The sequence below is a fragment of the Eurosta solidaginis genome, chromosome 3, assembly GCF_040869045.1.
Source record: "Eurosta solidaginis isolate ZX-2024a chromosome 3, ASM4086904v1, whole genome shotgun sequence".
NCBI classification, from domain to species: domain Eukaryota; kingdom Metazoa; phylum Arthropoda; class Insecta; order Diptera; family Tephritidae; genus Eurosta; species Eurosta solidaginis.
Genome location: NC_090321.1, coordinates 147,948,309 through 148,959,446, shown reverse-complemented (window position 1 = coordinate 148,959,446; position 1,011,138 = coordinate 147,948,309). Strand labels below are relative to the sequence as shown.

General features: G+C 36.9%; 5 protein-coding genes, 1 long non-coding RNA gene and 2 pseudogenes across 21 annotated transcripts; 5 read left to right on the top strand and 3 right to left on the bottom strand.

The window, feature by feature from the left end:
* The first annotated feature begins 36,493 nt into the window (after positions 1 to 36,493).
* Mid1 lies at positions 36,494 to 533,537 on the top strand. Of its 6 annotated transcripts, none has more exons than XM_067773244.1 (7): positions 36,494 to 36,909; positions 37,110 to 38,984; positions 144,678 to 146,200; positions 459,328 to 460,278; positions 519,016 to 519,500; positions 526,599 to 526,756; positions 531,820 to 533,537. In XM_067773244.1, the coding sequence occupies exons 3-7, from the start codon at positions 144,926 to 144,928 to the stop codon at positions 533,403 to 533,405; spliced, it is 4,455 nt and encodes a 1,484-aa protein (XP_067629345.1). In that variant the 5' UTR covers positions 36,494 to 36,909; positions 37,110 to 38,984; positions 144,678 to 144,925; the 3' UTR covers positions 533,406 to 533,537. The 6 variants fall into 6 exon arrangements, with proteins under 6 accessions (XP_067629345.1, XP_067629349.1, XP_067629346.1 ...); XM_067773248.1 differs by having other exon boundaries at positions 36,494 to 37,073; positions 38,835 to 38,984; XM_067773245.1 differs by having other exon boundaries at positions 36,494 to 38,540; positions 38,835 to 38,984.
* LOC137243283 (tRNA-dihydrouridine(20a/20b) synthase [NAD(P)+]-like) lies at positions 225,409 to 226,908 on the top strand (annotated as a pseudogene).
* On the top strand, positions 450,705 to 455,228 carry LOC137244357 (uncharacterized). Its single transcript, XR_010950924.1, has 3 exons — positions 450,705 to 451,679; positions 451,755 to 454,469; positions 454,602 to 455,228. It is a non-coding gene; the product is annotated as an uncharacterized lncRNA (long non-coding RNA).
* Positions 533,538 to 695,070: 161,533 nt separating the features above from the next.
* LOC137244356 (T-complex protein 1 subunit eta-like) lies at positions 695,071 to 702,110 on the bottom strand. Of its 5 annotated transcripts, XR_010950921.1 has the most exons (10): positions 701,047 to 702,110; positions 700,536 to 700,985; positions 700,246 to 700,471; positions 699,956 to 700,185; positions 699,561 to 699,899; positions 699,217 to 699,507; positions 699,011 to 699,163; positions 698,803 to 698,953; positions 695,792 to 696,176; positions 695,071 to 695,732 (listed from the first exon to the last, which is right to left on the bottom strand). XR_010950921.1 is itself a non-coding variant. In XM_067773260.1 (9 exons), exons 6-7 carry the CDS (start codon positions 699,143 to 699,145, stop codon positions 698,845 to 698,847), a joined length of 258 nt encoding a protein of 85 aa, XP_067629361.1. In that variant the 5' UTR covers positions 699,146 to 699,163; positions 699,217 to 699,507; positions 699,561 to 699,899; positions 699,956 to 700,185; positions 700,246 to 700,471; positions 700,536 to 702,110; the 3' UTR covers positions 695,071 to 695,732; positions 695,792 to 696,176; positions 698,803 to 698,844. The 5 variants fall into 5 exon arrangements, 2 of the variants coding, with proteins under 2 accessions (XP_067629361.1, XP_067629362.1); XR_010950923.1 differs by having other exon boundaries at positions 698,803 to 698,920; positions 698,980 to 699,163; positions 700,536 to 702,110; XR_010950922.1 differs by having other exon boundaries at positions 698,803 to 698,936; positions 700,536 to 702,110.
* A 3,554-nt stretch (positions 702,111 to 705,664) lies between these two features.
* Positions 705,665 to 797,943, top strand: SiaT (Sialyltransferase). Of its 5 annotated transcripts, XM_067773254.1 has the most exons (8): positions 705,665 to 705,903; positions 741,392 to 741,768; positions 754,481 to 754,719; positions 754,792 to 755,014; positions 765,376 to 765,473; positions 765,563 to 765,842; positions 765,926 to 766,023; positions 796,615 to 797,943. In XM_067773254.1, the coding sequence occupies exons 2-8, from the start codon at positions 741,459 to 741,461 to the stop codon at positions 796,777 to 796,779; spliced, it is 1,413 nt and encodes a 470-aa protein (XP_067629355.1). In that variant the 5' UTR covers positions 705,665 to 705,903; positions 741,392 to 741,458; the 3' UTR covers positions 796,780 to 797,943. The 5 variants fall into 5 exon arrangements, with proteins under 5 accessions (XP_067629355.1, XP_067629354.1, XP_067629352.1 ...); XM_067773253.1 differs by having other exon boundaries at positions 705,665 to 705,834; positions 754,481 to 755,014; positions 796,615 to 797,942; XM_067773251.1 differs by having other exon boundaries at positions 741,397 to 741,768; positions 754,481 to 755,014; positions 796,615 to 797,942.
* LOC137244355 (uncharacterized) lies at positions 715,819 to 718,066 on the bottom strand. The gene is made up of 2 exons (XM_067773259.1): positions 717,786 to 718,066; positions 715,819 to 716,856 (listed from the first exon to the last, which is right to left on the bottom strand). The coding sequence occupies exons 1-2, from the start codon at positions 717,813 to 717,815 to the stop codon at positions 716,386 to 716,388; spliced, it is 501 nt and encodes a 166-aa protein (XP_067629360.1). The 5' UTR covers positions 717,816 to 718,066; the 3' UTR covers positions 715,819 to 716,385.
* Positions 797,631 to 819,052, bottom strand: LOC137244354 (uncharacterized). 3 transcript variants are annotated; one of them, XM_067773256.1, is made up of 7 exons: positions 819,025 to 819,052; positions 818,754 to 818,958; positions 800,513 to 800,622; positions 800,304 to 800,417; positions 799,847 to 800,028; positions 799,236 to 799,386; positions 797,631 to 799,175 (listed from the first exon to the last, which is right to left on the bottom strand). In XM_067773256.1, exons 3-7 carry the CDS (start codon positions 800,610 to 800,612, stop codon positions 799,051 to 799,053), a joined length of 672 nt encoding a protein of 223 aa, XP_067629357.1. In that variant the 5' UTR covers positions 800,613 to 800,622; positions 818,754 to 818,958; positions 819,025 to 819,052; the 3' UTR covers positions 797,631 to 799,050. The 3 variants fall into 3 exon arrangements, with proteins under 3 accessions (XP_067629357.1, XP_067629358.1, XP_067629359.1); XM_067773257.1 differs by lacking the exon at positions 818,754 to 818,958 and having other exon boundaries at positions 819,025 to 819,048; XM_067773258.1 differs by lacking the exons at positions 818,754 to 818,958; positions 819,025 to 819,052 and adding an exon at positions 813,574 to 813,923.
* Positions 819,053 to 919,321: 100,269 nt separating this feature from the next.
* LOC137246026 (probable serine hydrolase) lies at positions 919,322 to 919,929 on the top strand (annotated as a pseudogene).
* Positions 919,930 to 1,011,138: the final 91,209 nt, after the last annotated feature.

Here is a 1,011,138-nt window from a genome sequence, read left to right as displayed (position 1 = left end):
TATACTATACACGTAAGCATTTGGTGAAATATGAAGCTCCTAGCTGTTAAAATGGGGAAGAAATTGCGCAAAGTTTCTTATCTGAACAATCGGTTGTATGAGATTATATATACCACCGGTCTCTATAATTTTTTCAGAGAACAATATATGCTATACACGTAAACATTTGGTGAAATTTGAACATATCTAAACGATTTTTAAGATAAATATAAAATAAAAAATTGGTAGGTACTTTGTGTGAGGATGCAAAGCTTCACGTTTTTTGTGGTCTGAATGTAAAAACTATGACTACGAATCACGTATTTCAAAAATATATGACGTAAACGTAACTATTTGATGAATTTTGAGGCTTCTATCCGTAAAAAAGGGGCAAAAATGACAGTTTATATGAAGTATATAATATATATACCACCGATCTCTATGATTTTTTCAGACAAAAATATATGCTATATATGTAAGTAAGCATTTGGTGAAATTTGAAGCTTCTAGCTGTTAAAATGGGGCAGAAATTGCGCAAAGTTTCTTATCTGAACAATCGGTTGTATGAGATATATACTATATATACCACCGATCTCAATGATTTTTTCAGACAACAATATATACTATACACGTAAGCATTTGGTGAAATTTGAAGCTTCTAGCTGTTAAAATGGGTAAGAAATTGCGCAAAGTTTCTTATCTGAACAATCGGTTGTATGAGATATATACTATGTATACCACCGATCTCAATGATTTTTTCAGACATCGATATATGCTATACACGTAAGCATTTGGTGAAATTTAATGCTTCTAGCTGTTATAATGGGACCGAAATCGCAAAAAACAATATATATATACTATATATATATACTATATATACCATTATATATATATTATATATATCACCGATCTCTATTATTTTTTGACGCAACAATATATACTATATACGTAAGCAATCGGTGAAATTTGAAGCTTATAGCTGCTAAAATGGGGTAGAAATTGCGAAAATCTATCTATCTATCTAAATTGAGGGACTAGTTTGCATACAAACAGACAGACGGACAGACGGACATGGCTAAATCAACTCAGCTCTTCAACATGATTATTTCGGTATACTTAATGGTGGGTCTATCTATTTTCCTTTAAGGACTTTCAATTTTGGGTTTCGTGACGAAATTAATATACCATTGCATTTTCATGAAAGGTATAAAAATAGGTAGGTACTTTGTGTGAGGATGCAAAGTTTCAGGTGGTCTGCGTGTAAAAACTATGACTACGAATCACGTATTTCGACAATATATGACGTAAACGTAACTATTTGATGATATTTTATGAATTTTGAAGCTTCTAGCCGTAAAAAAGGGGCAAAAAAATACAGTTTATATGGGGTATATAATATATGTACCACCGATCTCTATGATTTTTTTAGACAACAATATATGCTATATACGTAAGCATTTGGTGAAATTTGAAGCTTCTAGCTGTTAAAATGGGCCAGAAATTTCGCAAAGTTTCTTATCTGAACAATCGGTTGTATGAGATATATACTATATATACCACCGATCTTAATGATTTTTTCAGACAACAATATATACTATACACGTAAGCATTTGGTGAAATATGAAGCTCCTAGCTGTTAAAATGGGGAAGAAATTGCGCAAAGTTTCTTATCTGAACAATCGGTTGTATGAGATTATATATACCACCGGTCTCTATAATTTTTTCAGACAACAATATATGCTATACACGTAAACATTTGGTGAAATTTGAACATATCTAAACGATTTTTAAGATAAATATAAAATAAAAAATTGGTAGGTACTTTGTGTGAGGATGCAAAGCTTCACGTTTTTTGTGGTCTGAATGTAAAAACTATGACTACGAATCACGTGTTTCAAAAATATATGACGTTAACGTAACTATTTGATGAAATTTGATGAATTTTGAAGCTTCTATCCGTAAAAAAGGGGCAAAAATGACAGTTTATATGAAGTATATAATATATATGCCACCGATCTCTATGATTTTTTCAGACAAAAATATATGCTAAATACGTAAGCATTTGGTGAAATTTGAAGCTTCTAGCTTTTAAAATGGGGCAGAAATTGCGCAAAGTTTCTTATCTGAACAATCGGTTGTATGAGATATATACTATATATACCACCGATCTCAATGATTTTTTCAGACAACAATATATACTCTAAACGTAAGCATTTGGTGAAATTTGAAGCTTTTAGCTGTTAAAATGGGGAAGAAATTGCGCAAAGTTTCTTATCTGAACAATCGGTTGTATGAGATATATACTATGTATACCACCGACCTCAATGATTTTTTCAGACATCAATATATGCTATACTCGTAAGCATTTGGTGAAATTTGAAGCTTTTAGCTTTTAAAATGGGACAGAAATTGCGCAAAGTTTCTTATCTGAACAATCGGTTGTATGAGATATATACTATATATACCACCGATCTCTATGATTTTTTCACACAACAATATATACTATATATTTTGAAGCTTCTATCCGTAAAAAAGGGGCAAAAATGACAGTTTATATGAAGTATATAATATATATGCCACCGATCTCTATGATTTTTTCAGACAAAAATATATGCTATATACGTACGCAATCGGTGAAATTTGAAGCTTATAGCTGTTAAAATGGGGTAGAAATTACAAAAAGTTTCTTATATGAACAATCGGTTGTATGAGATATATACTATATATACGATCGATCTCATCAATTTTTTCAGACAACAATATACGCCATATACGTAAGCATTCGGTGAAATTTGAAGCTTCTAGCTGTTAAAATGGGGCTGCGAAAATATATATATATACTATATATACGACCGATCTCATCAATTTTTTCAGGCAACAATATGTGCAATGTACGAAATTATATGGTGAAGTTTGAAGCTTCAATCTGTTAAATTGAGTAAGATATTACAAAAATCCTCTTTTTCTGAAAAATCGATTGTATGGACGATATATGTTATAGTGGTCCGATCCGGCCGGTTCCGACAAAGGTCTAATCGGACACCCAAATACACCCACTCACCAAATTTTATCAAGATATCTCAAAAATTGAGGGACTAATTTGCATACAAACAGACAGACGGACATGGCTAAATCAACTCAGATCTTCAACCTGATTATTTCGGTATACTTAATGGTGGGTCTATCTATTTTCCTTTAAGGACTTACAATTTTGGGTTTCGTGACGAAATTAATATACCATTTCATTTTCATGAAAGTTATAAAAATAGGTAGGTACTTTGTGTGAGGATGCAAAGCTTCACGTTTTTTGTGGTCTGAATCTAAAAACTATGTCTAGGAATCACGTATTTCAAAAATATATGACGTAAACGTAACTATTTGATGAAATCTGATAAATTTTGAAGCTTCTATCCGTAAAAAAGGGGCAAAAATGACAGTTTATATGAAGTATATAATATATATACCACCGATCTCTATGATTTTTTCAGACAAAAATATATGCTATATACGTAAGCATTTGGTGAAATTTGAAGCTTCTAGCCGTTAAAATGGGGCAGAAATTGCGCAAAGTTTCTTATCTGAACAATCGGTTGTATGAGATATATACTATATATACCACCGATCTCAATGATTTTTTCAGGCAACAATATATACTGTAACGTAGCGGTACAATAGTATGACCCCCACTGTAAACCTTTTTCTCCTACGCCTGCGACCCCCACTCTAACCCTTTTTCACCTACGCCTGAGAGTATACATACATAGTACATTAACAGGTAGCCAACATCAGCAGCTACATACCAATGCATGCGAATAGCATTTGGCGATAACAATAATATACACACGGTACGCCAACTCACAGTAAATGGCAAACTGAAGTACCCAATTAGCGGTTCATTTCTCACTCGCATCAAAGCAGAAGCAGTATAAAATAGAATGAATTGGCTGTTGTCACTTCATTCCTCGCAGGTTAGTCAGAGGAAGTGGTTGCTTTATTAAGCAACCCAGTCACTCCTCCTGACTAGCTGAGTTGAAGGGGTGCTGCCTTGGCACTGGTCACCCCTTGCTTGCGGGGACAACAGGTCGTCGCTTTTATGGTTTTCTCACCCGTGTCCCAGCTAAGTAAGGGGGGCCCGCCGCCTTAGGGCTACCACGCCCTTCCTCTCAGCTAAGGCTCCAGCAGACTCGGTTCGGCAGCTGCGTAGCGTGGTGCCTTCGGGCCCCAGTTTCTCCTCGCAGCCTACGAACCGGCAAGGACAGAGCTGGTGCACCGCCCCCGGCACCTTACCTTAGTGTGCAACCACGGGGTGAGCGATGTCCAGCGAACGATCCAATCCCACCTCCAGAGGGAAAGGGGGTGCCGCCACGGCACTGGTCACCCCTTGCGTGCGGGCCATATGACCATCCGGCCCTTTTCCCCTCCGCCCCGGCCCGGCCGTCGACCGGTCCAGCAGCTAAAGGGGCTACCGCTGTGCCGTAAGGTGCACTTCCCCTCAGCCCATGGCTCGGCCTTCGGAATTCCTGCTGGTACAACTCCGCGTCCAGCCCTGCATTCGTGCGGGCATGGAGGCGGTGGTGTACAGCTGGCGGACCGGCATTAACCAGAACTCTTATTCATTCTTCGCAGGTCCCCCCGTCGCCGCCACTGGGACAGCGTCATCAAAGGAAGCCGCCACCCGCAACCGCCGCTACTGGTAACCCCCCCGAAAAGGTAACCAAGTAGAACGTTTGTACCGCCACCTCGCTTTGGCCACGCCACTGGTACGCGCTTCGTCACACTGTTGTTGCCGTCGCTATCCTACCGCCGTTGCGCCGCTGCTCCGACGACCGTTGGCCGCCTGCTATCCTACCGCCGTTGCGCCGCTGCTATGACGACCGTTAGCCGCTGCTACCTCACCACCGTCCAACCAGCTCGCTGGTACCGTCACTGCGTCCATACCACTAAATCCATCCGTCCGCTAATACTGTCCGCCGTCCAGCCGCCGTGCTAATCCCGCCACTGCATACCGCTGTACCAATTTGTCCGCTAATACTGTCCGCCGTCCAGCCGCCGTGCTAATCCCGCCACTGCATACCGCTGTACCAATCTGTCCGCTAATACTGTCCGCCGCCCGGCCTCTGTGCTGATCCCGCCGTTCGACCGCCCTGCTATTACAACGACCGTTAGCCGCCGCTCGCCTCCCTCCCCCGCCATCTTTGCACGGAAAGCTGCTGCCTTCACTATCCGTCAAGCCTCTATCTGTTAAATTGATTAAGATATTACAAAAATCCTCTTTTTCTGAAAAATCGGTTATATGGAGGATATATGCTATAGTGGTCCGATTCGGCCGGTTCCGACAAATGTCTAATCGGACACCCAAATACACCCGCTCACCAAATTTTATCAAGATATCTCAAAAATTGAGGGACTAGTTTGCATACAAACAGACAGACGGACAGACGGACATGGCTAAATCAACTCAGCTCTTCAACCTGATTATTTCGGTATACTTAATCGTGGGTCTATCTATTTTCCTTTAAGGACCTACAATTTTGGGTTTCGTGACGAAATTAATATACCATTTCATTTTCATGAAAGGTATAAAAATAGGTAGGTACTTTGTGTCAGGATGCAAAGCTTTACGTTTTTTGTGGTCTGAATGCAAAAACTATGACTACGAATCACGTATTTCAAAAATATATGACGTAAACGTAACTATTTGATGAAATTTGATGAATTTTGAAGCTTCTATCCGTAAAAAAGGGGCAAAAATGACAGTTTATATGAAGTATATAATATATATACCACCGACCTCTATGATTTTTTCAGACAAAAATATATGCTATATACGTAAGCATTTGGTGAAATTTGAAGCTTCTAGCTGTTAAAATGGGGCAGAAATTGCGCAAAGTTTCTTATCCGAACAATCGGTTGTATGAGATATATACTATATATACCACCGATCTCAATGATTTTTTCAGACAAAATTATATGCTATATACGTAAGCATTTGGTGAAATTTGAAGCTTCTATCTGTTAAAATGAGGCAGAAATTGCGCAAAGTTTCTTATCTGAACAATCGGTTGTATCAGATATATACTATATATACCAACGATCTCAATGATTTTTTCAGACAACAATATATACTATACACGTAAGCATTTGGTGAAATTTGAAGCTTCTAGCTGATAAAATGGGGAAGAGATTGCGCAAAGTTTCTTATCTGAACAATCGGTTTTATGAGATATATAGATACTATGTATACCACCGATCTCAATGATTTATATGCTATACACGTAAGCATTTGGTGAAATTTGAAGCTTCTAGCTGTTAAAATGGGGCCGAAATCGCAAAAAAAATATATATATATTGTAACGAATTTACTTGCAATCCTTTTATTTGCAACCCTCTGCTAAGTTCGAATCTCTAAACTGTTGAATAAATAACTCCAATATGTAATAATGCAAAATGGCCTTTATTAAAGTACTTCACAATGACACTCAAACTGTGCAACGAAGAGCTTGCTTAGTAACGAAACTGATTGATAGTTCAAATGAAACTCTACATTCAAAATAATACTGCTCTTGCTCGCTAGATAGCGTCTTAGTCGAAACTGCTTGACAACTCAAATCAAACTGAATTCCAGCGCCTCTGCAATTGACGCCTTTTATACTCTTTGATTTCAACCTTCGCATCTTCTAGGTGGTTCCAGAATCTACTAGTCCAGCAGCTCTCAAACTTCTCAGCTGTAACTACAATTGCACAATTTTATAGTTTTTCTCATTGCACACTTATAGGAGTATCTCAGATATATGCATGTGTTTGTGCATTGACTCTCCGCTGCTCGTATACGTACATGGTACATATGTGTAGACGCAATTATTGTTTCGTTTATGTAGATACATAATGATTGATCTATGGATGTGAATTCACGTCACTGCTTAGCATCGGCTTAGAGATGGCAGCACTCCTTAGTTTTGCTAATATTGGTAACACTGCCCTCCACCTAAGTCTGATCGTCCCGATTAGACAAATCTCCCGATCTAAACGTTGCCAGCCTTTCCAAATGTACCACTCTTCTACTCCGTAGTTCCTCAATGCTTTGTATGCGGTAGATGGTATCACTGATCTTCTTCACAACCTTGTACGCGCCTTCCCAACTGCACCGAAATTTGGCTGGAACACCTTTCCGCCGGTGAAGGTTGTTTAACAGTACCAAATATCCCGCCAAGAAACCTTCCGAATTAAAGTTCTTGTCATGCCAGCGTTTCATCTTACTACTCATTACCCTGGGCCGTTCCTTCACACTCTGTTGTTTGGCCAATGAACTACTTCGTAGAGCTTGCGCTGGACGGATTTGCTTTGCATAATCAGTATCGTTCCGACGCTTCACAACAGTAGTGTGCCTTGGCTTGAAACCACCCTTGCATTATTTCTGCGAAATCCTTTCCTTCGTTTTAGTACGTCCGTTAGGGCTTTTCAATGCCAGGCTTTCTCTCATAGGTACCTTCGGTTTTGATTTGTTTGGCCCATTTGTTCCATCAACCTTTGCTCGATCTACTTTCCTTGACTTTCGTGGTCTCTGTCGAATCTCCTCCACCAGCACTCGCTTACTGCTGAACCCTTTCCCCAACTTGAAGTTAAGTGGTATGTCCTGGTTCTTATAGCGCATAATTTTTCTCCGCATATCGATCCTGATGTCATGGTCAACCAAGAAGTCCACTCCCAATATGACTTCATCAACGATCTCCGCCACAACGAATTTGTGTAAAACCATGACCTTCCCAATTAGGACTTCACATATCACTTCTCCCTGGACTTGGTTATAGTCGCCTGTGACCATACGCAACCTTGCTCCAGGTAATGACTATACTCTCCTGTAGACCAAATCAGATCGAATCACGGAATGAGATGCGCCCGTATCTACAGTCAGTACATGTTCTTTGCCATCCACATTGGCTCTGACGGTAAGACTGCTTGATTTCCTTCCAATTTGCGACACAGATATCACAGGACATTCAATAGCCGGGGCAAGTTTTCGTTCTTTACATTCGACACGCTCTTGCTCATTTCCGCCAGCTTTGCGTTTACGGCCACCCACATTGTTGGAACTATTAGGACCAAGATCGCAATGACGTGCAATGTGACCTGGGTTGCCGCCCTTGAAACCTTTAATAACTCCGGCATTCTTCTGCTGAGATCCCTTCAGTGCTTCCAAAATTGTGTCTACATACTCTGGCCTTTCTACTTCCACACGGCGTGCTTTGAAAACTGGCTTACACAGAAGCGACGCTGTTTCCTGAATCAGAGCACGTGATACCGTTTCTGCGAATTTTGGCTTTGGGTTTGCGTATGTAGCTCGCTTTGTTTCGACGTCCCGTATGCCATTTATAAAGCTCTGAATCTTTACCTTTTCAGTGTATTCCATGGGTGCGTCCGCATTCGCTAAGTGTGCCAGCCTTTCAGCATCCGAGGCAAACTCCTGCAAAGTCTCATTCGCTCTTTGGTGACGGTTTTGCAACTCAATTTGGAATATCTGTTTCCTATGCTCGCTCCCATAACGTCGTTCTACAGCAGCCATCAATTCTTCATAACTGTTCCGTTAGTACTGTGGAATCGTCTGTAAGATTTCCGCTGCAGGCTCTTTCAATGCCACGAACAGTGCAGCAACTTTATCTTCCGCATTTCAGTTGTTCACTGCTGCGGTCTTCTCAAACTGTAGCTTGAAGACCTGGAAAGGAATATAACCGTCAAATGATGGTGTTTTTAGGTTTGGATTGCTTGCTGAAACAGCTGGGCGGTTTAGTTATAACTGCTTCATACGACTTTTTAACGCTTCTATTTCGGCATCAATTTTGTCCTCGAGTTGCAAAATTTTTGCATCCTGCACTTCCAGTTTCACAAAGAGCTGCGATGATACCTGTTCCGAAACTTTTGCCGACATTTAAAATATACGTGCCTCTTGCGCTTCCAGTTGAGATGCCAAATATGTGTTCTGTTCTTCCAATTGTGATGTTATACGGGTTTCCTGCGATTCCAGTTGGGATACCATATACGTCTTCTGTTCTTCCAGTTGTAAAGAAATTTGTGTTTCCTGTGCTTCAGTCTTCGATGTTATTCGTGTCTCTTGGGATTCCATCTGTGATGACATTGTCGATGTTTGAGCAGATATTGCAGGCAAAATCATGTTCAAGCCTGTGCTCGTAACTATCTGCGAAGTTTCGTTTTTCTCTTAAATTTTTGTTGTTGTCTCGTCCCCATCAGGATAAAAGACATACTCGTCCACATCAATTCCTTCTGCTTCCATTGCCTCTCGTAGTCGTGCTTGGAGTTCAAGTTTAACGCCGCTTGTATTCAATCCACGGCTCTCCAACTCCTTCTTTAATTGCTGGATCTTCAATTCACTGAACTTTGCCATGTCCTTGTTGTCCTCTGGAATTTATTCAACAATTCCTCTTCTGCCACCATTTGTAACGAATTTACTTGCAACACTTTTATTTGCAACCCTCTGCTAAGTTCGAATCACTAAACTGTTGAATAAATAACTCCAATATATAATAATGCAAAATGGCCTTTATTAAAGTACTTCACAATGACATTCAAACTGTGCAACGAATAGCTTGCTTAATAACCGAACTGATTGGTAGCTCAAATGAAACTCTACTATTCAAAATAATACTACTCTTGCTCGCTAGATAGCGTCTTAGTGGAAACTGCTTGACAACTCATATCAAACTGAATTCCAGCGCCTCTACAATTGCCGCCTTTTATACTCTTTGATTTCAACCTTCTCATGTTCTAGGTGCTTCCAGAATCTACTAGTCCAGCAGCTCTCAAACTTCTCAGCTGTAACTACAATTGCACAGTTTTATAGTTTTTCTCATTGCACACTTATAGGAGTATCTCAGATATATGCATGTGTTTGTGCATTGACTCTCCGCTGCTCGTATACGTACATGGTACATATGTGTAGACGCAATTATTGCTTCGTTTATGTAGATACATAATGATTGATCTATGGATGTGAACTCACGTCACTGCTTAGCATCGGCTTAGAGATGGCAGCACTCCTTAGTTTCGCTAATATTCGTAACAATATATATACTATATATATATACTATATATACCATTATATATATTATATATATCACCGATCTCTATGATTTTTTGACACAACAATATATACTATATACGTAAGCAGTCGGCGAAATTTGAAGCTTATAGCTGTTAAAATGGGGTAGAAATTGCGAACGGTTTCTTATCTTAACAATCGGTATGAGATATATACTAAATATTGAACCGATCTCTATGACTTGTTCAGACAACAATATATGCCATATAGTTAAGCATTCGGTGAAATTTGAAGCTTCTAGCTGTTAAAATGGGGCTAAAATTGCGAAAAAAAATATATATATACTATATATATATACTATATATACCACCATATATATACTATATATACCACCGATCTGTATGATTTTTTCAGACAACAATATATGCTATATACGTAAGCATTCGTTGAAACTGGAAGCCTCTAGCTCTTAAAATAGGGCAGAAATTACGAAAAGTTTCTTATCTAAACAATCGGTTGTGGGGGATTTATACTATATATACGACCGATCTCATCAATTTTTTCAGGCAACAATACGTGCAATATACGAAATTATATGGTGAAGTTTGAAGCTTTAATCTGTTAAATTGAGTAAGACATTACAAAAATCCTCTTTTTCTGAAAAATTGGTTGTATGGAGGATATATGCTATAGTGGTCCGATCCGGCCGGTTCCGACAAATGTCTGATCGGACACCTAAATACACCCGCTCACCAAATTTTATCAAGATATCTCAAAAATTGAGGGACTAGTTTGCATACAAACAGACAGACGGACAGACGGACATGGCTAAATCAACACAGCTCTTCAACCTGATTATTTCGGTATATTTAATGGTGGGTCTATCTATTTTCCTCTAAGGACTTACAATTTTGGGTTTCGTGACGAAATTAATATACCATTTCATTTTCATGAAAAGTATAAAAATAGGTAGGTACTTTGTGTGAGGATGCAAGGTTTCAGGTTTTTTGTGGTCTGCGTGTAAAAGCTATGACTACGAATCACGTATTTCAACAATATATGACGTAAACGTAACTATTTGATGAAATTTTATGAATTTTGAAGCTTCTAGCCGTAAAAAAGGGGCAAAAAAATACAGTTTATATGGGGTATATAATATATGTACCACCGATCTCTATGATTTTTTCAGACAACAATATATGCTAAATACGTAAGCATATGGTGAAATTTGAAGCTTCTAGCTGTTAAAATGGTGCAAAAATTTCGCAACGTTTCTTATCTGAACAATCGGTTGTATGAGATATATACTATATATACCACCGATCTCAATGATTTTTTCAGACAACAATATATACTACACACGTAAGCATTTGGTGAAATTTGAAGCTTTAGCTGTTAAAATGGGGAAGAAATTGCGCAAAGTTTCTTATCTGAACTATCGGTTGTATGAGATATATACTATATATACAACCGATCTCAATGATTTTTTCAGACATCAACATATGCTATACACGTAAGCATTTGGTGAAATTTGAAGCTTCTAGCTGTTAAAATGGGGCCGAAATCGCAAAAAAAAACAAAATATATATATACTATATATACTATTATATATATATTATATATATCACCGATATCTATGATTTTTTGGCACAACAATGTATACTATATACGTAAGCAATCGGTGAAATATGTTGCTTATAGCTGTTAAAATGGGGTAGAAGTTGCGAAAAGTTTCTTATCTGTACAATCGATTGTATGAGATATTTACTATATATACAATCGATCTCTATGATTTTTTCAGACGACAATATATGCCATATACGTAAACATTTGGTGAAATGTGAAGTTCTAGCTGTTAAAATGTGGCTTAAATTGCGAAAATATATATATATACTATATATATATACTATATATACCACCATATATATACTGTATATACCACCGATCTGTATGATTTTCTCAGAGAACAATATATGCTATATACGTAAGCATTCGTTGAAATTTGAAGCCTCTAGCTCTTAAAATAGGGCAGCAATTACGAAAAGTTTGTTATCTGAACAATCGGTTGTGGGGGATATTGTAGCATTAAGCGTCTATGCCCACCTATGCAATACGTTTTGCGGCATTACGCATCATGAACTCCTATGCAATACATTTTTGACAGCTCAATCATATTACAATATTATACAAATTATTGACCTAACACAGCGGTTACCTAACGTCAATGGAATGCCGAATATGAAACTCTTGTCTGTTCACAAATAATAAATTCTGCTTATTATCAATTTTAGTTTCTCACCAAAATATTTACATACAACCAATCATGAGAATTAACCAGACAGAATATCGATTTGCTGACGAATGCATACATATTTACATATCTGCATAGCATGCATACAAATCTACATGCATGCAGACTATGCATACAAATCTACATATATGCATAGCGTTCATACAAATCTACATGCATGCAGACTATGCATACAAATCTACAGGTAAGCATACCATGCTTACAAATCTACATGTATGCATACCGTGTATACAAATTTACATGTATGATTAGTGTTAATACAAATGTACATATTTTTAGTATTAAGGTAATTATGAATGTGTAGGTTAAGAATGTATCTATAAAAGAGAAAGAATTTGTTTAGTAAATAAGATTGATGTTCAGACATTCAAACCACAAACATTTCGTTTTATAAATTTAAATATTTCATGGCGATCCTGCCAGCCTGATCTTCAATTAGCTGAAAATTTGCTCATTAAGCAAAATTCGCTAGATCTTGCTGAACAGATATCCTGCCAAGTTTTTAGTCAACTATTAAAATATTAAATATATTAGTCAAAATTTAATGGGCACACATTAGTGCCAAAGAGGACTAACAAAAAGTCCTAGCAATATAATTTTTACACTAATCAAGAGCACTGGCGAATACTAGATGAAGAACACTGGCGAATATTTTACTTGGATAAGGAGCATGAACGGATATTACGTTTTTTTAAAAAACATTTCAATCAAACTGGCGACACACAAATTTGGACGCAGCTGATTGCGCACAGAAGAAGTGGAATAACATTTCAACCAAACTGGCGACACACAAATTTGGATACAATTGGATGCGCATAGAAGAAGTGGAATAACATTTCAACTCGACTGACGGTATACAACTTTGCACTACGATTTAAACTGGCATCATGATTGGCGAAAAGCGGCATATCATAAGTATATTTAGAAACAAATTGGGCGCCCTTTATGGACACTAAACTATGAGCAAAAACGAAAGTTTTTGCTTAGGAATTTTTTTTTAAAAATAGGACTTATAATTAATCAAAAAAATAGGAAGAATATATATGTAGAATTTTGAACAATTTTTTTTTAATTCAAAAAAAAAAAAAAAAAGCTCAGCTATCTCCTTTAGTATGCAAGAAATAAAAACTGAGGAAGATTTTCATAAAATCTTTAAAAAGTGCGAAGACACCATTAAGGAATTTATAAAAATCGCAGAAGAAGTTAAAAAAAAATAAAACAGCTAAGCAAGGTCCAACACCGATTACAATAGATGAGTATCGGCGAAAAAACAAACTTTACAAGAAGGAAGAAATTCCTATAATACCTTCCCCGACAATAAAAAGACGAAGAAAACGGGGAGGTAAACAATTTAAAAAAAGAAGGAAATAGCTGAAACTTTTAAATTATTAAATATTACAACCAATAAGGAAGATAGAATAAAATTAAAAGAAAAAATTAGAGAATTAAGAAATAAAATATAAATAAAAATATTCTCAGTACAAATGAACGTAAACATTTTCTCAGTAAGATTTTAATAATCGGGGATTGCCCATATTGCTTTTTTAAATGTATGAAAACATTTATTTGAAGCAATTTTTTAATTTTATAATTTATTTAATAATAAATTAAATAAATTTTCTCAGTAAATTGGAATGATTAGCTCGTCCTCATAAAAACCCTTCAAATTTAGAATTTTTTTTTCTCACTCATGCTTCCCCAAGATAGAAATGAACAAATGGGAACAAATCTTTGAAGCATTATCCGAGGAGAAAATTAAGGCAGAAAAAGCATACAAGTGCATAAATAAAAACATCACGATAGAGCCAGAAACTATGGTGAAACACTTAAACACGATCGTAGAAGCCCTAAATAATATAGGACAGGTAATCAATAGGGTAAATAATATACTCACTAAAGAACACCAATCAGAATCATACCAATTTTTTCCCACGTACGATACAAATTGGTATCCTCTTTAGCTAGATACAACATAGAAATAACTATACCCACTACAGTAGAAGAAAAACTCCAAATGGACTTTAACTCAATTCTAATTGAATTGTCCCAAATTCGCACCCCATCACCAGCATTGAGTCACACTTCGTCAATAGAAGAAAATAAACCACTAGAAATCCCACTCATAAATATCACAATGCCACAAACCGTAGTAGAGTTCATCAAAACCGCCTCATCAGTGTTGCCAGAGTTTGACGGCAAGCCTGAAAATTTGCATAGTTTCTTAGATGCCCTCGATATCCTCGACCAAATCAAGGATAAGCATGAAGCCATAGCTATAACCATGATAAAGACTAAGCTAAAAGGCACGGCAAGAAATTTCATAAGTAATAAGAATACAATCGCACAAATAAAACTAAAATTAAAAACTGGAATCAAAGGCGATCAGTAGAAGTTTTGGCAGCAAAACTTCTGAATATCCAACAGAGTAGCAAAACTGCAAAGCAATACACTAAAGAGATAAAAAAGATAACTAGATCATTGGAGGGAGCCTATATCTCGGACGGATTAAACCCAGAGTTGGCAACTAGATATGCTACCCAAGCAGCAGACAAAGCTATGTGCAAGAACTGCTCCAATGATAAAGAGAAAATGATTATGCAAGCGGGAACGTTCACAACAATGAACGACGTAATTTCAAAATTCACAAACAGCTGCACGAAAATCACAGGCAGCTCGAACACAATTTTAAATATCCGGCAACAAAATCAATATCGAAGTAATTTCCGTGGAGGTTACCGAAGTAACAACTATGGGAATTACCGAGGCAGAAGATTTAGACCACAGCCGAGATACAATAATAATTCGAGAACAAATAATAATACCCAAAGAGGAGCACAAACCCAAAATGACAACAGACAGTGCAATCAGACGCGTAACGTGCGAAATTGTACCCAGCAGGAAAACCAAGAAACTCCATTTCAAAATCAGTAGATAGGAAAATATGTGTACTAAATTTACACTTAAATAGTTATATATCTACAAAAACATCATTAAATAACTCAATTTCAAATTTTTAAGTAGACACAGGAGCATATATCTCCATAATTAAAAAGAATCAAGTACTTAATCATACAAAAATAAATACAGAACAAATAACAGACCTAAAGGGCATTGGTCAGGGTATAACCAGTACATAAGGCACAATTAAAGCTGATTTAAAAGGCGATGACCTTCTAATTTATCATAAATTTCACGTCGTAGAAGACGACTTTCCAATACAGTGCGATGGAATAATAGGTTTGGACTTTATAAAGAAATATAATTGTATTCTAGATTATGGCAAAACAGAGGATAAACTAATCCTAAGACAATATGATTTTCCCCAAACCATCACAATGCTAGATCTGAAGTCATTAGACAGGTAACAGTAAACTCTGATAATAAATCCATATTCATACCCCATCAACAACTGGCTGAAGGCATTTTTGTAGCAAACACAATCACAAATAAAGAACAAACTTTTGTCAGAATTATAAACACCACATATAAAAACACAACTATTCAAAATTACAAAATACATACTGTAAATTTAGATGACTACAATTTAATTAAAACAAACACACACACTAAACAGAGTAATAACACAGAAAAATTAAAAAGATTAACTAAAAATTTCCCGAAATTTGTCAATTCGCAACTAACCTCATTATGCACAGAATTCATAAACATATTTGCACTGGAAACTGAACCAATTTCCTCTAATAATTTTTATAAGCAAAAATTACACATGAAAGATGACACACCAGTATACATAAAAAACTGTAGATTGCCCGAGACACAAAAAGGGAAATAAGCAGACAGGTTAATAAATTGATCGAAGATGACATTATAGAACCCTCAATATCAGAGTATAACAGCCCAATTTTACTGGTACCTAAAAAATCACTACCAGGTAATACTGAAAAAAGATGGAGACTGGTAGTTGACTACAGACAAGTAAACAAAAAACTAGCAGCGGATAAATTCCCACTTCCAAGAATTAACGATATTTTAGACCAACTTGGAAGAGCAAAATATTTTTCATGCCTTGACCTTATGTCACGTTTCCACCAAATATAATTACACCAAGATTCTAGAGATATAACCTCGTTCACAGCAGAAAATGGTACATATAGATTTAAAAGACTACCCTATGGATTAAAAGTAGCACCAAAATCATTCCAAAGAATGATGACACTGGCATTTGCAGGCCTCAAACCATCACAAGCACTTCTATATATGGATGATTTAGTTATACTAGGGTGTTCAGAAAAACACATGCTGAAAAACTTTAGAGATGTTTTCTCTACTTGTAGGAAGTACAACTTAAAATTGCATCCAGATAAATGCATATTCTTCAGCGAAGAAGTAACTTATTTAGGACATAAATGCACAAGCGAGGGAATACTACCCGACCCAAGCAAATTTGAAACAGTTCAAAATTACCCAACACCAAAAACAGCAGATGAAGTTAAAAGATTCGTAGCGTTCTGCAATTATTACAGAATATTTGTACCGAATTTCGCAGAATACTCAAGAAAATTAACTAGGCTTTGCAAAAAGAACATTTCCTTCGACTGGACAGAAGAAGGTCAAAAAGCGTTTGTCTATTTAAAGGAAGCATTAATCAGCCCAAAACTTTTGCAATACCCCGACTTCAATAAAGAATTCTGCATAACAACAGACGCCAGTGGGTATGCTTGCGGAGCAGTCCTTAGCCAAGAACATGACGGCAAACAGTTACCAATTGCTTACGCTTCTAGATCCTTCACAAAAGGCGAAACAAATAAAGCTACAATAGAAAAAGAACTAGCAGCAATCCATTGGGCCATAGCCCTCTTCAGACCATACGTTTATGGCAGAAAATTCAAAATTAAAACCGACCATCCCCCCTTAACATACCTTTACTCGATTAAAAGCCCTTCATCTAAGTTAATACGAATAAGACTTGATTTAGAGGAGTATGATTTCGAAGTGGAGTACATTGCTGGAAAAGAAAATCACATCGCCGACGCATTGTCTCGCATTAACATAACAAATTTAAAAGAAATGTCAGTGGAAGCATGCAAAATAATGAAAGTCACAACTAGATCAACAGCCAAAAATATAAAAAATAATGCTAAAATTCAAGAAAGTCACACTGAGAACCCCAAAATATATGAAGCGCTAAATAAATTTGAAGTAAAAAGACATGTCATGCTCGTTTTCAATCCCCCGAAATTATATTTCAAAAAGGGAAAGAAAATTTGTAGCACTATAAATACAAGCAACCTAATTGTAGATGATAAAATTGACTTAGGACAATTCTTTATCAGGCTCGAAAAAGAAGCCGCCAATTTGGGACTTGAAAAGATACAGTTGTCTTTAGGGGACAAATTGTTTAAAAGTAATTATACTTGAGTAGGCAAATTTATTGAATTAGGAAATAGGGTTCTCAAAAAATTAACAATTGCACTAACCCCAGAGGTTGTGTACGTGACTAGTCCCGGGAAAATTAGAGAAATTCTGCAGAAATATCATGACGATCCTATTAGTGGTGGTCACCCAGGAATAAATCGCATGATAAAGAAAATCAAGCAAAGCTATTCCTGAAAAAATATGCGAGGTGACATAAAGAAATACGTAAATAACTGCATCCACTGTAAGAAGAATAAAACAAATAAGCATACAAACGAGCCAATGACAATAACGGAGACACCTCCTAGGGCTTTCGATATAGTACAGATCGATACGGTCGGACCATTGCCAAGGTCAATAAATGGAAACGAATACGCAGTTACCATTATATGCGATCTCACAAAATACTTGGTAACAATCCCAGTCCCTGCAAACATGCGATAACAGTTGCTAAAGCTATATCCGAGCATTTTATTTTGATTTATGGTCCCATGAAAACAATCCTAACAGATATGGGAACCGAATACAAAAAAAAATTATTCGAAGAACTGTGCAAATTGCTAAAAGTTGAGCACAAAAGCTCAACACCATACCGTCATCAAACTTTGGGCACTGTAGAGCGTAGTCATAGAACTTTTAGTGAATATGTACGTTCATACATATCCAGTGACAAATATGATTGGGATGAATACCTAAAATATTTCGCGTACTGCTACAACACGACCCCATCGACCGTACACGGATATTGCCCTTACGAGCTTATATTTGCGAAAAATCACCCGATATACGAATTCTTAAACGAGAATAAAATAAGTCCAGTATATAATCACGAGGCATATGATAAGGAAATTAAATATAGACTTCAAATAGCACAAAAAAGAGCTAGAAAATTAGTGAAATAAGCTAAAGAAAAACAAAAAGTCACTTACGACAAAAGTAGAACCAGTAAGGAAATAAAATTAGGAGATTTAGTGTTAGTAAGAGAAGAAGCTAGCCATAATCTAGATAATATATACAAAGGAAGTTATAAAGTAAAAAGTATAGACAAAAATAATAATTATACGTTAATACCTAATAGTATAGGAAATAGAGATAGTACAAACAAAACAAAAGAAATAGTAGTCCATAAGAATAGACTTAAACCCATTTAAACCATCTTTTGTTAATTTAAAACAAATAATCATTCCAATTTACCCGATTAATTAATAAAAGCTTCTAAAAACAAGCGGATTTTAGATGGGTCGACACATTTAGAATCCGGCAATAAAACAAATAAAATAAATAAAATAAGTAAAATTTAAAAATTTCTATATCTAAAAATTTTAAATTTTGAAAAAAATGACTTGTTCAAAAACAACAAAAAATATATGTAAGATGCAAATAATAAAAGTATGAAGGTCAGCAAATCAGAAATTAAATCCAAAAACTCTTTCAACACAATATTAAGTTACAGTAAAGTATAAAAATCATCTAAATGCAAACAAGGAGTCTTATACAATTGTTCACAAAACAATTATATAATCCTCTTTTTCTAAGGCGGATGGTGTAGCATTAAGCGTCTATGCCCACCTATGCAATACATTTTGCGGCATTACGCATCATGAACTCCTAGCAATACATTTTTAACAGCTCAATCATATTACAATATTATACAAATTATTGACCTAACACAGCGGTTACCTAACATCAATGGAATGCCGAATATGAAACTCTTGTCTGTTCACAAATAATAAATTCTGCTTATTATCAATTTTAGTTTCTCACCAAAATATTTACATAAAACCAATCATGAGAATAAACCAGACAGAATATCGATTTGCTGACGAATGCATACATATTTACATATCTGCATAGCATGCATACAGACTATGCATACAAATCTACAGGTAAGCATACCATGCTTACAAATCTACATGTATGCATACCGTGTATACAAATTTACATGTATGATTAGTGTTAATACAAATGTACATATTTTTAGTATTAAGGTAATTATGAATGTGTAGGTTAAGAATGTATATATAAAAGATAAAGAATTTGTTTAATAAATAAGATTGATATTCAGACATTCAAACCACAAACATTTCGTTTTGTAAATTTAAATATTTCAATATATACTATATATACGACCGATCTCATCAATTTTCAGGCAACAATATGTGCAAGATACGAAATTATATGGTGAAGTTTGAAGCTTCAATCTGTTAAATTGAGTAAGATATTACAAAAATCCCCTTTTTCTGAAAAATCGGTTGTATGGAGGATATATGCTATAGTGGTCCGATCCGGCCGGTTCCGACAAATGTCTAATCGGACACCCAAATACACCCGCTCACCAAATTTTATCAAGATATCTCAAAAATTGAGGGACTAGTTTGCATACAAACAGACAGACGGACAGACGGACATGGCTAAATCAACTCAGCTCTTCAACCTGATTATTTCGGTATACTTAATAGTGGGTCTATCTATTTTCCTTTTAGGACTTACAATTTTGGGTTTCGTGGCGAAATTAATATACCATTTCATTTTCATGAAAGGTAAAAAAAATGGCAAAAAACCCCCTTATCTGTACGATCGTTTGTAAGGGATATATTTTATATATAGCTCCGATCGAAATTATTTTTACAGGAAATCGTCTATGATATATTAGAATAAATATCACCATGTTTCATTTTTTTATATTGGAAACTAGGGGAGAAATGGCCAAAAATCTTTCTATCTGAACGATCGATTGTATGGGATAGGTATATAAATCTTATAAAATAAAGTCACTAAATGCCATGTATGCACATAACTTCACACAGAATGCTCCGATTTTAAAACGGTTTTTTTGCATTTGAAAGCTTAGCTACGTGAGATGGTGCAGTTAATATAATTTGAAAGTATATATTATAGGGCAAATTGCCAAAATGTAGTAAAAAATCATAAAATTTTTGTTTATACAGCTATAACTCATAAACGGAAGGATGGATTTGGAAAATTCTACCTTTCAGTAAAACTTTAAAATATTTACCTTCGTTCTGCATCAAAAAAAATACTTGATTCCTTTCTTATATCAGCCAAATTGTTTAAACAAAAGTAACATTTTTACCAAAAAATTCGTGTGTGTATTGTTCGGTGTCAACTGTGCGCGCTAATTGCTTTTGAGTGAGGCATGATGCGACACATACATACATATGTACATAGCATTCTCTGCGTTAAGCTTGAAACACAATGCTGAGCGACGACGATATACGCCACGTCGGGCGAAGACATTTTTCAAATTACGCCCAGACATTTCGTCTACTTAAAACACAATGCCGAGTGAATTGACGCTGTTTATTCAGAATGGCCATTATTTAGAAATAAAGATGAAAAAAATTAAAACTTTTTAATTCTCTGCTTTAGCACTTGACTGCTAAAACACGCCCAAAATGTTAAAAAATTAACAAAAAAAAAACAAAAGTGTATAAAATATGGATATTATGTTTTCTTTTTTGATACTTAAAAAAGTGAACAGCAGCAACCCTTGGGATGTTTGTCGTCATCGCCCGGCGGCGACAGTAGAAATAAATCTATCGTCGCAAAATGACGTCGCGTAAATTTCGCTCTTGGCGTTCAGTTTATTCACCAGGCATGCTTAACCAACGAACCGATATCATTTCGTTACGATAATTAACGTTAATAAACGAAACAAAGTCATTTCGTTTCTTTTATTAACGTTAAGAACGTCAAATTAACGAAATGATTTTGTTTCGTTTTCTGCCATATCAAAACGAAATCAAATCGTTTATGTTGATTATTAATTTCAAACTATGCTGGCAAAGCTGGTTGATGGCGGAGTCATTAAAGGTGAAAGCATTAGCCAAGCTGATTGCAACTTTTCTCATGAATTTTGACAGTACGAACATTTCTCAGAGTATTTTTGACATTACCACCAACGAATTACACACACAAATTACATGGAGTTTGTGTGTATGTCCGCTCGCTGTTACCACCTTACGCTTCACCATGGCTATAGCATTGCCAGCACAATTCAAACATAAAGTATCACGTTTTTGTTAACGTTTTCAACGTTGACGAAATCTTTTCGTTTCGGTTAAAAACGAAATACAATTTATCTTGATAATTTCTTTGATAATATTTCGAAGTGTTTCAACGGAAACGGTGGAAAATTTTTTGATAAACGATTAGCTTAACGTTAAGGTGCATCCCTGGTATTCACCTTCATGTAATTATGGGGATTCTATTTTTGACAAGCCGATGTTCGTCGCGTTTTTTCGCGGCGTCAGGGCATTGTGTTTCAAGCCAAAGATGACTTGATACGAAACTCTCTCATTTTTTGCGCTCTCACGAGTGATTTATCTCAAATTTGTGCTGGCAACAATCACAGATAAATCCCTCGCGCCAGCTGAAACGGGTGCCGGAACAAAAAATGTGCCAGCTAAAACGAAAAATGGGCCAAAAATTTCGGTAAACTTTAGTTTGACCTACAACTGTAGAATAGCGTTCAAAAATTATGGGAAAAAGGATAAAAATACTTGTTTTCGTGGAAATATTATTAGTTCGAAGGCGGAGGGTAGGTAAATATTACTTCCCATTCAAAAGTTATCACTAAAAACAGGTTTTGTAAATATGAAGTACAGATGCAACCATTCCATTTTTATCGCAGAACCTGGAACGTCAGACATGTAGGATAAGCCCTATCCATTAAATTATGTTAACTATTATATCATGGTCGATTTACTGAAATTTCAAAAGAATATATTGTTTTCTCTGCGAGTTAAATGCGTTACAATATTTGATTAATTAATTTAATCAAAATGTAAATTTTACTTAGATTTGTTGACATGTAACTCTAACTAGGCGTATTACTGTAAAATAAGTTTAATACTATGTTCAAACAGAAAAATAAATTGAGGAAATTTCGATTTGAATTGAGTGCCGTTCATACAACTCGATTTAGCTTACACAATAGTAATTTGATAGCTGGTTGGCTCATCTATACAGCAAGAACATACATTTTGTTCAGACTGTAAAAATGTGGGTGTTGGTATTAGGCGAATGAAATGGAATGAAAACATTAAACTTTGAAATTTTTGTGTGTTGTAAGAAAATGTGTTCAAGGTTTTGGTTTCATTTTGAGTTTGCCATCTTCTTTTGACAATCCCTACTCCAGTGAAATGAAAGACATAAAATCAGCTGATGAGATGAGCCAACCATATAGTTCAGCCGTGCTTAGCTGACGTTTAAATATACTCAATAAACACACTTTACAATGTTGCATTTGCAGTTTGAAACAATTTATTACGCAATTTTTTTTAAATTGGCAATTTATTATTACAATTTATTATATGACAAATTGCGTAATAAATTGCCCAAGTAGTATAAATTGGCAATTTGGTGTGTGTTTGAACCTAGTATAAAGAAATAAATATTTTGCGACTATCATTTTATTAAATGATTGAAGCTATAATCTCCGAAATGTATGTCAAAAATCCCCATATTCAGATCTATTCATTTTTGTTTGGAGTGGCATCATTGATAAATGTTATAAAAAATGTGCATTTTGACAGCGCTCTCTCGAAACAAAGAGTTGCAAATCCATTCATCTATGTTTCTAGCTTTATTTAACTTCGGTCGTAGGTTTATAGGCATGTATGGATGTACACTTGTATGTATTTTCATATCATATCAGCTTGACATAGGTATGCAAATACATATTTATGCAACATAAATGGTTAATTGTTAATGCAACATAAATAGTTAAGAATGCATACATCTATTGAAAAATAATCTTTCGTTAAAAATATTAAACATTTCCTTAAAATTCTTCAAAAAAGTTTTATTTTTTGGTATTTTTTGGTATATGTCCCTTTGAATGCTTAAACCTTTAAAACTACGCAACGGATTTTCATGCGCTTTTTTTTAATAGATAGAGTGAATTAAGTTTGTAGATTGTATAATAACATCCATTAAATAGTGGAGAAATACTGTTATTTTTGAAGTTTCTAATGTGATGTATATATGTACATATGTATATGTCGGTACATTCAACTACTGTGTTATAATCTACTTTACATATTTGGTATTGCGTCATTGAATTAAATTTGCAACATAGTATGCGGTGAAAGGCGCATGTGATCTTTCCTTTTTACTGAGATATTATTTTGCTAGAAGCAAGGTAGAGTAATATTGCTCTATCGAATGTGGCCCTGAGTAATATGTAAAAGAGAGTTTTATGATGAAAAGTATTTGTTGAAATTGCAAAGAGTATATGATGAAAATAGATGATTCAGATATGTGGAGTTAGGTGAAATACGTGAACGATATTTTTGAAGAGTTAGTTTTTATATTGGCAGCAATATCGACACATCGTTCGGGGACTCATTACGCTTCATAAAACAAATATTAATCGTCACGCCTTCATAACATAATCGTGTCAGCGAAACGGAATCAAATGAAAACGTCGAGGTAACTCCGACATCAGAAGTAGGATGGACTTCGCCTCAAGAAAATTAAAGCGACCATTGGCGTGCACTATTGGAGACCCAAAACCGTAACTTCCTTGAGCTGGTTAAGGTCTTGCAAATGCAGAAATCATCAAATCAAAAGGGCAAAATAATTGCACTACCGAAATTCAATCCTGAATGTCCTGGCGCTGATGCAATGTCCTGGTTTTCAACAGTGGACATGATTATGGAAGTGCATCGCAATGGTTATCGTTCACCGGCATATCGTGGGATCAATTCAAAGAACATTTTTTACAACGTTTTGTGGGTGTTGAAACACCAGCTGCTAGTTTGATTAATATTATCATCCAAGAGATGGGGAATGTCTTTTTCAGTGTATGGGAGTCGTTTGGTTATATCTTTGCTATTACGGTGGAAGTCAATTAGCACTGAAGAAATTGCGATATCTGTGGTTTTTGCACACACTGCAAATTTAGACCAGCGTTTACATCGTCTAATATTTACAACGAACATCAAAAGCATAAATGAGCTACAGCTGGAATTGAAAGCCTTTTCATTCGGTAAGCGTAAGGTCCAGGAAGACAAGTTTATTGTGGTACTGAGAACAAAAAACCAAAGCTGCCTGCCTACGTCAAGTGCCATTTTTGTGGGAAAATAGGCCATTAAATCGCTGACTGTCGTCTTAAAAACACCAAAGCGAAATCAATCAACAATCAGGTACAGCGCGGGACGTTTACAGGCAGGGATCTGAAATCATTAACTTGTTTTAAATGTGGTGAAGTTGGACACATTGCAACAACATGCCTCAAGAGGAGCAGTTCGTCTTTAGCTGAAAAAAAAAGAAAATATGTCAGAAAAACGGGTGTGTTCAGTGGTTGAACCAAATGGAGATCTTGTTCAGTATGGTGAGTCATATAAGTTTTGTTTTGATTCTGAAGCTGAATGTTCTCTTTTAAAGAAACCCATTTCGGCTATATTTAATGGAAAGCGAATTAACAATGTTGTAGTATTAAAAGGTATCGGTAATAGTGCAGTATGTGGTACGTTACAAGTTTTATCTAAAGTTGTAATAGGTGGCCAAGTTTTACGAATTTTGTTTCATGCTATTTCGGATTGTTATTTAAAGTTTGATATAGTGCTTGGCCGTAAAGTTTTAAGTCAGGGTTTCGGTGTTATAATGACGTTTGACAAATTTGATATTTTTATCAAGAAATCAAAATTTAAATGCGTGCTCAGTTACAGTTAGTATTGAGGATTTTGTTAGTAATGATAAAGAATTAGATATGTGTGATGAAAAACGGTTACTACAGTTGTTAAAAGAATATTCTAATTGGTTCATTGATGGTATTCCACAAACGCGTGTCAACGCTGGTCGGATAGATATACGTTTCATTGACCCAAATAAAACGGTACAGAGGCGACCTTACAGAGTTAGTTCAGAGGAAAAAGAAGAGTTAGAGTTAAATATCATTCGTCCAAGCTGTTCCCCTTTTGCCAGCCTAATTCTTTTAGTCAAAAAGAAAAATGGCTCTGACCGTCTTTGTGTTGACTACATATTCCAACACTATCTCTGACAAATACCCACTTCCTATCATGTCTGACCAGATATCTAGACTGCGTGGAGCAAAATACTTTTATAGTCTTAATATGGCAAGTGGATTTTATCAAATCCCCTTACATCCCGATTCTGTAGAACGTACAGCTTTCGTTACACCAGAGGGACAGTATGAATCCATGCCTCTCGGTCTCAAAAAGGCTCCTTCAGTTTTTCAGCGGTCTGTTATGTCAGCTTTGGGTGATATTGCTCATGGATGATATTATGGTAATTGCGACCACTAAGGAGAAAGCGTTTGAATGGCTAAAAACCGTTATAGACATTCTTACTAAAACAGGGCAGATGTTTCGCTAGTAAAGATTTTCGTGATTTTTTTACCTCGCAAAAATGGTTTTACATTTAATAGCTACCGTATGGTGTGAAAGAAATATTGAGCAACTTGTGGGAGCTGTTGTCCTAAGCAATTATTTTGTAATTTTAATCAATGATTTCGCCTATCAACATGTTACTAGAAATGGATCCCTGAACATAAAAAACCCTGAACATAAAAAAAAAAAACAAAAAATAATAAGTAATCTTGTTTTTCACTACAGACTCATTTAGTCTATGTGAGATCCTCATGGACCGGCTAGTTCAACATAATCTTTTTTTGTTTATGTTAAATACACCCGAGGGCGTGTGATAGTCAGGAAGGCCGTGTCGGTACATTCAACTACTGTGTTAAAATCTACTTTGCATATTTGGTATTGCGTCATTGAATTAAATTTGCAACATAGTATGCGGTGAAAGGTACATGTGATCTTTCCTTTTTACTGAGATATTATTTTGCTAGAAGCAAAGTAGAGTAATATTGCTCTATCGAATATGGCCCTGAGTGATGTGTAAAAGAGAGTTTTATGATGAAAAGTACTTGTTGAAATTGCTCTTTGCATATGATGAAAATATATGATTCAGATATGTGGAGTTATGTAGGTGAAATACGTGAACGAGATTTTTGAAGAGTTAGTTTTTATATTGGCAGCAATATCGACACATCGTTCGGGGACTCATTACGCTTCATAAAACAAATATTAATCGTCACGCCTTCATAACATAATCGTGTCAGCGAAACGGAATCAAATGAAAACGTCGAGGTAACTCCGACATATATAAGAGAAAGTGGTGTTAGTTACACTATTTATAACTCAAGAACGGATGAAGAGATTTGACTGAAAATTGGTGGAGGGGTAGCTTAGTAGACAGACATAGGATACTTTTCATCCCGTTCTCGATAGGCTCTTGAGATCAAAACGTGGACCTGGGTAATCTTGGAATATGTTTGTACAATGTGGGCATCAAATGGAAGCTGTTTATGAGTACTTTGATACGGGGTAGTTTTCGTACCAGTGGGTGACTAGGGTCTCGAGGTATAGGCCAAAATGTGGACCCGGGTACCCCTAGAATGTGTTTATAGAATATGGATAACAAACGAAAGCTGTTGATGAGTGCTTTAGTACAGGGTAGTATTCATACCTATTGGTGACTAGGGTCTCGAGATTGAGGCCAAAACGTGGACCCGGATACCCCTAGAAAGTGCTTATACAATAAGGATAACAAATGAAAGCTGTTGATGAGTGCTTTAGTACAGGGTAATTTTCATATCTATTTGTGACTAGGGTCTTGAGATATAGGCCAAGACGTGGATCAGGGTAACACTAGGATGTGTGTTTACATTATGGGTATCAAATTGAAGCTGTTGGTGAGTGCTTTAGTGCAGGGTAGTTTTCGTACCCATAGGTGGCTAGGGTCTCGAGATATAAGCCAAAACGTGCCCCAGGGTAACACTAGGATGTGTTTTTACATTATGGGTATCAAATTGAAGCTGTTGATGTGTGCTTTAGTACAAAGTAATTTATACCGCTGGGTGACTAGGGTCTCGAGATATAGGCCAAAACGTGGACCCGGATACCTTTAGAATGTGTGTGTAATATGGATATTAAATGAAAGCTGTTCCTGAGCTTTAAAGTAATTTTCATTGTGATATTATATTTAGTCGCATCAACCTGGCAAAACTGACAAATATGCATGCGAAGCCGAAAAAAGCATGAATTGATAATACCCACATACCTATTTACATACGTCCTATTCGTTTTGCCTGAAGTTTGGTATATAAATTTGCCTATATTAGTATTTACGATCCTTTTTTCGGGGAAGTAGACCAGAGACGGGCTGGGAATGAGATTAGGACTAGGATAAGGACTGAGACTCGGAATGGGACTGGACAAAAATACATACCACCCTCTGGGACTGGAAATAATGTATGAAGAAGAATGGGAAAAGTTGAGAGAAGAGAAAAGAGGGAAGGATAAGGAGACTGAGAAAGAGATATAGTAAGACGAAAATAGAGATACATGAAGCGAAAAAGACGGAGGGAGGAGTGAATAAAATGATTAAGAAGAAGTGAAGAGAAGAGGGCAGAGTTAGAGAGAAAAAGCTTATTAAAATGTATGCAGATAGACCAAATTTAGGGCAGAACAACGTCTGACGGGTCCGCTAGTATACTATATACATATAACTCCGATCAAAGTGATTTTTTCAGGAAATCTTCTATGGTATATTAGAATATATCTCACCGAGTTTCACATTTATACTTTCTAAATTGCGGCAGGAATGACCAAAATCGTCTTATCTGAACGATCGGTTGCATGGGAGATATATGTTACAGTCCTCCGATCCTACCGGATCCGACAAATGTCTAATATAATACATTGAGATATCTCAAAATTTGAGGGTCTACGGTATATTAGAATATATGTATATTACCGAGTTTCACGTTTTTACTTTCTAAATTGCGGCAGGAATGACCAAAATCGTCTTATCTGTTGTATGGGTTATATATTATATATAATTCCGATCGAAATGATTTTTTTACGAAATCTTCTATAATATATTCGAATAAATATCACCAAGTTTCACGTTTTTATATTGGAAACTTAGGGAGAAATGGCCAAAATATCTTTCTTTACTATATACATATAGCTCCGATCAAACTGATTTTTTCAGGAAATCTTCTATGATATTGTCACGGATATTAGCATCACTAAGCTATACCATCACTAAGGCGATGCTAAGGCATGCTAAGCGATATTTACGTCAATAATCAAATCATGTATACACATATATAAGGCTGCCGAGAGATGTCACACACAGATGCATTTACTTATACGCCTATGTGTGTGCGAGAGACTGTAAACTACAAACTCACATACATCTGAGAGACGCTGAAAAGTAGAAAATTGTAAACAAGTAGAAACTATATGAGAACTATAAACACTCGAAATAGTTGGTAAGTTCTGGAAATAGAAGAGCCTATATGTATGCAGCGTAAACTATAATAGCGGGACAAGCGAGTAAAAAGTAATTCAGTTTAATTTGAGTTGTCAAGCAGTTTCGACTAAGACGCTATCTAGTGAGCAAGAGCAGTATTATTTTGAATAGTAGAGTTTCATTTTAGCTATCAATCAGTTTGGTTATTAAGCAAGATATTCGATGCACAGTTTGAGTGTTATTGTGAAGTACTTTAATAAAGGCCATTTTACATTATTACAAATTGGAGTTATTTATTCAACAGTTTAGTGATTCGAACTTAGCAGAGGATTGTAAATAAGAGGATTTGCAGCAAATTCGTTACAATATATTAGAATATATATCACCGAGTTTCACGTTTATACTTTCTAAATTACGGCAGGAATGACCAAAATCGTCTTATCTGACCGATCGGTTGTATGGCAGATATATGTTTTAGTGGTTCGATCCTACCGGATCCGACAAATGTCTAATATAATACAAAAATACATCCTTGTGCCAAATTTCATTGAGATATCAACTTAGTTCGTCGCCCTGATCAATTCGATATACTTAATGGTGAGTCTTTCTTCTATATTTCTCAACGTTACAAGCATTGGACCAAAGTTAATATACCATTTCATGTTCATGGAAGGTATAAAAATGGCAAAAACCCCGTTATCTCTACGATCGGTTGTATGGGATATATTTTATATATAGCTCCAATCGAAATGATTTTTACAGGAAATCTTCTATGATATATTAGAATATATATCAACAAGTTTCACGTTTTTATATTGGAAACTAGGGGAGAAATGGTCAAAAATCTTTCTATCTGAAACATCGGTTGTATGGGATAGGTATATACTATATACATACATATAGCTCCGATCAAACTGATTTTTTCAGGAAATCTCCTATGATATATTAGAATATATATCACCTAGTTTCACGTTTAAACTTTCTAAATTGCGGCAGGAATGACCAAAATCGTCTTATCTGAAGGATCGGTAGTATGGGATATATATTATATATGAAATCTTATATGATATATTAGAATAAATATCACTAAGTTTTACGATTCTATATTGGGAAACTAAGGGAGAAATGTCCAAAAAGGGAGAAATGGCAACAAAAAGCAACTCTTAGAGACCAAATGCAAAGCGAGCAGCGGGGCATTCATATGGAAAGAAACATATCCTAGTAACCATCGCCGTTTGTAAATTTTGTAATTTTTCTCTAATATCGCAAAATCTTAAAAGTGATGGGAGAAAACCTAAGGGCAGCGGGGGTTAAGATACTTGGCTTGGATATCATACGTGGTTCCAGGCTCTGGATCAGGGACTGGTATCAGTCTTAGACCGGCCATAGTGACGAATTGTCCCACGTGATTAGTTATCACGTCCTGCACGAGGTGCCCCTGCTTCTACTGATAATGGCGGATCTAGAGAGGACAACTCGATAAAACCCGCACCCTGAGTCATTGTGCCGAGCTCAGGGGAGGGAGGGCCCTGTTAAAGGTCAAGATCGGTACACAACGGTGACGAACTGGATTCATAGGGATTTTGATTTTGACTCTGTTTTGGACTTGATGACTTTGGGCTGGTAGGTGCGGTATTCTGCCCCCTTAGTAGGTCGGGGTGAAACCTTATCGAAATGGCTGGTAGGCTAATGCTGCACCTGCCCACATCCCTTATGTCCCATAAGGTAATGCGTCAACCCTCGCGTGGCCTTCCTGCGTAGCATAGATAACCACGAGACCATTGAAGGACGACTACACAATTGACTCCGGATAGCGCCCTGAGGGAGGACTTTTTAGAATGGACAAGACTAACACGAATCTGCCAAACGTGGGGTGCGTAAGAAGAGCGGTTTTGATGGAAATCCCTCAAATCAATGTTCAGCACTCCAAGGCGGCTTCCGCAAATTTGTCCTTGTCCAGGAGCCGTGGCTGAGTAGTAACAGCAGAAAGATTTCTGGATTAAGGACTGGAAAATTCAACACCTTGGTGAATGGGGAGGCAAGTAGGCCTAGTCCTGTGTGCTTGTTAAAAAAGAGATTAAAGCTTTCTGGTGGAAAACTTCACCTCGGCAAGCAATAGCACCTTTCAACTGTCTTGTCCATTAAAAATTTACAGGGGGAAGGGCAAGCCGCACTGGTGGTCGGATTCTTTTGACGACCTAAGAGCGTCCATTCGGCGGTTCTTCGACAGAGCCAGTAGGAGTAAATTACCCTCGGACTGGGAGCTCTATAAGGTCAGTCTGGGGATTTGTAAATATGAAATAAGGATAGCCAAGCGAGATTCATGGCGAAGCTTCTGCGAAAACATAGAAGGATGCAACGAATCCGCGAGGCTTAGAAAAATACTCTCTAGGAATCCCGCCCCTCTGCGGTATCTGAGAGATGATGTTGGGGACTGGTACGCAACTTCAAAAGTCTTTGGGGATTTCGTGCCGCTGATTGGCCATCATCTACACTAACTGCCTCAGGCTTATTTATATCCCGAAGTCTTGGCACACGGTTAGGGTTATCTTCATTCGGAAGTCCGGCAGAAGCTCTGATGTATCACCTTAGGATTTCAGGCCAATCAATCTCTCGTCGTTTGTTCTTAAGACGTTTGAGCGGTTGCTTGACCTGTACCTACGGGAAAGGATACCTCAGGGGTTACTGCCGGCTTCACAGCATACGTACTGCAAGGACAGATCGACGGAAACGGCTCTCTATTCGATTGTAAAGCAAATAGAGGGGTCCCTAGAACACAAAGAGTATGCTCTGGATGCCTTTCTAGACATCGAGGGGGCTTTTAGCAAGGTCTTACCGGGGGCAATCGAAAGAGCTCTGGTGGGTTTAAGAGTCGAGGCGGCTCTGGTTGAATTTATTAGCAAATTTCTATGCGGCAGTCGCAGCAGAATTTTCGCATCGGAGTGGGCTGGGGCCATGATTAAGAGGAAGGTGTGCAGGGGCATGCCACAGGGGAGTGTGCTATCTCCTCTGCTCTGGGTTGTGGTAGTCAACGAGCTTCTTGTGGAGCTGGAAGCCAATGTTAGTCGGTTGTTGCCTATGCAGATGACCTCGCTATCCTAGTCAGAGCCAATTTCTGGGCACCCTGCGCGATGTTCTGCAGGGCTACCTGGATACTGTGGCTAGGTTGGCTGAATCATGTGGATCGGCGGTCAACCCGGGAAAACGGAATTGGTTATTTTTACAAGGAGATATAAGATGTCCGATTTCAGAACTACCTCGATTGGAGGGGTACCGTTGGTTTTTTTTAATAGGGTTAAATATTTGGGGATTGTTTTGGACAAGAAACTGTCCTGGAGACCCAATGTAGAAGATAGGCCCAGAAAGTCCGTCGTTTCCTTGTACTTCTGCAGAGGGGCTATTGGAAAGAGATGGGGACTCTCGCTAGGAGTAGTACACTGGCTTTATGAGATGGTGGTCAAACCGATTCTGCTATATGCGGTGCTGGTCTGGTGGAAAGCACTGGAAACAACGAGCACCTCCAAAATGTTAATGTCCGTGCAACGGACGGCGCTGATTGGTATCAGTGGCGCTCTCAGAACAACACCTACCTTGGCACTGAACGTCATGCTGAACATATACCCAGTAGATATTGCGGGAAAGGCGGCCGTGGCAAGGTCGTTATCAGTTTCGACTTTATCCCGGACAGAAAGGACTATTGTATGCCGATAACTGCTCCCTATACAGCCTTCACCCCAGTCATTCCACGGAGGGAGGAGTGGGGAAGAGGAATTATCTGGGGCATGGGACCGGTTAACTTGTTCACGGATGGGTCGAAGCTGGACGGAAAGGTTGGTGGAGGGGGGTCTTTTGTCAAGAGCCAAATGTAAGCCGCAAGTTTAACTTGGCTGATCACTGCAGTGTATTCCAAGCGGAAGTTGCTGCGATTAAGGATGCGGTGGGTGGAAAGCTATCCAGTGCTAATACGGTTAGGAAATTTAACAGCTACTCTGATAGACAAGCGGCCATCAAGGCCTTGAGCTCAACTACAGTGTGATAGAGGGTGGTCTGGGAGTGCCTGACCTCGCTTGCAATTGCATCGAATTGTTTTACAATTAAGATTATCTGGGTCCCGGGCCATAGTGATATCCCGGGTAACTGTCAAGCGGATCTCTTAGGTCCAACTGAACCGGATGAAGATGGCTGTAGGGATTTCGGGATTGCGCTGGCCAACTGTGGATTGCTCCTCCATAGCTGGGCCTCGAGTCAGCTCAGCAAACGTTGGGCGGACACCACGTCTTGCAGGGTAGCAAGATATTTCTGGCCGAAAGTGGATGGCAGGAGGTCTGCTGAAATAATTGGGTTCACTAAGGCTCACCTATCGATGGTCATTGGGGTTCTGATAGGGCACTGTCCCATGGGTATCTATGCGGTACGTCTCAATATACTGGAAACTCCATCCTGCTGCAGCTGTATGGAGGTTGATGAGGTGGAATCACCAAATCGCTTTATGCTTGATTTCCCAGCTTTTGCTAGAACTAGGCGAAAGTACTTCGGTAACGACACACTTGGATCTCCCGAGGATTTATCCAAAGTTGAGATCGGTATCATTCGGAGCTTTATCGTTGCTACCCAACGGTTCTCTAACAGCCTGATTCTAATGTGGTAACAACTTTCTTCACACGGAAACTTTCTCCATGTGGTAGCTTTTGTACCCTTTTGGTATTCTGCCCGCGAAAGTAGCCGGATAATTGTTTACTGACTAAAATAGGTGGTAACATCGATGTAACTACACAAAAGCTGTTGTTTAGAAAAAGGCAATACTGAAAAATAAAGATTTGTGAGCGCAAGTAAGTAAACATAATAGTAAAAAAGTGTTGCCTCTTGCTATACATATTTGTTTCCATGTACTTTCACAGTATATATTACAATATAGCTATGTGAAAACGTATGCATGTATGTGCATATGTATATACACATCACCCGTTTATTCGTTAAAATCGTATCTACGAGTGACACATTTTCGGTAAAGCCATGGCGGAACCATGCACGGTGGCAGCATGGTGACATACCTACAAACATAAATAAAAATTCCATGTACTTCGTTTTTGTAAATTCGATGGACAAATGTCAAAATCGTACTGCGCCGGAAGTTGATGTATCAAATTAAATAAAAAAAGTTTATATTCAGCTGTCCCATGCTACCACCTTATATCGTACAAACACACGCCATATTGGCAATTTATACCATTTGGGCAATTTATTACGCAATTTATCATATAATAAATTGTAATAACAAATTGCCAATTTAAAAAAAATTGCGTAATAAATTGTTTCAAACTGTAAATACAACCTTGTAAAGTGTGTTTATTGAGTAGATTTAAACGTCAGCTGCGCATGGCTCAACTATATGGTTGCCTCATCTCATCAGCTGATATTATTTTTTTCATTTCACTGGTGTAGGAATTGTCAAAAGAGGATGGCAAACTCAAAATTAAAGCAAAACATTGAACACATTATCTTACAACACAGAAAAATTTTAAAGTTTTATGTTTTCGTTCCATTCCATTCACCTAATTCCAACACGCACATTTTGACATTCTGAACACAGGTATGTTGTTGCTGTAGAGATGAGCCAACCGGCCATCAAATTACTATTGTGTAAGCTAAATTGAGTTGTATGAACACCACTCAATTTGAATTGATATTGCCTCAATTTATTTTTCTGTTTGAACATAGCATAAAGCGAAGAAAACCAACTTTTAAATGTCACCACAGACACTGGTGAGTTTTTCGGTGATGACAGCGTTACCACTTTGGCCAGAATCGCGAATAAAACAACTGTTAACGATTTTCGGTTACATAATGTTCTGGGTACTATTTTACCGGTAACGCTAAGAATCGGGCCGTAAGTAGCTAGATCTAAGTCACCGTTATTTTGGGTGTATGTGGTATCACAACGGACCTTCGTGTTGTCCAAGTGAGCTATCCACCTAACCTAGCCTAACCTTTTTCTCTTAATTTTGTGATTTGGTATGTAGGTTGACTAAATGAAAAAAAACAAGAATTCTTGAAATTGATATATAGTTTTATTTGTATGACATAATCTGAATAAAAAAATTATTTCATTATGATTTCGATTCAAATTTTTTTTGATTTAATATTTAGAGTTTGAATTTTAAAAAAATTTAGTTTTGAATGCAAACTAAATTTGTTTCAGCATGTGAAACCATGAAGATTTAAATCCAAAAAAAATACGCGCTGTTTAATTTCTATATCGAATTTGGTTTGGTTATACCAGGGATGCACCTTAACGTTAAGCTAATCGTTTATCAAAAAATTTCCACCGTTTCCGTTGAAACACTTCGAAATATTATCGATAAAGAAATTATCAAGATAAATTGTATCTCGTTTTTAACCGAAACGAAAAGCTTTCGTTAACGTTAAAAACGTTAATGAAAACGTGATACTTTATGTTTGAATTGTGCTGGCAATGCTATAGCCATGGTGAAGCCGTAAGGTGGCAACAACGAGCGCACATACACACACAAACTCTATGTAATTTGTTTGTGTAATTCGTTGGTGGTAATGTCAAAAATACTCTGAGAAATGTTCGTACTGTCAAAATTCATGAGACAAGTTGCAATCAGCTTGGATAATGCTTTCACCTTTAATGACTCCGCCATCAATCAGCTTTGCCAGCATAGTTTGAAATTAATAATCAACATAAACGATTTGATTTCGTTTTGATATGGCAGAAAACGAAACGAAATCATTTCGTTAATTTGACGATCTTAACGTTAATAAACGAAACGAAATGACTTCGTTTCGTTTATTAACGTTGATTATCGTAACGAAATGATATCGTTTCGTTGGTTAAGCATGCCTGGGTTATACAGTAGTACAAAAAAGTTTTGAGCTTGGGTTTTTTAGAAAATATTTTTTTTGGAATTTTTCATTTCTATTCTTTCCATGGGTTTTTTTTATTATTTTCACAAAATGGAGTTCTTTCTAGCTCCTTTTTCCTGATTGAGTTCTAAATGAAATTTTTTTATAGGAAGGTGCACTGGGAAAAGTTTTATCGACATATCGGTATCTCGTTACACTTCGATTATTTACTTGGACAGAATTGGAAAGCTTTACTGGAATACGAATGAGTATCCAATCTCTTGTTTACAAAAGAGCGAAAGATGTTTGCTTAATATATGTAAATACATACATACATACATAAATACGTATGTCGATAAATGGGCGGTCAATTAACAATCAGCAGTACCAACTCTATACATTTCGTGCTCATCTGTTTCGAAACTGGCAACTCCTTCGTCAGCTGCGTACTACGTACGAGAGAGAAATTAACACATACTAGCATGAATTCGAGCAGCTGCGTTTACTTCCCATTGGTATCCATGTTTTCTTTCCAGTTTAGCGCCATCTGCAATTGTGGCGCAGTCAGTGCCATTTGGGGCCATCAGCTAAGAAGCAGGTTCGGTATATCCTGCGACGCGTAGTCGTTAAACAAAACCAAATAAATTTTAAAAATATACATATACATATACAAATATGTATAATTGCAATAAATATGCTACATATAAGTAGAAAATTACAAGAACAATTATAATCGTGATCTACATACGATTTGGACTTTTCTTTTCTTCCTCGTTGTCTATGAAATTCAATATTATATTAACTATGCTCACTAATCAATCGTACAATTGCTATTGAATTAAATCGAATAGAAAACGACAAATTGGAAACGAAGAAAATTCTAATGCGAAACAATGTCTATACACTCAGTAGTGTAAATTAACTGGACGAATATCTCATTGCGGAGTCATGCTTAAAGATATTGAATTATGTGTGATGGTTATATTCCTCATATTGAATGTCTCGATGTGTAAATCGGTTTTATAAAGATTAAATAAATAAAATCAATCCGACAACCGTTACTTCTTTATTTTTGATCCATTTTTCCATATTAAGAGTTATATTTACTCATAAAGTGCATATTTCACATAACAATAAATTATATAATTTTGGAGCATATGAAAAAGTATAGACGTGAGCGGCTTCAAACCTCGTATTCGCTTTTTTTAGTTTTACTCGGAGTCATATTTCCGTCCTGGACTTATGTAAAACGTTCGCAAACAGTATGATTATTTGGCAAGTGAAAAGTATAAAGTGTTAAATCATTAATTACCAAATTCAAACAAAACAAAAACCACAAAAAACGAAATTGCAAATGTCCTTCTTGTTTAATATACATACATATCTGTGTTTGTATGTGCGAAGATATGTGTACACATACTTATGAATGGAAATAATTACGAGTGCCTATCAAAATGAAAAATTCCAATAATGAAAAATTGTGACAAAAGTTGTATGAAAATATTGATTTCTAAAACAAAGTAAAACTGCGAAAAGCAAAATTTGGAAGAAATCCTAAGCTCAGAAAGAGAATAAAATAAAGTTTATATCAATATACTCCATACGTACACATATGTATGTAAGAAAGTATGTATATATGCATACATATGTATGTACAGTGCATTAAACGACGGAAATTTGCAAATGAAAAAACTAATTAAATATTGAAAAATCTACATTTTCTTCATACAACCTAACTATATTAACCCATTCTACATAATACAACATAACAAGGCGACGGTTGACTTCAATTATATAAAAATTTTGTAGATATACGGATTTTCATATTTAGGCGTTCGTTGTGTTCGTACGCGGTTCGTCCCGTTTTCGATTCGCTTCGTGCTTCGATTTCGTCCTTTATTGTAGTATATGTTGTTTTATAGTTGATTTTGTTACGCGCTCGTAAGTACTTTGGTATTTCATCTTGTCTCTACCGTTAACGTATCTCCCACTTTTATTGAATTCCTTTCAAAATGAGCTAAACAGTTCGGTATTGAATCACAGGAATGCCGAACGGAAGGGTGAGTTATTGTGCGGTGCAATGCAATGGAATGAACTGAAGTGGGGTAAATTTATTTGAATACATGGCGAGTATGGAAAGTAATTTCGACTAGAAACATGTATCGGTGAGAAAAGCTCTTGTGTATGTGTGTTCCCTAAACAAGTAGTATAAAGCCTCGGTAACTATAAATTATTGTGAAAAATTTAAGAGAAAATCATGTAAGCTCTCACGGAATACACGATTAAAAATTACAAAAGTGTATCCAAACTATTGGAAGTGAAAAAGCGCGTCGTATTTAGAGAGAATGAATGTACATGAGCGCAATAGCTACTATATAGCTATAAAAAAAAATGTTTTATTAAATCCCCGTCAGTATTGAAATTGTTTAATACTTTGTGGACCTCTATATGTGAATCTAATTTTCTATACGTCCATGCTAAGCTGATTTAAGCAGAGATGTACGAGAGTAGCAAAATATCGAACAAGTTAAAAATAAAAGAATAAAGATAGGAAAAATGGATATTTAGTTTGAATTAAGCACTACCCAAAATGTTATAACAAACAGAGTGTGAGCATTTAATAAGCTATGCAATTTCAAGGTTAGTTTCGTTTAAAAGAGAAATCAATATGAGCACTGTGAGTCTAATTGAAGTGTTTCTGAGGATATACTGACATAAATTTACCTCTCTTCAAAAAAACAAAAAAAGAAAAAAAAACTCGTTTCCTAATTGCCTGTAGTTACTAGTTTTGGGTACTTATCATCGATCGAATAGTTACATTCGTTTTGCTCGCATTACCGTTGTATATTTTGTTGTTATTGTGCAACATATCATCGCAAGTGTATTATATTTAGCAACGATAACTTTGTAATTTCGCTCTCACATAAATTTTAGCGCATTTAAAATTAGAAAATGTTCATTGTTACTATGTACACAAATTATTCAACTCACCATGAATTGCGAGGGAAAGGCAAATAGAACTACATAGAGCTTGCGGCGCTTTGAATGGCAGCTGTTATGGTTACAATTCTGCTCATGAAAAAGGTATAACAAAGACATTTATTCATATTTTCATAAAACAAATAGATGTTGTTGTTGTTGTAACAGTGCTATAAAAATAGATAAACTGTATTTCTGCTTCTTTTTTCGATTATGGAAGGATACAAAATTATGTATATTATTAGCTTGTGGGCTTGAAGAGATATTCTCCTGGAAGTTGGAACTATTACTAATGCAAGCTGGAAAACAATGATATATTTATTTTATTGCATTAACTATTAACTTATTTCAGTTTATTTGACTTTGGTATTGTTTCCACTTTCGGTCCACACTCGAGGAATTTTGTCTATAGCCTCATTGGCATTTATGGCCCAGGACTCCGATTTCCTACACCTAAATTCAGCGATATGCAACCGGTCCAATGTATTTATTTCTTACTTATCATGTAAACGGGCCTAATATCACTGGCCTAACTGTGCCCTCGGCCAGCCACCTCAACCTATCATGCCAAGTCATATTAATAAGGTCAGGTGACGTAGAGTTGGAGGTTAATAACATGAGAAATATACACTGTAGAGAGCTCCTATCCTGGGGGTATCTAATTTTTTTTCGGTAATTAGTTATTTACAAACGTCTTGAAAATGCGAATTTATTGCCTTAAAATTAAATTCAAACTATTGCTGCATTTATACATATTTTTCACAAATCCTAATGAAACATTTTGGTATCTACAAAGTGACAGCAGTATCTTCAGTTTTGTAGGAAATCAAGTGAAACAACAACTTGTGTCGTCATCATACCTATGCAGGTACGGCTTTTTTTTAAGTATTCTACATACAATATTGTAGATATTTCTCCTGAATAAGTTTTGTAACAAATTTTGCATTAAGCGAAGAAGAAATTAACATTTTAACTTTTTGCATAAATAGAAAGCTCATATCAAAATTATTCTATGGGCCGATTTCACCAACTCGACTTAGGCTAAAACTTAGTTGCAACTTAAGTTAGCCCAGATTTGAGGCAAAGTTTTATTTCGGTTTCACCAACTTAGCTACTAAGCCCATTTGACATACAAAAACCCTATCAGCTGTTTTATATATAGTAGTATTATTGGCTACGTTTTAATTACACGCCACCCTGTTAATTCATAAAATAGCGGGGTTGCTATATTTGCATAATGAAATAAGTATCAATACTGCAATTTAATTCGACTCCAAATTTGTACTACAGCAACACTGTTGAGAGTCGCGAATAAGCCAGCTGACAGGTAGGCTAATTTGTGACTCAGCTAAGCATTGGTAGTGATACAGAAAAATAACAAAATTTTACTTAACTAAGTTAAGCCGAGTTGGTGAAATCGGCCCTATGTCTTTAACTTTTAGTTGAAAAAAAAAGATATGAGGAAAAAGACAGATGCAAACACATTGTGTTCAATATCTCACTTTCAGTTGAAATATTGATACCCAAATCGTTTATTAGAACGGCAGACCTGTTGCTTAGCAGGATATCACGTTCAATACAACATATACAATTGCATGGCCGTAAGGAACGTGAGCTGGCTGAGAAGCTTCAGAAGTAAGACCAGTGCCGGATCCAGAGAGACATTTTTGGAGTGGCGGAACTAAAAATAAATAAATGTAAGGCGCGATAACCTCCGAAGAGATCTAAGGCCGAGCTTCTCTTCCAATTTGCGCCGTGCTCCTCTTGATTTTCCCTACAAATTGGCCGGACGGGACCTACATGTTTTATGCCGACTCCGAACGGCATCTGCAAGGCAGAGGAGTTTTCACTGAGAGCTTTTCATGGCAGAAATACACCCGGAGCGCTTGCCAAACACTCCCGAGGGGCGACCCCGCTTAGAAAAAATTTCTTCTAATTGAAAAACCTTATTTATAAAATTTTGATGTTGCTTTGTCCGGGGTGTGAACCCAGGGCATACGGTGTGGTATGCGGACCAGTGGCGGAACTACACAAAATAAAATTCGATTTTTTCGGTAACCTATTCCTATTTCCACCGTGGTGTGATGGTAGCGTGCTCCGCCTATCACACCGTATGCCCTGGGTTCAACTCCCGGGCAAAGCAACATCAAAATTTTAGAAATAAGATTTTTCAATTAGAAGAAAATTTTTCTAAGCGGGTTCGCCCCTCGGCAGTGTCTGGCAAGCGCTCCGATTGTATTTCTGCCATGAAAAGCTCTCAGTGAAAACTCATCTGCCTTGCAGATGCCGTTCGGAGTCGACATAAAACATGTAGGTCCCGTCCGGCCAATTTGTAGGGAAAAATCAAGAGGAGCACGACGCAAATTGGAAGAGAAGCTCGGCCTTAGATCTCTTCGGAGGTTATCGCGCCTTACATTTATTATTTTTTTATTCCTATTTCAGTCAACAGAAAAAGACAGAAAAAAGATTAAATTAGCATTGTTCATCCATTCTTTGGTCTATCCGTCCATGGAAAGTACATACATATGAGAGAAAAGGTTAAAGGCTCAGTCGACTTTTCGAAAAATATTAATAATAATATTAGTAATAGTAATATTTGAAATAGAAATCAATCAGTTTACAAATACCCGATAAGAAGTGAACTGCTTAATTCGTTAGAAAAAATTTTTTTAATTTTATGATGAATTTGGTAACTATGCCATGATCTATTAGTGTGGCTGAACATATATATTTTTATAAAAAGTACGGACACCAAAGAATCGTGCTCTTTTGTAAACCTATGAACATACGGAACCAAAACCAATTCAAAATTCATCGCTAAACATCAAAAACTTGACTAGTAAATCGATTCACGTAAAAATTCCATTAGTAAATAATGGAGATGACATAACTAAATGTACTCAAGCATGTTAACTTATTCATTCCGTATGTTCGGAACATTCATCTCGATTTAAGAATTTGTGGAAACGTTTTATTTTTCTAATATTATGTATATTAGGGTGGGTCGGTTTGTATGGACGAAAGTTAACCGATATTGCGCCATCGATTTTTCGATAGGATTTGGGCTCTGGAAAAAAAGTTCCACTACACATACCCAAAAAAAATTATTTTCGAGCCTGCGATTTAATTTTTTTGACTTTTTTCGACCTTGATTTTTAAGGTTTTTTTCATGACCTACTAAAAACAATTTTCATATGTATACCTTGTCCGACCCAAAAATGTCCGCTAAAAATGTTGGCGATAACAATTTTTTTTTCAAAAAAATTTTTCAATCAAATGAAAATTTTTTTAGTAGGTCATGAAAAAAACCTTAAAAATCAAAGTCGAAAAAAGGTCAAAAACTTTAATTTCGCAGGCTCGAAAATTATTTTTTTGGGTATACATAGTGGAACTTTTTTTCCTGAGCCCAAATCCTATCGAAAAATCGATGGCGCTATCGTTTAATAAATCGACCCAATCTAATGCATATACTTATTTAATATATATTCGGACCTCGTGAGGTAGTATCAAACGAAATTGTTCCGAATATTTAAATTAAGAGTTTATCCGGAACACTTCCATGAATACTCAACGGAAAAAAGCTTTCCGAATTTCAGAATAAAAAGATAAATACTCCCTGGATAGCAGCACCGAAAAAAAGCTGAACTCTTAATAACAATAAGCCATTTTCTTTTATTTGTATACCTTTCATGAACATGAAATGGTGTATTAACTTTGGTCCGATGTTTGTAACGTTGAGAAATATAGAAGATAGACTCACCATTAAGTATACCGAATTGGTCAGGGCGACGAACTGAGTTGATATAGCCATGTGCGTCTGTCCGTCCGTCTGTCTCTTTGAACGCAAACTGGTCCCTCAAATTATGAGATATCTCAACGAATTTTGGCACAAGGATGTATTTTTGTATTATATTAAACATTTGTCGGATCCAGTAGAATCGGACCACTATAACATATATCTCCCATACAACCGATCGTTCAGATAAGACGATTTTGGTCATTCCTGCCGCAATTTAGAAAGTATAAACACGAAACTCGGTGATATATATTATAATAAATCATAGAAGATTTCCTGTAAAAATCATTTCGATCGGAGCTATATATAATATATATCCCATACAACCGATCGTTCAGATAAGGGGGTTTTTGCCATTTTTTTATATTTATTTTAAAATCGTTTAGGTATGTACATCTGTTCACTATATATTTCTTATCTTATACAGCGCATTATTTGGAGATTACGAATAAGACTATTGTTCAGCCCCATTCATGAAAGGTATGAGTCCCGTCCTTACTTGTTTTTTGTCAGTTCATTGCGGCTGCTGAGTAGAGCATCACCCCATGTCGGCTGCCTGTTCAAAATCTTCCTATCTCAAAATATTTTTCAAATATTTTCCATTTCAGGATTTTTAACAAAAACGCCCTATATTAGAATTAGATTGAATAACCCTTATCTCTGAATGCTTTTCATTAACTCCCTCTTATGTCAAAATGCATTGAACTTATGCTCAGATAGGGAGTTTTTGAAACAAATTTTGAGATAGTGTATTTTTGAATAAATTTGTAACATACGGCATTCTTCAAGCAAATTGTGAAAGAATGACCAAACCAACATGACACTTTATCAATTCACGAAATATTTAGTAGAAAATGTAAATATTTCCCCCAAAACATGTTGGCATTTACAAATTTATTATCACTACTGACATACTACTAAATGTAATTTTCTACTACAATTTTCGCTGAAGGGAATTGAATTATTCCCCGTTTTCCTTATTCATAAAATCTCTGTCATCATTGGAGAGCAAAGGTCTAGTAATTAAATCATGAGCCTTTAAGTTTTATCTTGTTTTATTGATTTTTCGACAGGGTGGATAAATGATGTATATTGGAACGATTTTCCGTCATCCCTTGTCAAATTTGGTTTTGAGACAAACCGGTTTAGAAAATCGACACTGATTATGGCACAACGCCGAAACCGGTTTGTCTCAAAACCAAATTTGACAAGGGATGACGGATAATCGTTCCAATACACAGCCTTTAAGTTTCTTACGTTATGTCAAAGAGAAAGCTCAAACAACTGTCAAACCATGTGTTACGATATCTAATTTACTTAAAAACTTATAAACAACAGTTAAGTTTTTCAAAATTACTGATGCTGTTTTGCCAAATTTTATCAAGCTGAGAACGCTTGACATACATTTGAACATTTGAATAAATGTCAAAATAAAATAAAATAAATAAGTACGAAAGGCCAAATTCTTTGTAATTGTTTAAAATAAAATCTTTTTACATTTAAATAAATTTGATGGTCTTTGGAAGATTATACTATTTCCAAGGAAGCTTCTTTATCTGCCTTATTAGGGAGAAAACAGTGCCACAACTCGGATATGGAAGTCGGAGCAGATATTCTCAATCAATGTCCTCCATTGGCAAGGCCCGCGCGACATAGGAAATGTATTATAATTATTATGTATTTAGGCTTAAAATAAATTTTAAGACTAACAAAAGAGAGCACTAGCTCCTGTGTCTATCAGCTCTACTTAAAATTAAAGACTATTATTAAGACACTTAATGTTATGTCTCACTTTAATTATTATTCAAACAGTCTGGCAACAACACCAGAGTACTAGCGAGTTTTGCATATTGCTTCACATCCGGTACTTTACCTTCCTTAGAGTTAAATAAGTAGTATAATAAAGAAGATTGAAGAATAGCGCGTGCATATTTATTTCAAGTGAAATTACATCACAACAAGTGGCGACGAGTGAAAATAAGTAATACAGCAAATAAAATTCGAAAATAAAAATTGCAATACAATCCTTAATCATGGACAAGGACCAATTTGAGCAATTATTACAAGTATTTACCAAAACTCAGCGTGAGTTACTTCAACAAGTAAAGGCAAATTCTAACCTTCAACAGCAACAAACGTCACCGCAGCCGACGTCGCACACTATGCTGCCGCCATTCGAAACTTTCGATGAAAAGAAAGAAAACTTCAAACTTTATTTACAAAGATTCGAAAATTACCTCCAAATGAAAGGAGTACTTACAAATAAAACCTTATTTCATCAAATGCTGGTCAATTCCATTGGCTCTACACACTTTAGATTATTAGTATCGTTGATCGCGCCTAAAAGCATAACAGATCTAAAGTATGAGGAGGTGGTGGCGCAGCTAGAAACACATTTGTGTCCCAAGAAAAACATATTCGTAATACAGCACCGTTTCCTTTCAACATATCAAAACGAAGAACAATCCGTGGCAGATTACTCCGGCGGGACATAAATGATTGTGCGTTTATATCGGCATGTAAATGCCATGCTAACATTTCTAACATTTTTCTTCGTGCGCAGTTCATTAGAGGAATAAAAGATAACACAATTCGTGAGCAGCTTTTTCAATCAGAAGAGTCAGATTTCGAGAAACTTGTACAAAGAGCACTTGCTTTAGAAGCGTCCAAAATAGATAGCCGCGAGCTAAATTCAAAACCACAAACTGTCGTGAAGGATGTAAACAAGGTGCACGGTAGGCTCGCAGGTGCAAGTCGCAGTAGGCAGACGTCAAGAAATCGTTCATCATCAAGACAGTCGAAGTGCGCAAATTCAAAATTAAATTACAAGCAATTAGGCATCGACAACTTGTGTATTCGCTACGATAAGAACAATCACAAAACGAAAGAGTGTCGAACAAATCGACATAACCTCAAATGCAACTCATGTGGCAAAAGAGGCCACGTTCAACAAGTATGTATAAAAACGTTAATGAGTAATTCAAGCAACAAGTCGAGTCACAAAGCAGTTGATAGCGATGAGGCAATTCACCAGGTATACGGAATAAATCAAATAGTTGATCTTTACAAAAGTCATCATGGCGAATTAAAGGAAGACGTGGGTAAATATTACATTACTGTTAAAATTAATAGTCAAACACAAAAATTTGAAGTAGATTCGGGGGTAGGCTATACATTAATTCCTCGAAATGAATTCGAACAGCTCAATATCAAAACAAAACTTCAACCATCCTCAATAGCATTTCGTTCATACACAAAGAACGTAGTAGTCCCATATGGCAAAGTAAATATAGAGGTAGAAGAAACGTACGTAGTACTAAATGGGTATGATGCTCTTTTGGGTCGAATTTGGATTAGACATCTAAAAATCAACTTACAGCAAGTAGGCAATCAATGTACAAATAAGTTATCCAACTACCAAATCCGTAATATTTGTTCAATAGAAGACATCATTCACAAATTTCAACAAGTTTTTATACAAAAAGTAGGGTGTGTGCCAAACCTTGAAGTCACACTTCAACTTCGAAAAGACGCTAAACCGAGTTTTATCAAGGAGCGAGAAGTTCCATATGCACTACGCGACCGTATTTATACGGAGCTAAATGATTTAGAAAGATCGGGGATCATATCAAAAGTTGAAAGAAGTGACTGGGGGTCACCCTTGGTAATTATCCCTAAAGCAGACGGCGGAGTGCGACTCTTCGTCGACTACAAAGTCGGAGTTAATACACAGCTCGTGTCTGCAAACTACCCCATACGTCGCATTGACGAAATTTTGAACAATCTCAAAAGTTCCAACTATTTTTGTAGGCTTGATTTATACAAAGCGTATTTACATCTTCAAGTAAGTGAAGAATCTAGCATTATCCAAACAATATCTACGCATAGAGGCACGTATAAGGTAAATAGGCTTTCATTTGGTATCAAAACGACACCAGCTGAATTTAATCGCATTTTTGAGCAAATATTATCTGGATTAAAAAACACATGTCGTATTTCGACGATATCATCGTACATGGAGCTACAAAAGAAGAGTGCGCAACTAATCTAATCGAATGCCTTCAACGCTTTAAGGAACATGATTTACTTTTAAATAAAAATAAATGCTCATTTTTTCAAACTAAGATCGAATATTTGGGTCATGTTGTTCAATATAATAGAATTTCAAAATCACCATCAAAAATTCAAGCGATAATAAATATGCCACGACCCGATAAGCAAGACGATGTTAGACGATTTTTAGGAATGGTTACGTACCACTCCAAATTTATTCGAAACTTATCTACAATCACGTTTCCACTACGACAACTACTACAAACCCACACAAAGTTTTTTGGTCTTCCGGTTGCGAGGCAGCATTTTTAAAACTTAAAGAAATTATCGACAGTGATACCGTGCTAATGCCTTTCAATCCCGAACTGCCAGTAATAGTAGCATGCGACGCAAGTCCTACGGGAATCGCAGGTGTGCTTTCGCACATGAAGGATGGCCTAGGGCATCCCGTCGCTTTTGCATCCAGATCATTGACTGCCGCTGAAAGGAATTACAGCCAGTTAGATCGAGAAGCTTTAGCCATTGTATTTAACATCAATCACCATTTTATGTATCTATACGGAAGGAAGTTTAAACTCATTACCGATAATCGACCACTTACGCGAATTTTTCATCAGCACAGTAAAATGCCCGCAATAACAGCATCACGGTTACTACGTTATGCTGAATTTCTATCAAGTTTCAACTATGAAATAATCTACTAAAAGGGTTCAGAACACACTAATGTCGATTGTTTATCCCGCGCAGCGCCAACTCTAACAAAACCATCTACAGACAAAATTATCAATGAAGAAGTAAATGAATTATGTTCAGTATCAATTTTTGAAATTTCAAGTGAGTTCATAAATGCGGAAATTCTAGCGTCAGAAACTGATAGAGATCCAGACCTATCTAAACTTAAGTCAAGTTTACTTAACAATTATGAAAATGAAGATGTATACACACTTAATAATGGAATTAACTTTAAAGGTCAAAGAGTGTTGATTCCGAAAAAGCTACAACCGAAAATACTACAAGAACTTCACCATACCCATCCGGGAATAACTAAGATGAAACAGCTTGCTAGAAGATATTGCTTTTGGAAAGGCATCGATCGTGACATTGAAACAACAGTCAAGTCTTGCGAAGCTTGCATGAAAGTCCAGTCTAAACCCGCAAAGGTACCACTCCATCCTTGGGAGGAGCCAGATGCAAATTGGGACCGAATACACATAGACTATGCATGCCCATTTCAAGATAATTTTTTCCTAATCATCATGGATGCGAAATCCAGATGGGCAGAAGTGCGAGTGTTACGCGATGCTCCTACGATCACAACAACAACAAATCTACTTTCAAATATATTTGCGTCTCACGGCTTTCCTTCGATAATGGTATCCGACAATGCAACCATCTTCACAAGCGATCAATTCAAAACATATTGCAGTACCAACGGAATTTTTCAAAAACTTATAGCACCAGGGTATCCTAGCACAAATGGATTAGCGGAACACAATATCCAAACTCTCAAACCAAAATTGAAGGCGATGTCAGCAGAGAATTTCAAAATTATTGTTCAAAAAAGGATTTGAAAATAATTTTGTTATTTTAAGAACAATTTTTTTATTCTATATTTTTTCAGTTTGAAATTTGAAATGAACAAATTTTTCTTGGCGTTGCGCATATTTATAACATTTGTAATACTTCAATATTTTTCTTCAAAATACATTCTCAGATAACATAACATTTTTATCAAGTAACAAATATTAAAGTATGTTAGATATCCAATAGTATTTTAATAATGTGTACAAAAGATGGGACTTATACCATAGTGAATGATTAACTAAGTGATAAACAAAAAGAATCTATAATCTTTTCTGATTCATATATAACACCTCCCTCCGAAGATGCGTTCCAACTATGGAAATATTTATAAGTCACAACTTTTTCACACGATCTTTACAATAAAAATAATTATATTTAAAACTGAAATTGAAATTAATGAATTCTATTAAATTATATAGTTTCTTAAATAATTAGTGTCAGTAGTTTTTGTAATATTATCAACATATAATATAATAGTTCAATTCATTTATATACATGTTTGCATATTTATATGTAGATTAACTTCATATTAAAATCTTATTTATTTTATAAAGCTAAATATTTGTACGTATAAAGGAATTAAAATTTGATTCTGCATAGTATTTATATGTTTATGTTGATTTGTTGTTAGGTAAAATCTTTTGTTTCAATTTCATTAGTATTATTTTTTAGTTTTACACTCCCCTTGCACTAGTTCTTTGTCGAAATAGTTTGTCCAATATTTTTCCTAAAAATATTTTAACCTCACTTATAATTTATTAATTGTGTTTAAATTGTTAAAAATTTTGTTATGCTATCGAGCCTCGATTTACAATATTAGATTCATTGTCATCATTATTTCCAACATCACCTATAGATTTTGTAGAAGTATTTTGATACCTCTTCAGTTTTCTGAACTGATCTTTGTAAAATTTAGTAGGTTTAGCATGCCTAGAAGTTTTAACTTTATATTCTCTATCCTGTTTTTCTATTACCTTTGCTTCCAAATATCTAGGTGCAGTTTTATTTGCAGTGCGCGCTTTATAATCGATTACTATTGTTTCATCAATAGGTTTGTCTATCCTATTTTGCTTCTCATTAATTTTGTTAATTACTTGATCCTTTTTATTTTCTAATCTTTGATAAATAACTTCATTATTCACAAGTCCGTGATGAATATTAATTGGTTTTTCTTTGGTAGATAAATGGATTAAGTTATTATAATCTGCTAGTGCTTTGTAAACATTGTTTGTTTTTAAAATGATGTCATTGATTGATTCTCTATGTTTCAAAATTCGAATATTTTCATTTAAGGTACTATGAAATCGCTCTATGTCGGAATTACCGGTATGTCGATTAGGAGTTGTAAAGTGATATTGAATATTAAGATTCTCAAGAAATTCTAAAAATGGTAGTGTTTTAAATGTTGTTTCATTATCGAGAGTAATCAAGTTGGGTTTATTCATATAAGAAAAAATTTTAGTCATGACATTGATTAAATTTATGAAACTGTTTTCATCGTAAGGTTCTATAGCCGCAATTTTAGAAAATTTATCTATTATAGTAATATATTTTTCGTTATTATTAAGGTACCAAATGTCCATGTGATAGTGTTGAAATGGTTGTGTAGGAGTGGGTGTTTTCTCATATGGTAACTTAATTGGATTTCTTTCAATTTTCTTTGAACATATTTTGCAATTGTTAACAATTTTAGTGATTTTTTCTTTTAGATTTGGAAAATAAATTTCCCTTCTTAATTCTTCATATGTTTTATCTATGCCTGGATGATTATATGTTTCCCTGTGTTTTTGAAGAATTATTTCAAATGTTTTTTCTTCTGAATATTGTGGTAATACCTTTGAACACCTATATATTTTATTTGGGCAGGATTTTAGATCATTATATAAATTTTGAAAATCTCTGAATACATCATCGTTATCAAAGTATATGCCTGTGTTGTTTGTTCCACAATTTTTCAATATTTCCTTCAACTGGTTTCTAGAGTATGTAGGTTGTTTAAATATAACTGTATCGCAGAGCGATAAATCTTCTGTGGTTAATACTAAAATTCGTTTTTTAAACATATTGAGCGACTTTTCACTTATTCTAATCCCTTTTATAGAATCATCCTGTGCGCTATGAACAGTTTCTAATTCTTTGGTTTCTTGTCTATTGCTCTGATAATGTACTCGTATCATATGTTGCCTAAGTGTATCTATGCGCTTATAACGTTTATTACATAAAGAGCATATATTGTTACGATTTTCACATTCTTCTTCATGTCGCACTTTACTTTCATCATTTTTAAGCTTGGCTCTGCAATACTGGCATTGGTATACTTTTTTTTTGTGCAAGATTATGTGGTTATTTAAACTATGCCTATCTATAAAAGATTTACTACATTGTTCACATTCGAATACATTTACTTCATTTAAACTAATTTTTACTCTAGACAATGCATCTGCTACCTTATTCTCTTTACCTTCTAAGTATGTAATATCAAAATCATATTCACTAAGTAAGATTTTCCATCTCTGAATTTTAGAATTTGGCTCTTTCAAATTAGTTAACCAAATCAATGGCCTATGATCAGTTTTTAACTGAAACTTTCTTCCCCAAGCGTTGCGCATATTTATAACATTTGTAATACTTCAATATTTTTCTTCAAAATACATTCTCAGATAACATAACATTTTTATCAAGTAACAAATATTAAAGTATGTTAGATATTCAATAGTATTTTAATAATGTGTACAAAAGATGGGACTTATACCATAGTGAATGATTAACTAAGTGATAAACAAAAAGAATCTATAATCTTTTCTGATTCATATATAACAAGAGCCAGGCTCTATACACCACAAAATTAACGAAATTATGCAAAGATACCGCACAACACGACTTAATTTCGGAAAAAGTCCAGCAGGATTATATCTGAATCGACGAATTCGAATCCGGTTGGATGCGTTAAAACCAAACACGGAAAACAAATCAACTAACCATATTCCAGGCGTGCGTCAACTAAGCGTGGGAGAAAGAGTTCAGGCATTATTCACAAGAACTAACAAAACGACATGGAAAACAAGTACCGTTCTCAAAAGGCTTGGTAATCTCCATTACTTAGTTAAACTAGATGACGGCTACGAAATAAAACGACACATTGATCAATTGAAATCCACCAAGGTTCAACAACGAAGAGTTCATTTTTCTCCAGATATTGAAGAAGGCACTTCAACACAACCGTCCAACGATTATAGTCAATACAATTTTGAGCCAATTATTCCACAAGTTCAACTCGAGTCAAACAACCAACCAACTGAACTGTCAAACAATCAAGGGACGCCTGATGAAGCGCAAAGAGGTCAAGAACCAGTCGTCCGTAGATCTGCACGTTCGAAGAAGAAACCTCGACACTTAATAGACTACGTATAGAAAAAAAATTTCAATGTTTACTCGAATTCATGTACATATATATTTAATATTCAGATATGTAAATCAATCATATATTAATTAATTTATCGCATAATGAGTCCAATTAAGCGTGGGAGATTGTTATGTCTCATTTTAATTATTATTCAAACAGTCTGGCAACAACACCAGAGTACTAGCGAGTTTTGCATATTGCTTCACATCCGGTACTTTACCTTCCTTAGAGTTAAATAAGTAGTATAATAAAGAAGATTGAAGAATAACGCGTGCATATTTATTTCAAGTGAAATTACATCACAACACTTAATATTTACAACTTGGAGCTTAAAAAAATATATTAATACTACTACTACTATTACTACTACTATTTACAACTTAAAGCTAAATAATTTCTATTTTTTTACTAATTATGTATTCTTATAATGAGAGTTAAAATATGTATTCATATGTTGTGTTTACAATTTTAGCCTGATTTTCTTTACATATTGATACATGTCGTTGATGTTTTTATATGATGGATTTTTTAATATTTCCATTGCGCTGTTGTTACCAAAACCCTCATTTCTGATATCAGCCAAGTGCGAGCAGTCATACAAAATATGAGAAATAGTTAAACGCGCTCCACAAGAAACACAATTCAATTTTACTGCTGTCAAAAATATTTTGATGTGTTGCGTTTGTGTGTCCCAGACAGACGCAGTCCTGAAAATGTTCGTATTTTATATTTACTTGCATCAGTTGGGTATATATGGATATAGATGGAGAAATCGCTTTTATTTTTTTCTTTGAAAAATACTTTCACACATCTTTTAATGTCTATTTTTTCAATAACTGGATCAGTTGTGATTGGTGCAGAGCATGCGTATTTCGCTGCAATGTCTGCTTGTTCATTGCCTTTTATTCCAACGTGACTTGGTACCCAGAACAACAAAAGCTCTATTGTGTTATTTTTAAGAATATTTCTTATTATTTTTTGTATGATGTTCCAGTTTACACAATTCAACAGATTGCCCGAGATTACCGTGATGAAAATGAACATCGCGCTAGTATACGTTTTAATGCCTTGCCATTCAACACCGTATTACAGCCACATTCATGAAAATGTGACAATGCGCTTCCTCACATGCGAGCCTAATTTACAAAACGTACCCGATTATGTTGATGAGGCCGATCAGTTTTATAAGTCGCCAGTACATTGGTTGCGCTCACATATTCCTTCACATCCACGCTCTGCAATGCCCCCGCATATTGTACTGTTTGAACCTTTGGTTCCAGTAATAAATGAATTTTTTAATTAATTATAAAGTTATACAAAAAAAAAAAAGGCTTTTCTAACCATTTATATATTTTTTTTGAACATGGGGTTGGGTTTTAATTCAAAAATTATGAATGACTTCTGCATTTGTATGATGTCATTCCTACTGCCCCTTCCGGAAATAATTTCAAATGAAAATAATCTGTAGATAGAAGACAGTGACCACCCGGCTAACGCCGGTTCGATGGATACTTTGAGTTCAATTTCTCCTCTTCGTATTTCAAGCACCAAATAGGTGTGCAAAGGAGTTTACGTTACTTCCTTTATGATGCGTTTTAGGGAAAAAAATATTGTCTCTATTCGTAACATTACCAACATGCTTTTCTGTGAATGTTTTTGACTAATTTAAAATAAACTTGCTGTGCTAAAACGTAAGCTTTGAAGGCAAGTGTTACTAAATAATTTAGTTGTGCAGATAATTTGTAAATATTTACAATCGGGACGAGAAAACTATTGCTCAATATTTTCTCGACTAGGCAAATTTCGAACTATTTCCCTAAACGTTTGTTCATAAGAGAGAATTACTCGTTGATTTAGTTCGTTTGTAACAATCTGCTTCTGCTACTTTGTGAGGCTTATTAGAGCATTATTTACCATAAGGAGTACCATGAATTAATTACTTTTGCAATGATGGAACGGCGAATTCATTTGACACTAAGAAGCCCTTGTAGTGTTTATACCTCTTATACCGCTGCTGTCTTAATTATGTATTCTACATTGATGATAAGCTAAAGAGAGTTTCCATTCCTCTTAAAAGGTTTTTTTTGTTTTTAAAGAATTTTTTTTTTCTGATTATTTTGACAAATTCGTGTTGGCCTCGTGCCTTTGGCCGGGTGCATATGTTCTGTGGCAGATGGAAGATCTGCGTTAGGGTTCGGGTGTCCTCGCTCGGGGTGAGCGAGTGAATTTTGGGTTGATTTTTTTTTTTTTGAAATTTGTTTAAAATTTTAATGGGCCGAATGCCTTTAGGTTCTGTGGCCTCGTTTCGGTGAACGAGCGCTGGGGTTTTGGACATCTCTTTTTCTCGACGGAACTCTTCCATCTTTCTGCTAGGGCTTCCCCCGTCTCCGTCACCGCGATAGCGTAAGTGTCGGGTATTGTGTTTACTCACGTGGCGAGCCCGGGGATTCCGTTGTGGCACATTGTGAATTTTAAAGTTAAAAGTAGAAAGTGTCGAGTGCCTTAGGGGGATTGGAATCTCCAGGGGGAGCCTCACACGGTGAGCCCATATGTAGGAGTATAGATTGTTAGGTGTCCGTTCACGTGATGAGCTCGAGGATTCCGGGGTTGGCACTGAGTGCCCAGGGTGGTTGGGATCCCCGGGAGCCTCACACGTGGAGGCTGGATTACATAGGTTGATTTGGAAATTGCCCGCTCACGTGGCGAGCCCGCGGATTCTGCTGATTAATACTAAGTGAATAGGGTGGTTTGGAATCCGTAGTGGGAGCCTCCCACGGTGAGTCCCGGCGTAGGAGTAGCGGAGTGGATAGATTATGCTCTTACGGTGACGAGATGAGTTCAGTGGGAATACCCAACCGAAAGTCTGTGAAGAAGGGGAGGGGAGGTGGATTCGCGATAGGAAGGCGGAATTCGGAAGGAAGGGCGAGGAACGGAGGGATGGTTATGAGGAGCTCTTGGTCTTCTCGCAATCCATCTCCTCCGTTGGAAGAAGGATCAGCTTGACCGAAGGTCGTATGACTTGACCCTTCTCGGTTATGAGGTCGACTACACGAACTCGGTTGTCTTCGCCGGGGTGTACGTTGACGATTCGGCCTAACCTCCATTCGTTGGGAGATAAGTTGTCCTCTTTGAGGACAGCGAGGTCTCCCACTTTTATATTCTCTTTGGGATGCTTCCACTTCACTCGTTTTTGAAGTTCGGATAGATATTCCACCTTCCATCGTTTGCAGAAAGTGTGGTGGAGGGCTTTGAGTTTTTGACATCGATTGATCATTGAGGTAGAGCTCTCACTGGCATCTGGTTCTGGCGGAGCCAGTAGGTGGCTGCCCGTTAGGAAATGTCCGGAGGTTAGTGGTTCCAGATCCGTTGGGTCATTCGACCCTGGACTGAGTGGGCGCGAGTTGAGGCACGCCTCAATCCTGCACAAAAGTATTTGGAACTCCTCCATAGTATATTTGTGGGGAGAAGCGATCTTTTTGAAGTGGCTTTTGAAGCTCTTTACTCCCGCTTCCAACAGGCCGCCCATATGTGGAGCGGCGGCGGGGATAAAATGCCAGTTCAATGCTTGATGGCTATACTTTGAGACTGTTTTGTGTCGGTTTCGGCCAGAAAGGCTTTAAATTCGGATCGTAAAGATCTTGATGCTCCGACAAAGTTTGTACCATTGTCGGAGTAGATGTTTTTCGGACATCCTCTTCTCGCGATAAAACGCTATAAGGCTGCGAGAAAGCATGGGGTGCTGAGGTCACTAGTAGCCTCTAAGTGAATGGCCTTAGTGGAGAAACATACAAAAAGGCATACGTAGCATTTTGACAGTCGACATCCCCTACCGCGGTAGCTTTTGATGTCGAAAGGCCCCGTTCGCAGGGAATGGTACCCATAAGTTGGGACTGTGCCTGCTTTAGATGAATAATGCAGGTTTTGTAATTGTGGATGATGGCTCTGATCATGGTCTTGACATTCGGTATCCAGTATTGGGTTCGAATAAGACGGAGCATGAGCTGGTTCTCGCCATGAAGGGAGTCATGATGAGCCATCATGACTGTAAGGCGAGACAGCCTACAGTAAGGCAAGATGATCGGATGCCGCTCGTTATATGACATGTCTTTTGAAGCCCCTAGACGTCCCCCTGTTCTAATAATATCATCTTTGTCGATGTATGGGTTGAGTGACAGTATTTCACTCTTTCGATCGATAGGTTCCCTATTTTTCAATTTTAAATATTCTCTCCCGTAAAATTGTTTCTGGCAGACTCGTATTAATGCTTGAGTCGTTGCCTTAATCTCATCGGCTGAGATTATGCACAACTTTTCTTTGAACACGGCTTTAGTTTTAGGATGCGTTCTTTTATAGAATCTCCTAACATAAGACAGGACTTTCAAAGCTCGTGGTAAATCTGAAAATCGGCCAAGAATATCTATCTGGTCTACCCTTGTCATGGCATATGATTGTGCCCTCTTCTCCTCAACGGACGTTTTGTATTCGGTCTCTTGTGCTGGCCAGTGGGAATTGTCTTCTTGCAGCCAAGAAGGTCCCCGCCACCGCAACGAACTGTTGACCAAATCTGATGCACGTAGTCCTCTGTTTCCTAGATCCGCTGGGTTAGATTCCGAGTCCACGTGAAGCCAGTCTTTGCTACCGACCATATCGATGATCTTAGTGATTCGGTGTGCGACGAAGGTTGACCAGGAACAGGGCGGCTTTCTTATCCATGCGAGTACGATGGTTGAATCCGTCCAGAGGTGAACTTTTGCTGGCCCCAAATGAATGTTTCGGAATATTGATTCCATGATTTCTGCGAGCAGCACGGCGCCGCAAAGTTCTAAACGTGGTAGTGAGATGGTTTTCACTGGCGCTACTCTGGTTTTCGCCAAAAGTAAGTGTATGAAAACCTGATCGTCTCTTTTCACGCGCATGTATATCGCTGCCGCATATGATTTCTCGGAAGCGTCACAGAAGCCGTGGATTTCTATGTCGTCTTCCGGTGAAAAATTTACCCACCGCGGTATCCTAATGTTATCTATTTCGCTATAGTGTTGGGTGAAATTTTCCCACCGTTCGAAGGTAGTTGGGGAGACAGGCTCGTCCCACCCGGTGCCCTCTAACCAGATATTCTGCATTAGTATTTTTGCCACAATGACCATTGGTGCAAGCCAGCCTAAAGGGTCGAAAAGTTTGGCTATAGCGGATAGGATTGCGCGTTTGGTGATGTTCTCGCCATTCTCTAAAGCTCCTGCGGTGAAGTAAAACATGTCTGAATGCGCGTTCCATCGTATTCCGAGTGCCTTCACCGAGCCAGCCTCTTCAAACGCTAGAAAGTCCTCGCTGAGCAGATCCGTTTTGGGGATGTCCTGAAGCATTTCCTCACAATTTGATGTGTGGAAAGCCAGCTGAGTGTAATGCTTCGCGAATCTCGTTTCTTTCTCTGATGGTTGACGCTATTGTATGTCCTCCAGATAAAACGTCGTCGACATACATACTTTCTCGTAATATACCCGATGCTATTGGGTGCGTATTTGCTACATCATCAGCCAATTGTAGGAGTGACCGTATCGCGAGGTAGGGGGCGCAGTTTACACCAAATGTGACAGTCTCTAGTTCGTAAAGACTGATGGATTCGTAGAATTAAAATGGGCAAGTCTGCTTGGAGTACTAGACCTGGGTGGAGTATGTCGTTTAGACTAGTGCCATTTGCTGTCGGACTTGACGCGTTGGAGACGACGCGCACCTTGGTAGTAGTACTTTCCGCCTTTACAACGGCGTGGTGGTGCAGGAAATAAATATCTGAATCGTCGGATGAAATATTGTTTTTGATTTTTCTCATATGTCCAAGCGTTTCGTATTCGGATAACACTCGAACATACTCTTTCCCTAACTCTTGGTTTTTCAGTAATCGCCCCTCATTTCTGAAGAATTGTGAACATGCGCGCTTTAGGGACGGTCCTAATGCAATCTTCTCATGGTAATCCTGCCTGAATGGTAGCGAAACTGTATATCTTCCACTTTCATCACGTTTTGTTGTGTTCTTAAATAATTGTTCACAATACCTTTCTTCTTCATTAAGCATTTTATTTTTGGGCACATTTTCTACCTCCCAGAAAGCTTTTAATTGGTTGTCCAACGCAACCTCGTTGTAGAATGACACGATGCTCTTCGTTGGACTCGGTGCTTCAACTCGACCGGTTAGTATCCAACCGAACACTGTCTCTAGGGCCAGAAGTGTATTAAGTACATTCTTTTTCAGACCGCTCATTATAATTTGGGGATATATGTCTCCACCAAGTAGGAGGTCTACATCTTCGTTGACGTAGAACCTCTTGTCTGCCAGAACCAAGTCTGGGAATGCCTGCATAGCCATTGTGTTGATATGGCAGGATGGCAGATTCCCAGTAAGTTTGGCTAGAATCAGAACTGGAGTAGTCAAGCTGAAGCATGAATCCACTGGTGAACGTAATTCGATGGTGGATGCCACTCTAACTTGAGCAGATACTGCATTGGTGATGCCCGACACTTGGGCATGCATTTTCCTCGCCGGCAAATTGATTCTGCGTTTCAGTCTTTCTGTCATGAAAGAACATTCAGACCCTGAATCAATTAATGCCCGCGCGGAGAAGTCGGTACCATTATGGTGAATGAGTACGCGAGCAGTTCCTAATAGCACGCCTGTGCTGGAATTGGCATGACAGGATTTTACATTCTGGTTTGCAGATTGTCGCGCCTGTGCTGATGTGGTTGAGATATTATCCGCATCTTTGAAAGGATTGCGTACAGCCGTGTGCTGAGATGTATCTGCATGCAGGAGCGTGTGGTGACGAGAGTGGCATTTGGAACAGTTGTAGGAACTGGTGCACTTTGTCATGGTGTGTCCTGGGGATAAGCAATTCAGGCAGCCACTTGTGGATTTTACAAATTTAATCCTTTCTACTGGGGTTAACTCGCAGAAAATTGAACAGTTGCGTAATCTGTGTTCAGGGGATTTACACATTTTACAAATTGATTTTATTGTTTGCTTGGATACTTTTGTTTGAAAAGCACCAAGTCTTTTCGTAGGGGTTTCTGACGATTGTCGCGACGCGTTTGGTTTTTGCACTTTCGAAATGGCATGCCCTGTAAAACCAAACACTGTTTCAAGTGTCTGAAACCGATTAGACAGGAATATATCCATATCCTCCTACTTGGATATGTCCATTTTATGGTCTATACTTTGCTCCCAAAGAGCCAGCGTGCTCTCTGGTAACTTGGTTGAGCATAGATAGGTCAGGATTGCATCCCAATTGGAAGTGTCAATTTTGTGGCATTTGAGAGACGAAATACAATTATTTATATCATTTTGTAGCTTTTTTATTGAACTACCACACTCACTTTCTACCTTTTTTAAGTTAAATAGAATTTGTAGTTGTGTGTTAGCTAAGATACGTTTGTTCTCGTATCTTTCACACAAGTTTTTCCAGGCCATCTCGAAACCTTCATTTGTGAGAGGGCATTTTTTAACGATATCTTTTGCTTCGCCCTGCGTTTTGTTGTTGAGATGGAATAAATTTTCCACCCCTTTCAAGCTGGAATTGTTTATATAAATTGCCGTGAAAAGGTCGCGAAAAGTTGGCCAAGACAGATAATCCCCTTTAAAAACTTCCGTGTCTCAAGCAGGGAGGCGAATTTTATGCCCATGAGGTTCTTGCTCAGGGTTGACGTTCTTTTCATCCTTCTTGTATTTTTCTGCCTCAGCAGATATAGACGCTGAACATCGCACGTAGATTGCGTATGCTGCCTTTTGCTTCTTTCTGATCGCCATAACGTCATCCGATGACACCTCATCAGATCCCAATAGCGAATCAAACGCAGACTTTACCTTCTTCCACGAGAGCCGCAACTCTTCCTGCTGTATCGCAAGGGTGTGTTTGCTATGGTCGCTCTCCGGAATAAGGCTATAATCTTTATCAAACTCAGCGATTGATTCTGCTAAACGGATGTAGGTTTCCATTGTTTTATTTACGTTTATTAACGAGAAAATTTCCGATTAGAAAAATAGAACTGTTCAGAGTTAAAATGCCTCCCCAGCCCTAAATTAAAACTATTGAACTTCGAAGTTTATTATTTATTTTGTTTATTGCAGACTTTTTGTCTTGGTAGCGACAACAACAGAGGTTTATTTTTCAACTTTTTGTCACAACAGCGACAACAAAAAGGGTTTAATTTTGGACTTTTCTGTCTCAGTAGCAACAACAAAAGGGGGGAGATAATCACAAGGATCGAAATAAAATTAATAAACCAAGTGATTTAATTTTTGAAATTGGAAAGAAAAAAATGGTGCTCACTAAATAACTTCACTTTTTCACTTCTTTTTTGATTTTAATTTTTTCGCGCACTACACGGGTTTTTTTTTATTTATTTGCAAAAAAAAACAACACTCAAAAAGAAGTGGCAAGAAATATAACACTTACTTCTTATTACTTGTTTTGCTGTGGATCTGGTGGTTCTGCTCAGATGTGCTGTAGCAATCCTTTGACAAAAAATTTGTAGGCAGATGTGCTGTGGCTCTTGTCACTTGTATATAACATTGTAACGAATGTTAGCAGAGGATTGCAAATAATAGGATTTGCAGCAAATTCGTTACAATTGGTGTCAGGAGAGGAATTGTTGAATAAATTCCAGAGGACAACAAGGACATGGCAAAGTTCAGTGAATTGAAGATCCAGCAACTAAAGAAGGAGTTGGAGAGCCGTGGATTGAATACAAGCGGCGTTAAACTCGAACTTCAGGCACGGCTATGAGAGGCAATGGAAGCAGAAGGAATTGATGTGGACGAGTATGTCTTTTATCCTGATGAGGACGAGACAACAGCAAAAATTTAAGAGAAAAATGAAACACCGCAGACAATGGCGAACACAGACCTGAACATGATGTTGGCTGCAATATCGGCACAAATGTCCGAAATTTCATCACAAATTTCTACACAGCTCGACGAACAGAAGACATATATGGCATCCCAACTGGAGTCGCAGGAGACACGTATAACATCCAAGATGGAAGAACAAGAGGAGCGCTTATCATTGCAGGTGGCGCAAATGTCTTCGCAGTTGGAAGCACAGGAAGCAAGGGTAACATCAAAGCTGTAAGCACAGGATACAAAAATTGTGCAGCTCGAGGACAAAGTTGATGCTGAGATAGAAGCTTTGAGAAGTCGTATACAGGAGTTGCAATTAAATCGCCCAACAGTCTCAGCGAGTAATCCAAAGGTAAAGACTCCATCTTTTGACGGCTCTGTTCCTTTCCAGGTCTTTTAGCTACAGTTTGAGAAGACCGAAGCAGTGAACAACTGGAATGTGGAAGATAAAGTTGCCGCACTCTTCGTAGCATTGAAAGGACCAGCTGCCGAAATCTTACAGACTATTCCAGAGTACGAACGGGACAGTTATGACGCATTGATGGCTGCTGTAGAACGGCGATACGGAAGCGAACACAGGAAACAGATATTTCAAATAGAATTGCAAAACCGCTACCAAAAAGCTAACGAGACTTTGCAGGAGTTTGCTTCGGACATTGAAAGATTGGCTCATCTTGCAAATGCGGATGCACCCGTGGAATACACGGAAAGAGTGAAGATTCAGAGCTTTATAAATGGCATACGGGACGTCGAAACGAAGCGAGCCACATACGCGAACACAAAGCAAACATTTTCTGAAACGGTATCCCATGCATTGACTCAGGAAACGGCGTCATTATTGAGTAAACCAGCATACAAAGCTCATCGTGTGGAAATAGAAAGGCCAGAGTGGGTAGATACAATTTTCGAAGCTCTGAAGGGATCACAACAGAAAAATGCCGGAGTTATGAAATGTTTCAAGTGCGGTAACCCAGGTCACATTGCACGTCATTGCAGTAGCAATTCCAATAGTTCCAACAATGTGGGTGACCGTAAACGCAGAGCTGAAGGAGACGAGCAAATCTCCAAATCCACTCAATCGTTAAACTAAAGCGAGTCAGCCGCAAGGGGCGACAGCTGGCTCCCTGAATTGAATGCCCCATAATCTCTATCTCGCAAATTGGAAGAAGGTCAAGCAATCTTACTGTCGGAGGACATGTGGATGGAAAGGAACGTTTACTGACTGTAGATACGGGTGCATCCCATTCCATCATTCGATCAGATTTAGTCAACAAGAAGATAAGACCATTGCTTGGAGCAAGATTACGTACAGCCACGGGAGAGGACACCCAGGTAACTGGAGAAGTAGAATGTGAAGTAGCAATTGGGAACGTCACGGTACTTCACAATTTTATAGTGGCAGGTATTGTTGATGAAATCATAATTGGAGTGGACTTCTTAATCAACCAAGGCATCAAGATCGATATTCAAAGCAAGACGATGCGATATAAGAACATGGATGTGCCACTTAATTTCGGCTACGAGAGAGGCTACACCAGTAAACGAGTGCTGGTGGAAGAGAGTCAGCAAATACCACCAAAATCAGAAGCAGTCATCTGGGCAAAGGTTGATGGAGATTGTGGGACAAACAAATTGTGGGTTGTCGAAGTAGCAAATAAATCAGCACTGAACATACTTGTAGGAAAAGCCCTGGCTATGACAAAACAAGATGAACGTATTCCGGTAAGAGTACTCAATGAGTTAAAGTCACCATTCAATTTGACCAAAGGAGCTATTTTGGGAAGATGCCAAGAGGCCGAAGTAGTTATTAACTGTGAACAGCTCCAGGAACACGTTTCATCTAGTAAAACTGATCTTTCAAATGATATCACGGCATGGACGCATGGACTAGAGGAAGCCTATCAGAGTAAGGCAAAACAATTGCTCATAAAATACGCGAACATATTTGACCAGGATGGTTCCAAACCAGGCCACACCAAGGTTGTGAAACATCAAATTGACACTGGAGATGTGAGGCCTATCCGTCAAGCTCCACGTAGTGTTCCACTGGCGAAGCGGGAAGTTGTGAGTCAAATCATACAAGAAATGAGTGACAGCGGCGTCATCGAACCATCAGCTAGTCCATGGAGCTCACCGGTAGTACTTGTAAAGAAGAAGGATGGAAAAATGAGGTTTTGCGTGGACTACCGAAAATTGAATGACGTTACGAAAAAGGATAGCTACCCGTTGCCAAGAATTGACGACACTCTGGACTCGCTATCTGGTACGAAATGGTTTTCCACACTGGACTTGAAAAGCGGCTACTGGCAAGTTGAGGTGAAGGAGGAAGATAAAGAGAAAACAGCCTTCAGTGTCGGTGATGGTCTTTGGCAATTTACAGTGATGCCTTTTGGGCTTTGTAATGCACCAGCTACTTTTGAGATACTCATGGACCAGGTACTGAAAGGACTACATTGGAAAATTTGCTTGGTGTACCTGGACGACATCATCGTATTGGGCAAGAGTTTTGATGAACATCTTAAAAACTTGGAGGAAGTTTTCCAAAGAATAGCTGGCGTTGGTCTGAAGTTAAGTCCCAAAAAGTGTACGCTGTTTAAAAAGGAAGTAAATTATTTGGGCCACAAGGTAACGACAGAAGGTGTCTGTACAGCGAATGAAAAGATAGAGGCAGTAAAGGATTGGCCAAGACCAAAGAATCTGCATGAATTGAGAAGTTTCCTTGGGCTGTGCACATATTACCGCCGATTTGTACCAAATTTTGCCAGCGTAGCCCATAGTCTCCACGAGCTAACAAGGAAAAATAAAGCTTTTGAATGGAAGAAGGAGCAAGAAGTAGCTTTCCAAACATTGAAAGAGCGGTTGTGCATAGCCCCAATGTTGGCATACCCGATTCCAGGAGCAACATTTATTCTAGATACAGATGCGAGCGGATATGCTATAGGAGGCGTTTTATCACAACTGGTCGATGGACAAGAGAAGGTAGTTGCATATTACAGCCGTTCAATTGGAAAACCAGAGAGGAACTATTGCGTTACACGGAGAGAGCTGTTGGCATTGGTAGAGTGCATTAAACATTTTCACAAATACCTCTACGGCCAGCGATTCCGTGCCAGGACAGATCACGCAGCGTTGAAATGGCTTCTGCAGTTCCGTAATCCAGAAGGACAATTGGCACGGTGGATCGAGCGACTACAAAGCTATGACTTTTCCATTGAGCATCGAAAAGGTAGTACCCATGGAAATGCTGATGCAATGTCACGAAGACCATGTAGTCTGGAATGCAAGCACTGCTCAAAGGCCGAGGCTAAAGAAGACATTATAGATGTCCGGCTAATGACTATAACGTGTACGGATGAATGGGACAAGGAACAACTAAGAAAGTGTCAGCTAGAAGATACAGATCTGTCACATGTTATGCAAGGGCTCGAACGAAACGAAAGACCAAGCAGAGAGGAGATGTCAGCAGAGAGTCCCATTGCGAAGTCATATTGGGCACAGTGGAACAGTTTAGAATTGATATCCGGTTGCTTGCATCGAGTATGGGAGAGTGAGGATGGTCAATGCAAGAAGAAACTGATAGTTGTTCCCAGGAAGAGGATTCCTGACGTGCTCAGCGAGCTGCACAATGGTTCAAGTGGAGGTCATCTTGGAATCACGAAGACACTCGAGAAAATTAAGCAGAGATTCTATTGGGTTGGTTGCCGTCAGTCGGTCACCGAGTGGATTGCCAACTGTGAGGTATGCAACAGAGCGAAAGGGCCCAAAACCCGAAATGAAGCAGTATATTTCAGGTGCACCATTTGAAAGGATCGCCATAGATGTCGCAGGTCCATTTCCTACTAGCAACCGCGGAAACAAATACGTACTGGTGGTTATGGATTATTTCAGTAAATGGCCAGAGGTATACCCAATCGCAAACCAAGAAGCAGAAACAGTAGCAGAAGTGGTTAAAAACGAATGGGTTGCAAGGTATGGTGTACCAATGGAGTTACATTCTGACCAAAGCAGGAATTTCGAATCAGCTGTGTTCCAAGAAATGTGCAAGAAGTTGGGCATTCGAAAAACACGGACAACTGCATTGCATCCTCAGTCGGATGGTATGGTGGAACGCTTCACTAGAACATTGGAGGATCATTTAAGGAAAGTAGTAGACAAGTACCATAAGGACTGGGATACACACATATCATTATTCTTGATGGCCTAGCGATCGGCAGTACATCACACAACGGGCCAAACTCCCGCAAAGTTAATTTTTGGCAATGACCTTCGACTGCCAGCTGATTTGAAGTATGGGATAGATGCCGATGCGGAGAGGAATGTTAAGAAATCCACTGGTGTCTTGGAAGAAGAGCTGAGAGAGATACACGATCTGGTAAGGCAACGGGCAAAGATTATGAGTGACAAGATGAAAGCGAGGTACGATAAAGCAATTAATTCGGAAGGGTTTCAGGAAGGAGATTTGGTGCTGCTATACAACCCACAACGAAAAAAAGGTTTGTCCCCGAAATTGCAGTGTAACTGGGAAGGCCCATACCAAGTTGTAAAGCGGATGAACGATGTAGTGTACCGCATACAAACCATTGGAAAACCACGAACCAAAATGAAAGTGGTTCATTTAGAGAGGCTAGCAGCGTTTAGATCGAGAGATTTGTCTGATCGGGACGATCAGACTTAGGTGGAGGGCAGTGTAACGAATGTTAGCAGCACTGAGCGATGCTATCGTCTCTAAGCCGATGCTAAGCAGTGACGTGAATGCACATCAATAATTCAATCATTATGTATCTACATAAACGAAACAATAACTGCGTCAACATATATGTACCATGTACGTATACGAGCATCGGAGAGTCAAGGCACTAACACATGCATATATCTGAGAAGTTTGAGGGCTCAAGTGAAAGGAAAATCTACAGTGGTTATAAGGTTACCTTTATGTTGAAAAAGTGATGACGGTGATCCTCGGCGATGTGTGCTGGTTGGCGGTCAATCGAGAAAGAGGCCGGTTATCCCATTGAGGACAACCGCTAAGCCGCGAAAAGGTCCTCTGGTGTTAAGGAGGGGAAAGGCCGCACATACAACCACCCCCACATATACGTGCATGGGTGCATGCACACAAATGCGGCGTGAGTGTGGGTGGCTGGAAATATTATTAAAACGTTAGGGAGGGGTGCGGTCAATCAGGTAAAAGTTAGGCATTAGGCCTAAACAATTACCGAAAGACTGTCTGTGAAAATTACAGTTTTTTGGCAATTGTTTATTACTATTTTTAGCGCTGTGTACATTGCACTTGCTTCTGGAGTGAATATGGATGCAGAGTCGTGGAGACGACTTAACGCTACCACTTCCTCCTTATCGTTTACGATGACATAGCCTGTAGACCCAGGAAATGTATTATGTTTCCTGTCCGTACAAAAGGACCAAAGAAAAGTGCACAAAGCGCTTTGTATTTTTTTTATATTCAACGGCAACTTCCAGCTACCTATGTATTTTAGGCAGAGTGCGAGTTCATCTAAATGTTAGGTACGCAAACTAATATTCCACTGGAACTTTCCAGCACTGCAATAATGTAGGAAACGCTGTCAAAACTGTGCGAGCTCATTTGACGACGTAAATGGTTTATTTATGCTTAGAAAATATTAATAAAGTTGCACATTTGATAATTTTGGCGCTTTTGGAATATCTATGTATGCTTCAACAGGACAGGAGGGTCTGTTGTAAGTACCTATCCCAAGATAGCAGCACAAAAAGTGCAGCGGCTCCGTATTATATAAAAGGTCATATGTACGGGGACGTTTACACTAACTTGAATTGAATATTGCGATGTTGGCGTGCCTCTAATAACTTATTACGGGCAATATGCCAGTTAACCCCACCCACATTCAAACTTCACAAATATTCACATAGTAGGTTGCCTGCATTCTCTAGTCACATCGCAGCACACGTGTATGCGATAAACGCGACTAGCATATTCACATCATGGGAACATTACTGGTGATACGATATCAACAACATAAGCTACCTGCATTCTTCACTCCAGTTACAAAATGCGCATCCGGAATAAATGCTGATGCCTCACTACCGCTCCGTGGGAACATAGTTCGCACTGCCAGTATCGCGCATACCTTACTTTCATATTTCTACACGCGCATCCAACAAACGCCAACCGCGCATCACAGCGAATGAGAACATTGGCAGCGATACGATACCACTGCAACATATGAAAATACAAAGATGCGACGCCACTGCAATTGGGCCGTCGCTAAGAATTAATAAAAGGCCCTACTAAAATAGTTTAAGTTCAGTTGTATTTTGCTCGTGTAAAACCAATAAAGTGCAAAAACCGTTATAAGCCTGCAAAAAATATTTTTTTTTAAGTTTTAAACCCACAACGGGTTAACTGGCGCCCAACGGCCCAGTCGCGAGTTAAAAGGCCCTAAAGTAGTGCCCCGCGAATTTAACGCACCAAAAGGTCCTAAAGCAGTGCCTCGCAAACAGATTCGCGGAAAACTCATCACGACAACGGGAATCCAGAAGAGAATAGCTTTGGTAGAAGAAAGCCACGCACCCACGCAGAGTGCGCATCGAAGGAACCAGAGTAGCAGAGAATTTTTATAACTATCAATAAAAGATGCAAAAACGACCAAAAACCCTCTACGCCGTGGGACTAATGTAAGAAATAATTAAATTATAGTAATATATAAGTGAATCAATAAAGATAGAACTAAGTTAAGTGAAGTGAAAGTGAAAGTGAACTGCTATTGTTAAACAATTTTTGTTTTTACTAACTTGTGAGGTCAGTAAGCGAATGAGAAAAATGGCTCAGAATAATATACTTAGGCCTCCACCCCTAAATACAGGAGCAACAGCTGCCTCAACAGCACCTGCAAACCTTTTTCCTCCCCAAGTCGTAACAACGACTAAGGAATTTAGGGAAGTTGTAAGAAGCACCCTAGCCGGAATCCTTCAGACCGACTAGAGTCAGTGCCAACCCCCTTTGCTAACTGATCAGACAATTGAGGAGAGGTTCAGAAATAGTATTTCCGACATGGACAAGATCCCCGACGTCGTCCGTTCCCTAAGAGAGTTCAGTGGAAACCGTACTGAGTTCAGTAGTTGGAAGAAGAGCGTGGAAAGGGTACTAAAAATTTACGAACCCAGTGTAGGTACTCCAAAGTATTTCGGTATCCTGAACATTATCAGGAACAAAATTGTCTGTGGTGCAGATGCCGCGCTCGAAGCATACAACACCCCGCTCAATTGGAAGGCAATTTCGCGTTGTCTTACAACGCACTACGCCGACAAGAAGGATCTCAGCACCCTCGAGTACCAAATGACCTGCCTCATCCAAGGGCGGAAGTCGGTACAGGAGTTCTAAGCAGAAGTGTACAGGCACCTATCTCTCATCCTCAATAAAATTTCCTGTATGGAAATTACCGACGAAGCCATGCGCGTACTCACCAACACATATCGCGATAAAGCACTAGATACCTTCGTAAGAGGATTATCAGGCGACCTCTCCAGGCTCCTCGGCATGAAAGAACCTGCCGACTTACCTGAAGCATTACATTTGTGCACCAAATTAGAAAACCAAAACTTTAGGTCCATACATGCTAATAACCAATATAGCTTTCCGAAAATATTGAGTTCACCTTCAACCCCATTCAACACCCACCAAAAACCTACTATTCCCGCAAGGAAGTTCCACCACGGAAATCATCCCTTCTACCCACAGCTCGCCCACATACCTCAACCAACCCCTCCCTTCATACAGTCCCCCCACAATTCCAGCATACCTCATATCAACAATCCATATACCAACAACACATATACCGACAGCCCAGTACTACTATGGGCAAGGTGTACCTCTTGGTAGACCTCTTAACAATAACCCACCTCCAAGGCCAACTCAACCAAAGCTGCCGGTACCAATGGAAGTAGACCAGTCGCTGAAAACAAGGAATGTTAACTACGTCAACAGAACTAACGACAACAATGCTACGTCGAAGCGACCACCGCCCACGCAATCCCATCAACATATTAGGAATTTCCCGAACAAAGTTCAACGTGTAAACCATATTTCCCCAACCCTCGATTCCACCACAACTGACTCTGGGCAATACGACGGCAACATCAACACATACGATCAGAAGAGTGGGGAGCAATCACGGCAGGCGTCGCAAACGAATATGTGGACGTTCATTTTTTAGATTAACTTCCTCATCGCCTCCTTACTTCGAATGTAAAACAAGCGATGGCAGAATACTTAAATTTCTTATCGACACTGGTTCGAACAAAAATTACATTCAGCCTGCGTTAGTTACAAACCCTAAACCAAATGACAGCGTGTTCTTTGCAAACTCCGTAGGCGGAAAAATAAGTTGTGATACATACCGAACTTAACCTTTTTGGCCTCAGAGATAAAAAGCTAAAGTTTTTTATCCTACCAACCCTGAAATCCTTTCACGCCATAATTGGCAACGACAGTTTAAAACAACTTAAAGCTGTTATTTACACCTCGTAACAAGTACTCATAGAAAACAAAATAAAAGTCCCCATTAAACAAATTTCTAAATCAGTGAACAACATAGAAATAAAAACTGAACATATGAATCCAGAAAAAAAAGTAATTATCGGAAATTTAGTGCAACAGTTCCCCACATTATTCGCCGAACCCGATAAAAAACTAACGTACACTACTAGAATCGTCGGTGAAATCCGTACAACAAAAGGCCCCCCAATTTACACCAAATATTATCCTTATCCAATGTCCCTAAAAAATGAGGTTGAAAAACAATTCAATAAACTTGTTGAAGATGGGATTATACGACAATCTCACTCCCCCTATAATTCCCCCGTTTGGATCGTTAACAAGAAACCAGACTCTGCAGGAAATAAACAGTACAGACTAGTAATTGACTACAGGAAGCTTAACTCGGATACTATTGCAGACCGGTACCCCATTCCCAAAAATAAACGAGGTCGAGCGCAACTAGGACGTAATAGGTTCTTTTCCGTCATCGATCTGAAAAGCGGATTCCACCAAATACCCCTGAAAGATTCAGATATCGAAAAAACCGCATTTTCCATAAACAACGAAAATATGAATTCACTAGACTCCCTTTGGGATTGAAAAACGCACCATCAATTTTCCAATCCACCCTCGACGATATACAACGGCAACATATAGGGAAGTTGTGTTACATCTACATAGGCGATATCATAATTTTCAGCAAGGCAGAACAAGACCATGCTAAATCCTTACAAATAATTTTCGATACACTAGAGCAAGCCAATATGAAAATTCAGCTAGACAAATGCAAATTCTTCGCGCAGAAAGTAGAATTTTTAGGATTCATAGTCACTTCAGACGGCATTAGAGCAAATCCATTAAAGATTGAAGCAATAGAAAAGGTACCTATACCAAAAACACTAAAGGACCTCAGATCCTTCCTGGGAATGTCTGGGTTTTACAGACGTTTCATTAAGGACTACGCCAAAATAGCAAAACCCTTACTCTCATCTTAAGAGGGGAGGAAGGACGAATGAGTAAACATTTGTCTGCAAAAACAGCAATAACCATGAACAACGAAGCAATAGACGCCTTCAATTCCAGCGACGTGATGTTACAATACCCCAATTTCGGTAAAGAATTCCATCTGACTACCGACGCCTCCAGTTATGCAATAGGAGCAGTGTTTGAACAAGATAATAAACCCATTCTATTCATATCTAGAACCCTATCAAAGCCCGAGGAAAACTACGCAACAAACGAAAAGGAAATGTTATCGATCATTTGGGCCCTCAAATCTTTGAGAAGCTATCTTTACGGCCCTGCTGTAGTCAAAATTTTCACAGACCACCAACCTCTTATATATGCCCTCAGCAACAAGAACAACAATAGCAAACTCAAGAGATGGAAAGCCATCTTGAAGGAGTACAACTATGAGATCAAATACAAGCCCGACCACACAAACGTCGTAGCGGACGCACTTTATAGACCACCACAGGAAATAAATTCAATGAAACCCACCCAACACAGCGCCGAAAGTTCAGGTCAAACCCTAATTGCCTACACGGATGCACTCATCAATGCATTCAAGAACCAAATTTTTATTTCAGTAGGAGAAACTCCTTCATACCAATTTAAGATAATTTTCCGCACCTACCACCGTCATATCATAATCGAAAGAGATTTTACGGAGGAAACTCTCACCACCCTACTAAAACGATACTTAAATCCTTCAGCAACAAACTGCCCAAAAACTGAAGATAGCATTTTGGGCAATATCCAAACAATTTATCAAACTCATTTTAACAGATACAGGGTAGTCTATACCAGCAAATTCATAAAGGATATCTTGAACGAAGCGGAACAAGAAACAGAAAACATAAACGAGCATAATAGGGCTCATCCAAATGCAATAGAAAATAAAAACAGGTTTTAGATAGATGCTATTTCCCGCAAATGTCTGCCAAAATAAAAAGAATCACAAAACAGTGCAAAATATGCAATGAAAATAAGTATGAAAGACATCCGACTGCCCAAATCATACAAGTAACCCCAATTCCCATTTACCCACATTGTCCATATCGATATCTATCACACAAACAACAAGGTTATCCTCACAGCCATCGACAAATTCTCTAAATACACCCAAGCGAAAGTACTTAGATCAAGGGCGACGGAGGATATAAGACAACCCCTTCAAGAATTGCTAACCTCTTTTGGTATTCCAGAAAAAATCGTTATTGATAACGAAAAATCCTTAAACTCTGTAACCATACCCTTTATGCTCGAAAATCAATACGGAATAGAGGTTTACAATACAGCCCCCTACACCAGTACTGTCAACGGCCAAGTTGAACGCTCCCATTCCACCCTTTCAGAAATAATGCGATGCGTGAAAAGTGAAAGGACGCACGATAGCTTCCAAGATCTACTTAACAGATCACTCTGCAAGTACAGTTATTCCATCCATTCGACAATTAAGAGAAAACCAATAGAAGTATTTTTCGGAAGGACTGTAAGTACCGACCCCGAACAATTGGAAAGCCACAGGCAAGAAAACATAAACAATTCAGCTGAAAAACAAATAAAAGATTTAGAATTCCACAATAAAAAAAGATCCATCTTCAAAATGTACAGTCCCAATGACATCATCTATGTCAGAATAAGCAAAAGAGTGGGCAATAAGCTTACACCCAGGTACAGAAGGGAGGTCGTCAGAGAAGACAGGAACTTCACAGTCATAACCCAATCAGGGAAGACGGTGCACAAAGGGCTGATAAGGAGCTGATAAAAATATAGCAAGAAAAAAAATTAAGAAAAAAATTGTTTTCTCTCAAATTTTTTTCTTCTCAAAATTTTTTTTTACTAAAAAAATCATTTTTTTCTCATTTCCTATCTTACCTTCACGTAACAAATTTTCCATCCATTAATACGCCATAGGCGAACGAACTTCGAATAAATACAGTAAGGAAATTTCATAAAATGGTCGTATCCCCAAAATTTTTATTTTTTTTTTCTCTCCAGCCTACTGGCCTGCACTACCCAGGGAGAAGTCCAAATTCACGACTATTCCTCATCCCACCTAATAACCATCGATAATGGTTTCTCCAAAATCAAGGATGGCACCCTTAACTTTATCCACATCATTGACACCGCAGTCTACCGTCAAGTTCTGCAAAACATTACTGAGACAAAGTTTTAACCACCGAAAATCCTATTTATCCCACCTTGCAACACGAGGCCCAACAAGCTATTGAAATGTTGGAAAACGTAGAGCCTCCTCATAGTCCCAGACAAAGAAGATCCCTAGATATCCTTGGCACTCCCTGGAAATACCTGGCAGGAAGCCCCGATCATGACGACCTAATTATGATAAATGGTAATTTCGAAAAACTAATCAACAATAATAATAAGCAATATTATACAAACAATGCTTTTAAGCAGCAGATAAATAATTTAACGAAAATCACTAATGATATATTAAGTACCTTTCAGAACGAAGAGGTAATTGTAATCGAAATCGCTTTAAATCAGGGTTTGAATTGCTTACTGAAAAATAGTAAAATTTACAAATTTTTGGCTTTACGAGCAATGAGTTTTTCGTCGGTTTTGAATTTTTGTATACAGCTTACATTTGTATTTGAAAAATATTTCAGCAACAGAAAAAAGCAAAGCAAACAAATTTATTTTTTTTCATTTTACTTCTATATTACTTGAATCGATGCGAGCTGTCGTAGTCAGCAGAAAAAAACTTGAATATTTTACTGTGCTTTGAAGCTATAAGTATTTCATGATCAATTATTTTTAAGTAAACATTTTTCAGTTTTTTAACAGCCGAAATTCTGGTTTCGAATTACTTGCTGAAAATAAGTAAAAGTAAATTTTTTTTTTACTATTTCAGCAGAAATATTTGATTTTCAAAGGGGCATACAAATTTACACGCAAATTGTACGATGTATTGATCGTAATAGCCTTCATCTACGAGTAGGTATTTCTGGTTTTTATGTTGTTTTAACCCTCGACACATATGTATATATACGCATGCTTCTACTGAAAAAAAAGACAACTACGTACGTACCAAATCTGCACCTCCACCGGTAGCTTGGTATATGTTCTGGAGTCATTCGGGGCTTTTTCCGGGACCAAAGCATGGCATTTCAATGTACATGGCTCAATTTCTCGCGGATCGTTCAAAATTTGTCATACAATGAGTAACTCCTTGTGGAGCGACTGTCCTTCATTCAGTCTTAGAGCCTAGCACTGCCGCGTCTACCGAAGAAATACATATTTATAAAACGGGCACATATATGTCACATGCAAAACGCGCTAACCCCTAATACTTGTTGTCGACGCGATTTCTTTAAAACATGTATGGCTCCTTTCTGTTCACAACCAAGGGCGATTCACGCCGCGTTTAAGCGCACCTCCGTTCCTTCAGCATCTATTAGCACCAAAGCTGGTCTGATAGCCAGACAAAATTCTCGTTTGCTGTTTTCTAAATTTAAATTCAAGCAATTTTGTAATACTGAAAATTAGTTCAGCATTTTCAAACCGTGCTTTAAATTTACCGAATAAAATTAGGCTTATAAAAGAAGAACATAACATAAAATATGCCATACAATGGGCTATATTAGGTATCATAAATTCTATGATTTTGAATAAGAAAAAAATTTAAATATCCATGAGTTTAACTACATTAATAATTATTAACTACAAAAGTAATTTATAACAATTTTATTATAAAATCAGTAATAAAAAAAATGTAATGATTAATTTAAAATTTAATAATATTATTCAAAATAAAGAAGAAATATTCGGAATAAAAATTAATTGTAAAAAATATAACTCAATTGGCATTTGTAAGCAAGATGAATTGTTAGATTTAAAAAATGACTTTTGTATAACTAACCTAATTAAAAGCCTTAATTCTTCGTGCCCAATGATAAATTGCCACCATATACCAAGAGACGAGCTAATTGCCCCAGGAATTCTATTCCTTAATAACTACCATGGCAATATAAGTATCAGCGGCGATATGCACAAAATAAATGGCACCTATATATTGAACTTCAAAAACGAGACGGTAATAGCTAACGGCAGAACTTATAGGAATTTCGAAATACCTCCTTTAAGGGTGATGCCAGCAATAGCACAGCCAAATCCAAGGAAGGAAAGCTTTACCAAACTTTTGTCACTCGAAGCCCTTAGCGAGATACATTTGAACAACACTATAAAAATCCAGTCCCTCCAAACGGAAAACACGGCCAACCGAATATTCTCAGGGATTACAATAATCCTAGTTATCCTTGTCATTGCCAGCTTCAGGAAGCACTGCAGGAAGAAAACAAATAAACTTACAGAGCAACCATTACAATCAATCACTCAAGGCAGCCAGAGACAAGAAGCAACCAGGCAAGTTCAAGTCCCAGTGCCCGAAGTAAGGACTTTTCAAATTTTTCAGACGATCGAGGACAACCGTCTTTAAGAGGGGAGGAGTTAACACCATCCACATTCAAACTTCACAAATATTCACATAGTAGGTTGCCTGCATTTTCTAGTCACATCGCAGCACACGTGTATGCGATAAACGCGACATCATGGGAACATTACTGGTGATACGATAGCAACAACATAAGCTACCTGCATTCTTCACTCCAGTTACAAAACGCGCATCCGGAATAAATGCTGATGCCTCACTACCGCTCCGTGGGAACATAGTTCGCACTGCCAGTACACTCAGAGAAAAACGCCGTTCTAAAATCCAGCACCACCGGACTCAATTCAAGATTTTCATGTTCTTGAAACACGACCGACCTGTTCTCAAAACAACAACCTTGTTCTTGAACTGACAACCATTTTCTTGAAAAGAGAACGGCTGGTCTTAAAATATGAACAAATGTTCTATTAATGAGAACAATGCTCTTAAATTAAGAACAATGTTCTTAAATTAAGTTCAAGTAAAAAGAAACGGTAAAATTCGTGTTACTACAATGTTAAATACAACATTTGGCGCAAGCTATTAAGCAGTCGTGGTGGCCCAGCGGTTATGATGTTGTGGTTGCGATCGCGTGGCGCGAGTTCGATCACCGTCAAACTATAAACATTTTTAAAGCAATTTTTTAACTTTTATTTTTCGTTCAATTATTTTCCATTCACTTATGCACAGATAATTCTCAAACTTGTTATGAAATGTTTTAAGTATATATGCAGATTACATCTTCAAATAAGAATAATTTTTCAATAAGAGAAACATAAGAAAAAATGCATATTACGCATTTTTTTCTTAAATTTTTGGACTATAATAACAATTTTTTTGTTATAAATATTTTTTATTTATAACAAAAAAATTATTATTAATAAAAAATAAATGAGTACAATTGAAAAAAATACTTTCCCCTCCCATCAATGTTCAAGCCCAAACCGTTCTTGAATTGAGAACAAAAAATGTTAAATCGACCACAAATTGTTCTCAAAGCGTGAGAACGAAAAATCTTATTTTAAGCACAAATAGTGCTTGAAATGAGCACAGAAGTTTCACACATCAATACCAAACTGGTCATAAAATACGAACGGTGTGCTTGGAAAAACTGTTCTTAAAACAAGCCAATCGGTCACGAGTTAAGAAAAAACGTACTTAACAGACTTTTGTCAACGAATGTTCTTAATTTTGAACTTGTTTCGTTCGTTTTAGAACGATTTTTTTCTCTGAGTGTACCGCGCATCCAACAAACGCCAACCGCGCGTCACCAACGGATGGGAACATTGGCAGCGATACCCCTGCAAAAATCGCGAGTACTCCATGCATGCATGTATGGAGTACTCGCTATGGACCAACCGAGTACTCCAAAATTAACCAAAATTCATACAAAAAATATGGTCCAATTAACATTGCGATGTCCTAGGACGGGACCATATAATCCAGCTCCGCATTACATCAGAGTAATCTATGGAGTACCCACAGTCCAATAAACATCGTGTAGTGATTACAATCGTTAAAAACGAGCAATGATCGGCTTACAATATGTTCGTGTAGAAATTTGAGTTGGTCCATTGCTGCATTACAGTGGAGTACAATGGTAAGTACTCCAGTGGACCACATGATCCAACGATTCTTGCAGGGTACGATACCACTGCAACATATGAAAATACCAACAACGATGCGACGCGGCTGCAATTGGGCCGTCGCTAAGAATTAATAAAAGGCCGTACTAACATAGTTTAAGTTCAGTTGTATTTTGCTCGTGTAAAACCAATAAAGTGCAAAAAACCGGCATAAGCCGGCAAAAACATATTTTTTTTTTAAGTTTTAAACCCACAACGGGTTAACTGGCCCACTTGGCCATGGTATAAATATTACAACCGGTGAGAGCCGAAATGACGTTTAAAAAAATTTTAAATTCTCACTGCTCTCACATTTTTATTTTTTTATTTTGGTGTTGTTTTCAAAACAAACTGTAATATATTTGGTAATTCTATACGACAGCATGACACTCTTAATACACGTCCAACAATATCAAGAGGGGTATCAAAAGACGCGTTTTAGATCCAGGACCGCGAATCCGAAAGCGGAAGTTAAAAATTTTGGTATGTCAAGAGATATTTGCAAAAGAAATTTTGAAAATTTTCATGTAGTTGTTGTAATTTTGATGATTTTGTGGTGCCTACAAAAAAAAATTGTGAACATAAGTGTTTTCCGCGGATATAGTTTTAATCTCCAAACCGGTGTTGAACACACCCAATGTAATTTTTATAAGCGCGGCCAAAGGCCGCCAATGCAGAAAGGCGGACGCGCAAAAATACTATGGATCCCACCCTCGGTTTCGGAGCACTCCGGGGTCATTTTTCGGCTTTTCGTTAATATCTTTTGAACTATCTACAGTTTTTATTTTCCGCCTTCGGATTATTGTTGTCGAGGTCAATACGAGTCTTTTGACACCTCTCTCGGTATTTTTGGACGCGTATTACCGGTGTCACGCTGTCGTATAGAATTACCATATATTTTTGTCTTGTAACAATTATATTATGATATTTTATCCAAAACCGAATTTTTATTGGTGGAAATAACCAGAAAATAAGAAATCTCAACGGTCAACCGCATTCCAGAATTTTCAATTATAGAATTGTATTGTGGTTTACCGCAAAAGGAAGAATCATGCCACGATCTTCTTCTGAGGAATTTTCTTCAACAAATTGTTTATAAATGTATCAGCGTCTGCGCGACGAGAAGAATAACCCGAATTACCGCCAAGGTGTACGGAAGAGATACATATCTACTAATAATAACAATTTGGTGAATATATCTGAGAAGATTAAGGTCTAGCTTTCCGTTCAATTCGAAGGCTACTTATCGTGTATTCATTTTTCTACAAACTGTGCACCTAAATACATATTTTGTGCCGACCCAAAAATTTATCTGCTAATTCGGACAAACTTTTGGTGTCAAGGTAATGCCGAGGGACAATCGTTACCATTTATACCAATTTTCTTAAATATTTTTGATGGATAGGCCAACACACTAGCTCTACACCACGGCGGCAAACATTGGCCGTTCAGCCGTTAAATTCGGCCTCCACAAACTATCATACTCCAACTGGATGATGATGTTTAGCTAAGATGCGAGGAGCTACAGCGTTTTTGCTGACGCAAAGTTATAGGAAGATCTCCACTGGGTTCGGAGAAGCAGGTGGGGGAAGACTTTGATCTCTCTTGGTGCCCCCATTGGCGTCAGTTATCGCGAAACAGGGTTAGCTGGAGTGATCTGTTACGCAACGACCAGCATCTCCTAAACGGTTAAGCGCCAATTAAAAAATGTATCTTCCAACCGGGAGGAAAAGGACCAAAACAAACCAAAGAATATCTCCAAGATAATTTTTTTCCGTAGGAGCGAGGTCACTTGAGACTGGCGATCTCTTATATAGTGAAGTTTCAGCATATTTAAGAGTTAAAGACGTATCAAGCAAGTGAAGAAGGATGAATGAAAAATCAATAGGGGTGGTCTCCAACATTCGTTCTTCTTTCCCTTTGCAATAATAGCATGTGTTGAGGCATCCATTATATTGGTAACTCATTTTTTTTTGCCATATACATAAAAACTGATTTCAAAACTTTTCGAAGTATTTTTTCACTTATTTCATAAGCATTTAATTTTTTTGGTATAAAAAAAATGAAAATGTCAAACCAACATTTTTTTTGGGCTTACTTTGGTTTGGCATTTCCACAAAGTTTAAGAGAGTGATTTAAAATTTTTTTAAAAATCAAATAACCGTTATGGCCGCCAAGAAGAGTAAATGGTTTTACGTGGTAATATTTATACCATGCACTTGGCTGCCGAATATGTGCAAATTCCGGTAAAAGTCTAGTTGAGGGGTCGACTGCTAATACGCGTGAAAATATATCGAGAGAGGTATCAAGGGCGCGTATTAATCTCGAGAACAATAATCCGAAGGCGGAAAAGGAAAATTTTATCTCTGTCCGAAGATATTTGCAGTTGAAATTGGCGATTTTCATGTGGTTGTTGTTGTTGTTGTGTTGTGTACAAAAAAAATTGTGAACATAAGTGTTTTGTGCGGATATAGTTTTGGTCTCCAAACCGGTTTTGGACCCACCCAGGGTCCTGTTCTGCGCAAAAATACTATGGATCCCACCCCCGGTTTCGGAGGTACCCGCGGGTCTTTTTTCGGTTTTTCGTTAATATCTTTTATATGTTTTTTGCTGGCTCAAGGTCCAAATTAACACAAACGTTTCGTCTTTTTGTCAATATATTTCGGTTACATTTCGGTAACCATCCTCAGGACACTATTAACAATATAAAAACATCTTAATAAAAAACAATGTACAATATAAAAAATTTTTTGTAAACAAAAAATTACATACATGATAAATATCCGATCCGCCTAATGTGTCTACTGTTGTCGCTTGCTCTCTAACAAATGCCTGTACAAATGTGCGCTGTGGTCTATGTCCGTTTTATAATTCATTCGTATGTTTGTAGGTACGTTGATTATGTGAAGCATTTCCAATGTAAAACGTTTCCCGTAGTGTTGTTCTTGTTCAAGTATAGTTGCTCTGTCAAAGTTAGGAGAATGCCCGGTACTTTTACAGTGGGACATAAGGGCTGTTTTATGAAAGTTTGTGTTGTGGGACTGTTTGTAGTCAGACTTATGTTGTGACAGTCTGGTTTTTAACTTTCCTTTTGTTGTACCCACATATATGCTATTACATGGCTCATCCGTTTTACCGTTACATGGAATTTTGTAAACAACGTTACTTTTTTCGGGTGTTGGAATTCTCTGTTTAGTTCTATTAAATATATTCTTTAAAGTATTAATTGGTTTATGAGCTATTCTCACTTTTTCTTTATTATAACAATCAGATCTCGCTACACGTTCTGACAATTCAGGTACATATATTAATGATTTGAATATTTTCACTCTGTCTGAGTTATTTTGATGGGTTTTTGTTGAAGATCGCCTTAATAGAGAATTTATAACCGATTTCGGAAAATCATTGTCTTTTAGTAATGATCTTATTTCTGTTTTTATCTCTTTGTGGTATATTTCGTCAGATGTTTGTAGCATTCGATGTATACAGACCCTTGCTGTATTCATTACCATCGTTTTGGGGTGCTTTGAATTGAAGCTGATGATTCGTCCAGATGCGGTTGGCTTTTGATACCACTTTAATTTTAATTGATTTTGTCTTCTAATGATTATTGAATCCAGATAAGCTAATTTTCCGTTTACTTCGAGCTCTATCGTGAACTTTATATGCTTGTCAAACGAATTTAGTGCGCTCAGTGTGTCTTGTACTTCATTTTCGTTAACTATGGCAAATAAGTCGTCAACATATTTTGTCAGTAGTCTTGGGGGACGTCGTAATCCTGTTATCGTTTTTTCTAAGAGTTCCTCCATTATGATATCCGCAATCACTGGGGATGTTGGTGATCCCATTGGTAGTCCTTTTAGCTGCGTGTATACCACATCGTTAAATTTAAAATACTTATTTTCCTGAATACAAAATGTTACAATTTCCATGAATATTTGTTTTGGTATTTTGGTGTGTTCCTTTATCGTTGACCATTTATTTCGAATTACATCTAATGCCAGCTGTATTGGTATGCTGGGAAAAAGTGAAACCACATCAAAGGAGACAAGTTTTTCGTCGTCACAAATTAGCGTGTTATTAATCCGTTCTTTAAATTCCATTGTATTTTTAACACTATAGACTGACTTTGAAGTTACATTTCTCAATATGTCGACGATGTATTTGCATAAGCTGTAAGATGGCGATCCGACGGCTGAGCAAATTGGTCTGAGTGGTGTTCCTGTTTTGTGTATTTTTGGCAGACCGTAAATTCTCGGAGCAAGAGCCGTGGTTGTCGTGAGTCTACTTCTTTCTGTTTTTGTGATTAGTTCTAATTTAAAAAGTTTGTATACTAAGCAATTGTTTCTGTTCTGTAATCTGGATGTCGGGTCCTGTCTTTGAATTCTGTACGTAGTAAGGTCATCTAGTATATCTCCCATTTTTTGGTTATATTCATCTAATTCCATCGCTACAGTTTTGATGCCTTTGTCCGATGTAAGTATTCGTATGTTCGGATTTTCCTTCAGAAATTTTCGTGTTTGCTTCACTGTATCTATTATTGCACAGTCTAATGCGCTTTTCTTTCTTGTTGTTGTGTGGTTCTTTATTAACAACGAAAATTTGGTACGTGATTCCTCTTGCTCTTCTTTGTTCTCAAGCGTCTGTATTAAATCTTCTCCATCCGCGATGTATTGGAAGAGGGGGAATTTGTTGTTTTCTACTGGTAAAGCGAACTTTGGACCCTTAGTCATCAGAGCTTTTATGTCTGGTGGGAACTCGACTTTGGTTTTGTTTACAAACCACTCTTCATTTTTGTTGTTCGTTTCTCAATTTTTTGTATTTTTCTTCCTGCCGCTTCTTAAGTGTTGTTGTTAAGCTGTTTGCTAAATTTTCTTCGTTTTTCAAAAAATCTGTAAAGTCTTCGCTGCTGAGTTGTTCTTTCAGGTGTTTTTTTGTTTCTTCTTTATGTTGTTGTTGTCTTTTTAATATGTTGTGTTTATGTTTAATAATTATGCTAAGTATTTTAGTGTGGTAGTAATGTGTGTATCTGTCTAAGGTTTTGTATATATCTGAATGTATGTCAGAGTCAAATACAAATAATTGCTTACATCTGGTGGATTTTTTTATAAAGTTGGGGATTAATTTTGATTTCCTACACTTTAACAGATATTTTATACTGGACTTTAATTTTACCAACTTCTTTGAAACTCTTTGAAATTTATTGATTGATGTCTTGTTGTTATAGTTGTTCTTGATTGTTGCATACTCCATCTTTTGCTGTTATATGCTATCCGGCGTGGCTTCCGTCTTTGTATAATTGATGATTTAGCGACCTTTATATTCTAATATATGTTTTTTGCTGGCTCAAGGTCCAAATTAATATCTTTTGCACGAGTTAAAATTTTTATTTTACGCTGATGTACATGGCCCTTTTGTAATGAATGCATATGCTGATTTTATTTCCATTTTAAAAACAAAACGATATAAAATCAAGAATTTTTTTGTTTTCGAAATTTGGCATTGGAATTTAGGTTGAAAAATATGCTGAAAAAATCTAAATTTTTTATTTTCACCTGCTTCTAAGGGCGCTGGCGCACTTTGCAAATGAAATTATTTTTCCAATTCGTTAGTAACTTTTCTAACAATTTTCACAGTTAAAAACTGCAATATAACAGATGAATAGGACACAAAATATATTAGGAAGTATATTTCTTATATAGTGAGAATGTTTATAACAGTTATTCGCAAAATTTTGTATGCGACTGGCCAAGGCGAAATAAACTTCAATTGCCAAGTCTGAAGTTCCTTCATAATTATAAACGCAACATCTTGCGCGATAGTAGCGATGTTACTGGAATGCATAGGATTGCGTTGAACGCATATATATGGAAAAGTTTATTGTGTGTCGGCTATAACGTTACTTTTTATTCCCAAAAAGAATATAGAAAAATTTTGCAGACATTTTATTTTTTTGAGGAAATTTGTACGCAATAAGACGCAATAAAAATTCATTACTTTTGTAATAAAAGTAAATACTGGCAAATAGAGCTGCCGAAAAAGTAAAGTTATGTTGTTGATATCACCTGTATTTTTGCATTATTGTTTTGCCTATTTTCGCTATACAGAAAGTAACTTTTTTTTTAATTTTCGTCACGCAGAATCAGAATCAGATGTTTGGTTTTGTTTGGTGACGTGATTGTTTCAGAATCGAAACGAACTTTCCTTTTGTAATAAAAAACAAGTAAGAATAGGACTGTATTCGGCACATACCTTTCATGAATGGGGCTGAACAAAAATCTTATCCCATTCGTAATATCCAAATAAATGGCTATATAAGATAAGAAATATATAGTGAACAGATGTAAATAATCGACTGTATAAGATAAGAAATATAGAGTGATCAGTCAGCGATTTTTAAGATAAATAAAAAATAAAAAAGTAAGGAAGGCTAAGTTCGGGTGTAACCGAACATTACATACTCAGTTGAGAGCTATGGAGACAAAATAAGGGAAACTCACCATGTAGGAAAATGAACCGAGGAAACCCTGGAATGTGTTTGTATGACATGTGTATCAAATGAAAGGCATTAAAGAGTATTTTATGAGGGACTGGGCCATAGTTCTATAGGTGGAAGCCATTTAGGTGGATCAGGGTTGACTCCAGAATTTGTTTGTACGATATGGGTATCAAATGAAAGATTTTAATGAGTATTTTAAAAGGGAGTAATCCTTAGTTCCATAGGTGGACACCGTTTCGAGATATCTCCATAAAGGTGGACCAGGGGTGACCCTAGAATTTGTTTGTACAATATGGGTATCAGAAGAAAGGTGTTAATGAGTATTTTAAAAGGGAGTGATCCTTAGTTCCATAGGTGGACGCCGTTTCTAGATATCGCCATAAAGGGGGACCAGGGGTGACTTAGAATACGTTTGTACAATATGGGTATCAAACGAAAGGTGTTAATGAGTATTTTAAAATGGAGTGGGCCTTAGTTCTATAGGTGGACGCCTTTTCGAGGTATCGCAATAAAGGTGGACCAGGGGTGACTCTAGAATGTGTTTGTACGATATTGGTATCAAATTAAAGGTATAAATGAGAGTTTTAAAAGGGAGTGGTGGTAGTTGTATATGTGAAGGCGTTTTCCAGATATCGACCAAAATGTGTACCAGGGTGACCCAGAACATCATCTGTTGGATACCGCTAATTTATTTATATATGTAGTACCTGCCAAGATTTCAAGAGTTTTTTATTTCGCCCTGCAGAACTTTTTCATTTTCTTCTACTTAATAATGGTAGGTGTTACAACCATTTTACAAAGTTTTTTCTAAAGTTATATTACGCGTCAATAAACCAATCCAATTACCATGTTTCATCCCTTTTTTCGTATTTGGTATAGAATTATGGCATTTTTTTTCATTTTCGTAATTTTCGATATCTAAAAAGTCGGCGTGGTCATTGTCGGATTTCGTTCATTTTTTATACCAAGATAAAGTGGGTTCAGGTAAGTACGTGAACTAAGTTCAGTAAATATATATCTATTTTTGCTCAAGTTATCGTGTTAACGGCCATGCGGAAGGACAGACCGACGACTGTGTATAAAAACTGGGCGTGGCTTCAACAGATTTCGCACATTTTCACGGAAAACAGTTATCGTCATAAAATCTATGCCTCTACCAAATTTCAAAAGGATTGGTAAATTTTTGTTCGACTTATGGCATTAAAACTACCCTAGACAAATTAAATGCAAAAGGGCGGAGCCACGCCCATTTTGAAATTTTCTTTTATCTTTGTATTTTGTTGCACCATATCATTACTGGAGTTGAATGTTGACATAATTTACTTATATACTGTAAAGATATTAAATTTTTTGTTAAAATTTTACTTTAAAAAAAAAGGACGTGTGGCACTCGGGGACTGCCGCGGTAAAGCTATTGCATATTATCAACTTATGCAATTATAATATTTATGCAACATTTTGTTTTCTTTGATATTAATTCAATTTTTGTCTTTGATATTAATTCAAGTTAACCTTTTTAAGCGTGGTGACCGATAAGAAAACAATTTTTTTACTTTTATTGAATAAATGAGAAGTTAATATTTAACGTTCACTTTAATTTTAACTTTATTTTTAACTTTAACTTTAACTTTCACTTTAACTTTAACATTCACTTTAACTTTAACTTTAATTTATCTTTATTTTTAGCTTTAACTTTAATATTCACTTTAACTTTAACTTTAACTTTATGATCCAAGGTGGGCGTGAGCTTAACACCTGCTAACAAGCCAACCTAATATAAACGCTCGCAAGTCATTTTCTGTCAAAAATGTCTCATGCACATACAACTTGTATGAGAGCAACTCAAATTGAATTTGCTGCGTGAGAAAACCTAACTCGATTTCCAATTTTTGTTCTGCGTGACATTTAGATTTGACGTTTGCACACATGCTTTACATTGTCGCAACGCATGCTTATTTGGGTTAGGGCAAAAAACGCCGATTGTTTGCGTGCGCTAAAAAAACGCAGTGCGGTTTTATTAGGTTGGCTTGTAAGCGACCATATATGTATACGATAGGCGATAGCACAATGGCTACTTCGTGAAAATCAACGACAGCTCTTTTAGTTTGATTTCGATGGTCTTACGGTGACGAAGTGTCGCACGCGCGCTTAAAACGGTGTACCAAAGAGTGCGTGTGACACGTGTTCACCGTTCAAGCATTGAAATCAAACTAAATAAATAATTGATTTTGCTTTCGTGCTCGCTACGCGTTCGTGTTTACTAACACATTCTCAATTTGGTAACCGTGTAAATGTAGTGGTGCCCACCGCTGTTTATGATAGAGATCAAATTTTATGTTTTGTTAACTTTGATTGGATAACGGTTGTTTGTACAGGTATTAGAGGTTTACGCCGATCACTATATCGGCGGCGGCGGCGTAGGCGGCGCGCCGGCGTACGCCGGTGTTCTTACTTTAAAGGCTTGATTTTTCTATATAAAATAATATTTCGGAAAGTTTTTGTTGATATGTATTTAAGGAAATCAACGTGTTGGCCATTTCGGAAAGATCCGGGGTTTTTGCATCAAAATCTCGCAGACCGTTCAAAAAATGTCAGGAGTAGCTCCTTGCGAAGGGATTGTCCCTCGTTCGCATGCTCCAGAGAGGCTTCGAACCTAACCCCGGTCTTTGGAATTGGTACTGCTGCGTCTGCTGAAAAGAAATAGAGATACATAAAATAGTCACACTTTTGCCTGTATATCTCGTGAAAAGCGTAGTTTCACCTAGGGTTAACTCCTAATAATCTTCGCGAACACAATTTCTTTAAATCATTTGTCGCTCCTTGGCGGTCACGCATAAAGGCGACTTAGGGTTGCTATGAAAGGTCTATTAATACTCATGACTATCGTGGCACAGGACGCCTCCAGTTTTTCGGCTGTTTTTAAGAGCTAAAATTTCCGATGTGTGAACAGTAGGAATCCCTGCCATCAGTACCTACCACGCCTCCTGAGCCTCACACCATATGCCAGTACAGAAGCTATACGACTGCGACTTCGAACTCATACCTTCGTCGACGTCACTTTCCTAGAAGCTCCAGGTGTAGCTCCGAAGACTTTCCAACGGATGATTTTGTTGCGCTATGCTGCCGAGCTACACTTTGAAACGTTAGTGAGTGACTATTCGGCCAAAGATGCCGCCCTCGAAATCATAAGCAGTCTAAGTCGATGTCATTGCGTCATGGGTGAAAATCCGTATAATCCTCGGCGCATCTACATAATTAAAATTTTACAAGGACCCTGAATAAAATTTTTAAAATGTAGACCAAATATTGCAGACGTTTGTGTTCACAACATTGATCGACGGGTTTTAAGTTGAGAGTTGTTAACTACTGTTTTCCGGCCTTATGATATAGGAGCTCGTTATGGATGACCGCGTAGCTTCCGTTTTCAGACAAGTTCGACTGTCCACTACGTTAGGGTAGTATCACACACGGTCATTAGTTCCACTGTCTTGGGAAAGCTTTTGCTTCACCACTTTGAGTGTTCTTGCGAAGGACAAAGCCTAAACTGGTAGATATATGTGTCTACGTATTCACAATTTTAAAAGGAGCCGTAACGTATAGGTGATATTTAAACTTGGTTGATAAGCTATAATTAATGTGATTCACTCCAAGGGACTAGTTTTGGATAGGGCCGCCAACTTTAGGAAATGTCAAGCCGGGAGACTTGTGTGTTGAAGGATGAAGTGTGAAAATGACGCTATTGTATAGTTTCGCAAATAAACAACAGATGTTTGAATGTAAGCTCACGCGATTTGTCAAACCCTTCTCATATGTACATATATCCTCAACTTAAGTATGAGGTAAGAATAATTTCAAAGGAGTGTTTATGCCCCTAGAACCTACTAAAGGATTTTGCATCACTGATTTCGCTTATTCTTGAGGACAGTTTAAAATCATGTTCGCCTTGGGTCATTTTATTTGAATTAATTGTTCATTATTAATTTTTTCAAAAATGCAAAGTGAGCATATAAATTTATTATATAACTTTTCTTTTAGTATTTTGTTTTAATAACTTGCTTAATTGGGTGATGGAAAGTCCGAGTTAAGCTGACATCGAAAGCGCCTGTTATTTTAAATAATTTTTGAAAAGTTATAAAGAGTTAAATTTCGCAATTAGTTTCTTATAACTGGCAGTGATGCGCATCCGTTGATACCACTTTCGGCCATATCCGACCAATTTTAGACATGAACAATAAATGGCCTAAACAGTCTTAAACGAGTAGAAAATATAGTAACGCGCCGGACGCCGCGCCGCCACGCCGATATTTTTGACATTCGGCGGCGGCGTGCGAAAAACGACCAAAATTGGCGGCGGCGGCGGCGTTTATCGGCGGCGTATATCTCTAACAAGTATAAAGGAATAGAGATAGATATAGACTTCCATATATCAAAATCATGAATATCGAAGAAAAATTTGATTGAGCCATGGCCGTCCGTCCGTCTGTCTGCCCGTTAACACGATAACTTGGGTAAATATTGAGATATCTTCACCAAACTTACCACACGAGCTTATCTGGACCCAGAATAGATTGGTATTGATAATGGGCGAAATCGGGCGATAACCGCGCCCACTTTTTATATATACAACATTTTGGAAAACACAAAAAAACCTGATTATTTAGTAAATAATACACCTAGAATGTTGAAATTCTACGCGTGGACTGATATTGAAACTCTTGATAGAAATTTGAAAAAATTTTTTAAAACGGGCGTGACACCGCCCACTTGTGATAAAATCAATTTTACCAATATTATTAATCATAAATCAAAACTCGTCAAACCTATCGTAACAAAATTCGGCAGAGGGGTTGCCTCTACAATAAGGAATGCTTTGAAGAAAAATTTACGAAATCGGTTAAGGATTTTTAAAAGGGTCGTGGACGAATAGAATAAGCTATATCTTTGCAAAAAAGAGCTTTATATCAATGGTATTTTATTTCCCAAGTGCATTTATAACAATAAATAGGAAAAACTTCAAATTTAAAAAAATGGGCGCGGCACCGCCCCTTTTATGACTAAGCAAATTTCTATGTTTCGGGAGCCATAACTCGAAGAAAAATTAACGGATCGTAATAAAAGAAATTACAAAAAGTGTCCCTATAGCAGGAAATATTTCTAGAAAAATGGACGAAATCGGTTAAAGACCACGCCCACTTTTATATAAAATATTTTTAAAAGGGTCGTAGACGAAAATTATAAGCTATATCTTGGCGAAAAAGAGCTTTGTATCAATAGAATTTTACTTTCTAAATTGAATTATAACACTAAATTGGAAAACACTAACATTTTTGAAAATGGGTGTGGCACCGCCCCTTTTATGACTAAGCAATTTTCTATGTTTCGGGAGCCATAACTAGAAGAAAAATTAACATATCGTAATGAAATTGTGTACACATATTTTCTTTACATTTGACGTACTTTTTATGCATGAACCTCGTGATGGATCAGCCTTAAGCCATTACGAAAAGTTTCATTGTGTAGGCTGAATTTTCCGACTGTGGGGTAAAATCACCTTCTTTGCCCACCCTGGCGTTAAATTCGCAAAGCACAACTTTTATATCATGGCGAGGGCAGCGCTCGTACGTGCGTTCTAAGCCTTAATAGTAGAAAGCGTCTTCACCTCATCGTCTTTCTCCTCTTTCGCTGCATGGGCGCAGATGAATGATATCTTAAAAAATTTTGCTTTTATTCGGATAGCGGCGAGACGTTCGTCCACGGGCGTGAACGCCAATACTTTGCGAAAAAGGTATTTCTCCCATCACGAATCCGACGCTGGAACTGCCCTTATTTATATGGCAACTACAATAGATGTCACAATGTTTACAAATAGATGTAGTTTTCTTCCAAATTTTATTGCTCAAATTGGCGACACTGAAAGGTATACAGTAACATCCGTCAGATTAATTAAATACTGAGAGTAGATAAAATGTTTTCATCCGTTTCTATGTATTCGCTCTAAATCAGTAAAAAAAATTATAATCTAACGTTCGCAGATTTTCGGAGCTTCCTGTTTTCCTAATAACAAAACTTTTCCACCTGGTTCGATAAATCTGCTTTTTAAAGGATTTCAAATGATGTATTGATTAGCTAATTGGTCTCGACTTTTTCTCTGATTTTCGTAAGGAAAATTAGTCACTTCTTTGCACTTAGGTTTTTACCTTCCTTCACGTTATTTAACCTAGAAACATATGTTTTCTTTTCTTTACGCCTACAATTGTTCTTCAATATACATTAATATTTACCGTTTCTATAATCATCTTGTGCAATTTTAGCGGCCTTGAAATAAAATTTTTTATATGCACTAATGTAACTGTACACTTTTTTTCACTTTTTATTCAAAAGCTATGAAAACAAGTAAGGAAGGCTAAGTTCGGGTGTAACCGAACATTACATACTCAGTTGAGAGCTATGGAGACTGTAATGTGTTTGTATGACATGCGTATCAAATGGAAGGTATTAAAGAGTATTTTAAGAGGGAGTGGGCCATAGTTCTATAGGTGGACACCTTTTCGAGATATCGCCATAAAGGTGGACCAGCGCTGACTCTAGAATTTGTTTGTACTATACGGGTATCAAATGAAAGGTGGTAATGAGTATTTTAAAACGGAGTCGGGCTTAGTTCTATAGGTGGACGCCTTTTTGAGGTATCGCCATAAAGGTGGGCCAGGGGTGACTCTGGAATTTATTTGTACGATATGGGTATCAAATGAAAGGTGTTAATGAGTATTTTAAAAGGAAGTGGGCCTTATTTCTATAGGTGGACGCCTTTTCGGGATATCGTTATAAAGGTGTACCAGGGGTGACTCTAGAATTTGTTTGTACGATATGGGTATCAAATGAAAGGTGCTAATGAGTATTTTAAAAGGGAGTGATCCTTAGTTCCATAGGTGGTCGCCTTTTCAAGATATCGGCAAAAAGGTGGACCAGGGGTGACTCTAGAATGCGTTTGTTCAATATGGGTATCAAACGAAAGGTGTTAATGAGTATTTTAAAATGGAGTGGGCCTTAGTTCTATAGGTGGACGCCTTTTCGAGATATCGCTATAAAGGTGGACCAGGGGTGACTCTAGAATGTGTTTGTACGATATGGGTATACAATTAAAGGTATTAATGAGGGTTTAAAAGGGGGGGGGGGGGGGGGGGGGGTAGTTGTATAGGTGGCCGCCTTTTCGAGATATCGGCATAAAGGTGGACCAGGGGTGACTCTAGAACGTGTTTGTACGATATGGGTATCAAATTGAAGGTATTAATGAGGCTTTTAAAAGGGAGTGGTGGTAGTTGTATATGTGAAGGCGTTTTCCAGATATCGACCAAAATGTGGACCGGGGTGACCCAGAACATCATCTGTTGGATACCGCTAATTTTTTTATATATATAATACCAAGAACAGTATTCCTGCCAAGATTTCAAGGGTTTTTTATTTCAGCCTGCAAATCTTTTTCATTTTATTCTACTTAATATGGTAGATGTCACAACCATTTTACAAAGTTTTTTTCTAAAGTTATATTTTGCGTCAATAAACCAATCCAATTACCATGTTTCATCCCTTTTTTCGTATTTGGTATAGAATTATTGCATTTTTTTTCATTTTTCGTATTTTTCGATATCGAAAAAGTGGGCGTGGTCATGAACTCAGTTTAGTAAAGATATATAGATTTTTGCTCAAGTTATCGTGTTAACGGCCGAGCGGAAGGACAGACGGTCGACTGTGTATAAAAAATGGGCGTGGCTTCAACCGATTTCGCCCTTTTTCACAGAAATAAGTTATCGTCCCAGAATCTAAGCCCCTACCAAATTTCACAAGGATTGGTAATTGTTTGTTCGACTTATGGCATTAAAAGTATCCTATACAAATTAAATGAAAAAGGGCGGAGCCACGCCCATTTTGAAAATTTATTTTATTTTGTATTTTGTTGTACCATATCATTACAGGAGTTGAATGTTGACATAATTTACTTATATACCGTACAGATATTAAATTTTTCGTTAAAATTTGACTTTAAAAAAAAAATTTTTTTAGAAGTGGGCGTGGTCTTTCTCCGATTTTGCAAATTTTTATTAAGCATACATATAGTAATAGGAGTAATGTTCCTGCCAAATTCCATAATGATATCTTCAACGACTGCCAAATTACAGCATGCAAAACTTTTAAATTACCTTCTTTTAAAAGTGGGCGGTGCCACGCCCATTGTCCAAAATTTTACTAAATTTCTATTCTGCGTCATAAGTTCAACTCAACTACCAAGTTTTATCGCTTTATCCGTCTTTGGTAATGAATTATCGCACTTTTTCGGTTTTTCGAAATTTTCCATATCGAAAAAGTGGGCGTGGTTATAATCCGATATCGTTCGTTTTAAATAGCGATCTGAGATGAGTGCTCAGGATCCTACATACCAAATTTCATCAAGATATCTCAAAATTTACTCAAGTTATCGTGTTAACGGACGGACGGACGGACGGGCGGACATGGCTCAATCAAATTTTTTTTCGATCCTGATGATTTTGATATATGGAAGTCTATATCTATCTCGAATCCTTTATACCTGTACAACCAACCGTTATCCAATCAAAGTTAATATACTCTGTGAGCTCTGCTCAGCTGAGTATAAAATTACACGAAAATAAGCAAGTAGCGTATAGCACACCTGGATCAACAGGGAGCTAGAATATAGTTGGGGGTAGTGCATTAATGTACCAAGGTGAGTTAACAAATTTTTCTATAATATATAAAAGCTGGGCCCGTATCGTATTTTACGATCTGTGAGCGAAAGCAATTTTTCAAATCCAAATAGCTCTAAAATGGCGAATTTGTGGCATTTTTTCGCTTTGGCGGATAACCCGACTCCAGATGCCCAGATATGTACATTCCGAATTGCCTGATTCAGCAGAGAGCTGATTTTTGATAGATATCTTCCAAACGTCAAGTGCACTCATTTTCTTTTAGAAATCTTGGATGTACAGATACGATTTTCTAGAGATTTATTATAGTAAGATAGATGGATAGATAGAAGATAGATAGATTGTAGGTAAATTTATAGATTTTGGAGCAAATACATTTTGACCGATAACTCAGTTATCGATTAATTTATTTAAATATGACAAAATTCAAATGAAACCTGTGATCTTCCTCTATTGTTTGATGCCCATATTGTACGCATATTTAGAGGTTTTAGGTAACCTCATTTTAACCGATTATCGTAATATGGCAGCGTGAAATAATTTTTTTTTTTGGTACGCCACTGTATCTATTCATGAATTTCATTTTTAATTTATATGAAATTGAAAAAAAACTTTGCAAAGGCATTCTTTGATATTTGTTTGGAAACTAAGTGCATTTTCCTTCGTTTTTCAAAAAAAAAATCCTTAAAAGTAGCTGTAGAGTTTAAGTTGAATAATTTCTACTCTCATTGAAATGAAGAAAATCGAAAACTGGTTTGTTTCATTATAATTATTTATTATTGTTCAGAAAAAATGTCTATAGGTTCACAAAATGTGTATTTTCACAGCTAAAGTAAAACTATTCGTACAAAATCGTTTAGCGAACTTCGGAAAACGTCTTCTGCTTTGCAGCGGCCAACCATCGCTGTCCACACTACAACGCAGTCAACATTGTCTTTAATTCCAATTCTTGGAATTGGTACTTTGTACGGCGAGCTTAGCGCTTACCACGTACTCCGTACTTCATCCAGAATATAAAATTCCACTTATCAGAATTTGCACTTTGTACGGCGAGCTTAGCGCTTACCACGTACTCCGCACTTCTACTGATAAGTGTTCTTACCGCCGATCGCAAAACGAAATGATTGAAAAATAAGAGTGCGCAGCCTTTTTATAGTCTGCGCCAGAGCAAAATTATTTTAAGGCAATCCTGTTAAGAAAATTGTTATACAATGCAAATGCAAAAGAAAGAAAGAGACAAACATAGTTCTTCAGTTATACTACTACTACCATGGTAACGAAAGTTTTAAAGTGAAAGGAGTTGCTATACAGTTGTATTATAAAATACTTCAAATATGTTATGCTACGTTATCTTGCTACGTTACAGTCTCCCCCTTTGGCGTGACTAACTCGTCTCGAGGGCACGACAACACTTGTTTAATTCTTCTTGGGTCGTCCTCGTCTTTTCAAAGGCCGTACAGGTGTTGGAAACTCATCTTGATTGCCTTGATTGAATTTTGTAAGTGAGGAAGCATGGTAAGTTCCCAGCGATAAATTTGGGTTTTGTTTAGAAGCGATTTCATACGACGTTGAGCCAACTTTTCGGATGATAATATATGGTCCGTCCCTTTTCGGGACAAATTTTGATGTAAGGTTTTTCGATGATTGACTAAGAGTATGTGTAGTGACTAGTACTTCTGTACCAAGTTCAAAGTCGTCTTTAGGGCGTCTCCGCTGATCAAAGTAGTCTTTGTTTTTGTCTTGCATGTGATGTTGTGTTTCTTTTGCACGTTTCAATTCAGTGCTGATTCTATTGAGATATGGCGTAATTTGTGGAATAAAATGTTCGGACTCCACAATAGCTTTGACGTCATGTTGTACGTCATCGAGAGTGCGTAGCTCTCTTCCGAAAGTTAAGTATGCTGAAGTAAAGCCAGTACTTTGGCATCTGACAGTATTTAGTGCGAATCTGATTGATGGTAGATTTAGATTCCACGTATTATGTTCATTGCCAACAAGTATTGCTAATTGTGTTTTGATGTCCCTATTCTTACGCTCGACGGGATTAGCTTTCGGGTGATAGACGGGTGTGAACTGTTGCTCAATTCCCATGCAATATGAAACTTTTTGCATTATGGCTGATATAAACTGGACACCATTATCAGATTTTAGTCGACGGGGAATCCCATAACGGAGAAATATTTCGTCAATCAACGTTTTTGCACAACATTCCGCGGTTGCTTCTTTTAGAGGAAAAAGTTCTGTCCATCGTGATGCTACGTCTTCGGCTACCAGTATCCACTGGAAGCCATCATGGGTTTTTGGTAGAGGACCAAACAGGTCAACCGCGACAACTTCAAATCGTTGATTGCTGCTGGTAGTTTGAAAAAGACCCATAGGTTTTAGATTAGTTGCCTTATACCTCTGACACTCTGTGCAAGCTTTGACATGCTTTGAAATATCAGTTCGCATACCTGGCCAAAAATATCGGTTAGCAATACGATGAATGCTTCTCTCTATCCCATAGTGGCCGGCAGTACACTCATTATGGTATTTCTTTAAAAGTTCCTCACGTTCTTGCTGTGGTATTACCAGTTGAGCGTCTTCTCTATCGTCGTTAGAATAGCAGAACAATACCCCATCAAACAGCAAATAACCTCTGCTTGACGAAAATGTTAAATTATCGTCTTCAGATTCAATTGACGATATAATCTTTTTTAAGTACTCGTCTTTCAATTGATCATCCCGTATTTCTTTGGAACTCTTACGGGGAAAGTCTATTTGAAAAGCACATAAATCATTTTGTTCAATTTGGATTTGATTCTCATCACTTGTCGGACGGGATAGCATATCAGCGAGGGAGTTGGTTTTCCCAGGGGTGTATTTCACTTTGAAGTCATACTGTTGAATTTGCAATGCCCAACGTGCTAGCCGACCAGAAGGTGACTGATTTGTTACCAAAATAATCTCAGAGCCTTCGATGTAGCCGCGAAACTTTGCACATGCCCACACTATCGCTAGTGCTTCCCGTTCTGTAGTAGAATAATTTCTCTCAGCTGATGATAATAATCGGCTCGCATATTCAATCGGATGTTCATTATCCTCCTCCCCCTGGAGTAAAGCAGCTCCTAACGCATACGCGCTAGCATCGGCTTTGACATAAAACGGCATATTGTCTTGAGCTTGTTTCAATATTGGTGCTGATGTTAAGGCTTGCTTAAGTGCTTCGAATGCTTCTTTTTGCCTTGCGGACCAAGACCATTTTGCATTCTTTTTCGTAAGCTCAGTTAATGGTTTCGAGATTTCGGCATATTTACTTATGAATCTCCTGTACCATGAGCACGTCTGAATAAATGAAATTAATTCTTTAACATTTCTCGGTTCTTTTCTTTGGCTAATGGCGGCTGTCTTCTCCACATCAACGCATATGCCATCAGCTGTAATAACATGACCTAAATACTTTACCTCGTCGCAACAAAGTTTACTTTTAGCATTATTTACCCGTAGGCTAAATTCGTTTAATTTAGAGAGGACAATGTTAAGATCCTTGAGGTGCTCTTGAAAAGAAGACGAGCACACGATCAAATCGTCTAGATAAACTAATAGTTGAACCTTGGGAATAGAAGCCTTAAAACGGTCCATGAGACGCTGGAAAGTTGACGGTGCATTACGCAAACCGAATGGCATTCTTTTAAATAAAAATGTTCCAAAAGGGGTAATAAAAGAGGTTTTGTAAGAGTCTTTATCATTTAGTTTTATTTGATAATAACCACTTTGCAAATCTAAAGTTGACATATGTTTAGTACTTTTTGCTGCATGTAATATGTCATCCATACGTGGTAACGGATACCTGTCAGGTACGGTTACTGCATTTAGCTTCCTGTAGTCAATACATACTCGGACTCCGCCGGTTTTCTTTGGTACCATTACAACGGGGGATGCCCATGGTGATTCACCTTCCATGATAATATCAGCATCTATCATTTTTTCAACTTCTGTTTTTAGCTCACGTGTTTTCGCAAAAGAAAGACGATAAGGTGGACTAAAAATTGGTACATGATCGCCTGTGTCAATTTTGTGATCTGCGTACGGCGTTGGTTCAGAAATGTTGCCAAATGCTTCTGCATTGGCGTGAAGAACTGCATCGAGCTCCTGCTTCTGTTCACTTTTGAGACTAATCCCATCTGTGGATTTCAACAATTTAAAATCGAATGAACCCAGTCTTACGAAGTCATCGTCGCCATCTCTTTTATTATATATCATACTTGGAAATAGAGATGGTCCTTTCTGCCTCTGTGGGGTTAGCGCATCGGCTGGCAGTGAACCTTTGAATATGGCTTGGATTGGACCTGGCGAATAGTCATTTCCTGGTATGTCTGGACCATAATACTCAGGATCTGAAGCATGTGACTTTGGAGGAGGGGTGATAACTGGAATATTGCGTTTAGGGGTAATAATACGCGCTACTTTAATGGTTTCGATCAGGTTTACTGGTACGTTTTCACCAAAATCGAATTATTGCGTAGAGTTGTCTTCGAAATACCAATATTTCTGCCCCATATTTATTACGAAATTTTGTTTTTCGAGAAAGTCGGCTCCAATCAACGTGCGATTACAGTCTGCCTCTGGCAGTATTATGAATTGGATGTCTAAACACCGACCGCCAATTACGATTTTGCATATAGTCGCCAAACATTCTTTCTTTGACACGATTCCATCCGCTAAAGCGATGTCGCAAGTAACTTTTTCATACTTACACCCCATTGAAATCCATGACGCGTTTGAGGTTAGCGCTTGCCACACTTGTACGAGCTCCAGTATCGAAATACGCTTGTCCCGGTACACCGAACAGCTCCACATTTACCACTGGTATGTTTCTACCAACATTTACGGGGGATATTGCGTTAAAATTCACCACCTTATCAGATGACGATTTAATTTTACTGCACACGGTACAGTTTGCGCGTGTTACGCCAGGTGCATTGCATCCATAGCATGCAAACTTCGGTTTAACAGCTATTGCAGCGGCAATTGCGTCAGACGTGTCCGATTTATGCTTTTTAAAACAAGTTTCACGCGTATGTCCCTTTTTATGGCAAAAAGTGCATCGGGAAACTTGATCCTGTACTTTTCTCGAGCTTTCACGTTCGCTCAAAAACAATTCTGTTTCTCGCGCTTCTTTGAGAAGTTGCTCATATGTATTTACCTTATGACGGCTTACTCTCTCCCGGATAAAAGCACTAAGCATGCCAAAAACCATATCGATTTGATCAGCTTCTACTGGAGCGTTAGGTAATTGAGCGAATAATGCTCGCTTTTTCCGGATAAAGGTGTCCGTCGGCTCGCTCTTCTGCTGCTTACATTCGAATATGTCACAATATATTCTCCATGCCGGTTTTGCGGGACAGAAACTTTCGCGTAGCATGCGAACTACATCCGTGAATGTGGATACTTGATCCTTCACACCGCGCCACCATTCCGCAGCATCACCCTCGAGCAACATAGGCATTCCTGTTATTGCCTCGGCGTCGTTAATTTTTTCTACCATTTTAAAAGTAGAAATCGCTGTGATGAACTCTTCGACATTGATAGGGCTCCTCTCGCCATTGTATCGAGCTTTGCAGGTGCTAAATGTACCCACACGTGTATTAGGGTTGTTCATTGACATCAGTAGCTCCTTAAATTATTCATTAGAGAGAGTCGCCATTTTGTTAAAACGTGGACTTCTTCGTGGTAAAATTTTGAAGAAAAAATTCAGCCAGTTGGGCGCCAATTGTAGAGCTTAAATTGAATAATTTCTACTCTCGTTGAAATGAAGAGAATCGAAAACTGGTTTGTTTCGTTATAATTATTTATTATTGTTCAGAAAAAATGTCTATAGGTTCACAAAATGTATATTTTCACAGCTAAAGTAAAACTATTCGTACAAAATCGTTTAGCGAACTTCGGAAAATGTCTTCTGCTTTGCAGCGGCCAACCATCGCTGTCCACACTACAACGCAGTCAACATTGTCTTTAAATCCAATTCTTGGAATTGGTACTTTGAACGGCGAGCTTAGCTCTTACCACGTACTCCGTACTTCATCCAGAATATAAAATTCCACTTATCAGAATTTGCACTTTGTACGGCGAGCTTAGCGCTTACCACGTACTCCGCACTTCTACTGATAAGTGTTCTTACCGCCGATCGCAAAACAAAATGATTGAAAATTAAGAGTGCGCAGCCTTTTTATAGTCTGCGCCAGAGCAAAATTATTTTAAGGCAATCCTGTTAAGAAAAATGTTATACAATGCAAATGCAAAAGAAAGAAAGAGACAAACATAGTTCTTCATTTATACTACTACTACCATGGTAACGAAAGTTTTAAAGTGAAAGGAGTTGCCATACAGTTGTCTTATAAAATACTTCAAATATGTTATGCTACGTTATCTTGCTACGTTACATAGCTTAATTATAGCTTAAACAACTATTTTTTTTTTTGCTTCTCATGCGATTTTAATGAAATAAGTTCTAGATTTCCTTCTGGATTACAGGCTATCCATCTGTGAAAGTCTCATAAAAATCCATTCGTTAGTTTCCGAGATTATCGATATCACACAGACAAACAGACAAACAGAAAAAAGGGGTGCCGATGGATTCTACGACATTCCAAACGTCGAGTACACTCATTTTTTTTTTTAGAAATCTTGGATGTACAGACACGATTTTCTAGAGATTTATTATAGTATAGATTATAAATTTTTTTGCCATTTCATGTGTTTTTTTGCATAGTTTTCGGCATTATAGAGTGGGTCAATTTTTTCCTTTCGCAATTCATGAGGCAAAGTTACCTTTTTACCAAACACTAGCTCGAAGAGAGAAAATTTATTGTCAAAAACTGTGCTAATTGTTGTATTGTGTAGGAAAGTAAAATATTTTAAGTCAATATCCCAATCATAAAAAGTATTGTTTAAATATGCACGTAAGTATTCATTAAAGACTATGATTACATTAAATTGTACCAACAGTTTCGTTATGGTATGCAGTTGAAATATTATGTTTAATATTTAAAAGTTTAGTTAATTCTTCAAATAATTCATTTTTAAATTCTGTACCTATATCTGATTTTATGGCGTTCATTACGCCGTATGTTAAAATAAGTGTTTCGAAAATGGCTGAAGCAAATGATTTTGCTGATTTTTCTGGTATAGCAACTGTTACCAGATATTTGGTCATGTCGCAAATTATGGTTACTGCGAACTTGTTACCGTGTTTGAACTTAGGAAGAGGTCCTATTGTATCTATAATTAGTAGATCAAATGGTTTACAAGGAGTTGGTGTTAAAACGAGTTTTTCTTTCGTTTTAGGTTTAACTTTGTTTAAAAGACAATCATTACAACTTTTGATATATTTAGATATATCAAGAGTCGTGTTCTTCCAATAGAATTTTGTTGGTAGTTTTGCGTAAAGTCCACCTGAAAATCCATCGTTATGGTAAATTTTCATTAGTTTCAGTTTTGTGTCTTCATCTGTTACTGTCTCCACTGGATCTTTTAGAATAATTTCTAATGATTTTAAAATTTTATTTCCAATATCTTTGAAATTTGTAATCGTATAATTAATGTTTGAATAAAGTATCGTTTTTGGGCCATTCAATTTGTTTAATTTTGCGTTTGCTGGTTTCTAATTCTAGCCTCGAAATTAATTTCTCTAAAGATATTACTTCGTTAACAAACTCAAAACTAAGTAACTCAAGCTTTTTATGTTTTATATGCGTAATAATTCTCAATTTGGTTGATTTATTATTTTTATCGTACGTAATTTCAGATCTTATTCGTGGTATTTTTTTTTTTTTTTTTTAAAATTAAATGAAAATTTGTCGTAAACACGTAACGTAAGTTGTTTTTCGTCGTTTTTTTCAGTTTTCTTAGGAAGGTTTTTATCGTTTTGCCGTTTTTTCATTGATCTTGTCTGTACTGCTAAAATTTGTTTGTTCGATTCCTTAATCTCATCGATTGTAATGCGCGATAGTGCATCAGCACCAACGTTTGATTTACCTTAATATGTATATACAATAGTGAAATTATATTCAGCTAGTTCTAGCCTTATTCTTGAAAGTTTTGAAGATGGGTCTTTCATATTGAAAAGGTACTAGATGTCTGTGATCTGACTTTACAATAAAATGGTTGCCATAAACATATGGTCGAAATTGCGAAGTAAATAGCTAAGAGTTCTAATTCTATAATTGGTTTTTTATGCTCTGCTTTATTAAATGATTTAGAAGTGAAACAAATTGGTAAATCACTGCCTTGCTTTTCTTGACTCAAAATAGCGCCACATCCAGTTGTTGACGCATCAACGGTAATCAGGGGCGAATCCAAGATTTTTTTTGGGAGGAGGAACACAGAACGAACCCGCAAAAAGTTAACAAGAACTTATATAAATATTTAGAAGTAGCATACCTACTTCAAATTTATTTATAGCCGTTCAAGGCTTATAAAAGTGTCAAAATAATAAAAAATTATGTGTACAGTAAAGACATTTTTCTTTTATATTTCCTGGTGAATTTCCAGCACTTCATTAGGGTTCATTTTTCCCGCAATATCTTTATTGATATGGCGGCTACCGTGGTGTGATGGTAGCGTGCTCCGCCTATCACACCGTATGCCCTGGGTTCAACTCCCGGGCAGAGCAACATCAAAATTTTAGAAATAAGATTTTTCAATTAGAAGAAAATTTTTCTAAGCGGGGTCGCCCCTCGGCAGTGTTTGGCAAGCACTCCGGGTGTATTTCTGCCATGAAAAGCTCTCAGTGAAAGCTCATCTGCTTTGCAGATGCCGTTCGGAGTCGGCATAAAACATATAGGTCCCGTCCGGCCAATTTGTAGGGAAAATCAAGAGGAGCACGACGCAAATTGGAAGAGAAGCTCGGCCTTAGATCTCTTCGGAGGTTATCGCGCCTTACATTTATTTTTTTTTTTATCTTTATTGATATGTATTAAAGCAAATCCATTCAAACGCTCTCCTTTCATCCTGTTGCGAAGATACGACTTTAATCGGCGTAAGGTGGAGAAAGATCGCTCGACAGTGCTGGTAGTCACTGGAAACGTATACAGCAATTGACAAAGAGTTCTAATATTTGGCAACGCTGTTGCTCGTTTGTAGGCATCTGCTGCAGAATCTGGGATATTTTCTGTCATTTCATTCCAAATTTTTAATTCACCCTTCAAAGCTTGAAAACAAGGAAGGTCTTCTTTATATACTTCTGCGCCTTGTAAAACATTCTCCAAATCTTCATCGCTGAAGTTTTGGGACAGCAACTTTTGCAATTGCCCAATTCTTTGCATGGAGGCGTTAGGAAATCTGGATGACATTTCGTTTATAATATAGTCTAGAAAAGGAATATATACTGCAACTCGGTAACAATCCTCAACTGACAGAGTCTAAATGTTTGGTAGATTATTTTGACGCCCGGTGATTATGCGGACCGTGATTTCTGCACCAATCTCATTCGCGATGGCCTTAGCCTGGTTGAAAAGTTTTTTAAAAGAGTCAGCGCTAGTTTCACGTTGTCTCTGTAAACTTGATGTGGTCATATCAATAAGCTTAACTGGAGAAACTATATAAATATCTTTGGTTTGTAATTTTCGAAGTGTTGTTTATAACTCAAATTTTCTGTTTTAAAATTATTTAGAAGTGTAAAAATAAATTTAAAAAGTACATTTCCTTAAAATTAAATTCGAATATTATGTACATATGTATATATGCATATATGAACACTCCTATATTGCTGCAAAAGGCTAGGTACATGCCCAAACATCAGAGTGCCGATATATTGCTGTTTAAACGTTTTTGTTTTTGTATTCAATAATCGAATGTACCTAAATTTAAATTTTTTCTTGTCACACTTATGCGGCAATTACCCACCGACGTGTGCCGTACGTACGGCCGTTTGTCGTACGAAGCACGTTTGACCGAACTCTCAAGCCCGTAGGAATCATTGTGTGCGTCTGTGTACATGTACATAACATATTTGTGTGTATTGTTTACAGATAAGCACTGTTGCCATTGACCATTTTGCATGCATGATTATGGAAACATCAACTTTTTCCAATTTAATTTTTGATGTTGTAAAAGGCTGGAATTAATATTAATTAAATATAAATAGATTACATATTTGTAATCTGCACTTTTACATAATTATTTCGAAATATTTTCACAATTTTTCAAACTTTAATTAGGTGTTTTTGTATAAGACTGCAAACGGTCAAAAATTAGCGCACAAAAGTTTACTGGGCAACTCTGTCTAGTGAGAGAGCGATCAGCTGACACGTTCTTACGGAAAAAATCAAAATTGTTTTGATTTCTACGTTCCGGGCTACGTACGTACGGGCGTTGCACGTCGGTGAGTTTTCGTTTACATTGCACACTCATAAGATAGGTCGTGTCAGCTGACACGTTTTTTCTACGTACGTTCGTGAGTAACCACGGCTTTATGCTACTACAATGACAAAAATTTTGTAGGCTGTCTTGTTTTGATTTCGAATTCAAAACACATTGCGAGCATTTTCTATTAGCAATATAGGAGTAATACATATATGCACATATGTATGTATACAGTTCACAAGAGAAATTTTCATTAAACATAGATATTTCTGTAGAATTTCAAAATCTATTAGAATTATGATTTTGATTTATTTGAGTTATTGTTTACAATTAAAAAAACGGGTAAAAACCGCAAAATTAGGCGACTCAAAACGTTATTTCCTACTTAGTTTTAAAACTTTTAATTAACTAGATTTTTTTGTTACTGGAAAATATGTGAATTTTAAATCACTTTGCAAAAATTCCTTGAAACCAATAAACAATTTGTAAAGAAATATAAATTAGGTCATATTGCCCCAAATACCACTTAAGCTGCTTTTTTAACACTTTAAAATTCAAGATCTCAACGCCTTGAACTGGTAAAAGCTTTAAGTTTTTTAAGCTAAGCTTTGAAAAATTATAGTCTTCGGAACCGTTTTTTTAACATTTACTATTTATTGATAATTTTACAGCTCTAGCTATTACCGTTGCTGAGGAAGTTGATTTAGATAAGTGCCCCATGCCCCTCACCCCCCTGGATCCGCCAATGAGGGTAATTTGTAAAATCTGGATATTGAAGTAATTTTGGTGAAAGTAATGCTGCTTTCAAAGATAAAAATGCCCTTTCGCACTCAACATCCCAAACGAATTCAACTCTCTTTCTGCTTAATCGCTGCCAGAGATGCAAAATTTGGTATAAACCTTCTGTAACAGTTTGCAAACGCGACGAATCGTCGTACCGCTCTTTATCAGTTGGTTTTGTATACTTTTTAATTGCGTTTATTTTGGAGTCGTTTGGCAATAAACCTTTGGCTGATTTTCGTGACCTAAAAATGTAACTTCTGGTCGTAAAAAGTTGCATTTGTTTGGGTTAAGTTTGAGATTGAAAGACCTACAAGTATTGAAAACTTTTGAAACATTTTTATTATGGTGTGCTTCACTACAACCTATGACGATAATATCGTCGACGTACAAAAATGCGACATTGGGTTGTATACCCGAAAAAGCTATTGTCATTATTCGTGAGAATGAATTGGGTGCTATATTTCAGCCGAGTGGAAGAACTTTACATCTAAATGCACCTCTGTCAGTGCTGAAAGACGTAATGTCACGTGAGTCAGGATGCAAGGGGATTTGATGAGATCCCGAAAAAAGATCTAATGTCGAAAAATACTTTGCCCTACGAGATTGTCTAAAATATCGTCAATTTTAGCTAGTGGAAATTTATCAGCAATGAGTTTTTTGTTTACTGCGCGAAAATCTACGCACACACGATTAGCTTTTTGACCTTTGGTATATTTCTTTGGGACTACAATCAAAGGACTATTGTAGTTAGAGTAACTGGGTTCAATAAAATCGTTGTCTAACAGTTTATTTACTTGGCGGTTTATCTCTACGCGTTGAGAGTATGGCAATCTATTGCTTTTAACATATACCGGCTCGTTGTCTGTTAATTTTAATTTTTGCTCGTAGAAGTTGTTTAAAGTCATTTTGTCCGTGTCAAAAGCAAAAATGTTGGCATAGTCTATGCAAAGGTCAATTAATTTACTTTAAGCACGTTGAGGTATTTGAAATAAATTGAAATAAGTTTTTTCGTAAGTTTGTCTTCTGTTTCTGTCTTGTTAATTGTATAAACATTGTAATTTTTTCTGTCCGAATACTGTTTCTTTTCACATACTTTACATCATCCGTGGTGTTTATGACTTTAATTATTGGGTTACTGGAATTAGCAATGCACCTAGCTGTGAAAACACCCTTTTCAATTTCCTGCGAGTCCACGAAAAGTGGCTCGGGTGAATCTCCTAAATCAAAAAGTCTGAATATTTCACATCTTGGAGGAATGATACAACTGTCGCTTTCTGTTCCGTGCAGGATTGGTACCGCGAATTTTTCATTACCTACCCAAAAGGAAATACTATTTCTTTCGTAATTAATAATGCATTTGTTAATTTTCAGAAAATCCTTACCCAATATGCCATCGGATGGAGTCTTCATTTACTACATGTAAAGTATGTTTAAGAGAAAAGTTTGAAAATTTTTAATTTACGGTAATTTTACCTTAAGTCGAAACTGAGTTGGAAGTGGCACCGGTAATGTTGATAATGTCGTTTGCATTTAAGGAAATATTGCTGCCTATACATGATCTTTTATTAAAGAAATGTCTGCTTGAGTGTCTACTAAGAAAGAACAACATTTTTGTGACTCGTTAATTTGTACTTTTATAAAGTTTGAGTATTTTAAATTTAAACAATAGATGCCTATTGGTGAGAGAAATTCGATTACTCGCTTAGTTCGTCTACTACGTCTTTCGGATCAGTAAATGCCGTTGAGGCTAAAATGGTTTTGACTAAATTTGATTTTGGATTTAAGCGACATACGGTAACCGTTTGTTCGACTGCCATTTCACGAGCTTTCGCTTGAGTGATCCCTTCAATAATAAGAGACCGCTCAAGTGAGTCAGCTAATTCTTCAACTTTTTTGGCAAAATCTGTATAATTATTATTGTTAACGTGCAACGCTGCATTTTCTCTGCTCCAACTTTCGAGTTGTCTGGTTTGATCGTGCTACGTAGAGCTACTTTAATTTCATTGACTGAAGTTACTTGCGTTGGTATTGCTTCACGGGCTTTACCCTCAAGTTTTGATTTTAAAAATGCTATAAAGGTATTAATTAAATTTGTATAAGCGAACTCTTCAAGTAATTCAATTTTGTCTATAAATGTCTTAAGTGCTAGAGGATCACCGCTGTAGTTTTCTCTAATAGAATTAGCACACACATTAATGAAAGTTTTCTTTTCCTCAAGTGTTGAGATCTGAAGCTGAATTAGAAGAAGGTGAGGCAAATTTGTACTAATTGGATCGTTAAGATCTGGGTTTTCTTTAGAAGTTGAAGTTAGTTTTTCGTTGGAAAAATCTTCGAAGCCTGTGAAATCTGCTGACAAAGATAATTTATTTTCCTGTTTTGTGACTTTTTCGGTCGAGTATGAAGTTAAGCTTTCGGAGCTTGAACATAATTTATCGGAATCTGGTTCTGAATTAGGAGTTTTGAGAACTCTCTTCCTATCTCTAAAGTTGTACATATCTAGTTATCAGAATAGCAAAAGAATTCAGTTGAAACTACTATGAAATTAATGAAGCACTTATTTGAATGTCGGAATTTATAATTTAAGCTGAAATGTTGAGGAAAAAAAAAAAAATTTGTAAAAGGGACCTGATTTACAGTGGATTGTCGCTAACGAAATATTTAAAAATTTATTTGAATAATTAATTGCAACTGAAATATAATTGTATGAAAAAACTGTAAGAAGTAATTCAATATAAAATGGCTCAGAAGTATGAATTGGAAAAATCTCAAAATTGTGGTAAACAGTTAAAAAAAACTCATATATTTTCACGGACGCACAGCTTTATTTAAAAAAAGTCATATATTTTCACGGACGTACCGCTTTATTAAATCTCAATTTGATTTTCACGGAACTACCGTTTTATATCAAAAAAAAAAACGTTTGGTTTTTCACGGAACCATCGCTTTATATATAAAAAATATTGTTTGGTTTTTCACGAAACCACCGCTTTATGTCAAAAAATTATCAAATTTATAGAGTACCTGCAGACTGCTTATCTAGTTCACTCAGTCTTATATGGTGATATTTTGTTGAATGAAGATTTAAAAAATGGAAATTCAGGCATGTGAAACTTTGAATGGAAGATTTGTGAAATGATTTGAAAAATGGAAGCTTGAAAGTATGAGAATTTATAAAATGAGTTGAGAAGTTTTTAAATTTGAAATTGAATGAATTTGTTGAAAACTGAGGTAGTTAAATTTAGACAGACGCACCGTTTTAGTAAAAAACCAAGTGTTTCATATAAACGGACGCACCGTTGTAATCAAAAAAATCCAAAATGTTTTACAACAACAATACTTATGTTGCTGCTGGTGTTAATGCTGTGGCTTGCTGCTATGGTGGTTTCCGCTGTTGCTGCTGTTAATGTGGCTGCTAACTTTCGCTGCCGTCGGTGTTGGCTGCTGGGCTTCGCTGCTGATGGTGTTCGCTGCCGCTGGCGGTGGTACAGTTTACGATCCTGTTATCTGAGTGGCGTGGGTTTTTGGTTTTTTCTTTCTTTACATGCCGTTATTGTATATGGTAGTTAAAATTTTTGTAGAAAGTAGCATTTATGTAGTTATTTTTATCAACTCCGTAGTTTTAGTTTTGAGCAATTGTATTTAGTTTATTATGTGTCGTTGTATTAAGTTTTTAGAGGAATCTGTTGTCTCCGCTTTTTATTAGACATTTTTATTTGGTAGATTTTATTTTTCCGCATTTTTAGTTTTTTTTTAGAAAATTGTTGTATTAAGCTTGAATTATTTTATTTTTGAAAATTTTCTACTAAACTATTTTCACACCGCACGCACTAAACTCACTAGTACCACCACCAAAGACCATCACGGGCGCCATGTAAGCCCCGATATCGCAATCCCTTTGGTTACCTGCAGTCTTGCTGGATCGCCTTGGAGGACGCCGCCTCCAAACCGTCGCCTTGTTACGATGATTGTGCTGGAAAAACGTTAGCACCCTAATGGTCGCCTTCGCCACGTTTTTAATATTTTACAGCCGCAACTAAAAACCAAAAATCAAACACACAACAACAAATAAACACAAAACCATTAACACACCAGAACAACAAACCCACAAAGAAGGTCAAACGACTAAAATCGCGGATTTTTACTTACCCCAGTCAGCCACACAAATCGATTAGTAAACCATCCTCGGTTCTGAATGAACACACAGCACATACACATAACTAAATATACAAGTTAACTTGGAACAAGTTAATACCGCCCACGTCGTCCACAAGAGGATCGTCTACCATGAGCTAGCCGATCCCATTCAATAAATTATCCATTTTTATCACTTACAATTGTTTATGTAACTGATACCACCCACGTTGTCCGCTTAGCACAAGCTAGTCGTACCCATACCATAAATTAGTCTCATAAATTGTTTGAAGCTAAACAAATAGCTGACAAAAAATTCTTAAATTGTTTTGCCGAAATACTACTACTCATATTTCGGCTAACCCAAATAAAATTCCCAAAACACTTTGCGGAATATGATCGCTAACCCAAGTCCGATCGCACTTAATAAATTACGAATGCAAGCCTAAGCGTTTTTGTCCAAAAACGATTAAGCAACAGTCGAAAAGTATGTCACTTGAGAATTTGGCCACTCAAGCATTTCAAAGCGGCACGCCGCCAATGCATATGTTGACATATCACATACATCCAAACCTGAACATGTCGAGACAGCATTATGCGAATATAGGTCGCACTGAAAAATGCAACAACAAAATTATTTACATAGGAAATACTTTCAAATATTTCCAGCACGTAGGGAAAATAGGGCATGTGCAGTTGCAGCGCAGGCACAATTCTAGTATAAATAAGAAAATTGCTGTAAATTAGGGTCAGTCTTTTTTGATCTTTAATAAAGAAAATGCTTCCTAAGCGAGCCCGGTAAAAATAAAACATCCGTTTTATTATTTGGCGCCCGAGAAAAAAATTCTCCCGAAAAATCGCGTGCAAAGTCCTGAAAATACAAAGTAAGGACTCGCGATAAAAATAAGCGTGTAAAGTCCTGAAAATACAAAGTAAGGACTCGCGGAAAAAAGGCTCCCGGGTAATCACGTGTGAAAGTCCCGAATAGTAAGGACGCGCGATACAATTACGCGTGTGAAAGTCCGGTGAAAAAAAGGACCCGCTACATGCATTAATATTCGCGACTATAGCAGTGGGCCCCGTAGTAGCCAACGCAAACCGGTGGTATAACGTACCAGCCCACGGCATAGGAAAACATTTGAAAAAAAAAAAAATTCGTGGAGCAAAAAATAAAAAATAGCAACAAAAAATTTCCTCAGCGGGCCAGGCGCGCAGTGGAAGTGGAATAAACGGCGTGAAACGAGAAGAAAAAACCCTACAGCCCCCAGAGCAAGAGAACCACCAAGAGTGAGCCAAAAGAAATAAAAACAATTTTTTTTTTACCTAAGCTTAAAAATTAATACACATATTTAGCCTGGAAAGAGAAAATTTTTGAGGAAAAATTAATTAATAATAAATTAATCTGCCTATAATTCAATAAAAGAAAAAAAAAATATTTAACAAAAAAAAAGGGAAGGAAAATTTGTTTGAATAAATAGTGTGTGAGGAAAAATTAAATATCGCTGCTTAAATTAAATAGTATCTGAAACCAGACAAATGATAGAAGTTGCTAAGAAAATTATATAGACAATAAAAGTTAATAAAAATTATAGAAAACATAAGTTATTTTTTTTTTAAGTGCGGAAATTAGAATAGAAAATTCCTAAAAGGGATAAACGGCATAATTTTCAACATGGCCAACCCCAATAATTTAGTTAGACCTTCGATCCTTTCCCAAAATCAAAACCCCACAGCCCGCCAGACGAGCAATTAAATATAACGGATCTAAGGAATCTTATGTCTGAAATTGCGGCTAACGTCTTAACACAACACGGACCACAGGTAGTCCAAAATATTTTAAACCCAAATTCTGGCTTGCCTACAGCGGTAGACCAAGACATTGTAGAAGAACAAAGAGGAAACCTAGGAGAATTAGACAAAATACCAGATGTGGTCAAATGTCTAAAGGATTTCTCAGATCGCCCAGGAGAATTCAACTCCTGGAAGAAAAGTGTTGATCGTATTCTGAATTTATACGAACCACTAAGGGGTACACCAAAATACTATGGCATCCTTAGTATAATAAAAAATAAGATAATAGGAAATGCCGATGCGGCATTAGAATCCTATAATACCCCTCTGAATTTGGGAGCAATTACGAAGTGTCTCGTTATGCACTACGCAGATAGACGAGACCTATCAACCTTGGAGTATCAAATGACCACACTCATACAAGGTGATAAATCGATAGACGTATTCTATCAACAAGTGTATAAACACCTATCTCTCATTCTAAACAAATTCGGTTATGAAGGTATGAGTAGTGAAACGCAGCGAATGCTCACATAGTCATATAGGAACAAAGCATTGGATACATTTATTCGAGGATTAAATGGAGACTTGCAAAGACTGCTAGGTATGAAGGAACCAGTCGATTTACCTCAGGCCCTCCATTTATGCCAGAAATTAGACAACCTGAATTTTAGGACGAACCACGACAATGGCATGAAGCAGCCATACCAAGGATACCAAAAACCAACAAAAAATTACCCGTCACATCAAAGAGCACAGCATTTTTACCCACAATTAGCTCATAACCCCCAAACAGGACACCAGGCATGGCAAACCAATCAGGTAAATTCTAACGCAAGTGCGCCGCCAAGGCCACCCAAGCCTCAACCCAAACCAGAGCCTATGGATGTGGACCAAAGCATACATTCACGTAGAATAAACTACATGAATAAACCCACGCAGAGTCGGTACCAAGGAAAGAGACCTGCAGAAAATCTCGCAACTCAAAGGGAAAAGTCACAAAGAACTTTTCACATATCGGAACATCCTGGAGAGGATGAGCAATCAGACGTTCATTTTTTAGCCCAATGAGCTCTTCGCTACCTTACTTTGAGGCTAGAGCGGAGAGAGGGAAAATACTAAGATTTTTAGTGGACACAGGCTCCAGTAAAAATTATTTACAACCACATTTAGCAAGGAAACGGATAAAAAACAAAGTCCCATTCCACGCCAAATCAGTCGTAGGGGACATAAAAATTGAAGAGCATACCCAATTGAAATTATTTAATATTGATAAGGAGCTGAAATTTTTTCTGATGCCATCCTTAAAAACATTTGATGGAATTTTAGGCAACGATGCATTAAAAGATATGGATGCTGTGATCCATACCAAGGACAATATATTGATATTGAATGACGAAAAAGGGATCAAACTTAAACAGCTCCCCTCAAAGGCGGTAAACGGCATACAAATAAAGGGCGAACATTTATCGTCACAACAAAAAGGGACATGAACGAAATAATGCATGCATTCCCAAGGTTATTCTCAGAACCGGATGAGAAATTAGCATATACGACAAAAGTCGTCGGAGAAATACGGACGGTAACAGATACACCTAAAAAAAAAAATAAATGTAAGGCGCGATAACCTCCGAAGAGATCTAAGGCCGAGCTTCTCTTCCAATTTGCGTCGTGCTCCTCTTGATTTTTCCCTACAAATTGGCCGGACGGGACCTACATGTTTTATGCCGACTCCGAACGGCATCTGCAAGGCAGATGAGTTTTCACTGAGAGCTTTTCATGGCAGAAATACAATCGGAGCGCTTGCCAGACACTGCCGAGGGGCGACCCCGCTTAGAAAAATTTTCTTCTAATTGAAAAATCTTATTTCTAAAATTTTGATGTTGGTTTGCTCGGGAGTTGAACCCAGGGCATACGGTTACCATCACACCACGGTGGCCGCCAGATACAGTTTTGTTTAGTTTTCTTTAACTGCCTATATATTTATGCGGTGAAGTGACTTTGCATAATTACGATTTTTGGAAAGAGAATTAATTAAATGATTTAATACAATTAATAAAATAAACACAAATACCCCACGAAAATGTATAGACAGCGTTTTTATAAATACATCTGACAAAAAAAAAAACAACGACTACCTTGAGAAAACATCGAGTAATTTGCTTTGGCAACAACAAAAGTATCGAGTGGCGCCTCTTAACAAATATATACTCTTTGGCCATACCATAAATTAGTCTCATGTATTGTTTGAAGTTAAACAAATAGCTGACAAAAAATTCTTAAATTGTTTTGCCGAAATACTACTACTCATATTTCGGCCAATCCAAATAAAATTCCCAAAACACTTTGCGCAATATGATCGCTAACACAAGTCCGATCGCACTTAATAAATTACGAATGCAAGCCTAAGGTTGTACTGAAAAATGCAACAACAAAATTATTTACGTAGGAAATACTTTCGAATATTTCCAGCACATAGGGAAAATAGGGCATGTGCAGTTGCAGCGCCGGCACAATTCTGGTATAAGTAAGAAAATTGCTTTAAATTAGAGTCTGTCTTTTTTGATCTTCAATAAAGGAAATGCTCCCGAAGCGAGCCCGGTAAAAAATAAAACATGCGTTTTATTATTTGGCGCCCGAGAAATCGCGTGTAAAGTCCTGAAAATACAAAGTAAGGACTCGCGATAAAAATACGCGTGTGAAAGTCTTGAAAATACAAAGTAAGGACTCGCGGAAAAAAAAGTCTCCCGGGAAATCTCGTGTGAAAGTCCTGAAAATATAAAGTAAGGACTCGCGGAAAAAATACGTCAGTGAAAAAAATCGCGTGTGAAAGTCCTAAAAATAAAAAGTAAGGACTCGCGAAAATAAAGCGGATAAACTAGAAAAGTGAAAATCCGGTGGAAAAAAAGGACCCGCGACATACATTAATATTCGTGACTATAGCAGTGGGTCCCGTAGTAGCCAAAGCAAACCGGTGGTATAACGTACCAGCCCGCGGCATAGGAAAACATTTGAAAAAAAAAACATTCGATGAGCAAAAAATAAAAAATAACAACAAAAAATTTCCTCAGCTGGCCAAGCGCGCAGTGGAATTGGAATAAAAAGCGTGAAACGAGAGGAAAAAACCTTACAGCCCCAGAGCAAGAGAAGACAAGTAGGAGCACTAGAAAAATTACACCAACCACCAACAGTGAGCAAAGAGATAAAAACATTTTTTTTTTAACCTAAGCTTAAAAATTAAGACACATATTTAGCCTGGAAAGAGAAAATTTTTGAGGAAAAATTAATTAATAATAAATTATATTGCCTAAAATCCAATAAAAGAAAACAAATATTTAATAAAAAAAAGGGAAGGAAAATTTGTTTGGAAAAAATAGTGTGTGAGGAAAAATTAAATATCGCTGCTTAAAAATAAATAAAGGAAATTTAACTCGAATAAAGTAGCCACAGCAGAAGACTACGATAACCCAGATACCCTAGAATCTGAAACCAGACAAATGATAGAAGTTGCTAAGAAATTATATGGAAAATAAAAGTTAATAAAAATTATTGAAAACATAACTAATTTTTTTTTTTTTAAGTGCGGAAATTAGAATAGAAAATTCCTAAAAGGGACAAACGGCATAATTTTCAACATGGCCAACCCCAACAATTTAGTTAGACCTTCGATCCTTTCCCAAAATCAAAACCCCACAGCCCCCCAGATCAATAATCAAAACGAGCAATTAAATATAACGGAGCTAATGAATCCTATATCTGAAATTGCGGCTAACGTCTTGACACAACAAGGACCACAGTTAGTCCAAAATATTTTAAACCCAAACCCAAATTGGCTACAGCGGTAGACCAAGACATTGTAGAAGAACAAAGAGGAAACCTAGGAGAATTAGACAAAATGCCAGATGTGGTCAAATGTCTAAAAGATTTCTCAGGTTACAGGAGAATTCAACTCCTGGCAGAAAAGTGTCGATCGTATTCTGAATTTATACGAACCACTAAGTGGTACACCAAAATACTATGGCATCCTTAGTATAATAAGAAATAAGATAATAGGAAATGCCGATGCGGCATTAGAATCCTATAATAGCCCTCTGAATTGGGGAGCAATTACGAAGTGTCTCGCTATGCACTACGCAGATAGACGAGACCTATCAACCTTGGAATATCAAATGACCACACTCATACAAGGTGATAAATCTATAGACGTATTCTATCAACCAGTTTATAAACACCTATCTCCCGTTCTAAACAAATGGGTTATGAAGGTATGAGTAGTGAAACGCAGCAAATGCTCACAGAGTCATATAAGAACAAAGCATTGGATACATTTATTCGAGGATTAAATGGAGACTTGCCAATATTGCTAGGTATGAAGGAACCAGTCGATTTACCTCAGGCCCTCCATTTATGTCAGAAATTAGACAACCTGAATTTTAGGACGAACCACGCCAATGGCATGAAGCAGTCATACCAAGGATACCAAAAACCAACAAAAAATTACCCGTCACATCAAAGAGCACAGCATTTTTAGCCACAATTAGCTCATAACAAGCCACCAGGCATGGCAAACCAATTAGGTAAATGCTAACGCAAGTGCGCCGCCAAGGCCGCCCAAGCCTCAACCCAAACCAAAGCCTATGGAAGTGGACCAAAGCATACATTCACGTAGAATAAACTACATGAATAAACCCACGCAGGGTCGGTACCAAGGAAAGAGACCTGCAGAAAATCCCGCAACTCGAAGGGAAAAGTCACAAAGAACTTTTCACATATCGGAACATCCTGGAGAGGATGAGCAATCAGACGTTCATTTTTTAGCCCAATGAACTCTTCGCTACCTTATTTTGAGGCTAGAGCGGAGAGAGGGAAAATACTAAGATTTTTAGTGGACACAGGCTCCAGTAAAAATTATTTACAACCACATTTAGCAAGGAAACGGATAAAAAACAAAGTCCCATTCCACGCCAAATCAGTCGTAGGGGACATAGAAATTGAAGAGCATACCCAATTGAAATTATTTAATATTGATAAGGAGCTCAAATTTTTCCTGATGCCATCCTTAAAAACATTTGATGGAATTTTAGGAAACGATACATTAAAAGATATGGATGCTGTGATCCATACCAAGGACAATATATTGATATTGAATGACGAAAAAAGGATCAAACTTAAACAGCTCTCCTCAAAGGCGGTAAACGGCATACAAATAAAGGGCGAACATTTATCGTCACAACAAAAAGGGACATGAACGAAATAATGCATGCATTCCCAAGGTTATTCTCAGAACCGGATGAGAAATTAGCATATACGACAAAATCCGTCGGAGAAATACGGACGGTAACAGATACACCTATTTACTCTAAATGTTACCCATTCCCAGCTTCTCTCAAACCAGAAGTAGAAAGCCGGGTCAAAAAATTGATAGCGGATGGAATCATAAGACCATTAAGGTCACCATACAATTCACCAATATGGATTGATCCGAAAAAGGCGGACTCAGAGGGAAATAAACAATATCGAATGGTTATAGACTATCGGAAGCTGAATTCAGTCACAACAGCAGATAGATACCCAATACCTGAAATTTCTGAAGTAATATCCAATTTAGGGGAAAACAAATTTTTTTCGGTATTAGATCTGAAAAGCTGGTTTCATCAAATTCCTCTAAAGGATTCTGACATTGAGAAAACCGCATTTTCGCTAAATAATGGTAAAAACGAATTTACTCGGTTGCCATTTGGGCTGAAAAATGCACCTTCCATTTTTCAGGGAGCACTTGATGACATTTTGCATGAACACATAGGAAAATATGCTTATGTTTATATCGATGATATAATAATTTTCAGCAGAACGGAAAAAGAGCATATTGAACATATTAAAAAAATATTTAAAACTTTGCAAGAGACAAACATGAAAGTTCAATTAGACAAGTGTCATTTTTTCAAAACAGAGGTTGAATTTTTGGGATTCGTAATATCCGCGGATGGCGTAAAAACCAACCCTGTAAAGGTGAAAGCGATAGTGAATTTCCCACAACCAAAAACCATAAAGGAACTTTGTAGTTTCCTCGGAATGTCCGGGTACTAAAGGAAGTTTATAAAAGATTACGCTAAACTAGCAAAACCCCTAACAACTCTTTTAAGAGGGGAAGAAGGCAGGATATAAAAAAATAAATCCTAAAAAATTAAAGTAAATTTAGATAAGGAAGCAATAAAAGCTTTTAATAATGTGAAAAATTCACTTACATATCTCGGAAGCTTCCAACTATGCAATCGGAGCAGTCCTGTTACAAGAGTCAAAGCCTATAGCATTCATTTCAAGAACATTAAATAAGGCCAAAGAGCATTATGGCTAATGAAAAGGAAATTTTGCTACAATATGGGCCTTGAACTCACTTAGAAATTACCTCTATGGATCAGCTAGAATACAAATATTCACTGATCACCAACCGCTCACATACGCATTGAGCAATAAGAACAATAATGCAAAAATGAAAAGGTGGAAAGCAGCATTAGAAGAGTATACGTACGAATTGTGTTACAAACCTGGTAAACAGAATGTTGTCGCTGATGCTCTATCAAGGATACCTGTCGAACAATCACAAGTTAACAGGCTATCGGTAGCATCCAGATCAGATTACAGATCATCACACAATTTAATTTACAGCATCGAAGAGCCGATAAATGCCTTCAAAAATCAATTTTTTTTAAATATTGATGGTAAGCCATCTTACGAATTTAAAATCGTGTTTCCTACATATTACCGCCATGTGATATCACAACCGGAATATTCGGAACAGATTTTGTTACCAATCTTGAAAAAATATTTAAACCCTTCAGTCATTAATTGTATCAAAACTGAAAAATTCGTCATGGGAAAAATACAGACGTTTTACCCACTACATTTTAGCAAATATAAAATAAGGTTCACTCAAGGAATGGTGGAGGACATACATGACCATAGACAACAGGAGATAATAATAAAAGAGTATAAGATAGCTCATAGAAATTCTAAAGAAAATAAAAGACAAATTTTAGGAAAATATTATTTTCCAGGTATGGCATCGAAAATCAAAAAAATTATAAAAAATTGCGTGACTTGCAAAGAAAATAAATATGATCGACATCCTGCAAAGCCGCAAATCCAATCAACACCTATCCCTACATTCCCAGATCAAACGGTACATACTGATATACTTCATATGGGAAAGCAGTTAATCTTAACCGCAGTAGATAAGTTTTCTAAATACGCAATTGCAAAGCTTATTAAATCTAGAGCCACCGAAGATATAAAACAACCATTGAGAGACGTTATTTTTTCACTCGTACAAGAGACCATAGTCATGGATAATGAGAGATCATTTAAATCAGAAGAAATACATTTTATGATGGAAAACGAGTTTGGCATAGAAATTTACCGAACAGCACCGTACACAAGTTGCTCAAATGGTCAGGTGGAACGATTTCACTCTACCCTACAGGAAATAATGCGATGTCTCCAATGCGAAAGAACGCATAAAACTTTCAATGAATTATTAGAAAGATCAGTCAAAGAATACAAATATACAGTGCATTCCACTACAGAGAAAAAGCCAATAGAAGTATACTTTGGTACACGGGTCACTACAAACCCGCTACTGTTAGAAAAATATAGATTAGAAACAGCAAATAAACTCAAGGAGAAACAAGTCTCAGATCTTGTATACCATAATAAGGATAGAACACCATTAAGGCAGTATAGTATAGTAGAAAAAATTTATGTTAAAATAAATAGAAGATTAGGAAATAAGTTAACCCCTAGATATAAGAAAGAAATAGTGGCACAAGATTACAACACCACAATTAAAACACAATTAGGAAGAATAGTGCATAAAAATAATATTAAACAGGGTTAATTTTTATACCTTTCATGAAAATGAAATGGTATATTAATTTCGTCACGAAACCGAAAATTGTAAGTCCTTAAAGGAAAATAGATAGACCCACCATTAAGTATACCGAAATAATCAGGTTGAAGAGCTGAGTTGTTTTAGCCATGTCCGTCTGTCCGTCTGTCCGTCTGTCTGTTTGTATGCAAACTAGTCCCTCAATTTTTGGGATATCTTGATAAAATTTGGTGAGCAGGTGTATTTGGGTGTCCGATTAGACATTTGTCGGAACCGACCGGATCGGACCACTATAGCATATATCCTCCATACAACCGATTTTTCAGAAAAAGAGGATTTTTGTAATATCTTACCCAATTTAACAGATTGAAGCTTCAAACTTCACCATATACTTTCGTATATTGAACATATTGTTGCCTGAAAAAATTTATGAGATCGGTAGTATATATAGTATATATCCCCCACAACCGATTGTTCAGATAAGGAACTTTTCGTAATTACTGCCCTATTTTAAGAGCTAGAGGCTTCAAATTTCAGCGAATGCTTACGTATATAGCATATATTGTTGTCTGAAAAAATCATAAAGATCGGTTGTATATATAGTATATATATGGTGGTATATATAGTATATATATATAGTATATATATATATATTTTCGCAAATTTTAGCCCCATTTTAACAGCTAGAAGCTTCAAATTTCACCGAATATTTACTTATACAGCATATATTGTTGTCTGAAAAAATCATAGAGATCGGTTGTATATATAGTATATATCTCATACAACCGATTGTTCAGATAAGAAACTTTAAGCTATTTTTACTCCATTTTACCAGCTATAAGCTTCAAATTTCACCGATTGCTTACGTATATAGCATATATTGTTGTCTGAAAAAATCATAGAGATCGGTTGTATATATAGTATATATCTCATACAACCGATTGTTCAGATAAGAAACTTTTCGCAATTTCTACCCCATTTTAACAGCTATAAGCTTCAAATTTCACTGATTGCTTACGTATATAGCATATATTGTTGTCTGAAAAAATCATAGAGATCGGTTCTATATATAGTATATATCTCATAAAACCGATTGTTCAGATAAGAAACTTTTCGCAATTTCTACCCCATTTTAACAGCTAGAAGCTTCAAATTTCACCAACTGCTTACGTGTATAGCATATATTGACGTCTAAAAAAATATTGAGATCGGTGGTACACATAGTATATATCTCATACAACCGATTGTTCAGATAAGAAACTTTGCGCAATTTCTGCCCCGTTTTAACAGTTAGAAGCTTCAAATTTCACAAAATGCTTACGTATATAGCATATAATGTTGTCTGAAAAAATCATAGAGATCGGTCGTATATATATTATATACTTCATATAAACTGTCATTTTGACCCCTTTTTTACGGCTAGAATCTTCAAAATTCATCAAATTTCATCAAATAGTTACGTTTTCGTCATATATTTTTGAAATACGTGATTCGTAGTCATAGTTTTTACACGCAGACCACAAAAAACCTGAAACTTTGCATCCTCACACAAAGTACCTACCTGTTTTTATACCTTTCATGAAAATGAAATGGTATATTAATTTCGTCACGAAACCGAAAATTGTAAGTCCTTAAAGGAAAATAGATAGACCCACCATTAAGTATATCGAAATAATCAGGTTGAAGAGCTGAGTTGTTTTAGCCATGTCCGTCTGTCTGTTTGTATGCAAACTAGTCCCTCAATTTTTGAGATATCTTGATAAAATTTGGTGAGCAGGTGTATTTGGGTGTCCGATTAGACATTTGTCGGAAACGACCGGATCGGACCACTATAGCATATATCCTCCATACAACCGATTTTTCAGAAAAAGAGGATTTTTGTAATATCTTACCCAATTTAACAGATTGAAGCTTCAAACTTCACCATATACTTTCGTATATTGAACATATTGTTGCCTGAGAAAATTTATGAGATCGGTCGTATATATAGTATATATATGGTGGTATATATAGTATATATATGTTGGTATATATAGTATATATATATAGTATATATATATATATTTTCGCAAATTTTAGCCCCATTTTAACAGCTAGAAGCTTCAAATTTCACCGAATATTTACTTATATAGCATATATTGTTGTCTGAAAAAATCATAGAGATCGGTTGTATATATAGTATATATCTCATACAACCGATTGTTCAGATAAGAAACTTTTCGCAATTTCTACCCCATTTTAACAGCTATAAGCTTCAAATTTCACCGATGGCTTACGTATATAGCATATATTGTTGTCTGAAAAAATCATAGAGATCGGTTGTATATATAGTATATATCTCATACAACCGATTGTTCAGATAAGAAACTTTTCGCAATTTCTACCCCATTTTAACAGCTATAAGCTTCAAATTTCACTGATTGCTTAGGTATATAGCATATATTGTTGTCTGAAAAAATCATAGAGATCGGTTCTATATATAGTATATATCTCATACAACCGGTTGTTCAGATAAGAAACTTTTCGCAATTTCTACCCCATTTTAACAGCTAGAAGCTTCAAATTTCACCAACTGCTTACGTGTATAGCATATATTGATGTCTGAAAAAATCATTGAGGTCGGTGATATACATAGTATATATCTCATACAACCGATTGTTCAGATAAGAAACTTTGCGCAATTTCTGCCCCGTTTTAACAGTTAGAAGCTTCAAATTTCACAAAATGCTTTCGTATATAGCATATATTGTTGTCTGAAAAAATCATAGAGATCGGTGGTATATATATTATATACTTCATATAAACTGTCATATTGACCCCTTTTTTACGGCTAGAAGCTTCAAGATTCATCAAATTTTCTTCAAATAGTTACGTTTACGTCATATATTTTTGAAATACGTGATTCGTAGCCATAGTTTTTACATGCAGACCACAAAAAACGTGAAGCTTTGCATCCTCACACAGATTACCTACCTATTTTTTATTTTATATTTATCTTAAAAATCGTTTAGATATGTTCAAATTTCACCAAATGCTTACGTGTATAGCATATATTGTTGTCTGAGAAAATCATAGATACCGGTGGTATATATAGTATATATCGCATACAACCGATTGTTCAGATAAGAAACTTTGCGCAATTTCTTCCCCATTTTAACAGTTATAAGCTTCAAATTTCACCGATTGCTTACGTATATAGTATGTATTGTTGTGTCAAAAAATCATAGAGATCGGTGATATATATAATATATATATGATGGTATATATAGTATATATACATATATAGTATATATATATTTGTTTACGATTTCGGCCCCATTTTAACAGCTAGAAGCTTCAAATTTCACCAACTGCTTACGTGTATAGCATATATTGATGTCTGAAAAAATCATTGAGATCGGTGGTACACATAGTATATATCTCATACAACCGATTGTTCAGATAAGAAACTTTGCGCAATTTCTGCCCCGTTTTAACAATTAGAAGCTTCAAATTTCACAAAATGCTTACATATATAGCATATATTTTTGTCTGAAAAAATCATAGAGATCGGTCGTATATATATTATATACTTCATATAAACTGTCATTTTGACCCCTTTTTTACGGCTAGAATCTTCAAAATTCATCAAATTTCATCAAATAGTTACGTTTTCGTCATATATTTTTGAAATACGTGATTCGTAGTCATAGTTTTTACACGCAGACCACAAAAAACCTGAAACTTTGCATCCTCACACAAAGTACCTACCCGTTTTTTATTTTATATTTATCTTAAAAATCTTTAAGGTATGTAGATCTGTTCACTATATATTTCTTATGTTATACATCCGATTATTCGGAGATTACGAACGGGATAAGATTATTGTTCAGCCCCATTCATGAAAGGTATGAAGTCTTCGGCACAGCCGAAGACAGTCCCGCTCTTACTTGTTCTTTTTGCAATTAGAATCCACCGTCAAAGAAATAAAGTGGAAAATTACTAGGGTTATGCAGCTTCTATCATTAATGGCTGCCCTGACAGCGGCACAACAAATTGACGTCCAAGACTTAACGAACAACTATGGATATATACCCGTTAAGATTGGAGAGCAGAAAACCATAAGCCAGTACAATAAAGTTCTTCATTTTATAAATCTGACAGCTTACGACGAAACAATCCTTCTGATTGCAGACAACATAGAAGCGTTAACAGCAACAAATTTCGAGGATAAACAATTGCTGGACACAGTAAATAAAAATGTCATGCTATTAAAAGCCAAAGTAAGTTATCTACATCCACACAGTAAAACTAAGCGAGGTTTAGTGAACGTTGTAGGTAAGGGACTCAAATATATTGCACGTACAATGGACAGTGATGACGAACAACAAATTATCAGCACACTGACTATGCTGTAAGACGACAATAAACACAACACGGACAAGGCTAATAAATTAGTATACAACAATAAAATTTTAGCTGATCAGGTTAGTAACATAACCACACACATAAACACACAACAAACTCTCATTCAAGACTACATCAATTTATTTAGGAGAACCATTCAAAATAAGATCAAAACTATAGAAGACGAGGTAGAATTTATTAAACAGGTATAATTTCCACGGATATCCTAACGGAAATAGAGTTAAAACTCATTCAGGATTTCGATAGCTATAGAGATATGAAATTAGCAGTAATTTTCCAAAATAATAATATCATTATAACTATATTGATACCACAAATTTCGTCTAACACTCTTTCCAAAATAAAATTTGAACCTATCCCAAATAGTAATAATTTGTCAATAGTATTAGACGATTTCGAAATATTGTTAAACGAAAATAATAATGCATTTAACAAGATCGTTAAAAATAATATGGAAAAGAATTTGAAAATAATAGAAAATAAATGTATTCTGGATATTCTAAAATTTAAAGAAGCCGACTGTAAACTAATACCTTTCATTGGAAAAAATATTGTAGAAATATTGCCAGGGATCATAATACTAAAGAATTCAAACTTTAACATTAAACATGATTTCAATAAATTAAAGATTAAACAAACAGGAACATTTCTAATCAAATTGGAGAATTGTTAAATAGAAATTGCAAACAACACTTATCAAAATAGCAAAATTAAAATGTACGACACGTTTATACTACCAAACAGAATAACAAAAATAAAGGAAACCTTAAATGAAACAAATACAGAATTGAAATTAGAGAATTTATATTTGAAACAAATCAATCAGGAGGAATATATAGAATTACTCTCCAACCACAATAAAAATGTACACATAATTAGCTTAAGTACAGACTTATTAATTATAGTCATAATTATTATATCAATTTCAATACTAATATGCATTTATAAACATAAGAGTAAATTTTATATTGCGCCTGAACTGCAATTACCAGCACAAAAAATTACAAATATATCAAGTGGTCCGTTTTAGCAACTAAAACCCCTGTAATTCATTAGAACTTATAAAAATTCAAATGTCGATTGAGGACACCCGACTTAAGAGGGGAAGAGTTAACTTGGAACAAGTTAATACCACCCACGTCGTCCACAAGAGGATCGTCTACCATGAGCTAGCCGATCCCATTCAATAACTTATCCATTTTTATCACTTAAAATTGGTTAAGTAACTGATACCACCCACGTTGTCTGCTTAGCACAAGCTAGTCGTACCCATACCATAAATTAGTCTCATAAATTGTCTGCAGCTAAACAAATAGCTGAAAAAAAATTCTTAAATTGTTTGGCCGAAATACTACTACTCATATTTCGGCCAACCCAAATAAAATTCCCAAAACACTTTGCGCAATATGATCGCTAACCCAAGTCCGATCGCACTTAATAAATTACGAATGCAAGCCTAAGCGTTTTTGTCCAAAAACGATTAAGCAACAGTCGAAAAGTATGTCCCTTGAGAATTTGGCCACTCAAGCATTTCAAAGGGGCACGCCGCCAATCCATATGTTGACATATCACATACATCCAAACCTGAACATTCGAGCCAGCATTATGCGAATATAGGTCGCACTGAAAAATGCAACAACAAAATTATTTACATAGGAAATACTTTCCAATATTTCCAACACATAGGGAAAATAGGGCATGTGCAGTTGCAGCGCAGGCACAATTCTAGTATAAATAAGAAAATTGCTGTAAATTAGGGTCAGTCTTTTTTGATCTTCGATAAAGAAAATGCTCCCGAAGCGAGCCCGGTAAAAAATAAAACATCCGTTTTATTATTTTACACAAGCATCAATTTTGACAAACATCACTTTTGGTGATGGCGAGTACCGAAGAAGATTTAATGATGAGCTGTACGAGCTATACGCAGACATCAACATATTCCAGCGTATTAAAAAATAGTCCAGCGAATAAAGACCTGGACTCAATCATAATAAGACATGGTAATGAAATAAAGCTAAAGTGGTATAAGACCCCTATAGCATCATGACGAATCATCAATTATAATTCTAAACATCCAAAAACGATGATAATTAATACAGCGAGAGGCTGCATTCGACGAATGTTACAAATATCTGACGACGCTTACCACAGAGAAATTAAGACTGAAATTAGAATGATATTAAAATATAATAAATTTCCGGATAGTATTATAAATTCTTTAATAAAAAGAACGGTATCAGAAACCCAAAATCAAATAGTACATGAGCCAAAGATATTCAAGTCAGTAGTATATGTACCACAATTATCAGAGCGGCTTACGAAGTCAGATTGCTACAACAAAAACGAAATAAAAATAGTCCATAAACCAGTAAACATACTAAAACACATTTTTAATAGAACAAAGCCAAAATACTAACCGCGCACAGTGTAACTTTTTTAACTTTTAGGATGCCAAAAGTCCAAAAAACAATGTTCTCCAATCTCAAAAATGTTTTGACATGCAACAGATTAATAACCAACTGTTAAGAAAATGTAAACGCACAGCAAAGTAAAAAATCCACGATCACCATGATAAGCATTATGAAACTTGGATAATTGAAACAAATGTAAAAATCATTTCACAGTCCAAAATTTTTGACTAACTTTGTGGCCACGTGGTGGATTTTTCGATAAATATTTTGACTTCAAACTATTTTATTTAACAAACCTGGGTAGTTTATAACAGCATTGGTAAGTTTCAGCTACGTAGGCATTTTTTTTTTTTTAATTTATATTTTTTTTGTTTTAGACAGCAACTAAAAGTTTGGTAAGCTTAGAAAATTTTTCGTTTTCAATAGAATAGAACTTGCCTGATTCCGCCCAATTCCATTGAACGAATATATACACGTTAAAAGGAATTTCATATAGTTTCAGATAAAAAAACAAACCATCAAGAAATTTTGCGTTTGCCTTTGTAATCGCCAACTTAAGGTCTCTGCGCCCTCGCTCACGTATGAAGCGCAGTGACCTAACAATGGAATGTCCCCAATTAAAGTTTACAAAAAAGACAGTTATACCTGAAATGTTAAAAACCCAGAAAAAGGAAACTTGTGCACTGAATAGCCTTCATTGTTTGTCATGTGTGTTTTCCCATAGTTAACGAGCTGTGCACTTATCCCATCAACTTATGTTATGTATGCACGCCTACCTGGGGGTCGTCTATTATGGGTGATACTTCTAAGAAATTGAGTGCTTTGGGAATATACATATGTATGTATACATCACATAAACGCCTACCTAACCCTCTGTTGGCATATATATCATCGCAAAAGTGCTACATACATATGTGGGGCTTCTCCAAAAGTTATGAACAATATGCGAGCCGTGTCAGAGCGAAATGTTGACAAAAGCATGCTTGCTTTCGGAATTTCGCCTTTACATTCTTGAATACGATGCATGGAATGTATGCTACACATTGCTTATCGAATGGAAATGAGGACCTGGTGCGTACGGGGCGAAGAAAATAAGGAAAAGATGAAAAAGAAGAAAGAACATATCCAAAATAAATTCAGGAAAGAAGTTGGTCTTTTGATTGATATGCCAAGGCAAAAACCGGCAACACAAATGATGACAACACTGCGAGGAGATTCTTTGTAGATCCTGAAATAACATCAGACATAATCGGCATAAACATCAATCTTTTGAAAAGGTTTCATACAATACTTTCATGCATAAGATGTGGGTTTCAAATAAGTTCTGAAGCTTTTGACCACTATGTGACAGAGACAAGGGCACTATATTTATCGGAATATGCTTGGTACAATATGCCAGTGAGCGTACACAAAATTCTGTTTCATGGAAAGAGTATAATCGTGTCTGCTATTCTTCCTAGTGGTCAACTTTCGGAAGAAGCTCAAGAGTCCAGAAACAAAGATGCACGAAACTATCGTGAACTTTTCACCGCAAAAAAAGTCAAGAACTTGAAGTATCTTTGATTTGCTGCACAGATTGCTGATATCATCAGACCAGTTCATAAACAGTTTGTGAAAAACCCCTAGGTCAAAGCGGCGAGCATTAACGAGTGAAGTTATTGGCTTATTATCTGAACCAGAGCATGTCGACGATATTGACTCCGACTAACTTTATACCAGTTAAAATATCACTTTTTATTTATAAGTATGTATTTCGGTACAGTTTTTAGAAATATATGTACATACCTAAACACAAACACAACAGACTTTGAAAATAAAATTTTTTAAATATTAATCAAAAGCCTCTAATATTCTCTTATATTGGTACTGGAAAATGCTTTTAAATAGAAAATATGATTATGTGAAATTTCACCTTATATGAGGGCAAGGCGAAAAAGTGGGCGGATCACGCCCAGTTTTATTCTCAAATTAGATTTAGGTATCTGCAACCACACTGCAAAATTTCAAATGAATTGCTCAAATGGTTTGGCTGTTATTAATTTTGGCATTCTAAAAGTGAAAAAAGTTACACCGTGCCGCGGAAAAAAGCAATATTATATATAAAATACCTCGCAAAGGTAATGCCAATGAATCTTGTAACAAGTTTTATGTAGAACTATAAAATCAAAATTAAAAAGCAGATTAGCACAACATAAATGCGATTTTAAATATTGTAAACAAACACGGAGCCATAAAACGGCCCTAATGGCTCATTGTGCAAGCAATGAACTCTCACCAAACTTTGACGAAGCTTCTGTGCTCTAACAAGAAAAACAATACAATACAGATTCACATTAGAAATGCTGTACATAATCAACACACCGACAGACAAGAGAACAAATTACAAATCTGAGGGTCAATTATACTTACATAGCATAGCAGGGCACATCAACATTGCTCTCACAAACAATATCTGTTCAATGGGATTTGCGTGTACTTGATTAGACTACGCAGTGCATTGCATTAAAGTCTGATGAATTTTGATTTCCATGTATGCGCTATGCGCGCGACTCCCTCCCCTTCTGTCAACATTGTTATTGCAAAGAGTGGAAAAATGAGCATCACTCTCAGAGTAAACCATATTGCTTGCTTGTGTTTGTGTATATTTTACATACTAACTTTATTTGTGTGTGCCCTTATCAGCGATAGTCTATGTACGCTACGTAAAGTATAATCAAATATATGTTTCACATGCTATGTACTGTTTTGTCATGCAATGCGCTGTAAGTTTAATTCAGGCATGCTTAACCAACGAAACGATATCATTTCGTTACGATAATCAACGTTAATAAACGAAACGAAGTCATTTCGTTTCGTTTATTAACGTTAAGATCGTCAAATTAACGAAATGATTTCGTTTCGTTTTCTGCCATATCAAAACGAAATCAAATCGTTTATGTTGATTATTAATTTCAAACTATGCTGGCAAAGCTGATTGATGGCGGATTCATTAAAGGTGAAAGCATTAGCCAAGCTGATTGCAACTTTTCTCATGAATTTTGACAGTACAAACATTTCTCAGAGTATTTTTGACATTACCACCAACGAATTACACAAACAAATTACATAGAGTTTGTGTGTGTATGTGCGCTCGTTGTTGCCACCTTACGGCTTCACCATGGCTATAGCATTGCCAGCACAATTCAAACATAAAGTATCACGTTTTTGTTAACGTTTTTAACGTCAAAGAAAGCTTTTCGTTTCGGTTAAAAACGAGATACAATTTATCTTGATAATTTCTTTATCGATAATATTTCGAAGTGTTTCAACGGAAACGGTGGAAATTTTTTGATAAACGATTAGCGTAACGTTAAGGTGCATCCCTGGTTTAATTAGACCTTTAGTATTATACTCCACGTTAAGCAGTACAAATGTGTAAATCAGTATCAGAAACCCAAAATCAAATAGTACATGAGCCAAAGATATTCAAGTCAGTAGTATATGTACCACAATTATCAGAGCGGCTTACGAAGTCAGATTGCTACAACAAAAACGAAATAAAAATAGTCCATAAACCAGTAAACATACTAAAACACATTTTTAATAGAACAAAGCCAAAATACTAACCGCGCACAGTGTAACTTTTTTAACTTTTAGGATGCCAAAAGTCCAAAAAACAATGTTCTCCAATCTCAAAAATGTTTTGACATGCAACAGATTAATAACCAACTGTTAAGAAAATGTAAACGCACAGCAAAGTAAAAAATCCACGATCACCATGATAAGCATTATGAAACTTGGATAATTGAAACAAATGTAAAAATCATTTCACAGTCCAAAATTTTTGACTAACTTTGTGGCCACGTGGTGGATTTTTCGATAAATATTTTGACTTCAAACTATTTTATTTAACAAACCTGGGTAGTTTATAACAGCATTGGTAAGTTTCAGCTACGTAGGCATTTTTTTTTTTTTAATTTATATTTTTTTTGTTTTAGACAGCAACTAAAAGTTTGGTAAGCTTAGAAAATTTTTCGTTTTCAATAGAATAGAACTTGCCTGATTCCGCCCAATTCCATTGAACGAATATATACACGTTAAAAGGAATTTCATATAGTTTCAGATAAAAAAACAAACCATCAAGAAATTTTGCGTTTGCCTTTGTAATCGCCAACTTAAGGTCTCTGCGCCCTCGCTCACGTATGAAGCGCAGTGACCTAACAATGGAATGTCCCCAATTAAAGTTTACAAAAAAGACAGTTATACCTGAAATGTTAAAAACCCAGAAAAAGGAAACTTGTGCACTGAATAGCCTTCATTGTTTGTCATGTGTGTTTTCCCATAGTTAACGAGCTGTGCACTTATCCCATCAACTTATGTTATGTATGCACGCCTACCTGGGGGTCGTCTATTATGGGTGATACTTCTAAGAAATTGAGTGCTTTGGGAATATACATATGTATGTATACATCACATAAACGCCTACCTAACCCTCTGTTGGCATATATATCATCGCAAAAGTGCTACATACATATGTGGGGCTTCTCCAAAAGTTATGAACAATATGCGAGCCGTGTCAGAGCGAAATGTTGACAAAAGCATGCTTGCTTTCGGAATTTCGCCTTTACATTCTTGAATACGATGCATGGAATGTATGCTACACATTGCTTATCGAATGGAAATGAGGACCTGGTGCGTACGGGGCGAAGAAAATAAGGAAAAGATGAAAAAGAAGAAAGAACATATCCAAAATAAATTCAGGAAAGAAGTTGGTCTTTTGATTGATATGCCAAGGCAAAAACCGGCAACACAAATGATGACAACACTGCGAGGAGATTCTTTGTAGATCCTGAAATAACATCAGACATAATCGGCATAAACATCAATCTTTTGAAAAGGTTTCATACAATACTTTCATGCATAAGATGTGGGTTTCAAATAAGTTCTGAAGCTTTTGACCACTATGTGACAGAGACAAGGGCACTATATTTATCGGAATATGCTTGGTACAATATGCCAGTGAGCGTACACAAAATTCTGTTTCATGGAAAGAGTATAATCGTGTCTGCTATTCTTCCTAGTGGTCAACTTTCGGAAGAAGCTCAAGAGTCCAGAAACAAAGATGCACGAAACTATCGTGAACTTTTCACCGCAAAAAAAGTCAAGAACTTGAAGTATCTTTGATTTGCTGCACAGATTGCTGATATCATCAGACCAGTTCATAAACAGTTTGTGAAAAACCCCTAGGTCAAAGCGGCGAGCATTAACGAGTGAAGTTATTGGCTTATTATCTGAACCAGAGCATGTCGACGATATTGACTCCGACTAACTTTATACCAGTTAAAATATCACTTTTTATTTATAAGTATGTATTTCGGTACAGTTTTTAGAAATATATGTACATACCTAAACACAAACACAACAGACTTTGAAAATAAAATTTTTTAAATATTAATCAAAAGCCTCTAATATTCTCTTATATTGGTACTGGAAAATGCTTTTAAATAGAAAATATGATTATGTGAAATTTCACCTTATATGAGGGCAAGGCGAAAAAGTGGGCGGATCACGCCCAGTTTTATTCTCAAATTAGATTTAGGTATCTGCAACCACACTGCAAAATTTCAAATGAATTGCTCAAATGGTTTGGCTGTTATTAATTTTGGCATTCTAAAAGTGAAAAAAGTTACACCGTGCCGCGGAAAAAAGCAATATTATATATAAAATACCTCGCAAAGGTAATGCCAATGAATCTTGTAACAAGTTTTATGTAGAACTATAAAATCAAAATTAAAAAGCAGATTAGCACAACATAAATGCGATTTTAAATATTGTAAACAAACACGGAGCCATAAAACGGCCCTAATGGCTCATTGTGCAAGCAATGAACTCTCACCAAACTTTGACGAAGCTTCTGTGCTCTAACAAGAAAAACAATACAATACAGATTCACATTAGAAATGCTGTACATAATCAACACACCGACAGACAAGAGAACAAATTACAAATCTGAGGGTCAATTATACTTACATAGCATAGCAGGGCACATCAACATTGCTCTCACAAACAATATCTGTTCAATGGGATTTGCGTGTACTTGATTAGACTACGCAGTGCATTGCATTAAAGTCTGATGAATTTTGATTTCCATGTATGCGCTATGCGCGCGACTCCCTCCCCTTCTGTCAACATTGTTATTGCAAAGAGTGGAAAAATGAGCATCACTCTCAGAGTAAACCATATTGCTTGCTTGTGTTTGTGTATATTTTACATACTAACTTTATTTGTGTGTGCCCTTATCAGCGATAGTCTATGTACGCTACGTAAAGTATAATCAAATATATGTTTCACATGCTATGTACTGTTTTGTCATGCAATGCGCTGTAAGTTTAATTCAGGCATGCTTAACCAACGAAACGATATCATTTCGTTACGATAATCAACGTTAATAAACGAAACGAAGTCATTTCGTTTCGTTTATTAACGTTAAGATCGTCAAATTAACGAAATGATTTCGTTTCGTTTTCTGCCATATCAAAACGAAATCAAATCGTTTATGTTGATTATTAATTTCAAACTATGCTGGCAAAGCTGATTGATGGCGGATTCATTAAAGGTGAAAGCATTAGCCAAGCTGATTGCAACTTTTCTCATGAATTTTGACAGTACAAACATTTCTCAGAGTATTTTTGACATTACCACCAACGAATTACACAAACAAATTACATAGAGTTTGTGTGTGTATGTGCGCTCGTTGTTGCCACCTTACGGCTTCACCATGGCTATAGCATTGCCAGCACAATTCAAACATAAAGTATCACGTTTTTGTTAACGTTTTTAACGTCAAAGAAAGCTTTTCGTTTCGGTTAAAAACGAGATACAATTTATCTTGATAATTTCTTTATCGATAATATTTCGAAGTGTTTCAACGGAAACGGTGGAAATTTTTTGATAAACGATTAGCGTAACGTTAAGGTGCATCCCTGGTTTAATTAGACCTTTAGTATTATACTCCACGTTAAGCAGTACAAATGTGTAAATAAATGTACGTACATATATGAATAAATCTGTTGCAAGGTTAATTATTTATTACATTAATGTTTTACGTTGTTACTAGTTTGTCCTGAAGACGATTACCGCCGGTAATTCGAAGTATTTTGGCAGAACGAAAAACTGGTGTTTTATTTGTTTTTACAATTATTATTTATTTGTTTTTACAATTAAAACATAGACCTGGCGCCAGCAAATTGGAATTACCAGAATTGCAGGTAATTGTTGCAGCTCGTCTGATATCTCAATTGTCAGCGCAGGGTTCATTAACTACGTTGAATGCCAGCCGATGCTTACTTTAGTTTCTGACCACCTACACATACTCTTTTCAATACAGCAACCTGCCAATTTCATCACTTCTGAAAAGCGGACTTTTATTAATTTAAAAAAAGCCAACTGGGAAGACCACAATCACAAATCAGCTCTCATCATCCCGACTGATGTCCGGCAAGAGGAGCATGTGTTCCGCAAGGTCATTGCTTCAGCTTCTGCACTTGAAATCATACCGAATTTCCCGGCTGAAGCCACAAACTTAGCAAGAGAACGTGACCTGGCGAGATATCCCGTTTTGCTTCCTCATTTCACGGCAAATCTTCGCTTAGCCAGGCTCAATGCCATAAACACCCAGATTAATTACAAACTAAATCAGGAAAAACTCCATAACAGGACGGTGCTCGTGGCACTTGACCTGTCAAAAGCTTTTGACACAGTCAACCACGGCACGCTACTCCAAGCCATAGACACACCTTCCCCCTTGTCAAAAAGATGAACCGCAAATTATCTGAATGGTCGGCAGGCGTCGGTTCAGTTTAGGAACGAAATCTCAAAGCCTACGAAAATTAAACAGGGGGTACCACGAGGTGGTGTCCCATCCCCGCTTCTGTTTAATTTCTACATATGAAAACTTCCTTCCGCACCAGAAGGAGTTACAACCATTTCCTATGCCGACGACTGCACGATTATGGCAACGGGAACTGGCCCTTCAATTGATGAATTAGTTTATAAAATAAACAGATATCTTCCCGAACTATCCAGTTTCTTCACTTCGTGCAAATCTGTTTATTACGACGTAGAAGGAACATATATCACAAATATTGGACGTTCACGTCGATGGTGTCACACTACCGACTGTCAGTCACCCAAAATCTTAGAGGTAACGTTCGATAATAATCTAACCTTCAAGGCCCATGCCATCAAATTCGCAACAAAATCCTCAAGTCGTTTGCCGGCAGGACCTGGGGAAAAGATAAAGGAACGTTGCAAGCATGTACAAAGCAATTGGCTGCCGCTCATGAGCTACGTGTCATAGTCTTAAAAACACATACTGGAAAAGTCTACAGGCCTGTCAAAATGCCGCAATCAGAATTGCCACCGGAGGTCTCCTTATGACCACCGAACATAACCTACATAGTGAGGCCAAAGAAGCTCAGCATTATAGAGCACAACGATTGCTGAACAGGCATTTTTTACTAAATTGTCACAAACTGGGACATCCGCAACAGCAAGGACAGCAAGGTTTCATACAATACTTTCATGCAGAAGATGTGGGTTTCAAATAAGTTCTGAAGCTTTTGACAAAGACAAGGGTACTATATTTATCGAAATATGCTTGGTACAATATGCCAGTGAGCATACATAAAATTCTGTTTCATGGAAAGATTATAATCGTGTCTGCTATTCTTCCTATTGGTCAACTTTCGGAAGAAGCTCAAGAGTCCAGAAACAAAGATGCACGAAACTATCGTGCACTTTTCACCACAAAAAAGTCAAGAATTTGTAGTAAATTTGATTTGCTGCACAGATTGCTGATATCGTCAGACCAGTTCATAAACAGTTTGCGGAAAACCCCTAGGTCAAAGCGGCGAGCATTAACGAGTGAAATTATTGGCTTATTATGAACCAGAGCATGTCGACGATATTGACTCCGACTAACTTTATACCAGTTAAAATATCACTTTTTTTTATAATTATGTATTTCGGTACAGTTTATACAAATATATGTACATACCTATGTTGTGTTTGACTTTGAAAATAAATTTTTTTAAATATTAATCAAAAGGCTCTAATATTCTCTTATATTGGCACTGGAAAATGCTTTTAAAGCAGAAAATATGATTATGTGAAATTTCACCTTATATGAGGGCAAGGAGAAAAAGTGGGCGGATCACGCCCATTTTTATTCTCAAATCAGATTTAGGTATCTGCAACCACACTGCAAAATTTCAAAGGAATTGCTAAAATGGTTTGGCTGTTATTAATGTTGGCATTCTAAAAGTGAAAAAAGTTACACCATGCCGCGAAAAAAGCAATATTATATATAAAATGCCTTGCAAAGGTAACAAGTTTTATGTAGAACTATAAAATCAAAATTAACAAGTAAGGAAGGGTAAGTTCGGGTGTAACCGAACATTATATACTAAGTTGAGAGCTATGGTGACAACATAAGGGAAAAAAACCATGTAGGAAAATGAACCGAGAGTAGCCCTCGAATGTGTTTGTATGACATGTGTATCAAATGAAAGTTATTAAAGAGTATTTTATGAGGGAGTGGGCCATAGTTCTATAGGTGGACGCCATTTAGGGATATCGCCATTAAGGTGCATCAGCGTTGACTCTAGAATTTGTTTGTACGATATGGGTATCAAATGAAAGGTGTTAATGAGTATTTTAAAAGGGAGTAATCCTTAGTTCCATAGGTGGACGCCGTTTCGAGATATCTCCATAAAGGTGGACCGGGGGGGACCCTAGAATTTGTTTGTACGATATGGGTGTCAAATGAAAGGCGTTAATGAGTATTTTAAAAGGGAGTAATCCTTAGTTCCATAGGTGGACGCCGTTTCGAGATATCTCCATAAAGGTGGGCCAGGGGTGACCCTAGAATTTGTTTGTACAATATGGGTATCAAAAGAAAGGTATTAATGGGTATTTTAAAAGGGAGTGATCCTTAGTTCCATAGGTGGACGCCGTTTCGAGATATCGCCATAAAGGTGGACCAGGGGTGACCCTAGAATTTGTTTGTACGATATGGGTATCAAATTAAAGGTATTAATGAGGGGTTTAAAAGGGAGTGGTGGTAATTGTATAGGTGGTCGCCTTTTCGATATATCGCAATAAAGGTCGACCAGGGGTGACTCTAGAATGCGTTTGTACAATATGGGTATCAGACGAAAGGTGTTAATATGAGTATTTTAAAAGGGAGTGGGCCTTAGTTCTATAGGTGGACGCCGTTTCGAAATATCGTCATAAAGGTGGACCAGGGGTGACTCTAGAATGTGTTTGTACGATATGGGTATCAAATTAAAGGTATTAATGAGGGTTTTAAAAGGGAGTGGTGGTAATTGTATAGGTGGTGGCCTTTTCGAGATATCGCCATAAAGGTGGACCAGGGGTGACTCTAGAATGCGGTTGTACAATATGGGTATCAAACGAAAGGTGTTAATGAGTATTTTAAAAGGGAGTGGGACTTAGTTCTATAGGTGGACGCCTTTTCGAGGTATCGCAATAAAGGTGAACCAGGGCTGACTCTATAATTTGTTTGTACGATATGGGTATCAAATGAAAGGTGTTAATGAGCATTTTTAAAAGGGAGGAGACCTTCGTTCTATAGGTGATCGCCTTTTCGAGATATCGCCATAAAGGTGGACCAGGGGTGACTCTAGAATATGTTTGTACGATATGGGTATCAAATGGAAGATGTTAATGAGAATTTTAAAAGGGCGTGGGGCTTAGTTCTATAGGTGGACGCCTTTTCGAGATATCGCCATAAAGGTGGACCAAGGGTGACTCTAGAATGTGTTTGTACGATATTGGTATCAAATTAAAGGTAATAATGAGAGCTTTAAAAGGGAGTGGTGTTAGTTGTATATGTGAAGGCGTTTTCCAGATATAGACCAAAATGTGGACCAGGGTGACCCAGAACATCATCTGTTGGATACCGCTAATTTATTTATATATGTAATACCTGCCGAGTTTTCAAGGGTTTTTTATTTCGCCCTGCAGAACTTTTTCATTTTCTTCTACTTTATATGGTAGGTGTCACAACCATTTTACAAAGTTTTTTCTAAAGTTTTATTTCGCGTCAATAAACCAATCCAATTACCATGTTTCATCCCTTTTTTCGTATTTGGTACAGAATTATAGAATTATTTTTTTTTTCGTAATTTTCGATATCGAAAAAGTGGGCGTGGTCATAGTCGGATTTCGTAAATTTTTTATACCAAGATAAAGTGAGTTCAGATAAGTACGTGAACTAAGTTCAGTAAAGATATGTCGATTTTTGCTCAAGTTATCGTGTTAACGGCCATGCGGAAGGACAGGCGGACGACTGTGTATAAAAACTGGGCGTGGCTTCAACCGATTTCGCCCATTTTCACAGAAAACAGTTACCGCCATAAAATCTATGCCCCTACCAAATTTCAAAAGGATTGTTAAATTTTTGTTAAATGAAAAAGGGCGGAGCGACGCCCATTTTGAAATTTTCTTTTATTTTTGTATTTTGTTGCACCATATCATCACTGGAGTTGAATGTTGACATAATTTACTTATATACTGTAAAGATATTAAATTTTTTGTTAAAATTTTACTTTAAAAAAATTTTTTTTTAAAAGTGGACGTGGTCCTTCTCCGATTTTGCTAATTTTTATTAAGTGTACATATAGTAATAGGAGTAACGTTCCTGCCAAATTTCATCATGATATCTTCAACGACTGCCAAATTACAGCTTGCAAAACTTTTAAATTACCTTCTTTTAAAAGTGGGCGGTGCCACGTCCATTGTCCAAAATTTTACTAATTTTCTATTCTAAAGCAGATTAGCACAACATAAATGCGATTTTAAATATTGTAAACAAACACAGAGCCATAAAATGGCTCGTTGTGCAAGCAATGAACTCTCACCAAACTTTGACGAAGCTTCTGTGCTCTAACAAGAAAAACAATACAATACAGATTCACATTAGAAATACTGTACATAATCAACACACCGACAGACAAGAGAACAAATTACAAATATGAGGGTCAATTATACTTACATAGCATAGCAGGGCACAGCAACATTGCTCTCACAAACAATATCTGTTCAATGGTATTTGCGTGTACTTGATTAGCAGCGGTGGGAACCACTACATTTACACGGTTACCAAATTGAGAATGTGTTAGTAAACACGAATACGTAGCGAGCATTGTTCAACTATATACAGGTTGGCTCATCTGTAAAGCAACAAAATATGTCTGTTCAAATTGTCAAAATCTGTGTATTGGTGTTGGTGCGAATGGTATGGAATGGAAACATAAAACTTAGCAGTTTTTGTATGTGTAAGTAAAATGTTGCAAATGTGTTGGTTTCATTTTGAGTTTGCCATCTCCTTTTGACAATCCCTTCGACCATGCAATGACAAAAATAAAATCAGCTGATGAGATGAGCAAACCTGTACATAATTGAACCATGCGTAGCGAGCAAGAAAGCAAAATCAATTATTTATTTAGTTTGATTGCAATGCTTGAACGGTGAACACGTGTCACACGCACTCTTTGGTACTCTGTTTTAAGCGCGCGCGAGACACTTCCTTACTGTACGACCATCGAAATAAAACTAAAAGAGCTGTCGTTGATTTTGACGAAGTAGCCATTGTGCTCTCGCTTATCGTATACATATATGGTCGCTTAGCAGGTGCTAAGCTCACGCCCACCCCGGTTGATTACACTACGCAGTGCATTGCATTAAAGTCTGATGAATTTTGATTTCCATGTATGCGCTATGAGCGCGACTCTCTCCCTCTTCTGTCCGAATTTTGCAAAGAGTGGAAAAATGAGCATCACTCTCAGAGTAAACCATATTGATTGCTTGTGTTTGTATATATTTTACATACTAACTTTATTTGTGTGTGTGTTTGCCCTTATCAGCGATAGTCTATGTACGCTACGTAAAGTATAATCAGATATATGTTTCACATGCTATGTACTGTTTTGTCATGCAATGCGCTGTAAGTTTAATTAGACCTTTAGTATTATACTCCACGTTAAGCAGTACAAATGTGTAAATAAATGTATGTACATATATGAATAAATCTGTTGTAAGGTTAATTATTTATTACATTAATGTATTATGTTGTTATTAGTTTGTCCTGAAGACGATTACCGCCGGTAATTCGAAGTATTTTGGCAGAACGAAAAACTGGTGTTTTATTTGTTTTTACAATTAAAACATAGACCTGGAGCCAGCAAATTGGAATTACCAGAATTGCAGGTCATTGTTACAGATGGTCTGATATCACAATGTCAGCGCAGGGTTCATTAACTACATTGAATGGCAGCCGATGCTTACTTTAGTTTCTGACCACCTACCCATACTCGTTTCAATACAGCAACCTGCCGATTTCATCACTTCTGAAAAGCGGACTTTTATTAATTTAATACAAGTAAGAACGGGACTGTCTTCGGCTGTGCCGAAGACTTCATACCTTTCATGAATGGGGCTGAACAATAATCTTATCCCGTTCGTAATCTCCGAATAATCGGATGTATAAGATAAGAAATATATAGTGAACAGATCTACATACCTTAACGATTTTTAAGATAAATATAAAATAAAAAACAGGTAGGTACTTTGTGTGAGGATGCAAAGTTTCAGGTTTTTTGTAGTCTGCGTGTAAAAACTATGACTACGAATCACGTATTTCAAAAATATATGACGAAAACGTAACTATTTGATGAAATTTGATGAATTTTGAAGATTCTAGCCGTAAAAAAGGGGTCAAAATGACAGTTTATATGAAGTATATAATATATATACGACCGATCTCTATGATTTTTTCAGACAACAATATATGCTATATACGTAAGCATTTTGTGAAATTTGAAGCTTCTAACTGTTAAAACGGGGCAGAAATTGCGCAAAGTTTCTTATCTGAACAATCGGTTGTATGAGATATATACTATGTGTACCACGGATCTCAATGATTTTTTCAGAAATCAATATATGCTATACACGTAAGCAGTTGGTGAAATTTGAAGCTTCTAGCTGTTAAAATGGGGCCGAAATCGTAAAAAAAATATATATATACTATATATATATACTATATATACCATCATATATATATTATATATATCACCGATCTCTATGATTTTTTGACACAACAATACATACTATATACGTAAGCAATCGGTGAAATTTGAAGCTTATAACTGTTAAAATGGGGAAGAAATTGCGCAAAGTTTCTTATCTGAACAATCGGTTGTATGGGATATATACTATATATACCACCGGTATCTATGATTTTCTCAGACAACAATATATGCTATACACGTAAGCATTTGGTGAAATTTGAACATATCTAAACGATTTTTAAGATAAATATAAAATAAAAAATAGGTAGGTAATCTGTGTGAGGATGCAAACCTTCACGTTTTTTGTGGTCTGCATGTAAAAACTATGGCTACGAATCACGTATTTCAAAAATATATGACGTAAACGTAACTATTTGATGAAATTTGATGAATCTTGAAGCTTCTAGCCGTAAAAAAGGGGTCAATATGACAGTTTATATGAAGTATATAATATATATACCACCGATCTCTATGATTTTTTCAGACAACAATATATGCTATATACGAAAGCATTTTGTGAAATTTGAAGCTTCTAACTGTTAAAACGGGGCAGAAATTGCGCAAAGTTTCTTATCTGAACAATCGGTTGTATGAGATATATACTATGTATATCACCGATCTCAATGATTTTTTCAGACATCAATATATGCTATACACGTAAGCAGTTGGTGAAATTTGAAGCTTCTAGCTGTTAAAATGGGGTAGAAATTGCGAAAAGTTTCTTATCTGAACAATCGGTTGTATGAGATATATACTATATATAGAACCGATCTCTATGATTTTTCAGACAACAATATATGCTATATACGTAAGCAATCAGTGAAATTTGAAGCTTATAGCTGTTAAAATGGGGTAGAAATTGCGAAAAGTTTCTTATCTGAACAATCGGTTGTATGAGATATATACTATATATACAACCGATCTCTATGATTTTTTCAGACAACAATATATGCTATATACGTAAGCAATCGGTGAAATTTGAGGCTTATAGCTGTTAAAATGGGGTAGAAATTGCGAAAAGTTTCTTATCTGAACAATCGGTTGTATGAGATATATACTATATGTACAACCGATCTCTATGATTTTTTCAGACAACAATATATGCTATATAAGTAAATATTCGGTGAAATTTGAAGCTTCTAGCTGTTAAAATGGGGCTAAAATTTGCGAAAATATATATATATATACTATATATATATACTATATATACCACCATATATATACTATATATACCACCGATCTTTATGATTTTTTCAGACAACAATATATGCTATATACGTAAGCACTCGCTGAAATTTGAAGCCTCTAGCTCTTAAAATAGGGCAGTAATTACGAAAAGTTTCTTATCTGAACAATCGGTTGTGGGGGATATATACTATATATACGACCGATCTCATAAATTTTGTCAGGCAACAATATGTTCAATATACGAAAGTATATGGTGAAGTTTGAAGCTTAAATCTGTTAAATTGGGTAAGATATTACAAAAATCCTCTTTTTCTGAAAAATCGGTTGTATGGAGGATATATGCTATAGTGGTCCGATCCGGTCGGTTCCGACAAATGTCTAATCGGACACCCAAATACACCCGCTCACCAAATTTTATCAAGATATCTCAAAAATTGAGGGACTAGTTTGCATACAAACAGACAGACGGACAGACGGACAGACGGACATGGCTAAAACAACTCAGCTCTTCAACCTGATTATTTCGGTATACTTAATGGTGGGTCTATCTATTTTCCTTTAAGGACTTACAATTTTCGGTTTCGTGACGAAATTAATATACCATTTCATTTTCATGAAAGGTATAAAAACAGGTAGGTACTTTGTGTGAGGATGCAAAGTTTCAGGTTTTTTGTGGTCTGCGTGTAAAAACTATGACTACGAATCACGTATTTCAAAAACATATGACGAAAACGTAACTATTTGATGAAATTTGATGAATTTTGAAGATTCTAGCCGTGAAAAAGGGGTCAAAATGACAGTTTATATGAAGTATATAATATATATACGACCGATCTCTATGATTTTTTCAGACAACAATATATGCTATATACGTAAGCATTTTGTGAAATTTGAAGCTTCTAACTGTTAAAACGGGGCAGAAATTGCGCAAAGTTTCTTATCTGAACAATCGGTTGTATGAGATATATACTATGTGTACCACCGATCTCAATGATTTTTTCAGACATCAATATATGCTATACACGTAAACAGTTGGTGAAATTTGAAGCTTATAACTGTTAAAATGGGGAAGAAATTGCGCAAAGTTTCTTATCTGAACAATCTGTTGTATGGGATATATACTATATATACCACCGGTATCTATGATTTTCTCAGACAACAATATATGCTATACACGTAAGCATTTGGTGAAATTTGAACATATCTAAACGATTTTTAAGATAAATATAAAATAAAAAATAGGTTGGTAATCTGTGTGAGGATGCAAATCTTCACGTTTTCTGTGGTCTGCCTGTAAAAACTATGGCTACGAATCACGTATTTCAAAAATATATGACGTAAACGTAACTATTTGATGAAATTTGATGAATCTTAAAGCTTCTAGCCGTAAAAGAGGGGTCAATATGACAGTTTATATGAAGTATATAATATATATACCACCGATCTCTATGATTTTTTCAGACAACAATATATGCTATATACGAAAGCATTTTGTGAAATTTGAAGCTTCTAACTGTTAAAACGGGGCAGAAATTGCGCAAAGTTTCTTATCTGAACAATCGGTTGTATGAGATATATACTATGTATATCACCGATCTCAATGATTTTTTCAGACATCAATATATGCTATACACGTAAGCAGTTCGTGAAATTTGAAGCTTCTAGCTGTTAAAATGGGGTAGAAATTGCGAAAAGTTTCTTATCTGAACAATCGGTTGTATGAGATATATACTATATATAGAACCGATCTCTATGATTTTTTCAGACAACAATATATGCTATATACGTAAGCAATCAGTGAAATTTGAAGCTTATAGCTGTTAAAATGGGGTAGAAATTGCGAAAAGTTTCTTATCTGAACAATCGGTTGTATGAGATATATACTATATATACAACCGATCTCTATGATTTTTTCAGACAACAATATATGCTATATACGTAAGCAATCGGTGAAATTTGAAGCTTATAGCTGTTAAAATGGGGTAGAAATTGCGAAAAGTTTCTTATCTGAACAATCGGTTGTATGAGATATATACTATATATACAACCGATCTCTATGATTTTTTCAGACAACAATATATGCTATATAAGTAAATATTCGGTGAAATTTGAAGCTTCTAGCTGTTAAAATGGGGCTAAAATTTGCGAAAATATATATATATATACTATATATATATACTATATATACCACCATATATATACTATATATACCACCGATCTTTATAATTTTTTCAGACAACAATATATGCTATATACGTAAGCATTCGCTGAAATTTGAAGCCCCTAGCTCTTAAAATAGGGCAGTAATTACGAAAAGTTCCTTATCTGAACAATCGGTTGTGGGGGATATATACTATATATACGACCGATCTCATAAATTTTGTCAGGCAACAATATGTTCAATATACGAAAGTATATGGTGAAGTTTGAAGCTTAAATCTGTTAAATTGGGTAAGATATTACAAAAATCCTCTTTTTCTGAAAAATCGGTTGTATGGAGGATATATGCTATAGTGGTCCGATCCGGTCGGTTCCGACAAATGTCTAATCGGACACCCAAATACACCTGCTCACCAAATTTTATCAAGATATCTCAAAAATTGAGGGACTAGTTTGCATACAAACAGACAGACGGACAGACGGACAGACGGACATGGCTAAAACAACTCAGCTCTTCAACCTGATTATTTCGGTATACTTAATGGTGGGTCTATCTATTTTCCTTTAAGGACTTACAATTTTCGGTTTCGTGACGAAATTAATATACCATTTCATTTTCATGAAAGGTATAAAAATAGGTAGGTAATCTGTGTGAGGATGCAAAGCTTCACGTTTTTTGTGGTCTGCATGTAAAAACTATGACTACGAATCACACGTATTTCAAAAATATATGACGTAAACGTAACTATTTGATGAAATTTGATGAATTTTGAAGCTTCTAGCCGTAAAAAAGGGGTCAAAATGACTGTTTATATGAAGTATATAATATATATACCACCGATCTCTATGATTTTTTCAGACAACAATATATGCTATATACGTAAGCATTTTGTGAAATTTGAAGCTTCTAACTGTTAAAACGGGGCAGAAATTGCGCAAAGTTTCTTATCTGAACAATCGGTTGTATGAGATATATACTATGTATACCACCGATCTCAATGATTTTTTCAGACGTCAATATATGCTATACACGTAAGCAGTTGGTGAAACTTGAAGCTTCTAGCTGTTAAAATGGGGCCGAAATCGTAAAAAAAAAAATATATATACTATATATACCATCATATATATATTATATATATCACCGATCTCTATGATTTTTTGACACAACAATACATACTATATACGTAAGCAATCGGTGTAATTTGAAGCTTATAACTGTTAAAATGGGGTAGAAATTGCGAAAAGTTTCTTATCTGAACAATCGGTTGTATGAGATATATACTATATATACAAACCAATCTCTATGATTTTTTCAGACAACAATATATGCTATATACGTAAGCAATCAGTGAAATTTGAAGCTTATAGCTGTTAAAATGGGGTAGAAATTGGGAAAAGTTTTTTATCTGAACAATCGGTTGTATGAGATATATACTATATATACCACCGATCTCTATGATTTTTTCAGACAACAATATATGCTATATACGTAAGCAATCGGTGAAATTTGAAGCTTATAGCTGTTAAAATGGGGTAGAAATTGCGAAAAGTTTCTTATCTGAACAACCGGTTGTATGAGATATATACTATATATACAACCGATCTCTATGATTTTTTCAGACAACAATATATGCTATATACGTAAATATTCGGTGAAATTTGAAGCTTCTAGCTGTTAAAATTGGGCTAAAATTTGCGAAAATATATATATATATACTATATATATATATACTATATATACCACCATATATATACTATATATACCACCGATCTTTATGATTTTTTCAGACAACAATATATGCTATATACGTAAGCATTCGTTGAAATTTGAAGCCTCTAGCTCTTAAAATAGGGTAGTAATTACGAAAATTCCTTATCTGAACAATCGGTTGTGGGGGATATATACTATATATACGACCGATCTCATAGATTTTTCAGGCAACAATATGTGCAATATACGAAAGTATATGGTGAAGTTTGAAGCTTCAATCTGTTAAATTGGGTAAGATATTACAAAAATCCTCTTTTTCTGAAAAATCGGTTGTATGGAGGATATATGCTATAGTGGTCCGATCCGGTCGGTTCCGACAAATGTCTAATCGGACATCCAAATACACCCGCTCACCAAATTTTATCAGGATATCTCAAAAATTGAGGGACTAGTTTGCATACAAACAGACAGACGGACAGACGGACATGGCTAAATCAACTCAGCTCTTCAACCTGATTATTTCGGTATACTTAATGGTGGGTCTATCTATTTTCCTTTAAGGACTTACAATTTTCGGTTTCGTGACGAAATTAATATACCATTTCATTTTCATGAAAGGTATAAAAAGCCAACTGGGAAGACCACAATCGCAAATCAGTCGTTTGCTGCTCTCCCCATCCCGACTGATGTCCGGCAAGACGAGCATGCGTTCCGCAAGGTCATCGCTTCAGCTTCTGCACCTGAAATCATACCAAATTTCCAGGCTGAAGCCACAAACTTAGCAAGAGAACGTGACCTGGCGAGATATCCCGTTTTGCTCCCTCATTTCACGGCAAATCTTCGCCTAGCCAGGCACCAACATGGCTTTCGCAAAATGCACAGCGCCACCACCACGCTCAATGCCATAAACACCCGCATTTATTTTTTTTTTAAATCAGGAAAAGCTCCATCACAGGACGGTGCTCGTGGCACTTGGCCTGTCAAAAGCTTTTGACTTGTCCAAAAAGATGAACCTCAAATTATCTGAATGGTCGCCAGGCGTCGGTTCAATTTAGGAACGAAATCTCAAAACCTACGAAAATTAAACATGGGGTACCTCGGGGTGGTGTCCCATCCCCGCTTCTGTTTAATTTCTACATATGAAAACTTCCTTCCGCACCAGAAGGAGTTACAACCATTTTCTATGCCTACGACTGCACGATTATGGCAACAGGACCTGGCCCTTCAATTGATGAATTAGTTTATAAAATAAACAGGTATCTTCCCGATCTATCCAGTTTCTTCACTTCGTGAAAATCTGTTTATTACGACGTAGAAGGAACATATGTCACAAATATTGGACGTTCACGTCGATGGTGTCACACTACCGACTGTCAGTCACCCAAAATCTTAGGGGTAACGTTCGATAATACTCTAACCTTCAAGGCCCATACCATCGAAATTGTATCTAAAGTACAAAGTCGCAACAAAATCCTCAAGTCGCTTGCCGGCAGGACCTGGGGAAAAGATAACGGAACGTTGCAAGCATGTACAAAGCAATTGGCTGCCGCTCATGAGCTACGTGTCACCAGTTTGGTGCCTGGTCTTAAAAACACATACAGGAAAAGTCTACAGGTCTGTCAAAATTCCGCAATCAGAATTGCCACCGGAGGTCTCCTTATGACCACCGAACATAACCTACATAGTGAGGCCAAAGAAGCTCAGCATTATAGAGCACAACGATTGCTGAACAGGCATTTTTTGCTAAATTGTCACAAACTAGGACATCCGAGCAAACAACTGCTTGATCTAGCACTGCATCCACAGGGGTTAAGGGAACATCTGTATAAGCACTTTGACGAGATCCGGCACCTGCCAACGCAGCCGTTTGATCCAGACAAGCATGAGCGGGCCCTAATCCAAATCCACACAGAATCGGTAAACGCTTTTGCCAGGACGCGCCCGGCGAACCACGTTATTAATATGCAATATCCACATGCCACCAACCATCTTTTCAGTTGTAATGTGGAACCTACGCCTCTAACACTATTTTCCCTATAGTCCGCCCCTGTTGGAACAGCCAGTTTCCTTGTACTACCGTTAGAGGACTTTGATGAGAATTTGTGAGTCGTTCCCATTGAATGGGGCGAAGCACTGTTAATATACCAAAAAGAGAGGAATGTTTTCGATCCAAACCATTCATGGAAAGCTTTAAAGTAACATGCCGTTTAAAGGATGGCATTTCGCTGCCCGTAGTTTGTTTTAATGTATAACAGCTTTTATCATACAAATACTTATATAGCAATTTATTTTTTCCTTTTGTTTTTCAGGCAAACCTTTGGACGAAAAAAAACTTGGATTGCATCAAAATATATGAATATATATTTATGTAAAGTCATCTATACAAAATATTATAAAAATATTAGAATCAAAAGATTTTATCCCAGAGAACTGTTAACGAAAACATTAATAAAATATGATGGGGCCATGAGCCCATCATTATTTGAATTAAATTGGAGTCGCAAGCGCGTCTCAAGCGGGCCTGCACCATGCTAGCACCGCCGAACCCGAGGTCAATATGCGGCCAGGACCCGGGCTGGTCGTGATGGCGCTTGCGTTTATTTCGGGGGCTCGGCGTGGCAGCACCAGTACCAGTTCAAAATCATCTTCATCCACTATCACATCATCAAATCCGTCACATTCGCCTTTTCTCACATCAAAAGAATCCGAACATGAGTCACTTACATCTTCTATACTCTTTCCGGGATATCTCGGTGGGGGTGGCGTGCTAACAACAGACACTAATAGCTTCTCGAGTTATTCTCGGCAAGAAACTGATGCAAAAAATTATCGCGTAAATTACTACAACTATATTTACAATACCTATTCTTATTTACCCCCATTTGTACCGCCGAGACATAAAACAACCCACAAACACCAACATCTACGATTGGAAACTCTTTCTGATTTAAAATCGTCTTCACGTGCCACAAGACAAACTAGAATAATACGCAGTTTAAATTCAATTGAAAGAAACCGAATCGAGGAAAGGGACGGCGAAATTAGCTTTGGCGAAAATGTGAGTAAGCCCGAAGATATTCTAGGTTCTGATATCGCAAGTGGATATGAAATAAAGGATGGTACCATAAGTGTTGAAGATAAAACCGGTGAAGGTAGTACATCTCTAGGCACCAGCGTGAGCGCCGATTCCGAAGGTCTTCCAGTACAGTTTCCTTCCAATTCAGCCGATACATCAAAGTCATTTGATGATGACGATATATTAGCTTTAGTTGCCGAAGACGATCTATTATCTGAAGAATCTTTTGATCGACTAACGAAAATTACTAATGATAAAGTTGGTTATCTCATTGTGGATGATTACGATGCCTCAACCGAAGACTCTACGAAAAGTATAAGTGAGAGCTCGAAAGTTAGTTTAAATGAAAATCATCGACAACAAAAAACCCACGAACAAAATTATACTGTCAATAAAAAAAGTAGTGGTGATGATAATGGTAGTGGAGAAAACAGTCAGTTTCAAAATATACAAGAACATTCAAACAATAAAAACAAAGCTAACGTAGCGAAAAAAGTAAAAAAATCTAAAAAGGGAGTAAATCTATCGGAAAACAAACAAAATAACCATGCGAGTGTAGAGGAGGTAGCTGATATTTCTTACGTAACTGCGTTTAGTCAAAATGGTTTGAGCCACACTGTCTCCAGTGAGAACAGTGAGAGTGGGGTTCGAAATAACAAATGGTCGATATTCGAAAGTGAGTCGCCCTTGACTCGACTTAATCCTTGGATATCAGCCTGTGATCTAGCACAACCTGGTACAGCACCAGATTTACAGGTAGGTTCTATATCATATACATATATTATTTCTAGTTGCTGTTTTTATGTACGGGCCCCTTTTTCGCTCTTATATGTAATCCAAATCTATAAATAAAGTTTTGGTTGTAAAGATGGAATTTCGGGCTATTAGCAAGCTTTGGGCAATTTTGGTCGTAGTGCTTTTGTTTAGCTATATTATATTAAAAAAATTTAGCTATATTATATTAAATAAACGATTGTGAGTACACAAAGAAATCTATTTGTACTATGGCACTATTGTGAATATTTGCACTGCATTACCGGCAGTTGCTACCATACGCCAGATGGCAGCGCAAGCTGTCAGTTTTAATTAATTTATAGAACAGCTGATTTCTGTTGATATTTGATTAGAGACTTATATTGGTTGCGCAAAAGCGCGCGGGTCCGGATCGCATATTTTAATGCTATAGCTTGATGCGAGTTATAGTGCAAATAAATTCATTAGGGTGGACTTAGTTACTATTATTTTTTATTATTTGAATCGTATGTGGGGTAATTGGTGCTTCTCTTTAATATATCTATGATGAAACCCTCGTTTCAAAGAACTGAATGGCCTCATTTTACTTATAAACACATCGTTACAGAATGGAACATATGGGCCAGTTCAAGCAACACTTTTGAAAGCTTCTCTGGTGAGCGAATTAGAACCACACCTCAGTAACTGAAATAAAGCTGATTTCTTAATATTTCCGATCTATATATAGTTAACTATGAGTTTTTCACCGCCCACCGTTGTGTAATGGTAGCGTGAACCGCCTACCCCACCGAAGGTCCCGGGTTCAATTCCCGAGCAAAGCAACATCAAAAATTTTGAAACAAGTTTTTTCAATTAGTTTTTTCAAAAAGGGTTTCGAAAGCGTAGTCGCTCTCGGCAGTGATTTAACAGACACTCCGAGTGTATTTTTGCCATGAAAAGCTTCTCAGTGAAAACTCATCTGCCTTGCAGATGCCGTTCGAAGTCGGCGTGAAACATGTATGTTCCGTCCTGCCAATTTGTAGGGAAAATTAAAACGAGGACGACGCAAATTCGAAAAAAAAGCCCGGCCGTAATTCTCTTCGGAGGTTATCGCACCTTGTACTTATTAAATTTTTTAATGAGTTTTTCATCTCTTTCGATCGGGTGTGGTGTCGCTTGAAGTTTTCACTATCACTGCTAGTGCACTACCACTAAAAACGAACAAATTGCTTGAACTGTTAAAAGTTTGAGCCTAAATCTGAAACTCTATTGTCCTGCATACTGCTCAGAGCCTGGTTTGAAAATTAATTCAGAGAGGTCTTAACCTGTAGTTAAAAAAATCTAGTGAACGGTACACTCAAAAAAAGGTTTTCCTAAAAATTATGAAGCCCAATATAAATTTAAGGACAAGAAGGGAACAAAATTGCCTTAAAGCATTATCGTCCTCGAATAAAGAATATCATTTACTTAAGCTGAATAAGCATAGGTCAAGTAAATATTTCTTTAACTTTAGTAACAATTATACTTTAAACAAAGAAATATTTTTCCTCAATTCAAGTATAAGTGATACTTAAAATTTTTGCAATTTTTAAGATATGTTGGCCTCAACACAAGTAGATAAAACTACTTAATTTTAGTACTAATATGAGTCTATATCATACTTACTTTTATGATATTTTTCCTTTATAGAAGTAAATGTTTTACTCAGTAAAACAATTGTTCATATATATATGTACATTTACTTAAATTATTATTCATAAAGCTTTTTACAAAATGTTTAGAAATAATATTTAAGTTTCACATACATATTCTCATTTAATATATGTGCCTTTATTGGTGGGTACGACATTTTTTTTTAAATGAACGACTTTAAAATTGTTTATTTCTGCTCCTAGCATATACGATACTAAATGTTTTTCATATTTTATTACAGAAATTTGCTGTAAAAGCGTATACACCTCATTCTCCAACTTAAAAACTTCTTTAATTTTGAAAATAATAATACTAGGTTGGAAAAAACATACAAACATATTTGATATATAAACCGTGCCATACATCTTACAAAAATCAAAACAAATGCATTTTTCAATATCCAGTGTTGTGTAAAACATTTCAAATATGGATAAATTTTTCGATAAAGGGCCACGAAATTGTTTTAAGCTGAAAATATATACTTCGTCTTCAAAGTTGGAAATATAATTTGAAAAATTAGAGATAATTTAAAACCTAATGATTTTTACGAGAACATGTATTTTTTGCATATGATTTTAGCTGCCTATGCTTGGCTTCAAATAAAAAAGTCCACAAGTTTTTCAAAGGTCTCGATTCTTCTATAACTCTGCAATAGTGTAAGAGTAAATGGTGTTTTGGTTTTAACGTGTCACTAAAAAGATCACAGTATTTTTTGTTGTGAATATTAATCATTTCTTTTATCGATAACAAGTTGAGGCTACTACATTCAGGTAGTAGAATTAAGTTCAATAACTAACAAATTAAGCATAAAAAGCCACACTTTGTCATTTTCAGGTACTTTATCTCCAATTAGAAGCGGAAAGAAGTGCGCAAATGTCAACATTTCCCTGCCTGTCATTTTTATATTAAAATTTTTCAAATTTTGCAAGGAAATAGGTGGCGATGATTTGCCCATTTCAGATTTGTCGTATCCAAAATTATTTTTTCTCATGTTTAAAAAATGTAAAGAGAAGTATTTTGCTTTCAAAAAGTACAAAAGTATGTGACTAAAGTCGTATTTCAGTATTCCTTCAAATATATCATGAAGAATATCTACTGAATAATTATTAATTATATGGAAACCATTGATATTATTGAAAACAGATTTCTCATTTATTGCTGTTTTTTAACATCTAATAAGAGAGTGTCCTCATCATAATTATTCTTCGTGCGCATTACAAAAGTATTTTCTTCAAATTGAGTTTTTGTTTCATTTTTTCTTGCTTTACAAAACCTGCAAAAGTAATTTGCGAAAAACGAACGAGAAACCCCTAAAATATTATTCAAAGCTAAGTTGTCTCCTAGTACTAGTCCCAAGGAAAAGTAAACTGTTCTATTAGTATTATTTACATTTAATTCTAAACCTTTTGTCTCCAAATCATTGCAAATTTCATTTAACTTATAGAAACATTCACTATTACCGTATGTTCTTACGTCTTCAGATTTGAAAAGTGCAGCAGGAAAAATTTAATTTAATTTATGCTTTAAAGAAACAGGAGCTGTTGGAAATGAATAATAAACTGACAAGATTGGTGATGTGTGAGTACCTAGTATAAAAAAAAGGTATGTAATACTTTTCACAATGTCGTTGCCTGTTTTCCCAAAGTTTTCCATTAAAAAAGTTTTTCAACGAGCTTGATCGAGATAATTTGAACATTTCTTCATCAATTTTTTCTAAAACGTTTGGCAACTCAAAAAATTTCTTCATTTGAAATTGTATAGGAAATAAGGGACCTTTCGATGCTGACTCATTTAAGCATTTATAACTTTTAGACAAATTATATGTAATAGATTTGTCAATTTCAAAAACTTTCGGTGTTTCAAATAGTTCAAGAGAAGTAATTTTTTTTACAAACTTATATTCGGAAGTTATTTGGTCAAAAGGATTTTCGCAAAACTGTTTGATTTTCTCAAAATTTTGCTTTAGTGAACTTTCCGCGGTATCTAGTTGTGAGCACATAATTTCTAAGTGTTCATAAATTGGTTTAGTTATCATTGTACGGATATCCTGCTGTAGATTACATACTTCGTTTCGAGGTTGGTAGCATATTTTTCCATTGTAAATTTAAGAGAATTTTCGTATAATGGTTGCAAATCAAAATCCTGGGAATTTTTTTTTCTCTTTTGTTTCATGAGTTTTACATGAAGAAAAGGAGGTATCAACTTTCGATAATTGTGTATTTAAAGAACAGTTTTGTTTTAATGTTTCGTTATGCTCAAATTTGTGATTAGTGTTGCGCATATGTCGGCGAAAGGACTTAAAGTCCGTAAAAATTTGATGGTAACTAATGAATCCACATTCAAAAATATCAATTGGTTTATTCTGATGGTAATATTTCAAATGAACAAACAAATGTTCCCAAGTTAAATTTTTTTTTACATACAAAGCAAATCATTGTAAATCATTAATTATTGTAGATATAAAACTGTCTTTAGTATTAGAAATTTTAAAAAATAATTGGTCTACAAAATTCCATATTTGTTCACAATTTTGTGGATATATCAAATCCAACACATGAAATATTTTGAAACATATATCAATGCTTGTTGCGTAACATAAAAATAAGTCCCTCCAGTTGGATATTGTTGTTTTCTTTTTACAGTTTCTGTTTTTCGGCTTTAGAAGAGCTGGTAGACTAAGGCAAATGATAATAGGGGGACTCATGAAAGCATATAAACTTATAAGGTGTAAAATTATATCCATTTACACACGCTGTTATATGAACGCACCTAGTAATACTATTGATAAACTTGAATGTTTATCAGCTGTATTATTGCAGAACAAATTTTTTTGATTGTTATAAAAATTAAAAAATGCCAAGATTAAGTGAAAAATCAAAACTAAAATGCATTTACTTGCTGATGTTGGGGATTTCTGATGAAAATGCCTGCTGTAATGTCTGCAAGGTTGCATTCCTTGGAGTTTACCGCGTTTACACAATGAAATGTGCGCGTAAATTTATACAAATTGTGTAAATGATTTTTCATACAAGATTTGACAGCTCGTGCGTAAACTAGATAAATTTATACGTTTACACACTTTATAAGGCATTTATACGGTTACATGAGTCCCCCTAATATCACGGATATCTAAAAAAAAGGAATATAAACATTTATAACTACACATATTCAATAAGTTTTAAATTAATCTTTAACCTTTTTCTAAATTTTCTGAGTCTATTTTATGAAGAAAAGTCAAGGTGAAAGAATCTTTGATTGTACGTTTTAATATGGGAGTCACTTTCTCAATAAATGAGTTCCAATTTTCTAATAAAAGATTTTGCTTCTGCTCATAAATATTCGCAAAATCGCTATCAATCTGTAAAAAATTATTATAAAAATAAATTTAGTATAATTTAATATAAATAAAATAAATTGAGAACATTTACCAAGCAGTAGCCAAAGCTTTGTTTCAAGATCGGCCACTCAGCCAAAATATCAGATATAGATGCAGCAGATTTGAAAACAAGATAATACAATGTTGCCATTTTTGTACAACCTCGTCGTAGGGTCCAATATTGTATAGAAGCCAGAGTTTATTTTCCTCACATTCAACAGTAGTTTGGATGACTGTTTGTGAATTTATTTGGGGTTGCTCATTCTCCTTAAAACTGTCTTTGCGCAACTGATAACATGCGTTGTGATATTTCGCATATAGAGAGCCTCTTGCAGGCATGCTTAACCAACGAACCGATATCATTTCGTTACGATAATTAACGTTAATAAACGAAACAAAGTCATTTCGTTTCGTTTATTAACGTTAAAAACGTCAAATTAACGAAATGATTTCGTTTCGTTTTCTGCCATATCAAAACGGAATCAAATCGTTTATGTTCATTATTAATTTCAAACTATGCTGGCAAAGCTGATTGATGGCGGAGTCATTAAAGGTGAAAGCAATAGCCAAGCTGATTGCAACTTTTCTCATGAATTTTGACAGTACGAACATTTCTCAGAGTGTTTTTGACATTACCACCAACGAATTACACAAACAAATTATATGGAGTTTGTGTGTGTATGTGCGCTCGTTGTTACCACCTTACGGCTTCACCATGGCTATAGCATTGCCAGCACAATTCAAACATAAAGTATCACGTTTTTGTTAACGTTTTTAACGTTAACGAAAGCTTTTCATTTCGGTTAAAAACGAGATACAATTTATCTTGATAATTTCTTTATCGATAATATTTCGAAGTGTTTCAACGGAAACGGTGGAAATTTTTTGATAAACGATTAGCTTAACATTAAGGTGCATCCCTGGCCTCCTGTCTTTCTCCCCTTTCTATCCTGAAAAAAACGGTTTTTTTTATTAAGAATAATTTTTTTTTTTTGTATTATTTAGGGTATTCACAAGGTATCCTATTCGTCATATGTGCTATGTTATCAAATTTTATATTGGAAACCATAGCAACAGACAGAAACTAAAGACTTTACAACGAATACGACAGCCCAATTATTCACCCCTATTCTGCATTTCGACTTGGATTGGAATTTTTTCGATTTGGCAATTTTGGTATTCTGTGTTCCAATCTCTTTCGATCCAACTTCGAATCGTTCGATTTTGTGTATTCTGCATTTCGATCGTAGTTCCGTTTTTCTAAGTTGCGAATTAGTTGGCGGAAAAAAATTTTTTTTTTTTATTAATTTATAACATAATTTTAACAAAAATGTAAGTAAAACTTGTTAAGAAACGTAAAAGGCTTGATGATGACTGTTTTTTATGTGTCCAGGTCAAAAACAACATGTCGATGTCGCACATTGGGGAAGAACTTTTCAAAACCACCTACATATCACAAATATTAACCGATTTTAATCATTTTTGTACAGAAATTTTTGTAATTGAATTCTGAAGAGACTTACATCGCCTGATTTTTGAAATTAATTAGAAAATAAAAAAAAATAAAAACAATTTTGCAAAATGTTCTTTAAAAAATTGTTTAAACAAATTAATTTTGCAAAACGTATATCAATTAGCAATACCTACTGCCTCTTAAAGTGTATATCATTCTCTTAAGTATTGAACAAAAATTGTATGTCACGAAAATAATACATAAATACATATTATAATATAAAGTTCTGCAAAGAATAGGCTATTTTGCAACAAATTGTTTAATAAACAAATAATTTGAAGAATCAAGCGATGTGAGTCTCTTCAGAATTCAATTACGAAAATTTGTGTGTAAACATTGTTGCAATCGGTTTATTTTTCGTACCTGTAAGTGGTTTTGAATGAAATTAGTGCTTAATCCCCAATGTGTGTCGAAGTCCTCGAACGTATTTGCCCCGCAAAAGTATCTAACACATACTTGAAAGCATCCTTATTAAGTCGAAAGTTTTTTTAACCTAAATAAGAAAATAAGTCATTAAAATTTATTTAATAATTTGGGAAAAACTTAAACAACGTGACATCAGGACGGACAAGGTGAAATTTCAACTATCGTAGGGGTGCGAGTTCGACTCCCACTCCCGGGAGAAAAGGCTTTGAAGAGATTTACAAGGTATAATCGAAACAGCTGTCGCCTTGTCCGTCCTGATGTCACGTTGTTTAAGTTTTTCCCAAATTATTAAATAAATTATAAAATTAAAAAATTGCTTCAAATAAATGTTTTCATACATTTAAAAAAAAAAAAAAAGCAATATGGGCAATCCCCGATTATTAAAAAAAAAAAAAATAAGTCATTAAAATTTACCACTTTTAAGTTAAATTTCGTACAATTCGGCACTCGTCTCAAATGGATTACACGAATCTCGCCATATTTGCCTTTCCATTCTCGCCTGGCCATTTTCGTATGCGTCGCTTTCCAAATCCACAAATAATGCCGCGGCTATTGATTCCATTATAATAGACGGCTATAATTTGTGTCTGTTCGTTGGGTCCAGTTATATGCCAAAGCAAGCTGCCGGAGTAGAGGAAGGTGAAGCGAAAACGTAAACAACCCTTGCGGAAAGAATAAGTAAATCTTTATAAAGTATTTTAGGCCAGTGTAATGAAATTAGCATCCATAAAATTCAGAAAATGTCAACTATATTCATGCAGGAATCCGTTTTAACAAAACTTGGTGGCCGCGACAGGGAATTGGCCAAAAGAACGACAAAAACACACTTACAATTATGAAAGCACTTCATTCAAAAAATAGGTATAATACTGCGGCAATATATTCTATTGCTTTTCTTTGTACAAAATGGCTTGGATAATAAAATATAAACGTTTTTCAGTGTTTTTTACAAATTTTCCTCAATTTATTTTGTTCCAGTGTTCACACATTCCGTACAGACAGCTGATTTCGAAAAACCATTTGCCCTTCCTCTTCTCGTTACGATTCCGTCGTAATGCAGAATACCCAACTTCGACTTAAGCGGAGCGTAGAACGGGAACGTAATCGAAATGCAGAATAGGGGTGATTGTTTTGTAATTAAAAATCTACCTTTGTTTCTGTAGGAAAAATCACAAGTCTTTTAGAAATATTTTCGAATAATTTCGGCCGAGCTGCTATCTTATTATCGAGAATGTATGCGCGAATGGAATAAGTTATAATTTTTCCCTGTGGTTCTGAAAGTTTTTTGTATATTTCGTACGACTTCAATAGTGCTACTCCCAGAACTGGATTTTAAGACGTCTAAAATTGGAATCTATTAAAATTATTGATATTAAATTAATGATAGTTTCCTGGCTGTTTTTCCAACAATTACCTCATTTACGTCATCAACGGCATCACAAAAACTATTGCTGATAGATTGTGTTGATCCACTGTGGCACTCGCTGTCGTAGCCTTGTGATATTTGCCAAAGACGCAAATTATGTTCAAAAATGATCCTGTTGCCAAACAGAAATTTTGGCACTATCTCACTTAAATGGCTGCCTTTCATATAGTTCAAAGCCTCTAACGTTATGTTGTGCTCTAGAAAAAATATTAATAACAAATAATAACATTTGTAAATATTAACAAAAAGTTTTGGATGTCCGATTTGAGATGAACTGTGCACAAAATGTGGATAAATTACTTATACACTCTTAGCAAATAGTTATCGGCACATATAACTTATCACCATGTATGCAGCTTCTTTGATAAACTTTTATTAGTATACAGCAAAAATAATTCAAAAGGCATTTAAATATTCCCCTACATTTATTACACTTTTACACTCTTAACTCACCTTTATATAAGTCAAAAAACATTTCACCTTTCAAAGAAAATAAGTCAAAAATCAGCTTCACTCATGCTGCATTACATCACACTCACAACTTTAAACTGACAAAACTCTCTTATTTTGACAAAAATAATGAAATCTAACGGGACTTTGCGAAAAACTCCATCCTGTTGCAAGCCGATGGTATGTATGTACATACATATATATCCACATTTATGTGGATTTACATAAATATTTACTTATATTCGTATTGCTGTTATGAGATTTTGTTTTTGTTTCCTTATTTTGAGGAACGTGTCTTAAATGTGTACTTATGTATTTCTGATTTTAAGCAATTTGTTACTTGATATCGTCGAAATTTACTAAAAATTAGTAAAATTTTATTAAATATCAGGTCAAGGAAATTACTTACTTGTTTTAAGTGCGATTTTTCTTACATTTTAAGAACGAATTTCGTTAAAATCATAAGTTTTTCCTACAAAATAGGAAAATTTCCTAACTTTTGTGCAAAGTAGCATGTTTCCTTAACTTTAGGACAAAAAATTTTTTGAGTGTACGGACGTACTCCGGACCACAGAAGTGTTCACTACCCACTGTGTTATGAAATAACAAAAAATATTAGAACACTTCATTCAGTACAGCAACATGTTGTGAAAAAGATTTCAAAATTACATTTACACTGGCCTCAAATGCCTATTTCTAAATGAGTAATTTTAATACGTTTACTCTAAACCAAAAAGGCAAGGGGAGGACGACGACGTCACGACGAAGGTGCTGGAGGGGGACAAACAGCCCAATGGTGCTGCGAGTCCTACAGATAAACCTCCAACACAGTAAAGTGGCGCTGATCCAAGAGCCGTGGCTCTCATCGGGAGGAAAGATTTCTGGACTTAGCGCGCGCGGGTTTGGCGTTTACTACGCGCAAACGGAAGGACGGGTGCGAACTGTAGTAATGGTAAGAAAATAGCTGCATTCATATACGCTGCCTAATTACACTACTGAGGACCTCGTAGTGGTGGCCGTTGAGCAAAAGAATAAGCAGGCATTTATCCTGGCGTCCTGCTACATGGCCCATGCTGCGAAAGTTCCACCGATGGAGTGAAAAAGGTTAGTACATGAGGAAGGGCTCAAAGGGCGGTTGGTCATAGGTGCAGATGCAAATGCGCACCACAATGCGTGGGAGGAGCAGATACGAACGAGAGAGGCGAATCTCTATTTTGTTACATCCTGCAAACCAATTTGCAGATAGCCCACAGAGGAAATGCCCTACAAACATTGGGCCAACATCCGGCAATGTGCTGAATATAACATTGAGCTCCGAGCGTGATATGTCAAGGTATGATTGGATGGTTCTTGATAGTTGGTAGAGAAGGGAGGAACATTCAGAAACCCTAGGTCAACGCACTGGACTAAATTCCAGAAACAGGTAGAAATAAAGCTGGGACAACCCAAAGAGGTTGCCAATGTGGAGGAACTGGAGGAGTCGAATGAATTCCTATCAAAGACTCTTATGACTGCGTATAACAAAGTTTGCCCTCTAAGAATATTCAGAGGAAGAGCAAAGCCGCCGTGGTGGAGCAATGAGCTGAGTCTTCTAAAAAGACAGGTAGAAGAAATGTTTAAGCTCGCAAAGACCGCGGAAAGCGAAGCGTGTCCGGACGAGTACAGGGATCTACTGAGGATCTACAAGCGTGAAATTTCCAGGGCGAAGAGAATCTCATGGAAAAGTTTCTCTACGGACATAGAGTGCTCCAGCGAAACAGCACGGTTGAAAAAGGTCTTAGCAAGTGGAAACATATTCCAGGGACTAATAAAGAAAGAGAACGGGGAATGGTAACGTAATAGTGAGGAATCCCTTGAGGTGCTTCTAGATATACATTTCCCATCGGGAGGCGGCTTAGAAGAGCTAGCAGACATCACTCATACTTCGATCACGGAGCGGGTAGTGCCGGGCTTGGTCACCGATACCAAGATCGAATTGGCAGTGAAAATGTTTTCTAAGTTTTAATTGCCGGGCCCAGACGGTATATTCCCTGCCATGCTACAAGTTTCACGTATGGCGGTCGTGGAATGGCTTAAAATAATATTCGATGGGTGCATAAGGCTGAATCATGTACCGCACTCTTGGAGAACTGCTCGTTTAGCTTTCCTACCAAAGGCGGGGAAGATGGGTCAAAGACTATAGACCCATCACCTTAACATCATTTCTGCTCTAAACCTTTGAGAGGCTGATAGATGTGTACATAAAGTCCAACGCGGATGAAAAGCTGCTCTCCACAACACAGCATGCGTACACCAAATGCAAGTCGGTAGACACCGCATTGCATAGGGTGGTAATAAGCATAGAGAAATCCCTGGATTATAAGGAGTATGCTCTAGGAGTCTTATTGGACATTGCCGGGGCTTTCAATAATGTTTCTAAATAGGCGATTATGTATGGTCTTAACTACATTAAAGTACATCCCGCCTTAAACAGATGGGTCGGCTGCATGTTAAATTGCAGGAAGATTACATCACAATGGCGATTGTACGAGGCCACGAAATCAGTGGGCAGGGCCACACCGCTGGGAGGGGTGCTATCACCTCTGTGTGGACGCTGGTCATCAACCAACTGCTCACGCGATTCGATGAGGGACCCGTAAAACTTACGGCTTACGCAGATGATGTTGCAGTTGTCATAAGTGGAAAGTGCCTTCAAACGATTAGTTCTTTGATGTATCGGGCGCTTCGGGACATTCATACCTGGGCACCTACTGTCGGGTTGAAAGTTAATGCGGAGAAGATGGATCTGGTCTTGTTTACAAAGAGGTACAAGGTCCCAAATTGGGCCAGGCCTAAGTTAGGAGGGGTGACTTTACAGGAGAAACCTTGCACAAAATATCTAGGAATCGTCCTAGACAGTAAGCTGTCATGGAAGCTCAACGTGGAGGAGAGGGTGAAGAAGGCCTCCACGGTACTCTATGCATGTAAAAGAATGCTGGGGTGTACGTGTGGCGTATCGCTCTCTCTTTCTCATTGGGTTTTTAAAGCGATTGTAAGCCCTATTCTATACTATGGAGTTCTTGTTTGGTGGAAAGCCACACAAAAACAACATATCTCAAAAAATTAGAGGGGGTATGCAGACTATCGATGCTTAGCATTACGGGAGCCCTGAAAATAACCCCGACGGCTGCACTGTATGCCATTCTGCACATTCCACCTCTAGACCTGGTAGCAAATAACATAGCATCAACAACTGCAACCAGGCTCGGTGCCTCAGGGCAGCTAGAGCGCCGACCATATGGCCATAGTAGTATAGCGTCATCAATCACAAGACGAAAATACTACCTGATTCCCTATATGCGCTTCGAGGGAGATCTTAAGGATACAATAGAGGTGGTCGGGTAGCGCAAGGGTGCTCAAATGGCGGACGAGGCGATACATGTGTACACAGATGGTTCCAAAGTAGTGGAAGAAGTAGGGTCTGCGGTATAGTGTGCTAATCCGGAAATAAGCAGATCCTACAGGCTACCGGATTACTGTAGCGTTTTCCAAGCGGAAATATTAGCCGTACCCAAGGCAGCAGAAACCCTGGAAGAGAATAGCTTAAGCTGCAGCCGCGTTAACTTTTAAATTGACAGTCAAGCAGCAATTAAGGCAATAATCTCGCAAAGCACAGCATCGAAATGCGTGTTAGAGTGTAAGCAGTCTCTGGAGAGAATCGGCACAGGGAGAAGTATACATCTATATTTGGTCCCAGGGCATATGGGAATAGATGGGAATGAAAAAGTGCACAAAGAAGCTAAAAAGGGCGCATCCCTTGAAGCTTGCTCCGTAGACGTCCCAATTAGATTGGGCGAGATTAAGCGAAGGCGAGAGGAGCACATGATTGACCAAGCGGGAAAGGCGTGGGTTCAACCGCGGGGCTGTAAAGTATCGAAAATTATGTGTAGTTCTCACAAACTTAGCTTCTGGTAACACTACGGACTCAATCAGTCTATGTGAGGTCCTCATGGACCGGCCAGTTCAACCTACCTACCTCACAAACTTAGAATAACAAAGTTGCTTCTATCATTAAAAAGAGAGGACTGTAGACTCATGACGGGTATTCTGACTGGACACTGCCTTCTGGCGTCACATGCCTTTAGATTAGGCTTGGTCAGTGATAGCAGATGTAGGAAGTGCGGGTTGAAGGAGGAAACGATCGAGCACGTTCTGTGCTCGTGCCCTGCACTTGCCAGGCTAATACTCCAGCTATTAGGAGGGATACAGCTGTCAGATCTAGAAGCAGCAAGTGGCTTAAGTCCTAGGAACTTCTAGTATTTGCCAAGAGGACTGAGCTATTTTATAACATAGGTCCTGGTTTTTGATAGGGTTTTTCAGTTTGGTCGTTAAAACAAACTTCTGGTAACACTACGCACTCAATCAGTCTATGTGAGGTCCTCATGGACCGGCCAGTTCAACCTAACCTAACCTAATGCGTTTACGTTGGCCTCATTGGTATTTCGCTCAATATTCCCTGCAAAACTTAATCGTGAGGACATCAATCCATCCCAAGAGGCGCTGACGTAATTGCTTGAACAAAAGCACGATAAAATAAGGAAACAAATATTAATTTCACAAAGCAGTTTCTGGTAGTATTGTCAGATTGGCTTTAAAAAACTAGTGGAAACTGCTTTTTAGAACCCTGGTACAGTACGAAGATTACCAAGATACGTTTAATCTTTGTGCTCTTGTCAGGTTTCTTTTAGTAGGAAAATGAGAAAAGCATGGATTAGATTTGTGGATTGCATTACAGGCGCCATACAAAGAAATAGGATCAAATGAGTAGTTTCGGAAATGTGATTAGTATATGGAAAGTGGGTCGTGTTGGGAATTTTTCACCCAAAATTACGAAATTTCACAAATGAAATTTTTAATTTTTAAATATTTAGCCAAAAGTTTAATTTTTTGGTCTTTGTTTTAAAATATTGGTGAATATGTACTTTTCCCGATAATAGCCCAGCAATTTGACAATGGTGTTATTGAAAAATTTTTCAGTGATAGTTCACAGCGCATCTTAGTAATAGTGCTGGATTGCCGAACCCTGCATATGGGTGCCCTTAACAGGGCCATTATATGTTAGTTTCTTTTTCGGGTTTCTTCTATATTAATGATATAACAATTGAATTACGATTATTATAGAAATTTGCAAGCACGTAAAATTTAGAATGCCCATAAATCGAAGCAGTACGATCTAACTTTATAAAAAAGTTGAATTTGAACAATTTCAGGCCGAAAATTTTTGGACCAAGAAAAGAGCAAATACTTTTCTAAAGGTCTTCGGTGCTCTGAATCTGAATCTGGTGTCAGAATTTTCTCCTATGCTTTTTCGTCACGAAGCATTTGAAAATGCTGCTATGTATTTTCCTTGAAAATGAAAGTCTTTTTATAAGGCCCATTTTGCGATTTGAGATATTAAAGTTTTGCTTATTGTGCTTCTCTAGCTAATGACGGGTTGAACTACTTCCCACAATTGTGTTTAGAAATTACAAACTTTCTTGCTTTGAGTTGCTAAATTTTTTGTTTCACGAGCCTGCTCGAAATTGATTTAGAGCAATCTAGATCACAAATTTCTGCACCAACTTTTTTTAGAGCAAAGAACAAATAGTCATTTGTTAATGACAAAAATTGTAATTTATGAATCAAAAGTAAACAATTTATTGAAGCCAGTATATTCGTAATTTAGGCAAATGTAACATTTTTATTAGCGACGAATCGGTTGTTTGGAAATTTTTAGGCGTACAAGTGTTTCACGAGATGTTTGCTCTGGGTAACACCAGCTTGCTTTTTTGTTTTTTATACCAGCTCTACTCTGCTCTGTCTTGACCTGCTCTGCACTTATAATGGATAATAATGGGCGACAACTGGGCCTTATTACTCTTGAAACTGTCTGTCAGTCAGTCTGACTATAGCATTTTCGCAGACCCGCAGCTTTTTCCAGTGTGTGTTGTTTAGACCAGGCGACCAGACTGATAACGCGTAGCACCTGAGTGAACGGTCAATTGCTTTGTACGGGGTTAGCTTCCTTATCTTTTCTCCATGTGCTGAGGGCAAGCAACTTGAGAGTTTTGTTGCGGTCTGGTAGTTTGAAAACAATTTCGGTGACATGCGCCTTTAGGGTAAGAGGGTTATCGAACGTTACAACTAAATTACTTCGGTAGCGTAATACCATCGACGCCAATGTCTAATATTTGCGTCATCGGTTCCTTCAACGTCGTAAACAGAGGGATCGTGGATTTGGTCGGTGATAGTGCAAGATCGTGCGAGGTGAAGAAACTAGAGAGATCGAGGAGATAGCTGTTTATTTTAGAAACAAATTCATCAATTGAAGGGCCTGGAGCACAGTCCTATGGTGGGGTTTTCCTGATTTAGTCCGTAATTAATCTTAGTGGTTACGGCGTTTAGCGCAGTGGTGGTGCTATGCATTTTGCGGAAGCCATGTTGGTGCGTGGCTAGGCGAAGATTTGCCGTGAAATGATGGAGCAAAACGGGATATCTCACCAGGTCACGTTCTCTTGCTAATTTTGCGGCTTCAGCCGGGAAATGCGGTATGATTTCAGGTGCAGAAGCTGAAGCGATGACCTTGCGGAACGCATGCTCGTCTTGCCGGACATCAGTCGGGATGGGGAGAACAGCAAAAGACTGATTTGTGAAGGTAGTCTTCCCAGTCGGCTTTTTTTAAATTAATAAAAGTCCGCTTTTCAGAAGTGATGAAATTGGCAGTTCGTTGTATTGAAACGAGTATGGGCAGGCGGTCAGAAGCTAAGGTAAGCATGGGCTGCCATTCAACGTAGTTAATGAACACTGCGGTGCAGTGTATTTAAAATAACAGTAAGAATTAAAAATAACAAAACAAATTACAATACAATTATATAATTACAAAAACACAATACATAGAGTTAACTTTAACAGTTGCAGCGCAGACAGACCAAATAAGCAAACCATTACCTTAAAGATATAGGCGCATAGTCATAGTCAAAATAAAATGGGTTTTAAATTTAGTTGCAGCTTTTTTATGTCAGGCAACTGTACTTAGTTAAAAGCTTGTCAACCTCAAATTCATGAAGTATACAGAAGTTAAAAAGATATTTATTATAACTTTCATGAACATGAAATGGTATATTAACTTTGGTCCGATGTTTGTAACGTTGAGAAATATAGAAGATAGACTCACCATTAAGTATACCGAATTGATCAGGGCGACGAACTGAGTTCATATAGCCATGTCCGTCTGTCCGTCCGTCCGTTCGTCTGTCTATTTGAACGCAAATTAGTCCCTCGAATTTTGAGCTATCTCAATGAAATTTGGCACAAGGATGTATTTTTGTATTATATTAGACATATGTCGGATCCGGTATGATCGCACCACTATAACATATATCTCCCACACAACCGATCGTTCAGATAAGACGATTTTGGTCATTCCTGCCGCAATTTAGAAAGTATAAATGTGAAACTCGCTGATATATATTCTAATATATAAAAAACCGATCGTTCAGATAGGAAGATTTTTGGCCATTTCTCCCTTAATTTAGGAAGTATAAACGTGAAACTGGGCGATATAATATATTTAAATAATATTTTTAATAATAAATAATTTTCTGAAAAAATCACTTTGATCGGAGCTATATGCACTATATATCCCATACAACCGATCGTTCATATAGAAAGATTTTTGACAATTTCTCCCTTAATTTCCAATATAAAAACGTTAAACTTGGTGATATTTATTCTAATATATCATATAAGATTTCATGAAAAAATCATTTCGATCGGAGCTATATCCCTAGGACTTATACCCAAGTACAGGTGTGGCCAGTAGCTACTTTGGAGTGATGTAGCTCCTAAATCGCTAAAGATATTCACTTGATTTTTTGATCTAAGAAAACGAAGTAAATCTACGTCGATTGGTGTCTTACTTGTCGTGCTAGGTCCATGCATTGATGAGATATAAGCTTTCAAAGTTGACACCTACGCCTTCTTATACCCGGGTACAGGTGTGGCCAATAGCTTTTTTTCTCGTTTTTTCTCATTTTTTGAAGGAATAAAATTTTTATTTATTATTTTCTTTATAAAATATTATTTTAATGATTATTTCTTATAACTAAATATGCAAACAAATGTAAATTATTCAATTGTCTTCATTATTTTCACAAATATTACATGTAAATGTATTTGAAGAATGCTGTATGCATATTGGGCGCTGACATATTCTGCACATGTTACGCGTTCGTCTTCTGTGTTGGTCATAGATGTAGCAGAGAAAACAGCTTCCAACCTGCTGTTTCTTTGGTTTTGCACCAGCAGCTGCAGACGTTGATGGCCTATTGTCAGCACTTCCTTGCAAGGCCGTACTTATGAAACTCGCGACTGCAATTTTTGTGTTGAAGTTCCGCATCACTTGCTGATTCACCGACCGCTCTTCAATTATGGGCATAGACAGTTCCTTGGCGAGCTGGCGAAGAAATTTCTTACGCTTCGCATTGGTGCATCTGATGTTGGGATTATTCTCATAATATATGATGTACGCTGCCAATGCCGTCAAATCAATCATATTGAAGAATAGGGACAACGGTCAACGCTTTGTCATCCTTTGGCAAGTATATTCTCCAAGCAATTGGTACATCACGTCCACTCCTCCTTTTGTCTTGTTATAAAACTCGATCATTTCTGGTTTGCCGCTTTCGCCAATGTGATCATCGTCATGCATTGATGATAGTAATATTACTTGTTTTTTTTCGGCACATAGGAGCAAATGGATATGTTGCACGATCTTTGTGTGCCAACATCTCCTTTGGTATGTAGGGCTTATTTTTCCGCAGAGTTCCAACTGCCGTCAAATTCATGGATGACAACCTTTCCAGTAGATTTAGGGATGGAAAAAAATTGGCCGTCGTTATATTTCGTACGGTTCCATGAAAGCGGCTTACTAAATCCTTGACCACGCGTCCGCCCTGGTTAGTTTCCCGTCCCGTAGGTGCTTGGCCGGTATATATTTGTCCATGCAGTGGCTATGCGTTTTTGGCATCACATACCCACCACACTTTGATGCCATATTTTGCCGGTTTCGATGGGATGTATTGCGTGAAACCGGTGCGGCAACGATATGGAAAGAGCTGTTCGTCTACCGTTAGATATTCACTTGGCTTATATGACTGCTCAAAGTTGTAGTTCATCATGGTCCACAGCTCGGATATTGGTGCAGCTTTGTCAGTCACCCGTGCCCGTGTGTTGCCATGGTCAAACCTTATAAACCGCAGTATGGCCTGAAAGCGGTTAATGCCCAATGACGCACGATATAATGGACAATTTTCCACCGACCACAAGTCAGGCACACATTCGGCATTGCTGCGGTTAGCGCCAGTCATAATAAGCACTCCAATGAACGCATACATTTCGCTCAAAGTAACATTCTTCCATGTTTTTGGTTCCGCCTCTGGATGTTTTGCGTTTAATTCCGCATATGTAGCTTCTGCTTTTTTGTAGGTGTAGCGTACTATAATATCCACCATTTCCGGAGTCATAAAACATTTATATGTATTGACTATTGACATCATAGTAGTTGATCTTGCGGGCCCACTTCGCTGTCGCAAAATATTTTGTTGCCTAGTTTGGCGTGCAAGTCGTGGCTGTGAGCTCCATATGGTACTATCGCGTGGTACGAATTCAGCTGCACGCAAATTAATCTCCTCAGAATCATCTGCAGCATCGGATTCATTGTCAGATTCTTCGTAATCAGCCTCATCTACCTGGGTATTGTCAATTGTGTAATCAGGGTCTTCTAAATCCGATTCAACCACGCCATCTGCTACTGCTACTTGTTCGCTTTCATCCCCTTCAGGGTCGGAAAATAATTCATCGTCTGAAATTTCGTCAAACAGGTTTTGTATGTACTGCTATTTTTCAGCGTCAGATAACCTATATAAAAATAATTAATTTTTATTCCATTTATGAAATTATATTTGATTTATTTTGTATTTACCTCATATATTGATTCGAAGACAAATATTCCATGTTCCATCTGCTATCCATGTTGTATTATTTTAAATTTTTTCTGACTTGTTATTTTCACAAATATAAATCAACTTCACACTTCAAAAGAATGCTTAACAATGAATATATGCTGCAACCCTTAAGTTTCTGGAAGCATTTCTTACCTGCCAGATAGTTGGATTATATCAAATGTTGTTTGTCAGCAAATTCCAACAAGGGTACAATATAATGTCTTCTTCTAAATAATTAAGAGTGCGCGAAAAAGGCTGTATTCTAAAAATTCTAACAACAATAGAAATTATTGACTTCTTAGAAATAACTTAGAATGCGCGCAATTCTTAGAAGCAGGCTACAAATATATGTTTATAACTACTTAAAATGTTCGTAAGATAGTCAGCTACAACATTGCATTAAAAAAAATAACTTGTTTTTCAGAAAAAATGAGAAAAAACGGGTAAAACAAGCTACTGGCCACACCTGTACCCGGGTATAAGAAGTCGTAGTAAAAGTTGGGTATAAGTCCTAGGGATATATAATATATATCCCATACAACCGATCGTTCAGATAGAAAGATTTTTAGCCATTTCTCCCATAATTTCCAATATAAAAAGGTTAAACTTGGTGATATTTATTCTAATGTATCATAGAAGATGTCCTGAAAAAATCATTTTGATCGGAGCTATATGTATATAGTATATACCTATCCCATAAAACCGATCGTTCAGATAGAAAGATTTTTGGCCATTTCTCCCTTAGTTTCCAATATAAAAACGTGAAACTTGGTGATATATATTCTAATATATCATAGAAGATTTCCTGTAAAAATGATTTAGATCGGAGCTATATATAATATATATCCCATACAACCGATCGTTCAGATAAGGGGGTTTTTGACATTTTTTTATATTTATCTTAAAATCGTTTAGGTATGTACTAGAGGTTTACGCCGATCACCTTATCGGCGGCGGCGGCGTAGGCCGGTGTACGCCGGTGTTCTTACTTTAAAAAGCTTGATTTTTCTATTTAAAAAAATAGTATTTAGGAAATGTTTTGTTTGTACGTGTTTAAGAAAAGCAACGTTTTGGCCATTTCGGAAAGACCCAACCACCAGTCTCTACCACGCCTCCTGACCCTCACACCATATGTCTGCATAGAAGCTATAGGACTGCGACTTCGAACTCATATGTACCTTCGTCGACGTCACTTTCCTTGAAGCTCTAGGTGTAACTCCGAAGATTTTCTAACGGACATTTTTGTTGCGCTATGCTGCCGAGCTACACCAGAGAAACACCTGGAAACGTTAGGGAGTGACTATACCGCCAAGTATGCCGTCCTCGAAATTATAAGCAGTCTAAGTGGATGTCATTGTGTAGCTAATGGGTGAAAATCGTATAATACTTGGCGCATCTGCATTATTAAAATTTTACAAGGACCCTGGCTAAAAATTTTAAAATGTAGACCAAAATTTGCAGACGATGTTTTAGAACGAAAGTCGACCGATTTTAAGTTGAAAGATGTTAATTGTTGTTTTTCGACCTTATGCTATAAGAGCTCATGCGTAGCTTCAGTTTGCGGACTAGTTCTACACTTAGGTAGTAGCACACCCGGTCATTTGTTCGACTCTCTTGGAAAGCTTTTGCTTCACCTCTTTGTGTGTTCTTGCGAAGGACAAAGCCTCACCTGGTAAATATATGTGCCTACGTATTCACATTTGTAAAAGGAGCCGTAACGCATAGGTTATATTTAAACATAGTTGATACGCTATATCCAATGTGATTCACTCCAAGGGACTAGTTTTGCATAGGGCCGCCAACTTTAGGAAATGTCAAACTGGAGAGACTTGGGTGTTGAAGGATGAAGTGTGAAAATCAAAATTAACATTTCAGACGCTATTGTATAGTTTCGCAAATAAACAACAGATGTCTGAATGTAAGCCTAAGTGATTTTTCAAACCATTCTCAAACGTACATATATCCTCAACTTAAGTACGAGGTAAGAATCGAATCATTTCAAAGAAGTGTTTAGGCCCGAGAACCTACTAAAGGAGTTGGATCACTGATTTCCCTTATTCCTCCAGCCAATGGCAATATAAACTGAAAAAAAATCGGCACCTTTTTTGGGTTATTTGCTTTTTTAACAACTTGAGGACAATTTGAAAACATGTTCGCCTTGGGTCATTTTATTTCAAGTCATCGTTCAGTATTAATTTCTTTTTAAAAATATGCAAAGTGAGCATATAAATTTATTATATAACTTTTCTTTTAGTGTTTTGTTTTAATAACTTGGTGAATTGGGTGATGCAAAGTCCGTGTTAAGCTGACATCGAAAGCGTCTATTTTTATACTGCGCTGAGCAGAGCTCACAGAGTATATTATTTTTGTTCGCATAACGGTACCCCGTAACGAAATAAACTAATCGAGATAGATATAGACTTGTAAATATCAAAATGATCTGGGCGAAAAAAGAAATTTATTTAGCCATGTCCGTCCTTCCGTCCGTAAATACGATAACTTGAGTTAATTTTGAAGTATCTAAATGAAATTTGGTATGTAAGTCCCTGGACAGTCATCTCAGATTGTTATTTAAAATGAACGAAATCAGACTATAAGCATTGATATCGAAAATTTCGAAAAAGTGCTATGATTCATTACCAAACACGGATGCGATCACACTTGGTAGGTAGGTTGACCATATGACGCAGAATAGAAAATTAGTAAAATTTTGGACAATGGGCGTGGCACCGCCCACTTTTAAAAGAAGGTAATTTAAAAGTTTTGCAAGCTGTAAATTGGCAGTCGTTGAAAATATCATGATGAAATTTGGCAGGAACTCTACTACTCAAACTGTATGTGTTGTAAATAAAAATTAGCAAGATCGGATAACGAACACGCCCACTTAAAAAAACATTTAAAAGTAAAATTTTAACAAAAAATTTTATATCTGCAGTATTTGTCTCCAAAACTCTCAGCTGAGTATATAATGTTCGGTTACACCAGAACTTAGCCTTCCTTACTTGTTTTAAATAACTTTTGAACAGTGAGAAAGAGTTAAATTTCGCAATTAGTTTCTTACAACTGGCAGTGATGCGCATCCGTTGATAGCACTTTCGACCATATCCGACCAATTTTTGACATGAGCAATAAATGGCCTAAACAGTCTTAAACGGGTAGAAAATATAGTAACGCGCCGGACGCCGCCGCCGCCGCGCCGATTTTTTTGACATTCGACGGCGGCGTGCGAAAAACGATCAAAATCGGCGGCGGCGGCGGCATTTGTCGGCGGCGTATATCTCTAGTATGTACATCTGTTCACTATATATTTCTTATCTTATACATCCGATTATTTGGAGATTACGAATGGGATAAGATTATTGTTCAGCCCCATTCATGAAAGGTATGAAGTCTTCGGCACAGCCGAAGACAGTCCCGTCCTTACTTGATTTGTTTGTTATACCCAGCTGTACTTGTACACAGGGTATTAACTTTGATGGGATAACGGTTGGTTGTACAGGTATAAAGGAATCGAGATAGATATAGACTTCCATATATCAAAATCACCAGTATCGAAAAAAAAATTTTATTGATCCATGTCCGTCCGTCCGTCCGTCTGTACGTTCACACGAAAACTTGAGTAAATATTGAGATATATTCACCAAATTTGGTACACAAGCTTATCTTGACCCAGGATAGATTGACATTGAAAATGAGCGAAATCGGATGATAACTACGCCCACTTTTTGTATATATAACATTTAGGCGGCCACCGTGGTGTGATGGTAGCGTGCTCCGCCTACCACACCGTATGCCCTGGGTTCACAACCCGGTGCAAAGCAACATAAAAATTTTAGAAATAAGGTTTTTCAATTAGAAGAAAATTTTTCTCAGCGGGGTCGCCCCTCGGCAGTGTCTGGCAAGCGCTCCGGGTGTATTTCTGCCATGAAAAGCTCTCAGTGAAAACTCATCTGCCTTGCGTTCGGAGTCGGCAAAAAACATGTAGGTCCCGTCCGGCCAATTTGTAGGGAAAATCGAGAGGAGCACGACACAAATTGGAAGAGAAGCTCGGCTTTAGATCTCTTCGGAGGTTATCTCGCCTTACATTTTTTTTTAACATTTCGGAAAGCACAAAAAACCTGGTTACGTGTGGACTGATATTGAGACTCCTGATAAAAATTTGTTACAAATTTTTAAAATGGGCGTGGCATCGCCCACTTGTGATAAAATAAATTTTGCAAATATTATTAATCATAAATCAAAAATCGTTAAACCTATCGTAACAAAATTCGGCAGAGAGGTTGCCTTTACTATAAGGAATGCTTTGAAGAAATATTAACGAAATCAATTAAGACCACGCCCACTTTTATATAAAATATTTTTAAAAGGGTCTTAGACGAAAATAATAAGCTATATCTAAGCGAAAAAGAGCTTTGTATCAATAGAATTTTACTTTCTAAATTGAATTATAACATTAAATTGGAAAAAATTTTTTTTTTTTGAAAATGGGTGTGGCACCGCCCCTTTTATGACTAAGCAATTTTCTATATTTCGGGAGCTATAACTCGAAGAAAGTTTAACATATCGTAATGAAATTGGGTACACATATTTTCCTTAAAGCAGAAAATATTTCTAGTAAAAATGGACGGGATCGGTTAAAGACCGCGGAAACTTAGATATGAAACAAGTTTAAAAGGGTCGTAGACTAGAATAATAAGATATAATTTAGCAAAAAATAGTTTTGAATCAATGAAATTTCACTTATCAAGTTTTATTGTAAGAGCAAATGGGGAGAAATTTTTTTTAAATGGACGGTGCCACGTGTTATGTAGAAAAGTAATTTATTTGAAATGTGTGAAGTATTGTCCTTATTTATAAACAAGCAATGTAAACGCCGTATTAGTGTTAAGAGCGAAATGTAAAGTGAAAATGAATTATATACCTTAAGTGAGAATATGAGAAAATGAATAAACCAGTTCACACCTAACTGCTGACCTGAAAACATTGTAGTGGCGACGAGGAGAAAAACAGCTAGAGTAACACGCTATTTTCCCGTTATAGTTGAAGGCAATTTTATTGCTGTGCTTTTGTGTTTTTTTTTTTGCTCGAATGTACAAAGTTTGATTTTCAAACATATTTCGTGCGCTTTAATTTTTAATTATGACGAGCCGCAATGAGGGTGAAGAAGCTGCTAACATCAGCTTACGGCACAACAACGAAAGCATATTAGCAGCGTTGACAACAGTAACTGGCATAAGAGAGTTCCGACCAGGGGTAGACAAGTGGCGGAATTGGAAAGAGTTATTGGACTCCCATTTTATTGAGACTTCCTGCGAAGATGATAAAATTAAATCATCAGTATTATTAAAGGCAGTGGGCCTAGAAGCGTATGGCCTAATGCGAGATTTGTGCGACCCCGTTTTACCAGCAACAAAGCAGTACAAAAGTTTATGTGATCTGTTGGAGCGTCATTATTCACAGCCAACGATAGTTTTTCGGGAGAGACAAAAGTTTTTTGATGCTAAAAAAGCAATGGGCGAAAGCGTTTCTGCCTGGTTCGCACGTATTAAGAAATTAGCAAAAGATTGCAAGTTCGGAGATAAATTGGACATTTTCGTACTTAACAAATTTGTGACCGGCTTCGAGGGCAAAATTTTCGAAAGATTATGTGAAGAGGAAGAGACTATTATCTTAGAGCAAGCGTTGCGGAAGGCTATGGTGATAGAAACAAAAATTCAGTTGAAGCGCAGCGATAGCGAAGTAAATTTTGTAGCACGGCGCAACCAAAGAAACAGCAAGAGTAATGGCAGCATGGCGGCCGTCCCCGAAAGCCGCAACAACAACCCAAAGAAAGCGAAGAAAAAGTGAAAACATTGCGGTTGGAATTCGCACAGTAGCGAGAAGTGCAAGTTCAAAAGCAGCACGTGTCATAAATGCGGCAATGTGGGGCATTTGGCAAGCGTTTGCAGTAACAAACATATAAACTTAGTGAAAGTATCAAAACCTATTGAAGATAATAGTAAAATTAGTGATTCAAGCAGTTTCAAATTTGTTTCTGATCTGTCTATTTACAGTGTTTCTAAGGGACAAGCGTCTTCTCCGTTCAAGCTCACTGTAAAAGTAAACAACGTGGCGCTTACTTTCGTGTTGGATACTGGCGCAGCCTGCTCGTTATTACCGAGAGACATTTATGACAAATATTTTCATGGGCATGAATTGAAGCCGTGTAGAAATATCTTGCGGGCATACAATGGCAGTCAAATTGATGTCGCGGGTGAGTTTACGGCAAAGGTTAAGACACGAGGTCAGTTACATGACTTAAGTTTGGTTGTCAGCAATAATTATGGCCCCCAATTTTGGGCAGAGATTTTATGGAAATCTGTGGCGTAGGGCTTTCGCAAATCAATTCCCTCGAAAAACATCAAGACGTAGTTGAGAGTATTAAAACGAAGTATAAGGAAGTTTTTCAAGAAGGGTTGGGTACGTATACCGTCAATAAGGTAAAATTGAGTCTAGTAGACGAAGTAAAGCCTGTTTTTTGCAAGCCGCGTCCGGTTCCGTTAGCGTGGCGAGCTGAATTAGAGAATCAGATAGCCGAATTAGTTGACAAGGGAGTGTTAGTGCAAGTCGATAATTCAGAGTGGGCCACCCCCTTGGTTCCAGTAGTTAAACCAAATGGTAAGTTGCGAATTTGTGGTGATTATAAATCAACCATCAATAAATACCTGGAAGACGTGAGGTACCCATTACCGCGTATTGACGAAATTTTTGCGTCTATTCACGGTGAGTTGTTTTCGAAATTAGACCTGTCGAACGCCTATAATCAGCTGGTACTGGATGAGGCGTCGCAAATGCTGTGCGCATGGAGTACCCATATAGGTATTTTTAAAATGACAAGGTTGCCTTTTGGGGTAAAACCAGCGACAGCTATATTTCAAAAACCAATAGAGAACGTGTTGAGGGGTATTCCAAACGTTGTGAATTATTTAGACGATATTGTCATTACTGGGTCGAATTTCAGCGAGCACGTCAAAACCATCGAGACGGTTCTAAGCAAGTTACAAGAGGTCGGACTGCGTTTGAACGGTAGCAAATGCGATTTCTTTCAGGAGAAAATTGCATATTTGGGATTTGATATAGATCGCAATGGCCTTACCAAAAATAAGGACAGAGTTAGGTCAGTGTTAGAGGCGCCAGATCCAAAAAGTGTATCCGAGGTAAGGGCGTTTGTGGGACTGGTTAACTATTTTTCGAAATTCATTCCACGGTTTGCACATAAAATGGCACCGCTATACGAATTGCTAAAGAAGAATGTTCGCTTCGAATGGGCGGACGCGTGTCATCAAGCCTACGAGTTGTTAAAGCAGGACGTAAGTTCCGAGCGCGTGCTAACGCATTTTAACCCGAAAATTCCAATAGTATTGACGACAGACGCATCAAACGTCGCTGTAGGCGGCATTCTATCACATTTGGACAACGGGCTGCAAAAACCAATCGCGTTTATTTCACGTTCGCTAACAAAAGCCGAAAGAAATTATAGCACTATACAAAAAGAAGCGTTAGCAATCGTATTTTGCGTGAGTAAGCTTAAACACTACCTCTTAGGAAATCATTTTACTATTCAAACGGATCACAAACCACTTCTCACCATTTTTGGGGAGAACAAGGGTTTACCCATTATGCGGCAGCTCGGATGCAGCGTTGGGCAGTCATATTGTCAGGATTCAACTATACTATACGGTATATAAAGGGTGAGTCCAATTCCGCTGATTTTTTATCAAGGCTGCCTCAGCGAAAGCCAGAAGAAGAAGACGGAGGTTGTGATTATGTAAGCTTCATCGAAAGTAACAATCAATTAAAATTGAACTTTAAAGATATCGCAAAGGCAACTAGGAACGACCCAGTCTTGTCTAAAGTGAGAGAAGCTATCCATGAGGGTACTGTGGGATTGTTAAAAGGCGAATAGTTTATCCCGTTTCGCGATAAAAAGGGAGAACTTTCGGTAGAGTATAATTGTGTTTTATGGGGCTATCGAGTAGTCGTACCAACAAAACTTCGAGGTCAGGTTTTAGAGGGGCTACATCGATCGCATTTTGGCATCGTCAAGATCAAGGCTTTGGCCCGTTCTTTTGTTTGGTGGCCTAAACTGGATCATTGCATTGAGCAACTGGTATCGAATTGTAATGCGTGTAGGCATTCGCAACCAAGTCCAGAAAAAAGCCCGTTGATACCTTGGGCAATTCCAAAGTCGGCTTGGTCCCGCCTCCATATGGATTTTGCGGGCCCCGTCAATAACTTTTATTTTTTAATAATTTATGAGGTGGGTTTGGTCAAAGGCTGAGGTATGCTCAAGTCAATCCAGAGTCGGATGGAGGTCCCACTTCCCCCACCTAAATAAATACACAGTAAATTAATGTAAATTTCGAACACGCACACACACGCGGCTCTCAGGCTAAAATATCCACAACCTTGAATCCAGGAGAGAGAGAGAGAGAGAGAGAGATGTTCACTAAGTAGTATCGCTGATATTATAATCCAAGGACGACGGCTCTCCGCAGAGAGAGAGATAGAGTGCTAGCTAGCGGTGGCCGAGATGGTGGAGACGACGGTGGCTCTCGCTAAGGGGTGCTAACGGCGGTAGTAGTGACGGCGGTAGTTAATATCACGCCCAGAGAGAGAGTACTGGATGACGGTGGCTCTCACCAAATAGCTATGACAACGGGTCGCTAGGCTTCGGGATGGGATGTCCGTGGATCGGGATCGCGATGATGATGGTACCTACGGCGAAGTGTCTCTATTAGTATGAGGCTAACTAATTACAATATATTGGCGCGGGTATTCGGCTAGGGTAGTAGGGGAGTTTGTCCCGCCGCAGGCGTTGGGAAGTGTTCCCCTCTTACCTGAGCCGTGTATCCATGCATTACCCTTCCATCGGCAGAACCGACCTTGTAACTTTACCCCCCCTCGACCCAAAGGGAGTCCCTGGAATATGGGTAAGGCTGCCCCCTAGGCCTGGGGGAAGTACCATCGGCAGAGCCGACCTTGTAACTTTACCCCCCGTCGACCCAAAGGGAGCCCCTACAATGTATTTATATTGGCTCGAGCAGTCTACCAGAGTAGTGGGGAAATCCGCCCCGCCAATGGCGTTGGGACGGGTTTCCTTCCTACCCGAGAAGGCTGCTCGTGCATTACCTTTCCGATGAGTAATAAGGGGTGTGAATCCCGTCTTACTCACCGGAAATGTGGGTAAACCTGCGGGGTGTCCGATAAGCAGGGGGGGCGTACCATCGGTGGAACCGACCTTGTAACGCACCCTCCTAACCCAAAGGGCACCCCTTGTCGACCGCCAGTGGCGGCCGACACGCACTTCACTTACCTACGGCGAAGTGTGCCTGGTGTATTCCGGCCAATCATTTTATTCATAGGTAACTATGAACACGTTGGGAATTATGCTCGCATTGTCGCGCACAGCGCGCCACGAATGAAAATTCCCAAGCATTGTGCGTTCACCATCGCTGGCTTGCTTTGTGCTTGCGCGATGGTTGTTGGGCCGGTATGTATGTATATATGTATGTCGGTACATACACTACTAGGGGTGGGCAGTAAATGGAAAATATGATGTTAGGGGTGGGCGCTAAATAGGAAATAGATATTGTGGCGTAGCATTTGCTACGTTACAAATTATCTATGCATATTCAAAATGGGCTGAAGTCTTTAAAACAAAACATATAACTTCGAGTTTTACGATTAGTAAACTTCGAGAAGTGCTTAGAGATTTGGGTTAGTTACTTCCATAGTTACCGATAATGGGCGTCAGTTTACGTCGGCGGAATTCCAAAAATGTTTATTATAAAACGACATTAAGCACACATTAACGCCACCGGGGCACCCGGCAACAAACGGGCAAGCTGAAAATTTTGTCAAGACGTTTAAAAAGTCGATTTGCTCGAATTTGAGAGGGGGAAACTCAGGTGATTTGAACGCGGCGTTAGATACATTTTTGTTGGAATACCGGTGCACGAAACATTGCACTACCGGGGAGACACCGGTCAAATTATTGCTCGGAAAAGAGCTTCGGAATCACCTAAGTTTGCTAAGACCACCAGTAGCCAGGGAAAAGATTTCCGAAAGCCAAGAAAGGCAGACAAGAAACCACAAAGGCAAGAGGTTGATTAGTTTTGAAAAAGGGGAAGACGTGTATGTAAGAGATTACTCGAATCCAAATAAATCTGCATGGCAACAAGCAACCGTGGCTGGACGTATCGGACCTCGATCTTACCATTGCGTATTACCTCGTAACAAAAAAATGATTAAAAGACACGTTGACCAAATGATCCGCGGTGTATCAGGTAATAACGCCCAAGTCGTAGAAGAAAATTATAACATTCCGCAAGCAGGTGTGCCGGGTCCGCAGAATAAAGACGGTGATATCTCGGAAAAAGTTGATCAGCACCTTCCTGCGGAACAAGGGAGCGGAAGCGGAGAGACGGATTTCTCAAAAGAAACTGAAGGTGGTAGGAAGTTACGCAAGTTGGAACGCGTAAATTATAAAGAATAACATATTGTCTTTTTTTTCTTATTATCTATACAATTATATTATAATACCTTATTATATATTAAACATATGTCGCTACACTATTCTCAAGTGTTAGCAATATCGTAATTAACTTCTTTATTAATCGATATTCATATCTAGTGTTGTACATGCCGGCGGTTACATAAGCTTGTGTAGGGAGTTGTGAAGTATTGCCCTTATTAATAAACAAGCAATGTAAACGCCGTATTAGTGTTAAGAGCGAAATGTAAAGTGAAAATGAATTATATACCTTAAGTGAGAATATGAGAAAATTAATAAACCAGTTCACACCTAACTGCTGACCTGAAAACATTGTAAAATGAAATGTACAATTGAAGCTCACGCTGAGTATGTAATGTTCGGTTACACCCGAACTTAGACACCTTTACTGGTTCTATGTAAGTTTTCACATTTATTGCAAATTAAACTTAAACAATGTTATAAAAAAGGCACTGTAGATAAACTAACAAAAAAAAATAAATAAGGTACAAAAGAATACACAAATAATACTGTTTTTATAGTTCTTTTTTTTTTTAATAACAAAAACACGTTTTTTTTTTAACTTTTGTTTTGCCATGTATCGTTAAAAAGTAAGAAGTATTTTTCACAATACTACAATGACGGCACGGCTACAGGTTCGCCTCGCTAAAATGTTGGCCGATGAAAATTTATTAAAATTTTTTCCAATTTTTTATTAACTTTTTAATGTCCTACGGGTATAGGAGTCACCATTAAAATGCACGTGTGAGATATTCAAGTTTATGTTGGGACGAGATATGTTTGAAGAGCCTTAGACTTCAAAATCTATGATTTCTTCCTCAGAATATGAATTATTAATTTTTCCTACATTCATAAATATTTTTTGTGTTCATTAATTTGAAGAGATCGTTGTTTATTTCAAAGTAATGGTAGCATTTATTCAGCCGTTTAAAACCACTTCTTATTTTCAGAAGCGAATTCAACATAACTAAACTCAAAACAAAACAAAAACAATTGTTAATAAACCATGAGCACTTGGGAATGTCAAACAAAGTAATTGATAATAAACCAAAAATCCAGCATTATCAGTGATTTGCACCAGATGGCGCAACACTGAATAAATATAGTTGGTAAAAAGGAATAGAAGTAGCAAATTTGCCAGTCAAACCACCGCTGTATAGCTAAATGGTTAGCGCAGCATGCCTAAAGCGTACTGATGATGACACCCTTCGAAATGGATCTATCTGCGCAGCTATGGCAAGTTTTCGGAAAAATTGTCTACTTACTATTCCAAAAACAAAAATACAATTTTTCAAATTTAGAAAAATTAAAAAATAACAATAATTATCATTAGAAAAAAGTTATTGTTCTGGCCTTGAGCTCGAATCGAAGCCTAACGTTCGAAACGTTCTTACAACTTCAGTATTACTTAGTGGCAGCACAAAATGGACAAGCTTTTGGAATTATACTCTTTAACATCAAACTAAAAACTTAAAGTTGAAATCACATTTTCTAATTTTGGAGATACATACATATTTTTCCATTTGTAATCGCGTTATTTCATCAGTGCTATACTTGTTTTTTCATTTGTGAAATATGAAAACCTTTAAGGTTTTACAATTCTCATTGTGCTTTCAACCGAAAACAAATCTATTTTGCTAAGCGTTTCTATATTGTGTGGCAAGCGTTGCCTTAATTGCTCTATTAATTTAATTATGAAGCCGCGACATATATATTAAGTAACTTTCTTTCAATGAGTTCGTCTATACATTTATCTTATTTTTTAATTCGTATATATTCTTCAAAGGTATAATGAAAATAAGGTACTGGAGACAACAATTTATTATAATATGAACAGGGGCGTCCCGAGGAGGGAGTGTGGGGGGTGTAACACCCCCCAAGATTTTCCTAGTCGGCATTTTGTCGGCAAAACGATGATCAAAAAGTTTCAGTGATTTTGAAAAGATTTAAATTTTTTTGTGATAGATACCAAATACATGTTGAAGAACTAAAATTGATTTTTTATTATTTTTACTAGTCGGCAATTTTCCGGCAAAATGATGATCACAAATTTTCAGTGATTCTGAAAAGATTGAAAATTTTGCGTGCTACAAAACGTGATATGTTTTGGTATTTTTTATAAGTCAGTCCATTACCATCATTTTACACCACTTTACTACTCAGTTTTTAATCTAAAACCGAAAGGATTGTTTCATCAACAACACTTTGAAATGTGAAAGAAGTGCCAAACAGCCGAACAAAACCCGTTAAGTGAAAAATATAAGGTAAATAATTTGACCTAAAATCCAAACCGTTGAGTAGGTAAGACTAAAGGTTCATGCACACTGTACGACGCGACATGTAGCGACAAAATATTCTTTGCATGTATTCTTATGGAACCATGCACATTTAGCGACAGTCGTACGACACGACACGACCAAGTTGACCAACTAGGCAAAAATGCCGCGAATATTTTGTCGGAACGTCTCGCTTCATGCCGCGTCGTATAATGTGCATTAATCAAAGACTGATTGAAGAATAAAGATGTTGCAGGACGAAAAATAGTATGAAAAAAGCTTCACAAAACCTCTAATAGGTCACATTCACCACCTACCACAGCAGAATTTGTTAAACTACCACTGTCGTATTTGTTATTTAACAATTATTTTTACACTTTTTATTCAGCTAATGTGTTCAGAATTTTAACTTTTGCTGTCTAAAACGCCAATCAGTGTATTTTTGTGCTTAAATTATGTTAAAAATTGTGTTAAAGTTTTTGGTGTGGTGGAAGTGACCTACTATAATTTTGTTACGCTCCGCTGCTTTCCACTGAAGTTCGCGATTGCAACATCTCTATTCTTCAATCAGTCTTTGCATGAACCTTAAACAGTTGTGTTTGCTGAAAGCGCGATTATCGTGCAGTTTGCCGGTACTAGCGCTATTCAAAATGTGAATTTTAAAAGCATGCTGTGATAATTTTCCGCGTTATTCTACCGAAATAGATTTAGTTGTTGTTGGGAACCATTGCGTGCGCATCGGTATTTAATATAAATTGCTGATAGCATTCAATTACTTACATTTCTCAAAATGAGTGATAAGTGCAGCGCTATTTTCTATATTATTTAGATAATTGTTTCAGTTAACTAGGTATAGAAAGCTTTGGTGGTTGCTATAATAAAATGAAATAGGTCAAAGTTTGCAACTATCCACATTTATGAAAAATTCTCTAAGCTTAAAAAATATACTTTGGATTCTTAGAAAGTTTTTGAATATCAAGCATTTGGTCATTGCGTTCAATTGTATTTTAAAAACTAATTTCGGATTGGTAAGGGCAGTACTATTTCCTATATTATTTAGTATACCCATATATATACTTGTTTAATTATTCCTACAAAAGGAGTACTTTCTAGATTTCAAGAAAATGTCGAAGCCGTCGAGGAAAAGAACGAAGTTGGAATGTGAAGAATGTGGAAGTCAGTTTGACGATGACTCTAAGACTAGACACGAAGCGGCCAAACATAATGGGAATCGCGTCAAAGTCAAACATGTAGGATCTCCGTTAAATCCATTCGAAGCGTCCAAAAGAAAGCCTCCGATTTCATCAATTCGACAGTGTTCAACTTTATTGAGTCCAAATTTTGCTATCCCTGAACATCCAACGGCATCGTCTACACAAGATTTACTTCAAAATAGCTCCACTTCTGTTTCTTCTCAACATCTTACTGAAGTTGCACCATCATTTCCTAAAGCTCCTACTGCGCTGACAGGTGCATCACCATCACAACAGTTACCAGATCAGTTAACACTAACACCTGAACCATCATCGACTTCACTATTCCAATCGAAAGAAACAGACACTTGGGTTCAATTCTCCGACAAGATTGCTGTATTTCTGATAAATTTTGAACGAATGAGTGAGTTCTTGAGTAGAATGAAAAACGAAGCTGTGCCAAATTTAACAGCATTTTTCAGCGATTAACCGACTGTTTAAAGAATATTAACGAAGAGAGTGAAAAATGGTTGGAAATTGCAAAAGAAGAGGAAAAAAATCTTGGGCGTAATAAATCTTTTCTACATGTTGGTAGTGAAGCTATAGTAGACCATGACCCTGGAAAAAGAATGAAAATATCGTCTACCAATGAACGTAAATATTTAAGTGCTCTTGGACCATATCAGCCAAATCTTGACATTTATCCAATCAATGCCGAAACTTCGTTAAATAAGCAATGTCGATTCAACCCTGCATGGTATTCAGAATACTCATTATTAGAGTAAAGCCCATATAAAGACGCTGCATTTTGCTTTGTTTGCATTTTATTTTCGGAAGGCACTGGGAGAACGCAAGCTAGTCCAGAATGGGTATCGGTAGGTGTTCGTCAGTGGCATAAAATGAAGAGCCGAGGTCAAAAATAAAAAAGGAAAATTGGCTGAACATTTCACTTCAGAATCTCATCGAGCCGCTTTAAGTGATTACTGCAACTTCATCAATGAAGGTGCCAATATAAAAATCTTAATGGACAAATCCATCAGAGAACACGCGATTCAAGAAGCACAAGAAAAAGAATACCATTTTAAAGTTCTGCAAATCCTAGTTGATGTTTCTAGAACTTTGGGAAGGCAAAGCTTGGCTTTTCGTGGTCACGATGACACTTTGGAAAAAGGCGATGGAAATTTCCTACAAATTGTCAACCTAGTTTCACGCCATTGCCCTATATTAAAGAAATGGTTAGATGAAACTTCAAGAAGACCACGTCACGTGTCGTATCTTAGTCCAGCCACACAAAATGAATTCATTGCTATATTATGGATTGAAACTCAAGAAGCCATTGTAAATGAAGTCAACCAAGCAGGTATTTTTTCTGTCATGGCTGACACTTCTCCGGACCCGTCTCATCAAAATCGAATTGCTATCAACATTCGATACGTGCTTGAAATTGAGGGCAAACTTGTTCCGGTTGAGCGGTTATTGGAAATGGACGTTTCCAATCGTACGACTATGCCAAAAACATGTCGGGCAAATATATTGGCATGCAAAAGAAATTATCGGAAAAGTGTGAAAAAGAAATCCCTTATATTCCATGGCAGGCTCATGGGACAAACACCTTTGTGGAAATAGCGTGCAATGCCAGTGCGTTAATTACAGAATTTTTCAATGTTTTGGAAGCACTGTACGTTTTTTTTTTATGGTAGCACAAAACGTTTCAAATATTTGAGAGCAGAATTGGAAAGGAGTGAAAACTCATTGCAGTTGAAAAATTTGTCTGAAACGCGATGGACTGCTAAAGCTGAAACGATAAAAGCCATATGGATTTCTTTTGAAGGTATCGTACATGTTTTGACAGATATAAAAAACGAATCGGAATTTTTCGATAATAAAGCACGCACATCCGCTACAGCTCTGCTGAAAAAAATTTTAGATTTCGATTTCATTTGCTCCTTATTTTTTTGTAAAAATATAATGTTCAAAATCAAACATTTAATTGAGAGCTTGGAAGCTGAAGATTTGAATGTTATTGATGCTCTGTTGTTAATTTAAAGTACATCAGCGTCATTCCAGGAAATTAATGATGAGATTCAGATCAATGCGCCGATCAATAGCTCTGTTTTCTTTCCTAAACAATTGGAAATCAGTCCAGAAAGTGATTTTTTGAAACATCACAGAACGCGCCGTTTACACAAAATGTACGACGAGAGACCAGAAACACCGCAGAATCCAGATCTTACGTAAACACTGCATTGGAGAATTAAATGACTAGGAGTACTTTGAAAAGTTATAAATTCTCAACATAGCAGTCGTCAATTATTTGATTTTCATACTCTGTACTTATTTTGCTGTTATGATATTTTATGTAACATAATTTTCCAAATATACAAATTTTGAAATTTGCTTTGTACCATAAATTTTCCCACGTTATCTTAGGTTAATCAATTCTCATATAAATTTTATGCAGTCGGAAAATTTTTCTAGTGAGTTGGCATTTTTATAGGATCGAACGCGGCAGCGTTATTTTGGCGACAGCAGAATTGTCAGCAAAAGCATTGGCGTGAGCGGCAACTGTATTACTAGCAGCAGCAGATTGTACACGAGCATACATGCTGGTGTATATACATAAATTATTTTTTGAACTTTAAAGTTTTCTTTAAAATAAGAAAAAGAAATAAAATAAATAAATTTTTTCTCACCTTCGCCCAGCTGTGATTTCGTGGATCCCGAATAAGAACCATCTTTTATTGCCTTCTAGTTGGACGTGATGCATCGCAGATCGGTAATATTAATTTCGACAAAAATCAGTTGATTAGTAGTTGAAAACTACTGCAGATATAGCCGCCTCAGACCATTTTGCGGCCATTGCCATACAAAAGTAGTTCGCTCTTTTCAATGAAAATAAACAGTTAATAGTGCATGGTAGTTTATTGGAAACCAAATTGTAATTATGTAGTTCGTAGTTTGGTTCTTTTCCTGCTGGGGAATAAGCAGCAATGAATAAAGTTAAAATATTTAATGACGACATCAATCGGTTATATTGCGAAGAGGGACGCGTATTGCAAAATTTTGTTATGCTGCTACTAGTGCTGCCAAATGTCTATTATTTTTTTTTTATAAGGATCATGATAAACGTAACAAAAGTAAAATAGCTTTTAAATACCAATTTATGATTAAAGTTAAGTGACATTCAACTTTTGATTCTGAAATGGGCCTTGAAATGAAATTAACTAAATGATAAAAGCACACAGCAGAATAACCCGAACTTAGGATCAAAACGCACCATCACGCCGGGCAAAGAAAATTTGTTTATAACGGACAGCTTAATGAGCAGACACACATACATGCATGTGTATTTCTATACACATACATGCATGTGTATTTCTATTTATTAATCAAAGTAGTATTATATTTTATTTGACGTGTTCTCTTGTGTTTATTGCACAATTAAATAACATAGCTCTGCGATATTTGGCCTTGTGTGAGGATAAGAAGAAAAAGTGACTACGAGTGTATTTGGAAAAATTAAGTCGATCAGAATCCTTGTTGCATGTTCATAACTATGTACAATGTACAATGTAGGCCGGGTCGATTTGTGGGGAGGCAAAAAAATCACCCATTGCTCTGTGAAAATCATATTGTAGGGATCAAAATAAGAAACTCTGCCGAAGGAACCATACCTCTAAAACGAATTCTGATGTCCCCCAATTTGGGTCGAACTTTTGGGTAGGGGCAAATTTTGAAAAATCCCACTTTGACCCATTTAGAGTGCTCCAATCGAGTCCAAATGTATGACCGACCCCCACTAACTTTGGAGGCCCGACACACCGATGCCAGTGGGACACCCCCTGGAACCCCCCTGGGGGTTCACTATACAAACATTTCAAAAAATCGCCGGTTTTGCACTTTACATGAAAAAATCAGCGAAATGCCTATGTTTTTTCTTTATTTTTATTTATTTATTTATAATAATATTTATTATTCATTTATAATAATATCTATTTTTTCTCTTAAGAAATTTATTTAGTCAACATATGTAAATGAAAAAATTAATTTAAGTGAGTTACAGAAAATAAACTAAAAAAAATTATTGTTTGAAGTCTTTTTTACTTTCAAGTCTGGGCAATTTCGCACGGCTCTCACGAACCGCCGATTTTTTGAAATGTTTGTATGGTGAACCCCCAGGGGGTTCCAGGGGGTGTTCCACTGGCATCGGCGGGTCGGGCCTCCAAAGTTAGTTGGGGTCGGTCATACATTTGGACTCGATTGGAGCGCTCTAAATGGGTCAAAGTGGGATTTTTCAAAATTTTCCCCTACCCAAAAGTTCGACCCAAATTGGGGGACATCAGAATTCGTTTTAGAGGTATGTTTCCTTCGGCAAAGTTTCTTATTTTGATCCCTAGAATACGATTTTCACAGAGCAATGAGCGATTTTTAAATCGACCCGCCCTAATGTACATACATATGTATGTATGTATATAGAAACATCGTTCTGCATATGCATGTACGTATATGTATGTATGTACTTACGTGTTCATTCCGTTAAAAATTTGAACAAAACCCGAATATAACGTGGGTATTATACTGGGTTGGTCCCCATACAAAAAGAAAAAGTTGCTAATGTCCGCCCCTAAATTTAAAGATTATGTTGAGAGGGTTTCGGAAAATTTCTTTTAAATTTTTTTGATCCTTCGAAATATAGCCGAAAAGGTTTTTTCGTTGTAACTTGGTTATTTGACGTCCGATTTTTAAAACTGATATGTCATTATTTTGGCCTTGAGAAGCTTCATATTTCCGTTTAATGTCCTTTTAAGCTATGAAGTCGTTTTCACATGATTAGGTCAGCTAACAAAATTCTACCCGCCCCCCCCCCCGCCCCCCCCCCCCTAATGTATGCTTTTTTTCAAGAAAATGGTGCTTTGAAACCACATTACTAAAATAATAAACAAAGAAGTTATAGCACTTTCAATGTTTATTGCAATTGTTATTTTACCTGAGTCTTATTACATTTAGACCTGAAACTCATGATATTTTTGGAGGAAAAATTGCAGGGTTTGCATTGAAAAGTTAATAAAGATATGCCAAAGGTCATGAATAGGGGAAGTCAAAGTAAATAAGTGAGTTAAACCTGTTGTTTCATATTTATAATAATAACACTATGCGACAAAATCAACTTTTTTTCTGGGTATTGGACAAAACCCACGTTTTGTAGAGATTGAGGCTTAAGTAAACAAAGTACTATTCCGTTTTTCGAACTTAGCCTCCAGATATCGGCTTACGAAGTTCGAAATTCTACATTTCGAAATTTTATTTTTCTTTTTTTGTTAACGCGTTCAGCACATTGAAGAAGTAAAAATGTGGTCGTGGTCCGCTGTTTTCCCTTCTTTGAAGGGCTGAATTCTTTTTTTGAGAAATTTAGTATAACAGCTGTTATACGAGGTGAAAAGTCAGAAGTCAGAGTCTGACTGTATTCAGAACCGCCCCCACATAAGGGAACACTTCCGTAAGTATTACAGCGAAGTCCAACCATTAGCTCCAAGGCCGTATGTAAAAGAGGAATACGAGGAGGCCCGCAAACTTATCCACACAAATGCAGTGGCTACCTCTAAAAGGTCGCGCCCGGCAAACCGCGTCATCAGAGATAAATTTCCAGAAGTTGCAGAAGCAGAAGAACACAAGCTTCCGAGGGAGACGCGCGTCAATCTGGCGCAACTTCGGTCTGGACACTGTAATAGGTTAAACTCTTACCTGTCCAGACATAACCCCAACATACAAAACGTATGCCCAGCATGCGGCGTGTCCCCACATGACACAAATCATCTATTTCATTGTAATGTGGAACCTACACCTCTAACAACAAATTCTCTATGGTCCAACCCTTTTGTAACTGCGAGTTTCCTTGGACTTCCGTTAGAGGACTTTGATGAAAATTCTTTGGGCGATCGTGCCTCTTGAGCGGTGCGAAGCATTGTTGTAACAACAAAAATTCTTCTAATGCTAAATCTGCATCACTTTATTTCTAAGAATTTAAACCTGCAAAACATGTCTTCAGTTGTTTTGCCAGAAATTTTGCCATACGATTTTCATTGTCCGTCTGTACAAGAAGAAATCAATGACAGGACTTGAAAATCCTGCAAGATCTATTTTGACTCGAAATTCATTATAAAACACATCAAATTATATACCCAGCTGTAGATTTTTAATAAAAACTGGCCGTGGTTTTCAGCCGAATTCGCCGATTTTCAGCGCGAATAGCTGCCGCTATAAAAACAATGTTCTAGCAAAATTTCGAATGTCTTTTATGGAGAAGTTAAATTATTTGTTATTCATTGATATTATTTTGCATTGAAGGAACACCACACGAGATGTATGAAAAAGAACTCTGTGATAATACTTAGGTACATAATTGTTACGAATTTTTACGCATACAAAACATACTCGAAGGCACTGTTCGAAATGCAAAAAATTTGTATGTTCTCGAGAAAAAACACTAGCGCAGGTTTAAAACTATTGTATTCACTTTCGGTTTCCATGGAGAAATAGATTACCTATATTTAAGTACTTACTTTAAGTACCTATTTCTTGGTTAATATCATAAGTATTTACCAGTTGTAAAGGATATAGCTATTGATCTTAACGAAATAATTTCGTTAAAGTCGTTAAAAAGTTGATGTTCACTTACCTTACCATTAAGTATACAATTAATAACAAATAACTGAAAAACCCCCCGACCCCGTTTTCTGAGGGGGCCCGCGATTTAGAAGTACTAAGACATTTTTTTTAAATTCAGCAGAGTCTTTAGTTGTTCCATGTGCAATTTTTAAGCCGAATTTCAAAAGCAACGAATATCTGCATTTCGTTTTCATATTATAGTGAAGTGTGAAAAATAAAAATCTATATATATAAAAGGAAAGGCTAAAATGTGTGTTAGTTGGTCGCCGGTGTTTGAAAAGATGCGTCGGTCGATTTTGTTCAAAAGTGGACCCGGGTACCCCTAGAATGTGTGGGTAATATGGATATCAAATGAAAGCTGTTGCTGAGAGCTCTAAATTAATTTTCATTGTGATATTCGATTTAGTAGCATCAACCGGGTAAAACTGATAAATATGCATGCGAAGCCGAAATAGAGACATGAATTAATAATACCCACATACCTATTTACATATGTCCTATTCGATTTGCCTGAAATTTGATATATAAATTTGCCTATATTAGTATTTACGATCCTTTTTTCCGAGATGTAGACCAGAGACGGCCTGGGACTGTTATTAGGACTAGGACTGTGACTGAGACTCGGAGTGGGACTGGGACTGGGACTTAAACAAAAGAGTTAGACTGAGAGGAAGATGGAGATAGATGAAGCGAAAAAGACGGAGGGAGGAGTGAATAAAAGGATTAGGAAAAAGTGAAGAGGGCGAGGGCAGAGTTAGACGAAAAAGGCTTTTTAAAATGTATGCAGATAGGCCAAATTTAGGGCAGATCAACGTCTGCCGGGTCTGCTAGTAATACAGTAAAAAGAAACTTTGCTCCTGAGAGTCTGCAAGTTGCCGTATGGAAGAAAATTTCTTTCATTTCATTTCGCGCACGAGACTCTGGACGGGGAGTCCCCATGTTGTTTAGTTAGTTATGGTGTTTTCTTTTATCCACGAAAATGTCGCCTTCACGCCAACCCTTCAAAAAGGTTTGTTCTGTTGTAAAATCAGCTTAGCCTCAATAGAGGGCATCATTATCTTTTCTCAAAACCTAACCCTAAAAATGGCCAAAAATGCAGCGTTACTTGCCCTCGCTGCCATTGACGGTGCAGAAAACAGCCCTGTCAATTAGCTGATGAATCACACGAAGCTGAAGCGAATGCTATATATGTACGTATGTGTTGCATCATGCCTCGCTCAAAAGAAATTTGCGATCACAGTTGAGAGCGAACAACCACACGAACTGCATTTTTTTGGAAAAATGGTTACAATTTTTGTTCTTTTCAATTCATGCAGGGTGGCACTGAACATTTTAAGTGGCTACAGGGCGAAGTGAGAATCTTAAAAATATTTGCCCCTGAAAGTGGCGACATTTTCGTGTAGAAAAGAAATCACCATTAGTTTCTTAACTCTACGATTAGCGGTGATTAAATTCTACACATTTTAACTTTGTCGCCTTGCCAGACTAAGGGTGGATATTGGCGATTTAGTTTTTGGCTTCGATACCATGAAGCCAATAACGAGGCCGATATCAACTCAATGAGTTAACACCATTGCGCCATCTGACGCCACTGTATTTTGACGATACCATGCCCTACCTAGAGCAACTACGCCATCTTCTAGCGTAAGGCGCTGCTCAGTTGTGAGTTAGCAGGGTATCACCCCGCGCACTCTAAAACAAGTCTTATTAGCGTTACTGACGGCATTGAGTGGAAGTGTTGACTAGCAGTAAATCTCGATAACAAATGTCGCCCGCTCATTATGCTGCAACTTCCGATTACCGAATTACAGATGTCGGTCAGTCATAGTACCAATACTAAATGTGGCGTCACCCAGGGGAGAGTAGCACAGAGTAACTGGCGTTACTAGCGGCATTGAGTTGAAGGGTTGAAAATTAATGTTTTGTCGAAGATGGGTTTATAGACGCCTGGTGTTACTGGCGTCATTAAAAATTGAAAATAAATAGGTAACTGTAAAACATATTTGCGAGGCCCCTTCGTGCGCGAGGCCGTCGGCGATGGCCGGCGTCTCCGACGCCTAGCGCCGCCACTGCGTGGCATGCTGGCTTTGCGATGGGCTTGCCCATATGAAGTGCGCCGGTTTGTCAGCAAGAGTGGTTGACGCATTTAATAATAAGTATAAGGGTGTGCGTTGTGCTTGTTTGAAACGTTGTCCTACCGAAACTGATCTTTTCAAGGTTTTCAAACAGGCCCGAGATGGTTCTCTGAAATAGTCAGAGAGACTTCGGCCTTTTCCGAGAAGAGAGAGCTTATTTAAGACTTTCATACACTCTGTCAACATTCCGGATAATAATCGTACAGCTGCTTCAGCTGTATCTACTGTACCCTCCATAAAAAGGAACCATGTTCCCAAAAACCCCCCTGCGGAATCTGAACCGCCAGCTATTAGATTGATTACTGTCCCTATTAAAAAGTATTTTTTTTGTCCAGATTCGAGAGAGACACTACAGAAAAGGTCCCACATTACAAGAAACCTTAAATCCGAAAGCGTGACTATTCGTAAATTTAATTTTAATTATCCTAGGGACATTTCGTCATTTAGGATTGACGATCCACGCAATACTTTGAAACCATTTTAAATAATTCATTTTGGCCACCCGAGGTTTTTGTGCGTGAATTCTAACATAGACGCAACGTTTAATATTCCTCATAACAATACTGTAGCAAAAACTAAATATTAAATCCGTCCTTAATATATTTTATCAAAACGTAAGAGGTCTAAACACGAAACTAACTGATCTGTACTTGAAATCATTTAACTGTAATTACTATATCATCGCTTTTACTGAAACTTGGCTAACGCCTCATATATTTAATTCGGAGGTCCTTTGCAATGATTACCAAATATATAGAAATGACCGCCTGAACAGAGTTGGAGGTGGAGTTTTGCTCGCGGTACATTATTCTATACCTTCCGATGAGGTTAGTTTACCTGATATAGAAGCTACGGAATTTAAGTGCACTAGAATTCAGCTGGGAATAGGTTTTACCTATATTGCCATCTGCTATAACTCACCATATTCTGATACCTCGGTGTATATGAATCATATTTCGTTACTGAAAGCTATCAATTCAATATCGAAGCCTATTGTTTCGATAATTGACTTAGGTGACTTTAATCTTCCGCATGTAAACATGGACCACATCTGACCATGGTATTGTACCGGTTCCTTCCAAATTGTCCAGTAACCAGTTTTTAGCCGAAATAACTGTACTTTGCCTTAGACAGATAAATATAATGCCAAACATGCTCGGGAGGGTACTTGATTTGGTATTTGTTGATGATACATCAAAATCCATTCTTAGAATGGGTGAACCTCTTACTGTACCTGAAGACCCTTACTATACTTCCCTGGAAATAATTTACGAATTGGAAAAAATTCGTTGGAGTTGCATTACCACAGAATACGACTCTAGTTTTAGATTTGCATTCGCGAAGGCTAATTTTAATAAACTTAACTAAACTTTATGTACAGTAGTTTGGCCCAAATACGATGCAGATATTGGCAAAAACGTTTCTGACTTCAATGCCATCATTCACGCTATTCTTCGAAGACAGGTACCTAAGCGTAAACTTGTTTCCACTGAACGAGTTCAAATATGGTTCACCAAAGAGCTGAAATCTATGACTACTTGAAGTACTCTATATTGCGTCATAAATATTTTGAATTAAACATAAAAAGTTACAATATCTATCTCTGTATGATGAAAAAGAAAATAACTTGCAATCTGAAAGCTTTCTATGATTTCGAAAATTCTAAACGTAGGGTTAAAGGGTTTCCTTCTGGTATAAAAAATTTTCAGATCTTATTATTCCGCTAAATTAATTTCTTTGTCTAATGAATACCCATTTCAACTTAACTCACTTAACGCAATTAATATTTCAACAACATCTCCAGAGGAGATTTTTACATATTAACGTCTTTAAAGGAATCTTAAAATCCGGTCCTGACTTAATTCCCACGTGTTTCTAAAAAAAATTCGTTGAACACATTTATCAGCCCTAACTGATTTATTCAACATGTCCCTAAAACATGGTGTTTTTCCTGCTGTTTGGAAGGAATCTTTTCTCATACTTACTTACTTAGTTGGCGCTTAACCGTTTAAACGGTTATGGCCGTCCAACAAGACGCGCCAGTCGCTTCTTCTCTCGACCAACCGGCGCCAATTGGTCACACCAATGGAGTATAAATCGTTTTCCACCTGGTCCTTCCAGCGGAGTGGGGGCCGCCCTCTACCTCTGCTTCCGTAGGTGGGTTCCGACAGAAACACTTTCTTGGCCGGAGCGTCATCTTTCATTCGCATAATATGGCCTAGCCAGCGCGGCCGCTGCGTTTTAATTCGCTAGACTATGTTTATGTTTGCGAAGGGCTCGTACAGCTCATCGTTAAATCTTCTGCCGTACTCGCCATCGCCAACGTGTAGGGGTCCATAAATCTTTCGAAGAACTTTTCTCTCGAACACTCCCAGAGCCGTTTCATCTGATGTTGTCATTGTCCATGCTTCTGCACTATATAACAGGACGGGTACGATAAGTGACTTATAGAGTATGATTTTCGTTTGCCATGAGAGGACTTTACTTTTCAATTGTCTACCTAGTCCAAAGTAGCATTTATTGGAAAGAGTGATTCTTCGCTGGATTTCAGAGCTGACGTTGTTGTTAGTGTTGACGCTGGTTCCCAAATAAATGAAGTCTTTTACTATTTCGAAATTATGGCTGCCAACAGTAGCGTGGTTGCCAAGGCGCAAATGCGCAGACTCATTGCTCGATGAAAGCAGGTACTTCGTTTCGTCCTCATTCACTATCAAACCTATATTTTCCTCTTATTTTTCCAGTTTGGAGTATGCTATCAATATCATCAGCATACGCCAGTAATTTCACGCTTTAATAGAATACTGTTCCAGAGCGGTTAAGCTCTGCAGCTAGTATAATTTTCACCAGCATCAATTTAAAGAAACCGCACGATAGAGGGTCGCCCTGTCCGAAATCTCGTTTAGTTTCGAACGGCCCGGAGAGGTCCACAGCTCCTGCATTCCGTCTGGTCGGAGTTGCGAAATCATTTGCAGTCTGTTGCGAGGGCAGACTTGGGTTTTTTGTTCCTTGGTTTTAGCCGCGCAGAGGCGGGTGCGTATATTGTCTGCGACGAGATAATGCTCCGAGTCGATATTAGGTCCTCGGATCGTGTGCACAGCTAAAACACTGGAGGCATGCCGTCCGTCTATCACAACGTGGTCGATCTGATTGCGAGTATTTCGTTCGCGGGACAGCCATGTAGCTTACTGTATCTTTTTATGCATGAACCTCGTGCTGGATATGACCATGTTTCGAGCACCGGCAAAGTCAATCAGCCTCAATCCATTAGGAGAAGTTTCATTGTGTAGGCTGAACTTGCCGGGTGTGGGACCAAAAAACCGTCTTTACCCACCCTGTCGTTAAAGTCGTCAAGCACGACTTTTATATTATGCCGGGGGCAGCGCTCGTATGTGCGTACTAATTGTTCATAAAAAGCATCTTTCACCTCATCGTCTTTCTCCTCTGTCGGTGCATTGGCCCAGATGAATGATATATTAAAAAATGTTGCTCTTCTTCGGATAGCGGCGAGACGTTCGTCCACAGGCGTGAACGCCAATACTTGGCAACAAAGTATCTCTCCCACCACGAATCCGACGGCGAAACTGCGCTTATTTGTATGGCCACTCCAATAGATGTCAAAATTTTAAATTTTCTTTCTTCCTTGCTTCATCCAATGCATGACGTGGACATCAACCAGCCGGACATCTGCACCAATCCCATTCAGGGAGCCGACGTTCCAGGTACATGCCCTCAAATCATTGTCCTTCAAACGTTTGCCATGGTCGTCATCAGTAAAGGGTTGTCTTTTTATCCGAGGCTTTGTTGAGTTTTTCATTGGAGTGTGGTTTTCCGTGGCGGGTTCCAAGCCCAGCGCACAACCGGCTCAGCGGAGATGAAAATATTATTTGCACGTTTATATAGCGAGCCGCTTGACCCAAGACAGACGCCAGCTTGCAGCCGCACCTCGTGGTGTACACACGCTGCCGATGAAAGATTCCCCAGCTAGCCCTTAAACCGATTATTTCACAGTGCCCTAGCCAGGTTGTCGCCTTCTCACATTAGCTCATTTTCCATTTCTACGTTGATTGCAGATTCCCAACACGGATTCTGTAAAGGCAAATCTGCCAATACCAACCTACTTGAATTCACAACTCATGTTTCTAATGGATTTAGAGAAAATGTTTACAACGATGTTATTTACACTGATTTTAGTAAAGCATTTGATAAAGTTTCCCACGCCTTGCTTATCCACAAGCTGGATCGACGTGGCTTCCAATCTGGTCACAACCAGTGGATATCTTCGTATCTCTGCGGTAGAACGCAACAAGTAATTTTTAAAAATACTCTTTCAAATGTCATTAATGTACCCTCTGGCGTCCCACAGGGCAGTCATCTCGGTAAAATTCTGTTCTTGCTATTTATTAATGATATCTGTACCACAATAAAATATTCCAAGTTTTTAATGTATGCTTATGATGTAAAACTTTTTAGGTCCTATGCGTCTATTGAAGAGCGTCCCTTGCTTCAAGCGGATTTAAACTGCCTAGTTACTTGGTGCAACGTAAATTCAATGCCGGTGAACCTCAATAAATGCAAATTCCTGTGCCTCTCTCGGAGTTCTTTGCCAGCAGCCTCTTACGTAATTAATAATTTTTGTCTTGTATCAGTAAATTATTTTGTTGACTCACGATGGATGCTAAACTTAGTTTCAGACTTCATATTATGACTACTGTCAATGAGGATGGAGGTGTTCTATCATTCGTGATACGATGGTCTAAAGCCCTTTTTACCACATTAGTTAGCCCGATATAGAATATGGGTCAATAGTATGGAATCCGTGATATCAAGCTCATGCAGACTAGAGTCAATACAGAAGCAATCTTCTTTTGAAGCAGTGCAGAACTAATTTCGATGAAATGAACCTTTTCGGTCTTTATGTCATGATTTTAACTCTCATTCGAATTCATTTGATATAACGGATACACTTTTTACTTACCTGCTTACTTAATTTGCGTCTAACCGTTTAAACGGTTATGGCCGTCCAACAAGGCCAGCCAGTCGCTTGTTTTCTCTGCCAGCCGGAGCCAATTGATCACACCAAGGGAGTTTAAATCGTTTTCCACCTGGTCCCTCCAGCGAATTTTGGGCCGCCCTCTACCTCTGCTTCCATAGGCGAGTTCCGACAGAAACACTTTATTGGCCGTAGCGTCATCTTTCATTCGCATAACATGGCCTAGCCAGCGCAGCCGCTGCGTTTTAATTCGCTGGACTATGTTGATGTCTGCGTAGAGCTCATCGTTAAATCTTCTTCGGTACTCGCCATTGCCAACACGTAGAGGTCCATAAATCTTCACTTTTTACTATAAAGCTGGGTTTGAAAATGCTGAACTAATTTTCAGTATTACAAAATTGCTGAGTTTATATTTGGAAAATATTTCAGCAACAGAAAAAAGAAAAGCAAACAAATTTGTTTTTAAGCTATTGCATAGATTTTATCGCGGGCTTGGCGACTAAATCAAAAAAAACCCTAACGGATATTTGTCAAAAAAGATCCGAAAAGGCTCGAAAAGTTTCGAAAAGGTTCGTAAAGGTTCGGTGTTAGCAACAGGCCAAATACATAAAATTGGATCTCTATCATAAACAGCGGTGGGCACCACTACATTTACACGGTTACCAAATTGAGAATATATTAGTAAACACGAACGCGTAGCGAGCACGAAAGCAAAATCAATTATTTATTTAGTTTTATTCATAGTACAGGTTTACAAGTATGATATGTATGAGAAGGAAACAATTCCTTTCTCTTTCTAACACACTGCAGTTTGACACTTCGGTCAGTGTCAAACTATTGTGGAACTCAGTGGAACATGCGTTTGACACTGAACGAAGTGTCAAAATTACCGTGGTTGCTGTCGTGGAAAGCGACACAGGGAAATAAAAAACCGAGCGGAATATCAGATATGGGTTGCTGTGATGGTCAATTTGTTTGAACGATTAGTATGAAAACGTAGTGCGCCTATATGGGTCCTACAGAAAATTATACAAAAGCCTTGAATTTGGGTATCTGAGGACGCGTAGTTATACCAGCATTAAGAATACAAACACGGGTGCTAAGTTTTTCTACCCGTTCAAAAGTTCTCCGCGAAAAACAGTTTGAAACCGAGGTCGACTGCAATAACCCGTCCAAAAATGTGGAAAAAGAAATGAAAAGACGCGTTTGTCCTGTTATCAATAGTCCAAAGAGAAAAAGTATTCGAATTATTGGAAGCGAGGCAAAAACGCGTCTACTAATACCTCCCCCGACGGTTTTGGTCGTGATTTAGCAATCGTCCCCGGTAATAAAGTATCACAATTTGTTAATTAAAATTGTCCAAAATATATTTATTTTAAAGAGAAATGTAATTAAGTGCTCGCTTGAAAGTAAATAAGTATATTTCTTTGTAATATAACAATCAAAATTTTACGCAGCTTTCGATAGCAGCTACTACACTTTTTTTTTCCTAAGAAGTACAACAGTGCCAAATAGCATCCACAAAAAAGACGAACAAGAACAAGCATTTTATCAGGTGAGCGTGGCTGTGTATGTGCGTGCTGCTACATATCCTACTTGTAGACCTTTACAATGGTTTGATTTCAATGCTTGAACGGTGAACATGTGTCACACGCACTCTTTGGTACTCTGTTTTAAGCGCACGTGCGGCACTTCCTCACAGTAGGTACGACCATCGAAATCAAACTACATAAAAGAGCTGTCGTTGATTTTCACGAAGTAGCCATTGTGCTATCGCTTTTCGTATACCAGAAACGATATAATATAGAGACATTGCATAGTCGAAAGATCGTGTGAGTCAAGCTTCACGAAATTCTAGTAGGTCACATTCACCACTTACCACAGCAGAATTTGTTAAGCTACCACTGTCTGTATTTGTTATTTAATAATTATTTGTACACTTTTTATTCAGCTAATGTGTTCAGAATTTTAACTTTTACTCACTAAGACTCCAATCAGTGTATTTCTGTGCTTAAATTATGTTAAAAATTGTGTTAAATTTTTTGGTGTGGTGAAAGTGACCTACTAGAATTTTGTTACGCTCCGCTGCTTTCCACCGAAGTTCGCGCATGCAATATCTTTATATTCCAAAATTTTTGCGTATACCATGACGGAACGATACAAGGTGGCAGCATGGTGACATACCTACAAACGTAGATAAAAGTTCCATGTACTTTGTTTTTGTAAATTCGATGGACAAATGTTAAAATCGTACTGCGACGAAAGTTGATGTATCAAATCAAATAAAAAAAGTTTATAATCAGCTGTCTCGTGCTGCCACCTTGCATCGTTACGCCATGCTTATCGTATACCATGACGGAACGAGACAAGGTGGCAGCATGGTGACATACCTACAAACGTAGATAAAAGTGCCGTGTACTTTGTTTTTGTAAATTCGATGCATAAATGTCAAAATCGTACTGCGAAGAAAGTTGATGTATCAAATCAAATAAAAAAAGTTTATAATCAGCTGTCCCGTGCTGCCACCTTGTATCGTTACGCCATGTCGTATACATATATGGTCGCTTACAAGCCAACCTAATAAAACCGCACTGCGTTTTTTTTAGCGCACGCAAACAACCGGCGTCTTTTGCCCTAACCCAAATAAGCATGCGTTGCGACAACGTAAAGCATGTGTGCAAACGTCAAATCTAAATGTCACGCAGAACAAAAATTAGAAATCGAGTTAGGTTTTCACGCAGCAAATTCAATTTGAGTTGCTCTCATACAAGTTGTATGTGCATGAGACATTTTTGACAGAAAATGACTTGCGTGCGTTTATATTAGGTTGGCTTGTTAGCAGGTGCTAAGCTCACGCACATCCCGGATAATAAAGTTAAAGTTAAAGTTAAATTTAAAGTTAAAGTTAAAGTTAAAGTGAATGTTAAAGTTAAAGCGAAAGTTAAAGTTAAAAATAAAGTTAAAGTTAAAGTTAAAGTGAAAGTTAAAGTTAAAGTTAAAGTTAAAGTTAAAGTTAACGTTAAAGTTAAAGTTAAAGTTAAAAATAAAGTTAAAGTTAAAATTAAAGTTAAAATTAAAGTTAAAGTGAATGTTAAAGTTAAAGCGAAAGTTAAAGTTAAAAATAAAGTTAAAGTTAAATTTAAAGTGAAAGTTAAAGTTAAAGTTAAAATTAAAGTTATAGTTAAAGCTAAAGTTAAAGTTGAAGTTAAAGTTAAAGTTAAAATTAAAGTTAAAATTAATGTTAAAGTTAAAGTTAAAGTTAAAGTTAAAGTTAAATTTAAATTTAAAGTTAAAGTTAAAGTTAAAGTTAAATTTAAAGTTAAAGTTAAAGTTAAAACTAAAGTTAAAGTTAAAGTTAAAGTTAAAATTAAAGTTAAAGTTAAAGTTATAGTTAAAGTTAAAGTTAAAACTAAAGTTAAAGTTAAAGTTAAAGTTAAAGTCAAAGTTAAAGTTAAAACTAAAGTTAAAGTTAAAGGTAAGGTTAAAGTTAAAGTTAAAATTAAAGTTAAAGTTAAAGTTAAAACTAAAGTTAAAGTTAAAGTTAAAGTTAAAATTAAAATTAAAGTTAAAGTTAAAGTGAATGTTAAAGTTAAAGCGAAAGTTAAAGTTAAAAATAAAGTTAAAGTTAAAGTTAAAATGAAAGTTAAAATCAAAGTTAAAGTTAAAGTTAAAATTAAAGTTAAGGTTAAAGTTAAAGTTAAATTTAAAGTTAAAGTTACTGTTAAAGTTAAAGTTAAAGTTAAAATTAAAGTTAAGGTTAAAGTTAAAGTTAAATTTAAAGTTAAAGTTACAGTTAAAGTTAAAGTTAAAGTTAAAGGTAAAGTTAAAGTTAAAGTTTTTGAGGTGGGTTTTGTCTAAGGCTGGGCTAACCCTCAGTCAATCCAGAGTCGAGTAAAGGTCCCAAAAACCCCTACTGAATAAATACGCGATATTTATGTGTTACGAACACACGCACACACGGCTGGAAATATTAGGCGGGCAGCAGCTTTCCGTCGCAAGATGGCGAGGGGGCGGAGCGGCGACTAACGGTCGTGGGAGTAGAGGAGGTTCGGTAGGGCGGTTGAACGATCGGGTAACGGATGGACTGGTACGGCGGTACGGAAGCAGCGGCGGGATAGAGGCAGCGGCTTAACGGCGGTAGGATGGAAAGCGGCCAGTGGCTGGTGTAGCAGCGGCGTGACGGATGCAGCAGCTTAACGGCGGTAGGACGGCGAACGACCAACGGTCGTCGTAGCAGCGGCTGGACGGATGCAGCGGCTTAACGGCGGTAGGATGGCAGACGGCCAACGGTCGTCGTAGCTGAGGCGTGACGGATGCAGCGGCTTAACAGCGGTAGGATGGCAAACGGCCAACGGTCGTCGTAGCAGCGGCGTGACGGATGCAGCGGCTTAACGGCGGTAGGATGGCGAACGACCAACGGTCGTCGTAGCAGCGGCGGCTGAATGGCGATAGGACGGCGAACGGCCTGTGGGTGGTGTGGCAGCGACGGCACCAGCAAAACGGGATGGGCACGACGGTAGTATGGCGGACGGCCAACGGTCGGCGTAGCACCCGCGGGATGGGGGCAACGGCGGCACCAGAGGGGCGACGATGCGACGGCAGCGGCGGTGGGCTACGGAGCGCGTACCAGGGCCGGGGTGTGAGGGGAAGTAGGCTGGCGATGGGGTTTACCTGGATAGCGGCGGCTCGTTCCGGGCGGGGTCGGTTGACGGTATCGGCGAGATCGGATTGATCTGCAGTCTTCGGCAGAATCGATAGTAGGCCGGTCGGTCATCTGGGGAAGAGACTTCGAAGACTCGTTAGTGCTGGTTACACCGCTGGACACCCCCGCCTCCCTACTTGCACGCTAATAGAAAGTGCGTAAGAGGGGCTGGGCTGTAACAGCCGATACACCGTGGATCGATCCGTGCGCGGAGGGGAAGTGCACCCTAACGGCACAGCGGTAGCCCCTTATGCGCAAGCATCGGCTCACGGCCGAAACCAGAGCTGAGGGGGAGGGGTTATATAGTCATTAAGGCGTCGGGGCGCTCAACACACAGGAGGGCGACGGGTGGCAATAGCACAAAGGCATCCGCCCGCTCGTCCTTACCTGGGTGAAGGGTGACCCGCGCCATGACAGCGCCCCTTCCACTCAGCTATCTAGCAGGAGGGAAAAGCATGTCTTTAAAAAGACATCCACTCCCGCTGGCTCACCTGCGAGGACTAAATTCCAAAAATGCAAATTCGATGTTTATATGGGTGGTGCCGCAAACTGGTTGAGAAGTCAACACACCATTATTGTGGTTTTCATTGGTTTGCTATCAGTGGTTGTTGACTATGCTATAAAAGAATAAGTACAAGTGGTTGTTGGCTATGCTATAGAAAAATAAGTACAGGGAGGTTCAGGTTTAAGTGAATAAGGAAATACAGGGGGTTACGTTATTGTAACGCTACGTTACAAGTTAAAGTTAAGTTAAAGTTAAAGTTAAAATTAAAGTGAATGGTAAAGTTAAAGTTAAAGTTAAAAATAAAGTTAAAGTTAAAGTAAATGTTAAAGTTAAAGTGAAAGTTAAAGTTAAAGTTAAAAATAAATTTAAAGTTAAAGTTAAATATTAACTTCTCATTTATTCAATAAAATAAAAAATTTGTTTTCTTATCGGTCACCACGCTTAAAAAGGTTAACTTGAATTAATATCAAAGACAAAACTTGAATTAATATCAAAGAAAACAAAATGTTGCATAAATATTATAATTGCATAAGTTGATAATATGCAATAGCTTTACCGCGGCAGTCCCCGCGTGCCACACGTCCTTTTTTTTCACTTTACTTCAGACGTAACTTGAATGGACGCGAGCTGCCGTCGTCAGTAGAAAAAAAAAACTTGAATATTTTACTGTGTTTTGGAGCTATGAGTCATTGTGAATAATACAAGTGTGATATCTTATCCGTCAACTGCCTGACAGGATGTTCAATATGGGTACTTTTTAGCATTTTGACAGCGTTTTGACAGGTGTCCAATAGGGCGGCGCATAGGGCCACCTATCTTAAGTGGGTGATAGAAAGAGATACAGAATGAGACAGCGGTAGCCAATTAAAAATCAGGTGATCCATTCTATTTATAATTTTGTCGTCTATGCAGAAGTTATCACACTTGTTTTATCCACAATGCTATAAGTATTTCATGATCAATTATTTTTAAGTAAACATTTTGCAGTTTTTTAATAGCCGAAATTCTTGTTTCCAATTACTTACTGAAAATAAATGAAAGTAATTTTTTTTACTATTTCAGCAGAAATATTTTATTTTCAAAGGGACATACAAACAATTGTACGACGTATTGATCGTAATAAAACCATACAAGAAACCCTGGCATTCCAAGCGGTTAATGCATTTGAGGAATCTAAAAAACAAATTTGGGAAGCTGTACAAAAAAACTGGGAATGCAGTACACCACTCTAAATTTCAATACTATTTGAAGGAGTTCAACTGTTTGAATAAGTTTCTGTATAGAAACTACATTTTAAGTTTTGAGAAAAATATAGTTTCTAACCGAAGGCTTTTTGGGGCTTCATAAAATCTAAAAAGGCTTCTTCGACAGTTCCAAATAATGTATTCTACGATAGCACATTTGCTAATAGTGCTGTAGATTCCGCTAATTTATTTGCTGATTTTTTTTGCTCCAACTTTGAATCCGATTTGCTCTCTGATTCAAGTTTTCCTTCCACGAAGGATTTTTCTCTTAACTTCGGGTCTCTGCGTGTATACGTTTCGGATGTTATAAACGGCATAAAGAAACTTAAGCCGTCAACTAAGACTGACTCTGACGGCCTCTCGGTCATTTTGCTAAAAAGCTGTCTGTGTTTGGCAATGCCACTCACAATCATTTTCAACAATTCTCTGGCCGCTGGTCTTTTTGTGGATGACTGGAAATTGACAACGGTTTCACCTATATTTAAGAGTGGAAATAAAAACGATCTTCGCAACTATAGACCGATTTCGAAGCTATCTTCGGTGTCCAAACTTTTTGAAATTATTGTCAATGACAAATTGTATTTTGCGGTTAAAAGTTTAATCACTATCAACCAACACGGTTTCGTACCAAATCGCTCAACTGTAAGCAACCTAACAGTGTTTAGTGAATACTGCATTTCTGCTTTTCAGAATAAATTTCAAGTTGATACAATTTATACTGACTTCTCGAAGGCATTCGACAAAGTTTCTCACATAATACTTTTATTGAAGCTGGCTGCTCTGGGTTTTCACTCTACTTTTTTGATGTGGATTAAGTCTTACTTATCTAACAGGCGCTGTGTCGTAGATGTTGATAATACCACATCCCGTCCCTTCATTGCATCCTCAGGAGTCCCACAAGGTAGCATTCTAGGACCTCTCCTGTTTATACTTTTTATAAACGACATTGGCTCATGCTTCTCGTTTGCGGAATATCTGCTGTATGCGGATGATCTAAAAGTGTTTGCTGCTATAAATAGTTCTGGCGACTCTGAACGTCTGCAATCAGACCTTAATAATGTCGAAAACTGGTGTAGTTTAAATCGTTTATCGTTAAACATTAAAAAATGCTTTCATGTGACTTTTTCAAAATCAGTTAATACCCTTCGTACTTGCTATAGTATCGCTGGCTATACATTGCAATCTGTTGAAGAAATCAAAGACCTAGGGGTGTATTTTGACACTAAATTTAATTTCTCTACGCATGTAAACTATGTCATAACTCGATCTTACGCAATGTTTGCGTTCATACGACGTAATTGTTCCGCATTCACCAGTCCCTACACTATGAAGTCACTATATTGTGCCTTTGTCAGGTCGAAGTGGGAGTATGCGGCTGTCATATGGAGACCCTACCAAATTGGCGTCTCTAATCGGCTTGAGCGTGTTCAGAAAGTTTTTTTACGATTTGCTCTTCGATCTTTAAACTTCTCTGAGCCAATGCCTTCATATGAATCTCGATGCCTTTTAATTGATCTAAACACGCTTGCAAATAGACGATCCATTCTATCTTGCTCATTTGTCATTGGCATAATTTCAGGGACTGTTGATTGTCCATCACTTCTTGATAAAATTCAGTTTAATGTGCCATGCAGAAACCTCCGACAGTTTGAACCCTTAAAAATTGGGTTTTCTAGAACTATTTATGGTATAAATGCTCCCATATCTAGGGCTTGTGCTGATCTGAATATGTTTTTTAACTCCTCAGGTGCTGACTATACATTTCCTTACGCTGCCTTAATTAACAATCTAAGATCTTATTTTTCTTAGGATTAAGTTAATGTAAAAAAAATTTGCATAATATAGTCTGTAAGAATCTATAAATTCAAAGACTCAAAATAAATAAATACATAAATACATAAATACATAATAGCCTTCATCTACGAGTAGGTATTTCTTGTTTTTATGTTGTTTTAACCCCCGACACACATATATACGCATGCTTCTACTGAAAAAAAAAAATACAAATACGTACGTACAAAAACCTCCACCGGTAGCTTGGTATACGTACTGGAGTCATTCAGGGTCTTTTCCGAGACCAAAGCATAGCATTTCAATGTAGCATCGCTCAATTTCTCTCGGATCGTTCAAAATTTGTCACCCAATGAGTAGCTCCTTGTGGTGAGACTATCCTTCATTCGGTCCTAGAGACTAGCATTGCCGCATCTACCGAAGAAATTCATATTTATAAAACGGACACATATATGTCACATGCAAAACGCAATGTTTTAGGCTAACCCCTAATACTTGTTGTCGACGCGATTTCTTTAAACAATGTATGGCTCCTTTCTGTTCACAACCAAGAGCGATTCACGCCGCGTTTAAGCGCACCTCCGTTCCTTCCTCATCTATTATAACCAAAGCTGGTCCGATAGCCAGACAAAATTCTCGTTTGTTGCTAGCGCTAAACGGCGCCGAAGTTAAGATATACAATCTCACAAGCTAGAAATGCCCGGCCACCAACATTTCCGGCACAAAAATTCATGATCATAAGATGACTCACACCGTGAGTACCGTATGTGAACGATAAAGACACTCCCCTAAGGCTTTGGGGAGTGCTATCGATGTTGATGGTCCGTTGCCGGTTATAGATCCGGTACGTTCCGGTAATAAAGCACCATTAAGGTACTAGCCCGATCATCTCGGGAACGATTAATATGACCACATTAAACCTTCTAGGCCATTCCGCCCTCCCCACCCCCTGGTTCCTTGAGGAACTTGGGGTCGACAGAGCCTCGCCTGTTAAATATGTGTAAACCCTTGAATCCCACTTCAGCACAATGCTACCGAGCTACTTAGGTTACAAGAGATTAGGCGAATAACCGTAGAAACACCATAATACCTTAGAGAATAACTATTCCAAAACCATAAGCTGTTTAAGTGGATATCATTGCGTAACTGCGAAAAATAGTTAATCCTTAAGTGGCCGCTGTACTTCTTGACGCTAAAACTGAAGGCCAAATTTTGCAGACGTTTGTGTTCAAAAAATTTATTTCAATGGTATTAATTAAGCTAAAACGATATTTAAAAATGATGATAGTAAAAAACTTGGAGTTACTTCACAGCAGTGGGGGTCAGAAACTCCCAAGTAAAAAACTCTGGGCTATGCCACTTTGACTATACCATGGTACCGATGTAGATCGTCTATTTGCAGACGATTACTCGCTAACTTAAAAACTGTTCCAACTGTTCTTTTTTATAATAAGCAGCTCATGCACGAGGAGTAGTCAAGAGCCTTGCATTTTGGATTAAGCGGCTCCGTTTACACACGTGGAATAGGATCTCGCCTCTGAATAACGTAATACATGATATGCTTGGGGTCCGAAGCATAAATCTTTCCATACTGAGAATTGCATAATAACTCCAGAGGAAGGTACATACGGCGGCCTTCGAGATGTGACTGTAACGTACTTGCCTACTACACCGAAGGACCTGGGTTAAAGTACCTAGAAAATCAACATCAACATCGCCCTTTAGGGGGCTCGGAAATACTTAGGGTGTATTTCTGCTATGAACAGCTTTTCAGCGAAAATACATCTTCCTTGCAGATGCCGTGCAGAATATATATAATATTACGATCAATACATCGTACAATTCTTTGTAAATCTTTAAAATCTTTGAAAATCAAATATTTCTGCTGAAATAGTAAAAAAAAATTTAATTTTTCAGAAAGTAATTCGAAACCAGAATTTCGGCTGTTAAAAAGTGAAAAATGTTTACTTAAAAATAATTGATCATGAAATACTTATAGGTTCAAAGCACAGTAAAATATTCAAGTTTTTTTTTCTGCTGACGACGACAGCTCGCATCCATTCAAGTTACATCTGAAGTAAAATGAAAAGAAAAAAAAAAACCATTTTATATGATTTACTTTTTTCCGTTGCTGAAATATTTTTCAAATACAAATGTAAGCTGTATACAAAAATTTCAAACAGTCAAAAACTCATTGCTGGTAAAGCCAAAATTTTTTAAATTTTACTATTTTTCAATAAGCAATTCAAACACTGCTATAAAGAAAATTGTCCTATTCTATCTTAACTCGTAACAAAATAAAAATGTTTATATACTAAAAGTGTTCACTTATTTAACAATGTAGTATATGTATAATTTTCAACTGTTATGTATAATACTCAGCTGATGATTTTTATTCTGTAGCTGAGCAGTTTTAGATCTCGACGCTTAACAAACCTCCGCCTATCAACACCTTGGGAAAAACAAAATCCGTGCGTCATGCGGATGTGCCCCTCGTGCCGGTTGTGCTGGCTTTGGAGGGTATTTATCCGTTGGGCTTATTATTATTATTATTAAAAGGGCTGGACCTTCATGCTAGTTTGGAATATAGCGGAATGGTACGAGGGAAAACGCGGCGAACTAAATTACCACCTCACACAGATATTGAGCGGGCACGGTCGCTTCAAGGAATATCTACATAAGCGTGGGATTGAGGAGGATTCTTTCTGTCCACACTGTGCCTCCCAATTGAAAAGCGCAGAACATGTAACGTTTCACTGCCCTCGTTTTCACGGTGAAAGACTCTCTGTATATAGAGGTTTTGGAGAGGAGCCTTCCATTAGAAATTTAGTTCCCCGAATGTGCAGACAAATAGATTATCGGACTGTTGTGAGCAAGATGGTTTTTATAGTTATGACGCAATTGATGCTGCCGAAAGGGAGCGTAGAAAATGCGCATACTAAGTAGGGGCGGCTAAATCGCAGCTTTCTCTATGGTCATGACACCCTATGCAATGCAGTATCTACTGACTTTCCTTTAGTGTAAGCACGTTGTGCTATACAGAATAATTAATCATTAATTTTTGGTATTTTATACACATCTATTAATCTCTATAGGGTTTTGAGCAGAAAATATTTCAAACTAATAGGCATGTAGTCTTTCGGCCGCAGATGACTGATTTATCCAGCTTTCGGTATGAAGACTATACGAGTCGTTCTTCAAATGTGCGACGTGTTTCAATTTTATGCAACCACCAGCGATTGTTTTAAGCCATTATACAGCGTAGCAGGGAACATCCATCTTGACCCGGCGCACAGTGTTTCGTGTAGAACAAGCTAGCTGGACAAAATTATTTTATGAGATTTTCCGTTTCATATGCAGTCATTTATTACAATTAAGTAATTTTTTTCAGGCATATGTTCTTTTTTTTATTTTTTTCCAAAATTTTACTTCATATGCATACATTTGCTTATTTCATATACAGTAACTAATGTGAGTAAGTGACATAGATCCAAAAAAATTTGAAGGACTTAAGAATATTACTTTATTGTACTTAAATTGAATGGACAACAAATCTCAATACTCTAAAAAATTCCGAAAAAAAAATTAAAATTTTTTATGAAAATTCGTCGAATTTTTCAAATATTTTTTAAATATAATTTAGTTTTTGTTATAGATCGTGACAAATTTTCTTATGGGAAATTAGTTAAAATAAATTTGCGAAAGCGAAGATTGTAAGAATTGTCCAAAGAGTGGTGTCTACTTATTTATGTGAGTGACTGTACATATGTACATACATATTTTGTATTTATTTGAGTATTTATCCTGGCACTACAATTTTTACAAAATTATTTTATAGTACCAGTCAGGAATGTAAAAGTGAATTACAATAATAATAACAACAATGTAAATAATTAAATTAATTATGTGAAAATAACTTATTACAAAAACTTAAAAGTAAAGTATAATACAAAGTAGAAAATACAATAGATTTAAATTAAATAAAACCTGATCCAACAAAAAGTTATAGGGTAGGTTATCTTTTATAATTATGTTATTATTTGCTATCATCACTTTCAATCGATGAGTCACTTGTGGAATAGTCATGAGCATCAGCAAAACCATTGTGAAAGCTTGAAACAACTGGGGTATTTATTGGCTCCTCAACATTATCGGGGGACAGTAAATTTAAGACTTCTGAATTCAGACTTTTAAATTTTTTCTTAGGTATCTCCCTAAAATTGTTAACTAAAGGATCCGATGTTATAAGCAACATATTCATAAGACCTCTATTCGTGGCTTCACGCGACTGCTTTTGTGTGTTATCATCCCTGAATCGTCTCAAGTCTTTGTTACGGGCTTCTTGTGCTTCCTCAGAAAGTTGGCCAATAGATAAAATTGCTGATTTTATAATATCAGTACTATGCAATAAGATTTTATGAACTGTAACAGGCATATTAAACCATGGATAGAGATCTATGTATAGTTTTTTAGTCTCGACCGCAAATTTTTCAAATCTTTGGATATTTATATTGTACGCAGATGCTAATGCGCGAAGGAGAGTGTCGAATCTTTTGATGAGCGTTACATCCAATCCCGTAATCTCAGCACTAGCCTCAGAATTTTCGAAAAACCTACGAGCAGTGTTGCCGTCATTGGTATTGCCGAAACCTGGTTTTGGCTTATCTACTATCAATCCAAGTACACTTTTAAATTTATTCTGGATTTCGTTGGAACGTAGCTTTACACTCTCTTTATCTGCCTCATTCCTCAGCTGCCACTTTTTTACTTCGAGGCGATAACTTATATGAAGCAAGCATTCAAAACATCTTATCCATGCATGGCCGCGGCGAATTGAACTTGGCAAAAGTTTTAATTGCACATTCAAATTATGGTATTTGTTACCGATCCTGGTACCTCTTGCTCCGTATTAGGCTTGTGGACGTGGTAACATAACTCTTCCGCATCATCTCTCAAGGAACTCTTCAGTAGACCATTCTCCATCGTTATTTGCTACATAAGTTCAAACTTGCACGTTGTTAGAGTAATTTATTTTTGTAAAATAAAAAAAGTTCAGACTCATACTTTTTAAGCTATTGCATAGATTTTATCGCGGGCTTGGCGACTAAATAAAAAAAAAAACCGTAACGTATATTTGTCAAAAAAGATCCGAAAAGCCTCGAAAAGGTTCGAAAAGGTTCGTAAAGTTTCGGTGTTAGCAACAGGCCAAATACAAAAAATTGGATCTCTATCATCTCTACATTTACACGGATACCAAATTGAGAATGTGTTAGTAAACACGAACGCGTAGCGAGCACGAAAGCAAAATCAATTATTTATTTAGTTTGATTTCAATACTTGAACCATTGGCATGTGTCACACGCACTCTTTGGTACTCTGTTTTAAGCGCGCGTGCGACACTTCCTCACAGTACGACCATCGAAATCAAACTAAAAGAGCTGTCGTTGTTTTCACGAAGTAGCCATTGTGCTATCGCTTATCGTATACCATGACGGAACGATACAAGGTGGCAGCATGGTGACATACCTACAAACGTAGATAAAAGTTCCATGTACTTTGTTTTTGTAAATTCGATGGACAAATGTTAAAATCGTACTGCGACGAAAGTTGATGTATCAAATCAAATAAAAAAAGTTTATAATCAGCTGTCCCGTGCTGCCACCTTGCATCGTTACGCCATGCTTATCGTATACCATGACGGAACGAGACAAGGTGGCAGCATGGTGACATACCTACAAACGTAGATAAAAGTGCCGTGTACTTTGTTTTTGTAAATTCGATGCATAAATGTCAAAATCGTACTGCGAAGAAAGTTGATGTATCAAATCAAATAAAAAAAGTTTATAATCAGCTGTCCCGTGCTGCCACCTTGTATCGTTACGCCATGTCGTATACATATATGGTCGCTTACAAGCCAACCTAATAAAACCGCACTGCGTTTTTTTTAGCGCACGCAAACAACCGGCGTTTTTTGCCCTAACCCAGATAAGCATGCGTTGCGACAATGTAAAGCATGTGTGCAAACGTTAAATCTAAATGTCACGCAGAACAAAAATTGGAAATCGAGTTAGGTTTTCACGCAGCAAATTCAATTTGAGTTGCTCTCATACAAGTTGTATGTGCATGAGACATTTTTGACAGAAAATGACTTGCGTGCGTTTATATTAGGTTGGCTTGTTAGCAGGTGCGAAGCTCACGCCCAGCCCGGATCATAAAGTTAAATTTAAAGTGAATGTTAAAGTTAAAGCGAAAGTTAAAGTTAAAAATAAAGTTAAAGTGAAAGTTAAAGTTAAAGCGAAAGTTAAAGTTAAAAATAAAGTTAAAGTGAAAGTTAAAGTTAAAGTTAAGGTTAAAGTTAAAGTTAATATTAAAGTTAAAGTTAAAGTTAAAGTTAAAGTTAAAGATAAAGTTAAAGTTAAAGTCAAAGTTAAAGTTATAGTTAAAATTAAAGTGAATGTTAAAGTTAAAGCGAAAGTTAAAATTAAAGTGAATGTTAAAGTTAAAGCGAAAGTTAAAGTTAAAATTAAAGTTAAAGCTATAGTTAAAGTTAAAGTTAAAATTAAAGTGAATGTTAAAGTTAAAGCGAAAGTTAAAGTTAAAGTTAAAAATAAAGTTAAAGTGAAAGTGAAAGTTAAAGTTAAAGTTAAGGTTAAAGTTAAAGTTAAAGTTAAAATTAAAGTTAAAGTTAAAGTTAAAATTAAAGTTAAAGTTAAAATTAAAGTGAATGTTAAAGTTAAAGTTAAACTTAAAGTTAAAATTAAAGTTAAAGTTAAAATTTAAGTGAATGTTAAAGCTAAAGCGAAAGTTATAGTTAAAGTTAAAAATAAAGTTAAAGTTAAAGTTGAAGTTAAAGTTAAAATTAAAGTTAAAGGTAAAGTTAAATCTAAAGTTAAAGGTAAAGTTAAAGTTAAAGTTAAAGTTATAGTTAAAGTTAAAGTTAAAGCTAAAGTTAAAGTTAAAGTTAAAGTTAAAGTTAAAGTTAAAGTTAAAGTTAAAGTTAAAGTTAAAGTTAAAGTTAAAGTTAAAGTTAAAGTTAAAGTTAAAGTTATAGTTAAAGTTAAAGTTAAAGTTAAGGTTAAAGTTAAAGTTAAGGTTAAAGTTATGGTTAAAGTTAAAGTTAAAATTAAAGTTAAAGTTAAAGTTAAAGTGAATGTTAAAGTTAAAGCGAAAGTTAAAGATAAAGTTAAAGTTAAAAATAAAGTTAAAGTGAAAGTTAAAGTTAAAGTTAAATTTAAAGTTAAAGTTAAAGTTAAAATTAAAGTTAAAGTTAAAGTTATAGTTAAAGTTAAAGTTAAAGTGAATGTTAAAGTTAAAGTTAAATTTAAAGTTAAAGTTAAAGTGAAAATTAAAGTTAAAGTTAAAGTAAAAGTAAAATTTAAAGTTAAAGTGAAAGTTAAACTTAAAGTTAAAGTTAAAGTTAAAGTTAAAGTTAAATTTAAAGTTAAAGTTAAAGTGAATGTTAAATTTAAAGCGAAAACTAAAGGTAAAAATAAAGTTAAAGTTAAATTTAAAGTTAAAGTTAAAGTTAAACTTAAAGTTAAAGGTAAAGTTAAAGTTAAAGCTAAAGTTAAAGCTAAAGTTAAAGTTAAAGTTAAAGTGAATGTTAAAGTTAAAATTAAAGTTAAAGTTAATGTTAATGTTAAAGTGAATGTTAAAGTTAAAGTTAAAGTTAAAGTTAAAGTTAAAGTTAAAGTTAAAGTTAAAGTTAAAGTTTTTTTTTTTTTTTTTTTTTTTTTTTGTGTTTCGTGGAAGGAGGAAATGCTTTATGCACTGACCGGGATATTTAAGCCTCACTGCGAGACTCTCCGAGTGTAGGACTCCCTTCTGCCATGAAGGCCTACCCACTAAAACCTAACCTCCCACGGCCCGCGCAAATCCCCGTACCTGGGACCGCGTTTAGCATTACTTCGGGTACGGGTGCGCGCTACGTGAGCTCTATGGCTACTCTCACGCTAATGGGCTAGGCATCCGTCTTCTCGTTTACTGGTAAGTATATGCCTCACATATGTGCTGACCGTATCCCATCTGTCTCTTCGACAGGTCATGTTATTAATGACACTGCCCGGGGATAGGTCGCCAAGTACCTCTTCTACCCTCCTTCGCTGATGGGAGAAGTGCCTGCATTCGAAGAAGGTGTGGCGTACATCGTCTATTTCCCCACAGTATAGACAGCTCGGGCTATCAACCTTACCCATTCTGTGTAGGTATTTGCGGAAGTAACCATGTCCCGTTAGAAACTGGGTCAGGTAAAAGTCTACCTCTCCGTGCGGTCGCTTCAACCATGGATCAAGTTCAGGGATTAGTTCCCTAGTCCACTTTCCTACGATGCTGTTGCTCCACTGATCTTGCCAACGTCGGATCAATTCTTCTCGCGCCTGCATGGCAACAGCAGCTCTACTTGCTTGCGATCCGTTGTCATATATTGTTTTTCTTTCCTCAACGAGAAGATATATCGGTATGGTTCCCGCAACGACCAGGACAGCTTCAGCTGATACCGTGCGGTAAGCCGAAGATATTCGCAGCGCCCCTCTGCGTTGGACCGAGGTGAGGGCGACTCGGTTCTTCCGGTATTTCATTGCGTCCGCCCAGATTTCTGCACCATATAAGAGTATAGAATCCGAGGCTGATGCAAGCAACTTCCTTGTGCATGGCTTTGGGCCACCTGTGTTTGCCATTAATCTACTCAACTGCGCTATTATGCGCGCAGCTCTTTCGCAGGTCCCTCGTATGTGATCCGAGAAGTTGAGTTTGCTGTCTAACCTCACTCCCAGATATTTCGCTGAAGCGAGTGTTTCTATTGGCTGGTCCCCAACCATCATGTTCCTGGTAGTGGGAATACGTCTCTTTGTGAGGATGACGATCTCCGTTTTGGCTGTTGCTAACTGGAGACCGTGCTCAGCCATCCACCTATTTACATTACGCATGACCTGGTTTAATTTTAGCTGTGCCAGCTCGCAGCTTGGTGCTGTTATCACAGCTGCCACGTCGTCTGCAAATGCAGCGAGGAAGGTGCTTTCTGGCATGTCTAATCGAAGAAGACTGTCGTAAGTTATATTCCAGAGATCGGGACCTAGTACCGAACCCTGGGCTGCTCCACCTGTTATTTTTACCTTTTTTTGACCGTGAGTACTTTCATATATTAGATACCTCTCTCTTAGGTAGTCCCTTAAAATTTCTAACAAATATTGCGGTACTTTGAAAGTGCTTTCTAGTGCCTCAAGCATGTCCTCCCACCTAGCTGAGTTAAAAGCGTTTTTGACGTCCAGCGTGACCAGCAACACTATAGGTCTTGCTCTGTGGCACGCTGTCTCGGCTTTCTTGACTGCGTCTATAACTTCTGCTATGGCATCCATTGTAGAGTGCCCCCTCCGAAAACCATGCTGTCTGGGCGACAGTCCTCCGGCGTCCTGTAACGCTCTGGTGAGGCGTTGCTTCAGGAGACTCTCCATCAATTTCCCTGCTGTGTCCAACATACATAGGGGACGGTAGGATGATGGAGAGTTGGGATCTCCTTTCCCTTTTGGAATGAGAACCAGTCGTGCTGTCTTCCATATGGTGGGGAAAATTCTTTCTTCGAGACATTTGTTGTACATGTGCAACATAAGTTCTGGGCAGTCGTTTGCAGCTAGTCTAATTGCCTCCGCGGGTATTCCGTCGGGCCCAGATGCTTTCCTAGGTTTCATAGTTCGCACGGCAGTTTTAAGCTCTTCTTCTTGGAATGGTTCCACGTTGCGATCTTCATGGGTAACGTACCCGCCCTCCCTAGGCAGTTGGGTGGGAAACAGGCCATCCACAATGTTCCTTATTTGGTTCTCGTCCATCAGCTGGTTTGCCGGACGGAACTTCTTCATTACTATCTTATATCCCTGCCCCCATGGGTCTCGATACACTTCCTCGCAAAGCGCTTTCCAGCACTTAAGCTTGCTTTGCTTAATGGCAGCACTAAGAGCTTTCTTCGCTCCTTTGTACGCTTCCGACTTTTCTAGAGCCTCAGGCCTGCCGCGCGCGCGAGTTGCTAGCCTTCGCATCCTGTGGCATATTTTCCGCAGCTCCGCGATTTCGCTATTCCACCAGTATACCTGATTTTTACCCCTCCACACTCCCCTCCGTGGCATAGAGAGGTTGCAAGCGTGGCGAAGACAGCTCATTGTCTTTTCAACCGTCTCTTCCGTCGGACTGGAGTTGTTGATTATCCGTCGGGCATCCCCCAGTACTGATGCGGAGAACGTGGCAGAGTCGACCTTGGATGCGTCCCATGCTTTTGTTCTGCGTGGCCCGTTCGGAATCTGCCTCTGACCGGGATCGTTTAGGTGGAAAGTGATGTAGTTGTGATCGCTGCCAGTCAGATCCTCTATGACTCTCCATCCAGCAGCGGTCAGCAGCAGGCTTTCTGACACTAGTGTTACATCGGGGATCGAGTATCCAAAGCCTGGCCGTCGGTATGTAGGGGTCGTACCAGTGTTAAGCACGTTCAAACCGAGCCTGGCTGCCATCTCAAGGACTAACCTTCCACGGGTGTTAGTCTTCGGCATTCCCCATTCGACGGCTCTTGCGTTAAAGTCTCCCGCCACAACCAGGTTACTAGTTAAGTCCCTCAGGTTGTCTTCAATAAGTTCAAGCTTCTCCCTGAACGTTTGAATGGGATCATTCGGGGACAAGTAGCAGCTTACTATTGTGGTATTATTCGTAGTTAGGCGGACGTAGCCTTGTCCGGCAACACGGTTCACAATATTGGCGTTTGCATCTGTCATCCAGATTGCGGCGGTGCCGGTGTTGTCTATATGCCAATCATTTCGGGCTCTATAGGGTTCGCTGATGATAACGCTGTTAGCTTTATGGTCTAAGACCAACTGTTGTAGTAGCTCATCAGCAAGTCTGCTCCGGTTTAGGTTGCCTTGGATAAAACTAATCACTATTGAATTGAGACTTTGGCCTTTGCAACAGCGAGTGCCGCTCTGAAAATGCTGCATGCTCCAGATCCAGGGACATGATCGAGCTTCTGTGTATTACACAGGTAACATTTTGGAGCTGCGGTACAGGCCGAAGCTTTGTGGCCGCTTTGCCCACACTTCCAGCAGGCGTTACTCCTGTCTGGACCCTTGCATTCTGCCTTCCGGTGTCCGTAGCCGAGACACCTAAAGCAGCGTTGTACTTCTGCTCGCTGTCTGATTCGGCACTGTATCCATCCGATCGGAATTTTACCTTTTTTAAGTAGGGCGTTGCCAATATTCTCGTCCACTTCGACGACCGCCATTTTCTGTTCTCTTTGGTTTGCTGCGAACACAGAGACACGGAGAGGTCTAGTGATTTCTTCTTTTCCGACCTCCCTCCTTATTGCGTCTTGGATTTCTGTTTCAGTTGTGAGACAGTCCATGCCAAGTACTTCCAACTTCATCCGCTTGGAGAGCTGTTGTGCTTCACCGACCTCTCCTACTGCACTACCTATAGCTGCTCTGAAGGCCGTCTGGTCACTGCAGCGCGCCGTTTCAATCAGTACGTTACCAGATTTGGTTTTTCGTACTGACCGTACCACCGTACCTGTGTCATTAGGGCGGAGCTGGCCGCGTATGGCCCCTAGTACCTGGGCATAGCTTTTGCCTTCCACAGGTTTTACCACAAAAGTTGCTGCTTGTCTCCTCTTTCTCGCCCGTTTTTGAGCTTTAGGAGCTTGGACGGGGGTTGCCTGCTTGGCTGGCTGGGCCCGCTGTTTCAGCCTCCGGCGCGCTACATTGGACCAAGACTCACCTTGTGAAAGCGTATTTGTTCTTTCATCTCGTTTCTTTTTGGCTTCCAAGTCCTCCGAGTGGGAATCTGAGCTCGTTCGTGCCCTCTTGCTTTTTCGGCCCGATTCTCTGCTCTCATCTACCTTTTGGGCCCTTAACGATCCCATGCAGCTTAACGCTTCCTCGAGAAGAGCCATACCGGTTTTTATGTCCTTGGACACGGTCTTCTGCTTGAGAGCGGTTTCCTGCATCTCGCGCAGCACTGATACCGCGTACTCCAGCAGTTCGTCTTGGCTCTTCCCTTCGAGGCTTGTGTATGAGAGTGAGCCTCTTGGCGGAGTCGCACGTTTCTCCTTCCCAACAGCGCGCTGTGCAACGACATTGGGTGAGCTGACCGACGCTTCTTCCCTTGCAGTAGCAGGTGTTGACTGGCTGGGGTTATTGCGCAGCTGTGCTTTCGCTGCCTTTGTCTTTTCCCCCGATTCGGTGCCTTGTGTGGGCATTACCGACAAGGTCGCTTTAGCGGGGGTTGTTAAAACCGGCGATCTCAGCACTTTAGTGCTCTTCTTAAACACCGCTTCATCGCCCTTTCTTTCTCGCTTTCTCTACTTTTATCTTCCTTTGTTGTTTTTATTTTGTTGCTCATTTGTTCTATTGGGTCTCCGCTTCAAGCCGCTATCTCCGCACGATGTGCAGTCGCCGTCTTCAATTCCCGTGGTTATCTTTGCAGAGGCAGGGAGGCCACGCGTGGGTTGACACAGGTCCTTATGGGAGTCTGTGTTCAGAGCCAGAATACAGCGTTAGTCAGGAGTCGTCTCAACTGAGCCTGCACCACCAACTTAATGGCGACGTGCTTCGAACGTACTTGAAGACCTGCCAAGGTTTTAACGAGACGGAGACGATGCCGATATTAACCTACCAGCCGTTTCGGCAAGGTGTCACCCTTGCTTATTAAGGTAGTAGCCTATCGTCATCGCCAGCCCGTAGCAATCAGTTCATAATCATATTTCCAGTTTTGGTCAACAGGATCTTACTGGTCTCGATCCTGTGGATGCTTGATGGGGTATTTTAGGGCGGCATCCTATCGCCCTTCCACCGGAACTTTGGGATGTGTTGCCCTTAGAGCAACACATTCCCATTTTTCCACTGGATTGCTCGTTTTGGTTCGCCCTGAGTACTTAATTCACTCAGTACCTCCCGTCTTGTGGGAAGCGTTCCTCTATCCACCACCTGAGGAGGCGCCCGGTAGGGGACCGATACCCCCGCGGGTAAAGTTAAAGTTAAAGTTAAAGTTAAAGTTAAAGTGAATGTTAAAGTTAAAGTTAAATTAAAAGTTAAAGTTAAAGTTAAAGTTAAAGTTAAAATTAAAGTTAAAGTTAAAGTTAAAGTTAAAGTTAAAGTTAAAGTTAAAGTCAAAGTTAAAGTGAAAGTTAAAGTTAAAGCGAAAGTTAAAGTTAAAGTGAAAGTTAAAGTTAAAGTTAAGGTTAAAGTTAAAGTTAAAGTTAAAGTTAAAGTTAAAGTTGAAGTTAAAGTTAAAGTTAAAATTAAAGTTAAAGTGAATGTTAAAGTTAAAGTTAAAGTTAAAGTTAAAGTTAAAGTTAAAGTTAAAGTGAAAGTTAAAGTTAAAGCGAAAGTTAAAGTTAAAAATAAAGTTAAAGTGAAAGTTAAAGTTAAAGTTAAGGTTAAAGTTAAAGTTAAAGTTAAAATTAAAGTTAAAGTTAAAGTTAAAGTTAAAGTTAAAGTTAAAGTGAAAGTTAAAGTTAAAGCGAAAGTTAAAGTTAAAAATAAAGTTAAAGTGATAGTTAAAGTTAAAGTTAAGGTTAAAGTTAAAGTTAAAATTAAAGTTAAAGTTAAAGTGAAAGTTAAAGTTAAAGTTAAAGCGAAAGTTAAAGTTAAAGTTAAAGTTAAAGTGAATGTTAAAGTTAAAGTTAAAGTTAAAGTTAAAGTTAAAGTTAAATTTAAAGTTAAAGTTAAAGTTAAAGTTAAAGTTAAAATTAAAGGTAAAGTTAAAGTTAAAGTGAAAGTTAAAGTTAAAGCGAAAGTTAAAGTTAAAAATAAAGTTAAAGTGAAAGTTAAAGTTAAGGTTAAAGTTAAGGTTAAAGTTAAAGTTAAAGTTAAAGTTAAAGTTAAAGTTAAAGTTAAAGTTAAAGTTATAGTTAAAATTAAAGTTAAAGTTAAAGTTGAAGTTAAAGTTAAAATTAAAGTTAAAGTGAATGTTAAAGTTAAAGTTAAATTTAAAGTTAAAAATAAAGTTAAAGTTAATGTTAAAGTTAAAGTTAAAGTTAAAGTGAATGTTAAAGTTAAAGTTAAAGTTAAAGTTAAAGTTATAGTTAAAGTTAAAGTTAAAGTTAAAGTGAATGTTAAAGTTAAAGTTAAAGTTAGAGTGAATGTTAAAGTTAAAGTTAAAGTTATAGTTAAAGTTAAAGTTAAAGTGAATGTTAAAGTTAAAGTTAAAGTTAAAGTTAAAGTTAAGGTTAAAGTCAAAAATAAAGTTACAGTTAAAGTTAAGGTTAAAGTTATGGTTAAAGTTAAAGTTAAAATTAAAGTTAAAGTTAAAGTTAAAGTTAAAGTGAATGTTAAAGTTAAAGCGAAAGTTAAAGATAAAGTTAAAGTTAAAAATAAAGTTAAAGTTAAAGTTAAAGTTAAAATTAAAGTTAAAATTAAAGTTAAAGTTAAAGTTAAAGTTAAAGATAAACTTAAAGTTAAAGTAAAAGTTAAAGTTAAAGTTAAAGCGAAAGTTAAAGATAAAGTTAAAGTTAAAAATAAAGTTAAAGTTAAAGTGAAAGTTAAAGTTAAAGTTAAAGTTAAAGTTAAATTTAAAGTTAAAGTTAAAGTTAAAGTTTAAGTTAAAGTTAAAGTTAAAGTTAAATTTAAAGTTAAAGTTAAAGTTAAAGTTAAAGTTAAAGTAAAAGTAAAAGTTAAAGTTTTTTTTTTTTTTTTGTTTCGTGGAAGGAGGAAATGCTTTATGCACTGACCGGGATATTTAAGCCTCACTGCGAGACTCTCCGGGTGTAGGACTCCCTTCTTCCATGAAGGCCTACCCACTAAAACCTAACCTCCCACGGCCCGCGCTATTCCCCGTACCTGGGACCGCGTTTAGCATTACTTCGGGTTCGGGTGCGCGCTACGTGAGCTCTATGGCTACTCTCACGCTAATGGGCTAGGCATCCGTCTTCTCGTTTACTGGTAAGTATATGCCTCACATATGTGCTGACCGTATCCCATCTGTCTCTTCGACAGGTCATGTTATTAATGACACTGCCCGGGGATAGGTCGCCAAGTACATCTTCTACCCTCCTTCGCTGATGGGAGAAGTGCCTGCATTCGAAGAAGGTGTGGCGTACATCGTCTATTTCCCCACAGTACAGGCAGCTCGGGCTATCAACCTTACCCTTGCTTCTAATGAAAAGTTAAAGTTAAAGTGAAAGTTAAACTTAAAGTTAAAGTTAAAGTTAAATTTAAAGTTAAAGTTAAAGTGAATGTTAAATTTAAAGCGAAAGTTAAAGTTAAAAATAAAGTTAAAGTTAAAGTTAAAGTGAGAGTGAAAGTTAAAGTTAAATTAAAGTTAAACTTAAAGTTAAAGTTAAAGTTAAAGCTAAAGTTAAAGCTAAAGTTAAAGTTGAAGTTAAAGTTAAAGTGAATGTTAAAGTTAAAGTTAAAGTTAATGTTAATGTTAAAGTGAATGTTAAAGTTAAAGTTAAAGTTAAGGTTAAAGTTAAAGTTAAAGTTAAAGTTAAATTTAAAGTTAAAGTTAAAGTGAATGTTAAAGTTAAAGTTAAAGTTAAAGTGAATGTTAAAGTTAAAGTTAAAGTGAAAGTTAAAGTTAAAGTTAAAGTTAAAGTGAATGTTAAAGTTAAAGTTAAAGTGAATCTTAAAGTTAAAGTTAAAGTGAATGTTAAAGTTAAAGTTAAAGTTAAAGTTAAATTTAAAGTTAAACTTAAAGTTAAATTTAAATTTAAAGTTAAAGTTAAAGTTAAACTTAAAGTTAAAATTAAAGTTAAAGTTAAAGTTAAAGGTAAAGTTAAAGTTAAAGTTAAAGTTAAAGTGAATGTTAAAGTTAAAGTTAAAGTTAAAATTAAAGTTAAAGTTAAAGTTAAAGTTAAAGTTAAAGTTAAAGTAAATGTTAAAGTTAAAGTTAAAGTTAAATTTAAAGTTAAAGTTAAAGTTCAAGTTAAAGTATCTGATTATTAATATGCAAGTGTAGACGTGTTTGTGTTGTGCTGCTGGTTTTGTCACTTTTTCCTGTAATTATAATTTGTACACGCACGTAAAGTAGCCAAAAACTGAGTGCTAAGCTGTTGTTTGTCTTTCGGGCATTGAAATATTATATTATAGTTAACTTTTTTGCGCGTAAATATTGATTTCCATAATTTTTTCTAATGTCTACGGTTGATAAAAAAGTGACAAGAAGCACAAAGTTATCCCCGCCGAAGGGTAATACCACGCTTCATGGCAAAGTTAGAGATGGTGAGAGCCCACAAACGGCGCAATGGCTGAAACAAATGAAACAAATGGAGAGTAAACTGGAGAGCATGGTGGCGAATTTAAGTGGAAATATAAAGAGCAGCGAAGAGCGACTTATGCAGCGATTCAATGACATTGCAGTAGAGTTGCAAAGTATTAAGACCACTGTCAAACTATTTGATGTGAGGTTGACTGCTGTAGAAGCAGCGTGCGCTTAAGGCAGAGGTGGTTTTGCTGAAAAATTAGTTGGCAAAGCAAGAGAACGCAGCTGCTGCTACTGACCTTATAATTAATGGCGTACCCAATTGTTCAAATAAGAGTTGCTTGGAGATCTTTTCTGATATTTGCAAAGCAGTGAAACATGAGATGCCAGCAGTAAGAGAAATTTTCCGAGTACCTGATACGAAATCAAACCGAGGCAGCAGCTCCCCACACACTTCGACGTCGACTTCCTCACCCATCATTGTGAAACTTCACTCGTCTTATGCTCGCAGTAGATTCTTCATGTCGGTAGCTAGCTACTGCAAAGCCAATAAGAGAGCTCTTACTTTATATGATATTGCTGTTGAAGGTGCAGCGAACATTCACCTGCACGAAAGTTTGTCGAGAGCAAAACGTGAGCTTATGCATTATGCAGCCCAGCTCAAACGCCAAAAACATCTGGCAGCTGCTTTCTCGATACGCGGGAAAGTGTTTGTACGTAAAAGAGACGGGGAGAAGGCGACTTGTGTAAATGGTAAACAAGAAATTGATGAAATTGTCGGCACATCATAGAATAGGAAGAATGATTTTCTCATGCAGTGATTTATTTGTTATGTTTAATTTAAGTTTCACTAAGCATTTTTCTCTGCTTTTTTTTTCTTGCTTTTTTCTGTATTGTTATTTGCTCTAATTTTTGCTTAAAGTTCAAGTTAAAGTTAAAGTTAATTTTAAAGTTAAAGTTAAAGTTAAAGTGAATGTTAAAGTTAAAGTTAAAGTTATAGTTAAAGTTAAAGTTAAAGTTAAACTTAAAGTGAATGTTAAAGTTAAAGTTAAAGTTAAAGTGAATGTTAAAGTTAAAGTTAAAGTTAAAATTAAAGTTAAAGTTAAAGTGAATGTTAAAGTTAAAGTTAAAGTAAAAGTTGAAGTTAAAGTTAAAGTGAATGTTAAAGTTAAAGTTAAAGTTAAAGATAAAGTTAAAGTTAAAGTGAATGTTAAAGTTAAAGTTAAAGCTTCGAGAAAATGTATTATTTCTTTTCTTGTATCTTTTCATGTACATAACTTGAATTTAAAATTATTATAACTTAATATACACATGCATGTGAGTATAGTTGGTGATATGATTTTATGAAACAATACTGTCTGCAACTGGATACAGACGTGAGTTTAAATTTCAGGTATTTAACTTAGCATACAGTAATGAATATTTGTTATTGCAATGAATTAAAGATTTTTAGTTTACTAAATATATTACTAATAAATTTCTTGAAAGACTCGATCAATTCTTGATTCCGTGAAATATTATTATGTTGTATGGTTGTATGTTGAGCTCCTTGCAAAGGGTTTCATGAATTCTTCTCGCATTCTGGTACCTGGGACACGAGTAGATTAAGTGACTAATTGACTGTGCTTCTCCTTCGTTGCATGGACATAAGTCTGTATCAATAATATGGAAGCGCTTCAAGTAGGCTTTGCAGAAACTGTGACCAGTTAAGCACTGCATCATTTCGAATGAAATTCCAAATCTTTCACTATATATCTCTGCTTCTTTTGGCGCCTGGAAGAACATTTTTGTGGTACTGCCTGTCGAATCATCTGTGTATTCACGACGCCATGCTTCTTGCGTTTCTTGTTGTATAATTGCTTTAGTATAGCTCATTGGAAACTTTTTGTAAACAGGACTTGTTGTCAGACCTCCCGCTTCCTTGGCTGCTTTATCTGCTTGCTCATTTCCGTCGATACCAGTATGAGATTTTACCCAAGAGAAATTAATTTTGTTTTTTTGACGTAGAAAGAACAACCGCTTATGTATTGACGCTATTAATGGCGTCGTACTGCTTCTATTTTTGATAGCTTCAAGACATGATTGGCTATCACTAAAAATGTGTAGGTTTTGTGTTGCCAAGTACCTTTGAGCCCAGAATAGCGCAGAATCGATTGCGTACGCTTCAGCTTGGAACACGCTGCATACATTGTGAAGCTTAAATATTTCCTTTTCAGAAGTTCCATCTGGATGGATGATAACAAAGGCCGATCCGCATTCTCCCGTTTCTAGTTTGCTTCCATCTGTAAAGATCTGTGTGGTATGATGTGCTATTAAGCTATCAATTTCGACCTGTCTACTGATTTTGCTATATTCAATGGTTTGCCGATCGGCTGGGTGTAGCAAGTCTTTCGGATGTATATCTCTATCTAAATCAACTTCTACTGGTAACCCAGGTTTTCCGCCTTGTTTTCTGAACTCGTATACTTTGCTTATTTCTGCAACTTTAATGGCATGGAGTGGCGTGAACGCAGCTAGTGCTAGTGCAGAAGTTGCGGACACAGTGTGAAAGCCACGTATCGCTCTTATAGCAAAACTTCTTTGAAAAGATCGGAGAAGCTTACGGACGCAGTAGTAGTTAGTTGCTCCTCCCCAGACACTTGATGCGTAAGTAATCATGGGCTCGACAACTTGTCTGTATATTATCGCAACATTTTCGGCATGAATTCCCCATGTAGGTCTCACATATTTGCATATATTATTAAAAATTTGTTGCGTTTTTCCAATGATATAGCGTGCATGGCTGATAAAATTTAAATTGTTATCTATTATAACTCCGAGAAGTTTTATAGCCTCTACGAACGGCAAGTTAGTTCCATTTAAGTAAATTTTTGCTGTTCTTGATTTTTGTGTAAACGCTATTGCCTTCGTTTTATCATCACCAAATTGTAGTTTGACATCGTTTCCCCATTGATGTATTTGGCATAAAGCAGCATTAGCTATACATTCGAGCTCCGCGCGTGTTTTTGCGACCACGGTAAGGAGCACATCATCGGCAAATGCTTGAATTTGGCATCCATTTGGTAGTGGCATGGTAAATAGGCTATCTAAAATTATGTTCCAAAATGTAAGGCCACATATGGAACCTTGGATACACCCTTTTGACATTGATTTTTTTGGCAGTGGCATCAGCATATTCTAATCTAACCGATCGGTTATCTAGATAGCTTTTAATTAAGTTATAAATATTTGATGAAGTACGTTGGCATTCCAGCTGTTTAAAAAGTATAGGCCACCAAGCATTATCAAAAGCGGCTTTGATGTCAAGAGAGACGCAAATCACCTGGTATTTCTTGCTTCTTCTTTCTTTTATATGATGGATTGCGTTGTATAACGCGTCGGTTGTCGACGTTTGCTGTTTAAAGCCAAATTGCTTATTAGACCACAAATTATTGCTTTCTAAGTGGAAATTTAAACGCTTAGTGAGTAGTTTTTCCAACACTTTGCCTAATATTGGTAAAAGCCCTATTGGTCTATATGATGATACATCTCCAGCCACTTTATTGGTTTTTGGTATCACTTTGACATACGCTTCTTTCCATGCCTTCGGAAAGAAACCAATTTTTAAACAAGCGTTGTATAGTTTAGTTATTAAATCAGGATAATCTTTGATTACCTCCAAGCATACATCCGATGTCAGGTGATCTAATCCAGGAGCTCTATTAGGGTTCATTGTATTAATATCTAGCCTCGATGACCTCGGCTTCTGTGAAGTCTTTGTCGTCAGGTGTACTTATGCTATTTTTTACCTGACTGCGGATTTCACGCTGGCTTATGGTTATGTCTTCACAATCGTCTGGGTAGAAGTGCTGCAGTAGAACATTTGCTGTTTCGATACTGGTCTCTGTGGTACTTCCTGCATGGTGAAGTGTCGTGGGCGGACGCTGTACGGGTGCATCTTTTATAATTCTATTTGTGACCGACCAAACATCTTCTTTACTCTGGTTTTTGCAAAAATAGCTGAAATGTTGTATTGAAGCTGCCTTCAGTGTTGCTGCATACTCGCGCTTTGCATCGGAGTGCATTTCAGCAGTTTCTTCTAATGGCCTACCTTGCTTAGACAGCCTATTCAGTCTGTGGTGAAGTTTTATACACTTTTCTTTAAGCGCTTGTAGGTCTTTGTTCCACCAAGGGTTGTATGGTTTAGAACCGCGCCTTATCTTCATTGAGTTATCGCATGCAAATTTTATACTATTGGTTAGACTTGTTACAACGTTATCTATTACGTGGATGTGCAGTTTTGAAAATTGGTGTTAAGTATATTTGATTCTTCAACGCAACTTTTCAAGGTGGCATTAAATTGATCCCAATGGGCGGATTTAGTATTATACATATAAGTCGAATTGCTTGTTGATGCTTGAGTCTTATAATTTTTTATGATTTTAAATGTTATGGCGTTGTGGTCTGAATTTTGCATTGCTTCGACATCGACGCACCAGTCAACAATACGCTGTACAAGGCTCTCTGAGGCAATGGTTATGTCTACAATTGACGTGGCAGATATGCCATGACGGATAGCGTTGAATGTGGCTACGTTACCTTCGTTACAGACTGCCATACTTCTAGACGAAGTCATGTTTGCTAACAAAGTACCACGTTCGTTGTCATTATTTGAGCCCCATGAGGTGTGCCATCCGTTAAAGTCGCCTCCAAGTAGCTGCAGTGAGGACGCTGTTTTCTCGAGAAAATTGCTGATTGAGGTCATTGTGTTAAATTTGTCTACTACGGGCTCCACGTAAGCGCTCCCAACGAATAACTGGCGATTGTCAATATGAAGCCTTATGACACTTAAATTTGGCGTTGAAAACTGTGACATGCCCAAAGATGTACCTATAGACTCTTTAACTAAAATCCAAGCTTTGACTCTTCTGTTCTCTGCAGGAAATTGAAAAGTTAAAATACCACTTGTGGAGGTAATTGTAGTATCTTTGTACATTGGCGGTTCGCTACATAATGCTATATCTATAGAGTGGGACGTAAGATATTGTAGTAGCTCTTTGTATGCAGTATAGCAGTGGTTAACATTGACTTGTATGCATTTTAGGGGCTTAACACCCATAATCGGTCCGTGCGTTAATACGCTGTTGAATTGCTTTAAGTTGCGGGCTGTATTTAACGCTGGTAGCAGAATGCTTTACATCGACTTTTATGTTTGATGATTCATTTCGCTCTAAGCAATTGAAATACTTTAGCTTTTCGCAATCTTTTTTAAAGGGGCAATTCCCGAATTGGTGTTCCTTGCTTGCGCAGTGGGAGCAGGGTGCGCTTTGAGAAGTACATTTACTCTTGGTGTGTCCAAATTGGAGATATTGGAGACATTGCAGAAAGGCACTAAAGTCGCATACGTTAACACGCTGATAGTCTATGTTAAGCCGCTCAGACACAAGCATTGTTTTCCGGACTAGGGGACTTACTTCTAGGACAGCATTGAACATAAAATCAGGGTTTCGGCGATTTCGCTTCACAAAGCGCAGTTTTATATCGCTGTATTCCATCATGGCTGAGCCTACATTGGGGTTTTGGTTTCTGATAATCGGAACGAGTTCCTCTACTTGCACTTCTTTCGATATTCCTTTTATAATCACTAATGGCCTTCTAGTTTTTGCATTCTCTGCTCTAATGTCAGATACATTTGATAACTTATTCATTGTTGTATCGCGTTGCTCTAAGTTGGCGAACTCGATTCTAACTTTGTTATTTGCCACAGGGGCTATTTTTAATGGAGCAAAATTGGTATCTTTAAATGATACACTTTTTTTAAAACTATTTAACAAAGCCGAGTGATTTTGATTATCCTTAGTTGAGCTGATTACAGTTGCTGGATTGCATTTTTTATCTCCTGATTTGGCTACATTTGCATAACTTTAAGTTAAAGTTAAAGTTAAAGTTAAAGTGAATGTTAAAGTTAAAGTTAAAGTTAAAGTGAATGTTAAAGTTAAAGTTAAAGTTATAGTTAAAGTTAAAGTGAAAGTTAAAGTTAAAGTTAAAGTTAAAGCGAAAGTTAAAGTTAAAGTGAATGTTAAAGTTAAAGCGAATGTTAAAGTTAAAGTTAAAAATAAAGTTAAAGTTAAAATAAAAATTAAAGTTAAAGTCAAAGTTAAAGTTAAAGTTAAAGTTAAGGTTAAAGTTAAAGTTAAAGTTAAAGTTAAAGTTAAAATTAAAGTTAAAGTTAAAATTAAAGTTAAAGTTAAAGTTAAAGTTAAAGTGAATGTTAAAGTTAAAGTTAAAGTTAAAGCGAAAGTTAAAGTTAAAGTGAATGTTAAAGTTAAAGCGAAAGTTAAAGTTAAAGTTAAAAATAAAGTTAAAGTTAAAATAAAAATTTAAGTTAAAGTCAAAGTTAAAGTTAAAGTTAAGGTTAAAGTTAAAGTTAAAGTTAAAGTTAAAATTAAAGTTAAAATTAAAGTAAAATTAAAGTTAAAGTTAAAGTTAAAGTTAAGGTTAAAGTTAAAGTTAAAGTTAAATTTAAAGTTAAAGTTAAAATTAAAGTTAAAGTTAAAGTTAAAGTTAAAGTTAAAATTAAAGTTAAAGTTAAAGTGAATGTTAAAGTTAAAGCGAAAGTTAAAGTTAAAGTTAAAAATAAAGTTAAAGTTAAAATAAAAATTAAAGTTAAAGTCAAAGTTAAAGTTAAAGTTAAAGTTAAGGTTAAAGTTAAAGTTAGAGTTAAAGTTAAAATTAAAGTTAAAATTTAAGTTAAAATTAAAGTTAAAGCTAAAGTTAAAATTAAAGTTAAAGTTAAAGTCATAGTTAAAGTTAAAGTTAGAGTTAAAGTTAAAGTTAAAGTTAGAGTTAAAGTTAAAGTTAAAGTTAAAGTTAAAATTAAAGTTAAAGTTAAAGTTAAAGTTAAAATTAAAGTTAAAGTTAAAGTTAAAGTTAAAGTTAAATTTAAAGTTAAAGTTAAAATTAAAGTTAAAGTTAAAGTTAAAGTTAAAGTGAATGTTAAAGTTAAAGCGAAAGTTAAAGTTAAAGTGAATGTTAAAGTTAAAGCGAAAGTTAAAGTTAAAGTTAGAAATAAAGTTAAAGTTAAAATAAAAATTAAAGTTAAAGTCAAAGTTAAAGTTAAAGTTAAGGTTAAAGTTAAAGTTAAAGTAAAAGTAAAAGTAAAAGTTAAAATAAAAATTAAAGTTAAAGTCAAAGTTAAAGTTAAAGTTAAGGTTAAAGTTAAAGTTAAAGTTAAAGTTAAAGTTAAAGTTAACATTAAAGTTAAAGTTAAAGTGAATGTTAAAGTTAAAGTGAAAGTTAAAGTTAAAAATAAAGTTAAAGTTAAAGTGAGTGTTAAAGTTAAAGTGAAAGTTAAAGTTAAAAATAAAGTTAAAGTTATAGTTAAAGTGAAAGTTAAATATTAACTTCTCATTTATTAAATAAAAGTAAAAAATTTGTTTTCTTATCGGTCACCACGCTTAAAAAGGTTAACTTGAATTAATATCAAAGACAAAACTTGAATTAATATCAAAGAAAACAAAATGTTGCATAAATCTTATAATTGCATAAGTTGATAATATGCAATAGCTTTACCGCGGCAGTCCCCGAGTGCCACACGTCCTTTTTTTTCATAGAAGAAAACTAAAATTATGAAGTAATATTACTTTATTAATGCAGTAATTTCTTAAATATTTATTTATTAAATAATAATTAATTAATATATTAATAATTTCATCAAAATCTGATGGGGTTGGGTTCAATGCATATCGGTCTTGATATGAAATTCATCATAGGACAAAACTACAATAAAAAATTAAAATTTGTTAATTAATGCATTAATTTCATAAATTTTTTTAATGCTGTATAAATATTTTTTGACTTATTAAGATATTTTTTTAAATTTAATTTACAGTTACAACGATTTTTCCCATAAGTGTATTTATTTTTGCTGTTTTTTCCACGTATTTGGGATGAGTAAAATTTGAAAAAATAACGCATCAAAAATTCACACGTTTGCGAAATATTTTTGGGATATTCTAAATTGAATATATAATAATAGTAAAGTAGCTGCAAAACTAAGTCAAGTAAATCTCCGTTTGTTTCTTTAAAGGTAATTTTCCTTTCAAAAAAAATATATATGATATGTTTTCAGGTACGTCTTTTGGAGATGTATCCAGAAAATAATGAAATGAATAAAAAATTAGATAAAAATTAAAATTAAAATAATAAAATTATTAATACAAAATTATAAAATTATTATTTGCTATTTTCTTAAATAAATAACTTAAATGAACGAAACAAAATAAAATTTTTAATTAATTTTTGAGGATTTCTGATAGTGCCCTGGAAAGGGTTAAAATACGTTCGTTTAACATATGTATAATATTCACCTATAATAGAAATAAAGGGCGTTGGCTCTTTTATTTCTTTTTCAACTTCTTCGATTGTCGTCCCAAACTGAAATAATGAATAAAATAATTAAAATGTTACTAAAGAGTTGAAAAAGTGAAAGTTGGTATAAATATTAAAAAATATGTATATACTTATGTTTATATGTACCTTATAAAAAAATGAAGCTCGTCGTTCTCCTTAAAATAGTGAAATGGCCATTGACACCAATAATCATTGCTGGTTCATTTAGAGGATATTCCTTGTATATCACAATTCGCTGGGTGCGACGCGCATGAATTCTCCTTACCAGCCCAGTTAATATATCCATATGTTGATGGCATGGATTTGAATTGTGGCCGTCCGCAATCATGGGCAATTTCTAAAGCATATGGCTGTAGTCTGCTGAGACATACAGAACTGGTGAAAGATATTGTAGAAACTACAAGGCGTGTGCTACCAAAGAACTTTAGCATATCGATAAAATTACGCTGATTAAATGGCAGTGGAGAGCAATCAATACGATCTACAGTGGAACTCGCACGTCAACTAGAAAAATGTGGTTCCACATTTTTGATATTACATGGACGAAACATGTGGCAGAAGGTGGCAGATCCTCTTAATATTAACGCTATGTCTGAATTAAAGAAATTCATCAAAAAAACATTTCTTGTTAATGGCAATGTTCGCACCAGGCAAGACGCTAAAAATTTGCATGCACAAACACAGGCTGATGGTGTAATGGCAGTACGAGGTTTACTTTCAAATCCTACGCTTTCTAACGAACATTGCGGGGAAGCCGAAACATCGATGGAATGTGTGCAGCAATGGTTGGATATTTCCACACGTGCTGGTGATCACATACATATTCAATGTTTTCATCACCATCATTATGTGGAGCAGTCATACATATGAAAATGAAGCTGAGCTTGGAGTTCAACAATTTTACGAGCAAGCAACAAATATTTGAATTTTTTGAGGAACGTTATGGCTTAAAGCTCTGCACAGAATCGTATAGTAATCCCTTGGAATATACTAAATATATATATCCTCAACTAAAATATGACGGGGTGCAAGTTAATAAATCATCAGATGCGCTCAGTTGGAATGAGAATCGGATGGTAAATTTTTCAATGAATTCAAAGATAAGGTGTAGGCACCTAACAACGAAAATGATTTTGAATTCGAAGGCAGCTTTTTAACACTACTAGATTGATAATTACTTATTGAATTGGGTGAATAAAAATATGTATAAAAGAGGTGCTAAACTTATGTAAATAATAAATATCGAGTAAAATAAAGTTTTTTACAGAACCTGTCTTAAATTTAAAGACTCACCATTAGGTTTGGTTTAGCTGATGGTGTCAATTGTGTTAAAAACGTTTGTTCTAATCTAAAAAATCCCCTTAAAAAGTATTACCTATATTATTGGCACCTAAGGAGTAGAAGGTTCAATGTGGTTGTTATTGTTGTTGTAGCAGTGCTTCGTGGTGTTCTGGGGACGTAGGCGGTTCTGAGGGAAGTATTTTGGCAGGCCTGTATTTTCTTCCAGCAAGTAATCTGTAGCCTTGCCGACCATATCGGGGACGCGTAGAATGAAATCTGCCGGCCAATTGCTTTGTAAGTGGTAATGAGCATTTCTTTGTCTTCACCCCAAGTGCTGCGGGCAAGAGATTAGAGAATTTTATTACGGCTCTGGATTTTAGGTACAATTGCGTGCCCGCCTAAATGCAGATTCTGATCGAACGTTACTTCCAGTATTTTTGGTTGTAAGACAGCAGCGTAGTGCCATCGACGTGGATGTTTAAAATGGTCGACATTTGGCACGCCCATGTTGTAGATAAGGTCGCGGAGGATTTAGTCGGTGATAATGCCAGGCTTCGCGAGGCTATAAAACTGAAGAGATCAGGGAGTTAGCTGATTATTTTATTACATAGCTCATTGTTGGGTGGGCCAGGACCGGTGGCCATTATCGTGCAGTCATCGGCGTATGATACTATGGTGACTCCTTCTGATGGTGAAGACATATAATTTGCGATCCACCTTTTGAGACGTGAAGGATGGGAGGACCCTTCCAAGTCTTGAAGTAACGTGCCATGGTTGACTGTATCAAAACCTTTTCATAAGTCTAGCGCTATGAGTACTCTTCTATGGTGGGGTTTTCGATTCAATCCGCAATTCATCTGTGTGTTGACGGCTTTTAGCGCGGTGGTAGTGCTATGTAGTTTTCGAAAACCATGCTGATGATTGGCAAGACGCAAGTTTACAGTGAAATGGGGGGTGGGGGCAGAATGGCTTCAAGTCTCTTGTATACTGGCGATAGCAGAGATATCGGACAATAAGAATCTCCTATTTAATAATTTGGGAAAAATTTAAACAACGTGACATCAGGACGGACAAGGCGACAGCTGTTTCGATTATACCTTGTAAATCTCTTCAAAGCCTTTTCTCCCGGGAGTGGGAGTCGAACTCGCACCCCTACGATAGTTGAAATGGTTGTAAACGCATTCAGCTACGTCATGCCTGTTGTGAAGTCTTTCCCAATTGCCTTCTTTTTGCATATTTTAATCTTTTACACATTGCATACTTCGTATGCAATTATGTGTTAAAGCTATGCTTGGTACGGCGGTTTTCAAAGAAACTTTGGTTTTTGTTGCTGTTTTCGTTCTATTTATAGAACTACAACGAATTAACCAATTTTGTCTGTTTGTATGATTTTTTTTTTAATAATCGGGGATTGCCCATATTGCTTTTTTTAAATGTATGAAAACATTTATTTGAAGCAATTTTTTTAATTTTATAATTTATTTAATAATTTGGGAAAAATTTAAACAACGTGACATCAGGACGGACAAGGCGACAGCTGTTTCGATTATACCTTGTAAATCTCTTCAAAGCCTTTTCTCCCGGGAGTGGGAGTCGAACTCGCACCCCTACGATAGTTGAAATGGTTGTAAACGCATTCAGCTACGTCATGCCTGTTGTGAAGTCTTTCCCAATTGCCTTCTTTTTGCATATTTTAATCTTTTACACATTGCATACTTCGTATGCAATTATGTGTTAAAGCTATGCTTGGTACGGCGGTTTTCAAAGAAACTTTGGTTTTTGTTGCTGTTTTCGTTCTATTTATAGAACTACAACGAATTAACCAATTTTGTCAGTTTGTATGATTTTTTTTTTTTTAATAATCGGGGATTGCCCATATTGCTTTTTTTAAATGTATGAAAACATTTATTTGAAGCAATTTTTTTAATTTTATAATTTATTTAATAATTTGGGAAAAATTTAAACAACGTGACATCAGGACGGACAAGGCGACAGCTGTTTCGATTATACCTTGTAAATCTCTTCAAAGCCTTTTCTCCCGGGAGTGGGAGTCGAACTCGCACCCCTACGATAGTTGAAATGGTTGTAAACGCATTCAGCTACGTCATGCCTGTTGTGAAGTCTTTCCCAATTGCCTTCTTTTTGCATATTTTAATCTTTTACACATTGCATACTTCGTATGCAATTATGTGTTAAAGCTATGCTTGGTACGGCGGTTTTCAAAGAAACTTTGGTTTTTGTTGCTGTTTTCGTTCTATTTATAGAACTACAACAAATTAACCAATTTTGTCTGTTTGTATGATTTTTTTTTTAATAATCGGGGATTGCCCATATTGCTTTTTTTAAATGTATGAAAACATTTATTTGAAGCAATTTTTTTAATTTTATAATTTATTTAATAATTTGGGAAAAATTTAAACAACGTGACATCAGGACGGACAAGGCAACAGCTGTTTCGATTATACCTTGTAAATCTCTTCAAAGCCTTTTCTCCCGGGAGTGGGAGTCGAACTCGCACCCCTACGATAGTTGAAATGGTTGTAAACGCATTCAGCTACGTCATACCTGTTGTGAAGTCTTTCCCAATTGCCTTCTTTTTGCATATTTTAATCTTTTACACATTGCATACTTCGTATGCAATTATGTGTTAAAGCTATGCTTGGTACGGCGGTTTTCAAAGAAACTTTGGTTTTTGTTGCTGTTTTCGTTCTATTTATAGAACTACAACGAATTAACCAATTTTGTCTGTTTGTATGATTTTTTTTTAATAATCGGGGATTGCCCATATTGCTTTTTTTAAATGTATGAAAACATTTATTTGAAGCAATTTTTTTAATTTTATAATTTATTTAATAATTTGGGAAAAATTTAAACAACGTGACATCAGGACGGACAAGGCGACAGCTGTTTCGATTATACCTTGTAAATCTCTTCAAAGCCTTTTCTCCCGGGAGTGGGAGTCGAACTCGCACCCCTACGATAGTTGAAATGGTTGTAAACGCATTCAGCTACGTCATGCCTGTTGTGAAGTCTTTCCCAATTGCCTTCTTTTTGCATATTTTAATCTTTTACACATTGCATACTTCGTATGCAATTATGTGTTAAAGCTATGCTTGGTACGGCGGTTTTCAAAGAAACTTTGGTTTTTGTTGCTGTTTTCGTTCTATTTATAGAACTACAACGAATTAACTAATTTTGTCTGTTTGTATGATTTTTTTTTTAATAATCGGGGATTGCCCATATTGCTTTTTTTAAATGTATGAAAACATTTATTTGAAGCAATTTTTTTAATTTTATAATTTATTTAATAATTTGGGAAAAATTTAAACAACGTGACATCAGGACGGACAAGGCGACAGCTGTTTCGATTATACCTTGTAAATCTCTTCAAAGCCTTTTCTCCCGGGAGTGGGAGTCGAACTCGCACCCCTACGATAGTTGAAATGGTTGTAAACGCATTCAGCTACGTCATGCCTGTTGTGAAGTCTTTCCCAATTGCCTTCTTTTTGCATATTTTAATCTTTTACACATTGCATACTTCGTATGCAATTATGTGTTAAAGCTATGCTTGGTACGGCGGTTTTCAAAGAAAAAAAAAAAAAATAAAAAAAAAATAAAAAAAAAAATCATACAAACAGACAAAATTGGTTAATTCGTTGTAGTTCTATAAATAGAACGAAAAAAGCAACAAAAACCAAAGTTTCTTTGAAAACCGCCGTACCAAGCATAGCTTTAACACATAATTGCATACGAAGTATGCAATGTGTAAAAGATTAAAATATGCAAAAAGAAGGCAATTGGGAAAGACTTCACAACAGGCATGACGTAGCTGAATGCGTTTACAACCATTTCAACTATCGTAGGGGTGCGAGTTCGACTCCCACTCCCGGGAGAAAAGGCTTTGAAGAGATTTACAAGGTATAATCGAAACAGCTGTCGCCTTGTCCGTCCTGATGTCACGTTGTTTAAATTTTTCCCAAATTATTAAATAAATTATAAAATTAAAAAATTGCTTCAATTTAAAAAAAGCAATATGGGCAATCCCCGATTATTAAAAAAAATCATACAAACAGACAAAATTGGTTAATTCGTTGTAGTTCTATAAATAGAGCGAAAACAGCAACAAAAACCAAAGTTTCTTTGAAAACCGCCGTACCAAGCATAGCTTTAACACATAATTGCATACGAAGTATGCAATGTGTAAAAGATTAAAATATGCAAAAAGAAGGCAATTGGGAAAGACTTCACAACAGGCATGACGTAGCTGAATGCGTTTACAACCATTTCAACTATCGTAGGGGTGCGAGTTCGACTCCCACTCCCGGGAGAAAAGGCTTTGAAGAGATTTACAAGGTATAATCGAAACAGCTGTCGCCTTGTCCGTCCTGATGTCACGTTGTTTAAATTTTTCCCAAATTATTAAATAAATTATAAAATTAAAAAAATTGCTTCAAATAAATGTTTTCATACATTTAAAAAAAGCAATATGGGCAATCCCCGATTATTAAAAAAAAATCATACAAACAGACAAAATTGGTTAATTCGTTGTAGTTCTATAAATAGAACGAAAACAGCAACAAAAACCAAAGTTTCTTTGAAAACCGCCGTACCAAGCATAGCTTTAACACATAATTGCATACGAAGTATGCAATGTGTAAAAGATTAAAATATGCAAAAAGAAGGCAATTGGGAAAGACTTCACAACAGGCATGACGTAGCTGAATGCGTTTACAACCATTTCAACTATCGTAGGGGTGCGAGTTCGACTCCCACTCCCGGGAGAAAAGGCTTTGAAGAGATTTACAAGGTATAATCGAAACAGCTGTCGCCTTGTCCGTCCTGATGTCACGTTGTTTAAATTTTTCCCAAATTATTAAATAAATTATAAAATTAAAAAAATTGCTTCAAATAAATGTTTTCATACATTTAAAAAAAGCAATATGGGCAATCCCCGATTATTAAAAAAAAAATCATACAAACAGACAAAATTGGTTAATTCGTTGTAGTTCTATAAATAGAACGAAAACAGCAACAAAAACCAAAGTTTCTTTGAAAACCGCCGTACCAAGCATAGCTTTAACACATAATTGCATACGAAGTATGCAATGTGTAAAAGATTAAAATATGCAAAAAGAAGGCAATTGGGAAAGACTTCACAACAGGCATGACGTAGCTGAATGCGTTTACAACCATTTCAACTATCGTAGGGGTGCGAGTTCGACTCCCACTCCCGGGAGAAAAGGCTTTGAAGAGATTTACAAGGTATAATCGAAACAGCTGTCGCCTTGTCCGTCCTGATGTCACGTTGTTTAAATTTTTCCCAAATTATTAAATAAATTATAAAATTAAAAAAATTGCTTCAAATAAATGTTTTCATACATTTAAAAAAAGCAATATGGGCAATCCCCGATTAATAAAAAAAAAAAAAAAAAGAATCTCCTATGTTAGCTGGCTTCCCAGGCCGTATGCTGTCGGGGCCTACTTATTTAGATGGCGTGGAATGAACGATGGCATCTTCATCCTCTTTGGCTGTAATGGTAATTGTGGACACCCTGGGTTTATGCTTGTGTACGCGTCTTGTTGGCTCTCCGTCTAGTAACAGCACTTTATCGCCGAATGGTCGTGGTGCTTAGTTGGGTTCAATAGGGACCTTACGGTAGACCATGGCTTAACCACAGCAGCAGAGAGGTTACAATTCTTTCTTCTTTATAAAATCTTAAAATTTAAATTATATTATCTTTGGTCTCCCAAGTTTACACATTTGGCGAAAATAAACATCAGCTGACTTTTGTTTACAAATACGCCATCTTGCTTCATTGATTGTGGCGCTGTTACTGTCACGCCCGTCAGGATCATTTCGGAACTTTTTCGGGACTATTTCGGGGTAATTTTAGTACACTTCAGAGATCATTTCTGTGTGGTTCTCTGGATAAGTCTAGAATGGTGTCGTTGTCATTTCGGGTTTTTTGGGTCTATTGCGGGAACTTATGTAGACCCTTCCTGGGCATTTTTGGATGGTTTTTGGGATCCGTCCGCGATAGCGTTGGGGTCAGTTCGTGGCTTTCTATGGATAATTTCGGGATCATTTGGGGATCCTATCAGGTTATCATCTCATTTAGTTCTTTTTTTACTTAATTACAAAAATAAAATGCATTAGACAGAAACAATTTTTTCAACAGATAACTTGATAAGCAGGCTACGTGAATAGCCCATAAATTTCATTTTCTTCTTGCGGACGGGGCCGCAAAGGCTAGTATGTATTATAAATGGGAAAGTTAGGATGTTTGGATGTCCAGATGTTTGTCTTTGTGCCTCAATCACGCAAGAACGGCTGGACAGATTTGGATTAAGTTTGGCACACATATAGCCAATAGTCTAGAAGGATCTACTAGCTATATATCCTTCAAAAGGGGGAGGTCGCCGCCCCCTAGCAATAGTTAAAATTTAATTATTATATTTTTTTCGTTTTTGTGACTGAATCATGCCATAACAGCTACACGGATTTTGATGAAACTTGGGACACAGACAATAGTCTACTAGCGAATTTTTTTTCGAACATGGAAAGGGGGGGGGGGGTCCCACGAACCCTTCGAAAAATTACTTTTTAATAATTTTTACGCATTATAACTTTACCTTTACTGACCTTCACCAATATTACAAACTCAATAGGTCAAATAAGTCGAGGGCTTACAAAATGAGCAGTGACACCCTCCATCCCCCCTCCCCCTTCTCACCCCTCTGGTGTAAAATCTATAAATTGTTATAACTCAATATAAATGTCCTCCTAAATCAATATATTTGGTATCTGGCTCATACAGATCGAGATCTAAACAATTTTGGAAAAACGATCGGTGGTGCTCTCCGTCTCCTCCCGCCATCCGCCCTCCTTCAATTGTTTTTATTAGCACGCTTTTATTAGCTTTACCTGTATGTTTCTTTGTAACTTTTCATTCGCTCTATTTCTGGATGGGTTTCGGGATCCGTCCGGCATCCCCTCGGTGCTATTTTGGAATCATTTGGGGTATCTTCCGGCATCAATTCTGGATGGTTTTCGAGTTCCGTCCGGGATCCCGTCGGGGTAAATTCGGGACTTTTCTCGACTAATACGGGATCATTTGAGGACCCTTTCGGCATCATATGTGGATGGTTTTTGAGATCCGTCCGGGATCCCGTCAGGGTCATTGCGGGACTATTAGGGGATCATTTCGGGACCTTTCCGGCATCATTTCTGGTTATATTTCAGGATCCGTACGGGATCCCGGCGGAGTAATTTCGGGATGATTTGCTGTATTTTCCGGCATCATTTCTAGATGGTTTCGCGATCCGTCCTGGATCCCGTCAGGGTCATTCGGGATTTTTGCTCGACTAATACGGGATCAGTTGGGGACCTTTCCGACATCATTTCTGGATAGTTTTCGGAGTGCGCCCCGGATCCCGTCGGGGTAATTTCGGGACATTTTCGGCATAATTTGGGTTACCTTCCGGCATCATTTCTAGATGGTTTTCGGGATCCGTCCAGGATCCTATCGCGGTAATTTCGGGACTTTTTCTCGACTGATATGGGATCATTTGGGGACGCTTTCGGCATCATTTCTGAATGGTTTTCGGGATCCGTCCGAGATCCCGTCAGCGTCATTGCGGGATTATTAGGGGGATCATTTGAGGGCCTTTCCAGCATGATTTCTGGATAGTTTTCGGGAACCCATCGGGGTAGTATCGGGACTTTTTCGGGACTATTTCGGGATCATTTGGGGACCCTTTAGGGGTCATTTCATGACCTTTTCTATATTATTTTGGGATCATTTGGGGACCCTTCCGGCATCATTTGGGGACCCTTCCGGCATCATTTGCCGGATCCATCAGGTAATTTCGGGACCATTTTGGGATCAGTTGGGGACCCTTCCGAGTTCATTTCTGGATCCGTCCGTGGTGCCGTAGGAGTCATTTCGAGATTTTTTTGTTACTTTTTCGGGATAGTTTTGGGAGCCTTCCGGGATCATTTCTGGATGGTTTTCGCCATCCGTTGTTGATCCCCTCTGGTTAATTTCGGAACTTTTTCTGGACTATGTCGGGATAATTTAGGAACTCTTCCTGGATATTTTCTGGATGGTTTTTGAGATCCGTCCAGGAGCCCGTCAGGGCCATTTCGGAACTCTTTCGGGACTATTTCGGGATCATTTTGATACCCTTAAGGGATCATTTCTGTGTGGTTCTCTGGATAAGTCTAGAATCGTGTCGTTATCATTTCGGGTTTTGTGGGACTATTCCGGGAACTTTTGGAAACCCTTCCGGGGCTTTACTGGATGGATTTCGGGATCTGTCCGCGATATCGTCGGGGGATTAGCCCCAGGCCAGGGTTTTCTGAGGGGCCCGCGATTTATGACATTTTTTTTAATTCAGGAGAGTCTTTAGTTGTTCCATGTGCAATTTTTAAGCCGAATTTCAAAAGCAACGAATATCTGCATTTCGTTTTAATATTATAGTGAAGGGTGAAAAATAAAAATCTATATATATAAAAAGAAAGGCTAAAATGTGTGTTAGTTGGTCGCCGGTGTTTGAATAGATGTATCGGCCGATTTTGTTCAAACTTTCACATAAGAGAGTCAGGCGGAAAGAGCTTATGAAAAAGTATGCAGATAGACCAAATTTAGGGCAGAACAACGCCCACAAATATATTGGAAACGTTTGTGTGTAAAGTTTGTGCAAGCAGTTCTGCAAATTAAGAAGTTATCATTTGCATTTACATATGTATATGCGCTTAGTTCCAATTTGTTTGAATGTTTGTTTCCAAAATGCAATAAAAATTTCCAAGCTACAATGTCTGTGCAGTCCATTTTTCAAAAATTATTCTGCTAAAGACGCCGTGGTTGAAGGTTTCACCACTGTGTACCACAAATTCAATTGTTCGACGACTTCTTCCGACTTTTTCGGCACAAGCATACATGAAGTATATTCACATATTTTGAAACATTAGCTATGTCCTAGAAAACTTCTAGTATTTTCCAAGAGGACGGAGTTATTCTATAACATAATTCCTGGTACCTTATTGTGGTTCTTTCGTTTGGTCGTCAAACAAATTCTGAGGTCTTTATTGACCGTCCAGCTCAACCTAACTTTGTACGTACGCTGTAACAAATATGTTCCCAAATATATATAAAAACCTCAAAAATTATCCGTGTATTTCTTCCGTGCTATAAATGTATGAAATCAAGGGAATAGTTCCTTGGGTTGTATTTCTGTATACACATACAGAGAATTCAAAGTGGTCATAATGTCATGGTCAAACGGAAATTTCCTAAATTGTCACTACACCAAATTTTGAAGGGCCATAAAGTCGAATGGGCATATGGTCGCTTTAAATGCCAAATTACTTTATGACGAATTAAAACCCAACCTTATGCCCGTTTACCTTATGTCATCCCACCATCAAATTATTGCATTGTGTACAAAGTTTCAATTGACCTTATCGTCATTCTAAATAGGGTCAATTGACCTTATATCCATTGACTTTATATCACCTCACCAACAAATTATTGGATTGTCATCGGTTCTTGATACGTGCAGAAAATTGTAATTGAAGTTTTCGTCATTTCAGATGGACATAAGGTAAATTGACCTTATGTCCGTTGGCCTTAAGTCACCGCATCATCAAATTATTAGGGGGACTCATGTAACCGTATAAATGCCTTATAAAGTGTGGAAACGTATAAATTTATCTAGTGCGTAAACGAGCTGTCAAATTTTGTATGAAAAATCATTTACACAATTTGTATAAATTTACGCGCACATTTCATTGTGTAAACGCGGTAAACTCAAAGGAATGCAACCTTGCAGACATTACAGCAGGCATTTTCATCAGAAATCTCCAACATCAGCAAGTAAAGGCGTTTTAGTTTTGATTTTTCACTTAATCTTGGCATTTTTTAATTTGTATAACAATCAAAAAAATTTTGTTTGGCAATAAGACAGCTGATAAACAATCAAGTTTATCAAGAGTATTACTAGGTGCGTTCATATAACCGCGTGTGTAAATTGATATAATTTTACACCTTATAAGTTTATATGCTTTCATGAGTCCCCCTATTGTATTGTCAAAGTTTCAAATTAATCAAACTTCTGGGAATTGGTGAAAATTATGCTCAAAGATTCCGTTACATACATACATACACACACAAAAAAGAGTTCTAAAAATCCCCCTAGTGTATGAAACGTTCATTTGAATATCATTAGCACACAACGAAACAAATATTTTAATAGCAATTAAAATAACTGTATTTACATATGTACATGTTTATTTTGTGGTTCCATTTTAGTTGTTTCTACTTTCCCCGTTTTCTGCTTTTCCATACGTACCTCCCTAACGACATACAAACACCAGTAAGTACAATCAGCCTAAACACCAAAAGCAACACTTAAAATTTTACTACTTAACCTCGACTCGTATTTCACGCTATTCCTTTTCTCAATTGGCCACATAACCTCACCTTACTTCACATGTTAGACACACCACATCTCACACAATTCGCGGTCTACTAAGTGCACTAGGCCACATGGATGAGTTTCCCTCACCTACATACATATGTCCCTTACTAATTATGGCTTTTTAAGAATATGAGAAAATAAACAAACATACAAAAATAATACAAAGGCACACATAATATGTAACAAAAGGAACCATTGTTGTTGAGAACGTCCGGCGACAGACACGCCGTTTACAAAAGGGTGCTTTGGTATTCAGCGAAGGCAAAATATAAACTAAGGTGAAAAAATGGAGGTGAGAAAACATGCGCAATCAAATGTGGCAACATTGCCAACAGCGCATTGGAAAAGTGACAACGGTAAACAAAAAGCAAAAAAAAACAACAATAAAACTAGATAAAGCAATCTTGAATATTTGCCAAAGGAACAGAAAAAATAAATAAATACTTGGCGCGATTTCCCTCGGAAGAGATTTAGGCCGAGCTTCTCTTCCAATTTCTACTTTTTTTTCCTACAAATTATGCCAAACAGGTGAATTTGTCGCTGAGAACATCTTCATGGCATAAATACACTCGGAATATTTGCCAAAACACCGCCGCTTAGGAATTTTTTGTTTGAAATTGCAAAATATTTTTATGTTTCTTTTCTCGGGTTTTGGGCCCAGGCCCTTTGATGTAGTAGGCGAGCACACGACCGCCACACCGCTGCGGCCGCCGTGAAACCGAAATGATAGGTAACAAGTAGGGAAGGCTAAGTTCGGGTATAACCGAACATTACATACTCAGCTGAGAGCTTTGGATACAAAATAAGGGAAAATCACATGTAGGAAAATGAACCTAGGGCACCCCTGGAATGTATTTCTATGACATGGGTATCAAATGGAAGGTATTAAAGAGTATTTTAAAGGAGAGTGGGCCTTAGTTCTATAGGTGGACGCCTTTTCGAGAATTCGCCATAAAGGTGGACCAGGGGTGACTCTAGAATGTGTTTGTACGATATGGGTATCAAATGAAAGATGGCAATGAGTATTTTAAGGTGGACACCTTTTCGAGAAATCGCCATAAAGCTGAACCTGGGATGACTCTATAATGTGTTTGTACGATATGGGTTAGAGGTTTACGCCGATCACTTTATCGGCGGCGGCGTAGGCTCTATTATATACCGGCGGCGGCGGCGTGGTCGGCGCGTCGACATACGCCGGTGCTCTTACTTTCAAAAAGCTTAATTTTTCTATTAAAAAAAATAATATTTAGGAAAGGTTTTGTTTGTATGTATTTAAGGAAATCAACGTTTTGGCTATTTCGGAAAGATCCGGGGTTTTTGCCTCAAAATCTCGCAGATCGTTCAAAAATGTTCAGGAGTAGCTCCTTGCGGAGGGATTTTCCCTCGTGCACTTACTCCAGAAAACTTCCAACCCAACCCCGGAATTGGCACTGCTGCGTCTGTTGTAAAGAAATAGAGATACATAAAATGGTCACACTTTTGTTTGTATATCTCGTGCAAAGCGTAGTTGCACCTAGGGTTAACTCTTAATAATCGTCGCGAACACAATTTCTTTAAATTATTTGTGGCTCCTTGGCGGCCATGCACAAAGGCGGCTTACGGTTGCTATTAATGGTCTATTAATACTCATGACGCTCGGGCCCTCCCCATCAGGGAGAGAAATGAGATGCTAACCAAACAGTTCCTGTTGAATACTCAGAAACCTGGGCATCCCAACAGACATCTGATTGATGAGCCAACACAGCCTAGGGACTTAAGGAGTCATCTCCGTAAGCATTTTGAGGAAATACGGCACCTGAGAACTCAGCCGTATGAAGCAAAGAAACACAAGCAGGCCCTTGGTGAACTCACAAACAGGCGTCGGACCTTTATGCAAGGAATTGCCCGGTGAATCCAGTACTCAAAAAACAGCACCCAAAACTTGCGGAAGAGGAACGTATACTTCCCAGGGAAACGCGAGTCACTCTGGCTCAACTTCGTTCTGGATACTGTAACAGGTTAAACTCTTACATATCCAGAATCAACCCGACATACAAAATGTATGCCCGCTTGCAATGTGTCCCCACATGACACCAACCATCTCTTTAATTGTAATATGGAACCAACGCCTCTAACACCCCTTTCATTATGGTCCACCCCTGTTGAAACAGCAAGTTTCCTTGGACTCCCGTTAGAGGATATTGATGACAATTTGTGATCGGTCGCAGCTATTAGGTGCGGCGAAGCATTGCTACAACAACAACAACAACGCTCTTGGCACAGGGCGCCTCCAGTTTTTTCGGCTGTTTTTAAGAGCTACAATTCCCGATGTGACCATTCGGCCAAGGATGCCGCCCTCGTCTAAGTGGATGTCATTGCGGAATGGGTGAAAGTCGTATAATCCAAGGCGCATCTACATAATTAAAATTTTACAAGGACCCTGGATAAAATTTTTAAAATGTAGACCAAAGTTTGCAGACGTTTGTGTTGATGACATTGATTTAAATAGTCTTCGTTAAATCAAAACGATTTTTTAGAATGAAAGTCGACCGATTTTAAGTTGAAAGATGTTAACTGTTGTTTTCCAGCCTTATGATATAAGAGCTCATTATGGATGACCGCGTAGCTTCAGAGTAGTTCTACTGTCCATTACATTACGGTAGTAGCACACACGGTCATTAGTTGGACTGTCTTGGGAAAGCTTGTGCTTCACCACTTTGAGTGATCTTGCGAAGGATAAAGCCTCACCTGGTAAATATATGTGCCTACGTATTCACATTTTGTAACGACAGCCTGTCTCCATACTGGCTTGAATGGGTGACAGCGTGTATATGTGTCTATGTGTTTATGTGTTTTGTGTCCAGGTCCGTGCCTTAGCCGCAATGTTGCCATTATCATAATATTAACATAATAACATTAACATTGACAACATTGTACCTATAGTGAACACAATGTTGCATCGGAAATAAGATTTTGCGCGTTGGCATCAGGTTGTTAGCAGCAGTCACTATGTTACTAACAACCTAGCAACATTGATGAATTCCATGTACCTATGTGCTTGTTTTGTTCTGTATTATGTATACGGATGTGTATGTGTGTAACGTTATGAGCGTGTGAATGCATCAGTGCGAGCGGTCAAGGCACGAACCAAATGTATCTGTGTAGGTGTTCGTTTTTTGGAGCGGTAAGCGTGTTAATGTATAAGTGCCTGATTGTATAGATGGAAAATACGGGAAAGCCGAAAAGAAAATTTGGCATGTGATGGTAAATATTTTCCGTTTCTGGGTAACGTTCCCTACCACGGCGGTGGCTATAAGAAGGGGAAAAATTATTCAACGGGCCAAAGTCTTGTTTTAACAGTGTCCAGTGCAAGTCTAGTGATGATAGTCAAAAGTGAAGTGCGCGCTTTTAAACGAAAGTGAAAAAAAAAGTTCACAAAGTTTGTAGTGCGCGAATTTAATCGCATTTTTGAAAAATGTATGCGCGTCGAAAGCTTCCGCGATACGTAAAAAGGGATAGCAGCTTCCACCAAGCATATGTTGCGAAAGGTAAGACATGTCCACTCTGGTTTTTTTTGTTGGTACAGGCATGCTTGACGGGAGCTGGGTCTCCAACCTGGCCTATCTCCCAAGCAAGCCAAAAGAAAACTTGCATCGACATATATTCGTCTGCATACATATATTTGTATACAGGGATATATATGTCGATGCAAGTTTTCTTTTGGCTTGCTTGGGAGATAGGCCAGTTTAGAGACCCAGCTCCCGTCAGTCATGCCTGTACCAACAAAAAAAACCAGAGTGAAGATGTCTTACCTTTCGCAACATATGCTTGCTGGAAACTGCTATCCCTTTTTACGTATCGCGGAAGCTTTCGACGCGCATACATTTTTCAAAAATGCGATTAAATTCGCGCACTACAAACTTTGTGAACGTTTTTTTTTTTTCACTTTCGTTTAAAAGCGCGCACTTCACTTTTGACTATCACCACTAGACTTGCACTGGACACTGTTAAAACAAGACTTTGGCCCGTTGAATAATTTTTCCCCTTCTTATAGCCACCGCCGTGGTAGGGAACGTTACCCAGAAACGGAAAATATTTACCATCACATGCCAAATTTTCTTTTCGGCTTTCCCGTATTTTCAATCTATACAATCAGGCACTTATACATACATTCACACGCTTACCGCTCCACAAAACGAACACCTACACAGATACATTTGGTTCGTGCCTTGACCGCTCGCACTGATGCATTCACACGCTCATAACCTTCCACACATACACATCCGTATACATAATACAGAACAAAACAAGCACATAGGTACATGGAATTCATCAATGTTGCTAGGTTGTTAGTAACATAGTGACTGCTGCTAACAACCTGATGCCAACGCGCAAAATCTTATTTCCGATGCAACATTGTGTTCACTATAGGTACAATGTTGTCAATGTTAATATTATGTTAATGGCAACATTGCGGCTAAGGCACGGACCTGGACATAAAACACGTAAACACATAGACACATATACACGCTGTCACCGATTCAAGCCAGTATGGAGACAGGCTGTCATTACAATTTGTAAAAGGAGCCGTAACGTGTAGGTGATATTTAAACTTGGTTGATAAGCTATAATCAATGTGATTCACTCCAAGGGACTAGTTTGGGATAGTGCCGCCAACTTTAGGAAATGTCAAACCGGGAGGCTTTGATGTTGAAGGATGAAGGGCGAAAATCAAAATTGACATTTCAGACGCTATTGTATAGTTTCGCAAATAAACAACAGATGTTTGAATGTAAGCCCAAGTGATTTTTCAAACCCTTCTCATACGTAAATACATATATCCCCAACTTAAGTATGAGGTAAGAATCATTTCAAAGGGGTGTTTATGCCCCTAGAACCTACTAAAGGATTTTGCATCACTGATTTCGCTTATTCTTTCAGCCAATCACAATAAAACTCTTTTAAAAATCGGCACCTTTTTTGGGTATTTTACTTTTTTTAACAACGCACAGTGTTTCGTGTAGAACAAGCTAGCTGGAGATTTTCCGTTTCATATGCAGTCATTTATTACAACTACGTAATTTTTTTTAAGCCATATGTTCTTTTTTTATTTTTTTCCAAAATTTTACTTCATATGCATACATTTGCTTATTTCATATACAGTAACTCATGTGAATAAGTGACATAGATCCAAAAAAATTTAAGGACTTAAGAATATTACTTTATTGTACTTAAATTGAATGGAATACAAATCTCAATACTCTAAAAAATTCTAAAAATTCGGAAAAAAAATTTAATTTTTTTATGAAAATTCGTCGAATTTTTTAAATATAATTTAGTTTTTGTTATAGATCGTGACAAATTTTCTTATGGGAAATTAGTTAAAATAAATTTGCGAAAGCGAAAATTGTAAGAATGTGAGTGACTGTACATATGTATATACATATTTTGTATTTATTTGAGTATTTATCCTGGCACTACAATTTTTACAGAATTATTTTATAGTACCAGTCAGGAATGTAAAGGTGAATTACAATAATAATAATAACAATGTAAATAATTAAATTAATTATGTGAAAATTACTTATTACAAAAACTTAAAAGTAAAGTATCATACAAAGTAGAAAAGACAATAGATTTAAATTGAATAAAACCTGATCCAACAAAAAGTTATAGGGTAGGTTATCTTTTATAATTATGTTATTATTCGCTATCATCACTTTCATTCGATGAGTCACTTGTGGAATAGTCATGAGCATCAGCAACACTACTGTGAAAGCTTGACACAACTGGGGTATTTTTTGACTCCCCAACATTATCGGGGACAGTAAATTTAAGACTTCTGAAGTCAGACTTTTAAATTTTTTCTTAGGTATCTCCCTAAAACTGTTAACTAAAGGCCATAATGGTTTTATTTAGCTTGACTCTGTGTAGCGGCCGGCCCCTAACTTCCCGATAAGCTACAAGCTTGAAACTTGGAATATAGTTCAATCGTATTTGTAGTCCGATTTTGTTCATATTTGGAACACACAATACATACATGAATAAAAACCGGCCTATGAAAAAAAATCGTTGCTAGGTGGTGCACGGATAGAGATATTAAAAAAATTGTATTTGTGCTCCGATTAGGCTCATATTTGGAACACATATTACATACAGAATTAGAAATCTCTTTATGAAAAAAATACCACTAGGTCAGACCTGTTAAATTTGAATTAGCATTAGTAATCAATTAATTAGATGCCTATTTTAATGGCCAATGATTATTTCAATTGTTTTCCGTAAAAAGCAATTACTAATTGATTACCATTAGAAAAAAATCAAAAAAAATCATGACTTTTTCCGATTATTGAAAAAAAATCAAAAAAATCAAAAATAATCAAAAGTAATCAAAAAGGCCCTTTTGATTGCTTTTGATTATTTTTGATTTTTTCGATTTTTTTTTGATTTTTTTGATTTTTTTTAATTTTTTTTTTTTTGATTTTTTTTGATTATTTTTAATTATTTTTCTGCTTTGTTGAAAGAAAAATTCTCGTTTGTTGCATGCACGGAATAATTTCTACATACAAGTACATTTTAGGATGCAATATTAAATCGTAACCGCTTATCGAGGCAAATATATACATGCACCATATAGGATAAGTATATACACGTGCATAATTTGCTACACTCATTATCAAAAATAATAACGTTATGGTTCATCCTTAAGTAAAGCCAATTTTGTTTTGTATACAAAAGTAATATATCCACTATTTTGGATTACGTTATGGCTATGCACTGATTGTTTTGTACATACCAGAACAGTGGAGGATGTACCGTTATATCGTGAGAGCTTATGCTCATACAATAGGTATGAGTAATACTACTTAGGTTGATAGATTCACTTCCAACTGGAGCGATCCTCTAAGTTGTCATTCATCATCATGATTAGCTGTCTAACCGAAGGTTGTTATGTCCCAGATAAATTTATTAACAGATGTCCATGTACATTAGATTAAAGTTTCTTTTTATTTCCTTTTGATTACGTCTAGGATATTTCCTATAAAATCTTAAGTTTTGCATAGTGAACCATATTTTTAGTATTAACCACGGAAATTACAGAAAAGTGAGGTTTCGTACTAATCTAATGTACATGTTCAATGGTACAGTTAGGAAATGTAAGCTGTGGTAATTTCATGTTATTTTTTATTAATTTTATATATATGTGTTTTTGTAAACATAAAAATTGCATAAGTTGATGTTTTAAAAGGAAGTAGTGATGTTATGAAATGTGTATCTAATTAATAATTATTTGAATTAATTACAAATTTTTTCATTAAATTAACATTGCCAAAAATAACGATATTTCGATGGAAATTAAAACTTAAAAGAAAGTAAACTAACAAACAAAACAAAACTGACAAATTACCGTTCGCGCACAACAATGTTTTTTTTATAAAACTTTTTACTGAATAATTTTATTTCAATTAGTTTTTCCTTTATATACATAAACTTTTACGAAAAATCCCAAGCACATTTGTTTGCCTATTATACAGTATTTTTCAACATGGTTGCATATTTTACAAGGAAAGTCTATAACAGCGGCCGACTGTTAATACGCATCCTAAAAGACTCGGCTTGATCTCAGTATTAATAATCCGAAGGCGGAAAACAAAAATGTTGAGTCGTTCAAAGGATATTAAGGAAACAAATTTATAACAAAGCTCTCCAAACGGGACGAAGAACACTCATATAATGGCGATGATATGAAACCAATATTACTTAATAAAGCGGACAATATGATAAACTTTGATTACAAAACAATCAGTGCATTGCCATAACGTAATCCAAAATAGTGGATATATTAATTTTGTATACAAAACAAAATTGGCATTACTTAAGGACGAACCATAGAGTATCGTTATTATTTTATACAATGGGTGTAGCAAATTATGCACGTGTATATACTTATCCTATATGGTGCATGTATGTATATATTTGCCTCGATAAGCAGTTACGATTTAATATTGCATCCTAAAATGTACTTGTATGTAGAAATTATTCCGTGCATGCAACAAACGAGAATTTTTCTTTCAACAAAGCAGAAAAATAATTAAAAATAATCAAAAAAAATCAAAAAAAAATTAAAAAAAATCAAATAAAATCGAAAAAATCAAAAATAATCAAAAGTAATCAAAGGGACTTTTTTGATTACTTTTGATTATTTTTGATTTTTTTTCAATAATCGGAAAAAATCATGATTTTTTTGATTATTTTTTTTAATTAATTGAAAAGTAATCATTAAAAATAGAAAATAATTGCAAGTAATCATTAAATGGCGTTTAAAGAAAATAATCAATGGAACGGCTAATGATTACCATTAGTAATAATTATTTAACAGGTCTGCACTAGGTGCAGCAAGGATTGAGATATTAAAAATACTCGCATTTGTGGTCCAATTTGGCTCATATTTGGGCGCGTGAAATTTCTAGAACTGTGAGGCGTAGCATAACCTGATTAAGGTTCAGTTGGTCTTACTTATGATTATCAATAGATTGTCTGATCAACGCCCTAGATTTATGAGGAGTGTGATGACTAGTACTTGGGCCTACCTAATTGTTTTCTAGATTTTAGTATTATTATTACTTAACATAAGTATTATTTTCAATAAAACTGTTTAACTTAAAAACTTTTTCTAAATTATTTTATTTGATTTCTAAAACAATTTTTAAATCACTCTGCCAAACTTTGTGTGATGTAATCTCCTTGGCAAGTATGTGAAGGGTGTGAATTTTTCTGACACATATTGGGTCGAGATGAAAAATGGATCGAAGAAAAGCCGAGGTGATGTACACGCATTTCCTCTAGGAGGTGTGCGTTTTGTTTCTGCGGCCACTATAAATACAGTTTAGTAACGGGGTTCATTGAGCTGCACCAAGAAGTTGTTTGCAGAGATGCCTCATTTTAGAACAATCTAATTTTTCACAAATCATTCCCCTGTATAATAAAGCGTACTCCGCGCTATGTAGGTGGTGCTCGGTCGTTGTAAGGATGCATTCCGTCGCAGAGCTGCAGTGCGGAGTTTTGTCAGGCCTGCGGCGTTCTTCAGAGAAGTAGTGTAGTTCGGGAGCCTATACTGGCGAAATGTATCACTATATTTTGTGGCCGATTTGGTCAGCAAAATTTCTTTGTCTACTACTCAAGTGCTTCATACAAGCGACTTGAGGATTTCGTTGCGCGTTAAGGGGCCTAGAATATTTCCGCGATATGCATAAGAACAGATATAGGCGACTTAAACCTACAGAGCTGGAAGGTTAGCCTAGGTCCCATCAAATCGATCCGGAACGTACCGAGTGAAAAATCGTAGTGGTTATGTTTCATTGTCCACCAAAATTACTTTCCACCATGATACAAAAAATGGAGGCAGTTCAATTTAGTGTGACGTTAGCCACTTGACTTTTGCGGGGACAATGACAATTTCACCAAAAACAAGCTACCAGATTGAAAAAGGTTACGAATTTTTCTAATTTTGATGGATTTCATATTAACGGATACTACTATATCAGCCTAGAAAAGAAGGTTTTTAATAAGTTTTTCGAGCTCCCGAAAATTGCTTTGGTGGAAGAAACATGGTTTAAGTATACAAAGCAAGGGAATATAGCTTCCTTAAGTGTCCGAATGTTTGCTCAGAACATGTTGACAAAACATACACGTTTGTCAATTGATTGCTCAAAGAAGGTCCTTACAAACCGACGCCGCATTTTTATTGTCTCAGTTGACCATTCCGTTTTCATCCTGAAGGAAATTTCCATCCTGGGAAACCACAATTTCGTCTTAAGCACTAACAGTATGGTAACGCTTCTAGCAAAACAACAAACATTATGAAACTTCAAAAATCCCCAAAAAAGTCAAAAAAAATTTAGTGGAACTGCCTTCTTTTTTATATCATGCTTTCCACCGATAAATAACTCTTTTCTGAAATAAAAAACAAATTTGTAGGTAAAAATAAATTGAATTGAATAATATTTTAAAATAATCTTATCATGATACAAATATTACAAGGTAAAACCGTTGAGCATTATGGATAAGACAAGTGTGATAACTTCTGCATAGACGTCAAAATTATAAATAGAATGGATCACCTGATTTTCAAAGGGACTATCGTGCTCTCATTCTGTATCTCTTTCTATCACCCACTGAAGATAGGCGATCGTATGGGCCGCTATATTGAACATCCTGTCAAAACGCTGCCAAAACCCCAAAAAGTAGCTATCTCGTACATCCTGTCAGGCAGTTGAAGGATAATATATCACACTTGTTTTATGCACAATGATTTTTAAACGGTTTTATTTAGCTTGAGTTGACAGGCAGGCCGCATGCACGGCCACACGGCCGTTGTGAACGAATCTTGTAATTGAAATTTAAGCAGGCATGCTTAACCAACGAACCGATATCATTTCGTTACGATAATCAACGTTAATAAACGAAACGAAGTCATTTCGTTTCGTTTATTAACGTTAAGATCGTCAAATTAACGTTAATTTTTTCGTTGGTTAAGCATGCCTGAATTTAAGTAACTTCCCGATAAGCTACAAGCTTGAAACTTGGAATATAGTTTAGAACCCGATGACAATGCAAAAATAAGAACAAATGGCGCATGGATCGAGATATTCACAAAAATCGTATTTGTGGCCCGATTTGGCTCATGTTTGGAACACATTATACATGCAAGAATAGAAATCGACCTGTGAAAAAAAATCGCCGCTAGCGCATGGATCGAGATATTCACAAAAATCGTATTTGTGGTCCGATTTGGCTCATATTTGGAACACATAATACATGCAAGAATAAAAGGCAACTCATGAAAAAAAATCGCCGCTAGGTGGCGCAAGGATCCAGATATTCACAAAAATCGTATTTGTGGTCCGATTTGATTTGGTCCATATTTGGAACACATAATACATACATGAATAGAAAGCGATATATGATGCCCGATTTGGCTCATATTTGGAACAAATATTGCATACAGTCCGGTAGAAGAGACATCAAAATATTTTGCAGTTGGAGGAGGGACAAGCATACGTGGCGCAGAGTTGAGTAAAGTCTTTGGAAGGATTATGTATTGAGGACTTAGATTGTAACAAATTGTCAGGAAAGAGTCCTTGTAATAATGGTCACTAAATGAACTAAGTAGAATGAGAAATAATAGGCAATTAAATAAAGACTAAAAACTTGAAAATAAAATAATAAAAATAAAATTTTAAGTTAAACGGTTTTATTGAAAACAATACTTACATGAAGTAATAATAATACGAAAAGCTAGAAAATAATTAGGTAGGTCCTAGGTACTAGTCATCACACTCCTTATCAATCTATGGTCCAACGCTTTTATTTAATTGTCTGATCAACGCCATAGATTGATAAGGAGTGTGATGACTAGTACCTAGGACCTACCTAATTATTTTCTAGCTTTTCGCATTATTATTACTTCATGTAAGTATTGTTTTCAATAAAACCGTTTAAATTAAAAATTGTTTTTTAATTATTTTATTAGTTGTCAAATTGTTAGTGTAAATTTGTTGTATCATACACAAGCTTCATACGGGAGTGATTTTTCATTAGAAATTCGAACATTTTCATATGTTTCGAAATTATATGTGTGGGCAAATGATAGTACGACAAATATATTTTTTATATTTGAAGTGTGAATTTGTATCAGTGCCTGTGATTCCGGGCAAAACAAAAACAAAAGTGATACAACTGTATAGGGGTTGAGCAGCCCTGATCAAGGGAAACATGAGTTAAGACAGCAAACGTATCCACAAAGACTCTGTAGTTCTGTTCAAGGTTGCTTATAAGTATTTCCAGACATCGCTGAAGAAGAAAGTGCACTTTCTAGGGAGATGCGCGTCACTCCGCCACAGCTTCTGTCTATGTATATGTCCCAGAGACAATTTTAAAGTAGAGATATTGCATGCGCGAAAAATAGTGTGAATCAACCTTCACAAAACTGTAGTAGATCACATTCACCACTCACCATATCAGAATGTTTTAAACTACTACGGTGTGTATTTATTATTTAACAATTATTTGTACATTTTTTATTCAGCTAATCTTTTCAGAATTTTAGTTTTTACTCTCCAAAACTCCAATCAGTGTATTTTGTGTGCTTAAATTATTTAAAAATTGTGTTAAAGTTTCCCCGGTGCTCCGGTGCTTTCCACTGAAGTTCGCGCATGCAACATCTTTATCTTCAAAAACTTTGTATGTCCCCTGCATGGCATGTTTCCACATAGCACAAACCAATATATTTTCTTTATGGTCCAATCGTTATGAAATAGCAATACATGAATACATGGACAGGCTGGAAACAGCCTACGCCGCCCAAGTCTGTTGATGCCTTTTATGATAAGCAATGCATATGCGCACTTCCCTCTGCATGACATCACAAGAAAATCGGGATGCCCTACCTAACGCCAATGGGACAAAAGAGGAAACTTCAGCCTCCACAAACTAACATCCCCTAACGGCTGGGAAGTCCTGCAGTTCTTCAGCTGGTGATGGCAAACTATGTACATGCGCGGTTAAATCGTCCAGATTAAACAAAAGAAACATAACACCGAATCCTAATTAAATAAAAAAAATAAATAAATGTAAGGCGCGATAACCTCCGAAGAGATCTAAGGCCGAGCTTCTCTTCCAATTTGCGTCGTGCTCCTCTTCCAATTTGCGTCGTGCTCCTCTTGATTTTCCCTACAAATTGGCCGGACGGGAACTACATGTTTTATGCCGACTCCGAACGGCATCTGCAAAGCAGATGAGTTTTCACTGAGAGCTTTTCATGGCAGAAATACACCCGGAGCGCTTGCCAAACACTGCGGAGGGGCGACCCCGCTTAGAAAAATTTCCTTCTAATTGAAAAACCTTATTTCTAAAATTATGATGTTGCTTTGCTCGGGGTAAGAACCCAGGGCATACGGTGTGATAGGCGGAGCACGCTACCATCACACCACGGTGGCCGCCAGCATTGCCATACCTACCTGTCAAATAATATCTGACAGGGAGAACGGCGGTCGCGAATGGCCAGAAAAGGGAGAAATGTTTGTTTTTTGCTCGCGGTTAATAAATTGAAGCGCCATGAATTGTCCATTTGTGTTTCAAATCAGCTGTTCTTTGAAATGTGTCTACTGAAAATCAGACTACATATTGTGACGAATATTGGTATTACTAAGCGATACTACCACCACTAAGCCGATATTAAGCAGTATGTACGTAAACAAATCAATCACCTACACACATACATACAAGACAGAAGAGAGATACTCACAACCGCATGTCATCATCAGCGAAGTATTACTCACATGTACACACGCATATGGATACAAACTACAAATATACATGTATATAGCTAATTACAAGTCGGAGATATGTACCGCAGTTCTAGCAGGCGAAACGTCTAGAATGTATCTGGCGAAAACGAAAAACACGTAAAACTCCTTTTCGTCACTTAATATATTTTTTATTGTATTATAAAAACAATAATACTTTCCAATACAAAATTGTTTCGGCACTCGCGTGGTGCCATCCTCGGTTGGTAGTGTTCAACTAAACATTGTCTAATACATATATCGCAGAATAAGTCCATAAATATTAAAAATATGCAAACATAATTTACTAAATACAGTAGCTACATATAACAAAAGTAATGAGAAAATGTGCAATGACAAGAACAATAACAATAGCAAGCAAATCATAAGTTTACTGTATGGCTGAAAAAAGAGTAGAGTACAGTGGGCCAATATCCCGATTCACCGCGACATTTTTGTTTACATAAATATGTAATGATTCTAAGATATTTAATCTATTGATATTAGATTCCGATTTAATCACTTTACAGTCATCCTCACTCAATACGTGCTCGTTCAATAAAGCGTGCTCCGCAATTCCACTTTTCGGTTCAATATTTTTAATGTACTTCAAATGTTCGCTCATCCTGATACGTACAGTGCGAGTCGACTGGCCTATGTATTTTGCGCCACATACATCTCCGTCGTTATTGATTTGTGAGCATGTGACCGAATAAACCCCCGGCTTATCTAAACTGTCACACTTGTCCTTCGTCGATTTAAGCAAAGATTTCAGCTTTGTCTTTGTTTTTGGAACAACCTTAAGGTGTGCTTTATTGAAAACTTTTTTAATATTGTTGAAATAATGTGGATCGTACGCGATACTACAAATAGCGTTGCCACCATTTTTGCCCACTGTATCGAAAAACGAGGTGCATTCTCTTCTTTCCTTTTTTATTTGGTGCCTCTTAATTAGCTGTATGATGATGTTAGGGCAGTACCCATTCGTTTCAGCTATACTTATTATCTTCTCTTTTTCTCTTTTAAATGCGCTGCAGCTGAGCGGTACATTTACAAGGCGATGAGCCATAGAATTAAAAGCTGCCAATTTGTGGCAGTAGTGGTGGTTTGATTCAATTGGAATGAAACGCTCAGTGGATGTGGGTTTTCGATAAATATCGAATTCGATAAATCCGTCAATATTGTGTATAAGTTTGAGATCAAGGAAAGGTAGTACATTATTATCTTCAGTTTCATATGTAAACTATATAGCATTATCTATTGAATTAAACAAGTTAAGCGTGTAGTAGAAATATGCGAATGAAGCAGCAGAGATTATAAAAGAACGCAAGCTGAGCAATCAGTAATCAGTTTGATTTAAACACGCTATCAGTTGCGCAGTGAAGTTTAATGGCGAAGTACTTTCAAAGTAATCTAATAAACTTATCTTGTTTTGTCGATTTTCCGACAGGGTGGATAAATGATGTATATTGGAACGATTTTCCGTCATCCCTTGTCAAATTTGGTTTTGAGACAAACCGGTTTCGGCGTTGTGCCATCATCAGTGTCGAAAATCGACAGATGCATAATATTGGAGTGTTTTATTCAACAGTTAACGATAAGAACGTAAGCAGAAGGTTGCAAATAAGATGAATTTCCCTAAATTCGTTACAATATTATTATTTATTTCTAAAATCTAGTTAACAGATTGAATGTGAGCAGCCAGTTAAGCGAACATTTTAAAATATGTAAATAATGCAATGTACCAGTCGTTTACAAAAATTTTTGAAAAAGACTATTGAGCAAATTATTTAAGTAATCGAACAGCGATTTAACAGGTGATCGAGGCTGTTTACTATTGTGAACCTTTTTATCAAATATTCGCCACGTGAATGAATTCACAATGGGTTTTACCTTCTCATATTTTTATCATGCTACTTATTATTTTTTGTTGTGAAAACAAAATAATAAAAAATGTGAGAGCGGTGCGAATTTTAACATTCTTTTAAACGTCATTTGGCTCTCACCGGTATTACATTGTAATATTTTTATCATGGTAGCAATATAGTATAACATATACGGGTAGGATGAATTTATAAAAACTCCATTTTCCAATATTTTTTATACATTTTGGTAATGATCGGGGTTGAACAGCGCCACTATATAAAGGAAGGACGTTATATTTTATTACTAAAACAGCCACATTCACAAACCCGATAAAGCTTTTCTATGAAATCATGCTTCTCTGATCAAGAAAACAATAAGCTATTTTTTTCCACATCTTATACATACATATTTGAACTTTAATTCCAAGTGATAGAAATAAAATCTGAACACTTTAGATTTTCGGTTCTTGGTAGACTATATTTGGGATTCGCCCATGTATATTTATTTCGAGTTCAACTTCAAAACTAATAAAACTGCTAGGCTCTCATCGGATAAGTTGTAACGTAGTCATGAGAAGTAGCTTAAGTGCAGAAAACCAAATCGAAAAAATGAACGTGATTATCGACGACCGGACGGAAGGACATGGCGCAATCAAAATATTTTCCGATCCTGACAACTTTGGTATAAGTGAGTCTATATTTATATTGATTCCTATATGCCATCACGTCCTACCGTTATCCAATTTAAGTTAAAATACTTTTGTGTACAAGTACACAATTTATATATACGTGGGTAAGTCTGAAAGAAAAGATATAACCCCTTAAGTTTCACGTTTGTATATGGCCGCTACTATATCCACTTTTAAAAAAACCATAGATAAGTATGTATGCTTTTCTTCTTTTAATGTGCTCTGACATATGATCTAGAAGATATGACTTCATAAATTTGTCTGGGACTTGTCTTAACTGTAATTAATATAGCCTACCTGAGGGTGTGTATTTTAATAGTATGTGGTGAACTTTTATTCAATTCCGTGCAAACATTGATCCACACTTCTGAAAACAAGTCTGAAATGGTCTAAACTAGCTCGAATAGATCCCGGAAACAATCGTAAAATTTTTCATAAATGGTCCTGCAATGATCCTGAAGAAGGTTCTGAACTGGTCCAGAAACAGTCCCATAGTTATTCTTAAATAGTCTTAATTTATCCTGAAATCGTCCTGTAGCTACCTCTAAACAGTCTCGAAATTATGCCAAAATAGTCCCGAAATCATATGGAAATATTCACCCAATTATTCCAATACGATACCGTAAGCAATTAGATCACGAAATAGCCCTGGCGTAATCCCAAAATAGTTCCGAAAAGCTTTCAAAACAATCCCGAAATAACCTAAAAGTCATCTCGAAAACAATGGCGAAATGAACCCGAAATAGTCCTGAAAACAGTTAGAGACGAGGCACCTTGCTTGAAATTCATATATTTTGTTTTTATTTTATGTGATAAAGTATTACTGCGTACTAGAACAAAAGTCAAATATTAACAGTTAATTTTATAGTAAAAGTCAAAAAATAAAAGTAATTTCAGATGTATATTCTTTAGCTCACAAGAACCACTTTCCTGTATTCAAATTCCTTCTTTTTGACTTTTTGATTTGAAAATAACTATTAAAAAAGTTCCCTGGTTAAATGTATACGAACTATTTTGCCTGAAACATTTGCCGTCTTTCAGTGAGTTTTACAGCTCCGGCCCACGCTCAATTCTCACGGGAATGCTCTGGATCATTGAGAGACTTGAGAAGCAGATGTCGTGAAATTTTCGCACACGTGAAATGTTATAGGCAGATGTCGCCGCTGTTTTTCATTTAACTCATACGGCGAAAGGCTAAGCAGCGACATCTATTTTTGAAAAAGTAGGTTTATTAAAGGCCGCGTTGCCAACCTAAAAAGAAGTAATTAACAAATTATCTGGCTCATAAATTGAACCAGACTTCTATCTGGATTTATCTGGCTCAAATCGTTGTTGTTGCATTTACATGCAAAATTATTTATCTGGCTCAGGATTTTGCCACCGGATGATAGCTATTATTTCACTACAAATTGTTGGCTAAATTGCCATGTGAATTCTTAAACTCAAACATTTAAAAAAAAGTTCAATAGTACTGTCGTTTTAGCAAAGGTAAGTGACGTTTTGGCCGCAAAATTAAGGAAAAGTGACGTTAGCCTTAGGGGATATTATTGACATGACATTCGAAAGAAGAAAGCAATTGCACTATGCAAGTTTGTATGCTTCATAGAAGTACACATATTTATGAACGTACGTGCGTATGCACATATTTAAATTTACTTACGATGTGCATAAAAACATACATGAGTGACAAAATGTTAGTCATGTCCGCAGCCTTTAAGAATTGTCATATGTACATACGTATTTACATACGTTTAAGCAAGGCCACCACCCTACGAAAAATTAAACGCCTCTGCTCTTGTCCAAGTGTACTGAGTTTGATCTCAGTTAGGGCGTTTTCAACAAATTCTAAAGTAGGGTGTTATTAAAAGTTTAATAAGATAGGGCGTTTTCGAAGCGGCAACCGACATTGATATATTATTCAGCAGTCGAAGTAATATCGTTCTTTGGAGATTTAACGGATAATACCTTATCCAAGTGTCCATGGCTATTGCTTTAGTGGCAGTGTGGCTGCTTCTACACCGAAGGTCCCTAGTTTACCGAAATATTCTAGCTAACCATATTCAGTAATGTATATTTTCAGATTATTTCAAATAAAATATGTGCTCTATAGGATAAATGTCCGGAGAATGCAGTGGTGTATGAAGTTGTTTGGAGATTTATAAAGCCGAAGTCAAATCAATGTTTGATTGAGCTCATTATCTTCGATTCAACAAAAAGTTAAAATTTACACCCTGTTGTTGCGCGTTTGGAAGAGGGCTTTGCCTCAGATTTTATGAATATTTTCGTTTGGCCAATAACTAACGGTTTACACCAACAATCTTCAAACAATTGTGCTTCTTCCTTAAAGCTCTACTGCAGACGTCGGCGTTTCATACACAGATCAGAAACGATATAATAGAGTGACATTGCATAGACGAAAAATAGTGTGAGGCAAGCTTCACAAAATTCTAGTAGGTCACATTCACCACTTACCACAGCAGAATTTGTTAAAATACCACTGTCTGTATTTGTTATTTAATAATTATTTGTACACTTTTTATTCAGCTAATGTGTTCAGAATTTTAACTTTTACTCACTAAAACTCCAATCAGTGTATTTCTGTGCTTAAATTATGTTAAAAATTGTGTGAAAGTTTTTGGTGTGGTGAAAGTGACCTACTAGAATTTTGTTACGCTCCGCTGCTTTCCACCGAAGTTCGCGCATGCAATATCTTTATATTCCAAAATTTTTGCACAGATAGCCTGCGCTCTTTGTTTAGTGAATGGTTCAGTCTGCAATGAGCAATTGGCGTGTCAACATCGAGTGTTGGTATCGCTAATTGCGCAGCGAAAAATATAATGCACGTTTTTACGTAAATACAAATTTATTAATATGAATTAATTTAATATGAAACAAGTAAGAACGGGACTGTCTTCGGCTGTGAGGAAGACTTCATACCTTTCATGAATGGGGCTGAACAATAATCTTATCCCGTTCGTAATCTCCGAATAATCGGATGTATAAGATAAGAAATTTATAGTGAACAGATCTACATACTTAACGACTTTTAAGATAAATATAAAATAAAAAACAGATAGGTACTTTGTGTGAGGATGCAAAGTTTCAGGTTTTTTGTGGTCTGCGTGTAAAAACTATGACTACGAATCACGTATTTCATCAATATATGACGTAAACGTAACTATTTGATGAAATCTGATGAATTTTGAAGCTTCTAGCCTTAAAAAAGGGGCAAAAATTACAGTTTATGTGATATATACCACCGATCTCTATGATGTTTTCAGACAGCAATATATGCTATATACGTAAGCATTTGGTGAAATTTGAAGCTTCTAGCTGTTAAAATGGGGCCGAACTCGCAAGAAAAATTATATATATATTATATATATATATCATCATATATATATTATATATATCACCGACCTCTATGATTTTTTGACATAACAATATATACTATATACGTAAGCAATCGGTGAAATTTGAAGCTTATAGCTGTTAGAATGGGGTATATACAACCGATCGCTATGAGTTTTTTACACAACAATATATGCTATATACGTAAGCATTATGTGAAATTTTAAGCCCCTAGCTCCTAAAATAGAGCAGTAATAACGAAAAGTTTCTTATCTGAACAATTCGTTGCATGAGATATATACTCTATATATACCACTGATCTCAATGATTTTTTCAGACAACAATACATGCTATACACGTAAGTATTTGGTGAAATTTGAGGCTTCTAGCTGTTAAAATGGGGAAGAAATTGCGCAATATGTGCTATATACGCAAGCATTTGGTGAAATTTGGAGCTTCTAGCTGTTGAAATGGGGCAGAAATTGCGCAAAGTTTCTTATCTGAACAATCGGTTGTATCAGATATATACTACCGGTCTCTGTGATTTTTTCAGACAACAATATATGCTATACACGTAAGCATTTGGTGAAATTTGAAGCTTCTAGCTGTTAAAATGGGGCCGAACTCGCAAGAAAAATTATATATATATTATATATATATATCATCATATATATATTATATATATCACCGACCTCTATGGGTTTTTGACATAACAATATATACTATATACGTAAGCAATCGGTGAAATTTGAAGCTTATAGCTGTTAGAATGGGGTATATACAACCGATCGCTATGAGTTTTTTACACATCAATATATGCTATATACGTAAGCATTATGTGAAATTTGAAGCTTCTAGCTGTTAAAATGAGGCTAAAATTGCGAAAATATATATATATATACTATATATACCACCGATCTTTATGATTTTTTCAGACAATAATATATGCTATATGCGTAAGCATTCGTTGAAATTTGAAGCCCCTAGCTCCTAAAATAGAGCAGTAATAACGAAAAGTTTCTTATCTGAACAATCGGTTGTGGGGGATATATACTATATATACGACCGATCTCATCAATTTTTTCAGGCAAAAATATGTGCAATATACGAAATTATATGGTGAAGTTTGAAGCTTCAATCTGTTAAATTGAGTAAGATGTGACAAAAATCCTCTTTTTCTGAAAAATCGGTTGTATGGAGGATATATGCTATAGTGGTCTATAGTGGGGCAAAAATGACAGTTTATATGAAGTATATAATGTATATACCACCGATCTCTATGATTTTTTCAGACAACAATATATGCTATATAAGTAAGCATTTGGTGAAATTTGAAGCTTCTAGCTGTTAAAACGGGGCAGAAATTGCGCAAAGTTTCTTATCTGAACAATCGGTTGTATGAGATATATACTATGTATACCACCGATCTCAATGATTTTTTCAGACATCAATATATGCTATACATGTAAGCATTTGGTGAAATTTGAAGCTTCTAGCTGTTAAAATGGGGCCGAAATCGCAAATAAAATATATATATACTATATATACCATCGTATATACATTATATATACCACCGATCTCTATGATTTTTTGGCACAACAATATATACTATATACGTAAGCAATCGGTGAAATTTGAAGCTTCTAGATGTTAAAATGGGGCTAAAATTGCGAAAATATATATATATATATATATATATATATATACTATATGTACCATCATATATATACTATATATACCACCGATCTTTATGATTTGTTCAGACAACAATATATGTTATTTGCGTAAGCATTCGTTGAAATTTGAAGCCCCTAGCTCTTAAAATAGGGCAGTAATTACGAAAAGTTTCTTATCTGAACAATCGGTTGTGGGGGATATATACTATATATACGACCGATCTCATCAATTTTTTCAGCCAACAATATGTGCAATATACGAAATTATATGGTGAAGTTTGAAGCTTCAATCTGTTAAATTGAGTAAGATATGACAAAAATTCTCTTTTTCTGAAAAATCGGTTGTATGGAGGATATATGCTATAGTGGTCCGATCCGGCCGGTTCCGACAAATGTCTAATCGGACACTCAAATACACCTGCTCACCTAGTTTTATCAAGATATCTCAGAAATTTAGGGACTAGTTTGCATACAAACAGACAGACGGATATTGCTAAATCAACTCAGCTCTTCATCCTGGTTATTTCGGTATACTTAATGGTGGGTCTATCTATTTTCCTTTAAGGACTTACAATTTTGGGTTTCGTGACGAAATTAATATACCATTTCATTTTCATGAAAGGTATAAAAATGCAACAGGATATAATAGAGAAACTGTAAATTTTGTTTGAAAATAATACTAAAAATTGGGCGAATTTTCATCAAAATTCTTAATATTTTAGTGTATATATAGCTTTGTTGCCCATTTCTTTCTAGAACAATCAGGTGTCCGTCTTAAATTCGTAAATATTAATAGTAATAGTAAAAAACGTATTGTAACGAATTTACTTGCAAATCCTCTTATTTTTACTTCAGCTAAGTTCGAATCACTAAACTGTTGAATAAATAACTCCAATATTGAATAATGGAAAAATGGCCTTTATTAAAATACTTCACAATAACACTCAAACTATGCAACGAATAGCTTAATAACCAAACTGATAGCTTAAAGGAAACTGACTTTCAAAATAATACTGCTATTGCTCGCTAGATATCGTCTTAGTTGTAACTGCTTGACAACTCAAATCAAACTGAATTCCAGCGCCTCTACATCTGCGGCCTTTTATACTCTCTGGTTTCCTCTTTCGCATCTTCTAGAACAGGACCATTCATTTCATAGCACAATTGTGCCCTCTCAATTCACACGCATATGATTCGCTCTGTCGTCGTTAATTGAGTTATGCGGCAGTTACCCACCGACGTGTGCCGTACGTAAGGACGTTTGTCGTACGAAGCTCGTTTGACCGAACTCTCAAGCCCGTAGGAATCAATGTGTGCGTCTGTGTACATGTACATAACATATTTGTGTGTGTATTGTTTGCAGATAAGCACTGTTGCCATTGACCATTTTGCATGTATGCTTATGGAAACATCAACTTTTTCCAATTTAATTTTTGATATTGTAAAAGGCCGGAATACATATTAAATAAGTATAAATAGATTACATATTTATAATCAGCACTTTTACATAATTATTTCGAATTATTTTCACAATTTTTCAATCTTTAATTAGGCGTTTTTGTATAAAATTGCAAACGGTCAAAAATTAGCGTACACAAGTTTACTAGGCAACTCTGTCTAGTGAGAGACCGATCAGCTGACACGTTCTTACGGAAAAAATCAAAATTGTTTTGATTTCTCCGTTCCGGGCTACGTACGTACGGGCGTTGCACGTCGGTGAGTTTTCGTTTACATTGCACACTCATAAGATAGGTCGTGTCAGCTGACACGTTTTTGGTACGTACGTTCGTGAGTAACTGCCGCATTATGCGGCAGTAACCCACCGACGTGTGCCGTACGTAAGGACGTTTGTCGTACGAAGCTCGTTTGACCGAACTCTCAAGCCCGTAGGAATCAATGTGTTCGTCTGTGTACATGTACATAACATATTTGTGTGTGTATTGTTTACAGATAAGTAATGTTGCCATTGACCATTTTGCACGTATGCTTATGGAAACATCAAATTTTTCCAATTTAATTTTTGATATTGTAAAAGGCCGGTATACATATTAAATAAGTATAAATAGATTACATATTTATAATCAGCACTTTTACATAATTATTTCGAATTATTTTCACAATTTTTGAAACTTTAATTAGGTGTTTTTGCATAAAATTGCATACGGTCAAAAATTAGCGCACAAAAGTTTACTAGGCAACTGTGTCTAGTGAGAGAGCGATCAGCTGACACGTTCTTACGGAAAAAATCAAAATTGTTTTGATTTCTACGTTCCGGGCTACGTACGTACGGGCGTTGCACGGCGGTGAGTTTTCGTTTACATTGCACACTCATAAGATAGGTCGTGTCAGCTGACACAATTTTGATTTTTTCCGTAAGAACGTGTCAGCTGATCGCTCTCTCACTAGACAGAGTTGCCTAGTAAACTTTTGTGCGCTAATTTTGGACCGTTTGCAATTTTATGCAAAAACACCTAATTAAAGTTTGAAAAATTGTGAAAATAATTCGAAATAATTATGTAAAAGTGCTGATTATAAATATGTAATCTATTTATACTTATTTAATATGTATTCCGGCCTTTTACAATATCAAAAATTAAATTGGAAAAAGTTGATGTTTCCATAAGCATACATGCAAACTCGTCAATGGCAATAGTGCTTATCTGTAAACAATACACACACAAACATGTTATGTACATGTACACAGACGCACACATTGATTCCTACGGGCTTGAGAGTTCGGTCAAACGTGCATCGTACGACAAACGTCCTTACGTACGACACACGTCGGTGGGTAACTGCCGCATTAGTTGTCGCTTGGCACTTGACGTAGCAACATCGGTAATGGGTATCGGCTGATCGGTATCAAAATATGTATGAAAAATTATGCGCGATACATATGCTTGTTGTTAGCTCGTTTTTGCTAGTAAGCGACTAAATGAAAAGCAATACACCCGCACGATCATCGCTACGATTGCGATCTCACTAATACAGGTGCACTTTCAGTTCTGAATAGCCCGGTTCTAGAATCTACTAGCATTGTCCATGAGCTCTCAAACTTCTCAGCTATAACTAAAATTGCACGATTTTATAGCTTCTCTCATACCCCATGCTTGTATGTGTGAGCGAAACTTCCACAATTATAATTGCCTACATATAGGAGCATCTCAAATAAGATGTCTGCATGTGGTTGTGCCTTGCTTCTCAAGTGCGTGTACCTACATATGTGTGGACATAATGATTGAATTATTGATGTGAATGTTTGGAGTTTACAGTCTCTCGCGCACACATAGGCGTATAAGTAAATGCATCTGTGTGTGACATCTCTCGGCTGCCTTATATATGTGTATACATGATTTGATTATTGACGTAAATATCGCTTAGCATGGCCTTAGCATCGCCTTAGTGATGGTATAGCTTAGTGATGCTAATATCCGTGACAGTATGTATTTATTAGGGAAATTATAGGGATCTATTTGTATATGCAAGTGGAATTTAAAGTAGTAATTAAAAGATAATAAAAACATTTTAAAGACTACCTTTATAAAAATTGATCAAAAAGTACCTCTTTATGAAATTCCTATCAAGTAGCATCCTGTATCTGTAGATTTGATCCGGGAACGTTTTCTTGAGCATTTCTTTACCCCCTCAATTGGAGCATATTTTCTAAATAGACAGGTTTAGGGAGTCAGAGTGTAATATTGTTCAATAATTTTTTTTATTGAATTTGGATGGCACTTTCGTATTATAAGTATATTGTTCAAATTTGTTGAAGTCAATTTACTCCGCTGCTTTGAATAAATATATTTCAACTCGGAAAATGTTTGCTCACAAAAATATGTGGAAGGAAATAATGACAAACATATTAACTATTTTTTTTTTAAGCTCAGGATAGTTTGTGCCATCCAAATTCTTCCAGAATTCAATTATATTTGTGACATCAGGGACAATCATTTGACTTCTTCGAAAAACAAGTTCGCATTGAAGCTCGAAGTGATATTTATTTACATCGCACCGAAAAGGATCTTCATAAAGTTCTATTAGTGGACTAATATTTTCAAAATCCCTAAACCTATCTTGAAAATTCTCCAAAAGCGTTTGAAAAATAAAGGAATGCTCCAAATTTGTATTACTCGTGTAAAGCCAGAAAGAATCAATGCAGTTTTCGAAAAACTGGAATAATCACCGCTTTGCAAATCGCTTAGAAGTAAACACAACTTTGTCCTAAATATATTTAAGATTTTGTAGGCATCCGGTAAACTTAACCCTTTTCCTTGAAGTTGTAGTTTGAATTCGTTCAAAAACTTCGTTGTGTAGGCATCCGGTAAACTTAACCCTTTTCCTGGAAGTTGTAGGTTGAATTCGTTCAAAAACTTCGTTGTGTAGGCATCCGGTAAACATAACCCTTTTCCTTGAAGTTGTAGGTTGAATTCGTTCAAAAATTTCGTTGTGTCTGACAAAAACGGCAAGTTCAAAAGAAAATTTGTATCCTTGAGCAACGATATAAAATGAACTTCTTTTTTTTCTATTTCCAGAAATTGTAGAACTTCTGCTCTTAGGTCAAACAATCTATTAAGGCAATCGCCACGGCTTCACCATCTTATCTCCGTAAACATTTTTAGGTCATTGTGGACGGCTCCTTTGCTTTTCAAAAAGCTTACTAATTTCCTATGGGAAAGTGATTGGTGACCACAACGTATTTTATTTATAATTTCCTCTGCTGTTTTCATGACTGGGTGATCTGTTAAAAACTCCGAAGAAAGTGCCGCCTGGTGTATAATGCAGTGGAAGGCTGATGCTTTAATACCATGCTTACTTAACTGACCTACGAAAATACAAACCAAAGCAAAAAGTACAAATGTAGATACATATAATACTCCAATTAAAGGCAGACATGCATAACAACTTTGGTCGCTTTCATACTGTGGCACCGTCTTAAGATATTAATGAAAAACCTTGCCACTTTCCGCGTTATGAAGCGGCCAAATCATTTATGTAAATTCGCGTATACGGAGATGTATATGTAAATATCAATGCTCGTAGCAATTAGCCGACGAAATACAATAGGCACGAGCCAAATTATGTGTCGTCGGTGGTTAAAAGTGTTGCCGTTTGTACCTTTAACAACTTACAGCTAACAGGGGAATTTATTATTAATACTAAAATAAACGAATTTGTTGCTCTTTTGCGAAATAATGTTATATTTCTTCGCAAAATTACTTTAGTTCATTTCGCCGCTCCCATCTATTAATTTTTATCTATGAAAATAATGTAAAATTCTTACTTTGTACTGACATGTGATAAACAAGCAGAAACGATATAATATAGAGACATTGCATAGACGAAAAATCGTGTGAGGCAAGCTTCACAAAATTCTAGTAGGTCACATTCACCACTTATCACAGCAGAATTTGTTAAACTACCACTGTCTGTATTTGTTATTTAATAATTATTTGTACACTTTTTATTCAGCTAATGTGTTCAGAATTCACATTTTTACTCTCTAAAACTCCAATCAGTGTATTTCTGTGCTTAAATTATGTTAAAAATTTTGTTAAAGTTTTTGGTGTGGTGAAAGTGAACTACTAGAATTTTGTTACGCTCCGCCGAAGTTTGCGCCTGCAACATCTTTATATTCAACAAGTAAGGAAGGCTAAGTTCGGGTGTAACCGAACATTACATACTCAGTTGAGAGCTATGGAGACAAAATAAGGAAAATCATCATGTAGGAAAATGAACCTAGGGTAACCCTGGAATGTGGTTGTATGACATGTGTATCAAATGGAAGGTATTAAAGAGTATTTTAAGAGAGAGTAGGCCATAGTTCTATGGGATTTAGGGATATCGCCATAAAGGTGGACCAGGGCTGACTCTAGAATTTGTTTGTACGATATGGGTATCAAATGAAAGGTGATAATGAGTATTTTAAAAGGGAATGGGCTTTAGTTCTATAGCTGAACGCCTTTTCGAGAAATCGCCATAAAGCTGGACCAGGGGTGACTCTAGAATATGTTTGTACGATATGGGTATCAAATGAAAGCTATTAATGAGTATTTTGAAAAGCAGTGATCCTTAGTTCCATAGGTGGACGCCGTTTCGAGATATCGCCATAAAGGTGGACCAGGGGTGTCTCTAGTTGTACGATATGGGAATCAAATGAAAGGTGTTACTGAGCATTTTAAGAGGGAGTGGGCATTAGGTCTATAGGTGCACGGCTTTTCGAAATGTCGCCATTAGGGTGGGCCAGGGGTGACTCTAGAATGTTTGTACGATATGGGTATCAAACGAAAGGTGTTACTGAGCATTTTAAGAGGGAGTGGGCATTAGGTCTATAGGTGGACGCCTTTTCGAGATATCGCCATTAGGGTGGGCCAGGGGTGACTCTAGAATGTGTTTGTACGATATGGGTATCAAACGAAAGGTGTTACTGATCATTTTAAGAGGGAGTGGACATTAGGTCTATAGGTGGACGCCTTTTCGAGATATCGCCATTAGGGTCGGCCAGGGGTGACTCTAGAATGTGTTTGTACGATATGGGTATCAAACGGAAGGTGTTACTGATCATTTTAAGAGGGAGTGGGCATTAGGTCTATAGGTGGACGCCTTTTCGAGATATCGCCATTAGGGTGGGCCAGGGGTGACTCTAGAATGTTTGTACGATATGGGTATCAAACGAAAGATGTTACTGAGCATTTTAAGAGGGAGTGGGCATTAGGTCTATAGGTGGACGCCTTTTCGAGATATCGCCATTAGGGTCGGCCAGGGGTGACTCTAGAATGTTTTTGTACGATATGGGTATCAAATGAAAGGTGGTAATGAGTATTTTAAAAGGGAGTAATCCATAGTTCTATAGGTGGACGCCTTTTCGAGATATCGCCATAAAGGTGGACCAAGGGTGACTCTAGAATGTTTGTACGATATGGATATCAAACGAAAGGTGTTACTGAGCATTTTAAGAGGGAGTGGGCATTAGGTCTATAGGTGGACGCCTTTTCGAGATATCGCCATTAGGGTGGGCCAGGGGTGACTCTAGAATGTTTGTACGATATGGGTATCAAACGAAAGGTGTTACTGAGCATTTTAAGAGGGAGTGGGCATTAGGTCTATAGGTGGACGCCTTTTCGAGATATCGCCATTAGGGTGGGCCAGGGGTGACTCTAGAATGTTTGTACGATATGGGTATCAAACGAAAGGTGTTACTGAGCATTTTAAGAGGAAGTGGGCATTAGGTCTATAGGTGGACGCCTTTTCGAGATATCGCCATTAGGGTGGGCCAGGGGTGACTCTAGAATGTTTGTACGAGATGGGTATCAAACGAAAGATGTTACTGAGCATTTTAAGAGGGAGTGGACATTAGGTATATAGGTGGTCGCCTTTTCGAGATATCGCCATTAGGGTGGGCCAGGGGTGACTCTAGAATGTTTGTACGATATGGGTATCAAACGAAAGGTGTTACTGAGCATTTTAAGAGGGAGTGGGCATTAGGTCTATAGGTGGACGCCTTTTCGAGATATCGCCATTAGGGTGGGCCAGGGTGATTCTAGAATGTGTTTGTACGATATGGATATCAAATTAAAAGTATTAATGAGGGTTTTAAAACGAGTGGCCCTTAGATGTATATGTGAAGGCGTTCTCGCGATATCGACCAAAATGTGGACCTGGTGATCCAGAAAATCATCTGTCGGGTACTGCTAATTTATTTATATATGCAATACCACTAACAGTATTCCTGCCAAGATTCCAAGGGCTGTTGATTTCGCCTTGTAGAACTTTTTCATTTTCTTCTACTTAATATGGTAGGTGTCACACCCATTTTACAAAGTTTTTTTCCAAAGTTATATTTTGCGTCAATAAACCAATCCAGTTACCATGTTTCATCCCTTTTTTCGTAGTTGGTATAGAATTATGGCATTTTTTTCATTTTTCGTAATTTTCGATATCGATAAAGTGGGCGTGGTTATGGTCGGATTTCGGCCATTTTTTATACCAAGATAAAGTGAGTTCAGATAAGTACGTGGGCTAAGTTTAGTAAAGATATATCGGTTTTTGCTCAAGTTATTGTGTTAACGGCCGAGCGGAAGGACAGACGGTGGACTGTGTATAAAAACTGGGCGTGGCTTCCACCGATTTCGCCCATTTTCACGGAGAACAGTTACCGTCACAGAATCTATGCTCCTACCAAATTTGAGAAGGATTGGTAAATTTTTGTTCGACTTATGGCATTAAAAGTATTCTAGACAAACTAAATGAAAATGGGCGGAGCCACGCCCATTTTGAAATTTTCTTTTATTTTTGAATTTTGTTGCATCATATCATTACTGGAGTTGAATTTTGACTTAATTTACTTATATACAGTAAAGATATTAACTTTTTTGTTAAAATTTGAATTTAAAAAAATTTTTTTTTTAAAAAGTGGGCGTGTTCTTCATCCAATTTAGCAAATTTTTATTTAGCACATATATAGTAATAGTAGTAACGTTCCTGCCAAATTTCATCATGATATCTTCAACGACTGCCAAATTACAGCTTGCAAAACTTTTAAATTACCTTCTTGTAAAAGTGGGCGGTGCCACGCCCATTGTCCAAAATCTTACTAGTTTTCTCTTCTGCGTCATAACGTCAACCCATCTACCAAGTTTCATCGCTTTAACCGCCTTTGGCAATGAATTATCGCATTTTTTCGGTTTTTCGAAATTTTCGATATCGAAAAAGTGGGCGTGGTTATAGTCCGATATCGTTCATTTTAAATAGCGATCTGAGATGAGTACTCAGGAACCTACATACCAAATTTCATCAAGATACCTCAAAATTTACTCAAGTTATCGTGTTAACGGACGGACGGACGGACGGACGGACACGGCTCAATCAAATTTTTTTTCGATCCTGATTATTTTGATATATGGAAGTCTATATCTATCTCGATTCCTTTATATATGTACAACCAACCGTTATCCAATCAAACTTAATATACTCTGTGAGCTCTGCTCAACTGAGTATAAAAATTTTTGAAACAAGTGAGCACATACATATACTATGGCGTCACAGTGCGAATTCGGTCCAAAAACGGGTAAAACACCACTTTTATGTAGCAACTGCAACACAGTTGCTGCTAATTTGACTGCGCGACTGCGCGAACAATTTTTCGGCAGAATATGATGAGGGTTTTCAAATAGCAAATAAAAATTGCCATAAGCTGTGTCAACTCGGCAATTCAGCAAATGGGAAAATTATTTGCAATAATTTATATGAACAATGCATGGAAATTTTTAGATTATATTGCTAACAGGTTAATGGACATTTACTAGGCAATATCTGTCCATGTTTATTTGCATTTTTCACTACCATATTAGTACTTTGATACAGTCATATAATTAGTTTGGTATTATTTTATGGGAAAAGTGCGGAGTTATGAAAGTAGTTATGCTCGTCATAATGAATGCCCCAATATGCATCGAAGTTGGATTTTATAAAATCACAAAACTTTGTCTTTTGACGATTTTATCAAATGCCATGTTGCCGAATTGCAAAATGCCATGTTGCCGAATTCTATCACCAATTCGGACAACTTAAGAAGAAGCACTTATGAATGAAAAATCAAGAGGAAGCTAGTTTTCAGGATTTTGTGATATACATATGCACATATGTATGTATGCTTTGCGTGTGGTATGTTGGTTGAAATGAAGTTTGATTTATTTTTCAACATGTGAATATAAAAATCATAGCGGAGTGATACAGGTAGCAGCATGGTGACATACCTACAAACATAAATAAAAATTCCATGTACTTTGTTTTTGTAAATTCGATGGACAAATGTCAAAATCGTACTGCGCCAGAAGTTGATGTATCAAATCAAATCAAATAAAAAAAAATGTATAATCAGCTGTTCCATTCTGCCACCTTGTATCGTTGCGCCATGATAAAAATATTTCTTAGCTTACATATGAACATACATACATATGCACGTACATATGCTTGTGCGTAAGAATAGTTTTTGTTGGAAATGATTGTGTGAAGACGTTTGTTTTTTTTTTTTTTTTGAACATGTGAATGTACAAACATGTGTTAGCTTATGCATGGATATATTGGTATCAATGAAGTGGGTGGAAATGGGGGCGTAGGCTTATCTTTAGTTTAGGAATATATGTGTGTAAATATATACCAATCTAGGTTTGTTTATACCCACTCACCATTTAGGTGATTAAATTTTCAATTTCCCTACATATCAATATAATTTGATTACTCTTTCTGACAAAATAATGAGTTACCATACAATTGAACAAAAGAAATAATCAAATATGAATACTTTAGATGATTAAACACTGAATATATTTTTTCAACCACATTTTGGAATCATATTTGAATCAAATGTGTTTTGTTTAGGAGATCAAACATTTATAATAATTTTTAATTCAGCTTTCTGAATCTTTTTTGACTATATTTGTTGACTGAATAATGTATTTTATACTTGTCAAAATATTTCTTTATGTACATCGGAGCTGCTCAACCCCTATACAATTGTAGCACTTTTGTTTTTGTTTTGCCCTGAATCATAGGCACAGATTCAAATTCACACTTTGAATATAAACAAAAAATTTAGCACTCCCATATGCCCCCACATATAATTTCGAATCATGAAAATGTGAATTTCTTATGAAAGTAACATAGCGGTACCGCTTTTGGAGGAAACCAAGCCTTTAGGGACATCTTCGGTTACGAGCAGTACTTACATTATTTCTTGTCTTGAAGAATAAAATGTTAATATATTTTTTCTGAACTTCATGTTTGAAAAAATGTATGTAAAAAAAAAAAATAAGATATTCAGTGAAAAGTAAAATTTTAAGTATAAAATTCATTATTCAGATTCAGAAAGCTGAATGAAAAATTATTAAAAATTGTTGATCACTTCAAGTAAACATATTTGATTCAAATATGATGGAAAAACTATATTCAGTACTTGATCATCCAAAGTATTCATATTTGATTATTTCTTTTGTTCAATTGTATGATAACTCATTATTTAGTCAAAAAGAGTAATCAAATTGTACTGATATGTAGGGAAATTCAAAATTGAATCACCTAAATGCTGAGTGAGATCATGAAGTTTAGAAAAAATATTTATGTGTATAAAAATTTTAATATTTATACAAATGATATTCTTCAAGACAAGAAACAACGTAAATTTCCGCACAGATTCAAATTCAAACTCTGAATATAAAAAAAAAAAATTTAGCACTCCCATATGCCCTCACATATAATTTCGAATCATATGAAAATGCTTGAATTTCTTATGAAAGTGCCAAGAGAAAGCACTCCCGTATGAAGCTCAGGCACTTGTGTATGATAAAAAAATTACACTAATAATTTGACAACTGTATTGTATATAGTTGGGAATTAGTGAAAAGTAAAAGCAGCGGGGACAATTTCCACCGCCTAGGACCGCGCCATGTTAAATTTGCCAGTTGAAAACATATAAAAGAGATAGACGGCGAACTATCAGTGGTTCAGAATGTAGTACAAATACACTCATTTTGAACTAGAGACTCTCCTTACAGGGTAATTTCTGTTGCTAATACATATATGTATTTAAATTTGTACATTTAAGCACTTCAAAAGCTTTCAAATTCAATTTCCAATGCAAAATTCGCTGAAATATCTACCTTCGCTTTTAGTATGATTATTGAAACCCAAATTCCGACGATATATGTACCTATATTAATATGTTCCCCCAAAACTTGAGGCTAGAGGCCAATGTAATTTTTCGCTACTTTCAGAATTAAATTTATTGGCTGTTGTATGTTAGTGATATAACTATTGACGTAATATTTTAAGCAAATATTTTGTAACAAGAAACCAAATATTCAACTTTTTCCGACCTCAAACAATTAAAATTTTTTAAATACAAAAAAGTTTCAGTGCACATACAATTTTGTACACGTTTGTGATTCTCACTTCCGTATAAAAAATTTTGAACAGCACTGCTTTTAATAGAAAATCTTATTTTTTTCACATACATACATTTGGAAAAAATATATAAAAATTTTAATATTTATACAAAGATATTCTTCAAGACAAGAAATAATGTTAATTTCCCTAACCATTTCTCCACCTGCGGCTTTGCAGAAAATACATAATGGTTGGACAATACCTACAAAGCTTGTGCGCTATTTGAACCCCATTTGAACAGGTGTATATCGGTCAAGTTTGTTTGCGAATTACCTGTGGTTCATCAAATAGTTCACTGCATGCTTTCTTTCCCTGATAAAATAACATTATTATGTAGTATCTTATTTTCAATGAGATCTGAAAAACAAATGCATGATAATCGCATTCAAAAATTATTCAAAATTATCAACCAAAACGATTGAAATATGTTCATGAATATGATCATAAAATAAAATTAATTAAACAAATTTTTTTAAGTTAAACGGTTTTATTGAAAACAATACTTAGATGAAGTAATAATAATACGAAATGCTAGAAAATAATTAGGTAGGTTCTAGGTACTAGTCATCACACTCCTTATCAATCTATGGCGTTGATCAGACAATTAAATAAAAGCGTTGGGCGCGTGAAATTTCTAAAAATTTGACTGATTAAGGTTCAGTTAGTTTTACTTATAACTATCAGTAGAAATATGACGCGTCCAACGCTTTTATTTAATTGTCTGATAAACGCCATAGATTGATAAGGAGTGTGATGACTAGTACCTAGGACCTAACTAATTATTTTCTAGCTTTTCGTATTATTATTACTTCATGTAAGTATTAATTTCAATAAAACCGTTTAACTTAAAAAAATTTTTTTAAATAATTTTATTTTCAAGTTTTTAGTCTTTATTTAATTGCCTATTATTTCTCATTCGGCGGCCACCGTGGTGTGATGGTAGCGTGCTCCGCCTATCACACCGTATGCCCTGGGTTCAACTCCCGGGCAAAGCAACATCAAAATTTTAGAAATAAGATTTTTCAATTAGAAGAAAATTTGTCTAAGCGGGGTCGCCCCTCGGCAGTGTTTGGCAAGCACTCCGGGTGTATTTCTGCCATGAAAAGCTCTCAGTGAAAACTCATCTGCTTTGCAGATGCCGTTCGGAGTCGGCATAAAACATGTAGGTCCCGTCCGGCCAATTTGTAGGGAAAATCAAGAGGAGCACGACGCAAATTGGAAGAGAAGCTCGGCCTTAGATCTCTTCGGAGGTTATCGCGCCTTACATTTATTTTTTTATTTTTATTATTTCTCATTCTATTTAGTCCATTTAGTGACTCATTATTACAAGGACTCTTTCCTGATAATTTGTTACAACCTAAGTCCTCAATACATAATCCTTCCAAAGACTTTACTCGACTCTGCGCCACGTATGCTTGTCCCTCCTCCAACTCCAAAATATTTTGATGTCACTTCTACCGGGCTGTATGCAATATTTGTTCCAAATATGAGCCAAATCGGGCATCATAAGTCGCTTTCTATTCATGTATCTATGTATTATGTGTTCCAAATATGGGCAAAATCGGACCACAAATATGATTTTTGGGAATATCTCGATCCTTGCGCCACCTAGCGGCGATTTTTTTGATAGGTCGCTTTCTATTCTTGTATGTATTAAGTGTTCCAAATATGAGCCAAATCGGTTCACAAATACGATTTTTGCGAATATCTCGATCCATGCGCCACCCAGCGGCGATTTTTTTCATAGGTCGCTTTTTATTCTTGTATGTATTATGTGTTCCAAATATGAGCCAAATCGGGCCACAAATACGATTTTTGTGAATATCTCGATCCATGCGCCACCTAGCGGCGATTTTTTTTCACAGGTCGATTTCCATTCCTGTATGTATTAAGTGTTCCAAATATGAGCCAAATCGGTCCACAAATACGATTTTTGCGAATATCTCGATCCGTGCGCCACCTAGCGGCGATTTTTTTCTTATTAGTGCATTGCCATCGGGTTCTGAACTATATTCCAAGTTTCATGCTTGTAGCTTATCGGGAAGTTACTTAAATTTCAATTACAAGATTCGTTCACAACGGCCGTGCAGCCGTGCATGCGGCCATGCGGCCTGTTAACTTAAGCTAAATAAAACCGTTTAATGACTGAAAAGCAATCAAACATCACTCCATGGCGCAACGATACAAGGATGCAGCATGGAACAGCTGATTATAAACTTTTTTTATTTGATTTGATACATCAACTTCCGGTGCCGTACGATATTGACATTTGTCCATCGAATTTACAAAAACAAAGTACATGGAAGCACCATGCTGCCACCTTGTATCATTCCGCTATGCATCACTCTAAAATGATAACAAATATTTCACCCTGAATGCTTTGACATTTTGAGAAGTTGCAGCCACACTCAACTTCCACTCAGTCAATTTTTATTTCCCCACACCTGGCTGTCAAATTGAGGACAAGGTGTGAAGACAACTGGCCGACTATGTCTCAGTCAACATCGAGTAAAAATTGTTTCAGCGATCAAAAATTTCTGAAATGAAACGAGTAGCCGATTGACGTCTCTTATATATCTATCCTCTTTGGTGCAAGTCAGTGTTGCCAGGTTAGCCTTTTCGAGGCTAGATTTAACCTTTTTTTTGCCTCGAAATTTTGGGTTTAGCCTCTTGACTTTTTTCTAGCCTTTTTTACTCCGAATGTATTTTTAAAAATTTCTTAAATAAAATTATTTCAATAGTTCCTGTGAACACCTAATACCTAATAATATGAGTTCTCTACAAAAGATTAATTCTTTTTCTGCTGAAAATTCGTTGAACATTTCAAAGCCAGATGTATTTTCTTACTTTGAAAAAGAGAAGTACAGTTATTCTTCAAGTCAAATGGCATTAATAGAGCTGCAGTGGCCAAAACTTATAACTATACAATGGAAAAATGTACACTCCACCATGGAATTTGGGTCGGACGTCCAAGAACATAAAAATGCATTAAACGAACCTCCTTTTTTAGAACTTGTCGAATTAATATTTAGTTTTTTAGTATTACCACTCAGTAACGCGGAAGTTGAAAGAATTTTTGGTGGCATGAAAATTCTGAAAACTAAATTAAGGAACAAACTAAAAATTAAAATGCTTAATACGCTGCTTAATATTAGATGCTCGTTAAATCGCTTATCTAAATATTGTAATGACTTTGAAATTACCGATGATCTCATATCTATGGTAAATAGCCAAACTTTATACCCAGACTTAAGCTCTTCTGATTCTTCAGACGGGGAATATTTTATATAAATAATTAGTTTGTAATATTTTGTATGTATATACACATATCCAATCATTAAAAGTAATTCCATGTGCTAGTCAAGGAAAATGTGCCAGATATGTTTTGAAACAGGAAGTTATGCTTAAGTTATGTTTATAAGTTTTTATTTACAAATGTGTAAACTAAAATATAAAAAATTTAATGAATTAATCAAAAAATTTCTGGACGTTTTTTAGCTTCTTTTTTTTTTTACTAAATTTAGCCTTTTATAAGCTTTTTTTTGCCAATCTAGCTTCTTTTTTTTGCATCACCTGGCAACACTGGTGCAAGTACACAAATGAAAGCAACGTTGTCGTTTGTTCGAAAGAAGGTTGTCATAGCGTCAAAATACATTACTAAAATTGGAATATTAGCTGTTGGCAAATTGTACCGAAAATGGCAGCGTAGTACTTCAGTACTTTCTTGGGTCAAATTGTATCAAAAAAGTACAATTGTATCGAAAAACCCAACCCTGTCACAGAGTATATTAACTTTGATTGGATAACGGTTGGTTGTACAGGTATAAAGGAATCGATATAGATGTAGACTTCCATATATCAAAATCATCAGTATCGAAAAAAATTTGATTGAGACATGTCCGTCCGTCCGTCCGTTAACACGATAATTTGAGTAAATTTTGAGATATCTTGATGAAATTTGGTATGTGGGTTCCTAGGCACTCATCTCAGATCGCTATTTAAAAAGACGATATCGGACTATAACCACGCCCACTTTTTCGATATCGAAAATTTTGAAAAACCGAAAAAGTGCGATAATTCATTACCAAAGACAGATAAAGCAATGAAGCTTCATAGGTGAGTGGAACTTATGACGCAGAATAGAAAATTAGTAAAATTTTGGACAATGTGCGTGGCACCGCCTACTTTTAAAAGAAGGTAATTTAAAAGTTTTGCAAGCTGTAATTTGGCAGTCGTTGAAGATATTATGATGAAATTTGGCAGGAACGTTACTCCTACTACTATGTGTATGCTTTATAAAAATTAGTAAAATCGGATAACGACCACGCCCACTTTTAAAAAAAATTTGTTTTCAAGTCAAATTTTAACAAAAAATTTAAATCTTTACAGTATATAAGTAAATTATGTCAACATTCAACTCCAGTAATGATATGGTGCAACAAAATACAAAAATAAAAGAAAATTTCCAAATAGGCGTGGCTCCGCCCTTTTTCATTTAATACTTTTAATGCCATAAGTCGAAATTTACCAATCCTTGTGAAATTTGGTAGGGGCTTAGATTCTAGGACGACAACTGTTTTCTGTGAAAAAGGGCGAAATCGGTTGAAGCCACGCCCAGTTTTTATACACAGTCGACCGTCTGTCTTTCCGCTCGGCCGTTAACATGATAACTTGAGCAAAAATCGATATATCTTTACTAAACTCAGTTCACGTACTTATCTGAACTCACTTTGTATTGGTATAAAAAATGGCCGAAATCCGGCTATGACCACCACCCCTTTTTTGATATCGAAAATTACGAAAAATGAAAAAAATGTCATAATTCTATACCAAATGCGAAAAAAGGGATGAAACATGGTAATTGAATTGGTTTATTGACGCAAAATATAACTTTAGAAAAAAACTTTGTAAAATGGGTGTGACACCTACCATATTAAGTAGAAGAAAATGAAAAAGTTCTGTAGGGAGAAATCAAAATCCCTTGGAATTAGAGGTTTACACCGATCACTTAATCGACGACGGCGGCATGTGCGGCGCGCCGGCGTACGCCGGTGTTCTTACTTTAAAAAGCTTGATTTTTCGATTAAAAAAAATAGTATTTATGAAAGGGTTTGCTTGTATGTATTCAAAGAAATCAACGTGTTGGCCATTTCGGAAAGATCCGAGGTTTTTGCTTCAAGATCTCGCAGACTGTTCAAACATTTTCAGGAGTAGCTCCTTGCGGAGGGATTGTCCCTCGTTCACTTGCTCCAGAGAGGCTTCGAACCTAGCCCGGGTCTTTGGGATTGGTACTGCTGCGTCTACTGAAAAGAAATAGAGATACATAAAATAGCCACACTTTTGTCTGCATATCCCGTGAAAAGCGTAGTTTCACCTAGGGTTAACTCCTAATAATCGTCGCGAACACAAATTCTTTAAATCATTTGTGGCTCCTTGGCGGCCACGCACAAAGTTGACTTACGGTTGCTATTAATGGTCTATTAATACTCATGAAACTCGTGGCACAGGGCGCCTCCAGTTTTTCGGCTGTTTTTAAGAGCTACAATTCCCGATGTGCGAACAGTACCAATCCCGAGCACCAGTCGCTACCAGGCCTTCTGACCCTCACACCATATGCCAGCACAGAAGGTATAGGACTGCGACTTCGAACTCATACCTTCGTCGACGACATTTTCCTAGAAGCTCTAGGTGTAGCTGCGAAGACTTTCCAACGGATGCTTTTGCCGAGCTACACCAGAGAAACAAATTGAAAAGTTAGGGACTTCGGCCAAGGATGCCGTCATTGCGTAATGGGTGAAAATCGCATAATCCTCGGCGCATCTATATAATTAAAATTTTACAAGGACCCTGGATGAAATTTTTAGAATGTAGACCAAAGTTTGCAGACGTTTGTGTTGACGACATTGATTTAAATAGTCTTCGTTAAATCAAAACGATATTTTAGAATGAAAGTCTACCGATTTTAAGTTGAATGATGTTTACTGCTGTTTTCCGGCCTAATGATATAAGAGCTCATTATGGATGACCGCATAGCTTCAGTTTTCAGACTAGTTCGACTGTCCACTTCGTTAGGGTAGTAGCACACACGGTCATGTTTTCCACTGTCTTGGGAAAGCTTTTGCTTCACCACTTTGAGTGTTCTTGCGAAGGACAAAGCCTCACCTGGTAAATACATATATGTGCCTACGTATTCACATTTGTAAAAGGAGCCGTAACGTGTAGGTGATATTTAAACTTGGTTGATAGGCTATAATCAATGTAATTAACTCCAAGGGAATAGTTTTGAATAGGGCCGCCAACTTTATGTCAAACCGGGAGACTTGGGTGTTGAAGGATGAAGTGTTAAAATTAAAATTAACATTTCAGACGCTATTGTATAGTTTCGCAAATAAACAACAGATGTTTGAATGTAAGCCCAAGTGATTTTTCAAACCTTTCTCATACGTACATATATTCTCAACTTAAGTATGAGGTAAAAAACATTTCAAAGGAGTGTTTATGCCTCTAGAATCTACTAAACGATTTTGCATCACTGATTTCGCTTATTCTTTCAGCCAATCGCAATATAAATTTTTTTAAAAAATCGGCACTTTTTTGCTTTTTTTAACAACTTGAAAACAATTTGTTTTAATAACTTGGTGAATTGGGTGATTCAAAGTTCGTGTTATGCTGACATCGAAAACGCCTGTTATTTTAAATAACTTTTGAACAGTTAGAAAGAGTTAAATTTCGCAATTAGTTTCTTATAACTGACAGTGATGCGCATCCGTTGATACCACTTTCGACCATATCCGACCAATTTTCGACTTTAACAATAAATGGCCTAAACAGTCTTAAACGAGTAGAAAATATAGTACCGCGCCGGACGCCGCCGCCGCCGCGCCGATATTTTTGATATTCGGCGGCGGCGTGCGAAAAACGGCCCTAACCGGCGGCGGCGGCTATCGGCGGCGTATATCTCTAATTGGAATCTTGGCAGGAATACTGTTCGTGGTATTACATATATAAATAAATTAGCGGGACCCGCCAGATGATGTTCTGGGTCGCCCTGGTGCACATTTTGGTCGATATCTCGAAAACGCCTTCACATATACAACTACCACCACTCCCTTTTAAAACCCTCATTAGTACCTTTAATTTGATACCCATATCGTATAAACATATTATAGAGTCACCCCTGTTCCACCTTAAGGCCCACGCCCTTTTAAAATACTCATTAACACCTGTTATTTGATACCCATATCGTACAAACAAATTCTAGAGTCCACCTTTATGGCGATATCTCGAAAAGCTCTCCACCTATAGGAACTACGGCCCACTCCTTTTTAAAATACTCACTAACACCTTTCATTGGATACCCTTACCGTAAAAACAAATTCTAGAGTGAGCCCTGGTCCACCTTTATGGCGATATCCTGAAATGGCGTCCACCTATAGAACTATAGCCCACTCCCTCTTAAAATACTCTTTAATACTTTCCATTTGATATACATGCCATACAAACACATTCCAGGGTTACCCTAGGTTCATTTTCCTACATGGTTATTTTCCCTTATTTTGTCACCATAGCTCTCAACTGTGTATGTAATGTTCGGTTACACCCGAACTTAACCTTCCTTACTTGTTTATTTTTTCTTGTTTTTAGCGCCATAATCAGATTTTGATATTTTAATTTTTCCGATCACTAAGATTTAAGTTTTATTGATCGATGTAGAGCTTAATTTATGTTCACTATATGTAAAGTTGTTTGTAAAGTATATCTAAGTACAATTTATTAACAAAAACAACTTATGTCCACTCTTATTTATTTTATTCGTAGCACGCTCAAAAGTAGCACTTGGCAGCTTAAAAGATCGCTTGCTTATTTCGAAGGACATGACCGTATTTAACTAGTGCGTTTGACTGCGGGGAATTTTTAACACGGCATTGTCCTAGGAAATAGCAATTGCCACTCTCATCATCAGCGTCAGATCTGTTGACAAACTTTAGTCATTTATATTATGTATTTATACTAGCAGACCCGGCAGACGTTGTTCTGCCCTAAATTTGGCCTATCTGCATACATTTTAATAACCTTTTTCCGTCTAACTCTGCTCTACCCCTCTACACTTTTTCCTAATCTTTTTATTCACTCCTCCCTCCGTCTTTTTCCCTTCATCACCATCTTCGTCGCATTCTCTCTCTTTCTCAGTCTCCTTCTCTCTTTTATCTTCTCTCAAGTTTTTCTCCTTCTTCTTCATCTCTTATTTCCAGTCCCAGAGGGTGGTATGTATTTTGTTCCAGTCTCAGTCCCAGTCCCACTCCGACTCTCAGTCTCAGTCCCAGTCCTAGTCCTAATCCCAGCCCCAGTCCGTCTCTGGTATACTTCCCGGAAAAAGCATCGTAAATAATAATATAGGCAAATTTATATACGAAACTTCAGGCAAATCGAATAGGACGTATTTAAATAGGTATGTGGGTATTATTAATTCTTGTCTTTATTTCGGCTTCGCATGCATATTTATCAGTTTTGCCAGGTTGATGCGACTAAATCGAAAATCACAATGAAATTTAGAGCTCTCAGCAACAGCTTTCATTTGATATCCATAACATACACACCTTCTAGGGGTATCCGGGTGCATATTTTGACCTATATCTCGAGACCCTAGTCACTCAGCGGTGTAAAACTTACTCTGTATTATAGCACACGTCAACAGCTTCAATTTGATACTCATAATATAAAAACATATTCTAGGGGTATCCGGGTCCATGTTTTGGCCTATATCTCGAGACCCTAGTCACTCTGCAGTGTCAAACGTACTCTGTATTATAGCAAACATTAACAGCTTCAATTTGATACCCATAATGTAAAAACACATTCTAGGTGTATCCGGGTCCACGTTTTGGCCTACGTATGGAGACCCTAGTCACCCAGCGGCATAAAACTTACTCTGTACTAAAGGACACATCAACAGCTTCAATTTGATACCCATAATGTAAAAACACATCATAGTGTTACCCTGATCCACGTTTTGGCCTACATCTCGAGACCCTAGTCACCAATATGTATGAAAACTACCCTGTACGAAAGCACTCATCAACAGCTTCAATTTGATACCCACAATGTAAAAACATTGTCTAGGCGTTCAGGGGCCCACGTTTGGCCTATATCTCCAGACCCTAGTCACCCAGGGGTATGAAAATTTTCCTCTACTAAATCACTCAATTGTTATCCATATTGTTATACATATTGTATAAACACATTCTAGGGGTACCCGGGTTCACGTTTTGGGCTATATCTCGAGACCCTAGCCTCCCAGTTGTATAAAAATTATCCGGTACTATAGCACTCATCAACAGCTTTCATTTGATATCCATATTGTATAAATGCATTCTAGGGGTACCAGGGTCCACGTTTTGGGCTATATCTCGAGACCCTAGCCTCCCAGTTGTATGAAAATTATTCTGTACTATAGCACTCATCAACAGCTTTCATTTGATATCCATATTGTATAAACAAATTCTAGGGGTACCCGGGTCCACGTTTTGGGCTATATCTCGAGACCCTAGCCTCCCAGTTGTATGAAAATTATCCTGTACTAAATCACTCATCAACAGCTTTCATTGCCTGAAATTTGGTATATAAATTTGCCTATATTAGTAATATTAGTGTTTACGATCCTTTTTTCCGGGAAGTAGACCAGAGACGGACTGGGACTGAGACTCGGAGTGGGACTGGGACTGGGACTGAAACAAAATACATACCACCCTCTGGGACTGGCGATAAGGGATGAAGAAGAATGAGAAGAACTTGAGAGAAGAGAAAAGAGAGAAGGAGATTGAGAAAAAGATAGAATGAGACGAAGATAAAGATAGATGAAGCGAAAAAGACGGAGGGGGGAGTGAATAAAAGGATTAGGAAAAATTGAAGAGGGCGGGAGGGCGAAGTTAGGCGGAAAAAGCTCATTAAAATGTATGCAGATAGGCCAAATTTAGGGCGGAACAACGTCTGTCGGGTCTTCTAGTATTAGATATATATTTATTAGGGTGGTCCTTATTTGTATGGAGAAAATTTTATCATCAGATTTCCAAAGTATCAACCCCTGAATCGAGAGTAATATAGCCGAAGATATCACACAAAAAATTTTATCCCGATTGGATATGGTTTAGGGTCAAAGTTGAAATTGCTCTATGGAGACTCAAAAAATAAAAGTGATTTTTCTTTTTATCTAATACTCGAAATGGGTAGCCCTATGGTAGAAATTATCAGATGCAAATCCTGGTCCCGATTGGAAACGCCTAAGGCGTGTCGCAGGGGGTTGAAGTTCAGACTACCCTATGGAGACTCGCAAAATAAAAGTGATTTTTCTTTTTATCTAATACCCGAAATAGATAGGAGATATCACATACAAAATTTGGTTATGATTGGAAAAGCCTAAGGCGTGTCGCAGGGGGGTAAAAGTTCAGACTACCCTATGGAGACTCGCAAAATAAAAGAGGAAGAGAAAAGAGAGGAATGGTCTATATATCGTAACTTATGGGTTTTTTGTCAATATTATAAGCAAATTAATTGCATAAAATAAATACGTTTTCAAGTGATCAAGAACTGAAGTTGATATTTCGTTTCAATGTGGTATCGTGACAAAAAATTAAGATTTATTTAGTGGGCCTCATCGAAAACCAAATTACGGGTGCCAAATTGCCTTCTAATGGGCAAGTGTTACGGGTTTTTTCTACAATATTAGAAAAATAAAATTAAGTGTTCGCGAGAGTGCATATCTTGTGATAAAAGAGACGGAAGTCTTTTCGCAAAAAGCGCGCATCCTTCTCAAGCCTAAACATCATAGTGTTGCGAAGTTAGAAGCGTTATATATGAGATGGCGTTCGCTTTTTAAAACAGTAAACGCCATTCTGCACACCAAAAAGCGAAAAAGTCGGGATTTTGCGAAGAATTGGAAAATTTATTTGATATAGCTCACGAAAAAGTTTTGAACATAATCAACAACCAAACTGATAAGGAGTTTCTTATCAATCAGTGGAAGATAGGACGTTTACCGTACCGGAAATAATAAAGAAGTGCTTAAAAAAAGCTGCGATGTAGACTCGCCTGGAGGTAATAAACATTCTTTGTTACTTTTTACAATTATGTAATTCCAAATATCATTTCAATACTGCGTTAGAAGAAGCCGTTGAAGAAAGCGAAAATGAAGATTTCGATCGGGGAAGCAATTGCTCACTAGAAATATCAAGTCGAAATGAACCAAAAAACAAAAGAGGGCAGAAAAGTTTAATTACACCCAAACAAGTATCAGTTCGTGATAAGCGTAAAGTAAGTTGCTCACTAGAACGATCAAGTCGAAAGTGGCAAACAAATTTTATTACACCCAAACTAGTATCAGTTCTTGACAGTTGTAAAGTCAGCAATCGAAATGCAGTCAGAATACTAATAGCAGTATCGAAAGCCCTTGGTGAAAATGTAAAAACTCTAACCGTAAACCGGAGTAGTATCCGACGATGTCGTCTACAAAAGCGCCGTTATGAATCAGCTAAAACGATCGTTCGAATCCAAAGCAATTACGTCAGTTACCGTTCACTGGGATGGGAAGTAGCTGCCTGCAACAGGAGGAACAGGGAAAGTAGACAGGCTTCCAACAATTATTTCCTGGGAAGATGGAGTACAATTACTCGGTGCTCCAGCAATTTCGAACGGAAGTGGAAAAGCACAAGCTTCTGTAGTATACGACTTACTTGTTAGGTGGAAAGTACACGACAAAGTTGAAGCGGTATGTTGTGATACAACGGCGTCGAACGCGGGCAGGTTACAGGGAGCTTGTGTTTTCTTGGAACAAAAACTTGGTAAAAGCTTGTTGCATTTGCCTTGTCGTCACCATATATACGAAATAGTGTTACGCAGCGCTTTCGAAGCAAAAATACCCTTATCAAAAGGACCTAATGTTGAGATTTTTAAAAACTTTAGAGACGCCTGGTCCAATCTAGACAAACGTAATTTCAAAGCTGGAATTGAGGACGGCTTCGTCAGAACAGCAATACCTAATAAAGAAGAGTTTGTAGATAGCTTCCATCACATTTTAGTATCAAGACAGCTTCGTGCAGACTATAAAGAATTTGCAGAACTAGCACTTGTTTTTCTTGGTTGTTCTCCAAAGAGCTATACATTTTCAGCACCAGGCGCCTTCCACCACTCTCGGTGGATGGCAAAGGGTATTTATACTCTAAAATTATATATCTTTCGAGAAGAGTACATATTGGAAAAAAATTTAGAAATTACACTTCGGGATTTATGCATTTTTATAGTTAAAATTTGTTTAGAGAATTGGATGCACGCCTCTAAATCCATAGCTGCCTCAGGCGCTGACTTCTTTTTTGTTAATGAGTTATACCAAAACAAAAACTTTGACAAGGTGATAGGTGAATCCACGTTCTCGAAGTTCAAAAATCATTTATGGTATCTCTCATCAGAAACAGTTTGTTTGGCACAATTTGATGAAAATATTTTAAAAGAAACAAAGCAAAAAATGGTTGCAGCTTTAGGAAAAGACAATTACTTTGTAGGAAAAAAGTATGACTTTGTAATAGGAAGTGAAGAAAGAGTATTTGCCAATGATCTAGATAAGTTTGTAAGTAAAATCAGGTAAGATTTTTTCGATAGGTTTTGCATAAATATAGAGTTTCTTCATAAGACCCAAATTGTTGGGAAACTAACGAATATTATATTAAAGCTGTTGATATATTAAAAAATTTGAAAGTCGTAAACGATACGGCAGAGAGAGGAGTTAAACTTGTAGAAGAGTACAACAAAATCTTATCCAACAAGTAAGGAAGGCTAAGTTCGGGTGTAACCGAACATTACATACTCAGTTGGGAGATATGGAGACAAACTAAGGGAAAATCACTATGAAGGAAAATGAACCTAGGGTAACCGTGAAATGTGTTTGTATGACATGTGTATCAAATGGAAGGTGTTAAAGAGTATTTTAAGAGGGAGTGGGCCATAGTTCTATAGGTGGACGCCATTTAGGGATATCGCCATAAAGGTGGACCAGGGCTGACATTCGAATTTGTTTGTACGATATGGGTATCAAATGAAAGGTGTTAAAGAGTATTTTAAAAGGGCGCGGGCTTAGTTCTATAGGTGGACGCCTTTTCGAGATATCGCCATAAAGGTGGACCAGGGGTGACTCTAGAATTTTTGTGTACTATATGGGTATCAAATGAAAGGTGTTAATGAGTATTTTAAAAGGGAGTGGGCCTTAGATCAGGGGTGAATCTAGAATTTGTTTGTAAGGTATGGGTATCAAATGAAAGGTGGTAATGAGTATTTTAAAAGGGAGTGGGCCTTAGTTCTATAGGTGGACGCCTTTTCGCGATATCGCCACAAAGGTGGACCAGGGGTGATTCTAGAATTTGTTTGTACGATATGGGTATCAAATGAAAGTTGTTAATGAGTATTTTAAAAGGGAGTGGGCCTCATTTCTATAGGTGGACGCCTTTTCGGGATATCGTTATAAAGGTGGACAAGGGTTGACGCTAGAATGCCTTTGTACAATATGGATGTCAAACGAAAGGTGATAATGAGTATTTTAAAAGGGAGTGGGCCTTAGTTCTATAGGTGGACGCCTTTTCGAGATATCGCCATAAAGGTGGACAAGGGTTACTCTATAATGTGTTTGTACGTTATGGGTATCAAATAAAAGGTTAATGAGGGTTTTAAAAAGGAGTGGTGGTAGTTGTATATATAAGGCGTTTTCGAAACATCGACCAAAATGAGGACCAGGGGGACCCAAAAAAATCATCTGTCGGGTACCGCTAATTTATTTATATATGTAATACCACGAACAGTATTCCTGCCTAGATTCCAAGAGCTTTTAATTTCGCCCTGCAGAACTTTTTCATTTTCTTCTACTTAATATGGTAGGTGTCACACTCATTTTACAAAGTTTTTTTCTAAAGTTATATTTTGCGTCAATAAACCAATCCAATTACCATGTTTCATTCCTTTTTTCGTATTTGGTATAGAATTATGGCATTTTTCGATATCGAAAAAGGGGACGTGGTCATAGTCGGGTTTTCGGCCATTTTGTATACCAATACAAAGTGAGCTCAGATAAGTACGTGAACTCAGTTTAATAAAGATATATCGATTTTTGCTCAAGTTATCATGTTAACGGCCGAGCGGAAGGACAGACGGTCGACTGTGTATAAAAACTGGGCGTGGCTTCAACCGATTTCGCCCTTTTTCACAGAAAACAGTTATTGTCCTAGAATCTAAGCCCCTATCAATTTTCACAAGGATTGGTAATTTGTTGTTCGACTTATGGCATTAAAAGAATCCTAGACGAAATAAATGAAAAAGGGCGGAGCCACGCCCATTATGAAATTTTCTTTTATTTTTGTATTTTGTTGCACCATATAATTACTGGAGTTGAATGTTGACATAATTTACTTATATACTGTAAAGATATTAACTACTTTTTAAATTTGACATTAAAAAAATTTTTTTTTTAAGGTGGCGTGGTCGTTCTCCGATTTTGCTAATTTTTATTAGGCATACATATAGTAATAGGAGTAACGTTCCTGCCAAATTTCATTATGATATCTTCAACGACTGCCAAATTACAGCTTGCAAAACTTCTAAATTACTTTCTTTTAAAAGTGGGTGGTGACACGCCCATTGTACAAAATTTTACTAATTTTCTATTCTGCGTCATAATTTCAACTCACCTACCAAATTTCATCGCTTTATCCGTCTTTGGTAATGAATAATCGCACTTTTTCGATTTTTCGAAATTTTCGATATCGAAAAAGTGGGTGTGGTTATAGTCCGATATCGTTCATTTTAAATAGCGATCTGAAATGAGTACCCAGGAACCTACATAACGAATTTCATCAAGATACCTCAAATTTACTCAAGTTATCGTGTTAACGAACGGACGGACGGATTGATCATTTTGATATATGGAAGTCTATATCTATCTCGATTCCTTTATACCTGTACAACCAACCGTTATCCAATCAAAGTTAATATACTCTGTGAGCTCTGCTCAACTGAGTATAAAAACGAATAGGACAAACAATACATATTGCAGGTAGTCAAATACTTTCAAGAAAAATACCCAAACGCTACAAAGCAATCTTTATCACAACCATTGGTTATTTATAAATTTATTGTTTAATTATGATGTAAAATGAATGAACATGAATTTATTGTTATTTTATTTATAACTTGAATAAAACAAATTATTCACATTTTTTGAGCTTCCATCGGTTAATCTGGACTTTCACCCCCCTGGGACACGCCTTAGGCTTTTCCAATCGTAACCAAATTTTGATGTGATATCTCCGACCATAGTGATATATATTTCGGGTATTAGATAAAAAGAAAAATCACTTTTATTTTTCGAGTCTCCATAGGGTAGTCTGAACTTCTAACCTCCTGCGACACCCCTTAGGTGTTTCCAATCGGGACCAGAATTTGCATCTGATATTTTCTACGATAGGGCTACCGATTTCGAGTATTAGATAAAAAGAAAAATCACTTTTATTTTTTGAGTCTCCATAGAGCAATTTAAATTTTGCCCCCCCCCCCCTGCGACAAGCCTAAACCATCTCCAATCGGAATAAAAAATTTTGTGCGATATAGTTGACCGTGGTGCAACCGATCTAGATACCATACTGGGCAGTTTATGCAGGACATAACTTTGGCACAGTCCTTAGCCTGTGAAACGATGTCATATCAGTTGATATGTTACTCTATCTAGGCATCACCTGAACACATTTATATCAAGTCGGTAAATACATCAGCATCCTAATAGTTAATATAGTTTATGGTACGGTAGTCCTATCTTCTTAAAAACAACACGCGCAAATTGCTGAATTAGCTTAAATTCGTTTTGTTGCCAATTCAATTGTAAAATATAAAAAATAGATGTCAAAATACCCTAAAATTCCTATTTAATGAACTCCTCAAACAATAGGGTGACTCATTAAACCTTATATTATTATTATTACATATGTAGGCTTAAAATAAATTTTAAGACTAACAAAAAGAGCACTAGGCTGTGAACTCAAATTAAACCTTATAAATGCCTAATAAAGTATGAAAACGTATAACTCTAGTGCGTAAATGAACTGCCAAATTTTTTACGAAAAATCATTTATACAATTTCATCGTGTATACGCGGTAAACTCAAAAGAAGGCAACCTTGCAGACATAACAGCCATTGTGGACAAAACAAGTATATCTTCTGCATAGACGTCAAAATTAAAAATATAATACATCACCTGATTTTCCTATATCTATTTCTATCGCCCGCTGCAGATAGGCGAGAGTGTGCGTCGCCATATTGAACATCCTGTCAAAAAGCTGTCAAAACGCTTAAAGCAGCCATATTGAACACCCTGGTTGACAGTTGACGGATAAAGCTAAGGATATTCTGAGCTGCACTACACTAAGCACCAAAATATTCTTTGCAAGTATTCTTATGGAGCAATTCACACCCAGCGGCAACATCACTGCGCGACGCGGCCATGAGCGGCAAAATTGATCAAATAAGCAAAAAGTGAAGCGCTGCTGGCCTACATGTCGCGCTGCTCAGTGTGTCCTTAGCCACACATTTTTGTACGCAATGATAACAGCCGTTATTTTCATCAGAAATCTCCAACACCAGCAAGTCATTTACAATAATATCTTTGTAAAGACGTTTTAGTTTTTATTTTTCTCTTAATCTTGGCATTTTTAAACGGTTTTATTTAGCTTGTCTTGACAGGGTGGACGGCCGGCAGGAATTTTGTAATTGAAATTTAAGTAACTTCCCGATAAGCTACAAGCTTGAAACTTGGAATATAGTTCAGAACCCGATGACAATGCAATAATAAGAAAAAATCGCCGCTAGGTGGCGCAAGGATCGAGATATTCACAAAAATCGTATTTGTGGTCAGATTTGGCTCATATTTGGAACACATAATACATACAAGAATAGAAAGCGACCTATAAAAAAATCGCCGATAGGTGGCGCAAGGATCGAGATATTCACAAAATTCGGATTTGTGGTCGGATTTAGTTCATATTTGGAACACATAATACATATATGAATAAAAAGCGACCTATCAATTTTTTTACAATAATGCAGATGATCGACAATTAAGTTTATCGTGAATATTACTACGTGCGTTCATATGACAATGTGAAGTAGAAAATATTCCGAGCACAGAAATGACCCGAGGTTGTTTCACTTCGCATAAAATGGATGCTCGTCATAAGTTTTGATGACATCCTACTGTATTTTATCCAGGAAAGTTTCCCTATGTTTTTCGTAAGAAAATTGCAAATCTCTATTCCAAAAAACCCTTTCAAGAGAACTGGCAAACTTTAGTCAAAATAAAATAGGTTTCAAATTTAATTGCAGCTTTTTTGACAGATACAAACTTTCACATTTATAATATTAGGCCCAGTTGCATAACCGCAAGTTAACCTCTGCGAGGTTAAATTAATACATTTTTGACCAATTTTTATACTCAGCTGAGCAGAGCTCACAGAGTATATTAACTTTGTTCGCATAACGGTAATCCGTAACGGCATAAACTAATCGAGATAGATATAGACTTCTATATATCAAAATGATCTGGGCGAAAAAAGAAATTCATTTAGCCATGTCCGTCCGTCCGTAAACACGATAACTTGAGTAAATTTTGAGGTATCTTGATGAAATTTGGTATGTAGGTTCCTGGGCGTTCATCTCAGATCGGTATTTAAAATGAACGAAATCGGACCACCACCCCGCCCACTTTTTCGATATCGATAATTTCGAAAAACAGAAAAAGTGTGATAGTTCATTACCAAATACGGATAAAGCGATGAAAAGTGGTAAGTGCGTTGAACTAATGACGCAAAATAGAAAATTAGTAAAATTTTGGACAATGGACGTGGCACCGCCTGCTTTTAAAAGAAGATAATTTAAAAGTTTTGCAAGCTGTAATTTCGCAGTGGTTGAAGATATCATGATGAAATTTGGCAGGCACGTTAATCCTATTACTATATGTATGCTAAATAAAAATTAGCAAAATCGGATGACGAACACGCCCACTTTAAAAACACATTTTTTTAAATTCAAATTTTTACAAAAAATTTTATATCTTTACAGTATATAAGTAGATTATGTTAACATTCAACTCCAGTAATAATATGGTGCAACAAAGTACAAAAATAAAAGAAAATTTCAAAATGGGCGTGGCTCCGCCCTTTTTCTTTTAATTCGTCTAGAATACTTTTAATGCCATAAGTCGAACAAAAATTTACCAATCCTTGTGAAATTTGGTAGGGGCATAGATTCTATGACGATAACTGTTTTCCGTGAAAATGGGCGAAATCGGTTGAAGCCACGCCCAGTTTTTATACACAGTCAACCGTCTGTCCTTCCGCTCGGCCTTTAACACGATAACTTGAGCAAAAATCGATATATCTTTACTAAACTTACGAAAACGCCTTAAAACCCTCATTAATACCTTTAATTTGATACCCATATCGTACAAACTCATTCTAGAGTCACCCCAGGTCCATCTTTATGGCGATATCTCGTAAAGGCGTCCACCTATAGAACTAAGGCCCACTCCCTTTTAAAATACTCATTAACACCTTTCATTTGATACCCATATCGTACAAACACATTCAAGTCACCCCTGGTCACCCTTTATGGCGATATCTCGAAAAGGCGTCCACCTATAGAACTAAGGGACACTCCCTTTTAAAATACTCATTAACACTTCATTTGATACCCATATCGTACAAACACATTCTAGTCACCCCTGGTCCACCTTTATGGCGATATCTCGAAAAGGCGTCCACCTATAGAACTAAGGCCCACTGCCTTTTAAAATACTCTTTAATACCTTCCATTTGAAACCCATGCCATACAAACACATTCCAGGGTTACTCTAGGTTCATTTTGCTAAATGGCATTTCCCCTTATTTTGTCTCCAAAGCTATCAGCTGAGTATGTAATGTTCGGTTACACCCGAACTTAGCCTTCGTTACTTGTTTTAACTAACTCTGAGCTAAAACAAATACTATTTTTTTGTAATACTTCTATATTGCTAGTACAATAATCTCGCTTTGAGCTTTGAATTCGAAATCAAATGAAGACATCCTACAACATTTATTTTCCCCATAGTTTCGGAATGATTTCAGATAATTTCCGGAATTATTTTTAAATGTTTTGTGCCCTTTCGTTCAGGGACTTTTTCGCAACGTTTTTTGAATCATTTTGAAACTATTAAATGATTAATGGAGAGTTTTCATGACTTTTTCTGGATATGTCCAACCCATTCACAGATTCATTTTCGGACTGTTTGCTGATTTAAGATTTCCTAAAGAAATCTTAAGATATCTCCGAAAAGGTCCTAATAGTCATGAAATAACGACGAAAATATCCTGGACACCGCTCCGAAGTATTCCCGAAATAATCTAGAAGTAGTCTCGAAATGGTTCCGAGAATGGTCCACACGCATGGAAACCACAGTTTCATTACCGTCATGATGAATTTTTGCTTTGCAGATGACAAAAATATGTATCTACACAAATAAGTGGCACCCTAATGTCAAATAAAGTTGTATAAATAAATCCAAGAGTTAAAATTTGCACACATTTTGTACATATGTCTGCGTACCGTGTCCTTTACTTTTCACGACTGAAAATTTATAAGACCCTGTTAACCTAAATGATAAGACAAGGATTAAGGACGTTACACATGGTCGCCAACCTACTTATGTTTGCATATACATATGTATAAGATATTAGTATAAATGTATCTAAATGTGAAGTCACCGTGTGTGACGGTAGTGTGCCCGCATACCACACCACAGGTCCTGGGCTCAAGGCTCAGAAAACGCATTATAAAAATCTATAAAAAAAAGTTTTTTTCAGCGGGTTCGCTTCTTCGCAGTGGTTTGACTAACACCGAGTGATTTCTGCCATGAAAAGCTAACTAAAATAAATCTATTGGCAGACGCCGTTCGGAGTCGACATAAAACATATTGGTATCGTCCCGCCAGTTAGAAGGAACAAATTTAAAAGTACCACGATACCAAGTGGAAAAAAGCTTGGCCTTAATATTCTCGTTGGTATATCTCGGCTTGAATTTTTTTTTTTATTTAATATGTGCATGCGAGAATTGCAATGAATTTCACTGATTCTAAAAACATCACTTCGATGGTGCAATACAAGTAAGTGTTACCGTGGTGACTCACCTCGTGCATTCTGAGTGATAGCAAGACAACTATCTAAAAATATACTATAGTGTACTATATGAATATATATAACAAGTAAGGAAGGCTAAGCTCGGGTGTAACTGAACATTACATACTCAGTTGAGAGATATGGAGACAAAATAAGGGAAAATCACCATGAAGGAAAATGAACCTAGAGTAACCCTGGAATGTGTTTGTATGACATGTGTATCAAATGGAAGGTGTTAAAGAGTATTTTAAGAGGGAGTAGGCCTTAGTTCTATAGATGGACGCCATTTAGGGATATCGCCATAAAGGTGGACCAGGGCTGACACTAGAATTTGTTTGTACGATATGGGTATCAAATGAAAGGTGTTAAAGAGTATTTTAAAAGGGCGTGGGCTTAGTTCTATAGGTGGACGCCTTTTCGAGATATCGCCATAAAGGTGGACCAGGGGTGACTCGAGAATTTGTTTGTAAGTTATGGGTATCAAATTAAAGGTTATTGAGGGTTTTAAAAGGGAGTGGTGGTAGTTGTATATGTGAAGGCTTTTTCGAGACATCGACCAAAATGAGGACCAGGGTGATCCAGAAAATCATCTGTCGGGTACCGCTAATTTATTTATATATGTAATACCACGAACAGTATTCCTGCCAAGATTCCAAGAGCTTTTAATTTCGCCCTGCAGAACTTTTTCATTTTCTTCTACTTAATATGGTAGGTGTCACACCCATTTTACAAAGTTTTTTTTCTAAAGTTATATTTTGCGTCAATAAACCAATCAAATTACCATGTTTCATCCCTTTTTTCGTTTTTGGTATAGAATTATGGAATTTTTTTAATTTTTCGTAATTTTCGATATCGAAAAACAGGGCGTGTTCATAGTCGGATTTCGGCCATTTTTTATACCAATACAAAGTGAGTTCAGATAAGTACGTGAACTGAGTTTAGTAAAGATATTTGCTCAAGTTATCATGTTAACGGACGAGCGGAAGGACAGACGGTGGACTGTGTATAAAAACTGGGCGTGGCTTCAACCGATTTCGCCCTTTTTCACAGAAAACAGTTATCGTCCTAGAATCTAAGCCCCTATCAAATTTCACAAGGATTGGTAAATTTTTGTTCGACTTATGGCATTAAAAGTATCCTAGACGAATTAAATGAAAAAGGGCGGACCCACGCCCATTTTGAAATTTTCTTTATTTTTGTATTTTTTTGCACCATATAATTACTGGAGTTGAATGTTGACATAATTTACTTATATACTCTAAAGATATTAACTTTTTTTTTTTAAATTTGACTTTAGAAATTTTTTTTTTTAAAGTGGGCGTGGTCGTTCGTTTCATCGGTTTATCCGTCTTTGGTAATGAATTATCGCACTTTTTCGATTTTTCGAAATTTTCGATATCGAAAAAGTGTGTGTGGTTATAGTCCGATATCGTTCATTTTAAATAGCGATCTGAGATGGGTGCCCAGGAACCTACATACCAAATTTCATCTAGGTACCTCAAAATTTACTCAAGTTATCGTGTTAACGGACGGACGGACGGACGGAAATGACTCAATCAAAATTTATTTTCGATACTGATGATTTTGATATGTGGAAGTCTATATCTATCTCGATTCCTTTATACCTGTAAAACCAACTGTTATCCAATCAAAGTTAGTATACTCTATGAGCTCTGCTCAACTGAGTATAAAAAACATAAATTCCAACAAGTAAAAGTGTCTAAGTTCTGGTGTAATTGAACATTATATATTCAGCTGAGAGCTTCTACAGTTCATTTAGTTTCAGTTTTGTGACATTAGCTATTTATTATAAAAAGTGGACTGTTGTTGTTGGGTTAACAGTGCTTGAACCTGTTCAATGGGCACGACCACATATCCTATAACGGGAGTTCAAGAAAACTGGCAGTTTCAGCAGGGACGGATTATAGGTAGATTGGTGTTAGAGGCGTAGGTTCCACATTACAATTGAAAAGATGACACCAAGTCTTGTGAGACAGACCGCATGCAGGACATACATTACGTGTGTCGGGGTTGATTCTGGATAAGTAAGTGTTACAGTATCCAGGACGAAGTTGTGCGAGGGTGACTCGTGTCTCTATTGGTAGTGTGCTTTGTTCTTCTGCAAGAGTAGGATATTGTATATTGATAACAAACATTACTGGGTGCGTCCTGGCATAGACGTTTATCGATTCTGTGTTGATTTTGCTTAGGGCCTACTTATTTTGTCTGGATCAAACGGCTGTGTTGGCAGGTGCCTGATCTCATCATAGTGCTTATGGGGATGTTCCCTTAGATCAAGCGGTTGTTTCTAGGGTTTTGTGGTTTTAGCAAAAACTACCTGTTCAGCATTTCGTTGTGCTCTTTATTGTTTAGCTCTTTGGCCTCACTATGTAGGTGTTGTTCAGGGGTCATAAGGAGACAACCCTTGCCAGCTCTAATTGCAGCATTTTGACAGGCCTTCAGCCTTTTCCAGTATATATTTTTAAGACCAGGCGACCAAACTGGTGAAGCCCAGCAAATGAACGGCCGGCCAATTGCTTTGTTCGTGGTTAGCAACTTTCTTTATCTTTTTCCCAGGTGCTGCCGACAAGCGACTTGAGGATTTCGTTGTGGCTTTGTAATTTTAGATACAATTACGGTGGCATGCGCTTTGAAGATGTGATATCTTCGTAATAAATTTTGTAAACCTTTTTCAAAAAATTTCGAAGATGAAGCGAATTGAATTTTTCTTAATTGTGGGAGTCGCACAGCCTACTTTTCCACAAAAAAATTTCAAACCCTCCATGCACTATAACGAACGAAGTAAAAAATAGTTTGGAAATCGCAATGTAATTCTCTATTATTATTATTTCTGATGCTTGTTTACACTCTAAGATACATGAATACGTTGACAGCCTGACCGTTAATGTGAAAAGTTTACGCTTCCATTGTTTATGGAGTTCTCGTCCTGCAAGACAATTTACTGTTCAAATGGGAATCGTGTATCGGACCCAACAAATTTCTTGCATTCATTATTGTTTATAACGCGGCAAGGTATTCATTCGATCCACTCGGGCATTCGAAGTTGTTTTCCTCTCTGAAGTGTTTTCCTGCCTCAATCTTTTCTCCGCTAGTTTCCTATTTACAGGTTCTTAAAACATCCCTATATTAATCCGATTACTCGCATTTCACTACCTTTGCTACCTTCAAAATATCTTCAACCAGGTTTTCAAGAACTTCCAACTCTTTGCTCCACCATAACGGCTATGCTTTGACTCTGGATCTTTTCAGAGGCCAGTATTACAAGAATTTATTAATGGTTTGGTGCATTTCTCCAACTCTTTTCTTTCAGATTCCTATCTACAAATGTGCAAAGGATTTGCCCTTTTTTGTAAGCAGCCCATTTGTTTTCACATAAAAGGGTGTTTAAATTTCGAACCAAACAGATTTGATTGGTGCACTGCAATAACGCCCGAGGAAATAACGCGGGCGTTATATCCTTTTCAAAACGCCCACGGGCGTTATTTTATTTTTTCGACTGGCGTTATGTTCATTTTGAAAATTAAAAATGCTTGTAAAATAAATAAATATTAAAATAAAATAATTAAAAAAATTTCTATTTATAGTCATTAGTAAGACCAATTGAACCTTACTCAGGTTATGCTACGCCTCATATTTTCAGAAATTTCACGCACCCGACGCTTTTATTTAATTGCCTAATCAACGCCCTAGATTGATGAGGAGTGTGACGACTAATACCTAATTATTTTCTAGCTTTTAGTATTATTATTGCTCAATGTAAGTATTGTTTTCAATAAAGCCGTTTAAATTAAACAATTTTTTTTAATTATTTTATTTTCAAGTTTTTAGTCTTTATTTAATTGACTATCATTTCTTATTCTATTTAGTTCATTTAGCGACTCATTATTACAAGGACTCTTTCCTGACAATTTATTACAATCTAAGTCCTCAATACATAATCCTTCCAAAGACTTTACTCGACTCGGCCCCACGTATGCTTGTCCCTCCCAAAGTATTTTGATGTCACTTCTATCGGACTGCATGTAATATTTGTTCCAAATATGAGCCAAAACGGACCACAAATACGATCTTTATTAATACTCAGCTGAGCCTAGCTGACTTACTTACTTACTTAATTGGCGCTTAACCGTCTAAAAGGTTATGGCCGTCCAACAAGGCGCGCCAGTCGCTCCGCCAACCGGCGCCAATTGGTCACACCAAGGGAGTTTAAATCGTTTTCCACCTGGTCCTTCAAACGGAGTGGGGGCCGCCCTCTACCTCTGCTTCCATAGGCGGGTTCCGATAGAAACACTTTCTTGGCCGGAGCATCATCTTTCATTCGCATAACATGGCCTAGCCAGCGCAGCCGCTGCGTTTATTTCGCTGGACTATGTTGATGTCTACGTATAGTTCGTACAGCTCATCATTAAATCTTCTTTGGTTCTCGCCATCGCCAACGCGTAGAGGTCCATAAATCTTTCGAAGAACTTTTCTCTCGAACACTCCCAAAGACGCTTCATCTGCTGTTGTCATGGTCCATGCTTCTGCCCCATATAGCAGGACGGGTACGATAAGTGACTTGTAGAGTATGATTTTCGTTCGCCGAGAGAGGTCTTTACTTTTCAATTGCCTACCTAGTCCAAAGTAGCATTTATTGGCAAGATTGATTCTTCGCTGGATTTCAGTGCTGATGTTGTTGCTAGTGTTGATGATGGTTCCCAAATAAACGAAGTCTTTTACTAATTCGAAATTATGACAACAGTAGCATGGTTGCCAAGGCGCATATGCGCTGACTTTTGCTCGATGACAGCAGGTACTTCGTTTTGTCCTCATTCACCACCAAACCCATCTTTACCGCTTCTTTTTCCAGTTTGGAGTAGGCAGAGCTAACAGCGCGAGTGTTTAGGCCGATGATATCAAAGTCATCAGCATATGCAGTAATTGTACGCTTTTATAGTATACTGTTCCAGTGCGGTTAAGTTCTGCAGCTAGTATAATTTTCTCCAGCATCAAATTAAAGAAATCGCACGATAGGGGGTCACCCTGTCTGAAACTTCGTTTAGTTTCGAACGGCTCGGAGGGGTCCTTCCCAATTCTGACTGAGCTGATGGTGTTGTTCAACGTCATTTTGCACAGCCGTATAAGTTTTGCGGGGAAACCAAATTCTGACATAGCGGCATATAGGCAGCTCCTTTTCGTGCTGTCGAAGGCGGCTTAAGATTCGACCAAGAGGTGATGTGTGTCGCTTCTTTTTTCACGGGTTTTTTTCCAAGATTTGGCGCATTGTGAAAATGTGGTCGATGGTAGATTTACCAGGTCTGAAGCCGCACTGATAAGGTCCAATCAGTCGGTTCACGGTGGGCTTCAATCTTTCGCACAATACACTTGAAAGGACCTTATATGCGATATTGAGAAGGCTGATTCCACGATTGTTGGTGCATTTTGCAGTATACACCTTCTTGTGGACTGGGCAAAGAACACTTAGACTCCAACCGTAGGGCATGCACTCCTCCGCACATATTTTGCTAAGACGCTGCTGTATGCGCCTTACCAACTCCTCGCCGCCGTACTTGAATAGCTCCGCAGGCAATCCATAAGCGCCCACGGCCTTGTTGTTTTTCAATCTGGTTATTGCTATTCTAACTTCGTCATAATCGGGCGGGGGAACATATATTCCATCATCATCGATTGTGGGATCGGGTTCTTCATCTCTGCGCGGTGAATTGCTGCCTACATTTAGGAGAACAGAGAAGTGTTCCCTCCATAATCTAAGCACTCTCTGGACATCCGTTACAAGGTCGCCATTTTCGTTCTTACAGGAGTTTGCCCCGGTCTTAAAACCTTCCGTCTGTCGCTGTATTTTTTGATAAAATTTTCGGGCGTTATTCCTGGTGGCTAGCAGCTCAAGCTCCTCGCACTCACGCCTTTCTGCTTCTGCTGTTTTCTTCCTGAAAAGGCGTCTCGCTTTCTTTTTCAACTCACGATAGCGTTCACACACTCCTCTTGTCACGCTCAATTTTAACGTAGCCCTGTAGGCAGCGTCTTTTCTTTCAGTTGCAATGCGGCATTCTTCATCGTACCAGTTGTTTTTTCGTGGTCGCCCGTAACCAATTTTTTGCCTCGGCGGCAGTACGAAGTGCTTTGGAAATATGCTCCCACTGCTCCTGTATTCCTTCAGGATGAGTTGTGCTCGCAGAGAGCAGGTGTCAGAGTCGAGTTGCGAAATCATTGGCAGTCTGTTGTGATTGAAGCTTTTCGACGTCTAGCTTTCCTTGTGTTTTTTGCTCCTTGGTTTTAGCCGCGTTGATGCGGGTGTGTATTTTGGCTGCAACGAGATAATGGTCCGAGTCGATGTTAGGTCCTCGGATCGTGCGCACATCTAAAGCACTGGATGCATACCGTCCGCCTATCACAACGTGATCGATCTGATTGCGAGTATTTCTATCAGGAGACAGCCATTTAGCTTGATGTATCTTTTTCTGCATGAACCTCGTGCTGTATATGACCATGTTTCGAGCACCGGCAAAGTAAATCAGCCTCAGTCCATTAGGAGAAGTTTCATTGTGTATGCTGAACTTTCCAACTCTAGGGCCAAAAGCACCTTCTTTGCCCACCCTGGCGTTAAAGTCACCAAGCACGACTTTTATATCGTGACGGGGGCAACGCTCGTATGTGCGTTCTAATTGTCCATAAAAAGTGTCTTTCACCTCATCGTCTTTCTCCTCTGTCGGCGCATGGGCGCAGATGAATGATATATTAAAAAATTTTGCTTTTATTCGGATAGCGGCGAGACGTTCGCCCACAGGTGTTAACGCCAGAACTTGGCGACAAAGTCTCTCTCCCACCACGAATCCGACGCCGAAACTGCGCTTATTCGTATGACCACTCCAATAGATGTCACAATTTTTGATCTTCTTTCTTCCTTGCATCGTCCAACGCATTTCTTGGATGGCGGTGATGCCAGATTTTGCTGTGACGAAGACATCAACCAGCCTGGCATCCGCACCAATCCCATTCAGAGAGCGGACGTTCCAGGTGCATGCCCTCAATTCATTGTCCTTCAAACATTTGCCATGGTCGTCATCAATAGAGAGTGTATTTATCCGAGGCTTGTTGTTATATTTCATTGGAGTATGGTTTAACGTGGCGGGTCCCAAGCCCAGTGCACAACACGCTCAGCGGGGGTGAAAATATTACTTGGCACGTTTATATAGCGAGCCGCTCGCTCCAAGACAGACGACCGCTTGCAGCGGCACCTAGAGGTGTACAGACGCTGCCGATGAAATCTCCCCCGGCTAGCCCTTAAACCGATTATGTCAGAGTGGCCTAGCCAGGTTGTCGCCTTCTCACATGGCTACCCAGAGGATACTTGGCCGCAAGCGACCGGCAGTAGCGAGCTGCTTGAACCGCATGCAAAGAATCGCTCTGGCCATTCCCAGGTGAATGGCAGTCAGAAGATTTCCCCACTTTCGTGGATTTCTACACACCTCTCCTCCCTCCATAGCTCACAGAGTATATTAATTTTGTTCACATAACGGTAATCCGTAACGGCATGAACTAGTCGAGTTATATATAGACTTCTATATATCAAAATGATCTGGGCGGAAAAAGAAATTCATTTAGCAATGTCCGTCCGTCTGTCCGTAAACACGATAAAAATGTTTTTTTAAGTCAAATTTTAACAAAAAATTGAACAGTATATAAGTAAGTTATGTCAATATTCAACTCCAGTAATTATATGGTGCAACAAAATACAAATATAAAAGAAATTTTCAAAATGGGCGTGGCTCCGCCCTTTTTCATTTAATTTGTCTAGAATACTTTTAATGCCATAAGTCAAACAAAAATTTACCAATCCTTGTGAAATTTGGTAAGGGCATAGCTTCTATGACGGCAACAGTTTTCTGTGAAAATGGGCGAAATCGGTTGAAGCCACGCCCAGTTTTTATTCACAGTCGACCGTCTGTCCTTCCGCTCGGCCGTGATAACTTGCGCAAAAATCGATTTATCTTTACTAAACTAAGTTCACGTACTTACCTGAACTCACTTTATCTTGGTGTTAAAAGTGGGCTAAATCCGACTATGACCACGCCCACTTTTTCGATATCGAAAATTTCGAAAAATAAAAAATGCCCCAATTCTATACCAAATACGTAAAAAGGGATGAAACATGGTGATTAGATTGGTTTTTTGAAGCAAAATATAACTTTAGAAAAGAGTTTGTGTGGATGTGACACCTACCATATTAAGTAGGTGAAAATGAAAAAGTTCTGCAGGGCGAAATCAAAAGCCCTTGGAATCATGGCAGGAATGCTTTTCGTGGTATTATATATATATATATATAAATTAGAGGTACCCGACAGATGATGTTTGGGGTCACCCTGGTCCACATTTCCCTCGATATCTCGAAAACGCCTTCACATATACAACTAAGGGCCACTCCCTTTTAAACCCCTCATTAATACCTTTAATTTGATACCCATATCCTACAAACACATTATAGAGTCACCCCTGGTCCACCTTATGGAGATATCTTGAAAAGGTGCCCACCTATTGAACTAGGGCCGACTCCCTTTTAAAATACTCAGTAACAGCTTTCATTTGATACCCATATCGTACAAACGCATTCTAGAGTCACCCCTGGTCCACCTTTATATCGATATCTCGAAGATGCGTCAACCTACAGAACTGAAGATCAGTCCCTTTTAAAATACTCATTACCATCTTTCATTTGATACTCATATCGTACAAACACATTCTACAGTTACCCCTGGTCCACCTTTATGGCGATATCTCGAAAATACTCTTTAATACCTTCCATTTGATACCCATGTCATAGAAACACATTCCAGGGTTACCCTAGGTTCATTTTCCTACAAGGTGATTTGCCCTTATTTTGTGTCCAAAGTTCTCAGCTGACTATGTAATGTTCGGTTACACCCGAACTTATTCTTCCTTACTTCTTATACATTCTATTTTTCGCTAAGATATAGCTTATTATTCTAGTTAATATCCCGATCCTTGCGCCACTTGGCGGTGATTTTTTTCATATGTCGCTTTCTATTTATGTATGTAATATGTGTTCCAAATATGAGCCTAATCGGAGCACAAATACGATTTCTTTGAGTATCTTGATATCTGCGCCACCTAGCGGCGATTCTTTCATAGGTCGCTTTCAATTCATGTGTGTATTGTAACGATTTTTACTTGCAAATCCTCTTATTTCCCTTTTGCAAGGTTCGTATCGCTAAACTGTTGAATAAATAACTCCAATATTGAATAATGAAAAAATGGCCTTTATTAAAATACTTCACAATAACACTCAAACTGTGCAACGAATAGCTTAATAACCAAACTGATTGATAGCTCAATGAAACTCTACTATTCAAAATAATACTGATATTGCTCGCTAGATATCGTCTTAATCGAAACTGCTTGACAACTCAAATCAAACTGAATTACAGCGCCTCTACATCTGTCGCCTTTTATACTCTTTGGTTTCCTCATTCGCATCTTCTAGACGCTTCCAGAATCTGCTAGTCCAGTAGCTCTCAAACTTCTCAGCTGTAACTACAATTGCACAATTTTATAGTTTTTCTCATTGCATACTGATAGGAGTATCTCAGATATATGCATGTATTTGTGCATTGACTCTCTGCTGCTCGTACTCGTACATGGTACATATATGTAGACGCAGTTATTGTTTCGTTTATGTAGATACATGATGATTGAATTATTGATGTGCATTCACGTCACTGCTTAGCATCGGCTTAGAGCTGGCAGCAATCCTTAGTTTTGCTCGTAACACTGCCCTTCACCTAAGTCTGATCGTCCCGATCAGACAAATCTCTTGATCTAAACGCTGCTAGCATCGCCAAATGTACTACTCTTATTCTCCGTGGTTTCTCAATGCTTTGTATGCGGTAGATAGTATCACTGATCTTCTTCACAACCTTGTACGGGCCTTCCCAACTGCACCGAAATTTGGATGGAACACCTTTCCGCCGGTGAGGGTTGTATAACAGTACCAAATCTCCCGCCAAGAAACTTTTCGAATTATTGTTCTCATGGTACCTGTGTTTCATCGTACCACTCAATACCCTGGTTCGTTCCTTCACACTCTGTTGTTTGGCCGATGAACTACTTCGTAGAGCTTGCGCTGGACGGATTTGCTTTGCATAATCAGTATCGTTCCCACGTTTCCCCACAGTAGTGCGCTCTGGCTTGAAACTACCCTCGCATTCTTTCTCGGAAATTCGTTGCCTCGTTTTCCTGCGTCTTTTAGGTTTTGTCAATGCCAGTGTTTCTCTCGCAGGTACTTTTGATTTTGATTTATTTGGCCCATTCGATCTATCAACCTTTGCCTTTGACTTTCGTGGTCTTTGTCGAGTCATTTCCACCAGTACCCGATTATTGCTGAACCCTTTTTCCAAACTAAAGTTAAGTGGTATGTCCTGGTTCTTATAGCGCATAATTCTTCTCTGCATATCGATCCTGATGTCATGGTCAACCAAGAAGTCCACTCCCAATATGACTTCATCAGCGATCTCCGCCACAACGAATTTGTGTAGAACCATGACTTTTCCAATTAATACCTCACATACAACTTCGCCTTGGACTTGATTATACTCGCCTGTGACCGTACGCAACCTTTCTCCAGGTAATGACTTTACTCTCCTGTAGACCAAATCAGATCGAATCAAGGAATGAGATGCCCCCGTATCTACAGTCAGTACACGCTCTTTACCATCCACATTCCCTCTGATGGTAAGACTGCTTGATTTCCTTCCAATCTGCGACACAGATATCACAGGACATTCAATAGCCGGGGCAAGTTTTCGTTCTTTACATCCGACACGCTCTTGCTCATTTCCGCCAGCTTTGCATTTACGGCCACCCACATTGTTGGAACTATTAGGAGCAAGATCGCAATGCCGTGCAATGTGACCTGGGTTGCCGCACTTGAAACATTTAATAACTCCGGCATTCTTCTGTTGAGATCCCTTCAGTGCTTCCAAAATTGTGTCTACCCACTCTGGCCTTTCTACTTCCAAACGGCGTGCTTTGAAAACTGGCTTACACAGAAGCGACGCTGTTTCCTGAATCAGAGCATGCGATACCGTTTCAGCAAATGTTAGTTTTGGATTCGCATATGTAGCCCGCTTCGTTTCCACATCTCGTATGCCATTTATAAAGATCTGGATTTTTACCCTCTCGGTGTATTCCACGGGTGCGTCCACATTTGCGAGATGAGCCAACCTTTCAACATCCGAGGCAAACTCCTGCAAAGTCTCATTCGCTCTTTGGTGACGGTTTTGCAACTCAATTTGGAATATCTGTTTCCTATGCTCGCTTCCGTAACGTCTCCCTACAGCAGCCATCAATGCTTCATAATTGTTCCGCTCTCCTTCGGGAATCGTCTGTAGGATTTCCGCTGCTGGCCCCTTCAATGCCACGAACAATGCAGCAACTTTATCTTCCGCATTCCAGTTGTTCACTGCTGCAGTCTTCTCAAACTGTAGCTTGAAGACCTGGAAAGGAACAGAACCGTCAAATGATAGTGTTTTTACCTTTGGATTGCTTGCTGAAACAGCTGGGCGATTTAGTTGTAACTGCTCCATACGACCTTTTAACGCTTCTATTGCGGCATCAATTTTGTCCTCGAGTTGTAAAATTTTTGCATCCTGCTCTTCCAGTTTCACAAAGAGCTGCGATGATACCTGTTCCGAAATTTGTGCCGACATTTCAGATATACGTGCCTCTTGCGCTTCCAGTTGAGATGCCAAATGTGTCTTCTGTTCTTCCAATTGTGATGTTATACGGGTTTCCTGCGATTCCAGTTGTGAAGAAATTTGTGTTTCCTGTGCTTCAATCTTCGCTGTTATACTGTTCTCCTGCGATTCTAGTTGTTTTTCCATCTTGGATGTTATTTGTGTCGACATTTCTGAAATACGTGTTTCTTGTGCTTCAATTTTCGATGTTACTCTCGGCGTTTGTGCAGATATTGCAGCCAATATCACGTTCAAGTCTGTGCGATGTCTGCGATGTTTCATTTTTCTCTTCAATTTTTGTTGTCTCCTCGCCTTCAAGAGGAAAGACATACTCTTCCACGTTAATTCCTTCTGCTTCCATTTCCTCTCGTAGTCGTGCTTGAGTTCGATTTTAATGCCGCTTGTATTCAATCCACGGTTCTCCAACTCCTTCTTCAGCTGCTGGATCTTCAATTCTCTCCACTTTGCCATGTCCAAGTTGTATTCGAAGTCTTCGGAATTTATTCAACAATTCCTCTTCTGACACCAATTGTAACGATTTTTACTTGCAAATCCTCTTAATTGCCCTTTTGCTAGGTTCGTATCGCTAAACTGTTGAATAAATAACTCCAATATTGAATAATGGAAAAATGGCCTTTATTAAAATACCTCACAATAACACTCAAACTGTGCAAGGAATAGCTTAATAACCAAACTGATTGATATCTCAATGAAACTCTACTATTCAAAATAATACTGCTATTGCTCGCTAGATATCGTCTTAATCGAAACTGCTTGACAACTCAAATCAAACTGAATTACAGCGCCTCTACATCTGTCGCCTTTTATACTCTTTGGTTTCCTTGTTCGCATCTTCTAGACGCTTCCAGAATCTACTAGTCCAGTAGCTCTCAAACTTCTCAGCTGTAACTACAATTGCACAATTTTTTAGTTTTTCTCATTGCATACTTATAGGAGTATCTCAGATATATGCATGTATTTGTACATTGACTCTCTGCTGCTCGTACACGTACATGGAACGTATATGTAGACGCAGTTACTGTTTCGTTTATGTCGATCAGGGCTATTCATTTCATAGCACAATTGTGCCCTCTCAATTCACACGCATATGATTCGCTCTGTCGTCGTTAATTGAGTTAGTCGTCGCTTGGCACTTGGCGTAGCAACATCGGTAATGGGTATTGGCTGATCGGTATCAAAATATGTAATAAAATATGTATATAAAATTAGGCGCGATACATATGATTATTGTTAGCTCATTGCTTGCTAGTAAGCAACTAAATGAAAAATCAATTCAACCGCACGATCATTGCGACGATTGCGCTCTCACTAATACAGGTGCACTTTCAGTTTTGAATAGCTCTGATGTTGATACATGATGATTGAATTATTGATGTGCATTCACGTCACTGCTTAGCATCGGCGTAGAGCTGGCAGCACTCCTTAGTTTTGCTAATATTCGTAACAGTATTATGGTTTCCAAATATGAGCCAAATCAGAACACAAATATGACTTTTTTGAATATCTCGATCTTTACGCCAACTAGCGGCGATTTTTTTGCATACGTCGCTTTCTTTTCATGTATGTATTATGGTTTCCAAATATGAGCCAAATCAGAACACAAATACGACTTTTTTGAATATCTCGATCCTTGCGCCAACTAGCGGCGATTTTTTTGCATAGGTCGCTTTCTATTCATGTGTGTATTATGTGTTCCAAATCGGACCACAAATACGATTTTTTGAAATAAATTAAATTAAATTTTAATTACAAAAGTCGTTCACAACGGCCTTCCCGCCGTTTAATTTTTTTTTTGTGAACTGAATAAATGCTCGGGTTTTAATGAAAAATGTGTAAAAAGTGATGTTCCTACCGTAGTAGCTTTAAACACAAATTACTTATAAATTGTTTATAACAATTGAACTGATTAATACTCGGTGGGAAACCCTCGGAAAACATTAATGCCAAATTTCAGAGATCAAACTTCTTTAGTTTTCGAATAAAATGAAATGGTCTCTAAAGTTATAGCCAACCCTTCCATTTTACTTTATTTTGTTTTTTATTTTATTTTAAAATTATTTGTTTGATATTGTTTTATTTCATTTTATTTTATTTTAATTTACTTTATTATTTATTTATTCTACTTTTGCTATATTCTAATTTTTTTTATTTTGTATTATCGTAAATTATTTTTTGATTCTATTTTATTCCAATGTGAGCATGGAAATTTTTATAGCAATTTATAACTGGTAATGGGAATAAGGCATTATTTCATATAAAAAGGCAAAAGCCTTTGGAACGAGAAAAATAAAGCCCGCTGGCGTTATTTTCTTTGTAGGCGGATGCTATTTCCCTATTAAAAAAGAAATAACACCAGCGAGCGTGATTTCCTACTTTTAGGGAATAAAAACCGCTGGCGTAGATACCCAAAAAAAAAGTATAAACGTTCGCAGGCTTTAGTGCACTGCATCCAAAAAAATATTCAGACTTGTTTCCAACTCATTAACCGAGTAATGATGGCAGTAATATTTCTAGTAATTTGATGTTATTTAATAATATTCCCTATATTATTATATATTTGTAGGCACATTAATATGAGACTTGGTTTTTTTTGAGATTTTCTAAATCCGAACCCAGATTTTTGTAATGTAATATGTTCATATGTACCCACCTATATGCCACTATTTTATATTCTTGCCTTTTTTTCCATATTTTTCATTTATTTCTTCGTCAATTTTTTGTCGGCCTTTCTCTTAAGTAGTATGAAAAAGGGGGTTCTAGCCCAAATGGTGCAAGGAAAAGTATATACACACACATATATATATATATATACTAGGTGTCACATCCGTTCTTCCGGTTTGTGTGCTGGCTGATCTCTCCTCTGGCTGATCTCACCGCTAGGTGTCGCATTCGTTCTTCCGGTTTGTGTTCTGGCTGATCTCACCGCTAGGTGGCGTGTTCTGGCAGATCTTCCGCTAGGTGGCGCATAAGAAAAAGATTAGTGGTGTTTAAGAAAAAGCTTAGAGCTTCTTACCTTTAGCAGAGCTTTACCGTAAACATGACAGCATATAAATTATATATATATATATATATATATATTTTCAACAAACCGCAAAATACATACCGATACAGACACACCCATCCATATACATACATTTAGATAAGGGCTACTTGAGTTGACACTTGTTTCAATTGAATCGCTATTAAATTATTAGAAAATTTGCTTAGCTTGTGGAAATTTGGTTTTGCTATTAAGACCCTAGCACCTAATTTTTTCCTACCTTTTCCCCCAATACTACTATTTTCCCAATCTTGTACTAATAATGAAGGAATTTATTGGTTTGAGAGCAAAAATGTATTCTATTCACATTGATCAAGAAGAAAAAGAGATCAAAAAACAAGTAAGGAAGGCTAAGTTCGGGTGTAACCGAACATTACATACTCAGTTGAGAGCTGTGGAGACAAAGTAAGGGAAAATCACCATGTTGTAAACAGAACCTAGGGTAACCCTGGAATGTGTTTGTATGACATGTGTATCAAATGGAAGGTATTAAAGAGTATTTTAAGAGGAAGTGGGCCATAGTTCTATAGATGGACGCCATTTAGGGATATCGCCATAAAGGTGGACCAGGCCTGACTCTAGAATTTGTTTGTACAATATGGGTATCAAATGAAATGTGTTAATAATAATTTTAAAAGGGAGTGGGCCTAAGTTCTATAGGTGGACGCCTTTTCGGAATATCGTTATAAAAGTGGACCAGGGTTGAGTCTAGAATGCGCTTGTACAATATGGGTATCAAACGAAAGGTGTTAATAAGTGTTTTAAAAGGCAGTGGGCCTTAGTTCTATGGGTGGCAGACTTTTCGGGATATCGCCATAAAGGTGGACCAGGGGTGACTCTAGAAATGATTTGTACGATATGATTATCAAGTGAAAGGTGTTAATGAGTATTTTAAGAGGGCGTGGGCCTTAGTTCTATATGTGGACGCCTTTTCGAGATATCGCCATAAAGGTGGACCAGGGGTGACTCTAGAATTTGTTTGTACGATATGGGTATAAATGAAAGGTTTTAATGAGTATTTTAAAAGGGAGTGGGCCTTAGTTCTATAGGTGGATGCCTTTTCGAGATGTCGCCATAGAGGTGGGCCAGGGGTGACTCTAGAAATTTTTGTACGATATGGGTATCAAATGAAAGGTGTTAATGAGTATTTTAAAAAGGAGTGGGCCTTAGTTCTATATGTGGACGCCTTTTCGAGATATCGCCATAAACGTGGACCAGGGGTGACTCTAGAATGTGTTTGTACGATATGGGTATCAAATTAAAGGTATTAATGAGGGTTTTAAAAGGGAGTGGCCCTTAGTTGTATATGTGAAGGCATCTTCTAGATATCGACCAAAATGTGGACCAGGGTGATCCAGACTGTCATCGGTCAGGTACCGCTAATTTATTTATATATGTAATACCACGAACAGTATTCCTTCCAAGATTCCAAGGGCTTTTGATTTCGCCCTGCAAAACTTTTTCATTTTTTTCTACTTAATATGGTAGGTGTCGCACTCATTTTACCAATTTTTTTTCTAAAGTTATATTTTGCGTCAATAGACCAATACAATTACCATGTTTCATCCCTTTTTTCGTAGTTGGTATATAATTATGGCATTTTTTTTTTATTTTTCGTAATTTTCGATATCGAAAAAGTGGGCGTGGTCATAGTCGGATTTCGGCCATTTTTTACACCAATACAAAGTGAGTTCAGATAAGTACGTGAACTGAGTTTAGTAAAGATATATTGATTTTTGCTCAAGTTATCATGTTAACGGCCGAGCGGAAGGACAGACGGTCGACTGTGTATAAAAACTGGGCGTGGCTTCAACCGATTTCGCCCTTTTTCACAGAAAACAGTTATTGTCCTAGAATCTAAGCCCCTATCAATTTTCACAAGGATTGGTAATTTGTTGTTCGACTTATGGCATTAAAAGGATCCTAGACGAAATAAATGAAAAAGGGCGGAGCCACGCCCATTATGAAATTTTCTTTTATTTTTGTATTTTGTTGCACCATATAATTACTGGAGTTGAATGTTGACATAATTTACTTATATACTGTAAAGATATTAACTTCTTTTTAAATTTTACATTAAAAAATTGTTTTTTTTTAAGGTGGCGTGGTCGTTCTCTGATTTTGCTAATTTTTATTAGGCATACATATAGTAATAGGAGTAACGTTCCTGCCAAATTTCATCATGATATCTTCAACGACTGCCAAATTACAGCTTGCAAAACTTCTAAATTACTTTCTTTTAAAAGTGGGCGGTGACACGCCCATTGTACAACATTTTACTAATTTTCTATTCTGCGTCTTAATTTCAACTCACCTATCAAGTTTCATCGCTTAATCCGTATTTGGTAATGAATTATCGCACTATTTCGATTTTTCGAAATTTTCGATATCGAAAAAGTGGGCGTGGTTTTTGTCCGATATCGTTCATTTTAAATAGCGATCTGAGATGAGTGCCCAGGAACCAACATACCAAATTTCATCAAGATACCACAAAATTTACTCAAGTTATCGTGTTAATGGTCAGACGGAGGGAGGGACGGACGGACGGACGGACGTGGCTCAATCGAATTTTTTTTCGATACTGATGATTTTGATATATGGAAGTCTATATCTATCTCGATTCCTTTATACCTGTACAACCAATCGTTATCCAATCAAAGTTAATATACTCTGTGAGCTCTGCTCAACTGAGTATAATTAAGGGTGTTAAACAATGTGTTACTCTCAAACTTCCTGCAAATGATTTTAAAAGATGTTTATTCGAAAAAAAATTTTACTTTGGCTCAATGTATATTTTTAGATCAAAATGTCATGAATTGTATACACAAGAAATAAATAAAGTAACGTTAAATTTTTAGATGATAAGAGATTTGTAAAAAATAATGGAATTAATACTTGGGAAATGTTTGTACAAGATAAAAAATCAAAACATGCTGATAAGAAACCTTAAAGGTCCATATTTCTAAAGTATATAAATGTGAGCGAAATATAAAAATTCTATTTTATACCCAACTATGGTTCACCTGTCTGTGTTTAACGTATAAAAAGCCTATCATTATAAAGATATTTCTTTATTAATTTTCATAATGTTTGCGACAGTAGATGTTCAAGGCTTTAAAGCATACGATAATTAATCTATTATAATAGATTTATTGTAACGGAAATAGCTGTTGCCCGCAACAATGAAGAATTCCAATGTTTCCACCTAAAAGCTCCATTTGAATTTTCGGATCTAAGTAAGGACAAGCAACGACAAGCTAATTGGTTAATGTTACACCACCATAATTTATTATGGTCCTATGGAAGCGATAGTTTTAAATCTGAACTATTTGATGTCAACATTGAAGAACATAAAAGCTTATGTTAAGGGGCGACAAAAAAGTTTATGGATAGCAGAGTTTCTCCAAAATCCGGCGTTTAACATTGAAGAGGAGAGTACAGGATGTGATGGAATGAATCTCTCTAGATTATTTAGTTTACACACAGATGATGTGCGTTGTCAATATCATTTTCATACTGATTGTAATGTGAAAATCAACCAACGACAAATACGTTGTGCTTTAAAATCAGCATATATTTTGTTCAAATACACATCGGGTAGTAATTTTGATTTATAATGAAATAAAATGGAATTAGAAATTTTAACTTTAGTGTTTTTATTTTAAAAGGGTGAGAATTAGAAGAAGAAGAGGAAGAAGAAAAGTAAATAGTAAAATGCAGTATAAATACATTGTTTTCTAATATCAACCTCATTTTAAATTGACGTAAACAAAGGGATATATCACAATGAATTTTAAATTTTATATCTCATTATTATTATTATTATTTGTTTTCAAAACTACCTACGGAGCACCATTTTGGGAAAACCTAGATAGTAATGCGCTTGCGATAAACCAAAACTCGAAAAGCATTCAATTTAATTTAACATTACCGAATAGTAATGATATTTTATCAATCAATGTTTCATTATTATTACTAAAACAAAGTGAGACTCTTTTAACTAATGACGAAGAAAAAATTGAAGTGTTGTCAACGATACCATTATCTTCACCATCCACAACAATCGCACCATCGTCTAAAGATGATTTTTCAACGGAAGGGAAGCCTATGAGTACGTTTACTATAGATGAAGCTATAGAGGCATTTCGTAGAGAGCTCATTGAAAAGGAATCTGATATTGGAGGAATCCATTGTGGCAAAACAAGCATTTTGTCGACATTTTAAATTGGAATATGATAATTTTGATCTACCAATTCGTTGTACTTATGATAGTAGATACGTGGAAAAAATTTTGAGCATCAAGTGCTAAGGATACTTCATTTAAAAGACCACATATAGAAATAATTGATGTGAAAAACTATAGACAAACATATAATATGATCATTGTATAATGGGACTCACACAGGTATAGATAAAAATAAAAAATAAAAACCGATATGAAATTAACTAATTTAATAAAAATTTTACTTATTTGCCTGTTTCACTTAAGTTATGGAACAAGTTATCCCTATAATCAATTTATGAATCAAGAACAAAATATATACAGCTTTGAAAATTTTGAAAATAGTAAAGAGACTTGTTTTGAATACAATATTCCAAACACTTCATTACATTTAAAAATAACTGTAACAATTAAAATTTAGATCAGAATTTTCCTGAGCTCAACCCATCATTATTAAAAACAACAGCAACAACAACAACAACGCAGAGCCCTGGGGGATCTTTCAGACCAACTATCCGCGATCAAAGGAGTGAGTCACATGGTGTGAAAAAAAGCGAATACACCATTCTAGAGGCTATTAACAATTTTAAAGAATTACTAGTTGAAAAGGAAAAGAGAATAGGAGGCATTCTTGAAAGCCCAGAGGTTTTTTATGGACATTTCAATTTAGTTTACGATAATTGTGAAATACGAATTAAATGCTCTTATTACAGCAATTATATACAGCGTACTTAAAATATCTATTGCTTTGAATTTCCGGAAGACAATACGGAGACATTACATAAACGAGAAGCATTATATGAGCACACTTCGTACGATATAAATCCAACAATAATTCATGTTGATCGTTATTATCAAACATTGCATATGAAGGTTCAGTAATCACAAACATGTCATCGTCGTCGTCGTCGTCAGCAGCAGTAGACATATTTAATTTTCTGAAACAATTTAAACATATTTTACCTGAAGAGCAGAGGAAAAACTTTTCAAAATTCATTCAAAAATTGAGTATAGAGATAAATTAAATAAAATAAAAAATCATTTCGGTGAACACTATGAAAATTGTGTTTAGTCCAATTCTGATAGCACAGATGGTCCAGACACTTGCAATTGCTCACACCTAGAGCGCTTGGATGAGGAAGCCTACGAAATTATCAACACTTACACAAAATATTTATAAAGTCGCTCTAAGCAATATGGATGATAAGCGAATTGTACGAGAAAATCATATTGATACTCATGCTTATGAACATTTCGAAATCTGATAGTAGTACTTTACTGTAATACATTTAAGAAAAAAAAAAAAAAAAAATGGTTATTTTATATAATTTATTTTTTTTAAATAAAAATTTCAAACAACATTAATCACATATTACTATTGTATTTTTCTTCCTGCTCATAATTGTAATGTATTAGTGACTTCAGATAATTAATCAGTTCAATCGGCGGCTGTAAATTTCCAAAACTATCAAAATATTCTTTTTAGTTTTTCGTAATACTTTCATGGTCTTAGCAAGATTTGCTAATACAGTCATATGATTATTTGACATGATTTTAAATGACCGATCGAAAAAATCTGTTATCTGTCAGCTGTGTATCTGATAAGAATCTGCTAAGTCTGTTTCTTATCAGTTGTGTATCGGATAAGAGTCTGGTCTGATATAAAATTTTACTTATTTTGAAGTGTTATACATATATTAAACTTGTTTGCTAACAAGATCACTGATCTGATCTGATCAGATCAGATCAGTTCAGTATTAGTCGCTCGATTTCTTACATTTGCGGTTTTGAACGGATGCGCCTAAATGTAGGCAACGAAATTGTTTTGTTGTTTTGCGGTGTCATACGTATGCACCTAAAGATATAGATCGGCCAGAACACAAACCGAAAGAACGGACGCGCAAAAGTGTAGGCAACGAAATTCTTTTGCTGTATATACATATGTGTGTCGTTGTGTATATACTTAATCAATTTGTGGATTAATATACACATAAAAACCTACCATCTGCAAAAACAAAATCGATTCATAATTAGAAGAGACATTCACAACAAATATGTTCAAGGAAATTACCGGTAACATTATTAAAGGTTACAGTGACATTGTTAGCAAAACCCGAAAGAAGTTTAATATATAACAATTCAAAATAAGTAAAATTGATATCAGACCAAATTCTTATCAGATATGATAGGTAACAGATTTAGCAGATTCTTATCAGATACACAGCTGACAGATAACAGATTTTTTCGATCGGTCGTTTAAAATCATGTCAAATAATCATATGACTGCATTAGCAGATCTTTCTAAGACCATGAAAGTATTGAGAAAAACTAAAAAGAATATTTTGATAGTTTTGAAAATTTACAGCCGCCGATTGAACTGATTAATTATCTGAAGTCCCCAATACATTACAATTATGAGCAGAAAGCAAAATACAACACAGTAATATGTGATCAATTATGTTTAAAATTTGTATTTAATAAAAATAAATTATATAAAATATAATTTTTATTAATTTTTTCTGAAATGTATTACAGTAAAGTACTACTATAAGATTTCGAAATGACCATAGGCATAAGTATCGATATGATTTTCTCGTACAATTCGCTTATCATCCATATTGCTTAGAGCTACTTTATAAATATTTTGTGTAAGTGTTGATAATTTCGTAAGCTTCCTCATCCAAGCGCTCTAGGTGTGAGCAATTGCAAGTGTCTGGACCATCTGTGCTATTAGAATTCGACTAAACACAGTTTTCATAGTGTTCACCGAAATGATTTTTTATTTTACTTAGTTTATCTCTATACTCAATTTTTGAATGAATTTTGAAAAGTCTTTTCCTCTGCTCTTCAGATAAAATATGTTTAAATTGTTTCAGAAAATTAAATATGTCTACTGCTGCTGACGACGACGATGACATGTTTGTGATTACCAAAAATTTTGGAATATAAAGATATTGCATGCGCGAACTTCGGTGGAAAGCAGCGGAGCGTAACAAAATTCTAGTAGGTCACTTCCACCACACCACAAATTTTAACTCGATTTTTAACATAATTTAAGCACAGAAATACACTGATTGGAGTTTTAGAGAGTAAAAATGTGAATTCTGAACACATTAGCTGAATAAAAAGTTTACAAATAATTGTTAAATAACAAATACAGACAGTGGTAGTTTAACAAATTCTGCTGTGGTAAGTGGTGAATGTGACCTACTAGAATTTTGTGAAGCTTGCCTCACACTATTTTTCGTCTATGCAATGTCTCTATATTTTATCGTTTCTGTGATTACTGAACCTTCATATGCAATCTTTGATAATAACGATCAACATGAATTATTGTTGGATTTATATCGTACGAAGTGTGCTCATATAATGCTTCTCGTTTATGTAATGTCTCCGTATTGTCTTCCGGAAATTCAATGCAAAGATATTTAAAGTACGCTGTATATAATTGCTGTAATAAGAACATTTAATTCGTATTTCACAATTATCGTAAACTAAATTGAAATGTCTCGTTTCCTTTTCAACTAGTAATTCTTTAAAGTTGTCAATAGTCTCTAGAATGGTGTATTCGCTTTTTTTTCACACCATGTGACTCACTCCTTTGATCGCGGAGAGTTGGTCTAAAAGATCCCCCAGTGCTCTGCGTTGTTATTTTTGTTGCGGTTGTTTTTAATAATGATGGGTTGAGCTCAGGAAAAATCTGATCTAAAATTGAATTGTTAAATTTATTTTTAAACGTAATGAAGTGTTTGGAATATTGTATTCAAAACTAGTCTGTTTACTATTTTCAAAATTTCTAAAGCTGTATATATTTTGTTCTTGATTCATAAATTGATTATAGGGATAACTTGTTCCATAACTTAAGTGAAACAGGAAAATAAGTAAAATTTTGATTAAATTGGTTAATTTCATATCGGTTTTTATTTTTTATTTTTATCTATACCTGTGTGAGTCACATTATACAATGATTATATTATATGTTTGTCTATAGTTTTTCACATCAATTATTTCTATATGTGGTCTTTTAAATGAAGTATCCTTGGCACTTGATGCTCAACATTTTTTCCACGTATCTACTATCATAAGTACAACGAATTGGTAGATCAAAATTATCATATTCCAATTTAAAATGTCGACAAAATGCTTGTTTTGCCACAATGATTCCTGCAATATCAGATTCCTTTTCAATGAGCTCTCTACGAAATACCTCTATAGCTTCATCTATAGTAAAAGTTCTCATAGGCTTCCCTTCCGTTGAAAAATCATCTTTAGACGATGGTGCAATTGTTGTGGATGGTGAAGATAATGGTATCGTTGACAACACTTCAATTTCTTCTTCGTCATTAGTTAAAAGAGGCTCACTTTGTTTTAGTAATAATAATGAAATATTGATTGATAAAATATCATTACTATTCGGTAATGTTAAATTAAATTGAATGCTTTTCGAGTTTTGGTTTATCGCAAGCGCATTACTATCTAGGTTTTCCCCAAATGGTGCTCCGTAGGTAGTTTTGAAAACAAATAATAATAATAATAATAATAATGAGATATAAAATTTAAAATTCATTGTGATATATCCTTTTGTTTACGTCAATTTAAAATGAGGTTGATATTAGAAAACAATATATTTATATACTTACTTCTCTTCTTCCTCTTCTAATTCTCACCCTTTTAAAATAAATACACTAAATTTAAGATTTCTAATTCTATTTTATTTCATTATAAATTTAAATTACTACCCGATATGTATTTGAACAAAATATATGCTGATTTTAAAGCACAACGAATTTGTCGTTGGTTGATTTTCACACTACAATCAGTACGAAAATGATATTGACAACGCAAAACATCTGGGTGTAAACTATATAATCTAGAGAGGTTCATTCCATCACATCCTGTACTCTCCTCTTCAATGTTAATCACCGGCTTTTGGAGGAACTCTGCTATCCATACACTTTTTTGTCGCCCCTTAATGTATTTATATAATTACTTTTCTTCTTCTTCGTCTTCTTCTAATTCTCACCCTTTTAAAATAAAAACACTAAAGTTAAAATTTCTAATTCCATTTTATTTCATTATAAATTAAAATTACTACCCGATATGTATTTGAACAAAATATATGCTGATTTTAAAGCACAACGTATTTGTCGTTGGTTGATTTTCACATTACAATCAGTATGAAAATGATATTGACAACGCACATCATCTGGGTGTAAACTAAATAATCTAGAGAGATTCATTCCATCACATCCTGTACTCTCCTCTTCAATGTTAAACACCGGCTTTTGGAGAAACTCTGCTATCCATAAACTTTTTTGTTGCCCCTTAACATAAACTTTTATGTTCTTCAAAGTTGGCATCAAATAGTTTTTTACAGATTTAACACTATCGCTTCCATAGGACCATAATAAATTATGGTGGTGTAACATTAACCAATTAGCTTGTCGTTGATTTTCCTTACTCAGATCCGAAAACTCAAATGGAGCTTTTATGTGGAAACAATGGAATTCTTCATTGTTGAGGGCCACAGCTATTTCCTTTACAATAAATCTATTATCGTATGCTTTAAAGCCTTGAACATCTACTGTCGCAAACATTATGAAAATTAATAAAGAAATATCTTTGTAATGATAGGCTTTTTATACGTTAAGCACAGACAGGTGAAGCATAGTTGGGTATAAAATAGAATTTTTATATTTCGCTCATACTTATATTCTTTAGAAATACGGACCCTTTAAAACCAATATGGACCAAATTTCGATAGTCTAAGCAAATTTTCCAATAATTTAATAGCGATTCAAATGAAACAAGTGTCAACTCTGTGAGACAAGAAGCCCTTATGTAATAGCGTTTTCTTTTCTGAAATAAATTGTTGCCTAAGTAAATGGTAAAGCCTTAATAGTTTTACTCCTACCCCAGAAAATTGTCAACATTAATAGTGCCTACAAAGAACATTTCATCTCACCATATTCACTCATATCACAAATCACAAAAGAAGATTGCGCATGTAAACATTAGATCATCTCTTTTTTACGAACGAAGCAATTTTGAACTCGTGAATGCGCAATCTGGTTGATGATCTGTGCACTCATATTAACAGAGTATATGTGGAACTCAAGAGCGAATTGAGAGTTTCACAGAGTTGCACTGCCACACCGCCATTTTATACATGGTTAAAGTGTAATGCTTTTGCGTTGCGAGCAGGCAACAACTTTCACAAAAGAATGAAATACCCCGTAAAGGCGTTGCCTGTTTTTTAGAATAGAACAACAACCCTTGCGCGGCGAACAAAAAGCGTAACACTATAGCCAGAAAAGAAAGCGCTATAAATGTATGTATCATCTACCAGATTGCGCATTCACGAGTTCAAAATTGCTTCGTTCTGCGCATCTGCGTCACAGTTGATTGTTTGAGCGAATGAAAGAAAGAGAGAAAAAAACAAGAGCTAAAGGAAAATGACGTAAGAATTGCCCATAAAAAAGAGATGATCTAATGTTTACATGCGCAATGGATGGGTGTGTCTGTGTCGGTATGTATTTTGCGGTTTGTTGATATATATATATATATAATTTATATGCTGTCATGTTTACGGCAAAGTTCTGCTAAAGGTAAAAAGCTCTAAGCTTTTTCTTATACACCACTAAGCTTTTTCTTATGCGCCATCTAGCGGAAGATCTGCCAGAACACGCCACCTAGCGGTGAGATCAGCCAGAACACAAACCGGAAGAACGGATGTGACACCTAGCATATATGTGTGTGTGTATATATACTCTTCCTTGCACCATTTGGGCTAGAACCCCCTTTTTCATACTACTCTCTTAATACGGTTTCGGTATTGGCGTAAGTGTATAAACTATATTCTAAAAAACTAACGAAATACATGAAAAATTAAACCTAGCTCATTAAAAACAAACAAACCACTTTGTATTTCGTTAGGTTTTTTTTATTTGGATGTTTTTCCAATAAATGTATAAAAGCGTAAATGAATTTTTTCTTGTTGTTAAATTTTTTCTTTAATTTTATGCGGAAGAAATCCTTATAAAGGGATAACAAAAAAATCCTTAAAAAAGGATTAAAAGTTACCCATTATGTGAATAAAACACTTCTAATAAAAGAACAAAAAAATCGTTATAATAGAATTGAAATTTAAAAAATATTTTTGAGAAAAAGGATATAAAAAGGGAAAAATATCAAAAAGCCGAATAAAAAATTATTGGTTGAAGAATATTGTGTGTACTAAAAAATTCATAGGAAGGAACACAATTCCTTATTATAGGATGAAATTGTTTGTATAAGCGAAAAACTATTTATGTGAAAAACTGTTGACTAAAGTTTTTAACATAAAAACTGATTGGCTGTTACATTTTGTAAAAAAAATTGCAGCAAAGGGAATGAGAAACCAAAGAAATGCTTCGAGAGCGAATTACATATCGTTAGCTTAATGTGAAAATGTGCTAAGTCACTTTTTACGAATTTTACAGGAGACGAAAAAAACTGAATAATTTTTGAAATAACCGTTTTTTCAAAACTGAATGAGGATACCTTAGTTGCAATACTTTTGAGTGTAGAAGCTTTGAAAAAGATTAATAAAAATCATGTACATATGCTAACCCAGCAGCTATTTTATGACTTAGCACAATTTCCTCGCTCAAAACAAAATTTTTCTCCTGACTTAGCACTTTCCCCATCACTCCTCCGCTTTAATGATTGAAATATAACACTAAAACTATATATTTCACAAAAAATACTATTTATTTATCAAACCATTTCTAACTATTGGCGACCACCGTGGTGTGAAGGTAGCGTGCTCCGCCTACCACACCGATTGCCCTGGGTTCACACCCCGGGCAAAGCAACATCTAAATTTTAGAAATAAGGTTTTTCAATTAGAAGAAAATTATTCTAAGCGGGGTAGCCGCTCGGCAGTGTTTGGCAAGCACTCCGAGTGTATTTCTGCCATGAAAAGCTCTCAGTGAAATCTCATCTGCCTCGCAGATGCCGTTCGGGGTCGGCATAGAACAAGTAGGTTCCGTCCCGCCAATTTGTAGGAAAAATTAAAAAAAGGAACACGACGTAAATTGGAAGAGAAGCTCGGCCTAAAATCTCTTCGGAGGTTATCGCGCCTTACATTTATTTATTTGTTTTATTTCTATCGGTTCTGATCTGGACTCTTTTTCCGGATGGTGCGCAGACAATAACTAATTTTTAAATTCAAACAAATGTTGTGTTGTGTCTTATGCTATAAAGACAACTGCCACATACTTTATCTTCAAACTAAATGCTAAATCTCTTAATCGTTGTCAAGAGAGTAAAGACTTGGTTGTAATTTTTGAATCCAAACTCTCTTTTTCTAGTCACATTGATTTCGTTGTTTCAAAATTTGTTGCAATGGTTGGGTTCAGTAGATGTAACACCAGTGACTTTAAGGACCCGATGACGTTAAAGGCACTTTATATATCCTTGGTCAGAAGTGGTGTTGAATATTGCTCAATAATATGGAATCATTTCTATAAATGTAACTCTTATAAAATTGAGAAAGTTCCAAAAATGTTTACAAAATTGCTTTACGCATGCTTCACTGACCAGACGGCCTCCCATCATATACCAGCAGTCACAAATTGCTTGGTCTTCAGACTCTGCATGACAGAAGAACTTTTATCTCACTCATGCTTGCCTATAATGTAATAAACTTGAGCTTAAATTGCTCTGATTTCTGACTGCGTTATCTTTGGCATAATATATTATTTATCTAAATAACTCTTAAAACGAATTATGCTATGAATGAACCTGTAAGTAGGACTATGCATCTAGCAAATCGATTCAGTAGTGTTATTAATTTTAATAACAGGTTATATAAGTTTAAGCTGGAATTGTATTTTTAAATAGTCTGTAAGAAAGCATGTAGTTATCGACATGTAAGAATTGAAGTAGATTATAGTCAGCGCAAAGCAACCCAATTTCAAGGGGTTGCCAGCACAATAAATAGATTCTTCAACCCAATTGTCAACTTACCTAACCGTGGCGAATCCTGTTTCATTGACAGCCGAGGCTCTGGCGACCCCAAGTTCCTCATGGAACTAGGGGGTGGGGAGGGCGGGATGGCCTAGAAGGTTTAATGTGGTCATATAAATCGTTCCCGAGATGGTCGAGCTAGTAGTACCTTAATAGTGATTGGTTACCCGAACGCACCGGATCTATATCCGCCAAAGGGGCATCAACATCGGTAACACTCCCCAAAGCCTTCGGGGAGTGTCTTTATTGTTAATACAACAACAACAACAACAAAGCATGTACTTTTAGACTGAACGAATTAAATAAATAAATAAAATGCGCTCACAAAGAAATGACTAATAATTCAGATTGATGTTATTGACAGGTTTACTTAGCACATTTTTTTTTTAACAGCTGACGACTTAGCACATTTACACATCATTGCCCACAGCACGTAAAAATTAAAAATCTAAATATTTTTTTTTTTGTGATCGATGTATTTTGAATTCAGTTTTAAAACTGCATTAAAATACAATTTTTCAAAAAATTGACTTAGCACATTTTCACATTAAACTAACGATATAATAAAAATCAATATAAAAATATTACAAGGTAAAACCGGTGAGAGGCAAACGACGTTTACAAATTTTAAAATTTTCACCACTCTCACAGTTTTTATTTTGATCGTGTTTGCATAACAAATATAATAATCAGAAGCTAATATATTTTGCTGGAATTTTCAAATTCGTTTGAAATTCAATTAAATATTTTTTACTTTAAAGTTGTTTAGCGGTAGAAAGTCGTTTTTTTGTCGGGCAAGAAACCATAAGAGTACGCTTACACAGCAACAAATTTCAATCAGCTGATGAAATCGGCCGGGCTGGTGTTAAAATTGCAACCGATTATCGGCCGGCAGCTTTTTTCTTACATTTTACTTTTTCGCAAAAATACGCTTGCGTTCATGCTTTATGTGCTGATCCCAAAGGGCGCCGGTTTTGCACACAATTAATCAATTTTTTAGTCCATCGCACAAATAGTTAATTGTTCACTGTAAATGCACGCAATTTATCGGACGATAAAATTTAACACGCGCGAATTTATCGGCAGTGAAAAAGGACAACGGCCCACAACAATTCGGTGATCGGTTTAAATGTACACACCCTCATCTAAGTACATGTGTTTATTTTTATCGGACGATTACGACCGGCATCGGGTGATCAAAATCGGTGCCTGTGTAAGCGTACTCTAACGCTCATGAGTAATCCCGACTTATAGTTTCCTTTCCGCACTCTAGGCTACTAGGATAGAAAGATTCGTTCCCCAGAGAGGTGAATGGCTGAGAATATTGTTGCGGTAATGCGTACCTGCCATATAAGGTGAAATAGCGATTGGACATTTAGGTTGATGGCTTAAAGTTACCAACTGTAGAACTCCCTAAACTTATGGGTATATTTGCTTTAAAATTCATGTCTCAGCAATTGCAATAAAATTCACTTGCTGGCAGCACTTGGGGAGAAGATAAATAAATACTGCTGTGCACGTATTAAAAGAAAATTGGCCGGCCGTGCTACACTTCCCCAAAATGTCCCCCCGATCAACATTACCCCTTCTGAAAAAAATTGCAGGCGTGATAAAACTTCGCACTCAGATTTCCTACGGAATCATGATCTCCGAGCACCATCTACATAACGAGGCGGAAATGCGCTGGAAATGAGGGGCATCCCAGCTTGATGCACCATTCCAATAACCGCAAAAGAACGTACACTTCCCAAGGAGATGCGCGTGGGACCATGACTTTTTTCGATCTAGATACTGTGGAGGGTTAAACACTTAAAAACTTATCCCATTTCATTAATGTGTGTTCTCTTTTCGGTCTCCACATGACACAAACCACTTATTCAACTGGGACCAACCATCAACTTTTCCATGGTCCAAACCCCTGTTTTAACAGCTAGTTTCTTAAAGGTGTTTGAGAAAAATTATTTAAGTAATTGGGCGGACGAAGACTTGTTATAAGAACAACAAAAATACGCTGAACTGGCTGGAAAGATACTGTGCCGCCAAGTTCTGTTGACATCTTTAGAGCTCTTTGCATTATAAACTAGAAAATACTTAAGAACGCTGGTCTGAACAGCACATCAGAATCAGAAAGTAAGTCTGTTTAGGATATCAGTTGAAATATTTAGCCTCAACGGGCCAGATGAATCGCTCATTGTGAAAATGGTTTGGGTTCCGTTGGTGACGGAAAGTAAGCTGCTTCTGGTTTAGGCAGCCGGATGCCATCACCAACAGAAAGGTAAAGGAAGCTGCCAAGAAGATTGAAGCCTCCAAAGTCACAAGAAAATAGGAAACCTCAATTCTTAATAATTCAACAAGTTTTAATTGATTTTTTATAAATACCTTCTTTAGCAAAAGTCAAACATACAAATTATTTTCTTTGTTTCCTTTGGTTTGGCATTTCCGCAAGGTTTCAGAGAGTGGCACATATATGTAATACTCATATATTGCTACAAAAGGCTAGGTACATTCCCAAACATCACAGTGCCAATATATTGCTGTTTAAACGTTTTTGTTTTTGTATTCAATAGTCGAATGTACCTAAATTAAAAAATTTTTTTTTGTCAAACTTATGCTGCTATAATCACAAAAAATTTATAGGCTGTCTTGTTTTGATTTCGAATTCAAAACACATTGCGAGCATTTTCTATTAGCAATATAAGTATTACATATATGGAGAGGGTGTTAAATTTTTTTTAAAAATCAAAAATCCTTTATGGCGGCCGATAAGAGAGAATGGTTTTACCTTCTAATTTTTTATTTTGATTAAAAGAATAAAAATATTTGGGTTATTCCGGTCAATTTTAATAAATTTTAATATTTTGTTTTTAGTCTATTTGACCTATTGTGGGTTCCAGTAGGAAATAAAAAGATGGTGATTATAAAAATATCTGCAAGGAAGATTGTGTTGTGATGTCATGTAAACTGTTTGAAGTGAAATTCAAAGAGAAAACAAGTAAGGAAGGTTAAGTTCGGGTGTAACCGAAAATCACATACTCAGTTGAGAGCTATGGTGACAACATAAGGAAAAATAACCATGTAGGAAAATGAACCGAGGGTAACCCTGGAATGTGTTTGTATGACATGTGTATCAAATGGAAGGTATTAAAGAGAATTTTATGAGGGAGTGGGTCTATAGGTGGACGCCATTTAGGGATATCGCCATAAAGGTGGACCAGGGCTGACTCTAGAATTTGTTTATACGATATGGGTATCAAATGAAAGATGTTAATGAGAATTTTAAAAGGCGTGAGCTTAGTTCTATAGGTGGACGCCTTTTCGAGATATCGCCATAAAGGTGGACCAGGGGTGACTCTAGAATGCATTTATACAATATGGGTATCAAACGAAAGGTGTTAATGAGTATTTTAAAAGGGCGTGGGGCTTAGTTCTATAGGAGGACGCCTTTTCGAAATATCGCCATAAAGGTGGACCAGGGGTTACTCTAGAATGTGTTTGTACAATATGGGTATTAAATTAAAGGTAATAATGAGGGTTTTAAAAGGGAGTGGTGGTAGTTGTATAGGTGGTCGCCTTTTCGAGATATCGCCATAAATGTGGACCAGGGGTGACTCTAGAATGCGTTTGTACAATATGGGTATCAAACGAAAGGTGTTAATGAGTATTTTAAAATGGAGTGGGCCTTAGTTCTATAGGTGGTCGCCTTTTCGAGATATCGCCCTAAAGGTGGACCAGGGGTGACTCTAGAATATGTTTGTACGATATGGGTATCACATGAAATGTGTTAATGAGTATTTTAAAAGGGCGTGGGGCTTAGTTCTATAGGTGGATGCCTTTTCGAGATATCGCCATAAAGGTGGACCAGGGGTGACTCTAGAATTTGTTTGTACGATATGGGTATCAAATTAAAGGTATTAATGCGGGTTTTAAAAGGGAGTGGTGGTAGTTGTATATGTGAAGGCGTTTTCCAGATATCGACCAAAATGTGGACCAGAGTGACCGCTAATTTATTTATATACATATGTAACACCACGAACAGTATTCCTGCCAAGATTTCAAGGGTTTTTTATTTCGCCCTGCAGAACTTTTTCAATTTCTTCTACTTAATATGGTAGGTGTCACACCTGTTTTACAAAGTTTTTTTTCTAAAGTTATATTTTGCGTCAATAAACCAATCCAATTACCATGTTTCATCCCTTTTTTCGTATTTGGTATAGAATTATGGCATTTTTTTAATTTTTCGTAATTCGGCCATTTTTCGGATTTCGGCCATTTTTTATACCAATACAAAGTGAGTTCAGATAAGTACGTGAACTGAGTTTAGTAAAGATATATCGATTTTTGCTCAAGTTATCGTGTAAACGGCCGAGTGGAAGGACAGACGGTCGAATGTGTATAAAAACAGGGCGCGGCATCAACCTATTTCGCCCTTTTTCACAGAAATAAGTTATCGTCCTAGAGTCTAACCCCCTACCAAATTTCACAAGGATTGGTAAATTGTTGTTCGACTTATGGCATTAAAAGTATCCTAGAAAAATTAAATTAAAAAGGGCGGAGCCACGCCCATTTATAAATTTTCTTTTATTTTTGTATTTTGTTGCGCCATATCAATACTGGAGTTGAATGTTGATATAATTTACTTATATATTGTAAAGATATTAAACTTTTTGTTAAAATTTGACTTAAAAAAAAATTTTTTTTTAAAGTGGGCGTGGTCGTTCTCCGATTTTGCTAATTTTTATTAAGCATACATACAGTAATAGGAGTAACGTTCCTACCAAATTTCATCATGATATCTTCAACGACTGCCAAATTACAGCTTGCAGAAATTTTAAATTACCTTCTTTTAAAAGTGGGCGGTGCCACGCCCATTGTCCAAAACTTTACTAATTTTCTATTCTGCGTCATAAGTTCAACTCACCTAACAAGTTTCATCGCTTTATCAGTCTTTGGTAATGAATTATCGCACTTTTTCGCTTTTTCGAAATTTTCGATATCGAAAAAGTGGGCGTGGTTATAGTCCGATATCGTTCATTTTAAATAGCGATCTGAGATGAGTGCTGTGGTGTTCTTGCATTCAATGTACTTACTTGAATTTGTATAAATTTATGTTCCTGGTGTATCACCAATATTCCAGTGAATATCTATGGGTATAATAGTGCCCAGATCCTTCTTACTATTGGTTATCTTACAGAAAAAAGGTTTGAAAACGACTTTTCCTTAGGTTGCTCAAAATGTAATAGTGAAGTGTCTTTATTTATCGATTGCTTAGTCTAGTACATAGTACAATGAGATTCGTTTGTTGTTGTATGTAATATAATATTAATGGAAAGGTAATATAATAAAATTAAGGCTCCTTTACACGCCCCCCTTACAAGTGGAAACTTTCTTAAGTTTATAATATATTCTTTTATATAATGCCAATTAATTATTTTGATGAAAATTCAAGAACATTGATTAGTATTTAAAATTGGTATTGTTTGTAATTCATGCTTCATATGAAATTTTTCTTCTTATGTTTCTTTTCTTACAATGCTAATTAATCATCTTGTGAACGTTTAAATAAAAGTATTGATATTCATAAAAAAAAAACAAGTGATATTATTTGAAGTTTTAGTTATACTATAAATGATGAAATGTTTTAATTAATTTTTAATGACTTTACCGTCCTGACGAGGTCTTAATTCACGTCTAGGAGTTACTATATCGGCTGACTGAAGTGTATTCTCTTCACTATTGTCCTTATCATTGTTGTCGTTATCCGGTTTATAGTTTACACTTGGCGATTCGGGATCACCAGCACCAATATTTGTATCTTTAGTGGTTGTTGATTCCGATCCGTCATCAGAATTTCGACAACGAATTTGGTTTAAATGTCTTTTAATAGTCTTATTATTTAACAATACACAGCTGTACGACCTAGGACCTAGTGCTTTTTGAATTGTACCAGGTGACCAACTAGCTTTGTTAGGATTACTGTAATCACGGACCCAAACTTTTTGACCCTGACTCAGTTCTAATTCACGTTTTCCACGGTAGTTGCGTTCACTATTCTCTTGTTTTTCAATAATTTTTTGCTTTACTTAAGGAGGCTTGAGAGTAGAGAAACGTGTCTTGAGTTGCCTACCAAAAAAAATTTTAGCTGGAGACTCGCCTGTGGTGCAATGTACTGAGTTGCGATAGTCTGCCAAGAATCGATTAATTATAATGTCAATGTTAGCATTATTATTTGCTTTCAGACAAGCATGAAATGACTTTTTAAGGGTTTTTACAAAGTTTTCAGCTTGACCGTTTGATGCTGGGTGGCCAGGTGGTGTTAATGTTTGTTTTATTCCATTGCAACGTACAAATTCCTTGAAATCGGCTGAAGTGAATTGTGAGCCATTGTCACTGACCAACACATCCACCAGTCCAAAATGACTCAAAGTTTCTCTTAGTTTACTTATAACAAACTTGGATGTTATGTCTTTGGTCTTAAATATCTCCTCCCATTTGGAATAAGAGTCAATGACAATAAGAAAATGAAAGTTTTTAATAGGTCCTGCAAAGTCTAGGTGAATTATACTCCAAACAGAATCTGTTGGTTTCCATGAAATTAACTTACTCTTTTCTGGACTAGGCTGTAGAACTTGACATGGTTTACAACTTTTTATTAACATCTCGATATCATTATCTAACCCTGACCACCATAAATAGGATCGCGCGAAGTTTTGTTTTAACTATACCCAGATGAGAAAGATGTAGCGATTCTAAGACCGATTGTCTTAATTTCTGTGGAATGACCGTTCTATAACCCCACATGACACATCCATATTCAACGCTCAACTGGTCTGCCTTGTCGCGATATGCTTTAAAACTTTCATTTTTTACATTTTGTAGTGTACCACCTTGAATTGCTTCAAGCAGTCTTGAAAATAAAGGACCCCGTTTGGTTTCTCTTGCGATATCATTAAAACTTAAAGAAATGTGATTATCAGACTCAACAAAATTTATATAATTGCATTCTGGTAAATCTTTATCAATAACAGATTGTGGAATTCTTGATAAGTTGTCCGCATCATTAAGACTGCCCTTGACATACTCTACAGTATAATTGAAACCAGATAGAATTAGTGCCCACCTTTGAACCCGAGCCGATGCCATAACAGGTAAACCCTTAATTTCACTGAAAACTGACACCAGTGGTTTGTGATCTGTTAACACCTTGAATTTGTTGCCTAATAGGTATTGTTTGAGTTTGGTTACTGAAAATATAATTGCTAGTGCTTCTTTCTCTAAAGTGCTATAATTCTTTTCACTTTTGCTTAGAGCTCTAGAAACAAAAGCTATGGGTCTCAAATAATTATCAGGAAACTTATGCGACAAAACTCCCGCTACTGCGTTATTATATGCATCAGTAGTTAAAATTATTGGTAAGTTTTGATTAAAAGAACAAGAACTTGATCCGAACATATATCATTTTTTATCCCTTCATAGGCTTTCTGACATTTCTCTGACCACACAAATTTAACATTCTTTTGCAGTAATTCGTATAAAGGTGACATTTTATGTGCAAAATTTTTAATAAATTTTGCATAATAATTTACCATCCCCGCAAAGGCTTTTACTTCAGAAATATTTTTAGGGATAGGTGCATCTTTTACGCTTTTTATTCTTTCGTCAGTTTTTGTTAAACCGTTCTTATCTATGGAAAATCCTAGATAGGTGATTTTTTCTTGAAAGAAAACTGTCTTTTTCGAATTTAAAGTTATGTTCGCTGATCTTAATTTCTCCAACACAAGTCTTAAAGTTTTTATATGCTCTTCCATATTTTTGCCTGTAATAGTAATATCATCTTGATAAACTACGACGTTTGCGATGTTACGCAATAGGCTTTCAATAGTTTTTTGAAATATAGCAGCCGCAGGCTTGATACCAAATGGCAAACGAGTGACTTTGAGTGTGCCTATGTGTGTACTCCACGTACATAATAATTGTGATGCTTCATCTAACTCTAATTGGTTATACGCATTCGTTAAATCGAGCTTGGTAAACAATTCCCCACCTTGTAGAGCTGCGAAAATTTCTTCAATGCGCGGCAAGTGATATTTTACGTCAACTAAATACTTGTTCAAAGTTACTTTGTAATCAGCACATATTCTCAAATCACCGTTTGGCTTCAAGACTGGGACTAAAGGTGTACCCCAGTCAGAGTGGTCAACTAATTCAAGAACTCCTTGTTTCATTAGATCACGTAGTTTTGTTTCAACTTTGGCTTTCCATGCCAATGGCAACGGACGCGATTTAAAAAAAATTGGCTTAGGTGACTCTAGAATGTGTTTGTACGATATGGGTATCAAATTAAAGTTACTAATGAGGGTTTTAAAAGGGAGGGGACTAAGGGCCAGTTGTATATGTTAAGGCGTTTTTGTAAGTTTAGTAAAGATATATCGGCTTTTGCCGAGCGGAAGGACAGACGGTTGACTGTGTATAAAAACTGGGCGTGGCTTCAACCGATTTCGCCTATTTTCACGGAACACAGTTATCATCATAGGCGGAGCCACGCCCATTTTGAAATTTTCTTTTATTTTTGTATTTTGTTACACCATATCATTATTGGAGTTGAATGTTGACATAATTTACTTATATACTGTAAGGATATAAATTTTTTGTTAAAATTTGAATTAAAATTTTTTTTTTTTTTTTTAAGTGGGCGTGTTCGTCATCCGATTTTGTTAATTTTTATTTAGCATACATATAGTAATAGGAGTAACGTGCCTGCCAAATTTCATCATGATATATTAAACCACTGCGAAATTACAGCTTGCAAAACTTTTAAATTACCTTCTTTTAAAAGTAGGCGGTGCCACGCGCATTGTCCAAAATTTTACTAATTTTCTATTTTGCGTCATAAGTTCAACGCACCTACCAATTTTCATCGCTTTCGATATCGAAAAAGTGGCATGGTTGTGGTACGATTTCGTTCTTTTTAAATACCGATCTGAGATGAACGCCCAGGAACTTACATACCAAATTTCATCAAGATACCTCAAAATTTACTCAAGTTATCGTGTTTTTTGCCCAGATCATTTTGATATATAGAAGTCTATATCTATCTCGATTATGCCGTTACGGATTACCATTGTGCGAACAAAGTTAATATACTCTGTGAACTCTGCTCAGCTGAGTATAAAAAGGCAATACGAGATTGCATTATAAATTTGGACCAAATAAAAATTATCAATCAATTTCTGTTGCTTAAGATTGGGATTAAAGCAGTGTGCAAGTCAATCATCAATCAAATTCAAGTACAATTTTGGAGAAATTTATTGTTCAAGCTGTTAAGAACTTATAATAATGTAATTGAATATTTAAATTTACTAGAACTTAATTTATTTTAATTTTACTTCATGTAATTTAAATAAATACCAGACGCGCAGCCAGGGGGTGGGGTTAGGTGGTTAGTTTCTTATACATAAGCAAAAAGTGTTAAAAAATCAAATATTTCAATAATTTATACGTATAATACATGTGGACACATATATATATATTTTCCTAGTTACATACATACATTACCAAGTTAAGCTGCAATTCTAACGCGTTCTTGGAGAATTCAAAAAGCGGTTTGAAACATTGTACAGGTTTACAAGTATGATATGTTTGAGAAGAAAACAATTCCTTTCTCTTTCTAACACACTGCCGTTTGACAATTTGACAATTCGGTCAGTGTCAAACTAGCGTGGAACCTGCGTGGAACATGAGTTTGACACTGAACGAAGTGTCAAAATTACCGGGGTTGCTGTCGAAAGCGACGCAGAGAAACAAAAAAAGGAGCGGACTTTCAGATATGGGTTGCTGTGATGGTTAATTTTTTTGAACGAATTTCTTATGAAAATGTTAAGTGCACCTATATGGGTCCACCTTAAATTATACAAAAGTCTTCAATGGGGTATCTGAGGACGCGTAGTTATTCCAGCATTAAGAATACAAAACGGGTGCTAAGTTTCTCTACCCGTTCAAAAGTTATCCGCGAAAAACAGTTTGAAACCGATGTCGAGTGCAATAACCCGCCGAAAATGTTAACAATCCAAAGGCGAAAAAGTATTCGATTTATTGGAAGCGAGGCAAAAACGCGTCTATTAATACCTCCCCCGACGGTTTTGGTCGTGTTTTAGCAATGGTCCCCGGTAATGAAGTATCACAATTTGTTAACTTAAATTGTCCAAAACATATGGATTTTAAAGAGAGATGTAATTAAGTGCTCGTTTGGAAGTAAATATGGATATTTCTTTCTAATTTTACAATTAAATTTTTTCGCAGTTTTCGTTAGCACCTATTACAGTTTTTTTGGACCTAAGAAGTACAACAGTGCACAGTTGCCATACCATGCTTTCATTTGGGACCAAAATTCATCGAAAAACTGACCAAATCACAAAGAAATGGACCTAATTTTTGTACTTTTAATTGGCTTACAAACAATTCGGCAATTGACGAATGTGTCGAATTCTTTTAAAATCTTTGATTTCAGGTTGTGGTAAAGTACAAATTCACACACAGTTTGATTCTAATAAAAAGCCGTATATAAATAATTGTTTTAACGAAAAACCTTAGGCAAAACCCGTGCCGCAAACCAAACTAGTTCTGTTTTATTTACATAAAAATCGTATTTTTAAACTAAATTCCTCCAGGGCTCGGTTGTACTAATTTTCTTATAAAATCAGACAAAAAATTAAAAAAAAATTGTTTCCAATAGCTCCACTTTTTTTTATTTAATCCTTTACTATTCCTTTTACCAGTGCACCCTCACCCTAGCCACAGTCCTCAGATTTACTATTGAAGAGTCTTAAAAGTTTGAACTGTGTAGTAATGGTCGAATTTCCATTTCACGAGGTACGAGAAATTAGTTAATTAAGTATTAACAATGTTATTATTAAAGTTTCTGGGGTTCTGCTCTCTAACGGGAATAATTTGGCCCAAAGCGTTTATATCAGATCTAGGTTGAGCATTTGTTAAGTTATCGCTTTCCAAAAATATTACTGCCTTAATTCCAATACAAATATTCCTTGGGTTAAAATACTTAGTATGATGAAATTTGGCAGGAGCGTTACTCCTATTCCTATATATGTGCTAAATAAAATTAGCAAAATCGGATGACGCACACGCCCACTTAAAAAAAAAATGTTTAAGTCAAATTATAACAAAAAATTGAATATATTTACAGTATATAAGTAAATTGTATCAACACTCAACCCCAGTAATTATATGGTGCAACAAAATACAAAAATAAAAGAAAATTTCAAAATGGGCGTGGCTCCGTCCTTTTTCATTTAATTTGTCTAGAATACTTTTAATGCTATAAGTCGAACAAAAATTTACCAATCCTTGTGAAATTTGGTAGCGGCATAGATTCTATGACGATAACTGTTTTCTTTGAAAATGGGCGAAATCGGTTGAAGCCACGCCCAATTTTTATACACAGTCGACCGTCCGTCCTTCCGCTCGGCCGCTAACACGATCACTTGGGCAAAAAACGATATATCTTTACTAAACTCAGTTCACGTACTTATCTGAACTCACTTTATCTTGGTATAAAAAATGGCCGAAATCCGACTATGACCACGTCCACTTTTTCGATATCGAAAATTACGAAAAACGAAAAAAATGCCATAATTCTATACCAAATATGAAAAAAGGGATGAAACTTTGTAATTGGATTGGTTTATTGACGCAAAATATAACTTAAAACAAGTAAGGAAGGCTAAGTTCGGGTGTAACCGAACATTACATACTCAGTTGAGAGCTATGGAGACAAAATAAGGAAAATCACCATGTAGGAAAATTAACCTAGGGTAACCCTGGAATGTGGTTGTATGACATGTGTATCAAATGGAAGGTATTAAAGAGTATTTTAAGAGAGAGTAGGCCATAGTTCTATGGATGGACGCCATTTAGGGATATCGCCATAAAGGTGGACCAGGGCTGACTCTAGAATTTGTTTGCACGATATGGGTATCAAATGAAAGGTGTTACTGAGCATTTTAAGAGGGAGCGGGCCTTAGGTCTATCGGTGGACGCCTTTTCGAGATATCGCCATTAAGGTGGGCCAGGGGTGACTCTAGAATGTGTTTGTACGATATGGGGATCAAATGAAAGGTGGTAATGAGTATTTTAAAAGGGAATCGGCTTTAGTTCTATAGGTGAACGCCTTTTCGAGAAATCGCCATAAAGGTGGACCAGGAGTGACTCTAGAATATGTTTGTACGATATGGGTATCAAATGAAAGGTGTTAATGAGTATTTTCAAAGGGAGTGATCCATAGTTCCATAGGTGGACGCCGTTTCGAGATATCGCCATAAAGGTGGACCAGGGGTGACTCCAGAATGTGTTTGTACGATATGGGAATCAAATGAAAGGTGTTACTGAGCATTTTAAGAGGGAGTGGGCATTAGGTCTATAGGTGGACGCCTTTTCGAGATGTCGCCATTAGGGTGGGCCAGGGGTTACTCTAGAATGTTTGTACGATATGGGTATCAAACGAAAGGTGTTACTGAGCATTTTTAGAGGGAGTGGGCATTAGGTCTATAGGTGGACGCCTTTTCGAGATATCGCCATTAGGGTGGGCCAGGGGTGACTCTAGAATGTTTGTACGATATGGGTAAATAACGAAAGGTGTTACTGAGCATTTTAAGAGGGAGTGGGCATTAGGTCTATAGGTGGACGCCTTTCCGAGATATCGCCATTAGGGTGGGCCAGGGGTGACTCTAGAATGTGTTTGTACGATATGGGTATCAAACGAAAGGTGTTACTGAGCATTTTAAGAGGGAGTGGGCATTAGGTCTATAGGTGGACGCCTTTTCGAGATATCGCCATTAGGGTGGGCCAGGGGTGACTCTAGAATGTTTGTACGATATGGGTATCAAACGAAAGGTGTTACTGAGCATTTTAAGAGGGAGTGGGCATTAGGTCTATAGGTGGACGCCTTTTCGAGATATCGCCATTAGGGTGGGCCAGGGGTGACTCTAGAATGTTTGTACGATATGGGTATCAAACGAAAGGTGTTACTGAGCATTTTAAGAGGGAGTGGGCATTAGGTCTATAGGTGGACGCCTTTTTGAGATATCGCCATTAGGGTGGGCCAGGGGTGACTCTAGAATGTTTGTACGATATGGGTAAATAACGAAAGGTGTTACTGAGCATTTTAAGAGGGAGTGGGCATTAGGTCTATAGGTGGACGCCTTTTCGAGATATCGCCATTAGGGTGGGCCAGGGGTGACTCTAGAATGTGTTTGTACGATATGGATATCAAATTAAAGGTATTAATGAGGGTCTTAAAAGCGAGTGGCCCTTAGATGTATATGTGAAGGCGTTTTCGCGATATCGACCAAAATGTGGACCAGGTGATCCAGAAAATTATCTGTCGGGTACTGCTAATTTATTTATATATGCAATACCACTAACAGTATTCCTGCCAAAATTCCAAACGCTGTTGATTTCTCCTTGTAGAACTTTTTCATTTTCTTCTACTTAATATGGTAGGTGTCACACCCATTTTACAAAGTTTTTTCCAAAGTTATATTTTGCGTCAATAAACCAATCCAATTACCATGTTTCATCCCTTTTTTCGTATTTGGTATAGTATTATGGCATTTTTTTCATTTTTCGATATCGATAAAGTGGGCGTGGTTATGGTCGGATTTCGGCCATTTTTTACATCAGGCTAAAGTGAGTTAAGATAAGTACGTGGACTAAGTTTAGTAAAGATATATCGGTTTTTGCACAAGTTATTGTGTTAAAAGCCGAGAGGAAGGCCAGACGGTGGACTGTGTATAAAAACTGGCCGTGGCTTCCACCGATTTCGCCCATTTTCACAGAAAATAGTTGCCGTCATAGAATCTATGCCCCTACCAAATTTAAGAAGGATTGGTAAATTTTTGTTCGACTTATGGCATTAAAAGTATTCTAGACAAACTAAATGAAAATGGGCGGAGCCACGCCCATTTTGAAATTTTCTTTTATTTTTGTATTTTGTTGCATCATATCATTATTGGGGTTGAATTTTGACTTAATTTACTTATATACAGTAAAGATATTAAATTTTTTGTTAAATTTGAATTTAAAAAAAATTTTTTTTAAAAAGTTGGCGTGTTCTTCATCCAATTTTGCTAATTTTTATTTAGCACATATATAGTAATAGTAGTAACGTTCCTGCCAAATTTCATCATAATATCTTCAACGACTGCCAAATTACAGCTTGCAAAACTTTTAAATTACCTTCTTGTAAAAGTGGGCGGTGCCACGCCCATTGTCCAAAATCTTAATAATTTTCTATTCTGCGTCATAACATCAACTCATCCACCAAGTTTCATCGCTTCATCCCCCTTTGGGAATGAATTATCGCATTTTTTCGGTTTTTCGAAATTTTCGATATCGAAAAAATGGGCGTGGTTATAGTCCGATATCGTTCATTTTAAATCGTGATCTGAGATGAATGCCCAGGAATCTACATGCCAAATTTCATCAAGATACCTCAAAATTTACTCAAGTTATCGTGTTAACGGACAGACGGACGGAGGGACGGACGGACATGGCCCAATCAAATTTTTTTTCGATACTGCTGATATTGATATATGGAAGTCTATATCTATCTCGATTCCTTTATACCTGTACAACCAACCGTTATCCAATCAAAGTTTATATACTCTGTGAGTTCTGCTCAACTGAGTATAAAAAAACTTTGTAAAATGGGTGTGACACCTTCCACATTAAGTAGAATAAAATGAAAAAGTCCTGCAGGGCGAAATGAAAAGCCCTTGGAATCTTGGCAGGAATACTGTTCGTGGTGTTCCATATATAAATAAATTAGCGGTACCCGACAAATGATGTTCTGGGTCACCCTGGTCCACATTTTGGTCGATATCTCGAAACCGCCTTCACATATACAACTGAGAGCCACTCCCATTTAAAACCTTCAGTAATACCTTAAATTTGATACCCATATCGAACAAACACATTAAAGATTTATCCCTGGTCCACCTTTATTGCGATATCTCTAAAAGACGTGCACCTATAGAACTAAGGCCCACTCCCTTTTAAAATACTCATTAACACCTTTCATTTGATTCACATATCGTACAAACACATTCTAGAGTCACCCCTGGTCCTCCTTTATGGTAATATCTCGAAAAGGCGTCGACCCATATAACTAAGGTCCACTCCCTTTTAAAATACCGTTAACACCTTTTATTTGATACCCATATCGTACAAACACATTCTAGAGTCACCTCTCATCCACCTTTATGGCGATATCTCGAAAAGACGTCCACCTGTAGAACTGAGGCCCACTCCCATTTAAAATACTCATTAACACCTTTCGTTTGATACCCATATCGTACAAACACATTTTAGAGTCACCCCTGGTCCACCTTTATGGCGATATCTCGAAAAGGCTATAGGACTAAGGCCCAATCCCTTTAAAAATACTCATTAACACCTTCTTATTTGATACCTATATCGTACAAATAAATTCTAGAGTCACCCCTGGTCCACCTTTATGGCGATATCTCGAAAAGGCGTCCACCAATAGAACTAAGGCCCACTCCCTTTTAAAATATTCATTAACACCTTTCATTTGATTCCCATATCGTACAAACACATTCTAGAGTCACCCCTGGTCCACCTTTATGGCGATATCTCGAAAAGGCGTCGACCCATAGAACTAAGGTCCACTCCCTTTTAAAATACTCATTAACACCTTTCATTTGATGCCCATATCGTACAAACATATTCTAGAACCACCCCTGGTCCACCTTTATGGCGATATCTCGAAAAGGCGTCGACCCATAGAACTAAGGTCCACTCCCTTTTAATAGACTCATTAACACTTTTCATTTGATACCCATATCGTACAAACACATTCTAAAGTCACCCCTGCTCCACCTTTATGACGATATCTCGAAAAGGCGTCCACCTATAGAACTAAGGCCCACTCCCTTTTAAAATACTCATTAGCACCTTTCATTTCATTCCCATATCGTACAAACACATTCTAGAGTCACCACTGGTCCACCTTTATGGCGATATCTCGCAAAGGCGTCCACCCATAGAACTAAGGCCCACTCCCTTTTAAAATACTCATTAACACCTTTCATTTGATACCCATATCGTACAAACAAATTCTAGAGTCACCCCTGGTCCACCTTTATGGCGATATCTCAAAAAGGCGTCCACCTATAGATCTAAGGCCCACTCCCTTTTAAAATACTCACTAACACCTTTCATTTGATACCCATATCCTACAAGCACATCCTAGAGTCACCCTTGGTCCACTTTAATGGCGATATCTCGAAAAGGCGTCCACCTATAGATTTAAGGCCCACTCCCATTTAAAATGCTCATAAACACCTTTCATTTGATTCCCATATCGTACAAACATATTCTAGAACCACCCCTGGTCCACCTTTATGGCGATATCTCGAAAAGGCGTCGACCCATAGAACTAAGGTCCACTCCCTTTTAATAGACTCATTAACACCTTCTTATTTGATACCTATATCGTACAAATATTTTCTAGAGTCACCCCTGGTCCACCTTTATGGCGATATCTCGAAAAGGCGTCCACCAATAGAACTAAGGCCCACTCCCTTTTAAAATACTCATTAACACCTTTCATTTGATTTCCATATCGTACAAACGCATTCTACAGGCACCCCTGGTCCACCTTTATGGCGATATCGCGAAAAGGCGTCGACGTATAGAATTAAGGCCGACTAACTTTTAAAATACTCATTAACGCTTTTCATTTGATACCCATGCCGTACAAACACATTCTGGAGTCACCCCTGGTCCACCTTTATGCACCTAAAATTACTCATATTGATGGAATAATATCTGGAGACTAAATTTTTCGGATTGAACTCTTTAGCGTAGAAACTTTTAATTCTGTAACTGATATTTAATTTGACGGTTGTATAGCAGAAATGCTATTATCTTCCAGACACAAAAATAGAAAATATAGCCGCATCGCAGTGTGAAGAACGTGATAGCCTTGGAATTCCTAAAACTCATCAATTTCTTTTGTGCTGTGTGAGAAAAATTTGAAAATTCTCCTTACCTATCGAAGCATATCGCATAACTTGAACATAAAACAGTGGTAAGTGCACTTAATATAAAACAAATTAGCCTTATTATTTTTTTTAGTTTTCAATACAAGAATGTCTTCATCAGTGGACAACTCCTTCAAATTACTTTGAGATGTGCGTGCATTTGCAACAACTTTTTTTAAGCTCAAACAGTGACAAAAGTCTATCACGAAAAGCTTTTGATAAACAAAAACAATTAACGAAAATTGGTTTGCTTCAAGATCCAACACTTTTCTAAACTATCTGCTAGGTGAAGTGCCATTGTTCTGCTATAATTTTTTTGTAATAAATCCATTGAGGTAAATATAAATTATATAAGGGTTAATGAAGGTGTGGAAAATTGTGTGGGCAGTGTTGAACATTATTTCCTCATTGAAAACAAACAATCTTGATTACAACCTAAAAAGAATCAAAATTGAAAAAAAAAAAAGGACCAGCGGACCAAATGGGGTGGGAAAGGACCATTTTTGGTCCAAAAAATGGCAACCGTGCAACAGTGCCAAATAGCATCCACAAAAAAACAAAAACGAACAATAACAAGCATTTTGATCAGGTGAGCGTGGCTGTGTGTGTGCGCGCTGCTACATATCCTACTTGTAAACCTTTACTATGGGTTTAAATGCAGCCTTTCTCTTTCATATACAAACGTTTATGTAAATAATTTAAAAATTTTGCAAGTTGAAAAAAGTTGGCAAATAAATGTTTCGTGTTTTTCTTTCTAAACGTTTACAATTTACTTTCACAGTTAAAATAATGCTTTCTGAAAAACATTAAAATATACACTGAAAGAAAAAGACTGGTAAAATCAACCGAAATACGGGTCAATTCAACCGAAATATCTGTCAATTTTTATCCATCGCAACAAGATGTTGAATCAACTGCGCACAAATCGTTGATTCGTAATTGACCGTTTTAGTAGTCAAAAGTACCTACGTTGCCATATACACACATACGTAAATATGTGAATACATAAATACGCATGTTTGCTACATATTCATATATATCTACGCACTTACTAATCGGACTTCAATTGGGCGTACACCAAATATGCTGCACATTAAACATTATACACTTTATTATTTTGTTTTATTAAACGCAATTTCACCAAATTTAATTTTTTGTAATTTATTTAATTTATAGTTATTAACTTCGCTTTGCAAATAGAAATGAAAATAGTAGTCACAAAACTGATTCCCAATTCTTTCAGTTGCAGCTCAGCTCATTCTCAATTTCTTCTCTCGCATGTAGTTGCCACACTTGATTGTTTCGAACAAAACTTGTATTATAAATCATTGTGAATCACACTAAGTGTGATATCTTCTGGTATCTGAGTGTGATATCAACTGCCCTACAAGAATACTGACTATCATATGACTATCATCTGATTGTCAGCAATGTCAACCTAACGATCAGCGCCTCATACAAACTTTCTATCACAAACTTAAGGGGACTTGCGCAAATGTGATGTAAACAACTGTGTACGTGTGATTTTTTGTCTCCTTATTCACCAACATGGCCCACTGATTAAGTATATAGCCGTACTGCTCACTATCATTCCTTTTCCTGGATCAGTGCTGACACTCTAACTATCAAAAAGTGTCATAAATGATAGTTTACTGTAGATATCAGGTTTGACTGTTATACTATCATAAATGACCATTGTTAAATTCCGCCAAAAATGAAACAATGCTTTTTGCTTTTTATTTACTTTATTTCATTACGTTTTTAATTTTCTACGTGATAAAAGCATACGTGTTTGTTATTTGTTTAAAGTAAATAGTTTTATAAGAATTCGAGTTCAGAATGTTCAATTTAAATTCAGAAAATAACAAAACAACAGAGGAGCGCTTTCCTCATGCGGAAACACATTTAAAAATGAATCACCACTAACCACTTATTTTTCGCGTATCAATTTTTTGAGTGCGCCCCATACATTCCGACAGCTTTTGGTATTTTTTAATATTATTTTCGATTTTTTTCTTTTAGCATGGAGCTTTGAAATGCTCTCTTATTTTTTATATGGTTTTCGTCGGTTGAAAATGGCGGAATTTAAAAAATAACAAAACAACCGTGATAATCATTTGATTGTCATATGACAGTCAGTAGTGACAACATGATTAAATCGGATAAACTGTTCTCGCATACATAAAATTCCTTTGAGAATTATGTATCTGTCTCACATGCATAATGGTATCTGCTGTATGTTCTTTTGTTCTGTACCAGGTGTCCGAAGCTTCCCCAGTTTGAGTCCTTTTTCATGATTATAGGCTGTCGTCGGGAACATGCGGACATGCGTGAGCGAACAAAGGAACATACATAAATTTGAGTATCAATGTTTACGTCATCGCAGGATCAGCATTGTCAATTACCAGTGTGAGTGTATTAGTAAAACTGTCAGCGTTTCTTGTAGGGTGACTGACAGGATGTTTAATATGGCTACTTTTTAGCGTTTTGAAAGGGTGTTCAATATGGCGGCGCATAGGGAGAGATACAGAATGAGACAGCGATAGTCAATTAAAAATCAGGTGATCCATTCTATTTGTAATTTTGACGTCTATGCAGAAGTTATCACACTTGTTTTATCCACAATGCAGTTTGATTTTATTGTATTTTTGTATATTTTGCGGACGATTAATGGTCTCAACAACTAGTGAAGATGGGACACAACGCCTTCCACTTCTTGTGGTATGGCACTCATCTTTGTTTGATCGTGTAGCACAGGGACTGCTTGGTTGATCATAGCAGCCCATATCAGCAAGCAGCGTGCCAGCCTCCCCTAATGGGGACAAACATTATTCAAAATAAAGGCAAGATGGCGTGTGTCGAAGTGAGGTTTCTTGTTCCACGCAGTCTAGAAACACGGTTTAATGGACAGGGTTCATAGCGCGTAATTATTTGAAAGAATTCTTCGACCCTATGATTCGGTATCATACCCTAGTGTTACAAATAACCGGGTTTTAAGGTGCTTACTGGGATGCCCCCTATCGTTTTGAGGCAAAGCTGCACCAAGCAGTTCTGTTGGGTTGCTTCGGCCAAGAACAATTTAGTAGGAACTTTTTTTTAAGAATTTTATTACGCAGTTCAAAACAATGTACTAACGCCTCGCTATCGATGAATCCACAGCAGGCATCCGGTGGCAGTTCTGTGGGTAGGTGTTTTGATGATCAGGAGCCCATATTGGCGAATCATAGTAAAAGATCTGGAAGCCATTTTAATATTATTGTTTATTCTCTTTCTACGCCTCCAACATCGTTAATTAGTTCCCAGTCAGCATTTTTTGAAAATTTTTATCAAAAAATATTTAAATATCAAACCTCAAGATAATTAAAAACGTTCACATTTAAAAGCATTTTCTGTTCGAAAATTAATGTATCGTCGGGAGAAAAAGGTACCATAAATGTGATTATTCTTGAATAATCATTTATGATTCATATTTCGAAACGCTTTTTATAAATTTTGCATATCATTGTAAAATTGAGCTTTAATTGTTTTAGAGTAATATTTGACTGCTTTTCACAGTCATTTTCTGATCATATTCGTGAACATATTTCAATCGTTTTGGTTGAGATTTTTGAATCATTTTTGAATGCGATTATGATGCATTTAACACTACGGACTCAATCAGTCTATGTGAGGTCCTCATGGACCGGCCAGTTCAACCTACCTACCTATGATGCATTTATTCTTCATATCTAATTCAAAATAAGATACTAGATAATAATCTTATTTCATCAGGGGAAGAAAGCATGCGGAAGTGAGCTATTTGAACCACAGGTCGCTCGCAAACAAACTTGACCGATATACACCTGCGACCACAACATCGAACATCAGCTATGATCGTCAATATCTCAAAATACTGTAACGAATTTACTTGCAAATCCTCTTATTTGCCCTTCTGCTAAGTTCGAATCACTAAACTGTTGAATAAATAACTCCAATATTGAATAATGGAAAAAATGGGCTTTATTAAAGTACTTCACAATAACACTTATACTTTGCAACTAGCTTGCTTAACAACCAAACTGATTGATAGCTCAAATGAAACTCTTTGAGAATAATACCGCTATTGCTCGCTAGATAGCGTCTTAATCGGAATTGCCCATACCGCCTCTACCGCTGATGATTATACTCTGTGATTTCCTCGTGGCATCTTCTAGGCGCTTCCAGAATTTTGCTTAGTTATAAATTTCTCAGCTACAATTACAGATGGATAATTTCTCATTTGAGTAATACTTGCACAAATTATTGCCCTCTCTTGTGACAACTCAGATAAGATATATGCGTGTGTGCATTGTTTCTCCGCTGCTCGTGTACGTACATATGTGTAGACCATGGCACAACGATACAAGGTGGCAGCATGTGACAGCTGATTTTAAGCTTTTTTTATTTGATTTGATACATCAAATTACGGCGCAGTACGATTTTGACATTTGTCCATCGAATTTACAAAAACAAAGTACATGAAATTTTTATTTATGTTTGTAGGTATGTCACCATGCTGCCACCTTGTATCGTTCCGCTATGGTGTAGACGCAATTATTGATTCATTTATGTAGTAGATACATAATGACTGATCTATGGATGTGCAGCACCCCTTAGTTTTGCTAATATTCGTAACAATACGATACGGTACCGGAATGTTGAAGACATATCCAGGTATATACATATGTACTTTTGTATTGTCCAACTGTTATGTATTTTCTGGGAAGCCGAAAGTGGAGAAACGGTTGGGGAAATCTTCGGGCACGAGCAGCATTTGCATTACATTGTCTTGAAGAACGTCTTAATAATAAAAATTTTATATACATATTTTTTCTGAACATCATGATTGAAAAATGTGTGTATGTGAAAAAAATAAGATTTTCAGTGAAAAGTAAAATTTTAACAAGTATAAAATTCATTATTCAGTCAACAAATATAGTCAGAAAAGATTTAGAAAGCTGAATTAAAAATTATTATAAATTTTTGATCGCCTAAAGTAAACACATTTGATTCAAATTTGATTCCAAAATGTGATTGAAAAACTATATTCAGGTTTTGATCATTAAAGGTAAGCATATTTGATTGTTCTTTTTGTTGGCTTTTATGAAATATTAAATTTAATCATTAAAGGACTTCAAAATGATTCCAAAAATAGATCAAAAAATGCTGTTCCGTTTTAGATCATCAAAAGTATTCATATTTGATGCTTTCCTTTGTTCAATTGTATCATTATTTAGTCAGAAAGAGTAATAAAATTGTATTTATATGTAGGGAAATTCAAAATTTAATCATCTAAATGCTGAGTGGGTTATATTTCCTTTAATGCAGGGTCAAGCCGGAAGAGATAGGGTTGAGCATGACCGTTATGGTGGCAATTTGCAATTCTGTTCTGCATTAAAAACTACATATGAAAACGTTTATTGGAGTAAAATGAAAACAAAATTTTCTTCATTTTTATTTGTTTTTGTTTTTTTTTTTTTTTTTGTAATGAAAACAAAATCAAAATAAAATAAAAATTATGATTGAGCAGTGAGAATTTTATAATCTTTTTAAAAATCATTTTCCTCTCACCGGTTTTAACTTGTAATATTCCTAGTGGCGAAAATCTGCATTACGAAATCCAATACTTCTTCAACACTTCGCATTCAGCTTACCTTCAAGAATCAGTTACAATCAATGTTACTTTTCCATAAGCATCGCCGCTTTGTGGACAGACCTGATTACTTACATCGTTACTGGTAATTTATTTATTTATTATTTAAAGTCGACAACAAACTTGAAATGGTCGACTGCAAAAAATAAAAGATACATAAATATACAACTCAAAAGTTAAAATTTAAGACATATCGAGATTTCAACAATGTTATATTACAAACAAAGATATATTATTGAACATTACAGTTTAATTTCAGAATATAATAATAAGAAATATGAGCAGATATAAGACAGGACTTGTGTTGTTGGAATGCACCGGATTCCAATCAGCTCGATGCCTGAGCCATAAGATTATACTGCCGGAATACGATTCCGGTCAGTTACTCATGAAAAAGCATGTTTTTAACGTTGTTGGAATCCACCAGATTCCAATCAACACAGTACTGTCTTGTTCCTTCTTAATGATACATATTGATAAATGTTCCTCCATCCTTAAACGAGATAGTGCCTGTTTTTTACGGAAGAAATAAATGCCGGCATATTAAATTAGCTTGCAACTCTTAGATTGGATAGGCAAGTATTGCATTACGTATAGTGACAAAAGTACACTCAAAACTGATACAGCTATACAAGTAATAGTAGTGCGCGCACCAGATAAGAAGAGGATTATTTTTAGCAAAGTTTCGACGACAAAGGGGTAAATAAAATGGAACGTAGTATCTGGATACTCTAGGGGGAACCGCAAAAAACAAGCGGCTGAAAAGGTCCGCAGAATCAATTTCTCCAATAATGAGCTTATGGATGAACAATACCCCCAGTAATATTCTCCGATTTTCCAGAGTGGGTAAGTTAATATGAAGAAGTCTACTTCTGTATGAAGCAAGGTGGATACTTGAGTACCAATTAAGGCCGCGCAATTCGAATATCAAAAATTGCTTTTGAACTGACTCAAGACGCTTTATATGTTTTTGAGAAACAGGACACCAAACGCATGAGCAATACTCGAGTATTGGACGAACTAGCGATGTATAAAGAATCTTAGTGAGGTACGGATCAGCGAACTCTTTAGCCCATCTTTTAACTAATCCAAGTACACCCAACGCTTTGTTGGCAGTAGATGAAATATGCATGTTAAAATTCAGTTTCGGATCAAAAAGGACACCTAGATCATTTGCAATAGATATACGCTCCAAAGGCGTACCATCTATTACATAAGGTTTCAATGCTGGCCGCACTCGGTGAAATGTCATATGCTTACATTTAGAGAAATTTAAAGCTAGTAAACTTGTTGTGCACCAACATTGGAACGAGTCCAAGTCGGCCTGAAGAAGATCCAAGGAACTCAAATCGGTTGGACAGTAAGTGTAGCAAAGCTTTACATCATCCGCATACATTATTGTATGGGAATATAATATTGTCTGTGGCAAGTCATTAATGAAAAGGGTAAAGAGCAAAGGGCCTATATGACTTCCCTGGGGTACACCGGAGGAAACTCCGAACGATTCCGACAGATTGCACTTGAACAGGACTTTTCGGGTCCGGTTAGAAAGATAGCTTTTCAGCCACATTAATAGGTGACACGGAAAGCAAAGTACATCAAGTTATGAATAAGTAACTCCTGTTTGACGGTATCAAATGCTTTGCTGAAGTCCGTGTAGATGACATCCGTTTGCTTGTTCGCTAAAAATCCTTCCATAACTATAGAGGTGAATACAAGCAAATTTGTAGTGGTTGACCTTTGACGAATGAAATCGTGTTGGCATGGAGATAAAAGACTAGAACACTGATATTGGATTTGGCTGGTAACAATCTGTTCAAAGACTTTAGGAATGGCTGAAAGTTTAGCAATACCCATGTAGTTTTCAATTTTTGACCTGCTACCTTTTTTATGCAGGGGTATAATAAAAGACTGTTTCCAAAGTGGCGGGAATGACGCAGATCCCAGAGATAGCTCAAATAATTTTAAACTAGGCTCATACATGTTTTCAGCGCAGTACCTAAGCACGCAACTCGGAACACCGTTTGGTGCCGGAGAAAAGGTGGGCTTCAAAGATTGAAGACTATGGAAAAAAAGTAAGGAAGGTTAAGTTCGGGTGTAACCGAACATTACATACTCAGTTGAGAGCTATGGTGGCAATATAAAGGAAAATAACCATGTAGGAAAATGAACCGAGGGTAACCCTGGAATGTGTTTGTATGACATATGTATCAAATGAAAGGTATTAAAGAGTATTTTAAGAGGGAGTGGGTCATAGTTCTATAGGTGAACGCCATTTAGGGATATCGCCATAAAGGGGACCAGGGGTGACTCCAGAATGCGTTTGTACTATATGGGTATCAAATGAAAGGTGTTAATGAGTATTTTAAGAGGGCGTGGGCCTTAGTTCTATATGTGGACACCTTTTCGAGATATCGCCATAAAGGTGGACCAGGGGTGACTCCAGAATTTGTTTGTACGATATGGGTATCAAATGAAAGGTGTTAATGAGTATTTTAAGAGGGCGTGGGCCTTAGTTCTATATGTGGACGCCTTTTCGAGATATCGCCATAAAGGTGGACCAGGGGTGACTCTGGAATTTGTTTGTACTATATGGGTATCAAATGAAAGGTATTAATGAGTATTTTAAGAGGGCGTGGGCATTAGTTCTATTTGTGGACGCCTTTTAGAGATATCGCCATAAAGGTGGACCAGGGGTGACTCTAGAATTTGTTTGTACTATATGGGTATCAAATGAAAGGTGTTAATGAGTATTTTAAAAGGGAGTGGGCCTTAGTTCTATAGGTGGTCGCCTTTTCGGAATATCGTTATAAAAGTGGACCAGGGTTGACTCTAGAATGCATTTGTACAATATGGGTATCAAACGAAAGGTGTTAATAAGTGTTTTAAAAGGGAGTGGGCCTTAGTTCTATGGGTGGATGCCTTTTCGGGATATCGCCATAAACGTGGACCAGGGGTGACTCTAGAATGCGTTTGTACAATATGGGTATCAAATGAAAGGTGTTAAGGAGTATTTTAAAAGAGCGTGGGCCTTAGTTCTATAGGTGGACGCCTTTTCGAGATATCGTCATAAAGGTGGACCAGGGGTGACTCTAGAATTCGTTTGTACGATATGGGTTTCAAATGAAAGGTGTTAAGGAGTATTTTAAAAGAGCGTGGGCCTTAGTTCTATAGGTGGACGCCTTTTCGTAATATCGCCATAAAGGTGGACCAGGGGTTACTCTAGAATTTCTTTGTACGTTATGGGTATCAAATGAAAGGTGTTAATGAGTATTTTAAAAGGGACTGGGCCTTAGTTCCATAGGTGGATGCCTTTTCGAGATATCGCCATAAGCGTGGACCAGGGGTGACTCTAGAATGTGTTTGTATGATATGGGTATCAAATTAAAGGTATTAATGTGGGTTTTAAAAGGGAGTGGCCCTTAGTTGTATATGTGAAAGCGTTTTCGAGATATCGACCAAAATGTGGACCAGGGTGATCCAGAACTTCATCTGTCGGGTACCGCTAATTTATTTATATATGTAATACCACGAACAGTATTCCTTCCAAGATTCCAAGGGCTTTTGATTTCGCCCTGCAAAACTTTTTTATTTTCTTCTACTTAATATGGTAGGTGTCACACCCATTTTACCAAGTTTTTTTCTAAAGTTATATTTTGCGTCAACAGACCAATACAATTACCATGTTTCATTCCTTTTTTCGTATTTGGTATATAATTATGGCATTTTTTTCATTTTTCGTAATTTTCGATATCGAAAACTGGACGTGGTCATAGTCGGATCTCGGCCATTTTTTACACCAATACAAAGTGAGTTCAGATAAGTACGTGAATTGAGTTTAGTAAAGATATATCAATTTTTGCTCAAGTTATCGTGTTAAAGGCCGAGCGGAAGGACAGACGGTCGACTGTGTATAAAAACTGGGCGCGGCTTCAACCGATTTCGCCCTTTTTCACAGAAAACAGTTATCGTCCTAGAATCTAAGCCTCTACCAAATTTCACAGGATTGGTAAATTTTTTTTCGACTTATGGCATTAAAAGTATCCTAGACAAATGTAATGAAAAAGGGCGGAGCCACGCCCATTTTGAAATTTTCTTTTATTTTTGTATTTTGTTGCACCATATCATTACTGGAGTTGAATGTTGGCATAATTTACTTATATACTGTAAAGATATTAACTTTTCTTTTAAAATTTGAATTTAAAAAAAGATTTTTTTAAAAAGTGGGCGTGGGCGTGGTCGTGTTCCGATTTTCCTAATTTTTAGTAAGCGGACATATAGTAATAAGAGTAACGTTCCTGCCAAATTTCATCATGATATCTTCAACGACTGCCAAATAACAGCTTGCAAAACTTCTAAATTACCTTCTTTTAAAAGTGGGCGGTGCCACGCCCATTGTCCAAAATTTTACCATTTTTCTATTCTGCGTCATAGGTTCAACTGACTTACCAAGTTTCATCGCTTAATCCGTATTTGGTAATGAATTATCGTACTTTTTCGATTTTTCGAAATTTTCGATATCGAAAAAGTGGGCGTGCTTATTGTCCGATATCGTTCATTTTAAATAGCGATCTCAGATGAGTGCCCAGGAACCTACGTACCAAATTTCATCAAGATACCTCAAAATTTACTCAAGTTATCGTGTTAACGGACAGACGGACGGACGGACGGACATGGCTCAATCGAATTTTTTTTCGATACTGATGATTTTATATCTATCTCGATTCCTTTATACCTATACAACCAACCGTTATCCAATCAAAGTTAATATACTCTGTGAGCTCTGCTCAACTGAGTATAACAATAGCACTATCAATAACAGGATTCATAATGGAATTCGAGTTATCTAAGCGATACGGGTATTGACCGGAATTAAAACCGCTGGAGGAATAGGTTGATCTAAAGAACTCTGAAAATAGCTCTGCAACATCGTCATCAGTGCAAGCTCTTTTACATCCAAAGGTAAATGAGGAAGGATACCCAGAAGTTTTCCGCTTTGAATTTACGAAACTGTAAAACTTTTTTGGATTATTATAAAATTGGGCTTTACAACAACTTAAGTAATTTTTATACCAAAGCTGATTAAGATGGTGAAAATGAGAACGAGCTGTTAGATATTTAGAGAGGTCTGCAGATGCTTCAGATTTCTTGAATCTCTTATAAAGCCTACATTTAATGTTATTAAGTTTGATAAGTTGCCTTGAAAACCAAGGGGGCTTATTCGAAAATAGGGTATATCGAGTAGGAATGCAGGTATCAAAGAAGCCATGAAACAACGTTCTGTAAAATATGGAGATTGCCGAATCGACATCAGTGCAGGCATAGAGATCCGACGAATCATGGGAAGCCAACAGATCATTGAGCATAATGAAATTCGCTTTGTAGAAGCATCTAGATCAGGGACGAGGCTATATTTGAATCCTAAGGGGTAGTCTGATATCAAGTGATATCTCTAGCGTAGGGTGAAGGGGGTCTTCAGGAAGGGATAAAGGTGGGATTTGCGTAAGGGCAGTACCCACCGAGCAATCCACAAATACTAAATCCAGCATTTTATTTTCACTATTTGGAACATTGTTAATCTGTAAAAGAGATGAATCTAACAGGCAATTGAAAAACTCATGTTGAGCAGTGGGAGTTAAAAAGTTTGAATCACTTATATTAACCCAACTAACTGTTGGCAAGTTAAAGTCCGCAACAACAACAAGTCAATTGTTATCTCCTAACTGCGAATGCAAATCTCAAATGGCCGAGCTATGACTAGCATAAACATCCATATCCGAACGAGGTGGTATGTACGAACAGCAAACAATTACGCTATAGCTACCGAATGAAAGCATAACTGCTATGAATTCGATATGAGAGATATTGTTCAGCGAAATCAACTCAGATGATAGGTTAGAATCAACAGCAATTAGAACACCTCCCGCTGTAGAGATGCGGGCACGCCGATAAACAGCATATTTATTTAAAAAAAACCTCAGAATTTTAATCATCAGGCTTTAGTCAGGTCTCCGTAAGAGCTACAACTTGTGCAGTAAAGTTGAAAGAATTAAGGAAGAATGGAACAAGTTTTGATCGTAAACCACGAACATTTTGGTAATTATAGCCGGAGTCATTGGTGCCGTATGTCGTATCGCTGTATCCGTATCCCTAACGTAATCAGCTGTTTATCGTTACGACGGTAAACCAAAACCCAATTGGTTGGCTACGATACGGTTACGACCTTAGCGGCACCAATAATCGATTGCATTGATTCTCATAAGGTTGGTCGAATCAGCTGTTAAAAGGTTACCGATACGGTTACCGATAAAGCACCAATGTCTCCAGCTTATTGCGTAGACGGAACAGATCAGCAATTACCTTTGTGTTGTTATTTCTGTGTTCGTCATACCGTTTTTTGGATGTAATAAAACAGGTTCGGCCCTCGGCTTACTTGTGAACAAGTGAACCACAGTATGCGTAGGCCAAAAAGGGGAATCAAGTACCTTATCGATATATGCATCTGAAAGAGATATTTTAAATGAGGAGATGTCTCTCTCATATTTAAAGTTAAATTTATACACATTGATGTTACTAGTGGGTGCAACACCAAGTTTAGAGCAAACGTAATGAGCAATATCATTTTCGAAATGCGAGGAGTGTAATCTGGAGACAAATACAGCCCTACGAGGTGGCACGGCAGTCACCTGCAAAGGACTAGCAGATAGCGCACCAGAGATTTGGGAAGGTGCGGCTGTTGTAGGACATTTGACAGAAAACGTATTGCTTGACCTAGCGTTGGTTATCGAGCCCATCAATGAAGTATTATTTTTTGCAGGTACACTTGTATCGCTAGCAACAACCGCAGTATCGGTAACTGTTATTGTTGGAGCTAACGATAGAGGTGGATGTGTAGGAAGAATTGGGGTGTCCAGCGAAATCAACATTGGTTACGTAGAACAACAGCCTCAAAGGAACCACTATTAGTTGGTGCATCATTTAATTTGCCAGAGATCGTCTCGCTAGAAGTATCGACAGAGCATTGTGGAGACTCCTGAGCTACATTGTTCATAACGTCTTTGGCAAGCGTGTTCGTATCGGTAACCGCGGTTAAAGGGCCATTCTTAGGAGGACAGATTTGCCCCTGACTCGAAGACAATTTGAAATCATTGTTGGGCATACATTTCTTACGTTTTGGGGATTCAGATATCACTTTAAATTTTTTAAAGTGAGCTTCCATCGTTTTGAATCTTTCGTTAAGGTCACGAAACCCAATAAAAATGTTGTTGAACTCTTTGTGAGTTTGCCTCATAAAAGCACGCATGTCATTTTCTACGGAACGACAATCATAACATGTCCAGTTCAGTCCAATTTTGCTCGATATTAGGTCAACAACCCGACCACCTATGTGAGAGAAACCGGCACAGATAACATGAGCCATATTATCACAGAGCCAACAACACACATAAGTATCACCACGGGAAATTTTCTTTTGATTGGTGTACTTCTTGCCACAGCAATCCAACATAATTGCAAAGTTAAACAAATCCAAAAGAAAAATAGGCAAAAGAAACTATAAATAGAGGATAACTTGAACAGCTGTTCAAAAAATATGAGCAAGAGTTATTTTGGAGCACTGGATGTAAATCGCAAGACAGTGTATAGCTAGCAGCGAACACAACAGAAAGCAAAAAAGGGCACAAAATGACTTGCTAATGCAGCCACCAATAAAAAGGTATGCAGTTATCACAAATTTTTGTGAAAATCTATGATCACACAGACTGAGTGTTTAAATTGCACAAAAAGCCGCTATGTACATATATTGCACTGTGTAAAGATTTAATACGAAATTAAACTTATAAACTGATTTATATTATACTAATGAATATTTATAAAAGATAAAACTTATTTACAAAGGAAAAAGAATAACAATTCGAAGAGCGATCAAAAACATTGTTTACTATATAGTTTGGCAGCTTAATTCGAGGTTATGTTGCGAATAGAGTGGAAGGCACTCGCAGGCCGTGAAAATAGGCGCTCGAATGGAGTGGAATGAAGAACAGTACGGAGACCAGAGTTGCATTGGATCAATCATTGCATCAATATTAAAGATAAATTTAGAAAAAATAATTAAATACTTGAGTATAAGCAAACATTTTCTTTCAATTACTGCAACTAAGGTGTCCTAGATGCTATATATTCCAAAATTATAACATTTTATGTCTGTTTATAAATTTAACTTCAATTTCGCAAAGATTTCCGTAATATGGCCATTAGTGATGTTAGTGTGTGTGTGCAAATTTTGAGCGATCAGCTGTTAGTTGCGCTACTTGGTAAAGTTTACAATGATCAAAAACACGTCCGTGTACGGCAAGGTTACCAGATGAATGAGCAAGTAAACGATCTCCGAACAATCTTCGGATGTTTATTACTCTAGGCACACCTGCAATGTGTTTTGAATTCGAAATCAAAACAAGACAGCCTATAAAATGTTTGTGATTGTAGCAGCATAAGTGTGACAAGAAAAAATTTAAATTTAGGTACATTCGATTATTGAATACAAAAACAAAAACGTTCAAACAGTAATATATCGGCACTCTGATGTTTGGGAATGTACCTAGCCTATTGTAGCAATATAGGAGTATTACATATCGTTAGCTTAATATGAAAATGTGCTCTATTTTTTGAAAAATTGTATTTTAATGCAGTTTTAAAACTGAATTCAAAATACATCGATCACAAAAAAAAACATTTACATAAATGTTTAATTTTTACGTGCTATGGGCAATGATGTGTAAATGTGTTAAGTCGTCAGGTGTTAAAAAAAAATGTGCTAAGTCAACCTGTCAATAATATCAATCTGAATTACTAGTAATTTCTTTGTGCGCGCATTTTTTTACTTATTTAATTCATTCAGTCTAAAAGTACATGCTATGTTGTTGTTGTTTTATTAACAATAAAGACACTCCCCGAAGGCTTTGGGGAGTGTTACCGATGTTGATGGCCCTTTGCCGGATATAGATCCGGTATGTTCCGGTAACAAAGCACTATTAAGGTACTACAAGCTCGACCATTTCGGAAACGATTTATATGACCACATTAAACCTTCTAGGCCATCCCGCCCTCCCCATCCCCTAGTTCCATGAGGAACTTGGGGTCGCCGGAGCCTCGGCTGTCAATGAAACAGGATTCGGCATGGTTAGGTGAGTTGACAATTGGGTTGGAGAAGCTATATATTGTGCTGGCAACCCCTTTAGAGGGTTGCGAACACAATCCCTTAAAATTGGATTCACCCAATTGAGACATGCCTTTGGTGTATGATAAATGCTTTGCGCTGACTATAATCTACTTCAATTCTTGCATGTCGATAACTACATGCCTCCTTACAGACTACTTAAAAATAGAAAACAATTCAAGCTTAAACTTATATAAGCTGTTATTAAAATTGATAACATTACTGAATCGATTTGGTAGATGTATAGCCCTAGTTATAGGTTCATTCATATAATTCGATTTATGAGTTATTTCGATAAATAATCTATTATGCCGAAGGTCACGCAGTAGAATATATGGAATGAACAAATTATATAAATCAGAGCAATTCTTGCTAAAGTTTATTACATTATAGGCAAGCATGAGTGAAATAAAAGTTCTTATGACATGCAAACCCTGAAGACCAAGCAATTTGTGACTGCTGGTGTATGATGGAAGGCGGTCTCGCCAATGAAACATACGTAAAGCAATTTTGTAAAAAAATTTGGAACTTTCTCAATTTTATAGGAGTTAGAGTCATAGAAAGGATTCCATATTATTGAGCAATATTCAATACCACTTCTGACCAAGGATATATAAAGTGCCTTCAACGTCATAGGGCCCTTAAAGTCACTGGTGTTACGTCTACTGAACCCAACCATTGAAACAAATTTTGAAACAGCGAAATCAATGTGACTTTAAAAAGAGAGTTTAGAGTCAAAAATTACATCCAAGTCTTTACTCTCTTGAAAACGATTAAGAGATTTAGCATTTAGTTTGTAGATATAGTATGTGGCAGTTGTCTTTATGGAATAAGTCACAACACAGCGTTTGTTTGAATTTAAAAAGGAATTATTGTCTGCGCACCATCCGGCAAAAGTGTCCAGATCAGAACCGTTAGAAATAAAATAAATAAATAAATGTAAGGCGTGATAACTTGCGAAGAGATTTTAGGCCGAGCTTCTCTTCCAATTTACGTCGTGCTCCTTTTTTTAATTTTTCCTACAAATTGGCGGGACGGGACCTACTTGTTTTATGCCGACTCCGAACGGCGTCTGCGAGGCAGATGAGATTTCACTAAGAGCTTTTCATGGCAGAAATACACTCGGAGTGCTTGCCAAACACTGCCGAGGGCGCTTAGAAAAGTTTTCTTCTAATTGAAAAACCTTATTTCTAAAATTTTGATGTTGCTTTGCCCGGGGTGTGAACCCAGGGGGTGTGGTAGGCGGAACACGCTACCATCACACCACGGTGGCCGCCAATAGTAAAGAGTTTGACAAGTCAATAGTATTTTTTGTGAGATATATAGTTTTAGTGTTATATTTCAATCATTAAAGGGGAGGAGTGATGGGGAAACATATTGAGTAAAAAGTGCTAAGTCAGGAGAAAAAATTTGTTTTGAGTGAGGAAATTGTCATAAAATAGCTGCTGGGTTAGCATACACGATTTTTATTTATCTTTTTCAAAGCTTCTACACTCAAAAGTATTGCAACTAAGGTATCCTCATTCACATTTTTGAAAAAAAAAGGTTATTTCAAAAATTATTCAGTTTTTTACGTCTCCTGTAAAATTCGTAAAAAGTGAACACATTTTCACATTAAGCTAACGATATATGTTTCTTCCTTTCCTATGACACATACATAGTTAGAAAATTTTTCATATGTGTGATATTGTTCAACGTAACTCAAGATTTTAAAGATGTTTCGCAAATTTCGCTTGCTTAACCTCTTTTTGCTACTCATATTAATTTTCCTGTTTGTATTGGAATAGTAGTAATATTACGAAGTGTTGTTGGTTAAGTGACTTTATTATAAGTAAAAGGAACGGATGTATACCATACATTGCATATTCTACAAATGCAGGGTATAAAGAGCATGAGAAACACAGGGTTAAATATATAATTCAGTTATTCAACACCTTCCCTGAATTTGTTATTGCCAAACTTGAAGTTGCTCATGCTTTTCATTTACATACGTATGTATTTAATTATTCAATTCATTTAGCAATATTATTTTAGGCCGAATTTATCTGTCAAATATTTCAATTTTTGCGCAGTTATGCCTTTAGTTAGGATGTCTGCTAACATTTCATTAGTGGGTATATGTTTTAATTCTACAGCTTTATTTTCTGTTGACGAATAAATTTTGCCTTAATACAATATGTTTAGTGCGTGACGAATATGAATTATTTTGTGCTACCAAGATGACACTTTTATTGTCACAATATAAAGGCAAGCAATAAACATCACATGGTACGAGCTCGCTTTCCAATCGCCTCAGCCAAATTGATCCTTGGATTGCAGCAACTACAGACATAAACTCCGCCTCGGTTGATGAAAGTGCTATTGTCTTTTGTCTTTTCGTTGCCCAAGCTATAGTCCCAGATTGGAATGTAAAAATGTACCCAGTAGTTCAACGCCTATCATCTATATCTCCAGCCCAATCAGAATCACAATAACCAGGGATGTGACCTTCCGGCTGCTTCGGTTACTCTAAACCTAGATCGATGGTACCTTTTAAATACCTGATCAATCGCTTAACAGCCTCCCAATGTGGTTTGCCGGGATTTGTACTATACCTACTCAACACGCTCACACTGTAGCATATGTCTGGTCTCATTTTTTTTTTGCCTGGGCTTAGGTTAGGTTAGGTTGAACTGGCCGGTCCATGAGGACCTCACATAGACTGATTGAGTCCGTAGTGTTACCAGAAGTTTGTTTTAACGACCAAACTGAAAAACCCTATCAAAAACCAGGACCTATGTTATAAAATAACTCCGTCCTCGTGGCAAATACTAGAAGCTTCCTAAGACTTAAGCCACTTGCTGCTTCTAGATCTGACAGCTGTATCACTCCTAATAGCTGGAGTCTTACCCTGGCAAGTGCAGGGCACGAGCACAGAACGTGCTCGATTGTTTCCTCCTCCAACCCGCACTTCCTACATCTGCTATCACTGACCAAGCCTAATTTAAAGGCATGTGACGCCGGAAGGCAGTGTCCAGTCAGAATACCCGTTATGAGTCTACAGTCCTCTCTTTTTAATGATAGAAGCAACTATGTTAATCTAAGGTTGTAGGACCTATACATAATCTTCGACAATTTACAGCCCCCCGCTTGAACCCACGCTTTTCCCGCTTGGTCATTCATGTGCACCTCTCGCCTTCGCTTAACCTCGCCCAATCTAATTGGGACGTCTACGGAGCAAGCTTCAAGGGATGCGCCCTTTTTAGCTGCTTCGTGCACTTTTTCATTCCCATCTATTCCCATATGCCCTGGCACCCAATATAGATATATGCTTCTCCTGTCCCGATTCTCTCCAGAGACTGCTTACACTCTAACACGCATTTAGATGCTGTGCTATGCGAGATTATTGCCTTAATTGCTGCTTCACTGTCAATATAAAAGTTAACACGGTTGCAGCTTAAGCTATTTTCTTCCAGGGTTTCTACTGCTTTGGTTACGGCTAATATTTCCGCTTGGAAAACGCTACAGTAATCCGGCAGCCTGTAGGATCTGCTTATTTCCCGATCAGGGCAGTATACCGCAGACCCTACTCTTTCCACTATTTTGGAACCATCGGTGTACAAATGTATCTCCTCGGCCGCCATTTGTGCACCCTTGCGCCAACCGTCCACCTCTATTGTGGCCTTAAGATCTCCCTCGAAGCGCAGATAGGGAATCATGTAGTATGTTCGTCTTGTTATTGTTGACGCTATACTACTATGGCCATATGGTCGGCGCTCAAGCTGCCCCGAAGCACTGAGCCTGGTTGCGGTCGTTAACGCTTTGTTCTTTGCTACCAGGTCTACAGGTGGGATGTGCAGAATGGCATACCGTGCAGCCGTCGAAGTTGTTTTCAGGGTTCCCGTAATGCTAAGCATCGATAGTCTGCATACCCCCTCTAATTTTTTGAGGTTTGTTGTTTTTTGTGTGGCTTTCCACCAAACAAGAACTCCATAGTATAGAATAGGGCTTACAATCGCTGTAAAAACCCAATGAGAAAGAGAGGGCGATAGGCCCCACGTACACCCCAGCATTCTTTTACATGCATAGAGTGCCATTGAGGCCTTCTTGATCCTCTCCTCTACGTTGAGCTTCCATGACAGCTTACTGTCTAGGATGATTCCTAGATATTTTGTGCAAGGTTTCTCCTGTATGGTCCCCCTCCCAACTTAGGCCTGGTCCAGTTTGGGACCTTGTACCTCTTTGTAAACAAGACCATATCCGTCTTCTCCCCATTGACTTTAAACCCGACGTTAGATGCCCAGGTATGAATATCCCGAAGCGCCCGATCCATCAAAGAACTAATCATTGGAAGGCACTTTCCACTTATGACAATTACAACGTCATCTGCGTAAACCGTGAGTTTTACGGGTCCCTCATCGAATTGCCTGAGCAGTTGGTTGATGACCAGCGTCCACAGCAGAGGTGATAGCACCCCTCCCTGCGGCGTGCCCCTGTTCACTGATTTCGTGGCCTCGTACAATCCCCATTGTGATGTAATATTTCTGCAATTTAACATGCAGCCGATCCATCTGGTTAAGGCAGGATGTACTTCAATGTAATTAAGACCATCCATAATCGCCGATTTTGCAACATTATTGAAAGTCCCGGCAATGTCCAAGAATGCTCCTAGAGCATACTCCTTATTTCCAGGGATTTCTCTATGCTTATTATCACCCTATGCAATGCGGTGTCTACCGACTTGCCTTTGGTGTACGCATGCTGTGTTGTGGAGAGTAGCTTTTCATCCACGTCGGACTTTATGTACACATCTATCAGCCTCTCAAAGGTTTTGAGCAGAAATGATGTTAAGCTAATGGGTCTATAGTCTTTGGAATACATGTGACCGATCTTCCCCGCCTTTGGTAGAAAAGCTACCCGAGCAGTTCTCCAAGAGTGCGGTACATGATTCAGTCTTATGCACCCATCGAATATTATTTTAAGCCATTCCACGACCGCCCTACTTGAGAATTGTAGCATGACCGGGAATATACCATCTGGGCCCGGCGATTTAAACTTAGAAAACGTCTTCACTGCCCACTCGATCTTGGTATCGGTCACCAAGCCCGGCACTACTAGCTCCGTGATCGAAGTGTGAGTGATGTCTGCTGGCTCTTCTAAACCGTCTCCCGATGGGAAATGTGTATCGGGAAGCACCTCAAGGGATTCCCCACTATTTTCCCCGTTCTCTTTCTTTATTAGTCCCTGGACTATGTTTCCCTTTGCTAGGACTTTTTTCAATCGTGCTGTTTCGCTGGAGCACTATATGTCCTTACAGAAACTTTTCCATGAGTTTCCCTTCTCTTCTTCTCATTCGACTCCTCCTGTTCCTCTACATTAGCAACCTCTTTGGGTTTTCCCAGTTTTGTTTCTACATGTTTCTGGAATTTAGTCAACTTCGTTGACCTAGGGTTTCTAAAGGTTCCTCCCTTCTCTACCCTCATACCTTGATATATCACGCTCGGAGCTCAATGTAATATCCAGAACATTGCTGGATGTTGGACCAATGTATGTAGGGACATTTCCCCTGTTGGCTATCTGCAAATTGGTTTGCAGGATGTAACAAAATAGAGATTCGCCTCTCTCGTTCGTATCTGCTCCTCCCCACGCATTGTGGTGCGCATTTGCATCTGCGCCTATGACCAACCGCCTTTTGCGCCCTTCCTCCTGTACTAGCCTTTTGCACTCCATCGGTAGAACCTCCGCAGCATGGGCCATGTAGCAGGACGCCTGGATAAATGCCTGCTTATTCTTTTGCTCAACGGCCACCGCTACGAGATCCTCAGTGGTGTAATTAGGCAGCATATATGAATGAAGCTGTGCCTTTGGAGGTTTGGAACCACTTCCTCCAGCCACCGCAAGCTCGCGATGTTCTCGCACGCTTTCATCTTCATACCATTATACCATCCCCCCGAATCAAAGGTTGGAAGGGGCTTACTTGGTTGTTCCCGCATCATCTTAAGCATTAAGCTAATAAGTTCCCTTTCCACAGATCTCCACCTTTCAGTAGTCATTTGTCCGAAAGGACTGCTACGATCAACCAGTGCCACAGTCAGTGACTGCTTTGCCACATCACTCATCTTCTCGGGAAAAGTAGGAGTCTTAGTGATATCTCCCTTTGGCACCTCCGAGAAAGCCGCAGTCTTAGCGTTAACTCCTTTTAGCGCCTCCGAAAAAGCCGGAGTCTTAGCGTTATCTCCCTTTGGCTTATCTCCTACTTCCGTAGTTGCAACTTCCCTTTGACTCGCAGCTTTCGAGGTAGTTGCTACCTCGCTATTGGAGCCCATCTGTCTTACAGCTTTAGGCCTACTTGTCTTGTCTATGCGACTACCCTGCCTCGCGGCTCTAGGACTGGGTCCCTTCTGCCTCTTGAAAGCAGGCTTGTCGCCTTCCGCCGAACGTTGCCTCTTCATTCTGCCATTCGACGCATCTTCCTCCTCGTACCGGTTGCAGAACCGAGGGTTTCTCGCAGCAAACCTTTTGAACTGCCTTCGACCTATTTCTACCGCTTCATGGGCCCATTCCAAGCGCTCGATCTCCAATTCTGTTGGGTCGATCACGGCTCCCAAGCGTTGTACAATTCTTAGTGCTGCACGGTACTGCGAGAGAGCTCTTTTACTTTCTCTGCTCCGTACCCTTCTCCACTCTTCTACTCCGTTTTCATTTGTGTGCTTCTCCAACACGGAGTTCATTGAATCAGCACTACTCTCGCTCCCCGAGTCCGACGCATCGCTTAATTCGTATTTGTCGTCCTTGGATTGCGACTCAGTCCTCCTCTTTACATCGTTCTTATTACAATCAGGTAATGAGTCGTTCATCTTGGTCGTACGACCACCTGCCCGACAAGGCGGGCTCAGCGGTCCAGTATTATATACGGGGAAAGAACCGTCCGCCACAGCAGCGCCCCTTACTGTGGTAAGGCCATAAATACTTCCCAAGGTGGCCCGGTATCGGGAAGGCTCCGTTTGAATACAGCCGAATTTATCCCCTGGCTGCAAATCGTCAAATAGGCACAGTCCGCATAACACCCTGGATTAGGGGGTTGGCAGTTCTTGGTCACCGACATCCCGCCGCCCTCCTATGAGGCGAAACGGCGTAGATGTCAGTCCTAAACAGCTCCGCCTCATAGTCGGGCGCTATGGAGTTCGGCTAAGCCCTCACACCAACGACAAGGTGCCTACCCTAGTGTGGGTTTGCCTGGGCTTGAGGAGACAATAAAAACATCAAACAAAAATGTATGTTTACATGAATCCGAAATCGTAAGGTTTTCGTGGCGACACTGATGAAGGTTCATCTTCAAAAGGTCTTCCAACAATACTACCAACTCTGTATCAAAGTCCAGATTATTTAAACGACTTCGACATCGGTACCGTGAATAATGAGTTTTTGCGATCTGAAGAAGTCAACAAAATAATTCGTCGAGGTCATCAAAAGTGTCCTGTTATTTTTCGACGTGAGTGTCATGACGAGGCATTTCGTCTGTTAAGCATTAACACTTTAAATTTACCTAAAATTTGTTGTGCAGATATTCGAAATTCCAGGTTTGGAAGAAGCTATACGATAAACTGCCATCACACGAAAATAATCAAGATCACATTAACAGCCTGATTCTAATGTGGTAACAACTTTCTTCACCACGGCAACTTTCTTCATGTGGTAACTTTGTACCCTTTTGGTATTCTGCCCACGAAAGTAGCCGGATAATTATTTACCCAAAAAAGTAGGTGGTTACATCGAAATAACCACACAACAGCTGTTGTTTAGAAAAAGGCAATACTGAAAAATAAAGAATTGTGTGCGCAAATAAGTAAACATAATAGTAAAAAAGTGTTGCCTCTTGCTATACATATTTGTTTCCATGTACTTTCACAGTATATATTACAATATAGCTATGTAAAAACGTATGCATATATGCACATACATATGTATATACACATCTTCCCGTTTATTCGTTAACATCGTATCCACGAGTGACACATCGTCGGTAAAGCCAATTAAAAATTCCATGTACTTCGTTTTTGTAAATTCGATGGACAAAGGTCAAAATCGTACTGCGCCGGAAGTTGATGTATCAAATTAAAAAAAAAAAGTTTTTATTCAGCTGTCCCACGCTACCACCTTGTATCGTTCCGCCATGGGTAAAGCGAAGAAAACTAACTTTTAAATTTCATAACAGACACTGGTGAGTTTTTCGGTGATGACAGTGTTACCACTTTGGCCAGAATCGCGAATAAAACAACTGGTAACGATTTTCGGTTACATAATGTTCTGGGTACTATTTTACCGGTAACGCTAAGAATCGGGCCGTAAATGTTATATTCAATGGCGATCTGTACAAAATCTAGTTCAAAAGCAGGCTACAATTGATACACTAATCACTGAAAATCACAAGTGGAAAGAAATTTTATATAGAATTTTGGACTCTATTTTATTTTTGGGTGAAAGAGGTCTAGCTTTCAAGGGCGAAAATATATATCTTGGTGAACGAAACGATGGGCATTTTTTGGGCATCTAAGATCTCATAAGCCAATATGATACTTAGAGATAATTTGGAGAAATTACAAATTTTACAATTCAAGAACGGTTTTTGGCTTTCGTGAATTGTAATCAAAAAACTGTTCAGAAAATCGCTGATCTAATTTCCCATACTTGATTGAAGATTGTCGTGCACAAGAGTACGATAACGGCGCCAATATGAAAGGAGCTTACAACGGAGCATTACGGCACATTCTCGACAAAAACTCGAATGCTGATTACTCGCCTTGTGCAACCCACAGTCCCAATTTATGTGGTGTTGATGCTGCAGAATGTTGTACGGCTGCAATTACTTTCTTCGGAGTTGTACAAAAACGTTTTACTATTTTCAGCAGCAGTTCACAACGGGACGTCCTCAAAAAAAATGTACCGAGCTCTCTTCATAGTCTTTCAGACGGAGATGTTACCGGCATTCTCAAGTACATCAACAAGTTCGAATATATCTTGCTGTCCTCAATTTGGTTCAAAATATTGGTTACCATTAATGAAAGAAACGTGGTCCTCTAATCTAGAGACGCTACCAAAGATGATGAGGTCCGAGATGCCTTATTAGCTGATTTGAAGTTGATCAGGAACCAATGGAAAACAATTTTAAACGAATGCGAAACAGTTGCTATTCAATTGAACATCTCGCCAAAGTTTCCGGGCATTCGAAAGAGAAAACCCAAAAGACGTTCTGAAAATAATTTAAATGAGATGATTACCGATGATTCAGAGTCTGGATTTAAAAACAATACATTCCTAGTGATCGTTGATGCGGTAAACACTGGCATTACTGAACGATTTGCAGCTATGAGAAATTTGAGCGAGACGTTTTCCTTTTTGTGGCAATTTGAAGGCATGGATGAAACTACGGTTCGGGCGAGCGCAGCAAAATTTATCGAAAAATACAAGTCGAACATTTCTCAAAGCTTAGAATGCGAAATAATTCACTTGAAACACATTTACGACGCAAATTTTGATAAAGGTCTGTCACCATTGGAATTGCTAAATGCCATGTACATATGTTCAAAATCTGTATACGATTTTCTACAACATTTGTGTTGCTTTAAGTATCTTTCGCACTATACCTGTCACTGTAGCTAGTGCAGAACGTTCTTTCAGCGTCCTTTCAATAATCAAAAATTTTCATAGATCGTGTTCATCCCAAAAGCGAGTTTCAGGACTTGCCATGCTTTGTGTTGAATCCGTTTTGGCAAAACAATTAAATTTTGATATTATTATAAAAAATTTTGTAGGAAAAAAGCAAGTAAAGCCACTCGTTGATATCCGAACTTTCTATATTGAATAATTAAAATTTATAATCATCACTAAATTTATCATAAATGTATTAAAATGTTACCAAATATCTAGAAATGATTATTTGAAACAATATGTGGCTGTTAAAAGAGAATTTTATTTCTACGTTACAATAAAATAGTATAAATAGTAAATATTCTGTGCTAATTTTATTGTCAGCTCTTAGTCCAAAAATCATTTAGTTGATGTGGCAAAATTTTTTTTTGACCACAATAACACCGCGTTACACACATTCTGTACTTTTTCGGAAAGGGGAGAAGAAATAAAAATACACGTGTATCGGTGATTTTCATGTACACGTCTTTTTTGTTTTTTTGTATGCATAAAGCATAAAGCTCGTAGTGTCCGTCTGTCCGCCTGTGTGAAAGACTTTGGATCGATTTGTAACGCTTTTTCCGTGATCCAATCGAGCTTAATTTTTGCAGGCAGGCTCGTGGAGATGTCTGTATCACGTCAAATTTTTTGAAAAATAGATTTTTTTCAATTCTCATATTTTGCTGAATTAAAAAAAAAATGTTCTCTTTTTTCGGCATAACTTGAAGGGACTCCAAATTTTTAAACTACTAAAGAGTTTCAAAACAAAAAAAAATTGTTTTTCGACCCATCCTACTCCATATATTTGTAGTTTATCAATAGTAACTTTCAAACACTAAACTGTTTATGGTGGACAGACGGACACTACGAGCTTTATACTTTATACATAAAAAAAAAATTCTGACGTGTACATGAAAATCGCCGATACAAGTGTATTTTTTTTCTCCCCTTTCCGAAAATTATATTTGGTTCATGGGAGAGAACTAAAGCTGGTTTTTGTAACGCAGTGTAATGATTCATGAATGAGACTTCATTAATTCATGTTATTGAAATGTGTTAATGGATTTTTTATAGGGGGCCCGTAAATTGTTTAGTCCCGGGACCGGATTTTCTCTCTACGGCCCTGACTATAGCCCACCATAATACATTCAAGAGATTTTGGGTCTGTGGAACCGAAAACGCGTAAACGACTCAAATCAGGTTTTTTACCAGACCAAGTTTCCTCGGGAGTTCGGCTGTTACCCCTACGCAGCCTACCCATAAGCAGCTGTTACAGCAGCTTCTGCTCAGAAACTTTCATTCAGGCTGCTATCAATAAGCATACACCGAATACGCTCGAGCAGTGATTTTCTACTGCTGTTTTGAATTCTACAAATTTGTTGAACGCGTCGGACTTATTTTTGAGAGGATAGATAAATACTTTGCGCGAATAATCGTCTACAAAGGTTAGCATAAATCGAGCGCCTGCAAATGATTTGCGTTTGAATGGTCCAACAACGTCGGAACGTATCAATTCAAGCAAACCTCCAGCTCGTGTATCATATTCTTTATTTGGTCTTCGTGTTTGTTTACTTTTCACGCAAGCTTTACATGTATCGGACTTACCTTTGTCCAACACTACTCCTGTGCAAGAATTTTCACGTTAGTCATACTGCTGTCACAAATATGCGCTAATCTACGATGCCAAAAACTTGAATTATCTGTAACTATTAACGCACTTGGTTGTTTCAGATCAATTTCACAATCCATTCGGTAAAGTCCATCTTCACAAGTTGCAGTGGTAATTAATTTATTATTTTTATCAAGAATTTTACACTTGCTTCCATCAAAAATTACTGTTTTTCCTGTCTTCGTAATTTGACTTACTGACAGCAAATTTGCGCATAAGCTTGACACATGTTCGACATTTTTGACAATTACGCTTTGTTGCAATTTTTCGCCGAAAATTCACATTTCAACATCTCCCACTTTTTCCAAGGAAAGCTCCCTGTTATTCGCTACTTTGTTATTTGTACTTCTTTCATTATGTAAAACACCATTGTTATTTGTCATATGATTCGTTGCCCCAGAGTCTATGTACCACTGCGCGTTGGTGTTGTGCACATATTCTTTTACTTTTGTACGTGTTGTTTTGGCGTATACTTTCATGCTAGATGCAAAGAGAACTTCTTTTTTCTTTGCGCTGTCTCTTCTTTTATTGGGGCAATTTCGTGAGAAATGGCCTATCTCTTTACATGTATGACATCTTAAATTTTTTCGCTTGATGCTCTTTGTATGAAATGCATTAATTTTTGTCGAACCGCCATCAAATTTTGCATCTTGAAGCAAAAGATTTTTTTCCATATCAACAGTAAGCTTTTCTTTCGAGTTTTCCACAGCTATTACTAATGGTCTAAAATCATCCGGGACACCCGCTAGCATGGAGCCAACCCATCGTCTATATTCAAACCAGCATTTCGGACTTTCAAAGCAATCATAACAAGTTCGTTTACATACTCTTGTATCGAACTATGATTTTCCAGCTTGATATTGACCAACTGTTTCAACAGTTCTACCTTTCTTGTCAATCCATTGTCCTCATAGCATTTAGCAAGGATTCCCATGCCTCTTTTGCCGTCGAAGCAAATGCTATGTGCCCAAAGTTAGACGGGTCAATCATCAGCATAATTTCCGCTAAGGCACGTTCATTGTTTTCGTTGTCTTTGATAATACACATGTCTCTACGACCTTCCAACAGCCTTTGATGACGAGGTAGGATTTAGCTTGCCTTTTCCATATATCAAAGCTTTCGCGACCTCGTAATCTTTCTACGGGATAAACTAATGAGGTAGATGCCGTGTTCATTTTTAAAGAAAACTAAAAACGCGTGGCATGCGGCCCATAACCTGTTGTTGGTTAAGTGACTTTATTATAAGTAAAAGGAACGAATGTATAACATACATTGCATATTATACAAATGCAGGGTATAAAGAGCATGAGAAACACAGGGTTAAATATATAATTCAGTTATTCAACACTAACAGCCTAATTCTAATGTGGTAACAACTTTCTTCACCACGGCAACTTTCTTCATGTGGTAACTTTTGTACCCTTTTGGTATTCTGCCCACGAAAGTAGCCGGATAATTATTTACCCACAAAAGTAGGTGGTTACATCGAAATAACCACACAACAGCTGTTGTTTAGAAAAAGGCAAAACTGAAAAATAAAGAATTGTAAGCGCAAATAAGTAAAGATAATTGTAAAAAAGTGCTGCCCCTTGCTATACATATTTGTTTACATTATGTACTTTCACAGAGTAAATTACAATATACCTATGTAGAAACTTATCATGCATTATATATATATACATCGTCCCGTTTATTCGTTAACCTCTTATCTACAAGTGAGACGTTTTCGGTAAAGCGAACACGGTTGCCACACCATGTTTTCATTTGGGACCAAAATTCATCAAAAAAAAAGGACCAAATTTTTGTTTTATTTTATTAGTATAAAATACAAAATTTTAGGATGTTTTCATATAAAATTTTAATAAACATAGTGAAGACTTTCCTTTAATTCAAGCTGAACAAACAAATATATATGCATGCAACCAAAAATGGTACTATATTTTGACATAGGATAAGTCTATGTCTTTCACCAACCAAACGTTGTGAACATAGTTTTGGTCACAAAGCTCTTTGTTCTAGCATTATGTTGTTGATTGCAATGAAATAAAATGTATAGTGCAGTTAGGTTTTAGTAAGACGGCCCATACATGACACAAAAGTCATGCGCAAATACAAAACGACGGAATTTGTGCAAATGAAAATTTTGACATACACGGCTCAAAAACACTACGCAATATTCATTTTTAATGTAGCGCAACAAATGAAACATGTGTTTTAATTGTATAAAAAAGGCACTAATTGTATAAAAAACCACTATTTATTTTCCACAGTGCTGGTAATTCACAGTATAAGTCGAAAAACTCGCACCAGAAGCGTTTATTTTCTATTGTATTTATAATACATATATTTTAGTTGTAAGACCAGCTCTACTCATTGCAGCACTGCGCAATATTCATTTTTCAACTAGCGCAACAAATGAAACATGTGTTCTAATTGTATAAAAAATTATTATTTATTATTGAATTTGTGTTAATTCCTGTTACAAGCTAGAGATGGTCCTTACGCCTTCGATATTTACATTTTTAAGCAACAACTACCACATGTAAAAATGTGTAACATTCACCACACACGAAGAAAAAAGCATGTGCAATATTTGCAGACATGAGTAAATATCAAAATGGTTTTGATTTTAGCGCAGTTCCCTGCGCAAATCGAGCAACCAGTGCACACACCGGGCAAATCCTTGTGCAAATTGGTAATTGGCACAAGGATACTTGAGCAATGTAATTGGCGTATAAGAAACGGTTCAAAACTTGCGTTCTGGTGTTGCCGAACTGTGTTTGTGGAAAACTCAGTATATCATAAATGGAACTAGGCAATTTTGTTAGTGCTATTTTTATAGATGCTTACTTTTTTCCTTAACGTTTAAACTTCATATCGGAGCCTATATTCAGTAAGTGTGAGTTTTGATCCCAGGCCTCAGGGGTTCTGCTAGCACCTACGGGAATAATTTTATACAAAACATTTCTTCCGAAATCAAATCTCTTTTGCATTTGCTTCCTTCTGTGTTCGAGTTAAAATATTTCTTGTGCCAAGATACTTAGTTTTCAATTACCTTGCATGGCTTAACACCACAATAGTCCGGGAATTCCTTGAATTCATTGAGCTGGGTGAGAAAGATTGAAATATCAACGTGCCAAACGAGAAGAAATGCATAGAATTTCTTTGTATAAGTTTTGAAAGTGTAGGCTAACCGCAGAGTGCTCGCTATAAGCTATGCTAGGCGAGAAGCAATTTTTATTTTCATATATTTTACATAAGTAGTGCTGTATAACCGAGCGAAATATCTAGCCGTTATTAATAGTATTATAAAACAAGAGTTTTTTTTTTGATTAGGTTATTTCATTAACAATTAACTACAATGTGTTTGCCAACACTTTTCTTTTTAATGCCTGACATAAATTATATCCTAGGTTAAATGTTATTGTTCTGGTACATTTTATTGACTTAGCAATTTTTTATGGTGGGAGTTCCATTGAAGTAAATTCAAAATTATACGGGGGCTAACGAAAGTGTGGCGAATTTTTGGGCAATATTGTGAATTTTTCCCTGAGTGAAAAAGAAAGAAAAGTACCAATCGTGGCTACTGCCTAAAAAGGACCAAAATTGAAGAAAAGGGACCAGTGGACTAAATGGGGTTGGAAGGGACCATTTTTGGTCCAAATGGACCAAAGTGGCAACCGTGAAAGCGAAGAAAACTACCTTTCAAATTTCTCCACAGACACTGGTGAGTTTTTCGGTGATGACAACGTTACCACTTTGGCCAGAATCGCGAATAAAACAACTGGTAACAATTTTCGGTTACATAATGTTCTGGGTTCTATTTTACCGGTAACGCTAAGAATCGGGCCGTAAGTAAAAAAATATGTTTCTAACTATAAGCTGATACTGCACTTTTATAAAAAACAATTAACGAACAAGTTTTACACGCAAATACATGTTACGAATAAAATCACATATTTCAGTAGTAGCAGAACTTACCGTTATACTTGCTGGAACTCCACAACAAGCACACACTAAATAAGAAGAAACCTATTATTATAATATAATCTAAGTAATTTAACTGAAAAACTCACTTAAATAGTTTAAGTTTGTTATTTATTGTTTATTTTTCAATTTTTTCACTACAATGAACAGCGCACAATCAAAATAAAAAAAATAAAAACGAAAAATCGACTGGCGCGTGCCACAAAACGATATAAGAAAAACATGTATATATATATACTATATATATATGTATATATATACATTAGGCCGGGTCGATTTGTGGGGAGGCAAAAAAATCGCCCATTGCTCTGTGAAAATTATATTCTAGGGATCAAAATAAGAAACTTTGCCGGAACCATAGCTCTAAAACGAATTCTGCTGCCCCCCCCCCCCCCCTTTGGGTCGATGGGGCAAATTTTGAAAAATTCCACTTTGAAATGCCTATGTTTTTTCTTTTTGGAGTTTATTTTTCTCTTTAGAAATTTATTTAGTCAGAACATATGTAAATGAAAAAATTAATTTAACTTAGTAATAGAAAAGAAATTAAAAAAAAATTATTAGAAATTAGCGTTTTTACAACCCCCTTTTAAAACCAAGGCATTTGCATTTGTGATGCATTTGCATGTCGTAAACATAGTTGTGTGGGTTTTTTATTCAACCGTTTTAAAAAATGAAGGTATCACTGTGACACAATTGCAGATCGTAAAATTGCTTGTGTTGTTTTTTTTAAGCCACCACAAGACACAGCAGGTAGGATTGAAATTGCCCCTACCCAAAAGTTCGACCCAAAGGGGGGGACATCAGAATTCGTTTTAGAGGTATGGTTCCTTCGGCAAAGTTTCTTATTTTGATCCCTAGAATACGATTTTCACAGAGCAATGACCAATTTTAAAATCGACCCGCCCTAATATACATATATGTAAAAGTATGAGTATCTGTATGTATATAAGTATGTATTTCACACGAACTTTCGCGAAGCTTTAAAATCTCTATTACGAGGAATGCATAGAAATTCTTCATTACAAGTCAGCATACAATCTAAGTGAAAGTAATAAATTACTTGTAAGAGTTTCGTAATGCATAGTATGGAAGGATCGCAGACCTACTTCGCCGCTGGGATTTATATCATGGGTTGAATAGTATTTTAAAAAAATTTCGGATACATTTATTAGGAATGACTACAACATTTTTTATTTTTTTTATTGGATACGATTTTCTGAGTGAAATTAAAGCTCAAATAAATATCAAGGAAGGTATTGTCTATAAGCAAATTGAATTAAATAAAGAGAGATTGACAGTTGAATATGATTCTCTTGTAGGGGACTATTATGCCAAACAAATGTAAACAAATTAATTAACCGTATGGGTTGCATGCAGCATTTTATCACTTGTTTTTTTTTTTTTTTTTTTCATTTTACCTTGCGTGACAGCATCATTTATGACTACAAATAAAAGAATGTGACAACCTCAAAATCCGACCGTAACTATTTAAATAAAACCAAACGCACAAGTTACATGTGTCTGTCTGACATTATATTAAAATGGTATTTTTCTAAAAATTAAACATACCAGTTTACAAACTGTCTAAGCCATTTTTTATTTTTCTTTTCCCACTTTTTCTCTCTATTCCCAATTCCAAACCAACTTTTTGTTAGGACTTTTAAGTTTATACACCTTACTTCCATGTTTCATATTTTCCCGCTTTCGAAAATTGGTTTCGAAAAGGATTTCTGTTTGAGTTTCGAAATCGGAAGCATATATGGTACTTTGCTTAATTGTGCCCATCTTGAAGGACTCGGTTCAATTGGAATGGGAAAAGCTCCTGGACGCAACCGAGCACGTTTGTAAATACTCAGATATGACGGACAGGTGATAAAATCAATATTCTTAAAATTATTTTGTTATTTGTTTTCTTTGTTATTTTTGTTAATACAACCCCATAGCTTTGTTCGCAAACTGGCGTTTTGGGAAAAACGTACTACTTTGCTGTCCCCGCTGTTGTAACACGCAACGCAATCTGCATACCGTATGCTTTTCATAAGTCTATCTTCTATTATCTAAATGGAACTCTAAGAAGATTCAAGAGCAATAAAAAGTTTTATAGCCCTACAGCTTCCGCAATCCAATTGTGAACGTCACCTACCCGAAAGGCAATCCTGTTACAAAATATTTAGCAGGCGAGGCTCTTGCGACCTCAAGTTCTTCACGGAACTAGAGGTGGGTGGCGGGATTCCGGGGTGGTCGGGCTATTACCTTAATTGTGCTTGTTACCGGAGCGTACTGGATCTATGTACCGAAAAGGACTATAAACATCCATACCACTCCACAACCTTCGTGGAATGTCTTTATCGCTACAAAAACAACAACAGCATGGGCTGTAAGCTGCGAAATTATATAAATGATGGTGTTTTATTTAAAAATAAAAGCTACCCAGCCAGCATTTTTTGAAAATTTTGATCAATAAATATTTAAATATCATACCCCAAGATGATTAAAAACGTTCAAATTTAAAAGCATTTTCTGTTCGAAAATTAACGTATCGTCGGGAGAAAAATGTACCATAAATGTGATTATTCCTGAATAATCATTTATGATTCCTATTTCGAAACGCTTTTTATGCATATTTGATATCATTGTAAAATTGAGCTTTAATAGTTTTAGAGTAATATTTGACTGCTTTTCACAGTCATTTTCTGATCATATTCGTGAACATATTTCAATCGTTTTGGTTGAGATTTTTGAATCATTTTTGAATGCCATTATAATGCATTTATTCTTCATATCTCCTTCAAGATATGATACTACATAATAATCTTATTTCATAAGGGGAAGGAAGCATGCGAAAGTGAGCTATTCGAACCACAGCTAACTCGCAAACAAACTTGACCGATATACACCTGCGACTACAACATCCAACATCAGCATTATCGTCTGCATCTTAAAATACGGATATGATACGGGATGTTGAAGCCGTATCCAGGTATGTCAAGATAGTTTCACTTACCTGGGGTTCAAATAGCTCACAACCTATGTATTGTCCAATCATTATGTATTTTCTGGGAAGCTGAAGGGGAGAAATGGTTGGGGAAATCTTCGTTCACGAGCAGCATTACATTATTTTTGTCTTGAAGAATATCTTTTGCATAAATAATAAAATTTTTATATATTTTTTCTTAGCTTCATGATTGAAAAAATATGTGTATGTGAAAAAAATAAAATTTTTAATGAAAAGTAAAATTTCAACAAGTATAAAATTCATTATTCAGTCAACAAATATATTCATAAAAGATTCAGAAAGTTGAATGAAAAATGATTATAAATTTTTGATCAGCTAAAGTAAACACATTTGATTCAAATTTATTTCCAAAATGTGATTGAAAAACTATATTCAGTTTTTGATCATCAAAGGTAAACATATTTGATTATTCTTTTTGTTGTTTTTTATGAAATATTAAAATATAGTCATTAAAGGACTTCAAAAATGATTCCAAAAAGTGATCAAAAAATGCTTTTTAGTTTTTCATCATCAAAAGTATTCATATTTGATTATTTCTTTTGTTCAATTGTATGATAACTCATTATTTAGTCAGAAAGAGTAATCAAATTGTATTGATATGTAGGAAATTCAAAATTGAATCACCTAAATGCTGAGTGGGTATCTTTCACAAATAAATTTTTTTTTTTTTGATTAATTTAATTATCTAATGCAGTTAAGACTTTTTCTTTTTGACATTAAGGTCCGGTTCTTTATGAGATAACTGTCAAATTCAATAACACTTTGTTAAATATATGTACTTTGATTATTAGTAAGGAGAAGAATTTTGAGTCTCAACGAGTAAATACTAGAGCTTACGATTTCTCGAACTTGTTCGAGAAGAGATTTCTCGCGAGTCTCGCCTTCTCGCGAGATTCTCGAATCACCCGTAAGGCTCGCGAGCTTCTCAAAATTCAATTTACTCGATTCATCGGCTGTTTTATATAGAGCTTATGATTTCTTCTGGAGCACAAGCGAAAATTTCCACAAAACCGCAACTAAAAACACCGAAATGTATAGAATACTGCTAATGCAGCGACTGAATTGAAAGTCAAGAAACTCGCGAGTATGACGAGTATTTCGAGAATCTCGCGAGAAGCCGTGTTCTCGATGTCTCGATAAAAAAAAATAAAAAAAAATAAGTTCGCCTAAATTTTAGGTACCTAAACTAATATTCCACTGGAACTTTCCAGCACTGCAATAATTTAGGTAAAACGCTATCAGAACTGTGCGAGTAAAATTGACAACCTAAATTATTTTTTATGCTAGGAAAATGATAAGAAAATATAACATTTTTCTTGCAATATTTATGCATGCACAGAATAGGGAGCACTACAATCCATGCATGGTTCAATTATACAGGTTGGCTCATCTCATCAGCTGATTTAATTATGTCATTGCATGGTCGAAGGGATTGTCAAAAGGAGATGGCAAACTCAAAATGAAACCAACACATTGGCAACATTTTACTTACACATACAAAAACTGCTAAGTTTTATGTTTCCATTCCATACCATTCGCACCAACACCAATACACACATTTTGACAATTTGAACAGATATATTTTGTTGCTTTACAGATAAGCCAACCTGTATATAGTTGAACCATGGATCCATGACAGGTAAATAACCTCTAGATAGAAAACAAGAAAGTTCAACGGTTCCGGGGACTTTGGCCACATTTTTCCAGCAGTTGCTCTAGAAGCCGTATTATAAAAAAATGGCAGACTTATTACAATGATATCTAGGAATCTCTCAATAACTGAAGGAAACTAGGTATGCCACATATGAGTTTTGAAAATTGTACAAGTGACTGAAATGTTCATAGTGAAATTTCTTATCCATAAACTATTAAGTCCATAATAATGTAATAAACAACAGAAAATCAATTTAAAAATCAACTAATTCTTTTTTCTTCTACTCATTATACCAAATCTTTTGAAACTCGTTTTAAAATTTATACAACAAAGACTATTAATTTCAACACCGCTGAGTATCTAATAAAAGCTCTTCGGTACTGTGTTAATACAGATGTTGTTAATGAATGTCCTACAATTTATAAACTTTAGCAAAAATTCATTTTATTATTTTATACAATTTTTCAGGCACAAAATTTATTTACTCTGAAAAGTTAGTAATATATTTAATAAACATAGTCGATCAAATAGAAACAATATTAGTAGAACATAATAGGGCACATCGTTCTTTACAGGAAATTTTACAAGCAGTTAAAAGAAAAATATTACTTCCCAAATATGAAAATTAACGTAACAGGCACCCTCTATAGCCTGAAATTGGGAAAACTACAATTATTGAATACCTGGGAGAAACTTATGGTATCTGATAACGAAAAGTCGTTTCAGTCAAATACAATAGCTAACATTTTAATGAATTACTTTGATATAGATAAATTTTTCATACCACTTCTCCATAGTAAAAGTAATGGACAAATCCAAACCAGATGTTTGAAAGTTTATTTATTTATTTTTTAGTCTACAAATTTAACAATTAATTAGACTAAATATAGTACGGATTGCAGATAAATTACAGAAGCATAAAAATTGAACAAAATTATATTATAAAATATGTATATACGCTATTAAATCAGTTGTCGGGATGGACTGTGATGCCGAACAACGGGAATTGATTATTAGTGCTGTCGGAATGGACGTGATTTCGAGCACCTGATGAATATTTTACACATAACAAGTAGGGCTGCGATGTGTGGGAGGTTAGAAAGGACGTGATTCCAAGCCACCCGCCCAAAGTTACTGGAGCTGGTGATAAGGCGTAATTTCGAGCAGCTGATGTATATTTGACACACAACAAGTAGGGCTACGATGTGTGGAAGGTTGGAAAATACGTAATTCCAAGCCACCCGCCCAAAGTTACTGGAGCTGGTGATAAGAGTGAGAGGTTGGAAGGGACGTGATTCCAAGCCACCCACCCAAATCATCAAATAGAAAATAATATTATTGATATAACTGATTTAGTACTTTTTGCAACAAACCATTATAATAACACTGTTTATTCAGTAATACAAGCGAAACCTATTGACATCATTAAAGCATTCTCAAAAGAGTATTCAAATTCTATAAAATCTTTATCAAGCTCTGCACAGATTAATGTTCTAAAATGGTAAAAAATAAGCAGAAGAAGTTTTAAAGAAGGAGAATAGTCTTAGAACAGTTTTCATTAATGGAAAAAAAACTTACAAAGATAATAGTCGGCAAAACTAATTTAGTTCAAATTTGAAACTAAAGTTTTAGAATTTTAAGATTTAATTAAAATATTTATTTTACTAATTTTTAGTTATTAAGAACTTAATTGTTAAAGAGATTTCAATAAATTATCAATTTATATAATAGATTAATTATTTTAAATAAATTGCTTAAAAATTATTCCAAAAAAAACTTAAACAATTTTTAAAATAACCAAAGTTAACATTTAGGGTAAAACCGGGATAGATGCCCCACTTTTTGAAAAAGCCGCCTAATTTTAAAAATATTAATTTTATACCAATAATTTTTATTAATATAGCTAGTTCAATATTTTAACTTGAATTATTTTTATTACTTTTTATCCTATCATACAGGGTTTTTGAAAAAATTTGCTTTTCGTGAAAACTTTTTATTGGGGATAGATGCCTACCTGTATTGATAGTTGCCCCACCCTGAAAATATTGAGAGTGATAGATGCCTACAATGCAGGATAGATGCCCTTTATACCACGTAAGTGAAAAAACCAAACCAAATGCAAGGTAGTTCTACTCCTACTGCACAACTAGAATAAATAAAATATTTGGTATATTTTTAATCTTTTGATTGTTATCATTAGAAGATAATTCTAATATCAAACTAATGGTCATAGTTAAATTAAAGCATTTGCTTAACTAAGCAATAAATTCTTAAGGGTTAAAATGTATAATTATATCTTTTGGATCGCGGGTTCGAATCGAGCTCAAGGCCTAACAATAATTTTTTATCATTATTGTTGTTATGATAAATTTTTTCTTAATTGAAAAAATTTTTTAATTAGAATAGAAGAAAGAAAAAATTTAGAAAACTGCCAAAACTCGTTGTATAGATCCATTTCGGGAATTGCTAAATTCCTTCATCGGCAACGTTTAGGCGCCGCTGCTATAACCATTCAGCCATCACATCGGTTTTTTGTTTGTCTTCATTAATCCTACTTTTATTCTGGTTCGTGCCAATTGATATTCACAACACTGCGACATCTTTTGCAGAATGGATGTTAAATTGGACTTGTTTGCTGGCAATGCTGCCATAGTGTCATATTTTATTGACACTTTTTCCCGTGCTCTGGGATGTATTAACAATTTTTGTTGTTATATCGGCCTACTGATTTGTAAGATCGCGCGTTCGAATCGAGCTCAAAGCCTAACAATAATTTTTTATCATTATTATTGTTATGATAAATTTTTTCTTAATTGAAAACATTTTTAAATTAGAATAGAAGAAAGAAAAAATTTAGACAACTGCCAAAGCTCGTTGATAGATCCATTTCGGGAACTGCTACATTCCTTCATCGGCAACGTTTAGGCGCCGCTGCTATAACCATTCAGCCATCACAGCGGTTTTTTGTTTGTCTTCATTAATCCTACTTCTATTCTGGTTCGTGCCAATTGATATTCACAACACTGCGACATCTGTTGCAGAATGGATGTGAAAATTGGACTTGTTTGATGGCAATGCTGCCATAGTGTCATATTTTATTGACACTTTTTCCCCGTGCTCTGGGATGTATTAACAATTTTTGTTGTTATATCGGCCTACTGATTTGTAAGATCGCGGGTTCGACTCGAGCTCAAGGCCTAACAATAATTTTTTATCATTATTATTGTTATGATAAATTTTTTCTTAATTGAAAAAATTTTAAATTAGAATAGAAGAAAGAAAAAATTTAGACAACTGCCAAAGCTCGTTGTATAGATCCATTTCGGGAACTGCTATATTCCTTCATCGGCAACGATTAGGCGCCGCTGCTATAACCATTCAGCCATCACAGCGGTTTTTTGTTTGCCTTCATTAATCCTACTTCTATTCTGGTTCGTGCCAATTGATAGTCACAACACTGCGACATCTGTTGCAGAATGGATGTGAAAATGGGACTTGTTTGATGGCAATGCTGCCATAGTGTCATATTTTATTGACACTTTTTCCCCGTGCTCTGGGATGTATTAACAATTTTTGTTGTTATATCGGCCTACTGATTTCCAAGATCGCGGGTTCGACTCGAGCTCAAGGCCTAACAATAATTTTTTATCATTATTATTGTTATTATAAATTTTTTCTTAATTGAAAAAATTTTTAAATTAGAATAGAAGACAGAAAAAATTTGGACAACTGCCAAAGCTCGTTGTATAGATCCATTTCGCAAACTGCTAAATTCCTTCATCGGCAACGTTTAGGCGCCGCTGCTATAACCATTCAGCCATCACAGCGGTTTTTTGTTTGTCTTCATTAATCCTACTTCTATTCTGGTTCGTGCCAATTGATATTCACAACACTGCGACATCTGTTGCAGAATGAATGTGAAAATTGGACTTGTTTGATGGTAATGCTGCCATAGTGTCATACTTTATTGACACTTTTTCCCCGTGCTCTGGGATGTATTAACAATTTTTGTTGTTATATCGGCCTACTGATTTGTTATGATAAATCATTATTATTGTTATGATAAATTTTTTCTTAATTGAAAAAATTTTTAAATTAGAATAGAAGAAAGAAAAAATTTAGACGACTGCCAAAGCTCGTTGTATAGATCCATTTCGGGAACTGCTAAATTCCTTCATCGGCAACGGTTAGGCGCCGCTGCTATAACCATTCAGCCATCACAGCGGTTTTTTGTTTGTCTTCATTAATCCTACTTCTATTCTGGTTCGTGCCAATTGATATTCACAACACTGCGACATCTGTTGCAGAATGGATGGCAATGATGCCATAGTGTCATATTTTATTGACACTTTTTCCCCGTGCTCTGGGATGTATTAACAATTTTTGTTGTTATATCGGCCTACTGATTTGTAAGATCGCGGACTCGAGCTCAAAGCCTAACAATAATTTTTTAGCATTATTATTGTTATGATAAATTTTTTCTTAATTGAAAAAATTTTTAAATTAGAATAGAAGAAAGAAAAAATTTAGACAACTGCCAAAGCTCGTTGTATAGATCCATTTCGGGAACTGCTATATTCCTTCATCGGCAACGCTTAGGCGCCGCTGCTATAACCATTCAGCCATCACAGCGGGTGTTTGTTTGCCTTCATTAATCCTACTTCTATTCTGGTTCATGCCAATTGATAGTCACAACACTGCGACATCTGTTGCAGAATGGATGTGAAAATGGGACTTGTTTGATGGCAATGCTGCCATAGTGTCATATTTTATTGACACTTTTTCCCCGTGCTCTGGGATGTGTTAACAATTTTTGTTGTTATATCGGCCTACTGATTTGCAAGATCGCGGGTTCGAAACGGCTCAAGACCTAACAATAATTTTTTATCATTATTATTGTTATGATACATTTTTTCTTAATTGAAAAAATTTTTTAATTAGAATAGAAGACAGAAAAAATTTGGACAACTGCCAAAGCTCGTTGTATAGATCCATTTCAGAAACTGCTAAATTCCTTCATCGTCAACGTTTAGGCGCCGCTGCTATAACCATTCAGCCATCACAGCGGTTTTTTGTTTGTCTTCATTAATCCTACTTCTATTCTGGTTCGTGCCAATTGATATTCACAACACTGCGACAGCTGTTGCAGAATGAATGTGAAAATTGGACTTGTTTGATGGTAATGCTGCCATAGTGTCATACTTTATTGACACTTTTTCCCCGTGCTCTGGGATGTATTAACAATTTTTGTTGTTATATCGGCCTACTGATTTGTTATGATAAATCATTATTATTGTTATGATAAATTTTTTCTTAATTGAAAAAATTTTTAAATTAGAATAGAAGAAAGAAAAAATTTAGACGACTGCCAAAGCTCGTTGTATAGATCCATTTCGGGAACTGCTAAATTCCTTCATCGGCAACGGTTAGGCGCCGCTGCTATAACCATTCAGCCATCACAGCGGTTTTTTGTTTGTCTTCATTAATCCTACTTCTATTCTGGTTCGTGCCAATTGATATTCACTGCGACATCTGTTGCAGAATGGATGTGAAAATTGGACTTGTTTGATAGCAATCCTGTCATAGTGTCATATTTTATTGACACTTTTTCCCCGTGCTCTGGGATGTATTAACAATTTTTGTTGTTATATCGGCCTACTGTGTTGTAAGATCGCGGGTTCGAATCGAGCTCAAGGCCTAACAATAATTTTTTATCATTATTATTGTCATGATAAATTTTTTCTTAATTGAAACATTTTTAAATTAGAATAGAAGAAAGAAAAAATTTAGACAACTGCCAAAGCTCGTTGTATAGATCCATTTCGGGAACTGCTAAATTCCTTCATCGGCAACGTTTAGGCGCCGCTGCTATAACCATTCAGCCATCACAGCGGTTTTTTGTTTGTCTTCATTAATCCTACTTCTATTCTGGTTCGTGCCAATTGATATTCACAACACTGCGACATCTGTTGCAGAATGGATGTGAAAATTGGACTTGTTTGATGGCAATGCTGCCATAGTGTCATATTTTATTGACACTTTTTCCCCGTGCTCTGGGATGTATTAACAATTTTTGTTGTTATATCGGCCTACTGATTTGTAAGATCGCGGGTTCGACTCGAGCTCAAGGCCTAACAATAATTTTTTATCATTATTATTGTTATGATAAATTTTTTCTTAATTGAAAAAATTTTTAAATTAGAATAGAAGAAAGAAAAAATTTAGACAACTGCCAAAGCTCCTTGTATAGATCCATTTCGGGAACTGCTATATTCCTTCATCGGCAACGATTAGGCGCCGCTGCTATAACCATTCAGCCATCACAGCGGTTTTTTGTTTGCCTTCATTAATTCTACTTCTATTCTGGTTCGTGCCAATTGATAGTCACAACACTGCGACATCTGTTGCAGAATGGATGTGAAAATGGGACTTGTTTGATGGCAATGCTGCCATAGTGTCATATTTTATTGACACTTTTTCCCCGTGCTCTGGGATGTATTAACAATTTTTGTTGTTATATCGGCCTACTGATTTCCAAGATCGCGGGTTCGACTCGAGCTCAAGGCCTAACAATAATTTTTTATCATTATTATTGTTATTATAAATTTTTTCTTAATTGAAAAAATTTTTAAATTAGAATAGAAGACAGAAAAAATTTGGACAACTGCCAAAGCTCGTTGTATAGATCCATTTCGGAAACTGCTAAATTCCTTCATCGGCAACGTTTAGGCGCCGCTGCTATAACCATTCAGCCATCACAGCGGTTTTTTGTTTGTCTTCATTAATCCTACTTCTATTCTGGTTCGTGCCAATTGATTTTCACAACACTGCGACATCTGTTGCAGAATGAATGTGAAAATTGGACTTGTTTGATGGTAATGCTGCCATAGTGTCATACTTTATTGACACTTTTTCCCCGTGCTCTGGGATGTATTAACAATTTTTGTTGTTATATCGGCCTACTGATTTGTAAGATAGCGGGTTCGAATCGAGCTCAAGGCCTAACAATAATTTTTTATCATTATTATTGTTATGATAAATTTTTTCTTAATTGAAAAAATTTTTAAATTAGAATAGAAGAAAGAAAAAATTTAGACGACTGCCAAAGCTCGTTGTATAGATCCATTTCGGGAACTGCTAAATTCCTTCATCGGCAACGGTTAGGCGCCGCTGCTATAACCATTCAGCCATCACAGCGGTTTTTTGTTTGTCTTCATTAATCCTACTTCTATTCTGGTTCGTGCCAATTGATATTCACAACACTGCGACATCTGTTGCAGAATGGATGTGAAAATTGGACTTGTTTGATAGCAATCCTGTCATAGTGTCATATTTTATTGACACTTTTTCCCCGTGCTCTGGGATGTATTAACAATTTTTGTTGTTATATCGGCCTACTGTGTTGTAAGATCGCGGGTTCGAATCGAGCTCAAGGCCTAACAATAATTTTTTATCATTATTATTGTCATGATAAATTTTTTCTTAATTGAAAAATTTTTAAATTAGAATAGAAGAAAGAAAAAATTTAGACAACTGCCAAAGTTGTATAAAGTATAGATCCATTTCGGGAACTGCTAAATTCCTTCATCGGCAACGTTTAGGCGCCGCTGCTATAACCATTCAGCCATCACAGCGGTTTTTTGTTTGTCTTCATTAATCCTACTTCTATTCTGGTTCGTGCCAATTGATATTCACAACACTGCGACATCTGTTGCAGAATGGATGTGAAAATTGGACTTGTTTGATTGCAATGCTGCCATAGTGTCATATTTTATTGACTCTTTTTCCCCATGCTCTGGGATGTGTTAACAATTTTTGTTGTTATATCGGCCTACTGATTTGTAAGATCGCGGGTTCGAATCGAGCTCAAGGCCTTATTTGGTGGTTAACCAAATATTTAAATATTTATTTTTAGAAATATTATTTTATTTACTTTTGAGTTTAAATATTTTCAAACTAATTAGAATTTTCTTTTTTTGAAGTTATTCAAAAATTTTAAGATAACATGAAAACTCAATTAAAAATTATTTTAAAAATTAGAGTAAAGAATATAAAGTAGTTATACTATATTTACTCCCCCTCCAAGGAAATTTGAAACAAACAAATTATTAATTAATATTAAATGTAACCTTTTTTTGTTTTTTGTTGTTTAATGTATTTGTATTTAAATTAGTGTTAATAAGTATGTTTGCTGGTTTAAGTAAATCAATTGAAATATTTTTATACTCAGTTGAGCAGAGCTCACAGAGTATATTAAGTTTGATTGGATAACGGTTGGTTGTACATATATAAAGGAATCGAGATAGATATAGACTTCCATATATCAAAATAATCAGGATCGAAAAAAAATTTGATTGAGCCATGTCCGTCCGTCCGTCCGTCCGTCCGTCCGTCCGTCCGTCCGTTAACACGATAACATTTGAGGTATCTTGATGAAATTTGGTATGTAGGTTCCTGAGCACTCATATCAGATCGCTATTTAAAATGAACGATATCGGACTATAACCACGCCCACTTTTTCGATATCGAAAATTTCGAAAAACCGAAAAAGTGCGATAATTCATTACAAAAGACCGATAAAGCGACGAAACTTGGTAGATGAGTTGAACTTATGACGCAAAATAGAAAATTAGTAAAATTTTGGACAATGGGCGTGGCACCGCCCACTTTTAAAAGAAGGTAATTTAAAACTTTTGCAAGCTGTAATTTGGCAGTCGTTGAAGATATCATGATGAAATTTAGCAGGAACTTTACTCTTATTACTATATGTGCGCTTAATAAAAATTAGCAAAATCGGAGAAGGACCACGCCCACTTTTAAAAAAAAAATTTTTTAAAGTAAAATTTTAACAAAAAATTTAATATCTTTACAGTATATAAGTAAATTATGTCAAGATTCAACTCCAGTAATGATATGGTGCAACAAAATACAAAAATAAAAGAAAATTTAAAAATGGGCGTGGCTCCGCCCTTTTTCATTTAATTTGTCTAGGATACTTTTAACGCCATAAGTCGAACAAAAATTAACCAATCCTTTTGAAATTTGGTAGGGGCATAGATTTTATGGCGTTAACTGTTTTCTGTGAAAATGGGCGAAATCGGTTGATGCCACGCCCAGTTTTTATACACAGTCCTCCGTCTGTCCTTCCGCATGGCCGTTAACACGATAACTTGAGCAAAAATCGATATATCTTTACTAAACTCAGTTCACATACTTATCTGAACCCACTTTATCTTGGTATGAAAAATGAACGAAATCCGACTATAACCACGCCCACTTTTTCGATATCGAAAATTGCGAAAAATGAAAAAAATGCCATAATTCTATACCAAATACGAAAAAAGGGATGAAACATGGTAAGGTAAGGATTGTTTTATTGACGCGGAATATAACTTTAGAAAAAACTTTATAAAATGGTTGTGACACCTACCATATTAAGTAGAAGAAAATGAAAAAGTTCTGCAGGGCGAAATAAAAAACCCTTAAAATCTTGGCAGGTATTACATATATAAATAAATTAGCGGTATCCAACAGATGATGTTCTGGGTCACCCTGGTCCACATTTTGGTCGATATCTGGAAAACGCCTTCACATATACAACTACCACCACTCCCTTTTAAAACTCCCATTAATACCTTTAATTTGATACCCATATCGTACAAACTCATTCTAGAGTCACCCCTGGTCCACCTTTATGGCGATATTTCGAAAAGGCGAACACCTATAGAACGAAGGCCCACTCCCTTTTAAAAATACTCATTAACACCTTTCATTTGATACCCATATCGTACAAACAAAGTCTAGAGTCACCCCTGGTCCAGAAAGGCCCACTCCCTCTTAAAATACTCATTAACTCCTTTCATTTGATACCCATATTGCACAAACGAATTCTAGAGTCACCCCTGGCCCACCTTAATGGCGATATCTCGAAACGGCGTCCACCTATGGAACTAAGGATTACTCCCTTTTAAAATACTCATTAACACCTTTCATTTGATACCCATATCGTACAAACGCATTCTAGAGTCAACCCTGATCCACCTTTATGGCTATATCCCTAAATGGCGTCCACCTATAGAACTATGGCCCACTCCCTCATAAAATACTCTTTAATGCCTTTCATTTGATACACATGTCATACAAACACATTCCAGGGTTTCCCTCGGTTCATTTTCCTACATGGTTATTTTCCCTTATGTTGTCACCTTAGCTCTCAACTGAGTATGTAATGTTCGGTTACACCCGAACTTAACCTTCCTTACTTGTTAATAGTATTTTTGTATTGAATTGTAAATGTTTTATGTTTCTTAGAGATAACTTTAAAAGGTCCTTCATAAGGTGATTCTAAATTAGATTTACGAAGAACTTTAACAAAAACATACTCACAATTTTCTAATTGTTTAGGAACGAAAAAATTTTCTTTCTTATGATGAAAAACTTTAGAACGAACAAGTCAAAAATATTCTCTTATTTTATGAAGAGCGTCATTAGATAAATCATGTTCTTTATTACTATTTGAAATAATTAATTCACCAGGTATTCTAAGTGTTTGGCCATAAACAAGTTCAGCAGATGAACATTTTAAATCTTCTTTAATAGAAGTTCGTAAACCAAGTAGAATGAATGGTAAAATGTCAGACCAATGAACCGAGTCGTTTGATGCTATAATTGCTGCTTTTAAAGTTCGATGAAATCTCTCTATCATGCCATTTGCTTGGGGATGGTATGGAGATGTATGAATTTTATGAGAACCTAAAAGTTTAGTTAATTCCGTAAAAAATTTTGAGGTGAATTGTGAACCTTGATCTACTGTAATATTCAATGGTATACCAAATCGTGGTATATAATTTTGAATAAAAGTTTTTACTATAGTATTTGTTGAAATATCTTTAAGTGGATAAGCTTCAGGCCAACGTGAAAATCTATCAATAATTGTTAAAATATAAGAATTTTCATTTGAAACTGGAAGAGGTCCAACAATATCCATATGAATATGTTCAAAACGGCCTGATGGTATTTGAATTTTTTGGATAGGAGATTTAGTATGTCTTGAAATTTTGGATTTTTGACAATTGATGCAAGATGAAGTCCAATCGTTAATTTCTTTACGCATGTTAGGCCAATAATATTTATTTTGAATTAATTTTCTAGTTGTTCTTATACTTGGATGAGATAATGAGTGAATTTTGTCAAATATAATTCTTCTCATAGAATGTGGAACATAAGGTCGAAAAGGTTGTAGAGAAACATCACACCATATGTTTAAATTAATAACTGGAATATGAATTTCTTTTAAATTATTTTTAGAATTTGGATCAGAAATGGTTTTTTGTAAAAATGTATCAGTTTGCTGTTCTTTATATAAAGATTCTAAATTTATTTAATTGAGTTGAAATTGCATTTATTTCTGGAATACGGGAAAGTGTGTCTGCAACTATGTTGTCTTTTCCACGTATATATTGAATATCATTTGTAAATTGAGCAATATATTCAAGATGACGTAGTTGATGAGGAGATCTATCTACTTTAGAATTTAGAACATGAATTAAAGGTTTATGATCAGTATAAATTGTAAAAGTTCTACCTTCAAGAAAACGTTTAAAATGTTTAATTGAATTATAAATTGCCAAAAGTTCACGATCAAATGTTGAATATTTAGTTTCTGTTGTAGTTAATTTTCTTGAAAAATAAGCTAAGGGTTCTAGTATATTATTGCTAGTTTGTTGAAGAACTGCTCCAATAGCAACATTTGATGCATCTACTGCTAATGATAAATTACCATTTTTGTCGAAATGTGTAAGTAAAGTATTTTTAGCAAAAAGTTTTTTAAAATTTTCGAAAGCTGTTGTGGTTTCATTTGTCCAATTTAATTGTTTGAGTTTCTTTTTAATTGCATGTGTTAACATTTCATGAAGAGGACTAAGTTCTGTTGCTAACATTTTAATATATCTGTGATAGTAATTTATCATACCGAAAAATTTTTGTAATTTATTTATAGAAATTGGTTTTTCAAAATTTGTTATGATTTCAATTCTATCTAAATATGGTTTAATACCTTCGCCTGAAATTTCGTAACATAAGAAATTTAATTTATTTACACCGAGAGTACATTTTGAAGGTTTAATATTTAAATTATATACTTCAAGTCTTTTGAAAACTGATTTTAAATGATTTATATGTTGATCTTCATTATCACTGGCAATAAGAATGTCATCAATGTATGTAAATACAAAATCGAAATCAGAAAATACTTCATTAATAAAGCGTTGGAAAGTTTGAGCACTGTTTCGTAAACCGAAGGGCATTCTTACGAATTCAAACATTCCAAAAGGGGTAGTTATTGCAGTTTTATGAATGTCTTCTTCTGCCATTGTAATTTGGTGGTAGGCACGCACAAGACCAATTTTGGAAAAAAATTGTTTGCTTTTTAAATCAATTGTTAAATCGTGAATATGTGGTAAAGGATACCGATCTGGTGTAGTAATAAAATTAAGTCTTCGATAGTCTCCGCAAGGTCTCCAATCATTTGGTTCTTTTTTAGGAACGAGATGAAGTGGAGATACAATAGGAGAATTTAAGGGTCTGCATATACCAGTTTTAACTAAAAATTCAAATTCAGTTTTAGCAATTTTAAGTTTGATTGGATCAAGACGTCTGGGTTTCGAAAATGGTAAAATACCTTTTGTTTCTATCCTGTGAACCGTATGGTGTTTAACTTTTTTAGTATAATCTGGTTCGCAGGTAATAGATGGAAATTCATTAAGTAATTTTGAAAACTTATTTTCGAGAATAGGAATTTTGAGTGAGAAAATATCAGAAAATCCAGAAGATCCAGCAACTTTAATTTTTGTAGTAGAATCCATTATTTCTTTATTTTTCATATTGACAATAATTCCGAATTTTTCTAAAAAGTTTGCTCCTAAAATTGGTGTATCAATATTCGCAATAATGAATGGAAATTCAAAATCTCTTCTTAAACCTAAATCAATTTTAAATAGTTTTGTACCGAAAGTTTCAATTGAAGAACCGTTTGCTGCAGTCAAAGTAAGATCCGAATTTCTTTTATAAATTTTAAATTTAGAAAAGAGAATAACTGATACAACTGCACCGGTATCGATAAGAAAATTAAGTTTATTGAATTTATCAAATATGAATAGGCGACGAGTAGGTTTAATAATAGTTCCATTATCCGTCACCGTCATAATGGATCGTTTCAGTTTAAATTTTGTTCGTAATTTGAATTATGATTTTGATTAAAATTGCATGGGGGTACACATTTGAGAGCGTTATTCTTAAATTTTTTGTGATACCAACAAATAGTTGTTTGTGAATTAAAATTACGATTGTTTGAAAAATTTCTTGATCCTGAAAAATTTCGAGATTTAGATCTATTTCTATCTTTAGATCTTGAACGGATTTGTAATTGATTAATATCATTAGAAATTTTATTTAAATTTTGAAAAATAGCCGTGGTTAATTCAGTTAAATTTTTAACGCATTGTTCTAAAATATTATTATTTATACTTGAGACTACAGGAGATTTGGAAAAATGAGGATTATTGATTAAATCAAAAAGTTTGTCAGCCAAAATAATAATTCCATCTCTGTTTTGATTATTATTGGAAGTCAAATGAATTTGTATTTCTTGTGGTAATTTACGAATCCACAATTTAAAGAGTAATTCTTGGCTAACTATGGAGTCAGAACCTATAAGTGATTTCATAAATCTGAATAATTCAGATGGTGAACGATCACCAAGTTCAGCTTTTGAAAATAATTGTTCTAATCGTTTTTCTTCGCTAAGAGAAAATCTTTCACATAGAATTTTTTTGATTGTATCATATTTATTAAAAAGAGGAGGAGGGTTAATAACATCTAAAATTTTAGAAATAGTATCTCGTTGAAGAGTAATTAGAACATTTTGAAATTTTAAATTATCATCAGTGATATTATTAATTTCAAATTGTCCTTCAACAAGTAAAAACCAGGCATCAGGACAATCTTGCCAAAATTGTGGTAATTTAATAGATTTAGTAGAAGGAAAGTTTTCTTGTGTTGAAGTATCTTGTGTTATATTAGAGATGTTGTTTTGTGTTGTATTAATGTTAGAATTTTGAGTTGTATTGTGAGTCATTCATTGTGTTATTTGTATAATTGTTGTTTTGATTTCCCGACTTTGTAAACTTACGGGTTCGTATTGGTGAACGTAGAACCATATGAAAAAAAAAAAATTAAATGAAAAATTTGAAAATTGGGAAATATTTAAGATTTTTTTTTGGAAAGGGAGTTACCAATTTAAATAAAATATTTATTTTTATATAAAAAATAAATAAATTTAAATAATTTATATAGAATTTTTAAAATATAAAAATAACCTTAAAATAAATTTGAAAATTTAAAGGGTTTAAAATTTTAATTTAAGTTATAATAGAAGATTTTAAATTTAATATTAAAATAATAATTATACTTACATAAAATTTAATTTAATAAAAACAAAAATATATATATATTAAAATTAATAAGTAGTTGATTGATGATTGTAGAGATTTTAAGGGAATCAATTGCGTTTTTTGGAAGTGATAACAATTGAATACATCGTTGTTGCTGTTTATGCAATGGCTTTGTGGTTTTCTTTATAAATCTCGTCATTTTCAACGTGATGTCTTATATTTTAAATCCGTTCTTGTGTGTATTGTGCGCAAAATAGCTCTTGTTGTAATGAAGTGGATAACTAAATTGTAAATAGTTTTTAATTTTTAAGTACTTAGTTAAATTTGAAGGGTTTAAATATAGATAATAAAGTTTTTAATATTTGTATTTACGTAGATAATTTATTTATATTTGTATCTTTGTTCATAGTTTATATCTTTGTATACTAAATTTTTAAATTTGGATGTTTGTTTTATTATAAAAACTTCTTTAGTTCACTTCATATAAATATTTAAAGATATTTGTGCACAATTTTAGAGTTATTTTTAGATAAATTTCGGTTAAGAATTCACTATTTAATCTTCACTAATTCTTGTAGATATTTTTGATTTAACTTTTCTTTGAGAAATCAGTTCACGCATTTTTGTATTGGATCGTGTGCACATTTGCCGAAACCGATTGATAGTCTGCAATTGGTTCAGACAACTTAATAAAACTTTTTTGTTTTGTTTTTTTTTTTTGGTAGCACGTCACTTAGTTGCACTTCTATTTGTGATATTGCATTGTTCAGTAGATCTGATACGTAAAGTGCCACATTCAGCATTTGTATCAAATATCGATTTAAAAATTAGGTCCGTTGGTAGAATCGCCAATATTTTTGGTGGTTAACCAAATATTTAAATATTTATTTTTAGAAATATTATTTTATTTACTTTTGAGATTAAATATTTTCAAACTAATTAGAATTTTCTTATTTTGAAGTTATTCAAAAATTTTAAGTAAAGAATACAAAGTAGTTAACACTATACCTTACAATAATTTTTTATCATTATTATTGTTATGATACATTTTTTCTTAATTGGACAAATTTTTAAATTAGAATAGAAGAAAGAAAAAATTTAGACAACTGCCAAAGGTCGTTGTATAGATCCATTTCGGAACTGCTAAATTCCTTCATCGGCAACGTTTAGGCGCCGCTGCTATAACCATCCAGCCATCACAGCGGTTTTTTGTTTGTCTTCATTAATCCTACTTCTATTCTGGTTCGTACCAATTGAATTCACAACACTGCGACATCTGTTGCAGAATGGATGTGAAAATTGGACTTGTTTGATGGCAATGCTGCCATAGTGTCATCTTTTATTGACACTTTTTCCCCGGGCTCTGGGATGTATTAACACTTTTTGTTGTTATATCGGCCTACTGATTTGTAAGATCGCGAGTTCGAATCGAGCTCAAGGCCTAACAATAATTTTTTATCATTATTATTGTTATGAAAAATTTTTTCTTAATTGAAAAAACTTTTAAATTAGAATAGAAGAAAGAAAAAATTTAGACAACTGCCAAAGCTCGTTGTATAGATCCATTTCGGGAACTGCTAAATTCCTTCATCGGCAACGTTTAAGCGCCGCTGCTATAACCATTCAGCCATCACAGCGGTTTTTTGTTGTCTTCATTAATCCTACTTCTATTCTGGTTCGTGCCAATTGATATTCACAAAACTGCGACATCTGTTGCAGAATGGATGTGAAAATTGGACTTGTTTGATGGCAATGCTGCCATAGTGTCATATTTTATTGACACTTTTTCCCCGTGCTCTGAGATGTATTAACAATTTTTGTTGTTATATCGGCCTACTGATTTGTAAGATCGCGGGTTCGAATCGAGCTCAAGGCCTAACAATAATTTTTTATCATTATTATTGTTATGATAAATTTTTTCTTGATTGAAAAAATTTTTAAATTAGAATAGAAGAAAGAAAAAATTTAGACAACTGCCAAAGCTCGTTGTATAGATCCATTTCGGGAACTGCTAAATTCCTTCATCGGCAACGTTTAGGCGCCGCTGCTATAACCATTCAGCCATCACAGCGGTTTTTTGTTTGTCTTCATTCATCCTACTTCTATTCTGGTTCGTGCCAATTGATATTCACAACACTGCGACATCTGTTGCAGAATGGATGTGAAAATTGGAATTGTTTTATGGCAATGCTGCCATAGTGTCATATTTTATTGACACTTTTTCCCCGTGCTCTGGGATGTATTAACAATTTTTGTTGTTATATCGGCCTACTGATTTGTAAGATCGCGGGTTCGAATCGAGCTCAAGGCCTAACAATAATTTTTTATCATTATTATTGTTATGATAAATTTTTTCTTGATTGAAAAAATTTTTAAATTAGAATAGAAGAAAGAAAAAAATTAGACAACTGCCAAAGCTCGTTGTATAGATCCATTTCGGGAACTGCTAAATTCCTTCATCGGCAACGTTTAAGCGCCGCTGCTATAACCATTCAGCCATCACAGGGGTTTTTTGTTGTCTTCATTCTGTTGCAACAGATGTCGCAGTGTTCTGAATATCAATTGGCATGAACCAGAATAGAAGTAGGATTAATGAAGACAAACAAAAAACCGCTGTGATGGCTGAATGGTTATAGCAGCGGCGCCTAAACGTTGCCGATGAAGGAATTTAGCAGTTCCCGAAATGGATCTATACAACCAGCTTTTTGGCAGTTGTCTAAATTTTTTCTTTCTTCTATTCTAATTTAAAAATTTTTTCAATTAATTATTGTTAGGCCTTGAGCTCGATTCGAACCCGCGATCTTACGAATCAGTAGGTCGATATAACAAAAAAAATTGTTATATTTTTTATTAAATTAAATTTTACAAGCGTTTATTCAACAACAAAAAAAAAATTATTATTAAAATTCATTTTAAGTGTCAGCATGCACATTGCACATACATTTTTATATTAAACTAAAAAGAAAAACAAGTAAGGACGGGACTGTCTTTGGCTGTGCCAAAGACTTCATACCTTTCATGAATGGGGCTGAACAATAATCTTATGCCGTTCGTAATCTCCGAATAATCGGATGTATAAGATAAGAAATATATAGTGAACAGATCTACATACCTTAACGATTTTTAAGATAAATATAAAATAAACAAGTAAGGGCGGGACTGTCTTTGGCTGTGCCAAAGACTTCACACCTTTCATGAATGGGGCTGAACAATAATCTTATGCCGTTCGTAATCTCCGAATAATCGGATGTATAAGATAAGAAATATATAGTGAACAGATCTACATACCTTAACGATTTTTAAGATAAATATAAAATAAAAAACAGGTAGGTACTTTGTGTGAGGATGCAAAGTTTCAGATTTTTTGTGGTCTGCGTGTAAAAAATATGACTACGAATCACGTATTTCAACAATATATGACGTAAACGTAACTATTTGATGAAATTTGATGAATTTTGAAGCTTCTAGCCGTAAAAAGGGGGCAACAATTAGAGTTTATATGGGGTATATAATATATATACCACCGATCTCTATGATTTTTTCAGACAACAATATATGCTATATACGTAAGTATTCTGTGAAATTTGAAGCTTCTAGCTGTTAAAATGGGGCTAAAATTTGCCACCATATATATACTATATATACCACCGATCTTTATGATTTTTTCAGACAACAATATATGCTATATACGTAAATATTCGTTGAAATTTGAAGCCTCTAGCTCTTAAAATAGGGCAGTAATTACGAAAAGTTCCTTATCTGAACAATCGGTTGTGGGGGATATATATTATATATACGACCGATCTCATGAATTTTTTAAGGCAACAATACGTGCAATATACGAAAGTATATGGTGAAGTTTGAAGCTTCAATCTGTTAAATTGGGTAAGATTTTACAAAAATCCTCTTTTTCTGAAAAATCGGTTGCATGGAGGATATATGCTATAGTGGTCCGATCCGGGCGGTTCCGACAAATGTCTAATCGGACACCCAAATACACCCGCTCACCAAATTTTATCAAGATATCTCAAAAATTGAGGAACTAGTTTGCATACAAACAGACAGACGGACAGACGGACAGACGGACATGGCTAAATCAACTCAGCTCTTCAACCTGATTATTTCGGTATATTTAATGGTGGGTCTATCTATTTTCCTTTAAGGACTTACAATTTTCGGTTTCGTGACGAAATTAATATACCATTTCATTTTCATGAAAGGTATAAAAATAGGTAGGTAATCTGCGTGAGGATGCAAAGCTTCACGTTTTTTGTGGTCTGCATGTAAAAACTATGACTACGAATCACGTCTTTCAAAAACATATGACGTAAACCTAAATATTTGATGAAATTTGATGAATTTTGAAGCTTCTAGCCGTAAAAAAGGGGCAAAAATGACAGTTTATATGAAGTATATAATATATATACCACCGATCTCTATGATTTTTTCAGACAACAATATATGCTATACACGTAAGCATTTGGTGAAATTTGAAGCTTATAGCTGTTAAAATGAGGCCGAAATCGCAAAAAAAATATATATATACTATATATATACTATATATACCATCATATATATATTATATATATCACCGATCTCTATGATTTTTTTGACTCAACAATACATACTATATACGTAAGCAATCGGTGAAATTTGAAGCTTATAGCTGTTAAAATGGGGTATACTATATATACAACCGGTCTCTATGATTTTCTCAGACAACAATATTTGCTATATACGTAAGCAATCGGTGAAATTTGAAGCTTATAGCTGTTAAAATGGGGTAGAAATTGCGAAAAGTTTCTTATCTGAACAATCGGTTGTATGAGATATATACTATATATACAACCGATCTCTATGATTTTTTCAGACAACAATATATGCTATATACGTAAGCAATCAGTGAAATTTGAAGCTCATAGCTGTTAAAATGGGGTAGAAATTGCGAAAAGTTTCTTATCTGAACAATCGGTTGTATGAGATATATACTATATATACAACCGATCTCTATGATTTTTTCAGACAACAATATATGCTATATACGTAAGTATTCTGTGAAATTTGAAGCTTCTAGCTGTTAAAATGGGGCTATAATTTGCGAATATATATATATATATATATAAATATACTATATATATATACTATATATACCACCATATATATACTATATATACCACCGATCTTTATGATTTTTTCAGACAACAATATATGCTATATACGTAAGCATTCGTTGAAATTTGAAGCCTCTAGCTCTTAAAATAGGGCAGTAATTACGAAAAGTTCCTTATCTGAACAATCCGTTGTGGGGGATATATACTATATATACGACCGATCTCATCAATTTTTTAAGGCAACAATACGTGCAATATACGAAAGTATATGGTGAAGTTTGAAGCTTCAATCTGTTAAATTGGGTAAGATTTTACAAAAATCCTCTTTTTCTGAAAAATCGGTTGTATGGAGGATATATGCTATAGTGGTCCGATCCGGTCGGTTCCGACAAATGTCTAATCGGACACCCAAATACACCCGCTCACCAAATTTTATCAAGATATCTCAAAAATTGAGGAACTAGTTTGCATACAAACAGACAGACGGACAGACGGACAGACGGACATGGCTAAATCAACTCAGCTCTTCAACCTGATTATTTCGGTATACTTAATGGTGGGTCTATCTATTTTCCTTTAAGGACTTACAATTTTCGGTTTCGTGACGAAATTAATATACATTTCATTTTCATGAAAGGTATAAAAATAGGTAGGTAATCTGTGTGAGGATGCAAAGCTTCACGTTTTTTGTGGTCTGCATGTAAAAACTATGACTACGAATCACGTATTTCAAAAATATATGACGTAAACGTAACTATTTGATGAAATTTGATGAATTTTGAAGCTTCTAGCCGTAAAAAAGGGGTCAAAATAGCTGTTTATATGAAGTATATAATATATATACCACCGAACTCTATGATTTTTTCAGACAACAATATATGCTATATACGTAAGCATTTTGTGAAATTTGAAGCTTCTAACTGTTAAAACGGGGCAGAAATTGCGCAAAGTTTCTTATCTGAACAATCGGTTGTATGAGATATATACTATGTATACCACCGATCTCAATGATTTTTTCAGACGTCAATATATGCTAAGCAGTTGGTGAAATTTGAAGCTTCTAGCTGTTAAAATGGGGCCGAAATCGTAAAAAAAAAATATATATACTATATATACCATCATATATATTATATATATCACCGATCTATATGATTTTTTGACACAACAATACATACTATATACGTAAGCAATCGGTGTATTTTGAAGCTTATAACTGTTAAAATGGGGTAGAAATTGCGAAAAGTTTCTTATCTGAACAATCGGTTGTATGAGATATATACTATATATACAACCGATCTCTATGATTTTTTCAGACAACAATATATGCTATATACGTAAGCAATCAGTGAAAGTTGAAGCTTATATCTGTTAAAATGGGGTAAAAATTGCGAAAAGTTTTTTATCTGAACAATCGGTTGTATGAGATATATACTATATATACAACCGATCTCTATGATTTTTTCAGACAACAATATATGCTATATACGTAAGCAATCGGTGAAATTTGAAGCTTATAGCTGTTAAAATGGGGTAGACCGTTTCTTATCTGAAAAATCGGTTGTATGAGATATATTCTATATATACCACCGATCTTTATGATTTTTTCAGACAACAATATATGCTATATACGTAAGCATTCGTTAAAATTTTAAGCCTCTAGCTCTTAAAATAGGGCAGTAATTACGAAAAGTTCCTTATCTGAACAATCGGTTGTGGGGGATATATACTATATATACGACCGATCTCATAAATTTTTTCAGGCAACAATATGTGCAATACACGAAAGTATATGGTGAATTTTGAAGCTTCAATCTGTTAAATTGGGTAAGATATTACAAAAATCCTCTTTTTCTGAAAAATCGGTTGTATGGAGGATATATGCTATAGTGGTCCGATCCGGTCGGTTCCGACAAATGTCTAATCGGGCACCCAAATACACCCGCTCACCAAATTTTATCAAGATATCTCAAAAATTGAGGGACTAGGTTGCATACAAACAGACAGACGGACAGACGGACATGGCTAAATCAACTCAGCTCTTCAACCTGATTATTTCGGTATACTTAATGGTGGGTCTATCTATTTTCCTTTAAGGACTTACAATTTTCGGTTTCGTGACGAAATTAATATACCATTTCATTTTCATGAAAGGTATAAAAATAGGTAGGTAATCTGTGTGAGGATGCAAAGCTTCACGTTTTTTGTGGTCTGCATGTAAAAACTATGCCTACGAATCACGTATTTCAAAAATATATGACGTAAACGTAACTATTTGATGAAATTTGATGAATTTTGAAGCTTCTAGCCGTAAAAAAGGGGTCAAAATGACTGTTTATATGAAGTATATAATATATATACCACCGATATCTATGATTTTTTCAGACAGCAATATATGCTATATACGTAAGCATTTTGTGAAATTTGAAGCTTATAACTGTTAAAACGGGGCAGAATTTGCGCAAAGTTTCTTATCTGAACAATCGGTTGTATGAGATATATACTATATATACCACCGATCTCAATAATTTTTTCAGACGTCAATATATGCTATACACGTAAGCAGTTGGTGAAATTTGAAGCTTCTAGCTGTTAAAATGGGGCCGAAATCGTAAAAAAAAAATATATATACTATATATATATACTATATATACCATCATATATATATTATATATATCACCGATCTATATGATTTTTTGACACAACAATACATACTATATACGTAAGCAATCGGTGTAATTTGAAGCTTATAGCTGTTAAAATGGGGTAGAAATTGCGAAAAGTTTCTTATCTGAACAATCGGTTGTATGAGATATATACTATATATACAACCGATCTCTATGATTTTTTCAGACAACAATATATGCCATATACGTAAGCAATCAGTGAAATTTGAAGCTTATAGCTGTTAAAATGGGGTAAAAATTGCGAAAAGTTGTTTATCTGAACAATCGGTTGTATGAGATATATACTATATATACAACCGATCTCTATGATTTTTTCAGACAACAATATATGCTATATACGTAAGCAATCGGTGAAATTTGAAGCTTATAGCTGTTAAAATGGGGTAGAAATTGCGAAAAGTTTCTTATCTGAACAATCGGTTGTATGAGATATATACTATATATACAACCGATCTCTATGATTTTTTCAGACAACAATATATGCTATATACGTAAATATTCGGTGAAATTTGAAACTTCTAGCTGTTAAAATGGGGCTAAAATTTGCGAAAATATATATATATATATATTTATATATATACTATATATACCACCATATATATACTATATATACAACCGATCTTTATGATTTTTTCAGACAACAATATATGCTATATACGTAAGCATTCGTTGAAATTTGAAGCCTCTAGCTCTTAAAATAGGGCAGTAATTACGAAAAGTTCCTTATCTGAACAATCGGTTGTGGGGGATATATACTATATATACGACCGATCTCATAAATTTTTTCAGGCAACAATACGTGCAATATACGAAAGTATATGGTGAATTTTGAAGCTTCAATCTTTTAAATTGGGTAAGATATTACAAAAATCCTCTTTTTCTGAAAAATCGGTTGTATGGAGGATATATGCTATAGTGGTCCGATCCGGTCGGTTCCGACAAATGTCTAATCGGACACCCAAATACACCCGCTCACCAAATTTTATCAAGATATCTCAAAAATTGAGGGACTAGTTTGCATACAAACAGACAGACGGACAGACGGACAGACGGACATGGCTAAATCAACTCAGCTCTTCAACCTGATTATTTCGGTATACTTAATGGTGGGTCTATCTATTTTCCTTTAAGGACTTACAATTTTCGGTTTCGTGACGAAATTAATATACCATTTCATTTTCATGAAAGGTATAAAAACAGGTAGGTACTTTGTGTGAGGATGCAAAGTTTCAGATTTTTTGTGGTCTGCGTGTAAAAAATATGACTACGAATCACGTATTTCAACAATATATGACGTAAACGTAACTATTTGATGAAATTTGATGAATTTTGAAGCTTCTAGCCGTAAAAAGGGGGCAACAATTAGAGTTTATATGGGGTATATAATATATATACCACCGATCTCTATGATTTTTTCAGACAACAATATATGCTATATACGTAAGCATATGGTGAAATTTGAAGCGTCTAGCTGTTAAAAAGGGACAGAATTTGCGCACAGTTTCTTATCTGAACAATCGGTTGTATGAGATATATACTATATATACCACCGATCTCAATGATTTTTTCAGACAACAATATATGCTATACACGTAAGCATTTGGTGAAATTTGATCATATCTAAACGATTTTTAAGATAAATATAAAATAAAAAATAGGTTGGTAATCTGTGTGAGGATGCAAAGCTTCACGTTTTTTGTGGTCTGCATGTAAAAACTATGACTACGAATCACGTCTTTCAAAAACATATGACGTAAACGTAAATATTTGATGAAATTTGATGAATTTTGAAGCTTCTAGCCGTAAAAAAGGGGCAAAAATGACAGTTTATATGAAGTATATAATATATATACCACCGATCTCTATGATTTTTTCAGACAACAATATATGCTATACACGTAAGCATTTGGTGAAATTTGAAGCTTATAGCTGTTAAAATGAGGCCGAAATCGCAAAAAAAATATATATATACTATATATGTATATATACTATATATACCATCATATATATATTATATATATCACCGATCTCTATGATTTTTTGACTCAACAATACATACTATATACGTAAGCAATCGGTGAAATTTGAAGCTTATAGCTGTTAAAATGGGGTAGAAATTGCGAAAAGTTTCTTATCTGAACAATCGGTTGTATGAGATATATACTATATATACAACCGGTCTATATGATTTTCTCAGACAACAATATTTGCTATATACGTAAGCAATCGGTGAAAGTTGAAGCTTATAGCTGTTAAAATGGGGTAGAAATTGCGAAAAGTTTCTTATCTGAACAATCGGTTGTATGAGATATATACTATATATACAACCGATCTCTATGATTTTTTCAGACAACAATATATGCTATATACGTAAGCAATCGGTGAAATTTGAAGCTTATAGCTGTTAAAATGGGGTAGAAATTGCGAAAAGTTTCTTATCTGAACAATCGGTTGTATGAGATATATACTATATATACAACCGATCTCTATGATTTTTTCAGACAACAATATATGCTATATACATATACGTAAGTATTCTGTGAAATTTTAAGCTTCTAGCTGTTAAAATGGGGCTAAAATTTGCGAAAATATATATATATATATATACTATATATATATACTATATATACCACCATATATATACTATATATACCACCGATCTTTATGATTTTTTCAGACAACAATATATCCTATATACGTAAGCATTCGTTGAAATTTGAAGCCTCTAGCTCTTAAAATAGGGCAGTAATTACGAAAAGTTCCTTATCTGAACAATCGGTTGTGGGGGATATATACTATATATACGACCGATCTCATCAATTTTTTAAGGCAACAATACGTGTAATATACGAAAGTATATGGTGAAGTTTGAAGCTTCAATCTGTTAAATTGGGTAAGATTTTACAAAATCCTCTTTTTCTGAAAAATCGGTTGTATGGAGGATATATGCTATAGTGGTCCGATCCGGTCGGTTCCGACAAATGTCTAATCGGACACCCAAATACACCCGCTCACCAAATTTTATCAAGATATCTCAAAAATTGAGGAACTAGTTTGCATACAAACAGACAGACGGACAGACGGACATGGCTAAATCAACTCAGCTCTTCAACCTGATTATTTCGGTATACTTAATGGTGGGTCTATCTATTTTCCTTTAAGGACTTACAATTTTCGGTTTCGTGACGAAATTAATATACCATTTCATTTTCATGAAAGGTATAAAAATAGGTAGGTAATCTGTGTGAGGATGCAAAGCTTCACGTTTTTTGTGGTCTGCATGTAAAAAATATGACTACGAATCACGTCTTTCAAAAACATATGACGTAAACGTAAATATTTGATGAAATTTGATGAATTTTGAAGCTTCTAGCCGTAAAAAAGGGGCAAAAATGACAGTTTATATGAAGTATATAATATATATACCACCGATCTCTATGATTTTTTCAGACAACAATATATGCTATACACGTAAGCATTTGGTGAAATTTGAAGCTTATAGCTGTTAAAATGAGGCCGAAATCGCAAAAAAAATATATATATACTATATATATATACTATATATACCATCATATATATATTATATATATCACCGATCTCTATGATTTTTTGACTCAACAATACATACTATATACGTAAGCACTCGGTGAAATTTGAAGCTTATAGCTGTTAAAATGGGGTAGAAATTGCGAAAAGTTTCTTATCTGAACAATCGGTTGTATGAGATATATACTATATATACAACCGGTCTCTATGATTTTCTCAGACAACAATATTTGCTATATACGTAAGCAATCGGTGAAATTTGAAGCTTATAGCTGTTAAAATGGGGTAGAAATTGCGAAAAGTTTCTTATCTGAACAATCGGTTGTATGAGATATATACTATATATACAACCGATCTCTATGATTTTTTCAGACAACAATATATGGTATATATGTAAGCAATCGGTGAAATTTGAAGCTTATAGCTGTTAAAATGGGGTAGAAACTGCGAAAAGTTTCTTATCTGAACAATCGGTTGTATGAGATATATACTATATATACAACCGATCTCTATGATTTTTTCAGACAACAATATATGCTATATACGTAAGTATTCTGTGAAATTTGAAGCTTCTAGCTGTTAAAATGGGGCTAAAATTTGCCACCATATATATACTATATATACCACCGATCTTTATGATTTTTTCAGACAACAATATATGCTATATACGTAAGCATTCGTTGAAATTTGAAGCCTCTAGCTTTTAAAATAGGGCAGTAATTACGAAAAGTTCCTTATCTGAACAATCGGTTGTGGGGGATATATACTATATATACGACCGATCTCATCAATTTTTTAAGGCAACAATACGTGCAATATACGAAAGTATATGGTGAAGTTTGAAGCTTCAATCTGTTAAATTGGGTAAGATTTTACAAAAATCCTCTTTTTCTGAAAAATCGGTTGTATGGAGGATATATGCTATAGTGGTCCGATCCGGTCGGTTCCGACAAATGTCTAATCGGACACCCAAATACACCCGCTCACCAAATTTTATCAAGATATCTCAAAAATTGAGGAACTAGTTTGCATACAAACAGACAGACGGACAGACGGACAGACGGACATGGCTAAATCAACTCAGCTCTTCAACCTGATTAGTTCGGTATACTTAATGGTGGGTCTATCTATTTTCCTTTAAGGACTTACAATTTTCGGTTTCGTGACGAAATTAATATACCATTTCATTTTCATGAAATAGGTAGGTAATCTGTGTGAGGATGCAAAGCTTCACATTTTTTGTGGTCTGCATGTAAAAACTATGACTACGAATCACGTATTTCAAAAATATATGACGTAAACGTAACTATTTGATGAAATTTGATGAATTTTGAAGCTTCTAGCCGTAAAAAAGGGGCAAAAATGACAGTTTATATGAAGTATATAATATATATACCACCGATCTCTATGATTTTTTCAGACAACAATATATGCTATACACGTAAGCATTTGGTGAAATTTGAAGCTTATAGCTGTTAAAATGAGGCCGAAATCGCAAAAAAAATATATATATACTATATATATATACTATATATACCATCATATATATATTATATATATCACCGATCTCTATGATTTTTTGACTCAACAATACATACTATATACGTAATCGGTGAAATTTGAAGCTTATAGCTGTTAAAATGGGGTAGAAATTGCGAAAAGTTTCTTATCTGAACAATCGGTTGTATGAGATATATACTATATATACAACCGGTCTCTATGATTTTCTCAGACAACAATATTTGCTATATACGTAAGCAATCGGTGAAAGTTGAAGCTTATAGCTGTTAAAATGGGGTAGAAATTGCGAAAAGTTTCTTATCTGAACAATCGGTTGTATGAGATATATACTATATATACAACCGATCTCTATGATTTTTTCAGACAACAATATATGCTATATACGTAAGCAATCGGTGAAATTTGAAGCTTATAGCTGTTAAAATGGGGTAGAAATTGCGAAAAGTTTCTTATCTGAACAATCGGTTGTATGAGATATATACTATATATACAACCGATCTCTATGATTTTTTCAGACAACAATATATGCTATATACATATACGTAAGTATTCTGTGAAATTTTAAGCTTCTAGCTGTTAAAATGGGGCTAAAATTTGCGAAAATATATATATATATATATACTATATATATATACTATATATACCACCATATATATACTATATATACCACCGATCTTTATGATTTTTTCAGACAACAATATATGCTATATACGTAAGCATTCGTTGAAATTTGAAGCCTCTAGCTCTTAAAATAGTGCGGTAATTACGAAAAGTTCCTTATCTGAACAATCGGTTGTGGAGGATATATACTATATATACGACCGATCTCATCAATTTTTTAAGGCAACAATACGTGCAATATACGAAAGTATATGGTGAAGTTTGAAGCTTCAATCTGTTAAATTGGGTAAGATTTTACAAAATCCTCTTTTTCTGAAAAATCGGTTGTATGGAGGATATATGCTATAGTGGTCCGCTCCGGTCGGTTCCGACAAATGTCTAATCGGACACCCAAATACACCCGCTCACCAAATTTTATCAAGATATCTCAAAAATTGAGGAACTAGTTTGCATACAAACAGACAGACGGACAGACGGACATGGCTAAATCAACTCAGCTCTTCAACCTGATTATTTCGGTATACTTAATGGTGGGTCTATCTATTTTCCTTTAAGGACTTACAATTTTCGGTTTCGTGACGAAATTAATATACCATTTCATTTTCATGAAAGGTATAAAAATAGGTAGGTAATCTGTGTGAGGATGCAAAGCTTCACGTTTTTTGTGGTCTGCATGTAAAAAATATGACTACGAATCACGTCTTTCAAAAACATATGACGTAAACGTAAATATTTGATGAAATTTGATGAATTTTGAAGCTTCTAGCCGTAAAAAAGGGGCAAAAATGACAGTTTATATGAAGTATATAATATATATACCACCGATCTCTATGATTTTTTCAGACAACAATATATGCTATACACGTAAGCATTTGCTGAAATTTGAAGCTTATAGCTGTTAAAATGAGGCCGAAATCGCAAAAAAAATATATATATACTATATATATATACTATATATACCATCATATATATATTATATATATCACCGATCTCTATGATTTTTTGACTCAACAATACATACTATATACGTAAGCAATCGGTGAAATTTGAAGCTTATAGCTGTTAAAATGGGGTAGAAATTGCGAAAAGTTTCTTATCTGAACAATCGGTTGTATGAGATATATACTATATATACAACCGGTCTCTATGATTTTCTCAGACAACAATATTTGCTATATACGTAAGCTATCGGTGAAATTTGAAGCTTATAGCTGTTAAAATGGGGTAGAAATTGCGAAAAGTTTCTTATCTGAACAATCGGTTGTATGAGATATATACTATATATACAACCGATCTCTATGATTTTTTCAGACAACAATATATGGTATATACGTAAGCAATCGGTGAAATTTGAAGCTTATAGCTGTTAAAATGGGGTAGAAACTGAGAAAAGATTCTTATCTGAACAATCGGTTGTATGAGATATATACTATATATACAACCGATCTCTATGATTTTTTCAGACAACAATATATGCTATATACGTAAGTATTCTGTGAAATTTGAAGCTTCTAGCTGTTAAAATGGGGCTAAAATTTGCCACCATATATATACTATATATACCACCGATCTTTATGATTTTTTCAGACAACAATATATGCTATATACGTAAGCATTCGTTGAAATTTGAAGCCTCTAGCTCTTAAAATAGGGCAGTAATTACGAAAAGTTCCTTATCTGAACAATCGGTTGTGGGGGATATATACTATATATACGACCGATCTCATCAATTTTTTAAGGCAACAATACGTGCAATATACGAAAGTATATGGTGAAGTTTGCAGCTTCAATCTGTTAAATTGGGTAAGATTTTACAAAAACCCTCTTTTTCTGAAAAATCGGTTGTATGGAGGATATATGCTATAGTGGTCCGATCCGGTCGGTTCCGACAAATGTCTAATCGGACACCCAAATACACCCGCTCACCAAATTTTATCAAGATATCTCAAAAATTGAGGAACTAGTTTGCATACAAACAGACAGACGGACAGACGGACATGGCTAAATCAACTCAGCTCTTCAACCTGATTATTTCGGTATACTTAATGGTGGGTCTATCTATTTTCCTTTAAGGACTTACAATTTTCGGTTTCGTGACGAAATTAATATACCATTTCATTTTCATGAAAGGTATAAAAATAGGTAGGTAATCTGTGTGAGGATGCAAAGCTTCACATTTTTTGTGGTCTGCATGTAAAAACTATGACTACGAATCACGTATTTCAAAAATATATGACGTAAACGTAACTATTTGATGAAATTTGATGAATTTTGAAGCTTCTAGCCGTAAAAAAGGGGCAAAAATGACAGTTTATATGAAGTATATAATATATATACCACCGATCTCTATGATTTTTTCAGACAACAATATATGCTATACACGTAAGCATTTGGTGAAATTTGAAGCTTATAGCTGTTAAAATGAGGCCGAAATCGCAAAAAAAATGTATATATACTATATATATATACTATATATACCATCATATATATATTATATATATCACCGATCTCTATGATTTTTTGACTCAACAATACATACTATATACGTAAGCAATCGGTGAAATTTGAAGCTTATAGCTGTTAAAATGGGGTAGAAATTGCGAAAAGTTTCTTATCTGAACAATCGGTTGTATGAGATATATACTATATATACAACCGGTCTCTATGATTTTCTCAGACAACAATATTTGCTATATACGTAAGCAATCGGTGAAAGTTGAAGCTTATAGCTGTTAAAATGGGGTAGAAATTGCGAAAAGTTTCTTATCTGAACAATCGGTTGTATGAGATATATACTATATATACAACCGATCTCTATGATTTTTTCAGACAACAATATATGCTATATACGTAAGCAATCGGTGAAATTTGAAGCTTATAGCTGTTAAAATGGGGTAGAAATTGCGAAAAGTTTCTTATCTGAACAATCGGTTGTATGAGATATATACTATATATACAACCGATCTCTACGATTTTTTCAGACAACAATATATGCTATATACATATACGTAAGTATTCTGTGAAATTTTAAGCTTCTAGCTGTTAAAATGGGGCTAAAATTTGCGAAAATATATATATATATATATACTATATATATATACTATATATACCACCATATATATACTATATATACCACCGATCTTTATGATTTTTTCAGACAACAATATATGCTATATACGTAAGCATTCGTTGAAATTTGAAGCCTCTAGCTCTTAAAATAGTGCAGTAATTACGAAAAGTTCCTTATCTGAACAATCGGTTGTGGGGGATATATACTATATATACGACCGATCTCATCAATTTTTTAAGGCAACAATACGTGCAATATACGAAAGTATATGGTGAAGTTTGAAGCTTCAATCTGTTAAATTGGGTAAGATTTTACAAAATCCTCTTTTTCTGAAAAATCGGTTGTATGGAGGATATATGCTATAGTGGTCCGATCCGGTCGGTTCCGACAAATGTCTAATCGGACACCCAAATACACCCGCTCACCAAATTTTATCAAGATATCTCAAAAATTGAGGAACTAGTTTGCATACAAGCAGACAGACGGACAGACGGACAGACGGACATGGCTAAATCAACTCAGCTCTTCAACCTGATTATTTCGGTATACTTAATGGTGGGTCTATCTAATTTCCTTTAAGGACTTACAATTTTCGGTTTCGTGACGAAATTAATATATCATTTCATTTTCATGAAAGGTATAAAAATAGGTAGGTAATCTGTGTGAGGATGCAAAGCTTCACGTTTTTTGTGGTCTGCATGTAAAACATATGACTACGAATCACGTCTTTCAAAAACATATGACGTAAACGTAAATATTTGATGAAATTTGATGAATTTTGAAGCTTCTAGCTGTAAAAAAGGGGCAAAAATGACAGTTTATATGAAGTATATAATATATATACCACCGATCTCTATGATTTTTTCAGACAACAATATATGCTATACACGTAAGCATTTGCTGAAATTTGAAGCTTATAGCTGTTAAAATGAGGCCGAAATCGCAAAAAAAATATATATATACTATATATATATACTATATATACCATCATATATATATTATATATATCACCGATCTCTATGATTTTTTGACTCAACAATACATACTATATACGTAAGCAATCGGTGAAATTTGAAGCTTATAGCTGTTAAAATGGGGTAGAAATTGCGAAAAGTTTCTTATCTGAACAATCGGTTGTATGAGATATATACTATATATACAACCGGTCTCTATGATTTTCTCAGACAACAATATTTGCTATATACGTAAGCAATCGGTGAAATTTGAAGCTTATAGCTGTTAAAATGGGGTAGAAATTGCGAAAAGTTTCTTATCTGAACAATCGGTTGTATGAGATATATACTATATATACAACCGATCTCTATGATTTTTTCAGACAACAATATATGGTATATACGTAAGCAATCGGTGAAATTTGAAGCTTATAGCTGTTAAAATGGGGTAGAAACTGCGAAAAGTTTCTTATCTGAACAATCGGTTGTATGAGATATATACTATATATACAACCGATCTCTATGATTTTTTCAGACAACAATATATGCTATATACGTAAGTATTCTGTGAAATTTGAAGCTTCTAGCTGTTAAAATGGGGCTAAAATTTGCCACCATATATATACTATATATACCACCGATCTTTATGATTTTTTCAGACAACAATATATGCTATATACGTAAGCATTCGTTGAAATTTGAAGCCTCTAGCTCTTAAAATAGGGCAGTAATTACGAAAAGTTCCTTATCTGAACAATCGGTTGTGGGGGATATATACTATATATACGACCGATCTCATCAATTTTTTAAGGCAACAATACGTGCAATATACGAAAGTATATGGTGAAGTTTGAAGCTTCAATCTGTTAAATTGGGTAAGATTTTACAAAAATCCTCTTTTTCTGAAAAATCGGTTGTATGGAGGATATATGCTATAGTGGTCCGATCCGGTCGGTTCCGACAAATGTCTAATCGGACACCCAAATACACCCGCTCACCAAATTTTATCAAGATATCTCAAAAATTGAGGAACTAGTTTGCATACAAACAGACAGACGGACAGACGGACATGGCTAAATCAACTCAGCTCTTCAACCTGATTATTTCGGTATACTTAATGGTGGGTCTATCTATTTTCCTTTAAGGACTTACAATTTTCGGTTTCGTGACGAAATTAATATACCATTTCATTTTCATGAAAGGTATAAAAATAGGTAGGTAATCTGTGTGAGGATGCAAAGCTTCACGTTTTTTGTGGTCTGCATGTAAAAACTATGACTACGAATCACGTATTTCAAAAATATATGACGTAAACGTAACTATTTGATGAATTTTGAAGCTTCTAGCCGTAAAAAAGGGGTCAAAATGACTGTTTATATGAAGTATATAATATATATACCACCGATCTCTATGATTTTTTCAGACAACAATATATGCTATATACGTAAGCATTTTGTGAAATTTGAAGCTTCTAACTGTTAAAACGGGGCAGAAATTGCGCAAAGTTTCTTATCTGAACAATCGGTTGTATGAGATATATACTATGTATACCACCGATCTCAATGATTTTTTCAGACGTCAATATATGCTAAGCAGTTGGTGAAATTTGAAGCTTCTAGCTGTTAAAATGGGGCCGAAATCGTAAAAAAAAAATATATATACTATATATACCATCATATATATTATATATATCACCGATCTATATGATTTTTTGACACAACAATACATACTATATACGTAAGCAATCGGTGTAATTTGAAGCTTATAACTGTTAAAATGGGGTAGAAATTGCGAAAAGTTTCTTATCTGAACAATCGGTTGTATGAGATATATACTATATATACAACCGATCTCTATGATTTTTTCAGACAACAATATATGCTATATATGTAAGCAATCAGTGAAAGTTGAAGCTTATATCTGTTAAAATGGGGTAAAAATTGCGAAAAGTTTTTTATCTGAACAATCGGTTGTATGAGATATATACTATATATACAACCGATCTCTATGATTTTTTCAGACAACAATATATGCTATATACGTAAGCAATCGGTGAAATTTGAAGCTTATAGCTGTTAAAATGGGGTAGAAAGTTTCTTATCTGAACAATCGGTTGTATGAGATATATTCTATATATACCACCGATCTTTATGATTTTTTCAGACAACAATATATGCTATATACGTAAGCATTCGTTGAAATTTGAAGCCTCTAGCTCTTAAAATAGGGCAGTAATTACGAAAAGTTCCTTATCTGAACAATCGGTTGTGGGGGATATATACTATATATACGACCGATCTCATAAATTTTTTCAGGCAACAATATGTGCAATACACGAAAGTATATGGTGAATTTTGAAGCTTCAATCTGTTAAATTGGGTAAGATATTACAAAAATCCTCTTTTTCTGAAAAATCGGTTGTATGGAGGATATATGCTATAGTGGTCCGATCCGATCGGTTCCGACAAATGTCTAATCGGACACCCAAATACACCCGCTCACCAAATTTTATCAAGATATCTCAAAAATTGAGGGACTAGGTTGCATACAAACAGACAGACGGACAGACGGACAGACGGACATGGCTAAATCAACTCAGCTCTTCAACCTGATTATTTCGGTATACTTAATGGTGGGTCTATCTATTTTCCTTTAAGGACTTACAATTTTCGGTTTCGTGACGAAATTAATATACCATTTCATTTTCATGAAAGGTATAAAAATAGGTAGGTAATCTGTGTGAGGATGCAAAGCTTCACGTTTTTTGTGGTCTGCATGTAAAAACTATGCCTACGAATCACGTATTTCAAAAATATATGACGTAAACGTAACTATTTGATGAAATTTGATGAATTTTGAAGCTTCTAGCCGTAAAAAAGGGGTCAAAATGACTGTTTATATGAAGTATATAATATATATACCACCGATATCTATGATTTTTTCAGACAGCAATATATGCTATATACGTAAGCATTTTGTGAAATTTGAAGCTTATAACTGTTAAAACGGGGCAGAATTTGCGCAAAGTTTCTTATCTGAACAATCGGTTGTATGAGATATATACTATATATACCACCGATCTCAATAATTTTTTCAGACGTCAATATATGCTATACACGTAAGCAATTGGTGAAATTTGAAGCTTCTAGCTGTTAAAATGGGGCCGAAATCGTAAAAAAAAAATATATATACTATATATATATACTATATATACCATCATATATATATTATATATATCACCGATCTATATGATTTTTTGACACAACAATACATACTATATACGTAAGCAATCGGTGTAATTTGAAGCTTATAGCTGTTAAAATGGGGTAGAAATTGCGAAAAGTTTCTTATCTGAACAATCGGTTGTATGAGATATATACTATATATACAACCGATCTCTATGATTTTTTCAGACAACAATATATGCCATATACGTAAGCAATCAGTGAAATTTGAAGCTTATAGCTGTTAAAATGGGGTAAAAATTGCGAAAAGTTGTTTATCTGAACAATCGGTTGTATGAGATATATACTATATATACAACCGATCTCTATGATTTTTTCAGACAACAATATATGCTATATACGTAAGCAATCGGTGAAATTTGAAACTTCTAGCTGTTAAAATGGGGCTAAAATTTGCGAAAATATATATATATATATATTTATATATATACTATATATACCACCATATATATACTATATATACCACCGATCTTTATGATTTTTTCAGACAACAATATATGCTATATACGTAAGCATTCGTTGAAATTTGAAGCCTCTAGCTCTTAAAATAGGGCAGTAATTACGAAAAGTTCCTTATCTGAACAATCGGTTGTGGGGGATATATACTATATATACGACCGATCTCATAAATTTTTTCAGGCAACAATATGTGCAACATACGAAAGTATATGGTGAATTTTGAAGCTTCAATCTGTTAAATTGGGTAAGATATTACAAAAATCCTCTTTTTCTGAAAAATCGGTTGTATGGAGGATATATGCTATAGTGGTCCGATCCGGTCGGTTCCGACAAATGTCTAATCGGACACCCAAATACACCCGCTCACCAAATTTTATCAAGATATCTCAAAAATTGAGGGACTAGTTTGCATACAAACAGACAGACGGACAGACGGACAGACGGACATGGCTAAATCAACTCAGCTCTTCAACCTGATTATTTCGGTATACTTAATGGTGGGTCTATCTATTTTCCTTTAAGGACTTACAATTTTCGGTTTCGTGACGAAATTAATATACCATTTCATTTTCATGAAAGGTATAAAAACAGGTAGGTACTTTGTGTGAGGATGCAAAGTTTCAGATTTTTTGTGGTCTGCGTGTAAAAAATATGACTACGAATCACGTATTTCAACAATATATGACGTAAACGTAACTATTTGATGAAATTTGATGAATTTTGAAGCTTCTAGCCGTAAAAAGGGGGCAACAATTAGAGTTTATATGGGGTATATAATATATATACCACCGATCTCTATGATTTTTCAGACAACAATATATGCTATATACGTAAGCATATGGTGAAATTTGAAGCGTCTAGCTGTTAAAAAGGGACAGAATTTGCGCACAGTTTCTTATCTGAACAATCGGTTGTATGAGATATATACTATATATACCACCGATCTCAAGGATTTTTTCAGACAACAATATATGCTATACACGTAAGCATTTGGTGAAATTTGATCATATCTAAACGATTTTTAAGATAAATATAAAATAAAAAATAGGTAGGTAATCTGTGTGAGGATGCAAAGCTTCACGTTTTTTGTGGTCTGCATGTAAAAACTATGACTACGAATCACGTCTTTCAAAAACATATGACGTAAACGTAAATATTTGATGAAATTTGATGAATTTTGAAGCTTCTAGCCGTAAAAAAGGGGCAAAAATGACAGTTTATATGAAGTATATAATATATATACCACCGATCTCTATGATTTTTTCAGACAACAATATATGCTATACACGTAAGCATTTGGTGAAATTTGAAGCTTATAGCTGTTAAAATGAGGCCGAAATCGCAAAAAAAATATATATATACTATATATATATACTATATATACCATCATATATATATTATATATATCACCGATCTCTATGATTTTTTGACTCAACAATACATACTATATACGTAAGCAATCGGTGAAATTTGAAGCTTATAGCTGTTAAAATGGGGTAGAAATTGCGAAAAGTTTCTTATCTGAACAATCGGTTGTATGAGATATATACTATATATACAACCGGTCTCTATGATTTTCTCAGACAACAATATTTGCTATATACGTAAGCAATCGGTGAAAGTTGAAGCTTATAGCTGTTAAAATGGGGTAGAAATTGCGAAAAGTTTCTTATCTGAACAATCGGTTGTATGAGATATATACTATATATACAACCGATCTCTATGATTTTTTCAGACAGCAATATATGCTATATACGTAAGCAATCGGTGAAATTTGAAGCTTATAGCTGTTAAAATGGGGTAGAAATTGCGAAAAGTTTCTTATCTGAACAATCGGTTGTATGAGATATATACTATATATACAACCGATCTCTATGATTTTTTCAGACAACAATATATGCTATATACATATACGTAAGTATTCTGTGAAATTTTAAGCTTCTAGCTGTTAAAATGGGGCTAAAATTTGCGAAAATATATATATATATATATACTATATATATATACTATATATACCACCATATATATACTATATATACCACCGATCTTTATGATTTTTTCAGACAACAATATATGCTATATACGTAAGCATTCGTTGAAATTTGAAGCCTCTAGCTCTTAAAATAGGGCAGTAATTACGAAAAGTTCCTTATCTGAACAATCGGTTGTGGGGGATATATACTATATATACGACCGATCTCATCAATTTTTTAAGGCAACAATACGTGCAATATACGAAAGTATATGGTGAAGTTTGAAGCTTCAATCTGTTAAATTGGGTAAGATTTTACAAAAATCCTCTTTTTCTGAAAAATCGGTTGTATGGAGGATATATGCTATAGTGGTCCGATCCGGTCGGTTCCGACAAATGTCTAATCGGACACCCAAATACACCCGCTCACCAAATTTTATCAAGATATCTCAAAAATTGAGGAACTAGTTTGCATACAAACAGACAGACGGACAGACGGACAGACGGACATGGCTAAATCAACTCAGCTCTTCAACCTGATTATTTCGGTATACTTAATGGTGGGTCTATCTATTTTCCTTTAAGGACTTACAATTTTCGGTTTCGTGACGAAATTAATATACCATTTCATTTTCATGAAAGGTATAAAAATAGGTAGGTAATCTGTGTGAGGATGCAAAGCCTCACGTTTTTTGTGGTCTGCATGTAAAAACTATGACTACGAATCACGTCTTTCAAAAACATATGACGTAAACCTAAATATTTGATGAATTTTGAAGCTTCTAGCCGTAAAAAAGGGGCAAAAATGACAGTTTATATGAAGTATATAATATATATACCACCGATCTCTATGATTTTTTCAGACAACAATATATGCTATACACGTAAGCATTTGGTGATTTTGAAGCTTATAGCTGTTAAAATGAGGTCGAAATCGCAAAAAAAAATATATATACTATATATATATACTATATATACCATCATATATATATTATATATATCACCGATCTCTATGATTTTTTGACTCAACAATACATACTATATACGTAAGCAATGGGTGAAATTTGAAGCTTATAGCTGTTAAAATGGGGTAGAAATTGCGAAAAGTTTCTTATCTGAACAATCGGTTGTATGAGATATATACTATATATACAACCGATCTCTATGATTTTTTCAGACAACAATATATGCTATATACGTAAGCAATCGGTGAAATTTGAAGCTTATAGCTGTTAAAATTGGGTAGAAATTGCGAAAAGTTTCTTATCTGAACAATCGGTTGTATGAGATATATACTATATATACAACCGATCTCTATGATTTTTTCAGACAACAATATATGCTATATACGTAAGCAATCGGTGAAATTTGAAGCTTATAGCTGTTAAAATGGGGTAGAAATTGCGAAAAGTTTCTTATCTGAACAATCGGTTGTATGAGATATATACTATATATACAACCGATCTCTATGATTTTTTCAGGCAACAATATATGCTATATACGTAAGTATTCTGTGAAATTTGAAGCTTCTAGCTGTTAAAATGGGGCAAAAATTTGCGAAAATATATATATATATATATATATATATATACTATATATATATACTATATATACCACCATATATATACTATATATACCACCGATCTTTATGATTTTTTCAGACAACAATATATGCTATATACGTAAGCATTCGTTGAAATTTGAAGCCTCTAGCTCTTAAACTAGGGCAGTAATTACGAAAAGTTCCTTATCTGAACAATCGGTTGTGGGGGATATATACTATATATACGACCGATCTCATCAATTTTTTAAGGCAACAATACGTGCAATATACGAAAGTATATGGTGAAGTTTGAAGCTTCAATCTGTTAAATTGGGTAAGATTTTACAAAAATCCTCTTTTTCTGAAAAATCGGTTGTATGGAGGATATATGCTATAGTGGTCCGATCCGGTCGGTTCCGACAAATGTCTAATCGGACACCCAAATACACCCGCTCACCAAATTTTATCAAGATATCTCAAAAATTGAGGAACTAGTTTGCATACAAACAGACAGACGGACAGACGGACAGACGGACATGGCTAAATCAACTCAGCTCTTCAACCTGATTATTTCGGTATACTTAATGGTGGGTCTATCTATTTTCCTTTAAGGACTTACAATTTTCGGTTTCGTAACGAAATTAATATACCATTTCATTTTCATGAAAGGTATAAAAATAGGTAGGTAATCTGTGTGAGGATGCAAAGCTTCACGTTTTTTGTGGTCTGCATGTAAAAACTATGACTACAAATCACGTATTTCAAAAATATATGACGTAAACGTAACTATTTGATGAAATTTGATGAATTTTGAAGCTTCTAGCCGTAAAAAAGGGGGTCAAAATGACTGTTTATATGAAGTATATAATATATATACCACCGATCTCTATGATTTTTTCAGACAACAATATATGCTATATACGTAAGCATTTTGTGAAATTTGAAGCTTCTAACTGTTAAAATGGGGCAGAAATTGCGCAAAGTTTCTTATCTGAACAATCGGTTGTATGAGATATATACTATGTATACCACCGATCTCAATGATTTTTTCAGACGTCAATATATGCTAAGCAGTTGGTGAAATTTGAAGCTTCTAGCTGTTAAAATGGGGCCGAAATCGTAAAAAAAAAATATATATACTATATATACCATCATATATATTATATATATCACCGATCTATATGATTTTTTGGCACAACAATACATACTATAATACAATATCGGTGTAATTTGAAGCTTATAACTGTTTAAATGGGGTAGAAATTGCGAAAAGTTTCTTATCTGAACAATCGGTTGTATGAGATATATACTATATATACAACCGATCTCTATGATTTTTTCAGACAACAATATATGCTATATACGTAAGCAATCAGTGAAATTTGAAGCTTATATCTGTTAAAATGGGGTAAAAATTGCGAAAAGTTTTTTATCTGAACAATCGGTTGTATGAGATATATACTATATATACAACCGATCTCTATGATTTTTTCAGACAACAATATATGCTATATACGTAAGCAATCGGTGAAATTTGAAGCTTATAGCTGTTAAAATGGGGTAGAAAGTTTCTTATCTGAACAATCGGTTGTATGAGATATATTCTATATATACCACCGATCTTTATGATTTTTTCAGACAACAATATATGCTATATACGTAAGCATTCGTTGAAATTTGAAGCCTCTAGCTCTTAAAATAGGGCAGTAATTACGAAAAGTTCCTTATCTGAACAATCGGCTGTGGGGGATATATACTATATATACGACCGATCTCATAAATTTTTTCAGGCAACAATATGTGCAATACACGAAAGTATATGGTGAATTTTGAAGCTTCAATCTGTTAAATTGGGTAAGATATTACAAAAATCCTCTTTTTCTGAAAAATCGGTTGTATGGAGGATATATGCTATAGTGGTCCGATCCGGTCGGTTCCGACAAATGTCTAATCGGACACCTAAATACACCCGCTCACCAAATTTTATCAAGATATCTCAAAAATTGAGGGACTAGGTTGCATACAAACAGACAAACGGACAGACGGACAGACGGACATGGCTAAATCAACTCAGCTCTTCAACCTGATTATTTCGGTATACTTAATGGTGGGTCTATCTATTTTCCTTTAAGGACTTACAATTTTCGGTTTCGTGACGAAATTAATATACCATTTCATTTTCATGAAAGGTATAAAAATAGGTAGGTAATCTGTGTGAGGATGCAAAGCTTCACGTTTTTTGTGGTCTGCATGTAAAAACTATGCCTACGAATCACGTATTTCAAAAATATATGACGTAAACGTAACTATTTGATGAAATTTGATGAATTTTGAAGCTTCTAGCCGTAAAAAAGGGGTCAAAATGACTGTTTATATGAAGTATATAATATATATACCACCGATCTCTATGATTTTTTCAGACAACAATATATGCTATATACGTAAGCATTTTGTGAAATTTGAAGCTTATAATTGTTAGAACGGGGCAGAATTTGCGCAAAGTTTCTTATCTGAACAATCGGTTGTATGAGATATATACTATATATACCACCGATCTCAATAATTTTTTCAGACGTCAATATATGCTATACACGTAAGCAGTTGGTGAAATTTGAAGCTTCTAGCTGTTAAAATGGGGCCGAAATCGTAAAAAAAAAATATATATACTATATATATATACTATATATACCATCATATATATATTATATATATCACCGATCTATATGATTTTTTGACACAACAATACATACTATATACGTAAGCAATCGGTGTAATTTGAAGCTTATAGCTGTTAAAATGGGGTAGAAATTGCGAAAAGTTTCTTATCTGAACAATCGGTTGTATGAGATATATACTATATATACAACCGATCTCTATGATTTTTTCAGACAACAATATATGCCATATACGTAAGCAATCAGTGAAATTTGAAGCTTATAGCTGTTAAAATGGGGTAAAAATTGCGAAAAGTTTTTTATCTGAACAATCGGTTGTATGAGATATATACTATATATACAACCGATCTCTATGATTTTTTCAGACAACAATATATGCTATATACGTAAGCAATCGGTGAAATTTGAAGCTTATAGCTGTTAAAATGGGGTAGAAATTGCGAAAAGTTTCTTATCTGAACAATCGGTTGTATGAGATATATACTATATATACAACCGATCTCTATGTTTTTTTCAGACAACAATATATGCTATATACGTAAATATTCGGTGAAATTTGAAACTTCTAGCTGTTAAAATGGGGCTAAAATTTGCGAAAATATATATATATATATATTTATATATATACTATATATACCACCATATATATACTATATATACCACCGATCTTTATGATTTTTTCAGACAACAATATATGCTATATACGTAAGCATTCGTTGAAATTTGAAGCCTCTAGCTCTTAAAATAGGGCAGTAATTTCGAAAAGTTCCTTATCTGAACAATCGGTTGTGGGGGATATATACTATATATACGACCGATCTCATAAATTTTTTCAGGTAACAATATGTGCAATATACGAAAGTATATGGTGAATTTTGAAGCTTCAATCTGTTAAATTGGGTAAGATATTACAAAAATCCTCTTTTTCTGAAAAATCGGCTGTATGGAGGATATATGCTATAGTGGTCCGATCCGGTCGGTTCCGACAAATGTCTAATCGGACACCCACATACACCCGCTCACCAAATTTTATCAAGATATCTCAAAAATTGAGGGACTAGTTTGCATACAAACAGACAGACGGACAGACGGACAGACGGACAGACGGACATGGCTAAATCAACTCAGCTCTTCAACCTGATTATTTCGGTATACTTAATGGTGGGTCTATCTATTTTCCTTTAAGGACTTACAATTTTCGGTTTCGTGACGAAATTAATATACCATTTCATTTTCATGAAAGGTATAAAAATAGGTAGGTAATCTGTGTGAGGATGCAAAGCTTCACGTTTTTTGTGGTCTGCATGTAAAAAATATGACTACGAATCACGTCTTTCAAAAACATATGACGTAAACGTAAATATTTGATGAAATTTGATGAATTTTGAAGCTTCTAGCCGTAAAAAAGGGGCAAAAATGACAGTTTATATGAAGTATATAATATATATACCACCGATCTCTATGATTTTTTCAGACAACAATATATGCTATACACGTAAGCATTTGGTGAAATTTGAAGCTTATAGCTGTTAAAATGAGGCCGAAATCGCAAAAAAAATATATATATACTATATATATATACTATATATACCATCATATATATATTATATATATCACCGATCTCTATGATTTTTTGACTCAACAATACATACTATATACGTAAGCAATCGGTGAAATTTGAAGCTTATAGCTGTTAAAATGGGGTAGAAATTGCGAAAAGTTTCTTATCTGAACAATCGGTTGTATGAGATATATACTATATATACAACCGGTCTCTATGATTTTCTCAGACAACAATATTTGCTATATACGTAAGCAATCGGTGAAAGTTGAAGCTTATAGCTGTTAAAATGGGGTAGAAATTGCGAAAAGTTTCTTATCTGAACAATCGGTTGTATGAGATATATACTATATATACAACCGATCTCTATGATTTTTTCAGACAACAATATATGCTATATACGTAAGCAATCGGTGAAATTTGAAGCTTATAGCTGTTAAAATGGGGTAGAAATTGCGAAAAGTTTCTTATCTGAACAATCGGTTGTATGAGATATATACTATATATACAACCGATCTCTATGATTTTTTCAGACAACAATATATGCTATATACATATACGTAAGTATTCTGTGAAATTTTAAGCTTCTAGCTGTTAAAATGGGGCTAAAATTTGCGAAAATATATATATATATATATATACTATATATATATACTATATATACCACCATATATATACTATATATACCACCGATCTTTATGATTTTTTCAGACAACAATATATGCTATATACGTAAGCATTCGTTGAAATTTGAAGCCTCTAGCTCTTAAAATAGGGCAGTAATTACGAAAAGTTCCTTATCTGAACAATCGGTTGTGGGGGATATATACTATATATACGACCGATCTCATCAATTTTTTAAGGCAACAATACGTGCAATATACGAAAGTATATGGTGAAGTTTGAAGCTTCAATCTGTTAAATTGGGTAAGATTTTACAAAATCCTCTTTTTCTGAAAAATCGGTTGTATGGAGGATATATGCTATAGTGGTCCGATCCGGTCGGTTCCGACAAATGTCTAATCGGACACCCAAATACACCCTCTCACCAAATTTTATCAAGATATCTCAAAAATTGAGAAACTAGTTTGCATACAAACAGACAGACGGACAGACGGACATGGCTAAATCAACTCAGCTCTTCAACCTGATTATTTCGGTATACTTAATGGTGGGTCTATCTATTTTCCTTTAAGGACTTACAATTTTTGGTTTCGTGACGAAATTAATATACCATTTCATTTTCATGAAAGGTATAAAAATAGGTAGGTAATCTGTGTGAGGATGCAAAGCTTCACGTTTTTTGTGGTCTGCATGTAAAAAATATGACTACGAATCACGTCTTTCAAAAACATATGACGTAAACGTAAATATTTGATGAAATTTGATGAATTTTGAAGCTTCTAGCCGTAAAAAAGGGGCAAAAATGACAGTTTATATGAAGTATATATTATATACACCACCGTTCTCTATGATTTTTTCAGACAACAATATATGTTATACACGTAAGCATTTAGTGAAATTTGAAGCTTATAGCTGTTAAAATGAGGCCGAAATCGAAAAAAAAATATATATATACTATATATATATACTATATATACCATCATATATATATTATATATATCACCGATCTCTATGATTTTTTGACTCAACAATACATACTATATACGTAAGCAATCGGTGAAATTTGAAGCTTATAGCTGTTAAAATGGGGTAGAAATTGCGAAAAGTTTCTTATCTGAACAATCGGTTGTATGAGATATATACTATATATACAATCGGTCTCTATGATTTTCTCAGACAACAATATTTGCTATATACGTAAGCAATCGGTGAAATTTGAAGCTTATAGCTGTTAAAATGGGGTAGAAATTGCGAAAAGTTTCTTATCTGAACAATCGGTTGTATGAGATATATACTATATATACAACCGATCTCTATGATTTTTTCAGACAACAATATATGGTATATACGTAAGCAATCGGTGAAATTTGAAGCTTATAGCTGTTAAAATGGGGTAGAAATTGCGAAAAGTTTCTTATCTGAACAATCGGTTGTATGAGATATATACTATATATACAACCGATCTCTATGATTTTTTCAGACAACAATATATGCTATATACGTAAGTATTCTGTGAAATTTGAAGCTTCTAGCTGTTAAAATGGGGCTAAAATTTGCGAAAATATATATATATATATATATATATATATATATATATATATACTATATATATATACTATATATACCACCATATATATACTATATATACCACCGATCTTTATGATTTTTTCAGACAACAATATATGCTATATACGTAAGCATTCGTTGAAATTTGAAGCCTCTAGCTCTTAAAATAGGGCAGTAATTACGAAAAGTTCCTTATCTGAACAATCGGTTGTGGGGGATATATACTATATATACGACCGATCTCATAAATTTTTTCAGGCAACAATATGTGCAATACGCGAAAGTATATGGTGAATTTTGAAGCTTCAATCTGTTAAATTGGGTAAGATATTACAAAAATCCTCTTTTTCTGAAAAATCGGTTGTATGGAGGATATATGCTATAGTGGTCCGATCCGGTCGGTTCCGACAAATGTCTAATCGGACACCCAAATACACCCGCTCACCAAATTGTATCAAGATATCTCAAAAATTGAGGGACTAGGTTGCATACAAACAGACAGACGGACAGACGGACAGACGGACATGGCTAAATCAACTCAGCTCTTCAACCTGATTATTTCGGTATACTTAATGGTGGGTCTATCTATTTTCCTTTAAGGACTTACAATTTTCGGTTTCGTGACGAAATTAATATACCATTTCATTTTCATGAAAGGTATAAAAATAGGTAGGTAATCTGTGTGAGGATGCAAAGCTTCACTTTTTTTGTGGTCTGCATGAAAAAACTATGCCTACGAATCACGTATTTCAAAAATATATGACGTAAACGTAACTATTTGATGAAATTTGATGAATTTTGAAGCTTCTAGCCGTAAAAAAGGGGTCAAAATGATTGTTTATATGAAGTATATAATATATATACCACCGATCTCTATGATTTTTTCAGACAACAATATATGCTATATACGTAAGCATTTTGTGAAATTTGAAGCTTATAACTGTTAAAACGGGGCAGAATTTGCGCAAAGTTTCTTATCTGAACAATCGGTTGTATGAGATATATACTATATATACCACCGATCTCAATAATTTTTTCAGACGTCAATATATGCTATACACGTAAGCAGTTGGTGAAATTTGAAGCTTCTAGCTGTTAAAATGGGGCCGAAATCGTAAAAAAAAATATATATATACTACATATATATACTATATATACCATCATATATATATTATATATATCACCGATCTATATGATTTTTTGACACAACAATACATACTATATACGTAAGCAATCGGTGTAATTTCAAGCTTATAGCTGTTAAAATGGGGTAGAAATTGCGAAAAGTTTCTTATCTGAACAATCGGTTGTATGAGATATATACTATATATACAACCGATCTCTATGATTTTTTCAGACAACAATATATGCCATATACGTAAGCAATCAGTGAAATTTGAAGCTTATAGCTGTTAAAATGGGGTAAAAATTGCGAAAAGTTTTTTATCTGAACAATCGGTTGTATGAGATATATACTATATATACAACCGATCTCTATGATTTTTTCAGACAACAATATATGCTATATACGTAAGCAATCGGTGAAATTTGAAGCTTATAGCTGTTAAAATGGGGTAGAAATTGCGAAAAGTTTCTTATCTGAACAATCGGTTGTATGAGATATATACTATATATACAACCGATCTCTATGATTTTTTCAGACAACAATATATGCTATATACGTAAATATTCGGTGAAATTTGAAACTTCTAGCTGTTAAAATGGGGCTAAAATTTGCGAAAATATATATATATATATATATTTATATATATACTATATATACCACCATATATATACTATATATACCACCGATCTTTATGATTTTTTCAGACAACAATATATGCTATATACGTAAGCATTCGTTGAAATTTGAAGCCTCTAGCTCTTAAAATAGGGCAGTAATTACGAAAAGTTCCTTATCTGAACAATCGGTTGTGGGGGATATATACTATATATACGACCGATCTCATAAATTTTTTCAGGCAACAATATGTGCAATATACGAAAGTATATGGTGAATTTTGAAGCTTCAATTTGTTAAATTGGGTAAGATATTACAAAAATCCTCTTTTTCTGAAAAATCGGTTGTATGGAGGATTTATGCTATAGTGGTCCGATCCGGTCGGTTCCGACAAATGTCTAATCGGACACCCAAATACACCCGCTCACCAAATTTTATCAAGATATCTCAAAAATTGAGGGACTAGTTTGCATACAAACAGACAGACGGACAGACGGACAGACGGACATGGCTAAATCAACTCAGCTCTTCAACCTGATTATTTCGGTATACTTAATGGTGGGTCTATCTATTTTCCTTTAAGGACTTACAATTTTCGGTTTCGTGACGAAATTAATATACCATTTCATTTTCATGAAAGGTATAATAACAAAATCATTATTTTATCCAATTTAATAGAATTTCAGCCTGATAGCACTTTTAATTTTCTACATCTTGTGCAATCGTTTTTGTTTTTTTTGTCCATTTCATTGAACGCTGCCTGAATGCTTTCCGTAGTCCAATGAAATGCTCGAGGTCGCACTACACTTTTGTATTTTCTCGTCGTCGTTTTGCTGAAATCTGTTAAAAGTTCGAATTTAAGTATGCATAAATATATAAAAAATATGTCAGACTCTAAAAATATTACAAAAATATATACTTACTCCATATGTGATATTTTGAGGGATAGATGCCCCTAAGGGCCCCTAAGGGGATTGATTAAAGTATAAATCACCACAATGATACATTTTCGACTCCTTTTGACGACTTAAAACTGTTTAATCAATTCTGCGATCAAAAGAAGACTCGAAATCGACTCACTCTTATGAGTGAAATATGATTTATTGAAAAAGCAACAACAAAATGTAAAGCGATCACAAACTGATCACATTGGGGATCGAAATATGATTGAGTAAACAATTTTTGTCTGCTTTACATTTTATTGTTTCTTTTTCAATAAATCATATTTCACTCATAAGACGGAGTCGATTCCGAGTCTTCTTTTGATCGCAAAAGCTTTTAAACACACTTAAATATTATTCCCACAAGACTCATAAATGATGGTAAATATGACTCGAAAAAGACTAAATACTGATTAGAAATATGGGTTAAAAGAGGCTCACCAAGTGTAGTCGCGCGTAGGGTACCATTTTCTACCGACGAGGGAGTCTTTCTGATCAGAAAATGAGCGCATATATGCTTATTTTGATCATGCTGGAGACTCGAAAAATACTCTAATATGATTAATATTTTCAAAAAATGCTGGGTGGATAATTATAAAATTATACGACGCAAACTCTTTTACGTGTTTTTTAACTTCGCCGCGAAAATAATACCACACAACAACTAAACGAGTCCTCACTGCACTAATGCCTAATTCTTAGTCGCGAGCTCGTTAAATTAGGTTTTTTGAAAATGGGGCATCTATCCCGTTGGGGGATCTATCCCGGTTATACCCTACAGAAATTTTTCAACAAATGTATAAAAGCATTAAAGAGTTTTTTGAGTTGTTCAGTTTTTTAATCAGTGTTCACTGTCTAGTTTGGCAGCTTAAATTAAGGTTATTTTATGAAAAGAGTGGAGGGCCGTAAAAGAACGCAGTCGAATGGAGTGGAATGAAGAAAAGGAGGAAGAGCAGAGTTGCATTTCATCAATATACCTTAAATCTTCGTTTCAATATTACAGATAAATGTAGAAGAAATAACTAAATACTTGAATATAAGCAAACATTTTCTCCTAATTATGGCTGTTTAAAAATTTAACTTGAATTTTCTGAAAGATTTTTGTAATATGGCCATTAGTTATATTTTTGTGTGTGTGCTAATTTTGATCGATTAGCTGTTAGTTGCGCTGCTTTTTAATATTTACAATGTTTTTAATATTTAACTATCTAGAATGTTAAAAAATAAAAGATAACAAAAATCAAAAATAAATATATTGTGGCGAATTTTAGCATCAGTATGTTATTAGTAAATAAAGGCACAACAACAATAAAGCAAGATGCCACTCTGGTGTACATGAACAAATCAATCATCATTTACACACATACATACAAGGCAACGGAGAGATAACTCACACACAGATGTAGTCATCAGCCGAAGTTGTTACTCCCACATACACATGCATATGTATAGCACAATTACCAAGCAGGGATACAGCAGTTCTAGAAGGCAAAACGTTTGCGAATGAAGCAACGGAGAGTATAAAAGCAGCGCAAGCTGAGTTGTAAGTAATCAGTTTGATTTAAACACGCTATCAGTTGCGAAGTGAAGTTTACTTGTGAAGTAAAATTGTACCACTCCCAACGTAGTCTAATAAAGACCATTGTGCAATACAGAATATTGGAGTGTTTTATTCAACAGTTTAGCGATTCGAACGTTAGCAGAAGGTTGCAAATAAGCAGAATTTCTCTAAATTCGTTACAATATCTATGGTTTGCATATATGCAAATCTATACTCAATATTTTTGTGAAATAGGTGAATCAAGGGAACGCAAGATAATGCTTCCTTGTTATTTGCATTGTTTCTATTGTGAAAAATTTATGAAAAATAAATTTTAAAAGTAAACAATAACTTGTCATAATCATTTATATTGGAAAATATTTGTCTCGCTTTATCTTGTGCGAATTTGTTCTTGGTCCATAAGTTTTCCTAGCTTGGAATCCAAGACATAATAAAGCAGTGTTGTATAGGTATAAGGGAGAAGAAAAAGTTGGAAAGAATAATTGCTCTATCGACTGAAAATGTATGAACCCCTCAATCCTTTTGAAGGTTGTGAGAGTGAAATTTGCGCAAACAGATGCATGTATACTAGTGCTCTTAATTACTTCGAATAACCCGAATAAATTTTGAATTCTTAATATTTTTCTAAAATACACCTTACCTACATCGCGAAGTCATTGTCCCCAAATGAAGATAACATCTTCTCGAAAATTCAAATTTACTGATCGTAAACGTTTTACAAAATTTAAAAAAAGTCCAGACCCAGAAATTAGCTTATTCTTTATTCTGTATAACGAATCAACAAAATATTTTTTTCTAGTTTCCGAGATATTCTTACGTAAATATACGAAAATCACGTTTCTCGGCTGTATTCAATACCTAATTTTGAGACATATCCCAAAATGTAGATAGATTTGGTGGGATATGCAAGAACTGTATACTTATAACTTCAAATACACCCTAAAGGTTTGGAGTTAGGAACTAAAAACACTTTTTCCATAGGTGGAAGCATATAATATCCAATATTTCAGTTCACTTCACGATTGCTATTATTGTGTCACTGAAAATGGAATATTTCGGCTCTTCCAATTGTGTACAACTGTTAGTTACACGAGTAGAAAGTTTTAAGAAACAGTACAAAACATATCGAAAATATGAATTCTCTTAAACTTTTCATTTTTAGTAACCTTTTTTCATATGAAAGCACGACAAAAAATCAGTAAAAGTATCGGCTTTGCCTTTTCTTATTAATCTCATGAGCTGCTCAACCCCTCTACACTTATAGCACTTTTGTTTTAGTTTCGCCCTGAAGAATAGGCACAGATACATGTTCACACTTTGAATATAAAAAAAAAAAATATTATAGTACTCCCATATGCCCTAACATATAAATTCGATTCATATGAAAATGCACGAATTTTATATGAAAGTGCAAAGAAAAAGCACTTCCATATGAAGCCAAGGCACTTCGATATTATAATAAAATTTACACAAATTGAGAACAAAAGTTTTTTAAAGTACTGTAACACTGAGAAAAATTTTAATTCAAAATTAATTCATTTAGGGGACCATCAAAATTCTTTAAACATGTAAAATAATATTTATTTTTTTTTTTTTTTAAATTAAAAAGTTTCAGTGCACATATAACTTTGTGTATGTTGTATGTAGGACTAGCTTCTCTTCCAATTTGCTTCGTGCTTCTTTTAATTTTTCCTACAAATTGACGGGACGGGACGTTTTATGCCGACTCCGAACGGCATGTGCAAGTCAGAGGAATTTTCACTGAGAAGCTTTTCATGGCATAAATACACTCGAAGTGTTTGCCATATCCCAATTAGGCGAGACCCCGGTTAGAAATATTTTTTTTAATTGGAAAACTTGTTTCTAAATTTCTATACTCAGCTGAACAGTGTTCATAGGGTATATTAATTTTGTTCGCATAACCGTAATCCGTAACGGCATAAACTAAACGAGATCAAAATGATCTGGGCGAAAAAAGAAATTCATTTAGCCATGTCCGTCCGTCCGTCTGTCCGTAAACACGATTACTTGAGTAAATTTTGAGGTATCTAAATGAAATTTGGTATGTAAGTTCCTGGGCACGCATCTCAGATCGCTATTTAAAATGAACGAAATCGGATTATAACCACTCCCACTTTTTCTATATTGAAAATTTCGAGAAACCGAAAAAGTGGGATAATTCATTACCAAAGATGGATAAAGCGATAAAACTTGGTAAGTCAGTCGAGCTTATGACGCAGAATAGAAAATTAGTTAAATTTTGGACAACGGGCGTGGCACCGCCCACTTTTAAAAGAAGGTAATTTAAAAGTTGTGCAAGGCATAATTTGGCAGTTGTCGAAGATATCATGATGAAATTTGGTAGGAGCGTTACTCCTATTACTATATGTGTTCTTAATAAAAATTACCAAAATCGGATGAAAAACACGCCCACTTTGAAAAAAAGTTTTAAAAGTCAAATTTTAACAAAAAATTTAATACCTTTACAGTACATAAATAAATTATATCAACATTCAACTCCAGTAATGATATAGTACAACAAAATACAAAAATAAAGGAAAATTTCGAAATGGGCGTGGCTCCGCTCTTTTTCTTTTAATTTGCCTAGAATACTTTTAATGTCTTAAGTCGAAAAAAAATTTACCAAGCCTTGTGAAATTTGTTAAGGGTATAGCTTCTATGACGATAACTGTTTTCTGTGATAATGGGCGATAATCGGTTGAAGCTACGCCCAGTTTTTATGCACAGTCGACAGTCTGTCCTTCCGCTCGGCCATTAACACGATAACTCGCGCAAAAATCTATATATCTTTACTAAACTTAGTTCACGTACTTATCTGAACTCACTTTATCTTGGTATTAAAAATGGACGAAATTCGACTATGACCCCGCCCACTATTTCGATATCGAAAATTTCGAAAAATGAAAAAACGCCATAATTAAAATTTTTTAATTTTAAATTTATTGATTAAAAAATTAAATTTCTTGAAGCAAAATATAACTTTAGAAAAAAATTTGTAAAATGGGTGTGAGACCTATAATATTAAGTAGAAGAAAATGAAAAAGTTATGCCGGTCGAATCAAAGGCCCTTGGAATCATGGCAGGAAAGCTGTTCGTGGTACTACATATATAAATAAATTAGCGGTACGCGACAGATTATGTTCTGGGTCACCCTGGTCCACATTTTGGCCAATATCTCGAAAACGCCTTCATATAAGGGCCACTCCCTTTAAAACCCTCATTAATACGTTTAATTTGATACCCATATCGTACAAACACATTATAGAGTTACTCCTGGTCCACCTTTATGGCGATATCTCGAAAAGGCGCACCTATAGAACTAAGGCCGAATCCCTTTTAAAATACTCAATAACACCTTTCATTTGATACCCATATCGTACAAACGCATTCTAGAGTCACCCCTGGTCCATCTTTATGGCCATATCTCGAAAAGGAGCCCACCTATAGAACTAAGGATCACTCCCTTTTAAAATACTCATTACCACCTTTCATTTGATACTCATATCGTACAAACACATCCTAGAGTCACCCCTGGTCCACCTTTATGGCGATATCTCGAAAAGGCGTCCACCTATAGAACTATGGCCCACTCCCTTTTAAAATACTCTTTTCAATTTGCTGAACGCGTTAACAAAAAAAATAAAATTCGAAATGTAAAATTTCGAACTTCGAACTTCGTAAGCCGATATCTATTTTTTGGAGGCTAAGTTCGAAAAACGGAGATAGTACTTTGTTTAACTAAGCCTCAATCTCTACAAAAAAGTGGGTTTTGTCCAATACCCAGAAAAAAAGTGGATTTTATCGCATAGCGTAATTATTATAAATATGAAACAACAGGTTTGACTCACTTATTTACTTTGACTTCCCCTATTCATGATATTTGGCATATCTTTATTAAATTTTGGTAGCTGACCTAATCATGTGAAAAAGACTTCATAGCTTAAAAGGACTTTAAACGGAAATGTGAAGCCTCTCAAGGCCAAAATAATGACACATCAATTTTAAAATTCGAACGTCAAATACCTTTTCGGCTGTATTTCGAAGGATCAAAAAAAAAATTTTTTTTCCGAAACCCTCCCAACATAATCTTTAAATTTAGGGGCGGACATTAGCAACTTTTTTTTTGTATGGGGACCAACCCAGTCTACTGGCCACCCAGGGGTATGAAAATTACCTCTACTAAAGCACACATCAACAGCTTTCATTTGATACCCATATTCTATAAACACATTCTAGGGGTACCCAGGTCCACGTTTTGGCCTATATATCGAGACCCTAGTCACCCAGGGGTATGAAAATTACCCTCTATTAAAGCACTCGTCAACAGCTTTCATTTGATATCCATATTCTATAAATATATTCTAGGGATACCCGGGTCCACGTTTTGGCCTATATCTCGAGACCTTGTGCGTAGATTGCAACCAGACCTATGCGCAAACCACCGCGAGAGGTATACGCAACTTATGTGAAAGTTTGAACAAAATCCACCGGCGCATCTCTTTAAACACCGGCTACAAACTTACAAAAATTTTAGGCTTTCTTTTTATATTGTAACGAATTTACTGCAAATCCTCTTATTTGCCCTTTTGCTAAGTTCGTATCGCTAAACTGTTGAATAAATAACTCCAATACTGAATAATGGAAAAATGGCCTTTATTAAAGTACTTCAAAATAACACTTATACTTTGCAACTAGCTGGCTTAATAACCAAACTGACTGATAGCTTAAATGAAACTGATCTATTGCCCGACAGATAGCGTGCTTAACTGAAACTGCCCATAGCGCCTCTAACGCTGGTGCTTTTATACGTTGTGATTTCCTCGTGGCATCTTCTAGGCCCTTCCAGAATTTTACTTAGTTAGTTATAAATTTCTCAGCTACAACTACAGATGTATAATTTTTATAGCTTCTCTCATACCCCATGCGCTTGTATGTGTGAGCGACACTTCCACAATCAAAATTGCATACCTTTAGGAGCATTTCAGATAAGATATCTGCATGTGATTGTGCGTTGCTCTTAGCTGCGTGTACCTACATATGTGTAGACATAATGATTGATTCGTTTATGTAGATACATAATGATTGATCTATGGATGTACATGCAAGGCGCTGCTTAGAATCGGATTAGAGATGGCAGCACCCCTTAGTTTTGCCAATATTCGTAACAATATATAAGATTTATTTTCGCAAGTGGAATTATAACAAGAAATAGGTAAAAAATCAATAGGCGTGGCACTGCCCCTTTTACCGGATCGTGATAAGATTCTGCACATATATTTTCCTTACAGCAGGAAATATTTCTAAAAAAATGGACGAGATCGGTTAATGACCAACCACATTTATATACGTAAAATACTTTTAAAGGGTTCGTAGGCGAATATAATATGCTATACATTTGCTAAAAAGAACTTAGTATTAATGGAATGGCACTGCCTTCTTTTTGACTAAGCAATTTTCTATATTTCGGAAGCCATGACTCGAAGAAAAATTAACATATTGTGACAAATATTAGCAACACTCAGGGATACTATCACCTCTAAGCCGATACTAAGCAGTGACTTGTATGCACTTCAACAAATCAATCATTATGTCTACCCATATGTCCATACAAGCAGCGGAGAGAAACGCACAAACACACGCATATATCTGATATACTCCCAAAAGTAGGCAATCATCGGTGGAACAATCATTATGTCTACACATATGTACGTACACGCAGCAGAGAGAAACGCACAAACACATGCATATATCTTATCTGAGATGCTCACAAAAGTAGGCAAACATTTGTGCAAGTATCACTCACATACACACGCGCATATGAGAAGCTATAACGTACATCTGTAGTTATAGCTTGTGAGTTTATAGCTGGTAAACAAATAGTAAATTCTAGAAACGCCTAGGAGTATGCAAACGAGGGACCCGAAGAGTATAAAGCAGCGCCAGCTGAAGCGTGACAATCAGTTTGATTTAAGCAAGCTATTAGTTGTGAAGTATCAGTGTTATTGTGAAGTACTTTAATAAAATCTATTTTGCATTATTGAATATTGGAGTTATTTATTCAACAGTTTAGCGATACTAACGTTAGTTGAAGGTTGCAAATAAGCGGAATTTCCCTAAATTCGTTATAATTGGTGTCAGAAGAGAAATTGTTGAATAAATTCCGAAGATTGCGAATACAACTTGGACATGGCAAAGTTGAGTGAATTGAGAATCCAGCAACTGAAGAAGGAGTTGGATAGCCGTGGATTGAATACAACCCGCAATAAGCTCGAACTTCAGGCACGACTATGAGACGCTAAGGAGTCGGAAGGAATTAACGTGGAAGAGTATGTCTTTCATCTTGATGGCGATGAAACAACAAAAATTGAAGAGAAAAACGAAACATCGCAGACAGATACGAATACAGACTTGAACATGATTTTGGCTGCAATATCTGCTCAAACATCGACAGTAATATCCAAGATGGAAGCACAAGAAGCACGCATAACAGAAATGTCATCACAAATATCCGCAAATATGCCATCACAACTGGAAGAGCAGAAGACATACATGGCATCCCAACTAAAAGAGCAGAAGACATATATGGCGTCCCAACTGGAATCACACGAGACACTTATCTCAGAGATGTAATCAGAAATAACATCTAAAATTGAAGCACAAGACGCACGAATATCCGAAATGTCGGCACAAATTTCAGCACAGGTATCATCGCAGATCTCTGCACAACTGGAAGCGCGTATGGACGAGAAAATGATGCAGTTTTAGGAAAAAATCGAGGCCGAGGTGGATGCTTTAAGAGGACGTATCCAGGAGTTGCAACTTAATCTTCCGGCTGCTTCAGCGAGTAATACGAAGGAAAAAAACTCCATATTTTGACGGCTCTGTTCCTTTCCAGGTATTTAAGCTTCAATTTGAGAAGACGTCAGCGGTGAACAACTGGAATTCGGAAGATAAAGTTGCTGAACTGTACGTGGCATTGAAAGGGCCTGCAGCGGAAATCTTACAGACCATCCGAGAGTACGAACGTAACAGTTATGAAGTATTATGGGCGCACTAGAGAGGCGATACGGAATCGAGAATAGGAGACAGATATACCAAATGGAGTTACTGAACCGCTTCCAGAGGCCTGGTGAAACATTGCAAGAGTTTGCGTCGGATGTTGAAAAGCTGGCACATTCCAGAGCTTTATTAATGGAATACGGGATATCGAAACGAAGCGAGGGACATACGCAAACCCAAAACCTACATTAACAGAAACGGTATCACATGCTCTGATTAAGGAAACAGCATCGCTTCTGTGTAAGCCAGCGTTCAAAGCACGCCGCGTGGAGGTAGAAAGGCCAGCCTGGGTGAACACAATATTGGAGGCGCTGAAAGGATCGCAAAAGCGGAATGAAAGATTTATCAAATGCGGGAAGCCCGGTCTCATTGCACGTCATTGCGATCTTGATCCTAGTGTTTCCAACAGCATGGGTGGTCTTAATAAAAAAAGCTGGAGGGGATGAGCAAGAGCGTGTAAAATGTAGAGATCGAGAGCTATCTCCAGCTATTGAATGTCCTGTGATATCTGTGTCGCAAATTGGAAGGAAATCAAGCGGACTTACCGTCAGAGGGAATGTGGATGGCAAAGAACGTGTACTGACTGTAGATACGGGCGCATCTCATTCCTTCATCCGATCTGACTTGGTCAACAGGAGAGTAAAGCCATTATCTGGAGCAGGGTAGCGTACGGTCACTGGCGAGTATAACCAAGTCCAGGGAGAAGTGGTATGTGAAGTCTTAATTGGAAAGGTCACGATTGTACACAAATTCATTTTGTCAGAGATCGTTGATAAAGTCATATTGGGAGTGGACTTCTTAGTTGACCTCAGGATCGACATGCAGATAAGGATTACGCATTATAAGAACCAGGATATACCACTTAACTTCAGTTTAGAGAAAGGGTTCAGTAGTAACCGAGTAATGGTGGAGAAGACTCGACAAAGACCACGAAAGTCAAAGGCAAAGGTTGATAGATCGAGTGGGCCAAATAAAGCGAAATCAAAAGTACCTGCGAGGGAAACACTGGCATTGACAAAACCAAATGGACGCACAAAAACGAAGGAACAAATTTTTCAGAAAGAATTCGAGGGTAGTTTCAAGCCAGGGCGCACTACTGTGGGGAAACGTGGGAACGATACTGATTATGCGAAGCCAAACCGTCAAGCGCAAGTTCTAGGAAGAAGTTCACTAGCCAAACAACAGAGTGTGAGGGAACGGCCCAGGGTAATTAGTAGTAAAGCTTCCCGGAGGGAGATTTGGTACTGCTATACAATCCTCACCGGCGGAAAGGTGTTCCACCCAAATTTTGGTGCAGTTGGGATGGCCCGTACAAAGTTGTGAAGAAGATCAGTGATACCATTTACCGCATACAAACCATTGGGAAACCACGAAATAGAAGGGTGGTTCATTTGGAGATGCTAGCAGCGTTTACATCGAGAGATTTGTCTGATCGGGACGATCAGACTTAGGTGGAGGGCAGTGTGACGAATATTAGCAACACTAAGGTATACTATCATCTCTAAGCCGGTACTAAGCAGTGACTTGTATGCACATCAACAAATCAATCATTATGTCTACCCATATGTACGTACATGCAGCAGAGAGAAACGCACAAACACATACATATATCTTATCTGAGATGCTCACATAAGTAGGCAATCATTTGTGCAAGTATCACTCACATACACACGCGCATATGAGCAGCTATAACGTGCATCTGTAGTTATAGCTGGTGATTTTATGGCTGGTAAACAAATAGTAAATTTAAAAAATATGCAAACGAGGAACCCGAAGAGTATAAAAGCAGCGACAGCTGAGGCATGACAATCAGTTTGATTTAAGCAAGCTATTAGTTGTGAAGTATCAGTGTTAATGTGAAGTACTTTAATAAAAGCCATTTTGCATTATTGAATATTGGAGTTATTTGTTCAACAGTTTAGCGATACGAACGTGAGCAGAAGGTTGCAAATAAACGAAATTTCCCTTACAGTAGGAAAAATTTCTAGTAAAAATGGACGGGATCGGTTAAAGACCACGCTTACTTTATTATAAAAGAAATTTAAAAGTGGTCGTAGACTAGAATAATAAGCTATCTTAGCGAAAAATAGTATGTATAACAAGTAAGGAAGGCTAAGTTCGGGTGTAACCGTGCTTTGCACACAGAGTATATTAACTTTGATTGGATAACGGTTAGTTGTACAGGTATAAAGGAATCGAGATAGATATAGACTTCCATATATCAGTATCAATATATATCAGTATCGAAAAAAAATTCGATTGAGCCATGTCCGTCCGTCCGTCCGTCTGTCCGTTAACACGATAACTTGAGTCAATATTGAGACATCTTCACCAAACTTGGTACACTAGCTTATCTGGACCCAGAATGGATTGGTATTGAAAATGAGCGGAATCGGATGATAGCCACACCCACTTTTTATATATATAACATTTTGGAAAACACGAAAGACCTGATTATTTAGTAAATAATACACCTAGAATGTTGAAATTTAACGTGTGGACTGATATTGAGACTCTTCATAAAATTTTGAAAAAAAATTTTAAAATGGGCGTGGCACCGCCCACTTGTGATAAAATCAATTTTATAAATATTATTAAACATAAATCAGAAATCGTTAAACCTATCGTAACAAAAGTCGGCAGCGTGGTTGCCTTTACTATAAGGAATGCTTTGAAGAAAAAATAATGAAATCGGTTAAGGACCACGCCCACTTTTATATAAAAGATTTTTAAAAGAGTCGTGGACGAATAAAATAAGCTATATCTTTGCAAAAAAAGCTTTATATCAATGGTATTTCATTTCCCAAGTGGACTTATAACAATAAATAGAAAAAAACTTCAATTAAAAGATAGCCGGTAAAAGAAATTTATTAAAAGAAATTTCGGTTAGAATTAAGCAAACAGATTGTTATTAAAAAACTTACATATATAAATGGTAACCCTGTCAACCTATTAAGTTGCTGTGTGAGTCCTATAAAAAAATTAAAAAAACGTGGAAACAAAAACAATTAAACAATAGCGCTAAAATATAATTTGGAAGTCATTCTGCGTACGGTGAATATAAAATAAACTCCTAACTATATAAAAATCAAATTTTAAAATGTCACCAAATGCAAGAAGAAATAAAAAAGCCAACCAAAAAGAAAAAGCAATAACAACAATAACAAGTGAAAGTGAAAAAACGGAGGTGATTGCGCAAGCCTAACATCACTAATTGAAAATATGCAAAAACAATTTAAAGTGCAAGAGAAAGCTTTGAACAAGATTAGAAGTTCACAACAACATATCAGTGACAGCTTTGACGTGCTTAAGAGCGAGATAGCTAGACTTTCAGAAACAAATTAAAAAAGAATTGCTAGGACTTAAATCTCAAAGCTCGGGCATGAAAGCTAAAGTGAGAACAGTTGAGAAAGATTTAATAGCAATAAAGCAAAGTAAACATAAAAATAATTTAATTATAACAAACTTGCCAAAAATTGAAAAATCGAAGTTGAAGGACGTCGTAGTTGACATTGGAAAACAGGTTAACTTAAAAGTTGACACCAGTGAAATTCTAGACGTCTATCAAAACGAAAATAAAAAGTTCAAAACTTATCCACTGATTGTGAAAATTAAAACTCAGGAATTCAAAAATAAATGTATGGAACTTAGGAAGAATAAAAAGCGAATAGATATGACAGGCGGTCACCGTGGTGTGATGGTAGCGTGCTTCGCCTACCACACCGTATGCCCTGGGTTCAAACCCCGGGCAAAGCAACATCAAAATTTTAGAAATAAGGTTTTTCAATTAGAAGGAAATTTTTCTAAGCGGGGTCGCCCCTCGGCAGTGTCTGGCAAGCGCTCCGGGTGTATTTCTGCCATAAAAAGCTCTCAGTGAAAACTCATCTGCCTTGCAGATGCCGTTCGGAGTCGGCATAAAAAAAAAACATGTAGGTCTCGTCCGGCCAATTTGTAGGGAAAATCGAGAGGAGCACGACGCAAATTGGAAGAGAAGCTCGGCCTTAGATCTCTTCGGAGGTTATCGCGCCTTACATTTATTTATTTTTATTAGATATGACAGAGATACTACCGGATGCGAATATGAGAGGAAAGAACATCAACTTCCACCATCTAATGGAAAAAGAAGTAAGTGACTTATTCAAGAAAACAAAACAAGAAGATATGAAAAAGAACTACAAATTTGTTTGGATGAAAAATACGAACATCTTGGTGAGAAAGGAGGAAAGTAGTGTCGTAATTAGAATAGAATGCATTGAAGATATACAGAAAACTAAGTAGCTTTATATTTTAATTTACATACACATATGAAATAATTCAAGCTTATAGAGAAATTATAGGAGCTCTTAATGGATGACTTTAACATAATGAATAATGCTCATATAGCAACAAATGTGAAATATAAATGTAATGAATAATTTATCCATAACTCCGTTAATGCTAATCATAATCTTAATATTTTATACATGAATATACAAAGTATACGAAACAAAATGAATGATCTCAATTAAATAATTGATGAAAAAAGGCAAGTTAATACACATAATAGCACTTAGCGAAATTTGGATATATGAAAATGAAAATAAGTATTTTAATATCCCCCATTACAACGTTTATTTTGCAAACCGGGAAACTAATAGAGCAGGGGGCTGTTTGATATTTGTACATGAAAATCTTGATTCGAATTTGGTGTCTTCCTTAAAATATGAAAACAGTAGCTTTCTAACTATAAAGTTAATTCAAATTGGTATTCACATACATACAAGAATTGTGTTTCAGATACTGGATCGTTTGTTAGCTATCTTGAAAATGAAGTGCTGCAACATAAAAGCTCTATTGTAGTCGGCGATTTTAATTTAAACCTTAATAACAATAACGAAGGTATTAATTATTTTACTAAAGTCTACAGCAACGGCTTCGTTTGCCTGAACAGTTTAAGTCAAGAAATGTTTACCAGGAAGAAAATTACTATTGGAAGCATAATAGATCACGTTCTAACTGACAAATTAAACTAAAATTATTTTCTATCCTTAGAAGATAATCCGACCTCAGATCACAGAATAATTAATTTAGACATAGCTATGAACCAAACATTTTTTAAAGAAAGTAATACTACTTGGTTTGAAGTTTTCGATTATAGCGCCTTTGAAGATAGTGCTGTAATCGACGAAATTATACAAAACTCCTCTTTTAATGATTTCTATAGCTCCTTATCCAATAAAATAAATCAGTTTACAAAAAAAGTTAAAAAACCTAGGCCTTGAAAATAAAAGCTCGGAAAATGACTAACAATTTGAAAAAGCGGTACTATGGTAATCGCATAACAGAAAATATACATTCAGGAAGGAAAACGTGGTCTATTATGCAAGAAATAATCTATGGAAAGAAGAATGAAAATGTGACTGATATCAGTCAGATAATATATAAGGGAAAAACGATTACAAATTGCACTGATATCGCCAATAGTTTTAATGAATACTTCACTACAGTTGTTGAAACGCCAAATGAAATTAATTACACGGATAATCCAACAAATATTATTATAACTCCATTCACTTTAAGTGAATGTAATATCTTGAAAGTGAATAATGCGATAGATAATTTAAATTCAAAATCTGCAAACGGCGCGGATGGTATCTCCGCAAGGTTTGTCAAAAAATACAAAAAGCATCTAGCTATGCCGATCTGCAATTTTATTAATGATTGTTTTAGATCAGGTCAGTATCCTGATGAGTTAAAAGTAGGCTCCGTGATACCTGTACATAAAGCCGGAAGTAAAGAGTTATGTTCAAACTACCGGCCAATAACGAAACTCAACACCATAGATAAAATATTTGAAAGCATACTTCTTGATCGACTTACATCATTTCTAGCCCAAAATAATATAATTGACAAAAACCAGTTTTGGCTTTGTAGAATGCTCCAACACCATGGCAGCGTGCATATCGTGCACAGAGTATATCTACGAAAATATTGATAAAAAGAATTATGTGGCTCTCTTGACAATTGATTTATCAAAAGCTTTTGACTCAGTAATTATAAAGAAAATGGTTTGTAAGTTAGCTGAACTAGGCTTGGAAGGCAAGGAACTGAAGATATTTGAAACCTTCTTAACCAACAGAAAACAGTTAGTACAAATAAATAATACAACGAGTTCCACCTTGTAAATTAAAACAGGCGTACCGCAAGGATCAAAACTAGCGGCAACTCTGTTTATAATATATATTAATAATGTACTAAAACTAAATCTAAAGGGTGTTCCCCAGTTTTATGCCGATGATGGAACCTTCATGTACTCTGCAAGTACGTTAGAAGAATTAATCGCCAACATTAGGTTTTATTGTAATTTATTAAAAATTAATTTAGAAAAACACATTTCATTATTTTTAACAACTTCAAACCCATACCGAGCATTACAGATTTTCCTGGTTTCGCATTTGATAACAAAATAATCACGAGGGTAGACAAGTTGAAATATCTGGGAATATGGTTCGACACGAATTTAAATTGGCACGAACATATAACTAGGTTGAAACTTAAGTTAATACCGCTAAATTTCGCAATTTATAGAAGTAGAAATAATATACCCAGAAGACAATTGTGGCTATTATACGATGCGTACTTTATGTCACGTTTAACGTATTTAAACCCAATCTGGAGCAGATGTGCAGAAAATAAAATAAATGGGTTACAAATACTTCAAAACAAAATAATAAAAAATATCCTGTTACTACCCAGAATAACTCCTACTATGAAGCTTTACGAAAATAGGTTAGACGTTAGAAAGTACAGTATTCTACAGACACTGCTCATTGTTTTCAAAATCAAAAACAAGTTGATTAAACATAGTCTAGACTTAAATTTCGCAGGAAATCTAAGCTTTAACTTTAGAAATACTCTATATATAAAAACTTGTCTTTTCCGTACTCAAAGAAGCACAAATCCAATACGTAGCTATGGTGCTAGAATGTTTAATAAATTGCCGACAATGTTAAAACATGTTCCAATTATTTGCATTTCAAGAGGCAGGTTAAAAGCCTCTTGTTACTAGATATAACTTGAGCCTGTAAAATACAAACATAGATAATTTATTCTTATTTGTTTTTTCTAAAAAAAAAAAAAAAAAAAAAAAGCAGTAATTAAGTATGTTAAACTAATTTGGCGCCAATATATTTAAGCTGGCACAGCACACTTGTTAGTATGTATAAAATAATTTAAATGTAAACTAGTGTACTTAACGCAGTTGACAGCGTATGAATCAAATATGCATACGTTTTAAGTTATCTTCTCACACAAAATGTATTTTTTTCGAGAAAACATTGTATTATATTTAAAATACGCTATCAAAAAAGAAAAAAAAAATGTATGTATCCGTAGATTATATTAGGCGTCACAAATTGCACAATTTTAGTATAAACTAACTAAGTTATGCATGAAAATTAAAAGTATAAAAATGGTACTAGTAATATGTAGTACAGTTGTCATTAAACTGGACTTTGATCATCAAACATAATTGGTATGTTTTGTTTACATATGTACGTATGTATGAAAGGGTGTGTTCAGTGAATACCTAAGAATGTGAAAATGTAAACAAGAACTTTATAAACATAAAATTAAAGAAAAAAAACTTTTTTAAAAATAAGCTTTTATTATTTTGGTTAATAAAATTAACTAAAAAGTAAACAATAAATTGACTCTAAAGAAATATAACACTTTATAAGTTCATTGCAAGCTTAAACGATAATTAAGCTTTTCCGTCTGCGACAAAAAAATTCTATATTTTACATAATTATATATTTTTAACATTAAAACTTTACACCTAAATTATTAAATCTTACAGTTTTTATCACAGTCATAATTGTTCTAATAACAAGTAAGAAGGGGACTGTATTCGGCTGTGCCGAAGACTTCATACCTTTCATGAATGGGGCTGAACAATAATCTTATCCTGTTCGTAATCTCCGAATAATCGGATGTATAAGATAAGAAATATATAGTGAACAGATCTGCATACCTTAACGATTTTTAAGATAAATATAAAATAAAAAACAGGTAGGTACTTTGTGGGAGGATGCAAAGTTTCTGGTTTTTTGTGGTCTGCGTGTAAAAACTATGATTACGAATCACGTATTTCAACAATATATGACGTAAACGTAACTATTTGATGAAATTTGATGAATTTTGAAGCTTCTAGCCGTAAAAAGGGGGCAAAAATTAGAGTTTATATGGGGTATATAATATATATATAACACCGATCTCTATGATTTTTTCAGACAACAATATATGCTATATACGTAAGCATATGGTGAAATTTGAAGCGTCTATTGTTAAAAAGGGGCAGAAATTGCGCAAAGTTTCTTAACTGAACAATCGGTTGTATGAGATATATACAATATATACCATCGATCTCAATGATTTTTTCAGACAACAATATATGCTATACACGTAAGCATTTGGTGAAATTTGAAGCTTCCAGCTGTTAAAATGGGGAAGAAATTGCGCAAATTTTCTTATCTAAACAATCGGTTGTATAGGATATATACTATATATACCACCGGTATCTATGATTTTCTCAGACAACAATATATGCTATACACGTAAGCATTTAGTGAAATTTGAACATATCTAAACGATTTTTAAGATAAATATAAAATAAAAAATATGTAGGTAATCTGTGTGAGGATGCAAAGCTTCACGTTTTTTGTGATCTGCATGTAAAAACTATTACTACGAATCACGTATTTCAAAAATATATGACGTAAACGTAACTATTTGATGAAATTTTATGAATTTTGAAGCTTCTAGCCGTAAAAAAGGGGCAAAATTAACAGTTTATATGAAGTATATAATATATATACCACCGATCTCTATGATTTTTTCAGACAACAATATATGCTATATATGTAAGCATATGGTGAAATTTGAAGCGTCTAGCTGTTAAAAAGGGGCAGAAATTGCGCAAAGTTTCTTAACTGAACAATCGGTTGTATGAGATATATACTATATATACCATCGATCTCAATGATTTTTTCAGACAACAATATATTCTATACACGTAAGCATTTGGTGAAAGTTGAAGCTTCTAGCTGTTAAAACGGGGAAGAAATTGCGCAAAGTTTCTTATCTGAACAATCGGTTGTATGGGATATATACTATATATACCACCGGTATCTATGATTTTCTCAGACAACAATATATGCTATACACGTAAGCATTTAGTGAAATTTGAACATATCTAAACGATTTTTAAGATAAATATAAAATAAAAAATAGGTAGGTAATCTGTGTGAGGATGCAAAACTTCACGTTTTTTGTGGTCTGCATGTAAAAACTATGACTACGAATCACGTATTTCAAAAATATATGACGTAAGCGTAACTATTTGATGAAATTTGATGAATTTTGAAGCTTCTAGCCGTAAAAAAGGGGCAAAAATGACAGTTTGTATGAAGTGTATAATATATATACCACCGATCTCTATACTTTTTTCAGACAACAATATATGCTATATCCGTAAGCATTTTGTGAAATTTGAAGCTTCTAGCTGTTAAAACGGGGCAGAAATTGCGCAAAGTTTCTTATCTGAACAATCGGTTGTATGAGATATATACTATATATACCACCGATCTCTATGATTTTTTCAGACAACAATATATGCTATATATGTAAGCATTTGGTGAAATTTGAAGCTTCTAGCTGTAAAAACGGGGCAGAAATTGCGAAAAGTTTCTTATCTGAACAATCGGTTGTATGAGATATATACTATATATACAACCGATCTCTATGATTTTTTCAGACAACAATATATGCTATATACGTAAGCAATCGGTGAAATTTGAAACTTATAGCTGTTAAAATGGGGTAGAAATTGCGAAAAGTTTCTTATCTGAACAATCGGTTGTATGAGATATATACTATATATATAACCGATCTCTATGATTTTTTCAGACAACAATATATACTATATGCGTAAGCAATCGGTAAAATTTGAAGCTTATAGCTGTTAAAATGGGGTAGAAATTGCGAAAAGTTTCTTATCTGAACAATCGGTTGTATGAGATATATACTATATATACAACCGATCTCTATGATCTTTTCAGACAACAATATATGCTATATACGTAAGTATTCGGTGAAATTTGAAGCTTCTAGCTGTTAAAATGGGGCTAAAATTTGCCAAAAAAATATATATATATACTATATATATATACTATATATACCACCATATATATACTATATATACCACCGATCTTTATGATTTTTTCAGACAACAATATATGCTATATACCTAAACATTCGTTGAAATTTGAAGCCTCTAGCTCTTAAAATGGGGCAGTAATTACGAAAAGTTCCTTATATGAACAATCGGTTGTGGGGGATATGTATTCTATATATACGACCGATCTCATCAATTTTTTCAGGCAACAGTATGTGCAATATACGAAAGTATATGGTGAAGTTTGAAGCTTCAATCTGTTAAATTGGGTAAGATATTACAAAAATCCTCTTTTTCTGAAAAATCGGTTGTATGGAGGATATATGCTATAGTGGTCCGATCCGGTCGGTTCCGACAAATGTCTAATCGGACACCCAAATACACCCGCTCACCAAATTTTATCAAGATATCTCAAAAATTGAGGGACTAGTTTGCATACAAACAGACAGACGGACAGACGGACATGGCTAAATCAACTCAGCTCTTCAACCTGATTATTTCGGTATACTTAATGTTGGGTCTATCTATTTTCCTTTAAGGACTTACAATTTTCGGTTTCGTGACGAAATTAATATACCATTTCATTTTCATGAAAGGTATAAAAAACGTGTTAAATTTTGATGGTATAATTAAGAACATTTAGGATCTCATTTGCTTGCTATCGCAATGTAACACGATTTTATTAGAACAATTAGGACTGTGATATAAACTGTAAGATTTAATAATTTAGGTGTAAAGTTTTAATGTTAAAAATATATAATTATGTACAATATAGAATTTTTTTGTCGCAGACGGAAAAGCTTAATTATCGTTTAAGCTTGCAATGAACTTATAAAGTGTTATATTTCTTTAGAGTCAATTTATTGTTTACTTTTTAGTTAATTTTATTAACCAAAATAATAAAAGCTTATTTTTAAAAAAGTTTTTTTTCTTTAATTTTATTTTTTACTTTTTAGTTCGTTTTATTAACAAGTAATAGAAGCTTGTTCTTAGAAAAGCTTTAAATATAAGTATAGGGGGTGAAACAAAAACACATATTTCAGTCATCTGCGTATAATGCGGATTGGAATTTATTAGTACACATTTTATGCGCAGCAACTTCAGAGGTGTATTCAAAGTTTAAAGCATAGTAAATATAAGTATTGAAGTCATGAGCCGGGCATTCGCGCAATTTTACTGATGTAAATTGCATGGCGCCAGCGCCAATGCGGTGCCAGCTCAATGGTAGCTCATTGACGAAATGACTCCAAGCGAATTTTTGACGCTACTTAGTAGTGAGTGCGTAGTACATTTTACTTGCGCTATTGAGTGAAACGACTTTTGTGTGTCAGGCACGAGTTTGGTGTTGTTGGCGCTACTGGCAATGATGACAGTGAGCTGTTGACGGTAGCGCTGGTAGTTCAGATTTTGAATCAGAGAAAGAATTGATGACCCGTGTAAATTATTATGGCTTTGGCCGTGTAAATTATTATGGTGTATTTGTATATTTTAGATTTAATGCACAATTAATATGTGTGCGTTTGAGCGGCCAAATAATAACAGTAGTATTGCTAAAGTGCTGCTTAGTTGATGGAATGTCGCTAATTTCCTAGCGATGATCAGCAGATTGTCAATATTTCGTTCAACGGATGCGCGAAATTGCCACATCTGCTCAAATTTTCCAAGATTTTCCATTCTTGATTTAACTTAAGCTGTTATGCCAATATTTTTCAGCCAGCTTTTTTCAAATAGGTAATTTTTCCAAAAGCAAAATAAATTACAGAAAAGATTACAGAGTTAAACAGCCTTAAAAATTCAGCTATGTTGGTTATACACAGAAATACACAAGAGGGTTGTGTCTCCATTTTTGGCAAGCGTTGAGATTCACCACGCGTGACACGCGTGATTCACCACGTCCAAATATCACAATCCATGGATAGGTACTGGCGGGTTTGTATGGGACTTAGGCTGTTATGCCAAAGTAAATACAAATCTTTACCGATAACTTTGTTATCGATTAATTTATCGAATTATAACAAAGTAATATTGCATTGTTATCGGAGTTATACATGTGTGCGAAATTTCAGCTCAATCGGACACCGGGAAGTGTATCAAATTTAACTTGCAAGATTCCATTACAGACAACAAAAGTGAAAGTAAATAAAAGCTTATAATATACTAAAAGATATGCGGCGGAGATATCAGCTATGTCTTCCTTTCTGTAAACAACTATCTCTCTATTTGGTATAATTCTTAAGCTTTCTGTTGTGTACCTCACTTTTTCCCGCCTTTCCTTGTCCAATATTCTCGCTTTGCGTTGATCAAGGCGAATCTATACTAGGTGGTGGCCAAGGCGAATTCATTACAGGTGGTGTTATTCCATCAGCTGATTGCTTCTTCTTGATAATTTTCCATACAGCGCCTTGTACTGCAACATGTCAGTTAATCGAAATCAATGAACATTTTCTTTTGAATTGACATTCTACTTTACGGCGAATTGATTAAATTCGCTTTGCCACCACCTAGTATAGATTCGCCTTGGGTGGTGGCAAAGCGAATTTAATCAATTCGCCGTAAAGTAGAATGTCAATTCAAAAGAAAATGTTCATTGATTTCGATTAACTGACATGTTGCAGTACAAGGCGCTGTATGGAAAATTATCAAGAAGAAGCAATCAGCTGATGGAATAACACCACCTGTAATGAATTCGCCTTGACGTTGATCAACAGAGTGTCCGCTTTCCGTTGTGTATTGTGATAGTGTTGTATTATTTTTCTTTTTATTTTCTATCCGACTCATGTTCTTTGAGTCGAATACCCCAGGTGCGCTTTGTTGTACCTATATATATTTTATTACATTTTTCGTTTTCGGTTCCTTCACATGGTATTTCGTATACTGTATTGTTGTGTTGTGAAAAGGGGATAGGGCTTTTTGTTTTAGTTAAAATACTTTGTAGAGTTCGATTTGATTTATAAGCCAACCATGTGTTATTTTTGTTGTATGGTATATCAGAGCCGAAGTTCTCTCTTAATTTTGGTATGTAAGTCACACTGAAGAACTTCTTCGTTTGGCTTGCAGTGTTTGTTGTTGAGAATCTGCTACTTTTGTTTTATTTTTGTGCTATTTTCTGCTGTATAAGATTTTGTATTAGGGTATGCGGGTAATTATTGTGTTTTAAGATCTCACGGATTTTATTTATGTTGACATTCCAAAATTGTTTATGGCTAATATTTAGTACTTTTTCGATTAAGTTAGATTCCGTGTTGACTTTGTATGTGCACGTTTGGGCTAACAGAAAATTTATGAGGCGCCCCGATGATGTTGGTTTCGTATACCAATCTAATACTAATTCCATTTCCATTCTGTGGATTCTTATGTCTAGAAAGGGAATATTGCCGTTCTGCTCTATTTCAGAAGTGAATTTTAGTTTGCTATGGTATTTATTTAATGTGTCTAATATAATGTTCAAATCGTTTCTTTTAATTATTGCAAGGATGTCATCCACGTATTTGACTATAAATTGTATGTTAATGTTATATTTTTGTTTAAGTTCAGACATAGTCTCATTCAGTAAGTCATCCATGACTATATCGGCTATGGTTGGGGAGAGGGAATTACCCATAGGCATACCAAACGTTTGTAAATATAGTTTTTCATTGAACATAAAGTAATTGTTATCTTTCAGGCAAAATTCTAATATTCGCTTGAATTTTGGTCTAAGAATACCGGTAATTTTTTCAATTTTATCCCACTTTTTGGTGCTCATTTTTGTAGCTAGCGTTGTCGGTATATTTTTGAAGAGCGAAAAAACATCAAAAGATACCAGTAAGTAGTCGTCTCCCAATTTGATGTCTTTTAGTCTCTCTTTTAAGTCAAAAGCATTTTTGATGTTGTAATCATCTTATACCAAGGACCTCAGAAAGCCTCCAAGATATTTCGACAGTTCATAGCATGGAACGTTAGTCGACGACACTATGGGACGAAAAGGTAAATCAGTCTTATGAATTTTAGGCAAGCCGTAAAGTCTTGGGGCAATCGCTGTTGAGCATGCTAATCGTTGTTTTTCCCTTATGTGTTTTATCTTCCAGTATTTTCCCATCTTTTTCATGTATTCCTCCTTGTACAGTACCACTGTTTTGTTGCCCTTGTCCGCGTCAGTTATTATGATGTTTCTGTGTGCATTAAGGAATAGCTTGGCTTTGTTGAAAGATTCCAAGACGAATTTTTCTTTGGAGTTGAGTCTTCTTCCTCGTTTGAACTGTAGGATACGGTTGCTTACTTTATTACGTGCTATGTCTTTGGTTTTGTCATCGTATAAATTTCGAATTATTTGTTGCATTTCAGCAATAATTGTTGTAGGTGTAAAATCTTTTGTTGTCGTAGGTATCGTGAATTTTCTTCCTAGTGAAAGTAACCACTTCACTTCATCTGGAAAAACTATTTCCGTTTTATTAATGAACCAGTCGTTGTTGAAGTTTATGCCCAGGTTGTAAATTTGTTGTTGCTTAAGTTTTCTTAATTTTGTAGCATTTGTGGCTTCCACTTTTTTAGTAAGTCTATGGCATAAATGCTCTTGACCTTTTGTGAACGTACGAAAATCTGTTTCCTGTAAGTCTCGTTTTAATAGTTGTGCTGCGTGATAAATGTTATTATTAGTGGTTTTGATTTTAATGTTCACTTGCGTGATCTCTATATTAAGTATTTTACTCAGGAAGTGGCGGCCACCGTGGTGTGATGGTAGCGTGCTCCGCCTATCACACCGTATGCCCTGGGTTCAACTCCCGGGCAAAGCAACATCAAAATTTTAGAAATAAGATTTTTCAATTAGAAGAAAATTTTTCTAAGCGGGGTCGCCCCTCGGCAGTGTCTGGCAAGCGCTCCGATTGTATTTCTGCCATGAAAAGCTCTCAGTGAAAACTCATCTGCCTTGCAGATGCCGTTCGGAGTCGGCATAAAACATGTAGGTCCCGTCCGGCCAATTTGTAGGGAAAAATCAAGAGGAGCACGACGCAAATTGGAAGAGAAGCTCGGCCTTAGATCTCTTCGGAGGTTATCGCGCCTTACATTTTATTTTTATTTATTTACTCAGGAAGTGGCGTTTGGTACTGTCCAATATTTGTTTAACCTTATGGGATGTTGTGCAGATCGCTATATTTTTGGTGGCATTACTGAGATGTGTTGAGCCGAAATAGTGGAGTTTAATTTAACTTTGTACTAAGCAAATAATGGTCGAAAAGCCTATTTATACTGCTGAAAAAACTTCAAATTTTAAAAAATGGGAGTGACACCACCCCTTTCATGACTAAGCAATTTTTTATGTTTCGGGAGCCATAACTCGAAGCAAAATTAACGGATCGTATTAAAATTGGGTACACAAATTTTTCCTATAGCAGGAAATATTTCTAGAAAAAATGGACGAGATCGGTTAAAGGCCACGCCCACTTGTATATGATGAATTTCATATCAAAGGCTGAAAAAAACGTACATTTTGAACCCGACCCCCTCAGAATTTGATGAAATTTTGCATGGGGTTACATCTTACCCGCCCAAACACAACCTCGTTTTTAGAAATTGCATTTTCGAAAAATTGTGGGCGTGGCAAGGTATCGAATTATCCGAAAATATTAGAAAAATGACGATAATAGGTACATTTAAAGTCTGATTACTACGGAATGGCTTTACCGATTTCAAAGATCTTCATACCATTAGAAAGGTATTGAAATAAGCTTTCAAAAAAATACACTTTAAAAATTTTTAGTACACTGAAAAAAAATTTTTTTTAAATAAAATTTAAAACTGAAAAAACACTTCAAAGATCAAGCGATTTCGAAAAATAAAATTTTATTTTAGAAAGGTCTATTTAATATATATAACATATCTGAAAACTAAAATGGGGTCTTTTTTTTAAATTTTATTAAGTAAATGCATCTCTTGGTTACTTTCTCATATTTGGATATCACGCGTAAATTAATCAACCAATTTGAAAATTTTTTATACCGTTAGAAAGGTATTAAAATCACCTTTGAAAACATATACTGTAAAGATTCTATATTACACTGAAAAAAAAATTTTTTTTTTATTTTTTTCTACATTTTTTTTCAAACTGGGAAAACACTTCAAAGACCAAGCGATTTAAAAAAAAATTTTTTTAGAAAGGTCGATTTAATATAAAAACTAGAAGGGTGTTTTTTTTTTCTTTTAAAAAAATTTATAAGTAAAACCATCTCTTGTTAACTTTTTTTTTATTTTGCTATTATTGTGTGACAAAAATGGTACCTAGCTATACTTTGGAAGTTTGACTTAGTATTCTAATAGATTCGAACAAGAATCGTATTATCAAATTTTTCAGACACGCACAATAAATAGACATACACTTGATAAAGTTAATTTTTTATTTTTATTTATTTAGATTTAATATACAACTTTGCGCAGCTCATACTGCTGACTTTCGGAATATTTGCTTACTTACTAGTTTGTTCAGGTAAACTACGCCTGTCCATGCTAGAGCGTTTGACGTCCGAAAACTTTGTTTTATTTTTTTGTATATCTTTGCTAATTTTTATCAATTCGTAAGATAAATCATGCCCAAAAATGTCTTTAATTTCCTTAGATGTCATGGTGTTTGGTAATAGAGATAATATTTTTTGCTTATCCAAATTATTTGAGCAGTTTTCGATTTGATATTTCATGTTCTCCAAAATTTGTTCGTAGTAAGCTTTGATCTTCTTTAGGTCTTCTGATAAAGTTGATAGTGAACCACCTATAAGTGAATCCGAAATACTTTGCGCAATTTGCTGTGTTTTTTTTTTTTGCAGTATGAATCCCTTTCTAAATATTTTCGCTTCATTGGCGATGGATGGCTTCCAAGATGAGGAATAACATGCTTATTTATATTGTCGACGAGTTCGTTGCGTTCGAGTGATTTAGTATAGCTGCTGCATGTTGGAACTTCCTTATATTCTTGATACTTTATTTCTTGTGCCTCTTCACTTTCCGTTTCAGTAGAACGCTGATTATCAGCAATCTTGATAGCATCCTTAAGTTTAAAGCGACAACTTTCGCAAATGCGGCAACGATGAATGTCGGAGACTGCTGGAAAATGCTCAGATATCAGCGCTGCTTCGTTTAAGCTAATGTTTCGAAGTTGAGAGGAACATTTTCTTGATAGCTGCACACATCTGTATTTATTAGTTGATTCAATGCCTAGTTTCGTTCTGGTCTGTGTCTATCCGTTGTGTTGTTTTTATAGTCCATGGGTGCTGTGGCAGGTAATGTCAATCTATGTGTCCATGGTAGGTAACGTTAATATGCGTGTGTGTGTGCGCGGTATTGATATGTCCGAATTGTTACCTTTTCCAAGGGTTGTTTTTGTAGGTATCTAGACATACCGCTTGTTAGCTAAGCGGTAGTTTGAGGTAGGTAGAAATCGGTGATTTTTGCCGTTTGGTAAATTTTTCGTTTTTGCTTGTTCATTGTTATGTGTTTGGTTGCTGTACCTTCTGGCTTGTGCTGTTTTTTGTAAACTAGTTTTAAGGGTTCAAATTTTTCGTCACAGATAGTGTTGGTTTGTTCGTTTATTATCCTGCCGTCAAATGTTTTCAACTTGTATATCTCCATGTTCTCAAGTACATTGAGCCGCCGGCCTTTTCCTTGTACGTGAAGTATTCGAGCCCTTGTTTTGATGTTAGCTGGGGTGCACCCCACTGGAATAAAAATTTTTTACAGTGTATTTTTTCAAAGGTGATTTTAATACCTTTCTAACGGTATACAAATTTTTGAAATCGGTTGATTAGTTTACGCGTGATATCAAAATATCAGAAAGTAACCAAGAGATGCATTTACTTAAATAAATTAAAAAGAAAAAAAAAACACCCTTCTCGTTTTCAGATATGTTATATATATTAAATCTACCTTTCTAAAAAAAAATTTTTTTTAATCGCTTGGTCTTTGAAGTGTTTTTTCCCAGTTTGAAAAAAAAATTTTTTTGAAAAAAATAAAAAAAAATTTTTCTTTCAGTGTAATATAGAATCTTTACAGTATATGTTTTCAAAGGTGATTTTAATACCTTTCTAACGGTATAAAAATTTTTCAAATTGGTTGATTAATTTACGCGTTATATCCAAATATGAGAAAGTAACCAAGAGATGCATTTACTTAAAAAAATTAAAAAAAAACCCCATTTTAGTTTTCAGATATGTTATATATATTAAATAGACCTTTCTAAAATAAAATTTTATTTTTCAAAATCGCTTGATCTTTGAAGTGTGTTTTCAGTTTTAAATTTTATTAAAAAAAATGTTTTTTTTCAGTGTACTAAAAATTTTTACAGTGTATTTTTTTGAAAGCTTATTTCAATACCTTTCTAATGGTATGAAGATCTTTGAAATCGGTAAAGCCATTCCGTAGTAATCAGACTTTAAAAGTACTTATTATGGTCATTTTTCTAATATTTTCGGATATTTCGATACCTTGCCACGCCCACAATTTTTCGAAAATGCAATTTCTAAAAATGAGGTTGTGTTTGGGTGGGTAAGATCTAACCCCATGCAAAATTTCATCAAATTCTGAGGGGGTCGGGTTCAACGCATATTGGATTTGATATGAAATTTATCATCTACAATATTTTTAAAAGGGTCGTAGATGGAAATAATAAGCTATATCTTAGCGAAAAAGAGCTTTGTATCAATAGAATTTTACTTTCTAAATTGAATTATAACATTAAATTGGAAAACACGAAAAATTTTGAAAATGGGTATGGCGCCGCCTTTTTTATGAATTAAGCCGGGTCGATTTGCGGGGAGGCAAAAAAATCGCCCATTGCTCTGTGAAAATCATATTCTAGGGATCAAAATAGGAAACTTTGCCGAAGGAACCATACCTCTAAAATGAATTCTGATGTCCCCCAATTTGTCGAACTTTTGGGTAGGGGCAAATTTTGAAAAATCCCACTTTGACCCATTTAGAGTGCTCCAATCGAGTCCAAATGTATGACCGACCCCCACTAACTTTGGAGACCCGACCCACCGATGCCAGTTGCACACTCCCTGAAACCCCTTTGGGGGTTCACCATACAAAAATTTCAAAAAATCGCCGGCTTTGCACTTTACATGAAAAAAATCAGCTAAAGGGCTATGTTTTTTCTTTATTTTTATTTATTTATTTATAATAGTATTTATTATTTATTTATAATAATATCTATTTTTTCTCTTAAGAAATTTACTTAGTCAACATATGTAAATGAAAAAATTTATTTAATTGAGTCATAGAAAAGAAATTAAAAAAATTATTGTTTGAAGTCTTTTTTACTTTCAATTCTGGGCAATTTCGCACGGCTCTCTAATGTCGTCGCCATAACAGCCTCTACATTTTCCGGTATAACCCGTTTGGAAACGCTAGCTAGCAATTGAACATGTCGTTCCGTTCCTTGTATGTGTGATGGAATTTTTGGATCAATAAACGGTGGATCATCTTGATTTAAATATTCTTTCAATGTATCGTATAACTTGTGCAATTAAAGTTTATATCTGGTTTTTTAAATTCTAAGTTCCATTGGCTCGTCAACATCGGTTCGATAGCGTAGAATTTCTTGATGGCACAGTCGCGCTTTTCTTTGTTATCATCAAACAACATTGATAACAAGATATTTTCCGAATGCGCATGATATGAATTATCTTTAATTACTTGATTGACAATTTTGCGTAAACGAGGTTCTAGAAATCGTGACCAACCAATGAACTTGAAAAATAATGCACTGCCGTACACGACAGAGCTGTAATACTTGATATTGAAGTACATTGGCACATAACATTTAATTATAAATTCAACCAGAATTCTTAAATTTGCATCTGAATTGTCCGTTGTCACATATAATCGCAATAATCTAGCGGCCTTGGTGAGCCACCGAGAATGTACAATTTTCCCTGGTTTGATGTTAGCCACATCCACCGGAACCACGCCGGTAAAAATTGCATGGGCCATGTCGTATAAGTACTTCGAATCGGTGGAAAATTCAATTTTTTCTGGAGCAGGGGGCATATTTTGCAACTAAATTTTCTGGAAGCCGTCCACCACCTGAAAATATATAATAATAAAATAATTAAAAATGGTTGACAATTATAATAAATGAGTGATAGCAATAACTTACCGGAAGAGTTTCACAAGTTTCGATTTGACGGCTCAGTTTTCCGGTTGCCGATCTTGGTCCAGTGCTGGTTGATTTATCCAAAGCTTCAAACAAATGCCGAAACGAAAGTTCGTTGAAGTGTAGAAGGCAAACGAACCAATGCAATGGTCTTTTTAACAGCAATTCGAATCGTATCGTATAATTCCACCGTGTGGGCCAGTGTTTGTTGGCTCACCGTCAGTGCATATTCCAATTAATGCATCCAGTGATATATGTTTATCGTTGAAAAAACCATTTAATTTGGTTGTTTTGTATTCAGCGGTTTCATGTTCCAGTCTTACGTAACCAATCAATTCAGAATTGGGTTCTCTCAAAATAACAAGATGAGGTTCTTTTACCATCCTAGTATGATACTTCTCATCAATTTTATCTATCGTTAAAGTATCATCTTTTCTGCCATCGAATGAAAACGCTAACAAATTGGTATCATCTAACCGTTTGCGAAGCACTTCTTGTCTGCATTTCTCTTTTTCTCTGCGAACTTTCGATTTATCCATGATGATAGGTTTCCCATGCTTATCTTTAATTTTAAAATCTTGCAAAAGAGCGGTTCCCAATGCTGATGCTACTCTGTCAGGCACACCAAATCTGTCATATACCAAGGCAAAGTTAAAACAATCGTATCTCTCTGTGTATTGTGAACTTTTGCTTCTATCCATATCTTCTTGAACCGGTGGCGGTTCGTATGTTGAATCATCGGGATCTTGGTATGTTGGCATTGATGACATAGACGTTGCTCCTTGCTCTTCAGTTTCCATCATAAATGCATCCATTGTTAGTTTTCTCTGATTATGTTGATCGTGCATGAACTCTTTGAGGCGTTCGGGAACCCAGCCGCATGCACATGGAGCTGCCTTCAAATCGCATTTACATTTTCCAATATAAAAAATTGTTTCCAGAGATTTTACATACTCTGTAAATTGTTGGGTGTTGTTTCTTCCCTTGATTTGCTTTTGATACTTGTCAAGCAATTTATTCAATTTATTAAATACAGTTTTTTCAGCATTATTTCCATACCAAGTTTTTCTCAAATTCCAATCAACTTATCTTATACTTGAATAGTGAATGATTTATGGGAAAACTTTTTTTGTTCTCTTTCAGCACGTTCGCTTAAGTAAAAATAATACCTCAAGATATCCAGATGGGTTGGTAAATTAAGATCAGTTAACTCAGTAGACACGCCAAAAACAGTAACATCATGCTTGGGTATATGACTCATTGGGTTTTCGATAGTTGTTGATGTAGTTGCTTCATCTTGCGGTGTAGAGGATGGTGGATTCATTGTAAACTTTTTGATTTGGAATGGTCACTTCACTTATTATTTTTTTGAAATATTTATTTATCTGAAATTAGCACTTCACACTTTGAGTTCTTCACAACAACTTAATGCATTCACAAAAACTGTTGCGTTATATATGGTCTACGAGACGAGGTAATAAGAATGAAATGGTAATTTCAATCCTACCTGCTGTGTCTTGTGGTGGCTTAAAAAAAACAACACAAGCAATTTTACGATCTGCAATTGTGTCACAGTGATACCTTCAATTTTTAAAACGGTTGAATAAAAAACCCACACAACTATGTTTACGGCATGCAAATGCATCACAGTGATGCCTTGATTTTAAAAGGGTTGCAAAACGCTAATTTCTAATAATTTTTTTTAATTTCTTTTCTATTACTAAGTTAAATTCATTTTTTCATTTACATATGTTCTGACTAAATAAATTTCTAAAGAGAAAAATAAACTCCAAAAAGAAAAAACATAGGCATTTCGCTGATTTTTTCATGTAAAGTGCAAAACCGGCGATTTTTTGAAATGTTTGTATGGTGAACCCCCAGGGGGTTCCAGGGGGTGTGCCACTGGCATCGGTGGGTCGGGCCTCCAAAGTTAGTGGGGGTCGGTCATACATTTGGAATCGATTGGAGCACTCTAAATGGGTCAAAGTGGGATTTTTCAAAATTTGCCCCTACCCAAAAGTTCGACCCAAATTGGGGGACATCAGAATTCGTTTTAGAGGTATGGTTCCTTCGGCAAAGTTTCTTATTTTGATTCCTAGAATACGATTTTCACAGAGCAATGAGCGATTTTTAAATCGACCCGCCCTATGTCACACCCATTTTACAAAGTGTTTTCTAAAGTTATTGTTGCATATATATACTTGTTTTATTCTACTTGTGATTTTATACGAACATATTCATATAATTAGCTTTGAATATTTATGTTGTTCTGTCTTGAGAAAGAAAAATTTTCTTTATTAACTTCTATAAATTCTTACTGAAAAGAACATACTCTGCTAAAAGGTTATGTGCCATCAGCCTTAAAATAAATATACATATTATATAAGGAATTTCAAACCATAATCAGGAGCGATGAACACGTTATCGATGGTGCAGAATATGGAGAAGCTTGTTGGCTCCGAGAATTGGTCAACATGGAGTTTCGCAATGAGAACACAGCTGGAGCTGGAAGATGCGTGGAAATGCGTTTAGCCAGAAGAAAGTCAAGGACTAGATGCTATTAAGGATCGTAACGCACGTTGTAAGATAATCCTAGCATTGGACAAAAGTGTATATGTTAATGTAAAAGATGCTGTGACTTCAAAGCAAATTTGGAATGCTTAGAAAAATCTTTTTCAAGATACGGGTTTGGATAGGCGCATAGGTTTACTGCAACAGCTTTGTAGCGTGCAGTTGGATTGTTCAAGCGTTGAGGAATACATAAGCAAAGTTATATCTGCTGCACAGAAGCTCAACGATATTGGGTTTATTGTGAACGATGAATGGGTCGGAAGTCTTTTATTGAAAGAATTACTTGACGAATACAAGCCCAACCCAGCGGGTCAGGGGGTTAGAATATACCCGCGGTAGGTATGCCTGTCGTAAGAGGCGACTAAAATACCGGATTGGCCTGAAGGTTTAATGTGGCCATATAAATCGTTCCCGAGATGGTCGGGCCAGCACCTTAATGATGATGTGTTACCGGAGCGTACCGGATCTGTAAACGGCAAAGGACTATCACATCGATCACTCCCTAAACCTTCGGGCAGCAACCGTATCGCTACAACAACAACAACAACAACAACGAATACAAGCCTATGATTATGAGTATAGAAAGCAATGGTAAGACTATTACTGCAGATGGCATTAAGCAAAAACTCTTACAAGATGTAAAGTGGGAACCGTCATCATCAAATGGTGCTCTTATGGTAAAAAAAGGAAATCCAGGTGTAAGAAACCAAAAATAAAGAAGGATAAACTACGTTGTTTTAAATGTGATGGTATTGGTCACTTTGCATCGGAGTGCCCAACAAATAAAAAGGTAAAAGATAAGAGCATTACTAATTTTGCTGCATTTCGTACCCAGCATTCTACCATTGAGTGGTATATAGATAGTGGAGCTACGGATCACATGACAGCAGATGTAAAGCTTTTTCAAAAGATGGGTAAGTTTAGTGGCAAGATTAAAACAGCCGATGGTAGATATCTGGAAATAGAAGGAAAAGGTGATGTTAAGTTAAAGGGAACTTTGTTAAGCGAGCCATATGAAATGCAAAAATATATGACATTTTTTATGTTCCAGGATTAAACAGTGTAATATTTGATAAACACTGTTGCAAAATTATCATTTCAGCAGATACTGTGGTAGCGACGGCGAGTTTTTCCAATGTGTTCAAGTTGAATATTACAAATGAAAAATGCGTATTGTACACAAAGAGTGAGTCATATGAAATTTAGCACAGACGTTTTGCACATTTGGTATTAGATAACATGAAGTTATTAACAAAAGGATAGTGGATGGTATTCTGGAGATAGAAGGAAAAGGTGATGTTAAGTTAAAGGGAACTTTGTTAAGCGAGCCATATGAAATACAAATATATGACGTTTTTTATGTTCCAGGATTAAATGCAAATTTGTTGTCGGTTAAAAAACTATTGGAACACAACAACAGTGTAATATTTGATAAACAGGGTTGCAAAATTATCAATTCAGCAGATAATGTGGTAGCGACGGCGAGTTTTTCCAACGGGTTCAAGTTAAATATTACAAATGAAAAATGCGTATTGTACACAAAGAGTGAGTCATATGAAATTTAGCACAGACGTTTTGCACATTTGGTATTAGATAACATAAAGTTATTAACAAAAGGATAGTGGATGGTATTCTGGAGATAGAAGGAAAAGGTGATGTTAAGTTAAAGGGAACTTTGTTAAGCGAGCCATATGAAATACAAATATATGACGTTTTTTATGTTCCCGGATTAAATGCAAATTTGTTGTCGGTTAAAAAACTATTGGAACACAACAACAGTGTAATATTTGATAAACAGGGTTGCAAAATTATCAATTCAGCAGATAATGTGGTAGCGACGGCGAATTTTTCCAACGGGTTCAAGTTGAATATTACAAATGAAAAATGCGTATTGTACACAAAGAGTGAGTCATATGAAATTTGGCACAGACGTTTTGCACATTTGGTATTAGATAACATGAAGTAATTAACAAAAGGATATGTGGATGGTATTCAGTTTGAAGGTGAACAGAAAACTTCTTGTGTTTCCTGTTCATAGGCAAACAACAATGTATTAGTTTTCCATCAGAAGGATCAAGAGCATCGAAAATACTAGATATTGTGCATTCGGATATTTGTGGGCCTTTAGAGGTAAAGTCGTTAAAAGGAAATCGATATTTCTTAACTTTTATAGACGACTATACTCGAAAAGTTTATGTTTATTTCCTTAAGTCAAAGGATGATGTTCTGAATTGCTTCAAAGAATTTAAAGCAGAAGTGGAAAACCAACAGAATACTCATATAAAGTTCCTACGAACTGATAATGGAAAAGAGTTCGCGAATCATTTAAACGAACGGGAATTGAAAAGGACCGGTATTGTACACCAAACCACAGTTCCTTATAGTCCGGAGCAGAATAGTTTGGCAGAAAGAATGAATCGTACTTTGCTGGAACGAGCGAGGTCAATGATGAGCGATGCTAATTTACCAAAATTCTTTTGGGCTGAAGCTGTTAATTGTGCTGCTTATATTATCAACCGATCTTCTCAAAATTGCTAAACGAAACGCCAGAGGAATTGTGGTCGGGTCGCAAGCCAAACGTAAGCAACTTTCGAATTTTTGGTTGCACTGTAATGTCGCATATATATAAAATCGACGAAAATTAGATCCAAAGAGTGAAAAGGGTATATTTGTTGGATACTCTACCACTACCAAGGGATAGAGGGTATATAGTTTAAGAAAAAGAAATGTTTTTATTTGTCGTGATCTTATATTTCACGAACATGATTTTCATTACTCTGGCGAGAAATCTTCATCACATAAGATAATTCCAATGTATACTGCAATAGTGGGGGAAAATAGTTTTGAAAGTTGTGATGCCATTAGTTTGTTTTAGTCATGTCCATCTCTATCAGAAAATTCCCATGAAGTGGGGGATAGTGATGTGGTTTACGTTGAGGAAGGAATTCCAGAGAGGGTAATACTAGATAACGAGGAACCTGTGAATCAAATATCAACGGAGTTGCAAATACCCACTCTTAATAATGAAGAAAAAAAGTTGCCAACATTGCGTTGAAGTGAGAGGATAGCCAAAATGAAAAGGTCTGCATATAGCGCCGAGGTATTTGAAAGTTCAGACCCAATAACTTTAGAAGATGCTTTGTCAAGAAAGGATAAAGAGGAGTGGGTAGAAGCAATGAAAAGTTAAATTGATTCTTTGATCGAAAATTAAACATGGGAGTGTATTGACGCGCCAGCAGGAGTTAATGTTATAAAAAAAAATGGGTGTTTAAACTCAAGAAAGAGCAGGAAGGAAAAGTACGTTACAAAGCATGTCTCGTGATGAAAGGATTCACCGAGAAAAAGGGAATTGATTACGATGAAACCTATTCACCTGTAGTAAGATATTCATCCATAAGATATCTTATAGCGTTAGCAGTTAGATATGATCTAAATATTTACCAGATGGATGCAGTGACTGCATTTTTACAAGGAGAGCTTCACGAAAATATATATGCTGAAATTCCAGAAGGAATTGCAATTGGCACAACGGGTCAGGTGCTGAAGCTTAAAAAAGCGGTATATGGTCTCAAGCAGTCAAATCTAGTGTGGAACATAAAACTAGATAGGACATTGCAGAAATTAGGCTTAAAACGTTGCAAAGTAGATCCTTGTATTTACTATCAACAAGATGGAAATAAAATGACTTTCCTGGCAATTTATGTAGATGATATACTAATGTTTAATAATGAGGCACAATATCAGGAAAATATGGTTTCAAATTTAATGAGAGAATTCAAAATGAAATTTTTAGGCGAAGCAAAGTATTGCTTAGGAATGCGTATTTGCCGTAGTGGAGACGAAGTTTATTTAGACCAGGAAGAATATATCGACGAAATATTAAAAAAAAATCAACATGAATGAAAGTAATCCTGTACGAACACCAATGGATATTAACACGAAACTGTCAAAAGATCAGTCACCAAAAAACCGAAGAGGAGATAAAGGAAATGGCAAATGTTCCATATCAACAAGCTATAGGTAGCTTAATGTATGCATCTCAGTGTACACGTCCAGATATAAGTTTCGCAGTCAGTAAGTTAAGTAAGTTCAATAACTGTGCAGGCAAAGAACATTAGGCAGCTGTTAAAAGATTGTTTCGATATCTTAAAGGAAAAAAATCAATGAAAATTAGATATAAAAAGAACTCGACTAATGCTTTTTGTACATATTCAGATTCCGACTGGGCCAGTGATAGTGACGGAAGGCGATCGGTTACGGGCTATGTGACTATATTCCAAGGAGGTGCAATTTCTTGGGAAACGAAGCAACAACCAACAGTTGCGTTATCCACAACTGAAGCTGAGTATATGGCGCTAACAGCAGCAACGCAAGAAGTTTTATGGTTTCGACAAATTCAGGCTGAAATTGATCCTATTTTCAACACTAAGCCAGCAAAAATTTTCTGTGACAATAAAAGCGCAATACATTTAGCTGATACAAACAAATATTTGGCTAGGTCTAAACATATTGACGTCGGTCATGATTTTATCCGCGAGAAAGAAGAATAAAAGACAGTTATCTTTACCGGAATAAGCACAAACGACATGGTTGCGGATAATTTGACAAAGCCAGTTCCTTTTGAAAAACATCTGTTTAGTTTAACGCGGATGGGACTTCCATTCCATAAAAATGTTCGAGTGGGGGTGTTGCATATATATACTTGTTGTATTCTACTTGTGATTTTATACAAACATATTCATATAATTAGCTTTGAATATTTATGTTGTTATGTCTTGAGAAAAAAAATTTTCTTTATTAACTTCAATAAATTCTTACTGAAAAGAACATACTCTGATAAAAGTTATATTTTGCTTCAAACTACCAATCCAGTCACCATATTTCATCCCTTTTTTCGGAAAAGTCGGATTTCGCCCATTTTTAATACCAAGATAAAGTGAGTTCAGATAAGTACGTGAACTAAGTTTAGTAAAGATATATCAATTTTTGCGCAAGTTATCGGCCGAGCGGAAGAACAGACGGTCGACTGTATATAAAAACTGGGCGTGACTTCAACCGATTTCGCCCATTTTCACAGAAAACAGTTATCGTCATAGAGGATATGCCCTTACCAAATTTCACCAGGATTGGTAAATTTTTGTTCGACTTTATGGCAAGAAAAGTATTCTATAAAAATTATATGAAAAAGGGCGGAGCCACGCCCATTCTGAAATTTTCTTTTATTTTTGTATTTTGTTGCACCATATAATTACTGGAGTTGAATGTTGACATAATTTACTTATATACTGTAAAGATATTCAATGTTTTGTTAAAATTTGACTAAAAAAAATTTTTTTTTAACAGGTGGGTGTGTTCGTCATCCGATTTTGCTAATTTTTATTTAGCATACATATGGTAATAGGAGTAACGTTCCTGCCAAATTTCATTATGATATCTTCGACGACTGCCAAATTAAACCTTGCAAAACTTTTAAATTACCTTCTTTTAAAAGTGGGCGGTGCCACACCCATTGTCCAAAGTTTTACTAATTTTCTATTCTGCGTCACAAACTCAACCCACCCACCAAATTTCATCGCTTTATCCTTCTTTGGTAATAAATTATCGCACTTTTTCGGTTTTTCGAAATTTTCGACATCGAAAAAGTGGGCGTGGTTATAGTCCGATTTCGTTCATTTTAAATCGCGATCTGAGACGGCTGCTCAGGAACTTACACACCAAATTCCATTAAAATACCCCAAAATTGACTCAAGTTATCGTGTTTACGGCCAGACGGACGGACGGACGGACATGGCTAAATCAATTTCTTTTTACGCCCAGATCATTTTGATATATAGAAGTCTATATATATCTCGATTAGTTTATGCCGTTACGGATTACCGTTATGCGAACAAAGTTAATATACTCTGTGAGCTCTGCTCAGCTGAGTGTAAAAAATCAGCGCAAAAGTGAAATACAAAACGAAATGCGAACGTACCTTGTTTCAGTTTATCTAAATATATTGGAAATATTTTCAAAAATATAGTGTCGGAAGATTACAACCTATGAAACTCTTTCCAACTTAGAAAGCAAATAGAGAACATTCAAATTCTAGACGACGAAAAGCTAATCTCTTTTGACGCCATATCCTTATTCACTAATATTCCAATACACCTAGCCATACGCACTATCATACAAAAAAAATGGAATGTATTAGAAAAACATACAAATATTGAAAGGAAGCAATTCCGGAAGATTCTTCAATTTTGTCTTCAGGACAACAACTATTTTACATACAATAATACTTTTTATCATCAAATTTATGGCATGTCCATGGGTAAACCCATTATCCCCAACGATAGCTGATATCGTACTTGACAACATTTTGAACGACAGCTTAGCTGAATTGAAAGGCAAAAACATACATGTCAAATAAAAATATATGTAGACGACATATTTGCAATAGTAAAGAAAAAGGACGTGGAAGACATACTGAATACTTTAAACGCGCAGTTTACCAAACTACAGTTTACGAAAGAAGAAGAGAACAATAGCAAGATTGCCTTTCTAGACGTGGAGATACATCGCAGAAATAGAAAGATTACATTGAATTGGTATGCGAAAAGTATTGCATCGGGTAGAATAATAAACTATCACTCAAACCATCCATGGAAAAAAAAATATAATTACTGCGATTCGCCTAATTCGTAAAATTAAGATTCCAAGCGACAATGAATTTACAGCAGAAAACAACGAAAAAATAAGAAATATTCTGTTCAAAAATATCTACCCGGCTGCACTCCTAGGGCGGCTCATGGAAACGACATTAAATAATATTAAAAGTTGCAATAACAACAAAAATACACAGCAAGAGAATTCAACAAAACAAGTAAGGAAAGCTAAGTTCGGGTGTAACCGAACATTACATACTCAGCTAAGAGCTTTGGAGACAAAATAAGGGAAAATCACCATTTAGCAAAATGAACCTAGAGTAACCCTGGAATGTGTTTGTATGATATGTGTATCAAATGAAAGGTGTTAATGATTATTTAAAACGTAGTGGGCCTTAGTTCTATAGGTGGACGCCTTTTCGATATATCGCAATAAGGGTGGACCAGGGGTTACTCTAGAATGTGTTTGTACGATATGGGTATCAAATTAAAAGTATTAATGAGGGTTTTAAAAGGGAGTAGCCCTTAGTTGTATATGTGAAGGCGCTTTCGAGATATCGAACAAAATGTTGATCAGGGTGACCCAGAACATCTTCTGTCGGGTACCGCTAATTTATTTATATGTGTCATACCACGAACAGTATTCCTGCCAAGATTCCAAGGGCTTTTGATTTCGCCCTGCAGAACTTTTTCATTTTCTTCTACTTAATATGGTAGGTGTCATACCCATTTTACAAAGTTTTTTCTAAAGTTATATTTTGCGTCAAAAAACCAATCCAATTACCATGTTTCATCTCTTTTTTCATATGGTACAGAATTATGTCATTTTTTTAATTTTTCGTAACTTTCGATAGCGGAAAAGTGGGCGTGGTCATAGTCGGATTTCGGCCATATTTTATACCAAGATAAAGTTACTTCAGATAAGTACGTGAACTAAGTTTAGTTAAGATATATCGTTTTTTGCGCAAGTTATCGTGTTAACGGCCGAGCGGAAGGACAGACGGTAGACTGTGTATAAAAACTGGGCGTGGCTTCAACCGATTTCGCCCATTTTCACAGAAAACAGTTATCGTCATAGAATCTATGTCCATGCCAAATTTCACAGGGATTGGTAAATGATCAAGGTTCGATTCGAGCTCAAGACCAGAACAATAATTTTTTTTTTTCTAATGATAATTATTGTTATTTTTTAAACCACCGCTGTATAGCTAAATGGTTAGCGCAGCGTGCCTAAAGCGTACTGATGATGAAGGCTTAGCACTCTTCGAAATGGATCTATCTGCGCAGCTATGGCAGGTTGTCTGAACAATTTTCTACTTACTATTCCAAAAACAAAATACAATTTATCAAATTTAGAAAAATTAAAAAAAAAAAACAATAATTATCATTAGAAAAAAAATATTGTTCTGGCCTTGAGCTCGGATCGAACCTTGAATCATTTATCAATAGGACGATAAAAACTAAAACAAGGATTGGTAAATTTTTGTTCGACTTATTGCACATAAAGTATTCTAGACGAATTAAATGAAAAAGGGCGGAGTTACGCCTATTTTGAAATTTTCTTTTATGTTTGTATTTTGTTGCACCATATCATTACTGGAGTCGAATGTTGACATAATTTACTCTTATACTGCAAAGATATTAAATTTTTTGTTAAAATTTGACTTAAAAAAATTTTTTTTTAAAAGTGGGCGTGTTCGTCATCCGATTTCGCTAATTTTTATTTAGCAGACATACAGTAATAGGAGTAACGTGCCTACCAAATTTCATCATGATATCTTCAACGACTTCAAATACTTTACAGAACAAAAATGAAATATCCAAAGAAAACAAATATTAAAATGGTCAATACTTAATTTTGACATTTCACGATGCACGGCAATTTATACATGAATACCGCTTTTATAAAAATAAAACAAAATTTATGAAACTTTTTGATACCATTAAACAGAAAGTTCAGTTGTAGAGAACTACCAAAAAATAGTGCAATTAAAACTCCGAATATTCACTGCCTGAAGAATATCAATAAACGCTGTGTGGCAGTAGTTATTTGATTAATTATTGTTTCTGGCTCTTCGCTCAGTTGATTATTCTCTATATTTTCCATTTCTCTGCGTAAAATTCCATCTTTTACTCATATTTAATTCGCTTAAATTTTGCATATGGACCAAGATTGCCCTACATATACATACATATATATATATATATATATATATATATCATATATTTTTCCTATATTTATTACTTATTTTATTAAATTTTATAATTAAAATCATTTATCTTATTTCTTTCAGGGTCAATGCTCTGCCGGCACTTTGCCCATGGCATGGGTGGATGAGGGTCCTGGTCCCCCATCTTGCCCTATTTCTTGCGAAAAGTTGAGGAGGGGTATAGTAAATAATTTTCATACAAAATTTAACAATAATAACATTATGGTAATTAAGAACAATGATATACATTTTAAGAAACCTATTGAAAACTATTACGACACTGAAAACCTGTCGCAAGTGCGTCGAGATTTGAGTCAATGGTCGGTAAACAACAGCAATGAAATCTACGATAGCAAACAGGAAATACGTTTGTCTGGTACAAAAATAACAGATGACTCTATAAAACTTATTAAAAAGTCAGTATCTGCATCCAAAATTCAAGCACCACATACGGCTAACACAGCGATTGCACACACCCTTACCAGCGACAACCGACAACATCACGCCGTTAGTAATATGGTTAAAATGAATACGAATAAAGCGGAAGTTAGTAGGTCATATGAATATGCGGACTTCATCAATTTCGGAGCGAAATACGAAAGTAACGCAGACCACTTGTATAGCCACAAACAAAACAAACAATATAACGGTTATAGAGAACAAGCGCAACCAACACAACAACAAAAACATCAAAAGCAACAGCAACAGAAAGAACAACAGTGCCTTGATTACTTGGGCGATACGGAGGAAACGAGTCCGGCGCACTTATGTACATTTAAATCACCGAGTGAATTAGCGACTAATCTGCGTTCGCTACGTCTACGTCATTGTTGTGAACGTAATGTCTTCAGCGCCCTACACACAGTCGCCTTAAATGCCACCCTTAGCGGTGGTGTGGAATGTGTTCGCATTCTAATGGATCTTATGGATTTGGATCTACTCGCAACCCGCATCACATGCGAACTGGCAGAAATACTTTTTCGTTTCGATTGTCGACAGGTGTACTCATTGATACATCAGTGTGACGACTGCAAAGTAAGTGCTAAGCAATAATTTTCAGACACAACACACAATAGGGTAGTCTATTTACAGTCTTTTAAATCGCTAGTATTATTATTCACCTTGCAGTTTTGATGTAAGACCTCGTGGACCAGAAAAAATTTCGCAAAGTAACTTTAGTTAAGCTAAAAAAAATTTTAAGCATTTCCTTTATATAAATGGACAAAACTCAGCAAAAAATGTGTCCTTATATAAAGACATATTCTTGCTGAATTTTGATTTTAAAATTTTGACATAGAAATTGTAAACATATTTATGAGAAATAAAATGTAATACTTGGATTGGAAAGTTGGCAGAAAAGGAGTAAACCTATCAATACATATATAGTCAATTAATTGCGCTCCATCTTTTTATTTTTATGTCTCATAAATTATTTTACAATTTCTGTCAAAATTTTAAAATCAAAGTTCAGTAAAAATATGTCTTTATATATGGACAATTTTTCGCTGATTTTTGTCCATTTATATAAAGGAAATGCTTAAACATTTTTTATACCCAGCTGTACTTGTACATAGGGTTCTACAAATTTGATTGGATAATGGTTGGTTGTACAGTTATAAAGGAATCGAGATAGATATATACTTCCATATATCAAAATCATCAGTATCGAAAAAAAAATTTATTGAAACATATCTGTCCCTCCGTCTGCCCGTTAACACGATAACTTGAGTAAATATTGAGATATCGTCACCAAATTTGGTACACGAGCTTATCTGGACCCAGAATATTGGTGTTGAAAATGAGCAAAATCGGATGATAACCACACCCTCTTTTTATATATATAACATTTTAGAAAACACAAAAAACCTGATTATTTAGTAAATAATACACCTAGAATGTTGAAATTTGACGTGTGGACTGATATTGAGACTCCTGAAAAAAATTTGTAAAAAAAATTTTAAAATGGCGTGGCACCGCCCACTTTTGACAAAATCAATTTTACAAATATTATTATTCATAAATAGAAAATCATTAAACCTATCGTAACAAAATACGGCAGAGAGGTTTTCTTTACTATAAGGAATGCTTTGAAGAAAAATTAACGAAATCGGTGAAGGGCCACGCCCACTTTTATATAAAGGATTTTTTAAAAGGGTCGTGGACGAATAAAATAAGCCATAACTTTGCAAAAAATAGCTTTATATCAATGGTATTTCATTTCCCAAGTGGGTTTATAACAACAAATAGGAAAATTTTCAAATTTAAGAAAATGGGTGTGGCGCCGCCCCTTTTATGATTAGTAATTTTCTATGTTTCGGGAGCCATAACTCGAAGCAAAATTAGTTCAAAATAGAACTATATGTATATGTATTATTGCGCAGCCTTGTAACACTATTAAGTAAACAAAACAAACAACAACAGCATTTCAAGTGTACAGCTGGGTATGTAATGTTCTGTTTCATCCGAGCTTGGACTTCCTTACTTGTTATTTATAAATATTTATAATAAAATATATGTGGCTCTGTTAAAAAAATCTACCTTAGCAATGAGAGTATTACTTACTTATTTATTTGGTGCTTAACGGCTTAAAGGGTTTGGCCGTTCAACACATAGCAGCAGTAACTTCTTGTTTTGCAATTTGGAGCCAATTGGAGATTTCAAGGAATCGTCCAGCTCTTGGTCTTACCAGCATAGCGCAGCCAACGCAGCAGCTAGGTCTTTATGTGTTGTACTTCCCTGCAAAAATCGCGAGTACTCCATGCATGCATGTATGGAGTACTCGCTATGGACCAACCGAGTACTCCAAAATTAACCACAACTCTTACAAAAAATATGGTCCAATTAACATTGCGATGTCCTAGGACTGGACCATATACTCCAGCTCCGCATTACATCAGAGTAATCCAAGGAGTACCCACAGTCCAATAAACATCGTGTAGTGTTTACAATCGTTAAAAACGAGCAATGATCGGCATACAATGTGTTCGTGTAGAAACGTGAGTTGGTCCATTGCTGCATTACAGTGGAGTATAATGGTAAGTACTCCAGTGGACCACATGATCCAACGATTTTTGCAGGGTTGTTATCGCTTTCACTAAAGATTAAAGACACATAAATCTCTCCAAGAAACTTTCTATCGAACCCTCCTTAATCTGTCTCACCTGATGTTGTCATCGTGCATTTTATCGCGAAGAGAGAACTTTACTCCTCAAATGGCTTTCTAACCGACGGTGTTATCAGTTCTGTCCAGCGGTAGTGGTTTAGCAACTTCTCTTATTTGTATACTATAAGAAGTCAGTTCGTACATAGTCAATCTCCTTCCGATAAGGCCTTATCTATATAACACAAACATTTTATTGTATGCTTTAGCTGAGTGGTAGAGTGCGGAGATCGGAAGCCGGTCGAGGCGATCACCGCTTCAACCCATGAAGAATTTTAAGGGATTCAAGGGATAAGTGCAATACAAAGCTTTATAGCTTCAGAGCTTCCGCAACCCAATTGTCAACATCACTTACGAGAGGGAAATGCTGTTACAAATATGTATCATACACATATTTGGCAGGCGAGGCTCTGGCGACCCCAAGTTCCTCATGTAGCTAGGGGGTAGTGGGCGGGATGACCTGGAAGGTATAATGTGGTCATATTAATCGTTTCCGAAATGGCCGACCTAGTACTTTAATGGTGCTTGTTACCGGGAGCGTACCGCATTTATATCCGGCAAAGGATCATCAACATCGATAACACTTCGGGGACTGTCTTTATCGTTTATACAACAACAAGAAGATTTTTTTTAGTATGACGCATTAATCCATTTTATTCTTGCGAATATTTGTATATGGATATGTACCTCTTTACTATTGGATTATCACTACGGCGGACATAAATAGCATAGAAATAGGATTTAATCTCAGTTCACTGAAATTTATACACTATTCGAAATTCTGGCTAAAAGAGTCATCTATATACACAGGCCAGATGAGAGGGGGGGGGGGGGGGATTTCCCCGGGCCCGGGGTTTCTCAAGGGGCAACGATTTAGAGGTACTAAGACAGTTTTTTTTTAATTCAGGAGAGTTTTTAATTATTCCATGTGTCGCAGGATGGCATTTAATTTATACGTTCACAGAGTATTTTACCGTCGCTCTGTTATTATGAGCGTTATTACTTACGTGAGGATGTCCAAGTAACTTTGAATACACCGGATTTATATATATATAGAGATTATTATAATTAGAAAAGTAATATTGAAAATATAAGATTAAGTTAGTACAGAGTTTATTTGTTAAGTTCAAGTAATGTTCTTTCTCGCGCCGCTCGTGTTCAACTATTGTCATTGTTCGTATATCTTCGTTCAAATACCCACGCCAACAGGGTAGAGTGTTGTAGATATATGGAAAACGCAGGGATGTAATTACGTGGCGTGACACATGGGCATATTTTAAGCCGAATTTCAAAAGCAACGAATATTGATAACGATTTTTTGCCTGGGCCTAAGGAGACAATAAAAACATCAAACAAAAATGTGTTTCTCAGGGGGCCGCGATTTAGAGGTACAAAGACATTTTTTTTAATGCAGGAGAGTCTTTAGTTGTTCCATGTGCAAATTTTAAGCCGAATTTCAAAAGCAAAGAATATGGATAATGATTTTTTGTCTGGGCCTGAAGAGACAATAAAAACCTCAAACAAAAATGTATGTTTACGTGAATCCGAAATCGTAAAGTTTTCGTGGTGACACTCATGAAGGTTAACCTTCAAAAAGTCTTCCAACAATACCACCAACTCTGTATCAAAGTCCAGATTATTTAAACGACTTCGATACCGTGAATAATGAGTTTTTGCGATCTGAAGAAGTCAACGAAATAATTCGTCGAGATCATCAAAAGTGTCCTCTTATTTTTCCACGTAATTGTCATGACGAGGCATTTCCTACCTCGTTTTTAAACAGAATCTTGCCAAATGGAGAGAAAGTGGAGCGTGACTGGTTCGTGTGGAGTGCCAGTAGCAATGCTTTTTATTGCTTACCATGTCGTCTATTAAGCACCAATACTTTAAATCGACCTAAAATTTGTTCAACGGATATTCGAAATTCCAGGTATGGAAGAAGCTATACGATAAACTGCCATCTCACGAAAATACTCAAGATCACATTAAATGTTATATTCAATGGCGATCTTTACAAAATCTGATTCAAAAGGGGGCTACAATTGATACACTTATCAATGACCAGCTAATCACTGAAACTCAAAAGTGGAAACAAATTTTATATAGAATATTGGACACTATTTTATTTTTGGGTGAAAGAGGCGTAGGTTTCAAAGGCGAAAGTATATTTCTTGGTGAACGAAACGATGGACATTTTTTGGGCATCTACGATCTCATAAGCCAATATGATCCGATACTTAGAGATCATTTGGAAAAAGTTAAGATTTCACAACAGCAGCACAAACGTTTACAAATTCACTATCTTTCCCCATACATTCAGAATGAGTTTATAGAAATTTGTGCAAAGGACGTGAGGGAACTATATTAGATCAAGGCAAGAAAGCCAAGTATTTTGCTATTATCGTTAATGCTATGCCTGATGCTAGTCACGTTGACTACGTTCATTTTGCGCTAACTCCATTTCAATTTAAAAGCAACAAATTTTACAATTCAAGAACGGTTTTTGGTTTTCGTGAATTGTAGCCAAACAACTGGTCAGAAAATCGCTGATCTAATTTGCCATACTTGATTGAAGATTGTCGTGCACAAGGGTACGATAACGACGCCAATATGAAAGGATATTACAACGGAGCACTACGTCACATTCCCGACAAAAACTCGAATGCTGATTACTCGCCTTGTGCAACCCACAGTCTCAATTTATGTGGTGTTGATGCTGCAGAATGTTGTACGGCTGCAATTACTTTCTTCGGAGTTGCACAAAAATGTTTTACTATTTTCAGCAGCACTCCACAAAGATGGGACGTCCTCAAAAAAAATTTACCGAGCTCTCTTCATAGTCTTTCAGCCAAAAGCCAAATTTGACTGCGCAAGCATACGGCGATGTTACCGGCATTCTCAAGTACATCAACACGTTCGAATGTATCTTGCTGTCCTCAATTTGATTCAAAATACTGACTACCACTAAAGAAAGAAACGTGGTCCTCCAAGCTAGAGACGCCACCATAGATGTTGAGGTCCGACATCTAGATGCCTTATTAGCTGATTTGAAGTTGATCAGGAACCAATGGGAAACAATTTTAAACGAATGCAAAACAGTTGCTATTCAATTGAACATCTCGCCAAAAGTTTCCGGACATTCGAAAGAGGAAACCCAAAAGACTTTTTGAAGATAATTTAAATGAGATGATTACGGATGATTCTGAGCCTGATTTTAAAAACAATACATTCCTGGTGATCGTTGATTCGGTAATCACTGGCATTACTGAACGATTTGCAGCTATGAGAAATTTGAACGAGACGTTTTCCCTTCTGTGGCAACTTGAAGACATGGATGAAACTACGGTTCGGGCGAGCGCAGCAAAATTTGTCGAAAAATACAAGTGGGACATTTCTCAAAGCTTAGAATGCGAAATAATTCACTTGAAACACATTTACGAAGAAAATTTTGGTAAATGTGTGTCACCAGAGGAATTGCTAAATGCCATCTACATATGTTCAAAATCTATATACGATTTTCCCCAACATTCGTGTTACTTTGCGTATCTTTTGCACTGTACCTGTCACTGTAGCTAGTGCAGAACCATCCTTCAGCATCCTTTCAAGAATCAAAAACTTTCATAGATCGTGTTCATCTCAAGAGCGAGTTTCAGGACTGGCCACGCTTTGTGTAGAATCCGTTTTGGCAAGACAGTTAAATTTTGATATTATTATAAAAATTTTGCAGCGAAAAAAGCAAGTAAAGCCACTCTTTGATATCCGACCTTTCTATATTGAATAATTAAATTTATAATCATCATTAAATTTATCAGAAATCTATTAAAATGTTACCAAATAACTAGAAAAGATTATTTGAAACAATATGTGGCTGTTAAAAGAGAATTTTATTTCTACGTTACAATAAAATAGTATAAATAGTAAATATTCTGTGTTAATTTTATTGTCAGCTCTTAGTCCCAAAATCATTTAGGTTATGTGGCAAAAATTTTTTTTTGATGTAATCCATCAATAATGATTAATGAATGAGACGTCATTAGTTCAAATTAATCAAATTTATTAGTGGATTTTTTATAGGGGCCCGTAAATTGTTTAGTCCCGGGCCCGGATTTTCTCTCTACGTATATACTAGAGGTTTACCCTGATCACTTTATCGGCGGCGGCGGCGTACGCTCTATTATATACCGGCGGCGGCGGCGTGAGCGGTGTTCTTACTTTTCTTGATACTTAGGAAAGGTTTTGTTTGTATGTATTTAAGGAAATTAACGTTTTGGCCATTTCGGAAAGATCCTAGGTTTTTGCCCCGAAATCCCGCAGATCGTTAAAAAAATTTCAGGAGTAGCTCTTTGCGGAGGGATTGTCCCTCGTTCACTTACTCCAGAGAGATTTCGATCCTAACCCCGGTCTTTGGAATTGGTACTGCTCCGTCTGCTGAAGAGAAATGGAGATACATAAAATGGTCACACTTTTGTCTATATATCTGGTGTAAAGCGTAGTTTCACCTGGGGTTAACTCCTAATAATCGTCGCAAACACAATAGGGCCTGTTCTGGATTTCGATTCCGATCAATTTATACGGAATCGAAATGGATTGGTGTTCTGAATATCGATTCCGACCAGACTTTGTCGATTTGAAAAGTTTTGCCTCTGAGCAGTCGGAATCGAATGTAATTAGCCTATTAAACACAGATAATTACATTATTTTCCCCACAAATACATTTTATTAAGTTATTCATTTTATTTGGAAGATTTATAATAACTTTTTGCTGGACTATTTGTTTCTTTAGTATAAAAAATCTTAATCTGAAAACTCCTGTCAAAAATTTTCCAAGCTAAACAAAGCGATTCTGGTAGAAAGAAACCAACGTGTTCTCAATTTCGATCAATCGATTTTTGCTATTTTTATGCACAATTTCACGTCTTCTTGCCTCTGCATTTCCGAAAACCATTGGTGCAGAAATTTTGTTTAAATTTGTGCACAATTTTAATTTAACTAAAACCAAAGTAAATAAAAACAGCTGTTTCGCTTGATTATCGACTCGAAATGAAAACGATTCGAAATGGACTTCGAATCGATTTGTTTCAATCGGAATTGAGAACACCAAAAAGAAATCGACTCGGAATCATCCTCGTTTTACTTTTCATAACGATTCGGAATTCAGAACAGGACTGAATTTCTTTAAATCATTTGTGGCTCCTTGGCGGTCACGCACAAAGGCGACTTACGGTTGCTATTAATGGTCTAATACTGAGGACTCTCGTGGCACATGGCGCCTCCAGTTTTTCAGCTGTGTTTAAGAGCTACAATTCCCGATGTGCGAACAGTAGCAATCCCGACCACCAGTCGCTACCACGCCTCCTGCCCTCGCACCATATGCCAGCACAGAAGCTATAGGACTGCGACTTCGAACTCATACCTTCGTCGACGTCACTTTCCTAGAAGCTCTAGGTGTAGCTCCGAAGACTTTATAACGGATGTTTTTGTCCCGCTATGCTGCCTAGCTACAACAGAGAAACACCCTGAAACGTTAGGGAGTGACTATTCGGCCATGGATGCCGCCCTCGAAATCATAAGCAGTCTAAGTGGATGTCATTGCGTAACTCATGGATGGAAATCGTATAATCCTCGGCGTATCTATATAATTAAAATTTTACAAGGACCCTGGATAAAATTTCTAAAATATAGACCAAAGTTTGCAGACGTTTGTGTTCACAACATTAATTTCCATAGTTTTCGTTAAATCAAAACGATATTTAAGAATGAAAGTCGACCGATTTTATGTTGAAAGATGTTAACTGCTGTTTTCCGGCCTTATGATATAAAAGCTCATCATGGATGACTAGTTCGAATGTCCACTACGTTAGGGTAGTAGCACACACGATCATTAGTTCGACTGTCTTGGGAAAGCTTTTGTTTCACTCCTTTGAGTGTTCTTGCGAAGAACAAATTTTCACCTGGTAAATATATGTATGTGCCTACGTATTCACATTTTAAAAGGAGGCGTAACGTGTAGGTCATATTTAAACTTGGTTGATAATCAATGTGATTCACTCCAAGGGACTAGTTTTGGATAGGGATTTTGCCTCACTGATTTAGCTTATTCTTTCAGCCAATCGCAGTATAAAATTCTTTAAAAAATCGGCACCTTTTTTGGGTAATTTGCTTTTTTAACAACCTGAGAACAATTTGAACACATGTTCGCCTTACGTCATTTTTTTTGAATTCATTATTCATTATTAATTTTTTGAAAAAAAATATGCAAACTGAGCATATAAATTTATTATATAACTTTTCTTTTGGTGTTTTGTTTTAATAACTTGGTGAATTGGGTGATGCAAAGGCGGTGTTAAGCTGACATCGAAAGCGCTTGTTTTTATACTCAGTTGAGCAGAGCTCACAGAGTATATTAACTTTGATTGGATAACGGTTGGTTGTATAGGTATAAAGGAATCGAGATAGATATAGACTTCCATATATCAAAATCATCAGTATCGAAAAAAAATTCGATTGAGCCATGTCCGTCCGTCCGTCCGTCCGTCCGTCCGTCTCCCCGTTAACACGATAACTTGAGTAAATTTTGAGGTATCTTGATGAAATTTGGTATATAGGTTCCTGGGCACTCATCTCAGATCTCTATTTAAAATGAAAGATATCGGACAATAACCACGCCCACTTTTTCGATATGGAAAATTTCGAAAAATCAAAAAAGTGCGATAATTCATTACCAAATACGGATTAAGCGATAAAACTTGGTAGGTGAGTTGACTTATGACGCAGAATAGAAAACTAGTAAAATTTTGGACAATGGGCGTGGCACCGCCCACTTTTAAAAGAAGGTAATTTAGAAGTTTTGCAAGCTGTAATTTGGCAGTCGTTGAAGATATCATGATAAAATTTGGCAGGAACGTTGCCCTTATTACTATATGTCTGCTTAATAAAAACTGGCAAAATCGGAGAACGACCACGCCCACTTTTTAAAAAAAAATTTTTTAAATTCAAATTTTAAAAGAAAAGTTAATATCTTTACAGTATATAAGTAAATTATGTCAACATTCAACTCCAGTAATGATATGTTGCAACAAAACACAAAAATAAAAGAATATTTCAAAATGGGCGTGGCTCCGCCCTTTTTCATTTAATTTGTCTAGGCTACTTTTAATGCCATAAGTCGAACAAAAATTTACCAATCCTTGTGAAATTTGGTAGAGGCTTAGATTTTAGGACGATAACTGTTTTCTGTGAAAAAGGGCGAAATCGGTTGAAGCCACGCCCAGTTTTTATATACAGTCGACCGTCTGTCCTTCCGCCCGGCCGTTAACACGAAAACTTGAGCAAAAATCGATATATCTTTACTAAACTCAGTTCACGTACTTATCTGAACTCACTTTGTATTGGTGTAAAAAATGGCCGAAATCCGACTGTGACCACGCCCATTTTTTCGATATCGAAAATTACGAAAAATGAAAAAATGCCATAATTATATACCAACTACGAAAAAAGGGATGAAACATGGTAATTGTATTGGTCTATTGATGCAAAATATAACTTTAGAAAAAAACTTGGTAAAATGAGTGCGACACCTACCATATTAATTACACTCAGAGAAAAACACCGTTCTAAAATCCAGCACCACCGGACTTAATTCAAGCTTTTCATGTTCTTACTTTTTTGTTCTTGAAAAACGAACGACCTGTTCTTAAAACAACAACCTTGTTCTTGAACTGACACCATTTTCTTTAAAACAGAACGGCTGGTCTTAAAATATGAACAAATGTTCTACTAATGAGAACGATGTTCTTAAATTAAGCCCAAGAAAAAAAACGGTACAATTCGTGTGCACTACAATGTTAAATACAACATTTGGCACCAGCTATTAAGCAGTTGTAATGGCCCAGCGGCTATGAAGTTCATCTTGCGATCGTGTGGCGCGAGTTCGCTCCCCGTCAAACTCTGTATTTTTTTAAAACAATTTTTTTATGTTCTATTTTTTTTAACTCTTATTTTTCGTTCAGTTCCATTTACATATGCACAGGTAATTCTCAAACTTGTTATGAAATGTTTTAAGTATATATATGCAGATTACGTCTTCAAATAAGAATAATTTCTCAATAAGAGAAATGTATGAGAAAAAGCTTTTTATGTATTTTTTCTTAAACTTTTGAATTTAAATAACAATTTTTTTGTTATAAATATTTTTTATTTATGACAAAAAAATTATTATTAATAAAAAATAAATAAATATATTTAAAAAAATACTTTCCCCTCCCACCAAAGATCAAGCACGAACCGTTCTTAAATTGAGACCGAAAAATGTTAAATCGAACCCAAATCGTTCTCGAAGCGTGAGAACGAAAAATCCTAAATCAAGCCCAAGTAGTGCTTGAAATGAGCACAGAAGGTTCACACATCAATACCAAACTGCTCATAAAATACGAACGGTGTGCTTGGAAAAACTGTTCTTAAAACAATCCCATCGGTCACGAGTTAAGAAAAAACGTACTTAACAGACTTTTGTCAACGAATGTTCTTAATTTTGAACTTGTTTCGTTCGTTTTAGAACGATTTTTTCTCTGAGTGTAGAAGAAAATGAAAAAGTTTTGCAGGGCGAAATCAAAAGCCCTTGGAATCTTGAAAGGAATACTGTTCGTGGTATTACATATATAAATAAATTAGCGGTACCCGACCGATGACGGTCTGGATCACCCTGGTCCACATTTTGGTCGATATCTCGAAAACGCCTTCACATATACAACTAAGGGCCACTCATTTTTAAAACCCTCATTAATACCTTTAATTTGATACCCATATCGTACAAACAAATTCTAGAGTCACCCCTGGTCCACCTTTATGGCGGTATCTCAAAAAGGCGTCCACCTATAGAACTAAGGCCCACGCCATTTTAAAATACTCATTAACACCTTTCATTTGATACCCATATCGTACAAACAAATCCTAGAGTCACCCCTGGTCCACCTTTATGGCGATATCTCGAAAGGGCGTCCACCTATAGAACTAAGGCTCACGCCCTTTTAAAATACTCATTAACACCTTTCATTTGATACCCATATTGTACAAACGCATTCTAGAGTCACCCCTGGCCACGTTTATGGCGATATCCCGAAAAGGCGTCCACCCATAGAACTAAGGCCCACTCCCTTTTAAAACACTTATTAACACCTTTCGTTTGATAGCCATATTGCACAAGCGCATTCTAGAGTCAACCCTGGTCCACTTTTATAACCATATTCCGAAAAGGCGTCCACCTATAGAACTAAGGCCCACTCCCTTTTAAATTACTCATTAACACCTTTCATTTGATACCCATATAGTACAAACAAATTCTAGAGTCACCTCTGGTCCACCTTTATGGCGATATCTCGAAAAGGCGTCCACATATAGAACTAAGGCCCACGCCCTCTTAAAATACTCATTAACACCTTTCACTTGATACTCATATCGTACAAACCAATTCTAGAGTCACCCCTGGTCCATTTTTATGGCGATATCTCGAAAAGGCATCCATCTATAGAACTTAGGCCCACGCCCTTTTAAAATACTCATTAATACCTTTCATTTGATACCCATATCGTACAAAATAAATTCTAGAGTCACCCCTGGTCCACGTTTATGGCGATATCCCGAAAAGGCGTCCACCAAAAGAACTAAGGCCCACTCCCTTTTAAAAAACTTATTAACACCTTTCGTTTGATACCCATATTGTACAAGCGCATTCTAGAGTCAACCCTGGTCCACTTTTATAACGATATTCCGATAGAACTAAGGCCCACTCCCTTTTAAAATACTCATTAACACCTTTCATTTGATACCCATATAGTACAAACAAATTCTAGAGTCACCTCTGGTCCACCTTTATGGCGATATCTCGAAAAGGCGTCCACATATAGAACTAAGGTCCACGCCCTCTTAAAATACTCATTAACACCTTTCACTTGATACTCATATCGTACAAACCAATTCTAGATTCACCCGTGGTCCATCTTTATGGCGATATCTCGAAAAGGCGTCCATCTATAGAACTTACGCCCACGCCCTTTTAAAATACTCATTAATACCTTTCATTTGATACCCATATCGTACAAAATAAATTTTAGAGTCACCCCTGGTCCACGTTTATGGCGATATCCCGAAAAGGCGTCCACCAAAAGAACTAAGGCCCACTCCCTTTTAAAACACTTATTAACACCTTTCGTTTGATACCCATATTTTACAAGCACATTCTAGAGTAAACCCTGGTCCACTTTTATAACGATATTCCGAAAAGGCGTCCACCTATAGAACTAAGGCCCACTCCCTTTTAAAATACTCATTAACACCTTTCATTTGATACCCATATAGTACAAACAAATTCTAGAGTCTCCTCTGGTGCACCTTTATGGCGATATCTCGAAAAGGCGTCCACATATAGAACTAAGGCCCACGCCCTCTTAAAATACTCATTAACACCTTTCACTTGATACTCATATCGTACAAACCAATTCTAGAGTCACCCCTGGTCCACCTTTATGGCGATATCCCGAAAAGGCGTCCACCCATAGAACTAAGGCCCACTGCCTTTTAAAACACTTATTAACACCTTTCGTTTGATACCCATATTGTACAAGCGCATTCTAGAGTCAACCCTGGTCCACTTTTATGACGATATTCCGAAAAGTCGTCCACCTATAGAACTTAGGCCCACTCCCTTTTAAAATTATTATTAACACATTTCATTTGATACCCATATTGTGCAAACAAATTCTAGAGTCAGGCCTGGTCCACCTTTATGGCGATATCCCTAAATGGCGTCCATCTATAGAACTATGGCCCACATCCTCTTAAAATACTCTTTAGTACCTTCCATTTGATACACATGTCATACAAACACATTCCAGGGTTACCCTAGGTTCTGTTTACAACATGGTGATTTTCCCTGACTTTGTCTCCGCAGCTCTCAACTGAGTATGTAAATTCGGTTACAACCGAACTTAGCCTTCCTTACTTGTTTTAAATAACTTTTGAGCAGTTAGAAAGAGTTAAATTTCGCAATTAGTATCTTATAACAGGCAGTGATGCGCATCCCTTGATACCATTTTCGAGGATATCCCACAAATTTTCGACATGAACAATAAATGGCCGAAACAGTCTTAAACGAGTAGAAAATATAGTAACGCGCCGGACGCCGGCGGCGTGCGAAAAACCAACCAAATCGGCGGCGGCGGCGGCGTCTATCGGCGGCGTATATCTCTAGTATATACACATACACACATTTATGATTAAGAATGACTTTTGTAAGTGATAATTTTATTTCTTCAGGGCAGGCATGGATTAATAACAAACATAGTAAATATCTTTGTAGATTTCTTCATTTGTAAATACATAAATGAATAAATATGTTTTATTAAATAAATTTCTATGGCTACAAATATAGATACTTATGTATGTACGGTCTAAATTTTCTCCAAAACTAATTTTTCGTGTATGAATTGCGTAAATTCAAAATATCTTTTCACTTTCTCCACAATTCAACACATTCAATGTTCCATGTTCCATTACCATTTTTCACTCTGCCTCTCATTAAACTTCCAAAGTAATTATGCATGTGTATTTCTTTCTTATTTAGTTTTTTCAGATTTCGCTGGAAGTTTCGGTTTTCGAACTTAACTGCTTAAGTCCCATTTCTAAAAGCTTTTGCAGTCTCTCCCAAAAAATTTCCAATGAGTTATTCCAGCTTTAGAGCTGAATTCCAAACTAACTGCGTGCTTTGTGCTCTTGTTTTGATTTCGCCGAAAAAGTCAAAACCTAAATAATAATGCTCTAAGCAAACACAAAACGAAATGTATTAATTTGCGCGAAGAGATTTTTGCTTTATGTACGTTGTATGTACATACATATGTATATACCTATGAGAGAGAATTTAAGGGTTGGCCTTAGTACAATTCTGCACGCGTTTTGACGAATACGTAAATGGAGCAAATGTTATACTATGTTCAAACAGAAAAATAAATTGAGGAAATTTCGATTTTGAGTGCTGTTCATACAACTCGATTTAGCTTACACAATAGTAATTTGATAGCTGGTTGGCTCATCTCTACAGCACGAACATACCTTTGTTCAGACTGTCAAAATGAACACGCACATTATTAGGCAAATGAAATGGAATGAAAACATAAAACTTTGAAATTTTTGTGTGTTGTAAGAAAATGTGTTCAATGTTTTTGTTTCATTTTGATTTTGCCATCTTCTTTTGACAATCCAACTCCAGTGAAATGACAGACATAAAATCAGCTGATTAGATGAGCCAACCATATAGTTCAGCCATGCGTAATTGACGTTTAAGTATACTCAATAAACACACTTTACAATGTTGCATTTGCAGTTTGAAACAATTTATTACGCAATTTTTTTTAAATTGGCAATTTATTATTACAATTTATTATATAACAAATTGCGTAATAAATTGCCCAAACAGTATAAATTGCCAATTTGGTGTGTGTTTGAACCTAGTATAACACGTGCTATGTTAGTTGTCGGCAGGGTTGCCACTTCCTTAAGAACTTTTTCCCTAACAACAGTTAATTCAAAAACCTACCGATAATGCTATGCTGTATGTCATTGCTTTCTAATCATGCTTATTACTATTTTTTTCTTGAATAGCTTCCATCCAAAATATATATAAATATATGGCGGCTTGTATGGATGAAGATGTTACAATACAAAAATTATGAAATTGTAATACAAGCGTATGAACGTTAATATGATAATCAAATAAGTACTTTCCACAATTTCCCTGATCTTGAACGTATCGAAAAACAATTACATTCAAATGCTAGATATGAATTTGTGAAACCATTTGTACAAATTGCGATAAATTATGGATCCAATGTAGGGATGCAAACGATACATCGATGTTTTTTCGCATTAATTTCGATGTTAACATCGATGTTTTGCTAGACGATACATCGTGGATACATCGGATAAAAAATCTAGAAACATCGACATCGTCCATTCCTAACTATAGAAAAAAAAGGCCTTTTGGGAAAATGGATTGGCATCATTAGTTAGCTTTAGTTTGCGGAACTACAATATTTTCTGTTGGTAGCACCTAGGTTCGTTCGTATCCATTGCGTTGTGGGTATGTTATATATGAACTGTGCATAAGTTAAATGTGCATATTTGTTAATATTTAGTTTGCTTTTATACAGGAAGCAATGCCTCCCATAAAATTGAAAAGTAAAATTTGGAAGTATTTTTCCAAAATTGATGATAAAGAGGCTGTGTGTAAATTATGCAATAAGAACCTAAAATCATCAGGCAATACATCTAATATTCGTGGTCATGTGCACAAAGTACATACATTCGCTTGAATTTCAAAACGCAGAGCTACCAAGCAAGCGGGCGAAAGTGGCTATTACTGACGTTATAGACGTAGATGATACAACGCCTGACAGCAGTGGTTTAAATAAGCCCGAATCTCATTCAAATGCGAGCAGGGGTCAATTCCCTAACCAAAGAGGATAGATATATCTATCTCTATCTATATATCTATCTATATCTATCCTCTTTGCCCTAACTGTGAAAAACTGAAAAATGTACACTCATTGAAAACTCATTTGCACACACAATTTACACTTTACATTTTCATGCGATTCTGTAAGTTATTGTGTACACTGTTTTGCTAAATGAGCGCTGAATTTAAGTCACATGTCAGTGAGAAAATGTTGATCAAACGCCACGAAAAGAAAAAAGTTATTCTGCAACAGTACGTATGAGTTTTGAATGTCAGATTAGTGTACACTGGCTGCCAAGAAAACTCACAAAGTTTTTATCAGTGCGTTTTTTTGTTCACATTTTTGCTTTACAGAATCAGAATTTCAAAGTTTACACAATTTCTTGTGTACACTTTAGAACTCACAGTTAGCGAATAGGGCCCCAGCTGCGTAGATGTCAATCCTTCGAGCAGTTCTGAGAGCGGTATACCTATGCTTGTATCGAAAAACTCGATTGCTGGTACAAGTACATCATACGCACTTGTTCATAGTAAAGTCAAAAAGTTTACACAGCCGAATGTTGATGACTTCATTAACAACATAAAGAGCATAACCACACATGATGGAGTAAAGTCCAATAAAATTATCGATACTATAACAAATTTTATAATCTCTGACAACAGACTATTTTCCACTGTGGAAGGTAAAGGCTTTACGCAGTTAATGAAAGAAGTTTGTCCGCTATACAAAGTAATTGGGCAACAAATTTGATCGATGAAATAAGGACAATTTTGGAGAATAGCTTCATTGAGGAAATAACTTACAGACAATGGGTGAACGTCGATAGAACCACTTTGCAAGTAATGGTATCCCCAGTTGATGAATACTTACAAAAATTAGAGTCCGGTTTAAAAAGATTAGTGTTGCATTCATACATAGTTAAAATCCAAAACAAATTTATAAGCAGCAAAAAAGAATCTGTTCCAGAAAATGAATGCATCGTTCTCTGTGATTTTTCCGAAAACTATGCATTTGTCGTTCAAAATGCTGCTCAAAGAATTCATTGGAATAACAATCAGGCAACAATTCATCCATTTGGCATTTATTAAGGCATGTAAGCGGCGAAATTCGTATGAAAAGCTTTGTTGTCATTTATTTCAAAAATACCTAGTAGAATATGTTAAAAATAACTTTGAAAATATTTCCAAAATTACATATTTTTCTGATGGGGCAAGTGCACAGTATAAAACAAAAAGATTTTTGTTAATCTTACACACCATCAAAAATATTTCGGATTGAGTGCGGAGTGGCACTTTCTTCCAACTTCACATGGCAGAAATGCATGCGATGGTTTAGGTGGCACCTTGAAAAGATTGGCTGCCAGAGAAATTCTAGAGAGAGCGAATAATCCAATTCAAACGCCAAAAGAATTATTTGATTAGGCAATAGTGGCTATCCCTAATAAATATCATTTAAATATGTGGAAAACGGGGAATACTACAAAGAAGAAAATACCCTTGAAGCTAGATTTAAAAAGGCAGTAGCAGTGAAAGGGGCGTTGACATACCACTGCATGATTCAAGTGGCAGAGGGAACAGGAAAAGCAATTTTTTTTTCTTTGGATGATTATTCAGTTGAACTTGAAGTTATGAAATAATTATTATGAAATATGTATAAATTTAAATGAAATTAAAAATTATTGTTAAGATGGTACATAAATTGCCGTCTTCAAGACTGAGTTTGTTATTTTTGTAAAATTGATATTGTATAAGTTTGTTTATATGTATATTAGACCGAATACGTTCAATAAACCTTGCTCATTTTCTACTTATAACAAAAAATATAATAATATAAAAATAACTTGTAAAATCTAAATTTTTATATTTTTTTTATTTTGCCGGCTCTAGGTCAAAAGTAATAAAACGATTTTGTTTTTTTATTTTCCCAATATATTTCCATCACCTTCGGAGATCTTCATCAGGAGGGCTACAACAATAATACACAATTCAGCTTAGTTTATAATAACTAAAAACAATAACTAAATAAAAAATTTTACGTATATAATCACATTCATATTTATGTATATACAAAAATACATTTTTATTTTTATTTTGCTAATCTGCGTCCGTTCGGTTCGCCATGTAGCTTTGAACTAAAGCTGCAGACATTGGTGCGTTATCGGTAACCCTATCGGTAACCTTATAACAGCTTATTCGACCAACCTGATCGGAATCAATGTAATCGATTATTGGTGCCATATCGTAACGCTAAGGTCGTAACCGTATCGTAGCCAACAAATTGGTTTTTGGTTCCTCGCCATATCCATAACCTAAAAATATTTGAGTTGGTGAATTTAATAACTTTTTGTAGATTTTATTTATTGTTTTGGATACGTTATGAGTAAGAGACTTATTTTTTGTGGAATATGTTTGTAATTTTTTTCGTTTTCTTCATTTTTATGAAATTTTCAAGATTTTTAGGTTAAGGCACCATTAATCGATCACAATGTATCGTATAGGGTTACGTTAGGGATAGTCCTGATGATGTGGGCTTTTGGTACCAATCTACTTTTATTTGGTTACCTCTCTTACATACGAGACAATCCAAGAAGGGTAATCTGTTTTCAGTCTCTAGCTCCATCGTAAATTGTATATCTTTATGATATGTGTTTAGGGTTTTCATTGTTTTTTCTAGTTCGTCTTCCCTTACTATTGTAAACACATCATTTACGTACTTGCTAAGTAGTCTCGTGTTTGTCACTTTTTTCAATATTTCTTCCATGATGATGTCGGCTACTATCGGTGATGCTGGAGATCCTATTGGAAGCCTTTTTAACTGTGTATAAATAATTTCTTCATACTTAAAATATCTATTTTCTGTGATACAAAAGGTCAATATTTCCATAAGGACCTTTTTTTGGTATATCTGTATAGATTAATAGCTTTGGATTTCGCTTATAAGCTATTTATTTAATTAAATTAGCATATTAGTACAATTATTCATTAGAATATACATAAGTAGGTTTAGTTTCATTTAAAATAGAATACTAAGTTAAATAATTATAGAAAAGTGTATGATCGGTCTCGAATATTCATTACAACTGAAAAAATATGATTAACGTTTAACAGAATATGATTTCACTTCTGTGATGTAGATTGTACATTATAAATGTAAGTAATATGCAACAAGTAGGCTTTGCAGTTAAACCAGTATTACGGACCCTTCCAACATTCGGTCATCCTGCATTCATTCGACCTCGAATGATGGTGGCCATGGTTTAAGATATTCTGAAACGGTTGTAGTTTTCCTCGGACCTTCCGTATCTCCAACACGTTCTACTTCATATCGTCCATGATTACAACACTTAATAATTTTGTAAGGACCTAAAAACTTTGGTCTTAGTTTCATGCCTACTCCATATTGTGTTCTTAATATCGCTACCAAATCATTTATATTAAAATTTGTATCTGGTTTCTTCTTCTTATTGAAATTTCTACGATTTTCTGCTTGTAACTTCTTTATGTTTTTTTTAGCTAATTCTCTTGCTTCATCCCTTTCAATATTAAATTCAGCTAAATCTGATGAAATCATTTAATCTCATCTCAACGCCTGTAAGTAATTTAAATGGTGACATCTTCGTACTTCGCAGTGGTGTGCTATTTATAAATTGCTGAACTTTGTCAGTATATTTATACCACATTGAAGGATTTTCGTAGCTCAACTTAGCTATCATCGGAACAACTATTCGGTGGATCCTTTCAACTTGACCATTACCACGAGGAACACCAGTTGCTATCAACAAGTGCTGAATACTCGATTCTCTACAATACTTATTAAATCCATCACTCGTAAACGCTGTTCCTCTATCAGTTATAATGCGCTTTGGGTTGCCAAAAACAACCGCTTGTTTTCTCATCCTATCAATAACTGCTTCTGAACCACAATTTTTCGTTGGTAAAATCCAAGTAAACTTCGAGAATCCATCAACTATTACCAAAATATACGCATAATTTTTATTTATTGACTGCATTGGTCCCACGTGATCAATATGATACGTTATTAATGGTCTATCATCCTTATCAATAGGGTTTAAATATCCCCCTTTGCGTCCCGCTTTTGCATTTGTCACTATACACTCAATACAACTTTGTACTATTTTAAGTACTTTACTATTTAATCTTGGTATATACAAAGTGTTTTCTATATAATCTTGCGTCTTTTTCACAGAAAAATGCCCTTTCTGATGTGCATCTTTAATTATTTCCTCCTCCATTGCTTCTGGTACAACTATTAACTATTTATTTAAATCCTTAAATAAAATATCCTGTTTCAAAAAATAATCTTCATATTCCCCCTTTTCAACTATCTGCCGAACTGCTTTCACCCATTTATCGGTTTGTTGAGCTTCTCTCAGCCTATGCTTTAATGAATCTTCTATAACCGAACAGTACATACGACTGAGAGCATCTACATGTCTCATTTTAAATCCCGCCCGATGCTCCAATACATAATCGAAATCTTGTAGAAACAGCGCCCACCTTGAAACCCGAACTGGTACATCTTTCTCTTTCATCGTCATGGTAAATGCGTTACAATCAGTTACTATTTTAAAATTTCTACCCATGACATATATTTTCCATTTCTTCAACGCATTGATAATACCAAAACTTCCAATTCATACGAATGATAATTTTCTTCCGCCATTGTAGTTTTACGACTCATACATGAACTGGATGTAAGGCCTGATCATCAATATCCTTTTGCAGAAGCACGGCCCCATACCCATATTTACATGCATCTGTATGAATTTCTGTATAAGCCTTTGGATTGTACAACTTTAAAACAGGTGGTTTTCCCAGAGCCTCCTTCAATTGTTTGAACGCTATTTTCTCTTTTTCACCTATTTGAAATTTTAAATCTTGTCTCAAAAGATCGGTCAATGGTTTAGCAATAATTGCATAGTTTACTATGAATCTTCGAAAGTAGGATGTAAGTCCTATAAATCGCTGTAAAGCCTTTCTATCTTTCGGGCATGGAAATTCTTCTACAGCCTTGGTTTTATGTATGGATGGAGTAATAGTACCATTTTCTATATTGTAACCCAAAAATTCTACTCGCCTTTTCAGAAATTGGCACTTTGACCATTTTATCTTCAACCCATTTTCAGCCGCTACCTTAAGAACTGTAATTAGCTTATCTAATCGTTCATCCTCATCTTTAGCTGGTATAATAATGTCGTCCATGTAGACAATTACATGTCCACTTTGGATTAATGGCCTAAAGACGACGTTAATATATCTACAAAAAACGGATGGTGCATTTGAAAGACCAAATGGTACATAGTTAAACTCGAACTGACCATTATGTGTTATAAAAGCAGTATACTTCTTCGAATCCTCATGAATCGATACATGGAAATATCCGTTTTTCAAATCAAGGGTAGTATAAACCTTAGCATCTTGTAACCTATCAATAAAAAAAAATGGCCATTGGAAATTTTTTTCTAATAATTTTCTGGTTTAACCTCCGATAGTCACTGCACAACCGTTAACTACCATCTTTTCTTGATACCAATACTATAGGTGTTGCTTATTCCGATACACTTGGCCGGATTATTTTTTTGTCAATCCATTCTGAGATTTGCTCCTCAACAAAAATTTGATTCTTATTCGACATACGCCTTGGTGCTTGATATACTGGAACTTCATCTCGCAATAAAATCTCCATTTCAACCTGAGGCTTAGCTGTATCATTCGGCGCATAATTACTGGCCAATTCTTTTATTTCTTTAGCAAAGTATTCTGATAAATGATTAACTTCAATTTCTTGCTTGGCATCAGCTACCTCACAAACCGCATAAACTGTATCTAATTCCTCAATCCAATCAGTTTTTTTCTTTTCGGTAATACTATCAAATTGGAAGAGAAGCTCGGCCTTAGATCTCTTCGGAGGTTATCGCGCCTTACATTTATTTTTTTTTTTTTTAATACTATCAATGACATTACCAAGCATGAATTCGTCTATGTTGTCAACTAACCTTTTAGGTTTTAGTTTAAGCTCTGCTTTCTACTTTGTTACAACTAAATCAGCCACTTCTAATGCGGCATTACCTGTAATAGCTGCGTAGAACATGTCTTCATCCTTTATTAAATAAAATTGTAAATTAAACTCAATTTTATCAATTTCAAATTTTGTTTCAAAACTTCCAATCGTAACAACTGTATAACCCCCAATTCCACGCAATTCCCTTCGTCTAGCTTAAGTAGGACTTCAAGTCCACTTTTCATTAATGTGTCATATCTCATGAGGCAAAGATTACAGCCCGTATCAACCAAAGCGAAAAACTGGAAATTACCTTCAGAAAATTTTACATTTTTAAACTTCAATTCTACCCAACCATTTACTGTATTTGCCGTATTTGGCTTTGATCTTTGTTCTTTTTTAACTTCTTTCCACTCAAAGGATTTATGACCAACTTGACTGTAGTTAAATCATTTAGTTTGCGAACAATTCCTAGCCATATGAGAATCACTTCCACATTTAAAGCACTTTTTATCCTTGCTTACGGAGAAATTGTTGTTCGTTGAACCTTTATAAAATTGCTTGTTGGGTTGAACTTGAAGACCACGTACTTTTTCATATACTCGCATTTGCAACTTTAATTCCTCAATATTCTTGGCCTGATACAGTATAGCTTTGTTGATTCTCGAGTCAGATATTCCCTCAATAAAATAATCAATGATGCTAGCCTCACCTAGATTAATTCGACCACCTATCTCCATCAAAAATATAGGTATTCTAAGAAACTTTCATTAGGATTCTTTCTACTATTTCTCATTAACCTATGTATAACAGCAACTTTTAAAAGTGGACCATGTTTGTATATGAAACTGGCTACGAATAAAAATTTTAGTTGGTCCTGACAGTAATTGCTTCGCGTAAACAAATTTCTGGAGATCACTCCATCCCACAATTTCCGCATTTTGCTCAAATTCTCGTAACCAATGATGAACATCTGGTCTACCTACTCCCTTAAACTGCGTGAGGCTATCAATTAAATCTTTAGGGTTAAACTGAGGTCAATAAACTACAACATTTGGCGAGCATTGCTCGTTACCAGTTTCCTCGTAAACTGATCTTATAGACTCAGCATCACCATCATCATTTGCAGAATGACCAAAATGTTGCAGTAGGCTTTCCTGTAATTCTGTTTTACGACCAGTTGTCAGTAAATTTTGAAATTCTCTTTTAATTGCTCAACTCTCAAACGTCCTATCTCTTCCCTATCCATCTTTAACAACAAAACGTTAAAATGCCAGTATCAAAATCTACAACCTGGGTAAATGTAAATGCCCTAATTATGAATTATTTATGGAAATTATACATATGTACATAACTTGTAAATATAAAACAATATTCAATCAATAGTTCAGTTCTAAATTACATCAAAACATTTCATATTAGCTACATACATATACCAACAACTATTTTATTTTATTTTACTACTCTTCGTTTGTTTATGCTTTAAATTCATTCCTTTTTCACAAAATATCCGTTTTATATCCATGCATGGGTCAAGTCTTGTATTCGAATCTCACATTCATTTCTTGATTCTCATTTGTTCACGCTTTTATCTTCAGCCGGTAATGCAGCCTTAAACTACTTTTACACAAATTGATTACCTTCACTTTCGCCCGATAATGCAGACATACAAATTATTTTGTTCCTCTTTCACCCTTTGATCCATACGCATTTCATAAATTGTCCTCATTCATATCTTGAATCAGATTCATTTTTTCAATTTTTCCAATTCATCCGTTGATCCAGATTTATTTCCTCAACTTTTCCTCAGTTAGAAAACTTCCATTTTTCAAATTTTATTTTAAATTGTCAATTTTCGTTTTTAATTTCAAAATTTTTACACCACCATCTTTTTAATTTTTCAGCAAATTCTCTTTATGAACATTTTAGTTAGATTTTCAAACGTTATTTCGTATTAGAGCACTTTTAGAATTTGAGGTCCCTTTAAGTATTAAATTTTAATTGTAATGACCAATGACTATTTTTTCCAAAATGTCCGACTGACTCTTCGGTTTAGCCCCTAATTTATAAATTAATAGCTTTGGATTTCGCTTGTAAACTATTTATTTAATTAAATTAGCATATTAGTACAATTATTCATTAGAATATAAGTAGGTTTAGTTTGATTTAAAATAGAATACTAAGTTAAATAATTATAGAAAAGTGTATGATCGGTCTCGAATATTCATTACAACTGAAAAAATATGATTAACGTTTAACAGAATATGATTTCACTTCTATGATGTAGATTGTAAATTATAAATGTAAGTAATATGCAACAAGTAGGTTTTACAGTTCAATCAGAATTACGGACCGTTCCTACATCTGTGTATTGTTTTATGTCATCCCACTTTGTCATTATAGTCCCTATAGCTAAATCCGTTAGTCAAGCACTCGAAAACAACAACAACAAACATTGGTTGGTAAACCAAACAAAGACAGATTTTCCACCTGATGTTGAGGCGCTTTTTTCAAAAGTTCTAAAGTTCGCTCTATTCAAATTTATAGCGGATGGAGAAGAACTAATACAGAGCGTGAAAAATAAAGAGGATCAAGAGTCTGCGAGAATAAAAGAAACAGTAACAAAACATAAAACAAACACAGCTGATATTGCCATTAACGATACAGTGGGGCGAACCCGAAAATTTCTAAACCAAAACAAAAATATAGTTATTTTAAATGCAGATAAGTGAAATGTGACTGTTGCAATGGAAAAAAAGTGACAACATGGCAAAGATGAATAACATATTATCCGATCTATCAACATATAGAATATTACGACAAGACCCAACGTTGCGTTTACAAACAAAAAACAATCATTTAGTAGATAAATTAGAAAAACTAGGTATCATTACAAAAAGAGAAAGGTCATAAATGATAACCCATGCGGCTCTACTACCACGAATATATATACAAAGATAATATGCCTTTAAGAACAATTTGGTCAAATGATTAATTCTCCATCCTATAATTTGTGTAAATACTTGACCAACGTTTTAAAAAATCTGACTTCAGAATCAAAATTTAATGTAAAAAGTGCAATAGAGTTCAAACATAAGATAAACAACTCCTGTGTATGTGATGATGAACGTCTTGTGTCGTTTGATGTAGTGTTATTCTAGGGTTCTTATTACTTTTATTTAACTTTGCGTTTAAGTTACTTTGAACTTTGTAATTTTAATATGTTTTATCAATATTTTAATTTTCAATATTGATTTTTCATTTAATAAAAATTTTCAGTGTTTGAAGTTGGTAAAACAAAAAATAGTTAAAAAGATCAAAATACAAAATAATCAAAATACGTTTTTAAAAAAAGAATTTTTAATTATAACCTACAACTGGCGATCCCGCCAGAAGCGTTAATTTTCTGTGATTGCAGCATCAACAGAGATTTTGAAGCAACATCTACAATAGTTACAACAACCACTTCACGAGCTTAATTTGTACTGGTCAGAACATTTATGCGCTCCCCCGTGAAAACAATAAAATTTGCGGTGAGAGTTGTAGTGATACAATAACAAAAAAGTCAAACAATAAGACAACAAAAATAAAGAACGATTATAGAAACAAAACCAGGAACTTTAATAAGGACATATTTATGTGATAAATAATAAATATAGTGAACTTAGAACTACATTTAAAGGGTTTACTACATATAACAACATAATAACGAAGGTAAAAGAAGAACAATTTGAACGAATGTGAAAATAAAGGAGCAGCAGATATCGCGGGGGGACAGAAATTATTCAACAATAAACAAATCAAATACAACAACAAATAGAGGGATTTATCAGTCAGTTAAAAATCAGTAAAAAATATACAATTATGACAACTATTAACAACAATTTAAAAGATTATCAACAACAAAATAAGGGATTTGGTGAGCCGCATCTAGCACTTATTTTATTTAAGTTTATATTATTTATATATACATACGTATATGTATATGTATATACACCAAAGTAAATTAAACTTTCTTGATTTTTGTAGTTATTTTAATTAACAACCGTGGTGTGATGGTAGCGTGCTCCGCCTACCACACCGGATGCCCTGGGTTCAAACCCCGGGCAAAGCAACATCAAAAATTTTAGAAATAAGGTTTTTCAATTAGAAGAAAATTTTTCTAAGCAGGATCGCCCCTCGGCAGTGTTTGGCAAGCGCTCCGGGTGTATTTCTGCCATGAAAAGCTCTCAGTGAAAACTCATCTGCCTTGCCGTTCGGAGTCGGCATAAAATCATGTAGGTCCCGTCCGGCCAATTTGTAGGGAATATCAAGAGGAGCACGGTGCAAATTGGAAGAGAAGCTCGGCCTTAGATCTCTTCGGAGGTTATCGCGCCTTACATTTATTTATTATAATGTTTCATTCACCATTAAATAATACACGCACATTTACACCACGAATTCAAGTAAACGATTCGCTTATTGATTTAGACAATAAAAATTATCAAATAGATTTACCAAATTCATATGCGAATCAAAATAACGAAATTTTTGCTACATCTGTAAAACTTCCCCAATTTTGGACTAATTGCCCTGAAGCATGGTTCATCCATGCTGAAATGCAATTTAGTCGAAAGAACATCACTCACAAAATATGAATATGTCATAACTGCACTTCCGCAGGATGTGCAAACCTTCTGAGTTTTATCGGTATCTAGTGCTACTCTCTGGAAATAAGTTTAGCAAGGAAATCCTTAAAAAGATTTGGATGAGGAAGTTACCCAAAAATTTAAGTGCTATTCTTGCTAGTTCGAATTCGACCGAAATAAGTGAATTAGTTAAATTAGCTGATAATATTTGGGAAGCTTTTAATAAAACAAAATAGATTCAGTTAGCAGTTTTCCAAATTCTAAAAGTGAAAATGCAAATATTTCAAATTTGGCTCAAACAACTAATATTATTTGCAAAAATTTTGAAAAATTATCTTTAGAGATCAGTGAAATTAAAAATCAGATGAGTCAAAATTATTCAAGGTCCCGATCTTTTAGTAGGAATCGTTTTAGAAGTCCTTCTAGATATCGATCAAAGTCTCACGAGAACCCAAATTGGCTCTGTATCATTATAAGTTCGGTAATCAGGCTTTGAAGTGCGCTTTTAAAATAACAATAGTTCAACAAACTAATTTCGTCCGTTGTTGCAGCGACAAATAGTGGATATTTTGAAGTGTCTGCTCGTCGCTTGTTTATGTATGATCGAGATAATAAACTTAATTTTCTTATTGAAAGTGGGGCAGAAATTTCAGTTTTGCCTGTTTCAAAATTTTTAAGTAAAAATAAATCCGATATTATTTTAACAGCAGCTAATGGTTCTACAATTTCGACATATAGAAAAAAGATTTTGAATATAAATTTAGGTTTGAGACGCGAATTTCCTTTTACATTTTTAATAGCTGACATAGCGAAACCTATAATTGGTGCTGATTTTTTATGTAAATATGGCGTGCTTATTGATATCAAAAATAAACGTTTTGTTGCCCCATTGACAAATCTTTCAGTCAACACGATCACATATTTCTGTAATGTTCCTCTTCCGAAAATTGTCTCAGTAGATAATAAATATACAAAATTATTAAAAAGTTTTGCATCATTGATAGCTGAACCAGATTATTCGAAACCAGTTAACCATACTACGGTCCGGAGACTTCTAACTGAAGAAACCTTCCTTTTTCTAAGCCCAGGCGCCTAGATCCGATTAAATTCAAAGTAGCCAAAACCGAATTTAATTTTTTGTTAAGAACTGGAACTTGTAGACCATCAAATTCATCCGTTGCATCCCCTCTTCATTTAGTGCCCAAAAAAGAAGCTAATGACTGGCGTCCATTTGGCGATTTTCGTAGAATGAATGTTATTACAGTACCTGATCTTTATCCTTTACCTCATATACACGATTTCAATATGAATCTTCGAAACAAAAATATATTTTCAAAAATTGATTTAGTGAAAGCATACCATCAGATACCAATGGTAAAAGAAGATATTTTCAAAACGGCAATAACAACACCTTTCGGTATGTTCGAGTTTTTGCGTATGCCTTTCGGATTAAGAAATTCTTCACAAACCTTCCAGAGGTTTATTAATTAAATTGTTAAAGGTCCACATTTTGTATTTGCATACATTGATGACTTACTTATTGCGAGTGAAAATGAAGAAGAACATTTAACACATCTACGTGTACTTTTCGAACGACTATCCGAGTATGGGTTAAATATTAAACCAAGTAAATGTATTTTTGGTGTTAACAATATTGTCTTTTTAGGGCACAATATTTCTAGTTCTGGAATCAGGCCATCCGATGAGAAAGTAGCAGCCATACGTAATTTTGAGCGTCCAAAAACTATTAAACAGGCATAAAAATGTATAGGAATGGTAAACTATTACCATAGGTATATTCCAAATCTAGCTGAGTACACGAATATAATATATGATTTAATTAATATAACAAACAAACAACGCGATAAAACATTAATATGGGACCCTAAGGGGACTAAGGTATTATTAAATCATTTTAATAAAGATGCAAAACTTTCTTTAAATGTTGATGCATCTAATACTGCAATTGTTAGTGTCATACAACACCGCTTTAATGGTACATCTGAGCCATTAGGTTTTTATTCGAAAAAGCTTTCTCCATCAGAGACGAAGTATAGCACATTTAATCGATAATTATTAGCCATTTAATATGAAGCATTTTAGATACCTTTTAGAAGGGCGACAGTTTACGGTTTACACGGACCACAAACCATTAACTTTTGCTTAAGCCACAAAACGGAGCGCAGCCCTAGGCAAAAGACATCTTGAATTTGTTGCGCAGTTTACTAATGATATACAGTATATAAAAGGAAAAGATAATGTTGTAGCTGACACATTGTCACGAGCTTTTGAAGTTGATTCAATTAAAAATTCAGAGCTAAAGTTTAAAGTTTTACAAAAGGAACAACAGAAAAATAATGAACTAACGAACAGTCAAAATTTTAATAATCTTGCGTTAATCAAAATTCCTGTACTCAATTTTAATATTTGGTTGAAATTTCGGGTGAATATCTCCGACCGTATATTCCATACAATTTAAGAAAAACGATTTTTGAAATGTTACATGGAATATCACTACTCGTAGAATAATAATTAAAAAATACATTTGGCCAAATATGAACAAACAAATTAATCTATGGTCTCGAGAATGTATCAGTTGCCAAAAGTCGAAGGTTTATCGTCATACAAAAACACCTATTTTCAAAATTCCAATACCAAAAAGTAAATTTGAGCATATCCATTTGGATATTGTAGGCCCTTTACCAATATTATCAAAGGGACATCGATATATTTTTACTTTAATTGATAGATTTATTCGTTGGCCGGAGGCATATCCATTAAAAGATATTTCTGCTGCAACTATTGCAAAGAAATTCTTTAATGAATATATTTCTCGTTTTGGCGTTCCTTTAGAAATAATAACAGATCAGGGCACTCAGTTCACATCAAATTTGTTCTCGGAACTAACTAAATTACTTGGGAATCATCATGTAGCAACATCTGCCTACCATCCTCAAGCAAATGGAATGGTGGAACGTTTTCATAGACAGTTAAAATAATCAGTTATGGCTAGAAATGGGCTCAGAGATAGGTATCAAGAGTTGCCGATAATATTTCTAGGTTTGCGATCAACTTTCAAAGATGTTTCGGCTACACCTGCAGAAATGGTTTATGGTCAAAACTTACGGTTACCTGGAGAGCTTTTTGTCTCTGTTAATGAAAATTTAAGTTCATCAGATGTCTTAAATAGTTTACGTGAACACTTAAAAAATTTTAGATCAAATTTAAAAATTAAAAAAAATTAAAAAATTTAAGGTGGAAATAAATGATGAAATAAAAAATATTGCTGTTGATCGTTTAAAATCAGCCTTCATTGATATTGTTATTTTTAATTTGTTAAACAACAATTCTGTAATGTACGGTTCTTATTATTATACTCAGTTGAGCAGAGCTCACAGAGTATATTAATTTTGATTGGATAACGGTTGGTTGTACATATATAAAGGAATCGAGATAGATATAGACTTCCATATATCAAAATAATCAGGATCGAAAAAAAATTTGATTGAGCCATGTCCGTCCGAACGTCCGTTAACACGATAACTTGAGTAAATTTTGAGGTAACTTGATGAAATTTGGTACGTAGGTTCCTGAGCACTCATCTCAGATCGCTATTTAAAATGAACGATATCGGACATAACCACGCCCACTTTTGCGATATCGAAAATTTCGTAAAACCGAAAAAGTGCGATAATTCATTACCAAAGACAGATAAAGCGACGAAACTTGGTAGATGAGTTGAATTTATGACGCAGAATGGAAAATTAGTAAAATTTTGGACAATGGGCGTGGCACCGCCCACTTTTAAAAGAAGGTAATTTAAAAATTTTTCAAACTGTAATTTGTCAGTCGTTGAAGATATCATGATGAAATTTGGCAGGGACGTTACTCCTATTACTATATGTACGCTTAATAAAAATTAGCAAAATCGGAGAAGGACCACGCCCACTTTAAAAAAAATTTTTTTTTTAAGTAAAATTTTAACAAAAAATTTAATATCTTTACAGTATATAAGTAAATTAGGTCAACATTCAACTCCAGTAATGACATGGTGCAACAAAATACAAAAATAAAAGAAAATTTCAAAATGGGCGTGGCTCCGCCCTTTTTCATTTAATTTGTCTAGGATACTTTTAACGCCATAAGTCGAACAAAAATTAACCAATCCTTTTGAAATTTGGTAGGGGTATAGATTTTATGATGTTAACTGTTTTCTGTGAAAACGGTCGAAATCGGTTTATGCCACGCCCAGTTTTTATATACAGTCGTTCGTCTGTCCTTCCGCATGGCCTTTAACACGATAACTTGAGCAAAAATCTACATATCTTTAATTAACTTAGTTCACGTACTTACTTGAACTCACTTTATTTTGGTATGAAAAATGAACGAAATCCGACAATGACCACGCCCACTTTTTCGATATCGAAAATTACGAAAAATGAAAAAAATGCCATAATTCTATACCAAATACGAAAAAAGGGATGAAACATGGTTAGGTAATTGGATTGGTTTATTGACACGAAATATAACTTTACAAAAAACTTTATAAAATGGTTGTAACACCTACCATATTAAGTAGAAGAAAATGAAAAAGTTCCGCAGGGTTAAATAAAATCCCTTAAAATCTTGGCAGGTATTACATATATAAATAAATTAGCGGCATCCAACAGATGATGTTCTGTGTCACCCTGGTCCACATTTTGGTCGCGATCTGGAAAACGCCTTCACATATACAACTACCACCACTCCCTTTTAAAACTCTCATTAATACCTTTAATTTGATACCCATATCGTACAAACACATTCTAGAGTCACCCCGGTCCACCTTTATGGCGATATTTCGAAACGGCGTCCACCTATAGAACTAAGGCCCACTCCCTTTTAAAATACTCATTAACACCTTTCTTTTGATACCCATATTGTACAAACAAATTCTAGGGTCACCCCTGGTCCACCTTTATGGCGATATTTCGAGACGGCGTCCACCTATGGAACTAAGGATTACTCCCTTTTAAAATACTCATTAACACCTCTCTTTTGATACCCATATTGTACAAACAAATTCTAGGGTCACCCCTGGTCCACCTTTATAGCGGTATCTCGAAACGGCGTCCACCTATGGAACTAAGGATTACTCCCTTTTAAAATACTCATTAATACCTTTCATTTGATACCCATATCGTACAAACGCATTCTAGAGTCAACCCTGATCCACCTTTATGGCTATATCCCTAAATGGCGTCCACCTATAGAACTATGGCCCACTCCCTCATAAAATACTCTTTAACACCTTTCATTTGATATCCATATCGTACAAACGCATTCTACAGTCACCCCTGGTCCACCTTTATGGCGATATCTCGAAAAGGCGACCACCTATACAACAACCACCACTCCCTTTTAAAACCCACATTAATACCTTTAATTTGATACCCATATCGTACAAACACATTCTAGAGTCACCCCTGGTCCACCTTTATGGCGATATTTCGAAACGGCGTCCACCTATAGCACTAAGGCCCACTCCCTTTTAAAATACTCATTAACACCATTCGTTTGATGCCCATATTGTACAAACAAATTCTAGGGTCACCCCTGGTCCACCTTTGTGGCGATATCTCGAAACGGCGTCCACCTATGGAACTAAGGATTACTCCCTTTTAAAATACTCATTAACACCTTTCTTTTGATACCCATATTGTACAAACAAATTCTAGGGTCACCCCTGGTCCACCTTTATGGCGATATCTCGAAACTGCGTCCACCTATGGGACTACGGATAACTCCCTTTTAAAATACTTATTAACACCATTCGTTTGATGCCCATATTGTACAAACAAATTCTAGGGTCACCCCTGGTCCACCTTTGTGGCGATATCTCGAAACGGCGTCCACCTATGGAACTAAAGATTACTCCCTTTTAAAATACTCATTAACACCTTTCATTTGATACCCATATCGTACAAACGCATTCTAGAGTCACCCCTGGTCCACCTTTATGGCGATATTTCGAAACGGCGTCCACCTACAGAACTAAGGCCCACTCCCTTTTAAAATACTCATTAACACCATTCGTTTGATGCCCATATTGTACAAACAAATTCTAGGGTCACCCCTGGTCCACCTTTGTGGCGATATCTCGAAACGGCGTCCACCTATGGAACTAAGGATTACTCCTTTTTAAAATACTCATTAACACCTTTCATTTGATACCCATATCGTACAAACGCATTCTAGAGTCACCCCTGGTCCACCTTTATGGCGATATCTCGAAACGGCGTCCACCTGTGGAACTAAGCATCACTCCCTATTAAAATACTCATTAACACCTTTCTTTTGATACCAATATTGTACAAACAAATTCTAGGGTCACACCTGGTCCACCTTTGTGGCGATATCTCGAAACGGCGTCTACCTGTGGAACTAAGGATTACTCCCTTTTAAAATACTCAATAACACCTTTCATTTGATACCCATATCGTACAAACGCATTCTAGAGTCACCCCTGGTCCACCTTTATGGCGATATCTCGAAAAGGCGACCACCTATACAACTACCACCACTCCCTTTTAAAACCCTCATTAATACCTTTAATTTGATACCCATATCGTACAAACAAATTCCAGGGTCACACCTGGTCCACCTTTATGGCGATATCTCGAAACGGTGTCCACCTGTGGAACTAAGCATCACTCCCTTTTAAAATGCTCTTTAACACCTTTCTTTTGATACCCATATTGTACAAACAAATTCTAGGGTCACCCCTGGTCCACCTTTATGGCGATATCTCGAAACGGCGTCCACCTATGGAACTAAGGATTACTCCCTTTTAAAATACTCATTAACATCTTTCGTTTGATACCCATATTGTACAAACGCATTCTAGGGTCACACCTGGTCCACCTTTATGGCAATATCTCGAAACGGCGTCCACCTGTGGAACTAAGCATCACTCCCTTTTAAAATACTCATTAACACCTTTCTTTTGATACCAATATTGTACAAACAAATTCTAGGGTCACACCTGGTCCACCTTTGTGGCGATATCTCGAAACGGCGTCTACCTGTGGAACTAAGGATTACTCCCTTTTAAAATACTCATTAACACCTTTCATTTGATACCCATATCGTACAAACGCATTCTAGAGTCACCCCTGGTCCACCTTTATGGCGATATCTCGAAAAGGCGACCACCTATACAACTACCACCACTCCCTTTTAAAACCCTCCTTAATACCTTTAATTTGATACCCATATCGAACAAACAAATTCTAGGGTCACACCTGGTCCACCTTTATGGCGATATCTCGAAACGGCGTCCACCTGTGGAACTAAGCATCACTCGCTTTTAAAATACTCATTAACACCTTTCTTTTGATACCCATATTGTACAAACAAATTCTAGGGTCACCCCTGGTCCACCTTTATGGCGATATCTCGAAACAGCGTCCACCTATGGAACTAAGGATTACTCCCTTTTAAAATACTCGTTAACACCTTTCTTTTGATACCCATATTGTACAAACAAATTCTAGGGTCACCCCTGGTCCACCTTTATGGCGGTATCTCGAAACGGCGTCCACCTATGGAACTAAGGATTACTCCCTTTAAAATACTCATTAACACCTTTCATTTGATACCCATATCGTACAAACGCATTCTAGAGTCAACCTGATCCACCTTTATGGCTATATCTCAAAAAGGCGAACACTTATACAACTACCACCACTCTCTTTTAAAACCCTCATTAATACCTTTAATTTGATACCCATATCGTACAAACAAATTCTAGGGTCACACCTGGTCCACCTTTATGGCGGTATCTCGAAACGGCGTCCACCTGTGGAACTAAGCATCACTCCCTTTTAAAATACTCATTAACACCTTTCTTTTGATACCCATATTGTACAAACAAATTCTAGGGTCACCCCTGGTCCACCTTTATGGCGATATCTCGAAACGGCGTCCACCTATGGAACTAAGGGTTACTCCCTTTTAAAATACTCATTAACACCTTTAATTTGATACCCATATCGTACAAACGCATTCTAGAGTCAACCTGATCCACCTTTATGGCTATATACCTAAATGGCGTCCACCTATAGAACTATGGCCCACTCCCTCATAAAATACCCTTTAATGCCTTTCATTTGATACACATGTCATACAAACACATTCCAGGGTTTCCTCGGTTCATTTTCCTACATGTTTATTTTCCCTTATGTTGTCACCATACCTCTCAACTGAGTATGTAATGTTCGGTTACACCCGAACTTAACCTTCCTTACTTGTTTTTATTTAACTTTGTGTTTAAGTTACTTTGAACTTTTTAATTTTAATATGTTTAATCAATTTTTTAATTTTCAGTATTGATTTTCCAATTATCAAATATCATTGTTTGAAGTTGGTAAATTAAAATAATTATAACAATTTCTGACACAATATTCGAGCCTTTAAAACTTGTTTACAAGATACAAAGTCATCACACATGTACATCAGACAAACACACAACAAAAAATAAACACAAAACAATTAACACACCAAAACAATAAACCCACAAAGAAGGTCAAACGACTAAAATTACGGATTTTTACCTACCCCAGTCAGCCACACAAATCGACTAGTAAACCACCCTCGGTTCTGAATGAACACACAGCACATACACATAACTGAGTATACACAAGCATCAATTTTGATATTACCTGCTCATATACCTACGAACTATAAATACAGGACAAATGACAACAACAGATCAGAACGAAAATCGACACTGATGATGGCACAACGCCGAAACCTGTTTGTCTCAAAACCAAATTTGACAAGGGATGACGAAAGATAGTTCCAATATACATCATATACAATTTACGATGGAGCTAGATAACGAAATCAGATTACCCTTCTTGGATTTTCCCGTATGTAAGAAAGGTAACCAAATAAAAGTAGATTGGTACCAAAAGCCCACATCATCAGGACGAATAATGAGCTATAAGTCCAAACATCCGAGAAGCATGATTATAAATACAGCCAAAAACGATATGGCAAGAATAATCGATTACATTGATTCCGATAGGGTTGGTCGAATCAGCTGTTATAAGGTTACCGATAGGGTTACCGATAACGCACCAATGTCTGCAGCTTTAGTTCAAAGCCTCATGGCGAAACGAACGGACGCAGATTAGCAAAATAAAAATAAAAATTTATGTATTTATATTAGGGTGGTCCTTATTTGTATGGAGAAAATTTTATCATCAGATTTCCAAAGTCTCAAACCCTAAATCGATAATAGTACAGCCGAAGATATCACACAAAAAATTGTACCCCGATTGGCGATGGTTAAGGCGTGTCGCAGGGGATCAAAGTTGAAATTGCTCTATGGAGACTCAAAAAATAAAAGTGATTTTTCTTTTTATCTAATACTCGAAATCGGTAGCCATATGGTAGAAATTATCAGATGCAAATTCTGGTCCCGATTGGAAACGCCTAAGGGGTGTCGCAGGGGGGTGAAGTTCAGACTACCTTATGGAGACTCGCAAAATAAAAGTGATTTTTCTTTTTACCTAATACCCGAAACAGATAGAACTATGGTCGGAGATATCACATACAAAATTTGGTTATGATTGGAAAAGCCTAAGGCGTGTCGCAGGGGGTAAAATTTCAGACTACTCTATGGAAACTCGCAAAATAAAATAGAAAGAGAAAAGAAAGGAATGGTCTATATATAGTAACTTATGGGTTTTTTGTCAATATTATAAGCAAATTAATTGCATAATATAAATTAAGTTTTCAAGTGATCAAGAACTGAAGTTGATATTTCGTTTCAATATGGTATCGCGACAAAAAATTAAGATTTATTTAGTGGGCCTTATCGAAAACCAAATTACGGGTGCCAAGTTGCTTTCTAATGGGAAAGTGTTATGGGTTTTTTCTACAATATTAGAAAAATAAAATTAAGTGTTCGCGAGAGTGCATATCTTGTGCTAAAAGAGACGGAAATATTTTGGCAAAAAGCACGCATCCCTCTCAAGACTAAACATCATAGTGTTGCAAAGTTAGAGCCATCTCATATATGCGTTTGCTTTTTAAAAACAGTAAACGCCATTCTGCACACCAAAAAGCGAAAGAGTCGAGATTTTGCGAAGAATTGGAAAATTTATTTGACATAGCTCACGAAAAAGCATTGAACATGATCAACAACCAAACTGATAAGGAGTTTTTTATCAGTCAGAGGAAGAAAGGACGTTTAGGCGCATTTTCAAGAATAAATTATACCGGAAATAATAAAGAAGTTTTTAAAAAAAGCTGCGATGTAGACTCGCCTGGAGGTAAACATTCTTTTTTACTTTTTACAATTATGTAATTCCAAATATCATTTCAATACTGCATTAGAAGAAGCCGTTGAAGAAAGCGAAAATGAAGATTTTGATCGGGGAAGCAATTGCTCACTACAAATATCAAGTCGAAATCAACCAAAAAACAAAAGAGGGCAGAGAAGTTTAATTACACCCAAACAAGTATCAGTTCGTGATAAGCGTAAAGTAAGTTGCTCACTAGAACGATCAAGTCGGAAAGTGACAAAAAACAAACGAGGGCAAACAAATTTTATTACACCCAAACTAGTATCAGTTCTTGACAGTTGTAAAGTCAGCGATCGAAATGCAGTCAGAATACTAATAGCAGTATCCGAAGCCCTTGGTGCAAATGTAAAAACTTTAACCGTAAACCGGAGTAGTATCCGACGATGTTGTCTACAAAAGCGCCGATACATAATGAAGCAGCTAAAACAATCGTTTGAATCCAAAGCAATTACGTCAGTTACCGTTTACTGGGATGGGAAGTTGTTCCTGCAACAGAAGGAACAGGGAAAGTAGACAGGCTTCTAACAGTTATTTCCTGGGAAGATGGAGAACAACTACTCGGTGCTCCAGCAATTTCGAACGGAAGTGGAAAAGCACAAGCTTCTGTAGTATACGACTTACTTGTTAGGTGGAAAGTACACGACAAAGTTGAAGCGGTATGTTGTGATACAACGGCGTCTAACACGGGCAGGTTATAGGGAGCTTGTGTTTTCTTGGAACAAAAACTTGGTAAAAGCTTGTTGCATTTGCCGTGTCGTCACCATATATACGAAATAATGTTACGCAGCGCTTTCGAAGCAAAAATACCCTTATCAAAAGGACCTAATGTTGAGATTTTTAAAAACTTTAGAGACGCCTGGTCCAATTTAGACAAACGTAATTTCAAAGCTGGAATTGAGGACGGCTTTGTCAGAACAGCAATACCTAATAAAGAAGAGCTTGTAGATAGCTTCCACCACATTTTAGTATCAAGACAGCCCCGTGAAGACTATAAAGAATTTGCAGAACTATCACTTGTTTTTCTTGATTGTTCTCCCAAGAGGTATACATTTTCAGCACCAGGCGCCTTCCACCAAGCTCGGTGGATGGCAAAAGGTATTTATACTCTAAAATTATATATCTTTAGAGAAGAGTACATTTTGGAAAAAAATTTAGAAATAGCACTTCGAGATTTATGCATTTTTATAGTTAAAATTTATTTAGAGAATTGGATGCACGCCTCTAAATCCATAACTGCCCCAGGCGCTGACTTTTTTTTTGTTAATGAGTTATACCAATACAAAAACTTTGACAAGGTGATATGTGAAGCCACGTTCTCGAAGTTCAAAAATCATTTATGGTATCTCTCACCGGAAACAATTTGTTTGGCACTATTTGATGGAAAAATTTTAAAAGAAACAAAGCAAAAAATGGTTGCAGCTCTAGGAAAAGACAATTACTTTGTAGGAAAAAAGTATGGCTTTGTAATAGGAAGTGAAGAAAGAGTATTTGCCAATGATATAGATCAGTTTGTAAGTAAAAGCAGCTTAGATTTTTTCGATAGGGTTTGCATAAATAAAGAGTTTCTTCATTCAGACCCAAATTGTTGGGCAACTAACGAAAATTATATTAAAGCTGTTGATAGATTAAAAAATTTGAAATTTGTAAACGATACGGCAGAGAGAGGAGTTAAACTTGTAGAAGAGTACAAAAAAATCTTATCCAAAAACGAAGAGGACAAACAATACATATTGCAGGTAGTCAAATACTATAAAGAAAAATACCCAAACGCTACAAAGCAATCTTTATTACAACCATTGGTTAGTTAGAAATTTATTGGCGGCCACCGTGGTGTGATGGTAGCGTGCTCCGCCTACCACACCGTATCCCCTGGGTTCACACCCCGGGCAAGCAACATCAAAATTTTGAAAATAAGGTTTTTCAATTAGAACAAAATTTTTCTAAGCGGGGTCGCCCCTCGGCAGTGTATGGCAAGCGCTCCGGGTGTATTTCTGCCATGAAAAGCTCTCAGTGAAAACTCATCTGCCTTGCAGATGCCGTTCGGAGTCGGCATAAAACATGTAGGTCCCGTCCGGCCAATTTGTAGGGAAAATCAAGAGGAGCACGACGCAAATTGGAAGAGAAGCTCGGCCTTAGATCCCTTCGGAGGTTATCGCGCCTTACATTTATTTTATTTATTTATTGTTTAATTGTGGTGTAAAATGAACGAACATGAATTTATTGTTATTTTATTTATAACTTGAAAACTCAATAAAAACAAATTATTCACTTTTTTTGAGCCTCCATCGGTTAATCTGGACTTTCACCCCCCTGCGACACCCCTTAGGCTTTTCCAATCGTAACCAAATTTTGTATGCGATATCTCCGACCATAGTGATATCTATTTCGGTTATTAGATAAAAAGAAAAATCACTTTTATTTTTCGAGTTTCCATAGGGTATTCTGAAATTCAACCCCCCTGCGACACCCCTTAGGCGTTTCCAATCGGGACCAGAATTTGCATCTGATATATTATACCATAGGGCTACCGATTTCGAGTATTATATAAAAAGAAAGATCACTTTTATTTTTTGAGTCTCCATAGAGCAATTTCAACTTTGACCCCACTGCGACACGCCCAAACCATCTCCAGTCGGGATAAAAAAATTTCGTGTGATATACTTGACCGTGTTGCAACCGATCTAGGGGGTGAGACTGGAAAAAATACTACATTCGATTATAAGGACCACCCTAATGTATATACATAAATATGAATGTGATTATATACGTAAAATTGTTTATTTAGTTATTTTTGTCAGTTATTACAAACCAAGCTGAATTGTGTAGCCCTCCTGATGAAGATCTCCGAAGGTGATCGAAATATATTGGGAAAATAAAGGAACCAAATCGTTTTATTACTTTTGACCTAGAGCCGGCAAAATAAAAAAATAAAAAATTTAGATTTTACAAGTTAATTTTATATTATTATATTTTATTGTTATAAGTAGAAAATGAGCAAGGTTTATTGAACGTATTCGGTCTAAATATAAACAAACTTATACAATATCAATTTTACAAAAATAACAAACTCAGTCTTGAAGACGGCAATTGATGTACTAATTAATTACCACAAACCGTTAAACCATCTTAACAATAATTTTTAATTTCATTTAAATTTATACATATTTCATAATAATTATTTCATAACTTGAACTTCAACTGAATGATCATCCAAAGAAAAAACTTTGCTTTTACGGCCACTGGAATCATGCAGTGGTATGTCAACGTCCCTTTCACTGCTACTGTCTTTTTAAATCTAGCTTCTAGGTTATTTTCTTCTTTGTAGTATTCACCGTTTACCACATATTTAAATGATATTTATTAGGGATAGCCGCTATTGCCCAATCAAATAATTCTTTTGGCGTTTGAATTGGATTATTCGCTCTCTGTAGACTTTCTCTGGCAGCCAATCTTTTCAAGATGCCACCTAAACCATCGCATGCATTTCTGCCATGTGAAGTTGGAAGAAAGTGCCACTCCGCACTCAATCCGAAATATTTTTGATGGTGTGTAAGATTAACAAAATTCTTTTTGCTTTTATACTGTGCACTTGCCCCATCAGAAAAATATGTAATTTTGGAAATATTTTCAAAGTCATATATTCCACTAGGTATTTTTGAAATAAATCCACGGCAATTGTGTTGTAATGTAAACAGTCCGAAATGACAACAAAGCTTTTCAAACGAATTTCGTTGCTTTCATGCCTGTAATAAATGCCAAATGGATGAATTGTTGCCTGATTGTTATTCCAATTAATTCCTTGAGCAGCATTTTGACGACATATGCATAAAAAAAAAAAAAAAACGACATATGCATAGTTTTCGAAAAAATCACAGAGAACGATGCATTAATTTTCTGGTAAAGATTCTTTTTGCTCCTTATAAATTTGTTTTGGCTTTTAACTATGTATGAATGCAACACTAATCTTTTTAAACCGGACTCTAATTTTTGTAAGTATTCATCAACTGGGGATACCATTACTTGCAAAGTGATTCTATCGACGTTCACCCATTTTCTGTAAGTTATTTCCTCAATGAAGCTATCCTCCAAAATTGTTCTTATTTCATCGATTAAGGGCCATTGGGCACATTTTCCGAAATAACAATTTGTTGACGCATTAAGATATAGCATACGTTTTAAACGATCTTGATAGCTTTTTATTGGGTGCACAGACTCAGAAATTAGATGTTTGATATTATGTCCTTCGACTAATAATTTGACGTTCTCATGTAGAGTGCAAAAACATACTGAATGAGCACCACTTGAACCTGCTAGAACACAATGTTTTGGCTTCAAAGTTGCAAATTTTGAAAAACGAACTTAACAGTGGGGTGATTTTCCTTAAACATTTGATGAAGTTCGCGTAAGTTTATCAACAGTAGCCTCTTTTGCACGTGAATGCGTTCGTTATTAATTTTTACGGAGAAAAAATCTTTTTTCCCGGGCATCACATGACTATTTTCATTGATCTAATAAAATTGTGTTATTAAATCAATAACTTCTCTTTCTAATGAGGGATGACTCTTGGGATTTGCTTCTGCCAGAATTCCTCAGCAATTATTTTAGCAACAGTTATCATATGAGCTTTAGCAGAGAAATGATGTTGAATTTTCCGACGAGGCTAATCTTTGCAAATAGTTAAAATTCTGAGTTGTTTTGCTCGATCACTGCTGGTAGCCATTCGTCTTTAAGAGTTTGTAATATTTCGTTTCCATCATTTTCATTGAAGCAAACGTTGTCATCACTGGGTATGCCAAACATTTTTCCTGAAATTGCTTCAGAAAGATTCTGCATTTTTTCAGTTGAATAGCGTTTTTGATGAACCTTTTTTTTTGAATTGGTGAAACTCAGATTATTTCTTAGCCTTTATTGATTAAACTAGTTGCCTCGGACATTGCTTCTCTATCTTTCTCCAATGATACAGATGTAAAACATTCCGGAGCGTAATTTACGTCGCTATCAGTTTCAGTGAGTACTTCGCTGAAAATAGTATCATCTGATTCTTTCATCTGGAAATCTTAATAAATGTATGATGATAAGTACCTAATATTTGACGAATTTAATAATATTGAAATTAAAATATGGAAACCCATATGCGTACATGGGGGCAGCTGCCAATGTCTTACTTATGAGTTCCATAAATAGATATATTAGCCGTGTTTTTTAACACGCGCGTATACGTTTCGTTTGCGCGTGTTAAAAAACGCCTATCTTCGCTTAGATAATGCTTAGGAGACCCATCTAGCGGCTGTGGTAAAACAACTAGCTACAGCAACAGGGTGTACCGAAAAGCGGAGACGCAGCGCTCTGATGGCCATAGGGTATAACATATAGCTGAATCAGTTGCGATGAATTGTGGACACACATAGAATACATAGAATTAGTGTAGAGGGTGAAACAAAGACACATATTTCAGTTACATCTGAGTATAATGCGTATTTAAATTTAGTAGGACAAAATTTATGCGCAGCAATTTCAGAGGTGTATTTATAGTTTGTCGACTAGCAGTCAATATAAAGTTTAAGCGTAAACGGATATACGCGTGTTAAAAAACACGGCTATTGTTTCTAAATTTGTATATTCAATTATTATATGTGCAAGTATATACAAACCTCATTATCTTTGTTGATTTTAGATATCTTAAGTCGGCATTTGTTGCAAATTCGTTGTTCCATCGCTTTTTTTGTTAATTTTCTTTTACTTTTCTCAGAGGCCCGTATTTTTTGGTGTTTGGGTGCGGAGACAACACAAATTGATTAAAACTTTAACTTTCGGCATTTTCCTAATAATATTTATTCACAACTCGCAATAATAAAACAAGAACTTTCTTAATTAAGGAAATGAACGATGTTTCTACATTGAAATAAAATTTAATTCTGTTTTCTATTTACAATGTTACATCTACTAATACTAATTCTGACATAAAGAATAATTTCGTAAAACTAGCTACCTGCTAAGTGTTTAGTAGGTTTATTTACAAGAACATATGTATGTGTGTATGATGTAGTTAAGTTAACCATACATGCACACACACGCAGGCGTTGGCTGTACACAATTGTAGCCCGTACCTGCTGCAAGCAAATGTGATCAAGTTGCTCGAGGTCTGCTCAGAAATGAGTTAATATCTTTTGAACCACAAAATTTTCCAACTTAAAATAAAAAGGGGTTTTTAGATGAAAGTGTATAGCATATTATATATATTTTTTTGAAAATATTCGTGGGGGAAAACAGTATGTAATAATTATTTAAAAATTTCATTTTTTATTCATTATTTTGATTTTATAAAGTTATATATTTTTTAACGCAGTTATAAAGTAAATTTTGTTACCTTCAAAATCAAACAAAAATTAATAAGATACGACGAGGGGGGGGGGGGGGGGAGGGTTCGGACCCCTGGACGCCCATCTGAATCCGACCCTGGCAACTATGGATAATTTATAGATCAAAAGAACTTTTTAAAGCGAGGAAAATGATAAAGGGAATATAATTTGAATGTGTGCCCTTTGATTTATTTCCATTTAAAATATAATGGGTAGTTTGCTGTGAATTTTGATTGGGATGGGCCCTGTGTGCGTTACCGACGGCGAGGTTCGAAGGATGTATAATTATGAGTTGTATGTTTTTTTGCAGATGTAGTGCAACATATAAAAGAGCAAAATATTACTCGTCTGAGCTTGAAGGAGCAAGTGGAGGAAGACTTGCACTTCCGTGGCGTCAAATATATCGACACAGGATTAGCAATGGTGACTTGCTACTCAACGGCCAAAATCCCCTGATTTACTGTGATATGCCACACAGAAGTCAACTACAACAAGAACTGTGCTGATGCATCGTAGACTCAGCCTACTTAATAACGCGTATAACATTCTATCTAGCGTACTGTGCGAATGACTGTAGCCCAAGGTCAACGAACTGATTTCACCTTATCAGTACGGCTTCAGACCTGGTTAATCTTCTATCGACCAGATCTTCACGATTCGACAGATCCATGAAAAGACTCAAGATAAGAGAATTGATGGTTTCCCCCATAAATTAAGAAATAAATTTTTTTATAAAACTTTAGTCAGAACCCTTTTTTCAGAAAACCAAAATTCAGAAATCAAATCTCACATACATAAATTCAGAAATCAAAATTCATAGCAGCCTTTGACAGGGCGAATGACTGCACAATAATGGCTACATGTCGCGGCTCACCCATGTAATAAAATAAACGACTGTCTCCCTAATATATCCAGATTCTGCGCCTCGCGAAACCGGACGTTGTTACCGACCAAATATCACGCGACCTTATTTGCAACACACACAAAATATTGGATATCCACGCCGATGGCATTACGCTTCTGACTGTCTTACATCCAAAAATACGGGGTGTAACGTTCGGTCAGGATGTTCATTTTGGATCCAGAGACGTTGTAAAATCGTTTTTTAAATGTAATGATCTTATGTAGGCTTGCCTGATCTGATTTTTGGTGCAAAGAAAAATATTTATTTTACATTCTTTCTCTCTGTTTGTTAAATTAAAAGATATAGAAAGCGCAAGGGAAACAAGATTTAATGCAAACAAACGAGAGAATATACATATGTACATAAGTAATACAAATAGCAATGAAAACAATGAATATGCACTGATTATTAAGACATTTTTAAATTCATGCAGATACAAACGTATACTCAATTACATATCATAAGACGTGAAAAAGCTATTCAATCTATTTATTCATGTATTATTTACTTGATTAACCAAATTTCGTTTCTATTATGTACACAGCAAAAAACGTTAACCTTATATAAGACTTATTTCATATTGTCAAAAGGCTTATGGCATTAGGTCGTAATTCTATAAGGTATATTAGTTGTATGGGGTACTCCTTATAAAACACCAAATTTTTCTGTACTAACGTCAGGATAAGGAATAGTATGCCACATTTTAACCTAATTATTAGTCTAATTGCACAAACAAAATCAGGCTTGCACGGGACTTATAATAAGACCCCATCTGACTTTAAATCAGACCTGTTAAATAATGATTAAACATTTTAATTATTATTAATTATAATGAGTTTTCCTCAGCCAATTGTTTAATGATTAAATGCGAGTAAGTATGCCCTTTTAATGATTATTAATTAATTATTTTCATGAAAAAATTTTAATTAATTAATTAATTATTTTTAATTCCATAATTTATACAAACAATGTTGATTATTTTTAATTACTTTTCCGTTTGTCTTATGGAATGATAAACATAATTATTTTATTGTTTTAATTAATTTTGATAATTTTTAATTACATAATTAATATAATTATGTGACTAATGTCAATTAATTTTTATTATTAAATTACATAATTAATAAAATTAAATGATTATTTTTGATTAATTTTAATTTTTCTGTGTTTTTCCGGCATCATAATAATTTCAACAAAGTAAAGAAAATATTACAAGGATATTTATCTCTGAACGGACAGTATGGTAACATAAAAGAAATAAATAGATACATAAGAATAACAAACAAGGGAAAAGGTATATTGTTTTATTAAATACCAACTAACTACACGACATACGGGCACTATTTTTTATTATGAGGTACAAGGAAAGGAATTACATATACATAAACAAGTAAAGCTTATAAAAGCGTGATAAAAAAGATGAAGTGCTGTTTGCATTTGCTTTAAATAAAACGAGTGTTTCAAATGAAAAATCCATCAAAGATTAACGCCTTGGAGAATTTATAATGCCTGCGAAAGGGAAAAGCCTCTCAACTGGGGCAGACGACGTCAGTAGTGTTAAATAATATTGACGCTTCTTTCAGTATTTGGTGCTTTTTTCAAATTTTCGCATCTATGCTTAGGTAGCTGTAAAGTTGACTTTGAAAAAGGATCCTTAAAGTTTCTTTAGAAGCTGAAACTTGCGCAATTAACTCTCATTATTTTTTGAATAATTTATGAATGTAAACAAAGTTATTTACCATCATCCTCGAAATGGAAGTATTTCGATCGCGATGACGTTTGGTTAGTGTTCGTACCGTCGACTTCAAATGGACTGCACTATACAGATATATAATTGTGAACACCCGAATATCAAATTACAGGAAGATTTGTTTGAAGTTGATGCGGAGCTTTCGAGCTTGCTTTTTTTGATCCGTTTTGGTAAATAAGTTGGATCACGAACAACGTCGTCCGCAGAGAAAGCCGCCATATTTTCTTCTCCAACCATGTTTTCGACATAAATTTTTTCTGCAAATAATTCATAATGTGTAGGCTTATTGAATGGTCAACAAATTTATACAGATATATACTTACGTCTGTGGTATAATAAGCCAAAATTGACGCTCTCCAATTTGGTTTTTAAAAGTTTTCACAAAAAGCAGCGACACTTGACAATATCAGTAAGGATAAATATGTATCTTATATTCCTTGAGTTAGCATAAGTATGTGCATACAATAGTACATTTGGTTTCAGCCACTTATTTCTTATTTCAAACATTTTCTCTTTCATGTTAGTAATTCAAAATAATCATATAATTGGAAATAATTAGATATTAAAAATAATTAAGTAATTGAAATTAATTAAATAATTAAATTTAATTATTAGTTGTTTGATTAATTTAAATTTTTTGATTTATTTTAATTGTTTGATTATTTTTAATTACTTAATTGTTCTTTATCATATGATTGTTTTTAATTTAAAACAATGGGTACAATTTTTAATTATTTTTGATTAATTTTTAAATGGCCAATAATCATGATTATTTTTAATTATTTTTTTAATTAATTAGTAATTAATTGCTAGGTGCTATGCAAAAAATTAATTAATCATTAAAATTAAAAAGGGAAACGAAATCAATTATTATTAATGTTAATGGAAATTTAACAGGTCTGCTTAAAATTATATTTAAAATCACCTATTTGATTTGCGTATAGATTGGTTATCTATCATTGAAAAAACATTTTTATCACCTGCGTTCAAGTTACATTAAAAATACTTTTTGAGTTTTTTTTAAAGAAGGTGACTCCTCGATAGTGATTCGGCCAGCCCAGAAAGCGTATATCAGACATGAAAATATTATCTTCAAAAACTCATCAGTAAAGAATAAAAAAACAAGTAAGGAAGGCTAAGTTCGGGTGTAACCGAACATTACATACTCAGTTGAGAGCTATGTAGACAAAAATAAGGGAAAATCACCATGCAGGAAAATGAACCTAGGGTAACCCTGGAATGTGTTGTTTGTACGATATGGGTATCAAATGAAAGGTGTTAATGAATATTATAAAAGGGCGTGGGCCTTAGTTCTATAGGTGAACGCCTTTTCGAGATATCGCCATAAAGGTGGACCAGGGGTGACTCTAGAATTTGTTTGTACGATATGGGTATGAAAAGAAAGGTGTTAATGAGTTTTTTAAAAGGGCGTTGGCCTTAGTTCTATGGGTGGACGCCTTTTCGAGATACCGCCATAAAGGTGGACCAGAGGTCACACTAGAATTTGTTTGTACGATATGGGTATCAAATGAAAGGTGTTAATGAGTGTTTTAAAAGGGAGTGGGCCTTAGTTCTATAGGTGGACGCATTTTTGAGATATCGCCATAAAGGTGGACCAGGGGTGACTCTAGAATTTGTTTGTACGACATGGGTATCAAATGAAAGGTGTTAATGAGTATTTTAAAAGGGAGTGGGCCTTAGCTCTATAGGTGGACGCCTTTTCGGGATATCGTTATAAAGGTGGACCAGGGGTGACTCTAGAATGCGTTTGTACAATATGGGTTTAAAATGAAAGTTGTTAATGAATGTTTTAAAAGGGAGTGGGCCTTAGTTCTATGGGTGGGCGCCTTTTCGAGATATTGCCATAAAGGTGGACCAGGGGTGACTCTAGAATTTGTTTGAACGATATGGGTATCAAATCAAAGGTGTTAATGAGTATTTTAAAAGGGAGTGGGCCTTAGTTCTATGGGTGGACGCCTTTTCGAGATATCGCCATAAAGGTGGACCAGAGTGACTCTAGAATTTGGTTGTACGATATGGGTATCAAATGAAAGGCGTTAATGAGTATTTTAAAAAGGTGTGGGCCTTAGTTTTATAGGTGGACGCCTTTTCGAGATATCGCCATAAAGGTGGACCAGGGATGACTCTAGAATGCGTTTATACAATATGGGTATCAAATGAAAGGTGTTAATGAGTATTTTAAAAGGGAGTGGGCCTTAGTTCTATGGGTGGACGGCTTTTCGAAATATCGATATAAAGGAGGACCAGGGGTGACTCTAGAATTTGTTTGTACGATATGGGTTTCAAATGAAAGGTGTTAATGAGTATTTTAAAAGGGAGTGGGCCTTAGTTCTATAGGTGGACGCCTTTTCGAGATATCGCCATAAAGGTGGACCAGGGGTGACTCTAGAATTTGTTTACGATACGGGTATCAAATGAAAGGTGTTAATGAGTATTTTAAAAGGGAGTGGGCCTTAGTTCTATAGGTGGACGCCTTTTCGGGATATCGTTATAAAGGTGGACCAGGGGTGACTCTGTAATGTGTTTGTACAATATGGGTGTCAAATTAAAGGTATTAATAAGAATTTTAAAAGGGAGTTGTGGTAGTTGTATACGTGAAGGCGTTTTCGAGATTTCGACCAAAATGTGGACCAGGGTGACCCAGAACATCATCTGTCGGGTACCGCTAATTTAATAATATATGTAATACCACGAACAGTATTCCTGCCATGATTCCAAGGGCTTTCGATTTCGCCTTGCAGAACTTTTCCATTTTCTTCTACTTAATAATGGTAGGTGTCACACCCATTTTACAAAGTTTTTTTCTAAAGTTATATTTTGCGTCAATAAACCAATGCAATTACCATGGTTCATCCCTCTTTTCGTATTTGGTATAGAATTATGGCATTTTTTTCATTTTTCGTAATTTTCGAAATCGAAAAAGTGGGCGTGGTCATAGTCGGATTTCGGCCATTTTTCACACGAATACAAAGTGTGTTCAGATAATTATGTGAACTGAGTTTAGTAAAGATATATCGATTTTTGCTCAAGTTATCGTGTTAACGGCCGAGCGGAAGGACAGACGATTTCTGTGTATAAAAACTGGGCGTGGCTTCAACCGATTTCGCCCTTTTTCACAGAAAACAGTTATCGTCCTAGAATCTATGCGCCTACCAAATTTCACAAGGATTGGTGAATATTTGTTCGACTTATGGCATTAAGTGTATCCTAGACAAATTAAATGAAAAAGGGCGGAGCCACGCCCATTTTGAAATTTTCTTTCGTTTTTGTATTTTGTTGCACCATATCATTACTGGAGTTGAATGTTGACAATTTACTTATATACTGTAAAAATATTACATTTTTTGTAAAAATTTCACTTAAAAAATTTTTTTTTTAAGTGGGCGTGGTCGTTCTCCGATTTTGCTAATTTTTATTAAGCATACATATAGTAATAAAAGTAAAGTTCCTGCCAAATTTCATCATGATAACTTCAACGACTGTCAAATTACAGCTTGCAAAACTTCTAAATTACCTTCTTTTAAAAGTAGGCGGTGCCGCGCACATTGTCCAAAATTTGACTTATTTTCAATTTTGCGTTTTAAGTTCAACCCACCTACCAAGTTTCATCGCTTTATCCGTCTTTGGTAATGAATTATCGCACTTTTTCAATTTTTCAAAATTTTCGATATCGAAAAAGTGGGCGTGGTTATAGTCCGATATCGTTCATTTTAAATAGAAATCTGAGATGAGTGCCGAGGAACCTACGTACCAAATTTCGTTAAGATACCTCAAAATTTACCCAAGTTATCGTGTTAACGGACGGACGGACGGACGGACATGGCTCAATCACATTTTTTTTCGATACTGATGATTTTGATATATGGAAGTCTATATCTATCTCGATTCCTTTATACCTGTACAACCAACCGTTATCCAATCAAAGTTAATATACTCTGTGAGCTCTGCTCAACTGAGTATAAGAACAAAATATACCAAAAACAAAATATACTATGTCCTCAGTAGAGGTTACGCCGATCACTTTATCGGCGGCAGCGGCGCAGGCTCTATAATATAACGGCGTACGCCGATGTTCTTACTTTAAAAATCTTGATTTTTCTGTTTAAAAAATAATATTTAGGGAAAGGTTTTGTTTGTATGTATTTAAGAAACCAACGTTTTGCCATTTCGGAAACATCCGGGGTTTTGCCTCAAAATCTCGCAGATCGTTCAACCATTTTCAGGAGTAGCTCCTCGCGGAGGGATTGCCCTCGTTCACCTACCCAGAGAGGATTCCAACACAACCCCGGTCTTTGGAATTGCTGCGTCTGCTGAAAAGAAATAGAGATACATAAAATGGTCACACTTTTGTCTTTATATCTCGTGAAAAGCGTAGTATCACCTGGGGTTAACTCATAATCGTCGCGAACAAAATTGCTTTAAATCATTTGTGGCTCCTTGTTGGCCACGCACAAAGACCACTTACGGTTGCTATTAATGGTCTTTTAATATTCATGACTCTCATTAGTTCGACTGTCTTGGGAAAGCTTTTGCCCCACCACTCTGAATGTTCTTGCGAAGGAAAAAGCCTCACCTGGTAAATATATGTGCCTACGCATTCACCTTTGCAACAGGAGCCGTAACGTGTAGGTGATATTTAAACTTGGTTGACAGGCTATAATCAATGTGATTCACTCTGTTGAAGACATGATCGAGTTTTCGGACTAAGTCCGCCCCCTCCGTCTGGCAATACCCGGCCAGTGCGGCCAAGCGCAGGCAGTGCAGCTCAGCTGTGGCTTGCCAACCACCACCGCGCTCACTCTCAATTGGTTTTTTTTTAGTTTATCTAAAACTGCCCGCCAACACGCATCTTGCCAGCAACGTTCGCCTCGATTTTTTATAGTTTATCGCCCGCCGTCGCGCAAATCTTGCTCTTTAATTTTGTTTTAAATAACAATTAAATTCATTTTATAACTTTGTTTATATATGTTAAAGTTTAAATTGTGAATAACAACAATATAAATACATCTACATATACCAATTTAACAAAACCCCCGTGTGCCCTCTTTTTAATTGGAAAAGCGCCTAATGCTGTGTTAGCGAAGTTATATACATGACATGGTCCTTCGCGGCCAAAAAACACCAGCGACCAAAAATAAAAATAAACAAATAAAAAAAAAAACAATTTACATACGGTTCGGCACGGACATAAACAACTAAAAAAGTGGTAAACAAATTTATTTAAAATAAGTTGAAAAACATACATACACTGGTGTACCTAAAAACACGAAGGGTGGTGAGAACAAAAAAGTTACACACTTCACCAAACATCAAACAATTTTTATTAACACAAAAGTAAGTGTTGTACAAGCAAAAACATATAAAAGACATACAAGTGCACATTAAAGAAAAAAAAAAAGAAAAATTTTTCAGAAAAAACCAAAAAAGTGCTAAAAAGCTAAAGTGCTTAGAAAAATTATTAGAAAAATTGGTTTACATACAAATACAACACAAATGTGAACATGGAATATTTAATTTATAAAAAATAAAAGCGCTAGATTACAAAAAAAAAATACATAAATACATAAAATAACTAAAACACACATCAAGGTGTGACAAAAAGTTGGAAAAAGTGGAAAGTTTTGTGAGGAAAAGGAAAATTTTGGAAAAGTAAAACCTAGGAAAAATTGAGAAATCAGAAAATATTGAAGAAAAAAATATAATTCTAAGAAAAGAAGTTTGGTGGAAACAAAAAAAAAAGAATTTTTTAGAAAGAAAAATACATTTGAAAAAATTAAATTATTTAAAAAAAAAGGAATTTTTCAGAGGGAAAAAACAAAAATTAACGAGGAAAACATACATTTGAAAAAAGAGGAGAAAATTTGTTTAAAAACAAGTGCAAAAAAAAAATTGTTTTTGTTTGAAAAACTTAAGTGGAGAAAAAAACGCATCGACATCACAACAACAAGGAGGAATAACACAACATCATCGAGGAGCAAATTGCAACAAAGGCTAAAAGACAGCACAAAAACCCACAAGTAACACACAGTTCACATAGAAAAAATGTCTGAGTAAGTACTCTCGGTACCCATTATATATCCATATTTATATTCCCTCCGTCAAAAGTACGGACCCGAAATTCTAAAAATCCCTCAATTTTAGACTTTCCGATCTAGAACAATTCAAACGCAAACGGTTTTTATTTAAAAGTACCACCATGCGACACCGAAGTATTTCATGGTGGATACGAAGACTGGCCATCCTTTAGAGATATGTTCACGGCAGTCTATAAAAACCACCCTTAATTATCACCCGCTCAAAAATACCACCTACGCCTGAAAACTAAAGGGCAAGAAGGACTTATTGTAAAACAATACCCACTGAGCGATGATAATTTCGAGCTTGCCTGGGAAGCACTTAGATCGAGGTACGAAAATAAAAGGATACTCGTCGACAATCAATTAAAGACGCTGTTCAACCTGCCCCCAATATTCACAGAAAACGGAGAACAAATCCAGAAGATGCAGACAACAATCAACAATTGCATGTCAACTTTAAACACCCAAGGAATCCCGACAATGGACTGGGACCCGATCCTCGTTTATCTGTGCTCATCAAAGCTGCCCAGTGAAAGCCTTTCACTATGGGAACAATCCCTCAGCTCCCGGAAGGAGCTGCCCCTATGGGAGGACATGAATAAATTCCTCACCAGTAGATACGAGGTAGTAGAAAGACTAAGTACCTACAGACCAGGCAAGGCGAAACCCCAATTTTCTAGTTTTACACCACGAACGGTGAATCAAAACTCGACCCAATCTAACAATAATAGAACCCATGCATATCATACGGAGTTCAATAAAACGGCTTCGTGTAGATTATGCAACCAATACCACGCAGTCAAATCTTGCATCAGGTTTGGGAACTTATCGTATCAGACCGAATCAAATCTGTGAGAGAAAATAGTTACTGTGAAAATTGTTTATCAACGTCACACCCCAAGAACGAATGTAAAAGTAGTTTCACGTGCGTTTATTGCCAAAAGCGTCATCATTCGCTACTGCATTTGCAGCCCAAACCCCAACAATCACAACCAAACCCCAGAGCTAAAAAAGCCCAAGCCGGCACCCCTAGGAGAACGGACGATGAGCGAGCCTCAACATCGAAAGCCGCCGCAAGAGCCACCTCCTCCCAACAGTCTCAAGACAAAAACCCGGTTTCTTCACTCTTCTCGAGTAATCATGGAACCACCCTACTACCCACAGCAATAGTATCAGTATACTTTGCTGGCGAATTTCATAAAATTCGTGCCCTAATAGACCAAGGTTCACAAACAACTTTTGTATCATCCCGTATACAAAAGGTTCTTGGTCTACCCACAAAAGGGTCTCTCCACCAGATATCTGGAATGGGTGGAACGGTTGTGAAAAATGCCAATAAAGTCTGCCAGATAACATTCTGTTCAGCAGACTTAACCCAAATGATAGACGCACAAGCAATAATTTTGCCGAAACTAACTAAGTTCCTGCCCACAGTCAGAGTTTCAAGCATCGATCTCGAAGAAAATCGATGTGGTAATCGGCAGCGATATCACCCCGCAAATCCTCACCGAAGGGCTCCTACGAAATGTGAGTGGAACATTACTTGCCCAAAACACAATATTCGGATGGATATTAAGCGGTCCTGTAGCTGAAAAGGTATCAACCTTCAGCACTCATGTCACGGAATGCACCGATGACCCCATCAATTAACTTTTGAGACAATTTTGGGAACAGGAAGAAGTTCACCAAACCCAACCACGATCAGCAGATGATGAATACTGTGAAGCACTCTACCGGACAACCACAATTCGTGAGGAAGATGGACGCTACAGAGTCAAACTACCATTCAAATCGGAATTTCCAGCCAATCTGGCACTCGGTCTTTCACGACCCGCAGTACAACAGCAGTACATCAGCATCGAACACACGCTCGAAAGAAAACCCGAATTAAGAGACAAATATTTTGAAGTCCTCAATGAATATTTAACCATGGATCATATGGAACCCGCCTCCCAACAAGAGATAATTAGAGATGGTAAATATTTATCATTTTATCTACCCCATCATGCTGTCATAAAACCCGACAGCAAAACCACAAAAGTGCGAGTCGTCTTCAACGCATCAAAAATGTCGCATTCTGGCAACTCGTTGAACGACGTGCTTCATACAGGCCCCATTCAACAAAATGACTTAATGCTCGTCATACTTAAAGTTTGTTTTCAACGGCGATATTGAGAAAATGTATCGCCAAATACTCATCCATGAAGAAGATAAAGATTTTCATCGAATCGTTTTTCGGAAACACCCAACTCTGCCGATACAAGATTTTCCACTAAAAACAGTTACCTTTGGTGTAAATTGCGCGCCATATTTGGCGATTCGAACCCTACACCAACTCGCCCACGACTGTCAAGACGAATATCCGCTCGCTAAAAACATTTTATTAAACGAAACATATGTTGATGATATTTTGTCAGGCGGTCATAATATACAGTCCACTTTGAACTCTATGACTCAAGTTATCGAAGCCTTAAAATCGGCAGGGTTCTCTTTGAGGAATATGTCGGCAAATCACCCTGAAATTTTAAAACCCGTTCCCGACCCTGATTTGCTAGACGTCGACTTCCTTAAATTCCATGATTCGAGTTCCACAAAAACCCTTGGAATTCAGTGGAACGCGCTAACCGACACCTTCACCTACACGTATGATCCGCCATCAGCAGAAAACACGACTACAAAAAGGCAGATTTTATCAGCAGTTGCAAAACTGTTTGACCCCGCCGGATGGCTTTCACCAATAATGATTCTTGCAAAAATGTTGCTGCAACAACTCTGGATGGAAGGAACGGATTGGGACGAAGACGTGAAGCCCGGAGCTCTCCAAAAATGGACCTCAATTTATGAAAATTTACCTCATATCAGAGACATTAAAATCCCTAGGTGGGTACAGTATTCCCCCGATAAACTAATCCAGCTGCATGGATTCTCAGATGCTTCAGAAAAAGCATTTTGTGCCTGTATATATTTACGAGTACAAACCCATGAAAATAGTTTTTCATCCCATTTGCTAGCTGCTAAAAGCAAAGTAGCACCCCTCCAAACCGTGAGTCTTCCACGGTTGGAACTCTGTGGAGCAGTTTTACTCTCCATGTTAGTGAAACAGCTGCGAAGTGAGCTGAATCTACCCCAACACGAACTTATTCTCTGGTGCGATTCTGGCATCGTACTGGCCTGGTTAGAAAAACCACCCCATACCTGGTAAACGTATGTCGCCAACATAACCTCTGAAATTCTTAAGAACGTCGACAACGCCACTTGGAGGCACGTTTCCAGTAAGGATAACTCAGCGGATTTGGGCACTCGAGGCTGCAAGCCTCAGGATTTAGTCCAATGTCCATTATGGTGGGAAGGACCTAATTGGCTTATCAATCCATCAACTTCGTGGCCAAAGGATATTTATCACCACCCAACTCCCCCCCAACAACGACATGTGGAAGTATTCCACACCCTGCAGGAAGGAAATATAGACATACTCGACCGTTTTTCGTCATTGCTTATATTCATCGTGGCCTATATGTTGCGGTTTATCCGAAAAGCAAGAAAACTAGAAGTTCCAGATACGCTCAACGTCACCCATGCCGAAGTGAATGGTGCCAAAATCAAAATCATCACTCAAACTCAACGAAATTATTACGGAGATACGATAGAGCTGCTTCAAACGTCAGGACCCTTACCCAAAAAGAACACCCTTCTGACATTAAACCCCATCCTAGATGACTCAGGAATCATGCGAGTTTCTGGAAGGTTAGCATATGCCACTTATAGCTTTAATGAGCGGCACCCAATTATCATACCCGAAAACTCTCGATTTTGTTCTCTTCTGTTGGACTTCCTCCATTCGAACCTGCTGCACGCCGACAAACAGCTGATGATCCGAATGGTACAGCAACAGTACTACATTCCACGTTTGAAGAAAAAGGTCAAAAAGCTCATCTTCCACTGCAAAACCTGCACCATCTACAAACAGCAGATGAAAACGCAGATAATGGCACCCTTGCCACCCGCGAGGCCAACATATTCTCTACTCTTCCATACAACAGGAGTCGACTTTGCCGGACCATTTTTGGTAAAAACTTCTTCCCTTCGCCGAGCTTCGTATGTGAAAGCTTACGTTTGTGTGTTCGTCTGTTTTTCCACAAAGGCTGTTCACTTAGAAGTATGCTCTGATCTCACCACGAATGCCTTCAGCGCAGCCTTTGTCCGATTCACTGGCAACCGTGGCCTACCCCACCAGATATATTCTGACAACGGAAAGACGTTCGTCGGCGCACAACGCGGATTATGAAGAGAATTCACCACATTCCTCAAGGAAGTCGCTACAGACGTCGCAGAAAAGTATGCAACTCACGGATTCTCATGGAAATTCATCCCACCATATGCTCCCCACATGGGTGGTCTATGGGAAGCGGCCGTGAAAAGCTTCAAGATACACTTTACGAAAGTAGCAGGAAACCAGAAGTTCTCCTTCGAAGAGCTTACTACCCTCTTAGTAGGCATAGAGGCGGTCCTCAACTCCCGACCGCTCTCCCCTATGTCCGAAGATCCAATGGATCCCCTAGTCCTAACCCCAGGGCATTTCCTACGTGGCGCGCCGCTCTTTTCGTTACCGGAGCCAACTGCAGAGCACCTCACCTTGGTCAACAAATGGCAGAAACTGAAAGTGCTTCACCACCAGTTCAGCACACGATGGAAGAACGAGTACCTCAAGGAGCTGCATAAGCGGTACAAATGGAAATGCCCTCAACTCAATATTCAAGTTGGAGATTTAGTCGTGGTAAAGGATGATTTACTACCCCCGAACGAATGGCGTTTGGGACGGGTAATCACTTTACACCCTGGATCGGATAGCCATGTTCGAGTTGTGGAACTCAAAACCCAAAACGGAATAATAACCCGAAATATTGCCAAACTGTGCATGCTACCAACTGCCTAGTAGTGCCAACCCTACCTCTGGTACCCTCTGCTTCATGCCCCTAGCAATCTGGAAAGATATCTAAGCTACCCTCACCAACGTATTTTTCTAACCCATTTTTTGAAAAATACATATTTTTCTTTTCTTGTCTTTACAGGACCCGCAGACGTACGGAGATGCCAAAATGTCGGCTGTGTGGCCAGCGACACGCGTTAAGGCGTTCGTCGCGATGAAGCCGGAGGAGCGCTACGAGTGCGCGAGGAACCACCGGTACTGCATCAACTGTCTGGCAGTGTCGCACAGCACCGGGGCATGTGACTCAAAATCAAGCTGCCGCAAATGCTCCCTCGGCCATCACACGCTCCTACACCGAGCTCGACGTACGCCCACCAACCGGCGTCGCACCGACAGCGGACCACAGCGCGCAACAGCCCAACATCGCCAACGGGCAATTCAAAGCCGGTCGGCTAGACAGCGCGACGACCGAATACGACAATTGGTAGCCGAGACACGGGCGGCCCTGGACAGGGTTGATGCCGCCCTTAACCCATCAACGCGTCAGGCGGGGGGAGGGGGGGGGCATGTTGAAGACATGATCGAGTTTTCGGACTAAGTCCGCCCCCTCCGTCTGGCAGCACCCGGCCAGTGCGGCCAAGCGCAGGCAGTGCAGCTCAGCTGTGGCTTGCCAACCACCACCGCGCTCACTCTCAATTGGTTTTTTTTAGTTTATCTAAAACCGCCCTGCAACACGCATCGTGCCAGCAACGTTAGCCTCGATTTTTTATAGTTTATCGCCCGCCGTCGCGCAAATCTTGCTCTTTAATTTTGTTTTAAATAACAATTAAATTCAATTAAATTCATCTACATATACCAATTTAACAAAACCCCCGTGTGCCCTCTTTTTAATTGGAAAAGTGCCTAGTGCTGTGTTAGCGAAGTTATATACATGACACACTCCAAGGGACTAGTTTTGGATAGGGCCTCCTACTTTAGGAAATAACAAACCGGTAGGCTTTGGTATTGAAGGATGAAGTGTGAAAATCAAAATTAATATTTCAGACGCTATTCTATAATTTCGCAAATAAACTACAAATGTTTGAATGTAAGCCCAAGTGATTCTTCAAACCCTTCTCATACGTACATATATCCTCAACTTAAGTATGAGGTATGAATCATTTCAAAGGAGTGTTTATGCCCCTAGAACCTACTAAAGGATTTTGCATCACTGATTTCGCTTATTCTTTCAGCCAATCGCAATATAATTTTTTTTTAAAAATCGGCAGCTTTTTTGAGTAATTTGCTTTTTTTCAAACTTGAGCACAATTTGAAAACGTATTCGCCTTTGGTCATTTTATTTGAATTCATTGTTCAAAGTGAGCATAAAAATGTATTATATAACTTATAAAGTGCCTGTTTTTTAAATAACTTTTGAACAGTTAGAAAGAGTTAAATTTCGCAAATAGTTTCTTATAACTGGCAGTGATGCGCATCCGTTGATACCACTTTCGATCATATCCGACCAATTTTCGACATGAACAATAAATGGCCTAAACAGTCTTAAACGAGTAGAAAATATAGTAACGCGCCGGACGCCGCCGCCGCGCCGATATTTTTGACATTCGGCGGTGGCGTGCGAAAAACGACAAAAATCGGCGGCGGCGGCGTATATCTCTAGTCCTCAGACAGCGAGAAATATGGGATTTATGTGTTTAAATGATTTTTTGAAACGATAAAAAGTTGATGCACTTACTAGTTTTATCAGCATCCTAATTTTTCAAATAAAAATAAAATGTAGTTTCCTTAAAAATGTTGCGAAAATTCATCGACAGCAGTTAGTATTTATCACGCATTCTGTTTATTTTTAGGAAACGTTTATTTTTTTATTTTTATTTACCTTAGGGATAAGGCTTATTTGTGGCGTAAGTAAGCCCAAAACAAAACCTTATTATAAGACATATGATGTGATTTATTCAACTTATTCTAAGGTTTATCTGGCAGTAGTGAAACCAGTATTCCTTATTTCTTATGTCAGTTTTTGTCGGGTAGTTCTGCTACATCATTAATTCTATTTTTCATCCAGGAAGCTTATCGACGCTGGGTCTGTAGTACTTTGATACCTTATTTTGCCGAAGAGAGCGACATTTTAGAATCACAAGGAAATAATCGGGGCAACAGTAAATTAAAAAACATCATCAACAGCGAAAACACAATAGATAAAGATGAAGTCTTAGTTGATATCAGCACCAAAAATCAAATCCGCCGATCATTTCTTAATTCTGCTGATTCTGTTGAGCACGCACCGCAACGAACGAAACGCCAACTCAACCGAAATTTAACATCTTCGAATTATTCTCCGACTGAAAGCGATGTACCTAATAACAACTACAAAGGGGCATCACCGAAACAAAGTAAACGTAACATGGATGGGAAATGTAACCAGCAAGAAGGAAAAGAATGGCGGCAGGGGCAACATACATATACAAAACAATCCAATATATTCATATCGACTGCCATTAATGCGGAGTCAGGTACCGAGGATCCAGTGATATCAAAAATTATTAAGCGGTAAGTACAATGATAAGAAATGAAAATAATATTGCTGGACGTGAAGACTTTTCTCTATTAAGTATGGCGTCTATGGGTGGAAAAAATTATGGAAATATAACAAAATGTTATAGCAAAACAATTTCCGTACTGACAACTAAAAAAAGCAAAGCAGCTCTTTGTAGTTTCATATCTGCTCTCAGTTGCTTTGCTTTATAAACCAATGTCCTTTTTGCAAAAAACCACTTAAATTTCCAAAATATGCGGTTTAACTACCTGCATATGTTTTTATAATATTGATTCCTGATCGATAACAGTAAACTATGAAACCATCTATTGTAAAGGTTTACAAGTAAAGAGCCCTACGCAGCTCTTAAGTAAACGTGAATGAAATATTTTGATTTATTTCTTTTGCGTGGAAATAGGACCAGACAAGAAAATTTGACAATTGACGCATGATGATTTACGCACAATACACATAGAATAATTAAATTGAATTGATTTTAATAAATGTTTAACTTTGTTTGTCTTCCGAAATATCACTTTTTCTGTATAAAAGAATGTACAATCAATTATTTCTTAGCAAAACAGAGTTTCCGGGTGAATTTGTTTCTTAACATCTTTAGAAAATATCAGTAGAAATGTGTCTAGAGCCAAAGAGAAAAGATAATAATAAGAGCCACTAGTTTGCTATGAGTGACGACTAACTCGCTAGAAAACAAAAAATTCATGCCGAATGTTTTTTATGAGGAAGCTTTTTTAATTGCATCCCTGTTATTCACGCAGTGTAGTCACCTTGTACCAATTGTTATTTTTGGAAAGAGAATTAGTTGAATACAATCGTTAAAATAAACTGATATACGCCACGAAAATGCATAGACGGATTTCTAATCAAGTATTTTCTCTTTTTTATGGCATTTTCTCAATTCGATTTCAAAAATTGTTTTAGAAATTTTTAGATTTTAGTTCGAGTATCCTGAACAAGTGATTTCGAAGTTGTTAAAAACGAATATTAAGAACGGTTTCAACTCAAAATCGATTCGAAAATCGGAACCGCTCTTTAAACTATCACTGCTACTTAATACTACTACAAGTAAAAAACCTTTAAACTGTTAGCCGGTCCTAATATTTGCAACTGACTGGTTTCAAAAAAACAAATGCAGAGCATTCGAACAGCAAAGAGACAAATTGTTGGCTTCGTATGCAAACGTTCTAAGGTCATTATTTTTAAACGGTTTTATTTAGCTTGACTTGACAGGCAGGCCGCACGGCCGCATGCACGGTCGTTGTGAACGAATTTTATAATTGAAATTGAAGTAACTTCCCGATAACCTACAAGCTTGAAACTTGGAATATAGTTCAGAACCCGATGACAATGCAATAAAAAGAAAAAAATCGCCGCTAGGTGGCGCTAGGATCGAGATATTCACAAAAATCGTATTTGTGGTCCGATTTGGTTCATTTTTGGAGCACATAATACATACAAGAATAAAAAGAGATCTATGAAAAAAATCGCCGCTAGGTGGCGCAAGGATCGAGATATTCACAAAAATCGTATTTGTGGTCCGATTTGGCTCATATCTGGAACGAGTGCACCTCATAATCCCGACTTTCAAAATCCCGACAACTCATAATCCCGACAATTTTCAGAAATCCCGACGAGACACAATCCAGACATAACAAAATCCCGACATAACGAAATCCCGAAAACACAGTATCCCGACAACTCAAAATCCCGACAGCACATAAAATAAAAATAAAATAAATAAATGTAAGGCGCGATAACCTCCGAAGAGATCTAAGGCCGAGCTTCTCTTCCAATTTGCGTATCTGCAAGGCAGATGAGTTTTCACTGAGAGCTTTTCATGGCAGAAATACACCCGGAGCGCTTGCCAAACACTGCCGAGGGGCGACCCCGCTTAGAAAAATGTTCTTCTAATTTAAAAACATTATTTCTAAAATTTTGATGTTGCTTTGCCCGGGGTGCGAACCCAGGGCATACGGTGTGATAGGCGGAGCACGCTACCATCACACCACGGTGGCCGCCGCCCGACAGCACATAATCCAGACAAATTTACAAAAATTAAACAAATTTTAGTTAAAATTGTTAGAAGAATAATAGAAACTTATAAAATTATTTTTATTTCTAAATTTTATTCAGATTATGAAATTACAAGTCAACGTACATGAGAAAATTAATTAAGAGAAAACTTAATAATGCAAATACATATATGTAGTAAATAATATAAGAAATACGACTTTATTGTAGAAGCAAATGTTTTGCTAAATTTTTAAAAAAAATCTTCTTTATAATAATTATCTTTTTCAAAAAGTAATGTTTTTAAACAGTTTTCTTTTTTTTTCATTAGATCGCCTTTTTGGTTGTTTTTCACCCCCGTTTACATTTTCAATTTTTGTTTCAACTGTTATTTGTTCTTTAATTAAGTTCTCAATTAAATTATAAATATTTGTTTTTGCATGACCAATTAAAGCAAAAAGTCTACTATGCCAGTTTGTTTTGAGTTCTAGAGAGATTAAATAATACGTTATCATATACTGACCAAAATTTTGGCAAATAAATGGGTGCAAGAATTTTATTTCCTCGTTTTGATGCTTTTCCATATATATAGTTGTCTTCTAAAAATTTGCCAATTTCAAATAATCTTTGCTCCCATTGTTAATAGTTTCAAAATATTCTGGAATCTCATCAGCGGGAACAAAAGCAAGAGCCTTTAGTTGTCTTATTTGAAGTGCAAAAACCTCATCCGTTCCATATTTCCTTTCCAGTTTCTTTTTGGAACCCTACGCCATAATATCTGTCCAAAATGGAAAAAACAACCTTTATATTTGGCATCGGGAAAATATGACTGAAAAACTTTAACGCTTACTCTTTCAAAATCAGAAAGAATAAGGTTGGGCTAAAGGGTAATGTTATGGCTTTAAGCAACATTTAAGAGTTCATTTACGAACTCAAAATAGCACTGTTCGGTCTTCTCCGACATTAAACAATAAACTAATTATTATGAAATATAACTATTTCAATGCAGCTATCGGAACCAATACGCCCTTGAATGGTAAAAACTAGCCTTAGTAATGATGGCACAACTTTAAAAGTCCCATCCATAATCCATATATTGGATTTCGAGAGCAAACTTATGTTGTCGAAACTAGCCATTAAAATGATGCACTGGCCATTTAATTTTTTCACTGACAAAATAAATAATTTTTCGTTGACATATTTTAAATGGTGTGGTATTTCTAGCTCTTCAATGCATTGTGGGTTCCTTAATTGCAATTTTTGTCGCGATCTATATATTTCTGCCATGTTGTTTGCACTCGGCTGTTATGGTGGAAATTATCTGACATGGTTTTGCTATCGAATCTGACGACTTTGTCTTAAGAGAATTGGCAGCCTTACCAACATCAAGATCAGCAGCAAAGGGATCATGGCTGTGTTCCAAACTAGAATTAATTAAAGTGTGCTCTCCATTCCCATCAATTAAGGCAGTTGCTCTTCCCATCAAGAAATTAGTCTTGCGTTTGTCACAACACCAATGCTCTCTGCCATCTCGTTGTTTGTCTACATGGTACATATAACCATTAACTCCGCGCTTGATTCCTCCTTTGTTGGATTTTATAATAGTCACTTCGTCCATTATTGCTCTGTAAAAGTATTTATCCTGAATAAGTTATGAGTATGGGTTTTAGTTTGCAGGTCGTGCCATATATATTTACCTCAATTACAGCAATTACCAAAATAGCAGCTCAGATTTTATATATTATTTCTTTTTTGTAGCAAATATCAAACTAAATTTATTTCGATAACTTTTGAAGTAATGGCATTTTTCTGATAAGTATTTATGTTAAAACCATATTTAAAATTATAAAGTTATATACAGTGATTTAGGGTAAAGTGTAACACTAGTAACAATTTATGCGACGTGCAATAACGCCAGTGGAATCAAAGAGGGCCGCCTACGCAGAAATACTGTAGATCGCATAGCCGGTGTTGGATCGGCTAAGGGTTATTTTTATGAAGCGCGGCCGAAGGCCGCCTACGCAGTAAAGTGTTCTACGCAGATATACTGTGGATCGCGTAGCCGGTGTTGGATCGGCTAAGGGTTATTTTTATGAAGCGCGGCCGAAGGCCGCCTACGCAGTAAAGTGTTCTACGCAGATATACTGTGGATCGCGTAGCCGGTGTTGGATCGGCTAAGGGTTATTTTTTTAAAGTGCGGCCGAAGGCCGCCTATGCAAAAGGACATCACCGTGGCGGTAGCCACGGTTATACCACACACCCGGACTTGGCATGGCGTAGCCCAGGGTTATTTTTTATAAGCGCGGTCGAAGACCGCCTATGCAGAAAGGTGTCCTACGCAGAATTACTGTGCATGGCGCAGCCGGATTGGATCGGCTAAGGATTATTTTTATGAGTCGCTGCCGAATGTAGCCTACGCAAAAGGAGTGCCTAAAATAATAGAATAATACCGAAGATGTGTATTTTTTATGGCATCGTTTTATCACTGAGTGAAAACTGAATCCAGCTTATTCAAAAATACTGACAAAATATATAAAAAATGTTAAAGTCCTCAATTTACATGTTGTCGGGATTTTTGTCGGGATTTGGTCGTGTCGGGATTATGTGTTTCGGGATTTAGTTTTTCGGGATTTTGTAAGTCGGGATTAAGTTATACACCCATTTGGAACATATAATACATACAAGAACAAAAAGCGACCTATGAAAAAAATCGCCGCTAGGTGGCGCAAGGATCGAGATATTACAAAAATCGTATTTGTGATCCGATTTGGCTCATATTGGGAACACGTAATACATACAAGAATAGAAAGCGACCTATAAAAAATCGCCGCTAGGTGGCGAAAAGATTGAGATATTCAAAAAAATCGTATTTGTGGTGTGATTTGGTCCATATTTGGCACATAATACATACATGAATAGAAAGCGACCTATGATGTCCGATTTGGCTCATATTTGGAACAAATATTACATACAGTCCGGTAGAAGTGACATCAAAATATTTTGGAGTTAGAGGAGGGACAAGCATACGTGGCGCAGAGTCGAGTAAAGTCTTTGGAAGGATTACGTATTGAGGACTTAAATTGTAACAAATTGTCAGCAAAGAGTCCTTGTAATAATGAATCACTAAATGAACTAAATAGAATGAGAAATAAATAAGTGGCAATTAAAAAAAGACTAAAAACTTGAAAAAATAAATAATTAAAAAAAAAAATTTAACTTAAACGGTTTTATTGAAAACAATACTTGCATGAAGTAATAATAATACTAAAAGCTACAAAATAATTAGGTGGTCCTAGGTACTAGTCATCACACTCCTCATCAATCTATGGCGTTGATCACACACTTAAATAAAAGCGGTGGACGCGTAAAATTTCTTTGAAAGTCATATATATATAAGGTCAACTGAACCTTAATCAGGTTATGCTACGCCTCACATTTTTAGAAATTTCACGCGCCCAACGCTTTTCTTTAATTGTCTGATCAACGCCATAGATTGATGAGGAGTGTTATGACTAGTACCTCGGACCACCTAATTATTTTGTAGCTTTTAGTATTATTATTACTTCATGTAAGTATTGTTTTCAATAAAACCGTTTAACTTAAAATTTTTTTTTATTATTTTATAATATTTTTCTTGTTAGTATTTTCTATATATTGTTTAAGTATATCGATGGGTGAGCTCACACTTGTGATAAGTGACAAATTTAAAGGTTTTCAGGAGAGCATATTTTGTCTTTTAGAGGCGAGTGCCAGAAAACGTTAACAGATATTTCCAGTGGCTTCTGAGCCGTCATATTTGATAACTCACTTACAAAAAATGCACACTAGGTAGGCATGATGCTGAAGCTTCAGAAAATGCAGTTAACTCAGTTTTGGTCAAATAGGCACGTAGCACAAGTGTGCGCTCACCCATCGATATAAAATAAACAAATAATTTCAAAATATTTCAGATCTTAGGGGCTAAGCCAATCATCTCGTTGATGCGGACATAACACAATTTCAATCAACTAATTGTTAGAATCCATATAAGAAGAAGATAAAGCTAATCGCACTGACAAAGACTAGGACCTGAATAAATTTATCCAAGAAGAAAGAAAGTAATGATCTTAAAGAAATAACCGGTCAGTGAGAGATAGGCTCTTGGAATTGGTATATGAAAATAATATATCTCTACAAATTTAGACATGTACATAAATAGAGAATGCACTTTGTTCGATTTTTCAAGTATTAATCAGTACCCTCCCTGATTCCTTTATTAAAAGCATCAAGGGGCAAACATAAGCAACATGATTAGTTTCAGAGAAAAAGCTGAACTCAATTAGGTAATATTATCTAACAAAAACCTCTTTTTTTGGTTGAGCAAATATCGTTTTGTCTGCAAAACATAAGCCAAGTTCGCCATTACTCGTACTGCCTCCAAGACTAAACCTCGACAAATCCGATGTCTATATGATCTATTTAACTGTGATGAGAAACCAATGCATCATAAAGCAATTCCTGTACGGCCCAACCTTTTTGACGCAGTAAAATGAATCTGATAGCCAGTATTGAACAGGCCATAGTGCTGTTACCACAACAACATATACATATTTAACTTTTTCACAAAACTTTTACAATCCGTCGTAACAAACTGCATTTAACAAAATGTGAACCTAACACGTTTAAATATCTCTATATGCCAATACGTGCCTAAAGTGTTGGTGTATTTTAAGCTTTACCGCCTATCACTTTTCATAAAAAGTGGACTTAGCACTTTTGCTCACGTAGCCAACGAAATGCTCTTTTATGACATTACCTAATAGCACAAATAAAGTTGCTGGGAATATTTACTTCCAAATTTAGTCAATGCCTTATTCATATTTTCGTTCAAAATACAAAACGGAGAAAATCACTACACAAAAATACCTTTGGGTTCGGCGCTCAGTAGAAAATCATCTAATGCCTTTCGAGTCGACATAACACATGTGCGAACTCGGCCTTAATATCCTTTAAAGTATATCGCGGCTAATTATTATTATTATATAATCAAGATCTTCTTGCAATGTTTCTCGCCGTTTTTAATTTGACCTTAACATTTACAGATCTAAACGAAGCGTGCAATTTCGAAAGCGGAAGAGAATACGACCCTGCCTAAGTGTCTGCCAAACAGTTGAGCAGAAGTGCCCTTATTTGCTTCCAGCTGATCGAGCTCCAGCGCTGCCAACCCAATACGCCGGTGAACCAACATTTCTTTGCTTGGGTAAGTTATTTATCAATTTCGTTTGTTTGTAAACAGTGTTGCCATATTCCCGGTTTTCGCTACAAAATTGTGGGGTTCTTTACTCACACTAGTGCACACGAAATTAAATATAAAGAAACTAATATTTGGAAAGAAAACTAAAAAGTTGTAAAAATGAAAAAGTACATTTTGGGTGATGTAAACTGAGTACTAGATGCTTATTGCTTTTAGGAATTGTTCTGTACAAGACAAAATCAGACAATTCGGGACCATTTTTGTAAAAATATCAATGACGTCTTCCGGCGTGACTTAAATGCCATGAGATGTATGGCCTTATATATAAACTTCCGGTGCCATATGCTCAAAAGCGAACTAACTCGAATAACCTAAAGGCTTGGTTTCCTCGAAAGCGGTGCCGCGGTCGCTACATAGCGGTAGGTTAGATTAGGTTGAACTGGCCAGTCAATAAAGACCATACATAGACTGAACGTGTCCATAGTGTTACCAGAATTTGTTTGACGACCAAACGAAGGAACCCCAGTCAGGTGCCAGGACATACGTTATAGAATAACTCCGTACTCTTGGCAAATACTAGCAGTTTTCTAGGACCCAGCTTAATTGTTGCCTCGAGATCTGGCAACTCTGCCGCCCATAATAGCTGTAGCCTTGACCTGACGAGCGCAGGACATGAACACAGAAGCTCAGTCACGGGAACATATATACCGTTTGCCCGATATTAGATGGCGCTATACTGCTGTGGCCATAAGGTCTGCACTCGAGTTGTCTCAGAGCGGTTGTCAAAAATGTTGCAGTGTAAAAGTAATTATGTGGAAACTAAGACGGTGAATTTCACCGTAACGTAATATAGCGGCAGGGCATACAATTTTACGGCCGTTATGACGGTAGAAACTCGTTCATCACTGTTTTTTCCACCGCTATTGTCAAAGCGGTGAATATTTTCTAAAATTATTGAAATTATTTATAAAAAAAAAAACACATTTTTGATTTAAACAAATTTTGCGAATAACTAGTCTGCCGTAACAAAGCGGTGCCACTGAAAACGGTGAGTATACCGGGCGCTCTTTAGCGGTCGTAACATTTCGGCACCGCTTTTGGAGGAAATCAAGCCTTAAGCAGTGAATAAATCCACCTTTGTACTTCCAATTTTCAACGATGTTGTCATTGTCCTGAAGACCACTGAATCATGTCATCAAACAGTCACCAAGTATATGAATTTAGTTTGTCTTTAGGTACATACACCGGTAAAAGATGCAGCCTAAATTTTAAACCATTAATGGGCTTAGCATTTTTCAAATCTTTTTGTGCTAAAAAAAACTTTCAACATACTAGAGCCCTTATTAAGTTTTATAAGATTAAAATTTTAAACTTAACTAAAGAAATAAGTCTGAAATCTCAAAACTGTTTTTGAACAAAACAAAAAATGTTGCAGCTTTTGTTAACGTTCGAATTTCTGAACTGTCGAATAAATAACTCAAATACTCATTATAGCATGGCGGAACGATACAAGGTGGCAGCATGGTGACATACCTACAAACATAAATAAAAGTTCCTTGTGCTTTGTTTTTGTAAATTCGATTGACAAATGTCAAAATCGTACTGCACCGGAAGTTGATGTATCAAATCAAATAAAAAAAGTTCATAATCAGCTGTGCCACCTTGTATCGTTCCGCCATGCATTATAGCAACATATTCTTTATTTTCACTGCCTTGGTAGTTGTACCTCACAATTACGACACTCGAGTCCTTCAATGGCAACCATAGATTAGATTGATACGAATCTTTTGTTTACGCTCTCATATTTTCGCTCTCACGAGGGATTTATTTTCTAGTTGATGCTGGCAACAATCACAGATAAATCCCTCGCGCCAGCTGAAGCGGGTGCCAGAACAAAAAATGTGCCAGCCAAAACGAAAAACGTGCCAAAAATTTTGGTAAACTTTAGTTTGACCTACAACTGTAGAATAGCGTTCAAAAATTATGGGAAAAAGGATAAAAATACTTGTTTTAGTGTAAATATTATTAGTTCGAAGGCGGAGGGTAAATATTATTTCCCGATCAAAAGTTATCGCTAAAACAGGTTTTGTAAATATGAAGTCCCGATTCAACCAGTCCATTTTGATCACAGAACCTGGAACGTCAGACATGTAGGATAGGCCCTACCATTGAATGATGTTACAATTATATCATAGGTCGGATTTACTGAAATTTCAAAAGAATATATGGTTTTCACTGTGAGTTAAATGCGTTACAATATTTGACTAATTACTTTAATCAAAATGTAAATTTTACTTAGATTTGTTTATATTTGACTCCAACTAGTAGTATTATTGTAAAATGAGTTTAAAGAAATGAATATTTTACGACTATCATTTTTTTAAATGATTGAAACTATAATCGCCGAAATGTATGTCAAAAATCCCCATATTCAGATCTATTAATTCTTGTTTGGAGTGGCATCACTGACAAATGTTATAAAAAATGTGCATTTTGACAGCACTCTCTCGAAACAAAGAGTTGCAAATCCATTCATCTATGATGGCAACGTTTAAAATCAAACTGAATCATTATTTCTCAGCTTGCGCTGCTTTTATACTGTCTGTTGCCTCGTTCGTATATTTCTCCTAAGGTCATAGCGGAACGATAAAAGGTGGCAGCATGGTGACATACCTACAAACATAAATAAAATTCCCAAGTACTTTGTTGTTGTAAATTCGATGGACAAATGTCAAAATCGTACTGCGCCGGAAGTTGATGCATCAAATCAAATAAAAAAAGTTTATAATCACCTGTTCCATGCTGCCACCTTGTATCGTTCCGCCATGTCTAAGGTCAAGACTTTTCACGGAGAGCTGTTTACTTATTTCTCCTTTATACATATATCTGATATTGTCTTCTAGTTATATGCGTGTGCATGTGTGAGTAATAACTTCTGATCATAGCTGCTACCTACATGTATAAATGTGAAATATTCTCTTTGCTGCTACCTTCGCTGTTTATATGTATGTTTGGCTGGTTGCTTTACTTGTGTTGTTCATTTATTTAGTAACAGCATAGTGATGTATCGAATTGCTATATTCACCACAATATCCGTCATCCCGTCGTAAAAATTCTGAGCCAGATAAATAATTTTGCATGTAAATACTACAACAAATATATGAGCCAGATAAATCTCATTTTTAAGAAAAATTTGATAATATAATATATGCAGTCCAAAAAACTTTCAGATTTGGGCGTGCTTTGCACACAGAGTATATTAACTTTGATTGGATAACAGTTGGTTGTACAGGTATAAAGGAATCGAGATAGATATAGACTTCCATATATAAAAATCATCAGTATCGAAAAAAAATTGATTGAACCATGTCCGTCCGTCCGTCTGTCCGTTAACACGATAACTTGAGTAAGTTTTGAGGTATCTTGATGAAATTTGGTACGTAGGTTCCTGGGCCCTCATCTCAGATCGCTATTTAAAATGAACGATATCGGACTATAACCACGCCCACTCTTTCCATATCGAAAATTTCGAAAAACCGAAAAAGTGCCACAATTCATTACCAAAGGCGGATAAAGCGATGAAACTTGGTAGGTGGGTTGACCTTATGACGCAGAATAGAAAATTAGTAAAATTTTTACAATGGGCGTGGCACCGCCCACTTTAAAAAGAAGGTAAAATCAAGGTTTGTCAAGCTGTAATTTGGCAGTCGTTGAAGATATCATGATGAAATTTGGCAGAAACGTTACTCCTATTACTATATGCGCAATGAATAAAAATTTACAAAATCGGATGAAGAACACGCCACCTTAAACATTTTTTTTTTTAAGTCAAATTTTAACAAAAAATTTAATATCTCGTATGAAGCCATGCCCAGTTTTTATACACAGTCGACCGTCTGTCCTTCCGCTCGGCCGTTAACACGATAACTTGACCAAAAATCGATATATCTTTACTACGCACGTTCACATACTTATCTGAACTCACTTTATCTTGGTATAAAAAATCACCGAAATCCGACTATGACCAAGCCCACTTTTTCGATATCGAAAATTACGAAAAATGAAAAAAATGTCATAATTCTATACCAAATACGAAAAAGGGGATGAAACATGGTAATTGGATTGGTTTATTGACGCAAAATATAAATTTAAAAAAAACTTTGTAAAATGGGTGTGACACCTACCATACTAAGTAGAAGAATATGAAAAATTTCTGCAGGGTGAAATCAAAAGGCCTTGGAACTTTGGCAGGAATACTGTTCGTGGTATTACATATATAAATAAATTAACGGTACCCGACAGATGATGTCCTGGGTCACCCTGGTCCACATTTTGGTCGATATCTCGAAAACGCCTTCAAAAATATACAACTAAGGGCCACTCCCTTTTAAAACCCTCATTAATACCTTTAATTTGATACCCATATCGTACAAACACATTACAGAGTCACCCCTGGTCCACCTTTATTGCGATATCTCGAAAAGGCGTCCACCTATAGAACTATGGCCCACTCCCTTTTAAAATACTCTTTAATACCAGACCATGTCATACATACACATTCCAGGGTTACCCTTGGTTCATTTTCCTACGTGGTGACTTTCCCTTATTTTGTCTCCAAAGCTCTCAGCTGAGTATGTAATGTTCGGTTACACCCGAAGTTAGCCTTCCTTACTTGTTATGGCTGCCCGTTGTCGTGTGGCGGTGGCGCTCATGGGCCGGGAACAGCTGTATCAAAATATTTAGAAAAAAGTTGCTTCAATTAGAAAACAAATTGTTTAAGCCCGATCGCCCGTCGGCAGCGCTTTGGCATGTACTCCGAGTGTATTTTAGCCGTGAAAAGCTTCTAAGCGAAAATACATATGTAGGTATGCTTGCAGGTGTGCTGTTCCGAGTCGGTTTAAAACATTTAGGTAATTTGGGACACATTTACAAGTAGCACCACGCAAATTGGAGGAGAAGCGTAGAAACAAATTCTTTGGCGGAATATAAAATCAAGAAAAAAAAATGTGGCAACATTGCTTACACTTACCTTGTAAATTACATGTAATTACTTCGTTATTCAATTTTAGATCAAAGCATACCGGAAACGGGGGAACAATTGCGTAAGTCAAGTTATGGTCCAGCAGGGTGTTGTTATGGATATTGTAATGACATTTCTGATGGAGTTTGCGCTTACTGTAGTGAGTTTGTGAAGGGCGCAGCTGATGCAAGCATTCTCGTTGGAAATTTAACTCGGCGATTACACAATATAACTCTCATGGCAACCAGTCAATATCGACTGGATGCCCGTTTAGAGGCATCACTGAGAAATAGTTCACAGAATAAACTTGCTACCAGCATATCAATTGCGCTAAGTAATAGTTCCGTAACGGCTATTGCAGGTCAAATAGACCGTCTAACATCCTATGCCCTCTATGATGGTATTTATTTTTACGATGAAAATACAGACGATATGCCTGTAGTAGCTTTGTCGGACGACTGCCCACCCGTACCGTCAATAACAAGCCGCTGTTCGATACCGTATTATGCTTCATCAGCGGTGGCTATTCGCACACAAAAAAACACAATGCCAAATGATGTGATTGGCCACCATATGTTGCTGCTGCTCAGCGCAATGTTGTGTTTACTCACAAGTCAAACGGCAGCAAGGCAATTTAAAACCCAAATCCATCCGAATCAGAAACACCTTCGAAAATATTTGCAACACTGTACCAAGTTCGGCGATATTGATAACAGCGCCCTGTCATCTTGTGTGAGCCACAAAGAAAAATATACCGTTATACATGGAGTAAATATATCCGGGCATTTAATGCTTCACTCTAAACAATATATGCAACACTCATCATCAGACACCGACATCAAACATGGATTTAGTAAAAGCAAAGAAATCAGATTTTCATTCAAAGATCCGTCAATGCCCACCATCTTCCCTAAATCTCCGATATGTACGAATTTAATTAAAGGAATTCATGATAGCGATAGCAGCCAGCATTGCGTTGAAAGTTGTGAGAGGCGCATACATTTTTGCATGGAAAAGAATTTCGTTATAAGCAGAAGTAGATGTAGGATTCGAAACAAGAACAACCGTAGATGGGGAAATCGAAAATGGAAAAGAAATCAAAATCGAATTAAAGATCTGCTCCAATATCGAAAAATACCAATTAGCGCATATATAATGACCGATAAGTATCGGAAGGGAAAACCCAGAAAAGAAAAAAGAATTAGAAGTACTAAATATAATGATTCCGTAAAGAATGCATACGTTCAGTTAAATATAGAAAATAATAATAAAATTACATTTAGATTAAATAGCAAATTGTATTTTAATAGTAATACCAAAATCTATCGTAGGAAAGAGAGTACTATAATTAGAAATTTTAATATTGCTACCATCACTGACAACAATAAAAATCATATTAACAGAATAATGCAAACGATAACATCAAATGAAAATAAATTTAATTGCAATTATATATACTATAACTGTAGTTATAAAAAAACTATTATTGGCAGAATTCAGTTCACAAATATGGACAAAAGATTTCAATTCATTTATTATTATAACTTCAATATCAATGATTGGTGGCGACGGTGGTGTTGGTGTATATGGGATAGCACAGGGACTTCTAAACGAGTACCATCAGTTATATTATAGTTTATCATAATTGAATTTCTCTTAAGAGTGACAACAATACAACTTTAGTACTTAATTATACACAATATTCAACATCAATAAATGCATAATTATTTTAAAGCCATACAATTTTGATTAGGAAAACACTATAACTAAATACATCTTTCGCAATAAAAGTATTCGTGTGTTCTATATACTTTCGGCGAGCTTGTAGCTCGGAATTACAAAACATTATGGTATATTTCCACTCAGAGCTTTATTCAAGAATTAGGCATCTGAAGGGATTTAACGCTAAAGGGCCAATTAATGGTGACTTATAAATACCATAAAGCCATAACCAGATAAAACAGCTGATCGAACTTACCTTATGGAAATCAATGTAATCGATTAATGGTGCCATATCATAACGCTAACGCCATAACCATACCATAGCCAACCAATTGGTTTTTGGTTTCTCGCCATATCCATAACCTAAAAATATTTGAGTTGGTGAATTTAATAACTTTTTTAGATTTTATTCATTGTTTTGGATACGTTTTGACTAAGTGACTTATTTTTTGTGGAATATGTTTGTAATTTTTTGCGTTTTCTTCATTTTTATGAAATTTTCACAATTTTTAGGTTAAGGCATCATTAATCGATCACATTGGAGATGGTTATGGATATGCGTATGGTTACGACTATGGCGTTGGGGTTAAGGAAGTTTAGTTGACACCTAAATCTTGCAAGTTTTATCATGCACAATTAAATCTCGTAACGCAGAAGATTCATGTTAAATCTTCAATCATTTCGTCAATCAATTCAATATTAGAGATATGGTAACGTACAATTCATGGAGATTTAATAAATATTTTTAGATAAAGCTCTAGGTGGAGATATGCTAAACGTTAAATCTTTTAACTTTTACCATACAAAATTAAATCTCGATAGCCATTCTTCCTGCAGATATTCAGCCCAATTCTAAATATTCCCTCGGAATTTTGTTCTCGCGGAAAAATTCCTCCAATTATTTTCTCCTAGGGAGAACAATAAGTAGGGAATATAAATTTCGAATTTTTGAAGTCAGCTTTTTTGTCAAATGAAATTTCTTTGTGCATTTCTTAGTTTGTTTAAGAAATTGAAAAGCTTAGTTATTGTTGCGAATTCCTTTGAAATTAAGAAATAAAGTATAAACAATGCAGAGTACTGCATTTCATATAGTATTCATTGAAATGAGTAGTGAATTGGTGCCACAGCAACATCAACAGAGGCGCGTAAGGAGAAGAAGACGGCGGGGTAACACAAATCCTCTGGAGTTGCCTGCTTCCATTCAGCAAAGCAATTTTCTGGCGGCCAAGCCTTCTTAAAAAATCCTTGCGAAATTTCTGGATGGGTGCATCTAATATACCAAGAGCTCTTCCGTTGCTTATGATTTACTTTTCGACGTAAAATAAATTATATTGTGGTAGAATGTGCATATTATAGCTCAAATTTGTACAAATAAGTGTCCTTTCTTAAAATAACCAATTTACTTTAACTATTTTGATGCATTCCCTTTAATTTAACAAGTGAAAAAACTCCTAAGAAATGGTAGAGAAATCTCCCTCTCACTCACATTCATAATACCTACTTTTCTCTCATAACCGGTTTCCGCTTTTTCGAACATTGTTCAGAATAGGAGGAAAATGAGAAGTAAACAAACTCGCAAGGAATTTTTGTTTAGAATTGGGCTGACTTGTTATTTGACAGGTATGTATGGAATGGAGGAATTGAAATATTTTTCACGTGTATGAATTCACAATGACTCTAAGTCTAAATTTTTATTTGCCAAACGTGAATAAATTAAAAAATCTATCGAAATAGAACATTTAGATATATTTTTGCTTTGTAGAATATGTGAAAATGGATGTGTTTGATTCGAAACGGTAACTTTTTTTTGTGGCTGAAGGACTTTTTCCTAATGCAATTTTTGTCGGTTTGCTGGCCCTTTCAGGAAAAAATGGGAACCGATTTAAGTCGTTTACGATGTCAGGTTAAACATGTTAAAATGGTAGCGCTTTTGTAGTGTTTCGCGATGTAAAATTTGTAGATTTACTATAGCAATTCGTCCAATCGATTTCAGACTGGGACAGTGAAAACTCTTATTCATATATGTATCTACATATATCCCTTAGCGTGGTAAACGTTTTTTTGATAGTTCCTACGTGTAGTGGAGAGCAAAGCATGGGTCGAAAATGTCATTCGACTGTTCGGCTTATTTTTGTATTAAAAGTCGTTAAAGTACATTATAAGCCAATTTTTCTAAGATTCAAGTTATTTGTTTCTATGTAATATTTGTTTGTTTATATGTAATGACAAATCTCTACCTAGAGCTTTAATTGTTAAGATTTATTAAATCTCACATTTTAGCCTGCACTACAAACAAATATTTGAATATTTAACCTAAATGTTCTGCATTAATTGTATATTCCGATCAGTTCTCTTTTTAAAATAAAATTTATCAATAACAGGCTTTTCTGATCTAAGTCCAGCGTGCAAATAAAACTAAATTATTCCACTATTATCCCAACGTTTCGCTAATCTTTGTTAGCATCTTCAGGAGTTTTATTTGCACGCTGGACTTAGATCAGAAAAGCCTGTTATTGATAAATTTTATTCTAAATGTTCTGCGTTTCGAAATTTAATTTTGTGTGATAAAACTTGCAAAATTTAACGTTAAATCCTTTCAAATGCCTAAATCTCGATAAAGCTCTAATTGGGGATATGCTGCATGACTCCTTTATTGCTTGTACTGAGTACATTGTACTAAGTTTTAGATTCGAAATCGAAAAATAGCACACCTACAAAATTTTTGTGATTGATGAAAAAATTTTAATTTGGGTACATTCTCTTAACGAACACAAAAAAAACCTTGCAACAGCAATACGGCTAAATTAAACCTTAAGACACAGAGCTCTTATGCAGGCGCTCCTGAAAAAGAAAAAAAACAGATGGAAACCAGAGTGACTCAGTTTAATGATGTCTACGGTACAAACAAATGGAGTTTTCTTCTCTGAAAATAATACCCTATTTATTATACTCACCACACTCGTAGGTTTGCGTTTTCCTTTCGCAAAATACTGTAACGAATTTCCTGCAAATCCTCTTATTTGCCCTTTTGCTAGGATCGTATCGCTAAACTGTTGAATAAATAACTCCAATATTGAATAATGGAAAAATGGCCTTTATTAAAATACTTCACAATAACACTCAAACTGTGCAACGAATAGCTTAATAACCAAACTGATAGCTTAAAGGAAACTGACTTTCAAAATAATAGTGCTATTGCTCGCTAGATATCGTCTTACTCGTAACTGCTTGACAATTCAAATCAGACTGAATTACTTCTTACTCGCTTGCCCCGCTTTTATAGTTTACGCTGCATACTTTTAGGCTCTTCGATTTCCAGAACTTACTAGTTGTTTCGGCTACAAAATCGCCAGCCACAACTACGTGCACAAATTATTGCTCTATCTTGTGACAACTCAGATAAGATATATGCATGTGTTTGTGCATTGCCGCTCCGCTGCTCGTATACGTACATATGTGTAGACGCAATTATTTATTCGTTTATGTACATACATAAAGATTGAATTATTGATGTGAATGTTTGTAGTTTACAGTCTCTCGCGCGCACATAGGCATATAAGTAAATGCATCTGTGTGTGACATCTCTCTGGGCTGCCTTATATATGTATATACTTGATTTGATTATTAACGTAAATACTGCTTGGCATGGCCTTAGCATCGCCTTAGTGATGGGATAATTTAGTGATGCTAATATCCGTGACACTGCCCTCCACCTAAATCTCTCGATCTAAACGTTGCTAGCCTTTCCAAATGGACCACCATCATTTTGGTTCGTGGTTTACCGATGGTTTGTATGCGGTACACTACATCGTTGATCCGTTTTACAACTTTGTATGGGCCTTCCCAATTACACTGCAATTTCGGGGACAAACCTTTTTTACGTTGTGGGTTGTATAACAGCACCAAATCTCCTTCCTGAAAACCTTCTAAATTAATTGCTTTATCATATCTGGCTTTCATCTTGTCACTCATAATCTTTGTTCGTTGCCTTATAAGATCATGTATTTCTCTTAGCTCTTCTTCCAAATCACTAGTGGATTTCCTAACATTTCTCTCCGCATTGGCATCTATCCCAAATTTCAAATCAGCTGGCAGTCTAAGGTCATTGCCAAAAATTACTTTTGCAGGGGTTTGGCCCGTTGTCTCATGCACTGCTGATCGGTAAGCCATCAAGAATAATGGTATGCGGGTATCCCATTCTTTATGGTACTTGTCCACTACTTTCCTTAAGTGCTCCTACAATGTTCTATTGAATCGTTCTACCATACCATCGGATTGAGGATGCAATGCAGTTGTCCGTGTTTTTCGAATGCCCAATGACTTACACATTTCCTGGAACACAGCTGATTCGAAATTCCTGCCTTGGTCAGAATGTAACTCCATTGGTACACCATACCTTGCAACCCAATTGTTTATAAACACTTCTGCTACCGTTTCCGCTTCTTGATTTGGGATTGGGTATACCTCTGGCCATTTGCTGAAATAATCCATAACTACCAGTACATATTTGTTTCCACCGTTGCTAGTAGGAAATGGACCGGCGACATCCATAGCGATCCTTTCAAATGGCGCACCTGAGTTATATTGCTTCATCTAGCCATGACTTCGTGTTCTGGGCCCTTTCGATCTGCTGCAAACCTCGCAGTTTGCAATCCACTCAGTGACCGACTGACGGCAACCAACCCAATAGAATCTCTGTTTAATCTTCTCGAGCGTCTTCGTGATTCCAAGATGACCTCCGCTTGGACCATTATGCAGCTCTCTGAGCACATCAGGAATCCTCTTTCTGGGAACAACTATCAGTTTATTCTTGTATTTACCATCCTCACTCTCCCATACTCGATGAAGGCAACCGGATATCAATTCTAAACTGTTCCACTGTGCCCAATATGACTTCGCAATGGGACTCTCTGCTGACATCTCTTCTCTGTTTGGTCTTTCATTTCGTTCGAGCCCTTGCATAACACGTGACAGATCTGCATCTTCTAGCTGGCACTTTCTTAGCTGTTCCTTGTCCCATTCATCTGTACATGTTATAGTCATTAGCCGGACATCTATAATGTCTTCTTTAGCCTCGGCTTTTGAACAGTGCTTGCATTCCAAACTACATGGTCTTCGTGACATTGCATCGGCATTTCCATGGGTACTACCTTTTCGATGCTCAATGGAAAAGTCATAGCTTTGTAGTCGCTCGATCCACCGTGCCAATTGTCCTTCCGGATTACGGAACTGCAGTAGCCATTTTAAAGCTGCGTGATCTGTCCTGACACGGAATCGCTGGCCGTAGAGGTATTTGTGAAAATGTTTAACGCACTCTACCAATGCCAACAGCTCTCTCCGCGTAACGCAGTAGTTCCTCTCTGGTTTTCCAATCGAACGGCTGTAATATGCAACTACCTTCTCCTGTCCATCGACCAGTTGTGATAAAACGCCTCCTATAGCATATCCACTCGCATCTGTATCTAGAATAAATGTTGCTCCTGGAATCGGATATGCTAACATTGGGGCAGTGCACAAACGCTCCTTCAATGTTTGGAAAGCCACTTCTTGCTCCTTCTTCCATTCAAAAGCTTTATTTTTTCTTGTAAGCTCATGGAGGCTATGGGCTACGCTGGAAAAATGTTGTACAAATCGGCGGTAATATGTGCACAGCCCAAGGAAACTTCTTAATTCATGTAGGTTCTGTGGTCTTGGCCAATCCTTTACAGCCTCTATCTTTTCGTTCGCAGTGCAGATGCCCTCTGTCGTTACCTTGTGACCCAAATAATTTACTTCCTTTTTAAACAGCGCACAATTTTTGGGACTTAACTTCAGACCAGCGCCAGCTATTCTTTGGAAAACTTCCTCCAAGTTCTTAAGATGTTCATCGAAATTCTTGCCCAATACGATGATGTCGTCCAGGTACACCAAGCATGTTTTCCAATGTAGTCCTTTCAATACCTGATCCATGAGTCTCTCGAAAGTAGCTGGTGCATTACATAGTCCAAAGGGCATTACTGTAAATTGCCAAAGACCATCTCCGACGCTGAAGGCTGTTTTCTCTTTGTCTTCCTCCTTTACCTCCACTTGCCAGTAGCCGCTTTTCAAGTCCAGTGTGGAAAACCATTTCGTACCAGAGAGCGAGTCCAGAGTGTCGTCAATTCTTGGCAATGGGTAGCTATCCTTTTTCGTAACGTCATTCAACTTCCGGTAGTCCACGCAAAACCTCATTTTTCCATCCTTCTTCTTTACAAGTACTACCGGTGAGCTCCAGGGACTAGCTGATGGTTCGATGACGCCGATGTCGCTCATTTCTTGTATAATTTGACTCACAACTTCCCGCTTCGCCAGTGGAACACTACGGGGAGCTTGACGGATCGGCCTCGCATCTCCAGTGTCAATTTGATGTTTCACAACGTTGGTGCGGCCTGGTTTAGAACCATCCTGGTCAAATATGTTCGCGTACTTTAGAAGCAGTTGTTTTGCCTTACTCTGATATGCTTCCTCTAGCTCCTGCGTCCATGCCGTGATGTCATTTGAAAGATTAGTATTACTAACTGAAACGTGTTCCTGGAGCTGTTCACAGTTAATAACTACTTCAGCCTCTTGGCATCTTCCCAAAATAGCTCCTTTAGTCAGTTTGAGTGGTGAATTGAACTCATTGAGTACTCTTACCGGAACACGTCCATCTTGTTTTGTCATAGCCAGGGGTTTTCCTACAAGTATGTTCAGTGCTGATTTGTTTGCTGCTTCGACAACCCACAATTTGTTTGTCCCACAATCTCCATCAACCTTTGCCCAGATGACTGCTTCGGATTTTGGTGGTATTCGCTGACTCTCTTCCACCAGCACTCGTTTACTGCTGTAGCCTCTCTCGTAGCCGAAATTAAGTGGTCCATCCATGTTTTATATCGCATCGTCTTGCTTTGCATGTCGATCTTGATGCCCTGGTCGATTAAGAAGTCCACTCCAATTATGATTTCATCAACAATCTCTGCCACTATAAAATTGTGTACTACCGTGACGTTCCCAATTGCGACTTCACATGATACTTCTCCTAGAACCGTGCTGTCTTCTCCAGTGGCTGTACGCAATCTTGCTCCATGCAATGGTGTTATCTTCTTGTTGACTAAATCCGCTCGAATGATGGAATGAGATGCACCCGTATCTACAGTCAGTAAACGTTCCTTTCCATACACATGTCCCCCGACAGTAAGATTGTTTGACCTTCTTCCAATTTGTGAGATAGAGATTATGGGGCATTCAATTGAGGGAGCCAGCTGTCGCCCCTTGCGGCTGACTCGCTTTAGTTTAACGATTGAGTGGACTTGGAGATTTGCTCATCTCCTTCAGCTCTGCGTTTACGGCCACCCACATTGTTGGAGCTATTGCGACCGGTGCTGCAATGTCGTGCAATATGACCTGGGTTGCCGCACTTGAAACATTTAATAACTCCGGCATTTTTCTGTTGTGATCCCTTCAGTGCTTCCAAAATTGTGTCTACCCATTCTGGTCTGTCCACTTCCTCACGATGAGCTTTGTATGCTGGTTTACTCAATAGTGAGGCCGTTTCCTGAGTCAATGCATGTGATATCGTTTCAGCAAATGTCAGCTTTGGGTTTGCGTATGTAGCTCGCTTCGTTTCCACGTCCCGTATGCCATTTATGAAACTCTGGATTTTTACCCTTTCAGTGTATTCCACGGGTGCGTCGGCATTTGCAAGATGAGCCAATCTTTCAATATCTGAAGCAAACTCCTGCAATGTCTCATTTGCTTTTTGGTAGCGGTTTTGCAACTCAATTTGGAATATCTGTTTCCTATGCTCGCTTCCATAACGTCTCTCGACAGCGGCCATCAATGCTTCATAGTTGTTCCGCTCTCCTTCGGGAATCGTCTGTAGGATTTCGGCTGCTGGCCCTTTCAATGCCACGAACAGAGCTGCAACTTTATCTTCAGCATTCCAGTTGTTAGCTGCCGACGTCTTCTCAAATTGTAGCTTAAAGACCTGGAAAGGAACAGAACCGTCAAAGGATGGTGTTTTTACCTTTGGATTGCTTGCTGAAACAGCTGGGCGGTTTAATTGCAACTCTTGTATACGACCTCTCAAAGCATCCACCTCGGCTTCGATTTTTTCCTCAAACTGCGTTATTTTCTCGTCCATACGTGCTTCGAGTTTTGATGATATACGCGCCTCTTGCGCTTCGAGTTGTACTGTTATGCGTGCCTCTTGTTCTTTCAGTTGTGTCTCCATCTTTGATGTAATCTGTGTCGACATTTCTACCATACGCGTTTCTTGTGCTTCAATCTTCGATGTAATCTGTGTCGACATTTCTGACATACGTGTTTCTTGTGCTTCAATCTTCGATGTAATCTGTGTCGACATTTCTGACATACGCGTTTCTTGTGCTTCAATCTTCGATGTTATGCGTGTCTCCTGCGATTCTAGTTGGGATGATATATGTGACGACATTGATGATACTGTCGATGTTTGAGCAGCTATTGCAGCCAATATCATGTTCAAGTCTGTGCTCGTAACTGTCTGCGATGTTTCATTTTTCTCTTCAATTTTTGTTGTTGTCTCGTCCCCATCAGGATAAAAGGCATACTCGTCCACATCAATTCCTTGCGACTCCATTACCTCTCGTAGCCGTGCTTGAAGTTCGATCTTATTGCCGGTTGTATTTAATCCACGGTTCTCCAACTCCTTTTTCAGTTGCTGGATCTTCAATTCACTGAACTTTGCCATGTCCAAGTTGTATTCCCAATCTTCGGAATTTATTCAACAATTCCTCTTCTGACACCAATTGTAACGAATTTCCTGCAAATCCTCTTATTTGCCCTTTTGCTAGGATCGTATCGCTAAACTGTTGAATAAATAACTCCAATATTGAATAATGGAAAAATGGCCTTTATTAAAATACTTCACAATAACACTCAAACTGTGCAACGAATAGCTTAATAACCAAACTGCTAGCTTAAAGGAAACTGATTTTCAAAATAATAGTGCTATTGCTCGCTAGATATCGTCTTACTCGTAACTGCTTGACAATTCAAATCAAACTGAATTACTTCTTACTCGCTTGCCCCGCTTTTATAGTTTACGCTGCATACTTCTAGGCTCTTCGATTTCCAGAACTTACTAGTTGTTTCGGCTACAAAATCGCCAGCCACAACTACGTGCACAAATTATTGCTCTATCTTGTGACAACTTAGATAAGATATATGCATGTGTTTGTGCATTGCCGCTCCGCTGCTCGTATACGTACATATGTGTAGACGCAATTATTTATTCGTTTATGTAGATACATAATGAATTATTGATGTGAATGTTTGTAGTTTACAGTCTCTCGCGCGCACATAGGCATATAAGTAAATGCATCTGTGTGTGACATCTCTCTGGGATGCCTTGTATATACTTGATTTGATTATTAACGTAAATACTGCTTGGCATGGCCTTAGCATCGCCTTAGTGATGGGATAATTTAGTGATGCTAATATCCGTGACAATACATATTTCACTCCCAAGAAGTAAAGGAGTACCATTACCTACGAACTCAGCTATTTTTCAGAACCTAAGTAATAATGAAATTAACTAAAATTTGACTCTATATACGCTACGCTGCCACCTGTCCCGCAAATAATTGGAAAAGATGCCCCGCCTAAATCTCGTCGGAGGTTAATTACGCCAATCTTTTTTTTTTTTTACTTTGACAGTATTTTTGAAACTTGACTCAAAAAGGTATAGCCAAGAAATCGAAAATCCAAAACAAATTGCATCCTAAACTTTTTGAAACACTCATACTAGTTTTTAACATTAGCTCTTGGTATATACATTATTCAGTTGGATAGATCATCTAATTTGATATTATTGAATCACTAACGGTTTTTTGAGATACCTACATATCTTTGGGGTATTTAGGTTACCCTGTTCCCAATAGATTTAAAATAAATAGTTCAGCGTTATTCGATTTGTTCATGCCTTGTATATAGTTTGGCAGCTTAAATTGATGTTATGTGGAAGGCAGTAAAAGAAGGCAGTCGAATGGAGTATGATGAAGAACAGCAAGAAGAGCAGAGTTGCATTGCATCAATATACTTTCAATCTCTGTATCAATAGCTGTGTTTTTTTACATCTATATACTTATGCACTTAAAATTTATATGGACTGCCAAGTGGATAACTTTACCTACACTTCTGAAATTGCTGCGCAGAAAATTACCTCTATGTATTACCTCTACAAATGGTGTGTGGCCACTATTCACCACAAGCAAATGTAGATATATAAACATGTAAAAAAAAACACGGCTAATACCACGGAAAAAACTATTTTTTGTTTCTAGGTTCAATATTGATACCATCGTAGAAGATCTGAAATATTACATTGCTTCTAAAATTAAAACTGATGACATAACAATTAAAAAATTTGATTTCAACTATCCGCGAAATGTTTCCTCTTTTAGAATTGATGTAGGCCCAAAGGATTACGACGCTTTTCTAAATAGTTCGTTTTGGCCGTCTGGAGCTTTTGTCCGTGAATTTGAATACAGACCCAACAGTAACTTCAATAATATAGGCTTAATTCCTCGTCTAAACACCGAGTCAAAAAACTAATTTTGATATCCGACCCTACTGTGTAAAAAATTAACCGACCTTTATTTGAAAACGTTGCATTGTGACTATAAAGTCATTTCCTTCACAGAAGCGTGGTTAAAGCCAAACGTTTTAGATTCTGAATGTTTTTCTAGCGATTACCAAATATTAAGAAATGATCGCCTTGACAAAATCGGGTTCTACTCGTCGTACATTCTACAATAACGTTCGAAGAAGTAATTGGTCCTTTTATTGAATCGACTGAGCTAAAATGTATCCGCATCTAGTTAGGTAATAATCATATATACTTAGCTGTCTGTTAAATTCCGCCCTCATCTGATATTTCAGTTTACTTACAACTCAGCTCTGCTTCAAACTATTAATTTAATGTTGAAACCCTGTGATTATATTATTGTCTTCCAGCACTTCAACCTTCCTCATATTTCTTGGAGTATCTTTGATGGAAGCATCGTACCAGTTTCATTCAAAATTGGATATAACGATTTTCTGAACGATATGACAAATCTCTGCCTCAACCATATTAATCTTATCCTTAACAAATTTGGAAGAATTTTAGATTTAGTATACGTTGACGACACATCTAAATTTTTTTGAGCCGTTGTGATCCTCTGGTCTTACCAGAAGACGCTTACCGTCCTTCTGTAGAGATATTTTACGAAATTATAAAAAACGTTAAAGATTGCGGTACTAATCTATGTGCTTAAGACTATGGGTTTGACTTTCATTTTGCCAAAGCCAATTTTAAAAACTTAAATCCAGAGCTATCTAAATTCACGTGGCCTGAATATAATAGAGATATAGAAGCCAACGTGTCGCATTTTAATAATACCATTTACAGCCTATTCGAAAAGTACATATGTTCCTAAACGTAAATTTGCCTATGTTGAACCAACCCAAGTATGGTTTACTAAAGAACTGAAAGCTTTAAAAAATAAAAAAACCGGTCATTTAAGTTATACAAGAAATCAAGTTTAAGCAAAGACTACTTGCTGTATTCGATTTTACGTCAGAAGTATTTTGAACTCAATAAAAAGTGTTATAAGGCTTATATCTGTAAGATGAAAAAGAATATTATCCGCAATCCAAAATCGTCTTATGATTTCGTAAACTTCAAACGCAACGTAAAGGGGTTCCCTTCAGTTATGAAATACAGAGATGTTATATCCAACGATAATCAAGATATTGCAAAATTCTTTGCACAATTTTTCCAAGCTAATTATTGAATTTCACTTTAACAACTTAACCACTACGCCAACTATCTCTCATGAAGATGTTTTATTTTACCTCAGGACCTTAAAAGAATCTTCCAAAAGCGGTCCTGATAGGATTCTCACATACTTTTTAATAAAATGCGCAGGTTATATTTATAAACCTTTAACTAACTAGTTTAATCTATCTTTGAAGTGTGGCATCTTTCCGTCAGTGTGGAAAGAATCTTTTCTCATTCCTCTTCATAAGAACGGGAGTAGGTCTCTCATTGAAAACTATCGAGGCATAGCTAAGCTATCCGCTATTCCAAAATTATTTGAAGCTATTGTTACCAGCCAGTTCACGCTACCGATCTCTACATCAATTGCTAGTTGCCAACACGGATTTTGCAAGGGAAAATCCACAATTTCCAACTTGTTTGAATTCACAGCTCAATTCTCAAATGGGTTTCGAGAATACATGCACACGGACGTTGTATATACAGATTTTAGTAAAGCGTTTAACAAAGTATGTCACTCGCTACTTATTCATAAACTGGATATTCTGGGCTTTCAACCAGGTCTCACGCAATGAATATCGTCTTATCTTCTTGATAGAACTCAAAAAAGAGTGATCTTTAAAAATGCGTTGTCCGATGTCATTGATGTAAGTTCTGGAGTTCCTCACGGCAGTCATCTTGGCCCAATTCTGTTCTTGCTGTTTATACAAAGAGTTTTTATTTGTTAAGAGCCGTCACTCGATACTTTGGAAAATTACTCGATTTTTTCTCCAGGTAGTCGCTGGTTTTTTTTTTTTGTGTTTTTGTCACATATATTTATAAAAATGTCTTCTATACATTTTCATGTCATATTTGGGTTTTTTTAGTGATTGGATTAAAATAATTGATTAATTCTCTTTCCAAAAATCGTAATTACGCAAAGACAATACACCGCATAAATATATAGGATGCAGTTAGGCAAAACTTGCCAAATCTTCCTTGAGAAAACATTCGGTGTGAATTGGTTGATTTGTTGTTGTGAAACTATCGAGTGATGGCTATTAAAAACTAAACACTTTTTGGTTTATAAACGATATTTCTACAACAATAAAATTTTCTAAAATTTTGATGTACGCTGATGATGTAAAAATTTTTTTATCCTATGCGTCAAGCGAAGAAAGGTCTTTTTTACAATCAGATCTGGACGTATTGCACAATTGATGCACCATCAACTATATGCCACTTAATCTTAAAAAATGCAACTTTATGTGCTTTTCTCGTAGATTACTTCAGCCAGCTTCCTACACTCTCAACAATTATAGTCTTGAACAGTTATACAGTTTTATAGACCTTGATGTTAATATGGACAGTAAAGTTAACTTCAACCTTCATATTACTGGAACTGTTAATAAGGCTAGAGGTGTGCTGGCGTTTGTAAAGCAATGGGCTAAAGAATTTAGCGACCCGTATGTTACTAAAGCTCTTTATACAACATTAGTCAGGCCGATATTAGAATATGGTGCAATAATTTGGAACCCAGCTACCAGGTTCATATTGATCGGATAGAATCAGTCCAAAAACAATTCTTACTTTTCTCCTTAAGAGATTTCCATTGGGATTCTCCATATGTGACCCGGCCTATTAAAAGGGGCTTATGACTCAAAAAAATTACTACTACTAAGTTTATCTTTAACAGCTGTTTCTGGCAATTTCTTTTTTGAGTCATAAGCCACCTTTTCATAGACCGCGTCACATATAATCTGCCACCTTATACTAATCGCTTTAAACTTCTTAATCTTCCCACTCTTGCTAGTCGTAGGGAAATGCTTGGAATTTTGTTTATGATTAAATTAGTAAATGGTTCGGTCTCTAGCTCATTTCTGTTGAGCGAAGTAAAATTTAATGTCCCTACTCGGCCTTTGAGACATTTTAAACCTCTCTACCTAAAATATTGTAGAACAGTTCTTGAATTAAATGATCCCTTCCGCTGTATGTGTCAGAATTACTACTCCTACTCTAGCACATTTGATGTTTCGGACTCGCTTTTTTGCATTAATAGTAACTATCTGTATTCACTAACATATTGAATTCAATTTCTACGAATTCTATCCATTATATATATGTATAAATAAAACAAATAAATGTAAGGCGCGATAACCTCCGAAGAGATTTTAGGGCGAAAATTTTTTTTCTAATTGAAAAACCTTATTTCTAAAATTTTGATGTTGCTTTGCCCGGGGTATGAACCCAGGGCATTCAGTGTGGTAGGCGGAGCACGCTACCATCACACCACGGTGGCCGCCGTATATGTATGTAGATTTATTACTAATACGTCATTTATTTTACTTAGCTGAGCAGTTTCAGATTTCGACGATTAACAAACCACTGCCTTACAACGACTCGGCATGAACAGGATTAGCCTGGTTTCATTGGACCACTTGAGGGCAGTGCGCTGTCACAACGTCCATTAAAAAAATATTATAAATTAATGTAGAAAAAATAACTAAATACTTGAATATTAGCAAATATTTTCTCTTAACTATCGCAAGTAAGGTATCCTAAATGTTATATATTCCAAAATTATCACAGTTTATGTCTTTTTAAATATTTAACTTGAATTTTCTTAAAGATTTACGTAATATGGACTTTAGTAATGTTTGTGTGTGTGTGTTAGGTTTGAGCGATCAGCTATTAGTTGCGCAGGTTGTTAAGGTTTACAATGGTTCATGTTCTAGAATTCTTATTAAAAAAAATGAATACTACCAGTACTGGTACTCTGAGTGCTGATAACTTTGGATCAACCAGAGGCGCTCTACTTTGCGCTGATATGTACAACATATGAGAGTTTCCATTGTTACGGTCGCTACACTTTTGTGTACAACTTTCATTATTATTAATAAAGCTGTCAAAGTAATGACTGAATTATCATATGCAAAAATGACTTAAACAAGTTGGAAATATACTGAGATTAATGAGAATTGTAAAAGAAGGGCAACTTCATAAAAAATCTTTCGTTACGATCATTTTGAAGATTTTTTAAACTATCTTCTTATCAACTTTGAACCGAGCTTACGACTTCAATATCTAAATGCAAAAAAATGTTAAATTATAAAAGAGTAGCCTTACGTGAATGTACGTAAACGTTCTTGGATTGTGCAAGAATCAATTTATTTATTAGCTCAGAGGGGTCTGATTTGGTGGCAGCTTCCATATGTGAATCTGAAAAACCTATAATAATCATAACTTGGCGCAAGTGTCTTTTTCGGTTTGTATTGTGCTACTTTCATAACTTTTCTACAAATTAGTAGGCCCTTCACCAAAATCTATATTCTATGTCATGATTCAGTTACTAGATATTTGTTCTCTAATGATGCCAGAGCTTTGGCACTCCCAAATTGAAAAGCCTGGACGGATTGCTTTTGCGAATTAAGCTGGGAATAATTCAATCCCCTTCAGCGAAAATTGTAGTAGAAAGGTACCTTTAGTAGTATATTAGTAGTGATAATAAATTTATAAATGCCAACAGGTTTTGCGGCCACCGTGGTGTGATGGTAGCGTGCTCCGCCTATCACACCGTATGCCCTGGGTTCAACTCCCGGGCAAAGCAACATCAAAATTTTAGAAATAAGATTTTTCAATTAGAAGAAAATTTTTCTAAGCGGGGTCGCCCCTCGGCAGTGTCTGGCAAGCGCTCCGATTGTATTTCTGCCATGAAAAGCTCTCAGTGAAAACTCATCTGCCTTGCAGATGCCGTTCGGAGTCGGCATAAAAACATGTAGGTCCCGTCCGGCCAATTTGTAGGGAAAAATCAAGAGGAGCACGACGCAAATTGGAAGAGAAGCTCGGCCTTAGATCTCTTCGGAGGTTATCGCGCCTTACATTTATTTTTTTTTAAATCATTTTCTACTATATATTTCGTGAATTGATAAAGATTTATGTTGGTTTGGTCATTCGTTCAGAATTTGTTTGAAGAATGCCATACGTTAGAATTTTATTTAAAAATACACTATCTCAAAATTTGTTTCAAAAACTCCCTATATGATCATAAGTTCAATGCATTTTGACATAAGAGGGAGTTAATGAAAAGCATTCAGAGATAAGGTGTTCATCAATCTAATTCTAATGTATGGCGTTTTTGTGACAAATAATGAAACGATTTCTGGCAGCGGACATGGGGTGATACCCTACTCAGCAGCCGCAATGAGCGGACAAAAAAAAAAAAATAAATAAATGGCTTACTGTCTTAGAACTTTATTTTCCGGCCTTGGCTTTGACAAAAGAGTTGAGATTTTGTGCGGTCCTGCTACACAGGGAGTATTAACCTTTTTATTCTGAAATTTGTGAAAGCTCCTTTCCGTTAAGTATTCATGGAACTGTTCCGGATAAACCGTTAATTTAGAATATTCGGAACACTTTCGTTTGATACCATCTCACAAGGTCGGAATATATCAAATAAATATATACATATTATTCCAAGTATAAACCAATTCCCCCAAACTCTTAAATGGAGACGAATGCTCAATGAGTACATTTGGTTATGGCATCTCCATTACTTACTAATGGCATTTTTACGTGAATATGTTTACTAGTCGAGTTTTTGACGTTGAACGATGAAGTTTGAATTCTTTTAGGTTTCGTATGTTCATAGGTTTATGAAAGTGCACGATTCCTTGGTGTCCGTACTTTTCATAAAAACTATATTCAGCCACACTAATAGATCATGGCATAGTTAATAAATTCATCATAAAATTTAAAAAAATTTTCCAAGGAATTATTCAGTTCAGTACTTATCGGGCATTTGTAAACTGATTGCTTCCTATTTCTACTACTAATATTTTTCGAAAAATCGCAAAGAAACAACACAGTTAACGGATGTCAGTTCGATTTGGGAGCAAAATGGCTGCAATAGTCAAAAAGATTGTCAGTCGAGCAAACTTGTGATTGAAACATGATTCTATAAAAAATTTTACCGAGAAACAAATACGAAAATTCCCCATGAAAAGGTGTGCATTTCCATATTATTCGTCTCTCAATGCTTTCCAGAAACTTTCTTTATTAATTTTTTATTGTGAAATGATCGAAAAGCCACGAGGTTATTCTACAATTTTTCATATGAAGATGGAAAGGGGCTAGAAAAGTAGAGCTTTGATGGATTTGCACATATGTACTACATATCAAATTTACCACTTCTGCTATAATTTTCTTCATTTCTAGTGGAGTGTCTTGATTATATGAAAGAGGATACAAACTGCTCCAGGACTCTAATAAAGCACCAATTTTATTGTCTTTTCTATTAAATTCTCCTTAAACCTCAATCACATGACACGATCTTTTTTAAAGTGGATTTAAAGATAATAAATTCCAAATCTTGAGAGGATTGCAATTTGCTTTATTCGAGATTTAGGGATCTGAAACGATTTAACGTTAAATCTTGCCAGTTTAACGAAGATTTAACTTAAATCTTCTTCGTTTCGAGATTTAATTTTGTATGATAAAACTTGCAAGATTTAACGTTAAATCCTTTCAAATGCCTAAATCTCGATTAAAGCTCTTTGTGGAGTTATGCTATAAAATAAATGATCAACATAAAAAATGTGTAAAAATTCAGTACTCAGATATGTTTTGTTTTATAGAACATGTGGAAATGTATGTGTTATATTCGAAAATGTAAATTTTATTTTGTGGTTAAAAAACTTCACATAAGTTGAAACTAGTTTTTTCAATATGAGATAATCAAACGGCAAATAAAACTACAGTGGAAACAGTGCAGGTTAAAATATGAGATTTAATAAATCTTAACAGTTAAATCTCTAGGTGGTGACATGATATAAGAATAAGAAAAATATTTTTCGTGTTACCTAATTTGAATACCTATTTTCTCGGTTGTAGTATTTGTGTCTTTGTGTTTGGTTGCTATATACAAATTCAGTTGCTTCCACATCATTAATCCCAAAGGCAAATTTATTTCGCCCAAGGTTTGAATATCTATTCGACGGTCTGGTCAAATGCTATTTAAATAAGACATTTTTGACATGACGTTCTCTGAGAAGCTTTCCATTACCGTTTGTTAGTGCATAAATATGTGAGTTCGAAAATTATTAATTCATTATTGAATATATTGAATGTACATTTATCATTTGCATTGTTACATTGTTGTTATACATTGTAAACAAATATTTCTAACTCAAGAACATACACACGGACACACATCCATATACTCACACATACCCAGGAATAGTGTCGAACTAAAATTGTTTAATAAATAAGCAAATAATTCGAACCTAAATAAACATATTTTATTACAATTAGAACTAATATTAAAAGGATAAATTAAAAATAATAATATTTAAACATAAAACTGCCACAAATTTAGTTTTGTAGGTCAACCCTGTTATAAATATTTTATTGATATAAAATCAAACATAAGAAAACCAAAACCTGTATAAAACAAAAATAATGAAAACCACTTAAACTAAAATCTTAATAAAAAGATTGCTAGTACCCTTAACAAATAAATCTAATTAGATTAAAGTAAATTAAGAAAACAAAAAAACGAATATATAAATCAAGAGCAAATAGAACAAAATGAATACGTACTATGTATTCATATGTATGTACCAATGTAGGTATATAGTATGTAGAAGCAGGATTTAACTACCAAATTCCTTTTCCGGAAACAAAAAAAAAAATGGCATGTATTACGACGAATGGAAAAGAGAATTAATATTTACAAAGGAATAATAACAAAAAATAATAATCTTCGTATCAACAACCTTTTAAACAAAAAGATGACACAAAATACAAGTATAAATTAAAAAATTATAAGTTTTCTTAATCTAACTAACTATTCATATATATAGTTTAAACAATATGTATTGGATATGGAATGGAGGTAAATTAAATTTTAACGCATATGCACATTCATATTTATGTAGATATGTACGACAGACCAAGCATTATTTTTTTTAACCTATTTTCTGATTTGTGTGTGTCTAAAAATTATCAATATTAAATTGAGGAGTTGTGTGCAAAAAGTGATTAAGGTTCGATTTAACCTTTTGCGTAACACGGCCCAATAGAGAGAACAAGCTTAGTTTTATGTCCATCCCAAAGTATGTAGTTTAACAGAGTGTGATTGATCATTGCGAATCGGACTATAATGTCAAAAAGAAAATAATCTTAGCCCTTTCAGAAAACTTTTCAAAGTTTTTAAATATGTATTAAATTTGTGAAAGATAGCTTTCATTTTTAAATAAAACACCACAATTTGCGATAAGAACAGGCCCACCACAGCGAGTTAGGGGCTTCAAATATACTCGCGGCAGGTATTCTTGGCGTAAGAGGCGACTAAAATTCCAAATTAATTCAACGGGATTTATATCGCAACCCTTTCAAGGTGTTGCCAGTGCAATTTATAGCTTCTCAAACCCAATTGTCAACTTAACTACCCGTGGAGAATCCTGTTTGTTAAGCAGCCTAGGCTCTGCCGACCCCTGGTTCTTCATGGATCTAGGGGTGGAAGGGCGGTACGGTCTAGAAGGTTTCATGTGGTCATACTGAATTGTTCCCGAGAAGGCCGGGCTGGTACCTTAATAGTGCTCGTTTCCCAAACGTACCGGATTTGCATCCGGCAAAGGATTATCAACATCGATAACTATCCCCAAAACATTCGGGGAGTGTCGTTATTGCTACAACAATAACAACAACGCAAAAGCACGCCAAGAACAGTAGGTTACATGTACACTTATAATATTTCGCAGCTTACAAGCCCATATTGTTGTTGAAGGGATAAAAACACTCCCCATAGGTTTTAGAGAGTGTTGTTGATGTTTATGGTCCTTTTCCGAACAAACATCCAGTACGTGCCGGTAACAGGCACCATTAAGGAACAATCCCGACCGTCCCTGAATCCCGCACCTATCTCTAGTTCCATGAGGAGCTTAGGGTCGCCAGAGCCTCGTCTGCTAAATATTTGTATGGTACTTTCATATTTGTGACAGGATTCCCCTCGGGTAGGTGATCCATTTAGATCATAGAAGGTGGAAGTATGAAAAGGAGCTGCAGGTATGAAGATTTCGGTGCGTGTAACAACTGCCAGAACAGCAAAGTATTCCGGTTTCCTTTCAAAACGCCACCTTAAGAACAAAGAAGGAAGCGATGGCAAGAAAGCTATGGGGTTTAACAAAGCCATCTCGCCTTTCCGAAAATAATTTTAAGAAATTGATTTTATCAGCTGTCCGTCAGATCTGAGTGTTCACAAACGTGCTCGGCTTTATGAAGGAAATTAAGCAATATATGTTCCCAACTTGGAAATTCGAGCAAAAAGTATTTTCGAAACCAGTTTTTGAAGGGAGAAAATATGAAATATAGTAGTATGGCTAGATGTAATAGCATAAAAATCCTAACAAAAAGTTGTGCTGGAAGTGGGAAAATAATTAATGCGGAAAAGCATAAATCTTGGTCAAATAAATACAAAAAAAATGGCTTAAACGGTTTGTAAACAGATATGCTTTATTTTTGGGAAAATACCCTTTAACCCTCACATTTTATTTATTTTATTTATTTATTTTTTTTTTCAAAAAAGTTTACATAGCAATACGCTCTTTATATAAACTTATAAAATAACGCAGCGCTAGCAAAGAGGGCTTTCGGTTGGCTTGTTGAGAAATGCGAATAATCATATCCGACGAAGGAGGTCGGTTTCCCTGAGACAGTAATATATGGTTGATGTATTTTTCTTCCGTTGGGTTGCTTAATAGCTGGAGAGGATCGGTGCTGTGAAGATACTGACGGTGTTGTGTAATCAGATTGGGACATGCTGACAAAATATGCTGCATGCTAATAGTGGTTTCACAAAGTGGACATAGTCTTGGTTCTGCGCCTTGGAGCGGATGTGCGTGAGTAATTATCGTATGACCGAGACGAAGGCGGAGGTATGTGGTGACCATATTTGTTGGCAGTGCGGAATTGTAGCAGGGTGGTATACGATTAGGATTCACTCGGGTACTAGTTCTGCTTGCCGTTCACGCTTCATAAATTGGTATATGTCATTCTTAAATATGATGGGGCTTGTAGTGGTGGGAGTAGCGTTCATTTTCCTTGCGATTTCATCTGCTACGGTGTTACCCTTAATGTGCGAGTGCCCAGGACCCACATAATACTAAATGTATGTGGGTTCGTAATAAGTGTGCTTCTTATGTAGTCGATTATGTAATTAGAGCTGTTGAAGTTTTGTATCGCCGAAAAACAAGATAGACTATCGGAGCAGACTATAAATTTACCCTTATTTTTCGTGGCATAAATGACCGCGTTGTAAACTGCTACTGCTTTTCTTTCTAGTCATAAATAAAGCTGTCGCACAAGGTAAAATGCAAAAAAAAAAAACAGTAGTGATAATATGCTACATGCACCTCATAAGGTTAATTCATTTGTTTACATTTGTTTGGCATAATAGTCCCTTTCAATCATATTCAACTGTCACTTTGGTTAACCCCAAATATTAATTTCATGTCTCTTAATTTTTTTGCTTTCTTTCTAAAAAAATGTATGTACATATATAAGTTACTCATACTCTAGCACTTATGCGCGCACATTCAGGCTATGAAAAAAAGCATATAAAGTTCTTTCATTTTCCCTTTTTACGGACGAAATAGGATGCATACAAATCTCATGAATGTACCACTATTGCTTCCATGTTATATGCAAATATACTCATTGGAAAGATAATATAGGAAATATATGTACTTATGTTAATGAACATTTTTAAATAAATAAACAAAATAAATGTAAGGCGCGATAACCTCCGAAGAGATCTAAGGCCGAGCTTCTCTTCCAATTTGCGTCGTGCTCCTCTTGGTTTTCCCTACAAATTGGCCGGACGGGACCTACATGTTTTATGCCGACTCCGAACGGCATCTGCAAGGCAGATGAGTTTTCACTGAGAGCTTTTCATGGCAGAAATACACCCGAAGCGCTTGCCAAACACTGCCGAGGGCCGACCCCGCTTAGAAAAATGTTCTTCTAATTGAAAAACCTTATTTCTAAAATTTTGATGTTGCTTTGCCCGGGGTGCGAACCCAAGGCATACGGTGTGATAGGCGGAGCACGCTACCATCACACCACGGTGGCCAACATTTTTAAATACTAAAACAAAAAAACAAAGTTCAAATGTTTCATCCACCTACATATATATAGAAACGTTAATTTCAAATAAGTTCCCTTTTTTGCTCGCAGCTCTTCAAGTAAATAATTTAGAAGAGTTGCATTGGGTGATAGGCGACCAAGACTTTTTTTTGGACATGCGTATCATATCAATAAAACTTCACTTTCCACTTTTTCTGTTTCTTAATTATTGTTCCTTTCTCATTCATTATTTAATTTTCAATTGATGAGCAGTTGAATTTTATGAGATGAAGGTATGAGATTTCCATTTTTTTTTTTATTACTTCTTTAACTTTTTCTGCCGTTTTCAAGTTTTATCACTTGAGCTTATTTAGAAAATTATATAATTATATAGTATTTTTTAAAAAGCAACGTTTGTGAACACTACATTGTGATGTGTGCCGAATTTAAATACGTCGGTAAGGAGCGTCATCGGGAAAAAGCATTACAATATAAAAATTTATTAAACTGCTTATCTTTTTCTTAATAATTACGATCTTTTCGTTGGTATATTGCATTTTCCTACGAAAATCCTTTAGAAAATTTCGAAAATAAATAACTACTTTGCTTGACAATAACTTAGCACATTTGATAAACATAGGCTGCCGAAATGTAAATTTTGATTGAACTTTATTTGAGAAACTACAACAAAGTATATGTGAGGTTTTTAAAATCATATCACATACGACGAACGGGAGACCTTGTGAATCGCCTTATTTATTTCTAGTAAAAAGAATTTAGTCTAATTATAGTACATCGCTTTTGTAATGTTGTAATCAAAGTGATATTGTAACTTCGATATTTATGAAAGCATAATTTTCTAATAGTTTTGTCAAAACTATACACATACATACATATGTATATATGAGCTGTACATAGCTGCTGTAGAACATTTTTAAATAAATATACGACTTTTTGTCAACGCCGCTTAGTTCCTTTGTGGATCTGTAAGAAAGTATTTTATACTATTTCTGTAATTCTCATATTTTCATATATTGGTCGTGAAAAGGAAACCTTTTCGTTCCGCCGTGTCAAAAATTAGTCGAAAAAGCACATTGTGAGCGTCCTTATATACAAACATATATACATACTAGGGATTTCCTGGAAGTCCGGATTTGGATTCGTTTTTGGTAGCGTTAATAAATTCCAAAAATATTTTAACGTGGAATTTCTGGAAAAATTTGTAAATTTGTTTAATTATGTAGTGCGAAATTCTATATTTCAAAATTATCTAGGGTCACAAATACGTAGAGTCAAAATTCTGTAATTCAAAATTCTGAATTCAAAATTATGTTGAGTGAACATTGTGATTTTAATTATCAGAGCTGCTGAACCCCTATACACTTATAGCACCGGCACAGATTCAAATTCACGCTTTGAATATAAAAAAAATTTCATAGCACTCCCATATGCCTTCACATATAATTTCGAATCATATGAAAATGCTTGGGTTTCTTATGAAAGTGCCAAAAAAAGCACTCCCGTATGAAGTTAAGTGTATTATAAAAAAATTTATACTAAAACTTTCACAACTAAAAATTATTCAAAAACATTATAGCACTGAAAAAAATTTGCAATCAAAATTGACGCCGAGCTGAAATATAAAAGGCATATGACCAAATAATGTAAACAAAACTGTATCAAAACAAGATGAGCCTATTTTAAATTCATATGATATTAGTTAATAACTCTCAAGGGTAGTCAGTAACTAGCGATACAAAATTCTGGTTCAGAACTAGACCTAGAGTGCCAAATAAGTACTGGTTCATTAATACCTAGATTTTCAGTCATAAAATCGAGAAAAAAACTGCTACCAGCTTTAACGAGCTGCGGCTACATATGAGTATGCCTCTTTCTCAACACTATTCCACCGGTACGCAACTATCGAGAAAGTACCAAAAAGAAATTTGTATATTGTTAGGAACTAGTGAAAGGTTAAAGCAGCGGGGACAATTTCCACCGCCTAGGACATCGCCATTTTAATTCGCCAGTTGAAAACATGTAAAAGAGATATATGGCGAACTGTTAGTGGCTCAGAATGCAGTAGCAATACACTTATATTGAACAGAGATTCTCCTTACGGGGTAGTTTCTGCGACTTTTTATTTCAATTCGGTGTACTATTTTACTTGGTTATGAGATATTTTTTGACTGGAAGTGGTTGGGGGGGGGGGGGGGGGGGGGGGGGACCGTAAAGTAACCATGTCTATAATTTACTTGTTAAACATTTTATTAAATTCAAACAGTATTTCAGCACCTCAATAATCTCTGTTGCTAATATATGTATGTAAATTTGAACACAAATTTAAAACAAACCAAGCGGAGGCCTCTAATTAAGCATTTCATAAGGTTTCAAATTCAATTACCAATGCAACATTCGCGGAAATCTCTACATTCAATTTTAGTATCATTATTGAAACCCAAATTCCGACGATATATGTATATAGAATATGTGCCCACACAACTTGAGGCTAGAGGTCAATGTAATTTTTCGCTGCTTTCAGAATAAAATTTATTGGCTATTGTATGTTGGTGATATAACTATTGAAGTAATATTTTAAGCAAATATTTTGTAACATGAAACCAAATATTCAACTTTTTCCGACCTCAAACAATTAAAATTTTTTAAATATATTTTTTTATATACAAAAAAGTTTAAGTGCACGTACAATTTTGTATATGTATTGTGATTCGCACTTCCTTATAAAAAATTTTGGCAGCACTGTTAATTAGGGACACTAAGGAGCCTATTCTTGAATTACACATTTTGTGACATGTTGAAATGTTAATACACAATTAAAAGGTACTTAGTTACATGTTTTTTTTTATTATCCTTTTAATTTGTTTATTTGCTTTTAGTCGTTTTTGCAATTTTTATCAATTTGGAATTTTAGCAGGCTGCGCTTTTCCATTAACCAGTTCGACTTTTGAATCGTTGAGTGATTTTTTGGGCTGCCCGCAGTGCCTTACTTTTGTAATTTTTCCCCAACTATTTGGTTAAAATGAAAAAAATATCCTTGCAATCTCGCTTCGGGAAAACTCGTTTACTGCCGATAGAATATCCAGTTCAAAATCATTAGTAATGCGTTTTGGATGTAATTGTATTCCATATCGTTGAGCTATTTGCTCTTGATACAGAATACAAGAGGTATTATTGAGAAAAGTTGTCGCATATATAGAAGGCACCACATCGAAAGTTCCATCCATAATGTAACAATCGCTTTTATCAAGTAATTGCAATTCAGATATAAGCCACATAAATATTATAAATTCATTTTAGATATATTATTCAAACATATACATATATGTATGTAAATTTTCATTTCCCAAAACATACAAAGTCAATGGAATAACTTTTTTTAATAGCGAATTCGGTCTTCTAAAAAGTTCTTGGTACAATGTCACGACTCCCACGAGTGGTCTCATCCACAGATTAAGATTATTTGGCTTTAGGAAAAAAACTTTTTTCCGCATTTATGTATAAATAAAATTATTTGCTTTCACCACATTAAGGCTATCAGCTAAAAGTTCATGCGAGCGACTTTCTGAAGTCTTCACAATATGATGTACGCTTTCATTTAATTTTGTAACAACCCGTGAACGCCATTTGTATTGTATACTTTTGTAGCAATTGGTCTTTTTTTTATAGATAGCTCTTTTATTTTAAAGATAGCTCCAGATAGAAAAAAATATTAGTCAATGCATAGAAGATATTTTCTTATATTTCATTTTAACAATATGTTATACATATATGTGAATTTTTATTTTACAAAATACGCACTTCTTTTCTTTATCCATATGCTTTTCCAATGTTTCAATAAAAATTTTTGAAAATCGGAATTTTGAAAGTACACATTTTTACTGAATGGCGTTTTTAAAAACAGAATAATAAATACCGAATTTTTGCATAAAGATTTTCTAATTACAAAATTTTAAATACAGAATAATGAAAACAGAGTTTCGATCCATAACCATATTACGTTTTCAATCGAAGTTAAAATCGAAAGCCCATCTGAGCGAATGAACAAAAAATCATTTTGGAAATGTTCTTCTCTCGCCTCACTGCTCGTCTACTTCAAAGCTCGATTAGCTTAGTGTTTCCACATACTACCTAATTCGTGGAAATACACTCCAGTCCCTTGTTAAGTTTGTCTTTTCGCCATAATTAGACCGATAAACAATCGTGCTAACTACGTTTATTATTATTATTATTTTTCACGAAAGCCAAAAAACCCCTTTTACCCTTTTTTGTTGTTAATAATTTCTAAATCTAAAATAACGATTCTCTCCCGTTTAAAAAAAAATTGATCCCAACCACATTGGTAGGCATCCTGTCGGAAGAGCAGAATAAACACCACAGTATCTACTAGCCCTGCTTCTGTATTTCCTGCGATATTTAAAAAAAAGATATTGGTCCGATTCTTGAAGATTTTAAAACTTGATGAATGTTCTTGCTATAATTATATATATATATATATATTAGAAGCTTGAAGCTTTGCTGGAGCACTACAATTTTTACAGTTTTCCATAAGAAATTATGTTACAGCAATATTTCTTTATATTTAAACAACACTTTTTGCTTCCACTCTGCTAAGCCAATGCTTCCATTTTTTAGTGTTCCCTCTGATTTTCAGCGTATTTTGAGGGGACTGGCATTAAATACCGATTTCACTAGTTTTATGCGTATGGCCCATCAACAAGCATTGTACCTCCGTACATAAACTACGCATTTGATATTACTATTGAACATGAGTGTCCATGGCACTACGCTACAGGCGTTCAGCCAGGCAATGGTGTAATGGCTTTTCTTCAATGTTTTTCATTTTTCTTAACTCTCTCTAGGCAATTAAATTTAAGATAGAGGGTAATATTTGAGTAACATTCGGTGTTCCGTTCGATCTCAGACTACGCCTCAGAAATAAGTAAATGATGAGTAAAGCAGTTTCTGCTAGGCTGATATTCCACAAACAATTGTTTGATTCAGATCTGCTTTCTAAGCCAATGAAGGGACCTCTCTGTGTACTCTCGGGGGTACGCGTGTGACTCTGGCACACATAGTATTCCCTATTGAACAGAAGTACTGCTCCTACAACTAAAACAGAAACATATGTATATACGAATTTAAAAAATCAAGGATTAATAATTTCGTAAAATTCCACGAAAAAAACTGCATAAACTAATTAGAAGTTTAATTTTTTTGGATAAATAAGAACTACAATAAATAAAATCTACATTATGGTGCCTTTTTTCTTTGTAAATGGTGTATTTTATTGTTTTCTATATTACCACATTTAAATCTCAACTTTTATAAAAAGGGTACGTGGCAATTTTGATTACGACTACAATAATATAAAGTTTCCTTTCATTTTTAATTCACTAAAATCAACTTAAAATATAAAAAAACATATTGCCGTAAAGTCATAGTCAAGATAAAATAGGTTTTAAATTTAGTTGCAGCTTTTTGACATAATTTTCTATGAGCTATCTGTCAAAAAAGCTGCAACTAAATTAAACGCCTATTTTATTTTGATTATGACTATGCGCATTCAACTTAAATAGGATAGCACTCTAATTTGCGACTTACTTATCCATAGAAACACTCCTTCTCGTACACTTGTTTTACCAAATTAATAATTTTGACACTGGTAAGTCTGTTATACATTATATGTACAGATGTAGCCTGTTCGAACCTTCCAATGGCACCTATACTAGTAAATCAAATTAACTAAAGTTCGTTTCGGATTCCACCCACTTGAAAAACATCCCTAGTACGTACGGATAGGCGACAAGGAGAAAGCAGAGAAAAATAAATACACTCAAGCATAAAAATATTTATAATAGGTAGTATTTATAAAAGCAAAAAAAGAAAAACAAAAAAAAAAAAAAGAAGCATACAAACAAAAACAATATTAAAAAAATAAAACAAAACAATAGAAAAATATTTTAATTTAGTTTTAATCAATAAAGCGCACAGTAAAACTATAAACAAGACTCTTGTAAAGATAAATTATAATAAAACTAATTTTATAGTTAAAAATAGTCAATCAAAAAAAAAAAAAAATTTAATTAACTAAAGAATAAAAAAACTATATGAAACATTTATAACTAGTTTATAAAAGCATAACATCAACAACAATAACGTAACATCTAACATGCATATGAACGTTAATATGTATGTAGCACCAGTACAGTTGAAACATGAGTGATTTAGAAACATGTATGTAATTGTGTAGGTATACTAGTAAAATGGTGATAATTCCCGGTACCTATGTACTATTTATTTAAATTATGTAATAAACGATTGTTTTTCGCTGCCGTTATATATAAGATACTATGTTGAGTTTTCCCCACATTGACCAGTTAAAAGCAAATTTACTTATTGCATAACTACAAGGAACAGAAAGAGTTCTTCAATGATTTTACATCAGTTCTTACGTATGGATGTAGTTGTATGAAATATTTATCTTACAAATTTGATTATGACTTGTTCAATATCAGAAACAAAGTTTCTATATAATCAGCCTACGAAATTTTGTATTATACATATGTAGTTTTCTTCAGTGGTATTTCAACTTAATATATGTATATTTGATTATGGGCAAAGAAGAACTGCTGGCGGTTTCATATGCCTTTAAATGTAAAATTTCGTACATACATGCAAATACCAAAATATAACCCAAACTACTAGGGGAATCATTAAAGCATATAAATTTATAAGGTGTAAAATTATATCCATTTACACATGCACCTAGTAATATTCTTGATAAACTTAATTTTCGGTCAGCTGTATTATTGCCAAAAAAATATTTAATTGTTATGCATATTAAAAAATGCCAAGATTAAGTGAAAAATCAAAACTAAAACATCTGCACTAAGAAATTCTTGTAAATGACTTGCTGATCTCGGAGATTTCTGATAAAATGGACGGCAATTATATTTGAAAGGTTGCATTCCTTTGAGTTTACGGCGTTTACACCATGAAATGTGTGCGTAAATTTATACAAATTATGTAAATGATTTTTCATACAAAATTTGACAGTTCGTTTACGCACTAGATAAATTTATACGTTTGCACACTTTATAAGGCATTTATAAGGTTAAATGAGTCCCCCTACTATCATTCGCAATAGCGCAGCGAAGCCTTTACTAATTCTAATAAAATCTAAATGAACTTAGAGAGCATTGTATGTACTTATGTAAACGAGATATAAAGAATTACTATCTTAAATTTGATTACGGACATCTTTAAACTGACGAATTACTTTATGATGGCATATAGAAATAATTATATACATACATATGAAGATGAATTAGGTGAATAACGCAAAATGGGTACTAGGCCGGGTCGATTTGTGGGGAGGCAAAAAAATCGCCCATTGCTCTGTGAAAATCATATTCTAGGGATCAAAATAAGAAACTTTGCCGAAGGAACCATACTTCTAAAACCAATTCTGACCCGCCCTAATGGGTACCCATTTATGTATGAGTTGGCGAACGGTCTCTTGTTTTCTTACGTTTATAATAATATGAATCCGTACATGCATGTGCTTGCATTCATAGGTGCGTACATATAAAAAAAATATACAACGGTATTAAGATAAATCTCTAATGTTTAAAATTAAAAACTCTATCTTGCTTAGGGAAAAATACTTTTAATTTAAGTCTTAAATTGCAGATGTCTGTCACACATTTACATAGGGGTATTTTTTATCTGTAATTTTAATAAAAACATGTTCAATACAATTGTTTAATATTTCAACAGGGTCAAGCATCGTCTATAATTTTTAATATAACAGACATAAATTCGGAACCATTTTGATCACTTCAAAACACTACATCCAATTTCCTTTCAATTTCATCATTTGTCGATACTATCGATAGTTTTCCATCACTATTTTTCACAAATATTTCTCACTTATCTACTACATCGAACCAAAAATGCCAAAAATGTAATGTACATACTTCTATTATTCGCAAATTACCACGAACCTAATAGTTAGCCTCAAATATTACCGTATGAATAACCCATTTAGGTATGTGAATCCAAAGTGTTTGTAGGAACTAGATATTTTAGATAAGCTACAGATGGCGCATTGCATAGTAACAGGTGGGACATTTTGACTCGACTTTAACTCAAACTTTAAGCGATATCTTTTTAACTGTAAACATAAGCTAGTTTGGCCGTTTCGTAACAAGTCAAGACAGCTATTCCTGTTTAGCAATAATATACTCCAATTGGGAGCGCCAAGGATTGTTAAGGCTTCCTTCACCTGCTTCCCAACTCATTGGTGGTCACCCCCTTCTTACGCTTGCAGACTGAGGCGTTGATCGAAATACTTTCTTTGTCCATTCGCATGACATGACCCAGCCAGCGAAGGCTTTGGGCCTTTGTTTGCTGAACTAGTTTCATATCTGCGCAAAGCTTATACAGTTCGTTGTTGTTGTTGTAGCGATAAGGATGCTCCTTTGCCGGATGCAGATCCGGTACGTTCCGGTAACAAGCACCATTAAGGCACAAGCCCGACCATTTCGGGAGCGATTTAGTATGACCACATGAAACCTTCAAGCCCATGCCGCCGACCCCTAGATACACGAGGAACTTGGGGTCGCCAGAGCCTCCGCTGTTAAAGTAACAGCATTCGCCACGTATAGGTGGGTTGACAATTGGGTTGTGCGCTACACAACCCCTTGAAGCAATTGGGTATTTTAGTCGTCTCTTACGACAGGCATACCTGTCGCGGGTATATTCTAAGCCCCTAACCCGTTGGGGGTTATACAGATCGTCATTATTCTTCCTGCGATACTCGTTGTCTGCATCACGGACATGACCATAAATCTTCCGTAGAACTCTTCTCTAGACACCGTCCTCAATCTCGAACCATATATTAGGACAGGTAGATATGATGAGCGACTTATAGCGTGTGAATTTTGTTACTTTTCAATTGCCTACTAAGTCCAAGGTAACACTTGTTGACAAGGGTTATTCTCCCTTTGCCTGGCATTTATTTTAATTTTTTAAGAATGACGGATGGGACTACGAAGTCTTTCGCCCATGCATGTGAATGACTTCACTTTGGAACGGGGGTGGGACGAGTTGCTTCGGAAGCACTTAATTATGTGTGAATAAAATTCAATTGATTGTTTCGCTGTTAATATTTATTTTGTTTTTTATAAACCAAAGAATATGAACAAAAACTGATTCTTTGATGATTAATTTATATGCTTCAAATTTCCATCACATCCCATGCGGTGTCTTTTTTGGCATTTGAAATTTAAAAATATTTCTTTTCTTTTTCTCTTCTCCGTATAGTTTTATGTTTTGTGTTGAGCAATAGGTTTCACGCCTTGCTCTACAAATTGTTAAAGCTGTAAATTTTAATTAAGTATAAGATTAAATTTTTAGAGCTAATATCACAAATTTCGCCTGAGCTGAAAAAAATATTCTGCATAGCGCACTCCATAAGAGACGCTCTAACGTTAGGTTAAAGTTTGTTCTAATAAACATATTTGTACTCTTAGGCCCGGTTTTTCAGTACAAATTCATCTCAGTTTGTCAGTTAAACTACGCTTAAACTTATTCTGCAGTTTTTCAGTCTACTTTAACTAAAGTTTAAGCTGAGCTTAAGCGGCCGATCTGGCAGGGTGAAACTCTAGATAACCTATCAGTTATTTGCGTTGGTTCGAAATGGTGAATGGACTCAACTTTAAGATTCCATACTAAGGTATTTTCATGAAAAAAAAAAATGTATATATATAATTTATTTTTGATTAATTACTCTTCATTACTGCTTATTTCTGACAACAAACAGCTGTTGGTTATGGTTGTAACACCTTGGAGATTTTTTTTTAAATCCACCTTAACTCGATATCCAACGTAGGATAACAATATCCAATGGAGAAGTATGTTGAATATTCATTTGAGAACTGTACATTTCTCAAAATCTCTCAAAGGTTGCATAATAAATAGTTTTATAATGATAATAACGTTGGAGATCAACTCAAGAACTCTAAGTTAGGTTAGGTTGGACTGGTCGGTCCATGGGGACCTCGCATATACTGAATGAGTCCGTAGTGTTACCAGAAGTTTGTTTTTACGACCAAACTGAAATACCCTATCAAAAAATAAAATAACTCCGTTCTTTTGGCAAAAACTAGAAGCTTCCTAGGACTTGAGCCACTTGCTGCTTCTAGACCTGACAGCGGTATCACCCCTAATAACTGGAGTCTTAGTCTGGCAAGCGCAGGGCACCAGCACAGAACGTTCTCGATCATTTCTTCCTCCAAACCATACTTCCTACATCTGCTATCACTGACCAAGCCTAATTTGAAGGCATGTGACACTAGAAGGCAGTGTCCAGTCAGAATACCCGTCATGAGTCTACAGTCCTCTCTTTTAATTGATAGAAGCAACTTTGTTAGTCTAAGGTTGTAAGACCTACACATAATCTTCGATACTTTACAGCCCCGCGCTTGAACCCACGCCTTTCCCGCTTGGTCGATCATGTGCACCTCTCACCTTCGCTTAATCTCGCCGAGTCTAATTGGAACGTCAACGGAGCAAGCTTCAAGGGATGCGCCCTTTTTAGCTGGTTCATCCGCTTTTTCATTCCCATCTATTCCCATATGCCCTGGGACCCAATATAGATGTATGCTTCTCCCTGTCCCGATTCTTTCCAGGCGCTGCTTACACTCTAACACGATGCTGTGCTATGCGAGATTATTGACTTAATTGCTGCTTGACTGTCAATATAAAAGTTAACACGGTTGAAGCTCAAGCTTTCTTTTCCAGAGTTTCTAGTGCTTTGGTTACGGCTAATATTTCCGTTTGGAAAACGCCACAGTAATCCGGCAGACCCTACTATTTCCACTACTTTGAAACCATATGTGTACACATGTATCACCTGGTCCGCCAGGACTTTTCCATGAGATTCTCTTCGCCCTGGAAATTTCACGCTTTTAGATCCTCAGTAGATCCCTGTACTCGTTCCGACACGCTTCGCTTTCCGCGGTCTTTGCTAACGTAAACATTTATTTCACCTGTCTTCTTAGAAGAGTCAGCTCATTGCTCCACCATGGCGGCTTTGCTTTTTCTCTTAACATTCTCAGAGGGCAAGCTTTGTTATACGCAGTCATAAGCGTCCTTGTTAGAAATTCATTAGACTCCTCCAGTTCCTCCACATTGCAACCTCTTTGGGTTGTCCCAATTTTGTTTCTACCTGTTTCTGTCCAGTTCGTTGACCAAGGGTTTCTAAACGTTCCTCCCTTTTCTACTCTCTTTAGGGGGATGCTGAAGCTGATATACGCATAGTCGGAGAAGGATGGTCTATCAAGAACCATTCAATTATACCTTGATATATCACGTTCGGTGCTCAATGTAATATCCAGAATACGAGGATTCTGGATGTTGGAGCAATGTATGTAGGGACATTTCCCCTGCTGGCTATCTGCAAATTAATTTGCAGGATGTAACAAAATAGAAATTCGCCTCTCACGTTCGTATCTGCTCCTCCCATCGTATTATGGTGCGCATTTGCGTCCTGTACTAGCCTCTTGCACTCCATCGGTGGAACCTCCTCAGCATGCTCCATGTAGCAGGATGCCAGGATAAATGCCTGCTTATTCGTTTGCTCAACGGCCACCACTACGAAGTCCTCAGTAGTGTAATTAGGCAGCATATATGAATGCAGCTGTTTCCTTACCATTACTACGGCTTGCAACCCTCCTTCTGTTTGCGCGTAGTAAACGCCAAATCCATGCGCGTAAAGTCCAGAAACCTTTCCTCACGATGAGAGCCACGGCTCCTGGATCAGCGCCACGGCAAGCGAACTCTCCTCAAGGGTTGGGAGGAGTTCGCTCGACGCCACTTTACTGTGTTGGAGGTTTACTGTAGGACTCGCAGCACCATTGGACTGTTTGTCCCCCTCAAATACCTTCGTCGTGACGTCGTCGTCCTCCCCTTGCCCTTTTGATTTAGAGTGTTCGAAGCCCCCTTCAGTCTCTTGTAACTGTTGTGCCGGGTGCTCCCCTGTGCGACTCGCAGCCCCATTTGGCTGTTGGTCCTCTTCTAACACCTTCGTGGTGACGTCGGATACCTCCACCTGTCTTTTTCTCTTAGGCTTTTGAGGTCCTTTTCGACTTCGCCCACTTCTAGCGTGTTAGGATTTTTAATCTCGGGACTTCTTTTCCTGAGTCGCATTTAAATTTTGCCTGTACCAAGGACATTTTGCCGCCTGCTTGTTTATTTGGAATATGTAGAACTTCCTCCGTAGGCCGAGATGATGCTGCAGAAGTCGCAGTGTATCCTCCGGTTTCATCACGCATGTTATCCCTACCTTAACTTTTGGTACCGTGGGGATTTGAGCTTTATCGACCACTTCAAACCGAGCGTTTGTGCCTTGCCTTTGGAGGTTTGGAACCACTTCTTCCAGCCACCGCAAGCTCGCCATGTTGTCGCACGCTATCATCTTCACACCATTATACCATCGTCCAATAGGCACGGTCCGCATAACGCCCTGGATTAGAGGGTTGGCAGTTCTTCGTCACCAACATTCCGCCACCCTCCTATGAGGCGAAACGGCGTAGATGCCAGTCCTAAAAAGCTCCGCGGCATAGTCGGGCGCTATGCAGTTCGGCTAAGCCCTCACATCAACGACAAGGTGCCTACCCTAGAGAGGGTCGGGAACTCTAAATTTTACAAAATTTCTCAAAGTTTGGATAGTGACTGTGGAATGAAGTTGGATATCAACACGAGAACTATCTGGTTTAAGAATAATTAAATAATGATGTTGGATATCACTTCCGGAACTAGATATATTTTTCGCTGGAGGATTTTTTTTCATGCTTGTTGGGTAAACAAAATCCAGTTTTTGCCGTATCTACAAATTATCTAGATAATAAAAAAAAAAATGCTGCCGCACAAAAAAGCATACCCCAAAGGTGGGCTTAAACTGTGACTGAAAAACTGCTCAGTAGTGTAACTGGAGTTTAAATTTGACTAGAGTTTAAGCAAACTTAGTTTAAACTTAGCTTAGTGCTGCAAAGCTCAGAGAAGCGATTTTTTTTATTTTTGCGAAAACCGAAATTTTGTACGTACCTATGGATGTATTATTCTAACCAAATATATAAGATTGGCTCAATGGCGATGATTTTATGTGTATGTATGATGTTGCTTTTAGGTATGTATGTATAAAACTCTTCGTAATATTATGTACTATATGTATCTATATATGTATGTAAACTTTTAATTGAATGGACATCTGTTTAGATTCTTCAGTCACTTCCGCTGCACTTTGGTCATCACAAATTCATAACATTTTCGTATAACGATTTGAAATGTAAACAAATCATTATGATGTCAAATTTCACTTTCAATTCTCGTGCGATTCGATTAACACCAAGCACGAAATGAATGTACTACTAATATTAAATTGTTCTGAGTGCGTAAAAACCGGTGGTCGATGAAACGAGAGTTTATTTGAAACAAAAAAATATTAAAATATAAAAAAACTTATTACAAGATACTTTGTATAACTTTTGATATAATATAGTTAACATGAATAGATGCCTAAAAAATAAATTAATGTTAATTTATTGTATTTAAATTAAAAAAAAAAATAACAATAATTATAATCAATAAATTGTCAAAGTGACATAATAAACAATAAAAGTAAAAAGGATACAAAAGACAAAATAAAAGCGAAATTCTAGGCGATTAGAGTTAAATGTTAGATGAAGATAAATACATATATACATATAATAAATTGGGTGTAGATGGGAGAGCCATTAACTCTCCAACTGAACACAAAGGCCAACGATTAGTTAAATTACGAAATGAATTACTTTAAAACATAACAAATTTATACATCGGGTTGACTACTTAAACATGTATGAACATTACCCACTTATTGTACACAGCAAATGGTGAATACAAATATTAAAAGACAGACCAAACATTTTTAACGATTGATGTGTTAACAAAGATTAAAGATTGAAAGCAATGGTTTTTCACAGTGTTACGTTAAACAAGTGAGCGATGGGGCAGTGTTGTATTTGCGAAAATAAACAATAACTTTTTTATAATTATGCCGGCTGTAGCTGCTACGACCGACATTTCATTTTATTTATAACAATTATTTTTACATCAAGTTTATTTTAAACTGAAAAACATTCACACGCGAAAAATTTTAGATTAACAGCAAAAAAGAACGAAATCTATTAATAAGACAATTAAATGAAATTAAAATTCAACATATGTCACAACAAATAAATTCACAATAAAAATTGTGGTAAAAAGTGAATTCTACTGAAAAAATCAAAGACGTTTTAGGTAAAGTTAAACTTATTATGAAATTAAATTGTATATCTTTTCCAAATGCATGGCAACTCTTACGATTCGAGCAACTCTATATTTTCGTCAATATCTGTTCACAAATAAAATATTTAATTATTGAATTAGGACATACATATACATGTACATATGATTGTATGTGTAACTAACTAAAACATTACCAAAAGTTCGCTGTTCACAAACAGAAATATTACAAAAATATAAAAAAATTATTTAAAACATAAATGAAAAACAATTCAATCGTGAAATAATAAATTTCTTTAACTATTACGAACTTATAGAAACAACAAGAGAGAAATTTGAAGCTAAGGTAATAAATTCGTATATGAATAAATTTTAAACAAATTAAAATAACTTTATTATAAAGAATAGTTGAATGATGATCTAAAATAACATTAGGCGAATCCCCTATAAATATGAATTAATTTATAAGAAAAATTATAACAGTAAAATACTGAAAAATTTAGTAAAACAAAACTAACGTAACAAAACAAAAAAACTTAAATTAAGAAATTACTTAAAGTAAAGTAAATAATTATTGTATTTGTAAAGTAAGCGATGAAATAAGTAAATTGTTGTTATTGAATGTATTTGTATAGAAAACTATAATAATTATGATGAATTATAATAATAAATAAATAATTATAAGTAATAATTATTGTTCAGAAAAAAAGAGTATCTCAGTAAATAGTTTCATTTAACTTTCATGCATGTACATTGAACAGGTAATATTTGTATATATTCTCATACCTATTAGCGTTGCTAGATATGCCGTATTTGCCGGCATGTACCGTATTTTTCACCGCAGCCGAAATAATTTGTCCCAGCATGTTTACAAAAACCAAAATACAATCTGCTACACAACATATTCAAATGATTGTAAGTTTCATTTTCACTTTAACATTTGACAAACTTGAATTTTTATTAGCACATATTTTGACTTTTAGACACTGCTTAACCGTTAACCGTGGTCATCCGACGCTTCCTGCTGCAATTTTCTATTGGAAAGGGCTTTTAACGTGGTGTTTGCTCTGCCCAGCGCTCAAAACGGGTAGGGGATATTTCCGGAATCAACATTATTTCTACTATTTCATAACTTATAAATACAAAGCTCTTTAAACTTTAAAATTTTTGAAAAGCCTGCAGAGATAATAAATATATGCGGATAATATATACTGCCGTCCATAGTAAAGAGGCAGTAAAGTGTAAAAAGTGAAACCGGAGATATATGAAATGCTAATTTGACGTATTGTTTAATTAAATAAATAATTTTACTTGGTACAAAACAAAAATTAATGAATATGCCCTATTAAAGGATTTTAAGGAGAGCCGTCATCATGTGCTTCTGGTACACAATTATTTTCGGAGTCCGAAATTAAACGCGAGCTGCCTTAATTTCTTGTAAATCTAAAAGCAGTAAAATGAAATTTACTGTTTTTATTTCAAGGTTCGATTCGAGCTTAAGGCCAGAACAATAATTTTTTACTAATGATTAATTTATTAAATTTTGATGAGCTCGAGGCAGTTAAAAAAATTGAAACACAGTTTAAATTTTTGTATTTCAATTTTATTTAGTCGATATTTCGATCTCATTCTGAGATCATCCTCAGGAACTGTGGACAAAAACAACAATTAGTTAACTTGTAAACAATTTTGAAACCCTAAACATAATACCACTTACACAATTGAATATGTTTTACCGACTAACAAGATGTACGAAAAAAGAAAGCGTAGAAGTCAAATAAATATGAAAATATAAACAATTTAAAACACCGTAAGTATAAACAAAAATCTACAAAAACAACAATACATAGAATGACGAACAAAACGACATAATCATTTGCATTAACATACAAATTTACATATGCACATATATATTGGTCATCCCACTGCATTTGTTGTGTTGAGCTGCAATTCTAACTAGAACAGTGTTGTTGTCTTAAAGCTAAGTCGCGGTAAACGCGCGCCAGCTGATCAGTGTCTATTTTATAATTCATTTTCGTGTCATTAGGGGTGTTCGTTATTGCAGCATTTCTAAAGAATATCTTTTGCCGTAATTTTTCTCCTCGTGTAAAATGGATACATTATCGAAATCGGGATAATGCCCGGTATCTTTGCAATGTGATGACAATGCCGTCTTATTGTCCGAGAAACTGCTCCTTAATTTCACATTTGACCTGTGAGCGGAAATCCTTGTCTTGAGTTTTGTGGAGACCTGGCAGCCCAGATGAAAGTAAACGCAATGGCAACACTGGAAACGATTGACAGCTGAGAGATACTAAAATTACGTTCTCTGATATATTCATTCGTGTGTATCTACTGTTTGCGATCAAATAAAGTCAATTAATAAAATCTTCAATATTGTCGTTATACTGATGTATTATTTTATATTGGACACCACCGGTCATTACATTGGCGACGAGGTAAACATACAAAAAAAAATAAAAATGAAACTAGCAACTCCTTGTGAGTGCAGGTAGTCACACATGTACATATCCATATAAATGTTCATATAAACATATGTACATATGTGTGTGCTTGTTTGAATGCAAGAATGTACATATATACATTCTGTGACCTAAAATATGATAAAAAGTGCTAATGGAGTTTCGTTTCAGAAAACGCATTAGCAAGTCATTTCGAATAAAATGCAGATCTCTTGAAAAGGGACGAATGCGAATTTAACGAAAGTGTCGTAAGTAAAATGTAAGTTTATGTTATTAATGGAAAAGAAACGCAAAGTGTTAGTGTTGCTTTTTTCAGAAGCACACTAGCAAGTCAATGCAAAGCATGCGTGGGAAAAGACTTCCATGAAAAAAGAAACATAAACGAGAAAAGACAAAGCAAATACAATATAAGTATTTTGAAGGACTGAGTTGCTGCCTGCAAATACAATTATCTATGTAAAAACAAAAACATAAGCAGGAAAAGAAAAAAAAAACAATATATTTGAAGCTTTGAGTTGCTGTTTGCAAATACAAATATAAATTCGCCGCGGTAAGAAGATATTGATATTTCAGAGTGATGATGAATTCAACAGGCATATTACCATTTATGTGTGAGACAATTGATAAATCCTTAATTCGAAACATTCCTGGTGCGTTGATAGAGTCGACTACGAAGGAAGATGTGTTTGGAATTCTAGTTAAAAAACTAAACGAATATTTTTCGCCCAAAAGAAACTCAACATTTGAGCGTCATTTGTTCCGATCACTACAACCCGAAAGTGGCGAAAATTTAAGTCATTTTATTTTACGGTTGAGAAATCAGGTAAACAAATGTCAGTTTGGGCAAACTAAAGAAGAGGTTATCAATTATAACCTGAAGGACAAATTGATAGATGCTTGGGCTCCAAAAGATCTAAAAAAAACGATTATTAGAGAAAGAATATTCACTTGATGAGGTAAAAGAGATGTGCCACGTATGTATATGAGCAACTCAACAGTCAATCGGGTGAAATGACAACGGTTCCTACTTGTTCTGGCATTTACAAAATGTCATCTTCTGAAACAAATAAACAAACTGGTCAAGAGTGTAGCAGATGTGGACAGCAGGGTCATCTCGCTAACAATGTAAGATGCGAAAAGCGCGAAGTGTAATAAATGCAGTTTTGTTGGACATTTCGCGCGTATGTGTCGCACAAGAAGCAATAAACGTAAACTAGATTCCATCAACAAAAATGTTAAGAGAGCAAAGTCCGGTACATCGAATATAAAATGTATTTCAGTTGCAGAAAATTTTGAACAAGAAAGAAAAGATAGCGATGTACAAACTTTTGATTGTTTTAAAATTATGCTAGAGGATGGCTCAATTTCTAATATGGACGAGAAAATAGAGTGTTACATTGGGGGTCATAAAATATCGATGCTCATTGATTCCGGATCTCAGTTTAATTTACTCAGTGAGGATGACTGGGAAATTTTAAACAGGCGGAAAGCAACTATGTGGAACACGAGAGCAGATTCAGAAAAGAAATTTCGTGCATACGCTGGGAACGACTTGCTAAAAGTTAAAGTTGTTTTCGTCATTTATTGGAGTACAGATTACATCAGACGTGATTTCTACGTTTTACGTGATTGAAAACGGTAGACAATCTTTGTTAGGTAGGGATACTGCTATTAAACTAAATGTGTTGAAGCTAGGTTTTGGGGTGAACCAAATACACGAAATTCATCCGTTTACAAATATTAAAGATATAAAAATTTTGTTAACAATAGACGACTCTATTAAGCCAGTTCAGCAACCGCTAAGAAGAACCCCAGCAGCATTGGAAGACAAAGTTGAAGCGAAGTTGAATGAAGCTTTAGCGCAAGACATTATCGAGCCGGTAGTGGGACCGAGTGCATGGGTGTCTCCTGTGGTTATTATATATAAAGAAAATGAAGATCTACGCATATGCATTGACATGAGGAGAGCAAACAAAGCCATTCTGAGGGAGAATTACCCCCTTCCCACATTTGAATCCTTTATGACCAGACTGAAAGATGCCAAATATTTTACAAGGCTAGATCTAAAAATCGCTTATCACCAGCTGGAACTAGATGAGAGCAGTCGTGAAATAACATCTTTTATTACCCATAAAGGTATTTTTAGGTACAAACGTCTTCTGTTTGGAGTGAACTCGGCTCCTGAGATTTTTCAGAAAACCATGGAAAACTTACTGGCAGGTTGTGAAAATGCTTTGAACTATCTAGACGATATAATTGTGTACGGGAAAACAGAAATAGAACACGATAAGAACTTAGCCAAAGTTTTAAAGATTTTTAAGGAATATAATGTGCAGCTAAACGATGAGAAATATTTATGGAAGGTACAAAAGCTAAAATTTTTGGATCATATTTTGTCAAGTCAAGGTATAGATCCTGACCCTGGGAAAATAGATACTATTTTGCAATTTCGAGCACCATCAAATAAGGAAAAAATCCGAAGTTTTTTGGGGTTAGTAACTTATCTTGGCAAGTTCATTCCAGACTTAGGTGACGTCACAGAACCTCTTAGAAGATTGACTAAAAAAGACGTGAAATTTGTTTGAGCTAGTTACAGACCACAAGCCGTTGGAAACGATTTTTAAACCGACATCAAAGCCTCCAGCACGTATCGAGAGATGGGTCCTACGGCTCCAATCATTTAAGTTCAAAGTTGTGTACCGCCCAGGTAAAACAAATATTGCTGATTCGTTTTCCAGACTCTGTACCGGTAAGTCCGAAAATTTTGATAAGTGCTGCGAACACCACATAATCACAATTATTGAGAAATCCATACCGCCGGCGTTGACCATTTTGGAAATATTGCGCGAAAATTATTAAGATCTGGATCTTATGGATGCAATAAGCAGAGTAAAGAACGATAACTGGAGTATTGATAACAAAAGCAAATATTTTCCATACAGGTTCGAACTATGTACTTTAGGAAATATTCTATTGAGAGGAACCAAAATAGTAATACCATCTAATTTGAGGTCCAGGGTATTAGAATTAGCACGTGAAGGGTACCCAGGAGAAACTGTAATGAAGCGACGAGTCCGATCTAAGTTATGGTGGCCCTTAGTCGATCGAGATGTCGAGAAGTTTGTGAAACGCTGTCATGAATGTTTATTAGTATCACGACCAAATCCACCTGCCCCAATGAACAGGCGCGCTCTACCAGAAGGACCTTGGCTATGCTTAGCCATGGATCTGTTGGGACCGTTGCCGAGTCATGAATATATATTTGTTGTAATTGATTATTACTCGAGATATCATGAGTTGAAATTTGTGGGAAAAATTACATCTACGGTAATAATTTATATTTTAGAAGAGATGTTCTCGAGACTAGGCTATCCTACATCCATTACCGCTGATAATAGACGCCAGTTTGTCAGCGATGAATTTAAAAGATTCTGTGCAGATAATGCTATTGACCTGATGACGTCTCCGCCTTATTGGCCACAAGCTAATGGCGAAGTGGAAAATATGAATCGTTCAATTCTTAAGCGATTGCAGATTGCTCACTCGAGGGGAGTAGATTATAAAAAGGAGATACAAAAGTTCATTCTAATGTATAATGTCACTCCTCATGGGACTACTGGTAAATCACTATCGGAGTTAATATTCAATAGACGGCTGCGAGATAAAATACCATCAATTCATGACATTAAGGAGAACATTTTGGATGAAGAGGTTAAAGACAGGGACATGCTGAACAAAGAAAAGGGGACACGAATCGAGGAGCAAAATAAAGCGAAATTCGGGTCGGCGATAAGGTCCTTCTTCGTAATGTTCTGTTTCTAAATAAGCTGACGACTAATTTTGATAGTTTGAAATATGAGGTTATAGACCGTAGTGGAAACGATGTTGTAATTCGTGGTAATGGCAAAGTCTTCCGGCGAAACATAAGCCACGTGAAAATAATTCCTGTCCTTGATTCGTTAACTACCGAGTTTTGGGAACCGGAACCCCAGCCCCATCTTCTACAGAAACGAATGATGAAGCAGGAAACATTAATCCCAAACTGATTTTGAAATTGAAAAACAAGGGAGGGGTGTGGAGACCTGGTAGCCCAGATGAAAGTAAACGCAATGGCAACACTGGAAACGATTGACAGCTGAGAGATACTAAAATGGCGTTCTCTGATATATTCATTCGTGTGTATCTACTGTTTGCGATCAAATAAAGTCAATTAATAAAATCTTAAATATTGTCGTTATACTGATGTATTATTTTATATTGGACACCACCGGTCATTACAAGTTTCATTTATGTTGTCCCCACATATACCTTTTCGCATAAGTGGGACCCGTCACCATTACACGGAATCCTGTAAACTACATCAGACTTTTCTTGTTTGGGAATTCTATCCTTTGTATTGATGTAGAGTTTTCTTAGCGTGTGTTTATAAGTTGACGCGATCTGATATTTATCTCTGTCATAGAGCTTTGAAAATTTTATTCTTTCCGTTATTCCTGGAACATGAACTACTGATTTGTATATTTTTCCCTCTCCTTTGGCTATGTTGGTTCTCTCCTTATTTTCGGTAAATTATGTTTGAAGTAATTGATTTATGGTTGTCATAGGGAAGTCATTCTTTGTCAAGGTTACTTTTATTTCGTCAATATTCTTTTCGTGAAAAATCGTGTCGCTCATCGAGAGAACTCTTCTAATGAAATTGCTTGCGGTGTTTATAATTGTTTTTTTGTCATGTTTTGAATTAAAATTAATAAGTCTTCCAGATGCCGTGGGCTTTTTATACCAGTCAATCAACAATTTGTTATTCTTTCTGATAATAAGAGTGTCTAAGTAGGGTAGCTCTCCATCTTTTTCCGTTTCTATTGTAAATTGAATTGATTTGTTGAAGTTGTTAAGATCGTTGAGCATCTTGTCGACATCTTGTGTCCTAACAATCGCGAACAAGTCGTCAACGTACTTAGTTAATAAGCGCGGTTTGTTGGCAGTTTCCATCATGAATTTGGATAGTAGTTCCTCCATGACTATATCCGCTACGACAGGTGATGCTGGTGTCCCATAGGCATTCCTGACCCTTGCTCATATATTTTTTCATTATATTTAAAGTAACGATTTTCCATTATGCAAAATTTAACTATGTTTAAAAGCAGCTCTTGCGTTAACTTTGTATGGTCTTTTAATTCATTCCATTTTGAGGATATTATCTTTAATGCCAAGTCTACTGGAATGCTCGGGAATAAGGACACTACATCAAAAGACACTAGAATCTCATCATCATAGATATAGGTATTATTTATTTTTCGTTTGAATTCAATCGCATCTTTAACATTAAATTTAGACGATTTAGTTTATAAATAATGTGAAAAGCAAACTCATCAACCTTTTAATCAACATCAAGCATGAACTTTTAAGACACAACAAAAAAGAGGTAAATATATTGAGAGCACTGACAACTCAATGTCTTAAAGCAACACATTCCACTCAATTTTTTCAAAGTGAGGAGTTGTTAGCGACCAAACAAACGGCGCAGATTAAAACCAATCAAATTAAGAAATACGAAAATCTCAAAAGTAGACAAAGAGAAAATTTAAATATTAAGGTAGTCCCAGAATGGTTTCATAATATTTCATCTATAGATTTTCCCACGGACATTCGTTGGCTCTTATCTCTGGGTCCGAAATATGCCCTTCCAATTCAAGATAAAGAGTTTCCTTTATTCCAACTTATAGCAGACGGGGAGAATGTTATACGCACTATTGAAGGCAAAGAAAAACAAGAAATAGGAAGAATTAATTTTACTAAACTTATACACGAGCATCTTAATAGGAATAAAATTTCTGCTAGGGATAAAATTATAAACAAAACGGTACTCGCCACAAAAACATTTCTGAAAAAGAATAAAAATATACTGATTCTAAATGCAGATAAGGGTAATGTAACAGTAGCGTTGGAAAAAGCCGAATATGATAGAAAATGCAAACGATTGTTGATAACATTTCAACATATAGAGTGTTAAAACGAGACCCTACTAGTAAATTACAAGAGAAGAACAATGCGTTACTTCAAAAAATGCTTGATAACGGTGTTATCAATGAAATAGAAAAACGGCGACTTTTAAGCAAAACTGCCAACCCACCTAGGATTTACGGTTTGCCTAAAATTCACAAAGTAGGGGCGCCACTTCGACCTATTTGTTCCTCTATTTGCTCACCGTCGTATGAATTATGCAAATATGTTGTTAACATATTGGAAAATATAACTAAATCGTCTAAATTTAATGTTAAAGATGCGATTGAATTCAAACGAAAAATAAATAATACCTATATCTATGATGATGAGATTCTAGTGTCTTTTGATGTAGTGTCCTTATTCCCGAGCATTCCAGTAGACTTGGAATTAAAGATAATATCCTCAAAATGGAATGAATTAAAAGACCATACAAAGTTAACGCAAGAGCTGTTTTTAAACATAGTTAAATTTTGCATAATGGAAAATCGTTACTTTAAATATAATGAAAAAATATATGAGCAACGGTCAGGAATGTCTATGGGATCACCAGCATCACCTGTCGTAGCGGATATAGTAATGGAGGAACTACTATCCAAATTCATGATGGAAACTGCCAACAAACCGCGCTAATTAACTAAGTACGTTGACGACTTGTTCGCGATTGTTAGGACACAAGATGTCGGCAAGATGCTCAACGATCTTAACAACTTCAACAAATCAATTCAATTTAGAATAGAAACGGAAAAAGATGGAGAGCTACCCTACTTAGACACTCTTATTATCAGAAAAATAACAAATTGTTGATTGACTGGTATAAAAAGCCCACGGCATCTGGAAGACTTATTAATTTTAATTCAAAACATGACAAAAAAACAATTATAAACACCGCAAGCAATTTCACTAGAAGAGTTCTCTCGATGAGCGACACGATTTTTCACGAAAAGAATATTGACGAAATAAAAGTAACCTTGACAAAGAATGACTTCCCTATGACAACCATAAATCAATTACTTCAAACATAATTTACCGAAAATAAGGAGAGAACCCACATAGCCAAAGGAGAGGGAAAAATATACAAATCAGTAGTTCATGTTCCAGGAATAACGGAAAGAATAAAATTTTCAAAGCTCTATGACAGAGATAAATATCAGATCGCGTCAACTTATAAACACACGCTAAGAAAACTCTACAGCAATAAAAATGATAGAATTCCCAAACAAGAGAAGTCTGATGTAGTTTACAGGATTCCGTGTAATGGTGACGGGTCCCACTTATGCGAAAAGGTATATGTGGGACAACAAAAATGAAACTCAAGACAAGGATTTCCGCTCACAGATCAAATGTGAAATTAAGGAGCAGTTTCTCGGACAATAAGACGGCATTGTCATCACATTGCAAAGATACCGGGCATTATCCCGATTTCGATAATTCATGATCCATTTTACACGAGGAGAAAAATTACGGCAAAAGATATACTTTAGAAATGCTGCACATAACGAACACCCCTAATGACACGAAAATGAATTATAAAATAGACACTGATCAGCTGGCGCGCGTTTACCGCAACTTAGTTTTAAGACAACAACACTGTTCTAGTTAGAATTGCAGCTCAACACAACAAATGCAGTGGGATGACCAATATATATGTGCATATGTACATTTATGTTAATGCAAATGATTATGTCTTTTTGTTCGTCATTCTATGTATTGTTGTTTTTGTAGATTTTTGTTTATACTTACGGTGTTTTAAATTGTTTATATTTTCATATTTATTTGACTTCGACGCTTTCTTTTTTCGTACATCTTGTTAGTCGGTAAAACATATTCAATTGTGTAAGTGGTATTATGTTTAGGGTTTGAAAATTGTTTACATGTTAACTAATTGTTGTTTTTGTCCACAGTTCCTGAGGATGATCTCAGAATGAGATCGAAATATCGACCAAACAAAATTGAAATATAAAAATTTAAACTGTGTTTCAATTTTTTAAACTGCCTCGAGCTCATCAAAATTTAATAAATTATAATATTTGAAGGCAAATAAAAATATTTTTAAAATGATAAAAACAAAAACAAGTTTTTATTTCCTTTATATTAAGTCGGTTTGTCACCATATTCAATACAAATCTTGCAATCGATTTTTAAGTTTTTGAGCTACAAACGGGAAACTTCACAGATAGGTTAAGACACCGTCACAAAGGAACAAAAGGGGCACCAAATTCCGTTAGTTGGCTTACGGATCGAAATAATTAGATGAGAATTTCAAATTTGAAACCGGCTTTTAAGTAAGCTTTCGATGAGCTAGAGACTTGAAATTTCAAACTGCATTCAGCGCCCGATGAAAATATAAAATGCATTACAAAAAGTTTCGTTAAGGGGCACACGGGTTGTGATATTTAGAAAAATTTTACAGAACGGAGGGAATCTTGCGATCGATTTTTAAGTAAGTTCTCTTTGAGTTACAAACGTGAAACTTCACATATGATTTCAGACACCGTCACAAAGGAACAAAAGCAAAAAAATACCTTTAAGTGGCGCACGGGAAATATTTACATTAGAATTTGGAAATTTGAAACCGGCTTTTAAGTAACTTCTCAATGAGTTACAGACTTAAAATTACAAACTTAATTCAGAGGCCGATGACAGTATAAAACATAATACATTGTTCCGGTCACCCTAATATTTTCGTCACCTAATGTACCAAAAAAATGTAACTCTGTTATTCCATTTTCAAGCGCTTCCATTCATGTGACGTCTGTCATATCAGATGTTCAAATATACATATGTAGGCTGAGACGGCCAACTTCCGCTTTCTTTCTTGATGAACAGCGAGATCGGACTGACGCCTCAATTTTAACATCTTCACCAGTGCACGGACTTTACCACTTTATTGGTAGATCTACCAACTTTTTAGCCCATTTTCATTTTCTACCACTTCTACCACCAAAGCCCAAATATCTACCAACATTTGCCTTTGTAAGGAAATTAAGAAACGATTCAATTTCGAAGACGAAAAATTACCCCTTTTGGAATATTTTGATGCAAAAAATATTCAGTCTAGTCAAATGACAACGATTGTTCCCTTACTTAAACCTTTTCCATTTCACAAGACTTCTATGCAAATTCTTAAAAACGAATGGCGATCATTAATTTTATATGATAAGGAAAAAATAGAAACGATATTTCCGGCGATATTCTTAAAGTAAATTTTGAACTGAAAAGAGTATTCTAGAAGAAAAAAATTGGGGAAAGAAAAAAGTCTTCTTTAAGAAAAAGATACCGGGCATTATCCCGATTTCGATAATTCATGATCCATTTTACACGAGGAGAAAAATTACGGCAAAAGATATACTTTAGAAATGCTGCACATAACGAACACCCCTAATGACACGAAAATGAATTATAAAATAGACACTGATCAGCTGGCGCGCGTTTACCGCAACTTAGTTTTAAGACAACAACACTGTTCTAGTTAGAATTGCAGCTCAACACAACAAATGCAGTGGGATGACCAATATATATGTGCATATGTACATTTATGTTAATGCAAATGATTATGTCTTTTTGTTCGTCATTCTATGTATTGTTGTTTTTGTAGATTTTTGTTTATACTTACGGTGTTTTAAATTGTTTATATTTTCATATTTATTTGACTTCGACGCTTTCTTTTTTCGTACATCTTGTTAGTCGGTAAAACATATTCAATTGTGTAAGTGGTATTATGTTTAGGGTTTGAAAATTGTTTACATGTTAACTAATTGTTGTTTTTGTCCACAGTTCCTGAGGATGATCTCAGAATGAGATCGAAATATCGACCAAACAAAATTGAAATATAAAAATTTAAACTGTGTTTCAATTTTTTAAACTGCCTCGAGCTCATCAAAATTTAATAAATTATAATATTTGAAGGCAAATAAAAATATTTTTAAAATGATAATTATTGTTATTTCTTAATTTTTCTAAATTTGAAAAATTGTATTTTGTTTTTGGAATAGTAAGTAGCAATTTTTTCAGACAACCTGCCATAGCTGCGCTGATAAATCCTTTTCGAAGGGTGCTAAGCCTTCATCATCATTACGCTTTAGGCCACCGCTGTATAGCTAAATGGTTAGCGCAGCATGCCTAAAGCGTACTGCTGATGAAGGCTTAGCACCCTTCGAAATGGATCTATATGCGCAGCTATGGCAGGTTGTCTGAAAAAATTTCTACTTACTATTCCAAAAGCAAAACACAATTTTTCAAATTTAGAAAAGTTAAAAAATAACAATAATTATCATTAGAAAAAAATTAATGTTCTGGCCTTGAGCTCGAATCGAACCTTGATTCATTTATCAATAGGCCGATAAAAACAAAAACAATTGTTAATAAACCATGAGCAGTTGGGAATGTCAAACAAAGTAATTGGCAATAAACAAAAATCCAGCATTATCAGTGATTTGCACCAGATGGCGCAACACTGAATAAATATAGTTGGTAAAAAGGAATAGAATTAGCAAATTTGCCAGTCAAACAAACCACCGCTGTATAGCTAAATGGTTAGCACAGCATGCCTAAAGCGTACTGATGATGAAGGCTTAGCACCCTTCGAAATGGATCTATCTGCGCAGCTATGGCAGGTTGTCTGTAAAAATTTCTACTTACTATTCCAAAAACAAAATACAATTTTTCAAATTTATAAAAATTAAAAAATAACAATAATTATCATTAGAAAAAAATTATTGTTCTGGCCTTGAGCTCGAATCGAACCTTGAATCATTTATCAATAGGCCGATAAAAACAAAAACAAGTTTTTATTTCCTTTATATTAAGTCGGTTTGTCACCATATTCAATACAAATCTTGCAATCGATTTTTAAGTTTTTGAGCTACAAACGGGAAACTTCACAGATAGGTTAAGACACCGTCACAAAGGAACAAAAGGGGCACCAAATTCCGTTAGTTGGCTTACGGATCGAAATAATTAGATGAGAATTTCAAATTTGAAACCGGCTTTTAAGTAAGCTTTCGATGAGCTAGAGACTTGAAATTTCAAACTGCATTCAGCGCCCGATGAAAATATAAAATGCATTACAAAAAGTTTCGTTAAGGGGCACACGGGTTGTGATATTTAGAAAAATTTTACAGAACGGAGGGAATCTTGCGATCGATTTTTAAGTAAGTTCTCTTTGAGTTACAAACGTGAAACTTCACATATGATTTCAGACACCGTCACAAAGGAACAAAAGCAAAAAAATACCTTTAAGTGGCGCACGGGAAATATTTACATTAGAATTTGGAAATTTGAAACCGGCTTTTAAGTAACTTCTCAATGAGTTACAGACTTAAAATTACAAACTTAATTCAGAGGCCGATGACAGTATAAAACATAATACATTGTTCCGGTCACCCTAATATTTTCGTCACCTAATGTACCAAAAAAATGTAACTCTGTTATTCCATTTTCAAGCGCTTCCATTCATGTGACGTCTGTCATATCAGATGTTCAAATATACATATGTAGGCTGAGACGGCCAACTTCCGCTTTCTTTCCTGATGAACAGCGAGATCGGACTGACGCCTCAATTTTAACATCTTCACCAGTCCACGGACTTTACCACTTTATTGGTAGATCTACCAACTTTTTAGCCCATTTTCATTTTCTACCACTTCTACCACCAAAGCCCAAATATCTACCAACATTTGCCTTTGTAAGGAAATTAAGAAACGATTCAATTTCGAAGACGAAAAATTACCCCTTTTGGAATATTTTGATGCAAAAAATATTCAGTCTAGTCAAATGACAACGATTGTTCCCTTACTTAAACCTTTTCCATTTCACAAGACTTCTATGCAAATTCTTAATAACGAATGGCGATCATTAATTTTATATGATAAGGAAAAAATAGAAACGATATTTCCGGCGATATTCTTAAAGTAAATTTTGAACTGAAAAGAGTATTCTAGAAGAAAAAAATTGGGGAAAGAAAAAAGTCTTCTTTAAGAAAATTTGAGTGAATAAATATGCTCCTTAGCAATATTAACTCAGAGTAGGGCAGTCGGAGAAAGGTCGTTCTCTATAATGAACGACATAAAAACCGTCAAGCGCAATGGACTAAAAATTTCAAGCATGTCCAATTAAATATTAATAAAAGAATATTGTATCGGACGGACTTTATTTCAGCCACCAAATGAATTAATAAGATTTTATAAAAAATTTTAATTTGTAGAAAGTGATTTTGTTCCATTTATTTAATAACACCCATATGACACTAGATTTTTCTTTTGTTTTTTCTGATATTTTTTTTGTTAAGAATTCGGTGAAAAATTTGTGCACAAATTAAAACAAGAAATAAATTTGCTTATGATAGAAATGTAGTTGTCAACTACTCGCAAATATTTTCCTGCGCTATTTTCATCAGTTTTTTATGAATAATTTTGAACGAAAGTAAAAAAAATTTTAAGTAAACCACAAAGTCGGGTATTTTGTGGCAGAAAAATACTGGTACATTGAAACATTGTTTTTTAAATTAGACGTTTCGGTAAAGTTTCCTCAGTATGTACTTCAAGGTCAAAATAAAGGAAAAATGCAGGTATCATATAGGCATAAGCTATGTACATACATATATACAAATTCTCATGATTTTTTTTAATTTGTCTACATGTTTATATATATATATATATATTGTTTTCTTTGAAAAAAAATCTACCAACTTCTACCACTATTTTAAAAGTCTGTGCACTGATCTTCACGCGTCGTAAAATATTTCATAAAGCTTATATTGTAAAAGTTAGAGTTTATTGCGTGTCGCCTGACGAGCAAAAAAAATATTCTACAATTGATTTGAGCGACGCGCAAAAATTAAGGTAAGTGAGCAACCAACGGAAATAGAAGAGGAATTCAGATTTTGTTCTCCTAAATTACAGCGCACATCACGCAAGCGGCTTACTTGGGCGCCAATGTAGCGAGCAAGATATTTTACCATCAGCAAGTGGGCGGCGGCGGAGAAAGCGACAATTTGCCGAGCGCGCATACTGTGCAAGTGTACAACCAGTGTTGCCATATATTTTTTTTCCAAGTCGTCAGACGCCTCCCAAAAAATCGTCAAAAATCGTCATATCTATGGCAACAACCAAAGTTGAGTTAGGGCGAGTTGGGTTATTACCAGGGGACGTACGATTGTATTCACCGAAAACCAAAAAAAAGATCACCGGATTTCATTCAACAATATTAACTCTAAAAGCGCTTTTCTGAAAATTGTCTTTGATTGTTATTTTTTGTTGCCACATACCACATATCAAATCGTTTTTAATTAATTTTATTTTATAAATAACAAAAACATCTTAAAAGATAAATTTTGTATTACATAAAAAAGGTAGTTGTTTTCAGTCATTAACAATTTTTTTTCTTTCGTGTTTTTAGAATCGAACCTCGCATAAACTCCTATATTTAATTTTTTTTAGCATATTTATTTGCGGTTCAATATTATGACAGGAAAATTTATTCAATTTTGAATAATCTTGGGCTAGCAATATTCCTTTTAATTTATCAGTTCCCAGACGGTTTCGGATTTTTATTTTGTTTAAATTTATTTTAGAAAAACTTCGTTCTACATTCGCTGAAGAGTGTGGCAAGCACATTAGATCTGCAACGAATTCACATAAATTAGAAAAAGCGTATGTAGAGTCAGCTCTTTTGATAGTAGAAATAGTTTTCCAAAAAACTTCTGGAAGAACCTTAGAAATGTCTTCAAAATATGTCTTAAATTCTAAAAACTTTAATTACCTATACTCACTATCAATATCCTGCAAAATTTTCTAATCGATTGTGTGCGAAAAATGTTGCAAGACCATATGAAAAGAAACAATTTTTTTTTGCAGCATATTCTTTGGGATCCATGAAACTTGAGTTTTATAGAACAACATTGTTAAAATCAAAACGCGTTCTAATTTGATCACACAGTTCAATATAAAAAATAATACAATCTTGTTTGCCTTTGTGCGTGAATTCGAGCATAGACGCAACGTTAATATTCGTAATCTTGCTACCGTTCCTAATAATAATGCTGCAAAACACTAAGAGCGTTTTCTTTTCTGAAATAAATTGTTGCTAGAATAGAACAACAACCCTTGCGTGGCGTACAAAACGCGTAACACTTTAGCCAGAAAAGAAAACGCTATAAATATTAAATCTGTCCTTAATATATTTTATCAAAATGTAAGAGGCCTAAACACGAAACTAACTCAACTGTACTTGAAATAATTTAACTGTAATTACAATATCATCGCCTTAACTGAAACTTGGTTAAACCCTCATATTTTTAATTCGGAGATTCTTTGCAATGATTACCAAATATATACAAATGACCGCTTCAACAGAGTTGGAGCTGGAGTTTTGCTCGCGGTACATTCTTCTATACTTTCCGCTGAGGTTACTTTACCTGTTATAGAAGTTACGGAATGTAAGTGCATTAGAATCCATCCATTACCTATATTGCCATTTGTTATATCCCACCATCAGATCATATTTCGTTACTGAAAGATATCAATTCAATGTTGAGCCTATTGACTCGATAATTGTCTGGTGACTTTAATCTTCCACACGTATTATGGACCACATCCGACCATGGTATTGTACCGGTTTCTTCAAAATTATCCAGCATCGACTTTTTAGCCGAAATAACTGAACTTAGCCTGAGACAGATAAATATAGTTCCAAACATGTTCGGGAGGGTACTTGATTTGGTATTTGTTGATGATACATCAAAATCCATTCTTAGGAAGGGTGAACCTCTTACTGTACCTGAGGACCTTTACCATACTTCGCTGGAAATAGTTTATGAATTGGAAGGGAGTTCTCGGAGTTGCACTACCACAGAAAACGACTCAAGTTTTAGATTCGAATTCGCGAAGGCTAATTTTAATAAACTCAACCAAATTTTATCTACAGTAGTTTGGCCCAAATACTGTGCAGATATTGACAAAAACGTTTCTGACTTCAATGCCATAATGCACGCTATTCTGGAAAGATATGTACCTAAGTGTAAACGTGTTTCCACTGAACTAGTCCAAATATGGTACACCAAAGAGCGTATAGTTGGGAACTAGTGAAAAGTATAAGCAGCGGGGACAATTTCCACCGCCCAGGACCGTGCCATGTTAAATTCGCCAGTTGAAAACATGTAAAAAAGATAGACGGCGAACATCAGTGGTTCAGAATGTAGTACAAATACACTCATTTTGAACTAGAGACTCTCCTTACGGGGTAGTTTCTTTTGCTAATACATATACGTATTTAAATTTGAATATTTAAGCACTTCAAAAGCTTTCAAATTCAATTTCCAATGCAAAATTCGCGGAAATGTCTACATTCGCTTTTAGTATGATTATTGAAACCCAAATTCCGAGGATATATGTACCTATATTAATACGTTCCCACAAAACTTGAGGCTAGAGGCCAATGTAATTTTTCGCTACTTTCAGAATTAAATTTATTGGCTGTTGTATGTTAGTGATATAACTATTGGCGTAATATTTTAAGCAAATATTTTGTAACATGAAACCAAATATTCAACTTTTTCCGACCTCAAACAATTAAAATTTTTTAAATACAAAAAAAGTTTCAGTGCACATACAATTTTATACACGTATTGTGATTCGCACTTCCATATAAAAAATTTTGAACAGCACTGCTTTTCATAGAAAATCTTATTTTTTTCACATACACACATTTAGAAAAAATATATAAAAATTTTAATATTTATACAACGATATTCTTCAAGACAAGAAATAATGTTAATTTCCTCAACCATTTCTCCACCTGCGGCTTTGCAGAAAATACATAATGGTTGGACAATACCTACAAAGGTTGTGCGCTATTTGAACCCCATTTGAACAGGTGTGTATCGGTCAAGTTTGTTTGCGAATTACCTGTGGTTCATCAAATAGTTCACTTCCGCATGCTTTCTTTCCCTGATAAAATAACATTATAATGTAGTATCTTATTTTCAATGAGATATGAAAAACAAATGCATGATAATCGCATTCAAGAATGATTCAAAATTATCAACCAAAACGATTGAAATATGTTCATGAATATGATCATAAAATGGCTGAAAAGCAATCAAACATCACACTAAACGAAATGACTTCGTTTCGTTTATTAACGTTGATTATCGTAACGAAATGATATCGTTTCGTTGGTTAAGCATGCCTGAAATATAGTCAGGATTAACTTGAAATCAAATAACCAAAGTCATTTTTAATTTCAAACTTCACAGTCCAAATTTTCTCTTAGCACACTGTGGGGGGTTGCCACTCAATTTTTACACACACTTATGCAATTGTTTTAGTATATGTGTGGCCAGCTCTGCTCTAAAATGATAACAAATATTTCACTCTGAATGCTTTGAAATTTTGCAGAAGTTGCAGCCACACTCAACTTCCACTCAGTCAATTTTTATTTCCCCACACCTGGCTGTCGAATTGAGGACAAGGTGAGAAGACAACTGGCCGACTATGTCTCAGTCAGCATCGAGTAAAAATTGTTTCAGCGATCAAAAATTCTGAAATGAAACGAGTAGCCGATTGACGTCTCTTATATATCTATCCTCTTTGCTTCTGCGACCAAAGAGGATAAATATAATAAGATCCGTCACTAGTTATTTTTTAGGCATTTACTCGATGTGAACTGTGAGGTAGTCGCTACTTTTGTTTTTTGAATTGCCTCCCATTTATCCATGCGGTGTTGTCATTTATGCAGACGTGTTTTTTGGAAAGAGAATTAAATAATTAATTAAATACAGTCGGAAAAATAAACACAAATACCCCATGAAAATGTATAGAAGACATTTATAAACATCTCGCCCAAAAAAAAAGTAGCGACTACCTCACAGTTTACATCGAGTAAATGCCTAAAAAATAACGAGTGACGGCTCTTATTATATTTATCCTCTTTGCTGCAGCTACGTTAGTAAATTAAAGTCTGAAATAATCAGAAGCCTATACAAGAGGCATAGCATTGGTTTGTATTAAAATTCTTTCAAATTTGAATAATTTTTCGGTTCGCTTAACAAATTTTTTTTATTTTAATTATAAAACACTGCGAAAAACGTCTATGCATTCAAAGCTAGATGCATCAAATATAAAGAAAAATATACTCATGTATCAGTGAAAAGTCTAAAATTCAGGAAGATGTTAAATTGGCCAAAAACTGTTATTACTTTAATCTAGAATTGCATGACATACAAATCAGTTTTTCGTTCTTTTGTTTAAAAATACTAGTTACTTTTACATTTACGTTTACATTTACGAAAAATCGAAATTTTATTATGATTTAAAAAATAAACCAAATTTTAGTTATAATGTTCAAATTAACACGAATTATTTACATAGACCTACAAAAACAAAACAAAAAGATTAACGGTTTACAAAGCTTAGTTAGCTAATCCTCTCCACTAAACCGGATCCAGGTCTGCGTAGTATATGCCGTAATAAAAAAACTTCGCGAAAACCCTTTTTACTAATTCGACTAACGTTTTCAGCTTCCATTGTGTGTGTATATGATTTTCCTTTCAAAGGACTCATCTTTTCAAAAAGGATAATACAGTTCTATTAAAATAACATTTTTTGTATACACTTATGCATGTATAATATTAATAAATTGGCGTAATATACCTCTCTTGTGATGTAGTCAGAGCTCCTTCCAAATCGTTGTCGAGCTAGGTACTTAAGTTTATTCTAACCGGTTGGCTGGGCTGAACCTACGTGTTTTATGCCGACACCAAATGGGAAAGCAGATAAATTTCGTTGAAAAGCTTTTGATCGCAGAAATACACTCGGAGTTTTTGCAAAACCACTGCCAAGAGGAACCCCGCTTAGAAAACTATTTTTTAAAGAATTTTGATGTAGCTCCTCCCGGTACTTGAACCCAGCGCTGCCGTAATACTCGGACTATTAAAACAAAGCAAAAATGGAAGTAAAAACAACAAACTCGTAGAGACACATCGCTACATATAATAAAATTGTAACAGGCCGATGTCTGTAGTACATCTCTGTACAGACTCTGTACATTGTAGATATAAACAAAAATGATGTTGATGTTGTTGTTGTAGCAATGATTCGTCCCATTTAATAACTGCGACCGATCACAAATTGTCATCAATATCCTCTAAAGGGAGTCCAAGGAAACTTGCTGTTTCAACAGGGGTGGCCCATAATGAAAGGGGTGTTAGAGGCGTTGGTTCCACATTACAATTAAAGAGATGGTTGGTGTCATGTGGGGACACATTGCAAGCGGGGCATACATTTTGTATGTCGGGGTTGATTCTGGATATTTAAGAGTTTAACCTGTTACAATATCCAGAACGAAGTTGAGCCAGAGTGACTCGCGTTTCCCTGGGGAGTATGCGTTCCTCTTCCACAAGTTTTGGGTACTGTTTTTTGAGTACTGGATTCACCGGGCAATTCCTGGCATAAAGGTCCGACGCCTGTTTGTGGAGTTCACCAAGGACCTGCTTGTGTTTTTTTGCTTCATACGGCTGAGTGCTCAGGTGCCGTATTTCCTCAAAATGCTTACGGAGATGACTATTTAAGTCCCTAGGCGGTGTTGGCTCATCAAACAGATGTCTGTTGGGATGCTCAGGTTTCGGGGTATTCAACAGGAACTGTTTGGTTGCATCTCATTTCTCTCCCTGATGGGGAGTATTCTCGCCTCATTATGTCGATGGTGTTCTGGGGACATAAGAAGACAACCCGTGGCGGTCCTGAGCGCAATATTTTGGCAGACCTGTAGCTTATTCCGGTGGGTAATTTTTAGCCTTGGCGACCATATAGGGGACGCGTAGCATGCAATAGGCTGGCCAATTGCTTTGTAAGTGGTAATTAGCGTTTCTTTGTCTTTTCCCCAAGTACCGCCAGCAAGGGATTTGAGGATTTTATTACGGCTTTTGATTTTCGGTACAATTGGGGCTGCGTGCTCACCAAAATGTAGATCCTGATCAAACGTCACACCCAAGATTTTGGGGTGTAGGACAGTCGGTAGCGTAGTGCCATCGACGTGGATGTTCAAAATGGTCCATATTTGGGACGTCCATGTTGTAAATAAGGTCGCGCAGGATTTAGTCGGTGATAAGCCAGGTTTCGCGAGGCGAAAAAACTGGAGAGATCAGGGAGGTAGCCGTTTATTCTGTTGCAAAGCTCATCGATCCTTGGGCCTGGGCCTGTGGCCATTATTGTGCAGTCATCGGCTTAGGAAACGATAGTAACTCCTTCTGGTGGCGAAGGTAGTTTAGATATATAGAAATTAAACAAAAGTGGGGATAGGACACCACCCTGTGGGACCTCCTGTTTAATTCTTCTGGGTTTTGATGTTTCATTTCAAAATTGCACCGATGCCTACTGACCACCCAGATAATTTGCGGTCCACCTTTTAAGACATGGGGGAAGGGTAGACCCTTCCAGGGCTTGCCATAGGTCACAGTATCAAAAGCTTTTGATAGGTCTAGCGCTACGAGAACTGTTCTATGGTGGGGGTTTGATTTAAACCGCAATTTAACTGGGTGCTGATGGCATTTAGCACGGTGGTGCTGCTATGGAGCTTTCTGAAGCCATGCTGATGGCAGGCTAGTTGCAATTTTGCTTTGAAGTAGGGGAACAAAATGGCTTCAAGCGTCTTGGGTACTGGTGATAGGAGAGATATCGGACGATATGACTCTCCTATGTTAGCTGGTTTCCCAGGCTTTAGTAGCGGGACCACCTTGTCCATTTTCCATTTTTCGGGAATGACAAAGGTGGAAAGAGACAGATTGAAGACATGCGCTAAAACTTGAAACCCTCTTTCCCTAGGCTTTTAAGCACCGGCATGGCTATGCCGTCTGGGCCCACTGCTTTGGATGGTTTAGCATTACCGATGGCATCCTCAACCTCTTTGGTGGTGACGCACTGAATTTATGTTTATGTACGTGTCTGTTGGCCCTCCGTCTATCTTTGTCGACCGTAGTATGCATTATATATTGTCGGCAGAAAGCGCTCGCGCATTTTTTTGCATCCGACAGCACTTTATCGCCAAAGGCGATGGAAACTTTGTCATTGTGCCTAGACGGATTCGATAGGGACTTTACGGTGCACCAAAGTTTGCCTACACCGGCAGAGAGGTTACAACCGCTTAGGTGCTCCTCCCATTTCGCCCGCTTGTGTTCATTCACAAGCAATCTGATGCGTTGGTTTATATACCTTATTTGGGGGTCGCCGGTATCGAGCTGTCTTATAAGGTCACGTTCTCTCGCTAAACTTGCGGCCTCCGCCGGGAAGTGCGGCCGAATTTCGGGAAGTCTCACGGCGGGAATGAAACGAGCCCAGGCGGATTCAATGAACTTGCGGAAATCAAGCTCCCCTTGGCGGGCATCAGTTGGGATAGGGAGGGCAGCAAAGCGGTTGTCTGTAAAGGATTTGTATACGTCCCACTTTCCTTTTTTAAAGATAATGAAAGTGCGTTTTTCTGCGACGATGAAGTCGGCGGAACGCTCTAGCGAAATAAGTATAGGCAGGTGGTCGGATTCCAATGTTACCATCGGCTGCCAGTTGACGCAGTTTACGAGTTCTGCGCTCACGATTGAAATATCCGGCGAACTGTGACAGCTTCCTACCATACGTGTGGGGTGTCACCGTTTATTGTGCAGAACGTCGTTTCTTCTATTTGATCCGCCAACATCTCACCCCTGCTGTTCGCCAGCAAGTTTGAATGCCGATGAATGTGATGGGCATTGAAATCGCCCAAGAAAATGCGATTGTTGCCAGGCGCTGATATTAGGGCGGTATCCACTGGGGCAACAGATGGCAGGAGGGATGAAGATGTTATGATTTCTAGGTTTGCATCGCCCGACCGGACAGATAATCCTTGACGTTCTAAGACACTGTCCCTGCGGTCGATGTCCGGATCAAATATATGATATTGCACAGAGTGGTGTATGATAAACGCGAGGCCGCCTCCATTTCCGCTCTCGCGATCTTTTCTGTGGACATTATACCCAGAACAGGTCTGCAATGCAGATCTTGCTGTGAGTTTAGTCTCTTGAATCGCAGCAATGCGGATGTTGTGCCGCTTCATGAAATCGACTATCTCCGTGATCTTCCCAGTTAATCCATTACAGTTTAACTGCAGAATTCTGAAATGCATAGGGGGAGACGTCGTCACTCTGGGAGTAAGTGACGGGTGACTACGCCTGGGACGTATATATTCTGTGCTGGCATACGGTGCACCTACACAATAGCTGGCGGAAAACAGGGGGGGGGGGAGACAGGGGCAGGGTCTGATGCTCGCCATTGCTCCCGACTCTACTACGGAGATTGTAGGTATGAGTGGGAGCAGCCTTGTGAGTTGGTGGCGCCTTGGGGAGCGAGCAACAGCGGGTACTTGTTGTGGCTTGTTGAGCAGCGGGGCTGCTGGAAGGTAGCGGATGGCGCTAAGGCGCAGACTCCGTGACGTCCTAGGGCGTGAACAGCAAGGAGCCACAAAAGATTTATAGAAGTTACGTGGACGCCTGGTTTTGGGATCTAGCCCAGAACAACCTGTCCGATGCAACCATCCCTGAGACGAGACACACTGACAAGAGTATGATCGTCCTAAAAAGTTTCTTTTCCGGCAGATGCAGAAAAACCATTTCTCAGGTCCGGGGTCAGGAGACGGACCCGGATTGGGTTCGATACCTTCCCGGAGCAAGAGAATATGGAGCAGTCCCGCTGCAAGGGCTGCTGGGAGGATGTCAATTTGTGGGAGGGACGCAACAAATTAAATGGGGTTACACTGAAATGGCAGTCCTTGGTCGGGAAAAATCCCGAGTCGCTCCGGTACATAGAACCGACGGCCTTGGGAAGCGAAAAAAAAACAATGCCAGGGGTCATTATTAGAACAACTGAGTCCAAATCAATAGCTTTTAAAGTTTTTGTTTCTCTGTTTGTTTGTCTGTATGCTTGACCGGGCATCGCTCAAAAACCACTGCATAGAATTTCGCCGTTGTGAAACTAGACCTCTAACTTAAAGTTAAGGTTACATTTTAATCCGGTAGGTCACTAGGGTCTAGACCCCAAGATATGGACCCGGGTAACCCTAGAATGTATTTGCACAATATGGATGTCAAATGAAAGCTTTTCACAAAGCCTTAAAAAAGTGTAATTTTGATTTCGATATCTCTACCCCTTTCTGGGATATAGATAAAAAGTGGATTAGGGGTAACCCTGGATGTATTTGTTATTAACTTATAATATCTTATATTTCAATATCTTACTTTCTTCAAAAAACATTCACCTAAATGTGGGCCAGAGGTAGCCCTGAAATGTGCTTTCAAAATATGAGCACCAGAAGTAAAGCATGGGGAAATGCTTTTGCATTGGATTGTTTTCACTGCAATGTTCTAATAAATAAAATAATTAAATCTACGCAATATATCTCCGAGGAGACTTAGGCGGATCTTCTCTTCCAATTTGCGTCGTAATTCTTTTAATTTTTTCTACAAATTGATTGGACGGGACCTAAAATAAAAAAAAACATTTAGTTTATAAAAAAAAATAATAGTAATGTCCTATAACGAACATCCACATGCATTTAACACATAAAGCTTAACTGAAATCTATATATATAAAAAGAAGTGTACATTTTCATTGTCACTCCATAACTCGAGAACGGATAGAAAGATTGCCATGAAATTTTTAGGAAAGATACAGGAAGGAGAGATGATGGTTAGTTGATTTTGAAATCCCAAATCGGTTTAGCCATTCTTGAGTTATGATTTTTTAGAAAAATACTATATAAAAGAAAGTCGTGTTAGTTACACTACGCATAACTCAAGAACGGATGAACCAATTTGGCTGAAAATTGGTGGAGATGTAGCTTATAACCAGGGTCCATTTTTTACATCGTATCGCATTCGCAGAAAAGCACCTTACAAAACATACCTGGCCATATTCATCTGTTTTTCGTCGAAAGCAGTTCATGCAGAATTGATTTCTGATTTATCTATTAATAACTTTGTTCTTTCTTTAAAGCGTTTCATTGGCAGAGGTGGTATACAGCAGCGTATATACTGTGACAACGCTACAAATTTTGTGGGCGCTTGATGAATTCAAGCGTCAGTTCTATAACCAGCAATCATTATCTGACTTGGAACAGTTTAGCAGCGAGCACGGTTTTGAATTTCGATTTATTCCTCCGCGAGCTTCGCACTTTGGTGGTTTGTGGGAAGCTGCTGTCAAATCAATGAAGACTCTGCTGATAAAAACCATTTCGCAGTCCAATTTAACATTTGAAAAGCTTCAAACCGTTGTGATTGAGGTGGAGGCCATATTGAACTCGCGGCTGCTAACTCCCTTGACTGACGACCCAAACGATGGAGAGGCGCTGACACCGGCACATTTGCTCATTGGTACTTCATTACACACAATACCGGAGCCACGACACAATGACATTAAAGAATCGCGTCAAACTAGTTGGCAGCGAGTCACTTATCTAAAGCAGCGATTGTGGGACTTGTGGCGTCGCGATTACCTTCATACATTACAAGCGCGCTCCAAATGGCACGAGATGCGGGAAAACATCGTTCCTGGTCAGCTAGTATTTATTCATGATGACAATTTGCCACCAAAACTATGGGCTATTGGTCGTAGTACAAATACATTCCCAGGAGCAGATGGACGTGTACGTGTGGTCGATATTTAACTAAGCGAGGCACCTTACGACGTCCAGTGCACAAGATAGCCCCATTACCATTTGAGTAAAATATTGAAAGGAACCTTTCAACGGGTGGAGTATGTTGAAGCAGATTAATTCAATTTGTATTTCTTTGATCCACGGCTGTACCGCTGTGCCAGTGTTTTAGGTATACATCTTTACATACATAAAGCACATCATGCGACGGCCGCATGGGTGCTTACCTTACTTATGTATATGCATATTTACATACATATTTACAATAATAATTACCTATTGATTTGTAAGTTAGGCTTTTGTCCATGGATATACAAATGTACACATAAGAACATTTCTCAACCTGAAAATAACTGCATTCTAATGTAAATTGTTATTACTATTTTTTCACTCAACATCATTCGATGTCAATTAACGGGACTTTTCCAATATATTTTAGGCTTATAAATTTCTTTCGCTATATGTAACAGTCAGTCGTAATAAATTTGTGAAACAAACCATTTGGGGTTTTATTATACCAGGCTCATTAAATTGAGTTCATACAGTCCCCATACAAAAAAAAAAAGTTGTAAAAGTCCCAGTTAGTTAGCCGCCGCTCCGCCCCGTCACCATCTTGTGGCAGAAAGCTGCTGCCCGCCTAATACCTACAGCCGTGTGTGCGTGTGTTCGTAACACATAAATATTGTGTTTTTATTCAGTAGGGGTTTGCGGGACCTCTACTCGACTCTGGATTGACTGAGCGTTACCCCAGCCTTAGACAAAAGCCACCTCATATATTTCTATGCGTGCACACCTCCTTTGCAAGACTTCCTACATTAGCAATATTCAGGGAGTACCAGTAGGATGTGTTCGGTGGTTACAGACAGTTGGTTATGGAAATTTAATTTTGTATGAGAGGTTCCACGGCCCTTTTTCTTTAGCTTTAACGATATTGGCAGCTATACCAAGCTTCAATAATTTGACTTAAGCGGTTCAGGAGATATGGGATATGCAAAGAAAAATTTCTATTGAAGGTACCACACCCTCTCTTCCATATGGGCATATGTCTGCCAAGTATCATTGACCTGGGACGACACTCTCAGAGATATTTGAGTTTTCATATTTTGGTACATATATATATATCAGATGCCACTCATCCCTATGCACTGAACAATCCTATTTCCTAAAAATTGGTCCACATTTCAATTTCATATTTCCCAATAGGCCAAAGTATGCGTTCAAAAAAGGAATTGAAAAATTTGATTGTGTCATATTTATGTATATATAGATAGTTTATTCCTATAACCAAGAAAACAAAACATCTTAGTTTTTGAGAAAATTACTTATCTAAATAAAGGATAGCGTTTCTATGGCACAAAATGAATCCCATTTTGTCTTCGTTTTCATCAATTTTTAGAAAGCTTTTTATGAGTGTGTGTAACATATGCTGCCGTCCATAGCAAAAAGGCAGTAAAGTTAACTTACCGCCTTTTAACATTTTTAAGCCAATATGCCTCTCAGAAACCATTTTACTCAATAACTTAAATATTTATCAGGCATGCTTAACGAACGAAACGATATCATTTCGTTACGATAATCAACGTTAATAAACGAAACGAAGTCATTTCGTTTCGTTTATTAACGTTAAGAACGTCAAATTAACGTTAATTTCACGATCTTATCGTTAATAAACGAAACGAAGTGACTTCGTTTCGTTTATTAACGTTGATTATCGTAACGAAATGATATCGTTTCGTTCGTTAAGCATGCCTGATATTTATCATTAAAAGTTCACATTTATCTATCCTCTTTGCTAGAATTTTGCGAAGCTTGTTTCACACTATTTTTCGTCCCTGCAACATCTTTACTCTTCGATCAATCTTTGATGTGCAAGTGTACAACAGCAGCTAAAATATACGACGAAATAGCAAAGTAGGAACTAAAGCAGTGGATAAATGGACAAAAATCAACGAAAAATACATACATGCAGACATATTATTGCTGAACTTTAATTTTAAAATTTTATAAAGAAATTGTAAAAATATTTATGAGAAATAAAAATATAAAGGTGGAGCGATAATTGACTATATATTGATAATTTGACTCCTTTCCTGCCAACTTTCCAATCCAAGTAATGTGCGCTCCACTTTAATATTTATATATATTTTTATATATATTTTATATATATTTTTACAATTTCTTTGTAAACATTTTAAAATCAAAGTTCAGTTAGAATATGTATTTGTATAAGGGCACATTTTTCGCCAATTTTTGTCCATTTATATAAAGGAACTGATTAAATTTTTTTATTTTAATCTTTTTTTTTCATAGAAGAGTTTGACTTACACTCCTTTTTCGGTTGCGAAATTTAAAATTTTCGATATTTAAACAAATTTTAAATCTTGTTTTATCTTTAAATGTGAACTTTTAGTGATAAATATTTAAGTTATTGAGTAAATTGGTTTCTGAGAGGCATATTGGCTTAAAAATGTTAGGCGGTAAGTTAACTTTACTGCCTTTTGCTATGGACGGCAGCATATGTTACACACACTCATAAAAAGCTTTCTAAAAATTGATGAAAACGAAGACAAAATGGGATTCATTTTGTGCCATAGAAACGCTATCCTTAATTTAGATAAGTAATTTTCTCAAAAACTAAGATGTTTTGTTTTCTTGGTTATAGGAATAAACTATCTATATATACATAAATATGACACAAGCAAATTTTTCAATTCCTTTTTTGAACGCATACTTTGGCCTATTGGGAAATATGAAATTGAAATGTGGACCAATTTTTAGGAAATAGGATTGTTCAGTGCATAGGGATGAGTGGCATCTGATATATATATATGTACCAAAATATGAAAACTCAAATATCTCTGAGAGTGTCGTCCCAGGTCAATGATACTTGGCAGACATATGCCCATATGGAAGAGAGGGTGTGGTACCTTCAATAGAAATTTTTCTTTGCATATCCCATATCTCCTGAACCGCTTAAGTCAAATTATTGAAGCTTGGTATAGCTGCCAATATCGTTAAAGCTAAAGAAAAAGGGCCGTGGAACCTCTCATACAAAATTAAATTTCCATAACCAACTGTCTGTAACCACCGAACACATCCTACTGGTACTCCCTGAATATTGCTAATGTAGGAAGTCTTGCAAAGGAGGTGTGCACGCATAGAAATATATGAGGTGGCTTTTGTCTAAGGCTGGGGTAACGCTCAGTCAATCCAGAGTCGAGTAGAGGTCCCGCAAACCCCTACTGAATAAAAACACAATATTTATGTGTTACGAACACACGCACACACGGCTGTAGGTATTAGGCGGGCAGCAGCTTTCTGCCACAAGATGGTGACGGGGCGGAGCGGCGGCTAACTAACTGGGACTTTTACAACTTTTTTTTTTGTATGGGGACTGTATGAACTCAATTTAATGAGCCTGGTATAATAAAACCCCAAATGGTTTGTTTCACAAATTTATTACGACTGACTGTTACATATAGCGAAAGAAATTTATAAGCCTAAAATATATTGGAAAAGTCCCGTTAATTGACTTCGAATGATGTTGAGTGAAAAAATAGTAATAACAATTTACATTAGAATGCAGTTATTTTCAGGTTGAGAAATGTTCTTATGTGTACATTTGTATATCCATGGACAAAAGCCTAACTTACAAATCAATAGGTAATTATTATTGTAAATATGTATGTAAATATGCATATACATAAGTAAGCCGTCGCATGATGTGCTTTATGTATGTAAATATATATACCTAAAACACTGGCACAGCGGTACAGCCGTGGATCAAAGAAATACAAATTGAATTAATCTGCTTCAACATACTCCACCCGTTGAAAGGTTCCTTTCAATATTTTACTCAAATGGCTATCTTGTGCACTGGACGTCGTAAGCTGCCTCGCTTAGTTAAATATCGACCACACGTACACGTCCATCTGCTCCTGGGAATGTATTTGTACTACGACCAATAGCCCATAGTTTTGGTGGCAAATTGTCATCATGAATAAATACTAGCTGACCAGGAACGATGTTTTCCCGCGTCTCGAGCCATTTGGAGCGCGCTTGTAATGTATGAAGGTAATCGCGACGCCACAAGTCCCACAATCGCTGCCTTAGATAAGTGACTCGCTGCCAACTAGTTTGACGCGATTCTTTAATGTCATTGAGTTGTGGCTCCGGTATTGTGTGTAATGAAGTACCAATGAGCAAATGTGCCGGTGTCAGCGCCTCTCCATCGTTTGGGTCGTCAGTCAATGGAGTTAGAGGCCGCGAGTTCAATATGGCCTCCACCTCAATCACAACGGTTTGAAGCTTTTCAAATGTTAAATTGGACTGCGAAATGGTTTTTATCAGCAGGGTCTTCATTGATTTGACAGCAGCTTCCCACAAACCACCAAAGTGCGGAGCTCGCGGAGGAATAAATCGAAATTCAAAACCGTGCTCGCTGCTAAACTGTTCCAAGTCAGATAATGATTGCTGGTTGTAGAACTGACGCTTGAATTCATCAAGCGCCCACAAAATTTGTAGCGTTGTCACAGTATATACGCTGCTGTATACCACGTCTGCCAATGAAACGCTTTAAAGAAAGAACAAAGTTATTAATAGATAAATCAGAAATCAATTCTGCATGAACTGCTTTCGACGAAAAACAGATAAATATGGCCAGGTATGTTTTGTAAGGTGCTTTTCCGCGAATGCGATACGATGTAAAAAATGGACCCTGGTTATAAGCTACCTCTCCACCAATTTTCAGCCAAATTGGTTCATCCGTTCTTGAGTTATGCGTAGTGTAACTAACACGACTTTCTTTTATATAGTATTTTTCTAAAAAATCATAACTCAAGAATGGCTAAACCGATTTGGGATTTCAAAATCAACTAACCATCATCTCTCCTACCTGTATCTTTCCTAAAAATTTCTAGGCAATCTTTCTATCCGTTCTCGAGTTATGGAGTGACAATGAAAATGTACACTTCTTTTTATATATATAGATTTCAGTTAAGCTTTATGTGTTAAATGCATGTGGATGTTCGTTATAGGACATTACTATTATTTTTTTTATAAACTAAATGTTTTTTTATTTTAGGTCCCGTCCAATCAATTTGTAGAAAAAATTAAAAGAAGTACGACGCAAATTGGAAGAGAAGCTCGGCCTTAGATCTCTTAGGAGGTTATCACGCCTTACATTTATTTTTATTTTTAAGATATTGAAATATAAGATATTATAAGTTAATAACAAATACATCCAGGGTTACCCCTAATCCACTTTTTATCTATATCCCAGAAAGGGAGAGATATATCGAAATCAAAATTACACTTTTTAAGGCTTTGTGAAAAGCTTTCATTTGACATCCATATTGTGCAAATACATTCTAGGGTTACCCGGGTCCATATCTTGGGGTCTAGACCCTAGTGACCTACCGGATTAAAATGTAACCTTAACTTTAAGTTAGAGGTCTAGTTTCACAACGGCGAAATTCTATGCAGTGGTTTTTGAGCGATGCCCGGTCAAGCATACAGACAAACAAACAGAGAAACAAAAACTTTAAAAGCTATTGATTTGGACTCAGTTGTTCTAATAATGACCCCTGGCATTGTTTTTTTTTCGCTTCCCAAGGCCGTCGGTTCTATGTACCGGAGCGACTCGGGATTTTTCCCGACCAAGGACTGCCATTTCAGTGTAACCCCATTTAATTTGTTGCGTCCCTCCCACAAATTGCCATCCTCCCAGCAGCTCCTTGCAGCGGGACTGCCCAATCCGGGTCCGTCTCCTGACCCCGGACCTGAGAAATGGTTTTGCTGCATCTGCCGGAAAAGAAACTTTTTAGGACGGTCATACTCTTGTCAGTGTGTCTCGTCTAAGGGATGGTTGCATCGGACAGGTTGTTCTGGGCTAGATCCCAAAACCAGGCGTCCACGTAACTTCTATAAATCTTTTGTGGCTCCTTGCTGTTCACGCCCTAGGACGTCACGTAGTCTGCGCCTTAGCGCCATCCGCTACCTTCCAGCAGCCCCGCTGCTCAACAAGCTACAACAAGTACCCGCTGTTGCTCGCTCCCCAAGGCGCCACCAACTCACAAGGCTGCTCCCACTTATACCTACAATCTCCGTAGTAGAGTCGGGAGCAATGGCGAGCATCAGACTCTGCCCCTGTCTCCCCCCCCCCCTGTTTTCCACAAGCTATTGTGTAGGTGCACCGTTTGCCAGGACAGAATATATACGTCCCAGGCGTAGTCACCCGTCACTTACTCCCAGAGTGACGACGTCTCCCCCTATGCACTTCAGAATTCTGCAGTTAAACTGTAATGGATTAACTGGGAAGACCACGGAGATAGTCGATTTCATGAAGCGGCACAACATCCGCATTGCTGCGATTCAAGAGACTAAACTCACAGCAAGATCTGCATTGCAGGCCTGTTCTGGGTATAATGTCCACAGAAAAGATCGCGAGAGCGGAAATGGAGGCGGCCTCGCGTTTATCATACACCACTCTGTGCAATATCATATATTTGATCCGGACATCGAGCGCAGGGACAGTGTCTTAGAACGTCAAGGATTATCTGTCCGGTCGGGCGATGCAAACCTAGAAATCATAACATCTTCATCCCTCCTGCCATCTGTTGCCCCAGTGGATACCGCCCTAATATCAGCGCCTGGCAACAATCGCATTTTCTTGGGCGATTTCAATGCCCATCACGATCATCGGCATTCAAACTTGCTGGCGGACAGCAGGGCTGAGATGTTGGCGGATCAAATAGAAGAAACGACGTTCTGCACAATAAACGGAGACACCCCACACGTATGGTTGGAAGCTGTCACAGTTCGCCGGATATTTCAATCGTGAGCGCAGAACTCGTAAACTGCGTCAACTGGCAGCCGATGGTAACATTGGAATCCGACCACCTGCCTATACTTATTTCGCTCGAGCGTTCCGCCGACTTCATCGTCGCAGAAAAACGCACTTTCATTATCTTTAAAAAAGGAAAGTGGGACGTATACAAATCCTTTACAGACAACCGCTTTGCTGCCCTCCCTATCCCAACTGATGCCCGCCAAGGGGAGCTTGATTTCCGCAAGTTCATTGAATCCGCCTGGGCTCGTTTCATTCCCGCCGTGAGACTTCCCGAAATTCGGCCGCACTTCCCGGCGGAGGCCGCAAGTTTAGCGAGAGAACGTGACCTTATAAGACAGCTCGATACCGGCGACCCCCAAATAAGGTATATAAACCAACGCATCAGATTGCTTGTGAATGAACACAAGCGGGCGAAATGGGAGGAGCACCTAAGCGGTTGTAACCTCTCTGCCGGTGTAGGCAAACTTTGGTGCATCGTAAAGTCCCTATCGAATCCGTCTAGGCACAATGACAAAGTTTCCATCGCCTTTGGCGATAAAGTGCTGTCGGATGCAAAAAAATTCGCGAGCGCTTTCTGCCGACAATATATAATGCATTCTACGGTCGACAAAGATAGACGGAGGGCCAACAGACACGTACATAAACATAAATTCAGCGCGTCACCACCAAAGAGGTTGAGGATGCCATCGGTAATGCTAAACCATCCAAAGCAGTGGGCCCAGACGGCATAGCCATGCCGTTGCTTAACCCTTTGATGTCATAATAAAGTGAGCGCGATTAAAAATATGTTTAATATATAGGGTTATTAGTTGAGCTTTGAATATGAACTGATATCTATTTCAAGTATCTATCCCTTTTGGAATCACCATTATAAGATGTTGCTTATAAGCAACATTGCGCCATGGCGGTAAATTTTAGAATAAAACCGAATTTTGAACTTTATATCATTTTTATTACATTTATTTGTGGTATGAAACAAAACAATTTGATGGTGGGTTACAACACAAGTGTACCTGACATTTTGACATTATAATGCCGGTTTGGCATAATCGGTACTTCCCTTTTGCTCCCCATTCCAGCCAATGGCGGTCTCGATCTAGACGCATTGATTTTGGAGGTTTCGATATGTATGATCGTGTTGCTGAAGATGGTGAACTTGGTGATCCAGTATTCGAAACATTAGATGGTGTTGGAGAAGTTGATGGCGGTGAATCTGATTCCATACTTGAAAGGGTTGTCGACTGACGACCCGTTGTTGTTGTTGTTGCTGTAGCAGTGCTTCGTCCCATCCAATAGGTCTGACCAATCACAAATTTTCATCAATGTCCTCTAACGGGAGTTCGAGAAAACTTGCTGTTTCAACAGGGGTGGACCATAATGAGAGAGGTATTAGAGGCGTTGGTTCCACATTACAATTGAAGAGATGGTTGGTGTCATGTGGGGACACATTGCAAGCAGGGCAAACATTTTGTATGTCGGGGTTGATTCTGGATAGGTAAGAGTTTAACCTGTTACAGTATCCAGATCGAAGTTGGGCTAGAGTGACTCGCGTTTCCATAGGGAGTGTGCGTTCCTCTTCCGCAAGTTTAGGGTATTGCTCTTTGAGTACTGGATTCACCGGGCAATTCCTGACATAGAGGTTCGACGCCTGTTTATGGAGTTCACCAAGGACCTGCCTATGTTTTTGGGCTTCATACGGCTGTGTTCTCAGGTGCCGTATTTCCTCATAGTGCTTACGGAGGTGACTCCTTAAGCCCCTGGGCGGTGTTGGATGTTTGTTGGGATGCCCAGGTTTCTGGGTATTCAATAGAAACTGTTTGGTTAGCATTTTATTTCTTTCCCCTATTGGGAGTATTCTTACCTCATTATGCAGATGGTGTTCTGGGGACATAAGGAGACAACCCGTGGCGGTTCTGAGGGCAGTAGTTTGGCAGGCCTGTAGCTTCTTCCAGTGGGTAATCTTTTGGCTTGCCGACCATATCGGGGACGAGTAGCATGCAATCGGCTGGCCAATTGTTTTGTAAGTGGTAATGAGCGTTTATTTATCTTTTTCCCAAGTACTGCCAGCAAGAGATTTGACAACTTTATTACGGCTCTGGATTTTCGGTACAATTGCGGCTGCATGCTCACCAAAATGTTGATCCTGATCGAACGTCACACCCAAGATTTTGGGGTGTAGGACAGTCGGTAGCGTAGTGCCATTGACGTGGACGTTAAAAATGGTTCAAATGGTCGATTATTTGTTTTATTTCATATTCTGCGAGACCTTTTGGGTGCATTTCTAAAAAAAATCTAATTGTTCATAATAGTTTCTTCCTGACCTACTACAGACAAATGTTGCCTATAAGCAACATTGTGTTCATAAAATTCCTCACAAAACAATACACAATTTTTTAAAGTTTTGCAAACATTATTTAATTTACTTACCTCTTATTTATAATAGTATTCAGATTTTAAGAAAAAATTTCGAGTCTTGACTTTTTTATATGAACTTTGGTAAAACCTTTTTTTCACTTTCTTTTGCACACGCTTGAGCCTTATTTCAACTACCTCGCAATTAAACACTTGTAAAGCTCTTCAAAACATAACTTCGTGAAGAAATACTTATACACACAAATTTCATCGGAAAAAAACCGTTAGCAAAAATAACATACCCTGTAGGAAATATAACCGAAAACACACAATGTTGCCTATAAGCAACATTTGACATCAAAGGGTTAAAAGCTTAGGGAAAGAGGGTTTCGAGTTTTTGCGCATGTATTCAATCTGTCTCTTTCCACCTTTGTCATTCCCGAAAAATGGAAAATGGACAAGGTGGTCCCGCTACTAAAGCCTGGGAAACCAGCTAACATAGGAGAGTCATATCGTCCGATATCTCTCCTATCACCAGTACCCAAGACGCTTGAAGCCATTTTGTTCCCCTACTTCAAAGCAAAATTGCAACTAGCCTGCCATCAGCATGGCTTCAGAAAGCTCCATAGCAGCACCACCGTGCTAAATGCCATCAGCACCCAGTTAAATTGCGGTTTAAATCAAACCCCCCACCATAGAACAGTTCTCGTAGCGCTAGACATATCAAAAGCTTTTGATACTGTCAACCATGGCACGTTACTGCAAGCCCTGGAAGGGTCTACCCTTCCCCCATGTCTTAAAAGGTGGACCGCAAATTATCTGGGTGGTCAGTAGGCATCGGTGCAATTTTGAAATGAAACATTAAACCAAGAAGAATTAAACAGGGGGTCCCACAGGGTGGTGTCCTATCCCCACTTTTGTTTAATTTCTATATATCTAAACTACCTTCGCCACCAGAAGGAGTTACTATCGTTTCCTAAGCCGATGACTGCACAATAATGGCCACAGGCCCAGGCCCAAGGATCGATGAGCTTTGCAACAGAATAAACGGCTACCTCCCTGATCTCTCCAGTTTTTTCGCCTCGCGAAACCTGGCTTATCACCGACTAAATCCTGCGCGACCTTATTTACAACATGGACGTCCCAAATATGGACCATTTTGAACATCCACGCACTACGCTACCGACTGTCCTACACCCCAAAATCTTGGGTGTGACGTTTGATCAGGATCTACATTTTGGTGAGCACGCAGCCTCAATTGTACCGAAAATTTAGAGCCGTAATAAAATCCTCAAATCCCTTGCTGGCGGTACTTGGGGAAAAGACAAAGAAATGCTCATTACCACTTACAAAGCAATTGGCCAGCCTATTGCATGCTACGCGTCCCCTATATGGTCGCCAAGCCTAAAAATTACCCACTGGAATAAGCTACAGGCCTGCCAAAATATTGCGCTCAGGACCGCCACGGGTTGTCTTCTTATGTCCCCAGAACACCATCTACATAATGAGGCGAGAATACTCCCCATCAGGGAGAGAAATGAGATGCAACCAAACAGTTCCTGTTGAATACCCCGAAACCTGAGCATCCCAACAGACATCTGATTGATGAGCCAACACCGCCTAGGGACTTAAATAGTCATCTCCGTAAGCATTTTGAGGAAATACGGCACCTGAGTACTCAGCCGTATGAAGCAAAAAAAAACACAAGCAGGTCCTTGGTGAACTCCACAAACAGGCGTCGGATCTTTATGCCAGGAATTGCCCGGTGAATCCAGTACTCAAAAAACAGTACCCAAAACTTGTGGAAGAGGAACGCATACTCCCCAGGGAAACGCGAATCACTCTGGCTCAACTTCGTTCTGGATACTGTAACAGGTTAAACTCTTAAATATCCAGAATCAACCCCGACATACAAAATGTATGCCCCGCTTGCAATGTGTCCCCACATGACACCAACCATCTCTTTAATTGTAATGTGGAACCAACGCCTCTAACACCCCTTTCATTATGGGCCACCCCTGTTGAAACAGCAAGTTTCCTTTTTAGAGGATATTGATGACAATTTGTGATCGGTCGCAGTTATTAAATGGGACGAATCATTGCTACAACAACAACATCAACATCATTTTTGTTTATATCTACAATGTACAGAGTCTGTACAGAGATGTACTACAGACATCAGCCTGTTACAATTTTATTATATGTAGCGATGTGTCTCTACGAGTTTGTTGTTTTTACTTCCATTTTTGCTTTGTTTTAATAGTCCGAGTATTACGGCAGCGCTGGGTTCAAGTACCGGGAGGAGCTACATCAAAATTCTTTAAAAAATAGTTTTCTAAGCGGGGTTCCCCTTGGCAGTGGTTTTGCAAAAACTCCGAGTGTATTTCCGCGATCAAAAGCTTTTCAACGAAATTTATCTGCTTTCCCATTTGGTGTCGGCATAAAACACGTAGGTTCAGCCCAGCCAACCGGTTAGAATAAACTTAAGTACCTAGCTCGACAATGATTTGGAAGGAGCTCTGACTACATCACAAGAGAGGTATATTACGCCAATTTATTAATATTATACATGCATAAGTGTATACAAAAAATGTTATTTTAATAGAACTGTATTATCCTTTTTGAAAAGATGAGTCCTTTGAAAGGAAAATCATATACACACACAATGGAAGCTGAAAACGTTAGTCGAATTAGTAAAAAGGGTTTTCGCGAAGTTTTTTATTACGGCATATACTACGCAGACCTGGATCCGGTTTAGTGGAGAGGATTAGCTAACTAAGCCGTTAAACCTTTTTTTTGTTTTTGTAGTTACTATGTAAATAATTCGTGTTAATTTGAACATTATAACTAAAATTTGGTTTATTTTTTAAATCTTAATAAAATTTCGATTTTTCGTAAATGTAAACGTAAATGTAAAAGTAACTAAGTATTTTTAAACAAAAGAACGGAAAACTGATTTGTATGTCATCCAATTCTAGATTAAAGTAATAACAGTTTTTGGCCAATTTAACATCTTCCTGAATTTTAGACTTTTCACTGATACATGAGTATATTTTTCTTTATATTTGATGCATCTAGCTTTGAATGCATAGACGTTTTTCGCAGTGTTTTATAATTAAAATAAAAAAAATTTGTTAAGCGAACCGAAAAATTATTCAAATTTGAAAGAATTTTAATACAAACCAATGCTATGCCTCTTGTATAGGCTTCTGATTATTTCAGACTTTAATTTACTAACGTAGCTGCAGCAAAGAGGATAAATATAATAAGAGCCGTCACTCGTTATTTTTTAGGCATTTACTCGATGTAAACTGTGAGGTAGTCGCTACTTTTTTTTTGGGCGAGATGTTTATAAATGTCTTCTATACATTTTCATGGGGTATTTGTGTTTATTTTTCCGACTGTATTTAATTAATTATTTAATTCTCTTTCCAAAAAACACGTCTGCATAAAGTGACAACACCGCATGGATAAATGGGAGGCAATTCAAAAATGTCCCTCATAAAACAAAAGTAGCGACTACCTCACAGTTCACATCGAGTAAATGCCTAAAAAATAACTAGTGACGGCTCTTATTATATTTATCCTCTTTGGTCGCAGAAGCAAAGAGGATAGATATATAAGAGACGTCAATCGGCTACTCGTTTCATTTCAGAATTTTTGATCGCTGAAACAATTTTTACTCGATGTTGACTGAGACATAGTCGGCCAGTTGTCTTCACACCTTGTCCTCAATTTGACAGCCAGGTGTGGGGAAATAAAAATTGACTGAGTGGAAGTTGAGTGTGGCTGCAACTTCTGCAAAATGTCAAAGCATTCAGAGTGAAATATTTGTTATCATTTTAGAGTGATGTTTGATTGCTTTTCAGTCATTTTATTATCATATTCATGAACATATTTCATTCGTTTTGGTTGATAATTTTGAATCATTTTGAATGCGATTATCATGCATTTGTTTTTCATATCTCATTGAAAATAAGATACTTCATAAAAATGTTATTTTATCAGGGAAAGAAAGCATGCGGAAGTGAACTATTTGATGAACCACAGGTAATTCGCAAACAAACTTGACCGATATACACCTGTTCAAATGGGGTTCAAATAGCGCACAACCTTTGTAGGTATTGTCCAACCAATATGTATTTTCTGCAAAGCCGCAGGTGGAGAAATAGTTGGGGAAATTAACACTATTTCTTGTCTTGAAGAATATCGTTGTATAAATATTAAAATTTTTATATATTTTTTCTAAATGTGTGTATGTGAAAAAAATAAGATTTTCTATGAAAAGCAGTGCTGTTCAAAATTTTTTATATGGAAGTGCGAATCACAATACGTGTACAAAATTGTATGTGCACTGAAACTTATTTTGTATTTAAAAAATTTTAATTGTTTGAGGTCGGAAAAAGTTGAATATTTGGTTTCATGTTACAAAATATTTGCTTAAAATATTACGCCAATAGTTATATCACTAACATACAACAGCCAATAAATTTAATTCTGAAAGTAGCGAAAAATTACATTGGCCTCTAGCCTCAAGTTTTGTGGGAACATATTAATATAGGTACATATATCGTCGGAATTTGGGTTTCAATAATCATACTAAAAGCGAATGTAGACATTTCCGCGAATTTTTGCATTGGAAATTGAATTTGAAAGCTTTTGAAATGCTTAAATGTTCAAATTTAAATACATATATGTATTAGCAACAGAAACTACCCCGCAAGGAGAGTCTCTAATTCAAAATGAGTGTATTTGTACTACATTCTGAACCACTGATAGTTCGCCGTCTATCTCTTTTACATGTTTTCAACTGGCGAATTTAACATATGTAGCGCGGTCCTAGACGGTGGAAATTGTCCCAGCTGCTTATACTTTTCACTAGTTCCCAACTATATGCTCTTTGGTGTAAAATATTTGGACTAGTTCAGTGGAAACACGTTTACACTTAGGTACATGTCTTTCCAGAATAGCGTGCATGATGGCATTGAAGTCAGAAACGTTTTTGTCAATATCTGCACCGTATTTGGGCCAAACTACTATAGATAAAATTTGGTTGAGTTTATTAAAATTAGCCTTCGCGAATTCGAATCTAAAACTAGAGTCGTTTTCTGTGGTAGTGCAACTCCGAGAACTCACTTACAATTCATAAACTATTGCCAGCGAAGGATGGTAAAGGTCCTCAGGTACAGTAAGAGGTTCACCCCCCCCCCCCCCCCCCCCCTAAGAATGGATTTTGATGTATCATCAACAAATACCAAATCAAGTACCCTCCCGAACATGTTTGGAACTATATTAATCTGTCTCAGGCTAAGTTCAGTTATTTCGGCTAAAAAGTCGATGCTGGATAATTTTGAAGAAACCGGTACAATACCATGGTCGGATGTGGTCCATGATACGTGTGGAAGATTAAAGTCACCCAAGACAATTATCGAGTCAATAGGCTTCAACATTGAATTGATATCTTTCAGTAACGAAATATGATCAGATGGTGGGATATAGCAAATGGCAATATAGGTAAAACCTATTCCCAGATGGATTCTAATGCACTTACATTCCGTAACTTCTATAACAGGTAAAGTAACCTCAGCGGAAAGTATAGAAGAATGTACCGCGAGCAAAACACCAGCTCCAACTCTGTTGAAGCGGTCATTTCTATATATTTGGTAATCATTGCAAAGAATCTCCGAATTAAAAATATTAGGGTTTAACCAAGTTTCAGTTAAGGCGATGCTATTGTAATTACAGTTAAATGATTTCAAGTACAGTTCAGTTAGTTTCGTGTTTAGGCCTCTTACATTTTGATAAAATATATTAAGGACAGATTTAATATTTATAGCGTTTTTTTTCTGGCTAAAGTGTTTCGCTTTTTGTACGCCACGCAAGGGTGTTTGTTCTATTCTAAAAAACAGGCAACGCCTTACGGGGTATTTCGTTCTTTTGTGAAAATTTTTGCCTGCTCGCAACGCAAAAGCGTTACACTTTAAAAAAAAAATAAAAAAAAAACTTTTACACTTACACTTTTACCCTGTATAAAATAGTAGTGTGGCAGTGCAACTCTGTGAAACTCTCAATTCACTCTTAAGTTCCATATATACTCTGTTAATATGAGTGAATATGGTGAGTTGAAATGTTCTTTGTATGCACTATAAATGTTGAAAATTTTCTGGGTAGGAGTAACTCTATTAAGGCTTTACCATTTACTTAGGCAACAATATATTTCAGAAAAGAAAACGCTCTTAGTTTTTTGCAGCATTATAGGAACGGTAGCAAGATTACGAATATTAACGTTGCGTCTATGCTCAAATTCACGCATCCTCTTTGATATTGTCAGCTAGGTTGAATTCGAGTTAATAAGTTTGAAATAACAATTGAATAATCAAAAGTAAGAGCGAAGTAGCAACTTTTTGTATGTTCTTTTGCATGTGAGAACTAAATTATTTAATCATTTGTTTGTAACGATCATTAAAAAAAATTTTTTTTAACTCCATACAGTTGTAAAAGAATAGTTTACTTTTATTTGTTACAGCTTTCTTGCCAGATATGTTTAGAGATTTTGTTCCAAGCAAATCATAAGAAGAAGAATTTGAAATTTGAATTTCACTTTGCAAGTGAAATTATTTTTCCCACTGGTTGGTAAAATTTCTAACATTTTTCGCAATTGAAAACTGCAACATAAAAATCGAATACGACACCAAATATGTTAGCAAGTATTTTTGTTGTATAGGGAGAATGTTTACAAGAGTGCTTCGCGAAATTTTGTATGTTAATGGGCAAGGTGTAATAAACTACAATTGCCAAGTCTGAAGTTCTTCATATTTACAAACGCAACATCTTGGTTGATTGTGGCGATGTTATTGGCTTGTGTTAAGCACATCTATATAAAAATGCCTTAATAAGTACATACATAAGTAAATAACCATGGACGCCCAGACTATTTTGAGTATGACTGTTGCGAAGTTGAAACAAGCAGATCTAAGTGTACAAGGACGAAAAAGTGAGCTTAGGGACCGACTACTTAGACATCACAATCACGTTCTAAGTGAAGACGGAGAATCGGATGATGAATCGACTTACGAGGTGGCTCCAAATCCTGTTCCGCATACCGTGGTGATGAGACCTGCTTTTACATTAAAAGATGTACAGGATATAATTTTTAGGCGCGCTTTTGAAAGCTTACTAACATTTGTTCGGATTTTTACAGTATTTGGTTTTTTTTAATACTTCCGCTGTTACTATTATATCAATATGATCATATCGTCGCTGCGCTCACAAAAACAGTTATGTGTTTTTCAGTAACTTTTCAGGAGATCAAAAAAACTTATTTCTGGTGTCCATTTGCAACATTTTGCAAATTTCGTATTTTTGAAATATTTTACGGAAAGTACGTTACTGATATGTGAAGGAAAAAATCCTGTTTTTTAGCCCATTACAACGTGATAAGTATTTGCGCCGTTTTCTAGCACATAGCTGCTTTCAAACATGATTCAAATTTGCTTTTGGCGGTAGGGAAATTCATGAAATGTTTGCCGCTATTCCTCATAATGCCTACGGAGATTACCCCTTAAGCCTCTGAGAGGTGTAGCTTCATCAATCAGAAGTGTGTTGGGATGCCCAGGTTTCTGGGGATTCAACAGAAACTGTTTGTTTAGCATTTTATTTCTCTCCGTAATGGGGAGTACTCTCACCTCATTGTGTACGTGGTGTTCTGTGGATGTAAGAAAACAACCCGCCCGTAGCGGTTCTGAGGGCAGTATTTTGGCAGGCCTGTATTTTCTTCCAGTGAGTAACCTTTAGGCTTGGCGACCATATCCGGGACGCGTAGCATGCAACCGGCCGGCCCATTGCTTTGTAAGTACATAGTAATGAGCGTTTCTTTTACCCCAATTGCTGCCGGAAAGAGATTTGAGGATTTTATTACGGCTCTGGATTTTCGGTGAAATCCAAAATGTAAATCCTGATCGAACGTCACACCCAAGATTTTAGGATTTAAGACAGTCGGTAGCGTAATGCCGATGTCGGGATCAAATATATTATATTGCACTGTGGGGTTGGTGATAAACGCGAGACCGCATGCATTCCCGCTCTCGCGATCTTTTCTGTGGACGTTATGTCCAGAGCAGGTCTGCAAATCATATCTTGCTGTGTGTTTGGTCTCTTGGATTGCTGCAATGCGGATGTTATGCCCCTTCATGAAATCAACTATCTCCGTGATCTTTCCAGTTAACCCATAACAGTTTAACTGCAGAATTCTGAAGTGCAACGGGAGGAGACGTCGTCACTCAGGGGGTAAGTGATGGGTTTCTACGTCTGAGTTGAGGGAGGCCAGGACGCAATTGCTGTTGTGGCCCTGGGACTAGACATCCCTGGGTAAGCATTTGGGTACCCGGTGTAGTTGCGTTTGCGGCGTGGCAGTATGGCGCGATGAAAGGACGCGTCGCTGAGACCAGAACATCTAAGAAAATGGCATTGTACAAGGCAGGAGCTGAATTTGGCAGATGTTGCAAACATATACATATATATATATATGTATATATATCTCAACAAATTTTCAAAATATATCATTTTTTTCAAAAAACTGTTATCGACAATGTTTTTGGCGGACATTTTTGGGTCGGACAGGGTATGCATATGAAAATTTTTTTACTAGGTCATGACAAAAACCTTAAAAATCAAAGTCGAAAAAATCAAAGACTACGGGACGCCCTTTGGCGTAAACAGTAAGGAGCCACAAAAAATTTATAAAAGTTACGAGGACTTCGGGGTTTAGGCTATAGCCCAGAACATCCTGTCCGATGCAACCATCTCTTGCACGTGACACACTGACAAGATTGTGGCCGTCCTAAAAAGATTCTTTTCCGGCAAACGCAGCAAAACCAATTCTCTGGACCGGAGCCTGGTACAAGTCTTGGATTGGGTTCGATACCCTCCCTGAGCAGGAGAATTTTGCGCAGTCGCGCTGCAAGGATCTGCTGGGAGGATGAAAATTTGTTGGAGGGACGCAACAAATTAAATGGGGTTACACTGGAATGACAGCCCTTGGTCGGGAAAAATCCCGAGTCGCTCCGGTTCATAGAACCGGCTGCCTTGGGAAGCGAGATGGTTTGTAATTATTTTTTACATTGAAATCAAAGCACTTTCGCCAGCGATTAAAAAAAAATATAAGCTAGTGAGTAAGTAGATAACATAGCAGTTTTCGATCACTTCTAGACCAAAAGAGATACAAAAAAACTGCATATGCAGAAATGTGGGCTTTATATAGTGATAATAAAATATGCAATAAAAAAAAAAAAAATGAAGAAAAACACATAACTGTTTTCGTTAGCGCAGCGACGATATACCGTAATTGTGGGTCAAAATTGCCCAATACGATAATGAGCATGTGTTCGCATTTCTGGATATTATCAGACCAATTCTAAATATTCTCGCGGAATTTTGTTCTCGCGGATTTTTTTATTCCCGCGGAAAAATTCCTCCAATTCTGTTCTCCTAGGGAGAACAATAATTGGGGAATAGGAATTTCGAATTTTCGAAGTCAGCTGTTTTGTCAATTGAAATTTCGTTGCACATTTCTTCTTTTGTTTAAAAAATTGAAAAGTTTAATTATTGTTGCAAATTTGTTGGAAATTAAGAAATAAAATATAAACAATGCACAGTATTTATAGCATTTCATGTGGTATTCACTGAAATGAGTAATGAATTGGTGCCACAGCAACATCTACAGCGGAACATAAGAAGAAGACGGCCGCATAACACAAATCTGCCGGAGTTGCCTGGTTTCATTCAGCAAAGCAATTTTCTGGCGTCCAAGTTGAGTTGAATTCGTCCTTCGTCATATGCCAAAATCTATTTAAGCCTTATTAAAAAATCCTTGCGCAATTTCTGGATGGCTGCATCAAATATGTATACCAAGAGCTCTACCGTTGCTTATGATATACTTTTCGACTTAAAATAAAGAATATTGTGGTTGTAGTTGTTGTTGTATTAACAGTGAGAATATTGTGGTAGAATGTAAATACATATTTTAGCACAAATTTGTACAAATAAGTGTTCTTTCTTAAAATAACCAATTTCCTTTAACTATTTTGATGCATTCCCTTTAATTTAACTAATGAAAAAACTCCTATGAAATGGCAGAGAAATCTCCCTCTCCCTCACATTCATAATACCTACTTTTCTCCCATAACCGGTGTCCGCTTTTTCGAACATTGTTCAGAATAGGAGGAAAGGGAGAAGTGAAAAAACTCACAAGTAATTTTTATTTAGAATACGAGGAATGGGAGAAGGGAAAAAACTCGCACGGAATTTTCGTTTAGAATTGGGCTGAATAAGTTATGTTTTTTTTTTGTTTGCGGTATGAAAACGTAACATTTTTTGTTCGTAATTATCTTGAACTGTCAATCTTTCACTAACTCGTAAAATTATTTTGAGCTGTGCTGTTGTGGTTTTTGTACTAACATAACAAGTATTTACGAGTTTGTCAAACGATTTTTTATAGTGCGATTGCGTTTTTTTTAGTGCCAACATGAACAGGGAAGAAACTGAAAACTCTGATTTGGATGACGAAAACCAAATGACAACGCCAGTGAGGATGAAGAAGATGAATTATCGGACTTGGGATCCCTTTATGATACTAATTTATCTGAGGGAACCGCCGCAGAAGGCGACATTTCTGCAGTAGGCAAGAGTAGGACTTTTTCCATCAATGAATGGTAAATATATGTGGTCAAATAATTCAATTGTAAGCGGATCTGGCAGATATGCTAAAGAAAATGTTATGGTAAAAAATATAAAAGGCCGCAGTGTTACGTGCGACAACTTTTTTACGTCTCACAAGTTGAGTATTGAATTGTTGAGGCGTAAGCTAACCTTAGTTAACATAACAAAGCATTCTTGCCTGCAGAAATCACAAAAATGAAGAAGAAGCAAAAAAATTATGCATATTTCTTCTTTGAGAAAAACAAAAAACCTCAATAGTTGGATATGTGCCTAAAAAATCGGGAAGTATATGTGCAATGTACTCATAATGTTGAAATCAATGAATCAATGACAACACTAACAAGTAAGGAAGGCTAAGTTCGGGTGTAACCGAACATAACATACTCAGTTGAGAGCTATGGAGACAAAATAAGGAAAATCAATCTGGGGTAACCCTGGAATGTGGTTGTATAACATGTGTATCAAATGAAAGGTATTAAAGAGTATTTTAAGAGAGAGTAGGCCATAGTTCTATGGATGAACGCCATTTAGGGATATCGCCATAAAGGTAGACCAGGGCTGACTCTAGAATTTGTTTGTACGATATGGGTATCAAATGAAAGGTGTTACTGAGCATTTTAAGAGGGAGTGGGCCTTAGGTCTATCGGTGGACGCCTTTTCGAGATGTCCCCATTAAGGTGGACCAGGGGTGATTCTATAATGTGTTTGTACGATATGGGTATCAAATGAAAGCTGTTAATGAGTATTTTGAAAAGGAGTGATCCTTAGTTCCATAGGTGGACGCCGTTTCGAGATATCGCCATAAAGGTGGACCAGGGGTGTCTCTAGAATGTGTTTGTACGATATGGGAATCAAATGAAAGGTGTTACTGAGCATTTTAAGAGGGAGTGGGCATTAGGTCTATAGGTGGACGCCTTTTCGAGATATCGCCATTAGGGTGGGCCAGGGGTGACTCTAGAATGTTTGTACGGTATGGGTATCAAACGAAAGGTGTTACTGAGCATTTTAAGAGGGAGTGGGCATGAGGTCTATAGGTGGACGCCTTTTCGAGATATCGTCATTAGGGTGGGCCAGGGGTGACTCTAGAATGTGTTTGTACGATATGTACATCAAACGAAAGGTGTTACTGAGCATTTTAAGAGGGAGTGGGCATTAGGTATATAGGTGGACGTCCTTTCGAGATATCGCCATTAGGGTGGGCCAGGGGTGACTCTAGAATGTTTGTACGATATGGGTATCAAACGAAAGGTGTTACTGAGCATTTTAAGAGGGAGTGGGCATTAGGTCTATAGGTGGACGCCTTTTCGAGATATCGCCATTAGGGTGGGCCAGGGGTGACTCTAGAATGTGTTTGTACGATATGGGTATCAAATGAAAGGTGGTAAGGAGTATTTTAAAAGGGAGTAATCCTTAGTTCTATATATGGACGCCTTTTCGAGATATCGCCATAAAGGTGGACCAAGGGTGACTCTAGAATCTTTGTACGATATGGGTATCAAACGAAAGGTGTTACTGAGCATTTTAAGAGGGAGTGGGCATTAGGTCTATAGGTGGACGGCTTTTCGAGATATCGCCATTAGGGTGGGCCAGGGTGACTCTAGAATGTGTTTGTACGATATGGGTATCAAATGAAAGGTGGTAATGAGTATTTTAAAAGGGAGTAATCCTTAGTTCTATAGGTGGACGCCTTTTCGAGATATCGCCATAAAGCTGGACCAAGGGTGACTCTAGAATGTTTGTACGGTATGGGTATCAAACGAAAGGTGTTACTGAGCATTTTAAGAGGGAGTGGGCATTAGGTCTATAGGTGGACGCCTTTTCGAGATATCGCCATTAGGGTGGGCCAGGGTGACTCTAGAATGTGTTTGTACGATATGGGTTTCAAATGAAAGGTGGTAATGAGTATTTTAAAAGGGAGTAATCCTTAGTTCTATAGGTGGACGCCTTTTCGAGATATCGCCATTAGGGTGGGCCAGGTGTGACTCTAGAATGTTTGTACGATATGGGTATCAAACGAAAGGTGTTACTGAGCATTTTAAGAGGGAGTGGGCATTAGGTCTATAGGTGGACGCCTTTTCGAGATATCGCCATTAGGGTGGGACAGGGGTGACTCTAGAATGTTTGTACGATATGGGTATCAAACGAAAGGTGTTACTGAGCATTTTAAGAGGGAGTGGACATTAGGTCTATAGGTGGACGCCTTTTCGAGATATCGCCATTAGGGTGGGCCAGGGGTGACTCTAGAATGTGTTTGTACGATATGGGTATCAAATGAAAGGTGGTAAGGAGTATTTTAAAAGGGAGTAATCCTTAGTTCTATAGGTGGACGCCTTTTCGAGATATCGCCATAAAGGTGGACCAAGGGTGACTCTAGAATCTTTGTACGATATGGGTATCAAACGAAAGGTGTTACTGAGCATTTTAAGAGGGAGTGGGCATTAGGTCTATAGGTGGACGCCTTTTCGAGATATCGCCATTAGGGTGGGCCAGGGTGACTCTAGAATGTGTTTGTACGATATGGGTATCAAATGAAAGGTGGTAATGAGTATTTTAAAAGGGAGTAATCCTTAGTTCTATAGGTGGACGCCTTTTCGAGATATCGCCATAAAGCTGGACCAAGGGTGACTCTAGAATGTTTGTACGGTATGGGTATCAAACGAAAGGTGTTACTGAGCATTTTAAGAGGGAGTGGACACTAGGTCTATAGGTGGACGCCTTTTCGAGACATCGCCATTAAGGTGGGCCAGGGGTGACTCTAGAATGTTTGTACGATATGGGTATCAAACGAAAGGTGTTACTGAGCATTTTAAGAGGGAGGGGGCATTAGGTCTATAGGTGGACGCCTTTTCGAGATATCGCCATTAGGGTGGGACAGGGGTGACTCTGGTATGTTTTTGTACGATATGGATATCAAATTAAAGGTATTAATGAGGGTTTTAAAAGCGAGTGGCCCTTAGATGTATATGTGAAGGCGTTCTCGCGATATCGACCAATATGTGGACCAGGTGATCCAGAAAATCATCTGTCGGGTACTGCTAATTTATTTATATATGCAATACCACTAACAGTATTCCTGCCAAGATTCCAAGGGCTGTTGATTTCGCCTTGTAGAACTTTTTCATTTTCTTCTACTTAATATGGTAGGTGTCACACCCATTTTACAAAGTTTTTTCCAAAGTTATATTTTGCGTCAATAAACCAATCCAGTTACCATGTTTCATCACGTTTTTCGTATTTGGTATAGAATTATGGCATTTTTTCATTCTTCGTAATTTTCGATATCGATAAAGTGGGCGTGGTTATGGTCAGATTTCTCCCATTTTTTATACCAAGAAAAAGTGAGCTCAGGTAAGTACGTGGGCTAAGTTTAGTAAAGATATATCGGATTTTGCTCAAGTTATTGTGTTAATGGCCGAGCGGAAGGACAGACGGTGGACTGTGTATAAAAACTGGGCGTGGCTTCCACCGATTTCGCCCATTTTCACAGAGAACAGTTACCGTCATAGAATCTATGCTCCTACCAAATTTGAGAAGGATTGGTAAATTTTTGTTCGACTTATGGCAATAAAAGTATTCTAGACAAACTAAATGAAAATGGGCGGAGCCACGCCCATTTTGAAATTTTCTTTTATTTTTGTATTTTGTTGCATCATATCATTACTGGAGTTGAATTTTGACTTAATTTACTTATATACAGTAAAGATATTAAATTTTATGTTAAAATTTGAATTTAAAAAAACTTTTTTTTAAAAAGTGGGCGTGTTCTTCATCCAATTTTGCTCATTTTTATTTAGCACATATAGAGTAATAGTAGTAACGTTCCTGCCAAATTTCATCATGATATCTTCAACGACTGCCAAATTACAGCTTGCAAAACTTTTAAATTACCTTCTTGTAAAAGTGGCGGTCCAAAATCTTACTAATTTTCTATTCTGCGTCATAACGTCAACCCATCTACCAAGTTTCGTCGCTTTATCTGTCTTTTGTAATGAGTTATCGCACTTTTTCGGTTTTTCGAAATTTTCGATATCGAAAAAGTGGGCGTGGTTATCGTCCGATATCGTTCATTTAAAATAGCGATCTGAGATGAGTGCTCAGGAACCTACATACCAAATTTCATCAAGATACCTCAAAATTTACTCAAGTTATCGTGTTAACGGACGGACGGACGGACATGGCTCAATCAAATTTTTTTTCGATCCTGATTATTTTGATATATGGAAGTCTATATCTATCTCGATTCCTTTATATATGTACAACCAACCGTTATCCAATCAAACTTAATATACTCTGTGAGCTCTGCTCAACTGAGTATAAAAAGCCTAAAGTCATAGGTTTTGCAACAAAACCAAGTCTGGGGATGATACACTAGATCAAGTATGCAAGCGTAAAACAAACCGGTGGTCACAGGCTCTATTTGCCAACATGTTGGATATAAGCGCCTACAATGGGTATATAATTTTCAGAGAAATAGAGCCTGAATGGAATATAAATACGAGATTTGGACATCGTTTATTACTAGAAGAGTTAGGAAGTAAACTTGTTTCTCAGGAAATATCGCGCAGGCCTACCTCTCCTCGTAGCAGTCCAGCCGAAGCTGTTGTAACTATACAAAAGTTATAAGCATTCAATTAAATATATCCATATAGTAAAACTTAAGTAGCCTACAAATAATAGCATATGTATGTACGTATCGTCGCTGCGCTAACGAAAACAGTTATGTGTTTTTCTTCAAATTTTTTTTATTGCATATTTTATTATCACTATATAAAGCCCACATTTCTGCATATGCAGTTTTTTTGTATCTCTTTTGGTTTAGAAGTGATCGAAAACTGCTATGTGCTCACAGTACTAGAAGTACTGTGAAAAAAGGTTATGTACTTACTCACTAGCTTATAATTTTTTTTAAGCGCTGGCGAAAGTGCTTTGATTTCAATGTAAAAAATAATTACAAACCAACTCGCCGCCCAAGGCAGCCGGTTCTATCAACCGGAGCGACTCGGGATTTTTCCCGACCAAGGGCTGTCATTTCAGTGTAACCCCATTTAATTTGTTGCGCCCCCCACACATTTTCATCCTCCAAGCAGATCCTTGCAGCGTGACTGCGCAATATTCTCCTGCTCAGGGAGGGTATCGAACCCAATCCAAGGCCTGTACCTGGCCCCGGTCCAGAGAATTGGTGTTGCTGCGTTTGCCGGAAAAGAATCTTTTTAGGACGGCCGCACTCTTGTCAGTGTGTCACGTGCAAGAGATGGTTGCATCGCACAGGATGTTCTGGTCTATAGCCTAAAACCCGAAGCCTTCGTAACTTTTATAAATTTTTTGTGGCTCCTTACTGTTTACGCCAAAGGGCGTCTTTGATTTTTTCGACTTTGATTTTTAAGGTTTATTTCATGACCTAGTAAAAAAATTTTCATGTATACCTTGTCCGACCCAAAAATGTCCCCTAAAAACGTTGTCGATAACAGTTTTTTGAAAAAAAAAAAAATAACGTCGCTGCGCCAACAAAAAGAGCTATACGTTTTTCAGCAACTTTTCAGGAGAGCAAAAAAAACCGTTTCCTGGTGATCCTACAGAATATTTTTTCTAGTTTGCATTGTTAACTAATGATACTACACATATGTAATAGACTTGTGCAATTTTTTTTACTTTTTTGACCAACCACTTCGCATGAAGCATTTGCGCCGTTTTACAGCACATAGCTCTTTTTACAAATTATTTCAATTTGCTAGTGGGGGTAAGAAATCGTGAAAGATGTGTATACAATTCTTCGCCAATTCTTGTAAATGTAATTAAAAATATCAAGGTTATAATTTTAATAAGCAAATAATTCAGTTTTTATTAGATACATATGTATGCACGTATATGCATACGAATCTTAACATAGATTTATAGTTTAATAACAGATGCGTAACATAGTTGTTGAAGACATGAGCCCAAATTTAATTGACCTATAAATTGTAGTATACAATGATTTCACAAAATTTATTTGTAACATGAAGTATTGAAATATTAACTATTTTTAAGATACTTACCTTTTGCTAAAAATACTTACCTAATGAAATATTAACTATTTTTAAGATACTTACGTTTGCTAATATACCAACCTTTTGCAAAAATACTTACCTAATGAAATACCCTGCAAATGTGTTAAAATACTTACCTTAATGAACCACCCTCTTAACAAAGAATTTATAAATTTTTGTGTAAGTACCGTGCACTCAACTTTGTACATTCCTTTTACATACATACGAACATATAAATAGTTACCGTTTCCTAGCTGCGCAGGAGGCTGAAAATTTTACGGCTTAATATGTAAGTTTAGTTCGCTAATTACCGTCGATCGATCCGCCACTATTCGCAGAATATTTAGTGCTAACAATTGTGAAAGTTTTAGTGATTTTACCATACAAATTAAGATAGAGAAATCAAAGTGATTTGTTTATATTAGCTATATGAGTCACATCATTAAATAAAGCATTTTGTGAATTTTTAAAGGAAGTGTAGTGGTTTTATTTGTGAAAGGTGAAGAGGGAAACCCACTCCATATACCCAAAGCGTATCCATTCGTAACCATGGTCCTTTGACGCCATCGGAACAAGTGACCTAAAAAGTGAAAAAATTGAAAAAATACCAATATAAAGGAAAAGGAAGTTTGAAAGAAAATCTATAAAGAACCTAAAAAGTGGGAAAAATTTTTTCTAAAATACCAATATAAAAAGAAGGGAGTATAAATAAAACCTAAAAGTTGTTACATAAAACAACAAAAACGTACAAATTAATGCAAATGCAAAATACTTACCCGGGCGCGCATGAAAAACAATAAAAGTGAAAAAAGCTGCTAATGTGAAAAACAAAATTTAAGTAAAAAGTGCAGAAAAAACATACATACACATATACATAATAAAGCGCTGGAAAATAAGATTGAGAAAATCTGGAAAAAAGATTAATTAAAAAGTGCAAAGGGATATACATAAAAGGAAAAAGAAAGCGAAAAAAGTGACTTAGTGCCTTGTTGCCATAAGAAGGAAATATCTCGTTTTAAGACACACTTATAAACGCAACAGAAAAAATTGCACAGTGAGGCAAAATTGTGGAAGCAAGAAACAATTTTTTAATATAGCTTCTTGCCAAATATTCATTTTAGTATAACCACGAGCAGTATACCTGCACCATTGGTACAACAACAACACCAACAACGATATCAACAACAAATACAACACAGCAGTGCATCAGATCCCCAAGGGCAGACCCCCACACACATCAAAAAGGACAAAAATCGAGATAAAAGGAAAACAGGTGACAAAGAATATTGCCGAGGATGCCAAAGTAAGTACACCTTTGCACAAAAGTAGGACACGTACATACATATACATATTCACAAGTACAGCAAAATACTCCCCCCGCGATCGGTGTATTAAACCGTTCGTTTAATCAAAAAAACGCATTACCTTGTTATATTAGCAAAAAGGTACAGTCTCACTTTAGTTCCCCCTTATTCGTGCATATACATATGTGTAAAGCATAAATTAAAAGTCAAGCGGTAAATTTCATCCAGGAAATCCCGTAGCGGTAACCCAAAAAGCTGTACTTGGTACGCACACATAAATACGTATACCAAGAATAACCCACATATACTCTCCCATTTATTCTACTTCCGCCTGAATAGTACTCTTTCACCAAAGTTAGTTGCTACTCAAACTAATTAACCGTTGCCCGTTGCATTTTTTCCGCAGCGGCAAAACACCCATACTTTTCAAATATGCACTACTCAACTTTAATATAAACTCCTCCCACTAATTTTGAGAAAAAAAATTACACCCAAAGAATAAAACTCGGATTGTGTTCGAAAAATAAATTTTTTTTCGATACCCCCTAATATAAGTTTGGCTTACACGGAAACTTGCACTCATTACCCACAAAAACCAATTATATATAACACAATAAAATTCGTAAACCTTTTGCTCCACAAAATCCATACTAAAAATTGAAACACCCTAATCTAATTTTTTGCTTTGCGCAAACAAAAACTTCTACGTCCAAAGTGATCGAAACTCCACCCACTCCTTTTATTATTTCTCTTCGCTGCACATAAATATACATATACGTACACACACTTGTACTTATAAGCGCTAAGCCAAGTATTTTCCAAGAATATTGTCACTCAAACCAATCTTTTGGGTATTCTCATTGCTGCACATATTTACACACACCCACACATACTTGTACTTAGAAGCGATAAGACAAGTAGTTCCCACCCTCATAAGCCAAAGCGCTCATCATCCACTTGCTTAAGCAAATTCCGCTATACAATTTAGTACAGTGGGCCTGAGCTTATAAAAAATAAAATAAATTTACAGTGAGCTAAAACTGGTACAATCTTAAGATTTTTAACACCCAAATTTAAATTTTAAAATGACGGAAAAGCAGGAAAAACCCAAAACCCTAACGGCACCGGCAGGCAATACCCGGTCAAAATCCCAGTCCGATGATGAGGAATACAGCAGGATCGAGAAAAAATTCCTCTTCGCAATCAACAAGTTAGAAAAATTCTGCGGAAAGTGGTGGGGGATAGCGGAGACGGATCACTCTGAAAGCAGTCTCAAGACGTATTTGGAGGAACTCAACAAACTTGTAGACGCGGTAGAAGCTGCATACGAAGCGGTACACCTGAGCAGAACTGAGGAAAAATCCAGGACCACATGCGAAGAGACATACGACGGCACTCTCGACACAGCGATGCACACAAAGCTCAGGATCAACGAGTTGATTAGCACCCACAAGCCTAATCAACAAACAGTAAACCCCATACAACAAAGCCATACCCCCTCTCAGCATCAACCCTGTCTAAAAGTCCCCGCATGTGACACCGAAATCTTCTATGGTGGATATGAAGACTGGCCGTCCTTCCGGGATATGTTTACCGCGGTCTACATAAATCACCAGGCCCAGAAACTGTATCACCTGAGGGCAAAAACCCGTGGAAAAGCAGCCCTTATTATTAAAAAATACCCCCTTAACGACCAAAACTTTGACTTGGCCTGGGGAGCACTCAAGTCCCGCTACGAGAATCGTAGAATTCTCGTAGACAATCAATTAAAAACCCTATTTAATATGCCCACAGTTTATTCTGAAAATGGTGAAAGAATTCAAGAAATTCAAACCACCATAAATAACTGTATCTCGACCCTAAATGCGAGCGATGTCTCAATTGATAACTGGGACCCCATCCTCGTGTTCTTATGCTCATCAAAACTACCTGATGAAACCCTGGCATTGTGGGAACAATCACTCGACTCTAGGAAAGAACTCCCACTTTGGTCGGAGATGGACAAATTTCTCAAGACAAGGTACGAAGTAGTAGAAAGACTTGGTACGTATAGGCCGAGCAAAACCCGTAACCCCAACTCTAGCTTCACCCACAGATCCTCAACACCCCAAAACTCATCGAACTTTAGGAATAAGACCCAAACATTCCATGTGGACTCAAAGAGGCAACCCTCATGCAAACTCTGCAATCTGAATCACTCATTAATAAGCTGTATAAAATTCAGAGATCTCTCAACCCAAGAGCGAAGCAAATTCGTAAAAGAAAACAATTATTGCACAAATTGTTTAGCTTGCTCTCACTTGGAAAGAGATTGTGGTAGCAATTTCACATGCGTGTATTGCCAAAAACGACATCACTCGCTACTCCACTTCCACGGAAAATCCCAGCCAGACAGCAGACCCAGGCAGCAGAGGAACAGGACGCACACAACCCCTCAAAGTCTGCCACCTCCAGCTGAAGACCCGAACAGGGCGTCAACCTCAAAAGAGGCCAGCCAAACCCAAGCCACTCAAAACCCTTTTAAGAAAAACTCAACCTCAACTCACTTCGCGAGTAGTAGCGAAACTACTCTTTTACCCACAGCTTTAGTCACGGTGAAAGCAAATGGCGAACACCACAAGATCCGTGCACTAATAGATCAGGGTTCGGAAAAGACATTTGTAGCGTCTCGAATCCAGAAGCTCTTGAAACTACCAACCAAGAAAACCCATTATAAGATCTCGGGAATGGGCGGATCGGTAGTTCAAAACTCCAACCAGATCTGCGAGATAACACTCTGCTCGTCGGATCTCAAAACAAAAATAAACACCCAAGCGATATTATTGTCTAAACTGACCCATTTCTTACCCAGCATTAAAGTGTCAAAAATAGATTTGCAAGAAATTGCCACATGGCCACTCGCGGACCCTAACTGTTTTACCCCTTCGAGAATCGACATGGTTATAGGTAGCGATCTCACACCCCAAATAATACTCCAGGGGCTACAAGCCAACGTAAGTGGTTCCTTGTTAGCCCAAAATACAATATTTGGGTGGATACTCAGTGGGCCTATTAAAGAACAAGTGAACGCATTCTCCACCCAAGTTATTGAAAACCCAGACGACACCCTTAGCACATTACTCCAGAAGTTCTGGCAACAGGAAGAAATACCTGACACCCAAGCCCTTTCGGAAGAGGACCAATTTTGCGAGGAACTCTACCGAGAAACCACTCACCGCCAGGAAGATGGCCGATATGTGGTAAAACTTCCATTTAAAAGGGAATTCCCCAGTACCCTTGCCCTTGGACACTCGAGAATTGCAGCACAGCAGCAATGCATCAGCGTCGAGCGATCCTTTGAGAAAAGACCAGAATTAAACGAAAAATACTCAGAAGTTTTGAAGGAATACCTCACCATGGGCCACATGGAGGCAACTTCATCACGCGAAGTCATCGAAAACGGAAAGTACTCATCGTTCTACCTCCCCCACCACGCTGTCCTAAAACCCGACAGCAAAACAACAAAGGTACGCGTTGTTTTCAACGCGTCTAGAACTACCCACTCTGGTAACTCGTTAAACGATGTGTTGCACACAGGCCCCATACTCCAAAACGACTTAATGCTCGTCCTACTCAAATGGAGATTTTTTAAGTACGTATTTAACGGCGACATCGAAAAGATGTACCGCCAAATACTCGTTCATAAAGAAGATCAGGATTTTCAAAGAATTCTCTTCCCAAGATCTCCACAGCTGCCGATGGAGGACTTCAAATTAAAGACAGTGACGTTTGGCGTCAACTGTGCTCCATATCTCGCGATACGGACTCTGCACCAACTCGCAGAAGACACAAAACCCACCCACCCACTCGCCTATGATATATTGCTACACGAAACCTACGTAGACGATATACTTTCGGGCGAACACAGTATACAGTCCGCTCACGACTCTCTACACCAGGTTATCGAAGCGTTGAAATCAGCCAGTTTTCCACTCAAGAAAATAACGGCAAATCACCCAAAATTATTGGAATCCATTCCAGAATCTGATCTCCTAAATGCAGATTTCCTCAAATTCCACGATGCCAGCTCAACAAAGACCCTCGGCATAAAATGGAATGCTATAAACGACTATTTCTCATACTCTTACGACCCTATACCCGCAGAAAACTCGAACACAAAGAGGCAAATTTTATCGGCGGTTGCGAAATTGTTTGACCCGGCAGGATGGCTATCGCCAATAATGATACTAGCCAAGACTCTCCTCCAGCAACTCTGGTTAGAAGGAACTGACTGGGATGAACAAGTCAAACCCAGCGCTTTCCACAAATGGAACATATTTCGCGAAAATCTCTCCGCGATAAATGAAATTAAAATACCTCGATGGGTTCAATTTTCACCCAATAAACCCTTTCAGATGCATGGATTCTCAGATGCATCTGAAAAAGCATTCTGCGCTTGTGTGTACCTGCGAGTACAGAATAGCGAGGACACGTTTTCTACTCACCTACTCGTGGCAAAGAGCAAAGTGGCTCCCGTGAAAACCGTGAGCCTCCCTCGTCTAGAACTCTGTGGAGCAGTACTACTCACAAAATTAATAAAACAAATTCGCTCACACCTAACTCTGACTCCACATGGCCTGTTTCTCTGGTCGGACTCCGCTATCGTACTAGCATGGCTGGAAAAAACCCCACACACCTGGAAGACCTACGTGGCAAATAGAACCTCACAAATTCTGGAAAACGTGAGTAACGCCCCTTGGAAACACGTACCCAGTGGAGATAATCCAGCAGATCTTGGTACCCGTGGATGTACACCCAAGGATCTAGCCGAATGCTCCCTTTGGTGGCAGGGCCCAGAGTGGTTGGCCAAATCCCCAACGTCTTGGCCGAAACCAGTGACACAAACCCCTACTCCACCGCACCCATGCATTTCATGCTGTAGATGTGCCCGATCTACTCGAACGCTTTTCTTCCTACTCAAGAGCTCTACGAGTCATTGCTTATATGTACCGATTTATACACAGAGCACAAGGTCTTGATACTTTGAAAACGATCACGCTAACCCAAGAAGAAGTTCATCAAGCGAAAGTTCGTTTGATCCTGTTGACGCAACATAAATACTTCTCTGCCGAAATTGCAGATCTACAGTCCAACAAACCACTCCACAAAAAGAGTTCATTGTTAACTCTAAACCCTACGCTCGACGAATCAGGCATAATGCGGGTGAATGGTCGGCTCGCAAAAGCCAATCTTAGTTACAACGAGCGTTATCCCATTATAATTCCCGATAACTCTCGGTTTTGCTATTTACTCTTAGAATTTATTCACTCTACCTTGTTGCATGCCGAAAAACAACTGATGATCCGCATGATACAACAGGAATACTACATCCCTCGACTGAAACAAAAGGCGGAGAAGTGCATATTCCATTGTAAGATATGCACGATCTACAAACAACAGGCTAAATCCCAAATAATGGCCGCACTCCCTCCGGAAAGGTCCACATACTCTCTCCCATTTCACACGACCGGTATCGACTTTGCTGGACCTTTTCTCGTTAAAACATCAATCTTACGGAAGGCACCTTACTCAAAGGCATACGTTTGTGTATTCGTATGTTTCTCAACAAAAGCAGTCCATCTGGAAGTCTGCTCAGATCTGACGACCGCTGCTTTTAAAGCAGCATTTGCTCGTTTTGTTAGTCGTCGTGGACTCCCACACAAAATAATGTCAGACAATGGCAAAAACTTTATTGGAGCAAGTCGTGTCATTCAAAAGGAGCTTTCTTCTTTTCTCAAGGAAGCCGCAACTGACATGGCTCAAAAATATGCTACTCATGGACTGTCCTGGCAATTCATCCCACCATATGCTCCTCACATGGGCGGATTATGGGAAGCGGCAGTTAAAAGCTTTAAAACCCATTTCCTTAAAGTTGCAGGCAGTCAAAAATTCACATTTGAAGAATTTACTACCCTACTCACTCGAATCGAAGCGGTTCTCAACTCTAGACCGCTAGCTCCGATGTCACAAGATCCAAATGATTTACTCGCTCTAACTCCCGGACATTTCCTCCGTGGCGCTCCGTTACTCTCCCTACCTGAACCCAACTCTGAAAATTTGTCACTCACAAAAAAATGGCAGAAACTGCAAGTCCTACATCATCAGTTTAGTACGCGTTGGAAAAATTAATATCTCAAAGAATTCCATAAGCGGACCAAATGGAAGACTCAGCAGACAAACGTCAGAGAAGGGGATCTAGTCGTCGTCAAGGATGACCTTCTTCCGCCCAATGATTGGTGACTTGGACGCATCATTCGACTCCACCCTTGCTCGGACGAAAACGTTCGAGTAGTAGATGTCCGGACTCAAGACGGAATATACAAACGCCCCATAGCAAAAGTGTGTGTACTTCCCCTAGCAGAATAAACTCTTCAACCTCACCCTATATATCTCTCCAAACCGTGTAAACTCTAGGGATTCATATCACAGCCCACTCTCTACACCCATACTCACTTGACCCCCTTTTATTTTGACTTCTCTTTTCAGGCCACAGTATGGAAACTTCAGCACCTGCCGGCTGTGTTGCCAAAGGAATTCGTTATTCATTATGGCTATGACCCCGGACGAACGCTATGAGTCGGTTCGGGCTCACAAATATTGCATAAATTGTTTGGCAACATCCCATGTTACGGGCGCATGCAGCTCCCCTGATAGCTGCCGCCGATGTGGCCTCGCTCACCACACGCTGCTTCACCGTGAGCGGCCAAAGGAAGAACGCCGGAAACGATTCAACAATAAACCCCAGACTACAGCCCCGAAAACGAAGACAACAAAAAGGACTGTAATTTTAAAACCAAAGAAGAAACGGGAAGACAATAATCCCACTCAGAAGCGCTTGAGGAACTTGTTTTCAGCAGCGGTTAACACTTTGGAGGAGATTCAGAAGTTGCTGCTTCCCTCATCGGAGCAGGCCGGCCGCCATGTTGAAGACATGAGCCCAAATTTAATTGACCTATAAATTGTAGTATACAATGATTTCACAAAATTTATTTGTAACATGAAGTATTGAAATATTAACTATTTTTAAGATACTTACCTTTTGCTAAAAATACTTACCTAATGAAATATTAACTATTTTTAAGATACTTACGTTTGCTAATATACCAACCTTTTACAAAAATACTTACCTAATGAAATACCCTGCAAATGTGTTAAAATACTTACCTTAATGAACCACCCTCTTAACAAAGAATTTATAAATTTTTGTGTATTGTAAGTACCGTGCACTCAACTTTGTACATTCCTTTTACATACATACGAACATATAAATAGTTACCGTTTCCTAGCTGCGCAGGAAGCTGAAAATTTTACGGCTTAATATGTAAGTTTAGTTCGCTAATTACCGTCGATCGATCCGCCACTATTCGCAGAATATTTAGTGCTAACAATTGTAAAAGTTTTAGTGATTTTACCATACAAATTAAGATAGAGAAATCAAAGTGATTTGTTTATATTAGCTATATGAGTCACATCATTAAATAAAGCATTTTGTGAATTTTTAAAGGAAGTGTAGTGGTTTTATTTGTGAAAGGTGAAGAAGGAAACCCACTCCATATACCCAAAGCGTATCCATTCGTAACCAATAGTCAATTGCATAAAATATTAATACAAAGTTTTTATCGAGGTAGACTATCATAAAATGAATGGAAGTCTTTGTGCATGTATTGTTTTAACGATTGTAGGCTACTGTATTTAGATTGGTCAATTTTTATTGGACCATCATACCACGACTTAGGTTTATCTTGAGTCTGCAAGGCAGGTGGTTTTTGGGGAAACGATGTCCAGCAGTCGGTATGACGCAACTTAAACTTAACTTCGCCATTTATATAAAGTAATCCTCTGATATCGCTGACAGTGGCTTCCCCAGATTTTTTACCTGGTCTTATAGTTGAAAGCTTACTTGGAACTTTTTCATAATTTAAAAAAAAAAGTGCACTCTAAATAATTAACAGTATAAGGTTGTGAAGGCCTTGCCTGCCTCATACGACTTACATAGTCCATTGGTGAATAAATGGGTGGCTTAAACATGCTGTCTAATGTAGCGTGGACGCTGTCAACCTCCATCATAGTATGCCCTTTTTCTAAAATTATTTGCTCTATTTCCAAGCCAGGGTTTGCTAAGGCACTGCTAAGTATTCTATTTTTGTTCTGGTACATGCATCCATCGGATATCATGATCACTTTTTTATATGAAGTGCAATATTCCTTTAAAAAGTGTACAATACAACTCGTTATATTGTTAGCTGTTAGACCGCCGTCGCATTCATGCCATACGTACAAATATACATCTTTGGTATTTTTTAAATAAATCGAAAAGTTATGTACTGCTAGCTTCATTTTATAGTATTGTTCTGAAACAAAGAGCTTCGGACAGAGCAACACACTCTGCATGTCCATTGTCAATACTAAAGTTTCAGCTGACATCTTTTCTGAAGCCAAATTTTTTGCTTCCCTAGCTTCATTTTTTTTGGCAATATGTAATTCATAATTGGAAACGGTAACATTGCCCTCTTTATATCCAACACAAGTATCGCACTGGTCCTTCCTGGGCTTGAATATAGATATTTTATTAGAGTTTGGAACTTCACAAAACTTTTTTCGCATAACAGGAACCTCTTTATTGCTGCTACACCATTCAGTGTATTTTTTATGCATATGCGTTTTAGATTTAAATATATCCTCCACATAAATGCGATTAGACGTTGCTCTGCAATAGTGACTAGGTACCTTTGGTAGTATATCCAGCCACTTTAAAACAGAATCAGACCTTGTTGGTCTTAGCAAGGATACGGATACAGACGATGAAGGTCTTGACTTCTTTTGCAAGGATACTGTATTATTTGTTCCCACCCAATGAGTAAATACATTTTTGTCTAAATCAAATGTAGCTAGAAAAAACTCTTTACATACACGAAGCTTGTTTCCATTAGATGCTGTCAAAAAGCAATCATATCCAAATATTTTTCTTTGTTTTTTATGGGAAGGGTTTCGCTTGATTATTTTGCGAGTTCGTACTAATCCATTAAGATATGCCCTCTTTGCAGCCCATGAAGGTAAACTCCAAAAATAATTAAAATACTTAACTCGTGCATCTTCGTCCACTGCCGAACAAACAAAACTTCGTTCGGTTTTTTTTTCTGCCAGGTGCTTACATGTTTGTTTCCTGATTTCCGTTCCCTTTTTTTGAATAAATACAATATCGTTTAAATTCCTTTCATTTTTTACCCATTTCAATCCATATTTTTTTCCTAAAAGTCTCAATCTCCGATTTTTTTGTATTCGTTTCCCCTTCCCTATTTTACCTTCTGACTCAATTTCTTCGCTATCTTTCGGGTTATCCTCTGGTATATAAAATAATCCAGTCTCTTCGTTAAGGAAGCATCCCGTTGCTTCCATATTTTGACCGCTATCACTGTTGAGGTCCTCGAATAAATAAATCGTCGTCACGAGTGGACGTGTTTTTCGGTGTGTGTGGGGTGCGCGCATTTGATTATTTCGTTTCACTAAACTGATTTAGTTTTTTCTTTTACACTAAATAATTTACATAAATAATTATGAACTGTCAAGTTTGCAAGCAAAAAATTGACCGCGCAGATCCTGCCAAAGTCACCTGTGCAGACCGTAAGTGCATATTTCATTGTTTGTGTGCCAAGATGGACAAGGCTGATGTGGAATATATGAAAGCCGATAATCTTAACTATAGATGTGAGGGATGTTCCATCCTCCGTCGCAAATCGATGCAGATGCAGTCCCTGGCACCAATGGAAGCTGTTTCTGATCCACCTGTCGCCTCCACAACTCCCACTGCGCTGTACACTAATTCGGCTACAGCAGGTGCATAGGAACAAAAACAACGTGCAGCTCAGTGTAACACACATGCCAATACGATTAGCATGAAAAATAAAGGTAACAATCAAATAAAAAGTCAAATTCAAGCATCTACGGGTCAACAACCTTGCGGATTACCGAATAGCAGCAAAAAGCCAATAACTCTTCAGCTGCTATATGAAGAGATAGTTGCCCTCAGAAGTGTTAACTCTGAAATGCTTAGCACACTGAGTATGCTTGCTGATGAAAACAAAGCATTAAAAGAAAAGGTGACTACGTTAGAGAGCAAGCTTAACTGGAGAGACCAGAGAGTCCTTAACAACGTTATTGAAATTGCTGGCATTCCACAAGAACACAGCAACAATGCGGAAGAATGTATGCAGAAAATCGTGGACACTTTGGGCATCTCAGTAACACCATCTGAGATTGAAAAATGCGTAGTAAGAAGCATAAAGCAAAAAAATGACGCTTCTCTCACCCGCAGTGTTATACGCGTGCATTTCTCCTCAACTGATACCAAGAAGAGAGTTATGGCAGCGAGAAAAACAAAAGCACGTAAGCTGACAGCGGGAATGTTTGATGGAACTAGCAATAGCAAAATATATATTAATGATGCACTCACGGGTTTTAATCGAGCTTTGTTTACGGCAGCATATAAATTAAAGAAAGAGAAACACTACAAATATTTATGGTTAGGGAAATCGAGCTTCCTATTAAAAAGAGCAGAAAATGAGAGGGTTATCAACATCAGAACTTTTGAAGACATAAAATTTATTGTTGATTAGCTACTCTGTAGCAATACTCTTTGTTCTTTTTTTCTTCATTTATTTTTCTTCGATGTTTGTTGACGTTCTGATTGATGATAACCCAATCATCGCTAGCAAACATTTTTTTCAAAAAGCGCCCTCAGTAGGTTCTAACAATATAAAAGTTGTGCATCAGAATATACGCAGCCTTAGGTAGAATTTTGATTTATTTTTAAGTCATATCGATGCATTAGGTTGCCTACCAGATATTATATTTTTAACGGAAATTTGGATATATTCTTATGAAGTAAGTGACTACAGCATACCTCATTTCAATTTTTATGCCAATGCGAATGATAGATACAGTGCGGGAGGTGTTGGAGCCTTTGTGCGCGATACTTATGAGTGTACCTCAGTAAGTAAAAATCTTTATAGTGCTGATATGCTACAACTTTCTCTTAATATAAAAGGCGAACAATTTGTTTTCCTAGGGGTATACAGACTACAATCTGTTCCTATTTCTGTATTTATTCAAGAATACTCCAGTTTCGTGTTGTGTGAAGAAACTACAAACTTTTTCATACTGGGTGATTTTAATTTAAACCTTTTGCATCACTGTAATACAACTGACGATTATTTGGCCTTGATGGCTGGAAATGGTTATACTTCCTATATTAATGAGCCGACGCGCTTTAGTTCGGGTACGTGTATTGATCATATTTTTTGCCGCTTTAATGCCGTACCATGTAGATATTGTAATAGTTTTAACAATGACTTGCAAATAACTGATCACACGATGACGGGTTTGCAAATATTTGTAATTGTTTTCGACAAACCAAAAGCAAATCGCGTTCAGAAATCATATATCAAAGTTAATTTCCCTATGCTGAACCATAAGCTATGTTTCGAAAGTTGGTCGAATGTCCTCGCTGAAAATGACATATCAGTAGCTTTTTACATATTTTTAGATACCTTAAACGCTCACATTCTCAACTCTTCGTATACTGTGAATAATCGTAAAAAAAATGTGAGACTTAAGCCTTGGATTACTCGGGATCTCCTACAGAAAATAAAGCTCAAAAACCAACTAAGAAAAAAGTGTGCTAAGTATCCTAGTAATAGAAGGCTCCGCACTAGATACAACAAAATAAGTAATAGCACCAATAAGGCCATACGACTGACGCGGAAAAACTTCTTTCGAAACAAGTTCAATTCAGCACTTGGTAATATTAGGAAAGAATGGGAAGTTGTCAATAATCTTCTTAATCGAAACGGTGAAAAAGATAATGAGCGAATAGCATTACAAGCTGGAAGTCAGTCGATTACGGATGCTGTGGAAGTAGCTAATAAACTTAACACGCACTTTACAACGGTTGGGAACACAGTATTAACTAACTGCAATTGTCGGTTTGCGACCCATTTACCATCGGACCAAGATGCTCGAAATAGCTTCTTTTTTGACCCTATCACAGGTTTCGAAATTATAAGCATTATAAAAACCTTAGAAAACTCTAGTTCATGCGGTGAGGATGGTATTTCCAATTTAATTTTAAAAAAGATATATTTTAATGTGGTTGATATACTGATATACTTATTCAACACCAGCATTACTCAGGGTATTTTTCCCGATGGTTTGAAATGTGCGATTGTAATTCCGATCTTGAAAAAAGGGGATAAAAAAGATGTTAATAATTACAGACCTATTTCACTACTCTCGGCCATATCTAAAGTTTTTGAAAAGGCTGTTAAAACCAGCATTATTAATTTTCTAAATAAAGCGAGCTTTTTTAGCTCCATGCAGTTTGGCTTTCGTTCTGACCTTTCAACAGAAGGCGCTTTGCTAGATTTTTGCACCAACGTCTACAAAGCTCTGGATGAAAAAAGAAGTTGTGCTGGTCTCTTTGTGGACATAACAAAAGCTTTTGATATGGTCGATAGGGGTGTACTATTGGATAAACTATATAGTGCAGGATTCCGCGGTGTTATGCATAAGTGGCTTAAATCGTATATATCGGGCAGAACACAAAAAGTTAAAGTAGAATGTAGCTACAGTAGCTTACAGCTTGTTTATCTGGGCGTTCCCCGAGGCTCAGTTCTTGGTCCAATATTGTTCTTGGTCTATATTAATTCAACATTTAAGCTTCCATTGAGAGGCAAGGCCACTGCCTTTGCAGACGATCTTGTAATTGCGTACAGTACACCGAATTACTTTGAATTAATATGTGACATTAACCATGATATACATTTGTTACGAACCTGGTTCGCTTCACAAAAACTGATTGTAAGTAGTAAAACTAGACTTATGTATTTCAGTCATGTTCTCAAAGAACAACCAATTTATGATGTCATATTTCACTCCGCAGTGTGCTGTCGCTTTAACATGCACCATATAGTGTGCACTCAAAGTGACGCGATGAGATCTTTTGATTGTAATAGAAACTGTAGTGAGAGCTGCTTCAGGGTTGAAGTTGTTGAGAATTTCAAGTACCTAGGAATTATAATAGACAACCGCTTGAGTTGGTCTGAGCACATTAATGCTCTAAAAAAATACTTTCTATATACCACTCGTCACTTTTATCGTCTGAAAAAGTTATGTTCAATATCCACTTTAAAAACAGTTTACTACGGAATATTTCAATCTAAACTGCAATATGGTATCACATGCTGGGGCGGCGCTTCGGCTAATAAGATGTCAGCAGTGGTAACAATTCAAAAGGGGGTTATAAGGCGAATTTGTAGTGCAAACTATAGGTCTCACTCTATGCTATATTTTAGGAAACTAGATATATTTCCGTGTCGACATCTCTATCTTTACAAAGTTTTAAAAACATTCTTTATACGGTGTGGCTACCTGGAAAGCTTTCCTTCGGAAGTCTACAACTTACGAAGAAATCTACTTCCGATGGTACAAATTCCGCATACTAGGACGTCGCACTTTAGAAGTTTTTACACATACACGTCGTGCAAATTTTTCAACTCCCTTCCTGCCACTGTACAGGTAATAAGAAATGTCAACTTATTTAAAAAAGAAGTTAAGCTGTATCTTTTTGGTTATAACCACTTTGAATTAGAAACGATGCTTAGGATGACCCTACACTCAAAAAAAATTTTCCTAAATCTGAGGAAAATAGCTATCAAACTGAGAAAAAACAGGTATGATTTTGCGCCATTGAAAAGTTCTCCTCAATCAAGGTAAGTAATTTTCTTAAAAATGAAGATATTTTTTTTCCACGGTTTTAGGAAAATTATCTAAGAAAAGAAAAAATGTGTTAATAAAATAAGGAAATAACTGTATAGAATTTATGAAAGTATTTTCCTTAAAATTAATAATAAATTGGTTGAAAATAGGAAAGAAGTATTTGTTTTATTGGAAAGCATTTCTTCAAAAGGAATAGGGATTATTGTAACAAAGAGAAGAGGCTTTCTTATAATATGAAAATATTTGTATTGAATTTTTAGAAGATTTTTCTTTAAAATGACTAATATTTTACTCAAGAATACTAAAAATTGTTCAGTTTCGAGAAAAAAAAATCCTAAGGATGAGTTCTATTTCTCCGGTATTTGGAGAAAATATTTTTCAAAATGAGTAATACTCTACTTTAAAGTAGTAAAAATTTCTTACTTTCAAGAAAAAAAATTCTAAAAATTTATTAAATTTTTCCAGCCTTTGGAGAAAATATATCTTTAAATCTGGGGTACATTAAAAAACAAAATATTTCCTCGGGTTTTCTTTAATTAGTTTTATTATTTTTATTTCAGGAATTAAACAAGACAGTAAAAAATTACATAGCTATGACCATATGGTTTATTTCAATTTTATTCATGTACTAATCATATGTGTGTATATAAGCATGTCCGTTATATAAATACCAAGTTCATTTTTTTTAACGCCGTTTTACATTTAAACGGGAACTGTTTAATATCTTTTGCACTTAATGATTTTTTAATATAATACTAGGGTGCAATTTACAAAAAACGGGTTTCCAGGTGAAATCATTATTTAAATTGCCTTGGATATAACGGACAGCCCAAACAATCCATTTACAACCATAATTAATATTATACATAATAATATACATAGTAATAATAACAGAAGTAAAAATTAATTTGTCAATATATTGTAACGATTTTTGCTTGCAAATCCTCTTATTTGCAATCCTCTGCTAAGTTCGAATCACTAAACTGTTGAATAAATAACTCCAATTTGTAATAATGCAAAATGGCGTTTATTAAACTATTTCACAATACACTCAAACTGTGCAACGAATAGCTTGCTTAATAACCACACTGATTGATAGCTCAATGAAAATCTACTATTCAAAATAATGCTGCTATTGCTCGCTAGATATCGTCTTAATCGCAACTGCTTGTCAACTTAAATGAAACTGAATTACTTCTTACTCGCTTGCCTCGCTTTTATAGTTTACGCTGCATACTTCTAGGCTCTTCGATTTCCAGAACTTACTAGTTGTTTCGGCTACAAAATCGCCAGCCACAACTACGTGCACAAATTATTGCTCTCTCTTGTGACAACTCAGATAAGATATATGCATGTGTTTGTGCATTGCCGCTCCGCTGCTCGTATACGTACATATGTGTAGACGCACTTATTTATTCGTTTATGTAGATACATAAAGATTGAATTATTGAATGTTGGTAGTTTACAGTCTCTCGCGCGCACATAGGCATATAAGTAAATGCATCTGTGTGTGACATCTCTCTGGGCTGCCTTATATATGTGTATACTTGATTTGATTATTAACGTAAATACTGCTTGGCATGGCCTTAGCATCGCCTTAGTGATGGGATAATTTAGTGATGCTAATATCCGTGACACTGCCCTCCACCTAAGTCTGATCGTCCCGATCAGACAAATCTCTCGATCTAAACGTTGCTAGCTTTTCCAAATGGACCACCTTCATTTTGGTTCGTGGTTTACCCATGGTTTGTATGCGGTACACTACATCGTTGATCCGTTTTACAACTTTGTATGGGCCTTCCCAATTACACTGCAATTTCGGGGACAAACCTTTTTTACGTTGTCATGTATTTCTCTTAGCTCTTCTTCCAAATCACTAGTGGATTTCCTGACATTTCTCTCCGCATTGGCATCTATCCCAAACTTCAAATCAGCTGGCAGTCTAAGGTCATTGCCAAAAATTACTTTTGCAGGGGTTTGGCCCGTTGTCTCATGCACTGCTGATCGGTAAGCCATCAAGAATAATGGTATGCGGGTATCCCATTCTTTATGGTACTTGTCCACTACTTTCCTTAAGTGCTCCTCCAATGTTCTATTGAATCGTTCTACCATACCATCGGATTGAGGATGCAATGCAGTTGTCCGTGTTTTTCGAATGCCCAATGACTTACACATTTCCTGGAACACAGCTGATTCGAAATTCCTGCCTTGGTCAGAATGTAACTCCATTGGTACACCATACCTTGCAACCCAATTGTTTATAAACACTTCTGCTACCGTTTCCGCTTCTTGGTTGGGATTGGGTATACCTCTGGCCATTTGCTGAAATAATCCATAACAACCAGTACATATTTGTTTCCGCCGTTGCTAGTAGGAAATGGACCGGCGACATCCATAGCGATCCTTTCAAATGGCGCACCTGAGTTATATTGCTTCATCTGGCCATGACTTCGTGTTCTGGGCCCTTTCGCTCTGCTGCAAACCTCGCAGTTCGCAATCCACTCAGTGACCGACTGACGGCAACCAACCCAATAGAATCTCTGTTTAATCTTCTCGAGCGTCTTCGTGATTCCAAGATGACCTCCGCTTGGACCATTATGCAGCTCTCTGAGCACGTCAGGAATCCTCTTTCTGGGAACAACTATCAGTTTATTCTTGTATTTACCATCCTCACTCTCCCATACTCGATGAAGGCAACCGGATATCAATTCTAAACTGTTCCACTGTGCCCAATATGATGATGTCGTCCAGGTACACCAAGCATGTTTTCCAATGTAGTCCTTTCAGTACCTGGTCCATGAGTCTCTCAAAAGTAGCTGGTGCATTACAAAGTCCAAAAGGCATCACTGTAAATTGCCAAAGACCATCACCGACACTGAAGGCTGTTTTCTCTTTATCTTCCTCCTTCACCTCCACTTGCCAGTAGCCGCTTTTCAAGTCCAGCGTGGAAAACCATTTCGTACCAGATAGCGAGTCCAGAGTGTCGTCAATTCTTGGGAATGGGTAGCTATCCTTTTTCGTTACGTCATTCAACTTCCGGTAGTCCACGCAAAACCTCATTTTTCCATCCTTCTTTTTTACAAGTACTACCGGTGAGCTCCATGGACTAGCTGATGGTTCGATGACGCCGCTGTCGCTCATTTCTTGAATGATTTGACTCACAACTTCCCGCTTCGCCAGTGGAACACTACGTGGAGCTTGACGGATCGGCCTCGCATCTCCAGTGTCAATTTGATGTTTCACAACGTTGGTGCGGCCTGGTTTAGAATCATCCTGGTCAAATATGTTCGCGTACTTTAGGAGCAGTTGTTTTGCCTTACTCTGATATGCTTCCTCTAGCCCCTGCATCCATGCCGTGATGTCATTTGAAAGATCAGTATTACTAGCTGAAATGTGTTCCTGGAGCTGTTCACAGTTAATAACTACTTCAGCCTCTTGGCATCTTCCCAAAATAGCTCCTTTAGTCAGTTTGAGTGGTGACTTGAACTCATTGAGTACTCTTACCGGAATACGTCCATCTTGTTTTGTCATAGCCAGGGTTTTTCCTACAAGTATGTTCAGTGCTGATTTGTTTGCTGCTTCGACAACCCACAATTTGTTTGTCCCACAATCTCCATCAACCTTTGCCCAGATGACTGCTTCTGATTTTGGTGGTATTCGCTGACTCTCTTCCACCAGCACTCGTTTACTGCTGTAGCCTCTCTCGTAGCCGAAATTAAGTGGTACATCCATGTTGAGGTTTTCACTTTTAGCAATTAAATGGTATCTTACAATGTGGCAACTACATTTCGTTTCCTGTATGTCATAATTAAAAATATTGCGGATTCTGTAATTCCTTTTCCGTTTTTGTTATCTCACTCTCTCTAAAAGATCTCGCTAAGGTGAACACGTTTCTTTTGATACGTCTTGTATATTTCATAAATTGTAATCAATACTCATCTATTAATTACTTGAATTAAATCATTTATCACATAGCATAAACCTTTGTCGTTATTACTTGGTCCGTTCTACGTTTTTATTTTGGGTGATCCTGAAAAATCTTCATCATCTTAACAGGTTATGGGCCCAGGATCCTAACTGCACAAAACGCATAACATTTTTATATGGAAAGTAAAGAACCATCTTCCCATATAGATTCTGCGATTGGAACGGAGCTTACAGAGAGTTTAACCGACGGTGATAGGTCTATTCAAGCCGAGGGTGAAGACATTACTGAGACAAAGATGAGTGAATCGAAGGTGTATCACATACATCGTTTTAATGGGCAGAACTACCAACTATGGCGTAGACAAATGGAAATATACATGGTTGAAAATAAGCTAAAGAAATATATCCTGGGAGCGGAAAAGCGAACGGGCTCAAATGCCACAAAATGGGACGAAAAGGATGCAGAAGCGCAAGCCTTCATCATGAGAGGTATCGAGCTTGAACAATTAAAGTATCTTACAGAATGCTCTACAGCAGCCCAGATGTGGTCTAAATTAAAAGCTGTCCATGCCGAAAAAAGCGAGCAATCAGCGCAGGTTCTCTTAGAAAAATTTATGAGTGCTAAAATGAGCGATGAGCAGCCAATTGTCGATTACGTCGCAGATATTACATCCGTAGCACAACGACTTAAAGATATGGAGTTAGAGCAGAAGGAGCCTATGGTAATTGCAAAAATCTTAAGCAGTTTGCCAGCTAGATTTGATCATGTACGCACAGCCTGGTATGCAGTTCCACGTGAAAGCCAAAATATTGAGCGGTTAACAGAGCATCTAGTAAACGAAGAAAGTCTCATGAATTCCCGATCAAATGTAGACACCAACAATGTGAGCAATTCGGTCTACTCAGCAAGTAAATTTAGAGGCAACAACAACTATTCAGCAAACAAAGGTAAGAACAACAATAATGCAAAACGAAAAGGCAATTGCAACTATTGTCATAAGCCTGGCCATTGGGCTCGCGAATGTCGAAAACGTCAAAAACATCAACAAAACGTAATAGAGAAGAAAAATGAGTCTCAAAATCTATTACTTGAAAGTAAAACAAATGACAGAAAAGGGCAAACAAAAGAAACAGCTGATCGTCAAAGCTCATATTTATTTATTTTGAACGCATCAAAAAATGCAAATAAAGTTGAGAATGTTTTCTATGCAGATTCTGGTGCAACAGATCACATGTCATTTCAGAAAGAACTCTTAACGAATTTTAATAACAAAGTGAGCAACGTATATGTAAAAGTTGGCGACGGCAGGCGTCTCAAAGTTGAAGGTAAAGGCGATATCGAGGTACGTGGCTACATGAACTGCTTGCACATAATCAAGGACGTTTTACTAGTTCCAGATTTAGACAAAAATTTCATTTCAATATCTAAAGCAACCAGAGGTGGTGCAAGTGTAGTATTCGAATCTGGTGGTAAACACGTTTACTTTATGAATGAAAATAATGTATTTAGCAAAGGTCAAATTGAGAGCGGCTTGTATCGTATGGACTTGAAACCAGAGGTGGCATCAGCTGCAAATGTTCTAACATCTGAGACTGCAATGTTATGGCATGAGAGATTGGGTCACGTGAACTTTAATACACTTCAAAAAATGTGTGAGAGGAGTGTGGTAGATGGGCTGAATCTAACCGATATACAAACAACCAATGTATTTTGTGAAGGCTGCGCATACGGAAAACAGCACAGACAATATTTCCCAAAAAGCGGTGCGAAACGTGCCCAAGTACCCGGAGAAGTTTTTCACATGGACCTATGTGGAAAGATGAGTATTCCATCGGCTGGTGGGTCCAATTATTTTCTTCTTTTGAAAGACGACTACTCGCGTTATTGTTTTGTTTATTTTTTGAAAAATAAAACAGATGTTTATAAAAAACTTTCGCAGTTCTTGGTAGACGTTCGAGCAGACGGACATTCTGTACAGCGCATACGTTCAGATGGTGGTTTAGAGTTTTGTAATGAACATATTAATCAATTGCTCCTGAAAAACAGCATAAAACACGAAGTTACTACGCCAAGAGCGCCCGAACAAAATGGTTTTATTGAAACGCAAAACAGAACCATAGTTGAAAGTGCAAAATCAATGCTTCACAGCAGGCAGCTACCTTTGCATTTATGGGCTGATGCTACACATACAGCAGTTTATTTAAAAAATAGAACAGCTTCGAGCGTTATTGGTTGGCGTACCCCATATGAATTGTGGTTTGGTGAGAAACCGTCAGTGACACATCTTCGGGTTTTTGGTGGTGACGTGTATGTTCACATACCGAAAGAACAGCGTACAAAATGGGAGAGAAATGCTTTTAAGGGTATTTTAGTTGGCTACAATGAAGAGAGCAAAGCATATAGAGTATATGATCCTGAGACTAGAAGGGTCCTAATCCGGCGCGATGTTATTTTTAATGAAATACCTACAACAATCAACGAGGTATGTGAAAAGAAAATGGATGATAGTACAGTGTCAGAGGGAGTGGGCACAAAACCCACAGTATCAGCCACATAACCTGATCGAAGAAACTCGCTAGAAAACGAAAAACAACAAACATTAATGAGAAGTCCATATAATACGAGAAGTGTAACAAAGACTAAAAAGCAAACTGCTAACACAGTGGTTGCTGAATTATGCATAGCATCTATAGAACCTTCATCATTAGAAGAGGCTTTGTCAAGTGAAGACTGCGACAAATGGACTGAAGCGATCCAAATTGAAATTCAATCTTTGAGAGCAAATAATACATGGATTTTGGTACCACGTACGAGTGATATGCACGTTATCACAAATCGTTGGGTTTTTAAGAAAAAGTTTAAAAGCAATGGAGAGATAGACAAGTTTAAGGCTCGATTAGTGGTAAGAGGATGCTCTCAAAAATATGGCGTCGACTATGTAGAGGTTTTTGCTCCCGTTGTCAGACATGAATCAGTAAGAATGGTTATAGCCGTTGCAGCAGCTCGTGGTTTGGATATGGTTCAATTCGACGTCAAAACTGCTTTTCTACATGGGAATTTAGACGAAGTCATATACATGGAACAACCGTATGGTTTTGTCACATATGATCGAGTTTGCTTATTAAAAAAGAGCTTGTATGGCCTCAAACAAGCTTCAAGGCAATGGAACAAGTGCATTGCAAAGTTTTTACTGAAGTTTGGGTTTAATAAGTCACGGGTTGATTCATGTGTATTCATCTACCAAACCGAAAAGGACATCATGTTCCTATTACTCTACGTTGACGACGGGCTAATATGTGGCAGCGATAAAGAAATAATGGAGAAGTTGTTACATAACTTACATCTTGAGTTCGAGATAACATACAACGAGGCAGAGTTTTTTGTTGGCTTTCAAATTGAAGTGAATAAACACAATCACGTGTTGAAGTTGCATCAAAAGGTGTATGCAGAAAAGGTACTGGAACGTTTTAATCATATGCAATGTTGTCCTGTGTCAACACCAGCTGAAGTTGGAAGATATTTTTCAAAGGATGATGCAACTGAACAGAACCCTAAAATACCATACCGCGAAGCCATCGGGTCACTAATGTACTTAATGGTGTGTACCAGACCAGACATTGCTTACAGCGTGGGTGTGTTAAACAGATATCTCGAGAGGCCTTCCGAAACGCATTGGCAAGGCGTAAAAAGAATTTTAAAATACTTGAAAGGTACAGTAGACCATGGCATATGTTTTAATTTGTATTCTGAGCATTTGCAGTTGACGATGTATTCTGACGCTGATTGGGGGGGTGACTTAGACACAAGGCGATCTATTTCTGGATGGGCTGCTTTCTTAAATGGTGGTCCAATTGCATGGAGCTCACGAAAACAAACAATCACTGCTACGTCAACTACAGAGGCCGAGTTCGTTTCGTTATGTGCAGCAGCAAAAGCGTCGAAGTGGCTTAGGGAGCTTATGTATGAGTGTGGGCATGAACAGCAATCACCTACAATATTGTATTCCGACAATCAACGTGCTATAACTTTGGTTAAAAGTCCCTCGTCGGCAAGGCGAACAAAACACATTGACATTCAATATTTTTATACATGCGACATGCAAGCTCAAGGCGAAATCGATGTTCAGTATATGGAAACAAAGGAACAACTAGCCGACATATTCACCAAGCCACTAAGCAAAGAAAAATTTCTTCATCTTGTCAATAAGTTTGTTCTATCCTAACATATGTTTAATTGTAAAAGCGAGAGGGAGTGTTGAGGTTTTCACTTTTAGCAATTAAATGGTATCTTACAATGTGGCAACTACATTTCGTTTCATGTATGTCATAATTAAAAATATTGCGGATTTTGTAATTCCTTTTCCGTTTTTGTTATCTCTCTCTCTCTAAAAGATCTCGCTAAGGTGAACACGTTTCTTTTGATACGTCTTGTATATTTCATAAATTGTAATCAATACTCATCTATTAATTACTTGAATTAAATCATTTATCACATAGCATAAACCTTTGTCGTTATTACTTTGTCTGTTCTACGTTTTTATTTTGGGTGATCCTGAAAAATCTTCATTATCTTAACAATCCATGTTCTTATATCGCATCGTCTTGCTTTGCATGTCGATCTTGATGCCCTGGTCGATTAAGAAGTCCACTCCAATTATGATTTCATCAACAATCTCTGCCACTATAAAATTGTGTACTACCGTGACGTTCCCAATTGCGACTTCACATGATACTTCTCCTAGAACGGTGCTGTCTTCTCCAGTGGCTGTACGCAATCTTGCTCCATGCAATGGTGTTATCTTCTTGTTGACTAAATCCGCTCGAATTATGGAATGAGATGCACCCGTATCTACAGTCAGTAAACGTTCCTTTCCATCCACATGTCCTCCGACAGTAAGATTGTTTGACCTTCTTCCAATTTGTGAGATAGAGATTATGGGGCATTCAATTGAGGGAGCCAGCTGTCGCCCCTTGCGGCTGACTCGCTTTAGTTTAACGATTGAGTGGACTTGGAGATTTGCTCATCTCCTTCAGCTCTGCGTTTACGGCCACCCACATTGTTGGAGCTATTGGGACCGGTGCTGCAATGTCGTGCAATATGACCTGGGTTGCCGCACTTGAAACATTTAATAACACCGGCATTTTTCTGTTGTGATCCCTTCAGTGCTTCCAAAATTGTGTCTACCCATTCTGGCCTTTCTACTTCTACACGATGAGCCTTATATGCTGGTTTACTTAATAGGGAGGCAGTTTCCTGAGTCAATGCATGTGATACCGTTTCAGCAAATGTCAGTTTTGGGTTCGCGTATGTAGCTCGCTTCGTTTCCACGTCTCGTATGCCATTTATAAAACTCTGGATTTTTACCCTCTCGGTGTATCCCACTTCTGACACCAATTGTAACGATTTTTGCTTGCAAATCCTCTGCTAAGTTCGAATCACTAAACTGTTGAATAAATAACTCCAATTTGTAATAATGCAAAATGGCGTTTATTAAAGTATTTCACAATACACTCAAACTGTGCAACGAATAGCTTGCTTAATAACCACACTGATTGATAGCTCAATGAAAATCTACTATTCAAAATAATACTGCTATTGCTCGCTAGATATCGTCTTAAACGCAACTGCTTGACAACTCAAATCAAACTGAATTACTTCTTACTCGCTTGCCCCGCTTTTATAGTTTACGCTGCATACTTCTAGGCTCTTCGATTTCCAGAACTTACTAGTTGTTTCGGCTACAAAATCGCCAGCCACAACTACGTGCACAAATTATTGCTCTCTCTTGTGACAACTCAGATAAGATATATGCATGTGTTTGTGCATTGCCGCTCCGCTGCTCGTATACGTACATATGTGTAGACGCAATTATTTATTCGTTTATGTAGATACATAAAGATTGAATTATTGATGTGAATGTTGGTAGTTTACAGTCTCTCGCGCGCACATAGGCATATAAGTAAATGCATCTGTGTGTGACATCTCTCTGGGCTGCCTTATATATGTGTATACTTGATTTGATTATTAACGTAAATACTGCTTGGCATGGCCTTAGCATCGCCTTAGTGATGGGATAATTTAGTGATGCTAATATCCGTGACAATATGTATATCGATATTAAAAGAACTGCTTTGGCCTCAAAAACATTCGATTTTGAACTGTATAAAGATGAATTGGTGGATTTTTAAGTTATCTGCGTTAAAAAGCTTAAATTCTGACGATTTCCCACCAACCTCGTACGATAAAAAATGTGCATTATATGTTAGAATACCAATTTTTTCACAAAACATGAAAGTTTTATTATCCTTTGTGAAAATCTCAAGTATTTGATAAGCGGAAAAATTGGGATCATAAAAAAATATAATAAAATTCCGTTTATACAATGTATTATACCTTTTGAAACTTAAATAACATACACACCCTTCCAGTGTTTCATTATTAAACATACTCTGTAAATGCGTCCAATACAAAGAACATTGTAGCAAACCTATTTTTTTACCAAGTAAAATTTCAATATTTTCGAAATTAGTTACATTTTCCAGAAATACTATTGCAAACTTAATGGCTAAAGTGAATGTTAAATTTTTTCTTGATGTAATATTTTTAGCATATTCTTTCAACTGTATGCTTTGATTCAAAAGTGTCCAGAACAATTTCAAGGGACGCGAATGTTCAAGCACTCTACAGTAGTGGATGAGAAGATGGTGCTTTGGTTTCAAAGTATCATAAAAAATGATTGGGTAATCCCTGTTATGAGTTTGTATATGAGATTTTAAATTTATCATATCTAAGCTCGTGTACTCAGACAATAACAACAAGTCCAATAGCTCTATAAGATTCAAAACAAATTTCCATACGATATCATCTGTTTCTACTACGACTCCAATAATCAAAGTAAAAAAATGAGCAAATGTTAGCATTTCTCGACCGGAAAGCTTCAAGTTAAATGATTTTATATGATGCACCTGCAGAGAAGGTGATTTGTTCACATTTTCAGTTTCGCCATAGTAAACATTTTGTTTCCGAAGATTAAGAAATTCCAAATCAAAAGTTTTCTGATTGATATAATGAAGGATAATATTACAAAGACCATATTTCAATACGCCCTCTAGGATATCATGTAATATATCAACATAATAGTTTTCAGCAGGCATGCTTAACGAACGAAACGATATCATTTCGTTACGATAATCAACGTTAATAAACGAAACGAAGTCATTTCGTTTCGTTTATTAACGTTAAGAACGCCAAATTAACGTTAATTTGACGATCTTAACGTTAATAAACGAAACGAAGTGACTTCGTTTCGTTTGTTAACGTTGATTATCGTAACGAAATGATATCGTTTCGTTCGTTAAGCATGCCTGGTTTTCAGTAACATGAAAGTTATGTATTTTATTAAAAATAGAATTTTCAGTAATCCCTGTGTTTCCAAAATCATTTTGTACAATATCCTGCTCATAATTAAGTTTATTTCGCAACTTGTCAAATTCTTCTATAAATGCTGACTTAGTTTCTATTTTATTAGCTTTACAAAATCTGCAAAAATAGTTTGAGGAAAATGATCTAGAAAAACCGAGAATAGTATTTAATGCTAAGTTGTCTCCTGCTACTAAACCCAAGCAAGGAAAAATTGTCTTAGTCCCATTTGAAGTTTTTATATCTATACCATTTTCTTCCAAGTCATTAAGGACTTCTATTAATTTAAAAAATGTTTTGGCATTACCAAAGCTTTTAACATCTTGCGATTTGAATAGAGCTGCAATAAATATAGAGGCAAGTTTATGCCTAATAATTATTGGGGCTGTGGGGAATGAGTAATAAGTTGCCAAAAGTGATGAGCTATGAGAGCCCAACGGGTTGTTAACTTCAAAATCGTCGAAATAGAGCAAATAGGGAATAAGAAATTTTTCTGGATACCCACTTATCTTATTTCGCCATATTTTTCCGTTAATAAAGTTGTTTAAAGAAGTGTTATCTATTGCTAGGATTTTCATATTTTCCTCAAAACTTTCATATACACCTGGTATTTCAAAGAATTTCTTAATTTGGAATTTTATTGGGAACAATACGCCTTTTGCTACAGTAGCATCAAGCTTGGCGACATGCTTAATTTGCAAAGATCTTACTGAATTATCAATCTGAATAATTTTGGGAGCAGCATAAAGATCCAGCTCTTTTAGAGTTTTAATAAGTTTATACTCAGAATTTATGTCTTTGAAAGGATCGTTACAACAGGAAGCCAAATCCTGTAGACTAGCTTTTAAATCTGGTAGATTTTTTGAGTCAAAATGATTTAAAATATTTATTATTTTAGCTCTTATTGGATTTATAATTAAGCTTGTGACTTCTCTTTGCAATTGTATTGTTTCTCTTCTTGGAATTTTCTTTTTGCAAAAATGGTGTAATGAAAACTTTAAATAACCTTCCTCAATACTGATATCTGGCACAGAAAAAGTATTATTGTAATCACTTCTAAAGATTTCACAATTTTGTTGAGGAGGAACAATAGCTGCACAAGTATTCGACGATGTTTCATTTGAGTTGCTTATACTAACTGAGTTGTTTTTGGTACAATATCTTTTACTCTCATTTCGCATGTGTTTTTTAAAAGCTTTGAAAGTTGGAAAATTTTGATTACAATTTGAAAATCCGCATTGAAATAAGTCATTTGTTGCTAAAGTATGCACATTTTTTACGTGATAAAACAAGATTTTACATTGTGTAAATATTCTTGAACAAACATAACATTTTAAATTCATTTTGTCTTTTTTTACCAACAGTACTTATTTTTATAAAAAAAATATACAGACTTGTATATCTTCTTGTATTCTTCATATATGTAACACTTCTACATTGCTTCTTACCTATATTTTCAATGTAAGAAATTCCGAAAACATATCAAAGCAATTTCGATACTAGAGTATGCATGTATTGTATACGTGTAAAATTGATTCAAATTGTTCATGTAAAAAAATATATATGTATATGTGATTACTGTGTGTACTGTTTTCGTACGGTACTAGGCTTTACTGCCTATATAGAAGTATTACATATATGGTTTTCTTATTTAAACAGGAGTTTCCACTGAAATATTTTCTATTGAAATATTTAATAATGGTGACATACCATAACGCTAACGCCTAAACCATACCCTAGCCAACGAATTGGTTTTTGGTTTTCTGCCATATCCATAAACACCTGATTGCAATTTTTGTGTTATTGGAAATTTTGTGTTATTGAAAATTTTTGTGTTTGCTTGTATTTAGTTTTTCGAAATTAAAATTATATTTTTCGTGAAAAAGCGGAAAATAAAATATTTATGTCTCTCAAGAGATATTTTCAAAAAACGCGAAATGAGGCGTCGTTTAAGGCGATGTCTAATAAAACTTTTGTGGCGCGTTGCGTGACATTTAATTTTGGCAGCTAAGATAAATGCTGGTAATTAAACGCAACATAAGTGGGCGAAATGCGGTCGTGCTTTTATTACGCGCATATGCGTTTGCGCCTAAATTTTGTATGAAGATATAAGCGATCAAATCTCTCCATGCGAAATTTAAGCGCAAACGCATATGCGTAAAAAACACGACCAAAGCAGGGATGCACCTTAACGTTAAGCTAATCGTTTATCAAAAAATTTCCACCGTTTCCGTTGAAACACTTCGAAATATTATCGATAAAGAAATTATCAAGATAAATTGTATCTCGTTTTTAACCGAAACGAAAAGCTTTCGTTAACGTTAAAAACGTTAACAAAAACGTGATACTTTATGTTTGAATTGTGCTGGCAATGCTATAGCCATGGTGAAGCCGTAAGGTTGTAACAGCGAGCGGACATACAAACAAACTCCATGTAATTTGTTTGTGCAATTCGTTGGTGGTAATGACAAAAATACTCTGAGAAATATTCGTACTGTCAAAATTCATGAGAAAAGTTGCAATCAGCTTGGCTAATGCTTTCACCTTTAATGACTCCGCCATCAATCAGCTTTGCCAGCATAGTTTGAAATTAATAATCAACATAAACGATTTGATTTCGTTTTGATATGGCAGAAAACGAAACAAATCATTTCGTTAATTTGACGTTCTTAACGTTAATAAACGAAACGAAATGACTTTGTTTCGTTTACTAACGTTAATTATCGTAACGAAATGATATCGGTTCGTTGATTAAGCATGCCTGGACCAAAGTTCATTAACATATTTAGAAAGGGTGGCAGCATTATATTCCGGTTTTCAGAAACAAAGATAAATCTCTCTTCAAATTAATGACACTTTTTATACAGAAATAGAAAAATTTTACTCAATTCATAGAATATTTCTTCAATCTATGGAAATTTTTTTTAGGAAGTGATTTCCTCATTTTAGGTAAGTGCTTTTTTCTGAGTGTATAAACCGTACATACCTTAGGAAGCTGCAAGTATTTAGTATTGATTCTCTTTCATATCTTTGATGATTTAATTTAATGTATAACTTAAACTCTTTATGAAATTTTTATTTTTGTACACCCCACACAAATCAATATACCAAAGCTAGGACTGGCATTTAGAACTATGTTAAACTTTAATATAAAAAATGCCATATACTTTTCCTATGCTGCATAGTAATTTGAAATTATTTAATGTAATATTGTAATCTTAGGTTAATAAGTATGCATCTGGAAAATGTTTAATAAAATACAATACAATACAATACAATACAATAAGCCGGTTTCTTCATTGAGATTGCATCCCATTTTATCCATATTTCAACTGTCCAAAAATGTACAATTATGGTAATTTAAAGCGTTATTTTAAGTCTATGACTTTTTACCTGTTTTAAAGCTTGTATTTCAATAATAGGATGGTTAATATCTATGTTTAGTCTTCGGGACACCTGAACTATATGTACATAGCTTTTTTTAAATAATTTTTTTACAAAAAAATAAAAGCAGGTTCGCCTGCAATCAAAAACAATTATACGCAAGTAGATGTATAACTGATTTTACAGAGCATTTCTACTACTGAGAGCATATAGCTGTTTTTGATAACTTCTAACCAAAGAAAGATATCAGAAAACGGCAAATGCAGAAATGTGGCTAGCAGAGTGCTAAATAAATATGTAATAAAAAAAAATCGAAAAAAACATATAACTCAATTTGTTGGCGCAGCGACGATAATATTTTTTGAAAATTTTTGAAATTTTTACAATCAAATGAAATATATATATATGTATATGTTTGCAACATCTGCCCAATGCAGCTCCTGATTTGTACGATGCCACTTTCCTACATGTTCTGGTCTCAGCGACGGCAACCCCCCGACGGGTTTCATCGCGTCATACTGCCATGCCGCAAACGCAACTACACCGGGTACCCAAATGCTTACCCAGGGATGTCTAGTCCCAGGGCCACAACAGCAATTGCGTCCTGGCCCTCAACTCAGACGTAGAAACCCATCACTTACCCCCTGAGTGACGACGTCTCCTCCCGTTGCAATTCAGAATTCTGCAGTTTAACTGTTATGGGTTAACTGGAAAGATCGCGGAGATAGTTGATTTCATGAAGCGGCATAACATCCGCATTGCAGCTACCCAAGAGACCAAACACTCAGCAAGAAAAGCTCTGCATACCTGCTCTGGATATAACGTCCACAGAAAAGATCGCGAGATTGGGAATGCATGCGGTCTCGCGTTTATCACCAACCACACAGTGCAATATAATCTATTTGATCTCGACATTGGCATTTCGCTACCGACTGTCGTACATCCTAAAAATCTTGGGTGTGACGTTCCATCAAGACTTACATTTTGGATTTTACCGAGAATCCAGAGCCGTAATAAAACCCTCAAATCTCTTTCCGACAGCAATTGGGGTAAAGGCAAAGAAACGCTCATTGCTACTTACAAAGCAATGGGCCGGCCGGTTGCACGCTACGCGTCCCCGATATGGTCGCCAAGCCTAAAGGTTACTCACTGGAAGAAAATACAGGCCTGTCAAAATACTGCCCTCAGAACCGCTACGTGTGGGTTGCTTTCTTACGTCCACAGAACACCGCGTACACAATGAGGCGAGAGTACTCCCCATTAGGGAGAGAAATAAAATGCTAAACAAACAGTTTCTGTTGAATACCCAGAAACCTGGGCAACCCAACATACTTCTGATTGATGAAGCTACACCTCCAAGAGGCTTAAGGGTAATCTCCGTACGCATTATGAGGAATAACGGTAAACATTTCATGCATTTCCCTACCGCCAAAAGCAAATTTGAATCATGTTTGAAAGCAGCTATGTGCTATAAAACGGCGCAAATATTTATTACGTTGTAATTGGTTAAAAAACAGGATTTTTTCCTTCAAACATCAGTAACGTACTTTACGTAAAATATTTCAAAAATACGACATCTAAAACTATACAGAAATGATCCCGAAATAGTCCCGAAATGACCCGGCGGGATCCCGGACGGATCCCGAAAACCATCCAGAAATGATCCCGGAATGGTCTTGATATGACCCTAACGGGATTACAAATAAGGTGAAGCTAACTAATAAAAACAATTAAAGAAGGGCGGATGGCGGGAGGAGACGGGAACACCACCGATCGTCTTTCCAAAATTGTTTACATCTCGATCTGTATGAGCCACATACCAAAAATTATTGATTTAGGGGAGCATTTGTATTGAGTTATAACAATTTATAGAGGGGGAGAAGGGGGAGCCGAGGGTGTCACTGCTCATTTTGTAAGCCCTCGACTTATTTGACCTATTGAGTTGTAATATTGGTGAAGGTCAGTAAAGGTAAAGTTATTTATTATTTTCGAAGGGGTCGTGGGACCCCACCCCCTTCCATGTTTGAAAAAAATTTAGCTAGTAGACTATTGTCTGTGTCCCAAATTTCATCAAAATCCGTGTAGCCGTTCTGGCGTGATTCAGTAACAAAGACGAAAAAATATAATAATTAAATTATAACTGTTCCGAGGGGGCGGAAACCTCCCCCCTTTTGAAAAATATATAGCTAGTAGATCCTTCTAGACTATTGGCTATATGTGTGCCAAATTTCATTCAAATCTGTCTAGCCGTTCTTGCGTGATTGAGGCACAAAGACAAACGTCTGGACATCCAAACATCCAAACATTCCCATTTATAATATATACTAGCCTTTACCAACGGACCCGTCTGCAAGGAGAAAAGGAAATATATGGGCTATTCACGTTAGCCTGCTTATCAAGTTTTCTGTTTAAAAATTTTTTTCTGTCTAATGCATTTTATTTTTGTAATTGAGTAAAACAAAGATCTAAATGTGCTGATAGCCTGATAGGATCCCCAAATGATCCCGAAATTATCCAGAAAAAGCCACGAAATGACCCCGACGATATCGCAGACGGATCAAGAAAACCATCTAGAAATGATGCCGGAAGGTACGCCAAATGATCTCGAAATTACCCCGACGGGATCCCGTACGGGTCCCGAAAACTATCCAGAAATGATGCTGAAAGGGTCCCCAAATGATCCCGTATTTGTCGAGAAAAAGTCCCGAAATGACCACGACGAGATCCCGGACAGATCCCGACAACCATCTAGAAATGATGCCGGTAAATACCCCAAATGATCCCGAAATAGTCCCGAAAAAGTGCCGAAACGACACCTTCGGGATCCCGGACGGATCCTGAAAACTATCCAGAAATGATGCCGGAAAGGTCCCCAAATGATCCCGAAATAGTCCAGAAAAAGTTTCGAAATTACCCTGACGGAATCCAGTACGGATCCCAAGAAACCATCCAGAAATGAGGCCGGAAACCCCAAATGATCCCGAAAAGGCCCTGAAATGACCCAGACGGGATCCCGGACGGATCGCGAAAACCATCCAGCTATGAGACCAGAACGGACCCCAAAAAAGTACCGAAATGACCCCGACGGGATCCCGGATGGATCCCGAAAACCATCCAGAAATGATGACGGAAGGGACCCCAAATGATCCCGAAATAGACCCGAAATGACCCCGTCCGGATCCCGAAAACTATCCAGAAATGATACCGGAAAGATCAAATGATCCCCTAATAGTCCCTAATGACCCTGACGGGATCCCGGACGGATCCCGAAAACCATCCAGAAATGATGCCAAAAGGGTCCCCAAATGATCCCGTATTAGTCGAGAAAAATTCCCGAAATGACCCCGACAGGATCCTGGACGGATCTCGAAAACCATACAGAAATGATGCAGGAAGATACCCCAAATGATCCCAAAATAGCCCCGAAATGGCCCCGACGGGATCCCGAAAACCATCCAAAAATTATGCCGGAAGGGACCCAAAATGACCCCGAAAAAATCCCGTAATGATCCCGGAAACCATCAATAATTTATCTCTCAAAGGTACGCAAATGATGCCGAAAATACCCGACGGGATGCCGGACGGATCCCGAAACCCATCCAGAAATGATGCCGGAAGGGTCCCCAATTGATCACGAAATAATCCCGAAATGATCCCGGAATAGTCCCGAAAATGTCCCAAAATAACCCCAACGGGATCCCGGACGAATCCCGAAAACTATACAGAAATTATCCCTGAAGGGTCCCAAATTGATCCCGAAATAGTCCCGAAATGACCCGGGCGGGATCCCGGACGGATCCCGAAAACCATCCAGAAATTATCCCGGAAGGGTCTTGATATTTTGGTGGTTAACCAAATATTTATTTTATTTTTAAAAATTTATATTTTGTTTATTTTTGAGTTCAGATATTTTCAAAACTAATTAGAATTTTCTTTTTTTGAAGTTATTCAAAATTTTAAGTTAACACGAAAACTCAATTAAAATCATTTTAAAAATTAAAGTAAAGAGTACAAAGTAGTTAACACTATATTTACTCCCCCTCCAAGAAAATTTTAAACAAACAAATTATTAATTAATATTAAATGTAACCTTTTTTTGTTTTTTGTTGTTTAATGTATTTGTATTTAAATTAGTGTTAATAAGTATGTTTGCTAGTTTAAGTAAATCAATTGAAATATTTTTAATAGTATTTTTGTATTGAATTGTAAATGTTTTATGTTTCTTAGAGATAACTTTAAAAGGTCCTTCATAAAGTGATTCTAAATTAGATTTACGAAGAACTTCAACACAAACATACTCACAATTTTCTAATTGTTTAGGAACGAAAAAATTTTCTTTGTTATGATGAAAAACTTTAGAACGAACAAGCGAAAAATATTCTCTTATTTTATGAAGAGCGTCATTAGAAAAATCATGTTCTTTATTACTATTTGAAATAATTAATTCACCAGGTATTCTAAGTGTTTGGCCATAAACAAGTTCAGCAGATGTACATTTTAAATCTTCTTTAATAGAAGTTCGTAAACCAAGTAGAATGAATGGTAAAATTTCAGACCAATGAACCGAGTCGTTTGATGCTATAATTGCTGCTTTTAAAGTTCGATGAAATCTCTCTATCATGCCATTTGCTTGGGGATGGTAAGGAGATGTATGAATTTTATGAGAACCTAAAAGTTCAGTTAATTCTGTAAAAAATTTTGAGGTGAATTGTGAACCTTGATCTACTGTAATATTTAATGGTATACCAAATCGTGGTATATAATTTTGAATAAAAGTTTTTACTATAGTATTTGTTGAAATATCTTTAAGTGGATAAGCTTCAGGCCAACGTGAAAATCTGTCAATAATTGTTAAAATATAACAATTTCCATTTGAAACTGGAAGAGGTCCAACAATATCCATATGCATATGTTCAAAACGGCCTGATGGTATTTGAATTTTTTGGATAGGAGATTTAGTATGTCTTGAAATTTTGGATTTTTGACAATTGATGCAAGATGAAGTCCAATCGTTAATCTCTTTACGCATGTTAGGCCAATAATATTTATTTTGAATTAATTTTCTAGTTGTTCTTATACTTGGATGAGATAATGAGTGAATTTTGTCAAATACAATTCTTCTCATAGAATGTGGAACATAAGGTCGAAAAGGTTGTACAGAAACATCACACCATATATTTAAATTAATAACTGGAATATGAATTTCTTTTAAATTATTTTTAGAACTTTGATCAGAAATGGTTTTTTGTAAAAATGTATCAGTTTGTTGTTCTTTATATAAAGTTTCTAAATTTATATCTTGAGTTGAAATTGCATTTATTTCTGGAATACGGGAAAGTGTGTCGGCAACTATGTTGTCTTTTCCACGTATATATTGAATATCATTTGTAAATTGAGCAATATATTCAAGATGACGTAGTTGACGGGGAGATCTATCTACTTTAGAATTTAGAACATGAATTAAAGGTTTATGATCAGTATAAATAGTAAAAGTTCTACCTTCAAGAAAATGTTTAAAATGTTTAATTGAATTATAAATAGCCAAAAGTTCACGATCAAATGTTGAATATTTAGTTTCTGTTGTAGTTAATTTTCTTGAAAAATAAGCAAAGGGTTCTAGTATATTATTGCTAGTTTGTTGAAGAACTGCTCCAATAGCAACATTTGATGCATCTACTGCTAATGATAAAATACCATTTTTGTCGAAATGTGTAAGTAAAGTATTTTTAGCAAAAAGTTTTTTAACATTTTCGAAAGCTGTTGTGGTTTCATTTGTCCAATTTAATTGCATGTGTTAACATTTCATGCAGAGGACTAAGTTCTGTTGCTAACATTTTAATATATCTGTGATAGTAATTTATCATACCTAAAAATTTTTGTAATTTATTTATAGAAATTGGTTTTTCAAAATTTGTTATGATTTCAATTCTATCTAAAGATGGTTTAATACCTTCGCCTGAAATTTCGTAACTTAAAAAATTTAATTTATTTACACCGAGAGTACATTTTGAAGGTTTGATATTTAAATTATATTCTTCGAGTCTTTTAAAAACTGATTTTAAATGATTTATATGTTGATCTTCATTATCACTGGCAATAAGAATGTCATCAATGTATGTAAATACAAAATCGAAATCAGAAAATATTTCATTAATAAAGCGTTGGAAAGTTTGAGCACTGTTTCGTAAACCGAAAGGCATTCTTACGAATTCAAACATTCCAAAAGGGGTAGTTATTGCAGTTTTATGAATATCTTCTTCTCCGTTGGAATTTGGTGGTAAGCACGCACAAGATCAATTTTGGAAAAAAATTGTTTGTTTTTTAAATCAATTGTTAAATCGTGAATATGTGGTAAAGGATACCGATCTGGTGTAGTAATAAAATTAAGTCTCCGCAAGGTCTCCAATCATTTGGTTCTTTTTTAGGAACGAGATGAAGTGGAGATGCAATTGGAGAATTTGAGGGTCTGCATATACCAGTTTTAACTAAAAATTCAAATTCAGTTTTAGCAATTTTATGTTTGATTGGATCAAGACGTCTGGGTTTCGAAAATGGTAAAATACCTTTTGTTTCTATCCTGTGAACCGTATGGTGTTTAACTTTTTTAGTATAATCTGGTTCACAGGTAATAGACGGAAATTGATTAAGTAATTTTGAAAACTTATTTTCGACAATAGGAATTTTGAGTGAGAAAATATCAGAAAATCCAGAAGATCCAGTAACTTTAATTTTTGTAGTAGAATCCATTATTTCTTTATTTTTAATATTGACAATAATTCCGAATTTTTCTAAAAAGTTTGCTTCTAAAATTGGTGTATCAATGTTCGCAATAATGAATGGAAATTCAAAATCTCTTCTTAAACCTAAATCAATTTTAAGTAGTTTTGTACCGAAAGTTTCAATTGAAAAACCGTTTGCTGCGGTCAAAGTAAGATCCGAATTTCTTTTATAAATTTTATATTTAGAAAAAGGAATAACTGATACAACTGCGCCGGTATCGATAAGAAAATTAAGTTTATTGAATTTATCAAATATGAATAGGCGACGAGTAAGTTTAATAATAGTTCCATTATCCGTCACCGTCATAATGGATCGTTTCAGTTTAAATTTTGTTCGCAATTTGAATTATGATTTTGATTAAAATTGCATGGGGGTATACATTTAAGAGCGTTATTCTTAAATTTTTTGTGATACCAACAAATATTTTTTTGTGAATTAAATTTACGATTGTTTGAAAAATTTCTTGATCTTGAAAAATTTCGAGATTTAGATCTATTTCTATCTTTAGATCTTGAACGGATTTGTAATTGATTAATATCATTAGAAATTTTATTTAAATTTTGATAAATAGCCGTAGTTAATTCAGTTAAATTTTTAACGCATTGTTCTAAAATATTATTATTTATACTTGAGACTACAGGAGATTTGGAAGAATGAGGTTTATTGACTAAATCAAAAAGTTTGTCAGCTAAAATAATAATTTCATCTCTGTTTTGATTATTATTGGAAGTCAAATGAATTTGTATTTCTTGTGGTAATTTACGAATCCACAATTTAAAGAGTAATTCTTGGCTAACTATGGAGGCAGAACCTATAAGTGATTTCATAAATCTGCATAATTCAGATGGTGAACGATCACCAAGTTCAGTTTATGAAAATAATTGTTGTAATCGTTTTTCTTCGCTAAAAGAAAATCTTTCACATAGAATTTTTTTGATTGTATCATATTTATTAAAAAGAGGAGGAGGGTTAATAACATCTAAAATTTTAGATATAGTATCTCGTTGAAGAGTAATTAGAACATTTTGAAATTTTAAATTATCATCATTGATATTGTTAATTTCAAAATGTCTTTCAACAAGCAAAAACCAGGCATCAGGAAAATCTTGCCAAAATTGTGGTAATTTAATAGAAGGAAAATTTGTAAAGTTATCTTTTGTTGAAGTATTTTGTGTTGTTTTAGAGATGTTGTTTTGTGTTGTATTAATGTTAGAATTTTGAGCTGCATTGTGAGTCATGATGTTATTTGTATGGTTGATATTTTGATTTTCTGAATTTGTAAAATTACGAGTTCGTATTGGTGAACGTAGAACCATATGAAAAGAAATTTAAATGAAAAATTTGAAAATAAGAAAATATTTAAGATTTTTTTTGGAAAGGGAGTTAACAATTTTAATAAAATATTTAATTTTATATAAAAAATAAGTAAATTTTAATAAATTATATTAAAATTGTTAAAATATAAAAATAATCTTAAAATAAATTTGAAAGTTTAAAAGGTTTAAAATTTTAATTTAAATTATAATTGGAAAATTTGTAATATGATATTAAAATAAAAATTATACTTACATAAAACTAAATTAGTAAAAAAATATTAAAATTAATAAGTATTTGATTGATGATTGTAGAGATTTTGAGGGAATAAATGGCGTTTTTTGGACGTGATAACAATTAAATTCATTGCTGTTGCTGTTTATGCAATGGCTTTGTTGTTTTCTTTATAAATCTCATCATTTTCATCGTGATGTCTTATACTTTAAATCCGTTCTTGTGTGTATTTTGCGTAAAATTGTTGTAATAGCTCTTGTTGTAGTGAAGTGGAAAACTTAACCATTGTTTTAAGCGTAGTATGTTGTTTTTTAGAGTTCTTTATTAATTAACGATTCGTAGAAAAATTTTATTTTTATTTATGTTGCATAAAATTTATAGCATGTCTACTAGTAAATTGCTATAAGTACTTTATGTTTTTATTTGATTATCCGCACTTATTTTTTGTTTTTGTTTCGTATATAGAATTTACAGCGACTGTTATATGCAATTTGCACAAAATATTGTTTATTAATTGAAGTATATTTAAGTTTAATTTTTTTTTTTAAATCGATGTGCGATTTACAATTATGGTACTATGATTTTACTTTTTAATTTTTTTATTGTTTCTTTAAAAGTTTTAACAATTGGTTAAACTATTTTGTTCATCAAATCTGTTAAAATTTGGTTTCCGTTTTCGGGTGTTTCCACACAGTCACATCTACGAATGTCTATGGACTTTCACTTATTTTCACAATAGTAAATGTTTTAGGCACTTTCAAAACGAAATACTTTTAAAGTTAATTATAGCTTCGTATTATAATCACTAAATTCATAATTTTTTGTTTCTGTTTTCAAGTGTTGATTCTCAAATAATTTTTGTTTTTTGTTGATGCCGAATGTATTTCCAAATTGGATTTTAAGTAAACAAACTGATAGCTGTTCGTTTAGTCTGTTTCGTACAACTATTTAAGTCGTTGTAAATATGACGGAGTAGTTACTTTAAAATTGCGAAATTTTTTGTTCAAAAATCATTTATCACAAGCACGAGGTATTATATATACAAGCACGGACAGATATAGATTCAGATAATAAATGCATTTTAATTAAAAATTAGCGAATGGAAATTTTCTTAATCATTACAGTCATTAATGAAATAAAATATTTGCGCAGGATCGTTGGTAGGATCGCCAATATATTTGGTGGTTAACCAAATATTTATTTTATTTTTAAAAATTTATATTTTGTTTATTTTTGAGTTCAGATATTTTCAAAACTAATTAGAATTTTCTTTTTTTGAAGTTATTCAAAATTTTAAGTTAACACGAAAACTCAATTAAAATTATTTTAAAAATTAAAGTAAAGAGTACAAAGTAGTTAACACTTTAATATGACCCTAACGGGATTACAAATAAGGAAAAGCTAACTATAAAACCATGTTAATAAGGCAGCAGGCGCGTTGGAGCGAATGAAAAGATACAAAGAAACATGCAGATAAAGCTAATAAAAGCGTGCCAATCAAAACAATTGAAGGAGGGCGGATGACGGGAGGAGACGGAGAGCACCAACGATCGTTTTTCCAAAATTGTTTAGATCTCGATCTGTATGAGCCAGATACCAAAAATTATTGACTATATGTGTGCCAAATTTCACCCAAATCCGTCCAGCCGTTCTTGCGTGATTGAGGCACAAAAACAAACGTCTGGACATACAAACATCCAAACATCCAAACTTTCCCATTTATAATATATACTAGCCTTTACCCGCGGCCCCGTCCGCAAGGAGAAAATTAAATATATGGCTATGCACGTTAGCCCGCTTATCAAGTTATCTGTTTAAAATTGTGTTTCTGGGTAATGCATTTTATATTTGTAAATTGTATTGTATTGTATTGTATTTTATTAAACATTTTCCAGATGCATACTTATTAACCTAAGATTACAATATTACATTAAAGAATTTCAAATTACTATGCAGCATAGGAAAAGTATATGGCATTTTTTATATTAAAGTTTAACATAGTTCTAAATGCCAGTCCTAGCTTTGGTATATTGTTTTGTGTGGGGTGTACAAAAATAAAAATTTCATAAGGAGTTTAAGTTATACATTAAATTAAATCATCAAAGATATGAAAGAGAATCAATACTAAATATTTGCAGCTTCCTAAGGTATGTACGGTTTATAGGGTCATCCTCAGCATCGTTTCTAATTCAAAGTGATTATAACCAAAAAGATACAGCTTAACTTCTTTTTTAAATAAGTTGACATTTCTTATTACCTGTACAGTGGCAGGAAGGGAGTTGAAAAATTTGCACGACGTGTATGTGTAAAAACTTCTAAAGTGCGACGTCCTAGTATGCGGAATTTGTACCATCGGAAGTAGATTTCTTCGTAAGTTGTAGACTTCCGAAGAAAAGCTTTACAGGTAGCCACACCGTATAAAGAATGTTTTTAAAACTTTGTAAAGATAGAGATGTCGACACGGAAATATATCTAGTTTCCTAAAATATAGCATAGAGTGAGACCTATAGTTTGCACTACAGATTCACCTTATAATCCCCTTTTGAATTGTTACCACTGCTGACAGCTTATTAGCCGAAGCGCCGCCCCAGCATGTGATACCATATTGCAGTTTAGATTGAAATATTCCGTAGTAAACTGTTTTTAAAGTGGATATTGAACATAACTTTTTCAGACGATAAAAGTGACGAGTGGTATATAGAAAGTATTTTTTTAGTGCATTAATGTGCTCAGACCAACTCAAGCGGTTGTCTATTATAATTCCTAGGTACTTGAAATTCTCAACAACTTCAACCCTGAAGCAGCTCTCACTACAGTTTCTATTACAATCAAAAGATCTCATCGCGTCACTTTGAGTGCACGATATATGGTGCATGTTAAAGCGAGAGCACACTGCGGAGTGAAATATGACATCATAACTTGGTTGTTCTTTGAGAACATGACTGAAATACATAAGTCTAGTTTTACTACTTACAATCAGTTTTTGTGAAGCGAACCAGGTTCGTAACAAATGTATATCATGGTTAATGTCACATATTAATTCAAAGTAATTCGGTGTACTGTACGCAATTGCAAGATCGTCTGCAAAGGCAGTGGCCTTGCCTCTCAATGGAAGCTTAAATATTGAATTAATATAGACCAAGAACAATATTGGACCAAGAACTGAGCCTTGGGGAACACCCAGATTAACAAGCTGTAATCTACTGTAGCTACATTCTACTTTAACTTTTTGTGTTCTGCCCGATATATACGATTTAAGCCACTTATGCATAACACCGCGGAATCCTGCACTATATAGTTTATCCAATAGTACACCCCTATCGACCATATCAAAAGCTTTTGTTATGTCCACAAAGAGACCAGCACAACTTCTTTTTTCATCCAGAGCTTTGTAGACGTTGGTGCAAAAATCTAGCAAAGCGTCTTCTGTTGAAAGGTCAGAACGAAAGCCAAACTGCATGGAGCTAAAAAAGCTCGCTTTATTTAGAAAATTAACAATTCTGGTTTTAACAGCCTTTTCAAAAACTTTAGATATGGCCGAGAGTAGTGAAATAGGTCTGTAATTATTAACATCTTTTTTATCCCCTTTTTTCAAGATCGGAACTACAATCGCACATTTCAAACCATCGGGAAAAATACCCTGAGTAATGCTGGTGTTGAATAAGTATATCAGTATATCAACCACATTAAAATATATCTTTTTTAAAATTAAATTGGAAATACCATCCTCACCGCATCAACTAGAGTTTTTTAAGGTGTTTATAATGCTTATAATTTCGAAACCTGTGATAGGGTCAAAAAAGAAGCTATTTCGAGCATCTTGGCCCGATGGTAAATGGGTCGCAAACCGACAATTGCAGTTAGTTAATACTGTGTTCCCAACCGTTGTAAAGTGCGTGTTAAGTTTATTAGCTACTTCCACAGCATCCGTAATCGACTGACTCCCAGCTTGTAATGCTATTCGCTCATTATCTTTTTCACCGTTTCGATTAAGAAGATTATTGACAACTTCCCATTCTTTCCTAATATTACCAAGTGCTGAATTAAACTTGTTTCGAAAGAAGTTTTCCCGCGTCAGTCGTATGGCCTTATTGGTGCTATTACTTATTTTGTTGTATCTAGTGCGGAGCCTGAGTAAAAAAAGAACTAAATGAGCTGATAACCTGATAGGATCCCCAAATGATCCCGAAATTATACATACAAAGCCACGAAATGACCCCGACGCTATCGCGGACTGATCCCTAAAACCATCCAGAAATGCCCCCGAAGGGTCTTCAAAAGTTCCCGGAATAGACCCAAAAAAAACCGAAATGACAACGACACAATTCTAGACTTATCCAGAGAACCACACAGAAATGATCCCTGAAGGGCACCAAAATGATCCCGAAATAGTCCCGCAAAAGTTCCGAAATGACCCTGGCGGGCTCCTGGACGGATCTCAAAAACTATCCAGAAAATATCCAGGTAGGGTTCCTAAATTATCCCGACATAGTCCAGAAAAAGTTCCGAAATGACCCCGAGGTGATCCACGACGTATCGCGAATACCATACAGAAATGATTCCGGAAGGTCCCCAAAATGATCCCGAAATAGTCCGGAAGTGACCCCGATGGGATCCCGCACGGATCCAGAAATGATCACGGAAGGGTCCCAAAACTATCCCGAAAAAAGTAACAAAAAAATCAAAAAATTACTCCTACGGCATCCCGGACGGATCCAGAGATGACCTTGGAAGGGTCCCCAAATTACTTTGATGGATCCGGCAAACCAACAAGAATTGATGCCGGAAGGGTCCCCAAATGATCCCGAAATAACGCAAAAAAAGTCATGAAATGACCCCTAAAGGGTCTCCAAATGATCCCGAATTAGTCCCGGAAAAGTCCCGAAATTACCCTGACGGGTTCCCGTACAGATCCCGAAATCCATCCAGTAGTGATGGCGGAAGGGTCCCCAAATGATCCCGTATTAGCCCTGAAAAAGTTCGGCAATGACCCAGACGGGCTCCCGAACGGATCCCGAAAACCATCCAAAAATGATCCCGAAATAGTCCCGAAGAAGTCCCGAAATGACCCTGACGGGATCTCGAACGGATCCTTAAATGACCCTAAAGGGATCACGGACAGATTCCGAAATCCATCCAGGAATGATCTGGGAAGGGTCCCAAAATAATCCTGAAATAGTCTCGGAAAAGTCCAGAAATTACTCTGACGGAATCTCGTACGGATCCTGAAAACCATGCTTAAATAATCCCGAAAAAGTCCTGAAATGAACCTGACGGGATCCCGTACGGATCCCGAAAACCAACCAGAAATGATGCCGGAAGATACCCCTAATGATCCCGAAATAGCCCCGAAATGGCCCACGGGATTCCGGACGGATCCCTAAAACCATCCAGGAATGATTACGGAGGGGACCCAAAATGATCCCGAAATGACCCCGTCGGGATCCCTAAAACTATCCAGAAATTATTCCGGAAAGGTCCCCAAATTATCCCCTAATAGTCCCGAAATGACGCTGACGGAATCCCGGACGGATGCCGAACGGGTCCCCATATGATCCCGTATTAGTCGCGAAAAAATCCCGAAATGACCCCGACGGGATCCCGGACGGATACCCAAAACCATCTAGCAATGGTGCCGGAAAGTACCACAAATGATCCCGAAAAAGCCCTGAAATGACCCAGACGGGATCTCGGACGAATGCCGAAAACCATCCAGAAATGATACGAAAAGGGACCCCAAATGATCCCGAAAAAGTTCCGAAATTAACCCTATGGGATCCCGAACGGATACCGAAAACCATCCAGAAATGATCCCGGAAGGGTCTCGATATGACCCTGACGGGATTACAAATAAGGTGAAACTAATTAATAATAGAACATGTTAATAATGTTGAAGCGAATGAAGTGTTACAAACAAACATACCGGTAAAAGTAATAAAAGCGTGCTAATAAAAACATTTGCAGGAGGGAGGATAGCGGGAGGATACGGAGAGCACCACCGATCGCTTTTCCAAAACTGTTTAGATCTCGATCTGTATGAGCCAGATGGCAAAAATTGTTGATTTAGGAGAACATTTATATTGAGTTATAACAATTTATAGATTTTGCACCAGAGGGGGTGAGGGGAAGGGGGTGAGGAGATGGAGGATGTCACTGTTCACTTTGTAAACCGTCGACTTATTTGACCTATTTAGTTTGTAATATTGGTGGTCAGTAAAGGTAAAGTCATAATGTTTAAAAATTATTAAAAAGTAATTTTTCGAAGGTGTGGTGGGACCCCCACCCCCTTTCCATGTTCGAAAAACATTTCGCTAGTAGACTGTTATCTGTGTCCCAAATTGCATTAAAATCCGTGAAGACGGTCGCGTGATTCAGTCACAAAGATGAAAAAATACAATAATTAAATTATAACTGTTCCTAGGGGGCGGGGAGCTCCCCCCTTTTCAATAAAACATAGCTAGTATATCCTTCTAGACTATTGGCTATATGTGTGTCAAATTTCATCCAAATCCGTCCAGCCGTTCTTGCGTGATTGAGGCACAAAGCCAGACGTCTGGGCATACAAACATCCAAACATCCAAACTTTCCTATTTATAATATATATTGATTAGATTAGAAATTAGATTAGATTAGATTGAAGGATATATTTAATAAACAGATTACTATTGATAATTTTAGGAAAAAAAAGGAATAGAAGTAGCAAATTTGCCAGTCAAACAAACCACCGCTGTATAGCTAAATGGTTAGCGCAGCATGCCTAAAGCGTACTGATGATGAAGCTTAGCACCCTTCGAAATGGATCCATCTGCGCAGCTATGGCAGGTCGTCTGAAAAATTTTCTACTTACTATTCCAAAAACAAAACACAATTTTTCAAATTTAGAAAAATTAAAAAATAACAATAATTAACATTAGAAAAAAATTATTGTTCTGGCCTTGAGCTCGAATCGAACCTTGAATCATTTATCAATAGGCCGATAAAAAAAAAAAAAAAAAAACAAAAAAAAAAAAAAAAAACAATTGAAAAATTGAAAAAAAAAACAAAATAGATGAGATAAAAGATAAAGAAAAAGATAAAAATAATCACTGTTAACATACAATTAGTTAAGATATTATATTTAATAATAAGTCCAGTTTTACAAATTAGAAAAATAGTTCAAAATAAGACGCATATAGTTATATAGATCCGATCAAAAGCGGATAAGGACCACGCATACTTAAAAAAAAAAGGGTTATAGTTTTAATCTTAATAAAATTTCCAATATATATATGGTACGTCACAATACTACCAGTAGAGATATGGTAGAGAAGTAGAAAAGTTTAAAAAAAAAGAAGAAAATCGTTAGGTTGAACTGGCCGGTCCATGAGGACCTCACATAGACTGATTGAGTCCGTAGTGTTACCAGAAGTTTGTTTTAACGACCAAACTGAAAAACCCTATCAAAAACCAGGACCTATGCTATAAAATAACTCCGTCCTCTTGACAAATACTAGAAGCTTCCTAGGACTTAAGCCACTTGCTGCTTCTAGATCTGACAGCTCTCCTAATAGCTGGAGTCTTAGCCTGGCAAGTGCGGGGCACGATCACAGAACGTGCTCGATTGTTTCCTCCTCCAACCCGCACTACCTACATCGGCTAACGCCAGAGGCAGTGTCCAGTCAGAATACCCGTCATGAGTCTACATTCCTCTCTTTTTAATGATAGAAGCAACTGTGTTAGTCTAAGGTTGTAAGACCTACACATAATCTTTGGCACTTTAGAGCCCCGCGCTTGAACCCACGCCTTTCCCGCTTGGTCGATCATGTGCACCTCTCGCCTTCGCTTAATCTCGCCCAATCTAATTGGGACATCTACGGGGCAAGCTTCAAGGGATGCGCCCTTTTTAGCTAGTTCGTCCGCTTTTTCATTCCCATCTATTCCCATATGCCCTGGGACCCAATATAGATGTATGCTTCTCCCTGTCCCGATTCTCTCCAGAGACTGCTTACACTCTAACACGCATTTAGATGCTGTGCTATGCGAGAGTATTGCCTTAATTCCTGCTTGACTGTCAATATAAAAGTTAACACGGTTGCAGCTTAAGCTATTCTCTTCCAGAGTTTCTACTGCATTGGTTACGGCTAATATTTCCGCTTGGAAAACGCTACAGTAATCCGGCAGCCTGTAGGATCTGCTTATTTCCGGATCAGCGCAGGATACCGGAGACCCTACTCCTTCCACTCCTTTGGAACCATCAGTGTACACATTTATCGCCTCGTCCGCCATTTGCGCACCCTTGCGCCAACCGTCCACCTATATTGTGGCCTTAAGATCTCCCTCGAAGCGCAGATAGCGCCATCGGGGTCGCTTTCAGGGCTCCCGTAATGCTAAGCATCGATAGTCTGCATACCCCCTGAAATTTTTTGAGGTATGTTATTTTTTGTGTGGCTTTCCGACAAACAAGAACTCCATAGTATCGAATAGGGCTTATAATCGCTGTAAAAACCCAATGAGAAAGAGAGGGCGATAGGCCCCACGTACACCCCAGCATTCTTTTACATGCATAAAGTGCCGTTGAGGAGGAGAGGGTCACTCCACGTTGAGCTTCCGTCACAGCTTACTATCTAGAATGATTCCTAGATAACGATTAATGCCATAAAAAATACTTGACCCGATTTACGTCCGCGGAGTTTAGACCGAGATTTTCTTCCAATTTGCATCGTTCTATTTTTAATTTTCCTTACAAAAAGAGGGGACGATATCTACATATTTTCTGCCTATTCCGAACGGCATCTGCAGGGCAGATGAATTTTCACTGGGATGCTTATCATGGGAGAAATACACTGGAAGTGCTTGCACAACCACTGCCGGGGTCGCCCCTCGAAAAAAGAAAAACTTTTTTCTAACAAAAAAAATTTTTTGGGAAAAAATTTAAACAACTTGACAACAGGATGGGCAAGGCGACAGCTCTTTCGATTATATCTTGTAAATCTTTTCAAAGCGAGAATGGGATTTAAAAAAAGTTTCTTCACTTTTGGTAATAACTCCGAAGTACTTACTTAGATCGGGTATAGTCGATACCTTTTACTGAGTATGACTAATGACACCGATACTTTGATCCGAGTATTTTATATGAGTACCTGTATCGATACTTTTCCTAAAAGTTCTATCACTACTCGGGCCCAGTAGGTTATTCGAATGAAACCCGCCTTATATTTTATCAACGCATTTCGCTTTGTCTCTGCCGTCAGCCTTAGTAAAAGTACGTGCTGTCTTGGCAAGTTGGGACGGCAAGAATGTTACCTTGCAATAGGGAATATAAGACGCCACAACAAATTTATGTTACAACAGACACTTTAAGTCCCGCCAAGCAACTCTCGCTTACATAAATTGCACATAAAGCTGACGACAGAGTGAAAGCGAGAAGCGTTTCTATAATATGAAGATAGGAAGCTATGAAAATTATTTCTAATCGAAAATTGTAAAAGGTTTCAAGTTTGTAAAATGTATGAAAATAAAAACTGCTTCTTTCCTATCAAGCACTCTGCCGCCAACATAAGGGATGAAGCTAAATAATTATTTTTATATACTTACACATTCGAGTTCAGCATCTGTAAATTACTAGGAAACTTTTGTTTTAAACCATAGAGTATCCAGGTCCGTAGAGAGAAAATCCGAGCCTGGGACTAAACAATTTACGGGCCCCCTATAAAAAATTCACTAATACATTTGATTAACTTGAATTAATGACGTCTCATTCATGAATCATTATTGATGGATTACATAAAAAAAAATTTTGCCACATCAACTAAATGATTTTGGGACTAAGAGCTGACAATAAAATTAACACAGAATATTTACTATTTATACTATATTGTAACGTAGACATAAAATTCTCTTTTAACAGCCACTTATTGTTTCAAATAATCTTTTCTAGTTATTTGGTAACATTTTAATACATTTCTGATAAATGTAATGATGATTATAAATTTTAATTACTAAATATAGAAAGTTCGGATATCAAAGAGTGGCTTTTCTTGCTTTTTTTGCTGCAAAATTTTAATAATATCAAACTTTAACTGTCTCGCCAAAACGAATTCAACACAAACCGAGGCAAGTCCTGAAACTCGCTCATGAGATGAACACGATCTATGAAAGTTTTTGATTCTTGAAAGGACTCTGAAAGAACGTTCTGCACTAGCTACAGTGACAGGTATAGTGCAAGAGATACGTAAAGCAACAAAAATGTTGGGGAAAATTGTATACAGATTTTGAACATAGATGGCATTTAGCAATTCCTTTATCAAAATTTGCTTCGTAAATGTGTTTCAAGTGAATTATTTGGCATTCTAAGCTTTGAGAAACGCCCGACTTGTATTTTTCGACAAATTTTGCTGCGCTCGCCCCAACCGTAGCTTCATCCATGTCTTCAAATTGCCACAAAAAGAAAACGTCTCGCTCAAATTTCTGATTGCTGCAAATCGTTCAGTAATGCCAATAATTACCGAATCAACGATCACCAGGAATGTATTGTTTTTAAAATCAGACTCTGAATCATCCGTAATCATCTCATTTAAATTATCTTCAGAACGTGTTTTGGGTTTTCTCTTTCGAATGTCCGGAAACTTTGGCCAGATGTTCAATTGAATAGCAACTGTTTTGCATTCGTTTAAAATAGTTTCCCATTGCTTCCTGATCAACTTCAAATCAGCTAATAAGGCATCTAGAGTGCGGACCTCAACATCCATGGTGGCGTCTCTAGCTTGGAGGACCACGTTTCTTTCTTTAATGGTAGTCAGTATTTTGAACCAAATTGAGGACAGCAAGATACATTCGAACTTGTTGATGTACTTGAGAATGCCGGTAACATCGCCGTATGCTTGCGCAGTCAAATTTGGCTTTTGGCTGAAAGACTATGAAGAGAGCTCGGTACATTTTTTTTGAGGATGTCCCATCGTTGTGGAGTGCTGCTGAAAATAGCAACACATTTTTGTACAACTCCGAAGAAAGTAATTGCAGCCGTACAACCGTCTGCAGCATCAACACCACATAAATTGAGACTGTGGGTTGGACAAGGCGAGTAATCAGCATTCGAGTTTTTGTCGAGAATCTAACGTAGTGCTCCGTTGTAAGCTCCTTTCATATTGGCGCCGTTATTGTACCCTTGTGCACGAAAATCTTCAATCAAGTATGGCAAATTAGATCAGCTATTTTCTGACCAGTTTTTTGGTTACAATTCACGAAATCCAAAAACCGTTCTTGAATTGTAAAATTTGTCGCTTTCAAAGTGAAATGGAGTTAGCGCAAAATGAACGTAGTCAACGTGACTAGCATCAGGCATAGCATAAACGATAATGGCAAAATACTTGGCTTTCTTGCCTTGATCTAATATAGTTTCCCTCACGTGCCTTGCACAAATTTCTATAAACTCGTTCTGAATGTCTGGGGAAAGATAGTGAACTTGTAAACGTGTTTGCTGCTGTTGTGAAACCCTAACTTTCTCCAAATGATCTCTAAGTATCGGATCACATAGGCTTATGAGATCTTAGATGCTCAAAAAATGTTCATCGTTTCATTCACCAAGATATATACTTTCGCCATTGAAAGCTAGGCTTCTTTCACCCAAAAATAAAATAGTGTCCAAAATTCTGTATAAAATTTCTTTCCACTTTTGAGTTTCAGTTATTAGCTGTTCATTGATAAGTGTATCAATTGTAGCCTCCTTTTGAATTAGATTTTGTAAAGATTGCCATTGAATATAACATTTAATGTGATCTTGAGTATTTTCGTGTGATGGCAGTTTATCGTAAAGCTACTTCCCACCTGCAATTTCGAATATCCGCCAGGACAACAAATTTTAGGTCGATTTAAAGTATTGGTGCCTAACAGACGGCATGGTAGGCAATAAAAAGCATTGCTATTGGCGTTCCACACCAACCAGTCACGCTCCACTTTCTCTCCATTTGGCAAGATTCTGTTTAACAATGAGGTAGGAAATGCCTCGTCATGACGATCACGTGGAAAAATAACACTTTTGATGACCTCGACGAATTATTTCGGTACTTCTTCAGATCGCAAAAACTCATTATTCACGGTACCTATATCGAAGTCGTTTAAATAGTCTGGAATTTGATACAGAGTTGGTGATATTGTTGGAAGACTTTTTGAAGATGAACCTTCATCAGTGTCACCACGAAAACTTTAGGATTGCGGATTAATGTAAACATACATTTTTGTTTGAAATTTTTATTGTCTCCTCAGGCCCAGGCAAATAATCATTATCAATCTTCGTTGCTTTTGAAATTCGGCTTAAAATTTGCACATGGAACAACTAAAGACTCTCCTGAATTAAAAAAAATATCTTAGTACCTCTAAATCGCGGGCCCCCTGAGAAACCCTGGGCCCGGAGGGAATCCCCCTGTTTAAGCCGCCTCCAATAAGATCCAGACGGCGGCGAAATTCTAATGCGCAGCCGTGCGCGGCGAGTGGAAAGGCGCAAATTCACAAGAACTGCCATCGTCAGCAACGATCCTTTTTCCAACGAATTAGTCAAGCATTATTACTCGGCAACCGCGGACGCGCTCCATTCTACATTCATATTGCATAAATTTTGTGCATTTTAAATATCCACATTAATGTCGGTTTTCAAATTAATATTGTGTTAACGTTTGCATTCTCATTAATAATAAATGAACAGTGAATTTTATAACGTTTTCGAAAAAACTCAAAAATCTATTTATTGTTTATAAGAGTGTAGCGAAGAAAGACCTAAGATTTATTCACCCCCCAATCCCCCCTCTCTCACCAGCCTGAGAGTATCAATGGGTTTAGTTGGACCAAAAAGGAAATGTAACATAATTTTGTGGGAGCTTCAGTTTATTCTTTTAATAGCATCTTGAAAACTTAAATAAGGTATTCTGTAAATCAAATAAATTATTAAAATTAAAATTAATTTGTTTTTATTCACTTAAAACATATATAACACTAGTGTACCCAAATTGGTCTGTACCGAAAATCGTGGTGTTTAACTCTCTTTGCCGTGCTCTTATCCTTAATATGCTTTTGTTAAAATTTCAACCCAACACGTATGCTTACTAAAACTCAACTCATTTATTTCAATATTTCATCATTGGACAATTCTCAATTTACACTCGGGTATTCACGCAGGGTTGCATCACAAATACCCTACCCAGATTGCGCATTGACGAGTTCAAAATTGCCTCGTTCTGCGCAACTACGTCACATTTGACTTGAGCGAACAGCTAATATGCTGTTTTTATTGCAAAATAAAAGAGCATGTTTTTGTGTAAATTTATTCTATTTTAATTAATTGTTTATCTAAAAAGTTTTTAACCGTAAATGTATCCGAGAAATGTATCGTTCTTAGCGGCCAACTATAATTTAACATATCTATACAAATATCGCCGAAACTTCGCTCACAATTGACAACATTATATATGTGTGATAGATCCTGGTTTTGCCAAGCAAAATAATTTTAATTCTCGTACTGGTATGGAATCATTAATGGTTGTACCGATTTCTAAAGCATCAGCGTGCAGGACGTGCAGGACGTGCTGGACACACTGCGCCAGGCAAATGTTTTCGCCTCTCTACCGCTTGGGCTTACAAACAAGAATCAGAAAATAATATTGTACCAGGGATACGGCTCATAAATCTTGGGAATGCTGTGCTTATGCTTAAAGCACTTGGTGTATATGATATAATTCACTTAGATCCACCGCCACATGAAAAGCTTGTGCGCAATCTTGTGTGTGTGATTTTTGGCAAGGGGCTGGCTGGACAAAAGATACATTTTTTTTCATCAGTAAAATGATGTGAAAATATCTTTGCTTTTAAATCAAATATGGATTCCTTACAAAGAACGGATGTTTCATTGGAATATATGCGCTGCTGTCGCTCGCGTCTATCCGTTGCTAGTCAGGACGAACTTAATGACTATATAGATCTGATGGAGTCATTTACACTTTCTCAAAGTGATGTTACTTCCACTATATTAGAGGCTTTCAATAACTATGCACAATTACAAATTAAACCTGATGATTTCGATGTCAAAGGATATCCACCATGTCACTATTTGTGTGGTCGCTGTTGTCAAGATCTAAAGCAATCACATCAATTCATAAACCGAGCTCAATGTAATAATCAAATATTAATGGGAAATTATAAAATCGCACAACTTGATACCGCAGCGGAGGAGTTAAACGCGGAATCAAAAAATATGCATACGAGAATTCATCAATACTATTTTAAAAATTCAGACTGTTCGATAGCCGTAAAAGAGGACGGGAACGGGGACGCAGAAGTGGAGTTCATTAGCAATGTAAATATAGGGATATGTGTATTGGCGGCCACCGTGGTGTGATGGTAGCGTGCTCCGCCTACCACACCGTATGCCCTGGGTTCACGCCCCGGGCAAAGCAACATCAAAATTTTATAAATAAGGTTTTTCAATAAGAAGAAAATTTTTCTAAGCGGGGTCGCCCCTCGGCAGTGTTTGGCAAGCGCTCCGGGTGTATTTCTGCCATGAAAAGCTCTCAGTGAAAACTCATCTGCCTTGCAGATGCCGTTCGGAGTCGGCATAAAACATGTAGGTCCCGTCCGGCCGATTTGTAGGGAAAATCAAGAGGAGCACGACGCAAATTGGAAGAGAAGCTCGGCCTTAGATCTCTTCGGAGGTTATCGCGCCTTACATTTATTTTTTTTATTTTATGTATTAAAATGGAAATGTAACTAAATATAATTTAAGGAGTTCGAATACGAAGAATCAAACGCAAACATTGTTGATGATCCCGTTGACATAAGTGATACCGATAATTATGATTTAGAAATCGCAAACAAAAAGCTAACTAAATTAGTGGGAGAAAGCCTATACTAGTCAAATACCAGCCAATATACTAGTCAAAAGCAGTTACACCTTAGTGAAAGTGTAGGTGGCATCGTTTGTATTGGGCAAGAGGATAGTATTGCAAATGATGAGAATCGGCTGACAAAAGGAGTTGCTGGCGAGTTTTGTACATCTATATTCGAGTTTCAGAGGGACTTGTTACATCACTATGAATTAGATCATAGTAGGTATTTACGGAGTTCTACGCTATATACCAAAAGTTTTGTTAAATTGTTCCATTTTTTAGGAGATAAAAATCTAAATTTTCCCTGTGATATTCGTGAAAATAGATTTGTTACGAAAAATGCTTTACGTTTACATAGACGGCAAGTTCACCAAAAGGATGAGTATATGTATTGTAATCTCTGTGGACGCACTTTACTAAAATCATTTTATCATGTGCACTTGAGGCGTCATAACCAACTGAAGTTTATGTGCAGCAAATGCCGTAAGTGAAACTACATAGTACTTAAAAGTTAATTTATATATACATGAAATATATATATGAAACAGGATTCGCCACGGATAGGTGGGGTTGAGAATTGGGTTTGGAGAAGCTATATTATGCTCTGGTAACCTGAAAGGGTTGCGCTACACAACCCCTTGAATCTGTTATTTTATTCGCCTCTTACGACAGGTATACCCACCGCGGGTATATTCTGACCCCCTAACCCGCCGGGGTCTGTGTTGTTAATCCTTTGCCGAATATACATAAATTCGGTACGTTCAACAAAATATTAGCTATAAGATACTATCCCGACTATCTCGGGATCGATTTCAAGCTGGATCATCCAAACACGTTCTTCCGTGAGGAGTTTTTGATTCCCAGTTTACGATAAATGAGGTATGATAGAACCACTAGTAGAACAAAATACTTCATGATTTGAAACCTGCATTCAAATTTATATTGTGTTGCTATATAAATAAAAGAAAACATTTCCATAACAGTTCTACGACTTTTGATCTTATGCTGTTAACTTAATCCTGTGTTTCCCTCCCTGAATGTTAGGAGAGTTTTACCAGAACTTTCCCTTCGAACCTTCAGCTCGACCTTAAATTACTAAACGCGAGTCACTCTAGCTGAACTTCGTTCTGGATAGGTAAGAGTTTAACCTGTTACAGTAACAGGTTACCTATCCAGAATCAACCCCGACATACAAAATGTATGCCCCGCTTGCAATGTGTCCCCACATTACACCAACCATCTCTTTAATTGTAATGTGGAACTAACGCCTCTAACACCCCTTTCATTATGGTCCACCCCTGTTGAAACAGCAAGTTTCCTTTCACTCCCGTTGGAGGCTATTTATGGCAATTTGTGATCGGTCGCAACTATTAGGTGGGGCGAAGCACTACTACAACAACAACAACAACAACAACCTTAAATTACTTATGTATATGTTTTCGAAAAGATATTTGGAGCTTGCAAGACCACCTAATGTAAAGGGCGACAGGGTGCTGATAAGATAATGATGTATGGATATCAGACAACGAGCTTGAACAGCACTTGAAGCTTGCAAGACCACCTAATGTAAAGGGCGACAGGATGCTGATAAGATAATGATGTATGCATATCCGACAACGAGCTTGAACATAACATGGAGTTTGCAGGACCACCTAATGTAAAGGGCGACAGGATGCTGATAAGATAATGATGTATGCATATCAGACAACGAGTTTGAACATCACATGGATTTTGCAAGACCACCTAATGGTGGGTGGAGTGAAATGCACTTCACATATGCATGCTGTTTTGAGATTCACTACGTCCTTTCGGCGGCAAAAATGAAGCCATTTCTTAGCCATTACTGCATCCTTTGGAAAATGGAAAAATATCCATTTGTTTTTACTGGTTTTCCTGTTGTTGTTTTTACACCCAAACACAGAACAAAGCATTATTAATAGATTTATTTAATTAAAACTCTCACAAATAACGCCAAATCACGTATATCAAAGCGCGGCTAAATGAAAGTTAGCTATTTCTACGTCATCAAAAACAGCTGATCTTTTGTTTACATGTGCAATGCACAATCTTATGTCTGTGATTTGTGGGGTTGCATAATACTAGTAACAATTAACCTTTGGGTAATCGATTATTTAATTAGTGGATATTTATCATATTTTAGTATCGATTGTTTGATAATTGTTTATTTGGATAATAGTTTATTAGATCATTGATTATAACACTAATTCACCCTGCGGGATTCTTTACTATATAATTAAAAATTAATTCATTCATTAAAAATTAGTTTACTAATTTGAAAACTTTAACCTCATTTCCGGAAATCGGGTGCTACATAACGTTCTACCTCTTGTTTAATACGAGAGTTTTGGCGAATTGGTGGTGCTTGCTGGTCAGCTAACTGAGACGGTTCCTGGAACGTCGAGGTTGTTTGAGGTCGCACAGATGGCTCGCTAGCCGATGATGATAGATTTTCTTCTAGGGTATCCACTCTATTGAATCTAAATTCGTTTGTGAGGAATCGAGCTCGGAACTTTGTCTGAGCTTTAATTGGTTTGCATGGCGTTTGAAATAGCCATTTAAAGTTTTCACTACAAAAACCATTTTGCCAAGTATTCGAACAATTTTTGCCCTTACCCACTTTTCTCCCCTTGCATAGTTACGAGCAAAGACGTTTTGATTTACATAAAAGGGAGATTGGTTGTTCTGTGTTTCTGCTTTTTCCCTCGGTAAGTCATAAATTTGGATTAATAGTGTGCGAACCTGTCGGCCCTGGAGAAGTTCAGCAGGTGATTTACCCCTTGCATTAGGCATAAAGCGATATGTTGATAAAAACTTTGTGACAGCTGCATTTAATCTTAGCCCATCATTTATATTCTTCTTTACGGCGGTTTTGAAGGTCCTCACACACCTTTCTGCGAGGCCATTTGATGCGGGATGAAACGGTGCACTTGTAATATGCTTTATACCTAGCTGTGCGCAGAAAGTTCTGAACTCATCTGACGTCAGTTGCGGACCATTATCGCTCACGAGTGTGTTGGGAATCCCTTCAATAGCAAATATTGATGACAATGCCGCTATTTTGTCAACTGACGTTGGTGCTGTCATTGGAGCAATGTAAGGAAACTGTGAAAACGCATCGAAACATATGAGCCATATGGAGTTGTAAAATGGCCCAGCAAAGTCGACATGAATCCTTTCCCATGGATGGTTTGGCGAAGGCCATTCTTCATACTTTCTAGCTGGGGCAGGGTTGACAGCTTTGCAGATGTCACATTGCCTTGCCACGTTCTCAATATCCTTGTCAATATTTACCCACCATACATATTGCCTCGCAAGCTGTTTCATTTTTGACGTACCCCAGTATCCGTCGTGCAACAGTTTCAGAATACGCGGCTTTAAAGACAGGGGAATGACAAGACGGATGCACTCAGTTTGTAAACAGAGTAATTTGTTCGTAATTGTGAATGCGTTTTTTCTATTGAAAAAAGGTTGGAGGTTGGCGTTCTCTGGACTGAGATTTTCTGGCCACCCATTTTTTACAAAATGCCTACCTCGACGAAAAAGTGGATCGCTATTTTCATACATTTAAATAACCTTGGCACTTAATGGGGTTTTTAGCTCTGTAACATTGTAGCATGCTTCATGTTGGTCGAACTTTTCATCGGGTCCCAGGGGAAGTCGTGGCAAAGCATCTGCGTTGCCATGTTCGGAAGTTTTGTGATATTTCACGTTGTACTGATGATTAGCGTAATAGCCCACCTTTGCAAACGGTGTGACGTCATTGATGGCAAGTGACTGCTCGGATTAAATATATTGACTAACGGTTTATGATCCGTAATTAAAGTAAAAGGTCTCCCAAACAGATATTGATGGAAACGTTTTACGCCGAAAATAATTGACAAGTCCTCTTTTTCAATCTGACTGTAGCGCAATTGATGCTTGTCCAGCGTTTTAGAGGCAAATGCGATTGGCCTCTCGCTACCGTTCGGGTATGTGTGCGAAAGCACAGCGCCAATTCCATACGAAGATGCGTCGGTGGCAAGAACTAATGGTAATTTTTCGTCAAAATGTGCTAGCTGCATAGCGTTAAGTATAAATGCTTCTACCTCCTTCAAATTTTTTGGCGGTCGGAGGTCTCTCACCGCTTTGAGCCCCGATTCGTCTGGTAGTACGCCCTCAGCGCTGATTTGTCAACCAAGGTATTCGATTTTATTTTGTAGAAATGAACACTTTTGCTGCTTACACTTGATCCCATTGGTTTTAAGGATTTCTAAAACCTTTTCAAGTCGTAGCATATGCTCCTCGAATGTTGGCGCAGTAATTACGATATCGTCAAGATAGTTGCCACAAGCTTCGATGCCGTGGGGCAGTTGCTCCAGATGTTTTTGAAATATTGCCGGGGCACTGGCAATACCATATGGCAGGCGTTGGTACTGAAATAAGCCCAATGGCGTGTTTACCACCATTATAGCCTTTGAGTTTTCATCCAATTCCATTTGGAGGTACGCATCTTTGAGGTAAATTTTTGAAAATTGCTTGCCGCTGCGAATGGTATGGAGTAAACTTTCACGCGTCGGAAGTGGATATTGCTTAATATCAATTTGTGAATTGATAGCTTGTTTGAAGTCACCACATATTCTGATTGAACCATCCGCCTTCGGTACTAGTACTATAGGTGAAGCCCATTGAGAAAACTTAACCGGCTTCCAAATTCCCGCGCTTATGAGCCTATCAGCTTCTTTTTTGAATTTAGACACTTGTGAAAACGAAATTTGATGGCTTTTATAAAATTTAGGCACTGCGTTTTGCTAAAGATATATTGAAGCTTTAAAATTTTTTAATGTACTTCACTATACTTTTCACAAAGTGTCTTCGCTTCGCTCATGTCACCTTCAGTGACATTACAAATTTGTTTGATCTTAATACCGAATTTCTTAAATAAGTACAAACCGAATAGATTGTCCCCACTCTCAACGTCTACTATAACGAATTGCGCTTCACCTTCTCTATTGCAACCGAATCCTAGTAATGTTCGTTTTGACTCACTTAGCTTCGGGCTATTTAATCGTTTATACGTCTTTAAATTTATAATGGATACTGTGGCACCAGAGTCCATTTGGAATTTAACACTTTCGCCGGGAACTTCCAAATCAATATAGTTTTTGTTATTTTCAGTTTTAACCACGCCTTTCACACTGTACACTGTGTCCACATTATTAAAGCAGATTGGTTTTCTTTGCTTTTCTTGATTTTGTTTTGATTATCTTTTTTAACTTGTTTTGTCATACACACGTGTGCAATGTGACCACTTTTTCCATATTTATTACATATTGCCTGTCGGAATTTGCAGTTTTGTCGCGATTGGGACGTACCACAACCTGAACACTATTTAAATTTTGACAGCTCATTATTGCTATTGTTATTGAAATTCCTTTTGTTTTTCACTTTTTAGTGTTCACTGCATTTACTGGAAGAGTTTCATTTTCGGTCACCTTCTCTTTAATTGTCGCAACTGTTTTGGCGGTTGCTTTGAACGACTCTGCAATGAGCATGATATCGGCAAGAGATGTTTTAACATTTTGCAGTGAAGCTGTACGTACAGCATTATGTGGAGTGTGTGTGATTATTTGATCACGAATCATTTCCTCCACGAAATTTTGGGAGCAATTTTGTGCAGAGCACACAAATTGGCATTCTCTTGCAATTCCGCGGAGTTCAGCGGCGTATTCTCTATATGTTTGTTTTGGTTTCATGTCGCGTTTGAAAAAATCGTATCGGGCGGCGACAATATGCCGTTTTGCTTCAAAATGTTCTGTTAGCTTTTCCCGAAGCTGTTTGTATGTTTGTTGGTGTAATTGCGCGCTTTCAAAAATTTCTGTGCCTATCCAGGCAAGGAAAAACGATTACATTATAAGCACTGAAATGTTGTTGTAGCTGCTCTAAGTAAGACTCCCACGTTTGGTTCTCCTTAGAAAAGCTATGAAATGATGGCACTATGGCTTGGCCGCCACCACTGATTGCACCACAAGCTTGATTTTTGAGGATAGATTGCATCCACTGGTTTTGTTGGTCAAGTATATTTTTTGTGAACTCTTGTTGTTCTCGCAACAGTTTTTTAATTACTTCACTATCATTGGACATTATAACGGTAATAAGCGATCGAGAATTTCTTTATTTCTTTATTTCACTTAGTCAATGGACTTAAATCCTTACAGACTATGATACAAACTAAAGTTAAGAGATAGTTATTTGAAAAATAATACATATTACTTAGAAAGCAGATTTTAACATATTTAGCAGTTTCGCTTTTGGAGCAGAAAAGTCGAGATTTACAACAGTACTGATAGAGTTAAACTCACGGAGAGCACGAGCAATTGGAGCATTACTGGAATAGTGGGTTTTAAAATTGTCACAATAAAATGTATAAAAACTGCGAAGACACCTCCGAGGAATATTAAATCGAATCCTATCCAATAAATATGGACAGTCAACGAACCCATTAATAATATCATACGTAAATGACAAGCAGAGTATTGATCTGCGATTATCTAAAGACTTAAGACTTAAAAGCATAAGTCGCGCAGAGTAGGCGGGTATAGGATCAGAGAAGTTTAATGGACGAAGGGCATATTTGAGAAAAATTTTTTGTATTCTTTCAATTCTGGTAATAGCAGTTTGACTACTTGGTCTCCAAATAAATACGCCATATTCCAGATTAGATCTAACAAAAGACGTGTAAAGTAGCTTAAACGTGTAGGGATCAGAGAATTTGGTAGCATTGCGCCTTACAAAGCCAAGCATAGAATATGATTTAGAGGTTATGAAATTTATGTGCTTACTAAAAGAAAACTTATTGTCAAAGACAACACCAAGGTCCTCAATCTCATTAACACATTGAAGCTCACAATTAGAGATACTATAATTTGTATTTAGAAGATTAATTGACTTCGAGTAGGTCATTTGAAAGCATTTGGACGGATTCAAAGAGATACCGGAATTCAGGCACCATTGGTGCAATTTATTAATATCATTCTGCAACATTAAGGCATCATCTGGCGTCTTAATGGCAGAAAATAGCTTTAAGTTATCGGCGTATAGCAAACACTTCGCGAATGAAAAACAACTACTTACGTCATTAATAAATAAGATAAATAAAAGTGGACCTAATATACTCCCTTGGGGAACCCCAGAAGTGGCTACAAACGGACTAGACGATTGTCCATCAATGGAAACAACACACTGTCTGTTACTTAAATAAGACTTTACCCATAAAAGAAACGAAGAGTGGAAACCAAGGCAACCTAATTTTTTAATTAAAACACTATGATGGATTTTGTCAAAAGCTTTTGAAAAGTCCGTATAAATGCAGTCAACCTGATAACCTGCAGAAAAAGATTCAATACAATATTCACTAAAAACAGCAAGATTTGAAAATGTTGATCTACCAGCGACAAAACCATGCTGGAAGGGAGATATTAAAGACTTAACCGCAAAACTCAACTTGGTATTAACAGCATGCTCGAAAATTTTGGAAATGGTAGAAAGCTTTGAAATAGGTCTATAATTACGCACATCATTTTTGTTACCACTTTTAAAGACGGGGGTAATGGAGGTGAGCTTCCACTCGTCAGTGAACGTACCGCACGAAAGAGATTTATTAAAGATTATTCTTAAAGGAAGAACTAGAGTCGGGCAGTTTTTTAACAGGACTGAAGAGAACCCATCAACGTCTGTTTGAGACGAAGATTTAAGTTTGAGAATAGCATTACTAATATCATCAGAAGAGAGACAGAGGGCACCAAAGTTTAGAGCAGTGTCAAGATTCGAGGAGGCATCAAACGATTGATAACTATCGTCGGCAGAAAAATTTGATTTAAAAAACTCCGCAAATAAGTTGGCTGTACCACCCGGTGTTCGCGCTGAGTGGCCATCAAGGAACACTCCAGACGGTATACTGGAGCAACCTTTTTTGGACTTGATATAGCTCCAAAATGTTTTCGGATTCAACTTAATGTTAGACTCGATTATATGAATATAGTTGGTGTACAGAAGCTTATCCAAATTATTAAATTTCTTCAAGTATTGCTTATATTTAATGAAGAACAATTGGTTCTTCGTATGTTTAAACTTACGCATATATTTATTTCTGAGATTCCTCAATTTTTTCAACTCTTTCGTATACCACGGAAGTTTGTAAGGCCTCATTCGTCTCATAGGAATTTTATGCAGGCAGTGATTTAATAGAATAAATTTGAAAGTTAGGAAACTATTAGAAGTATCCAGTCCTTCAAGTACCACTTCCCAGTCTATTTCAGATAAAAAACTATTAAAACTGGGAAAATCAAACGAATTAAAGTTAAAAGTAAATCTGCTTTCAGAAGTATCCTGTGCAAAACTATAAAAACTAAAATTAATAACCATGGGTAGGTGATGCCTGTCCTTGTGAGTGATGGGATTTGTACATTCACTGATTTCACAATTAATATTATCAATAATAAATATGAGATCGAGTAATCTATTTAAAGTATTAACACATTTGTTGATTTGCAATAAATTAAGACTAAGTAAATTGTCAATGAAATATAATTCGTGATTTGCAGAGAGATTATTAGGTGTAAGACCAAAATTACAAACATTAGTTGACCAGTCAATATTGCATAAGTTGAAGTCACCAAGCACGCAGAGATGATTATCACTTAGGTTATTAATAACTAGCGAAACTATGTTGTCAGCGTGTGCCTTGTATAGTTCAAATGAACTGCCTGGTGGCACATATGATGCAAGGAGATATAGGGAGCCTTGTGAATCAGAACCATTAATGCAAACACAAATTTGGTCAAGCAAAACGTCACCATTACTAAGCGGAAAGAAACAGGAGGATAACTGACGTTTGACCGCATTAAGACCCCACCGCCACGAAGACAACCAGTAGCGTTAGCATCTCGATCTTTGCGGAATACATTAAAAAGATTAGAGTCGAAGAACTTCGAAAAAACTTCCATTCAGCCATGTTTCGATGAAAACAAAGACGTCATAATCCAATTGGGAACTGAAGGTGTGAACAAGATCGGCTTTGGTCCTCACCCCAGAAAGGTTTTGGAAATATACCTTTATCTCACTATGACCATTAATTGGAGGCAGAGCACTCACCACATTGTACAGTGATTGCTAATCGTCGCTTGACACTGGGTCCGAGCTACTTGCTTGCTTGCGAACATTTTTAAACGGTTTAACTGTCACATTTACTGGCCATAGCAAGGGATCCATAATTGCGTCCAGGAAGGTAGCTGACACGCCAAGCTTAAAATTTACTCTAGAGAGTTTAGTAAAATCTGTATCTTTTTTAACCAGAGGGAAGCAGGCAAGTTCATTGCCATCGATTTTCGTATTTTTACATAGGAGATTATATTATCAGCAGTGACATTAGATTTGAATGACGATAGATGGATCCATTTTTTTGTGGAAACTACATCAAGTTCAGTGTTAGTACTGACTCCGATCACTAGACACGCGAACTGGTTTGGACTTTGGGGGGTTTTCTTTTGATGGACTTGACTTCCCGCGTTATTAGAATCACTGATTTTATCATTGCCTACCACGTCAACGAATTAATTAAACCTTTTCTTTATTACTGTTCGCGTTATTAGTTTCACCTCGTCGCCACTGTTAAAATTTCGACCCGACACGTATGCTTACTAAAACTCAACTCACTTATTTCAATATTTCATCATTTTACACTGGGGTATTCACGCAGGGTTGCATAATAATAGTAACAATTAACCTTTAGGTAATCGATTATTTAATTAGTGGATATTTATCATATTTTAGTATCGATTGTTTGATAATTGTTTATTTGGATAATAGTTTATTTGATCATTGATTATAACAGCTATGGTCTTCTCATTTTTGTTCATCCTCTATTTCATTTGCCTCTCTATCATTCAACATCGTTTCCACGCCTACTCCTACTCGCACTCCCACTCCCACCCCCACTCCTACTCCTTCTCCCATTCCGCTTTCCACTCGCACACCCATCTCACTCCTACTTCCCTTAATATCCCCGTTTACAATCCCCATCGCACTCCCATTCCAACTCCATACTCCCACTCCCACACCCATTGCAACCCGTTCATATTTCCATGTCCACTCTTAACCGCTGTTGATCATAGTGTATAACTTATAATGAATTGGTAGCGATGAATAGTGGACACACACCATTTTCGGTCATAGAAGTGAAGAATTGTGTAGAGATAAAATGGAGAGGCACATTTCAGTTGTAACTGAGTATAATGCATATTGAAATTTAGCAGTACTAACTAATTTCGCAACAATTTCATAAGTTTGGATAAAGCTACACACTCAGCGGTCCATATAAAGTTTAAGTGCATATGTATATATATGTAAACAAATAATTGGAAACAAGTTTTTAAGTTAAACGGTTTTATTGAAAACAATACTTACATGAAGTAATAATAATACTAAAAGCTAGAAAATAATTAGGTAGGTCCTAGGTAATAGTCATCACACTCCTCATCAGACAATTAAATAAAAGCGTTGGGCGCGTGAACTTTCTAAAATTGTGAGGCGTAGCATAACCTGGTTAAGGTTCAGTTGGTCTTACTTATGACTATCAATAGACATTTTACGCGTCCAACGCTTTTATTTGTCTGATCAACGCCCTAGATTGATGAGGAGTGTGATGACTATTACCTAGGACCACCTAATTATTTTGTAGCTTATGGTATTATTATTACTTCATGCAAGTATTGTTTTCAATAAAACCGTTTAACTTAAAATTTTTGTTTAATTATTTCTTTTTTCAAGTTTCTAGTCTTTTTTAATTGCCAATTATTTCTCATTCTATTTAGTTCATTTAGTGATTCATTATTACAAGGACTCTTTGCTGACAATTTGTTACAATCTAAGTCCTCAATACATAATCCTTCCAAAGACTTTACTCGACTCTGCGCCACGTATGCTTGTCCCTCCTCGAACTCCGAAATATTTTGATGTCACTTCTACCGGACTATGTAATATTTGTCCCAAATATGAGCCAAATCGGACATCATAGGTCGCTTTCTATTCATGTATGTATTATGTGTTCCAAATATGAACCAAATAGGACCACAAATACGATTTTTTTGAATATCTCGATCCTTGCGCTACCTAGCGGCGATTTTTTCACAGGCCGTTTTCTGTTCATGTATGTATTATGTGTTCCAAATATGAGCCAAATCGGACCATAAATACGATTTTTTTGAATATCTCGATCCTTGCGCCACCTAGCGGCGATTTTATTCATAGGTCGCTTTCTATTCATGTATGTATTATGTGTTACCAAATCGGACCGCAAATACGATTTTTTGAAATATTTCGATCCATGGCCACCTAACGGATTTTTTTCCTTATTATTGTATAGTCATCGAGTTCTGAACTAATTCCAAGTTTCAAGCTTGTAGCTTATCGGGAAGTTACTTAAATTTTAATAAATTCGTCCACAACGGCCGTGCGGCCGGCCGGCCTGTCAAGTCAAGCTAAATAAAACCGTTTAAAAAACACAGCTATTGAATATCTATTTCAAATAATTGCGGAGATAAAGCGAATTTAAATTTCTCCTTACTGGCAGCGTGGCACTGCCCAGTTTTCCATTTTTTTTAACCATACTTGAACCATACCGAACGGAACAGAAAAAAAATTATAGGAATCGGTCAAACCGTGTCTGAGTTTTACAAGACTAACACATAGCAATTCATTTTTATATATACAAGTAGATCCTGAGGCGGTACGAAAACTGTCCGGTCAGGTATTTCCTAATATTTTTATCGTATGAACTCACCCTTTAAAATTTTCTGCGACTTCCAAAAATAATTCAAAACCAATATTGGCCAAGTCGGTCCAGCTGATCTCGAGTTTTATCAATACTAACGGACAGCAATTGAGTTGGATATATGAAGATACGCTATCTACGTAAAGTTCTGACTAGACTCATCATTACTCAATATGTTTTTCGCTGAAACTTTTAGTTTATTAAATATTTATAAAAAATTTTAAATACATACATGAAAAAGTTATGATAAAATACATAACGAAGGATATCAAAAAGCGTTAAAATATTGTAACGAATTTACTTGCAAATCCTCTTATTTGCAATCCTCTGCTAAGTTCGAATCACTAAATTGTTGAATAAATAACTCCAATTTGTAATAATGCAAAATGGCCTTTATTAAAGTACTTCACAATACACTCAACTGTGCAACGAATAGCTTGCTTAATAACCACACTGATTGATAGCTCAATGAAACTCTACTATTCAAAATAATACTGCTATTGCTCGCTAGATATCGTCTTAATCGCAACTGCTTGACAACTCAAATCAAACTGAATTACTTCTTACTCGCCTGCACCGCTTTTATAGTTTACGCTGCATACTTCTAGGCTCTTCGATTTCCAGAAGTTACTAGTTGTTTCGGCTACAAAATCGCCAGCCACAACTACGTGCACAAATTATTGCTCTCTCTTGTGACAACTCAGATAAGGTATATGCATGTGTTTGTAGTTTACAGTCTCCCTCATACACATAAGCGTATAAGTAAATTCATCTGTGTGTGACATCTCATCTCTCGCTGCCTTGTATGTAAATGTTGCTTGTCGGAATGTGTACATATGTGTAGACGCAATTATTGATTCGTTTATGTAGATACATAATGATTGAATTATTGATGTGAATTCACGTCACTGCTTAGCATCGGCCTGGAGATGGCAGCACTCCTTAGTTTTGCTAATATTCGTAACAATATAAACTCATCTCCTGGCATAGAAATAATGAATTAAAGTTGAAAAAGATCTGGCTGATTTCTTGAATTAGTATTCTTCGACGAACTTGGTAAACAGTTAACGTAAGCCTACCGATCTAAAGCAGTGTTGTAACTCAGAGGCGATTAGATCCACCGATCCGTTTTTCCATTGAATCGAAGTTAAGGTTTTGGACGTTAAAATAGACACGAGCGTATTTTGCCCGTCCTTAACGACTACTGCCTAAAAAAATGGATTAGAACAGAAGCAAAAATACCAGTTTCCTTGAAACACATAAAAGTGGAGCGCACATTACTTGGATTGGAAAGTTGGCAGGAAAGGAGTAAATTATCAATATTGTCACGGATATTAGCATCACTAAGCTATACCATCACTAAGGCGATGCTAAGGCCATGCTAAGCGGTGTTTACGTCAATAATCAAATCATGTATACACATATATAAGGCAGCCGAGAGATGTCACACACAGATGCATTTACTTATACGCCTATGTATGTGCGAGAGACTGTAAACTACAAACCCACATACATCTGAGAGACGCTGAAAAGTAGAAAATTGTAAACAAGTAGAAACTATATGAGAACTATAAACACTCGAAATAGTTGGCAAGTTCTGGAAATAGAAGAGCCTAGATGTATGCAGCGTAAACTATAAAAGCGGCACAAGCGAATTCAGTAATTCAGTTTGAGTTGAGCTATCAATCAGTTTGATTAAGCACGCGATCTGGCGGCCAATAGTATAGTTTCATTTGAGTTATCAATCAGTTTGGTTATTAAGCCAGCGAGTAGCAAAGTATAAGTGTTATTGTGAAGTACTTTAATAAAGGCCATTTTTCCATTGTTCAATATTGGAGTTATTTATTCAACAGTTTAGCGATACGAACCTAGAAAAAGGGCAAATAAGAGGATTTGCAGAGAAAATCGTTACAATATATAGTCAACTAATTGCGCTTCACTTTTATATTTTTATCTCTCATAAATATCTTTATAATTTCTATGTAAAAATTTTAAAATCAAAGTTCAGCAAGAATATGTCTTTGTATAAGGATACATTTTTTGCCGATTTTTTTCCATTTATATAAAGGAAATGCTTAAAATTTTTTTATTTTTCTACTTTTAAGTTATAGGTGGAAAAGAGTAGTGCCTGTTTATCACAAGGTAAAAAACTTACTTTTATTAATTCAGAATAAAAAATAAATAAATGTAAGACGCCTTAACCTCCGAAGAGATCTAAGACCGAGCTTCTCTTTCAATTTGATTTTCCCTACAAATCGGCCGGACGGGACCTACATGTTTTATGCCGACTCCGAACGGCATCTGCAAGGCAGATGAGTTATCACTGAGAGCTTTTCATGGCAGAAATACTCCCGGAACGCTTGCCAAACACTGCCGAGGGGCGACGCCGCTTAGAAAAATTTTCTTCTAATTGAAAAACCTTATTTTTAAAAATGTTGATGTTGCTTTGCCCGGGGTGTGAACCCAGGGCATACGGTGTGGTAGGCGGAGCACGCTACCATCACACCACGGTGGCCGCCGAGTTTTAGCTTTAATTCAGAATGCCAACAATAATGGTTATGAACTGAGCTGAAGTGTTGACTAGGATAAACTTTCGATTACCGAATTACAGATAGAGTCGCTCGGAATAAACTCAATAACTCAACTCTGCGCAGAGTTACGCTGCCTTAATAAAATTCATAATTCATGCAAAGTAGACGATCAATTAAAATAATGTAGATATCTAAGTCCCAGCGCAACGAATCGAAAATTTTTTAAGTTCCATAATTTCTAGGTAGTTTATCACAAACTAGAGTTCATTAAAAAATCGATTGGAAGTTTCCCCCTCTTCTGCATGTACTTTCTAAATATCTCTAAGGTTCTCTATCCCTGGCACATTAAGCAGAATTTTGAATCCTAAGTATTTAATCTTCATTGGGCTCTAAACTTTGTTCAAAGTTTCAGGTCTCTAGCTCATATGGAAGCTATTTAAAACTCAACCGCAAAATTCTCCAAATTCGACCGAGATTTCTAAATATCTCGATCCGTGCATCACCTATCGAAGTTTTTCTCCCCTTTTATGTGTTGTCACCGACTTCTCAACTACGTATGAAGATTGTAGCTCAATGGGAAGCCTCTTAAAAACTAATCGCGAGAATCTTTCCGTTCCGTATGATTTTTCTTAGTGAATTATGTTTATGCTGTCATCGGCCTCTGAATTCAGTTTGAAATTTCAAGCCTCTAGCTCATTGGAAGTTACGTAAAAGCCGGTTTCAACTTTCCAATATATCACCCAATTATTTCTGTCCGTGCGCCACCTAACGTAATTTGTTTTCGTTTTGTTCCTTTTTTACGATGTCTTAATCTATCTGTGAAGCTTCATGTTTGCAGCTCAATGAGAAGTTACGTAAAAATCGATCTAAAAATACCAAATTTCCAAACTCTTATATAATTATTTCGATGCGCACGCCACCTAACGGAACTTTTTTCCTTTTTTTGCATTGCCTCGGTATCCTAAACCATGTGTGAAGTTTCACGTTTGTACCTCAATTAAAAGCTACTTTAAAATCGATTGCAAGATTTGTATTGAATATTCCACTTAATATAAAGGAAATAAAAAATAATAATAAAAAAATGGGTGCGTACTTTGTGTGAGAATACAAAGTTTCGCTCTTTTTTTCATGTGGTAACTAGCTATGACCATGAATCACTTAACTCAGCAATGTATGTCGTATACGTAAGAGTTTGGTGAAATTTGCACCTAGCTAGGCGGCCACCGTGGTGTGATGGTTGCGTGCTCCGCCTATCACACCGAATGGCCTGGGTTCACACCCCGGGCAAAGGACCATCAAAAGTTTAGAAATAAGGTTTTTCAATTAGAAGAAAAATTTTCTAAGCGGGATCGCCCCTCGGCAGTGTTTGGCAAGCACTCTGAGTATATTTCTGCCATGAAAAGCACTCAGTGAAAACTCATCTGCCTTGCAGATGCCTTTCGGAATCGGCATAAAACAAGCAGGTCCCGTCCCACCAATTTGTAGGAAAAATTAAAAAGGAGCACGACTCAAATTGGAAGAGAAGCTCGGCCTAAAATCTCTTCGGAGGTTATCGCACCTTACATTTATTATTATCATTATTTTTTGTTAAAATTGTGTAAAAATTGCGAATTTTTTCTTATCTGAACAGTCGGTTGTGGAGGATATATGGGAAAAAAAATTTTTTTTTGAACCATGGTAGCACGCAAATATCTTTTTGTTAGGAACATTGAGGGGCAAATGGGAGCTATAGTGTATCGCCTCTACTCGTCTTACATAATGCCTCAAAAAGATATAGTCAAAAGATCGAGGAAAATATATATAAATTGAGGTCGCAATGTTTAATATACATTTATTTCAACACTTCTGTACCGATTATATTGAATTTACTTATTTAAACACTTCTTAACCGATTGTGTTGAAATTTTATTCGGATATACATTTCTATGTGGGGTATATTTAGAAAAAATTTTGTTGATACCCGAAACCCGGTTTTAGAGATATCAGCAAAAATATGAAACCGGGTAACCGTCAAATATTTGTTTACCTGCAATATGGATATCAAACAAAAGGTATTTTAAAGACATTTAACTTACTGTAGCTATCATATCGATATTCCCACATCTTAAGGCTATTACATGAAAAAAGTAATGTAAGCACATAACTTCATTAAAACATTAATATAGTACACAGCGCAAAGCTAATTGATTTTTTTTTTAATTTTTGTACCAAATTTGTGTTTGTTTTCATTTACTTTTAAATAACACCAGGTTAAAAAAAAAAAAAAACAAAAAAAAAATTTCTACACTTTTTGACGATTGGCAATTTTTGTCGAAAATTTCGTATATTTGCCCAATGTACAAACATCAATCAGGGCTGTCATGGAAACCAAGTCGGTTTTGCGTTTTTTTGGAATTGCAAACCAATATTGATTTAAATTGGTGTCATAAAACCGTATTGTTTTTGCTGTTTTCGAATGTAAATAAAAGCGATGTTCGAATCAGCTGTTTTGCAGTGTTATCGGTGCACCGACAATTTTGATGTTAATTTTTTTGGCAAAATTTTATAAAATAATTGTTTTGTGCATCTAAACAGAAATAAAAAAGTTTATTCACTTCAAATGGCATCAGCAGTTGTAGCATTTATGTTATTGGAAGAATAAAGTTGCGAAAAGGTCAAAAGGAAAATTTTGAGAGATCGCAGCAATCCATTTGAGTTGCAAGAGACTATAACTAAAAATATTTCTTAATGTGGGTTTCTAAATATTTATAGCGTATTTGCAGTCACATTGCATACTATCGCATAAACAAAGAGGCTTTCCGAATGGTATTGGACACCAATGAAGGACGCTTAACGCGCTCGAAAGTTCTGCCAGTGCTGCAACTAGCAGCTACCTTACGATTTTTAGCTGAAGGACCCTATGAAAGATCAGTTAGCAAGGATTCTAGCATGAGTGTAGGTAGTAGCATGGTGTCAACGAGTTTAGATGATGTGCTTCGTGAAGCCCTTCGCAACGTCTCTATGTTTCTCCATAAATTCAGTCAAAATACTGTTTTGCATTGAATTTTTATGCTTTCCCCTATTAAGAATGAAAATATATATGTAAATTTACATTTATTTTTATAAAATAAACCTTTATTTAGTAACATTTTTAGAAAATACTTAACTGCAAGAGAAATACAACTATGAAAATATGAAATCCAACAGCATTTAACTGATTGGATTGTTTCCGATAGCAAAATCGATATTATCGGATTCTGTGACACCTAAAACCGACACTAATTCCAATTCAAACATTAAACCGATAACATTGGATTTCATAATACCAAAGTAATTTTTTTGTCGTTTTTAAATCTGATTCCGACAACAATTAGATTCCATGACAGCCCTGAATAACTTTCCTTGCGTGTTTATTCCAAGATGAGGCAATTGATGGTATACTACTGTGGTGTAGAGAAAAAATTAACAAACGGGTATGAAGTGATAAAAGTGGGATTCAAGGGGTTGTGTAGCGCAATATATAGCTTCTCCAACCCAATTGTCAACCTCACCTTCGAGCGGCGAATCCCGTTTCACTAACAGACGAGGCTCTGGCGACCCCAAGCTCCTCATGGAACTTGGGGGTGGGGAGGGAGGGATGGCCTGAAGGTTTAATGTGGCCATATAAATCGTTCCCGAGATGGTCGGGCCAGCACCTTAATGGTGCTGTGTTACCGGAGCGTATCGGATCTGTATCCGACAAAGGACCATCACATCGATAACACTCCCCAAAGCCTTCGGGGAGTAACTAATCGCTACAACAACAACAACAAGTGATAAAAGTAAAATTGCAACGCAACCAAGCGCTTCCACTTTTCTGCCTCTATCACATCGAATTTGAAGCCCTAGGTAATTTTTGTCCCTGATAGGCTATTATCGTGCATAATCCAAATTTCAATACTCAGTTGCCTCAAAAAGCTATAAGCAAAAAACTGCCAATATTGAAAATGACAAAAAAAAAGTATCGCTACTTTGATTGATGATAGTTTTGAGTATTGGAGGGGCATATTAGTTTTGCTCATACTTTCAGAATCTCCGTCCCAAAAACAACATTCAGTTTAAATTTCATAGCGTTTCAGTGATGCCTCAAAATTTTATCGAAAAAATTAAAAAAAAAAAAATCAAGTGTATCGCTTGAAAAAGTGTTTTTTACGTTTCGAAGTTCTGCAAAAGCTTACTATCAACTTTCTTCATTTTTAAAATCATCAGATCGCATAGTCAAAAGGTCAAACTTAATGCCCTTGTACTTTTTTCTGGCCTTAAGTTATTTGGCCGTGTGTAAAACCCGAGTATCCAAAAAAGTAAACGTTTTTTGGGATTTGCTCATATGCTTTGTATACTACCGATCTCATCCATTTTCAGACCAGTGAACTGCAAAAATCACAAATTTCTTGATTTAATCAAACACTAAAACTTGCATTCACATAAAATAATGCGAATAAACCAAGCATGCTTAACCAACGAACCGATATCATTTCGTTACGATAATTAACGTTAATAAACGAAACAAAGTCATTTCGTTTCGTATATTAACGTTAAGAACGTCAAATTAACGAAATGATTTTGTTTCGTTTTCTGCCATATCAAAACGAAATCAAATCGTTTATGTTGATTATTAATTTCAAACTATGCTGGCAAAGCTGATTGATGGCGGAGTCATTAAAGGTGAAAGCATTACCCAAGCTGATTGCAACTTTTCTCATGAATTTTGACAGTACGAACATTTCTCAGAGTATTTTTGACATTACCACTAACGAATTGCACAAACAAATTACATGGAGTTTGTGTGTTTGTCCGCTTGCTGTTACCATCCTACGGCTTCACAATGGCTATAGCATTGCCAGCACAATTCAAACATAAAGTATCACGTTTTTGTTAACGTTTTTAACGTTAACGAAAGCTTTTCGTTTCGGTTAAAAACGAAATACAATTTATCTTGATAATTTCTTTATCGATAATATTTCGAAGTGTTTCAACGGAAAAGGTGGACATTTTTTGATAAACGATTAGCTTAACGTTAAGGTGCATCCCTGGAATAAACTCATAAATGAATAAACTCGTAATTGAATAAACTCAGCATCTGTCTTTACAAGACTCTGTTAGCATGATTGCGATCGAATGACCGAACAGGTTTTGCGTACGATTGTATTGATCAAACGAACCAGGCATGCTTAACCAACGAAACGATATCATTTCGTTACGATAATCAACATTAATAAACGGAACGAAGTCATTTCGTTTCGTTGATTAACGTTAAGAACGTCAAATTAACGTTAATTTGATATCGTTTCGTTGGTTAAGCATGTCTGAAACGAACCCTCCAAAAACGCTCCACGTCATTTGACTAATCATTTGACCGTCATTGTGCGGTCACGGCCCTTGTTAAATTTTAGTCACGGTTGCACTAGCGAGAGTAGATTTTTTATATTTTTCCCCCATTTCGTACCTATTTATGTGATTGTGCATTCCGCTCCCACTTATAGGATGTGGGCATAGTGCCGTGCTGCTCACACACGTCACAATGCTCGTCAAATGGCGGTCATATTCTCCGTCATTTCACTCTACATTTTCGAGTCATTTGACAGACAATTTTACTGCGGTTTTACCATTTATATAACCGCCATATAACATGAATTTTACCTGCAGATTTACGTTACCTGGAGCAGCCATGTGAATAAAATATGAACCAAAAAAATTGAATTTTCAATATTTATTATTTTCATTATTATTATATATGTACATGAATTTGGAACTTATATTAATACAGTTTATATAAAAAAGAAGTAAGTACTTTAATAATAAATAAACTCGCTTAATTGGTTTTTGTTTTCCAATCGAAATCTTTTCTAAGCGAGCAGAAAATAATTTTAAGCTTTAGAAAAAACTCCAATTATTTGAATAATCTACAACTTAAAGCTTAGTAGAAATTCAGATTAGGTTTACTCATTTTTCAGATCAAGAATATTCAAAGGTGTCGTGGAATCCGATTGCTGTCGTAATTGATGAACTTAAAAATGTACGACTTGTAATTAAGTCAGACTTATTATTGTTATAAATCTAATTATTCAAGCAATAATTCTGCAACCCTTAGCAGGAGTATTGATTGGTTTCAAATCTAATTCCGACAGCAATCGTATCACATCCCTTATTATATATGTACCTGATATTGCAACTTAAATTAATACTGTTGATATAAAGAAAAGTAAATACTTTAATAATAAATAAACTCTCTTAATTGGTTTTTGTTTTCCAATTGAAATCTTTTCCTGTGCAAGCACATCGCTAACCTGTGTTGGCAAAAGATATGATTATACTGTCTTCGATAGATAGTCGGACGAGCCGCTACTCGGCGAAGTAGAGATGACCGTTGTGTCGGTGGCAGCTGTTACAACAGCAGTTTCTAACTTTACACCATCCGTACAGTGTGATGAACGCTTCACTGCCTTTTCCAATTGCTTGGTGCCAGCAATTTTTGCTGTTTGTAAAGCTTTAACTGTAATGCAAATATATAGATGGGTTAAAGTGGTTTTCGTATGTTATTCAACAACTCACCCTATACCATCATCACAGCCTCCTCATCGATTTTGAATATGTGTACTGTTTCAGTATTAAGACCCAGTTCGTTTGGTGCAACATTTTCAATTAGATGAATATGTATACTATCCGTTAGGCAGACAATTAGGTGCAATCGATTCATTCATATAGTGTGGGTATTTGAGCCGTAGACGCAATGGCAGATATTTTGATTCTTTTTGAAGTGTAACATTTGTAAACAGTTGGGTTTCTCTGCTGTCACCATCACCACTAGAGAGCTATTGAAGAAACGCTCGACCAAGATAATATGTGAGATTGACACGCATAGATTTCTTCCACCTTTTCACAGTTATTGATGGAGAAAATGCGAAAGCCATATTTACCATCCAATACCGAAATAGAACTGTAGAGGAAGAAACATTTTATAAAATTTAATAAAATCAAAAAATGATAGTTGTGCTAAAATGGGGTAACGTATTGTATGTTAAAGTATAGCGAAGTCTCAGCGGCTTTGTCCTGGTGAAAATTGAGTTTGAATAGGTTTTATTCTTCATTCTTAGAAACATGTACGAAGGTACCTGGTAAGATATTAAAAATCCTCAACGCTTTTTTTGCTAAAACTTAAAAAAACTCATATTCAAAATTCTGCTTAACTTCTACATATCAATAGCTACCTTTACCACCAGGAGTCACTATTGCTTCTACGCCTATGCTTTTGTTTCCTACATCGATGAGCTTTGTAATAAAATAAACAGCTATCTCCCCAATCTCTCCAGTTTTGTCGCCTTGCGAAACCTGATATTGTCACCAACCAAATCATCGGTGACCTTATTTAAAACATGACCTCGCCAAATGTCGACCATATGGCATTACCCAACCGACTGTCTTACACCCTAAAACACCCGAACATACCGACACAGGATTGGAAGGTACTTACTGTATCTCGGCCTACGGAGGAAGGTCAGTTATACATCTTCCAAATAAACAAGCAGGCGGAGGATATATTGTACGCGCAGCTTGGAAAAATGTCCTTAGGTACAGACAAAATTTATATGCGACTCAGGAAAAGAAGTCGCGGGTATTAAAGTCCTAACACGCTGGACGTGGGCGAAGTCGAAAAGGACCTCAAAAGCCTAAGGGAAAAAAGACAGGTGGAGGTAGCCCACGTCACCCCGAATGTGTTACAAGGGGACCAACAGCCAGATGGTGCTGTGAGTCGCACAGAGGAACACCCGGAACAACAGGTATAAGAGGCTGAAGGTGGCTTCGAACACTCTAAACCAAAAGGGCTAGGGGAGGACGACGTCACGATGAACGTGCTGGAGGGGGACAAGCAGCCCATTGGTGCTGCGAGTCCTACAGATAAACCTCCAACACAGTAAAGTGGCGTCGAGCGAACTCCTCCTAACGCGCTGATCCACGAGCCCCGGCTTCCATCGGGAGGAAAGGTTTCTGGACTTAGCGCGCGCGGATTTGGCGTTTACTATGCGCAAACGGAAGGACGGGTGCGAGCTGTAGTAATGGTAAGGAAACAGCTGCATTCATATATGCTGCCTAATTACACTACTGAGGACCTCGTAGTGGTGGTGAAATCGCCGGGCTCAGATGGTACATGTCCGGCCATGCTACAAGTTTCAAGTAGGGCGGTCGTGGGATGGCTTAAAATAATATTCGATGGGTGCATAAACTGAATCATGTACCGCACTCTTGGAGAACTGCTCGTGTAGCTTTCCTACCAAAGGCGGGGAAGATCGGTCACGTGTATCCCAAAGATTATAGACCCAATAGCTTAATATCATTTCTGCTCAAAACCTTTGAGAGGCTAATAGATGTGTACATAAAGTCCAACGTGGATGAAAAGCTGCTCTCCACAACACAACAGGCGTACACCAAAGGCAAGTCAGTAGACACCGCATTGCAGAGGGTGGTAATAAGCATAGAAAAAGCCCTGGAATATAAGGAATATGCTCTAGAAGTCTTCTTAAGCCTTGCCGGGGCTTTCTAAATGGGCGATTATTGATGGTCTTAATTACGTTAAAGTACATCCAGCCTTACCCAGATGGATCGACTGCATGTTAAACTGCAGTAAGATTACATCGCAATGGGGATTGTACAGCGGCACTCCGCAGAAAGGGGTGCTATCACATCTGCTGTGGACGCTGGTCATTAACCAACTGCTTAGGGGATTATACGAGGGACCAGAAAAACTTACGGTTTACGGAGATGACGTTGCATATGGTCTTGTTTACAAAGAGGTACAAGGTCCCTAATTGGACCAGGCCTAAGTTAGGAGGGGCGACCCTACGGGAGAAACCTTGCACAAAATATCTAGGAATGATCCTAGACAGTAAGCTGTCATGGAAGCTCAACGTGGAGGAGAGGGTGAGGAAGGCTTCAACGGCACTTTATGCATGTAAAAGAATGCAAAAGAAGCGGCATCTACGATCAGAAGGAACTCGATGACGATGCCTCAAAACTAACAACCAAAATCAATAATTATCATTTCACTGACACAAATTTTATAGTTTTTTTTTGGGATTTGGACACAATGTTGTTGTTGTTTTTGTAGCGATAAGGTTGCTCCCCGAAGGCTTTGGGGAGTGTTATCGATGTGATGGTCCTTTAGCCGGATACAGATCCGGTACGCTCCGGTACCACAGCACCATTAAAGTGCTAGCCCGACCATCTCGGGAACGATTTATGTGGCCACATTAAACCTTCAGGCCATCCCTCCCGATTTCGTCTAGCAATGGTATTCTCTATCATTTTCGTTCGGTCTTTACCTTTCTAACTAACAGGAAGGCAAAAGTAATTGTCAAGTGATAAGTTGCCATTGTTTAACATAGTGCAAATACACTAGCGATTCGTCTCTGATCCGCATCGAAAGTTCGTTTCGTAATAGAGAATGTGGCCCTAAGGTTAGACATTTTTTTCAATTTGTATTTTGACTTACCAGCAACAACAGAATCATGTTTAATTGTACGCCGCCCCAGAGTTAGACATTTTTTTCAATTTGTATTTTGACTTACCAGCAACAACAGAATCATGTTTAATTGTACGCCGCACAAGCATTATAGCATCATGTAACGAAGCTCAGTTTCTTCCAAAAATTGTTCAACACTGCCACGTAAAATCAATGTACTTGTTCTAGCATTAACGCAACCTTTAAATAATTATAAACTATAAAAATGAAATTAATGTCAAACCTTGGAAAATGTTGAAACGTTCACCACCAACCTGACGTTCTTCAAAGTAATCACATTGACCCAAAACACTTGAATTAATGTCATTAGCTGTAGTCATAACAGCACCACCACAAGCTTTCATTCTACGTTTCCAATCTTCTTCTGGTACATGAACAGCACAGAACATATCACGATCTGCAAAATACTGTGTAGCAACGTCACCAATTGGTAATTTAGAAAACAACATTGGCGCCTTACTTAGCTAGTTTATTCTACAGAATACGCCATTCAGCATCAACAATTTTCTGATACTCTTGGATATTGGAGGACATTGCTGTGGCAGATCATTTTTCCAATAAAGCACTTTGTTGCTCCTTTGATTGGCGCTTCGACATGTACAGCCATGCCATATTTTAGCATGCATAATTGTAATGCTTTACGTACAGCTTTAATGATGATACGTGTATGCACGCCTTCCTCAACATCTGGCTTAACTTGTTTTAAGATTTCACATGCTTAAAATACTACTGAAGTGGTACCATCGCCGACCTGATAAGAGAAACATTTTTATTCTACACATTCTAATATAACAAAAAACTTACCTCAGCATTTTGAAATTTGGCGATGTCTACTAGAGTTCTACGGCTGGATTCACAATATCCAATAGTTTCATAATGGTTGCCCATCATTTGAAATTGTGGCCTTACCACTGGAATCAACAATATGCTTGTCCATACTACGTGAACCCAATGTAGTGCGTACAGTGCTACAATTGAATGCGAGGCATTGATGTTGGATATGAGTTGAGGTTTACCATGAGAGCTATCGGTACCCAAGCATTTTTTACACAAATACTCATGTACCCAATACAAGTTCAGGACGTTCATATTTATCGACACGCTGTCCGGTATGGCCCAAATGTTGGAAATATGCAGTTGGCACTGTTGAGAAAAAATATGGATCAATGAACACAAGTAAAAGTGAAAGATTTTTTTACCATTTCTTGTTACTTTACACATTAGACATTGGAAACGACGACCAGCATCTATAAGTTTCTATTGAGCCTTGCAACGATTACATCTAGTTGCACCCAATTCACCAAAATGTACAATGGGTGACTCATATTCACCCTCAACCGTGCGTGCCATTGGTGAGACGGTAAGTGTAATGGACATAGCTGTTGTTTTTAATAAATCAGTTGTTGCAGGTATGTAATACAAAGACGACCTGCAAAGAAGAAAGATCAATGTAATTGCCAAACAAAACATTAATTTCGATTATCGATACCTAACGTAACGTGGCGAGGAGTTACCCTGATCTTCTACACATATTTTATGGTCACCAATGGTGGTAATAAACCCTGTTCATTAGTAATAAAAGCACCACCAGCGCTATTTTGATTTTCAATGATGACCCTATTCGGATTTAGCATCTGATCGGGATCTAAACGGCGTTGGGCTTGATCATACTGTTGCGGCTGTTGATATTTACCAGTAACAGGTGCAGGTGGTTGCTAAAGAAAATAACACAAAAATAATCATCAGCAAATTTGTAAATTATTAGTTGTATTAGCATACATTATAACCAGGACGTCCGGACGTGTCCGGGTATTGGGGGTTGACCCGGCTTGGGTGGTTGACTGAGCATTGGCGTCTGTCCAGGTTGTGTTGGTGGCATCATAAAAGCCATCAACAACAAGTGCCAAGAATATATCCGCGGATACCTGCCGACCAAAATGATTCAAGGTGTTGTGATTGCCAACCTCACCTACCCGTGGCGAATCCTGTACCTAACAATTTGGTGCCAGTTAACCCTCTGAAATAATCGGCGCAATTGTACGCCATTGTGTTGGCATTAATTTGGCAAAATGCAAAAACTTTTCATCCTCCTCCCGTGACCATTCTGTCTTCTTTATGCTAGGATCAAGCCATTCGTACCAGCGTGCCTTAAATTGCTTGGCAGATTTGCGGTGCAGCAGTGATGCAATACGTGACCACTGACATTACAGCTGCTTTGAGGATTTCACCCTGAAAGTTATCAATTTAGTTAACAAACGGCCAAGAGTAACCAGTTGCGTCAAATGCTTACCTCAGTGTTTCTCCACACACCACCTTTTATCATAATTCGCGGCATGGTGCTATATAATTGTGAATTCTTTCGATGAGCACAAACATCAAATCAAAAATTTTTGTCGAAATAAACAGCAAAAATCATTGTATATTAAAGACTGGGAAAATTTTAGAATAGCACCCCCCGAGTTCGGGGTAAAACTTGGTATCAAATGAAAGAGGGAGTTCTCCCGATTACAAATATATATATTTTAAAGTGCGCAAACTTATAATTTAAAAGTTATTTGTTGTTAAAGTTTGCAAATTTTCAAATTTCTATAGCACTTTAAATTACAATTTACATATCTTTCAAAACCTTAATCCACATACATATCTATATAAATTGGCAACGATAAACTTAAATTGCATTTTTGTATATTTCACATTTCATGTTTGCATTGTTTTCACTTATTATAAATGTTTTTATTAAATCAATCGCGCTTTTGTAGCAACATGCACATGTATATATATATATTTTATTGATGACATTACAAAGCTGTGCTGCCACATATATATACGTATACACATAAAAAATTTGTATAGAAATTTGCAAACTTTAACACCAAATAACTTTTAAATTATAAGTTTGCGCACTTTAAAATATATATATTTGTGATCTGGAGAACTCCCTCTTAATTTTAAATCTTTCCGGAGATATTCCATTTAAAACTCTCAAAATTGAAAAAATTTTCCACCACCAAATGTTTTGCTGTCTCTGCTGAATTAGAAATGGCGGATTTTTTTGCACGCAAAAATGACGTATTTTGCTATCCCTATAAAAATAATAGGTGCGAGAGAGCACGATAAATTGTGGGAAAGCTAAATTTGTCAACATGCTATTTCATTTGGAGAATTTTTCATTCCAAATCGTCACCCGTGTCAAAAATTCGTGTAGCTGTGTGCGTTTTTAGTCACACGATTTTTGCAGGGAAGGAAAGCAGATAATAAAATCAAAGCACGAGAATTAGTATCGTTTAGTTCGGCAAACAAACAGAATCGTAAGCAATGTTTATATGTATGCTTATATGTATATTTATATGTAGCTTGTCGCCGTGACCATAGTACAGGCTTACAAGTATGATATGTCTGAGAAGGAAACAATTCATTTCTCCTTCTAACACACTGCAGTTTGACACTTTGGTCAGTGTCAAACTATTGTGGAACTCGGTGGAACCTTCGTGGAACATACGTTTGACACTGAACGAAGTGTCAAAATTACCGGGGGAGCTGTCGTGGAAAGCGACGCAGGGAAACAAGAAAAGGAGCGGAATATCGGATATTGGTTGCTGTGATGGTAAATTTTTTTGAACGAATTGAGTATGAAAATGTAGTGAACCTATATGGGTCCTACAGAAAATTTATAAATTATACAAAAGTCTTGAATTGGGGTATCTGAGGACGCGTAGTTATTCCAGTATTAAGAATACAAACACGGATGCTAAGTTTTTCTACCCGTTCAAAAGTTCTCCGCGAAAAACAGTTTGAAACGGAGGTCGACTGCAATAACCCGTACAAAAATGTGGAAAGAGAAATGAAAAGACGAGTTTTGTCCTGTTATCAATAGTCCAAAGGCGAAAAAGTATTCGAATTATTGGAAGCGAGGCAAAAACGCGTCTATAAATACCTCCCCCGACGGTTTTGGTGGTGTTTTAGCAAACGTCCCCGGTAATAAAGTATCACAATTTGTTAATTAAAATTGTCCAAAACATATAGATTTTAAAAAGAGATGTAATAAAGTGCTCACTTGAAAGTAAATTAGGATATTTCTTTGTAATTTTACGATAAAAATTTTACGCAGTTTTCGCTAGCAGCTACTACACTTTTCTTGGACCTAAGAAGTACAACAGTGCCAAATAGGATCCACAAAAAAAAAACGAACAAGAACAAGCATTTTATCAGGTGAGCGTGGCTGTGTATGTGCGTGCTGCTACATATCCTACTTGTAGGCCTATACTATGGCCGTGACGTAAGGGCAGAAGAATCATGCAATTATTCAGACGCATGGAGTTTTAATATTTGCCTTTTCATTCCGATGAATGTAATCGCCGTTGTGGCAAACGAGCAAACGCCTGAATTGAATATATTCACACATGGCGGAACGATACAAAGTGGCCGCATCGAACAGCTGATTATAACCTTTTTTTATTTGATTTGATACATCAACTTCCGGCGCAGTACGATTTTGACATTTTTCCATCGAATTTACAAAAACAAAGTACATGGAATTCTTATTTATGTATGTAGGTATGTCACCATGCTGCCACCATTTACACACGCGGTTATATGAACGCACATAGTAATACTCTTGATAAACTTGATTGTTTGTCAGCTGAATTATTGCCAAACAAAATTTGTTTGATTGTTATACAAATTAAAAAATGCCAAGATTAAGTGAAAAATCAAAACTAAAACGCCTTTACTTGCTGATGTTGGAGATTTCTGATGAAAATGCCTGCTGTAATGTCTGCAAGGTTGCATTCCTTTGAGTTTACCTCGTTTACACAATGAAATGTGCGCGTAAATTTATACAAATTGTGTAAATGATTTTTCATAAAAAATTTCACAGCTCGTTTACGTACTAGATAAATTTATACGTTTACACACTATATAAGGCATTTAAACGGTTACATGAGTCCCCCTAATGTCCATTATGTTCGTTTAAGCAAGTTGAATCATTGAACACGATCATGTTGCCGAATGTAATCGAACGTTGTTGTGTTCGATTTTTGCAGTTCCTTGTTTTAGACAACAACATGTGCAATATACGAAAGCATATGGTGAAGTTTGAAGCTTCAATCTGATAAATTGAGGAAGATATGACAAAAATCCTCTTTTCTGAAAAATCGGTTGTATGGGGGATATAGCCTATAGTCGTCCGATACGGCCGGTTCCGACAAATGTCTAATCCGATACGAAAATATACCCGCTCACGAAATTGTATTACGATACCTCAAAAATTGAGGGACTAGTTTTCGTTCAAACAGACAGACAGACACACGGCTAAATTAACTCAGCTCTTCATCCTGATAATTTCAGTATACTTAGTGGTGGGTCCTATCTCTTCTCCTTTAAGGACAATTTCGAGATTCATGACAAATTTAATATACCATTTCATAAATGAATCTCATCCATTTCAAAGACAGCTATGGCGGTCAATTTTGGCAGTGGTGGTAGAGTGCTCCGCCTATCACACCAAAGATCCTGATTTCACGCCTGAGCAAAGCTACATCGAAAACTTAGAAGTTTTTTCAATTAGAAAAAGATTTTCTAAGCGGGGTCGCCCCTCGGCAGTGATTTGGCAAGCACTCCGAGTGTATTTCTGCTATGAAAATCTTGTCAGTGGAAACTCAATTGCTTTGCAGATGCCGTTCGGAGTCGGCATAAAACATGTAGGTCCCGTAGCGTCAGTTTTTTAGGATAAATTAATAGGAGCGCGATGCAAATTGAAAGAGAAACTCGCCGTCAAATCTCTTCGGAGGTTATCGCGCCGTACATTTATTCATTTTTATTTTAAGTATGCTATATATGTGATTATAATCTCACTATACGGCTAATTTTAGGTATCATAAAATCTCGAATAATGAATATTTCAATTTTCTTCTGTTTACAAAAAACGTCCGTTATTGGAGTTTAAGGGATTGGATACAGGGGTGGAAGGAAAGGTTGAACTTAACTGTGCCATTGTCCTGTAAACTGCCAAAGTGTCATGAGATTCCTTGTAAACTCCCTTCTTTTCTTTTTTTGTTGATAGACTCTAGTATACATATCAATTTGTATTCCAATTTACAAGAATTATAGTAGAGTATGTTAAACATATCGCATTTTTCGATTTCGCAATTTTTTAGCGGCCGGTCTTAGGCTAAGTGCGAAAGGCAAACGACTTCTGGCATATTTTTATTATTTATGCAAATAAATATTCACACCAATCCTTAGAACAGTCTAATGCATTTGAATGTGCATTTATGTTATAAATTTGTTAATTGTTAATTTAGCGAATTAAAAAATCTTTTTTTGTATCCTCTGACCCGCACGAAAGGAGCAGTTTCTTTTCATAATGTAAGTATACTTACACAATTATACATACGTTTAAATATTCACAAACTCATTAACAATGTGCCTTAAGATTTAAACCCAAAGTTAAATACAAATATACATTTTCACTTTCACCTGCTACAGCTGTAGGGGGCATCTAAAGCTAACTACAAGTGTTTGTGCTAGGGGTTGGTAGGTACACTGCGGCCAACCCCAATTCTCTGTTCTGCTCCAAAACTCAAGCACAACAATGCTTACATCTGAGTAGCTTCGTAAAAAATATTGTATGTTGAGCATCTGTTAATTCATAGGTATGCGATTTAAGTAATTTTGATAAAGCACAGGCAGGCAAAAGAGAACTCTCATAGTGCAAGTATAAATGAAATAAAAGTTGGCAAATAAAGCTTTTTACCTCACAAAATGTGTTAAGGTAGGATGATTCACATACCACAATTCCACTTTCGTTTATTTCCACCCAAATACCGCCGATCGGAGCTCTGTCGTAACAAACAGTATGTTCTAGCTGTAAAACGTGACTCAGAACCAAGTTGACTGCCGTGGAAGAGAGGTGTTTTGTAGGAGACTGAAATTTAAACGGTGTATACGCCATTTAATAAGTGTTGTGGTACGGCATCATGTGGCGTTGTTCGGGGTTTGCCTAGGGGAACAGTTCAACGCATGCTCCAAAAGGATATTACATTTGCTAATCGACTTTACGTTGAGAATATATACTTATGTATGTATATAAGTGAATATGTTTGGATGAATGTTTTCTTATTTCAAACATTCGCGCAAGTGGTACTTGGTATGTTTACAGTTATACATGTATAATGGTGTAACGCGTAAAAACAATATTGTAAACATAATTCGCGCAACACAACACCAATGAATGAAAGTGCCGCCGGCAGTGACCGCTATTGAAATGAATACCTACAACTAAATTTTAACACACGCTTGAAAATCATTTCGCAGTCTATTTTGACAAAACCCAAACCAAGCTATTTAAATGAGGCAATTGAAGGCAAAGTGAAATAATTACAGAAGAAATAACGGTTCTTTTTCCAAAACTTGCGAAACATATGTAAATCAATATATTGTTCAGTATGCATGAATATAAAGAAATACATATCGCTCGTATTATTTTAAAATGAAGTAACGCGAAATTATCGTTTTTCGAGATATTATGATATATTTTATTTACTGACTAAGGACTTTATGTGTCCAGGCTTACATACATAAAATGCAAAGAAATAAAAATTACACGAATAGATGACTTTGCATCTTTGTTTTATAAATTCTGCACGCTTAACTGTCTCTAGTAGAGTGATTGAATTCAGCGTTACGCCATGTTTCCTCGTTGAAAATGGTTCGTTTTTTGAATGCAAAGTGAATCAACATAAATAAATATATGTATATGTACTATGAGAGCAGTATTTGGCTGAATGAATTTTTCAAAGTAAAGTGAATTATTTCGAATGCAAAGCAAAAATAAAATTTTCAAATAATAAGAATTTATCTTGCAACAATATATTAGCCCAATAATTGAAGTTTATGCCCTTCCTATTAAATTAAAAAAAAATTAAACGAGCCATATGATTAATTTATTTCACAAAGGCCCTAAACAGCAAATTTACAATTTCAGAAGAGAAAAACGTTATATATAAAATTTACAACACGCATAATTCCGTTTTTATTGATTCTAACACTTTCAAATTTTTACTGAGGGTTAGGGCCTTTGTGAATGAAGCTAAATACATACATATGCATATCGAAATACAGCATTGGCCACGGGATTTCTGCATAAAAAAACGCGAAGTATTATATAAGTATGTATATGAGAACATTAAAACTTTTTTTGTGATTTATTTAAATAGCGATTTAGTGCAACTTGACGATATCTTTATTTGCAATAGAATTGTTAAAGTTTCTACTAAAAAAAGCGTGTTTCTGAAAACGTGTCAACCAAGAACAAAGAAGTTTAATTTCTTATAAGATAATTTTATAGAAGTAAATCTAAACACGAATATGTCGTTTTCTACAAGTTTCTAGTTTTCATATGGCACGGCAATATCTGAAAAATGTTACTCATACGCCCACCACTTCCGCCAATACATATGTATGGTTTCCTCAATAATTATTTAATAATAACGAGCCGGACCCGTGCGCATCTTGCGCAACAAATATAAAAGTCTCATATCAGAAATCAGCTGTTCTATCAATCAAACATCTAAAAACTTGCATGCGCTTGCGCTGCGATCAGGCGAATGTTAACAACTGTCGGTAATGCAGTCTTAGTTCTAATCAAATATTCACAATAATGCCATAGTACAATAGATTGCTTTGTGTGCTCACAATCATTTATTTATAACAAATTATTTTAATAAAATAAAGTTAAAATCACTACGACCAGTAATGCCCAGAGTTCGCTAATAGCACGAATCCCCATCTTTACAACCAAAACTTTATTCATAGATTTGGATTCCAAATAAGAGCGAAAAAGGGACCTGTATATAAAAACAGCAATTAGAAATAATATACAAGATAACTTAATTTATAAAATAATTGATGGGCCAATTTGTGATAGGTACAAGAATAATGGAAACAATACAAATATAATGCATAGGGCGAAAAAGATACCATACGTCGTGGGTGTAGCAGAAAAGGAAGTAGAACATTTTTAATTTAGTAATAAAACGCTAGTTGGGTAATGTGTCGTCAACTTCGTCATAAATGTCACACTCCATATTTCCGTCATTGATGTTTTTGGTTTGAGGAGTGATTATCGATGTTTATGGTCCTTTGCCGAACAAACATCATAAAGGTACTAGTCCGACCATTTCGGCCACATTAAACCTTCTAGGCCATACCGCCCCCACCCCTAGTGCCATGAGGAACTTGGGGTTGCCAGTGCCTAAACATGTGTATGATGCATTCATATTTGTAACTGGATTCCCTTAGCGTAGGTGAGGTTGAAAATTGGGTTGAAGATGCTTTGAAGCTATAAAACTTTGTATAGGGCTTATCAACCCCTTGAATCCCTTTACCATTGATGTTTTGCGATTGTGAAAAAATAGGATGAAAAATTCAGAACTGATCCTAATAGACCAATTACACTGCGTGACAAAACAAACAAAAATGTTACACTTTTTGCGGGACATGCATTAAGTTATAGGTCTAGTGGAGTTTATAGCTCAAAAAGTTCTTCAAAATATATACAAATTTTAATTTTTATTTTATAATTTTATTGTCTTCAAGACCTGGTTTGTTATGAAATAGGCGTGCATCTGTGCGGAACAGGAAACTGTCAGCGTATTTTGTGGTTACAGTGAGTACAAGCTTTTTTTTCTTGTTTGCAAAAAAAAAAAAAAAAAAAAAACCCCGAAAAAAATAACCAAAAAATTGAATTAAGTTAATTCTAAAAAATAATATAGTGTAAAAATTAGTTGTTTGTACGGTACACGTACGGAATTCAGTTTTAGTTTCTTATACCCTATGCAGTGGTTATCTAAAAAATTGTTTATACATGGAAATTTACTCTCGTTCGTTTATCTCACGCGAAATGAACATTGATACTAATTTTAAGTTCTTCCTTCTTGAAGTGTTGAGGTGTGATATATTTCAAATTGACTGGCATTGAAAACTAATAATCAGAGTCCCAATGTAATTATTATTTAAAATTTTCAAATTGAAAACATTTCCCGAAGTCAAAAATGTATCAAAAACTTTGCTTTTTTACTAATTTTCAAGGAAAATACATACATACAATTTTTTTTCTACAGCCAAAGAGTTTTGATTTGTTAAGAGCCATCACTCGATACTTTGGCAAATTACTCGATGTGTTCTTAAGGTAATCGCTTCGTTTTTTCTTGCCAAATACATTTTTCAAGAATGCATCAAATTAATTAATTAATAGCCTTCCAAAAGTCGTAACCACGCGAAGCGACTCACCGCATAAATATATATGATGCAGTTAACCAAAACTAACCAAAAAACTCCTGGAAAAAATATTCGGCATGAATGGGTTGCTTTATTGTTGCAAAAGTATCGAGTGGCTCTTAACAAATAAAAACTATTTTCTAAAGTTTCAAAATTTTTTCTGCCCGCTTAGAAAAAATCTCAATTGTAAAATAAAAGCAAATTAAGCGAGTAATTTAATTTATTTTTGATTTTTAATTGAAATTTTTTTCTAAGCTGGCAGAAAAAATTTTGAAGCTGTAGAAAAAAAGAACCCCAAATAATCATAATTCAATGTTGTTTTTTTACCATTCTGGATAAAACAAATGTGATATCTTATCCGTCAACTGTCTGACAGGATGTTCAAGATGGCTACTTTTTAGTGTTATGACAGGATTTAAATATGGCTGTGCATAGGGCCCGCTTTCTTCAGCGAGTTATAGAAAGGGACACAGAATGCGACCACGATATTCAATTAAAAATTAGGCGATGGATACAGAATTGTAAATACTATGGAATTTTTTGGTTTTTGTATTTAAAAAATAAAATTTAAATTTTTAATTGTTCGAAAAACTCAAAAGTTTCATTATATCGATTACATAAAACGTTTCATAAATCGCCTTATCATCACAATATTCGGGGGCAATTAAACGTAAATCTCAAAATCCAGTACAACAACTTCACTCAGTCATTAATATGGTATTCAGATCAACTCCACCAATTTTTTTGCGATACGTGAATTATTGCCGGAGTTACAGCTACAGAGTTCGGGTATAAAATTGAGTCCATTTTTTTAAGTTTTGAATCAATGTTGCTGGCGACCCAAATGTTAGTCCAAATACAATATTTTAATGAGTTCGCTGTATAAATATCTTATCTAGTAATTGCTCGAGCCTTAACTCGGTTGCGACCGAAGACGAAGAAGTATTTAAGACTTTACCTGTGGAGAATTTCATGATGTTCATCTTCGAACTGAGCGCGAAACTGGGCAAAACATAGGATGCGAGATATTTGCGAAGTACTAAATTTTAATACCATTAACATAATGTTATAATAAAGGCGTATGCAAGTTCCCAAGTCTTATCTCAAATTCCGACGTCAAACCCTTAAATGGCTGAAGTAAATTTGTTTCTAAATGAATCAATTCTGAATACAAATTTATTTTAGTGCAAATATATTTTTGAATAATTTTTAGCTGTCAATTTGTTAGTGTAAATTTGTTTTTATAACGAAGTGCTCGTTCATCATATGACAATCCTTTTGCTTTGCACTTACATATGAAAATCACAAATTTCCATTTGATTTTTATTTATATATGAGGGCATACGGGAGTGATTTAAAATTTTATTTTATTTGAACTGTAAATTTGTATCTATTCCTATTATTCAGGGCAAAACAAGTGTATAGCGGTTGAGCAGTTTCGATTATGTGAACAACAAATAAGTTTTTCGTTGGCAATGATAAAATAATATGAATATAAAATAGTGTTGATATTATAACGAATTAAGGGAAACTCCGCTTATTTTACACCTTCTGCAAAGCTAAATTGCAGAATAAATAACTCCGATATTCAGTAATGCAAAATGGTCTTTATTAGATTACTTTGGGGGTAGTACAATTATACTACACAATTGTACTTTAATTCGCAACTGATAGCGTGTTTAAATCAAAATGAATACTGACTACTCAGCTTGTGCTGCTTTTATACTCTCTGTTGCCTTGTCCGTATATTTCTCCAAATGTATAGACCCTTCTCCTTCTAGAATCTACTACTTGGTTGCCAGCTATATGCATGTGTATTTGTAGTTTATAGCCTCTCGCATAGCCATATGCGTGTGTATATGTGAGTACTACTTCGGCTGATTATTACATGTATTTGCGAGTATCTCTTCGTTTCCTTGTATGTACATATGTATGTGTAAATGATGATTGATTTTTTTACGTACCAAGAGTGGCAGCTTGCTTTATTGTTGTTATGCCTTTATTTAATAACCGCTTAGTGATGTGAGTATCACTTAGTGATGCTAATATTCGTCACAATATATTAAAATGTTGTCGGCATGTATCTTTTGCAATATCTTATCATACTGACCTGTGACTTGCTGTTAACGAACTGTTTATATCCTTGTTTGAACATACTGTCAAATTGTATATAATTCCCTGGCCCAGTGTTATTTGCCAACCGACGGTGTGTTCCATCTATGAAATTGGAGAATCGGCCCCCTCATATCCTCATTCTTAGTAATGAAAAAAAGTGTTGCCTCCATAGTTTAAGTATTATCAGCTCATGGGTATTGAAAGCATCCGTCATTAGCCGAATTTCGTCGTTGCATTTCCGTTCATTGTTCCTATCAGCCTCATGCGGAGTTCTTTAAGATGATGGTCTCAGTCGATATATGGCCTTGGAATCCATAAAAGCGGTCTCCGGAGTTGTGCCCTACACCGTTCATATTGTCATTGATAAATCATTTAGCCATAGATGTGGTTTCTTTATTTTTGATCAAGAGATAGCCAAGTAGCATGGTGGATCTGGTACCTGATTATACTGATACCCATAGATAGATGCGAGACGAAGGCAGTTAACCTCCTCAAATTGGAAGTTATTTAATGGTGGGGACTTAATTTTCCGACTGCAGCACCAATTATCTTGCCCATCCTTATGGCGATCCGCCAATCTATCCATCCTAAGAGTTATTCTCACTTATCTTTTTGAAAAAAAAACTTTCATTTAAATAAAGGGATCGTAATGAAATTTGGCATACAACTTATTCTGACCGCGCGTAATGTTCCCACTAAAAATGGAATTGGAATAAAACGACACCCTCTTTTTGTATATCAAATATTTCCCTTAAAAGGAATTCGTTCATATTTCAATACCAAATAGGAGTATTCTCTTCAAATTTGGAACATTGCTTCCCTGTGTAAAGCTAGCCAATCTGCATAAAAGGGGCATGGCAACGTCCACTTATTGAAAGAGGTTTCCATCGGCTTGCGGCAGAGATATTTTGAAAGCGTGTGAGGTATAGTGATGAAATTCGGTATACGCCTTCCTAATTCAAAGATGATCAGCTCTAAAAGAATTACGAAAAACTGTTGATGACCACGTCCACTTACAACATAAAAACGAAAATAAAACGTTTTTTAGACACACATAACGGAATATTTCCTCAAATTTTAAGGCTTCATTACACAATTTTTGAGAACTTATCTCGCGAGGGTGACTTAAAACACTTATTTAACAAATTCAAAGAGGGGCATTGCAACAATTACTAAGATAGCTCAAACCTTTTAAAAAAGAGTTGCATTGCGGTAGCGATATTTCGAAGACGGTGGAACCTATAGAAATGAAATATGGTACGCATCTTCCCTCTTAAAATGAGAACCACTCGATAAAAAAATCGGATTATAAACACACCTATTTACTGATAATATTACTGCATAAAGGTTATAACTAAATCTTCTTAGTTTGCTGTTGTTCTGCTGGCTCGAGGTCTTAATAAAACGCAATTGTTTTTTATACCAATATATTTCGGTTACTCCACGGTAACCATCTTCAGGGTAAACTAATTAAAAACATACAATCAATTAACAAAATAATATCATAAAAAACAATAATATAAATAACATAAAAACATTCATCATGTCTAAATACATTCAATTTCACGTCTTTCCTGTGTGACGCGGAGTTTTAAACTGACTATTCTTTAGTAAAGCGCCAAATACACGACACGAACATTGGCCATACACCATACGAACTTTTGGCCGAACATTAGTTCTCTTTCAGACAGCGATGAATACGGACAACAATTGTGCTGCAGCAATATTGCTCGTTGTGGCAATTAAGCGTAAAAAAAGAGAGAAGATCGAAAAAAAGGATTTGGTGCAAAGAATGGTTTAAAAAACGAGCAGTTCTTGGACAAAGTGAGCTTATTAAAGAACTGGAATTCACGTCACTGATTTTAAAATGATTTTAAAAATTACGTTCGTATGAGCAAGGCAACATTTGACCAACTTTTACAAAAAATGTTGCCACTCATAACGAAACGGGATACAATAATGAGAGAAGCGATTCCCCCTCATCACCGCCTTGCTTTAACTTTGCGCTTTCTAGCTAGTGGCAATAGCTTTGAAGACTTAAAATTTTTAACAGCAATTGCGCCCCAAACGATTGGAAAAATAGTTACAGAGACTTGTGATGCCATAATAAGTCAATTGAAAGATTTTATTAAGGTAACTATTTATTGATTAAATTATTTGTTTTCGACTAAACAAGAAAAGTTTCATGTGTACATATGTGTGTCTGAAAATTATTGGTTTTTTGAAGTAAAAATAAAAGTAAATTATTCGTCCGTTTCAAACGATGCAAAGAAATTTTGTAAGTTTTCTACCGAGCTCGAATTAATGGATGATGTATCTTCAACTTTGTTACGGTCTGCTGTTATGGTCTACGGTTACGGTCCACTTGGGAGCGTGTTCGCGCGGACACACCTAGTGACTCGTGATGGGGCGAAAGTTGCGATAAAAAAGTATCGGAAAACAAGAAAAAACCAGACCGGCGATCACTAGCGAAAATTGCCATGAGTTTCCGGCCGTAAGTAAAACAAAAAAGACGTGGAAAAATTTAGAAAAAGAAAAGCAAAGATATAGCACGTTTTTCCGGCCGGGAAAAAGCAAGAGTTGGCTTTTCTTTTGCGCAGTTAATCGAACAATTTTATAAACCAAAGAGGCAAAGGCGTCAAGCACAGCTCCTGCTTCAGTAACACTATTGCTTACATCAACTGCACATCCCCGACTATATTCAACTCATCGCAAAACACCCTCGCCGTGCTGTGCACATATTCAAGAGAGTATTGCGAAGAACCACAAAGCCGGCAACGAGGAATTGCAGGCCGATTCCTTCACCCAACTACCAAAATAACAAACGGGAAAATGCCCAGAAACTAGAAAAGTGTCGATAGCGCAAATTACCGACCAGTTCATTCCGACGAACCTCCTTTTTACTCGTCTATTTTGGGTGGTAATAAACCTTATAATGGTTGTGTTGTGTGGACACAAGCTCAACGTAAAGAATATCCAGTTGAAGTAGTAGGTCGGCGTTTCACAGTCACACCTAGTGAGGAACGTTCTAGTGATTCCGATTCGGATTCGGACGGCACTAAACAAATTGTTGATGAGAAACCCTTGGTATCCGAAGATAAATTCCTTTCTCTACGTTTACGACGTACACCACCACCTTTGGATAAGCGTCCAACACCACCTCCGCCTCCAGGGCCAGCAGTACACTGCAGCGTAATACAACGAACGCCAAAGTTAGCACCAAGTCATCCAGATCGTAAAGGTCAACACGAAGTTTTATTGCCACCAGGTTCACTTGATCACCTCGGAGCAGAGCGCAACAACCACCAACAGTACCAACACAGCGCGCCCAAGACCGCGCGCCATAACCAACAACAGCGACAACTTCACCAGCAACAACAACATCACCAGTAACCACGCCGGCAGAGGCCCACGGTACGTACTCTGGCGGCCATGTAAGTACCAGCCATGTATAAACTTCAAAATAATTACCCTAAAAAAAATTTGGTCATAAAACTTACCCATGCCCATGCAAATGTGACTAGGAATATAACCTAGGACGGTATAATAGCTAGTCAAATGACGTGGAATGACGAGAGCGTTTTTGCAGGGTAGTTAAAGAAACTTCTAAGCAGTACCTAGAGAGTTTTATACGGCCCGGTTAAACCATTTAACAAGGGTCGATTTTTTTTCGTCAAATTGTATTATTGAATACTCGAAATTGTTAGCTATACAACAAGGAGCATACATTTCCTTTTTTTTCATTTTAATGATATTTTTTCTTGCTTTAAAATGATTGAAATTAGCTCTATAAATTTTATTCATAATAAGCCGTCTTCATCACGTGAAACGTTTTAGCGATCCATTTTTGGAGCTCAACCATAAATTGTTAGAAAAAAAAATTTGCGACCGCAGCCATTGGTAGATTATGCACGAATTGGCTAAAAGATTTAAACTTTTTTTCTTATATCATACAAATACAATATATATATATATATATATATATATATACATATGAATCAATATTGCTAGCAATATCGTTCGAACAACCAGAAGAAAATAATATACGTGCATATAATACGTAGTACTATCACAATTTGATCTTTATTGCTTTTATACCAAATTTTCTTAGCACATATTACATATTATTCTCATCAAACTATGCCATTATACCAAATTGATATTTTGTGACACTCAAAAATAAGTTCTACTACAACATAATAATTTTGTAAGAGAGCCCCAATTATCAGAATTTGTATCCAAACTTTATAGCCGTAAAATATGTTTTGTGAATAAAAAAAAAGGGGTATTCAACCAAATTCTTACTTTGTATGTAGTATATTTACTATACATAAGTACATTTAATTACATTTTTTTCACACAAAGCGTTTATAACGATTATCAAAAAAAAGGGGAGACATAAATAATTGTATAATTTAAAATATTACGAGCAAAAGTAAGAGAAAAGAACCCCCTACAGAACAAGCTTAGTCAGACTTAAGTATTCATATTACATTTCGTTTCGATTTCGGCCCAATAAAGTGTGATCTGTTGGATCATTTTTTTTTTCTCTCACTTGTGCACTACACACACTTACCTACATTTTCATAGTGTAATTAGCTATTCGTAGTTCAACCATGCTGTAGCCCTGGTTAAGAAACCTGCACTATCGCATTTTTTTTGTTGCATACATACGTTAATATGAATTGTGAATAAATTGTGTAATTTATAATGGGAATGCTGACGTCGCCCTTTATTTAGAAGGCATAGGGTAAAGCAGGTAAGGGGCCACCGAAATTTAGGTGCGTCGGTGGCCATGGTTTTTGAGGGTGGGCTAAGCACCGGGCGTCGCAACAACACCCGCGGCGACCCTCTATATATTCGGCCCTTTTTGTTTTTCTTATTTTAATTTTCAGCCGTTTTTTTTTAGTTTGATTTTCAGCGTTAGTAACCGGCCGTGTCCGGTTCGGTAATTTTTTTTTGCAGTTATTTTTTTTTTTTGAATTTAGATTTTGAATGTTTAACGGTCTGTCCGTGACATCCGGTTTGGCCGGATATTGTTTTAGTTTGAATAAGCGTTTTGAGCCGGTCTCTGCGCTTCTGTCAGGGTTTTCTGATTTTGACAGCTTTCAGTTTTGATAGGCATGATAGGAACTTTTTTCTGTTTATGGCGCAGGAACAGTAAGGTTGGCAAGGACCCGCCCCAGCCGACAATGACTATCCACTGTGCACCACCACATCATGCCGACCGCCTTCCTTATGCTTCCACCAAAAATGCGTATTCCATAACAGATTCGTACGTTTTGTGTGACTTGAGGTGATATCTACTACTGTTTATGGACGAGCCGCTACTTAAAGGAGTCGGAACTCTTATTGTATAATTCTGCATGTGTTGGGGCACCGCGTAGTGAAGTTGCGTAGACGTGCGCATTGGGTATTGCGGAATGACATTTGGTGTTAATATTTGACTTGGGTTAAAAACATTTTGGATTTGAATCGCGTGTCTAAATTCCAATGCTCCCAAGCAACCTTGAAATAAAACATCTGATATGATTTTTTGCGCAATCGTTTTCTGGGAGGCCTCCATTTCACTATATTGCGAAGCCCACGATTGAGCCAAGGAGTCACCTTCTGTGGGTTCGCGGCTTTTGGCAAGTCTCTCGCATGCAATTTTAATAAGTGTATCTTCTTCAGAAACTTTTCTTTTGCTTGGTCGAACAGTGAATTCCTAAAAAGAAAGATTTATAAGTTTTTCATTACTTTTCAGCTTCCACAGAAACAGAAAAAGATTGGAAGGTAGAAGCGAAAAATTTTGATGCACGCTGGAACTTCCCAAATTGTATAGGCGCAATTGATGGAAAACACGTCAATATAACAAAGTCACCTGGATCTGGGTCTTTTCATTATAATTATAAAAAAAATTTTTCCATCATTTTAATGGCAGTGGTTAATGCTAATTACGAATTTTTGATGGTGGATGTTGGCACAAATGGAAGAGCGTCTGATGCCGGTCTTTTTAGCGAAACAAAATTTTTTTCATCTCTAAAAAATAAAACATTGAAAATTCCTGACCCTCAGCCGCTTCCAAACTGCGAAGAAAAACTACCATTTGTATTCGTAGCTGACGATGCTTTTCCCCTGTTAGAAAATATCATGAAGCAATTTAGCCACAACACACTCAAGGAAGAAGAAATAATTTTTAACTACAGGCTTTCTCGGGCGAGAAGAATTGTTGAAAACTGTTTTGGCATTTTAGCATCAAGATTTAGAATTCTCCTACAAACTATTAATTTATCACCAGAAAAAGTCACGAAAATTGTGTTAACCTGTTGCTACTTGCATAACTTTTTACGGAGGCAAAATGAGGAGACGTATTTTGAAGGTGGATTCGATGTTGAAGAAACAGATCCCGGAGCGATAGAAAACGCCGATTGGCATAATGACCATGGACTTACAGCTCTTCAAGCTTCAAGTGCAATGAATGCATCCAATTTAGCAAAAACTACTCGAGAAAAATATTGTAATTATTTTAATACAGTGGGAGCAGTTCCGTGGAAGAACAATATATTAAATATAAGAAAGTGAATCATTTACGGAATAAAAACAAAATGAATGTTTGTGTTCACAAAGAAAAAAAATTTTGACTTTTTTTCTTACCTCAAATGTGTTTGTATTTTCATCCTGCATTGTGGTAACGCCTGCCAAAAGTTCTTCTTGATCTTTCAAAAAGCATAGCAAATCATAGCACCAAAGAGTAGGAACATATTCATCCCCAGCACCAGCACCAGACTTCAAACTATCTCTCTTTTTTTTTGATTCACGCCGGTATTGCGCCCGCAAACTACTTATTTTTTTTATAACTGTATCCTTTGTGGCATCAGGATCTACTTCTTTTAATTTTTCGATTAAAGTCGCATAATCATTATTCTTTTTAATTCTATTACAATAATATTTGCTTTTTACTTGCCACAATGATGGCAAAGATTTATACATTTCAATAAATTTAACTCAGAAATTTTTTATTGTCCATTTTACTTTTCCGCGCACGTCTGTTCCGTTCAGAAATTACTACGATTATGAGCTATTTCGCCATACACGCACGAACAGTTCGGGCAAATGTTCGCCAAAAATTAAAATATTTTGATTTTTGGCGAACATTTGCGCGAACTGGCAAATACCACCATACACGACAGAAAAGGTCGCAGAAACATGACATAACGGGAATGTTCGTGTCGTGTATTTGGCGCTTAAGTGTTTATAGATATGCGCGCAGTCATCTGTATCACCTTTAAAGTTTAGTCGTCTGCCCGTTGGCGTGTTTATTATATGTAGTGTCTTTAGTGTGAATCGTTTTGTATATGTTTGTTCTTGTATGAGAATTCTCGCATCATCGAAATTCGGCGAATGGCCAGTAGCGACACAGTGGGCCATCAGTGCCATAGTGTACCTATACAAGTGTGTTCACTAAGCGATAAACGTCAAAACTACAAACAGCCTCGCTCACCTGATGGAAATCTCAGGTCTAGAGTCGCATTTTTGGTCTCAACGATAACATTTTTGTCTACCAATCGTCTCGACTTTTTCAATTTTTCAATCATTCGGCGCATTCGGTAATGGTATCCATTTTGAATTTGCTGTCATTCCGAATCCAGCGAGTGCCTGTCAGAATGCTTGACAGATAAATCAACACACTTGTACTTGTACACTATGATCAGTGCTGTTTCTTGGTTTTGCGCTGTCTTGCAATTTTTAAAATCCGACTTATGCTGTGACAGTCTGGTCTTTAATTTTATCTTTGTTGTGCCCACATATACGATATTGCACCTAGTTTCTCCATTACCTCTACGTGAAATTTCGTAAACTACATTGCTTTTTTCCGTTTGTGGTATTTTCGATTTTGTTTTGAAATATTTTTTAATGTGTTCGTCGGTTTGTGGGCAATCTTTATTTTTTGTCTATTGTAGCAGTCTGAATTTGCTTACCGCTCCGACAGTTTAGGTACATAAGCTAATGACATGTATATGAATACTTTTTCAGATTTTTGTTGACTGTTGGCAGAATTAACCCTTTTTATACTCAGTTGAGCAGAGCTCACAGAGTATATTAACTTTGATTGGATAACGGTTGGTTGTACAGGTATAAAGGAATCGAGATAGATATAGACTTCCATATATCAAAATCATCAGTATCGAAAAAAAATTTGATTGAGCCATGCCCGTCCGTCCGTCCGTCCGTCCGTTAACACGATAACTTGAGTAAATTTTGCGGTATCTGTAACCGTCAACTTACCGTGAGGTATCATTGACGGTGGTGATTATTAGGTGGCTGGGTATGACCGCTTACAATGGTAGGTGGTCACCCAGTGGTTCCTGGGTGGTGAGAGTAGGAACCGATAGTTACCTAATGGCAGTAGAAGGGTCGCGGCGGGCGGAATTCTCTGGTGCCTTAGCTCGTGCGGCGTGGGGTGGGTTTTGCCTTGCCTCTACTGCGTTCACATAAACTTTAAATTTATTAGGATTCCTAACAGAACTAAATGATTTAAACCACAAAGAAATAGGGCCGCATGAAAGAATCGAAAACAAAAAAAAAAACGAACCCATTGAACGTTAATCGTGCGGATTGGTATGCGATGTCCAAGATGATGTTCGACAATCGCCTTCTTAACCCTTTCCCAACCATGATCCTCGATACAACTTGATGGTAAAGATCCCCTCTAAAATGAACTTCCTTACCTCTTTATATCACCATATGCCTTCAGGAAAACTCCAAAAACTTAACACATTATAAGTACGTTATAAACTGACTTTATAATTTTATTCATTAAAGGAAAAATCTTAAGCTAGGCTGATAAGATTTGCTAAACATATCGTTCAATTTTCATTAGATTTGGATAAATCCTCATGTTAATTAATCTTGCTTGTAAAGAGTAAAACTTGGCTTAGATATAGATTAACAATATTATTTACATGAAAGGTATCATTTTTGGGGTTGTGTAGTATGCTAACCAAATTTAAGACCTATATTAATTAGTTTTATTTGTTAACATTTTTAACACTTATTAACAAGATTTTAGTTGAAGTTAAAACTTATTTGAACCCCCTTTTACTCGGAAATTAGAAACGGAAGCTAACGACTGTTGTGGTAGGGATCGATCTCGTAGCTTTAATCAAAGGAACTGGGCTGATTACCCTTGTGGCTTTAGACTTAACAAAACACTCCATGTAACCTCAAGGTAACCCGTGTGAGCGTTATTAGGTTGACAGAATTATGTAGCTAGGTATCAGAATACGTTGTACTGACTTACATACGTACGTGCAAATGTATATGCTTATACCTTCAACATTTTAGGTATACCATTTACTAAAGATCTATGTACATAACTATGTCAATCCGCAACAAGAATCAATCAAAGAAAATAGACAAAAAGGTAAAATTTACTTACATGCATATGACGTGTGTATGTAGATATGGTTGTCCATGATATCTCCCGTTGAAAGGCCTTTCAGCGTCGAATATGCTGGAGCGGTAATTTAGTTGGTGTTGGTTGAATTTTCGTGTAGCTAAAATTCTGGTTTTGATAACTGTGACGTCATTACTTTGGCAAAATGCTATGCAACGTTAGCCGGTTCAAAAAAAAACTTAATTTTCTTTCTCGAAACTTTAAGATTGAATTTTGGAATTTACACTTCTTTTGGCTTTCAACATAGGTAGTGGTTATGGAGTCATTGTTCCAAAAAAAGAGCCAAAAAGGAACCCTAACACAACCACAATCGTCCTACTCTCCTGTCTCTAATTTCATATCTTAACATTGCATTGCAACTATAATCATTTTTTTTTGCTTCTTTGTGTGATCTTATTTCTTTAAAATGATGTAACTTTAACATATAACTTTAGCTTCATGCTATACATATTTTAATTAACAAACTAAATTTATTTTTTTCTTTTCTTTGAACATATTTTTCTTTTTAAAGATTGTAAACTGGCTACTGCATATACTTTTTTTAACAGTCCTAACTAGTTTTACTACACTATGTAATCCAAGATTTTGGACTTTTTTATTTCGGACTTTTGTCCTTTTGTCAACCCAATTGCGGCTGGCTGTACTACTTATGCGCGCCTGGTATGCACTTTATGAGGCGATACACGTTAGGATGAAGGGTGATCCCTGAGGATCTAATGCGCCCGTAAGGGAGTCATTACTCCAAGCAGGAGTCTCTTTGTACTATTTTTCTCTTACCAAACCTTATGTGATGAATGGTTACATGGAATCATATGCATGGATTCCATATGAACTAGCTCCTAAATAAATTGCTTCACACCGGTACCAATGTGCAAAATTGACGATTTGGTGAAGCGGCCTCTAGCTAGGAATCTTGTTAACAGGTGTGGTGGTTGTAATGATAATGCCGTAGCTATTTAAATACGTGCAATTGGAAATGATGATGAGTGGTTGCAGTTGGTGGACAGGATGAAGGAGTTTTTACTCCGCCCAGAGCTATCACTCCAGCACGTGGTTTTCCTATTTTTCAGGATATATAGCGGGAATAGGACGTCGCCGATTCGTCTTCGGTTTAAGACCACTATATTTTATTTTTTGCTGCCACGATTGCTTTTATAATTTCGCGATAACTGACGGGATATATCAATTACTCACTTGTTCACTTGGTAGAGAAATTTTCCAAAAACAGAGCTAGCTGTAGCCGCGTGAGCCCTTTTATACCTTCCGGTTTTCTGATTTTTGGCTTCCAATTTTTGACATTTGCTTCTATTCTTTCTTAGGTTCAGCAAAGTTGAGCTTTCGCTCGCTGGCTGTTCTTAATTCAGCACCATAGGCCGACCGGATGTTCAATTTTATCGCATGCAACTTTTTTTTGTTGCGAAATGAAGGCGATAAAGGTACCATACTTGCTTTGATGAAAAGTGACCATTACATATCTTGACGAAATTTGGTATGTAGGTTCCTCGGCACTCATCTCAGATCGCTTTTTAAAATTAACGATATCGGAATATAACCAGGCCCACTTTTTCGATATCGAAAATTTCGAAAAATCGAAAAAGTGCGATAATTCATTACCAAAGACGGATAAAGCGATGAAACTTGGTAGGTGGGTTGAACTTATGACGCAGAATTGAAAATAAGCAAAATTTTGGACAACGGGCGTGGCACCGCTCACTTTTAAAAGAAGGTAATTTAGAAGTTTTGCAAGCTGTAATTTGGCAGTCGTTGCAGATATCATGATGAAATTTGGCAGGAACGTATTACTATATGTATGCTTAATAAAAATTAGCAAAATTGGAGAACGACCACGCCCACTTAAAAAAAATTTTTTTTAAAGTGAAATTTAAAAAAAAAATTTTATATCTTTACAGTATATAAGTAAATTATGTCAACATTCAACTCCAGTAATGATATGGTGCAACAAAATACAAAAACAAAAGAAAATTTCAAAATGGGCGTCGCTCCGCCCTTTTTCATTTGATACATTTAGTGCCATAAGTCGAACAAATATTCACCAATCCTTGTGAAATTTGGTAGGCGCTTAGATTCTAGGACGACAACTGTTTTCTGTGAAGAAGGGCGGTTGAAGCCACGCCCAGTTTTTATACACAGTAGATCGTCTGTCCTTCCGCTCGGCGGTTAACACGATAACTTGAGCAAAAATCTAAATCTAATCTACTAAACTCAGTTCACATAATTATCTGAACACACTTTATATTCGTATAAAGAATGGCCGAAATCCGACTATGACCACGCCCACTTTTTCGATTTCGAAAATTACGAAAAATGAAAAAAAATGCTATAATTCTATACCAAATACGAAAAAAGGGATGAAATATTGGTTGCATTGGTTTATTGACGCAAAATATAACTTTAGAAAAATACTTTGTAAAATGGGTGTGACACCTACCATTATTAAGTAGAAGAAAATGAAAAAGTTCTGCAGGGCGAAATCGAAAGCCCTTGGAATCATGGCAGGAATACTGTTCGTGGTATTACATATTTAATAAATTAGCGGTACCCGACAGATTATGTTCTGGGTCACCCTGGTCCACATTTTGGTCGAAATCTCGAAAACGCCTTCACATATACAAGTACCACAACTCCCTTTTAAAATTCTTATTAATACCTTTAATTTGGCACCCATATTGTACAAACACATTACAGAGTCACCCCTGGTCCACATTTATAACGATATCCCGAAAAGGCGTCCACCTATATAACTAAGGCCCACTCCCTTTTAAAATACTCATTAACACCTTTCATTTGATACCCATATCGTACAAACAAATTCTAGAGTCACCCCTGGTCCACCTTTATGGCGATATCTCGAAAAGCCGTCCGCCTATAGAACTGAGGCCAACGCCCTTTTAAAATACTCATTAACACCTTTCAAAGGTTTTTACAAAGTCTTTTTCTAAAGTTATATTTTGCGCCAATAAACCAATGCAATTACCATGTTTCATTCCTTTTTTCGTATTTGGTATAGAATTATGGCATTTTTTTTCATTTTTCGCATTTTCGAAATCGAAAAAGTGGGCGTGGTCATAGTCGGATTTCGGCCATTTTTTATACGAATACAAAGTGTGTTCAGATAATTATGTGAACTGAGTTTAGTAAAGATATATCGATTTTTGCTCAAGTTATCATGTTAACGGCCGAGCGGAAGGGCAGACGATCTACTGTGTATAAAAACTGGGCGTGGCTTCAACCGATTTCGCCATTTTTCACAGAAAACAGTTATCGTCCTAGAATCTAAGCGCCTACCAAATTTCACTAGGATTGGTGAATATTTGTTCAACTTATGGCATTAAATTTATCCTAGACAAATCAAATGAAAAAGGGCGGAGCCACGCCCATTTGGAAATTTTCTTTTGTTTTTGTATTTTGTTGCACCACATCATTACTGGAGTTGAATGTTGACATAATTTAATTATATATTGTAAAGATATAAAATTTTTTGTAAAAATGCACTTTAAAAAAATTTTTTTTTTAAGTGGGCGTGGTCGTTTTCAGATTTTGCTAATTTTTATTAAGCATATATATAGTAATACAAGTAACGTTCCTGCCAAATTTCATCATGATATCTTCAGCGACTGCCAAATTACAGCTTGCAAAACTTCTAAATTACCTTCTTTTAAAAGTGGGTGGTGCCACGCCCATTGTCCAAAATTTTACTTATTTTCAATTCTGCGTCATAAGTTCAACCCACCTACCAAGTTTCATCGCTTTATCCGTCTTTGGTAATGAATTATCGCACTTTTTCGATTTTTCGAAATTTTCGATATCGAAAAAGTGGGCGTGGTTATAGTCCGATATCGTTCATTTTAAATAGCGATCTGAGATGAGTGCCGAGGAACCTACATACCAAATTTCGTCAAGATACCTCAAAATTTACTCAAGTTATCGTGTTAACGGACGGACGGACGGACGGACGGACATGGGTCAATCAAATTTTTTTTCGATACTGATGATTTTGATATATGGAAGTCTGTATCTATCTCGATTCCTTTATACCTGTACAACCAACCGTTATCCAATCAAAATGAATATACTCTGTGAGCTCTGCTCAACTGAGTATAAAAATAGGTAGGGAGTTTGGGTGAGGACGCATATTTTCACGTTTTTTGTAGTCTGCATGTAAAAACTATGACCGCGAATCACTTACTTCAACAATATATGACGTAAGCGTAAGTTTTTGATGAAATTTTATGCTTCTAGCCGTAAAAAAGGGGCAGAAATCTTATAACTTCAAACGAGCAATTCGTGTATATTTGTATAGCCGAACGATCTCGGGAACGGCTGAACCGATTTAAATGAAATTTGGCACAGATATAATGTATCACCTTCTAAGACTTTCTACGTAGGCTTTCAGAATGTTCCACAAGGTTGCCACCTATTCGAAATTAAAAAAAAATTTTGCATGAGATATGCCGATATAGGTATCAAACGAAAGGTATTTCACTCCACATTACGATAGGGACATTTTTGGGTAGGGTAGCGATTTAGGGTTGCCACCTCTTCGAAATTAAAAAAAATTGCATGAGATATAACGATATGGGTATCAAACGAAAGGCATTTCACTCCGCATTAAAATAGGGACATTTTTGATTAGGGTTGCCATTAAGGGTTGCCACCTATTCGAAATAAAAAAAAATTGCATGAGATATGCCGATATGCGTATCAAACGAAAGGTCATTCACTCCGCATTACAATAGGGACATTTTTGAGAAGGGTTGCCATTTAAGGTTGCCACCTATTCGAAATTAAAAAAAAATTACATGAGGTATGCCGATATAGGTATCACACGAAAGGTATTTCACTCCGCATTACAACAAGAACATTTTTGAGTAGGGTTGCCACCTATTCGAAATTAAAAAAAATTGCATGAGATGTGCCGATATGGGTATCAAACGAAGGGTATTCCACTCCGCATTACAATAGGGACATTTTTGAGTAGGGTTGCCATTTAGGGTTGCCACCTATTCGAAATGAACAGAAATTGCATGAGATATGCGGATATGGGTATCAAACGAAGGGTGTTTCACTTCGCATTACAATAGGGATATTTTTGAATAGTGTTGATATTTAGGGTTGCCGCCTATTCGAAATTAAAAAAAAATTGCATGAGATATGCCGATATGGGTAGCAAACGAAAGGTATTTCACTCCGCATTACAATAGGGACATTTATGAGTAGGGTTGCCATTTAGGGTTGCCACCTGTTCGAAATTAAAAAAAAGTTGCATGAGATAAGCCGATATGTATATCAAACGAACGGTCTTTCACTCCGCATTACAATAGGGACATTTTTGAGTAGGGTTGCCATTTAGGGTTAGGGTAGTTAGACGAAATAGTACTCTACTTACTCATATTCTCTTAAAGATTTAAAGGAGAACATTGAAGTTAAAAATCTTCGTAAAAAATCTTACACATGATTCAACTTAATTTTCTTAATTTCACACACGCTAAAAAAGTTGAAATGCAATATCAAGGCACCTGATAGTTGTTATAACTGATAATTGTCATTCGTGAAATTCACTAGTTTTTGGAATCTAATAAAATTGTGAGACTTTCGTAGTGTAAAACTAAAAATTTTTTTGAAATTAATAATTCGGCGCATGAAGATACTCGACCTAAATAACTTAGTTCTCGAGTTCACTAATTGTCACAACAATCCCTTATACTATAGGCTGGAATTATCCATTTCAAATTTTTCATTCCATTTCATTTTGCGGTTAGTGTTTGATATGTTTTTGAAATAAGGAAATCAAATATTGGTAAGTAGGGTAATATATAATATATGTACATATAAAAAAAGTATAGTTTGATTAATGATGACATATAGCACGAAGTATGTTATGCGGCGTACTCGATGATTGCCGAGCACAGTTCAGTCGGCCAGGTACTGAAAGTTTATGTGGGGTATACACTATATATACCAACGATCTCCATGCTTTTTTCAGACAAAAATATATGCTATATACCTAAGCATTTTGTGAAGTTTTAAGGTTCTAGCTGTTAATATGGGGCAGAAGTCGCGAAAAGTTTCTTGTCTGGACAATCGGTTGTTTGAGATATATACTATATAAACAACCGATCTCTATGATTTTTTCAGACAATAATATATGCTTCGCAATCATTTGGTGAAATTTTAAGCTTCTAGTTGTTAATATGGGGCAGAAATAGCGAAAAGTTGCTTATCTGAACAGCCGGTTGTATGAGAAATATACTGTAACGAATTTAGGGAAATTCCGCTTATTTGAAACTTTCTGCTAACGTTCGAATCGCTAAACTGTTGAATAAATCACTCCAATATTCTCTATTGCAAAATGGTCTTTATTAGACTTTTTGGGAGTAGTACAATTTTACTTCACAAATATACTTCACTTCGCAACTCAAAGCGTGTTTAAATCAAACTGATTAGTCATTCCTCAGCTTGCGCTGTTTTTATACTCTCTGTTGCCTCGTCAGCATATTTCTCCAAAGGTCTAAACGTTTAACCTTCTAGAATCTCCTGCTTGGTTACCAGCGATATACATGTATATTTGTTGTTCATGCGTTTCTCATAGTCATATGCGTGTGCATGTGTGAGTAACTACTTCGGCTGATGACTACATATTTGTGTGTGTGTACATAAGAATGGCTGCTTTATGTTTCTTAATCGAAATCAATGAAAATTTCCTTTTGACTTGGCATTCTTCTTTGCCACCACTTGGTATGGATTCGCCTTGTAATAGTACTAACGGATGACAAAGGAAAACAGACCTTTTCCATTCAACTCCTGTACTTATTTCACAAAATATAACTGAAAATTTTCGCCTAGCGCGCTTTTTTCTACCTTTCAGGAAAATGAAATGGTATATTAACTTTGGCACGGATCTCAAAATTGTAAGTCCTTAAAGGGAAATAGACAGACCCACCATTAAGTATACCGAAATAATCAGGATGAAGAGCTGAGTCCCATTTTAAGAGCTAAAGGCTTCAAATTTCAACGAATGCTTACGTATACAACATTTATTGTTGTCTGAAAAAATCATAGAGAGCGGTTGTATATAAAGTATATATATGGTGGTATATATAGTATATATATTTTTTTCGCAATTTCAGCCCCACTTTAACAGCTATAGACTTCAAATTTCACCAAATCCTTACGTATATAGCATATACTGTTGACTGAAAAAATCATAGAAATCGGTGGTATATAGTATGTATATATCTCATATAACCGATTTTTCAGATAAGAAACTTTTCGTATGTTCTACCCCATTTTAACAGCTATAAGCTTCAAATTTCACCAATTGCTTACGTATATAGCATTTATTTTTCGTGAAAAAATCATAGAGATCGGTGGTATATATAGTATATATATACCGTATATATATTTTTTTTGCAATTTCAGCTCCATTTTAACAGCTAGAAGCTTCAAATTCCACCAAATGCTTACGTGTATAGCATATATTATTGTCTGAAAAAATCATAGAGGTCGGTGGTATATATAGTATATATCTCATACAACCGATTGTTCAGTTATGAAACTTTTCGCAATTTCTGCCCCATTTTAAAAGTTAGAAGCTTAAAATTTCACCAATTGCTTACGTATATAGCATATATTGTTGTGTGAAAAAATCATAGAGATTGGTGATATATATAGTATATATCTCATACAACCGATTGTTCAGATAAGAAACTTTTCGCAATTTCTGTCCCATTTCAACAGCTAGAAGCTTCAAGTTTCACCAAGCGCATACGTATATAGCATATATTGTTGTCTGAAAAAATCATAGAGATCGGTGGTATATATATTATATACCCCATATAAACTGTAATGTTTGCCCTTTTTTATGGCTAGAAGCTTCAAATTTCATCAAATACTTACGATTACGTCATATATTGTTGAAATACGTGATTCATAGTCATAGTTTTTACATGCAGACCACAAAAACGTGAAACTTTGAATCCTCGCAAAAATTACCTACCTATTTTTTATTTTATATTTATCTTAAAAATCGTTTAGGTATGTACATCTGTTCACTATATATTTCTTATCTTATACAGCCGATTAATTAGAGATTACGAATGGGATAATATTATTGTTCAGCCCCATTAATGAAAGGTATAAAGTCTTCTGCACAGCCGAAGACAGTCCCGTCCTTACGTGTTTTTAATAAATTTAGTTATTTTTCAGGAATTTTTTAATTTTCAAAAGGAAAATAACGCCAGTCGAAAAAAGGAAATAGCACCCGTATGCTTTATTTCTTTTTTAAAAGAAAATAACCCCCGTGGGCTTTGTTTCCCAAAAAAGGAAAATAGCGCCCGCGGGTGTTATTTCCTCGGGCGTTATTGCACTTTTTTACATTATTGCACAAATTTTACAGGTCTAAGTGTTCTCACTGTAAAACCGTCCAAAAATAAAATTTAAATGTAAATTGTTATTGTTGTAGCAGTGCTTCGCCTTATCCGATAGATGGGACCACTCACTAATTGTCATCAATTTCATCATAAGAGAGTCCGGGGAAGCTTGCAGTTCCCACAGGATTGGATATAGATAAGGGTGTTAGAGGTGTTGGTTCCATATTGCAATTGAAAAGATGGCTGGTCTCATGTGGGAACACATTACATGTAGAACATACATGGATATGTCGCGGTTGATTCTGAATAAGTGAAAGTTTAACCTATTATAGTGCCCAGACGCCCGTCTCCCTTGGCCTTTTTGTGGATGTCTCTGCGAATCTCTTCTACGTCGAAATCCTTAAGTGCCGGATTTCCTCATAATGATTACAGAGGTGACCTCTTAACTTCCTAGGAGGCCCCTTCAATCAGATGTCTTCTGGGATGCTCAGGCTACTGGGTATTTAGCAAAAACTGTTTGTTCAGCATTTAATTTCGCCTCACTGTACAGATGATGTTCTATATATGGTCGGTAGATGAGACTTTAAGTCCTAGACTCGGACGGCTTCAACGGCCGTGCACTGAAGTGTTTGGGCATGGAACATGGAGTTGAGCGTTGGGCTGCTGATCACGCAATCAGATCCCTGTGTTTGACATCGGAGGTTGAGTCTTACATTAAGCATATATATTGAAACGAATTTAGGAAAATTCCGCTTATTTGAGACCTTCTGCTAACGTTCGAATCGCTAAACTGATGAATAAATCACTCCAATATTCTGTATTGCAAAATGGTCTTTATTAGACTACTTTGGGATAGTACAATTATACTTCTCAATTCTACTTCACTTCGCAATTGATAGCGTGTTTAAATCAAACTGATTAGTCATTCCTCAGCTTGCGCTGCTATTATACTCTCTCTTGCCTCATCAGCATATTTCTCCAAAGGTCTTGATATTTCACCTAGAATCTCCTGCTTGGTTACCAGCGATATTCATGTATATTTGTAGTTTATGCGTTTCTCATAGTCATATGCGTGTGTATGTGTAAGTAACTACTTCGGCTGATGACTACATATTTGTGTCTGTGAGATAGCTCTTCGTCGCCTTCTACATAAGTGTTGCTATCTTTAATATTTACATGTATATAAGAGTGGCTGCTTCATGTTTTTGTTGTTGGGTGATTATTTACTAACAGCTTAGTGATGCTAATATTCGTCACAATATATAATCTCACCTAAACTGTCGCTTGAATATCAGAGTGCCACATATCGTGGTGGGCATCGAAATCGCTAATAATAATGCGATGTTCAGCAGTGATAAGTCCAATCTAATCAGGGCAATATCCACTGGAGCAGCAAGTGACAGGAGCAATGAAGATGTTGATGATATCTAGATTTGCATGGCCTGCACGGACAGATATACCTTGGCCTGCCAGGATACTCTCCCTGTGGCCGATGTTGGATCCAATAAATTATATTGCACAAAGCGGTAAGTGATAAAAGCGAGCCCGCCTACATTCACACGATCTTTTCTGTGGGCATTCAAAAGTTATAATTCAAAAAACTTATCGAGATTTAAACAGGCCTGTACACCGAAATCAAAAAATTTTTTTAAATGTTAACGGCGGGCCCCGTGGTGTGGTGGTAGCGTGCTCCGCCTACCACACCGAAGATCCTGAGTTTAATCTCCGGCAAAGCAACACCAAAGATTTAGAATGAAGTTTGTTCAGTTAGAAACCGGTTTTTCTAAGCGAGATCGCCTTCCCGCAGTGATTTTGCAAGCACTACGAGGGTTTTTCAGCCATGAAAAGCTTCTCAGTATAAACTCAACCGTCTAGCAGATGCCGTTTGGGGTCGGCATAAAATACGAAAGTCCCGTCCCGCCAATTTTTAGGATAAATTAAAAGGAGCACGACTCCAATTGGAAGAGAAGCTCCGCCAAAAATCCTTTCGGAAGTTATGGCGCCTTGCATTTTTTATTGATATAAAAAAAAAAAATTACCAAAAAAATGTTTGTTTCGTTAACATCAAAATCAAAAAAATTTGGATTACTTTGATTTTTCGCTGTTTGACCAAATTTTATACGGAAAACAAACTCGAAAACAACATTCTTTTGAAATTTTTTATTAATAGTAACAAAACAAAATTTTTTCGTTTGAAAAAATAACGTTAAGGTTAGGTTAGGTTGAAGTGGCCGGTCCATGAGGACCTCACATAGACTGAATGAGTTCGTAGTGTTACCAGAAGTTTGTTTTAACGACCAAATTGAAAAACCCTATCAAAAACCAGGACATATGTTATAAAATAACTCCGTCCTCTTGGCAAATACTAGAAGCTTCCTAGGACTTGAGCCGCTTGCTGCTTCTAGATCTGACAGCTGTATCACTACTAAGGGCTGGAGTCTTAACCTGGCAAGCGCAGGGTACGAGCACAAAACGTGATCGATCGTTTCCTCCTCCAACCTGCAATTCCTACATCTGCTATCACTGACCAAGCCTATTTTAAAGGCATGTGACGCCAGAAGGCAGTGTCCAGTCAGAATACCCGTTATGAGTATACAGTCCTCTCTTTGTAATGATAGAAGCAACTTTGTTAGTCTAAGGTGGTAAGATCTACATATAATCTTCGGCACTTTACATACCCGCCCTTGAACCCACGACTTTCCTGCTTGGTTGAGCATATGCCCCTCTCGCCTTTGCTTAATCTCGCCTAGTCTAATTGCGCCCTTTTTAGACAGTTAATCCGCTTTTTCTTTCCCATCTATTCCCATATGCCCTGGGACCCAATATAGATGTATGCTTCTCCCTGTCCCGATTCTCTCCAGAGACTTCTTACACTCTAACACGCATTTAGATGCTGTGATATGCGAGATTATTGCCTTAATTGCTTCTTGACTGTAAATATAAAAGTTAACACGGTTGCAGCTTAAATTATTCTCTTCCAGGGTTTCCACTGCTTTGGTTACGGCTAATATTTCCGCTTGGAAAACGCTACAGTAATCCGGCAACCTGTAGGATCTGATTATTTCCGGATCAGCACAGTATACCCTTCCACTACTTTGCAACCATCTGTGTATACATGTATCGCCTCGTCGTTGCACCAACCGTCCACCTCTCTTGTGGCCTTAAGATGCTTCGAGGCAGATAGGGAATCAGGTAGCCTGTTCGTCTTGTGATTGATGACGCTATACTATATGGCCGTATAGTCGGAGCTCAAGCTGCCCCGAGACACCGAGCCTGTTTGCAGATGTTAACGCTATGTTCTTTGCTACCAGGTCTACAGGGGAATGTGCAGAATGGCATACAGTGCAGCCGTTGGGTTTGTTCTCAGGGCTTTCGTAATGCTAAGCATTGATAGTCTGCATACCCCCTCTAATTTTTTAAGGTAGGTATTTTTTGTGTGGCTTTCCCCCAAACAAGAACTCCATAGTATAGAATAGGGCTTACAATCGCTGTAAAAACCCAAAGAGAAAGAGAGGGCGTGGGGCTTATACCTCAGCATTCTTTTACATGCATAAAGTGCCTTTGAAGCCTTCTTCACCCTCTCCTCCACGTTGAGCTTCTATGAGCTTCTTCAGTGTCTACGATGATTCTTAGATATTTTGTGCAAGGTTTCTCCTGTAGAGTCACTCCTCCTACCTTAGAACTGGTTCAATTTGGGACCTTGTACCTCTTTGTAACAAGACCATATCCTTCTTCTTCCCATTGTGATGCAATCTTCCTGCAATTTAAGATGCAGCCGATCCATCTAGTTAAGGCTGAAAGTACTTTAATGTAATTAAGAACATCCATAATCGCCCATTTATAAACATTATTGAAAGCCCCGGCAATGTCTAAGAAGACTCCTAGAGCATATTCCTTATATTCCAGGGTTTTCTCTATGCTTATTACTACCCTATGCAAAGCGGTGTTTACCGACTTGCCTTTGGTGTACGCATGTTGTGTTGCTGCTCTCCACGTTTTTCATCCACGTTGGACTTTATGTACACATCTATCAGCAACTCAAAGGTTTTGAGCAGAAATGATGTTAAGCTAATGGGTCTATAGTCTTTGGGATACACGTGACCGATCTTCCCCGCCTTTGGTAAGAAAGCTACACTAGCAGTTCTCCAAGAGTGCGGTACATGATTCAGTCTTATGCACCCATCGTATATTGTTTTAAGCCATTCCACGACCGCTCAACTTGGAACTTGTAGCATGGCCAGGAATATACCATCTGGGCCCGGCAATTTAAACTTAGAAAACGTCTTCACTGCCCATTCGATCTTGGTATTGGTCACCAAAGTTATCGAAGTGTGAGTGCTCTCTGCTGGCTGTTCTAAACCATATCCCGATGGGAAATGTGTATCGAAAAGCACCTCAAGGGATTCCTCACTATTACGTGACCATTCCCCGTTCTCTTTCTTTATTAGTCCCTGGACTATGTTTCTCCTTGCTAGGATTCTTTTCAACCGTGCTATTTTACTGGATCACACTATGTCCTTACAGAAACTTTTCCATGACATTCTCTTCGCCCTGGAAATTTCACGCTTGTAGATCCTCAGTAGATCCCTGTACTCGTCTCGACACGCTTCGCTTTCTCCGGTCTTTGCCAGCCTAAACATTTCTTTTGCCTGTCCTCTTAGAAGATCCAGCTCATTGCTCCAACATGGCGGCTTTGCTTTTCCTCTGAATCATCTTAGAGGACAAGCTTTGTTGTACGCAATCATAAGCGTCCTTGTTAGGAATTCATTGGACTCCTCCAGTTCCTCCACAGTGGCAACCTCTTTGGGTTGTCCCAGTTTTGTTTCTACTTGTTTCTGGAATTTAGTCCATTTCGTTGACCTAGGCTTTCTAAAGGTTCCTCCCTTCCTTACTCTATTAAGGGGCATGCTGAAGCTGATATACGCATGGTCGGAGAGGGATGGTCTATCAAGAACCACCCAATCAAACCTTGATATGTCACGTTCGGAGCTCAACATAATATCCAGAACATTGCTGGATGTTGGACCAATGTGTGTAGGGATATTTCCCCTGTTGGCTATCTGCAAATTGGTTGTCATATTTCATATTTCTTTATTTCAGTCTATGGCATTTAAAGCCCTTACAGACTAGATAACAATGTTGAATTAAAATTAGATAATTATTTAATAGTATAGTACATAAGTTGAGTATAGACACAATAAAACTTACATGCTATAACAATATTGACCAGCACATTTATCTGTTTGAAAAGATATCAGTAAGTATTGTTTTAAAAGTAAACTTAGAAAGAGCAAAATCAATAGCTGAAGAATCAGAGATGCGATTAAAGTCGGTCATAGCTCTAAGCAAAGGTGCGTTTGAGGCATAGAGGGTTCGGACACAATCCGTATAGAAAATCGGTATATTGCGAAGAAGCCTTATAGGGACATGGAATTGGAGACTCCTGAGGAGGCAAAGTGTATCAACTACACCATTAATGATGTCATAAACAAACGTGAGCGATAGGACAGTTCTTCTGCATTCCAGGGACTCTAATTTGATAAGTGAGCACCTGGATTTATAAGATGGAATCGGTTCAGAAAAGTTCATCGAGCGCAGCGCGAACCGAACAAACGCTTTCTGCACACGTTCAAGCCTAACAATATGGCATTCATGATACGGCCTCCAAATAAAACAGGCATATTCCAGCTTCGAACGAACTAGTGCAGTGAACAATAACTTGAGGGTGTAGGGATCCGTGAAGTCTGTGCAGGAACGCCTAATAAAAGCCAGAAGTGAATACGCCTTAGCAATAGTAGAATTTATATGAGTCGTGAAAGAAAATTTCGAATCGAAGACAACCCCCAAGTCCTTTATCTCGTTAAGAGTTGAGAGGTGGGTACCATCGAGAGAGTAGGAAATGGGAATGAGGCCACGTGATTTAGATAAGCTTACAAGAAAGCATTTGCTAACATTTAGTGGCAAGTTATTGGCACGACACCAAACAGCAACGTTATCTAAATCAGATTGCATTTTACTCACGTCGTCTGAGTTTGCGATGGTATTAAAAATCTTTAGGTCATCAGCGTATAATAGAAAATTAGAGTGCTGGAAGCAGATGGAAATATCGTTTATAAAAATTACAAAAAGTAATGGGCCAAGTATGCTACCTTGAGGCACCCCGGAGGTGGCTGTGAATGTGTTTGAAGAGTTATTGTCAATAACCACAACACAGCTACGCTGGTGGAGGTATGATCTAATCCATGATAAAAACATCGAGTGGAAGCCCACGCGAGTCAGAATAGAAATCAGGATAGAATGACTAACTTTATCAAATGCTTTTGAGAAGTCGGTGTACACAGTATCAACTTGACAACAGTCATTAAAAGAAGATACGCAAAAATCAGAGAAGATAGATAGGTTTGTTCAGTGGATCTACCGGTCATAAAACCATGCTGATTTTCAGTGAGTAGAGGTTTAACAGCAAAGTACATTTTTTGTTTCACAATGTACTCGAATAATTTTGAAACAGATGATAATTTTGCAATGGGCCTATAATTCGCGACATTGTTCTTGCTACCACACTTGAAAATAGGGGTGATGAAGGTTATCTTCCACGCATCAATAAATTCGCCGCACTCTAAAGATTTGTTGAAAATTAAAAGGAGGGGAAATGCCAGAGCCAAACAATTTTTCAAAAGATAAGACGAAAAGCCGTCAATATCAGTATGGGTAGATGATTTAATATTCTGGATTCCATCGACCATATCTTCAATTGATAGAGTCAGCGGACCAAAGTTAATGGGACTGTCAACCACAGTGGGCAACTCCTGCGGGTCTTCCGGTGGCGTCACGAAATTGGAGCAGAAGAAGGCTGCAAAAAGGTTGGCCGCTTCAGCTGTTGATGAAGCATGCTCAGAATTATAGATGACTGAGGCAGGGATACTTGAGCATCGTTTTTTGGAATTTACATAAGTCCAGAATGCCCTAGGGTTTTCCTTAATGACGAATTCAAAATTAAGAACATAGTTACCATGGAGCCTCTTGCCTAACGCTTTGAACGATTTGGAATAACGCAGGTATTTTTCTTTATACGCCATTAGTTTAGTGGCCTTGAACTTTTTGTAAAACCTATTCCTCTGATTCTTAAGCCTCTTTAGTTTTCTAGTATACCATGGTATTCTGTAACACCGCTTGACTTTCTGAGGTATATTGTTTATGCAGATTTGATTTACAACGTTTTTAAATAAGCTGAAGCATCGAGCAAGATCACATCCCCAAAACAGGGCTTCCCAATCAACGGAAGAAATTTCCTGATATATACAGTCATAATTTCCACGTCTAAATGAAAAAGTAGGATCCTCATTCAGAGTTCCAATACTTTCGAAGTTATAGAATTCTACTTCGAGGATAAGGGGAATGTGGTGCAAACCAGAGCACGACAACGGTTCCAGGCATTCGGTGACCGTACAGCTAAAATTATCATTAAGAAAGACAAGATCAAGAATTCTCGACAGTTGATTGGTGAAGCCGTTGATCTGAGAAAGACTAACACTTGAGAAACTGTCAATAAGGTAAATCTCAGAAGTGGTGTTTACATTGTTCGGAACTAATGAGTAGTTATTATCGACGTAAGACCATTCAATATTAGGTAAATTAAAGTCACCCAATATGCAAAAGTTACCACTATCACAGGAACGAACTAAATCAATAATATTATCCACATGAGACTTATAAAGTGAGTCTAGACTAGACGGTGGAATGTATGACACACAGATAAAAATTTCAGAGATGCCGCGAACTGAGACACACAGTTGGTCCAAAAGCGAGTCTTGATCCTTCAGCTCCACAAGCGACGAGTTGATGTGCCGGCGTATGGCAATTAAAACTCCATCGCCTCTAGAGAGTCCAGTTTTGGAAAAATCGCGATCCTTGCGATAGACAGTGTACAGATTACAGTCAAAAAACTCAGCATCAAGGAACTCAGGATTTAGCCAGGTTTCAATAAGAACGAACGCGTCACAGTCCACAAGCGAACTCATATTGTACATTACGTTAGACTTAGTTCGCATTCCGGAGACATTTTGAAGTAGACACTCAATTGCTTTTGGGTGCCATTTATGAAAATATTATCAACTCCCTGACCTTTTGAACAGGACGGTAGACAGCTATCAAGGTATGTGCTGCTCTCACAGCACAGGTCTCTTAGTTTTTTGACGTATTGACATGCGTTTTAGAGTATACATGAACCACAGAATGAGTCGGCCAAAAGGAAGTATCCAGTACCTTATCAAAATATTTATCAGGAACCGATATTTTGAAGGAAGATATATCTCTCGCATATTTAAAAGTAAACTTGAAGACATTGATGCCACTATTTTCAACTCCAAGCTTAGTGCAGATATAATTAGAAATGTCTTCTTCCGATAGTGATGCATGCAACCTTGATACAAAGATCACTTTACGAGGCGGAACGACTGTCACTTCTCTTCGAACATTCTGAAAAACAGCAGGCTGTGTTGAAATGGAGGCCAAATAATTAAGATCTTGGCCCAAAATGCCAGCAGCAGTTATGCCAATGATGTTTGCAGAGTCTATTCGTCGGGACGCAGCCGGAGAGACAGGGCAGCCGTCAGTAGAAACAGCATCAGGCCCTGCAGACGGAGCAGCAGAAATAGATTCAACCGTATTAGTAGCATGGTTAATTGACAGCGCACTACTGATCGCGGCAGTATTAGTATTGTCTGTATTTGTAGCAGCATTAATTTTAGGATCAGTGTTAACAGGTTTATTAGCAGGAGTGGTAGCCAGATGTGCAGTAGGGAGAGTGTGTGAGGTACTGGGCAAAGGCGAGAATGCCAAGAAATCGGCATCTGCAGAGCGACAACTATCACAATTAATATTATGATTGCTTTTAGCACTAAAAGTACGAGAGCTAACTACATCTGTCTTTGGGGCATTTATTTCTGCGGCTAATAAAGCCGCATTAATATTATTTTCGTGTTGTTTTGCTCTTTTTTGGTGTTTTCTGCTATTTTTTGCACCATTATTGTCTGTCACATTACTTTTATTGGTTTCGTTGTTGTAATGCAACGGCACTATGTTCATATTAGCTTTCAGAGTATCAATTTGCGTGGCCAAATCTTTGAATTTAATTTCAAAGGCAGTCATCAGTGCTTCTAACCCACTTTTTTGTGTAGCAATCACAGAATCAAATAGTTTACAGAGTTTTTCAGGCCCATTAGCACAGTCTGGGCACAGGTACCGAATATTATGGTTAGATTTCATCAGTTTCACGTCATATTCGGCGATAGGCCCTGCACAGCAGGCGTGATGGAAGAGCTGTTTGCAATAGCCACTACATGGGACAATCATAGAATCAGATCTACCGAAACCTTTATTGCACTTTCCATAGGAATCATCCATTGTTTATGGCAAGCAAAACGATAAATTAAACGCAAAAACAATAAAAGAATAAGAGCATTAAAAAAAAAAACACGTCTTCACTCTTTGACAGCTGTCACTTTTGCAGGATGTGCACGCATAGTGGTGCGCATTTGCATCCACGCCTATGACCAACCGCCCTTTGCGCCCTTCGCCCTGTTTAACCTCTTGCACTCCATCGTTGGAACCTCCGCAGCATAGGCCATGTAGCAGGATGCCAGGATAAATGTGTAATTAGGCAGCATATATGAATGCAGATGTTTCCTTACCATTACTACAGCTCGCACCCGTTCTTCCGTTTGGGCGTAGTAAAAGCCAAATCTGCGCTAGCTAAGTCCAGAAACCTTTCCTTCCGATGAAAGCCACGGCTCCTGGATCAGCGCCACGTCAAACGAACCCTCCTCAAGGGTTAGGAGGAGTTCGCTCGACGCCACTTTGCTGTGTTGGGGATTTATCTGTAGGATTCGCAGCACCATTGGGCTGTTTGTCCCCCTCCATCACCTTCTTGTGACGACGTCGCCCTCTCCTTGCCTTTTTAGTTTAGAGTATTCGAGGCCCCTTTCAGCGTCTTGTAACTGTTGCGCCGGGTGTTCCTCTGTGCGATTTGCAGCACAATTTGGCTGTTGGTCCTCTTCTAACACCTTCGTGGTGACGTCGGTTACCTCCACCTGTCTTTTTTAAACGGTTTTATTTAGCTTGACTTGACAGGCTGGTTGGTTGGCTGGCTGGCTGGCTGGCTGGCACGAATTGTGTAATTGAAATTTAAGTAACTTCCCGATAAGCTACAAGCTTGGAACTTGGAACATAGTTCAGAAAACGATGACAATGCAATAATAAGAAAAAAATCGCCGCTAGGTGGCGCAAGGATCGAGATATTCACAAAAATCGTATTTGTGGTCCGATTTGGCTCATATTTGGAACAAATATTGCATACAGTCCGGTAGAAGTGACATCAAAATATTTTGGAGTTGGAGGAGGGACAAGCATACGTGGCGCAGAGTGGAGTAAAGTCTTTGGAAGGATTATGTATTGAGGACTTAGCTTGTAACAAATTGTCAGGAATGAGTTCTTGTAATAATGAGTCACTAAATGAACTAAAAAGAATGAGAAATAATAGGCAATTAAATAAAGGCTAAAAACTTGAAAATAAAATAATTAAACAAAATTTTTGAGTTAAACGGTTTTATTGAAAACAATACTTACATGAAGTAATAATAATACTAAAAGCTAGTAAATAATTAGGTAGGTCCTAGGTACTAGTCATCACACTCCTCATCAATCTAGGGCGTTGCTCAGACAATTAAATAAAAGCGTTGGACGCGTAAAATTTCTATTGATCATATATAAGAATAACTGAACCTTAATCAGGTTATGCTATGCCTCACATTTTTAGAAATTTCACGCGCCCAACGCTTTTATTTAATTTTCTGAGCAACGCCCTAGATTGATGAGGAGTGTGATGACTAGTACTTAGGACCTACCTAATTATTTACTAGCTTTTAGTAAATAACGTTTTAGGATTTTTATCCTCGTTAAAATTATTGAAAAAAAAATTTTTTTTGATAAAAATGGATTTAAATTATAACTTTTAAAGGCCAAAAATACAAAAGAAACATTTTAAAGATATTCAAGGTCAAATATCTAAAATGTAAAATTTAAAAACGCAATTGTGAGAAAGTGTCGCGAGTCAACCTAAAATTAGCACTCTTCTTAAATAAAGCTGAATGTGCTATAAAATGTCGGTTAAATCTGAATGCATTTACTCTATTACGTGTTCCAAATATGAGCCAAATCGGACCACAAATACGATTTTTTTTAATATCTCGATCTTTGCGCCACCTAGCGGCGTTTTTTTCTTGGGTCGCTTTCTATTCATGTATGTATTATGTGTTCCAAATATGAACCAAATTGGACCACAAATACGATTTTTTGAAATATTTCGATCCATGCGTCACTTATCGGAGTTTTTTTCTTATTATTGCACTGTCCTCGGTTTCTGAACTATATTCCAAGTTTCAAGCTTGTAGCTTATCGCGAAGTTATTTAAATTTCAATTACAAAATTCGTGCCGGCCCGCCAGCCTGTCAAGTCAAGCTAAATAAAACCGTATAAAAATAATGAAATTGGGTTTTGCTGAATTTTGTTTAGCAAATTACAATCGAAATACTTTTTTTATCTCATCCAAGTCCATCTTAATGTTGGCTGCCAATTCCTCTAATGTACTTGCAGAGTACGTAAACGTACCGTCATCAGCATAGAACTGGGCGTACCTTTAAGACTTAGTTTTAGTACGTTATTTCTGTAGATTATGAATAATGTAGCCGCTAGTTTTGATCCTTGCGGAACACCCGTTTTAGTTTCCATAGTAGAGCTCCTAATATTATTTATTTGAACGAACTGTTTTCTTTTTGTTAAAAATTTTTAAAATATTTTAGTTGTTTGTCTTTCAACCCTAAATCAGCCAACTTCCGAACCATTATTTCTAAATTGATTAAATCGAAGGCCTTCGATAAATCTGCTGCTAGTAGAGACACATCATTCTTTTTATCGAGGTTTTCATATACGAATTCTGTGCACGATAGGCATGCTGCTATTGTATTTGAGCTTTGCACAAAGCCGAACTGGTTTTTATCAATTATCTCATTTTGAGTCAGAAATTGTTTGAGACGGTTAAGTAGTATGCTTTCAAATATTTTATCGATGGTGCTAAGCTACATAACCTAAACTTAAGCTGACAAACTGTAAACAATGACATAAGAGCTCAATCAAGTTCATTTTCTTTTTGTTCGTATTATATATTTACAATGGAAATACTTACCACTCTCAAAACCAATGATATTTATAAACAACTTTGAAGAAGAAACCGAAAATCAAGGGTTATTTTCAAATATTTCAAAAAAATAACTATTAATAAAAATAGACATAACAGTTAAAATTCAAAGAAAGAACTCTTAACTAAAAATTAATTAATTCAATTTATTTAATTATAGCACAGGTCAGCAACAGAGTGACGTGCTTACTACGCTGTTAGAATCTAAGTAGATATCCAAAACCACCATGACAACGTCTCAAATGTTTGTATCAATTATAATCGCACTCGTGACGTATTCGATGCCTATTGGATTTGGACAAATTGACGCCCAGTATAATCAACTAATACGAATATCGACTTTACCTTCCGCTGCTACGATTGCGAACTTGTCGGTTGGTACTAAACAAATTTTGCGAAAAACGTTCAAACAAGTTCAGCGCACAAACGACAAAGCTTGTGAAAGCTCCACGTATTGTACGAGTAAAAGTAATCATCATATAAAAAGCTGGAATAGCTTTGCAATACGACAGATTCAGCGAGCAGCAATAGCAAAATGTGAGTATAAACATACAATAGGTATATCCTAAAAAAATATTTTGTGTAGGCATTTTACGCACACCAGACTTAAAACTTTCATTCGCTTAGTTCTTAATTTTTGTTTTTTTTTGTTAACTGGTATCTTCAATTTTAAAGTTTTTTCTCGAAATTTGTGAGGACCAAATATAAACCATTCATTTGGCCCACACAAACTTACCGCCCCACAACACAAGATCAGTAACACAGACAACGCAACACAAATAAAACTCTACATAAGAACACGTTCAGCAACATGGCCAACACAACACGAAACACAAACAAGTCTCTGAAACATCTCTAGCGCAACAAGTTGCCGCAACACTCCACGCAACGCCGTAACCAAGGCATATTGGTTTTGACCATTGCAGGCCAGTGCGGTTCATAGGAGAACGTCGTGGACTGAGAATTGTGGGTAAGCTGGTTTGGTCCACGCTCGCTCTCTCGTAAGCAAACGTCCTCCACAGTATCGTGATCCCGCGCTCACCCAAACGTCAACCGCGGCAGAAGTACGTCGGCGTCCGCAGTAGAAGTGAATCGAAGTGAAACTTCACAACTTGACTGTATAGAGGCTAATAACGGATCTCACCTAACGGGGCGCGAAGTTGTGATTGTTACCCGAGTAGCAATTGAAGGGCATCTGAAAGGCGTATCGGTTTTGACCATCGCAAGACACTTCCCTTCATAGGAGAAAGCCGTAGGCTGAGAATTGTGGGTAAGCTGGTTTTGACCGCTCTACAACGCCTTAGACCACGCTCGCTCCCTGCTAAGCGAAGGCCCACAGCGTCACGAGTCCGCGTACCTCCGCCGTAAGCCTCGGCAGAATCACGTAAATATACGACGTTGGCCGCAGCAGAATTACGTAAACATACGACGCTGGCCGCAGCCGAGGTACGCAAGCATACGACGTGGGTCGCAGCAGAATCACGCACACATACGACGTTGGCCGCAGCAGAATTACACGAGCATATGAAGTTGGCCACAGCAGAGTCACGCAAACATACGACGTTGGCTGCAGCAGAGCTACGCAAAGATACGATATTGGCCACAGCAGAGTCACCCAAGCATACGAGGTTGGCCGCAACATAATCACGCAAACATATGACATTGGGCGCAGCAGAGTTAGCGCTGTCGCCAGCCACACTAGAGTTACACTTACGCAGACGCACCGACATAAGCCGCAGCAGAGACAGCGCAGTCGCTAACCGTAGTAGAAAGACGTGACGTAAGGCGTCACTGAGATACACTTACACATACCTAGGCGGCGAGCACTAACGCGCCCCAAAGGAACGCTCCTAACGGGACACGAGGGACCGTTCGCCCACCACTAATCATATAGTAAGCATCAAATGAAGTGACTTATACATACACACCTTTTTATACATTTTATATTATAGTTTAAGGAGTTAAGCAATAAAGTGAATTTTTATATGAAAACGATTTGCAAGGTGTCCCGAAATACAAATTTATTGTAAACGAACCTTGGACACGGCGAGTATACTCCAACAATTAGTGAAGAAGCACCGGGCAAGGAAAAGCTTCGTTACAATTGGCGCCCGAGCTGGGACCCTGCAAATCGTACAACGTCAGAAGGAACATTCCTGACTAGAAACCTAACCGGAAAATGGCCGACCAGATTAACATCACGTGGTTAGACAACATTTCAAAGGAGCAGCTGATATCCATCACACAGGAATTGGGCATTGAGCGGACAGGCACCACCCGAGAAATCCGAAAGCGCCGAGTAGCACTGGCTTCGAAAGCAAATGTTGACTCCGAATAATACGCAAAATTTTTATCCCTAGAAGCTGCTTATAAGAAAACTACATACAGGAGTGAGGTAACTGCGGCCAAGGCAGCGATTCCGTTGAACGGAGGCGGAACCATGAACATCGCCGGTAGACAATCGGAGAAAACCCAGTTCGCGTTTCCTCCCAGGAATACAGCACCCCACTACATTATTTATCATCAGGAATAGCGGTACCATCCAACGATATATCTCAGGCACCTCGCAGGAACACAGCACCCCCACAACAGTACTTTTCATCAGGAATAGCGGTGCCATCAAACGGTACATCTCAGGCATCGACCGCTATATTCTAGCCGAAGTTTACACGCTAAACGTAGATTTGCTCCCGAAAACGATGCCTGAATTGCTAGGTGGCAATGCCCTTCAATGGTATCGCAATAACTACGTACACTGGAGCAATTGGACGACCTTCAAGCGCGACTTTCTAAGCTTCTTTCTACCAGCCAGGTACTTCGAGCGTCTCGAGGATGATATACGGCAGCGAAAGCAGCATGCTCGCAAAAAATATAAAGACTATGTACTAGCGATACAGAGCTTGATGAGACATGCCGGGTACAGCAACGAGCAGCGCCTGGAAAGAATATTGCGCACCACAATGCGTGGGGAGGAGCAGATACGAACGAGAGAGGCGAATCTCTATTTTGTTACATCCTGCAAACCAATTTGCAGATAGCTAACAGGGGAAATGTCCCTACATACATTGGTCCAACATCCAGAATTGTTCTGGACGTTACACTGAGCTCCGAGCGTGATATATCAAAGTATGATTGGATGTTTATTGATATACCATCGTTCTCCTACCATGCGTATATCAGCTTCAGCATTCCCCTAAAGAGGGTAGAGAAGGGAGGAACCTTTAGAAACCCTAGGTCAACGAGCTGGACTAAATTCCAGAAACATGTAGAAACAAAACTGGAGCAACCCAAAGAGGTTGCCAATGTGAAGGAACTGGAGGAGTCGAATGAATTCCTAACAAGGACGCTTATGACTGCGTATAACAAAGCTTGCCCTCTAAGAATATTCAGAGGAAAAGCAAAGCCGCCATGGTGGAGAAATGAGCTGAGTCTTCTAAGAAAACAGGTAAAAGAAATGTTTAAGCTCGCAAAGACCGCGGAAAGCGAAGAGTGTCGGAACGAGTACAGGGATCTACTGAGGATCTACAAGCGTGAAATTACCAGGGCGAAGAGAAACTCATGGAAAAGTTTCTGTACGGACATAGAGTGCTCCAGCGAAACAGCACGGTTGAAAAAAGTCCTAGCAAGGGGAAACATAGTCCAGGGGCTAATAAAAAAGAGAACGGGGGATGGTCATGTAATGGTGAGGAATCCCTTGAGGTGCTTCTCGACACACATTTCCCATCGGGAGACGGTTTAGGAGAGCCAGCAGACATCACTCACACTTCGATCAGGGAGCTAGTAGCTGCGGGCTTGGTGACCGATACCAAGATAGACTGGGCAGTGAAAACGTTTTCTAAGTTTAAATCGCCGGACCCAGATGGTATATTCCCGGCCATGCTACAAGTTTCAAATATGGCGGTCGTGGAATGGTTTAAAGTAATATTCGATGGGTGCATAAGGCTGAATCATGTACCGCACTCTTGGATAACTGCTCGTGTAGCTTTCTTACCAAAGGCGGGTAAGATTGGTCAGGTGTATCCCATAGACTATAGACCCATTAGCTTACCATCATTTCTACTCAAAACCTTTGAGATGCTGATAGATGTGTACATAAAGTCCAACGTGGATGAAAGGCTGCTCTCCACAACACAGTATGCGTACATCAAAGGCAAGTCGGTAGACACCGCATTGCATAGTGTGGTAATAATCATAGAGAAATCCCTGGAATATAAGGAGTATGCTCTAGGAGTCTTCTTGGACATTACCGGGGCTTTCAATAATGTTTCAAAATGGGCGATTATGGATGGTCTTAATTACATTAAAGTACATCCTGCCTTAATCAGATGGATCGGCTGCATGTTAAATTGCAGAAAGATTACATCACATTGGGGATTGTACGAGGCCACGAAATCAGGGGACAGGGGCACGTCGCAGGGAGGGGTGCTATCACCTCTGCTGTGGACGCTGGTCATCAACCAACTGCTCAGGCGATTCGATGAGGGACCCGTAAAACTCACGGCTTACGCAGATGACGTTGCAATTGTTATAAGTGGAAAGTGCCTTCCAACGATTAGTTCTTTGATGGATCGGGCGCTTCGGGATATTCATACCTGGGCATCTAATGTCGGGTTGAAAGTCAATGGGGAGAAGACGGACATGGTCTTATTTACAAAGAGGTACAAGGTCCCAAATTGGACCAGGCCTAAGTTAGGAGGGGTGACCTTACAGGAGAAACCTTGCACAAAATATCTAGGAATCATCCTAGACAGTAAGCTGTCATGGAAGCTCAACGTGGAAGAGAGGGTCAAGAAGGCATCAACAGCACTCTATGCATGTAAAAGAATTCTGGGGTGTACGTGGGGCTTATCGTCCTCTCTCTCTCATTGGGTTTTTACAGCGATTGTAAGCCCTATTCTATACTATGGAGTTCTTGTTTGGTGGAAAGCCACACAAAAAACAACATAGCTCAAAAAATTAGAGGGGGTATGCAGACTGTCGATGCTTAGCATTACGGGAGCACTGAAAACAACCCCGACGACTACACTGTATGCCATTCTGCACATTCCACCTGTAGACCTGGTAGCAAAGAACATAGCATTAACAACCGCAACCAGCCTCGGCGCCTCGGGGCAGCTTGAGCGCCCACCATATGGCCATAGTAGTATAGCGTCATAAATCACAAGACGAACAGACTACCTTATTCCCTATCTGCGCTTCGAGGGAGATCTTAAGGCCACAATAGAGGTGGATGGTTAGCGCAAGGGTGCGCAAATGGCGAACGAGGCGATACATGTGCACACAGATGGTTCCAAAGTAGTGGAAGGAGTAGGGTCTGCGGTATACTGTGCTGATCTGGAAATAAGCAAATCCTACAGGCTGCCGGATTACTGTAGCGTTTTCCAAGCGGAAATATTAGCCGTTAACAAAGCAGTAGAAACCCTGGAAGAGAGTAGCTTAAGCTGCAACCGTGTTAATTTTTATATTGACAGTCAAGCAGCAATTAAGGCAATAATCTCGCATAGCACAGCATCTAAATGCGTGTTAGAGTGTAAGCAGTCTCTGGAGAGAATCGGGACAGGGAGAAGCATACATCTATATTGGGTCCCAGGGCATATGAGAATAGATGGGAATGAAAAAGCGGACGAACCAGCTAAAAAGGGCGCATCCCTTAAAGCTTGCTCCGTAGACGTCCCAATTATCCTTGGCGAGATTAAGCGAAGGCGAGAGGTGCACATGATCGACCAAGCGGGAAAGGCGTGGGTTCAAGCGCGGGGCTGTAAAGTGTTGAAGATTATGTGCAGGTCTTACAACCTTACACTAACAAAGTTACTTCTATCATTAAAAAGTGAGGACTGTAAACTCATGACGGGTATTCTGACTGGAACTGCATTCTGGCGTCACATGCCTTTAAATTAGGCTTGGTCAGTGATAGCAGATGTAGGAAGTGCGGGTTGGAGGAGGAAACGATCGAGCGTGTTCTGTGCTCGTGCCCTTCACTTGCCAGGCTAAGACTCCAGCTATTAGGAGTGATACAGCTGTCAAATCTAGAAGCAGCAAGTGGCTTAAGCCCGAGGAAGCTTCTAGTATTTGCCAAGAGGACGGAGTTATTTTGATCATAGGTCCTGGTTTTTTAGTTTGGTCGTTAAAACAAACTTCTGGTCACACTACGGACTCAATCAGTCTATGTGAGGTCCTTATGGACCGGCCAGTTCAACCTAACCTAACCTTCCGCAATAGCCACCCCGATTATTTAAGCTATGTTCGCAGAAGGGATTTCAACACCCTAGGAGAACTGTTCTGCCTCGCCGAGGAATACGAGTGTATCCACGAAGGTTACCGAAGGACATCAGATGGATCACGTTGCGGAGTAGCGAGGCACGTTGTTGGTGAAAAATCTACGGGTTCATCACAGCGTTCGGGAAGATCATCCCACCAGCTGCCACCGAGCGTACCGCGCCACACACCATCAGAAACTCGGGTTTGCGATCCGAACAGCGTATGTAGAAAGTGTGGCCAAGAAGGACACTATGCACTATGTCGTAACCCACGCAAAATTTTTTGTTGGGAGTGCGGTCGGAACGATATACGCACAATTGAATGCTACCGTCGACGTCAGGGAAACGACGGAGGGCTTAACCAAGGACAAGGCGCGGTGAGCCCACTGAACCCAGCGCCGAATCGCAGTAGTCATGTACCAGGAACACGATCGCCTTTACGCCCCAGCTCACATTGGGGCAGTATCATCGGAGGCATTTATCGACACAGGGGCCTCAAGGAGTTTCGTTTCAGCCACCCTCGCGAATCACGTGGTGAGTTCTGGAGCGGAAAGAGGGTAACAGTGGCCATCGAAATAACAATTGCCAATGGAATTTGCGCTACGATCTTCGACGCCGTAAGGACAGAGGTACGCCTCGGGGACTCGTCACATCACACAGTCCTACATGTGATGCTCGGAGAAATTTACGACATTATACTTGGCCTAGACACGCTAGGGAGCATAGAAGCAGCCATATCATGTGAAGGAGGCCACCTCGTGCTAACCAGACCCCTTGTTCAGCATACACCGCCCCCTGGAGCCACGTCAGAGACCATTCATAGTATATCACCACCGAGTACGAGTAGCGATTGGTACGACATCATTGGAGGCACGTCAGGGACCATTCAGAGTATAACACCACCTAGTACGAGTAACGACAAGTGCGACATCATTAATCGACTTACATAGACGACGGAGCCACAATGCAAGTGGTGGCACGAGCGTGTTGGCGAAGTACGCACCAACCCGGAGAAATACGAAGACTATAAAATACAGGATGGACAGTTATACCGCCATATTCTCTGCCGGTCACACGACGGAGAGGCGGTAGGTACTGTGGAAACTGATTGTGCCCACACCACTCAGACAGGGAGTATTACAGGAAAATCATGACATACTAAGCGCGGGACACATGGGTATCCGCCGGACAGTAACACAAATCGCCAACCGATATTATTGGCCCGGCATGTTCCGTGACATCGGCCGGTATGTACGTCAATGCGAATCCTGCCAGTAACACGAATCGCCAACCGATATTATTGGACCGGCATGTTCCGTCACATCAGCCGGTATGTACGTCAATGCGAATCCTGCCAGAAATACAAGGAAACACAACAAAAGCCAGCCGGAAAGATGGTAGGCGTCGACTTCGTTGGACCCCTACTGCGGTCTACACACGGAAATACGATGTTACTGGTATTTTTCGACCGATTCAGCAAGTGGGTGGAATTGATCCCCATGAGGCGTGCTACCGCAGACGGCCTTCGCCAGGATTTCAGGGAACGGAGCCTCGCAAATTTTCGCATCCCCAAAGTGCTCATATCCGACAACGGCGCACAGTTTTGTAGTACGCTCTGGCAGCGCTACCTCAAGGAAGTCGGGGTACGACAACAACACACCGCACCCTATACCCCCAAGAAAACCCAACGGAACGGGAAAACAGGACCATTAGGCGGATCATAGCGCAGCTCACCAACTCAAAACACAATCAATGGGACGACCTCCTTCCGGATATTGAGGTAGCGATAAATACTAGTGTCAACGCCTTTACAGGCTGCAGCCCAGCTTTCCTCGTGCAAGGACGGGAGCCACGACTGCCAGGAGCCCTATTCGATGAAGTCAACGTTGGGACAGGTGCAGCTTTTACCACGGCCGAGGAGAAGTCAAACAGAATGCAAGAAGCCTTTAGAATGGTGAGGCAGAATATGGCGCGAGCTGCAGTAGATCAAGAACGTCATTATAAACTACGGGAGAAAAAATGGACCCCGGTAGTCGGCGAATTAGTCCTTGTCAAGGAGCATCACTTGTCCAAGGCAACGGAAGGATTTGCAGCGAAATTGGCCCAAAAGTATGATGGCCTTTACCAAATCCTCTGGTACGTCTCCCCAGTAATTGTCAAATTAAGGAAAATCGACGGCGGAAAAAGAAGACGGCAAGAATCGCAGAGCTGAAGGAATGCCACTCATCTGAAACAGGCGAAACCACGAAACCAGGAAATAATACAAATAATCAAAATAAACCTGAGAAAAAAACCATACAGGGATCAGAGGACACCGGAGTGGTACCAGTCATTCGATCGCAAACCACCGAGTAACACGTCTTTTGCTAAGAATATCTAAACAAAATACAAACCAAATCTAAACCGGTGTTTTCATGACCAACATTTCAACAACAAGTTAACCAAAGTACATTAAGTGTTTATCGCCATGGCCGAAGGGAAATGCAACCCCAGGGTAAAATTCCGAACCAACAAATACAAAATCACGATGACCATAAGGAAGGTAACGACCAAGTAGCAGACACGGAGGGGGGAGTGTGAGGACCAAATATAAAATATTAATTTGGCCCACACAAAACCACAGCCCCACAACAAAGGATCAGTAACACAGACAACGCAACACAAACAAAACTCTACATAAGAACACGATCAGCAACATAGCCAACACAACACGAAACACAAATAAGTCTCTGAAACATCACTAGCGCAACAAGTTGCCGCAACACTCCACAGCAACACCGTAACCATGGTAACGCAACGAACTAAGTACCAACATCAAGAGCATTGGCTATGAATTGGGTAACACAAGGCAGCAGGAAGTCAGCACGCGGTTGTGGTTGCGACCGGATCTACTATTGGAGCGTTCTGGAAGGCATATCGGTTTTGACCATTGCAAGCCAGTGCGGTTCATAGGAGAACGTCGTGGATTGAGAATTGTGGGTAAGCTGGTTTTGACCGCCCTGCTACACTTTGGACCACGCTCGCTCTCTCCTAAGCAAACGTCCTCCACAGTATCGTGATCCCGCGCTCATCCAAACATCAACCGCGGCAGAAGTACGGCGGAATCCGCAGTAGAAGTGAATCGAAGTGAAACGCCACAACTTGACCGTAGCGAGTCTAACGGATCTCACCTAACGGGATGCGAAGTTGTGATTGCTACCCGAGCAGCAATTGAAAGGCATCTGATAGGCGTATCGGTTTTGACCATCGCAAGACAGTTCCCTTCATAGGAGAAAGCCGTGTGCTGAGGATTGTGGGTAAGATGATTTTGACCGCTCTACAATACCTTAGACCACGCTCGCTCCCTGCTAAGCGAAGGTCCACAGCGTCACGAGCCGCGCACCACCGCCGTAAGCCTCTGCAGAATTACGCAAATATACGACGTTGCCCGCAGCAGAATTAAGCAAACATACGACGCTGGTCGCAGCAGAATCACGCAAACGTACGACGTTGGCCGCAGCAGAATTACACGAGCACACGACGTTGGCCACAGCAGTGTCACGCAAACATACGACGTTGGCCGCAGCAGAGCTACGCAAACATAGGACGTTGGCCACAGCAGAGTAACGCAAGCATACGACGTTGGCCGCAACAGAATCACGCAAACATGCGACGTTGGCCGCAGCAGAATTAGCACTGTCGCCAGCCACACCAGAGTTACACTTATGCAGACGCACCGACATAAGCCGCAGCAGAGACAGCGCAGTCGCTAACCGTAGTAGAAGCACGCCGACGCAAGGCGTCACTGAGATACACTTACACATACCTAGGCGGCGACCAGTAAGGCGCCCTAACGGAAGGCTCCTAACGGGACACGAGGGACCGTTAGCCCACCACTAATCATATAGCAAGCATCAAATGAAGTGACTTATACAACACATACACATCTTTTTATGCATTTTATATTATAGTTTAAGGAGTTAAGCAATAAAGTGAAGTTTTATATGAAAACGATTTGCAAGGTACCCCGAAATACAAATTTATTGTAAACGGACCTTGAACACGGCGAGTATACCCCAGCAATTACTGAAGAAGCACCGGGGCAAGGAAAAGCTTCATTACGATGTTAAAAATTCAATCAAACCCAATATTTAATTCCGCTCCACTTTATGGTGCGCAATTAGGAACATGATAAGGGGAAGGCTATTAATGTAATACAAGTGAATTAGCTCTGCAAAATTTTTATTCGATTCTAATCGATAGTCAAGACCAGAACTGCGCAACCCCTATACACTTGTAGCACTTTTGTTTTTGTTTTGCTCTGAATCATAGGCACAGATTCAAATTCACACTTTGAATATAAAAAAAAAAATTTCAGAGTACTCCCATATGCCCTCACATATAATTTCGATTCATATGAAAATGCTTGAATTTCTTATGAAAGTTCCAAGAAAAAGCACTCCCGTATGAAGCTCAGGCACTTGTGTATGGTACAAAAATTTACACTAACAATTTTTAGTTGCAAAAACATTATAGCACTGAAAAAAATTGTTTACCAAAATTGATTCATAAATAAAATTAAAATAGATAATTGACCGCGGAGCTGAAATATATGGGGCATATGACCAAAGAATGTAAGCAAAACTGTACCAAAACAAGAGGAGCCTATTCTAGGTTAGGTTAGGTTAGGTTAAGAGGGCGTGCGTGAGTGTTACCCACACTTCCACTCGGAGACATTTTTGTACCGTAAAGTAACCATGCCTATCATTTACTTGTTAAACATTTTATTAACTTCAAATGGTATTTCAGCACCTCAGTAATCTCTGTTACTAATATATGTATGTAAATTTGAACACAGATTTAAAACAAACTACGCGGAGCCCTGTAATTAAGCTTTTCAAAAGTTTTCAAATTCAATTTCCAATACAACATTCGCGGAAATCTCTACATTTACTTTAAGTATGATTATTGAAACCCAAATTCCCACGATATATGTATATAGAATATGTTCCCACAAAACTTGAGGCTAGAGATCAATGTAATTTTTCGCTACTTTCATAATTAAATTTATTGGCTCTTGTATGTTGATGATATAACTATTTACGTAATATTTTAAGCAAATATTTTGTAACTTGAAACCAACTGTTCAACTTTTTCCGACCTCAAACAATTAAAATTGTTTAAATATATATTTTTTTTAAATACAAAAAGGTTTCAGTGCATATACAATTTTGTACATGTATTGTGATTCGCACTTCCATATACAAAATTTTGAGCAGCACTGGTCAAGACAATATGTTATAATAAGTTTCTTAATTTTCTACATGGGAGGCATGCAATTAGTTTTTCGCGATTTTCTTCAAGTTGGTAAGTTTTATTGACAACATTTTTCTGGGACATTCCTGTTCAAAAAGTTGCTTATAAAACTTTCAGATTAGCTACAGATAAATATACGTAACGTAAACATTTTGAATGCGATAAAACTTTCCGTTTTAAGGAGAATTGCGAAAAAGGAAATATTTTCACCTTTGACGTGGACTACATTTTTTTACATCTGCCCCAATGATGGGGCATTTTTAAATGTTGTTTAAAATATATTTTGAACAATTTTCCTCACTTTAGGCTTAATTGGAATTTCTGTTACTTTACAAACTTTTTTGATCTAATTCGAAAGGACTATCAATATAAAATTGCTGATAAGAATCTTATATGATTGATGCCCAAATTCTGAAAATGTTGACAGAATTCAACAATTTATTAAAAGCGTTACTTCATAAAAATTATCAAGCGAAAATACAAATATATTTGTTAAGTAATAATTATTAGTGAACATTTACTTATTACGTTGCTTGATAATTATAATGACAATAGAAATAATGATTTGAATTTTTCTTTTGTTTATAATAGTATTATTGGATTATGAAGTTCTTTTGCAAAATCTATAGGAGCGCTAGATAAAACTTGTATCCTATATTAACAACGCTTATTCTGAGGTAATTGGTGTGATTTGCGTGATCGTTTTTTATTTTGCAAAAAACGAATGTAAACTTTTAACCAAATCTTTATCTTCAACCTTGAAAAGATTGGCGGGTAGAGATTTTTTAACATTTTTACCCTCCATCTTATGGAAACGAGGAACCGGATCTTCATTTCCGTTGTTGTTAAACAATGAGAAAAGTGTTGCCCGCAAAAAGAGCACTTTGCTCATCGGTCTGAAACCTTCCCTCATTTTCCGGATTTATTGATTGCACTTTCATTTAGTCTTACGATCATCCTCTAATTCAAGCTTCTCTCTCGCGCCATTTCACCATACCTAGGCGGAGAAAAGTCCTGATATAACAGTTGCAGCTTTATGTCGAAGGTTTCTCTCAGAGAACGTGCGAGAGCCGAGAATTAACATATCTGCTACATGTGGACCTCGTAGATAATTTATATTGCGGTCTCTGATGTTATGCCTGAAATTAATCATATTATCCTACATTAATCATTGAGTCATAGATTTAGTTCCTGGCTATTTTAAACAGGAGACAGCCAAGTACCGTGGAATATTTTTTTGAGCCGAGAGCTCGAAGGCTTTGTGATTTTGATGCACTACGAAGGAATCCTCTACTTCATTGGGAGTTTGTCCCAATGGGTGATTGATGAAAACTTGATTGCCGTTGAGCTTTTCAATCAGCGTTAGCTTTTGCTGGGAAGGTATTGCTGAAGTGCTATGTTGGGAAAAGTCGTCTATAACATATTTGTAGAAAATAAGCTGTTAGCAACGTAATAAACAATGCCTTTCTAAAATATATTCAAATTCCTATTTTTATTGCCATCGATTATGAAGCAAAGTAAAAAAAAAACGTTGACAACTAATTATCATTCGAAAATTCTTAACATTTAATCAATAATTTAATGAAGCAACGTTTGTGCGATAAATCTCATAACCATTATTTCTACTGAAATAAGTAATAATTTACCTTTAAAAAATATATTTGTTCATAATCAATTGTTATATGTTTTTCATTTAGACAATTGTGAATGCCAGCATCGCAAACGTAGAAGCGTATTTCATATACGATGGAATCCAGCGGAAAAAATTGTAACGGAAAGTCATGAGAAGCCAGCAGTGAACTGTTCTAAGCTGTCACCACACCCCCGCCTCAAACTGTCGAAAAATACCAAACTTACCTTTAATCCAAAGTTATTTCTCTGTCATGACAAGCATTTAGAAAATTGTCAAAACAAAACTGCAAATTTTCGTCAACACGTAATTCACATATTTGAGAAATCATTAGTTCACTCACCTAATGAGAGTAATTTTTATAACGTCAATTTCAAGCCTGTGTTCGCCAATAGCTTTGAAGAGCAATATTATCCCTCATCTTGTCTCGTTATGGATGCCGGCGTAAAAGTACTTCGACGAAAGGATCCACCATTTCGCAAGGGAATTGGAAAACTCTTTCCGAAACAAAATTTATTTCGCAAAACAAAAGATATAGAAACTTGTGCGATAGTTTCAAGTGCTGGTTCAATTTCCGGTTCAAAATTGGGAAGATTTATAGGTAAATATTACAAACATATGAACTTTTATATGTCTTTTACAGGTAAATAAAAACACCAGGGTTCGTATTTACACACACACGTCAGCCCATTTGTATATTTTTGCGCTCATGTACATGAGCAGTGCGCTATATGGAAAAAAGTTTAGCACACAGCTCGTGTATGCGTTGACTCAAATAAAGTACATGCACATGTGTGTGCTTTGTACGTGTATAAAAAATTCATGTATGTACATACCCATGTGCTGTGTAAAAAATTAAATTTGTGTAATGTGAGCATTTTTCTTTCAAAAAAACACACGATTTTTATCTGCCATTTGGATTTATAAACAAATATGCAGGCACATATCAAAAAAATATCATATCAAATTATTTTTTTCAAAATGCGTCAGAAAAATTCCATTTTTTTCAATCAAGTATGTACATATGTATGTATACATACATGTATATTATATAAATTTGTATCCAGCCACCTACCCTCCCTGGATGTGAGACTCTAGGAAAAAAAGGAAACTCCATACATTTTCAACTGAGCTGCATGCATTTAGCGTCGCCTCAGCCCATTGTAGCATTAATAATCTTGTGGTATTCTCATCTTTAAGGTATTCGGAATTAGAATTTCCCTCGAATACGTCAGGCGGCCCTAAGCTGTGACTGAAAAACTGCACTGTAGTTAAACTGGAGTTTAAATTTGACTACAGTTTAAGCAAACTTAGTTCATGCTTAATTGAACCAACTGCTTAAAAATCTGTCCAAGGATAGTAACATTTAATAATAGCAAATAGTTTATGAAGCAGGCCGAGGGTCGAGTAGACACAATTTTCACGCGTGAGTTCCGTGATTAGCTTTTCGACGCACAAGCTTTGAGTGTTTCTTAACTCTTAACTTAAAGTATGTTCTGAGTAAATATAACTAGAGCTATGCTTGCCGTGGGTCACGAAATTATCTATTTGGCTTTGTTCTTTGGATCAGGAGACGGATACTAACTTAAGAATTGAAAATGTTGGTAAGATGAGGGTACTCATTTTTGATCTCGGTGACACGTTTATTTCGGCGACACATTTGTTCATAGCCGTACACGAGAGCATTTTGTAGGCTGAAGAACCATGCAGCAGCCTTACCTTTCGGGAAATCAAAGTTCCAAAAAGTGTGCTATGACGGTTCACACGCCCACGATGGGTTAAAATTGCTGTCAATTATTTCCTATTACAATGTATTTGTGCCTGGAGCCTGTCTCTAGAATGATTCTAATCCTTACCTGCATACGTTCCATGCTAATAGCGCTTTTATATGCCAAAGGTGTATTTAAATATATAATCTCTCATAATTTTTATTTTTTTGTTTGTTTCTTTTATAAATTTTGTTTATTTATTAAACCAAATTTTCTCTTTTGGTACATATGTGTTTACGCACCTACTTTTGCACAAATATGTATGTATATGTGGTAATTAGGGTCCAATTAATTACACACGAATTTAATTTTAAGTCTTTATTATAACTAAAATATTTACTAAATTTAACAAAATTTATTATTTATTTATTTGCGAAAACAATGTTAAGCGATCACCTCGTGTGCGTAGACTAAAATTTTAGAATTTATGACTTGCCAAATTAGGTGAGTGCATGAGAGACTCAACAAGAGAGCCAAACCGGTTATGTGGTTGACAACGCATGTCTCCCCTTCTTGGAAAAATTATCTTCTGTTGCGGTGAAACACAGTTTTCTACAAAAGAAGAAAATAAAACATATTAAGTAGCAAAACGTAAGCATTTTACGTTTGTAGCTGGTTTAGTTTCTGCTGCTTGAGAGGCGACGACTGATTGTGTTTATTGGACATTCAGATCGTCGGTGAGGAAGTACACCGGTTTAAGACGATCAACCGAATGGGTGTATTTTTGCTTCTAACATTTCTAATGAAGTATTTTTCTCGCTTTTCAATTACGGGGTACGGTCCATCATAAGGCGTAGCAAATGATTGTCGAATGTGGTCGTGCCTGACAAAAACATGCGAAGTGCTGGCTAGATCTTTGAAAACGAATATGTTTTTGTGACTGTGTTTGGATGTCTGTGCTGGAGTTAGCGAGTGAAAGTAATGCCTGAGTGATGCTAATAATTCGTGTGCTGATAAATTCGTATTTGATGGATGCAAAAATTCACCTAGCAAGCGAATGGGCTCACCGAACACTAACTCGGCTGACGTCGCACCGATATCTTCTTTCCAAGCGGCTCTGAGTCCGGGAAGCACTACGGGTAACGCGTCGTACCAGTCTTGTCCATGACATAATAAAGCGGATTTTAAGTGCCTGTGGACACGTTCGACCAAGCCATTTGATTGTGGATGGTATGGTGTTGTTTTCAAATGCTTACTGCCCAGAATCCTATTAATTTTCAGCGGCACGCCAAACAACGAAATCCAACTATTCACTAGACTGCGCGCTACTGTTTGCGCTGTACCGCTTTCGACTGCGATGGGGGAAACGTGTAAATCTGTATACGATTGTTAAGCATTGTGTGAATCCACGCGAAACTGGTAAAGTAACCAAATCTATATGAACATGTTCGAATCTTTGCGTTGGTAATTCAAAATTTGAAATAGGAGACGACGTATGGAGTTACTTTATTGGCTTGACATTTTAGACAGCATTTGGTCCAGCGAGCAATATCTGCATTCATCGATGGCCACACGTACCGTGAAGCAACTAATTTTCGGGACGCGAGTTGGCCTGGGTGAGAAAGAAAGTGTAGCGCATTGAAAATTTTTAAGCGTAATACTTCGGGGACATATGGACGCACTGCACCTGACGAAACGTCACAGTAAAGTTTGATTCTGCTGTCGTTAAAATGAAGTTGGCGTAAATGAAGCGACGATGTTGAGTTGAGCAGAATATTTTGCAGCTCGGTGTCTGCTAGCTGTTCATTTAGTAAATCTGTTGTTGTTACAGCAGTTGAGATTTCATCGACACGCGATAGTGTGTCAGCAACAATATTCTCAGTGCCTGACACATGGCGAAAATCGGTCGTAAACTGGCTTATAAAATCCAATCTCCTAAACTGCAACGGGGATGCGCGGTCGGGGTGCTGCTGGAAAGCGTGTATGAGCGGTTTGTGGCCAGTATATATAACGCCGTGTCGGGTCTCGAAAATATATTTGAAATGCTGTATTGCTTCATAAACAACATGCAGTTCATGGTTGTAGGTAAACTTTTTTGGGCGGAAGAAGAGAGTTTCTTGCTGAGAAATGCTAGAGGTTCCCAATCGTTGTTGAAGTACCGCTCCAATGCCATTTTCGGAGGCATCCGTAAAGATTGCCCATTCAGCGTTAACGTATGGGTGTGCCAGCAGCGTTGAATTTACAAGAGCTTGTTTGCAGTCATTGAAACTTTTTTCCAGCTCCGGTGTCCATTCAAATGTATGGGAACTTTTTACGTTAGGACCTTCGAGTATCTTGTTTAGGCGACCTAACAGTTGAGCTGCGTTTTTAATAAATTTACGGTAGAAATTAATCGTACCTAGAAATCCACGAAGGTTTTTGATTTTTGATGGTTTTGGAAATATAGTAATCGCAGAAACCCTTTTACTGGGAGGTGATAATCCACGGGCAGATACCAAGTGTCCCAAGAATGGGACTTCGTCTTTACCAAAAATCAACTTAGCTAGGTTAATAACAAGTCCTGCATTTTGCAGGCGCTGAAACAATAATTCAAGGTGTGTCATGTGCTGCTGTTGATTGTCTGATGCCACCAGTACATCGTCAATGTAAACGAAAACAAATTCCAAATCTCTCGTTACCTCGTCCATGAAACGTTGGAACGTTTGCGCAGCATTGCGCAATCCAAACGTTATGAACGGGGGCTCGAAGAGGCCGAAGGGTGTGATAATCGCCGTCTTACCAATGTCTTCAGGTGCCACTGGAATCTGGTTAAACGCGCGTACCAAATCGATAGTAGAAAACACTCTCTTACCATGCAGGTTCGCTGCGAAATCCTCGAGGTAGCGAACTGGATATTTATCTGGAATGGTACGGTCATTAAGACGCCTATGGTCTCCACAAAGACGCCACTCACCAGACTTTTTGGGCACTAAATGTAATGGTGACGACCACGGGCTGTCACTTCTCCTGGCTAAATCTAGTTTAATTAACTTTTCGAACTCTTGCCTGGTGTGTTAAGTTTATCAGGGGCCAAGCGCCTGGCTTTGCTGGAGACTGGTGGTCCATTAACTGTTTTAGTGTGGTGTTCAGTGGTAAATTCGCTAGTACGTTGGACACCGGCTGGTTAAACAACAGCTTGAAATTTCTGAAAAATTATGTTATAGACTGGATCTACATCGGGGTTGAGGGCTTTAATTGAAGCGACGTCATGCTTGAAAATTTTTCCAGATGTTGAAATTCCGGTGAGACCGTCAGTTAAGCTCTTTCTCTTAAGATCAACTAACAAGCCGAAATGGCTCAGTAGATCAGCACCGATGATAGGACGGGTGACATCAGCAATGACGAAACGCCATGGGAGATCTCTACGTAGTCCCAGATTTAATATCAACATTTTAGTACCGTAGGTGTTAATTGGAGTGCCATTGGAGGCGAATAAATGTATGAAAGTGGAACAAGTTGTTTGCTTTGAATACGGCATGGATAAACGGAAATGTCGGAGCCAGTATCGATGAGAAATTTATCCCCCGTTGCCTGATCTGTGACAAATAAGCGGCAGGAGTTGAACGAAAGAGAGTCGTTACCCACCTTTAGCGACTCTCCCGAGAGTTTTCCTGAAAATTGCAACCTGGTAGGCATTTACGAGCGTTCGATTGAAATTTGGTATGATACCAACAAATGCCTGTTTGATTGCACATCTTTTTCGTCGAAGATTTACTTCTTGCACGGCCCGATCGGAGGGAGGGAGTTTGTGATCGAGGTCTAGATTTTCTTGACTGTAAGTTTGAAACAGAGGTTGTTAACGACGCGACTTGTTTAATGAGAGCAGCGATATCTTCGCGCAAATCAGGTGGTCGCTATACGGCGGAGCAGTCTTGGGGATGATAAACTTCATGAAGTTTGTCTGCATAATCTGCAAGTTCTGTTATGCCAACATTTTTATGCATTACAAGGCACACACGAGTTTCTTGAGGAAGGTGAGAAAGCCAACGCGTAAATATCGGGTACAAGTGCTTTTAAATGGCGTAAGTGTTGCGATGCCGTTCGATCACCTATACTTTCCTTGTCCAAAAGTTGGAGTAATTTGGCCTCCTTGGACTTGGAGAATCGCGAAATCAGCGTGCTTTTTAGCTGCTGGTACGGACTAGTGCCTGGTGGGTTAATAATCAGGTCCTCTACTTCCGCTACAGAACGTGTATCGATAAGTGGAATCGTTTGATAAAATTTTTCTTGTTCTGTCTCGATACCATGATTAACGAATTGAGCCTCGAGTTGAGCAAACCAAAGAGAGGGTTTCTCGCTGCTAAATGGAGGCGCCTTAACGTTACGAGTAGCAGTGTTCATTATCTTCTCGACGTTTGGTTTCTGTAATGGATTATCAATAGGCATAACCAGAGATGCACCTTAACGTTAAGCTAATCGTTTATCAAAAAATTTCCACCGTTTCCGTTGAAACACTTCGAAATATTATCGATAAAGAAATTATCAAGATAAATTGTATCTCGTTTTTAACCGAAACGAAAAGCTTTCGTTAACGTTAAAAACGTTAACAAAAACGTGATACTTTATGTTTGAATTGTTCTGGCAATGCTATAGCCATGGTAAAGCCGTAAGGTGGTAACAGCGAGCGGACATACACACACAAACTCCATGTAATTTGTTTGTGTAATTCGTTGGTGGTAATGTCAAAAATACTCAGAGAAATGTTCGTACTGTCAAAATTTATGAGAAAAGTTGCCATCAGCTTGGCTAGTGCTTTCACCTTTAATGACTCCGCCATCAATCAGCTTTGCCAGCATAGTTTGAAATAATAATCAACATAAACGATTTGATTTCGTTTGGTTATGGCAGAAAACGAAGCAAAATCATTTCGTTAATTTGACGTTCTTAACGTTAATAAACGAAACGAAATGCCTTTGTTTCGTTTATTAACGTTAATTATCGTAACGAAATGATATCGGTTCGTTGGTTAAGCATGCCTGGGCATAACAAACGAAACACTTGAGTCTCAAGTCGCAATTATACCAACACAACGTGCTAACCAATAATGTATTTTTTAGTTCACTTATGACTGGCGATCATTGAGTGTTTTTTACCAGAGAAGCGATTAGTTGCGCTAGTAATTTGTCGAGTTACTAAAACGACCGCTCAAAGTTGTTTTTATACTCAGTTGAGCAGAGCTCACAGAGTATATTAAGTTTGATTGGATAACGGTTGGTTGTACATATATAAAGGAATCGAGATAGATATAGACTTCCATATATCAAAATAATCAGGATCGAAAAAAAATTTGATTGAGCCATGTCCGTCCGTCCGTCCGTCCGTTAACACGATAACTTGAGTAAATTTTGAGGTATCTTGATGAAATTTGGTATGTAGATTCCTGGGCACTCATCTCAGATCGCTATTTAAAATGAACGATATCGGACTATAACCACGCCCACTTTTTCGATATCGAAAATTTCGAAAAACCGAAAAAATGCGATAATTCATTGTCAAAGGCGGTTGAAGCGATGAAACTTGGCAGATGGGTTGACGTTATGACGCAGAATAGAAAATTAGTAAGATTTTGGACAACGGGCGTGGCACCGCCCACTTTTACAAGAAGGTAATTTAAAAGTTTTGCAAGCTGTAATTTGGCAGTCGTTGAAGATATCATGATGAAATTTGGCAGGAACGCTACTACTATCACTATGTATGTGCTAGATAAAAATTTGCAAAATTGGATGAAGAACACGCCCACTTTTTTAAAAAAAATTTTTTTAAATTCAAATTTTAACAAAAAATTTAATATCTTTACTGCATATAAGTAAATTAAGTCAAAATTCAACTCCTGTAATGATATGATGCAACAAAATACAAAAATAAAAGAAAATTTCAAAATGGGCGTGGCTCCGCCCATTTTCATTTAGTTTGTCTAGACTACTTTTAATGCCATAAGTCGAACAAAAATTTACCAATCCTTCTCAAATTTGGTAGGGACATAGATTACATGACGGTAACTGTTCTCTGTGAAAATGGGCGAAATCGGTGGAAGCCACGCCCAGTTTTTATACACAGTCCACCGTCTGACCTTCCGCTCGGCCATTAACACAATAACTTGAGCAAAAACTGATATATCTTTACTATACTTAGCCCACCTACTTATCTGAACTCACGTTATCTTGGTATAAAAAATGGCCGAAATCCGACCATAACCACGCCCACTTTATCGATATCGAAAATTACGAAAAATGAAAAAAATGCCATAATTCTATACCAAATACGAAAAAAGGGATGAAACATGGTAACTGGATTGGTTTGTTGACGCAAAATATAACTTTGGAAAAAACTTTGTAAAATGGGTGTGACACCTACCATATTAAGTAGAAGAAAATGAAAAAGTTCTACAAGGCGAAATCAACAGCCCTTGGAATCTTGGCAGGAATACTGTTAGTGGTATTGCATATATAAATAAATTAGCAGTACCCGACAGATGATTTTCTGGATCACCTGGTCCACATTTTGGTCGATATCGCGAGAACACCTTCACATATACATCTAAGGGCCACTCGCTTTTAAAACCCTCATTAATACCTTTAATTTGATATCCATATCGTACAAACACATTCTAGAGTCACCCCTGGCCCACCCTAATGGCGATATCTCGAAAAGGCGTCCACCAATTGACCTAATGCCCACTCCCTCTTAAAATGCTCAGTAACACCTTTCGTTTGATACCCATATCGTACAAACATTCTAGAGTCTCCTCTGGCCCACCCTAATGGCGATATCTCGAAAAGGCGTCCACCTATAGACCTAATGTCCACTCCCTCTTAAAATGCTCAGTAACACCTTTCGTTTGACACCCATATCGTACAAACATTCTAGAGTCACCCCTGGCCCACCCTATTGGCGATGTCTCGAAAAGGCCTCCACCTATAGACCTAATGCCCACTCCCTCTTAAAATGCTCAGTAACACATTTCGTTTGATACCCATATCGTACAAACATTCTAGAGTCACCCCTGGCCCACCCTAATGGCGATATCTCGAAAAGGCGTCCACCTATAGACCTAATGCCCACTCCCTCTTAAAATGCTCAGTAACACCTTTCGTTTGATATCCATATCGTACAAACATTCTAGAGTCACCCTTGGTCCACCTTTATGGCGATATCTCGAAAAGGCGTCCACCTATAGAACTAAGGATTACTCCCTTTTAAAATACTCATTACCACCTTTCATTTGATACCCATATCGTACAAACACATTCTAGAGTCACCCTGGCCCACCCTAATGGCGATATCTCGAAAAGGCGTCCACCTATAGACCTAATGCCCACTCCCTCTTAAAATGCTCAGTAACACCTTTCGTTTGATACCCATATCGTACAAACATTCTAGAGTCACCCCTGGCCCACCCTAATGGCGATATCTCGAAAAGGCGTCCACCTATAGACCTAATGCCCACTCCCTCTTAAAATGCTCAGTAACACCTTTCGTTTGATACCCATATCGTACAAACATTCTAGAGTCACCCTTGGTCCACCTTTATGGCGATATCTCGAAAAGGCGTCCACCTATAGAACTAAGGATTACTCCCTTTTAAAATACTCATTACCATCTTTCATTTGATACCCATATCATACAAACACATTCTAGAGTCACCCCTGGCCCACCCTAATGGCGACATTTCGAAAAGGCGTCCACCTATAGACCTATTGCCCACTCCCTCTTAAAATGCTCAGTAACACTTTTCGTTTGATACCCATATCGTACAAACATTCTAGAGTCACCCCTGGCCCACCCTAATGGCAATATCTCGAAACGGCGTCCACCTATAGACCTATTGCCCACTCCCTCTTAAAATGCTCAGTAACACTTTTCGTTTGATACCCATATCGTACAAACATTCTAGAGTCACCCCTGGTCCACCTTTATGGCGATATCTCGAAACGGCGTCCACCTATGGAACTAAGGATCACTCCTTTTCAAAATACTCATTACCACCTTTCATTTGATACCCATATCGTACAAACACATTCTAGAGTCACCCCTGGTCCACCTTAATGGCGATATCTCGAAAAGGCGTCCACCGATAGACCTAAGGCCCACTCCCTCTTAAAATGCTCAGTAACACCTTTCATTTGATACCCATATCGTACAAACAAATTATAGAGTTAGCCCTGGTCCACCTTTATGGCGATATCCCTAAATGGCGTCCATCCATAGAACTATGGCCTACTCTCTCTTAAAATACTCTTTAATACCTTCCATTTGATACACATGTCATACAACCACATTCCAGGGTTACCCTAGGTTCATTTTCCTACATGGTGATTTTCCTTATTTTGTCTCCATAGCTCTCAACTGAGTATGTAATGTTCGGTTACACCCGAACTTAGCCTTCCTTACTTGTTTTTTTTAATTTTTTTTTTGCAGGTAGGTATCAACCGCTATTCTATGACAATGAAATGACCTTAGAAAACCGAAATTGAAAAAAATTGTCAGCATTAGAATTGCATAAAATGTTCAAACCGTGTGTGAAATTATATATGCACGAAATTTAGTTTTCTGAATATTTTGCCAAGAAACACGCCACAATTAAATGTTTTATGGACGCGTTGGTTGGTGAAAACTTGATTCGCTGCATGTATGAATTAACACGCCGATATTCTTTCTTTTCAGTTTTTTTATAAAGACGTATTTAAACGCGATTCGGACGAAAAAAAATTACGTCGGGGTCACCAATGTGGTAATTAGGGTCCAAATAATTACACACGAATTTAATTTTAAGTCTTTATTATAACTAATATATTTACTAAATGTAACAAAATTTATTATTTATTAATTTGCGAGAACAATGTTAAGCGGTCAGCTCGTGTGCGTAGACTAAAATTTTAGAATTTATGACTTGCCAAATAAGGTGAGTGCATGAGAGACTCAACAAGAGAGCCAAACCGGTTATGTTGTTGCATGGCGGAACGATACAAGGTGGCAGCATGGTGACATACCTACAAACATAAATAAAAATTCCATGTACTTTGTTTTTGTAAATTCGATGGACAAATGTCAAAATCGTACTACGCCGGAAGTTGATGTATCATATCAAATAAAAAAAGTTTATAGTCAGCTGTCCCATGCTGCCACCTTGTATCGTTCCGCCATGTGTTGTTGACACCACATATACATACGTCAACAAGGGAGATTTTAATATCATTTTACGTGTTTGTTTTAGACACACATGACATTGTGATGCGATTTAATCATGCACCCACGCAAGGATACGAAGTAGACGTTGGGAGTAAGACAACAATTCGAGTCTTAAACTCTCAGGTATAAATATTCTAATTAATCATTTTGACGTTAACTTTATGTTATGCGTATATTAACGCATGTGACAAATCAATTTACTTGAATTACAGGTCGTTACCAAAACTCATTTTAATTTCACTCACGCACCACTCTTTCAAAACATCACTATTGCCGCATGGGATTCTGGGAAGTATAATAGTTCACTGAGTGACTGGCTAACAACAGCAGACTATGACTTATTTACAAATTATGAAATATATAGGCGTAATTATCCAAAATCCCGAGCATTCCTAGTCGATCCACATTCTGTGTGGCGTCTTTGGCAAAGTTTACAAACATTTATTGGAAATCGTCCCATACGCAAGAATCCACCCAGCTCTGGTTTCATTGGTAAGATATACATATGCAAAAAATATTTTGTGGAACACCTGAAGTATTAACATTAGTAACTATTATGTTTATATTAATTACAGGTCTCGCTTTGTTGTTGCCTTTTTGCCCAGTTATTAATTTTATTGAGTACATTCCTTCGACGCGTTTAAATGGTCGATGCCATTATTACAGTAAAGAGGTATGTAGGTATCATCACGTCTAATGTCTGAAGTCACACCGGTAAACTCTAGCTAATTTGCTCACTTAGAGCATCAGTCTATCGTGCAATATGATAGATTAATCCTTATACACGACGTGAAGAAAGATTTCTAAGATGTTTGGAAAGTTGTCTACCGCCATTCTTGTTCAACCCGATGAAGCAGCCGATTCTATATACCGGAGTGACTCGAGATTTTTAGCCTGACTAAGGGCTGTCACTTCAGTGTAACCCCATTTAGTTTGTTGCTTGCCTCCCAGAAATTGTCATCAACGGAGCAGGTCTTTGCAACTGGACTACTCGATACCCTTCTGCTCCGGGAAGGTATTAAACCTAAAATCGGCCCCACGCTGTGGTCATATTCCTGACAGTGTGTAACGTGTTAAAGATGGTTGTACCGTTCAAGCTGTTCTGGGTTAGAACCCAACTTTCATCATCCCTGAAATTTCTAAAAAACTTTTGCGGCTGCCTGCTGTTCGCATCAAAGACGTCCCGCGGTTCACGCTCAAGCGTACATCCGCCACCTTTTAGCAGCAACGTTGCCCAGTGGGCAACATATACTGCCTGCAATTGCCCGCACCAAGCGGCGCCTCCACCTAGCGCGGCCGACCCAACCCATCACTACAATCTACGTAGTATAGGCAGAAGCAATGCCGAGCAACAGCCTTTACCTCCGCCCCGTTCCGGCACTCGCCCCGCGTAATAGAGATCAACTCCTAGTCCCTCACTCCATGTGCCAGCTAAGAAATGGCAACCGTCCGACCGGCGTTTTCGTTACACGTGCTGGCAAAACACAAGTACAAACCCATCGGACGGCACACTTGAAAAAGCCTATATCCTTCAAGGCGTATCCACCCATCTCTTACTCCCAAAGTGACAACTATCAACCCAACATCCGCAAGGACAAGACCTTAGAAAGTCACGGATAACCATCTGGTCAGGTAATGTTGACCTAGAAATAATTAACATCTATATTCCTAATCCCACCTGCTGTCCAAGTGGCTATCGACCTGATATCAGCGCGCTACTCAGTGGCGAAAAACGTTCTATTCTCGGCAACTTCAACGCTCACCGTGACCTCTGGCATTCCAGCTTGACATCCGACATCAGAGGCAGGCAGCTAGCAGAGCAAATAGAAAATACGAATTTCTGCATGATAAACGGCGATGCCCCCAACTCGAATTGCGGGTAACTGTCACAGCTCACCAAATATTTCCATCGTCAGCACAGGGCTCATTAACAGCGTCGATTGGCAGCCGATGCTAACTTTACCATCTGACCACCTGTCTATACTCCTTTCAATACAGCGCCCTGCTAATTTTATCACTTCTGAAAAGAGGACTTTTATTAATTTCAAAAATGCTAACTGGGAATCACAAACCAATCTTTTGCTGATCTCCCCGTTCCGACTTATGACCGTCAAGGCGAGCGTGCGTTCGCAAGGCCATCACTTCTGTTAGGAATCTCAACTTGGATATTATGCGACTGTTTAATGTCCACAAACATGTCAAATGGGAGGAGCACCTAAAGAACTGCGACCTCTTTGCAGGTGTTGGTAAGCTGTGGTCCACCATCAAATCCTTGTCCGATCCAACAAAACAAAAATCTTTGCGCTGAGGGAATATACTACCTAACGCCCGTTTTCAACCTGTTGTGGAAGTCCTTTGTCATTCCCGAGCAATGGAAATTGGCAAGGATATTTCCACTACTAAGGCCATGGAAACCATCCTGCTACCTCATTTCACGGTGAATTTTCGCCTAGCAACCCATCAACATGGCTTCCGCAAAATGCATAGCACTACTACCGCGCTAAGCGCAATAAACACTCAGATGAATTTCGGATTTAATCAGGAAATACCCCATCACAGGTCTGTGCTCGTGGCACTTGACCTCTCAAAAGTATATGACATTCTCATACATGGCAGAAGGCTTGCTCCTTCCCCTTGCTTAAAAAAGATTGACCTCAAATTGTCTGAATGGTTGGCAAGCGTAGGTTCAATTCATCAGAAAGAGTTAAAACGTTGTTATGTTAACAGTGCTTCGCCCCATTCAATGGGCACGACCACTCACAAACTGTAATCAAAGTCATCAACAGGGGCTGACCATATGGAGATTGTTGTTAGAGGCGCAGTTTCCGCATAACAATGAACAAAGATGATTGGTGTCATGTGGGGACACATCGCATGCAGAACATACATTACGTATGTCGGGGTTGATTCTGGACAAAGAAGAGTTTATCCTGTTACAGTATCCAGAACTAAGTTGGGCCAAGGTGGCTCGTGTCTCCCTTGGTAGTGTATTTTCTTCTTCTGCAAGAGTAGGATATTGTATATTTATAACAGGGTACACCGGGCGCGTCCTGGCAAATGCGTTTACCGATTCTGTGTGGAATTAGTTTACGGCCTGCTTACGCTTGTCTGGATCGAAGGGCTGTGTTGGTAGGTACCGGATCTCGTCATAGTGCTTATGGAGATGTTCCCTTAACCCCCGTGGGACTGGCGTGAATCAAGCAGTTGTTTGCTAGGATGTCCTGGTTTGTGAAAGTTTACCAAAAACTGCCTCTTCAGCATTTCGTTGTGCTCTTTAATTTTGAGCTTTGGGGCCTTATTATGTAGGTGGTGGTCGGGTCATAAGTAGACATGGCGTGGCAGTTCTGATAGCAGCATTTTGACAGGCCTATAGCCTTTTCCAGTATGTGGTTTTAAGACCAGGGGTTTTTTTTTTCATTGTCGCAAACCGGGACACCCTGACAAACATCTTCTTGATCTAGCCCGATCTCCAAGAGGGTTAAGGGAACATCTCCATAAGCACTATGAAGAGATCTAGCACCTGCCAACATATCTTTTGATACAGACAAACATAAGCAGGCCCTAGGGAAAATCCACACAGAATCGGTAAACGCCTTTGCCAGGACGCACCGGGTGAACCCTCTTAGCCATACACAATATCCCACTCTTGAAACGAAAGTAAACTATCCACGGAGACACGCGTCACCCTAGCCCAACTTCATTCTGGATTCATCAAAAATAGTTTTTCCGATAAAATAGAAACAATTGTTTATGACACAGTGTTATAAGAGAGTTAGATTGTTAACAAGGACTCCATTCTCATAGGTTAAAGGAACGTATAAATTGATTGGTTGTGTCCCTAACTCTAGATTCTGAGGGTGTATTCGAAATACGTAGTATAAAGGTTTCGTACACTCGACACTAGGCCTAAATTTGAGGTATGTACATATATCTCGCTAACAGTGCATTTTCACTAACATACTGTTTTATGGAGCTAGGGACAGAAATATTGAAGCCAATTCTAGATAATCTTTATCGCTTAAATTTTTTGGTGTCATGACGTAATTCTAAGTGCCATAGGCCCAAGTAAAAAACTGGGGACTCTGTCACCCTTACTGTGTTGATATAACCCCAAGTTTTTATTTTTCTTGACAGTATCCCGCATGCTTTTAAATTAAGCCTTGTAAGTGAAAGTAGACATAGGATGTAGAAGCTTACGCCGATCATTTTATCGGAAGCGGCGGCGGCCCGCCGGCGTACTAATTTAAAAATTTTAATTTTTCTATTTAAAAAAATATGTAGGATAAAAAATTTTAGAAGTAGCTTTTTTCGGAGGGACTGTCTTTCATTCACTTACTCCAGGTTGGCTTTGAACCTAACCCCGGTCTTAGTGACTGGTACTGCTGCATCTGCCGAAAAAAATAGAAACACTTTTGTCTGTATGTCCCGTTTGGTAATAAACCAAATATTTATTTTATTTTTAAAAATTTATTTTTTTTATTTTTGAGTTTAAATATTTTAATACTAATAAGAATTTTCTTTTTGAAGTTACTCAAATATTTTTAAGTTAACACGAAAACTCAAATAAAAATTATTTTAAAAATTAAAGAAAAGAATACAAAGTAGTTAACACTATATTTACTCCCCCTCCAAGAAAATTTTAAACAAACAAATTATTAATAAATATTAAATGTAACTTTTTTTGTTGTTTAATGTATTTGTATATGTATTTAAATTAGTGTTAATAAATATGTTTGCTGGTTTAGGTAAATCAATTGAAATATTTTTAATAGTATTTTTGTATTGAATTGTAAATGTTTTATGTTTCTTAGAAATATCTTTAAAAGGTCCTTCATAAGGTGATTCTAAATTAGATTTACGAAGCACTTTATCAAAAACATACTCACACTTTTCTAATTTTTTGGGAACGAAAAAGTTGCATTTGTTATGATGAAAAACTTTAGAACGAACAATCGAAAAATATTCTCTTATTTTATGAAGAGCGTCATTAGAAAAATCATGTTCTTTATTACTATTTGAAATAATTAATTCACCAGGTCTTCCAAGTGTTTGGCCATAAACAAGTTCAGCAGATGAACATTTTAAATCTTCTTGAATAGAAGTTCGTAAACCAAGTAGAATGAATGGTAAAATATCAGACCAATGAACCGAGTCGTTTGATGCTATAATTGCTGCTTTTAAAGTTCGATGAAATCTCTCAATCATGCCATTTGCTTGGGGTGGTAAGGAGATGTATGAATTTTATGAGAACCTAAAAGTTTAGTTAATTCCGAAAAAAATTTTGTGGTGAATTGTGAACCTTGATCTACTGTAATATTCAATGGAATACCAAATCGTGGTATATAATTTTGAATAAAAGTTTTTACTATAGTATTTGTTGAAATATCTTTAAGTGGATAAGTTTCAGGCCAACGTGAAAATCTGTCAATAATTGTTAAAATATAACAATTTTCATTTGAAACTGGAAGAGGTCCAACAATATCCATATGAATATGTTCAAAACGACCTGATGGTATTTGAATAGGAGATTTAGTATGTCTTGAAATTTTGTATTTTTGGCAATTGATACAAGATGAAGTCCAATCGTTAATTTCTTTACGCATGTTAGGCCAATAATATTTATTTTGAATTAATTTTCTAGTTGTTCTTATACTTGGATGTGATAATGAGTGAATTTTGTCAAATATAATTCTTCTCATAGAATGTGGAACATAAGGTCGAAAAGGTTGTAGAGAAACATCACACCATATGTTTAAATTAATAACTGGAATATGAATTTCTTTTAAATTATTTTTTAGAATTTTGATCAGAAATGGTTTTTTGTCAAAATGTATCAGTTTGTTGTTCTTTATATAAAGTTTCTAAATTTATATCTTGAGTTGAAATTGCATTTACTTCTGGAATACGGGAAAGTGTGTCGGCTATGTTGTCTTTTCCACGTATATATTGAATATCATTTGTAAATTGCGCAATATATTCAAGATGACGTAGTTGACGAAGAGATCTATCTACTTTAGAATGTAGAGCATGAATTAAAGGTTTATCATTAGTAAAAATTGTAAAAGTTCTACCTTCAAGAAAATGTTTAAAATGTTTAATTGAATTATAAATTGCCAAAAATTCACGATCAAATGTTGAATATTTAGTTTCTGTTGTAGCATATACCCGTTTTAACTAAAAATTCAAATTCAGCTTTAGCAATTTTAAGTTTGATAGACGACTGGGTTTCGAAAATGGTAAAATACCTTTTGTTTCTATCCTGTGAACCGTATGGTGTTTAACTTTTTTAGTATAATCTGGTTCACAGGTAATAGACGGAAATTCATTAAGTAATTTTGAAAACTTCTTTTCGACAATAAGAATTTTGAGTGAGAAAATATCAGAAAATCCAGAAGATCCAGCAACTTTAATTTTTGTAGTATAATCCATTATTTCTTTGTTTTTAATATTGACAATAATTCCGAATTTTTCTAAAAAGTTTGCTCCTAAAATTGGTGTATCAATGTTCGCAGTAATGAATGGAAATTCAAAATCTCTTCTTAAATCTAAATCAATTTTAAGTAGTTTTGTACCAAAAGTTTCAATTGGAGAACCGTTTGCTGGAGTCAAAGTAAGATCAGAATTTCTTTTATACATTTAAATTTAGAAAAAGGAGTAACTGATACACCTGCTCCGGTATAGATAAGAAAATTAAGGTTATTGAATTTATCAAATATGAATAGGCGACGAGTAGGTTTAATAATAGTTCCATTATCCGTCACCGTCATAATGGATTGTTTCAGTTTAAATTTTGTTCGGAATTTGAATTATGATTTTGATTAAAATTGCATGGAGGTATACATTTAAGAGCGTTATTCTTAAATTTTTTGTGATACCAACAGATATTTGTTTGTGAATTAAAATTACAATTGTTTGAAAAATTTCTGGATCTTGAAAAATTTCGAGATTTAGATCTATTTCTATCTTTAGATCTTGAACGGATTTGCAATTGATTAATATCATTAGAAATTTTATTTAAATTTTGATAAATAGCCGTAGTTAATTCAGTTCAATTTTTAACGCATTGTTCTAAAATATTATTATTTATACTCGAAACTACAGGAGATTTGGAAGAATGAGGTTTGTTGATTAAATCAAAAAGTATTTCAGCCAAAATAAATACTTCATCTTTATTTTGATTGTTACTAGAAGTTAAATGGATTTGCATTTCTTGTGGCAATTTACGAATCCATAATTTGTAAAGTAATTCTTGACTTACAATGGAGTCAGTACCTATAAGTGATTTCATAAATCTGAATAATTCAGATGGTGAACGATCACCAAGTTCAGTTTTTGAAAATAATTGTTCTAAACGTTTCTCTTCACTAAGAGAAAATCTTTCGCATAAAATTTTTTTGATTGTACATATACATGAACCAATAAACAGATCCCGCATTAGGAAATGAGAGAGCAAATAATCATAGTTAGCTGTGAAATAAATTTTCTCGACGTGACGTCACGCTTTTGACAACATGTTTCATTGCTGACGCATTGTTCAGACTTTATTCCAATCGGAGTATTTTGCTACGCTCTTACCTCCTACCACATTTTTTATCTCAAAGGTTTATTTGGGTCGAGTTGAAGGCTTAATAGTATTACTACCTAATATCTTTTGGTTGAAGTTTTTATTGCATACGTATGAAAAGCTGATTGTTTACAAGTGAGGATTGGATGACATATTTGTTCACATTTTACTTACAGTTTTTGTTTTTTTCGCACGGAATGAAAATAGGAGTAAAATATAAGAAAAAATATGTGTCCGGACGCGATCTGTAAATCCTGCCAAAATTCAACATACAGCTCTTCTTGAAGTTTTATATAAAAACGAAGTACCTTCAGTGAGTGAGGTCAGCTAACCCTATTTTACGATAACAGTCGCCAGATGGGAGCACTAATCGAGGTCAAATTTTCCTCCAACTGCCTCTCCCAACTCAGTGAAGGTCTTCACTTTCCCCTGCTTGAATGCTGCGGCTAGTTTCTTTCTTGGCCGGAGCGTATTCGTCCATCCGCATAACATGACATAGCTAGCGAAGCTTTCTGTTTTTATTCGCTGCAGTATCGTCATATCTGCGAAAAGCTCATATATCTCATCATTATTCCTCCTTCGATACTCGCCGTCGGCATCACGGACAGGACTATAAATCTTCAGTTACCAGGTCGCCATTATCATTCCTGCAGGAATCTTCCCCGGTCTCGAAACCTTCCGTCATTAAAAGACCATGAAATATGTATGGCAAACCGAAAATAATAATATTTTTTCTCGATAAATGTCCGGGAAGATGGAGCCCACTTTTCTTCCAGAATGTGGTGTGCTAATGGGTACCATAATTGGTCATCCTACATGTTTTAGACGAACTCCTTGTGAATCTGATAAGGCAGTTAACTTTTTTTCTGAGAAACATTTCATGGCAGAAACAAAATCGAAAGGTTTGCCAAGCCACCAAATCAATTTGATGTAGTTGTTCGCCCGCTTTCAAGGAAGAAAAATATACTCCGAAAATATAATTTTTACTCCGGCGTCGTCGTTTACTCAGGTAACAGTTTTAAATACTCCGAACACAGGTAGCGAAATATGAGAGAAATGTAATAAATCGAAATATTTTAAAAGCGCTACATCATCAAACTTGTTTTTCAAATTTTATTACAAATAAAACAACTCCGGAATGCTAAATCTTGGCTCATTTGTTTATGGTACATATATGTAATACTCCTATATTGCTACAAAAGGCTAGGTACATTCCCAAACATCAGAGTGCCGATATATTGCTGTTTAAATGTTTTTGTTTTTGTATTCAACAACCGAATGTACCTAAATTAAAATTTTTTCTTGTCACACTTATGCTGCTACAATCACAAAAGTTTTGTAGGCTGTCTTGTTTTGATTTCGAATTCAAAATTCATTGCGAGCATTTTCTATTAGCAATATAGGAGTATTACATATATGTGATTGTATCATATTTATTCAAAAGAGGAGGAGGGTTAATAACGTCTAAAATTTTAGATATAGTATCTCGTTGAAGAGTAACTAAAACATTTTGAAATTTCAAATTATCATCATTGATATTGTTAATTTCAAATTATCTTTCAACAAGTAAAAACCAGGCATCGGGAGATTCTTGCCAAAATTGTGGTCATTTAATAGATTTAGTAGAAGAAACATTATTTTGTGTTGAAGTATCTTGTGTTATATTAGAGATGTTGTTTTGTGTTGTATTGTGAGCCATTGTGTTATTTGTATAGTTGCTATTTTGATTTTCGGAATTTTTAAAATTACGGGTTCGTATTGGTGAACGTAGAACCATATAAAAACAAATTTAAATGAAAAATTTGAAAATTAGAAAATATTTAAGAATTTTTTTTGGAAAGGGAGTTAACAATTTAACAAAATATTTATTTTTATACAAAAAAAAAATTACGTAAATTTAAATAATTTATATAAAATTGTTAAAATATAAAAATAATCTTAAAATAAATTTGAAAATTTAAAAGGTTTAAAATTGTATTTTAAATTCTAATTGAAAAATTTTTAATTTAATATTAAAATAAAAATTGTACTTACATAAAATTAAATTTAATAAAAAAATATTAAAATTAATGATTAGTTGATTGATGATTGTAAAGATTTTGCGTTTTTTGACGTGATATCAATTAAATACATCGTTCTTGCTGTTTATGCAATGGCTTTGTTGTTTTGTTTATAAATCTCTTCATTTTCATCGTAAGTCTTCATTTTAAATCTGTTCTTGTGTGTATTGCGTGCAAAATTGTTGTAGTAGCTCTTGTTGTTGTGGCTTGGATAACCCAATCGTTGCTTTTAAGAGTATTATGTTGTAAATGTTTTGTAAATTATACACACATTTTTAGAGTTCTTTATTAGTTAACAAATCGTAGACAAATTTTATTTTGTATTTTTGTTTATGTTGCATAAAATTCATAGAATGTCTACTAGTAAATTTCTGTTATACGTACTTTTATGTTTTTAATTTGATTTTCAACACTTATTTTTTGTTTTAATGTTTAGTATATATAATTTACAGCGACTGTTATATTAAATTTGCACAGAATGTTGTTGTATTGCTTCCTGTCCACAAATGTATAGGGAACACAAACATAGTTATATTATATGCGCAAGAATTTCAATAGTGCTATTTATTTGATTATTTTTTTTTTATTTATTTAGTTATTCAGCGCGTACTGAATTATGCTATTTTTATTACAATAAATATGGAGGGATAGTTATGTACGCTAATGATCCCAGTTTTCTTTAATTACATCACGTTACTACATATGTACTGCGAAATCACATAAAAGCAATAATAAATTTGTCTATAATCCAAGTTGAGTTTGGTTTTAAAGTTCGGTTTAAAGTTGTAGGATCATTGGCAGGATCGCCAATATATTTGGTAATAAACCAAATATTTATTTTATTTTAAAAAATTTATTTTTGTTTATTTTTGAGTTTAAATATTTTAATACTAATAAGAATTTTATTTTTTGAAGTTATTCAAATATTTTTAAGTTAACACGAACTCAATTAAAAATTATTTAAAAAATTAAAGTAAAGAATACCAAGTAGTTAACACTATATCCCGTATAAATCGTGGTTTCACCCCTTATACTCGTTGTCTACACGATTCCATTAAATCATTTGTAGCTCTTTACTGGTCACGGACAAAGGCAAATTACGGCCGCTATTAATGGTCTATTAATAGTCATAATGCTCGTGTCCGTTTTAACGATTAGGATCAATGCTGGCCTATTGTTGATCGCGCCAAGGACCGACTTCGGCACTTTTAAAGAGCTACAATTTCCGAAGTGCCAACAGTAGCAATCCCGACTACCAGTCGCTACCACGCCTCTTGACTCGCACACCATAGAAAGCACCGAAGATAGGACTGCGACTTTGAACGCATACTTTCGTCGACGTCACTTTCCTAGCAGCTCTAGGTGTAGCTCCCCTGACTTTCCGACGAATATTTTTGTCGCGCTGCGCTGCCGAGTTTCACCAGAAAAACATCTTGAAACGCCCTCGAAATGGATAGCTGTATAAGTGGATGTCATTGCGTAACTCATGGAGGAAAATCGTACAATGCTCTGCGCATCTACATAATTTCAATTTTACTCTGGATACAATTTCTAAAATGTTGGCCAAAATTTGCAGACGTTTGTGTTCGAAACATTGATTTCAATAGCCTTCGTTAAACCAAAACGATGTTTTAGAATGAAAGTAGGCCGCATTTGAGTTGAAATATGTTAAGGTTATATGCTCCAGTCATAACTGTTGTTTTCCGGCCTTATAATATAAAATTTCATATTGTATCACCTCGTAGCTCCAGTTTTCCGATTATTTAGACTGTCCAATACGTTAGAGTAGAAGCACATCCGGTCATTTGTTCGACTATCTTGCTTTTGCTTTACCACTTTCAGTCTCCTTAGGAAAGACAAAACCTCACCTGGTAAATATATGTGCCTACGTATTCACTTTTTTAATAGGAGACGTAGCGTGTAGCTGATATTTAAACTTGTGATTCAATCCAAGGGCTTAGTTGGGGATATGGCCGCCAACTTTAAGAAATGTCAAACTTGGATACTTGGATTTGGAATTCTGAAGTGTGAAAATCCAAATAAAATTAACAGTTCAGATTTTATTTTATAGCTTAGCACAACAGAGGTTTGATTATAAGGCAAAGCGATTTTTCCAACCTTTTTCATACGTTCATATATCTTCAACTTAAGTATGAGATGAGAATCATTGAAAGGGAGTATTTAAACCCCTGAAACTTACAAAATAACTTTGCATCTCTTATTCTTTTGGCAATTTGAAAAAATCTACACCCTTTTTGGATAACTTGAATTTTTAATAATTTTAGGACCAGTTGAAACTCATGTCGAACAGGGTCATTTAGTGAGCATTTGTTATTATATAATTGTTCTTTAAGTGTTTTGTTTTAATCATTTGATGAGTTTGGTGATGCAAAATCCCTGTTGAGCTGGCACTGAAAACGCCTGTTTTTTTAAATAACTTCTGAACGGTTAGAAAGAGTTAAATGCAATTGGATTCTTATAACTGGTGATGCGCATCCGTTGATACCCATTTCGGCCCAACTTTCGGCACGAACAATAAACGGCCTAGACGGTCTTTAATTAGAAGAAAATATAATAACGCGCGAAAAACCACGAAAATCGGCTGCGGCATATATCTCTAGTAGGAAATGCGGGTTGGAGGAGGAAACGATCGGGTACGTTTTGCGCTCGTGCCCTGCGCTCGCAAGGGTAACACAAATGTTGAAGTACTTGCCAAGAGGACGGAATTATTTTATAACATAGGACCTGGTTACTGTTAGGGGTTTCAGTTTCAATTTAGTCGTTGAGCAAACATTATGGACTGAGTAATATTATGGACTCATTCATTATATGTGATGTCCTTACAGACCAGCCAGTTTAGTCTAACCTAACCCTCCCTACAGTCGACTAGTTGCACTCTAAAACTTTTGTATGAAATTAAGATTAAAATGGGGGTAACTTCCTGTAGAAATAATTTTTTGGTGTAAAAATGCACATTTTTTGTACGTATTCATGTTGAAAATAAAAAAATGGATGATATTACTATAAGAAAACGTGTAATATTTTGATTTACACCCGATAAGTACGTAGTTTTACGCAAGAAGTGTGCAAAACTATACATGCTTTGTAATTTCACACAACATTGTCTAAATTTCGGTGACTTATTATCGTATTTTGCTTCAGGTAACTGTAAATTTTCATTTTCTGTCAAATCGTCTCAGTTGTCGCCTCGTGGTGGAAAAAAAGTGAATAAGCTTTAAAATATAATTATAAATAGGCGAATAAGCTAGCCGAGACATGAATCGGGGACACTTCCAACAAAAAAGGTAATCAAATTTCAATAGTAAAAAGTTTGACCAAGTTTAACTTTCTAAACGCAGTCGATGACGGGCAATTGCACCCAGGCAACTGCAAAAATATTTATAAAGGGTAGGGGAATATTGTAAATAATTTAGCAATTCGCATAAACATGTTGTTTATTACAGATGATTATTTATACATTCTTTTTTCTTACTTCTAATTTCAAGAATCTGGTGCTCTTTTCCTGTCAGCACTTCCCGACATATTTCTGGGAATTGTTGATTTTTTCAAAAGTTCAGCATTTTCAGGAAGGGTTAAAATTTTTTGGAATTCGAGAGGTGTAAAATCTGAAAAATTAAACTTCACTCGAAAGATGTGCCCAACATTTTCAACAGTCAAACGATTTCTTTCTTTTGTCCATTGCGAGCTCATTAAGGAGAAAATTCTTTCACAGTTCGCATTGTGACATGGTATCGAATAGAAAAGTTAAGCAATTTTGAGCACTTCCGATTATCCTTCGAGATCTTTATTAGCTGAACAAAACGCAGCCATTTTGGCGCTTGCAGATTTTTGTGCAAAAAAGTCGTGCTCATCGGCCTTGGATTCCAAAAATTTTCTCAAATTTACTATTTGATCATGTAACAAAGAATCATTGATGGGCAGTTTTTTTTCAAGCAAATAAAAGAGGCATGGTTCTACTTCACTATATTGCAAGTTTTGATCTGTTTTGAAATCCAACCATTTGAAAACTCTGAATTCCGAAAATCCTGGCGTCCAAAGTTTCATATATTCTAATGTTTCACCATCTTTCTTTTCCCATCTTTTCTTAATTGTGCCAAATTCGTCCTTGCAGCTAATGGAATAAAATTCGATTTTTGTCTATATGACTATATCTAAAATGCTATTGTCTTTTTTTTTCAATAGAAGCGATTTTTGAATGGAACAAAGCCATAAATGAATGGACAAATAATAGATAACTTTCGCTGGGGTAATTATTAAAAAACGCTCAATCATTGCAGGTGGTTTGTTTTGAGATAAAAGCAGATTTTTATAATCTGTCTCAACGAATTCGTAAAAACAATTTATATGAAATAGAACAAATTGCTCCAATCCATGAGGGGCCGAATTGTGTATAATATGTGCGGAACATCCGATCCCAATCAATTCAGCATTGAGATTTTGTAGTCTGTGAAAGATGTTAATTTTATACTCAGTTGAGCAGAGCTCACAGAGTATATTAACTTTGATTGGATAACGGTTGGTTGTACAGGTATAAACGAATCGAGATGGATATAGACTTCCATATATCAAAATCATCAGTATCGAAAAAAAATTTGATTGAGCCATGTCCGTCCGTCCGTCCGTCCGTTAACACGATAACTTGAGTAAATTTTGAGGTATCTTGACGAAATTTGGTATGTAGGTTCCTCGGCACTAATCCCAGATCGCTATTTAAAATGAACGATATCGGACTATAACCACGCCCATTTTTTCGGTATCGAAAATTTCGAAATATCGAAAAAGTGCGATAATTCATTACCAAAGACGGATAAAGCGATGAAACTTGGTAGGTGGGTTGAACTTAAGACGCAGAATTGAAAATAAGTAAAATTTTGGACAATGGGCGTGGCACCGCCCACTTTTAAAAGAAGGTAATTTTTGCAAGCTGTAATTTGGCAGTCGTTGAAGATATCATGATGAAATTTGGCAGCAACGTATTACTATATGTATGCTTAATAAAAATTAGCAAAAGCGGAGAACGACCATGCCCACTTAAAAAAAAAATTTTTTTTTAAGTAAAATTTTTACAAAAAATTTAATATCGTTACAGTATATAAGTAAATTATGTCAACATTCAACTCCAGTAATGATATGGTGCATCAAAATACAAAAAAAAAAAGAAAATTTCAAAATGGGCGGGGCTCCGCTCTTTTTCATTTGATTTGTCTAGGATACATTTAATTCCATAAGTCGAACAAATATTCACCAATCCTTGTGAAATTCAGGTAGATTCTAGGACGATAACTGTTTTCTGTGAAAAAGGGCGAAATCGGTTGAAGTCACGCCCATTTTTTATACACAGTAGATCGTCTGTCCTTCCGCTCGGCCGTTAACACGATAACTTGAGCAAAAATCGATATATCTTTACTAAACTCAGTTCACATAATTATCTGAACACACTTTGTATTCGTATAAAAAATGACCGAAATCCGACTATGACCACGCCCACTTTTTCGATTTCGCAAATTACGAAAAATGAAAAAAATGCCATAATTATATACCAAATACGAAAAAAGGGATGAAACATGGTAATTGCATTGGTTTATTGACGCAAAATATAACTTTAGAAAAAAACTTTGTAAAATGGGTGTGACACCTACCATTATTAAGTAGAAGAAAATGAAAAAGTTCTGCAGGGCGAAATCGAAAGCCCTTGGAATCATGGCAGGAATACTGTTCGTGGTATTACATATATAATTAAATTAGCGGTACCCGACAGATGATGTTCTGGGTCACCCTGGTCCACATTTTGGTCGAAATCTCGAAAACTCCTTCACATATACAACTACCACAACTCCCTTTTAAAATTCTTATTAATACCTTTAATTTGACACCCTTATTATACAAACACATTGCAGAGTCACCCCTGGTCCACCTTTATAACGATATCCCGAAAAGGCGTCCATCTATAGAACTAACGCCCACTCCCTTTTAAAATACTCATTAACACCTTTCATTTGATACCCATATCGTAAACAAATTCTAGAGTCACCCCTGGTCCACCTTTATGGCGATATCTCGAAAAGGCGTCCACCTATAGAACTAAGGCCCACTCCCTTTTAAAATACTCATTAACACCTTTTATTTGATACCCATATCCTACAAACAAATTCTAGAGTCACCCCTGGTCCACCTTTATATCGATATTTCGAAAAGCCGTCCACCCATAGAACCTTTTAAAATACTCATTAACACCTTTCGTTTGATACCCATATTGTATAAACGCATTCTAGAGTCATCCCTGGTCCACCTTTATGGCGATATCTCGAAAAGGCGTCCACCTATAAAACTAAGGCCAACTCCCTTTTAAAATACTCAATAACACCTTTCATTTGATACCCATATCGTACAACCAAATTCTAGAGTCACCCCTGGTCCACCTTTATGGCAATATCTCGAAAAGGCGTGCACCCATAGAACTAACAACTTTCATTTGACACCTATATTGTACAAACGCATTCTAGAGTCACCCCTGGTCCACCTTTATAAAGATATCCCGAAAAGGCGTCCACCTATAGAGCTAAGGCCCACTCCCTTTTAAAATACTCATTAACACCTTTCATTTGATACCCATGTCGTACAAACAAATTCTAGAGTCACCCCTGGTCCACCTTTATGGCGATATTTCGAAAATGCGTCCACCTATAGAACTAAGGCCGACTCCCTTTTAAAATACTCATTAACACCTTTCATTTGATACCCATATCGTACAAACAAATTCTAGTGTGACCCCTGGTCCACCTTTATGGTGATATCTCGAAAAGGCGTCCACCTATAAAACTAAGGCCCACCCCCCTTTAAAATACTCATTAACACCTTTCATTTGATACCCATATCGTACAAATAAATTCTAGAGTCACCCCTGGTCCACCTTTATGGCGATATCTCGAAAAGCCGTTCGCCTATAGAAATAATGCCCACTCCCTTTTAAAATACTCATTAACACCTTTCATTTGATACCCATATCGTACAAACAAATTCTAGAGTCACCCCTGGTCCACCTTTATGGCGATATCTCGAGAAGGCGCCCACTTATAGAACTGAGGCCAACGCCCTTTTAAAAAACTCATTAACACCTTTCTTTTCATACCCATACAAACAACACATTCCAGGGTTACCCTAGGTTCATTTTCCTACATGGTGATTTTCCCTTATTTTGTTTCCATAGCTCTCAACTGAGTATGTAATGTTCGGTTACACCCGAACTTAGCCTTCCTTACTTGTTTCCATTGCGATTGACTCCTCCGAATTCGTATTCGTGTTGTCAGCAACAAAAGCACATAATTATTACATGAGTGCTGGTAAATCGTAGAAGCGGGGACATTTAGAGTATAAGCGGGGACGCTGGGACAAATCGTCGAAATCGGGGACAAATCCCCGAAAGTGGGGACATCTGGCAACCACAAATATATGTTATTGATAATTGGAGAGAAATTGCAAATTTCACAAAAGGCGATTGTTACTCGGACATGTTTCTGAATTTCACTTCTTCATCAGCTAGCTTCTCGGGAGCTGAATATTGAACTCTAATCTACAACATTCATACCAGTGTAAAGGCATATGCCCTTAATTAACCACTCAGCCATATGAATGCCCCGCTGTTCGCCTTGCAATCTATCTCTAAGTGTAGTTCATTTTATTCACCATGTGTAGGTAGATATAATTCTATATTCTGTTTAACCTAATGGTGTTGAATTTTTAGGCGCGCTTAAAAGTTTAGTAACATTAGTTTGGATGTTTACAGTATCCACTGTTACCTTAGCAATGTAATCATATGTGGTGTTGAATTTTTAGGCGCGCTCAAAAGCTTATTAACATTAGTTTGGCGGCCACCGTGGTGTGATGGTAGCGTGCTCCGCCTACCACACCGTATGCCCTGGGTTCACACCCCGGGCAAAGCAACATCAAAATTATAGAAATAAGATTTTTCAATTAGAAGAAAATTTTCCGAGTGTATTTCTGTCATGAAAAGTTCTCAGGGAAAACTCATCTGCCTTGCAGATGCCATTCGGAGTCGGCATAAAACATCTAGGTCCCGTCCGGCCAATTTGTAGGGAAAATCAAGAGGAGCACGACGCAAATTGGAAGAGAAGCTCGGCCTTAGATCTCTTCGGAGGTTAGCACGCCTTACATTAATTTTATTTTTTAACATTAGTTTGGATTTTTACAGTATCCACTGTTACCTTATCAATGTAATCATATGTATGTAATTAGCGAGACCGGCTCAAATTGCTTTATACAATGGTTTTTGTTATTGATAATTAGAGAGAAATTGCAAAGTTCACAAACGGCGATTATTACTAGGACATGTTTCTGAATATCACTTCTTCATCAGCTAGCTTCTCGGGAGCTGAATATTGAACCCGAATCTCCAACATTCATACCAGTGTAAAGGCAGATGCCCTTAACCACTCAGCCATATGAATGCCCCGCTGTTCGCCTTGCAATCTATCTCTAAGTGTTGCCTTTGTTGTAGTTCATTTTATTCACCATGTGTAGGTAGATATAATTATATATTCTGTTTAACCTAATGGTGTTGCATTTTTAGGCGCACTTAAAAGTTTAGTCACATTAGTTTGGATTTTTACAGTATCCACTGTTACTTTATCAATGTAATCATATGTATGTAATTAGTGAGACTGGCTCAAATTGCTTTATACAATGGTTTTTGTTATTGATAATTAGAGAGAAATTGCAAAGTTCACAAACGGCGATTGTTACTAGGACATGTTTCTGAATTTCACTTCGTCATCAGCTAGCTTCTCGGGAGCTAAATATTGAACTCGAATCTCCAACATTCATACCAGTGTAAAGGTAGTCATATGAATACCCTGCTGTTCGCCTTGCAATTGATGCCATTGTTGTAATCATAAAAACAACTGCCGGACTCCATTTTTTGTCGAAGGATGAAGTCGAAATTTGTTTGCATGATATCTTTTAGATTAATTAGTTCTGAGCAATAACTTGCTTTGTCACTTACGGAAGCATCCGAATTAAAACCCAAAGGCTATGACCTTTTATTAGGTCCACTTTCTGATAATAATACATACTCATGCACAAACTACCTGTAATTGTTGTACAATCTGCAATTTTTATCAGGTTACCCAATATATAGCTTTCCTTCAAAATAAATTTATATTTCTTTATTTCCAAAAGACATTCAGAAATAAATGTATGTACATAATTTAACACAAAATGATTTCTTCACAAAACTTGTCCTTGGATTTTGATTCGGATGATTCAGTCCGCGACCCGGGTTATTCTCCACAGACAAGCAAATTTTTAACTAGAACTAGTGAATCTGAAAGGTATCCGGCAAAAAGTTGAAATTTGACCCGTCGTTACAAAATAGAGTTCTGCAGTTTTTTTATGATTTTAAAGAAGTGGAATATAATATTTGCAGTCTTGCACACTTTAACCGAAGTCTTAACACAGATTATTGATGATAAGCTCATGTCAGGCACGATAAGCGCGAAATGTTTATATTGTGATGTACGCCTAAAAGATAATAAAAATCTTACTTCGAACTTCATAAAACACCTGCGTATAAAACACCCGGAGAAGCATGCGGGGATAAGCACTCAAGCCGTACAACAACTTCATTGGGTGGGAAAAGCTTTTACGAAAAGTGATGAGCTATATCATTGACACGGCATCACCACTCTCAACCGCAGAGAGGGAATCCTTCCGAAAATTGTTTAAAGGAATGTCGCTAAAGGTGATGAGTCGCCCAAAATTAATAACCAAACCAGACGAACGATTTACAAAAATGTTTGGTATAATAAAAGAGCTCATATCGACAAATAAGTACTTTTGTACGACGGCCGATATATGGTCTTCAAAGCATAAAAGTTTCTTCTGGCACACTAGCTATTGGCTGGATAACAAATTTAACAGGGATTCGGTAGCACTAGCGTGTAAAAGGTTTTCTGGGGTGCTCAACTACCTACGCATTTGGTTGGTTACAAGGTATATGGTGAATTTTAATATTTTTTCTATCTTTCGGGGCACCCTCCTAAAATATGCTAATAGATCAGAAAATGATTATTGCAAAGTTTGAGGCCAATCCGATAATGTTAAAAGGTGCCTCAATGAGGTCAAATTTGGGAAAAACAGGGATTTTTCAGAAAAAAATTTAGTATTTCGTCAGTAAAAGTGAAACTATTTATGCCAGGAGCTTGACTCGCATGCCATTGAATATTCTAGTGTCCATACACGTTTGCATGGAAATTAAAAATTAGGGATATCCACTATGACCTGATGTGATATATGCTAAATTCTGCTAAAAATAACCGTTTTATAAAAATATTATTAAGATCAAAATCAATACAAATAAAATTACCTATCGAATGGTGTACGAATCAAATTCCTGGCATATGTGGCTCCACTTTTACTGACGAAACGCAAAAAAATTTTTCTGAAAGATCGCTGTTTTTCCTAACTTTGACCTCAATGAGGCACGTGTTAACATTATCGGATTGGCCTGAAACTTTGTATGTGTAATTTTCTAATCTATTGGCATTTTTTATGGGGGTGCCCCAGCGGAAAATCTAAAATTTATTTTTTTGTGGCCACCCTAATACGCATACATGAAATGATAGCAGATATAAATAATAATCTCGGTCTGGTATCATCAAAAATTCTGGGAACCGTCACAGACAATGGGTCGAAATTTGTAAAGGCTTTCAAAGAGTTTGGCATGTGTAACTAGGACGATTTTGATGACTCTGATGATGACACGGACGGTAGTAGTGATAATTCGTCAATAGAAAATATTGTAGCCTTACCGAAACATATAAGGTGTGCCAGTTACACACTGAACTTAATTACCACTACTGATTTTATTAAAACTCTATCAGAGGAGCGTGCAATATTAAGCAGGCATAAGCAGGTACAAATGATTCAAAGATATAGTTTCAAATCGTTTTTAAACTTAAGTTTTCATTGAAAGATTTTCAGAAAATGCAGTATTTTATGGAAAAAATCGTACTGTCCTAAGACATCAGAAATAATAGTAGAAACATTAGGATCATCTCTAGTTACACCTGTGGTAACAAAGTGGAACTCAACATACGATTCTGTATGCCGGCTGTAAGATCACAAAAATAAATTAAAGGAACTTTTTGAGAAGCTAGATATAGGAAAAAAGGCAGTTTGTCTGCTACAGATGTATAGTATTTGGAAGAATATAAAGAAGTAATGTCTCCTTTTGCTGAAACATTCGATTTTTTACAAAGAGAAGATAATATGTTATATGGTTATCTTCTTCCTTCGCTTGTGACACTTTGTGTAAAATTTAAAAAAATCAATTTATTGGTTAATTATTGAGCTCAAGGTCGCAAGGATAAAAAAACACCATATATTTTGCGGTATTATAATTTATATAATTGGTCTATATTTTGTTTCAATCTGAAACCATCCTCAGGAACAAATGAACTTGATCGACTTGTCCAATCGTCGTAAATCATTTGTACCTCGGCGATGTAGTACATTCATTTGTTCCTGAGGATAGTTTCAGATTGAAACTGAAATATCGATCAATTATATAATTTATAATACCACAAAATATATGGTGTTTTATTTATCTTTGCGGCCTTGAGCTCAATAATTAACCACAAAGTTAAAATACACTATTAACAAAACTCAAAGAAATCAAGTTAGGCAAAAACCTCATTTATTTAAAGGAAGTGGCGAAAAGTTGGAGCACAAATTAGTTTTACGATTTGAATCATACTGTGACGAATTTAGTGAAATTCCGCTTATTTGAAACCCTCTGCTAACGTTCGAATCGTTAAACTGTTGAATAAATAACTCCAATATTCTATAATGCAAAATGGTCTTTATTAGACTACTTTGAAAGTACTTCACAATAACACTTATGCCAATAGCGTGCTTAAATCAAAACTGAATGCTTACTACTCAGCTTTTATACTCTCCTGAGCTTCATTCCATATTTCTACTAAGGTCTAGTAATTTCTCGAACTTCATGTTTGGTTACCAGCCATATCTTGGTATACTTGTAGGTAGTTTGTAACCATATGCGTGTGTATATGCGAGTATTATATGGGCTGATGATTACATGCGTTTGTGCGTATCTCTCCGTTGCCTTGTATCACGGTTGCCACTTTGAGTCCATTTGGACCAAAAATGGTCCCTTCCAACCCCATTTGGTCCACTGGCCCATTTTCTTCAATTTTGGTCCTTTTTAGGCAGTTGCCACGATTTTGGTACTTTTCTTTCTCTTTCACTCAGGTAAAAATTCACAATATTGCCCAAAAAATTTGCAGCACATTCGTTAACCCACATATAATTTTGAATTTACTTGAATGGATTTCTCACCACAAAAAATTCTCAGTCTATAAGAATGCACGAAAACAGTGACATTTCACCAAGGAAATAATTTAGGCGAGGCATTAAAAAGAAAAGTATTGGCAAACACACTGTCGTTAATTGTTGATGAAATAGCCGACTTATAAAAAAACTCTTGTTTAATATTTATAATAATAATGACTAGATATATCCATCGGTTATTAAACACTTAGTGAAAGATTTTTGTCACTAGTAGAGCTAAAAGTATGTATTTCAAATGCACGTGCGCCTCTAAGTAATTTGACAAGGCTTGCAACTGATGAAGCATGGAGTTTAATGAATTGAAAACTAAGTAAAATAATGAAACTAATTTATTTTATATTAAGTGTACTTGCCACTTACTTAATTCAAGCCTACCGAGAGCTATTGAGAGTTTGTGAAGGCACGTCGATATTTAAATCTTTTTCACCCAGCACAAGAAATATTTTAACTGTAAGGCAGTAATACTTCTTGAAGGCGATAACTTTATTGATGTACAACGAATGCGATTAAAAAATTTTATTTTTACATTCAGCTTTTGAAGCAAATGCAAAAGAGATTTGATTTTGGAAGAAATATTTTGTGTAAAGTTATCCCCGTAGGTGCTGGCATTAACCCCTGATGCCAGGTATCAAAACTCACACTTACTGAATATAGGCTATGATATAAAGTTTAAACGTTTAGAGAAAAAGTAGGCATCTATAGAAATAGAACTAACAAAATTGCTTAGTTTCATTTATGCTCTACTGAGTTTTCCACATAGTTCGACCAGAACGCAAATTTATGAACCCTTCCGTACTAAAACTTAACTGCGCTATACATTTTATTTCATTGCAACCAACAAGGTAATGCTGGAACTAAAAGCTTTGTGAGCAAATTTAGGTTCACAACGTTAGGTTGGTGAACGACATACACCTATTCTAGAAATGTGAAAATATAATACCATGAACTACATTTTATTTTTGTTTGTTCCTTGAATTTAAGCAAGGTATTTATTATGTCCAGTAAAATTTTATATAGGAAACCATGGAGACATCCTAAAGTTTTGTGTTTTACAACGAATACGACCTCCTTATATACCAATAAAATAAAACAAAAGTTTGGTCCTTTTGTTTGAGATTTGGTCCTTTCTTTCCGCGAATTTTGGTCCCAAATGAAAACATGGTGTAGCAACCGTGCCTTGTATATATGTGAGTAAATGATTCATTTGTTTACGTACACAAGAGTGGCAGCTTCCTTTAGTGTTGCTGTGTCTCTATTTAATAACCTTAGTGATTTGAGTATCAATTAGTGATGCTAATATTCGTCACACTGCCCTCCACCTAAGTCCGATCGTCCCGATCAGACAAATCTCTCGATCTAAACGCTGCTAGCCTCTCCAAATGAACCACCCTTCTATTTTGTGGTTTCCCAATGTTTTATTTGCGGTAGATGGCATCACTGATCCTCTTCACAACCTTGTACGGGCGTTCCTAACTGCACCAAAATGCACCATGCTTCAACACTGCTAGCAACACTTACCAATGAATTCGGAGTCTGTATCTTCTCCTCGATTTTAGTCGATGACTCTTCCACATCAGGATAAAAAGTGTGTTCATCAACGTCTATTCCTTCCAATTCCATAGCTTGCCTTAGTCGTGCCTGAAGCTTGAGTTTATTGCCGGTTGTATTCAATCCACGGCTCTCCAACTCCTTCTTCAGTTGCTGGATCTTCAATTCACTCCACTTTGCCGTGTCCTTGTTATACTCTGCAACTCTGGAGTTTATTCAACAATTCCTTTTCTGACACCAATTGTAACGAATTTCGGGGAATTCCGCTTATTGGAAACCTTCTGCTAACGTTCGAATCGCTAAAGTGTTGAATAAATAACTCCAATATTCAATAATGCAAAAGGGTCTTTATTAGACTACTTTGAAAGTACTTCACAATAAAACTTATACTTCACAACCAATAGCGAGCTTAACCCAAAACTGATTGCTTACCACTCAGCTTGCTCTGCTTTTATACTCCCCGTTGCTTCATTCGCATATTTCTACTAAGGTCTAGTAATTTCTCGAACTTCGTGCTTGGTTACCAGCCATATACAGGTATACCTGTAGTTTTTAACCATATGCGTGTGTATATGTGAGTCCTATTTCGGCTGCTGATTACATGTTTTTGTGCGTTCCATTGCCTTGTATGTATGTCAGTAAATGATGATTGATTTGTTTACGTATACAGGAGTGGCAGCTTGCTTTATTGTTGTTGTGCCTTTATTTAATAACCTTAGGGATGTGAGTATCAAATAGTGATGCTAATATTCGTCCCTATACTGTAAGCTATCTGAAAAAAATTATGACGCCGTTGTTGCGGCATTTTTTATGCCCTAGCATAAAGCTCAGATGGTATAAAGCCTTACAAGCTTTATCAATGTCCACCGCAGATATGTACAAAATTGTTATCACTGAACCAACTCGCCACGCAAGAACACACATGGAGTCGAATTTGGAAATCCCGGGCCGACCGATGCAAAAAGAAATGGTTTATTTTTTGACTCTAAAACACCAGGTATTAATACCATATTCTTCACCTTTGTATGCATTTATGGAAACGATATCTTTATTAACCTTAAATTTTTTAAAATATATGAGCTATTCGAAAAAATAGGCCATGATCAACCAGCACCCTTACGATCACCTAACTTTGACAAAATGATTGGAGAAGAATTTTACAGGTATCTTAATGATACATCAACAGATTTCAATATGCTTCAGAGTTATCCTCTTATGAAGGACCTATCACTCAAAATGAATACGCCCTTAGCTTCCTCCGCCCCAGTAGAGCGTTTATTTTCTTTAGCAGGCATTGTTTAAAGTCCTAAAAGGCAATCAATGAAGGACTTTTCGTTTGAAAAGCTAGTACTAATGGAGGCAAACACAAAACTACTTTAATATTGTTAGCTGTTGTACAATTTATACTTATTTAATATGTTGTTTTACTTCTTGTTGCTTTCTAATATGAATTTTACTCATATTCAATAAACATTTTATAACAGATGTTGTACATTTTGATTTTCCATTTATGAATCAAACTGAAATATTTTATCAGAAAAAGTACTTTCGTGTACTTGCAAGTATTTCGTAGGTATATCTACTTGTACTTTTGGATTCGTAGTACAAGTACTGTAGTATTTATACTTTGTACTTAGATTTGAAGTATTTGAGTACTTGTACTTATTTGGTACTAGTACAAGTATGTACTCAGTACTTTACAGGTCTGCTAGTTTGTATATGCATTAGGGTCATACCACTTGACACTCTGGTCAGCCTCTAGCCAGCATTATACCAGATGACATAAAAGTTATTATAAACACAAATATCCTACAAATTGACATACTAGTAAGTTTACCCTATTGCAGTATTGGGTCAGAGTGACTCGTGTCTAAAAGGATAGTATATTTTCCGCTTATGCAAGAGGTGGATTACGTATATTTATAACGGGCTCACCAGGCGCGACCCGAAAAACGTATTTTCCCACTTACTTTGTCAGGCTTATATGCTCCTTGTGCTTATCTGGATCAAACTGCTAAGTATAAATATGCATGATAACTCCAAGAAGTATTCATTTGGCGGCTCTGCAAAATTTTCAATGTATGTTATTCAAGTCAGGCGACCAAACTGGCGACTAGTTGGAACATGAGCAGTTGGCCAATTTCTTTAAAAGTTGCTAGCAGCGATTCTTTATCCGTTTCCTATAAGGTGCGGGAGACTAACTGAGAATTTTGTTGCGCCGTTGTACTAAAATCAAATGTATAAGGCATTTCGCTTGGTGGTAGTACTGCTGTCGAACGTTAGTCCTCAGACTGACCAGTCGATAATGTAACGCCATCGTCGTTAACGTCTAATATTTGCATCATCTGATCCTTTCACATAGTGAACACATTGTTCTTGTGCTTGGTCAGCTACATGGCTAGATTGAACGAAAATACACAAGAAATACTGAGAAGATAATCATTAATTTTGGAAACTATTTAACATCTTTTGCGGTACCAGGGCATATTGCCTTTATAGTGCAGTCGTCAGCAAAAAAAATATTAGTAAATACATCTGGTGCCAACCCCTGTTTTATTCTCGTAGATTTTGAACTTTCACTCCTAAATTGTACCGGCCAATTAGATAATGGGGGAAGGAGTGAGCCTTTTAACAGGGCAAATGCCACTATCACCGATAGTGGTAGAGCTATGCATTTTACGAAAGCCATGCTGATACCTGGTAACCGAAAACATGCGTTTAAATAGGGAATTAGAACAGAATGATACCGGTATATACGACTGACCATCGTTAGTTGGAGTTTCTTTTGCTTTGGCTGTGGAATTATTCTCGCCATCCGGGCCGAGCGAAAGTGTATGATAAAAAAATTATAATAGTTAAGTTTATCATACAAATTTATATTAAGTCGTGCTATTTAAATCTCAAAATTTCATTCAGATTAATTAAAAACTATTAAAACTTGTAATATACGATAATAATATATATTTTTGGTTTTAAGTAATAATATAAATAAAAAAAAATTTGTATGATCTAGCCACGTCCCCATGTTTATCAGTTTAGAAATTATTTCTGTCTAGTTTATTTGGCTTTAAAATAGAGCAAAATACATAACAGCATGCAAACAGATAACTTGAACGGTCCAATTTATTTATTATACAAATTTTCAGCCAAGAAACTAGGGAAAAGCATAATTTTTTTAATTCTATATTAAATATTACTTACTTACTTACTTGATTGGCGCTTAACTGTCTAAACGGTTATGGCCGTCCAACAAGGCGCGCCAGTCGCTCCTTCGCTCCGCCAACCGGCGCCAATTGGTCACACCAAGGGAGTTTAAATCGTTTTCCACCTGTTCCTTCCAACGGAGTGGGGGCCGCCCTCTACCTCTGCTTCCATAGGCGGGTTCTGATAGAAACACTTTCTTGGCCGGAGCATCATCTTTCTTTCGCATAACATGACAAGCACAGCCGCTGCGTTTTAATTCGCTGGACTATGATAATGTCTGCGTATAGCTCATACAGCTCATCATTAAATCTTCTTCGGTACTCGCCATCGCCAACGCGTAGAGGTCCATAAATCTTTCGAAGAACTTTTCTCTCGAACACTCCCAAAGCCGTTTCATCTGCTGTTGTCATGGTCCATGCTTCTGCCCCATATAGCAGGACGGGTACGATAAGTGACTTGCAGAGTATGATTTTCGTTCGCCAAGAGAGGACTTTACTTTTCAATTGCCTACCTAGTCCAAAGTAGCATTTATTGGCAAGATTGATTCTTCGCTGGATTTCAGTGTTAATGTTGTTGCTAGTGTTGGTGCTGGTTCCCAAATAAACGAAGTCTTTTACTATTTCGAAATTATGGCTGCCAACAGTAGCGTAGTTACCAAGGCGCGTATGCGCTGACTCTTTGCTCGATGACAGCAGGTACTTCGTTTTGTCCTCATTCACCATCAAACCCATCTTTACCGCTTCTTTTTCCAGTTTGGAGTAAGCAGAACTAACAGCGCGGGTGTTTAGGCCGATGATATCAATGTCATCAGCATATGTCAGTAATTGCACGCTTTTATAGAATATTGTTCCAGTGCGGTTAAGTTCTGCAGCGAGTATAATTTTCTCCAGCATCAAATTAAAGAAATCGAACGATAGGGGGTCACCCTGTCTGAAACCTCGTTTAGTTTCGAACGGCTCGGAGAGGTCCTTCCCAATTCTGTCTGAGCTGATGGTGTTGCTCAACGTGATTTTGCACAGCTGTATAAGTTTTGCGGGGAAACCAAATTCAGACATAGCGGCATATAGGCAGCTCCTTTTCGTGCTGTCGAAGGCGGCTTTAAAGTCGACAAAGAGGTGACGTGTGTCGATTCTTTTTTCACGGGTTTTTTCCAAGATTTGGCGCATTGTGAAAATCTGGTCGATGGTAGATTTACCAGGTCTGAAGCCGCACTGATAAGGTCCAATCAGCCGGTTCCCGGTGGGCTTCAATCTTTCGCACAATACAATTGAAAGGACCTTATATACGATATTAAGAAGGCTGATTCCACGATAGTTGGTGCATTTTGCAGTATCCCCATTCTTGTGGACTGGGCAAAGAACACTTAGATTCCAATCGTCGGGAATGCACTCGTCCACCCATATTTTGCTAAGAAGCTGATGCATGCGCCTTACCAACTCCTCGCCGCCGTACTTGAATAGCTCCGCAGGCAATCCATCAGCGCCCACAGCCTTGTTCTTTTAATCTGGTTCTGCTATTCTAACTTCGTCATAATTGGGCGGGGGGACATATATTCCATCATCATCGATTGCGGCATCGGCTTCCTCATCTCTGCGCGGTGAATCCCTGCCTCCATTTAGGAGAGAAGAGAAGTGTTCCCTCCATAAGCTAAGCACACTCTGGACATCAGTTACAAGGTCGTCGTTTTCGTTCCTACAGGACTTTGCCCCGGTCTTAAAACCTTCCGTCTGTCGCCGTATTTTTTGGTAAAATTTTCGAGCGTTATTCCTGGTGGCTAGCAGCTCAAGCTCCTCGCACCCTGTTTCGAGCACCGGTAAAGTCAATCAGCCTCAGTCCGTTAGGAGAAGTTTCATTGTGTAGGCTGAACTTTCCGACTGTAGGGCCAAAAACACCTTCTTTGCCCACCCTGGCGTTAAAGTCGCCAAGCACGACTTTTATATCATGACGGGGGCAGTGCTCGTATATGCGTTCTAATTGTTCATAAAAAGTGTCTTTTACATCATCGTCTTTCTCTTCTGTCGGCGCATGGACGCAGATGAATGATATATTAAAAAAAAAGATTTGCTTTTATTCGGATAGCGGCGAGACGCTCGTCCACAGGCGTGAACGCCAGAACTTGGCGACGAAGTCTCTCTCCCACCACGAATCCTACGCCGAAACTGCGCTTATTCGTATGGCCACTCCAGTAGATGTCACAATTTTTGATCTTCTTTCTTCCTTGCTTCGTCCAACGCAGTTCTTGGATGCCGGTGATGTCAGATTTTGCTTTGACGAGGACATCAACCAGCCGGGCATCTGCACCAATCCCATTCAGGGAGCGGACGTTCCATAAACTCTAAAAACATAATTTTAAATAAAGTCTTATGATGAAAAACAATTTTTTGCAAATTCTTCTATAAAGAATAATGTTTCTGGTAAAAAATTCGACATAGTTTACGTGCTAGCCTTGATAAACTTCTATTAACTAATGGATCGAAGAGGGTATCGAGCTCAGGTATTCAGCAAGAATAGCAAACTACTCACAACACTAGGGTTACTGACTTATTGGAGATATTAAAGGTTAATCTTGGCGGCCACCGTGGTGTGATGGTAGCGTGCTCCGCCTACCACACCGTATGCCCTGGGCTCACAGCCCGGGCAAAGCAACATCAAAATTTTAGAAATAAGGTTTTTCAATTAAAAGAAAATTTTTCTAATCGGGGTCGCCCCTCGGCAGTGTTTGGGAAGCGTTCCGGGTGTATTTCTGCCATGAAAAGCTCTCAGTGAAAACTCGTCTGCCTTGCAGATGCCGTTCGGAGTCGGCATAAAACATGTAGGTCCCGTCCGGCCAATTTGTAGGAAAAATGAAGAGGAGCACGACGCAAATTTGAAGATAAGCTCGGCTCTCTTCGAAGGTTATCGCGCCTTACATTTTTATACTCAGTTGAGCAGAACTCACAGAGTATATTAACTTTGATTGGATAACGGTTGGTTGTACAGGTATAAAGGAATCGAGATAGATATAGGCTTCCATATATCAAAATCATCAGTATCGAAAAAAAATTTGATTGAGCCATGTCCGTCCGTCCGTCCCTTAACACAATAACTTGAGTAAATTTTGAGGCATCTTGATGAAATTTGGTATGTAGATTCCTGGGCACTCATCTCAGATCGCTATTTAAAATGAACGATATCGGACTATAACCACGCCCACTTTTTCGATATCGAAAATTTCGAAAAAAACAGAAAAAATGCGATATTTCATTTCCAAAGGCGGATAAAGCGATGAAACTTGGTAGATGGGTTGACCTTATGACGCAGAATAGAAAATTAGTAAAATTTTGGACAATGGGCGTGGCACCGCTCACTTTTACAAGAAGGTAATTTAAAAGTTTTGCAAGCTGTAATTTGGCAGTCGTTGAAGATATCATGATGAAATTTGGCAGGAACGTTACTACTATTACTATATATGTGCTAAATAAAAATTAGCAAAATCGGATGAAGAACACGCCCAATTTAAGAAAAAAATTTTTAAAATCAAATTTTAACAAAAAATTTAATAACTTTACTGTATATAAGTAAATTAAGTCAAAATTCAACTCCAGTAATGACATAATGCAATAAAATACAAAAATAAAAGAAATTTTAAAAAGGGCGTGGCTTCGCCCATTTTCATTTAGTTTGTCTAGAATACTTTTAATGCCATATGTCGAACAAAAATTTACCAATCCTTCTTAAATTTGGTAGGGGCATAGATTCTATGACGGTAACTGTTTTCTGTGAAAATGCCCAGTTTTTATACACAGTCCACCGTCTGTCCTTCCGCTCGGCCGTTAACACGATAACTTGAGCAAAAACCGATATATCTTTACTAAACTCAGTCCACGTACTTATCTGAACTCACTTTATCTTGGTATAAAAAATGGCTGAAATCCGACTATAACCACGCCCAATTTTTCGATATCGAAAATTACGAAAAATGAAAAAAATACCATAATTCTATACCAAATACGAAAAAAGGGATAAAACATGGTAATTTGATTGGTTTATTGACGCAAAATATAACTTTAGAAAAAACTTTGTAAAATGGGTGTGACACCAACCATATTAAGTAGAAGAAATTGAAAAAGTTCTACAAGGCGAAATCAACAGCCCTTGTAATCTTGGCAGGAATACTGTTCGTGGTATTGCATATATAAATAAATTAGCAAATATTTGCAATTGGTTTTGATAGATCGTTACAAACGTCGCTTACAAGAAAAGACAATTTCCTGATCCAATGCTAATATTATTTTTATACCCAAAAAAGCGTGCAAGGATGGAACGTTTGTAACGTTGGAAACATCGAAGCATATCGAAGCAACAGTGGTATATTCCAAAAAATATTTTGGTCTTCATATTTGGCTCCACTAGTGATATACATAAATATATTTCTACGTATGTAATTTCTGAAAACTCGTTTTAATTTATTTCCACTCTTTCGTTTTCTATCATTTAGATTAACTCTGCCTGTACATTTGGAGCTTGGCATCCGTTGGCTGCAGAGAAATTAATGGCACTTGATATGAATCTAGCGGACGATATGTCCGTTTTTCAACATGGAATTATGCGAATACGTAGGCCTGATAAACTACTTTGTAGATTTAATTTCTTTGGATACTAATCTTACAAGTTTATACCAATGACTTGAATAGTATTTATGTACAAAAAAACAGTAACAAAAACCGCATAACCAAATTTAAGTAATTTTTACTCACATTCACAGTTATAACGTACGTATGTATACTCGAAAATTGTAAGAAAAAAATAAATTGTAAGTATCTAAATCTAAATATCAGGCGAAAATTAAATATGTTTATAGTTATATTCAGTTACTATTACATTCCTTGTTAACTTAGGGCGAGTTTTTTTTTCCTCCACAGAAAGTCCACATCATGGTTACGTCTTCCATTTTTCTTCCCTAATCACTATGATAGATGTCGCAAGGCCTGTTTTCCACGTACTTTTTAACAACAAACTTTTATTGTATCCCTTCAGGCAAAGGAACTGGTACGTGATATATCACAAACCGGTCACAAAAAAAAGGTACCTGTCACATTTCCTATCCTTTACTATGGAAAAGACTTGCAACTTTAACACTTGGTTGTCATTGGAGGTGACCAATAGCCACCGTATAGAGACTTTTGGGGCAAAACTGTGACCAATTGCCACCGTATAGAGACTTTTGGGGCAAAACTGTGATGGGTTGAAAGAACAGGTTCTTTGACAACACTATAGGGGTATACCGGTGATGGGTTGGGAGAACTGCTTCTTTGACGACATTTAACTGGTAGACCGGTGATGGTTCCAAAGACCCAGTTCTTTGATGGATTTGTGATGGCATTTATTTGACAAGACTGCGGTGGCAGATCTGTGATGGGTGGTCAGGAAGGCTCAAGAAAACGTTACCTACAAAACATAAATTCCCTTTTACAAATTCAAACATCTTAGCTTTGTTTTATTGCAATACTTTTATTTTATTTTACGTATATTTTCAAAGGAAAGGAAATTGCAATTTTTAATTCCAAAAATTAAAATATATATGTATGTATGTAGATGAAAGCAGTTACATATGTAATTTCAGTTCAAACATAGAATTTTTTGTTTCTTATAACACATAGGCTATATGTTAGTGGTAACCTATATGTATATATATATCGTCGGCTTAGGTCGCAAAGGTGCCAAGTCCACTTTTTTAAATTATGCAGTAGAGACAGAAGACAATGGGTCATATTAATAAAAAAAGGATATTGCTTTTTTCTCACATTTTCACAAATATGACATTAATTTTTATGAAAAAACTTTCAAAATTTGAGAAAAGTGTTTAAAAAGCAAATACCTTTTTTAATAATATGACCCAATGTAAGAATACAAATTAAAATTAATAGTTTTTGTTTTATTAAATTTTGGGTTTCCGTATATGCATATTTCAGTCATATATTTCAACTTGAAATTTTTATATTCGCATAAAGTTGCCACTTTTTCGTTTCAAAATAGCAATTGGTGGACTTAGCACATTTTAAAATAAAGACTAAAGTACATTAGCGTGATTAAAATAAAATATGTGGAATCAAGTTTTTTGAACTTTTTGTCAAACTTAATAAAAATAATTTTATTTTTGCGTCAAAACCAAAAGAAATAATTTTATTTCTGACACAGGATTCAAAACACCCGATACAAATATTTTTTTCTTGATTATTTATCAGGCTTGATAATTTGTCAACGAACAAAGAATCGGGGGGTTAAACTAAAGACTAAACTCTGCGAATATTGGGTGATTCAAAAAAATTTCGACTGGGTCTTAGCCCCTTAAAAGTTAGTATTTGATGAGAAAATAAGCCTTGGAAAAAATTAGCGCTGTAACTTAACCCTTAGAGATCGCTATTTTTTTGCCTTTCTCATACATTTTGTATGGGAAAAATTGGATTTTTTTAAAAATGAATTTTCTAATAAAAAGTTTTGGAATCTTCAAAGCCTCCACTTTAGGAAAAGGTAAAGTTTCAAAAATTATAAGAAAATTCACTTAAAAAATCAAAGGGTAAGTCCTAGACGACATTTTTTTAATCATTACATATGTTACACATCCTCTGTTTCTGTTTGAATTACAATATTTACATTAGGGTGAGTAAAAAAAAATACTGTTTTCATTTAGCTTATTACCAAATTAAGATTTAGGCACATTAAGGTGTTTTAATAATATATCTTTTTATAAGTACTAACTGTAATTTAACCCTTAGAGGTAGTTTTTGGTTTTTTAAAAATTTTCTTTTATCATAACAAAAGGCTTCCATTACAAAAGGCTTTAATTGCAAAAATTGATTTAATAATATATCTTTTTATAAGTACTAGCTTAACTTAACCCTAAGCGGTAGTTTTTGGCTTTTTAATTTCGAATTCAGGTAGTGCTTTCGTTGAGCTTACTTCCTTTTATTTTTTTCAATTGGCGTTTTTTGGACAGATGGATAGCCCTTCGAAGTTTGTCGTCTCCTTCCGCTACGCCATAAATCGAAGAAGCGGCATCTGAAAAAAGAGTATTTAATATAGTGTTTACTATTTTTAAAAGATTTTTATCTTACAAACCTTTGACAACCTCATACACATTTTTAATGTCTTTTAGACCTTTTTTGCCGTGACTGCCATCTAAATTGTATTCGTACACCAGTTCCGGATCAAAAACGAGGTCAATGTTTTTGTCAATTTTGTTCCTCAAAATTTTTTTTACGATGTTTACCTATTAATTGTAAAAAGATATTATAAATTAATTATTATAGAGAGACTTACACCCCGATTCCGTATGATTGATAAATTATCAATTCTGATAAATTATCAATTCTGATAAATTATCAAGAAATTATGACCGTGTTTTTATTCACACGCAATACAAATATTTTTTTTTTGATTATTTATTAAGATTGATAATTTTACAAGGACACCGAATCGGCGGGTTAATATACAGTGGCGGACATATGTATGTGTACATACAATATTTTTTTGCGACTTTCGCTTTAAATTTTGGTTCAAATAATATAATTTTTACAAAGCCTATATAAAAACTTGTTCAAGGTCTAATACAAGACTATACATTTTTGTGAGATTCGGAAAAACTACTGTATGCACACTTACGTCCGCCACTGTTTATGTATGTATGCACATGTGAATGTCAATGTTAAGAAATATTAAAGTATTCGTACATAAATGTGTTTATTTTCGCCGTTGATGTTTTCATTAAGCTCATGTAGCTGGCAATCGTCCTTTATGGGAAATACTTCACCCAGTGCCGAAACTTCACGCTCTTGGAACAAAAGTTTTTCCATTAACACAGTGTGTTCGGCTAATGTCCCCATTACCACGCTGCTTTGATGATCTATTGAATCTGAAAAAATGAGTGTAGGGGTTAACGTACGTAATGATTCTGTGTTCTTGATAAATTATCAATCTTGATAAATAATAAATCAAAAAATATTTGTATCAAGTGTTTCGATTTCTGAGTCAAAAAGAAAATTATTAAAAATTCATTTTCATAAAACAAAACATTTTTTACGCAATATTCAAAAACACTCGGCACAAATATTTTTTTCTTCATTATTTATCAAGAACACAGAATCGGGGTGTTAGTGTGAGTAATAGAAAAAAGGGACAGTTACTTACTCTTAAGCTCTCCTTTTATGTAGGCCGTTAGATTGGAGATTGAATCTTTCAAGTCCTGAATTTCTTTTCTCAAACTTCTTTGAATCTCCTTGCAACATGTGCAATTCGTTTCACCTACATATATAAATAGTTAATAAAATTATAAGTATGTTTATGAAAGTATGTATCTATGTTTTATAAGGGTGTTCGAATTATTCATATATATATACCTTGTTGAGAAAGGGAATCTTCCACAAAGTTCACGTCCCTTGCATTTTCTTCAAGATGGTGCTCCTCCTGACGGTTGACTTGCACTATATTCTCCTTCATTGGGAACTTCCTATTAAAATAATAAAATTTGTATGCATATACATATATATGTTAGACTGATGTGTAAGGAGTGCTGCAATGCTTCGTTGGGGTCATTAGGATCTTAGGGTTAATTTCGAAAACATGTATTTATGGTGGATAACAAAAACCACATGATATCGAGGAATATTTTAGTGACTTTATTGAGGATTTTAATCGCATTTCACAAACGGGTATTAGTGTAACTGATAGAAAATAGATATAGTTTTTGAGTATTTTTTAAAAGCAGCCATGTAAAATTGGTACAAAAAGATTTTTATTTGGACTTGGAAAAGAGATACACTTATATTTTATTTCCGATGTGGGGAAACTTTCTTCAAGGTCGCAGGGGTTTAAGTCGACTAGGCATATACCTAAATATTTTAGTGAATCTATGGGCTCTGTATAGAATGGAGTCTTATTTAAAAATCATTTTATTCCTTCTTTTCTCATTCAGTACAAAAAAGTACAAAAACTGTGAGTAAAATGTGAACAAACATGTCTTAAGACGCAAACATTGTGAATTCATACAAGTGGCGAATGTTTGAAAAAAATGTTCACAATAGTAAACAGCCCCGATCACCTGTTCAATCGCTGTTCGATTACTTAAATTATTTGCTCAATAGTGTTTTTCAACCATTTTTGTAAACGATTGGTACATTGGATTATTTCCATACACATATTTTCTCTATTAAATAGACTTTAGAGATAAAATATTAAAATGTAGTCTGGCAATGAAGGAATAGAAAGATTTTTCACTTGTGTGAATTCACAATGGACACAAACAATGAATTCACGTCATTTCATCCAATCGTCACTTGTAAACAATCAACTTTTCATACGTGTCACGAATAGTTTATTTAATAATAAATAATGAATTATAATGAAATTGATGTACAAATAGTTTTAATGCAAATGACATCAAATGTTCAAGTCCATCTTCGTTGTCCGCTCGTGATCACGTTCCCCTTGTTCAACCGTTCAACGCCAACTGATTAGCGATAGATATAATTTCTCACTCGTTGGCGATGACAACTCGGCCGGTCCTGACATATCGTTACTCCAAGACGATTCGTCACCCTCGTCGTCTTCAGCAACATTCAAACCTGGTGCCAGCACGCACCATGGTTTCATATGGTCAGTACTCATCACACCATAGTCTCGTCGGCTGGATACAGTTGCATCTGGAAAATCTTCGACGATGTACCGGTTAAAACCTCACACTTTGGTAATAATATGGACTCTTAAACACTGGATCTAGCTTATGTGAATCTCCCGTTGCTGTTGGCACATGGTCAATCATGGCCTAATCTCCCACCTGGTATTAATGCGGCTTACGATGTTTTTTATCATATCTTTCTTTCCATTTCAGACTTTCCGCTAAAATGTTCTTAACTACTTCTTCTTGTTCGCCCTCACAATCTTCCCCAACATCGACTTCGTATGGAGCGCTTGAATAATTTGGTTTTGGGTTTCATCTCTGGGATCGAAGTTGAAGACCAGCTCGTTAGGACTGAACTTGGTCACTTCATGTCGTTGCGAATTAAGGTTCCACTGTATTTTTGGCAAAGCTGCACTCCAATCCGTCGGTTCCTTCACGGTGCAGCGTACGCAATTGAGCACACTCTTATTGATACGTTCCGCTTGACCTTTGGCCCTGGGTGTACGAACAGCTGCCTTAACGTGTTGTATTCCAAACCTGCTGACGAACTCTTGGAATGACTGTGAAGTTAATGCTGTCCCTTTGTCGGACGTTATCCGAAGCGGTTGTCCAAAGATGTCCATCACCTCCTCCAAAGCTTTAATCACAGGCTCTGTCTTGGTATTTCGGAGAGCTTTAAGGATGGAGTATTTAGTGAAGCAACACTCCTCGCATCCGTCGATATATGATCTGACGTACCTGCGAATCCGTGGGAACCAGATTCCTTTACTGATCTTCTGAATCGACTTCTCCAAAGCAAAACGACCAGCATGGTACGCCTTCATGATTCGCCATTGCGCTACCTGAAGTACTACTAGTTTAAGCTGCCCTTCTAACTTCCGCATAAGTCGACCCTTCTATCTGCTTCTTGATCGATTCATCCACAAGTTGATTTCCCTTCAGAGTCTATATGATCGCTTGCAATTTCGAATCCTCCATTTGCATGGTATTAATCCAATCGGCCCCTCTACTCCACTACTGACCTTCATTATCTTTTCTGCCACTGTTTCTGGTTCGATCGGCTCTTCCACCGGACCTCTGTTCAATGAATCGACGTGAGCCATTCCAGCACCCGCTCGATGTTTACAAGTGAAGTCAAATTCCTGTAGGCGCAACCACCACCTGGCTATGCGAGGCTATAAAACCATGGTGGCTTTAGTTGTCACTACCGCGTTGCAATCGATGTATACTGAGAACTGTGTACCCAATAAATAGTTCCTAAACTTTTCTAACGTTTCCACCACAGCCAGAACCTCAAGTTCATGGCTAGCGTACCTGCTCTCTGCTTCACTACATTGACGACTATAGTTGTGTACCACCTTCAAACCCTTTTCTTTTTGCTGTAGCAAAATCCCCGACAAGCCATATGAGCTAGCATCTGTGTGCACGTCGTGAACCTTCGTAGCGTCGTATATTACTAACACCGGTGCGTTGATTAGTGCTTCTTTCAACCTACAAAAGGCCACGTCCTGCCCGGGCCCCCATTGGAAAACACGTTCTCTCTTCAATAACTGCGTCAAAGGCTTTACTATGCCACTATATTCGTTGATGAACTTCCGAAAGAACCCGGTTAACCCTAAGAACTGTCAAACCTGTGTGACTCCCTTTGGCGTGGGGAACTCTTTTACACAAATCACCTTTCCGCTACCTGGTAGGATACCCTCTTCGCTATCAATGTGTTCCAAAAAGGTTACAGTTCTTGAAATGAATACGCACTTTGATGGACGTGGAGTGAGTGCTGCCTGCTGGACTCCCCTCAAAAACTCCTCCAAAACCTGGATACCTTCGGGAATTGTTGGCGTAGCAATGATGACTTCATCCACGTAACTTATTATTCGGTGCCGTTGTCCCATACCTCTGATCAGCTGACCCACCATCTGCTGGAAAACCTTTGGTGCGTTCACCAATCCAAATGACATTACGTTATGCTCGAATTACCCGTCCGGCGTGATGAAAGCCTTATTGTTTACTGTCCTCTTTCAACGGAATTTGGTAATAACCTGCGGCCATGTCCAACGTCGTGAAATACCTATTACCTCCAAGCTTAGACAACTCCTCCTCGACGATTGGCATTGGGAATTGCTTCTTGACGGTTACCACATTCAACGCCCTATAATCGAAGCACATCCTTTGCTCCCTGTTTGCCTTCTTAACCAGTACCACCGGAGCTGCATGTGTTGAAGAGCTTGGCCGTATAATATCGTTTTTAGTAAATTGTCCGTGAGTGATCTTAAAACTTCCCTCTGTGACAATGGGGCCTGATAGCGTTTCCCTATGACCGGCTTATCTGTAGTAACCTTAGTCTTCATTTCCATGGTGTTGCACGGCCAACTGTTAACAAATCTTCCGAAAAACAGTGGTCATATTTCTTGAGTAGCTGCTGAAGCTCCTTCGCCTCACTTTCGTCCAGCGTCGTGTCGATATTCATACTGGATTTAAGTTCCTCTACCGTAATTACCCCTTACTCTATGATAATTTTTGTGTCGCCTCGACATAGAACATCTCTACCTAAAAGTATATCGTGCGGCATAAATTCGTTGGGTACTATTTGGGATTGGGCTGTTGTCTTCTGTTCATCCAGTTCGAACTCGACTTCTATCATCTGATTTACGTCAACCGCTGCCCCTCCAAAACCACGAAGTCTTTTCTTGATTGGATGCCTGGGAGTGCCTTCTGGGACTGCCATGTCAGATATCAACGATGAGTCGCTACCAGTATCCACAAATTCTACAAATGTGCATCCCGCTATACATATATGACTTGTCACAGGTGGTGGTACCACTTCTGTTTCTTCGATGAACTCCCCTAGCATTTTCTTACCGTTTCTGCATTCCTTTGCCTCGCGCCGATATTTGTTACACGTGCTGCATTTAGCTTTGTGTTGAGGTTGTGGACATTTTGCGGCGATATGGCCCCCCGTTACAATTGAAGCATCTTAAACCTTTGCGCTCATTATTTGGTTTGCTCACCGAGCCACCCTCCTTTCCGTTAACTTTTGTTGTCCCCTGTTGTACTTTGGTGTACACGTTGACTACGGATAGATATTCGATAGATCTTAAAAATTCGTTGCACGACCGTATGTTCATTGCTAATAATGTACGAGATAAACCTGCATCATTTAAACCCCCAATTATGCATGACTAGATTGACGCCTCATCCATATTGACTTCATTTAATACTTCATTTCCTCGACGCTTTCTATTTGCAATCTTCCGCTACACGTATGCTGTATTTACCATAGTTGGAAAATCATACCTCAATCTACTGGCAAATTGTTGCCATTGCCTAAATAGCGGTTGACATTCTGGCCATTGCTTTGCAGCTCATTTAAGCTTATGGTGAACTGCAAATGTTCAAGAATTGATTGGTTGAAATGTGTCCCTTCAGGGGATCGAAATCTGGTAGCATTCCAATAATGTCCGTCATTGTATGTTTCACAACTGCTGGAAGTGTTGCTGATGAGCCCTCCAAGATATATGAAGGTATTTCTAACACGCCAGATATAAAAGAACATACACTTATACCAAAGGAACTATTTATAACAATTATCAAGTTTTGCATTAAAGAGAACTGATATTGCAAATACAATGATAAAATATATGAACAGCGTTCAGGGATGCCGATGGGATCGCCAGCAGCACCTGTCGTAGCGGATATAGTAATGGAGGGACTATTATCCAAATTCGTAATGGAATCCACCAACAAACCCCGCTTACTAACTAAGTACGTGGATGACTTGTTTGCGGTTGTTAAAACAGAGGAGGTGGAAAATATGCTTAAGAATCTTAATAGCTGCAACAAATCAATACAATTCACAATAGAATTAGAAAAGGATGGAAAAATACCATTCTTGGATACACTTGTTAAAAAAAAAATAAAATAATGCTTATTGACTGGTATAAAAAGTCGACCGCATCAGGTAGACTCATAAACTTTACCTCAAAACACGAAAATAGAACTATTATAAATACGGCGAGTAACTTCATAAGAAGAGTTCTCTCAATAAGTGACACGATTTTTCACAAGAAGAATATCGAAATTGTCAAAGAAACTCTGAGAAATAATGAATTCCCCATAAGATAATCAACAAATTGCTCAGAAATTCCGTGATCAGGTTGAACAATGATAAAATTAGACAAACTTCGGGAGATAAAATATATAAATCAGTAGTACATATGCCGGGCGTAACGAACCGAATAAAATACTCAAATCTTTACAATCGGGAAAAATACCAAATAGCATCGACATATAATCACACTCTTAGAAAGGTCTACAGCAGTACAAAAGATAAAAGCAATGCATGAGAAATCTGACCTTGTTTATAGAATTCCGTTTAATGGTGACGGGTCCCACGTATGCGACAAGGTATGTGTGGGGACAACAAAATTAAAACTCAAGACAAGGATTTCCGCTCACAGATCTAATATTAAGTTAAGAAACTATTATTCAGAGAATAAGACGGCCTTGTCAGCCCATTGTAAAGATACGGGGCATTATCCAGACTTCGATAATGTAACTATTTTACAGGAGGAGAGAAATTATAATAAAATATTTACTTTGGAAATGCTTCAAATAGCGAACACCCTTAATAGTACTAGGATGAATTTTAAAGTGGGCACTGACCACTGCGCACATGTGTATCGGAACTTAGTTTTAAGGCAACAACAATGCGCGGTAGGAAGATCTCTCCCACAACAATAGGAAAATCAGATGATATATGTATATATGTATGCTTGTATGTCGTACTTTTAGCCACTCCATGTACTTTTGTTTTTTCAAAAATTTTGTTTACATTTACGGTGCTTTGAAATATTGTTTATATTTTTGTATGGTTATTTGTCTCCAACATTCTTAATTTTCGCACATATGATTAGTCTGTATAACATACTTAATTGTGTGATATTTGTTTTATGGTTAATTTTTGAAAATGTTATAATTTTTGTTTTTGTCTTGTTTTGTTCCACAGTCCTGATGATGACTTCAGACTGAAGTCGAAATATCGAATATAAAATACAAATACAAATATAAAATATTTATACTGCGTTTTTTATTTGGATAAGGCCTCGAGCTCATATAATAGTTTAATAAATTTTAAAGATTAAAGGACAATAATAATTTTTTAAAAATCGTTATTATTATATATTTTCCTTTTTTCCCAAATGTCACTCGTTTCCTTGCGTCTATCGCTCGATCAATTTTCCTATGAATTTTCCTTTGCCTCTGCGTCTATCGCTTTTATTATTATTTTTTTAATCGAATGTCTATCACTCTAACTATACTTTTGTGTCTATCACTGCATACGTTTGAGTATATCTCTCGATGTATTTCATTGAAGTACTTTTTACTCGTATTACTGTGTATGTGTGTGTTCCCTTTATCTATTTTCCTCTGTGTAGGCGCAAGTTAAATCCCACTGTGACACTGTCGCGGATGACCTTGAATAGTTTATTTAATAATATATAATGAATTATAATGAAATTGATGTACAAATAGTTTTAATGCAAATGACATTAAATGTTCAAGTCCTTCTTCGTTGTCCGCTCGTGATCACGTTCCCCTTGTTCAACCGTTCAACACCAACTGACTTAGCGATAACATTTCTCACTAGTTGGCGATGACATACGTATACAATAAAAACTTCAACCAAAAGATATTAGGGAGGAATACTATTTAATTTTCAACTCGACCCAAATTAACCTTTGAGATAAAAAATGTAGTAGGAGGTAAGAGCGGAGCAAAACACTCCGATTGGAATAAAGTCTGAATACTGTGTCAGCAATGAAACATGTTGTCAAAATGTGACGTCACGCCGAGATAATTTATTTCACAGCTAACTACGATTTTTTGCTCTCTCATTTTTTAATGCGGGACTGTTTATTGGTTCATGGTGTATACCAGGGCCGTAGCTACCAAGGGTAGACCGGGGCAATGCCAAGGCCCCCAGCCTACAGGGGCCCCGGTCGAGTAAAAGAAATAATGAAATTAAAACCTTCGATTTTGTTCAATTAAATATTTTTATTTTAAATTACGTACAAAAATTTGCACGGACGAAAAAGAGCATTTTAATAAGGGATTCAAGGGGTTGTGTAGCGCAATATTCCCAATTGTCAACCTCACCTTCGAGCGGCGAATCCCGTTTCACTAACAGACGAGGATCTGGCGACCCCAAGCTCCTCATGGAACTTGGGGGTGGGGAGGGAGGGATGGCCTGAAGGTTTAATGTGGCCATATAAATCGTTCCCGAGATGGTCGGGCCAGCACCTTAATGGTGCTGTGTTACCGGAGCGTATCGGATCTGTATCCTACAAAGGACCATCACATCGATAACACTCCCCAAAACCTTCGGGGAGTAACTAATCGCTACAACAACAACAACAACAAGCATTTTAATAAAATTAGTACAGATTCTTCAAATTTGTTTCAAAGAAAAATGTATTAATTAATTTCCAGTCGATGAGTTGACATTTTTTTCAAAGCTCGCGGCAGCACTGGTCGGTATTCGCATTAAACTTGCGCGTGCGCATAATGGCACAGCAAAACAACAGACTGCCAGTTTAGTTCAAAGTTTTGTCAGCTTTGTTTACATAGTGATTCATTTTGTGTCTAATAGTGGGGTAGATTAATCAAAATGAAACGTGCTTACCCGAGTGGTGCCGAAAAAAGACGGGACAAAAAAGAAAAACGAATAATCGGCCAAAAGCAACCTACAAATTACATCGTGGTTGACAAAAATTGAAAAAAAGTAGGACGGAAAATCAAGATTTGTATATTATAAACTTCCATCGCAAACGTCAAGCTGTGTAGTTGATTTTTTATCTGTGCTCTTGTCATTTCAATAAATATATTGCTTAGTATTGCTAAATATAGTTTTATTGTTTGTAACAAACTCCACGCCTAAGCAAGAGGACGTGTAAATTAATATTTTGCAGTTTATATCCCTGAGGACGGTTACCGCGGAGTAACCGAAATATATCGGATTTTTAAAGAAAACTTTTGTTTATTTTTTAATTGACCTCGAGCCGGCAAAACGAATATAAAAATATATTAAATATGAAAGGTCGCCAAACAATTTACTCTATAGTTTTATTGTTTATATAATTAGTGAAGTGCAATAATTGTGTTCGCTGAATTAAAAAAATGAATTAAATTTCAATTGTTTTTGGTAAATTTTTGATATCAAAAATTTATTTTCATTAATTTGCATATACACGTACATACATTTTTACTTGCAGTCATTGATGTCATTTTAGGTATTTTATAGCTAGATTTAGCTATTTTTTTCTACGTTTAGCTATAGAAATTCGGGTTTAGCTATTAGCTATTTTTTTAATCGAGTTAACCATTTTAGCTAAAAAAAATTTTGTAATTTGCCAAATTATTTTCACAGAACTTTTTAGAATATAAATATCGACCTTGTGCACTCTGCCTTATGGCTATCAAATAGTTCAAAAGTTGGTAGTGTGGCATTCCCAATACACTTTTATTATATCGGTTATTGGTATGTAATCGAATTTCTACTTCCAAATTTAATAGTCAATCGCTTATACTAGGTTCAAACACACACCAAATTGGCAATTTATACTATTTGGGCAATTTATTACGCAATTTATCATATAATAAATTGTAATAATAAATTGCCAATTTAAAAAAAATTGCGTAATAAATTGTTTCAAACTGCAAATACAACCTTGTAAAGTGTGTTTATTGAGTAGATTTCAACGTCAGTTGCGCATGGCTGAACTATATGGTTGGCTCATCTCATCAGCTGATTTTATGTCTTTGATTTCACTGGAGTAGGGATTGTCAAAAGAAGATGGCAAACTCAAAATGAAACCAAAACATTGAACACATTTTCTTACAACACACAAAAATTTCAAAGTTTTATGTTTTCATTCCATTTCATTCGCCTAATACTAACACGAACATTTTGACAGTCTGAACAAAGGTATGTTCTTGCTGTAGAGATGAGCCAACCAGCTATCAAATTACTATTGTGTAAGCTAAATCGAGTTGTATGAACAGCACTCAATTCAAATCGAAATTTCCTCAATTTATTTTTCTGTTTGAACATAGTATTATTCATGTGCGCGTTTTTTCATAATAGACCGTCGAAATGGAAAGGTACTACAAATTAGACGTTTTTATATTGAAATTCTTTGCTTATTACGCCTTTTTATTTTAGGAATGACAGCAGCGATAGCAGCACTGACGAAGAGCCGTGTACAAGTGAAAAGAGGTTTTATTTCCTTGGTGAATTGGTGCATTATTTTGTGTTTAATTTTTCACCTTAGAAAGTACAAGCAAGGCTTTCGATCATTTTGGTTGAAGGACAAACGATTTGAGAAGTGGATTAGCTACGAAGGAGACAATATTGCTTGCAAATATTGTCACTGCATATTGAAGCCGAAGTTGTATGGCTTGATTTTACATGCGAAAACTATAAAGCATGCAAATGCAATGTCTCATTTTTCCCGGGGTATACAACCACCTTTACCTTTTCGATCAGTGACGGCAAATAACAGCGTAGTAAAAGCAGAATTAGCAAATGCAGTTTATATTGCTGCGCATACATCGATTTTATCTGTTGATCATCTGATACAATTACAAAGACGATAGTTTCTCCGAAAAGTATTACTCCGTAGTAACTAAATCAGGTCTGCGTATAGCAAGGGACTGGCTTTCTTATTCTATTCGCAAAGACGCGGTTTATTGTCTACCTTGCTGCATATTTCCTAAAAAGGGTTCATCTGAGAATCCGTGGAGTACCTACGGTATCGGAGATTGGAAACATCTGTCTGAGCGCATCAAATCTCATGAAGAATCGCAATATCATGCAGATTCGTGCACTACTTTTGAAATGTGGCGAAAAAATTAAACAATCGATATTGCGTCTGATGAATCATTGCTTAAGAAGCAAAATTTTTGGCGAAAAGTGCTGGCAAGAATTCTTGATATTACAATGATGCTGGCTTCGTGAAATCTTGCTTTCCGTGGTTCAAAGGCAAATAGCGATGATTCAGATAAGGGCAATTTTCTTTCCATCGTTGCAGCCAAATGTGACCCGATCTTGAGCGAATTACTAGCACGACCTGCTGGTTCTGTTAAATATTACAGCCCTCAAATACAGAATGAATTCATTTGCCTCTTGGGGCAAGAAGTGCATAAGAATATTGTTCGCGACCTGCAGAGTGCCCCTTTTTCTCGTTAATTTTGGATACCTCTCACGATGCCAGCAATATTGATCAAGTGAGCGAAGTTTTCCGGTATGTTAACGTCATTTACAGCGAAAGGGAGAGCCTCTCGATTTGCAGATTAACGAGGTATTCACTTCCTTCGTTGCTGTGAATGATCAATCCGCTTCAGGACTTGAACAAGTTGTTATAGATTCTATAGAGAAAAAGGATTTTGATCTTAAAAAATGTCGGGGTCAAGCATATGATGGTGCGGCGGTTATGAGCGGTTCATATACAGGTTTACAACAAAGAATCATAAATTTAGTTTCTCACGCGCATTTCGTTAATTGTGCTAATCATAACTTGAACCTCGTTTTGAAAGATGCGGTGTCGTGCAATTGAAATGTTGAAGAATTCTTCGAAACTGTTCAATCGGTGTACGAGTTTTTTGGTCATAGCATAAGTCGATGGGGACAACTGCAAAGCATTTACGTGAAAGGTGCACCAACTTAAAAAACCTTGAATCCAACTCGCTTTTCTGGGAGGTACGATGCGGTACATGCTTCGAAACAAAGGTTTTTTGATGTTCTTAAATGCTTGAGCCAGATTATACTGAAAACCTAAAAGTCTAATAAAAGAAACACCGCATTGAGAATTAAAAAAAAAAAATCGAAAACTTTAATTTCGTGTTCTTTCTCGTTCTTCAAGAAAAAATATTGAGAATCATAAATTTGCCTTCCAAACAGTTGCAGTCGGAAAAACTTGAACTATTCAATGCACACGATCTGCTGCAAAATGCATTCCGAAGCATCCAGAGTTGCGAAATTAATTTGATTCGCTATTTCGCAATGCTTCAGATATATGCGATTTATGAGAAATAAAAAAAGTTTTCCAACAAAAGATCACACAGGGTCAAGATTCATTTCGATAAACTATGTCAGGATGAAAGATTCAAAGATCCAGAACAATGCTTCCGAGTGACTATTTTCTATCCCACGATTGATACTATATCATCCCAACTGGAAAATAGAAACAATAAAACAAGTTCTGGGTGATTATCAAGTCTTGTAGCCACAGTTCCTAGCAAATGCTTCGATAAAGAGCTAGGAACAAAAAGCTGATGAGTTTTCAAACAATTTTCTGAGGACGTATCGGTATCATTTTCCTCTCAATTATTGTCTGTCACGTTTACATTTCAGAAAGAACTTGCCCCTATGAAAGATGTGAAAGAGTTGGCTCATTTTTTGATTACTCAAAATTCCTCGTTGTCTTCGAGCTACGCAGATGTTTTCACCGGTATTCTAATGTTTCTCATCATTGCCGTAACCACCGCAAAAGCTGAGCGAACTTTTTTAAAATTGAAATTGATTAAAACTACCTGCGAAGGACGATGGCACAATAAAGGTTGAGTAATTTGTCACTATTGTCCATCGAAAATCAAAGAGCACGCAGAGTGGATTATAATGTGGTGATAGACAAATTTGCTGCTGTTAAATCGAGAAAAAAGCTTTTATAGTTCATCTAAAACGTCGTACAAAAACTTATGATATTGTAATAAAACTAGTAAGGCTGATGTTACCCAAAGCTAAGTTTAAGTGAGATTGTAATATGAATATGTTCAAAATTTATTATAGTAAAAATCTCTGTATCGTACACGAAAGAAAAAGACTGGTAAAATCAACCGAAATACGGGTCAATTCAACCGAAATTTCTGTTATTTTTTATCCATCGCAACAAGATGTTGAATCAACTGCGCACAAATCGTTGATTCGTATTTGACCGTTTTTATTTTATTTATTTATTTGTTTATTTAAAGTCGACACGAAACGAAAACGGTCGACTGGTGAAGTATAAAATTAGTACAAAAAGTATTATAATTTGTAAATTATAAGGTTAACATTGAATAAAAGTAAACTTATGCATTTAACAATTCAAATTGATCAGATCAGTCGTCGCACATAGGTAGATTTTCAAGATTTAGACGGCGAAAAATATTTTATTGCCTATATCTTCTTAAAACTGTTTAATAAATGAAAAATTATAATAATTTGTGTAATTAATCGGTTATATTAATAAAATATATATTACACTTTGTAACACAAAAAAATTTCTGTGCAGTGAGGCTATTTTTCTTGTTGTACAGCAAGGAGTGTAATAACCTAGTTCTGTCTTTATCTAGGGTAAATTTTTATTAGGTTTTATGAAAAATTATAATAATTTGTATAACTACTCGATTATATTAGAATAGACATTACATTGTGTAACACTAAAAATACCTGCGCAGTGAGGCTATTTTTCATGTTGTACAGCAACAAGGGTGTATCAATCCCTCTATCTAATCCCCTATCTGCAAGTATCTGCAGCCAAATTTAATGCAGTTGGCAAGCTAATTGTGCCAAGTACAATTTTCAAAACTAATTTTCACTTGCACTGACTTGGAAACATAACAAAACTGGTTTTGAACACCAAAAATAAAAAAAAATAGTTTTAACATCCTAAATAAAATAGGTTCTTTATCAATTTATAACTTTTAAAAATCACAAACGCCATTAATAATGTTAGTATTTACCTGATATATCAGAATCCATCACAACTACTCAATTCAATTGTCTTAAAACTTAAAATATTCACGTTAAACATGCGATTTCACATAGGTTAAAAAAAAAACCAAACACGCGTTTCAGAAATAGCTAAATTCCGATTACTTGACAGCTAACGCCAGATATGCGATAGATGGAAAGGGTAGAATTACTGTTCCCCTGTCTATTCTTAAGCTGTGGGAGTGCTTTTTTTTGTAATTGTGGCAACTTTCAGAAATTCAATTATGGCCGCCTAAATGTCTAAAATCTGCGTCGTGAGGAGCCCAGATGGGAGCTTACGCGAGGTGCTCAGAAAGGAGCATGGTGCCCATAAGGGGGCTGACGCGACGTGCTCTTAAAGGTGCCGGATGCCCAGTAGGGGGATCACGCGAAATCGTGTCTCTTTTCTACCGAAGAAATAAATGACATATTAGTAATTAATGTACATACATATAATGGATAGAATTAGTAGAAAATTAATTCAATATATAAATGAATACAGTTAGTTACTATTAAGAGACAGTTAGTTACTATTAAATGTGCTATAGTGGGAGTTATAATTCTGACACAAACAGCGGAAAGGCTCATTTAATTCAAAATTTGTTCTACAATGTCTTAGGTAGAGAGGTTTAAAATGCCTTGCAGGCCGGGAAGGGACATTAAGTTTACTTCAACAGAAAAGAGCTAGAGACCGAACCATTTAATAAATTAATCATAAATACAATTCCAAGCATTTCCCTACGACTAGCAAGGGTGGGAAGATTAATAAGTTCAGGCGATTAGTATAAGGTGGCAGATTACACGTAGAATCCCAAAGGAAATCTCTTAAGGAGAAAAGTAAGAATTGTTTTTGGACTGATTCTAGCCGATCAATATGAACCTAGTAGCTCGGGTTCCAAATTATTGCACCATATTCTAATATCGGCCTGACTAATGTTGTATAAAGAGCTTTAGTAACGTACGGGTCACTAAGTTCTTTAGACCATCGCTTTACAAATGCTAGAACGCCTCTAGCCTTATTATTATTGTTTTTGGACTTGTTCTAGCCGATCAATATGAACCTGGTAGCTCGGGTTCCAAATTATTGCACCATATTCTAATATCGGCCTGACTAATGTTGTATAAAGAGCTTTAGTAACGTACGGGTCACTAAGTTCTTTAGACCATCGCTTTACAAACGCTAGAACGCCTCTAGCCTTATTACCAATTGCGGTAATATGAAGGTTGAAGTTAAGGTTCTTGTCCATATTAACACCAAGGTCTATAAAACTGTATACCAGTTCAAGGTTATAATTGTAAAGACAGTAGGAGCTGGCTGAAGTAATCTACGAGAAAAGCACATAAATTTACATTTTTTAAGATTAAGTGAGATATAGTCGATGGTGCACCAATTGTGCAATGCGTCCAGATCAGATAGACCTTTCTTCGCTAGACGCAGAGGATAAAAAAATGTTTACATCATCAGCGTACATCAAAGTTTTAGAAAATTTTATTGTTGTAGAAATATCGTTTATGAACAGCAAGAACAGAATTGGGTCAAGATAACTGCCCTGAGGAACTCCAGAAGTTACATCAATGACATCAGACAAAGCATTTTTAAAGATAACTCTTTGGGTTCTACCAAGAAGACGATATCCACATACTTTGTCAAACGCTTTACTAAAATCTGTGTATACAATGTCCGTGTGCATGTATTCTCGGAACCCATTTGAGACATGAGTTGTGAATTCAAACAAGTTGGTAATTGTGGATTTTCCCTTGCAAAATCCGTGTTGGCAACTAGCAGTTGATGTAGAGATAGGAAGTTTGAGCAGGCTGGTAACAATAGCTTCAAATAATTTTGAAATAGCGGAGACCTTAGCTATGCCCCGATAGTTTTCAATGAGAGACCTAGTTCCGTTCTTATGAAGAGGAATGAGAATAGATTCTTTCCACGCTGACGGAAAGATGCCACATTTCAAATACAGATTAAACAAGTTAGTTAAAGGCTTATAGATATAATCTGCGCATTTTATTAAAAAGCATGTGGAATCCTATGAGGACCGCTTTAGGAAGATTCCTTTAAGGACCTGAGGTAGAATAAAAGAAGTTCATGAGAGATAGTTGGCGTAGTGATTAAGTTGTTAGAGTAAAATTGATAGGGATAATTGTTTGACTGAGCAAAGCCATCTATGGAATAATTAGCTTTGTAAAATTGTGCAAAGAAATTTGCAATATCTTGACTATCGTTGGATAAAAAATCTCTGAACTTTATAACTGAAGGGAACCCATTTACGTTGCGTTTGGAGTTTACGAAATCATAAGACGATTTTGGATTGCGGATAATATTCTTTTTAATCTTACAGATATAAGCCTTATAACACTTTTTATTCAGTTCAAAATACTTTTGACGTAAATTCGAATACCGCAAGTAGTCTTTGCTTAAACCTGATTTCTTGTATAACTTAAATGACCGGGTTTTTTTTAAGCTTTAAGTTCTTTAGTAAACTATACTTGGGTTGGTTCGACATAGGCAAAATTACGTTTAGGAACATACTTTTCGAATAGGCTGTTGTAAATGGTATTATTAAAATGCGAGACGTTGGCTTCTATATCTGCACTATATTCAGGGCACGTGAAATTAGATAGTCTTCGGATTAAGTTTTTAAAATTTGCTTTGGCAAAATGAAAGACAAACCCAATGTCCGAAGCACACAGATTAGTTTCTTATAATTTCGTAAAAAATCTCTACAGAAGGATGGTAAGCGTCTTCTGGTAAGACCAAAGGATCACAACGGCGAAAGAAAATTTAGATGTGTCGTCAACGTATACTAAATCTAATATTCCTCCAAAGTTGTTAGGGATAAGATTAATCTGGTTATGGCAGAGATTTGTCATATCGTCCAGAAAATCGTTATATCCAATTTTTGATGAAACTGGTACGATGCTACCATCAAAGATACCCCATAAAACGTGAGGAAGGTTGAAGTCCCCCAAGACAATTATAGAATCACAGGGTTTCAACATTAAATTAATAGTTTCAAGCAGAGAGGTGAGTTGCATGTAAACTGAAATATTAGATGAGGGCGGAATGTAACAGACAGCTAAGTATAAATGATTATTTCCTAACTGGATACGGATACATTTTACCTCGATCGATTCAATAAAAGGAACAATTACTTCTTCGGACGTTAATGTAGAATGTACGGCGAGTAGAACACCACCTCCGATTTTGTCTAGGCGATCATTTCTGAATACTTGGTAAACGCTAGAAAAACATTCAGAATCGAAAACGTTTGACTTTAACCACGTTTCTGTAAAGGAAGTAACTTTATAGTCACAATGTAACGTTTTTAAATAAAGGTCGGTTAGTTTTGTATTGAGGCCTCTTACATTGTGGTAGCACACTGTAAGGTCGGAAATCAAATTTAGTTTTTTGCCTCGGTGTTTAGACGAGGAATCGATGCTTTATTATTGAAGTTCCTGTTCGGCCTGTATTCAAATTCGCGGACAAAAGCTTCTTCCGGCCAAAACGAACTATTTAAAAGTGCGTCGTAATCCTTTGGGCCTACATCAATTCTAAAAGAGGAAAAATTTCGCGGATAGGTGAAATTAAATTTTATAATTGTTATATCATCAGTTTTAATTTTAGAAGCAATGTAATATTTCAGATCTTCTACGGTGGTATCAATATTGAACCTAGAAACAAAAATTGATTTTTTCTGTGGTACTACAACCAGCTTTCTGGGTATTTGTCCCAACCCAGGTGGAATATTTGGAAGCTCGAGATTTTCCTAGAGAAGGGCTTTGTTGTAACACAAGTGGATGTTGATTCCTCCACAGAAAGAGGATTAGGTGAAGCCAGATCGATTAGTTCAGTTGTTTGGAGAGGAGGCATATTCGAAATTTGATTTGAAGTCGAAGTACTAGAAGAATCGCTAGGTAGACAAGAATTGTGAGGAACTTTTGAAGGTGGCTCGCTGGGCAGAGTACCGGAGGAGTTACCATTTGAGTCTTCAAGCCCTTTACGTTTAGAATTTCTACTTTCTTTATTTAAACCCTGCATTAGGTCATCCAAATACTTCAAGGACTTGAATAATGATTCGTATTTTTGGAATTTTTCATTCAATATGGAAAGATCTTTGCCAATATCAGAAAAGCCATTTCGGGTAACTCTAAACAATTGAAATAGTTCAATGTAAATCTTAAACAGGACCAGCGTAAGCCCTTATTGTCATTTAGTTGATCCGCAGTCCTGCCTGTCAAACCAGCACACTTTACATGGGCAAGCCACCCAGCGGGCTAGGGGGTCAGAATATACCCGCGGTAGGTGTGCCTGTCGTAAGAGGCGACTAAAATACCGGATTCAAGGGGCTGTGTAGTGCAACCCTTCAGGTTGCCAGCGCAATATATAGCTTCTTCAAACCCAATTGTCAACCTTACCTATCCGCGAATCCTGTTTCACTAACAGGCGAGGCTCTGGCGACCCCAAGCTCCTCATGGAACTTAGGGGTGGGGAGAGATGGGATGGCCTCAGGGTTAAATGTGGCCACCTAAATCGTTCCCGAGATGGTCGGGATAGCACCTTAATGGTGCTGTGGTACCGGAGCGTACCGGAACTGTATCCGGCAAAGGACCATCACATCGATAACACTCCCCAAAGTCTTCGGGGAGCAACCTTATCGCTACAACAACAACAACGTGGGCAAGCCCGTCGCATAGCCAGCAAGCCACGCAGGCCTGAGTTTCGCTTTTTATTTGGCAGTTTTCGTATATGCACAACATATTGGTAAAGCAGAAATTAGCAGTAAGAAAATATAGTTGAAACTAGATAGGCGTACACGAATCAAGTAGATTAAAATGTGCTAAATAATAAAAGTTATAGACAAGGAAAAAAGCGTATTAGCACAAAGAAGCAACACTGAACTAGCAGTTTTAGATACACTGTAGTATACGATCAACAATCCAGGACGCAAACCGCTGTGATAAAAGAATATGGAAAACAAAATGTGCGCACAACAACAAAAATGCAATATTAACAATAGCAACAACTAGATATGGAAAAAAAAAAAAAAAGACTGCACAATAATGTTTTATTTAAAAGAGTAAAACACTTAAATAAAACCAAATAATTTAATGAATTTATATGTTTTAACACATAAACAGTGTATCACGCAAAGCTTCGCATTACCTTCGATCACAAAACGAGTAAAAGCACTCAAAAGTATTATTTTAACTTATGAATTTTTTGGCGACCTTTTATCTTTAAATATGTATTTATATCTGGCTTTAGGCCCTTGTTTTATAATTGAAAAATTAAAAACACCCTTTGATTCTTTCTTTTAAATCGATATATTTCGATTGCTCAACGGCAATCATCTTCAGGATTGTAGCATCTAACAAAAATAATAAAAATTAACAATAATCAAATTTTGCATTTTACATATCACATAAATATATACTTTTATTAACACGTCTGCTTTGTCTGACGTGGAGTATGGTACTGGTTTTTAGTAAGCAGGTGTTTGTAGATACATATGTGCGCTGTGATCTACGTCGCTCTTATAGTTCAGTCGTGTGTTAGTCGGAATATTAATAATGTGTAACATTTCTAGTGTAAAGCGTTTGTTATAGTGTTGTTCTTGTTGCAGTATTTTAGTGTCATCGAAGTTTGGTGTGTGGCCGCTGTGTGCACAGTGGGCCATGAGTGCTGTTTTTTGATTATTAACTTGATGGCAAAATTTAAAATCAGACTTATGCTGTGAAATTCTCGTTTTGAGTTTGGACTTTGTAGTACCTATATATATATTATTGCACGTTTCATCGCTATTGTCTTTACATGGTATCTTGTAAACTACGTTATTTTTTTCCATTATTGGTATTTTCGATTTTGTTTTGTTAAATATGTTTTTTAAAGTGTTCGTAGGTTTATGCGCATTTTTTTTAGTTTCTTTATCATAGCAGTCAGATTTTGCTAATTGTTCTGATAGCTGCGGTACATAAGCCACCGACTTGAAAATAATTGGTTTATCGGGAGTTTTTGGTCTATTTGAATTTTTGGCCTTCTTAATAAAATTTTAATGTTTTTTCGGAAAATCATTGTTTCTTAGTAATGTGAAAATTTCTTTTTTAACTTCTTTGTGGTATACTTCATCTGAGGTCTGCAATATTTTCCGTATACAGCCCTTTCCTGTATTCATAATCATTGTTTGCGGATGTTTTGAATTAAAATTTATAATTCGTCCTGATGGTGTAGCCTTTTGATACCACTTTAGTTTTAATTGATTTCCTCGTCTGTTTATTATGGAGTCGAGGTATGGTAATTCCTCGTCGTTCTCTAGTTCTATACTAAATTTTATATTTTTGTGAAAAGTGTTTAGTGTGTCAAGTGTGTTTTGTATTTCATTTTCTTTTATTATCGCGAATAGGTCGTCGACGTATTTGGTAAGTATTCTTGGTTTATGTCGCAACTTCAGCATAGTATCATCTAATCATTTTCCATAATTATATCCGGTATTATTGGGGATGTGGGTGCACCCATCGGCATTCCTTTTAGTTGCGTATATATAGTATCATTGAATTTGAAATTTCTGCTCTCTTGAATGCAGAATTTAATTATTTCCATGAACAGCGTTTTTGGTATCTTTGTGTATTCTTTAATTGTATTCCATTTCTCTTGTATTATTTCAAGTGTCAATTGTATCGGGATGCTAGGGAAAAGCGAAACTACATCAAAGGAAATAAGCTTTTCATCTTTGTATATATATTTATTGTTTACTCTTTCTTTAAACTCAATTGTGTTTTTAATATTGTACGTAGAACTCGCCGTTACGTTTTTTAAAATGTCTGCCATATATTTGGAGAGTGTGTAAGAAGGTGGCTCAATTGTTGAGCATATTGGTCTTAATGGAGTTCCTTCCTTATGAATCTTCGGGAGGCCGTAGATCCTGGGTGGTTGTTAAAGAATACACAAATATACCAAAAACGCTGATCATAGAAATAATTAAATTTGCATTCAAGAGAGCAGATATTTAAAATTCAATGATACTATCTATACGCAACTAAAAGGAATGCCGATGGGTGCACCCACATCCCCAATAATAGCGGATATAATTATGGAAAATTATTAGATCTATGCTGAAGTTGCGACATAAACCAAGAATACTTACCAAATACGTCGACGACCTATTCGCGATAATAAAAGAAAATTAAATACAAAACACACTTGACACACTAAACACTTTTGACAAAAATATAAAATTTAGTATAGAACTAGAGAACGACGAGGAATTACCATACCTCGACCTGGTATCAAAAGCCTACAGCATCAGGATGAATTATAAACTTCAATTCAAAACATCCGAAAACAATGATTATGAATACAGCAAAGGGCTGTATACGGAAAATATTGCAGACCTCAGATGAAGTATACCACAAAGAAGTTAAAAAAGAAATTTTCACATTACTAAGAAACAATGATTTTCCGAAAAAAAAAACATTAAAACTTTATTAAGAAAAACCAAAAATTCAAATAGACCAAAAACTCCCGATAAACCAATTATTTTCAAGTCGGTGGCTTATGTATCGTAGCTATCAGAACGTTTAGCAAAATCTGACTGCTATGATAAAGAAACTACAAAAATTGCGCATAAACCTACGAACACTTTAAAAAACATATTTAACAAAAAAAAATCGAAAATACCAATAATGGAAAAAATAACGTAGTTTACAAGATACCATGTAAAGGCAATAGCGATGAAACGTGCAATAATATATATATAGGTACTACAAAGTCCAAACTCAAAACGAGAATTTCACAGCATAAGTCTGATTTTAAATTTTGCCATCAAGTTAATAAGCAACAAACAGCACTCATGGCCCACTGTGCAGACAGCGGCCACACACCAAACTTTGATGAAACTAAAATACTGCTACAAGAACAACACTATAACAAACGCTTTACACTAGAAATGTTACACATTATTAATATTCCGACTAACACACGACTGAACTATAAGAGCGGCGTAGATCACAGCGCACATATCTACAAACACCTGCTCACTAAAAAACAGTACCATACTCCACGTCAGACAAAGCAGACGTGTTAATAAAAGTATGTATTCATGTGATATGTAAAATGCAAAATTTGTTTATTGTTAATGTTTATTATTTTTGTTAGTTGCTACAATCCTGAAGATGATTGCCGTTGAGCAATCGAAATATATCGATTTAAAAGAAAAAATCAAAGGCTGTTTTTAATTTTTCAATTATAAAACACGGACCTAAAGCCAGATATAAATACATATGTATTATTTTAACTTTAAAAAGCACAAACAAAGTAAAAACACAACTCACAACTGCACAGCTTGACGTATCAAGATGTATGCAGTAGTCGAATGCCCAGCAAACAGAGTTTCTAACGTTAGAGAAATATTTTAATTTTACATTAGAATTTTAATGTAGTTCTCTAATGCATTTCGAGTCGAAAACTAGAGTAGAATTCGACTGTAAAACGATTCGAATAACACTAGAAATACTGAGCTCAATATTTAAGTACGGTTTTAATTTATTATAATAGAAAAAGCCTTTGAAATATGTTCCTTCTTAATACATAAGCTTATAACCAAATAAAAGTATTTGATATAAGGGAACAGTGAAAATTTCGCTGATTTTAAATAATTGAACTTAATTGCGCATCACTTCAAAATTCTCATTAGAAACCCATTAGAATTTGACGTTAGAATTCGATTAGAATACTAACCATTTTCTCGATATCGAGAACGAATCCCCTTTTTGTAGAGAATGCTATAATTCGCGACAGTTTCGCAAATCGTCCTCTAACCTTCTACTTTGGAGAAACACATTAGAATTCGATTCGCCTTCTAATCGTTTTCTAACCTAATTGTTTGTTGGGTGAACAAAAAAAGTTGTTGCGACAGCTTCGTATGAATCCAGGGTCTTCGGTGTGGTAGGCGGAGCACGCTAACATCATACCACGGCGGCCGGCATATAAATACGTAAATATGTGAATACATAAATACACATGCTTGCTACATATACATATGAATATAGAAATGAAAATAGTAGTCACAAAACTGATTCTCAATTCTTTCAGTTCTTCTCTCGCATGTAGTTGCCAAACTTGATTTTTTCGAACAAAACTTGTAGTGTAAATGTTTGACGTAACATTTTAAAAAGAGAACTTGTAAGTTATAGAAAAGTAAAGAATCAAATCGCAGGAAGGTAATTCACCACTGGAGAAACCTTACATGTAATTCGGCAAGTTTAATTTTCGTAACACTTTAAGTTGAAATGATTCCAAAACAACTCAAACTTTTATTTTGTCGTAGACATCAACATTAAAAAGGGGATGTTTTTTATTATCTTATTAGATTCGTTCGCGTGAGTGAAAATTGATAAAAACTTGAACAAAATGTTACTAACTTTGGAAAAATTCTGTTCGTTCAAGCAAAACTTTTGCAACAAGAGGGCGCAATTTTGCATTTCGCTTGGACGAGAAGTTGCAAAATTGTACCCGATAAATAGGGGTCCCGGTATCTCATAATTTTTTGCACAGTAAATTCAAAAAAGGGTTTTTTCATTAAAAGTAGTTTTTTATTGCTTTCCCATTTTGTGTTTTTTCGATTTGATGACTTTCTTATTTTGGTGTTTTTTTTCTAACAAGTGGCACCATCGTCATAAGTACAAAGTAGAGAACGCAGTGAACGTAAAATTCTCTTTGAAATTTGCTCATGTATTGACAGTTGATCGCCATTGAAATGACCTGTAAGATTAGTTGTGTTAACAGAAAAATCAGTTAAGCTGGAGACATTGGTGCTTTATCGGCAACCGTATCGGTAACCTTTTAACAGCTGATTCGACCAACCTTATGAGAATCAATGCAATCGATTATTGGTGCCGCTAAGGTCGTAACCGTATCGTAGCCAACCAATTGGGCTTTGGTTTACCGTCGTAACGATAAACAGCTGATTACGTTAGGGATACGGATACAGCGATACGACATACGGCACCAATGACTCCGGCTTTAGAATGATTAGGAATCTGTCAATTTTACAAAATTTTGTTAACTTAAGAGAGACAATTTCTCTTCTGTTGAAATGACTAAACTAATTTGTTCGCTTGACAAGGAACTCGATCGAATTAACCATAATTCGATCAATTTCACCGAATCTCCGTTAAGTCAAGAACAACAGAACCGATTTGTTGATTCTACCAGCACTATTTCCTTCAGTGTATTGCAATGAATAAATATTCATAAGAAAGTGCTTGGCGCGATATACTTCCACCCATATTGACCTTCTTTTTAAATTTGCGTCGTGCTCCTTTTTAGTTTATCCTACAAACAGATGAATTTTCACTGAGAAGCTTTTCATGGCAGAAATACACGGATAAAATTTTGATAAAGGGGCCCCAATTATTGTTCTGCCCCGGGGCCCCTGCGACGCACGCTACGGCCCTGGTGTATACTAACACTGGAGTTTCAGGGCAAAGTATCAATTTTGACCGGATTTTAGATTTTGAATAAGAAGAGATTGTGAATAGGGATATATGAACCATTATATCAATATGATCAGAAGGGCAAACTGGGACAATTCAAGGAAATTATCGGCAAAGTTGGACGTACGACCCATTGTTAGGAAAAAAGAGTTTGTAGTAAATACCTCAAACTTAAAATAGCTCCCATGATTAAATTTTGCATTTACGAAAATTTCCACAATAGCACAATTAACAAGTAAGGAAGTCTAAGTTCGGGTGTAACCGAACATTACATACTCAGTTGAGAGCTATGGAGACAAAAAAGGGAAAATCTCCATGTAGGAAAGTGAACCTAGGGCAACCCTGGAATATGTTTGTATGACATAGGTATCAAATGGAAGGTATTAAAGAGTATTTTAAAAGTGAGTGGGCCATAATTCTATAGGTGGACGCCATTACGGGATATCGCCACAAAAGTGGACAAGGCGTGACTCTAGAATGTGTTTATACGATATGGGTATCAAATGAAATGGGTTAATGATTATTTAAAAGGGAGTGGGCCTTAGGTATAAAGGTGGACGCCTTTTCGAGATATCGCCATAAAGGTGGACCAGGGGTGACTCTAGAATGCGTTTGTACGATACGGGTATCAAATGAAAGGTGTTAATGAGTATTTTAACAGGGAGTGGTCCTTAGTTCTATAGGTGGACGCCTTTTCTAGATATCGCCACAAAGGTGGACCAGGGGTGACTCTAGAATGTGTTTGTACGATATGGGTATCAAATGAAAGGTGTTAATGAGTATTTTAAAAGAGAGTGGGTCTTAGTTCTATAGGTGGACGCCTTTTCGAGATATCGCCATAAAGGTGGACCAGGGGTCACTCTAGAATGTGTTTGTACGCTATGGGTAGCAAATAAAAGGTGTTAATGAGTATTTTAAAAGGGAGTGGGCCTTATTTCTATAGGTGTACGCCTTTTCGATATATCGCCATAGAGGTGGACCAAGGGTGATTTCAGAATGTGTTTGTACGATATGGGTATCAAATGAAAGGTGTTAATGAGTATTTTAAAAGAGAGTGGGTCTTAGTTCTATAGGTGGACGCCTTTTCGAGATATCGCCATAAAGGTGGACCAGGGGTGACTCCAGAATGTTTTTGCACGATATGGGTATCAAATGAAAGGTGTTAATGAGTCTTTTAAAAGGGAGTGGGCTTTAGTTCTATAGGTGGACGCCTTTTCGAGATATCGCCATAGAGGTGGACCAGGGGTGACTCCAGAATGTGTTTGTACGATATGGATATCAAATGAAAGGTGTTAATGAGTATTTTAAATGAGAGTGGGTCTTAGTTCTATAGGTGGACGCCTTTTCGAGATATCGCCATAAAGGTGGACCAGGCTATAATGTGCTTGTACGCTATGGGTATCAAATAAAAGGATTTAATGAGTATTTTAAAAGGGAGTGGGTCTTAGTTCTATAGGTGGACGCCTTTTCGAGATATCGCCATAAAGGTGGACGAGGGGTGACTCTAGAATTCGTTTGTACAATATGGGCATCAAAGGAAAGGTGTTAATAAGGGTTTTAAAAGAGAATGGCCCTTAAGTTTATATGTGAAAGCGTTTTCGAGATATGGACGGAAATGTGGACCAGAGTGACCCAGAAGAGCATCTGTCTGTTACGGCTAATTTATTTATAGGAGTAATACCGCGAACAGTATTCCTACCAAGACTCCAAGTGCTTTTGATTTCGCCCTGCAGATCTTTTTCATTTTCTTCTACTTAATATGGTAGGTGTCACATCTATTTTACAAAGTTTTTTCTAAAGTTATATTTTGCGTCAATAAACCAATCCAATTACCGTTGAGAGCTATGGAGACAAAAAAGGGAAAATCACCATGTAGGAAAGTGAACATAGGGCAACCCTGGAATATGTTTGTATGACATGGGTATCAAATGGAAGGTATTAAAGAGTGTTTTAAAACTGAGTGGGCCATAATTCTATAGGTGGACGCCATTACGGGATATCGCCACAAAGGTGGAGCAGGGGTGACTCTAGAATTGGTTTGTACGATATGGGTATCAAATGAAAGGTGTTAATGAGTATTTGGGAGTGGGCCTTAGTTCTATAGGTGGACGTCTTTTCGGGATATCCTTATAAAGGTGGACCAGGGTAGACTCTAGAATGCGTTTGTACAATATGGGTATCAAGTGAAAGGTGATAATGAGTATTTTAAAAGGGAATGGGCCTTAGTTCTATAGGTGGACGCCTTTTCTAGATATCGCCATAAAGGTAGATCAGGTGTGACTCTATAATGTGTTTGTATGATATGCGCATTAAATTAAAGGTATTAATGAGGGTTTTAAAAGGGAGTGGTGGTAGTTGTGTATGAGAAGACGTTTTCGAGATACCAAAATGTGGACCAGGGTGACCCAGAAGATCATCTGTCGGGTACCGCTAATTTATTTATATATGTAGTACCACGAACAGTATTCCTGCCAAGATTCCAAGAGCTTTTGATTTCGTCCTGCAGAACTTCTTCATTTTCTTCTACTTAATATGGTAGGTGTCACACCCATTTTACCAAGTTTTTTCGAAAGTTATATTTTGCGTCAATAAACCAATCCAATAACCATTTTCATCCCTTTTTTCGTCTTTGGTATAGAATTATGGTATTTTTTTCACTTTTCGTAATTTTCGATAACGAAAAAGTGGGCGTGGTCATAGTCGGATTTCGGCCATTTTTTATACCAATACAAAGTGAGTTCAGATAAGTACGTGAACTGAGTTTAGTAAAGATATATCGATTTGTGCTCAAGTTATCGTGTTAGCGGGCGAGCGGAAAAACAGACGGTCGACTGTGTATAAAAACTGGGCGTGGCTTCATCCGATTTCGCCCTTTTTCACAGAAATCGTCGTAGAATCTAAGCCCCTACCAAATTTCACAAGGATTGGTAAATTTTTGTTCGACTTATAGCATTAAAAGTATCCTAGACAAATTAAATGAAAAAGGGCGGAGCCACGCCCTTTTGAAATTTTCTTTTATATTTGTATTTTGTTGCACCATATCATTACTGGAGTTGAATGTGGACATAATTTACTTATATACTGTAAAGATATTAACTTTTATTTTAAAATTTGACTTTAAAAAAATTTTTTTTTTAAGTGGGCGTGGTCGTTCTCCGATTTTGCTAATTTTTATTAAGCATACATATAGTAATAGGAGTAACGTTCCTGCAAAATTTCATCATGATATCTTCAACGACTGCTGAATTACAGTTTGCAAAACTTTTAAATTACCTTATTTTAATAGTTGGCGGTGCCACGCCCATTGTCCAAAATTTTACTAGTTTTCTATTCTGCGTCATAAGTTCAACTCACCTACCAAGTTTCATCGCTTCATCCGTCTTTTGTAATGAATTATCGCACTTTTTCGATTTTTCGAAATTTTCGATATCGAAAAAGTGGACGTGGTTATAGTTCGATATCGTTCATTTTAAACAGCGATCTGAGATGAGTGCCCAGAAACCTACATACCAAATTTCATCAAGATACCTCAAAATTTACACAAGTTATCGTGTTAACGGACGGACGGTCGGGCGGACATGGCTCAACCAAATTTTTTTTCGATACTGATGATTTGATATATGGAAGTCTATATCTATCTCGATTCCTTTGTACCTGTACAACCACCCGTTATCCAATCAAAGTTAATATACTCTGTGAGCTCTGCTCAACTGAGTATAAAAAGAAGGCCAAGTTCGGGTGTAACCGAACATTACATATGAATTATCGAATATTTCGAAAAACGAAAAAGTGGACCTGGTTATAGTCCGATTTCGTTCTTTTTAAATAGCGATCTGAGATGAGTGCCCAGGAACTTACATACCAAATTTCATTAAGATACCTCATAAACCGGACTAAGGTAAAGTCTTCGAAGGAAAACCACAGTATCTTATCACTTCCCAGATTTGGAAAATTTACCTGCTTCTGCGACTGGCGCTTTGTATTCCGGGCAATCCTAAATGTCCTGCCGCGGAACATGGCAAAAAGATGGCTGATAGACGCGAATAAGCGTTCTCTAAAATGCGGAAGACACTGGGAAACCCTCTCCCATGTACTTAACCATTACGCTCCGCATTCCGCGGCACGACAGCGGCGCCACAACAACGTCCAAGACAGGCTGGTCAGATATCTCAGATGTCCCGGCAAAGTGAGGGTAAATATAACAGAAGAGGCCTTACACGGTAAGTGACGAAGTTAGCCAGCGCATCCCTCTGGTCATCGGCGCTATTCCCCTTGGGAATAGGCAGGATCCTTCAAGGAGGCTCGGCAGCAGAAACTACAAGGCCCTATCTGACCAACTGACGGCGCTTAGCTTCGAGGTCAGCAAGGAGGCGTTTTTAGGGGGAACCCTGTCTAAAAGCTCAAGCTTTTAGCAGTCGTTGTTACTGCGCCATATTGTGCCGTGCCAGTGTATATGCGCACACCGCATAGAGTTACATAGCCTATTTTTCGGCTGTGCACAATGATCAAAATCCTGATGAGTAAGGGAAGGGCGGCACTTGTGGTATAGCGTTTGGTTTCATGACACCTGAAGCAAATGTATGTACAAGCCATGATTCAATCACAAGAGGTTTGCTCGACAGACACATTTTTTGACAATTGCAGCCATTTTGCTCCCAAATCGAATTGACATCCGTTAACTGTGTTGTTTCTTTGCGAATTTTCGAAAAATATTAGTAGTAGAAATAGGAAGCAATCAGTTTACAAATACCCGATAAGTACTTAACTGCATAATTCCTTAGAACATTTATTAATTCAAGATGAATTTATTAACTATGCTATGATCTATTAATGTGACTGAACACAGATTTTAGGAAAAGTACGGACACCAAGGAATCGTGCACTTTCGTAAACCTATGAACATACGAAACCTAAACCAATTCAAAATTCATCGTCCAACGTCAAAACCTCGACTATTAAATCGATTCCCATAAAAATGTCATTAGTAAGTAATGGAGATGCCATAACAAAATGTACTCATTGGGCATGTTAACTTATTCAGGTAGAAGTCTAGAACAGGAGTCTACTGCTAATACGCGTCCAGAAATATCGAGAGAGGTGACCTCGACAACAATAATCCTAAGGCGGAAAAGAAAAATTGTATCTCGGTCCGGAGATATTTGCAGTAGAAGTTGGCAATTTTCATGTGGTTGTAATGTTTTTGTGCACTGAAAAAGATGTTCTGTACAGTCGATAAGTGCTTAACATGGGTACCTGTCTGCGAAGACCTACCCCACGGTGTCAAACACAGATTAATGTCCATTGACCTTCGGCCCAACAACTTGGTACCAATCGGTAAGCTGGGTATTCAAGACGACCCGCCTTGGTTTGGCCGGGGAGGACTATCCACCCTCCCTTCCATTTTCGGGTAATGGCACCCGGTTGCACGGCAACTCCACCTCGAGTTCCGTGCTTGTCTCAGTGTCCCTCTATCATAGATTTGATATCTCGATATCTGATTAACAAGTTAATCAGATTGATATATTGTGTTTTGTCGCAATTTAGGAATGTGACCAACTTTTCCTGTCCTGCATTGCTACAACAATGTAGAACATTGTTGACGACGGAGCTGGTTTTGCTTAGATATTGCTTAAAGTCCGCACTACGTTGACAAACAGAGTGAGCTTGGCACCAATTATGCTCCGTCTTAAACTTCCTCACAATTAAAATCGAGAGATGTGACCAACCTTTTCCACACACAGACCTGTGAGTACCGAGTGCCCGCCTCAGCAATGTCTCTCGACATCGCTTAAGACCACACTACGTTGACAAACATTGCGCGCCATATTGTGCTTCATTTTGATTTCTATTTTTGCTACTATTACTTCACCCAATTTTCACTCAATTACGCAACAAATATGCTCCATTTTTCACTCCGATTACACACCTACCACAATTAAAGGGATGTGTCCAACCTTTTCCGCTCACAGACCTGTAAGTACCGAGTACCTGCCCCAGCAACATCTTCGCATAGCAGTCGGCCACACTGCAGTGATTTGACAGCATCAAATCTTGCCACATTTTTGGATGCGGCCATCCATTCTGCGAACGCCTCCTATTCGCAGCGCAGTCTAAAGTAGCTTCAAACATCTCAAAAGACGAAATGAGCACCGGCCCACTCGTACAATTATCGATTGTTTTCGGCTAACGATAGACATACGTTTCTTCACCATCTTTCACCATCTTTCTCCGGTTGCCACAATTATGGGATGTGACCAACTCTTTCATCTGCCCCTCAGGGTCAGTTTCTCAATGAAATTGGGTATGCTGTGACAAGCAAGAGACCGAATTCCCTTGGGTCATGCGCCTCCAAGGGAAAACAAGTCTACTCAGAGCGTGTCATAAAGTGAACTCTTATTTGAAACCACAGCCACCGCGATGCTCCCACAAGGGGGCCATCCCAGGACAGGAGGTGAGGCCTGAGTACAAAGCATCGTTCGATGCAGTGCATCAGGTCACACTGGCTTCTCCTGCTCCCGCGGTAGCAGTTTTTATAAAGACCATGCGTAGGGTCCCACAGGGTGATACCCGCGTCCACCCTGCTACCTTTCGAGTAAAATCACCTTACTCATGGATTGGGTACCCATGGTATTATGGCCGCCTTTTATGACCGGTATACCTACCGTGGGCATATTCTCACCCCTAGCCCACAGGGAGAAGATGTTCTGTACAAAGGGCTATTGCAAGGAATTAATTTTGATCCCACCTCATTGGTGGATCGGCCAGGCAAATTTTTTATAAGCTCGCCTTAAGGCCGCCAACGCAACCAAGGGCCATTTTTCGGTTTTTTGTCAATATCTTTTGAACAAGCTAAAATTTTTATTTCGGCCTTCGAATTATTGTTTTCGAGGTCAATACGCGTCTTTTGACACTTCTCTCGATATTTTTGGGCGCGTATTAAAAGTCTACCTTCTGTTCTATTAATTCCGTATGTTCGGAACATTCGTCTCCATTTAAGAATTTGGAGAATCGGTTTATATTTGGAATATTATGCATATTTCCAAAAATTTCAGAATAAAAAGGTGAATACTCCCTGTGTAGCAGGACCGCACAAAAGCTTAACTCTTCTGTCAAAGCCAAGGTTGGAACATAAAGTTATAAGACAATAATCCATTTTCTTTATTTTTGTTTTTGTCAGTTCTTTACGGCTGCTGAGTAGCGTATCACCCCATGTCGGCTGCCTGTTCAAAATCATGCTATCTCAAAATATTTTTCAAAAATTTCCCAATTCAGGATTTGTCACAAAACCGCCCTAATTAGAGTTACATTGAAGAATGGTTCATCTCAGAATGCTTTTCATTAACTCCCTCTTATGACAAAATGCATTGAACCTATGCTCATGTAGGGAGTTTTGGAAACAAATTTTGAGATAGTGCACTTTTGAATAGAATTCTAACGTTCGGTATTCTTCAAATAATTTTGGAAAGAATGACAAAACCAACATAACTTTATTAGTTCACGAAATATTTAGTAGAAAATGAATTATTTCCCCAAAAACTTTTGGCATTTGCAAATTTGTTATCACTACTAATACACTACCAAAGATATTTGTCTACTACAATTTCACTGAAAGGGATTGAATTATTCCCCTTTTACCTTACTTCGTAAAAGCAATCCGTCCAGATTTTTCAAATTGGGAGTGTCAAAGATCTGTCATCATTGAAGAACAAACCTCTAGTAATTGAATCATGTGTACAAGCATAATTGTGATCATTCTTTATTATTCGAGAAACATAGAGAATTGGTTGACAAAACCTTTGACTGAAATCAAAGCTGCATAACAACGTTATTTTCATCAAAAAACAAAAATATATTTCTATTTTTATTTATTTTTCAATAACTTAAGAGTTATTTTTCAAACGAAAACATTTTGTTTTGCTGGGCGCGTACCGTGTCTTACGATCTGTGATCGGAACCATTATTTTATATACAAATAACATTGGGCTAGGGATAATACGCCCACCTTAGATTACCAATTTGTAATCATTTTACAAAATCGTTTAACAGTTTCTTATTTATTACTTGAATCAAATGGTTTTCTATAAAAGATCGTATAATACTATGCGGGCCCTGATATCACTAAACCATACATATTGTAACGAATTTACTGCAAATCCTCTTATTTGCAACCTTCTGCTAAGTTCGAATCACTAAACTGTTGAATAAATAACTCCAATATAATGATAACTCCAATTGTTGGAAGGACCAGGTGGAAAACGATTTAAACTCCCTTGGTGTGACCAATTGGCGCCGGTTGGCGGAGCGAAGGAGCGACTGGCGCGCCTTGTTGGACGGCCATAACCGTTTAGATGGTTAAGCGCCAATTAAGTAAGTAAGTAAGTAAGTAAAGTGGCCTTTATTAAAGTACTTCGCAATAAATAACTCTACTATTGGACGACAGATTGCGTGCTTAATCAAAACTGATTGTAGCGCCTCTATTGTTGAGGCCTTTTATACTCTTTGATTTCCTTGTTGCATCTTCTAGGCGCTTCTGTTCTAGAATCCACTAGTTATCTGTTATAATTATAAGTGCAGATGTATGTGTATAGCTTCTCATATGCGCGTAATTTGTGAGCGACACTTCCACAATTACAATTGCATACTTTTGGGAGCATCTCAGATAAGATATCTGCATGTGTTCGTGCATCTCTTCTCCGCTGCGTGTACGTACATATGTGTAGACATAATGATTGATTCGTTTATGTAGATACATAATGATTGATTTATGGATGTGCATACAAGTCACTCTTAGCATCGGCTTGGAGATGACAGTACCCCTTAATGTTGCTAATATTCATAATACTGCCCTCCACCTAAGTCTGATCGTCCCGATCAGACAAATCTCTCGATCTAAACGCCGCTGGCATCTCCAAATGTACCACTCTTCTACTTTGTGGTTTCCCAATGGTTTGTATGCGGTAGATGGTGTCACTGATCTTCTTCACAACTTTGAACGGGCCTTCCCAACTGCACCGAAATTTGGATGGAACACCTTTCCGCCGGTGAAGGTTGTATAACAGTAACAAATCTCCCTCCAAGAAACCTTCCGAATTATTGTTCTCTTCGTACCTGTGTTTCATCGTACTACTCATTACCCTGGTTCGTTCCTTCACACTCTGTTGTTTGGCCAATGAACTACTTCGTAGAGCTTGCGCTTGACGGATTTGCTTTGCATAATCAGTATCGTTCCAACGCTTCACAACAGTAGTGTGTCCTGGCTTGAAACCACCCTTGCATTCTTTCTGCGAAATTCTTTCCTTCGCTTTAGTGCGTCCGTTAGGGCTTTTCAATGCCAGTGTTTCTCTCACAAGTACCTTCGGTTTTGATTTGTTTGGCCCATTTGTTCCATCAACCTTTGCTCGATCTACTTTCCTTGACTTTCGTGGTCTCTGTTGAATCTCCTCCACCAGCACTCGCTTACTGCTGAACCCTTTTTCCAAACTGAAGTTAAGTGGCACATCGTGGTTCTTATACTGCATAATCCTTCTATGCATATCGATCCTGATGTCATAGTCAACTAAGAAATCCACTCCAAATATGACTTCATCTACGATTTCTGCCAGAAAGAATTTGTGTAGAACCATGACCTCCCCAATTAAGACTTAACATACCACTTCTCCCTGGACTTGGTTATACTCGCCAGTAATCGTACGCAATCTTGCTCCAGGTAATGGCTTTACTCTCCTGTTGACCAAATCGGATCGGATTAAAGAATGAGATGCGCCCGTATCTACAGTCAGTACACGCTCCTTGCCATCCACATTTCCTTTGACGGTAAGACTGCTCGATTTCCTTACAGTTTGCGAGATAGGTATCACCCGACATTCAATAGCTGGGGCAAGTTCTCGATTTTTACATTTGACTCGCTCTTGCTTATCTCCTCCAGCTTTGTGTTTACGACCAGCCAAGTTGGAACTACCATGACCGGTGCTGCAATGACGTGCCATGTGACTTGGGTTACCGCACTGCTGATATCTTCTCAAATTAAAGCTTGAATACCTCGAAAGGAACAGAGCCGTCAAAAGATGGAGTTTTTACTTTCGGATTGCTCGCTGGAACAGCTGGGCGATTTAGTTGTAACTGTTGCATAAGACCTTTCAACGCTTCTATCTCGGCATCAATTTTGTCTTCGAGTTGTAAAATTTTTACATTCTGCTCTTTCGCAAAAAGCTGCGATGATACCTGTTCCGAAATTTTTGTCGACATTCCAGATATACGTGCCTCTTGAGCTTCCAGTTGAGATGACATATATGTCTTCTGTTCTTCTAATTGAGATGACATTTGCGACGGCATTTCTGAAATGCGTGCCTCTTGCGACTTCAGCTGAGATGCCATTGTCGACGTTTGTACAGATATTGTGCTCGTCACTGTCTGCGGTGTTTCGTTTTTTCTTCCATTTTTGTTGTTGTTTTGTCGCTATCATAATGAAGGATTGATAATTCCTTCAAATACCATAGCTACACTTAGTCGTTTTTGTAGCTGTGATTTATCGCCAAAAGTAGCCAATCCACGGACTTCCAACTCCTCCTTCAGTTACTGGATCGTCAATTCACTCAACTTTGCCATGTCCAAGTTGTATTCCCTATCTTCGGAATTTATTCAACAATCCCACTTCTGACACCAATTGTAACGAATTTACTGCAAATCCTCTTATTTGCAACCTTCTGCTAAGTTCGAATCACTAAACTGTTGAATAAATAACTCCAATATTTAGTAATGCAAAATGGCCTTTATTAAAGTACTTCACAATAAATAACTCTACTATTGCCCGACAGATTGCGTGCTTAATCAAAACTGATTGTAGCGCCTCTATTGTTGAGGCCTTTTATACTCTTTGATTTTCTCGTTGCATCTTCTAGGCGCTTCTGTTCTAGAATCTACTAGTTGGTTATCTGTGTTAATTATAACTACAGATATACGTGTATATCTCGATGAGATTACTACGCCCGAGGAGATTTGCAACGCCCTCCACCGGCAATGAACATCAAACTTCCAGATGTGGCTGCCATAAAAAGCATACGCATACTTATAAGCCTTACAGCGGATGATCCCAAGGTGGTTCTTAATATGCAAAGAATCTGGGTAGGATGGGTTTCCTGCCGAATTAGAGAGCTCAAGCAAGAGAAACGCTCAGAAATGTAAGGAGACTGTAGATAGGTCTAGCCTATGCAGGAAATACGGCCAGGAAGGTCACAAGGCTGCAAGTTGCGAAAACGCACCGAAATGCGCGCTATGTGGGGGACAACATTCAGCAGGCAGTTTTAAATACCCACAACGAGAGGGCAGCAAAATGACTGTCTCATGAGGGTATTGCAGCTCAATTTAAACCATTGCGAGGCAGCTCAAGAGCTATTATCCCAAACAGTATATGAAGGAGGATATGACATAGTGGTACTCTCTGAACAATACAAAAATCGCCAGGAGCAGGGTTGGCACTCAGATTCAGCAGGGAAAGCCTCAATTTGGGCACCAGGGAAATTTCTCCCACAGGAAAATATGACCCCAACGGTAACAGGATTCACGTGGGCAAAAATCAACGGTATATACGTCTTCCGTTGCTATGCCCCTCCGAGCATGACCATGGCCGAGTTCGAAGACATGATATACGGGATCACCATTGAAGCACGAGGTAAACACCCGCTTTTAGTGTGTGGAGACTTCAATGCATGGTCATCTGTGTGGTGAAGTAGACGAACCAACGAAAGAGGGAGAGTTCTTCTCGAAAGCCTTACTTCTTTGAGGCTTGAACTCCTAAATGAACCAGGGGTATATACCTTCGATACAGGTACCAGACGATCCATTATAGATCTCACCTTCACTAGCAGCGAAATAGCAAGACGAGCAAAATGGTCCATAAGCAACGTCTATACACACAGCGACCATAAAGCTTTAGCGTAGAGCTGCTCGAAACTCAACGAACGGTAGCAGCAAGACATCGACAAAGTAGGAAATGGAAACAGCACCTTTTCGACCCACAAATATTTGAAATTATCTGGAAGGACGCCATAGTACGAGAATCGCATGCGGAAGACCAGTCGGTTCAAATCACTATGTTGCTATGTATGGCATGTGATGCTGCCATGCCTAGAAGTCGCGGAAAAGCACAGCGCACTCCGGTATATTGGTGGAATGATGAAATTGCGGAAGAGCGTAGAAAATGTCACAAAGCGCAGAGGGCACGCTCATCACCACGATATGCGGAGTTACACAGCACCTATGTCGCACAAAGAAGGGCACTTAAAAATGCCATAAAAAAGAGCAAGAAGTTTTAGCGAACTGCTGGATAATGTCGACCTAGATCCTTGGGGATCAGCCTACAGAACTGTGATGGCCAAAGTTAAAGGACCGATATTACAGCAACCTACGTGCTCGATACTGATGAATATTATTGTTGAAACACTTTTCCCGGCGCGAGATCGCTGGAATTATCCAAGCGAGGATCTAGAAAGTACGGAAATTCCGCAAATTACAGAGCAAGAGGTGCTGGACGCTGCAAAAAGAGTGGCTGATAACAAATCCCCAGGACCCGACGAAGTACCAAACATAGCCCTTAAAGCCGCGATCACAACTAGGGCTATGTTATTTACTGATATTTTTAATGCCTGTGTGCAAGAAGGCGTGTTCCCTCGCCCGTGGAAACGACAAAGACTTGTCCTATTGCTGAAACGTGGTAAACAGCCGGACCAACCATCCTCATATAGGCCACTTTGTATTCTGGATTCCCTAGGGAAGATTTTCGAGCGTACAATTAGTGAGCGCCTACAGCTGACTCTAGAAAGACCAGGTGGCTTATCGAATAGTCAATATGGATTTCGCAAATCAAGTACCACCGTAGACGTAATACAAACAGTCGACAATATAACTAGAGAAGCTATCTCTGGAGGCCCAAATAAAAGGAAGTTCTGTGCACTGATTATGTTGGGCATCAAGAATGCTTTTAACACTGCGAACTCGATGCAGATAATGGCAGCGCTGCAAAGCTTCGGCACTCCAGCTTACGCAGAATAATAGGTAGCTATCTTAAAGACAGAGTACTTCTTTTTGACACGGATCAAGGAGCAAAAGAGTACAAAATCCTAGAAGGCGTCCCACAGGGATCTGTTCTCGGTCCAACGCTTTGGAATGTAATGTATGACGGGGTACTAAAGATTGATCTACCAGAAAACACGCAAATTGTGGGATATGCTGATGATATTGCAGTGGTAGTAGTGGCCAAGAAACTGGACCTGCTTCAAGCATTATGTAATGACGCCGTAGCAAGAATAAAGAAATGGCTGACCAATACGGGACTGGAGTTGGCTAGCCAAAAGACGGAAGTGGTATTAGTAAGCTCCAAACGGTCGGCGAACGAGTTAGTCTTAACTGTCGGGGATCATCAAATCACCTTCAAGGATTCCTTAAAATACTTAGGAGTGCACATTGACTCTAAGTTAACTTTCAAAGAGCACTTCAGAGCGGTGGGGGAGAAAATTACCAAAGTTAATGGATCACTTATGCGAATAATGCCTAACATTGGTGGTCCGAGCGAAGCTACACGTCAGCTATTGTTCACAGTAACCAGCTCAATAATACTATACGCAGCTCCAGTGTGGCATTGATCTAAACAGATCCATCAAAAATATATATTAGCAGCGTACCCAATTGCTTCTTTAAGAATACCAAGTGCTTATCGGACGGTGTCCGACGACGCGATCCTGCTTCTAACCCGGAAAATCCCAGTGGACTTACTGGCAAGCAAAATGGCCGATCTGTATAACACTAATATCGAGCAACCATCTGAAGAAGACAAGAAAAGAGCAAAGACACAAACAATAGCTAAGTGGCAAGAACGATGGGAGGCCTCGAGTAAAGGGCGTTGGACTTTCACACTTCATTCATTCATTGCCCAATGTGTACCACGGAGTTAGAAAATGCAGAACACGTCATGTTCCACTGCCCCCGTTTCCACGAAGAAATACTCACCTTGCATGGAATCTTTGGTGAGGAACCTACCACGAAAAATTTAGTATCACATATGTGCAACAGGAAAGAGTGCTGGACTGCAGTGAGCAAAATGGCATCTATAGTAATGACACGCCTGATGGATGCTGAGAGGGAGCGCAGAGAAATGTGCATGCGAAGCAGTGGCGATTAAATGGACACTCAGAGCAAATAGCGGGAACATGGACGCAGCGACAACAGTAGGCTCTTAAAAAATGAGAAATATGGAACGCCACCCTGAAGTAATGCGATAGTGGTGCCGGGGTGGGCGACGGTTCCAGAACGGGGCTGTTTTTTAGTCTACGGACACGCGGTTGCTGCGACGGCAGCAATTATGGTGCATTAGGCAGTTTTCAGCCTCCCCGCAAAAAAAAAACAAAAAAAAACACAAAAATGTACGTGTATAGCTTCTAAAATACGCGTATATTTGTGAACGTACATATGTGTAGATATAATGATTGATTCGTTTATGTAGATACTTAATGATTGATTTATGGATGTGCATACAAGTCACTCTTAGCATCGGCTTAGAGAAGACAGTACCCCTTAGTGTTGCTAATATTCGTAACAATATGTACATGTAAGTATATTGCTAGTACATTATGCTTGAAATGAATTTTGAATTCGAAATCAGAAAAGAACAGCCTAAAACATGCTTGTGATTGAAGTGTGAGAAAAAAATTTTAATTTAGGTACTTTTCATTATTGAGTACAAAAACAAAAACATGTAAACAGCAATATATCGTATGTATTACATACATACATATATGCAATAAACACGGTCAAAAATATTTCCTTTTCGAGTTTGAGCACTTTTCCTATATAAAATTTTATCAAAAAAAGCTCAAATAGAAATAGTAGGTATTTTTAATTTCTATTTAGATATAAACGAAAGAAAATTTTGTTGGTATCAATAACATGTAAAAAATTTGGTTGATTTCGTTGTTCAGACCTGACTTAAATATGTTTATTGGAAACCAGACAAGTTATTGGAAAAAATTTAAAATAACCCAAAAAGCACCTAAATCAAAAAGTGGAGGGAAATGTGCTATACAAAGGTTGCGTAACGAGATATACATTACCAACTTTCTGCTTTACCTTTAAATTTAAAATAAAGGGTCCTTGAAACTAGCAAATATAAGTTTTACTATTTATATAATCTGACATTGCTTAATTCGAGCAACGTTCCAGGAATACATGGAAGTTCCTATATATGATATACCAAATTCTCCGACTTTCAGTATACCCAATTGCCCGACACCAGAGCTTTTGTTGATTTGCCTTTAATGTTTACACAAAAAGCCCTCGCAACTTATAGGTTTTGAAATTGTTCATACCAAATGACTCGACCTCGGTAGCTTCAGGGTAACCGAGTTAAACATTTTTTATACTCAGCTGAGCAGAGCTCACAGAGTAATCCGAAACGGCATAAACTAATCGAGATAGATATAGACTTCTATATATCAAAATGATCTGGGCGAAAAAAGAAATACATTTAGCCAAGTCCGTCCGTCCGTCCGTCCATCCGTCTGTCCGTTGACACGATAACTTGATTAAATTTTGAGGTATCTTGATGAAACTTGAAATCCTGGGCGCTCATACCAGATCACTATTTAAAATGAACGAAATCGGACTACAACCACGCCCACTTTTCGATATCGAAAATTTCGAAAACCCGAAAAAATGCGATAATTCATTACCAAAGACGGATAAAGCTATTAAACTTGGTAGATAGGTTGACCTTATGACGCAAAATAGAAAATTGGTAAAATTTTGGACAATGGGCGTGCCACCGCCCACTTTTAAAAGAAGGTAATTTAAAAGTTTTGCAAGCTGTAATTTGGCAGTTGTTGAAGATATGATAAAATTTGGCAGGAACGTTACTACTATTACTATATGTGTGCTAAATAAAAATTAGCAAAATCGGATAACGAACACGCCTACTTAAAGAAAAATAATAATTTAAGTCAAATTTTAACAAAAAATTTAATATCTTTACAGTATATAAGTAAATTTGTCACCATTTAACTCCAGTAATGATATGGTGCAACAAAATACAAAAATAAAAGAAAATTTTAAAATGGGCGTGGCTCCGCCCTTTTTCATTTAATTTGTCTAGGATACTTTTAATGCCATAAGTTGAACAAAAATTTACCAATCCTTGTGAAATTTGGTAGGGGCATAGATTCTATGACGATAACTGTTTGCTGTGATAATGGGCGATAATTGGTTGAAGTCGCGCCCAGTTTTTATACACAGTTGACCGTCTGTTCTTCCGATCGGCTGTTAACACGATTACTTGATATCTTGATATAGATATATCTTTACTAAACTTGGTTCACTTACTTATCTGAACTCACTTTTTCTTGGTATAAAAAATGGCTGAAATCCGACTATAACCATGCCCACTTTTTCGATATCGAAAATTAAGAAAAATTAAAAAAATGCCATAATTCTATACCAAATATGAAAAAAGGGATGAAACATGGCAATTGGATTGGTTTATTGACGCAAAATATAACTTTAGACAACACTTTGTAAAATGGGTGTGATACTTACCATATTAAGTAGAAGAAAATGAAAAAGGTCTGCAGGGCGAAATCAAAAGCACGTGGAATCTTGGCAGAAATACCGTTCGTGGTATATATATAAATAAATAAGCGGTAACCGACAGATGATGTTCTGAGTCACCCTGGTCCACATTTTGGTCGATATCCCGAAAACGCCAAGGGCCACTCCCTTTTAAACCCTCATTAATACCTTTAATTTGATACCCATATCGTACAAACACATTGTACAGTCACCCCTGGTCCACCTTTATGGCGACATATCGAAAAGGCGTCCACCTATAGAACTAAGGATCACTCCCTCTTAAAATACTCTTAACCACCTTTCATTTGATACCCATATCATACACACACATTCTATTTTTTATTACCATACACTTAATATATTACCTAATAATAAAATTTGTAATTTTTTTTCGAACTTGATTTTAATTTAAACAATTTTTTGCATCTAAAAAATTTCCAGATATGAAACTATATCCTTTGTCTAAATAAAAGTAAAATAGCTGATTTTAGTTTATATCCCGATAAAAACTATGGTTTTCCATTAATTCTTCTTACCGTAAGCTAATAAGAAACGTTATAAGTTATACGCTTACACCAGATTACACGTCTGTACCATAATTGCCGCAGTTCCTATATCAACTTTGGTGTAAACAAACTTGAATAAAAATTGTAGAATAAAAGCAAGGGAGTATTATACTTTCAACAATAAACCAGGAAGTTGACAAGGTTCCTCCGAAGATGTTATTGTTATTGAGGTGAACATAATAAACAAATAAACAATTTAACAAAGGTAAAAGAAACTGATGAATAAAATGAGTTCATTGTGAAACAAAAAGGCTGCGAAAGTATTATTGACATTTTTTCTGTTACCAAACATTTTATTGAGCAGATGTTACGTGTTCCTTGTTTGCCGTCTGACTTGTTTACATCTTTGTACTGTTGTGACCGATAAGTGTTATTTTAGTCGAACATCAATCAGAGATCACGTTTTGTTCCTGCACATTTACAATATGATATATTGCTAAGTAGACAATTTGTATGTACATTTATGTAAATATGAATGTTTATTAATTGTTAACTGAACTTTCAATGCATCTGAATGATCAAGTTCAAGTTAAGCCGTGGTTACTCACGAACGTACGTAGAAAAAACGTGTCAGCTGACACGACCTATCTTATGAGTGTGCAATGTGAACGAAAACTCACCGACGTGCAACGCCCGTACGTACGCAGCCCGGAACGTAGAAATCAAAACAATTTTGATTTTTTCCGTAAGAACGTGTCAGCTGATCGCTCTCTCACTAGACAGAGTTGCCTAGTAAACTTTTGTGCGCTAATTTTTGACCGTTTGCAATTTTATGCAAAAACGCCTAATTAAAGTTTGAAAAATTGTGAAAATAATTCGAAATAATTATGTAAAAGTGCTGATTATAAATATTTAATCTATTTATACTTATTTAATAGTATTCCGGCCTTTTACAATATCAAAAATTAAATTGGAAAAAGTTGATGTTTCCATAAACATGCATGCAAAATTGTCAATGGCAATAGTGCTTATCTGTAAACAATACACACACAAATATGTTATGTACATGTACACAGACACACACAATGATTTCTACGGGCTTGAGAGTTCGGTCAAACGTGCTTCGTACGACAAACGGCCGTACGTCCGGCACACGTCGGTGGGTAATTGCCGCATTAGCCTTTTTTGTAAAGTAAAGATGCTGACATCAGATACTGCACGTCGCAGTGTTTATCGCTAAGTTTCAGAAATTCTTTCTGGAATTGTTTATTTCCTGGCGCTCGTACATATATACGAACCCAGCAAAAAAGCGCTTAAAGGGTTGTGCGGATCATATAATTTTTTATATTTGTCGTAGTATGCATGAATGTGATAATTTCTTCATTTAGCTATAACATGTAATAGGAAAAAATATACCAGACCCAATTCTAAATAATTTTGAAGACCATACAAAAAAATTATGGAGATGAAGAAAACTTCCCATGAAAAATTTGTTATGGTTTCCATGGCCCATCAAGAATCTGTTTCCCTGCCTTCTCATGTGCTTGGGATGGTCGCTTCTTCCTAAAAAGAAGGGCCGCAAATTATGTTGTGGTCAGCAGGCGTCGGTGCAGCTCTATTTACCACATCACGAACTGATGAAACAAAGTAGCCTTACCATGAAATTACAACAAGTCTTCGATGAATCCGCACCTTCATCACACGGAAATACTCTTAACGATAAGCTTATGACAGGCCCATCCCTGCAATCTGATGTTCCGATTATTTTAAATTGGCGAGGTCATAAGTTTGTGTTCGTTGCAGATATTGAGAAAATTTAACGCTTTATTGATGTTCATGTTGACGACACAAAATATCAACAACTCATTTGGGAAGACATTCCACCTGTAGACCTGGTAGCCAAGAACATAGCGTTAACAACTGCAACCAGGCTTGGTGCCTCGGGGCAGCTTGAGCCGACCATACGGCCATAGTAGCAGGCCTGACGAGAGGGAGAATGGGGGATTCCCCCGGGCCCGGGGTTTCTCAAGTGGCCCGCAATTTAGAGGTATTAAGACATTTTTTTTTAATTCAGGAGAGTCTTTAGATGTTCCGTGTGTAAATTTTAAGCCAAATTTCAAAAGCAACGAATATTGATAATGATTTTTTGCCTGGGCCTGAGGAGACAATAAAAACATCAAGAAAAAATGTGTTTCTCAGGGGGCCCACTTAGGGACGACTTAGAGGTACCAAGACATTTTTTTTTTAATTCAGGAGAGTCCTTAGATGTTCCTTGTGCAAATTTTAAGCGAAATTTCAAAAGCAACGAATATTGATAATGATTTTTTGCCTGGACCTGAGGAGACAATAAAAACATCAAACAAAAATGTATGTTTGCATGAATCCGAAATCGTAAAGTTTTCGTGGTGACAGGTTCATCTTCTTAAAATTCTTCCAACAATACCACCAACTCTGTATCAAAGTCCAGATTATTTAAACGACTTCAATATCGGTACCGTGAATAATGAGTTTTTGCGATCTGAAGAAGTCAACGAAATAATTCGTCGAGGTCTTCAAAAGTGTCCTGTTATTTTTCCACGTGATTGTCATGACGAGGCATTTCCTACCTCGTTGTTAAACATAATCTTGCCAAATGGAGAGAAAGGGAGCGTGACTGGTTAGTGTGGAGTGCCAGTATCAATGCTTTTTATTGCCTACCACGTCGTCTGTTAAGCACCAATACTTTAAATCGACCTAAAATTTGTTTTCCTGGCGGGTATTCGAAATTGCAAGTGTGGAAGAAGCTATACGATAAACTGCCAGCACACGAAAGTACTCAAGATCACATTAAATGTTATATTCAATGGCGATCTTTACAAAATCTAATTCAAAAGGAGGCTACAATTGATACACTTATCAATGAACAGCTAATAAGAGAAACTCAAAAGTGGAAAAAAATTTTATATAGAATTTTGGACACTATTTTATTTTTGGGTGCAAGACGCCTAGCTTTCAAAGGCGAAAGTATATATCTTGGTAAGCGAGACGATGGAAATTTTTTGGGCTTCCAAGATCTCATAAGCTAATATGATCCGATTCTTACAGATCATTTGGAGAAAGTTCGGATTTCGTAACAGTAGCACAAATGTTTACAAGTGCACTATCTTTCCCCAGACATTCAGAACGAGTTTATAGAAATTTGTGCAAAGCACGTGAGGGAAACTATATTAGATCAAGGCAAGAAAGCCAAGTATTTTGCTACTATCGTTGATGCTTGGCCTGATGCTAGTCACGTTGACTACGTTCACTACGTTGACTAAGATTGTCGTGCACAAGGGTAAGATAACGGCGCCAATAAGAAAGGAGCTTACAACGGAGCACTACGTCACATTCTCGACAAAAACTCGAATGCTGATTACTCGCCTTGTGCAACCCACAGTCTCAATTTATGTGGTCTTGATGCTGCAGAATGTTGTACGGCTGCAATTACTTTCTTCGGAGTTGTACAAAAATGTTTTACTATTTTCAGCAGCACTCCACAACGATAGGACATCCTCAAAAAAATGTACCGAGCTCTCTTCATAGTCTTTAAGCCAAAAGCCAAATTTGACTGCGTAAGCAAACGGCGATGTTACCGGCATTCTCAAGTACATCAACAAGTTGGAATGTATCTTGCTGTCCCCAATTTGGTTCAAAATACTTACTACCATTAATGAGAGAAACGTGGTCCTCCAACCTAGAGACGCCATCATAGATGTTGAGGTCCGACATCTAGATGCCTTATTAGCTTGTTTGAAGTTGATCAGGAACCAATGCACATTCTATTCAATTGAACATCTCGCCAAAGTTTCCGGGCATTCGAAAGAGAAAACCCCAAAGACGTTCCGAAGATAATTTAAATGAGATGATTACGGATGATTCAGAGTCTGATTTTAAAACGAATGAATTCCTGGTGATCTTTGATTCGGTAATCACTGGCATTTTTGAACGTTTTGCAGCTATGAGAAATTTGAGCGAGACGTTTTCCTTTTTGTGGAAATTTTAAGACATGGATGAAACTACGGTTCGGGCGAGCGCAGCAAAATTTGTCGAGAAATACAAGTCGGACATTTCTCAAAGCTTATAACGCGAAATAATTCACTTGGGACACATTTACGAAGCAAATTTTGATAAAGGTCTGTCGCCATTGGAATTGGGAAATGCCATCTACATATGTTCAAAATCTGTATACGATTTTCCCCAACATTTGTGTAGATTTACGTATCTTTTGCACTATACCTCCCACTCTAGCTAGTGCAGAACGTTCCTTCAGCGTCCTCTCAAGAATCAAAAACTTTCATAGATCGTGTTCATCTCAAGAGCGAGTTTCCAGACTAGCCACGCTTTGTGTTGGATCCGTTTTGGCAAGACAGTTAAATTTTGATATTATTATAAAAATTTTGCAGCGAAAAAAGCAAGTAAAACCACTCTTTGATATCCGAACTTTCTATACTGAATAATTAAAATTTATAATCATCATTAAATTTATCAGAAATGTATTAAAATGTTACCAAATAACTAGAAAAGATTATTTGAAACAATATGTGGCTGGTAAAAAAGAATTTTATATCTACGTTACAATAAAATAGTATAAATAGTAAATATTGTGTGTTAATTTTATTGTCAGCTCTTAGTCCATAAATCATTTAGTTGATGTGGTAAACATTTTTTTTGATGTAATCCATCAATATTGATTCATGAATGAGACGTCATTAATTCAAGTTAATCAAATGTATTAGTGGATTTTTTACAGGAGGCCCGTAAATTGTTTAGTCCTGGGCCCGGGTTTTCTCTCTACGCCCTGCATAGTAGTATAGCGTCAACAATCACAAGACGAACAGACTACCTGATTCCCTATCTGCGCTTCGAGGGCGATCTTAAGGCCACAATGGAGGTGGACGGTTGGCATAAGGGTGCTTAAATGGCGGACGAGGCGATACATGTGTACACAGATGGTTCCAAAGTAGTGGAAGGAGTAGGGTCTGCGGTATACTGTGCTGATCCGGAAATAAACAGATCCTACAGGCTGCCGGATTAATGCAGCGTTTTCCAAGCGGAAATAGTAGCCGTAACCAGAGCAGTAGAAACCCTGGAAGAAAATAGCCCAATCTACAATCGTGTTAACTTTTGTACTGACAGTGAAGCAGCAATTAAGGCAATAATCTCGCATAGCACAGCATCTAAATGCGTGCTTGAGTGTAAGCAGTCCCTGTAGAGAATCGTTACAGGGAGAAGCATACATCTATATTGGGTCCCAGGGCATATGGGAATAGATGGGAATGAAAAAGCGGATGAACTAGATAAAAAGGGCGCATCCCTTGAAAATGGCTCCGTAGACGTTCCAATTAGATTGGGCGAAATTAAGCGAAGGCGAGAGGTGCACATGATCGACCAAGCAGGAAAGGCGTGGGTTCAAGAGCGGGGCTGTAAAGTGTCGAAGATTATGTGCAGGTACAACCTTAGACTAACAAAGTTGCTTCTATCATTAAAAAGAGAGGACTGTAGACTCATGACGGGTATTCTGACTGGACACTGCCTTCTGGCGTCACATGCTTTTAAATTAGACTTGGTCAGTGATAGCAGATGTAGGAAGTGCGGGCTGGAGGAGGATACGATTGCGCACGTTCTGTGCTCTTGCCCTGCGCTTGCCAGGCTAAGACTCCAGCTATTAGGAGTGATACAGCTGTCAGATCTAGAAGCAGCAAGTCGCTTAAATCCTAGGAAGCTTCGATTAGAGGACAGAGTTATTTTATAACAAAGGTCCTGGTTTTTCATAGGGTTTTTGGTCGTTAAAACAAACTTCTGGTAACACTACGGACTTATTCAGTCTATGTGAGGTCCTAACCTAACCGAACCCATTTGGAAAAAGAACAAGCAGACCAAGACATACTCTCTTCAAGCAGTCACATTCGGACTAATAACTAATGAAACATACTTTGTGTTACTTTCACTGAAAATAAAATTTCGTAAAAGAGCTGCGAAAAAATTTCGTTGTCATAATTTTCGTATAATGTACGAAAATTCGTTCATAATACGAAAGAACTTTTGACAAATACACTAGATTTTACCATGATACGAAAAATGGAGGTAGTTCCATTTAGTGTGACGTTATCCACTTAACTTTTGCAATTTCACCAAAAACAATTTCATCAAAAAAACGCAAACGACTAAATTACCTTCATAGTTATTTTAAATAAAAAAGAAAAATTAGCCGCATGCGTTGAAAATATTTTAATACATTTCGTAATCAACCTACAAGAGAATGATTTTAATAAGTTCTTCGAGCTCCGGAAATATGCTTTGGTGGAAGAAACACTGTTTGAAATATATAAAGCAAGGGAATATCGCCTTCTAAGTGTCCGTACATTTTCTCAGAACATATTGTTACGAATATTAGCAAAACTAAGGAGTGCTGCCGTCTCTAAGCCGATGCTAAGCAGTGACGTGAATGCACATCAATAATTCAATCCTTATGTATCTACATAAACGAAACAATAACTGCGTCTACATATATGTACCATGTACGTATACGAGCAGCGGAGAGTCAATGCAGTAACACATGCATATATCTGAGATACTCCTATAAGTATGCAATGAGAAAAACTATAAAATTATGCAATTCTAGTTACAGCTGAGAAGTTTGAGAGCTACTGGACTAGTAGATTCTGGAAGCGCCTAGAAGATGTATAAAATTGTGCAATTGTAGTTACAGCTGAGAAGTTTGAGAGCTGCTGGACTAGTAGATTCTAGAAGATGCGAAGGTTGAAACCAAAGAGTATAAAAGGCGAAAATTGTAGAGGCGCTGGAATTCAGTACGACGATATCTAGCGAGCAATAGCAGTATTATTTTGAAAGTCAGTTTCCTTTATGCTATCAGTTTGGTTATTAAGCTATTCGTTGCACAGTTTGAGTGTTATTGTGAAGTATTTTAATAAAGGCAATTTTCCATTATTCAATATTGTAGTTATTTATTCAACAGTTTAGCGATACGAACCTAGCAAAAGGGCAAATAAGAGGATTTGCAGGAAGTTCGTTACAATTGGTGTCAGAAGAGGAATTGTTGAATAAATTCCGAAGATTGGGAATACAACTTGGACATGGCAAAGTTCAGTGATTTGAAGATCCAGCAACTGAAAAAGGAGTTGGAGAGCCGTGGATTAAATAGAACCGGTAATAAGATCGAACTTCAAGCACGGCTACGAGAGGTAATGGAGTCGCAAGGAATTGATGTGGACGAGTATGTCTTTTATCCTGATGGGGACGAGACAACAACAAAAATTGAAGAGAAAAATGAAACATCGCAGACAGTTACGAGCACAGACTTGAACATGATATTGGCTGCAATAGCTGCTCAAACACCGACTGTAATATCAATGTCGTCACAAATGTCATCACAACTGGAAGAGCAGAAGACATATATATCATCCCAACTAGAATCGCAGGAGACACGCATAACATCGAAGATTGAAGCATAAGAAACGCGTATGTCAGAAATGTCGACACAGATTACATCGAAGATTGAAGCACAAGAAACGCGTATGGCAGAAATGTCGACACAGATTACATCAAAGATGGAGACACAACTGAAAGAACAAGAGGCACGCATAACAGTACAACTCGAAGCGCAAGATACGCGTATATCATCAAAACTCGAAGCACGTATGGACGAGAAAATAAATTATTTGGGTCACAAGGTAACGACAGAGGGCAACTGCACTGCGAACGAAAAGATAGAGGTTGTAAAAGTTTGGCCAAGACCACAGAATCTACATAAATTAAGAAGTTTCCTTGGGCTGTGTACATATTACCGCCGATTTGTACCAAATTTTTCCAGCGTAGCCCATAGCCTCCATGAGCTTACAAGAAAAAATAAAGCTTTTTAATGGAAGAAGGAGCAAGAAGTGGCTTTCCAAACATTGAAAGAGCGGTTGCGCACTGCCCCAATGTTGGCATACCCGATTCCAGGAGCAACGTTTATTCTAGATACAAATGCGAGCGGATATGCTATAGTAGGTGTTTTATCACAACTGGTCGATGGACAAGAGAAGGTAGTTGCATATTACAGCCGTTCAATTGGGAAACCAGAGAGGAACTATTGCGTTACGCGGAGAGAGCTGTTGGCATTGGTAGAGTGCATTAAACATTTTCACAAATACCTCTACGGCCAGCGATTCCGTGTCAGGACAGATCACGCAGCGTTGAAATGGCTTCTGCAGTTCCGTAATCCGGAAGGACAATTGGCACGGTGGATCGAGGGACCACAAAGCTATGACTTTTCCATTGAGCATCGAAAAGGTAGTACCCATGGAAATGCTGATGCAATGTCACGAAGACCATGTAGTCTGGAATGCAAGCACTGTTCAAAGGCCGAGGCTAAAAAAGACATTATAGATGTCCGGCTAATGACTATAACGTGTGCGGATGGATGGGATAAGGCACAACTAAAGAAGTGTCGGCTAGAAGATACAGATCTGTCACATGTTATGCAAGGGCTCGAACGAAACGAAAAACCAAATAGAGAGGAGATGTCAGCAGAGAGTCCCATTGCGAAGTCATATTGGGCACAGTGGGACAGTTTAGAATTGATATCCGGTTGCTTGCATCGAGTATGGGAGAGTGAGGATGGCCAATGCAAGAAGAAACTGATAGTTGTTCCCAGGAAGAGGATTCCTGACGTACACAGCGAGCTGCACAATGGTCCAAGTGGAGGTAATCTTGGAATCACGAAGACACTCGAGAAAATTAAGCAGAGATTCTATTGGGTTGGTTGCCGTCAGTCGGTCACCGAGTGGATTGCCAACTGCGAGGTATGCAACAGAGCGAAAGGGCCCAGGGATCGACATGGATGTCGCAGGTCCATTTCCTACTAGCAACCGCGGAAACAAATACGTACTGGTGGTTATGGATTATTTCAGTAATTGGCCAGAGGGATACCCAATTCCAAACCAAGAAGCAGAAAGAGTGGCAGAAGTGGTTAAAAACGAATGGGTTGCAAGGTATGGTGTACCAATGGAGTTACATTCTGACCAAGGCAGGAATTTTGAATAAGCTGTGTTCCAAGAAATGTGCAAGAAGTTGGGCATTCGAAAAACACGGACAACTGCATTGCATCCTCAGTCCGATGGTATGGTGGAACGTTTCTATAGAACATTGGAGGAGCATTTAAGGAAAGAGTAGACAAGTACCATAAGGACTGGGATACACACATATCATTATTCTTGATGGCCTACCGATCGGCAGTACATGACACAACGGTCCAAACTCCCGCAAAGGTAATTTTTGGCAATGACCTTCGACTTCCAGCTGATTTGAAGTATGGAATAGATGCCGATGCGGAGAGGAATGTCAAGAAATCCACTGGTGTCTTGGAAGAAGAGCTGAGAGAGATACACGACCTGGTAAGGCAACGAGCAAAGATTATGAGTGACAAGATGAAAGCGAGGTACGATAAAGCAATTAATTCGGAAGGGTTTCAGGAAGGAGATTTGGTGCTGCTATACAACCCACAACGAAAAAAAGGTTTGTCCCCGGAATTGCAGTGTAACTGGGAAGGCTCATACAAAGTTGTAAAACGGATCAACGATGTAGTGTACCGCATACAAACCATTGGCAAACCACGAACCAAAATGAAAGTGGTTCATTCGGAGAGGTTAGCAATGGTTAAATCGAGAGATTTGTCTAATCGGGACGATCAGACTTAGGTGGAGGGCAGTGTTACGAATATTAGCAAAACTAAGGAGTGCTGCCGTCTCTAAGCCGATGCTAAGCAGTGACGTGAATGCACATCAATAATTCAATCATTATGTATCTAGATAAACGAAACAATAACTGCGTCTACATATATGTACCATGTACGTATACGAGCAGCGGAGAGTCAATGCACTAACACATGCATATATCTGAGATACTCCTATAAGTATGCAATCAGAAAAACTATAAAATTGTTCAATTGTAGTTACAGCTGAGAAGTTTGAGAGCTACTAGACTAGTAGATTCTGGAAGCGCCTAGAAGATGTATAAAATTGTGCAATTGTAGTTACAGCTGAGAAGTTTGAGAGCTGCTGGACTAGTAGATTCTAGAAGATGCGAAGGTTGAAATCAAAGAGTATAAAAGGCGACAATTGTAGAGGCGCTGGAATTCAGTTTGATTTGAGTTGTCAATCAGTTACGACTAAGACGATATCTAGCGAGCAATAGCAGTATTATTTTGAAAGTCAGTTTCCTTTAAGCTATCAGTTTGGTTATTAAGTTATTCGTTGCACAGTTTGAGTGTTATTGTGAAGTATTTTAATAAAGGCCATTTTTCCATTATTCAATATTGGAGTTATTTATTCAACAGTTTAGCGATACGAACCTAGCAAAAGGGCAAATAAGAGGATTTGCAGAAAATTCGTTACAATATTGACAAAACATACACGTTTGTCTATTGATTGCCCAATGGAGGTCCTTTTAAACCGACACCGCAATTTCTAAAGAGTTTAGCTCGCTTAAACGAAATTTTTATAAAATTGAATGGTGACAAATTGGCAACAAGTCCACATTTTTTATTTATTATATAATTCAAGCGTAGCGCTTGAGGAGGGAATTATTAAGCCATATTTAGCGAGAACATTTCCCTGTAGCTCTGCAGGTTAGCCACTATTTATGAGAGGTGTGTTGCCCGTTGTACCAGGGATCACCTTGGGGCAAGCCCCGCCTATACACATTCTGTGCCCTTTTAGCACTGACATGGATGTAGCGTCCCATAAACGTAACAAATTAAACACCTACCACTCACTGCACACTTTGGAGGTACACTTTTTCTCAACACTTTTTCTCTCCACTGTTAAGGTATGATAATAGGGCCATACTAGAACAACAGCATTTTTCGTGTATTTTTTTTCTGTCTAGGGTTCAAGCTGCCATAAAGTTATGAGTCATTAACCAATGTATGATGTATGATTATCCACTATTTTTCAATAAAATTGCATGTTTTACTGTATTCTGAATAGATATGTATGCACATAAATCATGCTAAAGCATATTACTATTGCCTCAAGTGACCATTTCGTTTTCATCCTGAAGGAAACTTCCATCCCGAAAAGCAAAATTTCGCCTTAAACAGTAATAGTATGGCAACGCTTCTATCGAAACAACAAACATTATGAAACTTTAAAAATCCCCAAATACGTCAAAAAAGTTTGAGTGGAACTACCTCCGTTTTTATATCATGGATTTTACAAAACCTTTCGTAAAAAATACGAAATTTCTTTCGTAAGGAATATTTTTAAGTATATTATACGAAATCGTGCGTACTATTTACGAAACAATTTAGTACACTGTGATAAAAATTTTTGTACGAATCATTTTGTATAATGTACAAAATACTTTCGTACATTGTACTAATTCACAAAGTCCTTTTTACCATTCGTACAATGTACGAAAATGTTCGCAAAATATACTACATTGCCGCCATTTTGCATAATTTTATCTTCACGTGTTACTGTGAAATGCTATGCGAAAGCAACAAGTTGAAACAAAATTTAAGTGCTTCAAATTTGATTTTTAAACAAAAGTTTGTAAGTAAAGTGGGTAAATTTAATATATTTGTTCGCTTTTATATATATATCTGTATTTTTTTTTACACCTTAGTGATCGCTTTATATTATAAGTGTGTTTTGCTAAACGTTTGCGCTCTTGTTTAAAATTTTGCAATTGCTAGTTTTGTGTGCATTCTTGCATTGAATTACTTTATTTGCAGTATTAATATATACTCGCTCGGTAGTATGTCCAACCATTTTCGCCTTGTACACAACATGAGTCAAAGAGATTCGTATAAGTGTACTTATGGAGGAAATTGCAATAAAATTTTTAGCTTTTTAAATTGCTTTGTACGTCATATGAAAGACGAGCACAACTTTGACAAGAGTGCGAAGCAGGGAGTAAGTGTGTCTGATATTAAGACAGAAGAAACTATTTTTGATTATGCAACCCCAGATGCCTCTAGAAATTCTTCCATGCAAGGTGTTAACCTTAATTGCTCTAAAATCAAACGTTTCAATTGAAAACGTTTCTATAATCGAAATTGACAATATGGTACAGAGTTTAGACGTAGAAATACCCCAGTCGCAAGCATGTTTAACCGCCGAGAAAGTAGCTATTGAATTTTGTTACCAATGGACGCAATGGATAAAATCCTTCGACAAAAGCAATGAATCGTCGTCAATCGGAAACAGGCATTATCAGCGTCATCAATTGATTGACGTCACTCCAAAAAGCTCAAATATTACCACCAGACCAGTTGGCTAAAACAGCAATAAGCTTAAACGAAATTATAAGTTCAATTTCTTACGGAAAAAGTGTTATTGAGTCTTTTAGAAAGGAAAAAACATGAATGACAATTTATGCAAACTTTTGGTTGAGTCGGTTTTGCAATATTGCATTACGAATAACAATGATCTTTCAGTTAGCGATGGCGCTAATATTGCAACACAATTTTGTGAAGTATTTCCTGGCGAGTTGGCGGTAAAGAAACATTTAAATTCATTTGAAAATGTATCTGACTATTCACCTTTTCTTTATTATAGCACAAAAACAAACTGTAGTTTTTGTTTCATTTTTTGACATTATTAACGTTATTCAATTATCGTATAATAAAAATTTATTTATCACTATTAGTAATAATATTACTTGGAACGGAAAAACGAAGCTCCAATGGGAAAACTATATAACAAGTTTCGGAAGTGGACAAATAATTTTTATAGGAAGACGACATCAGAAGGTTGCTCCAAAAAACAAAAACAGAAAGTGTTTGCAGCAGCGGATGATGAGGATGAACATATCGTATGAATAGTATACATGACACCCAGGATGATCCAAAAAATATTTTTGAAGCTTGGCCGCAATATAAAATTCCTGATGGGTTTCCTTTGGTAAGAAACAGTAGGTCTCTTTAAAAACAAGAAAATTATACTAAAATTTCAATACATGTCAATTCTTATATGAGAAAGAAAGAAAAATTGGCATACAACTTTTTCGTTATTAAACAGGCCTTGTCTCATTATACTCAGTTGAGCAGAGCTCACAGAGTATATTAACTTTGATTGGATAACGGTTGGTTGTACAGGTATAAAGGAATCGAGATAGATATAGACTTCCATATATCAAAATCATCAGTATCGAAAAAAAAATTTAATTGAGCCATGTCCGTCCGTCCGTCCGTCCGTCCCTTAACACAATAACTTGACTAAATTTTGAGGCATCTTGATGAAATTTGGTATGTACGTTCCTGGGAACTCATCTCAGATCGCTATTTAAAATGAACGATATCGGACTATAACCACGCCCACTTTTTCGATATCGAAAATTTCGAAAAACAGAAAAAGTGCGATAATTCATTACCAAAGACGGATAAAGCAATGAAACTTGGTAGGTGAGTTGAACTTATGACACAGAATAGAAAATTAGCAAAATTTTGGACAATGGGCGTGCCACCGCCCACTATTAAAATAAGGTAATTTAAAAGTTTTGCAAACTGTAATTCAGCAGTCGTTGAAGATATCATGATGAAATTTTGCAGGAACGTTACTCCTATTATTATATGTATGGTTAATAAAAATTAGCAAAATCGAAGAACGACCACGCCCACTTTTAAAAAAAAATTTTTTTTTTAAGTCAAATTTTAACAAAAACTTTAATATCTTTACAGTGTATAAGTAAATTATGTCAACATTCAACTCCAGTAATGATATGGTGCAACAAAATACAGATATAAAAGAAATTTTCAAAATGGGGTTGGCTGCGCGCTTTTTAATTTAATTTGCCTACAATACATTTAATGCCATAAGTCGAACATAAATTTACCAGTCCTTGTGAAATTTGGTAGGGGCTTAGATTCTACGACGATAACTGTTTTCTGTGAAAAAAGGACGAAATCGGTTGAAGCCAATCCCAGTTTTTATATACAGTCGACCGTCTGTCCTTCCGATCGGCCATTAACACGAAAACTTGAGCAAAAATCGATATATCTTTACTAAACTCAGTTCGCATAATCACCTGAACTCACTTTCTATTGGTATAAAAAATGGCCGAAATCTGACCATGACCACGCCCACTTTTTCGATATCGAAAATTACGAAAAATGAAAAAAGTGCCATAATTCTATACCAAATACGAAAAAAGGGTTGAAACATGGTAATTGGATTGGTTTATTGACGCAAAATATAACTTTAGAAAAAAACTTTGTAAAATGGGTGTGATACGTACCATATTAAGTAGAAGAAAATGAAAAGTTCTCCAGGGCGAAATCAAAAGCCCTTGGAATCATGGCAGGAATGCTGTTCGTGGTATTACAATATAAAAATAAATTAGCGGTACCCGAAAGATGATGTTTTGGGTCACCCTGGTCCACATTGTGGTCGATATCTCGAAAACGCCTTCACATATACAACTACCACCACTACCTTTTAAAACTCTCATTAGTACCTTTAATTTGATACCCATATCATGCAAACACATCATAGAGTCACCCTTGGTTCACCTTTATGGCGATATCTGGAAAAGGCGTAAACCTATAGAACTAAGGCCTACTCCCTTTTAAAATACTCATTATCACCTTTCGTTTGATACCCATATTGTACAAATGCATTCTAGAGTCAACCCTGGTCCACGTTTATGGCGATATCTCGAAAAGGCGTCCACCTATAGAACTAAGGCACACGCCCTTTTAAAATGCTAATTAACATCTTTAATTTGATACCCATATCGTAGAAACAAATTCTAGAGTCGCCCCTGGTCCACCTTTATGGCGATATCTCGAAAAGGCGTCCACCTATAGAACTAAGTCCCACGCCCTTTTAAAATACTCATTAACACCTTTCATTTGATACCCATATCGTACAAACAAATTCTAGAGTCACGCTGGTCTACCTTTGTGGCCATATCTCGAAAAGGCGTCCACCTATAAAACTAATCCAACGCCCTTTTAAAAAAATAAATACTCACTAACACCTTTCATTTGATAACCATATTGTACAAACAAATTCTAGAGTCACCCCTGGTCCACCTTTATGGCGATATCTCGAAAAGGCGTCCACCTATAGAACTAAGACCCACGCCCTTTTAAAATACTCATTAACACATTTCATTTGATATCCATATTGTACAAACACATTCTAGAGTCGCCCTTGGTCCACCTTTATGGCGATATCTCGAGAAGGCGTCCACCTATAGAACTAAGGCCCACGCCCTTTTAAAAAATCTCATTAACACCTTTCATTTGATACCCATATCGTAGAAACAAATTCTATAGTCGCCCCTGGTCCACCTGAAAAGTTAAAATTAATGAGACGAAAGGTTTCAGCTTCAATATCTGACAATAATTCATTTTATTGAAGAAATTCTTTCTCTTTTATACATAATTTCTTAACATACACATACATAATTATTCTAATACTAGCAAACTAAAAAATATGTACATTTGTAATAATGGTATGCAAAGTCAGCAGATTGCTATTTATGTAAACCATGTAAAATGTTTGTTTATGAATATTTAGGTAATTCACATTAACAAAGTAAACGATGTAAATTAGTTGTGTGTGAATATTTTGGTGACTAACTAACATTGACGATCGGCAAGTGTATTGACCGAGGTCAGTGTCTAAGCAAAAATGTTAAGGTGTGAACTGACAAGGGTTTCGAATTCGGCATTCAATTGATGTTGGCTTCCCGCTGTGTCGGGTCAATGTAATTTATGTAGCATAATATTGTAATATGATTATGCTATGAGTGCGTGTGGTCGGTTCATAAAATTGCATTGGCATAAAAGTTCATGATGCATAATGCCGCAAATGTATTGCATATGTGGGTATGACGCATAATGCTACACCATCCGCCTTAGAAAAAGACGCTTATATAATTGTCTGGACAATTGTGTAAGACTCTTTGTTTGAGTTTTAATTGATTTTGTTATTTTACGATAACTTGATGTGAAAGTGAAACAGTTTGTGTGCTTTGTTTCTAATATGCTGACCTTGATACTTTTATTATATTTACATTTTGTTTTTTAATAATGTTTTGTATTAGGTATTATTTAACAATTATTTTTCGCATCACAATTTTAAGTTTAACAATTATTTTACTTATTTTGTTTATTTTATTTATTTTACAGCCGGATTTTAACTGCGTGCACCTACTTAAAATCCGCTTGTCTTTAGAAATTTTTATTTAATAACCGAGTAAATTGGAATGCGTATTTTACGATTATTTGCTTTAAATTATCAAAAGATGTTTTAAATGGGTTTAAGCCTATTCTTATGGACTATTATTTCCTTATCTTTATTATTCCTATCATTATTTTCTAAATTATACCAAACTATTTTCCTATCAAAATTTTTCTATGTATATAAGTTACCGTAAAAATTTTTATTGTTTATCTATCTACCGAGGGTTAAGCAAAAACATTTTCCTATTAATATTTTCTAATCTATTGGGGTTAAAGTAAAGTATTTTTCCTAATATGTAAAATTATGACCTTATGAGGCCCAGGCAATAAATGATTGTATTTATTTTATTTTATTAAACTAATTCCGCATATTATTCAAGGAACAAAAAAGATTTTTTTTTCACTTGACATTTTTTTTTATTCATAATAAGGTAAATCTGTAATAAATTAAATGTACAGACAATTCCATGTTCATGATGCATAATGCCGCATATGTATTGCATAGGTGGGTATGACGCATAATGCTATACACCTTTATGGCGATATCTCGAAAAGGCGTCCACCTATAGAACTAAGGCCCACGCCCTTTTAAAATACTCATTAACACCTTTCATTTGATACCCATATCGTAGAAACAAATTCTAGAGTCGCCCCTGGTCCACCTTTATGGCGATATCTCAAAAAGGCGTCCACCTATAGAACTAAGGCCCACGCCCTTTTAAAATAGTCATTAACACCTTTCATTCGATACCCATATCGTAGAAACAAATTCTAGAGTCGCCCCTGGTCCACCTTTATGGCGATATCTCAAAAAGGCGTCCAGCTATAGGACTAAGGCCCACGCCCTTTTAAAATAGTCATTAACACCTTTCATTTGATACCCATATCGTACAAACAAATTCTAGAGTCGCCCCTGGTCCACCTTTATGGCGATATCTCAAAAAGGCGTCCAGCTATAGAACTAAGGCCCATGCCCTTTTAAAATAGTCATTAACACCATTCATTTGATACCCATATTGTACAAACGCATTCTAGATTCACCCCTGGTCCACCTTTATGGCGATATCTTCAAAAGGCGTCCACATATAGAACTAAGGCCCACGCCCTTTTGTAATACTCATTAACACCTTTCATTTGATACCCATATCGTACCAACAAATTCTATAGTCGCCCCTGGTCCACCTTTATGGCGATATCTCGAAAAGGCGTCCACCTATAGAACTAAGGCCCATGCCCTTTTAAAATAGTCACTAACACCTTTCATTTGATACCCATATCGTAGAAACAAATTCTAGAGTCGCCCCTGGTCCACATTTATGGCGATATCTCAAAAAGGCGTCCACCTATAGAGCTAAGGCCCACGCCCTTTTAAAATACTCATTAACACCTTTCATTTGATACCCATATCGTAGAAACAAATTCTAGAGTCGCCCCTGGTCCACCTTTATGGCGATATCTCAAAAAGGCGTCCAGCTATAGAACTAAGGCCCACGCCCTTTTAAAATAGTCATTAACACCTTTCGTTTGATACCCATATCGTACAAACAAATTCTAGAGTCGCCCCTGATCCACCTTTATGGCGATATCTCGAAAAGGCTTCCACCTATAGAACTAAGGCCCACGCCCTTTTAAAATACTTATTAACACCTTTCATTTGATACCCATATTGTACAAACGCATTCTAGAGTCACCCCTGGTCCACCTTTATTGCGATATCTCCAAAAGGCGTCCACCTATAGAACTAAGGCCCACGCCCTTTTGAAATACTCATTAACGCCTTTCATTTGATACCCATATCGCACCAACAAATTCTAGAGTCGCCCCTGGTCCACCGTTATGGCGATATCTCGAAAAGGCGTCCAACTATAAAACTAAGGCCCACGCCCTTTTAAAATACTTATTAACTCCTTTCATTTGATACCCATATTGTACAAACGCATTCAAGAGTCACCCCTGGTCCACCTTTATTGCGATATCTCCAAAAGGCGTCCATCTATAGAACTAAGGCCCACGCCCTTTTGAAATACTCATTAACATATTTCATTTGATACCCATATTGTACAAACGCATTCAAGAGTCACCCCTGGTCCACCTTTATTGCGATATCTCGAAAAGGCGTCCACCTATAGACCTAAGGCCCACGCCCATTTAAAATACTCATTAACACCTTTCATTTGATACCCATATCGTAGAAACAAATTCCAGAGTCGCCCCTGTTACACCTTTATGGCGATATCTCAAAAAGACGTCCACCTATAGGACTAGGGCCTACGCCCTTTTAAAATAGTCATTAACACCTTTCATTTGATACCCATATCGTACAAACAAATTCTAGAGTCGCCCCTGGTCCACCTTTATGGCGATATCTCGAAAAGGCGTCCACCTATAGAACTAAGGCCCACGCCCTTTTAAAATACTCATTAAAACCATTCATTTGATACCCATATTGTACAAACTCATTCTAGATTTACCCCTGGTCCACCTTTATGGCGATATCTTCAAAAGGCGTCCACATATAGAACTAAGGCCCACGCCCTTTTGAAATACTCATTTACACCTTTCATTTGCTACCCATATCGTACCAACAAATTCTATAGTCGCCCCTGGTCGACCTTTATGGCGATATCTCGAAAAGGCGTCCACCTATAGAACTAAGGCCCACGCCCTTTTAAAATACTTATTAACACTTCTCATTTGATACCCATATTGTACAAACGCATTCTAGAGTCACCCCTGGTCCACCTTTATGGCGTTATCTCCAAAAGGCGTCCACCTATAGAACTAAGGCCCACGCCCTTTTCAAATACTCATTAACATCTTTCATTGGATACCCATATCGTAGAAACAAATTCTAGAATCGCCCCTGGTCCACCTTTATGGCGATATCTCAAAAAGGCGTCCACCTATAGAACTAAGGCCCACGTCCTTTTAAAATACTCATTAACACCTTTCATTTGATACCCATGTCGTACAAACAAATTCTAGAGTCGCCCTTGGTCCACCTTTATGGCGATATCTCGAAAAGGCGTCCACCTATAGAACTAAGGCCCACGACCTTTTAAAATACCCATTAACACCTTTCATTTGATACCCATATCGTACAAACAAATTCTAGAGTCGCCCCTGGTCCACCTTTATGGCGATATCTCGAAAAGGCTTCCACCTATAGAACTAGAGCCCACGTCCTTTCAAAATACTCATTAATATCTTTCATTTGATACCCATATCGTACAAACAAATTCTAGAGTCGCCCCTGGTCCACATTTATGGCGATATCTCGAAAAGGAGTCCACCTATAGAACTAAGGCCCACGCCTTTTTAAAATACTTATTAACATTTCTCATTTGATACCCATACCTGTTAAATTAATTGTGATAAAACAGACAACCAATAAAGGATGTACCATTGTCGCATAGTGTTTAACAGTACACCTGATTTTGTTAAAAGAAGGCTTTGTAACCAGACAAACAGTTATTTATATACTCATCAAAACGTGAGCTAAACTTAATTTTTTATAACGTGACATAGACAATAGCAAAATGAAATCGCACCAACAAAGAAAAATAATCGTATAACAAAATTATTCCTTAAATTTACTTAAAATTCCGACATAAAAACATTTCCAAATAAACAAATAAACTAAAATAAAAGTTTATCATCTAAACAAAATTAATCTTAAGAGATAACAATACAAAGATAAATAAAAAATCAACAAAAAAAAAGAAATTTTTAAAAATTGAACAGAAACCAAAAATCATAGTACAGATTTAAAAGACAAAACTAAAATGTCATCCACAAACAAAATAAGTTCCTCATCTCCAGATATCTACGCTATTCACTGCTGTATTTTTAAATCATTTTTCACATTCTATTTCACTTATTGAGCAGCAAAATCATAAATGCCATTACAAAACAACAAAACCATTACATAGACAGCAACAACGATGTATTTAATTGTTATCACGTCCAAAAAACGCAATTGATTACCTAAAAATCTCTACAATCATCAATCAACTACTTATTAATTTTAATATTTTTTATTAAATTTAATTTTATATAAGTATAATTTTTATTTTAATATTAAATTAAAAAAATTTCAATTATAATTTAAATTAAAATTTTAAACCTTTTAAATTTTCAAATTTATTTTAAGATTATTTTTATATTTTAACAATTTTATATAAATTATTTGAACTTACGTAATTTTTTTTATATAAAAATAAATATTTTATTTAAATTGTTAATTCCCTTTCCAAAAAATTCTTAAATATTTTCTAATTTTCAAATTATTCATTTAATTTTTTTTTTCATATGGTTCTACGTTCACCAATACGAATTCGTAATTTAACAAATTTGCAAAATCAAAATAACAACTATACAAATAACACCATAGCTCACAATACAACTAAAATTCTAACAATAATACAACAAAAAACAACATCTCTAATATAACACAAGATACTTCAACACAAAATAACTTTACAAATTTTTCTTCTACTAAATCTATTAAATTACCTCAATTTTGGCAAGAATCTCCCGATGCCTGGTTTCTACTTGTTGAAGGACAATTTGAAATTAACTATATCACTGATGATAATTTAAATTTTCAAAATGTTCTAATTACCCTTCAACGAGATACTATTTCTAAAATTTTTGACATTATTCACCCTCCTCCTCTTTTCAATAAATATAATACAATTAAAAAAATGTTATGCGAAAGATTTTCACTTAGTGAAGAAAAACGATTAGAACAATTATTTTCAAAAACTGAACTTAGTGATCGTTCACCATCTGAATTATTCAGATTTATGAAATCACTTATAGGTACTGACTCCATTGTAAGTCAAGAATTACTTTTCAAATTATGGATTCGTAAATTACCACAAGAAATACAAATCCATTTAACTTCTAGTAACAATCAAAATAAAGATGAAGAAATTATTTTAGCAGACAAACTTTTTGATTTAATCAACAAACCTCATTCTTCCAAATCTGCTATAGTTTCGAGTATAAATAATAATATTTTAGAACAATGCGTTAAAAATTTAACTGAATTATCTACGGCTATTTATCAAAATTTAAATAAAATGTCTAATGATATTAATCAATTACAAATCCGTTTAAGATCTAAAGATAGAAATAGATCTAAATATCGAAATTTTTCAAGATCCAGAAATTTTCAAACAATCGTAATTTTAATTCACAAACAAATATTTGTTGGTATCACAAAAAATTTAAGATTCGAACAAAATTTAATCTGAGACAATCCATTATGACGGTGACGGATAATGGAACTATTATTAAACCTACTCGTCGCCTATTCATATTTGATAAATTCAATAAACTTAATTTTCTTATCGATACCGGTGCAGTTGTATCAGTTATTCTCTTTTCTAAATTTAAAATTTATAAAAGAAATTCGGATCTTACTTTGACTGCAGCAAACGGTTCTTCAATTGAAACTTTTGGTACAAAACTACTTAAAATTGATTTAGGTTTAAGAAGAGATTTTGAATTTCCATTCATTATTGCGAACATTGATACACCAATTTCCGGAGCAAACTTTTTAGAAAAATTCGGAATTATTGTCAATATTAAAAACAAAGAAATAATGGATTCTACTACAAAAATTAAAGTTGCTGGATCTTCTGGATTTTCTGATATTTTCTCACTCAAAATTCCTATTGTCGAAAATAAGTTTTCAAAATTACTTAATGAATTTCAGTCTATTACTTGTGAACCAGATTATACTATAAAAGTTAAACACCATACGGTTCACAGGATAGAAACAAAAGGTATTTTACAATTTTCGAAACCCAGACGTCTTGATCCAATCAAACTTAAAATTGCTAAAGCTGAATTTGAATTTTTAGTTAAAACGGGTACCCTCAAATTCTCCTATTGCATCTCCACTTCATCTCGTTCCTAAAAAAAAACCAAATTGTTGGAGACCTTGCGGAAACTATCGAAGACTTAAGTTTATTACTACACCAGATCGGTATCCTTTACCACATATCCACGATTTAACAATTGATTTAAAAACAAACAATTTTTTTTCCAAAATTGATCTTGTGCGTGCTTACCAGCAAATTCCAATGGCAGATGAAGACATTCATAAAACTGCAATAACTACCCCTTTTGGAATGTTTGAATTCGTAAGAATGCCTTTCGGTTTAGGAAACAGTGCTCAAACTTTCCAATGCTTTATTAATGAAGTATTTTCTGATTTCGATTTTGTATTTACATACATTGATGACATTCTTATTGCCAGTGATAATGAAGATCAACATATAAATCATTTAAAATCAGTTTTTGCAAGACTTGAAGAATATAATTTAAATATTAAACCTTCAAAATGTACTCTCGTTGTAAATAAATTAAATTTTTTAAGTTACGAAATTTCAGGCGAAGGTATTAAACCATCTTTAGATCGAATCGAAATCATAACAAATTTTGAAAAACCAATTTCTATAAATAAATTACAAAAATTTTTAGGTATGATAAATTACTATCACAGATATATTAAAATATTAGCAACAGAACTTAGTTCTCTGCATGAAATGTTAACACATGCAATTAAAAACACACTCAAACAATTAAATTGGACAAATGAAACCACAACAGCTTTCGAAAATGTTAAACAACTTTTTGCTAAAAATACTTTAATTACACATTTCGACAAAAATGGTACTTTATCATTAGCAGTAGATGCATCAAATGTTGCTATTGGAGCAGTTCTTCAACAAACTAGCAATAATATACTAGAACCCTTAGCTTATTTTTTTAGAAAATTAACTACAACAGAAACTAAATATTCAACATTTGATCGTGAACTTTTGGCAATTTATAATTCAATTAAACATTTTAAACATTTTCTTGAAGGTAGAACTTTTACAATTTATACTGATCATAAACCTTTAATTCATGTTCTTAATTCTAAAGTAGATAGATCTCCTCGTCAACTACGTCATCTTGAATATATTGCTCAATTTACAAATGATATTCAATATATACGTGGAAAAGACAACATAGTTGCCTACACACTTTCCCGTATTCCAGAAATAAATGCAATTTCAACTAAAGATATAACTTTAGAAACTTTATATAAAGAACAACAAACTGATACATTTTTACAAAAAACTATTTCTGATCAAAATTCTAAAAATAATTTAAAAGAAATTAATATTCCAGTTATTAATTTAAATATATGGTGTGATGTTTCTCTACAACCTTTTCGACCTTATGTTCCACATTCTATGAGAAGAATTATATTTGACAAAATTCACTCATTATCTCATCAAAGTATAAGAACAACTAGAAAATTAATTCAAAATAAATATTATTGGCCTAACATGCGTAAAGAAATTAACGATTGGACTTCATCTTGCATCAATTGTCAAAAGTCCAAAATTTCAAGACATACTAAATCTCCTATTCAAAAAATTCAAATACCATCAGGTCGTTTTGAACATATTCATATGGATATTGTTGGACCTCTTCCAGTTTCAAATCAAAATTTTTATATTTTAACAATTATTGACAGATTTTCACGTTGGCCTGAAGCTTATCCACTTAAAAATATTTCAACAAATACTATAGAAAAAACTTTTATTCAAAATTATATACCACGATTTGGTATACCATTGAATATTAAAGTAGATCAAGGTTCACAATTCACCTCAAAATTTTTTACGGAATTAACTAAACTTTTAGGTTCTCATAAAATTCATACATCTCCTTAAAATCCCCAAGCAAATGGCATGATAGAGAGATTTCATCGAACTTTAAAAGCAGCAATTATAGCATCAAACGACTCGGTTCATTGGTCTGAAATTTTACCTTTCATTCTAATTGGTTTACGAACTTCTATTAAAGAAGATTTAAAATGTTCATCTGCTGAACTTGTTTATGGCCAAACACTTAGAATACCTGGTGAATTAATTATTTCAAATAGTAATAAAGAACATGATTTTTCTAATGACGCTCTTCATAAAATAAGAGAATATTTTTCGCTTTTTCGTTCTAAAGTTTTTCATCATAACAAAGAAAACTTTTTCGTTCCTAAAAAATTAGAAAATTGTGAGTATGTTTTTGTAAAAGTTCTTCGTAAATCTAACTTAGAATCACCTTATGAAGGACCTTTTAAAGTTATCTCTAAGAAACATAAAACATTTACAATTCAATACAAAAATACTATTAAAAATATTTCAATTGATTTACTTAAACCAGCAAACATACTTATTAACACTAATTTAAATACAAATACAAATACATGAAACAACAAAAAACAAAAAAAGGTTACATTTAATATTAATTAATAATTTGTATATTTTAAATTTTCTTGGAGGGGGAGTAAATATAGTGTTAACTACTTTGTACTCTTTACTTTAATTTTTAATTGAGTTTTTATGTTAACTTAAAATTTTTGAATAACTTCAAAAAAAGAAAATTCTAATTAATTGGAAAATATTTAAACTCAAAAATAAATAAAATAATATTTTTAAAAAATAAATATTTAAATATTTGGTTAACCACCAAACATGGCAACTAAAGTCGTTCACTTAGTAAAGATTTATCCACACAAACGTTTTTACATGCGAATGTCCTCAAACGTATAAAATAGGAATTTTAAGCCACTTTAAGGGCCGATATCATCCCACATTTAGTTACTCGCAATATTCAATGGCATTTTAGCCCACCTGGGGCGCCGAACTGTAATGGATTAGCAGAGGCGGCAGTCAAATCAATGAGGTTGCATCTAGCACGAATCAATTACAAAATTAACCTTTGAAGAATTTTTGACCTTACTGAAACGCATCGAGGACATTTTCAAATAACGTCCATTATCGCCGGCTAGTGACTGCCCAAATAACTTCGGAGCTCTAACGCCCGGACATTTTCGTACTGTAAGTCCTTTACTTGATCGACCACAAACACCAACATTTGAAAATCCAGTCAAGAGATATCAGTTCTTGGAACAATTAGTGCAGCACTTTTGGTCCCGAATTGGTTGCGACATTCTCTCAAGCATGCAAATTCGTACTTAACGGCAAACCAACAGCCTAACGTCAAAAAAATGATTTAGTTATCATCAAAGCTGAAAGGTTTCGATATCAATCAATGAGTTTAAGTCGCATTATTGATCTTCATCCAGGCGACGATGATCTCATTCGCGTTGCTACCATTCGAACATACCAGGGCGAACTCAAAATACCGATTACAAATTTGTGTATCTTTCGGGCAACAAACAATCTTTAGCCAACAATTTGCATTCATAATCACTTTAGTAGCAGCCGACAAACCTCATCATGAATTTCTCATCCTGAACTCATCATAGTAGCTTATATGTAAGTATATTCATAGGTCTATCTCTGTTTACACAGCAACATAAAGTATCTCGAAGTTGTATTCAGATGCATTAACCGACACAATTATGAATTTGTATTGTAACTATATTTGAACATGCCTACATATATCGGGAATGTAAACTTTAGGTTCATAACGAACTTCATTCGTCATCGGCGGGAGGATGTTAAGTTTTGAATATGTAGACAGCTTATTAACTCTGTACGTAATTGTATAGTGCAGTCGCTATATAATTAACAATAGTGTATAGATTTTCGATATATTTTGCATGCACACACTCCTGCTCCTCTATAATAAAAAGAAAAAAATGGATAAACAATAAAGTAAACGTAGTTTTTCGTTATTGCAAGAAATTTTAATTAAAGTGAACATATTCCTATTCGAACTACTTCCATCTGGAATCATACGCTTCATCACAATCCAATGTCCTATTGAATGACTTTATGGAGAGCCATTATCATGTGCTTCAGGTTCATAATTGTTAATTTTAAAGCAGTAAAATTAATTTGATCATATGTATTTAATTAGCGAGCATTGCTCATATTGCTTTATACAATGGTTTCTGTTATTGATATTAGAGAAAAATGTAAGCTTACAAACCGCGATGGTTACTAGGACATGTTTCTGAATTTCACTTCTTCATCAGCAAGCTTTTCGGGAGCTGAGTGTTGAACTCGAATCTCCAACTTTCATATGAGTACTGCTTAGCCATATGAATATCCCGTTGTTCGCTGTACAAGTGGTCTCTAAAAGTTGCCTTTTTGTTTTTATTCCTTTTAAACACCATGTAGGCACATACACTCTGTATGTAGTTTATTCCTAATGGTGTGGATATAATTTATAATAATAATTATAATTGCAGTAAAATTAAATTTACTGCTTTTTTATTCTTTTTTTTCATAGAAGGGTTTGACTTACACTGTTTTTATGCTGTGAAATCATTCATTCAATAAAATTATATTAGAATTTTATTTGAACATTAAATTATAACATTTCTATGTATAACAAATTTTCAGAGAATAAAAGCAGTAATATTTATATTATAATGCTTTCTTGTCTTGGAAATTTATTTACTGCTATATTGGTTATGCAAAATTTGTTTTTGGTTTCGGGTTTACAGTACAATAAATTAGAAAAAACGCCTTTTTTATTTTTTCGCCGAATTTTCGACCTTTTATTTTGGTCTTCTGATTTATTGGACTGTAAGCCCGAAACCAAAAGCAAGTTTGTAATAAATAAAACAAACACATTCGGTAGCACAAAAAAAAATATATTGGTTATGAAATTTAAAATATTCGATATATAAAACAAGTCCTAAATCTTGGGCGGGGGTGGGCGGGGGATTCCCCCGGGCCCGGGCTTCCTCAGGGGGCTGCGATTTAGAGGTACTAAGACATTTGTTTTAATTCAGGAGAGTCTTTAGTTGTTCCAGGTGAAGCAACGAATATTGATAATGATTTTTTGCCTGGGCCGAAATCGTTTACATGAATCCGAAATCGTAAAGTTTTCATGGTGACACTGATGGAGGTTCATCTTCAAAAAATCTTTCAACAATACCACCAACTCTGTATCAAAGTCCAGATTATTTAAACGACTTCGATATCGGTACTGTGAATAATGAGTTTTTGCGATCTGAAGAAGTCAACGAAATAATTCGTCGAGGTCATCAAAAGTATCCTGTTATTTTTACACGAGATTGTCATGACGAGGGATTTCCTACATCGTTGTTAAACGGAATCTTGCCAAATGTAGAGAAAATGGAGCGTGACTGGTTAATGTGGAGTGCCAGTAGCAATGCTTTTTATTGCCTACCATGTCGTCTATTAAGCGCCAATACTTTAAATCGACCAAAAATTTGTTCTGCGGTGGTTTGTTCCAGGTATGGAAGAAGCTATACGATAAACTGCCATCACGCGAAAATACTCAAGATCACATTAAATGTTATATTCAATGGCGATCTTTACGAAATCTAATTCAAAAGGAGGCTACAATTGATACACTTATCAATGACCAGCTAATCACTGAAACTCAAAAGTGGAAAGAAATTTTATATGGAATTTTGGACGACACTATTTTATTTTTGGGTGAACGAGGCCTAGCTTTCAAAGGCGAAAGTGTATATCTTGATGAACGAAACGATAGGCATCTAAGATCTCATAAACCAATATGATCCGATTCTTAGAGATAATTTGGAGAAAGTTAGGATTTGACAACAGCAGCACAAACGTTTACAAGTTCACTATCTTTCCCCATACATTCAGAATGAGTTTATAGAAATTTGTGCAAAGCACGTGAGGGAAACTATATTAGATCAAGGCAAGAAAACCGAGTATTTTGCTATTATCGTTGATGCTATGCCTGATGCTAGTCACGTCGCCTACGTTCATTTTGCGCTAATTCCATTTCAATTCGAAAGCAACAAATTTTATAATTCAAGAACGGGTTTTGGCTTTCGTGAATTGTAACCAAAAAACTGGTCAGAAAATCGCTGATCTAATTTGCCATACTTGATTGAAGATTGCCGTGCACAAGGGTACAATAAAGGCGCCAATATGAAAGGAGCTTACAACGGAGCACTACGTCATATTCTCGACAAAAACTGCAATGCTGATTACTCGCCTTGTGTAATCCACAGTCTCAATTTTTGTGGTGTTGATGCTGCAGAATGTTGTACGGCTGCAATTACTTTCTTCGGAGTTGTACAATAATGTTTTACTATTTTCAGCAGCACTCCACAACATTGGGACATCCTCAAAAAAAATGTACCGAGCTCTCTTTATAGTCTTTCAGCCAAATGCCAAATTTGACTGCACAAGCATACGGCGATGTTACCGGCATTCTCAAGTACATCAGCAAGTTCGAATGTATCCTGCTGGCCTCAATTTGGTTCAAAATACTGACTACCATTAATGAAAGAAACGTGGTCCTCCAAGCTAGAGAGATGTTACCAAATAACTTACTTACTTACTTAATTGGCGCTTAACCGTCTAAATGGTTAAGGACGTCCAACAAGGCACGACGGTCGCTCCTTCGCTCCGCCAACCGGCGCCAATTGGTCATACAATGGGAGCTTGAACCGTTTTCTACCTGGTCCTTCCAACGGAGTGGGGCCGCCGTCTACTCTGCTTCCATAGGTGGGTTCCGATAGAAACACTTTCTTGGCCGGAGCATCATCTTTCATTCGCATAACATGGCCTAGCCAGCGCAGCCGCTGCGTTTTAATTCGCTGGACTATATGGCTGTCTGCGTATAGCTCGTACAGCTCATCATTAAATCTTCTTCGGTACTCGCCATCGCCAACGCGTAGAGGTCCATAAATCTTTCGAAGAACTTTTCTCTCGAACACTCCCAAAGCCGCTTCATCTGCTGTTGTCATGGTCCATGCTTCTGCCCCATATAGCAGGACGGGTACGATAAGTGACTTGTAGAGTATGATTTTCGTTCGCCGAGAGAGGACTTTATTTTCAATTGCCTACGTAGTGCAAAGTAGCATTTAATGGCAAGATTGATTCTTCGCTGGATTTCAGAGCTGATGTTGTTGCTAGTGTTGATGCTGGTTCCCAAATAAACGAAGTCTTTTACTATTTCGAAATTATGGCTGCCAACAGTAGCGTGGTTGCCAAGGCGTGTATGCGTTAACTCTTTGCTCAATGACAGCAGGTACTTCGTTTTGTCCTCATTCACCATCAAACCCATCTTTACCGCTTCTTTTTCCAGTTTGGAGTAAGCAGAACTAACAGAGCGGGTGTTTAGGCCGATGATATCAATGTCATCAGCATATGCCAGTAATTGTACGCTTTTATAGAATATTGTTCCAGTGCGGTTAAGTTCTGCAGCAAGTATAATTTTCTCCACATCAAATTAAAGAAATCGTACTATAGGGGGTCACCCTGTCTAAAACCTCGTTTAGTTTCGAACGGCTCGGAGAGGTCATTCCCAATTCTGACTGAAGTGATGGTGTTGCTCAACGCCATTTTGTACAGCCGTATAAGTTTTGCGGGGAAACCAAATTCAGACATAGCGGCATATAGGCAGCTCCTTTTCGTGCTCTCGAAGGCGGCTTTAAAATCGACGAAGAGGTGATGTGTGTCGATTCTCTTTTCAAGATTTTTTTCCAAGATTTAGCGCATTGTGAAAATCTGGTCGGTGGTAGATTTACCAGGTCTGAAGCCGCACTGATAAGGTCCAATCAGCCGGTTCACGGTGGGCTTCAATCTTTCGCATAATACACTTGCAAGGACCTTATATGCGATATTAAGAAGGCTGATTCCACGATAGTTGGTGCATTTTGCAGTATCCCCCTTCTTGTGGACTGGGCAAAGATCACTTAGATTCCAATCGTCGGGAATGCACTCGTCCGCCCATATTTTGTGAAGAAGCTGCTGCATGCGCCTTACCAACACCTCGCCGCCGTACTTGAATAGCTCCGCAGGCAATCCATCAGCGCCAACAACCTTGTTGTTTTTCAATCTGGTTATTGCTATTCTAACTTCGTCATAATTGGGCGGGGGGACATATATTCCACCATCGTCGATTGTGGGATCGGGTTCGTCATCTCTGCGCGGTTAATCGCTGCCTCCATTTAGGAGAGCATAGAAGTGTTCCCTCCATAATCTAAGCACTCTCTGGACATCAGCTACAAGGTCGCCGTTTTCGTTCCTACAGGAGTTTGCCCCGGTCTTAAAACCTTTCGTTTGTCGCCGTAGATCTTGGTAAAATTTTCGGGCGTTTTTCCTGGAGGCTAGCAGCTCAAGCTCCTCGCACTCACGCCTTTCTGATTCTGCTTTTTTCTTCCTTAAAAGGCGTCTCGCCTCCGTTTTCAACTCGTGATAGCGTTCACACCCTCCTCTTATCGCGCTCGCTTTTAACGTAGCCCTGTAGGCAGCGTCTATTCTTTCGGTTGCAACGCGGCATTCTTCATCGTACCAGTTGTTTTTTCGTGGCCGCCGGTAACCAATTTTTTCCTCGGCGGCAGTACGAAGTACTTTGGAGATATGCTCCCACTGCTCCTGTATTCCCAATTCTTCAGGATGAGTTGTGCTCTCAGAGAGCAGGTGTGAGAGTCGAGTTGTGAAATCATTGGCAGTCTGTTGTGATTGACGCTTTTCGACGTCTAGCTTTCCTTGTGTTTTTTTGTTCCTTGGTTTTAGCCGCACTGAGGCGGGTGTGTATTTTGGCTGCAACGAGATAATGGTCCGAGTCGATGTTAGGTCCTCGGATCGTGCGCACATCTAAAACACTGGAGGCATGCCATCCGTCTATCACAACGTGATTGATCTGATTGCGAGTATTTCGATCAGGAGACAGCCATGTAGCTTGATGTATCTTTTTATGCATGAACCTCGTGCTGGATATGACCATGTTTCGAGCACTGGCAAAGTCAATCAGCCTCAGTCCGTTAGGAGAAGTTCCATTGTGTAGGCTGAACTTTCTGACTGTAGGGCCAAAAACACCTTCTTTGCCCACCCTGGCGTTAAAGTCGTCAAGCATGACTTTTTTATCATGACGGGGGCAGCGCTCGTATGTGCGTTCTAATTGTCTATAAAAAGTGTCTTTCACTTCATCGTCTTTCTCCTCTCTCGGCGCGTGGGCGCAGATGAATGATATATTAAAAAATTTTGCTTTTATTCGGATAGCGGAGAGACGCTCGTCCACAGGCTTGAACGCCAGAACTTGGCGACAAAGTCTCTATCCCACCACGAATCCGACGCCGAAACTGCGCTTATTCGTATGGCCACTCCAATAGATCTCACAATTTTTGATCTTCTTTCTTCCTTGCTTCGTCCAACGCATTTCTTGGATGGCGGTGATGTCAGATTTTGACGAGGACATCAACCAGCCGGGCAACTGCACCAATCCCATTCAGGGAGCGGACGTTCCAGGTGCATGCCCTCAATTCAATGTCCTTCAAACGTTTGCCATGGTCGTCATCAATAGAGAGTGTATTTATCCGAGGCTTGTTGGTATATTTCATTGGAGTATCGTTTTACGTGGCGGGTCCCAAGCCCAGCGCACAACCCGGTCAGCGGGGGTGAAAATATTACTTGCACGTTTATATAGCGATCGGCTTGCTCCAAGACAGAAGCCCGCTTGTAGCCGCACCTAGATGTATACAGACGCAACCGATGAGATCTCCCCGGCTAGCCCTTAAACCAGTTATGTCAGAGTGGTCTAGCCAGGTTGTCGCCTTCTCACAGTACAATAAAATAGTATAAATAGTAAATATTCTATGTTAATTTTATTGTCAGCTCTTAGTCCAAAAATCATTTAGTTGATGTGGCAAACAAATTTTTTGATGTAATCCCATTAATAATGATTCATGAATGAGACGTCATTACTTAATTTATTTTTAATTTTAATTTTATTTTTTCGAAAAGTCAAAAACAACAATGGTTCTTACTCACTAAAACGAATAACTAAGCCTACCTAAAAACAGCGTTAAGTAAATTAAGAAAAATAGATTTTGGATAAGAAAAATCAAGCATAATAGGATTAGAGATCTCATTAAGTTCCCGTAGAGAGCGCGACAAAGGAGCATTTATCGCATAGTTAGTAGACTTATGTTTAATATAAAAGAGGTTTTGAGAACGAAGAGACCTCTGTAGCATTATGCGTCATGCCCACCTATGCAATACATTTGCGGCATTAGTCAGTTCACACATAACAAATTATGCTTATCGTCAATGTTAGTTTGTCACCAAAATATTTACATACAACCAATAATGTGAATTAACCAAATATTCACATTTCACATGAATATCGATCTGCTGACTTTGCATACAAATCTACATGTATGCATATTTTGCATACAAATCTACATGTATGCATACCATGTATACAAATCTACATGTATGCATACCATGTATACAAATCTACATGTATGCATACCTCTATTACAAATGTACATATTTTTAGTTTGTTAGTATTAAGATAATTATGAATGTGTAGGTTAAGAAATTACCTATAAAAGAGAAATAATTTCTTTAATAAAATTAATCATCATCAGACTATCAAATTCGAAACATTATTTTTATTTAGTAGTAACGTTTCATGGCGATCCTACCAGCTTGGTCAAGAATTAGCAAAACTGCTGAAGGCCTTGCTGGAGGAAAATCCTGGATATAAACTAAGCAGGATTCGCCTTTTAACTTTTCATGGCGATCCTGCCAGTCTAGATCAAAATTAGCAAAACTGCTAAAGATCTAGCTGGAGGAAGATCCTGCCAGTTCGAACCTTAAAACATAAAATTTGCCTAACAAGCGAAAATTGTTTGAAGGATCTGACTGCAGGAAGAGCCTGACAGTTTAGAATCATTCAGTTTAAAATCAGTCAGTTTAAAATCGTTCTGTTCAAAATCAAAATTCCAATTTTGTTACTTGCGTCTAATCGGTTAAAGTCCTTAAGAAGCGGATTTTCCTTTAAAAATCAAACAAATTTTTGTAATTGGGCAACATGTTGGCAAGGAGGCAAGCAACTTCATATCATCAGAATCGCAACAGTAATAACAAGGAATATACCAAACAGCTAATGTCTGGCCGCATATTAGAGGGCAGTAAGAGCATAAAAAGAAGTGGAATACTAAGATTGACAGCAAGAAAACAAATAGAAATACATCAAGTGGAATAATACAAGACATTTTTTCCGACAGCCGGCATAGCTTTCGAGAATGGCAGCGGCAAGTCTGGCGGCAGTAATTTAAGTATAAAAATGTAGAATCAATTGAGCGGCCTTAGGGACGCTAAACTATGAGCAAAAACGAAAGTTTTTGCTTAGAATTTTTTTCTCTATCTAAGTAGGAATTGAAAATAATATGTAAAACGCTATGTAAACGCTCCTTTTCAAAGAAAATTTCATGAAAAAATAGGGAAAAAGATTAAAGCCCAATGTGGCGTAACAAAAAAAAATTTTATAATAACATAAAATTTAATACTTTGAACAAATTTATTTGCAATTTTAAGAAAAATACGAATGTTACAAATATTAATTTTATAAATATTTTTTTAAGAAAAAAACATTTTTTGAAACGAATTCTATACAATAATCTTTATAATGCCAAATAAATCAGGCAAAAATGGCATAAAAACTAATTTTTAAAATATTGTGTAAATTGAAAAAAAAATTTACATTTAAATACTAAAATTAAATAAATATTTCCAACACAATTTTTATTAAACTTTTATGTCAACTAAATAAGGAAAAATAATAAAAGTAAAATGGAATGCAAAGTAAATTTTATTAAAAATTAAATTTAGTTCATTACTCATAGAAGCAGGAAGATAGCCAAAATGTCTTGGTGGACAAAAATAGCCCAAGGCATTGTGATAGTCATAGCTGACTACGAAGTAGGGAAAGAAGCTCTGAAACAACAGAGAACAAGATAATCAAGTATGAGCCATCAACTAAGGTAGATACAGAAAATACTCCGAACATTCCAGATGTTTGGCTAGGCGCAATGATTTGCGTAGTCGGGCTATTGATCATTTCAATGGCCACAATACTAAGAAAATATATGAAAATCAAATATAGGCAAATGAATAACGTGCAACAGCGCGTCTAAAAATTTTTTTTTTCTTCTACCCAAGTTTCCAAACTCAAAGCTGAGGAAGAGCAATAAACAATTCAAATAAACCTCAAATAGTAAACCTAAAAATGTCAAAATCGACAGTAAAGGCAGCCCTGTCTAAAGCGAACAGTAAAAAAAAAATTTTTTTTCCATAAATTCATGTGAATGCTCCTGACAAACATGGTCAGGAAACAATAGGAAATTCTAGGACAGTGGAAGTAAGCAAAACATAACGAAAAAAATACAAATATTCTACAACCAGCCCATAACAACAAGCATGAAGAAAAAGTCAAAACGAGAACCTATATATATATATATATATGTATATATTAAAGCGCTATATAAATTTGCAATACAAGACTAGTCGCGCTCGTTTTCATCTTAGGATAGAAAAATGGTAAAGTAGAAAATTTTCAAGCAACCAGATTGTTGAGGAAGTTATTGACTTAGGACAATATTCGACCAGGCATAAAAGAAATGCCGGCAATCCAGGACTTGAAATTTATAAGGAAAACACAGTTGTCCTCAGGGACAAGTTGGTGCAAATAATTGAATATTTACTGCAGTAGGCGAATTTATAAAATAATAATTGGTACCCAAGTTCTCAAAGATCAAATAATTTCATGTGAAAATCCCGGTATAGAAATAAAAATAATTCTTCATAAAAGTCATAACGATTTTGTCTTGTTGGCCGCTGCAGAAATCGCATGACACACAAGATCAAAGATATTGCTGGAAAATAGGGAAATTATCGAAAATATAAAAAGAACATTTAAAGATACGAAATTTTTTTTTTGCACCCACTGTACCTTCCACTTATCCATTAATAGAACTACTGTCAATACATAGCTACCACGCTCTTCCATCAGCAACCCATCTATTGTCTATACAATTTATTACAGATTTACCTTATTATGAATAACCAAAAAAAAATGTCAAGCAAAAAAAAAAAAACTTTTTTCCTTGAATAATATACAAATTAGTTTAATAAAATAAAATAAATACAATCATTTATTGCCTAGGCTCATAAAGACATATTTTTACATATTAGGAAAATACTTTACTTTAACCCCAATAGATTAGAAAATATTAATAGGAAAATAGTTTGCATAATTTACTAAAAAATGATATGAACAATATAGATAAGACAATAATAGTCCATAAGAATAGGCTGAAACCCACTTAAAACATCTTTTGACAACTTAAAACATAATCGTAAAATAAGCATTCCAATTTACTCGGTTAGTTAAAAAAATTTCTAAAGGCAAGCGGATTTTAAGTGAGTGCACACATTTAAAATACGCCTATAAAATAAATACAATAAATAAAATAAGTAAAATAATTGTTAAATTAAAAAATTTTTATATGTAAAATAATCGTTAAATTTAAAATAAAAAAAAAGATTTGTACAAAACATATATATAATAAAATTATCAATGTCAGCAAATTAGAAACAAAATACACAAACTCTTTCACTACAATATCAAATTACAGTAAAATACCAAAATCATTTAAATGCGAACAAAGAGTCTTATACAATTGTTCACAAAACAATTATATAATCCTCTTTTTCTAAGGCGGATGGTGTAGCATTATGCGTCATGCCCACCTATGCAATACGTTTGCGGCATTACGCATCATGAACTTCTATGCCAATACATTTTAGTAATAGCATAATCATATTACAATATCATACGACATAAATTACTTTGACCTCACACAGCGGTTAGCTAACAAAAATGGAATGCCGAATATGAAACACTTGTCAGTTCACACATAACAAATTATGCTTATCGTCAATGTTAGTTTGTCACCAAAATATTTACATACAACCAATAATGTGAATTAACCAAATATTCACATTTCACATGAATATCGATCTGCTGACTTTGCATACAAATCTACATGTATGCATAACATGTATACAAATCTACATGTATGCATACCTCTATTACAAATGTACATATTTTTAGTTTGTTAGTATTAAGATAATTATGAATGTGTAGGTTAAGAAATTACCTATAAAAGAGAAAGAATTTCTTTAATAAAATTAATCATCATCAGACTATCAAAGTCGAAACATTCTTTTTATTTAATAGTAACGTTTCACCTCGTTGGAATAAGAAAATTAATCGCGTGCAGTAAAGAGGAGCAATCAATTTCTCCATTAACAATTCCGAAAATGAAATACAAGGAAAGGGTTGACCTGTGTTCTAATGGTTTCAAATTAATTAGCAGCAAGCGGGAATGATAAGAAAGGACTGGGTCTGAGAAATGTAAGGATCTTAGGCAAAATTTTAGGAAGATCTTTTGTACTCGCTGAATCCTGTCGATTTCAAATTTGTGATAAGGACTCCAAATAAACGCAGCATATTCCACTTTGGAACGAACAAATGATGAGTATAGCAATTTCAAGGTATAGGCATCTGAGAAGTTGGTGCTGTTACGCCTCACGAAAACTAAGGAAGTATACGCGCTTGAAATTACATAGTTAATATAGTTATTGAAAGAAAACGGGGAGTCACAATAACCCCTAAGTCTTTAATCTCATCAAGGAAGTGAAGACGAGTACCTAAGATACTATATGTCGTTGGTAAAATTCAAGTTAATCAAATGATTTGTGGATTTTTTATAGGGGCCCATAAATTGTTTAGTCCCGGGCCCGGATTTTCTCTCTACGGCCCTGCTAATAAAAAGCTAGCCAACAAAGGTGTCACTGGTAATGAATCAAAATGGTTTGAAGACTTCCTCTTTCATAGAAATCAAAGAACAATAGTTGAAAAATCGTTATCGGCGAAAAGAGAGGTACCAGTTGGCCTTCCACAAGGATCGGTGCTGGCACGAATACCGTTCAATATTTATATAAATGATATAACTAACTTCATAAAGTACTTTGATATTAAACACTTCGCGGATGATACATAGTGGAGACAATATAACTGAGATGTATTGTGACGAATACTAGCAACACTAAGGGGTACTATCATCTCTAAGCCGATACTGAGCAGTGACTTGTATGCACATAACCAAATTAATCATTATGTCTACACATATGCACATACACGCAGCGGAGAAGCAACGCACAACCACGTGCACATATCTGAGATACTCCCGAAAGTATGCAATAATTGTATAAGTATTACTCACATATACAGGCGCATTGGCTATGAGAGAAGCTATAAAATCGTGCATCTGTAGTTATAGCTGAGAAATTTATAGCTGAAAACTAACTAGTGAATTCTGGAAATAGAAGCGCCTAGAATTAGGCGGCGGAGAAACCGGACAGTATAAAAGCGGCAACAGTAGAGGCACGAAAATGAGTTTGACTTAAGCACGCTATCTGTCGAGCAATAGAAGTGTTATTTTGAAAGTAGTCTAATAAAGACCATTTTGCATTATCGAATGTTGGAGTTATTTATTCAATAGTTTAGTGATTCGAAAGTTAGTAGAAGGTTGCAAATAAGCGGAATTGCAGTAAAATCGTTATAGTATATTAAGTTGCAAGAAGGTCTAAATAGTGTTTATGATTGGTTATGCGTGAACAGACTTAAATTGAATGTCAACAAAACCAAATTTATGGTCACTTCCAAACAAAATTTCCGTAAAAGCGACCTGCAAAATTTAAATATTAACCACGAACTAATCGAAAAAGTCAACACCATGAAATATTTGGGAATAAAAATATATGATAAACTCAATTTCAATGAGCACGTTGATTATAAAGTTGGAAAAAATAGCTAAAAAATATATGTTTTTCACAAAGAACATGTAAATATTTAAATAAGAAATACAAGGCTATGGTTTATAGGTCAATAATCGAACCACATTTTATTTACTGCCCGACTATATTTTTCATATTGCGAGATAGTCAGATATACAAGCTACAAAGCAACAGAACCGAGCTATGTGTTTCATTCTCAAAAAACGCTATGACACACCTATCAGAAAATTGGCTAAGAATTAGACAGCATGATGATATGAAATTTATTCAGAACATAATAGTCGGTAATTTGCCTGCGTACATAACGTGTAACATCAGATATGTAAAAGAAATGCCTTCTGAAAATACTCGAAGCAAAAATAACTTCAATCTACCTACTTATAAAACCGAAGCAGATAAATGTAACTTGTATTGTAAGGGATTAAAATGCTATAACGAGCTACCTAATGATTTCAAATCATGTAATGCCAATAGGTTAAAAAATTGTATACATTGTAAAACACCTCCAATTTTGTACTGTTTAGGCAGGCTTCCGTAACATCAATACAAATGTATGGCTGCTAAATATTCTGATATGAAGCGCCTTCCAAGCTCTAGTGCGCATACAATAAATGTCGCCGAGAAACATACTGCAGCGCATCGCTCGATCATATCAATGCATCGCCGTTCGGATGTGGCCTTCGCGCTTTACGAACATGCGTAAAAGTCACCGAAGCACATACTGCACGCATCACTCGATCAAATCACTGAAGAAGTTTAGTTTTCGGTAAAGATAATACGGTTGTCGAGTGTATATTATCCTATGAAGGTATGTTAAAGTTTAGCAGTTTAAAAGATTATCGAAGGTAACACCAAAAATGAGTTTGGAATAATGAGATATTCTGTCAAATCTTCGTATGCCAAATATATATCTTACAATACTATTAAAAGCTACATTTAATTTACGCCTACTGGTTGCGTCACAACTTGAAAACAATTCACAACCATATAGTAACGTCGGCATTAAATATGATTTAGCCAGAAGCTTTCTCACTTCCAGTGGTATGAACCATTGGCTACACCACAAACTTCTTAACATCCCGTATATTTTTCCGGTTGTGATGATATTCAATTTTAGACTCATCCAGAACTAAATCGGTAAAAGATGTTACAATTTTTGTTTTTTTGGTGACCAATATATATTTGGATTTGCTTGGATTGAGACATAAACCATTAATTGCAGCCCAGGTTCTTACACTGTCCAAGTCAACTTTAATTTTGCGAACACAATCATCAATATCTGATGCTTTACAGCTTATATAGAGTTGTACATCGTCAGCGTACATTTGAACATTGCAGTGTTGTAACTGACTCGGAAGATCATTTGCATAAGCAGTATACAATAATGAACCTAAAATGGATCCTTGAAGTACACCTCTTGTTAAGTCGACACTACCTGCCAACAACATTTTGATGCAAGTTATCTCTGGTATGAAGGCTATTTACGCATAAGCACGAAGGCGACATCCGAGCGGCGATGCACTGATTTGATCGAGTGATGCATTGTAGTATGTGCTTCGGTGACTTTTACGCATTTTAATAAAGCGCGAAGGCAACATCCGAACGGCGTTCGGAAAGAGGAAACCGTATTATTCAAATAGACATGACACTGCTTTTTCATTTCTATATTAACGCCATACGAATTTGGAATCGATTACCCCCTTATTTACAATTGGTCAGCAACACAATGAAATTTAAAAAGTTAATATATGAGTATTTTAAATAATACTATTATATTTTTAACTTATAAACTTTTGATTCCATATTGTTTTATTTTATATTGTAAGCTGATATTAATTTAAGTTTTTATGTTAGTTTTAGTTTTTGATATGATCATTTTTATATGACTACTAGCAGACCCGTCAGACGTTGTTCCGGAAAAAAGGATCGTAAATACTAATATAGGCAAATTTATATACCAAATTTCAGACAAGTCGAATAGGACGTGTGCAAATATGTATGTGGGTATTTATAATTCATTTCTTTATTTCTGCTTTGCATATTTATCAGTTTTGACAGGTTGATGCGACTAAATCGAATATCACAATGAAAATTACTTTAAAGCTCTCAGCAACAGTTTTCATTTGATATCTATATTACACACACATTCTAGGGGTATCCGGGTCCACGTTTTGGCCTATATCTAGAGAACCTAGTCACCCAGCGGTATAAATTACTCTTTACTAAAGCACACATCAACAGCTTCAATTTGATACCCATAATGTAAAAACACATCCTAGTGTTACCCTTGTCCACGTTTCGGCCTATATCTCGAGACCCGAGTCACAAATAGGTATGAAAATTCCCCTGTACTGAAGCACTCATCAACAGCTTTCATTTGTTATCCATATTGTATAAACTCTTTCTAGGGGTACCCGGATCCACGTTTTGGCCTCAATCTCGAGACCCTAGTCACCAATAGGTATGAAAACTACCTGTACTAAAGCACTCATCAACAGCTTTCATTTGTTATCCATATTCTATAAACACATTCTAGGGGTACCCGTGTCCACGTTTTCACCTATATCTTGAGACCCTAGTCACCCACCAGTACGAAAAATATCCCGTATCAAAGTATTTATAAGCAGCTTCCATTTGATGCCCATATTATACAAACATATCCCAGGATTACCCATGCCCACGTGTTGATCTCAAGACCCTATCAAGAACGGGATAAAAAGTATCCTACGTATGTCTCCTGGTTCTAAGCTACCCCTCCACTAGTTTTCAGCCAAATCTATTTATCCGTCCTTCAGTTATAAATAGTGTAACTAACTAACCACTTTCCTTTATATATATATATCACATTAGAAACTTCACAAATAAGAGTATTTCAGTCACTATTTGATGGATGTTATTATACAATCTACAGCCTTCAACCACTCTATCTATTAAAAAACAACGCATCAAAATCCGTTGCGTAGTTTTAAAGGTTTAAGCACTCAAAGGGACATAGGGTCAGAAAAAGCGACTTTGTTTTATACTATGTAGTGATAGTGATACATGCAGAAATACCAACTTTTGTTTAAGAACTTTAAGCAAATGTTCAATATTTTTAACGAAAGAGTATTTTTTAAGAGACCTATACATTCTTAACCATTTATGTTGCATTAACTTGGCAACATCGCATAAGTATGTATGTACGTACATATCAATGATATGAAAATACATACATACATTTATACATATAATTGTATTCTCGAAGTTAAATAACGCAGAGAATGATATGTTTCGCATTGCCTCACTGAAAAGCAATTAGCGCGTACAGTTGACAGCGAACAACCACACAACGCATTTTTTGGTAAAAGTGTTACTTTTGTTTAAACAATTTGGCTGTTATAAGAAAGGAATAAAGTATTTTTTTTATGCAGATCGAAGGTAAATACTTCCAAGTTTTACTGAAAAGTAGAATTTTTTAAATCCATCCATCCGTTTATGAGTTATAGCTGTGTAAACAAAAATTGTATGTTTTTTACTACATTTTGGCAATTTGCACGCCCCTATAATATATACCTTCAAATTATATTAACTATACCATCTAACGTAGCTAAGCTTTCAAATGCAAAAAACCGTTTTAAAATCGGAGCATTCTGTGTGAAGTTATGTGTGTACATAGCGACTTTATTTTATAAGATTCATTATTATTATTATTATTATTGTTATTATTATTATTATTATTATTATTATTATTATTATTATTATTATTGTTATTATTATTATTATTATTATTATTATTATTATTATTATTATTATTATTATATATATATATAGATTATATAGATATAGATAATACTACTCAGTGCTTTTATATAAGATGAAATCTTTTTTTAAATGAAATGAGTGAAATGAAATGAATGAAATGATTCGGAGGTCTGCCACAGTTCATCACTATATGGTAGGTAGTTCATAGATATAACTAGGTTAGAGTGTGTTTGTCTAGTTAAGATAATTATATATATACAATGTAAATAGGCATAAGGTAGGCTTAATTAAACTGTAATAAAAAAGTAACTGTAATGATACCTGAAAATGCCGTTTAGAGCGATAGTGAGAGAGGAACGGAGAGTTATACGAAAAGATATAGGCAGAAAAAGAAAAAAGGGTAAATAAGCGATAGGAGCGGGAGTTGAAGAGGGCAAGAAAGTAAAAATAAACAGAGGGAGAAGAGGGAAATGCTTTTAAAAACGTGTGAGGGGAAGATAATAAGGCGAGTAAGCAAAAGAAAGGAAGAAGAAAAAGAAAAACTCAGGGAGGTTGAGGGAGAGGAATAAAGGGAAAATACCAAGGAAATACGGCGATCAAACAAGGAGAAAAGAAAAGAGGCAAGGAGATAAAAAAAAATTTTTTTTTAAGAAGATGTAATAAGAAAAATAACTTCGAAAGTTGTCAAATCACATACATACATTTGTTTTCAAATCCCAGAGAAATTGCTATCGAATCGAGTTACATAATAGGGTCCCTGTCCCCTATGTACATTTGGGTGTGATATATTTCAAACATATTGGAATTAAAAGTAGTTCCATTACATGCTCAGTATACGCAGCTATCAGTTTCTTACTTTTCTCTCGAGCACTCCCTGAGTCGCCTCATCTGATATTGTCATGATCATGGTCTCTGCACCATATAGCAGGACGGGTGCCATAAGTGACCCGAGGGTGAGAACTTTACTTTTCCATTGCCTACTTAGTCCGTAGTAACATTAACTGGTGAGAATGACTAGCTCTGGAGGTGAAGACTGGCGTTTTAAACTGTGTTAGTGCGCCGAGTCTTTACTTGGTGATAGCACGTACATCGTTTTGTCCTCATCAAACCCATTTTTCCGCTAATTTTTCCAGTTTGGAAGAAGCAGAACTCACGGAGCGGGTATTTTGGCCGATGATGTCAATGTTATCGTCAAATACCAGTAATTGCATGCTCTCATAAAATATAAAATTCAGACTCAGCGGCTAGGTGGTTTTCAAATCAAGATCTGATGCATAGTGGAAACCCGGTAGATGGTAGATTTACCAGGTCTGAACCCAATTTACTTTGGGCTTCAATTTTTGCACAATATGCTTGAAAGGATTTTATATGCGATCATAAGAAAACTTATAATAGTTGGCTCAGTTTGCAGGATCCCCCTTCTTTTGAACTAGACAAAGAACCATTAATTGGACTATTATCGTCAGGCAAGCACTCGTCCAACCATATTTTGCACAGAAATTGGTCCATGTGGGTTCATATCTTCTCTGGGCGGTACACCGCTGTCTCCACTTAAGTGGGCAGAAAAGTGTTCCACCCATTATCTGAGTACTCTCTGGACATCGGTTACAAGGTCTCCGTTTTCATTCTTACAGAATTTTTCCCCAGGTCTCGAAACTTCCAACTGACGCCGAATTTATTGGTGAAATTTTCGGGTGTAGTTCCTGGTGGCTAGAAGCTCAGGGTTTGCGCACTGAGATCTTTCTGTCTCTCTTTTTCCCCCTGAAAAGGCGTCTCACCTCGCTTCCCTTTTAAGCTCGCGGTTGCGTTCCACACCCTTCTTGTTGCGTTCGATCTTAACGTTGCCCTGGAGACAGCAGAAAATTTTGAGGAGTGCTATCGATGTTGACGTACTTTTCCGTACACAGACCTGGAACGATCTCGTAACAAGCTCCATTAAGGTAATAGCCCGACCGTATTGGACATGATTTAGTATAACCACATTGAACCTTCTAGACCTTCTTTCAGTTGTTCCAGTTACTCTACGTCTAGCTTTTCTAGCGTTTTTCTTTTCTTGCTTTTACCCGCGCAGAGACCGGAGCGTATTTTGGCTACAGCAAGATGGTGATCCCAGTCGTTGTTAGGTCCTCTGGTTTAAATTTATTTTTAATGTAGCACTTTGATTTAGCTGTCGTTCTGATTACTGAGATACGAATCTGACTTATCATTTCATCTTCTGATTATGATCGCGTCAAAATGTGGTATTGTACATTTTATATGCTTCGTCGCTTTCTATTGCAAATATACCGTCAATATATTTTGTGATTGTTCTTGTTCGTTTCAACTTTTCCATCGTTTTATTTAATAGTTGATCCATTACAATATCGATATATTAGCGATCACATTGGTAATCATTTAAGTTGGGTATTATTATTATTATTTATTAAGTAATATATACAAATATAAAACTTAAATATATAAAGAGTACTAGCAGCTATGGCCATCGACTCGATTTAAAATAGTAGTAAAAATTATATATCTAAATAAAGTTATAATATTATTGGATAAGTATATAGTAAATTAGTATGTGCATAAGAATGTATATTAATGTTAGAATATATCAAAGCTGTTTCATATGAGTTTTAAAAGTTTAGATTCTGATACGAAATCGAAAATTTTGATTACATTAGCGTGTGATGCGTCTTTTAGAAAAGTATAAGGGTTTGAAGAACCAAAGTGCTTTTGCCGTTGTCTCTCTAAAATTGGACACCCGGTAAGAAAGTGTTCTACTGAGGCGATGCAAGAGCAAAATGGACAGGAAGGTGCGTCTGTGCCGGATAATAAATGTTGATGAGTGATTAGTGTATGCCCTATCCTTAAGCGGGTGAAAACGGTTGATTGATGGCGTGTTATGCTACTGGAGTACACTGTCTTTTTACATGTAGGATTGATGTTGGTGTATTTGTGACTGAAATTAAGCCACTCGAAGTCTTTTTTCAGTAGTACTTGTTTGTTGATATGTTTAGTTAAATCCTTTTTATCGAGCGAATGGAACTGAAAAGTTGGCGCTGCTTCGAAATAACGAGCAGTATTATCGGCGGCCACCGTGGTGTGATGGTAGCGTGCTCCACCTATCACGCCGTATGCCCTGGGTTCAACTCCCGGGCAAAGCAACATCAAAATTTTAGAAATAAGATTTTTCAATTAGAAGAAATTTTTTCTAAGCGGGGTCGCCCCTCGGCAGTGTCTGGCAAGCGCTCCGATTATATTTCTGCCATGAAAAGCTCTCAGTGAAAACTCATCTGCCTTGCAGATGCCGTTCGGAGTCGGCATAAAACATGTAGGTCCCGTCCGGCCAATTTGTAGGGAAAAATCAAGAGGAGCACGACGCAAATTGGAAGAGAAGCTCGGCCTTAGATCTCTTCGGAGGTTATCACGCCTTACATTTATTTTTTTTTTTTATTATCGGCATATTCATCGCCAGTTATGCCAACATGGCCAGGTACCCAAAGGAGAGAAATTTTGTTTTTATACTTAATACATAAGTCTCGAATTTCGGAAATAGTTGTGGAAAGATTGTAGATATTAATTACAGCTAGTAGACATGAAATGCTGTCGGTGCAAATGACAAATTTCCTTTACTCATAACTGCGTGTTCCATAGCTTTGAGGACTGCAAATGATTCAGCATTAAATACCGAGGAGTATGAAGGAAGGATTCCTCCGCTGATAGTTTTTCCGTCTTCTGTAGTGACCGCAAAGGAGGTGTTATTTTTCTTTGAACCATCAGTGAATATAGGCGAGAAATTGAGGGATTTGTATTTATTTATGGTTTCCAAGAACCTTTGTTGATATACGACTTTATTTGTCTTTTCTTTTTTAAACAGTGAAGCGATACATCAATGGATGTTTTAATTAGTAGCCACACAGGTTGCTTATTTATTTTATGGCATTTTTTGGAGGGTAAATACCGAGACCTTTCGCGTATGTCACACATCGTCGTAGAGTGGAGCCAGGTTTAAAACAACGTTTGTGTCTTGATACTGCAACTATGGTTTCGTGTATATTTTTATTGGGAGAATTAAAAAATTTTGGAATAAGCTGCATTGTAGATTCATATATTCTTTCTTTTATTGATGGGAGGCCACTTTCAGCTAGGACACACTTAGTTGGTGTTGTTGGAAAGGCTTTTATGCTTCGGCGTACTGCAGTATGATATGGCGCTTCTATTTGCTTGATGTTGGTATTGGCACACCATCCAAAGATAGGTAGGGCGTAATCAATTTTAGAGAGCATTAAGGCTCTTGTAACATTTATCAATGAATTAGTGTGAATAAATGACTTTTTACATGAAACGTATTTGATTATGTTTAATCTCGGCAAAAGGTTTTTTCTGAGAGAATTACATTGATGGTTAAAACTAAAACGCTTATCAAAATATACTCCTAGAATTTTTAAAAAATTTACGTTTTCAATTGTATTATTATCAAAAACGAGTTGGGGATAAGTACAATTATTCTTTTTACAAATATGTAGTAATTTACATTTAGATATCGAAATTTATGCGCCGGATTTGATCCCCCATTTTTTAAATTCATTAAGAACTTCACAAAAATTATTATTTTCAAGTTGGGGTTTTTTTATATTTGTGTAGATTATAGCATCATCGGCGTACATAGTTAATTTAATATTTTTAATATTCATACATATATCATTTAATTTATCAACAGCTATTATGAACAAAACGACCGATAGGGGCGAGCCCTGTGGAATGTCATTATGCATATTATGAAAATGAGATAAATTGTTATTTATACGAATACGAAAGCGTCGATGTGTCCTGAAAGCCTTAACAAAAGAAAAGGCTTTCTGACCAATCTTCCATGCAGCAAGTTGGCTTAATACTGCATCTACGCCCACGCGATCAAAAGCTTTCTCAAAGTGTGTCGCCAAAATGGTGACGTGATTTTTGGTACTTAGAGAATCCGACACAAAGTGTTGGATTTTTACTAGTGAATCCATTGTACTATGTTAGTTTTAGTTTTTGATATGATCATTTTTATATGACTACTAGCAGACCCGTCAGACGTTGTTCCGGAAAAAAGGATCGTAAATACTAATATAGGCAAATTTATATACCAAATTTCAGACAAATCGAATAGGACGTGTGCAAATATGTATGTGGGCATTATTAATTCATTTCTTTATTTCTGCTTTGCATATTTATCAGTTTTGATAGGTTGATGCGACTAAATCTAAAATCACAATGAAAATTACTTTAAAGCTCTCAGCAACAGTTTTCATTTGACATCCATATTACACACACATTCTAGGGGTATCCGGATCCACGTTTTGGCCTATATCTCGAGAACCTAGTCACCCAGCGGTATAAATTACTCTTTACTAAAGCACACATCAACAGCTTCAATTTGATACCCATAATGTAAAAACACTTCCTAGTGTTACCCTTGTCCACGTTTCGGCCTATATCTCGAGACCCGAGTCACAAATAGGTATGAAAATTACCCTGTACTAAAGCACTCATCAACAGCTTTCATTTGTTATCCATATTGTATAAACACTTTCTAGGGGTACCCGGATCCACGTTTTGGCCTCAATCTCGTGACCCTAGTCACCAATAGGTATGAAAACTACCTGTACTAAAGCACTCATCAACAGCTTTCATTTGTTATCCATATTCTATAAACACATTCTAGGGGTACCCGTGTCCACGTTTTCACCTATATCTCGAGACCCTAGTCACCCACGAGAACGAAAAATACCACGTATCAAAGTATTTATAAGCAGCTTCCATTTGATACACATTTTATACAAACATATCCTAGGATTACCCAAGTCCACGTTTTGATCTCAAGACCCTATCAAGAACGGGATAAAAAGTATCCTATGTCTGTCTCCTGGTTCTAAGCTACCCCTCCACTAATTTTCAGCCAAATCTATTTATCTGTCCTACAGTTATAAATAGTGTAACTAACTAACCACTTTCCTTTATATATATATATCACATTAGAAACTTCACAAATAAGAGTATTTCAGTCACTATTTGATGGATGTTATTATACAATCTACAGTCTTCAATCACTCTATCTATTAAAAAACAACGCATCAAAATCCGTTGCGTAGTTTTAAAGGTTTAAGCACTCAAAGGGACATAGGGTCAGAAAAAGCGACTTTGTTTTATACTATGTAGTGACAGTGATACATGCAGAAATACCAAAAAATAAAACTTTTGTTTAAGAACTTTAAACAAATGTTCAATATTTTTAACGAAAGAGTATTTTTCAAGAGGCTTATTCATTCTTAACCATTTATGTTGCATTAACTTGGCAACATCGCATAAGTATGTATGTACGTACATATCAATGATATGAAAATGCATACATACATTTATACATATAATTGTACTCCCGAAGTTAAATAACGCAGAGAATGCTTGGTGTCGCACTGCCTCACTGAAAAGCAATAAGCGCGTACAGTTGACAGCGAACAACCACACACACGCATGTTTTGGTAAAAGTGTTACTTTTGTTTAAACAATTTAGCTGATATAAGAAAGGAATAAAGTATTTTTTTTTATGCAGATCGAAAGTAAATATTTCCAAGTTTTACTGAAAAGTAGAATTTTTTAAATCCATCCATCCGTTTATGAGTTATAGCTGTTTAAACAAAAATTTTATGTTTTTTACTACATTTTGGCAATTTGCCACGCCCCTATAATATATACCTTCAAATTATATTAACTATACCATCTAACGTAGCTAAGCTTTCAAATGCAAAAACCGTTTTAAAATCGGAGCATTCTGTGTGAAGTTATGTGTGCACATGGCATTTAGCGACTTTATTTTATAAGATTCATTATTATTATTATTATTATTATTATTATTTTTTTTTTTTTTTTCACGACGTTCACGATCCGCCACCTTGTGACCCCGGTGGAGCCCTGAGCTCAGCCTCCACCATTATTATTATTATTATTATTTTTTTTTTTTTTTTTTGTTACGTGAAAGGAGGAAATGCTTTATGCACTAACCGGGTTGTTAAGCCTCGGTGCTACTCTCTGTAGCAGCGAGCCTCTCCGAGTGTAGGACTCCCTTTCTTTTTCTTCATGGTCTACCCACTAAAACCTAACCTCCCACGGCCCGCGCATTTTCCGCACCTGGGACCGCGTTTAGCATAACTTCGGGCAGGGAAGCGCGCTACGTGAGCTCTTTGGCTACTCTCACGTTATTGGGCTAAGCAACCATCTTGCCGTTTAGCGAGGAGAATATTCCTTGCATATCTGCTGACCATGTCCCATCTGTCATTTCCGCAGGTCATTTTATGGATGACACTGCCCGGGGATAGGTCGCCTAGTGTTACTTCCACTCTTCTTCGTTGCTGTGCGAAGTGATCGCATTCGAAAAAGGTGTGGCGTACGTCGTCTATGAGCCCACAGTATAAGCAATTCGGATTTTCAACCTTGCCCATCCTGTGGAGGTATTCCCGGAAGTAGCCGTGGCCACTTAAAAACTGTGTCAGGTAGAAGTCGACCTCTCCATGTGGCCGTTCTAACCATGGCTCCAGCTCGGGAATCAGTTCCCTGGTCCACTTGCCTGCAGTGCTGCAGCTCCATTGCTGTTGCCAGCGTCGGATAGAATCTTTTCGCGCCTGCGCGGCAGCAACATCTCTACGTACTTCTCCTCGGAGGTGGTAAATTGATTTCCTCTCCTCAGAGAGAAGATGTATCGGTATGGTTCCCGCAATAACAAGAACTGCGTCTGCGGATACCGTGCGGTAAGCTGAGGCAATTCGTAGCACCCCTCTGCGTTGGACAGAAGTAATAGCTGCTCGATACTTTCGGAATTTCATTGCATCCGCCCAAATTTCTGCCCCGTACAAGAGTATAGAATCCGAAGCGGAAGCAATCAGCTTTCTTATACATGGCCTTGGCCCGCCTGTGTTTGCCATTAATCGGCTTAAGTATCCTATGGTCCGTGCAGTTTTCTCACAGGCTCCTTGAAAGTGTTCCGAGAAGGTTAGTTTGCTATCTAGCCGTGTTTGTACTTGTTGTTCTCCAACCATCATATTCGTAATGGTGGGAATTCGTCTCTTCGTGAGGATTACGATCTCAGTTTTCGCTGTCGCGAGCTGAAGTCCACGGTCACTCATCCATCTATTTACACTGCGCATTACTTGGTTTAATTTAAGCTGCGCCAGCTCGCAGTTCCGTCCTGTAATTACGGCAGCCACGTCGTCTGCGAAAGCGACAAGAAAAGCACTCTCTGGCATGTGCAAACGAAGGAGGCTGTCATACGAAGCATTCCAGAGGTCGGGACCTAACACCGATCCCTGGGCTGCTCCGCCTGTTATCCTCACCTTTCTCTGACCTTGGTTTGTTTCGTACGTGAGCCAGCGATCTTTTAGGTAGTCCCCTAATATCTACAAGCCATAAGGAGGTACCTTGAAAGAGTGTTTCAGCGCATCGAGCATATCGTCCCACCTGACGGAATTGAAGGCATTTTTCACGTCCAGCGTGACCAGTAAGACAACCGGCCTAACTTGGTGGCACGCTGTTTCGGCTTTCCTTACCGCATTTATAACCTCGGCTATGGCATCTATTGTGGAGTGACCTTTCCGGAACCCATGCTGCCGATGGGACAGACCACCTCCATCGTCAATGGCTGCTATCAGCCGTTGTTTAAGGAGGCTTTCCATCATTTTCCCGGCCGTGTCGAGCATGCATAATGGTCGAAAAGACGACGGGGAGTTCGGGTCTCCCTTGCCTTTCGGGATTAGCACGAGGTGCGCTGTCTTCCACCTTGTAGGAAAGATCCTGGCTTCCAAGTATTTGTTATACATGTGCAGCAGCAACTCAGGACTGCTCTTAGCAGCCAGTCTTATTGCTTCAGCTGGTATCCCATCCGGTCCTGGCGCTTTACCGGGCTTCATTCTGTGTAGGGCCGCTTTTAGCTCACCTTCACTGAACGGCTGCACGTCGTGGCCTTCGTTGGTGACGTGGTCACCCTCTCTGCTTGCGCGAGTGAGGAACAGAGCATCTACTATACTTCGCATCTTTCCCTCATCCATCGTTTGGTTCGGTGGGCGAAATTTCCCCATTACTATTTTATACCCTTGTCCCCAAGGATCACGATCAACTTCTTTGCAAAGCTTTTTCCAGCTATCAAGTTTGCTTTGCTTTATGGCGGCACAGAGAACCTTTTTGGCTCTTGCGCATGCTCTAGCGCGTCAGGCCTGCTGCGTGCGCGGGTTGCCAGCCTTCGCTTTCTGTGGCATACCCTGCGTAGTTCGGCGATTTCGCTACTCCACCAGTGCACTTGTTTTTTACCTCTCCTAGGCCCTTTTCGTGGCATTGAGGTCTTGCATGCGTTGTTCAGGCAACGCATGGTGGCTTCTACCGTAGCGTTCGCCGCTTCGGCACTGTCGACAATCTGTCGTGCGCTCGCTTGTACAACAGCGGAGAACTTTGCAGTGTCAACCTTAGAGGCGTCCCATTTTGTTTTCATACGGGGCGGTCTCTCTGTCCGACTTTGCCCTGAGTCATTAAGATGGAAGGTGATGTAGTTATGGTCACTACCCGTGAGATCCTCCATCACCCTCCATCCAGCCGCCTTTGACAGCACGTTTTCCGATACTAATGTAATATCAGGGATAGAGTGTCCAAAGCCTGGTCGCCGATATGTCGGGGTCGTGCCGGTATTCAGAATGACCAATCCGAGTCGGGCAGCCATTTCTAGCACTAGCCTTCCTCTGGAGTTAGTCTGGGGCATTCCCCACTCAACAGCCCTAGCATTGAAATCTCCAGCGACGACCACGTTACCGGTTTCCTCACGCAAATCGTCTTCGAGTAGTTCTAGCTTATCTTTAAACCCTTGAATTGGATCATTTGGGGACAGGTAGCAGCTCACTAGTGTGGTGTGCGCCACTGTTACGCGTACGTAGCCGTTTCCGACAACACGGCTTCGTACGTGGGCGCCAGCGTCTAGGATCCAGATCGCAGCAGCACCTGTTGAGTCTACGTGCCAGTCACTCCTGACACTATAAGGTTCGCTTATGATGGCATAGCTGGCTCTGCTTTCAAGAACCAATTGTTCCAGCAGGCTATCGGCTAACCTGCCGATTCAGGTTGCCTTGGATGAACCTGGTCACTTGCGCGCCTGTTTGGCCTTTGCGGCAGCGAGTGCCTCCCTGAAGGTGCTGCATGCTCCAGACCCGGGAAGGTGGTCGACCTTCTCTGACTGGCATAAAAAGCACTTTGGAGTTTCCGTGCAGGCCGAGGCCTGGTGGCCGCACTTCCAGCAAGCACTGCTTCTATCAGGGCCTTTGCAGTCTGCTTTTTGGTGTCCGTAGCCTAGACACCTGAAGCATCGCTGCACGTCTACCCTCTGTCTAAGCCTACATTGCAGCCAGCCGATACAGATTTTGCGTTGGCTAGTAAAAGGACGCCTACAGCTTCGTCCACTTCAATAGCTGCCATCTTCTGTTCACGCTGGTTTGCCGAGAAAATAGACACACGGACCTGCCCCGTCATTTCCCCGCCAGCAGCTTTCCTAACAGCCTGGGCAACTTCTTCGGCGGTTGCCAGACAGTCCATGCCCAGCACCTCTATTGTTATTATTATTATTATTATTATTATTATTTTTTTTTTTTTTTTTGTTACGTGGATGGATTAATATTATTATTATTTTTTTTTTTTTTTTGTTACGTGGAAGGAGGAAATGCTTTATGCACTAACCGGGTTTTTAAGCCTCGGTGCTACTCTCTGTAGCAGCGAGCCTCTCCGAGTGTAGGACTCCCTTTCTTTTTCTTCATGGTCTACCCACTAAAAACTAACCTCCCACGGCCCGCGCATTTTCCGCACCTGGGACCGCGTTTAGCATAACTTCGGGCACGGAAGCGCGCTACGTGAGCTCTTTGGCTACTCTCACGTTATTGGGCTAAGCAACCATCTTGCCGTTTAGCTAGGAGAATATTCCTTGCATATCTGCTGACCATGTCCCATCTGTCATTTCCGCAGGTCATTTTATGGATGACACTGCCCGGGGATAGGTCGCCTAGTGTTACTTCCACTCTTCTTGGTTGCTGTGCGAAGTGATCGCATTCGAAAAAGGTGTGGCGTACGTCGGCTATGAGCCCACAGTATAAGCAATTCGGATTTTCAACCTTGCCCATCCTGTGGAGGTATTCCCGGAAGTAGCCGTGGCCACTTAAAAACTGTGTCAGGTAGAAGTCGACCTCTCCATGTGGCCGTTCTAACCATGGCTCCAGCTCGGGAATCAGTTCCCTGGACCACTTGCCTGCAGTGCTGCAGCTCCATTGGTGTTGCTAGCGTCGGATAGAATCTTTTCGCGCCTGCGCGGCAGCAACATCTCTACGTACTTCTCCTCGGAGGTGGTAAATTGATTTCCTCTCCTCAGCGAGAAGATGTATCGGTATGGTTCCCGCAATAACAAGAACTGCGTCTGCGGATACCGTGCGGTAAGCTGAGGCAATTCGTAGCGCCCCTCTGCGTTGGACAGAAGTAATAGCTGCTCGATACTTTCGGAATTTCATTGCATCCGCCCAAATTTCTTCCCCGTACAAGAGTATAGAATCCGAAGCGGAAGCAAGCAGCTTTCTTATACATGGCCTTGGCCCGCCTGTGTTTGCCATTAATCGGCTCAAGTATCCTATGGTCCGTGCAGTTTTCTCACAGGCTCCTTGAAAGTGTTCCGAGAAGGTTAGTTTGCTATCTAGCCTCACCCCAAGGTATTTCGTGGAGCTGCGTGTTTGTACTTGTTGTTCTCCAACCATCATATTCGTAATGGTGAAAATTCGTCTCTTCGTGAGGATTACGATCTCAGTTTTCGCTGTCGCGCCCTGAGCTCAGCCTCCACCATTATTATTATTATTATTATTATTATTATTGTTATTATTATTATTATTATTATTATTATTATTATAATATACATATATATAGATTATATAGATATAGATATAGATAATACTACTCAGTGCTTTTATATAAGATGAAATCTTTTTTTAAATGAAATGAGTGGAATGAAATGAATGAAATGATTCGGAGGTCTGCCACAGTTCATCACTATATGGTAGGTAGTTCATAGATATAACTAGGTTGGAATGTGTTTGTCTAGTTAAGATAATTATATATATACAATGTAAATAACATAAGCTAGGCTTAATTAAACTGTAATAAATAAGTAACTGTAATGATACCTGAAAATGCCGTTTAGAGCGATAGTGAGAGAGGAACGGAGAGTTATGCGAAAAGATATAGGCAGAAAAAGAAAAAAGGGTAAATAAGCGATAGGAGTGGGAGTTGAAGAGGGCAAGAAAGTAAAAATAAACAGAGGGAGAAGAAGGAAATGGTTTTAAAAACGTGTGAGGGGAAGATAGTAAGGCGAGTAAGCAAAAGAAAGGAAGAAGAAAAATTCAGGGAGGTTGAGGGAGAGGAAAAAAGGGAAAATACCAAGGAAATAAGGCGATCAAACAAGGAGAAAAGAAAGAGGCAAGGAGATAAAAAAAATTTTTTTTTTTAAGAAGATGTAATAAGAAAAATAACTTCGAAAGTTGTCAAATCACATACATACATTTGTTTTCAAATCCCAGAGAAATTGCTATCGAATCGAGTTACATAATAGGGTCCCTGTCCCCTATGTACATTTGGGTGTGATATATTTCAAACATATTGGAATTAAAAGTAGTTCCATTACATGCTCAGTATACGCAGCTATCAGTTTCTTACTTTTCTCTCGAACACTCCCTGAGTCGCCTCATCTGATATTGTCATGATCCGTGGTCTCTGCACCATATAGCAGGACGGGTGCCATAAGTGACCCGAGGGTGAGAACTTTACTTTTCCACTGCCTACTTTGTCCGTAGTAACATTAACTGGTGAGAATGACTAGCTCTGGAGTTGAAGGCTGGCGTTTTAAACTGTGTTAGTGCGCCGAGTCTTTACTTGGTGATAGCACGTACATCGTTTTGCCCTCATCAAACCCATTTTTCCGCTCATTTTTCCAGTTTGGAATAAGCAGAACTCACGGCGCGGGTGTTTTGGCCGATGATGTCAATGTTATCGTCAAATACCAGTAATTGCATGCTCTCATAAAATATAAAATTCAGACTCAGCGGCTAGGTGGTTTTCAAATCAAGATCTGATGCATAGTGGAAACCCGGTAGATGGTAGATTTACCAGGTTTGAACCCAATTTACTTTGGGCTTCAATTTTTGCACAATATGCTTGAAAGGATTTTATATGCGATTATAAGAAAACTTATTTCGCAAAAGTTGGCTCAGTTTGCAGGATCCCTGTACACTGTACCTTTCACTTGATTAAGAGTTTCATGGAAAGAGGCCGATATATTACAAATATTTGGAAAATTTTTGGTAATTATGAATTTAAGAGCAACGGTTTTACTTTTAACTAAGAGCAGTAATTTTCCATCGCGGAGAGTGGAAATAGAGTGCACTTCATTACTTATAATTTGAATTGCTCGATGAATAGCGAAAGGCGAAAAAGACGAGAAAAATTTTGATGAATCAGCGGATTCAACAACAACAAACTTCGGATCTTCAACCTTAACTTCTGCTAGAAAGGGGAAAAGGACTACTGGCGATGCAGTACCGTTTTTATATTTTTTCTTTATGGGTCCAGAGTACAATAATTGAAAGCGATTTGCCTTCAAAGTCTTTTGGCCGTTGGCCATAATAATTAATTTTCTTATTCACTTATGAGAATAATATAGATTTACACACGCGGAAATTAAAAATGAAAATATATATACAAAATCGCACAAGAGTCAGCTAGTCTTCAAAGAACCGCAATAGAATAAAAGTAACCAATTAACTCCGTAGGCGAAGAGAGAACGTCTGTTCAACGCTAGAGATAGTCGGTGACTGTAAGTTGGGTATATACCCCAACATTGTACGTAAAATATATTTTTTTCTTGAACAAAAAAGGTCACAGCCTCATTGATATTTGTTTAGGTATTTTTGTATGGCTTTTTATTCTTTTCCATTTTGTTCTTATTTCATCAAGTGCTAACTGTAATGGGATATTAAAAAACACTCGTCAAAAGAAACAAAATTTTTATCGTCGCAGATTAGAGAATTATTCTTTTTTTTAATTCAATCGTATTGTTTATCGACTGCTGTGTGGAATATCACCACTGTTTCAAAAATGCCCTATAAGATAAACCTTTTGAAAAAGGGTCTATTTCAGAATTTGTTTCAAAAACGGCCTTTCTGATCATAAGTTAAATATTTTTTGACTTAAGGTAAGGCGTCAAAAAAATTTCAGACTGAGATTTCTTCAAACGAATTCTGAAATATGGCATTTTTGAAAGGGTAACCGAGATAGGTTGATATTCTACTCATCAGTTGTTTTGTTGTATATTGAGTTGGACGTTACTCTAACTAATATATTGAATTACTTCTGGTTTATGTTTTTTTAGGAAGCCCATAGATCTTGGCGGCCTGGCTTCACGCCCCGGGCAAAACAACATCGTAGTTTTAGAAACAAGATTTTTCAAATAGAAGTGTTTGGCAAGAAATAAAAGGATTTATAATCATCTTATCTATTAGTTTGTCAAGAAGGTATTAATTTATTATTTTTGTAAGTAATGATCGTCGATCCCAACGTGGTCGATCTGAGTTCGTGTATTTCGATCGCTATTCGAGTACCGGCGAAGTCGATCAGCCCAAGTACATTAGGAAAAATTTCATTAGTAGGTTGAATTTTCAGACTTTGGGGTCCAAAAACACCTTATTTGCCCCCTGGTGTTAAAGTCGCTAAGCACTAATTTTTTTTGTTTTGTTGTATGAGGTGGGTTTTGTCTAAGGCTGGGGTAACGCTCAGTCAATCCAGAGTCGAGTAAAGGTCCCACAAACCCCAACTGAATAAATACACGATATTTATGTGTTACGAACACACGCACACACGGCTGGAGATATTAGGCGGGCAGCAGCTTTCCGTCGCAAGATAGCGAGGGGGCGGAGTGGCGGCTAACGGTCGTTGGAGTAGAGGAGGTTCGGTAGGGCGGTTCAACGGTCGGGTGACAGGCGGACTCGTACGGCGGTATGGAAGCAGCGGCGGGATAGAAGCAGCGGCTTAACGGCGGAAGGATGGCAAGCGGCCAGTGGCTAGTGTAGCAGCGGCGGGACGGATGCCTCGGCTTAACGGCGGTAGGGTGGCAGACGGTCAGCGGTCGTCGTAGCAGCGGCGTGCCCGATGCAGCAGCTTAACGGCGGTAGGACGGCGAACGAACAACGGTCGTAGCAGCGGCGGGACGGATGCAGCGGCTTAACGGCGGTAGGATGGCAGACGGTCAACGGTCATCGTAGCAGCGTCGTGACGCATTCAGCGGCTTAACGGCGGTAGGATGGCGAACGACCAACGGTTAGTGTGGCAGCGGCGGCACCAGCAAGGCGGGAGTGGCACGGCGGTAGTATGGCGGACGGCCAACGGTCGGCGTAGCACCGGCGGGATGGAAGCAGCGGTGGAACCAGAGGGGCGACGATGCGACGGCAGCGGCGGTGGGCTACGGAGCACATACCAGGGCCGTGGTGAGAGGGGAAGTAGGCTGGCGATGGGGTTTACTTGGACAGCGGCGGCTCGTTCCGGGCGGGGTCGGTTGACGGTATCGGCGGGATCGGATTGATCGGCAGTCTTCGGCAGAATCGATAGTAGTCCGGTCGGTCACCTGGGGAAGAGACTGCGAGGACTCGTTAGTGCTGGTTTCACCGCTGGACATCCCCTTCTCCCTACCAGGCTAAACCAGTCCTTAGGGGGAAGGGGGGGGGGGGTATAGTCATTAAGACGTCGGGCCGCTCAACACCCAGGGGGTGACGGGTGGCAATAGCACAAAGGCATCCGCCCCGCTCGTCCTAACCTGGGTGAAGGGTGACCCGTGCCATGACGGCGCCCCTTTCAATCAACTAGCCGAAGCCAGAGCTGAGGGGGAGGGGTTATATAGTCATTAAAGCGTCGGGCCGCCCAACACCCAGGGGGGCGACGGATGGCAATAGCGCAAAGGCATCCGCCCCGCTCGTCCTTACCTGGGTGAAGGGTGACCCGCGCCATGACAGCGCCCCTTCCACTCAGCTGGCCGAAGCCAGAGCTGAGGGGGAGGGGTGACATAGTCATCAAAGCGTCGGGCCGCTCAACACCTAGGGGAGCGACGGGTGGCAATAGCACAAAGGCATCCGCCCCGCTCGTCCTTACCTGGGTGAAGGCTGACCCGCGCCATGACGGTGCCCCTTCCACTCAACTAGCCGAAGCCAGAGCTGAGGGGGAGGGGTTATATAGTCATTAAGGCGTCGGGCCGCCCAACACCCAGGGGGGCGACGGGTGGCAATAGCGCAAAGGCATCCGCCCGCTCGTCCTTACCTGGGTGAAGGGTGACCCGCGCCATGACGGTGCCCCTTCCACTCAACTAGCCGAAGCCAGACCTGAGGGGGAGGGGTGACATAGTCTCAAGGCGTCGGGCCGCTGAACACCGAGGGGGGCGACGGGTGGCAATAGCACAAAGGCATCCGCCCCGCTCGTCCTTAACTGGGTGAAGGGTGACCCGCTCCATGACAGCACCCTTTCCACTCAGCTAGCTAGAAGGAGGGAAAAGTATGTCTTTAAAAAGACATCCACTCCCGCTGGCTCACCTGCGAGGATTGAATTGCAAAAATGCAAATTCGATGTTTATATGGGTGGTGCCGCAAACTGGTTGAGAAGTCAACATACCATTATTGTGGTTTTCATTGGTTTGCTATCAGTGGTTGTTGACTATGCTATAAAAGAATAAGTACAAGTGGTTGTTGACTATGCTATAGAAAAATAAGTACAGTGAGGTTCAGGTTTAAGTGAATAAGGAAATACAGGTTTCGTTATTGTAACACTACGTTACAGTCCCCCTCCCACTTCGGTTGACGGAAATCTGCGGTGGGGAAAGATGGATATCTAGGCATGGCCTAGGTCTTATGCCGGTGTGCATGTGGGCGAAGCACTTTATTAATTTTTTTTTCTCAAAAATATACAGAGTCATTCCACTTATATCTAACAGAGTTTATGTTTTTAATTAATTTGTATAACGTAAGAATAATTACATTTCGTTGTTAAAACTAACAGAGTATACAGCGGCTTAACGCTGGTAGGATGTCGTACGGCCAACAGTCGTCGTAGTAGCGGCGGGACGGAAGCAGCGGCTTAACTGCGGTAGGATGGCGGACGGCCAATGGTCGTCATTCCAGCGGCGGGACGGATGCAGCGGCTTAGCGGCGGTAGGATGGCGGACGGCCAACGGTCATCATAGCAGCGGCGGCATAACGGCGATAGGATTGCGGACGGCCAACGGTCGTCGTAGCAGCGGCGGCTTAAAGGTGGTAGGGTAGCGAACAGCCAGTGGTTGGTGTAGCAGCGGTGGCAACAACACGGCGGGATCGGTACGGTGGTAGTATTGCAGACGGCCGATGGTCGGCTTAGCACCTGTGGGATTGAAGCAGTGGCGGCTCTAGTGGGGCGACGATGTGACGGCAGCAGCGATGGGCTACGGAGCGCATACCAGGGCCGTGGTAAGAAAGGGATGCAAGCTGGCGACGGGGTTTTTCTGGACAGCGGCTGCATGTTCTGGGCGGAGTCGGATGGGCGTACCGGCGGGCTCGGGCTGGTCGGTCGGCTTCGGTAGGATCGGGCTGATCGATCGTCTTCGGCAGGCTCGATAGTCGGCGGGGTCGGTCACCTGCGGGAGACACTGCGAGGACTCAGGTTAGTGCTGGTTTCACCGCTGGACACCTCCACTAACCTATTTGCACACTAGCAGAAGGAGCGCAAGGGGGGCGGGGTTGTACCAGCCGAGACACCGTGGGTCGATCCGTGGGCGGGGGTTTCGATTTATTATAATACATAATATTCTTCTTCTTTGTTTCCATCTTCCTCGGGTGGTGATTTCATCATGGCTATCAGGTATTCGGTAAAATGTGGCCCGAAAAAAATAGGCCCCTTCGTGTTTTTGTTCGGTTGCCTGGCCACTGGTACTGCTCCCTCCGTGTGCACCCGCCCTGACGTTGTTTTATTTCGCCGAAGTTTATGCCTGCTGCAGATGCTTTTGTACCCTCTTTTCTGACCATGTTTATTGCAACTGCCATTTGTGGAATCTCCTAATCCCATGTGCCGTGGTCGCTCAGGAACGGTGCTAACGCTTTTCCGCCAAACTGCTTCCCATTGTCTGTGAGGAAGGTTTTCGGAGAACCAAGTAAATATATGACCTTTTCTTGTAGCGCTTTGAGCACGCTTGCCGTCTTTGCTTGGCGCGCCGGGATTAACTCCACCCACTTGTAGAATTTGTAGATCATGGCGAGGAGGTAATTGCTTCTTTGCTTGGAACGTGGTAGTGGTTGCACGAAGTCGATGGTTACTATTTCCCGTGGCTGCGGATATTGCATGGTTGCCAATAATCTCACCGGGCTCTTCTCGGTCGGTTTTTATTATGTAAAATATGTCTGGTTTTTGTATCGGTGTGTCGGTGTTTTGTAACGGGCGGCAGGAGAGCGCATTGAATATCGCGTTCGGCGCTCTTTTTCGGTACTTTTTATTGAGGTTGAATTTTTGTATAGCCGGGTAACAGGGGTAGAAGCGTTGCTTCAGCGGTCGGTTATGTTTACGGATGGTCGAATGTTCGGCTGCGGTAATTGGGCTAACGGTTTTACTTAATCGCTTCTGTTGGTGCGCTGAAAAAGTTCCTGCTCCGAATTTTGGTCATTGCTCACGTGTTCCCGGCTGGTCATTGCACATAGTGTGTCTAACTCGGCTGACCTTCTGGTCAACGTGACTTCTAACGGTTGGCCATCTAGCGTGAGGGTGATTCCCCTTTCCCGTAAAAAGTCCATTCCTAAGATCATCCGTTCTGCCAGGTTCGGGATGACGGACATCATTGTGTTAGTCGTTCGTCCTTGGTACGTAATCCTTGCTGGGTAGGAATTCGAACTACAGACACACGTCTGGTCTGCCAATTGGACGCTCCGCCTGTTAAGATGTAGTTTGATGTTCCTCTCCAGGTGGTTTCGTATTGACGCATCGACGTATGAAAGGGTGGCGCCGGTGGCCATTAGCGCGCGCACGCTCATGCCCTCGATGGTTATCGGTATATAGAAACGATCATCTACTTTCATTTCGGCAGTGGGATCGCAGGCTGGTGGTTCAATAGGCTTCTGTGGCCGCACAAATAATGTTTGGCGGCTTCCTCTCACATAACTTGACGGCATCGTGGATGTGTTGTTGTCGGTGGATTGGTTGGTCGAAGGGCATAGGCAGTCCCTGGAGAGGATGTTGTCTTGTCCACACCTGGAGCAGAACATTCTCCAGCGGCCCCTTCATTGGAAGCGGCGGTGTCCGCGTTCCTTGCAGCGCCATCAGCACTCCTTGCTATCGTACTCCTTTTGAAGATGATACAGGCTGTGCATCGCCTCTTTGTCCTGTTTCGCTTCCTCGCTTTTTAGCAGCTCATATTCCTCCGTTATTTCCAGGAGCTCATCGATCGTCTTAAACTCGCTGCGCTTGACGAAGAGGCGGTATTCAACGCGTAGGCCATCGTATATTCGCTCGAGGTGATTTTCCTTGCACATTGTCGGATGCTGGCGGATCAGCGTTTCCAATGCGAGGACATAGTCGTTGGCTTTTTCTCGGCCTTGTTGCCTGCGTTTTCGGATGGCCTCTTCTAAATGTTGAAGATGACGCTTAGGCAGAAAAAAAATTTCACCCCCCTTCGAAAATCGCTACAGTGGTTGATTTGTTGCTTACGGATGCGGTACCATTGGAGTGCTGTGCCACGCAGCAGTTCCGGCAGCGTTAGGATGAGCCGGTCGACGGGGATGCGATAACATTCGGCGAGCTCCTCTATTCTCTCCAGAAATTCGTGCAGCGACTCCTCTCCCGAAAAATGCGGATCCCAGTGGCGGACAGTATTCATTTGCTCAATGGAGCTCATTTCGTCTCGTTTTGGTTGCGCGCGTTCTCTCTCATGCGCATGTGAGGGGGAATTTTGTACCTGGATGGCGGTTATTGACTTGGTCGGTTGTGTTGGGGTGATGTTTAGTGTCGGTGTTGGTAGTTTAACTGGTTTCCCTTCGTCCTCTTCTACTTCCTTCTCCAACTCCTTCAGTAGGTCTTCGCTTGATTTCCTCGTGCGTTTTGCTTGCACGTACGTGCTTAGTGCGCGGCGTAGATCGGCTACGGTTTGGCCTTCCACGGGAATGCTACACTCCTCTATCAGCCTCTCCCTTTTCAGTAAGTAGATCCAATTGAGTGAGTCGGTATTTAGCGTCGTAACTTCGGGGGCCGGTGTGTTTGTTGTTTCTGATGGTGTATTCGTCGAACCCGTCCCGGCAGTGTTGGTGGTTGTTGTATTTGTTTTTCCACGGTCATCTGCGGAGGAGGTAGTGTAGCAGCGGAGGGACGGATGCGTCGGCCTAACGGCGGTAGGGTGGCAGACGGCCAACGGTCGTCGTAGCAGCGGCGTGACGGATGCAGCAGCTTAACGGCGGTAGGACGGCGAACGACCAACGGTCGTAGCAGCGGCGGAACAGATGCAGCGGCTTAACGGCGGTAGGATGGCAGACTGCCAACGGTCGTCGTAGCAGCGTCGTGACAGATGCAGCGGCTTAACGGCGGTAGAATGGGGAACGGCCAACGGTCGTCGTAGCAGCGTCGTGACGGATGCAGCGGCTTAACGGCGGTAGGATGGCGAACGGCCAACGGTTAGTGTGGCAGCGACGGCACCAGTAAGGCGGGAGGGGCACGGCGGTAGTATGGCGGACGGCCAACGGTCGGCGTAGCACCGGCGGGATGGAAGCAGCGGCGGCACCAGAGGAGCGACAATGCGACGGCAGCGGCGGTGGACTACGGAGCGCGTACCAGGGCCGTGGTGAGAGGGGAAGTAGGCTGGCGATGGGGTTTATCTGGACAGCGGCGGCTCGTTCCGGGCGTGGTCGGTTGACGGTATCGGCGGGATCGGATTGATCGGCAGTCTTCGGCAGAATCGATAGTAGGCCAGTTGGATACCTGCGAGGACTGAATTGCAAAAATGCAAATTCGCTGTTTATATGGGTGGTGCCGCAAACTGGTTGAGAAATAAACACACCATTATTGTGATTTTCATTGGTTTGCTATCAGTGGTTGTTGGGTATGCTATAGAAGAATAAGTACAAGTGGTTGTTGACTATGCTATAGAAGAATAAGTACACGGACGTTTAGGTGGCTATGCTATAGAAAAGTAAGTACAGGGAGGTTCAGGTTTAGGTGAATAAGGAAATACAGGGGGGGGGGGGGGGGGGGTTACGTTATTGTAACGCTACGTTGCAGTTGATTTTCCGACAGGGTGGATAAATGATGTATATTGGAACGATTATCCGCCGAAACCGGTTTGTCCCGAAACCAAACTTGACAAGGGATGACGGAAAATCGCTCTAATATACATCAAACACGACTTTCGTATCATGGCGAAAGCAGCGCTCGTATGTGCGTTTTAAACGTTCATAGAAAGCGTTATACGCCTCATCGTTTTTTTCTTTGTCAGTGCATTTACGCACGTGAATCATATAATAAAAAAAATTCTTTTATTCGGATAGAGGCGAGACGTTCGCCCACAGGCGGGAGCGCCAATACTTGACGACAAAGTCTCACTCCCGTCACGAATCCGACGTCGAAGCTGCGCTTATTTTTATGGCCATTCCAGTAGATGTCACAGTTTTTAATCTTCTTCCTTCCTTGCCTCGTTCAACGCATTTTTTGATGACGTGTATTGCTTTGGCGAGGACATCAACCAGCCGAGCATCTGCGCCAATCCTCTGCTGTGAAGCAAATTCCCATCATACAACATGGGGTAGTACGAACATCAACAACAGGGGTGAGTACCTCCTTCAGTTTATCAGTAGTAATAATATAAGCATTATCAATCGGGGCAATGAACTCACCTTTGTAAATGCTATTAGAGGGGAAGTTATATGGCCAGCACCGTCACTAACTGGCATGTTTCAAGAGAGGAATAAATGTCGAACTACAAACACATTGTATTCGACATTGGTCACTTTCCGGAAAATCCCAGGAAACGAACTGGGAGCTTTTCCGTTTTATTATTGAGGAAGCTGGTAACAGCTTACAGCGACCGATAACCACCGTGCAGGAGCTTGAGAAGGAAGCTGAACAGCTCCACTCAGACATTAAAACAGCTTTCAATGAGAGTTGCCCCCAAGGAAAGATACGTACACAATGTGATGTGCCTTGGTGGAACAAAAAGCTTGGGCAGCTAAGATGCCAGGCTAGGAAGCTGTTCAATGACCCGACTTTTGTTACAGCGGCAAGAGAAGGTCCTGCACCTCGCCCTGGTTAGTAGAAAACTGGAAGATCGGATATCGGGTTGGAGTGTTCTCAGCGAGCACTTCTCTGATCACCGATATATTCAGTTCCCTTTGAACGAAGAACATCCTGGTAAAATATCCTTAAGGAACCCAAAAAGTACTAACTGGAACTTATATTGAAGAAAGCTGAGAGAGCTATTGCCTGCGGCGCCTGCCGTAAATTTGGATCTGTCCGAAACTGAGGTGGGTGTTCTGGTGAACTTCACGTCAGCAAGTAATAACGCCTTTCAACGTTCCTTTCCGTTGAAAAAGGAAGGGCAAGCCGCTCTGATGGTCTGATTCTCTTGACGACCTATGATCGTCCAGTAGGCGGCTCTTCAATAGAGCCAGGAGGAGTAAACTACCATCGGACTAGGAGCTCTCTAAGGTGAGTCTGGGGATTTATGATTTGAAATAAGGATAGCCGAGCTAGTTTCATGGAGAAGCTTCTTCGAAAATGTCGAAGGTTACAACGAATCCGCGAGGCACAGAAAAATGCTTTCAAGGAATCCAGCCAGTTTGGGATGTGTGAAAAATGATAATGGGGGCTGGTCTATGAGTAACGAGGCATCGCCCAAGTTCCTATTGCACTGTCATTTTCCCGATGTCCCAGTTGCACAGGAATCTCCACCTGCGCAGTCCGCGATCGCTGGCTAAGCAGAAATGCCTGCCATTCAACTACGGAAAAGTCAGGCTGGGCTTTAAACTCGTTCAAGCCTCATAAGTGTCCGGGCCCGGATGGCATCATTCCTGCGAAACTTCAAAGTCCTTTAGGGAGTTCCTGCAACTAGTTGGCCATCATTTACACGAAATGCCTTAGGCTTAGCTATTTTCCGAAGTCGATCAAGATTATCATCATTCCGAAGGCCAATTCGCCTCTCGTCGTTTCTACTTAAGACGTTTGAGCGGTTGATTGACCTTTACCTACGGGTATTCCTCGGGGGTTACTGTCGGCTTCGCCGCATGCCTATTGTAAAGGCAAATCAACGGAAACGGCTCTCCATTCGATTGTCTAGCAAATAGATGGGTCCTTAGAATGCAAAGGATTTGCTCTGGGTACCCTCCTAGACATCGAGGGGGCTTTAAACAATGTCTTACAAGGGGCAATCGAAAGGGCTTTGGTTGGTATAGGAGTCGAGAGGGCTCTGGTTGAATTTATTAACAAACTTCTCTGCAGCAGAACTGTCGCAGCAGAGAGTGGAGGGGCATGCTGTCGGGTGGTTGCCTATGCAAATGTACTGGCTATCCTAGTCAGGGGTAAATTTCTGGGCACCCTGCGAGATGGTCTGCAGGGCTACCTGTATACTGTGGCTAGGTGGCTGAATCATGTGGACTGACGATCAACCCGGGGAGACGTAACTGGTTCTTTTCACCAGGAGATATAAAATGCCCGCTTTCAGAACTCTCTCGATTAGAGGGGTACCGGTGGTACTCTCTGACAGAGACTATTTTGGACAAGAAACTGTCCTGGAAACGCAATGTGGAAAATAGGTCTAGGAAGGCCACGGGTACCTTTTACTGCTGCAGGGGGCGGGGCTATCGGACAGGGATGGGGACTTTCGCCAGGAGTAGTACACTGGCTTCATGGGATATTATTAAATCGATTCTTCTCTATAGGATGCTGGTCTGGTAGAATTCTCTAGAGACGTTGAGAACCACCAAAATATTAGTGTCAGTACAACGGATGGTGCTGGTTGGTATCATCGGCGCTCTTAGAAAAACACCTACTTTGGCATTGAATTTCATGGTGAAATACATCCAGTTGATATTGCGCGGCCCGGTCGTTCATCAGGCTTCGTGATATGGGCTATGGGCTTTCTGACTTCGTGCACTATAGCCTTCTTACCAGGTTCTACTTTATCCCTGACAGAATGGACTATTATATGCCGATAACAGCTCCCTTTATAACCTCCACCCCAGTCATCCTACCAAGAGGGTAATGGGGAAGAGAACTTATCTTGGGCAGGGGACCGGTTCACTTGTTCATGGATGGGTCGAAGTTAGACGGAACGTAAGCCGCACGTTTACCGGCTGCAAGGTGGCTGATCACTGCAGGGTCTGCCAAGCGGAAGTTGCTGCGATTAAGGATCCAGTGGATGAAATGCTAGTTCTGGCTATTACGGTATGAGAAAATAATGTTCAGTCTGATAGCCAAGCGGTTATTAAGCCCTTGAGCTCAACTATAGTGCTATCGGGGGTGGTCTGGGATTGCCTGACCTCGCTTGCGATTGCATCGAACTATTTATGGGTCCCGGGACATAGTGGTATCCTGGGAAACTGGTAAGCGGCTCTCTTTGCCCGCATCAGTACAACTCAACCGCATGAAGATGGCTTTAGGGATTTTGGGATTCCGTTGGCCACCTGTGGTTTGCTCCTGCATAGATGGGCCTCGAATCAGCTCAGCAAGCGTTGGGTGGACACCACCTCTTGCAGGGTAGCAAGATCTTTCTCGCCGTAAGTTCATGACAGGAGGTCTGTCGAAATAACTGGGTTCATCAAGGCTCATCCGTCAATGGTCGTTGGGTTTTTGACAGGGCACTGTCCAATGGGAATCAATGCGGTACGTCTCAATATACTGGAAACCCATCCTGCTGTAGGTGTATGGAGGATGATGAGGTGGAATCAGCGAATCACTTTATGCTTCATTGCCCAGGTTGTGATCGGTCTCATTCGAAACTATATCGTTGCTACGGAAGTAGCTATAGCTACGTCACAGTTATATAATTGTATGTGGTATCACAACTGACCTTCATGTTGTCCAAGTGAGCTTCCCCTATAAGGGCAGATACCACCTAACTTAACCTAGTCTTAAACCGAGTATGTCAGATTGGCCTAGCCAAGTTGTTGCCTTCTCAGATTAGCTCACAACTAAACGTATGTTTATCTTTAAGGAGAAACCAGCTCATTTCCTTTTAACTATATTGAACATACAAATATAAACAATATTTAACTTAAAAAAAATATATTCCATCTTTAGGCCAATATATATTGCCGCCCTCTTGCCAGAAACAGGAATGTGTAAAAACCTAATTGTTGAAAATCGGGTTTTAAGGATTACTGCCTCCGAATTAACAACATCATTTCACATTCACCTTATTTAGAACAATTTCTTGTTAATCGAGTGAACTGTTCAACTCAAAATCTTTCAAAAATGTACATTACATCTTCTGGAAAGTTGGCGGCAGTATGTGTGAAATAACATTTTCAGCAACGCCTAAACTAAAATAGAGAAATATAATAACTCGGACTTAATAAGGGGACTCATTAAAGCATATAAATTTATAAGGTTGTAAAATTATATCCGTTTACACAAACTGTTATATGAACGCAACTAGTAATATTCTACATAAACTTCATTGTCGATCAGCTGTATAACAGTCAAAAAATTTTGATTATTACCAAAATTAAAAAATTCCAAGATTAAGTGAAGAATCAAAACTAAAACGTCTTTATAAAGATATTCTTATAAATAAGTTGCTGATGTTGGTGAGTTCTAATGAAAATTACTGCTGTTATGTCTGCAAGGTTGTGTTTGCACGATGAAATGTGCGCGTGAATTTATAGTTACTAATTCATACAAAATTGGACATTTCATTTACGCAATAAATAAAGTCGGTAAATGCCAAGTACGCACATAACTTCACACAGAATGCTCCGATTTTAAAACGGTTTTTTAGCTACGTGAGATGGTACAGTTAATATAATTTGAAGGTATATAATATAGGGGCGTGGCAAATTGCCAAAATGTAGTAAAAAATTATAACATTTTTGTTTACACAGCTAAAACTCATAAACGGATGGATGGATTTAAAAAACTCCACTTTTCAGTAAAACTTTGATCTGCATAAAAAAAAAAACTTGATTCCTTTATTATATCAGCCAAATTGTTTAAACAAAAGTAACATTTTTACCAAAAAATGCGTGTATGTGGTTGTTCGCTGTGAATTGTGAGCGCTAATTGCTTTTGAGTGAGGCATGATGCGGCACATACATACGTACATATCAAAGATTATCGAAAATAAAGATGTCGGAAGGGCAAAAAATCGTGTGAAGCAAGCTTCACAAAACTTCTAGTAGGTCACATTCACCACTTACCACAGCAGAATTTGTTAACCACCACTGTCTGTATTTGTTATTTAATGATTATTTGTACACTTTTTATTCAGGTAATGTGTTCAGAATTTTAACTTTTACTCTCTAAAACTCCAATCAGTGTATTTCTGTGCTTAAATTATGTTAAACATTGTGTTAAAGTTTTTGGTGTGGTGAAAGTGACCTACTAGAATTTTGCGAAGCTCCGCTGCTTTCCACCGAAGTTTGCGCCTGCAACATCTTTATTTTCGATAATATTTGTACATATATAGCATTCGCTGCGTTATTTAACTTCGGGCGTTGGTTTGTAGGTATGTATGGATGTACATTAGGGTGGAGTGATGTTGTATGAAAAAACATTTTTTTTCGTTTTTTTTAAAGGAATGCGATACAAAGTTGTCGTTCAATGAGTGAATTCAGTGTTCAAAAGATTGTTTGATTGTCTTGATGTTTTGAGGTGCCCCAACCCAATTGAAAATTAGAAAAAAAAAATTTTTTTACAAGCTTTGATTTATTTTTTATCGAAAGTATTTTTATGACTTTCCAGTCTATTATAAAACAAATTACTTTGTGATAGGTTAAATAAAAGCCTGATGAGTTGTTTTAATGTTTTTTGTTAAGAAAAATTACAAAAATTATTTTATAAAGGAATGAAAAAACTCAGAAATAAGTAGATTATTTAGTATTAAATTGTTTTTTTTGTTTCAAAATTAGGCATTTGCTGTCGTGATAATAGTCTTGCCCTTATAAAGCCATCTCGTTTATTTTCTCCACAAACTGCACTTGAAGCTTCTGTCACCAATTTAATAACGCGCTCTACGGCTTGGGTATGGCATGGAAAATCTTTGATATTCTGGCACGTAGTCAAACCACTTTTGACAATCTCTTTCAAGGTTTCGTCAGATAAATTAGAAGTTTGAGGTGGCTCAGTTATCTTACAGTCTTGCCACGTAATTAAGTCGGTATAACCTTTGGCATCGAAATGTACGAAGGTCTTGAGTATTATCTGCTCTTGCTTTCAAAATTCGCTGATAAGCCAGCTTACGTATAATTTCTCTATCGTCTGCAAACATAACAATAAGAATACTTTCTGGATGACCGAAATATCCATTTTCTGGGATCACCTTATCAATGATTTTCTTTAAATGCTCGTTCAAATATCGAGTTAGGCTTATTGTTTGCCACAGGTGCTTAGCTCCGTTTGTACATGAGGGATTACATTTTATTGTGAACCACATTGGACCATAAACTCTCATTACGAACGTAGCTAATATCACAAAATTTTCTTCGGGGTCTATTTTAGTAGCATATAATCTTAAAATTCTATTTGCTGTTGTAAGCCATCTAGAATGGTTAAGAGGTCCAGGTGTAATATTAGCTAAATCGGGAGAAAAAATGCCAGTGCTGATAGCTGTCATCACATCGTAAAGATATTTTTGGTCGGTACTCAACTCATTTTTAGTGACTTCAGGTAATAAGGAGGTAATGGTGGTAAATTGGACAATTGTCATTGATTCACATTTTTGTAATTCAGATCCAATAGGACCCGAAAAGCATTTAGGTCCTGTAGTTTTTCCATCCAAATGCAATAAATGATGTCGCAATGGTAACTCATTCGAATGTAACTGGCAGACAAACCATTGTAATGGTTTATTAAGTTCTTTTTCCATTAACCGAAGAACACCTCCTTTGAAACCTGTATTCAGGACTGTACCATCGCAACCAACAACAACAAATTCATCCAATTTCACCGATTTTTTTCTCAAATAATTTATTATGGTACTTTCAATATCTTTAGCAGTTCCCAACTCACACGTAACATGCCCGAAATAATCACTTCCTGGTTCTGATAAAATCACATAATGGTCTTCTGTAGTTCTTTTTCTATAAAATTTGCTTTTCTTCTGAATGCTTACCAAAGTTTTATCTTTTCTGCCATCAAAATAAATACCGCGTATACTTTTATTGCAATCTGCATCTTGTAATTCTGATCACGGCGCAATTTTGAACGATGAATGACAGCACTATGATCCTTTGATGTAATAATTCCAACATCTTTTAACACAGAAGAAGCTATAATAGAAGCTGTTCTGTCAGAGACTCCAGTACGATCACAGGCGAGAGCTAGTGATGGTAAATTTAATCTCTTTTTCTTTGATGGCGGAGCAGCTATTTGTTTTGGCGATTGATGATGGCTAGAAGCTACGCTATTATTGCTTGAACTGGTACTTTCGATCGTTAAGTCATCAGGCAAAGAACGAGAGCAAAACGGCTGGTTAGGATCCATTATCTCTTTGTTACGTAGTAATTCTTTTTCTTGTCTTTTTATTTTTTTCATATTTTTTACTGTCGCAACCAAATCTACCCCGCCTATCATCATTTTTCTCGTAGTTCTTTGATCAATTAAGAAAGATACTTCTTCCTTGGGAACACGGCTGTCTTTTGAGCAAGTACATTTTGAGTTAATAAGTTTGCATTTGCAACTGCAAATATCAAATAACCTTTGGGACTCAGTAACAAATTCAGTTATCTTTTCTTGATATTTCTTGTTCGTTTGACGGCCCTGATAAGGTTTTAGTAAGCGTCTATATTTGTCATGGTAAGATCGAATAAGTTGTAGTACTCTCTTTAAGCTGACAGTGGGTAGCAACGCTTTTCGCCAGATATCTAAAATTTCCGTAGCCAATCTTTCGGATATATCATGAACTGTCGGCTCTTTTATTGTTTTTCAGGTTTTAATTCGTATCTAATAAATAAGTAATACTTCATAACATCACTATAAGTTGGTAATAGAGACACTGGTAACTTCTCTGGCAAACCAAACACAGGACAACATGTTGTTTGTCGTGTTTTGACTTGCGACATTTTACTGTAACAAAGAGAAATAATAGGTGTAACTCACATCGAAAATATTTAATTACGATCTGAATTGTATTTATCTGTAAACAGCAATTTGAAAATATTACTTACATGAGTGTTATTTCCTTAACGGCAGTGTTTAAAATCAATGTTCCTCACAAGTAGAATAACAATAACACGCGCGACGCGCTCACATAATGGCGTTCGAGCAACGATTGACAAGTGCAAAGAAATCACCTCACCTCCCTCACCTATCCTCGCACTATTCAAGTTCAAATTGTTGCCAACGGGAAGACACAGAATATGATTTAACGTTAATTTGTCAATATTATACTTTAGTGTTTTTTGATAAGAAATTTTGAATTTCTCTAAGTTTATAATGTTGGGGGCACCTCTAAATGTATCATGTGCCAAATAAAATTTTGCATGTATATTTGCGAGAAATAACGGAAACTTTTTACAGGTATTCCAAAACGAAAAACCAAAAAAAAAATTTCACTCCACCCTAATGTACATATAGTATAAAACAAAGTCGCTTTTTCTGTCCCTATGTCCTTTTGAATGCTTAAACCTTTAAAAATACGCAACGGATTTTGAAGCACTTTTTTTTAATAGAAAAAGGGTGATTGAAGAGGAAGGAACGGATGAACATATTTAGCTGAAAATTGGTAGAGGGGTAGCTTAGAACCAGGAGACAGACATAGGATAATTTTTATCCCATTCTGGCTAGGGTCTTCAGATCAAAACGTGGACCTGGGTAATGCTGGGATATGTTTGTACAATATGGGTATCAAATGGAAGCTTTTTATGAGTATTTTGATACGGGGTATTTTTCGTACCCGCGTGTAACTAGGGTCTCGAAATATAACGCGGGTACCTACCCCTAGAATGTGTTTATAGAATATGGATAACAAATGAAAGCGTTTGATGAGTGCTTTAGTACATGGTAGTTTTCATAACTATTGGTGACTAGGGTCTCAAGATTGAGGCCAAAACGTGGACCCGGGTATCCCTAGAAAGTGTTTATACAATATGGATAACAAATGAAAGCTATTGATGAGTGCTTTAGTACAGGGTAGTTTTCATATCTATTTGTGAAGGGTCTCGATATATAGGCCAAAACGTGGATCCTGGACCCGGATACGCCTGGAATGTGTGTGTAATATGGATATCAAATGAAAGATGTTGCTGAGAGCTTTAAAGTAATTTTCATTGTGATATTCGATTTAGTCGCATCAACCTGGCAAAACTGATAAATATGCATGCGAAGCCGAAATAAAGACATGAATTAATAATACCGACATAACTATTTACATACGTTGTATTCGATTTGCCTAGCAATAAAGGATGAAGAAGAATGGGAAAAACTTGAGAGAAGAGAAAAGATGGCAGGAGAAGGAGACTGAGAAAGAGATAGAGTGAGACGAAGATAGAGATAGATGAAGCGAAAATACGGAGGGAGGAGTGAATAAAATAATTAAGGAAAAGTGAGGGGGGAGCAGAGTTAGACGGAAAAAGCTTATTAAAATGTATGCAGATAAACCAAATTTAGGGCAGAACAACGTCTGACGGGTCTGTTAGTATAGAATAAAACCCTAAATAAACATTCTTGAAATATCAATGGAGGCTGACTTTTTTAGCATCTTATGAAAATAGTTGATTTCACTGAATGTGTCCCATGGCGGGGTAGCTAGCTACATTGATGGGGCGCTTCATCAGGCATGTAGTAAAGCTCCGAAATGAGATTAAAAATATTTTTAAATTATTTTTGATATGAGTTCATTTTATCAAACACATTGTTACAAACAAAAAGTTGCAGGATCGAAAAATAATACATCCTGAACTAATCAAAACTAATATAAAACAAGTAAGGAAGTTCGGGTGAGGCTAAGTTCGGGTGTAACGGAACATTATATACTCAGCTGAGAGTTATGGAGACAAAATAAGAGAAAATCACCATGTAGGAAAATGAAACTATGGTAACCCTGGAATGTGTTTTTATGACATGTGTATCAAAGTGTATTTTAAGAGGGAGTAGGCCATAGTTCTATGGGTGGACGCCATTTAGGGATATCGCCATAAAGGTGGACCAGGGCTGACTCTAGAATTTATTTGTACGATATCGGTATCAAATGAAGGGTGTTAATGAGTATTTTAAAAGGGCGTGAGCTTCGTTCTATAGGTGGACGCTTTTTCGAGATATCGCCATAAAGGTGGACCAGGGCTGACTCTAGAATTTGTTTGTACGATATGGGTATCAAATGAAAAGTGTTAATGAGTATTTTAAAAGCGAGTGGGCCTTAGTTCTATAGGTGGACGCCTTTTCGAGATATCGCCGTAAAGGTGGACCAGGGGTGACTCTAGAATTTGTTTGTACGATATGGGCATCAAATGAAAGGTGTTAATGAGTATTTTTAAAGTGAGTGGTGGTAGTTGTATATGTGAAGGCGGTTTCGAGATATTGACCACAATGTGGACCAGGGTGACCCAGAACATCATCTGTCGGGTACCGCAAATTTATTTATATATGTAATACCACGAACAATATTCCTGCCAAGTTTCCAAGGGCTTTTGATTTCGCTCTGCAGAACTTTTTCATTTTCTTCTACTTAATATGGTAGGTGTCACACCCATTTTGCAAAGTTTTTTCTAAAGTTATATTTTGCGTCAATAAACCAATACAATTACCATGTTTCATCCCTTTTTTCGTATTTGGTATAAAATTATGGCATTTTTTTCATTTTTCGTAACTTTCGATATCGAAAAAGTGGACGTGGTCATAGTCGGATTTCGGCCATTTTTTACACCAATACAAAGTCAGTTCAGGTAATTACGCGAACTGAGTTTAGTAAGGATACATCGATTTTTGCTCAAGTTATCGTTTTAATGGCCGAGCGGAAGGACAGACGGCGGACTGTGTATAAAAACTGGGCGCGGCTTTAACCGATTTTGCCCTTTTTCACAGAAAATAGTTATCGTCCTAGAATCTAAGCCCCTACCAAATTTCACAAGGATTGGTAATCTTTTGTTCGACTTATGACATAAAAAGTATCCTAGACAAATTTAATGAAAAAGGGCGGAGCCAAGCCCATTTTGAAATTTTCTTTTATTTTTGTACTTTATTGCACCATATCATTACTGGAGTCGAATGTTGACATAATTTACGGATATACTGTAAAGATATTAAATTTTTTGTTAAAATTTGACTTAAAAAAATTTGTTTTTTTAAAGTGGGCATGGTCGTTCTCCGATTTTGCTAATTTTTATTAAGCATTCATATAGTAATAGGAGTAACGTTCCTGCCAAATCTCATCATGATATCGTTTACGACTGCCAAATTACAGATTGAAAAACTTTTAAATTACCTTCTTTTAAAAGTGGGCGGTGCCACGCCCATTGTCAAAAATTTTACTAATTTTCTATTCTGCGTCATAAGTTCAACTCACCTACCAAGTTTCATCGCTTTATCCGTCTTTGGTAATGATTATCGCACTTTTTCGGTTTTTCGAAATTTTCGATATCGAAAAAGTGGGCGTGGTTATAGTCCGATATCGTTCATTTTAAATAGTGACCTGAGACGAGTGCCCAGGAACCTACATACCAAATCAAGATACCTCAAAATTTACTCAAGTTATCGTGTTAACGGACGGACGTGGCTCAATAAATTTTTTTTTCGATACTGATGATTTTGATATATGGAAGTCTATATCTATCTCGATTCCTTTATACCTGTACAACCAACCGTAATCCAATCAAAGTTAATATACTCTGTGAGCTCTGCTCAACTGAGTATAAAAATATGGCTCACTATGCAAGCTGTAATTTGGCACTCGTTGAAGATATTGTTCGGCCGGGGTGCGTCTGATCCTTGCGAGAGGTGGGCGCACCGGGTCGATCTCATTGGGAATATGCGGATGGAAATAGAGAAATAAGAAAGTAGGCGAGATTTCTCGTTATAATGGATGTAATTTATTATGTGAATATATAAATAACCTGGTTACAATATTACCTGAATATATTGTTGTAAACAGTGGAGATCGCTGGCGGCAGATGTTAGCTGGTTGGCTGTTAGAATCCAAGAGGCTGGTTGTATAAAAGGCTACAACCGTTGACCCGCAAAATCCTCCGTTCTGGAGGGGAAAGGCACCCACACATCAACCCCGACATGCATATGCATGAGTGCTGACAAAAAACACACCTACACGTGCATGTACATGCATGCACATGCATGTGGCGATGATGGTGTGAGTGGTTATAATTAAGTCGAGTATCGAGTATTGATTCGCAGAGTTGCATTGGGGGGATCGCAAACAGATGCGGAAAAGTTAAACATGCCGGCCCCCTTGCGATACGCAACATTGTTTTCCGCCAGCGACCTCCGCTGAAACGAGAAAAAAAATTAATATAAGACTTACACACTAAACTTAATCTAGATGAGGAGTTCGCCAGCTTCGTGGGTGGCCGGGAATCCTTCCCGACTTGTTCAGCATGCCACCTAAACTAGGATGAAACGGTAATGGTTATGAACAGATATAAGTGAATATTTCTTGCCATTGAATTATACATAATTCTTAAATATAGAGATTCAGAACGTAATATATGTATAGTCGATGGCCAGTAAGGCTGGACGAAGGGGCCGGGGTCTCCGTTCCAGAATGGCACCATTTTTTGTTATTCTTTGTTTTGTTTTTTTTTTTTGATGGAGGCCGAGGTCTCCGTTCCAGATTTGCGGTTTGTTTTTTTTGGTTGGACGAAGAGGCAGAGGTCTCCGTTCCAGACTCGAGGGTTTTGAGGTTTTTCTGGGCTGGACGAAGAGGCCGAGGTCTCCGTTCCAGCGTCTAACTTGTCGTATCGCTCTCAAGGCAACTGTGGCATTTTATGGATGTACCAGGGCGAGCGGCCGTGAGGTTGGTTGGGTGAAACGGAGGTGTTTTATTACAAACGTATGTTAAAATGGATGAATAAAGCGAGTTTAAAACGAAGCGTAGAGGCCGACGAAGTTATGCATTTAATTTGTGCGACAGCTCATGACGAATATCGAAAATCGTAATTAAATTCGAAAGTTCACCAACTGCCCGTGCTTATATGATGTGCGATGGATGTAAAGAGGCCTTTATTCGCTGCCTTGGAACACTCTTTGTGTTGATTTGGGCCATGTTGTGTGAGAAACCCAAATCGTGGGGTGTTTGTTGATTTCAACACAACCCTGGCGGGAATAGCCTATACTATCGAGTGTGGCAATTTGTAGAGCTGTCAGCTGATAACTCTTCAACTCATTGGAGTGAGACAGCTGTGCGGTGCTGCCAATTTGGCAGCGTAACGATACCTAATGGTCATGTCGCGAAAGTGTTTGAGGACATTCACGTTTGAGTTTGATGCGACCTGAATTCTGAAATGTTTCATTTTTTTTTTTTGTTTTTTTTCTTCATATTTTGTTGTGTGAAATTCAGCTTGTCGTCGACCGCTGTTCATGTGATCAGCGCTTTTGGTTTTACTCATTTGCTGATGTTTGTCTGGCAGCATTGTATTTTAGTGTTGTTATGCTCGCTGAGTCTGTGCACATAACCGGCATTTGTAACGTGACAAGCGAATTGGCAAGTTTCATCCGAGGAAAAAAAAAAAGTGAGTATACAGGTTATGGCCCTTTTTTTTTGGTTATGGGATCATTTTATAATGATACCATAATATAATGATACCACTTTCTTTCCTTTTCGTTTCAAGGCATCGTTCGAACTTCGTCCCAATCTTCGCATTACATTCTTGAATGTGCCGCGGAACTATAATCGCATAATATTGAAGGTGCGGTATTATGACGAGGGACCCTCGTGGTACACCCGTTTTTATCGGGGTTATGAGGGGGTCCTTTGGGTGAGCGCAGACTCCGCGGGCGGCCAGAAATTTATGTGCCGAGTGTGTGGGCACACGCTCAGCTGCTTTACCACATTGAAGGCCCACCTCAATCTCCACATGGGTTTCGCACCCTATAAGTGCAGCTGCGGGAAGCGATACCCCTCGGCTTCCTCGCTGGGGTTGCATCGCCAGCGAAAGCATAGCTCGCATTAAGCGGGATTACGTCGGTCTGCCTTGTCAGTGTGTAAATATATTTTATAACAAATAAATTGTAATTTTTGGACGGTGAATGGACAAAGCCTTTTTTTTCTTTTTTTTATCTTTTATTTTGTCCTTCCTCCCCTCTTTTCTCCTTTGGTTGTTTTTTTTTTTGTGTCCCGAACCATAGTGGTTGGTAGGGTGTGTCGGGCACCTACCTAGCTCGCGTAGGACTTGTTTGGGTTCCAGGCTAAAAGGACTGACGAAACTTTATCGGAACTTCAGAACACAAAAACAATTTCTATAATGAAAGCGAGACCACTGTTCCCCAAAGCTTAGGGAGTTTGACATGTTTTTTGTTTATGTTTGACATTTTGATTTTGCACTAACCTTTCAACAATGAAAACAATGCAAATAAATCGCGAAAATTATTTCGGTCTCGAGTGGTTCACTTTTTTTTCACAAGAGAGCTGATTTTGATTGTGTTTTTATGCACCACATTGTCAAAATATAAAAATTTTCATTTGTCGAAAAAAAAGTAAAGTTGTTCGGGTCCCAACACTCTAGTTTGTTGGATCCCGCGGATCCGATTTGTGATCCCATGGGGTCGCGCGCAATGTGTTTACGGCGTAAGAAAAGACAAAAGCAAATATCATCGAGTGGCAACCTTGATTAGTTCATTCAAAATGTCATTCATTCATGGAAATGAGTATAGACATTTTGAATGAATTTTCATTATGAAGCAAAAAAATGTATGATGGGTAAATATGCCGGTATTGTTCCTTTTTTTACAATTCTGAAAAAATGATTCAATTGCCTTTTCTTTTGTTTCATTTCAGATAACTACTTCTTTAAAAATATCGCCGGCTACAGATGCTTTACAACCTGAGTCTTTTCGAGCGTTATCCAAGGAATCATTAGAGGAAGTGTTGAGTAGAGACTCATTTTTTGCACCCGAAGTCGAATTTTTATTTTTTTTTTTTGTTGCATCCACTACTAGATTACTTGTCTGGGGAACTAATTTGTGTTTCGCAAATAATAAAACTTTCGAATAACCACCAAGAGCTAGTTCCTGTGCGTCGGTGCCATCCTTGGATTTGTGGCCATCCCGAGAAATATTTAAACACGTACATAAAATGGATTCAAGTGCCAGTAGCAGTAGCAAACTTGCTGCTATATCGAATGCAACAACAATGAATGGTAAAGCGGTGGCCACAACAACAAGAACAATTAATAATGGTGTCTGCAGAGAAGAAGATTCCTGGAAAGAAATTTCTTTAGAGGTACCTTGGGGTATTGTAGCTGGCAAATGGTGGGGTCTACAAAATCGTCAACCAGTAATCGCTCTTGACGGTTGCCAAGATAACGCCGGCACTTTTGATCACCTATGTCCGCTTTTACCTGCACACATTCCAATATTCTGCATTGATTTACCCAGTCATGGCAAGTCCACCCACTATCAAAAGGGTATGCAATATTTTACCTTTGGGATGGTATTTGCCTTATACGACACCTGGTACGCCGTTATGGTTGGGAAAAACACATTCTCATGGGACATTCCTTGGGTGGCGCATCACCTTTCATGTATTCCGCTTGCTATCCAGATGAAGTTAGTAAACTAATCAATATTGATATAGCCGGACCAATGCTGCGTAATGTTGACTCGACAGCAGGGAAGACAGGCTGGGCATTAGATAAATTTTAAGATTATGAAACATTACCATTGAGCAAGATGCCCTGTTAGGATTCAGTGCGGTGATGGCGGATGCAAATTGTGACATTGGATGTAATGTGGTGCGCATGTTATTCAACATAGTCACTACATGTTTGGCAGTGCATCGCGTGAAGCCCATTCCTTGGACAATTGTTTTACTTGCGCACTGGTTGGCACTTCACCGGTAAGCAGCAACCCGAAGAGACCTTCATGTGAAAAGGTTAAGCAATGAATTTGCAAGCGACAAACTGTTGTCGCATTTGTTTAAAAGGTGAATTGTTAATATCGATTTACCTTTACACTCCAACATTTCCAATGCGGCCAATTGAAATCATTGAAAAGTTAAACATATTTAAGTACGATGAAAATTTGCCAACTCTTTTGTGTCAGTCATGTCTTTATCGGTTATTTATATTGGAAATGGTTGCGGGGGTATTTCTAGCAGTGGCGTTGGTGTAAGTTAATTAAGCAATATTTCTATTGATCAAGGTTCTTCAAGCTTTTCCTCAACTGCAGCCATTTGTGATACAGGAGGAGGAGAACGAGTCAAGGAAGCAGGTGATACGGCAACAATTTATGAAAATATATGCGACACATTTGAGCGCAATAATCTAGAAACAAGTAATCTTACCTTTGCGGAGAAAGGGTGTATGGGGGTGACTACGGCAGATGATATGTTAAATGATATTGAGATTGATGTTAGCAGTTTAACACGATCGTAAGCTAATGAGGATACATTAAATGAAGTTCTCGCTAATAAACATAAAAATTTTGATTTTAATAGAATAGCTAATATGGAAGGGGCTGTTGCTTTGGGATCGTGATAATCGTTCATACTCATACTTTATAGAAGTTTCAGCAAATTCTACGAATTGGGATCGTGTTATTGATTATACCCAGTATTACTGTCGTTCGTGGCAATTTTTGTATTTTACAGCGCGTCCAGTACGTTATATAAAACTTGTGGGCACGCATAATACGTTTAATAAGGTATTTCATGTGGTTGACTTGGAAGCTATGTATACTACTGCAATATAAAAAGTTATTAACGGCATTGTAGTGCCAACATCAAATGTGGCACGCACTGATATGAGCGCCATTGTTGTGGACGGTGTGAGCCGTACTCGTAATGCACTACTAAATAGTGATTACGTTAATAATGATTGGGGTTCAGGTTATACATGTCATCAGTTGGGAAGTGGCGAAATAGTGGTGCGATTGGGACAACCGTGTATATTCGTTATGAAGAAAAACACATGATTTTCCTGGTGCTGCTGTGCACAATGGATGGGATTGTCTTAGTTTACCGGGTGAGTTTGAAATTAATAAGCTCTTAAATATACGAGGTCCCGAAGACGTAGCAAAAACACTGCCATCAAATTATGCATGCGCTGTTAATGCCAATATGATATACGTTAAGGCGCTCGATAGAGCAACAAATCGTTTTTTTAACGCATATATTTTCGTATGCAACTATATACATATAAGTAAATATATGTATGTATTTTGAGTATTTATGTACATACAAACAGATATTGATATCAACTTGGTCTTTACTTGTAGGTACTGTGATACATGGCTCCAGAAATTCTAACAGGCAACGGTCATGGAAAAGCAGTTGAATGGTGATCATTGGGCGCACTTAAGGTTGACATGTAAACCGGCAACAGAATCACCAGCAAAACGCGAGGCACCCACCAAGTCTCGAGGGGACTTTGGAATAATATGACGGTGAGTAAATATTAGTGTGTAGTGGTTGCTGCTTATAAATTTGAAAGTGCCAAAAGTTTTTGATGAAAGAATTCATTTTCTACTTAACATTTCGTTGATTGATGAAGTCATGTTGGTTTTGTCAGTCTTTCAGAAATTGTTTGAAGAATGCCGTACGTTAGAATTTTATACAAAAATACACTATCTCAAAGTTTGTTTCGAAAACTTCCTATCTCAGCATAAGTTCAATGCATTTTGGCATAAGAGGAGTTAATGAAAAGCATTCTGAGATACGGCGTTCCTCAACCCAATTCTGAAATAGGACGTTTTTGTGCTACTCTTTCAATGGGAATTTTTTTTGAAAAATATTTTGTGATAGGGCGATACTCTACGCAGCAGCCGCAATAAACTGACAAAAAATAAAGGAATATGGCTTATTCCCTTAGAACTCTATATTCCGCCCTTAACTTGGGCAGAAGAGTCCAACTTTTGTGCGATCCTGCTAAACAAGGAATATTCACCCGTTTATTCAGAACTTTCGGAAAGCTCTTGTCCGTTTAAGTCTTCATGGAAGGGTTCCAGGTGAACTGTTAATTTCCAAATATAACCTTTTCCCCAAATTCTTAAATAGAGACGAAGGTTCCGAACAATCATTTAACGTGCTCAATGAGTGCATTTCGTTATGGTATCTCCACGGTATCTCCATGGTATCTCCATTAGTTACCAACGATATGTATTCTTTTTGCTTTACGCGAATCATTTACTAGTCGAGGTTCTTAACGTTGAACGATGAATTTTGATTTGGCTTAGGTTTCGTAGGTTCATAGGTTTACGAAAGTCCACGATTCCATGGTTTCCGCAAAGTTCTGTAAACCGAGGTTAACCCATATTTAGAATATGGCTGTCCCTACTCATTAAGTAAAAATTCTGTTGGCCTCGTGCTTTTGTCCGAGTGCATTTATGTTCTCTGGCAGACAATGGATCTGCGTTAGGGTTCTGGTGTCCTCGCTCGGGGCGAGTGAATGTGGGTTGACTTTTGGAAATTTAAAATATACCAAGGGCCGAAAGCCCTTAGATTCTGTGGCAGATCGGTTCGCCCTTCTGCGGTAGGCTTTTAGGATGCCCTCGTTATGGGATATCGAGTGAATGCGATGGTTTCTGGTGTCCTCGCTAGGGGCGAGCGAATGTACTTGGGGATTTTCTGTTCAGGGGGCCCCCGGTTAGTATTGTTAAAAAAAACATAGAAAAAAAAAAACGCTTTTTGTTTGCGAGCTTTTGGTAAGCTCTCCCGTGTCTTCGTGCATCTCGTGAATGATGCCATCTTGGTCTAAGTAGGGATTAAGTGAGAGTATTGCACTTTTCCCTGCAATTGGTTTTCCGGCCTTCAAATCCTTATATTCTGAGCTGTACTGTTGTTTCTGATAAATTTTAATTAAAAGTCGTGTAGTGGCCTTAACTTCGTCAGGGGAGATTAAGTGCGACATGACATGGAATGAATTTTTTGTTTCGGGGTGAGTTCTTCGGTAGAACCTCATAACGTATGAGAGCACCCGTAAAGCCCTAGGTAGGTCTGAAAATGGTGGAGAACATCGGTAGTATTTACTGTTGTTGTTGCGCAGGTCTTCGCCCTCTTTTCCTCTACGGAGGTGATGTAGTAACTTTCTTCTGCTGGCCATTGGGAAGTTTCTTCTTGCAGCCAAGAAGGTCCCTGCCACCACAACGAATTGGACTAATAGTTCACGTGCAACCAGTCCTTATTTCCGACCATGTCAATGATCTTGGTGATCCTATGTGCGACGAAGGTTGACCAGGAACAAGGCGGTTTCCTTATCCATGCGAGGACGATCGTTGAATCCGTCCACAGGTGAACTCTCACTGGTCCCAATTTAAGGTTCCTGATTCGGTGACTTCCGCTAACAGCACGGCTTCGCAAAGCTCCAACCGTGGAAGAGAAAGGGTTTTCACTGGGGCTACTCGGGTTTTTGCTAGCAGCAGGTTTGTCCGGATATCGTTATCCGTTTTCACGCGCATGTAAACGGCTGCTGCGTAAGCCTTCTCGGATGCGTCACAAAATCCATGGATCTCGATGTCGGTTTCTGGAGAAAAGTTGACCCATCTAGGTATCCTGATTTTATCGATTTCATAGTATTGGTCGGTGAAGGTTTTCCATCGTTCCAACGTACTGGTCGATACTGGTTCGTCCCAAGCGGTGCCTTCTAACCATATACTCTGCATGAGTATTTTTGCCACAATGACCATTGGTGCCAGCCATGCCAAGGGATCGAAAAGTTTGGCGATTGCTGATAGTATCGCTCTCTTCGTAATGTTTTCCGGGTTGTCCAGCGTTCCTGCTTTAAAATAAAATAAATCGGAGAGGGCATTCCATCGAATTCCTAATGCTTTAACTGAACTGGTATCTTCGAATGCCAGGAAGTTTTCACTCAGCAGGTCTGCTCTGGGATGTCCCTTAGAATGTCCTCTGAATTGGATGTCCATTTGCGAAGTGGAAAGCCCGCTGAATTTAGGACTTGACGAATTTAATCTCTGGCTTTAATGGTCGATGTGATCGTATGTCCACCCGCTAACACGTCATCTACATACATGTATTCTCGCAGTATGCTAGCCGCTGTAGGGTGTGTCTTTAATTCGTAGAGACTAATAAGGTCATCCGGGGAAGTGCGATACACAATGCGTTGAAATTTGGTGTGATTTTCGTTCACCCAAATTTGTCGATACATCTTTTCGATATCGCTATTGAAGACGAAACGGTATAGTATTCATCGCAGGATTAGTATGGGTAAATCGGCTTGTAGAACTGGGCCTGGGAGGAGAACATCGTTTAAGCTATTACCGTTGGCCGTAGGGCTCGAGGCATTAAATACTACGCGTACCTTTGTAGTGGTACTTTCTGCTTTAATAACGGCGTGGTGGGGCAGGAAGTAATGATCCGAATCGTCGGATGGGATATTCTTTTTCAATTTTCTCATATGTCCGAGCGTTTCATATTCTGACAATACTCGAACATATTCTTTACCTAAATCTGGGTTTTTTATTAGTCGCCCCTCATTGCGGAAGGATTGAGAGCATGCGCGTTTCAGGGAAGGTCCTAAATTAATGTTATTAGGGTAATCCTGCCTGACACGGTGTACCTTCCATTCTCACTTCGTTGCGTTGTTTCTTTAAATAGTTGTTCGCAGTACCTTTCATCTTCAATTAATATTTTATTTTTGGGTACATTTTCTACCTCCCAGAAAGCTTTGAGTTGGTTGTCTAATGCAACCTCGTTGTAGAAAGACATAATGCTCTTCGTTGGATTCGGTGATTCGATACGACCGGTTGGTATCCAACCGAACACTGTCTCTTGGGCTAAGAATGTGTTTAGCACATTCTTTTTTATACCGCTCATTATAATTTAGGGATATATGTCCCTGCCAAGTATGAGGTCTACGTCTTCGTTGACGTAAAAACTCTTGTCTGCCAAAACCAAGTCTGGGAATGCCTGCATAGTCATTGCGTGGATATGGCAGGATGGAAGATTCCCAGTGAGTTTAGCTAGAACGAGAACGGGTGTAGTCAGGCTGAAGCAGGGATCCACTGGTGAACGTAGTTCGATTTTGGAAGCTTCTTTCACCTGCGCTGACACCGCATTTTGTGATGCCTGAAACTTGGGCATGCATTTTCCTCGCTGGCAAATTGATTCTACGTTTTAGTCTTTCAGTTATAAAGGAACATTCAGACCCTGAATGAATTAGTGCCCGCGCGGAGAAGTCGGTACCATTATGGTGGATGTGTACGCGAGCCGTTCCTAATAGCACGCCTGTGCTGCAATTGGCATGGCAGGATTTGACATTCTGGTTCGTAGAGGAAGGTGGTTGTCCCGATTCCTGTCTTTTCCGTGCCTGTGCCGAAGTTGATGGGGTATTATCCGCATCTTTGAAAGGATTGCGGATTAAACAAAATTAGTAGTTGTGAGTTTACGAGAATCCGTTTATTCTCGTATCTCTCACATAGGTTTTTCCAGGCTGTTTCAAAGCCTTCATTTGTCAAAGGACATTTCTTTACAATGTCCTTTGCCTCACCTTGAGTTTTTTGGTTAAGATGGAACAACTTTTCTTCAGGGCTTAAGCGACTGGTATTTTTATAAATGGCCGTGAACAGGTCACGAAACGTTGGCCAAGATAGGTAGTCGCCCTTGAATACCTCAGTATCGCAAGTTGGCAGGCGGATACTATGTTCGCGCGCGCGTTCTCCCTCAGGTCGAACTGCCCTATCTTTTTCTTCCTTCAATTTAGTTTGAATTTCAGCCATGTTCGACATGCATCTCAGGAATACGGCTTATGCCGCTTTATGCTTGATCTTGACCGCTGTAATTTTCTTTGCGTCGAGCGTGTCAGAGTCAAGCAACTCCTCGAGGGCGGTCTCTGCTTTTTCCCACTTAGCTTGCAACTCTTTTTGCTGTATTGCAAGAGTGTGTATTGTATGCAGAGCCGCACTTATGTCGTTAAAGTCGGCCTCGAACTCGATTATTGGATCGGCCAACCTGATGTAAGATTCCATGTTCATGGATGAAAATTTGTGAACAAATTAAGTGAGGAATATAAATTTGTATGAACCTGTGCGAATCACCCAACCAACAACAATTAAATACGAGAAACTTTTATTTATTGCTTTGAATTTGTTTAATTTGCTGATTTTGCAGATTACTTTGTGCCTTAAAACAGAGAGCAGGGGGAGCAACACCAATGTCTTTTGTGTAAATAAAGGGGGCCACTCGCCACTTCCAAGTTAAATTGTATTGTATAATAAGTGCGCGCGCTGATATGAACTCGACGAAAAGTGTAAAAACGTGTGATAAATCTTGTGTAAAAACGAAGAAACTATGTAACAAAAATTTATTAGAAAAACTAGTGAAACTAACGTGATGCAAAAATGAACAATGCCGCAATAGAATGGCTTGAAAGTTTATATGAGAGTGAGGTTATGTGCACCTCCTCCTTGTGCTGTGTCCGGAGAGCCTTACCGCTGGTGGCGGGACAGACCAGATATTCACAAGGAATTATAAAAAACAACGTTAATTTTTGCGGTTGCAGTACTTTCTTTTCGACACTAAATTTTTACACTTTTCGCGTTTAATCACAAGTCACTACGCGTGTGGCACTAGAATTATTTGTTTCGACACGGTTTTATTTGTTTTTATTATAACCAAAAAAATTCAGGCAAGAAATATTGCACTTACTTTGGTGCTGATGTGGCAAGATGATTTGATGTATTACAGTTTGTCGCTTGCAAATCGATATAACTTTACTAAGCTTAGTTCACGTACTTATCTGAACTCGCTTTATCTTGGTATAAAAAAAAATGGCCGAAATCCGACTATGACCACACCCAATTTTTCGATATGGAAAATTACGAAAAATGAAAAAAATGCCATAATTCTCTACCAAATATGAAAAAAGGGATGAAACAAGGTAATTGGATTGGTTTTTTGACGCAAAATATAACTTTAGAAAAAACTTTGTAAAATGGGTGTGACACCTACCATATTAAGTAGAAGAAAATGAAAAAGTTCTGCAGGGCGAAATGAAAAGCCCTTGGAATTTTGATAGGAATACTGTTCGCGGTATTACATATATAAAAAAATTAGCGGTACCCGACAGATGCTGTTCTGGGTCACTCTGGTCCAGATTTCCACCGATATCTCGAAAACGCCTTCACATATAAACTTAAGGGCCATTCCCTTTTAAAACCCTCATTAACACCTTTCCTTTGATACCTATATCGTACAAGCAAATTCTAGAGTCACCCCTGGTCCACCTTTATGGCGATATCTCGAAAAGGCGTCCACCTATAGAACTAAGACCCACTCCCTTTTAAAATACTCATTAACACCTTTCGCTTGATACCCATATTGTACAAACGCATTCTAGAGTCACCCCTGGTCCATCTTTATGGCGATATCTCGAAAAGGCGTCCACCTTTATACCTAAAGCCCACTCCCTTTTAAATAATCATTAACCCATTTCATTTGATACCCATATCGTATAAACACATTCTAGAGTCACGCCTGGTCCACCTTTGTGGCGAAATCCCGAATTGGCGTCCACCTATAGAATTATGGCCCACTCACTTTTAAAATACTCTTTAATACCTTCCATTTGATACCCATGTCATACAAACATATTCCAGGGTTGCCCTAGGTTCACTTTCCTACATGGTGATTTTCCCTTTTTTGTCTCCATAGCTCCCAACTGAGTATGTAATTAAACAATTTTAATTTTAGAGTGCTAAATGACTTATACGATACAACATATAAAATTGAAACAACACCTTTTAGTCGTTTAAATTGTTTTATTTATAACAATACAATTGTTTCGACACGCGCGTGGTGTCATCATCAGTTGCTAGTTTTCAACTAACCATTGTCAACAGAAATTAACAAGTAAGCCTAACAAAATCACTCAGTGAAGCATTAAAGCAAAAACAAAAAAAAAACTGATACAATGCAAATACAATGTAAAGAGAAATGAAACAAATATAAAAAAAAAGAAATTAATATGCAATAACAAAATTAATATGTACTAACAAGACACGGAACTAGCGAAGTTTACTGCAACGCTGTGAAGAGACTAGAATATAGTGGACCAGTATCACGATTTACTGAGACATTTTGTTTACATAAATATGTAACGATTCTAAAATATTCAATCTATTTACATTAGATTCAGATTTAATTAATTTGCAATCCTCAAAACTTATCGAGTGCTGATTCGATAAAGCGTGTTCAGCGATTCCACTTTTCGGTTCAATATTTTTTATGTATTTCAAGTGTTCGTTGAACCTGGTCCGAACAGTGCGTGTCGATTGGCCAATGTATTTTGCGCCACATTCTTTCCCGTCGTCATCTTTGTACGAGCAAGTGATGGAGTAAATTCCCGGTTTGTCCAGACTTTCACACTTATCTTTGTCTGAATTCAGTAAGGATTTGAGTTTTGTTGTAGTTTTCGGAGCGACTTTTAAATCTACTGCATTAAATATTTTTTTAATATTATCAAAAGATCGCGAATCATATGTCATGCTACACCAAGACCTACTTTTATCTTCCACGCCTACCGTTTCGAAAAAAAAACTGCTCTCACGTCGATCTTTTTTGGTTCGGTGTTTTCTCACTAGCTGCTCTATACTGCTAGAGCTATACCCATTTGTTTCTGCAATATGTATTATTGTCTGCTTTTCTTTTTTATATGCGTCATCGCTCAGTGAGACATTTATAAGACGATGCACCATCGAATTGAAAGCAGCTAATTTGTGAGAGTAGTGATGGTTCGAATCAATTGGGATAAAGCGCTCAGTCGATGTCGGCTTCCGATAAATTCGGCAACAAAACCAAAGTTTCTTTGAAAAACCGCCGTACCAAGCATAGCTTTAACACATAGTTGCATACGAAGTATGCAATGTGTAAAAAGATTAAAATATGCAAAAAGAAGGCAATTGGGAAAAAATTTACAACAACTAAGGCATGACGTAGCTGAATGCGTTTATAACCATTTCAACTATCGTAGGAGTGCGAGTTCGACTCCCACTCTCGGGAGAAAAGGCTTTGAAGAGATTTACAAGGTATAATCGAATCAGCTGTCGCCTTATCCGTCCTGATGTCACGTTGTTTAAATTTTTCCCAAATTATTAAATAAATTATAAAATTTGTTTCATTGAATTAACGTTGCCAAAAATAACGATATTTCGATGGAAATCAAAACTTAAAAGAAAGTAAAAGTTGTTTTAGTCATTACAACAAATTTGCATTTGCCTTCAATAAAGTTAAGGTTTCGAATGAAACGTCCCGCATTTATTATTCCTGCAAAGGAAAATAGTCGCTCAATAGGAGCAGAAGAAGTTAAAGGCGTGTTGAAGAGTTTTGCAACTTCTTTCAATGCACTTCGTGTTTTCCAAATGTCTATGCTAGTACATGAATCACCCAGATAGCTATACAGCTCATTTTGTACCAAATTTTTCAGCCCACCTTTTGTTGTAGAACATTGCCCCACACTGGAAATATTTTCGTCGTCTGGAAATAAAACAATTAACCTTTTAAATAGGTATTTTAAATTTGATATGCACATGCGAATGTGTGTATATATACCGTCGTCTTCAAAACAGAAATATGCACTCCGTGTTGTAGAGCAATCTCTGTTTTTATCATCGTCAGGGAAAGAACATTTTCCATTGTGGATGTGCTTGGCTTCATTAAAGATATAAAAGATTCCTGTTGCGGGGGGAATGTGGCACCCGGGTCGTAGGGCGCGATCGCACGCAAATAAAGAAATAAAAAGGAGAGAATTAATATCGAGTAATCACAATGTATTATTATTTATTTATCAAATATAAAGTGAGGTATTAGCGACGAGCTACGTTAGGTGTTTACAAAAATGAAACTCTCATAAACTAATTATTTCACAATATAAATAGTTATTCCGATTTAATATGCAGTGGTGCAATTAGAACTTAATGGAAATACAAAATCCAAATTTATCAAAGTGCAATCTTCCCGCAAGTGCAAGTAGTTAGGATATAAGAAATTTCCACTTGACAATTCAAAGCGGACAATTATAATTTTATCAATTCAAATGCGCACGGATGAGCGCAATTATAAAGCGGAAAACTAGATATATCAATTAAAATCGACAACTCACTGTACACTTGGAAAATTCACTTTATATTAATTGCAAATATTAATGACGATGAAAATCGCACTTAGTACAACAAATGGAAAAAGTTGGGAAATGGTTGATTTATATAACTCACTCTTTACTACTCACCTGGGGCTAGCTGCTGGCTCGTTGACGTTCCAAAATAGAAAGAAAGTTCAAAACCGCGAACAAGTCCGCGGCACCTGCCGATAGCTAACTTTCGTTGAGTTTTTCCCCTTCAAAGTTAGCTCTCGGCTGGTGTTAGCCGTTACCGGTTAATAATAATAAATAAATAACTAATGTGCGTGTTAGGGTGGTCCGAAATATTTAGGCTGGTGGCCTAAACAATTCCAAATAATCAATCTCCTCTAACTATATATGCGGAAGACTTAGTCTATCGTTAAGCTCGTTCAGAGTTTCCTTATAACAAAGAAGCTTTGCAACAGAATCGTAGTGGGAGTTCCAGCGTGTAACCACTGGTACAATCAACGAACTGCCTTAAGTTTCTATAATTATTTCCGAGGACTTTGGCCACTTACATTTCTTCCACAAATTATTGCACTTTTCAAAAACCTGTAAAAAAAAGTGTGTTTCACTTATGTGGTTATCGAAAACATACTTAGAGTGACGAGAGTAACTTATGATAAGCAATTTAAATAAGAAACGAAACATTTGTAATTTTTGCTTGGGGCGCACTATATTAAGTGGGATCTACTAAATCTAAAAGCAGTAATGTAGCCAACATTTTATAATGTTATCATCATACTAATTCCGATGCACGCAAAAATAGCATTAAACTTTAAACAAGTTTTATTAATGAATGGTATAACGTAAATTATATAAACTAATTTCATACCCGTTTCAGGAAAGTTTGAAAATTCAAAAGATTACAATGTGAGTTCGTGTCTTGAGTCTTTGGTTTTTCTTAAGGAATATTTAAAATATATTAAACTAGCACACAAAATAAAAATAGTGGACTGGACATTTCACATATATTTCGAGGTATTAGGAGTTGCTTTAAATTCGGACCTAGCACGTTGAAATACACGTCGCTCCATGAGTTCTTTTAATTTAAGATATTTACCATTGTATGTCTGCTATACAGAGATTGGTTGCTCTTTAAAATTTTCATATAATTACTTGTTGCTAGTAAATTTAAAGTGTGGCTCGAACATCGGTGATGTTTTTCCAAAAAGTCATCATTTTCAAAAAGTGGTAACTCTTCTTCGTTTTCGTCTGCAAGTTGCTCGAAGCTTTCGTCGATTCCATAATCTTTAAACGCTTTGACAAAATTAGACCCGTTATCAGTAACTGTTATAATTACATTACAGCAGTTAAGGCCGAATGTACTATTGATGTCTTTGATCATTTGAGCAATTTTTTCGCAGAATGTAATCCTTCTATCCTTTTGAATGCCAGGGCCATTGATTTTCTCTCAAAAATTTCCGATACCTAATGGCATGTATATCCCAAAAAGCTTCGATGTTTGCCCGACCAGATATCACTTGTCGTACAAAAATATTTTGCCACAGATATATTTTGCTTTATTTTTGTCAACATCTTGCCGTACATACCATCCAGCTTTTTCACAGCTGTTTGCCTACTCATTACCTTAAGCCCTGTGTCTGCAAACAAATCTATAAATGACTTTTGTCTACTATGGACACTGGCAAAGCGCAATCAACAATAGCTTTTGAAAGTTTGTTATCAAAGCGATCCTGAGAACTGGAATGAGCCACGTTCCCGTCCTTAAGACTTTTATATTTTCGATAAACATCAGTGTCTTTCGCTTTCAAATGAGTTATAAAGTATGAAGATACATCTCCGGTTCCTCGTATTACGCGACCACAAGTTGAACATTTTGTGTTTGTAAAAAATTTGCTATTTTCATTTAATTGAATGGAAAAAAATTTAAATTTATTAAAACAATTGTCGTATTTGAGCAAGAACATGGAATCAAATATGTAATTTATCATCCCAAAAATTGTTTTTAATTTAATGGTGTGTACTTTATTGCGCATTTGCACCTTCTCATTGTGAACTAAATGCCATTTAAAATATCAACAGAAGATGTTTGATAAAGGTTTGACGGTCATGACAAAATTGCTAAGACTAGAACAATAGGGAATTGATTCATCATTGTAGTAGCAATATAGGAGTATTCCATGTGTATATAAAAAGGAGCATATTTTTTTTTTTTTTTTAATCGTTCATGTAGATTTAAAAAAATTGTTTATACACATGTGCATGTATTTATATAATATATTATATTTTTATTACAATTGTGCCTTTGAATTTTTTTGACACCGTCACTAGTTTACTTTCTATATAGCTCTACAGTTTTGTTCTGTAGCTGCACGAAATAAGCTGTGAGCCACTGTATTTAGATAGCTTAAATAATAAATACCTAACCAATTACACGTACAACAAAAAAAAAACGTTTATTTGAAAATTTAAATAACCGCTAGTTTTTCTTATTGTTTTGATATAACAAATTCTAAATTTTTAAAATATTTATTATTTTATTTAAAACTAACACAAAGAAATTGTGTAATATAAGCACGTACATTTTTAAAAAAATTTACTAAATTAGAGAAAGTCAGCGAAAAATATGATAACAGACAAATTTTGGCAAAACGCAATTGGACCAAAAAAAACCGTTTATTGAAAAAAACTCACCTTTTAAACATTGGTAAGATATTCGTCCTTGAAAATTAAATTGGTTGATTTTTTTGATAATATTTGAATATTGTTAAAGAACGATTTCCTTTTGTATCGTCCCCAGAAGAACCACACACTTCCGAAACCGACATTAACTGGCAAATTACCGTTCGCGCACAACAATGTTTTTTTATGAAACTTTTTACTGAATAATTTTATTTCTATCAGTTTTTCCTTTATATACATATACTTTTACGAAAAATCCCAAGCACATTTGTTTGCCTATTATACAGTATTTTTCAACATGGTTAAATATTTTCCAAGGAATATGTATATATATATAAAAATTCGGCTTGATCTCAGTATTAAAAATTCGAAGGCGGAAAACAAAAATTTTGAGTGGTTCAAAAGATATTAACGAAAAAATGTTTTTTATGATAAAGCTCTCTAAAAGTGTGGGACGAAGAACACTCACATAGTGGCAATGATATGAAACCAATATTACTAAAATAAAGCGGGCAATATGATAAACTTGGATTACAAAACAATCACTGCATAGCCATAACATAATCCAAAATAATGGATATAATTATTTTGTATACAAATCAAAATTGGCTTGACTTAAGGATGAACCATAGAGGATCGTTATTATTTTATATAATGAGTGTAGCAAATTATACACGTGTATATACTTACCGGAGAATACGTATAGATCAATATGTATATACCATTCGCCCTATATGTTGCCTGTATATATTTGCCTCGATAAGCGGTTACGATTTAATATTGCATCCTAAAATGTTCTTGTATTCCGTGCATGCAACAAACGAGAATTTTTTTTTCAGCAAAGCAGAAAAATAATTAAAAATAATCAAAAACAAGTAAGGAAGGTTAAGTTCGGGTGTAACCGAACATTGCATACTGAGTTGAGAGCTATGGTGACAACATAAGGGAAAATAATGGAATGTGTTTGTATGACATGTATATCAAATGAAAGGTATTAAAGAGTATTTTATGAGGGAGTGGGCCATAATTCTATAGGTGGACGCCATTTAGGGATATCGCCATACAGGTGGATCAGGGTTGACTCTAGAATATGTTTGTACGAAAGGTGTTAATGAGTATTTCAAAAGGGCGTGGGGCTTAGTTCTATAGGTGGACGCCTTTTCGAGATATGGCCATAAAAATTAACCAGGGGTGACTCTAGAATGTGTTTGTGCGATATGGCTATCAAATGAAAGGTGTCAATGAGTATTTTAAAAGGACATGGGGCTTAGTTCTATAGGTGGACGCCTTTTCGAGATATCGCCATAAAGGTGGAGCAGGGGTGACTCTAGAATGTGTTTGTACGATATGGGTATCACATTAAAAGTATTAATGAGGGTTTTAAAAGGGAGTGGTGGTAGTTGTATAGGTGGTCTGTTTTTCGAGATATCGGCATAAAGGTGGACCAGGTGTGACTCTAGAATGCGTTTGTACAATATGGGTATCAAACGAAAGGTGTTAATGAGTATTTCAAAAGGGCGTGGGGCTTAGTTCAATAGGTGAACGCCTTTTTGAGATATCGCCATAAAAATAAACCAGGGGTGACTCTAGAATGTGTTTGTACAATATGGGTATCAAATGAAAGGTGTTAATGAGTATTTTAAAAGGGCGTGGTGCTTAGTTCTATAGGTGGACGCCTTTTCGAGATATCGCCATAAAGGTGGACCAGGGGTGACTCTAGAATATGTTGTACGATATGGGTATCAAATGAAAGGAGTTAATGAGTATATTAAAAGGGAGTGATCCTTAGTTCCAAAGGTGGGCGCTGTTTCGAGATATCGCCATAAAGGTGGACCAGGAGTGATCCTAGAATTTGTTTGTACGATATGGGTATCAAATGAAAGGGGTTAATGAACATTTTAAAAGGGAGTGGGCCTTGGTTCTATAGGTGGACGCCTTTTCGAGATATCGCCATAAAAATTAACCAGGGGTGACCTTAGAGTGTGTTTGTACGATGTGGGTATCAAATGAAAGGTGTTAATGAGTATTTTGAAAGGGCGTGGCGCTTAGTTCTACAGGTGGACGCTGTCACCGACAGTTTCGATTAATTCGGTGTGAACCTAACATGAACTACATTGTTGCTAATTTGCCAATTTTCCTTATTATTTGTTTTAATTTCACTTTCCTACTTAGCATATAGCATACAAATACATGATATGCTTTGTTACATACTCGCATATATGAATATTTTTGTGTACGATCTAACGGCAGAATCAGCTCATACTTAAAAGGTATAAATACTGAAATAACTGTGTAAAATGTCTAGTTTTATCAGAGGCAACGAATAAAGTTAAAGTTTAAAAGCATCCGCTTAATAAAATCTTTGTTCTTATTTTTTCTGAAAAACAGGCGCGTTAAGTGAACGCAAGAATTCTTTTAAACTTTAAAGGGTAATTCGAGATTAAAACCAATAAACATGGATCAAAATTGTCAAGTATGTGAAGAGGTGGACATTGAGCGAATGGTCCTGTAACTCGTGGTATCATTTCGACTGCGTCGGAGTGGACAGCAATGTTGCTGACGTTAGCTGGAGCTGCCTCGGGTGTAGGCGCGACGTATTAGCTACAACTGCTCAATCAACAGCTTCATCATCGCCAAATACTAATAAAAGTAACGGGCTTACGCAATACGTTCCACTGTGTCAACCAGTTACAACAGCACAAATATGGGGAACGATAGTAAGGGCGTCAACTCTGACCACAACAGCCACCACGGTTATCCCAACACCTATTGCTGAGGGCATCGCAGTACATGTAACAACAAATTTTTCAACTTCGCAACATCACAACCTCGTAAGCACGACTGTTACGAATGCTCTCTCGCACACAATTCCACAAGCACCCTTTACGGTAAAGTCGTCGACGCAACCCGTAGATATTGGAAGTCATGCGGCGATTCCCTTGGTACATCACCCACAGCATTTAAATGCTGGGTTTATAGCTAGCTCGTCAACCAATATTTCATGTACTAACGCAAATACAGTGCCACGTCAACAAATGAGTGCATTAAACGACAAGTGTGATAAATCCGACATACAGCGAAACCTTCAATTAGAGCGTCTTAAAGAAGAAATGGAGATACATCAACAATATTTGATAGCAAATACAGAATTTTGTCACAATACAGTGAGCTTCCTTCTGCTGTTTTTTCTCCATTCTCGCAGAGTGTAGGATCGTCACATTCGCAACTAGTGGCAAGGCAAGCGATCCCAAAGCAGCTTCCTATATTTAGTGGCGACCCAGAGGAATGGCCACTCCTTATCAGCAATTTTGAAAATAGTACAGCAGTTGCCGGATATACCGATGCGGAAAATCTCATAAGGCTCCAGGCCTGTCTCAAGAGTAAAGCTCGCGATATGGTTAGAGCGAAACTTTTCCTGCCTGCAATGGTTCCCGAGATTATTTGTACTTTGAGAATGTGTTTTGGAGGGCCCGAGTACATACTTGAACGCATGGTCAATAGAGCTCGAGCAATGCCTCCTCCAAAAGACAAATTGGAAGGCCTTATTGATTTCGCGCTTTGTGTCAGAAATATTTGCAATACTATGGAAAGTTGCCAGATGCATATGCATCTCCATAATCCACTATTAGTTAAGGAATTCGTCGACAAACTCTCCAATAATCATAAGATGAACTGGGCTCTCCTTCAAAAAGATAATACTATTCCGATCGTGAAGCAATTTAGTGACTGGATATTCAGTTTAGCAGAAGCGGCTAGCACAGTTGTCAACTTGGCACCAGGTAAGATCAATGCCACGGTTAACACCCATACAATTGAAAGTAATGCAAAACAGTCGAAGTTAGTATCTTATAATACAGCTAACAAACAATGTTGCATATGTAAAGCCTACGACCATAAAGTGCCCCAGTGTGAAGTATTTAAAAGGTTTGCTTTACCACGTAGATGGGAAGTAGTTAAAGCCAACAATCTTTGTCGGCAATGTCTTGGTTCGCATAGACGCAAATGTTTCATAAACAAAGCGTGTGGAATAGAGGACTGTACTAAAAAACACCACCCTCTACTACGCAAATTAACATTCACAACAGTAGCCACGAGGACTCGCGTCCCCTTTTTAGAATTTTACCTGTTCGTTTGTATTCAGGCAATACAGTGGTCGATGTTCACGCATTCTTAGAAGAAGGCTCGTCAGTGACTCTTATAGAAAGGGAAGTGTTTAACAAACTCGGCGTAAAAGGTGAAAAGGGAACTCTATGTGGACTGGTAATACCACTCGCATCGAAGAAAACTCTGAAAAGGCGTCCATAGATATTTCGGGTAGGAGCCTCAACCACAAATTCACACTGGAAAATGTACGCACGGTAGATAACCTTGATCTCCCAGTACAGTCGCTTAACACAACTGATACGCAGTCGAAATATCAGTACCTTAAAGGGCTTCCCGTCGAATCGTACAGTCGATAAGTGCTTACAGGAGTCCCTGTCTTCGTAGACCTACCTCCGGTGTAAAACACAGATCAATGTCCGTTGATCTTCGGCTCAACAAGTTGGTACCAATCGGTGAGCTGGGGTGTTCAAGTCCACCAGCCTTGGTTTGGCCGAGGAGGACTATCCACCCTCCTCTTCCATTTTCGGGTAATGGCTCCCAGTTGCACGGCAACTCCACCGCGAGTTCCATGCTTGCCTCAGTTTCCCTCTTTGTTACTTTATATATGCCCATATATTCATCGTTATTTGCTACTGTGGTATACAACTTCCAATAACTCGCTTCGTTGTATAATCTTCCTCATTATTCTTCAATTACGCTCCGTTTTATTCCACAATTTAGGGCTGTGGCCAACCTTTTCAACCATAGACCTACGTTGGGGGGCTTTCCCCTCCAGCAATATCTTTGCAACAGCAGCTTGCCACTCTGCAGTGATCTAACATCGTTAAATCTGCCAAATTTTTGGATGTGGCCATCCATTCTGCGAACGCCTCCTATTCGCTACGCAGTCTAAAGCAGCCTCAAACATCTCAAAAGACGAGATGAGCACCGGCCCACTCGTACAATTATCGATTGTTTTTCGGCTGACGATAGACATACGTTTCTTCTTCACTATCTTTCATCCGTGTTTCATCATATATTACCGGCATCTCCGGATGCCACAATTATGGGATGTGATCAACCTTTCATCTGCCCCTCAGGGTCAGCTTCTCAATGAAATTTGGGTATACTGTGACAAGCAAGAGACCGAATTCCCTTGGGTTTGCACGCCCCAAGGGAAACAAGTCTACTCAGAGCGTGTCATAAAGTGAACTCTTATTTGAAACCACAGCCATCGCGATGCTCCCACAAGGGGGCCATCCCAGGACAGGAGGTGAGACCTGAGTATAAAGCATCGTTCGATGCCGTGCATCAGATCACACTGGCTTCTCCTGCTCCCGCGGTAGCAGTTTTTATAAGGACCATGCGTAGGGTCCCTCAGGGTGATACCCGCGACCACCCTGCTACCTTTCGAGTAAAACACCTTACTGATGGATTGGGTACCCATGGTATTATGGTCGCCTCTTACGACCGGTATACCTACCGTGGGCATATTGTTTCCCCTAGCCCACAGGGGTACATCGAATCGTACAATAACATAAAACCGTCGGTACTTATTGGTGCTGATAATTGGAAGTTGGCCATTCCGCTTAAAGTTAAAGAAGGTGCCTGGTGTCAGCCAATAGCCTCCAAGACGCGTTTGGGGTGGACACTGCAGGAGTGTGAGAGAAACCAAAACGACAAATTTCATCTGAATGTACACACGTGTGACTGCCAACTGAAATACGATCACCTGCATGAAATAGTGAAGGATTTCTTCGCACAGGAGTCCCCAAAATCAAAGGAGATCCTTTCATAGGTTGATGCTAAAGCTTTAAATATCATGACCAGCACGTGCCAGCAACTTGGCGATCGTTACGATATTGGGTTGTTGTGGCGAGATATAAATGCGCCTCTGCCTGACAGTTATCCAAATGCAATATGATGTCTGAGGTGCTTAGAAAAGAAATTCGCTAAAGATCCTACACTGCGATCTATCATGCAACAGCAGATTAACAACTTGGTCAGCAAGGGGTCCGCGAAGAAGCTATCGACAGCCGAGATTGAAATTCCCACAAACAAAGTGTGGCACTTACCAACATTCCTCGTTACAAACCCCAATAAACCTGGTAAAATTCGTATGGCTCTGATGCGAAAACTAATGGAGAATCACTAAACGACTTTCTCTTAACTGGTCCTGATCTGCTGAACCCACTTGTGCAAATCTTGCTAGCGTTTAGGGTCGGTAGAGTTGCTGTATGTGGAGGTATTGCCGAAATGTTTCACCGCATAAAGGTTCGAGAAACGGATATGCACGCTCAGCGATTTGTGTGGCGCGATGACGGGGACGATCCGAAACATCCTAGCGTGTATGTTATGCAAGCGCTGACATTTGGTCTCAACTGCGCTCCTTGCATAGCTCATTTCGTACGTGATAAAAATGCAGATAAATTCAGGGATGAATTTCCACGGGCAGCGGAATCCATAAAGAAAAATCATTACGTCGACGATTTCATTGACAGCGAAGACGACGAACAATCCGCTCTTAAATTGGCTACGCAGGTTAAGGATATACACCGCGCAGCTGGGTTCGATATTCGCGGTTGGTCCTCAAATTCCAAACCCTTGCTGGATAAATTGACGGATGACCCCTTATCGGTACACGAGGTAGACGAGTGGGCGTCTACTACAAAGATACTGGGTATGTTTTGGCATCCAACTAGTGACAATTTTAAGTATATTTGCAGGTTTACGAGACTTCGCCGCGATGTCATTAATGAAAACTTGGCGCCTACAAAAAGGGAGGTTCTCCAGGTGCTAATGTCTATTTTCAATCCTTTGGGGTTCGTCAACTGCTACACTGTAGGGTTGAAAATTCTCCTCCAAGATGTGTGGCGATCCGGTATTGCCTGGGAAGATCCGCTATATGACAAACTCTACGACAAATGGTGCCATTGGAAAACTATGGTGCAACTTATAACTGCTGTACAAATTCCTCGCTGTTATTCCTCATTGCTTAAAGGGGCAGACGATGTACAACTGCACACTTTCGTCGATGCAGGAGAAAACGCGTATGCAGCTGTTTGCTATTTAAGAATACAAAAGGGCAACGATGTCTCTGTCACTCTAGCAGCAGCCAAATCCAAAGTCGCACCCCTCAAGCCATTGTCAATCCCGTGGCTGGAATTACAGGCAGTGGTTTTCGGCACCCGACTGGCCTCTACGGTAGCCAGTGTGCAACGAATTGGCATAACGTCTATGCGTTGGTGGACCGATTCGAAAACGGTATTGCGGTGGATCCGGATGGATCCCAGAAACTTCCATCAATACGTTATGCATTGGGTTGGTGAGATACTCGAGACATCAAATAGAGACCAATGGAGGTGGGTACCCTCGAAGTCGAATCCCGCCGACTTGGCTACTAAAATAACTAGCCCTACTGCTACGGCCTACAAGCCATGGTTTGAAGGGCCGGAGTTTTTAGCGTTAGAGCAGAAGAACTGGCCACATTTCACCGACGTAAACTCAAATGATGATGACTAAAAGGAGCTCAGACACTATTGTTTACAAATTGAAATTATAACATTACGAAATATTAAGCTGAACGTTAAATACTTTTCTAACTGGAGACGCTTGTATAGAGCAGTAGCGACCTTCATGCTCTATATACAAAAGCTACATTCAAAAATATCATCTAAAAGAACAAAGTCAGCTATTGACTTCGAAATGATCCAAAAAGCTCAGTATTTTCTCATTAAGTATGCTCAAATAGATTTCAACGAGGAGATAACCTTTTTGCTGGACGGGAATCCTTTGAAAAGGTCGAGCAAATTATATTCTCTGGATGTCTACTTGGACGAGACAGGTATAATCAGGAGTAGGAGTCGCGCGGGAAACTTGAATAACCGAAAAGACGCTATTGTCATGCCTGCTTCTAACTACGTCACATTTCTCATCGTACGTTCGGCTCACGAGCAATTTCTCCACCAAATGCACGAATCAATTATCAACCATGTACGCGGACAATACCTTATACCACGTCTTAGAGTTCTCTATAAAAATGTTCGTAAATGTTGCCAGCTATGCAAAAACAACAGAAGTATGCCGAAAGCCTCACAAATAGCAGCTCTACCATCGGCAAGACTTGCCGCGTTCGAGAGGCCGTTCACGTACGTCGACATAGACTATTTCGGTCCCCTACAGGTGGTCGTAGGAAGAAGCCGTGAAAAAAGATGGGGTGTAATTTTCACGTGCTTAACAATCTGTGCCATACACATCGAAATAGCATACAGCTTGGACACAAGCTCATGCATAACAGCGATACGCAACTTTATTTCACGATGGAGCTATCCCAGAGAGATATTAACAGATATTGGAACTAACTTCAAGGCGACGGAGAAGGTTATATGCGCTAAGCTCAAGGAAATCAACCTCCCGGATCTTACGCTATCCTTTGACACGATAAAATGGACATTCAACCCTCCAGGTGCACCCCATATGCCCCATATGGGTGAGGTGTGGGAAAGACTTGTGAGACCTGTCAAAAACGTACTGTATCAATGACGAGAGTCTACGTAATGCATTATGTGAAGTGGAGTTTGTTATCAATTCCAGACCACTCACCTTTGTATCGCTCGAGAGTCACGATGACGAGGCGCTTACTCCCAACCATCTACTTATTGGATCGTCGAGTGGCTACAAACCTATTTGCAACGACAGCTCCAGCCTTCGTGAACGTTGGCGTCAATCTCAAAACTTTGCTGGCAGTTTTTGGAACAGTCGCGACGCAGTAAATGGTTCGCGAAACAGCCCCCGGTACGTGTAGACGATATCATAATAATAGTAGATCAAAATCTCCCTCGAAATTGTTGGCCGAAAGGTAGAGTAATAGACGTTGTGTCAGCTAAGGATGCCAAGTTCGAAGCGTGAAAGTCAAAACATCAGCTGGTATACTTCATCGACCCGTAGTCAAAATTGCAGTACTAGATGTCGGCGATATACGAAGTAAACATACTGAGACTAGTTCGTTTACAGGCGAGGGGATGTCACCGGCAGTTTCGATTAATTCGGTGTGAACCTAACATGAGCCACATTGTTGCTAATTTGCCCATTTTCCTTATTCTTTGTTTTAATTTCACTTTCCTACTTAGCATATAGCATACAAATACATGATATGCTTTGTTACATACTCGCATATATGAACATTTTTATGTACGATCTAACGGCAGAATCAGCTCATACTTAAAAGGTATAAATACTGAAATAACTGTGTAAAATGTCTAGTTTTAACAGAGGCAATAAATAAAGTTAAAGTTTAAAAGCATCCGCTTAATAAAATCTTTGTTCTTATTTTTTCTGAAAAACAGGCGCGTTAAGTGAACGCAACAGACGCCTTTTCGAGATATCGCCATAAAGGTGGACCAGGTGTGACTCTAGAATACGTTTGTACAATATGGGTATCAAACGAAAGGTTTTAATGAGTATTTTAAAAGAGAGTGGGCCTTAGTTCTATAGGTGGACGCCTTTTCGAGATATCGCCATAAAGATGGACCAGGGGTGACTCTAGAATATGCTTGTATGATATGGGTATCAAATTAAAGGTATTAATAAGGGTTTAAAAGTGAGTGGTGGTAGTTGTATAGGTGGCCGCGTTTTAGAGATATCGGCATAAAGGTGGACCAGGGGTGACTCTAGAATTTGTTTGTAAGATATGGGTATCAAATGAAAAATGTTAATGCGTATATGAGTGATCCTTAGTTCCATATGTGGACGCCGTTTCGAGATATCGCCATAAAGGTGGACCAGGGGTGACCCTAGAATTTGTTTGTACAATATGGGTATCAAATGAAAGGGGTTAATGAGCATTTTAAAAGGGAGCGGGCCTTGGTTCTATAGGTGGACGCCTTTTCGAGATATCGCCATAAAGGTGGACCAGGGGTGACCCTAGAATGTGTTTGTACGATGTGGGTATCAAATTAAAGGTATTAATGAGGCTTTTAAAAGGGAGTGGTGGTAGTTGTATATGTGAAGGCGTTTTCCAGATATCGACCAAAATGTGGACCAGGGTGACCCAGAACATCATCTGTCGGGTACCGCTAATTTATTTATATATGTAATACCATGAACAGTATTCCTGCCAAGATTTCAAAGGTTTTTTATTTCGCCCTTTTCATTTTCTTCTACTTAATATGGTAGGTGTCACACCCATTTTACAAAGTTTTTTTCTAAAGTTATATTTTGCGTCAATAAACCAATCCAATTACCATGTGTCATCCCTTTTTTCGTATTTGGTATAGAATTATGGCATTTTTTTCATTTTTCGTAATTTTCGAAATCGAAAAAGTGGGCGTGGTCATAGGCGGATTTCAACCATTTTGTATGCCAATACAAAGTAAGTTCAGATAAGTACGTGAACTGAGTTTAGTAAAGATATATCGATTTTTGCTGAAGTTATTGTGTTAACGGCCGAGCGAAAGGGCAGACGGTCGACTGTGTATAAAAACTGGGAGTGACTTCAACAGATTTCGCGCTTTTTCACAGATTAAGTTATCGTCCCAGAATTTAAGCCCCTACCAAATTTCACAAGGATTGGTAAATGTTTGTTCGACTTATGGCATTAAACGTATCCTAGACAAATTAAATGAAAAAGGGCGGATCCACGCCCATTTTGAAATTTTCTTTTATTTTTGTATTTTGCTGCACCATATTTTTACTGGAGTTGAATGTTGACATAATTTACTTATATACTGTAAAGATATTAAATTTTTTGTTAAAATTCGACTTAAAAAATTTTATTCTTAAAGTGGGCGTGGTCGTTCTCCGATTTTGCTAATTTTTATTAAGCATACATATAGTGATAGGAGTAACGTTCCTGCCAAATTTCATCATAACATCTTCAACGACTGCCAAATTACACCTTGCAAAATTTTAAATTACCTTCTTTTAAAAGTGGGCGGTGCCACGCCCATTGCCCAAAATTTTACTACTTTTCTATTCTGCGTCATAAGTTCAACTCACCTACCAAGTTTCATCGCTTTATCCGTCTTTGGTAATGAATTATCGCACTTTTTCTGTTTTTCGAAATTTTCGATATCGAAAAAGTGCGCGTGGTTATAGTCCGATATTGTTCATTTTTAATAGCGATCTGAGATGAGTGCTCACGAACATACATACCAAATTTCATCAAGATACCTCAAAATCTACTCAAGTTATCGTGTTAACGGACGGACGGACGGACATGGCTCAATCAAATTTTTTTTCGATCCTGATGATTTTGATATATGGAAGTCTATATCTATCTCGATTCCTTTATACCTTTACAACCAACCGTTATCCAATCAAAGTTAATATACTCTGTTAGCTCTGCTCAACTGAGTATAAAAATCCAAAAAAAGTCAAAAAAATAATCTAAAATAATCAAATGTAATCAAAAAGGCCTTTTTTGATTACTTTTGATTATTTTTTATTTATTTTTTATTTTTTTCAATAATCGTAAAAAATCATGATTTCTTTTTATTATTTTTTTAATTAATTGAAAAGTAATCATTAAAAATAGAAAATAATGGCAAGTAATCATTAAATGGCGTTTAAAGAAAATAATCAATGGAACGGCTAATTTAATTTAATTTATTTGGATTAAAGTCGACACAGACACAATGCGGTCGACTACTAAGATATATAAAACATAAAATTAATGTTAGAATTAAAAATATTTAAATTCAACCATACATAAGAAAGAAAGTACAAAATATCAGGGCAGACGTGACAGTATTGAATTATGCAACTCGGAAAACGAACATTCAAAACTGATGCAGTTATACAAGTTGTTGTAGTGCGAACACCAACTTCGCAGTGGATTATTTTTGGCAAAATTTTGCCGGCAAAGTGGTAAATAAAAAGGCACAAAGTGCCTGGACGTTCTACCAGGAACAGCAAAATTTAGTCGACTAACAAGATCAGATGAGTCGATCTCGCCCATAATGAGCTTGTGAATGAACATTACCCCGAGTAAAGTTCTTCGATTTTCTAAAGTTGGCAGATTTATAAGGAGAAGCCTATTTCTATATGGTGGCAAATGCACACTAGAATCCCAGTTAAGACCACGTAGTGCGAATATAATGAAATGCTTCTTTACTGACTAAATACGCTTTATAAAGTTTTGATACCCTGGGCACCAGACACACGAACAATACTCTAAGATTGGTCGTACCAACGATGTGTAGAGGGTCTTAGTCAGATACGGATCATTAAACTCCTTAGCCCGTCGCTTCACAAAACCGAGTATACCCGTTGCTTTGCTTACCATTGATGAAATATGCGTATTAAAAGTCAGTTTAGGATCAAAAAGAACGCCTAGATCACTTACGACAGATATACGCTCCAAAGGCGTGCTGTTTAACGTATACGATGTCAAACTTGGCTTCACTCGGCGAAATGTCATTAGTTTGCACTTCGAGCAATTCAAAACTACTAAATTTGCAGTACACCAACATTGAAATGAGTCCAAGTCTGCCTGAAGAAACTCCACACGGGAAGACTCCGAAGGCAAGTATGAGTAACAAAGTTTAACATCATCCGCATACATAAGAGTTCGGGAATGTATGAGACTTTGTGGTAAGTCATTTATAAACAAGGTAAAAAGTAACGGACCCAAATGACTACCCTGAGGCACACCATACGTTACATCAAACAACCTAGAAAGGCTGTTTTTAAACAAAACTTGTTGAGTCCGATTCGCGAGATAGCTTTCGAGCCATGCGAGTAAATGCTTCGGAAATCCAAGTAAATCAAGTTTGTAAACTAAAAGGTCATGATTGACAGAGTCAAACGCTTTACTGAAATCGGTATAGATCACATCCGTTTGCCTATTATTTAAAAATCCATCCATTACAAAAGAAGTAAATTCTAGCAAGTTGGTAGTAGTTGATCTACGCGGCACAAACCCATGCTGGCAGGGTGATAATAAGGAGCTACACATGTGTTGAAGTTGACATGTAATTATTCGCTCAAATGTTTTGGGAATAGCTGAAAGCTTAGCTATACCTCTATAGTTCTCGATACTAGACCTACTACCTTTTTTGTGTAAAGGTATAATAAATGATTTCTTCCAAATTAATGGAAAAGTGGCAGATTCCACAGATAATTGGAATAATTTATGTATCGGCTCAGATAAGTTAACTGCACAGTATTTGAGTACACAGCTAGGAACACCATCTGGACCCGGAGAAAAAATCGGTTTCAAACCGAGAAGGCTCTGAAGAACAGTATTCTTATCAATTACTGGATTAGGAATGCAATTAAAACTTTCCAAGTTGTAGGAGTGTTGACCGGGTTGAAAACGTTTAGATGAGTAGGTCGACCTGAAGAATTCTGCAAATAATTCCGCAATATCATTATCAGAACTAGCATTCTTGCAACCAAAAGAAAAAGTAGCTGGAAAACCAGATGTTTTCCTCTTGGAATTAAAAAAACTGTAAAATCTTTTCGGATTGTTGAAAAATTTAAATTTACAACTGCTTAAGTACAACTTATAACATTGTTGGTTTAGGCAATGAAAGTTGCAACGAGCAACCGAATATTTAGAAAAATCGGCAGACGATCCTGATCTCTTAAAACGTTTATAAAGCTTAGATTTAACATTATTGAGTCTAATAAGTTGTCTTGTGAACCAAGGTGGTTTACTTGTTCCAGCACTAACACATCGAAGGGGGACACAACTTTCAAAGAAGCCATCAAGAATACCGTAAAATAATGAAGTCGCTGAGTCGACGCCATTACTCAAATAAAGATCTGACCAGTCATGAGTAGCAATCAATTCGTTGAGTTTTATGAAGTCCGCCTTATAAAAACATCTTGAGCGGGATCGAGGTTTTAATTTTGTAAAGCACAGCTCCATAGGAGGCTGAATATTATCAATTGCTATTTCAAGCGTAGGATGTAAGGGATCTTCTGGAAAAGATAAAGGAGAAATACGATTGAGAGCAATACCCACTGATTCATCCACAAATACCAGGTCAAGAATCTTGTTTTTACAATTTAAAACATTGTTGATCTGTACGAGAGATGTATCTAAAATATTCTTAACGAAATCATGCTGACAGGTGGGAGTCAAAGTGTTTGAGTCGCTCAAGCTAATCAAATTTACCGAGGGTAAGTTGAAATCACCAAGAACGACTAAGCGATCTTTGTCTCGCAACTGAGAGTACAAGTTTCGAATAGCTAAATTATGGCAATTGTAAACATACATATCTGACCGGGGCGGAATATATGAGCAACAAATATATAAGTTAAAACATCGCATTGAATTCTTTACTGCTATAAACTCAATATCAAATGCGTTGTCCGACAACAGCAACTCGGATGAAAGGATTGAGTCCACAGCAATAAGAACACCGCCTGCTCTAGATATACGATCACGCCGGTAAACGACGTAGTTACTTGAAAAAAGCTCAGCGTTAAAATTATCAGGTTTTAACCAGGTCTCGGTGAAAGCAACAACCTGCGCTGTAAAAGCGAAACTGTTAAGAAAAAAGGTATTTAATTAAGATCGTAAACCACGAACATTTTGGTAATGAACGACTGTAGAGAGTGAGTCGGTGACTACTTTTTTGCTGTACCCGCGGTGAAGGTAATAGAGTTTTTTGGCACTATATTGGTATTTCTCTTGTACAAATGCACCACAGAATGCTCCGGCCAAAAAGAACTGTCAAGAACACTATCAACATAAAGGTGTGGCACAGTTATTTTAAAAGATGAAATTTCCCTTTCATATTTAAAGTTAAATTTGAAAACTTCAACACTAGAATTATTAATATTAAGTTTAGAGCATATATAATTTGAAATATCGTCGACAGTCAATGAAGCATGCAACCGAGAAACAAAAATTGCTCTGCGAGGCGAAACGGCAGTCACCTCCCTAGGACCAACAGGTTGCACCACGGAATCTGTCGAAGCAGAAATAGATGTTGATGTAGATGCAGAAGTTGACGTAGATGCAGGTGATGAACCCACTGTCGAAGCAGAAATTGGTGTTGAAGTTGATGTAGATGCAGAAGTTGATGTAGATGCAGCTGACGAACCCACTGTGGTCGACTTCTTACGACGTTTGCTAACACCTGTACGTTTGCCTTTATTACCCTCATCAACATACTGTAACTCAACAGCATGCTTTGTGTTATTGGTTTTTAATGTAGTATTGTTTGCGGTTTTGTTGTGCGTGTCATTGTTATTATTATTTTTAACTAAAGAAGAAGCATAGGTACTAGCTTTAGCGCGACCAATGCTGTTGACCACCGCTTTAGACACAGGAGCAGAATTTATCTCATTAATATTTAATGATGTTCTATGTATGTTAGAATGTGTTGATGAAGCGCCATGAAGATGAGTGCCAGACAAAGAGCGAAAACGAAAGCTGTTCAAAGGCAATGGCTGTTTAACATGAAACTTCGCAAAATCTTCTCTCAAGACTTTCACATCATTTGCTACAGCAGTGTTGTTGTCATAAAGGTATTTAAAATCAGAGCGAATCTCTGCTTGCCAATCGCTAATTTGAGCACGCAAACGATGGCCATCGTCGAGTGATAACTTCAGCGCGGTTATGAGCTCTGCATTCTTAGCTTTAAGCAGGTTAATTTCACTCAATAAAGATACTAGTGTTTGTTCAATATTAACATTATTAACAACACTTCGCTCATTATCATTGTTTACAGTATCGACAATTGATTCATTGCACAGCGCAAACAAATCAATTACTGTATTTTCAGTTGTATTTATTGTTGATGTAGCACTGACAGTGGGGGGTGGTGAGCGAATAGAGCGACGTCGTTCACATGCACAAACCTTGCAATAGAAAGCACTATTGATTTCACTCAAATATTCGAGATCAGTAGGCAAAACACCGGTACAATGCAAATGAAAAAGTTCACTGCACTTAGCGCATTGAATTTTAGGTTGACCGCGATCGACCCTATTTCCACAAATACACGGCATTTTGTATTGAACTAAAACAAAAACAATCAAAAATGATTTAAAATTTACAAAAATACAAGCGAGCGCTTAGAAACACGTCCGAACAGCGCGAAGGTTTTTGTCTTACCATTAGTAATGATTATTTAACAGGTCTGCTCCGAGTGTATTTCTGCCATGAAAAGCTTCTCGGTAAAAGTTCCTCTGACTTGCAGATTGGAGTCGGCGTAAGATATGAAGGTCTCGTCCCACAATTTGTAAGGAAAATTAAAAATAGCACGACGCTAATTGGAAGAGAAGCTCAGCTTAAGAAGCTCTGTGGTAAATCAAGTCAAGTATTTTTTTATGGCAATAAATATTTTGCGGAGATATTAACTAAATAGAAGAGGCGATTAGAAAGATTTTCGTTTTTTTTAAACATTCGTACTTTGCACTACCATATCTTTACTGGTAGTGTTATTACGTATCATGTACATTAGGGCGGGTCGATTTAAAAATCACTCATTGCTCTGTGAAAATCGTATTCTAGGGATCAAAATAAGAAACTTTGCCGAAGGAACCATACCTCTAAAACGAATTCTGATGTCCCCCAATTTGGGTCGAACTTTTGGGTAGGGGCAAATTTTGAAAAATCTCTCTTTGACCCATTTAGAGTGCCCCAATCAAGTCCAAATGTATGACCGACCCCCACTAACTTTGGGGCCCGACCCACCGATGCCAGTGGCACACCCCCTGGAATCCCCCTGGGGGTTCACCATACAAACATTTCAAAAAATCGCCGGTTTTGCACTTTACATGAAAAAATCAGCTAAATGGCTATATTTTTTCTTTATTTTTATTTATTTATTTATAATAATATTTATTATTTATTTATAATAACATCTATTTTTTCTCTTAAGAAATTTATTTAGTCAGAACATATTGTAACGAAGGTTAGCAGCACTGAGCGATGCTATCGTCTCTAAGCCGATGCTAAGCAGTGACGTGAATGCACATCAATAATTCAATCATTATGTATCTACATAAACGAAACAATAACTGCGTCTACATATATGTACCATGTACGTATACGAGCAGCGAAGAGTCAATGCACAAACACATGCATATATCTTATCTGAGTTGTCACAAGAGAGCAATAATTTGAGCACTTAGTTGTTTGTAGCCGAAACTAACTAGTAAATTCTGGAAATCGAAGAGCCTAGAAGTATGCAGCGTAAACTATAAAAGCGGGACAGGCGAGTAAGAAGTAATTCAGTTTGAGTTGAGCTATCAATCAGTTTGATTAAGCACGCAATCTGGCGGCCAATAGTAGAGTTTCATTTGAGTTATCAATCAGTTTGGTTATTAAGCCAGCGAGTAGCTAATTATAAGTGTTATTGTGAAGTATTTTAATAAAGGCCATTTTTTCCATTATTCAATATTGGAGTTATTTATTCAACAGTTTAGTGATTCGAACTTAGCAGAGGATTGCAAATGAGAAGAATTGCAGAAAATTCGTTACAATTGGTGTCAGAAGAGGAATTGTTGAATAAATTCCAGAGGACAACAAGGACATGGCAAAGTTCAGTGAATTGAAGATCCAGCAACTGAAGAAGGAGTTAGAGAGCCGTGGATTGAATACAAGCGGCGTTAAACTTGAACTTCAGGCACGGCTACGAGAGGCAATGGAAGCAGAAGGAATTGATGTGGAAGAGTATGTCTTTCATCTTGATGGCGAGGAGACAACAAAAATTCAAGAGAAAAACGAAACATCTCAGACAGTTACCAGCACAGACTTGAACATGATATTGGCTGCAATATCTGCACAAACATCGACAGTAGCATCAATGTCATCGCAATTGGCATCCCAGCTGGAAGCGCAAGAGGCACGTATAACAGAAATGTCATCACAAATATCCACAAATATGGCATCCCTACTGGAATCGCAAGAGACACGCATAACATCCAAGATGGAAACTCAGCTGGAATCGCAGTAGAACCGAATAACAGCAAAGATTGAATCACAGGAGACACGTATATCCGAAATGTCGTCACAAATAACATCCAGGATTAAAAACACAGGAGGCACGTATATCCGAAATGTCGCCACAAATAGCATCCAGGATTGAAGAACAGGAGGCACGTATATCCGAAATGTCGAGACAAATTTCAGCACAGGTATCATCGCAGATCTCTGTACAACTAGAAGCCCGTATGGACGAAAAAATAATGCAGTTTGAGAACAAAATCGAGGCTGAGGTAGATGCTTTAAAAGGTCGTATACAGGAGCTGCAACTAAACCGCCCAGCTGTTTCAGCAAGCAATTCAAAGGTAAAAACACCATCATTTGACGGTTCTGTTCCTTTCCAGGTCTTCAAGCTACAGTTTGAGAAGACCGCAGCAGTGAACAACTGGAATGCGGAAGATAAAGTTGCTGCACTGTTCGTGGCATTGAAAGGGCCTGCAGCGGAAATCTTACAGACGATTCCAGAGTACGAACGGAACAGTTATGAAACATTGATGGCTGCTGTAGAACGACGATATGGAAGCGAGCATAGGAAACAGATATTCCAAATTGAGTTGCAAAACCGTCACCAAAGAGCGAATGAGACTTTGCAGGAGTTTGCCTCGGATGTTGAAAGGTTAGCTCATCTCGCAAATGCGGACGCACCGTGGAATACACCGAGAGGGTAAAAATCCAGAGTTTCATAAATGGCATACGGGACGTGAAAACGAAGCGAGCTACATACGCAGACCCAAAACTGACATTTGCTGAAACGGTATCACATGCATTAATTCATGAAACAGCGTCGCTTCTATGTAAGCCAACTTTCAAAGCACGCTGTGTGGAAGTAGAAAAGCCAGATTGGGTAGACACAATTTTGGAAGCACTGAAGGGATTTCAACAGAAGAATGCCGGAGTTATTAAATGTTTCAAGTGCGGTAACTCAGGTCACATTGCACGTCATTGCGATCTTGGTCCTAATAGTTCCAACAATGTGGGTGGCCGTAAACGCAAAGCTGGCGGAAATGAGCAAGAGTGCGTCGAATGTAAAGAACGAAAACTTGCCCCGGCTATTGAATGCCCTGTGATATCTGTATCGCAAATTGGCAGAAAATCGAGCAGTCTTACCGTCAGAGGGAATGTGGATGGCAAAGAACGAGTACTGACTGTAGATACGGGCGCATCTCATTCCTTGATCCGACCTGACTTGGTCAACAGGAGAGTAAAACCGTTACCTGGAGCAAAGTTGCGTACGGTCCCTGGCGAGTATAACCAAGTTCAGGGAGAAGTGATATGTGAAGTATTGATTGGGAAGGTCATGGTTCTACACAAATTTGTTGTGGCGGAGATTGTTGATGAAGTTATATTGGGAGTGGATTTCTTGGTTGACCATGACATCAATATCGATATGCAGGGAAGGGTGATGCGTTATGAGAACCAAGATGTGCCACTTAACTTTAGTTTGGAAAAAGGGTTCAGCAGTAATCGGGTACTGGTGGAGAAGACTCGACGAAGGCCACGAAATTCAAAGGTAAAGGTTGATGGAACAAATGGGCCAAACAAATCAAAGCCGAAGGTACCTGTGAGCGAAACACTGGCATTGAAAAGCCCTAACGGACGTACTAAAACAAAGAAAGAATGCAAGGGTGGTTTCAAGCCAAGGCACACTACTGTTGTGAAGCGTCGGAACGATACTGATTATGCAAAGCAAATCCGTCCAGCGCAAGCTCTGCGAAGTAGTTCTTTATTGGCCGAGCAACAGAGTGCGAGGGAACGATCCAGAATAATGAGTAGTAAGATGGAACACAGGTACGACAAGGAAAATAATTCGGAAGGTTTCCGGGAGGGAGATTTGGTACTGCTATACAACCCTCACCGGCGGAAAGGTGTTCCATCCAAATATCGGTGCAGTTGGGAAGGCCCGTACAGAGTTGTGAAGACGATCAGTGATGTCATCTGACGCATACAAGCAATTGGGAAATCACGAAATAGAAGAGTGGTACATTTGGCGATGCTAGCAGCGTTTAGATCGAGAGATTTGTCTGATCGGGACGATCAAACTTAGCTGGAGGGCATTGTAACGAATGTTAGCAGCACTGAGCGATGCTATCGTCTCTAAGCCGATGCTAAGCAGTGACGTGAATGCACATCAATAATTCAATCATTATGTATCTACATAAACGAAACAATAACTGCGTCTACATATATGTACCATGTACGTGTACGAGCAGCGAAGGGTCAATGCACAAACACATGCATATATCTTATCTGAGTTGTCACAAGAGAGCAATAATTTGTGCACTTAGTTGTGGCTGGCGATTTTGTAGCCGAAACTAACTAGTAAATTCTGGAAATCGAAGAGCCTAGAAGTATGCAGCGTAAACTATAAAAGCGGGACAGGCGAGTAAGAAGTAATTCAGTTTGAGTTGAGCTATCAATCAGTTTGATTAAGCACGCGATCTGGCGGCCAATAGTAGAGTTTCATTTGAGTTATCAATCAGTTTGGTTATTAAGCCAGCGAGTAGCAAAGTATAAGTGTTATTGTGAAGTATTTTAATAAAGGCCATTTTTCCATTATTCAATATTGGAGTTATTTATTCAACAGTTTAGTGATTCGAACTTAGCAGAGGATTGCAAATGAGAAGAATTGCAGAAAATTCGTTACAATATGTAAATGAAAAAATTAATTTAAGTGAGTTATAGAAAAGAAACTAAAAAAAAATATTGTTTGAAGTCTTTTTTACTTTCAAGTGTGGGCAATTTCGCACGGCTCTCTAACGTCGTTTGGAAACGCTAGCTAGCAATTGAACATGTCGTTCCGTTCCTTGTATGTGTGATGGAATTTTTGGATCATTAAACAGTGGATCATCTTGATTTAAATATTCTTTCAATGTATCGTACGGAATGCTTCGCGTGAATTGTGGTTCAAATTGATCATTTCCGTATAACTTGTGCAATTAAATTTTATATCTGTTTTTTTATAAACTCTAAGTTCCATTGGCTCGTCAACATAGGTTCGATAGCGTAGAATTTTCTTAATGGCACAGTCGCGCTTTTCTTTGCTATCATCAAACAACATTGATAACAAGATATTTTCCGAATGCGCATAATATGAATTATCTTTAATTACTTGATTGACAATTTTGCGTAAACGAGGTTCTAGAAATCGTGACCAACCAATGAACTTGAAAAATAATGCACTGCCGTACACGACAGAGCTGTAATACTTGATATTGAAGTACATTGGCACATAACATTTAATTATAAATTCAACCAGAATTCTTAAATTTGCATCTGGATTTTCCGTTGTTACATATAATCGCAATAATATAGCGGCCTTGGTGAACCACCGAGAATGTAAAATTTTTCCTGGTTTGATGTTAGCCAGATCCACCGGAACCACGCCGCTAGAAATTTCATGGGCCATGTCGTATAAGTACTTCGAATCGGTGGAAAAATAAATTTTTTCTGGAGCAGGGGGCATACTTTGCAACTCAATTTTCTGGAAGCCGTCCACCACCTGAAAATATATAATAATAAAATAATTAAAAATGGTTGACAATTATAATAAATGAGCGATAGCAATAACTTACCGGAAGAGTTTCACAAGTTTCGATTTGACGGCTCAGTTTTCCGGTTGCCGATCTTGGTCCAGTGGCTTGATTTATCCAAAGCTTCAAACAAATGCCGAAACGGAAGTTCGTAGAAGTGTAGAAGGCAAACTAACCAATGCAATGGTCTTTTTAACAGCAATTCGAATCGTATCATATAATTCCACCGTGTGGGCCAGTGTTTGTTGGCTCACCGTCAGTGCATATTCCTATTAATGCATCCAGTGATATATTTTTATAGTTGAAAAAACCATTTAATTTGGTTGTTTTGTATTCAGCGGTTTCATGTTCCAGTCTTACGTAACCAATCAATTAAGAATTGGGTTCTCTCAAAATAACAAGATGAGGTTATTTTACCATCCTAGTATGATACTTCTCATCAATTTTATCTATCGTTAAAGTATCATATTTTCTGCCATCGAATGAAAACGCTAACAAATTGGTATCATCTAACCGTTTGCGAAGCACTTCTTGTCTGCATTTCTCTTTTTCTCTGCGAACTTTCGATTTATCCATGATGAGAGGTTTCACATGCTTATCTTTAATTTTAAAATCTTGCAAAAGAGCGGTTCCCAATGCTGATGCTACTCTGTCAGGCACACCAAATCTGTCACATACCAAGGCAAAGTAAAACAATCGTATCTCTCTGTGTATTGTGAACTTGTGCTTCTATCCATATCTTCTTGAACCGGTGGCGGTGCGTATGTTGAATCATCGGGATCTTGGTATGTTGGCATTGATGACATAGACGTTGCTCCTTGCTCTTCAGTTTCCATAGTAAATGCATCCATTGTTAGTCTTCTCTGATTATGTTGATCGTGCATGAACTCTTTGAGGCGTTCGGGAACCCAGCCGCATCCACAGCTGCCTTCAAATCGCATTTACATGTTCCAATGTAAAAAATTGTTTCCAGAGATTTTACATGCTCTGTAAATTGTTGGGTGTTGTTTCTTCTCTTGATTTGCTCTTGATACTTGCCAAGCAATTTATTCAATTTATTAAATACACTTTTTTTCAGCGTTACTTCCATACCAAGTTTTTCCCAAATTCCAATCAACTTATCTTTTACTTGAATAGTGAATGATTTATGGGAAAACTTTTTTCTTCTGTTTTAGCACGTTCGCTTAAGTAAAAATAATATCTCAAGATATCCAGATGGGTTGGTAAATCAAGATCAGTTAAATCAGTAGACACACCTAAAACAGTAACATCGTGCTTGGGTATATGACTCATTGGGTTTTCGATAGTTGTTGATGTAGTTGCTTCATCTTGCGGTGTAGAGGATGGTGGATTCATTGTAAACTTTTTGATTTGGAATGGTCACTTCACTTATTATTTTTTTTTTTAATATTTTTTTATCTGAAATTAGCACTTCACACTTTGAGTTCTTCACAACGACTTAATGCATTCACAAAAACTGTTGCGTTATATATGGTCTACGAGACGAGGTAATAACAATGAAATGGTAATTTCAATTCTACCTGCTGTGTCTTGTGGTGGCTTAAAAACAACAACACAAACAATTTTACGATATGCAATTGTGTCACAGTGATACCTTCATTTTTTAAAACGGTTGAATAAAAAACCCACACAACTATGTTTACGACATGCAAATGCATCACAGTGAATCCTTGGTTTTAAAAGGGTTGTAAAAACGCTAATTTCTAATAATTTTTTTAAATTTCTTTTCTATTACTAAATTAAATAAATTTTTTCATTTACATATGTTCTGACTGAATAAATCTCTAAAGAGAAAAATAAACTCCAAAAAGAAAAAACATAGGCATTTCGCTGATTTTTTCATGTAAAGTGCAAAACCGGCGATTTTTTGAAATGTTTGTATGGTGAACCCCCAGGGGGGTTCCAGGGGGCGTGCCACTGGCATCGGTGGGTCGGGCCTCCAAAGTTAGTGGGGGTTGGTCATACATTTGGACTCGATTGGAGCACTCTAAATGGGTCAAAGTGGGATTTTTCAAAACTTGCCCCTACCCTAAAGTTCGACCCAAATTGGGGAACATCAGAATTCCCCTTAGAGGTATGGTTCCTAGGGCAAAGTTTCTTATTTTGATCCCTAGAATATGATTTTCACAGAGCAATGGGCGATTTTTTTGTCTCCCCACAAATCGACTCACTCCATAAATTAGAAAAAGTAAAAGGAAAATTTCGGGGTCATTGCACTCATATCTATGTTTATATTTAAGTTTCATTAAAACCCTTTCATTAAGCAATGGAATTTTTTTTAATAAATTGTATTTGAACCTCTATTTATAATATTTAAAACTTTGAAAGACTCAATTTCATTAAGATTAGTTTTATAGTAAATTTTAGCGAAATGGCTTTTTTTATACCGTAACGACTTAACACTTATCCAAAGAAATCTTTCGCTCTCTTGATTTCTAAGTCTCCAATTACATTTTGATTCTAGTAGCTTGGAAAATGTATAGAAATTAACTGTATACCATTTCTATAAAATTCAAAACGTTTTTTGTACCTGCACACCAAACAAAATTATACCAATCATGGGGATGATGTATTGTAGCATTTGTGATTTTTCTTCTTTCGTTCAATAAGCGCGTGATCTACGCCGCACTCCATGTATGTGGGCTTGGCCTGGTTCCATGAACTTGTGGTCGATAATATAAATAGTACTGGAAATGTGATTTGCTGATGTGAACATTGCGGACACCAATGAGCTCAATTATCACTGTGAAACACAACATGGTTCGCTCCCTGAAGGTTCTTAAGATGTTCGAATAAACAAGAAGCGATCTGCTTTTCACCGCACCCTGATATTCCTTCGTGGAGATCTAGTTGTGTAATCGTTGACTGTTAAATTAAATGTCCACAATTGCCTTTTATAAAAACTTAAGGAGTTGTTGGAAAGGAGTTGGCAAACATTGTTGTAGGTCGAAGGTAAAACTTTTATGCCAGTAGTTCCTTTCTCTACCCACTTGAAGTTACAAGCCAACTCCGCTGTTTCTTGGTGCACTGACCGCTCATTCTGCCATTATTGAACTAAATCTTCTAATTTATCACATGTTTTACAAGTATCTAGTTTAATTTTCTTTGCTAAAAATAAACTTACCGAGCTAAAAACAAGTAAGGAAGTCTAAGTTCGGGTGTAACCGAACATTACATACTCAGTTGAGAGCTATGGAGACAAAAAAGGGAAAATCACCATGTAGGAAAGTGAACCTAGGGCAACCCTGGAATATGTTTGTATGACATGGGTATCAAATGGAAGGTATTAAAGAGTATTTTAAAAGTGAGTGGGCCATAATTCTATAGGTGGACGCCATTTCGGGATATCGCCACAAAGGTGGACCAGGCGTGACTCTAGAATGTGTTTATACGATATAGGTATCAAATGAAATGAGTTAATGATTATTTAAAAGGGAGTGGGCCTTAGGTATAAAGGTGGACGCCTTTTCGAGATATCGCCATAAAGGTGGACCAGGGGTGACTCTAGAATGCGTTTGTACGATATGGGTATCTAATGAAAGGTGTTAATGAGTATTTTAAAAGGGAATGGCCCTTAAGTTTATATGTGAAGGCGTTTTCGAGATATCGACGGAAATGTGGACCAGAGTGACCCAGAACAGCATCTGTCGGGTACCGCTAATTTATTTTTATTTATATATATAATACCGCGAACAGTATTCCTACCAAGATTCCAAGGGCTTTTCATTTCGCCCTGCAGAACTTTTTCACTGTCTTCTACTTAATATGGTAGGTGTCACACCAATTTTACAAAGTTTTTTCTAAAGTTATATTTTGCGTCAATAAACCAATCCAATTACCATGTTTCATCCCTTTTTTTCATATTTAGTAGAGAATTATGGCATTTTTTTCATTTTTCGTAATTTTCCATATCGAAAAATTGGGCGTGGTCATAGTCGGATCTCGGCCATTTTTTATACCAAGATAAAGCGAGTCCAGATAAGTACGTGAACTAAGCTTAGTAAAGATATATCGATTTTTGCTCAAGTTATCGTGTCAATGGCCGAGCCTAAGGACAGACGGTCGACTGTGTATAAAAACTGGGCGTGGCTTCAACCGATTTCGCCCATTTTCGCAGAAAACAGTTATCGTTATAGAATCTATGCCCCTACCAAATTTCAGAAGGATTGGTAAATTTTTGTTCGACTTATGGCATTAAAAGTATTCTAAACAAATTAAATGAAAAAGAACGGAGCCACGCCCATTTTGAAATTTTCCCTTATATTTTTATTTTGTTGAACCATATCATTACTGGAGTTGAATGTTGACATAATTTACATATATACTGCAAAGATATTAAATTTTTTGTTAAAATTTACACCGATTTTGCTAATTTTTTTATTACACATATAGTAATAGGAGTAACGTTCCTGCCAAATTTCTTCATGATATCTTCAGCGACTGCCAAATTACAGCTTGCAAAACTTCGAAATTACCTTCTTTTAAAAGTGGGCGGTGCCACGCCGATTGTCCAAAATTTTACTAATTTTCTATTCTGCGTCATAAACTCAACCCACCTACCAAGTTTCGTCGCTTTATCCGTCTTTGGTAATGAATTATCGCACATTTTCGGTTTTTCGAAATTTTCGATATCGAAAAAGTGGGCGGGTTATGGTCCGATTTCATTCATTTTAAATAGCGATCTGAGATGAGTGCCCAGGAACCTACACAACAAATTTCATTAAGATACCTTAAAATTTACTCAAGTTATCGTGTTAACGGGCAGACGGACGAACGGACGGACGGACGGACATGGCTCAATCAAATTTTTTTTCGATACTGATGATTTTGATATATGGAAGTCTATATCTATCTCGATTCATTTATACCTGTACAACCAACCGTTATCCAATCAAAGTTAATATACTCTGTGAGGTCTGCTCAACTGAGTATAATAAATGTAAAAAATTCTGTACATTTAAAACCCCTCCAATATGAAAACAAGCTCACTGCTTGGAATGGATATTTGTCACTAAATAGAGCATACATTTTCGAAACCGATAACTCGGCGTGAAAGTATTTGCAGCTTAGGTAACTCCTTGTGTAGTGCCTCTCATAGCTTGAAAAGCTGTTAATGTGTTTTTTTATTTTACTTATTCTATCTTTAGAGAGCATGTTCCATCCAGCTGCGGAGCCCATCTATCAAGAAAACTTTAATTTGGACTTTCGATTTTTTTTTCACAACGCTTTTTAAAAACTTTTTGACATACTTGAATATTTTTTCGCCTTCATTCACATTATACACACGTAAACATACCACGTTGACGGGGCTTTTAGCGTGGTACTATAATTTAGCCAATTTCCCGCCATCAATATTTATAAGGATACCAATAAATAAAACTCGTTCATTATGAGAACCAAGTGCGCAAAAGCTATCAAATACTTTTTTGTAGAGATGTGATATTTTAGTTTTACATTTTCTGCGGCATTCGTAATTTATAAGGTGGAAAACTCTTTCTGCTACTACTTTTCCTTTGGAGTTTACGTAACATTTACCACGTTTAATTTGGAGTTTTAGCGCGAGAAGGAACCTTCTTCAGTGCTTGAAATAGTTTCATCGATTTCTTGCTGATACACTTCTGACTCAATGATGCTAATTTGATTATTTTCATGGTTATCAATTTCAGATTCAAAGTCACTAACTTCATAATCAGGATGGATTCGCGATTATCATTATCCAACGCAAACACTTCCAATTCGGCGAATCCATTTTTTATTGATTTGCGTATTGAAAAATACACACCTTTTTAGATCTCTTCGGAAATTTAAGGAACTGGCCAAATTAAAAACAGTTAACACTGCACTTTTAACTCAAATGGAACACTTTTAAATGGAATTTACTAATGCGTTCATACTTAGTGTGTAACTTTTTCATTAAAGAAATCATAAGCAGATGAAGTATTTCAACTCCAACCAATGCAGTTAAGGCTCCTAATCTTATTTTAAAGGTCCTCTCAATAAGCATTGTAAGAAGCCGTGATAAAAAAAACGTCAAGGTAGAATCGTTTACCCGCTATGACAAAAGTGCAAAGTTTCTCAAACTAACACATGCATTTTTATATTCTGCCCAAACAAAAACCAATTTGCCTAATGAATAAGTATTTTGCTACAAATTTGAAAATTTCATGTCCGAATACCGACAGTTTTAAAGCTACGCTACATACTATGCAAATTGTCGTCGTAGCTAGAGAACAGCCTTTGGCGGACGAGTAAAGTGACTTACTTGCGATCGGAAGATTGTGAGATCAAATCCAGAGAAAGAAATGGTATTTTTATTCATTTTTATTTTTTTTTTAACGAAACATCTGCTATGAAAGCTTGTGATAAGTACATTGTACTAAAAAAACTTAAGTAGACTTAAGAACTCAAACGAGTTACACAATGGGTACAATAACCGCCTATCTCGATAGAGGTTCGTTATTCGCGACATAAAAAATTTACAATAAAAACCTAATTCTATTTATCGCTCCACTTTGTAAGTTTTCCATTTTGCAATAAGCGCTTACTACGACTTAAGCTATTTCTACTTTATTCTAAAATGTGCCGCTATGTGAAGAAAATATGTTTAGAATAACCGCTTATCTAGAGATAGACGTATTATGCAACACAAATAAATGTTAACAATTCTTCTTAAGAATACGTAACCTACTTATGCAAATGTAAATTAGTAAAGTTTCGAGTTCGGCGATTATGCACTTGCTGATAATTTCTCTATTAGTTTACCTAGAAGGATTCTTCTTAAGTCGACTTAAGCGGTTATTGCAAGGCCGTAGAGAGAAAATCCGGGCCCGAGACTAAACAATTTACGGTCCCCCTATAAAAAATCCTTTAATACATTTCATTATGACGTCTCATTCATTAATCATTTTTGGTGGATTACATAAAAAAAAAAAAAATTTACCACATCAACTAAATGATTTTTGGACTAAGACCTGAAAATAAAATTAACACAGAATATTTACTATTTATACTACTTTATTGTAACGTAGAAATAAAATTCTCTTTCATCAGGCACTTTTTTTTTTAAATAATCTGTTCTAGTTATTTAGTAACATTTTAATACATTTGTGATAAATTTAATGATGATTATAAATTTTAATTATTCAATATAGAAGGTTCGGATATCAAAGCTTTTCTTGTTTTTTTCACTGCAAAATTTTTTATAATAATGTAACGAATTTGCTGCAAATCCTCTTATTTGCCCTTTTGCTAGGTTCGTATCGCTAAACTGTTGAATAAATAACTCCAATATTGAATAATGGAAAAATGGCCTTTATTAAAATACTTCACAATAACACTCAAACTGTGCACCGAATAGCTTAATAACCAAACTGATAGCTTAAATGAACTGACTTTCCAAAACAATACTGCTATTGCTCGCTAGATATCGTCTTAGTCGTAACTGCTTGACAACTCAAATCAAACTGAATTACAGCGCCTCTACATCTGTCGCCTTTTATACTCTTTGATTTTAACATTCGCATCTTCTAGTCGCATCGAGAAGCTACTAGTCCAGCAGCTCGCAAACTTCTCAGCTGTAACTACAATTGCACAATTTTATAGTTTTTCTCATTGCATACTTATAGGAGTATCTCAGATATATGCTTGTGTTTGCGCATTGACTCTCCGCTGCTCGTATTCGTACATGGTACATATGTGTAGACGCAATTATTTATTCGTTTATGTAGATACATAATGATTGAATTATTGATGTGAATGTTTGTAGTTTACAGTCTCTCGCGCACACCTAGGCGTATAAGTAAATGCATCTGTGTGTGACATCTCTCGGCTGCCTTATATATGTGTATACATGATTTGATTATAGACGTAAATATCGCTTCGCATGGCCTTAGCATCGCCTTAGTGATGGTATAGCTTAGCGGTGCTAATATCCGTGACACTGCCCTCCACCTAAGTCTGATCGTCCCGATCAGACAAATCTCTCGATCTAAACGTTGCTAATCTCTCCAAATGAACCACTTTCATTTTGGTTCGTGGTTTGGTAGTGGTTTGTATGCGGTATACTACATCGTTGATCCGTTTTACAACTTTGTATGGGCCTTCCCAGTTACACTGCAATTTCGGGGACAAACCTTTTTTTCGTTGTGGGTTGTATAGCAGCACCAAATCTCCTTCCTGAAACCCTTCCGAATTAATTGCTTTATCGTACCTCGCTTTCATCTTGTCACTCATAATCTTTGCTCGTTGCCTTACCAGATGGTGTATCTCTCTCAGCTCTTCTTCCAAGACACCAGTGGATTTCTTGACATTCCTCTCCGCATCGGCATCTATCCCATACTTGAAATCAGCTGGCAGTCGAAGGTCATTGCCAAAAATTACCTTTGCGGGAGTTTGGCTCGTTGTGTCATTTACTGCCGATCGGTAGGCCATCAAGAATAATGATATGCGTGTATCCCAGTCCTTATGGTACTTGTCTACTACTTTCCTTAAATGCTCCTCCAATGTTCTATTGAAACGTTCCACCATACCATCGGACTGAGTAGGCAATGCAGTTGTCCGTATTTTTCGAATGCCCAACTTCTTGCAAATTTCTTGGAACACAGCTGATTCAAAATTCCTGCTTTGGTCAGAATGTAACTCCATTGGTACACCATACCTTGCAACCCATTCGTTTTTAACCACTTCTGCTACTGTTTTTGCTTCTTGGTTTGGGATTGGGTATATCTCTGGCCATTTACTGAAATAATCCATAACCACCAATACGTATTTGTTTCCGCGTTTGCTAGTAGGAAATGGACCTGCGACATCCATATCGATCCTTTCAAATGGTGCACCTGAAATATACTGCTTCATCTGGCCATGACTTCGGGTTTTGGGCCCTTTCGCTCTGTTGCATACCTCGCAGTTGGCAATCCACTCGGTGACCGACTGACGGCAACCAACCCAATAGAATCTCTGCTTAATTTTCTCGAGTGTCTTCGTGATTCCAAGATGACCTCTACTTGGACAATTGTGCAGCTCGCTGAGCACGTAAGGAATCCTCTTCCTGGGAACAACTATCAGTTTCTTCTTGCATTGACCATCCTCACTCTCCTATACTCGATGCAAGCAACCGGATATCAATTCTAAACTGTTCTACTGTGCCCAATATGACTTCGCAATGGGACTCTCTGCTGACATCTCTTCTCTGTTTGGTCTTTCGTTTCTCTGTATCTTCTAGCTAACACTTTTTTGTTGTTCCTTGTCCCATTCATCCGTACACGTTATAGTCATTAGCCGCACATCTATAATGTCTTCTTTAGCCTAGGCCTTTGAGCAGTGCTTGCATTCCAGACTACATGGTCTTCGTGACATTGCATCAGCATTTCCATGGGTACTACCTTTTCGATGCTCAATGGAAAAGTCATAGCTTTGTAGTCGCTCGATACACCGTGCCAATTGTCCTTCCGGATTACGGAACTGCAGAAGCCATTTCAACGCTGTGTGATCTGTCCTGACACAGAATCGCTGGCCGTAAAGGTATTTGCGAAAATGTTTAATGCACTCTACCAATGCCAACAGCTCTCTCCGTATAACGCAATAGTTCCTCTCTGGTTTTCCAATTGAACGGCTGTAATGTGCAACTACCTTCTCTTGTCCATCGACCAGTTGTGATAAAACACCTCCTATAGCATATCCGCTCGCATCTCTATCTAGAATAAACGTTGCTCCTGGAATCGGGTATGCCAACATTGGGGCAGTGCACAACCGCTCTTTCAATGTTTGGAAAGCTACTTCTTGCTCCTTCTTCCATTCAAAAGCTTTATTTTTTCTTGTTAGCTCGTGGAGACTATGGGCTACGCTGGCAAAATTTGGTACAAATCGGCGGTAATATGTGCACAGCCCAAGGAAACTTCTCAACTCATGCAGATTCTGTGGTCTTGGCCAATCCTCTACTGCCTCTATCTTTTCATTCGCTGTACAGACACCTTCTGTCGTTACCTTGTGGCCCAAATAATTTACTTCCTTTTTAAACAGCGTACACTTTTTGGGACTTAACTTCAGACCAGCGCCAGCTATTCTCTGGAAAACTTCCTCCAAGTTCCTAAGATGTTCATCAAAATTCTTGCCCAATACGATGATGTCGTCCAGGTACACCAATCATGTTTTCCAATGTAGTCCTTTCAGTACCTGGTCCATGAGTCTCTCAAAAGTAGCTGGTGCATTACAAAGTCCAAAAGGCATCACTGTAAATTGCCAAAGACCATCCCTGACACTGAAGGCTGTTTTCTCTTGATCTTCCTCCTTCACCTCAACTTGCCAGTAGCCGCTTTTCAAGTCCAGTATGGAAAACCATTTCGTACCAGATAGCGAGTCCAGAGTGTCGTCAATTCTTGGCAATGGGTAGCTATCCTGTTTCGTAACGTCATTCAACTTCCGGTAGTCCACGCAAAACCTCATTTTTCCATCCTTCTTCTTTACAAGTACTACCGGTGAGCTCCATGGACTAGCTGATAGTTCACTGACGCCGCTGTCGCTCATTTCTTGTATGATTTGACTCACAACTTCCCGCTTCACCAGTGGAACACTACGTGGTGCTTGACGGATCGGCCTCGCGTCTCCAGTGTCAATTTGATGTTTCACAACATTGGTGCGGCCTGGTTTGGAACCATCCTGGTCAAATATATTCGCGTACTTTAGGAGCAGCTGTTTTGCCTTATTCTGATAGGCTTCCTCTAGCCCCTGCGTCCATGCCGTGATGTCATTTGAAAGATCAGTATTACTAGATGAAACGTGTTCCTGGAGCTGTTCACAGTTAATAACTAATTCAGCCTTATGGCATCTTCCCAAAATAGCTCCTTTGGTCAAATTAAATGGTGACTTGAACTCATTGAGTACTCTTACCGGAATACGTCCATCTTGTTTTGTCATAGCCAGGGTTTTTTCCTACAAATATGTTCAGTGCTGATATGTTTGCTACTTCGACAACCCACAATTTGTTTGTCACACAATCTCCATCAACCTTTGCCCAGATGACTGCTTCGGATTTTGGTGGTATTTACTGAATTTCTTCCACCAGCACTCATTTACTGCTGTAGCCTCTCTCGTAGCCGAAATTAAGTGGTACATCCATGTTTTTATATCGCATCGCCTTGCTTTGCATGTCGATCTTGATGCCCTGGTCGATTAAGAAGTCCACTCCAAATATGACTCCATCAACAATTTCAGCCACTATAAAATTGCGTACTACTGTGAAGTTCCCAATTGCGACTTCACATTCTACGTCTCCAATTACCTGGGTGTCCTCTCCCGTGGCTGTACGTAATCTTGTTCCAAGCAATGGTCTTATCTTTTTGTTGACTAAATCCGTTCGAATAATGGAATGAGATGCACCCGTATCTACAGTCAGTAAACGTTCCCTTCCGTCCACATGTCCTCCAACAGTAAGATTGCTCGATCTTCTTCCGATCTGCGAGATAGAGATTATGGGGCATTCAATTGCGGGAGCCAGCTGTCGCCCCTTGCGGCTGACTCGATTTAGTTTAACGATTGAGTGGTCTTGGGGATTTGCTCATCACCTTCTGCTCTGCGTTTACGACTACCCCCATTGTTGGAGCTATTGGGACCGCTGCTGCAATGTCGTGCAATATGACCTGGGTTGCCGCACTTGAAACATTTAATAACTCCGGCATTTTTCTGTTGTGATCCCTTCAGTGCTTCCAAAATTGAATCTACCCAATCTGGTCTTTCCACTTCCACACGATGAGCTTTGTATGCTGTTTTACTCAATAGTGAGACCGTTTCCTGAGTCAATGCATGTGATACCGTTTCAGCAAATGTCAGCTTTGGGTTTGCGTATGTAGCTCGCTTCGTTTCCACGTCCCGTATGCCATTTATAAAACTCTGGATTTTTACCCTCTCGGTGTATTCCATAGGTGCTTCCGCATTTGCGAGATGAGCCAACCTTTCAACATCCGAGGCAAACTCCTGCAAAGTCTCATTCGCTCTTTGGTGACGGTTTTGCAACTCAATTTGGAATATGTGTTTCCTATGCTCGCTTCCATAACGTCTCTCGACAGCGGCGATCAATGCTTCATAGTTGTTCCGCTCTCCTTCGGGAATCGTCTGTAGGATTTCGGCTGCTGGCCCTTTCAATGCCACAACCAGAGCTGCAACTTCATCTTCAGCATTCCAGTTGTTCGCTGCCGACGTCTTCCCAAATTGGAGCTTAAATACCTGGAATGGAACAGAACAATCAAACGTTGGGGATTTTACCTTCAGAGTAGACGTTGCAGTGATTGGACGGTTCAATTGTAACTCCTGAATCCGATCTTTCAAAGCATCTATCTCGGCCTCCATTTTATCTTGTCGACCACTGAACCCTTCCTGAAACTGTGTTAGTTTCTCTTCCGTACGCGATTCTAGTTGTGCAGAGATCTGCGGTGATACCTGTGCTGAAATTTGTGTCGACATTTCTGATACACGTGCCTCTTGTGCTTCAATTTTAGATGTTATTTCTGACGACATCTCTGAGATACGTGCCTCCTGTGCCTCCATCTTGGATGTTATCTGTGTCGACATTTCTGACATATGCGTTTCTTGTGCTTCAATTTTCGATGTTATTCGTGTCTCTTGGGATTCCATCTGTGATGACATTGTCGATTTTTGAGCAGATATTGCAGCCAAAATCATGTTCAAGTCTGTGCTCATAACTGTCTGCGATGTTTCGTTTTTCTCTTCAATTTTTGTTATTTCCTCGCCATCAAGATGAAAGTCATACTCTTCCACATCAATTCCTTCTGCTTCCATTGCCTCTCGTAGCCGTGCCTGAAGTTCAAGTTTAACGCCGCTTGTATTCAATCCACGGCTCTCCAACTCCTTCTTTAGTTGCTGGATCTTCAATTCACTGAACTTTGCCATGTCCTTGTTGTCCTCTGGAATTTATTCAACAATTCCTCTTCTGACACCAATTGTAACAAATTTGCTGCAAATCCTCTTATTTGCCCGTTTGCTAGGTTCGTATCGCTAAACTGTTGAATAAATAACTCCAATATTGAATAATGGAAAAATGGCATTTATTAAAATACTTCACAATAACACTCAAAATATGCAACGAATAGCTTAATAACCAAACTGATAGCTTAAATGAACTGACTTTCCAAAACAGTACTGCTATTGCTCGCTAGATATCGTCTTAGTCGTTACTGCTTGACAACTCAGATCAAACTGAATTACAGCGCCTTTACATCTGTCGCCTTTTATACTCTTTGATTTTAACATTCGCATCTTCTAGTCGCTTCGAGAATCTACTAGTCCAGCAGCTCTCAAACTTCTCAGCTGTAACTACAATTGCACAATTTTATACATCTTCTAGGCGCTTCCAGAATCTACTAGTCCAGTAGCTCTCAAACTTCTCAGCTGTAACTACAATTGCACAATTTTATTGTTTTTCTCATTGCATACTTATAGGAGTATCTCAGATATATGCCTGTGTTTGCGCATTGACTCTCCGCTGCTCGTATTCGTACATGGTACATATGTGTAGACGCAATTATTTATTCGTTTATGTAGATACATAATGATTGAATTATTGATGTGAATGTTTGTAGTTTACAGTCTCTCGCGCACACATTGGCGTATAAGTAAATGCATCTGTGTGTGACATCTCTCGGCTGCCTTATATATGTGGATACATGATTTGATTATTGACGTAAATATCGCTTAGCATGGCCTTATCATCGCCTTAGTGATGGTATAGCTTAGTGATGCTAATATCCGTGACAATAATATAAAAATTTAACTGTCTTGCCAAATCGGATTCAACACAAAGCGTGGCAAGTGCTGAAACTCGCTCTTGAGATGAACACGATCTATGAAAGTTTTTGATTCTTGAAAGGACGCAGAAGGAACGTTCTGCACTAGCTACAGTGACAGGTATAGTACAAAAGATACATAAAGCAGCACAAATGTTGTGAAAAATTGTATACAGATTTTGAACATAGACGGCATTTAGCAATTCAAATGGTGACAGACCTTTATCAAAATTTGCTTCGTAAATGTGTCTCAAATGAATTATTTCACATTCTAGGCTTTGAAAAACGTCCGACTTGATTTTTTCGACAAATTTTGCTGCGCTCGCCCGAACCGTAGTTTCATCCATGTCTTCAAATTGCCACAAAAAGGAAAACGTCTCGCTCAAATTTCTCATAGCTGCAAATCGTTGGGTAATGCCAGTGATTACCGCATCAACGATCACCAGGAATGTATTGTTTTTAAAATCAGACTCTGAATCATCCGTAATCATCTCATTTAAATTATCTTCAGAACCTCTTTTGGGTTGTCTCTTTCGAATGTCCGGAAACTCTGGCGAGATGTTTAATGTAATAGCAACTGTTTTGCATTCGTTTAAAATTGTTTCCTATTGGTTCCTGATCAACTTTAAATCAGCTAATAAGGCATCTAGATGTCGGACCTCAACATCTATGTAGGCGTCTCTAGCTTGGAGCTTCATTAATGGGAGTCAGTATTTTGAACCAAATTGAGGAGAGCAAGATACATTCGAACTTGATGATATACTTGAGAATGCCGATAACATCTCCGTATGCTTGCGCAGTCAAATTTGGATTTTGTCTGAAAGACTATGAAGAGAGCTCGGTACAGTTTTTTTGAGGATGTCCCATCGTTGCGGAGTGCCGCTGAAATATTTTTGTACAACTCCGAAAAAAGTAATTGCAGCCGTACTACATTCTGCAGCATCAACACCACATAAATTGAGACTGTACGTTGTACAAAGCGAGTAATCAGCATTCAAGTTTTTGTCGAGAATGTGACGTAGTGCTCCGTTGTAAGCTTCTTTCATATTGGCGCCGTTATTGTACCCTTGTGCACGACAATCTTTTAATGGGATTTCGTGTTTACCTAGAGCCTAGAGTATGGCAAATTAGATCAGCGAGTTTCTGACCAGTTTTTTGGTAACAATTCACGAAAGCCAAAAACCGTTCTTGAATTGTAAATTTGTTGCTTTCGAATTGAAATGGAGCTAGGGCAAAATTAACGTAGACAACGTGACCAGCCTCAGGCATAGTATCAACGATCATGTAAAATAATTGGCTTTATTGCCTTGATCTAATATCTGAATGTCTGGGGAAAGATAGTGAACTTGTAAACGTTTGTGCTGCTGTTGTGAAATCCTAACTTTTCCAAATAATCTCTAAGTATCGGATCATAATGGCTTATGAGATCTTAGATGCCCAAAAAATGTCCATTGTTTCGTTCACCAAGATAAATACTTTCGCCTTTGAAAGCTAGGCCTCTTTCACCCAAAAATAAAATAGTGTCCAAAATTCTATATAAAATTTCTTTCCACTTTTGAGTTTCAGTGATTAGCTGTTCATTGATAAGTGTATCAATTGTAGCCTCCTTTTGAATTAGATTTTGTAAAGATCGCCATTGAATATAACATTTCATGTGATCTTGAGTATTTTCGTGTGATGGCAGTTTATCGTATAGCTTCTTCCATACATGGAATTTCAAATATCCGACGTACAACAAATTTTAGGTCGATTTAAAATACTGGTGCTTAACAGAAGACATGGTAGGCAATAAAAAGCATTGCTACTGGCACACCGCACTAACCAGTCACGCTCCACTTTCTCTCCATTTGGCAAGATTCTGTTTAACAACGAGGTAGGAAATGCCTCGTCATGAAAATCACGTGGAAAAATAACAGGACACTTTTGGTCAACTAGACGAATTATTTCGTTGACTTAATCAGATCGCAAAAACTCGTTATTCATGCTACCGATATCGAAGTCGTTTAAATAATCTGGATTTTGATTTAGGGTTGGTGGTATTATTGGAATCAGTGTCACCTCGAAAACTTTACGATTTCAGATTCATGTAAACATACATTTTTGTTTGATGTTTTTATTGTCTCCTCACTGTTCGAAGGCCCAGGCAAAAAATCATGATCAATATTCGTTGCTTTTGAAATTCGGATTAAAATTTGAACATGGAACAACTAAAGACTCTCCTGTATTAAACAAAAAATTTCTTAGTACCTCTAAATCGCGGGCTCCCTGATAAGCCACGGGCCCGGGGGAATCCCCCTATTCCCCCTCCCCTCTCGTCAGGCCTGGGTTATTGCATGAGGCCACAGATATATTTTGTATAAAAATCATTCGGTGATTTCATTTCATATCCTTTGTCCGGCCTAGAGCTTGATAATTTGTTCAAAATTTTTCCTCTACTTGAAGTGGGCCCATTTTATAAAATTGTAACACATTTTTTGTGCATCGCTAAGTTAATCCACTCCTTAAGTTTAACCACTTCATCAGTATTTGTTATGGCATTGCCCCTTTTTCCATTTCTGACGTTTGGAGTGGATATAATATGATTCCGACGGTTTTCAGTACCAATATATCGTCAACGACGATGCAAAACTGCTAACTCCATTCACAAAAATTTTACAGTAGAACGAAAAGCCCTATTGCATGACAATTTAAAATGTATTGAAATTTTATGGAGTTAGCAGCTTTTCATAATTTTGTAGGAGCTAGTTATTCTTGACACTAAACACACGAGGTGCCCCTTCTTCTACTCATAATGGCTAATCTATAGCGGACAACTCGATAAAACCCGCACCCCTGAGTCTTTGTGCCGAGCTCAGGGGAGGGAGGACTCTGTTAAGTGTCAAGATCGGTACACAACGGTAACGAACTAGAATGTTAGGGAAATAGATTTTGATTTATTTTTTGACTTGCTTACTTTAAGCTGGTAGGTGCGGTATTCTGCCACCTTAGTAGGTTTGGGTGAAACCCTATCAAGATGGCTGGTAGGCTAATGCACCTTTCGTTTTTGATTTGCTTACTTTGGGCTGGTAGGTGCGGTATTCTACCACCTTAGTAGGTTTGGGTGAAACCCTATCAAGATGGCTGGTAGGCTAATGCACCTGTACATCCCGCTAAAAGCGTACTAACGGTACGTCCCGGCTCCATCGCCGTGAAGTTGGTGGTGTAGGTGCGATTGAAATCTTCCCGCTTTGCGTCCGCTCTGGGTCCGAACGCATTACCCACAAGGTCATGCGTCAACCCTCTCGTGGCCTCCCTGCTTAGCATAGATAACCACTAGACCGTCGAAAAGCGACTACAAAATCGGCTCTGGATAGCGCCCTTCAGGGGGGACTGTTTAGAATGGACACGATCAACATAAACAAAAAAGAGGAAGGTAGGAGTGACGGCGACGGTCACCAGGGTGCTAGAGATGTGACAGGGGATGACCGAGGGTCGAAATCGACGAAAGCCAGGCACGGATAGCGCTTCGAAATAGGTCGCTGGTAGCCGGGAAAACTCCAGGCGGATCAAAAGGGCTGATAAGATGGATAAGCGCAGGGGTCTCCGTTCAAACCCCGTAGGTACAGGTAGTTCGGGTAGCGGAGGGGGGTCGAAAGCGACACCCAATGCAGACCCATATGGGGCAGTTACTGGGAAAGCTAGAGGTCCGGCGAATGCGACGGACCAACCAGCCCTGTCGCGAGGAGCTTTCGCAACGGGAGTCCAGGAGTCGAAGCATGCCAGTAAAGGTATACGATCGATGCCCCGTAGGAAAGCTCTGGGTGATTGGCGCATGTCCGAGAAGATCCTGGAGCACTACGGCGGAAGGGATGCAGCTCAGATTTCTGAGAAGCATGCTCGGACACTGGAGTGAGCCAGGAGCGTCGTAGTGGCGACGATCATTCACCGGCGTCGGATGAGAGAAATGCCTTATCGACCAAAAGGCCCGAGGAGGTGGGGACGCACTTGCGTTTAACGAAACCGTTAAACGAGAGGGCTCCATCACCCTCTGTGTCTTGGATAGAAGCTGGGAGGATGGTGCCATCTCCCGAGAATAGTGGCTGTGGGTCGCCAGCGCCATATCATCGGCCTATATGACCGCCGTTATGGAGAGCCCAGGTGCGTAACCCAGCGGGTCAGGGGGTTAGAATATACCCGCGGTAGGTATGCCTGTCGTAAGAGGCGACTAAAATACCGGATTGGCCTGAAGGTTTAATGTGGCCATATAAATCGTTCCCGAGATGGTCGGGCCAGCTCCTTAATGATGCTGTGTTACCGGAGCGTACCGGATCTGTAAACGGCAAAGGACCATCATATCGATCACTCCCTAAACCTTCGGGGAGCAACCGTATCGCTACAACAACAACAAAAACAGAGCCCAGGTGCGCGCCAGGTTTTGGTATGGTATGGTATCATGGACTTAGATTGATTACTTGTGCTGACGAGCGGTCGGCCTGTATTTTTAAAAGAATTATTTCTTTGGTTGGTTAGGTCTGGAGGGGAGCTATGCTTGAAGCCGTGGAAAGGAGGGATCTCCCCCTTCGACCGAGGGCTCGTGTGTGGTTGCCTGCCGGACCTTCTCAGCCGGAGAAAATTCAGGAACTGATGCGATAATGCAACCCGAACCTTCCGACGCGTAATTGGAGGATCCTTAGAGTAGAGGAGGCCGTTGGGCCACGTAGGCAAGTGCTGATTCTGCCAAACCCTGAGCCCACCTGTCCTCTCTCTTACAAGGCGGACAGGTGTTGGCGTGATTGTGGGTCGGATACCAATACCAGAGGTGAGTCTTTATTTATTTTTATTGTAGATGAGGGACTCTGTATATGTAATAGGGGGAGTGAACCGACTTTTGTTACTGTGGTAAGGGAGGAGGTCGTGGACCTTACCCTGGTTAGTAGAGAACTGGAAGATAGGATATCGGGTAGGAAGGTTCTCAGCGAGCACTCCTTCTCCGATCACCGATATATTCAGTTCTCGGTGAAAGAAGAACGCCCTGGTGAAATATCTTTTAGTTTCCCTAAAAGAATTAACTGGGTATTGTAGGAAGCTGGGGCAGCTATTGCCTGTTAATTCGGGCCTGTCCGAATCTGAGATAGACATTCTGGTGGAAAACTTCACCTCGGCAAGCAATAGCGTCTTTCAACTATCCTGTCCGTTAAAATCTTACAGGTGGAAGGGCAAGTGGCCCCGGTGGTCTGATTCTCTTAGCGACCTAAGAGCGTCCACTAGGCGGCTCTTCAATAGAGCCAGGAGGAGTAAACTACCCTCGGACTGGGAGGCCTATAAGGTGAGTCTAGGGATTTATAAATATGAAATAAGGGCAGCCAAGCGAGATGCATCGAGAAGCTTCTGCGAAAACGTAGAAAGCTGCAATGCATCCGCGAGGCTTAAAAAAATACTCTCTAGGAATTCCGCCCCTTTAGAGTATCTGAGTTATGATAATGCGGACTAGTTGATGAGTAGCGAGGAATCTCTAAAGCTTCTACTGGACAATCATTTTCCCGATGTCCCAGTTGTGCAGGGATCTTCGCCTGAATGGTCGGCGGTCGTTGGCCATGCGGGAATGCCTGCCATTCCACTACGGGAACGTCAAATCACCTGGGCTATAAGTTCGTTGAAGCTCTATAAGTCTTCGGGCCCGGATGGCATCATTCCTACCAACTTCAAAGGCCTTTGAAGGCCATCAACTGCACTAACTACCTCAGGGCTGGCAGAAGCTGACATGTATCACCCAAGCATTTCAGGCCAATCAGTCTATCGTCGTTTCTTCTTAAAGCGCTTGAGCGGTTGATTGGCCTGTACTTATGGGAAAGGATTCCTCGGGGGTTACTGTAGGCTTCGCAGCATGCCTATTGTAAAGCAGATCAACGGAAACGGCTCTCCATTCGGTTGTAAAGCAAATAGAGGGATCCCTAGAATACAAAGAGTTTGCTCTGGTTGCCTTCCTAGACACCAAGGAGCTTTTTAACAATGTCTTACCGGAGGCAGTCGAAAAAACTCTTGTTGGTATAGGAATCGGGGGCTCTGGTTGAATTTATTAATAAACTTCTCTGCAGCAGGACTGTCGCAGCGGAGTGGGGAGGGGACATAATTGAGCGGAAGGTGTGCAGGGCACGCCACAAGGGGTGTCCTATCTCCTCTGCTCTGGTTGTGGTAGTGAACGAGCTTCTTGTGGAGCTGGAAGCCAATGGCTATCGGGTAGTTGCCTATGCAGATAACCTCGCTATCCTAGTGAAGGGAAAATTTCTGGGCACTCTGTGCGATATTCTGCAGGGCTAACTGGATATGTGGACTGGCGGTCAACCGGAGAAAAACGGAGTTGGTTCACCCCAGTCCCCAGAGAGAGGAGTGGGGAAGAGGACCTATCTGGGACAGGGGAACGGTTAACTTTTTCACGGATGGGTCGAAGTTAGACGGAAAGGTTGGTAGGAGGTCTCTTGTCAAGAGCTAAATGTAAGCCGCAAGTTTAAATTGGCTTATCACTGCAGTGCATTCCAAGCGGAAGTTTATGCGATTAAGGACGCGGTGGATGAAATGCTATCCAGTGCTACTGCGATTAGGGAATTTATCATCTACTCTGATAGCCAATCGGCTATCAAGGCCTTGAATTTAACTGCAGTGCGATCGAGGGTGGTCTGGGAGTGCCTTACCTCGCTTGCGATTGCATTGAACTATTTTATAATTAAGATTATCTAGGTCCCGGGCTATACTGATATCCAGTGCTATTGCGATTAGGGAATTTAGCATCTACTCTGATAGCCAATCGGCTATCAAGGCCTTGAATTCAACTACAGTGCGATCGAGGGTGGTCTGGGAGTGCTTGACCTCGCTTGCGATTGCATTGAACTATTTTATAATTAAGATTATCTGGGTCCCGGGCCATACTGATATCCAGGGCAACTGTCAAGCGAAACTCTTAGCCCGCATCGGTATTCCGCTGGCCAACTGTAGTTTGCTCCTCCATAGCTGGGCCTCGAGTCAGCTCAGCATACATTGGGCGGGCACTACCTCTTGCAGGGCAGCAAGATCTTTCTGGCCGGAAGTCGAAATAATTGGGTTCACTAAAGCTCACATATCAATGGTCATTGAGGTTTTGATACGTCTCAATATACTGGAAACCCCATCCTGCTGTAGCTATATGGAGGATGATGAGGTGGAATCATCAAATCACCTTATGATTGATTGCCCAGCTTTTGCCAGAACTAGGCGAAAGTACTTCGGTCGCAACTCACTTATATCTCCCGAGGATTTATACAAGGTTGAGATCGGTATCATTCGATTCTCTAAATATCTATAGGTACGTCACCGTTATTTTATCGTATGTGGTATAAGAACGGACCTTCATGTTGTCCAAGTGAGCTTCCCCTATCAGGGCAGCTACCACTAAACCTAACACTTTTAATCTTAATAAACTTTCTAACTCACTGTCCACTGTGTGACATCCTGACAACTTAGCATGGGACCCTTTTTACGCAAATATGTAACAGGGAGCCTTTTTATCAATCATCTGGAATAATAAGCTGCAAGGTATTTTTCCGTGTTCAAAAATTTTAACAGAATAAATAACGCACTAATAAAATTTAATAATTAATTAAAGGAAAATCAAGCGAACATTAAAAAAAAAAATTGTATGTAAAGAATACCCTAATTTACATAGCGCTGAATTCCCCCTCATGCATATATATATGGGGTATTCCATCCCATTTCGACCAATTTTGAACCCGACCCCTTTATAATTGGCTGAAAGTTTTTCTTCTTTTTCTAGCTTACGAAAGACGTCTTTCAGAATTTTTTCAAATTTTTTCATCCAACTCAAAAAAAAGTTATGAATTTTTAAAAAAACACCGTTTTTGTTTTCAAAATGCTATAACATTTTCAAAAATTTACCGTTTGGGATCTTTTTTTTTTAAATTTGTTTTAAATGTACTTTTCGGAAAAAATTCAAAAAAATGTTTAAAGTTTTTTTTTGTAATTTTTCAGTTTTTCGAGATTTTTCGAATTTCGCCTTTTTTTTCTCATAAAAAACTTCAATCAATTCTGCAATCATCCCCACTAATCCCGGAGTGGGCAGAGAATTTTTTTTTTTTATTTAATTGAAAAAAAAAAACTTTTACATTTTTTTGTATCTTTTCCCAAAAGTACATTTAAAAACATATTTAAAAAAAAAAATGATCCCAAACGGTCAATTATTGAAAAAGTTATAGCATTTTGAAAAAGCACCGTTTTTCTCAAAATATTTAAAACTTATTTTGAGTTGGAAAACGGTGTTTTTTTCAAAATGCTATAACTTTTTCAAAAATTTACCGTTTGGGATCATTTTTTCTTTAAATATGTTTTTAAATGTACTTTTCGGAAAAAATAAAAAAAAAAAAATTTTAAGTTTTTTTTTCAATTAAATAAAAAAAAAAAAAAAAAATCTCGGCCCACTCCGGGATTAGTGGGGATGATTGCAGAATTGATTGAAGTTTTTTATGAGAAAAAAAAAAATGGAGAAATTCGAAAAATCTCGAAAAACTGAAAACTTACAAAAAAAAAACTTTACAAATTTTTTTGAATTTTTTCCGAAAAGTAAATTTAAAAAAAAGTTTTTAAAAAAAAAAAGATCCGAAACGGTCAATTTTTGAAAAAGTTATAGCATTTTGAAAACAAAAACGGTGTTTTTTTTTAAATTCATAACTTTTTTCAGTTGGATGAAAAAATTTGAAAAAATTCTGAAAAACGTATTTCGTAAGCTAGAAAAAGAAGAAAAACTTTCAGCCAATTCTAAAGGGCTCGTGTTCAAAATTGGTCGAAATGGGATGGAATACCCCATTTATATATGTACGTACCTTTGTTCTTAAGCTAACGTTATAGGAATACACACCTTTAAAAAGGCTGAAGTCGTTACTGCGTTCATACAGTGGTTTGCGTTGTGACTGACTAGAATTTTAATTAAAAGTAAGTCAAAATGGCAAAACTGGACATTGCCGTAATTTGTATGTTGCTGTTGAGTTTTAAATAAGCCAATTTAAAGCAAACAAAGCTGGAAAAGTAATTTTTTAAGGAGACTTCATATTTATAAATGTCAACTCTCTCTCGATCAAAATTTGCGAAATATATGCAACATTTTCCTGTAAATCTCAGAATTGTAACCTGTTGCTGTAAATATAAGCAACGTGTGGTAAATGAATCACTCAACAGTTCACTCAATGGATAGGCTATCGATTGTGTCGATAGTTTCAAATTTTAAGCACTATCGTTAATATGAAAAAATTTTTTTTTCAATTTATTTCAAATAAATCCTCTTAAGTTCACAGTCTTACAAAAAGTAAGCAAAATTATATTTGACTGCCGACTGGGTAGGATATCTCGAATTATTGAGGCCAAAAGGCATATGGTGGCCAGTAAATGTTTCTTTCTTTTCAGTTTCTCTTAGAAAACATAATAATTGAAATTCAATTATTATAAGCCGGTGTTAAGCTCATGAATTCTTAAAAAACATTTTTCAAAGCAATTTTTATTTATTTCTTCGTTTGGAAGGAAACTTTTTTTTGGCAAGTGTTAACACTAACGCGATACTAGCAGTGTTGAAGCAACTGTCGTCACAAATACCAGCCGAAATGTCATCTCAACTGGAAGAACAGAAGACATATATGGCATCACAACTGGATGAACAGAAGACATATATAGCATCCCAACTAGGATCACAGGAGGAACGTATTTCAGAAACGACGTCGCAAGTGTCATCTCAACTGGAAGACCAAAAGACATATATAGCATCTCAATTGGAAGCACAAGAGGCACGTATATCTGAAATGTTGGCAGAAATTTTGGAACAGGTATCATCAAAACTGGAAGCGCAGGATGCAAAAATGGCTCAATTTCAGGCAGAAGTAGATGATTTAAAAGGTCGTATGGAGCAGTTACAACTAAATCGCCCAGCTGTTTCAGCAAGCAATCCGAAGGTAAAAACTCTATCTTTTGACGGATCTGTTCCTTTCCAGGTCTTTAAGCTTCAATTTGAGAAGACATCAGCAATGAACAACTGGAATGCTGAAGATAAAGCTGCTGCACTGTTCGTGGCATGGAAAGGGCCTGCAGCTGAAATCTTACAGACTATTCCAGAGTACGAAAGGAACAGTTATGAATCATTGATGGCCGCTGTCGAGAGACGCTAAGGAAGCGGGCATAGGAAACAGATATATCAAATTTAGTTGCAAAATCGCTACCAAAAAGCGAATGAGACTTTGCAGGAGTTTGCGTCGGATGTCGAAAGACTGGCCCATCTAGCAAATGCGGACGCACCCGTGGAATAAACCGAGAGGGTAAAAATCTAGAACTACATATGCAAATCCAAAACTAACATTTGCTGAAACGGTATCCCATGCACTGACCCAAGAAACGGCCTCACTTTTGAGTAAGCTAGCGTACAAAGCTCATCGCGTGGAAGTGGAAAGGTCAGACTGCGTAGACACAATTTCAGAAGCTCTGAAGGGGTCACAAGAGAAAAATGCTGGAGTTATGAAATGTTTCAAGTGCGGCAACCCAGGTCACATAGCACGTCATTGCAGCACCGGTTCTAATAGTTCCAACAATGTGGGCGGCCGTAAACGTAGAGCTGAAGGAGATGAGCAAATCTCTAAATCTACTCAATCGTTAAACTAAAGCGAGTCAGCCGCAAGGGGCAACAGCTGTCTCTCGCAATTGAATGCCCCATAATCTCTATCTCACAAATTGGAAGAAGGTCAAACAATCTTACTGTCGGAGGACATGTGGATGGAAAGGAACGTTTGCTGACTGTAGATACGGGTGCACCTCAATCCATCATTCGAGCGGATTTGGTCAACAAGAAGATAATTCCATTGCATAGAGTAAGATTGCGTACAGCCACTGGAGAAGACACCACGGTTCTAGGAGAAGTTTCATGCGAAGTCGCAATTGGGAACGTCACGGTATTACACAATTTTATAGTGGCAGAGATTGTTGATGAAATCATAATTGGAGTGGATTTCTTAATCGACCAAGGCATCAAGATCGATATGAAAACAAGACGATGAGATAAAAGAACATGGATGTGCCACTTAATTTCGGCTACGAGAGAGGCTACAGCAGTAAACGAGTGCTGGTGTAAGAGAGTCAGCAAATACCACCAAAATCAGAAGCAGTCATATGGGCAAAGATTGATGGAGATTGTGTGACAAACAAATTGTGGGTTGTCGAAGTAGCAAACATATCAGCACTGAACATATTTGTAGGAAAAATCCTGGCTATGACAAAACAAGATGGACGTATTCCGGTAAGAGTACTCAATGAGTTCAAGTCACCATTTAATTTGACCAAAGGAGCTATTTTGGGAAGATGCCATAAGGCTGAATTAGTTATTAACTGTGAACAGCTCCAGGAACACGTTTCATCTAGTAATACTGATCTTTCAAATGACATCACGGCATGGACGGAGGGGCTATAGGAAGCCTATAGGAGTAAGGCAAAACAACTGCTCCTAAAGTACGGGAACATATTTGACCAGGATGGTTACAAACCAGGCCGCACCAACGTTGTGAAACATCAAATTGACACTGGAGATGCGAGGCCGATCCGGCAAACTCCACGTAGTGTTCCACTGGCAAAGCGGGAAGTTGTGTGTTAAATCATACAAGAAAATAGCGACAGCGGCGTCATCGAACCATCAGCTAGCCCATGCAGCTCACCAGTAGTACTTGTAAAGAAGAAGGATGGAAAAATGAGGTTTTGCGTGGACTCCCGGAAGTTGAATAGCGTTACGAAAAAGGATAGCTACCCATTGCCAAGAATTGACTACACTCTGGACTAGCTCTCTGGTACGAAATGGTTTTCCACACTGGACTTGAAAAGTGGCTACTGGCAAGTGGAGGTGAAGGAGGAAGGCAAATAGAAAACAGCCTTCAGCGTCGGAGATGGTCTGTGGCAATTTACAGTAATGCCCGTTGGACTATGTAATGCACCAGCTACTTTCGAGAGACTCACGGATCGAAAAGACTACATTGGAAAACATGATTGGTGTACCTGGACGACATCATCGTATTGGGCAAGAACTTTGATGAACATCTTGAAAACTTGGAGGAAGTTTCCCTGAGAATAGCTGGCGCTGGCCTGAAACTAAGTCCAAATATTGAAGGAGGGGTTGTGCACTGCCCCAATGTTGGTATATCCGATTCCAGGAGCAGAATTTATTCTAGATACAGATGCGAGTGGATATGCGGAGGCGTTTATCACAACCGGTCGATGGCCAGGAGAAGCTAGTTGCATATTACAGCCGTATGATTGGAAAACCAGAGAGGAACTATTGCGTTACACGGAGAGAGCTGTTGGCATTGGTAAATTGCATTAAAAATTTTCACAAATACCTCTAGGGCCAACGATTCCGCGTCAGAACAGATCACGCAGCGTTGGGATGGCTTCTGTAGTTTCGTAATCCAGAAGGACAATTGGCACGGTGGATCGTGCGGCTACAAACTATAACTTTTCCATTGAGCATTGGAAAGGTAGTACCCATGGGAATGCCGATGCAATGTCACGAAGACCATGTAGTGTGGAATGCAAGCACTGTTCAAAGGCCGAGGCTAAAGAAGACATTATAGATGTCCGGCTAATGACTATAACGTGTGCGGATGAATGGGACAAGGAACGACTAAGCAAGTGTCAGCTGAAAGATACAGATCTGTCACATGTTATGCAAGGGCTCGAACGAAACGAAAGGCCCAATTGGGAGGAGATGTTAACAGAGAGTCCCATTGCGAAGTCATACTGTGCACAGTGGAACAGTTTAGAATTGATATCCGGTTGCTTGCATCGAGTATGGGAGAGTGAGGATGGTCAGTGCAGGAAGAAGCTGATAGTTGTTCCCAGAAAGAGGATTCCTGACGTGCTCAGCGAGCTGCATAATGGTCCAAGCGGAGGTCATCTTGGAATCACGAAGACGCTCGAGAAGATTAAACAGAGATTCAATTGGGTTGGTTGCCGTCAGTCGGTCACTGAGTGGATTCCGAACAGCGACGTTTGCAGCAGAGCGAAAGGGCCAAAACCCGAAGTCATGGCCAGAAGAAACAATATATCTCAGGTGCGCCATTTGAAAGGACCGCTATGGATGTCGCAGGTCCATTTCCTACTAGCAACTGCGGAAAAAAATATGTACTGTTGGTTATGGATTATTTCAGCATATGGCCAGAGGTATACCCAATCCCAAATCAATAAGCGGAAACAGTAGCAGAAGTGTTTATAAACAATTGGGTTGCAAGGTATGGTGCACCAATAGAGTTACATTCTGACCAAGACAGGAATTTCGAATCAGCTGTGTTCCAGGAAATGTGTAAATCATTGGGCATTCGAAAAACACGGACAACTGCATTGCATCCTCAGTCCGATGGTATGGTGGAACGATTTAGTATAAGATTGGAGGAACACTTAAGGAAAGTAGTGGACAAGTTCCATAAAGAGTGGAATACCCGCATACCATTATTCTTGATGGCTTACCGATCAGCAGTGCATGAAACAACGGGTCAAACCCCTTCAAAAGTAATTTTTGGCAATAACCTTCGACTGCCAGCTTATTTGAAGTTTGGGATAGGTGCCGATGCGAGAGAAATGTCAAGAAATCCAAAGGTGTTTTGGAAGAAGAGCTGAGAGAAATACACGATCTGATAAGGCAACGAACAAAGATTATGAGTGACAAGATGAAAGCCAGATACGATAAAGCCATTAATTCGGAAGGTTTTCAGGAAGGAGATTTGTCCCCTGAATTGCATTGTAACTGGAAAGACCCATACGAAGTTGTAAAGCGGATCAACGATGTAGTTTACCGCATACAAACTATTGGTAAACCACGAACCAAAATGAAAGTGGTTCATCTGGCAAGGCTGGCGGCGTTTAGATCGGGAAATTTGTCTGATCGGGACGATCAGATTTCCATAGGTGGAGGGCAGTGTCAATACTAAGCAGTGACTTGTATGCACATCAACAAGTCAATCATTATGTCTATACATATGTCCATACAAGCAGCGGAGAGCAACCCACAAACACATGCATATATCTGAGATACTCCCAAAAGTAGGCAATTATTTGTGCAAGTATCACTCACATATACACGCGCATATGAGAAGCTATAAACGTAGTTATAGCTGGTAATTTTATAGCTGGTAACTAACTAGTACACCAAACAGTATAAAAGCAGCAACAGTTGAGGCACGAAAATTAGTTTGATTTAAGCAAGCTATCAGTTGCGAAGTATAAGTGTTATTGTGAAGTACTTTATTTAATAAAGGCCATTTAGCATTATTGAATAGTGGAGTTATTTATTCAACAGTTTATTGATTCGAACGTTGGTAGAAGGCTGCAAATAAGAGGAATTTCCCAAAATTCGTTACATTATTAATCGTAAATCAAAAATCATTAAACCTATCGTAACAAAATTCGGCAGAGGGGTTGCTTTTATTATAAGGAATGCTTTGATGAAAAATTAACGAAATCGGTTAAGGAACATACCCACTTTTATATAAAAGATTTTTAAAAGTGTCCTGGACGAATAAAATAAGCTATATCTTTGCAAGAAAGAGCTCTATATCAATGGTATTTCATTTCCAAGTGGACTTATAACAATAAATATGAAAAACTTCAAATTTTATGAAATGGGCGTGGCACACCCCTTTTATGACTAAGCAATTTTCTATGTTTCGGGAGCCATAACTCGAAGAAAAATTAGTTCAGAAGAGAACCATATGAATATGTGATATTGCGCAGCCTTGTAACGCTATTAAGCACACAAAACAAACAACAACAGCATTTCAATTGTACAGTTGGATATGTAATGTTCGGTTTCACCCGAACTTAGGCTTCCTTACTTCTTTAAATTAACTTTGCGTTAAAAAGATAACTTGCCGTTCTGCAAGTGGACCTTAAAGTTTTGACGATTTATTGCATATTTCTTCCAATTAAAAATTCGATATCTTGTTTTTTTTTGATCGAATAGGGATTTTTTCCTAGTTCAATGTTAAAAGTGTCAAAGCATTTGTTCCAAGCTTACAAAAATAAAATCAACAAATTAGTTTTTAGCGTTTACATATTGTCGCCCGCTTGCCAGAAGCATGAATGTGCCAAAATGAAAATGTTGGGAAATCGAGCTTCAAAGTTTATTGCTCCCTCAAAATTAGAAGAATTAGTTTCTAATGTAAGAGTGTATCTATATATTATATTCAAACTATGCTATTTCAACTGAGATAATTGCTCTGCTCGCATCCCTTCTATCTTCCGATATTTAGCACATTCGTTTTTCTGGCACAACAAAACTTTTAAAAATTGATCTAATTTTTTGTTAACACAGCTATACAAAAAAAATAAAAGTAGTCGGATCAGGTTATGCGACTCATGTTTTCAATACATTTTGATACGCTGAATCCAAAAACGCTATAAGAATTGGCCGAAGTGGTCATGGTATGGCCTTAACCTTAAAACACGTAAAAAATCACTGCAGATTGATTTTTAAAAAATGTTGAGGGCCAAGCGAAGACCTGCTAGCCTAATTCTGTTGCCGGATTGGAATTCGGAGCATCACAGTACTTGGGAGGATGCCGAGGAAATGGTTATTCACTTCCTCTGCGAGTGCCCAGCCCTCGCGGACTTTCGGTCCCAACTCTGGGCAATTATGTGTTGCCGGACTTAAGGGCGGATCAAACTGCCGCATCAAGACGATAAGTAGGTATATTGTTTTAACCAAGGTACATCAGCCTAAAAATATAATTGGTTCCAGGAGAAAGTGCATCAAAATGGCGCCTAGAGCGCTACTCCATAGCCGGGCAGCACAGCAACCAACCAACTTGGGAAAACATCCGCGGCTGTGACTTATCGAAAGTATGTATGTAAATGAAAAAAAAAAAATAAACGCATTCCATTCAATTTCAATTACTGCAAACTTAGAACTAGTTCTTATTTTAATCAGAATCAGAATCTTCTGAAATGTTGGGTTTGGGGAAAGCGTTGTCCTCTGGATTTTTATAATAAGAACGGTATTCTTGGTATAACGAGTTTTTCATACTTTTTGTCTTTTAGTTTTGATTCGGCAAGAGGCAACGGCTTCGAAAAAACCGGCTTGCCTTCAATTAAACAACGACCTTTTCTCGGATATTCAGCTACTAAAAATTCTTCATCGGTATACTTTTTTTTTTTTTTGAGGAATACATTATACAGCTAATCTTTTGTGTATCTCAACTAGCATATATATCGTATTGGTAGTTTTATAGCTACCTGGGTAAAATAATTATAAATAAAAAAATTGCCATACAATTGTATGTGAACCTCGAATTGTTTTGGTGAGTTACGAGCTCTTCTAATAATTTGTGTCCAACCTTCAGCACGTATACCCGAACATTCGAACATACGAATGTGTGCTGTTCTTACTTTTTTTCTTATATTTAAGAATTCATGAGCTTAACACCGGCTTATAATAATTGAATTTCAATTATTATGTTTTCTAATAGAAACTGAATAGAAAGAAACATTTACTGGCATATTGCGATGGAACCATATCGAAAACCGCCAACGTAACCATCATCAGGCAATTTTGTAATGTTATAAAAGGTTTCACCGAGATTCGAACCGTGAATAACACGGTGAAACTGCAGTTGCCTTAACCACTACTTTTTTTCAAAAATTGTTGAGCCATATCATGAATGTGCTACATTCATTTTTTTGGCTCAACTTTGTGTGATTGAATTATACATTCATGAAAATGGCACTGCAAATTATTGTGGTTTCCATGTGCGTAGGAAGCTCTAGATTTAAATAGAACCTAGACAATCTAAAGGGTAATATAACGAGGCCTATAACACAAAATTGGAAAAATTGCACATTCATGCTTCTAGTGGGCCACGATATGTATGTAATACTCTTATATTGCTACTACAGGCTAGGAGGTAAACTCGCAAACATCAGAGTGCCGATATATTGCTGTTTTTGTTTTTGTATTCAACAATCGAATGTACCTAAATTTAAATTTTTTTCTTGTCATACTTATGGTGCTACAATCACAAATATTTTGTAGGCTGTCTTGTTTTGATTTCAAATTCAAAACTCATAGCGAGCATTTTCTATTAGCAATATAGGAGTATTACATATGTAAATATATGATTTTTAGCTTTAGAAAAATGTTATTTAAAATATTTATAATTGCTACTTACAGGGAAAAATCTTGTTTTCCAACTTAAAGCGATCGAAAAAAAATAGATTGTTCTTTGCTCTATTACTGAGCAAATCCGTTCTAAGAAAATATACCAAAACTAGATTTCTAAAATGGCGAGACTGAAGTAGTTTTTGCATACTTCTTGCATGGTATGTATCTGGTAAAGCCATGATAGTATAAGTACAGCCATCAATACCAGATGCGATTGACGTATGCACTGAGGAAAATCTAGTCCGTCATTATTATTAATAACAACACTTTGAAATTTCCGATCATTTTGGTGTATGGAAAACATCATTCTAGGTCAAAAGTAAAAAATGGGGCTGTCGTGATTTTCACGTACATAGCACGTTCAAAAAAAATTGGGAGGAATATCGAAAGACGTGTTTCGGTATCATTATTAATAAACCGCCAACTATTGATTAATATTATTAAAAGCTAAAACGTAATTAGCATAAACATTTGTTAAATTTTAGTTTTTTCAATCAATATTTTCATCTAACCGGCGTATGTATGTGCGATGTCAAAATTTGAAGCTCATGCAAGCTTATGGAAACGTACGTAAAGGGCCAATTAATGGTGACTTATAACCATAAAACCATAACCAGATAACACAGCTGATCGAAACAACCTTATGGAAATAAATGTAATCGATTAATAGTGCCATACCATAACGCTAACGCCATAACCATATCATAGCCAACCAATTGGTTTTTGGTTCTCGCCCTATCCATAACCTAAAAATATTTGAGTTGGAGAATTTAATAACTTTTTGTAAATTTTATTCATTGTTTTGGATACGTTATGACTTACAGACTTATTTTTTGTGGAATATGTTAGCAATTTTTTGCGTTTTCTTCATTTCTTTGAAATTTTCACGATTTTTAGGTTAAAGCACCATTAATTCATCACACTGGAGATGGTTATGGATATGGATATGGTTACGACTATGGCGTTAGGGTTAAGGAAGTTTAATTCGCCCTTTACGTACGTAATGTTCACCATATATGTATTAGAGGTTTACGCCGATCACCTTATCGGCGGCGGCGGCGGCGTGGGCGGCGCGCCGGTCTACGCCGGTGTTCTTACTTTAAAAAGCTTGATTTTTCTATTTAAAAAAATAATATTTAGGAAGGATTTTGATTGTATGTATTTAAGGAAATCAACGTGTTGGCCATTTCGGAAAAATCCCGGGTTTTTGCTTCAAGATCTCGCAGACCGTTCAAAAATTTTCAGGAGTAGCTCCTTGCTGAGGGATTGTGCCTCGTTCGCTTACTCCAGAGAGTCTTCGAACCTAACCCCGGTCTTTGGAATTGGTACTGCTGCATCTGCTGAAAAGAAATAGAGATACATAAAATAGTCACACTTTTGTCCTAATAATCGTCGCGAACACAATTCCTTTAAATCATTTGTGGCTCCTTGGCGGCCACGCACAAAGGCGACTTACGGTTGCTATTAATGGTCTTTTAATACTCATGACTCTCGTGGTACAGGGCGCTCCAGTTGTTTCGACTGTTTTTAAGAGCTATTCCCGATGTGCGAACAGTAGCAATCCCGACCAGTCTCTACCACGCCTCCTGACCCTCACACCATATACCAGCACAGAAGCTATAGGACTGCGACTTGACGTCACATTCCTAGAAGCTCTAGGTGTAGCTCCAAAGACTTTCCAACGGATGCTTTTGTCGCGCTATGCTGCCGAGCTACACCAGAGAAACACCTTGAAACGTTAGGGAGTGACTATTCAGCCAAAGACGCCGCCCTCGAAATCATAAGCAGTCTAAGTGGATGTCATTGCGTAATGGGTGAAAATCGTATAATCTTCGGCGTATCTACATAATTAAAATTTTACAAGGACCCTGGATAAAAATTTTAAAATGTAGACCAAAGTTTGCAGACGTTTGTGTTCACAACATTGATTTCAATAGTCTTCGTTAAATCAAAACGATATTTTAGAATGAAAGTCGACCGATTTTAAGTTGAAAAATGTTAACTTCTGTTTTCCGGCCTTATGATATAAGAGCTCATTATGGATGACCGCGTAGCTTTAGTTTTCAGACTAGTTCGACTGTCCACTACGTTAGGGTAGTAGAACACACGGCCCTTAGTTCGATTGTCTTGGGAAAGCTTTCCCTTCACCACTTTGAGTGTTCTTGCGAAGGACAAAGCCTCACCTGGTAAATATATGTGCCTACATATTCACATTTGTAAAAGGACCCGTAACGTGTAGGTGATATTTAAATTTGGTTGATAGGCTATAATCAATGTGATTCACTCCAAAGGACTAGTTTTGGATAGGGCCGCCAACTTTAGGAAATCTCAAACCGGGAGACTTGGGTGTTGAAGGAAATATTAAAATCAAAATTAACATTCCAGACCCTATTGTATAGTTTCGCAAATTGCGAACAGATGTTTGAATGTAAGCCCAAGTGATTTTTCAAACCTTTACACGTACATATATCCAGAACTTAAGTATGAGGTATGAATCATTTCAAAGGAGTGTGTATGCCCCTAGAACCTACTAAAGGATTTTGCGTCACTGATTTCGCTTATTCTTTCAGCCAATCGCAATATATATTTTTTTTAAATCGGCACCTTTTTTGGTTAATATGCTTTTTTTAACAACTTGAGGACAATTTGAAAACATGTTCGCCTTGGGTCATTTCATTTGAATTCATTGTTCATTATTAATTTTTTGAAAAAAATATGCAAAGTGAGCATATAAATTTATTAGATATATAACTTTTCTATTAGTGTTTTGTTTTAATAACTTGGTTAATTGGATGTTGCAAAGTCCGTGTTAAGCTGATATCGAAAGCGCCTGTTTTTTTTTTAAATAACTTTTGAACAGTTAGAAAGAGTTAAATTTCGCAATTAGTTTCTTATAACTGGCAGTGATACGCATCCGTTGACACCACTTTCGACCATATCCGACCAATTTTCGCCATGAACAATAAATGGCCTAAACAGTCTTAAACGAGTAGAAAATATAGTAACGCGCCGGACGCCGCCGCCGCGCCGATATTTTTGACATTCGGCGGCGGCGGCGTATATCTCTAATATGTATATGTAAACTATATTTTTTAAATTAAAGGGCGTGTTTTGCAGTCAAGTGCTAAAGCAAATAATTAAAAAAGTTTTGATTGTTTTCATCTTTATTTCTGTATATGACCACTCTGAATAAAAAGCCTCACAAATTTTCGCTAGGAATTGTCTTTTGATTCAACTAATAATCTGCGCGTAATAGGAGATATGTTAGCGCCCGATGCGGCGTATATTGCTGTCGCTCGGCATTGTGTTTGCGCTGTAAAAGTATCAACGATTTCTTCCTAAAAACAATATTTTCTGAGATATAACGATGCGAGTAGCTGCTTACATAAGTATGTCACAGTTACAGATATGAAGAAAAACGCCGAAGAACGAGTTTATGCCGTCTTGAGAAAGAGTTTCTGTCTTGAATTGTAGCTTGATTACTTACTTACTTACTTAATTGGCGCTTAACCGTTTAAACGGTTATGGCCGTCCAACAAGGCGCGCCAGTCGCTCCTTCTCTCTGCCAAACGGTGCCAATTGGTCACACCAAGGGAGTTTAAATCGCCCTCTACCTCTGCTTCCATAGGTGGGTTCCGATAGAAACACTTTCTTGGCCGTAGCGTCATCTTTCATTCGCATAACATGGCCTAGGCAGCGCAACCGCTTCGTTTCAATTCGCTGGACTATGTTGATGTCTGCGTACAGCTCATCGTTAAATCTTCTTCAGTACTTGCCATCGCTAAATAGATACCTTTATAGTTTTAAATCCCAAAATTCTTTTACAAGAGCTATTGTTAAAGTTTTTTAGTCAAAATCCAACAAGACTATGTCTGTATTAAAGGAAAAATTGCCTTCTATTGTTTGGTCCATTTATATAAATGAGTAATAATGAGTCCTTAAAATGAGTAATAATGAGTCCTTAAAATTGTTTATCATCTTTTTATTTTAAATTTTTTAGTACTGCAACTTTGTAATTTGATTAGTAGTTTAAGTAATTCCTAAGACACAACCCCTTCTGGTTATATGTATATGACCATTATATCCAGCAGATGTCGCCGTAATTCTCTTGGCTGTGGTGCATCACCCAGCGACATCTGTTGGATATAATAGCATTTAACCAGAAGGCTTTGAGACTTGTATTTGCATTGTGTATTACTATGGTTAATTCCACAGCTTTCAGCTATTCAATTTACACATCTAGAAATCGTGCACTGAGGGAAATGCTTGGGCTACCATGTATATCATTTTTGCTATTGATAGCAACCTATTTCGTGCGATATCTATTTGAAATGGATCCACTATCAAATCTTATTTGCATCTAATAAAAAGCAGAGCTGGTGAAGAATGAAATAATTTGCTTTTTGAAATTAGAGTTTTTCTAAAATCAGTATTTCACAATTTTTTCTGGTGAAGAATGAAATAATTTGCTTTTTGAAATTAGAGTTTTTCTACAATCAGTATTTCACAATTTTTTCTTCATAAGAGAATTATGCTTTCATTTTTTTTAATTCTGCAGTCATGCGGAGAAAGAAGGATTTCATTCAGCATCGCATGCAATTGTAGAGAATGCTAAATCAGACTGCAGAAATGAAAATACTGAAATCAATGAGTGCACTCAGGTGATTTCACATTTTTGTTGTGTGAAGTCATGCATTCAGTACCAATCACACACTACAAAAATGCTAAAATACTCCCAAAAATGGTATGAAAACATTTTGAGTATTTTTTGTGAAAGTAAAGTTTTAAAAATTTGTTAAAAAATTTTCTATGTCAATCTGCTTCATGAAATAAGTTCAAGTCTCTTATTGACGTGTAATAAATTAGAAAATTTCAGAATAATGAAAAAAAAGTATGATAACGGGTCGTTGAACAGCTCTGTCTTTCATATCAACTTCTTCATTGGTGTGGCAGATGTGGTGATTTTGAAAATTCGGCGTATTAAAATTAACCCCTCAAGCACATATTATGAATATTTTTGAAACTATTTCGCTTTTTAAGATGATTCTTTCGAAAGAAATTTAGACAAGGATTATAAAAAATTGCAGGCTACCCAAAATGTCATTTTTGATATTTAATCATATATTAAATTTTGCATATTTGTAAAGTTAGTATGTAATACGAGGAAACTTTTTATTTTAATTTGAGCAATGAAGAAGGTAAATTTTTTTTGTAATTAGCTAGAGGCAGACATGCAGAAATTTGAGTCTAAAACGTTTTCCTAGCCAAGTATTCATATATGATATTGATTTGCTTATATTGATATATAGAGGTTTCGCGCTGAGCTAAAAAATACAGGAATTTCAGAGACTTTGGTGGTTGCCGCTGTGGTATTATAAGTGTTTGAGCATTTTGTCAAAGGTTTCTAGAAATTATGGTAGTTTCAAATCTAGGATTCCCGCTTTTTGAATCAAGGAATCTGTTGTACATTAAAACTTGTAGCTAATAAATATTTAAAACAAGTCTACCGAAATTCCATCGTATACATATAAACCATTTTTAGTTCGAAAAATTGTCTGTCTTCAATATAATTACAAATCAAAAATGTGTGAGGAATATTATTCAAAAAATATACTTTTGGCGGAGATAATTTCCGGCGAAGCGATGTGTTTTATTGAATCACCAAATCCATCTCAGGATATCCAACATGTAAAAGAGGCAGACGACGTGATATCTATTTTGGACACTCAAGAGTAAAAATTGGAAAAGAAAAAGTTGTCTACAGTAAGTTTTCTACCCACCTGTAAAGTTTGCATCATCGGTTTCAATAAATTTCTTTTTTCCCGTTATCATTTTGATACATGAAAGTCTTTATTTATCTCGATTAGTTTATGCCATTACGATGCAGAGTGACAGATGAAACCAATAACCTTATTATCTTGGGTAGAATAAAGTAAAATAGATATATCCAAAATTTCACATCATTTGCACACCATACAACAACATATGGCACTTTTGTATAAAAACCTGTGAAAATCGGCGTGATATCGAGCAATCTATTTAAGTGCGCTTTGGGTGTAAACTATTTACTTTACTGCAAAATTTCTAAACTTTGCCTACTCGCTAAGAACCATGGATCTTACTGATCTTGGTATTCTTTATTTACGTTGTTTTGTTCGTGCTCTTTTTTCATAAAAAAAGTTTCTTGCACATTTAATGTTTTTTATGTTATTAGTAAAAATATATATATAGGTACTTACCGTACAAGTTTCTGTGGTCTCGAAAACTATAGTTTTAGATAATTTTTTCTAGTTTCCAAATAATAGCAGCATGACCGCCAAATGGGTTAATGAATATGCCAACAAATTCTAAAACTTCACCGTATATTAGGGATGTCAATATTTTATAATTCAGGAACCCCGGGATTTTCGGGATCTTGTATTGTAATTAATACCGGGATTTAGATATTCTTTTGATTTCACAAAGTTAACCTAACTAAAATTAATTCAGAAATAAATAGGTTTCAAACTTCGTTGCATAATATTTTCAATTCAAATTAACAATCACATATTTTGAAAAAGAAAGTAATATACATTGTATAATAAGACCATAATTTCTTGAAAACCATTTAATCTATTGTGATCAGATAAGTCAAAGAAATTTCATAACATCCTACTTATGTGTATGTTCTGCTTTTAATACTAAGCAACATTCAAAAACTTCAAAAAGTATTCCTTCATTCAAAAAAGTACTACTACTATAAGCTTGTATGTATTCGTATGTATATGTATGTGCGCATACTAAATTAATATTGAATTAGGTAAGCTTTAAAAAGCGATTTTCTGACGGCACTTCATGTTTCTTAAGAAATTTGGAGTCCCGAAAATGCTAGAATTTGTCTTAAAGGTGAACTCTCTGAATTTACATCGTTAGCATGCATGTTTAGGCAATTGTGAATTAAAAATAAAATATGTATTCAAAAAATGTTACACACCAAGCGAACCAGTAGGAAATGAGCGCATGTATGGCAAAGTTTCTCCAAGCCTATTTAATGGGGATTTCCTTTATTTCTTATTGTTACTACTTAATAATGTAAAAATCACTAAATTTGTACACAAAATGATGATTTTTCGGACAATATTTTATTAAATGAGGACGCAAACTTGTGGGAGAGCTGCGAAAATCATGTAATATTTATTCCAGAAAAGAACACAAACATGTCCAAGAGTGAGGAAAGCGTTTTACAAGTTGGTTTTATAAAATAAAATAAAAATAAATGAAAGGCGCGATAACCTCCGAAGTGATCTAAGGCCGAGCTTTTCTTCCAATTTGCGTCGTGCTCCTCTTGATTTTCCCTACAAATTGGCCGGACGGGACCTACATGATTTTATGCCGACTCCGAACGGCATCTGCAAGGCAGATGAGTTTTCACTGAGAGCTTTTTATGGCAGAAATACACCCGGAGCGATTGCCAAACACTGCCGAGGGGCGACCCCGCTTAGAAAAATTTTCTTCTAATTGAAAAACCTTATTTCTAAAATTTTTGATGTTGCTTTGCCCGGGGTTTGAACCCAGGGCATCCGGTGTGGTAGGCGGAGCACGCTACCATCACACCACGGTGGCCGCCGTTGGTTTTATAAACTTTACCCTTAAATTGAACAATTGAAGTCTAAAGGGGCCATTACTCATACTTAGCATTGACTTGACTTGACTTGAGAACTGTCCTGTTAAATGAACATTGCATGTTACTGATTACTCAAAACTTAGCAACACTTAACTTGACTTAGAAGTCTGTTGAATTTTGATTTTCTATGTAAGTTCTTAATGACGTTTACATTTTGAGATGCTATTTGTTTGTTTCCATTTCCTTTTGACATTTTGTCATACAAATTGACATTTAAGTCAATAAGTGGAGTATAATCGTGGCTAAGTTGCCAAGTTTAGGCCAAATCAAGTCAAGTATAAGCTAAGTATCAGTAATGGGCCCTTAAGCACTTCCGCAGTATTACTTTAACAATTTTTTTTGCATACTGACACATTAATTCTGTTTAACCGTTTCCCCAACATTGTTTTTTTTTTTTCAGAAAAATATTCGTACTTATTCTCAGTACTAAGAAGTTGTTTTAATGATATATGTAAATCAAAGTAGAAAATTATGATTGTTAGTGTACGTTTTGGCACCACCAATTAAAGGACTTAAAGGACTTAAGTTTTTATTACGTTCTTTTTAAATGATCCCATCAAGCAAATTGAACATTTTAGAAAATTCTCTTTTGAACAAAAAGTGTTCAAAACGGAAAGAGTTTTTTTTAACATTTTTTTTATGAACGTTGTGACAGCGCACTGCCCTCAAATCGTCCAACGAAACCAGGCTAATCCTGTTCATGACGAGTCGTTGGAAGGCAGTGGTTTGTTAACCGTCGAAATCTAAAATTGCTCAGCTACAGAGGAAACCTCATTAGCTAAGTAAAATAAATGCCGTATTAATATACATACATTTAATGGATGGAATTAGTGGAAAATGAATTCAATATGTTAATGAATGCAGTTAGTTACTGCTAAGAGATGACAGAACAGATTTTTAATACAAAGAAGCGAGTCCGAAACATCAAATATGTTAGATTGGGAGTTGAAATTGTGACACAAACAGCGGAAGGGCTCATTTAATTCAAAATTTGATCTACAATGTTTTGAGTAGTGAGGTTTAAGATGTCTTAAAGGCCGGACTTCGCTCAACAGAAATAAGTTAGAGACCGAAACATTTAGTAGTTTAATCATAAATACAATTCCAAGCATTTCCCTACGACTAGCAAGGAAATCTCTTAAGGAGAAAAGTAAGAATTGTTTTTGGACTAATTCTAGTCGATCAATATGAACCTGGTAGCTCGGGTTCCAAATTATTTCACCGTATTCTAATATCGGCCTGACTAATGTTGTAAAAAGAGCTTTAGTAACGTACGGGTCGCTGAATTCTTTATACCATCGCTTTACAAACGCCAGAACACGTCTAGTCTTATTAACAGTTGCACTAATATGAAGGTTGAAGTTAAGTTTACTATACGTATAAAGGTCTATAAAACTGTATACCTCTTCTGTGTTGATTATAACTGGTAAAGAGTGTAGGAAGCTGGCTGAAGTAATCTACATAAATCTGCACTTTTAAGTTTAAGTGGCATATAGTTGATGGTGCATCAATTGAGCAATGTGTCCAAATCTGATTGTAAAAGAGACCTTTCTTCGCTTGACGCATAGGATAAAAAAATTTGTACATCATTGGCAAGAGAAAAACTAATTATTATTATTAACTTATTTATTTGCGCGAAATCCAAAATTTTCTTACTACCATATTTTTGGAAAAGACACGGCGATATATATTATATGAGCAATAAAGTTTCCAATTGGGTAGGTAGTCCAATATTGTGCTTATGTCATTAATACAATTTTTTTTATTTTTATATATTTTTTGTTTTACAATAGAAAAAACATCGCCTTCCAGACACAGTGTAGCATTTTCAATAAACATTAAATATAAATAAAAAAGCCTATAGCCAGCTAACGTGATTAAAAGTACAATATAGTTACGCTATTAATAAAAAAAATCATGTTGGTTTCATGCGAATTTCATCGTTTTATATAAACAAATTTTCAAAAAGCCTTCAAAACGATACAGGTCATATTTTTCATTAAAAAAACTGGCCAATTTTGATACCATTAGCTGCCAAAATTTTCTAAACTTTCAAAAGTATTGCAGGGGCTCCGAGAAAACAAAAAAAATCGTTTTTATAAATTATAATCTGTACCAAATTACCCTTTCTCTTTGGTTTTGATCCCGCTTATGAATTTATTTGTACCAAACGCAACGGGAAGCTTAGTCAGTGCACAGAGATATCACACCCCCAGATCTAGTGGAAATTAACTATCACATCTTGGTTTATTTTATGTTACGCACACAATGCCAAAGACTTTGTAAATCGGAAACATGGCTTTTTTAAGTGTAAATCTATTTTACAATGTTTATAATTGTATTCTTGGCTATGCAATCTAGAATAGTTACATCTGTGTCCTACCGTAGAGTACTATGGATGGGAGATCATGCGAACAAAGTGTTGTGCTAGTGTAGTATGTAGGCATTTTACGCATGTTAGTAAAGCGCGAAGGCAACATCTGCACGGCGATGTACTTACTGAGTTATTCGAGTGATGAGTTTCAGTATGTGCTTCGGCAACCTTTTTTTGTATGCGTACAAGAGCTTGGAAGCCTTGGCGCTGCATAGCAGAATAGTTTCGCTGCACTTTTATCGATGCTATGGAAGCCCGCCTGTCCAGCACTAAATTGGTAGTGTTCTACAATAATTGTACAATTTTTGTTTAAATTTATTGGAATGACATGATTTAATATCATTTGGTAGTTCATTATAGGATTTAAGACCTTTATAATACAGATCACATTTGTCTGCTTCAGTTTTATAAGCCGGCAGATTAAAATAATTTTTATTGCGCGAATTTACAGAGTGCATATCTTTTACATATTCAAGTTACTTATGCATGGTGAAATAGACAGAGGTTTAAAAATATAAAATGTAAAGTCACTGATTATCAAAGTTAACCATATCAAGAAATGTTGAAATAAATATATTGCAAATGCAAGCTTATATCTGCAAGTGAAATAGTCTCGCGGTCTGAGAATATATATTTGGAGAAGATCAAAAAATTGCCGGGCCTTTGAATAATATAATCACATTTTATGTGTTTTTGATATAAAGAGGAACACTGTGCACAACTATTTGACGTCTACCGTTTCAGGTTTTCACTGCACTATAACCCACAAAAAGCACTTCATTATATTCCTTATTTATGTGGCAACTGATTTCTTCTTAACTTTTAAAAAAATAATGCTTATTTTTGTAGAAAATACCAAAATACAGTTTTACAATATAAAATGTTTAAAACATTGAGTCAGAGATTGCCGTCGCTATTGAATGCGAGAACTACATTTGGGATTTATGATTGAGAAATTATTTTTATTGGAAATAATATTGTATTCAATTATGTTTTATGAATAACTAACTCATTTATACGTGCTTCTTATTTATTTCGATCAGAATTGAAGCATGCAAAATTGAATTTCATTCATTTGGGGCAAAATTCCCCGAATAAAACTTTTTAGAATTCAAATATAATGTTTTAAATGAAATATGGCAGCCCGGTTATTTATAACTAGTTTGATACCTTCAAACCAATCACAGGTATGTTAGCCATTAAAATTACGAAAGTATCACCCTGAAAACGGATATTTCACTGGAACTGGATGAAAAAGTGATTGCAGTCAACAAATTTTGCAATCAATCGTGAGTGGAGTGCTCTCGATGCATTCACAATCAAGCTGAATGCTTTTTTTACAGTCATGCAATCACTAAGGGAATTTTTGAATGGAAAAAATGAAATCGCATTCAAACTTGGCTTATATATTTGAAATCAAACAATCATATTTGTAAAATGAATCAATCTTGATTTCTATAACTGTATTGATTGAATCATTTTACAGCTCTGATAAAAAGTCATATCCCAATTTAATATTTTCTTTTATGGGACTTTACTTTTTTTATGTTTGTATAAGGAAAATATTTATGGACGGCACTGTACTATTTTCATATTAGCGTGATGAGAGCGATCTTACAACTTGTTGAAATGCTTTTTGATTTTAAAATTTTTTTTATATTTCATATATTTGAATATTTCTATGGAACATTTTATGATATGCCGTAGCCTTATGGTAGAGCACTGGGCTCATAGCCCAGATGAACAGGGTTCGATTCGTGCTGAAGCCAAGTTTCAATTAAATTTTTTTTTGAATGAATAGAATGCCGAATTTATCAATAGTTAATTGATTTCTTACGCATACCTTGTTTGGATACCAGTTCAATACTGATTTATCATTCGTACAGTAATAGCATATTCATATTGATTGATGGGACAGGATTATAAATTTTAATTTAATGTAATATCAAGAGTTGTGGGTGATCGAGCCATAGATTCCCCTCCGTATGGTGAAAGTTGCGAACACCTGAAAGGACTTGGGCCTTTAAGACCCAACTCCATGCGCGTCCTTTCAAATTTTCAGGCGTATGCGTCTTTCTCCACGATTTTCAGCTGTGTAAATTGAAAAGCTAACAAACGAGGTGGAATTCTAGAACGCCTGCAACGCCATGAGGCTATCGATGGAGTTATGGCTTAACTAAATAAGCATAACAATTTTTGTTGCCGGAACAATTTTGTGCCAGATTTTAGAAAATTTTAAAGTCTAGTAACAACATAATGTGTTTAGAGAATTACCCTTTGGCTGTGGTGCATCACCACCACTAATAGTTCATTCACCAGAACCCGTGACTCACCACTTGTTAGGTGATTGCTCCCAAAAATTCTCCAAAGAAAATCATAGTATAAGAAGCTTCATGATTAAGAATAGTGGGTTAAGCGGCTGATAGACGCCCGAAAGTCCGAAATTAACTGCCTTGATCGGAATTAACTTGAAGATAATCCTCATAGTTAATTCCCAAGATTTAAGAGTTAGTCGAATTTTCGCTGACAACACTGCACAGTGTAACTTTTTTCACTTTTAGTATGCCAAAATTAATAACAGCCAAACCAATGGAGCAATTCATTTGAAATTCTGCAGTGTGGTTGCAGATACCTAAATCTGATTTGAGAATAAAAATGGGAGTGATCCGCCCACTTTTTCTCCTTGCCCTCATATAAGGTTAAATTTCATATTTTCTACTTTAAAAGCATTTTCCAGTGCCAATATAAATAAAAATTGTTTATATTTCTTAACTTTAGCTTAGAGGCTTTTGATTAATATTTAAAAAATTTTATTTTCAAAGTCAAACAAAACATAGGTACATATATTTATAAAAACTGAGTCGAAGATACATACATACTTATAAATAAAAAAGTGATATTTTAACTGGTATAAAGTTAGTCGGGGTCAATATCGTCGACATGCTTTGGTTCAGATAATAAGCCAATAACTTCACTCGTTAATGCTCGCCGCTTTGACCTAGGCGTTTTCCGACAATATCAGCAATCTGTGCAGCAAATCCAAGTTAGTAAAAATTCTTGACTTTTTTGTGGTGAAAAGTGCACGATAGTTTCGTGCATCTTTGTTTCTGGACTCTTGAGCTTCTTCCGAGAAGTTTGACCAATAGGAAGAATAGCAGACACGTTTATACTCTTTTCATGAAACAGAATTTTATGTACGCTCACTGGCATATTGTACCAAGCATATTCCGATAAATATAGTACCTTTGTCTCTGTCACATAGTGGTCAAAAGCTTCAGAATTTATTTGAAACCCACATCCTATGCATGAAAGTATTGTATGAAACCTTTTAGAAAGATTAATATTTATGCCGGTTATGTCTGATTTTATTTTAGGATCTCCAAAGAATCTTCTCGCAGCCTTGTTATTATTTGTGTTGCCGGTTTTTTGCTTTGGCATATCAATCAAAAGACCAACTTCTTTCCTGAATCTATTTTGGATATGTTCTTTCTTATTTTTCATGTTTCCTTATTTTCTTCGCCCCACACGCACCAGGTCTTTACTTTCATTCGATAAGCGGTGTGTAGCATCGTATCCAAGAATGTAAAGGGGAAATTCCGAAAGCAAGCATGCTTTTATGTATGTAGCACTTTTGCGATGATGTATATGCCGACAGAGCGTTAGGTAGGCGTTTATGTGATGTATACACACATATGTATATTCCCGAAGCACTCAATTGCTTAGAAGTATCACCCATAATAGACGACCCTCAGGTAGGCGTGCATACATAATGTAAGTTCATGGGATAAGTGCACAACTCGTTAACTATGGGAAAACTTATATGACAAACAATGAAGGCTATTCAGTGCAAAAGTTTCCTTTTTCTGGGTTTTTACCATCTCAGGTATAACTGTTTTTGTAGATTTGAATTGAGGACGTTCTTTTGTTAGGTCACTGCGCTTCATACGTGAGCAAGGGCATAGAGACCTTAAGTTGGCGATTACAAAGAAAAACGCAAAATTTCGCAATGGTTTGTTTTTATACTCAGTTGAGCAGAGCTCACAGAGTATATTAACTTTGATTGGATAACGGTTGGTTGTACAGGTATAAAGGAACCGAGATAGATATGGACTTCCATATATCAAAATCATCAGTATCGAAAAAAAATTTAATTGAGCCATGTCCGTCCGTCCGTCCGTCTGTCCGTTAACACGATAACTTGAGTAAATTTTAAGGTATCTTAATGAAATTTGGTATGTAAGTTCCTGGGCACTCATCTCAGATCGCTATTTAAAATGAACGAAATCGGACCATAACCACGCCCACTTTTTCGATATCGAAAATTTCGAAAAACCGAAAAAGTGCGATAATTCATTACCAAATACTGATAAAGCGACGAAACTTGGCACGTGGGTTGAATTTGTGACGCAGAATAGATAATTAGTAAAATTTTGGACAATGGGCGTGGCACCGCCCACTTTTAAAAGAAGGTAATTTCAAAGTTTTGCAAGCTCTAATTTGGCAGTCGTTGAAGATATCATGAAGAAATTTGGCAGGAACGTTAATCCTATTACTGTATGTGTACTAAATTAAAATTAGCAAAATCGGTGTACGAACACGCCCACTTTTAAAAAAAAATTTTTTTTAAAGTCAAATTTTAACAAAAAATTTAATATCTTTGCAGTATATAAGTAAAATATGTCAACATTCAACTCCAGTAATGATATTGTTCAGCAAAATAAAAATATAAAAGAGAATTTCAAAATGGGCGTGGCTCCGTCCATTTTAAATTAATTTGTCTAGAATACTTTTAATACCATAAGTCGAACAAAAATTTACCAATCCTTCTGAAATTTGGTAGGGGCATTGATTCTATAACCATAACTGTTTTCTGCAAAAATGGGTTGAAGTCACGCCCATTTTTTATACACAGTCGACCCTTTGTCCTTAGGCTCGGCCATTGACACGATAACTTGAGCAAAAATCGATATATCTTTACTAAGCTTAGTTCACGTACTTATCTGAACTCGCTTTATCTTGGTACAAAAAATGGCCGAAATCCGACTATGACCACGCCCAATTTTTCGATATGGAAAATTACGAAAAATGAAGAAAATGACATAATTCTCTACCAAATATGAAAAAAGGGATGAAACATGGTAATTGGATTGGTTTATTGACGCAAAATATAACTCTAGAAAAAACTTTGTAAAATGGGTGTGACACCTATCATATTAAGTAGAAGAAAATGAAAAAGTTCTGCAGGGCGAAATCAAAAGCCCTTGGAATCTTGATAGGAATACTGTTCGTGGTACTACATATATAAATAAATTAGCGGTACCCGACAGATGCTGTTCTGGGTCACTCTGGTCCACATTTCCGTCGATATCTCGAAAACGCCTTCACATATAAACTTGAGGGCCATTCCCTTTTAAAACCCGCATTAACACCTTTCCTTTGATACCCATATTGTACAAACCAATTCTAGAGTCACCCCTGGTCCACCTTTATGGCGATATCTCGAAAAGGCGTCTACCTATAGAACTAAGACCCACTCCCTTTTAAAATACTCATTAACACCTTTCATTTGATACCCATATCGTACAAACACATTCTAGAGTCAACCCCGGTCCACCTTTATGGCAATATCTAGAAAAGCCGTCCACCTATAGAAATAAGGACCACTCCTTGTTAAAATACTCATTAGCACCCTTTTTTTGATACCCATATCGTACAAACACATTCTGGAATCACCCCTGGTCCACCTCTATGGCGATATCTCGAAAAGGCGTCCACCTATAGAACTAAGGCCCACTCCCTTATAAAAGACTCATTAACGCCTTTCATTTGATACCCATATCGTACAAACACATTCTAGAGTCACCCCCGGTCCACCTTTATGGCAATATCTAGAAAAGCCGTCCACCTATAGAAATAAGGACCACTCCTTGTTAAAATACTCATTAGCACCCTTTATTTGATACCCATATCGTGCAAAAACATTCTGGAGTCACCCCTGGTCCACATTTATAGCAATATCTAGAAAAGGAGTCCACCTATCGTACAAACACATTCTAGAGTCACCCCTGGTTCACCTTTATGGCGATATCTCGAAAAGGCGTCCACCTATAGAACTTAGACCAACTCCCTTTTAAAATAATCATTAACACCTTTCATTTGATACCCATATCGTACAAACACATTCTAGAGTCACCCCTGGTCCACCTAGAACTTAGACGAACTCCCTTTTAAAATACTCATTAACACCTTTCATTTGATACCCATATCGTACAAACACATTCTAGAGTCACCCCCGGTCCACCTTTATGGTAATATCTAGAAAAGCCGTCCACCTATAGAAATAAGGACCACTCCTTGTTAAAATACTCATTAGCACCCTTTATTTGATACCCATATCGTGCAAAAACATTCTGGAGTCACCCCTGGTCCACATTTATAGCAATATCTAGAAAAGGAGTCCACCTATCGTACAAACACATTCTAGAGTCACCCCTGGTTCACCTTTATGGCGATATCTCGAAAAGGCGTCCACCTATAGAACTTAGACCAACTCCCTTTTAAAATACTCATTAACACCTTTCATTTGATACCCATATCGTACAAACACATTCTAGAGTCACCCCTGGTCCACCTAGAACTTAGACCAACTCCCTTTTAAAATACTCATTAACACCTTTCATTTGATACCCATATCGTACAAACACATTCTAGAGTCACCCCTGGTCCACCTTTGCGGCGAAATCTAGAAAAGGCGTCCACCTATAGAACTAAGAACCACTGCCTGTTAAATACTCATTAACACCTTTCATTTCATACCCATATCGTACAAACGCATTCTAGAGTCACCCCTGGTCCACCTTTATGGCGATATCTCGAAAAGGCGTCCACCTATAGAACTAAGAGCAACTCCCTTTTAAAATACTCATTAACACCTTTCATTTGATACCCATATCGTACAAACACATTCTAGAGTCACCCCTGGTCCACCTTTGCGGTGAAATCTAGAAAAGGCGTCCACCTATAGAACTAAGGACCACTCCCTGTTAAAATACTCATTAACATCTTACATTTGATACCCATATCGTACAAACGACTTCTAGAGTCACCCCTGGTCCACCTTTATGGCGATATCTCGAAAAGGCGTCCACCTTTATACCTAAGTCCACTCCCTTTTAAATAATCATTAACTCATTTCATTTGATACCTATATCGTATAAACACATTCTAGAGTCACGCCTGGTCCACCTTTGTGACGATATCCCGAAAGGGCGTCCACCTATAGATTTATGGCCCACTCACTTTTAAAATACTCTTTAATACCTTCCATTTGATACCCATGTCATACAAACATATTCCAGGGTTGCCAGGTTCACTTTCCTACATGGTGATTTTCCCTTTTTTGTCTCCATAGCTCTCAACTGAGTATGTAATGTTCGGTTACACCCGAACTTAGACTTCCTTACTGGTTTTATCAGAAACTATATGAAATTCCCTTTAATGTGTGTGAATTCGTTCAATGGAACTGGGCGGAATCAGGCTAGTTTTATTCTAGTGAAAACGAAAAATTTTCTAAACTTACCAAACTTTTGGTGGCTGTCTAAAACCAAAAAAAAAACTTAAAAATATGCCTACGTGGCTGAAACTTACTAATGCTGTTACAACCTACCCAAGTATGTTAAATAAAATAATTTGAAGTCAAAACAGTTATCGAAAAATCCACAACGTGGCCACAAGTTTGGTCAAAAATGTTGGACTGTGAGATGATTTTTACACTCGTTTCAATTATCCAAGTTTCATAATGCTTATCATGGCGATCGTGGGTTTTTTACTTTGCTGTGTATACATTTTCTTAACAATTGGTTATTAATCTCTTGCATGTCAAAACATTTTTGAGATTGGAGACCATTGTTTTTTGGACTTTTGGCATCCTAAAAGTGAAAAAAGTTACACCTTGCACTGGCGAAAACAACAGAATTCCACCTCGCATCATAACAAGAGAATTCCACCTCGTTTGTCAGCTACTTGATTTGAACAGCTGAAAATCGTTGTGAAAGTCTAAAAGAATCGTGGTGAAAGTCTCGTACGCCCAAAAGTATGCAAGGACGTGCATTGAGTTGGGCCTTCATCGAGGTGGAATTCTACAACGCCTGCAACACTCAGAAGGCTAGCCATGAAGGTATGGCCTAATCTTCTAAATAGTTCGACTTGTGCGTTACGTAGCTCAATTTTTTTGATCAAACATTGCACTTTCACCGAGTTTAAACTATATTTCAAGTTTCTAGTATGTAGATATCCAGGAAGTTAGTTAAAAATCTATTGCAAGATTCCCAATTTAAAATTATTTTTCTCAATATCACGATCCATGCGCCACCTAGCGAAATTTTTTTTGATAAAATATTGCATTGTCACCGGGTTCTCACTTACGGCCCAAGTTTCATGTTTCTAGCTCATCGGGAAGTTACTCGAAAATCGATCGCAAGGTTCCCCTTTTTTAAAGGATTTGCAGTTATCTTGACTAGCGCCACCTAGCGGAACTTTGTTTTCTATAAGTTTCTATAAGATTTGCAGTTATCTTACTTAGCGCCACCTAGCGGAATTTTGTTTTCTGTAAATTGTATGGTCACCAAGCCTCGAACTGTGTGTCAAGTTTAAAGTATCTAGGTCACCGGGAAGTTAATTAAAAATGTAATGAAAAATTCTCAAATCAAAACTAATTTTCTTAATATCTCGATCCATGCGCCACCTAGCGAAACTTTTTTGATCAAGCGTTGCATTTTCACCGGGTTCTGACTCACGGCCCAAGTTTCAAGTATCTAGCTCACCGGGAAGTTACTTAAAAATCTATCGCAAGATTCCCTGCGTTTTTTCAGGGATTTTCGTTTATCTAAATTCTTCTGCCACCTGGCGGCATTTTGTATTCCACGAATTGTAGTGCCATCGACTATGTGCTAAGTATCAAGTCTCTGGATCACCGAGAAGTTAGTTAAAAGTCGATCGCAAAATTTCCATTTTAAAATTAATTTTCTGTATATCTCGATCCGTGCGCCGCCTAGCGGATTTTTTTTATTGCATTGTAATGTCCCCCAGATGTGAACTATGTTCTTAGTATCAAGTGTCTAGCGCAACGGGAAATCAGGGGATAAAACTGAAAGGGACTTAATATAAAGGTAGTAATAAAAAAGTATGATTGCTAGTTCAGCTGCTCAACTTTCATTTTTACTCTCCTAGGCCGCACTTACGAAATATATGTTACGCCAACGCCCAAATGTGATAATTTGTTAAAAATACACAGATCTCTTTGTCTAATGCACGCGAGCCTTTAGTGCCCTTTTCTGAAGAACCTGGAATTGAACCAAGACTATCACAATTAACACCATTTACAACACAACAGTTATTCTGTTAACAAAATGCAAAATAACTGAAATTTAAGTAAGAAGGACCAATAATTCTCCCAAGCCTGTATAAATCGTTTTTGATTCTTACATAACTAAAAATAAAGAATTATAAACGTGCCAAAAAGACCCCCATCAACCAAGGCTATTGTGATGTAAAAAAAATGAAAACTTATGCGATTCTGATGACCAACCAAAAATAAGCATTAAAATTATAGCAATTCGTTCAAGGTATTATTACTGTATAAATATTCTGCTGCAATTTTGCTCTATCACACTTTTTTTGGAATTTTTTCTTGTATCGCTTTTGAATTTTGCAATCCTCTTACTTCGGATATTTCATTGTTCTCTTACTCTCTTATGCAATAATTCTACACGGCGGAACGTTACCCGAATTCATAATTAAATAATGTTAAAATAAGAAATATACATACTTAACGGGCTCATCGGCAAAAGTTTTGTGTGAACCACAATGACTATTAACGGGCGCATGAACTGTTTAAAATGCGAATAATACTTTCCACCAAATCAAATGCGTCTTACCACATTAAAGTTCTTTGACCTTTACAACTCACTCAAAATTTATTCAATACAATGTTTAGTATTTTTATTTGGCAGCATTAAGCCATTACAACATAAAAAGGACTGCATATCACCAATTGTTAATCACTTCAGAAGAACAATAAATAACACTGAACATTTATTGTAATAATAACAAACACATATTAGTATATACATATCTACGTGATGGATTTTGAATGCATAATTGTGTTATTCAAACCAGTATATACCTGTTATATACCACAAAAATACACACATAAACTTAATAAGATATTTAATTATTTGAACAAAGCAAAAGAAATGAACTGTAGGTGTATATTGAGCATTCCATGAAAAAGAACCTTTAAAAAATAAATAACTGAAAACAAATTAAGCTTCCACACCGTTCTCCTGGCGTAAATAGGTTCAAATAAAATGACGCCAACTGAAAGTGGGGTATGATCCGCAATCATCCAAAGTGTTAAAATGTGTTCTCGAAAAGTAATATTTTACTAAACACATTTTCAAACAAAAGTTTTTTTACTTTCATTGGTACATACCGCCGTGGTGTGATTGTAGCGTACTCCGCCTACCACACCGAGGATCCTGGGTGCACGCCCCGGGCAAAGCAACATCAAAAATTTTAGTAACAAGATTTTTCAATTAGAAGACAATTTTTCTAAGCGGGGTCGCCCTTCGGCAGTGTTTGGCAAGCACTCCGAGTGTATTTCTGCCATGAAAAGCTTTCAGGGAAAACTCATCTGTCTTGCGGAAGCCGTTCGGAGTCGGCATAAAACAAGTAGGTCCCGTCCCGCCAATTTGTAGGATAAATTAAAACGAGCACGACGCAAATAGGAACAGAAGCTCGGCCTAAAATCTCTTCGGAGGTTATCGGGCCTTACATTTATTTATTTATTTACATATATTACTAAGAACGATATTTTTTTTTTTTTTTTTTTTTTGAATTTACGAAGCTGTAACTACTTAAATTAAATCAGTTATTCATATTTGAGGCACCCAAATCAAACACGCTTTAAGCTGCTATCACAAAACGTGGTAAAATGATTAACCTTGTCACACGGAATGCGCCTGAAAGAAAATGAACGAAATCGGATGAACTAAGCTGAGGAATTATTTAATTTTCGGTTACACCCGAACTGAGACACCCTTACTTCTTTTTTTGTGCTCATACGTTTGTTAACTAATCAGTTACGGTAAATTTTTTTACGGAATATAGTTTTTGCCATATTTTATTAACGCAATGTTTGTAGGTATGAGCCCAACTCCATAAAATAATGCAGGCGGCTCGCTGATTTTCTCATGCGAGCATTGTATTGTATGCATTGATGATTTATTTTTGCTAACGTGTTGGAATTCGATACTTTTGAGACAGTAAACTGCATAATCTGGGTAAGACAAAAATAATTCCATATTTAAGCAATGATTACAGAGATGTCCAAATAAGGAAGTTCGAGTTTTATTATTTGGTTTGCTACTAATTGAAATAAAAAATAAAAAACAATTTTTACGTAATTGTCTTACCTATAAAGTACTTTAACGAATATACGGGAAATGATCGAAAAAGTGCTAAGCAATTGATGCAATTAACCGAGAAACTTAATAATATTTCACGCTCAATCACCTTGTCTCACTCAAATGTAAATTACAACATTCCTTAATTAAAAGAGAACGTAAGTAATCGTAAGCCATTTTACTCGAATAGATGATATTTTCACGCGATAAGCAGAAAGCTTTTAATATTTAGAGAATTATCGAGAAAAAAGGCGAGTGCAAAGTGTCAAACCGCTGATAGCTAACTTCATGACTACAAAAAAAAAAAGCGGTGTTTTAGTCAAATTATGTGGAGTTGAATGGAATTTCAAATTTGGTCACTACACCAATCCAATCTCTAATTTCATTGGACATGAACAACGACGGCATCTATTGAGTTGATGCTGAATTGGTCACTATGAATAATATATGATCCGATGGCACCGTACGTCGACGCATACTCGATGGCAAAATGGAACATATATTTGGTCCATGTCAGATCTCGATACAGCAGTTGATTTAGGTCATAGAAAGCTTCTAGTATTTGCAGTTTCGTCACGATACTATCTGGGGCCCGGGCAAATTCTTTTGATGGGACCCTATCAATAAAAATCGTCACGTTGCGCTCAGTTTAATTTAAATAAACTTCGAAATTTGCATCGTACTCAATTATGTGTTGTATATGTCCAATTATGCGTCCTCTCTTATGCAAGAAACCTAAATGCGGAAACCTGAATGCATTTACAATGAAATAAAAATAACAATTTAATTTGAATAAGATATTGATTAAGAAAAATCTTTTTTCGAGATTTCTGTTCCGCAAAAGTGTCTATAACATCATCAAAGTTCAAAGATCGGGCTATAGAATTTTCAGTAGACAGAATAGACAAGTTATATAACCTATCTTGCCTCTTAGAGTTTCTTAAATCGGTTTTTATCAATCTTAGTTTTGAAAATGATGATGAGCACTAGCTGTAGTCATAGGAATTGTGGAAAATAACAGCAATGCAATGCATGCTTCAGGAAAGCTGCAAGACATAAAATGATTCTTTATTATTAATAAATAAGCAAGGTCTCTAGATATATCTTTTTTTATGTATGTATATCAAAAAAGTCGAGAGCTTTATTTAAAACCTTTAAAGTGGAAGGCTGCAAAACACTGGAATTTGAAACAATTTTATTCATTGCAATGAAGCGCGATTATGATTATAATGATGTGCAATACTCGATAAAATCTGTTCACTTTGAACAAACTTTCGGGATCTTGGAGACGCTCATTTTAGCAAAACTCATCAAAATGGCATTTTACCATCCTCTGGCGAGTTTTAGAACATTCAGGTGTGATGGACCATTTTTCTCCTACACTATTCGCTTCCATTTTTAAATTGTCAAATTCATGTCCATATCTTTCCAATTCCTCTAGATAAATTTCCATACGTTTAAAGGCATTTGAGAGATCGGTGGCTTTAGACTGAAGTGCTTTTGAGGCTGCATCGGTAGTAAGTAGGATCTTGCCACGGTAAGCCAAAACATAACAAAATTGTAGTTTCGATCTTCTTTTCGAGTGAACAGCTTTATTTCTTTCATCTGATTTGCAATTTAACAGAATGTTTTCGTTAGCGCTTTTAGGACTTCAACGAACCGAGCTTTTAAAGCAAAAACGACATCATAACGTCAATGCCCAAAAAAATTATAAATTTGTTGAATTGTTTCAAAAAAAATGTTTCATATCAATAACCTCTCTCACGTGTAACATGTACATCTCTAAAAATTAATCAACATCTTTTTGGTTGAAATGCTTAACGATTAACTTGAAACTGTATTGTGGTCTTTAGTTGCCTCACTTTGGAAAAAAAATTCTCAGGTACAATTTAAAAAATATTTTTGAGCACACGGCCTCTTGGCCCGGGCCCCTTGGGTCAACGTCCCGTGGCATTTTGCCAGCTCTGCCACACTATTGTTACGCCACTAAGTTTTTGTCAAGACGGGGCAGTTATTTTATGACTTAAGTCCTGGAACCTAATTTTCCATTTTATCGTCAAACAAGTTCTGGTAACACTAAGGACACATTCATTGAGTCATTACTGACCGACCAGTTCAACCTCAACTTCGTTATACTTTAGATAGAAATTTGAGAAATATTCAAGTTTAGCGTTATTCGCTTCAAGTGAACTAAATCCCAATTAGGGTATTCGCTTTGAAATTTTTGTGCGGAACTTCACGCCTTAGGTCCACTTGCAGAACCATTGTTTACTATATAGTTTGGCAGCTTAAGTAGAGGTTATGTTGCGAATAGAGTGGAAGGCAGTGGACTAGGCAGTCGAATGTCATATAATGAAGAATGGTGTTCGGAGATTTTTTAAAGTTAAAAAAAAATGATAAAAGCTTTAATATAAATAATACTATTGTTTTAATAACAACAAAACCGCCATATATATTCTGTATACATAAATTTGTAAGGATTATCTCACTTTAAAATTTGAATTAAATAATCTAAAGTTTTGTTTTGAAACTGAGTCGAGAACTGTGCGTGTGAATGTGCGAATTTTCATCGATCAGCTGTTAGTTGCGCTACTTGGTAAAATTTACAATGTGCAGAACGACCAGTTAACTTTTTAGCTCAGGGTTAACCTGACATGAGGGGTTAAACTCATAAATTTTTGACAAATTTTTTCAAATAACTCTGAGCTAAAAAAACTTGCCCTTCTGCAAGTAAGCCTTAGCAAGTTATCTTTTTATCTCAGAGTTAGCTTCTCATAAGGGGTTAAACATATGAAGTTTTAACAAATTGTAAAATCAACTCTGAGTTAAGAAATTCTATAAACGGGCCATTAAATTTAAAACATTTATTATTATTACATATCTTTTTTAATAATTTATCAGTTAAAAATTATAAAATAACGATCGACTTTGTAAAATTAAGTCAGTACTTCAAAGGAGGATGGATTGTATTCAATTTTTATTTCTCTTTAACAAGCTGACTTTCGATTGGCTAAATAAGTTTAAATAAAGCAGTGCCTGTTCTAACATAAGTTTGTGGTAGGTTGTTGCGTACATATATTGCCAAATCCACTAAACTTTTTAGTTTTGAAATCAAATCATCTTTGAACTAAGTGGCTTGTTAAACATTTTGGAGCAATGTTAAATCAGCATTACACGTTTTATATAATGCACTGAAAATATATAGCCAGAAAATCTTATACATAGAAACATAAAAATTAGAGTTGCAAAGTAGCTTTATACATTAATTTAAACATCCATTTACAGTGTGTTGAGATACACCGTTGTGTTCATTGAAACGAGTGGCCCATTGCATTTTTTTTGTTTTAACTACTTCAAAGTCTCGTTATTATTTGTATTTGTTTTAATGCTTAATAAGCTATGTGTTAACTATGAGCCTAAATTAGAAATCCCATAAAAATACCAATTGCCAACAAGAGTTAGTGTATAGTACATCAATTTCCGAACTTGGTTATCGGTTAACAATTTCTTCTCCTATTTCTTCAAAGACTTTGCATCTATGACCTGTGTGTAAAGATCTGCAGGACTTGCTACCAGGTTTTTTTAATCTCTCCGTAAGGAGGTATATTTCTGCTGTATAGCTGCATTCAGTTGAATAGTCCCTGAATGAAAAAATGCAGTAATGAGTTTAGTAATGTAGTAAATAAGAGCAAGACAATTTGGGAACCATCATGAGCAGCGCAAAATAGCGGAGCTTCTCGAAATTTATATTTGAACAATATCGGCGGAGTGGAATCCAAAAACTACATACATACGTACATATATACAATGCGATTACGATTTACAGCTCCATCAGGGGCTGATAATGTTGGATTTTTGTTTAATGTCAATTACTTGTTCACCTTTCCATGTGCTCTTTCGAATCGAACCTGTAGTGGAATTCACTAACTTTTTTAACCACATTTGCCATCGCTTTATTTGCGAATCGATAACTATAACGATTTTCTGTAACTATTTTCTATCGATATTTGTTTATAGACGATCAGCTGTGTTGTTAAATAAACGGCGAGTAAATTGGCTGCTTAAAAAATCACGAAATTAATTTCTGGCAATTTTAGTTAGAAAAGA

What these genes read in the sequence shown, in the direction of transcription:
- LOC137244354 (XM_067773256.1), bottom strand. Translation starts at nt 800,612, where the DNA reads ATGAAGGAGAATATAGTGCAAGTCAACCGTCAGGAGGAGCACCATCTT. An exon ending in GCGAAAATAAACACATTTAT is followed by an intron (nt 799,387 to 799,846) that starts GTACGAATACTT and finishes TACAATTAATAG; the next exon opens with GTAAACATCGTAAAAAAAAT. An exon ending in TGTGTATGAGGTTGTCAAAG is followed by an intron (nt 799,176 to 799,235) that starts GTTTGTAAGATA and finishes CTCTTTTTTCAG; the next exon opens with ATGCCGCTTCTTCGATTTAT.
- LOC137244356 (XM_067773260.1), bottom strand. Translation starts at nt 699,145, where the DNA reads ATGTTCTGTGCTGTTCATGTACCAGAAGAAGATTGGAAACGTAGAATG. An exon ending in ACGTTTCAACATTTTCCAAG is followed by an intron (nt 698,937 to 698,979) that starts GTTTGACATTAA and finishes AATTATTTAAAG; the next exon opens with GTTGCGTTAATGCTAGAACA.
- SiaT (XM_067773253.1), top strand. Translation starts at nt 741,459, where the DNA reads ATGACAACGTCTCAAATGTTTGTATCAATTATAATCGCACTCGTGACG. An exon ending in AAAATTGGGAAGATTTATAG is followed by an intron (nt 755,015 to 765,375) that starts GTAAATATTACA and finishes TGTTTGTTTTAG; the next exon opens with ACACACATGACATTGTGATG. An exon ending in GCCATTATTACAGTAAAGAG is followed by an intron (nt 766,024 to 796,614) that starts GTATGTAGGTAT and finishes TCTATCATTTAG; the next exon opens with ATTAACTCTGCCTGTACATT.
- LOC137244355 (XM_067773259.1), bottom strand. Translation starts at nt 717,815, where the DNA reads ATGCAGGATGAAAATACAAACACATTTGAG. An exon ending in AAAATACAAACACATTTGAG is followed by an intron (nt 716,857 to 717,785) that starts GTAAGAAAAAAA and finishes CTTTCTTTTTAG; the next exon opens with GAATTCACTGTTCGACCAAG.
- Mid1 (XM_067773244.1), top strand. Translation starts at nt 144,926, where the DNA reads ATGCGGCCAGGACCCGGGCTGGTCGTGATGGCGCTTGCGTTTATTTCG. An exon ending in ATATCAAAAATTATTAAGCG is followed by an intron (nt 519,501 to 526,598) that starts GTAAGTACAATG and finishes TAACATTTACAG; the next exon opens with ATCTAAACGAAGCGTGCAAT. An exon ending in ACCAACATTTCTTTGCTTGG is followed by an intron (nt 526,757 to 531,819) that starts GTAAGTTATTTA and finishes ATTCAATTTTAG; the next exon opens with ATCAAAGCATACCGGAAACG.